Source organism: Atractosteus spatula, chromosome 3 (assembly GCF_055471065.1).
Source record: "Atractosteus spatula isolate fAtrSpa1 chromosome 3, fAtrSpa1.hap1, whole genome shotgun sequence".
In the NCBI taxonomy this organism is placed as follows: domain Eukaryota; kingdom Metazoa; phylum Chordata; class Actinopteri; order Semionotiformes; family Lepisosteidae; genus Atractosteus; species Atractosteus spatula.
This window is the reverse complement of record NC_142708.1, coordinates 48,812,907-49,818,053: the sequence shown is the minus strand read 5'-3', so window position 1 is coordinate 49,818,053 and position 1,005,147 is coordinate 48,812,907. Positions and strand designations below refer to the sequence as shown.

Sequence of the window (1,005,147 nt, the reverse complement as noted above, 5' to 3'; positions counted from 1 at the left end):
CCAATTGAGTCAGCCTCAGCCTTTCAGCCCTTCTGCCTGTCCTCTGGACCCTGCACTGGCCTTCGGTGTGCACAAAGTTCGGCTCAATCCCTGGCACGTCTCCTGCAGATCCTCCCTGAGAGCATGTACACTGCCCAGCCTGGGTCCAGGTGCAGACCGTCTAGCCTGGTCCTGTCCCCGAGTCTCCTCCCTGCACTCAACAGTGATGAAGAGTCCAAACTGGAGAAAGCCAGCCACTGACCCAAGTCTGTGGCGCCCTTGTTCCTGGGTCCATAACGCCTACTTACCCGTCCTGAGTGCTGTGGCGTAACGTCTAAAGCACAGAAAGAAAGTGACCCAATCAACATGTTTACAAAATAAATTACTGCAGGATCAATTCAGTTTCATGTGATTCAAAGCTGTAAATTTCAAACATTTACACAAAGTGTCTAATATTATGATAAGAAAAACTCTAACAGGTAGTGTTGCAGTTTAAAATACAGTACTAAGTGAACAGAAACTGACAACCTCTATCATTGGGGCCATCCAGTTGGCATTTTAGTCCATAATGCTTATCTAATTAGAAAGCTCCTGATTGAGTTTCATCTCAACAACATAATGACCTCAAATATATGGCCAAGAAATCTCCAGCTCTATTCTTGATACTGATCGTTTTAGGCATGCAAGTTTTAGTAAAATCACCGATTTTATTCATTTACTACTCATTCATTTACTACTGTATAACATACAGTACCTTGCAGAATGTAGTGTGCACAAATTTTGAAAAAACTTTAGTTGGCATAAACCTGTGGCACCTGTATAAAAACAGCTGTGATTCCTGTATGGTTCACCCAATATACTGTAGATGTACTGTGAATACCCTCGAATTAAAGCTGACATTCTGCAATTTAACCTCATAGTTATTGGTTTATTCCAATGTGCTGGAGTACAGAGCCAAAACAGCAAAAATTGTGTTACTGTCCAAATACTTATGGACTGCACTGTAGACTATGGGTTTTCTCTCCGTCATCATTTAGAGTCAAATCTCGGAGGGAAAAAAGTTCATGAGTAAGAAAACACATTAGACATGGACCACTGGAATGATATTCCTGGGTTTAGGCAGATCATTATTTGACATTGGTCATCAAAAGTATCTACTTAAATCCTCCTTCTAGTGGGTTAAACTGGGTTATAATCCAGGAATGTAGAATGTGGGAACAAGCACTTCCATGTTAAAAGGGTTAATAGAGATAATGTTGTTGTAGCAGTCAATTTAATGGGTGGCACACATCTCCATTGGCAACAACATGATGACCAAGAGAAATGAGGGGCACAACCACAATGCTCATATTTACCAATGTAATGTTATTATGTATAAGACCTATGTATACTGTATATTGATGATTTTTCTTTTATATGTGAGCTTCATAACTGCCACAAAAGACAAATACCCAGAATTCATTACAGACCATCAAAACCAGGCCTATCTACACCATTTTATGCAGAGTAACATTTATTTTGTTCATGCAAAGCTACAAACACATCAGATCATACCCAACATCAATTTCTTCCCAAAAAAAAAAGCAAATGAGGTCTTAAATTCCTAACAAGCTTGTCACAACCCTGTCATAATACAGTACCATGCTCAAATAGGTTGATCAGTTAGCATTGCAGTAAGTACAATAGTGGCAGTAGTACAACACGCTTTGTGCTTCCAAAGTGCTTCTGTGTATACTGTATGTATCTGTACGATTTTTAAAACATCACAACACGTACAAGGTAATAATGATACCTACAAAATAATTTATATTGTGGAATTCAAAAGACAGTTATACTAATTTTATAGACTAAGCATGACTTTGTTATAAAGCTTATCAACAATACTGAGTTTTATTGTGACCCCAAACAGAATACAAATTCAGAAATGCTGGGAACAGAAGCAAATTTGCACTTAATTTACTGAACTTAATTTTTCTGTTCAGCTACAAAAGAGTTGATCTACTTTTGCCAGTTTACCATTGTACTCCAAACACTTTACTCTCAAGGTTTTCAGTGCTGAACCAACTTTCACTGCTGTTGCCATAGCAATACCAGGGACAATGCGATATTTTTGGAATTTGTGGTAAAGGAGACTAAACTGAGTAAACTTCAGTTTTGTAGTTCCAATTACCTCTTTAATTTTACTTATACTGTACATGTATCATAGTATACTGCATATGACCTAAAGCCTTACCAAAAAGTACAGTACTTACTGTATATACTGTATAATGTGCTTGTGAAAATCCAATTGTAACGCTTCGGGGTTCAGCCGCCTGAGCCCCCGTTGCGTTACACAATAATCATTTAATGGTTAATAATATTATTTCATGTTTAAACAGGCATGCAGAGATCCTTTTTTTGCTGTAAAATAATCATTTTTGTTAATAATGTAATGTATAATTCTCAGTGTTGAAGTCTATTGAAGTTAACCGGTACCTGAGCATTGCTTACATTCAAATATCCCTGATCTATATTTATAATTATATTAAGCAAAATGACTGATGATTATATCAAACGTTTCATTGACTAAGCTTTTCATCATTTTAGCCCGCTAGCATAAACATCATTCGAACAACTGCAATTAAATTAATTCCTGACCGTAAGCCATTTTGCTTTTTCCATTACTAATTTAAAAAAAGCTTGGTCCGTGTCAGTGAACAAAGAAAAAAAAATACTCACCTTTAAAAAGAAAAAAAATCAAGCCAGACAAATATATAGTACATATTACTGACAATCCCTGAAACCTGGAAAAGGTTCTTCTTCCTATGAGAAGATTGCTACCTTTAATTTTACAGAGAAATTATGTGCTTGGTATGGTGATACAGTATATCGCTAACATGTGGGAGATTGGTGAGATATACAGTATAGTACAATATCACTTAGGCGGTGTAGACTGTGTGATAGTGTCGGTAGTGTTAGGAGGCTGCCTGAGCACCGGCAGAGCGCGTTGTCTTCCGTGTGGTGTGCCGGTGTGTAGTCGTCTGCAAAAGTTTCGGCTCTCTAATCGCAGAGAGTTGTTTGTGCTGCCGATAAGGAAAACACATTGGATTCTACCGTGAACGCCGTCTGCGGCCGCGTGGGGTTCTTAAATCGCAGCGCTGATTAGCGTCAGGTGTGGAAGCTGCACATTCCCACGCGCCGTGGAGCAGGACGTGCAGTGGGAGGTGTGTTCCACTGTCACAACTGTATATATTCAAGCTTTCAAAGAGCATTCAAAGATAACATGTCATGCACAACATGGGCATCCATAGCCAACAGAACATGCAACTCCTGCTGTGATTTGGAAGGTGGAAAACCAAACCACCAACAGGCTGTGAAAGCGGCAAACTGTAGGTGTCAGGAGAGCCATTTGCCATTATCTCTACAGCACTGGGGGGAATGAAAGAGCTGTGAGCTGCATACTTCTTCTCATACCACAGTGTCATCTGCCATCTGCGGTGAGCAGCACCACTGTAGGCGCCTTCCCACTGGCTGTAACACTGTCATTTTTTATTGATAAATCCAGGTTTTCACAATTCTCGGATACTGGCTGCATGACACTATCTAGCATAGGACTTTTCATTGAGAGGTCTGCAAGACATGTTGTACCAAAGATGGTGGTCTTTCTCACAAATCCTGGGTTACTTGTTGCGTTTTTTTTATTCCGATATTCCAATCAATATTATGATTCTACAGGAGGGACGTCTGACTTTACGTACCAAACTTGTCTTTACAAGGAGGTCTAGCTTTCGTGAATTTCACGAATTTCTTAGCCTTGGCCAGTAACCAGGCATGTGAAGTGAACAATTTAGATTCATTTCCAGTAAAGCCCAGGAGATTGCAGAGCACTGCTGCTTAACATAGTCTTGCTTAAGTCAATGTGACCCTCCAGGAAATCATTAACCTGCTATAAATTGGTGGGTTAGCCAGAAAGTGGCATTCTCACCTGAACTTAGTGTACATTGTGTTTTCAAACATCCTGACAATGCACTCTGTATTTGGGAAAAATTCATGTGTTGGAAAGAAAAATGCTCTTATCGGGGAATAGTTCTGGGATTTAATTAAATTGGTTGAGTGTTTTTGATCTGTCGGCAGGCCTTTGTTTCAAAGACACTCTTTTTTTCATGCTTTACTGTGGCTATGCGGCAGAAAATACAGTAAATTGTGCTGCTAAAGAACGTATGGTGCCATGCCAAAGGTAAACTAAGGTGTTCTTCCTATTCTATACCACTGAAAACTCTATACATGGAATTACTTCACAGAAGCTAGACTCACAGCTAGACACAGCTTCAGCACTGTCCTGTTTTAGAGAAGTACAAGAATGAGGATACAGCCTCTTTCCAATGTAGGTGTCTTCTGCTGAGCAGTTCACTGCTTTGATGTATTTAAATGTAATCCCTTTCTTGATCTAAACTTGGACACATGCTAGGTTCTTTAGGAAGAAGATTTTTAGTTTATCTTTTTTCAGAGCATGTTGGGAAAACACAAAATTATAGTCTCTACCAGTAAGGGAAACACTGCTCAGTTCTTCAACATCTAAAACAATAGCATTTGATTTCACTATCGTCTTAAACCTCTAATTAGACTAGTTAGGCCCTCATTGAGGCATACAAATATTTCATTGGTCTATTACACGAAGCATAGAGTAAGCTACCACAAATAATTGCAGAAGAAACATTCAAGGAATGGCTTATTTAAAAATATATATTTTCTTGAAAATTATGTTTCCACTTTTAGAATTCTGTATATATTTTCTTCATTCCTTGAGGTTTGTTTGCAATGATAAATATACACAGTGTGTGGAGATTTATTAAGGAAAAAAAACATGTAAACAGTGAAATAATTAGAGCAGATCAGGAAAGGCAGATTGTATTCTATCAATCATGCAGGCTATCTCTAATAGGACTCACAAAGTCAGTGTTCATTTGAAAACTCTATTTAGCCTGCAGGAAAGACTTGTACATAAGTCCTAAATGAAACACTGCTACAAATAGCACTAGAGATTTCAAATACAGTACGGTTCACTGGAAGACAGAGCTGAGTGCAGTAGGTACTTTTAAAGAGTGGCACCAAACCGTATAGAGGTTTTGGGCAGAATATTGTATGGGTCAATGGAAAAGCACATTTCTGATGCATAGTCTCACCCTAAGAGAAAAATAAATGCACAATTGGATTAGCAGACGCATAGGACATGGCAAATGGCAGGTCGAATCCAGATGATCCCTTAATTTGCACACAGACAGCAAATTTAGTTTCAAAAGTGCTGGAAAATTACAGTATCTGTAATCTTCAAAATGATCATGGGAGAAACAACAGCATTGTGCGAATGTGTGGAATTGATTAAAAAATAACTGATTCAATTGATTCATAGCTTTAAGAATCCCTGCTATGATACTGTATGATTACCAAGGGCAATAGCCTTACTATTTACGTGTCTTATGGATAATCATTTTATTCATCAATTCAGACCAGGGTGAACAAACAGTACAGTGGATATAGAAAGTCACCACCCCCTTTCAAAATGTGTACCTTTTGTTGTATGACACTCTGAAAATAAAAACAAATTAAATTAGGCTTGTTCCATTTTTATTTACACACAGTAACCCACATTTGCCAAGTGAAAATAAAAATCTAAACCATTCTGAAAATTAATAAATATTCCAACACTAAAATACCTTATTTGGATAAGTAAACACCCCCCTTACAATTGCATTTGTAAACTTGCTCAGGTATAACCAATCACCTTACAGATCACACAACAAACTAATTGGCTCCCACTCATGATCAGTTGTGGTGATTCTGATTTGTTCAGAATAAGCAGCAGTTTTTAGAGGATTCCACTGCCTGGAAGTGCATTTCAAAGCAAAGAACTTTCAAGCAAAGAGCTTTCAAAAGAACTTCGAGAGTTGTTGTGTAAAAAGGCACAAGCCAGGAGATATAAAAACATTTCAAAACATTTCAAGTATCCCATGAAGCACAGTCAAGACCATCATTAAGTAGTGGAAGGCGTATGACTGAGCAAAAAGGAGACTGATCAGAGAGGCTACCAAGAGACCGATGGAAGCTTTGAAGGAACTACAAAGGAAGGGTGGCAAGAAAAAAGCCACATCAAGTCTTGTTTATGTTTTGCTAAAAAGCACCTTAAAGATTCTGTGGTCAAGTGGTCAGTGGTCATAGTAGTCAGATGAGAATAAAATCAAACTGTTTGGCCGGAATGCAAAACAGTACGTCTGGAAAAAACCCAATACACCTTATCATCCAAAGAACACCATTCCTACAGTAAAGCATGGTGGTGGCAGCATCCTGTTATGGGGGTCTTTCTCTTCAGCTAGGCACTTGTCAGGATAGAAGAGAAGATGGATGGTGCAAAATACAGGCAAATTCTTGAAGAAAACATGCAGCCCTCCACCAGGAAGTTGAAAATAGGGAGATGGTTCACCTTTCAACATGACAATGACCCAAAGCACACCGCCAAAGCAACCATATAGTGACTGAAGGACAGGAAGGTGAATGCCCATGAGCGGCCTAGTCAGAGCCCCGACCTAAATCCCATCAAACATCTTTGGAATGACTTGAAGAGGGCAGTCCATCAATGGTCACCACGCAGTTTGACCGAGCTTGAACAATTCTGTAAGGAGGAATGGGCAAATATTCCTCCCTCTAGGTGTGCAAATTTGGTAGAGATGTATCCAAACAGACTCAAGGCTGTGATTCAAGCAAACACCAAGTATTAATTCAGGGGGTGTTCTCTTATCCAACCTAGTTATTCTACTTTTTATTTTTTTCTGAAGTTTTCTTTCTTTTTTCACTTGGATGTTGGAAGGTACAACTTGTTAATAAAACTGGAAAAAGTCTGATTTTATTTGTCTTCTCTTTGGGCTTAAGGGCAACAAAAGTTGAACATTTTGAACAGGGGTGGTGACTTTCTATACCCACTGTATATGTTGCTGTGCAAGGCTATTGTACAAGAACAGTCTTCACTAGGAGCCCAGTTTATAAGCAAAGCATGAATTGCAATCTGAAACAGCATGATAGAGCACCTTACTGTAGATCACACTAACAGTCTAGATCACCCTACATCAGCTTTCCTTCTACCAGTAGTGTTGAAATATTTGCTGTGTTGGTGGGTATTAAAACAGTCACAATAAGTATTAGAATTAAAGCTAAAGTACTGTATGTAGAGTTCAATATTCAGACTTAACAGTTGCCATCTATTTTAACAGTGAACATTTATGTTTCTGGTGCTTAGTGCTTGATGGGTGCCTTCCATAATTTCTGAATTACATTCTATGCAATATTAAGAACTCAATGCAGAGAGCTTTCTGTGTTTGTTCTGGGACCAAGTCAATAAAAGTCTCATTGGAATTGTTTGAACCTATTGCTTTTTAGACACTGATTTAAGAACATGAAAGAAATATAATATCATAGAGAAATTGCTATTGTTATCATCATCATTCCTTGAACAACAACTCCACTGGATTAAGTAATAGATAAAATAATGTAGTAAAAAGTGTAACTTACACTGTAAGAATTATGTCTGCATTGCTGCTAAGTGTCCTGCTAAAAGCCCCGCAGTTGCCTTAAAGCATGTGTGCACTCTATACAAAAGATAGGCAATTGTCAATACCTTGTTCAATTTACAGCTCTTGATAATCTATGGGGTCCTTCAAGAGATAATTAGGTGACTGCTTCAGGGTAAAAGACCTCATAAGCTCCACATGTTTTATGTTTGAAAGTTTCCATTTATGGATGTTCACACCTGAATATATTTCTTATCTTTAAAGCCGATCATCTTCCTGAAGAAGACAGCTAATTTACGGAACACTACCATAATTCTTTGAGCACATTATCAGAAGGAACAATGGCAGCTAGTTAGCTGTTTAGAATCTTATTCTTTGCAACATAGAGCAACTTAAATTCTATTAAGAGATGCTACTGGGCAAAACCTTATTGGAATTCAAGTATCTTAGGATCAGTTATCTTAATTTCCTTTATAATTGTGCATTTGGGATGTTATTGATGTATACAGCATAAAACTTAATAGCACCCCACTAATAATGAATTCCACTGAGTGAAAGAGAGGTTGGAAGCAAAGGTGCCCTCCTAAAATCCAGGCCTATAAAACCTCAACATCCAGTAAACCAAGGAGGGTCATCAGAACAAAATAATTCTTGTTGAGGTGGCTGGACTCAAATGTGCACATCTTGTTTGCTCTGATGAACATATGGTATGTGGACGTTTTAAAATAAGTAAAAAAATATTTTATACTGGGTCCCCAGGCCATCGCCTACTCTGCCTTCCTCCAACTCTGGCACTGGAGTCACTATTTATTGAGTTACCATTTCTAAAAATGTCAATGTAGAGTAATGACTAAAAGGGTAGGCTGTTAAAAACTGGTAGATAAACCAAAATGTTATACATATGTAGCAGGAAGGCTTATTAATGCACTAAAGAATGAAATGTCTCTAGAAAATTTTAAAGAGAGGCCTCTCTGTGGCCTTGACTGGACACTAACCCTGGTATAGAGTAGCTCCTCTGATTCATACCCTATGGGGAATTAGTTTTTATTTTTTGATTTACGCAACATTTTAAAGGAATACCCTTCCCATGTACAGTACTGCACACATTAATGGAGTTTAAAATGAAAGTTCGGGAGGAATGACAACAACCAACATGACTCAGTCGTCAGTAATAAGCAATCATTCCTGACAATTAATTCCTCTCCCAAAACGCTATAAATACCTACGAGATCCCTATCTCTCTCTCGTGCATGTCTCTTGCATCCCACCTCCACCCCATCTCCACCTCTGCAGCTAACCCTTGGTCACCCTGCATGGGGGTCCTGGCCTCCTTGTCCTTTGGCCGGGAGGTCAGCCCTCAACCAAGTGGGTTAAGCCAACTTTTCGCTCCATGACGCTTTCATCTTGGGTGTTGTCATTCCTAGTGAAACACAGGAATTTAGGCAGGGGTTAACAATATTATTCTTCTGCACAGTGCCATGAAATGCAAATAGCCAGGAACATGATTCAATCCAAAGAATGGCAACTCCTCTAGTTGTATCCCTGGTCTCCACCCTGGGTTTATCTGGTCCAGAGTGGAGTGTTCCACTTACTGGTCTGACAACACTTACAACAGCAATCTAGTTTTTCTCAGAGGCCTCCCATTCCCATACTGACAAAGCCCAGCCTTGTTTAATTTCTGATATGTGACTCCATAGGGCTAGAAAGTGGAAATGTGGCTGTAAACAATTCTCAAGGTTTTGTGTGACAGATATTGGAATTGAAAGTGATTTGTGTTATGCTTAAGACACTGTTAACCCACTAAAAGGTTAAAGGCCATACTTTAATAGGAAGAAATAGTACCTGTGTGACAAGTCATTAGCGGTGGCTGATGGAGTCTCAGCTGATGAACTGCTGTGTTTTGCAGTTTGCAAGATTTGTAACTTCAAGGCTTCACAATCAAGGAACCGCCCAAGCAAAAAGTGAATATTATAAGGACTATTATAATGATTACAAGGGATACATACTGAGCTGCTATATAGGATATTGTTTTGCCAAACCAAAAGAAAACATTTTATTGTAAGTCAATGGGCTTGCTCAAGATTTAAATGAAGAAAAATCCTTTGAATTTTTTTTCAGTCTTGCATTTAGTAAAAGATCCTTAAAACAATATCCTCAATTTACTGCCATTCCTCCTCTGTGACTTTTTAGATATTTTAAATATATTTGAGCATATACAGTATGTTTATCAATGTAGTGAGACCCAGTAATAATGAGACGGAACAATGACATCAAGAATGTTTTCAATGTATTCAAATAAACAGCGTTTAGTTACTGTTAAGCAGGGTTTCACTGTATGGTACTTACCTGCCAGGAGTAATCTTTAAGTGAGCTCAAGTTACTGTCTAGCACAGAAGCAACCATCTTCCCTAAACTTCAAGGCTTTCCTGAGATTTATCTTGTATGGAATTCAGTGGATAGTTTCTGTATTGTAGAATGATTTTATTTTATTTTTTTATCATGCATGCTTATTTAACAGCCTGCTTGGAAAATAACAGTCAGACCGAAAGTATGCACAAAAATAAATGAAAATGTAAAGGAACATCTGCCGTGAAGTTTATTTCATATTAAATAATATACTTTTAAATATAAACCATGGTAATTATATTGCAGTTCATTGATTGATATGATTACTTACCTTTAGGAGTGGAATCTCAGACTTCACCGGGATTTTTTGAGTATCTGCCTTAGGCTCAATGTCTCTAAATCATGGAAAGTTTAGTTTCATTTTGGAGGATCTTAAACAATGAGTATAGGAAGCTCCTTCATGTGCACCTAACATACTGAAGTCAGAAAGAAGGTAATTATTTAAACTAAATGTGGAAAATCAGCTACTTGGAATGTAATGTCATACAGTAGCTATCACTGTAATTATGCAAAAATGTACTGAAATGTTCAGCAGCTTTGAAAGGTTAATGTTCATGTGCTAATCAGACCTCTTCAGAATCAACAGTGAAACATGAGCCAGAAAACTCAAGTGGAAACCATAAGAAATGTTGTGCAAACAGAACAGGGGGCAGTGATTTACACCAAGGGGTAATCTGGAACAAGATACCAAGCCACGCTTTTGAAGCTGATCCCATGTCTTTCTTCAAGAAACAGTTCAAAGAAATCCTCAGATGAATTAGATAAATCAGCCAAATGTGTTTAATGGGTCACATTTTAGGCCTGATGATTGTATCCTTTTGAGATTCACTTTCTTTTTTCTGGTATTTAATGATCCAGCAAGATCTCTTAAGTGATGCTTAAGTGATATTTAATGCTAGCAAAGTAATTAGCAATTTCTTTCTCATGTTTTTTGCAATAGTTCTGCTGCTAAAAACTGATGCACTAATGCATTAGTTCTTCATGGCTTAAAGACTTCATACTGCCTTGCGGGACTATGAGGGAGTCACCTAGCTATTATAATGGCCTACATTAACAGTCAAAAAAATAAAAAAACAGTTTCTTAACATGAAATTTGAAGTTTTGTCATTCCAGCATTCTTCTTGTGCTTCAAAAGAACAATATTGTATCAGTATATTGTATAATCCATAACATGCTTTCTTTGGTGCTCTTGTCAAGCTGCATGACTCCCTCTGTTTCTAAAAACAAATGGCATGCAGGAGAATGGATCGAGAATAGAAAGCATTAGAGTCTAATTTGTATCCATGGCTCCTAATCAATGTGAAAATATATCACTGAGTAGGAGGAAAATAGCCTGCTCTTCATTATCAAAGGGAAATAATTTTACATTATGAGAGCCTCACACAACTACTTTTTCTGTTTGATGGTTAAGTATGATTTTAAGTCTAATTAGTTGTGAGTATCCAAGGTATGACAATGGATTTTTAATTGAAACCTTTCCAATGAAATGTCCGTGTATCTAAATAAGATATTAAAAGCTGTGTATACAGTAAATCATTTGACTGAATAAGAAGTGTACAATAGGTTCATATTCTTTGAAAAAAATGAATGGTTGTTTTACTGAAAAACAACAGGAAGGGGGAATCAGGACAAATGTTCTGAAATGGAAAAATTTCCATGCAACAGCAGACATGTATGCCTGCATTTTTTTATTTGAAATTTTCATCATCAAATTACCACCACTGGGTTCAAATCTCTGCTGGTCATTCTGACAGCACACAATTTGTGTAATGTACTATCTTTTGTTGCCCAGTCAATCCTGATCATCATGCATATGCACTCTTTTCACACTCCAATATAGACCATCCAATGAACTTTCATTAAGCTAAAGTCAGATGACTGGGGAAGCTACAGTAGTGCCCTCTAATTTAAGTCACTGAAGTTAAGAATGGCTGGTTATCATATTGATAAGCCATTCCTTTACCCACAAATCACATTCTTGAGGAAATCACACAGCTCAGAAGAGTGGAGTGTTTTTTCCAATAAAGCACCTCATTGCTATATTCCTCTTTTAGCCACTTTTATTTGTGTATTGACCAGATTTACTGTTGATCTACTGTTGATTGTTGTCTGAGCTCAATCAATTGTGCACAGTTTATTTACAATATTCACTTTTACTGCATTTCTCTCTTAACATACTCATCCATGCAACATACAATTATTGATAATCATTTTATTTTCTTCAAAGGAGAATAAAATGACATGGGAGTCAATCTGGTGGCTAGTTCATATGATCCTCTTCTGTCGGGTGCTGGACACTCGCTACAATGACAGCTGTGACTGAGAGGGAAAAAGTTACATAAAGTGTAACAACAAAAAGATTAAACAATACTGTATGCAGTTTCTCAATAGACATATAATAAAAAAACATTGTGTGCACTGTGTGCTTCTTCTTGTCTTTAGTCCTTGTCATTCTCACTGGAACATAAGGCATTCACAACAAATTTCCACTCTTGATCTTGTACTGATTGATTTGCTTGGCCGCAAGACATATTGAAGGATCTGATTTTGATGAGCAAGGTGTGTCTGCAAGTTGTGGCTAGTGGTCCTTTTCCCTTTCCTGTGAGGTTTATTCCAAGGTTTGTGTTCTAATGTTTGGTCAATCCATATCCTCTTGTGAACTTTGATTCACAAGTTTGTATTGTTGTTGTTGCTTGTTGTGTTCTTTTCCAGATTCCAGATTCTTATGCCCATGATTTGTCTCAAGCAAATGTTGACAAACACTTGTAACTTCTGACCTAAATTCTGTATGTATCTCCAGCTTTTGGAACCCCTCAGCAATCTTAATATCGCAGTTGAGCAGTCTCAATTTTATGGTCTGCAGTACTGTATATCTTTATTTCTCCTGACTGACTTGAGGACTCCTCAAGTATGCCAAATTCTAGCTGTATTGTCTTTGTCTGCTCCACCTTTCTTGCTGACTATGCTATTAAAGTAACTAAACTTTTTGACCTCTTTAACGTCTTGTCCTTGAACGTATTCCTACAGTATTGTCTTTATTTCCATCAAATTGATCTGAAGTCTTGTGTCCCTGGTTATTCTATAGAGGCTTTCTGTTCTTTTCCTGCATATACTGGAAAATATATAACAGGAGTACCACATCTTTTGCAAAATCCAGGTCTTCCTGCTTGTTGGTGAGTGTCCATTGACCATTGGTGGGTTTATTGTCATTTGAAACATAGTCCTTTCTATCCCTGTTGAGAAGATCAGGGAGGATAACAAGCTGCCCTGTCTAACAAGCATGTTCATGGCGAATGCCTTGGATAAGTTGTTGTGGTATACAGTATACTATACTGTAACTTACAAGATGTGTCTTTATACATGTTTTGAATCATGCAGAATATACAGTATTTTCCAGAAGTTTTTTCCAGATCTTCTTTCTACATGATCAAACGCCTTTCAAAATCCACTAAGTTATTGTACAGTGGAGTCTGCCATTCAATAGTAACTGTTCATCAATAATTCAGAGCTTTTGAATCTCAACTCTGCGTGATCTTTCAACCCAGAATCCGGCCTGTTCACCTCTCAACATGTATTCTACAGCTGGCCTTATCCTCTTTAGTATCACCCTTGAAAACAGTGTCTTACTCACTGCTGAAAGAAGCTTTATGCCTTTCCAGTCTGGCAGATCGTTACCTTTTTGCCATTATGCTCATGCTGTAGTGTTTCTTCTTTCCATTGGCTTTGCAGGAGGTATAATTATTTCTTATTTTGTAATGACTCCAAAGTTAATCTCTAGGTTGTTTCCCTCATTAATTTTGTGTATATTTATTGATTACTCAAATTTCTTTGATACTAGTCTTCTTTGATGTATTGATACTACATCTATATACAGTATACTACAATATATATTATAATAATATATAGTATAATATAAAAATATACTGTACTAAATCACTACTTCTATTTACTTATTTGTTCAACCTGATGTATTCTTCTTGCTCTGATTTGCATTTTTTAATCTTTTTTTAGTTTGGACATTCTCCTGGCTTCAGTCGTATGAATGTTGGCTCCCATCCCACTACATTACCTTTGCTTACTGCCTTGTCTTTCTCACACCTGAAGAAGGCTCCATGGCCGAAACGTTGTGTTTTCTCTCTTCTCTTTTCAGCATGGAATAAACTTGTTTACTTGTACTGTAGGTGGTTGTAGAGATCTCCTTGGCATTTTGTTCTGCCTAGCTGTGTTGATAGGAACATAGCACTGTGTGATTGTCACCTGTTGGAAATTAAAGTAAAATCTTGCACTTATGGTCCTTTCACTTTGATCAGAGTCCATGAATTCTCATTGCTTTTATTTTTCATTTTATGATTGAGAGTAAAACAGATGATGTCCTGTTGCTAGAGTGCTTTTGCCTGATGTACTGTACAAATGTTGTCCACCTGCTTCATGTACAGTATTGTCTCTTGGGATTTGTCTAATGTTCACAGTAGATTCTTACCGTTTCTGTAGTGTTGGTTTCTGTAACAGAATGTTTTTATTTTTTTTATGTCGTGGGGCTGTTAGTCCCATACACACCACTGCTCCTTTCTCATCCCGGCTTTGGGACTGGCAGCAGTCACAAATAAGTCTGGAAATTGTGTTAGTGAGGCTATGATACATTATCCTAAAGTCTTAAAAACAACTCAGGTTCAGCTTCATATTTGACAATACATTTGTAATGTTTTTTTATAGCCTGTCTGAAGAGTAGGAAGAAAAACTTCAGATGTGTCATCTTCTTTCATAAATTGCACCTCGATGATGCACATTTACAGGCAGACAGACAGCTGCTGGTGGAAGATAGCTTTGTACTGTGGTTCCTTATGCAGACATCTCCTAGGGAAACCAGAGATCTTCAGGGCTTTGTGCCTGATTCCTTTCCTAACAATGAGGCAAATAAATAAATAGAAAATTCTTGCCTGTGTGTCATTTTTTTTCTTGCTCGATGCCTGAGCATAATAATCTCTAAAAGCATTAACTTTTGTTTCAAATCATGTTAGATTTCAAAGTATAGAAAATATATTTTTGAAATGTTCTCATTTTTATCCATGTATTCCTGTGTATATCTGGTGTATTATATTATATGTGTATTATATATATATATCACATATATTATATTGAACATTTACAGTATAAGTATTAAATATATACAGTATTGTTTTTGTGTCAATCACAGATCCAAGATTATTTTGCCTGATGGTTACTGTAAGAACCACTAGTGTCCTTCTGTTCCTTAAATTGCTGTCAAAGTATTTTTCTTTTCCAAACAAATGACTCAAATTCCTCCTCCAGCATTTCCAATTGAGGCAGAGGAAGTTTGGATTTTAAAGAGTGAGCTTTACTGGGAAAACTCGCCTGGTTAAAGAGAGTAACAACCCCTCCAACCCCTCTCTACCACCACCTTTAACAAAGGATGAGCCTGCTGGAGGGGCAAAAATAGGGTGCAGGGAGGGTTACAAAAATGAGAAGTGAGAGCGAGTAAGCCAGAAGTATGATACAGTATTTATAATTAGGTCGGCAGAAATGAGCAAGATTAGGGGTTGACCTCCTCCTGAACCTTAATTTAAAACTCAATTTTTTGTGTTTTCAAAGGCATATTATTATTATTATTTTATTATTATTATTATTATTATTATTATTATTATTATTCAGCCCCAAAAACTTCAGCCTAAATTTATGAGTAATGCAAAGAGGATGTAAAGGTATGTGGCATGTAATGAAAAAAAAAAGACTATAACTTTTTTTTCTAGGACAGGTTTGGCTCTGCTTCCTTAATGTCTCACAATTCTCCATTCAGTTTCGTTGGTTTTAACCAATAAATAAAACACTGGGACTTTTCTTGCAGGGAAAACAGTGAGAACATTTCCCATGTAATTCATTTAGTTTGGAGTGGGCAGTTTGCCCACAGAAAATGACACCCTTAAGCTCAATTCCACCTAAAAGCAGCTGAAAGCGTGTTGAATCTTTTTATATTCAGTTATTCTCCAAAGAATGTTACCCATGGCAACCAAATAGCAAATTACAATTATGAAGCAATGATGGAAAATAAAAGACTTACACAAAACTGTCAGGCTGGATATTTTGCAGGCTTGATTTGTTTGATCTGTCAAAGCCGAAGTGTTATTATGTGAAAGCGACTTGTGCATGCTGGGAGAGTGCTGCTTGTGTAGTAAGAAACCTTTAGTACTGTATCAGTGACCTCACTGGCAGTGGAAGAAGAGTGCTGTCCATATTCACTGCTGACAGCTGCTATTTAGTTATACACGTTTTCTTTTTATACTATATAAGCATACTCTATAGTATAAGCCTATTAGTTAGAAATATTGTTATCTAAAATAGCTAGCTAAGCTACGTGAAGGAAATGATTAAATAAAATTTAAACAAAATACTCACTTTGCATTCAGTGCACTACTGGTACCAAAAGCATGCTAAGAGGTTTTTTTAAGCATGCTCACATTTCTAAACTGAATATTAACAATATAAATAAAAGTATGATCATGAAAATAACTATACAATAAAAGGCACAATATCTCCTAATTGTAAAATATTATATTTCTTGTTTTCCTTATTCCTTAAGATGCAATTTTTCAGACCAGTATTTATTAATACAACAATCTATATAATATCCTTTTATGAGTAGATGTGTGCAGCTGAGATTGCCCCAAGTGATGTTTACTGTATATCAGTACACAGAACTTGTTTATCAAGACTTCTACATCACTTGTATAACACTTGTATAACTTACATTCTTGTAAAGAGAATATAATATCGAGAGAAATAAATTTTAAGATGTTGATTGCTTAAATAAAGAAATAAAACTTGTAAGATTTAATTGTATGTAGAGTATTTTATTGTGTTTTCACAATTTTAGATTACCTTTATTATATTTTGAGTGATACCTGACCTGCAGAACCCAATGATATGGATTTGTGCTGCTGGAGACGAGAGACATTTATGACAAAGAGATCAGAATGTGCAAAGAAATAAAACTGTTTGATTTGATTTGCTATGTAATTAACTTTTTAAACAACAGTATAAGCTAACTATGCCAACTATGATTTAGACTGAAATAATCTTTAAATGAATGTACTGTATGTGAACCTCATCATGTCTAGAAAGTGGCATACAGTAGACTGCTACTTAATTTCACCTCTTCCTTGTTTCGTTATGAGCTGCAGACACTCATCTTAAAATCTCTCCTTTACATTCACTACATTTACATTTTCATGTCTCCTTCTTCTGAGATTGCTTTTTCCCAAACCATCAGCCTTCCATTCACAACAAATAAATACATTTGGCTTCATCTGATGAAATCACTGTGCTTTAATACCTGTACAGTAGGTCTCTAGGTTATGGATTTATATTATTATAAAACAAAGCTGTCATTCTTTTTGACAGAGATGACTAAGCCTTTCCTAGCAATGAAACATGAAATACTATACCTTTCTTTTGTTCTGTTTCTACTGTTTGTTTTGATACAGTAATTCTACAAGGTGTAAAGAAAAGGAGATGTGTAAATAATAGAAACATTCAGCAAAGACCAGATCTTATTTACTGGACAACACTGCACTGCTGCATGGCAGAACTTCAAATTGCCTGAGCACTGTGTAGTCATATCATGCAGGTGCAGAACATCATCTGTCAGACTTCCACCCCATGATTTTTTTTTAAATACGTTTTTTTTCTGGTTTCCTGACACAATACTGTTTATGGATGTCTATCAATTGTTTTGGGATGTGACAAGTACACGTTTAAGGTATTCATGGATAATGACATAGATATTGCCTGCAACTATCCCAGCTTCATTAACAAGTGTAATAATACTGTAATTACACCTGCCCACTTTGGCCAAGTTGTTATCAGTGGTGGCACTGCTGGGCTGTACTAGTCTGTCTATATCCAAGACGAAGGTCTGGACACTTTTGGACACTTATTGGACACTTTTAGATCTGTCGACCACTCATACACGTTTCTCCATGTCATTCAATCTTCTCCATACATACAGTGGCAACATTGCTTGGTGGCTTTCAGAAAGCATCACACCATTAGTCCCTCCCAAAAGAATTACAGATTACTGCTGTCCTCTGGAGCCCTTTGACAACAGCTGTCCTGTTTTTCACTTGACCATAGGCTCCACAAATGTACAGCACATGAACAATATGTTTTCCTAAGTACACATATCACTGTTGCCTGGCAGCAAAGTGTGCAATAATGTAAATCTTGCCTTTATTTTCTGAAACACCTTCACATACATACAGTATCTTTTTCTTGCTTCCACACACCAGCTGAAGCTGATTCTACCTGTATGATAGTACAAGTGAATGAAAATAAGTTATGGGTAAAGGGTCGTAAAATATAATCGTTCCGAGTTACCAGGTTGTGCACTAAAAAGGTAAGAATCACTTTCTCTGTGATTCCCAAATTTAATATAAAAAATAAAAAAAAAACATTTGCTATTTATCAATGATGGTCAGAACAGAGATCAGCTTCCAGTTATCTTTTTAGATCTGTTTTCTGAAGCTTGATTAGAAAATGAAAAATCAAAGCATGTCAAGAATCCTGCTGTCGATTTAGCAGTACTCTGCAATCACTGATAATTGGTTTACTCCACTGGACCAAGAGTGGGCTTGAAAGATAAAGGGCATTGAGAGAGTTTTGTAGTGCATGTCCATCAATCCTTAATGTTTCCCAATTAAGCAGTGATGGTGTTTCAAATCAGACAGAAGAGATATGTTCAGCCTTTTCATATCAAGATGAATAATTTGCCACATAGAAACAAAATCAGAATCTGAAGCTTGTATTTTACTGCTGTGCTTTAATAAGAAGAAAATAAATCTGATGGCTTGAGTGTTTGATTATTCTTGAAGAAAAATGTTTCAGTTTTCCAAGCTTTACTCCCTACCAGTACATAGCTCTGACAGATTTCTCTGCTATATTTAAATATTTTAAGATCAGCTGAAGTCACTGCCAGAAGAAAATGAATGGAAATATGCGCAAAGATTAAATTAATTTGAAAATCATATTCATCTTAACCCCCAAACATATGAATTGAACTGAATTTAATTGAATTATAGACACATTTAGCATATATTTCAATTTATGTTTATACTGTACAGTAGACTTAAGTTCTACTCTGTTCAGTGGTTTTTGGAGTCATGAGTATGCATACAGTAATCAAGGCATTCATTTTCTCTAATAATTGATTTTAGAACCGTTATCATATTCATTAATGTATTGCTGTTTCCGTAGTCGTAAGGTGTAGCTGAATACACATTTTCTTTGAGACTGGAGAATGTACTATTGATCTTTTTTGTTATGCAGGTACATTAATCAATTAAATAATCCTTTGCAACCTTTACAATGTGCATGACACAGCGTAAAAACTGGCAAACATTAATAACCAACCATGTTTTTCTGTGGTATGATAGTGAAGCTGCACTAAGAACATAAAATCAGTTACAAATGAGAGAAGGCTATTCTGCCTATTTAGCTTGTTTTGTAGTAAAAAGCTAATGGACCCAAGGATGTTATATATCTTTTGCTTGAAGGAAGCCAGAGAATCAGTTTCAACAACATGACTTGGGCAAAGAAATGCTTCCTGTTCTGAGTTTTAAGCTCATTTTACATAGTTTCCATTTGTGTCTTTCTGTCTGTTTTTCAATAAAGTAACATATTTGACTATTTACTGAAGACTCCTCAGAATAAAAGAATAATCCTCAGAAGTACTCAGAGCTGAGGCAAGCCAGCTTCAAAAAGACTGTAAATATGGCTGACCTGCCACTAGAGGCTGCTGCATGCCTCTCAACTGCTTGTTAATAGCTAGATTGAGGTTTTAAGAAGGCAATTATTGGCTAATTAATAAAACTGTTTGATTTGCATATTTGGTTATACTTAAATCTGGGTTTAATGTATAAAGGGTGTTCACAGTGGTATTGGGTGTTTTGTAAAGCTCTCTTTGTTGATGTTTTTTGCCTTGAAAAGGTCATTTAAAAAAGTCTAGACTTACAGTACTTCTGGTTTCCTTTCTGAGTTTTTGGGCCGGCAGATCTTGGGATCATCCTAATAGTGTAAGGGTTTGTCACTAGTACTTTGTGTGACTCCAGTTTATAATAGGCCCTACAATGCCATTGATATGAGGTGTCTGAAATAAACTCCTGGGGTGTCTTGTTCCACTAGTTGAACAAAACTAGAAGTGTCAACATTCTAGTTTATCCCAACTAATTCTAATTGGGGGCGGCACAGTGGAGCAGTGGTTAAAACTGCAGTACTGGGGCCCTGGGTTTAATTCCAAACCTGGATTTCCTCTGAGTCTTCAGTTATACTCCCACAGTCCAAAGACATACTGGTAGGTTCATTGGCTTCTGAGGAAATTGGCCCTGGTGTGAGTGTGTGCATGTGTGTGTTCATTTTCATTTATGTGCATCTTCCCTGAGAGGGAATGTGAAGTGGAAGAAGTGGTTAGAAAGTGGATGGATGGATACAGTTTTTTTTTAGGATTTCAATATCGCCTCCTTCTTTCAATGATCTGCAGATATATTTCTTAATATTAATAAGGGACATTTGATTTCTTTAAATGTTGTGTTTCAAATATCACTGAAAGTAAATCATCTAGAATTATTTGAGTCTTTCTAACCCTAACCAATTAAAGCTATAAATGAAACATACTGATGTTTTTCACATTCCAATCACCTTAAAGAGTCATATTACATATTCAAAACCTTTAGCTCCATCTTGCCCCTTGATGTTTTGAAAACACTCGGTTCAGTCTGAAGAAAATGCACATCGTTGACCTCTTAACTACTTTAACTACTTACAATTCTGATAAAGCTTTTAAAATCCCAAGTGCATATGCTGTACAGGTAGTTGATATACAATAAGTCAGACATCCCACGCACAATCCTGGGTTTGAGATATAAACAGGCCATTCCTGTCACACAATTACATTATTGCGGTACCTACAACAACAGCGACATCTAATCCTAGTATACAGTGTTCATTTCATGAAAGCTTACCTAAAGTGATGGATCTTAAAAGGGGTTGCAGTGCTTATGAATGGGATGCTCGTTGAAGCAAATCAAAGGCATTTACAGTTTTTCAGTTTAGTGTTAACAGACAGAAACAGAAAACTCCTCTTCATGTTATATATGTCTAATACAGTAGACAAAGTATGGCAGGAAAGGGGGATAACTGATAAGAATTCTAGATGCCAGCTAGAAACCCCCCCTTCCCAAGGAAGGAAACCTAACACTGACCATTTGGCCAAAGTCTGTGAACTGTCCAAACACCGTGACCTCCCCCCATTACCATAGTAATGAGCTACGTCAGAAGCGGCAGAAAAGGGCTATATAAACTGGAAGTTTTGTACCAGCACTTTGAACAATACTTCGGTTTTATTGTTCCTTGCATGCAATAAAACTCATCTGTTTAACTTCATCTCGGGATCCAGAACTTATTTGTCTGTTACAAGAGCAAGTTGGGGTAATGCGAAAAAAGATAAATTCCTAATGCAAGAAATAGTACAGTATATGGCCAATAAAGTGATCTTATCTTATAATGGGATGCTGTAATTGCATCCATTCGTCCTGGAAAAATCACTCCACTTCTAACACGTTTATATTGGGGGTAGTTGATGGTCTGCAATCACCAAGCCTCACCATGAAATTTCAATTGGATTCAACCCAGTACTTACACTGAGCTACTAAAGAGTATCATACCATTTTAGTGTGGGTCGCTGTCCTGAAATATGACATTTCAACCCAATTTTAGATCCTTGAGGGACTTAAGTAGGTTTTCCTGTAGGATTTGGCTGTATTTTGCACCACCCATTTCCCTCAATTCTGACAAGCTTCAGAAAAGTTTCATTTTATTGTCATGTGCATATAACACATTCTGCCCACAGTATATGTAAACTCATATATGAGTTTTAAATCTTTTTCAGTAGAGGCTCCTGTCACCTCACTCACCCATACAGGCCAGCCTTGTGTAGATACAGCGGTATTATTGATGCATGAATAGTCGCAGAATCTAACTGCAGACATAAAACATTGCAGATCTTTTAACATCCCTGATGGCTTCACAGTGACATCCCTGAACAGTGTCATGTTTGCCTGACTGCTGAGTTTGGAAGGGTGGGCTAATCTGGGTAGTGTCTGGGGATTATGATCCACTTCTTAATGTGGATTTCACTGTACTCAAAAAGATAAATAAGGGCCTTGCTCAGGGGCCCAATGGAGTAGGATTCCTCTGACGGCTGCGGGATACAAACCAGCAACCTTCCAGCCACAGGAGCAGATCCTTAGCCACAGAGCCACGGCACCGCCTATGTACTGTAAAGCTGGTAGAGACCTCTTCAAAGTACCAATCAATCAAGTACTGACTTTGGGGGCTGTATACTTACACAATCAGTACATTTCACTTTTATACTGTATTTCTTCTTTTTTTTTTGCAGGTTTCATCTTTAGTAGTGCTCAGTCTGTCCATAACAACATTGAAGAAACTAATATCAGTGTAAAATGATTTCCATGTTTTGTTCAAAGTATCCCCTTTGGCATGATCTCATAAAACAACAAAAAAATAAACCTTACAGTATAGTCACATTTTGTGGTGGAGCTTTATTGACCAGGGATATTGTTGTAAATGCTTGATCATTTAAATTATAATACCAAATCACCAATATCACATTGTAAAGCTATAAAGCTTTAAGACTTAAGTAAACCTGGGTGCAACTGTAACTGAATGCACCATATGCCTGCTATAATATCTAGAAATCATAAAGGAAAAGCACTTAAATTTTCTCCATCTCTCAGCAGTATTTGTTAGTTAACTTAAGTTACAATTCCTCAAAACAGCCACGCACAAATGAATTTCTAGAGAACCAGTGTTGAGTCATGCATTTTCAGCACTATTCAAATCTGGTTCAACTGTATACAGCCAATTAATTTCACACCTGGTATATTTATTAAAATTCTATCTTCAAGGGTGGTATAAGTCAAGGAGACATTTTTGCTTCTCAAGAGGTGATAAACTAAAAATAATCAGCTAAATCTAGGCAAAGCAAAGACACATCGTTTCTCACAAATTTGCCTAGGGGATAATTTTCTTTCCTCCAATCCTCTCAGTTAATATTTAAATTTGTCACATCATATTGAGACAATGACCAACAGAAAATTCATTACTAATATGTGGTTATAAATGTATTTGCCTTAAATCACAAGGAATTACTTAAAATCATATACAACACACATACGATAAACTTTGTACCTGAACAAAGTTATCTCTGAATTGTTGTATGTTGATGGGATGTTAAAGGATACAACTGGCATATAACAGTAATTCCTAGTTTCTGTGGCACTGAAGGCTAACTCGAAGGCGAGAGAGATTCTAATTTCTTTCTCTAAATTAAGGTAGATAACCAGAGTGGACAGTAGGTGGCAGTGTTGTGCTAACTAAAGCAATTCTTTATACAGTATCTTAACATCTGTGCACTTTAGTACTTTGCCTTGAAAGTTTTTTTTTGTGAAGTCTATGGAATTTATGCCCTATGTAATGTACACATTTCATAGTCTGCTGAAGAAATAATAGTAAATATATGAAAGTTTCAGTGCACAAACAGCTCATACGATTAATTTGTTTTGAAAAATAAATGAAATGTATACAGTAGGTGGCATGGTGGTGCAGTGGTTAGCATTACCATGCAGTGCTGGGGCCCTGGATTCAATTCCTGGGGTGCTATCTGTGTGGATGTTCTCCCCCTGTTCACATGAGTTTTCTCTGATTGCTCCAGTTTAATAATTTCTTACATTTATATAGCACTTTATATTTACATATACATTAGTAGCTACAGAATATATACTGACACCACTATACAGTCATGAACATATACTACAGACCAAAGACACTAAAGGAATTTTGTAGTATTGTTATTGATTGCCACGTTTTTAACCAGGTTAAAATGCTAGAAAAGCTCAGTGAACTTATTTGTAATTAAATGGAATCTAGTGAAAGGGCAGTGTTTTTGCATTAGTTTTTGGAACATTTGCCTTAAAATTCATTTTATTCATACAATTAAGCTCTGTCAGACTCGACAATTCAAACAATCAGCAATGCAGAGCAGACTTTCTGTAGAGGTGTTCTGTCCTTTGTGCTTTTTTCTATCAAAAACTCTGCTTTTATCTTCTTCTATTTAATCATAATTAATAATGCCTTGCACTTATTTAGACCTGGTTCCGCCATTGAAAGGCATGAAGGGCATTATGCATCAGTAGCTCCACTCCACCACTCCACAGCACATGGATAAATTATTTCACCGGCTAAATTAAGGGAGAGCTTTATCTGGCTTTACGCCAGATTATATACTGTAAACAAAAACAGGAATTGAGCCAGTTCCATGCATTTAAAACACCCAGTATTTCTACTTGAAATCTAATAAAAGCCTTAAAAATAAATAAAAAATCCAATCTCTCCTCATTCATTGGTGAAACATTCCATTTGTTTACTGAAATCTCCAGAAATACTGTAGAATACTACAGAAATATACCATATCATTTCTGTAGTATTTTACACTTTAAGATGTTTTTACTAATCTGATTAATATTTTTTTCAATGTCACTTAGAATAGCAACAATTTCTAACTTGCACAATACAAACAATGCGTACTGCTGTGTTGATGTTATATCCAAAAGCCTTTTTTGTAAGAGATACAGTATCATAATGATTCTTCAATAACAATCTCTCTAAAAACAGTTATAGACTTCCCAGCAAATTGTATTCCCTGGTGAGGGAAAAAAAGGACATTTTGGTAGTCTGTGATGCTGATTCTCAAAAATTAAGCCTGAAACATTTTCTAATTTCCAAGCAGGAGCTGACCTTTACTTCCACTTTATTTTTTTAGAAGAGTGAACATTAGTTTTAGCAGTTATAAAATAGTGTATCCTTGGATTACACTGATGTTTGCCAACTGAGGACAATTGGTTCAGTGCTGAAAGAGAAGCTAGAATGAGTAAGGACATTTAATTTAGTATTTTTAGATTACAGCTAAGTAACTAATAATTTTGAATGAAAAGCAGAGGACGGTAATTGTGCTTTCATTTTTTATATTGGCCGCAAAATCTATTCATTAGTTTCAACTTGAAAAACTGAAAATAATCCACAATGTTGGAAAAAATAACATATAAGGTTTAAACGAAAGAAAAATTCAAATTTTGATTGATCTTTGAAATTCGTGGGCTGCCACATTTGCATTTTTTTAAAAACATGCATTTTTTTCTGAAATGTTCTGCATTTTCTGAAAAACAACAACAATTACTGTAAGATTTTCAAACTTTCCAAAATTCTTTCATCCCTAATGGGCCAGCCTCATTTGTGACCCAACTGTGATCAAATTAAACACACAGTGTGATCACATTGCATTGTGATAATAGCTAATAATAGTTAAGTGTGTGGAAACATATTAACAAATTTATCTTAATAACAGGATGAACACATTTTTAAATGTACAGTATGACAAAAAAACAACAAAATTATAACATTTACACACTTACGTTTCTAATATTCCTAGCAATACAGAAATGTTTCTAATTATAAATAAAATAACATTTGAGAAATCTGCTAAAGACTTGAAGAGTTTGCCATTGCTCTAACAGAATGGAATTCAGAATGGTCCATAGATTATATTAAATATGCAATTTAGGTGTGATCTGCTTGTGAACTTAATGTATTCCTTAATTTCCATGTAGTGGCATTCAACTTTTAATAGTTTTAAATAATTAATATTTGCTAACACTTAATTTGACCAAGGCCTTGTGTATCTTAACACAGAGAAACCTATTCGGATGTTGTGATAACATTTGTAATATTTTACATGTATAACTATTTTTTTTCCAAAACACATTATAGTCGCATTAGTATTAATGATGGCCCAGGTTTTAACCAATGTTATAACAGCTACTGTGTATTATTATAAATACTTATGTACCCACTGTCTCTTGGAACTATAGTACGATACAATTATAATCTATATTTATAGAATCTTATGATGTCCCTAATGAGGATGTTATGCTAGCTTCAGTACTGTATATAAGGTCAAACTAAAAGTATTTTACAAAGGTCAAAGTAAAATAAAGCATAATGCATTGTTCTTTGTATCCTGCCTTGAAGACCAAGCAACACAACTCAGGTATAAAGTTGTAGAAATGCACAGTTCAGTAAAATAGCATAAAAAATTTAAAGACGGTGAATACCCTTTGACCATGATTAGGTTTGTATTTAAGTGGAAGGTATATTGTACCAGCCTAGATCAGACTGTCCCAGCAAACTGAGCAGCCTGGCATGTAAGACACTGGTGAGGGATGCCAACATGAAACCATTGACAACTTCGAAAAAGCTACTGAGTTCGATTGATGAGACAGGAAGAAATGTCCCTGAGTCAACAAGATCCTGATCACAAAGCTGGCTGAGAGACTAATCAATTTTAATTCCGGAATGGAGTTTACAAAGAAAAGTGATACTGCAAATGTGGCAAAAAAAACTAGCTAAAATTATAACTTTTTTTCTAAATGCAAAGTGTTACATCTGACACAAAATCAACACAGCATTTCACCCACTCAACACCAACACAGTAATGTACTGTAGAGCATGGGAGTGGCAACATTACCTCATGGGGCTGCTTGTCATCAGTTTGGGACTGGAAACCCTGTCAAGGTTGAGGGGGAAAATAGATGAATCAAGGCACAGGCAAATCTTAGAGGAAATCCTGCTTAATTGTGCTTAAAGGCTAAAAACTGGGAAAAATTTGACACAGAGTCCAGGGTCAAACCTACTGTACATCAGAGTGGCTTAACATTAACAAGAAGAAAGGAAATGTCCTTGAGTGGTCCAGTCAAAGTACAGACTTGAATCTGAGAGAAAATATGTGGGTAAGACTTGAAAATTGTTGAGTTTGCAAAGTTGGGAGATCCAAAAAGACTTACAGCTGGAATGCACTCCATATGCAAACAACATACTTAAGGATTGATTAAAGTACTCTGGAATCATAAAAAGATGGTAAATACTTTCATAATGTCTTGTATCTTATATATTTCAGTATTCCTACATATTTACAGCATAATGCAGATTCTTTTCAAAATGAGAACACCTGTTTTCTCCAAGGCTGCACAAGAACCTTTGGTATCGGTGACATAATCCATCTGTTCAGGTTGACATCATGACACATCCTACTGTGGGCTGCCACATTTGCATACTCATACTACAAAATCAAGAAGAAGAAATGATTATAAGCTGCAGAGCAAGTCCAGACGGATACATTTTTAATTAAATAATTCATTAAGTATATCCTGATAACACAGCACTGAGAGATTCAATTGAATGAATCTACAGTATATCTTTTGAGTCCAGCATTGACATACTGTATATTAATTTAAAAAAATGAAGATCACCTCAATGCTATTAATTTAAATAAAATGTAATGAGGATCAACTCAATGACCTGAACTGAGATCTGATCTGTACAAATGGGCGTATTGTTTTTTTTAAACAGAAAAGGTTTAAAAAACATTTTATGCTTTAGAACTGTGTTGTGTTAGTAGGGCCGAGAATCGGTTCAGGCAGCTACAATGAGATTGGACTGAGATACTGTATATGGAGCTATGTGTTTAATTTAACATAATACATTGAAACAAAGCTGCTCAAACTAACAGAAGACAGCAGAACAAAAAGATACCAATGCACAGTGCTTTGTGTTTGCTACTATCTGTCCCTTGCCAAGCTGACTCTTGAAGTTGTTTTCTTCGAAAGAGAAAGCAAGAGTAAAAGAAGTCTAAAAATGATTCTGTGATCAATATGCTTCTGTTGTATCTTTTGGTGAATAATTCTCATTTGTAACATTTTTATGTTTTTCTTATTCAGATATAACTCCTAGTGCACAGCTGTTCTCTTTCACACGATAATTTATTTTTTTCTAATACCATTAGAATTTTTAATGCATCAAACTGAAATATTATTAGCAATTTATTCTATGTATATCTCAAACAGAGTTAATATTTCTTCATTCTTAGCACAAATTTATGAGTGCTCGTCAGCTGAAGTGGATCAAGAACACGTTTTAACATTCTGAAATGTGATTTTAATACAGAGTTAATTAAGATAAACTACACGTTTAGCGATGCATTGCCAATGTCCATTATCATGTTTGTAAATAAAGGCTAAGGGGCTCCATGAAACAAAATTAAATAAATTCTGTAAATATTCTCATCAATCTCACTTTATGTTGTTTTTTATTGAATAAAATTAGCAGTGAGTGTACTACAGTACATCTAATTTCTCATCCTTGTACAAGAAGAGAAAGGTGGGTCTTGATAGACATAGAAAGATCAAACATAAAACCATTATATTTTTATTTACAGATATTCAGTTTCTATATATTTATATGAGTGTGATGTAAATACATATTTATGCCTATTTATGGTGGCGCAGTGGTTAGCATTGCTGCATTGCAGTGCTGGAGCCTAAAGTTTGTATGTTCTCCCCATGTTTGTGTGGGTTTCTTCTGGGTGCTCTGGTTTCCTCACACAGTCTAAAAAAACACTGGTAGGTTCTGGAAAATGGGCCCTGGAGTGAGTACGAACATGTTAGTGCGTCTGCCCTACATTGGACTGTTGTCCCAACAGAGCTGTACCCTGCCTTGTGCTTGTTGCTTGCTGAGATAGGCTCCATATTCCCCGTGGCCTCGAGTTGGAAGAAGTGGTTAGAAAATGGATGTTGTTAGAATTGGCTTTTTGAAGCCTGTGTCCCATTCTTAATTTTTTACCAAAGCTTTATTGAAATACAGGTAGTCCCTGACTTACAGCGTATGCGACTTATGATCACTCGCACTTACGACGGCCGTCCCCTTAATCGTGTTACTTTTCATAGTGAAAGGAAAAGGCACTGTGCAGTCCAAATTGGACATACTGTATCTTTTAAGAAGCCCAGCACCCCCTGAAGGCGATCCAAGTCCTAAAGAACATGATGTTGATGATCCACCCTTACAAGCCTCCTCTCCTGCTTCATCCAATGTAATTTATACGCGTCATTTAAAAAATCACTCGGGCCCAGCGTGCATTCAGCTGATGGCATTAACGGTAAGTGCGAAGCAGCACTTTCTTATTCATTTTTCATTATTGATTACTTTTAGTGTATTTCATTTTATAATATCCAGATTGTATTATTTTACCATGAGTAAAGAGTAAAATTAGTGAAAAAATATAACAAAGCCGTATTACAATGTAGCATTTATGCATTTTAATTCTTTACGCATCTGTATGGTTCGTGTAGTATCGCGATACACGCAACTGCGATTTTCAACTTACGATGGGGTCATTGGAACCTAAACCCATCTGAAGTCTAGGACTACCTGTAAACTAAAACACATTTAAAAACAAGTGTTGACCTGCCAGGGTTTTATTAATGCTTCATTATACATACTGTACAGTATGTAAGGTTTCTGCAAGCAATGTTACTTCAAATACAGTGGATGTTTATTAGACCTTTATTGAAAATAAGCATAATTCTAAAACAATGTAACTTTCACTGTTTTCTTTCATCTGCTCAGCAATAATGCCACTACTGACTGATGTCAGGTCATTATGCTTAAATGAAGCTGAAGGCTAGTCATTAATTAATTGCAATTTGTAGCAGCAGTGAGCTGGAAAGTTATAAATAATTTGTTCTCAAAAGGTTAGCAAACTCTAAAAGAGGAATAATTGCAGAACATGAAAATCAATTAATTGTCCTTCACTGGTTTATCCACTACATTATTTATGCCTTAATTCATTTAACATACCTATTGTCAGTGCTGCACTGTGATTGCAGGATGACTATTAACAAACAATGTCAAATATCTGAAATGCCTGAACAGTAATTTTTTTCATTTACTGTACTGTATATGTGTATATATGCGTAGTCTGCAAAGGAACAAGTAATAGGTTTATTCCATGCTGAAAAGAGAAGAGAGAAAACACAACGTTTCAGCTGTGAAGCCTTCTTCAGATACTGTATATGTGCAGAGAAACACGAGTTCCAAACTTCCTACGATTCTCCGAAAGACAAAAAAATGAGTGAGCACCATAAACAATAATCGCAGTCTTTCAACATTATTCTAAGGACTACAGTATGTTCTTCTTCATCTGGAAAGGAAAGAAGGTTTATAATTCAGAAATCCAGGATGTTATGGAGCCTTATTTTAAAACATTTTATTTTCCATATACTGTACACAACACAGTAACAATTCAGTGTCTAAATGATGTATGTTAAATGACACCGTTAAAAGATGAAAGTCAACAGAACCCCAAGATGGCTTTTCAGCTAAACATAATATCAATACCACCACACTGAAGATTGATATCAATGCACTAAAGATTGATATCACTACACTGAAGATTGATATAACTTCACTGAAGATTGATATAACTTCACTGAAGATTAATACCACTACAATTAAATTGAAAGAGAAACCTTGTCATGGTAGGCAGACTACTCCATATACTGTACATTAGATTATGTTAACACACCATGGTAAGGAAAAGCATTCTGGGAGGGAAAATGGCAAAAATTTTGTGTGATGCTGTACACACCATTATAAAGATGTACAGAAAGAATTGGTAGCTTTACAGAGTAACATGTATAAAGTAGGAATAGGACAACAACAAAAGGGATTCTAGATCAAGTCCTTGATTACTTGCCTTGATAACTTGTATGGGTTGTCACAGTGGCAGTGGTTAGCATTGCTGCCTCACATTGCACAGGCTAGGTTCAATGAGTGGGTTTCTTCTGGTTAATCCAGTTTCCTCCCATAATCCAATAACATATTGGTAGGTTTATTGGTTTCTGGGAAAAATGACCCTGGTGTGGTGTCCATGTCTGTGAGTCTGCTCTGTTGCTTCCTGGGATTGGCTCCAGCTCCTTTGTGACCCCAAACTGAATAAAGTGATTAGAAAATGGAGGGATGGATTACTTATATTGTAATCAGTCCTCAAGTACTAATCCCATCTACTAAAACAGTAAAGAGATGTAAACCTGGAACTTCAGAAGGATTTTTGAAATAAGGAAATATAAAAAACAAACACAGAATGTGTCAATAAGGTGGCACACAGGGCAAATAAAACTCTCGAGGATGTGAAGAACTCTAACGGAAACAGTCAACATCGTAGCAAAATTATTAGAATACAGGCAGAGAGATAATTTGTACTGATCAGAAGTTGTGAAAGGACATTATAGTATGTGCAGTTTTTATGTTTTTTTGTATTAAAAAAATTAAATTTTAAAGCTAGATATTAGATATGTTTATTCAATTCACAACTTATTTTGAGTTTTAATTTAAAAAATATTGTTCAGTTAATTATATACTGTAAAATGGAGGTTTTGATTTTTAGTTCTTATACTGTTTAATTTGTTTTTAGATTATTTTTTTCTAGACTTTTTTTATTTGGATAAAAAAATATATTTTATTCTGTTTGTTTCTCAGTAAGATTTATTAGGTCATCCCATGCTCTTGTACATATACACAGGAATAAAATGAGTTTTCTAAAATCAATAAACATGAGAACACCTATCTTTTGAGACATGTTTAGGGCTAATTTGGAGTGAGACTCAAGGCTACATACATGTACTGTATTTATGGATTACAGTAGGTTTTCAAAGTGACAACCACTTTTACCCATGCACATTTGTTAATTCTTTACTCACACATTTCCAGTCAGAAAACATTCAGTTGACTCAATGCAATGATAGCAATGTCCAAGAAGCTTCTGAAAACTATCTTGCAATAAGATGCCAAGACACAAAGCTCATGAGTTCCTTTACATTGCTAAGCAAAGACTAATCTATGCAGTTATCTAATTGGGATCAGTTGCTATCCCCTCATTCCCGGTTCCATGCTCCAGGAACTTAGTCTCTTGCGGCCCGCCACCTTGATTCTTTTGAACACTAAATGCAGATTCACCATGGCTTTCTCAAAAGTACCTGTGTGCACCATCATACATACATCATGCCTTTCATCACAGGGTGGAAGGCATCTCTTTAAACAACCAATGCTTTCCAGAGTGAAAAGGAGTTTTTCTGTAGGCCTCCCATTCCTACATGGATTTTTACTCAGCTCAAGAGAGCTAAATCACCCATGGGTTCTCTGCATTGATAATCTGCACAGAACCTACTGTAAATCAGGGTTTCTGTGGGTTATGTACATCTAGAAAAGTTATGGAATTTGAAAATATCAAACCAAAATCTACTCTGGTTTTTTAAATGTTCTGAAAAAACAAAGTTTATTGTACAGTAATTTGAACATTACTAGACTATTGTAGTTCAGGTGGGTAGCTGCATTAGCATGCGTAGGCTGCAAAGGAACAAGTAATAGGCTTATTCCATGCTGAAAAAAAGAAGAAAGAAAACACAACATTTCGGCCGTGGAGCCTTCTTCAGGTGTGAGAAAGACAAGGGAGTAAGCAAAGGTAATGTAGCGGGAGAACAAAGGCTGGGAGAGAGAAGGAGCGAGAGGCGGGAGCAGGGGACATAAAGAGAGGCCACAGTGTACTGTATTTATTTTTCCAAATTGCAAGGAGCTGAATGCTGAAGAACAGCAGCTGAATGGCAGTTTGCTTAATTATACTGTCTTTATCAGACATTTTATATTATCTTATTGATCCGAATCTAAGATGGCTTCGATTTGGAAGTTGACATTATTTAACAAAGTAAAATGACAAAAATGGCAGAAAGGTAAGACAACCTCAGCATTGAATGCAATAAAATATTTGGAAATAATGCACTCAACTTTGTTCTGACCACTTTTTTACTTTTAATGTCTACAGGTCCTTTCTTATGTGAGCCGTATTCAATAGTGCAACTGATAATAAGACATTTCTTGAAAAAAGAAGACCTTGAAAATGATAATAAAAATTTTAAGATACCTTTCTGTGTAAAGTTGTTTTTCCTTTACTTTTCATTCATCTTGTACAAATAATACTGCAGATAGCAGGTGGCTAATGGTGATATACAGGTAGCAGTTCATAAGAAATAAACAAATGTTTTTTTTTTTTCTGTTGTGGGCTTTGTTTTGGCAGAAACGTTGCTATTGTTCCGAGATTTCTTCCATGGCAGTTTTTGATTGAAGACTACCTTTGGAAAAAAAAAATATTTGACTGTTACAGGAGAAAAAAAAGTTTGGGAAAATTCCTGGAGTGTTTTTATCCTAAAGACAGTATGACCCCTAGTAAATGCACCATTTTTTGTGAGTAAGAGCCTAAACAGTCCTGCACACCAATTTTTCCTCTGTTGCCTGAGCTGTCTGCAAGGCAGCCAAATTGAGAATTTACAACCTGCACGAGTTTGATGACATACTAAATTAACATGAGTGCGCTCATCGGAAGCAGCATAATCAGCATGACTTTAAGATGCTCATGCTCAATTCTAAACAGTCCCTTTTAACTCTACAGCCTTCTCCCATTTGATTAGTCCCATTAGCCTGGGTTGATATTCACCAAAGTCCCCTTGCTGATGTGGCCGTTTTACCTCTCTGTCCTTCAGAGGTGCCGTGGAATGTGATCCTTATCCCTGTGTGGCAGGTGAAGTCCTCTAATTCTGCTGGGAGCTGGGGCCCCAGCTTGGTGATACTTCTTCACAAACTGCAGTCTAAGAATTGATGTGGCCGTTCTGCTGCTTGCTTATGCATTGATAGTGACACTTTCTGCCATCTGCTTCAGGGAAATCAGCCACCTAAAAGTGGGACGCTCATTGTTGCTGGGAAAGAAGCCTGGTTTGAATCTACAGTCAAAGAGCAGCTTTTGTCTCGAGCTATAGTGTGCTGCCTCAAGGGCCTGCTGTTACAGTATATTTGTCAAGTCCATGAGTGCTGGCACTGCTGGACCCCCTTATCCCCTGGAATCATGATGGAAATGGTCTATTCTCTGATGTGGCCACTATCCAGCTGTGCCCCCAAGTTTCTTGGGAATTCCAGGCCGGAAATGTGTCCTGGAACTCAGCCAACCAGAACTCATGTTCAGAGCAAGGGTGAAGGTAGAGTCACTGTTTAAGGCGCACAGGAAGTGCAGACTGTTACCCTCATAAATCCAGCTCACTAATTCTGCTTTACCAGCTCCTTTGTGACAAATACAGAATCGTCACGGAAGAGCTATCACCCTCGTTCAGTTGCTCAGTGTTCCCCTATGATCTTTTTTCTTGGCACCAACACTGGTACTACAGATGTCCTCCCTTTCTACTATCCCAGCAGCACAGACCTACAGACTCATCTCAGCTACACAGACTTTCATATTTATTTATTTTTAATCTTTTGGTTTACAATGTCAACTGAACTGAGACCGTAATTCTCTAAGCCTTCACTACTGCCTGGTTTGGGCTTCCAGATTTGGCAAGGATGACCTACAGTAGTGTCGGAGGGTATTCTGTAAGAAAGGGCTGAGACAATCCCTCTCTAGCACCAGTGTAATGCGGCAAGGATTCGCAAGACTAAAACTCTTGAAGCAGAAGCTGTGAGCTAAGGCATGGTGCGTGTCCTTTGTTTTACAGAACAAGGAAGGGAGTCTAACAGAGGAGAATCCTCATAGCATATATCCACAGGCAACTCTGAGCCAGGAAAAATCTCCCCCTGATGACATGATGAAGAGGGGGTTCATAATTAAGCCAACTCTTAGCATCGGTGTTGCAGATGTCCTCCTTTTCCACAGCTGCAGCAACACAGCCCTACAGACCCTCTCATTCTGATTGCACAGCTGCACCTCATTCACCAATCAGGATCCAGCAGTTTATTTTTTTTACAAATAAACCTCCACACCATCTTGGCTATAACGCTCCACAAGCAGCTTTCCCAGCTCCGGGTCCAGAGTCTAGCTGTTTTTCTATCCGTCTTTCAATCATTAGTAGCATAAGGCTGTGGAGAAGGAAGAAATTGGTCTCGTTAAACCTTAATTGGATCAATTTTGCACTTTCCTCAAGTAGAGAAGTGATTATACAGGCATAGAAAACCTGCTGAATCCTGCACCCAAGACCACTAGAGCTCGGAATGCCTCTTCTAAAACGAAACAATTAAATACATATGCTGCACTTTTAAGCAATCCAAAAACCTCAATAAGTTTATTTAATGTTATTATATGTAAGAAGTATTACATTTTTACATAGGTTAAGCATACACTTTTTAAAAGACAATTTACATAAAGTTCTCCTTAGGGTGGTACAAATATACCATTTGATGCTTATTTTATTGTGAAGGATTTAAGGACATTTTCTTAACTGAAACAGGAGCATTATTGTGTCTTTTTTATTCGAGTGATAAAAAAGAATACTATGAAGAAGAGGTGGAAAACGCAACGTTGCATGATTTTTTAATTAAGACTTTCCACATTAAACCACACAAATCGCTAGGTTTCATCGTCCTACTGATGCGATGGTCGGATATTTAATTCGGGAAAAAAAACACTATTCAGACATGCAGGAGGACGAATATTAACCATATTAATCTCTCATGAGACCGTTTTTACGTTCGTACTGTAGGTGTCGGAAAACGGCATAGCTCAGCTCCACCAAAAATAGTCGACTTTAAAAAAATGGAAAAGCGGGAACACGATGTAGTAAAACGTAGTGCTTTAAACAGAGGATTTACATGGTCACATGACAAGAAGTTAACTGAATCCTTTATTGCTGTCTTCGCTGCATGATGCCACTGATTGATACTTAGCTGGACAATACAAAGCAGGGTCTGACTGTGACGCAGGGAACGTTTTCCTCTCATTTGCTGATTCAGAGAGAAGGAGGCGGGGGTTTGTTAAATAGGTTTTGCTATTTGGAAACAAAGTGGGCTTTGTGGCTTAATGTCTGTACCATGAATGTATTAATGAATAAACGAAGCTGCAGTGTACCGTAAGGAGAACTTCGCGAATTGTAGGCTACGTCCGTGTTGCAAACCCGAACGATAATGGCAAGACTAAGTGTGAAGAAGCTCTTGGCTTTCTGCCTTTTCTTCTCGACTTTGTTCTTTCTTATTGTTATTCTTCAGGTACATAAGAGCTTGTTTTTGATGCACATTTTAAAATCCATAACAAACTGAAGCATTTGCTAGCATCATCCCGTCTATTTCAAATGTGAAAAATCAAATGCTTTGCTACTGTAGGTATTTTAGCCAAATGTAACATTTTAAATAGTTTAAACATTAAGACTACGCAGGCGCGAATGACGTTTTATAAGAACTTTTCTCCAAATACCTTATTTAATTTTTTAAAATGTACTGTATACATTGTAACTAAAACATATCCAGAAGTTATCAATAGCATTATTATAAAAGCAAACACATACTGTAGCTACACTTGTATTATATAAAACAACAAAGAATAGTTTATTGGGCAAAGTAGACGTACTATCAATTTTGGTTTCGTTTAGTATGAAAAAAAAGTAAATTATATCTAATTTTCATGCAAATTAAATGTAAACTATAACACTGTTATAATTTGTCAGTATAGGCTTGTACATTTTTCCTGAATGCATTTTTAAAATGTAGCTTAAAATTCTCTTCTGAGGAAAGGTTCTCATTTGTAATAAATTGAATGACCACAATAAAACTATTAAGTTATATATCTGCAGGAAGAGATAACAATAAACTACGATAACGGAGAGAAACGTTATACAGATAATTGGGGTAACACATTTTAAGCATTCTGTTCTAGTTAAATTGAACATTTTGGACCATAACCTGAAGTTCCTCTTCAGTGTGACATTCATGTCTTATTAATATTTACAGACCGAGAATACAGGTGTAACACTGCAATGTACTTTACTGTTTTTATTTAGTCGAGCTTGCAATATTGCTCCTTATCCTTTCTGTTTACAGGCTGACAGTGTTCAGTAGGATTCTCTCCCAGCTCTCTGCTATACCCTTGATCTGCCTGTGGCAATCCGCCTCAAACCCTGCTGCTGCTCCTCCTTTCATTTCGTGATGAAAACACTGACCTCTCCTTCTCCTTCTTTCTTCCTGGTACTTCCTGATCCTTTCTAACAACCCTTTTAACTACCAGTTCCCATTTTAAAAGGCATTCATCCTTGCCCCACTAATTCTGTAGAATATGGGTAAAGCATGTCTGATCTGCTAGGTTGGATTTGGCATACAGTATTTGCATGTGTGCGTCTACCACTGGGCAAATGTCTTCCAGGACAAAGTGGTTGTACTGTATGTTTATGCAATGCACCTGGAAGTGTGAATTATTGATGTGAGTCATCTTTAGAAATAGATGGCTAGAGAAAAATCACTGTTTAAAATTTCCAGTTTTGTTTGCAGTGCCAGCAAGCATTTTATTCATGTTCTGGTAGCTATTATAGTTTGTCTATCATTCTACAAATAACCCTGTACTGTATATCTGGTATATTTATCTGTTGAAAAGACTGTAATGTATAGGTTACTAAGCGCTGTTTACACTTTCTTTATTTGGTATTATTGTTGTGTCATCTAGTGAACTATACGTAAGTAGTGACTTAGTGAAATACGTGCAACTACTGTAAGTTTCTGGAATTTGAGACTAACCAATATAAGGAACATGTTCAGGGAGAGTTCAACTCAGAGGTCAGTGGACTTAAAGAACAGACTATTGATTTGTGGTTTCATGTTTAGTATTACTGAGCTTTGAAAATGAGTTGCAAGTTAGCTGTTAACATACTATAAAGAGTAGTTAATACTGAGAGGACTGTAATTCAGTGAAGAGACTGTAAATGGGGTATCACAGAAATTCATGATTGACCCAGGCTCTGGGAGAGAGCAAAGACCAGTCTGATTTTAAAGCTCTTTTGCATTTCTTATTCTTTTAAAGATTTCTCTTCATCTTATGTGTTTGTACAATACATATATGATATATATATATACTGTAGACTTTATAATTGTGATTTAATAAAGAAAAAATCATATTGGTGATTCCTGAATCTCTTTTCTTCGCTCAGGTGGTTGTGGAGCTGGGACAGTTTGAAAAAAAAACACAGAAACCGATTATAAAAGGAAACCGACAAGAGGGTAGTCAACAGCAAGTCTTAAAGCACAATAAACAAGTGACCAGTAAGAAGGGACTGGCTGAATCAGGCACACAGTATCCCATCCTTGTCTGGTGGTCACTCCTTACTGGTGTAACAAGCAGACTGGAGACCTGTGGAAAGAACAAGTGTTTATTCACCATTAACAAGACCTACTATAATCATAAGAATACAGAGGCATTCCTGTTTTATGGTGAGTATCATCATTTCAAGCTGAGCTGGTTTTAAACAAGGAGAACAAGATTTGTTTCTCCTTTACTGTTAAGCAGCTGCTCTATGTACAGTTTTATTTATGTTTTTACTGAAATTCTAATCTGTTGTTAAGCCAGACAGAGTACCATAGACATGCAAATAATTAACATCTCTATGCTAGAATTCATTGCCTTGCATCCCTTTATATTTGCTTCTTGCTTTGGATTTCTCCTACTGGAAGGTTCTCATAGCATAAATCTCATGGTGGGCTGTCACTCCCAATGCCAAGCAAGTTAAAACTACGTCCGTGTTCTTGTTGATTGTTAGGAAGACCTCTTAGTACAGGTGGTGGTGCAAATCTGTTGAACCTGTTGAGCATGTCTTTCCTTATACAGGTTAAGCAGGTTATATTTAGTAAGAGAAGTAGGTTATATTTAGTCATAGATAAGATCATATTGTACTGTAACGTCACTTTTATGGATACATACAATTTAATGCAGTGAGGTTATGGCTTTATTGTACACTGTTATTGATTTTATTTTACATGTCTTATCTCTGCAAGTTTAAAAGAAACCCAACGGTAAGCGATTTTAAAGAAAGGCAATTAGGTTCAGATTGTTGTTGTATTCGCATGGCTGAATTAATAAAGACCTGACCATGAGGCCATTAGGTGGAAGGAGCCCACTGTGAGGGTGATAAGGGGAGAAAAAGGATATGAAGTGAAGACCCCTTGTCTAGGAGAGCAGGATTTAGAAATAATCTTGTGAAACGGGACATCTCTCTCAACATTCGTAACTAGTTGCTTCAATGTAGTGGAACAAAAGTTTAATTTTTTTGTGACAGGAAGAATCCTTATAATGTGACGTACCTTTCAGGAAATAAAATTTTTATAACAGGTGGTACTGTAGGTAGATATTTTGTCCTTTATTAATATTTCCAAAAATGGATGAATTTCCTTTAAATGACAAATACAAACTGAAAAAAAGATTTAATAAATACATAATAAAGTAGGTCCAAGCAAAGGAAACATAAAAACATTGCAGTCTCAACATAAAACCAATGTTCACACGTCTTAAACAGCCACTCATAATATACATGGGACTGTTTCTGAGAACAGGGATGTTCTTGGTGTCTTAGACTAAATTCTACCTTGGTCTTGCACAGTCCAGTCTATGTAAGCTTTCTGATGAAATTGGTGAAGCAGTTTCTCGCATCTCCTGATCTGATGTGTAATGGGCTTGCTGTCTTATAATGGCATCCCTGTGCTACTCAGATGTACTACATTTCAATAGTAGTTGAAGTGGATCCCCCCTCCTATATGTAATGCACTTTGTGATAGAACATGCTATATTAATTGTGACCAACCTGGAGGTGGGTTGCTGTAGTAGTGATCTTTTTATGGTCTCAGTAAACAGATGCACAAAACACTACTATAGGGTAAAGAATCAGGGCTCTTTAGTTAGTGTGCAGAAAAAGGGAAAAAAACAAACATAAAAACCCTATCTCAATCTGAGCTCTAAGTGCACCTCTTGTGTCCTCTCTGTAAATGCAGTTGGGCAGCTACTGTAAGTTGCATACTAGTTGCAAAGCACCAAAACCTCGCTTTGTATTTGCTCTGATATGTCATCTTTTCTTTCTGGGAATTATACAATATGTTGTACTGTTTTAGAATAATAGCACTTGTTGTGTTCAATCCACAATTTAAGGTGAGTCAAAGTGGACAATTGGCCGCCAGGTGTTTCCTGTGTGATTGTGCACAGATTAAAGATCTGTGAATGTGTAGTGTTGGTTTTAGCCTTGTAGTGTCTGCCTTAGCATTTAGTAGGCCTTAACTGACATAAAGACTAGAGAACTGTCTACAAAAGAAAAGCAAGCGATTTTGATGCTGAAAGAACTTAATCAGAACCATAGCACAGAAACCGTGCCTAGCAAAATCAACAACAATTTCAAATATTTTGAAAAAAGAAGGAAATCACTGGTGTATTTAGCAATCAGCAATGACCAGGCTAGCCTTGGAAAACAACTGTAGTTGATGATAGAAAAATATCTGAGCTGTGAATAACACCACTAAAACAACTGTCTCTGAAATCACCACCAGTGCAGGGGTGAAGGTATCACAACCTACTGATTGTGGAGGACTTTGACAGTAGAATTATAAAAATGCAAGATGCAGATATAGGCCAGATTGTAATTTGCTAGAAAGTACAGAGATGAGCCAGTAAATTTCTGGAACAAGTTATGATGGACAGATGAGGCAAAGATAAACCTCTACCAAAGAGATGGCAAGGTGAAATTGTGGAGAAAATAACAAACTGCAAATGATCAACTTCATGTGTGAAACACAATAGAGGTAGTGTCATGGCTTGGGCATACAGTACATGGCTGCCATTGGAGCTGGCTCACTGGTCTTTATTGATGATGTAACTAATGATTGTACAGTAGCAGCAGAATGATAATGACATCACAATACCTCCAGACTCATTAGTCAGTGTTTCATCAGGCAGCAAGACAATGACCCAAAACACACTGGCAGCACAACCAAGGAGTTCATCAGGGAGTTCATCAAGGGGAAAGGCTCAGAATGGCCAAGTCAGTGTCCTGATTTAAATCCAACTGAGCATGCATTTAAGTTGCTGACTGATGTCCCCCAAAACAAACAACAACTGAAAATGGCGGCAGCAATGGCTTGGTAAAGCATCTCAAAAGAACAAATCAAGAGTTTGGTAATGTTGGTGGGTCGCATGCTTGATGTAGTTATTGCATGTGTAACGTTCTTGGGGTTTCTGCCCTTGCCGCTCCTGCCCTGCCAGTTCGTCCCTCACTGCCTGGGCACTAAACCGGGTCTCAGGCATCACGGGACAGGGAACTTGCCAGCTGAGCTAAAGGAGAACTCCCTCAGCCCGGGCAGCTGAGATCCCTATTATACACAGGGGTATATTTGATACACATTCAGAGTTTTATACTACTTTATTTATACTAGTATATACTGTATATATATTATGTATATTTTTATTATACTGCTAGTTGACTTTGTTAATTTGTCCCAGTACTTATGGTCACCTAAAATCGAGGGATGGAACACAAAAAGTGCTATTATTCTAAAACAGTACAGCATACAGTATATGCACAGAAATAAAAGGTGACATTCTGTACTTTTGCCTCATTCATCTTTTCATCTCAATTCTGAGTTGCTAGAGTATACAACGAAAATAGTAATTTGGACTTCACTGTTTTGATACTTATGGAGATCACTGTACATTTTTAATTCTTATTTGCCAATTATGCCTCAATAACTTGATATCTCTTGATTGTAGCACCAATTGTGTTCTTATGACTAATTTCATTCAGTTTTTAATTCAAACATTCAATCTCTAAGGACACTTTTAATCAAACCTTATTTTAAAAACCATATTGCTACCCAAAGTCATGTAATTATAGACTGGTGTGAAAACTAGTCTGATTTTCTCATATGGCCTGCCAAGACTGGGGTTTTTAAGCTGGAGGAATTATCAGAGTGCAACTGGTGTCTGGCATAAAAAGACATTTGATGATCTGCTCACAGACACAGACATATCTCTAGAGTATTTCTCTAAGACTGGAGTCATTTCTTTTAGTTCCAATCAAATCTTGTGACCAATTAGATCTACTGGAAAAAAAATTAGATTGCTTAAGATTTCACGGGGAAAAAGTAGAGATACTGTATAATATTCCTTGTAAGTGATTGACTACAGTCCAGAATTAATTTGGCCATGTGTTATCTTTGGTGGATTTTTATACCTTCAACAAGGTGACTTGTATCCCACTTTACAGTTGGAAAGTGAGTTCATTATCTTCATAAATGTGACCCTGTTCTTCACATTTATTCAGGCAGAGTCTTTTCCTCAAAGTCAGGAGAAGATCTATGAGACTCGGGTTTGTAAAATGTTAGCTGGGATAAGAGGAGTTTTCTGTATTAGACCATTTCACCAATATTTGATTATAACACTCTTAGTGTTATGATTCACACAAAGGTAGAGTAGCTCATTGTTCTTAGCTGTCTGTGGGGATTTTGCATGATCTCCCAGTATTTGCCAGTTTTTTGCTAGTTACTTCAGTTTTCTCCTACTTTTCCAAAGACATGCTGAGAAGATCACAGATTACTGTTCCATGGCCCTGTGATAGTCCTGGACAATGCTTTGTCTGACAGCTTGCTTGACACCCATAGGCCTTTGAGTGTGGAGCTCAGTGGAAACACAGTATAGTTACATACAGGCCTGTTATAGCACAAAAAAATTGGAACACCTCATTAGGTACTGACCTTTTGCATTATAAAATATCTATTCCGTTATGCAAACTTAACACAAGAGGGAGCTTGTTACCTGTGTCTTCCAAATAAGGCATTCCTGCACTTTCAAAGGAGTGACATCTCCTGAATTAACATGAATGTTTAAAAACATTAAAATCCCTGAGTTTTAATATAAAGCTGTCACTATTGTTTGAACATCACAGGAGGAAATGTTATTATTATCATCTAACATCAGTCAATTATTTTAAATAATGGATATTTTTTTAAAATTCTGTTTCACTCCAAGGGTTAACAGGTAATACTTTTGACTGCGAAATTAAGCCTTCTGTACGTCTACTGTATATTAGACGTTCCATACTTGTAATGCAAGCTAAATCTTTTGAGATTTTAGAGGTCATGTTCTTGTTCTGTAATGGCACCATTTGCTAATTGAAGTGACCCATTCTTTTCAAAGTGAGAAATGTCAATGCAGTCCATCACCTAATTGTGCAAACATTTTTTTTCAAAGGGGTTAATTGAAAGGGAGTATACAATGGATTGCTATTGACATTTTTACTCTTATTGAAATGGTTTTAAGAAAGCTGACAGATAAGCCTTCAAAGGGTATTTTGATTGAGATTCAATCAAATGTCAGAGTTTTAGAAACAGGACCCTAGGAGAAATTGTAAAAACAGAAGAACTGGGAAGCAATTGTTTATATCATGCAAATCTAGAAAACAAATATCATTATGTGTTTTAATTATTTAACTTGGTTATTTAGAGTCCTATGTGCATACAGACTGAAATGATGAAGTTTTTTCTTTTGTGACCAATTTTTTGACATATGAACACACCAAATATTTGTTTTAGTTGAAAAATGTAGGCAATAAATATATCTTTGATTATTATATGCTTCGATTTTATTTTTTTTATTTCAAAATGTGTATTTTGTTTCAAATATTCAAAGTAGTTCAATATGCTCATTTAATTAACTGCCCTTTTTTCCTTTCTGTTCATATTTCTATTTCCATTTTTCAGGCACGGACTTCAACATAGAAAGCCTCCCTCTACCACGGAAACGTCATCATCACTGGGCCCTTTTCCATGAAGAGTCTCCTAAAAACAACTACAAGCTCTTCCACAAGGCCTCGGTCTCTCTGTTTAATCACACCGCAACGTTCAGTCACCATTCCCACATGCCTCTCACCACACAGTACCTGGAAAGTGTGGAGGCCCTGATGTCCCGCCGTTACTTGGTCCCCCTGTCCCTGAAGAACAGCTTGAGGGGAAAACTGGCTCCCCTGGTCTATGTGCAGTCAGACTGTGACCCCCCTTCAGACAGAGACACTTATGTGCGTGAGCTGATGAAGTACATTAAGGTAGACTCCTATGGGGAGTGCCTACATAACAGAGACTTGCCCCCACACTTAAATAACCCAATGGCCATGGAGGAACGTGGCTTCTACAGGATTCTCGCCCAGTACAAGTTCATCCTTGCCTTTGAAAATGCAGTCTGTGATGATTACATTACTGAGAAGCTCTGGAGACCCCTCAAGCTGGGAGTGGTCCCTGTCTACTACGGGTCCCCTTCTGTTGTCAAGTGGCTTCCCAGCAACAGAAGTGCTATCATAGTTAATCCCAATGAGCCCCCTCTTAAACTGGCTCAGTACTTGAACAGCCTTGATGAGAATGACAAGGAGTATGAGGCATACCTGGAATGGAAACAGAAAGGCGACATCTCCAACCACAATCTTCTGACTCATATGAGAGAACGCAAGTGGGGCGTTCAGGATATTTCCCAAGATAACTACATTGATGCATTTGAGTGCATGGTGTGCACTAGGATTTGGGAAAACATCATAAGGAGAAAAAAGGTATATTATGTCAAGTAAAATATTATGTTTGAATTAGAATGTAAGGAATTGTGCTTTATGTCAAATTTAAATGATTTTCTTAATTCGGGTGTGATTATTATCATTGTAGTTTAATTCCTTTTGCCAATTTGAAGTCCCACAATTAGAAATCAACGTTTTTCTTACATATTTCATATCATTTTCAGAAAGTATAATATATATGAAAAGTATTTTGATAGTTTCTGTCATTTATTTTCCCCTGTCCCCTGTCCTTTTAATATTTTCACTGTAACAGGTGAAACATGACAGCGGAGATTTATTCTAGTTTATTCAAGAATTCTTCAAAATAAGTTATTTTGAAAGCATTTAGAAAATACCAAATGCAAAGGTCAAGTTGAGATATTTTTTCAATGAACTTTTGTTTTAGAAAACACAGAATCTAAAACTGTATCTTTATATGAGCTGTAGAAAACGAAATCTTGTTATACACTTCTGCTTTCTAATGCTCCGAAAAGGACAGTTACTGTACCTTACATTCACTGTAATTCATACTTTCCTTGATCTTAACACCATCAGCTTAAAAGAGGTTCCTTTTAATTAACATATTTCTAGTAAATAATGAAGAAATTATGTATGAAGAAGTCTGGTGAATTTGTATTATCTATTTTTTAAATTAAATACACTGTGACCATTAAGTATACAAGACCATTAGAATAGTTACAAAGAGGAGCCATTCAACTAATCTAGTCCGTATGATTGTTAGTAGATAATTGATCTCATCCAGATATTTCTGATAGAATCCAGGGAATAGGTTTTGACAGCCTGACTGTTTAGCTTGTTCCTTACTCTCACACCTTTTTGTCATTACATGAGCTGTTTTATGGAGTAAGTCATTTTTTTTAAATAGCATTTCCCAAATTTCTAAAATGGAACATTTCCAGCATCATATGCTTTGTTTTTTATTTTTGACTGGCACCTAATGGGCCTTTATGCTGTAAGGTTTCTAATCTGCTGCTGCTCGTCTTGATGTACCTTTTTTTCTTTAATAAGATTCAAGGATTGAGCTGGAGTAACAGATATGTGTTTTCCTATCTTGATTTAAAGGGCTTGACACCACGAACATGGCAGGCAGAGGCAAACCACCTAAGCTGCCCACCCCCTAAGTCCTTCACCTTCTCATCTGGCCCCATGAGCACCAACTCTCTGAGAGAAATATGGAAGCCCAGCTTTGAGCAATCCAAGAAAGAGGCTCGAGCACTGAAACTCTTGGTTAAGAGGAATAAACGTTTCACAGTGGAGGAGTTTTGGAAAGTGGTGTTTAATAATAATTATGACAGATCTGTTTGGGAATAGCTTCAGCTGCAAGGATAAGACATTAGTTCAAAATGATCACTATCATGTCCTCATCATATAATGTCAGCTGTGCTTAAGGTAAAAGTTGGTCTTTCTGTTTAAGATGACCCGGGTGATGACTGTTTGCAAATGTGGGACCAAACCAAAGAAGCAAGTAGTGATGGAAAGGTTGCATTATCACCATGTGCAGTACCTGTCACTAAAAATATGCAAAGGAAATGGCAAAAGGGTCAGATGGTGACTCTACTCTTGTAAAGTTTGAACTGTTATTGACATACAGTATTATAACGCATTAGATGCTTACAGTATGTTCAATTATGTCTTATGAAACATTTACATTTTGACATGCTTTGGATATTTGAGATAAAGGTACTGTATCTGAGTGCATATCGCACACTGTCAATATATCTTTCTGAATATGCTGCTGTGTTTTTCACAACACAAATGTGAAGAAATTACAATACGCAGGTACTGTAAAGTAAGGGGAAAGTGCTCGTGCTTTTTGCTTGTTCAGAAGAGTGAATTCTTTCTAAAGAACACTTGTATCTTTATTGTATCATTTGACTGAAAGGTGTTTCAAGAAAAACAAATCAATGTTTAAAAAAGTCAGACTGAAGGTTATGAAAATGCCTTGGATTCAAAGAATAGTTTATTTTCATTTTGTTTGTAAACTAAAGACTCCAAAACATATTTGGCAAAATACTACAAAGATCACATTCTGTTTTGTTGATATATTTTTTAAATATTGTAAATAAAAGATGTATTTTTCATTACATATTTTTTAAAAAATGAACATCACAATACTTGACTGCTCATGCCTTTTATAACACAAAATAAACTTTAATAAAAATTGATGAAAAACCATGCTAGTAATTTTTCAAAAGTATTCAACACTACTAATTAGTGGAGGGCTCAGACCACATTTTCGTATGCGGTTAATGTAGACTATAGTATTTGATATACAGTATGAAGGGGGTGGCACATTGTTGCCATGCAGGCCCTTGAGCTGAGGTGCTACCCGTGTAGATTTTGTATGACATCCCTCAGTTCTTGTGGGTTTCCTCTGGGTGCTCAGCTTTCCTCCCCACAGTCCAAAAACATGTTAGGTGTGTCTGTGTGCCTGACTTGTGATCAACTGGCGTCCCATCCAGTGTGTGCCCTGCCTTGCACCCATTGCTTGCTGGGGTAGACTCTGGATGCCCTGCAATCCTGAATTGGAAGAAGCTGTTAAAAATCGATTGATGGTATAGTATGTGAAGGGTGTCACTTTGGTATCTGGTGGAGAGTTTTTGTTGGGTGTACAGAAGAGGTGGCTTAATAAAGTGTCTGGTGCACAATATTTTTGCTGTCTTTCATGGGTTTTATGTGATCAGGCTTCACAAGCCCCCTGTTGCCAGTAGCCATATCACCCTGCAACTCACAGCTACAAACCCACTGAAGCTCAGCAGGTGGGATTCTGGTCAGTACCTGGATGGGAGACCTCCTGGGAAGCTAAGGTTGCAGCTGGAAGAGGTGTTAGTGGGGCCAGTAAGGGGCGCTCACCCTGCAGTCTATGGGGGTCTTAATGCCCCAGTATAGTGATGGGCACACTATACTGTAAAAAGGCACCATCCTTCAGATGAGATGTAAAACCGAGGTCCTGACTCTCATAGGTAATAAAAAATTATCGAAAAGAGTAGGGGTGTGACCCTGATGTCCTGGCCAAATTTCCAATTGGCCCTTACCAATCACGGCCTCCTAATAATCCCCATCTATGAATTGGCTTCATTACTCTGCTCTCCTCCCCACTGATAGCTGATGTGTGGTGAGCATTCTGGTGCACTATGGCTGCCGTCGCATCATCCAGATGGATGCAGCACATTGGTGGTGGTGGAGTCCCCATTACTTGTAAAACGTTTTGAGTGAAGTGTACAGAAAAGCGCAAGCAATTATTATTATTTTATTATTATTAGAGGGAAGCCTAGGACAGAGATTTTTTGTAGATTTTAGTCCACAAAAGAAGCCAAGATGTAGTGCTTTGAATTTGAAAGAATTTGACAATGCTTTGCATAAAGGAGAGGACCTACACAGCACATAAGCCAGAGGAATTGAGGAAGAACGTTAAACAGGCCACAGAGCAGAACAGAAACAGAAGAAACAAGTTTGTCAACACTATTTCCCTTTTCATTTCTTATTTCACTTCATTGTGGGCTTTTTCTAAGCAATAGTATACTAAAGCTTCATCAAGATTTGACAAAAGGTTTTTACTGAATAGAAATCCTGATAGAACTTCTTAGTTGCACATAGAGTAACAAGCTGGATACGAATTATTGATATACAGTAAAACAGAACTAATAATTCCACAGGGTAGTAACATACTACATATTTTATTTATAAATACAGTAGATGAACTCTGAACCATATTGTTGAATGTAAATACACCAAGTTACAGTATTTAAGGAACATAGTACCATGTGACATTGAAATCCACTTTCTCATATTACTTTATTTTCAGTTTCTAGAGAGAGAAGCTTGTACAAAGCTAAAATTGGCTTTATATATTTTACCATATCACTAATCATATGTCTTGTTTTAGTATCTGTTCACATTAAAGGTAGTATACTAAATGTATTTGTGCTAGAATGAAAACATTTAATTCTGAAGAAAGTTATTGGAATTAATATCTGAGTGGTTGCATTTGAATGTCAGTGGATTCCATTGTAAAATACAACAAGAGGCATTAAAAATGCAACAAGCACTATTTGTTCCAATAAACATTTGTTACAATTTTAATGCTTCCCTGTATAAATCCATTTCAGTTGTGTACATTAATCATTAATGGGTTCTTGTGAAAAATGGGGAACTGTCTGGAATCTCTGAATAGAATTTCATTATTCATTGGAAAGCAACAGTTCAAATTTATCACAGTTGAAAACATTTGACTTTGTATATAGTAGTCATCAGTAATTCTAGTCCTAGAGAACCACTGTAAACATCTCTTCAAAGCACCAGCTCCTGGCGAGATAGAAGAAGCTACTAAATCGAATAATAAACGATGATTTAGGTATTTAGGAGCTGGAATGAAAACCAACTCCTCAGGCCTGGGATTGCCCATCTGTGCTACATAGAGGGTGCTAACGTACAAGTTTGTACATGGGTTCATGGTGTTTATGATACTCCTCAATATTAATGCAGCCTGGTTCATTTATCTACTTGATTTGTTTAAAACAGCTGGGAATAAATGATTAATGAGACCACATAAGATCAAGCCACTTGCCACCTAATTGTGTGTGGCTCTGCTGTCCCATGGAAAGGTCAAGCGTGGTAGTAAGAAGTTAGAGATCCAGATTTACAGAAGCTCATGCAGAGAAGCCTGTTCTGTCCTAGAACGGCACAACTTCAAAGTACTGTATACTAACATGCATTTAAAAAAAATAAGATGGCATCCCAAGGACACGATAGAAAATACTGATTTCTTTGAATTTTTCATGTCTTAATTAAATGTATTTGTATATTTACTACAAGGTGGTGAGTCATTTCATGCAGTGATTTCTGAGATGAATATCCATCTATTTTCTTACTGGTTTATCCAATACAGTGTTAAGGAGGAGCCTGAGCCTGTGCCAGCAAGCAACGGGTGCAAGGCAGCACGCTAGTTCATCATAGTCATCACGCATGTGAACACGGGGAGAACATACAAACTCCTCACAGATTGCACCCAGGAACTAAACCCAGGGCCCCAACACTACAGGTCAGCAATGCTAACCAGTGTGCCACCTCTGGGCTAACCACTACATGATACAGCAGAATTTTGTTAATGTATTTTTAATCGGACAACTATAACTTTGTGATTGCCCTTCAATAGAGTCAATAGATAGACATTGTAGACATCCTCTTGGGTCATTTAGAGCAATGGTTCCAACCCTGGACCGATAGGGGACCACTGTGTGTTCTGGATGTTTCCCCAGCAATTGCCTGGCTCTTGGGCTAATTGATTGCAATCTTCCATTTAAATTTGTTTTCAGCTCTTAGAACCTTGTACAACTGCCAGGTTTCAGAGCTGCATTCATTAAGGTGTAACCAGCTAGATTTCTACAGAAGGCAGAATGAAGAAAAATGTTGGTAGGAGTATTTTATACAGTGCCTTTCCCATCTGTGACTGTGTATCATACATAAATCACCTGTTTGGAGCAGCACAGAAAGAAATAAAGTCAAGCAAGCTGAGGAGAGGTTTCTTAAAACTCAGTATCCTAATGTTTTAAGAAACAGTACTCTTGAAGTAGGGTATTTTGAGGACTGAGCTTAAAAACAAGTAGATCAAATGTACTGTATAAAAAGCCGACGGATCAGTTTAATACATTAATTAGTACTGGACCTTTCAAGCTCAGTTGGAAAGAAAGCCAGTAGGGACATTAGATCTCTAGGATGGGTTTTAAGCCACTGATTTAGAGGTATCAAAATGGCAAAATTCTCAAGAGCCAGTAGATGGAGATGTGAGACTGAGTATTAATGTTTTTTAAGTTTCTAGTCAATACATTTCCTAAATTGAGATGCTGTTAGCAATATTCGGAGATAAAAAAGATGAGGACATTGAAACTTTCTGACCTTAAAATGCAGTCATTGATGACTGCATGGATACTACAGTACTTTTTTATATTGGCAGCGATAGTGTTAATAATAATAGTGTGAAGTGTGAATTTAAAGGAATACATAATTTTGTGGGATACAAAATAAATGGACAGTTATCATTATTTTTTGTATTTCTTTATAAGCTTCATAAAGAGTAGCTAACTAATGCATAGACAATATGTCAAATATCACGTGGATTGGACCAACAAGGTGGTACAGTTCAGCAAAAAAAAAAACTTGTCTAAAATCCTTTTCCCGATTTCCATGACCATCAGCCTATCCTAGATTATTTTTAAGTGCAGATGAGAAAAATGATGCTGACAAGGAAATAATATCCAGAATTTGCACTCAACCTGACCTTGAAGAAAAAATAGGAATGGGAGAAAATCTTGCAGACTTCAGGCAAACATTACAAATTTCAAACACTTTATAGTACACAGCCAAGACTGGTATGAATTTACTGTAATCAAGTCCATGAAGGATCACTCTTTTCCTTCCATCGTAACAAATACATACTGTAACATACCTTATCTGTTTTTTAAATATTGTTCCTACATAAAGAAATATGGTGTGTACTTGGCAGGCTCCTTTTACTTCAGAGCTCATTATGAAACTCAGATTAATATTTAAAGATGAAGGATCCTGAGAGTGTTAACTAGAACAGCTTTTCTCATTCCATTAGGTCAAATTTAACTAAAGATGAAAAGAGAAAGATATATTCTTGCTCTTAAGCATTTTTTCTACTTTTAAAGTACCATCCCACAACCCATGACAAATTACTTTTGTAACCTAGAATGGAATATTTATATGAAGTTTCATAAAGACTAGATGGGCAATTTGACTTAGAGAACTTAGATTCTACTACTTACATGTGTCAAACAAGGAAAGGCAGTGAGAATTTTTATCAGTAAAGAAAAAAACATAATTGGCAATATTTCTGCACACTTGATTTCACGAGGAATGACAAACACCCAAGATGAAAGCGTCATGGAGCAAAATTGTGGCTTAACCTGCTTAGCTGAGAGCTGACCTCCCGGCCATAGGACAAGGAGACCAGGACCCCCATGCAGGGTGGCAAAGGGGCAGCTACAGAGGTAGAGATGGGGTGGAGGTGGGATGCAAGAGACATGCAAGAGGGATAGGGATCTCGTAGGTATTTATAGCATTTGGGAGAGGCATGGATTATCAAGAGCGATTGCTAATTACTGACAGCTGAGTCTGATTGAGCTTGGTTGTTGTCATCCTTCCCGAACTTTTGTTATAAACTCCATTTCAATCCTAACATAACATCAAAACACTAAGCTATCATGTTAACCTGATAGTAAGGAGAAACCTCATTTTTATGACTCCAGGCTAATTTCCAGAATGACATGCATAAAAGAGCTGGAGTGTCAACAGTCACCAGGTGCACATTGTTTAACTTTCTTGGTTTTATAATGTTTCACCTCTAGTTTTGGACACTAGGTTTGTGTTATATGTTAAAAGCACTTCAGACTTTAAATATGATTTTAATTAACCTACAGTACATTATACTTGTCAGGGTTTCTAGGTCAGGATGATCCCTGTTTTCTTATTTGCCTTCCTGTGGAGCTCTTGATTACCGAGCCTAAGGAAACCTTAATTGAACAGTTTGCTTGATTGGTTTAAACATATCTGGCTCTAGGTGTATAAGTAGTTGTTAAAACTTTAGCACAAAAATTTTGGCTCAGTCTGAACTGAACTTTATTGCTTATTTTCTGCAAACCTACTTGGTGAACACCTCCTCACGCCTTCCCAATTAATAAAAGATAAACACAGGTGGGAATCAAACACTCTCTCAATAAGCATTTGTTACTCAGCATGGGTCTAGGTACATCAATTTTAGACATCTATGGGGTGTCTTAAGATGTTTTCACATGTAATGAGAGCAATGTTAAGGAAGCAAATAATTTAGAAGTGAGTGCCAAGCAATGTGAGTTAAACACAAGCTGTAATTGCCTCTAGTAACATCCATCCATCCATTTTCTAACCAGTTCATCAAATTCAAGGTTGCAGGGGAACCAGAGCCTATCCCAGCAAGCAAGGGGCACAAGGTGGGATACATCCCGAATGGAGCACCAGTACTAGTGACATCACTTTAAGAAATATACACTTTTCTAAAATAGAACCTATTTTTTCTGTCATGCTCCTGGAAAGTGGATTACACCACTTACTCTAAATTGTAAGATTATATATGGTATTATTCCTGTCAGGGTGGCCCAACTTTGATCCTGGAGGGCCACTGTGTTTGCAGCTTTTCATGCTAGCTTGACTCTTAAGCCAAATCAGTTCATTCCTGTCTTAATTTGACTAATTTACCAACGTCTTAGAAAATATGCCACTGTCTTAAGGAGCCTGCCCACAAAGATTTCCCATTCTTATAGTATGATGGCACTTCAAAATCTGAAATCTATGATGAAAGTGTTTTAAAAGATGAGTAATAGTACTGATCCTAATACTACAGATACCACTTATGCTTCAAACTGTACCACTATTGCTAGAACTAATGCAATTACTTTTCAGGCACAGAGCAAAGGTAGAACTACAGCACAGATGGGATGCCAATCCATTAGAGGGTATACAGTAAATACACATATAGAAGAAATTTGAAGAACACATACAGTATTTAGATTGTGGGAGGAAACAGAAGCTGTCTGAGAAAACCCACATGGACTCAAAGGGAATACGCAGACTCCATACAGCAAACGCCACAAGCCAGAATTGAACCCAGGACTCAAGAGCTGTGTAGCAACAGCTCCAGCCATCATACCATGGGTCTGTCCTCTAATTTCATGATCCACAAAATAACATTTTAGGGTGGTCTGCATCAAACTTCTCACAACAATATTGATGGATAATTACTGTACCAGTATATTATGTCAAGCAACACTGATGGACCAAAGGAATCTCAACCTTTTTCGTCTTAAAACGAGAAGACTAGAGTGGGACTGTGACAGGCCATTTCAGAAACTGGAGATGTAGGGAATCAATGAGCTACAGCTGTAGGCTGTCCTATTTATATGTTCTTTTAACCTCTCTCGGACAGACTTCTCGCTTCTCTTCTCTTAGATCTCAGAGAAAGAAATGTAACGCTTTGGGGTTCAGGTGGGCACCCTCGCCTGCTGCCACCGCATCAGGTCAGCTCCCCACCATCGGGGACACCAACCCAGGGCTCCGGCATCACTCAACAGGGACCCAGCCTGGTGAGCTAAAGAGAGATCTCTCTTTAGCTCATCAGGCTGGGTCCCTGTTGAGTGATGCTGGAGGCCCGGGTTTGCGTCCCCGATGGTGGGGGGCTGACAAGATGTGGCGGCGGTGGTGGGGGCACCCACCTGAACCCCGTAGCGTTACAGAAAACTACAATACAGTATGTATCCCAAACCTTGGGCATGAGAGAGAGATGCTGGCAGTTGCAGGGATGTTTTTTGTGTATTTGCCAGGGAAGTGGCAGAGACAGGGCAGCAGGCACTGCCAGATCAGAAGCCACAGAGCTACAGAGAAAGCAGAAGCTGGAGAAGCCATGGAGTTGTGTGAAATGCTCTGTGGCTAAGGATCTGCGCCTGTGAGTGAAAGGATGCTGGTTCAAATCATGCAGCCGGCAGAGGAATCCTACTCCAGTGGGCTCCTGAGCAAGGCCCTTAACCCCAAGTACTCCAGGGGCGCTGTACAATGATAGACCCTGCGCTCTGACCCCAGGCTCTCTCCCTGTCTGTGCGTCTCATGGAGAGCAAGCTGGGGTATGCAAAAAGATAATTCCTAATGCAAGAAATTGTAAAGGGTTAATAAAGTGATGTTATAATAGAGGCATAAGAGTAGCAGAGATTGTCTGAATTCTGGCTCTTTGGTGATGACTTATGTTTGGTAAGTTTACACTGCTGGAGCAGTGAAGGACTTTGGCAGAGGTCAGTACATGGCAAAACGTTATGAAAAGACATTGACAAAGTTAACCCAGAAATTTCTACAGAATGAACAGTGAAACATGGATGTGAAAACTCGAAAACATGGTGATGTATTTAAGACAGAGTACATGTGGCACTTCTTCATCCAGAACACAGTGGGAGTATGGAACAAGTTATCCAGATACTATATGCTGTTTTAGTAGAAACTTAAAAACTCATTTAAGAAGAGCCTGAAATGTGTGATTTTGCAGTAAAAGCAGCCTTTGTGGTTATTACAGTAGATGTAGGACTGCTATAATAAACTATACTTTTATGCAGGTCTTGGTATTTTCCTTTGTTTTGTTCTCATTCTATATTTTCCTTCTTTATACAGAAACAATTCTATGTTGATATTCTGAAAAATTCTGAAATTTTAATCATTTCAGTCTAAGCTTAACACTTAATCCTGACTGATATGTACTTTGTAAAACAGAAAGTAGATGTTTTGTAAGTAAAGGAACACTTAGAGTAAACTTTATTTTATTTGGCAATGGCGATCGGATTAGGTACTGCAACACTTCATTTTTGCTGCTCTTACAGTACATATTTTACCTTGGGTTGTTATCGTGATTGAAGATTGCTAGATGAAAAGCTTTGTTTCTTCTCACCCAACACACAGGAGGCTATATTAATAACAGTAAAATAAAATGTCATAACCATGGGAAAAGCCAGTAGGGGCTTTGAGTAAATTGTTTTATTTATATAATTTAAATTACATATATTATAAACTCCTAGTTTGTCTTAGATGATATGTTTATACTGTACTATGACTTCTGCACTGACTTATTAAACTCAAAACAAATTTATTAATTTACATTTTAGAATTAATCCTTCAATTCAGTTACTTTCTGTGCATTTTTATTGCTTCTATAACAGTTGATAAACTTTCTTCCGTTTGACACAAAAATGTGAATAACACAATCATAAACACTGCATGAACTATTAGATTGAGGGCATTTATGTTTTGATTGTTATATTTGAACTGCTATGTTTAAATAAATGTATTTATGTTTAAATATGTTTTGATTAATATTTTTTAAACTTGCCAACGTCCTGTATAATTTGTTATTGACAGGTAAAAGTGGTAAGCTATTGAACACACATTGCTATTTAATAAAATCTATTTGATTTCTTGAAAATTGATTTGTATGTGAATTAAAATGGATTTCCATTACATCATACAGTAGCTAATCTATTATAACAGTGTAGGATAATATCCAGTGTTTCTGCTGAACATTGTCAGAGTTTCAAAGATATAGAAACTCATTCAGTTGTACACATTCCTAAACAAGTCAATTTTAGGATATGGGTGTACTTTCACATCAGGTACCCTATGGACCAAAAGGAATAAACCCTGAGTAAGTGCTGAATGTTAACATATTTGAACATGCTCAGAAGCAAGAAAAGGCTTTAAGCTACTGTGAAAGTGCTGGTGCTGTGAATAAAGATAGGAGTTTCAGAATGGCTCAGAAATGTCATTATTAATTAAGCTTTCTGTGCATCTACTTCCTAATATACCTAAAACTTCCCCCACTATTGGAGCTTCTCCACTACAAATGTTTCAGTTGTTCAGAAAAACTGAAAATAAGATGGAGTGACAGTGTAATTCAAATTAGATGGAGTTACCGATTAATTGGCTTAACCTGCCTGCGGAAACAACTTGGCTTTGAGGACGAGGCTTTTAGAAATCCCAAAACAAAATGAGAGGGATCCATTAACACTTGTGAATTCTCCAGTAGCAGTGTTTAAAGTTACTATGTTTTAGGTCATCTGTATCTGATGATTTCTTGATGGGTCTCAGAAGTCCAATATGTTAAGGATTTGATTGAGAAGACCAGGATTCTTTGATAAGCAGGGGAAGATGCTGCATCTATCTGAAATGATTGCTAGGAAAACTATCAACAAACCAGAAGCAGCCTTAGACAGCACATTCCAGAAGTGGCACAAGAACAGTTCTTACCAATGAAAAAGGTGTAAGATGGGATAGCAGAGAGAGAGAGAACAGTATAAGCAGTAGTTAGAATAAAGAGGTTCATAAATACTAATTACAGAGGCTAAAATGACATCAAACATTTGGATACTTGCCTTATAATAAGTATGTTACATGCCTTGCAGAAGGCAAGAAAAAAGTTTATACATACTGTACACCACAAACAGGTGATATAACAGGATGTACCCATGATCCCCTTCTGGAAGGAAGTCACAAAATATAATTTGTTCATTTTCTCCTGTGGAACAACTCTATAGATAGAGAGAATTCAAATTAATCTATGAACTCATACTAGCAAAAAATGCTAAACTCTCTCTGGATTCATCCATCCTTACAAGTCTTCATTATCTCTTTCTACCTTTTCAAGGCTAAAACTAGTGTTAGGACTGAATAAACACTCCCATCTAAACTCTCTACAGTACTCTCCCCAGACTCCAGAACATAAGATACAGCCCTCCATCCTCTCTCCCTGACTGCTGTTATACTGGCTTCCTCTGCTCCTGAGGAATGTCCAATCTTGCAAAGGGCCAATCAGATGTACCCTTTTCTGCCTGTGGAATTCCATTCCACAGGAGGCAAATCACTCAATCAAGGCAGGTGTTTCCAATATACTGTACTCTCTAGAAGGAGAAGGCTTTAACCAAGCCTCAGCTTGCTCCATCACAGAGGTGTAAATTACTGTAGGTCTTACAGTAGATACACTGATCAAAGGCAATAGAGAGAAGAGAGGAAGCCAAAAGCTTGTTGTTCTGGTTAACCTTCAAGACCAGTTTCAAGTTAAGTATTTGAACCATGTTAATAGAGCTGGCCCTTCTGTGTTTTTTTTAGAAAACTGATTTCCTGTATAGACAATCATGAGGTTAAAAATGAATTCTCCTGCTTTGTGGATACATTTTTTAAATTAGGGAGGTTCCTGCTCACCTTGTAGCATTCAGAGTTATAGAAAGTGATTTAACTGATGGTTTAGAAAGCAGCTTTTGGCCTTTGTACAGTAGGCTTTATAAAGGATTTGAATACTTGGTAGCTGTCTGGAGTTTCCAGGACAGTCAGGACAAAGGATTTCAAGAGGTGTTGTCTGTGGATGGAGTAAGTTGTATATTGTATGTTGCAGTTGTTTAGAGTGTTAGTGTTGTTATTAATGTTTGTTTAAAACTGTTTTCTTGGTATATTTTTGGGGGTTATGATTATTTAATTTACTTGTTGGTTAATCTGCTAGGCCTATTTCTGATCATCACAATTTTAGTAACTTCTATTTGTAACATTGTTAATATTCCTTTGGGAAATAATGTACAGGACATATACCAACTAGGAAGTATTTTTTTTCATAGGTATAAAAAATGTAATTTATGTTTATTAGAAAGCCATGCTTATTTATGTCTTATGTACAGTAACTGCCACAAATCCCATTCTAATGAAAACATTCTTAATCTAGTTGTCTAGAAAACCTGACATATGCAAAATTTGCAAGTTTGAGAATTCTTCCCCTGCCAGTATGTACCTGTTGTTGAAGTATTTTAATAGAGTGTTTCTGTCTTTAAGAAAAGTCATTCAATTCTCAATATTTTCAAAAATATTTTTCATTTGGAGAGGCATTTATTCCAAACCTGTACTAAGGTCCAAAAGCAAGGACAGGCAATCTCTTTCAAAATTAAAACATTTTTATATTTTTACAAAAAGAGAGCAGAGTATTCTTCAGATTGGGAAGTTGTTGCTCATGGAATAGAATAATCTGTTATTTCTCGGTGGATCAGTCAAGTCTTAACATTCAGTAACATAGAATGAATGGAACATCTGAACAGCTGTGTTCTAGGGAGAAGAATTCTTCCACATGTCAGCAAAAAAAACAAAAATACTTCTGATATTATTGCTGGAATTTTATTATTTTTTCTATATGGTTTTTAAAAGGTTAAAATAATTCAGTGCCACAAAATGGTACTTGTCACCTGTTGGTTTCTTTTAAAAATGAAATGTGATCATTTGTTTATTGCAGTTTAGCCAGATACTAGAAATCAAAGACATAAAGTAAGATAGACACTGTTTCAAATATGTATTATCTGTCTAAACATTGAAATTCATTGTGGAGCTTAAGAAGTGGAAAGTAAAAGTGTATGTCTCAGGGGACAATATGTGGGAGACAAAAGAATCTATGACTTTTCTAATAGATGCTAACTATGTTAAGGTTTAAATATACAATTGAATTTGATTTTTAACCTGCTCTTTTCTTCATCTGTTATTGAATTCAGAAACATTTTTAATCAATATCAGGAAGGCTTTCTGGAAATAGATGGTTTTATCATTTTAAAATGGTTTAAAAGGAAACGTAAATTAAGAAGTTATTTTTCACAAACTCTTATCATTGAGAATGAATTAAGAAGAAAGTAGATATATAACTGATATAAAAATGTTTGATTTGCGAGCTCCAGTTGCCATTTTAACCACAGAAGTACCGTATAGACCAATAATACTCAATAACTCTACGAAAACTATACTCTAATAAAATTGCAAATAATTAAAAACTTTGAAATCCTCAGCAAAGGTATCTAATAATTTGCAAAAGAATGGAATGCTAAAAGCCATTTTTTAAAAATAAAATGTACCAAGTATACAAAATATATTTCTGTGTCATGGGCATCAAAAATACAACAAGTTCACAAAGCAATTATCAGAAAAATGATAATCTGTTTTGTTAAATGTCAGGTGCACTGACATTTTATTGCAAAGGCATGAGATAAATTCATTATGCTTCACATATGACATCAACAGGATGTCTACAAGAAAGTAAATGTCTAGTAGCATATACTGCACTCCCCAGCTGTTGAAAAGCAACACAAGCTGTACATGTGCAATACAATCTTTGCACCAGGTTGCAGATGCAGTCTTGTGGGATTCTGTTCCATTCCTCTCAGAACCTGTATCTGTTCACTTGTCTCCGAGCCCTACATGCCACATGTCACCCCAGCTCAATCCACAAATATTCAGTGTCCACATGGCAACAGCCCCTGTCTTTGAGGCCACTGTTACATGAGCAGCCTAAAGAAGTGTGTTGTCCTGCAGAAATGTTATGTCCAAATAAGCATGCAGAAAATATGGTAACAGAGGTCTCGGGACTTGATCAAAGTTATACAAGCTATCAGAGTGTGTCTTGCAAGGTAAGAAATTGCTTTCTGTGATTCTGTGTCCAGTCGTCAAGTCACAGTGCACCTTCTTCTTCCCAATCCATAAGGGGGTCGTTCGGTTGATTAGTGTGACCTGCTGTTTCGACATTGAACATGTTACATCAGCTTATCCTATGTGCCAATTAACTCTTTCACTAAATGCCACAGTCAAACTTGGACAGTTATGACTTGTCATTTAATCATTTCAGTAAATTTAATTTAAATTTAATTAATAAATGATGTCAGAAACATTTAATCGATATGCAATATCCTTTCTTATTTATTACTGGGGTTAACGTGCATTTTACAAAAAGACCAGAAGATACAGAATGTAGACAACTGTATTGAAGTGCTTACCCACATTACCAGAATGTTGCTAGGAATAATAGGGGTATTAGCGAATTCATAAATTAAACACAATATGGAAGACCGTTATTTAAATGGAGTTTAAAACAAAGGTTTGGGAGAGCTGACAGCAGATAATCTCAATTTGCCTCTATTGCCATAATTCATAGTCATCTGTGACATTATTTCCCATATGTAAAAAAAATAATTACTATATGTAATTCATGTTTTCCTTATTCGGCTCATGCATCCATCTCCATTCATTCTTTACCTGTGGAGCTGTAGTGCTGTGCGTTAGCTCTGTATGGAGGTTCTGGTGTCCTCGTCCTACAGCCATTGGGCTGACGTTCAGCCAAGAGGTTTGAATCAAATCTCACTAAACACTCAATGAACATTTTTAATACAATTATTTTTTTGTTGTTGTTGCTTTTTCTTGTGAACCTTGTTTTTAAGAAACAAACTGATCCTCTGAAGGGTATATTTTTCTTTCAAGAAGCATCCACAACATTTCAAAGCCATTCATTTAAAATTAAAACTTTCAATGGCTACCTGAAAAAAAGTTATTCTCAAGATCTTAGAATGCATGCTCTATATATTGAACATTATTATTATTATTAGCTTGTATTTTGTAAGGCAAATATGAAACATCTGTTTTCCAGCATACAGTTCCATCAAATTCAAAGAGTTAGTGGACACCAAAATTGTGTTGGATAGAAAATATATATGGATAAAAAGGAGACTACTGAAGACCAGTTTCAAGACTTCCAATCCCATAAAGAACTCATTTGAAGACCTATTGTATAAGTGTTGTCTCTATAAACATTATTATGACAATTCAGACCTAGACGTTTTTCAACATTATTGATATTGTAATTGTACAGGTCACCAATGCTGAATACAAAATGTAAATGCACTCATTAAACAGACACTGAGAGTGTGGATGAAATGACTTGTGTGGCAGAGAATCTGAATTCCCTCAGATGAGTCACAGTCCAGGGGAGATGCAGGAAGCTTTCCCTTACACCTTACAACAGGTTCAAGACCTGGCCTGGAGTGCAAGCCCACACTGGGGCAAAGAGTAGTTCCGTGTCTATTATCTGCAATCTATTCAATAGTACCTTACAGTATTTGCATGCACTGAGATGGCAACATTGGGCTTTTTCAAACCATCCTTTGCCTGTTAGCATATGTATGATGGCCTGACAGAAACAAAAGACATTTCTGTGTGGCCCATGACTGTGCTTTCTGTAAAAATTTAAAAAATACCATCCGATTTAGACAGAAAGGTAGAGAACCATTTATAATTTTAATGTTAAAAACTACCTTCCACAAAGTATTGTAAGGATCTGTTTTGCAGAAAATGTTATACTTAAAATGTTGAGTTTTTTTAAAAGTGAGTAAAAAAATAAACCGGTGAAACTGATGAGACAATACATAGGCACTTGGCATATCTGGAGATTTTATGTATTCATTTTTTACTGATTCTATATGAAGTTTTGAACGCCAGCTTCAGCATCCTTCCTTCAGTGTTTGATAACTATATAAATCACAAAGCCAAATCTGCTGGCACAAATTGAAACTGTTGTGAATTTATTTCCCGGGACACTTGAATACTCGTTTGAGTCTCCTTGAACATATTTGCTGCGCTGTCAGCTGTCAACGACTTCCAGTGTGTGCTTGCCTGAAGCTAACAAGTTTAATATGTTTGCTAAAAATAGAGAACCTGCTTGAAACACCTAACAAATAGGTCATTTGGAGTAATCAGAAAATATACAAGTTTTGAACATTACTTCTACATTATATAAAGTTGTGTTGCTTTCACGGTTATGCTTTGGGGAACATGGCCCCAGCAGAAACAGGTCAGCAAGGCATGTCATTGTACAAAAGAGTAGGGGATGACAGCAATTGAAAATGTTGATTATGTTTGCATAGACAAAGTCTTGGAGGAGTTCACAAAGTTATCAACACACAGTATTAGGGGTTTTATTGTATCTTATCAAATTTAAATCACAATGACATGCTGTGTACTATAGGTGTTATTTAAGCCGAGTGCTCTGCTTAGGTTTTCTCAGACGCAAAGATCAAGCCTTTAGGGAAGTACATCTTAAAACTTTCAAGAACATGCAACTATAAAAACTTAAATACTGTAAAATAAGTTAATAATATAACTGAGTTTGCCAAAAAATAACTTTTCAAGCAAAGCTAGGGGTGAGTGATAACAAATTAAGACATACTAAATTTATTGAAGATGTCACTAGTAATCCAGCTCTATTTGAACCTGATACCCTTTGTGATTTTCTTGCTCAAATAAGCAGTCCTACATTTAACCTTTCTTGCGTTTTTCTCTTACTCCAGTCTACTTAACTAAATAATTGCATTCAAACACGCAATCAGAACAAGTTAAGCAATCGTGATGCCAGTTCATCATTCTCAAAACAGGAAATCCTCAGTGTACACAGGGTAAGTAGTGACTAATAACATACATCAGGCTAGAAAGACACATCTAAATGACCATGATGCCTACTATCTGAATGGGCAGACAGCAGCTTCTCGGCTTAAGAAAGCTGAATTTGTGTTGCCTCTTGGTCAGCCTTGATTTAGATTTCATGGTATTTTTCTTATGAAGATTAGATTTTTTCCCTTGTTCAATATTACCTTCTGGACTTTCATCTATTTTAATTGACCATGTTAACTCGACAAATATCATGCATACTGATGAACGTTTTTCTTTAATCGATGTTCTTGCTATGAATCATCCTGAAAATAATTCTACATAAGAATTTTATTTGTACACCCCATTGAACAAAATGTCCAACATTTAAAGTTAGACAACCATCTGGGATTATCTGTTCACATTAACAATGTCACATTATCAAATGATCTGTATTGTTACGGGAATTGGGCTATTCCTTTTATATTCCAATACTTCAATGGAAGATGAGCACTGACATCATATTTCTAACATTACCCAGCAGTAACAACTTCATGGAAAGAAGAAGCCATTCTTTAGCTACTGTATAATTCATTGGCAATACCAGCAAAGCTGAAAGCTAAAGAACAAAAACAGGAAAGCTACTATTTAGTTATGCTTTTCTTAGTTAAGACAGCATACTAATTATAAAGGGTGCACGGACCCCTGATTGTGTTTAAGTGGGTATTAGGTAAATTACATTTCCCTCTCTTACTTCTGCAGGGTTCATTGCTCTGCTTTTGCTACCTTTGGTTTAATCTTTTGTTATTCAAGGCCTGCTCCATATCGAAGTGATAGCTACTGTATTAATCTAGAGTGATATCGAGTGGCAAGGGGAGTAATGTGTTAAGACGGTTATTAATAAACATGGGCATTGATAACACCCTCATTTCCAACAATGATGTTTCCTTAGGAAATGGACTATAAGGCGACAAAGGGACAGAAGTGGAAGAGGGAACAGAGAAACCTATTGAGAACTGGAAAAAAAACTTTTTGGGGAAACAGTGAGAAATTGGACTTCATAAAGTAGCAAATGAAGCATCAGTTTTATCAAGCTTTCCAAAGGCCTTAGGAGAGATGAAAGCAGGTATAAAATAAAACTGTGAACAGATGTCATAAGTTTTGCCTACACCCTGGAGCATTTCATTTCCTCACATGGGGAAAGTTAAGTAAGGTGCGATCTCTAGGGTGGATGTACCAATCGACTGCTAAGACAAATGGAAAGGTCCATATGAGTGGCTGGCTAGAAATCAATTAACTTACAGCACTTGTATTTAAAGTAATAAAGATACTTTTAGTGATATAAAATGCCTGTATCAAATAATATCAAATGTAATCCTTCAAATAACTTACCAGGATTCCTGAAGTAAACAAAATCCACTTTCAATGATATTCTTCTCTATTCCAAGTATAATGTCCAATTAAAAATAAAGTCAGAACCATCTTCCAGAGAGCTTACTGTATATATTTGGGCTTTCATCTTTCATCTTCAACCAGTATTTTTGGTGGAAGGTTCTAGATTTTATTTTAGCTACACATACAGTACTGCGTGTATCAAAATGCTGATGGTGGAACTCAACATATTGTTACAAAAACGGAGAAGTACAGAAATGGATAGAGCAGATTAGTCTATACAATAAGTAAATTAAATAATCATAACCCCCCAAACTGTAAAAGTTTGCCAAAAATATATCTAAGAAGTTGGTATAGTTAGACACCTGAGTTCCTTATTTTCTGGCAAAGTTTTAGTAAAAACAGTAATAAATCAGGCACACGGGATTAAACAAATATTTATTAATAATGTTTAAGGCTTATAAATTCTGACTCATAAACAACACAAAACATAAACATACAACATACAAGTTACTCTATTTACAAACTATGCATGTAGGAGGCCTACTGTATGTCCTATCCAACCGAAAAAAAAAAAACTGCTAAAAAAACTGCTTATAGTATTCAAATCCTATAAAATGCCTAACAGGTCTTTCTCTCCTTTTTTTCTTACTCTCTCACTTTCTTACCCGACTTTTTAATTCTCTGCTTCTCGACTGTTGATGACCCATTTACCAAGAACTTAATTAACCAGGGTAAAACAAAGGATTGCTTTAATCACTGTCTCTCAGACCCCCTTATACTTGGCAAATACAGTACTGCACCTTAGTTCCTTTCTTGCTTTGAACTACAAATGTTGATACTAGTTACTGTAGATGTCTGACCTTTGTCCTTAGGTTCTTGAGACGCCTCAATAGCCTCTTCCAATAACCGTAATGATATTATATTTATTAGCCCTTGAGTGAAGGTACTTTGTGCTGGTGCCCATCCAGGGTGTATCTTGCCTTACGTACTGTATATATATATATTATTATGTATAGGCTCTGGGTCACTGTGACCTGAATTGGATAAGCGGTTATTGAAAGTCATGTGATTTGATGCGATATTTAAATATTCAGACGGGTTTTAACAGTGTCTGATAAAAAATAATTCTCTTTAATAATAATAATTATTTTACGAGAAACTCTAGGGTATGTATAACATGATAAGGCAATATATATATATACACAGTATACTTGCATTAAGAATTGGTTCCTTGTAGGGAACAGAGGATACAGATCAGGATAAATGCTCATGGTGTAATTACTGTATGTAATGGGTGATATAGTTATTGGAGTACCTCAGCTATACGGTATGTATTGGGGCCTCTTTTTTCCTTCTTTTGTATACCAATCTTATAAATTCTGGTATAGCTAGAAAACTAAAATAAAAAATAAAAAATAAAATCAGAAACAATGAACCAGAAGGAGCTACTTATGAAAAACACTTACGTGGTTAGATGGGTAGACTTAATGTGGTGATTGTGTCATCCTTAAGGTAACAGTAATGAGATTATTCCTCTTCATGGAGTGTACAAATAGGAAATGTTACAGCTCATTTCATTATTGTTAGATGCCCTTAAGTTATATAAGTAACAAGTATCACAAACTGCAGTTTCTATTCTTTTGAATAACCTTGAATCTGTTAAATCTGCAATGTCACATGCTTCATGATTTACAGTGGTATATTTCAAATCACATTTCCATAATTAAAATGAATAAAATTATACAGAAAAAAATAGTTGGAATGACATCAAAAAAGACAGGAAAATCACCAGGAGGAAGGATGGAAGAAAACTGCTCTGGCCAAGCCATTGTATGGAACCACATAGACAATTTCAATCCAGAGCTCTACAGTACAAGAAAGACACACACCTAAGAATAACATTTCATTCCACCGATTGAGAATAAACTTCCAAAACTGCAATTTTAACTGGCAAGATGACAAATGGGTATTATTAGACGCATCGGAGAGGGAAGTGTAGGAATGGATCTGTTTAATGATTGTTTTAAAATAAACCTGAATCACAGATTATTTTTGTAACGCCCACACAGTTTGCAGTTGTCTTTTCCACATCTCAGCTTGCAGCTACAAACCCCAGAACTACACATAAGGGGAGAATGGGGAACATTTATCATTTATCATGTTACCAGCGTCCTTACTTCTTGCCACTATGGAGGCTCTGTTGGCTATATTTTATGAGCCGAACAAAATGTGCAGCATGAGGTTCAGAGGCTAAGAAGTCTATGAGTGGGAAATGCAGTAAAGCTCCATGATGGAAGAACCTGAGACTGCATGGTGTGGACCATTGCAAATCAAAGTCCCGGCTTGCGGCATGTGCATGAAAATGCAGAGCACACCTGTGACAGTGAACTTCCATGAAGGCAAAACAGCCTGAAAGGAGTGAATCTGCTGGCCAACCCTCTCAAAGAAACACATCCACAGTAGGAACATGACGCATTAAACAGCATAAGAGATGGAGGGGGGGGGGATGTGTCAATCCTTTTAGGCTATGGTTTCTAACTTAATTTCTCCAGGTTTCTTTTAAATTCCAGATTTCATACCTACTGTATCTCTTTCTGATTCCTGTTTCTCTAAACAAAATCAAATTGTTTAAGCAATGCATAAACTTTGAATTATGAAGCTAGTCTTCAATACAAAATCCTGTAGCTTGGATTAATTGTACAAGATGAATGAAAAACCGAGCAACCTGTCCTGCACAGTTCGTTTTGGAAAGTAAGAAAACAAAGCAAGTCCACCTACAGTACATTTGAGTGTAAAACCAACATGAATTCTTAATGACTGCAGTGCTGACGACAAGATTCTTTCCTCTTGGGCCGTCGGCAGAAAGGCTGACAATGACCATCCCAGCTGTTTAATATTTTCCTTCACACCTTCATTTCCACAATATGGTAGGTGGATGCTTGCACCAAAATAACGTCACACTCATTAATGCACAAAAACAATAATGCTAAAATATTAAGACAACAATAAAGGCAATGCTAACCTGTAAATAATTAAGCTGTGATTAAATTTTCCATTTTAATTATATTAAACATGAGACCCATGAGAACTTTTTGATGGACATGATAAATTAATGGGTTGCAAGGTACTTCTGAAAAGGTTTATAAAGGCTAGGAAACATTAATTCCCAACATACAATGTGGAGATTTCATCCTAATTCTATGGCATCATTTATTTTCATTCATAATTTACTCATGAAATACTTTTGTATTATGCGTGCAACAGCATAGCAGCTGTCTATGTCTTTCAAAATCCTCATATTCTTTACCTCCTTTTACTATATTAGTGACTCATTATTCTGATTGTCAGTATGTTTCACCATTAGCTAAGTCACATTTTTCTGGAGTACCCCTGACCTTTAAAAATTCTTTAGCCCTTAATGACATTTTTATTAGCTGTCATTAAATCGCTTTTTTTTCTTGACAATTATTGCTGTTTTCTTTGTTGTATTGTTACGTACTGCTTTAAAAATTGGAACGTACCCATCTGTCCAGGCATTTATTTCACTCAAAGAATTTAGCCAAATGCATTATTGTGCTTAATGCTACTGTATGCATGTGATGGCCAATGATTTACCTTATTTGTTTTCATTTATTTAATCAGAATATTAACAAGGTTGCTGATATAACATTCAATAGGAATTACCTGTTTTTCAACAGGGGTCACTGAAATATTGACAATGCATTAACCTTGAAATAATTAACTTAGTATTACCTGATCTGCTTTAAAGTAAAAATGTTGTTCTTTCTTTTTAACATGGAATTAAATTTTAATTATTCCTCCGTGGCAAAACAAATGTGTTGTTTTGACAGTATGTGGGCTATGCCACTGAATGCTTTGTTATACTGTATGTTCAATATTTCCAGTCTAGGCTATTTCTGAAGTTTTGTCCCCACTGGAAATATCCACTTTTCTAAAGGAGACAAAGAACTTCTCCATCAACTAGCTTTTCTCAAGTAATGTTAACTAAAATTATTTACCAGCCGTCACCTGTCTGAGTCAGAAAAACAATGACTGCAGTATTGCATCTCTCTTTTTTTTGAAGAAGATTCTGAACAGCCGAGTAACAGCTGCAGAAGTAAAACCGATAAACAATTTTCCTGGAAAGCAAGACCTGGGGGGAGGGAATTGAAACTTCATCCAATTAACATGGTCATACATAGACACAACTGGCAAACATAGGGATTCAGCCAACAAGAGATTTGAATGGAACGTTTTAGTAACCCTGATTGTAAGACTCCAGCAATTACATGTCTTTTTTTTTCCACATTAGTTATAGACAGCCTCATAGGATGAAATGGATAATGACTCCTAGGTATTTAATGAGCATCACATGAGTGGAAAACAAGAGAGGACCTATCCAAATATTAAACTCATAAACATTAATGTATTAATCACACTTATTTACATTGAATTGACAAATATGATCGCCTCTGCTCTGAACTAAATAAGGCATATGTAATTTAATAAATGTGAGAATCATATTTTTTTTATGAAACAGGGAATCATTACAATAAATCATATATAATAGGTATAAAACTTTGTAAAATCCACAAAACTGAATTTTCACTTCAGTAGTGAAACCCTAATGTAAAGCAAAGAAGATGTGTGATAAGAATTTAACTTGCGTGGTTGAGGGGAATAATAAACTGGACAAGATGATAAGTCCAGAGCTGTAGATGTGATGCTGATGTCCTCCAAACAAGCTGAGAGAAGGGGGACAGCATGTTGTTCTTCACAACTTCTTGCATATCCTAAAAGCTAATTATAACACTAGGGAATAAAAAGGACGTGTTAGAATTCTGTCTTCTGGTTTGGAAGTAACCTTTGTAACTAAACTATAATTTGGAAATCTGAGTAATCTGGGTTTCCCCTTTAACCTTTAGCTCAGGTTTTAGCTGTATTCACCCTTATGATCCTTATTAATAATGAGAACTTTTGTCATGTGCAGACTTCTTGTGAATTTCTTGAACCTTTTTGCACAGTGGAAAATGTTCAGATTTTTTTTTCCCTCAAGGAAAATGCAATGAATGATGGGGAAACTATACGCATAAAATGTCATTGCATTACAGACACATGTACATATAACACAAAATATGCACAGTTACATAGATAAACACAATGTGTTGATTCAGTAGTGCCTGAACATTGAATAATACACACACAGTAATATAAAAATGGGGTGCATGTTTATTTTCAAAGCAATCAAATCAACCGAATATCTGGGAAATCTGAAAACAGTCTGTAGTGGTAAGCCTACTTTAGAAAGAAGCATTTTGAAGTATCATTAAAATTAACAATCCAAATCAAATTTAAGCCATAATATGGAATACCAACACTTTGACTAAAACCATGACAGGGCCAAAGATTCTGGACTGATTGACCAACAATGCAAATATATACTGTAGTATGCAAAATATACCTAGGATTACATTGCAATCCTTTTTTTGTGTATAAATGCAACGTATTGAATCAATTATAATTTTAAGAAATGTGATTAATTGAAGTGAGCACTTACAGTAGCATGAAAATACCACAACATACATACTGTAGCAATTATAAGAGGTATTATTTTACTCACTGTAAAACACACTAATGTGACCTGTAAAGTTGTGATTTGGACATTAGAATCTGTATGAGGTCAGGTGAGAGGTTTTTAATTTAAGTCACAGGACATTGCAAAGATGGACACTAATATTCAATCTCAAGTGAATATTATGTAAATGGAACAGATGTATTGAATTGAGGGCTTAAATATGATTAATTCATTCATAAAAGCTGGATCAATATTATTAGTTATTTATTTAATCAATTTATATGTTCCTATCTAAAGCTGCATTTAAAAGCAACCTACAGTATATTAACTTGTAATAAAGACCTGAGATCATACAAATAATGTTTCTTTTTTATTACAGGCAATAGTTCTTCACAGTTATTACCTTTGCTTCCAATAAAGTGTGTTGAATGTTAACATGTGAGGGGGTCAAGTCTACATCTACCAAGTGAGAACCATAAATATTTAGAAAACATATTTTATTTTACAAAAGTGTAAATATCAATGAAGTTTTAGAAAACCAATAGAACAAAGTGGGAACTTACAGTTAACGCACACTGGAATTTTTTTATATTAATCTTTATTTCATGACCTCAGACTTGAATTCTATGTACTTTTTATGTATAAAACAAACATGATATAATCTACTGTATAAGTGTATTTGGATTTATTTATATTCAAATGCTTCCTCTAACTCTGTACCTTATACACAATTATCACTTTACAAAACCTACATGTGACTTTGAAAAGCTAGCTGAATTCTGTTGTGGAGGTGGGGAGTTTAATGCTTGTTAAATCAAAATAACTCTAATTAATACAGTATTTGTAAATATACTGTAGCAGTTTTTACCAGAAAACAAGGCTTGTAAGCATTACTCTGAACTATAAAAGAGCAGACTTGTGTAACTCCATACCATTGTGTAGAGCATCAAATTTATTCATATAGAAAACAATTTTATGCAGTGTATACAGGCGGGGCGATCTGTGTTTAGAATTTCAATATAAGGATTGAATGATCAGGGTGCAGTATGGTGGTCCATTGGTTAGCTTTGCTGCCTTTGGGCATAAGAGACTAAAGTCTAAGTTAATGCTTTGTAAAAGGTGGAATCCCTGACTATAATAAACCATAAAAAATGAACCCATTTCTGAGAAACATTATTTTAAAATATTATTGTGTTAATGTGGAACCACCAATATCATTAGTAGACACTGTTTAATTGTATTTGCCATTCTTTTCCCTGAGTCATCAACACTGATGTTATGGGATACAATTGCTGCATTTATAGTGACTTGGTTTGTCAAACTGAAAGGTACACAAAAATTTCCCAAAAACTCAAAACATAAGAAAGGATACAAAAAAGAGGAGGCAATTTGTCTCATCTACCCTGTTATGATTGATATTACAATGAAGGATGTAAGACTAAAGGCTTCATACTACACTAGCAATGCAACTACAGTAGTGTACACTTAATTCAAAATGATTTATTCTATGTGTGAACCTTCTTCAGGATCTTCCATACCAAAGTAAAAGTAAGGAAACTAAGGAATACATCAATTTCCCTACGGGATTAATAAAGTCTTATCTATCTATATTTTTTGAGTTGGTCCTGGAATGAAAGAAAGACGGACTGCATAATTATTTGATGATGCACACAAAGACGTGACAAGGTTGCGGGTCAGTAGGCATGATTTTAAGGATGTTAGATGACACTGCTTTGATCTTGCTGCTTGTTGCTTTGATCAATATACAGTACTGTGTATATATAGCATGGTCTATGATTGGGTAAATGTCAGAAAAAGATGATATAGGGAGAAGATTATCATTGCTGTGAGCAGGGAAATTAAAAAGCAGAGCGAGAGATGGGTGATCATCAGGGCAGATCAAGGAGGAAGGGAGGGCAACATGGTGACTCTGGCAAGGGGCTGTTTCCATAGCATATGGAGGTTGGACTGGATAGGCTTGCTTGGAACAAAAATCTCATGACAGGTTTATCTCTGAAACTATTGCACTTATAATGTAGTCATGTTTTTGATACCAAACACTGCATCCCAGAGATATTTCCAGTCTCTCTGTTTCCAGCCACCTAATGTTTGTAACTGGAAAAGTGAAAAGTGAAAGTCTTGCTAGAAAATAATACACCACAAATTCATTTGGTACCATTAATTACAAAAATAATAAGCAGATGTCAATCACATCTCAGTTGTTTATTTGTTTAAACAAGTCATTTGTGAAATTGTTCTCATGATTTGCTACTTCAGAAATTGTACTGTATATAGCACATACTGTATGAGGTATTAACAATCCTAAAATTAACATTTTATCTTTCTAGAAGTCATGTCCTATTTGAAGGATGTTGTATGTGCAATTTCACATATAATTATATATGACAAACTTACATTAACATATATTCAAACAGATGCTAGAACAAATTCTAGAACAAATAGAAGAGATTTCATTAGGTAAATATCTATTACTATTTAAGGAAAAGCCAAACTTATTTTAAAAATGTTTAAGGTACCCTTGATTAACAAGGGCTTTTGAGTTCTTATTCAGTTTGAGTGATAATAAGAGGTTTAATCTCTGAATTCAAATTAAAAGATAAATTTTCATTTTTAATTGCATTCCTCTATAATCCCCAAAATAAGTTTCATTCAAAAAAGTCAGAAAATACAACATACATTATATGATCTGCAGTTGAACAAATAAATATCTAAATGGATATACACACTGTATGTGTGATAACAATACAGATCATTTGTCTTCCTTATTCAAGCAATATAACATGGTTAGGTGATATGGGCAATATCATTAAAATGTGTGCAAGGTATTCCCCTGCTAGAAAAGCCATCAGCTACCTGCACATCTGACACAAATGATCTTTCCAAGAAAAATAATAATAGTAATAATAACAAAATTTTCCAGTGCACCTTAACTTTACATAGAACAAACCGGGGAATGTACTTTGTCAGTTTGATAAATGTCTTTTTCCCAGATCATCTTTTTGAAAACAAGTGGAAAGAAGCATCTTTTTAATGGCTTGTTTAAGCTGACAGCTTCATTCCTGTGAGGTGTGTATGTTGCACAACAACCTCATTTATAATTCAGAAAGTTCACTCGATACAATTACTGAAAGTTTTTGGTTATCCCTCCAAGGCATAAACCTTCAAAATCTATTGACTAAGAATTTCCAATTTTTATGAATGCATTAATTTTTAAAATAATTTTAATTTCCTGCTGGAATCTACCTTTAGACAACAAAGACTTTCAACACAATTTTAAGTCAGGTAGGCCAATTTATGCTACTATATCTGTTTCCTAATTTGTTTCATGTGAAACAAACTGCAAAGACTTATTAGAAATGAGGAAGCCAAATAATTTAAATAAACTGCATATCAGCATAAGGAAATTTGATTGAAATGTTACTGCCTTGACCTGCAACTTTCATTTTAAAGTCTTTATGACTTTGATCAAAACCTATAGAAAGATGGAGAAGAGGTGTAATTCACATAAATGAGCTTTTTGGGGGGTAACTCACCTGACTCAGGTGTCCTGAAGGAAATGAGAGAGACCTTGTAGAGTTCTTAAGCTATGAATACAAATGATAGAATGAGATAATGAATGAGAGAACAGGTAGCATATTGAATGCATAAGAGGGAAAAGAAAGGTTTAAGGGAAGCTTTTATGGTATTTCTAAATTAATCGGAGAGAAGAAAGTTCTGAACACACTGTTCCAGATAATTGTTAAAATGAGGGTGATGAAAGGGAATGAATAAGGAACCCATAAAACTGCAGAAGAATCCTTAATTGCAGAAGATGGGGAGCTTGCATAGACTTGTTAATGCTGGGAGCAGGGAAATTAGGAAGTGAAGAAAGATTGAGAACAAAACGGATTTAACTGGAATGTTTTGGGATGGTTAATGTTGAAGAGGGCAACAGCCAGAATGAAGGGTGGGGGGAGGGGGGGGGGGCAGGTATCAGCAGACAGGCAGGCTTCTCCACAACAGGGGAAGTGGTGCATGATGATTCCATCAATGCAGCCTGGACTGAAACTGGAGGTATAGAGCTGAGCAGAGGAGCTGCTGAAGGGAGAATGGCATCCGAAGGGAAGCAGGAATCTGTTGCACAGGATTGAGCCCCAGGAACCCGGAGCTCCAAGGTTGTGGGTGGAACAGTTTGGGGGAGATAGTAGAGGGTGGACACTGCACTTGTAGGATGCTGGCAGGGTGTGGGTGGAGGGAGGAAATGGAGTTCAGTATATTTGCTGTGTGGGCTGCAGCAAAAGCATGGAAAATGTGGGTGACAAGAGGTTGCCCACAGAGGGGCGGAGTGAGAGTCAGCTTCCTGGGGGAATCCTATGGGCACAGCAGAAAGAGAGCATTGAAAGAACAGAGACCAAAACAATGAAGATATTGCTGGGGTGAAAAGTGCACTAGTTTGGGTGCCTGATAAGAAGGAAAGCAGACAAGGCAGGGATTTAGATTGCAAGAGAAAGAGAGGATGGGAGAAAATCTCTCAATGGTATTACAAGAAAATCTGTGTACTGTATGTCAGTAACTTTGAAAAGTGAGAGAAAATATGTTCCCTCTGGACGACTAAGACTTAATTCTTAGAATATTGTGTACAATATTGGTCATCACAGAACAAAAAAGATATTTCTGGTGTGTAATCAATCCAGTCAAATTAACCAGATACATTCCATACTGGAGGAGGCACAATTCTTATGATGACTTAAGCTCATTATGTTGGTCACAAAGTATGTTTCTAATCTACACAGTATTATGATCAAATGTGTTGCCATGGTGGTGGTAGGAAAAGGTTTGAAATGTCATTTTCAGTGTTTGTTTGGTTTCGAATCCTTAAGTACTAGTCAGGACCCTTGACTTCAGTTCTGTACTTTAATCTCTTTTTTCACAAAATCATAGAAAGCCCGCATGCTTTTTTATTAAAAATCAGACCTTTTATGTACCATTTATTTTCAATCAAAGCATTGATCTTAACATTCAAAGATATAGCCTGAAACACAGGAAGATCTTCCGCACTACTGATTGAACATGTGATATGTCAGTGAACTGCAGATTTAAACACAAAATTAACTTTTTACTTGGTGTTGTCTTTTTGATGATGAAACCTTGCCAATGAATCAGCTTGAATAGGATGTGAAGACAGAGGTCTTTCAGCCTTTCTCCACAGGGAAAAGAATTACAACAAATCGGTTGTTAATGATGATGAGGTGGTAGAGATTACTGAAAACTAAGGATACGAATTTGTGAGAATGGGGTAGGATATGTACTTTATATAAATACAATATATAATACACGTACATGGAAAGGAATATAAAAATTGGATTATTTGGACTACATAATAAGAACAGAGTTGTCACTAAGTCTCCTAAAATTAAAAGCCAAGCTTTAAAAAAAAATAAACCACAATTTTTCTGATCTAAATGATGTGAAAGTATTGAGTATAGCATCCAGAATGTCTTCAACCTTTTATTTAATTAAACTGCAAATTAGGTTAATTAAGAGAGACAGCATTCTATTTATAAACAGTAGAAATGTTAAACATTCACAGCAGAACTTGGGCATAGAAAAATGATAAATTATATACCTTTGCTCTAGATTAAAGTAACTCTTCAGCCACCAGTCTTGAATTTGACATTACATTTTTAAAATTAGTGATCATGGATAGTACTCCAATTTACACAAGCCAAGACTCATTTTTCAACAGGGCAAATCTGACATACTAATTAACAGATCTGAATTATTTCAATAAATGTAAAGCTGCATTACTGATAAGGAAATATTACAACCTGGTCTAGAAAACCAACACTAGAGATGCAATAAATTAACATTATCTCGGCTTTCATGCCATGAAATTATTAAGCAGGTCAAGGAACCACCGATTCCAAACAAATTACTTGTGAAAATTGTTTTCTTCCCCACAAGTAAATATTTTTTTTTCTTAATCAATACAATACAAATTAAATATTATACTTCTCCTACCCAGGCTTTTCAAAGCACAATCAGGTGCTGCAGAATTAATTAAGACTCATTAATGAGATTGGGATTGCTATAGTTTTCTTGGTGGGGGGAATTTACACATCTGAAAAACCATTCAAGGTCAAAAGAGCTTGAGCTGGAAGGGGGGGGGGTTGTAGGTGAGGCAGGTGAAATTATACTTCTCATTAATTTTTTTGCAACTGCAGTTACTTTGAAATATTTACACCATGCCAGCATAGATTCAGTAGGATATACAAAAAACTGCTTGCTGAAATGGCAGCTATTGCCAGACATGCAACACGTGTTCCACACTAAAGTAGTTCACACTGAAGTGGCTGACATCCTGATGAACTGACTGTTTACAGGTCTACGGGTTCATAATGAACAAACATTTTGTCTAGGTTAAACATATATTTAAAAATACATTTCTCTTCCATTTCACTGGACAGGACTGGCACGTTCACAAGTGTGTATTCAGTTTTGGGCAGTTTTAGCACCTTCCCGAAGCAAAACCCTAAAAACTTCATAGTCTTGGATAGGGGCAGCCATCTTTGCAAGATTACTTTTAACACCACATGAAATCAAATGGGGGTAATAAATGCTCAGTACTGAAACAAAGAACAAAGAGCAACAGCTGAAACCTTGGGTTTCTCCACTCTACTTTTCAGCATGGAATTAACCTTTATTTTACCAAAGGTGTGGTAAGCAGAACACATGCAAAAGTGTATTAATTATTAACCATTCGGTTAATTACATTGCATCACTAGCTTTAAATCCCTTAATGCTTTGAAGTCCCCTTGTCCCCCCTAAGGAACCCTTTGAAGCTTAACATGCCAGACAAGCATCAATGCCTGGTTGAGGGGCGCTATGCTGTCATTTTCTCTCCTTTGACAAAGCAAAGAAAGGAGGTGGATAGTGGACAGGAGGGGCCAAAGTCAAGCATGGCAGCTACAGTATAAGGAGACTCCTTGCCTTTCATTAGTTTCATTGTCTATTATCAAATGAGTGCGAGTTAACCATCTGACAGTATGGTGATGGAGAAAGGAAGTTGTGGGGGGAAAAATATTCGCCTGCCTTCACTGAACTGAAACTCACCTTCTTACAATCTATTCCATTTTAGTTTGAGGTGCAATTTGGATATTAACAGCTGGTGGTCTGCAAAGTTGATGTCACTAAGGCAGTGGTCATCCCTGCAAATAGGGCAGAATATTTATGGAAGAAGAGTAAGTCCCAGCTTACAATGTACATGCAATGAAAAACATGGAAAGATAATCGGAGAATCAAAAGTCTTTTGTGGCTTGCTCAGTCATGGGACATATAGACCACCACTTGTGTGGGCTTCATTCAACAAATCCCTGCAAAATGATCCCGTTTCTTCAAAATCAATCCCCAGGAATGCACTAAGAATGGATTGCAATCTCCTAGATAGTTGATCTTTCCACACAACATTGAAGCACATTGATGGCAAGTTTTTTTTTCCAGTGCTTTTTCGAGTGATGTTTCTACGAATGTTTCAAATTTTGATTGACTTTTCAAGCCTCTGCATGCTGATACTGAAGTTTTTTTTTGTCTTTAAGTGAGCAAACAGGGTGTAAAATGTATTTTATGAGACTGATTGCATAACTCACTAAACTGCTTAGTACTTTCAAAGTGTATCAAACATTTCTTAGCAATCAACAGAAATGAGTTTACACAGCAGTAAACTTGAAGGAAGAATTTCTTCAATAATAAAAGAAAAATTGAACTGTGAAAAAATCTGTGATAACGTTTTACAGCACCTGAAAAAAGACCAGTTCTAAACAATGTTTATCATTATTTCAGCTAATTTTGTTAGTTCAGGGACCTGTGTTAAATCCATTGTGGTTTCATTTAGCAGGTTAGAAACTTCAATACATGGTAGCATTATTTTAATACACTTTTTGAATATTAAATTGCTGCCTTTTTCACAGTTCAATGAAGGACTCAAAATAGCTCCATAAAAAAAACATTTCTTTAGTATAATGATTAAATAATGAATTAATAATGATTAATTATTAATGCAAATATTTAGAAAAAACAGGACACTCACACCTGCCCTTATGGGTACCTCTTATGGGTACATGGGCATATACATGGACCTCTGTCCATGTTTCTACCACAGGGCATCAAAATACAGTCAGCTATTATGAAAGGGCCGATAAATAAAGATTTAACTGGATCGGCAGTAGTTATCCAAGTCTCCACTGCCCCCACCTGGAACCACAGATCAGAGCAGTACAGAGCTCCATATAAACAATGTCAAGATAAGACAGGATCCAGTGATGTCTGGGGAGGAAATGCAAAAACGATCAATGCAGCACCAACATCCTTTTAGCTGTGGTGAGACAGCCAGCCAGATCCATTTGTCTTGCTGTGAGAGGCCAGGGTTGTCGTTATCATTTAGTGTGTTTACTAAAAAGTAGACAAAGAAAAGAAAATATGCTGTAGCCACATGTGGACATTCCCAAACTATGGGGAAAAAGGTGCTTGTAGCATCTTTTTTTTCCATATGAGTGTACATAGGTGACAAAATGCCAGTTTAATTTGACACTATCTGTGAGGGGTAAAGAACAGTATATTCTGTCAAGAAACTTTAAATGACTCCTTCAATATTTTTTCAATAAGTTTTTGGAAGACAAATTTATATTGTCCAAGGAAAAGACAGGAGTAAGGGATATTTCATACTTCAAAGTGGGAAATTTAATATGGGGTCACCTCTCCTACTGTATGAATTTAGATACAGTGGTGTGAAAAAGTGTTTGCCCCCTTCCTGATTTCTTATTTTTTTGCATGTTTGTCACACTGAAATGTTTCAGATCATCAAACAAATTGAAATATGAGACAAAGATAACACAAGTAAACACAAAATGCAGTTTTTAAATGAAGGTTTTTATTATTAAGGGAAAAAAAAATCCAAACCTACATGGCCCTGTGTGAAAAAGTGATTGCCCCCCCTGTTAAAACATAAATCAACTGTGGTTTATCACATCTTTGGAAAGCTGAGTTCAATTTCTCTAGCCACACCCAGGCCTGATTACTGCCACACCTGTTCTCAATCAAGAAATCACTTAAATAGGACCTGCCTGACAAAGTGAAGTAGACCAAAAGATCCTCAAAAGTTAGACATCATGCTGCGATCCAAACAAATTCAGGAACAAAATGATTTTGCGGGCCTTATACGGCCCGCGGGCCGGACGTTCCCCACCCCTGTACTAGATAAACAGTGAGGTCATCTACCTGTGGATGGATGTACTGTAGCATGCCACCAAAGATTTGAGCTCACAGCCCTCCACTCTTGAGTCCAGAAACCTAACTAGTACTGCACACCACTGCCTTTAACAAGAAGCGACATTGAGCTGCCAGAATGTCAGGAGTGAGATTTCAACCACACCTCCAAATCAGACTACAACATTCCATTTATACACCCATCCTAATCCCCTGCTTTTGGGAGACATTCCATCAAAAGTATTCCATAAATAGCAATGAAAGGCAGATGTTATAGTCTCCATGGGGGAGATGCCCATAGAACTGTACCTGTCATTTTGTCAATGGTTTTCCTTTTAGGTGGATTCCTAAATACATGAACAATTGGAAAATGAATAATACCTGAAAATATTTTACATTTTATTATTGTATTGGTGTATCCCACCTTGATCCAGCTCCCGCACAACCCTGAAGTGGATGAAGCAGTTAGAAAATGAATGAATGAATGGATGGATGGAATATTATTTTAGTTTAGTTTCATTAAAAGGGATACAATTGTAGTTGGAGGTACAAAAATGAATCTCGTGAACTGAAGAATAAATAGTTTACATGTACTTTTATTTTCCTTTTTGGGGGTCAGGTGACTGTACAGCTGTGTAGTATACCTCCAACTTGAATATTGTGTTCAAGAGCATAGGTCAGGAAAGGTCAAAATACTGGAGCAGAATAATTATTTTGTTGCAGTGACCATCCACTCAGGCCAGGACTCACTGAGACTTAGGGTCTGGGCTCTAGTTGAGTTTTATCCACATTAAAAGTAAGCACTAAGGTAATAATGACATTAAATATACTGTCACTAGGAACAACTTTATTATGTATTTTTAAGTTATCAAAGCAAAATCTTGATGATGTTAGTGAGATTGTTATATTGCACCAAAGGGGATTTTCCTGAAGTGAATAGTTATTTATAGTGAACTATCAAGGTATATTTGTAATATTCTATTTTAAGGTTGTGGTTACCTGAGGAGGTATTAATGAATGGTTAAGTTAATGAATTATTCATTATGAGGTCATGGAAACCTATAAATATTTTTTTTACCTGGTTGTACAGAAAATGTGAGGAATTTGGTAATACACCATGTATAAGAACAACAATTGTGATGTTTTCACATACTGTAAGCAGATTGTTCAAGGGTGCACTTTGAATAATTTCTCTGTCAGTGGCTCTGACTGATTTCCATCCAGCAAAGGAAATCAAGACCTACAAAGTCCTCAAACACAGAGTTTATCAGGCGACGATAAACAACTGCTACAGCTATTTTTGGCTCGTGTGAAGTGGTTTGAAACAGTGGGTGGAAAGGTTTCTGCTTTGCTGGCATTTTAATCACTTCCTTGTCGTTTGAATTTCTGGCAGTCTCTATTAAGACTGTCCATATTTTCTTCTGCTCTTGCTATCCTTTTTTTTTATCACAAGTTGCTGCAAGAAACAATAGTTAAACTCAATTCCTTATACCACATGGTCTCGTATGTAACAAATGCCCATTGCTGTTATTTTCAGGTGTCCACTTTTGTGTTATTAATGATTATTGTATGAAGTTGGTGATATGAAACATATTTTTGTTTTATTATACTCTGTGTTCAGGTACTGTACTTCAGACCAATTCACATGGATCTTGTAGTAGTGTAGTAAGTCATGTTCTTTGCTTTGGAAATCTTAATACTGTCGATTGATGTGACTAATTAAATGGGTAGAAAGGTTGATATGGTCACAATAAGAAGGCAGAATGGAGTTGCCTGATTTACAATGACTTGCTTTTTATGAGATTTAGAACACTTCCCCTCTCTATTTCATCTGTACCTGCACTTTAGGGAACTATGACCCAGGTAATCCCCGTGTTACTCAACTCTAATTATTACAGTGTCTGCTATGATCTAAACAGATACCTTTCATCAGCACGTTCTTTTAAGAAACTGGAGCTCTTTGCTGTGTCCTTTCAGACCACATGATTGGTCGCCTTGAATAAAGAGAGGTCTGCTTGCTGAGCGTTACATCAAGGTTAATCCATAACTACAGTGCATCTAAAACTCAGTTGCATTGCGTGTCAAAGTGCAAATGTAGAAAACAATCCCTCGGAATGTTCAAAGACTTAGTGTCATTGTCTGTGATGGGGGGATGGAAGGGGGATACTGCAGAGGAATCACATGAGCAGCAACAACCTAGTTCACTACTTCCAATCAGCTGTCACCTAATACAAGCAAATGGGATCAGCCTATCCCAGGTAGTTTCTGATGACTTCAGTGGGAAAATATAATCGGAATGTAGCTTGTGAAACTAAGGTTAAGGTTCAGAGAACATGCAAGGGCAGGTAGATGAAACTGCTTTCCGGACATTAAAAGGAACACAAGAAATGTGCAAGCGTGTTAAGCAGGGGAATGGAATTGCCCTTTCACTTTATTAACCCTGAAGCTGGTCTCAATTACTGTAGAGGTAATATAAATGAAGTCTTTGCTTCTAAATATTGTAATCTATTTAAAACCGGATCTCTTTGAAAGAGGGGAAAAAAGGAAAATACATTTTCCTCCTTCTGTGTGCAGATCAATACACAGAAAACTTTCCATTTCTTTAATATTGAAATAAATTTGTAAATGAGTACTCTCAGTGCACAGCTGAGGAATGCTTTGAGTGACAGTATCAATTTAGAGAATACCTAATAAGCCTAACAAGTGTAGTAACTAACATCTAACTGAAAAACAAAATTTAAAAATGAATAGTAAAGATACCTGCAAATCATATCAGTTAAAATACCATATTTACTGTCTGATTTTGTTCATTCACATCTGGTTTGTTCTAGATACGGTATTTTTATTTGATTAAATATTTCCACTCATCACAGGTTCAGAGCTCCGATTGGCCATATTCAGATCTGTTTGTGCAGGACCATAAATACATTTTGTCTTTTACTATTATTAAACCAAAGCAAAAACTAACCAAAGGGTGTCAAGCATGAAAGCATGATTAGTGCTCTTCTTTGTTATAACACTCTAGGGAGATGGCTGGTTTAAATTAAGAAAGAAACCCACAGACCTAGCTTTAAAAATTAAGTAGGCCCCTTAGTATAAGAAGTACTTAACAAAATATTTAGTGTTTATGTCCCCTGTTTGTATACCTAATGTATGCATTCATATTGTTTTAAGTGAATGTCATAAGAAAATGCTGTCAGATGAGTAATGATGGCCTTATCCAGGTTGTAAACCAAGATCTAGCAGATACAGTATGCCACAAATTATTCATAATGAAACTTTGCTTTAAAAGAAATTCCCAGATGAAACAGAACATTTCTGAGAACTCAGCTGACACTCTCTGCTTCAGTGGAATAATAAGAAGGGCACAAGAAACAGTGACACAAATTCAAGGAAAGTCATGAGTTCAAAATATAAATGTATTCAAGAGGGAAAAAAATAAAGTACAGTGGGAAGTTAAACTATTTCAGAATAGCTGGAAATACTCTTCTTTGAAATAACCTGTGACACTTTTACCTGAATTTGACTCTTAAAAGACTTTGTTCTGTGAAAATAGTTTAGAATCCCCTTTTGAAATACATTTAAACTATCTGTTGATAGAAAAAACTTCATATGCAGAGGGAAAGTAGGGAGAAAATGCAAACTTCACACAGAAAATGTCTCTGTCCCAAATCAAACCTAGGACCCAAGAGCTGTAAGGAATCAATTCTAAATACTATGCCACTCATCAAAGGGGTGAACTACTGTATTTAGAATTTTCAAAAAAAAAATTGTAATTACAGCATTGGGGTGGCAGTGGTTAGCATTGCTGCCTCACAGCACTGGAGCCCTGGATTCAGTTCTGGACCTGAGGTCCTGTCTTTGTGGAGTTTGTATGTTCTCCCTATGTTTGTGTGGATTTCCTCAAGGAGCTCCAGTGTCCTCAAACAAGTCCAAAAACATAGTAGTAGACTGGCTTCTGGGAAAATTGGCCCTGGTGTGACTGAGTGCATGTTTGTGTCTGTGTGCCCTGTGATGTAGTCCCATCCCATCCTGGGTTTATCTCGCCTCGTGCCCGTTGGTGGCTGAATGTGGCACTCATTAGAGGATCCGTAAAAAAACATTTACATCACAAAAGAAAAGATGTTTCAATGTATGCATACTGTAGCTCCAAGTTGCTGTCATTGTCTACATTCAGAATGAGGAAACAAAGCTTCCGATGATGCGAAAGCAACCATATTATATTGTAAACATGCTTTAGACCAAGCGAATTGTGCTATATAATAATAGTAATATATAGTAAATATACAGTATATATATAGTAAATATTTTCATGAAATCGACACACACAAAGTGATGTTCTTTAAAATATTCTTTAGATACTTTTAAGTAATTCAGAAAAGGGGCAACCTGCTAACCACCTGAAATACTCTCACAGTAATTAACATTGTTAGGATACCATTTGCTTGCAGTGACTAGTGAGAAGGCTGGACCGCTTTCACGTCACAACTCACATAAACCCTTGCTGTTGCCCGTGGTGAAACCAATGGTTGTTCACCTGCCTGCAACAACATGGCGACCATACAGTACTTTCACAGAGTTCAAGATTTTACACTTAATTTGAAATTTACATTTATTTTGTAGCCGAGATTTAATAACTGGTCTCAGAAATTGGGACTGCAGTTCCCCTTTAATGCAACTGACTAAGAGAACATCAACCTGTCCATGAGGACTTCCATGAGGAATTCTTTATATGGGATGGACAATGAAACTCCAGGTGAGTGAGCTAGAATCAGGATATTTATATGATGTGGGCAAGTTAGGGTTTGACCCAAATGTTCATTAAAATTCATTTAAGAAATTCAGTTAAACCCTAATCAAGAAAGTAAATGCATTATTGTCAGAACCCCCAGACAAAATAAGTGGGACCTCATCATGCTAACACAGTAGTCTTAGAAGAATGAAAAAACCAAGATCAAAAGAAGAAAAGGGATATGAATAGTCTGAAGTACATGTTTGTAACATTTCCATACCAACCAAAACCATTGAGAGTAGAAAGTTAACTGTGTGATCTGAAGAATAGTGTTTTAAGAAAGAATGATGAAGAAATAACTGTAATAGGATCTGTGAATTTCTGTTGCACATAGTTTAGCTGGTGAAGAAGCATAGGATGTTTCCAACAACTTTATGTTCAAAGAGCAAAACCTGTGAATTCAGAAACCTGACAGCATCACTTATTATAGATCAGATAAATAGTGACATCCCAGATATTTAACTGAAAGGAGGCTGCTTTGTCAGCAAATCCTAGATTTATTTTAGAATATGCAGGGCAGCAGAAACAAATAAATCACGAGTGAGAGAGCTGTGCCATAATGAAAACAGCATTGTTCATGCAGTGAACATGAAGCAAAGTCAGAGCAAGATGTGAAAGCAGTAAAGGAAGAAGCTAAAAATAAACCCAAATCAGCTAAATTTAAACAGCAATCTTGCGGACAGTACAGAACACACCAAGGTCCCAGAAAATACCCATTGTATTGCAAGATATGCAAAAAATGGGAAACAATAATTTGACATGTTGCTGTAAATGAACTGAAGTACGTTTTTCAAGAAAGGGAAACTCAAGAGTTCATCGTTGACACTCTAACTGTGGTGAAGGACAACGTGTAGAAGAAAAATGCTTCAGAAAAATGTATATGACTAATTTCATGGTTCCTTTTAAGTTAGACATTGGAGAATTAAAGAATGTTATTTTCTGAACGGGATTTCATAAGACTGCATTCTAGGACAAAACTGAATTAAAGCCAAGGAAAATTGACTGGATATTCTGAATTGGAAATAACAGTGAAAGAATGGAGTATCACTTATATTACATGCTTGAACATAGATTATATGTTGATATTCAAGGAAGTGTACCGGGAGGTACAGGCTACCCTTGAATTGTTGGCATGCAAAATGCTGGACCTTGTTAACAAATACACAAGGTGTGACAGTGACATAGACTATGGAGCACTGTAAATAGAGTGATCTGTTTAGAGCCTTGAATTTTCTTGCAGTAGCACACCATATCAGCCAAGTACCTCCCATAATCCATCCATGCAAGAAAGTGTCTTTTGCACTAAAACAATCCTTACAACAGATGCAAAGAAATGTAAAGCATGGATAAAAAACAATTGATCAGTCAGCAAACTGTAAAGCAATCTTGTACTGTAAATGTGGAGAATGACAAACTGAACATGGGGAGTATTCTTGGATGAATTCTACTTTCTCTATCTTGAAGCATATAGGCTAATTTGTACAATCATTGAAAATGTTATATTGAGCATAACAGACCACTTTTCTAGAGTTGGTGACCCCAGAAAGGTTTTAATGTCAATGGGCCACAGTTCACTAGTACAGAATTCAAAACATTGGCATTAAAAAAAACGGGATTTTGGCCATAACATTTTCTAGACAAAATGCTCATCAGTCAAACAGGCTAGTGGAGAAGTCAGTTCAAACTGTAAAACAAATAATGCAAATGTCAAATGCCAGTGTGTGTGACTTTTACAAATGTTTCAGTGTATGGTGGCATACCAGTAAAGGGGAAAGTGTTCCTAGCCAAAATTTTAATCGACAGAAGATTCTGATCAGACAGTATGTTCCAATAAATGAGTAGCGTCTCAGAATGGGAAAGGGGAAGTTCAAATGGAGACACACAGAACAAAAGAAAGCAAAGCCAAGGTTATACTTTAACAGAGGAACCTGGATCACACCAGAGCTGAAAACAGGTGACCAAGTCACATTACTACACAACAGTCAGCTGGTTACAAAGAGGCATGGTCATTGAGCAAAGTACTTCCCAGTTTGTACACCATTCGGACAGAACAAGGTTCAGGATTCTGTTGACACATCCTTTATATTGTCAAAGAAAAAATCAATCAGCTGGAAGTGCAGTGGCTCCAAATCACGGAACCCAGCTGTGAGATCAGAAGATCACACTGGAAAGTTAACCTTCTAGAAAGACATTTGAAACCAAGGGACATGAGCAGGAAAGGTTCATGGTGAAAGAAATGTGTTGGCACTCTTTCCTCTTGAGTTCATAAAATGCAGAGTTTAAGATTGTTACTTTAAAAAAGCTTGTGTGGAGAATTGCAGCAGTGTGAGATCTGTTGAGCTTTCTCGCACAAGAAAAACATATTTCCACTGTTGAGCCTTTTTCAGGATAGAGAGATCTAAAAGTTGCAGGAATATAAAGGAAAGGAGAACAATACAGAATGTGAGAATGTGAGAATGTGAGAAAGAGTGTCTAAACCAATAGAAACCTGTGGGAGAAAAGGTGTAAAGTCGGGGATTGAGATTCCTGAATACCCTGCAAAATGATGCAGATGGAGAGGTTAGTGGCTGGGAGAGTTAAAATGGAGAATTACTGGGTTCGAGGAGATCTGCGGAGAGTATAGATCCTCACAGAATCCAAGATACCTGTAACTTTCAATAAGATTATCAGATGAAAAGTTGTTTCATTTCTTTCAGCATGGAATTAACCTCATCTTGTTCCTTTAAAAACATATAGTATAAAAAATGCTGCTTGTGAGGGGCTTTAAAACATTTTTGTAAAAAGCTTAGACTTCATAAGATACTTCATGTTTTGAGCTCTCAGCTGGTGAATCAGTAAATATTTGATGTGGAGTGTAAACACATCTATTTATAGTACTTTTCATTTCCTGGAAAACGTTTCTGTGAAAGCCACCTCATAATGATAATAAACACTAAAATACACCATACGTGACAAATGTTTTTCTTCTTTTCAAGTCTGAATTTTTTCTTCAGGCTTAATTTGAGAGGTTTTATCTAGAATACGTTATTTGAGTTGTAAAGTATAATAATTTCATTTTATTCTAAAGATAATGTATACTGTAGGTAGTACTTATCCAGACAACCAGGATAAGCTTTGTATTTGCATAGAACTAAAGTAATGTGAAATAATAGGACACTCCAAGCATACTTAAATGACATCAGGTTTTCTCTTACTCCTGTGTCATTCAAATCAGAATTCTCCAGTTTACAGATGTCAGATTACATTCCTTCAATACTCCTTATGTATTACTCTGTTACTCTAAAGACTTTTTCAACAAAAAGTCTTGTTGACTTTTGTAGGAAGGGATATACATGATATCCCTTCCTAGTGCTTAGACAATTTCATACATACCTGCATATACATATAACGTACCCTCTACACCTACTGAGAGACCCTCTAAATAAAACTATTTAATATATTTTTAGAGTTTTTTTTTATATCATGTATATCATGTAAAAATGTCTGATAATGTCTGACATTGTAAAACTGTATCAAACCTTAATAGTATAAGGTAAAATAATATATAGCGCAAAGTCTGAACTTTGATTTATTCTCAAAACCATGGGTTCAGGATCAATCACCCCAAAGAAGATCCACCAATTAGGATCAGCAAGGTGGGTTACAGAACCAAACCTGATAACACCTCAGCCAATTACCAACTTGTGATGTTGTACCGTTAACTCACGAAAACATTTCATCTTGTTTTATTAGATCACTGGCTTTTCATCTCTCCAAATAACTGGCAATCTGACTTTTCCAGCCATGTGACTGCAAGCAGTCAGAGTCAGGACTTAAACATTTCTCCAATTTGACAAAGTACAGAATTCTGTCCAATATATTATTTCTGCAACAGGAAAAATCATCGCAAACCCCCTGTCATTTTCACCAGAACAATTAAATTAGACAGTTGGACTCTTTTTATATCAACATCATGAATATCCAAGTATATTCTGCACTAATCTATAGCCAGGAAGAACTGAATTCCTTCCACCTGTCTACCTTATGGGTGGACCCCAGGAAGACAAACAGTGCACAGTGCACAAATTGAGGACTACACTACCTTTTGGCAGAGGTGTCTGAGGCAAAGCTCTCTCTCCTCTGTCTGCATTGGGATGCTCCCAGTACAGAACAGCTGCAAGTCAGATCATGGACCAATCCACCAAGCTTCATCTTACCAGCAGGACGTTTAACTCATCAAGGATTTATGGGCAATGGATTTTTGAGTATAAAACTTCTTTACTCACGTTACAATTCTCAGGAGTTGAACTACTATTCCAAACACGTTTGATGTTTAGTTCATGATAGTAAATACATATATACATATATCTGAGAATAAATGTGATTTAGTTATATGAGATGATAGAACCTACAAGCAAAACTGTAACGTGACAGTCGATGTATTTTAACTCTAAAGTTATTAACTTGGATCTGTAAACGGAGTGAATGATCAACAATTTGTATCGCAGAAGATCATTACTTATATTACTTTTTAGAGTACTCTATTACTTTTGCTGTTTGTTACATGTTTTGGTGTTATTTCAATTATTGTGATATATATTAAGAATCTGTGTGTGTAACTGAATAATGTTTGGTTCCTAAACATTATCAAGTACTCTCACAATTTACAATTATAAGTTCTGATTTATAAAGTTAATCAAAACCCCATATCACCTACAGAGAGTACAGATAAGGACACTTATCTCAGGCTTAACAGAAGTGAATGAAGGTTTACCAGAGGAATCAGTATTATAGATACCGTTGTACTAAATTTCTATTAATGGATTTTATCTTGATATATAGTAATTGGTACACTTTTCAAACTCAATAATACAAAGGGTGGAGAAATATAAATTGTATATCTGTAAATAATGTAATTTATAATTTTATAATAATTTATCATGTAAATTAATATTAACTATAAATAAACCAGGGCAGCACAGTGGCACAGTGCTCAGCATCGCCTCACAGTGCTGGGTTTCTGGGTTTAATTCCGGACCTGGGGTGATATCTGCATAGAGTTTGTACTTTCTCTCCATGTTCACTCAGGATTTTCCTGAGTGCACTGGTTTCCTCCCACAGTCTGATGACGTAGTACGGCACCGGATTGCCGGTGCTGTGACTCTGTTGCTAAGGATCTGTGCCTGTGGCTGGATTGAATCTAACGGCCGGTAGAGGCTGGTAGATCTTATCTTAGTAATAATTAATTAGCTTCTGGTGTATTTGTGTCTGTATGGCATCCCATTCAAGGTGTATCCTGCTTTGTACCCGTTGCTTATTGGGATGGGCTGCAGCTGCCCTGTGATTCTGTATTGAATAAAGGTGGTGGAAATTGGATGGATTAATTAAACTCAAAATTATTATATGCTAGCAGCACATACATACATTTTAATTTCAGATATGTGGCATCAAACAAAATGAAGCAATGTGTGAGAAATTCTTTATCTAGACCGGAAATATAGACCGTGCCAACAGATTTCCTTGCTTGGATATACTGTACATTTAGTAGGGAAGAATTGTAAATGAGATACGCATTAGAATATGTATAGAGTCTTGGTTATCATGCTGCAAGAAAGATAATGCTGACTGTAGTAGAACTACTGTATCATAGTCCTTTATTTAAAAAGAAAAGTAAATTGAGAACAAATTCTCATTAGAAATGACAATATGGAGAGTGTAACCATTATCTATAAAGTGGGTCATTTTCCAGGGACACTGTGAGCAAAAGACCTTGCTTAAGGGTGCAGTGGTAGTACCTCACTCAGCCTTACTGATAGAAATTGAGAAGCCGAACGACTACTCAATACAAAGGAAAACAACTAATCTGGTTTGGGATTGTTTGGGATTTTTTCTGAAAAAAATAAGATTACTAAGGGACCTGACATGACTCAGCAATACACACTCCTGGGAGGTCTTGACCAAGTCAATCCAGCACAAATCTACAAGATCAATGATGATGTGAGGACCTGGGATGTCAACTGACAATTGGGTTTAGGAGCAGAAAACAGAAGACGTGTAGAAAGATTCTCAGGAATATGCAGCAAACTCCCAAACTGCTGTTGAAGCTAACGATTCCTTTAAGAAACAACTTCGTATGACTGAGACTAAACTGACTCCTCTTTTCTGTAACTTTTTGTTCTTATATCAACCATGTGTAAATGGATTAGTACAAAGCACTTGATCACCATTTTGTGGGGTTAAATGTAGTCTTTCTTGTCAAAGTTGTTGACTGACATCACATCCAAATCTGAATTACTTGCTTTATAAGTACTGTAGTTACTTGCTTCAAACACAATGATGTTTTAACATGCTTGTCTTCGTTTCGTCAGGTTTATAAAAATGCGATGGCTTTATTGATTAATACGTGTAACAGCAGTGGCACATTGTACTGAAGGAATACAAGTTCTGAAAACGCAGATCTAGAAATGAGAACAAATACTGTACATTTATGTGATATAAACCCAAGTAAATGTTTATCCATCATTTGCTACTCAAGACATAGTTCCTAAATTAAATTGCTCAATCACCAACTCCAATGGTGCTTATATGGCTCTCTACTTTTGTGTGTTTCCTCATGTTTCTGGCATAAGTAAGTTTTGTTAATCTGTTCTTGTGTGCTACTGCACCTAAATATGGGTTTTTATTTAGTAAACCCACAACTGGAATCCAAGTGCTCTTTAATAACTATATATTGATAATGTATAAATAGTAAAAATTGCATTGTATATCAAGTACTTCAGGACCAAGAATTAGAAACAGAAGTGAAATATCAAACAGTTTTTCAGGGAAGCCTATTAAATGAAAAATAATGAGAAATACATAATTGGGAAATAACTGCCTACTGTTAAAAGTAAAAGATCAAATTCAGTAGAAAAACAAAATCCTTTTCAGTTTACAGTCAGCATCAGTTTGCAGGAATTTTATTGCAAATTTTCTACGTTCATAAGACACAAGAGTTTATATTTATGAACCAGCAAAAACTACTGTTACTTATACTACTTTGAAACTGTAAAGAATTAATGATAATAGCACAGAAAATGTGTACTATTCATTTAAGCCTACACATACACAAAATAAATTTAGTAATGTCAATACTATAGTTTTTAACAGTTGAAGAAAAACAATACCATGGATGCCATAATACAATTTAATGAACAAGAAAAGGGTATAAAATTTAACTTCTTAAAAAATTGCAACTGTAATAAATAAATAATAAGATATTGCTGAGTTTCCCATTTTTAAGTGGCAAAAAACTTCTTCCAACATTTTTATACAATGTTACATAGATACATTCTTTATTCTCAACAATAAATTATTAAAAAGTAATATTGTGGATGAATATTTAAAGGGAAGAAAAAACAAACACTTTGTTTACACAGCATAAAAATTGTTTTGGTTAAACATTTCTATAAATAAAACTAGCATTTACAATGTTACTGTGAATTTGTAGGGGTGCCATTTTAGCAATATATAAATTAATAAGAAAAAAATAAAATAATCTCTTATCTATGGCAGGATTTTAAAAGGAAAATTTGAATGTATCTACATGTGTGTCAGTCTATGTTTTGAATTGAAATATACAAAGAGGACTAAATTATACATAGCCAGGCAATTAACTACTGTATGTGAATACAGAATGTGAGCATGGAAGGTAATCCACATAGCATTTTCACTCTGCTAAACTGTACTACCATCGATTCACCTAAGGTAATCTACACAAGATCAGCACTGTGCATACTTTGTTAATTCTGCTGTTAGTAACTGTACTGTACTTGGTTTGTGTTTTTTTCTTTTTTAGGGTTTTATCGTTTTTTATAGCAGAATTAGTACAGAGCCAGATTCAACAACAACTGTTTTGTAAAGAATGTGCACAGTTAATTTTATATTGGAAACCATCATGATCAGGTTTCAGAAAACTAATTAAACAATCACCTCCCCTGCTAAACACAAATCATCATTTTACCCTTGGATGAAAAGACCACTTGCACCATTATGGTTTTGAGTGCATAGTGCAATTTCAGGTAAAATTAAGACACACAGCAGGCTATGTTCCATACTCACATGGTTCCAAGGGATGTAGAGAACAGAGTGGTTACAGAACACGCCACAAGGATTTCTTTACATCAACATAGAATCTTACTAGGCTACTCCAAGATCTTGTGTAGAATTACACTGACTTTAACCACTTATTTAAGGGTTTGACATGTACAGTACAGTAATCTCTCAGCGGAACTACCGTCTAAACACAACACAATGAGATTTTAATTATGTTGAGAGAACCCACCTTAATGTTTCGACAGATATTTTATGTTACAGAAGGTATATGTAGAAAACTTATGATATAATGTATTGCATCTGCTAATATAATTACACCAGTATTTTAAGGTGACCAAAACACTTAACTGCATTAACAGTTAATCATGAATGCAGTTTCTTAATCCTGTACAACTATTCTCATGTTAATGTAACCATTTAATATAAACTGTATGATTATAGTAATTCCAATATTAATAATAAGATTTGCTGATTTCTTTACAAGTACTCTGCCTAGAATAAAACAGTGTGTCTCTATATCATAGATTCACTTTAGAAAACACAATTTTATTCTAGTATCTTATTGAAATTCTGTTAGATATGAGAGATATGATGAATTTGGTAGGCTTTGCAAGTCTATCCAAAGCAGCATCCTTTGTCTATTTCAAAACAACATTTAACACTGTACTTAACTCTGCCATGACAAATTGCAATTTTGGAATAGGTTTCAAAATAAAACAAAAATCTTCCAGCAGTAGATAAAAAAACAAACAAACAAAACAAGAAAATACTACAATCAAACAACAGGATTTATGGTTGAAAGTGAAGGGCCAAAGACCTTGTAGATATCATTAGAATGTTATTAATCAATCTTCATCCTAAATCTGCTAATTTGTATGTTGGAAGGTTAGAGTCAAATGACGAGTCTGAAAACTGGGCTTAAAAGGGGGCATGCTCATTGAGAAATCACAGGTACAACATCATAAAGAAGACTGAGGTACTGTAAAAGTCAGTATTTAAGTAGTAGCAAAGATTAAGGGCAAAGGTTCTTACAGACCTGTACTATGTTACACATGTTGGGAATAGCAGAAATCACAAGGGATTCATACTGATTCTGTAACTTTGTCATGCTTAGTTAAGTCTGAGCCAAACTTTAGTTTATTTTAAACTCTATTGGCTTTTATGCCAATAGGAAAAAAAATAGGGTTATCGTAGGTGAACATATTTGTATGCATTTAAGTACATACCCTTGGTTAGATTGGTCACAAGTCAGGGATAGTTTTGAAAAGGTATTAAATCATTTGCATGGTATAAAAAACACCCTCTGTGGCTCTGCTTTTCCATTCTCAATAAGTTGCAACAGGACTAAAGGTGATTTTGTTAATTGCTTTAATTGAGAGTGATGTTTGTTTTGAAAGTTCAATGGTCTTCACTGTGGGAAGATGTACAGTACAAAGCTGAAAGACCCAAAGGCACAACTCAGTGCATACCCTCTTTAAGTTGTACTCCAATGCTCTCATCTCATAGATTTAAAAGATCTTCAGCTCTGTTTCACTCTGAGAAACAATGCACAATACACATTATTAAAAATACACATATGGGACAATGTAGGTGTAACAAGTAGATTTGTTTTGCTACCAAATGTGTTTGACAATGTGGAATGAAAATGATTTTTTCTTAAAATGGGTGCTTTAAAATAAGACAGGAAAAAGGTGCAATAACCCTGATTTTACTTCATGAACTGTGGATTCCTGGTTTGTCATCAAACATCTCTCATGCACATTCACATACAGTGCAACACATGCATGCTGTAGGCCTCATAATGTACGTGCTTGAAGATGCGATAGTGCTTTTTTGTGTTGTTCATTAAAATGCATTCCCTGCATTTATTGTAGGCCTTGACTCAGTTACAGTAAGTTGCATTTTATAATGGCTTGCTATGGAAGCATGTTAGTAGCAATGTTGCATAACAACTACATAATTGGACAGTGCATTATTTGTAGACTTCAACCTTCCACAATCATGCTCAATTAAAGGAAGTGAACCTGAACTGATGGAATAGTTTTCAACTATTGCACCTTTACCAAAACTAAACAAAGCAGAAAAATAAACAATTTACTACTCATACAGTATGTTCCCACTGGGGTTATGTAAGACATAATTAAGAGAAAGGAGAAAAGTGGTCTAATTACAATATTGTTTTATGATAAATACAAACAAGTCACTGTGTTTAATATGCCAGGAAATGCAAAGAGGTCTATGTATTTAGTGGTATATTTACACAATATGAACACATTATTGGTTGAAAGCAAGGTATTATGGGGAATCCCTTTACTTTTTAAAACCAATCATAACTTGGACAAAATTATAAAATTAAACTTCAAACATTTTACGAATCCCCTCATAGTATTTTTGTTAACATTGTCAGACAAAGTTTAATTTCAAATAGTACTTCACCAAAAAATATCACAATTATAATGTTTTTGTCATGAAATTGTAACAAGATCTCTGCTATTTCAGTTTAAGTACATCTTGATCTACAGCTGACAAGATGCATTTTATTCTTCTCTCTCTACATTTCCACTTCTAAAATGGAAAATAAGGTACTGCAATATTAGAAATTTAAATGTCTGTTTCTGCAATAACAAATTCTGCAATTATTTTAGTTGGCAAACACAAACGATATATTTTATTATCATAAATAACAGATCCCCTGACAGCTCCACTTCAATAATCTCACTGTAGTAGTACTACAGTAAGCCTCCTTTAATTTTCCTTTAATATATTAAATAAGGAAACATAAGTCAAATGTATCACATTAATTCTAATCGTATATCAATGTTTTAATTTTTGACTAAAAATCAGTACCAATTTAATTTAACTTTGCCTAAAGCTTACGTTTAGACTTAAAAATTAAATTGCCAAGTATATTTTACCCCTCAATGTATGATCTGCATTAGTGAAGATCCAGAATCAGAAATTATAGATCAGTTTCTTTATGATCCTGTTGTATCATACATAAACTATTATGTATCATATACTGTATACTGTTAACTCTTTCAGAGCAGGTATTTCTATACTGGGCCTTCATTAGGAGAACAGACATAAAACAAAACAAAAACCTAAATATTTTTATGTTTGCACAGAAATAACTTCACCTACAGATCTCTAATATGACTACAGCTAAACAGAACAACAAATTATAATAAAACATTTTAAATGGAGGTTTAAGGACACAAAAGTGCAACATAGGATCTGATAGCCAACATTTTTAATGTATTTGGCGATACAGAAAAAGACAAATTATGCTTAGAAGGTTTAATCATTATTAGTAGTGTTACGATAATTAATCCCCATAATGCATTACTTAGGAACCAATGGATGTGTGGGACAAAAAGCAACTAGCCAGAGGACTTTACCTAACTACAGTGCTTTTGTGGAAATACTTTGGAACAGTGTCTTTACGCAATATACTTCAAAGAGAACAGAACATAAAGGCACCATTGATATTTCTCTCCATTTAAATACTGTAAGTTTTGCTACATATGGCACATTCATTCAAAACTCAAACATTTACATACGTATATTTAATTTATAAAAGACTTTTTTTATCACTACTGCTAAAATAATTTAAAGTATTTTTTTTCTTTTATCTTTTTTTTTTCCTGGAATACTTCATTTATATAAAATAAAAGTTTACTGGTGAATCTATGCATTATTGTTAATTTCGTCTTATACAGCAATTGGATCTTGATTAGCTATTACACTGGACAGCCTGGCTTGCAGATCCTCCTGGGCGGCAAGCTTGTGGTTCGTGTTAGTCCTGCTCCCGTCAGCTGGCCTCAACGCAGGGCCCAGCTCCAGATCTCCCGCTAAGGGGTTCTGTATGCTGAGGAAAGGTGTGTCTTCCCCAACTCTCTCATCTTCCGTTTCGCTCTCCGAGCTGCTGCTCTCCGAGCTCGTGTTGCTGTCAGACTCCAGCTTGTGAGGAACGTGGCCATTGAGCTTTGTTCTTTTTGCCCGCCGGCCGTTGGCCAGTTTCTTTGTGGGCTGCGGTGCGGCTGGCTCATACTCTGGGGTGGTCTCGTACTCATCGTCTTCCACTATCCTCAGCGGGCTGGGGGGCGGGCTGTGGGCCTCATGGGCGTGGTTGTAGTGGGCGGAGTTTCGCTGGTATTGGCTGCTGGGGTGCTCCTGGTGTTTGTCCCGCATGCGTGGGGGTGTCACCAGCAGCAGAGGGCGCTCCTCTTCACCCAGCGGGCTGACGGCCACAGAGGGAACGGACGTGGCCAGGCTGGACATTGGCTGGGACACCTCTGACGGTGGGGATTTGGGGGAAGTCGGATTGTGCAAGTCAACTGGAGACATGCGGTTTGGGGTTGTCATAGCGGAAACATACCTTAGGAAGAAAAAGAAGAAGTTTGGTCATTTAGCAAGGACAGAGTGCAGGCTGTATTGGGTATCATGCCATCATCAAAAGACCGCCCTGCAACTTGAAAACAGCACGTGCAAAGACAACTACAGGAAAAAATGGTAAAAACAAATAATGGTGAGGGAACACAGTGAGAGAAATGCAAAAAACAATAAAATGCTATCTTCTTAATATCCAAAACATTAACTTTCTTATTACAAGACTGGTTAAAACTGTTGCATTACACCTTTTTATTTTATTTCGTGGAAACATATACAGTACATAAAACTTTGAGTTGAAATGTCACCAGCAGGGATCACACTTTAAGCATGAGTTTTACGTGATAATAAAGTTTTTTAGTCCTTTATACAGTATAAATATAAGTGTAAAAAAAATAATAATTTGCATTCCTCTTGTGTTTCTTTATGAATACGCTTTATGAATATGGTTATAGTGACACTTGTACGTTCATCTCTTCTGTTGTATTCTGCACTACCGAAGCAGATGGTGTCTCTAATCTTCTTCTATAATAACTCTAAACCCTGAGACCTGATGCCAGAGGTAACTTTTCTATACAGATGAAGAACATCAAGCCAGCTATTTTCAGTCAACTGTGAGACAGGGTGTGTGTTAACTTACAAGCTTCTTGGTAATTCATGCAGAACTATCTCCCTTTTTTTGGTTTTCTCCTTATTTCACATAGTCTATCGCATGTAGCTTACTGCACTTCTCAGCTATAACAAGCTAATAAAGTCAAGAGATTAATTTAATAGAACATTTGAGAAATTTCCATTTCCATGGGTTTCTGTTGTGAACTGTTAATCATGTTGTGCCATGATTTCTTTTTAATATATGCACAGTGTTGCCCTTAAAGACAGGTGCAATAATAAAAACATACAGAAAATAAATGAAGTATAATAATAAAAATTATATTTTAATACAAATCAAGTAAAAAATACACGTTCTGTTTTATGCTGGGATTGATCAATATTCATAAAGCTGTATTTCCATTCTATTTGCAGCACAAGCAATGTTCTGGATGGGTAAAATTAAAGAGGCAGGTGTTCATCAAGCTCTAGTCAGTATTTGTCATTTGACTCTTACTTTTCTTTTATTCTTTCAAGTAACTTTCACATCCCATCTGCTCAATTTACCTTACAGCCTTTGAAATTATGCCAAAACTGTATATTCAGTCATTGTGTTTATAAATAATAAAATATTAGGTTTATTATATGAAGGATTACATTTTTTAAAGGATGAGTCACCTTTCAAGTGTAAATGGACCAATAATAATATATTTTGCATTTCACTTGTTATGATAGTCATGAATATTCAAGGAATGTCCCTTGCCATGTCTTAACAGATGTAAAGGAAGCAGATTTCTTGGTCTTTACTGCACAGCAATTGTGACAATTAGAACATCCAACTCCAGCGCTAAGGCCCTGGGTCCCGTTCCAGATCTGGGGTGCTATTTGTGTGGAGTTTGTAGGTTCTCCTCGTGAGATGTTTGCTCCCACAGTTCAAATTCATACTGTACTAATTGGCTTCTGGAAACATTGGCCCTGGTGTGAGTGTAAAGTATACTGTATGTGTCTGTGTATGTGCCCTGTGATGGACTGGTGTCCATCCAGGGTATATTCCACCTTGCGCCCGTTGCTTAATTGGATAAAGTGGTTAGAAAATGGATGGATGGATGAATAAATTAAGTGCATTTCATTTATCTGCTTAATTAAAATTAAAGCTGAAAAGCTGCTCTCATAACCACAGAGAGAAAAAAAAAACAATAGTCTCTCATTTTGTAATGAATACAATTCTCTGTGGTCACATGCTGTGTTTTGTTGGCCACAACATTGAAATAAGCTGTCTGTATTCCAGGGCAGTTTAAAACAGTTCATTCAACTGTTTTAAAAGACAAAGATGCAAATAAATCCTCAAGTAACATAATAGTGAGGGCAGACATTTAACTAACATAGGGGCAGCCTTGATTGGCATAACAACACAGACAGCGTTATGGTATTATCTCGGTAATTAAGAGGGTCAAACAGCTAAAGCATGTGGCTCTGAGCCATACAAACGTTAACCTCAACTTCACAAAGCAAGTGTACGGAATGCTCTACATTTGTCTCTTTGTCTAATTAATGTCAAGTACGCATTAGCAAACACAAGTCTGAGCTATTGTGTTAAATAAAGTATTTAATATGAGCTAAACAGCTCAATGTGCTTTGGGACAAAATAAAAGTATTTTTATTCTGCTATTAGAAATAGCAGTATATTCTGCTATTGAAATTAAGTCACACTGTAGTGTACTATGATGCCTTTCTTGCTGCATATTAAAATTTTACATTGTATACAGTATATGAATTCAAATGTTTTTCCTTTTAATTTTACACTGATATTTAATTCTGTTCATGTCAGGTATGATCAAGCATTTGCAACAGATGTGATTGCCCACTTTGAATTCAAAATAAAATGCCTCATTATTAAACTGTTTCTATTTTTTGTGAAATAAAACAATACCATCCCTGTGTTAAAGCATTATTTTAATTTCATACTCTAATTTTCTCATTTGTTTTGGTGGGGAGTCTAACTTTAAATAAAAAATCCCAAACAGCCTTATCTGTGCAAGTCTATACAATTTTACTCTGAGAAGGAAAGAGAAATCATTCCCAGAAGCCTATAGATCCTATTTGATAATAAATAAACTGTCAAAACAAAATATAATGCCTTTAGCAATTTAAATTTAGACAGAACCTCTTTCAAAACATACAAAAATATATTTCATTTATAACCTTTTACATTTTTCTCCCTTTGCCCTGTAAGTAATAATAAGAACAAAACTGTGATTCCTGAAAATCATACAGTACAAATATTTACATTATTTTGTTGCAACAGCAAATCTGTAAACAACGTGAACCAATTTGTTGTTTTGACACAAGGTGATGTACTCTAGTACCATAGTTCAAGTTTTTTTTCACGAGGTTTTCATAGTGTACGAATGTACACAAGATGGTGTATTCTGGTGTGAAGGAATGCCATTACTACCTCTCACTGTGAGGTGAATCCTTATAGGAGTCAGGAGTGTCTCTGGAACTCTTTATGTAGGCGTTCAGGTCTCGGGCACTTCTGGTGGCATTTAAACGCCCCCGATGACCTAATGGAGTGGTGTTTCTACTGGTTTCCACTGAAGACGTCACCACAACCGACTGGCTTTCTGATATAAGGCTTTCACTGGGCCCATTACTCCAACTAGAAGAAACAAAACCAGGAAAATCAGTTAATCGCTTAGTAAAGGGCAAGGTCTTCTGGTCTGAACCAGATTTAGCTCTAAAAGTGTTATGTCTGTAGCATACATAAATAAATGAAGACAATGAAAAACTATGAAGTGCCATTTTCACATGCTCCATTTTTAATTCAGCAAAAGAAAGTAACAGACAAGTCAAACAGAGGTTTTAAAAAATACTTTGCTAGCGTGATCTGCTGTAATTGTTTCATAAGGTGTTTCACTTGTAGAATAAAGCTCGTAGTCACTTCACTGCACTAATGAGGATTGTCTTTTTTTATTTTTGCAGTAATGGTAAAGCAACTGAATTTTTGTATCTCAAAATTGCTCCCTTTATCCTATGTACTTTTAGATATCAAACCTTTGATGGTTCTCAAAGGTAAAAATAGTTTTCTAGTTTCCCACAATAAAAATCAACCAAACCTTTATATATTATATGGAACGAACTGCATCAAGCATTTATAAAATCTTATGGGCTGACTACAGCTTCCAACTTTTTGCTCCTTTCCTGTTTCACACAATAGCAATACATATTTCAATGTCTGAATCCAAGTTTAGTAATTTTTACATTATCAGGCAGAATAATCGCATTGTAACATCCTAACAGTCCACCACATGTACTGTATAAATTTTTGGATAAGCTGGAAGCAAGCATCAAAGACAAAGCATAATGGTTCTTTGCTGTTGTATTGCAAGAAAAGCTCTAGTTTCACAGGAAGCAATCTTCTAATGTCAAAGGGGATAAGGGAATTACTGTATAACAAAAAAAAAACTTTCTAGACAAATGCTGGAAAAAAAAGATTATGCTCACTTCTGACTGGATATACGAGTAACTGTAGCAGAGTGATGCGTTGTTGAAGTATACTGGCTTGTGGAGAAAGACGTTTCAGTTTCCTTTTCAGTTACAAGCTCTGCGGGAATGGCGTTTTTCGATGTGTACTGCTAGAATTAAAGCAAAACAACAAAAACATCAACATTCACAAAGCTTGTGTGATTTTGAGAGAAATTAATTCATGTGGGGTATTGTAGTATTGAAGATTAGAGGAATAATAATAAGATCATTCATCAGAAAAGTACCTTCTTTATATTTCTAATGATTTCTTTTTTATCAAGACTCCAGTTATTCTTCTATCAAACTGTTTTTTTAAAAAATAAATGTGTATGTTTATTATTATCTCATAATTCAAAAAGCAGCATTTTCCATTTTTATAATTTATCATGTTCAACATGAGATTTTTATTATAAACTCTGTCATTTGATTTTCATTAGGAAATGTTTAATCACCACAGTGCTTGCTAGTAGTCCTTACTAGATTTCATACAATATCAGTGGTTTATGAGTATGTGTAAAATAATTACCAATGAACACATTTTAATGAGAGACAATTGGAAAAAAACAATTAATTTGATGTCCTGTGATTTCTGTCTTTATTCTGCGAAACTCTCTTGTAACCCATTAATGGGTAGGCTTTCCTTTTTGAAGGGTGTGAACTCACATTTACAAGCTGAAGGTTTTCGGTGGGTGGGTTTGAGTTCTGAGGTCCATTGCCCAGGCTGGCCATGTTGTTGCGCTCAGACCGCAGGCTTTGTCTCAGGCGATCGTGAAGCATTTTCCTTTGCTTTCTGTTTAAATAAAGATAATTTCTTATGACACAATTACTGACTTTATCACACTTGGCTTCTGTTCACTATTACTCTTTAAGCCTAACTTACTTAAATGTTAGTCATTTACAGGCTTTTCGTGTACATATGCATCATTTCGTAGGTCATTGTTTATTCAGCTACTGAAAGACATTATAAAGAAATACATCAGCCCAATTTGTAAATCCAGATTAATTAAGGCTAAGTGTAACCTTTATGATACTTTGAGAAACCAAAACATGAACATTTTTAAATTTGTCCAAATGCTTTAAAACAGAATTAAAGAGATCATTTGAGCATAGAAATAATGACCAATTTTGATTTACAAACACACAAAGAAGTTATTGCATATTCAGGTTTTATACATGTACCAATCTGTTTTTTTTTTTGGAAACATCTTTTAATATTTTACAGCAACATGATACCAAGATATTCTTTGACTCTACTGTATTTAAATCAGGTCTTTGAAGCTGTAAAAACACAGATATAGGAGGGTCTGTTACAAGAGTTAACTTCTACAAGTGCTGGCATTTAAAGTCCACAGTATATCTGAAAACATGAACAAATGCTCAACTAATGGCTCTATGAGATAAATACAGTCGGAAATGTTGGGGGAGCAGGAAAAGTAGATTACTTGGTTTTGCAGTAGGCAACAACACACATGATGCCAACTACTAGCAGGGCGATGCAGATGCCTGTTATTGTTAAGATACGTTTCTGGTACAGCTCCTCTGCTTCTAGAAAGGAAAAAAACAAACAATAGCGCTTTTAAGTTTTACACTCACTACTAGATAATTACACTTATTACAAGTCTAATCAACATAAATCAACACAATACATATGTTATGTTAGTTTGAAATAAATACAAATACATATTATGCTCAAATATATTAATATACAGTATACTATATGTGAACCTCTTTGACATTCAATTGGATTAGTGGACACCAGTACTGAGACTTTTCAGCCTCCTTATTGGAAGTTTAGTGGAAATTCTTAGCATCCAAACCATCCAATATTTATCAAAGAAAAATATAGAATTTGAACAGCCTTCTTTTTGTTCAGGCAATATACAAATTGTATGTTGAGTTAAAAGTTAAATTTAAATTTAAACATTATTCAAGATAATTCCATAATTGTCCTTTAAATAAATGTCACTATGAATGTCCACATGCTGTTAATAATCACACAGAACAAATATCTATTTCACATATCTATAACACACAACAAATAAAAAGCTCTATAAAATTACGAAACAGTATCAAAGACACAAACAACTAATCTGAATTTTAGTCTTGTACAGTTCACATGTAACAGTAAATATACAAATCCTATAAAAAATGCAGGTTTTGTTCACAGGACATAATGTTTCCCAAAAACATTTTCTTAATTACTGTATATGAACTTTTCATAATTTCAGAGTGCCTTCTTACAGCTGACATTATATTTTCACACATACATACATATGTACAAAGTTTTGACTTGCCTGTAAATCAAATACATTTCTAAACTCTCCCTTAATTAACTATTAAATACAAAATCTAATAAATCACCCAAAATGGAATAATGTATATTTACTGTAGTCTTTTTGAGAAAGGTCAATCATCTATTTTTACAATAAGCAGGGCTTTTAGGGAGTGGAAAATTCCCACAAAAGCCTGTTTAAAGTAACAGATATTTCCTGTGAGCAAACCCTGGTACAATAAGCATTTAAACATGTAACACAATTATTAAACAATTGTTTACAGGAAACAGAGGTCATCTAAAATAGACACAGGACGACTGCCATTAATCTGTACGGATAATGTAGAACATGAAGGAACACAGAACAATGATGACAAAGGGACACCGAATGGAACTGGTTTCAACAAAAAGACAGAAGGAGATAGAAAAGAAGAGGGAAAACCAAACAAAGAGGATTGGAGGAGTCATCTGCAGACCTGGCACAGCATGCTTGATACTGGAAGAAACAGAGTGAAGAATGCTTGAAAAAGGCTAAAGCAAAGTTTGAAGGGATAGTCCATACAGCATAACCACTAAACCATTCTGATGACCTAGCAATGTGAGCACTGTATCTAAGAGTAGCTAGTAAAATACAAAATAAGGATAAAGGCAGTACATATACTCAAAGACTTCATCATGTACTGTACCTACAGTAAGTTAGTGTAAGTGCACTAATGCCTGATGGTACACATTGTAGTATTAAGGCCATTTATAAATCAGGGATTTTGTAATTGTCCTTATTAATATGTGCATTACATTATGCAAAATGCTGCTGTAGCATGGTAATGCCATGCACAATGAAGCAGGACATTGCTTGAATGTTCCAATTAAACACAATCGTTTTAAGGAAAATGTTAATGTGTCTTCACACGTGAGAAACTCTGTAAGGGTCATAATTGTAGATGAAATATCTACCTCTTGATATTATTAAATACTTCTTAAAATGTAGTGGGAAACGACTTTGAAATCCAAGGTCATAATTCATTTAAAATGTTATAGCTGTATGATCCCTTCATAAGCACAAGGAAACTGGTTGGAGTTAAAGGAAAGTCTTAAGCTCCTAAGAATCCTAAATCTGCAAGCTAAAAGGAATGATCGGTCCATACCCATAAATCCAATCCCAAGATGCTCTGCCAATGCAGAAAGTTGACAAAAAGAAAGAAAAAAGGAAAAACAGTTTCAGAGAAGAGCAATACTCTGTAGCCAGGAAACAAATCACACATGTACACTAATGGCTAACCTGCACTTCCACAGAGAGTCAAACATTACAATGAGACAAACCTCAGCTAATAGCAAGCTAGGTAGTCTACTCCCAGTGATGAAGATATCGCTGTGTTGTATAATTGGGGGTCTTTATTTCATCTTTTTTAAAAAAAATTAAATGACCTAAAATATAAAAACAACACAAAAACTATATCCTATACCTTAAAACCTCAAAAATGTCATCTGTTACCATTTAAACTACAGTACATGCACAAATGTTATATCGAATGCTGCTATCACTACTATTGCCGATATAATAATAATAATAATATTAATAAATGTAAAGTGACACTATACAAATCAATAATAGTATGCTTCTGTGAAGAAAAAAAGGTAACATAAAATATTGTTGTTAAAAATAGTTTTCCTGTAAAATATACTAAGTAATTCACATGGTGAGCTTCAGCTCATTTAAACAAAAAAACCTGTTCATAAGGAACAGAATTCAGCCCATAAAGAAAATATTTCAGTCGAACTACACTAGACTTTAAAAACTGCTACATATTATTCTCAAAGCTTTGTATAAATTGTACTGTATGTTCTTTATACAAACTATAAATAAATCTAAAAACATATTTTAAAAACATGACATCAATTGTGGAAGTAGTTTGAATTAGGTAAAGTTAATAGGTTTATTAAAGAGACTTTCAAAAAGATTGTCTCTTAATATATGAGCACTGAAAACTAACTAGAAAAATCAGTGACATGCACATGCATACATTTCAGTGCTTTTATTTCATAGCTTATGTATGACGGGTAACTGAGCTGTAATCTCATTTGTGGGGAAGTCATTTGTATCAGGCAGCTTCAATATTCATCTAATTCAATGGGAAGTGGGTACTTGAAATTGAATATATTTGGTATATCAGCTTCATGAAAAAGCATGCTGAGAAAATCATGCAGGACTCTTTCTCAACACGAACTATGAAGCAGTACCAATTGCATTTTTGATTGATAAACATTGTTAGTTGCATCGTGAAATCACCATGCCCATGTAAAATTAGAAACAAAATACTTCTCTTGCAAGTGCCACTGTCACTCCATTCCACGTTCAAAATTTGCATTCCGTTTCTATCAGCATTCCTGGCATTTTATATAGGGAGTGCAGGTTTAATTCTAAACTGATTTTATACATTGTAGAAAAATGGGATTTTTAGCCTTAGTCAAGATGGAAAGCACAAAGTTCTTTCTGATTTATTGTGTAGTTAAAATGGTTTCTAACATGTTTGGTGCCTCACATTAATGCAGAAGACCCTGGGGCTAAATAAAGATATTAGTTTTACATTCCCAGGATAATGAAGGAGATCTTTAATGCTCACCACCTGATTGGATTTTAAATTACTGAATGTAAATATTGAAGGAAATAGTAATGGGCCTAGACCTTTATTTCACTCAAGTTTACCTTGAAATCTTGCCACTTTTCCAACACCAACATGTCAGCAGCCATTACTTCCGAGTGGCTGACTGAACTACAGTAGCAAGTCCTCTTATGCACATCTATTCTATTTGCTGCTTTTGTTTGCTGTTAATCTTTTGCTATTGGAAAACAAAATCTATATGTAAAAAAAATGTTAACAAAGATTAAGAAGTAACTTTTAACTGATGAGTAAGACTGTGTCTGTCAAAGTGAGGGATAACATAACAAGGTAAAGGTTAGAAGAACTGTGCAGTAGAATGAGGAGGAATACCAGTAATACCAGGTTGACTTAAACTGTGAACACTTTGTTTTCTGTAACATACTGCTGCAGTTATGGTACTGTAGGTAGGTAGGTCCCTTTTCAGGCCATAAAGTCCCATGGGGAATGGGGGGCAAAGGCCACCATTTTTCTTTGGCCATCCAACACTGAAGGTGGAGGTGATGTGGTCAGCATCACACTCTGGCCGGCCTATTACCTCCAGAGGGATTAACCCCTGGTACTCGCTTGGAAAGGAGGCTGAGTGGACCTGGAAGCCGTCTGGAAGTAATTAGAGCAAGCTACATCGCTTGGCCCTACCTGGGATTAAACCCAGGACCTTCCGGTCAGGAGCTAGACGCCCTTGACGTCTGAGCTACTACGGCTCCCTGCAGTTATGTTATGCCTTTTTATTAATTTTGTCCTTGAACCACTTGTAAACTCCAGAGTTTTGATTGCTCCGATGTAACCTTCAAATATATCGGTTCATTCTTGGTAACATTGCCCAGTTTGACACAACTCTCTTAGGTTGCCTTCGTTCTTTTCAAAGCTACTGTACTTTGTTAAATCTGAAAATGCAATAGCCTTTTCTGTCATGTTTTCACTATTGATTTCCTCTCATAAAATGAACATGTTATCTAAGGGGCACCTTTGAAAGCACCATTCCAGTAATCCAGCCATCATTAGTGAACCACTTAAATCTGCTTTGACTGTCTCTCAAAACAAAAAGTGCTATGGCAATAAAACTGTAAACTTAAATTAATTCATTAAGATGCATTACTTCAGTACTTTTCCAGGAAGTTTTAAAATGTTACCCTAGTAAGTATAACTAAGGACTTTTAAAAAGTTTACAATGTACAAACCAAAATGTAGTTCAAGTACACAAATTAGATCTTTCTCACAAATTGATATCAATTTATGAAGTGGCATTATATACAATATTTTCTCTTGATTTATAGCAACTCACATTTCAAGATCACCTTTGAAAAACATACTGTAGCATGAAAATCTCCTTACCAGCCTCTTAACCATTTATCAAATGTTTGTTTTAGAGACTGATTTCTGCTTTGTCTAACTGCAATTTTCAATGTCAGAGTCCATCTCCCCATTGTTCCTAGAGACTAAACAATAGTAGAACAGGGGTCATTAAGAGTAAACTACTTTATAACCACTTCGCTTTGGACTGGACCTGACGGATTCACTGGAAGTTCTTCAGCAACTGACCTTGTCTGAAAAATGGAGAAACACAACTATTGCCTACACTGGACTTAAACGCAGTACATCATCAATCTACCTCATTATAATTTCTTATTTATTGCACATCTGCAGTCATTGTTTACATATCTACATTGTTTACATCCGAACTGTTTACTTGTTTACTTGTACATTGTCTACTGTTGATACAGTATATTGTCTCGGTGCACTGTCTGCACCTTGTGTTTTTACACTTTTTAACAATCGTGAGACTTTCTGTAAGTAAGAATTCCGATGTTCCAGTACTTGTACTGGTTACATATGGCAATAAAGTTCAAGTTCAAGGGTCTCTACCAAGAGGTGAATCACTTGCAGTGGGGAGTCACGAGCTGGACTGGCAGTGCTTTAGATGATATTTGAGTTATATTTCAAACGACCTTCAAACAAATAAGGCACGACTGTTTTATCCCTGACTCATAGAGCTGTGCCTTAATGTTGTGGACATCTATTCTACTGATGCCTCTATTCCCAGGGTTTTCTTTTGGCACTGACAAATAAATACTCTCTCAGCACATCTGTTCTGCTGATGCTGCTTTCTCTTCTGTCCTTTTTGACCGCTGTCTTTTTTGTTGTTCCAGGACAAAATTCTAGTACTATAGTATTAATGTCCTCACTTATGCTAAAAAAAAAATCACTACGTCAGCTTGAGTGTGTTATATTTCACTGGGGGATGGCAGATCAGGCCATTGTCACTCAATGAGGACCAGAGAATAACTCTGGGAGGACATATACAGTTGCCAACCAAATGTAATCTGCATGTTTTGAGGATTTGGGAGGAAACCAGAGTACTGAGAGAGAACCCACACAAACGCAGTGAACATGCAGACTCCACACAGAAGGTGCTCTTGCACAAAACTGAACATAGTACTTCAGAACTGTGAGTCAGCAGCGCTAACTGCCTTAAAGCCACCCAGCAAAATCAATCACTGATCATCAAGGACAATTCACTTCCTTTTTTTAGCCATTTACTTCACATCACTCCCTTAAGAGTGTCTCGCTTACAACATAAGGTCTTGGCTGGTGTTGGTTTACTAGATTTATATAGCACACTAGCTCACAGACAGAAAGCCTCTGCTAGACAGATGCGATTCAAAGACTTAACAATTTCAATTTCTCACAGATATACTAATGATATTCCTCAATTAGGTCTTCAATGGCTGCACCCTCCGGGGAAAACCATTGTACCAGCAAAATATGAACAGATTTGACTGTTTAAATATTACATTTTGCCTTTTGGGCCTCTTTTACATTTTTTGTGAGCTCAATAAAGTCTGCAGCATAACGGTTTCATTTTTCAGCTGGTTGCTCTAATTTAAATAATCTGAACATAAAGAAGTTAGATGACTAATGACTATTGAAGTAGACCATGGGATTTGTTGCTTCTCATCTCCGCTCTGACTTCAAAGTATCTGCTATTTATAAGTACATGTTTCTTGAGTGCAGAGGTTCCTTGAGGATCACACACACAGCTTTCATCCGAGTGGAGCACCATTAACTTCAACTAAGGCTTCAATTGATAAGCTGCCGATTGGAATATTTTGGGAAGTTTGGGATTGTAGTTTATGTGTGAAATGCAATAATTAAAAGCTCATCTCCTACTGTACATATACAGGAACTTAAAACAGTCAAACAGTTTGATTTAATCCTATTATTAAGTCAATTAAGAGTTCAAATGTGTAACAAAGCTCAGCTGGAATAAAACCCAGCAGGTGTGTTGGGCTACAGGACAAAGATTATTCATCTTTTTAAGAGAGAGAGAGATTAGCCATGTACAATTTCTTGCATTAGGAATTTGTTTTTTCACATACGCCAGCTTGTTCTCCATGAGACACACAGACGGAGAAAAGCTTGGGGTCAGAGCACAGGGGTCGGCCATTTATACAGCACCCCTGGAGCAGATGGGGTTAAGAGCCTTGCTCAGGGGCCCAACAGAGTAGGATTCCTCTGCCAGGCATGGGATTTGAACCAGCAACCTTCCAGCCACAGGCACAGATCCTTAGCCACAGAGCCATCACACCACAATAATGTATGATTGCTAAAAAACAGTCAGGTTTTTCTGTTGTGTTCTCCTGTGATTTCTCGGAGGTAAAGTGAAGCTATGCACGGTATTTACTTGCTAACAAAAATCAGCAGTTGCTTTTTCGATAGGAACAATGCATTAATATCTTTCATATCTGTGAACTGTTTTATTATTATGAAACAAACAAGGTTTAAGTCAAATGTAATTACATCAATATTAGCCCTTAAATGCACTTTGCAAAATTAGAATGAATTGGTAACGCTCTCATTTTTTTCGTATGTAATCTAAATGAATTAAAGTAATGATTTAAACTGAATTATAAAACAAATTATAATAGATTTTCTTTGAATTTCTAAAAAAAACATATTAATCTGACTTCATTCAATTATTTTTAGCATTTAGCTATGCTCATGATCTCATTTATAACCATACTGAATCCTCTTGCAAAATACGATGTATATTGCACCTGAAGCTTCTCAACTTCATCTGTCTCTGTGGTCATTTTTTTCATTTTTTCATCCCAGATATCATTCTGTAGACAGTGAAATACACAACGTGTTTTAGACAGGAGTCTAGTCTAGTGTTTGACTTTGCTATATACTTTTGTACATTCTTATTGGTAAAAATATTAAATCTGTCATCTTTGTTTCTTTCCCACATATATATTTTCCACTATTTGTCCCTCTTCTTCAGTGTAGAAAAAAATCCTCGTTGTTTTACAGGTGGTATGGAAAACAAGTTATTCTTGTGAAAAGAACTAATCTGTCTAGGATTTGAAAGGAAAATAAAGAAACAGGAAGTAGCACTGATTCAGCATGCTCTGACCAAAGCACAGACAGGAAGAGGAAGTAGACGTACTGTAAAAGTTGGGCATTACGTAGTTTTGGCAGCGATCACCAGTAAATTCATTTGGGCACCTAAGAGGGAAACAAAAATCACAGAGAAAAGAGAAAAGTGAAGAAGTGACTTAACACCAGAGTTTTCACAGAGTGACGTGCATCTCTGGTGTTGAGGGCAGCTGAGAAATAAGAATGTCTTACCAACATTAAGGTCCCTTGTTTTTTAGCGAAAGCATACTTACTTGAAAAAAGTACCAATCAGAGTCTTAAACTAGCACAAACCTCCAGTTCCATTTTTCAGATTGGGACTTAACGTGAAAGCATGTGCTAATATTTCAAATTAATTCAAATACATATACTTAAAATCCAACTGTAAACAATCCAATTTGAATCATTCCTTGTTTGATCCTTCTCTGATTTCCAAAGACATAATGTGGAATTAACCCACAGTGACTCATGGGAAAAGGTCAAAGGGATATAGTTGTCTAGAATAAAAGTAGTCTATTGAACAAGACAGTGATTGGGACTTTAGTCAGTAAGCAAAACACCAGAGATGGCACGCGCAGTGGGGTTCAGCAAGTGGACATACGTTTTGGGTTTATGACTCTCATGGGCACAATGTCTTGACACCGATCTCCCGTGTATCCAGTTAAGCACCTAAAGGGTAAAAATGGAGTGAGATATGCAAACAGGCAAACATACATAATACATATCATTGTCTTACAATCATAATACAATTAATTGTTTCGCAGGGTTAAGGAGCCAGGTTAAATTAACTCATTTTATTAACTTATTTATTAAAGTTACTACAGAACAATATTAAAACCAATACTAAATAGATGCCTATAAAATCAGTGATTTCCCATCATTGCAGAGGTGAGCTGCTTTGTGTGAAAAAAGTAAAACAAACACAGATTCAGATGAAACTGTTGTAAACTCAGTGCTGAAATTGCAGGGGCATATAAAAACTAATAAGTTTGATAAAAGCACAAAAAACGGCCCAGCAGGGCTCTTAGTCGCTATAATTCTCTTTCCCCCATGCCTAGTTTGCGTTGTTGATTGCTTTTCAATCATCCCAATTATTGTTGTGATAATCTATGTTCTGCTCTTCTACAATTGGTCTGGTCGTTATATTAATTATATCTGTGCCATTTCCATTAAACAACAGAAATGGGTATTTGGTATAATTACAGAACAACAGGCAAATCTCTCACACCTGCCAGCTCCCGGAATTCTTCAGCTTTCCCAGCGTCAATGGGGAAATGTCAGCAGAACATGTTGTGCTAATGTCAATAATCTTCATTGATCTTTCTTTTTTAATACCAATCTTTTATTCCTCTTAACATTTGCTGGAGCGCTGATGTTGCCCCTGTGTTTTCCCTTTGAGGCTAATTTGTTCCTGTAATAATCTTTCTTTCATTATGATGAAACAGTGGGATGTACAATGCTGCTTTAAAGCATGTCAGCATGTGGTGTTTGTAACATCTACTGTATAGTCCCAAAGGAAGATGTGTCTCAGTTTGGAGCCCAGTGCGTAGTCAAAGCAGATCTCCTAATACGCATATGGACAAAGACTCATTTACTGTAGGTAGCTGCGTCAGCATGCGTAGGCTGCAAAGGAACGAGTAAAAGTTTATTCTATACTGAAAAGATAAGAGACAGAAATTTCGGCTGTGGAGCCTTCTTCAGCTGTGAAATGAAGAAGCCACCTGAAGACGGCTCCACAGCCGAAACGTTGTGTCTCTTTTTTTCAGCATGGAATAAACCTTAACTTGTTCCTAAGACACATTTACCTTTTTATGCTATTTGTGTTTCTACACGAAGGCAAGGAACAATACTGAACACTTTCATTCTTCCTCCATCACTGCATTTGCTCCTGTCTTTTATATCTATCCACTGATTCTGCCGCATAATACTTCAAGGCCTATAAAAAAGCTGCTCGGTATAATGAGTAATCAAAATCGGTCAGTAAAAAGACAGGCGTTGGAGATGGGGTTTAAGTCCAATATTTTTTTTCTTCAATCCTCTACTATCAACAGGCCATCTGGTTGCTGGTGACAGGCCTTAGCTGTGGAAAGCTTTCCTGATGGAGATAACGCAGCGTGTGGGGGAAAGTCTCCATCCGGTTTCCAGCTGGGCCTTTCACAGGGTCTTCCCAGCTGGCAGAGGCAGCTGGCACTCTGAACAACCGGAGGAACAAGGCTGTGGTTAGGCGCTATTTCACTGCCTGTCAATCCCTCTCACTTTATAATCTCAATCCCAGCGAAACAGGGCAAAGATGAACTGGTGTGGTTTTTAGGACTTCACTGAGAAAACAAGGTGTAGGACCTCTCTTACTCTTACTGTACTGTTAATGTGAACAGTGTTGTTTTATTTTTCTTTCATAAATATCATTTTACATCTTACTGCAGTTCTTTCTATAGCTCAGACATTCAAAAAGGAAAGCTACTTACTGTATGATATACTGGTTTAGATGATAATTCACATCAAATCTTTGAAAAACCAAAGATTTGCACAAGTTTTCCCCACAGTGTGAATTAATTGCTGCTTTCCGCTGTATTCATGTTGTGCAGTGTTGGAAACATCTCTTACTTTTTGTATGAAAAAAGGACATTTCAAAGAAAAACAACCTACTGCTAAATAGAAGAAATAATGTTAAATTTTGTGATATATTAATAGTCCCATCTTTTCTGAGAAGCTTTGTCATGACTGTCAACTGAGCACGTTTAACTTACAGAAGGCAGTCGATTGATTTCTGCAAATTCGGATATTGTCCACAATCCATAATAAGTGAAAAACAACAAACTAAGACTTTCTTCTTTTACTAAAAAGTAAAGAAAATCCTTGTGGAAGGTAGCATTTTTTCTGCTGAGTCACTGATGTATTTAGGAAGATAATCTCTTTGTAGACAGTAAAAATCTCTCTTATGCATCTAATGGACCGAAGCCAAAGTGCAACTACAGCAGTGTCAATTCTTTTTGCCAAGAACTTTAGAAGAAATGATTGGTCTATCTGCAGTGGTGTCTTTCGATGCCAAGTGTACACAGACAAATGGATTACGTGCAGATACAGGCATTTGGGTTATTTGTATCAAAGTATATTGCCTCTTGCTAAGAGGCATGCATTTTATCAATAGTCATGACTTTTCAATAGTTGCCCAAAATGTGCTGAGCTAGACATACATAACCCTTTTGTAATTATTTTTCATCAAATGTAATGTACTTCTGACGCTTCCTATAAACAGTCCAGAAAGGTAAATTCCTTTCTCATTGAACACAGCACTCAATTGAATGTTCAATGTCCTGTAACCAGTATGTGCAAAAAACACAGATTTCACCTTACACAATTTCACCCAAAAAATAATCAATTAAATACCTTAAATAATTAGAATGGTTTAAATAATTAAAAAGACAAGTTTGTAACTTTTGGTGAAATGCACTCATAACTTCCAAAGAAGTTAAGGGAAAAACTGAACTTTGTTCAACCTACAGTACTTTTTCCTTCCACAGACTTCATTTCAATTGACACATATGTTTAGTTTGTGGTTAATTCGTGGTTTTACTGCTCAGCTAGTTAAGTAGGTACAGTATATGATCTCTCTCCCCGACAAAGAACTATACATCACAAATGCTATAAACGCAGATGTGGTCTTTGCTTTGAGAGGTATGTTATCATGGATCTCTAAAACACACTGTGATGCCATAAACACTACAGCATGAGAGCAACCTATTTCCCCATTGACGTGGTGAAACAGATAACTAACAGAAGAGTCAATGCACAGCTTGCAACTTCTAGCAATTCTTGATCAAGTGGATTCTCTTTTTATTGCCATCAAGACATCTAGGTTACAGCAAATGTACCTACAGTACACGGAGAAGGATTTTTCTGGGGAATCATACCCATAAAATTCCCAGTTTTGATCACTTTAAAAATCTTCTTCCATACGAACTCTCACGGAGTAGAGGATTCACAAGATTCACAAATTATACTGTATAAATTCCAGAGAGAGATTCTTAGACGGGGTATGGTACAGGATAAGCGAGGTTCTGGCTTTCACTATTGTTTATTGCTCTTTGATTCCATTCCTTTTGCTTTTAACTGGATTAATATGTTGTTCTCATTAAAAGTGCATTTAGCTGTCCTTCATTGTTTTATGTGACCATTAAATTCTTTTGAAGCTCTCCCCTAGCAGACAGTTTACAATATAAATGCAAAATAACACCTGGAAATTAAATGCAAAGAAAGAGCAGTTACTTAAATATTTGAACATTTTGCAATTCAAAACTTTTTAAACTCCAGTAGTTTATTTAAGTAGCCCTAAATCTAAGAAGATGGTTGATTACCAGTTCCTCTGCCATAAACAGTACTTCTCCATCATAAAACAAGCCATAAATCTGTTTCGATGACACGCTTTGCTCTACATTCTGCACCCAGATCTTGATATGTGCCAGAAGAAATGATATTTCACTCCTTTAAACCACATTAACCCTATCTTCTGTAAAGCTCCCTTAGTCCATTCGCTTAACATTGCTCCTATTTCCAGTGTTTAAATTTCTTCAGGAAAAATCCTGATGAATGGTGTGCTTATTAATTCATGCTGAGGTTCTGTGGTCAAGGTCTGATCACTCAAGGACTTTACAAACATGACTTAATTTCACTTCAACAGATGAGCAAACCTCTGAAACCTAAAAGAATACATTTAAAATGTAATACTTTTAAAAGGAAAATTTTGGAATAGTCACAATTGAGAAACAGAACATGCACTGAACTCACAATTGATGACCAACTTTGGTATCCTGTCTCTAAAGCAAGTTTAAGCAAAGTAAAACTGCTCTAAAAGAAAAGAGCTGTGACATTAATATTGTATAGTCAATAGCTCCACAAAGACCAGAACGGAAGGCAATAAGGTCATGTAATTCATAGGGCTAAAATTTCCAAGATAAGAAATCTAGTCTGAGAATTCAAAGATGACATTTTGAATTTATAGCTCTGTAATGTCTTTTCTCATATGTGACAATTTTATCTTTCTCTGCTATTTGTCTCAGAATAGATCATTATTTTGACAGAAATACTTAAACTAAAATTTTCAAGAAAATCCAGGCGAAGACTGGTTCTTCATTTAACCACACAAAAGGACAACATTAGAAAACTAATTTTACATTCTGGTAAAAAGTAAATGAAGAACTGAGCAGAAAACAGCTGAGATGAAACTATAACCAATGAGAAGTAAAAACTCTCTGAGTTAATTTTCTTTCCCTTCAAATCAGTTATTTGTCATCAGAAAAAAAAGGGCTTAAATTGTTTGTTTCTTTAAGGGTTTCATTGAAGTAAGAAATCCTGGTCTACAGAACAGTTTTCAAAAATATGAAAAAAGCATTTGTCATAATTGTTATTGAACCTGGCAAATGTTACAAGCATGTAATATTTTTGAAGAAATATGTGTAGTCCTGTGAGTTTTTTTTTCTTGAGTACAGCAAAGAAACGGCAGCAAAAGGCTTAACTCCACTTAAAAGAAGTTATAGGAAGTGATCCAGGATCATGTTAGGCCTAGAGCTGTGCACATAAAACGACTGTCCTGACTCTCGGGCTCCTACCTGCACAAGTACTTAGTAGTGCCAGGAATGGCATCAAGGGTGTAGCACTCTCCTCCGTTCACACAGTAATTCTTCTTACTGTCACTACAGGGGGTGACATGGCTGGTTTTTCCTGCTGGAGGGGTGCTGGTTGACCCTGCACGGAAGACACAAAAGCAATAATGTTAATTAATGGGAGACCACATCAAGTTGGAAAAAAAAAATACTTTATATTGCCATAGTAACAGAAGCAGGAGGTGGAGAGGAACTTTGTTACACTGTTAAAAGATTCATATATTTTAGTAATGTAACAGTAAATTCTAAAACCTATTTGAAAACTTCATACTCTAGTGGTTTCTGTTTTCATTATTTAATTTTTTTTTTATTCTTATAGTCACAGTAAGAGGGGAAAACTTAAAATTTAGTGATACCAATTTAGACAAAGTAAAGATCTACAAGCAGTAGCATGTTAGAAATACAAATTTATACATCATATTTCACGGTCATGAGCCAGGCTTTCACTTAATGCAACTGAAGAAAATAATACAATAAAATTACAGGAATGATTTACCAGTTTCCCTAATGCAATTTTCTTTAATGTTGTATTTTCTTTATCTGTTCTTTTAACATCACTTTATTAACCCTTTACAATTTCTTGCATTAGGAATTTGTCTTTTTGCATACCCCAGCTTGCTCTCCATGAGACACAGACAGGGAGAGAAGCTGGGGTTAGAGTGCACGGTCAGCCATTTATACAGCACCCCTGGAGCAGTTGGGGTTAAGGGCCTTGCTCATTGGCCCAACAGAGTAGGATTCCTCTGCCAACTGTGGGATTTGAACCAGCAACCTTCTAGCCATAGGTGCAGATCCTTAGTCTCAGAGCCACTGCTCCGCGGTATATAAATGTATAAAATGTATAAAACATTTATACATGTTTTATATTAATTAATATTGCATTTATACAAGTTTTAGATTATATTCACACATCAGAGGAAATCCATCTGGAACAAGCAATAAAATCCTATAATCAATGTCTGTGAAGGTACACTTTTTGCTAAGTTGAAGCTCATCTATTAATTGAAATGGGTTAAATATACCAACACTGGTTTTTCAAAATAGCTTCCTTCCTGTAAGCAGAAGACCTTGACTTATCGGTACTCACATGCTTTCACATTTGCAATGCAAGCCAAGTGAATTCTGAAACAGTATCCTAAAGGAATTGTATTTCACTTGAGACCTCACCTATTGCAAATCCTACACCACTGTACCATCTTTAGAAGTATACAATCACACCGTTATGACTGGGGGACTTGACTCCCTGACACTCCCACCACAGTGAACATCATTTTTTAATGTCAGAACAATGTTAACATACAGTATAGTTACTTCAAGTCTAATACATCTTAAAACTCACATTTCTTTGGAAATTAAGTTTTAAAAGGCATGTCATGTGGTCCTGATATATTTAATTGTTAAAAAAACAATATCTTTTCAACCTTCTGAATAAAGTTGCTGTTTTCTAAATTTTTTTTAGTATCTGATACAAACCCTAACAGGAGGACCTGATCATCCTGTTTCATAGATCTTTGCCATTCCTACAGTTACCTTTGATGCCCAAAGCAGAAAGATTGTAGCATTTATTGCAGAATCCTAACAATTTGTCAATTTAGATGAATTATACAAGATTGATACACAATATACACACTGAGGCAGTCTTCACTTTATATTAGCATCGTCAGCTTTGAAGTTACATTATCATGAATCGCATTTACCACTGATGCCATCAATGATTTTGCAAATACAAAAACGGACTAGAGAAAACTCAGAAATAACATTCTGAGCAGCAGGCTATATTGAACATCTTCAGAGAACAAGATACCCACATTTTTACAACTTGGATGCTGATGATTAAATCTATGAAGTTAAATATATATAGTTTTCTAGCAGTATTTACTGTGAATTACAGCATTTTATCTAGTCTATTATATGTTAATAATATATGTTAATAATAAATAATAACACAAAGAAAAGTGTATTTTAAAAGACATTTTATCAGAAAAAGGATAAGCAGACAGATGTACAGTAGTACATTCATTATGATTCAAAAAGTAATTCATATAAATTCAAAATTCAATCTCCCGTATAATAAAAACAAGATGACTGTTGGCACAAAAAATAAATGGCTTTTTCTCTAAGATAAATTTCCTTTGGCTGATAAACAAATATTTATTGAATAGATAATACTTGTAGGAAAATACAAATTACTGTGCTACATATAAAAAATACATACAGAAAATAGACAAGAAAAGGAAGCCAAGCATTTAACTTATTTTGATTTAAAAAATTGTTTCAGTCCATTCAGTCCCAATAAACTGCAGATTATTTTCAAATGCTGTTCAAATGAAAATATGACAGTGCCTACAGTGTCTTGCAAGATTTTCATTAGCATTAGTTTAATAAAATATTAAGCATTTTTTATCTACTGTACAAGCAAAAGCTGTAGAGAAAAAAAAAATTTTTTTTTTTAGTATAAACACAATTTTGTTGGTGTATGATTATACAAATCAAAATACTCTCACAAAAAAGAAAAAAAGATATTCCCCTAAGGCTCACCTGAGAGTCTTTTCAACTGTTGGGATATATGGAGATACATTTCCTCGCTCCGGCCCATCACAAAGATGTTTTCCCCAAAGGATCTTTACTTCCAGTTCTTGGGACTTTTCTTTGTACTCTGACTCTAGTACCTGTCTTCCCTACTCCGCAGTGTAAAGGCCATAACTATTTTAAATACCACCCCCTCCTCTCATCTATAGACGTCACTCACAGCATCAGAGGTCTCAAAGCGTTCAAAAGCTGGCAACAGGAAAGACGTCAGCACTAGGACAGGGACTGAATAAAATGGCAGAGCTGGAACAAAATATGCGAAGGACAATCACGCATCAGGCAAAAGGTGATTGTATGTGTCACAAAAAAGAGCGGTGCCTCAACTGAGACGCACATTTGCATTCTGTTCCCTTGGGACCAGAGCTGATTTGGAGCACGGAAATGTGCCACCAAAAAGGCTATTACAATGAATCAATAGCAATCTTCAATGCACGCCCCAGGCTCCTCATGCACAGCGAGAGAATGCCAAGTGTGATTTCTCATACTAATTGTTCCATTTGCCAAGAGCTTCACAAGAGCTAATCTAATCAAGAGAGGTGGGATCTTGCTGCTCACCTATTTCTGTTTTTTTAAAAAACACTTCGCTCCCACTTGGGCCTTTCCCCAGTCGGAACTGAAGCTGAAGTGTCGCCCCAGTGCAGACTTCGTGCATTTTAACATTCCTGATGCAGTTTTGATCAAAGTATAGGAAGAAGTGCTCAGATGCAGTTGAGCTTTTTCACAATCTCAGATGACTAAACTGTATCTATCATGGATATCAAAGGACAAGCATTTTAACCTTAAATATTAATGTTCCACTACATTAAATACCTTCTTCTACTTTCAAAGTACTATTTCAAACACTTTCTTCCTGATGAAAGTACTTGTCTTGATGCTCTTATAAATTGGACACACAGATATGATTTTTAATTTGGTTTATGTACTGCAATACAGCAATGACTAACATTTATCAACAAGCTGTAAGAAAGACATGCAACATTTTTAATCCTTAAACAGTAGTAGACGTTAGCTAGTGAAGGATAGTGCACAACATTCTCACTCATGATATAAAGATTTCAGAAAGTAAACTTCTCAACTGATGGATTCAAAGTCTCTTAGAGCAGTGTTAATTTTGTGTTTTTTCTTACTTCTTCATATATTATAGAGGAAGAGAAAGCCTTTTAGTGCAAAGCAGCAAATTATTTATGAAACATATCCCATAAAAGCACAAGAAGGTACAGTAGTTACCTTTTTTTCTTGCACTGTGCTGCATTTTTTCCTATTGCAAAATGTAGTTTATAAAGTTAACCTGTCACAGCTAGACATTCAGTAGAAGAAGAAGGAGGGAAGGGGTTTGTGTGTAAATGTTGCAAACACGAGTTTTTAAGTAAGTAAAACTCACACAAAGTATGAGTAGAATGAGTATACTCATACTAAATAGCCTTTATTTTATAACAGGCTACATATAAAATGTAAACCGTTGTGTTCTAATGAAGCTGCCTAATTCCATAGCAGATGTGTCCTGATATTATATCATTCTTTACACTAATCCCAGCACCCCAAAAGCCACAACTTTAAGGAACTCATAAGCTAGATCATTACAGACACTGCACCATGTCAGACACTGCAGACATCTGAGTATGAGGGACAAGTCCCTTCAAAGAGTTCAGCTGTTAGCCAGCACACATACCACTGACAATCTACAGTACTTCCTGAAGTGAAGTTTAAATCTAAATGAAATAGAATTCATAGGAGTTTCAGGAATTATTAACTAGTTTGTTTCTTAAAAAGGGTTAAAGTGTGGTAGGCAAGAGTTTTGACAAGCCTTTTTATTAGACCTCTTTCACTAGTTGCATTTAACCATCTACGTGACGTCATTCAATGAGCGCTTTGGGATTAAAAGAACTCTTGCTCTGTCAGGCACAAAATAGTTTGAAAGTTTGTAAGACTGCAATCTGCTTCTGTCAGCCATTTTAGGAACATTTTAAGCTTTTTTCCTAAATACAATACATTGAAAATGCCATGGGGCAAAAATAATGATAGAAAACATAACGTTACATGAGAAAGAACATGTCAACAAGACAGAAGCAACCATTCCTTAGAGTTTTTTATAAGAAAAGTGTAGTCAAGTATATATAAATGTGCATGCTGAGAGAAGAGAGCTACAAACAGGGATGCCCGAGGTCCTTTAAGTGATTTGCTGAGAAGAATAGGTTTTCTAAGGTTAACATTTTTCATATAGAAATAAACTGGATAGTGGTGACTAAAAAACATTAAATGAAATACTCACAGATTTTTTAAACTCATTGTCCTCTTAAACTCTAATTAGTTTATTTAGCTCATGACGGACTCTAAGTCATTTAATATTCTTCTCCTTCATTTCACAGCACAATCACGAAATCAACCTCAGCTGTTTGAAATTGGATGTTCTCCCACTTATTCAGGGTGTTTGACAGGTTGTGTGCTGGGACCTTTACTATTTAGTAAGTACCTGTTTCTTCTTGATTGGATTAGTCATGTAGATTATTAATGGGATTCAATGAAGGAGACCATTTGGTTAGTAGTAGCTACAGTAACTGATCTGAAGATTTCATTCTGCCACTTCTTGAAAGAAGCCAGGAAATTGCCCTCAACAACATGGCTGAGTCCTGGTTTCAGACTCACAACCTGTAGAGAAGGGACTCCTCCTAGCAGCACTGCTATGCTGAGACTTCTAATGTGTTCTTCTTTATATGTGTTTGTCTGATATTAACATGTGGATGGATACAAAACCTAAACTTTGATACAGCTGAGGATACTTTTCATAGTCCTCTAACATCAGATTCAGAATGCAGGTGACTTTACTGTTGTTGGTGAAATCAAAATCCTTGATGGTAGTTAGAAACCTTGGTGTTAATTAACCTTGTGTGGTCTTTTGAAGCACGTTAGGAAGGTACATAAGGGTATCTTTCTACCACCTGTGTAACATTGCTTATTTCACATTTAATCCCTTTGCCTTTGCCTGTCTGTTGCAGAAATAATTAAACTTGCTTTTATTTTATCTGCATTTGACTACCTTAATCTCACTTAAACAGCTATGTTTTCATTAAAGCTTTCATGTTTCATTTAGATTTACTCCTGTTTTCTGGTCAATTTGCTGTGCCTTTCGTTTTTCTCTCTTTTTTAAATATCTTATGCTAATTGCATATGTGCTATTGAACAGTACTTTGAATATTTGCATTATAAACAGTACTATCATCATCACCACCACCAACTCTTAGGACTAGAATAGTGAAAGAATGATGGCATGAAACCATTCACTTCATAATTCTACCACACAGTGGCAATGGATTTTTTAAAAAGAGGTGTGTTTAATCATTTTACATCGTATATCTGTATGGCTTCCTGCATAGAGAAAGACCCGCATTGCGCTTGAGGGTTCATTTTTGAAGATGCAAGGTATCTAGTTACAATGCAAAAGAGCTGAGCACTAATTTCTGATAGGAAGCAGACGCTAAAATCGATTCCGCCCCGTTTTATTTTTGCTGGCAAAAAGAAACACAAAACCTGAAGTCAAAGCTGGAATGCTGCAAAGGCAGAAGCCTGCATCCTCTGCAATTCTGTCATCTCAGCTTTTTTTGCCAGTCTGGTGTATTAGAAGATTGAGCCGTATCTAAAAGGAGGCTCCTACATAATGTGGTCAAGGGTAGATGGCAAAGCAGTGCACCAGTACCTCTGCTGTACTGTAGAATGAAAGGACAGCCCCCACAGAGAGTAGGGATTTGAGAAAAACCCATAATTGGAAATGAGACCCTCACAGAGCTTGTCCTTCTCAGCCTGAGTTCTAAAACTCAATCCTCATTGAAGGAGTCAGGCATAGGGCTGAACTGGACCTACTGTATTAAAATGTAGTTTAAAGAGCCAAGGGCAGGCCAGTTTGTCATCTGAGAGGAACACAGTCATGGCTGTGAAGCAAATTAATTTTTAAACAAAAACCATTCATTATGCTGCGTATAAATACAGCAAATCATATGTAATTTTACAGTGGAACCAATCCACATAAGCAGCTAATTCATAAGTGCTTAAAGTGTTTTGGAACAAAGCTTCTGCCCATGTAGCAAAACTGCTGCATTTAAGGACACTGAATCACTGTCCACTCCAATGACACAGTCTGGAATAACGGCAGAGGTGTGCAATACCTGATGAAGAACGAGTAAGAACTTACTGGCATAACAGTTACCTAGAAAAGGGACCATGAAGCATCCGTAAGCCAAAAATGATGGAAGATTCATTCTCAGGTAATTACAATGTAATAAACCTAACTACTGTATATACAGTATTAAACCTAACTGTAAAGCTCCAAAAACGGAAGATGGCTTTGAGGGTTTTTGTGTTTATTATAAGTACATGACTATAAAAGTATCATGGATTTTACACCTAAAATAATCTATCCATCTTTTATATGTTATCTTTATTAGGAGAATTCAGGATACTTCACTGCAGTACATTTTAACACTTTCCATGAGAAACAACTATGAAGCTTTGCTTTTTGAAATTTTTTACATCTGTGGTTCAAGAGGGTTTTAAGTAAAGTGATACTGGCTCACCTCTTATTGCACACCATGTAGAGTTTTAGCTTTATCAGCTGCTTCATTTACACCCTGACATTGGTCTTACATGACGTATTCAGACTTCACATTTGGAACTCAGGTTGTGGTAGAAGGCCTCGTGAATTTTAAAGAGGTCTCCCGGTTGTAGTGGCAATGAAGGTCACAGCAGAGTTTTGATGTCACACTACCCCTGTGATTTTTGCTGTCTACAATGTAATCTGTTCCTATTTAGTGAAAAAGCCAACCTACTGTACAGTACAAGGCTGGATCCACCCTCTAATATAACCTCCTTAGTCTCTTCTGTACCAATTGTTAATCCTTCTGGCCAGGAAAACATGCTTTCATTCCAGGGTAACTTCTACATTCAGAACAATTCCCAATGAGATTCAAACTACAAAGGTCTGTTCTGGATGTGTAGATTATGTGATAAACGCACATCTCTCTGAATGATTCATGGAATGGCTTGATTGTTGGGAAATCAATGTCATCTTGAGATGTAAGTAGTTAAAAGAGTCTTCTTAAGACAGTGCTGGGAGAGACTGTAATTCCTGGGTCAAATTAAAGATGAATAATAGGTCAGTTTTAAAATAAGAGCCTACTGTATGTGTGATTGCTACATGCTAACCAGGTTTTAAAAGACTGGTGTTAATAATATATTTTTTCTTAATAATCAGGTGCTGTGAATTCAAACAGAAATATATGAAATATTATTAATTTAACAAAATGTAAGTGCTAACTGAAAGATCAAAAAGGTTAGATGGGCATTTTTGTAAAAAGATAGTCATTACATATTTGTGAGGGGGGTAGCTACAGATCTATATGGATTTTTTATTACAACACTTTTTGTTATTAACAAATGTGTTTTGCTTTCTTGAAGAACTGATGAAGTTAAATCAGAGGTAAGAGCAATGTAACTCATCAGAACACCTGGTGTTGACTGGCTGATGAGTAAAAACAACAGAAAATACTGACTTCTTTTTAAATAACCCTTTTGCTCCCATTTCCTACTGCAAACACACAAATAAATGGGCCACAGTGCTTTCAAACAGTCTCATTCAGTTATCAAGCAAACACCAATTGTAAGGTTATTAGTGCTCTTTACTGCTATGCATTTAAAGCAGGGAAATGCCGACATAGAATGAAAAAATAGCACTTTTTAAATTAGGAAAACCATATAAGCTGTTAGTTACTTTCATGCTGCCTTTCATCAATTTTATGTCATGGTGTCTGCATGCAAATAGGTGCCTATGAAATCTGATGTCTCTTAATAAGGTTTTTGTTTATTTTATAACCTTCCCAAGCTAAAGAATTATAAGTTATGAATAACTATCACAAAAAACAATATTCCAAAATATGACCTGATGCAAAACTCATGTGATAGTCTGGGTCTTTAGCTATGGCTTCTGTACTATGCAAAGAGAGAGGTAAATAAGGGTAAAGAGAAAGTGCTTGAGGGAGAAAAAAGAGAGATGGATCTGGAGTCTGAACTAGCACACAGGACGTGATTGTATAAACACATCCCAGTGTACATGCAGACATCCCAGGGTGATAGACTGCCTAACACCTTACTGCTTTAGCTGTAAGGAAACGGAAAACATTCTGTGAAGTTTATTTATCCTTATTTAGAAAGCACTGTTTGAAGGAAAGATGAATGGTTTTGCAACAGTGTAGTCCTCCCAGTCACAGTAAAAGCCTCCCGGGCTGTTCTCTCCCAGCAATCTGTTGAGTCATTAGCTGGCACTGAGAACCTGATTGCTCTCTTAATTCTTCCTCCTGCCCCAGGCCCAGGCTCCATTTCCAACATATGGAACTGTCTAGGACTTGACAGATTCTTACGAGAAAGTGGCCACGAAAACAGTGGCAGTGGAAATAAATCTTAACACCAGGAGACAGTCTGCAGAAAGCAATTGATCTTTTGATCCTTCAACAGCATGGTATAATTTCAGAAAGCTCTGTGGGAAATACAACCTCTTGATTCTATCTTCAGTTTTATGTACAGTAGAATTCCCAGATTTTTATCCCATCTTCAAAAAAATAACAAATGATATACAGTAGGAATTAAACTGAGGATGTTTTCTGACCACTCTTCTTTTACCACAACTTCACTCTGTTGGTCTAAAACTGTATCCTTTTACTGACATAAAAACAGAGTCTGAATGCAAAATTATGGACATTAACATTGTTTGATTGTCATAAAAATCGCACAGCACATTCTTAGAAATATTTGGCAATGGTAGCAGCTAAACAGTAACAGTAGTAAAAAAAATCATCCTGAGCTAGAAGAATTGATCTGAGATCATATGAAGATGCAACATTTTAATATCAAAATGGAATTCAATTTAAAGCACAGCTAACAAAACGTTGAAGTACTAGCAGTAAAGTGGGGGGAAAAGAGATGATTTAATAAAGATTTTATGATAAAACTGTTATTTTAAGCTTCTGAAGCAACATTCTTTTATCCATATTCTGCGCATAATTGGCTGTATACTTTAGCAGAGATGACATGTCTAAACATTTATACTTACAAATGTTATAAATAATCATAACATTAACCACATTAATGTGCACGGTTGCAAATCAAACACCACAGGGAAGTGGGTTCACAATAACCCAAGACTAACAGTTGCAGCTAGATTACAGTAAATGGTTTCAGTTCAAGGTGATGTATGTCCTGGACAGGAAGCAGGACAGACGCACAGACACACACATGACACAGACATAGATACGCACACACTCACACCAGGGCCAGTTTTTCCTGAAGCCAATTAATCTATAGTATAAGTACGTCTTTGGACTGTGGGAGGAAACCGAAGAACCCGAAGAAACCCACGTGGAAACAAGGAGAACATACAAACTCAGCACAGATTGCACACCTGCTCTAGAACTGAACCTTGAACCCGAGTTCTTCAAGGCAGGAGTCCTAACATTGCTCTACTGTGCATTGTGAAGAATATAAAAAAAACTGATGTAATATACGAAACAACTAGCTGCATTAAACTAAAAGGGAGCTGGTTTATTTTTAAATCCTTTCTTGGTATAGTAAGTACGTTGCAATTACTGTTAAAATAACTCTCACAATAGTTTCACGTGTGGCTTTTGCTGTACTCGGTAAACTGAGCTCTTCTTTAATGACCATCTTTAAACTTGTAGTTTTCTCAGGGACACATACTCCAGCAACACGTCTTCCGCAAACAGAAAATAGAAATTTTATTACCTTGTAAAAATACCAGACAAGAAAGATGTATTGCAGTAAGGGATAATCAGGAGAAGTGTAAGCTTTTTTTAAGCGCAATGATTCTTTTTTTTTAAATATTCATGTACATGGATTAAATGGGCAACTTTCTTGTTAGAATAAATCAGTGACCTGCATTACCCATTAAAAGCAGCCTTTTAATGGCCTTTAAATGGTAATCCATACCTTCACTGTGCAAACAAGTCTCCAAGGTAAAGTGAAACCTTCAGGAACAAGACCAATAAAATATAGTTATGTTGTCTCTTCCTTTAGCCTTTATCTTATCCTTTGTACTCAGCTGCTAGCTGACTGCCTGATTAAACCAAGCCCACCAGCAATGCTTTAAAAAACCTGGGAGGGCTTCATACATCTTATGATGCAAACATTCAAAATATATCTTAAGACATCAATACCATTCTTCGCCATTTCCCTCATTGACTTTGTGGTTCATCTGATGGAACTGCAGTTTGGCTTTTCCTGCCATTTCCATGCTTTTTGTTCTAAATCTAGGGATCACTTTCACAGTGCTGTCAATACCAAACTCTTGACAGTACCATCAGTCTCACACTTGACAGCAGATTAGGAAGAAATCCTTCCTGATCTATGAGCTTCAATTAACTGGATTTTGTTATTTTATATAACCAAGATTTGAAACAGGGCATGCACATTTTTTATTTTCAATTGTTTTTCTACAATATCAGGCTTGCTCATAGAAGTAAAGAAAACAAAAGCAAATTTGTTTAAAATTTAGGTAATTCTTACTATAACAGCTGTTCTCATCTGTTTGAACAAAGATTCCAAAACCTGCATGTGCTTAACACAAGTTTCTTTAAGACAGAGACTCAACATATTCAAACAGTGGTGACTTTGCATGGTGGTTTTTTGATTTTTGAAAAAAACAGTGGTTTTTTGATACTCTTTGAAAATAACCCTAAAAATGTCGTAGCCATCATACTTAATGACTAATTTGCAAAGTTAGATTTTCTAACTTCCAGAAGAACAGAAAAAAAAACATCATTTAAAATTAAAAAGAGATGCAACATCTTAATTATTGCAAGCTGAAAAATTCAGCATTTTTTGGAAGGAAAGTTAAAAAAAGACTCAGTTGTTAAGGCTTTCTAATTTATACATTTACATTTTATGTTATAAACTATTTCTCTTTCATAAGAAATGATAAAGTCTCCAGTAAGAAATATTACTAACGAACCTTTTTAATATAAATTGTAAATCCACAAGTCAGACAAATCTATAATGTAACAATAAAAGCAATACTTTGGGAGTGTAAAAGCCCAAAGGGTTCTCTCACAGAATTTAGAATCAAAGACTCATCATATATCATTGTACCAAACAATCAGAACAATCAGGTAGGACAAACAACCATGACCTACAGGTGCTCAGAAGGACATTAAATTCCTTTCAGAGCTCAACAGACAGAATCTATAAGGAAATATTGACTTTTCAGCCTTACAGCTGGCTGTCAGAAACTTGTGACATGACAGGTAAAATTTCATTACTCTCAGTGGTGGTAGGGCACTCGATAATCCAGGTCAATATCTTTGCTACTTTTCCTTTCTTCTTCCTTAATACCCAGTGAGAAATGCATTAATCAAACAATGAGCAAGAGGTTATAAGTCCATTTTTCAACAGTAAACAGGAAACTTTTACAGCTCAGATTAGAGGCGGTAGAGACTTATGTAAAGATGATGCCCATATACATCAAGCTGAAGGCTCCTTTTGCTATTTAAGCAAAATCACTACTGTAACATCTGTCAATTCGCATAGAGAGTACAAATTGAGAGTACATGTTATTAGCACACAGTTGTAAGATAGTGGAAATGTTAGTTCCCAAAGCAGGAACTCAGGGATTATAGCCAACAGCCATATCACCCTGCAACTCACAACTGGCAGCCCACTGAAGCTAAGCAGGTGTGAGCCTGGTCAGTACCTGGATGGGAGACCTCCTGGGAAAAACTAAGGTTGCTGCTGGAAGAGGTGTTAGTGGGGCCGGCAGGGGGTGCTCACCCTGTGGTCTATGTGGGCCCTAATGCCCCAGTATAGTGATGGGGACACTATACTGTAAACAGGTGCCGTCCTTCGGATGAGATGTAAAACTGAGGTCCTGACTCTCTGTGGTCATTAAAAATCCCAGGGTGTTTCTCTTGGTGTCCTGGCCAAATTTCCCATTGGCCCTTACCAATCATGGCCTTCTAATAATCCCCATCTATGAATTGGCTACATTACTCTGCTCTCCTCCTACATTACTCTGCTCTCCACTGATAGCTGATGTGTGGTGAGCGTTCTGGTGCACTATGGCTGCTGTCGCATCATCCAGGTGGATGCTGCACATTGGTGGTGGTGGAGGGGAGTCCCCATTACCTGTAAAGCGCTTTGAGTGGAGTGTCCAGAAAAGCGCTATATAAGTGTAAGCAATTTACAATATAAAATTATAAATTATTATATGTTCTCGAAAAGAACAGGGGATTTTTAAATAAGGGAAAATGTACTGTATATACTTTTCAATATATCCAGAGCAACTGGGGGAAACCCACGCTAACACGGCGAGAACACACAAACTGTGTGGGCCGCAGCACTGCGAGGCTGCAATGCTAACTACAGCACTACCGTTCTGCCCACTTTATGTTTTTTTATATATACAGTATAAAAAAAAGATTTCGCTGTGGAAGACAAGTGTGATTTAAAGTTGTAATATAACTTGATTCTAGGGTCACAAATATGAGCTTTAGATTAAGAGACAATCTAGAGATAGAAAGCAAAAATAGACCAATAAACACACAAGGTGACAAAGGGGAAGTGTGAATAAAAATGAAATACTGAGAAACAGATTCTTAAAATTTCAAAATGACCACTCCATTCTATATGTACTGGATGTGCTATATAGCAAGGAAAGTAGTTTCACCTCAAAATGACATTACACTGGCAACATCTGCAGGCAAGGAGGAATATCCTCATTGCAGCAGAAAGAACAAACAAGAACCTCTTTTCTCTACCATACATCACAGATGTCAACAATTCATTTGCTTTTAGTCCACGGGCAGGTTCAGTATAATATAAGCTTTCTCTACATTCTAAAGTTCTTAAATGCAAAAATAAACAAGAAATGATTCTAGATAAGCAGCAACATTTTCACTATGTAAGGTGCTTGTAAATGATGCAATAAAAAAGAAATTGAAACAAATGTATACTGTGAAGTTTACACATGTATTCACTTCAGATTTGGCCATTCTTTCAATTATACTGAAGAACCCAAAGTAAGTAAAATGTTTTGGGGAATTGACAGAGTTAATCCTATACATTTCTAGAGGATTAGCACACTCTTCAATCTTTTTCAGTATTTGTTAAAATGCTTAGCAGATGCTTACAGTAGAAAGTAAAAATACAAATGACAAGAAAAAGGAATAGGTGAGGCCAGCTCATGTTAGAACTCCAATGCAGGACAGAGTAAAAGCAATATTTAATGTTACAATAAAGGTTTGAACCATTATAGACCATGTGACCACATAGAACCATACTGTATATACTGTAGACCATAAATGATATTAGCAAGGTATAATATCAGTCACTGGTAAAATGTTCATAACAGAGTGAGAGATTTCCTAGGTATTGTTAACACACATGAATCTTAGCACATGTCATGGAATGAGAGCAGGCTTCCATGAGAAGCGATCGTCTTGGCTCAAACCAGAGTGGCCTTGAGCCAAGATGGCTGTTGATTGACTAGTGACATAACTTTTGTGTTAAACTGCTGGACATCGAGTGTGAGGCATTCAGAAAAAAATGAGTGGAATTTCACAAGAGGTAAAGGAACTTTTGTGTAGGGCTCCTGTGAAATTAGTTATGCCCTTGTTTAATTCAAAGAGTCAAATGAGTCTAGGCTCCAACAGGGAAGAGACAGGATTTTAATCTGGATGATGCCATGTTAGGGATATCAATGTTTGTTATGGAGCTGTGTCCCTAACAAAACTGGAAGTTGGAAGGAGAGAAGACGTGGAATGGGCTGGCAAACAGACCTGTGGGATTTGGTGGTGATCTAAGTGAGGCAGCTTGAGAAGATATACAGTACTGTACCACAGAAAACCCCACTGAGCTGACTCAGGTTCCAGACAGGCGGACTCTGTGATGGCTCATTCGCCAAACCCAACTGTGATGTTGTGGGCTGCTGGGAATAGGACTGGCCTGCTGGATCAGAAGGTATGAGCACCTGGAGGGAGGAGGCACTGCTTGGCAAGGTACCAATGCAACTTCTTCACCGGCTCATGTTAGAAGTGCAATGCAGAACAGAGTAAAAGCAATATTTAATGTTACAATAAAGGTGTGAATCACTGCAGACCATATAACCACACAGGACCATATATGGACCATAAATTACATTGAGCAAGGTGTAATACCAGTAGCAGAGACTGCACATGTATCCGTAGTAATGACATCAGAGGATCTGAAAGTGACGGCTCTTCCTGTCACTGGTGAACACTTTTTCACAAGCACTGAATTGGTTGGCCGCTAAAGGAAATATGAACAGGGATTAGACCCTCATGAGAGAGATCAGTTTTATCCTAGTCCCTAGTGAACAGTGAAAGAGAGAACATCCTGAAATAGAGGTTAGAGAAGACCAATGTATGATTTATGATCTTGAAGGGAAATAAAGCCATAGTGACAAAAGTAGTGTCAAATCACTAAATATGCCATGAATATAAAAATTTAATGGAACAATGATGATGTGGGTCATAAGTCATGAGGTCATGGTTAGCTGAGAGGTAGCATTGTCACAGTATTGCTTCAAAATCCTTATACCATTCACTACATCATAAAATAGTTAAGTTCCTGCTATAATACACATCTTCCAGAAATGATTTTACATTTATAGACTGTTGTTATCTTACCACCTGCTAATATGAAGGTATCCCTTTATGCTAGGGTCATCAAACAAGTATCTGGGTTGCATGTATCAGACTATTGAAAACTATATTTAATATGTAATTTATATATTTTAATATATAAAAATATATAAATTATATCACTAAAGGGAGTAATTATTTTTTTCTAAAAATAAAATAAAAATATACTGAAGGGGCTAATAATAAGTTAATCTATTTAAAAATCACACTGAAAAGTAGAAAGGAGAATCACATTCTTGCTTTTTCTTATTGTGTGTAGAATTCACCCCTGCTTGTTCCTTTGCAACCCACACAGTAATGCAGCTTCCCATCCAAACCTTTAAAAATCAGCTTTCTATACAGTCTGTTAATATACAGAGACTGTATAGCGACACTTAAGTACACTACATAACTGCCAGGTCAAATAATGTTGAATCTGACAAGAGAAGACAAAAGAATATCTGTAAAAGCTGTAGACATGAAAGCAGTGTGTCACATACAATCAACGAGGAATGTGACAGTGCAAAGGGCACACTAAAGGACAGAATGTTTCAGAAGCTGATTTGTTTGTAATGGGTTGTCATTTCATTTCACTCTTAACTGTGAGAATAAAGGAGAAAGACGAAGACTATACAGTGACACACAGCACATGAGCAGTGTGTAATGACTAAAAGGTAAGCAACACAAATAAAAGGGCATCCTGGATATCTGATGCAATCTCTGCAGCCCATTAGTCACCAGCTGCAAGATACTGTATGTCCTGCCCAATCAGAATCTACTTTACACAAGTGTTCTAATTTAATGACTTTATTTTCATGATTGGGCCATGGGCCTGCTACATCAATGTCAACCCTGAAAAGAAAGGAAGCGTACCAGTGTCATTTTTCAATTATTGATGAATTAAATACAGCACATGGCCCCGTCTCAAGGTCTGTCCATGGGATGAATCATCATTACAAAATAGTGTGCAGTCCAAATATGAAAGTAAACAAAAAGTCAATGGTGCTACTGATGTCATAACATAAGCCACGTTAATCACTACAAATCTAAAATCACTTTAAAATTGGCAGTCATGCCAATGAAAATTAAAATCAATTATCTTTTATATACGGTAAATCTATACAAAATCATTATTTCACTTTGGCTTCTGGGAAGGAATTTCTGCAAAAGACTCTGAGCACTTTGCTGGCAAGAACCCAAATATACAATAAGTCTAAGCACCACCTCAAAGAATAAGTGTACTGAACAAAGTCTGTTTCCAAACCATTAATCAATAAAACCGGCAGTGGACCTCTTCATTAAAGACCCAATATATAGTGAACAAGAGTGGGAAAGACATAGAAACCTGTTCCATACAGTATACAGTAGCAGCCAGTTTTTGTGCTCTCCAATACAAGTAAGAAGGGGTAATTACAGTAAGTAAGCTAAGCAACAAAAATATATTGTAAAATCCAAACTTTCTGCTATTTTACACTAATGCTGGGCGATAATTTAATAACGATAATTATCGCGCTATAATTTTCCTCGATATAATTTTAACAAAAGTTCGATAAATGTTCGATATATATGTTTATGCTTTGAGCATGATATGCGCGCGCACACAAAATACTGAGCGAGTGTGCGTGCATGTTGCAGACCGGGCAGCTAACGTGGTGTTGTTTGCCCACACGGTGGTGGCTGACAGGATTGTAGTTAGAGTGGAGAAATGAGTGACACTGAAGCAAATGTAGTGCTGCCAATGACCAGCTCGAAGGACGATGACATCGTCTACAGAAAAGGTCATTCAACTTCGGTAATTTGGAGATATTTTGGCTTTTTACGATCAGACATAAACAGAGCACTTTCAACTTTGCAGTATGTCTGAGCCATCTTCTATGTGTGTTTTATCACACTGCAGTATTTAATTTTTCTATTAAGATACTTATTCTGTAAATTTTACTCATGCATATTTTGACATAAAAAAGACTTGAATACTCTCTACCTCAGATTTGTTTCATGTTTCTGCTGTTTGGCAAGTGTTTGTTGTGTTCTTAAAATAAAGAGTTGTTTAATTTACCAATTAACTGGTTTCTTCAACTTTCACTCAGGAGAAAAAATCTGCCTTTAAACTTGAAAGAAATAACGATTTGACATTTATCGTGATAATTATCGATATCGACTGATATGAAAATTTTTATCGTGATAATGTTTTTGGCCATATCGCCCAGCCCTATTTTACACACATACACATGTGCAATAGGTGAACTTGAATTGTCACAAAAGCAAACCAATTAAAATCCAACAAACATGTAAACATGCAGACATTAAGTATTTTGTTGATATACTGTAGTTGATAGTCCACAACAGTTACTGAAATGCTTATGAATTGTAGGTGTCACAGAAAGTAGACCTAAAGAGACATTTCAAAATGGCAATCTGTTACAGTATGTTAATCAGTGTAATTTCGATGTCAGACAAGTTTGACAAGCTGATTCTCTTCTCCCACCTCTCTGCTTAACATGGATCTGTGCAAAGCAGGTTAATGTTCACAATAACCCACTTAAATCATAATCACCAATAAAAGCCACTTTGTGGACGGCGAGACTCTCGATTCATTAAGAGGTATCCAGTCACTTTACACTTCCAATCTCAGCCCAGAGTATCCCAGAGGACCCTCATCAAGCGCACAAAACTTTCCAAGCCCTTATACCATTGTCTGTGAAGGTAGAGCAAAATGAAATGTCAGAGTCCACAAAGACAAAGCTACCGATGCAATAAACAATGCTGCATAACAAAGAGCTCATTTAGGAATCACCATTAACTGTGACTTCCACTTCATCCATTGTAAGTGAAAAACTAGAGCCAAAAGGACTTCACAGGGGTCTTTTCAGCAATGCAATTACACAATATGACCTGTTCTGTGCTTCTGATACATTCTTTGCCTTTGAAGCAACCAAGGTGCTTGTGTGAAGCATCAGGCAAGGAATTAGTTTTAGCAGAATTTACAGTTAGTTAAAAATCAAGACCATAAACAGGCAAGATAAGTAGGTAATTCCAGGAGGGGCTCACCAGTGGTGCTGAGTCTACCTGTAATCTCATCCGCACGCTCACAGCAGGTGTCACTTTGTGAGTGCTCTCCAACACTTCCTACTGGGACTGAATAGAAGGTTAATTAAAATGGGGGAAGGCCAGCACCATACAATGTGTGAGAGGACTGTGCTGCACAAAAAGAATTAACCTTCAGCGTTTGTCCTCTTCGCTCTTGACAGTGCACAGTCCATGAAAATGTAAGTTATAGCAAGTGTTACGGTGAGAGGGAAGCTATTTTAATAAAAAAATTATAAAAACCATAAAAAGTAATTTACAGGTAGAGAAAAAAAAAGTAGCAGATGTCATGTCTTGACTGACTCAGCTGAGGAAAGCTAAATGATGGGTTCAATTTACCATACCAATTTGCCTCTAAACCATGTATGAGATTTTATAATTGGACTCTGAAAACGATTCAGCTACTCATGGGATTATCAACACTGTAGGAGGGGTAAAAGATTGAAAAATATGAGCACTGCTATAAGAGGTTTTGCAACATAGTCCCTGAGTCTTTTGAAGATTTTACTACCTTACTTTAATTACTAATTATAAAGCACTTTATATACAGTAGTACGCATATTCATTTATATTACACAATCAGCATTTTTTAATATCAACTTCAAGTTCACTCACCCAAGAGAGATCCTTGCAAAAAATAACCCTAAGGAAATTAACATGGGTTGTTTCTAAATACTTGGTTACATCCAAAAAGGGTTCTAAAGAAAAAAAACATCAGTTAAGACAAGTGGTAACTATAGCCTAAACCAGGCAGAGAGGCATCCCAGTTACATGTAAAATGTAAGCTATTGGACAGATTGACTTTGCTAGGGGGTTGAATGAAACTGACTTAGTCATGATCCATTACATGGCTGGCGGGAGTCCAGCACAGCGAATAACTCCAGAGCGCAAGTCTTTAGACCCTGCTGTCTGGATACTCACTGCAGAAAACCCCAAGGCAGGACCACACCACAGCAGCTGCTGTCAGGGATGCCCCCAAAAGACAATGCAAAGCAGCTAAGACCGTTCTGCATTAGCCTTATACTGCAGCATTTTAACACCATCCCTCCCTCCAGTCCTGTGCGACAGGCCTGGCTCTGTGCTCCTTTGCTGTAGGGAGGATTGATGAAAACCAATTCCCTCAGGCACAGTGCTTCTACTTGATGAGGGGAGAGACTACCCTTATTTCTTTTTATAGTAATGCAAATAAAAGGCAAATAAGAAGCTACACTTGGCTGAATATTTTTCCGTGATACACCAATGCAAATTTAATGATTCCTGTGATTAAATCATAGGTGATTTGTTTCCTCAAAAAGGAAAATAAAATTATACATACAACATATCATACTTCTTTCAATAGTTAAAGCATAAGGCCTAGATAGTCTGACAGGAGTTTCTTAAAATAGACTCAAAATCCCAATTATATTCTGTGTGTGCTATAACCTATACATATCTATTAAAAACTGTGCCCACAATTAAGGATTCCTAACCTTCCTAGAATCAATTACCAATTTAACTTTGTCTGTGAATTTGAACTGAGCAGTAAAGACCCTCTCAGCCTCATCCATCTCCACAAAAATATGGGAGCAGTAATCTGAACTCTCATCAGCACATGCATCTCTATCAAGGTGTGACCGTATCATGCTGTGTATAAAGCTTAAACATTTCCCCTGAAGATGAAATGATGTCAGAGATTATACCTTTACATTCATTCTGCAATGAAATTTGACTGACTTGCTTATTTGCAGAGAATTTTTTCAGAGAGTACCTATTGTTCTTTGACCCCCTTGGGCATGTTTTTCTTCCATCGTGTTTATTGGAAATTCAACTGGTGCTCTGGTGGTGAATTGGTACAGTAGTTTAAGGCTTCATTCATTTTGAAGCTTGACTTTTCAGAAAGAGCAAAATAAAAACTAGATCATAGATGGCCTCAGCAGTGAGGAAGGTTGTTTGCAATCACACTGGGTTCCAATCCCAGGTGGCACACTATCAAAAAGGTACTGTATGTATGAAAACACTGTATACCCCTATAAACTTGCTTTGGATAAAAGTGTCATATATAAATCTAAAACCATTAAAACGCAGGTTCTAGAAACCACTTTGTGATACAGTTCTTAATTTGCCCCTTTTGAAAATAATCTTTATTTGTATTCGTAGTATGAGTCAAGTAAGCAATTTTGTTAAACAATTTAGCCTGTTACTTACATCGGATTTGATAAAGCATTCAAATTACTTCAAGAAAATTATCATATTGTTTGCTTAAATAAGTATGTAATAATAAAGTTTTATTCATTAAGTTTAATGTCATGTATATTGTCACTTATTATACAGAAATATAACAAAATATACAGTAATGTTTTTTTTTAAGTCAGTAAAGTTCCTTTTTGTTTAATTTACTTACTGTATAGTAAAACATCATTAGCTGTTTAGCAGGCTGTCACAGTATAATATGCCAGTACAATACAAATTATCCTCTATTGAGAAGTTAATTCAGTGTACCAATTCCACATTAACCTTCTTTATTTCCAATGTGAGAATCACCTTTATAATCAGAAAATGTAAATTCAGCCTTATTAACCTGAATGTGTGAAACACCAAATGTCTGCATATGATGCAAACTGTTCCTGTTAACCAATACAACAAGAAACAGAAATATAAATTTACTCATCAACAAGAAAACAAACCGTTCTTTCATGTGACTTAAACTGTAGAAACAAAAATGCCAAATGTTCTTCCCCTAAGTCTCCTTATTTTTTTCATGCTCTCACATCTTCATGTTCAGAATTTCTCATTTTGTTATTTGTAATGCAATTACTCAAAATGACATACAAACAATTGCTCCTTTTTTATATGAATAAAATTGGCAAAATACATGCTTTTCTATTTAGTTGTTGTAACCTTTACAGAATGCATGGAATATTTTGATACATTTAAAAAGATTCTCTTTGAGAGATTACAATATTAGCCAGTATATCTAGAAAAAGCATGTGAGCACAATTTTGAGACAATACCTAAACATAACTAAACATAGTGTCAACATAAAACTAAAATGACTTAGAAACCCACTATCGTTGCAAATAACTGTGCAGACCACCATAAGAGACTGGTACTTTAATTTTGTTTCCAAAATAAGAAATCCTTTTGTCCACATTAGGTTGCAGAAAGGAGCTCAAAAATTAATGTCACTCTCAGGGTGTCACACCTGCTGTTGTAGATGTGCTGCTCCAAGGAAACATTGCAACTAGCTGAAGAGACCTGCAAACCACAATCCTCACTGGGGAAGGAACCAATCTGTGCTCTACGCTCACAGCCCTTAGTAGATTTAAGGGGAAAAAAAAACTGTTTGGTCTAATGTTCATCCCTTCCATCACTGATAATCAGGTGTCTTCATTGAACTTAATGATACTCATCCTGGTCATGGTTAATTACTCACACACACTAGCAAGAGCAGAAGCATAGAAAGAGGGGGGAAAGCATAAAACTGTGCTATATCTATAAAATATAGTGGCCAAAGTTTCAAATTCAAACTGATGGCATAAGAGTCCAAATAGACATGTTTCCATGAATAACCAAGCAGTGAAAAAGAAAAAAATATTTTGGCTCTTTGTGCAAATCAGCATCACAGTAACTGTGTATATGAAGCATGCCATATGAAATCAGAGCTCAAACTCAAACCATCCAGACAGAACTGAGTATCCTACAGTAGCTCTCTCTGTTTTATGGGACCAGCCTAGGTCTTGGGAGGTGATACCACAGGGACTGCAAGAGACTCACTATACCCTTTAACATTCTTCTCCACAAAAAACCCAGTCCATGAGTGTTTTCAAACTATCAGGTTCCGAATCAGGACACTATAGCAACATAGTCAACCCTTTAGGTTCAAATGTCTTCAGACAGCCTGAAGAGTCAAACACATTTCGGTCACAGACATTCTGATTTATACCAGAATATTACACGGAACTGGGACTGATCCCTAACTGAATACTGTCTGTCTTATAAACTTCAGCAGTTAACAAAGTGTAATTAGTTCTCTAAAGTTCTGTTGGCTGCCCTTTCGTGACATCACCTTTCTTGCTTTTTAAATGGTGGAACTAAAATGGGTTTATTCTGCAGACCTTAAACAAAACAATCAGTCATCACCTGGAAAGTGTTTCACTAAAACGCACACCTCTCCTTTCTACGAACCCTAATGAAAAGAGCAGCATTCTGAGAGTTTGTTCAAAGAACCAGCCACAAAATAGAGCAGCTTGTATAGGTTTCAAAGACAATAAGATGACAGATTGAATCAAAGCCCTTCCGGGGTTCTCTTCTCATTTACTAAGCGACAAGGGGCCCTAAACAAATCATGAGAACAGCAAGACTGATGCATCAGAAAAAAACTACAAATGCCTATTTTTGCTTTATCAATAGTTTAACTGCCAGATGTCATCTAATTTCACCCTAATTAAATTAGAAAAGTGTTGCTTCAGCTAGTCTTTAGCCTTGACAATGAATTAATTAGGCCCTTAACCCCCTCTCGGAGAGCTCCTTACTTCAAAGAATGGAGTGCAAGACTACTTTTTTCTTAATTTATGCCTAATACTCACCCCTAATCAATATTCACTAAAGCCCTGATACACATTATTAGCACAACAGCCTTGTGTCTGTATCCCATGTGGGTTAAGGCTAATGTGAAATGATAGCAATATGGAGATTGCATTATATCATCTGCATATTATATATACAGGTAGATTATTATTAAACACATGTATTAATAAAAATGTTTTATGTGAATAATGTGAAAGCTGTTTTTTTTTACTTTTGAATCATCCATTGTTTCATTTTAAGCCACTTCTAGTGGCTAGCAGTGCAGATATCTGCTTAGAGAAATTAAAGATGCTTACATTTGAGTTTTATCCAGTATCTGTATTGAACTACTGCAGAATGCACTGCTCACCGCTTCTCGAAAGGACAGAATTCATTCCCACATACTAGGTGCCTTAACATTAAACTGACTCACAAATGTTCTCATAGAAAGAATGCTCACAGATATTAGACATGTTAAACATAAGATTAATTTATTAGAATTCAATTTGGATGGACTTTAAAAAGTGCAGACTAAGTCACTCAGACTAATAGAAGAATATGACAAAATGATTTGTTTTGTTGCAGAACTATAAATCTATTGTTGCATTCTCTATATACTGTATGCATTCTCAACCCCAATTGTTTTATCAAAATGCATGATCTGGGATGAAATAAGCCTTAATATTAAGTGTTGTTCTTCTTTCTCTTTTATTTCTTAGGGGATAATAGGACATTTTATTAAATGCTTACTTAGAAATTCTTTTAACATCACCATATTAGAAACTCATTTTTTTTTCTTTTGTGAAATTTGCAACAGGTACAATTTTCATTTGAAGTTATTGCTTGTCACGATATTAAAAGGTGGGTGTTAAAAGTTAGTGAAAGAATAGTCTTTTATGGACTTGCTAGATTTTTATTTTTGGTTACAGGTTGTATATGAAACTAATGCTAATAAAAATGAGACTCAAAATGATATTTAACCATTACACACACACTGTAGTCTCTTAATCCTTTAGTGCTACAGAAAAAACTACTCAAACATTTGCATACAATTACAAAACATTCTGTGATGGAAATATGTTGAGTTAAATGGTACTTATTAATTCAGAGAGTTCTAATTGAAAATCTGACTATAATTTCTGTCCCACATACTTCAATAGCCCATGCACAAAACAGGAATTCACATAATGCATATAATCCACCAGGTGAACAAAAAAAAACTAATCAACAAGCCAGCTGATCTGCTTTATAAATATGACTATGAAGAGAAGACCATAAAGGAATTACTTTGTTCCCACTGCAGTCACACATGCAAAGCCCCACGACAGTCCCATCAGAAAGGAAATGTCATCTATCTGAGCTACAGCAGGAGAATTTGTTTAGGTGAGTAAATGGATGAAGATAAATCAGACCTTCTCCTGGAAGTGTATGGTGGGGAAAAGCAAACTCTCGAAAGGGCTAGAAATTCACCTCTGTTGAGCATCAGGCATAGCAATATACTTCCTAGCCATGACATCTAATTAGGTCTACAGATGGGGTTCCATGCTTCTGCTGTTGTCTCACATCACCAGCACGTACTGATGAGAATGAGCACAGCAAGACCACACATACAGATTGTACTTTATAGGCTATAAAAATGACCTGTGAGGCTCAGTCAGCTCAAAGAGCTGGATGAGTTATCAGCACACCACACAGCCTCAAGGAAGAGCTATAAAAAAATGAGCTACGGCCACAATTTGTGCATGCAGGCCATTAAAGATTTCCATTGTGGTAAATATTCCTATCCTGGCACAGCACTCTCTTACAGTTTTTACTCTCAACATTTCATAAATTCATGTTTTGTATTATGGAAAAGTATTTATATAACCACAATTCTTCATGTTGCTGTAAGAAACATTGAGCTGAATTAAAACAAATGTACGCCTCTTTACAGGTGGTTTTTCTAATGCTATTTCCACATGCGAGTATCATTTTTACATGCTATCATTGTTTTATCTATCATTATTCATTCTTAAGAATAAGTTACTTTGATGATTAATTAAAAGCTCTATTTTTTACATAATTTAATTAAATCACTATGCAACCTACAAGTAAACAATACATAAATTAAACTGCTTACTGTAAATTTGTAATTTTTTAGTTTAAACACTCTAAATTCAAATAAATGATGTCTTCATTAAAAGGTATATTTCAAAGTATTATTTCTCTTTCAATACATGGACTTGAAAAAACTTGAAACTACTGAATATAAAAACTTGAATATCTACTGAGACTTGCAAATGAATTTGTTTGAATTTTAATGTTGCATCAAATGAGCCAATCCAGCATGGACATGCTATTCAAATCTTAATTATGCTTATGGTTAATTATGGGAGAGGAAGAAAAGGAGCTGACACTCTCCTTGCCTACAACACAACCTGCTACTGGGGGAAAAACAGTTTTAATTTAGTTGGCAGTATAAGAATACCATCTCATAATTGATAATGCTGAAGTTAATAACTTACTTCCAACAATAAACATTGGTAGTTTAAGGGAAACCAGATGTACAGAAATGAAGCGTGACACATTTAGGCCACCAGTTTTAGGCCACCATTTAAAATGCACTGCTACAGTACAGAGCAGACATCATAAAACAACAAGAATGGAGAGAAGCAATGAAACTGGAATGAGGTAAACAGATGACAGTTTTCTAACAACAGTGGGGAACATTTCAGAACCTCAGCAAAAGGGAAAAGAAAACACCCTGCTTCATAATGAGGGCTGTAAAATGTGCAAAGAGCTTTGAAGTGATGGTTTGAATTTCCACTATGACTGCCGATAAAACCCTAGCACCTTTTCCAAAAAGGAAGGGCATAGCTGAAACAACTTGCCAACTAAAACAAAAATGTGTACAAAACGGCACAGAAATATAAGATTCAGTCACATAAAAATACCTAGAAAGATAAAAATCAAACGTTTTAGTCCAGATGTTCCTCATATTGTGTAAACTAAAATCAAAGGAACTATATTCATTCTGTGCCATTTCCCTGTAACATGCTCATCAGTCTTTTCTGAGCTCTAGCATGATTTTGTCACAGCACTGGAACAGCACATTCAATTTGTCCAGACTGTGTTCCATTTCCTTTGCTAAACTGGGTGATTTCCCAGAGCTAGACAGGTACACAGCACCATTGTCAGACAGCAGAACAATAAACTGTTCTGACACTCTTGAGAGACATGCAGTCTGACTATTGCAAAAAAAACCCATCCTTAACAAGGCATAAAATAACACATTTAGCATAATACACATCAATTTTTCTTTCACATAGCAAGTCTTGCAGTCCAGAAACCTCTAAACATTTTATAAGAGGGCAAATTAAATATATGAATGATTTATACATATCTCTTATCATACACAGATATTTATATCATACACTCATATTGATATTTACAGTGAGCTTGTTCTAATGCCCATACAATTTTTAATAGTCTATAAATGTGAAGAAACTCTGAGTGGCAATGAAAAGTAAAAAACTTCACAGTATTGTGCACACTAAACCTTAATAGCTCCACTAGTGATGATAGAGTAATTGCATATGTCCATATATAATCCTTGTTTGTGACCTTGCTCAATTGCAATCTGTAGCACCGAGTACACTTGGTGAAGAGGAACTGTACTGCTACTTCTTTCTGTTGCTTAACTCGATATAGATTTTTTAATTTTGCTTAAAAATAACCCTTTTAGTTCTAATTCTAATTAATCAGGTAGCTGCTGTGATGCAGTAAATCTGCTGGCCTGATTAAGCTTTGTTGACTGCATTGCATTTCTCCAGAGAATTAAACCTGAACAAAAACACGTTTCACATCGAGGGAAAGACTTCTTTCACATTATGGTGTTTTACCAGCCCTTCCTGCTACAAACAATAACAAAATGAACACTTTTGCTGTTATATACTCATATTGTCCATTCTTACATTGAAGCAATGGTTGCTGTATTATAATAGTAGTGGGTATTTAAAGCTTTTACTTGAGATTCTTACAGTATGTACAGTATAACAAGGATTACTGTTAATTCTTATTTATCAATTTAATTAAAATAATTTAAAAATTACATCAAGGTAGTCAAGAGATAATGAACTCAACATTTTTCTTTTCTGTGAATGCACCCAAAAGATTACATTAAATTGCCACTACTTTCTAATATTATTATACATTCTTGTGCTGCAGCTAGTTCTATTACGGATAACAATAACAGCTGACATGCAAGCTTTCTGCGTAATTCACCGTCCCCTTGGGGTTTCCGTATTTTTTTAAATATCTTGACGTGCAATTTTATCTCACGATGGAAAACTACAAATATGCATTCTGATTTGGATCACCAAGCCAAGACACAACTTAAACGTTCCTATGCTCTTCCAAAAAGTGAAAAGAAGGGATCATTTAATTTGAACACAGTGATGTTTTGGCCACAGCTGTAGCAATTAATGTCACTAAGAAGATGCAGAAAAAAAATTCTAAAGCATCATGCCACTAAAATGATATGCAACTATCTGTTGGATTAGCTTTCTATCGAAAGTGTGTTTTGCATTTTGGCTGATTAGAATGATTAGAATGTTTTAAAAGTAGCCCATAAAAGGGATATAATGTACTGGCAACCAATTGTACACTACAGTATATATGTCCATTGGTATTGCAGCTAATGCAGGCACTTTGGACTCATAACACAAGTGAAGGGGTTTTTACAGTAGTTGTTTTACTGCCTGTTTTAGAGTTTTCCCCTACAAAAAGATTTAATAAACCATGAACTCTTTGTTTCATAAAGCAGATGCTACAGTATACTGTACATATACACTGGACAAAACACTCACTAAACACACTGTACAGTATGCTTCTAACAGAATTCTGTGTGAAAAAAATTCTGTATTGCTTAGAAAAACACAAATTTCTGTTTCGTTGGTGGTTGGAGGATACTGATGCACAGGAGTTACCTTGCAACATTGCAACAACCATGCAACATTTTCCTTAAGCTTGCATGTATCTCAGGCATGGTGTTCAAAATATACCTTTTACATGCTGTACAGCAGTGAACTCCTGCATGACTTTAAGAGTAGCCTGCTCTCTGTTAGAATGTTATTCCATACTGTTTTAATCAGTGTTTCCAGGCTGAGAGTATCTAGCGCACAGAGCACATACACTTTACAGGTAGCCCTCACTGTCGATCGCTATCACATTCACTGGGACTCACGTTGAGCCAGCTGTTCTGCTCATCCGCTATTGATTAAGAATTAGATTTCTAAGACAACCTATTGCATTTCCATTTAGAGACCATACAATTGATCACAACGATTTTTAAAAAATGAGATCGGTTTTATTTTAGCCCAGGGCTAAAAAGGGCTTTTGATTGGGGATGTGTACAAAAAAAGCACACACACACAAATATACAGTAAATTATATAAATCAGTGTTTCAGTCATAAGCCATTTTAATATCAGTGCTTTCTTCATGTGATTGTTGATTATTGAATAATTAAGGAGGATATTTTTTTTTATTTTATTTGAAAAATGTAGAAGGACATTGACGAATCCCATTTTTGTGAAAAAAGTTCCTACATGTCTTACAAAAAAAATCAGCTCCCAGCTGAATTTTCCAAATATTTCCAAACCCACTAAAACTAATGAACATAAAGTATTTTTTCTCTTTATGAAGTATGATGCCTGCTAACATTACAAGAAAGCTAATAAAAATGTCCTTGCAGCCTATTTTGAATGATCGGAATTTAGACTTCATGCTTTTCACAAAAAAACAAAATTCTACCTATAACTCACAAATGTGGATGTTTTGGAAGGAGAACAAATATTTCTAAGCAATCAGTTCTACTCTGAAAATTAGGCCATTAACAAAATGATTTGCAAAACTTCTCAGACCTTAAGACAGCACCTCAAGTAAACTTCAGAGATATTAAGTATTCAGTCCACTCACTCACACAAGCACTTGTGATTCATCTCCTACGGTAGCTTTCTATCTTACTACTCCCCTAAGTAAGCAGCTATTCACAAGTTATTTAAAGTGATAATTTATACCAATGTTAACAGCATGTCTGAAATAAGTCTATAATGCTGTTGGGTTTTTGTCTTGTTTTTGTAAAGCCAGTTCTTGGTAGAATCATAATTTGGTCCTACAGTATGTATTGTATAGGTAAAACATATTTACACACAGCATAATGTTAAAAGACTCCTTAACACTAAAGCAAAAAAAAAGAACCACATGAGCAAAACTGCGTGATGCTGCAGTTCTAAAAGCTCTAAAGTTTGACCTTACTAAAAGCATCAATGTAAAAATGGGATATAAATGGTAGAACACCAAGAAACTGGCAGCTATCCAAATGTAATAATTTCCCTGCTTTCAAAGTCACTGTGGAAAGCAGTTAGCAAGCAGATAGCATTACTGGGATTGTCTTTCTCGGAGACTCCAGGATGGAGGGGAATCAATTAGCCCACAGCAGGCACTGACCTTGAAGTGGATCTCACAGAAGAGAAAAGGAAATATCTTAACTCCATAGTGATTTCATATAGGAAGCAATGTATCGTTTGCTATTGATTGTAAATGTCTGCCTAAAACTGCACCTTTATATACATATAAACTGCTACCTGTTACAATTTTTAATCATCTTCATCATCTTCAGTATCATCACCACATGATTCATTGTTGTCAAAGTTTAGGCAATTAGGATTGGTAAAAGGAAATCAGTCATGTGTTTTAGAACAAGTCCATACAGTGGGCTGCTAGGGTTAAAGGGAACCACACACATGTACCAATAAGGAATTCTTCAGATTTAGTGCCATGAAAGTTACTTTTTATGTGACACAGCATGTTTGTTTGCAGATTGACATGGAAGATATAACAGCCAACATAGTAGATGGGCAAGAGGAAGCACAATTGAAATCGATGGAAATCATCTCAAGCAAACTTTTCTCATTATCCAAATGAGTCAGCAGGAACCTGGACATGCCTAACCTTTTACAAGTGGCTGATTAAAGCATGCATCAAAAAGATCCTGAATGTTTTGGTTTTGATTCCCTGATGCTTTCACAGAAACACACACAATTCTGATATCGGTGCGTACATCTCTCTGAGTACATCATTTATTTAAAATAATAGCTTAAGGTATAGTTTCAGCATGACCTTATCCAAATTTTGTTTGAAAGAGAAGATTAAGGCTTCGCAGTTTACTATCCCCATATTAAAACAATAATCAGCTAGCATTTTGTTCTTATACTGTTATATTTTCTGCTTCATGTGTTTTGATTATATCATAATCACTGAAATGAAAAAAAAACTTTTACTTTTCAATGAAATCAGACACTTTTATCAGTTGGAAAAAACCCCCACTAAAGTAATGTTTTAATACAGAGCAAACTGAATCCTCTATTCCTACAGAAGAACCAATTTGTTTTTAAAATATCTGGGTTAATTACTAAACAAATGCCAAAAGGACAAAAAGAGGGGAATATCGGAGTGTAAAGTGGGAACGTCTGTTATAAGAAATAAAAATACTTACAAAACCTGGGCACATTTATAACAGTAGATTCCACAGTGGGCTTAGAGCGCGGGGTGTGTGGCTCCTTCTTTTCAGGCTTGGGGGTAGAACGAGGTCCCGAGGAGAGAGAGGTGGTGATGAGTGTTAAAGCCGAGGTAGGGCTACTCTGAGTCACTCTTGGGGAAGGGTTAAAGGGCTCCACTGAAGGGTCGCTTTTGACATAGACATCTGGCTCCCCTATACTGGATGTAGGGTGGGATGAAGTGTGTGGAGGCTCCCATGTGAGTCCCAGAGTTGGATCAGCAATGAGGACAGGATCCTGCCCTATCCTCTTGGGGTCCAAGTGAGTAGGGGGCTCATACTCGAAGATCTTGTCTACAAAGACCCACTTGAGTCCGGCGGTGCACAGGGCCAGGCTGATGAGGCAGGCGAGGATAGGCAGGATGCAGATTTTCTCCGAGTGCAAGCAGCTCCTCAGCTGTTCGGTCTCCATGCAGATGCAGCAGGTAGCCGCCAGGCCTGCCAACCCTAGGGCTCGGTTGTCCTCGGAGCCACCTGCTGCTGCCGACACCTCGGGGCCAGGCTCGGCAGCTAAGGCCCCTGTGCTGGAGCCAGAGGAGGGGTCGGTGCTGGGAGAGGCGAAAAGGCCCGAGGAGGATTCCTCGGCTCCGTCAGACATCCTCACGGTCGGGAAGAAGATCTCTGGAGGCCTGAACTCTAACTTGGAGCACAAGACGGCAACCAGCAGGAAGGAAGAAGTGTGTCTCCCATTATCTGATCAGGGAGAAAGAATTCGCTCTCTGTTGCCAGTGCACCTTTCTATGGGCACTTCAAAGATTTATAATATGCAAAAACAACGTGCGTGCAACTGAAAGACGACAGTTTTTGTTTTGGAACTGGTCTCAAGGCATGTTGGCTTCTAAAGTGAAAAAAATATCCATATTATTTTGAAGAGAGGACAGGGAGAGGGACAGGCTCGCCTTTTCAAATCTTCCACAATCTAAGCAGAATTGCTGGAATCCCAGAGTTCAAAATTCAGCACACTCACCTGAAGACTTTGAGTGTGCAGCAAGACTGCCTGTCAACATTGTTGGGAAGCAGCAGCAGCAGTGGCAGTAGAAGCAGCAGCAGCAGCAGCGGCTGAAGCGACATTCTGTTGTGCTCAATCGGCAGCTAAAAGAGGCTGAATCATCAAGGAGCAGCAGGTGCCAGTCCTCTGAGCAGCGCTGGAAAAACGTATTATTAGCAGAGAGAGACCAGAGAGGACGGAAGGACTGGGAGAGCGGTTACTCCCCTTTTCTCTTTCCCCTCCTTCTTTCCTTTACTCTCTCCCTCCTGCTCTCTCTCGCTCTGTCTGATACAACCACACTCTCCTTTTCTTTCCTCGCTGCAGAGTATCTGAACACACAGCATACAGATAAGCAAGTTCGTACTTGATCCAATTAAGAAGAAAGGCATCAAATCAGAAGGAGGCAGACAGTCCTGTTTTTTTCTATCCTTTTCTTGTCTTCTAGGTATAGCCATTGATTATGCTAATGCAAGAGGGTGGTTTGTAGAGCTGGAGCTATACTGGCACAACTGACACATGATGCTCCCCAAGGGAACCAGGCTTTTGTTTTAATATTGGTAGGCTGTCTTCTTTGCTCACAGATATTTTTTCAATAAAAGACAAAGAGACAACGACTGCGGTTCAGGTATTTATTAAATGATTTCTTACGTCGGCCAAAACAGTTTTGTTTTACATTATTGCATTCAATCCGGAGCGTTCAGCTACCTTTTTTAATATTCTTAACCTGATTTTCTAGATATGAATTCAATTTGTTCTGATTTGGGTTCATTTGGTTGTTGGCGGATAAAATTCCTGCTTGTAAAACTTGCTCTTTCCCAGTCAATAATCACATTTACGGTTATACTGCTGTGTAGTGCTGACTCAAGGGATATATAAGACTGTAAAGACTGGCCGGAAATAGCATCGACTGTACATAAATATTTCACTGGATAGAGACTACTTGAAGTTTATTACTGTGAAAGTAAATCTGTACCTTTGATCAGGAAATGTGCTACACTATTCAGACCTTCATATTACTAATGAGTCCTGGACAAGGGATTTTAAAAAAAAAAGTTATTGACAGACAGAAACAGGACTTAAATAATTAAAGATGCATGCTGTGTTTCTGTGATTAGAGTATTATTGTCAGCTTTCTTACGTTTATTAACTTTACCTCTCAGGAGTAGGGGAAAATCTATTTCCAGACTTCACCAGCTTGTTTACCGCTTAGTAGAATGTGTAAATACAGTACTTAAATGTTCAGAAGGCTATGGAAAGAATGAATTTCAAACACTAGCCTTTTTGAATTTGGTTTTACAATGAAAAGATAAACATTTCAATTTTTTTTTATTTGGAAGATTAGTCCCAAGCTCAGTATCATCTTTCAAAAAAAATACAGCAGTTTAACTGTTCCCAGTGAAAAAATCATTACACTGCACTATTCTTCATGGGTCATATACAGGCTTTAAGGGTTAACAATCAGAGTCCTTAATTCAACTTCATTAGCACAAAAACTCAAACACCTCCTGGGGGAGCACTTAACCCTTTTGTTCCCACTTCTTGCCTCAGGGGGATGGAAAAGGGCTAAAACCCAATGACTGTATTGTGACTTGCCAATTGTTTCGAGTTTGGAACACTAATGTTTACCTTCACATCTCATCCACCTGCATTTTTCAAACACATTTCAAACACATAGTGTTTAACATGCCGCTGTTCTGGGTTGATGATATCACAGGGACAATATAAATAATTGCAGACAGATTCCTAGCATTGCTTTTTGAAATGCTCTCATTTAGTGCTATTTCATTGGGGTCACTCACATAATAAAAGAAATGGGCTCTTCAGAAGATAAAGGAAGCCTGAAGTAGCCGATCTTTTGCATGGATTTCCAACTTTCTGAACCCTAACCAAGCAACTGACAAAATATTAACATTTATACCCTCTCTGGATTCAGAAGTATTAATGTTACTGTGCTATTCAAAATGTAATCATATTTAATTAAAATCATTATAAAATATATATATGTGTTAAAATAAAACATGTTCCAATAGCAGGGGAGATTATTTCAATCTGAATATTAATATAAATCTGCTCTGTCATCCAGTGCAGCAGTGACACTCTCTGTGTCCTCATTGTTTTGCCAGAATTATCAGGGAAGAATTCAGCATGACGTTTCACTCCATCCATGCACTGTCAGGCTTAAGAGAGACAATCTCTTAACAGATCTGTGTGCAACAAATAGACTTGCAGAAATCCCCCAATGAGCTGCTAATCTATCACTTTGCTAATAGGCTCCTGTAAAGAAAATCCAGGGACTGCTGCCCACATGAACAGCTTGTAGCAGAAAAGCATGGTTTACAGGTCAAGTCAATGTGAAAGTCTCTTTTTACCAGGGAAAGTCCTTCTGATTTCATCATATGAAATCCAGTTGGTCTTCAATTGGTCTCCACTGTGACACACGTAACCCCCTTTTCTTCTGCAGTTCTTCCCAGTCTAAGAGACTTTTAATGTTTTTTTATATATAGGCATCTGATGAAAATTAATTCTGATGTAAAATGTTCGAAAAAAGACTATAGTACTCATATATTGTTTATTAATGTGTATGAAAGAACTAGCAATGGTTTCACCATCCATGCTTATTTTTGTTTTATTCCCTGTACATGGTGCTCCTCAGTGTCAGAGGACAGCTCTCCAGAATTATGGTACAGTACCACCACTACTGCAGGATGTGAATGACAGTTGATTCACAACATGAAAAGAGACAACACTGCTCCTTGTTGAGCACAGTGAGACCTGAAGACAAATCTATCTGCAGAGTTCTGCTTCTTTTAGGAGACCATCAATATCCCACAGAAATGAAAAGAGCTCATTGCTGTTTGCCAGGAATCGCTGAGATTTGAGGAAAGGAACAGAGTAAGCTACTGTAGTTTCTAGATCTGGAGGAGATCATTTTTAAATGTGATAGTTTGTCACATATTCAGCACTAGCATGCTAACATGATATGAGTTGCATTCTTAAGCCATGGTAGTTGTAATTCTGCTCAGAAGAAGAAGTAAAAGAGAAAAGGGCTAAAAAAAAGCAACAACATAAGAAACAGAAACTATCTGCTCTAGGATCAAAACACCCATATGGAGATTTTAGGTCACAACTTGTACAAATTGAGAACAAAACTATTTACCATAAACCTGTCAATGGGTTGAACTACACTTACACCAAAACTTAGTTTGAGTGAGGAGCGCCGTGGATGTCCAACTGAAAGAAGTAGTGTCCTGCCTGTTACACAAAAAAGTTCATTTCTTTAGCAAAACCTCACTAGTTTCTCTAAAGTAGAAAACCACAATCATTTCCAATCCACCTCTTTTCCTGCCACCTTGTGAAGGGCTTTATTAAGAAGTGTTTATACTTTAAGGAAATGTTGAAGCCACACCTTATTATCACTTATAATAAACATGTATAAAAAGGTGAATATCTGACAAAAAAAACTCTGCATGTTGCCACACTTATCTAAAAAAGGCTGAACCATATGCTTTTTCATATACAGTGGCAAACTATCTATTACTAAATCTTCCATAATGTATATGTTTAAGTTATATACTCATGTGCTACAGTACATTGTTACTTAATTCAAATTGTGGGGATCATTTACACTCAGTATGTGTTGAGGGACATGTGTAGTTTGGCCTTGTTATTATTTGTTTTACTGATCTAGATATTGCAGTAATTTCACTTTACAGCACTGCATCCCAGCTAATGGATTAGCTCTGTGCAGACAGCCGACACACTAATACCATATCTAGTTCCAGCTCCTTGATCTCCAGACAGAGTCAGGCAGGTTAAAAGGAGCAGGGTGCTATGGAAATGAGCACAACGGGGCACAGTGCAGCAGAGCTGACACCACAGCGGAGGTGAGTTAGTACATTACAGAGAGTGAATGCTCAGGCAGCAGGGCAATCGTGATGAGCAAAGCTGCTGGAAATCAAAGAAGGCTAGAGCTGTCCCCTCAATGTAGAGAAACACAGATTGCCAAATCAATTTGCGGCACTGGTCTAGCCTGTATAGGCACAACTTTTACACAACCGACCACTTCAGGTTCAGTAACTCCTTTCCACAAGCTAATCTATAAAGCAGCTGTTCTCACAGATGATATGAAACACTTCAAATTGTTCAGAAAAAAGGTTAACGATAATAATCAGCCTTTAACTCTTGCCTTTTAATCTTCACGAATTCATTAAAGTCTATGATATTTAACTCCCCATAATAAAGAAAAGCACAATGATGGAAATGTCAAAGACCCTTAAATAATTTACATTGATTTCTTAATTGCCTTTTACATTAATTATATTCAGCTTATTTCATTTGTTGTGGTGCTATTTAATTAGGGATATTTAAATTATTCAGCAGGAAAAAAAATAATATCAGGTGAGACTGCCTAATGTTACTATCTAGTTCCAAAGATTCACATACTGAATATTTGATTCAGTTATCTTGCTTTAACAATACAGCACACTTTCATCAGTCTATGTTACAAATACATATCTTTCCTAATGAACTCTTTTCCCATGATTAATTTCAGAAATATTTCAAGATTCTTTAATATAATGTTTTGGGTCAGCAATGGAGTCTCACTTTTGGAAGCTCTGCAAAGGATTTGACATAAGCCAATGTCATAATGTAGATCTATCATGAAATAAAGGTTCAGGCCTGCTTCAGAACTTTAGTTCATACTATTACTTCTTTTTCAGAATTTGGCTACTAATGCAGGGTTTTATTTCTCCAGCTGTCTTCTGATCAGACGGAGTTATATTGTTGTGCATATGGTGACACTTCAGGGAGCTTTCCGCCACACGTTTGAAATTAATATATGAAGTTATTTTTTTTAGAAGTAGGTATATGGAAAGAAACTTGTCTTCAATGTCACCATTATACATTATTCAAGAAAGAAAAAAAGAATAACATTGTTATTTAATATTAAACAAGTCTACTTTTAAGACTGATTTACATAAATAGACAAAACTGATGGTTAAGCTTTTTTTTTTACTCCCACCTAATCACACTTATGAGGAGAACCAAACTAAAAATAATTTGCTTCTTTTTTTAAAAAAATAAGGATGTTATTGTTTGTAATTAAAAAAAACTAGGACTAAGCATCCATTTCTCTCACCTAGGAAAAACTGTTATTCTTAAATATCTCTGCAGCAGGTTTCAGGTATATAAAATAACATATTGGTAATGTAAACACTTCCCCAAGGAAAATTCAAATACTGAAAATACTTCAACATTATCTTTAGCTTAATCACTTGATACCAATTACATAAAAGCTAATCTGAAAATTGGGCTCATTCAATTAGTATTCAAGTGAAACAATAATTAACTAATAGATATGACCAGAAAGCAGCATTCTTAACATCTAAATGCAGAAAATGGTTTCTAATAGTTATGTATTTAATTAAAGATGAAATAGGGCTCTAGTCAGTTGTAATTATTCCTTAAACTAAACAGGAAAAAGGATAATTTTTCTTTACATGCACTCATTTACAGGAAGTTATATGTATTATTTATAGTGAGAGAGAGAGAAAAAATTGACCTAGAAAATTCCCCATGTGCTGCTCAAAGTGGAGGGGAATATCTAGCTATTGGCAGACGGATGGTTGCCAGTACATTAGGAGATGAGATGTGAATCTTGCCAAAAACAGTCAGGCATAACTTTTATTAGCAAATAAGGGACAAGGTCTCAGAGGAAGGATTGAATTCAATAATGCAGTCATCTCTCTGCTGACGTACAAACAATGAAGGCTTTTAAAGAGATAGGAAGCCTTTATTATCCCCCTTAAGCACTGTGAAGAGACCATGTATGAACATACAGCACAGAAAGGCAGTGCAAGGTCATACAGCTGTCCATCAGTCACTGATGACATGAATAAGGAAAATCAGTGATAAGAGGCAAATGTAAGTAAAAAGAACAAAAATGACACACACACATACACTCCAATACAACACTTCTAATAGGTTGCATATAATCGAGAGCAATAGGGTGCTTTCGTTTCCTCTTCCACGATCCTCTGTCTGCATCTTTGGTGCCTGTAGCAAAACCTCATCAGTCTCACGATAGGGACTTGTGGGTGCTGCCTGACAGAGTAACAATTTGCAGAGTTCCAGCTGTGCATGTAATGGATCTTTGGGCAGGAAGGAACAGCCATTTCGTTTATGCAAAAAAAGGCAATGACCTCCATTATCATTAATGCTGTACTCATGACCACATTCCTCATCGAGGCCCACAAGGAGCGATAGAGGAGGAGGGATGGGGGATGTTCAGCACTACTCTGGTGAACAGCTCCTAGCTGACACAGGATCCTCACTAGTCAATATGTGTAATCTCATTGACAAGCAACCACTCAAGCCAATTATATGACAATCTGCCTTAAGAGCAGTGCATCTTTAATTGCTGTAAGGTGCCAAATGTTTAATATGAGCAAATGAATAAGACATGCTCTTTGAGGATAAATACTCTCTGAAGGCAAAGCAGATGTCTGCAAACAACAACTGTTTAAAGCAAGCACTAAAATTAAACTGAAGTCAGTGATGTAGGATAATTATTAATGAGTACTTTGCAGCTTTTGGTTGTCTGGATGTCTGTTTTCTTTATTTTTGTGGTTCAAGAACTCACTGCAAAAAAGTGGAAAATAATATCACATGAAATTGAGGGCCATGTGATTTTTTAGTTATGGCAGAAAGCTAATTAGCCACAATTTATAATTTGCCAGATAATTGTTTTCACAAATTAATCCAGTGTAAACAGATGAGTTAAACATCTTCTTGTAAGCTTCACTTTCTCAACTACTAAATACATCAGAAACTACATTACAGTTAATTATGGTCCATCTACATTTTGTGTTTTTAAATAAGTGTAGCTTTTAGTTTTACGATGGTCTAGCCTGTTCTTTTCCAAACATTACAGCCATGCAGAAGCATACCTCTGCTATTTGCTCTGGGAGTCTGATAAATGAGGAAGGAATGGAGTTCCATTCCCAAAAGGCTACAAGCCGATTGTCAGTGTTGCACTAATACTACTCACTCTTAACTGTTAACCCTGAGGGCACCCTTTCCAAATGGCAGATGTTAAAGAGTTGCATACAAGAAAAGAGCTTCTAGCTTATTGGAGTGAAGCATGAGGATACAACATGGGTTCAATTTAATTGTAGGTTAATATAATGTTTCACTGTGGTAATAAATAAATTGTTTCATTAATGTAAAACATGTAAAAACAGTCAGAACACAATGACTTCTTCCCTATGCTTTTGGTAAAGACTAGTGCAGAACATATTTCAATATTTTTATCAAATTACATACTCTCTTCAGAAAGAATAATCTTGTTATTAGTCTACAGTACATCACACCCAGTCTTTTTTTAAGTATTTAGAGTAGCGATCAGCTCAAGAGAATGAACTGAATAAAAACTGAAGCATGTAAATAATATATGAAAACTGAAAATAAGCTAAAAAGCAAATCCATCGTTGCTTTTGACATGTTTTGTTTCGTTCTGTTGTTTCTTTATGGTGGAAAAAATATAAACAGATTTTTGTCATGTAACCAGAAAATAAAAACTCTAATCTGGGACACCAGGCTGAAAGAACGGATAAAAAAAGAGATTTTGTATTTTTGACAATTACAGGCAGTGCTTGGTTTATGTAGATGCTTTGATACACTGACAATCAAATAACACTTGTTATAAAGTTCACATTTTGCACTACTGAAATGCACATCATTAACTTGCTGAAGGATAACAGTTCTTTGGGTGATAGTGATATTTCATAGTATAGTTCATTTTACCAGCTCATCTCACAAGATCAAACAACCTTTCTCATCTGGATTGACACAGAAACAGTGAAGGGGGATTGATAATAAAATAAAGCATGCGGCATAGAAGCAAAATGTACTGTACGTCTACACTATAGCCTAAAACTCCTTCACTATGAACTGAACACATTTAATTATCTTAAACTTAATTCAGTCAACTCTTTATCCAGGGAGACTCTCAATCTGTTTCCACAATGTGGAAATAAAAAGAACACAGTTGGGCAACTAATAACACAGCAGTAAGGCCAATACAAATCAGGCAACCATAAGCACTACTTTTACAGTGAATAAGAGTAACTGGTAATTACATTACCAGTGTGAGAATTAGAAGATTAGTGTATTACTCTGAAAAAGATTTCAGTGTTGTCTTTACAGTTGAGTTGTGAGCAGGCAGCAGAAGGTGGTCAGGGCCCGCACAGTTCTAATTTCTGACGGTAGTGCTTTCCACCATTGAGGAGCAAGGGTGTAGAATGAATGGGCTCTGGAAATAGGAGAAGAGAGAGGCGGTACAGACTGTCTGGGGGAAGACAAAGGGAAAGGAAAGGGAGGGGTCAAGAGGGAGTGTAAGGAGAGATAAGTAACTGCAGACAGGAGGGAGCAGAGTGGTTTACACAGTAGAAGGCGTAGAACTGAATGCATGCAGCAAGTAGGAAGCCAGTGCAGGGATAGGATATAATTAAATATGAAGAAGGTCTAAATGTAAAGAAAGGCTGCTTTTCACTAATAAAACATTAGCTTTGCAAATGAGTCTTAGCCATTTAATGGTGCTATGTGCCACTGGAAATCTACACAGAGTATTTCGCTTCCTATTGGCCCAGTCAATACCAAGATATTTTATGTGTTGTTGAACAGTATGTTATCTGATGAAAGAAGAAGATATGGAAGGAATAAAAAAGGAAGGTATGCTGAAAAAGACACAAACCTCAAATGCTCCACCCTGCAATGGTGTTAGAACATGCTGATAAAACAATTCAGTGGCTTTAGATCAATTCGGATTACACACCAATTCGTCTTCCACTGCATATGGGATTACGCAAACAATAATTAGAAGTAAACTAGTAGATCAATTGTAAGGCAATAGGATACTAGGGTATACTCAACATGGATTTAGAAAATGCGAGTCTTGTTAATTTATCTTTTTAAAGAGTCCGTTGAACAAAGAAAAGCAGTAATGGATATGAAGAGCATATGATGTAGTACAGTATATTTAGATTTTAAGGTTTTTGATTAAATGCATGATGCATATCTTTGGATTGAAAACTGGTAAATGGATAAAGAGGTTAACGAACCAATTGGGGGGGGTTAAGATATTAGTGGAGAACCATATATATGATTATATCATACCAATTATCTCTAAATATAAGATAGGAAACTCTGAGAGTGAAAAAGATACTTATAAAAAAGATCTAGGAGTTTATAATAATACATCATTTCAATCTTATAGACCTGTAATTCTCCACTGAGGGGAATGCAACCACTTTCTTGAACTGAGTTAAAGATTAGATAAAGTCCTTCCTGGGACAGCACTACATTAATGAGCTTCATAACCAACCGGCCTACCTACAGTACCTGTATTTTTGATCAGCTGAACCAACTGAATATTTCCATCAAAGATAAAAACCAGAGTGCAAGAGCGATGAATAGAAACGGTCTCACTTTCGAGTGAGATTTTGGAAGATCCTGTGCAAATCAACATCTATAAAGTTGCATCCCAATAACACTGCTGTGGATTCTCAGATTTGTTCCCAGAGGCTTGATGTGTCTGATTCTCACAAAGTAAGCAGTGATCTGTATTTAAGGGCCATAGACTCTGTACCACTTCCTTTAAAACCCTCATTTAATATACTTTGTCTAATCACTGCAACTGACACCTACATAGTTTACGTAATATGTTAAAAAAATGAATTAAAATTAATTAATCACATTCAGACTACGAGGTTTATTCTAAAATTGACTGTTTTCAATTAAAACACAAAACCTGCAAAAGACACAATCAACAGCCGAGTGAATGAGAACAAATGATTTTTGCTTATCTCCTGTAAATCTTACTTTGTTATGCAACTTAAAATTATTTTATTTTCTGAGTCATCAGAGATTGGATACATACTGTAGTTTTGCTACGCTTTTTTAACTTCTTAATTTTCTCTTTGCTCAGTGCAATGCTTGTATGGAGCAATGACAAGTATGATGGAATAAGCAATACACAATGCTCTCATCCATCTTTTTGCAACCTGCCAAAAATGTCTTTGAATTATCAACACCAATACTGCACTCCATAAACACAAGGGCGAAAAGGCTGAGCTACACGTTAACTGGACAATTTAAGCAATTCATAAATGCCTAGGCAATTTTATTAATGTATTAAGAATAACTGCAGGAAATGTAACCCATCAGATAGTGTCAGAAAATAATTCTGACAATTACCAAGACTGATTTGCTTGGATTCCAGCCTAAAGCATTTTCTGATTTTCTTATATATCTTTGCTTCTGTTTGAAATACAGTCTATTAAAAATATGTCTTGCAGTCAAAATGCAATAATTGCATTGTGTTTGAGATGTGAAAGAACCCAGAAGAATAAAGAAGTAAAATAATTATAGATGCCTGTGATCTGAATGAGCAGTAATATTAAAGTTAGGTTATTTTTGTTCATTTTCTTTATCAAACATGAAACACCTTAAATAAGCTAGTCTCTGTGGTATGAAAACTCATATTTGTCCTAGATAGGCTGTAATTTTTAATACCCTTGCTCTACTTTGTCACTTATGCTTAAGAAGGACATTAAATAATGCCACTTGACTTCTGGAATAATAAACCTGACAAGCAATCTCTATTGAAAACTAAATATCTATTATGTCTCTGTCCTTTAACTGTATTATTTGTTCTTGACCTAGTTTAGACAATGTAAAATGAATAAAACAAAAATTCCAAAAATGCACAGTACGAAAGTACTGATTTAAAATGTATTTAATCCCTGAAAAATATTATTTTCCTTAAATTGCTCACCAGGCATTAAAGTTTGATTAAGAACTTAAAGGCAATATTCCACCTTCAGTATACAAGTATTAAAATGTCATAAGACTATAATCATAAAGCAAAATGATGGAACATAAAAAAAAGATATAAACTTACAAACTTTTTAAAATTGAGTACATTTTGCTGTTGCTTTTACCAACCTGGCAACACAGAAAACAGCACCTCACTCTCAGTCAAACTTTACCAAGATGTCAGAAACATTTCGGGTATCATCCATCCACATTGATTTTAGTAGATGTACAGTGTATTCAGAAATAAATCTTTAACCAAAAAGTAAAAGGGTTATGTACTGTTGAGATAGCTAACAGGGGGCTATACTGTAATGAAAACAGTATTCTGTAATATGACAGAAAAAGAAGATACTGTTTAAAGCCTAATCTACACATAACATATTGAGAATGAAATCTTACATGTACTACAAATTACGTTTACACAGCATCTATGATACAATGAATTTCTCACATTTAGACTCCAAAATTCCAACCCTCTTAAAACAAAAACAAAGCCACAGCTCTGCTCAACAGCAGCAGCTTTGCCGGAGTTTATTACACAAATAACATTTCATTCATAACATTCCATACCCATTTTTATCACAGTAACATACCTATCAAAAGATAAAAATGTTTACTTAGTGACTCCGTCCACATTTGGGAATGCTGCACACTTTCCATGCTGGTCAGTCTCAAACACCTGTAACAATTCACGATCAGATTTCAAATCAAAGGGGGAAGCCAAGGACTTCTACTGCTAGCAGTAGGAACACATACATTTGGCTGAGAAATGACTGCCACTTGAAAAAGCTTCTGCTTCTACAAAGATGATTTTAAAGCATTAAAAAATGCAGCTCCTAGTGATTCAAGGCTTGATGATTTGGCTCATGGACCACATATAGCAAACCTTGGAGTAAGCGACTATATGTATATTGTGAATACAACAAATGGCAGCAAGAGATTTGCAAAAAGACAAAATCACGGACTGGGTAAACTCTTGGTGAATGAAATTTAACGTTGACAAGTAGATCCACACAGGTAACAGGAGCACACACAATACTAAAATCACAACATGTTGATTCTGAGCTACACTCTGAAGGAATCTGGCTGATTATGGAAATTCTTTAATGTCCTCAATAAGTGCGATGTGGGGAAGTAATAAAAAAGCAAATGGAATGTTTGGATATATATTGCAAACTGTGCAACTTACACCCATGTCTGATATTATGCTTTACAACACACACAAATGAGTCACACGTACACTATAAAAGCACTGTGTTCTTCTTTATTTATAGTAGTATTAATGTGAGACCGAGGCCAACTCCACCAATGTCCCTTTACTGAAGTAATACAGTTTGCTCAAGATGACAAGACAAAACGTATTTCAGAAATTTAAAAGGATCTTAGAAGAATAATTAACCTTGGCAACACAAACAATCCACATAAGATTAGAGATATATTTTCAAAGATTCCTAAGAATATTGATATGCTGTGTTTAATAGATGCTGGCAACCTTGCAAATGTACAGTTTTTAATATGCATAATGTTTCCAGCTTAGAAGAATTCATGCTTTAGCATTCAAATATGTGATTGAGAGATCAACATTGTCATGGTTTTTACAATAATCTTTTTTAAACCCATATTTAATGGTGACTTTAATCTTGGATACATGTGTAGCTACAGAACTTGACATCTGTTGTGCATCTGAGCAAAGGTGCTTCACTCAACTTGCTTTAGTAAGTCCCCCCACCCCCATCCTGTATAAATGGACCTCCGGGTCATCTTTGCCAATGAGAATTTGTACACTGCTGACTGACCTGGTCAAATAAAGGAATCATTACATTCAGAAGATGTGGAAAATATTTGTTTTATCCTCTACTAGTTTTCCTTGCCTTTAAGAGTTTTTTGCATAACTTGAGGTGGGAATGTGTATCAGGCTACCCAGCCATGTTTTTGAAGCCAATTCCCTGACTTCTTTCAAGAAACAGCTGGATGAAATCCTCAGATCAAATAGCTACAAACTAGCAAACAGACTAGATGGCCTCCTCTTGTTCGAGATAATTCTTCTGTTCTAATTGCATGCGGTGCATTGGAGCAAAGTGGCAAGGTTACACCAGAACTGCACAAAGGGAGCTGCAGCAGTGAGTGACCGCTTATCACCATGAAAGGCCATATCTCCACAAACACAACACAGCAAAGCAGCACAGCTTATTTACTCAGCTGCACTCGGCACCTTGCTGTATACAGTAAGCTATAGTACCATTACAAGCAACTAAAGCTCCAAAGGCCTAGCACAATTTGTACACAAACCAAGATATAACTAACCTGTTTTGAACAAAAATGTCTGATTGACAAATCCATTTTTAAGCTGGTTGGCAAAAGAGAAGAGAATACTGCAAGTATGTATATTTGATAAATCGTAGTGGTAGCATTTCCTAGTGTATCAGCTAAACTTGAGTGCTGAGACAGTTCAAATCCCCTGATTTATTCCCCCAGACCTAAATATGCAAATGGATCAAGCTAATGATCTTTGATACTGTTTAGTTCTGCCAGCTGTATTTAAGGATTATAAACTGGCCCATCCATTTTACTGCAAGTGCAATGTCAGCGCCATCAGCATTTTATATGGGTGAGACCATTTTCCCTCTCCTTCTCTGAATCCTTCTGACAAAAATAAAATGGTCCACAAAAAAGAGCCTTAGATCAATAATCAATAAATTCTGAGGATGCTAGAACTAGACGAGCAGGTTTTCCAGTTTTAAGGATTTTTAAGTATAAAAGGCAGCAGCAGGAAGTTATAGTTAGGGCTGTAGACTGGAGGGTCACAGGTTCAAATCCCAGGTGGGGTGTTGCTGTGGTACAGCTGAACAAAGGTATTTCACTAACATTAAGAAAACTCTGGGTACTGAAAATATCACATACTGTACAGTATTGTATGCACATTATAGGACAAGTAAGAAGCTAAATACTGTACATTGCGTGATACCTTGAATAATTAGGAAAAACTGACCATGTTAGTTGTCATCACTGAACTGTTATTGTTAATTGCTAATAAGTATTCTTTTATGACTGGCTTCCTGTTTAAATACACTGAAAATACTGTTAAATCAAGTGTAATTGAAAATAATTGAAAAAAAGAGAAAATCCATTCCTAATGTAGTGAATTCTGAGTGTTGTTAACTACCTGTAGTTACCAAGACTAATTTTTGAAAGGAGAGACAGTGCTTTTTCTAGTGTGAGTACTCTCTTGAAGCCTGGGAAAAGAACAGCTGTAAAACATACAGGAAAGAAATAGTATATGCAAAGAACATGGAAATTAATTGGGAAGCTTCACAGGCTTTCAGCTTTGCAGACACCAATAATTTTTCCTCCAATACCAGGGACAAACGGGGGTCATGATGTCCCTGGAAAGCATGAAAAATGACTTCCTCTACAAGCATAAGGAAGAAGAACTCAAACATACTTAGCAATCGTCTCTGTGACTTGGCTAATGATAGCACATGGTTTCCAGTTACAAAGCTTTTTTTTTTCTAACATGGTATAGCCTGCAAGGAAACTCTAATCAGAAAGAAGTACCACAAATCAATAGCTAGCTGCACCAGGTCCACTTCTTCCCATCAAATAGAGCTGAAATGGCTCCATCTTTAACTTTCCCTCAAACAAACCAAAAGGTATTTAGAAACAGGATAGTGGTAGGAAACTGTGTGCATAGTATTAGTATCATGTTGAATGAGTTTTTTCCATCACTGGGATATATAAAATAAAATATATTTTCTACACTAAATGTTTCCGCCTTACTTTTTCTGTTGACCATATCCTAAATCCCTTGTGTACTGCCAAGACACTTCTATTTAGCAAGCAGTAATACATTGTGAAGAAAGGTATGCATTAAAGTACAGTCTTACAGATACGCACATACTGAATATGAGGATATAAATGCATACAAGGATCTTACAGAACTGGTACAACCCTGCAGGGTCAAGGTTACACAATTCCAGACAGTAAGATTCGCGCCACCAGCCACTGTGCCAAAAGAGTAACTCCACTACACTGCCGCTGCATGTGATAATGGCAGTCTGTCGAAGTGCAGAGCAACTGCTCAAGAAAACAGCAAGAATTCTCTGGGAGTACAAAAATAACTTGTAATAAACGAAGTGTCCGGGTGTGCCACAGAATGATGAGGAGAATAATAAAGAACAGGACTAATTTTCTCTCCCAGTGAGTCGCTGCTTCATTTTATACCCCAGTTCCATTCAAGTTGCTACAGTATGTGTCACCTGTGAAGGTACAACCCACTAGTTGGTCATTATATATGAATGACTGTTAAAATTACATGATACCATTTTTATTTAAAAAGATATTATTTGCCACTGGTTTCTTGAACGTTTTTTTTTTCTTTCGTCTTCCTTATCCTCACCTATAATTAAACAAATGGATAGTCATTCGTTTAAAATCTAAGTGCCGTTACAGCTAAGAAATAGTTCTGTACTTTTCCTCTTCTCCATCCAGCTGGTAGTGCAAGCAAGGAACCCCACAGGGCAAGACCAGAAAGCGGCAGGATGAAGCCCAGTTGTGAAACTCTGCAACTCTTTCAAAGATGCGACAATGGCAACAGACTGCCTGAACAGCAGGGCATGAGTCAGGCGTTAGGACGGGAGCCTAAAATGGATTATTACAATTATAATCCCAATTAATGATCCTTACACTCATCAGGGAGGATTGTCAATCACCTTCTTAACCCAAGGCTGCCATGAAAAAAATGAATGCAAAAACCGAGAAAACATAAAAAAAATCTGCATTTTTAAAGACGTATCACACCAAAAAGAACTTATTTTCTCAATTATCGAATACTGTGGACTATAGTAGGATGGTCTCTTATGTTTTGCAATTTAAAGTTAAACATGAAGCCCTTTAAAGAACAAGCAAGTCTTTAAAACCAATACTTTCCACAGCATCCTCAAAGTACAGTATTTGAAACCCATGTATCCCATATCCCAAATAAAGCAGAACTTACTCTACAAGATATTTGATTACTTAAATCATTCTGAAATGAAACTGGAATACAATGGAATGAAACTTGAAAAAATAAAATTGTGTCTTCTTGTTTTCTTGATATCCTACATTCTTGATGTCCAAATGCATGACCAGCTGAAAGGCATCACTACATAAATATTCATTTATTCAAATCCATTCCATTGACAAACCAGCTCCTTATTTATTCAAACTGCAAATCAAATTAAAAAAAACTAACATAAAACTACTGTAGTGCAATCAAAGTGTCTTGTTTGAAGTAAGCTTGCAAAAAGGATTTCATTTAAAAAGAGACAAAAGAATAATGCTTTCAATTATGTCCCTGAATGTCTTCTGAATAATGGTTGGCTTAACAAATGGGGGGAAAAACTAGTATTTTAATGGCAATGAGTGACTGCCTCTGTCGGTCACCTAGCTTTATTAGGCTCTGGCCTGTCCTTGCTTTGTGATCAGTTCTGAAAGAGAAAGGATGAAACAGCTACTTTCCTTTGGCACTATTTCAGAAGAGTACTATACACTAATTGAAAAAAGTGATTAGGCATCCAGATTAAACGGCCCTGAATAGCAATGACTCCTGCACTATTGCAAAACTATGAACAGACAGTGGAGGAGACAAGGGCCAGCAGACTAAAAGCATTTACCTGTCTGATATATTAATGGTTTGAGTGTTTCACTCTATCACTTTCGTGTTTAATAACATCTGATTTTGCAAAGACATGAGCAGAATTCTCAGAAAGCCACAAACAGAACAATAAATGATCCAATGGTAAAAACCAAGAAAAGACCTGGAATATTGAAGTCCTCAAAAAGATCTTTCCAAGACGGGCAATTCTAACTCATTTTACTATTATTTATTTTTTTAATTAAATGGCATTAAAATGAAAATCCATCCCTCCATCGTCTAATGACTTTACCCAATACAGACACAGGGGAGCCGGAGCCTATATTTTCTGAAAAGTGTTTACTATGTATTAGATGTAATAAATAGATGTCTTTGGAAACTACATCCTCTGATATAATGCAATTCTTGTTCATATTTCTATCTCTAGGGCACAGAAACTACACAGGGGCATGAAGGTTTGTTATAGTGCCAAAACATCATTGTATACTACGGCTATTAATACTACATGTACCGTACTTCACATACCGAGTAATACTACTAATAATGGATGTTGTAAGCTTAAAAAGTAAAAGATGCTCTCTATCTGCTGAAAGAGAGTAACTTATATTCATGGAATCTGTGAACATAATCTACTCCAGTCAGGGGAGTCCACCAAACTATTGAGAACACACCTCATTATCCTGAGTCAGTGATAAATATGTATCTGTTATGCTGGGCATGCAGCAGCAATACCATGCTAACCTGAGGAGGATGACTGGGCTAATAAGCGAGATGGGATAACACACCGTGAAGTTATGATCTCCAGTCACTCCTACTGGGTACATCAGAAATTAAAATGCAATGTCATGTTTAAAGATGTGCAATCTTACTTAGTATTTTTCTTGCTTTCAACAACTGCAAATACAAAAACAAAAACAAGCTTTAAAATGACAAAAATGAATTCAAATGAAAAATGAATCTAAGTACATACTGTACTAATAACAATAACACCCCTCAATGGAAACATAGACTGACATGATTAAGATATGGATGAATACCTTTCCCTCTAAAAGATGGGGCAACAAAGCCAAGCTGACAGCCAAGCAATCTGTATTTACAATCAAGCAATTCACATGAACGGCAAATAAAATACATGTTTTTAATTCAGGGTTATTCAGACACAGTCATGCGTGTCCAGGCCATGATATTACCTCCACTGTGGTTCAGAATTTCCTCAGCACAAGTACAAAGATGAGCCAGGGGAGGTAGGGAACAAAGCTTAATGGACAGATGAGATCAAGAAAAACTTGACCAAAGTGATGGAAAGGTTCAAGTGTGGAGAAAAGAAAGGAACTGCAGATGCTCCAAAGAACATCACCTCATCTCTGAAGAATGCCCTGGCCTGGGCAGGCATGGCTGCCTCTGGAACTGGCTCACTCATCTTTATTGATGATGTAACTGATGATGGCAGCAGCAGAAAGGATTCTGACATTTCCAAAACATTTTGTCTGCTTATGAAGAAGAAAATGCTTTCATACTTATAGGACGGCACTTTGCCATTAGCATGACAATGACTCAATACATACACCTAACATAATCAAGGCGTTCATTGGGAGAAAGAAAGTGGAAACTCTTAGACTGACCAAGCCAATATCAAGTCAGAATACTAAAAGAATAAGCAGGAACACAAAGTGGATGCAGCAAAACATTTAAAATGATTTTGTGAGGTCAGCCTCAAGCAAAACCAAACCAAATAGTGACTTTTACTAGTCCAAAATCTACTTAAAGTGAATGTTTCTCAATACTTATGGTCACTTCAAATCACTAGATTAAACACAAAGTAGGGTTTCTTCATATGATCAAATGGATGTATGTATTACCTCCAAAATAGAAGTACATTATACTGTACTTAACATTCACATTAATCTCATTATTACAAATAGAAATTGCTTCATGGTAAATCAAAATGACTTGACCATACCAATACTTTTGAAGGGCACATAATTTCTGCTCTTGAATGGAATTAGCACTGCACAGCAAATACTGTAGAGGAAGTGAAATACTCAAAACTCAAAAGACCATATCCAGGATTTAGTGCACTTATAAAAACATACAGTACATCTTGATGAGACTGTGCTGTAAAAAGAACCCCCTTTATGGTCCTACCTTTGATGACTGTGAGGTTGCCAGTAGAACTGTATGTTCCATGCTGATTGATGGCTTCACACCTGTATGACCCGCTATGTGATTCCGCAGCTTTGTTTATCCGAATCTCAGAGCCCTTCTTACTGCAGGAGACAGTAAAAATGGAAATATCACTTCAGTGATCAATACTGTACTGAAGAGTTGATGGGAGTGCTAAATCACATTGAATGTGAGTGCTACAAACCAACCTTTTTCGTGGTAAAACAGTTTAAATGTATTTTTTATGTCTACCATATCAAACTTTAAAAGGAAAAAAAAACATTAATATATCTGTATTATTAAAGAAAACAAATAATACTAAATTCTACATTGAAAAGCCTCTGTGAGAACAAAGACAGGTACAATAATTGTACGAAAATTGACAGCCAGAAGCTTTAAAACCTCTTTCATGTAAGAGGGGAAATATACCTAGCCTCTTTCAGAGTGAAATAATAAAACCATGGATTTTACTCGACTCCATGCAGGGATTAGCATATACAGTATATATTCATATATACCAAGGTATCAGCATGTCAATAAACTAAGCAGAAACACACAAGGTTGCGCAGATTGTAAGTTAAACAGCTTTGGTCAGAATTCACCATTTTTAAGTTTTCTTCGAGCAACTCATACACAGAAAGCACATATTTATTTTCCTCTCACTTTTTCGTTTTTTTGATACGAATGCCTTTGGGCTTGTTTTTCCCAGACAGCACTTTGCCGTCTTTGTACCACTTGAAGTCGGGAGCTGGGTTTCCTGCTCTGGCTTCGCACTTCAATAACGCTGTCCTGCCCTCTTCCACTTGCATACTCTTCACATCCTTCAGCTTCGGGGGGGCTGAAAACACAGACAACACACAAAATAATGAGGTCCAAACTTTAAGATCAAGATGGTGTGGATGTGCCCATCTTTTCTTCGATCGTGATCATTTTCAGGCTATTAGCACAGAAGGCACGTAAATACAGTACCTCAGAGAGCATTTCACTTGTAAGGTCTAAGTAAATATTGAATTCGAAATGAAGACATCCAGTTATTGTGAGACATTCAGGGTGTGCATTCACAGGATAGCACTCTCAGCAAATGCATAGCATTCGCATCTGTTTTCTTCAAGACATTTCGAGTATTGAGGTGGTGCAGAACATAGGACACTTGCAACCAGGGGGAAACCAATCAGACCATCAGCTTGGTGGCTTTTTAAGTGATTTGATCCAAGAATCTCATCCAACTATTTCTTGACATTTTCTTAAAATAAGCCATAGCAGGAAATTCAACAATATGGCTGGGCAGTTTGTTCCATACTCCCACAAAACCACTGAGCCTCCCATGTTTTTAAAACACTGTTCCCGCTGTGGAAGTGACACCGACTGAGGGAGGTCTGTTTGAATGGAGCGTGGTGCTTTCTGTGGGTCTGAAGAAAGGCATTAAAAAAACATCTCTCAAAAGTTTAGTAAAAAGAATAACAGGATAAAATGCTGTTTCAAATTTTCATCTAATACTTTTTCTTCCAATGAGATGATACTCTTTAGTCAATGTTAGTAAAAGGAAAACTGGAATTCTTGAGAAATGGTCTTATTTTTTTTCCTTAGATGTTTATTAACACAGAAATGTGATTGAATTATCTGTTTTGCAGGTTATTATTCTCACCTGTACTATTTAGATGGTTATACTATTCAACCCTCTAATCTGAAATGTCAGGTTCCTGTCACGGAGGAACTGAACACTTAACTATGTGAGTTTAACAATTAGATGGTAAAATAGGTGAGGTGAGAGAGTGAGTCAAAGTTTTCCAACATGTACAAACAGCATTCCTGTGAGTGCCCACGTACTGGAACACAGCCCATGTAATACTGTAATCTGTTGTGAAATTCATGCCAACAACTTTCTTTTTCAGAAAATCCCATTTATTGCACAACTCTCATGAGAAAAAGTCATCAAGAGTAGTAGAGTACACCCAGAATGGTTCCCAAATACAATTCTGCCTCTTAAAAATAGGTCCTGTACAAGAATACAAAAATGAAATAAAGAATAAAGAATACTAATCTAATAACAGATGTACACTACTTAATAAAAAAAAACAAATCCAAGTGTCATTAAATACCTCCAAAATATCCAAAGGATTAACTAAAAATAGTTCATCCTAGTTCTTTTATCCAATTTTACCTAAAAACTATGATCTCCAGCAAAATCAAGACATAATATTAGTACTAACAGACAATCACTATTTTTATTCAAACCCTCAAAGAGACATTTAGAGAGAAACTTTGCTAGGTAGTCTAAGAGGAAATGACTGAAATGTAGCTGCTTGTACAGCTAGCAACCTTTCAAAGAATACACAATCCCTGTTGTATTTGGAACTAGATGAATCTTTAACCTATGTTTAAAATATCCATAAATACTAATTTTCCACATCTTGGAAGCATTTATTTTTTAGTCAAACTAAAATAACGCAAACTCAGACCATGAGCGAGTTAGAAATAGAAAGTCAAAATTCACAAACGTTTTCCAAAAGCGAGACTGTCTGGAAAAAATTGAGACTTTTTTTGCTGATTATTGTATAATGGTAGCTTTCACAGCACTCTCATAAAACTTACATTTTAAGAAGCTTGTGAACTACAATAAAAGACAGAATTACCTAGGTATAATATGAAAGATCACATATTTTTCTGCTTTAAATTCACTGTGTCACAAAAAGAGAAAATTACAGCAAACAAAAACAAATAATAAGATTTAGCTTCCAGCATGAAATGCAAGGAAAGAAGAAATAGTAAAGAGTCACAATACAAAAATCCAAAAGATGGACCCAAATAATGTGATTACTAACTGCAATGACCTGAATTAATGTGTCTGTCTGCTTTATTTGGAAGAATGACACAGTCTAATTTTGAATTATTATAAAAGATGAGATCTTCCTATCTTCAGCACTGATGCTTTATAAGGAGCTTATATACACACATCTGCCTAATTAAATGTGTCACCATCACAGCTGTTGACCCTGGAAACAGTGACACAAGCATAATTAATGCACAGATTTATTAAGTCTAGTCAAGATCAGGCAAAGTCTGCTACATTAATTGTACTTCTTGCATCAAAACAAATGGCATTGCAGTCTTCTGGGAAATAACTTGCTTTTCTGTTTTTTTGGGGGAGGGTAATATTCTTGATTTTTTAAATGTACAGCATATACACAAAGGTGCAGCTACTGTATATTTCAGTCTACAACAAAAGCAGACATATGTACTTTATATACAGGTATGTTATACCTGACGTTTGAAATAAGAATTATTTTTCATTCACAACAGGACTCACAAATGTTTTTTTAGTAATCATGCAGACAATCCAGTTTTGAAGTAGTTAATACATTGCTTTTAAAAGCTCAGTTTTCCTTGCATTTTACATGAGAAGTAACTTACAGCCTCAGGCTTTCAATGTCAGTTCAAAGGCACCAGAAAAGCCATTTCAGGTAAAATGCCTAACTTCCACATTGCAAATGAAATAAATGTACAACATTAGAAGAGCATAACCATGATATGTACTAATTGTTGAATGTACTGATGTGTTGAATCTATATTCATTGTTTTTACATCTTAATATGTCGAGAGGCTTTGGTCAGAAGAATTAATCCACAATCAAAACACATATACTGTTTTAGTAACCCAACATTGCCAAAGGAAACCAAATAGTAGGGGGTGGAGGGGTGGGGGGGGTAACTCAAACTTTTTTATATGATGGGTGTTCGATAGCCTTTGATAACAGAGCCAGTACTGTTCTTAATCCGCCCACGGTGGTCCAAATGTTAATGAGGAGGCAACAAAAAATGTGAGCTATGTCAATTCAAAGAAATAACGTGAAATGGGACACCAGGCATCAGGTCTGATTCATGGTCCTCACAACAGCTGCCAGGGGTAACGGCTGTCCCAGACAAAAAGCCCCCTGCTACCCACAAGTTGTGCGGCAGCGTGCTTACATCACAGAAGTGTCTCCACTTGTGAAAACTGCGGTGTATCTATCTGTCGGGCTGTTTACTTTCTACGTGTTGCTACCCCAAAAGGCTTAACTTTCTTCCCCGTGACTTGAAAATGATTATGAGATGATTGTTGTGGATTACATTTAAATACCTTGTTGCTCTAATTACACATGACTCAGAATTCAGAATTATTTGCGCCATCGTCTCTCCTTCGTTCCCCATCTCTCACCTAAAAACCATCTGTGTGCAGTCACAACGTAATATGAATATTTTACTGTGACAACATACAGCATATTATAAATTAATGCTAATAACCTCACCAAATGAATGATGCACAACTTGAACAAGAAATAGCTGACGTGTCAATTGAAAGAGAATTAGAATTAGAGAATAAGAAGATTAGCAAGGGGGGTAACAGGTGTATTTTGCAGTGAAAACCAAGCTATTTAGCACTGACAGCCTTGGTATCCAAACTTTGCTCACTGAAGCCTGATTTGTTAATAAAGCTGTATAAAAAGATAAGCTACAGGAATTGAAGGATAAAGAGACCAGTAACTGCTTATATTACCTAGCACGTACAGTGACTTCAACATCACATCTGGTTAATACAATGTCATAAAAAACAATCTACTCATGTTTTTCTAGAAATGACCTAAATGGACTATATCAATTATTTGTGAAAGATTAGTCCTGGAAGTAGCAACCAAACAAGCACTGTGATAGAATTACCCCCTCTTGATTGTAACCTTTCTTGAGTCATTGCATTCTTAAGCCTTCCCTGATCTACACAGCATTTGACTGGTAGGTTCAATGTGGTAGTTTGGAATACCTGGAATTTAAAACATTTCAAGGAAATGCAGTCAGATACTGCAGAGTGTAACACCTGCAAGAGTGAGTTTTTAATCAGGCACTGAGAGGAGATAACACTCAAAATCAGGAACAATTCAATGGTTTCTGGTTTTGACAGTTTCCTTCTGCATGCATACAGTAAGTACTTTAAGTATTTTTTATAGTTCTGAATTTCCATATTTTTAATCTGGGTAAATTCCAAAACAATTTTTTAAAGAGAAACTGGTAAGGCACACTTCTGATCGCAGGCATGAATGAGTTACACTGACAAGCAGAAACCTGGCAAAAATACACCTGTGATGTCAGAGCTAACCGCAATTCACTCTTCCATTAACAGGGAGCTCTTTAATTACACAGGTGGCTCTGGGTCTTGGCACTTACTTGAACTGGCCAACCTTGAAGGGAAACACTGGGTTTCCCACTGAAATCAAGTACCTTTACATTCATATTTTCCTTTTGTTTGTAATGGAGCATTTCCTTAGTCACAGCTGCTGCTTTCATTCTTAATGAAACCGCTGGAGAATAAAGCCAAGCCCTAACCCAAACCCTCAGTCTTGCAAATATTTTATCAGATAAGCAGTGGCTTTCGATCAAGAAATTCCAGAGCTCGCAAGTATAATTCTGCCTTTGTACTGTCGTGTCACAAATATATTTGCCCTTCTGAAAAAAAAATAAATTTCACTATAATCAAAATTGTTACTAGTATTATATATCCACTGGGAGGAGAAAAAAATTAAAACAATTTTAGAAAGCACAAGCCAGAAAACTTTCAAACAGAATTGCATACTATTTGCCGAAAGAATGAAGATACTGTATGTACAGTACCACACTTTTCTTATATACTTCCTTACATCACATACTGGTCATCAGTGAATGTATACATATTTTTGTAATTAAGTTGATGTCTGTTCAAGTGATAAACTTTATCTTATGATGGACAGTGTAAATTTAGAGAACAAAATATGAAATAATCTAAAGCATACTAAACATTAAACATTTTGAACATCAGTTGTGCAACAGTAGACTGAAATGCATAATGAAGGACATTGACACACCAGTCAATATTCTTCATGGTCTCAATGGTTTACTTCAATGCTGTACTTCAATGACCAACGGCTTGACCTGTCCAAACTGTACACGCATAATTACTATTTAGAGATTTGACCCCATAAGACTGAATGCAGGTCTTATTAGGACTTCTTTAAAAAAAACGCCACCACATTCTGTTTTTAAATGGCGCTGAACCTGCTCATATTCCCAGATGATAATTTGAATCTACTCCGATGCAATGAGCCAGAAGAAATGCTTTGTTGCATGCCATGGGAAAAGGGGGGAAAAATGCAGAGCTGTTAAGATCACGTGCTGCTGCAGATAGAAATGTGGCCATGAAACGTGCATGCGTGTGTGCAAGCTGCTTTCAGGTACGGAAAGTGTGTGAAACATTTGCATATCTCAAAGGAAAAGAGATATTTGCATGCAAATTACTCAGCCTGTTTAACTTCTAAGTCTGATCTCAATAATGGAACATGGAACACAGAAATCATATTTTGCCGATGTCAATAACTGACAAATTAAAAAAAAATCAATAAAAAACAATAACTACACGTTCATAACCTTTTTTTACCCATTCATCCCCATTTATTTTCCTTTCATTTCTAACTTTTCCTAAAAAAAAAAGAGACAGAAGTATGAGCTGGAAGCCTGGCAGCAAGAGCACGGAATGCATAACACAACACAACACAACAACAATGGTGAGTAACAGTCAAGTCAGTCAAGCACCTCAAGCCCATGTCTAACTCAACTGCACGCAGCATGATCTGACTCCCTGACCCCATCCTCGTGGGTAGATGGAAAAACGGACACTGCAAATGATGAAGAGAAAATGTACTGAACCACCAGATTAAAAACAAAGGAGGACACGTCCCAACAATGCCGAAAAACTTCAAGGCATTATTTTTGTTACATTTTATGAGGGAAAACCTGGATCTAGAAGAGCTCAAAACTAGAACGCATTCTTATTTACTGCAGGAGTCCTGTGTGCAGGCTTATTCATTCAGTGACCGAGTGAGTCATCACCAAATGAATATCTCCACTCTGAACAAGCCCATAATATTGTTTTACCCTGAGGCTGGCTTCACCACTCCCAGAAGGTAAATTCTAACAAAGTATACATTTGGGAAACAAATATTTCCTTAAAAACAACATTCTACCTTCTTTAACAAGTTTCTGAACTCAATTCATTTTTTCTAAGTTCCTTGAACTTATGCCTGAATTCATAGGATTATGTAACGATTTCCTATAATTACAGTTACACATGAAGCCTTCTAGTAGGGTTTTGAGTTTAAAAGGTGACTCAGCAAAAACAACCAAAAACAGTAGTACACTCCTCTGCAGCTGCCTCTTCCACTTTAATAAAATGAGAACCTGTCTTCCCTTGTGCTAGCCCCCATAAAGCTGTTACGTGTGTTCATGTGACAGCATTTTATCTGACTACGTGCTGTTCATGTCCCCCATAGATCAGATATTGACAATGCCTTGGTACTACTGCACGTGTGCAACTTAAACAAGTGTAGCCGATTTTTATCAAGACTGGACTCCTTGTCTGATCTGCTATTTATTTCAACATTTAAGCGTGGCCTTATTAAATGCTTTGTCTGTTAAGCATTATTCCAAGTATAGGAAATCATAAGCATGTTGGTTAATTTCCCTTTAATCACATTTATTACATCATACTAAAATGGGGAGTGGAGGAGGTGGACTGTTTAGAACACTCACTTAAAATATATTAGTTACTGACTTTTTTAGTTTTGAAAGAAATTGATTACATTATAATATATTTGTAAAACATTAAATATGTTACATCCTGTTTTTTTCCTTTATATGAGCTGGGTAGCCTGGGAAGACTGAACTGTTTGAACCATAATTCCTAGAAATCTTTGAATTGATTTTTAGATCTGATCAAAATCCACAGATTAAAATTAGTTAAGAGCAGATAGTACAGTGTGACATTTTTCATTTTTGAGGGCATAATACAAGACCTTGCATTGCAGTAAATCTATATTTGATGAATTTGCTTTTCAGTTTTTGCTGTGCACACATTTATGATTACAATCTCTGCGTTAATCATGTGCATTAAAATTTTAATCTGAGCAAACAGGTACTGTACATGTAAGAGGATATATTTTCATAACATCTGAGAAAGATACTTGATAGTATTAATAAAAAATTAGAAATGTTTAAATTATTATGAACATGAGACATGGACCTACATTGTTCCGATACCAACGTAAAATGTTAAAGGTTATCATTTACTGTTTTTACTCATTTCACCCTGCAGCAATGAACTTAGGAAACATCCTAAGAAGTCACTATGAAAAATCTTTCTTTTCAGAAAATCCTATTCCAAACCAAATTCGACAACGATTAATTCAATAAATTTAATTACTGTCAGACAAATCTGAAAAAAAAACAAGTGTATAGAACAGAAGGATTTTTTAGAACCGTTTTAAAATTGTGGCTTTATGCCACAATACTTTATAGAAATATACTTACACATAGTTTTCTTTCTAGAAATGACTTTCAAAAATATTTACAAAGAAAGTTCACTAATCAACTACATTTCCATCATTTCAATTATGTTCAGTTTCTTTTTCCATGGTCTAAGTTACTACACAGACATTACAGATGACACAATGCGTGTCTATTTTTATAAAGGTTTGCCTGAAATCTACCATGAGGTCATAAAAGTGTTACTATGGCAAATAAATAACTTTATTCTGCTCCCGACCTTTTGTTTTCTCAGGACTGGGATGCCAAAGACCCCAGTCTGGCCATCCAGCTGTTTAACAATGTCATGGTATAGCTCCCTTTGGGGATTTCCTATGTGTTTTTCACACCACAAATTAACACGGATCAAAATCCACATTCCATTCCATGCCTGTGTTGTTAGCAAGAAATTCCATGATCTAATGCCGTTTTCTTAAAAAAACAACAACCTTCATGTAGACATCAAGAAAGCAATTGAAACTATATTGTGACTACTAAGGTAATTGATTATGAACAAAATACATATTAATCTGGATTCAAATGAGTCTTCTTGTTTTCCTAGTACATTCTGTTCAAAAAAGGTAGGCATATGTCCCGGAAGATTCAAACTTCCATTCACAGCAGGGTTTTGGAAGGCGTGAACAATATCTCTCTGAGTGTTTATTGGACTAGAATTATCTATTACCCTTATAAAATTGCCTTGTAACTCCTGTTCCCTCTGCTATAAATAGGATGAGCCCCTGCTTGGATACATACTGTACTATTCTTTTATATTTTGGTAGGGCAGTTTACAATAGAACTTTAGCTTTATCCTGCCATGCACACGGGGGCCCTGGCCTTGACTTACAGCTCTTCACTACAGCTGAGCGAAGTAGTTACAGACGGACATCACAGAGGGGAACAATCACTGGCAATCATCGATGTGTGACGTGTGACGTGTGACACTTGTACATTCTGACCCTCAGCTTCAATCAAATCACTGTAATCTGCATTTCCTACTTTCTTGTTTACATCAGCTTTCATCTGCAAATACATTAAATAACACCAAATTCCATTCATCAGTCATTCAGTGCTTGTTTTATCATATTACTTCCGTCATTAATCAGCTGTTAAGACTGAATTAATATTACAGAACACATAATAGAGAATAATCAGACTTACTGTATATGTGCTCGCATGTGTTAGATTGGCAGTTGGGCTATATTAACTTCTAAATGACTTTTAGTTTAATGCTATTTCATGTCATGTTTTGAATAAATATTGGTAACAATTTTAATAAGTCCGAAATACTTATATTAAGTGCCTTGTTAGTAAATACTTGAATGTTTACTTGCTCAAGTGCTGTGACCAGTTGTATTAAGCACAAGATTTGACAAGTATTTATCTCTAATAAAATAAAAATATTTCCGACTGAAACGCCTGATCTTCCACAATGTTTTAAACAATAAAGCTAAATTGTTTTCATCTTTCGGGCAAGTTAAGTATTTTATTTGTTTTCAAATTTAGGTAATGAGAAATTTAATACCTGTCTATGGATATTATCAAGGGGTAATTGCAGTTATTTGACTTAAATAAAAGTACGTCTCAGCCACATTGCCACAAAATCTTGATCTCCACAATCAACCCCCTTGTCCGAGAATCTTCAGCTTCTCTTAAGCCCCAGGCTGTGTATTGATTTTATCATTTGCTCTGGGAACTGTTGTTGTGGATAGAGACGAACCAATAAAAAAAGACTTGTTCTGGGGATTAAAACAAGATTATGGAGCATCTCTGCAAAGCAATGTATGAATTGCAGCCAGCTGGATCTTAAGTACAACTCAGCATCCTTTGCTTTCAGTAAACAAAAGTTTGAAGAGTACAGAGGGATTGCACATTTGATCAATCAACATACATTGCCTTGAGTTAGTAAAAAACAAAGACTAAACAAAAATTTATTTTAGAGCTCCATGGTCATTCAAGTTTGCTCATATCATCCTGTAATATTTTTGAAATATATAAAGTAAGAAGGGCTGCATGGTGGCACAGTGGTTAGCATTGCAGCCTCGCAATGCTGTGGCTCTTGGTTCAATTCGGACCTGGGGTGCTATCAGCATAGAGATTTTATGTTCTCCCTATGTTCGTGTGGGTTTCCTCTGGGAGCTCTGGTTTCCTCGCACAATTCAAAGACAAACTGGTAGGCTAACTGGCTTCTGGGAAAATTGGCCCTTGTGTGACTATGTTTGTATCTGTGTCTGCCTTGCTGTGGCCTGGTGACCCAACCAGGGTGTATCCTGCCTTGTGTCTGTTGCTTGCCAAAATAGGCTCCTGGTCCTCTGCAACACTGTATTTAATAAAGAGGTTAAAGATTTGATGGATGTATAAAACAGGAAATATAGCTGGGGCCACATGGAAAAAGGGATATAATTGCAGCTAACCTGCCACTAGAGGCTGCTACAGGGTTTCTAGATTACTTGTAAATAGCCACAATAGAGGTGATTTGTATGTAATTATTAGTCAATTGGTAAAGAGTTTATAAATTAATATTCTCACATGGGCTTAATTAAGCTTTGTTTGATATTTAAAAGTCGCGCACAGTGCTAGAGGGGGTTGGGAGCTTATTTGAGGGCTTTTCTTTGGTTTGTATTTGCTTGGACTTCAACAGTAAACACTAAAGTCTCCATGGACTTTACTACTCATGGCCATTGTTTGTTTTCGTATATGCGGGCCCTTAGGACCTCACTGGTAAGGGTAGGTTCTATTAATAATACATATAGAAAACCTTTCAAGTAGGGAGCTGCGTCAGCATGCATAGGCTACAGAGGAACAAGTAAAGGTTTATTCCATGCTGAAAAGAGAAGAAAAGAAACACAACGTTTCGGCTGTGGAGCCTTCTTTGGGTATCCGAAGAAATCCACCTGAAGAAGGCTCCATGGCCGAAACGTTGTGTTTTTCTTCTCATTTTAGCATGGAATAAACTTTACTTGTTCCTATAGAGAAAGCATGTTTGACGTAATGTGCAAAATCAATAAATGTATAAAACTGATTGAAATAACAAATCACGTTATCATGTTAAACAAGCAGCCACATTACCTTACAACACGTGCCCACTCAAAAGCAAGGAAAGAAGACAACCTTGTATTTTCTAACCAGTTGCTAACTCAAATTATTGGAGATTTTATTATAAGAGAAGAAATAAAGATAAATCAATGGGCAGTTTTGTCTATAAGTTCTGAATATGTAACACATCTTTGTTTATTGTTAAGACAGCATGACAGCTCTAAACTGCTTTAAGCAAGGAACTAAAAGCAAAAACAAAAAAACTTTTGTTTTTCAGCTACTATATATAACATATAAAAGCATTACCACACAGCAAAATTGCAACTTCGTTAATAATTTATAGGGTACACCAATTTGCTGGAAAAATATCACCAAGCTACATGCAAAGACAACATACATAATTATGCAAATTATGTTTCTGTCAAAACCTCATGCACTATTAAAGCCGAGCTGTTGTAATTGTGCAATTGGTCCCAAAACATCTGCTCACATTAAACTAATTACAAAAGGATGCATACGTTAATACATTAATTCGTAATGCCTAAAGCAAAGACCAATTTTTTATTAAGGCTCTGCACCCCTACACCTCAAATATAGTACATTGTACTGAGGATGGATACTCATTAAGCCAAGTCTGGAACAAAAACTATATTTCACCTTTAGTGAAAGAGAAACTGACACTTCTTCAATTCTTTCCTTGTCTCAAAGGCTGTTAAGTACTACAAAATAGAAGGGCACAAAGTATTTTTTATTATCCAGAGCACTAGCATTGGGCATTTTGGGATTGATCTGCCATAAAAATACCCCATGGAGATGAATGGGCATCTAATATGGTTCAATAAAAGGATTAATAAAGCCATGTGTTTGACACGGAGTTTAAAGCAACAGTTCACTCTGTAATATTAACATTTGGTTGAAGATCATTAGAGTTGCAGACTAGACAATGCTAAACAAGAGATCAGCAATAATTTAGACAGTTAAGGGTTCGTGATCAGATCAAAGGAAACTTTTGTAAAGTAGGTAACACTGGTCATTAAAATGGTTTTATAGTTCTCTACAGATGTAATGAATGTTAGTATGGGTGAAATATGAAATTTTCTTGAAAGTTATTCAAGTTACTAAAGAGAATTCTGTCACAAATCAAGTTAAAAAACACACCATCACAAAATCAAAGAAGTACAGTGCAGAGCAATGCACCCTTCCGATGTTGTACCAGAATTATTTGTAGCATTTTACTAAAATATTCTACTGAAAACCTGAAAAATCTAACTGAAGGTTTCCAAGTGTAAGATAAGTTACAGCAAATGTCAGTGGAAAAACACAAAGAGAAAAATTAATTAATGAAACCACTATTTGGTGAAAGTACAGTACCATTGGCAGCAAAATAGCCACAAGTCTTTTTGGGTCACTATCAACTTTACACAGTGACTAGGCATTTTTTGCTGAATATTCCTCATAGATGGCTGAATCTCTCTCAAGGTGCTTGGGTATCCCTTATGGACAGCAGTTAAAGAGGATTCAAGTCAGGACTTTGAGTGGATCACTCAAGGACATTCACTTTCCTAATGCACTTCAGTGCACTGTAGCTCACTGTCCTGCTGAAAAGTCCATTCACACCCTAGTTTAAATCTTTAGCTGACCAAAACAGGGTTTCCTCTAGTATTTGCCTGAACTTTGCTCCATCCTTTTTTACTAACACACCTACCCTTTCCAGGCCCTGCTGAAGAAAAGTAGCCCCATAACATGAAGCTGCTATCACCATGCTTGACTGTGGTGTTGGTGCTGACTGGGAGATGTTTTGGGTCTGCCCCAAATGTAATACCTGGCATTTACATGTACAGTATATCATTTTGTCTCATCTGACCACAACAGCTTGTACCATGTTTTTGCAGGGTCACTTAGGCGCTTTGCTACAAACTCCATACCAGCTCTGAAATACAGTAGATAATTTTAGGCATCTTTCTTGCCATCTTGATATACTGTACAGGCTACTTTTGTCAAGTGTTCTGATTATTGCTGACTGATGCACATTTTCTCCCATCTCAGGCCATTGAACTGTGTTACTCTTTCAAAGTTGTCACTAGCTTCAAATGTAGCTTCTCTCACTAGTTTCCTCCTCATCTGTCTTCTCAGTTTGGTGGAATAGCCTGATCTAGGCAGTGTCTGGGTGGTATGATGCACCTTCCATTTCTTGATTGTGTACACGTTGTTCACAGGTATATTCACAATTGCCTTTTGTTATTTTTGTACCCTATACTGTATGTTGTTCTCTTGATCTGTGCTTTTCAATAACTTGATCCCTGTCTGAAAGCATTTTAGTCTTCTTGGTTAACTTTAAGCCTCCAGCAGACTAAAACATGTTTCTTATACTAAGGAACCTCACAAAGAAAGGTGTTTTTAGTCTGAAATTAAAAGAACCACTATTATTCCACACATGCAGAGGCCACTGAACGAATGGTGTGGCTCTTTAAGGTAATTCTGGATACCACAATTAATATGTTTGCTACAGCAAATGGTTTCAACACTTATGCAATCTTGACGTCTCCATTTTTCTTTATATTAATTACCTATTTACTTCTTATTTAGTTTCTTGCTTGGAATGTGTAGCGTAGGTTGTATACTGTATATACAAATATCAATTACTACTTCAACACGACATGACTGCAAGCTTAAAAGCAACAAAATGTGAAAACTGTCTGCATATCTTTGCACGGCATGGTATAGTTCTAAAAAACACTTGCTATTTGTGGAAAAATTACACCATGGTAAATTTGTAATACCATGCAATACTATGTTAATCTTTATTGCAAAATCTTTCCTTCAGATTAAATATGTCAACTTATGACTCCCATCAGTGGATTTGTTTTTCTTTTATATCACCACAATAAATAATTGTGAAACTTTAAACTGAAGTGTAGGCTGATTTACTAATGTCTTCTATTCAGGCAACATATTAAAATACATATAACAGGATTATAATATATTGACAAATGTTTACTTCACACTGAGACTGTTTAGTGTCATTTAGCAAGTGCTTTTGTTTATCATCCAATATCCTCTTTCATGTAAATTGCTTTCAATTGACTTTCAGGGCTCATATATCTGTAAAGCCTGCAAGGCGCCTGCTTAGGTTATTCTGTGGAAGAACATTTATTATGTAACCCATATTTTTCACCTTAAGGCCCTTGAGGCAGTTAAAATTAGTTAAGAATAATGAAGCACTAAGAAGTGCCTAGGTCTTGAATCACTAGATTAAAAAAATTAAACACAAAAAATTGTGGGACAATGCAAGAAAATTATATAACCAATATACTGTATTCACATGATAAACCAAACGTGCACAGATTAATTTCTTTATTTCTGTATTTAATGAATTAAGGAGAGGAGGTGTGTAGCACAATAGACTTGAGCCCTATTGTCTAGCTTTCCTGTCCTAAATAGACAGTGAATGCAGCTTTACGTCAGCACTGATTTCAGTGGGACAGTGGACAGTGGGACATTATCAGCAGTAGGTGAACTGAACAGAACTAACAAAAGAAGGGGCAGAGGGGAGCTGTGGAGAAAAGTGTGGGGGGAGTCCTTTTAGAGGCGATTCTGGGGTGGGGATGCTTAAGTAACTATCAGTCTGGGGGGGTGTTCTCACATGCATTGTTGTACCAGGGAAGGAGCTACAGTACATCCAAAAAAAAAGTAGCAACTAATATGTCTTGGTTTGTGGGAATGCACTATAAAACAAGCTACCCACCCAGCTTTTCAACAGCATCTAGCTGACTCTTTAATTTCTTTCAAGAACCTGCTGGATGACATCCTTGGATCAAATATGTTCTAGCTACCACATTGGGCTAAATGGCCTTCTCATTTGTAGCTGTTCTTATGTGTTTAATGCCACGCAGCAGGGACTGTACAGTTAAAACACAGAAGGATATAAGGTAGTTTAAAGAGTGTAGCCCAGAAAAGAGTGAGAAAGCCTGCAATGTCAAATCAAGGAAAATATAAAAATAAATTATACCACCAGTAAATCTATACAGTTTAGACCTCATACAATGACAATAAATCAAAAGGTTTAATAATAGATACTAGCATGTTAATTAAAAGAAGCAACCAAAATACAGATAGATCATTAAATGAAAGTTTATATATTGTAATTATAGAAGATTAGCTTCCTAGACGCAAAGATCATGCGAAAATGATATAGAGCTACTGTATACAGTATTTCTTGTCAAATTACTTAACACTAAGAGAGGAATTTAAGCTGCTTTTGACATTAATAATGAAGCATGAATGCCATTTAAATATACACATACGTATATTAACAGTTAATATGCAGTAAGGACCAAAAGGCATGTAGGCCAAAAGTGTAAAATAATACATGAATTATTTATACATAAATAATTAATAATACATGAATGAAACCATTCAAATACAGCAAAAGGGAATAAGTATCACATACAAATGATAAAAAGCCAAAACAGTGAGGTTGGTTCATGTTGGAAGGGCAATACCTGTGCGGCACAGAGCAGAGTTACCTCAACCAAGCAGTAAAGGAGAGTGATTACAGTGCAGAAGGAACTGAGTTGAGCAGAGTGCAGGATCAGCCGATGGCAAAGGATCACAGCAGTGGGGGGGGGGGGGGGGGGCTTGGTCACAGGTGCCGTCTACTGTCTAAACGCAGGAGTCTTGAGGAGATGCTGAGAGGTGGTCAGGGAATGAGCAGCTCAGATTTCAATGGGAGGGTCACTCCACCGCTGTGGAGCCGGGGAAGAGAAAGGCCGAGCCCCAAAGGTGGGGGCACCGGAGAGGAATCACAGACAGTCTGGCGGAGGAGGAGGAGCGGAGAGGTCAGGAGGGGGGAAAGGGAGAGAAGAGGGACTGGAGATGAAGCTTAGTCACTGGTGGTCAAGAATGGGTGTTTTGAGAAAGATTGGTGCCGCTACTGTATAGAGAGCCAATGGAGGGTTGGAGCAATGGCAAATATAAGTAGGACTGGAGAGATCCAGAAAACAGAGGAGGGGGGTGAAAAAAAAGATTCACAGAGGCAACTGTAGTAGATTGTAAATGTATATTGTATGTTATATATTTCATATACAGATGACATTCCACAGGACTGAACTCATATATACAGCTTACAGCTCCCATATTGAAAAAGGGAGATAAATTAGACACCGGAAACTACAGACCTAAGCTTAACATTACTGTTATTGTACTGTATGCAAAAGTATGGAGTCCACAGTAAGGGTCAAAGTAGAGGGTTATTTATAGATTAACAGAGGATACAGTCAGCATGGCCTCAGAGAGTGATTTTGGTTATTCAGTAGGCTTTTTCCAGGTTGTAACTAGAGTTGATGAAGTTAGTGCATGTTTTACAATGCTGCTCACAAATAAATTTAAATTATAACCCTTGGGGATAAAGAGCAGATCATCTATACAGATTAATAACAAGCAGCAGAATGCAGGAAAAAGGTAATTACTGTATGCTGTAGGTTTGGCACCACGGCTGAGTGCCGTTATGTCTGATGTACCACAGGGATCAATACTGGGACCGGACCAGAGTTAGTCCCAATTAAGGCATATAATATGGACCATGCAATAAGAAAAAAAATGATTACATATGCATTTGATATAAAAGGAAGACAGGGGGATAAGATTCAGTCTACAACACTGTGCAGAACCGCAGCCTTGCAAAAGCTCTCATGAAATGATTTGATTTTTTTGTAAGTTTAGTTTTAGCAGATGAAATTTTATTCTGTACTTCTCATATAAATCCACATGCAGGATTTTACATTTATTTGAGTTACTGTAAGGTCCATCATGCACAGGAGCTTATTAGAAAGAAACTGCCTGGCTGAGAGACGCTACAGAATTCTGCCCAAAATGTCCATGGCCACCACAGATGTTTTGAGATGAGTTCTCAGTTGAGACACAGAAAGAACACAGCTGGACATGTTTCGACATGGCTGAGTAACAATAGGGCAGCAGTGTTATCTCCCACGCCTAGCATTTGGCAGGGAAAGACCCTAGGGCTGAAGTGGTTGAAACTAGACGTCTCTATGGTAGCCCCAGGGTGCCCCCGCTCCTCCCAGGGCCCTTCAGGTAATGAGTGGACGACCTTTCTCATGGAGGACATCTCACATGGAGTACACACCAGTTACTAAGTCCTCTAATGCATTTGGGCCTCCCTTTCAATAGTTAATGGCATTAAGGTTCTGCTCTCTGCATCTGGTAACCTCACACTTCAATATATAATCAGCATATCGGTTAAAACCAAAAGCTAAAGTACAGGTGAGTGAACTTTCCAAGTGTTTGCCTTGCACCCAAGCTTGCACACCTGTGGCGGAGTTCCCATCTCCTGAGAATGCATACACTTCCCATTCATTGGAAGACCCAGCCTCAGTGTATTCCAATGCAACAGAGCTCTTCTCTTTCCCTGCATTAACAGGACAACCTCTTGGAATAGCGCCGAGCACACAATAACAGGACAAGCTTTAAAACAACTGTTCCTCCTTCCACGGGACTTTCAAACCTCATCAAGAATCGCCATCTGGCCAAGCATGTCAGTATATAGTATATACATAAAGGGAAGTATTTAAGTAAAGACTAAGATAAGGTTTTGTTTGGGTCACATAATATTACATACACAAATAATACTAAATTCAAAATACTGCTTACAGTTGTGATCACCATGTTACTCAGAATTTCTATGGAATCAGTTCACTGAAGAAATGGCACTCAAAGTGTCTTGACACTTTACAAATCTAGAAAGCCAGTGGTAAAATCAACCTAGTGGACATACTGTATTGTATAAGATACTAGCAGCCAAACAAGATGAGATCTCACTTGCAACCTTTTATGTTCTTATGGGTTTGTTTGTTTTTTAAAATCACATAGTGTATTTCTGATTTTAAGGAATTAAATATGCTGAAATATGCTAAGAATCTTTTTTTTATATGCTGCATGAATCAGAAACAATTCAGTACTGAAGAAGAGCGAACACTGTCAGGTGAAATTCTGCTGAACATTTGAAACTGGTTACCTAGAATGATGTAGAAGTTTCTAGATATTCCAAGAAAAGTGCCATGAAGGTTAAATTATTATCTTATTGGTGATGGATATAAGACCTTCAGTCTGGAAGAAAGGCAATATGGCTAGTCATGTATTCCCTGAGGTTTTCCTTTAATAAACTGTTAAGTGCATGTTTACTCCTCCTAGGTAGATCGAACGGCCTTTCCTTGATCTTAAATTTACGTTATGATAGATTGGTCCTGATAGTGCCAATGAATGTAGACAGTTATGCCAGTTTTCCAAGTGGGACACCTGTCCAAAAGGAAGTGGATTGAGAGCAGCAGAATTAATTTCACACCTGCTGCTAGAAGGCCCTCAGAGGGAAAGGCCTGCAAGTGAAGTGGCTCCTGATGTGGGCCTGGAGCAAAACAATGAAGCCGAGGATCAGAGATTAATATCACATTACAAAGCCACTGAGATTTCACATCCAGTGATGGAGAACAAAAACGTCCACAAACAAGTGGCCATGAATTTTAAGAGGGCTAGTTTTCTTCAGCAGTTTTATTTCCAATTATAGTCATCCTAAACCAGCTTTCCTTCAGATGAGTACTGTACAGACAAGACGATGGTACTTTGATGTTCATGCAACAGTTCAATTAACAGTGGTTTTAATTTACTCAAAAAGAAGTATATCATTTTCTTAAAGGTGCCTGCACACTAAATTCATGCCTGTACTCACAAAATGCCTTCTGACATACTGTACATAAGCAGATCTCCTCTGTATTAATTCATGCTAGTTGTCAAAAGTACTGTATGGTGATACCTTTTAATACAACTGAGGAAAAAAAGAACCAATATAAACTGCATTCAATTAATTTTTAACTTAAACACCTTTTTAAACAATGTTTTCTTGACATTTAGCTGCTACCTTCCCTCACAAATATAAACCTTTTGTAGAACTCACAGCTGTACTCTAAGCATTCTACAAAATAGCTGTCACACTGTAACAAATGTTTGCCCATTGAATGAAGTTGTAGATGTTTTCCCCATGTCAAATATTTTATAATATAATCTTCATTTAAATGTATTATTTTAAAAATGAGGCTTTAGCCTCACTGCATGTTTAACCCTGCACAAAAGCAGTGTGCATCTAAACCCATTTTTCTGATGTGGTGAAATCTGATGTTGAATAGGAAACAATAGTAAAGCTGCAGTTTGGTTAGAAAACCATTACCATTGGACCTACAGGCAGTGTCTTCTCTAATTGACTTCTTTTCTTTTTGTTCACCTTTGTTTGTGGTCCTGCCATTCGTCTTTCTTTATCCTTTAATTGTAGCCTGAACGCCGTAATGCAAAACACTGACTTTCTTCTCGGTTTATGCAAATTACACAGTGATAATACAATGCATTTTTACACTCCTCATGTGCTCTCTTTGAACTAGGCTTCCAGCAGCCAAGCTGTTCCAGAGTTCACTTGTCTAATTTCATTATCTGAAAGTTATACGCTGCCTACTGACTGTGAGTTTAATATACTTAGTTATTATACTTATTATAATGTACTTAGTTACAAAAGATACGTAATTAGATGGCTGAACTGAAGTAAAATAACACAAAAATATCAACAACATTAACACAAAGTAAAACATTATCTCATATACATATATAGAATGTCTAATAAAGTTCTGCATACAGTTTCCATTTCTAGGATGATTTCTGTAAGGTATTTATGTGTCACCATACATTTTGTGACCACATATCTATATATAGTGACTTTGAACAATATTGCAGTCTTTAAGGGCATGTTACAGCATGCTTTGTTTTAGCAAAGCTTCAGAAATTGTCCTGTTGTGCCAAAATCACAATTCATATACAGTTAGACATGCACTGATGTTAGCTGAAGGTATGATTTAATCTTGAAAGACTTCTAAAGAATGAATTAAATACTTCACTGAATTTTCCAAATCCATTTTTTAGGAAAAAGTTTATGTTGGCAAACTCGTCAAAAGTTGCGATAATGACAAACTTGGATCTACACTTTGCTTTAAAATATTTTTCACAAATACATGATTTTCCAGGAAGACAAAGAAAATGCAGCTCCTGACAGAATTAAAGACTGGTGAAACTAATTGTCTCAACTTTAAACTTTAATTTATTTCAATTAGTACTTGTGTTTTTGAGAAAGGTGTTAAAATTTGAAATTAACTTTTAATCTTTCATATTTAATCACATGACATTATAAGTATTATTATATAGATCTGCACAAATTAAATAGATTTTTTACTGCACTATATGACTGTCTCTCATGATTTCCATTTCTGTAATACCTGTAACGCCAACATATTAAAACAAAGCACTTAGTTCTACATAAACATGTTCAAGACCTAGAAAATACTAAAATAACTTAAAATAGTAAAATAGCTACAAAGGGAACATTAATATTCTATATAAAGGTCTAATTACGAAAAGGAGAAATAGTGTATGCAGCCCCAATTGCAAAAGAAAACACTGATGCATCATTTAGAACCCGAGATTAAAATAAACATGTTCAATTGACTGAATACAAAATACCAATAACGAATAATAAAGTCACTGCTGCACTTATTTTGCACAACATTCGTACACTAAATTGGCATACGATAACTCATTGCCATCTTGTATGAACAGATGAGAATCAAGTTTATCATTTTATATGCTAGATACCAGTATAAAATTATCGTGATTATATTAAGACGTTCTAAAGGTTCTCTGCCTTCAAGACGGAACTAACATTCTGTATGAAGTGACACATCTTTAAGGTTCTTCACGCTCTCCAGGCAATGTTAACAGACAACTTTCACTTCTACGACACCAACAGCAGAAGGCAGTGAAAAGTACTCAAAAAGGAACTTCAGCGCTTAACACTAGACATGAGCTCAGCCACTGTTTAAGGGCTATTTTGTTTAAGTTACAAATGACCTAACAAATATATTAATGATATTTATAAATATATGAAATCCTTAATATGTTTAAAAAGTACCGGAAAACGTATGGATATCTTACAAACACCTGTAGCCCCCCTGGGACATTCGACCACCTGTGCGCCAGAATACTGCAGCGAGTTACCTTGGGTTTTACACACTTTTACTGTAGGTTTATCAAAGTGAACGGCATTCCTCCACAGCAGTATTTGACATCTCCAAACACTGTGTATTTCAGATCGAGTTCATACCTGCTGGCGACGTATCTTCAGAAGGTGCTGTCTCTGCTTTATCCTTTTTTCCTTTATTTGGTCTGTTTTTCCGCGATTTTTCGCTTTTCTTCTCGGACATGATAGAACTTTATGCGTTAGACTCCTTAAATGTAAGAAAGCTCAGTACAGATAGGGCAACGGTACTACCCTCAACTACTAGCACTTAACTTCTACTGTCACTCTTTAATGAGCCGACAAAAATGTCAGCGAAAAATACTTCAAGATTTTCTTGAAATCGGAATACAGGTGAAACGAGTCGTCCTGGCACAACCCCGGTGTCTAAACCTTGAAACTTCTTATCCTTGCTGTCATGAAGTTTCCAAACGGAGTTCACAGCCACATGTGTTTCACCCCGAAATGCCCGCTCTGTGCTTTTTGAGTGCTTAATGTCAAACAGCATGTACTATCCTCAGGTTAAAATTACAACCCCGCCCACCAAAAGGGTGGAGCGCACAAGGCAGGCTTCATAATCAAATTATGTTCATAATCAAAAAATAGATTAATGATCAATAACAGACATGTAGAAGTATATTTAATTCATGATTCATTTGAAGTACGCGAAACTACAAGTTTGTCATTGTTTTTAAAAGCTTTTTTAGCATTTTTGTTAAATTTTCTAATCAAATCCTTAGCGTGTACAAGGTTCATACGTTTTTACATTAGTACACTAAGACTTGGTCATGACTGAGTGGTATTTCTCTTCTTTTTTGCTTGCGCACAACTGCAATTTAAACAAGTTTATTTCAAGCGTTTTTTTTTGTTTTTATTATTACTATACATTTCTATTATGAAATGCAATACATTTTAACGATGAAGCTGAAATCTCCCTGCTAGGAATAGTAGGTCTTAGAAATCTCCATTCTAAAAAAGTATTAGTTTTAACCGTTTTTGCTATTTTAAAAGTACTTAACTCTGTCATAGACATAGGGCTGTATAATTACGTATAGTTTTCATAACAAACAGTTGTTGTAGCTGCAGTTAATAATAATACATTATTATTATTATTATTATTATTATTATTATTATTATTATTATTATTATTATTCGGGTTGTGCTACTATTTATTGCCTTTGAAGACAACAAAACTCTATTTATTAATCTGAATTAGTTTAAATGAATCTAAATAACCAAAAAATGTTACAAACAAGTGCAAATATCAAAGCCACTGCTATTATTAGTAGTACTATGAGCATTTAGTCACATAGTGCCTTTAACACAAAATATTTAAACTGAAACCGTGTCACCCCCTTGCAAAATCTGATGGAATCTCAGTGGGAAACGTGCTATTGAAATTACCAGGAATTACATAAATTAATATTATACAGTATATATCATTAGATTATAATGATGTGGATGCACATCCAGGTTACAATCAATATGACAATGAAACTGGTTTTAGTAATTCCATTCTGACTTTGTTTGAGATTATACAGTATTTACAATGACACAGCTACAGTATGATTGGTAAGCAACCATGTGCACAAGGGTAACAACAATCATATGCTGATCTTTGTTCTATTTTGGTATAATTACTCTTCATACTGAGGGAATCTCAAGACAAATATCTGTCACTTTCAATCTTGGAATCCTAGCAAGCAATAAGGAGGATTTCAAATTGCTGTAACCTCACCTGCTGAAGACAAGTCAGGAATACTTAATGGTTTTGTAAGCTTTAAAAAACTATAAAAGTTTAAAGTCTAGTAAGGATTACCGGTTTTTTTTAATTAAGCTATTTAGCTGTTGCCATGTGTGAGTTAAAAAAAAAGAATCTGGTCAGTGGTACTCTACCCTGTCATAAGTTTTGAAAGGAAATACACGACCAAATGCCACGTGACGTCAATTAAAGTCAGCATATAAATTGGTAATGAACAAGTCATCTTGTTTATGAAGTAATGTAAACAAAACATCGGACAGTTTTTGGACTTCTGCGTAAAGAAGTTGGGATAAATCTGATTCCATTGCGTTTACAAACGTCTGGAAAACCACGCAACTCAGCAAAAAAACACAAATTGTTTGTTTAGGGAAAAACTTTGCAGGACTGGAGAATGAACTACGTACACTAAATGAGATGAGTGGTTTTATCCTCCAGATGCATACAAAACCAGTCTTCTGTCTGTTTTAATAAGAAGTTTTCGCTTTGTCTTAAAATATAGGGCCCGTCGGTAAAGAACATTAAATAAACAGAAGGAGACAACAAAAGTCGGATGTTATAAACGAATTCGTATTCCTCCTGATTTTATTTTTATGCTGCAGCTTGCTTCAGAAATTGTAAAAATATCCTGTAAGAACATCGACTCATATTTTCTAGAAATTCAAATTAATTATCATTGACAACATGTACGAACTCTCTAAAACTACGTTCAGATACAGTATATGTGTTTTTCTTTACAAAGAATTAACACCACATCAGTCAGAGTTATCTTATTTAATAGAACATTTTTTATTAGAGTTATGTTCCAACTTGCACATGAAAATGTTGAACGGATATTGTGCAAGTCACTCAAAGACCAAGATCTCTTTTCCTTTCCAGGTTTCAAAAAGGGGGCTGACGACAGCACGAGCAGTCACTGCAAGACATGGCTTGTCCATAGAAACTACCCTGTTAACACTGATATGGTTATGTAAAGTTCAAGGCCTTATTTAAAAGGTTTGGTGAATAAAAAAAGACAAAGCAGCAATGTGACTGGCAGACGTCCTCATATATTCCGGGTGGGTCATCTGGCTCTGGAATGGGGGTGTACAAGCCTTATCATGAACAGGGTGGACAAAGTCAAATCACTTTTAATGTTAAGATTTGTTTCCATTCTTTATAGCTGAACAGAAATAGAAGTGTCTTTCCTCTATAAAAGACCTTGGTGTTTGTCAGTTGACAGTCTTAGTTCTAGTTCAATCTCGGAAAAAACTGACTAACCAAAAGAAGACAAGAGGTAAAAAAAAAACAAACATTTTTAATAGTATTGACAAATAAGAAAGGACTATGAATGGCTCGGAATAATAAAGGAAGGAAAATTTACAGTAGGAATGCCACATTTGAGCTGTTCTGAACTTGTTGTGTTTTTTGGTCAGAATATGTACATGTATAAAAACAATAGGTGTTTGGACAAAAACAAACAGAAATACCTAGTCACAGATACAGTACACTGGTATAAGCTCCCAGTCCATGGCCTTCTTGGTTGAAACTTCTCCTGCAAAAATGGAATTATTGCTGGATATAATTGTCAGTGGTAGTTCTGGTAGTTGGAGTTTGGTTATGAGTTAATTGGATCAGCTAGAAGTAACATACTCTATATTACAAGGTCACAAGACCCTTAAACCATCCTAATAGAATCTAAGCAAACAGCTACTGTTAGCAGGTTGTGGTCACGGAGATGGTGCAGGAGACTGGACAGTGCCATAGGAGCCCAGGACAAACTTGTTAACATATGAAAGGCCATCATCAGGCTCAGTATTTCTACAGTATCTCTATAACCTGATCCTAACCAATTGTCAGAGTGCTGCTCACACCCTTAGAGTAAATACATTTGAATTTGTCAGTTCCAACAGTTTAAATAGAATCCACGGATTGGATTGTTTCGGGGGATGGTTTCAGAGTTAGGCAACCTGATACAGTACATACAGTATCTGAGTATCACCTTACAAAATCACAGAGTCAAACTAGACTTTAATAGTGAGGACAGATATTGGGGGCTTCATCATTGGAGGACAGTTCACAGTTCAGAGTGCGGAGAGACCTCGTGAACGTAACATCATTTAGTAGGATTGCTATGATGGAGGCTCATCCATGGTATGAGCAGAGGTTTACCCTGATAGCAAGGGGTTCAATCATAAGACAGAGATGTGGAAATGGTATTCTGGAATTATGATGAGATTAAAGTATTTGGGTACTACTGACATTCGCTAAATAAAACATTTTCAAAATATCTAACACACGTTTGTTCTCTTAATTATTTTAAGCACGTATAATAATAATTATTATTATGGTGTTATAGTACTGTGAATAAAACATGGGTCAAAGGGTCAAAATATGTTTTGAAAGCCTGTTTTGTGCACTATTTCTACTTAACATGTGCTACTTATTTTATTTTTATGTGCTACTTATCCACATTCAGGTACATCTCGTGTAATCTCTTGGGTTACATCTGTAGACACTATTGTTGATTTCAGTGCCACTGTGTCTCATTCCTTACTTCCTTACATTGACATGAAGATAAAGGAAGGTGGTTTCATTCAATCAGATATCATTTTTCCACAGCTTTCTCTCATTCATTTACAATACTCACTCTAAAACATGCCTGTGGAACACCCTTACAGCTGGTTTTAGGAACGATGAAACTTTAGATTCTATTTAAACAAAAACCTGTCTTTAGAAATGTGTTTGTTTTGTAACTGATAAGTAGAAAGCTCTTTGTTCTGAGCATTATTTTCAGTTTTGTAAAGTGTTCTGGTTTACATCACCAAGAAGCGTAGTACAGTATGTAAAAATAAACTAGGTGTAAAAAAATTATATTTAAGTAAAACGTCAGAGGATGTCAGAGGATTGGTCAATAAGACAAACCAAATTGTAGTATGCTTCTTTATGTTACAGTAGGTAGCATTGTTTGTTTTTTAAAAATGTTACACACCTTTAATTAAATGTGCCTTTTTCTGTTTTCTTTCGGTTGCCATGCACAATACAAATAAGTTACTTCTCTAAGCAGCTCCAACATGGATTTTTTTCTGTTAATGCCAGTGTAAACCCGTGTTAATACCCTTCATCCACCCATCAAGAAGTTGCTCATTCCTGCTAAAGCCCACTGCAATCCTGAATCTATCCCAGAAGCATAGGACACCGTGCAAATGGAATCCCAGTTCCCACTGCAATAAACAGAAAGGATGTTGCTCTGCCAGTAGTGATTGGGATGGAATAGAGGTGATATTCGCCGGGATAGATTGGCCTGCTGTGTTTTGTTCCATCTGAGGATACTTAATTGAAAACCTCTTTCAATAATCTTTCCCTGTTGCGGAGTTGAAAACAATTAGAAAAGTCTATCTGAGCCAATTCATTTGAATTGCTCGACTGCAACAAAAAGCAGTAGCCACAGCAGTCTTCCAGGACCAGCGTTGGGAACGACTGATTTAAAGGCGTGTACTGTATGAATGTCCCAACCCACTCCTGGGGCACCACACTGTCAGTTGGTTTTCATTCCAGCTCATCTCTATATCTCCAGTGCTTATTGATGCTCTCAGTTGAATACAGTATACTTGCTTATTTACTCTTTTGGTTAATTTCACGGATACAGTTTCAGCAGAATACAAGATTAGAAGCAGCCTCTTCTCAATGTATCCTAATTTCTGAGTAAACACATCTTTACAGGTAATCAATTTAGGATGAGCAGACATGCATTGGATGTGAATGACAATATGTCAAAAACTCCCATAATGACCTTTTGTCGTGCTGTCGTCCTTCCAGGTAATACATCTGAGTACAGCCAGTTCTGAAACTCAGAAACATACAGTACTGTATATACAGTAGGGTGTGTACAAATTACAATTCCCATTCACTCTTCTAAGATCTGGAAGCAAATGTAAAAATATTCTCCAAATAGAAGGCTGAAATCTACTTTATATTTGATTAAGAATCCGATTGGAGCACAAACCGAAAGACACCGTGTTCCCCCAGGATCAGATCTGGAAACCAGTGCCCTAGAGCAGATATTCCCCACTTCAGTCCTGCAGGGCAGCATTCCTGCAGGTATTATACTGTAGGTCTCCTTAAACCAACAGCACCTGAAGATCTGGGAAAATCTATTAAACCTCTCCAGTTAAGCCAATAATTAGTATTATTTAATCATTAAGAGTTGTACTGGAATTAAAACCTCCTGGAGCTTGAGAAACCCTGCTCCAGAGAGTTAGTGATGGCACAAATTATTTTTTTTGTGATGGCACAAAAGGTACAGTATTTTTTGCAAACCTTTATTAGGAACTACAACTGTTAGCAATTGTTAGATATACTTAGCCACTGTTTCCTTTTCTTTAAAGATTTCAGAGTCTAAGTTATTACAATATATATATTTGCCTTAAAATTATGTTGTAATAAAATAATTGTACAAACTTGGCCAAGCTTTTTTCTGTCCTGTAGTTGTCTTTTTCCTAGCTGGAAGCAGTGTTTTAAGAAACTGCATAAATGTTGATGTTCCAAAAGAAAAGCAAAAAATTATAAATGTACAACATGTGAATATGTTTAATATTTGTCTTTGTCTTAGTTTACTGCACAGTTACTATGAAAACATGTTTTTTGTTTAACTCGTTTTTTGAATGAAGACCATTATTATAATTATCATATTAATGTACTGTACTAAGGCTGTTATCAGAAAATCTATTAGTTTTCCTTAGTCTTTAATTTATGTTTAAACAAAATTTAAAAAGTGTAGGAAATGCAATCTATTGATTTGATTGTGAAAAGTAAAAGAAGAGATGGATTTAATATATTCTAAAAGCATGCTAAGCAAGATCACAGTGATGCAGTCTGTTCTATATGTTAAAAACCCTGACGCTGCAAGAACGTCTGCACAGCACAAAATGCAAAAAGACAAAATAAGGGGAGTGAAAATCACCACTTTTTAATTTCTCTGATTGTCTCAGTCTCTTTTTGGCCCCCGAGAGCTCCTCCATGTCGAAGGTGTTGCTGGTGGTCTGGCTTTCATTGTTTTCATTCTCGCAAGTCGGAACACGCAACTGGATAAATAGCTATTGTTCAATCAACACGGTCTCTTTCCTACAGCAGCCCGTGAACTGCTAGTTTCACTCTGTGGGCGTGAATGAAACTTGTAACCGTATTAAAAGCCCCACTCCCAGTCATTCCACATTCCTAGGAAAAGGATGGCATTTGGGGTACTGATGCAGGACTGAAACTGATTTGTTTCTCCTCACTCAAAATCAGTTGGGAATCCCAGTTTCACCAGCTGAGCTTCAGATTTTCATTTACTGTGCAGCCCTGAAACACCAGTCTGCATCAGTCAGTGTGGGAGGGAATTTAGATTAGAAATCATGTAACAATTTATATATGCACAAGTGTCGAAAAGATCCAGATCTTAGAGCTGTGAAAGTGAGTAATCATAAATACTGCATCAATACCAAATATTAAATACAGCAAAAATAATAAAATCAGATTTTTGAAAAATCTTTCATATGATTATACAGTATTAGTTAACATAAATAGAAAGATAGTTATAAAATTCTTAATATGTAAAAATGTTAAAGAGTCTCATTAAAGCATGTACAGTACTTATTAAGGTATCAAATGTATTGAACAGCTTTTTGTCAACATTGGTACATTACATGTCAAAGTAAACAGTTACTTTGTAGTTTTAAACGGAAGATGATAAGTTATGTAACTAGAAATCATAAATGCAAGAAAATAAAAACAGAATTAACAGACTCCATCATGCCAACAGGTGCATTGTTTCTGTTATATTTTGTCATTTTGTGTAAGCAGACAATATATTGCACCAACATCTGTTTCCAACATATACTAACAGGAAAAAGTGATTTCAAGATTTTTTTCTTTCTTCACAAACACTGTGTCAGCTCTCTGTAAGAATACTGTAAGGAAGTGATTGCTCACATCACATACAAAAGACAAGCTGGAATCAGTGGTGTGACTCATGTATACATTTCAGATAGCTAGGCACATTTGGGCCCCTTTATGTTTACAAGCAGTATTAGAGTAAAATAAGTTAAATAATAGTTAAAGGTCTAAATATTTTGTTTATCTTTACTCAAAATGTATCATTTACAATCTCTTGTAAGGGCAAAGTACTAGGTTTTTCTTTGTTAGTGAACTCTTTGGCTATACTCCCTTTAATTTAGTATAACTACAGCAGCAATCCCTGAATGTTTTTTATCGTATAGGAAAACCACTAATCTATTTGGTATAATTAGCAATCTTAGGCAAACATGTCTTTTGACTGAGTAATCCTGGGTATTGAACTGAATCTGCATGCCCTGTGGTCATGTTGTCGTTATAACCTCCTCAGTCTGTATACATGTGAACAGATGTTAACATGTTCAATATAGAGATTTTAATAAACTGGGGTCCCATAAATAATTACTACTATTGATACTCATTTAACTGTGAAAGTGGTCTTTGTGACTAGAATATTATTAAATTGCAGTTTAAATTATGGCAAAAGTACTCAGATTTTACCTATGCTGACCCATTTTGTGAAATTACAAAATTACATTACTGCATTACAAACTGCTACAACTTTTTATAATTAACATTCTGTTCAAATCCTGAATGCTCTAACTGAAGACTTCTAAGTGTAAGATAAGTTACATTGAGTGAAAAAAAATATGATTGCCAAAGTATTCAAACTCAAAAACTAATTTGGTGGAAACACCTGTGGCAGCAATTACAACCACAAGTCTTTTTGGGTAAGTCTCTACTAACTTTGCACACCGGCTGGGTGCAATGTTTGTCCATTCTTCTTGGAAGATCTGTTCAAGTTGCTTGGTAATTGCTCATAGACAGTAGTTTTCAGGTCCTTCCAAAGATTCTCAGCAAATTCAGATCAGGATATTGACTGGGCCATTCAATGAAATGTGTCAGTTTGGATGATCTTTTTGGATGTTTTTTTTATTTCTCTTGAAAGTGAATTTGTGTCTTAGTGTGAGGTGGGAAGCTTTTGCTAGAGCTTTCCTTGATCTACAGTATGATCCCCTTAGTCTTGACAAGCTTCCCAGTCCCTGTTGATGAGATAAAGAACTACAGAGTAATACTGCCACCACCATGCTGGACAATAAGGATGGTGTTGATGAGGTGATGTGCTGTGTTGGATTTGCATCAGATACTGTGTAGCGTTTTGAATTTATACCAGAAAGTTCAATTTTTTTCTCATCTGACTCCAAAACCTTTTGCCACATTTGCTATATCACTTAAATTGTTTTGTTGCAATCTGCATGTGTGATTACAGATTGGTTTGACACTCTGCCATATAGGCCAGCTGTATGGAGTGACTGGGACATTGATGCAAACATGGACATTTTCTCCTATGTCTGCCACCAAGCTTTGCAGCTTTTCAAAGTTGCCATTGGCCTCATGATGGCATCCCTGAGCAGTTTCAGCCTTGCCTGGCTGCTCACTTTGGAATGACTAATCTAGGCAATGTCCGAGTGCCTTCCACTACTAAATGACTGACTTCACCAAGCTCAAAGTGATATTAAATTTGGCCTTTGAAATGTTTTTATACCCTTGTCTTGATCTGTGCCTTAAAACAACTTCATCCATTCGTTGTTTTGAAAGCTCCTTGGTTTTCATTGTTGAGCCTTTGCTTGAAACCTGCTGCTTGACTGAGGAAAATTACAGAGACAAGTGTATTTATTTTAAAATCATGTGAACTACTATTATTGTACACAGGCAGAGGCCACTCAACTAATTGTGTTGCTCCTTAAGATAATTATGTGCACCTAAATTAATTTAAGTTTGCCAGAGCAAAGAATGATTATGCAATCATGACCGCTCTGTTTTTTGTTTCTTATTAATTATCTACAGTATTTACTTCTTTTTTTTGCTTTTCTTTTTTATGTGTGGAGTAGGATGTACTGTACAGTATATACAACAGAGTGTCATGACAACAAACTTTAACATACCAAAATGTGAAAACTATGCAAAGATCTTAATATGTTTTCAAGGCACTGTGAATAATTAACTTCACCCTATTCTTTCATTCTTGTTTCCCGAAAAGTACTCATATATAAAATGTAATATTATGCAATAATGTTTCACAAATGTGATTTAAACCTTTGTGGGGTATTAATTTGCTGTTCCTTCATGCTTCATAAAGTACAGTATATTGCTGTTCTGTTGCTCATTGTTGTAAGTCATTTAGTCATGATTTTAGAATTACAATCAGTTTATCAGAGACATGAAGGGAAACATATAAAAGATGATTTCTTCTTAATGTTGTCCTCCTTCAAATGAATCAAATTCCCCTCTGTTCTTCCTTTCATTTTCATTGATTCCTCAAGCTAAATGTCTTAAATGGAATGGGTGTTCCCTCTTCCAATACCATTATGGTACAGTACCATTATGTTAAATTACAAATTATACATATTATTAAGGCGATGTAATGTGCAGATGCTTTGCTCTGCTCACATGTGCAAATGTGTGCATTTAACCGATGATCACACATGGGTTCACCCATATCCCTGGTCTGTTCAGTACAATACAGTATATAACAATATATGTGCTGTGCGAACTACATGGGGACGACATAGACAGCATGGTGGACTGTGTCACTGACTACATTAAATTCTGCGTAGACAACACCATCCCCACCAAAGACGTACACTGCTTTTCCAATAACAAACCCTGGATCACCAGCGACCTGAAGGCCCTGCTGAATGACAAGAAGAGAGCCTTTAGGAGGGGAGATAAGGAAGAGGTCAAGCATGTACAGAGGGAACTAAAGCAGAAGTTAAGAGAGAGCAAGGATGCCTATAGGAGGAAGGTGGAGGACAAGCTGCAAAGGAATAGGGTGAGAGATGTATGGAGCAGCATGAGAGAGATCACTGGCTTCAAACAGGCTGGGGGTGCAACGGAGGGGAACCTGGAGATGGCCAACGAGTTGAACCAGTTTTTTAACAGGTTTGATTCAGGGCCCTCTGTGGCTCAACACCCATCCACCCACAGCCATACACTCCCTAACCCTTCACAGCTGCGACTGCCCAACACCTCCTCCATCCCCACACAATCATGGCCGCCTACAGCTACGACCCCCAACAGCTACTCACCCCCCCATCCCCCACAGCTGCCATTCTCCAACACCTCCACCATTAACACCGGCAGCACTGACAGCGCTATGAGCACCATCCCCAAGGCCAGGCTGACCATCACAGCTGACCAGGTGAAGAAGGAGCTGAAGAGGCTGCACCAGGGTAAGGCCACAGGACCAGAATATGTCTGTCCCAGAGTTCTGAGGGCCTGTGCTGATCAGCTGAGCGGAGTGCTCCAGCGACTGTTCAACCTGAGCCTGCGCTTGGATAGAGTCCCTGTGCTCTGGAAGACATCATGCCTGGTCCCGGTACCAAAGAAAGGGCGCCCCTCTGTCCTCAACGACTACAGACCAGTTGCACTGACTTCTCATGTCATGAAGACACTGGAGAGGCTGGTCTTATCCCACCTGAGACCCCTGGTTAGGTCATCACTGGACACCCTACAGTTCGCCTACCAGCCCAGTATTGGTGTGGAGGATGCGATCATCTACATGTTGCAAAGGGCCTACTCACACCTGGACAGGGCTGGCAACACTGTTAGGATCATGTTTTTCAACTTCTCCAGTGCCTTCAATACCATCCAGCCCTTACTTCTAAGGAGGAAGCTGGAGGAGGTGCAGGTCGATGCCTCCATGACCTCGTGGATCACTAACTACCTGACTGGCAGACCACAGTCTGTGAGACTTCAGAACTGTGTGTCTGAAAAGGTAGTGAGTAACACAGGGGCTCCTCAGGGGACGGTTCTTTCTCCATTCCTTTTCACCCTCTATACTTCGGACTTTAAGTACAACTCAAAGTCATGCCACCTGCAGAAGTTCTCAGATGACTCTGCAATTGTGGGATGTATCAAGGGTGGGCAGGAGGAAGAGTACAGAGGACTGGTCAGCAGCTTTGTGGAGTGGTGTGGGGAGAACCACTTGGAACTGAATGTAACAAAGACAAAGGAGGTGGTGGTAGATTTCAGGAGGAAAAAGGTCAAACCTACTCCTGTCTACATCCATGGGAGTGGTGTGGAGATGGTGGACTCGTACAAGTACCTGGGAGTGCACATCAACGATAGACTGGAATGGTCTAAGAACAACGAGGCCATCTATAAGAAGGGACAGAGCCGACTTTACATCTTGAGGAGGCTCAGGTCCTTCAATGTATGTAGTAAGATGCTACATATGTTCTATCAGTCGGTGGTAGCGAGTGCCATTTTCTACGCAGTGGTATGCTGGGGCCCTGGGATTAGAGCCGTGGATTCTAAAAGGCTGAACAAGCTCATCAGGAGAGCAAGCTCTGTCATTGGGTCTAACCTGGACCCCTTTGAGGTAGTGGCTGAGAGGAGAATGGTGTCCAAACTAGAGGCCATCATGGACAACATCTCCCATCCCCTCTATGACAGGCTTGTAGAAATGAAGAGCACATTCAGCAATAGACTGATTCATCCACGGTGCGACAGGGAGCGCTACAGGAGGTCATTCTTGCCTTCTGCCATAAGACTGTACAACGCATCCACCTTGCATCTGGGCAGAGGCAACATTAAGAGTGACCTGTTTCTGGACTGAACACATCTACACATCTAATGCTACATCTGTTCTCTTTCTTTTTCCCGTTTACAACCGTTTTTTGTGCAATATATGCCAGGGACCCGTGCAATACATTTAATTAATATTTATATTTACTTTTATATTTATATTCATATGTGCAATACGATTTTTCTGCGTACTGTTCTGTTCTAGTTTGTTCTTTGTGTGTCCGGACTGTGAGTAACTCTTTTAGTGCACCCTCACTGTACTGATTGTATTGTATGTATTGTACTATTATTATTATTATTGTATCATTCGTTACACTGTGGCTGTGTTGTCTGTGTAAAGCTGCTGTTGCACTGCAATTTCCCTCACGGGATCAATAAAGTATCTATCTATCTATAACCCTTGTCTGGTACCCTAAATACTTCAACCAAACCAGGCTCCCCTCAGAATGTCAGCTGCCCTGTTACAAGTGAATTACATCATATGTAGAGGGACATTATAGAAAGCTTTGTAAATTTTTGCAAGGCACAGTATCTTTTTTTTACAAAAATGAAAGTTACAGCTCTAAAATAGTCTAACAACTTATTCCAATAAGAGTTGCAAATGATCTGGGGAGCAAGCCAACGCGTGCAAGGCAGATACACTCTAGATGGTGACATGGCAGACACACAGTCACAAACACAGACACGCAGTCACACAAGGGACAAATTTCCCAGAAACCAATTAATCTATAGTACCAGGATGTCTTTGGACTGTAGGAGGAAACTAGAGCACTCTTAGGAAACCCACGTCAACCAGAGAGAACATACAAACTCCACACAGATAGAACCCCAGGAATTGAACCTAGAACCCCAAGAAAACAATACAGACCACCGTGCCAGTATGCATCCTCAGTTCTAAAATGTGCTGGTTTTAAATATATATGGAAAATAAAGAAAAAACTGAAGCAAGGGTTAGTTTCACTGGTACAAAAGTTAGTTCTTCTTGTCACACATCTGTCTAGCAAAGTTGTTGACTATCCCTTTTCATTCTAAATATAAATATGACTCTTCTGGTAGTTCAAGCTTAATCACTTTCTTGCATGCCAATTTCTTATCTTGTCTTGAAAACTCATTAAATAGCCTGGGTGCAGTACAAGTTTTTATTCACCTACTTACAGGGGGGTTAATACAAACAGTTTATAGGGAAAAGGCCAAAACACTTCAATGAATTGCAATTTAAATGACATGAGTGCTTTTCTGAGAAATTACCAGCATTTCATGTTGCAATTCATTTACTAATAACACCCACGGGTACCCAAAAAATTCACAGCACATCTCCGAGAGTGAAACTTTTGCGCACAGCTGTATTTTAAATACACAAAGGCAGTGACGTCTTCTGGTAACTAGTGCAGTGAGCACAATACTTTACTTTATTTACTAATTGTGTCTTACCGATCAGAAATAAGAAAAAATGTGGTAAGAGGATAGAAGGAATGAAGAAAAACAATTTTTTTACAAAAAGCTTTCCCTGTTTACAATTTTTTAAAGAAATTACAGAAGTGGAGCAGAATTCAATTAACGTTTTGAATTCAGTTCACTTACTCAGAAATTAAAATTAAACTTTTCCTCTAAAATTGCTAAAACTATTCATGTTGTGCTTCTATTATGTCACTGCATCCATACCAGCATCTATCCTTTTTTAAAACCGCTTTATCCAGTACAGGGTCACAGAGTAGCTGGAACCTATCCCTGCAAACCATGGGCAGAAGACAGAATACACCTCGGACAAGATGCTCGTTCATCACACACTCACACCAGGTTAAATTTTCCCAGAAGCCTTTTAGACTACCAATATGTCTTTAGGCTATGATAGGAAACCCACAGGGACTCAGGGAGAGCATACAAACTCCCCACAGATAGCACCTGAGGAATTGAACCCAGGTGAGACAGCAATGCTAAACCACCCTGCCACTGTGCTGTCTGCATTCATACAAGTACCTCTCAAAATTGAATTTCAATTTGAGTCAAGGAGAGGGGTAGCAGGATAAACATAAAGTAATTATAACAGAAATATTAAAAGCTTCTTTATCACAATCTTTCAAACTTCTTACACAATTAGAGCATACACTTAAACAAGCCTTAATGTAAAATAAGTAAAGATGAAAATGTTGAACCTTTAATGGGGAAAAAAAAAGAAGATGAAATGGTCATTAACATGGTTAAAGTGATCATAGAATATCTGAGCTTTCATAACTTCTTAATGACCAGTCTCTGTAACGAGTATTGTTTTGGCTCTTTCTTGGTTTCTAGGAGGTGCCTTTATAGTTTACTACCCATTATCCAAGGTGAGAGCTTGTTTTAACTTGAGCCGATTGTTCTATCATATCCCTGAATGAATTTCTATGTTGAGCATGTTTTTTTTTCATTCTTTACACAAAAAATGGGAATTTAACAGGGAATTTTATAATTTTCACAAAATGGTTCTCAGTCTTCAGTTTAACCCAAATGAGGAAACTGATTTCCTATCCTTGATGAAATCTATGGCAACCTACTATACATGATGGCTTTTAGGCATATTCCTTTTAATAGGTGGTGCAGCAGTTTCTAATGTGGCTGTAATATCTCATTCACAGTCACAGCAAGATTTTGCTGCCCCAGGGCACTGGTCCATTTAAGGCCATTTACAGGGATACTCTAGCTGTAGAGTAAATACAATGTATTCATCATGTAGTGGTTGGGTCAGTCATCTGAAATACGGCCAGACTTGTTTATGATGATTGACATAAATGGTTGCAATTTTCAGAAACACTTCCTTTTGTGCTTTCATTAGTTATTTGTATAGGCTTATATTCTAATTCTATGTATTTGTTTATCTTTTTCCATTTCTATTTCTATACTGTCCATCCAGGTTTTGCTCTTTTGAAAAGTAATTTCTTGTATATTTCTTCAATTTATTTTTAAAGACTTTTCTTTCGCATATGTTCTGCTTTAAGTATAAAATATAGAACCCTAGATTTCTTCTAATAAAGGCAACAAGATAAGAAATGCTATCAAATCAGAACTGTGTATTTGTTTCATGTACTTTGAGATAGTATATGATAAAACACACAATAGTTCTGAACACAATTAAATGTATCCCAAAAAAATCCCTGCTAGTCCAATAGGGTGAATTCCACCAGGGTGGAACTTGATAGTCATTTCTGCATTAACCAATGTGTTTATGAAATAACTTCACTTGATTGGTGACCCATGAAAAAACAAAGGCTAATTGGAAATTCATTTTATGAGCTCTGATTAAAAATGAGGACCCATCAAATTCAGTTAATTGGATTAAAAGCATTTCAAGTCATCACAAAATTAATAAATAAATTCACAAACACTATAAAAAGAACCTAAGGCTAAGGGAACTCACTCAATGTACTACACTGAGTCATACTAACATCAAATGAAGTGCTCTGAAGGTATAAGAAACATGCTTCCCAAACTTGTCAGACATTTCAGTTCCATTTTGTATTAAACATCGGTGAGATATATTAATCTAAATGCATGCTTATGCATTTCAGCAATAAATATTTATCATTTTTAAAACATCATAAATAAAAAGGTTTCAGATAAGCTTTACAGTTTTTGCTTTTTAAAAACAGTTTTGCATAACAAAATTAGAAGAGTGGGAAACTTCATGCTTATTATAATTCCAGTTTTATTCGACTGCTGGAGAAAAATATAAATAGTGTGTTATTGTTGATATGTTATGTCTAGAAGAACATTTTCAACAAATACTCAGACAAACTGACTTTCACTACAGTGATATTGCACACTCTTATCAAGTACATTGAAACTGACATGAATGTTTAACAACAAATCCCAAGATGGTTACATTTTCATTTTGTTTTGTACTTTGAAGCACTCTGGAAATCCAAGATTTTAATTTGGAATCATTAAAGTAAATATTTTTCAAGCCATTAAAGTCAAAATGATTGTTTACTAAGTGTGTAGGAGTATAACATGCGTTACACGTTTCACAGGTGTATTTTTTGTAAGCATTCATTTTTTTTCTTTAAAGGTCATCCAATCCATGTAAAGCACAAAAGCTAAAATTAAAGTATCTAAATCTAAATATTATGAATCTCCTCGCTAGAACACTAAACATGCAACTGACACTTTGATGTGTAACAACATTTAGGTAAAAGGAAACTGAATCACTGGAATTAACCACCTACATTTTTTTTTTGCATTTTTTAAACTCAGTGGGAATTGATGATTGTGTGTTTTTTTTATCAGTGACTAACACTTAATAATCATCCTCTTCCTACATGGCAATCCAGATGTTTTCAACAATGAACACATCTGGCCTTGAAATGTTTTTATGATACGTATTTTTAAGCGGTGTGTTTTAGTTTGTTTAGTAAATACATCTCTCGAAAGAAAATTCTCCCCTAAAAAAAACATATCTCGGTACTGTCACAGTCTAAATGTAAAACATTAGTCAGAGGAATACAGTTATGCTAAATAAATTCATGGCATGTAGCCCTAGTTATAATTATGTTCAAAACAGAGACGATGTGGTATTCTGTTCCACCATTTTTTATGTTTTAATCCTCTTCGGAATAAGTGGAAGTACATTTTATTTTTATTAATTTGTTAGTTTTGGGGTTATTTTATAGAGTTGAGAGCATTTTCTGTTACAAGTGAGGAACAATTAGTTTTCCTCACCAATTCACGCAAGTGCGATGGAGACGGTCACTCCATATTACAACCCTACTTTTTGTGAAGTGAAGCGGGCTTATAGCATAATATTCCTTTATCTGGTATAAACATATTTTTTAAGGTTTTCGTGTTCTCAATAACCACACTGTGCCGTAGAGGATTGTGGTGAGCTGGAGTTCATCTGGAATGGGATGGCAGTACATCACAGGGCACACACACTCACATTTCAGAGATACCAATTGACCTACTGTAGACAACATGCCTTGGGATTGTGGGAGGAAACCAGAGCACCTGTGTTGGAGAACCCAACACAGATTTGGGGAGAACATGCAAACTCCACAGAAAAGGTTTCCCTGGCTTGAACCAAACCCAGGACTAAAGAGCTGTGAGTCAGCAATGGTAACTGACATGCCACATAGTCTCCCACAACTGAATATGAAAGACTCAAATAAAAATCACAAAGGTTATTAGCACATACTCCGAAATTATTTTCCTAATGCTTGCTTCCTTGTGTAAATTTGTAGTTGAATGGACAGTGTGACTTACAGTATCTTAATTTTGATTAAAAAAAGGCCTGGAATATCTCCACAGTGAGGAAATCTACTTTTTCCAACTAGGTTTAAGGATTTAAAATTATTTTCACATATTTTTTGCCATGATAACAGCATTAAGTATAATTTACACTGTTGAATACTGTATGTGCACACTTGTTTTGGCAATGGAGTATCTTTAGGGTAATATAGCCCAAAGAGGATGTATAAAGTCAATTTGAAATCCTCTTAAGAGCCAGTATTCCTGAAGGATGAATTAACCAATGTTCGATTTCAAGTTCTTCTCTTTAACCTCTGAAATTTACTGTGGAGAGAAAGAGGCCATTAAGAATTACGCCTTTAGCAAATATGTCGCATCTCATCAAGATCAATTTTTCTCTAAGCTATCTCTTTGTCAGATTAGTTCTGGCCCTCTGCATTTATATAGCAGAATGTGAAAGATAACAGAAGCACTGCAGGGAGCTATAACACTATCCATCCAATGCAGAAAGGTCTTATACCCCCGGTTTGAGATCAGCGTGCCCATTTGCCTATTTAAATAATGTTGCAATTCTACAGGAAGCAATAAAATATAGAAAATTAATGCAGAGACAGGTCTTCATCCAGGATTCTCAAGTTTACTAAACTCCATATTCTGTTGTCTGACACAAGATACTTTTACTTACTGAAAATGTCTGTAATAGTCTACTTATTTCAGTACCGAAACATTCAACTTTGTTGATCAGTGAAAGTGACTTTTGTGTAGTTGAAGGAATATGAAGAGGGATAGGAATAGGAATATGAAAGTATCATTTATGGGAAAAAAATACAATTTTCGAGTAAGTACAGGTCAATTCAATCTAACTGAATTGAAATCCAATTAAACCTCTGCTGGTAATTTTCTCAAATACCTTGTGTGGACAAAGTTTTTAGGAGGGACTTAAACAGCTTCAGAGCTGTTCAGCTTTTACTGCACTCACTTTGATTGCGTTCATTACATTGTAGATAAAGAGATTTCAAAATGAAATAAAACATAAGTCTTAATGTTTTATTTTTCCTATAAAATAGAAAGCTCACAGCATTCATGCCCATGAATATGTATCATAAATGTGTACATAAAATAAAATATATAATAAAAACGTTTTGACTATACAACAGTTGATTATATAAGAGTTTGGGCAGCCATAATTAACATACCTTTATTTATGAGATTCATTAATTTCTTATAGATTTTAAAGTTGACAGAATAATGAATCTTCAACTAAAATTAACTGTTCAGCACAGTTGTTGCTGAAATAAGGTTTCTGATTCAGACAGGATGTCTCAAGAAGAATAAAATCCGTGTTATGATTTCAACTCAGAAAAGGATATTCAAATAAAAAATTAACTAGAATTAATGTGTGCCCTGGTCTCTTACTGCTCCTTTTAACTATGGAATTATAGCAGATTGTTAATTAACGTGATTGGTTTTATTAAATGCTTATTGAATTCTAAAATTCAAGCAACCTTAAAATTGCATAAATCAATATAGATTTATTAACTGTTAAATACAATATTCATAAGAAAACATAAGAAAAAAGAAAAGAAGTAGTCATTTAACTACAGGTGTACTGTACATTTAATAAGGTAATTCAGAAGACATCCAGATTTCTATCCAGTATCTGTTCAGATTTAGCAAGTGTGTGGTAAAGAACTAAAAACAAGTGTGTTACTTCTTGTAAACTTTTGTCAAAAATTACAAAAAATAGAACTCTGAAGTATTCACAATTTTTAAATATTTGATATAACACAGAGAAGTTATTGTGATTGATTGGAGCATGTACAGTACAGTAAGTGATAGGAAACCTATTCACAAGAAATCATATCGAATCCCTCTTTTTGTTGTGGGTGGAAATCCAATTTTAATCAAAAGTGAAATGATTTGGGCTCTGTTCCATCATCTTGACAGAAAAAAATTAAAGAACATTCAAGTAAGAACTGTTATACCTATTCAGAAGCCCTCTAAATTGGTCTCACCAAGTATGAAATTCTTAGAATATTAGATGCTTAATAAATTGATCCCAAAATTAAAATTGGTTTAAGCTTTGTATTTCCACACACACTAAAAGCTATCCTGCATTTGCATAAAATCAGAAGTTATAGATAAGACACAGTTGTAAGTCTCCATTAACTTCTTTGACCTCAAAACCTGCAAGAATTTGTTATGAATTAGGAGTAAGTCCAGAGAGCTAATTTCTTAAACCTGGCTCCACTAGAACCTGCACAACCCAGGACTGACTAGGCCAAGCCAGAAACATTAGAAAGCTACTGAGATACAAAATAAACAAATCTTTTAACGTTTTTCATTCCTTTTTTCACAAGTACATTCCTTTTTGTAAACAGTTCTGTTCTCAAAACCCAGACTTTGGTGTAAAAGATGAAAGTAAATATATTGAAGACTTGAAGCCTGTCATATAAGAAACAGCTGAAAGACATCAAAATAGCTCTAGATCATCATTAACAGGTATGTTGTATTCTATGTGAAACTACCTTTGGTTTTGATATCTATCATTAATGGACTTCTTTAGAAGTAATAATTTACATATTTTTAAAATTAATGAAAATTAATTACAGGAGAATTTTGTTACATAAAGAAAATATTAATATATTAAGAACAAAACATAATATATTTGCAGTCAAGAGAATTAGGATGAACAGAAGTCATTAGCTATTTGTACGCTCAAATTTATAGCACATATGCATGTATTAAGCATTTCACATTCCACAGACTTTCTGAATGCAGCTTCTATATTAGGTGATGTCTACTGATTCTGTTAACTTGAGTTTAAGTGCTTTAGAATGATCAAAATAAGCATGGAAAATCTCTAATGCTCTATACCAAGATGAAAAGAAATTAAGACAAGTAAAAATGGACATAGTACATTTATAACCTCATTGTGTTAGGCATGAGTCAGCAGCAGCTCACAGCTCCAGGTTACCCCAGGAAACCGTGACATTCCCACAAGGAATCTGGGTCGTTCTGTTGCTCTAAGATGTGGTCGAGTCACGTTTCGGTCTGATCTTCTCCCTACCAATCAGGCACTCAATTATCCAATTAAATCCAATTAAGTACAATTAATCGGATGACTAAATTCATCACTCCTTATTTAATCCCAAAACACCACAGAACAAGCCATTAAGGTACCAGCGGCAGTTCTGCGGTGGACATCTTTCCCAATGGATGTACTAGCACACTTTCCTAGAATAACAGATCCTAAAATGTGCCAGAATCCTGGAAAACAAGGGCCTGCCCACTTTCGTTTACCCCAGTCAGCAGCCACCTTTTACTGCAATGGTAACAGCTGCTTCCCTAGTCAGCAGCCAATGGCTTTGGCTTCTTCCAGTAACTACATCAATCTGCTGCAGCTATTATAGCCACTTAGTCTGCTATAAGCTGGCAGCTAACCTACTGTGACTGCTACAGCCGCTATCCCAGTGTGCACCCAGCCTCTGCTAGACTACTACAGTGGCTATCCCAGTCAGCACCCAGCCTCTATTGTGACTGCTATAGCTGCAATCCCAGTGTGCACCCAGCCTCTGCTGTGACTGCTACAGTTACAGCATTCGGCACCCAGCCATTAAGGGGTGACATTTGATCCTCGCTTGACTTTTGACCCTTATGTACAGAAATATCATCAGACTACATCCTATGTTATCTTTGACTTTAGCAGAAAAGCTGTTCAACACATTTGTCTTTTCAAGAATTGATTACTGCAACACCCTACTCTCTGGGGTATCTATAGGGCAGAGCGGTGGCTCTGTGGCTAAGGATCTGTGCCTTTGGCTGGAAGGTTGCCGGTTCAAATCCTGCAGCTGGTAGAGGAATCCTACTCCGTTGGGCTCCTGAGTAAGGCCCTTAACCCCAACTGCTCCAGGGGTGCTGTACGATGGCAGACCCTGCGCTCTGACCCCAGGCTCTTTCCCTGTCTGTGTGTCTCATGGAAAGCAAGCCAGGGTATGTGAAAAGATAATTCCTGTTCCAAGAAATTATAAAGGGTTAATAAAGTGATGTTATACCACATTGAACAAAATCCAATATTTAGCAGCCAGAATCCTGATCAGGTCATGTGCAAGTGATCACATACTGTAACACTTGTCTTGAGTTCTTGCACTGACTTGCTTTCAGGTTTCAAGTCGACTTCAAAGTCCTCATGCTCACCTACAGTATAAGGCTTTTTGTGGTTTGGCACCTCAGTATCTATCATACTTATTAACTGAGTACACCCCACCTCACCACCTTTGTTCATATTACTCTAGTCTTCTACAGTATGTCCCCCAAGTTCATTTACTTTCTATAGCAGAATGGGACACCAGCCCCTAGGAGTTCACTGAAGAGCTACCCAGAAGAAACTAAGCAGATTCCCTCTTGGAGTAATTCAAGCTGCCAGTGGGCTTTTCCACAACATGTAATTTCCTTTTTTCTTGATACTGACAAGTCAAAGAAGAATTCACTGCAAGAAAATGTGTATTATGAAGCTGTGAATAGTCCATAAACTGAGCATCAGAAAAATATCACTCCAACAAATTCTCAAAACCTTTTAATTAAATATCACACATTTATATCATATATCATACTGTATATTGTGGAGCAGATGGACTGACATTTTATTGAGCAAATATGCATTATGTTGGTTAGAATTGGCAACTAATGCATGCATGTTTACAGTGTGTTTAGGGTGTTTACAGTAAAAGTCATGACAATAAGATCAACACTGGAAACAATGCAGGCTCTTTATCTGTAAGACATGCTTCTCACTCGTTTGCAGGTGCTGTCTTAATTGATTCTGTCAAATTCCTCTCCTAAAGCCTCATAGGCAAGTATACAACAAGTATACCTGTTCACTGGTCTCTGAGCCCTAGATGTCAAATGTAATCAAAGCTCAACTTTGTTCAATGTTCAATGGAGCTATAGTCTTGTGAGTAGGGCATCCATGGCCTAACTGTCACATTCACATCTCAAAAGTAAGCTTCTGTTATGCAGGCAGCATGAAGATGTTGTCATATCAGGAAGATCCCCTAGAAAGTGTGACAGGTGAGATCCATGGACTTGATCAAAGTTGCAACGTGCAGCCAGTTTGCAACCAATCACCAATCTGTAACCATTAGATATGTGTTACCTTGGCAAGGTGTCATGAATCTTGCTCTCTCAAATTGTAGCCAGTGAGTGACAGACTGTACTTGGCTGTATCATGTTGCCAAATTAGAAATTTCTAACTGTAAGCATTTGAGATGATGCTGGACAATATACAGTTGTAATCCAGCATATAACATACTGATAACACAAAGCATTGATCTCTTGATATGTGGGGTATATTAGTTTCTTTTTGTGTTTTTCTTTCATGATTTTCACCAGTCCTGACATTCAACGAATTAAATTCCTTCATCACCTCTGCCCTGTCAGCTTTCTCACTAATGAGGTGATTTAATGCTTAGTCATGAAAGATCCATTAATCAAAATTAACTGGCTATAAAAATCAGCATTTACTGGCAATATTGTTGGAAAAGCCCAGCTAGTAAAAAGAAAAGACTGTTGGTGAAAAGTGTATAATAGTTGGCTTGAGGAACATGCTTCCAATATCATCCTGGGTTAGAGTAATCCACAGATATGGAAAAACAAATAGGATATACAGTTCATTAGAACTCTAGCAGATCCCGGAATGGGACTAGTCTGTAAATACTTCAAAACCTCTGAAAGTTAGTACTATGCCAGTTTAATATGTGTGTTGGGATCAATAGTTTAGAGATTACATAATTTATGTTTTGTCTTGTATGGAATATTGGCTTAGTCTTAGTCCTCTAATGATTAATAATACAAGATCCATACATCCATTTTCTGACTGCTTCATCCAATTTAGAGTTGCAGAGGAGCCCTGAGCCAAACCCAGCAAGCAATGGGTAGACGGCAGGTTACACCCTGGACAGGACATCAGTCTACTGCGGGGGACACACAGACACAGACATGCACACACTCACACAAAGACTAATTTTCCCAGTAGCCAATTAACCTAGTAGTATATCTTTGGAGTACCTGGTGGAAACCCATATGAACAGGGAGAATATACAACCTCCAGGCAGAGAGGATTCTGAGAATTGAACCCAGAGCCCCAGCACTGCAAAGCAGCAGTACTTACCATTGTGCCAATGTGTTGCCAACTAACACAAGATCAAGGATGCATGGTAGTATAATTTCATAATGCTAAGTCTCAACTTATAAGAAAGAAATGTAAAAAAACAATAACAATAACACATTGTGCCTTCCATTAATAAAATTCTAAAGCACTTCCCAGCATTCAAAAATGTACAAAAGGAAGAGAGATAAAAATGTAAGAAATACTTAGATGAAAACAATCCAAACAACAAATTACAATTAAAGCCAATTTATAAAAATAAGCCTTTAGGCATTCCTAGGTCTATTAAAATGCCTTTCGAAAGCGTTAAAGTCCTTAATCAACCTACTGTACAGTAGTAATAGAGCTCCAGAGGTATGAGCCCAGTTGGAAAAAGTAGACACAGTCTCCCATGGTGGGCAAGTTTGTCCTCGGTACAAACAGAAGGTCATTTCTGACAGATCATAAGTTCTGATGTGGCACAGATGACAAAGTACGTCCTTAATATAAGCTGGGTCCAAGCCATGGAAAGGGTAAGCAGCAAACCCCTGTGATCAATTCCAAATTTAAATAATGGATAGTGAAGAGACTGCAGATTCAAATACATTAAAAAAGCAGATATATGACCGTGCTTTCTAGATCCTGATAGCACCCTTATAGCACTATGCTGAATATACTATGAACTGTGAGGAAGCTTTTAGTAACACCAGTAAAAATGAGCATCATAGTGATAAAGCTTGGATAGAATGAAAACATGTGTGAGTTCTTCCAAAAAAGGCACGAACGAATAAGGTCTTAGTCAAAGAACAACTTAAAATGAGTGCTGTAGGTTTTCCGTTTATCCTGGCACAATTAAATCAACATGACCAGGATAGCTCAAAGTACCAGTTGGTACAGTAGATCCAGGCTTTTTGTGCTTTAAGCTGAGAGTTACACATGCTGCTTTAGTGCAGCATTGTGCATCCCAGGCATATGATAATAAATTTATTATTATATTCCCAGGAATATAATATAATACATTTTATTCACCAGAAAGAGCATGCTGTTACTTTTGAGCTGTCCTGCAAACGATTCTGCAGCACGTTTTGCAGCTTTTATTTTCCCACATTTCCAGGTCTGATCAATGGCACACCTCTTCTGAAAGCATTACTGGCACCCTGTTATTTCTTTAAAACTGGGATGATCTCCCTAAGCCCCTCTCTGGCAGTGGTTACCAGTCTAGACTGTATTTGCAATATACTATTAGAGGCTCCACACTGACATTCCTGCAGAAACATTGCAAATAAATCTAAATAATATTGTCAAAGGCACAGTGCATTGCTGAGTAGCCTTAGAGTCAAATGTAGATTCCAGGAAAATATACTGGTACTTGTTTGTCTTTCAGGTTTCCACACATTCTACATTTTGTAACATGTCTGTTTCGAAACTGATGTTGACTTCTATCTTTTATCACTCTGTCCATGGCATCACATTTATTTAAGCTGAGAAAGAGCTGATGGAGAGTAGTTTGCGGGTCACATTGTGGCAAGTACATAAAAGGTTCTGCTTGTAGGCAAGAAGGATGATGGCATTTGAACAACTGCCCCCCAAAGAAAAAGCATCCAAATCAGGTATAATATACATTCAAAGCTACAATAAAATGGTGTTTACAGCTTGTGTGACATGTGGAAGATCTTGGAAGAGGTCCAACCGCCGGACTACATCTGTGACAACTGCCACAAAATCCAGATACCGAATGAAAAAGTTGATGCTTTTAAGAAAGTGACTAAAAAAACAAAAAAGCTCCAGTGCATCCAAGAACTGACAAAACCAACTTTCAGGGAGGTGTGCACCCTGCATTGCCAGAAAAACATCATGGTTTGTGGTTTTCTCAGGAATCCGTCCAGCACCAGGCTAAGGCAAACAACTGCAAAGGTTAATCCAACAACATAGCACATGGTGGACAACATGGTGTGCAGAAGAAGGTTTCAGCTTTTTTGGCAACAGGAACCCCTTGCATTCCAACAGCCATCTGTACAGACATGACAGATTTCATCTGAACAAGACGAGCACCAGTTATATATATAAGTGCAGAATTCAAATTAAGCTATGATGTGTTAGAATTGTATAATGCACTTGTTAGGCTTCCTTTAGAATTGTAGACAATTTTGGTCACCACATTAAAAAAAGAGATATTGCTGACAGGCTGAAGGACTGAACCTTTTTCTTTTTGAACAGAAAAGAATATGAGGGGACCTGATACTAGAATTCAAAACCCTCCAAGGGGCTGACACAGTGGGTTTCTTAAAAATAAACAGTGACACACCAACCAGAAGATGCAAGTGGAAGTGTATTTAAAATTAAGAACAGGGGGCACTTCATTATACAGAGAGTTGTGGAAATATGGAACAAGCTACCCAGGCATGTGGTTGAAACCAATATTTTGGCTTCAAAGAAACGGCAGGATGAGCTTAGGTCAAGAAGCTACTAACTAACAGATGGGCAAAATGGCCTCCTCTCATTTGTTACCTTTGATATGTTCTTACCTCACTAGGTTGCTGAAATGGACTCTCTCAGAACATTCAGGAAACATCTGGATGATATTCTGTGATTAATTAGCTACGATCGGCCAAATGACCAAATGTGCTGAATAACCTGCTTTCATTTTCATTCCTTTTTATGTTTGTATGTTAGATACCCTTTCCCTACTTCTTCTAATCAAGCAATTAAAAACATATATTTTTTAGAATTTATTAAAAGAAATTTTACTACATATATTTTATTACATGATTTATGTCACGGTAGACAGGTCCTGTCCTGTGAAATGCGTTGTTAATGCGTGACAGTGTAATCCGGAAGTGACGGAGACAGTTAAAAGCAGAGAATGGGGTAGTGGAACCAGGAACACCGAAGATTAAAAACATAACCGGACAAGGTGCTCCGAGCCCAGGACTCAGAGGTCAGGACGTCTGGGGAAAAGGCCTATGCCCTCGGGCTACTCCTGAGCCCGGTGGTAGGCGAGCCTTCAGACGTCTGTCTTCCAAAGCTGAGCCTGGAACTGCGGAGACGCTGGGCTTAAGTAACAAAAAGGGGGACAAGACACAGGTAAAGGGACTTAAACTAAACATAATACAAAAAGGTAGGAGCGCCCTCTAGAGGAGGGATGACGACCGTGACAATTTAGAGATGTGGAATCAGTCCATAAAATATTACCTTTCTGATATCAAACTCCAGGCTTTGCAGTAACTATGCACTTAGTAACCGTTGTGCCAAGGTTATAGAAAAAACTGGCAAACTTCACTGCGTCACTGTTGAAGACTCCTACAAAAGATGATACTCTTTGCAATATCAGCTGTGGGAATAAACCCACAAGCCTGCCAGCTGTTTTTCAGTAAAGCTTCTTAACTGAATCTCTCCATTACCTTTTTCCTCAGGACTCTGGGATCTGAATAATGTGCTGCTTGAATTAATGTACTGCTGCAGCAACCGATGTAGTGATCAAAATTGAAACACACGGATAAAATAATAAGCTTCTCTACAAAGATCATGAATTGACCTCAGCTGATTCTACCCCTTATCCATAACCTCAGAAGTACTGTATTTGTTTTGAGTCATTCCTCTGTGATTTTGTAGGAATGAAGAAAGTAAAAGAAAAAATCAGAAAATCAGTTTATTCAAAACGAATGAATAGCTTAGAAGCTTACTGCCCTTCTTTTAACATGCATATCTTTCATTTACAATAATTGAAATGCATTTGTGTAAAAATCATGACATTTGTTTGTCATGTTTGTTTTCAATATTATTGGCCAAAGCAATCATTTTAACACTGGGTCCAACCGACACCAGATATTCAACAAATAAATATTGTTGTGCAAATTGAATGGAAAAATAATGCATTTCATCAGTTTGAATTAATTGATTATTATATTCTGCTTATGCTGCATTTCACACCCGAGCACATCAAACATAACTTGAACAACTTGTGATCTGTTTTTAATGGGCTTTACTATGCTTTTTTCACCTCCTTTTCTTGCTCTCCCTCCTGGTTTAATTCACTGTAAACCCGTAATAACTATGATATACCCTCATCCCTACAGATTACAGCTGTCAGCAGGCATTGCAAAAAAGCACTAGCAACCCATGAAATGCCTTCAAATTTAATGGTCCTGTCTAGTATTGCAAGTAAACCCAGAAAAGAGTGCCAAATAAAGAGATGGTGATGTGTACAGTATTATCCCCACATGATATGACAAAAAATACAGAACTTTTAGGACAGGTACAGTAGTTTGGCCAGAAGGGTATTTATTTTACCTTCTGGTCAACTAATCTAGAGATTCTGACAAGACAGTTTAGCAGGGAGACCACACAGAGCTGCAAAGCTCATTTGTGAAACATTATGTCATGAAGCCTCTGAAGCGCTGATTTACAGTACAACTCCATCTTATTTCATTGAGTTGAAGCCTTGGAAAACATTCTCTTTCAGAAGCACTTTTTCATTGACTGGCAGACAGCAGTCTGAGCAGAAATGAAACCAGGGAAGTACTAAACACTGAGATGGATGCGAAACAGCCGAGAAAAGCAAATACAGGCTGGTGATACAAAATGCTCTTATCAGAGCGGGAGACCTAGCAGGACAAATCCAAAGTACTATAATCTGTGAGGTTATAATAAGACTGCCATCTTGCTAAATAAATTCCAGAACCCCTGAAAGAAAAAACTACCAAGGAACTGCCTCTGCTTACACAAGAAACACAGATGAACTGCTGAACTATTGTTTCTGTATAAATACAATTATTTGTGACAGGTACAAGAACAAGCTGGGATAAAATTCATTCTTTGCCGGTAAATGATGTTTGTGTAGGTGTTTTCTGCCACAAAAGATAAACTCAAAAGCAATATCCTAAAAATGCCAAAGAAAACATTTGAACTGTTTGAAGACATTAATCAGGAAGCCATTTGGATAAACTGAGTCTAGTGAAGAGTTACTAAACCAGCCTGTGGCCTTTTTTGGGTATAAATAAATGATCTGAACATCACTGTTGTTATTTCCGTCTCTCTTGTCATATCAGCATCTCCATCTATTTCATTTAGTCACCAAATAATAAATCAATAGAAGATTTTATCAGAGTTAATTGAAATAGTTGTAAGATTACTCATTGGATTACGATAATAACCTTTAAGTTGTTTTGAGATATTAAAACTGTTCCTGTTCTCTATGAAGTCTAATTATCAAAATGAAACAATTGAAAGGATACTGTCTTCTGCTTGTGTAAATATTGTTGCATTTTAATAGTATCACGAAAGTCTAGGAACTTGAATACAAATATATACAGTACACTAGTTTTATTTTCTAAACAAAAACATTATACATTTATAAATTGCCACAAAAAATATGGGGTATTATGGGATACATGACCTAGACCAATTTCTGTGTGATAAATACGTAATTTGACTTTCTGGACATTTGATTTCTCCTTGACTAAATTCAGTCTAATAAGTTAAAAATTACAAGATCTTCACAAGTGTAGCTCCACGGTATATGTAAACCACTATGGTTCAAGTCAAAACAAAATATTGTAATGTTCCAAGAATATTTAATAAATCATGGACAATGTTCCCATAAACCTTGAAATATGACACAGTATTTTGCTTAAACCCAAACCTTTCTGTTGTGGGTCTGTGATTTTCTTTAAATGAACTTATGTGCTAGAGACCAGCAGACAATTTAAGAAACAAGAGAGTGTCATCCACAGGAATGACTAAAACTATTGTAGTGTACCACCAAGCAAAGGAAAAGGAGAATTGTTCTAAATTACATGGTCTAATGGTGTGAAGTTATTGATCCAAAAACATATATTTGTCGATTGTCATCCAAATAATTTACCAAAGTGACAAAATGTTTTCATTTAAATGTATATGCAATGATTTATGAATAACATGAAAGCTGAATTGCTCTGGGACACAGGAGCTCAAGTGTACATGGTCTTTGAACACCGACAGCAGGAAGATCTACCAAATCTGAAGATTAAGAAATTGGAAGAGCTCTGGATATAAATTATGGGACATCAGTTACATTGAAGAGTGGATCTACATTGCTTACTAAGAATTTTGTATTAAGATAAGGAGGAACCATAGAACATATGAGAAAATAATAACACCTTCAATGTACCTTTCCTAGTAACTGTGCAGGAACACAAAAGCTCTATAATTGACAACAATAAAATTGAAAAGACAGACAAAATTAAAAGTCAGTACACTCTAAGAAACACTCATCCAATACCTAGCAAACTAGCAGAACCAGAACAGATGAAACTGCAAGATATAAATCTGCTTGTGAATATTCCATCAACTCAAAAATGAAAAACCCTGAGCAGCTAATAGTCTGAGCAAGATGAAACCTCGTGTAGTCAAGAACACCATATTATTTCAGAAATACTGTTCCAAGTTTCAAAAAGACCAGTTTGCCCCGTAGCTGTTCATCCTTAAACAAAACATAACATCATTCTGAAGAGTTGAACACCACTTGTGAAACAGCAGTAAATAAAATCACAATTCCCGGTTGTCATAGATGAAATTATAAGCCAGACAACAGTTTACCAGAGAAAAATAAGATGAAGTACTTGATGAAATGCAGTCAGACAAAGAAGCTGAGCCACCGGTTGACTTAAGCCAATTGAATGTAGTGAAGAGAGGAATTGTCCAGTGGGTGCTAAAGCAAGTCAATATTTTCTTGGGAAGCAAGGTTGACATTGGCAAAACTGATATCTTAAAAATGAAAAAAAACACAAAGCTATTCTACTGTAAGGTGATAAATACTTACAAGAATTTCTTATCTGCAGCAAGATAAAGCCCAAGTAGTATTTATCTCTCTTAGTCTTTGTTCACAGAAAGAGAACAGAAATGTAAGACCATCTCATCTCATATCATCTGAAGTCCATATCTTGAATTCAGAACGTTTAAGACAGCTTATGCTACAGTGATACATTTTTAAGAGCATGTTGAAATGAGAAACAGACTCTAAAGACTTCATAGCTTCCAACAAAGCTGATGTGCATGTTTTGTTTTGTAAAAGAGATGGTTGGTACCAGGACATCTCTGTTTGTTTCAGAAGAGAGATTCATGGATACTTGAAGGACCCAAATGACCCAATTTATTTATGCTCTTAGGGACAAATCACGATAAGCACTAGGTGAACACCAGAATATTCTTAATTTTGTCAGAAATACATTAGAAACTTCTCAAACTCTTTGTATGGCCTGCTTTCTGTCAAAAACCATCATGAATTCAGCCTCAATGGTAAGCAGAAGAAAAAGAATCCATACGTACAGTAAGAGATAAAGGAGATAATGCCAAGTTTCCTCACATGAATTTAGTCAGCAAAATATCAGATTGTCCTGGACCACATTAGTAGACTGTCATGACCACCAACCTGTACAGACCAGCCCCCAAGAGAATTAATCAGTACCAGAAGCAAAGCGATAATTACAAGCGCCGCCGCACGTGTTAACTCAACATCAGATGCCCTACCGTGCGGCAGGCTGCAGTATTTAAGCCTCTCCAACCCGCTTCTTGCTGCTCAGTATTGAGTTAACTCCTTGAGAGCTCTACCTAGCGATTCCTAAACCCTGTGTCAACCTGGATTTTCGACTACCCCTTTGGCCATCAGACTTCGGACCTCGCCTCTCGACTCGGATTGTTTGCCACCTGTGTAAGACCTGGATTTTGACCTCCCTTTCTCCCTTCGACCACGATCTCGCCTTTCTACTCTGATTGTTTGCCACCTGTGTCTTTGCCGGATTTCTACCTACCTTCCTCCGTTCGACTATGATATCGCCTCACGACTTGGATTGTTTGCCACCTGGGTTAGACCGGGTTTTCGACCTTCCTTTCTCCCTCTGACCACAACTCGCTTCTTGATTTGGATTGCTCGTTGCCGTGCCTCCCACTTACTCCTGCGGCTGCACAGGATCCATATCTCCTCTTTAGGGTATCCTTACATAGACTCTTTAGCACAACCACAAATGATGGCCTATGCTGGCTTTACCTTCATACAACATGTGGACGCATGGAAAGTACAATGTTGATGCTGACAGACTATCTCTAATGGCGGTGCGGTGGCTCTGGCTAAGGATCTGTGCCTATGACTAGAAGGTTGCTGGTTCGTATCCTGTGGCCAGCAGAGGAATCCTACTCTGTTGGGACCCTGAGCAAGGCCCTTAACCCCAAGTGCTCGAGGGGTGCTGTATAAATGGCTGACCCTGAGCTCTGACCCCAAGCTTCTCTCCCTGTCTGTGTGTCTCATGGAGAGCAAGTTGGGGTATGTGAAAATTCCTAATACAAGAAATTGTATATGGCCAATAAAGTGATCTTATCTTAATACCACCAAAGGCAAAAGAATACATCCCAGATTACGTAGAACAGAGCTCTACACATGTCATTCCTGCTATGGGTCATTATAGGCTGCAGAAATGGGAGCCAGTGAGAAACCTGCCTAGAACACTTCTGCTACTCAAAAATGTCTCTGCCCTCCCCGGGGCAAATAACAAACAAGCATATTTTTGCCAGATGTTACAATTACTAATTTGTTGACGGAAAATAAAGGAAATTCTTCAACATGGCTATATTAATATTTTTCTCCACTTAAAATTTTAATCACTAGAATTAACCACTTTTTGGACCGAAGAAGAAATTACAAAGCCTTGTCCCTGATTTCCAAACCATGTATTCTCGGTGCTGATAGAATTAAACTTTATCAGACTCATGTTTCCATGCCAGCAGCCATGTCACCCTGCAACTTACAATTGACAACCCACTGAAGCTAAGCAGGTGTGAGCCTAGTCAGTACCTGGATGGGAGACCTCCTGGGAAAAACTAAGGTTGCTGCTGGAAGAGGTGTTAGTGAGGCCAGCAGGGGGCGCACACCCTGTGGTCCATGTGGGTCCTAATGCCCCGGTATAGTGACGGGGACACTATACTGTAAACAAGTGCCGTCTTTCGGATGAGACATAAAACCGAGGTCATGACTCTCTGTTGTCATTAAAAATCCCAGGGTGTTTCTCGAAAAGAGTAGGGGTGTAACCCCGGCGTCCTGGCCTAATTTCCCATGCCTCCTAATAATCCCCCTCTATGAATGGCTACAAGCCGACAAGCAGACCCTGCTGATGTGGGATTAACGCTAGGATGAGAGAGACTCATGTTTCCAATTTTTGAGAGCTCTCATCTCAATTAGTAGAAAAAAAGTTCTAAGATAACACTTTTTTCATCCAGCTGCTCAATACAAGAGGCAGTCACTGATTTGCATATCAATCGTAATGTTAGAAGTAGGCTAACAAGTGTCAGGATAGCCTGAATATAGTTTTCTGGCTTATCTAATGAGAAAGTAATAAACACAGAAAGACTAATTAAGAGAAAGAAGTCACTTGTCAAATTCTAGAAACATGAATAAATTTGTGTAAAAGGAAGAAAACTTTTCTTAGGAGTTTTTTTTCACTTGAAAACCACTTGAAAAGAACAAGACAATTCCCAGAGGCTAATTAAGCAGAGCAATATGTGGACATATGTTTGGCTCTGAAATGAAGTAGTTCGAACTTCTGAATAGTTCAGTGTCACCACTTTGTAAAGTGACCTACTGTAATTAGTGCATTATCAGTTAATAACATTGTAATACCTTCAGTCCCTTTTCCTGCATAATGAAATATTCTACTTAAACAGCATGAAGCACAGCAGACAGCAAAAACATAAACTTTTTACATACTAAAATGATTCACATGTAGTGGTCAAAGTGAAAAAAGGTGAAACTTGCAGATTTTTCAAAAGAAATGTAACAGAGCCATTGTGTAGATGGCTGAATGACACTCTCAAATATTTATTTTTTTATCAGAAGGTTGCTACTGCTACTGACGTTTAAAAAGTGCTGTGATAAAGAAAATGAACTCCTGTTTTCTTTGATTGATATCTGTTGTAGCGTCCACAGAGAATCTCTTCAAGATGTGAGTAAATTGACCAGCATTTTACATTTACATTGAAGCGTGGATCTTTTGTGATTTTATCGTCCGTTGTGCTATAAATAGACTTCCTTCCTTTTGGACATTTCTATACTGTATGTGCAGTGAAGAAATTAATGTAGCAAAACACATTTAATTTAAAACATTTACATTAATTTATCCAAATTTGCTTATTTAAACTTTTTTCAATATAAGCACTTGTTGTCTGAACAAATGTATGTTTGTTATACACACAATCTTATAAAACTAATAACACATGCGTGAAGACATCAAAATTAAATATTCGGACACAATGCAAACTTTCCATCACTCTGCCCCCTTTTTCCAAAACATGGAAAAAACACATAATTCAAACTGCTTTAATTTTACTTAATAAAGTAAAAATACGAAAAGCCTCTCCAAACCTCCATCAAACTGAGAAATTAACAGATTATCTAATGATTCATCACATGCTCAGGTTGAGTAATCTAGCAAACATGGAGAGGACAAAATGCATCTTCCATGCAGATGTTCACTTAAGAAACTGTTACACCAAGCCTCCGGAGGACTCGTCATTCCACCTCGCATTCTAGCACGGTTTCCAATTAGCCCTTACCCCAGCCTATTTAATCCTGCTTCACACTCTCACCTGTGCTCAGTATTAGGTTTTCCTGGTTAGAGCTACCTCGTCTTCCTGCGATTAGTTACGTCTTGGTTTTTGGCTTCCTGACCCTGGTTTGTTCTCCGACTACATCTCTTGGTTTCGTTTTGGTACTTTGATTATTGTTCTAGCTTAGAATCTCGGCTTCCTCACGGTTTACGGCTCAGCTTCTGATTTTGTACTTTTGCACCGGTTTGTTTTTCCTTTCGGCTTTCGGACCTCGGACTGTTTAATCGACTACGCCTCTGGAGTTTGTCCTGATTTTTCTGCATAGGGTCCTCATTAATATTCCATAACAGAAACACCACTGAAATGAGGCCATGAGATGGCCAGGACTCCTTAGACATTGGTAGACTTCCAGGAGGGCCCAGGTCTCCAATATTCTCATGAGGCTTGTGGGAGAAGTAGTGTTGTAGGGAAAGTATAGAATGGGGTGATTGGGCTGTGGCAAAACAGAGTGCTGTATGCTGATTCTTCAGAAGTGAAGGGGTCCACTTCTGCTATTTCAAGTTGTTTCTAGGTCTTTTGGACCATTCACTGGTTTAACTAGCATTCAGCCCAAGCTGGTCCTATGGACAATGTGTTAATAGCTGTGTTGGTCACTCTGGGCAGGAGAATATCACTGTGGGACAAGAAACAGGAATGTGTTCAGAGCCGTAGTTTCTTGAGCTTGGGCAAGAAGGGGGCTGGAGTGCTCGCTACCTGCATTTGAGGAATTGTCCATCCTGATGATGACGTGTTTTCTGCCACAGGCCAGAATTGGTGGAAATTCAGAAACATTACATGCAGTTACAGGATATTCATGTAGTGTTTTTAATCAGCACCCCAATTAAGTATCCCCCTGCTTGGCAGACAGAGGAGTGACCTTGATGTCTTGTACTGGAGCCTCAAGGTTAGCATTAGCTAGCCACTTAGAGTATGTGGTATACCTGGAGTACAGGCATGCTAAGACGATGCTATTGAGACGACAGTGAATTTTCCTGGTGCTGCTACACTAGTGGCTGAGACTGTAGTAGAGTTTGCTGGTATCAAGAACGGAGTCCTTGGGACCAATGTTCAAGGGACTGTATTCAAGCTCTCTTCTCTCTGGCATTCTAGGAGCTGCCCAAGGTGTCCTCTGTGTATTTTTGATGTGAAGTCGACCTACATGCATCAAGACTCTAGTAGGGTTTTATTTTTATATCATTTTGTTCATGTCATGTTCCAATTTAGGAAGGTCACTCAAAGCAGATGAAGAAGAAAATCAGCCTAAGCCTTAGGTATGACAGTGGAAATACTCAGCTGAAGTTATAATGAAAAGAAGACCATCCAGAATGATGTGGCGGGGACCCGGGTGGACTGATCTGGTATAAAGTCTCAGTAAGATGTCAGTGCCAAAAAACTTCCCCATTGGTGATGACTGGATTCCTTTATGGACTGTGTTTATGAGGTGGTATTTAAATACACATACTGTAAATCTGAATTGACAGAAGCTGCTAAGCCCCTGTACTGCATGTTTAAAAAGAGAAAATGAAATACCAGTTAATATTACAAAACAAATACTAAACATTACAGTTGTGTTTGGTTTCTGTTTTTTTACATACATATTTAGTAAATAAACATACAGGTTAAATGAAAGGGTAACCTTTTTATTACATTAAGTCTATAAATCTGCTTGTGGGAATGAGTTCAGTAACTTGCTATTAGTTGTTACAATGCAAAACAAAAATAATGTAGTCCCCAACATCCAGGTAGTGGCATGCTAATTTACAGTACAAGTTATCAAGGAAGTACATTATATCTGAAAGTTTAATCCAAAACTGCTGAAAATCTTTAATAGTTGTCATTGAGACCATTCTAAAGAAAACAGAAAGATAAAACTATTTTGTTATAGTCTGATTTTGTCTTATGAAGAGCAGCTGATGTTTTTTTCCAAGTACTTTGATAAAATATTATATTTATTTTGACCTTTGTAAAGAATTTTAGATTTATATAAATCACAATATCCTGAAATATGCTGTTGGAGTAGAACAGTGAGGGAATCGGGAATCATCAGATTGAAGAATTATTTACTGTAGAAGGGAGGAAATCTTTCCTGTAGGGATAATTCTTTAGTGTTATTATCCATATGGGAGATTGTATTTATGGAGATAGTGATAGCTTTCATAAGAAATTACTCTTGAGGATGTTTTTACTGTGCTATTGTTTCCACTAGCACAAACAACCTTTTGTTGCTAAACAGAGTTTTCACATCAGGAGCTTTTGAAATCACGGAAACAAAAAGTAACATGATACATGATAGCTCTAAAGTGAACATCACACCTTTTTGTCTTTGTTTCATTACAAAAAGCCTCACTGAAGGGTCAAGAATACTTTTAGCATGCTGACGACACACAGATTGGTTTTCAATTTTTTTAGAGCAATACCTGCTCCGTGTTCTCAATAGGCAATGTGGTGCTGAAAAAGGGAAACTATTTTTGTATTTTTCTAACTACTCTCTATTTACTGCCTTGCGCAACATGAAAGTGGATAACTTTATTTGACTTTTAAAGAAAATATAGTTAATGACCAGTGCCTTATAATCCGATAAACGCGTGTTTGTGTATTAAATGCCTTACTTAAATTATGTGCTCTTTCTTAAAAAAAACACGCCCTTTAATACACCCTGTTAGGCAAATGAAATTACACTATTTATACTGATTAACACGAAGTCAAAACCAAATTAATGCTTACAATTAATATAGCATAATATTTAAATGGGTAAGAGCTTTAGCCTTTAAATTCTTAATATTTATTTTTTAAATTTGGAATAATAATTTTGTTTCTGTCTCTAATGGGTTTTCATCCATAAATGATCCAAACCTGCTTTGCATGTAGGAGGGGGAGTCACTTCATCTATCTTTGAGCTGTAGTGCCTAGCTGGGTGATGTGCAGCAAAGAATCCACACCAGCTCACTCCCCTTTTATGAATAGTGACTTGTGATCTTTAATTATATATTTTTTTCTGATGGCTGGAGTTAATAATACTATTACCAGCAGCCATGTCACCCTGCAACTCACAACTAGCAACCCACTGAAGCTAAGTAGGTGTGAGCCTGGTCAGTACCTGGATGGGAGACCTCCTGGGAAAAACTAAGGTTGCTGCTGGAAGAGGTGTTAGTGGGGCCAGCAGGGGGCGCTCACCCTGCGGTCCATGTGGGTCCTAATGCCCCAGTACAGTGATGGGGACACTATACTGTAAACAGGTGCTGTCCTTCGGATGAGATGTAAAACCAAGGTCCTGACTCTGTTGTCTTTAAAAATCCCAGGGTGTTTCTCAAAAAGAGTAGGGGTGTAACCCTGGCATCCTGGCCAAATTTCCTATTGGCCCTTACCAATCATGGCCTCCTAATAATCCCCATCTATGAATTGGCTTCATTATTCTGCTCTCCTTCCCACTGATAGATGATGTGTGGTGAGCACACTATGGCTGCGGTCACATCATCCAGGTTGATGCTGCACATTGGTGGTGGTGGAAGGGAGTCCCCATTACCTGTAAAAGCGCTTTGAGTGGAGTGTCCAGAAAAGTGCTATATAAGTGTAAGTAATTATTATTATTATTATTTCTATGAAGACTAATGGTGGAAATAATCATAACCTAAGGTTAATATCTCATCCAAGGCAGGGTTTGTTTTACACTTTGAGCGACCATACCATAGTATGAAAATTGCATCACTTGTCCTCTTGTGTTTTCTGGTTTGCGTTCCATTTCTTCAGTCTTGACAGTTAACGTTCATCAGGTTATTTTACCTCATCTCCTGTGCCCAATCGACTCTCTTTAACAAGATAGTCTTGTTATCAACGTTCATTTATTAATGAGGCGATTTAGTGAAGCAATCAAAGTCACTTGAGTGTATCACATTTAGTTATTAATGTTCAATTAATTAAAATGATTCCAAAACATTTTAAAATATATCCAAAATCCATATTTTCTTTATGAAAACATACATGCATTATCAAAGGGGTAAGTTTCTCTTGATTCTCCCTATATTTTGGTGTATATGGAGTTTAAATGTATGAATTTGGACTAATGTAGCCTACTATTTTGCCCAGTGCTGTTCAAAACCTATAGTTTTGGTTGTTTTACCATGGATGTTTTATCCATAGATGTTGCAATGGTCATGATGTGTCAGAAGACTACAGTAAAAGTGTCTCTCCTTGTACTAGTAAAAAACATCATTTTATGGCCCGGAAGACAGCACTGAGAGGACTGACTTTTGGATTTAGCAGTGTGGCAATATAGAACTACTGTTCAGAACTGTATTTTGTTAGGATTTATGCTAATTTTTGTTTTAGGCTGAACTTCCCCTTTAATCGCATTAGAATAATTTCTTATGCTGAGCTCGACTAAAAGGGAGCTGGCTTCTACACATAAAAATCCAATGATTTTTAGCTTTCCTGGATAAAGAAAAAAACCCGGCACTCAAATCTGGCAAAGGGATGAAAACCTTTGCTTCACTATGCTGTGAATGCAGAAAGAACAGCAGTGAATCTCTGGGAGTGCCATGTCATCAAGGCAGTTTTCTGTCTATTTGGAGGATGAGCTGCCTGTCAGTATAGTGGAGAAGTTTAAAAATGAAGGTATAAGCTCTGTTCCTCCATTCATCAGTACTGTCATAAATCCTATTTTGTCACTTCAATGTGCCTGGTAGTAGACAGTGAGTGTAATTGTTTTGGTAGAATGTTTTGCAAAGTTAATAGGATCGTCACCCTGTGTACACTTTGGCAGCCCAACTTTAAGTCAATTAACAAGTCCTATCCTTCTGTTTGACCATACAAAATTCAAGATGGATTATTTCTTTCTCTGAGCCCCTGTGGCCTGGAGGACTTTTACTTTGCCCGTTCAAGGAAGGTAGGACAGCTGCAATCCTCTTCTTTAACTGCTGAAGGCAAGACTAGATAGTCCCCAGGGAGGCACAGACATCTGCAAACAGATCAGTTTTCTGAGAGTCTCTGAGGCAACTCAGGATAAAATCCCTCAGGGAAGAACTCTATGGATCAGACAGCAAGGGTGGCAGTTGCTTCAGTGAGCCATCATGGAAATAGATTGCATCTAGAGCTGTGGCTTCTGAGGTATGTATTTATTTTCTGGATATTTACCTTGTGTTTTAGGAAGGGACAGTCACGGTTGATTCTCGGGAGTCTACACGATGGCTGTAGCATCATGACTGTTCTAAACAGAATATTATATTGAATTTATATTTAAAATGGGCACTCAATATGGGAACTCCCGAACTATGCCACCATCTTGTTGTGAGCCACTGGACATTCCATAGTTAGTCTTTTGTATCAGATCAGGTCTTTATCAAATGAATAATTAGATATTTGTTACAGTAAATCTACTCTTAGTTTCTTAAAATAATATTCGCAAATTAAAAATATTTGACTGTAGTTTTCTTGTGAAAAACTTGGCCATGCTTCTTGATCCATATCACAAATTCAAAATATTGTTCAGTGTCATTTCTCTCCTTGCATATAATACCAACAATATAACACATATTGACACAAGTGGTCATTTTTCATAAAATATCAGTTATTTTACCTTCCTTCAGCAGTTGCTAAGGTAATTCTCCTGTCTATCCCACGCCAGGCTATACACCAGGTTAGACAGAGCCTTTGTGAGTACTTTCAAAAGTCAGCAAAATATTTTTTATGATTAGGATTTGTATCAATAAAGAGTTTTTGACTGCAGTGCATAGTTAATACACACAAAAAATGTTAGCAAATTAAAACTCAGATACTGCAATGAATGACAAATAATCCATAAGAATTCGCCAAAGTCTGTTTTACAGTGTAAAATGTGTTGGTACTTAAGACTTCAATTTTTATATAAATAATATACAAATAAAATCATGTGCATGTCATATACATGTCTCTCAAACATGAACAGAAGCAATACAAACTTGAAATAAGTCTTATTTTAGTTTTCTGAAAAACAATTCTTAAGAATCTTTTTCATGATAAAACCCTTGACAAATATGTCTTTATAGCACCCTCTGGTGAGAGAATGTCTAAATAGCACTGCACTGAAACGACAGAGATTCAGAGAAGTGCTTAAACAATAAAGCCGATTTGAAATATATATATAATTACATTCTATGTTTTGTGCCCACACTGATGTTTTCAAAAGGTAATAATATTCACAAAATGTATGCAGTGTTATTGGGAATCTAGATCTCAGTAGTTTGTGGTCAGTGTTATATTGGGCAAATAATATAATGTCACCATTCCACTTTTGCAATGATACAATAATATGGCTGCTACTGATAGTTCTTTCTGTAATACGGTAGTTACTACCTCCCTACTAGTTATACAAATTAGGGACATTTTCTGTAATTTTACCAATTTGTGAAAATGTACATATCACTCATGAAATAAGTCACATAAAATAATATGGGAAAACATTTTACCTAATGCCCTAAATTCCTGAATGTACAGTGTCCATACATTTTTTAATAGCTTTCATTTAGCACTACTGTGCAATACTGAAATGTAAAGTTTCTTTAAAATATTCAAAGCAGCAAAAAAGCATAGCTATAGCACTTGATTAAGCTAGAGCATGCATTTTTCATTAGTATCCCAGAATATTTTTATACAATGCTTTCCACAGTATTGGATTGTCAGTAAACCATAAATCTGTGATAGTACAATAAATGCCAAGACTAGAGAAGGTGAATCTCTAAATGTAATTTACCAATACATGGTGACAGACACCCTGTGATAGATAATGGCTTGTTGCATCGTAGTTGTGATTGCGTAATAACACCCAGGAATCAAGTGAAAGAATTATAGAGTGTTTAAGGAACCTGCTTAAGCTGCTTGGCTGAGGGCTGACCTCCCGGCCCCCCTGTAGAATGAGGAGTGACCAAGGGGAAGCTGCAGAGGTGGAGAGGGGGTGGAGGTGGGATGCAAAAAGACATATGTGATGGAGAGAAAGACATTACGTACAGTATTTATAGTGTTTAAGGAGAGGAAATGACATGCTATTGTAATTCCTGACAGCCACATCTGATTGAACTTGCTTGTCGTCATCCCTCCCAAACCTTTGTTACGAACTCCACAAAGCGCGTTCCGAATGTACACTTCTATCGCATAACATAATCAATATATCACTGATGCTATGGTTCTTCATATTCAAATGAGTCATCCTAGGGCTACACAAAGAAAAACTAATGAATAAAATCCTTTCACAGCACATAAAAGTAGGATAGAAGTCATGTTAGAACAGACTGCAATCTTTTTGTGTTTTAACACCCAAGAATTAGGCGCATAAAGATTTATTGAATGTTTAAAGCTACAACTATTTGGTTTAACTCACTTGGGGAGGCTGGAATCCCTATCCGGAGTGAGGAGAGACCAAGGGGCATCTGCAGAGGTGGAGATGAGGTGGAGGAGGGATGCAAAAGTTAGAAGTTAGAAGGGAGAGGTGAGTAATGTACAGTACTTATGATGTTTAAGTGAGGAAATGATGTCATTATTAATTACAAAATACAGACATCTGAGGGTGATTGAACTTGACTGCTGTCATCCCTCCCAAACTTTCCTTATAAACTCGATTAATGAACTGTACATTGTTGCTTTTAGAGACTTAATTTTCACAGAGAATACACGGAAACAGAATCAGGATGTTTGGCCTGTGAGCATGTGAAGTCCTTCGCCTGTATGATACTGTGTGCATTAATCACTTTTGGAGGAAGGTTAGTCACCATGTATTCGCAGGCAAGCCTTAGCCTTAAAGCTGTAATTCCCTTTCAAGTGTAGGCACAGACCTGCAGATTCTTAGAACTTAAGTACTGTATATGAAGAGGTGGGGGCTGAAATTGCCTTTGGCAATGAGACATACTGTAGATACATATCAGACATAATAGTAAGTGGATCACACCTAGAAAATACTCTTACTCTAATTTATCCATTCAGGAATTCTTTCTTTTTCATAACACCCCCTAGTTCTGAAGAATGTTAATATTAACCTACACCTACAGTAGAACCGTTGAAGGTGCTGCTGAATGTAAGTTAAAGTTTTCAATAAATATCATGGAACCTGATTAAATTTTGTCATCTTCCATACTTCTGTCCCTTTAATACATTTACATTTAATGAAGTATGCATCATAGCCGTTTACTTTAAAAATATGTTTTAAGAAAATGATAAAAAAATAATACATTGCATAGAGTCGTAATTCAGTAAATTCCCATTGTGATTTTGTTGTTTATGTCCTTTCATGATCAATATGAGAGATCGGTCAATATCAAAAACTGAATTTACTGGTGAATGAAATGCTATTTCATCACATGTGTAGTTATAACTACCTTCATTTTAGGATCCATCATTATCATTGTCATTATCGCAATAACACCTTAACATATTGACCACCTAGACCTCAGGTATTTTTTCCACCCACCCAATTAAACTGCTTTACCCAATACAGTGCTGCGGGACAGCTGGAACCTATCCCAGCAAACAACAGGCATAGGGCAGGATACACCCTGGACAGGACGCCAGTCCATCTCAGGGCATACAGACACAGACACGTACCACTTACACCAAAGCCAATTTTCCCAGAAGCCAGTTAACCTACCAGTATGTCTTTGGACTGTAGGAGGAAACTGGAGCTCCTGGAGGAAACCCACATGAATACGGAAGAACATAAAAACACCACACAGATAGTACCCCTGGAATTGAACCTAGGGACCCACCACTGCAAGCCAGCAATGATAACCACTGTGCTGCCATCAGATCAGATGTTTTATCTTCAATAATAAGTTATCAACATTTAAAGATTAAGAACGACTCAACCATCACCACCCTATGTACTGAATAAGAAAACAATGCTTTAAGGTCAAATTGAAGAAGTGATCTAAGGATATGGCAAAAATAACACCAGTACAAACATATTTATTGCTCTTCAAATCATAGTAATTTCTCTTACAAAAATAAAGAACTTACTGTATGTGTGCCTCTCCTTTATAACTACAGAAAACATATTACAGAACATTTATTTAACTCCTTTTACAGAAATAACTAAAAACAGACTTCAAGCTGCAAGCTCACAGGTTACTTTTAATTTGCTAAATTCTCATTTTGATTAGTAGCAAAGGAGGAAGCCAGCCATGATGCAAAACAGGTTGAAACAACACCTGAGCAGGAGAAAAAGCTGTGATCCTTGCATTAGCATACTTGCATCCTACCTATTGCTGTTACTCAATCTGGATGAGATCCTCAGATCAATTAACAACTAACTACCAAAAAGGCTAGAAGGCCCTAATATCCTCCCCTTATCTATAACCTCTCTCTGATGATCACAGACTTGACTTGACTGTGGCTTTACATTTTTTGTTTTTGTTTTTGAGTATGAAATATGGGAATTGGGAACAGACTAACATTTTATAACTGCATTTTTATCTGCCCCTTGATTACGTTTATGTGGTCTCTCTCTGTGCAAACACTGTGCAGTACTGTGCATCTGTTCACATATGCAGCCCTTTTACTGTACCTTCTCTGCTTTGCGAAGGCTGGGTTTTCTCAGCCCCTCTCTCTCATTCTGCTTTCCAAGTCTGGGTCCTAGATGAAGCACAGAGTTTCATCCTCCAAAGATGTTTGTGGTTCTACATCTACTGTAAGTCCTAGGTTTCTCCTTCTTTCAATGCATTCAGGCTCTTCTTTTATTATTATGTAGTTGCTTTAAGTTTCATTTGATACATTTACTATATGAGGGCTGCATTGTTTTTTGAATTGCTCTTTTATAAAGTTTTTTGCCAGTTAGTCATAATTGTTAAGTAATATTTTATAGCTCTTGAAAAATGCAATGCAAACAGTGAGTCATATGAGTTGAAGGTCTTCTGAATTTGCCGAAAATGTTTTGTTTCATTTCATGCCAAAAAGTTAAATATTTATTGTTAATTAAACAGCCAGCATACCTAAAACCAACACATCCTTGACTTACTCATATTTATGAAATAAGCATATACTCTTTAGTTGTACAATAGTGGTTTTCACCTTAACCATGACAAAAGAATATGATACTTCTGTTGCCCAAAACAAAAAACAAAAATAAAAAATGATATGAATGAAACCTAATTAGTTTATAAATGGTATCCATTTAACAAATCAGTTGAAACACAAAAACATGAGAAACATGAGAGAAAACAAGCTTTTTTTTTCTTTTTTATTCAGAAAAAGCTTCATAAGAAACCTATGCAGTCTATGGAGTTTGTTACTGATAGCATCACCAGACAGACAGGAAGAAACCCCTGGATGCTGTTTCTCCACTATTTCTTCACTGGTGCTACAGATAAAGTCAAATATTAAAAGAAAAATAATGCTTCTGTTTCCTGAGTGTTATCTGATTTTTTAATCCAATAAAAGGGAAATTGAAGAGATGGATTTCATGAAGAAAAATGATTACCTCTTCCAGTTGTGTGAGGAAAAATATTTTTTTTTGTTGTTACAACATAATTAAGATCATGGATTAAAAAACAAATAGTAGTGAATAAAGGTGGAGCTTAAACATTTCATGTCCTGTATTCAGCAGGATGTAAGATACACTTTTCAAAAGGAACTTTAGATATCAGACACATTCAATACAAGATTTCTTAAATTATTTTTGGTTTGTCTCAGAAGTGTATTAGAACTAGAACATCACTGTACTGCTTTACTTAGGATGAAATGCATTTTTTATATACATTATATTGCATAATATTCAGCACATACTAATAAAAATCTGTATTTTTTTAACAGTATGTTTCTTTCATGTGGTGGTATCATCTTAACACCAAGTACAAAGCGGCAGAGATCTGGTGTCTATTTAAATTATTTTTAAATAGGAACATTTAAAAATGATTTAAATAGACACCAGATCTCTGCCTCTAAGGAAAACACGAATAAATTATAAATGTATATATTTGTGTACAGCTTGAATGATCAATCTCTGTGGAAGTTCCAACTTCATAGAAAGGGAATATTTTGCCTATGATTTTTCAAGTTTTTGTGGGACAGGACTATCTAAGCAGTCAATTTGCATCAGCTAGACTCATCCTTCAAGGTTTGCAATAGACAGTATGGCAAAATATAATATGTTTTTATTTTGAACTGTGTTGTTTTATTAAATGTTTATAAAATCCAAGACCATTTCATTTTAATCCAAAGTTATTTGAAAGAATTTGTTTATATGGTTATTCAGAAGAATAATTCTTTTGGGGAATAATTAATTATAATTTAAATAAGTCTATGAACATAGTTTAATTTTTTTAAACCTATGAAAAGTCATTTAGAAATCTATTTGCACTTTAAAGTTTAGGGAATGGTTTACTCATTCTCACAAGTAGTTTCCATATTAGTGGTATAATATTTTGAGCTCTATTTAGATTTGTTAATGTTAAGCTTTCAATAAAGCTTTCAGCTTATTACAGAACACATCATTGAGTGATCTGTGATGTAGTAGTTAAATTATTTTACTTTTTGTTTTCTCTTTTTTTTCTGCAAAAATTGAAAACAGGTTGTAACACATATTGATTCCTTTTGTAAAAGACAATTTCCAGAATGAAGGAGATTCTAAAAAGAAATATATCTCTGCTTACACGAGCATTTTAAAGCATGTAAGCATATGAATATAAATCTAAAGTCTCAGTTTTAAAACATAATTCTACATAGACAACATGGATATAGTATCATTTTATTAAATGAACTTATATGATTTAACAGTGCTGAAATCATAACTTTTGTCTGCTTATTTCTGTCTTTCAAAGATAGATGAATCGACGGTATCTGACTTGGGCATAAATACATTTAAAATATTTCAGAGGAAGAGGCATGGGTTTTATATAATAGATTCCAGAGGGACATTCTTTATTACAGCCTAGCCAGCACCCAAAGGGAGAAAGTATCCCATGAGCTGACAAGGGTAAAAGCGTTGCGATATATCTGCTGTTGAAGTAATAGCATGCCATTATGGATGAATAAAGAGAGGTACTGTACATTACACTAGCAGCAGTTCAACTGATGAGACCTGCATTTGGATCGATAAGGACAAATAATGATGAAGCAAAAACGTCTATTTTTGGAAAGCAAATAAGCTTTATGGCCAGAGGAAAAAAATCATAACAGGCCAAGTGATGACGATGAAAATCTTTTTTTAACTAAGCTGGTATGAAAGGGGAGAACTGGAGGCTTCAACGTGCCATTAGATCATTTGCACTTACAAAACATTATATTTATAGCAAATAGCAGCAGGCGTTTCGGAAATTGACAGGCACTGCATATAATTGAAACTGCAGTTCAAACAGGGGTTTCTCCTTTTTCCTACGCAGTAGAAGTGTGTCCATTTGACAGATGGTACATACTGTACTGTACAACCTTTGGAGGAAGAAAAGAAAACAAACTGCCGTTGATAAAATACTTTTTCCGCTCAAGAGCAAACATGTCCATTTAACCCGTCAGACACCGCTGGATCACAGGTTCTTGCCCACTGCAGTTGTCTTAGATGTGCGACCCCCCCTTCACCCAACTCCCACGCACAGATGCCACACACAGTGGGGGAAGCTAGCCCTGACAGATGGCACATTTCCAGAATCTCCAAGGATGTAAGCACAGCACAGCTGAGTTTCTCTCAAGAAATATTTTGTAAACCAAGCCCTACATTTTCCACTATAAATACAGTACATTGCACTAAATGGGGGCCATTCTTACATGTTTTTTTTGGGGGGGAGATGTTAACTAAAATGTTTAAGAAGTTTCTGCTCTCCACTCCCACAAGACTGTGGCTGAATTATGGCTCAATGTTCTAGGTGCAGCAAGCTATAAATGCAGACCAGCTTACTCCTGACCCAGCAAAAGCAACAGGAGAACCTGAATCTGGGACCCCCATTGTCTTAAATCGATTGTCAGCGATACATCATGATGTTTAATTTGTGCAGTCCCTCCAGCATCAGTTACCTACAGTTTACTGATATAATATACTAAAGTAGGCTTTCTCAGGTGGATGTGTATCAGAGGTCACTGTAAAGGCAGAGTTAAAAGAGAAGTAATTGAAAATAAATGAATTACTGTAAAACGTTATGAAACACAGGCAAAAATAACTTCAGTGCTATTATATCCTCATCTTTGATGATTTTACAGTTTTACCTGCTTAATTCACAAAATGGTTAAGCCTACAAGCAGCTGTACACCAGGCTAAATTCGTTCATTACCTGCTAAACTCCAAGTCTTGTCAATTAACACCATGAGGTAATCAGCTAACTCAGTCAAAGTGGATTCCTCACAGCTTTCTTTTATACCAATGGGAATAATTTTAAGAAGGGTTTTTAATGTATGTTTACTTACTGTACATTATAATATTTTGCATCTTGCCATCTGGATCCATACTACATTACTTTCATAGTCTGTTGTATTAGCTTGTGTTGTGTTACACTCATACATAATAAATGGGCAGATCTGCAAAACTAATGAAGGTGAAAACAGCTTATTTAAAGTTTTTCATTGACCAAATCCCTATCCAAAGCTCAATACCGTACATTCTATTGAAGCAGGTCTTTACACCACAGTGACTATACAGTCATAAGTAATTCATTATGAATTTTAGAAATCAGAAATAGCAGACATATCTCAGAAAGAATGGGTCAAAATATAATGTTAACAAATCCTGCAGATGTTTCAAAGATAAAACTTCACAACTCTTACTTTCACTCAAAGAGAAGACCCATTCTGTAAAATCAAATAGCATTTAAAAACAGGGGTTATTGAAAAATCAAGTTCTAAAAGTGGAAAAGTTCAGCTATTGTCTAAATTTATTTTCATTATGTCTTATGGAAAAGAATAACGTCTAATCTACAAATCAAAAGTATTTTTTGTTAGTTGACTTTTAGCTTATTTTTGGAAGGAAATAAAACATAGTTTTATACTTTGAAGGATATTTTTCTAGACATTTTTCTTGACATCGCTTATGACATTTTCCTTGCTGGTTAGTTTCATTATCAAATCCATGTGTATATTGTAGAAATACCTTGAACATGATTTTAGACCTACTATATATTAAATGAAGAGCTCTACTATTCTGTTACTATTGGCAACATAGTGACTGATTCAATGTGCCCCCAGGTTTATTCCAGCAGATGGACTGTAAAATTTTAAAGGGAAATTAAAAGTAATCAAAAATCCAGGAACAAAAAAAAAAATGTCATGTGTTTACTGCTATTTTCCACCCAGTAAGCCAGGAAGCTAGTTATCTACATAAACAAATGTGCTGGAAATCCAGCATAACGTGGATATGGTGAGCTCATCGTTTATTGTAAGTACAAAGTGTTATTCTAAGGTTCCTCCTGTAATCTGCTCTTTGCAGGTGCATGTGCATATGATAACTGCTGCTCATTTAGATTCACACGTGGCAATAAAAGAAGCTACTGTATGTACAGTAGAAGGTGAATGCAGTACAAGGGTTGAAAAGAAATGGTCAATACTAGGCTTTTGTGAAAGGCTAATCAGACCCCATATTCAGGCGGCAGAAACAGTTGACGCTGATAATGGTTTAAGCCAGAGGTGCCCGACGCCATCCTAGAGGCCACTGTGTCTGCATGTTTTCATTTAATCTCAGCTGTTAATTGAACTAATTATTGGCCTCATTGGAACAGGTTCTCCCAGCTCTTCAGGTGCTAGTGATTTAAAGAGACCCCCAGAACCTGCTGCACTTTGAGCATCTACTTTAACCTTCAAGCACTGGAGTCGGCATAAAAGTTATAGAAACTACTTGGCACTAACCTGCACTTTATTAGTGAAAAAAAAACTTGTGGACATTTCTTAGGGATGTAACAGAATCGCCGTTTTTAAATTATGATTCAAGTACCTTTTTATAAGTGAAATTTAGTTGCAGGAGTGTCCAACTCCGGTCTTGGCGGACCAAAGTGTCTGTGGGTTTTCATTCATTGCTGTTCTTATTGACCTACTGTAATTGAGCTATTCATTAGCTTATCATGAACTGTTAAACACTTTTCAATGGTCTTCTGTTGCTAAAGATTTAAAGAGACCTATAAAACATGGATTCTGGCCCACTGGGACTGGAGCTGGGCACTTTTTAAACCGTAAATACAACCTTGAAGCACATCACAAGAAAGATTGCTTTAGATACAATTAAAACACACGTCGTGAGTAAAGACTGACCTTTTGAAATATGTGAACCTGCTTGAAAATCCATTGCTTTCACAATAATGCCATTCACAATTTAACATGCTACAGCTGGCATCAACGGATCAAAGAAGAATTCAGCGTCCAGGCTTCCGTGATCACTCCTGATATGGTAACACACCCAAAAAACTGCACAAAGCAGCATCTCACGAAATGCAAATATATCTTTGAAATAAAGGGAGGGGCTCCATGAGTGCTGTGCACACACTGTTAAGACTTGTTTTGATAATGACAAAGAATTTTTTCCTGTAATTTGTTCATTTTTATCTTTTAGAATTGGCTACTTATGTACGGTATAAGTGCCATGGCAACCTGTCATTATTTATCTAAACAGTTTGACTGACAGTAGATTTTTAAAATCTCTTCTCTCAGATGTCCTGATGATTGCGTAGGTCTGTCCATGTCAGCCAGACTTAAGCAATTTAAATGCAGAAGAGCTTTAGAATATGACTGAGCAATATTGTACAACCCCATGAGGCTGTGAGATCAATCTTCAATTAAATCCAATAGGTATGTGGTTAATTGCAACAATAGGCTCATTTTATTAAATCTAATCTATCTCTACTCATTCATTACAGTATGTCTAAGCTCTTCTTAAGCTAATCTAATTACTCTGCTTCTACTATTACCACTCCTATTACACATTATTATTTTATTAATATTTATACATCATTTTAATTTGTACGAACATTATTTATGGGCTCCAAAACTAAAAATCCCTTTCATATACCATGTGTTATTTTTAATGGAACAAGTCTAATGGAAAGGCAATTTAATTATTAAATTGAAATTCAAGCGGTGTATTGTTTTTGTATTTTTAATCGATGCATTTTGCGTTGTGAACTTTCTTGGAACTTCGATGCGTTCTGCAAATAATGACTCTCACGGATCACTTAACAAAGTTATCTTTCCCTACCGCACCTTCAATTTTTCAGCTCTTGGGCTTCTTGATCTCAGGCGACCTCTGGTGGATAATAAACATATTTAAAATGCAGGAAATGCATAGACAAAAGATATAGAATTTCTCATTTGTATTACAAAAATAACAATACAAAACAGAAATTTGTAATGTATCCAATATTTTATTTTTGAATGTTTAAAACATACCTTTCAGGATGAAAAAAATCTAAAACAAAAAATTAAGCACGCAGGAAACAGTTACTTAAATATTACTGCGTGTTTCGGTAGCATTATTTTTTAAATAATTGTAAAATACAGCTTGCTGTTTTTGAGGTGCATTGGCTCAGTCCTACTACATATAGTATAAATCTTTCAGCAAGCAACTCAATGAGCTGTATAATGTATATTCATGCCCATTTTGGGGTTCAGAATACTTCATTTCAATATTATTAAAAATCCCATTTTAAACAAAACAAATATTCCTAATGAAATTTCCGATAAAGATATATTTAAAGGCCGTGGCCCTTCTTGGGATAAAGAGGATATGGATGATGGATGGACATATTTAAAGGTGTTAAGAAAGCTCTTGAAAATAAAGCATATAATCCCCACCTAAATAAACCATACCTATGATAAACTGTGTTGTGTAATGAATGAATTTCTCAAAAATGTGTTCCAGCGTGTTGAACTACAGTGGAATTCCACTGACATTTTGATTAATTTCATCACTCAGTCCAAAAGACAATGTAAAGGACATTGCCATTGCACATACTGTATACTGTTTAAAAACTAAATATTTTAAAGCAGATTTATATTGACTGACATTATTAAACTTAATGAAAATGTCTCTGCATGTAGACACAAAAGGTAAGGTCAAGATTACTTTGTCTGCTATGTACCGTTATTTGTATAACAGACAATAAAGAGGATGATTAACAGAAGTATTGAAGGGCAAATTTCCTGAACATTCTTTAGTACGTATATATATTCAATATTCTTATCAATACACAATTGTTAAATCCTAGATTCATAGTACAATCTGTTAAAACACAAATGTCCGTCTCAATCAGTCTCACTGTGCTCACATTTTTTCTTCCTGGGTGTGTTAGTGACTGTTGAGGATGTTAAGGAGGATATTACCAGAAAAGAACCCTATGCCACTTGTGGATAGCTTGCAGGGAGGACAGTGAGTGTCTTTCACACAGAGATTGGCAGATTATCGGCCTGCTACATAGCAGATGGTAAGGTCTACTGATAAACACAGAAACATCTGTGACAGGCTACAGTGTACTGGATATTTTTAGAAAACAGATACCCTCCCATCTCTGGCTTGTGTTCCATAATCATTACTCTTTTATCTCAGTGACCTCCAATTCACCCACATTGTTTGGTGTGTTTTGTCACTGTTTGTTCCTTTTGAGACTTCAGAAAATCAGTCTTCAGAAATGCAACTTTTTTAGTTGTAAGGAAGAGCATACACATTTAGAAGTTATAATCTTCTGGACTTGGCCACAAATTACCCTACCAGTTACCCTAAGAGTAAATAGGTCAATAAGAATGTTGAACAGAATTTTTGGAACAAAACCATTAGCCCACATGTACAGTTTAAAAAATGGATTAACATTTGATTCCTCTTCAAACACCAAAGAAAAAATGTGAAAATGTGAAATAGAAACACGTGTACAGTAGAATTGGCTATAATGGGGTTTGCAAGAGGCTCATCAATTAAGGCCCATACTGTACCTAGAGTGCGAGCTGATACCTATATTGAACACTGCTAGTACACGTCTGAGCAAAGTCAGCTGACATATTGACAGAGCTGCATTTGAGTAGTTGGGTGAGTTTGAGAGAACAATGGTAATTTACAGACAGTACCATGGAACATCTCATACCACTGGATTGATTTCACACTGATCACTCTTCGTCAATCAAAGCATTTAATTTTCTGGTGCTGAGGGTACTCTACATAATCATTATAAGCCTTTTTATCCTGAATCAGAACTAAACTTTTGAAAATGGGAAAAAAAAACCTGTTATGATCATCAGTCATGGATTAAGTCTCAATAAATTAGAAATGGAATGGAAATTTGCCTTACCCATGTGAAAAAAAAAACTTTATATTGGCGCGACAGCAACTACTGCTGAAAACTCCAAGGACTGTAAATGTGGCAGGACACTTGCTTACATTAATTAAAAGCTCACCAGTTGTGTCTAACAACTGACCAAGATTCCATGGAAGGAATTTTTGTGTCTTGTATCTGAGTCACAGTAATTCTTCTGTTTCATATAACACAAGTGTGTATATGCGCATCTGGGTTTTGAGAATATAAACACGCTGCCTTAAAATGGAGGTGAAATATTAACAGTTTAAAAAAATAATGTTTTACACAGCTGCAAAGACAGCTCTCGGCTGCTGTGATATCAATAGGCTGGGGGAAAAAAATGAAACTACCAGTTTGAACTAATTATAAACTTAAACTTAACAATAATATCTGAACAAATTCCATAAGCATACAAAGTACAGTATGCTTCAATATTAGCTTAATTTCTGAGGAAGTGTTAAAAAGTGTGCTAGAGAAAGCAAGTGTTCCTACACTTAGGTACTCGTTGTTCCTAAGCTTAATAGTCAGTACAATTCTCAAAATCAAAGGTTTGCTTTTATTCAAGACAAATATACAATCACATCCTGGCACTTTCTCTACTTCTATGGATTTTCTTCCCCTAAAACCACATAATTATCTCAAGCCAGATTATGTACATTCCTTGGCTTAAAACAATGCTTTGAGCCACTAACAGGCTGAAAAATTAAAGCAGTTTAACTTTAAACAGCGAAGACTACAAGGGATGCAAGTCAAGGATCAGTATCCTTAAAAGCATGGACAAAGTCAATCTAGTGGATTTGCTCAAAAACGACTGTGAAAAAGGATTCAGGAGACACACTTGGAACCTGCAAGGACATGGATTTTAAATTGAAAACGTGAGATAACGTTTCAGGCAAACATGCATGGATGTCTAGAACACGCTACCCACCCATGGTATTGAAGCTAATATTCTGGCATCTTTCAAGAAACAGCTGGATGAGATTCTTGGATTAATCAGCTACTAGAAACCAAAAAAGCAAGATGGGCTCATCTTGTTAGTTGCTTTTCTAATGTTTTTAAGATGTCACGCAAACACAGGACATGAAATTTCAATTCGCCACACTTAAAAGAGGACCAAATGCAGCAAAAGCTCTTATGTTTTCTCAGAATAGTGTGTGAAAGAAAAAAACAGATAGAACCCAACACAAAAAAAGCTGCAATGCACTTGTTTTTGGTTTTTGTATTTGTTTCCTAATTGTAAATCAAATATGTTTGCTTCATAATACATTACAACAAGCAGCTTGTGCTTATTGCTTTGTTTATCAATAAGAAATAACACAGACATATACTTTGTGAAGCTGTACATCTCAGGTCATTCGGCACTGACAGTGCTGATAAAGAGTATTTTTAGGAGGCTGGAGTTCATACTGCATGTGTCCAATGTTAATTCACTAGGCAAAGCAGAATTTGGGCTGTAAATCACAGTCCTGTAAAATTCCAGTACCTGTTCAATTAAACATTGTATAGTATAATTGTACAAGGAAATAAAATGCATACATCTTCACTTAAAACTGAGGCAATAACAAACACAGAAGCGCCTTGTGTGTTAGAAAGCCACACTGGCACCACTAGACAGTACAGGAGGCTTTATTTTAGTTGCATCCAACTACCAACTATCCAGGTGAGGCCCTTTATATACAGTACTAAACATTCCACTCATTAACCCAATGTGGGAATGCTGAATTGCCCACCACTAAAAATCTAATAGATTAACTAATCCTCACCCAGTATGTGCATTTACAAATGATTTGATGCTTTTAATGACCTCGACTGGCAAGTCGTTTGCTATTGCAGCCCCTTACAAATCGGCCTTTCACACCTGTATACCATTGTGAAAATTGACAAGGAACTTGTGCTTTGTTCTGAAATGTAGGGCTGTTTAATGTCTATATTTAATGTAGATAAATGTAGAGTTTTGCATGTAGGTGGTAAAAGCAAACTATAATACCAAAATGAGTAAACCAGAAACTTAACTTCCCCTTTACAGCAGTGTTTAGTTGCATAGTCCTTTTCAAGCAAGTACAGTACAAGCCAATCCATTTACGTAAGAGAGTCGCAGCAGACAAGCCTGATGAAGCTGATAGAGACACTGTAGATATTAGGGGAGACACATCATTGTGTGACCTGCGGAGGAACGAGAAGAGGTGTGTGGAAGAGAGAGCAGAAATATGAGGCAGAAACAGCAGCTGGAGTGGGCAAGACAAAAGAAGGAAAAAGTGAGAATGAGTAGATAGAGGTATACAAGATGCTTAAAATGGCTTATGTTTATGACTTATTGCATGTAGTGTATCTCAGTATTGGGCCAGTGCCTCTTTAGACATTTTTGTCTGTTAATACATGAAAGAGAAAGATGAGACAATCCTTTCTGTGGATTATACTGGTTGGTAGTTATGATGGGTGAACAGCACCAAGAATCTCATCCTGCCATTTCATGAAAGAAGTCAGAGTGCCAGCTTCAACAACATGGCTGGATATTGTGTTTCATACTCTCACAACTTTTTGCCAAGAGAATTTCCTCCGTTTTCACAGTTTAAAACACACGTCCGTGTAGATGTTATACTTGTCTTTCCCTCTTTATTCTGAAGAGGTCCACTAGGTTGACTTTGCCGATGTCTTTTGCAATTAATTTTTGCATCAAGTTCCCTCTGTTCTTGATTAAAAAGGTTCAGTTTATCCAGTCTGTCAGTGTAGGATATTCCATAATGTACAGTGTACTGTGTCACCTGTTTCCTGCCTTTGCCTTGACCCACTTTATTGGATAGACGCAGTGCTTCTCCTCTCTTTTTCTCTAGCAAGCTGAACACTCTGAGCTCCCGGTGCTGGACAGTGCTTGAACAATGCAGGACTTCAGATTTTTCCTGTTTTTATTAAATAAAAAACATAATAATGTATATACAATATTATATGGTTACAAGAATACCAGTGCTGTTTGAACCAATTGGTATTAGTATTTTGTCTCTTTGACAAAATACTGTATATTGAAAAAGAAAAAAAGAACAATATTTTAACTTCCCATCAACCAGAAATGGATGAATCTTTGCAATGCAATGGGAATATTTTTTTTCTTTTCTTTTTAGAGGTCAAATAGTATGTTTTGAAAGCTTTAGCTTCTTTACTGACTGACATATTTAAACAGTGGGCAGTCTGTGGAAATGCTGACACCACGCAATGTGTTCTGTCTGTCGGCCAGGATTCTCCAGTCAGAGGAACTGAAGAGGTCTCTGTCAGAAAGAGGCCCGAGAGACATTGCAGGCTATTTCTCTTTAAAAAAATCAAGTTGGGTTTACCAGCTGCTGCTATCAATTTAGCTTAGAAACTTCCTGTTGCTAATCTCTGCAGCCTCAAGCAAACCTGGGGACAAACAAGATGCTTGAAACAGAATTAGCCTGTGAAACATTATAATAGGCATGCTAGCAGTAAACAGATTGTGTGATTTTTTAAAATTATTTACCATAAATACCTAAAGGGATTGAAAGATTCTAGTTGTAATGGCATTGAGCTAACTACTGTACTGAGGGTTAAGAGGCTTTCAGGGGGGTGATACTGTAGATGCCAGAGAGAACTGGTGGTTCGGTGCAGTGGAAGATAACAGCTTTGAGATTCCACTTTGATTTTTGCATTACAGGCTGCCAACAGCAGGATGTGTCCTTTTTTGCTTGATTTGATGCAATGCTTTCATTCACTCGGGAATCTTTTGCCCACATTGGCTTCAGTTCAAACCAAGATTTACAGCCCACTCACAATTCCTGTGACTCTCCTAGGAAATTGAGCAAGAGCACAGAAAGAATGAGACAGCAGTTAGATTTATCCCCCTCTAATCAATGGATAAACTGTCTTTTCTTATGGAAAAAAAAACTTGTGCCTGGGCACCCACTAGTTATCAATCAGGATGGACAGCATATTCATTTCAGATAAGGTGATCCAACGCAACATACTGTACTGTACCTTCTGCCCTAACATTCAAGGACTCTTCAATGAAACAATGTGCTCCAACAATTAATGAATTAATGATGTTGATAAAAGACCATATTTAATGTGAGTTTGACTGCTAAACATTGGTTCACCGGTGCAGGTGAGATCAGAGAGATCAGAGGAAATACATATCCATCTACAGTATCTATTTTCTAACTGCTTTGGCCAATACTGCACTAGGGAGAGCCAGGGCCTATTCCAGCAAGCAACGGGTGCAAGGCATGATACACTCTTGACTGGGTGTCACTCCATTGCAGGTCACACACACACATACTGACACTAGGGCCAGTTTTTCCAAGTAGCCATTAACCTACCAGTATGCTTGGACTGTGGGCGGAAATCAGAGTATTCGGCAAAAACCCACATGAACACTAAAAGAACATACATACAAAGTCCACACGGATAGCAGCCTAGGAATTAAACCCAGAGCCCAATGCCAGAGGCAGCGAACCATCGTGTGAAATAGAATTACAAATCTGAATTGGTCCGGCCTCCCTACTAGGGTGCAGTTCTGCCTTGCATCCCACACTTTTGGGATAAACTCCAGGTTGCTGTGACTCTTATGAGGAATATGCAGCTTTCTGATAATGGAAAAGGGAATTATTATTTACTATTAAAATTGTGAAGTTGATTTGGAAGAATCTGTTGCCTTTCAGTATTTGTTTCCCCCAAAAATGCCCTTCTATTGCCCTTCGAAGACAGAGCTGTGATGCCATGTAGTTTTTGATATTGGATTTATTTGAATATGATTAAATAAAAAATGTAGGTTTCTAAACTCACAGCAATACTACTGTAATTGTATGGATATGCAGGTGTACATTTTGACAGACCAGTCACGGGCTCAGTGCCCTGTCACTGCCCCTTCCCCTGAGGGCATGAGGGGCAGGAACCTCTCCATTTGTTTTGTTTCCTCACAGCAGTCGAGTTGCTAAGTTTATCTCCATTATCTTTACCATTGTGGAGTGTTTATATATCCCTTAGGAAGCTGGCTCTTCCCTGGCTTGACATCTACTCATTATCTCTCTAGCAAAGGCAAAACTATGAATCTAAGTGCTCCTAAGAGCTCTGCTTTTTCAGGCACGGGTTCTGACTCAGTTCCATCCTCCCACTCGGCTTCCGTGTGTTTGTCTTACATCCACTTGCTTTCACGTGGGCTGGTTTTCCATTCCTCCTGTATTTCTGTTATTACTACAATGGCCATAAGACCCCTCTGCCCTTTGCCAAATTCATCTTTTTCTCTAAATCTAATCTTTGATCAGAAATTGAAGTGCTTCTCATTCCTTCCCTGGTTTGTTGCCTTCCATTTGTTTATAACACTGATACTTTTGCTTCCCTCATTTAAGACAAATAAAAGTCTATTTTGTTTTCCTTTTCTTTCCATTCTTTTTTCTCCATTTCAGCTTCTACATTTGCCAGAACTTCGCTTAATGTGCATTATGTCCAGGGTTTTGCTGGCTCTTGCCAGTGTGTCAGTGAACCCCATGACATTTCAATGCCATGACCTTGCCTGTATTTTTCTGGCGAGGGATATAGAAAGACAATTATGCCCTTGTCCAGTGTTTTTCCCAAGGTTTAACTCCCCAGCTGGATTTTCAATGCTCCTCCCTTTGCCTCGGACGAGGACTGGCATTTGAAGACACAGAGTTGTGTGAAGGCCTACGTTGGTGTGATGTCGATCAGGACTCCGGTGATTTGAGCACTGTCCGTATTGTTTATCTGATGCATGCTGGATCATGCAATATCAAAATAACAACTCTTCAACTGGATTGTAGATGTGATTTGCAAGAGTGTAAATTAATTTCATACAGAGGAGGTGGTGGCACACTCCACTAAGTTATGGCTACTCCTAGACTCTTCACATTGATTCTGTCTTCAGTGTATCATTCTACCACTTGGATGTGGTTGGTTGCCTTGGTCTTAGAGACAAATAAGACATCCTTGTCCTGGTAACTTGTCTTTCAGGCTCTGTCTGCACTCTTACCAACTTTACCCAATCCTAACCCGTAACAGTTCTGGCATACTAGTTCTTGGTTTTTGGTTCCTCTTTGGAAACCATGGTCACAGAACAAAAGTACTGTTTTTAGGAATGGAAGAAGATGGATGTTTATTCCCCAATAATGAAACTTTTCTCATACCAGGAAAGTATTTAGCAATTTAGCCTTAATCTGTGGAATCTTTCTACTGCTTGGCTCCCTCCATGTAATGTAAGTAATGCAACCTCGCAACCCAACAGTCTTCTGTTAACAGAAATACTTTTTTTAACCAAAATATAATTCCATTCTTGTCTGTAAATAGGTTTGGGCCTGAAATGAAGCCATAAACATCTGTGTATACCCTGTACAGTCACTTCTATCATAATGAAAATTGTACACTACACTAGGAAGATTTATCGGTTAAAATAATTATTATTCTCCATGGGAGGGATTGTTTTACACAGTTATAAAAAGGCTTTCTTTCTCTGGTCACACTTCAACACTAGTGTCATATTTACATATTTACATGTACAATAATTTTGAACTGGGTTCCTTTTTGCAAATCAGTCTTCTTTTGGATTTATTTATTAGTTATTACGAATGACAGTCAAACAGTTTGTTTTAAAAAATAAGACGTCTGTAACCCTCTTTAACTCAGTGAAGACAAGGAATAAAAGAAAAATGAAAATAAAAAAATAAAAGTGAAAATATAGAATAAAGCTTATTTCATCTGATTTCACAAATACATATAGTTTGCAGAATTAATGGACTATCAAACACTGCATGTTTATAGTATATTATTGTATTTTATTTCTAGTGCTGAGGCAAGAGAACTGCATGATGGATCACACTATCCTTTTTAAGATCAACTACAGTATATATTTATTATGTAGACCGTGAAAGGCATGAACTAGGTTCAGCTGAGTAAACCACACTTCTGACCAAGATCAATACAGGTCCCTTTATAAATAATTAAAGCTGCTAAGCCCTTATAGGAAAGGTCAGCCTGCTATTAGATTAACACGAGATGTGCAAACTAACAAATACAGGAAGCTCACTCTCTTTACAAAGGTCAGATTTCATCAATAGAAGCTTTAATTCTTTGCAACAAGAGTTGCTTTGAATAATATGTATTCTTTAAGTTATCAGCACTTTCAAAGGAATATTTTCCATTACCAAAGCACTCCGTAGATAATGTTTGGATCATAACAAGTTGATAAACATCAGTTCTTTTTTTAAAAATGTGATTTTTATAAATAGATATTCTATTTCGGAACAAGACATACTGTATGAGGCTTCTGATTTAAAAATGCTGTTCGATATTAGTGTGCTTTGGAAATTTGTTCTGTCCATTTAATTTATTCAAATATATGCTCCATACTTATATATCCAGGTCATTCACAATTAAGGCCTGATGTATTTAAATTCAGTTAGCCATGGTTGGGTTGGGGGGGGGGGGGTGTTTAACATCTCTAGACCACTTTAAATACTCATTTTAATTGTTCTGAAATGCTCATCAATTGCTGGTGTGTTTCCCCTCCCCCTAATTATTGTGCAGAACAATAGCCATAAGCAATCCTTTGAAATCCTAATAGAAACAGACTATAATAACCATCCATTGGAACTGATCACTTTTTTTGCAATTAATTTTTCAGTAATGCCAGTTGCAGAGTAGTTTTCATTTAGAAACGTTTCCTTACCTGACAAAATGGTGTAACTGGATACCACACTAATTTGGCAGTTGCATGAGAAAGTGAACTGAATGTTCACTTTAATGCTCACTTTAATTTAAAATATTTGCAGGATGCCAGATTGTGGTGAAACACTTGGGTGGTTCTGAACAATCTTAAAATAATTTTACATTGAGTTAAATGTGGTCGGCAAATCACTGACACACCCACTAGCTCCTGACTGTGCCATCTGAAATGTAACATACTGTAGGTCACAAAACTGATTCAGAGCAAACTATCTAGAATGGACTCTATTGAGCATTGCCCACGAACACAGGTACTATATGTCATCGAATGTGCACATCACATTTAGTCAGAAAATAGCACAGGTAAAGCAGCTCATAAGTTCTTCTTGTACATGTTTTTAGAAAACACGCTTGGAATTATGTGATTATGTAATTATGGACACAGCTGTCACTGCTTACAACCCCGATACTTGACAGCTGCTCTCCTCTGTATTTAAATGTGTGCTCTCTCTCACTCTCACAGGTGTGTGAGGTAAAGTGATTGAGTAGCCATGTACCTGGGCTCTGTGGGGGAAACACCAGACAGTGAGAGAGCTCTGGAGAGGGAGATGGAACCACTAAACCAAACAAGCTAGAAGGAAGAACTCTTTATGTAGAATTAATCTGAAGAGCTAAGGCCTTCTCGTAAATGTGCAGAAACCTTCTGTACAAAGTTTAATTTTGATTGTTTGGGCTTTTTATTGAAAACAAAGGGCACAGCTATCCTGCAGCTGTGCTGAAGAAATACCTCACAAGCCTTGATACTAGCCTGTTAAAATGCCATAATAAATGGAACAGATCTACTGTAGGTGAAACATTTTAAGTTTTTAGATGAGAGGTTGCCTTCCATTTAGAATGTTGTAAATATTCCATTTGGGTTATAAATTCCATTTAGAAATTCTTTATAATCTGTGATAAATTAACAGTCCTACCAGCATATCTGTGGAAGGTGAAAGAAAGCAAGAGCACCCAGCAAAGATTTGTATATGCAAATACAATAATTTGAGAACATGTAAACTCCACCACAATAGATACTCACGGTGAAAGGAACAAAGGATCTTAGAGCCAGGATCACTAAATGCTTCACGACCTTGCAAATTGACACATACAGTATAAAAGAGTAACGTCTCCTTCTTTGTTTAATTTTTATTTGAATGCTTTGCCGTCTTCTGTCATGGTTTTCCCAGTATACAGTAGATTTTGTCATTGCACTTCAAAAAAGAAAAACATGTACAGTAGAAGCTTGTAGAATGATACAAGGATAAGACCAATTCATGACAAAGAAACCAACTCTGTTATGTTCAGTACTAAATATACTGAATGCTCAGTATATGCTCAGAAGGAGTTAAAATATATTCAGTATACAGACTATATACTGTATATTAAAAGTGACATACTGCAAACTAATAAAAATGATCTGTTCTTGGACTATCCCTTAGCAATTTGTCAACATAGATATAATTTAAAAGACCATTTGGTTTGGACCATTTGGAGACAGATTGTTTACCTTGATCTAAACAAACATGTCTGGCACACATATTGATGTGATTCATGTGCTCAATGGAAGAGCACAATAAAATGTGATTCTTTCAGACATCCTAATACAGGTAGAAATGTACTATATATTAATGCTCTCTGCACAGTGAGGTATTGACATGATCTCTTGTACATGTGTAAAACTGAATGTTCACAAAACAAAAAGGCAATTAAACTTAAAATAGATTAATATTGTAGTTCTATATTGTGTCATAACTTGAGCAATGCACTGGCCAGTCACCTTGTCGACGTTAATTGGAATTTCCTCTCATAGATATATCAGCATTGAAAAAGTCCACAAGGATTGGTGGAGATGTTCATACTGTTCTTTTGCAGAGTGAAGCAATTTGGGTTTCCTTTTATATGCTTTTACACCCAATTGACCGAACACTGAATAAACCTTAAGATATTTTATGAACAGCTTTCAATGATCAATAAGAAGAAGAGTTTAAAGCCATTTAGAAAAAAATGAAATTGTATTTAATTAAATCAGTTTCACTAAATGATTATTATTTATAATCATTATCGTTATCGTATTTGTGTTGCAAAAATACTTTACTTGTATAGATTACTTGTATAGATTTTTAGATTCATGTTTTGTGAGTCTTAATTCACTATTTGTTTAGAAAATAATTGAGTAATTCACTACTTGATTGTTTAATTGCAAATTCTCTGTCTCATATTTATTTTGAATTAACTATTGTCAAATTATAAAAGACCCGCACTGACTTAAATGTATACATCCTGGGGAAGCAAGTTTAACAGATTGAAAAGGAGCATAGAGTGTGTGTCTTTTTTAAATGTTTATGGTGCTTCAGAAGAAGTCTTGTTTTCTATCAATGGGGGATATTGAATGCAATTCTTCCATCCTGGCAAACATGAAAATACTGTATATTTAAAGAAGGTCAGATCGTGTTAAAAATGTATTGTCACCTTTAATTCAAGACATGAACTTCAAACATGTCTGCCATTTGAAACCCTTTGGGTGCATGTGGAGAGAAACTTGAATGATATCTTGTTCCACAGAAAGTATTTAGAAACCAAGTCTTAAAATGCCAACTTCCTCAGCTGAAAGTTCACTACTGTTTTAGTAATGTAGAGGCCACAGATTCTATTGGGTCCTTCCTCACTTAATTAAAGCCTGGATTACAAATATTTAAAAAACAATTGCATATACAATAATTAAAAAAGCTAGATAGCTGGGCTAAACTATTTTCTCATTTGTAACTTGTCTTATGTTGTTAGTTATGATTTTATTAGTCATGTGACAAGTAAGCCAATATTATAATCTAAAATGACAGTGATGCATATGATATTTAACAAAACCCCAAGTGCCTCAAATTACAATCTCTGTAAAGGAACACAATTCAGGAGGGATGGATTAAAGGTTAATATCAATTTAACAACTGAAATAGAAACAAAATAAAAATGTTAAATTCTAGCTATGTTGGAGGGATCTTCTCAGTCTATGAAAATGAGAGATACTGTACAGTATACAGTACTGTACAGAGTCAAGTTTTTCCATTTCAAGAGACCTCAGACATACAATATCACATCTTTGTCTTTTGTAATCCTCCTAATTTGGAGTCATCTGCATACATGACTACTTTACTTACTATACCAGGCTCTAGATCATTGATATACTGTAAATTAAGAAGATCAGTGGTCCAAGTACCAATCCCTGTGGTAATCCACTAATTACATCAACACAATGGGAGTATTCACTCCTTATCTGTCCCCTCTGTTCTCTTTTTAATAGACAATTCTCAATCAAAACACATCTTTCTGAATGCTTACTGCCTGCATTGAGAATTTATGAGTAACGTTGATCAAAAGCTTTCTAAAAAAACTAATTATAAGATATACCCTATGTGTATTGATCACTGCTGGTGTTTGTTTAAAGAACAAGACCACTGGTGCTCATTTCATTTACTGTGGGTAATTTAACAGATATGTATAGATGTCCTTTGCAGTTTCCAGTGTCTCCTATTGACAAAGACACAACACATCTAGATGCTGACATAAACTGAGCTGGTTTATTTTGCTACAGACTCACATGTAGAAATGTTCACGGGCCAGCACATACACTAATGTCCAGTCTCCTTATGCATGTCCTCAATGCACCTGAACACAGCGCAGTTACTGTGCAAATGCAACATACTGTACAAACATAACATCGCCAAAAGCTACAGTCTTTTTCTCCACACCCTGTCCTCATCCAGGTATTGTGCTGATTGGTTAACATTTGTAATTGTCCAACTTTGTCTGGGGATGCTAAGATTGGTGAGGAAGTGATTCCAAGGTGTTTAAATGGAGTTTTTAATGAAAGTTCGGGAGGAATGAAGGCAGCCGCGCTCATTCGACGCAGCTGCCGCAATTCTCACTAATCCTGACGTAAGCAACCGGTCTCCATAAATATCAAATGTCACTCTCTCCTCTTCCTCGTTCGTTTTCTGCATCTCTTTCCTACGATGACCTCCTCTCTGACACTGAGGATATCCAGCTTTTCACAGACGCAGCCCCCTCAGTCGGTTTCGGAGGCTATTACAAAGGCCAATGGTTTGCGGCCCCTTGGCCTCCTGATTTCTCTCCAATCCCTCTCACCAACCAGTCATCGGCCTTGTTAGAAATATTTCCAATTGTCGTTGCTGCTTCTCTTTGGGGCCACAATTGGAAACAAAAACCGTCCTCATCCATTCGGCCATCCATGCAGTAGTTCATATAATCAACAAAGGAAGGTCTTCATCCCAATCCATCATGAAATTCCTCTGCCGCCTTAAATGGATTTCTCTCACACATCAATTCATCCGCGTAGCTGCTCACATTCCAGGCCACCTTAACGAGATAGCTGACTCTCTCTCTCTCGCTTTCAATTCAGGAACTTGGCATCAGATGCAAGACTGAACTCGTGCACAATACCTCCCTATTCGGAACTCGCGTTCCTCTGAATCATCCTTTCCATCGCTATCTCCAGCTGGCCCAGCAAACTATCCTCTTAGGGATCGCCCCTCGAACTCTCAATTCTTACTGCACTGCCTGGAAGGGCTTTCAATCCTTCCACCTCTCCGCGAACAAGATTCCGTTCTTTCGACATTCTCACCGTATCGTCCTTCGTTCGCTATCGTAGAAACTCACTCAAGGTACGAGCATCCACCGCCAAAGTATACCTGTGCGGCATCCACTCCTTTTCGGCACAATCTGTCCATCCCTTATCCACCCTCAAATTACTCTCCTTAAAGGCTTTCAGTGGCTTGAAAAAACCACTTCCGAACCTACGCGCACCACTTACCTCAGACATCCTTGAATCCTGCATCTACGTTGTCAGGTCAGGTTACCACTCGCCCTGGGTCGACCGCCCTCTTGAATCTTTATTCTCGTTAGCCTTCTTTATCTTCCTAAGGTGCTCCGAAATTACCGCTAATTCCACATCCTTCGATCCTTCTTCTCAATCCTGCTTATCCAATATCTCCATCTTATCTTCCGAGACGCTGACCTTCTATCTCAAGAAAAGCAAAACCAACCAACTCGGATCCGCCACTCTCATCTATTATTTCAAACTCTGTTCCTACATAAGCCCTTTTGAGCCTCTATCCCATTACGCACATCTTCGCACCTCCGCCGGAGCTTCGCCTACTGTCCCTCTGTTCGCAAACGAGACGGGCCGTATCATGATACCCTCCTAAACAATTCTCCGGATCAGGGGCCGCATCCTCCGCCGCTCGCTAAGGCATACCCGAGTATCTCATCAAGCAACTCGGCCGTCGATCCTCTGAGGCTTACCATGCACACATTAAAACTAACCCCGGTATCCTCAAGCAGGCACTTTCTCTCCTCAGCTGAATTGGGCCCAATAATCTTTTGTTTTTGTTTTTCTGCACTGGTGACTGGGGGTCCCGCTTGGTTCTTTTGGGGGGTCCTATCCTCCCCGTCCGACGGCCGGGAGGTTGGCCCTCAGCCAAGCGGGTTACGCCAAATCTCCACATCACAATAAACGATTCTAATTTCTCCCAAGCTTTCGGCTGCCGTCATTCCTCGTGAAATGGAGTTTTTAATGAAAGTTCGGGAGGAATGAAGGCAGCCGCGCTCATTCGACGCAGCTGCCGCAATTCTCACTAATCCTGACGTAAGCAACCGGTCTCCATAAATATCAAATGTCACTCTCTCCTCTTCCTCGTTCGTTTTCTGCATCCCTCCTCCACCCCCTCTCCACCTTTGCAGCTACCCCATTGGTCGCATGGGGGTCCTATCCTCCCCGTCCGACGGCCGGGAGGTTGGCCCTCAGCCAAGCGGGTTACGCCAAATCTCCACATCACAATAAACGATTCTAATTTCTCCCAAGCTTTCGGCTGCCGTCATTCCTCGTGAAATCTGTTCTTGATGGAAAGTGTACTATTTAATCCAGTGTCGTTTGGAGTTGTCACATGAAGCAGCTAGGAGTCTGTTGTGTCTGTTGACTCTATGGACGATCTCATTCATCTTTGACTCCTTACACTCCTTCGCATATGCCACCTTTCTCCATTTTCTTGTACTAGAATATATCAATGCTTGTGAATGCTGTTGGAGAATATTTCTAATCTTTCAATTGATGTGGATTGTAACTATGGGCAGTGGTGCAGACTGGGACATAGGGACTTCTATGGGGAGTTAGCATGGTTTCTCATATTTTCACAGGTTTTCTCCATATGCTCTGGGCTCCCCTTCCCTTCCAAAGGTATGTGGATAGATTGATCAGTGTTTCTAAATTGTCCCTATGTGCCTGTTGCTCTCCATAGGCTGGTGTCTCATCCAGGGTATAATCCCACTTTGCTTCTGGGATAGGCTACAACTCTTACCAGGAATAAGCAGCTTTCTGATAATGAAGGAAATCTACAGTGCAAGCACAGAGATTACTGCAGTGTGCATATAGTTTGGGGAATACTTGAAACAGTTTCCCTTTTACACCTCATTTAACCGAAGCTTGGACTGCTTTTCGTGATTTATTGCAGGAGGTGCTCTTCTCTTCAGATTAGCAGCCTCAATTCATTTTTTTAGATAAACCCCATTAACATGAGGGCAATGGGCTGGTATCATCATAATATTAGTTTCCACAGCAGCTGTACAGTAAAGTGAGTTATTGGTGCTGTCACTATACAGGAAGCACAGACCTTACTGGCATTCCCATAGAAGGGGGAACTCCACCACCCTTTTGTAAGATGTTTCACTTAAATGTTTCCTTGTTCGTGTAATAGTGTAGAGAAACTTAGTGTTTGTTTAACTGAAGGTGCTTTTAAAGTACAGCAAATTCATAAAAATATTTTTTAATTCAGTAATTTTATAAATCAGTACTTTCTTTAAACCAAACCCTATGGCAGTTTTAAAACAATTAAGCATGCAGTGTGCAACACGTAAATTATGAAAACCTTTTATTTAAGAGTCAGCGATCTCTTTTTGAAAATGTGAATAATTTATTCTGATCCTGATTAATGTCATTGTAAAAGAAAAAAAAAGTGTTATGAGTTTGTTGGAAAGGTATTTCAGATTGTACAGTAACTGGAAATAGCCTGGCTCAAAACATCTTCCTAGCAGTATTATGAGAAACCAAATGTGTGAAATTACAAATATAAGGAAGTATTTTTTGAAATAATCAGAATGAAAGCATCATAATTAGGCTTGCATGAAAGAGACAAATGCTATATTGTCCTTGATTTTCTCTTTTAGCTGTGAACCATCACACAAACCCATTCATCACAGGACTGGTACCTGTCTTAAGAGGTGTTTGTTGTAGTAAAGAAATTAAGTGTACTTTACTGAGCTACCAAAATACTTTAATACTGAACACATGAAATTATTTCATGAAAACATTTGTCATTATTTTTAAATTCAATTCAGCAGTGTCTTGTATTCATAAACAACCTGAACATTATACTGTAATAGTACCCGTATAAACTATGTCATTGAGAAGGTAATTGATCTGTAGTGCTACTGCTACAGATTAGCCTCATACTGTACTGTATGTTTATTAAAATTGTAAAGCTTATCTATCTCTGTTCAGTTCCCAGTGGAAAATAAGCTAAATATTGCAGAGACTTCAGTGCCTTATGTGTACAGTACAAGTCATTTCTCACTAGGAAAAACAAATATTCAATAGTATATTGCTCTTTATCTCATAAAGTTCCAAAGTACAGTAAGTGATTCTAAAACTTGAGAAATAATTTAGGAAGGAGCTCAGTACTTTGGCACCATCTTGTGTCAGGACCACAAGTTTGAATTGGAGGGAAGAAAATGTATGTTTTGTGCAATGAAAGCACAACTTCCTGTCTCCAGATCTGAATAATGACAGCATTTTTAAATCTTTAGTTATGGAAAAAAGCATTCAGTACAAAAAAAGGAGTCTGAACATGTCTGGCAAGGATTAATCTGTACCTAGATGGATCTATAGTCATCCACGTGAAATAGGCAATTGACTAATGATGGGAACAGAGAACACCCGCTGTTTTCATTTTAGTGGAATTGTAAGGGAATTGATTTCAATGTCTGGTGCACTTTCTAGACAAAAAATGCACACTAGACAAAGATAAAAAATGATCAAACAGCAAAAGTCTGTATTAGAAAAATTTGAAGAAAGCTACAGCCACCCAATTACTGTATATGAGTCAGTCAAGAAGAAGGTTGTGAAAAAGATTAAAAGCTACAAGGTGTACTGTAGGTACATCATTATTGCGTAACCATCTTTTAATACATTCTGTATTGAGTACTTTACATTTTTTAATACATCAAATAAAAAAGAATTTAAACAATCTGAAAGCGACAATTAATCACATGAAAGTTTGGTCTTACTCTGGAGTAAGTCTTAAAATTATTTGGAACAAGCTATTTAAAAAAAACAATAAATCATTTTGATTGGATTTAATATTTTTTTGGAAGAAATAGCCCAGTGGATTTATTCTATGAGGGGGCGGTCCTGTAGTGATTAATGAAGATTATTTAGCTCTTTGAAGGCTAATCTATTAATCATTTTCAATATACTGTACTGTGCTGTATCTTGAGGATCTTTCTAACGATTGTTCAAACTAAGAGACTTGCAGACTGGTAATGATTAGCCCTTAATGTTTAGATATTTCAGGATACAAGTTTAATTTCTAAAATTATTTTAGCATGTTCTAAAGTAATTTGTCCAAAAAAAGATGTCATCAGAACCTTAAATGCATTTTCTTAGCTGGTTATTTAGGATCCCTGATTTCCAATTTTAAGTAAGTGCAGGGATGGTTTAACATTCAGCTCCCGATATTCAAGACCCTTCCTCCATCCATTCATTTTCCAAACTGCTTTATCCAGTGCAGGGGCAGTCCAGCTGAAGCCTAACCCAGTGAACAACAGGCAAGAACCCTGGATGGGACATCAGTCCAATACAGGGCACACACAGACACAAACACATACACTCACAGCAGTGACGATTTTTATAGAGGCTAGCTAACCTACCAGTATGTCTTTGGATTGTGGGAGGAAACCAGAGCACACAGAGGAAGCCCACACAAACAGGAGAACATACAGTACACACAGACAGAGAACCCCAGGAATTGAACTCAAAGAGCCCAGTACTACGTGACAGCAATGCTAACCACTGTGCTGCCCAAGGCCCTTCATGAAAGATAAAAAACGACTCAAAATGTTGCTTTCATTTTATTTCATATAGTCATGTAGTGTTGCTGGTATGCACTGTCCAGAAAGTCCTTACTACATCTATGACATTTCAATTATTTAAATCAGGCCTGAATTGGTAAGACGTTACTGAAACATCACTGGTCCTTGACCCAGGAAATGGAGTTACATCAGAAGCCCCACTGGAGAAGAATTATGAAGCTGGAGAAAAATCATGCAGCAGAGCTGGCATCATCCATCAGTCTGCCTAAACCATCATTTAAATGGCAGCTAGCATGACAAATGATGCATTTTCTGTCAGAGGAGTGCTGAGGCACATTGATTAGAGATAATTTCAGCCTAGTTTATTGGTTTAAAACAGAACAGAGGCAGTTTAGCAAGTAGGAATCCTTGCCATATCTGATCTCAGACTGTAGGCCCACTAAGTCTCTTGCATAACATCCTACTATCATTAACACAAATGTTAACAAGCACTTAATGTAACTTTATTGAAACACTTTTTTTTCCACCAGTAAATGCATGTTCTGCTTAAATGTATTGTTTTATATCTGATGTCTTTAGTTTGCTATTAGTACACTGCCCCCTTGCCAGTTTTTTGTATCTTAAATTTAAATTAATTCCTGCCCCACTAATGGTGATAATACTATAGTATTAGTATATAGTGCTTTTGTAATTTGACAAAACTGCTGGAATTGGACTGGATGGTAATTATGCAGTTTCTGTCTTTAAGACTGCTACAGTTATGATCTGTGTGACTGTAAGCATCACTGAACTCTCTGTCTTGAAGATCTGGAACTTCAGAGCAGGACACAACAGTGGTACAGGCGCCCTACTCCTGTCCACTGAAAAAGGCATGACTAGTACCATCTGTATGCTGATTCTGTATGACACACAACATCAGGGGAAATTGGCATGGAAAATGATCCCAACCTGCAAAGTGAGATGCTACTGTGCACTCACAAAAGAGAGAATGTTCATCTAGAACCTTCTCTAGCCCATCTTCTCATCTCCAAACCCAGATACCAGTCAACTGGATAGGATTGTAAAGTGGGAGGAGCACAAGATCAAGTTATACATCTTTGCTAAAACAAATGCTTGGGAATAAGGCTACTGGATAAAGAATGTACTGGAGGACTCCGCTCAAAATATCATACTGGACTTTGATTATGACACTACAGAAGATATAAAAAATATCAATAGTCTGTTAACAGCATTAGGAAATCATTTTGATGATCAGGAGCCAGCAATGATCGTATAGTGATGCATCTTTGCCAATTTTCTATCCCTTATCCTGAAGAAGGCTTCACAGCCGAAACGTTGTGTTTTCTCTCTTGTTTTTTCGGCATGGAATAAACCTACTACTTGTTCTTCTACCTCACACTTCCTCCTGTGGGCAGAACAACTCACTGCTTGTTCTTTGGTCAGGATTTCCATTGCCTCCTAAAGAAACTACAGCTTTTATAGAAAGTAAATGGACACCAGTCCCTCACAAGACACTCACTGAAACAAACACACTCACCAGGGACAATTTTCACAAAAAACAATTAACCTATGAGTAAGTCTTCCGACTGTGGGAGGAATGCAGAGCACCTGGAGGAAACTCACACAAACATGGGGGGAACATACCAATTCCACACAGCACCACAGAAATTGAACCCTGAGCCCCAGCGCTGAAATTCAGCAATACTAACCAGTGCGCCACCGTGCCAACCAAGCATGAATTGAAGGAGCAGAATTCTTTCTATTTTTAAAGCATTAAGATTGAATTACAAAGCCAAGATCAACTCTGTAATAAAACTATTATCACCACCATGCGATTGATATGAAACCTCTTGGCAATGAAGAGAGAGGATTTGCTATAGTCTATGTCTCAGCTCTTTCACAAATCTGTATTATTTAAGAAGAAAACCTAGAATGGAGCTCTCTTTCATCTCACATATTATCAGGCCTGTCAGGTCTTTAATGGTGGAAGGAGTACAAACGACATCTTGCACAAAAACAGAAGGCACAGGAAAAGCAGGAAATTTACTTCTGTCTCTAAAGTATGGACTTGTAATTTTCTTTCCACATAGTAACACTTCTTTGATTCTGATTCATTATCTATACATCATGGCAGGTAATTAAATTTCACAAAAAATGTGTGTACATTTGCGAATGGCTCAGTCCAGTATACTGTACAGTATATGCAGTGGTATCTAAATTATGTGGCACATGACTTCCGTTTGTACACAAGAAAATAGCGATATCAGTGTAGCATGATACAAAACAGAAGACAATATAGTGTTACTCACCTGGAAAACAGGACAGAGACATGTAAAGGAAAGAAAAAAGTACAAATCAGAATGACAGTGAGACGGTCTGGCCAACTGAAGACTGGACTGAAATAAATTTTTATTAAAGCAAAAGGAGCAGAGTACTGTAAAAACTGTGCATTGAAAGTACTCAAATTCAGTACAGCTTACTTCCAATGAATATGTGATTCCTGTTTCACAAATAAAGTTTGTCTATTGAATTACCCCGATTAGAAAACTCTCTAAACTAAAAGACAACACAGTAATACAGATACTGAGACTGATATTTTCAATATCATAGAATAAACCCTGAGAAGGGGTCAGTTATACCTTGATGTGACTGTATTGAAAGATATGTGATCTCACATCAAATGGGTATTTTTGTTTAAAATGATGTTTGCTCAGTTCTGTATATATTGGACAGTAGGGGCTCGACATTTGCAAGGGATCGGTGAAGAGAACCGTCGTGAATAGCTAAATTTGAATAAAACCAAGAACACCCCTATACTATAGCATAGTGTACTGCAGTACTATATATACTGTAGTGCAGTACAGTATGTATGCTTAAAAGACAAGACTTTAAGATAATTAAAATACACTGATCAACTAAAAGAAACAACTTATAGTAATCAGCTAAAATAAACAACATTGATTCCTGCTCTGCGTCCAGTGGATGTCTACACTTTCTCTCTCTGCCTCTGTGATCAAGGATCTAAGTCTTTTGCACCACTAATTTGAAAGTTGTGGTTAATTAACCACTTATCACCCCAGTGTGCTCTTCTTCCGTACAAGACCCCTTTGGCAAGACCGAATCATGAATAAGCTGATCGGCGAATGTTAAATTTGCAGATGTTGAGTTACAGATACAATCTATTGTATTTCGCACTTTGGCACAATATGAAAGAAAATCAATACATATCTGTAACAGTTTTCCAATGTACTCAACATATTGCTCCAGTTTTCAATGTTTGAAAATGTAATGAATGTATTAGAAGACATTCAAGATAAAGTTCTTGTTGGAGTTAATGGGCTTTCAGATTCAAATTCACAGTAGCTAAGACATTATGTCTTTCGTCAACTAACAAACCTCTGCTTTTTTTGTACCTCTTAAAAAGGGAGCTCTTTTACAATGAAAACCAGCCTGTAGACTCCCTTCTATAGAAGATTCTTTACAATACTAAAGATTATCCAAGTTGGATAATCAATAATTAAGTAAAATAATCATAACCCCCCACACTGTAAATGAAATGCCAAGAATATACCTGGTTTTATAATACTGTATAAAAAGTTTATGGTATTATATTATAGTTAAAGACACTTGAGGATTTGTTCTCTGGCACAGCTGAGGCAAAGGAATAATAAATCAAAGGCAAACTGGGATAAAATAATACAGTGTATTTATTAGCAAGAACAATGAAACACTAAACACCACAACAAGGGCAACATATAAGTTCCCTTATTTACAAACAAATCATCTCAGAAACCTACTGTATGTTCTAGCCAACCAAAAAACCTAGACTGCTATCCAGTATTCCAAAATCTTATATAGTGCCTAACAGGCCAACACGAAAGATGTTAAACATGCATCAGAAATTAAATAGAATACAAAGCCAAATCTCACTTTGTATAAAGCTGGGTGCTCCAAACTGAATGGGAATCTATCTCCCTATTCCAAAAAATGCATCCACTAACCAGGAGAGCATGTTTTTAGCCTGGGAATTCTTTATAAAGGAAGATCAGAGTTTTCTAAAATAACAGATGGCAAGCTCTCTTAAACAAGTTTCAAATACTCAAGTAGAATCTGGTCTTTAATGTTGGTCTGAACAAGCTTATCTTTTCTTTTTCTTTGTCTCTTCTCTTCCTTGTGTGCTCCTCTCCTGCTTCAGACTACATGTCTTTTTACCCTGAGTTTATCACTGATGAATACCCTTAATGATTTACTGAGAATTTAATCAACTAAGGTAAACCAAACCACTGTTTTTGTCTCAGACCCCTTACACCCCTTTGTCTCAGACCCCTTACAGCTCAGCAAACATCTAGTCTTCTTGCTTTGAAGCTCAGAACCACACATACTCACTCCCATGACCTTTGTTTTTAGATCCTGACACACTTCAATAGCCACTTCAATAGCTGTAACAGTATGTAGCAAAAACAACAATACAATATTTCAGTGAATTTCAATGGCTTTTGCCCTTGTGGAATATTAAGGTTCAGAGTCCCATATATACAGTAGTTTCTCAAAATATACCATTGCCCAACTGAAGCTCTGTAGGAAGTTGTAATCTACTTCCATTGTTCTACGTACATGTTTATTATATATCTCCTTCCTTTGTGCATCTCACTTGCAATCCTTTTGCCACCCCATTTACACCCTTACAGCAGCTCCCTGGCTCATTCCTTGTGAAAGTGAGGGAGATTCAGTCAGCTTCATCCTTACAGTTAGCCTACCATTCTCACAACTAGGCTAGCTCCACCTAATAACCTCTAATACATTTTGTTTCTCTATCATATTTATTCGAATCTGATGAAATTGCTCAAATAAAATAATTTATTCTTATTATCGTTATTTTTATCATCTGCCTAGCACAAATCCTTATCCAGGGTAATCTATGATACAAAGTATTTGCATTCAGTGTTTAAGTACAAGGAATTCTTTGCCAATACAATAAGGTTTCTGTTCAATATACAGTAGCACCACTTTACATGCTGTTGGCTTCTAAACAAGAAAAAATGCAGCATTTGTGTTTAAAACTTGTCATGATCAAGAACTACACAAAATCTGGTGGGGTATTAGAGGACAACAGCTGTGTCAATTTTATGGCTGCCAGATTTATTAAGAGTGGATGCGTGAAGCTGAAAATAAAAATTCCAATTTGTATGCTGGTTAGATACCTTTACCCCTGAATACTGATATTCATAGACCACTTACAAAAGCTTGCATATAATTTTATGGTGGCCTAGCATCTGCAGTGAAATAATGTTAATTTTGTGCAGAAGGAATACATACTCATTCGTGTATTTCCACAGGAAGAAAGGTTTTTTTAAAGGGACCAGCAATTTGATAAAGTATGTTTGTTTCCTGTAAGCAATAAAGAATGATTTCTGCAACCCCATTTCATAGGATATCAGGTGGAGAAGTGAGACATTATGTGATCATTTATAAATAAAGGGGAAAATAGGGTGGCCTTATTGTGCGCCATGCCAAGATGTCATTCTTACAAGAGGTGTTGTTCGTGCTTAAATTAAGGTGCTGTCAACTTGATCACAAACATTTTTTCTGATAAGAAATTCTGGTCGAAGTAGATGGGTAACTTATGCTAGTTCAACAACTTCACTTACAGTTTTTAGAAGTCACCTTAGACAATTTAAAGAACTCCCATCAAAGGTGTGACCAAACCAACCATTACTTAGATTTTATGATTTGACAATATTAGGCTATAAGGTTGTAAAGCTGTTGTCACCCATTACTGATATACAGCTTTGCAAATCTTTTGTCAGGTCTTTCACATAATGTAGTGCGAAATATCCAACATCTAAATATTCTAACAGGCATACTTTATATTGCAGTGGAAAGTTTCTCAGAGAGAACTCCGTTGGTAGCTTTTGATCTCTGTGTAACATACAGTATACAGTATATCTATTCAATCTTATTAAGTAAGAGTGTATAATAACCATTTCCAAGGCTTCTCCTAAGCTTCAAACTCTCTCATGGTAGGTAGTGCTGTTATCAACAGCTGTGTATTGCAGCATTTTTTAATTAAAATTTAGGTGGCTTTAGGATCTTTAAATGTAAGCATTTGCATTATTTACTAATTTGGCTTCCAAAGGGATGTGTCATGATGTGGGAGCATGGGTTGCTTTTGTACACATTTAGTAATTATGTTTTTACTCAAACAGGATTTCCTGCACTCTATTACACCATTTAACTTGGGCAACTAAAACGAGGTATTTACCTTAGCATACAGAAGAGATTAAATGAATGACAAAGAAATCTCCAGATCCAATCATACCTGTATAAGGTTTGAAGAATAAAGATGAAGAAAATAAGCCTTTATGTTCTGTATCTGGAACTGAAAAACTGGGCATCGGTTATGAATGTTTATAAGTGATCAGAGCTGATGGTATTGATGTGTTTTGATGTGGGTGGATACAGCCATACGGTTGGTGATTAGACAGAACTCAAATGCAAGAGACCCTAGAATTGTTGGCTGGGACTCGAGTGCTCCAGGAAAGTGGAATGAAAGGAGGTGATAATAGAATAATGGATTACTGGCCAGCCAGGTGTAATCAGCCCAGACTGGTCAATAATGAAAAAGAGAAAAGAAAAAATTAAATAATAAGGATCTAGCCAGAGGAGCAAGGATCACCCCATCCGGTCAGAAAAGGAAAAGAACAGGGCGACCACTGAAAACAGTAATTGAATGATTGAAATGTGAGGGTTTCCCAGGGTAACCGCTGGCCGAGGGATGCCATGGGACAGCAGACATAACATTTAGAAAGAGAATGGTTTCAAAGGTGCTCTATTATCAAAACGTGGACTGAATAAGAATTCAATGTGACCTAAAATGACCCTCCTGATTTCAAATTTGAATCTCCAGAACAAAATGCTTGAATTTTGGCATTAAAATCCACATCCCCCTCTCTTTTTTTTGCAGACAAAAGTGGCACAATAAGTCCTTTATGATTTCCTGATCACAATTTTTCCACTTTTCATTCGGAAGTTATCCAATGGCCAATAAACCATTTCAAAGCACCTACAACAGTAGGTCTATAACCTATAGGCCTTGTTCAAGCCAATGTCTGTGTCATTTAAGAATTCGGTTTTAGCAACAGCAAATTTCTTTACAAAATTAATCTTTTTATTTTAGTGATAAGCTGTGTAGTCCTACCATGACTAAGCAGCTGGGAAAATTTCTTAAATGAAGGGCCATACTGTCTCTTAAAAGACACTTTAAAGTGCCTGTGTCCTGTAGTGGGATGTGTTTAAAGCTAAGGAATTGAAGCCTTATAATTTATATTTTTAATTATATTAATTAAGACAAGTTTTAAATTAGAGACAAAAGATAAAAATCCAACATTTCTCTCTCTTTAACTTTCACTTCAGGCATTAATAACTTCCTAAAATTTTTGCAAGCAATATGAGGCAGTGCGGTAACACAGCAATAAAGGAGAAAACAAACATTTACCAAACTGCACAGAGGCACAGTGGAAGTGATCTTTAACACTGGTAGTAACTTTAAGGTACAAACATCATATCATATATGCAAAGATTTACTCTGCTTATGAAACCAGTTGCCGTGAAACAAAAACATGAGGTCATTTAATTAGTGGCAAAAGCTTCAAAAGGTCCTACAGATTAAAAGCAGATCACCTCCATGTTGTGTTCTTATATCTATTACAATCTGGCCAAGTGTGCTTTATCAGTGGATACTGAGGCAGCTGTGCCTTTCTAACTCCCTGCAACCACTGCATACCAAAGTCATTGTTTACATCATCCCAATGCTATTAGCTGCTACTATTCACGTCTTAATGTTATTACAATTATCAGACCTATTCCTAGTAACTGTCACTGGAAAGCTAATTTAACTGAATTATTCAGGAATACAATCTTCCATATTGATTCACTTGTCTGAAATGTGGTGCCACTCATTTCTAGTACAGCCAAGGTCTGAATAAATGGAGATACTGAGACTAATTGACTTAAATGTATTCCTGGTCTCCTTTTTAAAAACTGCCGTGTCTTGCCTTTATGCTGAGTTTTAAAATTAAGTGTTTAAACGTGCCAGGGGTAATCAACTGTGGCATTGAGGAGTAAATTACCGTCTGGAAGAGGACTTTGTCCTTGACCACATTATACTGTATCTTCCTCAGGGTAATACTACTTTAAATTTAAAGTTGCCAGTAAGAGACACAACCTTAGATTTTAAATATGTTTCGGGAATGTGCTTGTGAGTGCTAAATTGTCATAATCATTCTTTCGGTAAGAAAAAAATAAAGGCTAAACATTTATAAAATGTATAAAAAGAAGAAAGCTTCTGTTGCATTTGCTAAGCTGTTAGTTTGTAAAAGTCTATTATTCCTTTACTCTTTGCACACAGTAGATCATTTCAGACAGAAAGGTGGGGTTTATCCTCCATATATAAAACAGTTACTGAAACAGGATGGATGTAGGCATGAGGTTTCAATCTAGCTATTGAAATAATTGGAAAATGTTTTTTTTTCTAATTTCATTTTTATTAATAGTGTACTGTATAACTAGTTTTCAGCCTGTCACCTAAAATACTTTAGGAATCTGTGTCCTGGCTGTTGCTTTTTCCTGTCAATTTTAATTACATTTCACATTGTCAATGTGCAAGCACAGTGCTTACTGTAATGTCTGTCCTTTGTTTGAATAAAAAAACGGCAATGGGCATCTAAACCAAGAGTAAAGAATTCGAATAATTTGGACACCTTTTAATACACAGTCGCTCACAGTTCTTTTTAGTTAGTTTTCTGTTAATTCATATTTTTCCACCAGGCAGTATGAAATAAAAACACTGTTCAATCTGTTGCATCAACAGGACTTCTTGTGTGATCACATAAAAAATTGTAATGTTGCATTGATAAAAAAATTCAACTCAAGTCTTATAACCATCTCCCTCCACCCTATGTTCCCCTACACATCATCCATGAACATACTGTTTGCTGGAGTCATGCTATGTGTATGAAATGGTCCTCTCCATTTGAAGATGGAGGAGAAGGAGAGGAATATGGAAGTCTTAATGACAACTAAACAGAGTGTTTTCTGCTGTGACAGAATGCGGGAGTTATAGAGGGAATACTGTATACCTATTTTTCAGACCGAGAGTTCTGGGAACTCTACTCACTGTAGCCCTGTCTGCTAAATTCTGTAGTTTCCAATGCCCTGTTCCAATGAAGAAACTACATTAAAAAGGGGAACAATGAGTATCTGAATACTAAGGCTCAGTTATTAACAATTAGCTTGCCTCTGCAAGTATAAAAGAATGTGATAATCGTAGCCTTTTGTTTTTTTGTTTGGTAACATCTGAATCCTTGGAGTTTTGCTGCTGAAGGAAGATTAGAGAACAGAGAAGGTTTCTGAGAGTTTGTAAGGGAAATAAGATTCCAAAGGAGCAGTTAGACTTTATTTTACTGACCTTGGCATTAGGCTGATAGCTAAATCCTGTCTTACAGATGTAAGATACTAAGAAAACTGTGGGTGGTGAGAATGTGACTAGTTTTCCTGTAGCAGATAACCGTACTGTAATCAACTGAAAAAACCCAGTCAGCAGTGACATGGTACCCACTGTTACTGTATACGGTGCAAAGAAAACACCAAAGAACAAGGAATACTGTATTTTCATCAGAATACTAGATGTTGGACTAGATGAAAACAGAACAAAGTCACATTTGAACTCTGCTCGTTCTTTAAAAAGTTGTATATTGTTCCTTTGGGCACAGAACACATTTCTTGGGGTCAGAGAGACCCATTAAAAAATGTTTCAAAGTCATCAAATACATCATATGTATCATATGTATAGTGCTACCATGGATTTCCTGATGGATAAGGTTTTTACAATCTAGGTTCAAATTATTCCCAAAAGTATCCCATGTATCCCAAGACAACTCCTCATCCAGTAGAGAACCATATTGTCATGGGAGCCAGTTCTGACACCCATGAAATGCATAGTTAAAGACCCTATGTGAGATAATCTGGAAGTGATTGGTGTAGGCCATCCAAGAAAACACTGCAGGATCAGGTAGGGTAGAAACACAGGGGGTGGTGACGGCGGTGATCTGGTGCATGGGGGTGGGGTCACAGACGAACGAGTCCTGAAGGAAGTCCAATAGGATAAATCAGGGTGCAGTCCAAGGTCCAGGCGCCGAGAGATCCATCCAGGATGAACTCCGGGAACAGGGAACTAGGAATACGCATAGTTACAACCTTGACAGGACAAGGTGCTCTGAGCCTCGGACTCAGTAGGTCAGGACACTGTGATGAAGCCTGTGCCCTCAGGCCACTCTTGTGCCCGGAGGTAGTTGGGGTTCCGGGCATCCGTCTTCCAAACCTGAGCCCAGAACTGTGGAGATGCCGGGCTTAAATAGGGAAAAGAGGATAAGACACAGCTGGGAAAAATAAAACTGGAAACACAAGTTACGGAGGAGGGATGACGACCGTGACACATATAAGCATGTATCGTCAATGGAAAAAAATGTAATGGATGGATGTAAATCTAGTGGATAAAAGGAAGTTCATGTGAGAAACATGTGCGAACCCCAAAAGTAAAAGTTTAGGATATAGTGCTGAACAAACAATTTAAAATATCAATACTATACATATTGCAAGTTTTCCATGACAGCCCTGCACACTTTTTTTGTATTATAGATTGTCATAACTTGCCATTTTCATCTTACTCAGTTTCATTATAAACGATTGTACAGTAGTTCTTCTAAGAAAGGTCAAATCGAGCGAAATATCTCCCATCAGTTCCGAAGTGATTTATTGTTCATATTATGAGCCTGAAAATATTACTATATCAGGACACAAAGTCAGGTTCATTGCACATTTGCCTTAAAGCAAAAATGTTATTGTACCAGGGTGCCTGAGTATTCTTCTGCAGAACACACAGTAATCATGTGAAATGTTTAAAGCATATTGATTTGCATTAAATATGACACTCTATGTGTAGTTTTCTCCTAGAAACATATTATCACTTTATTCTGAATGGATTTTTGTGCTCACTGGACAATTGTAATAAGTGCTAGCCAAGTTAATACAAGCCACAAATCACTATTCTACAGAGATGACTACAAACTGACCAGCCAACAGTGCACCTTCATTCATGGAGAGGAGCGCTACCAGTTTTCATGATGAACTCAGTGCCATACAGTAACTCGTTGGACAGCTGCTGCTTCTGCTGTTGGTGACTTGTTGAGTAGTTCGCTTCCATGTGTTCCAATAATTCCACACTGTCCATTCATCCATTATCAGAAAATCACTTGCTGCTGTTTAGATTTACTAGAGCCAATCCCAGAAGCATAAGGGAGCAAGGCAGGATTACATGCCAAATGGGACACCAGCCGTTTGCACAATTCCATATTAATGAACTTGAGTTCATAGGACAAGCTGCATATTATGTTTTGCCTTTTCTGTTTGTTCTGAGAAAAAGAAGCAATTAAAATAATTTTGCCAGTATAATTTAATTATAAATTATAAATGACACAGCAAGAGTTTGCCTACTGAATTCATTATTTAATAATTTAAACATATGCTCTACATTCATACAACTAGTACAAGAAACCTGATTACAAGGTTTCATCAATCTAAAGTCTGAAGCTTTACATCACAATAAAGTGTGGATTTTCTTATCTAAGAATGGAAAAAGATTTGTCAAACGTGACTTTGGTCTGCTGAATTAATTATGGAAGGGATTGCATAAAGATATTCTGTAAAATTGATCCCTTATGTACTAGGTACACATGATTAAAGCTGAAATTTTGAAACCATTACAGATTTAAAAAAACCTGTCACTGTTTTTGAGAACCAAAAATAGAAAATGGAGCAGGAAATCGAGTAGAGGATGTTACAGATCAATTATTCAAAGCTGATAGCTTTTCAGTGGCATTTTAGAAACTTTCCACAATGCTACCTAGTATACAATGTTTGAAGATTTGAGATGTCAGCTAACAACACATACAGTATCATAACAAATCATTCAGATTTTGATTACACTTTCAGTACAGAAGTGAAAACAATCAAATATACAGTCTAAAAGTTAAAATGCTTTTGTAACTTTGACCTTGCATGAGTTTTAATGTTAATTCTTGTATTACCATCCTGAAAATAAACTATAACTTTTCTTCTGTATGTAATAGACAGCTGAACAAGCTTGATGGGGGAGCAGTCCATGTTGGGAGTAGGCTTCTAGTGCAGGAGAAGACCACCAGAACCTGGAGACAAACTGCGGCCCCCATTCAGAAGTAATGCCATGGAGTCTGAACACTTCCATTACAAAGGCATCCGCCATCTGGGAAGCAGAAGGCAGCATGGGCAGAAGGACGAAATCACCAGCCTTTGAGAAACGGTCCAATTTAACCAGGATAACTGAACATGCTCATGAGCCTGTGTCAAAATCCATAGGTATGATGATGCAAGTACAGTAGGTGGATTGATGGTTTTGGGCTCTCCTGAGGAGTCTTCTAGGGGCATAGATCCTCAATGGGGCATCAGCTTTGCCATTTTTTGACCATGGCTCGTGCCAAATGGTAAAGTCAAAGTGGAAGAAGAATAGAGCCTACAGGTAACGTGCCTGTCTGGGGTTTAAGCGTTTGGCCTTCTCTATGTTCTTGTGATCTGTGAGCACAAGGAATGGAAGAGCTGCTTCTTCCACAAGATGCCTTCACTCTTCCAAGGCCATTTTAACTGACCAGAATTCCAGATTGCATACATCGTAGTTCCTCTCTACCGGTGAGATATTCTTGCAGAAGTAGCCGCACGGGTGAAGAGTACTAGATGGACCTGACCAGATGCCCCCCCCCCCCGCCCACATCCACATCAGATGCATCTACCACAAGCTCAAAGGTCATAGAATAGTCAGGGTGCCATAGCATAGGAACAGTGGTGAAGTAGCACTTCACTACGTGAAAGCTCTCTGTGCCTCCAAATTCTATATTCCCTGACCAAGACTCTTCTTGGTGTTGGGGTCACAACTGAACTGAAATTGCAAATGATAACCCTGTGGTAGAAATTCCCAAGAAACGCTGAACTTGTATCAGCAAAGTGGGAGGGGGTCAGTCTCATACTGCTGAGACCCTCTCAGAATCCATTTGGAGGCCCTGAATATTATACCTCAGGAATGTTACCTCAGGCATGTGGAATTTGCACTTCTCCAGCTTTACATACAGGCAGTGATGGTGGAGCCAGGTTAGGACCTGCTTGACATATTGGATATGCTCGGTGATGGAGCTGACGAAGATTGGGAAAATATCATTAATGAGATTTGGGAATATAGGCAGGAGCATTACAGAATCCAAACCATAATGGTGTGTGCTGGTATTAAAAACTAAAGATGTTTTCTTTAAACAATAAAGAAGAACCCAACTCCAACAGGAGATGAAAATGGATAAATTTATTTTGAAACAACAAACAAAACAAACTCCAGATCACAGGAACTAGTGCTGAGACCAAGCAATGTAATGACTGTAGAGTGGGGAAAAAACCAGCAGATCATAAAATAAGTGCTATTTAGTGATGGGCCTGTGGTACTGAAACCTGCCTGACCGCGTTGCCACTGGAATGGGCAGACTGGGCGACTGATTAGGTGATTGATTAACAGCCGTTATGTTGCAGGAGTTAGAAACGTCACTTATCCAAGAACAAACATTACACTTCAATGATAAATGTGCAATACAGTATGCCGAGATTAAAAAATTCCAGAATTATTTAGCTTTAATTTTTTCAAAAGTACTTAAAAGTCTGAAATGGCAGTATCATGTTCTTTACTTTACGATCGTCGATTACAATCTAAATTATAGGGTACTGATTAGGAGACAATTTCGAAAAATGCATTAAATAATAGATCAAGTACTGACAAATGGTAAACAGCAGAAAACATGTAACCTCCAAAATGCTTCTTGCAGTGCAATACTTCCAGATCTTAGAACACTAAATTGACTTTCTGCAGCTGGACCCAAGAAAGGAGCATTTGTGTTGATTTCCAAATGAATTACAATGAAGGCAATTTAGCTCTGTTAGTGAATTAAAAGAGTGATTAGCAATAGCTGCATATTCCCTTTCCTTTCCTTTTTTATCTCTGGTAGAGATTATAGATGATTAAGAGTTCTGGATTCATTTGCACTGCTGTTTTTCACTTTTAGTGAGCTAATGGTACACTCAATATGTAAGTGAAAGTGTAGCTTCAGGGAGGGTTTGACTTAAACATATGACATTCACTGTCCAGTTTTACTGCCTACTGTATACTTCATGTTGACTTAGGCACATTCACTCCTATGGTACTCTTTTCTTAATATGTTGTATAGGAGGCACGTGTTAAAAGACACTGCAGATGTGTTCAATTGGCCTTGTAATGAATGGTATTGGCACTGCACTTGAACACTGATCGCCAGCAGCCTACTGTTTCTGTTTCTGTCTGTCATTAAATCTCCACTAGAGGGGGACCTTCTCATGTTCTGAAAGAAATGAACACCTCACTTGCAGAAAGCTGTGTTCTTGCTTTAGATATAGATAGATAAGATAGATATTTCTTTGGTGACAGCCATAAGAGAAAAAAATAATGTGATCTTCTAAAAACACTGTATAAGTGCTGACAGAAGGCCTTACATATCTTTTCAACACCCGACATGGAAGGGTCTCATGGAAGGCGGGAAAGGACTCTTGGTATTTGTACAGCTGAGAAGGATACATGTGAAGCCCTGACAGAATACAGAGCTCATTTTGAGCTGTTTTTTGTTTCCATCTTCTGAAATAATTAAACACCTTTGACTGAAAGTTACCTTCCCTTTCTGTGCTGATCATGTAAGCTAGTAAACAAACTGTGGCTTTTAACTTCAACATATCCCGGTTCTGTAGCTTGATTATTATAAAGCCAGTGGCTGCCTTAATCAATACAGTCAATCTCAGTGTTTTTGGCAGCTCCAAGAATATCTTTACTTAACCCCATTGAATAAGCAACATAGAAGATGAAACTTTATACTTATTAATAATGAATTACAGTATGACATCCAAAATAGTCAAATGAAAATGCCTGGATGCTTTTTTTTACCCTAATATTTCTACTTAAAGTACAAGTACTGTATGTCTTTTTACTAGATCATGTACCTGATTCACTTTTAACTTTTAAGAAAAGCATTTTTAATTGTATTTCTTAACTGTGATATGTATTTAACATTTTTCTGCCTTAGTCAACATTTACACACACAACTCTGAATATGTGTGTCATCCCGTATAGTGTTAAAAGGCACTGGTTGTTAAAAATGTTAAATATAATAGAAATATAGAGAAACGAATAAAGCTAATGTCAGAAAGGAGGTATGAAGAAGATAATGAAATTCTTTACGTGGCACCCTATCATTAAGACTATATTGTAATAGAACAACAGAAAAGAAATCACAGGGCTGGCTAAAATGCAACATATTTATGACTGGAGACATGCAATAAATTGGTCAAAATGAAATCAAGACATACAAAACAAGCAGCTCTCACAGCTGAAGTTCAAATTACCCTGGTTTGTCAAAGATCATATTCTATTTTCAATCAGCGATAGCTGCAGAGAAAAGATTAATGATGAAATTCATAAAGCAGGAGCACGCTGCTAAATGTGACTGGCAGCAGAGTGCAAACTTATTGATGCCTTTGCTCCTTGTGAACGTGACCAGAAGTTTATTTCTCTGGTCTATGTAAACAGAACATGCCAGTGTTTCAGCCAAAAACAAATTCAATGAAACATTGAATGTAAAACATCCTGGCTATATCATTACTAATACTGTATTTCACCTACGTCCCTGCATACACACTGTTGTCCTCTTAAGTATATTTTTTAAATATAAAGCTCAGTTTTGACTAATATTTTTAAATATAGCAAAATGCACAGCTTTGGTTTCTATCATTTCTTGGAAATGTTTATAAAGTACTAGGTATACAGAAGATTCTGCATTGAATTCACAATAAAGAGACCAAAATGTTAAATGGGATTTAATATCAGCATGGTTTCATATTCCTACTCACACAAGTTACATGCTGTTTTTTAAAATATCCTGCAGCTAGTAGTGTTTCTTCTCTAGTGGTTTGTTTTAAATATCGTGAAGGAGTCCCCCACTTTTTAAGTTACCCAATATTTCAGCTTAGAACATTTACTATGAACACATTCTAAATATTCCCGTTAACAATTACTCTAGAAAAATAAAAAAATAACTAGATGTACTGTATATGACTTTCAGTACTTTCATTCTGATAAGAATATGGTCCAAAAAAATTACACTTTTGATGGATGCAGTTGAATTATTTGCTCACTCACATTTTATGTATTCAGCATTGGTTCACAATAAACGGGGTCTTGCATTTTTTGGTGAGGTCTCAGCTCCTGCTGGTAAACATTTTGTTTTCTTTCTAAAGATTTTGCCTGCTTGACAGTTGGCTCTGCAGAGGTGCATAATGTCTTGTTTAAGATGTACAAGACATTCACAGTTCGATCTAAATGAATTATTGAGGGTCACCTTTTGAGAAACAATTCTGGGAACATACTGTATATATCATCTTTAAGTGGCTGTAATGCCAAATCATTTAGAAGTTTTACCATTATGAAAACAAATGGGAACAAAACTGAACTAGAAGAGGCTACTTATGAAAAGGTCTTTATGTCGACACACCGTACATATCCCAGACAAGGTTAGAAAGCAATAAAAAAGCAATGCAATCAAAATATTAGGATAAATCTTAAACGTGCACAGGTCAAATCAAGGAATGTATAATGTATAATGCACCAGTTGAACCTCATTTAGAAAATTGTGTTTTAAATCGATTGATGCACATAGAAACTATGTGAAAGTCTGTTTAAAACAAAGAATAGGATACACTTCTTTACGCAAAAGGTTGTGGAATTCTGGAACAAGATATCCACCCATGTTGCTGAAGCCAATACTCTGGCTTCCTCCAAGAAACAGCTGGAGATCCATGGATCAGTAAACTATTAACTACCAAACAGGCTAGATGGGCCAAAGTGCTTCCTGTTGTTTGTAACCATTCTTACATTCTTAAAATAAGAAGATGAGAACGGTCCATTCTATACATAAGCACTCAACGTTCTTTAATATACTAAGTGTATGAATTTGATAATTCACAAACTATTGATAGTTTTGATAGTTTTATCTTTTTAATCTATTCCCTCGATACTGTACATATTTGTATAAAACATATACAGGTGTGAAATTTGCTTTTAACAGGTTTCAAGCAATGGTTATTCCGGTTCTGCCCCAAAACGCTGAATTATTGTATGTTTAGGAGTATTCGAAACAAAAGCCCTTTGGTATTCCATTACAGCACTCCAACTACCATTCACAAATGAAAATAATGGCTTGTGTTTCAGGTGTGTTGCCTTATTCGATATTATTATATCAATAATAATAGTAATAATAATATAATAATTTTATGCATCAATTCTTTTCTTTTTTGTGGATTGTGGGAGTTAATTTAAAGGTTGTAACTATTCAATTTTCTTACTGAAGACTTACTGAAGACTAGAATAATTTATAATCTTTTTTCTTGTCAGTTTCCCTTCTGTCTATTACTGAGACTGAAAACATTAAGGGCCTTCAAAATGCCTTTATAACTAATCCTCTTTAGCCTTAAGTCTTGTTGCATTTCTCTAAACTTTTTCTGGTGCTTCTTGATCTCTTTTTGCAAAGTGAAGACCAGAAATGCGCTAGTTAATCTGCCAACACATTAATCCTTTCCAAAATCTTCCCGTATTGATCTAATTGTATCCTGGCAATTGGGTATTCCTCCAGACTTTGTGTCCTACACAATTTTGACTAATGCAATGCTGAATCCTTCATCTATATTGTAATAAAAATAAGGACAAGAAGTTATCATGTGTTAACATACTCTCCTGTGTAGCTCTGATGATGAAGTAGTAATCAGACTGAATATTTATTAACAATAATTTTTACAATACAACAAATGACATACAGATAGGTACAATCAGTCAGTTTCAGAATCATATTCACATCAGACATAGATAATTCCACAATTTTGTTTAAATTTACCACAAAATACTGGCCAAATATAGGAAAACCTGCATCCTATAAAGATCCTAACGCAGTTGACAAATTTCTCTGTTCTAACAATACATCACTAACATAGTAAAGGAGGATCTCTCTCAGTCACATCTTTGATGATGATGATCTGTAATGAGGTCTGTTGTCTCCTCCCTTCTTTTTATCTCTCTTCTTTTTATCTTTTTATTCATATACTGTAGTAATTATTTGTCCTTTTCCTCTTCTTACCTGTTCCTGTATTTATGAATGAACTAGTAAATAAACCTCAAATGTCCCACTCACAGTGAGATGTTTTCTTTTAATGCGGATGTTCTGATGATTTAAGGTAAAGCTACTGTAAGTAGCCTGATTAAATCTATAGGAAACACTTCTTGATCATCTGTGTTTTCCTCCATGTTTAACTGCCTTCTAGCCCAAGGACAGCTTGATAAAAATCACCAATAAAGTAAGCAATCAATCTGGAAAGTGCAAACGTTGCAATTTTCCTGAAACTCAGCTGCCTCCCACAACAATATCATCCATACATACAGTACAGTATGTTCCAACACTGTACCTTGTACTGTATATGGCAACCTACAGAATATACATTTCCCAAACAATGTACATTTCTTAACATTACATTGTTGTACAGTTGGTTAGGGTTAGGGTTACCACAAGGTGCCATATGACAATGACTTATGCTATGACAATGACTATGTTCGTGTCAGATAATTACACTCAGAAATTATCCATGTCTGCGGGTGTTTGGATGGGGACATTCATTGAACATATGCTCAGAATATTTGTTCCTAATTTTTGGGTGATGTGGTTGGGCTTGAAATGACTCATAACAGTGTGTGAAAATTTTCTTCCTGGCGAGAGAAAATGCTTCATGCCTCTCATGTCACATTGGACCATCTGTCTTTTCATTGAAGCGAGTTCTCTCTTCAGCCCTTCAGGAGAGTACCCACAGGTGCATTCGCCATTCGGAGAACATGCCTGAGGCTCACAGAACTCTTTCACAAGCCATCGCCTTGCAATTCTGGATTTTAATACTAAATGAATTGTGATTATAGGTCAAACTACAGGCAAACAAAATAACGCATGTTTGCCAGTATAAATTTTACTTCAGATTTAAGGGCTTCCTTTGGCTGAATCAGCAAAGGTGTTTACTCCAAGAGCAGGTGGAGGAATATGAGACACATGTCATGAGTCTGAACCCAGGTACAGTAACTCCATCTAGATTCCCCAAGTGTGCCAGGGATGCAGTTAGGTTTATCTGGCTAGAGCTCTTTCAGATCCCAGTGAAACAGTGACCTCTGCAAAAGACTGCAGAGGCAGGCTCGTGTTGAAGTGAGATGAAATTTTAAGAAATAATTGTTAATCGCAAAATGTTTTTGGTTAAATATCCACACAATATTTAATAACATTGAATTCTAAATTCAGAAAGAATCAGCTTAATTATTTTTTTGTATAGGCAAGTCAGGTTTAATCTAATTTAATTGCATCACCATATCGATCCATCCAACTGATTTGTATCAAGCTGCAAAATATATTAAACGTTAAAACAAAGCTTTTACACTTTACATTGTATATTGCACTAACTGTTAAGAATACAAGACAGGTTACAAAGGAGAAATGGCCATTCAACCCATCAAGCCCATTTGGTTGTTACTACTGTAGTTAACTGATTTAAGGATCTCACCCAGCCATTTCTTGAAAGAAACTAGGTTATCAGCATAAAAAAACAGCTGAGTTGATCGTTCCATACCTGTAAAAACATTGGGAAAAAGAATTGCCTCCTGTCCACAGTTTTAACTTTTCATGTGCTTGATACCTCATGATCTGTAACCCACCTCTCTATTGTCATTTAGCTCTAAACATTTTCCTCTTTGACACACAGTCACTTCTTCCCTGGGATCTTCTCATGTACAGAAATGCTATGAAGCAAAAATCCTAACTGGAGGAAAAAGAAGGTGTTACCTTGTGTATTATGTGATTTTTTTTCTGGAAGCAAATCTGCTTTCAAGATGAAGGAGGAAAACAGACCAAAATAACAGTAATGTTAAATAAAAGGAAAGATGCTTCCAAATATTTCTCCCTCCATCTGTCCATCATCAAAACGCTTCTTGTCCTGATGAAGGGGACGCTCAAGGGAGTGGTGGAAGTGAGGGCACATACTGTACAGTCATAACTCTCATCCTGAATAGGTTACCCGTCTGTTACAGGGAAAAAAAGAAAGGGGCGATTCAAAATAGCAAATCAAACCTCTGGCAATCAGACAGGCCGACTTCTACTGTGGGAGTGCCCTTCAGAGCACATATCTGTCTCTATGAAAAGGAATAAGCCTCTGTCTCTCAGAGGTTCTCTCGTATAAACACTGGGAACGAGAGTAAGTCAGGCAACTGAACTCTGCTGCTTTATCACTTCAGGGATTCCCACTAAGTTACACACAGCCAAAGTCTTTCTGGATGACTGGCTTCTCATTCAAAAATTAAATTAAACCAAAGCACCAGAGGCTGCAGGGTAAACTGAAGAATGGACACAAAAGAGTATTTTAGATGTATATATCACAAAGAGTACATTAAAGCAGATGACACAGTTATTACACTTTGTGTGTTCTGAGTCTTGGATTCCCAATAAAAATGTTAACAACAGCATTTTGTATTCTGTTTTGTTTTTTACTTTCATGCTGCCATGCAGTTCTCCAGTTGAATAATGATGATCCAATAAGCCCATTGCTAAGAAGATTGGAGGCCAAAGTTCACACGTAACATTTGCGTACCATTCAATAAATCCATTTTCATTTGTTGGAGCTGGCAAGGGTCAATTTCACTAATAATTTCATATGAAATACAAATTCTATTCTATTGTTATTGTTATTATGTTGCCCTTGACAAAGATACATCTTAGTCCCTTTTTTTAGCAATCTCAGTTTCAGAATCCTGTGTGAAACTGCACCATTTGGTTTTGATATGGGAATTAGAAATCGCTTAATTCAACCAGTTCTTTTAATAATGGTGTTATGCAGATTTGAAAAGTATTTTGACACTGATTGACACCTAATGTAATAAAACAAGCTTCAGCCTAATTCATCTGTAAAATTGCAACATGAAACGCTGGCTTTCATAATGATATTCCATACATTATCTGTCTACACTTTCTAAGCTTTAGTGCGCTATTGAGCTGATTGCAAAATGATGTGCAAAGCAGTGAGTCTATCACTACAGTTCTATGCCTGGATTTATATTTAATCAGTTTCACAAAATAATAAAGTAAATAAAAATACAACAACTCATAAAAATTTTACTCCAAATTACTCCTGATGTTTATACAAAAAAGAGATCTGGTATTAAAAATACTGTGTCATTTCACCAATAATGAATATTTACTCACACTATACATGCAAAATCTCCCATATCTTCCTATATCTCCCATATCTGTACACTTCAATGTAAATCTATACTTTTTCAAAAATGTTTCAGGGGAAACACAGACGTATTCAAGAACTGTACAAAGAAGAGGAGGCCATTCAACCCATTTATTCCACTTGGTAAGAGATAGCTAATTGATCCACGGATCTCTTCCAGCAATTTCTTGGGTGTGAGCTTCAACAACATCGCTGGGCAGCTTGTGTTATACTCTTACAACTATATGTGTAAAGAAGTGCTTCCTATTCTTGGTTTTAAATGTGCTTCCATGCAGTTTCCACCTGAGTCCTCTCGTTCATGTTTCACTGTTAATTCTGAAGAGGTCCACTGTATTGACTTTGTTAGTGCCTCTGAGAGTGTTGAAAACTTGTATCAGGTCCACTCATAAATGTTTTTGTTTAGGACTAGAAAAGTTCAGTTCTTTCAGCCTGCCAGTTTAGGACATTCTCTTAAGCCCCAGAAACTATCTGGTTGCTCTTCTCTGGATTGAATACAGAGAAGCAGATATACACTTCTGGAAAAAAGAAACACAACATTTTCTGGAATGAGAATACAATGTACTTATGTACTTTTACAAAAAGTTGTCAATTTGTTTTAAGCCCTCTGACCAGCAATACAGCTTGTGCAGTGAGGCGTTGCAATTTGCCAATCACACGAAAGCTCGTTAGGTAGACTTTTACTCAACAAGGTCCAGGTGGAACAATGCCTTATCAGGTGACCTTTAAAAAGACCTTAATTCAAATCTCAGGTCAGTGCAAGAAAAAGGCCACACTTAGTCAGTTTTCTGTGCATTCCATAATGCCTCGAATGTCACCAGAAGCAAGCGAGAGGGCCGTTGGCATGCTGCAGGCAGGCATGTCATGTGTCAGTGTTGCCAGACACTATGAAGTAAGCTGCTCCACTGTGTCCCAACTACAGAGAAGGTTTGAGCAGACTGGCAGGACAGATGACTGTCTAGAGCAGGACCGACACATCAGAATGGTCCATCAGAGAGATCATTTCAGATCTGCTATCCGTACCGCTGCTGAAACTACTGGCAGACACAATGCCCGCATCAGTGACAGGACAGTGAGGCTCCATGCTGCTGGCCTTAGAGCAAGGCGACCTGTCACACCACCTAGATGTCACACCCGACTGGCTTAGGCCAGACAGAGGCTGCGATGGACTCGTCAGCAGTGGCATCAGGTCCTCTTCATGGATAAGTCACTCTTCAGCCTGTTCCACACAGAAGGGAGGGCCAGAGTGTGGAGGAGGAGGTGTTTTGTTTCCATCACTATATTTTCTATAACATGGTGACCAAACGTGTTCACAATATTGTAAATGGAGACTACTGTATTATACAATAATCAAATAAAATCCATTAATTTAAATTAGATACTTTTGACTTTATATCATAACATGTTAGGATTCCTCACATTATCTAGAAAATGTGAAAGAAGTGTCAATATAAACACCTACAGTAAATCTTTTTCATAAGCTGCTTCTGTCTCAGTGTTTCCCATTCTGTACAGTATTTGTAAATTGTATTTTTGCTACCTGCATTCAAAACCTGTCTTGTCTTGTTACACTTGTCTACATTAAACATCATCATATGCATCATACAGTATATTATTTCACTTCTCATAAAACTCTGTCTCATTCCTACAAAGACCGTTTTCAGGAAATTGTAAACTTTTGTTTTAAACTCAGCCTGTACAGTTTCATACTTTACAGTATTATGCTTACAGTTCCCTAATGGTTCTTACACCTCTATATCCCTGACTCTGTCTTGATTATTATTTAAAAAGACAAGATCTATACAAGCATCTCCTTTTATAGGTGCCCCAACAAACTGGGTTAGAAAGCATTAAATAACTGTATCTGCTATTCCATTTTCTGCTGCTGACATTCCTATACTGTGGTTTTTCCCAGTCTGCACTGGGAAAGTGTCCCATAAAAACTACTTCTTAATTGGAGTACAAGTTTTCTGATGATAATCAGCATCTGCATTTCATGGTCTACAGCATACTCTAACGCAAATCCTCTGTAATGTTTTTAAGTAATTTGACTTATGACTTACAGTATGAATCCTCTGGCTTTGTGTCTTGAGCCTGAATACTCTTTTTAACTTTTAAGTTCCATCCCCTCTTCTCCGTTTTCTGTCTCTCCAGAAGAGTGTGTTAAAATCCAGTAATGTTACATTCATCTGGATCATTTTCAGTTAGACATGCTTCTGTGAACCCAATAACCTGTGTGTCTCATAATTACCTCCTTATGTGGAATCTTCGATCTCATCTAATTTGTCTCTAATGCTTTTGACATCTACTGTAGGTACAATATAAGAATTTAATTATCTGGTCCTATCCTTTGTTTCCCTTTGGATCTCCCTTGGTCTTTGCTACCCAGGTAACTCTCTTTCTGATTTTCTTTTGTTTCTCCCCCTTCCGTTCTACTTTAAATGATTCTGGATTTGTTTCTGGAAGAAAGTCCAAGAAGAAATGCTGCCCATTTTATTGGCATAACCCATCACCTCTATACAAAAGGCTTTAGCCATAAAATGGCATCCAGTCACTAAAAAAACAAAAGCTCTCTTTCTGTACACTATGTCCTCAGTCATGTGTAGTGTCAATATATTAACTTAGGGACATCTTGGTTACTATGGTTAATTTGTTTATATCATTTATATGCAAAATGGTTGCTAAAGAAATGCACTGGGTCTAATTACCTCAGATATATTTACTCCTTTAAAGCACGCCAATATTTTTTAAAGAGCAACCTTGTTCTACTAACGGTTTCAGTTCACCTTCAACAAAGATTGTCAAAGCTAGGAAGGAGCTTTAGGAATCCTTACAAAATTGTTTTTACCTTCATATGGTACCGTGCCTACATATTATATTCAATGAATTATGAAACAGAAACAAGAGAAAGACACATGCACCCTATAGATAACAGGATAAACAAAACATAAAAAGGAGGAAGGTGCTGATGAGAACCTCTCCACTGAATATAGTTCATGTTTCATTCATTCGTATTTCCAATGTCAATATTATAATCTTTTTCAGAGTTTCAAGCACATCTTCACCTCACACATGCAGAGAAACAAGTGTAGTAATGCAGAAAAGGCCTTTGAAGAGATAAGTAATTGCCCAGCTACAAGACTTCTGAACAAGCTCATCAATAAGAAACTTCAAGGAAGGCCCTGGGGTGATCAGCAAAAATCCTTGCTAATGAGACAACCACTACAGTACTATAGGGCAAAATGATTACGGATCCTGAGAGCAACTCATAACCATTCATAAATATTGATAGCTCTTTTTTTACAGGAACAGTCAGCTGTGACAGCACAGTATTCAAACCATCTTCGGTCTGCCAGGAAGAGAACTAAGATTGACAGAAAATTGAATTCAACAGAATAGTGGTTAAAGGGATGATACAGACCACAATGAACATATGAACCTAGCATTACATAGAGTACGGTTACAAATAAAAGACAAACATACTGTACAGTGTAACTAACATTCTGTAATACCTAAAGTCTGTCTTTCTGCATCAAGCCTTCCTATTAGATATACAGTACTACTGACCATTTCCTTATAAACCATTCGAGAAGATTAACAGTTAGGGATAAAGAGCGTATTTTAAATCTCTCTTTGGACAAAATCTGGAGAGGAGATAAAGAAAGGAAAAGTGCCTTAGTGGCTCTTTCAGTACATTATTGTGTAAGGATAGAAACAACCTTGAAACACCAACAATTTTTCAATCTTCAGTATTTGAAAATCGTAGATTGGATTTTAAGAAAAATATGAAGACCTCTTTTTGTGTTATTCAAAATCGTGTTCTATTATGGATTCCTGCAAAGTATGGCAAATTTAGAATGGTTATTTTCAGAAAGGTCAAAACAATCAACTTACATGTATCTTTATTCCTAAAAAATCCTTAAAAGTTAAGTCATTCCTCAGATAAGCTTTAAAAAGTGCAACAAAAGTACATGACATTTCCAAAATTTACATGCATCAATATGCATTCAACACAGGTATTTTACACTATCATTAATGAAAAGTTAACCTCAAATATCTCTCAGCCAGCCCTCTCAGTGTATAGAAAAAAAGAAAAAATAGAGAAAAAGCAGGAGGTTGCAGTGACTGGTGTAAATGCTGCAGGATAGCAGAAGATAACCCTGTGCTCGTTATTTATCCATGCTGAGTCTGCACAGAGGCATACAGAATTCCCTGCAATCAACCTGCTGTTGGCTGTACATTCCGCTTTTCCAGTGGTTTCCTGTAACCTTCTGCCTTAGTGCTGCCCTACTGAGACTTAGTAGGGAAAGCTCAACTTCACACATATTCCAAATGAGGTACATCCATGTACCAGTTTGGTTGGATTATCCATTTCATATTCCATTTTCTAAACTGATTTATCGAAGCAGGAGCCTGACCTAGCAAAGAATGGATGCACTCGGGACAGGACACCAGTATATCAAAGTGAGAGCACCCACATTCCAGAAGCCTATTAATTTTACAGGGTCTATTACAGAAGCCTATTACCATACCTACCAGTATGTCTTTGGTCTATGGTAGGAAACCAGAACACCCACCGGAGACCCACATCTATGCAGAGAAAACATACAAACTGAGTAGCACAATCACATCAATAAATACACTGGTGATCAAGATCATTGAGAAAGACATCAGAAACGATGAATCAGCATAACTTGCTGAATTAAAAGAAAAAGAAATGTGAACATTTTACTTCACCTGTTGATAATAATTATTTTGATCATTAATATTATAATATTATCCCATGTTACCAATTATACCTACAGGTACTTTAAACATTGTACTCTGTTTGATCAATTCACCCTTCATCCAAACATATTGTTTGTATTTCAGTTTTATGTAAATTAGGTTTAAAAAGTGACTGCTTTAGGGTTATTATCATATTGAACACAAACACTTCTTCCACACGGTATTCCTTGATGTCAGAACATTGATGGTGTCATATGATGTCATAACGTTGAATCATAGGATTCCATTACAAGAATACTTTTGTTCTGTGTAGCAATAAACAATCCTAAAACCTCATGTATTCTAAACCCCGAAATCAAAACCCTAAAGCTTAGTGTATATATTTCACTATGGTGGCACTACAGAACATACCAACCACTTCTTTCATTATCCCATCACCTCATGTACAGTTTTGAAAATCTCAAGAGATGATAAGAGAAAAAAAAAGTTACTAATTGGATCCAACTGTTTATTGGTGTAAACACAATGCACTAATTTGAGAGCACAATTTAGTAAACACTAATATTAACTAGCTTTTCTATTCTCAGGGATGCACACTATTTATTATTTTGTGTGCATGAATTAGCAAAGCAAATATTCACTTTACAAAATCTGCATCGTTATGAAAGTGGGGATTCAGAAGTTAGTCTAGGCAAGGTATACACACAAGGTGATGAAAAGGGAAGACCTCAGTGGTTCCCCATTACCAACATCATGCCACCAGAATTCATATTGCTTTTGTTATGCTGTAGTGGCAAATGACAAGCTGAGCTCCAAGCGTAGGTTCACAGAGGAGCCTCAGGAAGTCTTTGGAAAGGCTCAGTGGGAGTGAGGCTTAATAAAGGAGGTGATGAGCAGGGAGACTGGCTTGAAAGAAAAGGAAGGAAAATAAAACTCCCAGTGGGAAAATAAAAACTCCCAGTGGGAGAAAATAAAACCTCTGGGGGCCAAGCCCGATGGGTACTCCTGCTCCTGACATTGAGAATGGGGTATATTAATAATAAAAAATCATGCATACTTTTCAACCCAGGCTGGAGTTGTGCAGCATGGAATGTACTGCACTGAAACAAGAAAAAAAAGACAGAGACAAAGAAGGTTGAGGTTGTTCCAGAGCACCAGGGAGGTTAAAGACGTTAGAAGAGTTGGAACCAAAGAGCAGATATCATGGTGAATGGAGGGAGCAAGTTATTTTCCAGTGAGAAGAAGTAAAAGTTGAAGAGGTAAAGTGAGAAGCACTTTCTGTACTGGGATGGAAGAGGTGATGATGGCTAGATTCCCATCGTGCTAGAAAATGTGTTGAACAAAAGGAAATGGTGTAGTGGAAGCTGAGTGAACATTGTAGGAGATACAGAAACAATGAAGGAATTAAAGTTACGGTCTAGCAACGATGTGTGTGAGAGAAGTCCATCTACTGTCTGTCTAGCAAGAACAAAACATCAAATGTGAGGGGCACGAGTCATTGTGTAGCACAGTGGAAGTGGAGGAGATCAGAAATTTGTCTTCCTCCTGAGCTTCAATCTTTAAACACCATAATATGTACACAAAGGGCTGAGCTGGTGAAAGTGCAGATAGCTTTCATAAGATGATGCTCATTTTAGGATGAGTTCTTATTTTGAGGGCATACAGTAACTATCTGAAATTAAAAGAAATAATTTATCTTTGTTGTTTTAATACTGTAAGTTATAAGACAGCACATTTTCAATAAATTGCACTGTGGGTTTTTTGAGAATTCTGTTCTATTGTGTTTGATCCTTAGGTTTTGGAGATCATTTGACTCAGTTTCCGCACACCAGACATACATACAATCAAGCTATACCCTGCGTGTATAGATGCCTCAAGCCATGACCATTACCAGGAAAAAACTGCTTTCTGATTATGTATAATGAATGGTATGTATAGACGTTTAGCTTTTATCAATAAAGTACAAAGGAAAACTAATATACTTAAATAGAAAGTGCTTAGGCAAATGAATCTAAATTCTTAGAGGAGACAGGAAAATAGGCAGAGTTACTGATGTTGATAGTGAACTGACAGTTTCTTCATTGTGGTGTCTGCCATGATCACACACCTTGACAGGAACATGGGTTCCTCGACAGGACTCACTGAGCACAGTCAGTGGAGAGCAGAAGACGTTTTTATGAGACGAAGGTAGCAGTGATGAATCGATAATGCTGTCACGATTTTCACCGAGACATATCATAAATGATGGAAAAGGACAAAATACACTGACAGATCAAAATTCAACAAAATCCTCCATAACCAGTTTAATGCAAATATTGTACTGTATATATTCATGGAGCTAAATAGTTCAACAAAAGTACAAAACTGTTCAGAGATACTATAGAATTTTGCAATTCTGTCATTTGTTCTGGTCATGCGTGTGGTATATTGCAATTAGATTCATTTAAAAGGTGCAATGATTAAGCAATTTCAAAAGAAATTCCAGTACCAACCTTCATGTTCACCTCTCCTTCTGAAATAAAAGCATTTAAACAAAGCCTCTATTTAAATTCCAGAATTTAAATTCAACTACAGAGAGCATGAAACAGGGATTTATTATGTAGAAATACAGAAGGGCAATGTGTAGTGAATGCATAAACGAGAGAGGTGACAAAATAAAGAAGTTGATGTACTGTACTTGACAATTCTGGTTAATGAAGTTCAAGTCCTAACTAGTTAATAACAATCACAGTGTTCCATACTGGAGAAATTATATTCAGAGAAAATACTGAGCATCAAATAAACTTCACTTATAACTGCAAAAGATTCAAATTATAATTATTAAAATGGGGATCGTTTTTTAGGTAGTTCTGACATTTTATTGAACAGAAATGACGCAGACAAATTCGTTATCCCAATTGACATTTGTCACACAGTCACAGCATGTGCGGACCCTGTAAATACAAGCTGTACTGTACATCTGCAATGCATGCTGTGCACCAGGTTGGAGATGCCATCTTGTGGGATTCTTTCCCAGTCCTCTCATACAGCCAGGCAAGCATCTGCCAGCTCACTAATCTCTGAGCCCTTGATGCCACACATCAGTCCAGATCATTCCACAAATATTCAATGTGGATTAAGTCTGGTGAGGAGGCATCCACATCATAACTCGCATTCTCATTTAGCACGAAAGGCATTGTTGCACTAACGGCAACATCACAGTAGGACATTAAGTGAGATCCCACAACTTGATTAATGTAGTGCCTTGCACTCAGGCTACCACTTATCACAAGGGGCATTCTGTTGCATCTTGATACTGCTGGCCAGTCCAGGACACTTGAAACTTCCCAATGATTGGTCTGTTGCACACAATTAGTAGTAGACAACATTTCTCTACCACACCCACTGATGTCCATCAAGGTTGTCTGCACAAAACCTTGACTGGTGTAGACTGCTGCACCTTAGGAATATAAGCTGCTAATGGATAAGCTGTTTTTCAGTTCACACTTAACATGTGTAAAGTATTTCTGTTTAATAAACATTGCTCAATATAGTTGACTGAAGGACTTTTTCACCCATCTCTGCCACAGATTTACAACTGTGTAACTTTTAATGTGCCCATTGGCCTAATGATGGCCCTGTCCTCCATTTACCAACACCTCCAGGCAGCTCTGGTTTAGCAGACCAACACTGTTCCTCAGCAGTGCAGTTGAATCCCAATGATCCTGACACACAGACTGCTACACCTTAGGAATATAGGATGCTGTTCCTCCTTCATTTTTGGGCCTTCTAGGCAAGAAGCTTAATTCCTTCACCTTCAGGTCTGGGATATCCTCAGCTTAATTAGTCTGTTGGTGAAACAAGTCCTTCCTAGTTATCATGCAGCCTATGTGAACATCTGATACCCCTCAAAGTAGCCATAAGCTGGATTTTCTCAAGCATCCTTTGCTTATCGAACCCTAATAGGCCTTTAGACCAACCCAATCCATTACCTACAAGACTTTCTTGTGGATCTCTCACACTCTTTCCTTCCAAAATGAAGCCAAGACATACGTACAAGATATAGACTGAAACCTTTTATCTCCTGTTATTAAATACCTTTCATTTGGTCCAGGGGTCAGAACCACACAGGGCCATTGTATCAGCTCTTCTCCTCTATGTGGAATTCCACTCCATGTGGAAATATTCAGTCAGGTGAAACTCATTTTTAAAGATTTTCCTTATTAACATGTGGCTTTCTTCCGAAGCCAGCTATCTTTACCTCTCACGTTTGAATACTTTTCCAAGGCACTATAGCTGTGGATCATCAGCTGAAGAAAGACAACCAGATCATCCAGCAATGTAGACTCTTTCATTTATTGCTACATTTAAGAAATTAGTACTGTATAAAAGCCTGTAATAGCTGTGGTGTGAATACGGAGTTTCAAGTGTTTCATTCCATAATCATAAGGTTCTCTTCAACCTTATAATGTATTTTTTTTAGATCTTTGTTGTTGGGTCTTTTTTTCAGCTGATGTTTTGTCATATGAGAAGATGTCATTAGTTGTCTTCTGGTGGTTTTGCTCTTGCATCCACTCACTATATTGTTTTTAGCATGCCATGATAACTAAAACACTCTAATAACAGTATTTCTCCAGCACAACCTATTGCAACAACATATCCTTCAAACAGTTGTTGTGAACAAAACAGCTGATTTATTTGTTGTAGATTTTGCTGATCATGCAGCAGTCACAGCTGCAGATGCCAGAATAAAAACTGTGACTTCATCCATGTTGGCTAAAGTGAAATGCCAGCTTGTCTCGTGATCTATTATGCCTCTTTTTCCTAGGAATCAAGCAACTAATCCACTTACCATTCAACTTGGAATTGTTGAATGGTATTTGCCATGGCATTTGTTAGGCAAAGCAGGATGTCCTGGAATTTTATTACACCCTGTTTTATCAAAGCAACAAAATTAGATCTGAGAGTTCTGCAATGCTAACTGTAGATATTTTTAACATGTGTCATGTCTGTCACTTTTACTATAGAAACATTAGTAAAGTCTGACCAAAACTTTAGTACTAAAACAATGTTGTCTGTATTTTCCTTTAGAAAATAATCCTCTACATACAGTACCAATCATTTTTAATAGCTGCTTATTATTTAGCCCCCTTTTTAAAAAAAACTCTCATTCTGAAACATTTGACTCATTACATTACATAAGAACATTAATTTTTTTGCACCTCTTAGCAAAAAAATAGATACAGAATCATTATTGCTATTAGTAGAAGCAGTATATTTGAGCATTGTGTGGAATCATTTATTGTTATTAATTCTGAGAAAACAAGGTTCTATTGTAAGAAGAGCAATGAAAAATTAGAATGAAGATTTGTCTTTTAGGGTGGCACAGTGGTTAGCATTGCTTCCTCATAGCACTGGGGTTCTGGGTTTCTGGGGTGCTATCTGGAGTTTATATGTTCTCCCCCTGTTCAAGAGGGTCCCCTCTCTGTCCTGCTTTCCTCACACAGTCCAAAGATATACTAGTATATTAACTGGCTTCTAGGAAAATTAGCCCTAATGTGAGTGTAATGTAAGTGCTTTAAATCTTATCTGTGAAACCGTGAATGTTCAAATTCTGACATTCATTTTAAATTGTGCACAATCATGATAATTACTGCACGTGGCTGGGACATGCTACAGTATACGGTTTGCAAAGATCAGCCTTCACCAAATGCTTTCCTTTAGAAACAGAAAGGAAATGACACATGGGTGAAAAATGCCTAACCACAAAATGTGCTTGTGTCTTGAGTAGTTTAGAATTACTTGTGTTGACTTTGTTTCTTACTATATCATTTCAAATGCATGTAAGTGGCTGAGAATGAATATAAAAAGATCCCTGTTATGCTAAACATGACCAGGCATTAAAATGCAGCTGCTGTGCATGTGGTTTTCTTTCTTATCTCTTCAGCATGACTGTTGCTGCCACATGAACACACTACTTATAAAACAGCTGGCGCATTGCCTGCAGTCCGGAGCAGCTGTAGAAAGCCATGGCAGGCCGTGTGCATTCCACTGAGGCCAGGGGCATTCCACACAGATTATCTGCTTCTCCGCTCTTGATTGAAGAAGGGGCATTACTAATGCGTAAAGCTCTCAGCCGCTTCTCATTCAGTTTCACAGAAGGGATGGACTCCCATGAATCGAATGCTGCCAGCCTCTAGGCCTTAACTGAATTTGGTGAAATGAAACAGGCATGTAAAAGGCTTCGCAGTAATACTTTATCACAATATTTTGCTCACAGCTTTTAAAAAAATGGAAGCTCTAATATGATAATATGGAAAACCTAACAGAAAACTGGCCAGGCTAAAGTGTTAAAGTGTTTTTGCAGAAGGGAACCTTCTAAGACACAGCAGCTTACAATATATGCACAGATGTTGAAGATAAATAAATATATAAATATAAATTTATGCCCAAAAGCACTTTTGACCATTTTACATTTTTGTCTGTATCTTTTGGACTTTCCTTTCTACAGTATATGGTAAGCCTCCTGTTTTGCTGTCACCTTGTAACTTGATTAATAATACCAGACCTCTTAAACGGTAGCTATTACCTACTTTTTGTAAATCCTTATTGAGAATCACCTAGAATCCTATTGTAAAAACATATGACCCTGTTGTTCTGATTATCATTTCCATAACCTAGCAGTTAGTACAAGACTAAGTGTTGTTAAGATTTCTAACAGTCTTTCTGTGCCTTGACCAAGCAGCTTTGGGCCTCACTGTAGATGCAGAAGAATATGGCTTTGAGGCCACTCTGATAAGAGTCACAATGAAACTGTGTCCAATACTTAACCATCTATCATACAGATGACATATAGTGCAGATGGGCTCCAGTGATTCTGTAGTCTATTTATCCCAAATGCAATAGGCCAGGGAAGAATAGCACCAAAAGGAAGATCCACCAATGAAGGACCCATAGGGTGGGTGTCAGGACTATACTGAATACACCCTCTACCAATCGCCAGATGTGAAGTTGGACCTTGAAAAGTAGCACACAACTTCACCTTTTTTTGGTTAACTCACTAGCTTCTCTTCTTCCATCAACTAAACTTGCAATCTGACTTTTCAATCACATGGCTGCAAGAAGTACGAGTCAGGACTTAAACTTGTGAGTCAATAAAGTAAAGAATGTTGCCCAAGATATTTCTGTTGCAAAGAAATCTTGCATTCATGAACCCACTGTTATTTTCACCTTATTCGTGAAAATAGACAGTTGGACTCTTTTATGTTGAAATCCTCAATACCGAGTATATTTAGTACCAAGCTATAGCCGGGATGAACCAAATTCTCCCACCTGTCTACATTGCAGCCAGAACCTAGACGACAACTGTGCACAAATTCTATTGAAATATTACTTTTAAAGAAAGAGGACAGTGCAAAGCTACTTCCTGCCCTCACATTAGGCAAAGCTCTTCTCACTGCAGCAGGACACTGCCTGAAGGGAGCAAGCAGCTGCCAAGTAGGGCCTCACACCAATCCAGCTAGCCAGCTCTGTCTTCTCAACAGGACGTTTGAACTCCTCAAGGAACATTTGGCCAGCGGATCTTTGAGTATAAACTCCCTTTTGCACATTATAATTCATGAGAGTTTAATTATTATTCCAATCACACCGTCACGCCCTCTGCAGCCAGAGGGCGCTCCCACTCTGTCCTGTCCCTAGTTTTCTGCCTGCTGTCCTTCCGGTCCCTTTCTTTCCCTCGGGCTATATATTTCCGGGTCTTGCATTCCGCCCTCGCTCAGCATTGACGTTCGGATGTCCTGAAATCCGCCTAACCACCCAGGTTGCCCCACGTCCGCTGCCTGAGAGCTTTGGTTTCTACCTGACTCCTGAACTGCTGAGCCCTGGCCTTTTTCCCGTTCTGCTGCTACGCATATGGGTCTTTTTCCGCTCTCCTGCTCTCCACAGTTGGTCCCTTTGGACGTCCGTGACACACACATTTGATAGTTTAATTCACAGTAGTAAATGCATATCTGAGAATATGAATGTGATTTAATTATATGAGACTGATAAAACCTGCAGGGCAGACTATCAATGTATTTGAACTCTTACATTATTAACTCTGCTCTTTATAATACCTGAATGATCAATTTAATCTCACAGCAGATCATTTCACAAATACAGTATATTGTTTGTTGCCTGTTCTGCATGTTTTGCTGTAATATCAATAAGTTGTAAGTTGTATATTTAGAATTAATGTGTGAGACTAAAATTATTTGATTGATTGGTAAACTTCATCAAGTACTATACTCTCAAAATCTACTGTTACAAGTTTCTAATTGTTACAGTATTTTAAAAACCTCACATCACTACAACATACTGTATAATTCTTGAATTACTTGGTTAGGTTTATTACCATTTATAGAGATAGAAATTGCATTAGTGATTTTCTAGTAATGAGTATTAATCTTCTTGACCAGAAGAACTTATTTAATTGACTACTGTATGTCTAACTAAGAAAACTGCTATGCTGTTTACTACCAACTAAGTATATAATTGTCATGTTAAAGCTTATAAATTGAAAATGACAGTTTACTATTAAAAACAGCTTTGCTTGTCAGAATCCTTGATAAACCATGAGGCATACTGCACATAGGTCTCTCACAAGGTTATCTGAACAGTGCCTCATACTTGTTCAGGTTTTCAGTGACTGATGCCCCTTTATCTGGAGTACCTGAGGAAATCAAGAGCAATATGACGGACGTACTGTATGCTAACCGAATCCTGTAAAAGATGTTTCCAGTTTCCCTTTGGATAGGACAGTGTGGGGTACTCCATATTTAAAAAACTAATTCTTAAAGCAGTAGATTTCCATTTTACTCAGTTTCATGTCACTTTTGTTTTTTAGTGTCTCCACAGAATAAGCACCACTCAATATAAAATAGCAAGTAGAAAATATGTTTTCTTATCAGGCATACAGTACTTAAATGGAATGGAGATCATTAGATTTAAACTCTAAGGGTGCCCTGCAAAACTTTTTTTCCCCTCCCAGTAACCCTGAGATGTTCATCAATAATTTAACTATGCAGAAAGCTATTTGTAGCATGCCTGCATACTGTAGTTGCCACTGCAGTATCTCGAAATGTACAGAAACCAGCAGCAGCTTCAAAGCCTGCTTACTCTTTTCAATTAAACTTTATATGCATCCAGGGAGCTGTGTCATTTTGTAAATGCTAATAAAAAAGATTAAAATAAACATTATGCCAATCTTCAACCATATGCATTTGCTGTTACAGCACCCTGATCATGAAATAAATCAATACATTTTACATCTCAGTCTTAAAGTAAACAGAATATATTACATAAATGTGGGCTCAGTTATTTGCATAGACACTGAAGAAAATTCCTTAAATGAAATTATGACTGTCTCAGATTAAGGCTACATAATTTGTCGTAACATTTACAAAGCAATGTACTGTATGTCATATACTATATATTCTCAATTAAGCAGTGATAAAAGAAATTGAACTTTTTAGACATTCTGGGTAATCGAAGGTTACTTCAATTGATAAAGGCCTTTTAAGAACAAAATTTTGAGAACTATACATCTTAAAAGAATGATGTTAGGAATTAGTTTTACGATGTTTGGAAATTCCCAGATTATAGACGTGGTTTAAACATGGCTATAAACATGGTTTGTGAATCAGGGCCATGAACTGAGTAAAGCTGAGAATCACCAAAAATGAATCACTTTTCAACAATTTGTGTATCTGTTTCTTGGTGACTGTAAAAGTTACCAGGTTCAAAGCTGGCATGCATTATTGTCTAGAAGAGCCAAAGGTAAGAGAAAATAAAAATCACCCCACTGCCTCAAATTTTCCCTTTTGTATTCTCATTTCTTAGGTAGTGCCACATTTTAAGGTGGGCAGATAAGAATTAACAAAGGTTGATTCCGCCCTGAAATGTAGAAAGAAAAAACTAAACATTTCAACAGCTGTTAAGCCTTTTTTAATTCTTTCTACTTTTCAGGGTAGGATTAACTTTTACTTGTTCTTTTTCAACCAATGCAGGCTTATGCAGCTTTCTGCTACTTCTTTTAACATGTCTCTTCTAGTCCACTTAAACATGGGTACGATGAACAAACTTAGTATGCTTAGTGATCTTGTAATAAAATAGCATCTGAATTTAAAAGTTCTGGGGGGGCTCTCTATAGGGCTGGGAGGGGTTTGCGTTCAGGCTGCCCTTCTAGTCCTCCAAATGGTATGGCACTTACACGACATCTGATCTGTCCAAAGCCAAAGAAGACTTTAAAGGTTCTGTGGGAGCTACAGTAAGTAGTTAGTTTAAAGTGGTTAGTTTAAAAAAACTCATATTGGTCTGAAGAGGATATTTTTAAATCAATTTCTAAGAAAAATGTGGGGAAAAGAAAAAAACAAGGACACTTACTGGGCGATGTCATAGTTACTGAACTCTGCAATGATGGGATCTTGCTCTCTGGGCTTTAGAGTATGTGATGATAAACCCCACAAACTCCTGGACTCACAACTATAAACTTTCTAATCTTGTGTACAGTATGCTGTAAAACAGCTTAGCTGTCCAGGCACAGAAGTCATCTAGAGCTCTGAAGAGATGGAGAGGGGGTTTTATTTTTCAGTATGTCTACGTTGTTTATGTTAAATAAAGTACTGGAGATTTGGTTATTTTAATATTTTACTATAGTATAGAGTTGTGCACATTGAACATAAAAGAAATGCCCAGATAAGAGGCCAGAGATTTTAAAGACTGTGACTGTTGATGCAATGTCTTTCTTGTACTGCATGTGAAAGTCATTTCATTCAGATATATCACTACAGAGTACTAGGAAGATAATTCTTCCTGTAGTTAATAAGAAGGTTTTTTGAAGAGGCTCCCTAGTAATTTGGCTGGAAATGGCATTTAATCAGTAATAATTCCATTCTCTATTTAAAGCCAGAGCCCCGCTTCAACAGGACTCTGTCATTGTCTTTTCACCCCCTTTCAGTTCTGCGTTTGCACTTGTTTTTCCCTCCATTCGGGTTTTATTTTTTCCCTATCCCACCTGTTCTGGTCTGCTCTCTAGTTTCCCAGCAGATGCCTCAGCAGCCTCTCCGGGTGGCCGTCTCACCGTGGATTCCGAAGCCTGTCTGCACTCCTGTCTGTGGTTCTCAATGCCAGGATACCGCTCCGAAGCTGAGTGTTCTGTTCTGCCCTGGGAGGTCGGCACAGGATCCTACTCCATAGCCGAGACTGTCCAAATCTCTTGATGGGCTGTTTCGCTTAGGTAGAGATCCCCTGGCTAGACGCTGACCACCCACCTCTCATTGCAGAAGCTGTCTGCTCACACCCAGTCCTGATTACTACAACCTGCTCAGACCCTGTTCCAGAATTCTCCAGTTCCAGAATTTTCTCTGCACACAACATCCCCTGTTCCGGACTGCAGTCTGAGACAGGGTCTCCGTCCTGGGATCCCTAGACTTTCCTCTGCTGGCCTCCTACACCTGTGTTCCCCTCCCACATCTGGGAGCCAGCTCCTGTTGTCCAGGACCCCAGGGCTTTGTCTGTGCAGTCCCATCACCTTCTTGCCCATAGCCCGGTTCTGTCCCTGTTTGCCCTGTCCCTTTTCACCTTTTCTGTTCTCTGTCCTCTTCCTGGCCACCCTTCTGGCTTCTCTTCAGGGCGGTTTTGTCTCTTGGTGCAGGGCTCTTTCCTTTTCCTTACATTCCTGCTTCTCAGGCTGTCTGGCTTCTGCTCTGTCCTGTTCTCCCCGTTTTCGCAGTCAGTTTTCCCTCTCAGTGTCCCAGGCATCCTGTGTCCGCTCCGTCTGGCAAGCATTCCCCTGTTAGCTCCTCCCCCTGAGGATTCTTGTTTCCGGTCTCTGACTGGGACCACTCCTGGCAGCTGTGCTGACTCAGGGCTCTAAGAACTGAGAGGGACTTTAGGACAGGTCCATTGCCTCCCGTCCTTTGCAGATGTCTCCCCCAGTGGTCCAGAGGATGCCTGGGTATCCGATTCCATTCACACCCAGGAGCCTCCGTCAGAGAATTAACCTGGGGGACCGTGCTGACAGCAGACGCCTGTCTCAGCGAGACCCCTCCCATCAGTAAAGCCCCTGGGGACAAGCGCAGCTGCACCCCGAGGAGACTTCTTTTCTGTCCCACGCATCGACCTGTGGGTTTACTGGCTGGCACTCCTGGCTACTTAGAGGGCTGCCACCCAGACCTGTGCAGCCCCCTTTCCCACTGGGAGCATGGTAGCTGGTCCCATCCCAGAGCCGAGGGTCCTAGACTCTGTTTGGCGGGCTGGGGTGAGCAGTCTAAGTAGGGACTGGCACTTGTCGTGTTAGCCTCTCTCTCTGGTCGCCAGGGATGCATCTCCTGGACTGTTGTGCTACACTTGGTTTCTTTCTGTCTTTCCATTCTCACTTTCTCTTTCTGCTGGATCATCCCAGCCCTCCATCAGTCAGGTCTCCTTGAGTGATCCGCCACTCTCCAGTCACCTGCACTTGGGCTCTAATGCATCACACCCACGCAGTAGTAACCTGCTGTGTCATAACAGCAGGGTCATTGTATCCCCTGTTTTTCATTCCTCCCTGAACTCCTGAAGACTTTATTTACTTTTTTTAAGTCTTCAATTACCACTGTTGCCATACTTTTTCTGTCTGTAAGTTATTTACAGTATAAAACCCTGGTGGACTGTGGCCCTCCAGGACTGGGAATGAATATCACTGGTAAGACATTGCCAGTTACTGACTCCAACAGGTATTCCCTGAGCTGTGACGCATAACTGAATAGACAATCTTGTATGATCAGCTTGTCACACAAAAGAAAGCACTCTGTTTTTCTGTGCACCTGTGTTTTCAGGGAAAGCCATATCTGTCTCGGGTAGAAATTCTGGGACTCTGTATGAAAACTGGCTCCATGTGGTATTGTCCTAATCCATTCCATGTTTATATAATAGGGGTCTTTTCAGCCAGCTAACTGAATTAAGAACTGGTTATTCCTAAATTAGGATGTTTTTTTTTTAATTGTAGCATTATGTCGGATACTACTAAAGCACTCTGACTAAAGTTGTAAAAGAGAGAATAATGGTAATTGTAAATATTATTTTCATCAGGAAAATGCTAACAGCACATTCAACAAACTTTGATGTGGTGCTAAGGCCTTCTATTTATTGCGCTGTGTTCCGCATGAAACTGTGATAAAACACCAGAATAAACTTTCGATAATAATTTCAGTTGCCAATGGCTCTTTATAATAGAATACAATTGATCCCGTGAACAGCCTAAAGGATTTTCCATTTCTCATTTTCAAATCAAAATTGTGAAAATAGCAGGAGATAACTGATCACTAGTTCTTTTAAATGGATTTGTGCTAATCTTGTAGAAAAGGGGGAAGGATAAGCTGCTTAATGAGGCACCTTAAAATCATAAAAATGTGAATCCTCAGGTACTAGGAGTGTTATGGCCATTTGTTGCAGGGGTGGAAAAATGTTGCTTCAATTTAATGAATAGTGCAAGCTCTTTCAAAATCTGTTCTACTTTTTCAAAATGAAGAAGATTAATTTTTCAGGCTTAAAAAAAGAGTATGAAAAAAAGCTATCTGCTCCGTTACTGTTTATGGCAAGAGTCTAAATTATTGTACAATCTTCTGCAGTTAAAGAATTTTCTAATAATAGTTTAATTCACATTCGCTACAGTAGGTACGGTTCTGGAAATGCAGTAGGAGTTGTGGATGTCATTCAGAACCCAGGTGACCAGCAGGATCTCAGGGACTGTTCATGTCACAATGGTCTCAACAGAGAAGTGGCGGAGCTGGTAATCACTTCCAACAGCCCACTGAGATCTTGGTGGCACAGAAAATAACTGATGGCATCACCTGTACATTTGGGATAGCAAGGGAAGCAGCAAGCATAATAGATCAGCTCATTTATTAATTAAAGCAACTATTTTTACATAAACCGTTTCACTTTAGGTGGGCATGGTGAAGCAGTAGTTAGTAATCGCTGCCTTGCAGTGCCGGGAACCCTGGGTTCAATTCTGGACCTGGGGATCTGTCTGTATTGAGTTTGTATGCTTGCACTAACAACGTCCAACAAAATGGGTACAGGTTTTGCTAGCAGGAATTCTCAGTTTTTCCATCAGCTTTATTTTAAAACAAATACTACATTGTTAACACACTGCTATCTAGTGAGTTAATAGAGTTTGTTTTTTAAAACAATGCTATTGCACATTACTTAAGAGTACACATTGTTCTGCAGATATACCGTACATTCTCCAAGTGTTCCAGTTTCCTCACACAGTCTAAAGACATGTTGGTACTGTAGGTTAATTGTTTTCTGTAAAAACTGACCATGGTGTGAGTTTGTACATGTCTGCGTTTGTGTCTGTTTTGGGAAACCTTGGCCCTTGTGTAAGTGTGTTTGTGCCTGTGTGTGCTCTTCGATTGACTGGTGTTCTGTCCGGGGTGTAACCTGCTTTACATCTGTTGCTTGCTGGGTTGGACTGCATTTCCCCCCAGCCCTCTTTTGGATAAAGCAGTTAGAAAATGAATGGGTGGATGTTCCACTATACAGCACAGAACTGGGGATGCTGATGGTCTCTCTTGAGACACAGTGGCACAGTGAGGGGAAGAGTCTTAGGGGGCAGGTGCATGTGCAGCTTTGGAACTACAAGCCCCAGAATCCTTAGCACATTGCTAAAGAAATGAAACTCAGCAGAGTTTCCAGAGTTGCTAGACTGGAATAGAGTTGTGGGTTGACATTGAAAATCACGTGGGAAAAAAAATGTAATTTTGCTGGTGCAATCGTCAAGAGAAGAGCTGCCTATGAGGACTTCAAACACCTGCTATGCACCTGCTCTAATGCGAGATTTGGCTAAAACAGCACATTTTGACGGTCTAGTACTGTAGATGCAATAGCATCATTAAAAATGTGTGTGTCTCCATCCATTGAAAATTATACTGTGCAGTATATAAAAGGTCATTCAATAAATTGACACATTTAGAGAAAGGCTTAAAATTTAATTTTGTGCCACACATGAAAATCAGAACAACAATTGACAGCTCAATTTTGTAGTTTTTTTTTTTTCCTACTGTGTCTCTGGTTCATTTTTCAGTGCTGATTATGAAGACATTCACTGGGCTGACTTTGTCCATCCATTTGAGATTTTGAGGTTCTGAATTTAATGTACCCAATACGGAAACGCATTGCTAAATTATAACTGTTCCTTACTGATCAATGTTGAGTGCAGAGTGGTGGTTAGGACTCTAGACTGGTGGGTTATGGGTTCAGGCCTTGGGTGGGATTCTGCTTTTGTTACATTGAGTAGGACACTTCACTCCAGGGCCTCATTATATATAAAAATTCATTCTGAATGGACTTACCTGGTAAAATAAATTGATTCAAATTATATAAAAACAGAACCACAAAGAACAACAAAAATAGTGTTCCTGCTGTTTAAGGCAGCAAAATAAAAGGCTGTTCTTTCTAAACAGTAATATAAATTCTGGCTTAAAAACTCCTGCTATCATGAAGTAGTTATCTTAAAGGCTGTTAATAATTCATCAAACTGCATTGACAGCAATTCAGTTTAATGGGGATTTATTTGAAGTTCTAAAATGAAATGGCCACTTTATCCTATTACCAAATAATCCCTATTAGATTGCAAACTCTTCAGCAGACGGGCTACACCAATAATTATACAAGGAATGTGTGGATTATTCATGAATGCATGATTGGAAAACATCTGATATACAAATCACTGGTTAGCGAACTTGGTGAGCTGCCAGATGTCATTTCTATCTGATTATGTTTATAGCAGTGTTTTCACTTAAATCTGCTTCAGATCTCTTGAAAGACCTCATAACACAAACTAACAATCACTCTTTAAAAAGCTGAAGATGAGACAGCATTAAAAAAAAGCAGTGCTACAGGCTGAAGAAATAATCTTCCAAATAAAAACATTTTTATTTATCAAATCTGTAGAATAGCAAAATGTAGAGATTTTTTAATGAAAATACTGTAAATAATCATATTTACATTACGTATTCCCCTCTGTCACTTTTAATGGTGAAAAAATAAAAGTTATAAGTTTGAAAATCCTTCTACAGTATTCTGTACAACTAACATGTTACTTACACTTAAAACAAATTAGTCAGCAGGTCCTGATGAAATTACCAAATAATTCCTTAAGGTCCTGAGCTATTAACTAATTTTGTCTATTTTACAAGTGAGAGAACTTGAAAGAACAAAGAACAACACTTAATAAATAATGACTCTGACCCTTAGAATAACAAGAGCAATCAGCCTTTATTTGAGTGCCAAAATTGCCCTTTTAGCTTATAAGCAATTGCAAGTGATATTGAACACAAGCAATGGATTGAAGGCAATGGAAGGAAGTCATTCAGCATATTGTCATATTATAACTGCTTGTGACTACGTTTTTTGTTTTGTCACAGTGGAACCAAAGATAAAACCCGAAAGTTGCACAAATGGAAAAAGGGCTCTCATATCCCAAGACAAACAATAAAGACCATAATAAAGAATAAAAACAAAAGGAGGCTATATTTGCGCAATCGTATGCGTTTGTGATCAATAATGAGCCAAGAACCACACAAGCCTTTTCAGTATCACATTCAACACATGATTAGGGAATTTGTTTCAGATTCCATTGGCTCTCTATTTAAAGACATATCTTCTGTTTTTTAACTGAATCCTCTACAGATTAATTTTTGTATTGTAGGTGATGTTAAAAATATTGTCTAAGTAGGTACCTTTCAGGATTTCAATATTTGAATCAAGTTGCCATGTAATCATTTCCATCCTGGACCATTATGATTTGGTTTTTCTAATAAGTCTGAGGACACCATTCAACTCAGGTACTGTAGGTCCCTTTCCAGGCCATAAAGGCCCATGCCTAACAAGGGGTAAGGACCACCATTTTTCTTAGCCATCCAACACTGGAGGTGGAGGTGATTAGAAGGATTAACCCCCAGTACTCACTTGGAAAGCAGGCTGAGTGGACCTTGGAGCCATCCAGAAGGAAGTAGAGCAAGCTACATCACTTGCCCCTACCTGGGATTAAACCCAGGACATTCCAGTTAGGAGCTACAGTAGACACCCTTGCCATCTGAGCTACCACAGCTCCTGTTCAGCTCACATCAGGTATAACTGTAATTCTAGCTCTTTTGTATTACCTCTGACAGTGTATTTTCTATTGCAGGGTGACCAAAACTGAATTTCATTTTACAAATTAAAACTAGATTGCAAATCTAACTAGTGGAGGTTCAACATGACTTGCCGTGAGTTAATTTCAAAGCACTTAACTATATCTATCTGGGCTTTTTATTGCTTCCCAGTGTGGTCTAGATGAAGACTAATGAATCAGCATAAACTCAGATCCTTCTCATGCATTGCTTCTTCCAGTTCGGTATCACCCATCTGATATTAAAAATGTATATTCTTGTTGCCTACATGTAATGTTTTTGGAATAAAAGGGTAAGGAGCCTTTGGAACTTTATCAAAAGCTATCAAAAATATATTGCATCACACTGTCTGCCCTAATGTTTTGCAGGGTTGTTTTCATTTACTCTGAGAAATCCAATAAGTTAATTAGAGAAGTTCTAATGATTCTAAATCCATGCTGGAGGGAATATAGGTCTTATTCTTATTGAATATATTCTTATCAAGGCAAGAGCAATTGGTTTGGAATTATGTGGCTCATTTTTACCAGATAAGTAAAATTAAAACAATAATATTCCACTCACAATATCCCAAATCAGTAGCCTACATCCCACCCATTCCAATATCCTAATCAATGAACTGTGAATAACTTCTTTCATTGGTTGAATACGAGTGATTGATTCATATGCATTTGTCCAAAGTGATTTCTTGAAGTTCTTCTAGTCCTTTTAAACATTTCTAACATCTAACATCTTCATCCATGAGCATGTGAGTAAAATAGTTGACAACATTTGCAACTAGCAACTAGTAAAAGACATTTAGGGAAGGAGGAGGTATTGTGTTTCATAAACTGGTCTACTGGTCCACAATCACAGATTCTGCTGCTCCCTTTGTTTTCCTTCTGAAGAGGTTCTGGGCACATCGTCCACCCGATGTGGTGAAGTGTGCACCATTCTTCCGGTGATATTCCACAGATTTTCACCATTGAAATCCATCATAACTTAATCTGGCTCTAGGATGATTCTCCAGGTTGTGCAGGAGGATTCTAAAGTTTTGTTGTGCGCTGGGGAAGAAACTAGCTCCTCTGTAGTTTTGGAGGGGGAATATGGGACAGAACAGGAAGCCAAGTCTGTTGGAGTTGACATTAATGTTGTCACAATGCATAGTGTAGGACCCTGTGCTGACAGTATAATCCGGAAGTGACTGGAATAAGACTTCTAGGGAAATACAGCAGGAGCAGGACAGGAAGACAGACGGGGGCGTGACGACCGTGATCTGGTGCTCAGGGGCGTGGCGCAGGCAAAGAAGTCCAGTGGGAGTGCAATAGGGAAAAACATAGCGCAATCCAAAGTCCAGGTAACCGGGAGATCCAATCCGAGACAAGACAAACATGGTTAAAATTCAGAACGGGATCCGGAACAGGTACAGGGAACCAGGAGGATAAAAACAGTAACAAGGCCAGGTGATCCGAGCCCCGGACTCAGCAGGTCTGGACGCCGATCAGAAGCCTAAGCCCTAAAGCCCTGGACGTAGGGTGACTTGATGCTAGGTGGGCCTCCAGATGTCCATCTTTCAATGCAGAGCCTGGCATAGCGGGAGCACCCGCCTTAAATAAAGACAGACAAAACAGGGGGCAGGTACATGAAATCAACTAAAACATGAAAGGGCCGGAGCGCACTTAAGAGTACAAATGTGCTTACAATTACTGTATCTGTATTGACCTGCTTAGCTGTGGATCAAGGTCAAGGATCTTAGAGTGAGAGATCTGGGCCGGAAGAGTGTACAATATTCCACTGCAGAGTACACTAGGGATAATGCCAATTTTTCCAGTTTGCTACGACCAGAACTCCAAAATGTTCCAGTCAGCTGTTTTATGGGCTTCACCCTAGTATTCAAGTTGTCCTAGGTGTCAGAAGGTCAGCCTGCGATCCAAGATCACTACTAGATAATGGTGTGGCGTCTTTTCATCTAGCGCACTGTAGAAAGTCACAGTTGGCAACCTGAGACTCCTGATTTACATGCAGTTTTTGGCTACACCCTTGTGGGAGGCCATATTTAGACAAAAATGAATTTGCACCTTTCTTCACTTACTATTCAAATAGCTCATTGCCAATGCAACTGTTGTCTACCAATAGAATTCTCCGAATTTCTCAATTAAGGGAAGAGCACATGCTGTTTTTATTAGTCTGCTCCAACATCCAGCAGCTTCAAAAATCTCCATAAATCATATCTTAAAATTAAGATGTTTGTGATTATTGCTTTGCGAATGTTTTCACACATTTTACACTTTATCACGTAAGACCACTTTACCTGTATTGTACATGACTTTGTGCCATAACATTTTAAAAACATCAGTTATTTCAGCAGTTCTGTGTCTTGTTTAATATTCTTTTAAGGGCTTAAAATGCTGGGAGAAAGATGGGAATGTAAACTAAGCTTTCCTGAATTTTTACACCCCCATCAACTAACAGGGCAGGGACATACATACTGCAATGTGTGCATTTTTGGATGAGAATGATGGGGGCACATAACTCTTGTTGAAATACTAGTGAAAATCAAACCAAATCCTTGGTTTATGCAAATGTTTCCTATTAAATTTAACAGAAAACAGATGTGTTATACTACTTTTTTTCATGAAAACTGTAGTTCCTGTCAGTCTGGAAAAGGCAGATAACTTTCAGATTCTAGATTAACTGAACACTTCTGCTGTTTTTTTTTAAATGATGAACTCTAAAAAAGTGAAGAGTTATGTCATCTAATCATCTAATCAATTAGATTAAAAATAAATGTTATGAATTCATAATTACCCTTCTCAAGAAGCGATGTTTGGTGAGAGACACAAAATAAAACCTGTTTAATGATTGATGCTTGTATAAAGGACCACACACATAAATCTTAACCCTGCAAACAAAAAAAACTCCCAGCAAACTTGCTTAAAAAAAACTTAAATGTCAGGACAGATATTTTTCTCTTGCTAGATACCACCTTTCACCTTTTCATTTAAGAAAACTGGAAATAAATGTTATATTTGCATTTTATTTAGATGTTTCACTGTTCTGATATACTATTCTCTGGGAAATGCGAATACTGTGGATGGAATATATTTAATTATCAAAATCAAATTTGCCCTAAATCCACTTGGTCTAAATAACAATGGATAACTTGGATGAGAAAGAAGCCATGTATTGGTAGACATCATTAACGTCACCAAATATAACTATGACAGGATTTCCCAGTACTGACCTATTCTGGATTGCATCCAAATGTGCCTTCAAAGACAATCAACTTCCAGAAATAACTGACTTCAACTCTGACCCTTACAGCAATTTTAAATAAAGTACAGTGAAGTTGTAAAACATTCAAAAAGAAGGGGAAATTTCTCATTTTAAGGAATCATTATCCACAGTCTCTGGTCACTAACCAATACCCTGGCAGAGACCAATCACTCAATGTTTTTGAGACCATGGTTTCATAGCTTGTAATGGCATTCTATCACCAATTATTCTACCTCACATGACATATTATTTTAACCCCCAAAGTGGATCGAGGGGGTATTGCTTAGTTGGAGTGCCCTGTGTTGACAGTCTGCAAAGTTTCTGACTTTTAGAATTTTGAGTGAACGCAATTTTAGCATTTTGGGGTTGTTTTTCTTTTCATGTTTTAACACACTTCATGTGTTTTCACAAAACTACAGACAACGTGACTTGGAGGGGAGCAACTTCTAGCTGACATTCGGGCTGACAGCTAGACATGTCATCTTGTGTAACTCCCTTAACGAAAGATGATTGATTCTTCAGAAATCTTTAAGCACTGGGGAGCAGCTGCCAGGCCCTGCCAAGCTGTTTCCTGCCTCGGCAGGAGTCGCTCAGCTCAACTGGCGTCACCTTTTTGCTGGAAGGTTTCTGTAAGTTTGATTCATAAGAGCAAAAAAATCAAATGAAACAAAAGAATTAAGGTCAGCATCCTAATGATGAATAGGAAAGTGTGATAAAAGGCCTGTTAGTGACTATTTTAAAAGGTGTAAGTCTTCCTATTCTACACTAATACTCTACAGGTACAGTAGCTCCCTTATGGTGTTTTCTGCTTTGAACAGATAGACAACAGGAATATATGCAGTAGGAGGAATAAATAATATGTACTGGGAGTTAATTAGATTTGCACAAATGCTGTTTCTGATTTCCATTAGCTTGACATGATAAAAGACCCTAATTTTTTTTTTGGCAAACAAGGGAGATGTATATTAGAAATGTGCCGTGGTAAATGTGTATTTTTCATAGATCTCAGGAAAAGCAATGTGATCAGTCTGTCCATCATTACAGATCATTATCTTCTTTGTTACAGACTTCACCAATGAAACGTTTTACAGTATCTGAAGAAAGCAGTGGATTCACTACCCTCCCCCCCAAAAAAAGAGTTAGATAAATTTCATCCGTCATAAACAGCAGTTATAATTTCATCCGTGGGGAACAGCAGTTATAATTCAGCACAAGACAGTCCAAGGGTCTCAGTTCCAGGTGAAATCACCATGATTCTGATGAATCTCGGGTCATGCATCACAAAAAATGTCAAGACATAACTTCTTTGAGCTCATTATGTAATCTGATGCAAAATATTCCAGATGAAAGCTGGGATCTTGTAACATACTTTGTGTGACTGGAAAGAATTTGTTGACAACGACTTGTGCCAATAGAAAGTGTATCATGCAAAACAACAGAAAAACCATTAGTGAATGAATATGAAAATTGAAAAGGCACATGAAGTTGAGGAAATCAAGTTAAACTTAAAAAATACTTGTTTTTCCAATAATATTAGTTCTTAAAATAGTGGCATTACAAATCCATAAGGCAGACCTCAGCACAGAAAATGCTTTGCAATTCCATATTATTTCCTTTAAAAAACTGAGATTATTAGCTAATTTAATGAAAACACTCCATAAAATGTTACCAACATGTCTTTTTTAATAGTTAACTAGCACAACTGTGAACAGCTGAAGGAGTTTGTTGGTTTCTAACATTGAACTGTTTTTCAATTAAATATAGAGGGAAAGAAATCTTCACTTCTGCTCTTTAAATACCTGGGAAATACTATACGTTTAATGATGGACATAAGATAATGGGAGAAATTCCCAATAAATAGGATGCCTTACTTTTTTAATGATTGGTTGCTATTGCTTTACTGTTTCTCAGTAAATTGTGTTTAAGTGAGTGTTGAGAAATGATGCTGATCCAATCAATTATTATTGTACAGTATGTCCACTTTTTTGCTTATGTATGCATTAAACCAGTACCTACACAGAAGACAAAGATTATTAATTTAGTCTCTTGTGTTGTTCTTTTTAAGATCAAAGGGAAAATTATTAACTTCAAATAAAAAAAACAGTATTTAAAGGTTGCTAAACCTATCTTAGCTATCAATGAAATATCAATTGCAGGTAGCTCTGTATTCTTGCTGTCATAGAGGCTTAAGTGAGTTTGACACAAAAAACAGGCACATCATTAGATCAGTGAAAAATGGGTAGATACTGTATTATAATGTAATACTGTTTTTTTCTAAACCTAATATTTGTCCTTCAAACTATGTTGGTTGAAAATAAATGACCAAATACTGTAGTAATGAGAAGTAAGATTATATTTTAACTCTGAGAGGTTGTAACCTATTGCAAAAACTTTAACACTTGTCCCAGTAATAAATATTTTTTTATATTACTGGCATGTAATGTGATGTAACATGTAATAATTGTTGAATAATTATTGTTTCAGCTTACAACACTCCACTGAAAGCCATTTTGTTGGCCATTTTTAAGATGGCAGCATGTTAAGACAAAATGGCAGACACGTTCAGCCCATATTGTCCATAAAACTGTAGGTAATGACAGTTGGTCAAGTGACAGCTTAAAAGCAAGAAGCAGGGGCTTTATTTATTTTTTGGTGTGAGCAAAAAAAGCAAATACTCTGTGCACAATCAACCAGAGGGAGAAAGAGCGGTCGACCAAGGAACTGTGGAACTGTGAGTTTTTGAAATCCTGGAAGAGCATTTTAGAGATCTCAGAGAGAGAGAGAGAGATTCTTGTGAAGAGTCTCAAAATGAGATTGACGTTTTGTGAGTTGCTTGTTTTGAAACGAATAAACAGCTTAGCTCCCCAACATGATAGTTCAAAATTTGAAAAAGTCAGTAAGCATAAAAAAAAGCTTTGGCTTTTGTTTTAGTGTTTTGTTTGGTCAGTGATGGTTTGTTTTAATTATTCCCCACACAGTAAATAAAGACCACTACAGTATTTTGTAGTTGTTACTTAAGTTGTTTTTATGAGAGTCTGTTGTCCTGCCTATTCTGAGTGAATACATACAGTAATACCATGTATACATGGTAATGAAACTCATTTCTAACTCTAGGAATGGTGAATGTACTTTTATGGCAGAATTTTGTTTTGCCCTTAAGTATTTTGGCTTTACTCTGTGATTTTGCCCTATCTGAGTTTTTCTGAGTGTTTTCAATCTAATATTGATAATATATGAGATTATGTAGCACTGTATACTGTGATTCTTCTTCTGATAATAATTTCTGTAATCAAAGTTAGAGCATCTCACCTTGCAGGCATTCATGCAGTCTCTCCTCAGCAGCTATCTGAACTGATCAACAAAAATTAGAAAGCCACCACCTGTTCACTGGATCCTGTTTCCGCTGTCTTGCTGTGTCCAAATTTTGCAATTCTCTGTTTTGTTGCCATATATTTCACCATTACGAGCTGAAATTGTTCCCTCCATCCTTGAACTTGCAGCTATTAGCTCTTTCTTAAAAGACAGAACTGAGCATGCTCAATAATTATTTGCCCATGTCTAATTTTCAACAAAAGTTTGACAAAGATTCAAGAATGGAAAGTTGCTGTACAGTAACAAGCTCATATATCTGAAAATAAACTTCATTATTTCAGTCTGGCTGCTAATTGCTGATGATTACTGACCCTATTTTTTCCATTCTTTCCCTGCTGGACCTCAGTGCCGAATTTGAATCTGTGGAATATACTATCCTGCTGAATAGTGGGTTGCTGGAATAACTGGAACCTCTTTGTCATCGTTTAAATATAATCTGATAGAAACCCAGTTGTTCTGGGTTCAGTTGTTCTGAACAAAGAGCATTGTTGTTCTTCTACAATGTTGGTCACATGTGGAGTCCCACAAGGCTCTGTTCTTGGACCCATTATTATTTGTATTTCATTGTTCAGGGCCGATTCTAGGCATATGCTTGGGGCTAAAATGAGTAAACTAAGTGCCTAATTCAATATCACAGGGAATTCTCAATGATGACCAACACAGACAACTTCCAAGAACATTATATCCACCCCTCAGATTTAATGTTGTTCAAAATATTGAAGCTTTGTTATATCCTGCATTCAATTGATGCTGCTTTCAACTTTTTGTATGAATTGGAAATGTTAAAAAACAGTTTTCTTAAGAAGATCTGATGAAGTATTGCCAGGACCTACATTTAGTGCTAAGTACTGATAACTCTGCAGACATTAATGAACTAGAAATGTAAATTGATTTAACACCTTTATTTGAACTAATAAGCCCTTAACACAGATCTTGTAAAAACAATGCAATTCATAACAAGAAATAACTGTTTCACCCCAAACATTGATATTGCATTAATGTTATATTAATATTACCAGTTTCAGCAGCTTCTGGTGAGCACAGTTTTTCAAAACTGAAACTAATAAAAATTATTTGAGATCCTCAATGTCCCAGAATCGTTTATCGGGATTAGCACTAATATCAATTGAAATTACCACAGCTAAAAAATACACTTTTATATGTTAACTAAAATTTTAAAAGACTACGCAGGTATAAAACATAGAAAAAATCAGTTCATGTGACTTCTTTTAATTTTTGAGAAATTGGGCACACCGGAAGACACTAACGTTTTTTCTTCATTACAGTATGTATATAAATAGTTTAACCCAAAATTTGTGTAGTTGTCATTTTGTTAAAATTAAAAATGACACTTGTAGGAAATTCTTTTATTTCAGTAACAATACATATTCTTTGTTTTCATTTCTTAAATTTGAAGCAAAATATAGCAAAGGGCAGGCATGGTTACAAACCAACAAAAAATTCAGAGTGGGGCCAGATGCAGAAAACCTAGAGCCAGGTATCAAAACATTGCATGGTTAGAGTTAGGGTTAAAAAAAAGTTCTGTATGTGCTAAACTCAGCAACTTGAGTTATGATTAGATCCCTCTCTGACAAACATGCTGTATAACACCTCTCTTGAAATCCCTGCAGTAGCTTCCTGTTGAAATTCATACACACCACAAGATATTGCTCTTGACTTTTAAGTCCATGAAATGAATAACTCTCCGCTTTTATTTCTGACTACTAAATAAATTGCAATCCAGGTTGAATTTAGCCTCTTTGTGTCCTTGAGACCACTACAAGCTATGGGTGACAGAGCCGTCTCCTGCAACTAGGCTATGAAATTAGTAATTCTGACTCTCGTGTCTGTCTCGTGTCAAATCTCAGCTTAAAGCCTTCTTATTTAAAGTGATATTCCTAAAATATTACATATATTTTCTTGTTCTTTTGTTTTTGTCTTAGTTTTTATTGTACAGTGCTTTAAAGCCATAGTTATGAAAGCTGCTTTGTAAAATAATATTTAACTACAAATCCACACTCTCTGAACCATTTGACGTAACTATAAGGCAAGATTAATAAGATTACAGAAGGCTTAAAACCTTGATGTGCAGCCATCTTGAGTGGTGATTTTCTGTGTGGAGGCTGGAAAATTCCATAACTGTCAACGTGAGGATAACATTTTAGAAAACATCCTCACAAAAATAGTAACACCTGACCCTGTTTGTCAATGTTGGAGATGTTGCCATGACTTAAATGAATTTTCACGAAGTAAATGTGGCATCTTTGCAATATGAAGGTTCCAAAAGTATTTCCTTGTTCTAATTTCACCCTATATGTGATTTTATTTCAGTAAAATTTAGAACAGTAAAAAAACAATTGATTTGGGAGTTCATTTCCCACTAATTTAGGAATACCCATGTCTGTCCTTGAAATCAACACTAAGGCATTATAAAGGAAACAGTCATCATTTCTAACACAAAATAAGAAGGAATTATAAACTGTATAAACCAGAAAACTAAACATTTTCATCTATCTACTACAATTCATTCTGAACTGGTCCATAAACACATTTTTTTACGTACAATAAAAAACAGCAACATAAACCAAAACCTGAGAATAAACACGAGAACTTACTGTATATGTTAAATAGGTTCTCCTCCTTTACATCTACAACACAGGCAAGGTTGTAGGCCTAATAGATTTCCATTAGGCCAGGCAGTCAATATCAATTTTTCATTAGACACTGTGTGAGGACATCTTCCAACTGCTGTTTCATTGTGTTTTTTAAATATGCACTTAAGCTTTTTCACTGAGAAGCTTACCTTATTCTCACCAAGTATAAGGATTTAGATGGTTTCTTTTTAATTCTTAAAAGTTTAGTTTATCATGGTAGCTAAATTGACTATACATGTACATAAAAATGCATTTGAAATATTTCAGTGTGAAGTCTGCAGATTTTATTGTATATTACAAAACAGTATTTTTAACCCAGACAGGGTTTAGCCTGACAAAAATATTCACCCAAAGTTACCAACTTGTCATATTTAAATATAATATAGGAACATAGGAAGGAAACGGGGTGATGATGTTTATCCTTAATAATAATTGACTGATATTTTGGGGATGAAAGGTTCATTAATGCATGCATATATAGTACTGTACAATGCTGCATGTTTTATTTTAGCTCCAGACTTTAACATTTTGCAATGCTTCAGGCTATAAACCTTGCTAAAGTTCATCTAAGGATAAAAAAAACTTTGTGTCAGTTACATAATCTGGTTAGCCGAATGATCAATTGTGAAATTCTGCCATGTACCCAATTTTAAAGCAGATTTGTCCTAAATTACCCCTTTAGGCTAAGTTATTCCACAGTCAAACATTTGTTTTAGTTGCAATGCACTTAATACAAGCTCACAGCTTCACCAAATGGCATTTAAACCACTTTTTAAATGTAACTGACAGTTTATTTGCTCTCTAATAGCTTTTTGACAATAATTATTCCGCAGCAGATGCTTTCTGCAAAACCGCTTGCTCCTTTCCTGCAGTGACCTCCTAGATCTATGTTTGGATTCTAAATTGACACACATTCTTAAATACCTACTACAAAGCAAAAAAAAACATCAAATGTTGGCATAAATTGACAGATCCTGTATACCACTAAAGGTCAAAAGGTGTAAAACTGCTGAAAATACAAAACAACGGTGCTGAATGAGGTTATTTTCACTTTATATGGTTTACTTATTAATATGTTTTACAGATGAGCTATGCATACAAATAAATCAAGGCAAGAAATCAAGAGCTGCACTGCAGGACTAAATGAGTAAAAGAGCTTTTTAGTGCTCCATGCATTAAATTGGTTTGCAATTACACTTTTATCAACAGAAACAAGTGTGTGACAGTACCGTATCTTTTCAGACTTTTAGTTCACTCCTTGGCCATTCTTTTGTCATTGTTAAAATATTACTACAAGAAAATGTGAAAACCCAGAGAACTAATTGGCTTATGTTCTTCGTCAGCAAGTTTACTAGTGGACCAGTAGGTGGCGATCTTCCCTGTGAACTATAATTTCCACAGCAATGGTATGAGACAGCACAGTGTGCTGCAGGAAATGCCTTCCTTTTTTTGAATGTGACTTTATACTTTAATCAGGTCCTATGGCACAGTTCATAAAACCGAGGGTCATAACCCTGGAATCTTGCATAAATTCCAGTCTGTGTTTTTACAATTTGGCCCCGTCCCCCTTTAGTCCAATTAATGATGAAGTTTCCCAGTTCTGCACCACCACTGTGGTGGGGTTGTGATAATTTCAGTGGCAGATAAGCTGGGTCCCTTCCAATGTGTAAAGTGCCTTGCGAAACCAATGCCTACAGTAATTGTCACTCACTTCCTAGATGAAAATTTGTATCCTTTTTATTTTTTCCAACGTCCCAGTAACAGAGGTTACAATGCTGTTATGAACAGTTCCTGACACCTGATTCCCCCCCCCCCCCATTTTCCATCCTGAAAACAAAATGTCAGGATTGCAAAACCCTAACACAACACATTTCGCTGAAAACTGTCAGCTTGAACTTCCATTCATGAAATAAAGAGTGCAATTTGCAAAAAGCAACTGCACTGAAATCCCACCAGTATGTTGCAAATATCTTATCCCAGTACAGGCAATGGGAGAGTAATAATGCTAAAGATCAAACTACAACTCAACAACCTCTGTCATTTTTTAGCCAGTGACTGAAGACAGACAAAACCTGCAGAGCCACAGCTCACCAGGATCAGCATAGGACATCACTGTTCTAAAATCTAAATCTAAAAAATGGTTGCTGGTTTTATAAAATAAAAAAATGCACCTGAATTACATATACAGTACTGTATTTCTCTCTTAATGGTTTTAGTCTTGTCATAGGATTATATTCCTTGATTTTGTTGCACATTCTACAGTACATCAGGGGTGTGCAGTTTCTCCAATCCACTTCATTATTGTTCTTTGAAGTAACCAGATCCTTCATTTTATATTGATCCTTTTGATTTTCAATTAAATAATTAAGGAGCAGGTTGAAGCAAAACTGTGCAATAAAGTGGGCAGCATGATGAGTATCCCTGTTCTATGGTAATGTGTTTCCTATGAGAATAAAGTCAAAACCAAACATATTGGGCAGCTAATAAGATCCAATTTAAATGGAAGCGAAATATGAGCTGTTCTCTCAGCTTTTAAAGATTTTAAGCCTTATAAATCCTGAACAACTGTTTATTGATGCAAATCCTTTCCTGCTGAGACAATCCCATTCATTCCCTTATTTGTTAATTATCAGGTTTTGCAAACCTTTAATGCCTTTAACATTTAATGCCCTATTTTTCAGAGGGTGGGATGATATTCCAAGAGATGCACAGAGACAGTGTCTCTGTGAGGTGTGAACTGAAGACTAGTGTTATTCTGAATCATCAATGTCAGGTGTGACTTTAGGAACAATATTTAGGAACATTCATATAATGTTAAGGGAGGAATACTTTAGTGAATAGTTTCTGTAAAGAAATCAATGCTGTAGTGAACATGTTCTCTGAAGAGATCAATGCTTTAATGAACATTTTCTGTGAAGAGATTAGTGCTGTTGTTCTGTTATGCTCTGTGAAGGGATGAATGGTTTAGTGAATATGTTCTGTGAGAAGATCAATACTTTAGTGAAAACACTAAATTCTGTTATACAGAAGTGAGCAGATGCATCTCACCGGATTGTCCTCTTTCTTGCTAGGATCTGCATCTGCGTTTTTGTGTGGCCATGTCCATATGTACTGTACATGTTACTAAAGTTAATAGCTGAGGACCCTGAGCAGAAAGCAATCCAGAGACAGAGGTCGTGGCCTGGCTAGGGTCAGAGAGATAGAGTCCAGCAGGCGGTAGTTAGAGGGCTGAGACAGACCCAGAGACTGAGGAAACAAGGAGGGGTCAGACCAGAGGGTTCCACAGGGCACAGTCCAGGAGATGGGAATTGGCATCGATAACAAAACTGGGTCATAAGCCGAGAAGACCAGAGGAGGAGACAAGTACAAACCTAATACTGAACAGGGAAATGAGCGTGAGGCAGCTTTAAGTAGTCAGGAGGAGGGGGTGTGTCTGATTACTTAACTGAAACTGCACTGGAATGCGGAGAATGTCGGGTCCTTATTGGGCAAGGCGTAACAGTACAGAACATGTACATCTTTAAAAAAAAATGTATTTTTAAAAAATGAACTAATTAAATAAGAAAGAAATACAAGTAATAAATTTTAAAATTGGCCTTTTTTTTCCAGAGAAAATGTATATTAGTATAGTTGTAAAGGCCTTACAAAAAGTGTATTGTGTATGTTTGGCATCTCAAGTCACATCTGAAAATAACTTGGATGTCTACTGTACTGTATATGATAACTGCAAAAAACATTCTGTGTCAGTATATTTCATACAGTAAAGTCCATGTACATAAAGACATTTCACTTGAACCATTCTGAGTTGTAACCATAAATTTAAACATTTTCTGTATTTTCTGTTTCTTCCTATTATTATACCTATTCACCTTAAAGTCAATCTATCCAGTATGGGGGGAAACATTGTGTGAACTACTTCTGGTGGTGTAATTCCTGCTGTGGCACAAAGATGAATTCCATTAGAATCCAATGAGTCATACCTTCAGCACTTAGTACAGTGAATAACAGAGGGACAGAAGCAGGACATACCGAATGTTGTCAAAGACAAAACAATACAAAAGGGAAACTATGAAGTCGACAAGGAAATGTAGACCTTTTCAAGAAAATTTTTAGGATCTCAATCATTCACATTAAAAAGAACAAAAAATGATACCTTCACAGGATACCGGAAAATGAAGATCTGTTATCACAGACCAGTTAGACCATTAATTGATTACTGCAGATAATACTATCTAACTTTTACAAAAGTAGCACTAATGTCTGCTAAATATAGGTGCATATACAGTGGTTTCTTACCACCAGAAAAAAAACAAGAAACAATCATAAGTAATTGAACATATAAAGTCAATTAAATTATAAGTAAACAATCTATTCCTTCTTTAATATATTCCAAAGTTCAGGAGCTGAAGTCTACAACTAGATACACATTAATTTTTATGTTTTTTATAATTATTTTGTTTTAGTTATAACCAGTGAACATACTAAATAAAAAATAAATAAAATAAAATAAATACATTCCAGAGGAATCCTACTCTGTTGGGCCCCTGAGCAAGGCCCTAACCCCAAGCTTCTCTCCCTGTCTGTGTCTCATGGAGAGCAAGCTGGGGAATGTGAAAAGATGAATTCCTAATGCAAGAAATTGTATATGCCTAATAAAGTGATCTTATCTTATCTACAGATTGATGGTGAAACACAAACAGAATCTATGTGGAAGAACATTAAAAACTGAGAGCAGCAGCCACTTCCTTAGAGAAAGGATTGTGAGAGTATGGAACCCAGCCATTCTGTTGAACCTGATATCCTGGCTTCTTTCTTTAATTAATGATTTGCTCATCCAAAGCCAGATTATACTGTACATGATCCTGCAAAAAAATGTTTAAACTAATTAATCTGCTACTGAAATAAAAGTGCTAATTATTCAAACCAATGTTTCTAATAAGATAATGCTTTAAATATAAGATGTTAATGCCTCAGATAAGCTTTTACTTTCTATAATTTTGGTTTTAGTGAATGCAGGACATTCACTTGCCTGTGGTTGATCTATATTGTGTTGGAGCTAATTAGTTGCAATGACAAAACTGACATCTGTCCAAGTTTCAGCTTTCACCCTAAGGCTATTTCCCATTGAGCAATTAGGTCTAAAACAAAATTCAACCTACATTATGTAAGTATCCGTTTCAATGAATGCAGAATTCCTCACCCCTCACCTTTATTTAGTGATAAAGGACAAGTGCTCAAATATGCACTATGATAAATGAAAGCAATAGAATGCTGGTCTCTAAGCTATTACAGCTCCAAAGATTTTTATGCTAGCCAATATTTTCATTTTACTCAAAATATATTTGATTACAGAGCAGAGATATTCAAATAAGGCATATACAACTTTAATAAAAGTAGTTCAGTCATTGTAATTTCATAGTTTTATTTCATTCTATTTCAAGTACGGCATAATCTGCCGAAATGGCAGTTTATGAGTTATTGATTAAAAATACAGTATGCTGTACAGAATGACAACCTGACATAACCAAATGTTTGTCTCTCAGCAACAGCAGAGGTTAGCTAAGCATTCCAAAACATTGCAAATTAAAAAAAAAAACTGGCCCTTCTTATTTCTATACACAGTTTTCAGTCTAGAGTAGTATAGACCTTTACAATTAAAATGGGATCCTTTGAATGTTAAAAGCAAATTAGTTACTTTCTATCTGTATAAGGCTTTTGTTGAACACGGTGTAGGGGACATTTAAAATTGATTTAAATTATTAAAGTGCCAAAATACAAATATTCTAAGACAACCCCAGAAAGAGGTCAATAACTGAATGTTGAGAAAGTCCTAAGAATATCTTACATTAGCACATTGAGTGAAACTTGCAAGATGCTTTAATGACTATCAGGTTGAACAGATAGTATGAAAGTATTTATGAAAGAAACATTTAATAAAGCTTACTATTCTTATCTGTGTTAAAATAACCCCCCGCTACACACAAGCAAGCATCTCTCAAGTCTATATGCAAAGCTTCCTGGAAAGGAAAGTTTCCTGGCTTCAGTAATCAGTGACGGAAACAGCATCTCCTGCCAAAAGATTTGACATGCTGCAGAGAAACATTAGGTCCTCACAGTTAGTTGTCAAGGTCAGAAATGAAAAAGTATTGGGGTTTTCACAGCTATAAAAAAAAGATCTATCATAGTTTGGCACTTTGGTAAATGTGACAGTGAGGAGGTCTAAAATAAACTTGCGATCTCACAAGGCCCTCAACTATTCTACTATATATAATGTATCTATGCAGATCCAATAAATACATTTATTAAAGATTTCTTATTTTTACAAAAACCAATAGTGTTAATAAGGACACATACCGATACCTTTAGAAAATATAATACTTTATTATACTTTATTATGTCAAAACGACTACAGATTCATATCTCAATCCTTTACAGTTGGCACTGGCCGACAGGTTAGTGGATGATGCTGTTAACATGGGCCTTTACTATATTTTGCAACATCTAGACCCCTCAGGTGGGTTAGCAAAAATTCATTTTGTGCATTTTAGTTCTGCATTTAACACTATCCTTCCAGCACTCCATTACAATAAATTGTTACAGCTGGATGCTCCATTTTCCATCTGTCAGTGGATTATCAACTTTCTCACAGATAGAAGGCAACAGGTGTGACTAAGCCCTTATCTGTCTGTTTGTGAATACTGGTGTTCCTCAAGGGTGTGTGCTTTCCTCCACTCTATTTCCTGTATACACACTACTGCACCTTCAGCGACTCTTCCATCAAACTAATTAAGTTAGAGGTTACATTGTAATTGTAGGTCTCAAACTAATAATTATGAGACCATGTACAAGTAGTAATATGTGTCAGTTGGCATCAAGGTGTGCTAACAACCACCTGGAGCTTAATACCCTTTAAAACTAGAAATTGTGGTGGATTTTCAAAAACATTCTCCAAATACTATCTCCAAAACATCTCTCCTGAGTAAACAGAGCCAAGGGTGTGGCTATGAGTGAGGCGACGTCAAGTTGTTGGTAATTATGATCTCTAATACTCTTAAATGGAACATAGCTATCACAAGTATTACAAAGTAAACACAGCAGAGGGTACTTCTTGCACCAACTGAAACACTGAGACACATGGTGTCTTTCAACCTATTCAAATAGAGTTTTACAGAGTCATTATCAAGAGTATTCTGACTGCCTCTATAACTAATTTTTTTTTGGTTTGACAACACGTCTGCCCTCTCCAAAGGCAAACTCTGTCTGCTCTGTGTAGAGGGTCACTGGCTGTCATCTCCCCTCCATTGCCATTTTGTGCAATTCCAGAGCAAAGAAGTGGGCAGGAAAGATTGCTGTTGACTCCCCCCCCCCCCCCAGGTTACCACCTGTTCCATAAACTTCCCTCAGGAAGAGACTACTGGTCTATTAAATCCCCAACCACCCACTATTTGAACGGCTTCTTTTCAAAGGACTGTCTTTTTGCTTAGCCAATTCCTAGTTATCCAGTATTTGCACTGCCTTAATGATGTTGGATGTCTTGTTTCTGTATTGTATACGTAGAATGTTTTGCAGCACCAAGTACACCAGAGTAAAATCCTTGTACATGAAAAATTCTGATTCTATAATTAGATCTGTGTTTTAAAATCTCCCATTTTCCTACAGATGCAATACGTCCTCAGGCTATAACCTATTCTGGAACTAATTTGCAATACACAACCGCCACTTTGTAGAATCTTATTACAAATCCAGTGGCATCACTGGATTTTTAATTTACTGACAATTGTACAACTTTACTCTGTAATTTCTCTCGTGTGGAGCAGGAGCCTTATCGTGTAAAATGAGACTAACAGGGAGACATCACTGGCCACAATTCTTAGTTCAACCCCCACCCCTCACAGCAAAGTGCTGCCCTGAGCTACTGTATGTGGGCTAAATCCAGGGTCAGATAGCATATTTTACACATTTTAAGAACATATGTTATATTTAAGTCCTACATCATGCAAATGTCTTGTTAATTGGAACAGTTTCATTATTTGGCTGGAGGAAAGCCTTGGATATATTAGCCACGAACTACCTAGAGCTAGAAAGGTCACACCTCATCTGTACCATTGTTATATTCGGTAATGCTGTTTTTACAAAGTGTGTTTTAATACAGTAGATACTTAGATGCGGTAAATCCAAGATAAAGTCATCTGCTTTATTAACTAATTAGGATGATGATAAACAATGATAAATAAGAATAAGAACTACATTTTTCAAAAGCCACTTGCCGTAATCCTGAGCGATAATTCAACTAGGCTATTAGTAACCTTTTTAGGACAAATTTGTGAGAGCATTTACTGCCTCTTGAGCTGTGAGGGGTGCCTTTTATGTAACAACGGGCACAACAATAGCACTGACCTTGACTTTATTACAATTGTGGACTAAACTGAAAAGCATTATCATGCATGAATGGCATCACTGTAAAAAGAATACAATTTAACCAATATACTGTACCTGCAAGGCTGTTGTGGGTCACATCTCCGTTTTAATCTAATCAAGTCATGAGAGCTGGCTACTTTAATTTAAGGAGACAAGTAGGAAACTAAGGTCTGGGCTTCTTATACCATGATTCATTTTGAATCTGCATTGTCATTCCTGTATCTCCAGTTGCACATCCTGTTTAATTACCTGATATAGATTACTCATTAAAATCACACATGCCTTAATAAATGTTCTTGACAATAACGCACTTAGTTCTGGTTTCCTGTCTGTTTCAGAAGAATAGAGGGTGTATTGCCATGTAGCCAATTTTCTTAAACAAGAGAAAGACAGCATAACCGAAAATTACAAATCTCCAAATGAAACAGTTCTCAGCAGCACAGGTGTGTACTACATTTGCAAAACAGTATGCCTATGCTATTCTTTCAAGGAAACCCTTTAAAGGAAGGATAATAAATAAAAAGCCTCATATTCTTAAGATTTTCATAGCAAACAGAAACTTGTCTAAAACTCTCTCTCAGATTTCTATGTATATCCCCCCAAATTCCTACTTTTTATTGTGGGATATTTTTTTCTCTATGTAACTGCAACAGTGATGGAAAACAAAACCAGTTTGCTGGTTTGCTTTATTTTTGAAAGCAGATATGGCATTGTTAGAATGTGACGATAAAGGGTATACAGTAGATGTTATAGCGTGTGCAGGAAACAACAAAGGAACACCAGTCAAATTTCTCCGATAATAACTCACAAGGAATGAGGGTAGCTGAAGATTGAAGGAAAGTAGAATTTTATCTTGAGCTTGTGGAAACCTGGCTTAACCCACTTGCCTGAGGGCCAACCTTCCCAGCCATAGGACAGGGGGACTAGGACCCCCAGACCCAGTGAAAATGTGACCTAGGGGTAGCTGCAAAGCTGGAGATGGGGTGGAGGAGGGACCGAAAATGAGCAAGGAAAAGGAGAGGTATGTACAGTATGTGACATGTGGTATACTGTATAGGGGAAACTGAGGAATTACATCAGGATTAATTGTGGGTTGCAGCAGCTGAGCTTAATTAGTCAGGCTGCCTTCATCCCTCACGAACTTTAGCTAGAACTTGCTGTAATGTATACAGTGCAGAAAAAACAGAAAACACCATATTTGATCTGCTAAACCCACTTGGCATGGCGACAGATACAGTAAATACAGTATGGTATACAAATAATAGTGTTACAGCTTAAGGTGACTAGAAAGTGTCTCTTAGAGTTTAGATAAAGTTTGTGACACCTGGCACTTCTAGCTTTAAAGCAGAGAGGATGTTTGCTGAGATGTGGGGAGTCCCTTTAGGAAAAACAATTGTAAAGTTTACCTTGGTGTACCTAGGTAAGTTGTGGGTAAATGATTGTCAATGAACAGTACAGGAACACACCATGTAAGATCACATTAAGAGCACAGAGAAAACAAGAAGAAGAAGATGAGAACAAGAAGAGGAGAGACAAGAGAGGAGTTGGAACCTGAAGCTTGCGCCAGGCAAGAGCCCCTACTTCATGATCATTCAAACAAAACCTGACTGGAGCTGCAGTAAGTATCTGAACCTTGCTAGAGAGAGCCTTGGTTAGAGACGTCTTTTCTGCTTCTGGGTGCATTTCTAGAATAGGAATATATTTTTTATTTATTTTTATTTTGTGGCATCAGAGTTTGCAGAGAGAGAGGTTTAACTGCAGGTTGCTTTGCATTGAGTTAGAAGACAGCTGATCTCTTATTTGGCTTTTGTAGGCTTTAAGAGTTTTTAACCTCAAGTTTAAACACAGAAAAACAGCCCCATCTGTATTACTATGTAATATTATATCTGTATTATTGTTACAAATGGGGGGTTACGAAAATAGTGAAAATCAGGAATTGACCAAGCAGTTTAGTCAATAACTAAAATAATTATTCATAACCCCCAACTTGTGAACGATTTCTGCAGAACATACCTGAGCGATTTGTATAATTAGAGGCATAGGAGTAATAATCCAGGCACATTTGGAGAAAAAAATATTTTTTAATGATGACAATACAAACACTAGACTAAACACAACAAAACATACAACACACAAGTTACTATATTTACAGAATATACAAACAAGGTGTTTTAGAGGCATAACATTCTAATCACCCAGAAAACCTCAGACTGCTACAGTACTAAGCGTTAAATAGAAGGCATCAGTTTGCTTTCTTTTACTTTAAGAAGGACAATTCTTGCATTACTCTTACATTACTTATCTCTAATAGCATTATCTACCGAACATTCTCACACGATAAATGTACTAATTTACATTAAAAAGCAGCTGCTGAATCCAAGAGATGTCTTTTTCAGTGAGTTACAACAAGTCAATGCCTAAACCTTTTTCCCCACTAAGCTGTGATTTACTTCAGCAGCATTCAATCTTTGCAACAGTGACAGGGATTGCTTTCAACATGATGAGCTTCACACTTAAATTAGTACTGAATGTCACATATTTCCTCAAATAATTTTGTTTTATTGCTTGTAAGTCAATTCACCAGCCAGTGAAGTGATTTTGATCAGAATATCTATTGAAATCTGACAAACTCTCAGTAGAGTAAGGTACATCATCCTTGTCACTGTAAATTATCAAGGGGATGTGTAAGTCATCCAGCACCCTTCAAAGTATGTAGCTTGTAATAAGATTCTGAACAAGTGAAAGCAAATTATATTAACACATCATATCACACAGCCTTGATACAGCTACCTGTGTATTATCAGAGCTGAGTATTAACTGGTGGGGCATAAGTTAGTGTTCATTTTCTCAATAATTAATATACTGTAAATTTCAGATATTTTGAAATACACTGTCAGTTGAGGAAACATTAAAAATCAGATTGGACACAAAAGTAAAGACATGGATTCTGTTAAGGAAAATCTACCAATGAAGTGTTAGACTTATAAAAGCATCCCATCAGGGAAGGTAACATCAGTTTGTTTTATAAGGTTATTATTCAGGAGCCTGTTGTTACGTGCTTGCAGGCACCAGTCTTAAGTTTGTAAACTTCTTACAGATAATGGAAAAATACAGGAGTACCAAAAACTCAGTGATTCCTGCAAAATGCCAACATGATGACTGTAAAGGGGGCCTAGGAGATTAATTATTAACTAGATATAATCATAAGAAAATAATATAATGATTTTCTAATTCTGAGGAAGATGACAACTCACACACCACTTTCTGTTACAATAGCCAGAATGCTGTTTCAGAACAATTTTTGTATTGTTAGGAATTTGGGGAAGGAATATTATCATTAACAGAAAGCCTTACTAAAAGTCAACTAACCTTTAGTGAATCCATCTTAAAAAAAATGTATTTATATTTAGAAAAGACCATTAAAGTTTCATATCCAGACTTTCTGAATGTATAGCTGTGACGGTGTGGAGATAGATAGGTGCTATAATTGTAGATGCACAAGGGTCAGTTTTAAAAGAAAAGAAACATGACAAATGTGGAGTGCAATGTAAAACTAGATTTAAAGTGTAATCTGCCAGAGAACAGGGGATTATAAAAATATCTGTTGTACATCATCCCATGAAAGAGGGCTGAAATATCTATTACACTCCCAGCTAGGCCAAGGGCATTGCATTGTATTACTGTATGTTTTACCCATGAAAGACATTTTAAAAAGTCACATCACAAATCAGTACAGAGCGTGCCTCCACTATACCAGCCCAAATGAATGCATGTTTAGGGTAAATACTGTTAAAGATGTGTGCCAAGATATCTGCATAGATTTATGTGCACAACAGCATAATAAATATCTTAAAGAAGACTAGAATCTCTGCTGCTTATTATTGCATCATAGTGCATTGCTGGTTCCCAAAAACACGTGTCAACACAGCAATGAAGAAATTAAAGTGGACTAAAAGATAAGTTCAGCAAATGAGATTCATTATTTCATAGGGATTGTCAGCATGAAGTAAATGGCGCTCCATTTATCTCTTCGGAACCATTTAAAAAAAAAGCTTTCTTACAAGGTTACAGTAAAAAAGCATGTAATTTTGTGAATTTTAATCAATTAGCTTCAGTAATTGTGCACACAATCTCCAGAATTTCAAACTCCATTATCTCACAGCTCTACCTCCCACTGTTTGCATTAGACTTCTTGTTATAACACAGTTAAAGCCTTTAAAATGTAATGGAATTGATGGCATTCTAACAGAAGAGTAAGCACCACTGATGACAATTATATAATTCAAAAGCAAGGAGGCTGTCTTATAATCAAGCCTGATTTTACTATTATAAAACTGTATCTGATAACAGATGCACAGCACTGAAGGACAAATTTGGAGCTAACCAAAGAAAAAAACTAATAACAAACCCAATTATATTTCAGTGATTTCCTATTGTATTAGTATATTGCACATTTACAACAGTCATTTCTCACTGCCTCATTCCATTTAGTTATGCTTATTTTTCAAGCTAGAGGTTTTTAAAGTATTGGTACAGCAGGAAATCTATTATTTTCTTCATCTTAAATGAACCATTCTTGCATTTTTGTGCCTGAACAGAACATAATTATTCATGAGCTATAAAATAACACAATCTATTAAAATCATATTATTCGTTAAAGGTCAGGCAGATTCACAGCGGTCTTTCAGGGAATTTCTAGATAAGATTCTACACCCATTAAGTTACTAATAACTGAGTGACTGTGATGGGCCATACCTAGTTTAGAATCTCCATATTGCCTCTATGTCAATATATCTATATATCTATATCTATACCTATAAAATACCAAGGTATTGCTGAATGTGAAGTTATTGACAATCACATATTCTGATTTATGAAACAAAAGCAGCTGGGAATGAGAGTTCATACTGAAAGATGCTCATATCATTAAACATCCAACATAAAAAAAATCAATGTAGTTTAGTGCAGCTATGAAGCTATTGCTTAGGAGTGTCTTTGTTACAACTCTGACCTTTTGGCAAGTCATAAAGAAAAGCAGGGCATCACTGTACGCATGAGAAATGTGTTATTTAGAATGACAGAATCCTACATTTACAGTAGATGTACCATTCAAAAAAAGATTTTTAAACAGTTATCCGGTTGTGTTATTTCAGAACTGTGGAAGAAACAGTTTATTAGAACAGGTAAAATTATGCTGAATATTTAAAATGAATTGAACATTTAAATGCTTGGAATTACATGTTCATTACATTATTGTTGCCTCTTGGCAAAATAGCAAAACAAGTGTATTTGCAGATTTGTTAAACTTGCAGATTTTTCATTAATGTTGTCTGAGGTAGGACAGCAAAGTGGTTTCATTTTTAGGATGTCTCTTTGACTTTTATAATTAATTGACCTCATGGTTATTTTCTTTGGATTCAGTAGGTCTCAAGTCCTACATTAAACTACAAGGAATGTATTCAAATAATATTAAAGTTTCTGTTCCAGTAATAAAAATACTAGCACCATTTTGCAAAAAAAAAGGGTGCTTTGCAAAAAAAGCTGAAATACAAGCTGATTGATCATCCTCAAAAATATTGATACAAAATTTATTACAGGTGGAATCTATTGACTGTTGACCCCATTGTTTCAGGGATAACCAAAAAAAAAGAAGCCGCTATTTCTTGGAAATAAAAGCAGCACAAACACTACTTTCAATAGCACAAACTAACACAAATGGAGCACTAAAAATGTGGTGGGTTTCATCATATGTGCTGTTTATAGGAGTGCAAACTTCACAGAACTATTATTCATCCACAAAAAGAGCAATTAGGAGGAGCCTTTTAAAGACAGCTTTGGAACAGCTTGTCAGATATTCAAGCAATGTTCATCCACATGATAAAATGTGGCATTTAAAGGAAGTTTTAGAAAGCCAAAGTGACACATTCATGTTAAACACTGCATGGGGGCTGATAGCATCATTTGTTGAATTGCAAATTGAAAACTGTCAATATCCTCATTGTTCTTAACATTGACAGTAGAATGAGATTTTGCAATAACAAAAAATGTAACCAGTATTTAATATAATGTTCTCTATGAAGAAGGATACTAAATACAAAACTGAATGTTATGACTCACAGGAGATTAATGTAGCCTTGAGCAAGTTGATATGAGATGATGCTGCTTCACGCCCATAAATTGGCATTTTTATTCCTGTCTATATTAAACTTACAGCACTATAATATTTGACACTAAACAACAACAATGAGACAGACAAATGAAGGCAGAATAATGCAGCTATCCTGCTACTTAACAAGCACCCAAAGAGTTTTAAAATGGATTAAATATAATTCTTACCTGAGATTTAAAAATGTTAACAGGAAATGGCCAAACAAATTATATCATTCCAGGTTAATTGCATCAAACATAATGAGCTTTTTTTCCATGTGAAGCAAGGATCTCTTTAATGTTTTTTTGTGCGGAAATTGTTTTTAAAAATACATTCTAAATTTGTCAGTGTCTTATTAAACAGAATACTATTTCACATTAGCAATATTTGATTATAACTTTTTATTGATAGATTCCATTTGTTTTCAGCTGAACTGCAATTATTTCATGTAAGACAAATATTCTCCTGATCAATAAGAATATCCAATTTTTAAAATGATTCATTAAATACACCCTAAAGCCTTTAATCTTTCACTTGGATTAAGTCTATCCTATTCAGTACCCTATTCACATCTGTTACTGCCGTGTCTACAAAAAAGAAAATGTTTTGCCTTTAAAAACACAGACATGATTTTGAAAATACAACAATTCAAGGGTTGTACAAGACCAATTTAAAAATGGCATGAAGGCCATGATATTGCTTTTGATCTGATATCTACTGTTAAGATCGCACAATTACTCATTCATTCGGTTTTCTACTCAGAATTGCTCATAAAAATGAGGATGTGAAGGAATTTCCATCCCAGGTGTATTTTATGTTTCATTTGTGGAGACCAAATATTTTTGATTACTTAAGACAGAGCAAAGTCAGCATTACAGGTTAACGTGTTATAAAAATCTAATCAAGGATCTCTCCTTCCTCCACATTTAATTTTCCCTGCACTGTTTCCAAGAAGTCCTGTCCCAGAAACTGTACAGTCTCAAATACATTCCTCATCCTAATGTGCAGGGCTTGGTTTAATGCAGTTCAAAATAGTTCACCATATCCACTTTTTTAAGGTTAAACTGGCTAGAATTTTTCCAAACCCAATCCTAAGTGTGATAAGGGCAAGCAGGCCCCTGCTTCTCTCTTTCACATGTGCTGGTATTATTCAAATTGGTCTGATTTCTCCACCTTGAAAAAATTAAGTTTTCTCCCCATGACCCAACTGCAAAAGTTTATTCCGCCTGGCACCCCTTCTTAAACTCCTTTAAGAGCTTGCAGTTTGACCCAGACGTTCATAAGACCTAGAAGACTGTGGCTTCCCTCTTTTGAACTTTCACTCCTGTTTTTCTTTTCCCTTTGGCTTCTCTTTCCTTCTCTTTCTTCGCCATTATTTCTATTTTCATATTAATGTTGGATTTATACAGTTTGTTTAGGTAAAATGAAATTCGTGCTCACATTTGTTCGTTATTGCGCGTGGTTCTACGTAATGAAATCTTGTCTTCTCTGAAAATCCAATTAACAAACTGAACGTAAAGAAGTCCTGTCGAGAACGGAAATAAAAGGGTTCTCTGAAAAAAAGACAAAGAGCATTCCATGTGGTAAGTGACGGATGGAGAGTGTGTTATTTTCAGCAGTGGTACAGTTTTGTGTACATAGCCGTTTTGCAGCTAAGAAGCAAACATTCCAAACACAGCCAGGAAAATACATGAAAATAATGGAGGCAAATGTAACATAAGAAAGGTGAAAACCAAGAAGAGGCCATTGCCCCATTTCATCCGTTTGGTGATTCGGAATGAATTGACCCAACGATCTCAACCATCCCTTAACCCAAGCCATAAAGAAGTGCCTCTTATTTTCAAGTCTTAGCAGTTTCGTAGTTTTCACTTGCGCAGCCCCGTACATGTTTCACCATTGATTCTGATTGAGTCTTCGGGGTGGACTTTGTTAATGCCTTTAGTGATTCTGGTCTCCAGGTCTCCTTGTTGGCCTCTCCATTTACAACAAAAAAGTTTAATTACTTTTAATGTGTCAGTGTAGGACAATCCTTTAAACCACAGAACATTTCTGGTTAATTTCTCTGGATTTTTCAGAGCAGCGATATCTTTTTTTGTAATGTGACCAAAACTGAACAGAATTCGAAATGAATTGTAACTGGTGCATTTTACAATTTTATCATAACACACCTTGATTTAAACAAGACGTTTTTATTATGACACATTATAATACAGTAATTACATTCTTGTTTAACTTTTATTGCTTCCCCACATTGTCTAGAAGGTCTAGAAGATATAAACGGATGCAATATAAAAGCAAAGATTTTTTTCCCAAGTAATGTCTGCAAGTTTGATGTTTCCAAGTTTGTATTTATAGTTTAAGTTGTTGTTGTTACCTGCACGAAAAAAACATGTATAATATCATAAACCAGAGATTTTCCCAGTCTTCAATGTCATCTGAATCTTTTTGAATTTAATTTGCCACTTGCAGTGTTTGTTAATCCTCCTATTTTGTTATCGTCTGCCAGCTTGACTAGTGTATTAACTATACAGGAATGATGGGTATTGATATAAATTAGGTTTATTAATTTAATTAGACCACCTCAATCTTTGCATTCATCCCTTATCTGTACCATCTGTTTTCTATTAACCAACTCTCCATGCAAACACAGACATTTCTCCCAATGCCTTCCACCTGCAATTTGAAAATTAATCTTTTATGAGGAATTTTATTGAAACCTTCAAAAAATCTAAATACACCATATCATAAGCATATTTTTTCATACTTCCACAGCCTTTACCATAAAGCAGTGCCTCATGTGGTTTTATACTGTAAGTAGTTAGTGGTGTAGAAGTTTCCATGTACAGTATGTCCTGTGGTGTGTGCTATTAAATACACCACATCATATGATCTTTGTTTATCTGTTACTGTTTTTGCTTGTTGAGGGAACTCTAGTCATCCCATCAATACTCCATGTTCAAATGTATTTAGCTAACTGCTGAAGATATTTGGAGAGTTCACAATATAAAAACCTTGAAAGGAAATAGGATTCAGTCTTTTATAAGGTGAAGATAAGTACTGCACTTTAACAATGCTTTAAACTTGTAAGTATATTCAGCAAGTGCACAGCTGAAAGCCGTTTGAACCACAAGGAAGCTCACATGATGGGGAAATTAGAAAAGGATGTCAAACCCACTGTTAGCAGCAAAAGTTCCCTTTACTGCGTTTTAATTTTAAATTCTTGTATACTGAGATCAAGTGACTACTTTGTTTGTTCTTTCAGACTTGAAAATTACTCTGGTGGACCACATGTAGACAGCTTAGCCGGGGGGATTGTGGGAAGGATTTGCAAACCCACTGTCAGCAGAAAGTGACTCCAAAGTGTGAGAGAATTGACTTTTTATTTTTAAATTGCAACATAATTTAACAGGAGGTCTAAGTTGTAGCTAATCAAACACAACTGGACCTGGTCCTGGACTCACCTCCAGCACAAATGACGTAGCTAGTTTTAGCCCCCCTTCAAAGTGTCGTACTGTATAGCCTGGAGTCTTAGCCAGATTTAATGCAGAATAAGCAAGGCGAGACCATCTGAGCCATGAGTCAGTAAGCCAAAAACCAAAATAAAATCACTTATAGCAAATCTGCTTTTTACTCTCTCACTACTGTATCTGCTCGGTTGGAAAATATTATGCAGCAACGGTCAGGAAAGATTATGGGTAGATTTACTCTCTACCTCCCACATTTCAACACACCCTGCAGCTATGATAGATCTGCATATCATTCTGTGGCTTTTGATGTTTATGGAGACATGTTAGCACCCTTCTTTCCATGAGATATGAAAAGTTAAATGCAATGTCCAGTAAACTGTAGTACAATGAAGAGTAGAAACAGAAAATTCTGTAAACGACAAAAACCTGGTTCTGAATTTCTAAATCTGCTACACGTCTCTGGGTTTCATGGGTAAAGAAACAGGCAGTACTACATAATTATGTTATCTATCCTAGAGGAATGAAGGAAAAGCTGAAAAGCAGGGGGCCAAAAACAGATTCCTTTATGACACCACAAACATTATGGCTCTGAGCAAACCACTGCACTGCCAATGAGACAGCCTGAAAGCACAAAAACAAAAAAGAATTTATTCAGGGGGACACTGATTTTTAGTCTAGAAGGCCTAACAGCCAATGCAGTCAGAACCTGCTTTTGTACACAGGTTTCAACAACTAAAGGGAGTGTCACTGTCAGCTTTAAACATTGATTTTATTCATGAGTAAGAGTCACAAATAATTTTGAACTATTTTCTTATACTCATTCAAATGAGGCAATCAGAATTCCGTTGCAATGCTTAATCCTCATTTTCTTGCTCTGAAGTTTTAACTCATGTTAAATCATGGAAGTTTTACAAATTGTCTACAATTTTTTTTAAGGAAAACGGTAATAAAACTATCCAGTGGTAATTCTCAGAGAGCTTGCAAACCAGTGGTACCTACTGTATAAATCTTCAGCAAGACTTCATGTTAAAGTCTCAGAATGTTTTGGAGGCTGTATTTCCTCGGAAATGAATGAAGAGTATTCTAAATCCACATGCACAGATAACATAATGTAGCAATAAAAATCAATAAAAGGAGAGAATTCACCCATCAGACTAAGTATTTAAATATAACACTTTTATGGTGTCTATGGTGAGACAAGTTATAGAACAAGGACCTTGTTGGTTCATTATTTAAGATTATTTAAGAATTTAAATTCTGTACCCATGTAAACACATTTGAAATACACACCCACATTCAAGACAAACAATGTTGATCAATTTTATTCCACATAGAAATAAGTGAAAGAAATGAATCAACCAATATAGAAAAATCTCAAGCACACTTTCTCTTCTCCCAGGTGGTTTCCGAAGATAATAGCGAAACAGATTAAATATGCCATATTCACTGTCCAGGCTGCCCTAAAAAGCTTTAAAGACACCAAATCCCATAAAAGCAAATGCTGTAGGGGTTTAGAAAGGTTCATCACAGCCTTGCACAACAGACTGAAAAAAACATTACAGGCCTCTCAAGAGAATTACAAGAAGGTTCTGAAAGTAACTAGTTACTGAAGCTATAACATCTAGAGGGACATTAAATGAAGATGGATTTTTTAAAAATATCCTTCCCTTCTGAAACCAGCTTCAAGAGATGGTAAGCATGGCTAAAAAAGGTAGAAAACATGGTGGTTCATAAGGATTGGGCAAAGCTGTGGTGATTCTACAAAAGGAATTATGAGGTTGTTAAACAGAACCTACAGGTGAGGTTTCATGCCATAATGTTTCTGTAAACAATTTCAAAGGTTGGTGTATTACATGCTTTCTAAATGTGTAGTGCAATAAGTAAATGTATATGATATTATACATACTGTATTGCACTGTGTTTATGTGTTGTGCAGGCTACCTGCCTGGCTGTATAAACTGTGAATAATCTGGTGTAGAACTAGCAGACCGAATGAAAAGATTTAATTGAAACTTGTAAATATGCTAAATGAAAAATTGTAGCAATTTATATAGACTGTATATATACATTTGGTGGATGCCACAATTTTGGATGGCAGTGAAGGAATAGGGATTTCCCCAACATGGCAGGGACTCCAGTTAAGAATGCTGGGTTTGTCTCTGAACTGTTAGAAGCTTTGCAGCTACTGACTGAAGTAGCTGTGGTAAAGTGTAAATCACATAATAAAGAAATGTTTCCAGTAACTCGAGGGAACAACTTTGCAGATGTAGCTGTCAGGTGCGCAGTCCTGGTAGAACAGGAGTCTGAGACCCCTGTGAAACCTCTGTTGGTGAAAAGGGGACAGCTACAGGATATTCAGGCTGAGGCCTCTAAAGCAGAGAAAAGGACATGGTTAGAAAAGAGTGTGGTGCTGCCAGCACACTGGACACCCTGCATGCCCTCACAGCCTAATGCCCTTTGTAGCTCGACAAATGCACTCTGTCGGACACCTGGGTGTGAGTCAAATGGTGTGCCGGTTACCCATACCTGGGTGGGGACCGTGTTTGAAGCAGTAGCCACTTATGTGGTATCTCAATGTGATGCTTATCAAAGGAACTCAACTACAGTTCAGGTGCAGGTGCTACAGCTCAAAAGGACTGCTCCTGAGAAACCTTTCATGCAGTAGCAAATGTTTACAATTTACAATTGTAAAGGGAAACCTTGGCTCTTATAATCTGTTTTCCCAGTGGGTTGCTGTCACTGCCTCTGTGTCTACCAAACACTTGATGATGGAGATAAGCCCTCGGTGGGCACTGCCCTACCGCTTGTATTATGATCAAGGGGCAGGCTGTGGCTGGATTATTCGGGGTGAGATGGACTAAGATCACCCTCAGTCTGCTGGAACAGTGGAATGAAGGAACAGAACTCTAAAAGATCGACTAGACATCAGACTGAAGGAGCGCCATGGGATGCGGGCTGGATCAAACAGAACTGTGTAATAGAGCCTGTTTGATATCATCACAGGCCAATCAACGAAACTTCCTGGTTGGATGAATTTGGCTAATGGATTGTTGAATTTGCTAATTCTCTATTGTAGTATTGTAGGTTGTTAATTGAAGTGGTGCACGGGGCTGGTGAACACGTGCTGGACACTTGGAGACCTCCAGTAGAGGGAAGACACGACCTGATACCTGGCAAGTGGGTGTGGTGAGGAAGATATACCCTGCCAGATGTTGCAACCCTGCTGGGAAGGACCATATCAAGTGCAACTGACTACCGACTCTGCCATCTGAGTGACAGGATGAGATCGCTGGATCTACGCATTGCGCCGACACCGAACCACTGCACCAGAGACTGAGTGAACATTAATTATTATATTGTCACTGTTTCTGTGTTTGTTGAGCTTCCTGAGGGGGGGCGACAGTGTACCTGTTAAGTGTAAGGAGCTTTACTTTGATAAAATGGGGATATGGAATCAATACTTTATCAGTCAGCCACAAATAATAATCAGAGCTCATGTTGGGATTGTATTGCTATAAAAGATGCTCATGGGAGTAATCCCCTTTGATAGAGGTGATTATTTAGGTTTATTGGCATGGGTAAATAGCCCTGCTTTTTGTCTGAGTGTAACTCAGAAGTATTAGAATGGAAATAACTGTATGCTCCTCGCTATAATCACAGTTTTAGGCCATTCTCTATTAGGGTGATAGACAGCTGTTTAGGTGACCCAGCTGTTGACCAATCTTGTAAAAAAAAACCCTAAGAAAAATGCTGGGCTCCAGCCCACAGGGATTTACCTGTGCTGTAAGAACTAATGCATGAATAAGGAGACTGGATTCTGGTGAAAGACTTGAGGAAAAAGAAATGGTGTTCACTCAGGTGGAGGGGGCCGTGCCAGGTGCCTTGGATTCATGCTTCCCACTGTAAAAAGGTCACAAACGAACTGAGCAAAGCGCAGGAGTGATGTCTCCACAGGGATAGATGGGGATCACCTGCTTGGGACTGATGTGCACAGCCTTTTTCCTTTTTATGTGGAAGCCTGTCACCACCCAGAAAGAGGAAGAATCTAAACGCGAAGCCTCTTTGTATACAAACTGGCTGAATGAAACTGATAATGAGGGGGATATGAGTAATTTGTGGTATAAATTTATAAATCATACTGTAAAGTTAAAGAAATGTAATGCATCTTGTTATGTATGTGCTTTAATGCCTCATTCTACAGCCTCACCCATTTCTCTCCTGGTTAGAATCACTGTTTGGGCCAGGGGGAATGTTTTTCTTTAAGTTACTAACACCGATTATAGGGGCTGTGATACTTGTCTTCCTGTTTTTGTGTTGCTGTACGAAATATATTATTCCAATGCTTTGAAATATGGTAATGAATATGTTTGCGCATCAGTATGTTCTGATAAGAACGCAAGAATCCGAAGTATGGGAGCCTCCTGGGAGTCCATATGAAGAATCTAACCTTTAATCATTTTCAAGAATAAAAAGGAGGGAATTGAAGTGGAAATCTAATAAGTAAATTGATTCTTAAAAATGTAGAGAGCTTTGAAAAAAATATATTGGTGCTTTTAGATAATATATTTCAAGGATGTAACTGCTGTGCTACAGTACGTGCAGAATTTTAGAAAACAGTTCGTCAACAAAGTACTGTACACTGTTTAGGTTAGTTTAGAAGACAATGTACCAAAACAATATATGCTGTCTAGGTCATTAGAATTAGCTGAAAGTAACCGATAAGCTTTGAATAACAAATCTAGTTTTTCTTCTCTCGCTCTATGATGTAATCTGTTTTCTCTTAGAGAAAGGGGAAGTTTTAGAAGGGACCAAGTGCTGAACTTTTTTACAGCGCAACGTCTTATAAAAACACTGTACTGCTTGTAACAAATTGAGTCTCTGGTTGCACTTTGCGAAGTGGCAGCAGGGCTCCCAATATTGCAATATTGAAATAAAGACCTTACTCAGGTGAGAACTCTCTCTTGTGGCTTCCTTGATAGTTATATTTCCATGACAATGTATAGTGCAATAAGTGCACTATGTAAAATATCATAGGCTATAACAATGGTTTGTAAGAAAACAGGTAACCCTTCTTTCTATGGGCCTCCCAGTCCACCCATCCCAACCTTATCCTAGAGATGGAGTAAATGTTATGCCAACTCTGAGCCTACCACATAGAACAGGACACCATGAAAGACCACACCCTAGATGAGACACCAGTACACATACATCAGCTTTAATAGCGGGGCTGGGCAGTTCATTCCCACAGCTATGTGCATAAAGAAGTGCCATCTGTTCTCAGTTTTAAATGTTTCCGTTTGTTTCATGTCGTTTCAGGTTTCTCTGTTGATGCCCTTGAGGATCAACCCTTGAATGAGGTTTCCAAATTGTCTTCTTTGCAATAGACTTAAAGCTTCTGTTCTTCTCTAGCCCATGAGTTTATGATATTTCTTTGAACTTTAGACTATACCTGATTGCTCTTATACCTGATTCCAGAGTAGCAGCATTGTTCTAATATTGTGCTGATTAAAATTGAACACGATATTCTAAATGAGGTCTAATTAATGCTTTTTATTATTTTAATGTGGCATCCTTTTATTTAAATAATATGTGTTAAACTATACATCCTAACATTCTATTTCTCTTTACTGTTTATCCCCATGGTCTAGAAGATGAAAATGATGTATCAACATGAACACCTAAGTCTTTCTCACAAATAACTTCTTCAGCCTCTGTGTTTCTCAGTTTATATTTGAATGCAGCACTCTACATTTGTCCATTTTAAATCCTATCTTCCAGGTTGCCCATTCTTGAACTGTAACCGATGTCTTTTTGATTTTTCTAATGTGTTTGTGTAATGTGTTTGCTAATGTTGGCAATTTAGTTCTATTTTTCAAGTAGAATATATTCAAATCATCTTGTCATCCATTCTCTCCTGACTGCACATTTTTCTATTCCACTCCATTCCGTTCCATTATTCCTAAAATTATTGCTTATTCTGTTTCTCTACCTGTACAGTTTCAAATCAGGCTTCAAAGCTAGAGTAACCATATGGCTTTGTGTTCAAGAATTCAATTTGTATTCGTAATAAAAATATTCGATAAATGTTTACATTGCTTTCCATACACAATACTTTCATTCTATACACATCCAATATAGGGTCCCAGCAAGCAACAGGAGAAAGGCAGGATACACCCTAGACATGACACCAGTGCATCACAGGACACACTCACACCAGGGTCAATTCTCCCACAAGCCATTTAAACAACCAGTACCTTAAGAAAACTAACACAAACACAGGGAGAACATACAAACTCCATGCAGATAGCACCCCAGGGCCAGATTTGAACCCATTACTCTAGCACTGCAAGGCAGCAATGCTAAACACGGCACCACTGGTCTGCTTAAACACACCCATCTCTTTATATGAAATTAGTTTTTTGATGTAATACTTCAGAACAAGGCAGTCTGAACCGAAGATATAGCAAATTACACTGAGTCTAAAACTCTCTTTCCCATCATGGGTATCTGACATGTTAAATTTTGTGTGCCTCATCATTGTACAGTAGATAAGCAATAGTTAATACTACTAAGTAGTAACTAGTTATAGCAATTGCACAACATTTCATTATATGTGAAATACAGTCATTAAAGCCTCAGTTTCTATTCTGTTCAAAACAACTTAACATCATGATTCATGATAATCTGCATGTGTGCAGTAAGAAACATGACGAATAATGTCTACATTATTAAAACAACTCCAGATTTGATATTTCTTCTTGGTGGTTAAGCATCAGTATATTGTACTTTACAATTTTTACATATATTTGAGTTTAGTTTTTAACTTGGACATTCTTCACGGGCTGCAATCACTGTTATGACATGAAATTAGGTTTTTCCTCTTTTTTAATAAACAGATACATTGGATATTAGAAAAATAGGGATCTTTACTGATGGACAAGATTTAGAAAATAAGTTATACTTTATTATTTGCTGTGCTGTACACAAACAAAGAGAACAGATACTGTGAATGTTGTTTTCCATACTTAAGAAAACATATAACCAAATATCTAGATAGAAAAACAAAAGAAACAGATAGAATGATTTTGTGCTGTAAGCCTGTATGAAAGGTAATTCTGTATCTTACATAATAACAGCTCAGCCTTAATAGGATTACTCAGCTTCTGTTAATGTCTTATGATCTTTCAGTGTTTCAAATTAAGGCTTGCAACAGGAAAAAATCCTTGCTAACAGTAGCATTAGACTTCTGAGCACTCAAAATCCAATGTGAAATTTTTCACAGTCATACTTCCAGCCTCTTTTAAGAATGAAGGCAAAACACACCAAGCCAGGGACAGAAAGACCTGTTCCTCACTCTGTCATGAGTCGTGTGCTTTCTGATTTAGTCACTGACTTCTGCTAAACATTTTATTTAGCTTGTATCTTGGATCAGACAATGGTTAGGCAAATTATTCAGTCAGGACTACAGTCAAAAAAGTGTTACCGCTGAGAAGAGGCACTTATCATTGAAGATGATCCTAGGAATATAGCAAAAGAGCTTTAGGGGCGAGGACAGTGTACCAAAGGAAGCAGGGGTTTGACAGATTATTGTAAATGCTAAAACTAAAAAAAAAAAACTATTCTCAGCAGATGGCCTCTTAAAGTAAAACACATCCATGTGAGATGTCCATCCATGCATCCTTTTTCTAACTGTTTTCATCAATTCAGGGTCGCGGGGGAGCTGGAACCTATTCCTGCGAGCACCAGGTGAAAAGCAAGTTGACAGGACTCCTGGTCATCAGTGGGGAATTATGTGTAATTTAGAGAAGTGTATTATTTAATTCCTGATTCCTGATTATACTAGCTGAAAACAAGGTGAGTGCTGAATGGAACATTAGTAAGGGAAGCCATTTGATAAGATGATTTGTATTTGTATTTATAAAATGTTTTATGTGGTCAGTGTCGTAGTGCAGCCCATATCCTTGGGAGTCCCCATTTTCTCACTCATCTCACTAAGAGATATTTGGAACCCCCCTTTTTTATTAGGCATCACCCGGAGAGCATGAACAAGAGCAAAGAAGTGAAGGGAGGAATGCAAAGTGAACACGTAGGCGACTGGTAGAAATGTGATATTGATACGACATTTATACATACTGTATTTAGGAGGAAGTGGAGGAGATCCCCTAAAATATTATTTAAAACTGCATTCTCTAGGAATAATAACACCCAAACCTGGGGAGTACTGAAAGGTTTATTTAGTGTTTTACTCACAGTAAATTTGCTTCAACCCGCTTGGCTGAGGGCTAACCTCCTGGCCATAGGACAAGGAGGCTGAGACCCTCATGCGGAGTGAACAGCAGCAGCAAAGGTGGAGATGGGGTGGAGGAGGGATGGAAAAGATGGGTGCAAGGGAGAGGAGGGGATCACACATACTGTATAACTGTATTTAGAGTTTTTTTTGTGTGATGAAGTGACGGCAGGAATGATTACAAATTACTGACTGCTGAGCTTGACTGAACCTGGCCGTTGTCACCCTTCCTGAGCTTTAGTTATAAACTCCATTTAAATCCAGGACGTATCCTGAACTTTGTTTACAAGTGGAGTGGATCGTGTGGGAGAGGGACCTCAACAGCATTTCAGGACGAAGGGGTGTAGAGGATTTTTCACAGCTGTAAAAGAACATGGTGCAGCTGCTGGTGGTGGTGCACTCCTGCTTACAAAACATACGTTATTAGGTATACAGTAGGTCGTAATTATTCCTTTGATAACTACTGCAACGTCTGGCTCTTGAGTAATTCAGGTCTTTTGTGTGAGACCTCACTCACTGGGTTAACCTCACTTCATGTTTTTTTTTAAAGGGTCCAAAAGGAAAACAATCATTAGTAGCAAAGAAGTATAAGAATATATTTTTCATAAGTATGTAACTTCATCCAACAAATACAGACAAAAAAGTGCAATTCACTAAATTCAACTCAATGAACAACATGGAATTTTGGAGCGGTATTGGTACCAAAGTGTATTTCAATAAGGGTTATTTCATTAACTTTGCTTAGGCGAACAAAAAGCCACATTCAGCTCATAAACACTCCTTGCAAAGCTCCTTACTACAGCATTTATGGCTCATATCCAATGAAGCAATTGTTTGAAAAAAAGGATTTGGAGTCACGGTATTTATTTTAGCCATGTTCAAAGAATGGACAAAATCTACAATAGTTTTCTTCACAGGTCAGATTCCACAATCATTACAATTGGTTTATTGTGACTTGGAAGCACTACAAAACACAATTACTTCACAGGTAAAAGTGCATTTTAAAAGAGGACCTTAAATTCATAGTGGATATAAAAAATATTTTTGTTTAAGCAAGACCTTATCAGTCAATCAGAAAAAGAAAACTTTAAAATCCAGTCATTTTAATCAAAATGCCTGTGCTGGTAAAAGGAGGAGAAAATATTATAAGAATAATTAACAATTATGAATCAATGCATGTTTGTCATTTTTTACAACTTCCTTTCTAACAAAGCATATGCCCGTTAATGTTTCTACACCTTGAGGCACAAACATTCTGACATAGAAGGCTTCTCAGGGTTAGAGGATTATTTCACAAGATGAAATAATCATGCAGCTGTTAAGAATACTCTTTTATTATTAATAATCTTGAATATGGAAAGAAGCTACACATATTTAGATTATTATGTATTGCTGGAAGCAGAAAGCATGCGGTTGGATTAAGGGTTACACGAATTATCGGTTCTACAGAGAATGTTCCCAAACATGAATTTACGTAGATAATTTAAAAAGAGGACAGAATTTATGTCTGGTACATTTGTTTTGCACTGTTCCTTATACAGTATTATTTATTGTAATGTATCTCTCATTACAATGGCCTAAAAAGGAACTCAAATCTCTCCTTTCAGGTGCTTTTGTCTCTCTCGAATGATTCCCATGCATACACCACAGACTTTCACAACAGCCTATGGCACGTTTTATACCAAGTGAAGTAGGGCAACTGATTGGTAATGTAAAGACGTAATGAAGGATTTTCTGGAGATAGAAAGTCATTGCCTTTTACATCATTTAGAAGATGAGTCGTTTAAGCATGTCCCGTGTACAACTGTCTGGAAGGTTAGACCCAGCATGGCTGGGCTCTAGCTGTTTTCCATTAAACACCGGCAATGGTTGGTCCACCTTTCCACCAGACAGATTATACTCACAATGTCTGTCAAAAAAATGTGTCATTGCCCACACAGTCAAACAAAGATCATTCATACAAAACAAATTAGTACTCTCTCTTTTCAACAAGAATGGGATTTTATAGCAGCTTTGCCTAAAAGACAGATGATCCACTTGATAGACTGTCTGTAGCAGATAATCAGAAAAATAATAAGACTTTGGCACCTATAGCAACCTTCTAATAGAAACTGTTAGCCGAACATAAAACTCTGCATCTACAGTATATTACACAAATGCATTCTCACTGCAGCCAAATGTGATAAGCAAAATGCATATACAGTATATATACATTTGCAGGAATGCATTTGAACCTAGCAGTGCTCAGGAGAAAAAAAAACACAGGTACCATAACACGATTTTACAAGCATTATTGAATTTCTATACTACACCAATATTATACCATTATTTCTAGAAATACTTCCCAAGACCACTGCATAGGGAATGAACTGTTCTGTAAAAGCCTCGAAGCAGTACATGTAAAAGAGCTCGTAAATTAATTATGTTTTGTTCCACTTATCAATGTTGTATAACTCAGAAGGCATAATGAATGGCACCTCAGGGAAGACCAGCAGTACAGACATTATATGGTATATTATGATACATATGCCATCTTTGCAACATGTAATGTTTAAGTGTCCAAAAATCCTGAATGTGTCACTAAAAGCTGCAGAAAAATTAAAAGAATTGATATACTGTAGATACGAAAACCTTGCTGTAAAAAATAAAACTTAACTAATGAAAGCAGATTCACTCAATTAGTGTTTCTTGATAAATCTCACCTGTTCCTCTCAGTGTTTTTATTTAAATACTGTATGGTACGTCTCTTATCAAAAATTTTCACCCAAAATATGTTTAATTTAGCCATTGGTTTCAAGACGCTAACAAGTAGTTCTGTAGGGAAAACAAAAGAAGGTCATGGAAATTGAATGGGCTGGAGCCATTACTGGTATGTAAAAAAACAGGAAGGAACATTGATATAAATAATTAAAGCCGTCACAGAAGAAGCTGATAGACTTCCATCTTTCCTAACTCCATTTCTTTCAGAAAAAAAGGCAGAGAGAATGTTTATCTTGTTTGGTGGCCTACTTTTATACTATTAAAAATGTGTTATTTATAACTCCATTTCTGATGTTATACAAACTCATTTTACTATCTGTAATGTCTGCTTCATAGCAGTTGCTTGTGACACTGGCATTCTCCTGAAAAATAAGACACTATTTCAATCGACTGCCCGAGCGATAATAGATATATTCAGAAAGTGTGTGCATACATACAGTACGTATATTTACTCTATTAGCTAATAATCCAATAGCAAATGTATTTTTACATAATCATATTGAAAATATACTTATTTACATTAAAACCCCCCTTCACAATCCATGCATTTGTTAGATGTCAGCACTGTTTAAGTCAAAACTCATACCTGACATAAATCATGCAGTATTCTAAGCCCACTGTTAACTCTCCACTAAGCAGATGGAAGATGCTTCTAGCAATCAGAGAGATCCTATGATCCTATGATATGATGTGACAAGTTTGTTTCAGAATTGTTTTATTGACCCCAAATGAGAACAGGACATATCTGAATTTGGTGTCCAGTGAAAGACAGAAAACTTTAAGATAATGACACCCCCCTACAATCAGATCATTCAATTATTACAAAAATTGCAAACATAAAATGACACCTTCACTATATGGGTGTGACCATAAAACCTTACAAAGAAAATAAAAGACACCACACACAATAAAGCAACACCACACACAATAAAAGAAATGACTTTTCTTTAACCTACAGTTGTCTTCAGTTTGATATTAGATTTGCATGTCTATTGGAAGGTTAATGCCTGTTATCAGCTGTGAATTGCAGATATGCCGAGTTAAACTGCTCTTGAAATTGCTTTATCACATCTTTTTGTGCGCCCATCAAAATCATACTGTTATCACAAAACTCTCCTTTAGAAACGTTTTAGAACAATTAATCCACTCTAATGGTACATAATTTGATAGATAAGACTATAATTGAAGTGCAGAATTAATCTTGTTTGATTTAATGAATTTGTATGTAAACAGAAGTTAAATGAGTGTGTAAATAAAATATATCCTTTGTTCATTCAATTTTGGATTTTAAAACATTGTAAATACCTTATGAACAGTTATAATTTTAAGTTTTTGTGATAGCGAAAGAACATGTTAACGTTTTAATCTTAATCTTTACATCTATCTTTAGTATATTTATAGTTCAGGTATTCTGTAGTTTCATTGTGTTAAGCTCTTACAATATAAAAATAAAACATGACGCACTGCACATGACAGTTACGTAACATTAACTACATGTTTAATGTCCGCATTCATTCGTGTTTTTGTCTTGTTTCATCGCGGTGATTTTTTGAACATTTTTCCACAGCCAGTCTCAATAAAGGTATCGGAAGACTAGTACAGTAGCGCTAGTTATTAATAGCTACAAGCATGATGATTTCAGGCTATTATAAATTAATAACACGGACTCTGTAACAACGATCAGGAAACACCCATCAACAACCGAAACGGGCATCCCCTGTCAATCAAAGTCTTCAGCACCACGGAAAGTGGAGAGCTCCCTCAGTCCTCACCGCTCAAACAAGATGTTAACCGGTCACACAGTGCGTTCAGGTAATACAATGCCCTGGCTTTTTCAGTTTTTAGGTGCTTTACGTTGGACATTTTATTAATTACATATACATACCGTAGGCAAAATACATTTTTATCCGCAATCCTCTCGATGATAAAAAGAGACATGTTATACTCCTAAAAAAGGCTTCAGCTTTTAGTTGTCAGAGATTTGAGATGGTAGCAATAGAATTCAGAGGTTTCGAAAAGAGCAAGAAATACGCATGAAGGCTCCAAACAGACCTCCAAATACCCTGCTCATAATAATCGCTTGCGCTTAAAGGTGTATATACAACAATTTAGTTTGCTTTGAACCCTAATCATAGGTTAGAATACAAGATAAGATACGGGTATTAAGTACAGTGCTTTATTAAAAATATACTAATTTTATACAAACAATAAAAATGAAGGACTAAAATGTGAGTAAAAAGTAATGCAAGCTTTTCAGGCGACAGCGACTTTATCCAACATCATAATAAATCCTCCACAGAACTGTGATAGACCGCCATGCGTCACAGACTACAACTCATATCTAAGCTTTCTAATTGTCCCTTTTAACACAAAAGTACAGAATCACAAATCGATTACTATTGTGATTGCTATTACTATCACTATCGTAGTATTGATTTGGATACGGCATTTTAAGGTATACACCAAAATTACTTTGTAATTAATTGTTTTAATCAGGAAGTAGGCAACTAATTGAAATCATTCTTCCACAGCTGTAGATCGATAGCCGGATTGTTCGAAAACAATGCAAAAAAATCCCTGAACAGTCTTCATACAGACAGTACACGTTATCGGAACAAGAAATGTGTAAATCAGTCTTTCAGCTCCTCCTATCAAACACATTTCTATATTATTCTAGAGTCCAGCACTCTGGCGGTTTAATGATTTCAAAGTGACAGTCTGCTGAAAGGATTAAAACTTCTTAAAAGTTTTAGACACCGCTCCAGGTCGAACGCAGAAGGACGTTGTTTCTACTACTTGATCTGTGAGCTCCACGTGTCTACCGTTCGCATAGTGGAAAAGTTGGATCAACCAATAAGCAGTTCAGCACTTACCCCATCCTCCACAAAGAACCTTGTTGATATCTTTTTTCACGTTCCGTCCGGTCTCGACGGGTGGAAAAGCTGCTTTAAACACAGAGGTGTCATTTGTAGGCTCCATAAAGAAAATATACCTGGTGTCTTTCTTCAGCGTGAGACAGTATTCTCCTACATTCCAGATGACGGAAATAATGGAATCTTTATCCAGACCTCCGGCTTTCACTGCCCAGACCTGATGGACCCTCACCTTCAGCAGGTACGGCTCCAAGCCTGACGTCCTGTTGGATAACAACTCTTCCGTTGCGTCGCCGTTTTCTTCCATTTCTTGCCCCTTGGTTTCGTTGCCTTTCGCCCTCGCTCGTTCCCGAAGCAAACGCTCTTTCTCCTCGCGATTGATGTCTTTCTCCAGTCCCTCTTCCTGTACTTTCCCTTCCACGACCACTCCTGAGCGGTGTGCCAGCTCCTGCACCGAGTCCACAGCGGGAGTGGGAGAGAAATAGCAAGCGAGGCTGCTTGAGGGAACACCATGCAGAGAGAAAGCGAACATTACAAAAATCCCGCAAAGAAAAGGAATTGTGAATGGGCCGTGCAGTGCAGCAGGATGGGTTCGCATTGTGAATGTGCGAATGAAAAGTGCAAGTGAGGGGGGCTGGATGAGGTGAAAGCTGGTGAAAATTAAAAATGCAGGTTTTCCGAAGAGGGCAGTCTGCGCTCAATGGTTAAAACAAGTGTGCTGCCGCTCAAGCCGCAGTTGCTGCCGCCGGAGACCAGGGAGGCGGAGTTGCTGAATGGAAAAGTCTTTTAAAGCCATGTGTGTGAGGATTCCCTCTTCTCTACGATTTATTATACATTCGTTTGCGTGTCTCCGGACCTATCTGGCGATAGTCAGCGACAGCAAGATTATAGACTTTGAGATGCACGCGTTTTAATCTAAATGTGTCTCTAAGTTTTTCGACAGTATTAAAAACGGTACGATATATTCAACTTTAATTTAAAGCACACCGAAATTAATACGCTTCAGATCCAGCGGGACCACTAAGAAGTTTAACGCCAGTGTTAATTTACTCTGGGGGCTTTTAGCCGTGTACTTTCAGAATTCGTCATCCATCCAGACTGAGCTTTATAGCAGGTGTTAATGGGGTTTAATAGGCAGTGATTTTGCTCTTTGTTTAAAGAGCAAGCCCTTCAATACAAAATGACTGCCATTAGTATAAATCATGGGAAGGCAATAAACATACAGTATCAGTTGAAGTAAAACTCAAATCCCCGAAGAATCTGTTGTTTTAATGCAACAATGCGACTACAGAAATATGCTTTTCCTAATAAAAAGCATGTTGTTAATTTGAACAATGTGGAATAGTGTGGAATAGTGTCAAGATAAGTTATTGTCAAGGTTCAATGGGCTAACAGTTTTCCGTTACTGAAGGTCTGTACAAAATAAATATACGCTTTTGTTGTGTTTTAATCCTTCTCGGTAAAAAAACATATATATATATAATACATATGATAAATATACATTTTTAAAAAAATTCTTTCATCTTAAATATTGCCATTCAATAAAGAATATCAACTTCCACACTTGTAAACCACTCATTAGCTGCTCCAAAAGTTACACTAAAAGAAAGAAAACTAATTTAGAAATATTTCTTTAATAATAACAATTTTCCTCAGTATTTACATTTATACTAACAACAAACTTCAAGTACATCTTAAAAATGTTTATTAACAAGGGGAGGCCATTTTACCTTTCTGTCTTATTTGGGTTTTAGTAGATATTTGATCGAATGGTCTCAACCAAGCTGGGAATTTATATAGAAGACGGGCCGTTGATACAGTCACATAGTCGTATAAGTGACAGTGCCTTGCTTGTCCTAAGACTTATTGCTGCCAAAGGCGTTTCCACTGAGTATTGATTCAGGGGGTGAATACTTAAAAGTTCTTTCACCCCCCAAAATGTATGGTTTTAACATTCAAGTTTTTAATTAAAAATATTCTGTTTCAAAAGTGTGGATACAATCGAATTACATAGAAATTGAACAAAATGGGATATACTGTAACTGGAAGGGGGTGGATACTAGATAAGGGACTATTTGAAACTCACTTGAATCTACTGTATATCGCTTTCCCATGCCACGTGACCCAATTTGTCATGTTTTCTTTCATACAATGGCTCAAAATCTAGAGTTGCAAAAGGTATACCGTCCAGATACTATATACACTGTTGAAAAAACATGCTAATTAATAATTGCTTACACTTATATAGTGCTTTTCTGGACACTCCACTCAAAGCATTTTACAGGTAATGGGGATCCCCTCCACCACCACCAATATGCAGCATCCACCTGGATGATGCGACGGCAGCCGTAGTGCGCCAGAATGCTCACCACACATCAGCTATCAGTGGGGAGGAGAGCAGAGTAATGCAGCCAATTCATAGATAGGGATTATTAGGAGGCCATGACTGGTAAAGGCCAATGGGAATTTTGGCCAGGATGCCACTCTTTTCGAGAAACACCCTGGGATTTTTGATGATCACAGAGAGTAAGGACCTCGGTTTTATGTCTCATCCAAAGGACGGCGCCTGTTTACAGTATAGTGTCCCCGTCACCATACTGAGGCATTAGGACCCACATAGACCGCAGGATGAGCACCCCCTGCTGGCCTCACTAACACCTCTTCCAGCAGCAACCTTCGTTTTTCCAGGGGGTCTCTCATCCAGGTACTGACCAGGCTCACTTCAGTGGGTTGCCAGTTGTGAGTTGCAGAGTGATATGGCTGCTGTTTGTTTCTTTGTTTTCACTGAGTCAGAATGATTCTCAAGCAAAACATTAATTCCCAAATAGAACGTTTACAAATACTGTAGCTCATTTGATTAATAAAAGCTGGTTGATCCAATGGTATCGATCCTGTCATTTCTGAAAAGACGTGACAGAATTGTCTTCAACAGTACCACTACTGCAGGTAACTTGTTCCACACTTCTGTCAAGAAGTGCATCCTAGAAAACTGAAAGCCTGGTTTAAAGTAGGAACCACCTTCCTCTTCTTAGTTTCAGTAATAAAAATGATGACATTAAGTTCATTGATAATCTCTGGGAATATTTCCTTGGTGATCCTACAGCTGGGGACTCTTTGAGTCGGTGGCAGTGAAACTAGTAAGGGTGAGTAATGGCAGGGGGTCCTCTGGGAACAAGTCCCATGTTCAGTGGGGGAGGAAGATCTCTATGGCTGTTCTCTCACTAAGGTTCTCAGTCACCCAACTGTGGAACAAGGTGCCGCTTGTAGAGCTTGTATCCCAGCTGAACTGGGATGCTTGTATGCAATTGACTCCTTAGCACAAGAATCCCAGTACTACGCATGGTTCTGAAGGTGGAAACCAACTTGCGGCTGCTGCCCTGGCTCCTCTTTAGAAATTAAGCCCACACAACAGCTCCCCATGAGGAAAGTATTTTCAATGATGCCCCAGTGCAATGTGCTACTGTATATCTATTCCTGGCCACAATAACAAATGCATGCTCCCTGAGATGGGTAATCATCACCACTGACCTATTGCACCAGGGTACCAACTAGTTGGTGGATTCAAAGGTGGTAATGTTGCAGCTGACCCAGATAGCCCATTTTCTGGTGTGCTGTCTTTAACCCTAAAAATAGAAGGTTGTAAAATATGGGGAAAGCCAGCCTGACAATCTTCTGCAGGTCTGCTCGTGTGGTGTTCTTCACTGTCTTCACTGCCTTCAGGGAGAACTCCTGGTCTTCCTTCTCCAGCATGTCTTCTTAGGTCACTCCAGCTTACTCCGCTTCCTTTCTTATCTGTCTAAAGCTCAGACCCTTCTTACAATCCTCCTAGAAGCCATGGGTGATGGGAGAAGGAATAGACATTCGGATATTCTTCTCTTGTCTGATGTTGAATTTCTAAGTCGTATGCCTTCAGTATCTCCAGCCAACTCTCCAGCTGCCCTGCTGAATGCCTGAAATTCATGAATTGTTGCATGGTCAGAATATGGTCAAAGCAGTGAATGAAATGTGATCCACAGAGGTACAGATGGATGTTGACACTACCTCAACCAGCAGCCCCCATAATGTATATTTCTAGCATAATCATTAGCAAACAGTTCCTCAATGCATCACAGATAGGATAGGACAGCTTCCAGTTATCAGCATATTCAGGCACCTTTGGGATATTAAAGATTTCCTCAAATAAAGAAAAATATATTAAAAAACAAATCCAGATATGTAAAGAAAGAGCATGGTGTATTCTGATTTTTTGAGTTCCTGAATTTCAGCATTATACAGCTTGCTTGTAGATTGTGCCCAAAATGTGCAGGCTTTATATTGTTCCAGAAGGGGATGAAAATTTAAATGGTGGGAAAAAAATCCAGGTTTGTTTAACATATTTAATATCAGAAAACTACTTTGGATTTTCCACTGTCCATTACAGGTGACAGCAGTAAAAAGATTGGGAGTGTGAATTTCTTCACTCGTGTAATAAATACCTTTACTGCTAAATACACTCTGACATTCTTTCTGATACAAAACTAGACATTAATAGAATTGTTTGGACTCAGCCACTTCCAGCTAACCACATTTTACTCTGCATTTGTATTGTTCTGAGAAACACAAGAATGTGATCTGCTTGTGATAGCTCATTCATGACAGCTGTGGTCACTGTATTTGAAAACTTCTGAGCAAAAGAATAAAAAAAACTCTTTCAGTCGCTTTGATTCTCATCTGTGTGTGCAATTGATATTCTGATCAAGTGCAAAACGCAATATCATAGAGACAACAAAAAAGTCCTCCTCAAATTATTATGACAGCATTTCCCTTTGGCAATCATAGAACTGAAAATAATGTTACTCTATCTAACAATACAATTTACTGCATGATAAATAAGACGGTAAATTGCATTGTTTAATTTTTGGTGTGTTTTTGTCTGTGCATTAAGTTTTAATGTTTTATAGAACAGAAAAGAGGTTTATTTGTAAATTAGTCTAGTTTTAATCCAGTGTTTTATAACAGATGGAATTGAAGTGAGCCACAACCTACAAATATATTTATCTTCTCTTGTAATATAATGTAATATGCGTGGCAGATCTTTAATTAACATGATCATGTGTCTATACATGTTCAGCTACTCTGAGTGAACTGAAATATTATTTAAATTAAAATGAGTGAAATAAACAGACGCAAACAGCATTGGATAATGTGCTGCAAATGGCACCGATAGGAAAATGTGTTTTCTGTGTGATAAGTGTACTTTCTATTTAGTATTTGGCAAATAAGGTTAAATTTCTATGTTAAGGGTAAGATGATATGGCATATCATATTATTCTTGTCATAGAAAACATAAGTGGGAACATTTTAATAAAATCTAACGCTGTGTTCTAAATTTAGTCTTCAGAATTCTGTCAATATATTTTAAGTTGATAATTAATAGTTAAGTAAAAATAAACAGTTACAGAATAGCTGTACAATATAATAGAAACCGGCTGTGTAAGGATGATGTTCAGGTAACAACAGACAGATTCTGGAGGATGATATCATTGTACAATAATTTATCCTTTTGCTAACACGCCAATGTCACTTACATGTTGAGATTTTAATAACGTCAAACTAGTTTGCCAAATCTCAAAGCAGTAGGATGCAACATGTTCTCTGACAGTGAGCAGAAAAGTCATTAAATGGAACAGTGTGAAAGGAAGACAAGTGTTTAAGAATAACTGAAGTGGACATAGGTTTGTAGGTTAGATTCATTAAATTGGTTTAATCGGGGTATGAGTGCCAACCCCACTAGAGAGTAAAGACCTCTATATACAGTGGCTATGAAGTTTAAATTCAAGACAGGTCACCGCTTAAGAGTATGAGAAGACTGTGATTTGATTATCATTTTTAATTATCAGTCAGCTGTAATGTAAACAACTTTTCAAGCCCCCTCATGACTAGACCATAATGTACGGTATAAGTGTTTCTGAGTGAACCTTTCATTTTTCTTTCACCATGTGGGAAGTGTTGATGAAGCAATCAGAAACTTTTCATAGCAGTTTTCTTCATCATGTCTTCAGTCCTGTTTTTGTAAGGTGTGCTGTTTTGCATGGTAAATTGAACTGCTGAATTGAGCTGCTGACATTTACAATCGGGAGAAGCAGTTAGAAGAACACAACCTTGGCCATTTTTTTTCATGAAAAAATTAGATGTAAAGAAATTAGTGTGATAAGTAAAGTCTTATCTGAAGCTTTAAGAGCAATTAAAAAAAAACATTCAAATTTATAATATAAAGCATGGACACATACTGTACAATTCAACTTAAGGACCGAACAGCCTATTAACTAATATGATTGTTAGAAAACATAATTGAGATTAGTCTACTGTTGAGAACAAAGACATCTCTTTTTATTGTAAAGTACACATACCATCTATGTTCTTCTAAATGTACTTACATTCATCTACAGATAGAACAATGCTCAGGGCAGAGTCTTAACATTGCTATAGGGGCACTCAGTTCTTAACTAGTATGATAAAGTAATTGAGAAACATACAAATTATACCGTAGGTTTGCACTTTGTGTAATACTGAAGTATAACTATTATAAGAGCAGCAAATAATATATAATACTATGGATACTGAGGTGTGATGGGTCATGAATTTCATACTAAAATGGAACTGATTAAACAAACTGCGAGGTATTTGCACAAGTGAATCTCCACACGGACCGAAAAACACGGAAATGCAAGTTCCCTGTAAGCCTTGATAGATTCAGTATTTCACAAAATATGAGATGAATGTGCACAGTGAGGGATTCTGTGAACAGGTCCTCATTGTTAGGAATTAATAGTGAGGACCCTATGCAGAAAACCAGGGCAATCTCCAGAGGCGTAGTCGATATCACAATCCGAGGTCCAGAAGCCGAAGGTAAACAAGCCGGTGCAAAAGTACAAAACAGGAAGCAGAGAGTCGAAACCAGAACAAGAACCAAAGTACCAAAACCAAAACCAGGAGACGTAGTTGGAAAACAAACCGGGGTCAGGAAGCCAAAAACCAAGTAGTAAGTAATCGCAAGAATCGAGGTAGCTCTAGCCAGGAAAAACCCTAATACTGAGCATTGAGTGTGAAGCAGCATTAGATAGGCTGGGGTAAATGGGATAATTGGGAACCGAGCTGGAGTGCAAGGTGGAATGACGAGTCCTCCGGAGGCATGGCGTAACACTCATACTCTGAAATATGAGAGGGGTTTTGTGTTTGTTATTGCTCTTTGCCTTTTCTCTGTTGTTTATATTGAATACATAAGGGTTAATAAGATGTAATCCCCTTGGCAAACGCTCCTAATAAAATTTGCAGTTTGGACAAGCTACCAAGCTGTCATTGGCCAGCGTGTGTTCAATCTGATTAATCCCAGATCAGACTCATTTGGTTAAAGTCCAAGCACATCTTTCATACACAATCATTTTGCTGTCCTGGTTCTGTTAACAGTATTATCAATGCAACTAATGAAACTGAGTGCCCTAGTAGAGTACACAGAACTACAGGATGTTGGAGAAAGTGTACAGCACAAATTCAGTACATTGTTCTGGGGACTTCTTTTAGCTTTCAGAGTCTTAAATGAAATGGATAATTTTTTGAGGACTGAGGTGTGCATGCAAAGAGGCTCACATGGTGCCTTAAGATGCGATGAAATGTACAAGCACAAATCTATTTCAAAGCAAATAAAGTACATCTCTGAGTTTTTCTTTAACCTCTGCATCATACTTCAAGCCACTCAGTTAATGTGAAGTGTCACAGTTTCACTTCTTTCTTGTACAGGAAAACAGCCATTAAAGTATGAAATGGAATAAATACATTTTTACAAGGCCATAATCCGCAATGTCATATTGTCGAGCACTGGTACAGAACATTGCTCATGGCACAGTCAAACCATTATTGTATGGGTAAATGAATCAATTAACACTACACGTTGTGGCTTTTGGGTATATTATAGCAGATGCAGTATTAGTCTTTACAAGTGCAAAAAGTAGCTCTTTCCAAACAAGAGAGCAATAAAATAACTATATAAAATGTTCTGGATTATTTTATGTAAAACATATTTTAATATGTTATTAAAACTAAGAATAACACTTTTTGGGAAGCAATTGGATAACTGCTTATAGTTTTTAAAATGTAATTCAAGATTAATTCTGAACTTCAATTTACCCACTAATCCCAAGGTTATTTAAAATCTCTGTAACTGATCGTAGGTGTCCATTTGGTAAAGATGAGAAAACTACACATAGCAAACAAAGAAAACTCCACAAGTACCAAGTTTGTTTGTGGTTAGGAGATGGGTAAAATCTTTAAGTTAATCCAGGCTATAGTGTCGCCCCTGGCCTCTTTAGTTCTTAGTTCTCAGTTACCAGTTTATATTTCCCATCCTCTCATCACAAGGGAGATAAATAAAAAGTCAAACGTCTACCACACTTTGAATGTCTACTGTAGGTGATGAAGAGTTTCTATAAATTTTAAGTTATGTCTTGTTAGAAGGGGACAGAAATGATTAAAGACAAAATCCTGGTAAAATATTTTGAACTAAAAAACAATCCTGCTGTATCTCATCAGAGGATTTTACTTTTCCCCTGTGAAAGCTCTGTGACGTGACTGTCACAGAATTCCTCTCATTCAGCTTTTGCTGAATAAGCAAAATTTTAGAACTTAGAAGTGCATGCACACATTCACACTACAAGAAGTGTTCATTAGACACCCCCTAATTTGAGTATTTTGAGTGAGGCAAAGTTGATTGCATTACACAAAATCCTAATACTTTTTAGTAGTACCAAATGTCCCCCTCCGCTGTAATTTCCCCAGCAGCATGAAGATAGCCTTTGACAGCTCTCCAAGAAAGGATTGATAGGTTTATGGGTATCTTCTCTACCTAGACATCCATCTAGATTGCTCTCAATTATATGACTTCCTGTTGGGCATGCAAAAGAACTTCTTCATCCTTAATTCAAGAGATGAAACCTTGGTTTAAAAATGTTTATGTCCCAGTGCAGACCAAGATATAGATATAACAGTTACAGCCACAGAGTCTCCTAATTAAAAATCAATGCCATCCTCCCCTAGGGAATACTAGTTCCCAAACACTAAACATCATCACTGCAAGAGAATATTAAACCACGACTCTTACTTCAGACTGCAGACAAACCACTTTTAAAACAGACCTCTTATTACAAAGACTAATCAAAGAATAATGCAGGTACCCAGAAGAATAATTACATTTCCTTTTAAATGCATTATGTGGGCTAGTTCTTTGAGATAGATTCCAAAAACTGATATAAAGGGATTTTACAGGGACAGTGCTGTACTGTAATATTCATTGCAGCACTCTTATGAAAACCAGAATGCATTTCTTGCTTGCCATTTTTGTTGCAAAATATATTGCATATGCTAACATATATTGTAAAAGGTCCCGATACCATAGAGGGAAGCTGCAGGTTAACTGCCAAAATAAAAAAAATTAAAATGAGTAAATGGAGGATACAAAGTATACTGAAAGCAGGTGCTTCCAGACAGCACTTACTCCTTGACTGTTACAGTATGTCTATGCAAGGAAAAACAGACGAGTAACTCTGAAACAGTTGGTTGCAAATGTCAATCAATCTAAGGTGTGATCCGGCAGTTTTATGTAGAACAGTCCATCGAGTACTTCACAGAGAGGGATACTATGGTCAGGTTGCAGTACACAAACCCCTTCTTGCACCTAAAAATGCACTTTGGCAAGTACAGTGGTGCAAAGAACAAAGGCAGTGGAACAAAGGCACCTTGTTCTCAAAAAGTGGACGAGTACACATGCGGCACACCCCAAACGAAGCCTACAGGCCCGAGTGCCTGTATCCCACTGTCAAGGGTCCTGGCAACTCTGTTATGGTGTTGGGTGCACTTCCCTGGCATGGCTTAGGTCCATACAACCCCTCAGAGGATAAGGTACATGCCAACAAATACATGCCATACCAGTCATCAAATTACAGCCTTACGGGAGATTCTGGACTGGTGCCTGACACAGCGTTTCCCCCCCACCATCAACAAAACACCAAATGAATTTCTCATGGAAGAATGGTGTTGTATCCCTGCAGTAGAGCTCCAGACGTGTAGAATCTATGCCAATTTGCAGTCCCTGCTCTAGTCGCTCGTGGTGACCCAGGACCCTATTAAGACACTTTATGTTGGTGTTTCCTTTATTTAGGGTGTTACCTGGGTACACATTCAATCAAGGCTTATTTGGCTTACATATAATTTCTTAGCAATTGTTTAAAAATTGAAAACAACATTTCAAAAATATAAACATTTTTCTTAGGAGTAACAATTTCTGCACTGTGAAACTATTTGTATATAACCAAAATAATTAACAATAAATAGCTAACAAATCATCATAAACATTTTCTGAAATGGTCAACGTCTTACACTGATTATGTAAAGAAAATTATCATGACAAGTTCAAGTTTGTCTTGTTAATAAGTTACTAAATACTTAACACCTGCATGGCCACTCCCTGGCAACTCCAAACGTAACCATGGAGATGTCTGCACTTCCTCTTACACCAATTAAAACTTACATTCAAGTTTGTTTCACAGACCAGGTCCCTCCCACCAAGAAGCTCCAGGGTTGCAGGTAGCAGCTGAAACATTTAACAGGTCTGTTGCTCTTTGAAAGCAAAGTGATCAGTTTTTAACTTGGATGAACTGTAAGACTGCGTCTTATAACAAGGTATGAGGTACCAGTTCATATTGTTAAAGCTCACTACAGGGAAACATGAATTAGGGGAAATAGACATTATTGCTGTATCCAAGGTGTTCACCTAATTTTTAAGTACATGACATACAGTACAGTAGTGAGACTGTCACACTAAATGCACAGTGGGTCATGGGTAACTCAGAATAGATTGCCTAACCTAAGTTTCATACATAGTGTATAAAATTGTGCTATTTGTTGTAGATCCTAGATTTGATATCTAATGTAGTTACTTAGATGTCATTTTACCTTGAATACATATTTTGTATAGAATAAATTACTTCCTTTTGTGTTAAAGCTATATAGCTTTTAATTTGTACTTATATATTCTAATTCTACAAAACCGCTATCTGAATTATTACTCTCATGACTGGAAAATATGAAGACACAATTTTAATTACCATAAAGATTTCTGATTTATATACAGATTTCAATATTTCGGACATCCCAGAATAGAGGAATTTTTTTAACTATGCAAATATAACTGCAGACACCCACACAATTAAAAGAAAGTCAGAGGAAATCTATTAAATTCAATTGTTTAACTTTATGAAGACGTATTTGAACAAACACACTTGTGTATTTGAAGTTGAGGGAAAATAGTCATAGATAGCTTTGATCAGAACTGTTGGTTAAGATTATTACAAATGGAACAGTGTGCCCTGAGTGATGTCCTGATTGCTTTTTGTTGAAGATTTAAGTACGTATAAGGCTATGCTTCATAAGGAGTCGAGGACTCAAGGAATAATTTTCTAAAGGTGAAGTTTGTATCTCAGGTGCTCTGATATGATATTGAAAGCCAGATATCGTTAATCATCTTCAATGAATACTTTGTGTTGTCTTATTTTTTTGCAAGTTGTTACACCTGTCAGGCGCATGGTGGCGCTATGGTTAGCATTGCTGCCTTGCAGCACTAGGGTTCAATTCCAGGGTGCTGTCTGTGTGGAGTTTGTATGTTCTCCCCATGTTCACGTGGGTTTCTGTCCAGGGTGTACCCTGCCTTGTGTCAATTTCTTGCTGGGAAAGGCTCTGGCTCCCCTGTGACCCTGAATTGTAAGAAGTGGTTAGAAAATGGATGGATGGATGATGATGGTACATCTGTCACTGACTGGCAAACAAAAAAGTTTACTTTTGTAATTCTTTTAGTTACCATATTCTAAATGCATACATATGCTGAAAAGGATCCCCAGTCAAAATGCTTAGTTAAACAACTATCCTTTCATACTTTTTTCATATTGTACATTTGTCATGTTTGTTCATCTTGTTTGTTAATCTGTTGATTAACAATGAAAACCAAAAACATGTTTGCTTTATCCTGTTTTCAGTCAGCACAGGAAAATGATTCAATTTGCAGTATGACATATCAATCAATATAATAAAAATCTTTTGAACAAATTTCATCTCAGTATTACTATATATGGTGGACTTTTTTGCTGTGAATGCACCATTTTATCATATCAGGTTTACTATTTAATGTTTGAATGAAACAACACGTGTGACTATATTTCTATTACTTCTTTAGGGTTTCTGAACTAACCATTTCTGACACCATGGGCATTTACTCAAGCACTTTCTACAAGAGCGGAGATCAAATACTTCTCGAATCCACAGATCCCTCACAAGCAAACTGGATCACAGCTCATGCAGATGCCTGCAAGTGTAAGAAAACTCTTATTGTTCATCCATATTTTTACTGTAAAACATAACCTATTCTGTTGTTTCTAACTAATATTCTCCTCAGGGATTAATGTTTGCTGTACTACTTAGTTGAAGAACACTCCAGGTTCAAATGCCCTTAATTAATAAACCGTAACTCTGGTACTGTATTAATACTGTACTGTTATTGTCTTGGCCTGATGCTTGTATTTAAAGTGACTTATACTAGTAAACACTGGGCATTTAACTGGAGCAATATGAATGATGTACAGTATATTGCTCAAGGGTACAACAGCAAAGCCTCACTCACTCATTATTAGTGCATAGGCCTAACCACTCCTCTCACTGCTGCCACACCAACTTTTATCAAGGCATCAAAACTGACGTAACATACCCATTTAAACACACTTACTACTAGAAGACATTCTGGCTTCAGCGTGATACAACATAACATTAATTTAGACGATGACAGTGACAAGACATTGACCTGCTTTACATACAAAATGAAAAATAATTGTAACTTTGCCACATAGCTTTGGTCCTACCTGTCAAAAGGTTGGGTTTATGCATTTCTTTTTGTGAGTTGCTGTTCCTTTTACTAAAAACAACATATTTCTGAAAAAACACACTACTGTAGCCGAGTGTGACTAAGGTTCAACTATTTCAAGTTCAGTTGTCGTGAGTCTCTGCCCTACTATCATGATCAGTGCCAGGATATCTTTAACAACCACATAGTCAGAACCTCATTTTAAGTTCTCACCCATGGGATTGCTTTTCCTACACAACAGTGTCCCCTGTAATCTTTCCAGAAAATTGGTTTGGAAACTGTGGTCCAGAGGGAGGAATTCCACCTTCCTGTCCACCAATATCAACCACAAATTTTTCTTAGAGGTCTCCCATCTCAGTCTTGCTTATCTTCTGAAGTCTGACAAGATATGCTAGAAAATGGCAACACTGCCATCATATTAGAATGTAAGTGTATAATAACCAGTATCTGCTACAGAACAATTGTACTGGCAGTGGTTCACACTAAAGCAACTGGGCAGAGGGATTTGTAAAGACACACTAAATGAAATGATAAGACTAAAGAAAGCTACAGCGCAGGTCTTGCTGTTTAAAGGTTGCTGTTTAAAGATATTCCAGAACAGCTCATTAGTACTAACCTGCTACTGTAACAATGTGACAGAAGCCACATCAGAGTAACACACTTGAGTGAGATCCCACTAATATTTCTGTTTTAATTCCTGTTCTAAATCTGTTGGTAGTGACAATTCCTGAAGTGCTGAGGTGTTGGGAACGGTTCTTGATGCTTCACCCTGACAAAAATGGAAATATCCTGCGCCACAGCCTAACAACCAATGACGCACTCAGCTCACAGGTGTGAATTGGGCTTATAATGGATTTCTATACATACTGTACAGCACCTTCTCACTATGAAAAAAATCAACTTCATTGCTTTATATTTGAACAGGGAAGCTTTTCTAACAGACTTAAGAGTTTTTAAAAATAGCATTATACTGTATGGAGTTTGTCTGTTCTCTGCATGCTTGTGTGGGTTTCCTATTTCACTCCAAGGACATACTAGTCAGTTAATTGGGAAAATTAGCCCAACAGTGTGTGTGTGTGTTTGTGTCTATACAGTATGTGCCCTGCAATGGATTGGCATACCATCGAGGGTGTAACCCGCTTTGCTCCAGCTCCTCAGCTACCTGTACTGGATAAAGTGGTTAGAAAAGAGATGGATAAACAAATTTCACATTTTATTTTGCAACAGAGATTTTGGAACGTGTAGTGACTATAAACATAATCACTTAGCGTACAGGGAGCTCCACAAATCAGCACTTAAAGGTGAGAAGTAGCCTAGGGTAATGCTGAGATTCTGATAGATTGCAGATTCAGCTTCAGCCTTTCTTGTTCTCCTTCATGCTGCCTGACACTTAGTGCTGCTTGTTTTAGCAACACTCATCATGCCAATCTTCTCTATATCATTCCAGTTTTGTGCTGTTTTGCACCATTTGGACAGTTTCGTATGAATATTAATCACTACATTTGAAGTCTGAAGAATAAGTGTCCTAAAAGAGCTTGTTAAATGTAATGTATTCCAAAACCAATATGGCTTTTAACAGCTGCCCAGTCATTCATCGACTGAAGAATGGATGGTGGAAAAGGATAACATATCTTGTTTAATTTCTGGCAGTAAATCTATAAGCATGACATTTGCATCTCTTAAGAAGTTGGGCACAGCTATTTTGGTTGGGTTGTAAACTATTATTCAGATTTAATTGTTACAACATACCGTGCAAAAATGAAAATCAAATTCCACTTTTACTTTAAGGAAATCCAGACATATTGCAAAACCGACCCCTGCCTGACTCTTTGAAACAAGACAACATATATTGGGGGACTGGGGTGGATGTTGCTCATGAACAATCCACAGTAGATAAAGCTTTTAAGTTCTGGTTCCTGTTGTTTAGTAGTTTCACTTAACCAACCACAGTGTAGTTGGACTGCACTCTGAAAGTAAAAGGTTTGAGATCGTAGGCTTGCAAGCGTAGTTTTCAGACACACTCATCTTTTTATGGTGTTGTCTGTATCAGGACTAGAATTTGTGAAGAATCACATATTTTTCTCTTGTTCGCCTCATGTGTCTCCGTGTGTAGCTGGTGGAGCAGTTGCCGGTCTCTGAAGATGGTCTTGTGACTTTCCAGACCTACTGCTGTGCTGTGAAGTGGCTCTCTAGCTCAGTGACAGAGACCAAACTTCGAGGTAATAAACTTGACTTGTGTACTTCTGTATTGTATGTACATACATATGAAATATATTAGCAGAGATTACTCTTGCTAATATTCCAAAAACTAAAATCCATCAGAATCACCTTGTTTCAGTATAAGTTCTATCACTTTTTAAGACACAACTGGAAAAAGAATGCCACAGAACATTTTTACAGGGGTAAATTTCATAGAGGGCAGCATGGTGTCACTTTGGTAGGATTGCTGCCTCGCAACATTTCAGCCCTGGGTTCAATTTGTAGGGTGCTAACTTTGTGGAGTTTGTATCTTCTCCTCATGGTTGTGTAGGTGCTCCAGTTTCCTCCCACAGTCCCAAGATATACTGGTAAATTATTTAGCTTCTGGAAAAATCAGCCCTGGTGTGATTGTGTGCAAGTTTGTGTCTGTGCATGCCTTGCGATGGACTGGTGTCCCATCCAGGGTGTAACGTGCTTTGCCCCTGTTGCTTGCTGGGATAGGCTTCTGCTCTCCAGTGACTCTGTCCTGGATAAAGCGGTCAGAAAATGCACAAATTGATTTTCCAAAAAAGAACATTAAAATTATTTTGTTCTAGTATCAGTTCTATTAATGGGATATTCTGTTAATTTGATTAAAAAAAGGACCACATTACAGTTTTACATAAGTAAATATCATAGATAGAAACATAGATGAACCTCACCTGGAGGATGAAAGCTGTTTCTTTATTGTAGCTTTTTGTCCTGTGCCACCTCTATCATTAGAATGTTGAATGCTTGTGTTTATAAAGCAACTGTGCAACAAAGAATCCCCTGAGTCACTGGTTTTAGACACTGAGTGTAGTTGCTAATGATCGGACAGTCCCTCACAGTTATCATGCAATTACTTCTGTGACCTTGTTTTCTGGATTTTCTGCTTTCATTACAACTTGCTTAGCAGCTGCCCTTATCTAATAAAATACAGTTCTGTTTACAATTCAAAGGAGACCTTTACTTTTCTAAGCATTATAAGTAATTCCTGTGGGGTCTTGAGCAGCAATTTTGGTTTTCTGTGAAGTGTAACAAAAGAACACTATACAGTGATTGACAGACTCTTGGCTAGAAGCATTTCAGCAGAACCCTTGTTATCAATGTCAAGATGTTTAAGTCAAAAAAGGATTGAATTTTAACATCTGCTTCTGTACGGGCCTAGTGCGGTTCATAGCATGAAGCAAAATATGAGGAGCGAGGCATCATTAATTGACCTCCCAAATGTCTAATTAGTCGAGTATTTGCTGACCACACAAAGTCTACATCTAACATTTATCTTGAGGCATAGTGTACTGTTTATCAGAAGAGAGACTACAGCTTAGGGCAATAGAGGTTTTCTTGTCCCAAATCTGTAAGATTTAATCTTTAGTACCCCAGTCTCATCGTGTATTCAGAGACATGTCTCATGTCCAGGTGTTCTGGGTCATTCAGCCCACCAAGATCAATGTGAGAAATCATCCCCATCAGCTTGGCTATGATCCTTACAAATGAGCTGGCTGTGCAGATCTCATGTGTATCCTCCCTACAGAGTCCACAGCTCTGCCTTTACCAGGAATCAGACTAATTCACCTAACACATATAAAATGCATGTTATCTGCTGGGGATCATTCATGCTTTCTTCAAAATGAACTTCTTTAATGCTGTTTCTTCCAGGCTTATATCAGACACTGGCCTGCTACTTTCAGAACACAGAGGCCCTGGAACGGCTTCTGCATGTACAGTATCCACAGGATAGTCCTGAGGAAGTAAGACAACTCTCCAGTTTAATAATGAGGGAGGTTGACACAAAGAACCAAGGTACTACAAAACCCTAAAACAACTATACAGAAAGCACAAGACATTCCTTCTCCAATTTTAAATCTAAAGCTACAAATACAGTACATTCCTTCCAGTTTGTATCACACTAATAATGTAATTCACCATTATACCATCTTTTATGAAGCCAAATCCCAGAGTGTTAACCAGACAAACACCTGGTGTTTTGCTGATTTTTTACAAATTATACTGAGAGACAAACACAACAAATTATTTTGATTCCATCTTTCCTCAGAGGTGTATATGCACAAATTACAAGTAAAAATAACATAATTACACATTTTGATCATGGGATAACAAGTCAAGGAAAAGGTGCATTAATCATGGCTAAAATGCCACAACTTCCACCAGGTTGAAGGGTAATATCCAGGGCTTCCAGACACTTTTGAAGCATCTGTTCAAAATATAATGTCCATAGACAGCATCAAACGAGTTCAACTCAGGACTGATAGCTACTAGGAAGAGATCAGTATATCTGACTGAGGCATCTCTGACTGTCCTGCATCCAACTATGAAACGTTGGACATAACAGTGACCAGATCAGCACCTGTACAGTAAGACAGCGACTACAGGAAGAAGACATTCGTCTATACCTGTCAGATTGTGCTGACCAACGTCCACAGAGCAATACATCATATCTGGGCATGAAAACATTTCAACAGAATCTGGCTGAACAAAATATGGCTTTTATTCCAAATGTTGTAATTGGCGATGAGTCAAAGTTCAGGCTGTTTTGACACAACAGTAGGCAGAGAGTGGACTACAGACGTGGGCAGAGGTACATTAGCATTCGTATTTTATGCACAAGTGGACTGGTTCAGAGGTAGAGGTACGATGGCGTGAGCTGCAGTCCAGTATAGAGGGAGATCATAGTTAACAATTCTTGATAGTTCTTGGACTACAAAACACTAGAGGGATAATGTTACATAATATTATCATCGTAACAATCATTGGCTTAGCAGACACCCTTATCCAGAACAACTTTCTATATATAAAAATGAAGTTTTCTTTAAGTACAAGGAGCAATCATGTAAATTAATAAAAAGACGATAAAGCCAGCATAAGATGGAAATACAATGCAAGTGATGCTCTATGTAAACTGAAATAAAAGTACGAAAGAACATGTCTGTGAGCTATGTAACCCGAGGAAGCAACTTCAGATTTCTACTTGTCTCTTTTGTGGACAGTTAAAGATAGACTGCTGATTCCAAAAGTTCTATGAAGGATCATTGTGATGCATTGATGCTCAAAGTATTAGCCATATTGTTTATTTAAAGCTGGGCCAAAATGAGCAGGGACTTCAACGTGATGTGTGGTATGACTGGCCTGGCTCTAGTTAGGGAGGGGAGGAGGAAATATCATGTCACAGGTCACCTGCCCCATTCTTTCACTTAAACATATTGTAATCTGAGTGACAAAAAGGGCATGAATGGCATTGTTTGTCAGATATCCAGCTCATTGAAAAGACAGTAATGAAATTACGCCAAAGCTCATCGATAAAGACAAAAAAACAAGGCTGGGACTTGGAGAATTTATTTCAATTTAATTAAAAGACAAAAGAGGCCCCAGTGGACAGAGCATTCTGAGAAACAGCTGACCCCTGTTTTACTGTTTATACTGCAGTATGTCATACCATTGTCTTTGAAGGGACAGTAAAAAAACTACAAGTGTTCCCATGCCTCTATAAAATGAACTTTATAGACTGTGCTTGGCTTTCAGGATTTATTGATGAAGATGATTTTATTCTCTGGTTAAAAAGACTCCCTGTTGAGACCCTTAAATCTTCACTGCACTTCCCAGTACTACCAAACAAGACCACTGTCACAGATGAGCACCACAATCCCCAAAGACAAGTAGGTGACTGCTCTAATGAAAATGAAGTACCTTTTCTTATTAATCACAAAAGCCAATAGGAAGAAAGCCCTTTAGGTGCTTCAGGCAATTTTCTTTACTCATATTATACATGAAATCTATAGTTGAAGCTACAGCAGAAATTGTATATGGTTAGCCAATGGTACCCCTTGCACAAGTGTCTACTTCCAATCAAATCTACTGAGTTTTCTACCAAGAAAAAGAAAATGTGATCTTAAATATCCATTAATAATTGTAAATATTCATGGATACAATGGACAGTGTTCCAGTTCTTAATGCTTAGTTTTAGTACTGGGATAGGGCAAGCTTGGCACACCACAAGAACTCCATAACTCCATGTAAACAAAGTACTAATGTAATGCACATACTTTATGCAAGGCTTATCTTGATGCTTTTCAGTAATCACTGTAAATAACCTGCTTAGCTAGATGACATTAAAGCTGATTAAATGTAAATCATCAAGTTATGGGATGCTCTCAACTGGTCCATGGGCCTTATTAACAGCCAACTATGCATTGCCCAAGCATTGCCAACAAGCCTGAGGTGGGTACTTATGTTACAGAAGAGATTTTCAAACTCATCTGGAAACCAGAATAAAAACACCATTAATCCTTTGATAAACTGACAATGACTTCAATTGGCAGGCCACAGGACTAACATTAAACACTTCACCGGAAAGTTATCATGTATTAGTTTCTTGTATTTGGCTAACCCCTTTATCTGTTGATTTACACAAGGGTTGCAATAAGCTGCAATGTACTGCAAAATGTAATGTATGCAGCAATGTATTGCTATAGTTTTATGTAATAAGGATAATATTGCCATGAATGTACAGCAGTGTTGGCCAATCCTCCTTCTGGGAACTCTTGTGCCTTTTGGTTTTTGCTTTAAGTGATTTCTTAATCACTGGCTAATTGATTTAATTTTTCTAAAATATATTGATAAATGTTAAAAGCTCTCAAAACGTTAATAGATTTGTAAGAGCTATCATCCCTGTATTAATTTCCGAGTTTCAGAATTTCCCTTATTCAGATGTTTCTGTTGCAATGGAAGCGCTTGGCAGAAGGAAAACCTACTTGTGGGAGGATCTGATACACTGTCAGTCTTCCCCCTGTCTGCTCATCAGCTGCTTTCCTGTGTCACAATGGTCTAGACAGAAATAAGTGAGATCGCTCTTAGTAAACAAGCTGAGTAGAGGCTGCATAAAATTCTGCTTGTTAAAGCTGTTGAAACAACACATTAAATGAGCAGTATTTTTGAAACCAAAGACTTAGTGCAGAAACAGCGAATGAAAACTCTACAAAAGCAAGCAGATCAATTAAATGCATCAATTAGCACAACTGATTATCCACGCAATAGAAATGAAAGCAGGCATCGCCTAGAACAAGGGTGGAATCCACTACAGTACAGTACGTACATTTTAAACCTCTTATTACAAACCTAGGATTGCCAGGCAGTTCCACTCACTGAACTTTGGTGTCTATTAACATTATACTTTTATACTTTAATGGCTGGTGTTTTATTCTTGCAGCTCATTCCGACCGAAAATCTCAGAAAGCTTACATACAATCAGCTTCATGTCATTGCTGTAGAGCTGAGCAAACGCAGAAGAGACTGGAAACTACTTGCAAACTGTCTGGGCTTTCTGGAGAAGGACTGCCAAACCTTGGAGAGAAAATACTTAGACACAGAAAACCAGGCAAAGTGTATCTTTTTTCTTACGTACTGTACCACGGTCATTTATAGTGAGAAATTATTCAGACTGAAAAGGGCAGTTGGTGGCTTCTGGGTAAAGAACAAAATTACATCCTACATTCCATCCTCACAGGGGTCAATCCAACCTGATGTGTAGAATTTTAAGCCCCCATAAAACTAAGACTTCAGGTCTCATTCGCTGGTAGTTTATATTGACTGGAATATAATTACAATCATAAGACAAGTCTAGGAAATGTTTTGTACTTTGTGCCATAACCCATAGACCAAGAGACCACATTTGCACTACAGAGTAGAGGATGAAAACACTGCTACTCTTTTCAACAGAAAATAAAAATCCATATGGTCCATGAGGTATTATTTACACAGTTTTGGCTCAAAGGGTATGTGTGCTGTCTTAATATAAAAATACACATTTTAAGCCAGTCTAGTAAAAGCCTCTGACTCACTGACTTGTTATATATTGATGGAAAAAAGAAACGCAACATTTTCTGGAATACGAATACTAAAGCTTATGTACCTTTACAAAAAGTTGTCAATTTGTTTTAAGCCCTCTGACCAGCATTACAGCTTGTGCAGTGCGTCATTGCAACCTGCCAATTACACAAAAGCTCGTTAGGTGCACTTTTACCAAACAAGGTCCAGGTGGAACAATGCCTGATCAGGTCACCTTTAAAAAGGCCTTAATTCAAAGCTTAGGTCACTGCAAGAAAATGGCCACACATAGTTTTCTGTGCATTCCAGAATGCCTCGAGTGTCACCAGAAGCAAGGGAGAGGGCCATTGGCATGCTGCAGGCAGGCATGTCATGTGCCAGCATTGTCAGACACTATGGAGTAAGCCGCTCCACTGTGTCCAGACTACAGAGAAGGTTTCAGCAGACCGGCAGTACAGATGACCGTTCAAGATCCTGACACCCTCCAGTGACCACATCAGAGCAGGACCGACACATCAGACTGGTCCATCTGAAAGATCTTTTCAGATCTGCCACCCGTACTGCTGCTGAATCTGCCGGCAGACACAATGCCCGCATCAGTGACAGGACAGTGAGGCTCCATGCTGCTGGCCTTTGAGCAAGGCGACCTATCAGTGGCCCTCTGCTCACACCTCCTAGACGTCACACCCGACTGGCTTGGGCCAGACAGAGATGGACTTGTCAGCAGTGGCATCAGGTCCTCTTCACGGATGAGTCACTCTTCAGCCTGTTCCATGCAGACGGGAGGGCCAGAGTGTGGAGGAGGAGGAGGAGGAGGAGGAGGTGTTGCGTTTCTTTTTTCCATCAGTATGTAAAATCATATAAGATATCTTACTGTTATCCAAAACCAATTTCTAAAAATACTGAAAGAACCAGGAAATAGTCATTATTCACCTTTGTTAGTACAGCTGATAGGTATAAAAAGACACAACCCCATTCACTTGTGAGAATAAGGGTTGTAACAGATAACCCTTACACAAGACAGGAGTTCTCTTACATCAAACAAGAGAACACTAGGGTCTATTTAACAATATAATTAAATGATGCAGAGAGCACATACTGTATAGTAAAAGAGCACACGTATTGTAATGTATGCATTTTCAGAAATGACATGTTTTAAAGTACCACTTGATAGTTGTATTTGCCTCAGTGGTATGGCAAAACCAGTGGGATTTTGCATTTCATCTTTTATCCATAAGCCAATAACAAAAAATAAAAGAAAAAAAGAAAAGAAAGCACAATGTTATACTACTGGTTTAGAGCAGAATATCATGTTATGTCAGCATGTGGTGCACCCTCATGTAATTCCCAGGTTAGGGTAAAAGTGGTAGGTTTAGTACACCTCAGAATAATTACTTTTGACACTGCAAGTGGGCTCATGGGAAAAGAAGTCTAATGCAATTACCCAAGTTAAGCAGACTGCCTGCTCTAAAACATTACTAAAAGAAGTTACTAAACGACAGATGACCAAGTCTTGACTTTGATGGTGACCTCTGATCCTCAGTTTCCCACCTCAAGACATCTAAGAGGTGGGGCGAGAGAGAGTCTTTATTATCCCCGGGGGGGGGGGGACAGGTTGTTTTACAGCAGCAGTGTTGGTGTACAGACAGAAGAAAAAAAGACTGAAACAACAATATACATACATATTTTCATTAAAGGTCAAGTGTTCAGTAAGGATATGGCTACAGATAAGAATGAGAAATTATTAAACAAGCGGTGTGAAGGATCATTGCAGACGGATTTTGCTTTACGCAAGGAAGTTTGAGGATTACAGCAATGGAAGACTTATGGGTTACGCCTTAGATACGAGGTAGCAAATGTCATTTATAGAGTGACATAAATGTGATAACCATACAAAAACCCTAATCTTGACTAAAGTCTGAAGCATAATTCATTATTCACCTAATTCTTAGGTTATTGGCAGGTGATTATTCCATTTATAATATTTGATATAAAATTTTATTATCTGTTATTCAGTGTCACTTTGCAACACCAAATGTGTGATCAGTAATGTTTTGAGGCCTGTGAATACAGTTATTAACACTGAAGTAGACATTAATGCAGTCTTTGTACTATATATGAGAACAATCCTGCTTTGTTAATGAGGAAGCAATTGCCCATTAGTCAGAGTTAGTTGGTATCTCTGTTACATTCCTGTTAATACGTGTTACATGTATATATCAGCGATTTCGAACTGGAATTTGCTGACGTGGTACCACCTGACATCTTGAAGTAATCCAAAGGGGATGGAGCCCTGTAAAGTACAGTGGCTGACGAGACTGTGTGTGTGTTTTGGCCCCAGTAGATCCTGGAGATGCTCCAGCTGTGGCGTAGACGAGCACAGGAGCCCAACCCAGCAAAGCACCTCCAGGCCGCTCTGAGAGACACGGGCAACACAGACATCAGCAACGCAGTCTTCCAGCTCAGTTTTTAATGCGCCGTGATGCATGTCGGGTCAACCGAATGACCCAAACCTGCTTTTGGTTTCACATGTGGAAAAACAGCAGCTTTCACTTTAAAACGTTGAAATTTCAGCTTCATGGCAGTAAATAAATGTAAATCAAGAGGATCTTCACATAGCGCTTTTATTTCAGTCTTTTACTAAAGTTTTGACAACACTGTTGCTGGACTAGTGAAGAAAAAGCTAGGAAATAAAATACTGAGAATACTCTTCAGTGATATGCCACCACTCAATCAAGTAACAAATCAAATACTATATTTTTTGCCATAAGTGTCAACTTTTTTTATATCAACTTATACTATTATACTTAATAGTTTTCTGAACCTTTTATACATGATTATACTAAAAGCTTTGAAGTATGTGCTGTGCAGCTGTCCATCATACAATATAATCTACAAAATGCATAAACAATTAAGAGGACTGCTCAAAACAGTTTCTATATTTTTAATTTTACACATTTGACAATCATATTCTCAAAACTAATTCTAAATGTCTTCACAGTGTCAACAGAAGAAATGTACCATCTAGTCTAACCAAATCCTCTCTTCTCCCAGAAAGCCTGATCAGCAGAAGTTGTGTATTGCTGCTTCAGACTCCAGACTAATAGGGTTTCTCAGTCAGCCTGCACTGAGCAGTGGTAAATTTACTTGCCCTAGTGGTTGGAATTGCCAGCAATTATACTAAAACAGTAACCCTTCTTCAGCATGGTAATTGTGTTTGAATCAAGACAGTCAAGTTGTGAAGGTTACGTTTCGCCCTTCATTGCAGCTGCAGGTTCTCTATCTGTTTAACCAAGAAACAAGTATTTCACTGCGTCAGCAGTTTTACACAGAAATGCTGACTGTACACAGACAATTCTATCTGTCGATATCTGACATTTTTCACAAAGCTGTCCTACAGATTCTCTTTGTAAGATCTGAAATCTTCGCATAAAATCTTAGAAATCTTAGAAAGGATATGCAAATTGTGAAGATGGAAAAAAAATGTGAAGATGGAAGTTTACTTTTTTAAGTTCACTGTTTACCCCCAACACTAAAAATGATGTAGCATTTTTAAATAAAAATGCTCTTATGACATTTTAAATCCAAGGATTTGAAAATAAATCTAATTTATTATACCGAAATACAACATGCAAAAATCCAAAAAAAGGACCCTATAGCAGTATACAGGTCATCACAGAGCACAAGCCTAAGACTATCACATCACTGGGCTGGGAATCCCCAAACGGCAACATTCAATTGACAGAGCTCCACTGAGGCAGGCTTGGCACATGCCAGCCTAAACTGTTTCAGCTTTTGGCAAACAGCAACTCCTGCACAGAGGCTGCAGGCTTGTAGCAATGTCACTGAGAGATGGGCCGTTCTAGAAATGGCAATGAGACACGTGCCATTCTAGCAATGCCACTGCAAGATATGCCATGCTAGCAATGTTGTTCAGAGACATGCCATTAAAGGTGGGCATGCTGGAAAAGCAAGTCGTGTGCTATCCCAAGTTAAAAAGAGTGCCATTATAGTGACCAGCATTAGGTTCTGGAGCAATATGCTGTCCAAAAAAAATGCCATACTGCAAGCAGAGGTTTTGTATCCAGTCGACATTGCACATCGACATCGCACCACAGCGGCTGCCAGGCATCCACTATACTTAGGAACGCTCCTTTCGCAAAGCAGGGCTGTGTACACTATCCTCCAGATGCCCTTCATTCTCCAGCAAAGGTGCCATAGTCATACAACTCTGTCCGCTATGCCAAGTTTACCTCTTTTGCGTTTTTCCCTGTCCCCTGATGACTCATGTCAAAGACACCAAGGTCTTTCCAAACTGCAGTTGCACTGGTTCATTTGATTTTTATTTCACAAAGGGCTGTGGGAGACAAGGGCTAGACAAGCAACCCATCAGCAAAGCCGATACCCTGTCTTGTTTTTAGAAAGGGCTGGATGAGATCCCCTGAAGAATTAACCACTCACAACTGAATGGCCAAATGCCTCCTTTCTTTTTCTAATCATTCTTATCTGCTTAAGCACATGAGGGAGTCACTGCTGCAGACATGAGCCTTAAAACAATTGATGCTTCTAAAGTGGGTGGGTACGTCATAAAATAAGGACAAAAAGAAGCTGGAGGACTGAAGCCATGAATCACTACTTTGTGGGACCAGCCATTTTTCATGAATGGTGGGTTTATGGGGTCTGTACTACCAGCTGGGGTTTTCAACGGAACTGCCTAAGCCATAACAAACCAAGTGCTTCTGGTTCTTCAGTGCAACGTGCTGTGACTCCCTTCCCACCAGGATAAAGCACTATCTGTAACAAACAATTCAGGGTCTAAGTTTAAATCCTCTGAAGGAATCTGCGTCTGCAGACAGGGATAATCCTGACAGGGATTAGATTCGCACAGCAGGAAAAAGAGAGTAATTTCCTGATCTATTTAAATTGAAATGTCATCCCTTGTAAAACTGTGGCTCTAACATTCTGAAGGAAGCATTTAAATGGCTGAACTGTGGTTAAGATGTTAAAACCTATCACCTTGTGTCCAAAGTAATTGTAGAATCACCTTGTATCTACAGGAGGAAGTTTAGAATGATCAGGTTCATGAACCATTATGAAGTGCCTAAAAGCTTTATTAGCAAACAATAACATTAGATTAATTCAAGAAGCATGTTGGAGAAAATTACACATATCGAACGTAACAAAAACAATGTAATAATATTAATTCTTAGAATATAAAAAAACATTCTGAATGTGGAAATGTTTCCTTTAAATGTTAAACTTCTTATACACCAACTAAAGCATAACCAATTAATTTACACAGCTCCCAATGTGACACATTTTTATAAAGTATTTACTAGAAAAATACTTGTGGGCAAAAATATTTCATTCAAAGTAACTTTAGCCAAGTGTCAATCAAATATGTTTTTCTGGTTCCAGAAGATCGCTGTTCAATAACCTTTGAATGGAATCTGCCCTGACGTTTTTAATCAATTGTGGTTAAGAAAAAAAATGCCATTATGTAGCTTGATACATCAATACTGTGCATGTCCTTATACATTCCTCAAGCTGGTATTACAGTATGTCTTGCAAGACTGAAGTCATTACAATATGTAGCCCACACTGCAGTAAAACAATAAAGCATCAGTTCTCTACTGCAGAGGTTCACAGTCCTGGTTCAAGAGGACCACACACCTGCTAGTTTTCAAATATCTCATTTAAACCTTAATAGAACTAATAAGGATCTGGATTGGAAAATTTCCCATTTTGGCTTCTACTCAAAAGAGACTTTATTTGCCTTATGAAATGCAGTTGTTTAGAGGCAAACTCCTACATGTATAAGAGCTGAAAACCGTCAAACAGTTTAGACTATTCAAATGTTTAAGTCTATTAAGGGTTCAAGTACTGTATACCCGAGAGCCCCGCTGGACTAGAAACCAGCAGAGTTTTGGGCCTCTGGGACCAGGACTGGGACCTCTGCTGAACTGTACCACTGAGGTGCGGCTAAAACACCACTTTAATTGTTTCTGGAAGCTGTTTTCATTTTTCAAGATCCAGAAAATCTTGTATACAGCATTATTCTCTATTTCATAGTTTCATAGGTTTGTTTGGAATCATTCTGAAATATTCACACAGAACGCAACATCCATCTTGTACAGAATACAAATGCAAGGGTTCCATGACACTATGTCACTGGTACCTCAAGCTATAGAATACTTACCTTCAACACACAAGACTGCTCATCCTGTTTGGGGGAGAAGCCAGTCAAGAATTAACTGGGCTTTTATAAGCTATTTTATATTTTATAAGCTATGCAGCTTTCCAGATGTTGAAATCACATTGATGGCACTCTGTTGTGCTCTTAAATATAGTTTGTATGTTGTCTGCAACTCCTCATCTACAGAGCGACTGTACTTGTGAGGACGTTGTGTTTTATTGGAGGCCGCTCAAGTAAGAATGGATCCTGAGGGTCACATGAAGAGTCCTTTTTTTGTTTTGGCCTTTTTTGAGCCAGTGGAAGGAAATTTGGATCCTCTTGGTGCTTCAAACCATTCGGGTACCTTTCTCTTTGCCGGCTGACTCGCACCCTGGAAACACAAATGAAATCATTCCAGGATGTTTTGTTAATTGAAGTTCTTTAGTGACTGGTTTAAGCTATCAAATTAATTAAGTACTATATATACTATAAAGTTAACAAATTTATAATTTAAGACATTTTTAAGATAAACAGATCAACAAAATTCCATCTCAAACACCCGATAGATCTGAAAGGTACTTTTTTGTTCAGAACTTTTGAAAGAAATAAAACCCCAAAAAATATTTTCAGAATTAATATAATCATAGCTTTCTTGGACACAAGCTGGCTAAAACAAACCATCAGAACTGAAAAGAACTCCTTGATGAAAATACAATTTTCATTACCATAGCCTCCTGATTAAAGGTAATATTTCACTGGTAATATTAGGAGAAGGTCATTTCACTGCCAGGCACAGACCCTTATCGATACAGACTCGTCACCCCCTATACAGCCGTTCCTTACTCGTTCACTCTGAAGGGGTGGTGTTACTCAAGACAAGATTCTAGAGCAGAAAGAAGTCAGATAGAGCATTGAAACTCCTTAACCAGAATAAAGTTCAATGCGGAAACAAATGACTCACGAAATGACTCACATCTTCACATTACTTGCTGCCACAAGGGTGTAAATAGTCATACTGCTTCATGTGAGGTTGCAGGGCATCTGTGATCTGACAGGTGTAAAGGACCTAGCTAGGACACTGAAGGAAGCGCTCTAGGCCGGAGGGCCTGCCTAGCGCCCGAGCCCGGGAGGATGAAAAATCACCATGGTGACTTGCTACGCAGTCCTTCAGATCGGGGGAACTACCCAGTGGGATCACCCCATTGAGATTCACCACCGCGCTGCTGAGCTGCCAGCCTCAGTCTCAGCCTTCCAAAAAGAGAAAAGCGTCAAGGAGGTACAGGAGGCGCAGTTCATCGGATTACAATCTATCATGGCGTCGCCTAAACCCATTTATCGGTTTCTTCAAATTTCATTTCACAAGAATGAGTTTTTTCCTTTTCCAATCCATCTGCTGCTAACCCTTTTGTGACCTCACCAAGTGCTCTCAAGAATAAGCCACTCTGGAGCTATTTAGCAAGGCACACTAATGCAAACTTATTGATCTGCTGGATACTATGAATAGGCAAGTAGAATAGCCATAAACATAACCTGTGCTCCTTCCAAGGGAAAAAAAAAAGGTGAGTGGATTTTGGAAAGATGGGAAGAGATTATCAGTGTCAAATTAGAAATTTGACTACCGGTTGGGAAATCTTGTTTGCTAAAAGCTTACAAAAGGGAAATAAACCGCTCAACTATCAGAGGTCAAAGAAAATCCAAATACAGACAAACTGGGTTCTTAACAAAACAATCTACACTTTTGTCTGTCAAATGTCCTTTGAATTAATCTGATGATGTTTGGATAGTATGTGAGTTTTTAGTATGACAGCATTTTTTTTATTTTTAAGAGTCTCAATTTTCTTTCTGAATGTGAAGGGCATCACCACAAAGTTGAGCATCCCTGATATAAAGGCAACTGTTAAACCTGAAATTGTTTCTGCTCATGGTGTAAAAGACACATACTGAACAACATGAATTCCAGTCTGATTTTTAAAACTAATGATTTTATTAAGATATATTTCAAATTTCAAGAAGTCTATAGTTCTTTTTCTAACGTTGAGAGTCAAGCCTCAGAAATGAACAGCAGATACAAACTCTTTATATCATGATAAAATGATAAGTATTTTAGAGATCATAGCTCTTAAGCATCAACCCATATTCATAATTAAGGCCAAAACATAACTGCTGTCTTCGCCATCATTTCCTAATTTTTCTATGTATCCTGGTGATGACTGTTATTTTGCTGAACATATTTTCTTGTGCATGCTTTTGAAATGACTTTCTTTTCTCAGCAATAAACCCTCTAACATGCCATTTCATTTCAGAATAGAACTATTCATTACCATAGTGGCTCCATGGCGCATAACAAAATGTTAATACAACCTTATAAATTAAGCCCATGACTTTATGCATATTCTGTAGAATCAGTCAACCATGACCTGTTATTTAATGCCTCTTCTTCTTACTAAAACATCACATGTTGGTTACGGATGGCTGTGGACTATCTGAATGGCTGTGGTCTGAAGTGAGGAGAGATGAATAATGCAAATTGTACCCAAATGAGTAGGTATTTCAAGCGTGTGAAGAAGAAAATTAAAATATCTCCTCTTTGTGCATTAAGGAGGAAAGCAAATCACAATGGAGTTAGTGCTGGGATTGAGGAAACTAACACACCTCACCATTCAGATAGCAAAAAGGCTACAGAATTATGAACAAATGTTGTAGGACAATAAGGGCTGCTACAAATCCGAATTTTCGATGGAAAAAAGTTAATTTGTTTCTAATACAGGTATCCAATTTTTTAGTATGGAAGAATAAGAACTTCAAATAACTTCACATTTAGAAAATATATTTTATATATATAGTTTAAGAAAAGAAATGCTAGTGAAATTTGAAATTTTAATATGCACACAAGATAACTTTCTGAAATGCACACAAATACCATAGTGATGTATAAGTAAGACAGGAATTACAGGACTGAGTTCTGACTATGCATTGTTCTGTCCTTGGTTAGAACAGCCTAAAAGATTCAAGACAATGTTTTTTTTTATCAAACCAAAGCTAATTCTTGCACAGGATAGAAAGAGCAGGGAAAATTACTCTGGTAGACCTCAGCCCAGCTCTAAGTATCTAAATGGTTAGATTACGCCTAGAAGACTGAAGTGGTGTGTTAATTATACCCCGTGAGGCTGAAGTGATGCTGGGATTCCTAATAAAATATAGGAAACAAAGTACATGATCGAAATTATCTGGAATAAATTATTTTGGCACCCGAGCAGGAAAAATGAAATCTTTTTGTAGATATCAGAATGACAATTATGATTCCTCCTAGATATCTCAGATTTCAGTGTCTCCCCAGGATAACATGGAGGTTTCCAATTTCCTGCATCACAGAGTGTTAAATAGTTAACAACGGACTGGAGATCCTACAGTCGGAATAGAAAATGTTCTCTGTCTCGATGACAAAAACATAAACGGGGCTTCGGAGGGGCTGTGGATTCACTAGTTCTGTCGCACTAAGCCCATGGCTCTTTGTGATTTGGTTTCTTATTTACTTTGACCTCTGGCCCCCCAATCCTCTCTTAAGATCGATCCCTTCGTGGCTGCCCTCTCTAACGAGATGAGCAGGCTGGCTTAGCCAGGGGCTGCCCTACATCTGGCACCTGCTCCGTCTGACAGAGGACTGGCCCAGGCCAGCAGCTGTGACTGAGACCTTAATTTAGAGCCTGTGCCCCCCCTCTCCAGTGACCTGGGGTGTCCTTGTCAGAGAGGAGGGCGCATGTGGACTCAAAACATACACTGTACGTATCAGGTGCTTGCACACCTGCAAACTGGGGATGCAATGATACACAGAACACCCTGAGCCATTTCTTGTTAAATAAAAACTACTGCAGCCCCAACTTGTAACAGCTGATCAACACGTCTCTACTTCTAAAACCTAGATTATTTTTATCAGAAAAATGGAGTCTGCACTTCTTATCACTGGAAGGAATTGAGTTCAAGCACGCCCACCCCCACTGCAACTAGTGAAAAAAGAAAAATGAACTATAAAAAATCCTGCACGATCAGCTGTGAGTATCCTAAAGACAACGCACATATTTTACAAAATACAGCATAATCTTCCATCCATTTTCTAACTGCTGTTTCCACTTCAGCATCGTGGGAGTGACATTGCCTATCCCAACAAGTAATATGCGCAAGGCAGGATACACCCTGGACGGAGCGCACACAGAGTCCCAGAGCACAGACACAGTCACGGAGCGCACACTGAGTCCCAGAGCACACACACAGTCATTGAGCGCACACTGAGTCACCAAGTGCACACAGAGTCCCAGAGCACAGACACAGTCACGGAGCGCACACTGAGTCCCAGAGCACACACACAGTCATGGAGCGCACACTGAGTCACCAAGTGCACACAGAGTCCCAGAGCACAGACACAGTCATGGAGTACACACTGAGTCCCAGAGCACACACACAGTCATGGAGCACACACAGAGTCACCAAGCGCACACAGAGTCCCAGAGCACACACACAGTCATGGAGCGCACACTGAGTCACCGAGCGCACACAGAGTCCCAGAGCACAGACACAGTCACGGAGCACACACTGAATCCCAGAGCACACACACAGTCATGAAGCGCACACTGAGTCACCGAGCGCACACAGAGTCCCAGAGCACAGACACAGTCACGGAGCACACACACAGTCATGAAGCACACATTGAGTCACCGAGTGCACACTGAGTCCCAGAGCACACACACAGTCATGGAGCGCACAGAGAAAGAGAATCACGGAGCGCACACAGAGTCCCAGAGCACACACACAATCACCGAGTGCACACTTAGTCACCGAGTGCACACTTAGTCACCGAGCGCACACTGAATCATGGAGAGCACACAGAGTCACCGAGTGCATACAAAGTCCCCGACTCACACAGCCCCCGAGCACACAGAGTCACAAAGTACACACAGAGTCACCAAGCACACACAGTTTCACCGGAACCAAGTTTCCCAGAAGCCAGTTAACCTATAGGTACCAGTATGTTTTTGACTGTGGTAGGAAGCCAGAGCAGCTGGAGACACAGCCCACATGAACACAGGGAAAACACTGCAGACTCCACACAGATCACACCCCAGGTCCAGAACTGAACCATAGGACACCAGCACTGCGAGGAAGCAATGCTAACCACTGTCTGTATGCTATTTTGAATAAATGCTGGTATCCTCACTACAAACAGGACCAGAATTGTCCTGTACTGTATCATCAAAACTGCACAACAAGCTTAATAAGGATGAAGGGTTTGCATCTCGGATTATTTTTGCAATTTAAGCTTTTTTTAAAAAAATTTAAGCTTTTTTTTTTGTTCTAAATTTAAAAAATAAGCAAAAAGCAGCATACGGTATTTACAAAATACAGTAGAACAGATCATGTCCAGCAAGCAGGTGTCCTCTTTTCCTCGGGTCTACTAATTCTATCCAATTTCGGGAATTCAACCTGCATCTTAAAAATTTTACTCACAGAACAAAATTACAAAGGAAAAGCAATTTCAGATTTCTTCCCATTTGCACTATCATTTATATACAGTATATACTCTATAAAGAGCTCTAGTAAAACTACATAACAAAAAGCTGACAAATAAAAATAAAAAATAAAAAAACTTGAAAATAATCTTATGCCCACACTTTGACATCTACATTTTAAGTGTAGACGAAAAAAATAATAAAGTAAGAAACATAAGTCTGAATCTTTTTTGTGCAATGTAATGAATTACACTGGATGAGTAACATTAGACTGGAAATCCTAGGAACCCAGAAGAAGGATGGGTCATTGGGGAGTTGTGTGACTTTTTTACTTTAACAACTAAGGATTCTTCCCCCTTTTGTTAAAAATGACATACATTCTATACAGTACAATTGAAACTAACATTATATACATGTATTGCATAAATGGGAGCAACAGGTCTTCTAGACATAGACTGCAAAATCAAACACAGTGGCTTTATTTGAAGGAGACTGGAATTTTATCCATTAAAACAAGACATGCTAGACTACTAAAACCTAATGGAAAGGTCACTGCTGGAATACACAAGCCAAAAAACAAAAGCCATTATGTTTTTTTTAATGGTACTAGCTATTACACATATTAATAAATATGCTACTACATTTTCTTTCCACCGCAAAGAATAAGAAATACATGGTTAATTCTCATTTCTTTTACGTCTGTATGGTACAGTATACAGAAAATGAAGAGAGAGAACGTATCAGGACCCTACCGTAAAATATCTAAAGAATCATATGAACATGATCTGTCCTCTGAGGCCAATTCTATCTGCCTCTTTACAATAGGCCAAGAAAATCTGTAATGTTATGTAGACTAAAAAAAAGCCCTCACTAGCTGTTCCACTAGCTGTAATTCAGCTCATGTGACTTAAACCTTTGTCAACTGTACTGTAAACTTCTGATAAAATTCAGAATGTTCATTAGTTGCCTTCAAGTCCTCTGTGCCAAACAAGATGACAAAGCCCAAAATAAGAATACAACCTGAAAAAGCTCCAGGCTGAAAAGATATTTGTCTTGCAATTGCAGAGAAATTGTTTATCACAGAACCTGTACTTCTAAGTTACCACAGCAATGAGGAAAAAGCCAGATATTTAGTCTCTTTCCAGATTCATTAGAAGCTTAAGGTATCGTGGTAGGTTTCTTTGAGAGTAGGCAGTTTGACACTGAACAATACATTTTTTTTATTTCAGGAGATTTGTCAATTTAGAGATTTTGTTTATAAACCATGAATCATTAAACTGCAAACCAAGAAAATGAATTCTTCCATTGCACAGTTTTCTACCAATACATGGAATGAAGTTATGAAGTTATCGGTTATTTATGAACTGTAAAAAAGGCAAGGTCTCTCTTGAGAAAGGACTATTAAATTTTCACAATAACAGCATGAAATAAAAAAAATGGTAACAGCAATATATTACAGGGTATTCTCTTTAGTGATCTTGTGCTGAACACTGGTTTTCTGATGCTGGTTACCTGAATGTTCTGTGCTCATATAGCAGAACAACACTAAGAAAATGGAAAAGGGTAAGAATACCTAACTCGCTTTAAGAAGCCACTTTTAAAGGCGCTACATAAAATAAAATACAGTTTATTATTAATTAAACGAACTGACAATATCTTTCCATAGCAGTTGCATTGTCCAAACAAACTGCTTTCCTTTACTTAGTGTTTTCTTTCATCCTCAACACAGATGAATGTCAAACATTAACTTTCACTGTCTTTGTCAAGATGTGAGGTCAGAATTGCAAGCTTCCTCTATTTTCTCCAGGCAGTACAGAGCACTTCTCAATTTAAGAAAAAAATAACGGCATTTGATTTCTGCCTGGAGAAAACAGATAAAGCCGACAGTTTGTGCCAATGTTATTTTTAATCCCCCAGTCAACCCCATCTGTTTGATATCTCCAATGTGTGCAGGTTATCATAAACACTGGAAACTGCTGATGCTGTAACTCCACGTTGCATCAAGAGAAACATCCATCCATACTCACCACTTCATCCAATTCACAATCACAGGGGAGTCAGAGTCTCTTGGCAAGCAATGGGCACAAAGCAGGGTATAACCTGTATCCATCTCAGGACACACACACAGACAGACATGCACATATTCATACCAGGACCAACACCCCAGGTCCAAAATTGAACCCAGAGCCCCAGTGGTAACAGGAAAAAATGCTAACCACTGCTCCACTGTGACCCCATCCAAAAGAGAAACAACAGAGTATATTTCCCCAAAAATTCCCTGGTCACCTACAGCAGCAGTCAACACATAATCTTCCATTTGTGAAAACCCATTTATTTGTTGGCTACTGTTATGTCAGCTGTATTAAAGCCATAATGGTAGTTAATATTTTGTTTTCTCTGGTGGGTAGTCAAGAGTGAGCTGTTGCTCGTGGATTCTATTTTGATTGTTGAAAGTTGTAAATAATATAAATACGGATAATATGAGACAAGGATTTTTACCCCCAAATCAAAATGTCCTAACTAGATTTAAAACATGAAGAAACGTCCAGGAAACCATGGTCACTTCCAATTTACAAAACATCTCTTTAACAACAAATTGGGAAAATCCTAGCAATACGAGATCAGACAGGTATGCTTGTGCAATATTTCTCAGGATGAAGAGAGGTGCATGATCAATGTTTTCACCACACATTGGCAAATGTAGCAGTGAAGTGTCTTATCAATCTTAAAACATGTACTCCGAACTTGAAAATTAAACTTCTTACACTCTCTTTAGAATTGATATTCTGCATGCTAGCTCAGAGGATAAACCATAATCCGAAGGATTAGCATTTGTATTTTCCTATTTGTCACAGTACACTGCAGATACTCTTAGTCGATGCTGCACTCCTGCCTTCTTCAGTGTTTATTGTGGAATTACAGACCATCAGCCACTCAAATCATATTAAACGGAGCTTAGCTTTTTGTAAAAACAAAGGCTGAAGGATACAAGCATTCAATCGTAATGGATACACAACAGGAGGACTGTGAAGGTTATAATGGCAAAAAAATAAAAAGCTGGCACGAGACAAGGCTGTAGGAAGAAGATTAAAAATATTCATCATTATTTTTAAGGCAGTGCTTACCCTTCAATGGTGTTTAACAGATTGCAGGGGTATCTTTATTAATTTATATTTCATATTATTTTCATTTTAAATGGCAAAGAAGACAAACTGGTTCTTTTATTCAAATGCTTATTCTTTCCCAATGCATGGGGCTATTTTAGATCTGTAAGAGTGTTGATGTTATTCAGAGATGTCAGATAAGCACAATAAAAATAATCAAGTCAATAACAGGCGATGCCAATAATGGGGCAGTGGTTGCAGTACTATCATTGCTGCCTCATCGCGCTAGGATTCTTGGTTCAATTCTAGACCTGGGGTGCAATCTGGAATTTGTTTGTTGTTTCCCTGTTTACGTTGGGGTCCCCTCTCTGTGCTCTGGTTTCCTCCCACAGACAAAAGACATGCTGGGAGGTTAATTGGCTTCTGGAAAAATTGGCTGTGGTGTGAGTGTGTCTGTGTCTGTGTCTGCCCTGTGACGGAATGGTGTCCCATATAGGCTGTATCCCTCTTTGTGCCCGTTGTTTCCCCAAAATAGGCTCCAGCTCCCCCACAACCCTGTATTGGATAAAACGGTTAGAAAATGGACAAAGTGCTTTATCCAACAGAGTAATGCTCTATTACTGTACCGGATACTGTGGTACACTGTAATAACACTGTATGGGATACATTACCATGTTCAATGCTCTATCCAATAAATCATTTAATATGGTAAAAGAAACACAACTGGTGAATGAACGGCAAAATCACTGCACTGCCTCCATAAGATCTGAGGCGGAACGTGTCTGGCACTTTTTTTTTTCCTTTGCCAAGAAGGATTGCAGCAGCGCATACCTTTGGTGGCGAGTCTCTGAAGAGCTCTTGTGTGTCTTCGTCCAGCTGCTCCTGGTTCCAGGAGGCCATGCTGAGTGCAAGGTTGTGCTTCACGGCTCTCGGTGCTGCATCACACTCTGAACCGAAGGAGGCGGCAGTGTCCCGAGGGCTCATGCTCACCTGCGAGAAACAATCGACGAAATCAACATCCTTCATGGCAAACCTAAAACACACATTAATGTGGAACAATGTGTTCCTTCATTATATATATCTGTAATGATAATAACAATAATAATAATAACAATAATAATAATGATTACATTTATATAGTGTTTTTCTGGGCACTCCACTTAAAGCTCTTTACAAGTAATGGGAACTCCCATCCACCACCACTACCAATGTGCAGTCCCAACTGGATGATGCGACGGCAGCCATAGTGCACCAGTACACTCACCACACATCAGCTATCAGTTGCGAGGATAATCCATATCCATGAAGGGAGTTGATAGATGGGGATTATTAGGAGGCCATGATTGGTAAGGGCCAATAGGAAATTTGGTCAGGATGTCAGAGTAACACCCCTACTCTTTTCAAGAAACACCCTGGGATTTTTAATGACCACAGAGAGTCAGGACTAGGGTAAGTGCCTGCTATTGGCCCCACTTACACCTCTTCTAGCAGCAACCTTAGCTTTCCCAGGAGGTCTCTCATTCAGGCACTGACCAGGCTCACACCTGCTGAGCTTCAATGTGCTGCCAGTAGTGAGTTGCAGGGTGACATGGCTGCTGGCCACAGATTATAAATGTTCCTTGTTGACCAGTTCTGTCACATTATATTCTTCTTCTTTTTTCCTAATTTTAGACATTTGTTAGAAGTTGTGTATAGGCCTTAAGAAATTAAGGCCCATCTCACACTTTTTCAACAGAGAATAAAACCTAATGTAATGTTGTATGTAATAACAAAACTTTTTTTTTATTTGTACTGAAGTCTTCTGTCAAGCAAATAAGAAAGTGAGACGGGGTTTATACATTGGACAATTTTAAATTAAGAAAAACACCTCATACTGCATTATAAAACGAGATTTCATTCTAAAAAGTACTGCTTTAGTATTACTAGAGATTACCTCAACTTCAGGCATGGGAATTTCACTAAGCAGCTCATCCTCAATCTCCAAGTCATCCATCTTCACTGAAGTCTCAGAAGAATGGGGTCGTGATGTGTTTTTCTTTACAGGCTTCTCCTAAATGAGAACTGGCATTTAAACTACTGCATTTACACTGGAAGTGTTCGTCACTCAAGACAAGACTTCCCCCTGCCCATCTTAACTTGCAAAAATGGCACCGTCTACCAACACCCTCAAAAGTACTGACCCATCTGGCCTCTGGGTCTAAACGTATGGCCATCAGAAAAGAAATTTAAATTCTGAAGTAAGAATAAAAGATGCAGTAAGAGTAATATGCTGTTACTTTCATCAGGTTTTCTGAGCACAGCTAAATTATAAATTGTTACTTACTAACATCATATCAGAAGTGGGTCGTTCATATTGATGTGGTTCAGATTCAGTAGGTGCCTGAGATGTATCCCTGTCAATCTGATATCTTTGCTTACAACGGATGCCCACACTCCCTGGAAACAACACTCCTTGTGCCTAGCAGTCTGATCCATGTAAGTTTTTATTTTCTGCAGCTTCCTCATGAGCTAAAAACAGATCCTGCTACAGTATATTTCCCAATTATCCATACTGAGGAAATATTTTAAATGATAGACATGAACTTAAAATACCAATGAGTAGTCCAATTAATTTTATCTTTAATGTATCCATGTGACAAAACACAATGACAAAATGTAATAGTCACAATAAGCAGAAGGAAGGGACATTCAAGGCATGAAATTTAAGAAGATACCTGTAACTGAAACACAGCTACAGTAAATGGAAATAGTAAACTAGTCCTTTTAAAAAAAATCAAGAAACACACAAAGTGTCAATTTTGCAATGTACTTATAAATGCAGAGTGACTTCCTAAGGGGATTTTAAAGTGTTTTGGTGTTAGAGATCCTTGGGCTGAAGCAATCTCATTTCCAAAGAAACATACTATCTTAACCATCATTGTGTGTATTTCCATCCGTTAAACCCTGGTTCACATGGTAGTCCTCATTCGCCCCTAGACTGAGCCATATTGGGGGACGTAACATGATCTTCAGAAACTTTTGTTACACAGAGTTATGTGGGAGTCTAAAACTAGCTATCTAAACATGATGTTGAAGGTTACACCTTGGCTTGGTGTGTGAGTGAATGTGCGTGCCCTGCAGTGGACAGACATTCTGTCCAGAACGTGTCCTGCCTTGCTAGCTCATCGCGACCCTATATTGGACTATAGATAGATAAATAGGTGGATGTTTCTCCACTGTGGTGTAGTGAGTTCTGCACAGTGTGCTTCTGCAAAGCACAGTAAATAGATTTCCAGAGGTATGTTAATTAGACTATATGTAAATGACCTATTATGTTCAGAGTCTCTGCATGTTGCTAACTTTAACTTAAGAATGAAGTAAAAAAAAATCCAATTAGAAAAGTGAAGGAGAAGGTGAAGGAAGACAAGGAGAACATTCATTTTGCAAATGACAGGAGGTCACTCAACCCATGCAGCTCATTTGGTTTTCACTAGCTAATTGATTCCATCGAGTGAGTTCTTGAGAGACAGTAACTACTTTGGAAAAAAATTGATACCTTGTTTTTAAAAATATCTGAATAAGAAGATGCCTGTCCATTTTATAAACGTATTCATGAAAACTTGAAACTAGGGAATGGTGATATTATGTAATATGTGATCAATGCGTTGTTAGGTACTACTGTTTAAAATAAAATATGAATTAAATATGCAACTACCAGACATTAGAACTAAAATGACATGATCAGGACATTAAGCTGAGGTTGGATGTAATTAGCAGCTCTTTGCATTTAAAGACAAAATACTGAAGCATTTGCAGATTTGTGTTGCCAAGGAGTAATTTGTGGTAAAAGTGCTTTCTTTAATGGAACTCTGCTGCCCTCTGCTGTTTGTATATCTTAAGCACTTTTCCTAATGTGGAAAAGCAGTTTTTGTCATTTTCTTGAAGGGTTGTATGCAGTTTATTTGATGCATCTCTTAAACTGTTCTTTTATCTCCTTTAATCCCTTATATTTATACGATTTTCTAGTTTTATTAACATTCCTCAAATTCCATTCTCCATTTAGCCCTGCTTATATGTTTTTGTTAAAAAATGCTAAATTAGTATTACTTCCCTCACTCTTTCCCTCTGCTTCTGTCTAAAGTCTGTATCACAGGAAACAAGATGTCGGTGCGTTAGTAGGGGAGTGAAGAGGTTCACAAGGGACAGTGAGTCAAACACGCTGATGTACAATTGAACATTTTTCAGATCTTTTACTCTAAATATCTTGAATATTTTGTTAATGTATTGTCTAGGCGTTATTATTTTCACCATATAAATGGATGTGAAGAAATTAAATAGATAATTTTTTCTTTAAAATGTTTTATCACAAAGGATAAATCATTCCAGGGGTTAATACTTTCACTGATTCAAAAACATACTTCAATATTTATGTTTCACTTCAATCCCTCATAGGATCAGGGTTTTGAAATTGTTTGAAAAATTGTTTGAAAGTGCCCAAGCAAATAAATGAAACTGATTTCTAAATTTAAAGTGAATAAAAGACATTTTACATTAAACTATCACAACCGGGTGTATCCATCCTATCTAGCATGGCTACCAGACATTTCTGTTCATTTTGGTGCAGCTCTTGGGCTGTAATATACTGTAAGGGTTAGGGTTAGTCTACAAGGTTTGCTGTATAATATTAACCAAGGGTCTTCAACCCTGGCCTGGATTTCCCCAGTCCAGTCATTCTCACCCAAAAGCACTTTTTTAGAGACTATGAACAGGGTGTTTGTTATGTCGCGAGGTGTTTATTCCAATGTTCTTTAAATTACTCATGTTAAAAAATCAGATGCTTAATTGAACACAGTTAAATTGTTCCAATTTAGAAATTCAGGATTTATTAGCTGCCTTTGAAACATGCTGGATCAGGGCTCTCCAAGACCAGGGGTACCACAAAGTGGAGAGAATGGAGTGAAGAGGGCAGTTTATGAATGGATGTTCAACTGCTGTGTAAGGTATTATCCACAAGTAAGAGAGGTCACTCTGCGCTGAGACTGAAATTAATGTAAAACTCTCTAGTTGGATGAAATGGGTTGCCTGTACAACAACGGACCAGTGGGAACACAAACCTTTGTCTCTATCCACTCCAGTTGTTTGCTGCAGGGGGTGGGACTCGGTTTCAGTCCTTGTCCACAGTCTCCTTCCTTCTGCAGTAAGGCCACCGTCAGACTAATAAGGAAAGTGTCAATTTCCTCGGGGACCAAATTTCTGATGGCCTTAAAATTGCTGACATCTGAAACAAAACAAATATTATGGGTGGGGCGCACCCACTCACAATTATACAGAAGCTTATATGGTTAAATTGGCCTTTTGATAGATGAAAAGAGCATCATATAGGAATGCTATGTTTTTTTACATATTCATTGCAAATTACATGTAATGTGTTGCATGTACAAACAAACCCAAAGGAAGCATATTCCTATGAGCTATGAAAGTACATACACAACAGCTCTGAGATGGTGATGTTACAATTATCTTTCTAATCATTCCAAACTTAAACAAAATAATGCCATTTGCAGACATGATTCTGCTGTCACACAATTGCTTGAATGAATGCAGGAAACTGCTCGGCTTTAAAACCAGAACATGATGCACCCAAAGCAATGACACACCATACAACCTACAACCTGTAAACAGCCTTTTAAGTTTTGCTCATTTAGGCAAATTTCTTCACATATCACACACTCTATGAAAAACTAAGTAAGTATATTAAAAAACTGTAAATGCATGTGTGCACTTTGGGCACAAAATCTGATTTAGCTAAATTCAAGAGAAAGAGTGAATAGCATTAACTTTATTCAGATATAACACCGAATTGAAGAATAGATGACTGTTATCATGGCAATTAATTTAAGCATAGAAGGGACCACAGAAATACGATATGAACAACAAAATGTCCACTAATCGCATCGGCGTTCCCAAACATTTCTAATGCTGATGCCTTTCTTCTTTCAACTTCTTTGGGTTCACAAGAGAATCTTTGAAGTGTAATTACAACCTTAACTTCAGACCGAAAATAAATAAAAGATTCTTTTTAATCTAATGAATTAAATAAAATAAAGAAAGGATCTGAGCTGGCCTGTCCTGATATCCTGAAATGAATTCAAGTGCTTCCTGGTTGAAGTGAAGAGAAGACACAGGCAGAACATACAGATGCAGCCATTCAAAGTGCGCGGCACAGACACGTACCGGAGGTAATTGGCTACGGCCTCGCGCATCGTGACGCGCGATGACGCAAAATACCGCGGTACGTGATTGGTTGACCGACAGGGGCACTCGTGGTGCGTTGGTCTGTCGTAGAAAGATTTAAATGTCTTTACTGTGCCCGTTTTAGTATTGAATATTTATATGGAATTTTACCACTGAAGGGAAATCTTAGTAGCTGAGCATAAAAAGAATAGGAGCATACTGTAACGCGTGTGAAGGCCATAAACGATATTAATTTCGGAACATAAACATACAGTATATGGCTGGTCTCGGTACTTTAAAGAAAACATACACACCAGTATTCCATTTCTCCCTAAACATTTTAAGCATCGAAGTCTTTAACTAACGTGATACCGGAGTCAACAAGCATACTTTTAGAATTTGATTAAAAGGGAATATAATATGGAATCGCGTATGTAAAGAAATTAATAACGATATAATTATATTCATGTACCGCAACACAAGAATAGCACACGATGTACGATGTCTGTTGATAATGTTTGTAGGGCTTTTTCAACACTGCTCATGTGACCTTGCCGGTGGCGCTGTGGGTTAGGTTCCTGACTCCCACATCACACGTTGGGTGTTCGAATCCAGCTGGACCCAGATTTTTTTTTAACAAACATTTCTTTGAAAAAATAAAACGTTTCCGTGGGTCAGAGATTAAATAAAACTTCACTCGCACCAAACAAATTTATATTTCTAAATATCACAACATGATCGAATTTAAGTCATTTTAATAACAATAAATAGTCACCTATGCGTTACAATATAAACATTTATATTGATTTAAATCACGTTTAAATCGCCTTTATTTAAAACCCATAAATAAAGCTGATACTGTTTAGACTTTTAATTATTTAAAACTGTATTACAGCAGCACAATGCACAATGCAACGTAAATCGCTATCTTTGTCTTCTGCGTAATAATGTTCACCTCTCTGTCCAGCAAATTAACAATAGTAATAATAATGAACTTTATTGTATATGGCACCTTTAAAGGTGGCTCCTCAAAGCGCTTTACAGGATAAAAACAATAACAACAATACTGTTAGGCTGGGTAAACGATTTTTTTTTTAAAGAAATACAAAATGAGATATAATGATGTGTTCCGGCTTAGACATAACACGGGGGCGGCGTAGCGGTCGGCTCTGGCTTTCCCATCTATACCGATGCACTGCACTGCATAAAACTTCACTCGCACCAAACAAATTTATATTTCTAAATATCACAACATGATCGAATTTAAATCATTTTAATAGCAATGAATAGTCACCTATGCATTACAATATAAACATTTATATTGATTTAAATCGCGTTTTGATTTAAATCGCAAACGCGTGTTTAAACATATGTGTTTTTTGATTCACAAGCAGACAAATGCAACATAAATTGATATCTTTGTCTTCTAAGTATCTTAATAAACTTTCAGCATAGCTTTCTCCCCGTTTAGATTTATTTTTCTTGGGATCTTGGGATCAAATGTGGAAAGATTAGATTGTAATCGTTTTTATTTTTTAAATACATTTTAGAAAAGTGTAATCTATACTAAAAAGCTGTACACCACCTGCTATAAAGATACATATTGTAATACTTTCGGGTTCGGATAGGACGGACAAAAGAACTCAGACTTGCGGAGTTAAAGCAAGTTAAAGCCTTGATTTTATATATCACCTTTAAAAGTGGCATCTCAAAGCAATACAGTAGATGTAAAAACAGTTAAAAGGACCACAGATTACAAAGTAAATACCCAACACTGATTGTACCCATCTGTCATGCTAATAAATCACCTTGAATTGAATTGAATTGAGAGAGGGGGGGGGAGGGCGAGCGAGAGAGCACAGCCAGGACAGGCAAATAACATACACTCCACAGACATTCACAACAGCGACATATCATAAAACTTTTGCACATATTGTTAAATTATTACTTGTTTTTCAGGAAGTTAAAAAAACACTTGAATTACTTATCCAGTCTCTCGAAATAAAATTACTTTTCAAGCAATGCAACTAACGTCGGGCAACGTGTTTTTTTTAATCCAACATTGACAGCCACATCTTAAATCTTGTCAGTCAGCTCTTTTTTCTCTATTTGATTTGTGGCGATTCAAACAACTTGGGATAACAAGTGGTCTCAAAGTCACCGAGCTCACAGAGCTTCAACAACAGATGACAATTTCCTTAGTCCTTCCTTAGTCTTCCTGAAATTGTCAGATTATGAGTGAATAAAAGCATTTTATTAAAAACACGTTTGCGTTTGTTTGGGAGCTATATTATTTTTTTTTATATGTAAGATATAATGATGTGTTCCTGCTTACACATCACACGACTTTAAAAGCTAGAAAAACAGGTTTTGATTCACATTATCTGGCAAGCCTTGTTTTGTCAAAGGACAGCTCACTCTCTCTCGCTTGCCCTAAACAGACAATACACAGGGGGGAGGTGATATGTGAATATGATAATGTGAATTCCATCAAGTCAGGCACCTGTGAATTTGCAGTATTCCCAGAAAGAGCCGCATCCCATCCACTGTTCCTCCAGAAAGCTTATGCAGAAGTGAAGGAATTAAATATGGAATTAATATGGAATTTAATATGGAATTAAACCGGTTTCACAGGTATTTTCAAAGTAGAAGGGGGCGAGATTTCCAGCGAAAGACACCTCACCCCCCCCTCCAAAACCCAGTAAGTACAGTACTTACTAGTTAAGAAAGCTAGGTTTTAGCATAAATTATTAGTAATCAATAATATTAAATTTAGCACTGTAATAAATTGTGCTAATAATAAATTCTATTCTACTCTGAGAATGTAGGGGGAGGAAGAATGCCCGTGGTCTTTTCACTTACTGCAATATTATGGACACTCAATTGACTTTTAAAAAAAACATCTTTTTTTTGACAGCTGGTACAGCACCCCACCGCGCCCACACGCCAGCATTATATTCTCATGTATGGGTAGAATATGTTCATTGTCTTCCAATGAAAGAAGGGTTCCTTTCGCCGTAGTCAGGAGACATTTGAAGCTTGCCACGCCCGGACTGTTACACCAACGCATTACCATGTTAAAGCGATTTCATTGAGGAGCCCAGCTTTCTTAACTAGTAAGTACTGTACTTACTGGGTTTTGGAGGGGGGGAGGTGTCTTTCGCTGGAAATCTCGCCCCCTTCTACTTTGAAAATACCTGTGAAACCGGTTTAATTCGTCACAGCCAGCACTCCCGCAGAGAGGGGGGGTTGTACTTGCAGTGCATCGGTATAGATGGGAAAGCCAGAGCCGACCGCTATGCCGCCCCCGTGTTATGTCTAAGCCGGAACACATCATTATATCTCATTTTGTATTATTTAAAAAAAATAGTTTGCCCAGCCTAACAGTATTGTTGTTATTGTTTTTATCCTGTAAAGCGCTTTGAGGAGCCACCTTTAAAGGCGCCATATACAATAAAGTTCATTATTATTACTACTGTTAATTTGCTGGACAGAGAGGTGAACATTATTACGCAGAAGACAAAGATAGCGATTTACATTGCATTGTGCATTGTGCTGCTGTAATACAGTTTTAAATAATTAAAAGTCTAAACAGTATCAGCTTTATTTATGGGTTTTAAATAAAGGCGATTTAAACGCGATTTAAATCAATATAAATGTTTATATTGTAACACATAGGTGACTATTCATTGTTATTAAAATGACTTAAATTCGATCATGTTGTGATATTTAGAAATATAAATTTGTTTGGTGCGAGTGAAGTTTTATTTAATCTCTGACCCAGGGAAACGTTTTATTTTTTCAAAGAAATGTTTGTTAAAAAAAAAAGTCATGGCTCCAGCTGGATTCGAACACCCAACATGTGATGTGGGAGTCAGGAACCTAACCCACAGCGCCACCGGCAAGGTCACATGAGGAGTGTTGAAAAAGCCCTACAAACATTATCAACAGACATCGTACAGCATGTACTATTCTTGTGTTGCGGTACATGAATATAATTCTATTGTTATTAATTTCTTTAGATACGCGATTCCATATTATATTCCCTTTTAATCAAATTCTAAAAGTATGCTTGTTGACTCCGGTATCACGTTAGTTAAAGACTTCGATGCTTAAAATGTTTAGGGAGAAATGGAATACTGGTGTGTATGTTTTCTTTAAAGTACCGAGACCAGCCATATACTGTATGTTTATGTTCCGAAATTAATATCGTTTATGGCCTTCACACGCGGTACAGTATGCTCCTATTCTTTTTATGCTCAGCTACTAAGATTTCCCTTCGGTGGTAAAATTCATTATTAATACTATTAGTAATATCTTCGTTAGAGACTTTGATGGCGACAGAGCAAACATGAGAGGTTGAGCTTTATTAGCGCCACCTTGCGGAAATTCCGGATACTATTATTTTACTTGCGGTACAACGTGGTATTATGAGGTACTATACGAGAATTTACGGTAACTCACGGTAGACTGCGTGAAGCGCACCGCAAAATAATGCGGTATCGCCCGCTTGTTTTGAATGGCTGCATCTGTAAGAATGGTTACAAATGAGAAAAGGAGATTGGGACCGATTAGTAGCTAATTTATTCCAGCCGTTTCTTGAAAGAAGCCACGGTATTGGCATCAACAACATGTCTGGGTGGCTTGTTTCACACTTTCACGCCCCTTAAGCCTCAGAAAGTACCTGGCTACTGCTGTGGGCTGATTCCCGTGCAGCAAGTGAAAATGATCAACATTCAGCAAAATCTGCTTCATTCTCTCACTGGAAATAAAACTTTATTTCTATTATTGTTCTGAGTCATTTGAATGTACTGCTATTATTTTAGCAAAATTGTAAACTTCAGTATGTTAGGTTTAAGGAAATATCCAATGCACTGCATTACATATATATATACACTGTATTCTGTATTCTTTTTAGATACTAAGACCTCACTGGTGTCAGGGTACCTGAGTTGATGGGGGGATCTGTGATGATATTGGTGATAACCCTCCTGGTGTGAGCAGTGAGCCCAGCTCTGTCCATGTCCAGGGGGCATCCTGCCTTCACTGCCTGCAGGAGGTGGGAGCCCACCACAGCCAGCGGTAGACCCCTGCTGTTAGACACTTTTGTCTGCAAACGCAACACACCACTGCATCAGCACAGAGTGCTCAGGCACACGGGAATAAAGGTGAAAAAAACACAGTGCTGCAATAATTCACCTGCGGGAAGGCACCTTTCTTTTATGGGCAAAGGACCAATGCCGTGGTCATTCTTAAACATTACACCCATCCATAGACATAAAAACAAATCAAGCGTAAATGTGTGCACTGAGGGCTGTAGTCATTATTGTTAGTAAGAGCATAAGCTATTAGCACTGATCACTAGGAAAGGCGTCTAATGTGATCATTTAGTGAAAATGCCTTTTTAACGTGATGAGTCTAATCATGTGGTGCTCCCAGGCTCCAGTTCTAACTGATCCAGGCTTCCCCTGCCTGCACCGTAGTCCCATTCATCAAAGCGAGTAGGTGTGGTATTCCTAAAGGGAAGGAACCTGGCTTTTAGCCTGTGGTACACTCTTACTGCCACTTCGAAACCCAATTACACACTTGTTTTTTTAAAACGTTTCTCAAACCTAGATGAACTTCACTCAACCTGCACTGCTGTGATACAAACGGCTTACCAAGCTCATTTTCTCCTCCTGGAAAAGTCTGTATGTGATATCAACACTGTCAGACAGCGCAGCACACGCAGGCCGCACTCCTGAATTCACTCTTTCCGGACAAGAAGGAGTGCTGGATAACATGTTTACCTAGGAAGGAAAGAAACAAGGATTGAGTCTGATCACACAGGTTATAGATTTCCATGCAGAAACTCTTAATTTCATTGGCCTTTTTTATCAAATGCAGCATATAAAGTAACACAAAGTAGCCTGGGGGTTTTAACTGGCAGGAAAGCCTTCAAAGGACATGAAAAACAATCTGATCAACAAATGAACCCACTTCTGCACAATTCCAAAAAGCTGAATAACCCCATTCTTTAAAAAGATTTAGGTAATTGGTCTGCGACACAAATATAGGACGCACATCATATTCTTTCAAGCCTCTATTTTCAGTACCTGGAGGCCATTTGAACAGCAGAACTTGCTGACGATTTCCAGAAGCGGAGCCAGCATGCTGGACTTTGCTTCTGACACCCCATCGACCATCTTCAGATTTTCAACTGTAGTAGGCCTGAGGGAAAAGTCAAGACAGCCTTGCTTAAAATACAGTAAAATAGCATTTTTACAAAATGGATAGGCAGCCGAGTTCACTCCATAAAAAAAAAGATTTTCCAGAAAACCCGATATTGTATAGTTCACCCCTTGGATGACAGTAAAATATGCAAAGACATTATTTGGAAAACAAAGCATGTACAGTAGGTTTGTGTTTTTCCATCATTAACAAACAGGCAGCGACTATTTACTACATACAACTGTATACCTTATATGCATAATCACAGTAATAGATTTTCTACATTATTGTGGCACTAGAGGAGTAACAATAATGATAGGTCAAATAGTACGTCACACTCCAGGACCAGACAGAAAAACAAAGAGGAAGCAGCAAACAATTAAATGGTTTCTATGAGCAAAGGAACAAGTAAATGATTATTCCACGGTGAAAAGATTAGAAAAAAAACACAACGTTTCAGCTGTAGAGCCTTCTTCGAGTGTCGCTGTGAAGAGACGGAATTCTTGTTTACTGAGGAGAAGGGGAAAGTAGCCCAGGAGGAGGAAGAGGAATGACAAAGAGATCTAGAAGAAGATTTAAAGGAAGGCATAGTGGATGAAGTAGTTCAAGTAGATAGCTGTGTCAGCATGCGTAGGCTGCAAAGAAACAAGTAAAGGTTTATTCCATGCTGAAAAGAGAAGAAAAGGAACACAACATTTCGGCTGTGGAGCCTTCTTTGGGTGTGAGTCAACTATCTCCCCATCGGGGAATTGAACCAACTCCTTCTATGAGCAAATATTCCCTGTCCCGAGTGGTGGATCCAGTGTTGTATTCACTGATTATTTTGCTTGCCTCTTCACCTGCATCCAAACAATGTCATATGTAGTAGGAAACGGTAATAATGTAAAATGTATAGCTCATTTCTGGAATTCATGGGAAATCTGTTGATTACTGAGCAAGAGAGCATGTGTTCAGGTAAGCACTTGTGATTGAAAGGGGGAAGCCAGTGCCACAGAATGCCTATCAGTCAGTTTATTCCCCAGTCTCCTCAATCTGTCAGTTTCTCATCACTCAGAAACAAACTTCATGCAAATAGGAAATGGGGTAAATTCCTTCACAGAGCTTTGTTACCTCTGTTCCCTAAGAGTGGCAAACCACAGCCTCAAAAAAGTTTGGACTTCAAGCATTTTCTCATTTTCTTTTTAATAATGTTTTCCTGCACAACTGCTTCTTCACGTGCTTCAGATACATTTATAACGTACCGTATCTTTGCCATGTCGAGGAGTATCTTGTTAGTGGCCATTACAGCTGGAGGAATATCCTTCTCAGTGGCCAGCTTCTGTCGCCCCGCCACCAGCTTGCTATACAGCACTCCCTTCCAAACAGCAAGATAGTTCCCGTCGTTTAGTAACATGGCCCTTCAGACTCAAGGTTTGGTTCTTTGATTTATTTATAATACGTGCAGTTTATAATGTGTATTTACTTACTGTGGTGAAGTTTTTGACTCTACAGAAACTCTCAAGGGCGTTAAAATTTAAATAAGGCAGCATTTCAGTTAGATCTAAATTAATTTTACTTTCATGAGATCAGCAGAGGCAAAGTAGGAGACACTTAAATTGAGTTCTCTGTATTCGATTCAACATCACTCTAGAGTGAAACAGAAGATGAAAAATGTATGAACTCTCTGTGATAAGAAATGTTAGTTATTTTAACTAGCATAATTTTACAGGGAAAATCAGAAAATTAAAAACTGTGTTTTCAAGCTGCTGGGCCCTAGACCAACTGCCTTAAGCAGAACCTCAGACTTACAAAAGCAGCTAACCTGTTATGGTATCCACTAAGTGGGTCATAGAGTACTGTCATTCAGAGAATGATAACACTTCACCAGGACTTATCAAGTACTGTACATGCTCTAACATCATAATTAAAGTAGGTGTTCGCCAAAAAAAAAAAGGATTTAATTTTCATGACTGCTTTGCACTCTCTGCTACCCTCACCAGCATAAGCAGCTTTCAGATAGTGGAGGAATGAACTTTGCACTCCCTTTTTAATCTGGCTGCCTTCCTTTCCCACTCCCCTGCGGCATTCTTAGCCTTAAGAATGCTCCTATTTCTCACATGGGAATCAGGATCCTTGATTAGGAGCACAACCAGACAGGCGTTACAAAATTGGATCAGCTCAAAATAAGGTGGCATTGCTTTTCAAGCTAAGATGATTCAAACCCTATTGCTCTGTACAGATAACAATAACGCAGCCCATATGGATTACTATGACTTAAAAGGGACCTCTGAAATACAACAGTGGGCTCTTCTAGCATTACAGACTGTTTGGAACTCGGTGTTTCCCTGTGTCCTTTTCTGTATTTATTAAAGACACAGCCCTGCTTCTGATCACCTCCATTTCCATACACCGCTCTTTTGCTAATGCCCAGTGCTAAGCACCCTTTAATTAATCCCAACACTCTTAACTAATGTGAGATTTTAATATAAATGCAACAAAACTAAACTGATGGAGCAATATCTACAGCAACACTGTTAGCTACATTTGTTCTCCAACTCGGCTGAATACAATATCACTATAGACATCTGAAAAACATACATGCTGCATCTTGAATGACCTTCTAGCACCACTTAAACATGCTGTTAGTCTCCTCCTCCTTACCTGAAGTTCCAGATCTCGGGGGGAAACAGGAGGTGCGTGGGATGGCAAAGAGACATTACTAGGATGCTGGAGTGACAAGGAAGTCTGTGGCCTTAAGCAAAAAAAGCACACAAGATACAGCTGGACCTCTAACATATTAAAGAGAGAAGCACACATACTGTACAAGAATATTCAATTCAAAAGAACTGTATTTTTTTAGTAACCTCATTTAATAAGTATCTACATCTTACACTTCCGATTAATGTTACTGTTAAAAAATAAATGTTATAATGTTGCTCACTGACTCACTGGATATAACAGATAGGTCTACACTACATAGTTGTTTTTTCATTTGCAAAATGTACATAATTTTTTACTATTACCATATTTTTGTCTGGTATTTACCATATAATTGACTACAGTGTTGTTTAATACCTTGTAGTTGCAGAGCTTATAGTGCTGGGACATTTTCTGCTGTCAGCCGGAGAAAATCTGGAAGCTGGCGATTTCTGTGAGGGAAAAGAAACGTTTCACATAAGCTTCCAGAAGATCTTCTGCTTTCAGCTAAAATCTTGTCTCTTATACAACAGTTCTGAAGTTTTTGATGTCATAACTCAGGACAGAGATGAGTGGTGACTGTGGCCATGTTCACCTGTAGTGCCACTGTTGGCTGCCCGGCTGATGACACAGAGGTGGTAGGTGAAGACATCTGATGTGACCTGTGACCATAAAGGACACCATTCCATCATCATAGCAGTACAAGTCACAACAATACATTTAAAAACCAATATTTTAACAGTGCAACTGTATTTAGTTCTGGATCCTCAGGAAATCTGCATAGCTATTGGAAAATGTTCTTCTACTGTTTGCTATAAAAGAGTCGGATACACCTTCTGTAACAGTAACAAAGGATTAAAAAATAATGCTCTCACATTATTAATGTTGGTTAGAGAATTTCACTTTTCTAAAAAGGGAGAACAGGAGAGATACACAGGCATAGTAAGTGTTGAGAGCGAATACACAGTGCATAAAATTCAACAAGAGATGGCAGATTGCTCTGTCTGGGAAGCATAAAACATCTATGACAGAGCCAGTTTTACATTTGTCTGGAAACCAGCTGCCTGACTGTGAAAAGATTTCCCTTGTGGATTTTTTCTTCAACATTTTAAGTGTACGATTTAAAGGTGGTTTTTAATTAAACAGTTCTAATTAAAACTTCTCACTCTAGCTTATTAAATATTTTGAGAATTTGTTCAACCTACTGAAAATGCACAAAGAGAAGTTCTGCTTGGCCACCCTTTAAGCATGGGCAGTATATGTGAGTGAAGAAGGAAATCATTTACTTTGGCACATTAACGATCCTGGCGTACAGATCGCTGTTTGGCGGAAGCAGAAGAGTTTGTTGCGTCCCACTATTGGCCTTGCTGAGCCATGTCTTGCCCTGCAGGTAACAACAACACCATACAGTATATATATTTGCAGGTAAAAGAAATGCCACATTCAGGTCTGAAGGATTTAGCCAAATACTTTAAACAGATCGAAATCATCTTGGATCAAAGAACTGATATACTTTAAATAAGAAGTTGAAACTCTGTTAAAATACAAACATTACAAAGTTTGACTTGTACAGTATATGGCCTCCCTAAGCATGAACACAACCCTGGGAATGCTGATGCACAGACCTGATCACCCACTGGACAGACTGCTGTGGAAGGTTACATCACTCTTCCTGTGCAGCTGGCAGCCGTCAAAGGCATTGGTGAGATGGCCCCACAGACTAATGGTCAAGAGAAGTTGTACAATTGGAATTCCAGCACTGTGTGGTCTTGCTTTGTGCCCCATGGCTAAACAGACACTCACAGAATGGTTTGCAGAAACTGAAAAACTGTTGGCTCAAGGACTTTGGTACAGGTTGAATGCTTGCTGCTCAGTGGTACACTACAAGGTGCTCTTGCGGGAATTAACCTCTTTAAATATGTTATACCTTCACCAGCCCACCTGGTTGACTTGAAAATATCTGACTGTCAGTATAATTCTCACATCTGTCAAGGGCAAAATGTCATTCTTTGGCAAACAAAGCAATCCAATAGTTTTTCCTGTCGCCACCTCATACTGTACGCCCTCTGTCCCACAGAAGACAGCAATTTCATTTATCAGCTGTCAATGTTACTTCTGAATGACCTCTGACTAAGCAGATCATTTTCATGCAAATATTTTTTATTTATTTTATTATAATTAATTTATAATAGTCAATCAACAATTCCACCTATTTATAGAGTTAAATGATATTGTAAAGCTGCACAAAATATTTATTTCTTAAAATCATTAATTATTAAAGTTACTTGTCACCCATATATTATTAGGCACTTGACCTACAGTATGTAATCAAGTAATGTGTAGAAGCTGGTATTAACTTTAATATATGTCATACATCATCATGGTATTACTTCAAATGAAAAAACATGTAAAAAAAGCACTTTCTCTGGACCAGACTGCTGTTTGTTGAAGCCGAACATCTCATCATCTCAGTAACGTCTTTCCCAAACTAGCTGCATTCAAATATGCCAATAACAACCAGGTGATCATCACTACTCAGGAGAACGTGGTCATATCCATCATGGTTTTTGCTAACTATATAATTAACACAGGTTGTCATAATTCAGTTTGTTGTTGTCAGTTTGGAAAAAAACATTTGATCTGACCCTTAAAACATAGTAACATTTTTTGTCCATTTAAAGTGTCAATATCAAATATTTTAAAGGGGAAACATGAAAAGAACAGTGAATCCATTTCTGTTACCATTTCTATTTCTGAACCTCAAAACTGTTGCATTTCTATTGTTTGTCAGTATGTTTCCAAAGGAAATTGATACTTGATTCTCTATAGATAACAATTTAAATTTTTGAGACACATTTTAATAAAGAAATAGAAAATAGAAGGCTGCTACTTCTATTTTCATCTAGATGTGCATAATAGAGATTGAATTTATGCTTCCTTTTTTCATCATTTTTTAAAAACAGGAATAGAAAATGATAATAAAAACTCTAACTGTGAATCCTGCTGCACTGATGGATGGATTGATGTGACTCTTGCTGTCAACACTAATATCTCACATCTCACTGCTGTACTGCCTGGTGAAGGATGTCCTTAACTGAAGTCTTTAATTTACACCCTCGAGCTCACATATAAGATTACCTGAAAGCTTACTTTTTTATTTTACACCTGCAAAAACCTAACCACTAACAGCTAACAGCTTTTTTTGGCAACAAATTGCATTCCGCAAGTGTGCTGGGGTTGTTTTTTTCTTTGTCTTTCAATAGGACGTTTTAACTTTGTAAGAACGGCCACCACGGGATAAATCTCTTGCAAATTAGTTCATTTCAAAATGTTCATTTCGGATTTAATCATTTCCCTTTTGTATTAAAGGACCAGAAAGCAAGGACTTGTGAGTCGCTTTGCCAGTAATAGCACTTGCTCCAGGTGCAGGTTCAGCTCTGTACAGGAGGGACCCCAAAAGGGGCGAACACCTCCCTCTGACATGTCTCCTTACCCACCTTCACCACAATTTCTAACTGAGGCCAATCCCCCAAACCCAAACCTGAAAAGGCCTCCTCAAAAGCTTAAAAGATATAACAGGTCAACCAATGCAAGCCAAAAGCCAGTAAGAGTGGCCCTCCCCTAACTGGAAACACAATGATGGAGATTTTGCAAATAACCAAAAAAAAAAGTAGAAATTGGCTGGGACTACCCTAGCTTGACAGCCCAGATGTCACAAATTTGTACTAGGGTCATGTCAGGGTCATAGCCAAGTGTGAACTGGTCTCTCTGTGGTGTGCAATTGGATGAATGGGGTTAGGACTGGGAACGGACTCTGGGTTAGGACAGGGAATGGACACTGGAGTAAGTTTGGGAACAGAAGGCTCTCTCAGCTGTCCAGCATACGGTGGCCCTGTGACTTTTCAATGCTTGGAGGCCTGCAGTGATGTCCAGGAGACAAGTCACTCCTCCAGGCAGCCCTCTGTCTTCATTCTGTCAGGAGTTGCTTTGATCTTACTGCTTTTACTTCCACAGAGAAAATATAGGACTTGGCAGTTTTTTATAATTATTATATATTGCTACATAAGGGTATAGCACTGCCATTTACCTTCTTTCTACCCATCAGTTTAAATCAAGGTAAACTCTCAAACAGCAGCAGAAATAAGAAAAAAAAACACAGAAGGACATTTGGATCAACAGTAGCATTAGCAAGTGGCAAATCCAAAAGAAAAAAATATGTTGAATAATGGTGATACATTGCTTGTAGTGATTAGGTGCCAAGTTACTTAAAATGCAGAACAAAATGTAATAAAAGGTCAAATGAAAACAAATTAACTGACAATCATGGCATGCTTAAATCTGGTAATCATGTAAAAATTGCCTTTTTACTGTTTAAATGGCCTGCAGGTCTGTTTTAATTGCAGAGCTAACAGGGTGCTACAGTACATTTTCATGAAAATTGTTGTTTTTTTCATGATTTCTTTTAACTCAAAAAATGCAGCTTCTTGACTAAATGTATATGATTTACAACTGCATAATCTGAATGTACTTTTTTCTTCTGCATTTCCAGAACTTGAACACATCTTTATGTGGTTGTAAAAGGTTTTGTACTACGCAAATGTTATGGGGAAAAAGCACCAATGGCTTACATTATCTAGACAGCAAGTGAATTTAATGTCACAATGGTGGAGCTTGAGAATGGGAAAGAACTACAGTTGAGTCTATTTCTTCTCCCCAGCTAGGAAAGAAGAGGAGTTTGTAATTAGCGAAGCATACCTTCGGAGTGAGACTACAGATGGTGGCGAACCTGTTCTGACCAGAGTCTTCCTTCATGTACTGCTCGGAGATGAGCTGTCTGGCCAGGGCTTTCCACCAGGTATCCGGAATGTTTTTCCCAGAGCCAAACAGGCAATGCTTGCGGAATCGGTCTGGTAACCGCTGGGAATGCTGATGCATAACAGCCACAAGATGCATTTTAAACACATGTGATGAGTTGGTAATGCAACCATTATGCTATTGGCAGATGCTCTTTTCTCTGGGACACAGCTGCCAAGCCAATGTTTCAGTATGGTGAACAGGACTCACTGTGGCACCAGAGATACCATACTTAGGTACAACATTAAATTGAAATCCTGAACGCTTGGTTATTAAAGATCCCCCAACAGCGTTTATAAGAGGAGGAGTGTTAATCCTGGTGTCCTGCCTAAATTCCAGTCTGTGCTTGGCATAATCAAGCCGGCATAAAAGATTCCCTTTAATTCCAAATTCTCACTTCTCTGCCTGATCTGCTGTGTACTGGGGCTGCAGATGCATAATGAATGCCACACATCATCCATTATATACTGTAAATACACTTAATTACTAATTAAAAATTAATGCTTTTAGCAAAACTGCTTGCTGGGCAATAGTGGGAATAAAAAAATAAATAAACATGAAGTTTATACATTAATTTATACATTCTATTAGATTCTTGTACAGAGATATACTGTAAGAGATATATGAAGCAAATCAGTACTCAGCAGGGGAAGGAGCACTGATGAGGAAACAATACAAGATCATAAGAAATTGAAAATAAATTATCATTCAAGTTTAAGGAGGCTACTACACATTTTCAAGTATAATGGGTTTGTTGCACACTACTCAAAATCAAGGCTATCTACTATTTATTTATCTCTATCCCTTAAAAAACAGCTTTGTGTCGACACAGTACGTCGCAGGTGCAAGCAAGTAGATTGAAAGCACTGTCTGCTTCCGGGGATAAGTTAAAGGAATCAAAGCTTTGAAATATGGATGAAAGCAGCATTATGGAGAGGCAATGTCTAAGTGTCTTGCTCTGTGATTCTACACGGGAAATGCTGCAGGAAGTACTCACAGATCCACGGAGGAAAAGGATGGGAACAGAGGTGCCAAACTTTCCTCCCAGAGCACTGACGGCACCCATCAGCTGATGGGCTTCCTTCCCAAAGTCCTGTAGGCTGGGCTCCCTGTCTTCTACATCAGAGCTATTAACTGACCTGAAAGACACCCCTGCAGAGTGATCCTAATTTCCTCCTTCAATCGAAAACTCAAAGCCGAGCTGGGTGGCACTAGACTGGAACTAAAATACAACATTTTGAAATACAATACAATACATACAACTGTACACCAATATCAGATTGAGACAATATGATTAAAGAGGAAGTGCTTAGATTTAAGGTATCTTTGATGTTCAAAGACAAATGACTCTTCAATGAATTAGCTCTGGATTACAAAGGATGCAACAGGGCACCAGCTTAGTACTCACCCTGATCTGCAGTTGTCACAACATTTGCTTGTCCCCATGATGCCAGAGGTGACCTTTCGTAGCTGTCTATCCTCGAAGTGGGACAGGATTAGTCTACATGAAAGATTTTCGAGTATGAACGCAGATGAGAATAGTACACACAGTAACACTTTTTAAAACTCAACAATTCAAACTTTTTGCAGGGAGAACTAATAAGACTATAATTGTGAATTTATACGAGGAATAGCTCCCTGTATAAAAGTTCTGATTCATTTCAGGTTCCACAAGCTGGAGGAATGAATGCATACAGTATCTGTATGATGAGCAGATGTGATTCTACTCAAAATAAGTTTTCATACTTGAAATGTACAGTATAATGACTTATAGTAGAGCATGTAAAGAAGTGAATGCTACTGAAGGAATATTTTTCTATTTTTCTATATCTTTTGTATAACATAACTGTAATCTGAACATTGGTAACCTTATGCCTTTATCTTCATGCTATAACTATCTAGAACTATAACTAGACCCATTGATGACTTTGTACCTACAAAGCGTTCCTTATGCTGAACAATTTTTGTTACAAACATGTCTTTGTGATTCTAATATAAATAATATGCAGACTGCTGATAACTACAAATAGTTCAAGAAACTAAGAAACTATAAGTGTCTGACAGGAGACAGGGGACAGAAGAAGTCACTCCAACTGCCACTTCAATCGTAGTTTGGAGAAATTTATTGAGATGAGGAAGTAGGTATTGAACTGCGTTTGTTGCTAGATATTTTCATACCTGGCTATAAAGGAAACCCAGGTAGGACACAGCTAGAACGGGTTTAAAAAATCCTGCACAATGCTTTGCTTCAGTACTGAAATAAAGACCTCTAGGCTTTTATCAATCTCCTTTTATCAGTTCTCCCTTTTGAATGTTTTCACTAACAGTGATTTTTTTTTCTCATTACACAATCTATGTTTGACTTTCAGAATTACTCAACTCTATCTTGACAAAGACTAAAAAGTGACTTATCACAAAACTCTCCAAATGGACTTACTTCCTTCTACATTTGCAGGAGTTAAGATACTGCTCCATTTTCGCCATCATTTTTAGCTTATATCCACGAAACTTTTCACTTTTTACACTGCTCAGGAGATGCCTGTGGAGGAAATATACTGTACACTGTATTGACTACCAGAAGGTAATTCCAGAAAGGTTAGAAAACAACAAAACATAATTAAAAACAAAACTTTCAAAAGCTCTGTATTGTATGTAAGGATCAGAATCCAACAGACAGGACAAAAACCAAACAGTCACACCAAAATACTATCAGGATGATTTCTTAATTCCCGGATGTTAATGTTTTGATTTCTTTAAAACCCATTGAACGAAAGCTCCCAGGGATTTCATAGCACTTTACATTACAAAGACCTCCATTATTGACATTCACTGGCTTGTATACAAGAAAAGTACCTATTTAAAACCATGTCTGAAGAGCCCCACACTACATGACAGGTACTGGGCAACCCATCTCTTCCTGCTCGCCCAATTTCCTGGTAATAAGACTCCATCTCTTTTGGTGCTCCATAGTGGATGACCTTGCGGATGTCAGGCTTGTTTATTCCCATTCCAAAAGCAATGGTGGCAACAACACACTGAAAACCACACGAAAGATCAAAGTTAAGACTTACAAGGATCTCTTTTTGCAGGTCCATTTCTTGTTTCAGTCACAAAACTCCACATATCCAGATCTTTGATTACACAAATAATGCTGACCCAGTTAGAATGCAAATTACAAATCATAAACTTGTGCTCATAAAAAGAGGTTCTGAGAAAGACACAAAATCAATTCCCAGAAGAAAAGGGTTACTCATTCTCAATGTTTATTCATGAGGACAACAAATCCAGCTACAGTAGATGTTGCACAGGAAAGATTCCACCTACCTGGATCTCATCTCTCACAAACTTGTGGTGTGTCTCCCTCCTACTCTTGACTCCCATACCAGCGTGATAAGCTCCACAAGTAACGCCCAGTTTTGTTAGTTCAGCTGAAACCGTTTCAGTTAATTTTCTTGAAGGGCAGTAGACAATGGTAGAGCCTTCAAATTCATGATCCAATCTAACAGGAAAAAAATTAAACTGCTTCAAAAACAGGTTTTTAACAAACATATTAACAAACCCATTCCACAGTCTTCCCCATATGGCTTTCCTTAATTCTGCAGTATTCCATCCAAAGACAACTTCAAATCGGACATAAAACACTCTTTGCATAACACCTGAGAACACACGCAGTGTGTAATAATACTAAACTGTATTACCATAATAATGAAAATTAGCTTGCCGGATGAATGGAAGCATGCAGTAATGTCAGGGAGCAACAGGGCTCCTTCAATCAGTGTGACCTCCCCTGTAAGGCACCTTGGAGCTTTTAGCACATCAGCCGACAAAGCGGGCTGTAAGCGGGCATGTATGTGTCTTGCCCAAAAGCTACAGAGGTCACAGACATGATGCCCAATTGAAATTCCAAATTTTAAAGTAATTTAGCAAAGAAGGTGTATTTCCCAAAGACATATAAATGGTACGACTTTTAAAATAAAAACAAAAATCCAAATAATCCAATCCTCTAACTTCATAGATTCCATCATAAAAAGCAACCTTCTCCTTAAAAGAGAAGAGTCCTTAAAAACTCCTCAAATGCTTTTCTAAATGTTGTGCCACTGTGATGTGCACGTACGGCGTCTTTCTGATGAGGAAGTGCTTCAGGTCCTTGACGACGTCGCCAGATTTCCGGCGCACGTCTAGAAAGAGGTTGGGCCGGTCAAAGCTGGTGCAGGTGATCTGTGGGTTGGCCAGGTGCAGGCTTTTCACGATGTCCTGGCGAATCGAGGGGCTTGCTGTGGCTGTCAGGGCCACAATAGGAACCTGCCCAAGGAAAAGAGCCGGCTCAGAAAACACACAAACAGCACAAAAGGGGTGAATGTCACACAGTACAATCACTGTTGCTGGTCTAAAATTTTAAAAATGAGTTTTCACTGAAATGAATGAAGATTGTACCAAAAGTCAGAAAATACTCATATTTACCAATTAACAACACTAAACAAAAAAGGGTAAACAGTGTAGGAAAAACAAATCCATAGGATTTCCACTTAACTGTATTTAAGTATTAAGTATAAAATTTAAGTATTTACATTTTGTTTAAACAATTTTAACAGTTACCATTCAGAAAGAAACAAATGTTTTCCTACTAGGAAAATGATATTAATTTCTGTTCTATCTGATGTAATTCTAATCAGAGCCACTGCCTTCTTGTTTGTTGGCAGCTTCATGAAAGTGAATTTGCTTATGTGATATCTCAGCATTTCTGATCGACACGTTCTGCTGGGTTTTCAACTGGTTAAAGCTCAGGTGAAAATGATAAATTTACTTACATCAGGAAGTATGTTCTTTAAAAACCCAAGGTTTCTGTAAGCACTCCTGAAGTCATGGCCCCATTCAGAGATACAGTGAGCTTCATCTATTGCTAACAGTGTGATGCCTGGAAGAAACACACACAAACACACAGTGTATTTACGTGGTCACTTCTACAATCAGCATGCACAATATAATCACAGTGAGGAAGCAGAAAGAATATAATGTGCTTGCACACTGGGCTTTATGATGGCGGGTTCGTGGGTGAGTTTAGGCGGTTTGGGCTCTCTCAGTGACAGAGTGACCACTGAAACCCCATGGGTGAGGTTCAGTGAGGTCAGTGTGATCCCAGAGTTCCTAGCTGCGATCTGAGATGTGAAAAACATTGGCTATTCCAAATGAGGATGTACACTTATTATTCACCATTTTTCCAGGATATACTGTATCAACAAAACCTAATACAAAGTTTTCAAAGTTTATTGTTTTACATAAGTGTCACACAATCCAATAATAATAATAATAATAATAATACCACTTTATTAACCTTTTACAATTTCTTGCATTAGGAATTGTCTTTTCACATACCCCAACTTGCTCTCCATGAGACACGCAGACAGGGAGAGAGCCTGGGGTCAGAGCGCAGGGTCAACCATTGTACAGCGCCCCTGAAGCAGTTGGGGTTAAGGGCCTTGCTCAGGGGCCCAACAGAGTAGGATTCCTCTGCTGGCTGCTGGATTTGAACCGGCAACCTTCCAGCCACAGGCGCAGATCCTTAGCCACAGTGCTACCGCTCCCCCCAACCCCGCCCAATACCCCTGTGTCTGTGAAACATTGTGGTGCCTTATGGACACATTTCACAAGTGTATCAAATGTCTTTTCGGAAGCTTTGCACTGGTTGCTCTGTACAGCAAACTACCCAGGCAGAGGAACATGAAAGGAAACAGAACAATTCAACCATGGAAGACACTTAGATTACTGCTGAGTGTAAAAATACAGGAAAATACTCTTCTACCAGTAGAATGCATTGTCTAAAAACCAAACATACTGTGAATTATACTCTGGGTGAAAAAAGCATATGCAATTAATGTTGCATAACACTAATTTTTGTCAGTTACTTATTGACTAAAGAACTTTATCTTCAGGAGCTGCTGCAGTACATCCCGTCATACAACATTGTTATCACTACCTGCCAGAACAGACTTTAAGTGAGGAAAACAAATAGATGTGCAAAGCATATGTGAAAAAGCAGCAATTTCCTGCCGATAGTAACTCTTTTAATGATACAGTGGCAGAACAGTGAAGTAAAAAAAAATTATTAACTTTCACAGCAACTGCCAGTGATCTGAATCTACTGTGCTTAATTAGGTGCTACCTGAGACAGTTCATATATCTTTCTTCACAGCATAAGGAATACATCACATCAAATTTTTTTGTTTGTTTTTTTGGCATTTTACTGTTTAAGCTATGGCATTTAATATGCTGCATGAGGGACTCACTAGTGCAATGTTCTACAAAACACCATGAAGAGGGACCTGTATTTTATTGTGGCAATCCGAAATAAAGAAAAGGCAAACTGTTGATTTACAGTACGTGCTCTTAATTTGTGAGCGTTTGGTTAAACGCAACAGGTGACATGGTGGAGCACTGGTTAGCATTTCTGTCTCACAGCATTAGGGCCCTGGGTTCAGCTCCTGTGGTGCTGTCTGTACGGAGTTTGTATGTTCTCCACCTGTCCGCCTAGGTTTCCTCCTGGTCTGGTTTCACAGTCCAAAGACAGTCTGGTATATTAATTGGTTTCTGTGAAATTTGGCCCTGGTGTGAATGTGTACATGCTAGTGTCTGTGTGTGCCCCAAAATGGACCGGCATTCTGTCCATGTGGTATCCTGCCTTGCACCCGTTAAATTACCAATTAAATCAAATTTGTTCTTGAAGCATTTTAAACCATCCATCCATTTCCAAACTGCTTTATTCAATCCAGGGTCACAGGCCCACTGGAGCCTACACCCCACCACGGTATTTTAAAAATGACTTCATCTCACATTTATAAAAAAGTGCAAATGTTTTTATTTGGGGCTTCAGCACTTTGTTGGGATTGGGCCTGGAAAGCATCCTCCTCTATTTACATCCATTCTTTTAAGACATTATTTTTTAATTTATGCTTTTTGGATTTAGGCTGCATTTTTCAGGAACATGTTTGCTGCTTAAATTGAGAACTACCTAATTTAAACAATTTAAACAATCCACCTTTGTTGGCTTGGATTCCCTGTAATACATCAAGACCTACTGACTGAGAAAATGCCAAGGGCTATATAATTACTCGTGAAAGCAATTTTCTGCTTTCCTGGTTCATTAACTCTGCAATAACCTCTTCTGATGTCCTCACAGGAAAAGGAAAGGTGTCCCATAGACTTCAGACTCGATCAGCGGGGCCACCTACTGAGAGAGCAGGGCAGTTTAAGCATGCACAACGGTTGTGACTTACCGACATCACTGTCAAGCTGTTTGATCAGTGCCGTGTTGCCTGAGCAAAACTCTGGAGTCATGTATACCACTCGAAAATGGCCCCTTCAGACAAGAGATAGCAGATCACCACAAATAACCTCACATTTCACATTATTTTACTGAGGATTTCACAAATGTGACTGACAACCCATACAACTTCATATTAAAGCATACTGACAACTCGCTTTGAAAACAATGCACACACAGTATGAAAACAAAAAAAAACGCACATGCAAAAAAACAGGAAAGGGGGATACTGAAAAAGAGTCCTGATGTGAGAAATATTATCTGAGCATGCTGTCACAGTTGTAGACCTAGAAAAAATTAATTTAGCTGTATGTCTTTGCAAACCAGTTTCTGTAAATGAACTCAAGTAAACTGCAGTTTACGGTTATCCCCATCTCCATCCGTCTTTAAAAAAAGATTTTATAGCTGTGGTTAGACCTATTAAGAAGTCAAGCCAAACACATAATCACAGCCGCAATGCACCAAAGCACTCTATTATAAGACACTCCAAACACATGTACAGATAAGTACCAGGTATAGGTTGGAGTGGATTGGGTGAAATCTTCATATGGAACTCAAGGCAAGGTTTTGCACACATTTTATATGCAAATTGTGATGCTCATTGCTTTAAAAGGAAGTTGCCGGAGCACTGGGATTCAAAGGCATTAGGATTAAACTCAATAAAACAGCTTCTGCGACTTGACTGGTACTGCACCACCTGACCAATGTCAGGTCTGAACAGACGATATAGTTTTAAAAACTGCCTGCCCAGGAATTTCAATGAAATTTAACTGAAATTGATTTTTAAAAGAATTGGGATCCGAGTACGGTATCCTCATGACTAAGCTTTCATTTTGGAAGAAGCTACTTGTAAAATTCTTTTAAGTAATGCACTGAGTGGCCTCTAAAATAGAAAGTTCATATGCAAATGGTAATTATACGTCAATGGTTGAAATCAGGGGACATATTTTCCAGTCATGAATGTCTGTAACAATCAACTTTTCGCTTCATCTGCTTTCTTGAAATTGATTTCCTGAGATATTTCAAAAAACATCTGAGCAATTCTTGTACCAAAAATTATAACAACTGACCACCAAATGGGGTATAGGCTTATTTTCATTTTTATAGATTGGATACTAATGATAATCAAATCTATGACAATCATTATACCTACACTATTATCCTCTCATATCTGTTAATAATAAATAATATGGTATATCCAATGACAACAACTCACCAGAACTTACCTTTTTAAATCCATAAAGACATTGTCTGTCTGAGCTGATCCAAGGAAACATGCTGGAATGTTAGACATCCTGAAAAAAAAACAGGACATGCCTTTGATCTATCTGATCTTAAACTTCTGATGTTTTCTGGAATATACACTCTAAACCATGATATAACCTAGATGTTCTGTCATCTATTTTAAACTATAACTCTAAAATTAAAGTTGGAATATCCAGCTACAAAGGCTTGCCTCCTCACAATGTCATACAAAAGTAATATGTTGGACTACAGCTTTAGCCATGAGTAACTACAAAAAACTCACCTTATTCACACACTTACTTCTAAGACAAGGTTTTCCATTAAAGGCATTCAGAACAAACCCTTGGGGAATAACTTATAATTGGTTGGCTAAATGAATTTAAACTTTATTAAAATTATTAAAATTATGAAATTAAATTTGCAATTATATCCATATTTTATATGTTAAAGGCTAAAATCATTGATTGGGAGGCAAACTAGTATTTAAACAGTAGCCGGCCACCTGTCTTAAAGTGTCTTTAATTCAACAGGAGTCTTGTACCACCTGGTGGTAATTTTCCACCATGCCCACCTCAGGTGGTTCAAGACTACATAAGCTGTGATCTGGCAGTGCTGGAGAGCACAGTCATAGAGTTTGCCACTTTTCAAGCTTTATCCCGAGTTCTTTTTGTTTCTGGACCCTTTGCCCTGACTTCATTCTCTGGATTATATTCTGGTGCTCTGTACTGCGTCTCTTGGTTTTAGAACTTTCTTGTCCCTGTTTACAGCTCTGGACTGCGTTTGCCTGGACCACGCTTGCCTGTTCTCGCATTTACTGCGTCAGCCTGTCTCTACTGCTTGCTCTGTGCTCCCGCAGCTTCATGCCTGTCAGACACGTTTAGCAGCCTTCTCTTGAGGTTACGTTATGGACACAATCTGCTGCCTTTCTCTTGTAAGGGCAGCGGACACACTACAAATCCAGATTGGTCCATCACTTGAAAAAGTTGGCTATGCAAAAGCAATTTTTTCTGCCTTGTTATTATTAGGTATCCATAAGACCCTCACCACTTCTGTGAGCTATCTTAGACCAACTCTGCTCAAAACTACCAGTCATGTGTCAATGAGGCTAAACCATCTGATAATAAGTCCAGTGGTGTTTGCAGAAGTCATAAGAAATGTGGGCCATACAAAATAATAGTATAAGTGTACTTTTTGCTCTGTATCTTTTACAACAGTGGTAAGGTGCAAGACATTTACAAAAAAAAAACAATTAAACCCCACAGCTCCTGGAGTAACACAAAATAAAGGCGACAGGCCACTCACTTCAGCTGAAGCACTTGGTCCTCCATGAGAGCAATGAGAGGAGAGATGACAATGCCAACTCCTCCACAGTACACTGGGGGGAACTGAAAGCACAAGCTCTTCCCATAACCTTTGCAGAACAAAAACAGCAGTCCAGCTGAGTAACAGCACAGTAAAAGCATGTTGAATTAGGAGATTTCAGAGAAGGAGTTAACTTTCCACCATGGGAACTCAAATATTTGTGATTATTTGAGGAACTGTTTATCAGACAAGGACACAAAATAGATTTCTCCTGAAAGGGTATTTTGTTTTCATTTTGCCGGAAGTTAAAAGGAAAGCAGTTTGGGTATCTATCAAAGACAGCAAAAAACACTTACAATTTTGCACCCTGAAACAGTTTCCCAGGCACCTGAGCATTACAATATCCATCAGACATGCCTATGCATCTAAATGTGCAGTACACAGTCTTTGAAACTTCTGTGCAATGTTCAATTGCAAAGACTGAGTGCAAAATTACAGCCAAAACCTGCAACCTGTCAATGTTTTGCAAGGTCTTTGAAATGTATTAAGCAGAAGACAGGTCAAGCTATGGATACATTATGTATTTTGACACGGCTCCTTAAAGAAGATAATGAAATACAAGCAGGAATTCAATGAAGAGCCTATATGAAACACTTAAATAAATTATACATATACAGAAGCTTGCAAACTATCCATACCCTTCCTATGGTGTATTCAGACTGTGAACTTAATATTTCCTGTATGCCACTCTGGCAGCAATTAACAGCCACATTCCCCCCTGACTTTACACACTGGCTCGGAGCAATTTTTGCACCTTATTCTTTGCAGATCTGCACAAGCTCTCTGAATTTGCTTTGGGATCACTTATGGGCTGTAGTTTTCACATCTTCCCCCAGATACCTACTAGAATTTAAGTTGCAACTTTGACAGGGATACGCAGACATTCAGTTTTATATTCTTTTGTATTTTTGTTTTAAGTTTTAGGTTTGAAGCAGTTTTCCAGTAAGAATTATCAGTCCTTTGGTCCTTTTGTAACTACGACATAATGCTGCCACCTATGCTTCATAATAGGGATAGTGTCAACCAAGTGATGTACTAGATTGCGCCAGATTGCTTTAATTTTAGACTAGAAAGTTCCCATTTCATCTTGTCTGACCATAAAACATTTTGCAAAATACCTGCAGTATCACTTAGGTGCTCTGTTTGCAAACCCCATGCAAGATTTAAAATGTTTTTTTAAGTTCAATACAAGCTCCCTGTCTGAAAGATATTGTTGACCCATGGAAATTTTCTCCTATCTCAGCCACAGAACTCTGTAACTCTGAACTAATGACAACTCAAATTTACCATGCTCAAAGAACATTATGGGTCTTAGAGACTGAAATGTTTTTAGACTCTTCTCCTGATACAATATAATCCCTGAGTTGTTCTGAAAGTTCATTGGTCTGCATGGCTGAATCTTTGATTGAAATGCACTACCTCACTGAGGGACCTCACAGAGACAGGTGTTTTTATTCTGAAATAATGAGATCCACTATCATTGCACACTGGCAGAGGCCCTAATTGTGTGGCTCATTGAGGTAATTTTGCGCAACGAAATTAATTTTGGCTTGCCTTTGCAAAGGGTGTGAACACTTAAACAATCGAGATCTTACTATTATTTATATTATCTATTTAGTTCTTTGTGTTTGATTTTTGAATATGTGGTGGAGATTGTCTATATAACATACTGTATATTAAATCCTACTTCAAAGTGTCCTTACTGCAAACTTTAAAAGCTTCAAAATGTGAAAACTTTTGCAAAGCACATTATATAATAAATGACAAACCTCATACAGTATACTGCAAGCTAAAGGTCTCATTTATATATATACTGTATATTGTATATATTGTGGCTATAAAATGTGCCTTTCTGCTACTTAATTTAAGAACAGTTTCTAGTTTTGTGGATTTAACCACTAACACCATTTTCCACCTCACCAAAAGGAGTGAACACATACTAAGATAAATGAATTTCCAGTGATAAGTACATCTGAACTATTCTGTGGATGGAAGAGCAAAACAGCAAGCAAGTGCAACTGCAATTCTGAGATCCATATTCATTAAACACTTCAGCACTAGAAAAGACTATAAAACAGTAGGGACATGTAGGATACTTTTCCATAGGTCCTGAATGCACCCTATTCTCCATTCTGTAATATCTCCATTCTGTACATTGTAAACATAATTGATATTTTGTCAATTGTCATTATTCAGGAAACACGGCTCACCTGTTGCCATGACAACAAGGTTATCTCTCCTTTCCTGAAGCACTGAGTGAATCACTTTCCATTGTACTCTGAAAGTAAACAAAATCCATTTTCATTTCTTATACAGAGTACAAGAAGGATTACCCAGAGAGATAAGACCCAACCGAACATCACCAGAAGTATTTGCAAACTTTTATATAACACCTACCGGAAACAGTAGTCACTTTCTACACAACACAGATGTGCCAATGAAGTGTTCAAAAGCCAATTGTGAGAGATCAGGAAACAAAACTTAATGAAGTTAAGATGTAAAAGGCCTTAATTGATTTTTTTAACTAACGAATGCCAAACTACAGAAAACGAACACAAAAATTTGCTCTGCTATGCAAAATGTCTTATACATCTATTACAATACAGTACACATACATTAATTACATCAACAAATGGCTCAAAGCTTTCACTAGGGATTTCTACTATTATTACAATTTAATTCACCCTGATCAAAATTTGAAAACCTGACTACGGCTCAAGGAAAACTACACATGAGCAGGCAATAGGAAATGTTGTAGCAGCCAATCCATCACATTTACCAATCTAATCTGCTGCAGGATTCATTGAATTCATTGTCAGGCGCCCCTTGTTTATACATCATTTGCTCCGCTGTACTCATCCAAAAAGCTGCAAGGCTACTTTATGTCCAACAAAGTACAGGTCTGTCAGGATTAACTGTTAGCTCAATATATCTTCAACAGAAGATTTCCAAGGAATTGTGATTTTACAAAAAGACAAATTGAAAGAAAGACAGAAAATGTAAAATATCAGTGTTAAATAATTGATAAAAGCACAGCAGACAAAACAAAGAGGGAACTGAAATTAAAAACAAATAACAAAAGTGAACTTTTTAATTCTATATTAAATGGAGTGGAAACTGACATACTCTTAGTGAACTAGACAACAGTCAGCCATAACTGTCACTGAATTGGCATTGGATTAGCATCATATATTTTTTTTGAAAGTGTGAAAGACAGGGAAAGTATGTATGGAGTTAACTAGTATTATCTATTTTTTAAACACCTGCAAGAAATTTGTTTAGTCAGTCTTCAGACCTGTTTTCCAGACACATAAAAATACAAATAAAAAATGTCATTAAATCAAGAACTGAAATAAAATCATTTCTGATTTACCTGTGGCTAATGTTTCAAGGTTTCAATGATAAAGTGCAAAACCCTGGAGAACAGCCACCGAAAACTGAAATGCAACAGCAGTGACAGTGCCTTCTAAAAGTATTGGAAAAGTGAAGTCTAAACTGGGATTGTCACTAGGACATCGAATAATCATTTTTAAACTGATGATGTTGAAGGAGCAAAACTACTGAAACAATTGGCTGACAGCTGGTCAAGTGTTTGATGTTGGAAAAATAGGCACTCGAAAGACTTGCGATAATCATTTTTACTTATCTTCAACACTTGGAGTTAGTAGTTAATAGTCAGGATGAAAACCAAAGCATTTTATATTTAGACAAGCAGGCAATTTAGTAGCCATAAAGACCAGAGAACAAACTTGGGCATACTAATATTAACAGTATGTAATAAGTTGATGAAGAAAGAAACCACAGCTACATTATAACTACCAATCAGTCAAGCCTGGGTCAGCCAAGAAAAACATACTAAACTGACAGAAATTGACAAGAGCTGTCAAGGAAACCCCTAAAATTGCTGTCCTAAAATCGCCAACAGCCTCCAGAGCACTGTGGAGCAAGTATCAAAATCCATAGTTTGTACTGTACAGGAAACCTCTCGTTAGCAAGTCCTATCAGAATTTACAGACAGATAAGGCCATGGTTTGAGCACACTGGACCCCAATAACTGGCTCACTCATCGTTATTGATGTACTGTAACTAGTGACGGCAGCAGCAGAATCAGTTTTATTGTTTGCAGAAACATTCTTCCAGTCTTCACACTGAAGCACACGGTGATAACTTAGGAGTATCTGTAGAATTTTGTTTTCACTTTGACATTATAGAGTGTTTTGTATCGATCGATGGCAAAAAATCCCATGTAAATACTTTCTGACCCAAACTACACAATAAAATGTGGAAAAGTCCAAGGGGTGTGAATATTTTTTATACCCACTGTGCAGATTTTGATGTTGACCAGCAGCCCGGTCTCTCATAAAGGTTAACAAATTGATACAGTGCTCGCATGATGCATTTCAAATTTACACTAGATTTAAGTTTAAGTTTCAAACTTCTTAATGATGATCATGATTTTTGTTGCTTGTTCCTGATAGCTATATTTTGTTTTCATGTTCTTCACAATTTTTAAAAGGGAGATTTGCATCTATTCTTTAATAAACCAGTCATAAAAAGCTTTTAATTAACTAGTGGTATATAAAATTGCATTTTGTACTTAGCAGAACTACAAGTCTGATGAGTGTGCCATTATCAAGTTGGTGTCAATTAGTTTCTACTGATTTACCATGTATATTTATATAATGTGTGGATTGTGTTTGTTACTTAATGCCTAATGCAAATTTTCTTATCAAAAGAAACAGTTGGTTTTTACTGATGAAGTTTCAGGAAGTGTTGTAATAAATTGTGGATACATTATTAACTATTTGTATTACATCTTCAATTTTTGTTTCTCTAAACCCATCCATGCAGTTAAGCTGTTTGGGAAATAACATGCAAAAATACTTGCATTGTTTAAGATCAATACTCACGGTTTGAAACTGGAATGGCCAAAATAAGTCTTCAGGCATTTAATTTGCTTGGAGTTTGGTTCAGGGAGAGAAGGATCTAGAGGAAACATGAATGTGGATTCAATCCAACATGTCAACAACAGAAAAAAAATATTCACAGCTGCTTCTGTTACTTGAAGCCAAAAGATTAAGATTCACACCAGACTGTAACCATTACACTTCAGTGTACTGAAAGAGCTTTTTCCTTCTGTGAAGGATTTATAAGACATATGTGATTTAAGTAAGGTTCAAAAATCAATAATTTAATCACAGTTGAATTCTATCCTCTTTATTTTTGTGCTTTGAGCCCAAGAATTTATAGACAAGAATGGTTTTCAATAACCCAGTAAACACTGACATTTTAAAGCCAGTTTTCACAAGCAGACAACAGATATCAAAATGCCTTTTGATAATCCCACTACATCTAATAATGCATACACTGAAACAAACCTACTGAAAAATCTGTAGAATTCGATTAAGTCAAACAGAATTTACCAGGATGTTCTATGTACCAAATTCAATACTCTTCAAACAAAGAGTAGTCAAATGACTGAAGCAAACAATTACCAAACTCCTCCTCCTCTTCCTCAATGCCTTCATCATCCTCCTCCTCCTCCTTGACCGTTATGGTATCTGTCTGCTCTCTGCTCTGGTCACCTCCACACAGTTCACTGTCCAAACATTTCCCCCTGTCCATCTCATCCATACACTGGGAACAGAAGAATCCATATCAGAAACAAAGTGATGAGAGCCAGACTTTTCACAAAACAACATAATAATTAACAGAGATCAGCTTGCCCGTAAATGGCGTTATGATGATTTTGTACTTCAAAGCCTGATTTAAACAAGATGTCCACAAACTAAAAGCTCCAATGACTAGTGGTGAGCCTGTGACAAATACAGCATTTGCACATCCTTCAGTACCTGAAGCATTTCACGTTCCAGCTCTTCATCACTTTCAACAACAAAGGACAGGTCAGCGCCTTCGTCCACTGCCGCCTAATCATGGAAATAATGGTTGTTACAGGTTGTGACTGGGCTACATGTTTCTAGTACGCAAATACTTTCTGCTGTGATTTCCTTTGGTTACAAAAGCTTTGGGCAATGCAGCACAGATGAGAGTACTCATAAACATTCAAACCACAGAGTCGCAGTCATGCTGGCCATAAACGATAATGCAAGACACTGAGAAACACACTGGTGCAAATTCTCCCAGAGGAGAAACTGACGATAAGTGAGAGTGGGATTATGAAGAGCAAGGATGTGATAGCATTTGGCAAAACTATTTCACCACTATAGAAACAAAAGTACACCCAGTGTGTTTCTTTCCCTCTTTATTTACTCCATCTACTTACGTCAACAACACCTTATAGAAAACTCCTACCGCAGACTCCACGCAGCATCCTATGGGATTCCCTTACCTGGTGCTCCATTATAGACTCTTCTCCCATAGCTTTCTGCATAGCCTGCCTCTCCAGCTCATCAAGCTCGTACTCAGAAATGTCCAGGGACATGACGCATTCCCTAGAAGCTGACTTACAATCTTGAGGCTTGCTCTCAGCTTCCGCTGGTTCTACGTCACCTGAAGAAAGTTTGACGGGCTTCACAATCGAATGACTGAGATCGTGGGCTCCAGGTATTCCCTGTTCAAAGGCAGCTCTTTGGGTCTTGCCGTCAGGTTTCTGAGTGTCCTCGATGCTGCAGGTTTCCTCTCTGCACAATTCGGGATCATGTTCTTCTTCTGTTGTAACCTGAGAACTGCCCCCAAACACCAGCCGTCTTAAAGCCCCCAGTTTCTCAGCCATACCGTCCACAAGCTCGGCAGCACTGGGTATGCCAATCAACAGAGAGAGAGTATAACAACATTTGAAAAAACAATAGTCACAAAGTGCAGAACACTCTTGTTGCAAAGAAAACTTGACTGGCATTTGATTAGAGCTCCTTAATTTCCATCTCAGATCAATCAATGTCAGGAAGACATAAAAACTGGTCTGCTGTTTACAAAACAAATTCTGCTACTTCTATATTAAAGATCAAGTGAAGACATGCTGTGAAACAATTAAACTTTTTTAAAGGAAGAGGCAAAACATTCATGTTCCATTGATCTGTGAGGTCTCTTATTTCTTATGATTTCCTGTGGTAATCCTTTCAATTCAATTTCAAATGCCAGTAATTTCAAGAAGCATTCACTGTTCATTGCACAGGTGAGTTGTTAGGCAATAATGAGAAAACATCAATGTAAAACTGTTCCATATTCCAAACAAAACACATAGTGCAATAGATATTTTTAACCTCACTTCTGTTTCCATCAATCACAACATGTTTGTGTTTGAATATCATGTTTGAAAAAATTAAGTGATGTACTGTATATGCAACAGTTTATGAAAGTGTCAAACCTTTTTGTGTCACTGATTTTATCAGGAATCTGGCCAGCCAGCTCCTGAATTTCACTGGAGAACTGCATGAGCTTTTCCTTGATATCCAGATGCAACTTTATCCCACCTATTAGGAGACACGTAATGAAACATAAGAAAATTAAACATTTTGCATGCTTGAGTCACAGACTGACTATGTCAGAATAACTCATATCCCTCCATAAAACAGTATTCAAATCCCATTATTTATTGACACTCATTCAGCTTCTGCATTTTAAGAAGACTCAAAATATATGTTAAACATAAAAACACAAAATAAACTACAATATGAAACAATGTAAACAATTCAGCAGTTACAAGTAAAAGGACAGCTGGATAAGGAAGTGCTGTTAAGCATTTTAATGCATGACATTCCATCTGGGTGCTATTCACACACTGAACAATTTCACCCGAGTTCTAACAAAAAGGCTCTGATTTGTGAGAATGTTTAATTTGGCCCCATTTTGGTCTTTTATAACTGACATTGTGTCTTTGCCACTGTTCCTAAATATCTGGAAAACAACAAGATAACATAACAAAGAGCCGCACAAAACCCAAAGAACCATTTAATGCAACATGAAACTGTAGGTAATACGAGCTAATCATTTTCATTCTCTTTATTCTAAAGCATGAATATTCATTTTCCACTGATCACTGATTGGATGTTTGGCACCTTAGTTCTGAAAACAATTCAATAACAAAGGCATCTTCCTACTGTATTTTTCAGCTATTGTTAAAACGTGTTAAAATGTTTCTAGCAATAAAAATGACCAAATGGATTAATACACTGTTTAAAGATTGTAATGTGTAATTACATTGTGGCTTAAAATAAAATGAAAATCATTGAAAATGAATGCCAGTTATTCAGTTACCCACTTCTAGTATAATATGGATATAAGCGTCTTCACAGCAGTTGAATAAGATGTGTATCATTTTCACCTTAGTCCTTCCATTCCAAATTCATTTCTGGCACCAAAAAAAACCATTTCTAAGAAATAGTTTTTCCAAACTCACAACAGATATCAGCTTCGAAGCTGTTGCAGTTAAAAAATGTCAGTGTGAAACTTAACAGACAATGATTACATAGTATGCTTTTTGTCTCGCTGCAATTCAAAGTGACTTTTTTAGATATAATTCATTTTATGTTGAAGTTTTAGTCTATGCCAAAAGATCTTAGTCTTAGGAAATCCAGGAGCACATAAGATTGGTTTATATTTTAGGATTTGCTTAATTAAACTTGATAAATGAATTATAAAATGACTGTTAATATCTATTATACACTTTATGCTACACTAGGGTTAGGTGTATAGGTTAGGTGTGGCTCTGGTCAGGATAAGGGTTTTGTTACTAACATACTGTACAATTAGCCTACAGCAGAAGTGTGTTTCATTACATGACTGTAATGAACACACACACACATTACATTACATCACTGTGAATACTTTAGTAATATATTCCATCTATAAATGGCATTAACAACCTCTAATTTAAAGCATTACCAAAGGCTGTGTGCCTTTGTACACAAATGTACAATGTAGATTAAGAAGATACAGAGTAATAATATTTGGCATTTTGCATTTTTCTGTTACAATATTAAGGCTCTATATTACAGAACACCGTTCTTGGAAATAGACCACAATGAGTGAAACCCACGGTGGTATTCTAACTTACCAGAATCCATTTTCTCCAGCTTTTTATAGATAATGAGTCCAGCCTGATCACACAAAAAGAAATTTTATGTTAACCTCATATACTGTACATCTTACAGATATTTGAATCCTTTCCTCTTAGTGGCATTCCCATGCATTAAAAGACATGAACATAAACACGTTGCTCAGATAAAAACATGAAGCAGTGTTGTTGGTAGTGTTTGTTTCAATCTAGAATCAACAATATTTTTCTATTTTATGTTATTCAAAATTATTATTTTAAGTGTTTTTCAATGTAACTCCCAACCACTCCTGCTCAACATTGGGAAGATGAGGACCCAGACGTGCAGTCCTCAAATATGCCCGTCTCTTTGAGTCTGGTGTTGCTGCAAGGTCGCAGGTCTGGCCCTAGGAGTCATTGCTGTGTCCAGCTGTGTGCCGCTACATGAGAAACATTGGCCCCAGTTGACTAGAAGCTTGGCTCAGTCTCAAATGTGGCCCATAGGGGCCACAGAGTTAAATGAGCACTCTACACAAGACTGAACATTTTATGCCAGTTCCTCTAGGCGCCATTCTTTGTCATTAATTAATTTCATGTAATAAAACAAAATTGGGCATCATTAGAAAGGGATGAATACTTTCGTAAGGCACCGCATAAATTCCAACCACAACTAAAAAGAAGTGGATGGATATAATCTTCTCCAGATCTGTGTTTTCTCAAGTCAGATCAGAAAAGAGAACAGTAAACATGCCAGACTGCATAAACTCACATAGGCATCGGTTGCTGCATATTTCTTCTGGTCCTCGGCTAGAATAAAGTCATCCCACCTGCTGCAGCGAACAGACTTATCTTTAAGAAGCTGCTTTTGGAACAGGTGCTTCACGAGGCTGTCCAGACTCCACTTTTCCAGACATCTGAGCTGCACCAAGTAACATATCAAAATAAAAAAAACATTGTAGCCCTTTAACCAAAGGCAGGTCAGGATTAGTGAAAACTGCCATTTCAACTAACGATTTGTTATCCTTGTAATTGCTATTGGACACAAAATATTTACAGTAGATCTACAGTAGGAAAGTAACTTAAAGCTTCCTTCCAAAGAAGAAATAAGTTTGTTTCATTTAATGTAATTCAAACAGTTTTTACTTAGATTATAAAAAGGGAAATCCTGCAGTCCTTAAACTGCATCTTATAATGCAATGGAGTGTTTTTGCTAAAGAAGCTGCAGCAGACAAATTGAAGGAAAATACAGGGTTCTCTTAAAATAAAACAATAAAATTATAGGGGAGAATGTTAAGCACACCCACCCACTATTGAAAATAACTACAGGGACAAAGGTAAGGTCACAAAGTCTCAAACCTGTAGACTTTTACAGATTATTGATAATAATACCAAATCCAAACCAAAAAAATTATAAATGCACACCTACTTTTTTGTTAGCTAAATCTCCAAGTTCCACAGTGCTCTTTATTTTGATGTCAAAGTCACTCATTAGTTTCCACATGTCTCCATCTATTCCAACCCCTACTTTTCTGATAGTTTCATCTTGGAGCAACCTCTTCAGGCCAGCAGGAAATCCTGAAAAGTGCTGGCATGTTAATACTCAGCTTATGACATGAAGTCATGAAGACATCCAGTATACTACAAACATGGCAGTTCTAACAAGAGAATCAAATCTATGGGTAGATCACAAAAACCTGACGTTTGGGCAACCAAAAGAATTCTATGGAAAGTTTCTGTAAAAATTCTGACAACAGTAAAAATATAAGTAACAATCGTAGCACAGTGGCATAATAAGATCAACATCTTACATAATCCTTTGCTTAAATAGAGGAGTTTTGCTCATATACATTGCGTGTAGCGATAACTCAGGGGGCTAAACCATTTTATCAAAAGCAGAAAAGCTTACAGGAGCACCTTAAACTTTCTAAAAACTGTGACTTATTTTTTTCACACCATGATGTAATGCAGGACAAGAGGTAAACATTTGAGGACAAGCTGATCCCCTAAAAAATGTACATTCAGACACGTTTCTGCTCCAGCAGCTATAGTTCACATACAGCACAGCCTGAAAGTTGTTTCCCACTAACTAGTTCAATGAATTCAGACAGATACAATGTTGCTTGCTTCCTATTTGGTTTGGTTTAGGCGTGTGCAGACAAATAGCGCCCTAAATGACTGTACCAACCTGCCATAGAAGAAATGTGAAAAAGGTAGCACTTCTCCTCTGATGGACACAGCTGAACCATGGCCACTTTCTTCATTTTCCCCTTGATGAAGCTTGGTGGCCATTCTATATCAAACCCTACAGCTGATCCTGGGGTGAGGCCAGTTCTGAATCACAGCAAATGCAAATCAACCAGATGCACCGAAGTAAGAATTTTCAAAAGGCAGCAAAGCCCTTCGGCAGTTTTTGCAAGGAATCGGAGTAAATGCACACACTGAAAACTGGGGGTTGAGGCAAGAATGAAAGTTTAAAAATAAAGGCTAAAACCCCCCGCCACAATAAGAGATCTTCAAGTTTTCACATTTAGCAATGTGTTGCCTCAATTTGTCTCAATTAAAAGAGAATAAAATATTGCAAGTGTACCTCAAATCCTCGGACAAAAAAGAGCAGTCATGGGATTCATAACTGTAAACCACAGAACCAGGGAATTCTAGATAAGGAAGATGATCTTCCAAAACATTCTTCTTGTGAAATCTTGACAGCTCCTGGAAAATTCAGGAGAAAGAGAAATGCATGACACTTTTTTTCACAGGAACAAGTCGAAGTTCATTCCACACTGAAAAGTAGAAAGAAAAAAAAGGGAATTTCAATAGCCCACCCTAACTAGACAGACGATCACCAAGAACATCTGTGTGAGTAGACATTCAAATGAAACTCAAAAAAACAGAGTTTTGGCACAAGCAAAATTATACAATACAAACACCTAATGCAGACACAGAGAACTTGGAGTCTGAGTAGTAACAAGACTTTCTAGCAGATTTATTCTTTGCAACATTCCATGACAAGTCAGAAAGCCTAAAAGATCAATCTAATATTTTATTCAAACAATATTACAGTCTGTTCATTTGGATAGGCCCAGATTTAAAATGGTAGCTTAGATCTAGGTTTCAGAAGATACAAAGGATCCACTTCAAAGTACGCCAATTGCCAATCAAATTGCTCAAGGGCCACTGAAGATAGACAAGAGTAGTAGATAGACCCCAGTGACCTGGCAAAAATTCCTCCTGTACCAATCATGACCTCCTTGGCTTTGTTACTATATTCTCCTCCCCACTGATAGTTGATGTGTGGTGAGTGTTCTGGTGCACTATGCCTGCCATTGCATTATCCAGGGGGGGAATACAGATTTGTGGTGGTGGAGGGGAGTCCCCATTACCTGTAAAGCACTTTGAATGGAGAGGCCAGAAAAGCGCTGTGTAAAGTTTATTTATAAACATTTTGCAGGAAAAGTGAATGACTTTTATCCTAGCTTTTGACACAGAAAACCACTATCTTCTCCACTTTAAAAACATCAGTCCTCACAAACCAGAATTAATTAAGAATTAATACCAATCATAGTATACACTCAATGCAAGCAAAATAGCACCTTAACATCTTGTAGCAGTGTTATCTGTGAACAAGTCAAAGCAGAGAGACATTAATTTATTATGAGTCTCCTCTATAGCTGTCATGCCAAACAAAAATTTGCAGAGACTAATTTATACAGTGTATTTAAAATCATCTCAAAAAGTATTTAAAAAAGTCTCAAAGTGAATGAACAAAAATCAATATGCTTGTTATGTTTGTGAACATAAACAAACACTGACAACTGAGGACACTGACAAAAAAAATATTTCTTCTTTTCAAAGAGGGTAATGAAGTTTCAGTTTTACTCTACATGGTTTACTACTAAAAGTGCACGCTGAGCATCAATTGGAACTTACCATCAAGTGAGTGAAATTCACCAATTTAGATCGCCACCTGAGGCTTACAATTGTTCACTTACAATAGCATCAGTGTGTTATTTTAAAAATCAGCCATATCAAGTTCCAACAAGATGGCATTATCTCAAAGTCTCTAGTTCAAGAGGATCCTAAAAATAAGAAACTCATAAGCTAAAACTGATGTGCCACTTCTTCTGAAATCCTCAAACTACATTGAGAACTGGGTTTTCCCCAATATAAAATAATGGAGGTAACAGCTTCAAAAGATATTTGAGATGGTGTTAATATAATTTGCTACTTATACTGTATTTAATATATTTTAATATTAAAAAGTGACATTGCCAATCTGGAGGCACTCCAAAGAAGAGAGTCCTTATACATTCCCAGGCTCAAAGAAATGCCCTACATTGACAGAATGGAAACTTTTTTAGTCTTAAAGAAAGAAGACTTTAAGGGGATCTGAATCCAGTATTCAAATTCTCAATACCAGTGACAAAGTGGAACCCACAGGACGCCTTCAGAATCAGTAGTGAAACATGAACCAGGAGGCACATTTGGAAACTCCAGGGAAGTGTGTTTAAAACAGACAAGAACTGAGAAAGCACATCTTAGCACAAAGTGTGGAATTTCACCAGTCATGTTCACTGATTCTGAATACCCTGTTTGTTTTTTCAAGAAACAACTGGATGAAAACTTGGATTGATTAGTTATTAAAAATTCAGTGAGCTAGATGGGTCACAATAAAAAATACCTTCCTCCTCATAGTAACGGCTCTCTTTTCCTTTTTAATACAAATTATTTGTTCTTTCACTTAGCTGGAAAAGAACTGGATAAACAAGTTGTTGCTCTGCGTGTATTGAGAATCGAGGTTGGTTTTATTTGAATACGACCTCTACTGAAGCAGATGCATACATAATCATAACCAAATTAGTTTTAAACGGCCATAATATAATCTAGACACGCCCAAGTCTAATAATTGTACTACATATCGAATGATAAGCAACATATTTTTTCTTTGCTGTTGCAGAAAACTATACATATTAATTTACTAGTGGTAGGCTTGACACCGTCATCTCCTCAAGGCTATTTCACAGGTACAACAACAACTGATGCGCGGGATCCTTAACATGGACTAAACACACACGTGAGTCTTTTTACCTTGGTTTGCTCACTGCGTTTATCGTTCGACATCCATACAGGCAGTTTTCTGTCCGCCATGGCCTCGTTTGATTAAAAAATAGGTTTGCAAACTGGAAAAAAATAAAATAGATTCAGGAATGTCTCTATATATAATGTTGGATGAAAGGCTGTGCTTATTATACATAGAATGGCGTACTTACATATTTTAATGTTCCATAGTTGTTTTCACAGAAAACGAATTATAACTTATTAATACCAAAACCTATTCACTGCATATTTTCTAGAACGTCCTCCTGTTGATAAGACACCTCAGTGTTGTTAGAAGATATCTGAAGAAGAAAATATTTTTGTTAAATACTCTTATGATTCGTGTTTATAAATTCTGCAACTGTAATATTCACCATGTCCATGAGGATATGTGTGGTAGTATGAAACAGCTCTAGCTAACAAAGTTTACTGTGGTTATTTGCATGTACAGTAGTTTTGTCATTTTGCTTTCGATTCAGTTATGTGGCAACAATTCAAATAATAATATGGATTGTTTTAAGAATGAAGTGAAAAATGACTTTTAGTACTCTTCGCATAAAAAATGGAATAGGAATTCGAATTTGACATGTTCATCAGTCCATGTAAATGACATTAAAACCCGAAGAACTTCCTTTAAACTGTACTCATTATCGCTTTTTCGAACAGCTCTGTGGTTTAGTTTGATCCAAAAACGGGAACATATTTTTAAACGTGTAATTTATTAAAATCCTCGTGTAATATCATATCTCGCTTTTTCTTAATTGGTTGCTGCGTGAGATCCTGCCCAGCTAATGCCATTACCTTGGAGCTCCTGCCATGTGAGATGTTTTCTGTTTTGACACCCCCACTTCGGTTCCGTCGCGGAATTAAAGCGTCACATAATCCAATTTCGCAGGAGGGTTTCCCTGGCCAAAACAATTTCACACACAAGTGGAAACGTTTAGAGGGAAAGTTTTTTTAAAAAGTCACACTCTCTCCCACTATTTTCTTTTTCATTTCGGTTCTCGGGTCTTCATTCCTGATTTAAAATGTTCTTTGTTGTACCCTGGTCTGCTAAACGCTGTGGTGAATCACGGCTAACACCTCTCAGCCAACAAAAAGTCGCCTCTCCTAAAGCAGCGCCCCCTAAAGAGCCTCTGTATTGGATAGTTTTCTCTTCCTATTTCACCGGGATACCAAGCAGGCGGAGAGAAGTGACAGTGACAGTAAAAGGAAAAGGAGCAAAAAAGAAATAAAGATCAAGGCTGACATTGGTTGATGACACTTAACGGTGTGCCTGGCCTTTTTCCCCGAGCAACAGAGAAAACGTAAACGACTTCTCTTTGCGCATCTCCTGAGCAGACCCGTTTTTTTTTTCTTTATTCGGCCTGGAAAATAAATAAGTAATGGGGAGGCGAGCGGTTGTGCTGGTAAACTGGGGGAAAAATTGAATAATCATGGCTGATACGAGCACTAGAGGAATGGAGAGAGGGAGAGGAAGGATTACATCAGACACCGGCCTGAGAGGCGTCTATGCGCAGCACTACATGTATCCTGCGGCGCAGGGCATCGAGATCCAGGAGCTCGCCTCCAAGCGGGTCGACATCCAGAAGAAGAGGTTTTATCTGGACGTCAAGCAGAGTGCGAGAGGCCGGTTCCTCAAAATAGCAGAGGTATGGATAGGCAGAGGCAGGCACGACAACATCAGGAAAAGCAAACTGACGCTGTCCATGTCGATGGCTCCAGACCTGAGGTACTGCCTCGGGGATTTCATCGAGTATTACGCCCACCTCGGGCTGCGGGGCGCTCAGGTGTCCCGGCCGGAGGAGCACAGCAACAGCCAGCAGGGTCGTCAGCACGATTCCCGGAGGAGACCGCAGCAGCAGCAGCACTACCATCATCAACACGCAGCGCTCATCTCCCCGACCGGCTCCGCGGCGTCTGAGGAGCACACCCACCGCGTTCTGAAGAGTGAGTTTATCGAGCGGGACAACAGAAAGTATTATCTGGACCTGAAGGAAAACCAGCGCGGCAGGTTCCTCCGCATCAGGCAGACGGTGAGCAGAGGGCACGGCACCATTGGCTACTATGGCCAGGGCATCGAGCAGACCATCGTCCTGCCTGCGCAAGGGCTCATCGAGTTCAGAGATGCGCTGTCGCAGCTCATTGAAGACTATGGCGAGGAAGAGGCTGACGAGCGCGGCCGAGCCAGGAACCACGACGAGTCTCCAGAGCTTCCCGAAGCCGTGTCTTTCCGAGTGGACAACAAGAGGTTTTACTTCGACGTGGGATCCAACAGGTACGGCGTTTTCCTAAAGGTCAGCGAGGTGCGACAGCCCTACCGGAACACGATCACTGTGCCCCTCAAGGCCTGGACCAGGTTTGGGGACAACTTCATCAGGTACGAAGAGGAGATGAGGCGGATTTTCAACTCCCACCAGGAGAAGAGGACAGAGCCCCGAGCAGACAGCTGTGAAGAGCAGGATTGACCATGGCTGACATGGTTGAGGGTAAACGCGCCAGTGAGCTCCAAACAGAAGCATACAAAAAAGGCTAAATGTGACAATAACATCCTTAAGAAATCTTGTTTTCTAATAATGTACCTCCTAAATTACTGTACTGTATGACTCTAGTCAACTAGCACTTTGAAGTTAATATTCATTTCAACAGTTCTACCCATTAATTTCTTGCACCGTCAATCTGAGAACCAATATTTATATTCATATATGTTTATGAATAGATATGTATATATCTTTATATATACAGAAATAGGATGAAGTAAATGATTCATTTTGCACAAAGAGAATATAAGTTATGGCTACATGATTGCTTAGAGTGGGTTTTTCTGGCAGATAAAAAGTCTGGTTGTGCACTTGGAATTGCACATGTGGGGTAAAGGATTAGGGGAAGCTAGAAATCCATCAGATGAGGGGTTTAATAATATTCTGTATGTCGAAGCTGTTGGTAATCCACTCTGTCATTCAACTAGTTCTTTAATTTGTGCACTTTATACATAGTGTTCCTGAGATGAAAGGTCCCATCTTGTGTGCACTTTGAGCTCAGTAGGCATATTGCCTTCGGTTTTCCGAAGGTCATGTCGGGACACGCTTGGCCCAGCCAGATTAAAAGTACCGTTAGCGCTCTGATTATACGAGCATTTTTAAATTGCAAGAGGAAGTGATCAGTGTACCCTCTTTGGCTAACCAAAACATTCATAACTGGCCTTCTTTGTCAATGAAACTGTTTAGAAATCCGTCCCACCAATGAATTTGTCAGTTGTGTCTTCAGGACACCCTTTTTACCTTCTGAGTACTTCAGCTTGTTCTATAAGGCTTACACTGAGACACTGAGGACCAGTGCTGTGAGCCACTGGTGGCATCTCTGAGACCACAAATGGCTTCATATTCCCTTACATCACTGATTGGAAGTCAAAGTCAAAGGAGTCTATCCTGAAAGGAAAATATCAAAGTGTAGAAACCTAAGCTTTTCGGAGCATTTAAAATGCAAACGTAAAAAAAATACCCTTCTTGTAACTCTTATGAGCAAAGATATGTAACTAAATTGTCTCTTCTGTCATTTTCAGGTTGAAAGTAGCAATAGGTGAGGACAGTCAGAGCTGCCCCTTATCTTGTCAAAGATTTGAGAGCCTAGCACAGGTCCAGTGAGGCTGAGCTTCTTTCATGACTTCAGTGACTGGATCATAAAATCAGTTGAATACCAAAGAAACATAAGCTTGGTTTTCTCCTCACTGCTCAGTGTCATTACTACAATCGCCTGAAACCGATTGACAAATATTCTTTTTAGTATTGCAGAAAGTCCTGAGACACCTAACAAGGACACATCTGAAGTAACAAGTTTGTAACCCGAGTGTGGTCTCTCAGTCGAGGTGTTAAGAAACTATCAATGTGTAGCATTCATGTTGTACCACAGCCCTGGTCAGTACCACTCTCTAAAAAGGTGTAGTTCAATCTGAAAGCTGTAAAATAAGCAAGGCCCAAGGATAGCAGAAATACGGCATTAACAGTGAAGTACACCTGGGTAGTACTTTTCTGGGTAATTGTTTCCTTGTCTATGATCTTTGAAGAGTGCGAGATGCGTAGCATGCGGTCCATTGGTGATGAACGAGCACGAAGCACCGCTGCCCTACTGCCAGAATCATGAGAGCGGCGCATGAGTCGAGATTTTTCAGTACCCCCTTCAGCCCATCTTCCTCTAAAAAGACTTCTTTCTGCCTCTTTTCTTCTTAATGTGGGGGTCTCAGGTGGGACCCTGCTTTTTTCTCAAACCCTGCTTTACGACAAACTGTCACCATCCAGATTACAGAGTGGTATCAGGGCTGTGTGGTGTGTTTGTGATGGTGGTCTGTGTTTTCTCAGAAGTACAGATCTCCTTAAACTGGCTTTGCTGGCCCTTATCTAAAGAATATTGACAAGTTATTTAATATGAGATTAAATTTCCTATTATTCCCAAGTCATTATTTAAAATTATATATATATATTGTTTTTCCATGTAACCTCTGAATTACTGTTTTCTTAGAATAATTTGATTTTGTTTTTTATTTAAAGTATATAAGCTTCTGTGATAAAATATTATTTCTCTTGGAGGGCTTTTTTTTATAAACTCTGATAAACTGGGTATGGCGTGCCAGTAACTTCCAGTACAAATGTCAATCTCATCTGATTTTTAAAATGCCAGCGGGGTGAGTGTTACCTTCTCCTCCCAGAGGAAGATTGGTACTGTACCTCATCTCACCAACGAGAAGCTTGGAAGGTCCGTTCATCCCAGTTGAGTACAGTGAGACAGTCCAGATTTTCTGCATCAGAGTTAGACATCAATCACAGCAGTCATTTACTGGTTATTGTGCATTGAATTTGAAATGATCTTGTCAACAGGCATTTTAATGATAAACCCCATGCAAAAAAAGGAAGAAAAAAATAATAGCCAAGTGCAACCATTATATTTCTTTAGCATGCAGTCAAGGGAAAACAAAAACAAGTCAATGTTCTTTAAAACCCCAAGGAAATTCTTGTCCTTTTGCAAATGATAGGATTTGTGATATGAAGGACAGGACAGTGGTGTGATGCTGTGCTTTGGTATGCTTAAAGAGATGTAATATTTTTAAATCAGAATTATTTGCCGTGGTTAAATCAGCTCACTATTTGCATCTGTTTGCTAATTTTTGTCTGCCACAGTAGAGGTAATCTAACTACTGTGTACTATACTCCATCAAAATGGCATTTCCAGAATGACATTGAATTACCATTCCATAATATATTTGAAGGGCTTTGCTGTCTAATTTAACAGAAATCTGTCATTTGTGTGTAGGGCTGACTGAGTGATAGATAATGAAAGCTATCCAGCTTGAATTACCAGAATACTGCATTCAGACTTGTGAAGAAACACCAAGCGAATGCAAACATGTTTTGGTCAAAGTGCCTCCTTGTTCTCACATTTCTGACAGCAGGGGTGTATTGAGGAGTATACATGGATACTTCTGCAGGCACAGGCTTTTTATTTATTTATTTTTCCTTGTAGAAAATTCCTATAATCTTTCATTTTGCAGCTCTGTAAATTGAAGCTTTTATTTTAGGTAACCCTTTTAAAGAAACAGCAATTAGTGCTACCTAATTAGACTGTTAGCCAGGTCATATTATGCATGTTGTCACTGAAAGTATCTGAGACATATTTAAAGATTTTCTCTACTAATCATTTTTCAAAGAGGGGTAAGAGAAAGTTGCCAGTGCATTTATTTTATATATAGTAAGCCACTTTTGAGGAATCTCTTTTATACTAATGGTAATCACCATTAGTCCTCCCCTTAAGGTTGTTACCAGTAGCTTTTAATTGAATGACAGTAGTGATAATAACTACAGGTTAATCCAGAGAAGGTATGCTTTGCAAAATGCTATCATGATGTGGATAAAATGGTTTATATTCCCTGCTAATAACAATAGTGCCTCATAATCCAAAACATCGGTAGCCGGGAACTTTGTGGGTCATTGCCTTGCTTAATTTAACCTTTAAAACTTAGCAGTTATCCATTAAAATAGTGCTCACTTTGCTGGTTTTTGATTAAGTGACTTTTATGTACAGAAGATAATGGCTGCTGTTCTGAGCAAAGAATCTGCACATGTACATGTTGCATGTTTGGTTAGTTTGTATGAGCCTCAGTGGGCAAGGAGAATTTTTCAGAACTGATTGCACAGCGTAAGCTCTAAGGACTTGACGCAGACTTTAAAAATGGTTCTCCAGGTGACACTTGTCTAATTTCACAACACATTTACTTGTTCTTACCTTGTTCCATGGTTTTTTAAGACAGCGTATCAAGTGCTGCTGCCATGTTTTAGATTACTGCACACATTAGTGGAAGGAGTTTTATTGTGAAACATACAGCAAATGATTGCCATGAAAGTTGCAATCTATGTCTTGAATTAAACATAGTCAGTGTTAGTGTCAGAAATTGTGAATTTTTCTTGCTTTTCTCATTTTTTTTCCCTGTTGAATTCTCATGTTAGTTAAACTTCAGAAATGTGAATTCATAGTTGCTTGTACTTGCAAATTCTTTTCAGCACCTGTTTCCAGTTAAAGCTAAGAACTGTATTGTATAAAAATCTGAAATGAGAAAAGTATGTGTAGGCAAAAAAACTGATTCCTTTAAGCTAGCAATATTTGTGTATTTTTTTAAGTACAGTAATACAGGTTTAAAACCTACAATTACACAAAAGTGGAAACACAGCATAACCATTTTCAGAAGCTGTTGAAATTCTTCATGTATTTCTTTTTATGTTTTGTTAGTTTCTTTATTTCAGGAAAAAAATCTTAAATGTACAATGGTACTGTACATACTGTATCCACATGTTCTATGTGGCAATAACTAAAGGTTGAACTAGAAACGTTTGCTTGAGTCGTTAGGAGGCTTATGGGGTATAACTGTAAATACACTAATGGTTAGATATATATTAATCATTAATTCTATTAGCCTTGACTTAGTAATACTTATATGTTGCTCCTTGTGCAATATACCACTTTCAAACAGCACGGTCTGGTGATGTTTTACATTCTGACATGTTTTTCTGTAGCACTTTAATATGAGACCTTCTATTGCTAAACTACAGTCGTGTGGTGTTCTACATGAAAATGCAATACTAATTCCAAATGTAAAAAATAATAAGATTTTTTTTTTGTGGAGACACAATTTAGAAATGATTCGCCGAGAGAATGGGGAAAATGAAAAAGAAACATCTTACAACATCAGATCTTTTGTGCCTCAAGTCCAAATAATCTTAAGTAACCTCGTAGGGACTCCAGATGCCTATAGTTTTAGGTGTTACAATACTGTTTATAGTACCTACTCAAGAGAACCCAGGGCTTTCAAAATGAAACCCTGCTTGAATCAAGAAAGGTTTCTCATTCTGTTGTGACTATTTGAATTAAAAGCAGAGATTTCAGAAGTTTTAGGTGCTAATTGTCTTCTCTTAGTAAAGTGTGAATACACAGAATATTTTACCATTATTTGTGATACAACGCTAAGCACAATGAAGTCCTATTGATCTACAGGATCGGCTTGGGTCCCATTTTGGTGTCAACCCAGAGTATGCACATAGATTAAATCCTCGTTCATTCCGAGACATCCGTTGCTCATGTTCAGTCATTCTTGTTGTTTTTGATAGACTGACAAAGGAGAGTCATCCAAATAAGCTGCATGATACTGTATCACGGTAGTAAATGCACCTTACCTTTCTCACCTTGATTGAAGATGAAGAGCAGTCTTATGAATTTGTATTATAATAGATTTCAGTCTTTCTAAAAGTAAACCCAATATTTCTTATAAGGATCCCCTGTATCAATGGTAGGTTTCTCATTCGTTTAACTTGTCAAGGTGATTTTGAAAAACCGATGATGGGACTAGGGTTCTTTGTAAGCAAAATCTTGTTGTTATAGCATGCATTGTATTTGTACTTAAGCTTCTTTGTGCAGTAAAGTGAGCAAGGACATGTGTAGAAAATAAGATGTATAAATGTCACGTAGCTGGCATGGATTCATGATTTTGAAATGTATAGGTATTTTATTTTGCCATGAAAAAAACTGAAGAAAATGCTATTGTTGTCTTTAACATCAGAGTCAATTGCTGGTGAAATTTTACATTGTAGCCAATTTCCATAACGTAGAAGAGGAATCATTTACGATTCTGCACATTTCCTGTTTAAAAGAATACTGGTTGGTCTGGTCCAAACTAACAAGTCTGTAGTGCGTTTCTGTTACGAATAATATATATATATAATGGTAAATTCACTGATGTGAAATCCAGTTCTAAAATGCAGCAGGCATGAGTACTGTACTGGTAATGTGAAATCAGTTAAAACTGCTGCAGAAGGCAGTGGATAGTGTTTCAGCAGTGGATGAAGTTTGTTATCCTGCTCATGTCAGCATTGGTTCTGCTCAAGAGCTTAATCAGCATAGGCATAGGAGAGCAATCTTGGTTTCTATTGTTGTGGTCCCAGAGTTCATTTGAAGGTTGTCTTACAGTACTAATCGTTAAATTTTAAAAAGTACAGTAAAAAAGCACAAAAAATCAATATAATCTAAAAACTGTTTGCATGACACGGGAGTTAATTGGCACTAGGGAAATTCAGCATGATTCAGTAGGCTTATTCTTATGAAAGATGGCATGCTTTTTTTTTAACCAAAACTGCAGCCAGCATTTTAGAAGGTTCTTGTAGGATTTGTGTTTTTCACATGGAGATGTCCTTATTCCTGTAAAGGGTTCGTTTTCGAAGTGTTTTGTATGTCACGTGGTGCAGTCATAACTTGTAAGAATAAGTGTCTTTCAGATCTTCTGAGGGTATGCAGATTTTGTCCATCATGCCAGTGTGCACTGCCAGGAAGACAGGACGCAGGGGATCCTGAAGAAGTACAGGATTGTGTACGGAGGATGTGTTTTCTCACAAGTATGTGCAAGGTTACAGGCTTGTGATCCATTTGTTGTCGTACATTCAAATATGCATGAGCTGGTGGCAGAGTTGGGTCTGACAGAGAAATAAACTAGTTCAGTAGTTTGCTTGGGGACGCCTGAAACATGTTTGATTTGGCCTTGTGTGATTATTGTGCTCTAGTCTATAGCTCCTGCTGGCTTGCTTTCCTGAGTGACCACGTTATAAATGCCATCGGAGTCATCCTTGAGATGGGGACAGGCAGTAGCACCCACACGGCTTGATCTGGCTGAACAGGAGTGCAATAGGAGGGGAAAACATGTACATTTTAAGGTGAAACCTCAGGTTTATGGTTTGCAGTTTTTACATTTTTTGCTCTGGGTCATCAATTTTCACTACATAAGCTCTTAGCACCACGTGGTGTGAGATTAACACTAATGTGTTATATAGAAACGAATGAAATAAAAATTATAAAGAAGGATGATGGCATTTCAGGATTTAGTGTACCGTCTGAGAAGACTCTTTTTCAATTTGTAGATTTAATCTAGCTATTTATACATATGCTGAGTAAAACCTTTCTGAAGGACCTAAAAGTACGTTTGTTTACCTTGCATGGTCGACTACAGTATACAAAATGTCCGACTACTGTACACTTAAGATAGTCGATTACATCCATAAATCATAGAAAACAAATTAAGAACATTCAAAGACTGAATCCTAACAAAAAAGCCTAAAGGTCATGTGATATATTATATTTTTTAATAAAGGTTTTTATTATTCCTACAGTTAAAGTTAGAAGTTAGTATAGCAGTTCATAAGGTGATTTAATGCTGTGACTTTGAATAGTAGGTGGAATAACTCCTCAGCAGTGAGTTTTATGTTTGAAAGGTGAAAACTAATATGAGATCAGTAATGTTGAATGGCCTGGATGTGGTAGCAGGACTGAAGGAATATATGTGTTGTAATTTCAACACTCTTTAGTGAAGGAAGTGTTTTACACATTTTCTCTGCCTTAATGTCCATAAGCATAGATTGCGGGGCATCGGACATCCAGTAACGCACCTCGAAAGGCCACATGGACCAGCAGCAGAAGGCTGCGCACTTTGGTTCCCCAAAAATAGCACTTTTCGATGCTGCCTGTTCTGTCAATCCACAAAAAACGAAAACTTGCTGTTTATTTCAGTAGCTTTCGATAAGCGATAGACTATTGTGGGGCCTAAAACGACAATCTCATTTTTCACCCCAGTGATGTGGCTCATCTTTTCCTCACCTTGTTTGCACAATCTTTGTCATTTAATGTGGGTTTTTGGCATACAGGCCCTACTGGGCCTTTGTATGTGGGTTTATTGTTGTAAAGCTCTGGTCACCTAGAAACAATCTTAAGTAGAGCAACATAGCCCACATATCAGGCTTGTAATTCATTTTAATATTCCGTTATCATAGCAGTGATGTTCTGATGTCATGGACCTTCTTCTCCAGACCTTTGTCATAGGCTGTTCGTCATTCCCTCACAAACTGCAGTCCCCTTTCAGTGACGACAATGCTAATAATACCATAAGGTTCAGTTTTACTGTTCAGGATAAGTTGCTCATTTTTATGGGGGACCTGCCTACTTCCAAATATGTAATGTACTTCACAGGCAGAATTAAAAGAGAGGAGAGAGTTTTCAAGGGGTTTGTGTGAGAATTCCGAACGTCTTTGCAAATCATTACAGTGTTGCCGCTTTGCTGACAGGGGAGTTTGCATCTACATAAACCGTTCAGACCTGCACTCTAGAATTAAAACATGATTGAAAAAGATAGCTTTTTAGGTGACCATCAGACCTTTAGTGTTGTAACCTTTAAAGTAAAAATCAGGTTATGGCACCTTCAGATTATCGTGCTGCTATCTAACAGGCTGAGATTATGCCTTGTGTCCCCCGTAGTCTAACACAGCGTTTGGTTTGCAAAAAGAAAATCACGTTGGCTTACGTGAACCAGCACTTTAAATTTCACAAGTATTTTTCTCCGAAGCTCATGTATTCATTTTAATCTCTATGTAAAATCGTTGCAGATGACTACAGATTTTCTTTTCTGAACAAAGTAGGAAAGTGGAAGTATGATTATTTTCAGTAGCTGTTCTTGTTACAGCATTTCTGTGTTGCTTTTTAATCTGTTTCATGTTTCAACTTTTCAGTCCATTGTGACTGAATGACTGTGCAAAAAAAAATCTGAAATAACATGTATATGAAGTTTAATAAATAAAGCCTACACCGTTTTATTAAATGTACTACTTTACAAGTATAAACTACAACAATAATGTAGGTCACATATTATATATAATAGTTTAATATTTTAAATTGTCATAGTCCAAAACTTATTTTTACAATGGAGAAATTTATTAAATACTAACAATGAGCATAATGGACATGTATACTTTATATCACACATATATATATAAAAATATTATAATGCAATGGGTCGGGCAAAGGTTATATTCTTTTGCTTATATGGGAACTGATTGGGTTTTGTAGCCCTTTATCATCCAGGCACTATGAGTCTGTTCTAACTTCTCATTCCTGACAACAGTATCTCATGTGTTGAAACAGAGCTCCATCTGGATAAGTCCTGATTGCTAGTGATGACTGTCAGTGTCTGTTAATGCATCATCTCTTTTTTCTGAACCCCAGTGAGAATGTTAAGAACAAGTTCAAGGTTGGGATCTATGCCCTTCTCAGCACGTATCGCTACTCTCTCGGTGGCACATGCTTAGATGAGTATTTTGGTATTTTTAAAGTAATGTCTCTAATATATAATGTACCAGTCTGAAATGTTCCACAAATGCTTACAGAATGAAAAATGAATACTTTTCAGGTATGCACAATACCCACAAGATAAGGTGTTCTGTCACAGAGGATATGACATTATTAAAGTGAATGGAGACTGCAAAAGTCCAGGCTCCTGAGCAGTACAGGTAAATGCAGTAAACTCAGTTCTTGGCAGCAATGCGAAAGGAGTGGTCAGGGCTTCAGTGCCTGGGTAAGACACTGCTGCTGTACCCTTGAGCAAGGCACTTCTACAGCTTCATAAACGGCTATAAACTGTGTGTAATTTTGGATAAAAGTAACATCCTTCCAGTCCATTGCACCAGAGAGAATAATGTGAATGAATGAACTTGAGGTCTTTACAGGACAGAGACTGAAACCTTCTTGGGATGCGGTACAATCAGTATACATTGAATTAGACTGCGGTGTTATTGGTATGTTCAAAATCTGTTGGAGTCCAGGTTTCCCTTGTTAAAACCTTCAGCATTTTTCAAATATGTAACTGAGCTGGTAGTGATGTAGATAGCTTGCTGTATAAGTATGGGTTATCAAGAAGCTTTGTAAGTTTGATTTTCTTTTGCTTTGCATTTGTCATGGCTTTGTTGCAACAAGTTGGAATTTAGAATTATAAGTGTTTGATTCAAAAAATGGTGGTAAAAAAAGAAATGTTTAAGTGTATCTTGGGGTAAATGATTGTGTACTACATTGTCCTATTATAGTCATATAGAGTATGATAAGACTTAAGAAAGCAATTGTTCTGTAACCTAGCACTTTCTTTAACGTGTGTACTGTATTAGTTCATGTTCTACATGTATGGTACTGTATGAATATTCATTAATTGCCTTGTAGTGTTTGTAAAAGGTTGCAACATTTAAGGTAATTCCAAAATTTGAAGTTTTTTTTTTAATTTTGCATGTCAAACAGTTAGGTCCACAAAAAAAGAAAAAAACGTGGTGCTACACTCTTAAAAACAAAGGTGCTTCTATGGACCCTAACTGCGTGCATGCGGACAAAAAGAGACTTGAAAACTGGACATTTTTGTTCTTTCACGTATAGATTGGAAAACTGGCTTTGGTAAGCACATTTGTACAAGGGGTAACCGTAAAGTTGGTCCTCCGTGCATTCTCCTGCCTTAAGTTCCCAAACCAGAATGAGCTTCTTGTTAGCACAGTTGACAGTAGAGTTGCCCCTCAGTGGTAAGATCTCTGGGCATATGTTCAGAGTGAAGGTGAGATGAAATAGAACATTATATAGTATTTCTGCTCTGCTTTGAAAGGGGGCTGAGGGAGTGGTGCTTCCTTCTCCTAGTGTAGCTGATCAGTCTTCAGAGTGCACATCCTTTGATGAATGAATGACTAACACACTAATACACATAGCCCAGTGCGGGTGCACTCTTTCAGACAAGTAGTGTGTGTCAGTTTTGGGACAAAAGCAGTCGAATGCAGGAAAGAGCTTTATTGTTACTCTCAGTGTGGGAGTGTGTGTTACACTGCATACACACACTTGCATACATAGTTTTCCAAAAGATCCATAGACAATCCTATTAAAGCTATGTTTTTTGTATGATTATTTAAAAAAGATTTTGTTTCTTCTTAAAGCAGCTTTTACATGTAGCTGGGGGTGGGGAGGGGGATATGGGGGTGGGATGATCATTGCTCATTTTTAACAATCTTAAAGAGCAGGTAGTTATGGCAACAAATGTATTAGTGATAAAAACAAAAGAAATATATTTCTTACAAGTAGTATTTGCCAGCACTTCCATTATTTTATTTAATTGTTCAATAAAGATTATACATGATGAATCACACTTTGTGTTTTTCTTTTTTTTTAATTAAAAAAAGGATCACATCCGGGAGCCTCGAGGAACCTAGCTGTTTTATGTTTTTTCGGCATTTTGTTAGCAAACCAATTTGGTACGTTATGAGTCAAGCATTGAATTACATTTTAAATTACATCAAAGCCCATACATGCACAATGTCAGTGCCAGGAGTGTGGCACGTTCAATCGATAGTGCTCTCAAAGTGCCTTAATGCCTTGTGATGTCTCTTCTTGGAATCGCTGCCCTGAGACAGTGGCATACACTCGCTCGAAATTAAATCCCCTTGCTTTTAGAGCCTGGCTTTCATCCAACTTTCAACAGATTGACTGGTCTAGGTCCAAATCAATAGAGGGTTCCTACAGTAGGTCTATCCAAACTCCCTACCACCCCTTAAAATAGAGATGTCACGCCCTGTACACCTAGAGGGCGCTCTACTTCTGTCCTGTTTCCGGTGTGTCCTGTTGTGTAGCCTATTTACTTCCTGTGTCTGCTCTGCTCCTGGCTCAGCATTGAGAGTACGGATGTCCTGAGACCCGCCTAGCACCAGGTCACTCCTGTCCGTGGCCTGAGGGCATAGGTTTCTTTACCGACATCATCCGACCCCCTGAGCTTGGCCTAACCTCCGTGTTGCCCCTTTTTCAGCTATGAATAGGGTCTTTATTGCTCTCCTGGCCATTTCACGACATCCGTGATGAGAGACTGTATTGTTTTTACTTCTAGTGTTCTTTGGGGTACATGACAAAATATGGGGAAAGGTTTTCACCCGTAAGGTAAGTTCACGTCTGCATAAACACTGGGTGAAGATCCACTTATACCATCACTTGGGTGATTCCAAGATCCTAGCCTGGGTGACTGTCATGCAGTGAATGGCAACATTTATGTCTTATTTTTTTACAAAACAACTATGAATGCATGACATGCATACCTTTTCCCAGACTAAAATTATTCTAATACTATATTTCTTATGTGATGGCAATAACTGGGTTGAAAAAACTACCTTAGAAAGGAGCCTTGCTGACTAAGTGTTTCAGTAAGATTGCATGATCTCAAATAAAATCTTTCTCATTGAGCCATTGGTTGCCTCAACATCATCTGATGAATATTGTTCAGGTGCCCACAGGCCTAATGAACTAGCAAAACAGAGGCTTGTTTGACAACAAAATCTGGTGCTTCTTTCCCAATATACATTGGCAGTGACTTGCACACAACCTGCATTAATTACATGCAGTTATCATCCCTGAGGGACTGTTAACAGTGTGGTGACTATTGCCAGACTAAACAAATTGTACATGTAATGTCATGCAGAATATACACTCTTAACATTTTTAAATGAAATGAAATTCAGCTTTACACATCAAGCCCCTTTGTTGCCATATATTTGTGAAACAAGGTTTAAATTATTATACCCTGCTAATTTATCCTAAGAGAGCAGTAATGCAGTTCTATTTACATAAAAATACATGTCCATGCAATTTTGCAGATGTTTTTTTTTAATACTGTAAGTCATTTGAACACAAAGGTGCCACCTCAGTGGCTGCACTTTGAATCTATGGAGATTCAGGCCCTCATAGGGGCAGTGCAAGTGGTCCAATAGATACTTTTCACCACCGATAGAACCGATAGAAAACCTTTTTCGCTGGATGTTCCTGGGTTTTGAATCTGTTCTCACAGCCTCCAGTAATCGGTGAGCCTGCTCTCTGCATTGAAGCTGCTCAGCAGCTCCCCCTGGTGTTGATCTGCCCTCCGTGCTCTGCAGTCAGAACACAAGAGCTGGGAAGCGCTGCAGGCTGAGGCCCCAGGAGTAACGGAAGTACAAGAGCAATCAATCCTGCTGAGCTCGGCGCCAGATCCATTACTCACTTGCTTCAGGTGTAAAATAATTATCTGCAGCAGCAATTACTTATCAGATGCTCAAGATGTGGAAAACCTAGGGTGTTTCTACTGTGTATATGTAATTTATTATTACATGCCAGGACACTCAAGGACAGAATTATATACCTTATATTACCTATGTGAGGAAATAACCCCTTTACTCGCTCTCCATCTGCTTGCTTGTTGTAACAAGCACAGCTTAAGGGTTCAGACATCCTGGCCATTAGGAACAAAAGCTACCAGCTGAATAGTATTGATGTAAACATCCTTATGTAACTTGAGCTTTATAAACACAAGCTTGTTTATTCATATTGTTGCTAGTTAGGTATTTTGAAAATGGCATTACTCTACTGTCAACTCTTTCCACATTTTTGCAAAAATAAAAATACATAAAGAAATGTGTTCCTCATTTTGGTAAAAACGCTATAAACAGCAATGATTTGGCGGCTTATATTTTTACTGAACGTTCCTTTCAAGCACCATGGTAAAAGGATGCCATTTGAATTTATTGAACAGTTATTTCTGTGACTCTTTTAATGAAATTTCATTTCTCCTGGCAATTCTGTCTGACCAAGAGTAACTCATATAAAAGTCTCATAATTGGTGTGTGACTGCATTTATATCCCACATCATACAGTATATACTTTCTTTCGCCCTTCAAAAACATCTCCATTTTATTCTTGTCTAAAATAATTAGGATGCCAAAAATAACACAAACCAAAGAGTTACGCAATACACGCACTAGGCAGAATCTGAGAAAAAATCTAAGCCGAAACGTAAGCGATGTACTGTATAGGCTGGTCCTATAGGTTTTTTTTTTTACATTTTTCAATTACTTGTCATGAGTTGAAAACAATCTTTCATGCTTTACATTATTTTTTTTTCTCAAGTAATGATTTTGAATACTTCGCTTCTAATCAAGAAAAAAATAACGTATTACCAGGTATTTATGCAAGTTTCGGAACTACCCTCAAGCACGGAAACAACCTATTCAAATTTTGTGGATGCAAATCTTAAATTGATCTTTCACACACTCTTCTCCAGAAACCAGGAAACGTGATGAGAACACGGACTTTGGTTCAAAGTTGTTGCTCTTGGGCTAACATATTTGAAAGCGAGTTACACGTAGCTTCAATATTACTCAGTTCTAGACTGGACAAAAGAAGATTGCGCATCTACTATAACTCATAATGACGCTTTTGTATTACTGGTGGCACTATGAGACAGGCTGGACAGAGAACACATGATATTGTTACATCTTGTCCTGCTAAGATACCTCCAGTATATTTGACAAATGTTAATGATAGAACATGAAGAAATTAAAGATACTGTCTTTGACACTGTAAGGTTCTGTCTGAACTAAAGTTGAAATTCTTATTCACTGGCTTTTTCAAATGTACTGTATATAGTACCAATCCACATGATCACTCAGTTTCAGTTATTGATTGTGTGATACAAATACTAAACTCTGTGGCTCTGGCTTCACATGTAAGATGTCTGCTGAACCGAACTGGAGACACATAAATCACAACGGATGCGTAATGAACATCCAGTCCTCCATTTCAAGCTGTTCACTGATCACTTTGTATCTAAGTGCCTGCTTCATACATTCTATGGAAACGGATTCATCATGTTTTTGTACCCATATAATGCCCTTGTGCGTTTGAAAAAATAGATTTGTAGAGCAACATAGCATGTATAGCTTCTTTATTTCTTATGACATTGGTATGTTGCATTACATTGCATTGCTACTGTACAGTATATATTGCTGCTGAAGGGAGGTAGCAACTTTCACTGAAGTTAAAAATGTTACCTTGGTACTTATTTATACCCCTTACCTCCCTCATGTGCTTGTTTGATAGTTAAAGCAGCAGGAGCGTCTTCTACATTCGTCGTTTTCCTTTAAAAATGGTCCATAGAACTCCTGCTTCGCTTCACAACACTTTTTAAAGCACTGGACAACACGGGTCATTTGGTAGAAGAATGTGAAGCACAAAAAATAAGCATACATAAAAATAATGACAGCCTTATAACAAAATGGTTTTATACAAATGTGTCATTCTAAAACTTCTGAGTGTCAAGCCGAAACACTGCACATAAACTCTTCGAGAATCATCAGGTTATCATAAATAATATATGAAATAACTGACATTTCATACAATAATTTTTTCCACTCCGCTTTCGCCTCCTAAAAGGTCAGAAGAAACTCATTTGTAGTTGTTTTTTCATGTGAAGGTGTTTTAGCACTAATTGAGCTTACTAACCAAGTAATTTGAGCAAACACATTGCTCCAGTGTTGATTTTATCTGTGTAGTTTTCCAATTTTCTTATTTAAAGTTCTCTTAACATATCAGCTTCTCATTGTTACTGTGGTTGGAGGTTTGTGATTTAGGTCTCCTTGTGTTTTGGCAGGTAGACCACACACCGATCTGCAGGAGCAGATAGACAACTACAACAACTTCCCAGGTAGGCTTCAGGCCAGTCACTTCTTTATATGCTGAAATTAGGAAACTGAATGAGAAAAGGGTTTGTGCTAATACAATTCCTGAGTGACTGAGCACACTGTTGTAAAGACAACCAAGAGTCGGCCAGCAAGTGTTCTTGGTTCAATCCCAGTGTCTCCAAGTGATATGGATTACATCCTGCACCGGAAACAGACTTTGAAGGTGACTTCATTAATATATTTTTTATATACAATGTTTTACAGGCCAGGAATAATAATTAAAGAACAAAAAAGCAGTGATACCACTGTGTAGACAATGCAAGCACAACATAGGACTGTAACTGTTGTTCGTTTACATGATCAGTTAGGAGAAAATTTAAGTGGTGTTCTATTTCCAATTTTGTAGATGCCGAAAAAAACAAACTGAAATAATGAAATTCTCTATTACAATTTGTAGTGCTTTAAGCAATTAATTCACTAGAGGGCAGTCTCCTGTGTTAATAGTTTCCTGTTCTTCAAATATTGTACAGTAAAATAAACTGAGCCTGTTATAGGACCGAGAAATACTTGTGTTGTTTAAAATATGTCTAACCTTTCCCGAAAAGTTGGTTACAAAACACTGCTACAATTGTTGTGCCTCATGATTAGTAGATTTCTTTAAAAAATCAATGTTAAATGTACTTTTGCTACTCACAACTTCTTATTAGCCATCAAGACACAGTGACATGATAAACCATCAAGCTGGAGGTGTCTAATTCATCACATGTGCATCTTTTTCCTTATGTTCCTCTGTCATCCCATCTGGTTAGAGACCTTTCCCCTAGTTGAAGGGAGAAGTGCAAGGCTTTGACAGTGTTTAAACTGTTGCACAAAGTTACATTTGCACAAAAGCAAATTCAATTTCTTGGTGTCTTATCACTCTGGCTCTTACTTTGTTTTTTGAGCCCAAGGTCTTTATTACTTGTACATACATGTACACTACGTGAAGTCCTGATTCTGATTCTGAAAAAGTTTGCTATTAGTAATTACAGGGCTGTAATCAGATTTACATATGATTCATGGAAGTGCATGCACACTATTCAGGAAATTTGCATATGTGGAGGATTCTCATTATCCTAAAAGGAACAACATTTGGCTTATTTTTAAGGATTTGACAAGTAATGCGATATGACAGTTTGCTAAGTTGCCAGGTTTCCCTAACCTGACAACTTAGTTTCTAGCAAATTAATAATTGCAGCTTCTGAGGTGTATACAAGACAGCTGCCAGTGTTCTTCAGATCCCTCACATAAATCATTCATTCATAAAACCTGAATAATGAAACCAGATGCTTCTGTTAGTAATGTTGGCAGTCATTTAGAGTTTTGTTCTTATTTGTTACAGTCATATATAAAATAATAAATTATATATCAGTATATGTGTTGTTTAGTGAAAGTTGCATCCAGTTATACAAATGAGTACAATCCTTGCTTCAGTGTTTTGGCTATCCCAGTAAAAGGTATTAATGCTTCTGCTGTAGCAGGGTTTTTTTTCCAATTATCAAGGCCACACACATTTTTTACATGTCTGAAAAAGCTCCTTCAAATAGCAGAAAGAAATTACCAACTCTTCAGTGTCAGGTTGAAAGTCTACCTTATGCATAAATTATAGTTCTGCTGGGTGCTCATTGAGGCTTTGCAATTCTATTTTTTAAATGACCACACAGTTCTGCCCAAATATCCTTGGAGAAACAGTCTTGATAACAATACATCCTGTGTTATGGCAACAGGAATGCAGTTACAGGTTTTGTTGTTACAGTACATTTCTCTACATTCCTGCAACTACCTTTGATTTCAAGTGAAATTGTAGGTAAAGCTGTTTTTCAAGAGACATGGCTCTGTGAGCTCATTAGAGGGAAGGAGAAAGCCGATTTGTTGATGAAAACTTGTTTTCCGGTGCTCTCCCCATTTGTGGACATGTGGTCAATCTATTTCCTCCAAGTCAACAGCCTCTACAAGTCCTGAGCTTCCTCCCATTGCGCAGAAGAGGAGTGCGCTAGATAGAAACCAAGCTATTTTAAACGTTTTGCAGCTTAGTCACAGACAGCAAGAGAATTAAAAACCTTTAAACCATTCATTTGTTTCTGTTTGTTTACGGTGAGTACATTCCTTTTTTAATTTCCTTACTTGTTAAATGTTTACATTTTGCAAGAGAAAGGGGTATTCAGCTTACCATTCTCACACATCTGAAACTAGCAAATGTTAGAAATATTACTGAAATGAAATGAAGCTGAAGTGCCTCATATGCTGGGATTATTTGATTTGATTATCGTGACAAGTGATGTGAATTGAATATGCCTTTGCGACAAATCTGCACAACATAGTTTGGCCAGGAATTAAAGTTGTCAGAAAGGCACTCCAATATACATGCACATTCGAAAAAGTAATCACTTCAGGACTTAGTGTTTGGAGAAGTCAAAAGAGAAATCTGTCATGCATAGCTGACAGTAATGTGTGCCTTTGTTTACACTCACAGATGTGTACAGTGTGTCTGTTTTGTCTTTCTTTTGTGCTAGTTCTTGCTTCCTGCTTCTTTTTTTTTAAATACCGTATGAGTATTGTCTTATTTCCAAGGTTTGGGTTAATCGATGGTTATTAGAAAGAATTTGCTAGCTTTGTCGTGGAAGATACTGTATAAGTTTTAGTGTTAGTCAGGGATGTTAAGATTTCTCCTGTCAGTTGTAAGTCTCATTAAAACAGTATCTGACATTTTGAAATGCACTGTCTTGGATAAATATCTAGATAAATTACATTGCTGATTTTCCTACTAAAGTAATATGGTCATGCAGTTCTCACCATTATGATTCTGCGCATTCGTATTTTGCATTGTTTATTCAACAAGGTGAAAACATTTCTCTTTCACTGGACATTTAAAGATTTTTTGCAGTGTTTAGATAATACACATTACAAAATGAAATTCATTTAAAGTGAGTTTTAATTTCATTGTAGGAAAAAAAAAGAAGGAATATATTTTGGTGTGTTATCTGTGCGTAAACAATTCAAACAGTTTATAGCTAAAATACCATTCCATGAAGCAGGAATAATTAAAGCCACAGTTTAAAAATGTTCAATATTCTGTGTCAGTCTAAAAGATGTAATGTAAAAGATTACAAGTGTTGCACTATGTGCACTTTATTGGGCTTTAGAAATTAATCAGAAAAAACGTTTGTGTTTTCTCTGAAACATGCTTAATGGTTATTGGGATAGGAAGAAATTGACAGTATGTTCATAGAACATTTTGTTACAGTGCATCTATTAATGGTATTTTAAAAGTCTAAATTCCCATGCATCCTGCATTTTTTAGATTATTTTCTCTAGACCTAACAATAACAGAACAAAACTATTTCAATGTTCATACAGTACCTCCATATTGTACTGGTTTTATTAATGATATTTTGCAAAAAGGAATATGTCCTTAATAACTAACACAAAACAACATATACAAATAGTCTGAATACAAATGAGTTAAGAGGAGATTAGGTCAACATTAAAAATATCACACTCTTTTTGATCTTTTACTAATAAATTATTGTTTGTTTATCATGGGAAAAAGCCAATAGTGTTTACATACGGCGTAGTGGAAGTACCAATATCAGTAACATAAAGTCAATGAGATGACAGCTGAAGTCATGCTAGACCACAGATGCTATCTAGACTGTTACTAAACTGCTTTGTGAGTGTTGTAAAATTTGCACTTGAGGTCAAAGTCTTCAATTGCTGTACCCATGTAGTTTTATCTCAAGTGCATGAGTTACACAATTACTGGCAAGTTCTCACAGAAGTGTAATGATGGAAATTAAAATCTCTTCTTATTCATACAAGAATGAGCTTTAAAAATGGCTTTACTGGCTTTACTATTACTAAAACTATGAATAGTTTTATTATTCTCAGTTCAAGCTGGAGAGTCTGTTGAGCTTCATGACTCCTTTTCCATAGTCAAAGAAAAAGTTGCTCACAACTACTGTAGCAAGAGTAGGCAACCACTCATCACTTAAGATGTAGGAGAAAATCATCCAACCGCCATCTAAGCTCTGCTTAATGAAGAAAGAAAATAAAAATACCTAATAATAACTATGAGGCCAAACGAACAATCATATTACCACAACTAAGAAGGGAACCATAAAAATTTGACTTACATTAAATGTTATTAACCTTTCAAAATAAAACAATAGAGGACGTGTTTACTGTCATTTTACTGCGAACCATTGTGCAGCCTTGTGAAATCAGCCCAGCTTGGTCATAGTTGCATAGTTGTAGTTCTATATTTCACTGTATGACCTAATATTGTTACAAACTAATTACAGAGGGAACACAAGCAGAAATTCTTACTGGATAGTTTGCTGTCATAAATGGGATGGTGATGATTTATTTACTGATATGTGCTAGATTAAAAAAGGAAAAACGGGATAATCACACCCTGAAATGTGACACAAATTTGACAAGATTATCTAGACAAACTGTGCAACATAATCCTAAAGTCTTCTCAGTGGCAGAGATCATAGACCTCTGCTGGTATTATATGGAGTATGTGATCTTTTACCCATATAAATAGTATTTATAATTTGGCATAAATATTTAACCATGTTAAACATGTCAATCGTTGTGTTCAGTTGCCCCAGTTCAGGTGAGTGTAACCATTGGGACTGATGGCTGACAGGTATTTGTTTCAAATGCTCAGTTGTTTCATACAATACAAGAAAAGAAACACAACGTTTCGGCTGTGGAGCTTTCTTTGGCTGTGCTTTCTTCTCACACCCGAAGAAGGTTCCACAGCCGAAACGTTGTGTTTCCTTTCTTCTCTTTTCAGCATGGAATAAACCTTTAATGTCACGGACATCCAAAGGGACTAACCGTGGAGAGCAGGAGAGTGGAAAAAGACCCATATGCGTAGCGGCGGAACGGGAAAAAGGCCCGGGCTCGTTAGTGCAAAGAGTTCAGGAGTGCCGTATAGAAACCTATGCCCTCAGGTAGCGGACGTGGGGCGACCTGGTGCTAGGCGGGTCTCAAGACATCCGAACGTCAATGCTGAGCGAGGACAGAGTGCAAGACCCGGAGATATATAGCCCAAGGGAAAGAGAGGGACCGGAAGGACAGCAGGCAGGAAACTAGGGACAGGACAGAGAAGGAGCGCCCTCTGGCTGCAGAGGGCGTGACATTTAACTTGTTTCTTTGCAGCCTACGCATGCTGACGCAGCTACCTACTTGAACTACAATACAATCATACTTTATTGTCTGATTTCTCAGAAATTTGTTTTGCATCCAACTTGATATGTTTTATAGAGAGACTTAGAAGCAACATATAAACAATACAAATACAATTTACATTACACATAATTATAACTTTATGTTATGGTTATTGGAAGTGGCTATTCAAGTGCTTTAAGAATCTAGAGACAATAATTAACACCTGGCTAGTGCCAACATTTGCAGTTCTCAGGAGCTTCAAAGCAAGAAGGGAACTTGCGTGTCTCCTCAGTCAAAGAGGGTCTGAGACACATTGCTCAAATAATTGTCGCTTTACATTCTGGGTAAATGATTAGGAATGATCAACAGTTGAGGAACAGGGGATAAAGACAGGCAGGTAGACAGAAAAAAAACTTTATGGAAAAAGGTCTCACAAATAAGTTGGTCATATTCTGTTGGTTTAGAAAGCAGCTTTATGTCTTCTGTTAGCCTTTGTTCGCTTTATATATAGGACTTGAATATGTGGTAGCAGTCTGAGGTTTTACTGGTTGGTCAGGAAGTAGGCCTCTGAGATGTCTCAGTTGTATGTTTAGGTTGTGTGCTGTTTAGTGTGTCATAGTCATTGTTAATACATATTTGTTTAACCCAGTGTGCCTGACTTACAGTTTTACTCTTTTCACCAAAGCTGTGCCAGAGAACAAAGAACTCAGGTGCATCTAATTATACCAAACGCTTGGGTATATTCTTGGCAAACTCAGTACAATTTTAAGGTTATGAATTTTTATTTGAATTATTGATTATCCTGCCTGGTCTATTTGAAAATTTTCTACTTTTGTAACTCCCTATTGGTAACAATTACATAAAAGACATCAACCCATGCACAGTCATTACACATTCTTCCTACAGGAATCCACACAGCTTACCACAACCTGTAATTTCGCTCCCTGAACAATCACTCCAAGCCCCTATAATAGCACATGGCCTCTTCAATTTGCATTTAACCACTGATTGCACTTGCCCATAAGCAATACTCATTTATTTATTAAGTAGTTTGATTGAACAGCTTGATAAAAGAATTCCATTTTGTTAAATGCGCAGTGAGGGACTCTAAAACTTTTGTTTGAAGGCATCAATTAGTATTATTCCTGCAGGACCTGTGAGGGATCAGAGGCGATACTAACAGTTAGTCTCAGCATACTCTTAATGTGAGCCATTTGAAAGAAATGCTCAAGGGACTGCCCTGCTTGTTACACTCACCCCACTACAGCATTATGGGGCGTGTCACAGCAGCAGGCACCGGTGGCCACACCTCCACTCTGACCTGATCGCCGAGAAGACAGGATATGCAGAGCTCTTGTCAGTAGTGAGAGCTCTCATGGTAACAGATGCTCTAGGGTACTTAAACCCTCCTCTGTCTCTCCTTGACAATCCAGCATTGATGTTTACATCACAGCACTCCTAAGCCATCCTCCAGTGTCCCAGCAGAACCCTTTGTGTTCCTGGTTTCCAGCTGTCTTGGGCTCCAGCTGGGAGCTCTGCCCATGGCTGTGCTGTCCAGGGGCTGCAGGCTGCTGAGTGTGGAAGCGAGGCCAGAACCTCGTTTTGGATCTGGGATTCAGCAGATGACTCCCTCGGCCTGGTCTCTGGTGGGCCTTAGAAGCCTCCCCTGAATGGCTGCCCCAACTGGGAATCTCCTGCCTGGCCTGTGTGTCGGACCCCCTCGGCCCGGCGCTCCACTCTGGAACAAGCGCAGTTCAAGACCTTGGTGGCACACTCTGTCCTGCTCTTACTTTCCCCTTTTCCTGCAGTCCTTCCCCAAATACCCGTCGTAGTCCACCTGCCTGCATCCCGGGTGATCCTGGCAGACTGTTCTTTAACCTGAGGGTGCCCCTGCTTCTGGAGCCAAGCCACAGATCTCCCTCGACTGTCTAATTTATACATAGCCCATACACATAGCCAGCCTATCTTGCACCTGAGGTGCAGGGAGACTGGCACCTCCCCCTGGACTGTGGCACCCTAGCTCTTGGGTCCATTTCATCATTTGGAGTTCTCCCTGGTTTCCTGGGGGCAGCATCTGGTCATAACACTTAGAGCACCTCAAGAGTCCATGTTGCATTTGTTGAGAAAACGTGAAAGAGCTGTGAAGGCTTACGTTAGAGAGGAATAAGCCAAGATAAACACTAGAAAGCTGTCTAAGGTGGAGAAACAAGCAAGTATGAACATAAGAAACAACAGTATGGAACCACAAATTCAACAATATGGAATGCTTCAAAACAGAAAGAAACGTCTGGAGAAGTAAGCAACTGGCAAAGACCAGGACCTGCCAAGGAAGATGACAGGCAAAGAACTGAAAATAACAGCCGAAGAGATTACAGACGGTATTAAGAGCGCCAAGGCAAAAGTATCTCAATTCACTGTGCACTGACAACCTTGAAAATTATAAGGGCTGCACTGCAAGATACAAACCTCTCATCAGCTCTAAAAACAGAAAGACCAGATTAGAATTTGCAAAGAAGTACAAATACGAGCCACAAAATGTCTGGCACAATGTTTTGTGGACTTACAAGACAAAGATAAACCTTTATCAAAGTGATCTATACCTACGTTGTTCTTTGGTTTTGCAAGTCATATAAATACAGTAAATCTAGGCCTACTCTCTTATTTCTGGAAAAAACTCACAGAAGTCCCCTTCTACCCCTTGTTCCATCTACAGGAAGTTCCAATTTAGAACAGTCACGTCATAGAGGTGCTTGATCTTTCAAAAATCCTCATAGGCGAAATGGAAATCTAAGCCTTTCCTGTGTTAATGCATTTAACACATGGCCCTTCTGCTTAAAATGCCACACTAGACACAAAATGGAGACTGTAGTCAGTGCTTCATGAGCTATAACAAATCTTTCACAAAATACATTCTTATGCAATTAATGTATTTTTATCCACATTGCATAATTCCATTTTGAAGGAAAAGGTGTTAATATGGGTTCTAGAATGCCAAACATTATGGTACAGTTTTTTCTCCCATTTTTAACATTAAGAGAGAGAGAGATCACTTTATTGGCCCTATACAATTTCTTGCATTAGGAATTTGTCTTTTCGCATACCCCAGCTTGCTCTCCATGAGACATAGACACACAGACAGGGAGAGAAGCTTGGGGTTAGAGCGCAGGGTCAACCATTTATATGGCGCCCCTGGAGCAGTTGGGGTTAAGGGCCTTGGCCAGGGACCCAATGGAGTAGGATTCCTCTGCCCACCGCAGGATTTGAGCCAGCAACCTTCCAGCCACAGGCACAGATCCTTAGCCACAGAGCCATTAATATAACATTCTGAATGCTGACAATGGCTGGATAAATAAATCGCCAATTGTGTGTTTACATCTTGGTTCAGAGTGATGAGACCAGTACTCACATAGGGAGAATGAGGAACTGCTGAATGCTGATGGGCTCCAACAACTCATCCAGTCAAAGAGACATTTCTTAACTGAAACTATGAGCATTGTAGTTATAGAGGAGGAGAAAGGAGGTCCAGAGCTGATTGCAAGAGAGACAAGTCCCTCACTAATGTCACCACTAGTTGATTGGAAGAGAGTCAAGTTCCTCACCAACATCATCGCTTGGTGATTGTAAGAGAGACCCTCACCAGTATTACTGCTGTCATGCAGGCACCTGGGGAATCACGGGGATCTCAGTTTCTCTCAGTTTCAGTGGGATACAAGTGATCCCTGACCAACTCCTGGGACTCCAACTCCTTCTCAACCTAACACAGAGTCCATTATCTTGCCATCACTTGGGTAATCCTTATCAGTCGGCTAATGACATGAGCCATTATGTCTGGATCATACAGCTCAACCTGCACCCTGATGTGACCTTTTCCTTTTAAGTCACATTAGAATTTGTGCATTTAAGAAACCTTAGCTATTAGTGGGGAGGAGAACAGAGTAATGAAGCCAATTCATAGATGGGGATTATTAGGAGGCCATGATTGGTAAGGGCCAATGGGAAATTTGGCCAGGACGCTGGGGTTACACCCCTATTCTTTTCGAGAAATGCGTTGTGATTTTTAATGACCACAGAGAGTCAGGACCTCGGTTTTACATCTCATCTGAAGGACGGCACCTGTTCACAGTATAGTGTCTCCATCACTATACTGGGGCATTAGGGCCCACACAGGCCACAGGGTGAGCACCCCCTGCTTGCCCCACTAACACCTCTTCCTGCAGCAACCTTAGTTTTTCCCAGGAGGTCTCCCATCCAGGTACTGACAAGGCTCACACCTCCTTAGCTTCAGTGGGCTGCCAGTTGTCTGTTGCAGAGTGATATGGCTGCTGGCCAGTGGTTAACTTCTTGAAAGGTCATTATTGTGCGATCCACTCCTGGTGCAGCTCCATTACGGAAGCAGTGTCTCAGAAATATTTCCTCACATTGTTTAGATCACAAGGACAGTTCTCTTCTGGCCATTTTATCCAGTTGTTACCCAACATGAAGTATTCCCGGCCATCTTTTAAATAAATAGTGCAATGTTTTCATTTTAGTGAAGTGTTTGGTATGTCGATAGTTCAAGTAGGCACTGTTCCTTGCTTTTTATAAGATTATTTGCTCTTCTTTAAATTTCAAAGTTGGAGAGGTTATTGAAAGTAAAAGCTTTCAATACTCCTGTTTCCTCACAAAGGTCAGTGTAAAGTGTTCACATTTCTGAAATTTTCTTCTCAAGAAAATGTACAAGACATCATTTTCACAGGGTAACCAGCACTGCCCTCCAATGACTGAGAAGGCAATTACACCTGCATTTTCATCACTCTGGCAAGCTGAAAGACCAGGAGCTATTATACTTGCATTAGCTGGGTGATTCCTAAACATACTTACAATACAGGCACCATTAAATTGCACATCATAAAAGGCTGTTACACCTATAATTTGGAGTTTTAAAGTTGTAATGAGTACATACTGAGCACTATTTGCTGCATTATACTGTTAAAGCACAATATTAGTTCATGCAAGTAGTAAAATATTGCAACAGTAAGGGACAGATCAGGTGAACCTCTTCTGCAAATAAAATGTGATTTATCTATTACTGGTTTTGCTATATATTTCACACAAAATAAGCACAGAAAGTCTCATTTTGAGAATTAGTATCTCTCCTGTTCACTAGGGACAATATAAAATAGTTTGCAATCTAATTTTTTAGAAAAAAGGTGACTGAAATATTTTGGACTTTCCATTAGTGTATTTAAAGTTTTAAGAGATTATACATAACTGGGACTTTGTCCAGAGCAGAATACATGTGAACCTCCCTCTTTTTGACAATTCTGCCTTTGCCACAGAAGAAATGCAAACTGATAAAAAAGAAGCACCTTTAAACAGGTGATGGATATATTCATAGTAAAGCTTAATATGAGGGGTATGTTTTTTTATATATATTTTTTCAACAATAGGAATTCTACCAACTGAGTTTTTAATCTGTACTGCAAAAATACAGTCTTTAGTAAAGAAGTAATTATAACAGAAGACATAGCTCTGATTGTCAGTTAAATTTACAGGTGTTTCTTATCCATACTATAGAAATCTTTTTGAAGTGTGCTTTTTTACTGTACTATTCACTCAGTGTTTACTATAGGCTCAGTATGTTCTCCATGTTTACAGCTGTTTGTTCTAAGCCGGTATGCTGGTTTGTTTAACTGTGCTGGTTCAGGACATCTGCTCTCCCTTTCTGCACTGCCAAATCACATTTTACTGATCTTAATCATTAGAGGTTTAAAGCTATATCTTATACAAATCACTCACCATCTTAAAGTACTCCCTGTTCAGTAAAATATTTCCTTCCTACATCCTCTGCAAATTTCCATTCCACATGAATCAGTTAATTTACTTTCAGAAACAGAATGATCTTACTTGTTTCCTTAACCTTTTAATGCAGTGTATATTCTAGGGGTCCTTTCATTGCAAAATGAACTAGCAGTGTTCAAAATGTTTAACAGTTGCCAAAGCAGAGTTGCCCAGGGGCAAAGCAGCAACAAACAAGCAACAAAGATGATTCACTCACAGATGGTTCACAGTCCAAAATGATTTTTTCAGTTACTAAGCAAGGCGCCGTGTTCCAACAACTCTTGAAGAGCCATTTTCAGATTCAATTCAAAAGATAAAAATAGCAATGGCCAAAAGCTGAGGTGCATCAGGATTCCTGTCAAAGTTTGTTATAAAGTTCCCAAGGAAAAGAAAAAATAATAAATATGCTGGCATTAAAAACACAAAACATGCTAATGGTTACGCAACTCATTCGTTGGGTTTTTATTGTCTCTCACTGAATATACAGTCCCAAGCAAATTTATTCACCCCTTCCAGTGACGTTCCATTCCTCTGCAAAGAGGAATGGTCAAACATTATCTATAATACACTACGACAGTGTGCAAAAACGTTAGAGTTATGCAAAAAACTCATAGTAGTCATTTTTGTCAAACAATTACAACAATTGGCTTCTAACAATCATGGTGTCATGGTGGCAGTTTTAGTTTTGATTTTTCTTTGCTAGTTTTCCTGACATTTAATGTTAATTGTCCATAAAAGTTTTTAGTTTGCATCAGAAATATTCACTTTGAAAATGTCTGTATACTACCCATTCATTTTCTAACCTCGTTATCTAATGCAAGGTCATGGGGGAGCTGGAGTCTATGTCAGTGAAGAGCTCAGGCTGTGCGGGCTAATTGGAAGGTAGAGGACAGGATGGGCTTGACTGGGTTCCTGAGATATGATAAGGAATAATTAAACATGTGTTAGAATGTGTAGCCTTTTGTAAAATGAATAGCAAAGCAGGATTCACTCTTGGCTAGAAGAAAGTACATCTCAGGGCACACACTCCCACAGACAAACACGCACACACTCGCACCAGGGCCAATTTACAGAAGCCATTTAACATACCAGTATGTCTTTGGACTGTAGAAGGAAACCAGAGAACCCGGAGGAAACCCACACCAATGCAGGGAGAACATGCAAATTTCACACAGACAGGCCCCAGTGCTACAAGGCAACAGTGCTAACCACTGTGCCACCATCACACCTGTACGTGTGTATAGATAATTTGTAATAAACAAAAATGGAACATCATTGGAAGGGAGCGAATACTTTTGTTAGGCCCAGTAAATCAGACAGAAAATAAATCACAAATCAATTTCTGTGATGATTCCTGGAGCTATGGCCTGGAATACCATTTCAGCTTTGTAATGCGGCCATTTTCCTTTTGTGTTGAATCTGAACATCAAAAAGACTTTGGTTTAAAACTATAAACTCTCATGGGAGTATGGTTTTTATTGTTTATTGCTGTTTTTAAAAAATGATGGATCTGCTTAATAATATACAGTATAGAGAAAAAATATATGAGGGTTCATGTAGCTTTAATTTTCTCTTTGTACAGTATGTAGCTTTGAATAGTTGTGTCCCCCACAGAAAAAGTCTCTGTTAGTCATTCCATTAGGTCTTTCTTCATTGTGAGATTTATGCAAGAAAGCAAACACAGCAGCTGTGAACACAGCATGTAGTAACATAGATCCCAGTTGCTTATATAATTATTATACCAGGTAGGTATAATAATTTTCAGTAAATGTGCAAGGTGTACCCTGCCTTGCACCCGTTGCTTGCCAGGCTAGCATCCCATGACCTCCAGAATTAGATGAAGTGGTGAGAAAATGATGGATGGAAATGCTTCACAGTTCCAGGGTCCTGAGTTTGATTCTGGCACCTGCTGAGTTAGTTTCATTGGCTGTTCTAAAGTCTCCCTTTCTCTCCTACTTGTTAATAAGAAGAAAATAGTCCAGAAACAGAGAGCAGCTGTGTTTTTTTCAGTCATGCCCTGTGCCCTGTGCTCTCAAGGTAGGCTCTTGCTTGGTACCTCCCTCAATTTGCTAAGTAGCTTCTGTTAAGATGGATGGAATGTGTATCCCTGAAGCATCCAGCAGTAAACAGTCAGTTTTCCTCTAAAGCAATGTCACATCAGAAAGTGATTGAACCTGTACAGGTAATGCATAGCTTTCTGTTATCTACGGTGAGAAGATAGTGTGGGCATCAATGTATACATTTAACAATAACATTAAAAGGTTTACAAATAAGAGAGGGCCTATCGTCCATCTGGTTAATTTGTTAATTAGTAGTTAATTTGTTATTAGTGGTTAATTGAGTCAAGGTTTGTAATAGGCCATTTTTTTAAGGAAGCTGGGGTATCAGCTTCAACAACATGACTGGATATCTGGTTCCATACTTCCACAGCCCTTCAGGGTAAAGAAGTGCTTCTTGTTCTCAGTTTTACGCATATTTCTCTATAGTTTTCACTGGTGCCATCGGATTGGTGTTTCAGAATCTGAAGAAGTCTGCTGGGGTGACTTTGTAAATGTCTTTGAGGATTTTGGATACTTGAACCGGGTCCCTTTGTAATTTTCTCTGTTTAAAACTAAAACTGTTCACTTTCTTCATCCTGTTAGCCCTTCCCTTAAGCCCTGGCTTGTATCTGGTTGCTCTTCTCTGGGCTAATTCCAGAACAGCAATATCCTTCCTCTTCACAGGCACGGAAAATTAGAAGTTCAATTAATTTAATTTTTCAACAGGTTCAAAGACAATTAATATATACTGTATAATATTATATACTGTATGTATAAATGTATACTTTAAATTTGTTAAAGCAAGAAAAAAGTACTCAGTAATATTCACTGCAGGTGGTTCACTTATTTTCTCAGTTAGCTCAGTTTCAAGGTGAAAGTGAGGTTCTTCCTGCACTTTTGAGAAAGTGGCCTTCTACATTTTCCCAACTTCAGTGTAAAGCACTTCAATGCACCAATTGTCAGACCAATTACGTTTATATGTATGTACTGCAGGGCTATGTTCACTCAGATTGTCTGGTACCAAAACCTTTCCTTATGTTGTCTAAGAATGTTTTTTCTGCTGCCCTTTCTTGGAGGTAAGGCAGGTAAGGGGAAGGTGTGCAGCCATACATCACAGACCTGTCTGTGTAGTTAAGAGACCCCACCCCCTTTTAAAAACCTTTCTTTATCTGCTTTTACTAAGAATACAAACTGTAAGCTTATCACTTATAACTGAAACAAAATCACAAATTAATTAACAGGGAAAGGGACCATCTTTTCTGTAGCAGATGCACTGCTGTTTTATTGAACAGACACAAGCCACAGTTGCAAATAAATTCGCCGAACAACATTTGACATCAACAGGGTTAATCAACAGGGAGTCTGTGAAAGTCACTGGCTTATAGCATGTGTGACTTCTGAAGCCCTGAAAACTGTATATCTGCGACACCTTTGGTTGTCTTGCTGTCTTTCCCAGACCTATTCTCTGGACTTTCGGTGGCACAGAATATCTCAGCTCACAGATGTTGAATCCCCTCAGGTGAGTGAGGTTTCCATGGCATTTCTCTGCTTGCAAGAGAGCAGCAGGAGGACGTGTTGTCCTGCTGAGATGTGCTCATGTCAGGATGAGCTCACAGGAAGGGGAACAGCTGAGGCCCCAGGACTTGATTGATGCAGCTCTTAGTTTTGCAGTAGGGTTGTAAGCGCTTGAGGATCATGTACTTGCAATAATCATAACGTGGACGATTGCAATTATCCTTCTATCCATTTTCTAACCTCGTTATCGAATGCAAGGTCTTGGGGGAGCTGGAGTTCACTATGTTAGTGAAGAGCCCAGGCTGTGTGGGCTAATTGGAAGGTAGAGGACAGGATGAGCTTGACAAGGTTCGTGAGATATGATAAGGAATAATCAAAAGATTTTTTAGAATGAGTAGCCTTTTGTAAAACGGACAGCTTTGTGATGCAAAAAAAAGGTGTACATAAGTAGCTGCATTTGCTTTTGATTTCTGAGAATTGATGGTGTGGTCTCCTGTACAATCTCCCTTTCTGCATTTCAAATAAAGCTGGCTCTATTGAACTCCCTCTCTCAAGGTTTCTGATTTCTGACGTGAAGTCTGACACCTGCAAGCAACAGGCGCAAGACAAGGTACTGTTCACCCTGCATCACAGGGCACACTCCAGTCAATCACAGGGCACACTCACACCAGAAACCAATTAAACTACCAGCATGACTTTGGAGTGTGGGAGGAAACTGGAGCACCCAGAGGAAACCCATGGCAAGCAATAAAAGCCACAGGCAGATAGCACACCAGGAATTGAACCCAGGGCTCTAGTGTTATCAGGCAGCAATGCTAACCAGTACCCCCCTTGTCATCCCATTAGTAATTATGATATTTTTAAATTAGAATGAATGGCTCTCATATGAAATTATCTAAATACATTAGGAAATCTACATATCTTTCTTTTCTTTTCGGCTTTTTAACTGCTCGCATGCTTTTGTATGTAACAGTTTTTCTAAATGTATGATATTACATAGAGATATTATGTTCTGCACCACGCCAGTACCTTTCAACACGAGTGTAAAAAAATGTTAATGAGCACATACACAAACATTTTTGATTTTCCTTTGTTCTTAGTCAGTATTAAACACATAATTTCCATTAGTTCATCTGAGAAAGTGAGCTCCTTAATTTCTCAAGGACAGCTGCGCTTTGATATACAGTTAAAGTAGATATTCTTGTAGCTGTAGTTATTTAAGTATTCAGCTGCATATGTAGCAGGATGTATGCCATTTAGGCAGTAACAGGCTGTGATTGGGTTATGTTGATGGCCAGGATGGTGTCAATGTTGCCTCTCACTATCACGGATGTTGGAAAGGATGAACCATGGAATGGCAGAAGACCGAAAATAGACCCTATGCGTAGCGGCGAGACGGGGGTTAGCCCGGGCTCAGCTGTTCAGGAAATGCCGTATAGAAACCTATGCCCTCAGGACAGGAGTGACCTGGTGCTAAGCGGGTTTCAGGACATCTGAACCTCAATGCTGAGCGAGGAGCAGACCAGAAGCAGGAAGTAAATAGGCTACACAACAAGACACACCAGAAAGACATGAATAAACACAGGGAACTAGGAACAGGAGAGAAGTTGAGCGCCCTCTAGGTGTACTGGGTGTGACACTCACTCAAGGTTTGCAACTTCAGTCATTCTAGTGAATACAGTCTATCAGGGAACAGTCAGTAAGAACGGTCCAAGTCGATCAGAAAGCAATTAGATACTGATGCTTGGAGGTGAGGAGTCACTGAACCAGTTTTAACCAGACCTAGGGAGGAAGAGGGAGAGCCAGAGGATGAACAGAGAAGTGATAAGGGCCCATAACACCTTTGTTGGCACTTTCACACCCTTCAAACAACACAAGCTTCCTCTTGGTAAGATACTGGGCAAACCCGTTTCTGAGAGGCACAGTGGAAAACCCCCTCGGGGGGATTGACTAAGGAGAGGAATAAAAATATCTGAGCCAGAACAGAGTGCGCTCCTGAGTCCCACACGACCCTGGGGACGACACAGGCAGCACAAGGGAGGCTGCAGAATGCTAGACCATGGAAGCCAGGACCTTTTGGTTCAGGAACTGACGACTACGGAAGACATTGACATTGGAATGTCAGGTACTGTACAGAGACTTTTAATACCTGAAGGCAAGGAGCAAGCAACCAGTCTGGCTAGCCAATACAAACTGAGAGGAATGGAATACAGCCTACAGGAGGATTTCTAATGTAACCTGAACGGAGACTGGGGAAATGGGACTGGATGGTACCCCTCTCCTTCAAGTGGGCCATCAAAGGCTTTCCAGGTACTAAGAAGAAATGTTCGAGTGGCCTCTCTTCAGTACTTTACAGAAAAGACTGCTGTCCCTCTGGATTTATTATGACCCTCGAAAGGACCTTTGGTTGGTGCAAATGCTGTTCTTGTTGTGTCTTTGGGTGATAGTGAATGTGAATGACGTTAGAAAATAAAAAGGGCACTTATACGATACAAATGCTTATCGCTGGTCTGTGTGTGCATTGGTGATACCAGGAGATAAACAGAACCTGTGGTAATGTAGAGGGGCCCTAGCACCCCGTTTGTATTGCTAGGTGGCGTAGTCGTAAACGAGGCAGGAACATGCCTCGCCCAAAGGGTTCACCTTACTGTGACACATACTGTACACAAAACTAGACTATTATCACTTTAAAAGGAAAAGAGATTAATTTGGAAATCAAGTTGTAGTTTGTTTATTTTTTATACAAACTTACATCCAACAGCATTTAGTAGGATTGTTCAAACTTGAACCTCATTAGTATGTGAATTTGATGTGAAATTGTGTTGTAACATAAGGTCCATTTGCATTTGGTTTCATACTTGTTTCAGAGCTTTTCAAAGACATTTTAATTAAATTTGGTATGTGAAACTTGGAGCAAGGACTGCTCCACATTGCACTGTTGTACATCTGGTATCCTTCCAAGAAAATGTGTATGGCTGTGGCAGTAAAAACAAACAGAAATCAAACTAAATGAGATTTTATCTGTGCTGTCCCTTTAAATATGCTTTCAAAATGTACTGGAACATGTCATTATGATCACAAGGAAACTTCAGTTCATTTAGTTCACAGCTGGACTTTTGTTGCAGTGTTTTGCTTTAGATAACTCTTATGAGGAATAACAGGAAGTCTGAATGTGGATAATTTCAATGATGTGATGTCATCCACATTGTGGTGCTCTCTAATTGTGTAGGCACATTTCTCTACAGAAAATAATGTGAAGAATAAGCTGCTGGCAGTGAAACATGCAGATGTATGTTCTCCCACTTGAGGCTGTGTGTTCGAGTTCTGAAAAACAGACCAGAGGGTCTGTAAGACCTGCTCTTATGAGTGAGCCGACAGTGACAGACCTGTGCACAGCAAAGCTGGCTATGTCCTTTGTCTCAAGAAGGTAAAGAGCTCAGAGGACCGTGAGAGAGTGATTCCACTTTTGTCTGTCACCCACAGCTAGTACACATAGCCAGGAATGACAGCAGGATGGAGCACGGCAATTAGCCTGAAGTTCTTGGTTGTTCTGCACATGCACACAGAGCTGCCTGCATGTTTCCTGATGCACTGCAATTCGGGGCCCTGTCTGTCAGTGTGATGAAGGTAAGAAGTCTGTGTTCACTAATTAACAGTGAAAGCAGATTGTCCGTTGCAGCAGTAACAAGCAATAATGCTCATTTTTGTCTTGCTCCCAAAAATATCCTGAGAGCAATAAAAAAACAACACCTTTGAATGGACTTGCTGTTGCAAGAGAATATTGCTCTTGTATGTAATGACTTGTGGTAATAAATCTGTGGCAACTCGTTTTTCTTCCAATTAAGACACCTATTGAGTATTTAGCTCTTGGGTACAGTGAAGTGTTTATGTGTTTTAATGTGCTAATTTAAATATTTGTATATTGTCATTTTTTTATATTTTATATTTATACTATATTTATAGAAATTATTTTAGATTTATTCTGTTAAAAATGTAATTATTGTCAAGAAGTTGGTTTAAAATGATGTGGTAACGTCAGTCAAGTGTTCAGAGTTGTTTTCTGAAGTATTTACTATAGAACTGTTGCATAGCTGTTTTTCTGTAGTACAGTTGTGGAACTACATTCCAAACTACACTTGGAATTTTATGGCTACTGATAATGTATACCTTCTTTATTTTTGGACCAGGAGGAAACTTTGTTTTTAACATTGAACTTCTTGAAACTTGATTCTTTGCCAGTGTAAAAAAGGTTAAAACATGAAAGGAGGACACCAAGGCTGTATACTGTAGGTGGTTAAAACATATTTTAACTTAATTCAATGGATGTGTTATTTCATGCAAAACTTAAACTAAACTAAACTAAGCTGAAGAAGGTTGTGAAATTAAATGAGATATAACAATAAAGTTATTACAATTAGGCCAGTGTGAGAGTTATATAGTTTTGTTTTACAACACTGAGCACAATCTGCTAAGGAGAATCTTGACTTCATGCAAGTGAATTGACCTAACAGAACCTGTTCAGAGAAAACAGCTTTTTAAAGAGATAAGAAGAATATATAACTTGTTTATATTTGTATGCATGATAGGATGTGCAAAATTTAGATTTGCATTTAAGGAAATCCAAATCTCTCCAGAAAAGAAACAATGGATTATTGAAATGTTGCACGTAAATAACTGAACACATTTCAGTGTAGCCTTCTTAGAGCGAGCACTGCAGGATGTTCTGAAGCAAAAAGACTTTGCTTGCCATATTAAAATGTTTTGGATACAGATCTGTGTGTGTGGGAGGAGGGGTGACTCTGACGAGGAACAGGTCACTTTTACAAGGCTTCTTTCGGATTGTGTTCTAATTAATTTAATTCAGCCAAACTAGACGATGGAATCAGGCAGGTGGGTCCTTCTTTTGTAATAGCAGGAGGTTTTGAAGTGCTGACATCTACACACTGCACTTTGTGCCTCGTTATTTTAAAAATTAGCATGCAAACACCTGATAATTATAGTTCCTTAGTTACTTATAAAACAGAGATAACATCACTTTATTAGCCATATACAATTTCTTGCATTAGGAATTTGTTTTTTCACGTACCCCAGCTTGCTCTCCATGAGACACGCAGGCACACAGATGGGGAGAGAGAAGCTTGGGGTCAGAGCACAGGGTCAGCCATTTATATGGTGCCCCTGGAGCAGCTTATAATGGATCACACAACCATATACCATATATTCACACAATATATGGTTCTTGTGTGAAGTGTTGTTTGGCAACCGAACAGGCACGGAAGTCTGGTGGTACGGTGTGGTTCAGGTTTTGATAGTTGTAAGGCTTGTGATTTTTGTCATGTTTTTCACCCATGTTATGACATGATGAACATAATGTTTTTAAATGTAAAAACTTTTAAAAAATTCTATGACCTTTACTCTGTTATGGCAGCTGCCTTGGCCATGCCCTTGTAATCAGTGAATAACTATACATTCCAGAAATTATTATATTCAAACAGGTGATTCTCTAGTTTAATTCTAATGATTGCTTCCATAACTGTAACGAAGTGTAGTTCTGGACCCTATGCAGACGGTATAATCCAAAAGTAAGTGGAAAAGGACGACAGAGAGGAGACGACGATGATCAGGAAGGGTTGACAGACAGGGGGGGTGTGACTATGGTGAACTGGTGCTCGGGGGGCATAGCCAGGGCAAACAAGTCCAAGGAGTCCAGGGGGAAAATCCGGGACGAAGTCCAAAAGTCCAGCCAAGTGATCTGGACTTGGTGATCCAGCCAAGTCGTGACAAAACAGAGTTAAAAACACGGAACGGGATCTGGTACAGGGACAGGGAATAAAAATGGGGGTGATGAGGCCAGGCGCTCTGAGCACCTGACTCAGCAGGGTCAGGATGCTGATAGGAGTCCTATGCCCTTAAGCCGCAGACGTAGGGCGACTTGATGGTAGGCGGGCCTCCGGGCGTCTGTCTTCCAATGCAGAGCCGAGAGTAGCAAGAGTGCCAGGCTTAAATAAGGAGGGGCAGGATTGGAGGCAGGTACATGAATTCATCAAAAATGTGAAAGAGCCGGAGGAGGGATAAGGATCGTGACAATAACCTTACATGTCACAGATGTCATCATATCTTTTGGACTTTTATTACTTCAGTCAGTTTTGTTACACTTCTTGTAGACAGCCATAACCTTACATTGGCGATTTTCAAGTCCATTGGTATTACCCAAGTCTTCCCACTAAGATTCCATCAGTGAAATTGGTAAAATATCATCAGGCCCTGGTGGTTTATTAATCTTGAGAGAAATTTAAACCTAAGTAGGATTTTTCATAAAACATGGATTCCCTCTTTTTCTTATATGGTATTATTGCCTCAGTTGCCAGACAGAGTAGGTAGGACACTGATACTCACAGATATGCAAATATCTGTACATGACAGTTGTTACGGACGTCCAAAGGGACTAACCGTGGGGAGCAGGAGAGCAGAAAAAGACCCATATGCGTAGCGGCGAGACGGGAAAAAGGCCCGGGCTCATAGTGCAAAGAGTTCAGGAATGCCGTATAGAAACCTATGCCCTCAGGGAGCGGACGTGGGGCGCCCTGGTGCTAGGCGGGTCTCAGGACATCCGAACGTCAATGCTGAGCGAGGACAGAGTGCAAGACCCGGAAATATATAGCCCAAGGGAAAGAGAGGGACAGGAAGGACAGCAGACCAGAAACTAGGGACAGGACAGAGAAGGAGCGCCCTCTGGCTGCAGAGGGCGTGACAACAGTAGTGCACATTTTGTGTTATTATAAATACACATTGGTCTTTTTCAGTTTGCCACGTAGTTATTAGATTGTTACCATGCTGCGGTGGAGAAACAAAGATAACAAATGCTGTTCCCTGATGACAGGGGGTGTGTGATAGTTAACTTTTTATTTTTGTTAAAATTATTTATATAATTTTGCATAGCAGTTCCTGTATAGATCTGAATAGAAAGAAACTTGTTATTTTGTCATTTCAATCCAAGTTTTTTGTAACTATTGAATAAAGAACGTGTCCTGAGGCATGTTGTTGACTTCTTCCTTAGTTAACACTTGGGAAAAATAATCATTTAGTACATCAGCCACTTCCCTTGCATAGTTTAGAACTTTCCCACTCTTTCCCACTAACCCAGCCAAATTATACTTGATGTAGCACTTAAAGCACTTTCTATGTATTATTTTAGTTTCCATTACAATATTCCTTTCCATCTCTCACATGATTTGTTGAACCATTTGGGATGCTTTTTTTTAACTCTTGCTTTACTGTTGGGATAAATCTGTTCTGTGTTTCAAGAGGAATCTCTTTAAATTGTCAAACTCTAACCTATTCCATTCTACTCTGTCTCATTCCTGCTAGTCTGCTTTCCTAAAATTGGAAACTTTTGTTTTGGACACTTTCAAAGCATGAATAAAAGCAAACCATATTATAATCAGTTACCTAATGGTTCTGTCACCTCTGTTGACCTCTTTGTTGCCATGATTGTTTGAAAAGATGAGATCAATACAGTCTAAAGCATGAGAGTGAGGCCCTAGAGACTCCAGTGTTGAGAATCAGAGGAGTCTGAGAGTGAGAGATCTGTGTAATGAGTCTGAGATCCAGCCTGGTGGCGTCGAGAGGTGATGTCAGCGACTGGAGGTGGACCTGGAAGTCCAAGAGGTGGTTGGTTGTGTCGTCTTGGTGCAGGGAAGGTTTCAGAGAATAGCAGCCTTGGTCATTGCCGTTTCGGCCCACCGGTAAAGTAAAGAAGGCAGTAGAGTGGCCAAACAGGTTCGCCCGAGTTGAGGACCCTCCACTGCCACTCCCAGAAAGGGACTAGAAAGTGAGAGCGAGAGTTGTAGCTGAAGCTGAAGGGACTGAAAATATGAGGGACCTCAATCATGATGTCAAAGGAGAGTCAAATAGGACAGTGGCATGGGCAAGTTGGAGACTCTGAACCCGAGAGTCTCAGAGCCGAAGGCCCAGAGATCTTAATATATGTGCACTATACATCCTGGTTCACCACTCTCAGAGGAGAGTTCGTGTAAAGTAGAAAAAGAGTGAAAGGTTCCCCTTTTCATGTCCATGCCTATGATGGATTCCCATGGCGTCACAACAAACATTTCCTCTTGTAGATGCTCATAGTATACATATTGGGTAAGACAGCAGTCGATAATCATGTGTTCCATTACAGTTTCTGCTCCAGTTCTATAGTTTTCTCAGTCTAGCTGGGGAAAGTTGAAGTCTCCTGTGAAAACAACTTCTCAAAAAGTCTTGAATACTCCAAGCATTTACATATAAATACATTATTACCTGTAATATTACCTGATCTTTAGTTTTTTGGATTCTACCCCCCTTCTATTCTGCTTTAAATGTTTCTTATTTCATTTCTGGAATTCTTTCCGTATTCTTGTGTCAAAAACACTGTGGCCCGTATAATTTAGATGTTCTGTAATCTGTTGCATCTGTACAGATTTCCAGTGGCCTGGAAAAATTAAAGCCTTCTTCTGTGCACAGTGTCCTCATCCATGTGTTGTGTTGACAGATGAAAATTGTTATTGAATTAAGTTATTATCCTTTGCCCAGGACTGGGAGGATTTCTGGGAAGAACACTAATTTGATCCTGTTCTTCAGTATTATGTTGATGTGTTCGAATTTGTTACAAATGGAATGGTGCTGTTTATACCCGTGTGATTTGTGCCGACATGGATAACAGCAACTGTTTTGTCTTCTACCTAAGACGAGACCTGTCAACAGTATGGACGATACCGTGAGCCACCTCAGCTCCAGGATGATCACTGTCCCTGATTTCTATTTCAGTGGCATTGTTCTGGAGAATAGAATCTCCAACAATCAGCACTCCTGTATCTGCATTTTTGGTAATACTGGCAGTAATTGTAGCTCCAGGGAGAAGCCTCGAGCTCCCATTTCCTAGTTGTCTGATTCCAGGTCCTGGGGTGGAACAGATGTGTTGGTATTTTTGCGTGGAATTTTTTAGGATAGGTTGTTGCATTTTATGTCTTTTCAGCAGGTAGGACCAGCTTCTCTCAGTCAGTTTCACTGTGCCACTTCTCTGATTATTCAGAGTGCACACCACCCTTAATGTCAGATCTCCAAGCCTTTTGAGTTCCTTTCTTTTTCAAGCAGGATCTAGATTTTGTGGTTGTCACTACGGATGTAACGTCGCTGTTTCCCCAGGATGTTCTACGTGTCGACACAGGTTGCAGATCACAGACTTATAGACCTTTTTCAGAGGTTTTATATGTGTACGTGATGCAAAGAGTTTTTTTTCTGTGATGAGAAACACCTCAAGCTTTTCTTTCAGGCTGCTTACATGCAATGAACCTTCCTGCCTACCGTTAACACATTTTTAGCTCCTCTTGCAACAGTTTGACCTGCAGACTAGTCACTAAATGTCATCTAGCTGTTTGGCTTGTCAACACACACATTAAATCACCTATAATGTGAATTACAGTAAATGTTGTCCTTTGGAAACAAAAATAAATAAACAAATTCTTTGTTAAAAAGTAAATTGTGTAAAACAAATGTCTTGGTAGCTTTCCCTCTAAACGTTGTTTGGGCTATTCAGTATTATAATGCTATTTTAAAATATCCCCCTTAAAACAATATCTGATCAGTAATAGTACTAATGAAAATTTAAAATTCAATGACACCACAACACAATTTCTATTTTGCAGTTTTTTTTGTAATGGAAAATTGGTAGTGTGGTGGCCATGCATTTTTTACCATACAAATAAGTGGTTTATTAAAGACAAAAATGAAATTTGCGTATAGATTTTGCAGATGACATAGTTTGACAGTTCAATGAATTGCTCTAACAAAATGACCTTGAAACTAAAGCCAATTTGACATGTTTTTTGCCTTTTGGCCTTGCTCCTCTTCATGAAAGTCCAAAGTGATAGCTAAATTAAAAATGCACATTTTCAGATTGATGTAAAAAAACAAATATTGTATTGAACTATTTTCATATTTATTAATCGTGATTGCTTACTGTAATACTCAGAATTGTTATGTGCCATGTTTCTAACTTCCGTTTAGCTACAAAATTTCCCAATTGTACAAAAATAACTGCAAGTCTGTCTGATTTATTGACACTTGGAAATGACCCCTGCTATATAGCTAAAACATCACTGTGTGTTGTAAACATGGTAAAAATTACACCTTAATGAACTCAACTTTTAACACCGGGCGATTTTAACTCAATCCTTTTTGCTGTGTGGAATCAGGAAATTGGGGAAAATGGAGGACATCGCTGGTGGTAACACGGCAGAGCTCCAGAAATCATGCAATTCCACAAATACAGATGGTCATTCTACACTGAAGAAATTTACAATTCCAAGGAAGAAGAGGAACCTGGAAAAAGGTACGTGGAATTTGAACTAAAAAATGACTGAACACAGCTGAAAATATCACATGGAAGGCAGCAAAGTCATTGAGGCACACTTTACACGAACAGTAAAATAAATTTGCTTAGAATCCTTATGGCAATGGTAACTCATCAAACAGAGCTGTTTGGGAAGTTTCCAAAGATGCCATATGATCCTCTGTACAACTGTACGTAGTATGTCAGTGCAAGTAGGAGGATGTGCACAGGAAATGAAAAATGGAAGGAGCTTCACCAGCAAATCAAAGCACATTGGGAAATGCAGCACAGACAAGTTGTAAGGCTCAGCTGCGCTCAGCTCTAACAAAGAGTACCATCATGGCTCAAGTATATTGTCTTTATTGCAGCTAAAGATGTGCGAAATGGCAAAAGCCTCGTCTCTAACCCTATGGGCAAGAGGAAGTTTGTGCACACCACATTTTTGAAACCCCAACCTTTATACAATTTAAGTCACATACACCCTTTGGTAATTATATGTGTTCATATAAACCATAAGGAAATATATATTAATTAGATAGACTAATAAATAATCATGAAGACCTGTGAGAGTTATTGGGGTACAAGAGTCACTGAAATACATCAGGTGTTTACAGTATGAGCTCAGGAGCCATTGAATTCCTCCTAATTCTGTTTATTTTTCATATGCACAAGTGCAATGAAATGCTCATTTGGAAGTACACTCCTACATAAAGACATTAAAGGAATCATCAAAAACATAAACACAGAACAGTAGCAGCAACAGCAACAAGTTAAATAACATATAACTTTAAAAAAGTCAGACAAGCAGTGTCAGTGGTAGGGGTAGAGTTCAGTAATCAGACAGCTTGTGAGAAGAAACTCTCTCTGCATCTGAAGGTTGATGTCTTTATGCTCCTATAAGGGAAGGGGGGAGAAAAATGAGAAACCGGGAATATTGTTGTCCTTAGTGATACTTCCCGCCTTCCTGAGACAGCAAGTTGTAAAAATGTCCACAATAGAGGGGGGCAGTACTCCAATGATGGACTGGGCTGACCTGATCACCCCCCTGTAACGCTTTCTGGTCAGACAACGAGCTGCTGCCAAACCACACTGTAATACCACACGTGAGCACACTCTCAATAGCACACCTGTAAATTGTGGTAGGGACAGTTGAAGATAGAATAGAGTTTTTCAACTGTCTGGGGAAGTAAAGGCACTGCTGTGCCTTCTTTGTAGCTCCAGTTACATGCTGAGACCTCGTTAAATCATTAGTAATAAATGTGCCCAGGAACTTTAAGCTGCTAACCATCTCTACAGGCACCCAATTGATCATTGATGTGAATAGGGGTGTGGTCCCCACCCTGCTTTCTAAAATTGATGACCAGCTCTTTGGTTTTGCTGATACTGAGGGAGAGATTATTGTCATGGCACCACTCCACCAGGTTCCTTATTTCATCCCTATAGGCCGTCTCATCATTACCGGTGATTCGGCCAATTATGGTGGTGTCATCAGCATATTTGTAGATGGAGTTGGAGCTGTGTCTGGCCACACAATCGTGGTTAAACATGGAAAACGGCAGGTGGCTAAGCCCACAGCCCTGAGGGGCACCTATATTGACGGTTAGAGTGGAAGAAAGCTTTCCATCGACCCTCAGTCTGTGGTCTGCCAGTCAGGAAATCCATGATCCAGCTGCATAGAGAGGTGCTGATGCCCAGGCCATTAAGCTTCCTGACAAGTCTGGATGGAACTATAGTGTTAATTGCAGAGCTGTAATCGATGAATACCATTTTAATGTATGTGTCTTACAAATATATAAATATCCTTACAAATATATAAATATCACTATGTAAAGGGTAGAAAATGTGTACAGATGTACTGTACAGTATATCAAGCTGTGTTTATAAATCCATTTCAGTAGACGTAGTGCAACAGTGAGTTTTCTGCTCCTTTTCAGCTCTTCTGGAAGAATGTCCTAAAGAAAGCAGGGAGTACAGCTACATTCATTCAACACTAAACGACTCCAGACTCGATATCACCTATGAAATATTTCCACCATGGGAGTGTCAAGATGTAAAACTGGTCCACAATGAAGATCTTGCAAGGGAGTTTTCTGAAAAGAGGTAATTTCAAAATGTAAATGTTCTAATTGTAGTGAAGCAGTCCACATTCCTGTCTGGAGGAGATGCTGTTGAAGATTCAGTTCAATTAGGGAAATTTGTTTCGCCACAGATTCCCAGCATAACAGCACAAAGGCAGACAAAATGTTAGCAACAAAGAAGTCACTCAAAAACGGTGTTACAGTAAGATAAGGATTTAGTCATGGATTGGCAAACTGGTGATATTGGCAGTTTAACATCTGGATACAATGAACGCACCGTGAATCTCCTTAATTTGTGACATGTGTTGCTTTAAGGTTTGAGATGCGCTCAAAGGGGAGACATGGGAGAGAAATGGAAGAAAGGTTCTGCTTTTTGGTCACCTCCATCAAAGGTGCTGCACAACTGTATGAAAACGGTGTGAAAACATGCAAAACTGGTCCTTATACCCTGGGAAACCCCTTGTATGGAGTCTACTTATTTAGACACGTGGACGTGGCTTTGAAAAGAGCCATGAAAAAATCAACAGCTCCAAAAACTATTGTCATTTTTAAGGTAAGGAAGCATATCTCAGTTTTGCATATTGTTATGTTATTAGGAAGATGGTGAGTCTGGGATAGATATTGATTATGATATTTGTGCCCTCTCTATGGGTTAAATAAGACACGGCTTATGTCAAATCCGACTTGACGTAAAACCCACCCATGGGTCCCAAAGTAAAAGGTTTGAGTTATGGAAAATTAACATGACCTGCAGAAAGAGAGAGTAAAATAGTAAGTTCCTTTGGTGGAATGAGTGTAACCCAGTCTCTACCGGGGCTCTATGACACACGTCTGCCTCGCTTTCCTTTCACGCAACTTGGAATCTCTGCTTGTCATCTCACGCTTTCTCACTGCAATCAGTATTGTTGTCATGACAGGGAAGCACACAAGTGATTTAATACTTTTTCTTATATACTGTGTATTTTAGTTTGTGTTTAAATACTAAACAGTATAGTGTAAGATAATGAAATGTCCACAACAGATTCGATAAAAAGGTCATTTTCTCTATAATGTTTCATTTATTTTCTGTTGTGAAAAAAGTATATACTATGTTTGGTGTTCAAGTATTGTAATTACAGTTTTTTTTCCAAATGTGTTTTCCTTCATTGTTATTACATTTTTCTCCTCCTCTATAAGGGGGGAGGTTTTCTGACAACCAATAAAGGACAATAAACCCTGGTGAGCCTGCAGTTCTGCTGTCCTATCCCTCCTTCTTCACTGGCAGACTCAGCTAGGGCAAATAAGGCAGGATCGCTGTAGAATCATCAATAGTATTTCTATATATGTGTTTACACAATACTATAGCTAAGAAAGGGTTACATAAACACCTACTGGAATTTGATCCGAACATGCTTGTATCCCTATAAGACACTAATTGTTTTAAATTAAGGGTGGTGATGGCTTATCTGGGAAACATTGATTATTATTTCATGATCATAATTATTGATAATGATATATCCCACAGTGACAGCAATTGTCATATATCAGGGATCCCTTGGTTGTGATAAATTAGGAGCTGATTTATATATACTGTAGAGATTAAAATCTTCATACCAATTTTAAAATATAACTTAAAACACCACCTATAGCAAAGAATGGAAATCTTTGTGCATCACCAGTATTCAAGATAATGCATGTATTTGTATTAAGGATTAATGGGCATGCTGGGACAGCAGTGATGTTGTTAGTGGAGTGCTGCAGGTATCTGCATTAGGATCATTCCTTTTCCTAGTTCAGATCAGTAATCTAGATTCTAGTACACCTAGCAAATTAGTAAAGCATGCAAGTGTCATCAACTAACAAGATCAGCAAATGCTGCAAAAGCTACAAAGGAAAGTACTTATTCCAAATTCAGGACATAAACACCTAAACGCCTGGAAGATAATATTTCATAGAGACACTGTAGATAGCAAAAAAAAACAGATAGCAAACCATAAACTACAAATATAAAATTGGAATCACCAAGTTTGAAAAGCCAACTTTATTGAAAAGACTGACGGTCTTCCAGAATTATTCACCCCTTTCCAATGATGTCATGTTTTGTTGAATTCCAAATTATGTATACACATTTATTAAATATTGATGTATTAAAAAATGTTCACGGATTTCTTGAAGGCATTATTTGGCAAGGTAAAAAGGGTGAAATCTTGCATGGGGAAGATGGTGGACCAAGATCCTACGATACACTTTGACTGTTTTATGTCCAAAGACCCGATCAGCCCCAAAGACACTCTTTCGCAGCAGGTTCTGGGCTCATTTGTAAGTACAAAAGTAAATTATTTCCGTTTTGTCCTGTGACTGCTTTTGATACTTCATGAGACGGTAATTTAGACCAATAATGCTTGTTACATCCAGTTCCCAAAAGTAAGAATCTGACTGGGACAGTTAGTGCTTCAGTATGTCTGATTTCAAACACATAATGAACAAGCATATTAAATCACTGTGGACATCTCTCCTCGAAACAGTTCCAGATTTATTTTATGGCATTTGAACTCATCTGGAATGTTATGTCAACAAATATAATGCCTTGCACTGTTATAACACTTTGCTTCCCTAAAGTGTGTTACATATAGGAATCCCTGTCAGGCAAAACGTATATCTTTAAAACTCATTCATAAAGTAAGATGAATTGTTTTATTGAGCTTGAGAAGTGATGATCACTGGGGTTGTTTTTCTCAGTTAAAAAGAAATAATGCAGCTTGAATTTAAACTCAAGGTTTTTACACACATCATCAACTTAAGTTGTTTCTTTACATTTTAAAATGTACTTTTATTATGTATTTATTATGATTGATTTGTTCAAATACCAGGAGTAGCATTGGAAGCATTATTTAGCTGCCATTGTTTTGAATTCCAAAATTCTGTTTCAGAATGTTTAGCTATAAAATGTGGATGTCCATTCCTAAAATCCTCAGTAAAAATGTTTCTTCATATGTAGTGAATATGCATTAAACGATGGCACATATGGTTGTATTATACTGTATGTCTGTATCCTTTTTGTTTCTGATTTTTAGCAAAAAGCATAAAAAATTATATTATTGTTCTCTTCACAAGTAAATGTCATCCACCTCTATCCCCTTCTTTTCAGCATTCGCTTTAGGTTTTAGAAATTCTTACTTTTCTCCAAATACAAGCACCACTTGCTGAGACCCTGTATAAACCCTCTGATTTATAATCATTACCGCAAGACCAGCAACATTCAAAGAGTGATTCATTTAGCTATGCGAATTAGTTTCTCAGGCTTGATACCATTCAATGTAGCTGACATACTGTAAATAGAGAGAGCAATTCTGTACAGTACAGCACAGGTTCAAGTGCACTGATGCTCAAGTCTTCAATTTAGGTCCTGTGCATATCCATCCTAATAAAGCTTTCTCCTTAGACACGTTGAAAACCCTGTTAGGAGCCTTGAAAGGTCTAATCATAATGGTCCTATTGGATAGGACTCTTCTGGCTCAAGATTTTTAGGAAAGCAACCAGCAACCGATGTCTCTATAATAAAATCCTTTTTTTTTTAAATCAAGATGTTAGTAGAGCACTTGATATTTCTCTTTATTCTCAGGTCTTTCTTTTTGACTTCAATGAGAAACAAGAGCTTTGTAGCAGGCCACGGCAATGCTTGCCTTGTGCAGTGGTCTCAGTCATCCCCTGCGACTCTGTGCCAATTGTCACATGTACTCCCCTCTCAAAACTGTCAGCTTTAGGACTGCCACATGGTAAGTGTATAACCTCTACCAAATGCTATTTACACCAAACATTGCGTGTGCGTTTATTGTGAGATCCTTTAACATAGGCTCTCTTCCATTTGATTGAACGAGTTACCAGTTAAAGGGGAACTGCAGTCCCAATTTCTCAGACCGGTTATAAAATCTTAATAACATAATAAATTAACTGACGTTATAGAAAAAAATGGCAAATTTCAAATTAAGCACAAAATCGTGAACTTTGTGAAAGTACCGTTATTCGATTTCCCACGAATTGTGATGTGTTGCAGCCCTTCCCACTCACTAGTCTCCGTAATGACTAATGTAATGTGATGTACTGTATGAGCAAGTTGTGCAGCAGACATTTCACCACAACAATGTTCCAACGTGATCTGCATGCAGAGTTAACAAGCAGGTTCCATTGATCAGCAAAACCATCTTGGAGTCCAGAACAATATTTCTATTGGATTAAAAGAGATGTATTCACAAGCCCGCTTGTTTACAATGTCATAGGGCCGCACACGTCACCAGAAGTTTTGTTGCCTTGTTCTGAATCGCAGAACATGGCGCTGTGCATATCTGTAACGCCGTCTATTTTGTTATGTAAATTGGCAGTTTTACAGGTAACTATGTACATTTTACTATTATTGCAGTTTGAATGCACTCTTCAATGCTGATTCTTTCTAACCCTGAGGTATGAAAAAAGCATTGCAGATCCCCTTTAACATTTTACATCTTACAGCTATGAGACCAGAAATAATCTGTCAGCAATTTAAGCACAGAAGAAATTAGAAGGTTATTCCAAAATATGTATCCTACCCAAAATGAATCAACAAAGAAACTGTGAAGGGCTCAGCAGTGTCTCAATCAGTGTAAAAACTGCACATAGAGTAAATAGTTCTTTCTATGACCTATCTATTGCTAGTTAGAGTCCTGGTTTAGTCACTCATTGGACTATGACTGCGATTACAGTGTTGACCACATACACCAAGAAATGCCAAGGCTGATTGGGATACAGCCAGCTATAGTGGAAATTGCATGGTGTTACTCTGTGAAAATAAAAGAGAGAAATTTGGTTAACCGTGGAAATCTAAACTTAAATACCCATCATACCATCCATCCATTGTCTTGGTCATACTGGTAGGCTAATTGAATTCTGGGAAAATTAGCCCTGGTGTGACTGTATGCGTATTTGTGTCTGTGTGTGCCCTTTGATGAACGGGCATCCAATCCAGTGTGAGTCCAGCCTTGTGCCTGTTGAAAAATGGATATAAAGTATTTTTTGTCCTCATTAATAAGGAAAGGGAGCACCACTAAAGCCAAAATGCAGCCTGAAAGCAAATCTTATTATTCTGTATTTCGTTAAGCCAGTTCAATACACATTGCTTCAGCAAAACGTTTGGATAAATTCAAACGTAAAACTCCCGATCATGAAAGGTTGCAGGTTACACAGGACATAAAAACAGTTTTTTTCAAGGAAGTTAGCCGTGAACTTTTTTTTATTGACAAATTTATCTTGTAAAACCTTTCTCAGTTTCACCTTCAAAAAGCAAAACCTGGTGCACTGTGTTTTATTCTTTTCTGTTTCGTCCTTCACTTCACAGGCTCAGTGGAACCCTGGAAAAGATGCACCGTGGCTGAGAGAAGAGGAAGAGGAGAGAACACCACCATTATATTTAAGCATTATGGCACCACAGAACATAATGTGGATTTGCCAGATTACAACTCTCCAGGGAGCTCCTCAAGTTCTTCACTTCCAGGGACTAACCAAGCAAAAAATCCAAAAAATGCACAATCATACAGAGGTCAGAAAAGTGGAATAGGAAATGTGCAGGTTTCATGTAATGAAAACTCCACCGACCAACAGTGGGCACTTTCATATTTTTCCTCTGGATCTACGCCTTCTTTCAGCTATATCAACGAGGCACAAACAGAAATAAACTGGACATCAGAGGCACTATCTTCTTTCACAGAAGGTAAAGTGCATCTTGGGAAGCCCATGAGTGTGTTGAGTCCTCCTTCCAAGGATGTAGAGATTGAACAATCATACCCCGGTAGGCACTATTTAACAGCAAGTCCTGGTGACCCAGTTTATAATAGGACAGATAAGTACCAGAATACCTTTAACCTGCAAATGATGAGCGAATCTGCCACACAACCATCTAGTGAGCTTTCTACCACTGTCATCACGTCACGAGTTGTGAAAGACCCCCGATTAAATGGAAGAGAAAAGGATAGCTTGAAAAGAAAAATCAATGAAGAGCCAGGCTTAGAACCACATTTGAGAAAGCTATGTGTTTACCCTACCTCACAGTCCCATACTGAAACAGTTTCAGAAAATGATTTGTACAGCCCCAATGTGCAAGTGCCTGAAAATAAGCATCCTTCAAGAAAGAAACCCCATGCTAAAGCCATTGCAGGACATGACAGTCGAAATAGTATAATGAGGATGAACAAAGGTGTAGGGGCATCTCGGGTAACTCATCCCAAAGGACCGTTCCTACATGCTCCTTCTACACACAACAAGCAGGATCTTCCCATAGATCTGCTCAAAATGAAATTTCAGAAATACTCCCTGTATCTTGTGATGACAGAAAAGGAAAGAATCGCAAAGGTTCATTCTCTGAAAAATGTGCCTTTAGAGGAAAAAGAACTTTTACTCCGCAGAATTAGGTTTTATGAAAAATATTTCAAGAGGTATGGCAAGCATTTGCTTCACCAAGAAGATAGCTCTGTGGTAAGGGATATTTATAGAGCTCCCAGAGTTCCATGTGGGCAGTCCTTGTACAGTAAAGGTACCAGCACTGAGCGTTGCTCTGTGCAGCAAGTAAAAGCTGAAGCTGATGGCCAAAAGGTGTCCAAAATGATTTCAGATGGACAACAGAAACTGAGTTTAGGAAACGTGTCACATAGCACTAAAGATTTTCCAGAGAAAACTGTTGTGGTACCAGACAAATCCAGACCTGACCTTTCTGTGAATGCTGAAGTTGATTTAAAAGAGACCTGCATTAAAGGCAATTATAAACCCTTATTGAACATTGGAGGGGCAGATTCTCAAGTGAACGTGACAAATAAGATACCAGGTGGTGATTCTATATCCACAGTGAAGGAAAGTGAACTTGACACAGAGCAACACTGTAGTACATCAGGGAATCAGGTCACAGAGTCAGCAGAAGTTCCTCCAGAATGCCAGTCTGCTGCAGTAGGACAAAGTCTTCATCTGCCAGACGAATTGCAAGTGGGACGTACTTTAGATCACACAAAAGAAAATCTGAATCATTATGAGGCAGGTTATAATTTTGACTTAACTTTAGAGACATCTTCCAGTTTGGATCACACACATCTACAAAAATCTATTACCGTGAAAACCTACAAGGGGTCTTGCGAGAATCCAATAGAAGAAACAACATCCAGTGCAGAGACAATGGATGTTGAACACTTTTACTTTCTTTGTGAACACCAACAAGATTCAGCAGGAAAGCTGGAAGGTTCAGAGCTTAGAAGTGAAGAAGCAGTGCATTCTGAACAAGAAAGTGCAAATGCAGAGGAATATTGCACCAATGTTTTGTGTATTTCCCACTATGAAGAGGTATCCTATGGTGATGTTTCAGACAACGGGGAGGCTATTGAGTGCGATCTCTTTAGTCAGAATCACCTGCAACACAAAACAGCACAATTAGAAGCAGGCAACATGCGCCATACCAGGTCAACACATGTTAAGAAAAGGGATGGTGGATGTGACACACAGGCTTCTCACACAACTGGAAACGAAGGTGAAGATTCACCATGTAATTATGAATTTGAGGAGGCTGAAAGGGAATGTTGTGAGACTCATGCCATTAAGGATTGTGTTAGTTCCTCAGATAAAGTGTACTGGTTTTTACACCGAAGAATACAATTTGGACAGATGATAAGTACAGCATCACGCCCACATGCAATAAAAACTGCTTCAAATGCAGGTTCCCTGAAAGACATATCCAATCATTCCAGTTTGTTTGAGGACATGACTGAAATGAAACACGAAGTCTCCCGGGCCACAAAGAAACCAAATTTCCAGATTACAATTAAAAGTGATGCCAGGGATTCCTGTATCACCAGCCCACAGTTATGTAAGCTTTTTAAGAAACCTTCGTATAATGAAACCGAGCATAAAAGGATAAAACAAACCATGAGCTCATCAGCATTGGATGGTGTATCGTCTAATGGAACTGTATCTTTTTGTGCTCAACAACCTGAAAACACATGCATTTCTTCCCCTACAAAAGACAATGGATATGTTCCCAAAGATCCTGTTTTTTCTAATTGCAAAGAACAAAAAACTGTCAGCTATGATACATCCTTCAGTAAAACAAAGATTGAAGGGTATATTGGACACATATCAGAGATCAGTCAAAGTGATCTTCCACAAAAACAAAGAGATATCGCAACTGACTTTAAGCCATTTCATGAAGGTACTGACATTTCAGACTCTGAGCCTTCACACCTGCTTAAAAATCATACTGAAATGAAAATGACACTTCAGGGAAAGATAGGGTTTTCATCTCACAGAACGGTTCATAAATGCCTTTCTGATAATTCAGGAGAGCAGTTTGAATTAGAAAATAAGATTAAAGCGTTTGAACAAAACACATCTATTTTGCTGAATAGCATTTGTGTACAAAGCCATGCAAATTGTTTTGACCTTGGTGCAGATGTAGATGTCAGATGTGATCACAGTACAGCTGCAGAAGACTCTTCACACAATCTGCTGATCCCTGCAACCAGCCAGTCCAAATCTCCAGAAGGGAAGCAATCAGCGGGACAGATTGTTGGCATTGGCATGACCTCGTACTTCAACATAAATAGTAATGCTGGGAAAAAATCCAAGATCTCCACTGTTTTCAAAAACAATCAAGCGAGACTTTTTAGGAAACATACAGGCTTTTCCACATTGTATCAAAGAAAGAATTTGCATAAAACGTTTATTAAAGCGCCAGGAGGTCTGAACAGGATTTCCAAGTCTGCTACACAACCCACTGTACTGATTTCAAAAGTAGGTGTGAAAAGAATTCAAATGTCCAGGAAAAAAAATTCTAAGGTAAACGTTTGGAGGGCTCAGCACCTGAATAACCTTATGAATTTGAAGGTGATCAAGTCTCAAACAGCTGTAGCCAGAAAAAAAATCCAGATGAAAAAGTGTCAATATGCAAATAATAACCAGGAGGAAGCTCATATTTCTTGTAGCTTCAACCCCTCTGCGAGTAAAGAGGAAGAGTCAAATTTACTGCAGAATGTATGTGATGAAGAGCAGAATTGGGAAGAAAAGCTTCTTGTTACAAAGGACATCAAAGGGCCTGGCAGCACACATGTTTCAAATTTACCTTTCACTGCTCCTGTTCCAAATGAGGATTATTTGAATACTCCCCAGGTAGAGGACTCTGCAAAAACACAAGAATGCCAAAGTAAAAAGGTCTGGGGGTCAACAGAGCTTTGTGGTTCAATCTTTCAATCTAGCCTTTCTCCTTTCAGATCAATAATGGCAAAAAATGAAAAGAGTCTTTCTTGTGCATTTCCTATAACGGTTGAAAAAGCAATGCCAGTTGATATCCATGTAACAGAGACAGAGGAAGTGGCAAGGCCTAATATCAGTATATTTCACGCCCAGGAAACCTTATCGGCTGGTGAAAATATGGATTACCTGCTAAAAATTCATTCTGAGCCACGTGTTAATCCATTGGAAAATGCAGTTAGCCTTTGCACCTCTGGAGCAGAGGTTGTGACAGATATTGATTCTCGGGAACCTAGCAAATTAGAGAATGAAAATACAGACATGGTAATCCCTGCATTGCCAAAAGACAAAGAGAAGTTGGAGCTGTTGAAAGAAAATACTGGGATGGATAGTATGACTTCCCATGTAGGACAGACTGCAGGAAATGAAAATTCAGAATTTAAACACTTCTCTAAAGGGGTGGAATCTAGTATTGAGTTCACAAAAGGCTCACACCGCAGGGAGAAATCAAAGAAGGACAAGGAGGATGTCAAAAAGACTAACAGTACTTGTATATCCTGCTCTTCAGGGAAATGGAAGCCCAAGCACCACCTACAGAACAAAAATGCCCCAGAAGCAGATGATGATAGAGGCAAATCCCTTTACAATGTACATCAAACAAGTAGTTTTGCTGCTAAACTGACAGAAATATTCAATGTTACCTTGAATTATTCTAATACAGATGAAAGGGACATTGACACAGGCAGTCATCAAACTGGAAAATGTTCCAGGTTATTATACCAAACTGAGAATCATTCTCCAAATGATTTTGCAAAGACAGCGGACACCCTTTACAGTTCTAAAGGTAAAGACCCAAATCGGCTAAGTGCAATTTTGAATGAAAAACAGAACTGCCGCAGAGGCTCCAGAAAGGATTTTGAAGTCATGACAAGTGCTGAACAAGTCAACCAACATTTTACACAGCAGTTACCCGAAGCAGACAAACAAAAAGACAGACATCAAACAAAATCTCCAGCAATCCTGCCTGACATTAAGATTCAGATGGAATCTTACAGCTATAATCTATTTAGAGTAGCAAGTGGCAATGTTTGGTACCCTTGCAAAGATGAAATGGGAGACTCATTTACACTAATCAAACAAACAGAAACTGTTAAGAATCACCATGAAATAGAACCCAGTCACTCCAAAATAGATTTATTTTACACTACATTAAAAATAGACTATAGTGTGAAAGACATATCAAATACTCTAAAGGAGGCTGATGCTGCATTATTGTTGGATCAGTTATATACCCTGAGATCAAAATGCAGGGAGATGCTTGCCTCATTTGTTTCAGCCTTTGAGAGAGATCAGTGTGTGAACTTCAAGGAAGCTTTTATTTCGAAAGACCTAATCATGGAGAAAAATCTAAAAGGCTTAGCCGCACCCATAAAGCTGAAATACAGAGCGCTGAACTCATTTCTGGAACTCCAAATGATGATGGAAGCAGTGCAATTTGTGGAAAACAAAATAAGTTTCCTGAATGGATCACCAACATTCAGGAGTTTACTTTGGTATGACCCATCTCTGTACAGTGAGCTCAAGAAAGGTAAGAATGGATTCCAGCAGCAGTCATCTTTGTACCCACAATTCCAGGAATGTCTTGCGCAATATGGCTACAGTGAGTTGAGAAAACACCACTCTTATTTCTCTTCACCCACATGTTTGCACAACAAAGAAACTTCTTATTACTTGTTCCTGAAGAACAGAAGGGAAAGAGCTGAGAGCCTGGCTGCAGTGCATAATTACTCTGACTATGGCAGTTTCTTTTTTTCGGTACCTCTGTCATGTGGCATCAACTTTGGGAATAGCATAGAAGACTTGCAACTTCTTCTAAGAAATATTTGCTCTTTCATGCAAATCCTTCCAAAAGAGGTTTTGTGCGACAGCTTTGATTTCGCAAAGGTGGTGCATCTTTCCATCATACGAAGACTGGTTTGTGAAAAGATCAACTTCCTGATGAGCAACAAAGACATCAATTCAAAAGCCTCATGGTTTGGGTTCGAACACATTCTGTTTGATGCTGCAAAGACTCTGGTGTGGAAGGACCTCAAGGGGCAGGAAAGTGGTAGAATCCAATACACAGATGTGAAGCAGAGGACCGTGCTGCAGGTTAATAACATTGCTGTTCGCCATCAGCAGAAACTCTATGACAAGATTGTGTCTGACTGTGTAGCTGCTACTTCAGGATCCAAACCCAGAGCAAACCAACACTCCTGCTTAATGAATGGGAAACAAGAAGCTGTACAGGTAAACAGCTGTCTGCCTGGTCAATCAGTTGGCCAGGACACAGGGGTAACACCCCTAATCGTTTCGAGAAATGCCCTGGGATTTGACCACAGAGAGTCAGGACCTCAGTTTTATGCTTCATCTTAAGGACAGAGCCTTTTTTACAGTATAGTGTCCCCTTCCCTCTGCATTAGGGGCATTAGGATCCACAAAAACTGCAAGGCAAGCACTCCCTACTGATTCCTACTAACACCCCTTCCAGCAGCAGCCTTAGCTTTCCCAAAAGGTCTCAGCCAGGCAGTGCCAGGCATTAGGCACTATAGGCACCAACAGTCTTCAAACACCAAATGCCAGTAGCCAGGCACTCAGGCTTAGCTTCAGTGGGTTCCCAATTGTGAGCTGAAGGGTGATAGAGCTGCTGGCTACATCAGCAAAATTAAAATTAGATATGGATGGATGTTTGCCCGTTATACCTCATTTCCATAACATTAGTTATTTACAGGATAGGGTTGTTAGCCTTGTGCCCGGCCTCCAACATGGAATACCTGGCACCCAACGTGGGACGTGAACCCACTACCCTGAGATTAGGAGTTTCATGCTCTACCAACACAGCTACTCGGGGCTAAAATTAGATGTGATAGTGAGAAAAAAAAGGGTGAACATGCAGTTAATATCGACAATTTACTTTCTCACATTTCATGTTTCATGTTTAATATGTAAATGTCAATGATAAAGTGTACAATGTTTTAAAATATGTTTTTAAATGTTTTTGTCATCTCTGCTGTTCAAGGATTAAGTGATAAATCTTATCGAACCAATTTTATATAATTATGATATTGAATATGATATTTTCATGGTAAAAACGAAAACCTTTGGTTTCAAAGATATTTATGTACTTTACTGTATGTACTGTAATTGAGACAGACACTGCATTACTGTCTACACTGCACACATTACAGTTAAGGCATGAAACATTGCTATACAGTATATCATTGTACCCTACAGGAAAATCATCCCCTTTTAGGGTGCAACGTCTGACACAACAGAATACAGTAATATTTTTACAGTCAATGTCCAGATTGCACTGTGCTAAAAGTCATTTCTACTGTAAAAGCCTTTGTGAAGACATCTCATTATCCATGGGCTTTAGCAGTAAAATAAGATAAAAATAGTCAAGTGAAATGTTTCAGAACAGGAAAGCTTATCTAGTGAATGTGTAGTGCATCATATTGTTTTTCAACACTGAAGACAGCTTGTATCATAAGCAATACAGCAGGTCTCAGTGCACCGTACTTTCCTGACAAAACCACAGAGATAACTTCTTTAGGAGATCCCACTTCAAGGTGAAAAGGTAGCTCAAGATTAGGCTGAGTACAGTACAGAGCTTGCACCAGTGATTATCTGAGATGTTTGAACAGCTGTGGAACATTTGTCAGTCCATTCAGAAGAGCTGTAAAATTCTTCTGAAGCTCCCCTGTACACCAAAGACTGGTTTTGCACATTCTGGAAACTCAGGAATAAAGTCTCTCTGATAGCCAAGCAAGCCTAGGAAAGAAGGATGTGCGATCTTTCTGACAAGCAAGGGCAGTTTATAATGAGTTGTGTCTTTGCTGCCTCAGGTGACTTTCCTTACAGACTAGTTACAGCCCCGCCATACATCACAGAGCCCTATAAAAACTGTACTTTTTTTACTTGAAACTGGGGTCTTGAATTTGCAGTTTTTAAGTTGCTATAGTCTGTAGAATGTCATTGACGTACTGGAAAAAGCTCCAGGGTTTAATTTTATTGCAACAGCTCAACCAGCCATTTTTGGAGAAAGATGAGAGTGTTTATCACCATAGCCAATTGATTGATTTAGAGCTAGTCTGTGGAAAGCATAAACTCTGACACGTTCTTCTCATTGTTTACGTAGAGTAAACCTCACCAGCCTCATGCATTACTAAAATATCAGTCTAGTCAGCATCCCTGCTTACTTCAATTATGTGTAATAATGTTCTTAGAGTGGGAGAATGAGCTGTACTGTCACTCCAATGTACATATATTTGAATTTGAGCAATACGTCAAATGCAAAGTACTTCAAGATCAGTGTCAGAAGCAGTAATACAATATTGTATTTCACACTGGTCACTAAAGGTTTCAGATTTTCTCTCCCTGAAATTATCAGTTGCACAACACATTTTAAAGCACTCCTTGTTGTAACCCCAGATACAGGGGAAGTTTAAATGGATTAGGAAGCTACTCTCTCTCTCTTTTATTCCCAAGCCACAATTTTGATCATCATTTTCATCAGAGCAAGGTTTTTTCATGGCTGATATCAGGCTTCATTCTTACTTTAGCCTTCAAGGTCTCCATTATTTGTGAACATTTGCACTGTATGAGCTGGAGAAAGTGCTTAGGGCATGTGTTAAGGCGCCATTTGCACAGATAACTTATGCTGTGACTGGATATTCTCTGCCCTCTGACTGTCCAATTTGTGTTGTTCAGAATTGAAGGTCATTGTAACTGCAGAGGGGAAAGACTTAACTTGCTTCTATAAGTCTGCAGTCCTCCTCAGTAAACTAGCTTTTTCACAAGTTACCATTTTCAACTTATCCTTTGGGTCCTGAGCTACAGTAACTCACTAATCAAGGCAACGAAGTCCCAGTCCATAAATTCATGAATATTTAATCTGCTTTTTTCTTAACCTTCTCCTCCTTCAATTGAGCTAACAATGATTCAGAAACTTTCAAAGGATCATTTGTTTTGTTTTTTTTTGTTGTCAGCCTACTCTTAATGGGACATCGATCTGCTTTATCCTGGAGGATCTCCCATCACTAGCTAATTCCCAAATTGTGTATAAAAATTTAGGTGTGCTAAAAGAAGTAAAAAGTTATTCTTTATTCATAGCCTCGAGGTTCTATTTAATATACTGTACAGTTTAAAGTGATGAGGCATTATTATGAATTTTTATACATCTTTGGAAAGGTATTTTCAACCAGCTTTAAAGGACCACTGTCAACTCCTTTCATTTGAAAACATAATTTGTATAAGGCTGTTACATAATTTATTGGCTGTTTGTGCCACTAGGAAAAGCACTGCTGCAGGATTCTAGGATCCTGTCTACGCTAGACAGCAACAGTGCTAGACTTCAGCTTGTTATCGTCAGATCTTAGAAGCAAAGGAAAGGTTGAGCCTGTTCAGTTCAGTGAGACAGTAGATGGCGCTCTTCCCTCGGTACTGAAATTTCTCTAACTGCGATTGGTGTGGTGACGGCGGATACTCCGTTGTAGGAGGTGTTGTCCTTCAGATAAGACTTTGAGCTACAATTCTGGGTTTGCACAGTGTGATCCCTTCCCCACCTGATCAGCTGTGAATCAGGGCTGCTGGTGCACAGCGGTGTTGAACACAGACTTCTTTTTAGTTCTGTGTTGAAGTGAGTGAAATACACCATCCTGTTCTGCGTGTTTCTTTTTAACTGTGTCGAAATGTTCTTCATGTTTAATATATTTTCAGAGCAAAGACACATATTCGGCAGACTATTTGGCGAAAAAGGATAGCATGTCTGATAACGAAAGGTGAGAGCTGTTGAACAATGTGCCACCTGCTCATAGTATCACCCGCTGCCACATTCGTCTGTGCTCACATGATCTTTTTCAATATGCTGCATGTAACATATGCAATATTTTTTTTATATTAGTGGACTAGTACTACCTCACTAGTTACAATGTACAGCTTTAACAAATCTTGTGTGCAACACAAAAAGAAAAGAGAAAAATGAGCTGTACATTCCACAATATATGAGAACCTTTTAATACAGTCTATTGAGTGCCAAATACCATGGAGTGTCAGTCATTTGCTTCATCTATTAGGTTTAAAACGTTTTCACATAAGAAAAACTACTACATTTTTAAAGATAAAAATCTACTATGTCATGCATTTATATTTTCACTAACCACTCTATTTCTGTATATGTCTTAAGATTTTGTGCAATTTCTGGAGCAGTCTTTATGTTTGGGCTCACACTATTGACCGCTGTAACCACAGGGGGTGATTGACAAAGTGCCAACAGGATCCTCTAATCCATTAGCGATCAAGCCTTTCATGTTTTAATGCACTACAAGCATTGTACAGGAGGCTCTACGCCGATTGGAGGAAAACCTATCTCGCTATGAAGCTACGGATGTCCCGGAGATGGTGGGGGTCATTGCTGAGTTAGTTGGGCTGAGCGGTTTGTTGGCATTCTTGTGCTGTTTCACTGGAACTAGGAAAGTCCTGGCCAGATAGTCCCAGCTCTACCACTGGCAGTGATCAAACCATCCTACACTGCAGAACAGGGGGGAGCCCAGGTCATAGTTGTCTACTAACCCAGGTTTGTGTTCTTGACATGGGGACCACAGTACTCCATCTTAAGAACTCAGTTTTAAATAATTAACAAATAAGAAAATGTTTGAAGCGTGAAAAAGGTGCACTGAAGTTGTACTTGATGATATCGCCAGCAGCCATATCACTCTGCAACTCACAACTGGCAACCCACTGAAGCTAAGCAGGTGTGAGCCTGATCAGTACCTGGATAGGAGACCTCCTGGGAAAAACTAAGGTTGCTGCTGGAAGAGGTGTTAGTGGGGCCAGCAGGGGGCACTCACCCTGCAGTCCATGTGGGTCCTAATGCCCCAGTATAGTGACAAGGACACTATACTGTAAACAGGCGCCGTCCTTCGGGGGAGATGTAAAACTGAAGTCCTGACTCTCTGTGGTCATTAAAAATCCCAGGGTGTTTCTCGAAAAGAGTAGGGGTGTAACCCCGGCGTCCTGGCCAAATTTCCCATTGGCCCTTACCAATCATTACCTAATAATCCCCATCTTGAATTGGCTTCATTACTCTGCTCTTCTCCCCACTGATAGCTGATGTGTGGTGAGCGTTCTGGTGCACTATGGCTGCCATCGCATCATCCAGGTGGATGCTGTACATTGGTGGTGGTGGAGGGGAGTCCCCATTACCTGTAAAGCGCTTTGAGTGGAGTGTCCAGAAAAGTGCTTTATAAGTGTTGCACCGTACAATTTTACACAGCCTCCTTTTCCAATATACTATGTATTAGAATGTGAGCCCAACATCATGAAAACCTAAACTCTGGAAGACAATAAAGCAACCAAACAGCAAAGGATCTTAGTACTGAAATTGAATGGGTTGGTTTGTTTTGTGAAATCGAGTGGTCAGTGTAAATATTTAAAGTTTTAGGACATGATGCACTACTTATTTTATAATTATACTATATATAATATATATAATCATACTAAGTATTCATAATTCGTAATTTATGTGAACATGAATTACTACATTTAGTGCCATACTGTGTTCAAAATCTGTGAAACAAAACAAAAACAACCCTTGCAAAAAAAGATAATCATATTTTTTTCTGAGTTCATTTCAGCAGCTAACATTCAGTAAAATTAACATAATATACTGGGTGACTTTTAATTTGCAAGGAAGCCTTGTCAGCCCATATTTGAAACCTATAGATATTAGACAAGCCAACAAAGAAATAATATTGCAACTTCTTGGGTTAATTGTCTGGTGAAGCAAACCAATCAAATGTCAGATCTGAAAAGACAGCATCTACCGATAACTGTTACACTATTCAATGACCACAAGCCTCAAAATAGTCACGTGCTTATTTATTCTTTTCTTGACAGGAAAGAGTTAAAAACAACTGTCAGTAGACAGCAGCTGCCTGTGACTCTTCCTTCAGGACACATCAAGGACAATGAGGTCATGACCTGTCCTCTGGCAATTAAGGAGATCCAAGACACGTCATTACAGCTGAAGACCACTGCTCTCAGAAATGGTCATGACTCTTTACAGCTACAGCCTCATGTGCAAGCACTTAGTGAGCCAATTCTGGAGACAATATATAAATCGCAGAATGGCTCTGAGCAGCCGATTAAAAAAAAAGCCAAATCTTTGGAGCCTTGTCCCCACACATTAGCCTCTGAGCAGGGTATGATGTGCGACGTAAATTGCACTCCAAAAACCAAGGTTTCATCTTCTGACTTTGTGCCTGTAGAGAGGGTGTTTAAGCAGCAGCGCACAGCATGGGCACCTTGGCACAACAATCACGGTTCATCCCTGCAGCGTACTCTGCCCTGTCCAGTTTCCCAGGCACAACAGCGAGAATGCCACAGGTACCAGCAGCAGCTGAGACCAGCCTGGGGTGAAACAAAGACACTGACTTGTATATCAAACAAAAGGCACCTTGAGAGAAATCCGGGCAGTGGGGGACTTTTAAGGCCCAGCATCCCGGTGTTCTTACAGAACAGCCAGCAGCAGACTCTGTATGGACAGGCACCACACTACTGGAACCAGCCCGTCTTACCCTTTTGGTCTCTGCACCAGGGAGGTGGTGCGTGGACACAGCAGCTTCACAGTGCTCCTGTGTGCTCTGGAAGGCAGGAGCTCCAACCAGCCGGTACTTACCATGCATTTGCAAGCACTACAGATCATGGATCTCAGTTTCATCACCTTCAGGCATTGAACAACTCCTGTCCGTATTACAATTGTGAACCCTTTCTCTTTTGTAATGGGTATCCATTTGGTATGAGCAATTCTCAGATACCTGCAGTGGACTCTCAGCATCTGAGGGCATTTTATTCTGATCCAAATTGTTCTGCAGCAAGTCAGCCACCACCAGGTATGTTAGTACATGAGCTTCTTTGTCACTCGTTATTTTTTGTTTTACTACATGTATACAGCTTGTGAAATCTACTTTATTGTGCTCAAGACCACTATCTGAAGTTAACAGATTCTTTACATCTTGAAATATATAACATAGTGGAACAAAGAGTTAATGTTTAAACAAAAAATGAGATAAATTCTAAAAATGCGTAAAACATTTTTTCAGGAAAAAAGTGAATTATCACCTGTCAGCTGTTTGATTGTCAGTTAAACTAACTTTACCTTTGATATTTCTGTTTTTCAGTGTACTGGAATTAGAGAGAAGCAGAGAACACAAGAACATTATGTCTGATGGTTCTATTTTTGGTTGTTTCCAAGAGTCCTTTCTGAAAACTTTAGGTCTGAAAGCTTTTATACGTTTCTTTCATACTTCTTAAAAAAAATATTTTTGTATTTTTTGCAGAGTCCTGCCAAGATAATATTTTCCTTCATGCTTTCCTAGAATTTTATGCACAATTTGTAAAGAACAAAATGTTATCCATGATTTAATCCTATACATTGTCTGAGCACTATTTGTTTCTGTACTGTTTGTCATATTAAAATGTATTTTTGACAAATTTGTCAGTATTTTACTATAAAAGGTACAGTACTGATGTGACAGAACCCACCCTTAGATAAGGTGGACTCATTGATTTGAGCCCATGAAGACTCACAAGGATGACCCTATATGACGCTGGAAACTTTATTTCAGGGTAAACAGGAGATCTTACATTCAAAAGACTATAAAGAGAAGTTCCCACCCACACCCCTTGCCTATTGTTAAACTCTAGCAGTCTGACCTGACTGCTTCTTAAAACGCAACTCATCACTAACACAGTGAAAGCCCCTATACCCATGTACCCAAACACATCACTGGTTAACACCCATGTGAGAATGTGTCATCTACCACTCTGTAAAAATAATAAAAATGAACTATTTAACCCCAGTGAAATTATTCTCGAGTAGAGGACGGCAGCTAGTGGCAGGTCAGTTGTTATTAAAGTCCCTTCAAAGACCAGCCTGCCACACTTTGCTTTTCTTTATTAATACAAATTTAAGGTTCATTTAATATTTATCCTTGGCAGGGATATAGGGAAAGTATATATACAAAACAGGTAATGCTTTGTATTCCTATGTTTGCATATTAAATGTAATATAAATATTAAATGTATTCAAGATAATACATTATACAATAGTATATTGAATCTGTACAGTATTGAGCTAATAAATCTTACAAGTCGTTTATGTTAACGTATTAAACCTTTTTTCGGACTGTGGAAATGTTACAAAAAGCCAACAGCATATTTATACTGCATACAGTTACATAACGTGTTAGCAGCTAAAACTGTACTATACATGATCTATTGTCAAGTTAGACACCATAATCCAAATGGATATGCAAAGGAAAGCAGCATTGTTACAGAGCTGAAAGACGACATCCAGTGTACACACTGTAGGAGGGAGGAAGGGTGCTACTGTCTATATCAGTCCAAACACTTTAGTTCTTATATTTGAGAACGTGGACACGCTGGAGAAGACTACACTTCCCAGGAGCCTCTGCTAAGCAGCGAGCTGGGTCATCGATCACTGGGGTCATCGATCACTGGGGTCATCAGTAGTGTGTCTGGAGCAGTATAAAAGAAGCTAGCTGGGCCAGACTGCTGTTTAAGGAGACTAGGCTAAAGCACTGTCCTTCAGCCCAGTCTCCTTAATCTTGAATTTCTGTTTATATCTCCAAATGTGCACGTACAGAACTATATTGACACAGAGGAAATGTCTTAAGTCCATGAAAGAGCACTTCTTATTATTATTCCTATAGTCCCTGAGTCTCTTCAGCTAATGCAAAGGAATGTTTTCCTGCTTTGTGTTTCATTGTTCATCTTGTAGAAGTTCAGTGGAAGGACTATGTTGGCTCTTATGAGCAGTTAAAATACTTGAATTAGATCAGTTTGTCATCCTGTCTGTGTCTAAAATGTTAATACTGCAAATAAAACTGAAATATGTTTGTGAAGAAGAAAAAGATGGAAGCCAAGACTTTTTGGCAGTTTAAACATTTAAACTAGAGGGTCTACAGATTAATTCAAACATTACATCTGCTTATACATGATTAGTTGAAGAAGATACTCTAGAAAAGTTTTTATCTTTGTTTTGGGGTCCTAACAGTTAAACAGCAAGATGTGCAAGCATCAAGCAAAGTGTAATCTGAGCAGGGATTGATGAAAACAGATTATTCACTAACTCTGGCAGTGGCAAAGGATTTCATCTGGTTGCATCATGCTATTGAGTTTGATTGCTCTAAGCACAGTATCTATTTCCACACTTACTACCACCAGACACCTGCTGATCCAGAAGGCCCTCAGACTTTCAAATGCAGACTGTGCATTGCACTGTGCACCTAGATGACAAGATGTTTTGAATATTTCTGAACATGTATGGAAGTAGAGGGCCCTCTGGTGAAACACAGGGGCACTCACAATAGTTTCAGCAGTCAAATGTCAATTGATTTTCACTGTGCCTGGGACCGTACACAATAAACTGTAGAAACACAATCCTCTACCAAAATGAAAAATAACTGCCACTGTCTGAAATATTCTATTTAGTTCAAAATAAAGTTTTGAAATGTGGTTTTCTTTTGTTTCTCATGGAACTTTAACAATCATTCATATATAGGAAATATACCACCCAAAACTAAAGCATAAGATACATTTTTTCTGGTAATGCAGGTACTATCAATTTGGCAGTCCCTATGAAAAAGGCATTGTTGGCTGAAAGATCTTGTTAAATACTTGAATCATAAATAATCAATTCAATTATCATTTATTAAAACACGTGCAGAAACAGGTTTAAAAAGTCTAACCAAGCAGTAGTTCATTTAAAGGAATAGTCTCATGAGTAAGAGCTCCACTGGAAAAAAACTCTTAACACAGATGCCCTCCAGGACCGGGGTTGAGAAGCACAGACCCACAGTTTGTAGCCAACTAGGTCTTCTCTGACAGCGGAGGGCGCTAGAAGAAAAACTGCTAACTTGCTAAAGCTATTTGCAGATGGAGGGAAACGTCTCTTCAGCGAGTGTTTTTCTTGCTTTGTGAAATCTCCGGTGTTGTGGTGGAAATGCCATTGTGATGACGTTTGGGGGAGGAGAGCGCAGAGCCGGTCGGCCATTACACAGCTGAGTTTCGCTGGGAAGGTCGGGGGGAAGAGGAGCTACTGGCGGTGAAGGAAGAGTGCGGCTCATCCCCTGCTACCCACCCGCTGGACCCAGGAACCAGAGCGCCTAAAGTCTTAGGGGACTTGAAAACGCCCGGACCAGTTTGATTTCGCCGTTTCTGAGCCGATTTCAGCTATCTGTTCCGAAAGTCGAGGTGCCCCCCTTCGCACCGCTCTGCAAAGCTCCAGCTTCAGCCTTTCAGCGACGAATTTCGATAAGAAAAAAAAAAGAAACGAGTCACTGCTCGAAACAACTTAGTGCTTAAAACCGCTTTGCCGTGTGTTTTTAAAAATGGACGATAAAGCCTTTACAAAAGAACTGGATCAATGGGTCGAGCAGCTGAACGATTGCAAGCAGCTGACTGAGAACCAAGTGAGAACGCTGTGTGAGAAGGTACGGCAATTTATGTTTTTTACAGGTAGCTGTGGACATGCATTATTGCATCTTGGAAGTGACTGTGTGTGTTCAAGTTTCATCTGAGCGTCAGTCTTTTGTGGTGTAATGTACCGGTATTTCGCCCCCAGCTTGTGAACGCTCGCTGTACTTGGGTAAAGTGAAGTGGGCTGCTGATGTTTGGGGCCCCAGCGGCGGCGCTGCCAAATAGTGACCGGTTGAACGCGAGCGGCGCGTCAGCTGCGGGCTGGGTGAGAGCTGCGAGATAGTGATCCGTGGCGCATGCGGCGTCCGCAGCCGTCAGGTGGGGAGAGCTCAGTGCGCCTGTGCGGGACGGGCTGGTGGGGCTCGTTCCAGCGCATCAGCAAAAAAGAACCAGACGTGCTGCTCACAGGAGAGCTCGTTGTGGTTTGTGAGGCTTTTCTGTTTTGCTGAAGTTCGGTGGTGTGTCGTGTATTATTGTAGGAAACCAAGAAATTGCTGTGTTTATCCGCTCCATTATTGAGCGTTGTATATGCACGTTAGTGCATTTTAGTAGAGTCATGACAATGAATTTAAACCACACGATATAAACCAAAAAAAAAACTCATCTTGTCTTATTTGTATCCTTAAGGGGGGTTTAAAACAAGCAGTATTAACTATGAAGAATACTCATAATATTAAGTGAGAAACAACGATGCTGTGTTTGTGGAACACAGCATTAGAGTGAATGTAAAGCGAGCATATGTTGAAATATATTCTCACAGCCATGGAGTTTGTAATAAAGTATTACTATAACCTCCGTAGGCACCATCATAATGTCTGTTTTGCTGGTGGCACGCGTAATCTCACGGGTTTCGATGCTCGCAGGTCACGGTCAGATTAGTCTTGCAAGTTCTGCTGAATTCGGCCCTTGTGCACGAGGACGCCCGCTTTCGAGGTCCAGTTGCCCCGGGAAACACTGACGAGGGACCTGCTGTGTCCAGCACACATCAGGCAGTAGCACCGTGTAAAAAGAACAGACTCGGGATTTTCTTCTAAAGCAGGGCTCCTCAACCTCCAGCCTGCTCTATTTTCCATTATTTCTACAACCAGCTTCTTAATTATTTAGCTGCAAACCAGTAGGATCAATATAGTGATTAAGGGCAGGTTGCATGAGTTGGAGAGTGATTTTGTTGCTCAAAGTGTTTTTATGACACTGTACCTTTTGATGGGGGATCTGTCATCTGTCCTGGGAGTCTAATACAGAAATATTAATTCTTGGACCTAAAGGGTTGCAGTTTCCCAGTTTCATAGGTTTACGTATGGGTACTCCGCAATGGGTAAAGAGTTGAAATACTACAGAGCAGCAGAGTGAACAGTTAATTCAAATCGTCATCAAGAGTCCAGCCTGGAATGAAAACCGGAAAACAACAGCCCTCCAGGACCAGCAATGAATGTGAGTGGCCAAGCATGTCCGCCAGTTTTCTAGGTCTCTTTCAGTCACTGACAACTGAAGAGCTGGGCAGCGTTAAATTGGTATAGCCGGTAACAAGCGGATTTAGGTCATTTAGAAATGAGATAGAATGAAAGCCTACTAAAACACTGGACCTCCAGAATCTTTATAGTCACCAAGCAGAGAGACCTGGGGTTGGGATTAAAAGACCCCGGATAGTTAAGAACTTCAAACACATCACTGGATGGGAGTCGTGCTTTTCACTCAAGGAACGGCTTTGGAATTTGTGATTTTGTTTGTGGGTGGAGGTTATCTAGCTCTGGATCCTGGGCAGTGTGTGAAATTGTGTTGCTAAGGCAAATGAATAGGCCACTGAATTCCTTCAACGCTGTGCTGAATCAGAAACTAGAATGAGTCTCCTTAGCATCAGTTAAAATCAAGTTTAAATCTTGTTTTGTAGGAAGGTTAGGATCTGATAACTACAAGTAAAGATTTTCATAGGCTATGTGCTAGGGTTCTAGGCCTGCTATTGTATATGTAGGTATGAAGAATACAACTGTTTCTAATTAAAGGGTAAAAGTAATTTTCTGATGGTGTTGCTGGGAGAGAAAAAAGAATTGGGTTCCGGTCATGGCCAATCAGAACTGCTTTGGGAACATTAAGATGAGTCTGCTAATAATGATGGCTTTCTTAAAATGCTCCAATAAAAGTTGTAACATGCCCAAGTGTGTGCCTCTGCAATGTCTCTTTACTAACTCAGTGCTGGGCTCCTCCATCTCCATTCTGAGGATTCTTCTGAGATAGCAATAGGGGCTCTGTTTCCCTCATCGCCTTTTTCCTCGCAACCAGTCTGTTTGAAACTAACACATAAAGGTTAAACCTACATGATCCCATGTTTCTTTAGCTTCTTTCTACCCCAGCTGTTGCCTGCTCGCAGAACTGTCATCCAACTGATGGAAACAGGCTTTTGAGTCTTTCAGTCTCAAACACCGATTGCTTCTGAGCCCAAAGGAAAGCCTGGTTTCCTGGGATCGTATTTTCAGCGTTTTTATCTTTGGAACAACCACAGGGATGAAAGCATCACTTCTTTTCCTACTGTTCTTTTTCAGTTATTAGCTCCCTGTGTTTTACAAGAGACTCAGTTTTTGGAAAGTCTTGCCCCTGCCTTCTCCCGGGCGAATAAACATCATTGCTTGAATGTCGGTCCCCTAGTTCATTTCCATGATGTTCACGCCAGCTTGAGGTGACTAGCATGTGGTGTTTTCTGCTGCTTGGACACTGAAGGGGTGGATGAGATTGTGAGCTTCGGAGAGTGGAGTTTCCCCTCTGCTGTGGCGGAGGGCTTTGAAACACGTCTGGGTGTTTGTGACCTGAGCAGACTGTGTGCTGCTTCTTTCTTGTGACCCCTGCAGGGTTGCATGTTTTGTTTCTTTTTAAATCACTTATAGGATTTTACGTCTAATTCCAACTGCACAAGCTGTTTAAGGGACGTCTGCTGTCCCAGATGTCCAGTTTCCACTCTCTGTCTCTGGTTGGAGTTAACCTACTGCACGGTTCCTTGTTGATTCATTTTTGGCAGAAGTGATGGTGTGGGATTTTTTTGTCAAATACATTATCGGGGAACATTCTTAATGCTTCAGCATTTTTGTCGGTGGCTTACAGTTACTACTCCTGAATGTTAAAGTGGTCACATCTAGCTATAGACTCATTAATTCAAATGTACCCACGTATTTGGGGAGCTTGGGGAAATTCTCTACAATCTTGGAATACTACATCTATTTTAAAGTCCTTCATTTACATTACAGTGCCTTGCAAATGTATTCAGGCCCTTTCTATTTAATATTCCAGCCATGCATTTTCTAACCACTTTATCCAGTACAAGGGAGCCGGATCCTACTTCTAGCAGGCAACGGTCAAGGCAAGCGTCTGCTCTGGACGAGATGCCAGTCCATCACCGCGCACACACAGACACAAACGCACTCGCACCAGGGCCAGTTTTCCCAGAAGCTAATTTACCTGCTGGTTTTTCTTCGGACTGTGGGAGGAAACCCAAGCAAACTCGGGGAGAACATGCAAACTCCACACAAATGGCACTTCACGAATCAAACTTGGGGCTCCAGCACCATAAGACTGGACCATTGTGCCACCATGCCGCCCCTTAATTAATATTACAAATCAAAATCTGAAGGTTCAGACTGACAACCTCTAAGAGGAAGATATGTTAGTGAAAACTAAAGAAGAAACACGGAAATAATTGTGTTTTCAGACCTGTGAATATTTGGTAGAAGCAACTTTGGTAGCAATTCCAGCTGCAGGTCTTTTTGGTTAAGTCTTTTCTGACTTTCTGCACTTTTTTGGCAGATTTTCTCAAGCTCTCACAAGTCGCTTGGGGATCTCTTATGTGCAGTAAGTCTTTACACAGATTCTCAGTGGAATTCAAGTCACCTCTCTCAAGGACATTCACTTTCATGCTCTTAAGACACTTTACTGTAGCTTTGGCCTTGTGCTTTGGAACACTGTCCTGCTGAAAGATGAATTTTTGTCCCAGTTGTTTTGTCTGAAACAGAGTTTCCTCTAGGATTCACAAGTACTTTGCTCCAACTATGTTCCCATAAATGAGAAGCAGAACAGTAACATAGCACGGTCCTAACCATGCCTGACACATGGATGGTGTTGATTAAGTGATGTGTTGGGTTTGAACCAAATATAATACTTTGTTTTTAGACCAGCAAGTTCCTGTTTTCTCTCATCTGACCACAAAACCATTTGCCATATGTTTGCAGTATTACTTAAATTCTTAACTTTGTAAATCTGCTATAGAGGCCAGATCTGTGGGGTGACCCAGATATCGTTGGTGGGTGCACGTTTTCTCCCATCTCATCTGGACTCAGTAGCAGTTGTAATATTCACCTTTGGCCTCATGGTCGCATCGCTTACCAGTTTCCTCCTTTCCCAGCTGTTCAGTTTGGAGTGAAAGACTGATCTAGGTAGTGACTTGGTGGTACAATACATCCTGCGTTTCTCGATGATTGTGCTCACAGGGATAATTAGATACCTCAGTATTTTTTGTACCCTTCTGGTTTGTGCTTTTCAGTGACTTTATCCCTGCATTGCTTTGAAAGCTCTTCATAGTTGTGTCTTTTGCATGGCATTCACTACCTGACCAAGGAACCTCACAGCGAAAGGAGGTTTTGTATTCTGAGCTCATGAGAACCATTTCTGAGTGAGCACTGTGTGTGGGTGAGTAAGGCGTGCGCCTTAATTTAGATTTGCTATGGCAAAGGGTTTGCATGTTGATCAAATACTTTTACATTTCCTTTCATATCTTTCAATTTGTTTGCCATGAATATGTGTATATAACAAATTGCTGCTTCCAATTGCCATGTCTGCAGGCTTTAACTGAACAACGTGAAAGCTGTGCCAGGGTCTGAATACTTTGAGATTTGTGTTGGAGAGGTGGGTGGTGGAATCCCGAGTACATGGACACACAGGGCTTACATGCAAACTCCACAACAGAAGGAGCACCCAGGCCCAGGAGCTGTCAGACGACCGCGCTAGCCTCCACATTGCCATGCTGTGCTCCCTAAAAGAGAGCTTTAAATTTGTAAAATTTTTAATGATTAGAATTGTTTATTAGCCTTTAGAAGTCTTGGTATTTAAGATTTGAATTTGAAGATTTAAGAGTACACTTTTTCCTCATTGCCAAGGCCTAGGAACATTGAGGAGTTTTATTGATGCCTTCACTGTTGTGAAAGTTTACTTACTTGACTGCCTAAGTGGATTTATAAACTCAAGAGACATATTAATCCAGTGTTGTCAGATCGTGATCCATAAGGTACTTCACATGCAGTCTTTTCTAATAATTTTCTCTCTAACTCAGGTTCTCAGTGTGACATCTTCCTCTGCTAAGGAATCCAATATCAATATAGCTTTATGATGTTATCATCCTTGAATGCCGGTGTGGAATTTCTTATGAAATAATTGAGATGTCCAACCATTGTTGAACACAATGGTTTTGAGATTTGGTCTGTTGCTCAAGCTGGGTCCTGCGATGAGGTGGTGTCAGTTTCCAACAGTCTGCTCTGAACTTGAAGGCGAAACTACACGCTTTCGAAGACGTGTGGGATTCACTTTCGTAATCTTTTACACGCCAAGTAATCTACACGGGTTCCGTCTCCAAAGTGTGGCCTGATCCACTACCTATTCCGCACACATAACCTGATCTCCTCAACCTCTTTACTCTTTCTTTGTTGTCAATACATCAAAACCATATAACCATACATGTCTGTCAACTGCACACCTGATGATAAACTACATGTAAAATAATTTGAATTCATTTTTATAAACAGTACTCGTGTTGTGCACTAGCAGCTGAAGTGGCATTCTGTGCCATATCTTTTTTTCTGATTCTTGTGTGAAGGACTGCTGGAGTCATGGACCTCTATCTTAGCAATAGGTTTTATGTTGTCCATTTTTGAAATGTTTCTTGAATTCAGCTTTTGACTGAAAGCAAACAGGAATCCGAGTCTGGTTTGACACCACACACTTTACTTAACCTGTGAACTCAAGCGCTTCAGCCACAGGATTTTGACAGGCCACTTGGGGATACTAATGGCCATTGATCCCTCCAGCGCCCCTGTAAGCATGATTTTCTGGGAGTGCTGCCACATGATATTGGGGTGGGATAATGAAGTAGAAAATCTACATGGCATGATATAGCTAGCTTGTGTTTTTGCATTTTACTTGCGTGCATGTGAGCTGATGACTGCACTCGCCACCAGTACTGATTGCTGCCTCAGCTGTAACTGGCACCTCACTGATGACCCACATATAAACCCTTTTGAAACCAGTCCTAGTGTAGTGTGGAGTAGCCCTAAAACTGATCTCGTTGAGTTCAGTCAAACTGCGATGTGAAACTTGGAATATTTCCACTGTAAACTGACTGTGGCACATTTTGATCCACATACGATCTGGCGCTCTATTCCAGGTGTTCTGATCCAGTTGCTGCTGTACACAGAGCACAGGTATATGACCCTTGGTAGTGCTTGGGTTCTATAAAAATTGCAGTGGAAAAGCATTTTGTTTGCTTTTAGGGCTTTAAACGCTAAATAGTTCCAACATCTGAAATCAATGCCAGGGACAGCATTACTGTCTCTTCGATTTTAGATGTGTGTTTTTAGAACCAGCCACTGCCCTGTGTATTTTTCTCGGTGTTAATTTAATAGTGCTCGGGGTTGTAATTTAAATAAAGGTGGCCTAAATATTAAGGTTCATTTTTTTTTATGTGAGTGCAGCCTGGGTCCTGCATGCTTAAATTTCCTTTCCATTTCAAATTTCTCGCAACAGATTATTAAGAAACACTTTGGTTATGTGCAGGTTAGTTCATTTTCAGACGCCACTTAATGTGTGGTTGTTTCAGAATCTCGCTGTCCGCTGTTTGTTTCTGTGTAACCGCGGGATGCCAGGAGCTTTGAGAACTGAGAGAGGTGGACGGAATGGTGTGCAATTTTTAATGGGAAAAGCACAACGAAGCCAAAGTGTAAATGTTTTTGTCTGCCATCCATTCCTGCCCTGCTCAGTCTCCTAAAAGGCCCGCTGAACAGCTCTCAGAGCTACGGCTGCTCCGAGATTGGAGATTCGAAGGCCATTCATCTTGGAACCTTACCTACAACAGATGGGGTCGTACTACTTTTTATCTTGTTAAAAGAAACAGCCGATCCACTAATTTGTGTTACTTCTTCCCCAGAGGCACGTTATTTATTCATAAGGGCCTTCACAAAAGACTTCACCGAGTCTGTGAGGAAAGGCGCAGTCCCTGAAAAGGCAGTGTGCGAGAAGTCTGCCCATATTTGCGGAGGATGTGGTAAAAGTCCTCCCTGCCAATAAATCCGAAATGGAGACTGTTTAAGTAATGGCCTCTGTAATTATCTGTAAGCTGGGACGTTTTCACAGATCCCTTCTGAGTTTATGGCATTATAGTCAAAAACGGAGCAGTCTGCGAGTGAGTTTTGAAATCTGCAGATCCCGGCAACGTTGAAATATTCCAGTCCGGCTAATGTAAAACAGTAGTCATGATCTGATATCTGTATTCACCAGTCTCCCCTGTGTTCTCAGTATGTGTGAGGGTACAGATTCCTCATGTGTGCGTTGGTGTAAATGTGGTACTGTGTGTCCGTCCATGAGGGATGAGTTCTTCACTAGGATGACCCAGCCAGAGCCTGCTCCTGAAGGACAGCGTGCAGTGCTGGGCTGGGATTGTTCCTGCTCTGCTCTGGATAGTATACCACTGGGCCCCTGACAAAAAAACAGCTTAGAAAAGGCACTCATACTTGGCCAGCGTGACTTTGAGAGGAGGGTCAAAATGGGAGGAAACCTAGCAAAACCCCACAAGCTTCACACTGGCAGAAGTCTGGGGCTGGGTTTGAACACAGGACCCCCAGAGCTCTGAGGAAACAGTGTGTGCTGCCCCATACACAGTACATGAAGAAAGTAATGGGTCAGTCGAAAACAGCGGATGTATCGTCTTCATGGTGTATTGACTAGGATATCGGTCTGTTGTTTGCTTAATGACTTTTGCAGCCCCAGAAGGGACATTTTCCGTGACCCTTTGACTGACTGCTGAAGGAAGTCCTGTTTTTAGAACGATGAGCGAATCAGGCTGAGACCTACTTCTGTATTGGTCTCATCCCAGAGGTGTACTACTGCGCAGTGATGTGTAGATGTGTTCAACAGTGTTCGCTGGTCGCCTTTAAGCACTGAGCATTGTGACACAGAACGTCTTGTTGGTGTACAGGACCCCACACTTGTACTGGCAGTGCGCCGTTGTCCAAGATGTGTCAAATCATTAATATTAAGCAGTTGGTGCATTTCAATTTTGTGAGAATTTTAGCCCACTCGACGTTGCTGTGCAGTGACTCCCAGTAAGAACCTGCTGTGTTCAACAAGCACAGGCTTGATGTCAGTGGTTACTGCATAGAGCAGGGTGTGGCTCTCCAGCTGCAGAGAGATCTGTCGACACACACCATCCTCTCTGGACTGCTCTGGGTGGGTAGACATCCGCACTGCTAATGTCCGCATTCCTTAAACACTTCAGTATTTGCTATTTACAAACATGCTGTTCCGAGAACAGTTTTTAATCCCCCCTTTTGTTTCAAACTATCCACTCAGCCAGCAACCCGCACTCAGGACAGATTTTGACTACTTCCCTCCTATTAATTAGGTGAGAATTTGTTTTTGAACTCATGTTTAGCTGCTGTTCCTCCTGGCTTACACAAGGCAGCAGCTCCATCCAGAGATGCTGCGAGCTCGGAGGACAAGGCCAGTGTAGAGTGCTGTGTGTCCAGAGGTGACGTTTGACTTTGCGCTGAGGTAGAAATGGTTCCTGGTTAACAACTATGTGTCTGTGATACAAGTCGTGCACAAGTCTTGGAGGGCATAATTGTCTTCATCTCTCCTGAGCTATGATAGGGTTTGTTTTACTGAATTGTAATGCATGGCAATCATCTGTCCTGGGCTGCTTATAAGGGTGGAAATAGCAGAAAAAAACCTTTTCAGCCTTTGAGAGTTAATGATATCCTTACTTTTCGGTTTTACAGTCCGATGTTTCTCTCCTGCTGCCTCCTTGATTACTGTAATCAATTTAAAGAGTGGCTTCTGCGAGTTATTTTTAGGCCTTTTGTTTTACCCTTGAAAGGGAGATCTTTTAAACCCTGTGAAATGGAAATTCTTGGTCAGTTGCTAGTTGCTTTCACATCCTGCAAGTGCTCTATGATTTGTGTTGGCATATCATTCTTTTGTGCGTGGGAAAATATGTACACATCGAGAATATAGGGCCACTTGTAAATCCTACCAAATATGTGAGAGAGAATCAGAACCAAGTACAGGTCAGTAAGAAAGATAGTCTTGACTTTCAAATGTCTTAATCAGCAGAGGTGTATATCAATTGCTGTTATCTAGCCTAGATGCCACAGGTTCGAGTCCATGTTATAGTGCTGGCCTCCTGTGACAGGGATTGGCAGTGCACATTTGCCTGCGTGCCTCCAAGGTGGAGTGGGATTAATTTCGTACACATCCTGTCTGTACAAGCAGCCACAGTCCATCCTCGCACGTGAGGAATGACAGGTGATGGGAACGCAAGTCTCCGAGCATGCCGGGAATGGTCCACTCTCCTCCTATACTGGTCTGAGCATTGCAGTGGTGCAACATGGCATTTTGAAAGATTGGAGTGGGGTGAATAGGGAAGCATTGCAGATTTTCCATTGTTGGTGAAGGGAGGAAATCATTGTAAGCAAAAGAAGATGTTTAATATTTTTCTGCAGGTTTTAGGCATGAAATTCTCTTTTTCTTTTTAACCTTCACTGTTACATATAACATTTCAGGCACTCATCCATTCTTTTTCTAACATGTTCTTCTGAGGGGTGCAGGTGGTCCAGCAACAAGAGCAAGGCAGGGTACACCCTGGACAGCAGGGGAGAGCAGTCCGTCGTGGGGCAGACACGCACACTTTGACGTCAGGGCCAGAAGCAAATGAGCCTACCAATATGTCTCTGGACTGTGGGAGAAACCCAGAGCACCCGGAAGAAACCCACATGAACAAGATGGAGACCATACAAACTCCACACAGACAGCACCCCAGGGCCCCAGCACTGTAAGGCAGAGCTGCCTGGTCCCATAACACTCCAGTAAGATTAGGATCCTTAGAGCCCCCTGCGATGACTTGTCATGTGGTTCGGGTCTCAGTTCTGAAAGCAGTCTTCACTCTTCTGACTGAATACAAAAAGTACCAAAAGCAGGAGTGTTGCTCATGGGAGTAGTGCAGGCTAAATAGCAGTAAATCATCACCAGTGTTACATGTTAAGATGTATTTCAGGTTTTCCATACACCCAGTAGTTTGTATTGCTTTCCTTTCTTAATAGATTTACAGTAAGATTTCCTTGCTGGCCTTTTGAGATTAACTGCCTGTGTATATTATTGATAGATTATAGTTACCTCTTCTTTCAAGATGCCCTTTTTTTAAAAATAGAAAGATTGATTGTCGTCTCCTTTTTAGATTTCATTACTGGAAAAGGGACACTAAACGATATTGCAAGGAGAGCTTTCTGTAAATTTCTTCCCTAAGGACTCGGGTCTTTCAGGACAGAGTGCCTTCTGCATGGGGACTCAATTCAATTTCCTCCTTATCTCAAGGAAAACGTACCTAATAAAATTAGTTTATAAACATAATGTTAGCAATTTTTCAAGACCTGCTTGCCAGAATATAAGAGCTATTGCTGTTTTAGTAATCCATCTCGCAAGACTTGCAAGATTTTATAGAGGAAGTGGGTGGTTAATTATATACTGAGCATGAGAACAATTCACCACTCTATTTATTCTTGTATATTTCTAGAAAAGTAAAGCGCACATATTTTGATTATTGATTTAATGTTTGTGGCATCATTTTGATTAATTCATTATTCATGACTTCCAGTTAAACACCCAAGTAACTGATGCTTAGGCACTGAATCACCTCTATGCACCTACGAAGCAATAAAAGCTCAAAGACAGGCAGGACTTATTGTGTGGTCATATAGGTAGGTTTGTTTATCTTTTCTGGATTGCTCCGTTATCCTGGTATTGGGTGACTGTAGGCTGGAGCCTGCTCGGTCCTGCTCACTTATCAGGAGAAGAGTGCCTTTGTGCCACTGTTGTAGGAGGCTGGACTGTCACTACGCTGCTGTCCCGGACATTCACAGTCCACAGTGTCCCAGCTGGAAAGATGTTACAGCCAGTCTGTCAGTCGTAGGCCTCAGTCAGATAACCAAGGTGAAGGGGAAGGTCCAAGTGTGATGGTCTGGGCTGGAGTGCCTAGTCCTCACTTCACTTTCACAATGTTTGACTCGTAGCGATTGATGGTAACCTGCACTGATCAAGTCCTGAGATCTCTTTCTCCCCTCTGTGATGATATGAATCTTAAAGAACATCTTGGGACTTGATATCCTATGACAGGAGGAGTCTTAGACTAAGTCACAATTACAAGCCAATAATATTTGGTGACTGTACCATACTAATGGTATCTTTGCCTATGACAGAAATGTAATGTATCGACAAACAACAGACATTCATGGTTCTTCGGGCAAAAATGCCAGGAGCAATCTGTTAAGCAGTACTTGACATATATCGAATTATATTGGGGCGGTGGCTCTGTGGCTAAGGATCTGAGCCTGTGGCTGGAAGGTTGCCGGTTCATATCCCGCAGCCGGCAGAGGAATCCTACTCCGTTGGGCCCCTGAGCAAGGCCCTTAACCCCAGCTGCTCCAGGGGCGCCGTATAAATGGCTGACCTGCGCTCTGAACCCCAAGCTTCTCTCCCTATCCATGTGTCTCATGGAGAGCAAGTTGGGATATGCGAAAAGACAAATTACTAATAAAAGAATTGTATATGGCCAATAAAGTGATCTTATCTTATGTGGAGGCTAATGTGTCTTTGAATGGTCCCAGATTATCAAACCTGCATACCATACAGTTTTATTTATACATCTAAAAATGGATAACGTTTTTGAGATACAATGTTAAACATTGCGTATTTTCTTACTTGATTTACATTTGCAATTTATTGTTGTTGATAGTGAATAGTCTCAAATTGTTCTTAATTGTTTTACAGCAGCTCTTGTGTGCAGCTTATGTGCAAACAAAATTCTCTGTACATATTGAAGATAAAATCTCCCAGTTTTGTTGTAAACAGATTATACAAAAACCACTGACCATTCCATTTCTGATGTCAGATGATTTGTGGTTGTGCATGAGGTAAAGAGCTTTTTTTTTTTAATTTGGCTATCACCCTTTTTCTGAAGAGTGCAATAACAGAACAGTTAGCAATCGGATGCTGGCAAAGTAGGTGGCATTCAGATTTTGCTTTAATTTCTTTTTTATATTAACAAGAATACATTATCCAAATCTCTTTTTAAATGCTAGTGTGTGCAATATCAATAGTTAAAATTGTAATGCTGTTTGAAAGCTATGATTGTGTAAAGCAAAATCTGAAGATGGATATTGGCATATATTAGGAAGCTGGTGTGTAGACTTTTTCTTTGAGTTTTTTTTAAAGATCATGGAAGGAAAAAAGTTCTGAAACATTCAACACTTCATGACTATTGGTGTGCAGAAGGTTTTTTCTTTTTGAATTTAGTTCTTTATGTATTTATTCAGTTTTTCATCCAGTCGCAACAGGGTAGTTTGTAAGTCATGCAGCCTGGTCACTGAAATGTTGACTTGAGAATAATATGAAGACAGCATGCTAATAAAAAGTGTCACAGCAACACTGTAATGCACTGCTTAGCCAAAACTGTACTAGTATCGAAAGTCTGGAAATGTATTCAAACCCTTGAACACAATTGAATGCTACTGTATAAATGTGTTGGTAAAATGTGAATATTAAATTGGGCTATTTCACAACACTAGAAAGTAAAACCTTCAAAAGAGACTTCTAACTCTGCTGCATGTGGCAGCTGGATTTGTGTATGGAGTGGAATCGGAAGTCTCGTACACAGTTCGGCTTTCTAGTGTGGTGAATTGGATAGAGCTAATTAATATTCCTGAATTCTCATAATTTTTAGAGACTTGAGTGCTCATCAACTTCATGCAGGGTTATGGTGTTTCTAGTAAGATTGTACAGTATGTGTATTTGCAGAGATGCATATGGAGGCAGTGGGCATAAAAATGGAAACACCTGGGGGACACCAAGTGTTTTGAAAGTAAGGGCTTCCACATGGGTGCGGCTCATGCCCTAATTAAACATCCCAGCGTGCTTTGGGTCCTGTATAAAAATGCTGGGCTGGCCTGGTTGCCAATAGTTCTGGCTGGCATGGCTGTAAGAGGAGACCTCAGTGACTCTGACTGAAGGGTGATTGTCAGGGTGCAGTTGGCAGGAGCATCAGTGTCCAAGACAGGTCAACTTGCTGATGTTTAGTTCAATCAAGAACAGTCCACTGAGGACTCCACGGAGTGGGTTAGCATAGTGAGGTTGCAATGTATAAATGTGCCAGCTCGCAGCTGGCAATGCATGCTTGTGAATCCAGAGGTGCAGAGAACACAGTTAACGGACACCAAGCAGTAGAACAATGTGATATTGTTACATGATTCATACTTCACCATGTTCTTGACAAACAGATGAGTACACCTGTGACGACAACCTAAACTCACCAGTCCTGAGTACTCAGTTCTAACTGAATTATTAAGGTGTTTCTGTTTGTTCGACACGTTTTTCTGGCATTGTTTGGGTGCACTAATTCTCTTAAAGGGCAAGGTCAGTGCTAATTGCTGATTAATGGCAGTGGGTGATCGTCTTCACCCCATGTTGCAGCTGTTCTTTCCTCTTGGTGGGGGGCGTCTTCCAGTCTTCACAGAGCACATGTGTTCATCCAGTGGTTTGATGAGAACGACACTGATGTTATCTATATGGTCTGGTTTTCTCAGTCACCAGATCTGAACCCAATCGAGCATTTATAGAATATTCTGAAATGGTGCCTGAGATGGCGTTCTCCACCTCTATCAGTGAGGTGTGAGTTAATTGACTTTCTGGTGAGAGAATGGTGTCATATCACTCCTGCAGAATCCAGATGCTGGTAGACCATACTGGGTTCTCACGCTGGCCCAGCCCTTGTGATTTTACTTTTTTTGTCCACTACCTACATTTATTTTAATGTCTGTAATCCTTTTTGTTTTTATGCTGCTTTGTAAATGCAGTATTGGATCATCAGACCACATTTCAACAAAACATCGTGCACGCTGTGAGCACCTGTCACTGGAATAATTCTGACATTGTTGGTTTTCATCTGCAGGCTAAAGAAATCCTGACCAAGGAGTCCAATGTGCAGGAGGTGCGCTGTCCAGTCACGGTCTGTGGCGATGTTCACGGCCAGTTCCACGACCTCATGGAGCTCTTCAGAATCGGGGGCAAGTCGCCTGACACCAACTACCTTTTCATGGGCGATTATGTAGACAGAGGGTACTACTCAGTGGAAACGGTCACGCTTCTTGTAGCATTAAAGGTAAGCAGACTTCTCATGCGAAACACAGGTTTGTCATGTCTGCAGCACGCTCGGGAAGTGCGCAGTCTGTCTTGGTGACCATTTGTCAGAAAACAAAAAGCGCTGATCTGGAGCGATGACGTATCTTATTGGGAAAGTGAAAGGGCTGTTCAATGTCCCACAGCAGAGTTGTGCTCATATCGCCACCCTGAGTCAGTCACTGCAGTGTGGTGAAATAAGGTATTGCAGATTCACAGCATCTGATCCATGTGCTCTTGCAGTATTAGTTATGGAAGTCTGTAATTGTCTTAAGTAATGGAGATACTCCTTTATCTACCTAAACTGTATTTCGGATGACGTCTAAGCTTGTACCAAGTATAATGTAGCACTGAAACGCTGTGTTCTGAGAAGATGATCACATGAATTCATCAGTAATAAATTAACTGGAAAGAATATGTAGTATGAGGTAATCCCAGTGTGTACCCAGTTGGTTGCGTCATTTTGATGGTACTGCAGTCACAGATTTAAAGTTCATTTTGCCTTCTCAAGGGCATTAGCTTGGAACTGGCACTTTAGAGTTCAAAGTGCTCTTTGGCCCCTGTGTCAGATTGGTTTAATTTTTTCCCGGTTGGTTTTACAGGTTCGCTACCCAGAGCGCATCACTATTTTGAGAGGTAACCACGAAAGCAGACAAATCACACAGGTCTACGGCTTTTACGATGAGTGTCTGAGGAAGTATGGGAATGCCAATGTGTGGAAGTATTTCACAGATCTCTTTGACTACCTTCCCCTGACTGCACTGGTAGATGGACAGGTGAGGACAGGTTCCCCAGCAAACCAGTTCTGACATATTCAGTCCATGTACCATTTACAATGTGTATCGAAGAGTGAACTGCAGCCTGCATTCCAAGGGCATGAAGAGAACTCTCAGATCTAAAGCTTAAAGGAAGCAAAGATACTATTTATATTTCTGAAAAAGGTGCAAAGAATAACCTGCAATTAGACAAAGCACATTTATCTGGAATCCTGCAAAAGTATCACAATGAAAAGTGAAAGAGAATTTTTTAAAAATTTAAAATATTTTGTCACCACCAATCTCCAATGTAACAGAATTTTAACTTCCTAGCAACAGTTTGGCATGATTTATGGTTTTAAATTGCAATGCTTTTTTCATATTTCAGGGTTAGAAAGAATCACCGTTGAGTACATTTCAAACCGTAATAACCGTAAAATGTACACAAGTAACCTGTAAAACCTCCAATTCACATCACAAGATAAATTAAATTTCCAGGTACGCACAGAACCACATTCTGAAATTCAGAAGGACGCAATAAAACATTGTAAACAGACTTGTGAATACATCTCTTTTAATCCAATAGAAATATTGCTTTTGATTTCGAGACGGTTTTGCCGACAAATAATACTTGTTTACTCTGCATGCAGATCACGTTGGAACATTTCTGTGGTGAAATATCTTCTGCACAACCTGTATTTATTCACTCATACATCACAACACATTACATTATTCGTTACAGAGACTAGTGAGCAGGAAGGGCAGCGATAAGTGGCAATTCCTGGGAACTCAAATGCGAGTTGCGTCAACATGGTGATTTGCAGTACTAACAAAAGTTCACAATTTTGTGCTCAATTCTAAATTTGTAATTGTATCTCTGATGTCAGTGAAATTTTTTTATCAAGATTTAATAACTGGTCTGAGAAATTGGGATTGCACTTCCCCTTTAAGATGCATTATAAGCATTAGGTAAATTTTGTTCTGTATTCAGAAAACGTTACCACACAACAATACTGTCTGATTATGGCAGTTAGTTGGATGAAATGTTTTTAATGAGAAATCAACAACCTATCTTTATTTTTAAAAGCCCTTTTACGAGGCTGGGTTTTGAGTAAATGAATTATAATTACAAACTTTTAAGGCTGCACAGAAATTCAGGTCTGTAGCTTGTGAGAGCAAACATTTAAGAAGCTGCTCAGTAAAAGGGGTTTTATGGAGAATTCCCACTATTAGGTTTGTGATTTTTACATTTTGCGCCAATCAGTTTAGTGTTGGTTCTTGTAGGAACTGAAAAGGAAACGGTGTCTCTCATAGGTATGAAAATTCACATCTCCCTGTTTGGGATTGACTGCTTTTTCTTTTCATTTTTACTAATACTAGACCACTTTCCATCCAAGTCTGACGTGCATGGTATCAAGATTGTGGTTGATCTGTTGAAACACGAAAGTGCTGTTTTGTTTTTCTTTCTCCTAAGGCATCATTTTTAATCCGTGATCTGATGAAATGATTCTTTGGGAAGCAGTGTGTTGGTTACAGATACTGATATTCTCTCTCTTTCCATGCTTCAGATATTCTGCCTGCACGGTGGCCTTTCCCCCTCAATAGACACACTGGATCACATTCGGGCTTTAGATCGCTTGCAGGAAGTTCCACATGAGGTAAGCTGTTGTAAACTGGGGGCAGTTTCATCTATAAAAAACCCCATTGAAGCCTGGATCTTGCCAACCTTTCAACAAAGACCCTTTCAGTTTAATCAATGTGCATTCACAGAAAACTGAAGCCTCAGAAAGAGGACAGTGTTATCAATGCTAAGGATTACCAGCACCAAAGAACTTTAATTTCATACCTGGCTTCTACCTGCCACCGAGATTGCCGCCATAGTGTCATGGAATTGCCTTTGATTTCTTCACACAAATGGGATCAGATACTGACCTTAACGATACAGTATTAACGATACAGTAGTCCATATTAGATTATTGGTTTTATTTGGTTTATTAATATTGACTAAACGTGACTTGGAACTGTGACTCGTAAAGCATGTAATGGTTACAAACCCTCCGCACAAACACACCCTGTGCGTCTCATTGCGCGCTGTGGCGTGGAAGCCCTCTTGTGCTGGCCTGGGAATGCTGTAAACCGCCGTGCTGTGCTGTGCTCCAGGGGCCCATGTGTGACTTGCTGTGGTCAGACCCAGATGACCGTGGGGGCTGGGGCATCTCTCCCCGGGGCGCAGGCTACACGTTCGGACAGGACATCTCAGAAACCTTCAACCACGCCAACGGCCTCACTCTCGTCTCCCGCGCTCACCAACTTGTCATGGAGGTACGGTGCTGTTTTTTGTTTTTTTTTTTGGCGTGTGTCCTGCATGAGATCTCCCGGCTCCGGGTTGGAAGTGAAAATGCTGCAAACGTCTTGCGAAACAGAACTGGCGAACTGGGGAAAACCCCACCCTTATGCTGCAAGTCTCAGCAGACATCCAGAGATTGAGTTTCAGGGGCAGAGGAGATAGCGTAATACGAGGATAAGGCTGCCGTCTTCCATTTTACTTTCAGCTGTGCTGAGGTAACTGCCCCGGGTTAATGAGTCTTGAGAGAACAGATCTGATGTATCTGTATTGAATATTAAAGGGCAATTATTTGAAAGTATATGGTTTTAAAATGGTTACGCAGTATGTACATAGTTAAATGTGTTGTTGGCTGGATTAAAACACAGGTTGGTTTTGTATGTAGTTATTCAACACAGAGCCAAAAGCGTTGAGAGTTGAAGGGCGCTCTGTGTGGACCAGCTGTGGAAGTGTCTGGTTCTGTGAGTGCAAAGATGGTAGGCTGTCTGGTTAAGAGTCTGGAGTCCAGCCCTTTGCTCATACCTTCTAAGAGCACCTGCTGACAGAGCTGCCCCGAAAGAGTTGAGCTTTATAAAACAAATAAATAATTCAGCAAAGCTAAGCTCTGTGCGTATTTATAGCATCGCTCATCCCCACCCTTGGGTTCTTCTCTGCTGAAGAACTAAGCATGAATATGATGGCCTGAATCCCAGGGAGCTGGGGACATTTCGATATTGGGGTGATTAGAAGTCGCAAAGCCAGTTCAGTAGCTAACTGTAGTTCAGACTGCAGTTCCTCTGCTGTCAATACCAGCTCAACTCTGGTTTGCTGTAGATCTTCCTGTTTTAAATGTAGAAGCCACACAATTTTTTTTCACTTTTAACTATAAAGCAGAAACAGAAGTGCATTTTGGCTTCTTACTGATTTGTAAAGCTCCATTTCTCGAACGTTATTTCTGTTTGTGTTCATGCAAACCCCAGCCCTTTTCTCAGTTCTATTGCAAGCCACTTTTAAAAGTTTTAATTTGTATTTTTTGTTTGATTTTAAGATTTCATAAGATTTTGAATGATTTATTGCGCCATTAAGAACTCTTTTTGGATTGTGGATTTTAGTCAACATTTCCCCTGCCCTATTTTCTCTTCAGTGCATTTAATATGAGATAGTTCTGTTAAGAAAAAGATAATGAATGTGGTTGTGACATGAATACATTTTCATCTTGGATCTTTGGTTCGGGGAAATTACTTAAGATATTGCTTTTTCATTACAAGCTTTAATAAGGTGAAGGAATGTTGTTGTTTCTACCTATGCTACTAATTTATATCTGAGTCCCTGGGTTCAGTTCCTGGGGTGCCATCTGTGTGGAGTTTGTATGTTTTCCCCATGTTTGCATGGGTTTCCTCCAGGTGCTCTGGTTTCCTCCCACAGTCCCAAATCATACTGGTACGTTAATGGTTAATTAGGTCTCTGTTTGTGTCTGCCCTGCAGTGGACTGGCATCTTGGATAAGCTTTAGCTCCCCCACTACCCTGTACTGGATCACACAGTTGGAAAATGGATGAATGGAAGTAGCAGAGGTGCATTATAAAATGGGTCTTATCCTTAGGAACTATAGAATGCTGCTTGTGGAGTTATTTAAGGAGTTACTGCTTGGGAGTGCTGAGTGCAAGATCAGCGCAGCACCCTCATTTATAGAATAGAGGGATTTATTCATGGCAAAAACCTGAAATGTTAAGAACAATACCTCCCTTTCACTAGATGTTCACATAAGATGAGTTCTGTTTACCAGTTTTTAGTTTCCAATGTTTAAAACGATAATGGTCAGCTTTGTTAGGTGACATCTGTGGGGGAAACTGCCCATTGAGTGAAGACCTTGTGACTTGGTGTTAATTATGAAATGGCCATTTTTAGACGAACCCTTAGTTTAGACACAGATTTATATTGTGTTCCGTCTCGCCTTGGTTTTCCTAATTACGGACTGCAGTCTGTAAGGCTGCACATCAGCCATGCTACTAGACTGTCAGGACTTGTTTTACAGCGGAACTGGCTTTCCTGAGTTTGCCTTTCATGTGAAGAAGACACCTTTAAAGAAAAGTGGAAACTTTATGAAGATTTGTATTTAGGGGATAATTACTTCACAAAGAACATTACTGGCAAACTGGCACAATGTTAAGTCTGTTGTAGATGTCAAAGGATCAGTTTCTGTGTAGTCAGTAAAAAATATTTTTTCTTTGCTGAAATGTATATGTTGGAAAGAGATGGTTTTATTTGTTTGGAATGTAATGTGACTCAGATGTGGAAGTGTGATGATTATTTTCAGACCTAAAGGTATACTTTAGGTTTTTGTAAGTTAAGGTTACAAGTTTTTGGAGTCAAAAATAGAGGTAAACTCAATTTTGTCTCAAGAGATTGGTCATTGCCTGTTTTGTTTTTTTCCAGGGTTATAACTGGTGTCATGATCGAAATGTGGTCACCATTTTCAGTGCTCCAAACTACTGCTATCGCTGCGGCAATCAGGCCGCCATTATGGAACTGGACGATACCCTAAAATATTCCTTGTAAGTAACAATGGTACTTGATATCTTATTAAAGCCCGTTGAGCATATGACCTAGCGAAACAGGATGCTTACGTACAACACTTTGGACTTCTGTTTGCCAGATCTTCATGTTGTAGTGATACCGCAGGGATCCAGCTATCTTTTAAAAAAACAGCACTTAATCATTCATGTGTTAGTGTTGTGTGGGTAACTAGCACACTGACCTTCAACTTTCATTCATTTATGTTAATCTCTGCAGCCTGTTCTGCTGATTTTTAGCAAACCAATGCATAACTGTGGCCTTTTCTGGTCTGTATGACTGTATAAAAAGATTTAACATAGCCTCACTTTCACAGACTTAGTCATGTTGTTCTTAAAGAGGGAAATGTTTTCAAGTTATATAGCACCTTCTTCATTTAATCTTCCCCTTCAGCCATTTGATTTCGGTTTCAAAACTGTTCTTCGAAAGAGTTACCCTGTATCAGGCCATCTGCAGTCAGGTGATAGTAGCGCACAGCTAACACAAATCCCAGTTTAGCTGGAGCTCAAAAGAAATGTCTTCCGCAAGGCTCAGAGAGTGGGCAGGTGGGGCTGTTGCCGTGCAGAGCTTTAGACACCACATCGAGTGCGCCTGAGTGACGCCCGTCTTTGTTTCTTGTTTCTCTCCTCCCGACAGCCTTCAGTTTGACCCCGCACCCCGTCGCGGAGAGCCTCATGTCACCCGCCGCACCCCCGACTATTTCCTATAAACAGCATCACATTGGGAGCACCTTTGGCACCTGAAACTAACCCGGTATCAAAAACACCAAGAGAACAAAAGCAAACAAGCAAAAAAAAAAGAAATCAATTCTGTGAGATCTGTTACAACATGAAAGCACCAACACGGACCGAAACGTGCCATAGAAAAAAACATTTAAAACACACATAAGTTGCCCAGTGTTTCAGTGCTGCAACACAATATCCCATTTAGCATTCTGTTCTCCAGTCAGAGTTGCCTGCTGTATACTATTGGTAGTAATGTTATTTTGTTCCTGAACTGTATAATACATAAAGTTAATGTGACAACTTGCTTTATCAACTTCTCTGGACAATTGTACACTCTCAGTTGTAGCAATGCCAGGCATGTTTAATAGGGTATTATTTTATAAAGACGATGCACAAGCTTAGTCCGTCTCCCTTCAGGCTGAACCCCCCACCCCCCCATACCATTTGTTTTGGGAATGAATGCTTCAATGGAGGGAGGAAATTCTCCTGTTTGGAAGTGTATGCTTTCATGTATAAGGACCCTCACTCTTCCCTTTTCCCTTCCCCCTTTTACTGTCTAAACTTACTGTTTTGTGTTTTACTGTACTTTTTTTCTGTATATTTGTCATGAAGTGATTGCATCTTATTTGGTGTATTTGAACAAATAAAGTACTTTTGATCGTAAACTACACCATTGCGCAGACTTCTGCAAATAATGTTTTACAAACTGTTGGATCCAATTCTACACATTTTATGTAAGAGAGCATTATAATGATTGTTCTTTAGAAACTTGGACTGGCCCTGTTTAAGTTGGCAGTAGTCATTTTCAGTTGTTGACATGTACACAGCCACCCAGGGCAGTGTAGAAGTCTGCACGGGCATAAAACTGAAGCCCGAACCCGGCCCATACGCAAGACCTTAAGACCCGACCAAGCCTGAATGGTACTGCCAAATTTGAAACCCGAACCCGAAATCGGTCACTCTTTACCTCTCGGAGTAGACACATGCACGCACGGAGATGGATTCTCAGAGACGCGGTTTTATAATTTTTTGCTTGGCTGCTATGCACTTGAGTTCATAGGAAATGCCATGCATCGAGAAAAACTATTTTAGAAATCTGTAATACTTTTGAAAGTGGGGAATGGCTGATAACCGTAATGGGCCTACTGAAAAGGCTAGCACTATAAGCAAAGTGAATAGGCGTGCAGGCATTACTGGTTTAAGCTACCTTCCGCGTCATAACATCATGCAAGCCAACACACCAGGACACACATTTATTATACATTTTTTATGGAATTAATTATCCTACCTGGCAATAATTATCGTACTGCAAAAGGGCTGTAGCCGACTCATTTGGCATTTCGTGAGTTTTCGTTTGATTTCATCCATTGCGAACAGTTAGCTAGGTTGGCTCTGTTACACACATACGAGAGAGAGAGCGACCACGCTCAAGATTAGTTACAAATTTCTTCTAATAAAAATACATTTAAAACATATAATAATAATTCATTTTCACTTATTAAAAAAACAAACCCGGCCCGAGCCCGAAGTTGTACATTAAAAACCGTCCCGAAACCCGATACTTTGTTGGGCAGCAGACCTCTAGGGCAGTGTCATGTGCAATGTATGCATGGAAGAGTTCTTCAACAGCTAATTAGACACACAGTTTTGTTTATTTCCTTCCACTACAAGCAGCTCTCCCTAGAGAGAGCAAGAGGCTTTTTCATGTTGGAGAGGGGTCTTTTTCATCCACATTCAAAACTGTGTTTTTTGTAATTCCAGCTTGTTCAAGACTGATGTCTAGGGCAATGTTCAGGGGTCTGCGGGGGTATGTTGTGCAGATGGTGTAAATGGCTGGGTGGTAACCAATCTTCACCATCCAGTCCAGAAGTACCTGTATGACAGGAAGGATAATTATTGTTTACACTTTTAAGAATGCATACAAGAATGGTCACTGTAAGCAGATAGTTATTTAACCACAGGTTTTTGCCATTATATCTTTAAAAAAAAAGTCTGCATCTTACATTTATCTTTTCATTTAAATATTTGGACAGTAAAACTATATGGCTAAAACAAACTAGTTTAAATAGCTTTTTATATTGCTTGTGGCTGTGCTACATTGAAAAGTGATGGAGAGTTAAATGAGCCTTAGAATTTCTTTAATGATCCCACCAGGTCAGGTGAGCAGAATTCAACGGTACTGGGAAGAAGCAGAAATGAAGGTAACTATGAGCACTGAAAGTGGAATTAATACTGGTTTGAACCTGTGCAGTATCATCAACTTTTTGCTGAGGACACAGAAAACTTGTCTATGTGTGTTTCTCAACAAAAAGTTCATTAGAGTTGCAGAAGAAGAATTTGTAAAAAAAAAACTTAACTCAGGGTTGAGATTACAAAATGTGGGTTTGTTGCAATGTTAAATGTCAGGCAACCAGTCAAAAATAGAGGGAGGGGAGGACAAAGTGACTTTGCAGAGCATGATGGAGCAATGAAGACTTGGCATCACTTGTGTTTAAAGGGAGCAGTGTCCATTTGCCTGCACTGCCTCTTCTCTTGCTTCCTATAGGACACAGTCTTATAGGACCCCACAGAATAATGGTATCGGCACTTTGACTGCTGTTACATTGGAGACAGCCCGGTAGTGAGGTAGAGGAACCTCTTACATCACAAGGCAAGAAATTTGATGGCTTTGGGGGAAAAAAAGACTTCCAAGTGGAAATATATAAAACTGAGGTAAATCAACCATTAAAGAAAAAGAACTTTGGCTTGCTGTGCATTGTAGGATTTTGAACTCTTTTCTTCCACACAAAATTTAGCCTCTTGTAGTCTGGTAGACCAGCTGGGCATTAAAAACAAGGGGGATGTTTTGGAAATTGCTGTCCAATCAAGACCCAATCATCTCTGACTGTCTACAACGTGTTCAGCAAGTCACATTTCTGTGATCTCTGAACTTGCTTCACTTGGAGCTCGTTGTTTCAACTCCTAAAAGCAAATAATATTTATATTATAGTTTATGAATTGCAGTTAAGACAGTAGCCATTGGCACACACTAAAGTTTTCTCTAAACACTGTGATTTGCTGTTCTTTTCTCCTGTTTCTGCATTGCAGATTTATATTCAGCACTTCTGGAATACTATGGTAAATTATGCATGTGTTATTGATGATACATTAGGTTTACTTGAGGGTGTTGCTGCTCCTGGGCACAGTGAACTCTTATCGCCAGCACGGCTCCTGCCCCCAGTCCACGGACAGGCTCCTCCACCATGGCCACCAGCAGCCCTGTCATTTGACAGGTTGCAGGAGCAATAGCGCCTGACAGGAGAGGTAGTGCCGGAGAGCAGTGTCCCTGTGCTAGAAAGCTGAGAGAGCCCTTGCTATATAATATCAACCTTGTCTGGGACGTGCTCTGCCTACTGTGCAGCACCCCTTCAGAAAGCAGTGCTCGCAGCTGGCAGCTGACATGACCCAGGCCTGAACATGCATCATCCAGGTGACAGCTCAGCCTGCACTCAGAAGCAGCAGCTAGGAACGGCTTTTACTGGTTGAACCTCCTACAAGTTCCATGATGGAGGCTTTTCAAAAGGACTTTCTCAGCTTCCTTATTTCGTTTAAAAAATACCTAACAGTTAACCACCTTAACAGTGGGTACTGAACCCATCATGCATTTTACCAGGATGGACTTTAGATTAGGGTGGTGGAGTCCTTAGTGTTGCTGCCTTACAGAGCTGGAGCCCTGGATTCAAATATGGATCTGAGGTGCTACCTGTGTCAAATGTTTGTGTGGGTAAGTAACTCATTAACTCACTTCTGGAAAAACTGGCCCTAGACATGAGTGTGCCTCTGTGTTTATATCTGTCTGATGTCCTGTCCAGTGTGAATCTTGCCTTGCGCCTGATACCTTCTGGGATAGAATCCAGCTCCCCTGCAACCCTGTATTGGATAAAGCAGCTAGAAGATGGATGGTTTGATATTTTAAAGCAAAGTATATCTTAATAAATCTAGCTAAACGTAAATATAAAAATGTCTAGAGAATTACAGAAGTAAATATCTACTGGTAAAGCCTTTACCTGTAATACCTGTAAAGGAAAACCAAACATTTAACATTATGCCAAGACTCAGAAGACGTTAACAGCTTAGATTCAGTTACATACCACTCGAGTAACAGAAGAGGGTGCAATGGAATCCTTGTGAACCCAGCGCTGTGTTTCTTGAGGCTTAGTTTTTATTTATGAAGCTTCACCTAGTCCTCCTAGCTTGAAAGGCACATTAACAAACATCCCCTCACCCACAAATCAGCACATTCTGAAAACACCTTCAATGGGAACTGGACTCAAGGGAACCTACTTGTGAGCTGTGAGACTTGAGAAACGTCCTTCTGAAAGTCCTTCCGCTGGTACATCTGAGAGCCACCGTGACTGCCTGCAACACCACAGGAAAACGTCAGCATCGGCAGAGGTACTTCTAGACATGTAAAGACACTCTGTGAAGAAGGCGATGCAAAACCTTAAATATTGAGATCTTACGTCTTACATTAAACTGGAGTCATCAAATTCCTGACACTACTGGTACACTGCAAATATGTACACTTAGTCAAATTTTAAAAATACCATAAGCATGAAGTGCACCTCAAATTCGCAGTGCATGCCTACCGTCTGACATTACTAAATTACTACCTTGTGCAAATAGATCTTTCTGGGATTAAAGGTGTGATAACTGCACTGTGGATTTGATGACCAGCACAGGGCTTCTGTTAATGCTACACGGCCTGTATAGCCACTGAACTTGGCCTTTCATTGTCCTTGGTGAACTAATCTCTCAATTTTGTAACTTGGGACTAATTTATTTACTTTGTGTATATTTTCTTTCTCATCATCTGTGAAATACATTGTGTGATAAAGGTAATGTAATGTGTTATGTCTATTAAATGTATTGTGTAATGTGTTATGTCTTAACCTGCCTGCAAAGCAAATTTACCATCTGGGACAATAAAGTAAGAAGGGATACATAGTTAACTCTATGACATGCATTCCCTCCCCCCATACACAATGCAAAGGGCACCAGTTCTTTTTGCTTCCTGCTAGACCAGACATGGCAGCCAGTTAAGTTATTGAATTTATCTGTTTCAAAGCAGGAATGCCTTAAAGGCTAAACATTGTCTGACATAAGCAATTTGCAGTATGCAGGCACAGAGTCAGAGGGAACATATTACCTACCCCTTCAGAGTCTTCTGGTGGTTCTTCAGGTAAAACAACAACCTGTATAAAGCCAAGAGATCAGCCTGTAATTCTGAGATAAAGTGTTTTGCTGAAAGTAAATGTACATTTTAAATAAGGGAAAGACAACACGCAAACATGTAGTTCTCTGGTGTCTGGAACAAAACCTCAGAGGCAAATTAATCCAAAATCCATGACTACAAAACCTAGCGAGTTCTCTATTAAAAGCAAAAAACAAAAAGTAATTACCCAACTGTACCTCTAAATAGAAGTACAACTGTTTGCAAAACATGAAAGGAAAATGAAAAACAGCACCATTTAAAGGAGAACTGCAGTCCCAATTTCTCAGACCAGTCTCTCGGTAATGAAATAAATTCATTGATGGTTTAGAAAACAATTACAACTTTCGAATGAAGTACAAAATTGTCAACTTTGTGAAAAGTACTGTAAATCACCATGTTGTCACACACCCCTGGTTCCTGGAGAGTGAGAGTTCCCACGATTTGTGATGTGACGTGGCCCTTCCTACTCACTAGTCACTGTAATAACTAATGAGATGTACGAGCGAATAAGTACAGGTTGGGCAGCAGATATTTTACCACAGAAATGTTCCAACATGATGTGCATGCAGAGTTAACAAGTAAGTTCCATGTATCCGCAAAACAGTCTCGCAGTCGAGAGCATACTTCTGTTGGATTAAAAGAGATGTATTCACAGGCCTGCTTGTTTATAATGTAATATAAAATAATAGGGCCAGAGCACGTCACCAGAAGTTTTGTTGCGTTATTCTGAATGGCTTTGAGCATCCCTGGAAATTTTGTCTAGTTTGTGATGTAAATTGGAGGTTTTATAAGTTACTGTGCACATTTTACTTTCATTGTGGTTTGAAATGCACTCACTGATGTGGATTCTTTCGAACCCTGAAAAATAAAAAGAGCGTTGCAGTTCCCCTTCAACGCTGTGGGAGTTCTGTGGTTTTACTGGCTCTGCGGTGGGCACCTCTCTGGTGAGCTCCTCTGAGGGGCTGCGTCTGTGTTCAGGGTAGAGGAGTGGGGGTTATTTGAAACTGAGTGGCTTACCCTCTTCTGCCGGGGGGGGCCTGGAGGAGGGGGGACCCTGACCAGAGTCTCCGGCAGCCTCCGTCTCCTCATGGCCTCTCGGTTCGGAGTGTCAGAGGCAGGCTCCTTGCCAGCACCGGCATCCTGATCGGAGGCTTCACCCGCCTGTACAGAGAAACCTGCACAGTCAAGACACCGGGACACTCCATTTCCAGGACTTCCACCCAAAGCTGGAGAGGAATCCAGCAATAATTTGTTCTGCTTGAATTTCCCTAGCCTTAGTACAGTTAAAAGTGTATATTCCCTGGCCGTTCCCTTCTGGGAAGTTCCTGGAGTGTCGATTAGGTTTGCCCTGCCTCAGATGTCAATTCAGGTAGTCCCCTCTAGACAGAGCTGCTCTGTGGTGAGAGCCCTGTGATTCATTTATAGCCTTCTTTTTTTCTTTTTGTTCTGTTGTTTTCAAAGATACTGCATCAGTTCCCACTGCTCTTTTATCCTCAGCAAACAAGAGGGTAATTACAGCTACGTGTGACTGCTTAACTACTTTTCTATCGTCATGGCCTTGTTTCCAAGTGCTGTCTTTTTGAGGCTTAGCAACATACAGCAACCTTTTGCACCTATATCTAAAATCTAAGGCTCTTGTTCCTGGAGTTGATGTTTAAAGTTTCCAGACGAAGACACACAGTGGAATGGCTCTGGGATCTAAAATGATCTGGGGTTACATATTCTCTACAGCCACGCCTGGTTTCCCCTTTCCCTTGCGTCCTGAAGTGAGCTCCCATCCTCACCCCAAGTGCCTGCCCCGCCGACAGCTTCCAGAGTTCCCCAGTCGTCCTGTACAGCTTCTCCTCCTTCTTCCTCAGCCTGGACTCCTGACGAGGCCTCAGCACAACCTCCTGATATGTGGAAGCCTAATACGAAACCGAGACGAGGAAAGGGTTAAATTTGCAGTTAAACTTATGGATTTGTTGGACAACAGATTGTCAGCAGATTGTTTTAGTACAGCAAATAAAAGTAATCCCAGATTTCAGATACTTCCAGTTCCAACCAGAATGGCTGTGGGAGTGTGGAGCAAGCTGCCCAGCCATGTTGTTCAAACCGATGCTTTGGCTTCCTTCAAGATCCTGGGATCAATTAACCACTATTGAAAAGGGCCAAATGGCCTAATTTCTTTTCTAACTGTTCTTGCATTCTTACATTTACAGTTTTCTAAGGAATTAAAAATGTATACTAAGACCACTGCATACTGCCGTAGACAAAAGACAAGCTACAAAACCTCCATAAAATTATAAAACGAGACTAGAGATTAAAGTATTTAATTTACAGTCCTATGTGCACTTGTAATTTCAGCAGTACATCACCTACTGTGCTAAAAAGTCATAACTGCCTCTCAGACTGTACCTCAGCAAGAGGAACAGAGCCATAAAGTTAAATTACTACGCTCACATCCTCATGTCTCAAGACTGGAGAGGAGCTCTCAGTCACAAGCATTCCTTTAGCAATGACTTTTTTTTATACATGCTGCATCATGACAGAAATATTTCTGGCACTGACACACGTCTCACTTTGACTAACATATCTGCCTGTCTGCATACAGATAAATGAGATTTGGATACTGATATCCTTGCAGTGTGAACAGCACTGGGAAAGAACTGCAGTGACTGACTGTATTCAGCAAATGGCCTAAAATCACCAGTGCAAAAACGTCAATCGTACATGACCCAGCGTGTACTTTCTCCTGTATTGTAGCACCACAGAGTACTTTGACCAGGGCAAAAATAAAACTCCGAGTCCATAACATTCCATTCCTGATACATGAAAAACCTGTTGAACAGAGCTTTCTTGATCCACGAGAAAAGGCTGAACACCGCAGACACCCACCTTCTCATTGTGTTTCTCCTGTTGTTCTTTCCTGGCCTTGTCTCGTTCCCAGTTCGCTTCATCTTCAGGTACTTAAAAAAACACATCAAATGCATATTGCATCAGACTCTTAGTGCCAAGGGTAGTCTCTGTGATTATTCAAGGTTATTAAATAAAAAGTAAAGGAAAAAAAGGGCAATGTTGGTAAAATACAATACATTTCAAACCCTGGCTGCACAGAAAGTCAGTGATAACCAATGACCAAATGTGTTGCGATGAAGCCGGTACTATTGCCATTCTGGTGGGGGCCGAGAGGTAAGTCTGCGAGTATACTCAGGGTGTGGAGTGGCTGACGCTGACCTTGGGGGCAGACCAGGGGGAGAGGGGACTGGAAGAGGGATCTCAGCCGTGGAGACACTGCCGACACCAGCCACGTAGCCAGAGCCAGCACCAGGAGCCCTCGCCCGGCCAACAGCAGCACGCCTCTCACACCTGACAAGACACACGGGATCTCCCGTTACAACAGGCAATCGCAAAGAATAAGGACACATCAGAATTAGACGCGTCTGAGCGCTGAGGTATGGGCGAACGCACTGGGCTGAAGACCCAGTCCCCCGGCTGCAGGACCGCCCAGCAGAGTGAGCAGATAACTAGGCCGGTGCAAAGGTGGTGGGGAGGATATCCGCAACACAGATGAAAATGAAAAGAGAAGTTTACTTATGAGATATACATATGCACCTTTTCTACGTAACGACGCCCCGGATGATTATGATTTCGAAGAGCTAGAGTTAAAGTGACATTTTTATTAAATGTCTCGGACAAACTCTTAACTTTCCTTTAGTCATTATGGCATTATATGCAAAATTGCGTGGAATAAACCTTTACTTGTTCCTTTGCAGCCTACGCATGCTGACGCAGCTACCTTCTTGAACTACTTCAACCCAATTATTAAAAAGACATGTACAACAGCTTCGTGTCTTCCTCTCAGACATTTTCTTTTTTTAAATGAATGTTTCATAATTGAAAGTTTATGAAATTTTGTTTCACATTAATAAAATCAAGCAAGAACTTTAAAAATAATAAATGCATGAGAACAGTGATGATCATCATGTTACAAAACAGCTTTTGGTGTGACAATTTCATAGAGAAACTACAAAAAGTAGAAACTAGCAATTACCAGGACAGTTCACATAAAAATATAAACGTTAATTGTGAAAGGAGCCTGACGCTGATTTTTATACATCGGACAATTGGTGTTCATGGAATCCTTCAAGATTGTGCGAATTTAGAAAGCTGAAAAGCTATAAAAACTAAATTACGATATTTATATTTATGTGCAGTGATATTACTTGGTACGTATTACAAACACACTTCCATGAATAATAATATAATAGCAAAAGAACAGAAACAGGTCAAAGAAATTATTTCACGTCACTAAACAAACAATTACTAAGACGGAGACCTTTTCTTACCAATATTAGAGTTTTTCCACAAAGCAAGACAACAGAAAGACAGAGACACTATTCCGAATAGTGCAACTGTCTTTAGTGCAGCCATCCCCTTTACAATCAAATTTAATTAGCGAGTATTTTTAAGATCGCTGTATGTAGTTCCCCATTGCTCTTCCTAATGGAAACGCGTATTGTACGATGGGCACCTCTGGGAAATGTAGTTAAGATTACCGAAGAATAAAATCATTGCTGCCCTCTAGCACCCAAGAATGGGATTTCTTGACTTTTCTTCCAAGGGTGCATCACTAAAGAGCAGAGATAGTGTATACCTCAATGTTTTTAAAAAAAAGCTTCATAGTATATATTAGAAAATATTAGTTTATATCAGATACAGTATTTAATTTTTATTATGTATGGCTTAAAGTCCCAGATAGTATTAATTCTGGTTAAACTAATGGTGCCACTGGCTCAAACTAAGCATTTTTTAAAAAAAAAATGTTTAAAACAGTTTTGTCTGTTCAAGGCTTGTTTTTTATTAAACTTTTTGATTCTGATCATAAAAATCTTGCTTCAACAATGAGGGAATCCTTCAGTCTGAATCAAAGTTTAAGATGCGTTTAAGTAATTAAACGGTAAAGGTGATTTATTCATATCATTGTGCCAGCAGCCATATCACTCTGTAGCTCTCAACTGCCTACCCACTGAAGGTAAGCAGGGTTGAGCCTGGTCAGTACCTGGATGGGAGACCTCCTGGGAAGCTATGGTTGCTGCTAAGTGGTGTTAGTGGGACCAGCGGGAGGCACCCACCCTGTAGTCTGTGTGGATCCTAATGCCCCGGTATAGAGGCGGGAACACCATACTGTAGTGGGGGCTGTCTTTTGGATGAGAAGTTAAACCGAGGTCCTGACTCTCAATGGTCATTAAAGATCCCAGGGTGTTTCTCGATATGAGTAGGGAGTTATCCCAGTGCCCGGGCCAAATTTCTCCCCTCGGCCTTTACTGTGGCCTCCAAATTGTCCCCATGTATGATTGGCTTGGACTGGCGCCCCGTCCAGGGTGTACCCTGCCTTGTGCTCGTTGCTTACCAGGTAGGCTCCGGCTTACCACGACTCCATTATGGTATAAAGCGGTTTGGTAAATGACATGACAATATCATTGTGGGGATCTTCAGCAAAACTGTTAACATTTAAAGACCCCCCACCCAAAAACGAAGGCTCAGATATAATAAAGACAGAGATGTAGGAAAGAATTTCTCTAAATATGCAGCAATAATGTGGTAGAAAGGGCAATGGAAAGGCCATGAGAAAAAAATGCTGAATTCTGTCTTTGTGGCATCTGCAAGAAGGAGAACAAGTCCCATAAAAGAAATGTATTTTTGCCAGTGCAATAATAAAAATGTGCGAAGTTGAAAATATCAGCTGTTCCTTACAAACGTTCCGTTAAACCACACTTGATTTTTTATTATTAAGTTTTTTTAATAAGTTTCAAAACATTTAATGCAACCCCATACATACGTGTTTACCAAGTGTGTCAATATATACTTATAGTATAAAACATACTTTAAAGCCCATTTTGTTTTATTGCAAAGTCATCTTGTTTCAGGAACAAAACTCTCTGGATGTGATGAGAGTGAAGGTACATGTCTCAGACAGGACTGCAGGTCAACAGTGACTGTGTCAGAACACCAGTGGCTTTGATTTTTCCCAGGGAAACTCTTCTCTCCCAAAGTGCCCATAGCACGCTGTTTTCTGATAGATGGGTCTTTTCAAATTGAGCTCCCTGTAGGAAAAATTAGACAGCTTACTACAAACTCACACAAAATCTAGCCGCCAGAGAAATAAAGTTCACAGATTCTTAGGTTTACAGGTTCCAGCTCTAATTTAAATTAATTTCTAACCTAAATACTGTGTATGTATTTCAGATTTTTATTAATTTGGGGCGCAGACTGCAATTGGAAAAAGCATTTGGATGCTTTTTTTATGGGTATTCCACACACTTCCCTGAATCTTGAAATGTTTCTCAGAAAAGATCCAATTCCAGTGCTTGAGGACCCCAGTCCATCATGTTGTCACACTGTCGGCTTAATCAACATTAAACCCAAGACAAAAGGTTTAATATGGTCTAATTAACGCTTAACTGTACCACAAACCTTCAAATATGTTAGGCAGTGCCCTTCAAGGCTAAAGACCTGCAACAAACCCTGCCACAGACAGATCTCTCATTACTGCCACCACATCACTGAAATATTATTTTCACATACGGAGACATCCCACAGACAAGCAGGACTGATAGACGTTTGAATACATTAATACAGTATTTGACAGCCTGTCGCACCTGAAACAAAGCTTTCACTTTGTCTTGCCACATCTTTTCCAGTGTATGTGAAGAGCAGATATTATCAGATTAACAGATATTATCAACATTGAGTTCTGATGACGACAGAGCCTCTCACAGGGGAATCACTTGTGCCTATTATTATTATTATTATTATATATATATTATTGACATTTTATACAGTATCTTGTTCTTGGTTCCACCACAGCTTGGTGGAATAAGTTATTTACGGCATTAGTTGGTTAAATATGATATCATTTACTTCAGGGTACAATGTAAGAGGTTATACTAAATTCTGTCCAAACAGAAAACTATTACATCAAAATTAGCATGGGTGAAGTTTTCAAAATCTGTCTCAAATTAGAAAGAAAGGAAAAAAAAACAGACCTAACTATGACCCCAGGTCGCAGGTCAAAGTTCTTCTTCACTATCTCCAGCAGCTCATCTTCATCTCTAGTCGAAGTGCCATAATGAAAGACTGCGATGGACAGCGGGTGGCTTATACCGATGGCATAGGAGATCTATTACAAAACAAGAGAGCAAAGGAGAAAGGCCTTGTTGCTTTTTGTACAGTAACCTTTTTTTAACATTGTCTTCCATGCAGCTGCAGGCAACTACCAGAATGTTTCAAAAAGCACAGCTTAAATGAAGAAATGTTGTTTCTTTGGCAAGGACAGCTCTCACGGCTGACAGTCCCAATTGTACAACGTGAACTTCACCCGCATAGAAACACACTTCCCAAGCAACTGTGGCGAGAGCCCTGGACGTTGGTCAGAGTATTTGCAGTCTCACAAGGTTATTTTCCAAGTCCCTGTCTTCTGAAGAACAAACAGATTCTGAAATACAACCCTGGTTTTTATCTCTGTCACGTATGTCGGAAAGGACGAAATGTGGAGAGGCAGGAGAGCGGAAAAAGACCCATATGCGTAGTGGCGGAACGGGGGCTCAGCAGTTCAGGAGTCGTATAGAAACCAATGCCCCCAGGCAGCGGACATGGGGCGACCTGGATGCTAGGTGGGCCTCAGGACATCCGAACATCAATGTTGAGCAAAGGTGAATGAGAGACCCGGAAATATATAGCCCCAGAGAGAGAGACACCGGAAGGACAGCAACGCACAGGAAACGAGGGACAGGATAGAGTAGGAGCGCCCTCTGGCTGCAGAGGGCGTGACTCAAAGCCATTGTTGTATCTTTACTGCAGTTATTCTTCTCTAGTCCGCAGCTGTTTCGCTGATTTTCGCTCCTTCTTGAACAAAGGTGAAGCTGTGGTCGAACTGGCAAGAGAGAACAACGGGGTACCCTCAGGACCTGAGGCTTGTCGCCTGCCCCCCGCCTACCTGGACCAGGACTCTCCTACAGAGCCCTGCTTTCACCAGGGACTTGGCCACCCAGCGGGCCGCGTAGGCTGCGGAGCGATCCACTTTGGAGTAGTCCTTCCCAGAGAAGGCCCCCCCGCCGTGGCCGCCCCAGCCCCCGTACGTGTCGACAATGATCTTCCGCCCCGTCAGTCCTGCATCACTCTGTTTAGGGAAGCAGGCAAGACCAGGACTCAGCACTTTCGAGCTACTGAACGCCTTGTGGGAAACTAAAACTGGGAAATGGTCAAACTCTTCTTTTGGAAGAAATTCTAAACATTTAGCCAAAAAGACATAGATGTGCAAGTTGCTTTCTTAATCAAAGCTGCTGAACTTCATCATGTCAACTGCCTGATACTCTCCACCTGGCTTACCACCTCCCTTAAATGGAGTCTGAAACTTACGCTATGTTTATTTACACAAGTTAATTGTTTTGTGGTCTGGTACTTTGCTAGAACACATATAATTCAAATAGTCAATGCATCACTGAATATCACAGAATGGAAAGTAGGTAAGACAAGGATTTTCACAGTCCAAGCTATTCCCCCAAGAACCAGCAGCGTCTTTTCAAATGGATAAAAGAACATTAAAATCACGTGCTTCATAGCTCTATACGTAACTATTTTGTAAAGGCTAATGATTTACATTGCAGGAAAAAGATGGCCGAGTTCCTAATCCCCGAGGCTGACTGATCCCTTTAATCCAGAGTCTAGCTTGATTATAAAATTCAGAATTTCACTTCTTTCTGTATTCCGTCCATTCTCCCCACAACTTGCTAATTAAGAAGTTGCTGCATTTTCTTCGCCCTCAACGGCTCTCAGTAGCCGAGCAGAGATGGGGAAAATGACATCAACCCCTCCCAACACAAAAGCAGAGATCCAATTATATATGTGCCACACAGCTGCACATGGGCAGGTGTGAAACACAGAAATCAGTTCAGGGTTGATAGTAATTACTAACCCTATCCCTGAACAGAAAAAAAAAGGTCTAAACAATAAATTGCAGATCACTTAGCCTACTTCAGAGCTCAAATGAAACCAAAACCACAATACACAAGAGTGCTCTAGGATCAGGGCTGAGAAATGCTGCTCTGCTGTATTAATTAAATATCTTCATACCCTGGACATGGATGGCTGTTCTAATTAACTCTTCCATACTGTACCTGCGGTCCACCAACGAGAAACTTCCCACTTGGCAGTAAGTGATACACAGTTTCGTCATCCAGATATTTGGCTGGGATGACAGCTTTGATCACCTTCTCCCTCAGGTCATCTCTGATCTTCTGCAGGGACACGTCTGGACTGTGCTGGACTGATATGACCACTGTGTGAACCCGTACGGGCTCCATTGCTCCCTCGTTGTCACGGTACTCCACGGTCACCTAATGGAAAGGCAAAGAGGCAATGGCCAACTTTGGGTACGCAGGCCTTTTTCCATGAAAACATTGAACTTTCTAAACTAGTGGAAGTGTGCCAAATCAACATTTTCAACTTCACAAAGAAAAAGTATAATCTGAAAAGTTTTCACGCACTTTCATTAGGAGGGTCATTTCTTTTAGTGCAGTACCGTATGTGATAGCAAAAATGATCGGTCACAGTGGATGATTAGAAAACACATTCAAGGTTTTTGGATTGAGAGCTGTTTAATGAATAGTACGGATAAGGGGAAAATTCTTAAATTGGGGTGACAATTAGTGGAGAACCACAGGATATGAATTAGGACCACTATCATTCCTAATTTATATTAATAACCTAAATTCTAGTATCTAGATAATTAACCATTGTATCGAGAGTTTGGTGTACTACTGTATGTAAACTAGTCATGTTAACAGGAGATTTAGGAAACACTGTAGAAGCAACAAGCCAATTTCAAGATTAGGTAAATATGTGGCAGGTGACATTTAAAAGGCACACAAATCCAACAGTATAAATACAAAATACAAATACTCATCTTAAGAAACTACTTCTGAAAAATAACTTTAGGTTGACACATCATTTCTCTGCTTCAGACAATGTATGGAGAATTAGCATATAGAATTAAAACGGAGGGATGTTTTTCTTAAATTGTGAAATGTGCTACAATTTTGATCACCATATCACAAAAAAATATATTACTGCTGTAGGACAAGTATACTATCAGCCTTTAAGGAATCTCTAACACTGACAGGCTAAAACAACATAATGTTTTTAGTCTTGTACAGAGAACACTATGAGGAAACCTTAATCTAATATTCATAATTCTCAAAGGCACTGATCAAGCCAACCCAATAAAAGTCTTTAGAATCAATCGTAAAACATGAACCAGAGGACACAAGTGGAAAAAGCAGCACAGAGTATTTAAAACTGGAAAGTGAAATCACTTTTGTACACAAAGGAATGTGGGTGTCTGGAACAAATTATCCAGCCATAGTGTTAAACCTGAAACCCTACCTTCTTTCAAGCAATAGATAGAGGATATGCTCAGATTAATTTGGTAACAGCAATCAAATGAACTAAAGAGTAGAATGGCCTCCCTGTGAAAACTGTCTTATGTTTTCATAACCGAAACAGGGAAGTAATTTTACTGTCTAGAGTACATTATACTTATTTTTCAACACTTTTCAGGCAGGTCAAGTAAGTTGGCTCAAGGAAAGGGTACTTCAAATGAAATGTGGCCTCCAAGGTTCAACCCTAATTTTAATTTCCCTGAATTTAGTAATTTATGAAGTTAAAACAGGTGTAAAATGCATTGGGAATACATGATCTTTTTTTGTAGCATCACATCATTGAACTGTGGGGCTCCAAGAGCACAAGATGGGAAACTTTGCTTACTTTATTACACTTTGAGTTCTGACAATTACCAATACAGTTCGGTCCTACAAGCAAGGTATCTTACCTGTGTTTTAGAGTCCGGTCTGATCCATGGACATACTCTGTTTCTGGAGAGCTCTTTCATCTTAGCATTGAGCTTGTGAGCCAAGAGTATGGTCAGGGGCATGCACTCATCTGTTTCATCAGTAGCATACCCGAACATGAAACCCTGTGAGGAGACCACATATATTATGAGAATTCTTCATTTTATAACAGGGCTACACTACAGCTAGAGTCTTTCATTACCACTGGATTTGTTTTACAATTACTTGTCACTAAAGTGTTTTTCTATGGAAATGTTAGTTCAACGGACATCATTCATTATCAGAAAGCTGCTTATTCCTGGACAGGGTAACGGGGTCACACCAGCATATAGTCTAGCCTGTAGGTATTAGGTGCAAAGCAGGACTATACCTTGGGCAGCACGCCAGTCTATCACAGGGTGCACTGACTGACTGAAAGCACAAATACAAGCACGCAGATAATTTAGAGACACCAATTAGCATAACGAGCATGGCCTTCAAAGGTGGAAGGACACAAAAGCACCTGATGAAACAACCCATGCAAACACAGGCAGAACACGCAAACTCCACACATAAGTTGGCCCATCCTGCCCTCAACTGAAACAATGACCCAACAGCTGCAATTCAATGCTAACCACCAGCTTTCAAATTTCATTCAACTTAATATTCTCATGTCTGTAGCTATTATGGCCTAAGTATGGGATTTCATAAGACCACTTGTTAGTATTTTATTGCAGAAAGAACAAATTATAAAAGGGGTGCAGTTATTGTGTGATTTATGTTTTGCAATCTTAGATTGTAATGTTTTTAGTATGTATGCTTGGCATTCGTTTTCAGTTTGCAATTCTATAACTTTAGCCTGTTCAATTTAATGGTATAATTTGTCAATTTTTTATCCTTTAGCCTATTTTTAAACTATTCCCCTTGCACACCACTGATGAACTCACACTGACAGCTGTTGTACTAGAAATGTGTATTTTAGCAACATTTTGAATTGAGGTACTGTTTCTTCCTTTTCCCTAGTCCTATAGTGATTATGTCCTGAAACTCCCATGCCGATATTGTTAATTTGGGATCTGTGCTCCTATAGAAGAACAATATATTATTGACATTTCTTTTTAATGCGGTGATTTTTGTTCCCATTATTCCAGAGTATGCACAAGTAAAAAAAGACTTATTCTGTTACACATTTATGCTCTGCATTGCATTTGTCTAACAATTTCTGTAATGTATACCTTTTGGCAGGCAAACTATGTCTAGATGGAAATAAATCCTTAATGTAATACCTGGTCTCCTGCACCAATATCTTCCTCGTTCCTGCCCTCAAAAACACAGTCTGTGATCTCCCCGCACTGGGGCTCCAAAGCAACCAGCACATTGCAGGTCTTATAATCAAAACCTACCGATGGAAAGGCAAGGTTTAAACAAAGAATTATACTGGCAATGGCACATGATCCACAGTTTTTTTTTTATTTAAATCCAAAATACTTCAATTGCAATAAATCATTTATCATATAATGTCCTGTAATGTAGTCTTTCAAAGCACAAATGAATGGTATACTGGGAAGTCAAAGACATTAAATTTATATAACAGGACAATAAAGAAGCAGAGCACAAAGAATTAGCAAGAATCCAGACTTGCATTTGATTAACAATTCAGTTTAAGCCACTTTATGCTAACATATAGAGCACATTTTCCATAGAATTGGGGTTAATGAAGTTAGAATATGTAGTGGGTTTATTTAAATGACATGGAATATTAATATCTGTAAGTTGTGAAAACATATACTGTATTTTAGCCAAAACAGTTAAAGAAAGAATCCTTCACAGGACGAAGTTAGTACTTTGAAAAATTCAGGGTTTATATTGGACTGAGTGTAAAACTGTGAATGACACAGTGTGTAGATTCACCTTCAGTTTAATTAGCTGACGTCACTGAACATGTCATTACCTCTGCTTGGCACATAGTTTAATTTAACTCTACAGCTTTACACCACAATGTGTTCAATTCTACTAGTACTGGAAAATGCAGAGTGATTAGAAGCATTCTGGGAATTTGTGGCTGAAATGACCATCATGTTTCTAAGGGCAATATGTTGGACAGTACCTTTGGAAGAATCATCATATCCAATTTTCTTGATGGTATTCCTGACAACAGACTGAAGGTCTACAATTGCTTTTGATGTGACCTCTCCGCACAGCAAGATCATGCCAGTCTTTGCTACGCACTCTGTTTGAAAAATGTAAAAAATCTAAATATTATTGAATAAAAAACATACAGAACAATCAGCATGTTTTATATAAGAGGAAAGCAGCCAGCAGCCATATCACCCTGCAACTCACAACTGGCAACCCACTGAAGCTAAGCAAGTGTGAGCCTGGTCAGTACCTGGATCGGAGACCTCCTGGGAAAAACTAAGGTTGCTGCTGGAAGAGGTGTTAGTGGGGCCAGCAGGGGGCGCTCACCCTGCGGTCTATGTGGGTCTTAATGCCCCCGGTATAGCGACGGGGACACTATACTGTAAACAGGCGCCGTCCTTCGGATGCGATGTAAAACCGAGGTCCTGACTCTCTGTGGTCATTAAAAATCCCAGGGTGTTTCTCAGAAAGAGTAGGGGTGTAACCCCGGCATCCTGGCCAAATTTCCAATTGGCCCTTACCAATCACGGCCTCCTAATAATCCCCATCTATGAATTGGCTTCATTACTCTGCTCTCCACCCCACTGATAGCTGATGTGTGGTGAGCATTCTGGTGCACTATGGCTGCTGTCGCATCATCCAGGTGGACGCTGCACATTGGTGGTGGTGGTGGTGGAGGGAAGTCCCCATTACCTGTAAATGCTTTGAGTGAAGTGTCAAGAAAAGCAATTACTATTATTATTATTATTAAAGGCCTGCAAGGCAAATACCGTTAAACACAAGAAGTTTCACTGTTGTCGCATTTCTCTGAAAGCCAGCAAACTATTTCACTGGATTAAGTACACTAGAATGTGTTGAAGCAGGCTATATGTTTGGGCTCGATCCATGTTATAATGGATACTTTTTACCTGTTCAAACCAAACTCAACATGCCATTGGAGAGTTTAATTTGTTCAAGATTAAACCTACGAACAGTAGCAGAGTTAATTATTGGTCTGTTGTTGTCTCATACACAATGATCATGTGAACTGCTGGAATGAGAACAGTCTCTCACCTACACAGGATACCTGACCTGCTGCTTAGACCTGAATTATGGGTAGATAATTTGTTTCCTTGTTTCCATCCAAAACAAATGAAATGATAGTTTCTTTTTCAAGAGGGAAATTTTAATCATTTCCGATGACGGAAACGTAAACCCAACAGGTGGTAGAGAATGTTAACAAAATAACTATTCAGCTTGCTACTGTGTTCTATAAATTATAGGGAAGGGGTAACTCACCACAGGCAACCTTGGAATCTGGGTCTTGAGATAGATATGCATCCAATACTGCATCACTGATCTGGTCACACATCTTATCTGAGCAGAAAAAACACAGGAATGTTGAATGAAACTCAACAGCTTTAACATTATAATTAATCTTACGGCAGCAATAACCTTTGACAGCACAAATTTATTCTTTCTTCAGTTAGAACTCTCTGCATCTCTAAAACCTGTATTACTAGACGCAGTCATATATACACTAAATAAAAAACACTTCATTTAAAAAACAGTTATAAACTGTGATATAAATGTTGCTCAATTTAATGACTGAAAACATACGAAAAATCTGTTTTCTTAGTTTTCACTTTATCACACACTAGGCATGAGGCTGTTTCATCTGATGTAACACAAAGGCAATATTTTATCTGACTTTGCAAGGTGAGATGAGGCGCTGTTACTGAAACTTTGCACTTTGCATTACTGAAAGAGAGGTACATGAGTATTGATAAAAAAAGATTAGTCATCATTATTTCAAGTGTCAGTTATGGCCACACGTAACAGGATAGAAAACCTGTCCATCTCTTTCTCTTCTCTTGCGGTTTCAAAACATGTTCTTACATGACCAAAAACATGGCTCTCACCCTACCGAATACTGTCATACTGTAATGCGCTAATAACGTGATTTACATTTTAAGAAATTCAATCCAAAGTTATAATAAGCATAATGAGACTTAGTCCAGTTTCTATCTTTATTGATAATGTTCATATTAATCGGTAAACGTGCACAGTAGGTGTCTTTACAATTAACTGACCAGTGGCTGATATTAAGCCCAATTACAGAATGTGTCTGAACATGAGCGAGTAACTGAAAACCACTAAATTCAGTGTTGGTTTATGAATGCTTTATAACCAATTCATGGAATGGTAGAGAATTATTTAAAAGGATAACTGTTAAACCAAGATCGTAAAAACTGAATATGAAGACGCTTGTGCTAGTTGTCTTTGCGATAATACTTAAACAGTGTAGTAGTGTTACACCATATTGGGGCAGCTTTTTCTATTGCATATCGTCTTTAGTTTCATTTTATTTAAATCCTTCTGCATAACAATACCTGAGACACATTATTTACTTACCAGAATGCCCTTCCCCAACAGATTCCGATGTAAACAGAAACGTTTTTCTGCTGTTATACTTTCCAGACTTGTTGTGGTTCATTTTTGTACCTTGTATCCTGCTTCAGTACTGTGTATAGTGTGCATTGTACTCGGCTCTTATAGCCTGCCTCTCATCTATTACACCGCCTTCAACAGCCAAGGGGCCCCAGCACTTATTTAATCATTTCCTAAAGACCACGATTACGCAACTTTCTGGTCTCAAGATAAACGTATAAAGATGCAAGGATAAAGTGGCAAGGCGCTTTTCCATATTTCCAGTGTGCATATACAATGCAGCCGTACATTACTTTGGATTTTTTGTTTTATTTTTGGGGGGCTCACTGTAATAATTTGCCCCAAATCATAATAATGAAAGCGATCAAAGGGCTGTACACAAACATGCTGCCCTTAAAATATGAACTTTTATATTAAATACAAATCCTATAAAATTGTAAAAACATAGACCATCTCAATGCATTGTCTGTTAGGTAGGGATCTGATAAATTTAAAAAGCACGACCATCCCACCTGCAGACTGTAACTGCCCATTGCAATTAGAGTTGGCTGTAGCGACTGACGAAAACTGCACATCTGACACTAAAGCGTGGTGCAGGTTAGTGTGTTGAGGTTTGTGTCGTCTGTATCGGCGCCGGGCTGAGCAGGACTAGCTCTCGAGCGCTCCAACTACGGGAAACGGCCGACAATACAAAACAGGAACCGTACAAGCAGAGGCGAAAAAAATAGGAGTAGTCATCTCCATGTGCTGAGATATGAAAGTAAGTCGATTGGATCGCCCCTTTACCTTATCTGGGATATGATCAGGTTTTTAACGCAATCTTGTTGTCTTGAATTAGCCTCTGTGGCCTCAGTACGCTTATCACCAACATGTAAGTCTGAAATAACAGAGGTTACACACCCGGTGTCCTGACTCCTAACAGCAGTGGACACAGTTTCAACTCTGATGACAAATAGTCTCTTACATTAAGGTCATTCTATGTGCTTTATTGTAATAATATTTCAATTAAATTATTCCATTATTTTTTACAGGTATTCATACCATGACTATTATTTACACGTGTATAGCCAAGGGGCCCATCATCCTCGCTGATCTGTCATTTAGAGGTGGAGATTTTCAGGTAAAATCTTTCCAGTTGTGCCCTTATACTGTTTTATGATAGTGTGCGGCTTAAAATTGAGCCTGAGCTCTCCTGACGTAACATTACAAACCGAGACTCCAGCCTGAGGTTGTTCAAGAGTGTAAATAATACAAACTGCATTATTTTTACAACAAACCATGTTACTAATAGATTGTGAATGCTGTAGCAATTTGGTTTCATGGTAATTGCAACACATGAGCATATTTAATACAGAAAGCCGCTCGACTGTACGTGGCTTTCTCTTGTCTACAGGATGTAAATAAGGACGTCTTTTGACAAGCTTCAATAAAATCCTGTATCATTTAGATTAATATGACACCCATAACAGGTTAAATAATTGGAGATTCTGCATATGAACATGAAGTTTGGCAATTTAGGCTCTTTCAGACAATGGGATTTTGAACTTCCCTTTATATTTAAAGTCAACAACGCGTGTAAACTGACTGTAAACCTTTCTAGATAACCGTTGTTAATTATGGCTTTATGAAAATGTCTTAGAAGATTTTTTAAGACTAAAAAAGATTTTAGAGGGGTGACCAAAATTCTACATCATACTCTATGAGGTTTTACTAATATGGTTCAAGTTTAACATAAGGTTTCCTTATCCTAAAAATCCCTAAATTCTATACTTAAAACCATGTATCCTAACATTGTATCGGCCTCTTTATTGATAGATAGATAAAACTTTATTGATCCTGAGGGGAAATTGATGTATTACAGCAGTCCAGCCGAAGTCAAGCAAAAACAGACATCAGAATAGATGAAAAATTATACAAAATAAATATAAAATAAATAAATTCAAATACATAAGTGTGTGCAAAATATGGTGATCATAGTCAATGTAAAAACAATAAAATATGTGCAAAATGTGCATAGGTGTATACAGATTGATTGACCAAAAAGTACAATGGAGCAACATGCTGTCCATAGCAGATGAGCAAATGAAGGGCTAACAGTCCTAGCCTAGGGCAGCGTTATACACCCTGACAGCCGCCGGGAGGAAAGACCTGCGGAAGCTTTCCCTTGAAAACCGTAGCTGGAGCAGTCTATTGCTAAAAGTGCTCCGCTGCCCAGTAACAGTCCCATGAAGCGGATGAGAGGCATTGTTCATGATGGCTATGAGCTTGGTCAGCATTCTCCTCTCAGCCACCACCTCCATGGGGTCAAGGCTCATCCCCAACACAGAGCCAGCCTTCCTGAAAAGTTTACTGAGCCTATTTGCATCTCTTGTCATGATGCTGCTGCCCCAGCACACAACAGCATAGAAGATGGCCGCTGCCACCACTGATTCATAAAAAATGTGTAGCAGTGTTCCACACACACCAAAGGACCTGAGCATCCCAAGAAAATAGAGTCGGCTCTGACCTTTCTTGTACAGGGCGTCAGTGTTACCAGACCACTCAAGCTTATCATCCAGGTGTACCCCTAAGTACTTGTAGGACTACATCCCCTCTATGTCCTCACCCTGGATGGAAACAAGGTTTTGCTGGGGTCTGTTAATTTAGCCTTCGACAAAAGTCATGCTAAGATGCAAAGAAGCTGACTTGCTTTGGCCGCCCCAGCGACTTAACACTACATAACAAAAGATGGGACCAACACCCACAATCACTCCATAAACAGGATAATGCAGATCAATGTCTGCTGCATATCAAAGGACAGAGCCTAGAGCAAGACAACGCAGGACAAGAAGTAATTACATATCAAAGAAGACGACAAGCACTCAGATGGTGAAACAAACTTCTTTCTGACTCTATATCAGCGTTGGGAACCCCTTGCAGTGTGTCTGTTCAGTGGGGCCGACCCAGCGTGCGTTGCTGTATCTTTTCTTATTTTCTTATGAGAGGGTGTTTAGGAATCATTCTTACCCCCATCATGTTTACAACAATTCAGGAGTGATAACAAACCTTAGGCTTCCTAGGTTAGAAATCACAAATCTTTACGATTTGCTCATTCAAACCCTAATGGATGAAAGAAGATGTCTTTATTCAAATGCTGAATGCATTGTGATTGTACATGAGTCTACATTTGTATTGGGTGGTGGGAATTGCCATTACATTTTTTACAGCTGATTAAAAAAGGATAGTGATTCCTCTGTTTTACAAACTATGTGACTTTAGGCTTTCTGAAAATACTGTTAGGAGCTGACAGGTGCCAGGCTGAATCAGAAGTTTAGTGTTAGAGTTCTTTCTAGGTAGTCATACTACTTTGAATGAGCTTTACTGGAACTTATAAATCGCAAGGACAACACTCACTAATTCACACTCGAAACAGGCATGACGCAGTCCCAGGCATCTCACAGTCACACAATATTTGTGGAACACAGAAGGATGACACCTGAATGAGTCTTTGTTTTTCTTCTTGTTTAAGAGCTGTTTTGTGACTAATATGTTACTCATTATGTATTTATTGTATATTTCTAAACACCTCTTCATTTTATCTCTCCCTCTTCTTGAAAATGTACAGCGGTGCACTTTGTCCTGTAGGGAAACAGGGAGGGGTTGATGAGCCAGGCTGAGGTATTTGGTGGGAGGGCATCTGGTTAATAATATATGTGAACTCAAGCTCTGAATAAAAAAGTGGTTCCGTAAAGCACATCCTACACCACAGTATTCCTGGTCACCATACATTTGATGGACATTAGATTGGAATCCTGAAGGAATTCTGGCCCAGAGACTACCAACACCTCTTAGAGAGCCAACCTGGTTTTCCCAAGAGATCTACTATCCCAGTATTGACCGGGTGATGTGGAAAGTGTGGGCAATGGGCCCAAATATTATGTAAAGATTTTTACCTTCAGGGTACTTCAGTATTCCCAAACTCAATTTGAGACTGAGCAGAGATGTACTTGAGATTAGTTACTTTATTGGCTTCACTGGCATTGCTGACAGAATGGCAACCTGGCTGACAGGACAAGGGGAATGAGCCAGGGAGCTGCAGCAGGAGTGAAGATGAGGTAGAGGGCAGTGTGCAAAGGATAATGGCACACATGGGCAAAAAAAAAAAGAATGTTGATGTTGAATTGTGAGTGATCTATCTATGTCTGAAACTACTTAAATATAATGAAAGTTTGTTATGCTTTTAGGGGACAGCTTTAAGTTTGATCAGGAAAGTTCCGCGGACATCTTTATCCAGACACACCTTTCAAAGAGAGAGGTGAGATAAATTTATCCTGAGGCTTTGTTTATTATTAAGAAGGTTCAGATCATATCATCATCTTTTGTTTGTCTCTTTCTGGTTCCAACAAAAAATTTGGGGGCTCATCCAATAAACATGCCACTACAAAGGACAGACTGAACTCTATAGTCCAAAATGTTGTGGTTCAAATCTATACCATGTCATTGAATAACAGTAGTAAGGATTCCCCAACTGGCCCAGTGCAATTAGAAGAGGTAATACTCAGTTTGGTGAGCTTCAGTCAGCCTGGGTATCATTGCCTTGCTCTATCCAGGTGGATGCTGCACATTGGTGGTGATGGAGGGGAGTCCCCATTACCTGTAAAGCGCTTTGAGAGGAGTGTCCAGAAAAGTGCTATATAAGTGTAAGCAATTGTTATTATAAATTATTATTATAGCCAGGTCCCTATAGGAAGCAGTGCAAGAGTTACCAATGTCAGTTTTTCTCCAGTGCTCTAGCCTTCTAGTTGGTAATTCAAAAGTAAGGCTCTTTAAAATAGCAATTCTACATTTTGAATTATTAATACAAAAACAAAAGAATGAGGTTTGAAAAAAACTCTTACAGCACTTTACATGTTGCCACTTTAGCCATGTATTGCTTTACATTTCAGCAGTTGTAAGTGTCCTTTGAAAAAGAGGTCAGCTAAATTAATAGCCCAAATAATAATGAAGCAAATTGGTGGCTCAGCCATTATAAGCACTGATTCAGAGTCGTCTAGTCCAGGCTTGCCACTTCGCAACCACCCTGATAGTTTTCCAGGTGTGTGTAAGCTTGATGTAGTGTGAGTGTCTGTGAGAGCTGTGCCACTCCTCCAGTCACTGCTCACTCATCTGTGAGCCCTGTTAGACTCACAGTGTGAGAAATGGCAGACGGTCTGGCAGTCCACATTTATTTGGAGAGCACGTACTGTTTTCCCTGAGAAGCGCGGATCAACGAATTGGGATGAGGGCAGGCGGCAGAGGAAAAAAAAAAAGAATCTAGATTCTAAACGAATAATCAAATGAGTACATTAACGGTCAGTTCTGTATCTGTTAAAAAATGAACAGTTTGCTTTTTGCACTTTTCCTACAAAAATAGCATCTGGACTCTATAAACGATATCAGAAATGATTGATCTCAGAAAATAAGCAAATCTAGGCCTAATCAATATTTGATGGACGAGCCCCCTGTGGAAATATTTCTTTTCATTTTCTAACTGTATAAGGGCAGGATGTACAGTACCCTGCAGAGGCCATTTCATCACAGGGCATATACCTGTACAGACATAAATACGCACACACTCACACCAAGGCTAGTTTTCCCAGAAGTCGTTTTACCTACCAGTATGTCTTTGGACAGTGGGAGGAAACCCACAAGGACACAGGGAGCACATACAAACTCCATGCAAATAGCACCTCACCTAAATTGAATCCAGGGCCCTAGTGCTACAAGCAATGTTAGCCACTGCAATACAGTGTCACCCTCCCTGCAGAAATACAGGGGTAAATTTAGTATTTTCAATGTAACAGTACACAAGTCTTTTCTAAAGACAAGAAAATGTATACTTATGACCCATCATTATCAGGGTGGGTATATCAATGATGGTTAGTATTGCCAGCGTCCTCCTGGTGAGGACTTGAGAGAATTTTTTTTTTTGGTGTTGCTCCTTAGTGGCCCCACAATACATGTCCCCCAACAACAAAAACACAAGCCTCTCCACAAGCCTTATGTTAGAACTAGTCCTCTGGTTACTGGGTGAAGCTGGGATAAACTTTCAAATTTGGAAAAGTATTAAGCCGTCTTGTCCCTCTAAATCCAGCACATATCACAACAGACCTCTTACGTGTTCACTGATCTCTGAACAGATGAGACCCTTTTTTAAAAAGAAAGCTCTCGCTCAGGCTCACAGTGACTGCTAATACAGAACTGACACATATTTTCTAATGTAAGAGGTTCTGGTAGCCTGACAGGTGTGTAAATTCAGTCACACCATTCAATTGCTTTCTTACAAGGCCTAGACTCCTACAGAAAACAAGCAAGTTTAGGCACAGGGCAGGGTCTGCTCATGCCTGATGTGTCTTTTGGCCATTGAGGGCTCCAAAGTTGGGGACAAATTCAGGTCTTCAGCTCCAGGATAACTCTTTCCAACCAAGATGTAATTCCAGTTCTTTTTCTACACTCACACAGAGGTGGATTTGGGAATTGATATCCAGAAGAACTGGAATATTGATCCCAGCCCTGAAGGCCTCAACAGGGTGCAGGGTTAATGCTCCTTAAATGCACCAGGAAAAATAGCCTCAGAAATGTCCTGTACCTCAGGGTCTATTTTGGATCAGTGAAGTCCTTTATGATGATGATTATCAAATTCCCTACGATTCTCGAACATGCTAATGTACTCTATGTCCAGTTAAATGGGAATAACAAAATATTGCAGAAACACTGTAAAGAACCCACAGCCCACAGAAAATGGAACTAATCTTGAATGTTAACTATTAAAATTAATGGCTTTGTCAACATCTTCAAATTAGAAACATTAGGCACATGAATAATAATGTAATGTATTTTCTAAGCCTCTGCAGCCCAATGTAAAGAAACTGTCTCTCTTTATAGTTAGAGAACAACTGTTCTTAATCAGCCTGGAGAGATACAAGTCTTATTTGGCCTGGAAGCAAATAGTCAGCACCTCTGTACCAAGAACTGTGAAAGCATGTCTTTATTTTACACTTAATGTTATCAGAATAACCCAAGAATAACCCATTCACAAAATGGAGAAGACTAGTATCAACATGTTGCAGGGCTCCTCTTGATTATAGGTTTTACATTTCTGATTCCCAAGAAAGAGCACAGTTATAGAACCATATATACCAGAAAGGCTTTTACCCAAGAAAGTCACAATTCAGTGTCTCAAATTGCACAATAAACATCATACCTCCTGAGAGAACATATGACAACCACATATTACAGCAGATTGAATTTCCACTTCTTCAGCAGACTTCATTTTTGTATTTGGTAACGAGAAACAAAAATTAAAAACACGTGAAGATTAATCAGTCTAGGGGAGAAGAGTTTATTAATCCTAGAGTCCTCTCAATTAAAAAAAAATTCAGTGAAAAGTCCCAAAAGATGTGAACTGCACCACAGATGTTTTACAATAATAATAAAAAAACATTCATTCTTAACCACGCAGACACAGCAGACGAGAGAAATAGGCTGGATTTTTGGCAGTGCATCACACCATGCAGAAAAGCCTGTGTCTGCAGATACCACTTACTTCCTTGGACCGTCAGCATGTTCCCCTAAGTCTTAATTGTTTGCTAATTCAAATCTGTAGGGGTCCTCCTATAGGCTGTTACATCAGGCCCATATGTAGAAAAAAGTGCATGGCAAATTAATTGTTCTCAGAGTCCGATTAGCAGTGAAGATCGCAGAGTTCATTAGGTAAGTGGATGATAATTAATTAAATAATGGAAAGTAGAAAGAGGAACAGCAGGCAGCTGAGATGCAGGGGAAACAGTCAGTCCAGGGATGGAGACAGGAGGGGATGATAAGTAATTAGCAGCTGCAGGGAGTTGAACCAGGGGAGGGGGGGGGAATGTTAAAAATATCCTGGGGAAACCTGGAGCACACGCACACGCACACGCACACGCACACGCACACGCACACGCACACGCACACGCACACGCACACGCACACGCACACGCACGTTAGCCACTCAATGCCAAAGCCTAAGGAATGGTTGCTCAGCGCTTAAATAGTGTGCAAGGTCCCTAACGAGGCTGATAAGTCCAGCCTGCTCTCGTTAGAGATGGCCCTGATGAGCTCCTTCCATGTGTGGAATGCGCTGTGGAAATTGGTGGTGCTGATGTAGGAGCACTGGAGCTCATCAGGCCATTACAGGTTTGATCAGTCTGTCCAATGGTATTTTTCAATATGCATAGGAAGACTCTGAAGGAGCAGTTTCTGATCTGAAAAAAAAAGCATAGCTGACCCAGGTTTTTGAACAAAAACATTTTTTTTTTCTGTTTCACAGCTTCAACTACCATGTTCTTTTCCATAACGGAATCACCTACATTTGCGTCACAGAGCTACATTTTGATGCCTTAAAAGCCTTCAGGTTTCTTGATGAGGTAAAGAACCAAAAATGTTATTTCACCCTGTCTTCTCTTTATTCACAGATGTTTTTCTTTCGCAGTCACATCTTAAATTTAAAGGATTTTTGCATTGGAGATTCTTTACTTGGTCAATGACATATTCTGTTTTTTTTTTCCATTTGGTGCTTATAGCCAGATAAAGAGACATTCTAAATATGTGGTTTTATATCAGTCGACAGTTTTAAAGTAGAGAATCTTGTCAGTGCACAAACACTATCTTCAAAGATTTCAATCATGATTAACACACAGATCTAGAAAAGGAAATTGTTCACACCAGTGTACAATACTTCATGCCCTTTTGCTGTTGCCAGAAATGGACACTGGAGCACTCAGAGGAAACCCACGCAAACCCACAGAGAACATACAAACTCCACACAGATAGCACTCTAGGTCCAGAATTGTACCAGGGCCCAAGTATTGCAAGACAGCAATGCTAACCACTGCGCCACCCTCTTCATATTCACCAGTTTGCTAATCTCAGAGATATGCCATTTTCACAATGCATATTGAAAGAATAAAAAATTATATAGGCAATTTGGCTTTGTTTTTTTTTAACAATCTGAATTGGGCTTTTGTGCTGGATAGGGCCTACTTTTGAGTTGCTTGTGTAAATGCTTTCAAGAGTACATAGCCAAGGAAAGTCCATCACAAAGGAAGTAATGTAAAGTCATGGTGCAATTTCAGGATCCGCTCTGGGTTTTAGCTTAACAACAGGCAAAAAATTTAAGGTCAAAAATATGTTTTACACCATACAAGTCATTTTCTTCTCTATGTAAGATCGCACAATGGATTTGTACACTGAAAACTGCCTACTTTTCAAGAAGCCTTTTTTCCACTGTGCTCTGACAGAGAAAGAGGTTTCTTTCAGCACTTTGATAACCATTTCTTTTGACTGCCTTTTCACCTTGAACAGGGGGCCTGATTATCTCTTCTCCTCAAAAACAGACATTTTCCTTAACCCAAGCCTTCAATAGGTTGTGTTGTAGCTCCCTATTTACTGCGTGTATGCTCTTAAGCATGCAATCAGTACTCCCTGATGACAAGGATTAGATCTCTGTAGTTTCAAGTTGAGAGTGACCTACAGAAACAGCTGACTTTATTCAAAGCCAAACTTCTTTTTTATTGTCTTCAGATCTGTACAGCCTTTGTCAACAGCCCTCTGATAAAGAAAGTGGCCTTTGCCCAGCCCTTTGAGTTCAGCACAGACCTCCATCAGGTGCTAGGCCAGTATATGGTAGGTGGACGTCAGATGTCAAAAAGAAAAGCAGCCAATCATTGTCAGCAGGTGGAGCTGACAATGGTTAATGTGTAAGCTGCTGGAACGGGGTGCTGTCCTAACATATTGGAGCTAAAGGAAATGGTGTTTACTGGCTCCAGTGCTACGGTTCACATTTGAACTGCTGGGCCAGCAGTTCAGAAAAGGAGATTTGCATTTCTTGTGAATATGTGAATTTTGCTGAGGTGTTTTCCTGAGAAGCGTTAACAGGTGGTTTGGTCATTTGTCCTCTGTGTGTCTTACAGTATAGTCATGGTGAGTATTTGGTTTCCATTTGCTACAGCTATTTTAAAACTAATAGGTAAGACCTGAACATTATTGTGGTGTGTACAGGTATCATGACAATAATATGTCTACTCCACCAGTAATATGGACCCAGCAATGAGGAAGTCATTGACAAGTCAGAAAGTCCTTAACATTGAGAGCTCTGTAAGCTTTGCAATTTAAAACAGTGAAGGTTTCGATTTGCTAAAGATTTTAGTAACAGCATACTCTTTTGAAACACTCCCATTTAAAAGTATCAAGTGTTAGTTAATAGAGAGCATTTTCTTTAGACTAGGCAGAAGTGTACTATGGTGAGATTTCTAACAACTTGGAAGGGATTCATGGCGCTGTTCCTGAAGGAAGTGAACTATGATTAAAGTTTCGAGGCAAAATGGAAGTTACTGCCACAAGCATTAGCATGAATGCCCATCTTGTGCATTTATTTGTTTTGTATGGTTTATTTTGGATAACTAGACATATTTCTAATTGTTACCCTGTCCATTTGTGCAATTATTACGTTATTTTCATTTTTGGCTATACCTTGTTTTATTAATGTGTAATAGAGCAATGCATTTAATCAGTCATATAAAATGTTTAATTTGATATTGGCAAGCATCAATTTAAAATGGGCTACAGGGAATTATTGGCCTTCATTATTAGATTCCCTGTTTTCTTCAGAATATGCATATTATTTGATGCAAAGATTTAAGGTTATGTGTATTTGTCTTGTTTCTATGTTGCTTGGTTTACAAATCTATCCAGATTGTGCAGGATTGCACGCATTGACCGTCATTGACCGTCATGGTTTAACCAACACAAAAATGTTTATTTTTACTTCCAAGCAATTTGCCTGTTTCAAGTGACATAAAACATGTAAAAGTTTCATTTGGCCTGTTCATGTCCTATTAGGATCATGCCTCTGACTAACCTGGAAACTAGAGATGAATTTGTTCCAGTGAAAAAGTGCTGGTGTAGAGAAGCAAGAAATCTTTTGAGATGTTAAACAACGTTTCATTCCCAATATATACTGGATAGCTTTGGGAAATGATGTTGGGAATGAGGAGGATTTAGAAAGGCTGAGGTGAAATGCTTGGTTCTCCTGAACTTTGGGGATTTCACTTTTATCTCTCAAAGCTTTTTACCACTCACATTAACAGTGCATTAACAGTTGGGGGAGATTTTGTTCTGTTAATCTCTCCTCATTTTGTTACATCTTTTAAATGTGTATTGTAAATAAACCTTAAATAAAATTAGGAATTTCAATTAAATTAAAAAAACACAATGAAAGCAGTTCCATAATTTCTGGAGAATTAGTGGGAAAGGTTGATCAGCGCTTTAGTTGCTAACTGCAGTAGAGGTTGTTTTTAAAGTAAACTTGTCACTATGTTACAACAAATGTAAGAAAAACTGTAACGTAACTTTAATATGCCCAGAAGCTTCCTAATCACCCAGAAGTAATTCAGCAATGCAGAACAAAAAAGAGCCTTTTCATTCTTGGGTTTGCAATATTTTGCTATCTAGGGCAGACTTTCCTTTGTGACCATAAATTGGTGATATTACTAATGATTTACTAACTGAAAATTAGGAACACATAATGTGAATAGCTATCTATTTTGTTTAGGGGAGATAATGGTTTTGAACACACTAATCATTCTGTAGTTTCAATCATTTTCACATCATTGTTTTACTATTAGTGTTACTATAGAAACAGAAACATATCTCTAAATTCTTAGCACGTAACCGAAAAGCTGGGCATGTTAGAGCTGTGAGTAGTGATATAACGTTGCTGTAGTTCACATTATCCATCCGAGCCACATCACATTACAGATGACACCAATACTTGCAGATCGTGTCTGTGAAGGACCTAGTATATGTGGATGTCATTGCATTACAGCATTTTGTTGATGATGCAGTAGCCCTTTAAATTCCCTAGCAGCAAAAAGCTGGACATCCATCTACCATTTTTTGTGCTCCAGACTTTCCCTCTTCCATGCTTTTGCCTCCTGTAGTCTGTGCCCGCTCCTGCTTTTACTACACAGCTGGTTCATTTTCACAGCCATGCTGTGACTTTTCAAAACGTCTCCTCACTGTAGCTTCTGTGTCTTGGGCTCAGGCTGACTACGGCACACAGCCAGGCATGTCCAAGCTGGAGGAGGTTCAGGTTCAAGTCAATGACGTCAAAGGAATTTTGAAAGACAACATAAACAAAGTCTTAGAGAGAGGAGAGCGGCTGGATGACCTAATAGAGAAAACAGATGATCTGCAGGCAACAGTAAGTACTCGAACGTCGTGTGTTAAAAAAAAACATTTCTCTTTTTTTTAGAGTGTGTCTACAAGTACAGGAGTTGGCAATATACTGTATTTTACTGCAGCGTTAGTTTCTGACCAAGAAAAATGGGGTTGACGTTTTTTTCAGTTTCAGCTGCACATGCAAAGGTTAGGCAGACTTCAAAGGACATAGAACAACCTGTGGTTTTATTAGTCTGTGATGTAATCTATCAGTACCGTGTTGTGTGAAAGTGCCACATGGCTGAAAGCACTAACATCCTGTACAGAGAGTCACATGTCTGAAGTATTATCTTAGAGAAATGTTTTTCTCTGCAGCGAGAAACCCTAACGTGATGCTTTCTCTTCCTAGGCCGACTCTTTCCAAAAAACCTCCACGCGGGTTGCTCGGAAGATGTGGTGGAAGAACACAAAGATGATGATCATTATAGCTGTGGTTGTGATAGTCATTATCATCCTTATAATCCTATTGGCCACAAATGTTATTCCCACATAATTCAATCCTGCCAGTCGCCTTACTCGACTAACTAGCCATGCTGGTATGTCTTAGTATTTGTGTCTTTTGAGAAAGAAAAAAAATCTTTGTATATTCATGAATTCATGAATGAAAATTCATTCCAGTTCAAATTAAAATGCAAAATAGGTTTTACATTTCTATGTAACATATTTAAAAACGATTACCTGAAAATTATTTTTGAGAACAGATGAGGTTTTACTTTTGGTTTCTGCTCTTGAAATGGGGAACTTTTAAGTTTCAGAGCTGTTTGTGAGAACATTCTACTCCACTTTATAAAACAGAAGCTCTTTCCTCTTTTGTGTTCCTCTGAGAGTGAGATTTTGTCTTGCTTTTAGGTCTTACTATATTCTTCATTTGACTAATAAAACTATTGTCGTATGTAGCATTATTTTCCATTTCCTTTTTATAGCAAATAAAAACTTCAATTGACATAGTTGTATTCGTTTTTGTTATCGAACTATTCAAATTAGTCACAGTTTTGATCCCTGTTTTAAAGTGCCAAAATCTAACCAAAAGCTGAGTATTCCTATTGTAAATCTGTGTTTTGCTTTGGTTTTCACCTAAAACAATGTTTCACTTATGTGATTGTATTCAGATATATTCTTAGGTAAATTATTTAATGTGTTAAGAATGCAATCCTTGTGCAATCTCAGAAGTCTGAAGGAGTTACAATAAGAGCAAACTGAAAGCTCACATAAAATGTTCACTACATTGCTGTAAGGCTTCATGCAAGTAAAATAGCCTGTTTTGGCTGCATTTTTACATGAACACACAATAAAGCTTCACACTTTTTTGATTGGTCTTTCGTGTGTCCATCTTTCCTGTGTTCTCAAGGTACATTATGTGGAAACTGTCAAATTCAGGAGGGATAAAAACAAGTCATACACCCCAACTTCACCTTGCAGCTGCCCCTGGTTCACTCAGTCTGATTGGGGTTCAAACCTCCTCATCCTGTGGCCAAGGGGCTACCCATTTACCAAGTGGGTTAAGACAAACCTATCTCGCCAAATAAAACCATTCTTAAAGCATTCAATTCTTGGATGTTGGTATCCTCGGTGAATTTTTAACAAGTAACCCTGTGGACAAAATTGAATTACAGCTTAAAAGTTGTGATTTATTTTTATCTGTTAAATGTATAGACATTTAGTACCAGTTGTGCTACATACATCATTGTTGAACAAACAGGATTAACTACAGAGAAGCATATACGATCTCAAATTAACAGAGAAATCAGAACTTAAACCTTTACATTCTTCTTCAAATATTAGAAATATGTATTTCCCAGCCAGTATATATAAGATGAAAAGGTCGCAAGTGTTAACACAAATTCGTACATGGTCTTACTTACTGTCTTCATCGGATATTTGTTAACCTCAACTGTTCATAGACAGAGACGCCGGCTACAAAAGGCAATGTGAATTGTCTAGGCTCAGCTGTGAATAATTCACAATGAAACACACAATACTTTTACAAAAAAAAGGTTTATTTAGAAAAAAAGAAAAATTCAGGACACCAGCTCCTCACAATATAGCTTCACACAAGACTTCTCACAGTAAACCAAAAGGAAACAAAACTGACAAGAAACAAAGTTATTTTTAATTACCGCCATAAAATATAGAAATAAAAGCAATATTTTAATTAGAATTAGGATCTCATCTGCACAAAAAAAAAACAACCAACTGCTTTATTCGTGTTGGCACGAAACCCGTGATTGAAAGCTGCTGTCTGTGTTTAGGCTAAAACCCTCTCGTGGGGACCTTCTCTCTGACGAACAATACTGCTCCATCACCTGGAAAAAACAAAATGACACGAAGTTGTTAATCCTCTGTACACAAACCAAGGCGTGAAACGCTACATAAGGTATACGTATATATAAAAGGAACCCCAACCCTTTACAAATTCCATTAAGGAGACAAAATGATATATATATATTCAAAATTCTACAATTAACACTTAAAAACAAAGTTAGTCCATAAGCTAGAAATCCTGAAGTGCAACAATTGGAAGAGGGAAAATGACGCCAAAAAAAGTACAAAATTAAAGAATAAATCCATTGTTTGATCCTAAAATACATGTTAATCTGAGCATTACATGCAAATTTTATTAAACACTCGTCATTTTTCAAAAAGAAAACAAAAAAAAAAACACTTGTTAGGAGAAATTAACCATGTTTACAAAAAAAAGCGTTTTCCCACCGCTGGCAGTAACACAAAACACCGTACAGATATTCTGATACAACGGAATTAAAAGGATTTCTTCCACGCAGTTACATCCAAGTACAAACCAGGTTTTAGCTCATGGACTACTGGGGTTTACTGCTACAAGGGCTATAAATGGGGAAAAGCAAGCAATCACAAATAGACCAGGAACGCAATATATAGTAAGACACTGGAAAGTCCAGAGAAAGCTGTGTCCGTAGAAGAATAAGTAGTTATTTTTTTCAGTATGATGTCGTAATTAACCTTTACTTGGGGGCCTGTAAAAAATAGCATTAAAATTACATTAAAAGATATTCCTTCTATAAAACAATCCCAAAAACAAAAGCAAAAGGAAAAAAAAAAGTGAAGGCAAAAGCTCGGAGTATCCATTTTATTTTCTAATGCTGATACAGGATGTTGGAAGACCATACCAAACGGCAGCATTTGAGAGCGTGCGCCTCTCGTACCCTGTCCGCATTGAGCGGGCCTGAGAGAATCGTGAAGTCAGCGCGACTCATGGCCTGCAATGAAGTTCCCGCTGGCGGGTACAAACAAGGTATATGTCAGAGTTAGGAGACAACATTCTTCTTTTCTTTCGTTGCAATTCCTTAACTTGGACCCATTAGCAGTACTTTACCTGTTAATCTTACAGTTACAAAAGGGCAAAAGCCCTTGCCAGTGTTACATATCTCCAAAAGACTGAAGTCTCTATGTTACCATTACTGTAAGCACTTCTGGGTGCTGTGAAAACTTTAAAGAAAAAAATTAAACATATGCATTAAAGAAAGGTAAATATAATTATTAAGAGTATATTTATAGTAACAGTTGTGCTGTGAGCAATTTGTCAACATACCTGCTTGTATTAAGTAGGGATAATATTTTAGTAAGGCTTGTAACTGTTTTGGTGACCACCACGCCTTGGAGTTTTGCCATAACCACTCTGCTGATCTAGAGATTAAGCAAAAAACAGTCTGGCGTTAAACCTCAGTTTACAGAATGCTGTTTAAAACTGAAGATTTACTGAAATCCTGACTGAACCCATACAGATGGTTTACTGAAACCTGTAAATCTACAACTTGGGAAAGGCAATTCAAATAGTGACTACAAACAAAAACCTTATAAATATATGAAATCTTTGCAATTCCAGGACAGTGGGTCACACGGTTGCTTATTAGGCAGTACACAAGGGGAGGAGAGGACCTTTGTTTTCAGATCCAAACTGGTCAGGATAAATTTCAATGGCTCTGACGGCCATCATCCAACACAGTCCGAAGACTTAACTGTATACTCAAACATATCAATTTTTCATTGCCCTGAAAAGAATTATACACGCAATTAAAATGATGAGCAAAGAAAACATGTGGAAAGATTTTTAAATAAAAGATTGGTTTTATTTTCTTTAAAAAGGGAAATTTTTACGTTCAAATAGCTTATAGTAGGAGATTATCTTGTACTGTCCCAACAATTTAAAACACTTGTATGTGAAGCGGAAAAAAAAAAAAAGATCACTTTTCAGTCCGGATATAGTCTGCGTATTTCACTTAAACCAGCCTTTTAATAATGCGTTAGAAACTCCCTCACTGAAAAGAAAACTGTAACGTACATGCCAGCACAACACTAAGATGGTGCATGCTTTTTAAATAACTTAGTGACAGGAAGCTGCAAAACTTAAAGAAAAAAAAACAAGATGATGTGATACCAAATCATTTTCTTTTTTTTATTAATTGTGCTTTGACAGACAAGGTTACATACTGCTGTAGTCACCATATCCGTAGTAGTTGTTATAACCGGAATAATCATAGCCCCCGTATCCTCCGTAGCCTTGGCTGTTGTAGCCGTAGTTGTAGTTGCTGTATCCCGGATTCCAGTAGCTGCTGTATCCCTGGTTCCAGTTTTGACTTGGGCCTGCAAAGCACAGTAGCATCACCCAATTTGCCACAAGGACACCGTGAACTCACTTGCAAAGACACAGCGAGAGCCTAGCTGTGCCCAGTGACTGCTTCTTGTCTGTCACCTTTCTTACAGTGTTGGTGAACTGCACAACAGCATCCTGTTTTTCAGCTGCTTCTTTTTTTTAACAATCCCCAACTGTTTTAGACTTGCCCTTTGCAGATCAACAGAAGTTGGAGGTTTTTTTAGGCATTTTTCAGTTAGCAACGGAATAAGACCTACAAATAATAATTATAATTAATAATTTCTTACATTTGTATAGCACTTTTCTGGACACTCCATTCAAAGCGCTTTACAGGTAATGGGGACTCCCCTCCACCACCACCAACAGGCAGCATCCACCTGGATGATGCGACGGCAGCCATAGTGCACCAGTACACTCACCACACACCAGCTATCAGTGGGGAGGAGAACAGAGTAATGAAGCCAATTCATAGATGGGGATTATTAGGAGGCCATGATTGGTATTGGTTTATTCCATGATTGGAATAAACCTATTACTTGTTCCTTTGCAGCCTACGCATGCTGACGCAGCTACCCACCTGAACTATGATTGGTAATGATTGGTAAGGGCCAATGGGAAATTTGGCCTGGACGCTGGGGTTACACCTCTACTCTTTTCGAGAAACGCCCTGGGATTTTTAATGACCACAGAGAGTCAGGACCTCAGTTTAACGTCTTATCGGAGGGACAGCACCTGTTCACATTATAGTGTCTCCGTCACTATACTGGGGCATTAGGACCCACACAGACCACAGGATGAGCGCCCCCTGCTGGCCCCACTAACACCTCTTACAGCAGCAACCTTAGCTTTCCCAGGAGGTCTCCCATCCAGGTACTGACCAGGCTCACACCTGCTGAGCTTCAGTGGGCTGCCAGTTGTGAGTTGCCCACGTGACTCGATTACTAACTTGGTTTAATGGGCTGATTCGGATCAAAGGCAGAATGAAATATGAGTACATGTCTACAAGCCGCTGTTTCAGTGCTAACTGCACGAGCTCCTTGTAGATGTCTTTGATCTCCAACTTAGAAGTCACAGGTGACACCTGCCACAGTGCGACTGAGTTACTTGCAGAAGGCCGACGGTGTCAGGTACAGCCAAGCAAGCACGCAGCTGAGACTCACCACCTCTTCCACGGGCTCTGGACACAAAGTTCCCCCTGCCTCCCCACTGCTGCTGCTGGTACTGTTCTTTGGACATGGCGACCTTGATTTCACACTGCGCGGGAAGAGAAACAGGGAAGGCCTTGTGAGAGCCCAGCTTCCCGCAGCAAACACTAGTTTCTCAGACTGCGGCTCCTCTACACACCTCTGCCCCTGGACTACCGTAAGCTCGGGAGCAGACTGCTAGTAACTGAGTCAATACAGGACAAAATGATCAACAGCAGGATTGGAAAACTCCCGAGTTAAAACACATCTGGATATGGCAGGGTGCATGGACTTTATGGCTCAGACCTCGTAATTTCACTATTGAGTCCCTACTTCCGAAAATACCACATTATCACACACACAGCACAATCACTCCTTAATTCCAGCAAAATCACTCCTTAATTCCAGACTTCATGACACAATTCCTAACCAAAACACCTAAGAATCATGCATTAGATGTACTCAAATGCAGCTAACAATCCAGCTCTGTTATAATCTGCCGATGCCTGTAGGAAAATAGAGGTTTCAAAGGCTGAAGGGGCGGAGCTACTGAAAGAGCGGCGTACTTTACTGAGCCCAACATTGTGGTACTTCTTCTCCATGATCTTCTTCACGGGCTCCTCCTCCTTGAAGGTGATAAAGCAGAAGCCCCGTCTTTTGTTGGTCTTGTTCTCCATGGGAAGCTCTATGGACTCCACCTGGGGATAGAGCACATCTGATCAGCTCCCCCCCCCGGCTTCAGAAACACATGTGGGCGCTGGGGACGGACACGAGGACAGCGCCCAAGAAGAGCACAAGCGACTCAGTGCTCAGGGGAGACTGAAAACCAACACCACGCAGTACACCGTTCAAGAAGGGCAAGTGACGCTCTGAGAGATGTTCCAAGCAAGGTTTAGAACGTATTTTGATTTGCTAACTTTTATGATTCCAACCACTGAGAAACGGCACTTATGGGCAACCCCACTCTTCCTTCCAAATCGGATTTCAGTTTCTGTTGTGTGTTCACTGGAAATGGGGTGCAGGAGAGCCCTAATCCAACAGGCCTACAAATTCTCAAGATTTGTAAGTATCTGTGATGCAGTTATACAGGCCATTTGTTCAATTAAGTCATTTAGAGATGCTCCAGGACCAAGTTCCCACCACAGGAGCTAGAAACCTTATAATAAGCAGATGTTCCCAAGCTTTACTAACAAGTGACTAATATAACTAACTGGATTAGTGACTATGCAAGACCTGGGCTGGAAAATCACAGATATTTTTATGCAAGAAAGGCATCTTCTACCTATAGAATATTCACTATATTTTCATCTGAATCTTTCATAAAGCAGATCCAGCTACTGCAATAGCCTACCTTAACCCTAACTGCTCTCATTTCTCAGATGCCCCTTTCTTTAAGTGGTACGATGATACTTTTCAGTGACCTGAAAGCAAATTATTTTTAGCTGGAGTGTTGTTTATAATTCTGGAGCTGCACAATCTGTAAATGTGATCCAATGTACTTAAGTGCTTGTGTTTCCTTTTGTTTAGGGAACAGGTGCTGTCATTTTCAAACACCGAACTTCAATCCTAGGAAAAAAAAACCTTTAATTCACGGTCAACTGCACTCTTTTCTGCAATCTCAATCCTGAAGGTCCCACACACGTTTTTCTTGTTCTTCGGATCTTCTGTTTAAATTATTTTTAAAAATCTGTGATCCTAAAATAAATGAGTACGATGCATACCTCCCCAAAACCACCAAAGTATTCCCGGATTTTCTCCTCAGGGGTGTCAGGCGAAAGTCCTCCTACAAAGATTTTTTTCACTGGTTCCTTGGTCTTCATAGCCTTGGCTTTCTTAGGATCAATCACTTTTCCATTCAGTTTGTGCTCCTTCTGCACTATAACCTGGAAGATAGGCACACCAGAGGACACAAAGCTTAGTCTTGTGAAATCATCAGCCAGGCTGGCTGTGCTTTTCCATTTCATTCCGAAACCACTGCTGTGGCAAGGAATTTGATCAAGTCAAAACTCACTGCAAAAAAGCCAAACTAAAAGCTTTCTGGCAAGTGAAATGCCTCAGAGGATTAGTAATTGGGTTTTTTTTAACGCACTTGTGTAGCAAAAATGACAAGAAGATGGCACAATACTATAGTCCCAGTACTGTTTCCATTAGCCAACTATGGTTTATCGGAGTACTTTTTTTAATAGAAAATTTTAAAATGTCCCTTTCTAAATATTACAAAGCACGTTACTGGGGTAGTAATTCTGCATTAATATTGCAAAGAAAGACAGGTATTATTTTCAAATGATGTCAATCAAATCAACAATCTTAAATATAAGCAATGTTCTGAAAAATATCCCTATATCTTTCACTCATATGTATTTACCCTAACAATATGAATTAAACAGGTTTTGTTTAATTTTGTCTTTAGTCAGAAGTTTAGCAGTTTTGTCACAAACACATCTTGAGTGAAAACAACTATTGATAGATAACGCATGTTCTTCTATATATTTGTTTCTATTACAATTCCATTCACTCAACAAAACCTGTGTATTCCAGACACACAATTGGCCAAACGAGCAGATGTTCCTTTTTAATTCGCACTTGCAAACAACATTTCTAATCAACATGAATAATTAAATGTATTTAAATAGTGGTTTAGATTCAATCATGTGATAAATCTGATGCAACATCACCTAAATGAGATGCACATAGAAAATAGCAAACTGAGCCAAACCTTTAACTACAAAGATTAAATACCCCAGTGTGAATTTTTCTAAATACATATGTCCTATTATTCCATTTGTTCTTTTGAAATCAGCACCCCTTAAAAGCAAATATTACTTGATTAGTTCTATTTTTTTTTCAAACCATAAAAATAGCTATGGTTTTCCTAGGCATACAAATTATTTGCTGATCAAATCAGCAATGTAAAATGTAGGATCATGGACCAAAAAGACATTTCTTTCATTTAGCGTATCTGCAAATTATACACAGTATAATATGCTTAACGAAAGAAAAAAAAACATTTGCACAGGACTGAAATCAGCATTATCTGCCCATTAAAAAAGAATCTTTACTTTTATAAACCATGTTGGAAAATCTCTACACATCTTCAAAATGGACATTCATATGCAGGGCTTTAAGAACAGCACTTCTTTGTGAGTAACTGGTAGTAAAATTGTGAGTAACTAGTAGCTGTAACAACTTTATGCTAGTACCTTCACAATGCAGAAATGTTTGAGAGAGCCTGTGCATTTACTATGAAGGCAATTCTAGCAGATTGGCAGCATGCTAACCTCAGAAACAGAAATACCTTATCAACGCTGTCAGCATCTTTAAATAATACAAAGCCGAATCCTCTGGACCGTCCAGTCATTGGATCCAGTTTTAGTGTGCAGTCTACTACTTCTCCAAACTTGGAAAAATAATCTTTCAGGTCCTTCTTCGTTGTATCCCAGCTCAACCCTCCAACAAACATTTTTCTGTTAAAGAATTAAAAGTACATTAAAAACAATCTTTTTAAGGATGAATAACATAGGAACAGGTTTACATGCTACCACATATCCAAATACCATATATGGATGTATTGTTTAACAGTGTCTAGGGTGCCATACCAGACAATGTGTTAACATGGTATAAGCATCACATCATGCTCTTATGCTGATGCAGACACACATTATAATACAATTGTTTGCCTAAGTGAATTTTATCTTAGAGCGGCACAGTAGTGCAGTAGTAAACATCGCAGCCTTGCAGTGCTCGGGGCCTGGGTTCAATTCCCAGAGTACTATCTGCGTGGAGCTTGTATGTTCTGCTCCAGTTTCCTCCCACAGTCCAAAGACATACTGGTGGGTTAACTGGCTTCTGGAAAATTGGCCCTGGTGTGAGTGTGAGCAGTGTGATAAGACTTGTGATGGACTGGCGTCCCATCCAGGGCGTACTCTGCCTTGCACCCGTGCTACTTGCCAGGATAGACAGACTCCATCTCCCCTGTGACCCTGAGTCAGATAGAGGGGTTAGAACATGGAGGGTGGACTGATGGACAGTTTGGAGTTAAAATTTAAATCTGCACTATTTTAAAAGGTTTTGGATCTTGACGGTATCCATCCATTATCCAGAAGCCACTTGTTCCTGGTAAGAGTCAGACCAACCTGGAGCTAATCCTGGCCTCACTACGCTCTGAATAGGATTCCAGGATACTACAACTCGTTCAGTCAGTATGTCTTTCTTAGCTGGAAGGAAACTGGACCACATGTCAAAATTTACCTGAGTAACAGCAATAATGTGAAAACTCCTCCCATATTGCACCCCTGCCCAAAACTGAACCCAGGACCTATGGCACAGCATGCCACTCGCCTTGATAACACTTCCTAAATATTGTGCTTAAAACCAGATAGCTAAACGGTTTACACACCATGAAACTACCTAGAATACTAATTTGCATTCCAGAGCACTTAAATACCTATCTAGACAGTGCGATATGTATCAATGCAGCAGGTGAGACTAATCAAAGTAAATATACAATCTACAACTGTGACTCTAGTAAAATGAAATTGGGGTGAGGTAGTAACACTTTTATCCGAGTTAAGTAATCACTACATCTGCACCGTAAACGTTTTAGTCAACTGAAAAACACAAGAAAAACATTCTAAGTATATCTATACCGTGACTCTATATAGGGAGCAAATCCTCAGCAAGCATCACTCACGAAACCGGTTGAGTCTCATGAAGACGAACCGGTTTCGCTTCAGATAGCTGACACTTGGGTGTGACCCAGTTGAACCACCGCGCGGTAATTCAGGTTGCTGACGTTACTATACCCACTCTGTACGATACTTAAAAAGCCATGAACTGTATAGCAACTTCCAGAAATACTTTCCACACCAGGTAGAAGTGTGTATCAGTCATAACACTTCACTGCTAGTGTGCTCAAGTGCGTTTTAATACCGTTGAAACTCCCTTAGATTTAATAATGGTCTATAAACTATATGACACCAGCAGATCCCACTCTTTTATAATGTCGTGATTATAATGGACTGAGATACATTATGCGGTACAGCTTCACGTTTTGGAGTACTGTTGCAAAAAGAAAAACTAATTTTCCGTAGTTTACTCCAACTGGAGTACCAGACATCGCCAGCTACAGCGAGATATTTTATATTTAAAAACAAAGGTTTCAGCGTCACTCGAGATTGCTGTTGTACATTACGGATTATGCTGTACAACACAGATTAATGCAGCACACGTTACGGGACCCATTTGTCGATGACCTGTCTCTGTGGTAGCATCGTCAGTGACAGAACTGCCCGCAGCCCCTTGTTCGCCCTGGAGACGACAGAGTCAGTGTCGGGTCTCCGTCTGTCTCTCTCACCCTTCATCCTCCTCGTTTTTGCTGGCGTCGATCTTCGATCCCTCGGACTCTGAAGCCCCGCTCTCTCCAGTCGCCATCTGCTGCTCCTCTCCGCCCGCCTCCCCGTCTTCCTCCATCTTCACCACCGGGTCCTCTCCGACTTGGTGCTCCTCCGACATTTTTTATTGCACAAGAAATAACTACCCTTGGTATATTTTCTCAACCGGTTTCCCTTTTACTCCAGAATGAAATGCGAACGCGTGCTGTTTGGAAGGCGCACTAATCAAGTGAAAGAGGTCTAACGCTGGCAACAAGGGCCGGTTGTTTTTCTACTGTTTTTAACAGTTATTTCAATACACGCAGTGCTCTTTGAATCTTAATGGCGCCGCTTACAAAATGGTCGCAGGAAGGAAGCACTCGTCGACGTTCGGCATGGGGCCAATCGGACAAGTATGACACAATCGCAGGCAGCCCTCTTCAGGTGAAGCGCTGTACTGCGCCGTTCATCACAGTCGCTCGGGTTTCTCGAGATTTGCTACCGCTTGAAATGCAGTAGGTCACATTAAATAAACTCGTAACCCTCAACTAGCGCTCCCGATTAATAGAATATCTGTCTACTTATGATGAGAAATGAAAACGAAAAGCTCGACTTTTCTAGCTAAGGTGACAGATTTATCCGAAAAAGTACGTGATTAACCAGATTAATGGAGTGAAGCAAAAACAAACCGACCATTTTTGGACTTCGCGTAGCGTTGACTTTGCCCCGCTTCTTAAAAGGTAGAGCTGTATGTCCTGGATACAGCTATTTGACCAAATTCAATTTCAATGAAACTTGCCTCCTGACTCCGCGGGCCGTTATGAGCCAAGGGAACAAACCGTACCTCAGCATGTTTACCTTTATATCGGCCGCAGTCTTCGTAAAACCCGCAACCGTTTCAGATTGTTGTACTTACAAAAGTTTTTAGTGTACAATAAGTCCCTATACTGGCCTTTTGCCTCGAATATAAACCATCGGTGGGCCATCTACTATTTAAAATGTTCTAAATGAGAAGTATCAAGTTAAAAAACATTAGATAATTAAAGCTTACAATTTACGTTGAGTAAATTACATTAAAAGCCAACTGAAAAATTGAAAACGTTTCAACTTGAGGGCAATATATTCAGAGGAATTTCAAAGATGTTTTAAAAAAATCAATTGCATTTATAAATAATTCCACAATCAAAAACTTGGTGTCAATGAATACTGATCACAAAAATCAATAAAAGCTCAAAACATTAAGTAAAACACTGTTTTGAGATTAAGTATTTGAATGGCTACTGAACAGTCCATTTAGTTCCCAAAATAATCACACCACGATCATTTTTGTATCCATACTCTTTAATTCCCTTCATGGCTGCAAAAAAACAAAATAAAAAAGCATAAAAATGTAAAGACCGCTTTACAAAACAAACGAAAAGATATTCCATTACAACACCAACATGGCAAGGAATGAATGAGCCAACTCCAGCAACAAAACTTGAAAGCTTCTATTTACAAACAGACACCTGCTGGTGCCAACTTTGCCTCTAAATTAGAAAACAAGGTCATCTTAAAATAAAAACAGTTGTTCTTGATTTAAAAGGACTAGAATCTCTCAGTTGCCACCAGGGTAACAAGCAGAAAACTCATCTGGGCTCCTCACCTGAAAGAGAAGAGACAGTGCACATTAATTCCATGTGTCCATGTACTTTAAAACCGAAAATTAGAACACGGCCAGGTTTCACTGATTAACCTCGTGTGCTGCCAACTTTAAGCTATGAAGTTCTCTCGTGTTAAGGATCATATGTATCACACTCAGCTTGGCAGAAGTGATACAGCCAGCAAAAGCTTAGGTGTAGCTCCATTTCTAAAGCAGATGCACTTACCACTGAAGAGCAATCCATAACCCCCCCCCAGTACTTTTTAACCCTCTTTCAGGCAGTATTGTTACAAATTGAGTTTAATACTGCACACAGTCGACCTCTACAGAATGGCTTTTGCTGGCTTCAGTAAGCTTCTTTACATATGATCCCGAACACCTACATTTTTAAAAAAAGTCGTTATTTTATCATTTGAAGGTTTCTCTACTGGCTATAAAGAAAAAGCAAGCATTAAAAGTTTAAGCAATTTAAAGTTTATTTTAGAAAACAAAAATCACTGAAGGTCCAGAACTGAAATACAAGAACGACACTAAAATAAAAACAGAATACAATTAAACAGTTAAGTCATTTAAGATTAAACACAAATCCTGCAAAAAACCATTTACACAAAAGTTAAGCCGTTGTCAAATAAAAAGGCAAAGTCTGAAGTTTCCATTTTTTTATTTATTTTTTTATCTTTACGCTGGTACAGGAAGTTGGAAGAGACCATACCACAGGACAGCGTTTTCTTGTGCATGCCGTGCTCTCTGCCCGCTATGTGCGACGCCCAGAGAATGACGTGGTCAGGGTGACACACGGCCTGCAATGAAGTTCCCGCTGGCAGGTACAAACAAGGTACAACATCAGAGTTAGGAAGAAGGAAAGTAAAGATAGGCCCTTAATTTGTACCCTTTAGCAGTACTTTACCTGTTAATATTGCTAATAAGTCTCTTTATGTTACTTCCACATGATCACCTGTTACAAAAATCAAAGGAGAAAAGGGAGGAAACCTACAGAAAAACCCTTACGTTTTTCTGGAGAACTAAAAAAAACTGCCAGAGAAAGCATGGCATATTAAAGATCTATAGACAGTTGTTAAAGAAAAAAATGAAACATTCAGGATGATGTTCATGGCAATATTTACCATTTTAAAGTTTGAAGGAGGTTTTTTTTTTAGTTGTCTATTGATCTTTAAAATTATTAGAAGTCAGCCAAGGGGTTAGGATTCAATTTACCTAAATTCCTTGAGCAGGTTTTCCTTTAGTTTTTCTCTTCAGTATGGCTGGTAGTTATTCTGGTGATTTCCACCTCCTCTTGAAGCCTTCCCGTAACTGCTTTGCTGACCTAATTAACAATAAAAGTTGTCATTTACTTCAATAAACATTAGTGCATCATACAGAAATTGTACATTTCTTGCACCCTATCCTTGGGGAATTCAAGTAGTGGCATGGACAAGTACCATATAAAAAAGGTACACAAGATCTCTGAATAAATGTCTATACAAAGTAATCTTTTGTACAAGTCTCCACACTGAATATTCCTACTTGAACTGCTTCCATCAGTATTTCTTCATACATACTTTAAAATAATCACAGAATGATTTGAAATAATTTCCCAGCATCGTCAAAATGCTAACACTTGTGTAACATGTATTCCTATATCAAAATTGACAATTTTCAACATAAGCTTAATTTTAAGATTAAAGCATGAATGACAAGGAAACAACCCAAATCCATAACCAAATAATGGTTAAAATCACAAATCCGGAAGCAAAACAATTTATTGGGAGTTATTAATGTGGATTATGCTTTAAAAAGATTCAAATGGTAAATTTGCTAACAATAGCCCAAGTAACAGTAAGTTATTTTAAACTTCAAATTCCAAAAAAATCGATTTGCTGTACTGAAAACTTCATATTGACATCTGCTATCATATAGACCTAAGACATTTGTCTGCGTAAACAAAGCAAATAAAAATCCAAGGCAACATTACTGATCTTCATTATTGTACATACTAGGCCGATTATGTGCTTTTGATATAAAAATACACGGCAATTTTATAACTTAAACACACCGGGGATTTGTGATCAATAGTTCTGCTTACCATTGTAGTCGTCGTATCCCTGTCCATATCCATAGTTATTATAGCCGTACCCAGAATAATCATAGCCGCTGTAGTCATTGTATCCTTGATTGTACCCATTGCCGTAGCTTCCATAATTCTGACCATAATAGCTGTTATAGCCTTGGTTATAGTTTTGACTTTGACCTGTGATGGACAAATGAATACATGTTCAAAGTGAGCCATTTATAAAGCACAGAACTGCCAGATAATTCTTGAGAAATTAATTCAGATGTAATGATACAGAAAGGAACAGAACTCCAGAACACCACGTCCTAAGAACAATTAGACAGGATTACACTAATTTTGCAAAAGCAAAAAATGTATATAAGCTTTTAGCATGATAAACACTGTAATTGCACTTTAAAATGTTCACTGAATACTGCCGACGGTGAAGTTTCCAATCCAGATTAACCTTCATGCTGCAATAACCAAAATTTAGCAAATCATTTAGCTCTTGATTTTGTACATGTACTTCGTATTCCACTTGTGACATTGTGCTAAGTATTGTGAAACCTGCAACTTTTTTAAATATGGATGTGTGGATTGTAAAATGAGCACCTGGAATTTAGGGACAGCAGAAAAAGAAGGATAGAGTTTAATTAGTAAAATTGGGACATACCTCCCCGGCCTCTTCCTCTGGAGCCTCCTCTTCCAAAGTTGCCCCTGTCTCCTCTCTGCTGCTGCCTGTACACTTCTTTGGGTTGGGCAACCTTTATCTCGCACTGTGTACACAAACACCAGAACTGCGTGAACAAACTGTCAACAAGCCAGACAAACTTCTACATGCACTCAAAGTTCTGACTTGAGTACAGTTCTCATGAAGCATGTTCATACAGTCCACACAGGACAAGACTTACTCTAGCACGATATCAGTTAGTCCACAGTTACCAAGTAAAATAAAGTATTGATATAATAATAAAGTTCTTGTGTTACAGCTTCATATGCAGATGGAATTAACATTTCCCTTTCTATCCCCTTAGCTACAGAGACAAAGCTGCCTAGGCCAATCAGTCAATTGAGAATAAAACCAGTTACAATGAAGCGTGTTCGAGTAGTTTTTTGATCCAAAACAAATCCAAGTACCTTTCCTGATCCAACTTGATGATATCTGTTCTCCAGAAGCTTCTGAACAGGGTCTTCTTCTACGTATGTTACAAAGCAGAAACCTCTCCTCTCATTTGTTTTGGTGTCCATGGGGAGCTCAATGCTGTCAATCTACAAACAGAACGAAAGACACCTCGTTTTTTAATTTGGAGCTTCAATTCAAAAACCAGACAACACAGGTGTACACAATTTACGACTCCAACACACTTTATGACTTTAAAAAAGTTAAATATAGAATAACTTGTACATCTTTCTTTCACTCAACAGTTAGTATAACTTACATCTCCAAATCTTCCAAAATATTCTCGGATTTGATCTTCCGATGTCTCTGGGCTCAATCCCCCCACAAACACTTTCTTGGGTGGCTCTTTGCCCTTCATTGCTTTAGCCCTCTTCGGGTCAATCAGTTTTCCATCCAGTTTGTGTTCCTTCAGCTCCAGCACCTAGCAAACAATAGTACATCTGAATAGATCTTGTCACTTCTCCATCATTAACAGCAATAAGACTACGAGTGAATCTGAGCATCTTCCATTTTAAAACATTTGTATACCATCATACAAGTGCACTGATAGGAAATTGGCAGGATAGTAACTATAGACTAAAATCAAACTACTACTTTATTAGACAGAAAAACAGCTGTTACTGCAACACACCTATCCCTGCTGTCAGTGGTTAGCAGGAATAACACAAGAAGTATCAGTTTATGTGCTTTACCCATGAATTTTAGTATTTTTAGCTGTAAAGATGCCGTATTTTAATCATGATAAATTTACACATGTAACCCAAAAGGAAAATGTACCTACCCTATCCACACTGCCAGAATCTTTGAAGAGGACAAACCCAAAGCCCCTGGACCTCCCAGTCATTGGGTCTGTTTTAATCGTACAGTCCAGTACCTCCCCGAACCTTGACAAGTAATCTGTAAGATCCTTCTTGCTTGTATCCCAACTGAGTCCACCAATAAACATCTTCCTGTAAATAAACAAGGGCAAGCAGTACAAAGTGATCAAACATTCTGCCAAACTTTGGACAACCTTACAAGCAAACACGTTAACAGAGCATAAGAAAACCCTGTATTCAGTTCAAAATCTAAAATAGGGCACAGAAATTAAAGGTATCAAGTCTACTAATGGGAATGGAACATTAAACCTTAAAGAAAAACAGTATGCACCACCAATAGCTATACACTGTAAAATGAGCTACGAGTGAAGAAAAGGCTCTTCTGGTCTAAGGCATAACTGATATAAATACATTACCCCTGATGTTTTGGTTGCACGGTAACAACTCACCATATGACTAGCACATTTGAAACACCTTCGAGCAGCTGTTACCCGTTCTCAACTAACCTGACAGCACTTGCATTACCCATGAGGACCACAAAACCCCTCCCCCAACACATGTGCTGAAGCACAGGCAGCCTTGCTCTACAGCTCCATGGATCCCTTTAAAGACTGCTAGATTGATACCATGTGCTTTATAAATAGTTATAGCGCCAAGCAACGAGAGCACATTCATCACAAAAGGACTTCACACAAAAATGATTCATTCCCCGAGTGCAACATCGTACAACGTCTAGGAAGTACTGCACTACCGAGCAAAACATGTTCATTAGGCACGCACGAAATCCTTACTGGAGTACTTGCATATCATAATCCAGCTTCTTCCAAGAAATCAAGCGTCTCCATGTGAATCATTAACTTTAAACGAGCGTTACGTGTTCTATTAAGACACGTCGTTTCTAAAACTGCTAAGGAAAGTTCTTTTCCCGCTGGATTACAAATGCTAAATATGCTAATTTAAGATGACTTCTTGTCATCTTTCATGATCTCCAGTACAAAAAGATAATCGCCTTAAATCTTGATGATGCGATTAAGGGAAGAATTATGATAGTTATCCTGCGGCTAAACCCCGCGATCTCCTGCAAGTATTGACACGGAATTCCGCGCCAATAAAACGCTCTCGACTTGCTGAGGGAAGTAGGTCAGTGCGAAACCCCTCCCACCGCAGGAGCGTCAGAGACAGTAGTACTCTGTAGGCCCATCCAAGCACAGAAAGTGGAAATACAGGTGGTGCTGCTGTTTTTATATTCGTTTCGGATTCGAAAATGCACGTCTCACATTGCTCCTTAATTAAAAAGAGGAGCGATTTCGATCGACACAACACTGCCAACCATCCAGAAAAGAAACTCTCCCTTGAACAGTACAGACTTAATATAAACATTAAAATACAGTTTTAGTTTTCGTTCCTCAAGCTATTTTCCGAGCAGTTCCCGTCCGGGCTCCAGACACCGGCCACGCTAGGCCGGGTGACGTCATCGAGACGCTTTTCTTCGAACTACAGAGTTGCTATGTGAACTAAAAACAGCAGCCTGGGTTGCCAGTTTCCGTGCCAGCTTTTTCTTAACGTCAACGTCGAAGCAAACTGTAAAATATCAAATTAGTTCAGGAATGGTGCCTCCTGCCGCCGTGGCCATCAGCGGAAAGGGAGGCCAAATCTCTCAATAAGTGAAAATTCGTTTAGTAATATAAACCCGACACAATACCACCGAAAACATCGCTTTTCATCACAAAATACAGGTATTACGGGTAACGCTAGGCATTTTCACGGTAATATTCTTCGGATATTTTGGTTCCGCCATCTTTGGTGTAGTTTGTTCTCACCCATCATCCTGCTGGTTTTTGCTGGCGTTTATTTTGGATCCCTCGGGAAATTCCTCCATGCTAAAATCAACCTGTCCTTCGGTCTCCATCTCTTGTTTTTATTTTTTGGGACGAATGAGGAAACTGTATCGAAATCAAATGAAAAAGATCACCGCGGGTCTCTATGAAGTTACAGTCACAAGCCGCGCGCACACACCACCGCGTTGAGTAAAATGGCTGAGCGCGAGGCGGAGCGAGGCGGGGATGTTGTCGCGTGACGGTAGCTGCGCCAATCAGAGCGCGGGAAGCCGGGGCAGGCGCGCGGCGCTTGCTGCGGCAGCCCGCTGCTAAGCGGAAGGACGAGACAAACAACCAGTAAATAAAGAAGGAAACCTCAAATGTCCTTTTCCAAAGCAAAGAAACGATTTAAATGTTTGTCGTTTCACCTTTTGTGTTTAGCCCAAAAAAAAGTTTAAGCAAAAAAACATAAAGTATCATGCTTTTTTAGTGAATTTCTTTCATTGACCTGGTTATTTATATCGTTTATATTAATAATAATATTAGTGTAAGCATGGGTATTAAAAAGGGCTGCGAGATATACAAGTAACACTGAAAGAGTTTATTAAGCCAGGAACGGGGCATGTACTCATAAAGTGTATGAGTATACAACCAGGACACGACGGCTGCAGCTCAGCGGGCTGGTAGATCTTACGCCATATTGTCTCGTCTTCCTCAGTGTTCTCTTCCCTACCGGAAGACAAAGTAACACAAAACTCACTCCACAATATAAGCATACAGTGCTAGGTTTGTGGGGAAAAAAACTAATGTTTAAGTAAATTGAACATAATACAGACAAACACATCATTACTGTTTTCTTGTAATATTAGTAATAGTTTTGATATTCATATTCAGATGTCAAGCAGATTTACTATGTACACGTGACATGACGATTTAACTAAAGTTCATTTATGTTATAGTGTATAGGTCCACATTACTACTCGATTTAAATATGTCCTTATTTAATTCAAGTTAAACAAAAATTTACATATAAAAAATGATTTTTTTGGGTTGCCTCAGCCTTTTTGTGTTGACTACAATAATTTGTATATAAATGAATGGTAATACTATTTTTGATAGTTTAGCTGCAGTTAACCAATAGACATTATGTCTCCTAATATTTCTGTCTGATGTAAAATATTTTAATTTGTATGTGTCATGTGTCCGCCATGCTTAAAGCAGTAATAATAACCATACATTTTAAAGAAATTATGTATTTTGTCAATTATGTATTTTGGTAATACAAAAACATGGTATTATGGGTGAAAACTCAAATTATCAGAAAGAAACAATTACATTCTCTTTTTATTATGCAAAAATATATCATACTATCTTAAACATCTGATTTGAGATCACTTTAAGTTCATCAGGAAGCTGCCAAATGGCTATTAAAACACTAAAAGAGGAAGTGCTCAGATACTGTTTTTTTTTTAACTGACTGCATTTAAGCTCCCAGCAATTCACTGCCAAGTTTGCTTGGCAGTGTCAGTATCCTAAACTGTCTCTAATAGAAGAAAGGCTGAGGCCCGGCCCTGAGCTCAGAGTACACAGTAGAGTGGTACTAAACAAACAGGAAAGCAGCTCCAGCTCTGGGATGAGGTCCTGTGCCTGTACACACATACATTCCTCTTGCTACTGTTGCAGTGTGGAAACTCCTATCTTTTTCTACATAAGAAAGTGAACAACTCAACTCGGGGTCCACCTGCAACAAAGCAGTTTACTCTCACCTGAAAGTGCTGGAACCTTCCCAATCAGTGCAGTAAGTACATTCTTGTACACAGCTCTTGCGAGAGTCCCGACACTGCGGCCTGTGGCCTGGTAGAGAAAAGTACCAGCGACTGTAGAGAATGAGTTACACCCCCATAATCATAATAATAATACATAACAAGTAATATTCAGAAATAAACTAAGCATTCATCTGGCCACATTTTAATCTATGCATTTGAGGACAGTTCAATACTATCTAGAGAATGAAAACTTAGATATAATAATGATATTTGCTTACACTTATATATTTACACTTTATATATCATTACACATATAATGAGGACTCCCCTCTACCACCAATTTGCATCATACACCAGTGTGATGCAACGACAGCCATAGTGCGCCAGTACACTCACCTATTAGTGGGGAAGAAAACAGAGTAATGAAGCCAATTCATAGATGGGGAGGCCATGATTGATAAGGGCCAATGGGAAATTTAGCCAGAACAGTGGGGTTACACCCCTACTCTTTTTGAGAAGCTCCCTGGGATTTTTAACAACCACAGATAGTCAGGACCTCAGTTTTACATCTCATCTGAAGGATGGTGCCTTTTACAGCATAGTGTCCCCATCACTATACTGGGGCATTAGGACCCACATATGCCACAGGGTGAGCACCCCCTACTGGCTCCACAAACACCTTCCAACAGCTACTTTAGTTTTTCCCAGGTCTCCCATCCAGGCACTGACCAGGCTCACACCTGCTGAGTTTCAGTAAGCTGTCAGTTGTGAGTTGCAGGGTGATATGGCTGCTGGCCAAATATGTATTAATAAATTGTAAAAGTGACCACAAATAAGTTTCCAAAGCCAAGTAGCACAGTAAAGAAATCAAAACTAAAACCAGAGAGAGAAATACTCCCCTTCGGACTCATTATACCTTTTGTTTTTGTGTACATACATTCAATAATATTATCTGTCTTTTGCTTACATCTTTTCAGCATGTCATGCCGATGAAGTATTCTGAACTTTTTGCGGTCCTTGATTTACATTAAAAAAGTTATTACCCTTGACATAAATTGAATAAAGAGGTTAGAAAATGGATGGGTGGAAGTTTATTATTACAAAATTGGGATCCATTTTAATGTCAATGGCGTTGGTATTTGTGTTGCAAATGTTTCCCACAAAAGCAAAATGTCTTTAATGTCTTGTTAAGCACTGAAGTTCGTTTTTCTCTTTGTCCTTAGATTTGCAATCAGTGTTGTATTACCAAAAAAAAATGAACATGTTCATTCTACCAAAAAGACTTGCACAAGACTTGTACGTTGATTGCACTGTATCGCATTGTTATGCGTATATTTCTGTTTGATATCCGTATTCACAATTTCCCACTGAATAAAAAAGTTCCCCCCAGAGAACACATTTGACCGTAGAAGACATACTTCCTCAACCCTTTGAAGTGCATAACACAATGCAACACTGAGTGGCAGAGTTTGGAACTGAAGCTTATTTTAGTAGAATAATTGAATAACATATTGATATTATATCTCTCAATACACTTTTGACAATAGTAGGTTATTTTCCCTGATTTTTAAAGCGCCCGCCCTTCGCCGTCTCGCGATATTTCGAGCTGCGCAAGGGTTGAGCTTTAAGATTTTCTGTCGGCCTACTAATACAGCTGGTCTTTTTTCTTTCTAATTTGGTTTTAAAGGGATTGGCAGAGCACACGTGAAGTGCGTTCCAAGAGATTATTTTGTGTGTCTTGAGTACAGGAAAATGGCAAAGGTGGCCATCCCTGCGAACACTAGCGTGCTTTTGCTAGACATAGAAGGAACCACTACACCAATCACATTTGTCAAGGTACCAACCGTTTCGATCAAATCATCTCGCTATTCCCAGGAAATACATCCCCCGCGGTAAGCTTATATTCAGACTTAATATTTTTTACATTGTGGCTGTAAACCGTTTGTTTTGATTTGCTTACAGGACATTTTATTTCCATTTATCAAGGACAACGTACACGAGTACCTGTCTGCACACTGGGAGGAGGATGAATGCAAGCAAGATGTTCAACTCTTGAAAAAGCAGGTAGGAGCGTGCGCCGGTGCGGGCTGCTGACGCAATCCGAGCCCTAGTTCATCTGATGTATGGGTGCTGATAATAATGAGTCACTGCCTGCAAGCCATTCCCCCAGACAGCATTAAATCCAGTGGAGTCTAATAGAAGAGGAGCTGCACATTTATACATCACAATAGCGGTTAAAATCGTAGAAGGAGTGGCCAGGGGTCTTGCGTTTTGGGGGCAAGATTGTGCACGTTTGCTTATTGACAGCGTTTGGTTTCTTGTACATTTGGCCTCTTAGTAGTCGGCAGATAAACCAAGCAGCTATACCTTAGTAGTAATAGCAATAAGGTATTGGTGAATCATTACATTGAAATTTGACGCTTGTTTTTTTTTGTGCTTCATCTAAACATACCGCGGTAGCAGATGCAGCACGCGCAGCCTTAAGTCATCATGTTGATGAAAATGTCTAGTGATGTTTAGGGCGCGCCGGGCAATTGTAGCTGCCGTACGGTGTGGGCAAACACCAGTAATGTCAGACACTGAAAGGGGGGAAAAAAACAAGTCGGTACCTGTCGCAGATTTATTTTTAAACACCTAAACCAGACGTTGTGCCAAGAGAGATGCTATTTTTTCCCCGTTTTTAATGTTGCCGGGGATCCGTGCATAGTATTGAAGAAGCTACCTGTATTTGCAACACAGTGCCATCAGTTCCCAACACCTGAAATACAGAGAGCTCATTCTATATACGTAAACTGCCTGGTTATTTGATTAAACAATACATGAAATGGCTTGTATTAGAGTATATTAAGAAGGAGAAATTTAAGTCTTTATACGATTTTTTTAAACAAAAAATGATGTGCAGATGACTTACAGATAAATATCAATGAGTTGTGTAACAACAGCAGTGCAATTGCCTTTAACAAACAACACCACCACCACCAAAAAATGATGTTGTTATGTAAGGCCCTTTTTACACAAGCACATTGACCCGGGTTTCAGCTTTGGGTTGGGTAATTATTAATGCTAGTCTCAGGCTTTTATCTGCAAGTCATGAAATAATGGGGAAAAAATGGCATTTCTTTCTCTTGAGACCATCTTTAAAGATTAAGTACACCATAACTAGGTCAGACATGATGGCTGACAGTTTTCCAGGGGGTTGTTGAGTTGACACAAGAGTTGGGGGTGGCTGGCTCTAATATGCTCTGTCATGTGCATAATGATCTGTAGAGGGAGTGGGAAAAAAAGCAGACCTCATCGGGTGCAGCATTCATCTTGTTTTTTTCTTTTGTGGTTCTGCAGAAGTGTTGCATTATTCATATCCTTACCCAGAAAAGACTTGTCTGGGAAAATGTGAGGCATTGAAATGCATTTCAGCCCTGTGGCTGGGTGCTGGAAAGGAACAGCCAGTCATTTGTTTTTTAATAATCTCAGGCAATGCATATAACTATCTCCTTTTATTGTGTGTTTTTAGAACTGATGTGACAGGAGATAATTGTGGCAGTGTATGTGTCTGCATTATAGATGGGCTCAATTTCCCTGGTAGGATGAAGTGACTTTGGCAGCCTTACAGTGCCTTGAAAAAGTATTCAGCCCCCAACACACTTTTTACATTTTGTTGACGCAGAGTCTGAATCTGAAATAGATCGAAGTATTGGGTACCATGTCCAAACAAAATAAATGTTCCAAAACATTTGTGCAATTTGCAAAAATATGAGAAACAAATTTTAAAAAGCTTTCATACCCCTTGTAATTGCAAGCTCAGATTTGCACAGGTGCTGTACATAACCCCAAAGGTCACACAATTTGTTGATTGACTCCACCTGTGTCAGGAACTAGTGGATCACCTGTTGTCACCTGTTGTTTTGTAAACATAAGGATCCCTCTCTCTCTGAGGTCCTACAGTATGGTAGAGCCTTTTTCAAAATGAAGACGAAAGAGCATTCCAAAGAAGTCACAGGTGTGATTATAGACAAGCACAAATCTTGGGAAGGTTACAAGACCATTGCAAAGGCATTGAACGTCCCTCGCAGGTCAGTGCAGTCCATTGGAAAGAAGTGAAAGAAGTATGAAGCTACAGCCACACTGCCTATATCAGGCCGCCACCTAAACTTAGTTGTTGGACAAGAAGTGCACTTACCAGAGAAGGTACTGCAAGGACAACTGTGAGGCTGAATGAGCTACAGAAGTCAGCAATTTCCCAAGGTATTCCACAAAAAGAGCCTTTATAGGAGGAAGGAAGGAAGAAGCCCTGGCTGGAAAAAAAAATCCATATCCTTGCCCACAGAGTTTGCAAAATGCCATCTAGAGGGTACTGCAGAGATTAGTCAGAACTTCTATTGGTCTGTCGAGACTAAAGTGGAACCTTTTGGCCTGAATGCTAAGTGGTATGTATGGCCCAAATCAAACACTACACACCTGCCAGGTAACACCATCCCCATGGGAAGTATGGTGGTGGTAGCATCATGTTATGGGGATGCTTTTCAGCTGCAGGGACTGGCAAGCCTGTCAAGATTGATGGGGAGATGAATGGTACACATTACAGACAAATCCTGCACAAAAACCTGCTACCCTTTGCCAAAAAACTCCACCTGGGGCGGAAGTTTGTCTTTCAACGGGATAATGATCCAAAGCACACTGCAAGAGCAACACTGGAGTAGCTTAAAGTGAAGAAAATAGATGTCCTTCAGTGGCCCAGTCAGAGTCCTGATCTTAATCCCATTGAAAAATCTGTGTCAAGACCTTAAATTTGCTGTCCACTGCCACTCCGCATCTAATCCGACCCAGTATGAGCAATGTTGCAAGGAGGAATGGGCAAATATTGCTCCACCTCGGTGTGCAAAAATAATAAGGCCTTATGCAAAAAGACTATTGGCTGTGATAGCTGCAAGAGGTGGTTTAAGTATGTATTGACCAAGGAGGATGAATACTTATTAAATGATGATATTTCAGTTTTTTATTTTTAATTAGTTTATGGTTTACTATTATCTTTCTTTCTGGGGGGTGGGCTCTGTGAAGATGAAATTGTGCTCGCAAATAAAAATTCCCATTCTAAAAAAATAAAATTCCAGACTGTATGCTTCTTAAGTGTGGAAAAAGGGATGAGGGCTGGATACTTGTTTAAAGTACTATAACTGAACCCCCCCCCCCCCCCCAAAAAAAAAACCTTTCACCCCAATGAAATGCCCAAGTTTTTTTTTCTTAGTCATTGTCTCTTAGCAATGATTAAAGCTTTATTTTTAGGTTGTTTTTATTTTGGAATTGTGGGACTGAGGTTCCTCTGTGCACAACATTTGATTTATGTCTCTTATGTTCAAGATAATGATGTTGAGAAACGCACGTTCAGGTCTGTAACATTGTTTTCAATACAAAGTCACGAAGATCTCTGAAACTCCACTAAACGTCTGTCGGTGTCTAAGAAAAAGTTGGGGAAGCCCAGTGGAGATTTATGGCATTCATTCAGCTTACTTCATAGCTGTCCATGACGCATGGCACAGCTCTTATAACCTCAGGCTGAATGCTGAACGCACCACAGGGCCCCTAACCTGTGGTTGCCGTGGAGCTCCGGCTCCTCCTTGTTCCCGACGGGTTCGGGGATGTCTGCTGCTGCTCGGAGACGATGTGCTTGCTGTTGTGTTGACGCAGGCCGAGGAGGACTCCCGGCAGCACCGGGCCGGGCCCGTGCACTCCCTCAGTCAGACGGCGCACACGGACGAGGAGAAGGCCATCCAGGAAGTGGTGGACAACGTGCTCTGGCAGATGGCATCAGACAGGAAGACCACAGCACTGAAGCAGCTCCAGGGACACATGTGGAGGTCTGCCTACTCAACGGGGAAGATCAAGGGCGAGTGAGTAGCAGTGAGCACGCATGTGTTGATTGGCCAGGCTTCTTTTGTTGACTTGACTTGATTATAATAATAATAATAATTGCTTACACTTATATAGCGCTTTTCTGGACACTCCACTCAAAGCGCTTTACAGGTAATGGGGACTCCCCTCCACCACCACCAATGTGCAGCATCCACCCGGATGATGTGACGACAGCCAAAGTGCGCCAGAACGCTCACCACACATCAGCTATCAGTGGGGAGGAGAACAGAGTAATGAAGCCAATTCATAGATGCGGATTATTAGGAGGCCATGATTGGTAAGGGCCAATGGGAAATCTGGCCAATGCCGAGGTTACAGCCCTACTCTTTTTGAGAAACGTCACTATACTGGGGCATTAGGACCTACATAGACCACAGGGTGAGCGTCCCCTGTTACCCCCACTAACACCTCTTCCAGCAGCCACCTTAGTTTTTCCCAGGAGGTCTCCCATCCAGGTACTGACCAGGCTCACACCTGCTAAGCTTCAGTGGGTTGCCAGTTGTGAGTTGCAGAGTGATATGGCTGCTGGCTTATCACTTAACTTTGAACAACATCGCTGGCTGTCAACACTTACAAGTCAGGAATCACTTATTAGAGAAAAGCTGTAACAGGAGAGCAGGGGAAGTAGTGAGAGGTGCCATATCACCACATGTTTGTCTTTTGTCAGACTGGAGGAACAAGGTGATGTGCTTCTTAGCTTGAATTTTTGGAATTTGTTTCTGTTTTTACTACTTAAGGGTGTGGACACTATATCTCGCTTCTTCTGAACAAACGAGTGCTAGTACTGTATGTTTTAATTTCAAGTTGGATTGCCTAACAAATTCTTGGTTTTATTATTTCGTGTGGTTCGGTTGCATAAGTCTAAATAAAGTGAGATGGCCTTTATTTCAATATTCACACAACGTGATTAGTGAAACAAATTTAAAAATACCATTTCAATACCCGGCAGAACCCATCCAGACCCAAGTGTTTGTTGTTCCGCTGTGTTTATGAAACAGGGTGTACGACGATGTTGTGCCAGCGATCACAAGGTGGAGACAGGAAGGATTGAAGGTGTACATTTATTCTTCCGGCAGTGTGGAGGCCCAGAAACTGCTATTTGGTTACTCTGTGAAAGGTAATCTATTAGAGGTGAGTTTTAAGAGTGAACGTTTCAATAAAACCATTATCAACAAACATAAACTCAATTGTTCCAAACCCTTCTTTAATTGAATTTTCCTGGAATCACCCTCAGTGATTTCTGTTTAATAAATCTTTCTGTGTAGGTAGTCTAAGAGAGTGGACAGAAATGGCAATGGCAAACATACAGTCTGTAATTGGGCGTTTCATGAATGCTTCTGGTTGTGAAGTGTGGTCCCTGCTTCATTTAAGAGCTCTAATGCACTGATTTTGAATTACTTCTTCCTGGACATGATCAGTATCCAACAGTTTGTGTGTGCTGTCTGATAAAGTTTTTAGGACCACAGATCTTAAAAAAGCTGCTCCAGGTATGTATTGGAAACCAGTTGTACCATGATTACAAGTTTTCAGATCTAAACCATACTAACGTAATGTGAGAAAGGTGTGCATAGAACTGTAGCACAGCATAGAGTCTGCCAGTACACGGACTTTCAGTTGTCACATTGCCCTGGCATGGTTTTAATAACTCAAAAACAAATATTTAGTAAAACAAATTGAGGTGTTTGTTTTCTTTCTCATTCAGTCATTTTGCAGGACTTGAGTTGAGCAGTATGGGTTTATTCTATTGTGTAAGATTTTGGGATGATCTGTTGATCACTACCAAGTCTCTGCCAGTATTGGAGAGGTACTGATGACACACCTTTCATTTACTGCTTTTCTAACTCCAAATAATCAAGCCTACTAGTTTTTAATATTAACTGTTGAACATCTGTGCAAACACTGCTAATTATAAAATAAATCTGACAGTGCAGAAATGAAATTTGGAACAGCTTTGACTTCAACCTGTCATAACTGTGTGTCTCATTGTGATGGAGCAAAAGAGACTCTGCTTTTATTTTTTATACAATTCATAAAAAATGTCAGACTTGTGCTGCGCCAAAAATAAAGGTTTTGGATATTATTTCAAAGCACAGAGTAGTTTCCTGGAGGTAGTAATACTGTAGCATGAGTCCTTTATTACAGACACCTAAAAGCATGAAATGTTCTTGGTTAGATAGTCTTGTAGTGTGTGAGCAAACGTTGCAGTGATGATGCAGCAAATCAGTGCTGCAGTGTGATTAACATTTTGCATTGATTTTTTCATTAATCTTAAAATAACTTCCCAAATCCCCAACTCTACAGTGGCATGTTTATTTGATAGCAGGTTCCCAAAGTACCTCAGCGTGACGGGTGGAAATTATTTCCAATTTTCAAAAAAGTTCACTGTATATGCAATTAAAGATAAACGATCTGCACTTGAATCAAATGGGCAAATGTTTTTTTTTTATCTTGTTTTAAATCTTGCAGCTCTTTGATGGCCATTTTGATACTAACATTGGAGCTAAAGTGGAAAGCCAAAGCTACAGGAGGATTGCTGAAAGAATTCGGTGTAGTACTGAAGAAATTATGTTCCTGACTGATGTTACACGAGGTGTGTAAGTTCCCTTTAGAAAATGAATCCAGCTTCTTAAGCTGGGTCCCCAGTTGGAGTTGTGATATTGCAACGCTTTTGTTACACAACAGTGCTTGCTGCCAGTGCTCTCAGAGAATCTAACCTCTCCTCCCTTTCAAGCAAAGTACACTTTCATTAGCCCAATCTCCTGCACTTATCTCATCTAATCAGATTGGTGGGTTTGCCTTACAAGTTAAGTTTTTCACTGAGGGGAGTGTTATCTTAGTACAAAGCAAATTTAAATATCTGTGGTTTAATAAAATGCAAATGTTGACATTAATGCTAGCTGCTAGAATATTTAAAAAATCACATCTGGTTTCAAATACACCAAAAAATATGTTCGCACCTCCTTTCTCGGGTCTATTTTGTTTTTTCTTGTTATTAGTTCAAGGCAAACATTTACACAGTTTTAGTGTGCATCTTCTTCTTCTTCTTTCCTGTTCAGCTAGATAAAGGATAGACTAATTAAAATCTGATACACTGTGTTGTTTTCACTTCCGTTAGCCCTCTGTAACTTTGCGAGATGATAAAAGGTATAAAGACAACAGAAATCAAAAACATCATAACCGCCGTGTAATAATAACAATAAATCGACTGCTCGAATTTCGTGGCGGCAGCACTGAAGGAAGATCCAGGGTTCAGGTCTGTCCTTGGGTAGCCATCTGTCTGGAGTTTGCATGTTCTTCCCATGCTTGTGTGGGTTAACCTGCTGTGTTATTTTCCTAGTTCCCCAAAAATATGCTGATTAGGTTTGATTAGCATATGATGTGATTCTGGCTCTGAGGTGCACTGGCATTCTGTTGAGAGCAGCTGCCGATTCTCATTCTCTCATGCTTTGTCCTGTGTTCTCCTGTGCTTTACATAACTGTTACCTTCCGTTCTCATGCTCGAACCTGAAAGCCTCAACAGCTGAAAGGTTGTGGCTTGTTCATATTTTCAGCACAGTAACCATTCACGAAAATAACCAAGTAACCTGAGTAAAGTAACCTGTACTCTTGCAGCCAGTAAATACTGACACAGCTCCCCATTCCAACTGTAAGAGTACTGCAGCTACAGTATGTTTTATTAATAGAATTTTTTTTCTCATTACAATTCATGTTCCCTGGAATAAAATGTTGCTGTGCGTCTTCTAGATGCACAAAGAGAAAACTGATTGAAGGTCACTGAAACACTTAATGACACAGTAGGCACCTTCTTAACATGAGCGGTGGCACTATGGCTAAGGATCTGCGCCTGCGGCTGGAAGGTTGGTGGTTCAAATCCTGTGGCCGGCAGGGGAATCCTACTCTGTTGGGCCCCTGAGCAAGGCCCTTAACCCCAGCTGCTCCAGGGGCACCGTATAAATGGCTGACCTTGCGTTCTGACCCCAAGCTTCTCTCTCCCCGTCTGTGTGCCTGTGTGTCTCACGGAGAGCAAGCTGGGGTGTGCAAAAAAGACAAATTCCTAATGCAAGAAACTGTATATGGCTAATAAAGTGATCTTATTATGTATCAAGCTTGTTTCCAGACACATTATACCAAATGTTTAAATTTAAATTAGTTGTGTGCCCTTAAGGTCTTCAAGGCCCTCTAGAGCTGTTTCCTTATCTCCAAGATGTGTCAAGAGTGTACCTTGTCATAATCACAAGCAATGCACTGTGAATTAATCAATCTTGTGGAGTTACGTGCTGCTTCTGTCTTAGATGAAATATCAGCTGAAAGGACATTTTATTCTTTCTTGGCTTTGGTCTCGATCCCATTTTAGCACCAATCAGTGGTAAAATACACTCTGTGAAAGGGTGGCTTTGTTGACATTGGCAGTACGGAGAGCCGTTGTCACCCTCAGCTGTTTGTGACTCATATTCATACCATTACCAGTTAATAAATTCTCCATTGTCTTTTTCCCAACAATCCGAAATCTTAAACATGTAGTGTAGCCTAGGTCACACACCACTCTCCTACCCACTCTGCACAGCACGCTCAAAGATATTCATTTCAGGACACGTTGCTTAACAGCAGGTTAACAGGATATACCCATCGCAGTACCCCCAAAGCAGCCAACGTAAAATTCCACATGTTTTTGCTGTGGTTATGTACCAGCAAATCTGATTACAGCTGGTCATGTATGCATGTAAACGAAAGAGGCAAATGTTTTGCTTAGGTATTTTCTATATAACTACACCACATGTCTACACCATAGAAAAGTCCGTTTTGCAGTCAATCCTGAAATGTCTGACTCTCTTCGGCACTAAGTCCTACTCCTTTCCTGCCTGATACCCGCGCGGGGCTGGGCTAGATTAGGGGACAGACACTGCCTGAGAGCGTTGGTGAGGATGTTCTGTGTTGTTGCAGAGGCGAAGGCAGCTGAGGAGGCGGGATTGAACGTGGCTGTGATTGTGAGGCCTGGCAATGTGGAGCTGACGGAAGAGGAGAAATCGCATTACAAGCTGATCACATCCTTCAGTGATCTAGTACTACGCGGGCCGGCATAGAACAAGTGAGCAGAGAGTCAAGATCTGGGGAGGGCAGGAGATGAGGAAGAAATGGGATAGTAGCAAGTGCCAACCATTTTGTCGCTCATATGATCTGGGATTTAAGGGATGGGTTTGGGTTGACCTTTTTTTTTAAAGTACATTTTAAATAAAACACTATTTAAATTTTAAGTATTGAGTGTTCCTTTATGTTGTATTGAGTCATTTTTGCACACCGTTTATAATTGAGTTTAATTTCTGAGTGCTTTTGAGGAAACGTGTAGCACACAGTGCACACACTCCACAACAGAAGCCAAAAGGAACTGAAAAGAAAACTAACTTAGTGAAACCAATAGCAAAACGGAATATAGAAAATGTGTAGTATAAAGAATACGTGACTGATCACCGGCTAATATTATTGTATTGATGGAGAAAAGAAAAAAATTAATTTGCATATAAAAGTGTTGGACAAGATTATAACAAACTGTAGGAGGCTGGGTTCATTTTTTGTTTCTTTATAAAAACAAATGAAAATTGTCCACAAACATTGTTTAGGTCACAGCTCCTTGATAAACAATGAAGATGTTTATTAAGGTGGATTTTAAGTAGCCTCTACGATATTGTATAGAGGCTTTATTCATTTCTTTTAAACTGTGGAGAGCTTAGCCTTCTACTTGTTAATGCCTATAATATAAAGATTTTTTTTAAGTGCAATTAAAATTAATTTAGCATATAGGTGTATCTCTCATCTTTATGCAATGAAGCCTAAATAGTTCTGGTACTTCAGTGAATATAAACAATGTGTAAGAAGTTAAAAACAAGGAATAATCTGTTTCTTGGTCTTGTTTTTTTTCTTGAGAATATTTCATAGATCTGTGATTATCCATGAACCAATTGTTGAAAGTTCCTGGGAAATATGCTCTTAACAATATGGATGAACATTTTGTCCCACACTCCTACAACTCTCCTTGTAAAGATGCGCCTCTTATTTATAGCCTTAAACGCACCTACATTTAATTTATGCTTCATTCATCACATGGTTTGCTTGTTGAGCTTGAAGGAGTCACCGGTGTCAATAACTTTTTTACTTCATGAATATAGAACTGGCTATTTTGTATTTTCGCAACTACTCAGTTTGGAACTGTCAATTTTGTCTTTATGCGTCGACTCAGGGACAGCTAAGGGAGAAGGAGGTACGGATTGGTTCTCCCAACCTGCTCACATATCGAACCACATATACGTCTTTTTAAGGGCTCCGATCTCCATGGCAACATGCAGAAGGCTTAGCATGTCAAGATCCAAGCGAGCCCTGGCCAACAAATCCCATCTCGGCTCCTGATGACACTGAGTGGCCATTTTGGGGAACAGGCATTGAAGTCTCAGAAATCTTCCTGTTGGTGGTCTGCTTATTCTCTGGGTTGGCATGCCGTTCAATTACCAGAACAATAAGCAAGGCTTACGGATGGACTCTGGATGGGCAAGGGGGTCACGAGTTTCATATTCTAGGTGGGACACTGTGGTTGTGCCCTTGATCAAGGTACTGTCCTCAGAATGCCCGACCGAAAGCCCTGTTGTGTAAATGGGTCTTCTCCAGGTCATCATTATAAATACGAATTTGTTCTCAGTTGACCTACCTCGGGAATAAATTACAGTTCTATTTTAAAAAAATCAAATGTTGTACTTGTAATTGTAGTGGGATGAGCAAAACGAACCCACAACTTATTTGACCATTCTCAAATGCTTTTAAAAATTCGTTTTAATTGACTAGTTCCCTGGACAGCTGTTGGCCCTAGGCTGCTAAATGGATGGATGTTTGCCTGTTATCCCTTCCAGCATGTTACCATAACATTAGGTTTTTGCAGGACAGGGTTATTGTGCCCAACCTACAACATGGAAGACCCGGCACCTGACGTGGGACACAAACCCACTACTGTGAAATTATGTGTCTCATGCTCTACCACCAGAGCTAGTCGGGGCCCAGGCTACTAAATGCTACTTATTAATTTTTAGTTTCTCTTTTAATGATTGTGTTGACAGTCCAGGAATATACTGGAAAGTTTATTGTTTTTTTTGGGGGGGGAATTGGCCCTGGTGCGATTGTGTTTTTGTGTGTCTTGTGTCCCATCCAGGGCAGACCCTACTTTGAGCCCATGGCTTGCTGGGATAGGCTCCAGCTACCCCACAGCCCTGAATTATGAGAAGTGGCTAGAAAATGGATGGATGTTGAGTTAGTCATTAATGGTGCCCCTTAAGAATCATAAAACGTCTGCCAACTGGCAATGTACAATGAACCAATACTGTAGTTCACGTATTCAAACTGATTTGAAGAGATTAGACAGATTTGGAATTAAAAACAAAGAACATTAATTCATATTTAGAGTACATTAGCTATTATTACGTTTTAATTTTCAATAACTTTGAACAAAGAGGGAAAAAAATGTCTAATCTTGACAGAACACACACTGGGTTATTTTTAACAAAACATACTTTAATTCCAAACTGCATAACTTCCAAATATGAATAACATATAATGAGACACCAAAACACATTGCAATATTCAAAACACATCTGTTACCAGGTTACCAGTTACGATTTGAAACTACTGTTTTCTACCACTGTGTGTAAAACCATCTTCCAGTATCCTTTTATTTTTTTACATCAACATCTCCTTGGTATCAATTCACACACCATACAATACTTTTTATCAGTAGAAATATGTGTTCCACAGCCTGTGCCCACAATTCATTGAAGAAATACAAAGAACAGAGTCTGCAGGAGAACCAACTGGATGAAGGTGTCTTGTTCTGTAAAAGCCATCCCCAGCCAAGAAACCACCGATTTAATAGAGGAAGTTAGTGACCAAAAACTTTTCTTTCCAGTGACCCCAATAAAAAAAGGAACAAAAAAAAATCTTTGTTTTGCTGTTGCTGTGTGTTGCTCAGAAAGAGGTACTCTATGTTGAATGCTTTTTCTGTTTAGATACATACATTATGTTTTGCCATGGACTCTCAATGTTTAAAGAGGTAGAAGTTGTATTTCTGAGGATTACTCTCCTTTTAGCTGGCATGTTAAAAAAAACTCAACATACCCCCACACATGGCACTTTAGTTTAAGATGTCTCTTAGTAAAATGATGTACCCAGGCCTCTTTTTTACTGACAAATGGTTGCACCTTTGGCATTTTGGGAATTGCAAAAATGCATCTGCATTTTCTCTGTGCCATGAAATGCCACAAAAACACCTCCTTGGAGACATAATGGAGTTTATAACCAAAGTTCGGGATGGATTTCAACATCCAAGGTCAATCAGACTCAGCTGTCAGTAATTTGCGATCACTGCTGATGTCGTAAAAATTACAAGTGAACATAAATTAGAAGAGCCAGTGTCATGTCTTTAGGTGGTGGGAGGAAACAAGGGCTCCTGATAAAAAACCTTTGTAAATCTAGAAAGAACATGCAAACTCCCCACATACAGACACCCAAGGAAAGAATCAAACTCATGACACTGGATCAGTGAGACAGACGCACTAAACACCATTATGTTATATCTTGCCTTATAATAATACAAAGGAAGGTGTAATACCCCAGAATTACTCTGAGGAGACATGTGTTCTGTTCTGTGACAGGAGTACAGCTAACAAGGACCTGGAGTTACAGTTCATTAGTTCAGCACAGATTGACAATCAGACAATCATATTGCAGAGGCTCAGAAACAGGACAGGACTGCTACATGTTAGTGCATAACTGGGGGAAAACATCTTTTATTTCATAAGAGTCAATCTGTCTTGACTTGGTTTGGGCTGCTTGAAGTAAATAGATACAGTTCTTCACTGCAGAGAGGTAGCTTGAGAAGTTTTTGAGAACACATGCTTATTTTGAATTACAGGGCAAAAACATAATGGATATACAGGAAAACGCAAACGTGGTTTCAATATTTGTTTTAAAATAACTTTTTCTAACATATGCAATTCAGTAATCTTTGTATCAAAATGTGAATAATAAAATGCCTTTTGAATTTTCTAACAAATCTGAGTGCTAAAATTGTGCACATTATAATTTGTCATAGTCTGATCAAATTTTGCTCTTTTAGTTTGTGCAATAGTATTGTATTCAACAGGACTGCAGTTCTTCGATGATTTGTACAGTATTGCTACACTCCAGAACGCCTACATTGGTTATTGTATGGCTGAATTCTGAATACTTGACAGTTCAGTTTGTGAGAAAGATGTCCAAATATAACATTGAAATCACAAGGTGAGATGAATGACAGATCCAGGAGATGAAGTATAAACACGTTCTGCCATCGTCACATTCTCTCTAAACACCCAACAATGAAAACATTATCGGCATGTAGGTGGGGGGCCATATTTTAAAGGCCAGTTTTTCAAGTACATTGGACCTTCTTCTTCTTGAACAGCAAAAACTTGCAATTGTATTCTACAATCAAGATCTGGAGATCAATTGAGACCAAGTTTAATTTAGAAAACAGGATGTTGTCTTAATTTGTGGAAATATTTACTTCATTTTGTGAGCATCCATCAGGCACAAGAAAACTTTTTTTTGTTGGAATTATTTATCGATTGATTTATTGGAGTAAGGTTCCTTTAGCAATAGTCCAGAAAGCAATTCTTTACTCTGTAGGTCTTTTTATTTTGAAAGCATACCTTTCTTTTTGTGAAGTTTTGTTTCATTCAGGACCATCTTGTTTCTGTTTGTCACGGAGAGCCAGTCTTGGGCCTATACAAAGGAAGGGTTAATGTACTCACACTCATTGCAAATACATATTTATAAATAATAATTCATGTGTTGCATTTAATCTACTGTTTTTGTAAGCAAATAGATGCTTTTGATTTGATCGTTTTAGAGTGTTGCTTATTCTTTGTTCGGGATCTTATTTTGTAACTTTAGACCTTATTAATTTAGCCTCCCCTTATTCTGAATAATAAGCCTCCCCCATCTGAACTCAATCATCCCATACAATCCCTGCCAATTTGAGACAATATTAGGATGTTCCATATTATTCATATTGACCACCCTCAAATAGTTATTGAAGCAGATTGATGGGATCTCCTTATTCCTTAATAAAATCAAAATAATTTTATGCCGTTGAAGATATATTTTGAATTTTATTTAGTCTTGCAATTGGAATGGTATGAGAAAGATAAAAAAAACAGACTATTAGGCCAGATGACAAAAAATCATTGCAGACATTTTATCTTAAGGCTTATGTTAAGAACCTATCCTAAGAAATGTATTTTTTCCAAATTCAAAATCACTGAATAATTGAAAATTTCAATTTGAAATATAACATTTTTTTTTGTTAGGCTTTGCTGGTTAAAATAAAATATTTCCAGTCTGGTGAAAGAACTTCCCAGAAACCCAGGAGGTTTCCATGGCAACAGCTCCAGAGAGCATGACATTACTATTCTAAGCATCCATCTTTTACGACTCGGCACAAAATATCTTATTAAGATAATGGACTTTGCAGGAGCAAGATGTTTACTGAAATTTAAATGAAATGAAATTTTCACACATACCCCCTGTCAATGACAAGATATTTTGGCATTCAATTTTAAGTTAAATTAACTAAATAAAAATGATCAAGGTTAAATGTTCAAAACCGTGTTTTTCTGCTCATGTGCGTTCATTTGTCCATTCTCTGAGGGGTTTTGCTACTAAAATCTGTGTCTATCCTTAGCTCAACCTCTCCCACCAACAATATATTGTTTTCATTAATATTACATTTAAACAAAACAAAAAATTTCATGCACTGGAAAACTCTTTTGTACTATGTACAGGACTGGGAGGTCATGCTTTTTCTGTAACAATATAACCTCTGGAGTCAGTATAAATGTGCCATAGAAGGTCAGACTTCAGCACATAATAACGCTGAAAGCCTGTCACTTAGAGCTGGTCGGACTGATGCTCTGAGATTTCCGAAAAGGTCTCAGACAGGCTGACAGCGGTGTCCTGGTCATCAGTGCAGATGATCTCAAACCTGTAGTGTCTGAATTCAATGGCAAACGACCCGAGGAAGGCCAGGAAGAACATGACCAGTGCCCACTGTGCCCGCGCGGCATGCATGTGCAGACGCTGCGCCATCAGGGCAAAATCTGCAGCCAGGCAGTCAAGGGCAACCGATGACATACTCAACGGAGAGGGCGTCACAGAAACACAGGAAGCTGAAGGAGCCTCACACAAAAGGGGTTTGGTCTGAAGTACTTCCTAGATACTCACTCACCCAGACTGGGTCCAAGACTAGGACAGTTATAGAAAAGACCAGCTCAGTGGAAAGAATGTGTTTCTAAAGCATATTTGCCTGATAAATCTGGTTTTCGGAAAGCACACCCATCATTCTTTATATGATTTAAAACTGTATTTTTTTTATTCAAGTCAGTTAACTACTAGCTACCAACAGAGCCTGAAGGATCAAACGACTGTCCCTCACCATTCATATCTTTTCTCATGTTCTTTCGAGTAGTTCTAAATTAGGGCCTTTAATCACTTTAAGATTTTAAAATGTTTTAATCTGTTTTCAGAATATTTAATCCTTACTATGTTTAGCTAATCTGGCAAAAATACATAAAAAGCTTTATGTATTCAAATATCTAATATTTATAAAAGGTCTCCGAGGCTGTGAAAGTACTACACACAGAGAGTGTCTGTGTAAGCCAGTCTGTATAGCACAAATTTTATTTGAAAAGATTGTGTGTTAGTAAAGCAGATTCCAGCTAGCCTGGAATAAGGCCACATCATTGATTATTGCCAACTGAGCTCCTAACGCTGTTGTCTTTTTTGTCCAATTTAAGCAACTTAAGGGAACTCCTTAGTTGCTAGACCAGTAAAGGTACTGTGATCAAGACATTTACACGACTATCTGAGCGTGATTGAGCACTGGAGCATGATTGGCTCAGAATCCCAGAATACTGGTGCACGATTGGCTCAGATTCCCTGAGCACTGGTGCATGACTGGCTAATATTCTCATAGCACTGGTACACGACTGACGCAGTCTCCGATCTTTGCAGATCTTTGCAGAATTTTAATCAAGCATAAAAATACTTTCACAAGTTAGATCCCTTTAACATGGTACTCCTTGAGTTTTACTGCAGTTTTACCATGCTTATGCCAAGCAGTTGCTTTGTTGGTCTTTATTTTATTTTGGCACGTATAGCCATGTTCTTACCACAACATCGCTGTGCTTTACTATACGTTTACTCTGCTATTATCATGGGACACCACAGCAGACTTTTATAAGGGGTCCAGCTCCTCTGAGGGAGTCTGTGCAAGCGGCGCCTCTGGCTCTGGTCACTGGAGACCTTTGGCTTAGCAGTGAAGGATACAGAGCAGCATGCACAAGGTGACGGCCCCGGACAGGAGAAACCGGGGAATCCCGACTCTCCTCCCTTCGTTTTTTAAGTTGACCTTCATGGTGAGGACAGACTGAATCCAGCAGGCCAGCGTTCCAAACCCAAAGGTCATCGACGTCCCCACATTGTGAAGCTCTTCATCGTTCGAAAGCTGAAACAACATTGGAAAAGGGCTGTTAACATCCACGTGGTACATTGAGGTGGTTTTCTAATTTCAGAACCAAACGTGCAGACTGATACTGCTTCAGTTATAGACCAAGTGTCCCAGCAAAGACCAACATAAAGCAGTATAAATGGGGTCATCAAAGATCAAAATAAATGTATATTAAGGCATCAAGATACATATCACATCTGATAACAGACTACGGCATATTGGTCATCCACTCATTTTGAAAAACATCAATGATTTTTTTTAAGTTGTAAATTCCTAAATTGTGGTTTCGAAATACTTAAACAAGAATGGTAATTTTTAAATAGTCATCATTTATGCATTACCCATAGATATTGGCTGCTAATAAAACCAAAATAGAAATTTAGAGAGGAACCATTGGGATAAACTGGGTCTGAGACCACAGTTCATACCTCTGTTCCGCCACGTGATGCAAGTTGGCTCCAACACCTGAATTACAGGAGATCGAGAACAAAAATAAGGAACCTTACCTGAAAATTTCCCACTAAGGTCATTCCAAAGCAGGCCAATGATAAAGCAACCAGGCTACCAATGTTTAGCCAGGGCTTGCGAACTTTGGGCTTCAGGTGTATGTATCTGAGGACACTGATAGCAAATGCTGAAACAGAAGTGCAGAGTAACAGCATCTTGAGCACAATGTGGTGAAAATTCCTCCCATGATTTCAATCAAGCAAAGTCTTTATATATTGAAGTCAAGAATTGTGGGACACAGCTTTAGGGGAAGAAAGTGCATGTGGCTTTCCTACCTACAAATGCGGCCATGTTCATAACTTGACTGAAGACGCAGCTTGCAGGAGGAGAGTTGCCTGCAATACTGAAACAGACAAAGGACATTATATGACAACACCTTTGCTATACGGTTGGTGATAACCTGAGTCATGGACACAAACATAAATACTGTACCTTATATAGGGAGGAGACTTGGATCCAGGTCTCCTGTAAGAAGCAGATTCAGCATATTAAGATCATACTTTAAACATTCAGCAATATGCCGATCTGAATCCTGTTTTCTAAATGAAATGAGATGCTTATTTAAAAAAATTGTCAAAATGTCAAACAAATTGTAATAGGACCCAGTTTCTATGGTCAAACACCAGTGGTGTGTTTTTCCCAAAACAGCAACAAGAAAATTTAAGGAGCGATGTCTGCCATTATTTTAAAAACAAAACACATAAGTTACATGTTGTGCATGTAACTACACGCGTGCATACAATACAGTTACCACCTATCTGTTTCCTTTTCACACCCACTAATTTGGAATAAGCAGCTGCTTTGAAATCTGACTCCCTGCTGTTAACCGTGCAGTGTTCTCTACCAGGCAAGCAATACATGGTGTGAAGCAGAAGGCAGGGAAAGACATTAGGCCTCTGAAAATACCACAAACCTGCAGACAACTGACCAGACCCCTAGGGGTCACCTGTAAAACTGATTTCACCTTACTCAGGCCTACCATCACTCGAAACAAGTATGACGCCCGTCAGGGTTACTTGTGTGTCCTTAAATGTCTGAGGAGCCCAATCCTCGAGCCACACATCTTGGAACAGTGGGGGGCAAGAAGTCCCGTTTGGCAGTTGGTCTCAAAGTGAGTTGCTGCCTGACGGGTCATGCGGTGCCAAAGGTGACGTTCCGTGGCTAGGACTTCCCAGCTAGCGATGTTAATCTGTCCTTTTCTAAGATAGGTCTTAGGAGTATCTTTGAACCGCTTCCTCTGGCCACCACAGATTCTCTGGCCTCAGCTCAGCTGGTAGTAGAGGACTTGCTTGGGGCGACGGGAGTCTGGCATTCTAATGCAGTGACCCATCCAGCGGAGTTGGTTCTGGAGAATCATGGCTTCGATACTACCCGTCTTTGCCTCGAATGAGGACACTGGAATTGGTGCGGCGATCCTCCCAGTCGATACGGAGAATCTTCCGGAGGCAGCGCTGATGGAATCTCTCAAGAGTCTTCAAGTGACAACGGTAGGTAACCCAGGTCTCATTGTCGTACAGGAGAGTAGTGATGCAGACGGCCTAATAGACCATGATCTTTCCTTCTTGAGGTCACGGTTCTCAAAAGACCCAACGGCGCAGTTTCCTGAAGGAGGTGCTGGCACAGCTAATGCGGTGCTGAACTTACCCCTCGATGGTTGCCTTCTAGGAAGGAAGGCTGCCAAGGTATGGGAAGTGGTCAACAACTTCCAGCGTTTCTCCAGTAATGGTAATTGCTGGGGGCTCAGTTACCTGGCCAGGGACATCTTGGAAGAGGATCTTGGTTTTCCTGATGTTAACAGACAGCCCTAGGCTCTGGGAGGCCTCGGCAAAGAGGTTCAGAGTGATCTGGAGTTCCTCCACAGAGTGGGCAAAAATGGCGCAGTCATCCGCATACTGGAGGTCAATGATTGCTGTCTTGGCCTACCAGTGCACAGACAGCAGTGGAGTGCCACATAGCTAATAATAATAATTGCTTACACTTATATAGTGCTTTTCTGGACACTCCACTCAAAGCACTTTACAGGTAATGGGGACTCCCCTCCACCACCACCAATGTGCAGCCCCACCTGGATGATGCGACGGCAACCATAGTGCGCCAAAATACTCACCACACACCAGCTATTAGTGGAGAGGAGAACAGAGTAATGAAGCAGATTCATAGATGGGGATTATTAGGAGGCCATGACTAGTAAAGGCCAATAGGAAATTTGGCCAGGACACCAGGGTAACAACCCTACTCTTTTTGACAAACGCCCTGGGATTTTTAATGGCCACAGACAGTTGGGACCTCCGTTTTATGTCTCACCTGAAGGAACAGTGCCTTTTTACAATATAGTGTTGCTATACTGGGGAATTAGGACACACACAGAGCACAGGGAGGGCATCCCCTACTGGCCGCACTAACACCTCTTCCAGCAGCAACCTTAGCTTTCTCAGAAGGTCTCCTGTCCAGGTACTGACCAGGCTCACACCTGCTGTGCTTCAGAGGGTTGCCTGTTGTGAGAGGCAGGGTGATATAGCTGCTGGCACAGCTATGAATTGAACCAGTCACCTGCTGAATACAGATCCCATTCTGCACTTCATGTGGAGGTTTCTATGAGATAAGTCTCTCATCAAATTCTTCTGCTGAAGGATCTCTTACCTGTATTCCGAATTAAGTGGAGTTACTTTTTCATCATCAACTGCTATAAAGTATCTGTAAGATAAATTGTTCAGAGAAAAAAGGATGATGTTTTCTATTTCCAAATGCACATCATAATGCACTGATTAAAATATTTATTACACATATAATATATTTTTAATAATATAGTATATATGTGTATAAAAAATAGATATATTACTGACAACACCACAAGGGTACCTGACAGGTTCCAGGAGTTATTGCTACCTAGCAAGCCACCAGAGGATACAGTGGTCAGCTCAAGATCTCCCAGTGTCCAGTGAAATGTGTCCCATCACATGGCAAATCACTGCCACAGCCAGCTATTTGCATAGAAATTGGTAATTTTGTGCACATAAATTAATTTAGGTGTGCCACAGGATATGATTTGAATAGGCCTAATTTTCAGGACTTTTCTGTTTCTTTCATATCCAACCATTTTCGAACTGCTTTATCTAATACAGGGTCGCAGGGGTAGTTTTTTTTCAGACAATCATACTCACATATCTGAGCTACTTAGAAGTCCTGGGATACCAGACGTGCTGAACGATAGGAGGAGGAATTAAACAGAAATGTCTTTTTTTTCCCATTGATTTTCCTAAAGGCTAAAACCTCACTTTTAATAACTTATATTTAAATATTAAATAAATTCTTCCATTTTCTAACCACTTCTTCCAATTCAGGGGTCATGGTGGGACCAGAGCCCATCCCAGCAAGCACCAGTCTCAAGTGCACATACACTGACACAAGCACCAAAGCCAAAAAACATACTAGTTTAGTTTTTTTTTTATAGACTGTGGGAGGAAACCACAGCACCTGAAGGAAACCCAGAAACCCATACAAACTCCACACAGACAGCACCCAAGGTCCAGAACTGAACCCAGGGCCCCAGTGCTATGAGGCAGTGATACTAACAACTAAGCCACTGTGCCATCCTGAAATATTGATAGTGAATCTAATATTAAAGAAATTAGAAATGATTCGTTCTATAAATGGTTACAACTGTGTTCTCAATGTCCCCAGTTCCAAGAGCAGTGTCACTCTTTATTATCTTGCTAAGCGTGGAAAAAATGTAAAATGTAAGTGGCACTTTTAATCTATTTAGAATTTTGAAATGGTCAAGCTCATTGTAGGGACACGTACGTAAATAAAAGATGGGCCTACATAATGTCCAAATGATTTCTGCTGTGTGAAACATTCTATTACATTAAAGAAAAGTGACGAAACCTGTGTGTCAGGTGAGTCTTATGTTCAATTAACATTTTGTAAGAAGCACATCTTCACACAGCCTGTATTTCTAAAGAGCTTAATGCAACATGAGAAGGAAAAAGTACCATCTTATTATTCTTTAGATTTTAATATCCATAGGATGAATGTCATCAAAGATACAATTAAACAGGTTTTCCAAAGGTGACAAATCTGTGTGGCATTTAATTCGGCAATAAATGCTGAAGAAATACAACCTTATTGAGGTGCATCAGAGTGTGATGGAAACTGATGAAGGATGATATTGTTTTTATTTAAATTTTGAAAGTGCTTATTCAAATGTAATAAAACAGTTAACTTGATTAAGGAGATATATTTTCATTACTGCAATTTGACTTTTATAGCAAATGAATGAGGATTGCTTCCGCTTCAGCTGGCATTTTTCTTGTTGCTGTAAAACATGATTATGATTCACAACACAACCCATTTTTCTTGTCATTTAAAATGCATAATTCAGTGCTGTACTTTGGTGTTACGGTCTGTTTTCTGCAGGGGGCTAAGGTGCTTTGGTTCTAGTCCCACAGACGCCTCTGAGTAAAAGTTTCTGGCTGTGACATGATATTGTGTCTTAATATTGTATACTGCAATGGCACTAAGAACAACTTTCAATGACATGTGCTCTTCTTGTGTACTTTTGCACACATTTCCAACCACCAGATATAGCTCACACAATACACAGGCCCCCCATGGGCTATAAGATAACTGAAGTAAAAACAGACGGGTTCCCATTATACGTCTGTCACGATCGTAAACCCCTCCTCTTAAGGGTGCTCCAGCCCTTCCTTGTTTTTTACTCATCTCCCGCACCTGCTCCCTGTTCCAGCCCCCTTTCAGCCCCCTTAAAAGCCAGACGCTGACGCTATTCCGGGCTCTGCATTGGTTTTCGTCCCAGGCGAGTCCAGGACCTGGCAGCGCCTGGTCCCATTTAGGTTGTAGTTCCTGTATGTGTTCCTGTTCCCATTCCCGTTCCTGTGCCGGTTCTGACCCGGTTCTTGTTTTTATCTTGCCTGTCTCAGATGGATCGCCTGGCTTTGGACTTTTGCCCCGTTTTTGGATTCCCCTTTTGGACTCGGCTACGGACTGTTTGCCTCGGCCACACCTCCCTTGACCACCAGCACACCATGGGCACGCCCCCCTGTCTTCATTCCCGACTCTCGCATGCAGTTTTCCCTGTGTTTCCTCACTCTACCCCGGATTGTGTCGTCTGCATAGGGTCTGGAAAGAACACCTTTCTGACAACGTCACCCTGGCTATATGTTCTTTACCGTATATCGTTGATGAATGGAGGAACCACTGCACCTAGATCGTTTTTCAAGGCCCCAAAAGCCAGCAATGTAGGTATTTTGTGAGTTATTGTGGTCCTAAATAAAAATGTTGTGAAAAGCAATATCTAACGTTTTTGTTGTAGACAATGCTGTTACACTTATGGCTTGTATGTATCATTATGCCCCAGTAATAAAATTAAATTATAATTAACAGGAATACACCGCTGATCCTACCAATGTGGATTGAGGTGTAGTAACTTTCTAACTTCAAATGCATGAACAGAGCGTAAAAACTACCCTGAAGCAGAGAATGACTTCGTTGGTGTTGACGAGACCACAATTTAAAAGAAGTTGGCAATGATCTATCGATTTGTATTGTTTTTATACAATGTTATAGATGCACTTTTATGTGCACACCAGTGTCATAACTGTATGTTCATAATTACATTATATTTAATGTATAATTACAATATACATAAGGAGTAATGATCCCTTAACCATTACGCTGCAAGTCGCATTATTTATGAACATAACAGGACCTCTTTGTTTTCTTTAACTAGTACAAGAAAAACACAGCCTAATTTATGGTACCAATTCTATTCCACTAATTTTTATGGGAAAAGGCTCCCAATTCGGTCGCCTGGGTAAAGTTTACACTCTTAGTGTTCTTAAGGGCAAAAATTACCTTGTACGTCATTTCGATATATACTGAAGGAAAAAAGAAATGCAACACTTTCTGGAATGAGAATTCTATAGTTACAGCTTATGTACTTTCACAAAAAGTTGTCAATTTGTTTTAAGCCCTCTGACCAGCAATACAGCTTGTGCAGTGAGGCATTGCAACTTGCCAATCACACGAAAGCTCGTTACCCAACGAGGTCCAGGTGGAACAATGCCTGATCAGGTGGGTAGCTGCATCAGCATGCGTAGGCTGCAAAGGAACAAGTAATAGGTTTATTCCATGCTGAAAAAAAGAAGAAAGAAAACAACGTTTCGGCCTCTCGCTCCTCCTCTCTCCCAGCCTTTGTTCTCCCGCTACATTACCTTTGCTTACCGCCTTGTCTTTCTCACACTTGAAGAAGGCTCCACGGCCGAAACGTTGCATTTTCTTTCTTCTTTTTTTCAGCATGGAATAAACCTATTACTTGTTCCAATGCCTGATCAGGTCACCTTTAAAAAGGCCACACTTAGTTTTCTGTGCATTCCAGAATGCCTCAAATGCCACCAGAAGCAAGGGAGAGGGCCATTGGCATGCTGCAGGCAGGCACGTCATGTGCCAGCATTGCCAGACACTATAGAGTAAGCCGCTCCACTGTGTCCAGACTACAGAGAAGGTTTCAGCAGACCGGCAGGACAGATGACCATCCAAGATCCGGTCACCCTCGACTGACCACACCAGAGCAGGACCGAGATCAGACTGGTCCATCTGAGAGATTTTTTCAGATCTGCCATCCGTACTGCTGCTGAAACTGCTGGCAGACACAATGCCCGCATCAGTGACAGGACAGTGAGGCTGCATACTGCTGGCCTTAGAGCAAGGCGACCTGTCAGAGGCCCTCTGCTCACACCTCCTAGATGTCACACCCGACTGGCTTGGGCCAAACAGAGGCTGCGATGGACTTGTCAGCAGTGGCATCAGGTCCTCTTCACGAATCACTCTTTAACCTGTTCCAGCAGACAGGAGGGCCAGAGTGTGGAGGAGGAAGTGTTGCGTTTCTTTTTTCCCCCATCAGTATATATCACGACATATATCTGGTCTGGTCCCTTACCCCGAAGTATAACGGGGGACCCCCTGTACACTTTATAAAACTCCCAAAATGGGATTCAGGTAGACTGGCAATAATGTCAAAAGTGCACATTTTATCAGCATCTTCTTCGTTCCAGAGATCATTAAAAAACACAAGCGTGAACAGCCCATGCTGTGAAGCAAACTGCTCATGGAAATAAGAAAGCAGGGCAAAACAGCCTTTTGAGTAAAAACGTAGTCAAAACTCACACAATCCATAATCCTGCTGCAGTGAAGAGAGAAAACATTATGGGAAGAAACGTCCAAACGCTGCACTTCCTCATTGTCTAGACGACAGCCTTTGAAGAAGAAAAATAAAAAAAGTAAAAAACATAATCGAATCGAAGCCCCCTCTTTGTGTGGGCTTCCTTCCAGGGAATTGTAAAAAAAAAAAGTTCCAAAAACTATTTTTAATTCAAGCGTTTATTTCTGCCTAAAGATTCCCGTTTCCCACTGTGTGCGGTTTCATAAAATCGTCAAAATCCGTCACGCACGTCTTTGTAATTCAGCTTCCATTCGGTTTCCTGCTCTCTTTTGTGACTAGTCAACCTGGTAGCCAGCTTAATGTTATCCAACTTCAAGTGGCACACTACTCCAGTTAGAATATGCATTGAAGGCATTTTCCAAAATAACCTCAATGCACATATCAACCTCTGAAGTCTGTAGCACCATAAGGGCACGTTTAATATTTAATGTCTACAGTACCTAGTGCACCATGGTGCTGCTCACTGAGAGTGTGTAAGGTGAGCCGGGTTTTCAGCACTTCTCGGGTTTCAGTCCGGGTTGCACAGTAATGCTAATTGTGACTTACAGAACTCAGAGAGTGTTCTAGTGTCCCTGGGCATTCTCCCGCGATTGAGGAGGAGATCTACTGGCATTGAATCGCTGTAGCTTGCCGAATTAACCTTCTGCGAGCAGCCAGGGTGCGAAGCCATTAGGAGCAGCAAGCAGTGATTCAGCGGTTCGGAGACTCTTTGTAGTGGGTGAGGCGATTACATCTCTGTTTCCACGCCTGGCTGCTCACCCACACTTAATTCTGCACGTGTGCCGTGGGATCAAAGAAGCTGCTATTCAAAACTGGGTCAAATAAATCTAAGCACAGACAAGAAAATGTGAAATTATTTAATATGTGGAGTATATAGCTAATTCTCAAACACAACACTTGAACAACAACGCTTGAATATAGTCGTAATAAAGATCCAGAATGATAATTATTTTCCCTTTTAGTTGGCTTTTCTTCCAGGAATCTTGTAATATAGTCCACATGAACTGTACGTATGAATCAAAGAATGAAAGACGATATATGATGTGCATATGCAACGAAAAAAATAATTTGGCACATTTTTTATTCAAGCTAAAAAAAATGAGTCTGTAGGGAAAATGAACAAATTCGGCACTTTAATTTAATAAAAATAAAATGTCTTTAAGGTCTGGCCACATAGTTCGGAGCGGCTCCCACCTTTTACCAAGTGCTATAGTCTAGCGAGCCCAGCAGGAGAGTAGCACATTGCACAGAAAACACTTAGGAGTGACAATGTGCTTGCGTTTCATTTGCTGTTTTTTTACACATTGATCTTACTGGAAAATAATAAATAAATCATAATTTACAAAGAGCTCCTACATGACAGGAATTTAAATGTGAAATGCTAAAATCAGTTCGTATAACATCTTTTAAGGTTAAAAAATACAGAGTATATAATTAATTCCGGTACATTGTATTTTAATCCGGTTGTTTTAAAATTCCCGACCTAACAGGCAGGCACATACATAAATCTCATATGTTATTTTAAAATGCCACCAAATCTGAAATATTGTTTTACGGAGGAGGTGTGCTCAGAGGTGTGGTAAATGTTTTGTTTCGTTACACTGTACAATATACACTATACATACATTATATAAAATGGAGGATACATTTCCTGTTTTAAAGTACTCTCGACAACCCTAATGCAAGCTAAGAAAAAGCTTACAGCAGAAAATATGATCATACCTTGTACTTGTTAACTGAGAATGTCCTGGACGTAAAATCCGTCTTTGATGTCATTGAAACAGACAAAAATACAGGAACACGCTACGCTGCGTTAACTGCACAAAATGTTAACTGCATAACGTACAGATTCTGAACATAATTTTAAAAGAAGAAATACAAACATCGATGATCTTCTCTTCTCGTTTTAACTGAAGTGTGTTCATCCTCCTGACTGATCCAGCTGGCTCACAGCGCGGTGCGCATCAAAGAATAGCTTACGGACGCTGTAGGGAAACCAGCAGAACACTAACGAGAAAACCAAGAAAAAATCAAATGTATCGATTTTTTATACCACAATCTCTTATTCGCATACTTATAACTTCATTTTGTAAGGGAATAGCTTCGTATTACCAAAATGTACAATGCATTGTAAAAGCTCAAAGTTATGCTGTACTTGGCATTTTTCTAAATTGTATACAGTATACAGCGTTATGCCTTTGTGAAACACAAGAATAATAAGGGCTACCTCTATGGGTCATTTATTGTACATATTTACAGATAGCCATGTTAACTACAATTTCTTTGTGACTCCACAGAATCTGATGCATATGGGATTCGTGATTGATTAGGCAGGTGAGCTTGAGATGAAGGAACTTCAGTTTTTAAGCGGACATTTGGAAAGCAAAATGACCAGAGGAACTTAGTGCAAAAGTATAGTGGGTTTCTGATTCTGCTGTTCTAATACGATACGTTATTGTGGACCCTGGAGATGCTGGAAGTCACAGTCGATAGACAATGCTGAATCTGAATACGATAACAGTATGTCAAAGAACGTCTCCCCTGATTTTATTGTGAGGTATGCAATTTGTTTAGAACACTTCTTAAAATATTTATTTTTATATTTCTTTAATGTTTCAGTGCGGCCTCAGTACATTTTTAGGCAAACCAAGGCTAGGAATGCACCAGATAATGTCAACTAAAGATAATGAACTTTGCACATAACAGATATGGAAAAGAGTTGAACAGCAACTCAGGTCAAAAACAAAGGGTCGGTTCCAGTCTACTTGAACTGGGTCTTCTCTTCTCAGAGAAATCCTTCACCCAATGCTGGCGATAGGAGGACAATCCTAGGACATTCTACAGCTTCTTCACCATTGTAAAAGCAGGCCAAGCCCCCACAGTTTTAATTTGATCAGGATCAGTGCCCACCCTCCTCGACCCCACAAAAAGCTGCAGAAATCTGGTGTCTTGCTGCAGGAGATGGAACATTCTGTAGATCTACACAGATGGTATTCCCCATGGCTTTCTTAAAATGAACTGCATGCACCAAAAAAATAATCCAAACACACAAGAGCTATTGGTTAACAGTACAGGAATTAACGTTCTCTTTATTAGCAGTGAAACAGCAGTGACCAAATGGCATACCTCAAAATTGCCTCAATACCCTGCCTCATGAAAAGTTGCCTTGGGTCTACTTTAAAAGCAGACTTCGCCTGACAGTACTTCTGACTAGCAGGTGCTCACCCATGTCATTCAAAAATATGAATAAGTGTTGTGAACTGACAGAGTTTTTTGCTTTTCAAACTCTTACACTTACAGGTATAGAAGATCAACACCACTCACCCTTAGCACTGGCACCCCACAAGGCTGCTGTCTGAGTCCAAGGTTGTACTCACTGTTCGCTCACAACTGCACAGCAAGACACAGCAACAACCTCATCATGACTATAATAGGCCTGATCAGCGATGATGACGAGTCCACTTACAGGGATGAAGTCGTACAGCTGCTGAGGTGGTGTCATAGCAATAACTTGGACTTGAACATGAATAAAACAAAATAACTAATACTTTTGGACTTTCGGAGACACAGGCTGTACACTCACAGCCCACTCATTATTGATGGAACGGAAGTGGAAACAGTTACCAGTTTTAGGTTTTTAGGAATTCACATTTCTAACGACCTAACCTGGACTGTGAACATGGACATTATCTTGAAGAAGTCTCAGCAGGTCTATTTCCTGAGGTGCCTCAAGCGATGGGGGATGCCAGGACCTGTGTTGGTGAACTTCTACCGCTGCACCATCGAGAGCATCCTCACCAACAGGATCACCGTGTGGTACAGCAACACCTCTTCTCGAGAAAGAAAGGCACTGCGGAGAACAGTGAATGTGGCCCAGAAGATCATCGGCTGTGGTCTCACAGAGATTAAACAGCTCTACGAGGACCACTGCTGTTGTGGAATTCTGGCCATCACTAAGGACAGCCACCACCCGAGGCATGAGCTCTTCACCCCACTGCCCTCAGGCAAGAGATACAAGAGCATATGGACACTTACCACTAGATTCTTCAATAGTTTCTATCCACAAGCAGTACGATTGGCGAACACATTTGGCCCTGCCCCTCGGACCACACCTACACCACCTACCTCAATGTAATTTTATTTATTGCACATCTGCAGTCATTGTTTACATTCAAACTGTTTACTTGTTACTTGTATAGTGTCTACTGTTTGTTTGTATATTGTCTTGATACACTGTCTGCACTTTGTGTTTTACACTTTTTTTTTTTACAATCGAGAGACTTTCTGTAGGTAAGAATTCCATTGTACTAGTACATGTACTGGTTACATATGGCAATAAAGTTCAAGTTCTTACATAATGCTTACAAAGGCCAAAAATAATGGAGAAGCTGCCTTCTAAACTAAATAAGATACAATCTGTGATAAATCTCTCTTCTCTAAGAGAGAAGAGTGTAAACCCAGATGCCAAAAATAAGAGACCCTAACTCCCCATTCTAAAAATGCACCCAATAACCAGAGGAAGCCATTTGTAACCAAGGGATTCTTCCCACAGGAAGTCTGAGTTCCCTAAAAACACAGAATAGCAAGATCTCTCAACAAGGTTTAAATATGTGGCTCCAGTCTGGTGTTCCCGGATGATTTGAATGGAACAAGGAGCTCTCACCTCTGATATCTTTTCTTGTCATCTTGTCTGTTGTTTTCCTCCTTTCTGCTTCGCCATCCTCTCATATGGGGTCTTTCTGGACTGTTGATTGACAATCATTTACCCAAAACCTAATTAGCTATGGTAAACCAAGGTAAATTTGCTTTGATCACTGAATCTGGACCCCCTACATCTCAGCCAAACACCCCACCCTTTGCTTTGAAACTACATATGTTGACAAAGGCCAGGTGTTACCCATTCAATCTAGATTATTAAAAACACTTCTATAGTCACCTATAGCTGTAACAATAAGATATAACATATAGTATTGATAAGAACCACCAGAGGCCCTGGTAAATTACACTTATTACAAACCGGTCTAACTCTAGCTATAGTTTTAAAATATTATTGGAACATTAGTAGCCCTAATAACTTAATTATTACTTAACTGCCACGACCAAGACGTAATCACAACTGTCTGTCTTTCATCAGTTGTCTGCAGCTGCAAGGGCAGAGTGACACATCATCCCATAGTAGTCTGACAATCCAGATGCTGATCAGAGCTCAAATTGTCAAAACTGGGTTAATGCTTAGAGAACTCATTCCCGATTCAGACTTTATAACACTATTTATTTTATCACACTGAAAGGATATCAAGATTATTTGTTCTGTGTTCTTTTTCACTATTTCTGTGATTTGTGTGAGTTAAATATTTGATTACATTCAGTAGACCTGAGTGTTCTGCTTCTTTGTGCATCATTATATTTTATCCTGCACTACAGAATCATACAGAATCATGTTGTGTAAAAAGACGTATCTCTTATGCTGCCCCCATGTATCTCAATACAAAATCAGTAAAGAGACATGCACCAATATTGTACATTTGCAGGAATTTATTGAAAAACAGTAAGAGTTCTACAGTAACTACAGCCAATGACACTTAAGTAAACACATTGACATATAAAGCATCTGCTGTATGAAATATAATTTTGGCATTATTGAATCCTACTTCACAACAGACCAAAAATTCAAATAGATACTAAAATACACTTTTTTTTCTCAAAGTGCACCTGTGCCTGAACACGTTTGGAAAGGAGACAGGTTTCAACAAGCTCATCTACGCAAGAGTAAGAACCGAACCTAAAGAGGGTCGGGCAGAGAACTCTGGCAGCAGAGAAAAACAGAAAGAAGAAAGAAGTACAGTCGGTAACACAGCCTTGACAACGTCTTCATAGGATTTTACACTATAACACAGCCTCTACTTTAACAGGATGAAGAAAATTATTGTTAGCACTATGAAATGTCCAGTAATAAAACCGTGATTTGGCATTGTTAAAGTTTTTACAATCACTCAAGAGTTAGGCTTCTATGGAATAATTTGTCAAGGGGCATTACGCTTTAAACACAAAATGTATAAAGACATTTGTAAATCACAAAGCACCTTAGAGCAGAAATACTTTGTGAAAAAATACAGTGCATGACAAGGCCAACCCAGTACATCATACATGTGGAATAAAATACATATTTTAGATGGTTTTAGGGAACTGCACTTTAGGTCTAAGTCTGGTTCTCTGTGGGGAAGTACAATGAGACCAATACACTAACATTCACGCTGACGTTCCCAGCAACACAAGCCAACATAATTAGGACAACACTCCGAGCTGTTCTGCAATTGTGCAAACAAGTGCATCTTTGCATCTTACCACTGAGGCTCACTCTAACTGCACCTCCTCCCTGCCAGAGAGACCACAGCCGCTACAGCCATGTTAGTGAAAATCACAATGCATTTGCTTGTAAAAAATATTTGATGTTGCTACAGTAAGGGATGATAAGGTCTATAGGCTTTTTTGGTTTGGAAAGCTTGGTAAGCTACTGTACACTGAAAAAAAAATAATTGAGAAGAAAACCTACTATCTAATATACACTGCATAGTGAATATGCAGTCATGACTGTCATGGAAATATTTAACAGTTTTAATTGAAAGTTTTCTTAGATGATCAAATTAAAGATTTGTTATACTTCTAGGTAAAATCAGATATCTCTTAAACTACCTTGTCTTCAGAAAATCAAGTGCCTTTCAGTGTGAGGAATGCTTCTTTCTCATTAGTGTGGTTATTCACACACATTCTCAAAAATTGAGGTTTCCAAAAATTGATGGATGACAAATATCATTAACTAAATTTAAGCACCTTCTGCAAACCTGCCTTGTGTTGAGGGACATCAGGGCTGCAGAGTATTTTAGATCAATGTCATTCTGTTAATAGTTAGGAATCACAATCCTTTTGTTTTTCTACTTAGTCTTATGTTGATTGTCTTGAGTCTCTAAAAGTTTAAAACACAATAGATAAGAGGTTTCATAAACTGTTTGAGGAACTCAACACTCTTCAAACTCCACACAGATAGCACCCCAAGTGTGGAACTGAACCCAAGGCCCCAGAACAGCCAGACAGCAATGCTAACCACTGTACCACCATGCCCCTGCCCATTTCATCCAATGGTCACAGGGAGCTAGAATCAAAAGATCAATTCAATTAACAGCTTTTTGATCATATGATGGAATTATAGAACAGGAGATAACAGGATATTTATTAACATATTTTCACAGACCATGGAATAATTTCGGCTCCCATGGTTTACAGAGATAATTGCCTAATTTCGGAGGGGACTGTATTTTATAACATGACAAGGAGGGAAACTGCAGTCACTGGCAGTGGTTTTAAGTCACATGTTCCTGTATCATTTGTCACAGACCAATGTTTCTATATGTCACACAGCCTTTCAGCTTAACTCGCCAAATGCAGCTTAGAGCAATTTTTGACCAACTGTTGTCTGTAAGAGAAAGAATGAATACCTCTGTGGCCAGTCGCCAACTGTGATCGAAACACTGATCTGTTAAAGGGGCTTTTGTTAAAAGATCTTGTTTAAAGCACCTCACACTGGTCCTTCACATTTCTCCATTCATTTTCTAGCAGCTTTATCCTATATAGGGTTGCAGGGGAGCCAAAGATTATCCCAGCAAGCAACAGGCACAAGGGCGTTGCTGGTTGCAAGATGCCAGTGCATTGCAGGTCACACACAGACACAGGGACAATCTTCCTAAGAGCCAGCTGACCCATCAGTATGTCTTTGGACTGTGGGATGAAACCAGAGCACCCAGAGGTAACCCACTCAAACACGGTGAGGACATGCAAATTCCACACGGATCGCACTACAGGAATTGAAGCGCCAGCACTGTGAATAGCAATGTTAACCACCTTACCACTGTACCACCCTTGATCCTCTAATGGCATATTATATTATAACCATTCATCAATTTTCTAACTGATACTTTCAATTCAGGGTCGCACTGGAGGCAGAGCCCCTCACAAACAGAAACACGCACACACCAACACCTAAGGCCAGTTTTCCCAGAAGCTAGTTCACCTACTGTATGCTAACCTATGTTAACTGTGGGAAGAAACTCACATGAACACAGGGAGAACATACAAACTTCACACAGACAGCACCCCAGGTCTACAATTGAGCCCAGGGCCCCGGTGCTGCGAGGCAGCAATGCTAACCACAGTGCCACCCTGGTACTTCAAATGACATATTATATCACCTGTCAGGGTTTTTAATACTGTACCACCACTTTCTTATACAAAACATTATTGAATATTTAATCTTAAACAGAGATTTTCAACATAGCAATATAGTTACTGTGCCCTGACAGAAATTATAAGGCTGACTTCTTTTTAGAAAGTCATTCAATTAAAAGAAACCTGGGTGGGGTGTTGATAGGAATTGATTCTGGAAATAATCCTATTCCACTGTTGGCAGGAAGTCTTTCTATTATTACCCTCCTAGGATTTAAACAGGGGTTATTTATGTCACCTCAACACAGCCATCTGAGTTGAAATGAGAAGCCTGCTGCGCAATAAAGAGACCATTAAACTGACTCTTTCCTCAGAAGCCTTAGACTGATCCAACACTCACAGATTAAGCTGATGACATGACCTTCAATGACTATAATGATTAAGGAAATGTTGACAAACAAATAAGAACCAGATATGAAGACCTAACTTTGTTTTCTGCTATTGACGTTTACACTTCACAAGAGGTTCCATCATGCCTCACCTTGTCTTTCCAAGCCTGACACTGCACATTGCTGTCTGAGGAGGTCTGGCCTCAATGGGTGGCCAGCTCTCTGAACATGAAGGTATGCAGTGTACATTCTTCCTCTACAATGCAGAGGACATAAATAAAACATTATTTTCAGGGTAAAACCTAATTTTTGGCTTGTAAAAATACACAGAATTCCCTCCATCAAGGGCCAAATTTTGGTGTTTGTAGGCCCTAGGCACTTTCACTCCAAAATGTGCAAAAAGAGGGGTAAACGCCAATTGAATTACGTCGATTGACATGATGCACTTTAAACTTTTCTAATGCTAAACCACGTGATTGAGCGAGTCGAGCAAGTCGAGCGACCATCCCTTCGATACTTCTAGTTTTTAGAACAGCCGCTAGATAGTGTATGTTGTTTCAGCTCGTTTATCGTAAGTCACTAGTGTTTCCCTCCTTCGTAGGCCCTAAAACTGCTTTATCCAATACAGGGTCGCAGGGGAGCCGGAGCCTGATATATTGAAAATAAACCAAACAGGAATCTATGTGCACAACAGCTGCCAGACCACTGCTTCAAGACAGGAACATTTGGTGCTGAACAGAGAAATTAAACAGCTCCACACCTAATGCTGCTACGTACTTAGCAAAATCTCCCCACTATATCCTAGAGGCACTCAACCAATCTAGCGCTACTACTGGAGAATCCAGGCCACAGTTGTAGAGCAAGCAATATATACAGTAATGATTTTGCTTTAACATGAAAATTCTCTCGCTTTAATATGTTGCAGAGGAAAATGCTCTGGTTTATCTTGAAATTTAAGCATATGAATGTAGGTGGTGCTAGGGAACTGGGGCAAAAGTACACATTCCCATTGAAGAGTGTCAACTTTCAGTAAAAAAAAAGAAAAACCTGCAAAACTGACTTGGATCTTTTGTCCAGAGCCTGGAAAAATTGGTTTCAAGAATCTGGTTAAAAAAAGGGTCTTTTAAAGTTGCTGTTGTGACTTTAGAGAGCCTTCTTATCAACTACCCTGAAGCCTAATGAAACATGCCACTTGTGAGTGCATACTGTATCTCAGGGCCAGTAAGAAGGAGAGCTGATGTCACTATCCGTCCCCCAGAAATATCTCAATTAAAAACTCCTGAACTCACAATTCGGCAAAAAGCTTTGCGCACACAGCTGTAGAAAACAAAAACTTTTTTAAAATAATACACACAAGGTTATATTGACAGTTTCATCCTGAATGGGATTTTGAGCACACAGATTAAATGCTTTCATTTTCAATGGTATGCTCGTTAATAAAAACATTTTAAAATGCATGCTGTTAGCAAAGAAAAACAAATCTGAAAGGAGGGAAGAGGAAAAAAGACAGCCACCCTGAAAAGAGCTTCTGAAGACTAGCTTTCCTAAAATATCGCGATGTCTGATTTTTTTTTGCCTTTTTTTTTGTTAAAGAGAGCATAAGGCCTTATTCTTTTCCTTCCGAGGGTCTCTTCAGGCACTGCCATCGCCAGTTCTCTTTTTGCGGGCCTGAATCATCTGTGGGGAAGCTGTCTTGCGGTCACTGGCCAGGCCTAGCCAGCACATCAGATCGATGAAGCAGGTGGTGGGGTTGAATCTCAGGCCAAATTCACTGGTGGAGTAATCAAAAGGAAACGTGTGATGGTAGTTGTGAAAGCCTTCACCTGTAACACAGAGAAACAAGTTGTTTTGTGATTGTATTGTGTCGTTACACTGTGGCTGTGTTGTCTGTGTAAAGCTGCTGTTGCACTGCAATTTCCCTCACGGGATCAATATCTATCTATCTTCAAGATATGCCCCTAACAGCATCTTATTAGATTTTTTTCTACCCCTCTTTTATTTAGGCCAAAGCCAAACCAAAACAAGACATCTCTGCGTGTCCCTTCCTTTTGTAATTTTCAACTTGCCTGTGCTCTCATAGTTGTGTGCAGGTCTTATTTGCAAGCAGCTAAACTGCTCTTGACTCCATTGACACAGAACTGGAAACAGCACTGGTTAATCTAGTATATTTGGAGCTGCAATGTCTTGGGTTTTCACTGACAACCATCTCAATGCAAGGACTGAATGCAATAGGAACAGGAAAAGTCTTTCCTCCTGACACCTGCTTGTCATTCTGATGAAGCTGATTCTGGGGGGTCCATTAAGAAAAGGCTATTTTGGCTCTGTTTTGGGGCTGAGCCTTGACCCACTGGAGGTGGTGGCGGAGAGGAGAATGCTGACCAAGCTCACAGCCATCATGAACAACGCCTCTCATCCGCTACATGGGACTGTTATTGGATAGCGGAGCACTTTTAGTAACAGACTGCTCCAGCTACAGTGTTCAAGGGAACATTTCCGCAGGTCCTTCCTCCCGGTGGCTGTCAAGGTGTATAACACTGCCCTAGGCTAGGACTGTTAGCCCATCATCTGCTCATCTATGGACAGCATGTTGCACTATTGTACTTGTTGGACACTGCATTAATATACTATGTATATTGTGGTACTTTCAATCTGTATATACTTATGCACATTTTGCACAAATTTTATTGTTTTACAGTAACTATGAGCATATTTTGCACACACCTAACTCTATATTTTTTATTTTGTATTGCTGTACTTATTTAATTTAAATTTTTAGTCTAATCTGATGTCTGTTTTTGCTTGTCTTGGGCTGGGCTGCTGTAACATCTCAATTTCCCTTCGGGATCAATAAAGTCTTATCTATTACTCTCGTTTTCACTGAAACACACTCATTGTATAAACACAGAGTCAGACTGATCTTCTGAATTGGATAGTTCAGTGATTGATTACCAAGCATTTTCACTCTACAGGACATGTACTGTACAAACAAAACAGTGCTGATTTCTGACCAAGAATTCGGCTTTTTAGAAGCCAGCGGTGAAGTCGGAGGTCCTAACCAGATCAGAAATCTTCAAATAGAACAGTCTGAACCTACAAAAACATTAGCAATAGAAAGAACCTGTAAAGGAAAAAGAGTGAATGTAGAAACCCAAGGGGAAAATGGCACTCAGAGAGTGGAGAGGCTGGAAGGGTGTCGTCCAGTACATTACCGATGGCTCCGAATGTAACGAATCTATTCTCCCGGGGGCTGATGTTCTTGTCGTAGGGCCGGTTTCCGTACATGTGGGCAGCGCTGTTGACCAGCCAAGTGACGTTGAGGGACACGGTGTAGCGCAAGATGGAGGCCAGGAAGTAGGCATTCCACAGGGTCTCCCCCCAGAAGTACCAGGGCACCAGCATAGGGACTACGAAGCACATCAGCACAACAGAGGTCTTGTAGTACCTGCAAAAGACGGCAGAGTCACTTGAAACAGGTCAGCTCCACCACTCACTCACTCAAGGATGTTTGATTTCCCATAACCCATTTTCTATGGTCAGACAGACCCAACAGAACACTGTCAGCTGATTTTGTGATCATGAGGGGATTGCTACAGTGATAGTTTACAGACTTATTCACTCCTGTCATTTGCCTATAATGGGCATCTATGTTAACGCTGGTCTCTTTCCCTTTGAAGAGCAACAATAAGCTTCTAAGAATGCATTTAGTGCATTCATTTAGGTCATGAAATCAATTTTGAAGTTTGGAGAGCAGAAAACAATAGCTGTACAGCAGTTGCCTTCTTAAGACATTTTAAGTGTTTAATTCTATAGTGTTACTGCATTTTATCTAAAGTATTATCATATTTAATTTCACAACATGTTCCACAAACCCATAATGGACATGAGCCTTCTTGGGCCCAGAGCACAGCCCTGGTTGGTACATTTCTGGTTCAGCCTAGCTCAGTGCTTACTTATTAAATGAATTACAAAGATGAAGATGCTAATGTACTGATCCAGTATTGGATCTTTACAACAGAATGCAGAATGGGAGTTCTCATTGCTAAGGAACAAAGGGATTTTCATGTACAGTCTATGCAGTCTATCTTGAAAGAAGGAAAACCCGTCTCCATTTGGTGGTTTGAACCAAATCTTTGAGCTGACGTTGCCATTAAATGCGACAGAGAATACTCCAACCGGCACGTCACTCTGCCTGCCGTCAGAGGAGGGGAGGAGAACAAAGTAATGTAGCCAATTCATAGACGGGGATTATTAGGAGGCATGGGAAATTTGGCCAGGATGCCAGGGTTACACCCCTACTCTTTTCAAGAAACACCCTGAGATTTTTAATGACCACAGAGAGTCAGGATCTCAGTTTTACATCTCACCCAAAAGACAGTGCTCATTTTACAGTATAGTGTCCCCGTCATTATACTGGGGCATTAGGACCCACATGGACCGCAGGGTGAGCACCCCCCGCTGGCCTCACTAACACCTCTTCCAGCAGCAACCTTAGTTTTTCCCAGGAGGTCTCCCATCCAGGTACTGACCAGGCTCACACCTGCTTAGCTTCAGTGGGTTGCCAACTGCAAGTTGCAGGTTGACATGGCTGCTGGCTAAATCTTTCTGTAGACTGGTTTGGGCTTTATGGGTGTTAATGTTAAAGAGTCTGTTTCTGCTCTGCAAAGTGATCCTTGTACAGTATAATGCAAGTCTGTCTTCCGTGTATATTTGTCTTTATATTGTTGCAGGCTTGTTTGTGTGAATTGTAGTTGATTAGTGTGTGTTTATTGTCAGAATAGTTTAGTTTATATTGTAACTCTGACAATACACTGTGAATCCCAGTGAAATTAAAAATGCATTGTAGCTAATAATGAAGAGATACTAGGTTGTACACCTGTAATGTTTCTTCTTTCTTTTCAGAATTCTCTCTAAGCACTTTTATTGTTGTAAATAAACCTTATGGGTTTGAATGGTGTGTCCTTTCTGTCGCTGACACCATCACGGTTCACTCAATTAAAGAACTACTTCTACTTTAGCAGCCCCCAGACTGTACAATTAAGAGGTCCGAGACCTCTATAAGTTAAGTGGCATAGTCAGAATTACCTTTCCCCTTATTTACAATGATAGCATAACTGCTACTGTATATATTCTAGTTTATCTCTTTATGAAAACCTAACCAGATCTTAACATGGTTTAACATTTTAAAATTAATTTATTTTACTCGGATTGTTCTTGTCCAGATTGTGAGTCTTTAACATTTCCTTGTGGTTCAAACAATCACATTTTTACTGATTGAGACGTGCACAAAAACAAACTGTACCTAATGATTCAGACAATGAAAGCATAAACTTTAGATGACTGACAAGCTTTGTTGAAAAAGTACTCCCAACAAGAATTCAAGGACCTTCTCAATAACCATTTTGTATTAAAAGAGGTTTTTCTTAGAACAAAGGATTTATTTTTACATTAAGTATATAATTTTGTATTTGTTTTTACAGTAATACTGACATTTTAAGATATTTAGACAATCTCCCCGCTAGGTGGTCACAGCTGGCAGCTGGTTACAGACACCACAGACTGCTCCTCTTTTCAGTACACAATACTTCCATGACAGCATTCACAATAGAAAACTCTCTGGGATTTTGAAGCACTAGAGCTCCCCCTGTGGTAAGTTAAAATCACACACAAGGTGCCTAGGTGCTACAGTCATTGGTTCCCATGTCTGGTACTGAGAAAGTCTTGCTTCTACTGGTTATTGTTACAGCCAGGTTTTTTAGTCCTGGGCTAATCAATTTCAATTTCATCTCTGAGACATGTCTTTTTTAATATGTTGAACAGAATTTGTCAATTTGTTATCAACCCTGTACCAGTTTCTGCATCTCCGAACATCCCTTATTCAGGTGTGAGCTGAAATGTAGCCAAAAGGACCCTTGTTGAAAAACAAAATACTTATTGTGCTGGGAGTGTTTACATTAAACAGATATTCATTCTCATTTGTGTTTGATCATCATAAATGAATCACCTGTTTAAAAAAAACAAACGTGTAATATATAAGCTGAGGAGAGGCTGCATAACATTCTGCAAAGTGGAGTAATTGAACAGTACACCTGAAGTAGAGTATCTCTGAAACCAAGGACTGAGTGCGGAAATAGCTAATTAAAAGTCTAAACAGGCAAACAAATCAATTAAAGAACACTAATGATCACCAGTGTAACTGTAATTAAAACTGCAAGAGCACAGGGATCCCCAGGAAAAGGACTGGGCTTCATTAAAATAAGAAATCCACCCCAAAGTGTGGGTGAGGCTGTAATAGTCACAGTAGAGTGTGGGTGGGGTGGTGACAGTCATAGTAAAGTGTAGGTGAAGGGTCACAGTAAAGTGTGAGTGGGGTGGGGGCAGTCACAGTAAAGTGTGGGTGGGGAGTCACAGTAAATTGTGGGTGGGCAGTCACAGTAAAGTGTAGGTGGTGTGGTGACAGTCACAGTAAAGTGTAGGTGGAGGGTCACAGTGAAGTGTGGGTGGGGTGTTGACAGTCACAGTAAAGTGTAAGTAGGGAGTCACAGTAAAGTGTGGGTGGGGTGGGGGCAGTCACAGTAAAGTGTAGGTGGAGGGTCACAGTGAAGTGTGGGTGGGGTGGTGACAGTCACAGTAAATTGTGGGTGGGCAGTCACAGTAAAGTGTAGGTGGGGTGGGGGCAGTCACAGTAAATTGTGGGTGGGCAGTCACAGTAAAGTGTAGGTGGTGTGGTGACAGTCACAGTAAAGTGTAGGTGGAGGGTCACAGTAAAGTGTGGGTGGGGTGTTGACAGTCACAGTAAAGTGTGAGTGGGGAGTCACAGTAAAGTGTGGGTGGGGTGGTGACAGTCACAGTAAAGTGTGGGTGATGTGGGGGAAGTCATGGTAAAGTGTATGTGGTGCAGAGTTCAATCCTGTTCTGAGAGATAGTAAAGAACCTTGATTTGATGAAGAAGTATCTAATGCATTTAACTATAACGGAAAATATTTACATTGAAAACCTATTAATATACTTTTTACACTCTGTGAAGGTCGCTATAAGTGAGAAGCATTCTCCATCTCCAGCCTGACTCCGCAGTTCTCTATCAGTAGGAATATTCCAGTTCAGTCAAGAGGCGATTGACCAGGTGCACAGGAACGGTCAGTTCAGGACACTGTTGACTACGACAAGTTTAATACACAAACGCAGGACAGAAGTGAAAAGGAAAGACTCACTTCCTCTGGAACACTACAACTGGGTCAGCTAGAAGGTCACTAATATCCAGCTTCTTGCCGTTCTCGATGACATCCTTGTGTTTGCGCACGAAGAGCCAGCCGACATGAGAGAAGAAGAAGCCGCGTGTAGCATTGTGGGGGTCGGCGTCTGTCTCCGAGTACTTGTGATGGACCCGGTGGTCACGTGACCACTCGAAAATGTCATTCTGCCAGGAGAGATAGGGGAAATGGAGAGATCAGCACTTCAAGAGACTTGCTTTCCTCGCACCTCTTTAGAGCTCAGTTTGTCAGTTTAAATTTCACCCCTCTTGCGAATCCACTACATTTCTGCATAAGACAGCATTTACTTCTGAAATGTCAAGCAAAAAAATCCAATGTTGTCATATACCTCTGAAGAATAGCAGTTTTAGATAGTAGTCTTGTTGGGGACAGTGGTGATTGGGCTGCTTGTACCTTTTTTTTTACTGTTGCTTGGAAATTAGTACATTATTTTTACTGTAATTTAAACTGTTTGCAATCACAGACTGTTTAGATAGTTCATCTAAGTTATTGGGCCTGCTCTTCAAATAAATATAATGATGTTCAACAGACTCTGTAGTTACAAGCTACAGGGAGCTAGGGCAGTAATAATTAACTGTATGAAATCTTCACATAGTCATTGAACATTCTGGTCATTTCTCAAGCTCACGTAGTCTGAAATTAGCCAGAATCTGAAGATATTACCTTGCAGTGACAGAAAGCCATATCAAGTCAAGAGAATACTGGCAGACAACCTGCAGAGTGTGGCCCCACTAAGTCTGGCAAACCAACAAGGGAGGTTGGATTCTATTTTGGATGAACCATGGCCAATCGAGTATTTAAGAAGCCAATTAACCTACCAGTACATATTTGAACTGTGGGACAAAGAGCACCTGGAGGAAACTCTTACAAACACAGAGAGAACACACAAACTCCACATAGATCACACGCCAGTTCCAGTAACCCCAGTAACCCCAGAGCTGCAAGGCAGCAATGCTAACCACTGCGCCACAAATTTGACTCAATAAAAGTGTTTATCAGTGAGGTTTTGAAGGCTTGAAAATAAAAGATTGAAATGAAGGTCTGAAAGAGTCAGAAAAGAAAGAATTACTGCTGAGATTAGAGTTTAATTGAACTGCATATTTTTGATCCTATGCTAAGTAGATACAGTGCTTATAGTTAGAACTGAGGAGCACACTGTATACACTCAACCAACCAGGACTTAAATACAGGAGCAGATGAACATGGTTAACAAGTAAGAATCTCATTAATGAGAGCCTGGTGGGACTGATAATCGGCCATATCTGGTACCCATATCTGGTACGGACACCCTGAATGGATGATTCAGATTGCTTGGAGATATGGGAGATATGGGATGGAGATATGGGGTGCAACCTGGCATTTGCATGAGTATCATGAGTATCATAGGTTTATTTCAAGAATCAGCTGGAAAAGATCCTTAAATCAATTAACTACTAAATATCACATGGGCTAGAATGGTCTTTCTCTCCTTTGTTACCTTTTTAAGTTCTAACAATTGTCTCTAGAGTGGGGCAGAAAACACAGGTCACACTTGTCCAGTCATGAGTTCAAGCCTGGGCGCTTGCTGGTGCGACTGGGGATTCCCCAACTGGCAACTGGCAGCTGGCATAGATTGATTGATAGATTGAGATTGATTGTCTGGGGCTCCCTTGGCTCCCAGGGAAACAGTGAGTCCCATGATTGTTCAGACACAAGCAGGCATGGGTCGTGACAGTGAGGGATGCACAGCTTCTCCAAGTGGTGCTGATGCCCCTGTGAAGCATGAAGGAGTTTGGGGTTTTGGCCAACGACATAGGGCTCTGATGGGTGAGAAAAGCTAATCTGATTGGTCGTTTTGGTCTACGAATTATATTCTGTGTTTTGGGTGAAAATGGAATACTCAATCCTTAAGACACTATGGTCAAGAGAACTTTTGTCTTTCCTCATCTGGACTGAAGGGTCTTAGGTTTTCACAAGAAAGGGGTAATTAATACTGTAAGCTTGGATGTGCCAGGATATTAGAAGTCTGTTCAGATGGTTCTGCTTCCTCGTGCTGAGAAACAGCCAGAGCATGTATCAGCAAAGCCTACAATGCAATATAAAATTTGTTTCTCAAATTAATTTTTAATATTGTACTTTATTCACATTAGAGTGGTGCCTTTCCCTTTATGGGGATACAATCAAATATAACATAATTCCTTGGGCTAATGAAATCCCTCTAAGACTAATTATTAAAGTGGCATGGATTTGTGCATCAGGAGAGTGACTCCCTGGCTGCCCCTTACAAGACAAGTTTAAGATTATAGACCAAGGAATGGCCAGACTGGAAGATTCTCTCCACCGTACAGCAGACAGGAGGAGGTAATTGTTAGCCCAAAGGACACAATGCAAAGAGAATATCAGAGTCCAGCTGTTGGGGTAAATGCACTGGAGCAAGAGATTCTGAACTCTTCTTTAAGGCAAATAAGAATCCATACTGTGCCTGTTTGCACCTGGTGTTGGTCCAAATCAGACTAATTGGCTGCACAAGAACTCTCAGCAGAGACCCCAATGGGGTTTTACTGAAGCTGTTTGCTCCTGCTGCTGAGCAGGTTGGTGCCAGCGTGCATGAAGGGCTGCACTGGCTTCACAGGCATGGCTGGGGAGCAGAACGTGCCAGAAGGTTCTGTGGTACTGTGGACTGAACACTACGCAGTACGTCTGCGCGGCTCAGTGAGCCGCGAGACCAGCCTGGTTCTCTCTCTCAGCTTTTTTAAATCCTCTAAAATCCACTGGTCTGCAGTGAATTTTCAACCACATACAAATAAACTATAAAAGTATCTTAAAGTGTAAAACAATTGTAAAAGATACTGTGCAGATAACTGATATGCATAATCTGTACCGGTTCAAAATTCAGGCCTCAAATATACTGCAGATGACTTAAAATTTAATTTTATTATAAAACTATCAAGAGCAGGTGCACAATCTATAGTGTGCTGATTAAGACAAAGTATCCATAAAGTCAATACTTAGTCAATCCCTTATACTTAGTCAAATCTGCCTCTCAGTCACTGCCCAACCCCAATACTGTGAAAGGAACAGCAAAAAACACCGTAAATTGGCTGAAATTCTGCAAGGCTTCGTGTTCTTTGAATTTTTAGTTCTGAGAATACTGGGCTTAAGTGTCAGTATTTTCACTTCAGAAGCAGGAGTGAAGGAAATATAGAAAGTAAAGCACAAATGCAGATACATGAAACTATACACCATGAGGAGAAAGAAGCACAGGAGACAGGAGGAACCATTTTATTCGACATGTTTTGTTTAAACAATGCAGAGGAGCTTGGCCTTCGGGACAGTTTCAGGGGACCAGAGTAGACTGTGCCCCTCCCTCACTGACCTGGAAAGCCATGGAGTTGGCAACTGCAAGAAAGATCCTCAGAGGCAGCTTGGCTTTGTAGGACCTGTGGCTCCACAGCCGATGGGCCCCTGCTGTTACACCTAGAGCTGTGACTAGGAAACACAGGTAGGCTGCAAAACAAGACAGGGAGAGAAAGCACATTACCTATTTTTTAATGACTGAAAGAAAATGTTCTGTTTAGGTGCTCATTTAAAATCTCTGCATGGGAAGCATAAAAGGGTTAGGTGTGAGACTCAAAACCTCCATTTCGTGAAGCAACGTGGATCAAAGCACAGCGATTTAGACCACAAGGTGAGGAGTCATCTTGTTTTTACATTTTGGCCACACTAAGAACAGTGGTTCCAATGCGTATTTAATAAGTGAACGTTCTAATTAACTGCTCATTATATTTACAGCATCAAGGGTGCATTGTTTTGGTATAGAATAATCCTCTAGCCAAAGGATCAAGCAAGGAAAAAGAAACTGAATTTGCATTCCAGGACTGGAAGTGGAAATGTAGCTCCGATGGAAATCACATCAATCATGGGTCTGCGCTCTGTCACAGGAATCTGGTTTCTGTCACACAGGTGGTTCCACATTCCCCACTGAGAGAGAAAACCTGGACTTCATGAACAGCTCCGATTTCCATAGGCTCAGAGAAATAGCAATTACAGATTTAATAATATTGCAAAGAGACTTCCAGATTGTAAATATTATGTGACAACTGGCTTTTATAATAAAGTACTATAAAGCTATTTTGTTTGGAATCTTTGTCATTGTATTTTATGTACATTTCTAGTCAAGAAGGAAAATCAATTTCTCAAGCGCAGGGTTATGTGATATATAAAATTACATTTTTGGTCAAATCTGCATTTTGACACATATAGTCCAGATGTCACTAGTATGGACCCATGTCATGCAACTGACAGCATGACTTCACTTTGTCAGTTCCTTTAAGGATTTTTGAATACGTGGATCAAGCATGTATTCTGGGGCTTAAAGCTCTCATAGGTCTTGTGGCCCAACACTGAAAAGGTTGTTTCTTTAACCTGTTAATGTAGAACAAGGCTTGAAGCCCTAGAATGTCTCTGGTTGTTTTCTATGGACTCATTGCAGTTACAGAGTTATAGCTGGCCTTTGCATTATTATTTGAAACACAGATAACCTACTTTGATTTGCAGTACAGTATTTACTTCTACATTAAGAGGGTAGTTGTGTTGTAGCGATAAAATTCCTCTGGAAGTAATCCCATTTTTGCCTTGCTGATTCTAATTAGATTTCAGGAGATTATGATAAGTAAAACTGTAAGAACATAAAACATAAAAGGTCCTGGTGTAAGACGAGGAGTTTCCATATGCCTACTAAGAACAAACACAGTTTCTTTTGGGTCTTTTGGCTCTATTGCACTACAAGCTAATGACCGACACAAATGTACAAATGAGCTGTGATGTGAGGTGACATGAGGTGAGAAGTTTCCCACTCACAACTATAAAAACAGCCTCAACGAATTGTACCCGCTGCACACCACTAACTGCCCTATTGCTTTGCCTCCTGTGATGCTGGCCTTTGAAACTGTGATCACAGCATGTGACCTGCTATGGTTTACCACCCCCTGCTCTCTGCTGGCGGCAGCTATGCCCGTCCTGTCACATTAGAGTCAGAGGAGGGTGTGCTCTTGTCATCACCATCATCATCAGGCCTCCAACACAGCCACTGTAATTTTGCTGTCTCTGCCACAGTGCGTGTGAATTCGATACAGTTTGGGAATGATCAGGGCTGCACGGAGCCTCAGTGTTTCGCACTGCTGCCTTGCAGTGTTGGGGCCCTGGCTTCAATTCTGGACCTGGGGTGCTATCTGTGTGGAGTCTGTATGTACTGTACTGCCTGTGTGAGCTCAGGTGCTCAGGTGTCTTCCACAGTCCAAAGACATGACGGTAGGTTGATCGGCTTCTGGGAAAGTTGCCCCTGCTGTGAGTGTGTGTGTGTGTTGGTGTGCGTGCTCTGCAATCGCCGGGCATCCCATCCAGGGTGTATCCTGCCTGGTACCCGCTGCTTGCTGGGATAGGATCTGACTCCCCCGCGACCCTGAAATGGAAGAAGCGGCTAGAAAAAGGATGGATGGGGACAACCAAGAAAAATAAATGCTAATGATGGCGAAAGGTGGAAGCATTTGCATGTAGCACAACATTTTGTGGAATGTGGTCCTGAGAACATAAGGATTGTTGATACCATGCTTCATGTACTGTAATTTTAATTTTATGACTGAAATTCGCAAGCTCTGAGTGACAACTCTCTTCAGCCTTGATTAGATTTTAGAAAATAAATCAAAGCTGTAATCCTGTCACTCCTAGCTCCTTTGTGCTAAACTGGATTAACATTACAACCTGCCGTTACATTCAACATTTTAGCAACATGTGCCAATATCACACATCTTGTAAAGTTTTAAGAGTTGGAATATCCAAATTGCCTCATAAATCACTGACCTTGGATTGCCTTGGAAGGCACAAATTTCAGTACTGATGCTTTACCGCTCTGCTCGTGTGATAGTCAGACAGTCTCTCAGAAATTGATAGCCTGAATCTTCCAGGCAGTGATGGAGGCTGACGCAGTAATATCAAGGTTAACCGAGACAGTCCATCTGCCCTTATGCAATTACCCAAGGTATGCTGGGAGACTACGGTGGATGTTCAAACACCTCTGTTAAAAGAGCCTATAAAAGCTTATGACAGATTAATGCAGGGCACAGTTTCAAAAGCCTCCCCTTCAAATAAAAAAAGACATAAAAATAACAAACATAAAAATGCTGACCAGAACCATAAGATTGTATGGCCCATGGCAAAAAAAAAATCAGAAATGAAGAAATAAAACAAGTACAGAATATTCAAAAGTAAAATTATATTTGGGAAAGAGCTATGTAGAACTAAACTACAACTACTGCAAGGTTTATATTACATTTCTTAAGTTACATGTTATACAGTACAACCAATGTAACACACAGAGAAAAGAAATGTGTAGTTAAAAGAAACTGATTTCACAAAAAAGCTGAAATGACAGGAGATCATTTTCTAAGATTTGACACTGGGCAAGACAAAAAAGCTTTCACAAAGAGCCTGAAGAAGCTGGGTCAGTGGGACAAACTAAAAGGTAGCTGAGTTTCTAAAAACACGAACAGTCACAGTGGCAGAGCAGACTCCAGAAACTCTTGATTAGATTCATATGCATGCCCATTCTGTCACGGTCGACATCCCTCCTCCAGAGGGCACTCTAATCCTCTCTAGATAGTCCTTTTAATTATTACTTCCTGGTGTGTCTAGTCAAGTTTCTTTTTTAAGCTTTCTCCCCCCCCCCCCCCCACCCCCTTTGGTGCTCAGCTTTGGAAAATGGTTGTCTTATGGCCTGCCTACCATCAGGCTTCACAGGGAAATCTGAGGGCATAGGCCAGTAGTAGTCACGCTGACCTTTTGAGCCTGGGGCCTGGGACGAAGCCCCATATTCCTGGTTCTTCTTTTTTCGTGTGTCTACTCCTGTTTTGTCTCCGGATGGATGTCTCGATAATGGACATATGGACTGTTTCCTGATTCTCCTGTGGACCTCCCTGGATTTGGTTGCAATGGATACCTACCCTTCACTTCTGCACCATTGTGAGCACCATTAAACCTTGTGTGTCTGCCCTCAACTCCGTTCCCTATTCCTTTCCAGATTTGCCGCCTCGCATAGGGTCTTAAAATACTCTTTCCATGTGAGACTCACCTGTCAACCGGTACACATTCAAATATACCTTTAATTTGTCCCAGTGTGTCTATTTACTGTGTGTCGAAATGCCTAAAAACAAATATCACTAGGTTTTGCAAGCCAGGTCTAATGAACATTACAATAGTGTACAACACTCACATAGATTCCTGTCTATCCCTCTTATACAGAATATAGCACATGAATAATGGAATCAATCCCAGGCATTTACTGCATGACTATCTATGGTACTTAATATTGTCCATTTGCTTTATTTTAATCACCATGCAAGTATGTTTCTAATTATTTTATTTAACCCTATGCTGGGAAAGAACACCACCCGCCACCATTTTAAATGAGAATGAACTTTAATTATACACTCTAACCAGAGAACGCCAAATACTCAGTATGAATGGGGCAATCAGACAGCTGCAACTCAGCAAATTGACCGGGTGAGTCTTATAAAATTCACTTACTGGCAGAATAGATCTATTTCCTATGGCTACACGGCTAGTTAATTGCCATGCTTAATGCTTATTTTTCCAATCCTTTTAGGCTCTCTTGCTCCATATCTTTCACTTTTTTACTCTTTGCACATTCTGAACTCTGGGAAACCTTCCCGATCTGCTGGGAATCTGCACATCTTTGACCCCGGCAATCCCTTCGGTCATGTATAAGTGATGAGGCCGGGCTTGGAGAAACAGTGCTAAATGTTTTGTATCTGTTTTAGGAGGTAGTTAGGATTAAAGGCAAAGAAGGGATCCTGATGCAAGTGTATCTATAGGATGCTGAATATGTAGAAAATTATTTTAAAGTATTTTTAAAATACCCTTGTTACTTTTGTTTTCGAGTTTGACAGATCACATGTGGTTGACAGAATTAGAAGAAGGATTTCAAACAAGAGGAGACCATTCAACCCAATTTGCTTCATGTTTTCTAGTGCTTAAAGATCAGAGGATTCGATCAAAAGCCTTTCCTAGTGGGTCCCATGCAGTCATTTTCAACAGCGTGACCAGGGAACTGAAGCCGATCTGAGAGTAGCAGCAGTCTACCTTGTAAGAAGGTGGAGAAGAAATACTAGACAAATGGTGTTGGTGACAAGAAATTCTAAGAATTCTACCTCTGACGTTCAAAGATTATTTTTTAAAACGCCAGTTCTGCGCTCATGTTGAGACATGAGAAACGGCAGAATGCCAATTCAAAGCAGCCACCTCTCAAACACACGACTGCTCCTACCCACACTGTGCTTGTTAGTGAGGGACTCTTTGAAGACACTGGAACGTTGACTCGGGTAGGAAACATCTACCTTTGCAAGAAATGAAACATGAACCCTGTGAAATCAACTAGATTTTGTTGTCATGCCTCTCTTTGGACAGACGGATACCCGCTAAAAACCTCCAATCCGTCAACCTCGCATATGACCGCAATTCAGGTCTACATAGGTCAGGGCTGAGATACACACTGGGCTGGCAGAGGATGTTCTTGTGCAGCCTGCTGCAACCCATCGACATCTTCCATCCAGCCATTTTCTAATGCTTCATCTAATTCAGGCTCCTTTCGCAAGGGAGCAAGAGCCTATCCTGGCAAGCAAGCGACACAAGGTGGGATACACCCTTGATGGGATGCCAGTCCATTGCAGTATTGAAATCCTATATAATCTTATTTACTACATGAGCACAAAATATTTATAAAAAAAACACAAGATGAGATTTCAGTACATTGGTATGTAGTTTAGTAGGGCAACAGGCTGGAGTCCATAAAGTAGGACAGGAGGTCTGGTTGGATCCCATGGGAAGAGAAGACTAGACACGAGCTTGATTCCTCTGCATGCACTGTAGATCCACATCAGCAGAAATTATTCACCGGAGAATTCCACTCAAGTCTTTTTGGGATTCTTTTCCGCACGTCGCCAGTTGCAGAAGCACATGATGCTGTCTGGGTGAGGAGGCTGGCTAGCTCTCCTTCTAATGAAGTGGTCTTTGCAATCCCTTTTCTCAAAACAAGGTAGTCAAGAACGGCATAAGGAAAACAGACACATTCATGTATTCACCTCTTTTTGGAGTAGTAATTAAAAAAAATTGTTGTGCATTTGAGAGGCAATTCCAAGTCCTCGCACAGTCCAGGAGGCAGGAGCAGATAGCTGGCTTTCCCTAAGATTAACCCTCCCTCAGCACTACAAGACCCGTCTCTCTGCTCTCCGTGGGGCAGGTGTAATGATTGTCTTCTATGAACCATCACACAGTGCTTGGGCACGGAAAGAAGAGCTGCCAGAGGCCTCATCAAACAGGCTAAAAATATCACCTTCAGTCTTTCCGTTCCCTGCCTCTACTTTTCTTCTTTCAATCATGCTAATTGAAAAAAGGACTGAACTGTTCAAACATAGGGCTCCCATTTGTGCAGCACCCACTTTAGAAGCTCGATGTTTTGCTGCAGGTACTCTTGCTGACATTACTTTCATATATGTCATCACAGCGAAAATATTGTCATAGCAGGTGTGCGAAGCACTTACAGGGCTTTGAAACTGGTCCCTCATCGTACAACCTCTCATTCTATAATGTGTACATAATATATATGAACACAAAAATAAGTTCAGGGTTTAATTATGAAGCCCCTTTGAAGCTACAAAAATACTTTGACCTTTCCAGTTAATTAATATTAGCATTTTCTTTCCACTAAAAGACAGATTGCACAAATGCATTAATGAGTCCCCTTTGTTTTTGTGTACTCCCTCATTTGTTTACAGATAATTAAGGGCTTTCCTGGTTTTGCAAGGCCTGCATCTCCATAGAAACCATACACTTGCTGTCTTGCTAGTTCCACAATTTATCATTTCATTAAGTACCCCTGTTGCCTGTTGGTATAGTAATGCACATCACTACTTGTCGCTATATGAGGGTACAATCTTAACAAGGCAACTTTATGCCATTAATTCTGAAACAAAAGAGGGCAAAGGGTTCAAAAACTACATATGATTATCCCAAAGTGACAAATAAATGTCTTCCCAAACAAACACAGAAAACAACTGGGAAATAATATTATTTACACAAAGAGCTGTTGAATTAGAAGAATAATATACACTTTAAAAGAAAAAAAGAAGGATCACAAGATGCTACAGAAAGTTGTGAAAATGGCTCTTTTTACACTTTGCAAAACTTTAAACCACACATAAATTTATTACTTCATTTTTAGATGAAAAAAACAGACATTTGATCTTTTCTGAATGTCATTTACAGCAAATTTCTTTGTTGGGGTGTGACTGAAGTATTTATTCACATTTTTGTCATATTGCCAGTCAAAAGTGTGGGTCTGTGTGCTAAATGTTCCACTTTCAGCTTAATGCTTAATCCCCAGTGCTCTTCCAATGGCCCAGATCTACACCTTCAACCCTTTCAGACATCCCAAGATGATAGTTTATTCTTATTTATAAACAAACATACTGAAACACTTCAGGGTTCACATGGGCACCCTCACCACTGCCACATCAGGTCAGTCCCCCACCATCAGGGACTCAAACCCAGGCCTCCGGCATCACTCAACAGGGACCCAGCCTCTTGAGCCAAAGGGAAATCTCCCTTCAGCCCAGTGGCTGCAGTCCCTGCTATTCACAAGGAAGGGCGGTGACGTTACTGCTCTGGTAAGCCAGCTCTCACAAGAAATGGAGGCCGTATGCATTACAATACAAACAAATCTCAAAATACTACAGGTCCCTGCTACATATTATAAGTTAACAACAGAAAATGGAAATAGATTGTTAAATATTTTAATAATTTGCCATTACAATATATTTCACTCGGAGTTCTGGTACAAAAAAGAAATAGACGCAAAAGCAGGCAGCAGCAAAACAATCTCAAACATTTCCAATACAAAACCAGCAGGTAAAAAGGTAAAGTCCACTCCAAAGCCACAGCTTATCCTGCTTTCAGACTAGGAAGCACAAAACTGCCCCCCTGAATGGGACTCCCAGGAATCACCCTCCTGCAATGCTGGTACCCACTGAAACAGCTGGGTGGACTGCAGACTCTGAGATAAACTACCTCTCTCAAGGCACCACAGCAGCGCCTGTCAGGCATGAATTCAAATCCTTATCTGCTGTGCTATGCTACGCCACCTCCTAAAACTACTGCTGCCAAGGTATTCCTGAACAGCGTGCAGAACATCCAGTGTGTCAGTAAATGAAGAAGATAACTGAATTTGCCTCAGAAGAACCAGGCTGACTTTCCAGATATGTATTTTTAGGCAGTAAATGATCAACAGGGAGGGCTCTTTCACTGATATTGGAGGACTTAAAGCAGTTACTTATAGTGTGTGTACTTTTCTCTTATTTCTACTTGTTCTCATGCTGTCCTGTGATATGTGTCCCATGTCACATACAGGGGAGACAATGGACAAAGGGGAGTGTATCACTGAAGCACATAGTGATGCGTGCAAATGACATCTGAGACGCATCTGCTCCTGTTATGCACTTAATGAAAAGAAGCTATGAGATATCTTTTCCGGAGTTATTTTTGCAGGAATTTTCAATGTGACATGGCAATTGATCTAGATGGAAAGAACAAAACCAAATCGCACCAGCCACATGTAATAAAACATGACACAAGAGAAACCAGTAGAAACACGCAGATGGCAGAAGAGTACTCTCATAATTCTGTTAATCTCTGTAAGTAAAATCATAAAGCTGTGCTTATGATTTTCTACCTTCGGAAATTGTTGTCAGTTTTCATACTATAACTGCATAGCTATTTTAATATTTTGGGGTCAGAAAGAATCAGCATTGATGAGTGCATTTGAAACCACAAAGAAAGTAAAATGTACACAGTAATGTGTAAAACATTTTTTTTGTAAAAAAATATGGCAGTGCCATATTCTTCGATGCAGACTGAGGTAACTAAACTTCAGGTGAAGTTATGCAGCCCTATTCCATTGTATAGAAGCAAGCTTGCAAATACATCTCTTTTGCCAATAGAAATATTGCTTTCGACTGCGAGACGGTTTTGCTGAAAAATACTATTTACTTTTTAACTCTGCATGTAGATCATGTTGGAACATTTCTGCAGTGAAGTGTCTACTGCACAATCTGTGCTTATTCGCTCTTACATCGCATTACATTAGTCATTACAGTGACTAGTGAGCAGGAAGGGCCACTTAATTTCACAGTTTGCACAAACCCTTGCTCTTGCCTATGGAGAGACCAGGGGTTTGCAATAACGACTTACAGTAGTTTTACAAAATTCATGATCTTGTGCTTAATTCAAAATTTGTATTTTTTTTCTATAACATCAATGAAATTATTTCATTACGGAGGTTTAATAACCGGTCTGAGAAACTGGGACTGCAGTTCCCCTTTAAGGAACATTACACACAGATCTTTGGAAAAAAGTGTGTAATAATATCTCCAATTATTAATTTATACAAACAGCTGTAATAAAATAATACATTAGGACTTTTGATGAACACGATCAATCATTGATTACTGTGATCAGATTTACAAATATAGCAGCCCCACATATAGTCCCATCTAGAAAAAAAAACATAGCAGAAATGTTTGTCTTGTTTAAAAAATTAATGATATTACACTGTAATCAAAATACCACTGCACAGACCTAAGTCATATTTGTTATGGATAACTGAATTCCAGAAAATAAGAGGGTCACTTTTATTCACACCTAAGTATCCTTTTTAAGAAAATTAAAAACAAATCTGCAATAGCATTCTGCTTTTGGATGTACAAACTACAATGAAAGTACAAGTTCCTGTTTCCCTGAAGCATAAAAGGAAGTAACACGTGGAAAACACAGTAGCAGCATGTATCATCATGGTTGAGGTCAAAGAGCTCTCTGAAAATTGCAGACAAATGCTCATTGCTCTTCACGAGTTGGGGGATGACTATAAAAGGATCCAGAATAAGGTGAATCTGTAATTTTCTATGGTAGTGTTCATTTTAAGAAATGGTAGAGTGGCAACTCTGTCAATTGGTGTGGTTCTTGCAATCAGAAGCTGGGAAACAAGTGGTTTGGGAGGCAACGGTAAATGGAGACCTCCAATACACACTGGCGTCTTCAGGATACAAAGTGTTGAAACCTACCATTCCACGTCACCTGCATTTCTGTGACTTTCAAAGGAGAAACATTTTCTTAGGTTTAATTATAAAAAGAAGTGAAGCAGACTCGACACGTTTGGTCGAAAATGGAAAATTTTAGCATGATAATGATCAAAAGCGTAAGTCAAAATCAACAGAAGAATTGTTCATTGGCCACAAAATAAATGTTCTCAGCTGGCTATCTCAATCTCCAGACCTCTATTCTATTTGAACATTTGTGATCCTAACTTGAAATGGCAGTTCACAAGTAGAAACCAAAGGGTGTGAAGTTCTGAGAGCAGTTGGAGGAATGTTTATAAATTTCCCCTCTCGAGTGCCAGAACCTCACAACACACTGCAGGAGGAGTTTAGTCAGTGTAATCCCTGCCAGAGAAAGATTTACAAAAAACTAACCACAGGGCTGGGTGGTATGTGACCCTTGTGTTTTTTGGACTTTCATTATTTGTGACAGACATGGCTTTGATCTCTGCAATGCTATTAAGATAATTGTATAACATTTTTAGATGTTTTATAAAAAATGATGGATTATCCATTCTATAAATGTTTCCCTTATTTAATGCTTATTGTTCCTATTTCATTAGGGGTATGATTAAAGTTTGAGGGCATTTTTCTATACAGAAATCTGTGGGTTATATCTTGCAAGAAGCAAGTCCAGACGCTTGTACTGCAACACAGAGGCCCTCTCGTACAGTTGCAAGAGTGCACATCATAGCCCATTATCACATTACCAGGTCCAAGTCTGCACTGTCTGCTGTCCACATTAAATCACTCATTCAGACAGATGTCCTCTCCAGGATTCCAGCAGTCTGTACTGCCAGGTAATAAAATTCAATAGTTGAATACTGGAACTAATGGCATTTGTTGCCTTTTTAAATGCCCCTTAGAATATAATAGAAATAACCCTAATAGCTTGATATTATGTGTCATGCAGGCCCTGACAGATATAAATATGCAGTGACAGATAGCTATATAGTATGTGGTGGCTCTGTGGCTAAGGATCTGTGCCTGTGGCTGGAAGGTTGCTGGTTCAAATCCTACAGCTAGCAGAGGAATCCTATTCTGTTGGGCCCCTGAGTAAGGCCCTTAACCCCAACTGCTCCAGGGGTGCTGTATAAATAGCTGATCCTGTGCTCTGACCACAGGCTCTCCACCTATCTGTGTCTCATGGAGAGCAAGCTGGGGTATGTGAAAAGATGAATTCCTAATGCAAGAAATTGTATAGGGCTAATAAAGTGATGTTATGTTAAATTAAATTATTGCCATAGAAGTGCCTGCAGGAAATTGTACATTTCCACTGTGTTTGTGATAATCGATAGCATGCACCGTGCTCCACCTCTTTTATGTTGTAACATCTTACCAATGTGGAATCTGAACTAAAATACCTGAACAGAAGGTGTATTTTCACAATGGATTTAGTTTAATTTTCCAATCTCCTTTCTTTAGCAATACAGATTTCACCCTGTCACACTGAAGCATGACAACTGATGTTATAACTTGCAGATTCCTCTTTTTCTCGAACTGACAAATTGGTAGTAATTGTAACTACAGAGACTTAACATTTTGAAACAATTTCAGAACAGCGTCATGTTTAATGTCCATTTGTTCATTTTTTCAGCTTTGTTAAAAGTGGCAGCAGACATGACCACTAAATAACCAAGTTAAGCTTTGTTTGTGAAGAACTGAAGCTTTTCTCAAGGGATAACCAAGTAAAATTGATGGGGGATAGTTTGCCACCATCTAGTGTTTAAAAGTGATTTCTGGTATCCCTGATTCTGATTTTATTGCAGCTATCATACTATATATAGCCATATAGGAAGAATCACATATCTCTCCAGCACCTTTCTGATCAAGATTTTTTTAGAACATACAGTACTCTCTTTGGATAATCTTGAATTAGTAGAGTTTTTATGTTTTGTATTGACACAGAACAAGGCCATAAAAAACCCAAAGACATACATAACCAAAATGGTCAGACAGACCAATCAAGCTTTTCTCCAGTGCGTGGGCACATAACGAAGATGTGATGTGTCAAACCCCATCAAAGCAGGTCTTAGTTAAAGTATCACTTTGGTTCAGTGCTAAAAAGGTCATAGTTCTCTTGTATTCATTACTGGTATTGTACATTGGTCTGACGGCAACAGAAGCACCTCCACTTCATACACCTTCCTGTATTTTTTAGGGCACTCCCCAGGGTTATGCACTACATATTAAAATGTTAGAATTTAATTCAAAGACACTAAATAATCTTACAAGATAAGCAGCTTCTCTGTGTAAAATGTTATTTAAATAGGGCATAAACAGTCGCGGCTGACGCAGACCCCACTGAAGAGCGTTGCTAGAGCTGATCAGCCTAACGGCGCGCAGTCAGGCCAGAAGCAGCTGGGGAAGGCAGGTTTGAATAAAAGATCTACTGCTGTTACAGTATATTGGATTGCCTTGCGCTATTTTTATCGGCGGTGACCCCAGCAACTGTACACCAAATACCATGTAAATGAAAACGCGACGTTTTTCTTCACTATCGCCAATGTAACGCTAATTACTTCAGCATTGTGATTGTTTAACGGCACAAATTGCAGTCTGAGGCGGTAAAGAGCAATAGAATTTTCCTGCACAACTAGAAGTTTCACGATACAAGAACATTACTAGACGCACCACATCTATTAAGAAAATTAAATCACTGCCAGTAGAACGCAAAGCCTGGCTGCATCCTAGAAATGTATCATCCTTTACAGCCCTGATTGTACAAAAGGGGCAGTAAAGAGGGAATGTGTAATTTAATCTCAACGGGGAACAATTTATTCATCCAAGGCAGCAGGACATCTAATTGCTATGAATGATTGCAGTGTCTTTTCTTAAAGTCTAAAGAAGAACTACTTTACTAAACTGCGAACTGTTCTCTTTTTTAGGTCATTAAAGTAATATTAAAAACACTCCTCCTAAACACATGAAGAAACGAGTTACGAAATTATTTCTCATTACATTTTAATATACAGTATGTCGCAGTCAAATGTATCTTTTTTTCTGATTTGAGTGCTAGTAGTATATACCAAAGAATGATTCAGTGAATATAGGTAACGAGAATATTATACACAAGAATGTCTAATAACTCTTATGAAACTAAATTCACAAGCCTTAAAAAACGCAACATAGTGCACCAGAGTGATTTTTTTTCAAACAAGAAATATGAAAACATACCAACATACCTTTGCATACCAAATTACTGGTTTACACATCACCCTCTTAAAATAAATAATAATATAATAATAATAATTATTACCAATTATTTCTTAGATTGATTGGCATAAAAATCAAAGTACACCATAATAGGAATGTCACTAAAATGCACATGCCCCATGTTTAAGGGTAAAGATTCTCTTGACTTCACGGCAGATCTATCAAACTTTCAAACGTCGACTTCTGAATATCAACAGGGTACGGAAAGGGGTGTCTGTATAAAGAAAAACCCGCTTCCTAGCAACCAAAAGCACTAGGATCCACACAAGTAATTATTCATTTACATTAAAAAAATGCTGCGAAAAAAAACGTTCCATCAAAAGGCTGCTCACCTCCCCTTTACATGTAACAGCTTTTTATTCAGTTCAGAAAACCTAGAATGCAGTCTCTCAAAAAGCGTTAATTGGTCATTAAAACAACACGCTAACACCCATTCACTGCCAGGAAGCCATATGGTCTACCTAGACGAAGGGTAGCGCCTTGTTTTACATGACATTATTTACAAAGTTAATGAAAACGCCTTGCATACATGGAAGCTGTTTGTTCATACACCCCCGGCAGACACCTACCCCACATCCATGTCAGAGGATGCGCCTTTGGAATGAGCGTGACAGAATAAATCGCTCCGATGTGGAGAAGGCTCATCAGAATGACATTTCTCCAGACGATCTGCTGTGGACGCTGGCTGGCTGCCTCCGCCGCCTCTTGCCCCTTCGCTTCCACCGGCTTGCACGACATTCCCTCTCCATTCCGCATTTTGCTTCCATTCTCAACACTCACCATCTCCGCATACACGAACCTGATTATCAATAGGGGGGAAAGAAGCACCCCTAACCAAATATGAAAAAACTACCGTTGCGCAGGACGCCTAGTCACTAATAAAGAACTGCGTTTTTTTTTCCAAGCTTAGAACAGAAACGACTGGCAAAGGAGATGAGCATATGCCGCTAGCATCTCACCCATGATGATGTACGAGGGCTGAACTCCCTACAGCTACACAAAGAGACCTGCATTGCCGCAACCAATCACACGCCGCAGTTCTGGTGCTTTAAAGAGAAAGCAGTTCTGATGTCAAAGGGGGCCTTATGATATATATATATATTTCTGGACAGCTTAGTTCATCTGCTTTGCATACATTTAAATGGCCCTCTGATGGATCTGTCGAGGCAGAGTCAGACATGGCGTTAAACAAACTGAAGGCAACAGTGATGTACAGTTGAAAAAGCATCACAGAGCATCGCCCCAGTTTTAGATTAACTCTGAGGAAGACACGTCAACTCTATTTACATGGAATGGCAAGCCAGTTACGGGACTTATTGTTATTTTATTTACAAAATACTATTCTAATACTCCTAATAGAGGACTATGAGCTTACAATGCAAAACAGTTTCCTTGCAAAGCATTACAGCAAACCCAGCACTGCTGCAGTCACAGGAAATGGGGCTGGAAGTGATCCATGTTCAAACTGTTTCAGAAAACTCAATACAAAGAGAAAGTACTGGAATGTGACTGTGTCACCCCCTTTCATGCTACCACTCCAGTGTACAGTGTAGCGTATCAGTCGATTTCCAAATGCTTCAGAATGTCAACCACACTAAAAGACAGGCACATAATAAGCACTGGGGGGTAGCTAAACAAAAGAAAAATGGTTATATTATCTGAAGACACTATCTGAAGGTCCTGGGCTGGGTGCCTTCAGTATGATTTCTGTATACTCTCCCCCTGGTCACCCTGGCATTCTCCAGGTTCTCTGGATTCCTCCCACAGTCAAAAGTCTTGAGATAAATTGTTCCCTGTATAAGGAGTGGTGTTTCTCACCTTGTGTCCGTTGTCCTTCCGGTTAGGGTCGGGCCTAACCGAGATCTTGTGTTTGACTAAGGGGTTACTGTACAAAGATAGATATATTAAGGGCATGGTGGTTTAGCACTGCTGTCTCACAATGCTGAGGCCCTGGGTTCAATTCCCAGGGGTGCTACCTGCATGGAGTTTGCATGTTCTCCCCGTGTTCATGTGTGTTTCAGCCCACAGTCCAAAGACATACCGGTAGGTTAATTGACTTCTGAAAGAAGTGGCCCTGGTGTGAGTATGAGCATGTGTGTGTCTGTGGGTGCCCTGCAATGAACTGGTTTCCCACCCAGGATGTATCCTGCCTTGTGCCCATCGCTTGCCAACATAGGCTCAGGCTCCCCTGCGACCCTGTACTGGATAAAGTGGTTAGAAAATTGATGTTTTTCCGCCCTATAGATGGTTCCACTCGGAACTTTTCAAAGCGGATTGGTCTAATATGTTAATATTTGTTAAAGATGAAAACAAATCCTGCAGTTTAAACCGCGATGACGCTGTCTAGGACTACACTTCTTGCAGGTGGCCGGTTGTTACAGTCCGCCAAATTAAGCAACAGGTGCGCTTTTAACCTACGTGCACCAGCAACATCACCAGTATAATTTCAAATCTGCATTATACTATTGCGCAAACAGCATTAAATAAATCAACATTTATATATACACATGACCACATGCATGTACCTGACTACTAACAATGTTAGATACTGTTATTTTCTTATATATTGTAGCAAATATTTAATGGCTTTCCCGCCTGAACTGATCTACTTCTGGGAACACATTTGTTTCAGCATTGACCTAGATTACAGTGGAAACTGTTTCATCTTTGGGACAACCCATTTATCGCGTTTTCTAAAAGGAGGATGAAGCAACAAAAAAAACCCACATCGAGCCTTTATTTAAAAATTCACGCATTCGGTTATTTAAATTGCTAAAGACAAATCGTGCTGTCGGCATTTTCACTACGTCGATCATTTTTTTTAAAGAACACCGCTCCCCTGCAAGAAGCTAAGGAATGGACGAGCCGCATCGCAATCCTGCTGGATGGTATAATAAAAGCTTATTGAAAAACCGCTTTTGTGAACTTGTTTTCCCAGCTGACACGCACTGTCCGAGTCAGCTGCTGCTATTGTGTACTTAAATGCTGTTGAAAGCCTCCCGTGTACCCACTTACTGCCTCCCACTTGCACCACGACAGGGTTTCATTATTTTCCAGTTATAAAGCGATCGGGGAGGAGGCGCCTTTCCCAATTATATTCAGATTAGACACATCAATATGTTTGGAGCACGCTGCAGTACTAAGAGACCGATTAATGTTTAGATCACGATACATGCCAATTAAAAAAAGCATGTGCTGTCAGACATTTGTTGTTTCCTCACCGATGCCTCCGAAGACATACTCCGCCGTACACCCACTTCTAAATGAAACGCGCTGTAGCAGAGGTTCGGTAAATAACTTTATAGAAGTGTAAGTGTTCAGAATTCGCAATTCTCTCCCCGAATTTATTTTATGTTCACATTACAATCAATGCATCTTCAATAAAGAAAATATTCTGAAATGCAAATTCATGGTAAAGTGAACCGTTTAAATTGTAACATCAAAATAAAGGTATTACGAAATGTACAGGTTATTTACTGTTAATTTAATACTGTACCGAACAAGCAGTGTAAATAAATGGAAAAACATCCTAAAAAAATTCAGGTTGCTCCATCTTGGGGAACATGGAAGGATTTACTGGTGTATGGATTCCCCCATACTTGAAAGTGTTAACTCCAGTGTACAGACTATCAATTAAAATCTACTAGTCAAGGTCATGAGAGAATATGAATGCAAATGTTTATATGAGATTTGTATATTAAGTGTGATTTAGCTACTCCAAAAAGTTTAGTTTGCACAGTCTTAATGTAAGGGGAGTAGTACAGATTGCATTTCGTGTGTTTATTCTGTCTGTTCAGGCATCACACACTAAGAAAACCCCTAAAAATATTCTGTTATTTCAGACAAAACACGTTTGTTAGCAGAGGAGGGATAGTGAGACAACATGCACAGATATCACACTATATACAGGATAAATGCTTGGGTACTGTATATGCACAGCTTTAGCCGTTTGGGAGGAAAGCCTTTTGTAGTTAAAAGGGTAGCTTAACATAATGCATCCATACCTGACAGTAGGCGAAACAAACTAACCTCTGGTATCACCTCTAGATCACCTCTAGTCTCAGAACAACTCCATCGGCGCTAAGGGAACCTGCAGCCCAGTTATGTCACTTTACAGGCTTGTCCAAGATGCCAGGCTGCATGCACTTGGCTTTGTGAACACTCTGCAGCCTGGCACATGGTTATTTGGTTATGGACCTACCAAAGAACAGTTAGGTTAAAAGGGACCAGGCTGACAGTCTACAGTTTGGACAAATGTCTAGAAGAATGCATCTGCCAGATTTCCTCAGAATGTTTCTGGAAGATTGTTGTAGCTTGGCAGCGTTGGTTATACCCGTAGTTCATCTTACTAATAATACTCACCTTGTATTTATCACCTTGTTCCACACATTACAGAATAATTACACATTACTAAACAGGATGCAAGGAAGTTGTTGTTGTTGTGGTGTTTTAGCTTGGAGAGGGGAGCACGATTTTTTCTTGTGTGGGTGGACTTAAAGGAAGAGAATAGGACTATAAACCTTTTTCTGGTTTTATTTAATTTATTACATGTTCCATTTGTAACAGAAGGGTGGGTTGAGCTATAGTGGAGGAAAGGCAAAGGTTTTTAAGGACCCTGATTAGTACTGGATAGGGAACATGAGGAACCCAGTGGTTCACATCGTGTTTTGTGCGACACTTTGTTAGAATTTCTAAGAAGGACTTAATGAACTTTGGTATTTCAAAGCAATATGGAATATTACCAAATCCCAGCTCCCAAACAGACTGATAAGCACTGTTTCGTAGGGTTTTTGGCATCAATAAAAAAAATCCCACATTTAAATAAATACTATTTATTTAAAATATTGCATGGTGTTGGTTTTAAGGTTTCATTTGCCTCACTTGTAATGAAATACAAATGCAAAATCTAGGGCACTTACAACTTAAGTTTAACAATTAAAAAATGAGATAGGCAGCATTTCCAAACAACGGCCTCCGCCTGAAGAACACAGGATGAAATGAATCAACCAACTAAAGGTGGCACAACATAGTCCAATAGCTCTGTGCTCCTTTACAACCCGTCACTCAGCTGACCAGGTCATACAGACTTCGGTTATGTCTCCAGCATCTCATTTACAATCGAGCTCGAAAAGCATGCATTTTTTAACAATACTGTTCAGATTTAAAATCATTGTCGAAAAAGGTAAAAAACAAAAAAAAAAATCGAAAAGCACCAATTGCACTCTGCTCTTAATTTCATGATTACATATTAAAACAATGCTCAGAAGTCTTTTAATGGGAATCCCTAAGTCTTAGCATCAACCCAGTAGGGATAAGATGTAAAATACCATGCTATTTGGTCCTATTTCTTCTTGCATGTTACAGTAGTAATGATACTGATGGCTTATGTTCATTATCATCGAGAGGACTGTGCTAGCTAGACCCCTAATTTGTTAGCCTGTGTCAGAATTACTTTCAGCACAGGCATGAAAGCCGAGGTCTCGCTGAAGTTGCTGTTACTGACGATGTGAGTGTGGATGTTCAGTCCATCCATGTAACAGCGAGATTCGATACTCCGGGCGATGTTGTGTAAACCACCAATAATAGCTGGGGACAGCTGCAGAATTAAAAAAAAAAAACATACCATAAAATAACTGCAGTTACACAAAATAATCCATCCAAACACTTCACTTTGGTTATTGTCAAGTAAACTAAAAAAAATAATCAGTGAAAACCATCTCACTTATTTTATGGTTTCACCTAAAATAACCAAATGCGAAAGCATTTGCAAAAAAAAAACAAGTTTCAAATACTTTCAGTAGCCAATAAATGAATCTTTGCTTATGTAACGAGTCTCCTGATCATTTCTCACCAAGTATTTTAATTGAACCTTGGATGGCAACAGTCACATACAGCTAAGACCTCTGCAACACCAAACTAAAAAAATACATTAGTGCAAGGAACTCAAACATGTAACAATCACGGTTTTCTATCATGCTGTAAGAATCGATCAGGTGTCAGAATTACAGAGGGGAGTGAGCAGGTCATTTCCCTAGAGACAAACAGGACACTTACCGTCTGGTCCCGAAGTTTGTCATAAAGGGACTCAAGCCGTTTGTTTGCGTCATCTAGCTTTCTCTTGGTTTGCTGCAACGGGAGTTTTAGTACAAGAGATGTATTTTTTTTTTCAAAAAAAGGCATAACTTACAGTAATCTCCCTTGAGTTCTCGGTCTAATCGATACTTTAATTATTAAATAAAGGAAAGTAATGGAAGAGTATGCTTGCCAGTGCTCTTCAGCAGACAGTGGTTTAAAAAGTAAAACATTATTTACAGCCATATAAAGTACCTTCATACAGAGAAATCCACATGAGAAATGTGGGGGTTAATACACGGATAAGGCAGGCGTTAGTTCCTGCTTTCGAAAGACTTTGATTATACTGGTCACTTTTTTTACATAAAACTGCAATGTTTATATTCTTCTTATACTTATCTTACAACTCAAGCAGGGCCTAAAGGATTATTGTATTGTTATTGCAATTATTATTTGCAAGCTTCTTATTTGTGTGGGCATGTCCCATTAAGTTGGGAAAGTTGGCTTTTTTAGAACACAAGATGACTTACTGGATCTGTGGCTGCAGTCATACACTTTTGGATCAGTCCTTCAAAGATCGTCTTCAAGATAAGATGCTCATCAGGAATAGGCTTTTTGGTAATTTTCTCAGCAGACAAAGATTGCACCGGCTTTACAAAACGCAAGAGAAAGAAAATTAAAAAGGTGTTAAATAACATTAACGGGAAAGCTCGCTTACAAACTGGAAGTTTTCTTCGGTCAGTTGTTGGTTCAGATGTACTCAAATATAAAATGCAATGCTCATACTTAGGTCATTCTTGCACCTGCTTTGTCTGAATAATTAACTGGCTATGTCAAATGGTTCCAACAGGAATCGTGACTCGTTGTAGTGCTGGTTGAACCCACAGATCATGGGAATTCCCAATGGAACAGCACTGAGGGGTCCTGGCAGATGCTAGACTAACCCGCATGTCAGGGAGAAGTGTCACCGAGAAGCCTTGCGTCATTACCTGTATGACATCTCCAATCGGGGCCCCTGGAGGTCCCTCCATGCTAAGCCGGGGGGCAGGGGGCTGTTGGGGTGGCTGGGGAAGGGGCTGCTGCAGACCAGAATAGGGAGGCTGCATCCCTGGCTGGCCTGCAGGGACCTGCTGTGGCTGGAACGCAGGTGCATGAGAGGGAGGCTGGGCCTGGGAGTCTCCCATAGGGCTCATGATAGGTGCGGTGATGGGAGCTGGAGGAGTGTAGTGGTCTGGCACCTGCAACACGGAATGCAAATCAGTTTGGGAAAGAAGGCCCGTTCCTGCATTGCCCTACCGAGACATTACGTGAAAGAAACAAGAAAGGGGAGGACCAGATATCGGTGATGCAGATATTGTCAATCCCGGATGTAAAAAAATACTCTCAAAAGTGTTGCAAAGCTGGGATGAGGCAAGTAATGTTTTGGGGCGGTGAGGCTTTAATCAATTGATGGTGGAGAAATGGTACCTAGGAGTGTTTTAGTTATTCTCAATGACATGGTAGAAGTAGCTGGATCTAGCAGACTCCATTGCAGCCCTGTATTCAAACAAGTACTCCGTCCATTACTGTAGATGTACACTCAAGTCAGAAAGACACCAGTGTTCTAGTTTGCGGAAGACAGGCTTCATCGCATGCCTTCTGTCCATTCAGCAAGAGGCAGGTTTTGTGGATAATGGCACGATTTGTTGAAGACTACAAAAGCACTTAGTTCATGCAGCTACACAGAAAAAGTTCTGACTTATCATTTCTGCTAGTCTGAAGGAGGCAACACTGGGTTGGCATACTAATTGTGTTGATTTAATCAGTAATGTCCCTAAGGAATCTTTGCTAGCCAAATCAAAGAAAAATAAGTGTCTGAGAGCCAAACGTTTAGGAGGTAGCCTAAGAAAAAAAAATGTGCACCTTCTTCTTCTTTGGCACCCGGGACAGGCTGGGTGGATCATTCCATCCATTCTGTGGTCCTGAGGAAAGAGGATAATGAAATCACTTTCATTTCATTGAAAGGAGACGTGGACTTCCTAGCAAACCCAACAACTTGAACGTGAGAGCTGGCCTCCATTACAAACTAACACCTGTTTCACTGAAACTGGGGCTTAAGGAAACAGCTGCCATTTTTACCCATTTTAAGTGTCTGGAGATGCTGAACAGGGGAATGAGTTTGTCTGTCATTATCCTGTCTCTGACAAAACGTTAATCACAGCCCATGACTGGTCAGATCTACAGTTTAATAGCTGACCTAGATATTTCTCCACTTGAAGCAGTGATAACTCATCAGACACTAATGATCACCGCTTTGAAATATGTGGGTCAACCACTACACTGTGGATTATTTTTGTTTAATCCCAAAACCGATATTTATTTGCCTAGTCTTTTTACAGCTCCAGCAGTGATACTTCAAAAATGAAGACTTTGCTTGGATGCCAATATAATACAGTACATAGAATGCAGAATTTAGATCTTTAATTTTTTTTCTACTAAATATCTGCTAGTTCAATTACAGAAGATAGCAGTGAGAATTTAAAGCAATCATCATGCCACAAAATAAGGGAGTACTTTTAAAATTATGTCCATGTTTGATTAGTGATTTTGCCACCCGATCTACTCATTCTCAAGAGATCAAAATAAATCAATATGAATTGCAAGGATGATTTCAGTAATATTCCTCCTTCCAATTCACCTTCAGGATAACAGCTAGTGTCAGGATCATTTCCTCCTCCTGTAAATAAAATCATATTAAACACAGATTCGAGAAAGATCCTAGATTCTAAGTTATAAAACTCCATTGAATCCCTTTTGGTAGTGTGCAGAAGAGGACAGTGCAGACTGCAGAAATGTTAAGATAACACTATGTCAGTGATAGGAAGTGGACTAAACAAGTTCCCATGGCAGCTCCCAATTCAGCCATGGATTACTCCAGGTTTCCTTCCCTAACTTGTTAGTGACCATTTAAAAGTAGAGCACCCATTGTACTTTTGTTCTTTGTGTTTTGACGTGGCAACTGTCAAATTTCTTATCAAAATACAAGAGCCAGTACGCGATAACTCGATCAAAAGACTGACCAGTCCAAAAGCAGTGTTACTACAAGTAACTTCTGAACAGTGACGCAAAGTGTTGAGGGAGTTGGAAACAAGGTACTCAGCCATTTTGTTAAAGTCGATACCCTGTCTTCTTTCAAGAAACAGCTCAAGGAGACCCTTGTATCCGTTAGTTACTCACGACCATGTGGGCTAGATAAGATGTATGGCTTCCTTTCATTGGCATTTCTTCTTATGCTGCTGTATGACGTTCATCAAGCCGATTTAGTTTGTTTTAGATACTAGTCACCTTCCATTTTGACATTATACTGGTTTTATATTTGATCAATTTCAAGAACAGTCAGAATGTGTATTTTTGAGAGTATCTTTCTCAAATGTAGAAATCAACTGAAAGGCGGAGAGCTGCAGAGATTTAAACTACATTGTGTTCTTATAGTTTAAGAAATACTGCTAGTCTGCAGATATACATAACACAAGGCAAAATATCTTCATTAGCAAAATGAATAGCTGCCATAAACATATTTATAGGATTTACTGTAAACACTAATAGCGAACAGCTGCAAACAGAAATAAACCTAAAATTGAATTAATTCCTTGAATTCACACAAAGATAAAATGGTGTAAAGAATCCAATCTTGGATACACCACTATTCCTTAGGCTGCTCACACCACAGCATAATAAATAATAAATCACTGAAGGAAATGGTCAGTCACGCTAAAAGGAAATATTCTCACACAGACACTGAACACCCGTTCTCAAAAACATTTTGCTTGACTAGCACAGCTCGCTCTTTTCTCAAGCAGCAAAGAAGGGCAGAGGATTACTGTAATACAAATACAAAGGATACCCTGACAAATAAAAAATCCCTCAGCGCTGACGTTTCTAACAGGGAAAGCCTTCTTTCACGGAAAGTGTCTAATGCTTGGTTTGCATTTTTATACCAACAAAGAGTTTCTCAACACTTTTTTGGGCAGTATCTCCCAAAAGCCCCAACACAGAACCAGATGAGTTTATCTGAACAGTTTCCCAGGTATCAGAAGACTACAGGGGGGTTTGTTGCTGCATATCAGATTGGAAGGGAGATTCAATGGACAATGAAGGATAAATGGTTTTGTCATGTTCGACATCCTCGATGGAGTTGTTTTTCAATTGCCCTGGGAACACATAATTCAGTAACTAAGCCTGTCGACTGTAGGCCTCAAACCTCCTCAGACAAGAACTCCACTCTCTCAAGTCAATCTTCCTTAAAGACTGAAATAAAAGGTAAGCTTGTTTACTCCGTTACTTTTTGAAGCAAAACAGCAACACCTACAAATTTCTATTCCTGAAGGCTTCAGGAAAAGAGGGGGCGACGAGAAAACGAGCACATCGAGTGAAGACCCGTACTCCGCGAGGCGGGCGGCTCGCTTGGGGCAGGGAGAGTACCTGTGGTTCCTGCCGGTGGAGGCGGTGCGTAGGAGGAGGCCGGAGCCCCTGGCCCTCCATGCTGGAAGGAGGCTCCGGAAGACAGGGGAGGAGGGGGGGGGGAGAAGGTTGAGGCAGGAGGGAGGGAGCCCCCCGAGGAGCCTTGCGGCTGCCCAGGAAACTGGGTCCCCGCACAGGCGGGTGGCAGGGGGTGAGAGGGAGCTGGGTGCATGTAGCGAGTTGGATAGGGAGCAGAGGATGAAGAGGATGGAGGAGGAGGAGGAGTATGTTGGTGAGGCTGATAGATTGTTGGTCCCCCCACTCCGGGAGAGTACTCCTGGGCTTGGGGGTAAGCTACATTGGTAGAAAAAAAGACATGCAGCTGTTAGTACAGTGTCTTGTTAGGACCTTGTCTAGCTTGTCTTGACAAGGGGAGTCCACATGCAAAAATGGGTTAGATTCTGGCAGACAGATCAACGTTCGAGAGGTAATATTTAGTCATGCTGGCACTGGAAATGCAGCTCTAATGCTAAGTTAAAAACAGGCGTTGAAAGACAGTGCAAGTTTGCATGTTACAATGGCACACAAATTATTTTCTTTTATAGAGATATAGACATAAGACCAATGCCCTGGTTGGTGAAAGGAAACAATCTTTTAAAGTTTTGGATCCTCATTTAAATCACACAAACCTCTCTGTATTTGAAAACTGGGACATTTAAGGATAAAAGCAAGGTTTTTCACAATTACAAAGTATCACAATTTCCGTGCCGAATCTCTTACTTACTTATAAAAATGCTGCCAGATATTCAGCATAAAAGAGTGTGTCCCTTCCTGTGAATCGCAGGTTCTGCCTGAATTTGGTTCTTAAGGCCTTATGGCAACAACAGAGTTAAGATGGAGCCCATGAAATTCTCCTATTTTTGCAGTAAAACAGCCTTTGAATTTGTGAGACTGGGGCTCAGCGAACAACCACTATAAAGTATATGCCACAGTAGAATCAACCCGGAAATGAAAAAAAAAAACTATTAAACATACAAATGACAATACTGGGTCTGTATAGTGCTCATAACTAAAGATGGACAACTTTTCCTGCTCCTGTAACTGTCACACAGGTGGAGCTCTCCTTTAGGGTAACTTTGGGTGATGCAGAAGCCCATGCTGTAACGCAATGCATTCTTTTCCTAACTGCAGCAGATTCCCTATGCTATCCAGGTCAGCTGTGTGAGATGCTTACTCTGAGGGTATCCCTGTTGCGTGTTGGTCTGTGGGTACATGTACCCAGGAGCAGCTGAAGAAGGGATACTGGGGTTGGCCATGCTCTGCATCACGAAGCCAGGAGGCGGTGGCTCAGCCTGGGGGGAAGACAGAGACAGGAAATCTCACTGACGGACACGCACGAACAGCATAATTCAGTTCGAGAGTCCCGACATTTGTTGACATGTACTTCAATGCACTACCATAAAGAATAACAAGTTCTTTTTTCCCCATAGACAGGGCAAATACAGCATTTCACTCAAAATATTTACAGAGCCCTTTCTCTGACAGTCTTTACGAACAGCTATGTCACTGTTTCTCAGCTGGTAATTTGTGAGAGATTAAAGATGTGACTCACAAAGTGAGTTTAGTTCTGAAAAACATGCACTTAATCACATATAGATGTCAATAACTGCAAAGAAAATTAGCTACCCAGTCAAGCTTACTCACCTTCACTGATTATTTTATTACTAGTGTATGTTTAGGATAGTATTGGTATGTATTGGCGGATGCTGTCCATTTTTTGGCTTTATGTAGTATATTTGTATTGCATGTCTCTTAGTTGCATTAAATTACAAACCAAATTGTATGCAGACAGTTAATATGGCAGATACCCAAGCCTCTTTCAAGAAATGGCTGACAGAGATTTGCAAATTAATCAGCTTTCAACTGCCAAACAGGCTAAGATGGAGTGTGTGGTCCTCCTTGTGCTTTTAACTTTTAAAAAAAGTAAAAACAAACTTACTTGAAACAACCACAGCTGCTACAAATACAAGACAGAAAAACTATCTTAAAGCAGGTCATGGGCTGTAACGCAGGAGGCATTTCTTCATGTAAGATTACAACTTATTTTGTCTTAATGTGTGCTATGTACATTTAGAGATCCCATCTTCCACATTTGCAATTTGTGCCATGTTTTGCTTTGAATTTAAAAACAAAAACAAGTTATATATCAGACCGTACTCAGGTCTGTAAACCAGAGAAGAATATCACTCAACTCTTTACTTTACTTTGTGCATACACAATGTACAGAAAAAAAAAGAATTTAACAAATACTCAGAATCCTTCAATTTCTAAAAAATTCAGGCTGCTATTTAATCTTTATACTGTATTCAGTAGAAACCAGCTGTAACCCAGCAGGGTTGTCAGAGCAACATGCTGGAATGATAATTATCACGTTTGATGATTGGCCACAAAACAAAGCAGGGTATTTGGCATGATATACTTATAAAAAAAAGAAATAGTAATTTCCTTCTTTAAATTACCTCACTTCAGAAGCAGATTATAAAACTGTTCAACAGAATTGAGCCTTCAGATGAAAATGTTCAGCTCCTGGGTTTATTCTAGATCCATGCACACAGTACCTACAACCACTGCATCCTATAAATTGGCAGTGAGCTGGAGACCAATGCAGTAGTCATGGGAGTCACACTGGGATGCCAGCTCAAAGGATACACACACAGGCATTTAGGGACAATTGACCACTTGACCCAGATAAGCACATCTTTTGAGGAAACTCAAGCATCTAGAGAAAACCATGCAAACATAGGGAGAACATTTGGACTTGACATTGAAGGTAACCCAGTCCAGAATTGAACCCAGGACCCATTTGGGTTTAGTTCTGGAATCACTGCTCTAAACGTGCGTACTCATTTCCCTCTAAAAGTGCTACAGGGTTAGCAACCGCTCAATACATTGCACTGATAGAACAGCAGTACCATATAGCTCCCATCACAAATATCCCATTACAAAGAGGAACGCTACAAAATGTATCCCTAGCAATTCCAAGGCTCATGGATTTCATAGAGATTATTGCTATAAATGATAAATTTAAAGGTCTGAAGGGATTTGCACAGCCATCAGTACAACACAGAGGTACTTTGGTGGGGTATTTTCACTTTTACTGTAGAACATATATAAATACCAAAGTTTAGTCAACTGTCAGATAGGGAATATTCCAATTTCTATCTCCAAAACTGTATTCAAACTTCACAAACCTGGGCGAATGCTGAAAGGGCTCATTGAGAATGAGAAAAAAAAAACAATCAGAAAGAGAATGTTCAAATACGAACGTCAATCCAGAATCCTTTGCAACATTGCTGCACTGTAATTTAAACTGCAATGGTGTATTTTCCCCCACAATACCACAAACTTCACAGCTGATCTCTACATCTGCTGCCGCACTCCTGAAGTGCTACAGTGTTGTAGCGGCGAGGCTTAATAATAAGGCAGAATTAAGTGTTTCTGAGCTTCCCAAATGAGGCCCCATTTCTCTGTTCATCTCTGTGGTGCAGCCACAGAGAAACTATTCATGCAAGATGATTTAAGGTTTCCTAGGACAGCTCCCAAAGGGGGATGCACTTAGCTAAGTCTGGCTATCACGATCAATGGTCATCCACTGGCGCCTATCAGTCTAGGGAGTGCCGGATGGACATCTGGACTGCATTACTAAGTGTCAGGACTAAGTGACTCATATCTCACCTTGATCAACCAATCAGGGACTGGTAGGGCTGAGTAACCCACGTGGGACTCTGATGCCCATGGAACTTTCAGCCAATCAACAAGCTGAAGTTCCTCCAGGTAAAAACAGGCAACACAGGCCTGGAGATTCAGATTCAACAAGATTCAGAGATTCAACAAGATTAAGATTCAACAAGATTCAGATTCGGGAGATTCAGTAAGATTCTGGAGAGGATTCTGTGGACTGTTCTAAAGGGAATTCAAAGGAGAATTCCAGGGCAGGACGGCCCAGGAGCAGAAGGCTCCCAAGGGCAGGACAATCACGCAGCGCGCCTCCTGACCATCCCGAGACTCAGCCCGGACAACCACGGAACGGCCAGTGTGTCCGAGTGCCAGAACTTTCCTTTGTTCTAAGAGTCTAGAGTGGAGGTTGCCAGAGAGTAACCAGCAGCAGGCCTCGTGGACAGGTCAGAACTGTGGACAGCTGAATCACTATTCAGAACTAGCTCTTCATCAGGAACGAACCGGTCCTCTTCCTGACTTGCTGGGATCCACAGTCATCTTTTCTCCTGTGCACAAACTTTGCTAGTTAAAGCCAACACTAACTAGCCGGTCAGTGAGCATCAGCAGCGCACCGTCGCAAGCCGCACAGCACAGCCTGGCACGGAGCCAGAGAGCGCGGATTGGACAGCAACAAGCCTGCAGCTGATTGTTTGTGCCTGCAGGAGATCTGAATCCCCAGAAATTGGATGAGTATTCAACTTCAATGCATTACAGCTCGAGAATTCAATTGTTATCCCAACCAGTTGATATCAATTTAATTCCTAAGAGTTATGTACTTGTTTTGAGTATCTAATGTAGAAGTTATAACCAAGTTCATTTACGAAACGGTCTTAATGAATGATATACTGAACGTATGTCCTCTTGATATGTGTAACACTTCGTAACTGATTGAATATATATCTTTTGTATTCTGATAACCCTCTCGATAAGATCTGTTAGGTTTAAGGCATACTCTATGTATTAATAAATGTATCCTCGTGTATTAGTACCTGTGTGTGTGCGTTGTTTGAGTTATATCGCATGGTTGGATTCTAAAGCCATAAAAAGAATCAACTTTGTGATTTACTGCTACAATTGAAAATTGTCTCAGTAAATGCCCAAACCCTACAGAACTGGTGCCTTCAGAGAGCCACTATGATTACATATTTGGCGTCCCTGAACGGCTATGAAACACTACAGTGTGTAAACTGACCCAGACCTATATACCGGATACAGCACTGGAGTGGAGAGATTTGGGTTATAGAAGAAGGGGTATCCTGGATGGCAATGGAAGCCTCTTCTTTATTGTCACAGAGGTGATTTTAATTTCTTTCTCTGCTGCACAATTTCAGAAACATACCACATCAGCAAGGGACAATGATGCCATGTCATGTAAAACAGCAGCTCTCACTTGTCTAAGTGTCTAAATCGCAGGAATGAGGAACTTCTCTTACCCAATGATACTGATTTAAATAAATAAAAATAAACAATTGTATGGTACTGCAAGTGGAAAGCACTTCATCAATGGCCGTCGCCAAAGATACGTGCAGCTTCCAAATTTGACATATGCCTGGAATGGCAAAAGCGTCACATTTTCCAAAATGACATGCAAGAGATCAGCAAATCAAACAGGAATAGTAAAGTAACCTGGAATATGAGAGAGTAAAAACACACTAGAGGTGGCTGCTAAGACAGCAGGTCACTCTTTTTGCAGGTGTGTTTCCTCATTCGCAGGCTCCTGGGGCCGAGCTCTGTTGCTGGTGTGGTGTGTGCGAGGTGAGGAATAGAGGTCTATACCTGAGTGCCTGAGGCAGAAGCTACCGGTGGGATACTTGGAAGAGCAGTGGGAGTTTGGTTACTCCAGGAAGTGACAGTAGATGGAGTTCTAACCTGAATTAAACAAAGACAAATACCAATGATGGGACAACAATGATGAGACCAAGAAAGCAACCTGGTAAGAATGAAGCAAGACAAACTAGAAATGCAACAGCTCGATGATTTAATTAAAGCTCCCTATTGATAAGGAAGGAATCCTTTCAGGAGGTTATGAAAAGGAAGGCCTAGAAATTGGGTGTACTATTTGTTCTGGAGAAAAGCTAAAGCCCCCTGTGCCAAAGAACATGTAAAATGCATGTGGCACTAAACACTGATGGTCGAGAAGCTTTGAAACAAACAACTAAAACCCAACCAATACAAACATCGCAGCCCTTCTGCATTTATTTTCACAGGGTCTGTTGTTTCCATACTGTATGTAAAAGTACATACAGAGAAGTGGTAAATGCAAGTATAGTATGCATATGCAGCAAAAAAATCTACACCTAAGACTTGTCACACAACAACACTGGGGTAAATATACCAATATCACCTGAGAAGTGTTGATTAAGCACAAAGTGTACAAAAACAAAATTGCTTAAAATCATGGGCTTCTTAATTGTCAGATAAATTTGATAAAGCCTTAAGATGTGAACTACCCTGAGACAACACAGAGTTTCAGACAATAGTTTCGCCAATGTGCAAAACGATAACATTTTGAGGGGGCTTTCAAGTGCATTATATGAAATACATAAGAGTGTTTCCTTGTGATGAAGCCTCTCTGCCTCCTCTCATTAGCAGCAAACATCAAAACTCTCAAAACAGTGTAACCCTGCCGAGCGAGGGGAGAGGAGAGGAGAGGGCCGGGACCCAAGTGTAACCCTGCCGAGTGAGGGGAGAGGAGAGGAGAGGGCCGGGACCCAAGTGTAACCCTGCTGAGCCAGGGGAGAGGAGAGGGCTGGGACCCCAGTATAACCCTGCCGAGCGAGGGGAGAGGAGAGGAGAGGTGCCGGGACCCCAGTGTATCGCTGCAGAGCGAGGGGAGAGGAGAGGAGAGGGCTGGGACCCCAGTATAACCCTGCCGAGCGAGGGGGGAGGAGAGGAGAGGGCCGGGACCCAAGTGTAACCCTGCCGAGTGAGGGGGGAGGAGAGGAGAGGAGAGGGCCGGGACCCGAGTGTAACCCTGCTGAGCGAGGGGAGAGGAGAGGGCTGGGACCCCAGTATAACCCTGCCGAGCGAGGGGAGAGGAGAGGAGAGGGCCGGGACCCCAGTGTATCGCTGCAGAGCGAGGGGAGAGGAGAGGAGAGGGCTGGGACCCCAGTATAACCCTGCCGAGCGAGGGGGGAGGAGAGGAGAGGGCCGGGACCCCAGTGCAACGCTGCCGAGCGAGGGGGGAGGGTAAGAAGGTTGATACCTGAGTGTAATACTGCTGAGCGAGGGCTGATGCCTGCTGCTGGGCCTGGCCTACAGAGGTGTAGGCCTGTCTGGGTGCTGCTCTCTCCGTGGCCGTGGAGGGGAAGCCCAGGGCTGCCGGCGCTCCAGTATGGGCCCCCTGTGCCCTGTACAGCCTGTCACGCAGCTGCACGACAGCCGCCTGGGAGGAAGAAAGAAGTCAGTACAGGGAAGAGGCAACCCCCCCCCCCCCAAACAACACACACTGACAAGAGGTACCACCTTTACAGAGAAACACCTTAATGACGAGCTGGTCTGTATCTAATATTTCACATACAGCTGCGTCTCCACAAATCTTGTTAATTATTATTTAAAACCCCAAGTCAAATAAATAAGGAACACTTTATGGAAAGAGGTTCTTTTGATCACTTCCCACAGTAAGAGCCCTAAACACAGGCCATAGCTCTCCTGCTCCAGTGTCTCAGCTATGCTCAGACATGATGGAAGGCCCACACCCATTTCACTGGACATTAATTCATCACAGCTGACTTCCTCTTTAAACTTTTTTATTTTCCAAACCCCCCTACACACTATTATTAAAAATGAAATTAATTTAAATCTATTTTATCATTCAGAGAGTCAGCATACATGCGCCTACCCTTGAGGTCAGTGTGACTGCAAATATATGAACAACCCAGCTACTGACTTGTTGGCTACCACCCCCATTCCATCATTACAGAAAACACAAGTTAACTTCCGAGTCCTTCGTTAGGCAGTTCTGGTTACTTTTTACCCACTTACAGTGCAACGAATACCACCCCGCACACACACAGATCTCTGGTACCTGGTCAGTGCTGCTGGGCAGATAAGCAATGGCGGTGGCCAGGCTGCCCTGGGCGGCCAGCAGGCTAGCGTACTGGCTCATCTTCTCCGCCAGCAGAGCGCCCACCGGCGTTGAGCTCTTTCTGCGCGTCGCCTCCACCGCCCGCTGTAGAACCACCACCTTCTCCACCAAGTCCTGCAGGGGGCGACAGGGGGACAGGGGGTAACAGCAGTGCCCCCACCCACTGCCTGGCTCCAAGCCACTGACACCTAACAAGCAGCAGGTGGCACTGCAGAAGCTTTGTGCTCATCCCAAACTGAAGCTGCTGCACCACATTGTGGGTCTCAAACACAAAATCCCGAATCTCACAAATTATCTTCCAAAACATATTTTCATGACGACACCATTTATGATACCACTTAAAATGTAATGATGCCAAATCATTCAAGTTGAGAATCTGATCGGAATTTAATTTCATCTTGCAGAAACCACAGCCAGGGTATCTGTAATTAGACTGTAACATTTTAAAGATATCTCAAACTCAGTTTAGCACTACCCATCCATTATCTGAAGGCCAGTCTTTCCTGGTAATGGTCATGGCTGCCTGGAGCTTTTTCCAGAAGTACAAGGTGCAAGATGGGACTACATTTTGTTTGCTGTTGCTAGACATGCGCACAGACATGAGCAAATTAAAAACTCAAACCGTATCTGGGCCGAGCAAACCCAGCCTGCACTATTTTGTGAGGGCAAGAGGAAACCACAGCACCCAGAGAACACCACATGTGGGCGCAACGAAAGCATGTAAAGTATACATACAAGACATCCCAGACCCAAGAGCTGTGTGGCAGCAGCCTTGATGACCAAGCTACCATACCACCCTTTTTAATACTAATTATTAGGCATTAGCAATAATTATCTGCCAGCAAGAAGTGAGAGTAAAGGAAAACCTGCCGGGTTTAGCTACAAGAAGGTGCTTCAGATCAATTTCCCATCAAATTCAGACAATTCATGCAATCAGAAAAGACAAGCCTCAGATGTACAGGGTAGCAGCTGATTCTTGATTCTTGGATCATCTCCTGGACAACCTGGCTCAAAGCAATTTAATTGGGAGGGTTTTCACTATTTTACTTTGCAGTACAGTAGAGACGATGCCAACCAATGCTTTTTGCCAAGCTTTTGTTGTGGAATTTGAATAAAAACCCTTAGCAGACTGCACAAGAGGGTTTAGTACTTTCCCTACAAACCTGCAAGGAGAGAGGGCTGTTTCCATCTTGTGCTTTGGTCCAGCAGGCAACCAGTTTCTCAACGTTACCAGCACAGATGTAGCACAGGCAAGCTTGCGCCTGGAGCTCCAGGTCCCCATCGTCTTCCAGTCGAGTCCCAAGAAGATCTAGAAAACAGACACGGTAAGATACAACTAGATTCCGGTTATGCAGTAGGAAATGGTGACAGGTTTCTCTTGTCATTAAATCATATTCAGCATAACCCAAGATGATGAAAGTAAACGTGCAGAATCAGAAGTCACTTTACAGACCAAATTATTGCACGTTTTATTTTTGACATTTTTATCGTCTGGCATATTAAACAAAGGTAATGATAGGTAAACCATTTAAAGATTTCCAGAGCTAGATTTTTCAGTGATGGGGGAAATATTTCACTTTGCTGCCTTCTGTACAAAGGTTTAAAACAATGAAACAAAATTAATGACATAACGTTAGCATTACTATGAATAGTTTCTTGTGTTATCAGCACCTCACATGGCATAAAGCATAAGGAAAATTGACTTATCAACACCAAAAGCCCCGTACAGCACCAGCAAACCCTACCGTGCCGAAATTCTACAAGGCTGGTTTGGACTACATTGCAGGAAGCCCATCTCTGGGAAATACACTTGCAGCCAATTCAGTGGCACAGGAGAGGAAGGAATGTCTAAATTTAAAACGGCGAGAGAAGTGCTCCTCACCACACAGGGAGGCAAACTCTTCAGGGCCGGCATACGTCAGCACAGCCGCCAGCGCCTCTCTCCAGTTCTGAAGATCACATGCCTCAACAATCTCCTTCCAGTCCTTCATCACCACTGCGGTGATCAGCTTAATTGGGGGAGGGGGAGAAAAAGCCTTATGGAACTTTTATAAATACTAAAAACAAAAAAAATAAAATCATTGTTAATCGTCAAATGGTTTACTTTTAAAGACTCCATAGTCGAATTCGAAGTATGAGTGAATTATAAGGACTGCTAATTGTTGTTGTGAAAAACAATGGGCTTGTAAATGACTCTTAGCAGACTGTGAAGAACATGGCTAAACAATTCAGAAAAAGAGGAAGCCTTTTGGCTCACTGCTGCTCTTCTCACCCTGGTTATCTTGCTCTGGGTTTTGTCAAAGTACTTCTTCTGTGTCTTTGCCAGAAGCTCCTGACCTCCAGCGATGGCCAGGATGATGGCGTCGGCCATGCGATTGTCATGGAGACAGAGGTCGACAGCCCCCTCGAAGTCTCCGGTGAGCAGGGCCTGGGTGATGAGCCCATCCAGGTCTGCAACAGAAACAAAACACTGGCTAAACAAAAAAGCTCTTGGCAAGGTCTAAAAGCCACAACTACCTCAATCTTTACACACACCTAAGCTTGAAAAATATTCCAAGTTCCTAGGTACTTCAGCATTTAATGTGGTTTCTGAAACAGTTTTAATACATATGGGCTTGGAGTCAAACTACACTGATAATGATGCTTGTTTAGGCACACAAATCGATGGGTAAGCAGCAGTGAACTTGTGGAACTGAATAAAGGCTGACAATCAGCCTTTTTACATTGATCTCCCTTAAAGTGCAGCCCAAAAATCAAGAATTGTGGGTTAAAATTAGTGTTGCGCAAAAGTGTGAAGTCAATTAACAAAGCAATGCGCTTTGAAATCTGCACGTGAATTTGCCGACCGCATCTCATCTATGAAATCAAGCAAAAAAAACAGAATAACTTGAAATAACGGTAGGAAAAACAAAACCGAGATGTGCAAAACCAAAAAGGAACTGCAGACTTAAGAAATGAAGTTTAGGGATACTACTTTGTTTTTATTAAAGCTTTGGATGGAAGAATACTTCAGATTTCATTTCACACCAGCCTCCAGAGACTTTTTTGAAGTGCTGTTTTAGAGCTAGTGTTGGACTGTATGCTATTATTTAGAGTAAAGGAAAACAGCTGAGTCAGACTAGAAGTGAAAAAATTGGATAAACACACAGTCCTAATTTATACCTTTTCACTTTACATAACTGTTTAATTGGTATATAAGTTATTGTATACAGGTAAAAAGACCCTCTTGAAAAAGCTCAATTTCTGATTTGCAGAAAAAAAGAGCAAATGTAGTAACACCTTTTTGTCTTTTCTATAAAGATGGGTAGAGATATTATTCAGACCTGTCTTTGGGAATGAATGGTGTGCAATAAATGAAACCCCAGCAGGGCAGCAACTTGCCTTCGCTGACTGAGAGGTTAAATATCTCTTTAGCAGCAGCGGGTCTCTCGTTAAGGACGTCACTTTCTCCATCTTCTTCCTTTCTCTGGGTGACGCAGTAAGGATAGCAAAGAAAGTCATGTGCTTAAAAATCATTTATCATCTGCGTTAGAAAAAAAAAGTGGCCTGACGAAAGCGTCAAAAGTTTCACCTGTGGTCCCTGGTAGCACAGGGTGACCATTGCACAGGATGACTAAATGATAATGTGATCATGAGCTTCAGACTTTACCGCAGCGCAGAAGTATTGTAGCATTTATTGTGACAATGTCAGTTTTTAAAAAAGCAAAATGATCTCCACAAGAAATTTACAAAAAAAACTCTTAGAACTAGTAGTATACTACTTTTATCTCAACCTTTACTGGGAAGTAATGTTTGGAATCTATTTTATTTGAAAGACACATCTGCCTGCTATGCTACTCTTAGTTGTCAGAAAATGGAGTCTCACATTGAAATATGGGACGAACCCAGAAGAAAAAAAAACATAAGGCATGTTTGCTTTGTTCCAGGACACACATACCAAAAGAATAAGAAAAGCTTAAAACACATTTCTCAAAAACTGGAGACAGATGTATGAACTCACAGCTCAAAGAATGATTTATGATTTCTAAGCATAGTACCTGCAGTATACTGTGTATATACCTGTATGCTTTAAAATTCCTCAGAATGTGTCTAAATATTTGCAAATCTTTATATCCAATTTTACTAATATGCAACATTACCCTCAACAGGCTTCAGATTAAGGAAACACACTCTGATCGGTATTGTGCGTTTCAAATAATGAGACAAACAAGGGACCCAAGTTTGACAAGCTATAGCATTAAATTACTCCTAAAGGAAAATGAACAGGTCTATTTTGTTTATACGAAAGGGTGCCCTTCCCAAGCCTCAAGATGCTGCCTTTTGTACCACCAATGCCTGCACACTGTAAAACACTTTTGTTCTCCTACAAAGTGTTGGTAATAAAATTCTGGCAAGCAACTAGTTTTTGCAGTCAAGATACAGGAAACGCAAAAGGGAATTATATTTAAATATTTTATATTTAAAAAATCTAAAGTGTTCTCAAATTAATGGTTGAAAAAAAAATTCACAAACTTCACTGCACGCCCACTGTTACAAGGTGGATGTACATTTCAGTCTGCACAAAACAAACCTAGTCCTTTTCTAAGTCCTAAATCTAAGTCCAAGTTTGCAAGTTCTTTGAAAGAATGGATGCATAAGGTCACCTGCCTGTACACTTCGTCACTGGCATGGACTACTTCTAGTGAAGATCTCATCCTACCCACAATGATCTTTATAGTTGCTCTGAGTTTTGTGTTTTGACAACATGGAAAAGGCTCAGAGTCACACCAAGTATTAGGACTCTTACAAGAACTTTCAGGCCTATCCCACTGTCGTACAGATGCTATTGCCTTTATTATTGGGTTTATAACTGGATTTTATGTCCATCAGTGGCATGTTGAATAGTGGAGCTTAGTACAATGGGCTTCCTCCTTACAGTGAGGTGTGCAAGAGGTTAGCCTCTAACATTCCAAATTATAACCCAACATCAAAGCAGAGAAAAAAGAGAGGCGAGGAACAAGGACTGTGAAGAGCCCAGCCGACCAGTGTGAATACCTCTTCCAAGGGGAGCTCCTCAGCTGCAGGAGAGTCGCCAGAAATGGAGTCTGTCTGCTCAGGCTACACACAGGAAGAGGGCCGGGACAGCCACGAGAAGAGAGACGTACACATTCGTGCAGGATTCGTCATTGCAGGGAGGATTAAAATCATTGCAAGAGCCAAGATGAATGGAATTACACATTGGTTAGGACAAAATTCCACGATTCACAAGTGCACGGTTTCACCAAGAAGTATAAACACATTTGGTAAGAAATCAATGCCTTTCACACAGGTAAGTTTCCAGAATGAAGAAACACCACTAGAAGAAAGAAGAAAGTGAGATTGCACTGCTAAACCTAAATACCTACCTCAGAAGAACTGGTCTCTGTCTTCTGAAGCACTCCAGTGATCTACAAACAGAGGTCAGATGTGAATTGCACTCAAAGAATACAGTAAAGTCACAGAACTGCTACTGGCCAGGACAAAATGTTGAGTCAGCATCTGCACTGCACTGTACTTTGTTGCACTCAGAATAATGTGGCCAAAGACCTAAGAAATATCCTACCCGTACTTCAATTCTTTAAATGCAAGGAAATCACAGCGCAAACTCAGACTAGTAGCCCAAACCATACATCACAATGATTCAATCAAGACCACGAAAGGCACTCTAGTTAAAACAAGAGAATTCACATCACCTTCTGAGCCAAATCCTCTTTCTTGTATCCCAAAAGGTCCAAATATTTGCCACGGGGATTGCTCTCAAAGTTAGCCTGAAAACATAACACCACAAATAAAAAAAAAAGTCTGTTTAGTTCTTGACTCGCTTGGTGAATGTTTCAGATTCAAAAGAAAACACAGCAATGTGCCAATTAAAAAGTCATCAGACTATTCTAATGGTCCTCATACTTTTAGAACACACTTTTGCTTCAAGTGTTCTTATTCTAAATGTTGACATTTAGTGGCTGGAGCAGTGGCACAGCGGTTAGTATTGCTGCTTCACAGCACTGAGGTTCAATGCCAGACCTGGGGTGTGCGGTTTGTATGTTCTCCCTGTGTTCTAATGGAGTTTCCTCCCACGGTACAAAGACATACTAGTAGATTAACCGGCTTCTGTAAAAACTGGCTCTGGTGTGAGTGTGTGTATGTTTGTGTCTGTGTGTGCCCAGCAATGGTCTGCCGTATCCTGACTTGTATCCATTTGTTTGCTGGGTTAACCTCCAGCTTCCCCGTGACTGCTTATAGTGGTTTTGGATAAAGTGGTTAGAAAATGGATGATTGTTGACGTTTATAGAGTTAATTCTCTAAACTATGTACCTATCAAAGTACACTATCCTTTAGCTTGTAGACAAATTTGAGAAAGAACATCAATGCCTGAATAGTCTCTTGTGTGGGACTGGTTCTATACTGAATGTCAGGATTTAAGGTCTAAGAGATACAGAAAACTATACCACAAACAAATGCACATCTAAAGCAGTGCCACCTTTGAACCTGAGGAACTCAAATGTCTAGTAAATCAAATGCAATCCATACATGTTGTAAAACTGTGATTTCAACAGTTCGGTGCATTCTTTTCACTTCTTTTGCCCCATTAACCAACCTGAGAAACAGATTTTGAACCAAAGAAATTGCGGTCTTCTTAATTTTCCCAAGGAAAATATAATGCATGCTAAATAGCACAAGCATGAAACCTTGTCAACTTCAAGGCTTTCAGAAAATTAAAACTATAACTGGAGAAACAAATACATGTGGATTTTCTTTCTCATCTAGGTGACCTAGTAAAGGAAAAGCCTACAAGAATGTCATGACAGCCTTCAGCATAAACATCACCTAAATGTTACCTAAAAGCAACCTGAAAAAATCATTTTCTTTGAGAATCACTTTCCACATTAATACTCACCTTTAAGAAAGACCACACATTCCTCTCAAATTCGTTCTGGGAGGACTCCACTTTGGACTGACAGAAATCCACAAAGCTCCCTGCGGTCATGGCCGACTGAAGCTCGTTAGAGCGCTTCAGGAACACGGTTTCCGTAACGACCTGGCTGACATAGACGCAGTGAGGTACCGGCTGCTGCTGCTGCTGAGGTGCGGCCTTGATGTTTTCAAACATCACAAGCTTGCCTCCAAACTGCAAATAGTGAAATGATGACAGACAAAAAGAAAATAGTTACACTTTTAAAATGTTCTTTGGACATTTTTATATATGTGGTAAGGACTTGGGAGGCAGCCATTAACTATGTACAGGTTTCTGTACCCCTTTTTAAAAAGGAGGCTTTCAAAACACAACAAACGCTTTCAGATACAAAAAGCCACGAATAATTAAAAAATACTTACACCCGAGAAAGGTGATTTTAACCTTAAGCGTTGCCCAGACGCTGGTTGAGATCTGTAACCCAAGAGCTGCAGGTTCTAGTCGTGTCGCCAGTTGACTGGCCAGGATTCCCCTAGCGGGGCTGCACAACTGGCTGCCCGCCACCAAGAATGGGGAGGAAAACGTCAGACAGGGCGCAGTCGGCAACACGGCGCCCCCTGTAGCCCCCTGGGAGCTTGCAGAGCAGAGCTATGTTGCATGTTATGTGTTTAAAAGACAACTGTCTTGAAGGTGGGCTGGTCAGAGGAGTCTGCCCGTGACCTGAATCACCCCCCGCATCGTGTGAGGTTGTGGGGTTTGTAAGCTGAGAGGTAATAACACATATAAATAGTCCAAAAGCGGCAGAGCAGAAGAAAAAAAAGTAAAATAAAAAAACCTAATTAAGAAACTCACCGCAAAAGAGGCTCCCACGGGCCTGCGGATCCACTTTGGTGGTTTCTTCAGTGGCATGACAGTGCTCTGCTGGGGTGTGTGCTGGGGCAGCTGGAGGGGGGGCAGAGCCTGGCCTGTTCCAAATGGGTCCAGATTCCCAAACGAAGAGCTGAGCTGCGTGCAGGAACAAGAACAGCAGCTGTCGCGTTAACGAGGAGTCGTGCATTCCCACTGCATCTCATTGGAATCTGCGCTAACTTCACAACAGCGCAGCCTTTTCCAAAACAGGCTGGTCTAAATAGATATTTAAAGCAAATATAGAGTCTAAAGTTTTAATAATAATTTTGAATAGTTTCACAAAACTTCCTATTTTAGCTTTGCTCTACAAAAACTATCCTTGTTGCAGAAAATGTTTTTTCTGATTATTATTTTCTTGTTTGCCTGTAGACAAATGCAATATATTTTACCCATACAATTGTTAATAAGTGGCTTAATGCATAACGTGTATCTGCATGTGATCAAAGACTCAGCCAATCAGCCAATACAGAAATAATTACACTACACTACTGCAATAATACTATAACGATACAAAAATGAATGAGTTTTCCTATCCTGACTTGAAGCAAACCAGACATAGTGCCCTAAAGATAACCAATGACAAAGTTAAGGGGCTGTATTTAATATACACTGGGTCTGCTTGTTAACAGATCAGCTGTAATAAAAAATACTTCTCGCAAAAGCAGAACCATGAACGGGGTTCTGATCGTGTTGTCAACCGGACAGGGACGATCAGCACCTGATCCGCTTGTTTCCGGCTCTGGCTATCCACGCTGCCCCCCATGATCGAGTAGACGCTGACGTGCCCGTCGAAGGCCGCTGCCGAGAGGACGGCGGGGTTCCTGGGGCACCACTGGATATCGAAGCACCACTGTGTGCTGGTGGGCAGCTCATACAGCACCTGGAACAGGGCGGCACGGTCAACGACGGTGCATCTGCGGCCCAGCCGGAGCTCATGCGTCAGCCTGGCACCGAACCAGCATGAGTACAGCCGCCCGCGGAAACGCCAGCAAACACACCGCAGCAGTTAGGATAAAATCAAGCCATCCCTTAAGCAAAGAACGTTATCTGTACTCTGTTTTAACAGCAACATAAACTGATAGTGAGCAGCCAGGCAAAATGCTATTGTCAGTGTTGTATAAAACAAATTACATTTGAGTTCATGAAAACATTTAATAATGTAATTAACCTGGAAAGGTACCAGTTCATTTTTTAAAATATTAGGATTTACCCAGCAGAACACACACTTAATGTGCAACAAAAATAGGATTTTCAGTATTAGTCAGAAAGACTTCAATAATCTGCTTTTGAAGAAAAAACAAGCTGTTGGCAGTTATCCCTCACAGACCTTTCAGGGAAAATATTGTTCATTTTCTTGTTCACCATACAGGGTTTTAAAACATGTAAGATTGCCCTATGGATGTCAAGTACCAATTAACCACTGCCCTTCAGTCTGGAAAAGATCAAAGCTTAAAACTGGTCCCAGAATGATCCACAGGAGCTGTTGCCTGTCCCGAGTTCTCTCTCTCTCTCTCTGAGTTGAGCAGTTCACCTCTGCTGTGTTGGGGTTCCAGCACAGAATCCTGTTGTCCTTCCCACAGCTCAGGAGCAGCTCCGGGTCTGCAAGACTCCAGGCAATAGCCAGCACCCCTCTGCACAACACATGACAAAGTCACAGAGTAACTCTTGGTATACACAGACTCCACAGCTTTATCCAGGCACTGAAAACAGGTGGCCAAACAGTAGTGTCACATAAACACCAATAAGCTGCCAAATGATTTTTGTAGCCTTTATTTTATTCTTATACAGTAGATGTTTGAGTTCTGCCTTTTATAACTCAAAGCTAGAACAAACAGCATAAGATTAACTGAAATGTTTTGAAATCTGGGCACATAAGATTTGTAAGCAAATATCTCTGCCACAGTACAAAACTGTTAAAATTCAACTGTCTGTAACCAATTTTTTTAAGGGGGGCACATTTCTACAGATTGACCGGTTAGTATTCAAGAGAAACAAGATGTCCTTTCATGGGTGAGCATGTGCACAATATTATAGAAGGTTAGTGTCAACAATTATCTGGCAGTGTTCTTTTCTGCATTTGTAACTAAAGAAGGGGGCGACTGTACCTTGTATGGTTCTCCAGGACTTTCAGGGGGGAGGTGGCAAACCTGAGGTCCCACATTTGAATGACAGGCATGCGGTCGTCCTCAGAGGCCAGGACCAGCTGAGTGGCCACCTCCGGGTTCCAGGCCAGCCCGGAACAGTGCATCTGTATAGAGGCAGAGCGGCTCTGAGCACAGCCTGATGCCACAACACCACTGCAACGCTGCTCTTAAAAATAGATGACCAGCAGCCCCTTTGGCTTTCTAGGCCCATTGTAAAACAAAGCAGCTGGAACATCATCAGAATGACCAGGCTCCTGAAAGGACATTTGTCAGAACCAGTTAACTAATTTAATTAACTAACCCAATTACATAATTAATGGGACTAGCTGTACATACAAAGAGCCAGAACTGAATTGGACTGAAAAGTCTAATATGCAACAGCTTCTGTGATGGCATGCTTTTATAATCTGAACTCGCATGAAGTACTTCAAAGTTTTTTTATGCTCAGTTCAATCATCATCTTATTATTCCACCCCCATTCATTCTGTAAAGGGAAACCTTATGCCTGCCTATATTTAGATCTTTCCAATGTGATCAAATGCCTTTCCTTTCAAAAATACAAATAACATCCTATGAGGCTTTACCCTTTTAAGAAGGTCTGAAAAGAAAAAGGATGGTGGTACAGCGGAGAATTCAGATTGTTTGATTGTCCTATTACATGGCCTGGAAAATCAAATGATTTTATACTACGTGTAACCAAAATGCTTTGAATGCTCTGAATCTTGACCAGAGAGTAATCACATTCCTAGGACGTACACATTAAAGATTATGGTATGAGTCATTCCCATACTGCCAGTGGGTTAGTTGAAAGAACAGTTTGAGAAATGTTTTCAGGCACCAGTTTTTTGCTGAAAACACAAATTGAGTCGAGAAGTAAACAGGCTTGTGTGGTTAACACATTTAAATTAAAAAAAATGCAAAAAACTAATAGCCATTGTGATATTAGCTGGAAGTGATAAAATGTGGTTTCTATGCAACACTAAGTGATAATTACACACAAAAACAAAATGAGTGTAACCAAGGGTGCTACAAATATTAAACCTGGGAATAGTGTAACAAACATAAAACTTCTGCAGGGAGGCAAAATATAAAATATTCCATGACTTCACCTCAAGCCAGAAATCTTCAAAATAAACTTCTAAATAAGAGCTGTGGTCAAGACTTTAAGACTTAAAATATTTGATTCAGGCAGAGGAGATCTTTCACATTTTCATGTAGCTATTCTCTTTAACAAGAAAATGGGTTACAGTTCTTTAACCATGAGCTGAGGATAATCAAGATACATGTATATGTATTTCATGGAAGGAATAATAACAGAAGGAAATGATTTAGGCCATCCAAAAACTGTGGACTTGAAATTTTCTTTCAAAGCCACAACTTAAAAAGCGAGCCCGGAATTCTGCAAAAACCCACCCTAGACTCAGAGATATGCAAGCCCAACATCTGCATGACAGAGAACCTCCTCACAAAAAAGATCCGACTGTGTAACAACAAGCACAAAACACCACAGTGTCCATACAACACAAGCCATCACCATCTTTTGATATCAGAAGATCCTAAAAAGTATTTAACATGGTTGGTATCAGCTGAAGCAACCATATCTAATTATATCTCAACTGTTTGGAGTTAAGATCTGATATGAATCTACAGTACAATTCTGCCTGGAGGTTTTGGATGGCGCTGCTGAAAGTGGACTTCTAAACGGATTTGATTAGAAAACACCAGGAACATTTTCAATACTCTTACAGCTATCACTATATTTTAGCAATTTAACTGTGTTGGGTGCCTATTTATCAAATTAAGGTGGAGAAAAGGGGTGTGGTTTTTAGATAAATGATCACTGTTGACTTTCACGCAACAGATTAAAGCCCACGGACATCCTGAACAGAGCAGAGTGCAGGCTTCTCGTCTTTTTGCACCAGCGGCCTCCTACCCTGTTGCTGTGGTCGCTGACTTTGATGATGGGCTCGTTCTTCCGCAGGTCCCAGACGGAGGTGCGGCCACTGGGGCTGGCCGAAGCCAGGATGTGCTGCACCTGCCTGTTCCACGCCACGCTGCCGACATCCTCCAGGGGCTGAGCCGGAACACCAGCAGATCCCCCATTAGAGAAACACCCCCGCGCTCAGACCTCTTTCACAAGACCACAGCGCAGTCTGTGGCGCTGGGTGGGGGGGAGATCGCTGAGCTTGCCAGAGAACTTCAGCGAAGACAGTATCGAAACCAGAAATACAGTGCCTCACACAGAATGCTGGCATTTCTAACATTACTGCACACAAGACTATACACTATATGATGTTATATCAGTTGATCCAAGAAAGACACTGCTCAAATATAGTGCCTTGCAAACGGAATCAGACCCTTTCTATGGCTGTCCCATTTTGTGAAATTACAAAATGATGGACACTTTTTAAACTTAATATTTTTTCAAGACCAGAATGCTCGAACTGAAGACTTCTAAGGAAAAATAAATGTCAACAAAAACAAACGTTTCTCAACTGTATAAGTATACAGACCCATTTATACAATATTTGGTAGAAGCCCCTTCGGCAGCAATTACTGCCACAATTCTCTGGGTAAGTCTCTACCAATTTTGCACACTGGTGCAATTTATTTGGAAGATTTGTTCCAACTGTCTGAAGTTACTCGTGAATTGCTTATGCACAGCAGTTTTGAAGTTCTTTCACAGACACAAGTCAGAACTTGGACTTGGCCACTGAAAGACATCCACTGCGTCCACATGCACAGCTGAAAATCAACAAATCACAACACGCAAAACGCCGTTACCTGAGATTTTGGTCCGGGAGTCATCGGAGATCCAAAACTGTTCAGGTCCCAGATGTAGATTTCAGATTCGTTACCTCCCGAAACTACGAGGTTTGTCTGTGAAACAATTGGAATCCTTTTACGTATGCATTAAAGTTTCCAAAATCGTAGTGCTCATTATGTCTAAAAGATGCAGAAAGAAAAGTTAGGATTTTATATGATTTTACCTGGAAAGGGTTGATGTCTAGAGCTCTCACAGGGCCAGTGTGCTTGTCATTTTGGGCAATCACAACATCCTCGTCTCCTGCAATAATCTTGGCAGGGTCATACAGAATGACATTGCCATTTTCCCCACCAGCAATGAGAACTCCTGAGGGCAGTCCCTGCGAGTCCATGCCGTGTGGTCCCCACACCAGCTTGTGGTACCTAGGAAAGGCCCGAGACACAGACTTACTCACAGCACTGAAATGGTTTGGGAAAGGCAAACACAGAGCAAGGAAAGTCATTAGTGGATTTCCTAGTGATACAGAGATTTCAATAGGCTGGTCAAAAACATTAATTCAATGGCCTGCGAGTGAACAACAGCATCGTCCCAAACACTTCCCAAACATACAGTCCCAAAGTACTCCAAACAGCTTTTTTTGCAAACCACATAGCAAATTCAGTCGCTGTCCTGGAGGGTCAGAGTATACGTATTTCAATGTTTAATCTGGTTTTCATTCCAATGGATGATGCTACTGGAAAATGCAGGGATGAATGGAAATATTGATGGCTGTGGCACCACAGGGTGATATGGCAGAGGAAAAAAAATTCCACAGCACTATGTTTTTGGTCCCCGTGGCCTGAAAAAACATATTTCCTAGAGAGTGTGCCTTGGTTTTGTACTGTGCTTCCCCATGCCCCTCCAGCCTGGACTCTCATTCTCTACCAGCGCTTCAGACACACCTGTGTGAAGAGGAGAAAGCGCCACAGGACTTCATGTCCAAGGTGGTGTCTGCCAGGTCAAGCTCAAAGATCTCCAGCGAAGCCGTCGTACTGAAAGTGGCATCAAGCTGTTGCGCTGAAGTACCTGGACGTGAAGAAGTAGGCCATGAAGAGCAATCCATACCATGCCTTGCAGAAGTATTCAGATCCTCGCATCTTTTTCACATTCTGTTGCTTTAAAGCTTTTAGTCATGACAAATTTGAAGTAGCAATTAATATTTGTTCTATACACTACCATTTCCACACATTACAAACAAAATCAAAGAAGTAATTAATAAAGGAAAAAAGGAAAAGTCATTCAAAGTAAATGGATAATCTAAAAATTGCAAAGTTGCCTAAGTATTCAAACCTTTTCTTCTGGCGAACCTAAATGTAGGGGCACAAATTTAACTTAAACACAGTTGAGTGACCCTGGACAGTGGTAGGTGATAGGGGATAGGGGTTTACTTGGTGAGGTATGCCTTGGTCAGGTAGGGGATATCAAGCAAAGATTCAATATTGAAGACCAATGAGTTTTCAAACGACTCAGGAATAACGTTATATAAAGGCACACATCAGGAGTCAGGAGAAAGGCATAAAACATTTCAAAGACACTTGATCTCTCTTTGTAAAGCTGATCATTCAGAAGTGAAAGACATCCAGCACACACTGCCCAGATCAGGCCCTCTCTCGGAAGTGAACCAGTAGCTGGAAAAGGAAGAAACTGGTTTGAGATCTACATACGAGGCAAATGGTGACTTTGTTGACTCATGGACACTTTCTCCTATCTCAGCCACTGAATAATTATTTCAGTTTCCCAGTTGCTTCACAAAGGGATCTTATATGTAACTAAACAAACACAAAACACCTCAAGTCCCACATGAGCCTATGTGATTCTGCACACATGTGGTAAAAGGCTCTGTGGTCAAGCAAGACAGATCTGGAACTTTTTATTTTGAATGTGCAGTGTTACACTTGACACAATCATAGTGCATCACTCAGCCAACACAATTCCCACTGTCAAACAAAATGGTGGTAGCACTCTGTTATTGTTCTGTTTCTTGCCATCAGGGACTGGAAAGTAGTCAAGGCTAATGGGAACATGGATGGGGCAAAGTACTGAAAAATGTTACAGGAATGCCATCGGGGACTGGGACAAAAATGTACCTTTAGCAAGACAATGATCCAAACTACAAGGCCAAAGCTACACTACTGTGTTTTAAGATCAAGAAAGTGAATGTTCTCGAGTGACCCAAAGTTCTGAATTGAATCCTGTTGAAAATCTGTGGAAAGACCTGACGTCTATTAGTGATGCCCAATCAACCGGAGAGAGCTTGAGTAAACCTGCCAAGAAGGAAGTGCAAGACTGAAGGCTGTAATTGCTGCCAAAGGCATTTCCACCAAATACTGAGTTCATGGGTCTAAAAACTTAAGCAATCATCAACATATTCCAGTTTCTGTTTAGTTTTTGTTGACATTTACTGCGACATATCTTACCCTAAGGAGTTTTCAGTTTGAGCATCCACTTTTTGAATAAAACTATTACATTTATAAGATGTCTGGGCATCATTTTGCAGACATTTCACAAACTTCCACACCAAAGAAAGAGTCTGAATACTTTGGATACTGGCTGTTTGCATCTCAATGTGGTGTAAAATGTGTCCTACCTGCAGCCAGATAGATGGGGTGGTGCTGGCCAGGGCTCCAGGCCTGTATTGCAGTCCGGTCTATTTCCTTTAGCTTCATTCTGGGAGAAAAAAAGGACCAGGTCAAGAGGAGATGGAAGTGGGAAAAAAAACATTTCCTAAGGAATTATGCTAAACCACTCGACAGCAAAGCCCAAAGCAAATCCTTATAGGATTCTCACAGACACCAAGTGCGTCTTTAATTGGTCAACGGGGTTGTAAAGTTAAATTCTTTATAGAAAAATAACTCAAACAGGCACCAAGCTGCAAAAAGTACAACTTACAGACACTTGTGTCTACCCCTCTTAAGATGTTTAGAGAAGTAATGGCACTTATGTATTAGTTTACCAATACAGGATTGTAGCTATAACTTTCAAGGACAAATGAGCACTTAGATACATGCAATGACCAATACGAATATCTTAAGAAAAACTTATCAATAACCATGTTTAAAGTAATGTGTGGTCATCAAAAACGATTTCTTTACGGTCTGTGAAGGAGTAAAAATATCACAGGACTTAATTCAGCTAATTTAGTAGCCATGAAATCTGCATTTTAAAGATGTTATTCAAGCATTTTTGGAAGATAAATCTAAAATCTGCAGGAATCTTCTACTCAAGGACTGTCTACCTCCAAGATACAGGATAAAAATGCTTATGCCATCAGTGGTACCTTTAGTTCCGTGGTCCTGTTGGAAAGATATTCCAATATAAACACTATTTTTTGTGCGAGTGTTTTTCATGTTGCCACCAAAGTCCACAGAAAACTCTGAGGACAAGTTCAGACCTGCAGTTCATCAGGTGGGGCTTTCTAATGATGCACAGGCCCCATTTTATCAACAGACACTACAGCTTACGAAGAAAAATATAATAGATAATAATCTGCTTATTTACATTTAGCTCCCTTTATTAAAACATACTCAATTTCTAAAAAGTTATTTCATGGAAAATGCAAAAGGAACTTTAGAATGAAGCAGTAAAAAAACAGATTTTAGCATTTACAACAGTATAGCTAGTAGATTTTTACAAACATTAATAATAACCTGCAAGTTAACTTTCACACAGGAATGCATAGATCATAAAACACAAGAGCCAGGCCACGAATGGGCTTGGATACATAAATTAGAAGTTAAAACGGTAACCCTTCTCGGTTGTAATTCGGGTATTACTGTAATCACAGATGTCAGCAGAAAAAAATTAAATCAGCCTTGATGTTTTTAAATGAGAGACTGATGCTGAGAGCAAAACTCAGTAAAGAGCTGTAGTTGCCCAAGGGGCAAAAAAAAATCACTAATAAGAGAAATAATTAACTGCGCCATTTTTAAACAATTTGACTGAGTTAATTTGAATGTCACAGAAACACATTTTGGACAATGCTGAGGTTTAAAGGAGAAATATTAGAATACATCAGTGACCTTTAACTTTGCCAAAAGCACCTAATGACAAAGTTTTGAAGAAACAGTCAGACCTCATGCTGAGACCTAACAAGTCAAATGACCTGCACAGAAGAAACTAAGGCACTAGATGAGACATCAGCTCCTTATACAAATTCAAGTTAATGAGGTCACATCTGGGTTATCAGGACACCAGTTCAAATATAGCCTGCCCACTCTGGCTCACATCCACTCCGAGAACAAGAAGAGGAGGTCACGCGACAGAAAGATAACAGCTCCCTGCACATGCAAGTCCTTCCCAACAGGCACAAACCCACAGGTCCAAAGTCAGACCTACCCCACTCTCCAACCGGCCATTAAGTAAAAGAACCTTACAAGTGTGTTTGGGAATAATCATTCATTGGCTAAAATGTGGATGCTTAGCCAACGTACAAAGCATACAGGGTAAGATGGGACCCTCAACCTAGACAATATATGTGCTTTTAAGGCTGATTACACCATATTTTAGCAATGTGACAATCAAAAATTGCACTTAATGAACATGACCTAGTTGGTAGCCTGACGTCAGTAGTATGTGATGTATAGTTGGATGATAGCTCTGCCAACCACAACACATTATTATTATTATTATTATTATTATTATTATAAAATTATAAGTAACTCAGAATCACTAACTCTCCTCTCAGATGGCTTTATTTGCAAATCACTGGCTAGTGGCATGACTGAGAAGAAAGAAATGATTTGGCTGGAAACCCAGAACTGCATACGCAGCAGGTCTAATATGGTTTTCGTAAAGGCCAGAGCACAACAATTTATTAAATATGAAATTTTAGGGCAGTTTTGTAAGATTCTCATCCCAACTAGTTCTCACACTTTTAAATTCTTCTCCATTAACTTTTAAGACATATTTATTCAACCAGGTCATAAGACAGGACTCTTATGTCATATAAATCTTAAAATCATGTACTACATCTTCTCAGCCCCAGGGAGTTCTAGTTGGGGAAGAGAATTGAAATTTATATGATAAAACATATTGTTCAAAAATTGTTTATACTTAAAATAAGTCATTTACAGAGAAAAAGACTCACCATGCCTAAGTATTTCACCACAGTGAAATGCAATAATTCTTTTTAAAATGACTTAAATTTAAGTGTAACTTAAATGCAATTATGAATAGAAATCATTATTTGTAAAATTACAAATATTCAAACAGAGACCATAATGAGGTCGAAATGGTATAAAAAATGGTTTTATTCTACACTCTCATTGGTCATAGTCTGTGAACCGTATGCAGCAATACACAAGAGGGCAAAGGCTCAATAGATTACTAGCCACAGCGTTTTGGCCCCGTATTGCCGTTTCTGTGGGAAAACATATAAATATGAAAACAACAGTAAGCGATTTCCTTGATCCTTTTAAAAACGCGTTTCTTATAAAGAGCAACGTTTAATCTGGTAAAAAAAATGAAGTTTTACGACTGGTCTAATTCAGAGATCTGTGCCAACAAGCTACGGTCTGTTTTTTTTTCCCCCTCAGTGACTCGCTAGAGGGGTAAAATACTGTAAACACAAATTGCTTTCGTAAAGCAGCACATTAATGCTGAACAGAAAACCACAGCTCCAAAACGCCACAGTCATGCAAACTTTTACCTTTTTTAGATGAATGAAACGGAAAGACCAAAGTCGACAGGAAACTGCGGGGCAGCATAAAGCTGCGTCCAAAAAAATATTTTACGTCGCGTAACCGGAGGAATACTTGCAAAGCATATATGTAAAACCGAGAGTGGATTTGTCATATTCACTGGTGCCCGGCGTTGCAGCTGTGAGACCAGAATGCATTGAGGCCTAGGATGCAGATCAACAAATGCAGTGTTCTCCCTGAATGAAGGCTGGTCGTATAGTGGTACTGAGCAGTAATACAAATAAGTGGAATATCTTCCACGAAAGTCCCCTTACCTTCCGTGCACAGTACGTTGATTGCGAAAAATAAAAAAAAATGTAAATATCAGAAGTCAGCCTGCTCTTGATCCACTTTAAATCGTATATTTCCCCCCTTTATCCTTCAGGTTCCCTTTCCTGGTTGTTACGGGGTTTATTATTTCTGGTCCCGGCTGCAGGTTTACGGCTGCGACTCAACAAAGTCCACGTCCCCATCAACGTGGCAATCCTCTCTCCACCCCTCACACTGAGCACTTCCGGCGAGCGGAACAGGACGGTGCTCTCGCAGCCGGCGGAGGAGAACGCGGACCTCTCTCCCAGGGTTCAAGACTGTCCTTGCTCGGGAAGAAAGTTGACCGACACATGAAGTAAATAAGTGTGCAACAATCAGAATTGCACAACTAGAAAATGCCTGTATAATTTAATCTTTTTATCATTCACCTTTGATTTCTAAAATATTCTCGCATGGATGCATCTTTTGCGACGCCGTTTACTAAAACCTTAATGGTTTACTAAAGGTTTACTAAAACCTTGTATGATATCACGTATTTTTTTGGTACTTTTCAGAAGGGGAGAAACAAAAAATAATTAAGAAAAACATGGTGTAAATATATATTTGCAATTACTTAATGATTATATTCCAGCAGGAATGTAATGTCACAAAAAATGATCTCACCTTTTCCACGTTGTTCTGTAAAGATGTTGCTAATTCATTTATGCATGTCAGAATAAATTAAAGCCTAAAACCCTGGAGAATTTTTTATTTTTCTTCACTCGTTTCAGTTCTCAAAATTAAATTGGAAAATAAGTAAAATTATGTAAATCTTATGGAAAACGTTTGCTCAAGACAATTAAAGTACGTAATTTTAAAGATGTTATAATTTCAATTAATCATGTTTGGATTACTTTAACAATCCAAATGCTCTGAAGCAGCTCCCAAACTTGTTTTCATTACCTTTTCAACAGGAAATCCACTGCAACATGCTATCAAAGTATAGTTTTCATGTCATCTTTTGCCTCCACTAGGTCTATGAAAGGGGGCATTTTTTTTAGTTTGCTGCTGAAGCAGCATTGCTAGGAAGATTACTTTTCAATTAACCTGTCTCCCCCCACAGCACAATCTCTTTAAAAAGGTTCTTGGAGGCTTTAGACAAACTAAACCTATGTAGTTCAAGAGGGTAGCTGCATCAGCTGCAAAGGAACATGTAAAGGTTTATTCCATGCTGAAAAAAGGAAAGAAACATTTCAGCTTGGGACACACCTGAAGAAGGCTCCACTGCATAAAGTTTTCAGCCTGCAATAACCCTCTACTTGTTCCTAAACCTACGTTGTTTCAGACCCTTCTAAAAAAAAGATGCCTTGTAAATTAAATTCCACAGAATATAAACCAATACTGAATGATCTCTTGGTCTACATGAGGCTAGGTGATCAGCATTTGCTCATGGTTAATTTCAAAATGTGCACTTAGCTCACATCAAGACATCATTAATGTGGAAAAGACTTGTACCCAGACATCCAGATCCATTTTGATAGCTATAAACACACAGAACACATACTGTTTGGTTACACAATAAGACATTGGCTTGAGGCAAGAACAAATTCAAAGGACTGCAATCACGTTTCATTAAAAATATTTATTTTGTACAAAATTACATTACACTTAAGAATTGAGGCTTCAGAGTAGGCCTGGAATCTTACCAAGAACTTAACTCTTGTGGTAAAATAATGAGTGTAAGAACCAAAAGGCTCTGCAGTTCCCATAAAGCCATATAAGAATTCCTGGATAATGTTTGAAATCTCGTTTTCACATTGTGACCTTATCTGCAACACCCTAAAATGGATTTCGCCACTACATACATCTCTAAAAACAGCTTCTAATAAACCAAAACCAGGGCTCTTGTTTTACATGGTTGTTGAAATGTCTGCAACACAAGTTTTTGGCTGATGGGTTGAGGACTGGGTGGCTTGTTCCCTATGCCATGTTGATGCAGATACTTCAGCTTCCATGAAGAAAGTGCTTGGATGAGAGAAGCCTATTGTTTTTTTCATGGTTAATTGGTCAAGATGGTCCCCCACATTTGCAAATGAGAGGATTCCCCACAAGATCAGAAGCAGCTGGTCTTCAAACCGGGCAAAAGCAGGTCTAGAGCATTCATGTAGTCTCCTCTGTCATCCCGAGGAACACTGCAAAGATAAGAATTTCAAGATCACCAACGCATTCAACAGACTTCATAGCATCCCATCAGGAATTGATATTTTAGTTCTGCGAGATGTAGACTGAAGACTCCTTGCACTTCCACACAAGGCTATGGACACACTTATAAGATTGTTGGCTAGTCCCTGAGCCCGCCCCCCCCCCCCTGCACTGCCAGATGGACCTCATGGTCACCAGCAAGACACCATCTGTGGAAGAGCCCAGTGAAGGAAGCCAACATGAAAACCTGGCTGTGAGATTTTCCCAACTATAAGGCGTGTGCATGAAGGCTAATAGTTCAAATTCCAGTTCCTCAATGCACTGTAATGCAGTCCTACTAGGACTGTTGTCTATAATACTGTGGAAGTCCCAAGACAACACCGTGAATATGAATCCCAAAGTACGAGGCAAATAAACGGGTTTCTTTGAAGATGCTGTTGATAGAATGACAGGAGGCCACAAGATGCAATAGCAAATACTGCCATCAGTTAGCATTTGTGGCCTTGCTTAGTGTACACGTAGCATTTTGTAAAAGCCAAGTCCTTTGTGTCCTTTTACGGTGTACTGCAAGACACCCACAGTAACAGTGCCTAGTACATGGGTATATAAGCACCACTGTCCAGTCCTGATAACAGTGTTCTCAACAGCAAGTTTCTTAAACCACTTATAGATCTCAAACTAACCCATCTGTCCATTTTATATGTACTTAAAAATGAAATTAGATGACCGCCATGTGGCCTTTTTGCACCAAGATCTGGCCACTCCAGCCAAAAACATTCGCTACATTTTAAAATAAACATTTTTCTCCAGAGGCCTTTACGAAGTAATGACTAATCGGGGCCTCCACTACAAAGGATTTCCAGCAGCTGACTGCACCCTCATATACAAGTTTTAATCCTCCCCCCCAGAGGAGGGTCAGATGGGTAGTGATTGATTATAATCACTGGGCCAGTCAGATTGGCTGTGATGTGTACAGTGACTCCATGGCTCACCTGCTGAGTGGAGATAATGGTACTAGACAGTGCAGCCCCACAGTCCCTTTAACCTCAGCAGGGTGAAGTGCTCCTGTTCTGAAGGAAGAGAAACAAGAGGAAAAATTAATAAGAATCACAGCGTATTAAAGATCAGGGCAAAAATTGTGTTCAGCAGTGCTGTGATATTTTAAAGGAAACCAAAGCCACTATTGCCTAAATCTGAGCTGTCTTATTTAATCAAGCTGAGATTTGTTTTAACAAGCTGCACAACTGAAACCTTTATTAAATTTTCTCAACTCAGATATAGAAGAGCTCAGGTAAAACAACAGTGCTGGTGCTCTGTACCCTAAAAAAGGATTTCATTCTAATCATACTCCCTCATCTGAGCCACACGATTGACTCCGCCATTTTCTGCACTCAGGATTTAGTAACAGGAGACTTGCGTTGAATTTAATAGAAACTGATGCTGCCCTACAGCCTTCTTAACTACTGTTAATGAAGTTCAGACAAGTTAGACTGATACTGGCACTCAATTCCTTTGTGTTCTGTTCGGCGTTAGGTTTGTGGGACATTACATGTGCGTGAAGGAATATACCGCGCTTTATCGTTAAAAAAAGCGCTCGTAAATTACCTTCCAAACTTCAATTACACTCCATCTCCAAAGGAATTAAGACCTTTCACATTGGCAACGAAGGAATCTGGAAGGGAAATAAAAGACGTTTAGATCTCATCGTTGGTGCTGGGGGAGGAGCGCCAACTTCAAATAAAACGTGGCTTGAAAACTACAACAATTTACCAAAACAATATACTACACCGAATGAACTCTTACAGACAAGATCCTTCACCAAGCGGAATCGGTTAATAAGAACTACAACTAATTCAGGCCAGATTTTCGTGTCGGCTAAATAGGCGCGGTAAGAAACCGAAGTCAGCCCGTGTCCTCATATAACTACATAAATCGTAATCACAATGCTTCATGATGTGAACAGCAGAAAAGAGTTTAAAATCATCGGACACAGGCGACATTGGGTATCATCGTAATCATTCTAGCGCTAATTAAGTACATAACCAGAGGAAAGGATGCAAATATATTGCTCAGATAACTAATTTTGCCGACCCCTACCGCAACCCGACTTGCTGTAACTTACTCCGTGCTCCCTTCTCCTCACGCGTCTTCTTTTTTGTCTCACATCGTTAAAATAATCTTTTGTGCATAAGCCAACATTGCACAGCACACCACATGTACCACCCCTAGGATCAGCTTTCCACATCGTCTCCTACTTCGTTCCTCTCACCCCAGCGTCAAAAAGGAGTTAAGGTTCACAATTTGGGGGTTTTATATGAGCTGCGCGGGGCAGTATGGGTAGGTCGTAAACGACGCCAATGACGTAAAGAAAATGTGGACAATACGCGTGGTTGCTTGGGAGTTTTCTACTTCCGGTCAGGAAATACAGTTGAGCGATGATGCAGGTGTTCAACCTGTTGAAATATACAGAAGTGTCCCCCCCCAGTATATTTAACCTACTTGTTTAAACAATAGTGGTTACACATAATGTCCATATTAAAATTTTGTTGCTCTTTTAAATTCACGCAACTGGTAAAGAGATCTGTACTACCTGAGAGTGCATTAAATTTTATACGCCGTGAAGGTAGGCCATGTTTTGAAAAAGGGTTTGTTAATTTTTTTTACTAGTTGCTTTATTGACAAGTGACGACAGTGAGATATGCAGAAGATTACTAGTCAGTAGGTTATTGGCAACGAGCTTGTAATAATACGGAATATGCTTGTTAAAGAGTTAAACTAAATTACACACAAATTGCAAGTCTGGATCTGCAACAAACCAAGGAGCTTGAAAGCCGCAAACAAGCTCACAAAAATGTTAGATAACAAAGAATACAACTCCCCTTTAAAATAGCCTCTTTCTGGGCTGTTCTGGGTTTGGTAATTGCCAAACAACAATAAATCCGGTGTCATATACATACCTTCTTATTGATTCATACCATATTCATCATTCAGAAGAGTATTCATACATATTCAGGAAATATAACATCATATATCAGAGTTACGGACTGGACTGTGTGTCTTGCTTAAAACTTAATGTTGTCCTCTGCTCTTAACAGTATTGCAGAGAGCAAAGTCCTATCTGCTGGAATTAATTGAAGTCCAGAAAACGTGAGGCCCCATTTTTTCACACTTTCACACCCTTGTAAATGAGCTCTATGTAAATCCTTCCTTGGCAGGAATTAAACTGACAAGACGCTTCCAGCGCTGTGCTATGAGGTTCTGGCACTTCTAACCATTCCTCCAGCCAGAATTGTGCTAATTCCTTCAGTCCTTCTATTTGTGATTGGATTAAGGTCAACAGGTTGAAATGACCAGTCAGTTTTGTTCTATGTACAGTTCCTCATTCCTTTGTCAGTTTGGATGTATGCTCAAGATCACTGTCACGAAAGAATCTCCCTTTTCTGCCAAGCTTGAGCTTCTGGATTTATATGTCTTGAAGTTCACAAATACTCTTAATAAGGACTCAAAGTGGTTTGCATCAGTAACAGTAAATGCAAAACAACCCTGAAACATAATAGAGACCTTGATTTTTTTCACAGTATGCGGTTTTCTCAGCATGAGTTTCACTTTTCTTTACTGATGAGCATGTCCAGAAATTTCCCTTTTAATGAATCTGACACAGGTTTAATTTACATTCAGGCAAATCTGCCTCTTGTTGTAGTTTGCCCTTAAGAGAGGCTTCTTCCTTGCAATCGAAACATGAATGCTACTTTCATGCAGGCAACATCAGAAGGTAGTTTTCAACCCTTTGAGTCCTGAAGGTGCCAGTTTGTGATGCCTTAATAATTTACAAAGCCTGAATGACCAAACTGAAGACCTCTAGGGGTAAAATAAGTTACAGCAAATGCAAAAAATGAAAAAAATTGAATTACTTCCATTGCAGTGCAATCACTCTGAACCATGATTCAAAATTTGGAGGAAGCACGTTTAGCAGCAATTAAAGCCATAAGTCTTTTTTGCGTAAGTCTCTTCCAACTTTGCACTCTATTATGGTGCAAGTTTTGCCCATTCTTCAATCTGGTAGATTTGATCAGTCTATCAAGTTGCCTAGTGATTGCTGATAGACATCAGGTTTGAAGTCTTTGCACAGATTCTCAAATGGATTCAAGCCAGGACATTGACAGGGCCACTTAAGCATATTGACTTTCTTATTTTTAAGCAACTCCAGTTTAGCTTTGGCCTTGGGTCTCTTTTACTGAAAGGTGAATTTTCATCTTACGTTTAGGTCTTTAGCAGACTGAAGCAGGTTTTCCTCTAACTTTGCATTTCCATGTTATAACTGCTGTATAAAATAAAACTTAAGCTCTTGCTTAGTGAACAGTTTTTTTTGTTCCACATTAACAATTGGCCAGACTAAAATACTCTAGATAGACTACATGGATGTTGCCCAAAGAGTTAATAGCACCATCCCAGTAAACGAACTGTGGTTTCATAAAAGTACAGTATTGCCTACTGCAGATGATCATACGCAGTTACATAAGAGAGATGAGCATTTACACAGCATTCTAAAGCCACTATGCTGACTTTGTGATCTAGATAGACAGTTTAGCAATATCACATATCACATCACAAAGTGGTTTGCATCACTAACAGGCTTTCCTTCAGTATAAGAAGTATTGGTCTTCAGAATTTTAGCATTGAGTACCTAATGCCACTTTTGAACACTCCAGCTTTAGATGGGGTGTAATTTGGAGAGATGTGATCAGTATATTGCATAAAGAAATCAGGCGGCATGGTATCACAGTGATTAACATTGCTGCCATGCAGCTTTGGGGTCCTGGGTTCAGTTCCAGACTTGGGGTGCTATCTGTGTGGAGTTTGTAAGCTCTCCCTGCATTCAGGTGGGTTGCCTCCCACAATTCAAATACTGTTAGGTTAACTGGTTTGAAATCTTTTTCTCTATAAGCTACCAACATTTGCCTTACACAAGTCTAAGTGTAGAAAATGTCTGTTTAAAACATCATTAACAAATAAAATGGCATGAGATTCCTGACTAAAGTAGTGTTGAAACTCCCAGGCGACTTACCTGCTAACTTGACAAACGCTGCACACAATTTGTTACAGAACTGTATAAAGTTTATTTGATTTATAGTTTGCTTACAATATAGACTGTCACTGAACATTTTAAGCATGTTCACTAAATATAAATCTTTCTGTTAAAGGTTGCAAATAAATTTTTTTCTTAAATTCTGAGTGAGACTACATGTTATACTGTCAACTTTATGTAAGTTGTTTAAGGGAGGGATGAAAGGTTGATAAATTAAATAATTCTCTAGACAACAAAAGCAGAAATGTTTACAAAGCAGATAGGAAAAAAAGTTTTAAAAAAAATCATTCCACCTTCAAAGTAACACAAGCAATGGTCACACCAACATACACAATCTACAGCTCCAAACACTACAGATTTTGCGTCACACAAGACCTTCAATACACAAAGAGGTGAAGGAAAAACATTTACATATTAGTAGAGAGCTTCAGGTATTTTTAAAAAATGTAAATATTGAAAATTCTTTAAACCTTGATAAAGTAGAAAGAAGCTCTAATGGATCTGCTTACACTAATTTACATTTATACAGTTTCTTTTCTCTAAACCAGTCCCTGAAATGGGAGGCAGGCTGTTGACTACCTGGATAATCCACACACACACATTAAAAATGGACTGAGGTCAAAGTGGGCAACAGCTATCAGCAGAAAACAGGCTCTGTGCTTTTTAAGCCTGGTTTGTTCCCTTTTTTTTGTGTCGAAAAATGAAAAGCAACCTGCTGCCTCTGAAATTACACAGTGTGAAGGTGGCAGAAAAGCCAAGTTTAGTTAGGACAATGGGATGTTCAGCCTAAACACAGTGCGTGCTTCCATTCTTCCACAGCCCTTTTGAACACCACCTAATAAAAAAACGGTGTCCCCATCATCCATGTTTTTAGCACGTTGAACACTACTGGAGGGATGGTGTCTCTGCAGGTTCTCTTTTCAATTCAGGTCTCAATGACTTTTAATCAGCTCATCACTGCCCACATTAGACCAATTTAACAGCTTCTCCCATCCCTGCTGCTGCTTTTAATTGAGACCAGGCAAACCTGCAGGCACACCGGCCCTCTAGGACCAGAACTGGTGTAAACAGAGTAATGGACCATCCCACTGCCCAGCACCTCTTCCTGTTTCTCCTTTATCTCTGCTCCCTTATTGGGTGTTGCCGTGGCCACATCAAATGAAATGGCAGTGATCAGTGAAGTGTAGTTTAGAAATCTTACAAACGTGTGGGTAGAATCTAGAAATTGAAATGGATGCCACAAGTCCACAAAGATGACATCAGCTACTAAAACCCAATGTTTATTAAAATAAGTGCTATGTTGCACATTTTTTGTACATCTCTGCAGATTTAATAAAAATGAGATAAATTGGAACAGTAACATCTTCCATTTGAAGCAGTTAAAATAATTTGCTCTCTCTGCTGCGCTAAACAAAACAACGCATGCACCATCCAGTAAGAGAACCCACAGCCCGATGAGTTTTTTTTACATGGGCTTACTTTATGGCAGGGCCACAACTTCCATCTCAGCCATGTAGTACCAGCAGAACAAGAAAGGTGCAGGACAGAGATTCTCCTCATCCTAGAAAGTAGCTATTGAGGGAAAACAACAGTCAAGCGGCTTGTCATCATACTAGTTCCAGAAAGAAGAAAATCAACCACAGCATCAAAATAATACACATCAGAAGTATTTCCAAGCCCCACAGACATGCCTAGTATGGTACTATTCCAAGCAGTCATCTACTTGCAGTGAAATGTTGAATATATAATCCTAGAGGCCCTGAGCAACGGTGAAGCTTAAGGCTGGGGGTGTTCTAAACAGACACTACAATCTCCGAGCACCATCACACCATCATGATTATCTGGGTCTCTTCAGACACAAATCACACTTACAGAACTATGGGAACAAGTTCACTCTGGCAGGTAAACAAAGGGTGCAGCTTTCAAAATAGGCCAAAGGTCATAGACATTGTCTGTTCATAATATGGTTTCCAGAAGGCTTTACTCATTCACGTTTCCTATCTCTATACACCATCAAATGTACAGTATATCATGGTAAGATGGAACACCAAGGGGAAAAAAATCAATTTAAAAAGACTGATTTCTGTCCTTCTTTCCTTATTAATTTGGTTGAAACCTTCATCCAAAGTGACTTATATTTGTACACATGTATACAGCAGGGTGTTTTACTGGAACAATCTGTGGGAAGTACCTTGCTCAAGGGTACAACAGCAGAGTACCTCATGGGATATGAACCCACAACCTTCCAGTTCTGTGCCCAGAGCCGTGGCCGCAGCTCCACACAGCTGCCGCTACTGGTTCTTCCCAAGACTCCACAGTCAATGTAATTTGGTCCGACATCTGACAACGGGACTGGGAAAAGTGATGGAGGCTGATGTCAGTGTAGACCAATTTCAACACCTGGGAGTAAATGCATATTTCCCAGTTATTTAACAGTTCCAGTTTGGTTAACATTCTGAATTTGAAGATCAGAACGATCACCCTCCAGTCAAGTTGTCCCAACATCAGAGAGAACTCTACTTGGATCACTGTCAGCAGGGCTCATATGCCAGTGATACCAGGGAGCATGAATATTAGTCTGATCTGCAATTAATTCCTAATCCAAATGTCAGAGCCTGATGGAGTTCAAAAGACACTCACAGTACTGTAGCGCAGGAGCTGTGTGATGGTAAAACAGCACTGAACCTCTCTGATTCAGATACTTAGCTGGATTTTGTTACACCTTCCGGGACATTTGGCGTGCATGGGTGGCCCTTATGCTACAGTAGAAAGTACTGTTGTAATGCAGCAAACAAATATCTCAGTCATTTTCAGACACTAATTCTCAAATAACATAACAATAAACTTTCTTTACAACAAGTCAGTTATCTGGAAGTATCGCAATCCAGAAAGCTAAAATGCTACCTGCCATCTTTTTTAGCCCATCTAGGACGTTTATAGAGCTTCACCGAACAGACACACTTGGCCTTTTTGTGCAGGTTTTGAGAATTGCACCCATGCAGTTGATTCAGGTATTTTTGTACCAATTTAAATTAGGCCTCACGAGCAAATTCCTTCAAAATAAATTAAGTAGGAAAAAAAATTAACAGTTGCATTTTGTGAAGGAGATGACCTTCATAAGCTCAAACTGAGCAGCAAAGTGCATTGTTAAAGTCTCGGCTACATTCTTAATGTAGCTTCAAAGATTCAAAATTGGATTAATAGTTTAAATACCACACAACCTACAGAGAACAGAGGAAACGTGGGTCAACCTTTGAAATTCTCACATTGTATTTTAAATAGAATTAAAAGCTTCAATCCCAAACTGAAACACAACAGGAAAGAACATCATTTCCAGAACAGAAAGTCACAGCAAGTGCAAAGAGGACCAAATGAAACAGCAGCTTCAAATGAAAACACGATTAATCCCCCCACTTAACTGCAGTGGAAGACTACAAATTCCTTGGGCTTACCTTCCAGGACTGAACGTTTCCGCCAGCACTGGACTGAAGTGTGTTAAGTGTTTCCCTTTTCTATTTTTGTGTTTAGGCGAAACTTAAGAGGAATGCAAGTTAAATAACTAGGGTACAGTATTTCTCCTCTGTGCAGTACAAGTTCTGCAACAAAGTAGCATAAGCCTACTAAATATCAGAACTGCACATTGTTGAAATCTAAGCCCTATGACAGGCTATGCCACAGCAGAGAAAAGGTCAAGATGAAAAGGCAGCTTAAAAACATTGGAGAAGTCATAGACTTTCTAGCTGACAGGTTAATAGTTGAAGTGAAGTACTGTATACAACTTATATCTCTCTCATGCACCTGTTGCTTCATCAGCTACAACTGAAAAGAACAACTTCCTACCTGTGTATAGAGGACACAGACCTTATTTTCAGATGATCCATTTTTTCAAAAGATATGCTGACAGCAGCAGCATAGTCATCCAGCTTCATTGTTTTTTTGTTGTGTGTTTTGGCTACACTATATTACTTCTGTACTTCTGTTAGAAAATGAAGACATTTTTTTGTCCATGGCTGTGGTGTCAGTGGTAGACGGAAGGGCCAACTGATCTCAGCTTTCATGAACAAATCAAGTCAGCCTGCAAGGTGAACATTTATCCCCAGGAAGCTAAATTCCTGCTAGAGAGCACTTCATGCAATCCTGAGCTGGAAGGCACACAGCTCATTGTGGCCTGTTGGCCTTCTGTACTCTAATTCAACCCCTGGTTTTAGTAAAGTCATGAACTTCTATTCTTTCATCCAGACCGTACTCTTCCTCATTTACAGGATCAATTTTGTAGACATCACAAAAGGTAGGCTCAAGCTCATTTAATGATCCATTGAGTAAAACAATTTTCTATTGATTTTGAATCAATAAGTGAACTGATGTGTTTTAAAGGTTATTTTCACAGGCAATCACTAACTATACAATTTCTGTTTTGAACCAGGATTGAACAAGCCCTACTTTAAACTTTAATTTTGTGTGAAGACACCTTTTATTTTGTTTGAAAAGGGCAATGGGAAGACACAATAATATGAAAGGGTTTTATATTGTATACCGTAACTGATCAAACGGATACACGTGAGCAGGGCCTATTCAAGCCTCAACGAAGGATGATTTCGGACCAGGTAACTAAGAACTGTTGCTGGTCTGGCAAAATTGAAGGTGGGACACTGATGGTCAAACCTTCATAACTCTATGGTACACAATCAAAACTCACAATTTAGACCTTTCCTTTATTATGGAATGAAACCTGAGTGTGTATGATATATAAACAATCAAGAACCTTAATTTCAACCAATGTCGCCTCAAAACAGACAATTTTTGCATTATCACTGTATTTCTCACCTTCATCTGTAGTTGTGACAAATGTACCCATCTTTAAAAACAAATAAAACAAGTCTACAAGCATCCATAAGAATTTTCCAGCCTGTTCGTTTCAAAAAGTAAAAACTTTCTCAGTTTGTGATGAGAACCATGATGGATAAGAACATGGCACTGAAAGCCTTTCTAACCTTCTGAGCAGAAATCTTCTGGCTCATAGTTCAAGCGGTAGAAATCAGCTGGGACAAAAAGCCAAAGATCACCTTTCCTTCGGGAGAATACAGCAGAAAGGGCACTCTCTGATCTGGAAATGACTCGAGAAAACATCATGATGGAGGGCAATCAAAAGCGGCAAACAAAATTACAGAAAACCTATTTGAATTTTACATTTAGCACTTTCTGGCATCATGAATCCCAAATGAAAGGGTCCTTTGACACTAACTCAAGGGGCTCTCCCCATGCTGTACACCTTGTGCTCTGACAGGGGTGTGCAGTCAGCCTTTATTTTCACAATCCCAGTGCTGTCTGTGGTGTGGGGTTTTGTAGAAGGGCCTAGCAGTTTATGGAACACGGGTCTGTCTTGGCCTTGCCTGCAGAGTTTATGATTCTCATGAGACATCGTCCAAACTCCTCTAAAATCATCCTCTCTGCCACTGCCTGAGGTCGGTGTGATAACTCCGCTCTTTCCGCCTCTTCAATCAGACACTCGCACGTTGCCTCGGCGACATCTTTGGTGACAAATGTGTAGGGCAACCTGCAGGCACACGAAACACTGATCAGTGCTTGTTCTGATTTCTGTTTACAAATACATTTGTTTCAGGGAAAGGACAGGTAACTTTAAAGATAACCGGAAGGAAAAAAAGCTGCTGTGCTTTGGCTAGATGTCTTATTAAGAACCCTTCTCTCTAAATATCACTAACATTTAGTAGACAAACTGTATGCAAAGTGCAGCAGACAAAATCATATAAAACAGGTCAAACTCATTTTTTCTAGCATCAGATTAAACCCTGGATGTGCTATATTACAAGCATTTTAATTTACAGACCAAGTAGTCTGTATCGGTTTGGCTGTGAACCCACTGACCTCACTGCAAGAGACCAGCAGACAACACTATGAGCTAAACCACCTTTAAGGTATTGCTTGATATACAATTTGAAGTTTTAACAGTAATTCAGTTTGTATGTCAATCACATAATTCATATTCATGACTGAGAAATGTCGTTTCAAAGAAACAGAAGCCTATCACATGAAGGTATGGATAAATACTGGACTTAAAAAGCCTTAAAAAGTACGGAATGTACAAATAAAGCTCATTTTACTTTGCAGGTTAGGTGCCCCAGCCTCTTTCTATCCCACTGAGGCAGCAGTAGTTAATTCTAACTGGCTCACTGTCAAATGTGAAGAAATTTTCATTCAAATTTTCACCAAATTCATTTTCGCTTCTGCGGGTGTGTATGTGAACCTAACAACACAAATGAAGTGCATCCCTGACAGCAAGACAAACTTGTTTTTTTGGTTTTTAATCCTTGTTATCCATCTTCCCGTAGCCCCTTACTTACTTTCCACCCCCGCTGGTGATGGCTGGTGTGGTCCGGGTCAGCAGGTCGGAGATCTGGGACGATAGCTTGGTCTTGGCCGCCGTCTGCTGCTGCACGCGGACCTCGGCCGCGTCCGCCAGGTGCATCAGAGTCTTCCTCTCCGGGCTCTCCTCGAAGTTCTTACAGCCGATGCACTTGCAGATCGAAGAGCACATGATCTTCGCCTGCATCCGGGCAAAGGTCCGATTAATAATACACTGGGCCTCCTAATCGGAAGCCCTTTAAAAACAGATCTAACATGCTTTCAGTGGCATTGAAGAAGGTTTGATTTTAACCCAAAATCAATCTATTCACAAGGCTAAATTTGAGTCTTTATATGACTTTATTTTGATATTAAATATCATTTTTATTCTGCCCCTGGAAAAACGTTCTAATTAATATAGTGTGAAACAATGATTTTGCCAACCAGACAAATTAAAAGCTCTAAGCACAACAGGCTTTTTGTTTTATTTAATTAGAGGGCGTATTATAGCGTCCACCAGGACTATGAGAGCGACAGTGCCACAGCTGTTCGGGAATTCATGCGGCAGGGAGACGCACAGGGCGGAGACAGTGATCTCACCTCGTAGCACTCGCAGTAGTTCTTGAGGCAGCCGGATCTCTTGCAGTTACAGCCCTTGCTGTGCCGACGGTCCGACTCCCCTTCCTTCCCTTTCCCAATCTTCGGCTTGAAGGCTTCGGGATTTCGATCGAGACAGGCCTGCAAATACATCGCAAGCACCGAACTTGAGCAAGAGGCACGCAAAAGGAAGTTTGCTGCAAGCAAAAGAAGACTACAGCTACAATGTTGCACTTTTAATCGGGCAAAACAAACGATATCAGCCACACGCTTGAATTGAAAGGTCTTGTCACAGGGGCTGCCAATTGGCTCCCACTGTGAAGAGCTTGCTCAAAGTGCAGGTCAATCCAAATAGAGCTCAGCCTTGCTGGGCTGAGTCTGGACTAAGCCACTAGCTAAGAGTGACCAGATTAGTAAGCAGCTGGATAAGCACTGCTAGGGCTGAGTGTCTTGGGCCTGCCCCGTAACAGTGGCCCGAGAGTCCCATTGCTCCTGCAATCCTCTGGACTACCAGTATGAAAAATGCAGGATGCCCATGAAAAGTGCAGATTTCAGAAGACTGCATGCACTGTCCTTGTCTGCTCAAAGGTGCATGGCAGCTATAAAACTGAGCTATTTTACAATCGGGGGAATCCAAATTTGTAAAGAAACAATAAGACAATGCATCAGTGACCTTAACATTAATAAAAAGTTAAAGGTATTGTATTAAAAAGAATTGTTTCAACCATTTACCCAGTTTTCTTTACATCCTATTTAATATCAACTAGTTGATGTGCATTTTTGTTTCTAGTTAGATTCTAAGTTTCCAATGACCAAAAAGCATTTTACTGTACTGCCAGCTCTTTTTCTAATGGATTTACCTTAATTGCCTTCAGCCGCTCAGTCTCGTGCTCAAGGTTGTTAAAGCAGTTAGTGCAGTTACAGTTATTACAGAACTCTCCATTCGCAAAACAGTCACAGTACCTACAAAAACAAAATGGCTTTTGATCAGAACTCTTCAGATGGGAATTTAGAGATAACTTCTTTTCTCTTTCAGGTGCAGTGATGTCTGTTAAACAAAATCTCCAGTTCAGTGAACCGCTTTGCTTTTCATGACAAAAGGGGTATAATAATGTAGGCTTAGAGAATCTTGGAGAATGAATTAACTTACAATTTGAGGCACTGCGATTTTGTGCAGTTACATGGTTTTCTTGGTCTGGACGCAGAATCCGATGGAGACAACCTGCGTTCCAATAAAAACAACAACATTTAAAACAAAAACATAAATCCTGAAAAATCTGCTTTCATTTAAGAAGTGTCCTAGCATTAACAATCAATCAGTAAAAATCATGACAGACATCACACAATGAATACTTTGGTAAGTGATTTTTACACAAAAAATTTAAACCACAAAGGCAATCTTTAAAGACAGTAAATGTTGCCCTGTAACGTGCCTCTAAAAGATTTCAGTTTGAAATTAAAGGTTAAAAAACTCAAGGGACTTTCACTTAGTTTCAGATAGATAACTCAGAAATCCAATTTACGGCTTAATAATAACACGGACGAAGACTAATCGTATTAACAGGGGCTGCACATAACTTGCGTGACATGAACTGACTGCCCAAAATTCTACCTGGAAGCAAAACTAAGTGTCCAGCAGATTTCACATGGAATAATGCATCTTCAAGTATTAGCACGTCTCTAACAGTTAAACAAACTGATCCAATTGTGACTGCTTTTTAAAGGTGGTTTGTCGAACGAAGACCCTGTTAACACCAGCAATGACACGGTTTTCTTCACTTTCCATGAGGGATGCTTATTGTGTTGTAGTAACTTTAGAAAAGAAAGGAATTTGTCATGGCTGCATAACAGGATAGTTGTCCATAGCACGTTATATAATTTTTTAATGAGCATTAAGTTTTACAAATAATTTGCTGCCAAATAAAGTTATTGAACATTTGCGTGCATGTTGACTGTTAAAAATGTATTTTTGCATATCTAACTCTTAAAAATACCTTTTTTGTTACAAGAGATACTCAATGCAGATCAGATACATGTGTAGCAAAAAAAACTACAAACAAAACTGGAAATCCTTGTAGCTTGTTATTAAAAAAACTTAGCTGTTTACATTGACACCCCTCCTAGACAATGTAAATAAGCAATACAAGGCTAACAAAATGGACATATAAAAACAGAGAATTTACATGAAGGATGGTTAAGTTAAAATTATACAGTAAGACCTGAATTAGAAACTTGTGACCAATATTGGTCACCACAAAAAAGACTGCTGCTCTTGATTTACTCTGGAGAAGAACAACCAAGTATATCCCTGGGCTTACAAGAATGCCTTAAACTGTGTTCAATTCCTTTGGTTGATGAGTAGATCTGATTCAAGTATTCAAAATTAACAAAGAACGGAGAACATCCACCCAGTGGGACCACTTCAAAATTCATCAGCGAAATATGAACCAGGATGTAAAGGAATGTGAGATCATGAAAAAAGCTACACAGCCACACCGTTGAAGCCAATCAGTTTGCTACTAACTACCAAGTGGGTTAGATAGGCTAAATGGCCTTTGTAGCTATGCTTGTGCTAAATTCCGATTGAAAAATGAACAGAAGTAAGTCATCCCCATTTGAAAATGGACTTTTTTCATAATTCAGTGCTGCGACGCAGCTCAGCCTGACTCACCCATTGAGAGGCAACCTGGCCTGGGTCTGGATACCTGCAGAGGCCGCGAAACTGGTGTTGCTTGCTAAGGACACGAAGGTGGACTGCTGGAGCTGAGGGCAGACAGAGACTATTAGATCGCCCGTGCGGAGGGGCCTCCCAAGCAGCTCAACCAGGAAAGACCCTCGCCCAGACGCAGACTGCCCAGGGCCCGGCCTGAGCCGACTAGAAGTGCGACGACATAGACCATAGAAACCAGACTCTCCCACAAAAACACACTCACCTGAATCGCGAATCGCCAGGGTCCAGAGATTTGGCACCAGTAGAAGAGGCGTGTCGATAGACGAGGAGGGACACAATTAGCAACAGACCGAATCTAAACTGACACACATTACACTTGCACATGGAGAAATATTGTAAATACTGTAATGGTCATGTGAGTCTTTTGCATTGCTGGCATTACGGAACTCTTCTTGCTTCAGGTTTAAACAGCAGTAAGTGAGTCTGTAATTGGCTTTATCTGACTGAACATGTGGGAGGAGTCTTGTGTTGAGATGTGTCCGGGATCAGTGTTCAGTCTTTGAGAAGAAGTAGTGGGAAGTGTTTAGTGGAGAAACAACTGGAATTACTTATGCATCTTTTGTGATGCCAAGTATTGTCCCTTCCATTAAGTGTTTTATTCATTAAGTACACTGTTGATTATTGATTCAAAAAATAAAATTCCTCTCAAACCTCAGAGGTAACAATATAAAGGTTCTTCACAGCAACTGGAAATGACCGCTTCAATAGTTGAATAATTATTCAATTATCTTCAATTGAAGATATAGACAGAATATTGCTCAAAAAGGGATTTAGCATTCAGATACTCTTCTGCTAATTTTTCATGATATACAATTTATTACCACCTTAGAGAAATGGTGGTATGGTATGGAGAGCTGAACAAATCATTATTAGAGAGTATCTTAATAAAGGTAATTTGAGCCCAACTCCTAAATAGGAAGTTCCTGCAATTAAAAGGCTGTGATAATTGTGATGGACAATAGAGGAACAGGAAACCTTTAAGTGAACTGTGCAAGACAAAATAACACACGAGACAGACTAAAATTATATCAAGTGGGATGCGCAAATCTAAATAAACAACAATAATGACAAAACAAGCAACATATCTGGATGACTTAGTGTGTCTTGAGGCAGTCCACATTAACAAATCCAGGAATAACAACAAACCAGTCAAATATATGTAGGGGAGATATTCCTGTTCTTGAGTTTAAGAATGAACACCCAAATCTCAAGAGTTCTTTATTTAAAAGTGTTTCCTATATTATCTGGGCTGTAACTAAAAATGCTCAAATCTTCCAAGGTGTAGATAAAAGACATGGCAGGGCATTGTAATGGAATAAATTACAAGTTTATACATTGCAAATAAACTATATTGTAGAATCTATAAGAGATTAATCTACATAGAATAATACACATTATAAAATATAAAATATAAAAAACCATAACATTGTCATGGAATGAATTGCTGGTTGGGAAAGTTTAAAGCTGCAAACATTTAAACACTCTATTCGTGTACATCTGTCGAATGCTACAGGAAAAGCAATAAACCAGAGGTGATGCATTTCATACCACCTGGCATTAATGCAGTCAACTGCGTGGCTTACTTGCCTGTGTGACATACTGAGCTGGTAAGACGGCATAGCCCACGTTGCCTGTGCCCGGGGCTGGTGCCAGGACAGTTCCCGGGGGCAGGCTGGTTAGATTGGGCTGAATCTGAGGTAAGGGAGTTGCTGGCATGATGAGCCTTTGCTGTGCCTGGCTGGTTGTAACAATCTGCGAGGTGGTGTTTAGAGGCTTAGGGACCACCTGCACCGGTGGGAAAAAAAGTGAAACCGCACATTTGAGCACATTTCCAAACTTAGGCTTATTTTGACTGAAAACGAGCTTGAAGCACAAACAACTGGGAGACAATCATGATTCCCGAAGAGGAATACAGTTTTACGTAGAAAACGGTCTCTGAACACGCCCCGATTCAAACTGCAGAGCCCCTTAAAGAGGTTTCCTTACTTTATTCCATTAATTAAGGGGTACGTATCCTAATTCCCAATAAGTGGGTCATCTGTAAATCACACTGCACTTATATTTTTACACTCCAAAGGTTCACAAAAATCACAAATCAAAACACACATCTTCCTCACAGTATGATCCAGTGGATCTTATCTTGGGTTAACCACCTGTTAAGATGCCCAGGGGTTTGAAAAACCGCACATCTCACCTGTTTCACGGTCTGCGCAGGAACAATGGGAACCGACATTCGGACTGGCGTGGTATTCACCATCACTGGTTTGGCTGTGGGAATCATATTGCACGTGCCCATCATTTCAATTGCTGATTAAAGAATATCTGTTATGTCTTTATGGACGTTCTGCGTGATTATTTTAGAACAGGAGTCCTGAAAATTCACAGACAAGTAAAATAAGACTAAAGAGCCCAGTCTGATTCAAAGACTAAAACCCTGATGATCTGCCACTTTACACAACATTTGCTCTCGACAGCTGTACAATTAGAAATGATTCTCTTTCTACGTAAAGGGAAAATGCAAAGGACATAAAAAATTGCCTCCTTACATTCAGGCAGCTTTATTCATAGGTTAAACTAGCATCAGCTCAAAGTGTTTTCTTTTGTCAGTGAGGAAATTTAGGAAGGTAGCAATTCCAGGGAAGACGTACAACCAGTAGGATGTAAATAGCTTTGTGGAACAGCTGCTAGCTATAAAAATATACGTCTTGTGCCAAGAACAGCAAGCGGCCTCAGACCAGCAGTTATGTATCCCCTGCCAATTAAACAGTGACTGCGGAAACAGCAAATCACGTTACTTTCATTTGTTTTTCCGAAGACTCAAGTGGCTGAGATAATCTGAAAAACGTCTAGTCTGAATCTTATGACCTTAGCAGCAAAAGTACTGATCTACTTCTTTTGTGGTAAGTCATTCAATAGGGTTTAATAATGGGTGGGCAAATTATAAACAGCTATTATTCTTTTACGATCCAGTGAGCTGTTTCAGATGCTGGTATTTCTATACTATGTAGAAGCATTTCTGATAAAGCAAGTTTTCCAGTTGTTAATGGCACAATATATAAACTACAAATGTTTCACTAATGTCTAAAGATCAGGATTTAGCATCTACATTGGGTTTCTCCAATATACATAATGATAACACCAAAAAGCAGGAAACTTCTCAAGTTTGGGGTCTTTGTATCCATTACTAGTCAGTTAAAAAGCAAAAGATTCCCTTCCTAATTTTTTCCCCCAATGTAGTGCATAAACTCACAATGTGGTTTAATCACAATGACTCTTGTAAACATTATTGCCCATCTGTAGAAAATGTGTAAATCGGTAAATAATAATTCTTAAGAGATGGGTGCTACAATTCAGTGGTAGTTGAAGTGGTTCCTTCAAATACGTAAATGTTTTCGATTCCTATGCAATAAAGAGCACTATAAAAATGCAATTAATTATTGTTAATTACCACTATTGTGGGGCACTGGCTTTGGACATTCTGGTTCAGAAGACTGCCACCTACTGGTCCACCAAACCTACAGACAGCAGCAGCTTGGTTTTATTTAGAGGTCTCCCATCGCAGCACTGACGAGGCCCAGCCTTGCTGAACATCAGGCTAGAAAGGGGCAGCACTGGTGTCAGCATGTCCAATTATCTGACAGAACAATTTGCTTCTTATGAAAATCTCCGACTGCTGCTTCTTCTGGAGATGTCAAGTAACACCGAGAACAAGGTACATCGTGTACTGAAAGTGCAATAAATGAAAATCTTCTTCAAAAAGCAAGGGGCTGTAACCCTATGCAGCTCTGCACACGCTGCTTTTTGCTTCTCGCCTGTTGCTATAGAGATCCTCTTCTGAATAAAGTGAAAACCAGGAGCCCACGGCCCGGTGTGTGAAGGCCCTGACCTGTCTGCAGCGTGTGGGAGTTGGTGCTGGGGCTGCCGGTCTGCGGAGAGCTGCTGGCCGTGGTGGCGGTGACCAGGCGCACGTAGTGGAACCTGCTGCCCGGCACCTGGATCTGCTGCACGTTGGGCGAGGTGGCCAAGGGGAAGATGGTCTTGAACTGCGGGGTGCCCACTCCTCCTACTGCCACCGTCTGGACCGGCTTCACTGTCTGAACAGGGAGGAAAGGGATCAGCTGACCAATCAAGTCCATCAAGTCAATAAAACTGCTTTAGTTGTTCGGTGAGGACTGCGAGCGAATTAAAATGGCGCTTAGTGCACCCAGAAAGGATAACCGAATAAATAATATGGTTACAAAGAAAAGCTCATGTTCAGTAACAAAGTTATGTTTAGTAATTTTTTTATTTTCTAATGTCAATGGCTGCATGTGAATGTGTAAAAAGTGCACAGAAAATTACTTAAAAGCTTATTACAACGTATTTTTTTCTCTGTTACTCTGTTTCTTTTAGATTTACTAATCTAAAAGAAAATTACTCAGTCACTTCTCCTTCCATGACATTACTGGGCTCGCAGTACAGAACAGAAACCCAGCTGACATTCGTGCTCTTGTGAATTGAAACCGGACCCATCCAGCTCTGAAAGCTCCCGATTCCCGAAGGAATGGAGCCACTGACTGTGACCACTTCTAAACAGTCGGAGCCATAAAGGCCAAACCACAGTCACGTCGAAAAGATCAGGGCAACAGCGAGGGGCCAGAGCCAAGCAGGACTTCTCAAGGTGACGAGGCTGAAGCTGCAACCTCAGTGCTTTCAAGCAATGGCAGGATCAATTAACTCTGAAATAATAACCACCGGATGGGCTAGGTGGCTGTTCCGATGAGGTTTACCTGTGGGGCAGAGTGATTAGAAACCACTTTGGCTGGCGAGGAGGGGGCAGACTGCTGTACTGTCAGTATGGGCTGGCCCAGGGCCACGTTGATCGGGACGCCCACAGGTTTCTGGGGAGAGCTGGGGGACTGCGAGGCCATGGACACCACCGTTAGCTGCTGACGAGAGGCAGAAGTATTGAAGAATGAGTTGGTGAGCCAGAGTGAAGATACATTTATCGCTGAAAGCTCTATTTTTACAGGAATGCACATTTGTGCCGTATCCAGACAGAAATGAAAATGACTTAAAACACACGCATGGGAAAAGTCAGAAGCTTGGCTGTCATGCGTTCCCTTAATGTAAATCATGTTTTAATGACCAAAATGACTCAGATATTAAAAACTCAGTTCCACAGAGGAGCTCCACTGGAGTGATGTGGTATAACCACACACATCTAGATCCCTTCAATGGAAAAGCAGTATAGTTGGGATCTGCCCAAGACCACGAAGGGAAGAAATAAGAGAGCCCAGTCTGACCTTGCTGGGGGATTTAAGGGGAGAGATGGCGATCTTGCTGCTGGAGATACTTTGCGGCGTCGTGTTGAGGGTGGCGCTGACCACGCTGTCCGAGATGGCAATCGTCCTTGGCGGCGTCCCTGGTGGGTTCTGGGAGAGGACCCTTCCTGAACATAAAAGGGGCAAAAATATTTCAAGAAAAGACTCCATTTTCTAACGGTTTTGTCCCCTACAGGGTTGCCTGTATACGGAGCCTGGATCCCTGCAAGCAACACGATGGGATGCCAGTCTATCACAAGGCAGACCCACAGACACGCGCCAGGGCTGATTTTCCCAGCAGCCAATTAATCTAGAAGTATGTCAATGGACTGTGAGAGGAAAAACCAGAGCACCCACAGAAGGCCAACATACAAACTCAACACAGATAGCACCCCAGGTCTGGAACTGAACTCAGGGCCCCAGCGCTAGCAAGCAGCAATGCTAACCACTGTGCCACCATGGCGCCCTGAATTATGATCTTGGCCAGCCTATTTTTATTGAAGGGCTAATCAGGATCTTTGTGCCCAGCTCTGTCAGTATGAATCTAACACTTAACTTCATTTCAACAAGTATAATGAAATACCTGACAATGAATTTCCATTGGATAAAAAGCCCCAATCAAAACCATACAGTACTAAGTTTTTAATTTTGTTTCTGTCAAAAAATGTTTTAAGTTTAAATCCGGTCTAAATAAGTTTCCCTTTAAATGTTTAATCAATAACTGGCAAACATATTTTTTTATAAAAGAAGGTTAGCAATGAAGAAATTTGTTCAAACGCTCTCTGCTGAATGGACAATCAAAATGAAATAAGAGCATGGTAATTTAGTGGGAAGACACAACAGACTCAGGGAAAAAGATGAAAACATACCTTCAACCAAAACATGCTTGACTGTAGTAAAACACTACAATATTCTGAAAGGTTCCAAATTACTAGATATATTACAGTAACTTACAAATAACACTGATCATAGAAGAAATTGCAGTGCCTTGCAAAATTCAGGCCTTGCAATGTATTCAACCCTTTCCAATGACGTACCATTTTGTTGAATTATAAATGTACACAATGTTTAAATGAATATTTTTAATCAAATCGTGAACGCTCACATTCAGCACCTTATGAGTGAAAAGATGTATGTCAGCAAAAACCGTAAAATAAAATCGAAAACTAAATTATGTACTCGCATAAGTATTCACCTCTCCGAGTCAATACTTGGTAGATGCAGTTTTGGGAGCAATTTTTGGATAAGTCTCCTATCAACTTTGCACACCAGGATGGTGTAATTTTACAAATTTGCTCAAGCTCTATCATGTTGGCAGGGGGGATTGATTATGGACAGAAGGTTTCAAGTCTTTACACAGAACCTCAATTGGGTTTAAGGCAGGACTTAGACATGCCCCCTCAAGGACATTCCCAAATAGTTCTGGTCCTGTGACTTAACTCACTACCTTGCTAAAAAGTAAAATTTCAGCTCAGTTTTACATTCTTAGCAGACAAGGCGTTTTTTCCCCTAACATTTGCCTGTACTTTATGCCTTCAAATTTTTCCAGTCTCTCCTGCTGAGAAACGACATGATATTGCCACCACCATGCTTGGCAGTGGGGATCATGAGGACTGGGTGATGTGTTGTGCCAAATGTACCTCTTTGCATTTAGTCCAAAAGGTTCCAAGCTTGTTGTGGGACCTCAAAAAGGTTTGCTACATGTTTGTAGACTCACTTCAATGCTTAACTGCAAACTCCATGCATTTGAAATGGGTTGTCATCAATAATGGCTTACTTCTAGCCAAAGTGTTCAGTTTGATCTTTCAGGTTTTCCACAAAAATACTCACTTTAAAAATGTGTATATATCAGTTGTAATTCAACAAAATGGGATATTCCTGGGGGCAGAATGGCGATGCAGTGGTTAACACAGCTGCCTCACAGTGCTGGGGCCCTGGGTTCGGTTCTGGACCTGGGACGCATCTGTGTGGAGTTTGTATGTTCTTCCCATGTTGGCATCCGGTTTTCTCCCACAGTCCAAAGACATACTGGTAGGTTAATTGGCTTCTGGGAAAACTGACCCTGGTGTAAGAATGTGCTTGTTTGTGTCTGCCCTGAGACGGAATGGCATCCCTTTCAAGGATGTACCCTGCCTTGTGCCAGTTGCTTGCCGAGAAGCAGCTGGAAAATGAATGGGTGGGACATTACTGGTTGAACACTCTTGCCAAGTAATGTAGTTAAGGGCCTTAGTCTACTACACCAGGTAGATAAGACAACGTTTTGTAATGGATATTACCCAGCATTTTTCACACTTGCTCAGTGAAATCAGTGAAAACATGGGCTACTACAGGTAATTACATGCAAGACCACTAGGTGTATATGCAAGGATGCTTTTAAGATTTCTGAACAAAAATAAATGGATGACATTTCATTTGAAAAAGTGCAGAGAAAGCTAAAAAATCATATCTATTTTTAAGAATTACACTTTGAAAAGGACTTCTGATAGTACCTACCATACATGTTCAAAACTAGATTTACTCAAGTAACACTGATCTTGGGTTAATGCCATCTAGAAGACTATATGAGTTCAGTTGTTTCTGTCTCTTTAAGATGGAAACTACAAACACAGGTCTGCAAAGATTACCTGCAATCACTGGGGAGACAGACGTCTGGCCTGAGACACCCTTGCTGTTCACTGGCTTTGTGATGATGAACTTTGTGATCATTGGTCCTGTCGAAGACGTCTGAGTTTTCTTAGCAATCTGAAAGTTTAGGAATCAATGCAAGTGTTTGCAATTTCGAAATTTTGCAACAGATGACACCAAACAGATCTATGAATCTTGCTTTAGATCTCCAAAATACAGGTTTAATGTTCATTGATGTCAAAATGACAGAATTCATGAAATTCAACTTAATGTATCATGAGTACAACTTCATATAAAAAACCCTAATTAGGTTCTTTGTGCATACGATTTCAACTAATAAGGTATTAAAACCTCTCTCTAACCTGTGAATTTGAACTGTTCTTATTGTTGCTCTCCACGTGAACCAGGTGTCCTTGTGCTACAGAGCTTTTATTGGTACAGAGTGCTAGACAGAGTGCCCAAAATTACAGAACTGAAACGGAATTTGATTTAAGGGACACATAGGGATTCTAGGCAGGTTTTGAATGCACTTTTTAAGAGCTCTCTTAATCTGGTAGCTAAAGGATTTCAACCATTTCAACCTTTTTGCTTTTTAAATGTTAATTTGTGTGAACATATTTTTATGTATTGGCTGATGTGTTTATCCAAATAAATTTACATTTGTACCCATTTATAATCGACAGCAGTGCCTCACCTGGGTTTTGGACCCATAACCTTCCAGAGCCCTAACCCCTCCTCCACACTGCCGTTTGTATATTTGTCTGGACTGAACTTTCCTATTAAAGACCGATACAAACGTCCGGTCTTGCTCGGGGAAAAAGGACAGATGGGACTGAGAACTACTAACCGAAAAGCCCTTGAGTGAAATAATTTAGAAAAAAAGGGATAGTGCAGAGTCCAGATTGGGTTTCTTTGGGTTTTTCACTCTATTCAGTCTATGACACAGGATATAAAAATTACCTAGACATGTTTAAAATGCTATTTAATTAATAATTTATATCTATAAGATAGCCCATTTGGGTTTATTCTGAGTTGGGTTTATGACATGACCCATAAACCTCCCTCTCTGGGGAAGGAAAAAGCAAAAGCAGACAAGAACTTTCACTAAAGGCTTTCGATTTAGCTCTCCTGGGCTTCATACCTTTGCTGTATGGCTTACACATTTGTTTGAGTGCGTTAGATTAGGCTGTCACTGGGGATATGTTTGCCTTAAATGGCTGACTGTCACCAATAATTAATATTCATTTAGCAGGTGGAAATGACTCAGTCGACATTATAGATAATGGCGTGATGAGGAACAAATGCAAAATTTGTTTGATTACACAATCGGAAGACATGGACATAGAGTCAGCTGAGAACCTTCTGACAGCACATACACTGAAGTATCTTGGGCCCACTGAATGCCGCTGCAAACGAACAGCACTTTGATGTATAGCTGTGGACACAGAACCTTCTAGACATTTACAGTAGACTCCCTCAAAGACATACTCACCTGCACTGTTTTTAGCTGCTGGGCCTGCAGAGGTGAATGCTGGGAAGTTCCAAGGAGCTGGCTGGCTGAACTCACGGCCTGTACCCCCACCACAGGTTTCAGATCAGTCCTGCTTCCAATGGTCACCACCTTGAACTGCTGGGACTGGGCCTTAGCCTCTCCGCCACTCTGGGCTTGGCCTGGTTTTGGACTCGTGTGGGGCAGCGCCAGCACAATGGGCTGCCCGGCTTTCCCGATGGTGGTGACGACAAGCTTCTGGCCCTCCTGCTTGATGACCTGCGTCGCGGCCGGCTTGACCTCGGCAGAAGAGGCGGCCACCTTGTTGAGGATGATTTGGTGGTTGGGGGACAGGGTGAAGGGGGCGGTGAGTTTCTGCAGGCCTGTGCTCAGCGCGGGGCTGGCAGGCTTGGCGCCGGTGAGCTTCGCGGTGGCGGACTTGACAGCTGGCGAGCCGGAGGTGGCAAGGAGCAGCTGGCTGCCGGAGTTGGTGCTGGACAGGGCTGGATCAGAGGGGGCCAAGGAGGGTGGTGGCAGGGTGGTGCTGAGGGTAGCAATCTCGCTCTCTGACAGTTCAGTTTCCATGGGCAGCGGTGGCTCCTCTTGTCCCTCCTCGGGCTCCGACTCCTCAACAGGCACCGCGGTCTCTCCCGGGAGGTCCTCTACCACCACGATAGCCTCGGTGTCCATGATCTCCTCGGGGAGCAAGCTGTTCAGCTCGGGTGACACCACCTCCATCTTCACTCGCTGCAGCCAGGCTCAGCCACTGCCAAAACAACACACCAGCAGAGCTGTCAATGGCTTGTCTTGCCTGAACATGGCGAGATCGTGTAATTAAGGGAAGAAGTGACCTATAGAGAAATAGAGCATTATTTCAGTTTCATTTGCAGACGAGACAAAAACAGACTGAGGGGGCCCAAGAGAAATAGTGGCAAGCAATTTACAAGTTTAGTGAGGATATGTGGCAAATTCAAATCAATTATAAAGTGATCCACATGCATAGCAGGAACATACTTTATGACTTCTCCTGGTATAAAATCAAGCCATTATTCAAAAGAGAAAAAAAGCATGTTGTTTACATTTGTACATTTATTAAGCATGATTAAGTAGTTTGAAACATTGCCTATCAAACTTCTATAGATCAACTTAATGTAAGGGGCTTCAGCTCTTCTCATGTTGAGCCACTTTCAATACTCTTATTCTGAAGCCCGTTTGTGGAGACATTTAATTGGACCTAGGCCAATTAAATCATGAGCCCAATTAAGCAACCTGAAAGAGATATCTCTTTAACTTTACAAGCTAAAGCGTTCTACAAAAAATCACTCAAGAATCGACAACTGGACAAACTGAAGTTTAAAGCCCCTAAATAAATAGAAATACTGAAGTGGTGGTAATTCTTTAACAACTACCTGTTATCAGATCTACCTGTGACTCCCAGGGCTGCCAACATGCTAAATACCAGATTTACATCCTCATACTGCGACATTTCAAACAAAGTTTCCTCTTCCACCTGCAAACAGTGTAGCTCAAGACCTTAAAAACCTTAACAATGTGGATTTTATAATTTACTCTTAACTGTCTGACTATGCTACATTGACATATTGCTTAGAATTGAAATAAGAACTTCTGGAATTGTGCTTAAAACAGTTTCATTCCTAAGTCTCATGTTTCACACAAAAAGCTGAAAACAAGATGTTAAGACTACACAAGAAAGCTGATACTATAAGTAAAAATTTCTTAAATGTAAAAAACTCATTAGAAAATAAGAAGTTTTTATACAGCACCTTCCCATACAAGTCAAAGCTCTCCAAGAGCTTAAAAGCGGCGGTAACATGTCAGCAATATATAGATGGAAAGGAAACGCTGAGATACAAAAAAACAGCATTTCTGCATTTACATGTTTGGAAAAGGCTAGCCTGATGAAATTGGTTTTTCTGAAGCTTTTGAAGAGACAAGGAGGCTTATGATGTCTTGGAGAGAGGATTCAAGAATTTTGTGGCATACGCGTGTCTCATCTCGTATGAGGGACTGGCGGAATGGAGTGTCACCCCCCCGCCCAAAGATGTATTTAAGAGGCCTAAATGAAAAGATGAAAATACACACTTAATTGTTTGGGAAATGAAAAATAGAAGGCCTAATTAAAAACCGTCACTATGAAATCACTAAAAAGGTTTTACATTTTCAATTTGTTAATATGCCATTGAATCATACTCGACCTTTCACGGTGGATTTTCAAATTGAAGTAGGCTGAATAGTCAAAGCACTTTCTTCTTCTAAGTTTATTTTCACTGTGGAACTAACCTCTGCTTAGATTTGTTGCCAGCTCCCTACTATTACTTCTGGTAGAAAAAAAGGTATGTGACTTCTTGGAGTGGTATATTAGGCATATCCTAATATATAATGATGGTGTAATGGTATAGACTGAAACCACCCAACAGTAATATAACTATGTCACTTATTTCTCTTCAGATGAATTACATTTCAGGAAGCAGGCCATGAACGTGGTTGTCTTCTTAATGTCAACATAACTGAATTATTCTGAACCCAAAAGCACGAGCTGGAGCATCACACAATGGGAGGGTGGCACAGCAAAGTACACAAAGCACAAAGATCTCACATAAAACATGTCCTTCGATTAGAAATGTACTGTAGGATATCCCATGCATTTTCTTCATGCTTTATCCCGGCAAGGATCACCCTGGGCAGAAGCAGGTGCCCCAGGGCCAATTTAAGCCAATTTACTATCAGTATGTCTTTGGACTGTGAGAGGAAACACCCAGAGGGAACCTACAAGAACTTGGGGGGGAAAAGACAAACTCCACACAGACAGGACACTAGGTCCAGAGTTGAACCCAGGGCCCCACTGCTGCTAGGCAGCAATGCTAACCACTGCGCCACTGTAGGATATTGTTTCTCTTAAATGATATTAACTGCTACTCTCAATGCAGCTAATCAGTAGCCTTGCAGGATGGTACTTTCAGAATGCTCAATACAATATTGATCACCATGTATTGCCCAGGAGTCTCCAAAACTGGTCCTGGAGAGCCCAGATTCGGGTTGTTTTAGAGGTCAACTTTTGTTTTTAAAGATTGCCAACAGGCAGAAACTGTTGTTGGGTTAAGCCAGCAACCTACTTAATTAAGAGCATCCTTTACAGTGAAACTTTTCCCCATCTTAAGAAACTGGAGACTAAATGGCGATTTAATGGTGACCTGCAAACCCCACTGCATCATGGCTCTCCAGGAACAAGGTTAGAGATCCCTGGGATACCCAATAAATGCTGGCACTTACAAATGTCACTTTTGTAGAGATCCGACTCTGGCCTGAGGTCATTGCTCCTGACCTGGATTGAGGGAATTTTAAACAGACACCTGCTGTTCTACACAGAAACAGCTGAACGGCAGCATAATATCACCAAGAATTGCCACTGGACCATACACAGGATGCAGACTCTTAAATTCCCCACTCATGACAATAACATGGCTGAACCCAGACTATAAAACCCTCTGTAACACTGTTGTTATTCAAGGAGCTGTGGGAGATACTCCTTGCTTGTGTGCGTCTCCTTAAGGTGCTCTCCGGAAGTGGCAATCCTCATTAAAATTCATCTCAAACCTTTACTTGAGAGTGCTGTGACTCCTTACATCCCTACACTTCAAAACGCCCATTACTTTCAAAACACAATATTCCATAGCTGGAACCACAGCGTTGAAATGAAAAGAGGCACCTTCTAGAACTTCACAATATGCCCTCTGCGAGCGGTAAGCCCAGGGTGTTTCGTCAACAAAGCCAACACATGACAGCACAGGATTTCTATATCCCTTTTTACAAAGAGTGCTAAGAAACCACATTACAGATGGTCATAGTAGGGCAAGGCCCCGTGTGTTAAAACCAGGAGCAAGAGTATCTTTCCTCTGATTCCCAAATCTAATGTTAACATTGGGTTCTAGTACAGATCTATTTTTTCTCAGAAAAAAACACACTACATATAAAAACAATCCAAAGACGTACTCGAAGGTTAATTGGCCTCTGGGAAAATTGGCCCAGGTGTGAGTGTGTGTCTGTGTCTGCCCTGAGATGGACTGCTCTGTGCCCTCTTGCTTGCGGGGATAGGCTCTGGCTCCCCTACAGCCCTGAACCTAATGAAGAGGCTAGAAAATGGATAGAAGGATTGATGAAAACAACAAAAGACAAACATGGTGTATACAGCACGGTTGTGCAACTTCAGTCTCCTTCTACCCTCCCTCTGACTGTCACCCACACAAGATCAACACTCTCCCGCACAAATACAGGGCTAAGAATCAAAATGACACGTTACTCATCTCAGTCCCACTTTTGAGCTTTCTAAGAAATGTCCCTTTTTCGTCTTTCATAATTAAAGTAAATGAAATAGCGTACCTATTTTAAAAAACACACAGTATAAACATCACATATCCTAGTCCTACACTGACATGATTTGTTTTGCTTTCCTGGAACACCGTTCCTGAAATTAAGTGAACTAAGCTGAATGACTATCAGCCCATGGTGTAAAACGAAACTCTCTCATAGCTCAATCACTGGCCATGTGAATCTGCATTCAACATTTGATGGTGTCACCTGATAATGTTTTACCAAAATGTGCAACACCAAATTAAAAAAACTGCAAATGGGATATAGTAGTCCTCTAGCCGAGAACAGTTTCAGTATTTGAATATGAATACAAACAGGAAATAATGTTTGTTTGTAATTTTATTGTATTTCCCACTCCTTTAAGAATACTAATCGGCATGTGTCACTCTTGTTTAAACTGTTCCTGGACAAGATCTTCGTTACATTTAATACAGTTAAACCCTCGCAAAGATTATAACAGCATTCCGCTCATATTCTTTCTACTTTCTACTATCACACCAGCTCCTGTACTAAAACAATGTGATACTATCCCATGTACTTGTTTGAGCCCTGTCTACATTTTGAGCCTGGTTTTACTTTAGCGATTACAGGAGCTTTTTTTTTTCATATTAGTCGCGATATCTTTCTCATGAGCAGAAACCATCCCGATCTGCTAAAGTCATGTCAAAGGCGGACTTGAGCCCCTCTGCTAATGATCTACCTAGCAGACTCTCAAAGCTTCTTTTGGTGAGAGCCATCTAGAGAAGTCCATATTTAGACGAGCAGAAGAAGATCTTGATTAAGAGATACGCTGCGAATCACAGAGGAAATGGCTTGGAATCTGGATACCTAATGTAACACGTGAAGACAGCTCTCCAATAAGAAGTACATCTTCAAGCTGGCTGCTGCTGGCACCAAAATTCCAGATGTCCCCCAGGTAGTCATTGTGCTTATTGCACAGTGAACAGACTCTCACTACCAATATAAAAGGAAATAAAAAAATATATATAAAAAGAAAAAATGTTCATTCTTATTATCACAAAGAGTAACAAACATCTTCTTGAGGGCCTGAGTGAATTCACAATCATTGTCAATCTGACTGGTAATTTGTCCAATTCACACACTGACAGGTGCTACTACTAAAAATACAATTTTGCAATGGACAACTGATCTTTTCTGCACAGTATTGAATAAAATGGCAAAATTCAAGGCCTAAGCACTTTACTGAAGGCCTAAGGAGCTGGTGCCTGACTGTGGTTCGCATAGGAAGAGCAATCTGACTGAATAAAGCAGATTAGTACTGACCCAATTTTAGCAACCGAGACAAAGCCAATGCAAAACCACTTCTGTTAATCAAATTGTCTGGTTTGTAATAACGAAATCCGTACAGCTGTATAGCAGAAAACAGAATGACATTATTCCCTGCAATCTAGTGTTATAGGTGAACAAATGACAAAAATCAATGATCCTGTCCAACTGCCGCATAGGTTTTCTGTAAACATTTATTAGCCAAATCACTGCATTGTGGAGAACACCTTACATTTTTCACACAGAAATTTGGAAAACTCCAAATTTCATACTGCATCTTGACTGGACAAGCGTTTCAGGAGCTTATGAATGTCAGAGTCCGAGCAGCAAAAACAGCGGATCTTGGTTGTGCCAGCATCATTTGGTGCCACGCCACCGAGACATCAAACTGAAACTCCTCATCAGTGGTATTAAAAGTGGTCATTCAGTTCCAGCTCCTTTCAAAAAGAAAAGTGGACTAACATGATGACCAAAGACTTTGCTGTTTTCAGAGAGATTTTTTTTCAGTGCGAGGGATTACCTGAAGATTCTTTGCTTCAATGATGCAAGGCCTACCTATTTATTTTAGACAAAAGGCTTAAATTTGGGAGCTTAATTCCAGAACTAAGCTAGCAATGTGTAATCATACCCCGGCCAACGATATGGGAATTAAATTCTGCTGGGCTCTGCCAGTCTTCTCAATTTGTCATTACTGATTCATGAGCTTTTTCATTAATCTTTTCTCTACAGATCCAGGTGCAAACATTTCTCCACAGGTCTGCACTTTATACCAAGTGCACAAAGGCTTGCTCTAAACAAAGACACAGAATAGCTTAGTGTGACTATTGAAATAGACTTTTCAATGCTGACTGTGGCTTGATCAGCCTTGCCGTCATGAACATCTGTCAGTTAGCAAATGTTTCATTGACAGTTTTGAGAAAATGAGTCTTGCCTTAATTGATGCAGACGCATTCCCCGACAGTTATTATATTCAGCCCATTATCTTTTCTGAGACAACTTATTAACTCAAACACTTTAGCAGGGTCCTTTCGTTCTGTACATTAATGAAAGGCAATAAAGCAAGAACTCGTGTTCCAAGATTGAAATGGGGGGAAAAGCCACTTACTTATCCTAAACAAATTTCTAAATATTTACAAACTTCTATTTTAAAACTTTTAATAACAACAGGCATCACTAAAAAAGGTCATACTTCTTAATGCCTGCCAGTTACAAGATCTGCAGTTTTATCCTTTTTTTCCTCCTATCATAATAATTTGGTACACTTAACAGTCAGAACACATCGCTTTATTTTAGACTGACTTATTAGATCAAACCTGAATCTGATTAAAGTTAGGCTAAAATCAGGATAATTAGGATAACAGTTTTGATTATATAAAATGCTGTGGCTTGCTTAAGAAAGCAGAGGTATCTTTATGAAGGCTGTATCAAGAGGTATTACATTGCCACAAAGCAACAAAATTCATAGCCCAAATCACTATTATTAACATGAAACAGCAATGGGTCATAAATACTAAGTGGAATTTAGATTAGAAATTCAAATTGAAAAAGTAGAAGCAGTTTGATAGAACTGCTTACTCAAGGATTAAGCAATTTCATTAAACAATTACAAAGGAAGAGAGTATATTTTGCTTTACAATATGTTTATGACACTTACTCCAACGAATGGTAACTCGGACAAGTAGCTGCAATTTTTTCAGGAATGAAATCATTTTGGGGCTTGAAATGCTCAAGTTGTGAGTGAGACACTAATGCAAGGGTTAGAGCTTAAGGTCAAGGCAAGATGTTTCTCCCCTACATTGCTAGTACACATCCATATCTCCCCAGAATTAGTAGGAACCTTGCAGTTTTCACAAGCATTAAATAAAGCTCCAACGTTTTTAAGTGCACAAAAATGACATAACAGCCTGGTATTTTTTCGGCATCATAACATACAAGGGCAGGCATCTCAGAAACTATCACCACCGTCCAGGAAATAACATACTAATGGTACCCAGAATGCAACTGGAATTATCTCAGAGACATCTGAGAATGCCTGACCGAAGCCAAAAAAACATTGGCGCAAACCAAGGTTTCTGTACAAAAGAATACAGTGCAGATTTCCCCTTTATCTAAACTCAAGCATTTCCTAAAAACAAGGCACATACAGCACCTTTTCAGATACACACAAGAAAAACATGTGGGTTATTATCAGAACAAAACAGATCACCTCTTTATTATGTTTTAATAAAAAAAAAAACATTCAAGAAACCAAGGAATTAAGCATAAAGAAACAAAACACAGCTCAGTGAAATTACAGGCAATGATCACGTTAAACCGTGATGCATTCTCAATATATCCATCCATTTTCTACTTGCCTCTTCCAATTCAGGGTCATGGGGGAGCCTGTGGCTATTCCTTCAAGCAAAGGGAATGAGGCAGGATGCACTCTGGTTTTAAGGAAAATTGTCCCTGGTAAGAGTGTGTGCGTTGCGATGCCAATTAACCTACCTCTATGTCTGTCGACTGTGGGAGGAAACCAGAGCACCCGGGTGAAACACACACAAACACAGGGAGAACATACAAACTCCACACAGATAGCACCCCAGGTCCAAAACTAAGCCCAGGGCTCCAGTGCTATGAGGAAGCAAAGCTAACGACTGCATCACTGTCCTACCCATTTTCATATTCATGCTGGAATTTTGTGAAAGAATGCACCATGAATATGTGACAATAAACGGGGAAAAAAGTAAGTAGTTTTAATTAAGCTCACTGAAGATGCTGAAAGGCTAAGTTTGTTCATGTTAGAGAGATGTGCACATAGAGAAACAAACCTGTCACATCCACTTAAATACACTTAATGACACTCACATTACAACATTGGAAAACAAACTTCGTTCTGAGCAGCTGTACATGCAGATACTATATGTTACCAGCAGTACATGTTGAAACTAGTGCCATAATACCAGCTACATACTGTAGGTCATTGCAGCTCCTGTAGATTTACTGCCACAAATGTGATATTAGACGCAGACACACGAAGGTGTTTCATGCAGATAGTAAAAACTATGCGTACAAAATGGGGAAAAACCTCGCTTTAAGAAACTACTTATGGAAAAAGAAAGGCATTGATATCAACACATCATTTCCATCTTCTAGAAAACGAAGGTAAGCAACAAAAAAGGCAGGATATATAGTCAAGAGTGTACAATTTAAACACTACTGGAAACAATGTGGAAATGCATTTAAAACCAGCAACAGGAGGCTCTTCTTTACACAAAAGGTTGTAAGAGTATGGCCAAAGCCATCCACAAGTGGTTGACGCTAATGACCAGGCTCCTGTCAAAAAACAGCTGGAGGACATCCTTGGATCACTAACTACCAAACCGCACAGACGGGCCATCTGGCCTCCTCTCTTTTGTGACCTATATTGTATATTCTTGCTTGTTACGGCTGAAGCAGGAGACTGGATTAAATACCGAGACGTGCAGAGTTTTTAAATCCGCTCTTATAGGGCACCTAGAAAATAAACCTCCCACCTGCTCTTCCGCTTTTTCCTCTTTTATATTAAAATGTCAAGAAGCCTCTTGTCTGCTGAGGCCCAGAGGCCTCAAGGTATAACCTTGCTTCCACCTAATGCACCAACTGTAATCAACTCAGTCCATCTGCCACTGCAGGGCAGCTTGACAAACCTATAAAAATGAGCTCGACATATGTTGGACAAATCTAAAAATATCGCTAAGCCCTCCTCGGTTGACTGTGGAAAAGCTTCTGCCACTTTGGTGGGTTTGTCATAAGCACGCAGTGGCCCAAGCAGGTCTGAAGCTGGTGACATCTCTCATTAAAAGCAAAGGTGGTGCTTCAAAATCTGGATTCCTGCCTGCAGTACTACTCTTAGACCAAGAGTCAAATCCAAACTTTAACTTCACTGCAATCAGAAAATGATACACACGTTGCCTGACGGGTAACAGCCACACCATACTAAATGGGCCTATTCTGTAACGTTTCTTATGCTCCAATGCAGTGGTTTGCCAAAGGGCACCTTGCTCCAGCTCAAAGGAAAACCACCATTATGTTTTGCAGACTTCAGGATGGGCTGGTGGTTCAAATTTTGATTTACTCCAGCCCTTTTTCTCCATTCAGACTGCAGAGGGAGGTGGGTTATTTTAACCAAATACAAACGTAACTTCCTTAGTGCATCTCCTTTTTTACAAAAAAAAACGTTGGTACAACACGTTTTTTGTTGTACATGTTGCTCACATTCAAATATTATTGCTCCTAGCAAAATCAAGTTAACTGTCTTCTCTCGTGCTATCTTTTCACTCCAAATCTTAAATCATACGAAAGAAGACCTTTCGAAAAAATTTAATTTTGTGCAGTTACTGCACAGGCAGTATTTTTACTGTTTGAATCAATCCGTTTCAGGGAACCTCTCACCAAAGTGAAGAATTCATCAATGCAAGCTTCCCATTTCGGCGGAAGAGACCTGTCTTAAGTAGGTGTGCAAGTGACGAGTCCAGCTGACAAGACAGCAAGAAAGCGACTGTGTTTCACTCCTGAAGAGTGACAGGCATTTTAGGAAAGTTACCGTTAAACCTAGCGCCAGAACAGACCAACTAACTCTACACTTATTTTATGCTACGTAGGCTTTGGTCACCAACACTTATCAAGAGGTCTCGGAATTACACGATCGTATTGCTCTACGGGATACAGATAACACCCATTGCTAGAAAAGGACAGTCATCTTGTTGCAAAAGCTATACAAACAAAGAGTAAGAGACCGGTTTTATTCGGAAAAATGGCATCGTAATTAAGGTTTTTCAGCCAGAGATCTTTAAAAAACACCGGTCTCCTAAACACTGCAACGATAAACTTCAAGCCGAACAGAAAAATAATAATAGCCTTGTCTTCCTGTATTATTAATGAAGCTGGAGAGAAAACGAACTTCTGCTGTGCTGGCCAAAAGGGTCACATTCACACTTAGCTGACAACTGCTAAACGCGAGACGTATGCATGGGCAGCCTAAAATAAAACTTTTTCAAAAAACATCTAACACATGAACCGTCCAGAGAGACAGCAGCTAGGCCTTTGAAGATCACCAAATAATCTTTGTCCTACCTCAACAATCCGCCAAATTAATACCGGCGGGTCTACATTAAAAAGGAGACGCAGACTCGCTCTTCATTTTTTACACTTCCCGGAAGGCAGTTTGTTTAAACGAACGATTCCTTGGTTTCTCGCTCTGTGTTAAAAAATCTGACTGACAGTTTGCCTGCTGTGAATGTTATGATGTTTCTATTTCAGGCCGGGATTGGATTTCGAAAGATCCGCCATTTTCACCTCGTCATCAGTGCAACTTCACAGGAAAGAACCAACATCACCAGCCCCACGAAAACAAGACGAAATTAAAATAAAAGGCAGAGAAGGCGGGGGGGAACGCCCCCAGATCCCGGTTCAGGCGAAGCAAACTAAGTGCTCCGTAAACAGCACGTAGCTGTGCATTTCCTGGATGATACGAAACAATGTAAAGTTCACAACTTAAAAACTCCACAGGCTTCTCCTGAACAGGAAGATCAACAATAACACGCAGAGCTGCACCGCAGAGCCCACTCCCCGCACGCGCGAGCAGCCTGGGCTTTCTGCTCATTTTAAAGCAAAACGTTGTTAAAAATAGGTTGGCAAACACACAGTTATATATCAAACGAGCTGCAATACATTTCGGTTCAAATGACTTTCAAATAAAGTTTGCAATAACAGTGCAGTGTAGTGGTTATACAATTCAATCACAGAACGCGTAATTCCTAAATATAACAAAAGTTCCAGTTCAGACAAAACAATGTTATTTAACGCCAATACATGCATGACAAGAAGTAGTAATCTAAAAGCTATGTTTAAAAACCTGCTACAAAATTATGGTTTTGATCACTTCAGTGATGTGATTTTGTAGAAAGTACAAAAGGGATAGTTGGAACTAAAACTGTCAAAAGGTATATAAAGTTATATAATACAAGATTAAAAGCCGTTAGGAGACAGACCTGCATAGATCAAATAAAACCGTATTCCTACATCGGCGTCCAATACGTTCTGAATTTACCACTAAGCTGTCAATCGTTGAGGATGACAATATGTAACAACTGAGAAAAATGGATACCTACCCCTTGTTCGTGAACAAATTCCTCGTTTAATTCAGCGATTTTCTACAGGTTCTTTAAAATAAAACGCATTCCAGGGTGAAAACGCGCGTACATGGGACACAAGAGTCACAAGAAACGCAAAATCAGACGAATTATTGTACTACCAAATAAATGAGGGTTGTAGGTGACCTATGGGCTTGGCTGTCATCGACATCTCTTTAGCGCTTCTCTCGCACTCTCCTGGGTCCGGGGGCAGGTGTTGTTTAGTGAAAATAAGGAAAAAGACCTATGTAGCTAAGAATAAACAACGATGACCGATTTCATGGATTTCACGACGAGCATCCGTTCCGATCTGACAGCCTAAGTGGAGACATTTTGTCAGGCCAGGTCGTTCTCTTGTTGCGGAGACACGAAATCGGGCTCCGTGCCTGGATGCTATTTACAATAGTCAGTGGAAGCTGGTGCTTATAATGCCTCAGCCGTCCCTCTCGGTTTGGGATGTGTTTGCTTGCCCCGAGCAAGTCTTACTGGAGATCCCCGATGCGCTCCGTGTCCAGCTGTGATTGCTGTCGGCGCCTTCTTGTATCTTTTCAACACAACCCCAGCAGAGCCCGGCTTTGCGCTGCTGCATCCAGACCGCCGACACACGGAGACGTTTGTTCAAAATCACGCGCCGAGCGCCATTCCACCTCCACCATCCCATAATACTGCCGCGCCCTCCTTGGAAACCACGCATTGCGTCTTTCGTCACTGCACGCACGACGACGACAGACACCCCTCCCCCACACACAAACACACTCCCCTCTTCTTTCGTCATTCCCACTTTTTAATATTAAAAAGTGCACTGCAGCTAAAATTTAAGAAGTTTGATATTATGCTATACTTTACAAGTATAGCATAACATTAATCATGAAAAAGTTTATAATTAATCTGTTACTACTACTGACTTGATATCACATCTACAAATCAAAGTGGTACAATGAAACTCTCTGATTTAATGCATATAATGTGGAAATGCAGTGTTATTTAAACTCAATCAAAATAATGAAAAATAGCAAGGCAAAAAGTATAACCTATTTAGCAACATAGTTCTGTGTTTTTCGTTTACTTTTTTAGATATTGTTTCTCCTTTGAATTAATGTTCAATAAAACATTAGTTAAAACAATCATTTTTAAAGTCATAACTTTTTTTAGTTAAAAACACCACCAGTTAAAAATGTGCACTGCTGGTGAACGAACATCATGTAAAAATAAAGGACAAAATTCAAAATGTCCATCTTTTTAAATAAAGTTCTAAAATTTCAGGACATAATACATAATTAAACAGCATGTATAAATGTTAACCGAATTAGTAGGCCCATTTGTTATTGTATTTTGTAAACAGCTATTTAAGTATATATATATAAGCAACAGTTTTGCATTCATAATTTCATTTCAGCGTTTTCGAAAACTTTTTGATTACTTGGCTTTTATTTTGGAGTAGTATTATGCAGGTCTTTGGATGCGCGCCATAATGACGACACGTGTCTTGCGCGGTTAAGTGACGTAGCCGCAAGAGCGAGTTTGTTCTCTGGGTTGTGTTTTGACAGGTTCGGCGCCTCTTTCGTCCGCTTGGAGGACCGAGGCGTTGCAATCCGGCAGCCGTAGGTTTGTTTCTGGTTGGAAAGAATACTCCCTCTTGCAGCCTCTCCAGAAAAGAGTCGTTGTTGGTGTTTCGGGGCGAGAAGATGGCGGCGGCTGTCCGACAGGAATTGGCTCAGCTCATGAACTCCAGCGGATCTCACAAAGATCTTGCTGGCAAGTAAGTAAAACAAAATTTAAAAACTGAAAGAGCACATCTTTGCAGAGAAGAGGACGGTATCCTAGGCCTCCCATTAACTTCAGCATATTGAGTAAAGCGGTTCTGGGTACCGGCTAGCGATGTGACAATCGCAGTGTCATGAATGAGTGGGGTTTTCACCTAGATGTTTTTTTTTGTAAAACCATTTTAGATATATAAATTGACTCGAAAGTTACAAGATTAAGCTTTTTGTTGATGAAAGTTATATACTTAATAATAATATTATGTATGTAGACGTTCTCTCGTGATATAATTTACGGTGCGTAAACATTATTTAAAATTGCTTTTGAATGAGGAGACCGTAGACTGAGCAGCTCCTTGAACACGCCGTGTATAAGTTATATTTCAACGTCCGATAGTTAACCGGCTTGAGCAATATTCAAGATTTGTGGATAGATACATTTCTACACTGCGAATAATTTACCAAAATAATGTATTTCAGGCCCGATAGTTAGGTTTATTGATGAAGAGGCGCTGTGAAATGCAATTAGATGCTAACAGGGTTAATGAAAGTGCAAAACACCTGAAAATGATTCATCATCCAACTGCTTTTTCTTCCATAATAAAGACCTACTGATTGAGCACAAACATGGCTGGACCGCATGAGGAATTTTCAGTTTGCTTTATATTAAAAGCATTGCCAGCTATATTCTTAGAGACTTCCTATCCAGAAGGCTTTATATAACATGTTGATCTTCAATTTTTTCAAACACTTAGAATTATTATCAATTCTAGGATATTATACAGTATTAAATAATTTAGAAATAATTTTGGAACTGCAAATGTCAGCACTACCTTAATTGAGCTTTTAATTGACTTTCTTACTTGATCAGTAACATGCAAGTGTTCCCTAATGTGGTGCCTAATTAGGTTTACTGGATTGAGGCTCCTGGGTTGGAGATGAGTATATAATGTTGTCCAGTTGCTTTCCTTTCGTTAGGCAAGTCTGTTCTGATCTTGTTTAAGAACATTTTTAAAAATAGCATTAGGATAAAGTCATAATGTTTTAGTGCAATGGGAGTTATTCAGTATGCTGTTTAATTTCACGAACGAGTGAATCCCATTTTATCCCCTGGGTATGTAGACAGATACATATGGAATAGTTTGTCTTGGCTGTAACATAATGTTCCTCAAGTGAATGGTTGGCTGAAAGATTTGAGTATTTCCTTTGATGTAGCTGGAAAATGTTCAGACTTTTATTGAAATGTTTGTTTGATTTTTATTTTACATATTTTGTCTCTGATTAGGTGTTTACTTTTTAAATGTCAAAGCTTCTTAGGAAAAGATGGTGTGAATTGTGTCCTTGAGCAAACACTGCAGTGATCGCCATTATGCTCTGGAAGTACCTGTGGAATAAGTTTTTCCACACCAGTGTTACTGACTTAAAAACAATTTCGTATTACAGGTACCGACAGATCCTTGAAAAGGCCATTCAGTTTACTGGTGCTGAGCAGCTGGAGGCTTTGAAGGCATTTGTTGAAGCCAGTAAGTACTGCTGTTGAATTTGCATTTGTCATCCCATTCAGTTAGGAATGTGTGAAGTAGGGTTTATATTGCTTTGAAATATGTAAGCTGAACTTAAGCTATGTGTGTGTTAAAGGGGAGCTGCAATGCTATTTTTATATTTCGGGGTTAGAAAGAATCAGCATTGAAGAGTGCATTTCAAACCACAATAAAAGAAAAATGAACGCAGTAGCTTGTAAAACCTCTAATTTACATCACAAAATAGGCACAAGTTAATCCAATAGAAATATTGCTCTCAATTTAGACTGTTTTGCCAACAAATGCTGCTTAACTCTGCATGCATATCACGTTGGAACATTCCTGTTGTGAAATGTCTGCTGCACAACCTGTACTTATTTGCGTATACATCACATTACATTAGTCATTACAGTGACCAGTGAGCAGGAAGGGCTGCATCACATCGCAGTTTGTGTTTTCGATAACATGGCGACTTGCATTACTTTCACAAAGTTCTGGATTTTGTGCTTAATTTGAAATTTGTAATTTTTTCTATGACGTCAATGAATTTATTTTGTTATGAAGATTTAATAACCCGGTCTGAGAAACTGGGACTGTATTTCCTCTTTAAAAACAGTTTTGTGTAAATTTCTCCATCCAGATCATAGAGAATTTACAGAAAAGCCATTTGTCGTTATCTTTCAAGCAGTTTTTTTTTCTTTTGTTCTTCTAAGAGGTGGATCTCAGTACTCTTTGATCTGAAATGGTCATTTTGGGTTTTTAAAAAAAATAATAGTCCCTTGTCATGCAATGTTACATGTCAGCACTTCTTGTGTTAAGTGAAATGTTCGTGTCGGTAGGGTATGTGTCACTGTACTGTGTCTTCTCTCTCTTCCCCAGTGGTTAATGAAAATGTTAGCTTGGTGATCTCCAGGCAGCTGCTTACAGATTTCTGCACTCACCTCCCCAACCTCCCAGACAGCACAGCTAAGGAGGTGTACCACTTCACACTAGACAAAATCCAGCCTAGGGTCATCTCCTTTGAAGAGCAGGTGGGTGCAGGTCTCTTCTTAAAAATTCCTAGCACCATATGTGGGCATTGCCTTTGCCCTACTGTCTATGGTAGCTACAGGTCCCCTGTTATACTATTGAGGTGCTCTGGTGTTGTGACATTGACTTTCATCCTTCTCTTTCCATTCTTGGAAAAGGTACATCTTTTATTAAGTTGCAAAAGGAATTAAACAACATGTTTTCTTCACAAATCTATTAATCCACCCATTTGTTGTCAGTTGTTTATCCTTATAGCTTGTAGCAACAGGGAGCCTGTCCTGGACTGTAGGGTACCAGATGAGTATACACCCAGGGTCAGGATGAACTGGGATGCCAGTCCATCGCAGGGGACTGACACAAGGACAATTTAGAGACGCTAGTAGGCTTAGCCAGCATGGCTTTGGAAGGAGGGAGGAAACATTACACCCAGAGAAAGCTGAACTGGAAGTGAGAGAAGCATGCCAACTCCACCCAAAGGATCTCCTAGTCAGGAATCGAACCCTGGAGGAGATAAGAGCTGTGAGGCAGCAGTGCTACCTTCCTCACCACTGTGCTGGCCTTAAATACTATAATAAATGTCTTAAAGTTTTAGTTGGACTCCATATACCTGAGAAGTCTGTCTTTTGGTCTCTTGCCAAACCATAGTGAAGGCGCTGGCTATAATTTTAATGGCTAGGTAGTGTTCTCACACTGATTGTCTTTTAACTTTTTAATCACATGTATCCGATCTATGCATGAATGTGATGTTATGCAAAATCATATTATGGTGCTGTGTTTATTGATTTGTTTGAGTGGTAGAAGTATTTCTCTTTCATTGCGAGTCTGTTCTCCAGACTGTCACCTCTTACAGCAAGTGCTTTTTACACTTCTTTTTACTCGCATGATACGATGAACACATGTAAAGCGACAGCCGAGGTTTTGATTTTATGGTGTATAAATAGGGCTAACCATAGAAACCTATTTCTAAGGTCTAAGCCTATTCCTTCTTTGATTTAATGTGTTGATAGGTGGCATCCATCCGGCAACACCTGGCAACAATTTACGAGAAAGAAGAGGACTGGAGGAATGCTGCTCAAGTCCTAGTTGGAATTCCTTTGGAGACGGGACAGAAGTAAGTGGGGTATTCAGTGACTTTACTGATTTCTTCTTAAGGTCAATGTTTAGTGAGTTCTGCTGTGCCAGAGTGGTGAAATGATCACTGCCCTGTTTGTCTGTTTCCCAGGCAGTACAATGTAGATTACAAGCTAGACACATACCTCAAGATCGCTCGTCTGTATCTAGAGGATGACGACCCGGTACAGGCAGAAGCTTACATCAACCGCGCCTCTCTTCTCCAGAATGAGTCCACTAATGAACAGCTGCAGATCCACTACAAGGTAGCTCCCTTTTCCCAACCTGTTGACGAAAGGGAGTTTGTTTCTTGTGGCTTTTAGTCATGATGATGGTGTTTTGTTATTGTTTTGGATTTCAAGGGAAGTCATGAGTCATAAATCCTTCACTTGGAGTGAACCTTTTTTCATAGGTATCCCTGTAACTGGTTTCTGCTCTCACCCATCGTCTCAGGTCTGTTATGCCAGAGTTCTGGACTACAGAAGAAAGTTCATAGAGGCTGCACAGAGATACAATGAGCTGTCGTACAAATCTATCGTACATGAGAGTGAACGGCTAGAGGCCCTCAAGCACGCTCTTCACTGCACCATTCTGGCATCCGCAGGTATTATACCACTGATTTCTGCTTTCACAAGCTGTACCACTGCAAAGTACGTGATTAATTCTGTCTGAATTGACAGTGAGAGTATTGGCATTAGTGTGCGAATCTGTTTCCAGACTACTTCTATTTCCAGCATTTGTGCAAGTAACATTACCTCCATGTTTGCGAACTTTGTTAATGAACCGTAATCATCTGTTTAGTACTGATAAGTTAAAAAAAATACTTTTGGTAATGTTCAGATACAGAATGAAAAATGAAGGTTTAAGCTTGAAATAATGCTACATTCATTGCTATTGAGTTGCCTTGTAGGGAGTTAAACAGTATATGAATTTAGGTTTATTTTAGGTAGTTTTTCTTAGTGTTTCAAGCTCTCCAACTGAAAACAGCTTTTTATAGCAGTGGTGGGTGCTGGGCTCTGGGAGTGTGTGACCCTGTCTCCCCTCTTCTAGGACAGCAGCGCTCCCGTATGCTGGCCACGCTGTTTAAGGACGAGCGCTGTCAGCAGCTTGCAGCGTACGGCATCCTGGAGAAGATGTACCTGGACAGGATCATTCGGGGGAACCAGCTACAGGAGTTCGCTGCCATGTTGATGCCTCATCAGAAAGCTACTACAGCCGACGGTCAGCACTCGTTCTGATTAATGCTCACCTCTCGCTATTAAAACCGACTACGCTTTGCACCGGTATTAAGCTGATGTTCTTTTCTGTGTTTACAAAGATAGTAAATATCTTACGATTTCCAATCGTGCAGTGGTTAGCATTGCTGCCTCGCACCGCTGGGATCAATTGAGTTCAATTCCGGACCTAGGGTGCTATCTGTGTGGAGTTTGTATGATCTCCCTGTGTCCTCTGGGTACTCCAGTTTCCTCCTACACGCCAAATACATATTTTTAGGTTAATTGATACCTAGAGCCAATTTTCTCAGAAGCCAGTGTGTTTATGTCTGTCTGCCCTGCGATGAACTGCCATCCTGTCCAGGGTGTATCCTGACTTGCGCTGGTTGCTTGCTGGGATAGGCTCTGGCTGCCCTGCGACCATGATTTGAAAGAAACGGTTAGAAAATGGATTTTGATCTGTTGGTAAATGGCATGACAGTGTTATCTATTCACAGTTCCTAATTTTACTTTTCTAATATGCATTCCTAATTTTACTTTCTAATGAGCAAAGTATCTCATGTAGATGAGATATGAAGGTCATTTCAGCCACTCTCTTGGTGATGGGCAATGTATCACTGGCTTTAGGAGTTTAACAGACATTCCCTGGCCTGATCAATAATCTGATCTCAGTCCTGTTCAATCAGTTCTCGGTTTGCATTTCGGTCCCTCTTACATTTATCCTCATCAGAGCCCCATCTGAAAAGCACCCTGCTAGATTAATCTGATGGGACTGCTTTTTAAATATTTCAAAACCCTTACTCACAGAGGCCCAGCATGTTATTTGGTGTGTGTTCCAACAGTAATAATGTGGCCACTGAGTATGGTTACTAGAGAAATCGAGTGTACGTTATGGTTAATAAGGTCACAAGGGATGCCTGGAAGACCAAGGGTGTTAAAGTTTGTATTTCAATGCACTGCTGAAATGTAAGAGAAATAAGAGGAATACAGAATTGTGCAGAAGCCGTTAACCAGGCTGATGTATTTTGTACTAAAATTTTAAAATATAAGCACTTCTAGTTAATCGAAATGATATGTCTGGTGAAACATTGTCTTCTTTTTCTTCTTACTTTGTGAATGCCTTCTGGAGACACAAAATGTAACAGACCTGCAACTTTGATTTAATTCCTCATTGAATTGAATTTGAAGAGTAGCACATCCTGTATTTTTTTGCCATTTACCAAGAAATTAAGAAGGTTTATGCAGACTGTACTGGGGTATTTTTCCTTTTGTTTTTGCTTGGGAAATTAAAGATTTGATTTTTTTTTTGTGATTCAAACCCAATGCTTGAATTATTGCAGAAGAAACTGACTTGGAAAGGAAACAAGAGACTCACTGCTGATTGTTCCTGCATGTTGCTTGTTGCTTTGCTAATATAATGAGTATTTCCAGCCTTACAGTTCCAAAAGTGCTTCTTTTAATCACAGGTTCTAGTATCTTGGACAGAGCAGTCATTGAGCACAACCTGCTGTCTGCCAGCAAACTTTACAACAACATCACTTTTGAAGAGCTAGGGGCTCTACTGGAGATCCCGCCAGCCAAGGTAAGTGGTTTTTAAGAATGAACTGTGGTGCAGAACTAGTGCCGTTCATCAGTTAATGTTCGTGAACGCTAGGAAGGAAAGATAACTTAACTCACCGGCAGCATAGGTGCATCAGAGCCCCATACTGTATGTCATGAGCTTGTTTTAAAGACCACTCCTGTTCTGGAGCAATGTGGACTCGTTTTCCCACAGTTCTGCAATACAACATGCTTCTTGGATATGATGGTTTGGTTGAGTTCAGATAATTGTAGAATGTGTATTTGTTCTTTTACTAAGAATCTGTAAGGACAAAATGATGATGGAAGAGCAGTGTTTTGTACTTTTCAAATATGAAGTTAAATGTCTGGTAACACAGATCAGGGTTATTATTTTTTTAAAAATTTCCTTAAAATAAAATGCACAGGCAGCCATGTAGTCCAGCTGGAACTCAGATGCAGATCCATTATTTGTTTCCATACTCTTGCAAATTCCTTTAGTCTTGTGAAACCTACAGTGTCCGTGACAACAAATGGTAATTAAATATGGATTGCCAGAAGAGTGTTAGGAAATCAGTGAGAAATCCTTTAAAATTACGTTTCTTCCCTAAGCATGTCGCATCAGGGAATAATGTTTGAAGGCAGCACTGCCTCCATCTCCTCCAGATTTCATGTGTTTTGAATATATATGTGTGTTGTTGTGCAGGGCAGTTGTCCCGGTGTTGAAGCCCCTGGTTACAACAGAAGCAACTTGGTAGGGAAAAAATAAACTACTCATACTAATAAATGAAGTGTGACCTAAAAATACTTTTTTAGACTAAAATGGCAGATTTGAAGACCATAGGGTCTACTCTCGCAGTGTCTTTACACACTGACGGAGAGCCTGAAAAACTGCCGTGCACTCCCTTTATAATACCACCAAGATGCTGTTAGGTTTGGCTTTTATTGTAGCTGTGTTTTGAGTTTTTAGCTTTCACTTTATTTCTCAAAATTGTAGCATGCTTCACAAGACAAAAACATATGAATTGATATACAAAATCAGTGTCTTTTTCTGTGATTCAGCTTAAAATGCGTGGATAGGACCGTTGCAATATGCTGGGAAAAGTGATTTTTAAAAAATCTGTTGATGTGCTTCGGTGTGGGTAATACACAGTAATCAGAATTTGGTAAATCGGTGGACGCAGTGATAAGCTTTTTCTATTTCCATTGCTGTAAATGCCAGTTTTTTAGATTTCAAAATATAAATGTAATAATCATATTTAACATTGCTACAGTGCTTGCTTGGTGCTAGACACTAACAAAGTAGTGAAACAATTTTAAAGAATAAAAATTGGTCTTAATATTCTATGGATTAATTCATGGTGAATCATAAAAACTAGATAGCTTGTTGTTTTAATATGCACCCTTAAATTGTTAGTCAAGCCTTTTTGTGTTAATGTGATTAAAACATTAAACTAATCTGCATATTGCTTTGAAGAAGTTTATACCATATCTCCTAATTATGATGGGTAGAGCTACAGTAAATGTTGACATTTAATTATACTGGAGCTATATTTAATCTGATAAAAATGATAAAAGCTAGTATTTTATATTCTCTAGCAAACAGCTAAATATGCACTTCCCTAGCAACATGTTAGAGAACACTGTGGTCTAATTTTAGAATTTCTGGGTTATGACAAAACCAAAAGACAAATTAATATTCTTAAGATGGGGTACTTCTTAATGTGGATTTCAAATTCCTGATAAAGCTGAAAAGACAAAAGCCTGCTATCAGATGGATATTTTCTACAGCCTGCGAAATTAGTGCAGTTCGAAAGTAGTAGAATATTATATGAGGCTGCCAAACAGCAGAAGTACCCACCATTAACACTGTGTAGGCAGGTCCCATCCTTTCATAAATTTGAAAGGCCTAAATTCCACTATGTCTCGTGATTCTATAGGGTGTAAAGTAGCAGCAGGCCTGGCCTTTTCCCGAGTGCTTTGCTGGGAAAGACAGCTGATGTAACCGAGATTACAAGAGGCGTGATTGTTGGAACACTTGCCACTGGTGTATTGCTGTAGGCAACAGCAGGCCAGGCTATTGTGCCGGTTTAGACAGCCTTGAGGGATTACAGGATGCAGGAGGTAGATAGCAAAATCATTAACAGGAGGCTAAATTCAGGGAGTGAACCAAAGGGACAGATCACAGATATCATGTTTAACATGAGTTTACTCCTGAGTGGTCCTGCAGATGTCTATAAAGGACTTGTGGAATAAGAGCCTCGATAGTGATCAGTTACTGGAGGGGACCAGAGTGCTCAGCACTTAGGGGCTTTTCTGTAATGTTTTGTTAGAGCAGCATATAATTGAGGGGAAGAGATCAGTCAACAGAAAAGCCTGGTCTACGTTTTATTCTCTAACAGAAACAACCAACTGTAGAACTTAATATCGCACAGTTTTGTCTGAATAGCATTTACAAGGTGAATTTCGCGAGTTAAGCTTTGAACAGCACTCAGATTCTTCTGAGGGGAGACTGATTTAAAGCAGGAGCTCTGAGTGTGGTCTTGTAATGGCCTTCCTTTGTCAGTGTTTATCTGATAAAGGTGTATCATTTAAAACCTCAACCTTTCCTGATTATAATCATTTGGGGGTATCTGTGTCTTTCTCAGCGATAGTTACCATTATGCAGTTGCATACTTGGGCACCGAGCAGAAGCATCAGGGCTTTACAGTACCAATGGTGGATAAACAAGCTTTGCTTTGGAGAAATTCCCATGGCTATTATTCAGAACAATGTTAGACAAACACTAGTGTCAGATCAACGCTGACTAAATTCTACGCTTATCGTCTATATGGTAACTTGCTGAGTTGACAGTAGTTTCCTTGTCTATCAGATATTAGTCTGCAATTCATTTATCTTTTAAACACACATTAGAAATTAATTAAAAACAATTACAATAATTTGAGATACAGTAATGTTATTTGCCAGAGATTTGTGTATGACTTACATTATTGTTGTTCAGATTACCTTCATTGGTGTGGCTTGCTTTCACATCTGTTAGTTTTTTGCTCTGAAAGTAGGTCAGTCAGTTTTCTTAATTTTCCCATGACTTTTGCAGGTAAGTAAAAGTCCATTAAATTCATTATTCAAGTTGGTAATATACAAGTTCAATTCAAAATTAGTAAGTCTGTGGTAACTACAAGTTTCAACGGAACAGTTTTATACCCACAAAATGTAAAAACCTACTGAATGTTTTAAATGTTATTTTCAATTATTTTAAGGCCATTATTGTGTTTCATTCCTTGTTGCTTGTGTAATTGTATAATGAGAGTCATCACAGACAGTTTTGCATGTGTTAATGTCAGTTGTGAAGTATTTTACAATTGATTAAAATACATAATTCTGGTTTTCATTGCTAAAGTTTGAAATTATTTTTCTTTACATTTCCTGTTATGGTGCATCTGAGATAACAAATCTGTAGGCTTTACACATTTCAAGCACTGTTCCTAGGGTGTTGCATTCCCAGAGAGCTATAAACAGAGTACCACTTGTGCATCACATCAAAAGATGTACAGTATTAATTGAATTGAAAGAAGTCTATTTCTTGAAAATGCACTACTGTTAAATAGTATTTTACGTTTATTCATTAGCACTGTAAACTTTATATATATTCTATATGCACTATATGGATTGGGTTTGGACCCCTGTTCCCAAATTATAACGGGAGTGTGCTGTATATTCAATTGGGATATAAGAAGTAGAAGACAAAGCTTCAGTATAGAAGTAGACCTGTGGTTTTATGTACTCTGTATTGACTAACCCTTAACAATACTGCATTATTGCTACAACTGAATAAGAATCATTATACCATTGTATGCTTGGTTTAAAAAAATTGGACTACATTTTTGAATGTTATTTTTCTGTAGAAACCTATCCTATACATAAATGATATTTATTGCACTTAATGCTTAAAAAATGTAACATGTATTTTCATTCTGAATTATTCTCTGTAAAGCTCCAAATGATTAATCTGTTTTGAGTTGTTTACCATTTGTTTTAGATATTAGAGGTTGGGTTTTTTTTTTCAAGAAAATTGCTAAATAAAACTGCTAATGCCTTTAGGATCTAAGTATTCATAATAAACTAACTGGCAGCTGGCAGCACTAACTGGCAGCTGAGTGACAGGACAGTGAGATTCAGAGCAGCCACTACTGCAGACCAAAACCCCTTCTGCATATTGACAACAGTTAAAAAAAATCAGTGTCCTGGAAGGCCCATAAACCCCATTACAATCAATATCGCTTGAGTGCATGACTGCTGTTTAAGAATGTTCAGCAATCCCTCGGGTACTGGGAGAGGTTGTATTTTCAGATGAATCACGTTTCTTCTGTCATTTGGCAGTGCAACAGCTTGTTTATATGCATAATGTGCAAAGATCTGCATTAAAGGACATTTGTGGTGACTGGGAGCCATCAACGCCAGTGTTACTCATTAGCTTGCCAATTCTCACTGAGCGGCATTATTGCAGTGGGATTGCTTCTGTGATGTATTGTAGATTCACACTCGTCTAGCAAATGGAGGAACATACAGGTGATTCAGTCGTAGGGTTTCTACTTTTATATCACACAATGCTTCTGCGAGTTAAGAAGAGCATAAGAACCACAGCTCTTGTACTGCACAACTCCCAGGCCTTCTTGAATGTTCCCTAAATCTTTCATTGTAGTTGAATAATGGGAGCTAGTTCAGAATAAGTCAAAATAGATTTTAATTTATTTCTCATACTTAATAAGCTTGAACATTTTTTACTTAATTTGTTCATTTCAGCTGTTTTGGTCAAGCGAACCCCACAAATGTTTGTGTAGTCTAGTTATAAAATGGGGATTTGGGCCCTTCCTTTAATAGTTTCTGTCTTTTTCTCCAGTGAGCTCTTTTCATTTTCAAAATTTTGCACAAACCTATAATACTCAACTTATTAACGGTGCTTTGGAATGCTCATTCTCATGTTCCAAATTGGCAACAAAAGCTTTGAATCCTTGCTGCTGCTTCTTCACGTAACTATAATGTTTGTCCCCACATGGCAGGGGTCTGTATCATGCACTGGCCTGCTGTGTTGCCACTTCTTTACTCCTCTGAACATGCGTGGGATGAGCTTGGTAGTAGATGCATGTGTTCATGTCTTTCGCAGCCACATCAGGTTGCTCTTCTGGCAATCTGTCAGACCTTTAAAGATTAAATGGAGGAATATTCGTTAGTGGCTTATTTGACTCATATTGGGTTTGTCCATTTGTGACTGAACTAAAGGTAGACACTCGGGGATGAACTGGCCCCATTTAACCCAATGCATCCATGACTTTCAAATTTCTTTTTAGAAGCATGATTGCAAATGATGTTATCGTGATAGTTTACAATTAGACATCAACTCAGTTGACTCCTGTCTGACTTTTGTCACTACTCTTGGGTTGTTTTCCCTAATGCTGGAAGACATTGATTAAAAAAAAAAGTACTCGTTACAAAATCTGATCATTTTAAGTTCAGTGTAAGGTTAAGACCATATGCCTCTGTTTGACTGTAAGTCTTTTACGTTTCAGTGTTCGTTTCTCATTTTGTGGACAGGCTGAGAAGATTGCCTCCCAAATGATCACTGAAGGGCGGATGAATGGCTTCATCGATCAGATAGACGGCATTGTTCATTTTGAAAGTAAGTACAGATGCTATTGTGTTCAAAACAACCACAGAACTGGACGCAAGCTACTCTGGCATTGAAATCCTTAATGAATGAGACTCTACTTCTGTTGACTTAAGTCCTTGCCATCTTCCTGCTGTGAGCAGAAGCAGACGGACAGAAAGAGCTATTGACATTGGTGCTGTGTGTTGTGTTTTTAGCTCGGGAGCCATTGCCCACGTGGGACAAGCAGATCCAGTCTCTATGTTTCCAAGTCAACAATCTGCTGGAGAAAATCAGCCAGGCAGCACCAGAGTGGACAGCGCAGGCAATGGAGGCCCAGATGTCTCAGTAACCCTGTCCCTCTTATGTGTGGACATTCTTTCCCTATTTCCTGCTGCAACATGAGAAAACAGTTCGCCATTGCTTCAGCAGCCTGTTCTCTGTCACCCGTCAAAGACTGTAGAAATCCTCCCATTGGTTCATGCTTGCAAAAAGGGATAACTGTGCCATTGAATCTTTTACTTTGTTAAAGGTTAATGTAAAAGGCTCCTTTTACCTTTACCTTGGTTTTCTGCCTGGGCTCAGCACCACATTTTCTTTTACAGTGATGGAGAGTTACAGAGTGCTCAACAGAAATTAACATCAAGTTAGTCATATTTTTAATCAACACTTTGGCAGGTATGTTGTCTCTGTATGCCTTTTAATGTACGTGATACTGATATCTGGTCTTCTTTGCTCGTAAAAAAAACGAGATTTTAATCTTTCAGGTCAATGACTTGTACCCTGTTTTCATCAATTGGTTTTAGGACAGCTCAAAGCTGATTTAGTATGGTCTAAACACAAAACCTGGTCCTTGAATTGTCCTAAAGTTTGACTATAATTAGAGGTGGTGTAGGCCTGACACAGTGTCTTCCTAACTTCACTGAAATGCCAGTGGACCTTGGCATATCTTGTGCAGGGGACAAGTGTCAGAAGTCAAAACCCCATTGAGACCAGGAACACGTAAACCAAGAGCTGTGATAAAGTCTTTTGTAAAGCCTTGAAAATGTTGGCAAGCTATGGTAACACATGCTGAAGTCTCACAGCATTTAAAATCAAATTTTGTATTTGACTGGCTGAGTGTCATGAAGTGCAAGGTAAGATTTAAATTTAGTAAGACTTAGTTCTCTCAGAAAACATGCTGGTCTCCACTAATAATCAGATATTATTAGTTTTTATAGGGCTTCCCCGGGTCAGATCTTCTTGGATTTGGAACACAGGCTACTGCAGCCTTCTGTTCATCTTTTTCATAACTCTTGTTCATAAATAGGACGGGGAATATTATTGCCTCCGTTGTTGTTTAATGGACAAAGAATAAATATACAAGACACTGGGTCAATATTACTGTTGTTCTGTGTGATTCTCTTTGTATAATAAGTGTGCATTGAACTGTAAATGCCCTGATCCAAATTATGAAATTAATAGTAATTGTACAATTTATAAACATTAGAGAAGACTTATTAGTTTAAATAAGTCCAGACTTTAATGTGTTCTAACAAGTAATATATCTTAACACTGCATGTTGATATGCATTAATACATGAGTTTTGTTTGATGATTGTTGTAGTGATTTTTACAGCATATGGAGCAATTCCCAGTATTCTTTGTTAAACAGTGAAAATAACTATATGGTTATCTATTAGAAGATTAAGTTTGATAAATAGATATGAGTTGAGAACCATGTAATTATGGGGACAGTGGAAACAGTTAGAGGTGCTTCTGCTAAATAGAAAAGTTGTCAAAGTCCTCACCACAAATACAAATTGTTGCTTTTAGTGTTTGGCTTAAGGGGCATCCTTTGCTTCAAAGCCAGTCAATGTAACATCATTCTTTTAATTCAGCTGTTACCAACACCTATTATTGCAGTTATAACATCCTTTTCATCCCAAAGGATACTCTGCAGCATATAAAAGGCCTGTAAGGTTCAAAGTTTCGGAGTAATGATTTGTGTAATGGCGGGCATGTTTATGTGATTTCAGCAACTCAACATGCATTGAACCACAAGCCATCTACCAGGTTTGCAGAGGCTAAACTTGAAAACAGATTCATTTAACATATAACAGGAAGCCTGTTTTTTCCCTCAATTTACCTCAAGTGGGCTTAAAACAGTTTAGAACTACAGTAAGGTTAAAGTTAGCCAATGTACCATACAAAATTAGGCACTGTATCAATGCGGTTATAAGGGAACTAATATACAAAAGATTATATTAAGTATTTTTGTTTTGTGAATAGTCTTTTGTTTATGATTGCTGGTTATAATCTATGTAACATCCTAAAAAAGGCACATCTCTATGACCTTTAATCTTAATTTAAAATTGGACAAGCCATGAATGAAAGAAACAAAATAAAGCATGCATTGCATTAGCTTACATTGTTGTTAACAACTGTAGCAGATTTAAATGTTTTTAGGCCAAAAAACATTTCCATAGTGATCACTCTCCAAAACATATTGCACTTTTCAATTAATGTATTGCCTTTAATAAGCTGCAGCCTCCATTGATGCCACTAGATGGCATTGTTTTATAATTTCCTATCCCAAAATAAATTTTATTTGAAGAGATTTTCATTCATTTTAAGAACAACGGAGAAAACCATACAACACCAGAACACAGTTTTAGATTGAGGCTAAGTTTTAATCATATTGAGGCATCATGCTATGTCTTATTAAATTATTTAGCTTAAAACAAGACATATTGTTGGATTGCTCTCATACTACTTTATTAATGTACAACTCCCATATGTAGTCCTTACTGTCTCCTCCAAGGGTGTGGTTAGTCTAAGTAATTAAAAGGATCTCATGATGCGCAACATATGGTTATTATCTGATCAAAACATAAGATAGCAAGGAATTCATTCTTATTTTCAGAATAAGAATAATGCAAATAAACTATAATAATGTGGTACGGAGGACTTTCTCCCTTTCCTATAGAAAAATGTTCTGTTTTTATTTAAACATGAATAGAAATGTTAGTCTGGTTGCTTGCAGCTGCACATTTCTAATTGTAAAAGCGGGAACTCATGTGTAGGTTGTAAAATAATAAATGGCATCCCATTGCCCCCATTCTGAAGTGCTTTATACAGTGTTGTAAACCAGAGGAGAGTATTTTTACTACTCCTATAAACACATCCAAATTACTTTGCTCTGTAGGATCTGCAGTATGGTGCCAGTAACATATTTCAAGGATTTTGCACTATTTAAATGTGAACTCGTTTACACTTTTTAAAAATATTTTATAGAACACAAAGTACTAATTAAATGAAAGCAGTAGGTGAGGACTGATTTTCTTATGTTTTTGAAAGAGTATTTTCTGTAGTAAGTGTTGAAAAGAAGCATGTGATTGACAGTTTATGGCCATACAATTAGAACATTTGTTCAACAAGAAACACCTGGCATTCCAAACAACTTCCAGACACCCTCAGAACTGATTTAGTTTCCACCATGTTCCCTCGCGATATTTGCGAGTGATGTCCTGTTATTTTGACTGTTGCTCTTGATGTTTTAACTTTGCAGGCTAGCTCTGTTTTCCTTCACCATAAAATACTCTGAACGAAACATACAGCCTGCAAGGCTGATCTGATGAACAGAATCACTGTCTTGCCTGGTGAACTGGTTTTTATTTTAAATTTTCCAAAAAAGAAATGAAACTTAACAGAATTCTGTTCTTCATTTAAGCTGTATTTCCTTTTCCTTTTGTCTGTTTTGCTGTTGTACTTAAGTAGAAGTGCAAATTTGGGGATGTGGGGGATGTAGTGGAGGGGGCATGTATCACTATCGATATGGGATCAAAAATGGAGATTTCCCCCACAAACATAGGCAAACAAATGATGTTTGGATGTCCCCTGTCACAATATAAATGAATTTGTTTTTAGAAACCAAATTGTGAGTCCGGGGGAGTTCCCTACAAATACAGAAATGTGTGTGAGAGAGGAAAAGGCAGGGAGCTCAGGGATTCATGTAAGCAACATTCTGGTGCAATTTATACACAGACATTGTAAGGACAGCTTTTCTTCTATGAAAGCTTGGTTATTCAGTGCCTTATATTCATTCTCATAGAATATGATGAAACTGTTTGCTCCCCTTAAATACAGTATACAGTCCTCACAGATGGGGGAGATCATGGGTACCAAGATCTTGTTTCATATCATATCACTCTGCCAAGAGCTTGACTCCAGACTGGGCGAATTGTCCTGCTCTCTCTTTTCACTCCTTATTGTGTATGTCATAGTTTCCCCAGTATCAATATGGGAGTTATTTCTATTCTATCGTTTGGCTTATTTAGATCAAAACCACAGCTTAGGTCCAGCCAAAAAGAGAAAAATCATCTGCTGCAGCCTCGATTGCAAACGTCTGGGAACTGCCCTTGAGGACTTCTGCCCTAGTTTGAGCTTTTTGCCCTCGATGTCAGTGATACTTTGACTTCAAAGTCACCTACCCAGTCTTGTGGACCACTTTTCCATGGCTGGGAAACCCCACTGTGATCTTGATGGCATTGCACATCCTCTCCAGGACACAGAGGTTAAACCCTTAACCTCTTGAGAGAGTTGACGTCCGCAACGCCCTCTCCATTGAACACATGGACTACAAGCACAAAGATACTGAGGACTCACTTCCAGATACTTGAGTGCCCCGAATGAAGGCACCACTCCCTAGACAGCTGATAACCAGGACCTTTGTCAACAGAGGTTTACAGAGTTTTAATCAGAGGGGGGTGACATCACTCCTGTAAGTCATTCAGTACACCCAGCCCAGTTACACATAACTCTCCATTGCTCAAGAGAGACTGGAAAAATGTGAAAGTCCACTGTGGTAACCAGCAGGTGGCCACAGACATTCAGAACCTCACAGCTCACTGAAACTCTCAAGCCCGGTCACCGGCATCAAAGCACTCTGCACCCCAATACCTCCACGACTGCGCAGAATCTTACCACTGGCCAGCCTGCCCAGGGAGAGGTGCTGTTTCAGAGCTGGGAAATTCGGGACTCCTGTCAAAACCTGCTTAGATTATCATTGCAACAAATCAATTTTACTCTGGAGCTTTGAGTTTGTCAGGTTTGAGTATGTGCTTGATCTCCCCCTGACCCCTGAGTTTGTAGTGATCCAGTATTTTGGGGGGATGGGTGAAGATATTACCCTTCCAGTGCTTATACTAGCTGCTTGGAAGGCATGTATTTCCCCCCATACATACATATCAGAGGTGGTTGCCAAGGTGCAATCCATGGCCTAAAAGACTAGGTTTCTGCTAGCAATCACACCCACTTACTAAGGGAGTAATTGTAGTAATGCCCTCCCTCCAAATGGTCCCACACTTATAAGGGTTACCAGCCTTTCTACCAAAGACATCTATATCTCAGTCATTAACCAGACCAGACTCGTGGTTCTATATCAGTCCCTACACTGTTCTGCCTGGTCCATACTTTAGAAAACCACAAATGACATTCAGCACCACTCTGCTCTTGTGATTTCCTGTTTGTCTTACCTGCTGGTAAACAGGACACATTCCACAGGAGCCCTGGCCTTTAGTGGGCATCTGGATGGCAGCCACAAGCTCTTCTAGATCCATGTCCACTAAAATCTACAATTAGAATCTCGCTCTTAATAGAACACAGAAAACCGCTACCTCCTAAACGTTTCCCCCAGCTCATCATGAATGCAGCTGGTTGTCTGATCATGAATGCTTGGGTATTTTATCCACATCGCTGATGACTGCGTTCCCTATTGAACAGGAGCGATGGATTATCTTCAGAACCTCGAAACCACTGAAAAATGAATGCCCTTTGACAAAAATAACACAGAACAGCTCTGACAGTACTTTCCAAATTTAAATAAAAAGGGTAGAAGTATAACCTTTGGGATGACCTGGCTTTCTGGACTAATCTGGTACAATGTATCAGCATGTCAGTGCCAAGCAAAACACTTCTATATTGTTGACGCAAGCTATTAACAGAACCAAAGTTGTCAAGACAACACATTGTTTTTATTGTCTTGTGTGTGGACAATTGCCTTCTAATCAGGCATAACCTGAGGGTGTGGAAGGGATTTCAATTTATTTTCTCAGCTGCCATTACTGTCTTGCCCTTAACAGTTGTGTAACAGTGTGAGGTAATAGCTGAAGTGCCATGGTACATCATAGTACCAGGGTTTAATAAAGGAAGTAAAAATGTTTTATAGCCTGTACAAGATAGGAACCCCTCATGAAATGTGACTCAAAAGGACTTTAACACATGAAGCAAGAGTTAATGACTAATGGCTAACATATCTGCTATAACTGAAATACCATAAATCATCAGTCACAGGAAGACTTCAGGTCTCAGGTAACTCTTGTCCTGCGAATCACTATTTTAAAAATATCTATCATGTCTCTCTAGTTAATCAGATGAAACTACAGAGAGAGATCTGTGGGACTGCACTCAATTCTATAAAATAAAAAAATACAAGCAAGTGAAACACAATACCTGAATGTTGCTGCTTTAGATGAATCCAAAAGTCGTGTTTTATTAAAATAAAAAATATTTTGAGCCTGAAGCACTGGAGTGAAAGAGTGAAAATTAAGAAATGTAATAATTTGTGTTTGCTTAGCTTCCCCCACAAGTGGAAGAACTAATATATGTCTTTGGCAGTAGAATAAGGCAGAATTGAATTTAGTTGACACTGTCACCTCAATGAAAAGTTCTGACACCAGTCTTGAAAAAACAACAAACAGCTTCAGTAGGAAAGGAGCTGAATGAAATCTCATTGCCAGAGGGTTCAGATTTTGTGGTTAATAAAAAGCTGTGTAACCTCAAGTGAATGAGTTAATGGATGATTTTGTAGTCAATAGGAGTGGGTGAATGCATGAAATCTCATTGCTTGAGGTCTCAGATTTTGTGCTCAGTGATAATCAGTTGTCCACCTTTGTTGCGATGATGCAAATTAAAACAGTTGCAGAGTTAACAATAAGTCAGGCCATGGTACATTTTAAAGAATATGGTCAGCTTTTTCTGGATGTATGGGAAATTGATCAAGGTTTTTAAAGTGTTTTTTTAATTCCAGAGAAACAGTCAAATCAACAAACATATAACGTAGCCATTTTGAACGTTTTATTCATTTTCAAATGGTTTTCAAAACAGTTTCAAACGTATTGACACAAGATAAATCAGCACATTCACACAAAATGTCACATTGGGTTTGCAAATGTAGTGTGTTTTTTGGATTTTAAAGAAATATCAGATGTAGTATATCATCAGGTTGCTCATTCTGTGCACTGCTGGTCTCCTTTTGTGCTCCTGCTGCACCTGAAAGACATTATTTTATTAATAATTATTTTAATAATGTACGTACTGTGCGAACGTGAGGTTATCCACAGCAATACCACTCCCTGTGTTATCTTTACTAATCAGCAGGTCTCTTCTGATCAAAAAGAAAGGGGGGGTTATGACCTGAATTATTTCATTTTGTGCTAATGGCAAGGACTAGGATATGGATAGTAGACAATGCATTTGTGAGAATTTTATTGATTTTGTTTTGAAATGAATTTTACACATTGCTGGCTTTATTGCCTTTTATCTTCTCCCCCCCCCCCCAGAAAAGATGTTCGCTCTATGTCAAAGCACATAGGAAATATCATTTTATTACACCTAGTTCTCAGTGACTCTAATAACCTGCTATTTTAATCCCATTCTGTTTATTTAGGTTGCCACACTCCTGGTTCCTGGTTCCACAGGAACCCAGTGTTGCTTGTGCTTGAACAGAACAATTTAGCACACACTAACACTTCTTTAGTGAGAAAGGGTTGGGGGGCGCAGAGGTTGGATAAAAGGAATTTTAAAAAGTACCTCTTAGATATCAGAAAGTGCCTTCTTCCTTTCTTTTGTCAATATCCCTCTTTAGCTGACAGACGGAACACACGAAGCAGAACTGATAGTAAAGGAAATCCGAACACAAGGATCCCTGCAGACCAAGAGTAAAACCATGATAAGAACTTTAGAAATAAAAAAGTCTAGCACGTTATCCAGCATTGTACAGTAATTTCATTTAGTTTTGTCCACTGAATTCCCTTGTTTGACATGCACTGTAACCATTCTCCATCCATTTTCTAACCACTTCATCTAATTCAGAGTCGCGGGGGGAACTGAAATTTATCCCAGCAAGCAACGGGAGCAAGGCGGGATACATCTTAGGTGGGACAGCAGTCCATCGTAGGGCACGCACAGACACGCATAGTGTAGATTCACACCAGTTCTCTAAGAGGCCAATTCTTCCAGTATGTTTCTGAATTGTGGGAAGAAACCTGAGCACCTAGAGGACCCCTTCATTGTAACCATCACTTCGTTATCATAACGTTCTTTGTCCTGATTAAGGGCACAGTACAGTCGTCTCCATAATAAAATCGCACTCTAAATCTAAATCTTTACAATTTCCAGTTCCTCTTACCACACTTCGAATGCTTTGTGAAGCCCTATACTACCCGTTCCTGCAAGGAGTCTGATTGTTCTTGCATGCATCTCTTAAATGAAAGAAAAACACTTTTAATATTCAAAGACTCCAGACATGAAAATGGTACAGTATGTAATCTTTAAATGCTGCCATAAAAATGTCAGGTCGTCCATCTCAGTGTGCTCTGTGGTGCGAGGAAGCTTCTGTGTGCTGTTTCTATAATCACCTTGATGTTGTACTTGGTCCTGTAGACACTCCTCATGGGCATTGTTAGACCACAGAGGCAGCACTCATCCATGTCACGGGCAATGGTGCAGCCCAGGCAGGGGAAACAGAAGAAGCCGTAGCAACCTGGCAGGACAATAAACAGCACAGTCTATCACAACAGCTTTCAATGAACAGCAATGACATGGCCACAATCGCTTTCAAGTAGAGCAAGTGTTTCCTTCACATGAAACAGAGTTTGTAACGAAAGTTTGGGAGGGATGACAACAACCAAGTTCAATCGGGCTCGGCTGTCGTTAATTACAGGAGTAATCACTCCCAATGTCATTTCCTCTCCTAAAACACTAAAAATACTGTACGTAAAGCACTTCTCTCCCTCACATGCATCTTTTGCATCCCGCCTCCAACCCAGCTCCACCTCTGCAGCTGCCCCTTGGCCACCCTGCAAGGGGGTCCCAGCCTCCTCATCCTCTGGCCAGTAGTTCAGCGCTCAGCCAAATTTTCACTCCATAAGCCATTCCTGACACTTTATTCTCGGGTGTTGTTATTCTTAGTGAAAGGGAAGTCGTTGGTAATTGGAGATCATGTGGCCGATGTGCTGGGATGATCGTCTCGAACTAGTAATTCTGCTGCCTGCCCCTGTTTTTTGGTCATTTTTGTAACTCTCCCTGGCTTTTCTGGTTATCGTTGTGTTGGGTTATCCATCCGAGATAATGGGGCCATGGTCAACTGGCTGCCCAACCCCTTTGGGCATGCTAACATTATATAAGTAACAAAAAAGGAAATAAAAGAATGAGGGTATTAATCCAACCATCCGTCATGTCTTCTGTATGTCAGCTATTTTGGACCTGAGGATGGAGGAGTAAAACCACCTTGTTAAAAAAAAAAGAATTGGTGGCTGTGAGCTCAATGATTGCTTCAAGAGGAGCAGACATAAATACTCAGATGACAGCTACTCAGCAATCCTACATGGTCTCAAATTAGCAAAGGGAATTAACCCCCCACATTGAAGGTGGAAGAATTGGAAGACTGTCCATGATGTCTGAATAGTCTGTATAGTCTGTAGCAATGAAGTCTGTATAGTAGGTACTTTCAGAGGTGATTCAGAAGTGAATGCAAATGATAGAATCCTTGCAAAAAAATCAAAATTTCTTAGTGATTTTGCAAACCCAGCATTACATATAACATATTATAATATAATATATTAAACCCAGGATTAAATATAAAGAGGGTGAACATAGTTGGTGTAGACTGATCTTCTGGGGATCAAGTCAAGCATCTAGTGTTTGTTAGGCCTGGTGTTTTCGTATCAGATCACACTGGATTGCATAAGACAATTCTTTTTTTCAAGGGTACTAATATTTTTGCAGCATAGCTTTGTTGTGGCTGCATGGGCCAGGGTATCAGCTTGTCTGAAATACTCGTTCCATTATCCTGCATCTCTTTGCCTCGAGAAGTGGCTCCTTTTCTCAGATTTAAACGCACTTCCATGTAGTTTTCAATTGTGCTTCTTTGCTTTGTGTTTCACTGTTCTAACTGTTCAATTCTCACAATTTTAAAGTTAGCATCTTGGAGATATATAGTCTACTAATCCATACAGTACGTCAATTTTCTAACTGCTTTATCCAATACAGGGACACGGGAAAGTCTCTTCATAAAGGCTACAATTCGAAATTACATTCTCCTTTTTGTCTCTGAATGTCAGGTGACAAGCAGGCCATAGACAATATTAAGCATGTGAAATGAATCCTGTAGTTTTGCCTGTTTTGTAGCCTCACCATCTTTTCTTTCACACATTGACACATGCTCCCCACACTTCACTGCTCAGTTACAAGAAAACTAATCAAGAAATGGCTAAGAGAAAAAGAGTTGTACAAAATGGGACAGTCAACGGTTCTACAGCAGAAGTGAGAGGAATAGAAAGATTTCACAATTTTTGGTCTGCGGTCTAATCCTTTGAAGTTGTCGAGAATTCACGTGCATTGATTAAAATCAAAGAATCCATTGTCTCTATGCCCTCAACATGCCCTAACCATGGCAAATGTTTCATTTTTTTCTTCTGAATGTGTGTAAACTAAATTGTCCTTTTAATAGCGATAGATGTTAAGATCTGTTAAAAAGGAAAAAAAAGGAAAAAAAACATAGCTGCTGCCATGATGCAGGAGTTTCATCTGAAACAACAAGATGCTTGTAGATTTGTGAACAAGACTAGATGTTTAAAATCTCCTGGCTAATTATTGACAACAGCTTGGTGTGATTCTGGAAGAATATGTGAGCTGTCATGAATCATATACTTGAAAGATTGATATCAAAGGTGACAAATAGGTATTGAGAAATTGTGTGTGTGATCTCGGCATATCAGATATATGACATCAAGTATATGACATGAACTTTACTCGTCATTTACTCGTTAGTTGAATACTTGTTTTTTTTAAATACTTTAAAAATCTTGGCTTAAGAACTGGCTGAATTCTTACCTCCTAGATTTTTACCTCTTATTTTGTTTTTCTGCAGCACACAATGCTGAAATATCACCTATGTCATTATCAAATTGCGATTCCACTTTCTGCCGTTTTGTACTGACTAATACATATTCACATACCAATATCACAAAATTTCAAGTTCAATGGGAGGAGTTTCTTGTTTTTAATGATGGGTCATTAGAGAATCTCCACATTCTATGGAATGCAGTCACAAGCTTCATTAAAGATTATCCTACTGTGTTTGTTCACAACAGTATGCATCTAATTTCCCTGAAATGACCCAATTGGAAACCAACTTCCAAAGGCATGGAAAGGACCTGGAGGGTGAGATCATCTTCACACCCAGTACATAATCTGCTGGACATCAGGGACAGAACAATAGGTACTGTATAGCTTCCTCTATCTAGGTTTCTCTGTTAGAGGCTTCATTCAAACCCTTGACAACTATTAATATTTGGAGCAGAGATTTGAGTGTTAGCCCAGTGGAAAGTTCCTGGGACAATATTAATTCAAGTACTCCTCCTCCATAAACATAATCCTTGTATGCTGGTCCCTAATCCATAATGCACACTTTGTCCATGGGGCACCATTCTACACATGTTTTGGGAATGTCCACATTTGATTAGGTTTTAGAAACAGGTTCTCTTCTTGGTCCACTATTTTTAACAATGCTATTCCTCGCTCTACTGAAGTACTAAATGATAACTCAGATCGTAGCCTCTTGGCCTCTGCGTTTAAAAAAAAAAATGTCAGTGCTGCTTCGGAAAGCTCTGCATTCAATCCCCTGATCTCATCAAATCCTTTCCTGTCTGGATATCATCTTCATGGAGCTCATATTGCCATGTTCCTTGGGAAAAGGGTGAGGTTTAGGAGGTTGGCAGTGCTGCAGTTGGCATGTTCAATTCCTTATTGCAGTCTTACTGATTCCATACAATACCTCTACTAGAACTATCCGATTCTTACTTAGAAACGGGTGTATAGGGGGTGGAGAAATGGAATATTGTTGGCCTGTAATGTTTTCTCTTTTTTTGTTCCCGCTTTGGAAAAAATCAAAACGAAGAAGAACAGTACTTGTGCACAAAATACAGAATATAGAGGAAAGACAAAACTATTCAACAAAGTTCAGTACATAAAAATTCACACCTCTTTTGGAGCTGATAGTCATTAGATAAGGACAAAAAAAGGGAGAGAGGAAATGAAGAAAGAAGATACTAAAACATATCCATTGCAATAGATAAAAAACAACAGCTTTCAAAATGAAACAGGGCTAATATTTATCTTTAGAGTTATGTATATTATGATGAATATATCATATATATCATTATTTAAGGGTACAGAGGTGTTATACTATACTAAACCCTTGTTTATTTTACTAGGCTGTTGCACTGCTACTAGTTTTTGATTCATTCAGTCCTTTGGGCTCAATTATGCATTTCAAGAATGCATAATAATAATATACTAAGTATAACTTTACCAAGCCTGTAGGATATTTTAAGCATCTGTGGGTTGATATTACTTCTTTGGAAGAACAAAACCATCACCTCTCATTATAGCAGTGATCAACAAAATGTGACAGTTATGTTGCCCTTGGATTTAGTAGACGTATGATGCTTCTGAATTGGATTTAGATACTGTGCATGTCATGTTATAGCACTGACCAATTCATGTGTGACTTCTTAATTACAATAGATCTTTTTGTTAATTTTGTATACAAGTGCTTAATAGTCAATAACCCACAGAAAAATAGTAGTTTTAGAGTGGTGTCTCTCCTTTGCCATAGACATCTTGACTTGATTTTGACAAACTCATGGAAGTAATTTAAGTAGAGTGTGGGGTGACAAAAAGATTGCATGCTTTTCTGTTTCAGTAGTCATGGTATTTGTACTTACAGGTACCACAGTCGTCACAGAAGTCGCAAATTCCAGTCTTCCATTCTGAAGGCATAGCACTGCCTCTAAACTGTGGCTGAGTAACGACTGCCATTTTCTGCCGCTTTTGCCAGACCCTGAGAACAAAAGTCACACAATACTGTTCCCTTGTCCCTTTGTGCACATAAAAGCGAAACATGCCTGCTTGAAAGGATAAAACTGTAAGATAAAAATTGTAACAAATGTCTGAATTTTATTTAACAGAAGTATATATTTAACCTTACCCCATGCCATAGTTCACTCTCTTTTAGAGTAGATTTTAACTCATCTGAGATGTGAAAAAAAGGTTAGGGAGTTCTTTTGTTGAAAACAGGCTGGATAAGTAGCCTTTTCGGTTATGTAACAGTCATAGTCAAGGATGTCTTAATGTATCCTGCCTTTATAATTCTCATAACAGATGAGAGTGGGCGCATATTTCTGGAAACCTAAATGTCATGTTTTCATCTTTTTTATACTACAGTAATTTAGTTTGACCTTTTATGTATGGAAGACTTGAGACACAGAGTTACAAGAAGACTGGAAGAATCTTATATAACACAGCCAGATTTTTAGTAAATAAAATGAAGACATTTTAAAAGCATAATTCAATTTGGGTTTGGAGAACATCGTGAAATTAGATTCTTGTAAGTATCTGCTTCATAACATAGAACTCATTATTTTCTCATTTTTCTTGAACTGGTACTAACAAATGAATGATCCTAGTGAAATAGTTGGCTTAGAACTTCATTTGGTAAAACAAATGCAATATGTGGCCAATTTATTAGTTCTCTTATGAACGTCGTATGCACAGTTGTTGATGCGTGTTGAGTTTTAGTCTCTATTATATGCTAAACCTACATCTCTTAGTAAGTGAAATACCAGTTATTCATAGTGCTCAAACTCTTTCAGTAGTTTCAGTTTAACACTCTTAGTGCAGCAATGTTTGCTAATGATGTTAATTTGAATTCCAGAATAACACAGCTTACAACTGCATATCTTATTTAAACCGTTATTAAAATTCCAGGAACTCTAATGCCACTTTCAAAGGATATGCACCAGTCCATAATTCCTTAAAAACTAAGATTTCCAAAGATTTAAGATTTTGTTTAAAGAAGTGGTGACAAATGATAATGCATGTTCTTCCTATTCATTGTGAAATATTCTCTGATAAAACATTAATGTGTGTTTCTGTTGTTGGATTCAGGTGTGTTCACTTTATTCTGTGAAGGAACACCTCCTGTGCTACATACACCCATAACTCACACTGCACGACTAAATATTTTCATGCTTTATGAAGAATTGAAAAAAATTAGAAATAGAAAATAATTTTCTCTAATAACATGTAATACAGAAAATGATGAAGAACATATCTGGTCCCGTGACCAGATATAGAAACAAGAAATTCAAATAAACTACAAATATAGCTAATAACATTACTTGAAATGCATAATTTTAGTTCACTTACCTGAAGCTCCAGTACAAGTGTTTCTTTTAGAGCTACAGTTTACAAGTAATTTGCATAGGAAGAAAACTAAGAACACTAGAAACCTACCTTTAGATTTACTGTGTTCAAATAAACAGCAGAAGAAATAAAGAGGTCCTTATTGTGATTGTCTAGTTAATGGTTAACTTTGATTAGTTCTCTTAACCTGTAGTGATTACCTTGGTATATTTTATTGTTGAAATGTGCTGGTACATGGAGAGAGAGGTTTTGCAAGTTTTATTATTGGAGATATTACTATTTACAGACACAGGCAGAGGTACTAGTAAATGATTAAGCTTGTTCTGATAAGCACACAAAAGCACCAAATACACTTTTTTTCAGATGTTGGACAGCAACTACAACAAAGTACAACACACAGCAGAGTTGAAAGAAAAGAAAAAAGCAGAGGAAGAAACTGAATAGGAGAAGCACACTTTTTGTAGCACTACCCGTGGCCCTGGCATGAAAAGCTACTGCAACTGCAACTGCAGTCAGATGAAATTGGTCAACATACATAAGACAAGGATGCCATGTAGCTTTTGAACTTTTCTCTGGAACCCCTAAGACTGTCTTTAATTTTTCCATTATAATTGTAAAAAGTTGTTTTCAACCAGCGAAATCCGGTGTCTTGCCAGCAGGGTGGCAAAGGCTATTTCTGTTAGAGTGCTTTGGGCGGGTAAAACTCAGAAAATTGTAGGTATCGGACACAATGGGTGTTTCCAAAACTGCAAAGTTTAGATGGACAACCAAACCAGCTTGTCACAGGCTCAGTCACAGACAGGGTTCACATCGTATTAGCTACTCAGGTTTCTGACAGATGTATCCATATACAGTTTTGAATTGTATGAACCACATGAAGGGATTATTCTAACAGCCAATCTACTATCAGAGGCCACTTAACCCCTCTAACTCTTGTAGATAGCTGTGCAGGATGTGTATTATTTGATTATTGAATTATTGGTGAAGGGGTTATAGGTGCACTTTGTCAAAAGGGATATATTATTTGATTAATGGGATTCATATTTTTCTAGAAATGACTTAGTTTTAGGGATGGTTGGGTTTAAGGAAGTAGTTTGAGGAGGGATTTTTCTTCAGTCTTTCTGCCATACCTCTTCAATAAAGCATCCTGATCCATAAGAGGTTCATTAGCTTAGCTGTGTCATCAGACATTGGAGCTTCTAGTGTGGTTTCCAAGTGGATTTGTATTGAGAATAGTTGCTTTAACCGATGTAACCAATGTAAAACCAAGGTTATGTCACAGAGCAGAAGGGATGGGTGTTGGGTACCAGGTGTCGAGGGCTGAATGGATGTGAATTGCATTGATATGCCAGTAACACTCCAACATTGATGCAGTTTCCTGCCCTGATGGAGGGCACTCTTAACATGAGTGCTAGGCAATCACCCCACCATTCAGAGGTAATGTGTGGGGTTGCAAAGTAGGTTTGACTGGACCTGTGTTTGAGAAGGTGGCCTGAGAACAGGAAGAGACAGAATGATGCATCTGTACACCCAGCCATATTTGGACAGCCACTTCCCGAACAAGTCCTTGGGAGCTGGCTCTGCCCACACAAAGATTTTCCCCACCGAGGAAGAGTCAAGAGCCTTTGTTTAGAAGGTTTAAATAGCCCCAGTCAGGACGAAAAAAGGTGATCCTTTGGAGTATAAGGTTGGAGGAACAGACCGCAAGTTGTGGACCCAGGAGGACTCAACAGGACAGCAGGTACCGGGAGAAGCGGAGGAAGACCCCAGCATCATCTTACTCCCCCCTGGACTCCTAAACTAGACTTGGAAACAAATGGGGCTCAGGCAGGGAAACACCATAGACAGGTTCATTGAGGACAGCAAGAACTGGAGAAAATGCCCAAGAACTACCAAAGAGTTACACAGAGGACAGAACTGAGGGATTGAATTAATTTGGGAAATTTGTCGGTTAGTGTTAATTTGTCTGGAATGTGTGTCTTTCAGATTTGGGTCTTATATAATGTGCCCTGGGTGTTGGATAACCAGTATTAACTCTAAAGATGTATCTTTTTGAAAATAGAAAGGGCACTATTGAAGAAAACTCAGTCTTCACTCAGGTTAGGAGATTTGTCAAACAGAGATCTTTAATTCAATCGGCTGAAGGGGAGCATATCACAGAGAAAGGGTTTCCCTTAGCACTCAGTAAAATGTGCTCGCTTGACTGAAGTTACACTTTCCTTTTTATACATTAAACATAGGCGAGATTTTAAAATATCACAGAAACATACAGGGAAAGGGACACTGTCAGAGGTCTTTCAAACATAAACAAAACAGGACAGGAAGATGCCATTTGGCATCCTGCAATCTGATTTAATTCTCCCTGGTTGAACACACAGGTGTGAAAAATCACAGACTTCAGATGCAGAAAGACAGTTGTCTTAGGTGCAAACAGAAAACCTTTCCCACGCATAGTCACTGTCTTCACCCTTCTCACTTGGTCTTCCACAGCACCTATACTATACTTCTGTCTGTTCGTGGTCTGTGTGTGCACTGGTGATTCTGGGGGATGAATAGAACCTGTGGCAAAGAAGTAAGGAGCCCAGCACCCTTAATAACTCCTAGGTGGCATAGTCGTGTACAAGACAGGAATAATTCTTGTTTGAAGGGGTCACCTTACTGTGACAGTTACCCCGAAGACAATGGGAGTGTATTAAAAGGCCAACAATTCTCTCTCTCGTTTGAGATATAAGGCTGGTGTAATCCACATGAAACTTTCTCTACCTTTCTTAAAACAATTGTGATGTTAAGGTATTGATTCAAAAGATGATCACAGAATTGAGTGCCTGACAGACTTGTATTTTTAATTACTTTTTAATTATTTTTAATAGATTGTTCTGTGTGTAAAATGGTGACAGTGGTGTGGTTCAGAATAAGCTAGAATATAGACTTATGACTTAAAAAGAGACCCAGGAGGTTCCGATCACCTCCAAAGCCTTTAGAGCTTTAATATCTAATCACACTTTTATATCACTGTTGAAGCACAAAGAACCTTTTTACTCACATTACTGTTATTTAGAAAGAGAAAAAAAGAAGAGAAATTATTTCAAAAGAAGGTCACAGATTCTCATATGAATGCCTGGCTTCATATTTAAAATTAATATAATCATATAAGAGAACCTTTCTAATGATAAATAACATTCACAGCATCTGCAATCAATGGGAATCATGGTTTGTTCTGTCAGTCAAGGCTTCACAGTGACACATTCTTCTAAATTCTTTGGTGCTGTACTAACACTGATAATGACAATTTAACATGATTTCTTCACCAGAACACCCAAACAGGCATAAGGACTGTGCAGTTCATTTAGTTGAGTCAATCACTTACACATCCAAAAAACCACTTGATTGACAATAAGGCAAAAGAAACAGGTAGGGTGTGCTTAAAATGGAAGATTCTGTCACGAACCATATTCCTCTCACCGCCAACACCAGCGCACTAATGAATCAATTGTCATTCCTCACGCTCTTCCCTATTTATACCCTCTCACCCCACTCAGTCCTACTCAGTCCCTGCTTACTATTGAGAATAACCCTTGGCTTTTTCTTGTGCGTTTACTATTATCGAACTGATTTCTGATATTCCCAATCTTGTTTTTTCTCTGGCTTGGACTTCGTCTCATCTCACGTTTTGGATTTGGATACTCTCGACCTAGTTTTCCCACCTTGACTATGACTTTTGCCTTTAGCCCTTGGGATTTGGACACCAAACACTAGCTGCCTACAGTCTCAGCGCCGCATAGGGTCCAACCAGGTACTCTTAACATCGCCCTTGACAGATTCAACCCTTTTATAATAAGCAATCCTAAAATTACCACTGATATGGGACTGCAGGACTTAATTTGGGATAAATGTAGGCTGGATGAAGAGAACTAAAGAGAAACGTTAGTCACTATTATGAATCCATAACAGAAATTCCCTGGAGCAGCTGCCCGGACAGAGCCAATGGAAAAAACATTATTTAGACTCAGTAAGGGAGAGCCTACAGCACCCATAATGCACAAGGCCAATGGAAAAAGCTTTATTTTAACTAAGTGGATTAATGAGTCTGACTGGAAACAACTTTTTGCTGGATGAGAAATGGTTTGAAAATTGCAAGGCCATTTAATCCAGGTGAATCAAAAGTCTCAAAATCCACAGTATATGAGTCAGTCTTATTAAAAGGCATAATGATTGGAATATACTTCCAAAATTCTCCCGGTTTACTTGTCAAAAAGGATGAATCATTATCATTAGAGACTGCAGTTTTCCTGACTTAGATTGGGAAACATTTGATGACAGAAATGAGATCTGTTACGAAATGCGCTATTAGATATGGAAAATGATTTTGACACTTCCACCCCGCTGCAGGAAATGCTTGTTCTGATTTTATCTTAAAAAAACAAGATAAGATGATAAAGAAGGTGTGTTACAAAGCGTCTTTCAGGACCCTATGCAGTCAGCACAATCCGGAAGGGAGTGAACGGACATGGGGAGGAGACGAGGAACAGGGGTGGCGTGACGAAGGTGCTCGGAGGGGGGCGTGGTCCAGGCAAACAGTCCAAAGGGAATCCAGGGGAAAAACTGGGACGAAGTCCAAAAGTTCAAAAACCAGGAAATGCAGGAGGAGACAAACAAAACACAGTTAAAAGCCGGAATGGGATCCAGTGCAAGGACTGGGAATAAAAAGGGGTAATGAGACCAGGAGCTCCAGGTCCCGGACTCGGCTGGTTCAGGACGCCGACAGGAGGTGAATGTCCTCCGAGCCACGGACGTAGGGTGACTTGGTGGTAGGCAGGCCTCTGGACGTCCATGTTCCAATGCAGAGCCTGGAACAGAGTGAGCGTCTGGCTTTTAAAGGTGGGCTGGAACAGGGAACAGGTGCAGAAAATCAACTAAAATGTGAAAGAGCCAGAGCGCCCTTAAAAGAGAGGGATTACATCGTGACAGGTGAAGGAGAACCATTCAGGAGCTGTATTCATAGAATGGAGTCCAAATCTAGGGTTTACAATTTCAGAGAAGCAATGAGACAGTGTTTTAAAGAAATGTTATAGGACTTTTAAGTACGCAATCAGCAGAGAATGTAAGGTAGCTAGAGGCAGCAACCCCAAAGCAGTGGCTAAAAAACTCTTAAACATTTAATAAATTCCAAAAGAAGAAAGAAAACATTTCAAATGAACTTGTTCCAGCTAGAGTGTACCGAGCTACAATCACTGACTAAGTGGCCTCATCTTGTTTGGAGTCTTGTTGCCAGCAGCCATATCACCCTGCAACTCACAGCTGACAACCCACTGAATCTAGGCAGGTGTGAGTCTGGCCAGTACCTGGATGGGAGACCTCCTGGGAAAGCTAAGGGTGCTGCAGGAAGAGGTGTTAGTGGGGCTAGCAGGGGGCGCTCACTCTGTGGTCTATGTGGGTCCTGATGCCCCAGTATAGTGACGGGAACACTATAGTGTAAAAAGGCACTGTCCTTCTGATGAGATGTAAAACCAAGATCCTGACTCTCTGTGGTCATTAAAAATCCCAGGGCATTTCTTGAAAAGAATAGGGTTGTTATCCTGGTGTCCTGGCCAAATTTCCCATTGGTCTTTACCAATCATGGCTACCTAATAATCCCCATCTATGAATTGGCTTCATTACTCTGTTCTCCTCCCCACTAATAGCTGATATGTGGTGTGCGTACTGGTGCACTATGACTGCTGTTGCATCATCCAGGTGGGGCTGCACATTGGTGGTAGTGGTGGAGGGGAGTCCCCATTATCTGTAAAGCACTTTGAGTGGAGTGTCCAGAAAAGTGTTAAATATGTGTAAGGAATTATTATTATTAGTCTTTTTAGTTTATTTTCTTCCTTTAATCGATGTTTTTGACAGCTGAGTAATTAATAATTAAACTGTAAAGTCTATAATAGTAATAAAAATTTTTAAATGCCATAATCTGTTTTGTATAATGTATACAAACATTGTTTTCTTTCTTCTCTTTTCAGCATGGAATAAACCTATTACAAGTACTAAACTAAACCAAAACTGTTAAAATCAATCCAATTTTCCTCCACAAGAATTTCTTTAAAAAATGTACGCAAAAATAAGGCTTCTGTGTGTCACCATATTACCTGGGAAGACTTCAGCTGTTGCTGAGCTCTATGCAGCATCATAGGATGAATGAACTCCATTGACTTAAATTATGCCTAATAGATACAGATCTTTTGTCATAGGGCCAAGACAAACCAGGAAATATGCCCATCTTATGTATTTAACAGCATGAGTTCAAAGGTTTATCTTATGAACATCATAGCGATCTACTGTTTTTGTGTACAGCAGGTCATCTTTAGATAACTAGGGCAGTGACATTTAAACAAATAATAACATGCTTCATCTTGTGGTGTTTATACCAGTGGAATGCTCCATTGACTGTGCTTTACCCAATGCAACTTTACATACCCTGTAAGTTGTTTTCTTGCAATTAAACTTTAAAACAATGCCAAATAATGTATTACAGTATATTGCCTAGGAATAAGGGCAAAATTCTTTTTTTCAATTACACCTGCAATTTATTGCCATTTTTATTCTTCAAATTAGATGAAGCACAAGGTCAGGATCATACTGTCAAATTACAAATTGTATGAATTTACACATTGGGATGGTCAGACCCCATCCTTGGGGTCAAGAGACAGCATGAAGGGACAGGGTAAGCTTTCTCACAGGGCAGAACTTGAGTTTTACTTTGTTGCAGGACTTGACTTGAATGACCTCACTTGCAGAGGAATGACAGGAATAATAACATCTACAGAAACCAAAAGGAGTTTATTCTTAGAAATCCTTCAAATAGAACAAAATTGAAGGTTCACTTTAAGGACATTAAATTAAAGACAAAGTACAGTTTATTCAGACAAAGGAATAAGCAAAGGTTTCTTCCATGCTGCAAAGAGAAGAAACACAACATTTCAGCTGTGTAGCCTTCTTCAGGTGTGTTTATATGGTATAGAAAAGGTCTCTTGTCATCACGAGTGCTTACCTGCTCAGTGGGATCTTGTCCTTATCAAACACCCAGAATAGAAAGTACACTATTGAATGGTGTCCTAAAACACACGTTCAGGAGGAGGTCAAGTTCTAATGTTGTATTTAACTTGTACTGTATGTCTTTCCTGGCACCCCTCCCTCCACCCCCAGCTCCCCCCCAGAAGCATCCTTCCCTTCTCGTTCAGCCCACCTAGAGAGGAGGGCTCCGACAGCACTCTTATTTCCTCAGCCAGGTGAGTTAACGCCAAATTATGTAGTATACTAACCGTTTATATTAATTGGCTTGATTCAACGTTGTTAAACGTTGACCAATCGAGTAACCTAAAAGTACTCAGCAGCATCACAGAACTCATGCTCTGTGGAAATGGCACTGGCTTCCTGGACTTCAAGAGGTTTCCTGCTCGCCTATAAGGCATGGAAGGTTCTAGCTCCAGGCAATTTTAAGGATGTGTTGCATAAGCACAGTCCAGCTCTTAATCTGCATCCTGCTGATCACACTGCCACGGACCAGGCTCCACATGATGGGCAATGGTCCTCCTCACATGAAACACCACGTGGGAGGGCCTCACGACCCAAATCAATTAAGAGATTCACTGGAGACTACAGACTCCCAAAGACACTTTAAAACTTGCACAAGATCACTTTAGCATTTAATGGGTCATTTACTGGGTCCATTTTGTTTTGTTGTGCTTTTATATTTTTTCTCTATTTTTTTTACTTCTATTGTGTATGGAATTATGAAGCACTTTGAGTTTCCTGAGAAGCACTCTTATAAAATCCTCCTCCTCATCATCCCCTCTCAACTGCTCTGGCTGTTTCATTATAACTCCACAAGAGTTCGGTCAGTGAATTCTGCTCCGCTATTTTTTTCTCTTACTCCATACTCTTTATTTAATAAGCCTAGGACCTTCAACAAATATTCACAACCCCCCATTCTGTTAAATTGCTATGGCAAACCTAACTTTGTTCAAGTACAAAAAATTACTTTGACCAACCACACTATGAATGTTGTAATGCTGAAGATGAATGTTCTAAATCTTGTGCAATAACGGTGGTTCATATGATTTCAGAATATATGTCCCTCAATTTAGCAGTGAATTTCAAACAAAGATGCAAACAGAAAGACCAAGGAGCTTTCAAAACAACTAAGAATTCAGGAACAGAATAGGTTAGGAGAAGGGTATTAAAATCCAAAGATTCTGAATATTAATTTTAGCATGATGAATTTGATCATTATGAAGTGGGAGGTTTTTCGTACCAACCCAGAAACTGCCGAGATCTGGCTACTCCACTCTGAGCGGGCATGGGTAGGCATGAGGCCAATGGTGACTTTGAAGGACCTACAACGTTTAGTGATTGAGATGGTTGAGATGCGAGAGAAAATGTTGATGAGTCCAAGGTGGCCTGTACATCAGAGTGAGAATAAAGGAAATCATTACTGTAAACATCTCATCTCAAATCCAACAATTTAAATGTATTTACACGGTACTGCAAATATGTAGCAGAGGCTTTTTTAGTCAGATTAAATAATACTGAAATTAGTACTTTTTTCTAAATGTAAAGTGTTACATCTGTTCCGACAAACCAAACACAGCACATCAGTTTGTCAGCACCATCACTACTGTCAAGCATGGCTGTGGCAGCATAACGTTAATGTGCTGCTTCTTATCAGCTTGTTAAAGTTGAAGGGAAAAGAGATGCAACAAAGTTCTGTCATATCTGTCACGAACACGGACTGAAATCCGTGTCAGGTCTTGTAGTAGACCCTATGCGATGCAGTAAGAGCTGGAGAGGCGTGGTAAAAGGGAACACACAGGGGTTTAATAGTGCACAAAATAAAAGTGACAATCCATGAGACAGTGAACGGGAAAGACAAAGATCGGCATCCAAACCCAAACGGGTCCAAAGGCAGGTCAGGGCACAGTCCGAGAGTCCATCAATGAGTGATCCATCCTGGGATGCGACAAGGTTAAAATCCCTGGGAGGGGGGAACACACGGACAGAAAAAACATGGAGGCCCAAGGGTGACGGGGCGAGATCCTCCAGACCCCGGGCTCAGGAAGCGGGAGGTGTCAGGGATGAGGCCTATGCCCTCAGGAGACGGTTGTAGGGTTTCCTGGTGCCAGGCAGGCCTCGCGACATCCTTACCCTAATGATGAGCCCTGAGGACTGGAGGAGCTAGTCTTTAAATAATACACCTAAAAAGGTATACCTGGGAAGCTTAATCACAGAAACAATAAAGGGAGTCATGGAGCGCCCTCTAGGGAGGGTTGTCAGGCGTGACAATATCTTAGTGGGTAATTTGCTTTAGTCTGCTAAAGACCTAGAATTGGAGTGATAATTCACCTTTCAGTACAGTGATGGCCTAAAGTACAAGGCCAAAGCTACACTACACTGGATAAACAAGAAGAAAGTAAATGTCCTTGAGTGGTCCTATCCAGGGAGTCCAGGGCCTGACTTGAATCTGACAGAAAATCTGCAGCACGACTTAAAAACTGCTGTCACTCAACTGAAGTAGGACATAAAACACTTATATATATTATTGATGGAAAAAATATATATATAATTTATCTGTATTCAACACTACAGTATTAATTCAAGCACATTGTGTAATATGTCGGCTGTTTTAACATATCTTAAGCAGCTCCAACTATTACAGCTACACATCAAAGGAGAAGACTTGGGCCAGGACTTAGCAGGTCAACTCATGTTACATATCAAAGGACAGCTACACATCAAAGGACAGGACTTGAGACAGGACCAACCGGTCAACTCATGCTACATATCAAAGGGCAAGACGAATACCCATGAAGCGGTGAAACAAAACATCTTCCTGAGATCATACTGTATATAAGAGCTGGGAAACCCTTGCGGTTTGTCTGTCCTGTGGGGCAGACCCAACGCGCGTTGATGTCATTATTGAGCTCAATAAAACAACTGAATCCACGAAAGACTGTGTCCTGCTCCTTGGATGAAGGATTTCCCACAACACAACCATCCCCAACTGACTCCAGCAAATTTACAAAGAAGAACTGGCAGAAAGGCATCACCCCTGTGTGCAAAATTGGTAGAGACTTATCCAGAGAGACTAAAACTTTTAATTGCTATCAATGTTGCCTCCACCAAGTATTGACTGCCTGCTTTCACTCATTAAATGGTTCAGTTTGCACATTTGAGTTTCGATAAAAAACGGTCACTTTCGAAACTGCTTGCTTCATTTGTAATTCAACAAAATACAACATCGTCGGAATGGGATGAGTGCCAGCCTCTATACTCCAAAGGTCTTCTAGATGCCTTGATGTTCGTACACAGTTATCTATTGATTCTGAATTAAATTCCATGATGAAATCTATTTTTCTATTTGCATAAATTTCAAGAGCTGAATGCATCTTGTCATATTTCAGGAAGGTAATATTTAGATCCAGAACTGAAATGCAGAAGAACCGCAAGAATGAAAGCTGATTTTCAAGTAACTGTAGCTCTTCGGAAGATGACTCGTGTCAGTATCTTCATAAGTCAGGTCGTGTTGGAGAAATGCAAGCCTTCTTGCTTACAATTTTGTTCCCATATCCTTCACCTTTCACCATGTTAGCAGGATACATAGGCAAAGGCAACATCCATACCAGAGCACAGAGATTCGTCTGTCTACAGATCATCCTGGCTGCTGTAGCATTACAGGTTTTCAGAACATGCCACTTCCCTGCTGTCCATCACAGGGATTAATTTATGCAGCTGGGTTAATTCGAACAACTGGGATAAAGTACCTCTCTCAAGGCACAAGAGCTGTGTTTGTGGCAGGGACTTGAACCTGTGACCTGGCAGTTAAGAGTCCAGAGTCCTCACATCCTACTTTGTTCCATCCCCTGCGGAATACATATCATCCTGATAAATAACTTGTCTTCCTTGTTGAGGTCTAGTCTAGCCTAAAGTATGTATATGATTCACTGGTAAGTATTCACAAAAACCACAGCAATTGTGCCTTCTGACTAATATGACAATTGTATAATACTTCTCCTTCTGACCAAGTTAAAATTACTGAGGCTGATTTGCTTTGATTTATTATGTTTTATTGACAAATGTCTTTATTGTCAGTTGATAGTGACTCCTTCTGTTATAGAAGATGGTTAAGAATCACTGGAATATACATTCAATAAGGAAATGATGATGCCAAGATAGTTAACTGTTGAGGTTATGTTAAAGGAGAATAGAACTGCAGGCCACTAGCTTCGGAAGGTTTATCACTGTATCTGGCCTATTGCTTCCTTTACAAATCCTGAACGAAGGTAAGCTGCTATAAGTCATCAAAAACTTCTTTGTTGTTCGGCACTAAGGCACTAATTTAATAAGATTTAAAAAAATATCTGTCAAGAAAGAGTTATTATGCAACCAAAGTTCAGATCCTCTATGAGCACAATCATATGAAAATTGATGGAATTCTCCTATTCCATGAGAATGAATGCAGAATTAGACTGCTTGTGTGATACATGAAACCTCATTACTCTTGATAGCAAGGAGAGGATGGGTCGCATTGTGTCAGCTCCTGACTTTAATTCCAGCACATCCTAGATGTCAGCAGGAGCATGACGTGAATCCTCAGTCCTTCTCCTTCTCCAGATACTTCTTTCTAATTCACTCTTTTTATTCCAATCGTTGTTTTTCTTATCTGATCTTTAATGAAGGGTATCACTGGCACGCTTGCTACTCTTTTTTGCTTTTGTCAGCCTAGTAACATTCTACACGGTCCTGCTCCTCATTAAATTGAAGGACAGAGGACAGAACCTCAGACTGGCTCCAATGCTAATAATTTTGCTTGTTTCAGTGACGTTCAAACACTTGTAACCTATTTCTTTTGATTAGTATGTATTTAAAACCAAGAACAGGAGGTACGTCATTACCTAAAGAGTATGAAACAAGCTACCTAGCCATGTAGCTGAAGCCAATAGTTTGGCTTCTTTCAAGAAATAGCTGAATGAGGTCCTTAGATCAAATAAGTGTTATCTACCAAATGGAACAGATGGACCTAATTGTTTCCTCTCATTTCTTTTGTGTTCTTCTGTGAACTGTAAACCATTCATGTACAAAAGGATATCATGTAAAAATTTAATATAACCACATCCTTTTAGAAAATATAATGTTATATAATAATGAAAATATAATATAAAAATATAATGTCAGGGTAGCATTCGAAAATAAACTAAAAAGGTAAAAAGGTAAAGCGTTACCCATTTTTTGTGAAACTTATGGTACCTTATTTTGTCACCTGAATAGCCAAAGATCATGGTGACCAAAGCTGTACTAATTTTTAGCTCCCACTAAAATGAATTGCTGATAAATCATAAGGTTAATCTTATCTTAAGAACTGATTCCTGAAGAATCTCACAAAGTGACAGCTGTGGAAAACTGGTATGCAGCTTACCTCCCAATTTAATAGTTAGAGACTGAAGAAGTCAGTCAGGAGTTTGAAAAGCAAGGTTTTTTTATTTTATTTGGGTTTATTTATACTGTAAACAAACTACACTACTGTATACAGTAGCTGCTTTGTGTGTTTTAACCAGACCTACCTGCCGAAATTCCTGTTTTAAGATACCTCGCACCAGCTAGTGTCACATATGGTGGCAATGCGATAGAACATAACCTTGTTTGGACTGTGATCTGATTTGATTGATTAACTGACTTAAAACATAGGTGCAATATAAATTCGGGAGAAGGCTCAGATCCTAATCTCTAACACAGCTTGCCTACCCACCTAGGTCTCGCACCCAGTGCTTCCCAAAGCGCATCTCTCTCGTATCCCTCCCTATGTAGGCTCACTTAATGACCTACCTATGAGTGCCCCAGTCATTATTGAATTTTTATGTTCTGATATCACTGGGTTAATGATTTACTGGGTTAATTAACCTCCTTTGATAATCTATATATAGCCTTTGCCAGGTTATAGCTGAAGCACAACAAAAGAATACCCCTGGTTTCAAACCTTCAGAAGAGGGAAATCAATCTAATTCCTTAAGTTCGTTTGGTGAAAGATTTCACGAGCTTTTAAAATGGAAATGATGTTGTTTTCTGCTTCTAGCCATGACATCATTCTTCCTTGTGAAGATAATGGGTGACGCCCTTCAGTATGGATTCAGCCAGTGTGTGTCTGTGAGCTCTAGAGCCATCACACTAATGATGTCATTCCCATTATTTATAATTGGAGCCTCCTGGCTGTCCTGGCAACCAGTCCAGAGGAGGCTTTTACTACAGTATGTCTTTGTGGCAAAGTGGCTCTGATCTCAAATCTTAGCAAAGGCATATAATTTGCTCTTTTATTAGTGCCTACCTTACTGCAATGCATTTGTTTTAGACTAGATTTTTCCCTGGGGTATTTATAATGCTAGACCTTTAATCTACAGAAATATTTAATCGCTAGTTGTCACAAATGATTTTGTAGATCTGTAAATTGCAGCATGAAACAAGTGTTACAGATATGATCATATCTAGTACAATGTACTGTAAGTGTAGTGAAGCTGAAGCACAGTGTCAGGAGAAATGTGGGCTCGCAGAACCTCAGGCTGCTCCAGGGCAAACCTGTCTGCTTGTTTCAGTGACATGTTAACACTTGTAACCAATTCCTCTTGATAATTAGTACACACAAACATTACTTAACATTATCATTTTCCTCACCACGTACATTCATCGGGTATCTTTTGCATGAAATAACATCTTGCATGACCTGCAGTGGACCTGAGCAATGTTTTTCACTTTTAAAAAAATGGCAACATACGGGATGTTGCATGACAACCTAACCCCATGGATGGAATAGGAATAAAAAACAATCATGAAACTATATTTTGAAAGTATAACCCCACCCCTTTCTGATACACTTTTATGTGACTATCAGCAGATCAAACCTAACAGACATTGAGATGTGCCTTTCCTGGTCTGTACTGTAGCCTATTCCAGCACTCGAGAGGCACAGAAGCTTGTAAGCTTTCAGTCCACTTGAGTTTGCAGTTGATGATTTGGTTAAACTCATTGTTTAATGAATATGACTCAACATACTACATATTATCGATTGAAGCCAAGTTTAAAAAGAGGTTCTTTTATCTTCTTTAAATGCATAAGGTTTCACCTTTGATTCTCAAAATGAAAATCTTTAATATTTCCAGAATTGGCAAAACAAACCAGTTTTTGTAAAAATTATTTTCTTCTTTGCCCTCGCGCCATGTAATAATTTCATTTCTTGAGAAATAAACTCAAGAAATTCTTGAAACTAAAACCATCTATGATATTAAAAACAAATTTGACATAGGCATTCAGTCAGCATGTGACCAAAACAAATGCTGGAATTCTTGCTTTGAAATTAGTTTTTCCCTTAGCTATGAAGAACAGTAAAAAAAAAAGATTGCTTCAATCTGTGCAGCTCTAATAAGATGACTACTCTAGTGTACGGTTATGACTAAAAATATTCACAGCATGAATATACACATGAAAGCTGAAGTTTTTCTTTTCCTTTATTTTCTTGAACATGATTATCATGTGGGTGGCATGGTGGAGCAGTGGTTAGCATTGCTGCCTTGCCCTGCTTTCAATGCATGGGGTGCTGTCCGTGTGGAGTTTATATGTTCTCCCTGTGTTTTCAGGGGTTTCCTCTGGGTGCTCCAGTTTTCTTCCACAGTCCAAAGACATTCTGGCAGGTTAATTGGCTTCTGGAAAAATTAGACCTGTTGTGAGTGTGTGTGTGTTTATGTCTCTGTGCACCTGCAATTGACAGGTGTCCCATCAAGAGTGAATCCTGACTTGTGCCTGTTGCTTTCTGGGATAAGCTATGGCCCCACTGCGGCCCTGTATTGCATAAGGCAGTTAGAAAATGGGGTGATGGATGGATAATTATTATGTTAGGGACTAAAATGCAGATCCTATATTATAACACAAGCATTGGTGGAAATGTTACATTTCAATACATTCAATTTTCTATACATTTTGTCATGTGGTCAAAGTCTTTGTCTCCTAAGCCTGTATCTGTCTGCAAAAACTAAGGAGGTTGAAGGAAAAACAAAAAAGAAAAACCTTTTATCCTCCGAAATTCATTTCAAGTGATAAAACAGAATGATTACACAAATGCTCAAAAATCGGTTTGACCTGAACAACTGTCACATACTCCATAAAGATGGTTTAGTATTTTACTTTATATAACTATGTCTTCTCCAGTTATACGTAAATGGCATGACCAGAGCAAAGCCATTTACCAAATTGATTTTATTCACTCCTGTCGCTGAGGAGTCACTCACTTTCTATTTAGCTGTTTTTGCAGGTTCCTGTTAAACCCTGATTGAGTTCTTCTCATCAGTGCATCTGGAAATCAGACTTCCTGTGAATTTTTCCTTTATCAGCCCTTGGGAACAGATGGGTTCTTGTTCACTTACACTTGATTATAGTATTACAGCTGGATATAGTCACATCACTGGATGGCATGTTAAAGCTCTCCTCATCCAGGCTGAATTTAATTAATTTGTATATAAATTCCATGCAGTGCCCTGCATAAATATTCATGTCCCTTTTCTATGGAAACCAGAAATAGTGTAGGTGCACAAAACCACTGTGTTAAGACATGCAATTAGTTGAATGTCCTCTGTCTGTCTACAATAATAGCGGTTCTCAAACTTTGAGAATAAATTCACCTGTCTCTGTCAATCAATTTTAAAAAAAGATTCAACCATCTAATCCAAACCAGAACAACTCAGAGCTGTAGAAAGGAACAGATTCGGAGAAGAGCATATCACCACTGGTGAGGAATTTTCAACTTCTCCAGCTAATCTGCTGTTTATGGAGTTTTTTATCTTACTATGAGAAGAGGAGTGCTGTATTTCAGCAGTGGATGAAGAGGGTCCTTCATATTCATTAAATACTTTGGGATAGTTTGAGATGGAATGTACTGTATAAACATAAGCAATTTTTATTATTGTTCAATTTAATTCAATTTATTTTTATATAGCGCCTTTCACAACAAAGTTGCCCCAAGGCACTTAACAAAGCTGTGTGACAATACATGACATTACAACACAATAAACAATTATATACTGTATGGTTCTTGACAGGTGTTTTGCTTTCATCCCACAGTCCCCAAGACAGAAGTCAGGTTAGCTGTTGTCATTAGGTGGCCCATGAGTGCTCTGTGAATTGGCACTCTGTGCTGTACTCCCTACCTGAGGCTATGACTCAATAAGCTGTTAATGGAAATGAATGGATTATGATTGTTTACAGTATGTATACAACACCAGCATTTACTAAATACTTTCATGTAGAAGGAAGAAAGAAAACTCAAAATTACATATTTTGTGTGTTGAAATCTGTGAACTACGTCAGGATAAATACCCTTGATGTTTGACAGATTGAAAGCACCAGAGACCTTATTTAATCTTTTTCTAAAGAAAAATGATATGGTTGTTGCATTTGTTTGCTTTACTGCACCCCAGTATGTCCATTACTCTTTGTTATGATGATACAACTCATACATGAATTATATCTAACAAGAAAAGATTCAATCCCCAAACTTGGTTAGATAATATCATATCAGGTATAGAGCTCTGAATAGAGCTCTGTCACACTAACATAGAAAACAAATGACAAAACAACAATCATGACATATCAGCCCTCCACACTACATCTAGTGACTACAAGTCTTGCAGAATGAGACATTTTAATTTCATAGTAGATTTTAGCTGTATTGATCCAATAGTATTTGAGCGTAAAGTAGTCAAGAACCATCAAAACACAAAATGCTCACGTACGTTTGTGCAGTCAATAACTATAAAAGAGCTTTGTAAAGTGTTTCTTCTTTCTTGCCTGTTCAGCACTCTGAAGAGTTTTGTACTTATTTATACAGATGACCATTGCTGATACTTTGACAAAGTAATGACCGTTAATATATAATAAATTATAATAAATTCGACATATTCTGTTAATAGCTGTAGTTTAAGGTGGTGCTTAGGGTTCTGCACTTGTTACTAGGAGATTGTGGGTTCAAATCTCACTTCAGGTATTGCTGTTATTGTCCTGCTGCCATATTGGCCCCAAACCTGGTTCAGCTGAGAACTGCGACATAGAAGGGTGTAACGAGGCAGGTATGCAGCTTGAAAAGGCAGGAAGGTTTATTGTCCTCTAGATTATAAGAGTGTACTGTTCACCAGGGAGAGATAAGGAAGGAGACTGAAGGTACAGAGAGAAAGGGGGAGCACAGCCTCCCATAATTTGCCATGCTGTCAAAAGAAGGAGAAAAGTAGGGGTGCTGCCCTTATATAGGGTGTAGAGGGGGAGGGGAAGCTTGTAGGAGAAGTTCAAAGGGCAAAGGCCAATAGAGGGGAGCTGAATGCTACAATATTGAAGTATATGTATTGTACATGTTTTTCATTGGTTAGAAATTTCCTGTATCCCTGTGTTTTCATACTGTAGGTATACTAGTTCAGACCATGTCAAACCAGTGCAAAGCCTGATCTCAATGATGAGACAGCGTAACTGTACAACCTTATTCAGAGACCCACCCACAGCTCCTCGTGCACACTTATGCCTCTTATTTTCAGTCCTGAATGCTAACTCTCTTAATTTGGGGTTCTGTCTATGGCTGTCTTTAGCTCTGTGTCCTCTGAGTTAATTTTATCGGTTCCTTTCAAGGTTTTGTTCACTTGTAGCTACCTTTGTTCAAGACTTTAATCTACCGGTGTACAACATTGGTGACGAAACAGCCTATAAAATCTGGATGTGGAATCTGGAAAAACAAAGTGTGTGAGGGCTTGCGAAAGGTACAGCCACCCTCCCAGGTGGGGGCTGTCCCTTGAGTGGCATCAGAATGATGAAAGATGAGCACCATCACCTGGCTCATCAGTAAAATGCATTGGGTAACATTAAATCCCTGAAGAGGTTGGTAACAGGTAGTTTGGCTTGATACAATTTCTTTTGCTATCATTGCATTCAAAGCACATAATCCTGAGTGTTTGAGCATGATGCGTTGAGTACATTGTTTTTGTTTAAGTGACTTTTATTTAGAAATCTTACATCGTGCGTAGCTGGTGATAAGCATAAGCAGAGATGACTTTTCTAATATTTTTCCATCCGTGCAACAATGAGCTCCAAGCATAGAGCAGGTGCTGAATGTAAGACAAAGCCCTGTAGCATTAACAATCAAGCACAACTCCACGTCTCAAGGTAAAACCATACAAACGATATTTAGTTAAATAAGATTGTTTAAAATGTTTAAAATGATAGGTAAATCAGGATAAGAGTGAGTGGCAGTTTAGAGTAAATCTAGTTTAAAAATGTTTGTGTACTTATATGGTAATGGATACAAGTGAAACTGTTAGTCTAACCTATGGTCCCAAAACCCGACATATATTGCGGACCCCCTGTATGCACTACCTTCTTTATTTTATATATTCTAGATGATTTTATTTATATTTATATGTGAATTACATTGCAAATGCTCATGATTAACGTGCAAAGACTGAAAGCAAAGACACTTTCCAATTATTTGCTCTGAATTCGGAAACGTGGTTTCCCAGTCAGGGAAGTAATTTATAATTAAACAATGAAACTTTTCAAAATGTATCCACATGCTGCATTTCACTTCAGTTAGTTACAGGCAGCTCAAGATGTGCCAACTGGTGCAACTATTAACCAATCTGACTATTCATAAACCATCAAATTCATGAGAAACTTCTCAGCCTTCCAAGTCCTCCTGGGTGTCTGAGTGTCCCCCAGCCTCCATCCACTTTATGGCTTTGTCATTGAACAGTCAGAAGGCAGGGTTACCTAGGAAGCATAAGAGCAAATGACATGTTCCAATATCCTGCCACCAGAGCTCACCCAAACCAAGAGCAAGTACTTCCACACCTTGTTAACTCATCACCATGCCTCCCCTTCAGCCTATTTAAACCCTTCTCCCTGTTTATTCACTGCTCAGTATTGGTTTAGACCTTGTGAACTACAGGCATACTATTGTGATACCTTCTTTGGAATCCTTCCTGACTTTTTGCTAAAGTTTTGGAATGTGTCTTGGACTCCCTTTGTGAAGTTTTTCCTAGTTTTTTGCCTTCTTGACCCTTTTGGTAGTCTTTGTCCACGACCTTGGATTTCCCTGTTGCTTACAATAAGTGTTTTGTGATACCCTGCCTGCATAGGGTCCATCCCTTTGCTAATCGCTGCTCAGCAGCATAACATGACAGAAATGCCCAAGCACTGTCTAGGTGTTGGTTATTCTGCTTGTACTGTCTGGATGCACTACCACGGCAGTAGAGCTTGGAGGGCATCGGACACTTCATCTTCAGGAACCTTCCGTTTTTTCTAAGTGCTTTATCCAATTCAGGGTTAGGGGGGATCCGGAGTCTAACCCAGCAAGAAACAGTCGCAAAGCAGGATACACCCAGAAAAATCCCACACTCTTACACACACACACAGACACAAACATGCACACAATTTCCACTGAAACCAACTAATTAACCTATCAGTACTGTATGTCTTTGGACTGTGGGAGAAAACTGGAGCACCCAGAGGAAACCCATGCAAATGTGGGGAGAATACAAACTCCATGCAGATACCACTCCATCTCTGGAATTGAACCCAGGACCCCAGTGCTGCAAGGGAGTAATGCTAACCACTGTGCCACCCCACTAGCAATCTCATAGCGCCAAGTAAGTCTTTTCTTTAGTTTTTGTGTTCTGTTCCTTGTAAAAAAATATATATTTTCGTGACCAGCACTGACTTACTGTACAATTATACCTTACTCTGCAATTTAATTATTCACTCATAATTGGCTGCAGTAATCTGGTAACAAAAGTGCAGTTTGTGTTAAACTGCAATGGGACAGAAGAAAATGCCAGTAATGTAAATACTAAAGGTATTCTGATTAATGACAAAGTCTTGAGATCAGCGTTACAGTTGCTTAGGCATGCTAGCATTGTGAGTAGTTAGCTAGGTCTTGACTCTTTGTCCATGGCCTTGAGTTTGAGTCTGCTTTATCATCAACAGAAAGAGCCACCTCCCTCATGACAAAGCATGAAGCCCACCTCCTTAGTGTCATCATAGTTACCTGCTGTGGATAAAACTCAGACCCTGTTAGTCAGAAGCAGAGCCCTGCATAGGAGACGTGGGAGAGCATATCTCTGCTTATCCCCCCCGGAGACTGTCCTTGATGCTATTTTCTCAGTGCCTGGCTCCACTGCGCTCACAATGACAGAAGAGCCCCACATATGCAAGAGCTATTACACTACAGACGTCAAGTATGTGGAGAGCTTTGCGTGCCCACGAGACCCGGAGAACTCTGAACTGGTGTACTGCTGTGGCTTTGAAGACATGAAATACTGTTGCAGCGAGCCAGGCAATTACTTCCCTTACAAGCATGCATATATGTGGACCCTGAGGTAAGCTTCTCTTTCACAAAATTGTATGCACGCTGTGAGGGTGGCTGTAAGACTTTATTCAAGGAAAAAAAAAAAACAATTAAAAGTAGTGCTCTTATATGAAATGTTTTCAGAATTCAGATTAATAAAGTTTGGCTACACTTCCATAGTGTTCTGTACTACATTAAAATATTAGCTGATGCCATTACCTTTTTGTGTTATCAACCAAAGAAAGAGGGGAAACAATATTGTGCTATATGTGGTGCAGTAAATTTCCATCAGGTAAAAGACGGGAAATTATTTAAGGACTTTTCTATGTCTGTTATCAGAATTAGTTTTGAAACATTGTGAACTGAACAAAATGGTCTAACAATCCAAATGTTTAAGAAATACATTATTATGTATAAGAGCACATTGAACATTTAAAAGGAAGAAAGCTGTTTTAAATATTTGTTTCTGGAAAAATGAACAAAAACTCCCTTTAAATCACTGGTGGCTTATTTATAAACAATTTGTTGCATAGTGCCGTGACAGATTTTGTCCATATTTTCACATTCCATAGTGTACTTTATTTGTGAAAACAAACAATAGATTTTCTATTTCAGGCTTTAGTTATTTCATACTACTCTGTTTTTGTCTTCATTCAGAAGGTAAAATAAATCTCATGTGACAATTTTATGTATTTAAAGAGTTCCTGTTTTTTTTTACAATTTCTCATATACCTCTAAAGAAGGAATGATCTCTGAAAGGCGGTTATACTTTTTATCCTTATTCTTTCCAAAAATTGTGATGTGTTAACAACCGTATTACATTACATTACATTGCAATACTAACTATAAGTTCTTCTTTAATAATTCTTTACCATATGATTATCTATTTATGCTAATATTTTCAGCAATGTAATGCAATATATCTTAAACATGATACTAAGTAAATTGTAATGTTATTAAAATACATGAAGTGTATAACTTGGTTAGGTGTATAATTTCTGTATTGTTAGAATTTTTAATTTGCATCATTTGTCTTTTTTAAAATTAAAGGAATTGTATTATTGAGATGAACTGGAAATATCATTTTTGATGGTATTAATATACAGTTTTCAGATTGTCTTAGTCTTTTAAGTACTATTTATATATATTTAATAGTACTGCATGCAACACATCAATCATCACTGTTTTTCAGATGCAATTAAAGGAGACAAGGCATAAGAGCTGTCGATTTGTAAATGAAAAACAATTCTTTAGAGAGAGCGGTATAATTAAATTATTTTACCTTTCTGAGAACAGTGAGCTTTTGGATGGGTCTAAAAACCTGAATTGTCTCAGGTGGGTCTCGATCTGAGGGAATTAGACAAAATGAAAAATTGAAAGGATGGACACTGCTAAAATACCTTCGTTGTTACAGCGGGAAAAGCCTTCTAAAAGCATTTGAAAAAAATCAAATAAACAAGTCTAAGAATAGAAACCCCCAAAATAGATGCAATTGAAAATCAGTGAATAAAGCCAAGAAGAAATGTATGGTGAACAAATAGAAGACGGAGAGTAATGTGTCAACAGCACTGAAGGTCTGGATTCCAATATAGATATGGACATTTAAAAAATCAATAATGATTTTAGCTTGTCACTAAGTAACTTAGTTTTAGATTTGTATTTATCATTTATGTTGTATGAATGAAGTTGCTCAGAATTTGATTTAGAAATAAAGGAGTACAGGGCTGATTTAGCTAAATCAGGAGAAGAACTCATGCCATGCCCTGTTGGATGTCCTGTAATCCAGGCTTCACTAGTATGATCCCATTAACCAGCTGTGACCAAGATTGCTCAAGCACAGTCAGGGCTTGCAATTCAGGGACTTCTATGACATGCTTGGCACCTGTCAACTGGTGCTGCTGTTGCGAGAGATGCATGAACTGTGCAATCAGAGGGAACTTTCTTGAAAGCACTGGCTGAAAAATGGTGGATGGCTTGGCAGTGTGCATTTAGGAGGAAGGTGAGCAGAGTCCTCATCTCTCACAGCCCATTGGTAGCTCTGAAGATTGGCACATGCAGCTTTGAAGGCACATTAGAATATTCGTTCCTTTGGACATATTTCACCCTGTAAGTAAAACAAAAGTGAGAGGAATATGTTGAACACTTGTTAATTACAAGATTAGGTTCCCTGTTTTTCCATTTTTTTCCCTAATATGCCTTGTTTTCAGTAGCAATCACTGATCAAAGGTAACTCACAAGTAAGACTGTCACCCCTTGTTTCCTGCAACATTAGATTAAAAACAGCACTAATTTGAGCATGTATGCCATAAGAATCTATGTATTTAGAAAAATGATTTTTCCCCCCACAATAACGTATGCTGAATAAAAGTTCACAGCAATGAATTAATCCCACGAAAATGCACATGTTGCCTGATTCAGTCTGTTGAAAGATTCTTCTCACCTCACCCATCATGGTACTAAAACAATGTGTAAATGAAAAGAAAATGAAAAGGCAGGAAACGTAACCTTACAATTAACACATTTTCACAGTTTCTACTTTTTTTACCAGAAGTGTTAACATGTGTTTAAAGAATAATAGGACAGGCAGAAATCCTCTTAAGAAGGGAGTGTACCTCAGCCACCACTGCTGTAACCATTTTAATTCCATCTGTTTCCCACAGAGACTCCTGCAGCAGAGATCCCGATCCCAGTCCTAAAGAACTCCAGGTTCCCGGTTTTCTCGCCAGCCAAAATCTTCACTGAATTGCACCCTTCACTGAACAAACAAGTTGTGCTTGACTGCAATGTTCCCTCTAATTCTTAATGGCCTGTGTGCGCAAAAAGTTGTGCAACTTTTTTCCCCAGCGACAAAAATTTGTGTGCACTAAATTTAGTGTATGTTGACTTGTAAACATGAAATTATTTTTTGTTAATATAATCATTCTCATAGAAGCATAGAGATCCAAAAGACCGGGACAGCGATTCAACGAGCCCAGTCATAGAGATTGAGTGTGGAGCGATCATGAGCAGTGAGGTATGAGACTATGAGAGCATAGATATCGAATATGGAGTAGGGGTAATAATGCACACAGCCAAGTTGGGCCTCTCGCGGCCAGTCTCATTTGGTCAATTTAGCAGTTTTCAATTAACGACCGTGTTTATTTTATTATCATATTTGTTTTGGAATTTAATTTTTTGTGCGCAGTTCAATTTCTTATGTGTGCTGATTTCATGACCTGTGTGCGCATGCACATGCTCACAGCTTAGAGGGAACATTGTGGGACAGCACTTTCTTTACCAGACATTTGGAGATATTAAAAGGCTTATGGAATGCAATAGTTAAAAGGCACCCTTTTAACACATGCAAAAATGCACCCAATTCTTAAACACATTTAAGAATTGAAAACAATTAAAGTAGTCAGTTTATTAGGTCACTTAAAGTTTAGTATGTAACTTGGAGAGTGGCTGGAACAAAAACTTGGAATGTGGATCTCCAGGCCTGGGAGCCCCTTGTCTACAGATCACATCTGTCTAGTGTAAAAACCCAAAGTGATATTCTTCTGGATTTCCCTTCAAAAACAAACTTCATTGATATAATCAGATGTTTTGCTACAATCATTTTTGTCAGATGTCAGTTCACTGTTAATGAAAAATACCTATAATAGTCTTTGTAGACTTTGAGCAATTGGGTTTATTGCACTTAAGTTCATATTTCTATTAAATATTAAGCTATGTGTTTTTTAAATGGAATGCCATGGGTATATCTTAACTAAATTGTACTTTTATTTTAAATGTGTATGTACTGTAGTCTACTGGACACATTCATGCATTATAGAAAAGGATAAGGTTGAAGTTTTGCCATATTATATTTTAAGAAAATATTTTTTATTTAAAAAAAAAATTTATATTTTTAAAGAAATATGGCAAATCCTTTAGGAGATGGATATGAATTTTACAGTGCAAATTTTACAGGATTGTTGTGGCTAGTTGTGTTTTCTGAAACACTGCATGGTTGAAATCAGAGGCACAAGTAAAGCAAAAGTATTCAGACCCTTGCACAGTTTTAACATTTTCTTGCTTAAAAGCTTGCAACCATGACACTTTGAAGTAGCATTTAATATTTGTTATAAACACAATCCACTTCAAACATTCAAAGCAAAATAAACAAAAAGAAGAAACGAGATAATTAATATGAAAGAAAAATGGAAAAGACATCATTGCATAAGTATTTGTCCTGTTTGCACAGGATGAACCACACAATTGGTCAAGCGACCTCTGTTTGTGTGCAATGATAGCCTTATTATTGTCTTTCAGTCAGGTAGTGAATTTCAAGTAAAGACTCAACAATGAAGACCAAGGTGATTTCAAAGCAAGTCAGAGAGAAAGTCATTGAAAAGCATAGATTGGGTAAAGGTGACAAAGAATATATAAGTCATTAACTATCTCTCTGAGCAAAGTCTACTCAATTATCAAAGAAATGTAATGTGAATCTATCTACAGTACGTTGAGCACGTCATCCCTCCAAACTGCATAGGCCAATAAGAAAAACTGGAACGCGTTTGAAAAAACAAATGTCTTTTTTTCAAAGGAAATATCCATGAGTCAACCTTATCTCAGATCCTGCATGGAGTTTGCCAAAGAATTAAACTGACGCTACAAATGTTGCAAAAGGTTTTGTGGTCAGATGGCAAACAATGTTTTAGTCTAAACACAAAGCACTATGTCAGGTGCAAACTCAACACGGTTTTATTGATTTCCAATAAAAACTTTAGATGCAGATTTGTTTTTTTTGGGGGGGGAGGGGGAAGAATATAGCAAAATGTACTTCAGCTCACAAATTCCTTTATTTAAGTTTAAGAAGGTTATTGCAAATGTAATATGGCTAGGAAATTGTGAATGGTATTGCCAAACATCGGTATTCTGAACAAAATATTGATTATGAAGACTACTGATGGGAACCAATGCATTCTCATAAAGACAGTGATGGATTACCTTCAACACATTGTCAAGCACCATGCTAAAATCTATAATGTTTAAAAATATAAAAGCTCTATTAAGTATTTAAATGTATATTCCAGCACATCTCTTCATTGTGGGCACTGTGGTCACACAATGGTTAGCATGGGTGCCTTGCAGCTCTGAGGCCCTGGGTTTGATTCTGGACCTGGGGTGTTATCTGCATGAAGTCTGTATGTTCTGCACGGTTGTGTGGATGTTCTCTGGGTGTGCAGGTTTCTTCCCACAGTTCAAAAACATACTGGTAGGTTAATTGACTTCTGAGGATGTCAGTGTTTGTCTTTATGTGCCCAGTGGCAGACTGGCATCCCATCCAGGTGTATCCTGCCTTGAGCCCATTGTTTGCTGGGATAGACTCCTGCTTCCCCACGACTCTGAATTAGATTAAGTGGTCAGAAAACAGATGGATGGATCTGTTAGTTGTAGCTTATGATGTGCAAAAATCTGAAATCATGTGATATAGAACTTATGCTAGCTGTGAGAGTAAGCCTGATTTTATTTCTTAGAAAAAAATGTACTGACTCCCGATCTTTGTGAAGTTAAAACAAATATCATGGTCGAAACTGGTAGCAGCCTTGAGATTTTGTCTCCTTATTTTATATCAACAAAGAGGTTCTAAACTATAAGCAAAATTGATCCATGACAAAGGAAAAAAATAAAATCAGGGGATCAATTTAAAACTAAAGCACAAATCTATAGATTTTCTCTGTTCTGACTACAAGGTTAATTTCTTTGTCACAGGCAGTAAAGTCCTTGTCTCCTTCAACAAGCACTTGTGTGACCAAGCTCTGTGCCTTTATTCACAATAGCTTCCTCAATGAAGTGTTCTAATGAAATTCACAGATTGTTCTGGGTTGTAATGTCTATTTTGTTCAGTATAGGTGCATTGATTGGATTGGGAATTGCCGCCCTTGTCCTCCTTGCGTTTGTCATCAGCGTGTGCGTGCTGTGCTATCTCTTTCTCCACACCAAGCCACAGAGACTAGACTCTGGACTCAGGCTGCAGAATGTTGACACATCCTCTGTCCAAGGTTGGTTACAACAATGAGCAGCAATTCCATCTGTGTTTCACAGGTTTCTTGCTGAGGTTTCTTGAGGTAGCTGTTCTGCAGAGTTCAACCAGGAGATCTAATGTGTTTAGATTTTCTTGTGGGGATCTAATGTGAAGCGGATGCAAGCAAATTAGAATAAATGTATACGTAAAAAGGGGAACGCCTTCATGGCCTATCTAATATATGTCTATTCTGTTCATTTCCAAATCAGTTTAATAATGGTTATAGTTGAAAAAGCAACATCAGGCCTTTTCATTAACATGCTGAAATTGTTTCTTGAGAAGAGTTAACTGACAGAAATAGAAGAGTATGAGTAATGTGAAATTTATCCAGCTATGAATACAAACCCATAAGCAATAACTGAGCTGTATTTGGGAATTTTGCAGTCTCTTATGTTTTTTATGAAGTAATGAAAGTAATGAAGACAAACTTTCTCTCCAAATAGAGCTTCCAGGCCCAAGAAAGGACATTCATGAGAGACTCACTTGATTGCTGGGATTAGCAACACATTTGAGTGTTTTCACTACTACTAGTAATCCAATGAGAAACATTTATATTGTAGCTTTTGCAATGGCTTCGTTGACAATTTAATTTATTGTACTGGAAACTAGGTAGTCGAATAATGTAATGGTCAAAATACAAAATGTCAAACTCTGCTTAAAAGTTGACATAGGTGGACTATCCTTTATTATTTTTTAATTTGGAATTTCCAAAGGTTTTAGGGCTCAGCTTCTTTGTGTGACTGGCCCACCCACTTGGGAAAGAATGAGACACACAAATGTGACATCCTGTGACACATCCACCTGTAGACCCATTTGTCATCTGGCTCACTACAAGCCCCACAACGCCTGACAGGAGAGTCAACGCCAATTGGAGGAGTGGCATGCCTCTCACTGATGTCACAGCAAGGTTTTCCTGTTTGCCCAGAGAGTCAAGAACTCTCTGTCTCATGGCTTTTCTTTTATATTTATAGATGCTTTGGGGAACAAAAGGAAACAAGGAACCACACACAAGCAACTCTCCCCGAGAGAAGGGTCCTCACCTGGAACTGTGAAAGTCATTCAAGAAAACATGCTGGCTACTGTGACACCGATAGAGGTTACAAGCATCTAGCAACAACTACAGGGATACAAAAGACACTGAACAAAAAAAGGTCTTTCATTTACAATCTCATTTTGATATCCATTTTTGCCTTCTGCTTTTTTCACACATCCACATGAGTAAAAATGGAAGTTCTGTTTTCTTTCATGCCTTTGTCTCTGTAACCACTTATCAGGAGGGAAAATGATTACATTAGCAGAATGGAGAGGCTTTCATAAGTGCTGCTAAGTGGGCTGATCAAAGCTGACATGTATGAACTATGTGGCTTCAGATCTCTCCATAGGGTGAAGACAGTTGGCATCTCCTACACAGAGGTTTTTTGCTCTGGGGGTCTTACCTCACTAAATCCTTGCAAAACATACATGTTGTTTTTAGACAATTCTAAAAATGTTAAAATACTGATTAACTTTAAAACAGAGAGTGTTTGGAATGTCCAAATAATTGCAACAAAAACTGTACAAATCAAAAGCATTCACGTGACACATGATGTGTTATTTTGGAAGGCTGAAGAGAAGAGCTGGCCAGTCAGGTGCCTTTACAGCTATGTGATGTTAGAAAAACCTATACTGTGCATCTGCAGTTATTAAAGATAGTTTGTGTGTTTGTACTTTGGCCTTATTAGCTTTTTTCCTTATTATTGTAATATAATAATATGGCTGTGATTGATAATATTTTCACTTTCAAGTACTTTCAAGTTCTCTAACATTCAGACTTCTCTTATTCCTGTGTTGACAAAATTAAAGTTGTTTCTTGTTTTTCCGCTTTCTTTGAATTCAATGTACTTATTGCACCATAGTATAGCATAGTGAATTTGGTGAAAGAAAGGCTCTAGTATTTTATAAAGCTCTTTTGCCTCTTTATTATCATTTTTATTTAATACAGTTTTTTTTATTATTGTATGTTATTTAAAGAATGTATCCTTACTTTAGACCTCTTGGTAATAGCAAATTATGATACAGTTATTAGCGTGACAGTGTGGTTGGGATGGCGCCATGGCGAACACCGGTAAAAAGTCAACCGGGAAGCAAGCACAGGTGTGAGGTTAGCAGGGACCAAAAATAACACAAAAATAGGTGAAAAATAACAACAAGGCAAAAACAAAAGTGCAGCGCTGTGCTTCGTGACCTCCAGGCTGGGTTTACTGCAGGGACTGTCGGTGTAAACTCCTACCCCCCTTCCAGGGATGTCCCTGCTCGACCCTTTTGGGGGGGTGTCCAGTGTGCCTTTATAGAACCTGCCCAGCTGGGGCTCATCATCTAGAAGCCGGGACAGCTGGTACTACAAAGGCACATTGGTGCTGTGCTTATGAGAGTGGCTTCTGCATCCAGCCTGAAGGATTGTGTTCAACAGAGCAAGGCCTTTGTTCAGAATGAAGGGCAAGAGGCATACCAGAGGTGAGGCAGAAATGAAATTATTAATTTTGAAGACACAATAGAAAATTCATGAATTGGGGAGATTGGCTCAGATTTCAGCTGTTGATACTTTCCTGTTGTTTTTGAAAGAATAGAGGCCTTATTCAAGTGCACCATGAAATAAGTCTAGCAATTACCACGGATGAAAAGACAATGAATCTGCGAGTCTATCATAAGGCAAGTTAAAAACTTGTTTAATATTCATAAATACATTTTGTTTCTAGTTATCAGTTATTCATTAAATTTTTATGTTTATCCATTAGCATTTAGAAATGTTGAAGCAACAGCGAAGTCAGATCCGTCCATCTGTTTTCTAACAGTTTATCCATTACAGGGTGGCATAGGAGCTGGAGCCTATCTCAGCAAGCAACTGGTGCAAGGCAGGATACACCCTGGACATGGCACCAGTCCATCACAGGGCATACACACAGACAAACACTCTCACACCAGGGCCAATTTTTCCAGAAGCCAATTAACCTACAATTAGGTTTTTGGACTGTGGGAGGAAACTGGAGGACCTAGAGGAAACACACGAGAACATAGGGAGAACATAAAGACTCCACACAGATAGTGGAGCTGTTATTGTGCAGCCATTACATATACAAAACTCTACAAAAAATATTCCATTTCAAAAGGTGGCATTTAAACAGGTGGTGTTTAGCAGTTAGTAGCTAGTAACCACTGTCAGTTAATAGACGTGATGTTACACTGAAAAGGCTCATTATACAAGGCGAGCATGTTGCTTTCAGGAGAAGGAAGGAGGAAGCTTTCTCTGACATTAAACAGCCTTATTTACTGAACAAAATACCATATTATGTTAGGCTTAATGTACTTCACATCTCTCACACTGCACCCTCACAAGGCTGAGTTACACACTTATTCATAAAAAGGAACAAGTAATAGGTTTATTCCATGCTGAAAAAAAGAAGAAAGAGAACACAACGTTTCGGCCTTGGAGCCTTCTTCAGGTGTCTTCTTCAGGTGCCACACCTGAAGAAGGCTCCACGGCCGAAACGTTGTGTTCTCTTTCTTCTTTTTTTCAGCATGGAATAAACCTATTACTTGTTCCTTTGCAGCCTACGCATGCTGACGCAGCTACCCACCTATTCATAAAAAGGCTGATTAAAGCTACGGAATCTAAAATATCAAAACAAGGATATTAAATACAAGTGGGTGTATATGTATTATACATTGTGTGTATATAATGTCCAGGATTACCAGCTTATTCATTTGAATAAATAGGATTCTCAGTAATTTTTCAGCACAATCTAAACAGAGTTGAGATTAAAAGGAGCAACAGACGATTATGAGAGTTAAAAAACAGGTGAGCTATTAATATTGATGAATATGGGGTCACTCCAGTGTACATGACAGAGTGAGGAGGATCCAAAAGGTTAAATATACCTGAATGCAGCTACAAGATTGTAAAGGCTGAGCACAACAATCGTGTAAATTAGCTGGAGTAGCTGCTCAGGCTAAGAACCTTTCCTCTGTTCTAACATGAATAGACATCTATACAGTTATCCCTGTAGTTATACATGAATAGAATTTTTCCTTAATGTGTATTTTACAATCTGGACCTGGGGTGGAGTCTGCGTGGAGTTAGTATGTTTTCCCAATGTCTGCATGGGTCTCCTCCAGGTGCTCTGGTTTCCTCCCACAGTCCAAAGACACAGTAGGTTATTTGACTTCTGTTAAATGTGCCCTGGTCTGAATGTGTGTTTATTTCTGTATCGGTGTGTGCCCTGTGATAGCCTGGCGTCCCATCCAGGGCGTTTCCCATCTTGTGCCCATTGAAGTGGTTAGAGGATGGGTGGATTAATTATTATTATTATTATAGGCTCAGGTTCATAGTGGCCCTGTATTGGATAAAGACATTAGAGAATTGATAGCTTAATTATAATTGACTTATTTAACTGATTCTTTAATTCAAAAGTGTGGAACAGGGATACAACAGCAGTGAGCCCACCTGGGATTTGAGCCTACAATCATCCATTTATGAGCTGAAAGCTGTAACCAAGCCACCATCCTACTGCCAACCACCAACCAGGAATAAAAGGACTACAATGAAAAATTAGTGAGCAGAAATGTGTATGTTGCATAATGGGGAAGAAAGTCTTCATCACCTTGAGATATCACTGTGACATAGACGTGGCATCTAGGAACTGCAATCTGGTAGATTTGGTAGACAAAGAGTACGAGAACTCTTATAAAGAAGCGAAAAATAAAACAACAAATTTCACTATTTATGTATTTTTTCCATCTTTTGCAGCAGAAGGGAAATCAAAGGTAGTGGAATACAAGTTTTTCTAATAATGCACTGTGCCTTATTGATAATTTTTCTAATGGGTCTAATAATAATAATAATAATAATAATAATAATAATTTATAAATGCATTTATTTATAGGTTTCATTGTTCTTGGCTTGGGAAACGTATTATATATGAGAGGTGTTCAACTCCAGTCCAAATGGGGAGCGACTAAACAAGAAACAAGAACAAGAAAAGGCTTCAGCTTGTCCAGTTAAGCAAATAATAAGTTCAACTGGATTATTAAGGGCTCTGGTGGAAGGAAAACCAGAAGCCAACTGGCCCTGCAGGACTGGATTGCAAGCCTGTTATGTACCCCAGGAGGTCCCAGTTCTGGCCCTGCAGGACTGGATTGCAAGCCTGTTATGTACTCCAGGAGGTCCCAGTTCTGGTCCTGCAGGACTGTGTCTGCTGGTTTTCATTCTAGCTGAGCTTAATTACCTAATTAAAGCCTTAATTGACATAAGTTGCTGGATATTCACAAAGATTTTTTTTTTACTTAAGAAATGCAATAGTTAAAACCTACCTCCAGCTTGTTTAAAAAGCTGAAAATAGTCAAACAGTTTGAATGAATCCTATTATTAAGCTAATTAAAGGTTGAACTATGTAACTGAAAGCTCAGCTAGAATACCATTACCAAGATTGACAACCTGCTGATATATATTATAGTTCACTTCTGTTTCGAATGAAAAACTAGAGTACTAGAGTGTTGGTTGTGCAGTAGCTAGTATCACCGCTCTTCCAATAGGTCAGTAAGCAAAGACCTGGAAAGTATGTTAACTCCTCCCAATAAAGCAGCTTATCAATCCAATTAAGGTGGTCAGAGCTCAGCTGGAATGAAAACCAAAAGAAAATTAGGCCCTCCATGACCAGATTACAGTCACCTGCCCTGGAATGTTATTGCTTCTTCAGGGCTTGAATCTAGCAAGCTTTCTAGGTTTAGGCCTTTTTTAAATCATGAGCAGATGAAGCGTACAAGAAGAGTTTAAGAGTACTGAACAGGTGCAATCAGGATAATGACTAGCTTGAACAGGTCATTAGGAGCAGAGGTGGACTGTAAACCCACAGACACTGCGGTCCTCTGGGAATGGAGCACCCGTCTTACATGATAATCATGTTTCATTATCCCATAGCTGCTACCTGGACTCACTGGTTCATAAACAGCCTCAATTACCGTCATCCACCACACTGATGTTGATTTGACTCATAACAGACACATCTCATAGTAGAAATAGTAGTAGATACTGTACTCTTTGGTAATGCTTTACATCTCACCCATTAAATCCACGAAAAATGCCACAAATTCAGCTGAAAAACAATCTCGGATTTATTATCCAAGAAATACACATATTTGTACAAGGCAGTCTCAATACACAGAACAAGAAATATTACTGGGTGAAAGAAAAATCTGCTGCTGATCATAGAATATACACAATATGAAGAACGATATTACAGATATTTTGTTTTTCAGAAGTATATTTGCTCAGAGAGAATGATGAAATACTAAAGAAGGTGTTTTTCTCCTTCCTGTTAGATACAGTATCTGTAAAACTTAAATCCCCAAAGAATGGAAAAGTCAAATAAAAATTGATTTTTTTGTAATTTTAGCAGTATCATGTTTAGACACAATACAAAAAAAACCCTGCAAAATATAAACCTAAACAGCTTTCAAAGTTGTATGCTCTTTACTGAACCGTGGTTATAAAACACTTCAAAATACTACTTATGAGACAAGCAACGGGCAATTTTAATGAACGTACCTAAAAAGCCAGATGCCATATTCATAATACTACATCATTCCAGGGCTTCCAGAGACAGAAGTGTAATACATATCTTTCTGTAACACTACTCATAGGATGTGTAAGTAATCAGAGATCCGGGAAGCCACTTTCAGACATACAGTAACTGCTGATGGCATGTCAGATTAATTACACATTTATAGTACTGGAACTTATAGGACACCCCAAAAATTAAAAATCAAAATATATAATGAAGCTCTAAACTGCACACTCTTCTCTTAAAAGGCAGGAAGTCCAGTCTGTATAATTTCTGTCGAACTAACTGCTGTCTGATGAAACGCTCGAGCTGTCTGAGGATGAAGAATGGCTTCTCTTTTTGGTCTTCTTTCCTTCCTTCTTGTGCTGTTTTTCCTTTTTGTGCTTTTTTTCCCCTTTCCTTTTCTTCTTGTGGATTTTATGTTTTTTCCTTTTGTGATGCTCTTCTTCATCGGAGGATGTGCCAGACCTGTATATGCAATCGTGAAAAACGGGAGAGGGCGGCAGTTGTTTCAGATGATACAGGATAAGTCAAGTGACCGTATGCTCACTGGATCTCTGCATGAAAAGATTTTTTAGAAACGTCGAACACTAAATCAATGAGGATTTGTGAACTGTGACTGAAACAGATTATTTTAAATATCTAAAAACTAAATTATCATAACCAAGAAACTTACAAAAATCATAAGTATTATTAATAAGTATTAATAATAAGAATAAACATGAAAAACTAAATAATATGCTGACTAGCTGACTTGGAGTAAGCCAAGAATTTAAAGAATTGACTAAAAATAGAACACTATACAAGCTGTGGTGAAGAATTGACAGATCTTTTTGTAAGTAATATATCAAACTAAATATTTTGTTAAATATTAATAATAAATGGCAGAAGGGTCTGGTGCTGACAGAAAAAAAACATTACTACTGCAAAGTTCTTGCTTTGGGTGCAGAAAAAAACATTTCTGACTCATTTACAGGTTTGACAAAGGTGACCCAATGAAAAACATTTTCAACACTGTGTGAAAATGCAAATAAAAAACAAAAAACAACTCCAGTATTGTCTGTTTATTCTGCAGGAATAAATATTCTGCACGCAGAACAAATACATTATTTCCTTTTTATTTTGAATCTGCTAATATACCTTAAGGCACTTTCAAACGCTTTCTCATTAGTAATATTTCTTTCTTTATGCTTACGTGAGGGTGCATGCAGAGTTACTTTAATAATCTGGCTTCTGCATTCCTGTCTGTTACTGTCGCATTCTGGGAAAAAATACCTTTTGCATGGAGATGGCCTTGTGCTAACAGCAAGTCCAAAAATCTTCAATTTTAAAGGCAATTTATTTCTTAACAATAAGCAATAAAACATCACGAACTGTCACAGAGGTAATTCAAAATTTCAAGGTTAGCCATGACTTATTTTCAGAATGGGTACCATTTGAAAACTTCTTCCAAACGAGACTTACATTCCCATAATCCCTGGGGCAGTTACCACAGTAGAGGCATATGGGAGCAACCTTTCTACAAAGCAGAAAGGTATTTTGAGAAGCACATCTACTTCTCAAAGTAGGGCCATAATCTCTATAAAATCAGAAATGTAATACTCCCTGAATTTGCTTCTTTAGTTTGACCAATAAAGAATGAGAACAGACAGTGACTGCCATTCATCTTCAGAAGCCAAACGTAAAGAAGTAACCAGTACTGGCTGTACCAAGCTAAGACAGAAAATAGAAAATCAGAGTACAGATGAGTCACTTCTAAACAACACAAGGCCTAAAAGATAAAGTCCATTTAAGCAAATGCCCAGGCAAGAAATCCTGTTCAAGGCGAAAGGGAAAAATGTTTCAAATAAAAAAAAAAGTTGAATAAAAAGAAGCTCCGTTGAGGTAGAAGTAAAGTGTACAGTTAAGGAAAGGAGATCACATCTGTGGCTTCAATTAAGTCATAAATATATATGTACAGCAAATAATTTTAAAAACGACTTTACCTTTTTATTTTCTTTTTGTGTGATTTGTCCTTACTTTTCTTTTTTTGCTGCCCTCCCTTGGGCTCCTCGTGTGAACCTGCAAGGAAAACATTTTTCTGATCCTGCTTTTTCGTTAAAAAAAAATTTCTGTTTCTGAGAGCTAAACAGGAATGTTATCATCTTAATGTCTATGGAAAGTCAAGTCAAACCCAAAAAAAAAAGAAAACAAATACCCTGGCTGTGAACAAAAGTCAAGTTAAAATTTCACAAAATACAAAACGTCTGCACTAATTTTCTAAAAGACATGCAGTATTCCCCTTCATTCAATCGAGGATGCATTTTCTCACTTGTCCACCTAATTGATTTATCTAGTAGGGCTGTTGGCATCCAATCCAGAAGCAGGCAGGTACTTACTCTTCGCAGTCGAGCTTGCCTGCACTCGTTCATTGCCCAGAACTTCCTGCTCCTCTTCCTCACTCTCCTCACTGCTGGTGCTGCTCACATCCAGGACGATGTCCTTCCTGGGATCCACACGCACAAAGTTTCGGCACTCAAAGGTCAAGTGACCAGCTGAAACGGAAACAACCAAAGCTGGACATGAGAAGTGAGAAGTTACCCCCTGTGATAAGACATCAGAAAAAGAATCTATCTGTCAAATGCCCGAAATGTGAAAAGACAAAATAATGTATCCTCTTTTACAATTAACAGTCTGTGAGCTTCATCAGCAATCCTGAAGAACATTTTATAACAACTGATGTGTATACTCAAGAGACCCTCAGGTGAAATCCTGAAAACAACACTGTGTAGCTCAAAATTCCAAGATTCCCTCTCACATTCTTCCAGTTCTACAGTTTGATGAGTAAAGACTTAACTGAATGTCTGACCACAGAGTCCGGTGTTGTTTGCATCAGTTGCCATTTTATGTGAGCAGACAGTGTTAAAGAATATTATTGGGTACATGAAATGTAGAACAATAGTAGTTGAAATAATGTTCATGCAAAAACCTGTCTAGAAAATTAATAAATTTTTAATTCAAACATGGTTTTATTTTTAGATGCAAAACCAGATACTTTCCTTCACAACAGTCTCATTAAAAACACTATGGGTATTCAAAACACAAATTACTTACTATCCATACCATCTAATGCTGGTACATTTCCCTATAAGACTACAACTCATTAATACATTCTTCAAGACAAAAAGGTGACAGGTTAATTACAGAGCTACTGAAAAAATCTTGAGAAACAACAGGAAAATACTCACGGTATCCACACTTCTTGCATCCTGCCCTGATATTATCCTTGTTAGGACCTTTAATGAGAAATAATGTGACATTATTTCAAGAACTATGCAATCCTATTAATTTTTTCAGCTTTCCTCAAAATTTCAAAGTGTCTCTCAAAGATGAAGCTTGAACTTCTGGGGAAGTTTTGTCACAGTAAAGCACCGTTCATTTAAAGTACCTCTCTGCAGTTAAAAGGTCAAGTACTCCAAAGCTTGAATTCATGAATCAAACACAGGCAGCAAGAAAGGAAATCCTTACACTTCTAGGTAAGTGCACTACACCTTCATAATAACCTTTTTGTTCCACCACTATTAGACAGGAGACACTTCTCTTTCTGTAGCAAAAAGGCTCTTAACAAAAGTCATCTGAAAATTACCTTATTAAAAAGGGCTCTTTTTCAAACCATTTTAAGGAGACTAAAATAACACCTCCTGAGGTGAATAAAGTATTCAGGAAAGGAAATATAAAATGTGAAAAGCCTTTCAAATTTAATTAAGTTCAACAAGATTCAAAAGCTGAATCAAATGTTTCAAAATTATTGTGTGTAAGTGACTACAGGACCATTGCTCGGGATGATGATGATTATATTATATTATACCATATAATAATATATAAGTTTTATATTTAGTTTTATTTATTCAAAACTTTTTTTGTGCTAAAATATGAAGACTTAGTATTTTCCTTATTTTTAATTAAGATGTGACTCAAGTTCTAAATGATGTCACTACAACTGGAGACAAGCACTACTGTACTCATTTCATCTCAAAACCAGAATTGCTAAAATGAAGGTTAAAACCTTCAATGAAAAAAACCTCCACAAATGGCACATTTAAAGATCTAATCTGAACTATCTGAAAAACCAAACGACAAGTAGTTCATCAAGTAAATGGCGGGTTGGCAATGTCTTTCTTTACAGCAAGGATCTCCGTGATGTACTGTGACATTCAACACGTTTTTATGTTACGAGTCAATAGCATATGTACAACCTTTCAGAGTAACAATTCAAAATCAATGTGTTCTATTAAAAATGTAATAGAAGACAGAAGACGACTTTCTGAGCTAAATACACCATAAAAGAAACAGCCACACATGGTTTTTTAAGCGCTGCAAAGTCAATGTATCAGTCTTGTTTAGACTTTAATTGATAACGGCTTGGTTAAAAAAAATGTAGATTTATATTTATATTTTGTTTTATTTATTCAAAACTTTTTTGTGCTAAAATATGAAGACTTAGTATTTTCCTTATTTTTAATTAACATGTGACTCAAGTTCTAAATGATCTCACTACAACTGGAGACAAGCACTACTGCACTCATTTCATCTCAAAACCAACTGTGGAAAATGGGGTTATGGAGGTAAAAGAGCAGCGTTGTTCTTTTGTAAAGCCTTGAGCTATGATCTGAAAGATAATTATTATTACTATTAATTTATCAGATTACTTTATTCAAGAAGCCCAACATTCTAAGCACCCAATACAAACACAGAACACAACAGACAGTGGCATAAACAAAAACATACCTAACATTACCTAGCTAATGTCAGGCACTTAATTTAGAATTATTTAGGACGGAAGCACCTTGATACATTACGTTAGACCATATACTAATCTCAGAATCGTAATTCCAGTGTGATTAAATTGTTCCCTTATTAAACAATGTTTTTTTCCAGACTTATACAGGGCAGTAACAGCTAGTCTATCAATGGAAAATAACTAGTTTACACAAAAACAAGACAGTCACATGCACCTAAAATGCCAACAGACGACACAGAAATTTCTCTTCACACATCTGAAATCAGCCCTCACGGATGCTGAAATTAAGACACCAGTTTAAGTCTTATACTAACTAAACCTTAAAAAGGATGTAAAAGCTTGTAGTAATGAAAAGCGTATTAAGCAAAACATAAACAGAACGTGAATAATCACTATATGTACAGTGCCTTTAAATTCCAATCAACGTAGTGAACTGTAAATCTACCATCAGATTCTGATACGGCTCCAGAAACAGTTTCAGTAAATATCTTTACACTAAACAAACCCGGATTCTTGAAAGGAATGAGCGGACGAGAGCCTCGGTTCAGCTACTGACTACCAAATGCGTTACAGGGGCCGAATGGCCGCTTAAAGTCTGCAACCTCTTTTTACATTCGTATTAATGATCACCCTAAAAAAAAATCTCTGATCCGTGATGGCAGCGTGCTCAGATTTTGAGAATACACAAGGACCCCCATGCATTTACTGTTATTCATTCTTTTAACTATACATGACTTCTGCACTGAACACACTAAAGACAACGTTTATTTGTTGTATGCTTCCAGTCACTCAGATATCTTTAGGCAAACTCTGGAATTAGCTTATAAGATGAAAACTAAAATATACAAATATATCTAGCTATTAAACTGAGAACATCCTTAGTTACAATACGTCTTGCTGTACTTCAGAGTCCCAAAACACAGCTACTGTTGCTCAGGATTGCTAGAAAATTCTCACCGTAGGCGTAGAGACAGTATCTTCCCAAAACCTTAATTTGCTCCCCCCCCCCAAACGTATTCTGTCAGTACGCATTCACACAAGATGATTTTCAAAGATTCAAAAGATAACAACCTGGAAGAGCCATGGCGAGACAAAGATATCCGTAAAATAAAACCAAAGCTTTCCGAAATTCAGAGCGTATACTTCACTTTCAAAACTTCCCGAAAGCTCCACCAATTAATGCACTCCCATAGGAAACAAGAATCACTTTCATCGTCTTGCTGTATTACGTCATATTAAACATCTTAGACTTTTGTAATAAAACTAAAAAAAACCAAAAATAATATTCATTTGTTGTTCTTCTCCTAAAGGAAAAAGTATGAACGTAGCAAAGTAGGACGTGACGATAATTTTGAATTACTGCAATACTCATGTTAAACTCACAGTTACACAAAGTACAGTGCAGCTAAACTATAGAAGCTTAGTTACTGTCTGGTTATAGTTTATTAACTTTCAAACTTGTATAACGTTTAACATACACATTATTCCAAAATTACAACATCACAATTCCGATAAAGAAGAGGAATGAAAAGTTAATCAACAGAGTTCACATGGTTTCCGTGGGGTGTATTTAGTGTGTAACACTGAGAAAACAGGGCTAAACCAAAGGCTATATTTAAAAGGATGATTTAAATAATGCATTTCATTTTATTACACATAAATAGAAACAAACAAACTTTCTTATATCAAAAATGTATTAAATATTAAAACTGTTCTTTAAAATACTTCTAAAACGTTAATATTCTTTAGTTACCCCCTGCTTATTGTGGTTAAGCCAGTTTTTTTTATACTTTAGCAACATGGTGGTCTGTTCGTTCAATTTAGTTTGATTGTGGGATTTTCACAGTGTGAATCTGGAAGACTTTATATATTTTTGTTGAACATCGCGGGCGATTTCAAGGTGTGGGGCTTTAGTGTTGTTTTAAGCTTTAAGGGACCAAGATGAGTAACATTTACATACAAGAACCCCCGACAAACGGCAAGGTGAGTGTTTATCCATATTACTGTGCTATACTGTATGTAAATTTAACATTAAATTCCATGCCCTTTTGTCCTGCATAAAACTCCATTTGGTGTGCTCGTTGCTCTAGGAAGACAAGCATGGTAAATTTTTGCTTCAGTTCAACATTGACTCCAGATACTGTGTGGCATAATGTTAGTTATCCATTTAGAGCTATGCATAACAAACTGCTTCAGTACAAAATTTTAAACAGACTCTATTATACCCCAGAAAAATTGAAAAAGATGAAGTGGCATAATACAGGAATGTGTTCCAAATGTAACACACATAAAGGATCATTATTGCACGTATTATGGTATTGTTAGCACATACAGTCATTCTGGACCTCCACAGTGGGGAAAGCTCTCATGCGCCTAAATATTTCAATTCCACTTACTCCCATTACATGTATCTTTGGTGATTTATCAAAGGTAGTAATTCAATATAAAAATATTTTTTTGACTCTCTGTATTATTGCTAAAAATATAATATTGCAAAAATGGGAGGACAGTACAGGACCGTCGTACAAAGAATGGATTAAGGAGGCTATATAAAGTTAAATTTGAAGAGATTTAATATAATTTACATGGGAAACGTAATGAGTATAGGAATGTTTGGGGCTCCATTAGAGACATACTTGAATGGCACTGGATGTTAAGAATATTAGTAGGAAGTTTTTTTTTGTAAATGTATTTTTTTGTTATTGTCTAATAAGAACAAAAATGAAAGAGTGAAAAATAAAAAATAAAGAAGTCCTCCAAAGTTGGTTTGCTTTTTACCGGCAATGATTAATGTTTCCTTCTCCTTCTGACCATCACTGACAAAATCCACGCAGATGCTATTAAACAGGGAGCTGGTGGTTGATAAGGCATACTGTGTAGTCAGTATAGAGTGAGAGATGTAGGCTAAAATTATTTATTATTTCAGAAGTTTGTAGCTGCACACAGTCATTATGTTCCTACTTTATGACATTGATTATTATTTAGAAACATGGATCTGTCTAATAAAGTTGTGAGATTAATACAATGAGGTTTTGAGGATGAGGTTACTGACATTAACTGAGGTTAATGACGGGTCAGTCTGTTGCAGAAGTAACAGGTCTTAGCATGATAAGAAACCTTTAAGGCTAATTCGGCCCATCTTGGACCCCTCTTTATTATTAATGTAAATCTCTCAGGTTTCAGTTAGAGGAGGGTCATGTTTCCAATGATCTGTGATCAGCTAAAATGAGATGTTGTGGCCAATGTGACTTTGCATCTCTTAGAAGAAATTCTGAGGTTTAATGTAAAATTGTAGTGTATTCTGCATATTGTACTGAAATATAACTTAAATACTAGATTTATTTACTGGTAAGGTAAAAGAAATTGTTGCTTCGTTTAGGTCTTATTAAAGACAACAGCTGGGGATATCGATGTGGAGCTTTGGTCTAAAGAAGCCCCAAAAGCATGCCGGAATTTTCTTCAGCTCTGTATGGAAGGTAAGGTGCACTTTTCCTTCATGTCTCTCTTCTCTTCCTGCAGCTGTACATCTTAAAGCTAACCTGTGCAGATGTGGCTGGAGAGAAGTGTACAGTAGGAAGGATGAAACATAAACTCTGTGGAAAAAAGAAGGGCATTATGGTTCAGCGACAGGTGTGGGACAGTGGAACATTAATTGTTCTTCATGACCTGAGCTGAACTTGTCTACATGCATCAAGAGACAGCTGTGGGAGGGGCATCAGGGGTCTTATCATGTGTGCTGCACAGTTGTGCGGTGGTTAGCAGTCCTGCCTCACAGCGCTGAGGCCCTGGGTTCAGTTTCTGAGGTGTTTGTATGTGTTTCCTGAGTTTGTATGTTCTCCCTGTGTTCATGTGGGTTTTCATTCGGTGCTCCGGTTTTCTCCCACAGCCCGAAGACATTAATGAAGTAATGAAAATTATGCTTCTGCTTATATTGTGTAAAGTGAAAGACAGGATCAGTATAAGACGAGGCCAGATAATTAAGATCAATGATGAAGATCTGCAGAGATAGCCCATTCAGCACATGCATTGCATTGCTGCCTCACAGTGCTGGGGCCCTGGGTTCAGTTCCAGACATTGGGTGTTATCTGTGTAGAGTTTGTAGGTTTTCCCGGTGTTTGCATGGGTAGGTTAATCAGCTTCTGGAAAAACTGGCCCTGATGTGAGTGTGTGCTTCTGTGTGTCTTCCCTGAGATGTACTGGCCACCCTGTAATGGATGGAGTAGTTAGAAAACAGATGGCTGGATTTGACTCTGCTGTTTCTTAAACATTTCAAAATGCTAATGTTTAAACATTAAACATGGGAAAACTGGCCCTGGTGTGAGTGCATGCATGTCTGTGTCTTAGTGCCCTGTGATAGACTTGTGTCCTGTCCAGGGTGTACCCTGCCTTGTGCCCTTTTCTTGCTGGGATAGGCTCCAGCTCTCCCACGATCCTGTACTGGGTAAAACAATTAGAAAATGGATGGATGGAATATCAGCAGACCTCCAAGTGCTTCTGTACGGATAGTCAGGTACAGTAGCTCCTCTGTAGAATCTATGCAAAATAAGTCCTGCTGCTGTAGTGTTTCCATACAGGTGGCTGAACAAACATTAAAACATTAGTTATGCTTGATTCAGATATTTGGGACTTGGAATCCAATCTTGACATCTGCAGCACCAAAGATATGGGAGGTCAACTGTACCTCTTGTGGTCTTATGACCAACCATTTGCATGTAAGGATTTTAGTTGTGTAGATTTATTTATACATATTCCCCCGAGTTGCCTCATCAGCCAATCTTGAATGGGATTCTCAAGCCATGGCACATAGCTGGCTGAGTGTCGCCAAGTTCAGGGCAGGATTAAACTGTCAGGGCTCTCTACGGCAGTGAGCCCCATGCCCCCTTCAAGCTTGAAAGTGGGCACATCAGAAAAGTCTGCCCACATGTTTATATTATCCCTTGTGTGGTAGTGGGGTTTGGAGCCATGAGTCAAGACATGAAAGAAAAACTCAGAATTGGTCATTCCAAATGAGGTGTTTAGTCTAAAAGATAACTAGTGATTGTAAAATGTTTAAAAATATGGATTGGAGCTGAAGAAGACCTGGTCTGGCCCTCTGAGGGCAAGGCAGGATACCCCCTGGATGGGACGCCAGTCCGATGCAGGGCAGGCACATGGACATGGACTTGCACTCACACTCGCACCAATTTTCTCAGAATGTCTCTGGGCGGTGGGAGGAAACTGAAGCACTCGGAGGACACAGAGGGAGAACCTCTACACAGATAACACCCCATGTCTGGCATTGAACCCTGGGCCCCAGCACTGTGAGGCAGCAATATGTGTGCTGGATGGCCTATCTCTGCAGATCTTCATCATTGATCTTAAATATCTGGCCTTGTTTTATACTGAACCTCTTTCTCTTTACACAATGTAAGAAAAGTCAGAATCTTGAGGTGGCATTATTTTGTCATGGACAAACCCATATGTATGTGCCAAAGGATCATTAGTCCTAATTTATATTAGGCTTAAAGATCCTACTCATTTCTTAAACTCTGCTCTGACATTTGATGATACACTGTGGCCTATTTAATCTTATTGATCTAAAAGGTTCAGCAATTTGACACCCTGTCATTTAATACATCAGAAATGCAGAAATGGTATATTCATGTTGTCAGTTTATAAATATAATTATCATTGGAAAAGTGCCTACTTCAAGCAACAAACAACTTGGCAATTAGCACATCCCAAGAAGGTTTTTTTTATAAGTGGTACCTGTCAGCATCGCACATTCCAGAAAAAGAAAACCTAATTAAAGGTGTTGAGAGATACTGTTAAATGGCTAATAAACAATGTTAAAGACAAGCTCAGCAACTGATTTAGGCTAATTACACAAGGTCTTAATCTTTTTGTCATTCAGTTTCTATTAATTTTGAAGTGTCCAAAAATAGAACAAGACTGTTTATCAACTAGGTTCAGCAGTTGTCCACCCTCAACTTAAACTATGTTATTTGATGTGAGAAAGATAATGGTCTGTTCTTATCTTAACATAAGAAATTGCAAGTGTAACTACTCAACTACTAGTACAGTACAGTTGTGAGAAAAAGTTTGTGGGACTATCTGGATTTCCGCATGAATAGCATGAATATCTCCTAAAATGCGATCTGATCTTCATCTAAGTCATAGTAATATAAAGAGAGTCTTATTTAACAAACAACACACGCAACATATTGCATTTTCATATATTGAACAAATAGTTTAAACACTCAAGGTCATTTGTATTATTAACTTTAACCACATTCTTACCTTCAAACTCATTCTCTTGTGTCTTATCTTCTCCAGGAGATTCAATAGTTGGTTTTCCAAGAGATGTGTGTTTATGAATTAGGCTCTGTTCAAAGCTTTGAATGGGTAATTACATACTACTAAATTTCAGGCCCTTTACAAAGCAAAAGTGTTTATACATAATTGCTAAACTGAGCGTGGAGTGTGTTGACTCCATTAGTAGCAACATGTCACAGAATTTACTGGCCCACTTAGCACTTAAATTGGTTCTGCGGTTTCTTCAGTTCAGTGTTGGTTTTTTAAAGTTTGTAGCAAACTTCCGAATTCCCTGTGAAGTAAGGCCAGCAGCCATATCACCCTGCAACTCACAACTGGCAGCCCACTGATACTAAGCGGGTGTGAGCCTGGTCAGTACCTGGATGGGAGTTCTCCTGGGAAAAACTAAGGTTGCTGCTGGAAGAGGTGTTAGTGGGGCCAGCAGGGGGCGCTCACCCTGCGGTCCATGTGGGTCCTAATGCCCCAGTATAGTGACGGGGACACTATACTGTAAACAGGTGCCGTCCTTTGGATGAGATGTAAAACCGAGGTCCTGACTCTCTGTGGTCATTAAAAATCCCAGGGTGTTTCTCGAAAAGAGTAGGGGTGTTACCCCGGCGTCCTGGCCAAATTTCCCATTGGTCCTTACCAATCATGGCCTCCTAATGATCCCCATCTATGAATTGGCTTCATTACTCTGCTCTCCTCCCCACTGATAGCTGATGTGTGGTGAGCGTTCTGGCGCACTATGGCTGCTGTCGCATCATCCAGGTGGATGCTGCACATTGGTGGTGGTGGAGGGGAGTCCCCATTACCTGTAAAGCGCTTTGAGTGGAGTGTCCAGAAAAGCGTTATATAAGTGTAAGCAATTATTATTATTATTATTATTATTATTAAAGGACAACTGCATTGGCTGAATGCTAGTTTAATTTGTGTTTGTGGAAAAATGAATTCCACTACTACCGTTTATGATTTCCCTAGGATCACAAGAAGCCAAACTGAACTGAGAATGGGCCATTATTTTTCTACAGCTGCGATGAAGAATACTGCAAAAATGTAAATTAAAATACTGAGATGTGTTGTTAATCACTGTTTTGAGATAAAATTAAGTTTGTGTGAAAGTATAAAAATGTCACAAATGCAGCCTGCATAGCTAATTTCAACAATCTGCATGAGATTATGCAGTTTGTGAAAGACCAATACTGAAAAATGTTTTTTCTGTGATGGAAATCACAAGGGAACATAAATGCAATAACGCATATTGTAAGATATGGTGAATAAACACTTTAAATATTTAATATGGCAGAGCATTGAGAAATTGTTTACAGTGTTTGCATTTCAGCTCGTACTGTAAAAGAATTCTAATTTTATGTTTAGTTTTCTTTGTTCAATAGATGCTGTCCTAGCTCCTGATATTTGTAAGCTGTGTTCCCTTGCTTATTACACTACTTAAATTGTTAGTGAAGAACCACTTTGGCCAATGCTGTTTCTGTCTTGTAGACATTTGGTTTTTATGTCCTTCTTTTTGTAAGATAAGGCTAAATGTTTTGTAATTAAAAACATGTAATGCAGAAAATGCAGGATATCCAACAGCAGCATATATTACTGTAGTTTGTTCTTTGTAAAGAAGACCCACTGCAATGGATCAGTGGACAATTTTTCTCCTCCTTCTTTATCAAATATGTAGCTTTGCCTGCTTAATAAGGGCCTTACTGTCAAATTAAAAGTAGAACATGTGACCCTGGTGTTCTTAACTCCTGACTGCTGTATTTTATTTCTGCTGAAGAAGAAGATAAATTGCTATCTGGTTATAGCAACAGCACTTATTTATATCAGGTATTCATTTCTTCAAGGGGAACTGCAACGTTGTTTTTTATATTTTGGGGTTAGAAAGAATCTGCATTGATGACTGCATTCTAAACCACAATTAAAGTCAAATATATACAGTAACTTGTAAAACCTCCAGTTTACATCACAAAATAGACAAAATTTCCAGGTATGCGCAGTGCCATGTTCTGATATTCAGAACGTGGCAATAAAAGTGGTAATAAGGCTGCAACACATCACATCTCTTTTAATTCAACAGAAATATTGCTCAAGACGGTTTTGCCGATAAATGGAACTTCTTAACTTTGCATACGGATCATGTTGGAACATTTCTGCAGTGAAATGTCTGCTTCACCACCTGAACTTATTTTCTGGTACATCACATTACATTAGTCATTACAGTGACTAGTGAGCAGGAAGGGCCACACCATGTCACAGTTCATGCGTATTTTCGCTCTCACTTGTGGCGAGACTAGAGGTTTGTGAAAACATGGTGACTTAGAGTACATTTACAATGCTCACGGTTTTGTGCTTGATTGCAGATTTTAAAATTTTACTGTAATGTCAATTAATTTATTTTGTTGCCAAGATTTAATAACTGGTCTGAAAATTTGGGACTGCAGTTCTTTAAAGAACGGGACCTCCTGCAGCACAGTGTTACTGGGAAACAGTCCTAGAGTTAGTGTTGGTTTACAAATTCTGGCTTGGAGGCGAGAGTAACATCTATGAATTCAGAAGTAATACTGTAACACTTTATTGCACTTTAAGTACAGGACAGTAGAACATGCATTAGGCCTTGTCTTACATAAAAACGTTTTTAAATAAAGTTTTCAGCAAAGGAACAAGTAATAGGTTTATTCCATGGTGAAAAGAGAAGAAAGGAAACACAGCGTTTCGGCTGTGGAGCCTTCTTCGGTGTGTGTGCCAAAGCAGTCAATTTAGAAGTGTAATTATTTACTGTAGTTACAATGGCAGTGCTGTTTCTACAAACTGATTTGCTTCTGTAATTGTTTTTCAATTTCCATTGACAAGTATAGTGTATGTCACTTCATGTTTCTATTTATTGTTGCATCCAGTTTTCTTTTCCCATAATACTTTTGTTGGCTCTGTGTGTTTCAGGGTACTATGATGGCACAATATTCCATCGTGTTGTCCCTGAATTCATTGTGCAGGGAGGGGATCCCACTGGCACAGGGTCTGGTGGTGAGTCGGTTTACGGACGGCCGTTTAAGGTAAGTTCCTTTTGTCTTTATCTCTGGCGTGATAATATAAACATGCTTCTCACTTGTTTTAATGTTAAGCATGCAAAGGAGTTATTGAGGTGCTATCAGATCTAGCTCTTCATTGGATAGCATGTGTTCTGATGGCTCCTGCTAATCACTAGAATGTCGGTTCTGTGAATTGGTTCTGAGCCGGCACTTTAGCTATTCTTGGATGGCTGCTGTCTAGTGCAGATCAAGAGCTTGGCATACTCCATCTCTAATTGCTGGGCATTACTGAAGATCACCATGGACTTGAACCTTTTTTTTTAATTCACCAGAATGTTTTTTTAAATGTAGCCCTGCCTGAGGAGTGAACATTAGTGCTTCATCTAAGACTGTTTTGTAAAATTGTCTTTGTAAGAGTTAGAGTTCATGAGAGCTAGACCCTGTGTTTACAGTACTAATGACAACATCAACTTACATTAGTAACAGTAATCTTAAATTAATGTAGCTCAAGATTAGTGAGTCTAGATTTTTTGAATACCTTATGAAACATAATAAATAAGCAGGTGCTTGGACTTTGATTTTTTTAAAATCCAGTTCTATCATTATTTAAGAGTTTTTTTAAGAAAAATCATACAGATGGTCATGTCGCTGTTGGAAGTCCAAACATATTGGATGAAGCAGCAGCAGACAATGACAACCAGTAAGACTGTTTGAATGGTTAAATTACAGTTTATTTTTGTTTTTTTGGAATATTTGAAATACAAACTGGCTCATAAGAATGTTTGAAATTTTGTATTGATCTGAAAATTGTTAAAGATGTTGGAGATCATGTGGTCCTTATTTATAAGAGTATTCAGTGCGAAAGACCTTGAAACAGCATTTCTTTTTGTCGGTTTTGCTTTCTTCCCTGTAGGATGAATTCCATTCCAGACTACGTTTCAACAGAAGAGGTCTAGTTGCCATGGCAAACGCAGGCCCTCATGATAATGGCAGCCAATTCTTCCTTACTTTGGGGCGTGCAGATGAGCTCAATAACAAACATACCATCTTTGGAAAGGTAAAGATATGAAGAAGACAGTAAGCTCATATCCTGTTATTGTAGTAAAATTATCCTAGTTTATGCTAATAGTTGTTAATGTTGTCTTTTTATGCAATTTTCATTTATTTTTCTTTTATACAATTTCTTTATGTAAACAGTGAGATTAAACGGGCATTCAGGCATTTTGTTGTTCATCTTTTGCACTTGCAGTTAGTACACATTACTCCTTTAAGGATTTAGAACAAATAAGGATTGTAAGGCTCTTTCATGCATTACGCTGTAATGCAATCTGTTTGAAAATTTAAATTAAACTAAATTAAAATTAAAATTTAAAACTAATATCAAGTTCACAAAAAAGTAGCAAACCCTCTATAATATCCAAAATGGCACACTTAAATTTAATGAGTTGCAGTGTAGATAATTAATCTAAACGTTATTGTAGAAACTTTTCTTTTTGCCTTCGTTTTCAGCTTCCTTTTTAGCTATACTTTGGTCTCTAGAAGGAAGTGTCAAATCTGAATGTGCAAGTAAGACTGTGGCAAACATTAGTCTCTAATTTTTTTTTAAATTCCCATTATGAACTGTTACTGACTGTATACTAGATTTAACATGAACCTTCAGGTGTACATTCTGTATTTTCTAATTAAAGCAAATCGAAAACTAAAGACTTCTGTGACATTTGATATTGTGTGTGTGTAAACGGAACATCTGTCTAAGCCTCTTGCATATAATTTGAAATGCATGAGGTTAAATAATCCATCTTATTGAACCACATCCATATTTTATGTTGCAATGTTGGACTTTGATAACCTCCAGGAAAGCGGTCCGGTAGCATTTTAACAGATCAGCTCCTCATGAGGGGTATTTGACCACTCTTCCATGCAAAACCTTTCCAGCTCCTCATGTGTGTTCTACTAGAGCCTTAACAAAAATAAGAGCATTGAGTTTATAGTCCTTTTTGAGTTCAGTTCAGTTTTATTTGTATGGCGCTTTTACAATGGACATTGTCACAAAGTAGCTTTACAGATTTCCAGGTCGGTACCCCCAGTGAGCAAGCCTAAGGCAACAGTGGCAAAGAAAAACTCCCTTAGACTAAAGTAGGAAGAAACCTTGAGAGGAACCAAAGCTCGAAAGGGGCAGCCTATCCTCCTCTGCCCGGTACTGGGTTAAATTAGAATGAACAGATATGAGAGTCGTCTGTATTCCATTACATAGTGGGGAAAAGCACACTCATATATGGTATGGTCAGTGAATTTGATGCAAGCTTTTTGCGACCCTGCTGTAAAGCCCCTTCATGTTAAGTCTTGTTCTTCATGACAGAAGCCACCAAGCTTTGGCTAAAATATCCTGTATACTAGATATTGTAGACTTTGTAATCCATCTATTCATCAGTTCTGACTAGGACACCAAGATCAGAGAATGCAAACAAACTCGAAATCAGAACATATACACTCCTGTTCTTCACAGAAGGAATTAATTGTTTTTCAACAAGAGCTTCACTTTCTGTGCTAATCACACTTCTGGTGAGACTGTCCAATAATTAAATTTGTGATCCTGCCGCGTCATGTGCTTTCATTTGGCCTGGGAGACTCATGTTCTTTGTATCTTGTCATGTAACTCTGAAAAAGCTCACACTCAAGAGGTCACATTCAAAAAGCGTTCTTAGTATTGTTTTATTCTTCTGAAGCCAGAGGTTAAGATGGGATAAGTGCTATACAAAGGCAGTACATTACTTTCATTATAAGTGGCAATCAGGGTGACTTTCTGAGGCTTTGTGAAGCTGCCAGAGGACAAAAACCATTAGATAATTACATGTACAGCATTTCTTTTCAACATATACATAGTACTCTTCTCTTCTGTATCAAATAGTGTGTATATTGACACAGAATTATTTTGTTTTATATGAGAAATTGTTTCATTTTCTGTTGGTTTGCTTGACAGGTGACTGGTGATACAGTATACAATATGTTGCGATTGGCAGAAGTGGAAACGGATCAAAACGAAAGACCTCTTAATCCACACAAAATACGATCCACTGAGGTAAGATTGGTTCCTGAAATGTCTAAAACCAATACATCACTACAGAGTGACGTGTATGTAGATGTGTAATAAGTGACTCGGAGAACACTGTCGTCATCTGCCTTATTTATTTTACACTTTTTTATTTGCAGTGTCATTACGGTAGCTTTTGTTATATGTAGGATGCTCTTTCTAAAACCTTGTACCGCGTTTACTTACATTGTCAGCTATTGTGAATTCAGGAATCCAAACCAAGTTTCTTGGAGAAACAAAAATTACGATTTAAGCAAAACTAAGTTAATGCCAATTAAGTCTCATCTTTCCCTAAATTGTTCCCACACAGGTTTTACACAATCCGTTTGATGACATTGAGCCAAGGGAAATAAAGAAAGTCAAAAAGGAGAAAGAAAAAGAAGAAGGAAAGAAATCGCAGGCTAAAGCAACAAAGTAATGATTTAGTTCAGTGTGGATGTGTATTGGCCTTTTTTGCCCCTCCAGGCGATAAACTAGATTCTAATTGTCACTCATCTGTTTCTTTCTCATGTTTTGGTTGCTCCTGTTTCAAAATCCCTTGAAATCTTTTAAATTTTGTTTTATGTGGTCCTCAGTATTCAAATGTGTCACCCTTGGAAGACAAAAAAAAAAGGGTAAAGGAAAGCCCAGCTGTCTTTTAGAGAAGACGTCTCTTCGCTGTGGGCGTTTTGTATTCATTGGCTAGAAGGAGAAGATGGACAGGCGTGGCTTTCTGAGAACACAAATTGACCGGTTCTTCTCTGCTGCCCAAAACTGTTCACTCTAATCACTGAGGCTGCCTAATTAACCCTAGAAAACTGTAACAGTTGCCTTTCCTGTTAGGAACTTCAGCTTGCTGTCATTTGGAGAGGAAGCTGAAGAAGAAGAAGAGCTGGTGAATAAAGTCAGCCAGGTAAAGTAAGCATCTATCAAAACCACCTTTGATAGCTGCTGCTTTTTTTCCCCCACCACTTCCTTTTTGAGGCATTTAACATAATTAATATCGCCACGTATTTAAGCCTTCTTTAAATTGCAGTTTTATAATGTACCACAGTAGTGAAAAATGTAGATAAGGTGGCTTGTTTAAAATCTCTATTATAAATGAATAAAATAACACATGAATGGTCTCCTTTTGTTTGTAGCACTTTGACACATCTAGCTTGTCTGATCCAAGCATTTCATCCAGCTGTTTCTTTGAATGAAGCCAGAGTATTGAATTTGACTGTGTGGCATTTATAAATACACCTAATGTAATAAAATGTAATGAATTGCTTCTGGCAGCAAAAATATGCTTAATGTTCTAAAACGTAATTAATTGCTTCTGGCAGCAAAAATGGCTTCACACCCTTGCTCTAAATGTAATCGGTATACAGATATTTCTGAAAATACTAGCAATAACACTGAGTAAATGTGAATGTGGCGAAAGCAAAAAGAAGATTAGAGTAATGTATTTCTACATTTTCATTTGTCTCTTTTTTACTGGGATTAATAGTGGAGATAATTGCACCAGGAAATATGAGCATCTTATAATAACACCAGTAGCTTAAAAAGGATAATGGCCTAAAAGGTTAACTGTGTTCTTACCTTAGTTCGTGTTTTTCGGTCATCATAGTTGATTGCTCTCTCCCTGCTGCTGCTGTAATTGCCTATTATTCAAATGTTTTTGGCATCTTTTGAATCTGAAGGGCTCATACCATACAAAACAAAATGCTCTAAAACAGCACAGCTGAAATCTACAAATCAAGGAAATGCTTTGCTGGAATTCGTTGAAGCAATCCAATGCCCACTTAAGAAAATAAGTGGTTCACCTTCTAACCCTTTAATTATTCCATGTGATATTCTATCAAGGTTTTTTTCCATGTTTATAGTTTCTTATGTTTGGCAACCCCCAAAAAGTACCGCCCTTAAAAGGACACATGCACTTACTGTATATTACATGTCCAATTTACTGAAACATAAAGGCACAATGGCTTTAATAGTTTTCTCTTTACTTCTTATCTGTTCCAATGTAACTGTAAATGTAAAAGACCTTCTTTTGTCTTGCAGAGTATGAAAGGGAGAAGTAAGAGTAGTCACGATTTACTTAAGGATGATCCACGATTAAGCTCTGTTCCTGCTGTGGACAGGTGAATAAAACAGATCATCTCTTAATGCATCTATACGACTGGCTATGTTGTTGTCAAAGCTTCACTGTTCTCAAGGACATTGCAGTTCTGGAGTCTCATGATGATTTTTCTTGTTTCTTCAAGGTTCTTTGTATTGTTAGGCTTCTGCTTGCTTGTGTGTGAATCCAGCAGGAATTAATGCATAAAAGTTGTGTAGCGTATCAGTGTATTTTATAGTGGCAATGCCTTTTTCTTCCCTATTGTTTCAGACTTTATACAAGTTGCTTGTGTTTTGAGGTGTATTGACATTACAAGTAGCAACCAAACATGTACTCTTTTTTTGAAACATATTTGCTGCCATTTAATTTAAATTCTTTATATGAACAAGACTGCTCAGCAAGATACATTTCTTCAGATGTTTTGGATTTGTACAGAAGGTTTGAATGGTCCACCAGAGACATGTAGACTTCATTTTTGTTTTCACAGAAAAAGCTCAAAAAGAACAAGCGAAGACTCATCTGAGGTATGTTAGATATTGCACTTTCCTAAAGTGATTAAAAGCTGCGATTTCCCGCCAAATGTACTTTACTGATGCCATCTGTACAAGAAACATTTCCTTATGAGAAGAATGTTCTCTACAGTACAGTTATGAGATGGTGCATTTCCACATAACTGAAAACTCTGGCCTTGCCCCCTGTTCTAACACTCTTTCACCAGGTTAAAATTAAAAATAAAAGTGTTGAAATATCTTGTTAGACGTTTTCCTATAAGCTAACCTTTTGATCTTTCCCCTGCACTGCTCTGTTGCTTGACGGTTTGGATTTCTGTTGCAGAATGAGTAGTGAGTCTCTTGCACTAGTTTTTTATGGTGTGAGAGTAACAAAGCATTACCAGCTTCTGTGTCCTGCTATCATGTTGGGGCTTATGGTTTCTATGCTGTTTTCCTATTCCTTTATGCTATTGCTATGCATTAGATACTTGAAATGGCAGAATTTGAGATGCCAGACTCTTCTGCCATTCCCAGTGGGTTCATTCAGGGCCTCCAGATGCCTTGATAGCCTATTAGTAATAGGTAATTTAATATTAGTCAAATGTTAGTCCCTAAACTAATCTGAGTTCAAGCAGTTTATAAATAAGACAACCCCACTGATCAGGGAATGCTGAGTAGGTTATGTATTGCAAAACAAAATGGTGGTGGGCAAATAACAGGCAGTAATTATTTATTGCACTAAACAAGCACAATTAAGTCATTTTACAGTTCATGAGACTTAAGAGGACATCACATTACATCCAGCTACATTCCTAACATGGACCACCCTAAAGAGCTTAAGAAGAAGACAAATATATATAAGGGTGAGCTATTCTGTGTTCATAAAATAATACTCCACAGGTGAGCCTGCCCTATTTGAATGTATTCAAATAAGAGTATTAAGCTCTGTGGACAGCATGGTGCCACAGTGTTTAGCATTACTGCCTCGCAATGCTGGAGCCCTGGGTTCAATTTCAGACTCTGGGATCTATCTGTGTGGAGTTTGTATGTTCTCCCCGTGTTAATGTGGGTTTCCTCTTTGTGCTCCTGTTTCTTCCCACAGTCCAAAGATGTACTGCTAGGTTAGTTGGCTTCTGGGAAAATTCGCCCTGATGTCAATATGTGTGCATATGTGTCTGTCCATTCAGGGGGTCCCATTCCTGCCTTGTGCCTGTTGCTTGCTGGGATAGGCTCCTGCTCTGCTTTGACTCTGAATTGGATGAAGTGGTTAGCAAAATAATGGATTGAAAAAGCTCTACATGGAGGATTCAGGGAAGAAAATGTAATGGTCTGAAAAAAAAAATTCAGCTCCTTTCACTAACTGTAGTCTGAGCCCTATTCGAGTACCTGATAGGACAGCTGAGAGATGGTGACATGGGCTGGCTGGAGAATTTCTAGTGAAATTCCAGCTTTAGCGAAATTGTCAGGTCTCTACTCCTCCACTCCAGAGTTTGTGAGTCAGTCGTTGTATCCCTAATATCTAAGTCGTATAAGAACATACTGTAAACTAGCTTACAAACAAGAGCAATCCATTCAGCTTATCCAGCACATTTGGTAGCATACAGAAGCTGTTGCAAGATCTTAATAGCCCAGGGCTGTGTTCTAGACACTTCTTTTGTCAGTTCAGGTAAATATCTGTCTATGCGTTTAATAATGTTAAGTGGTTTACCTGCTATATCTGAGCTCTGTACATTCCTGCTATGTAGATGTCAATGTCTTCTTGATCACCAAGAGTGCTTGTAAAGAATGATTTGCAGAACGTGCCTGTTAATCGTGTGTTTTAGAATTGTGGATTTTTAACAGGATCTGGAGGAGGAGGAAAGAGGCAGCGGCAGTGATGAAGATCCAGGTGAAAGGGAACGGATGAAAGATCGAATCTCTAAGAAACTGAAGAAAGACAAAATGGCCGAAGTCAAACAAGAGCCCAGAGAAGAAGAGCAAGAGAGGAAGACCAGCCGCAGGTAATGCAGATCTGTGCAGATACTGGGATGTGTTGTTTTGGACAGGGTTGTGTGTCATGCCTTTTGCTTAACAGGGACTGGAGTTCCAGGTTTAATCATGTGCATTCGGAAGAGAAAGGGTTTTTGTCCTTGAATTTCAGCTGAAATTGGGCTGATGCTTCTGTTGGTACTTTATTCTTAAAACAAGAATCTCAGTATTGAGAGTTTCCAAAAAATTGGAAAGGGGAACACACCTTCCTGTTGATAATGTATTTTATTCCATATAGAAACTCTGCTAGCCTGAGCTGCTTCCTGTTGTTTCATCATGCTGGATTTCTAACTGTTCCCAGCAGATGGCAGGTTTGGACAGAAAACAGTCTGACACTCATGTGAAATGTAGTAAGGAAGTGCCCTGGATGTGAATCCAGTTCACCAGAGGTTGCCAGTATTTCAGTACAGAACTATTTTAGTGTTCTTTTATAAAACATATCTTTGACTCATTCAAATAACAATTTCCCTCTCATACTAAATGGTTCCTATGTAACTAGATTACCTTAAATAATCTCAACTATAGGTTTTTGGGGTGTTAGTGGAAAATACTGAAACTGGAAGGCTGAAGTGTGGCACTGCAAGATTTTATTTCCTTTTGTAATTGGTTTTGTGTTGAAGTAAGTACATCACACCAATTTTGACTCATTCGGGAACTATCATCAACTGCAATCACAATATGAAGTACGCGCAACGCTCGTTTACCTGTGGTTTTACAGAAGCTCCTTCTGTAGTAGAATTTTCAATGGCTATTGCAGACATTGGGGCACTCGTCAGCATTGACTTTCAGGAAATGCAGATTTCCTGAGCCTGTTTATTAAGCTCTTTTTGTATCAAGCCTAATTTTTTCTTCTCCAGTATTTTTCATATTGTAAAAAGGTCTCAGGGTGGATTAATCGGATAGTATGACTGTGGCCTTGTTTGTTTGACACAGTGTTCACGTAGAGGGGCTGTTTGAGAGTTCCTGTCTTGAAGTGTTTATCTAGTTCTTAGTCTGTTCTTCTTGGCTCGTACCTCTCTGTCAAGATCATGCCCAGTGAGCTGGCCATTTTGTACTGGCAGGTCCGAGCTTTCCCAGCTTTAGCTCACTCTGTTCGTGGAGCTGTGGAACAGAGAGTTTTCCTAGAACAGTGTTGTAAGTGCCTCTGTGCTGTTGCAGTATCAGGACATCATTGCACTCGTGGCCGATGCAGAGCGAGTTTCGATCTTGCAGTACGCCGTGTTAATAAATTAATTGAATATTGGATACAACAAAAAAAAAAACCTTAGTCCTGCAAGAGACTATATGAATTCCTGCAATGTGAATTCCACCGAATATATTCGGGCTTCAGGCTTATTTTTTTCCAGCACAGGAAGCAGCAAATTGACAACTGTCTGCTGAAACTCCAGCCTTCCGCTCTCTTCACAAGGATGACATTTGCTCCTCCTTAGACATTATGAGCAGCCCTCTTCCATTGAGCTCTGTAATATCCCTAGGCAAAATTGTGAGTTAGTTTCTCCACACCAGTTACCAGAAGACAGATTTGGAACTTTATGCACACTTGTGAAATGTGCTGCTCTGTTCTGGCCAGTTGGAGGCACTGACACTCTTCTGAAGCAGTGGAGTGAGACGTTTGTTTGGGGAAGGAAGCAGGACTACTCATCCAAAAACTGCCACTGCTGTCCTGTTTAAACCTTTTTGAGTTTAAGTTGTATGTTTTAATATTTCTTATAGGTTTAACACCATTGTTATTTTACTGCCAAATGGAAAATTGAAGCCCTTGCTGAAATGGAGACAGGTTCTGATGGATAAGTGTTACAATAGAGTTAGCACTCAAGATACACGAGGTTCTTGTTCTCATAGCTAAAGAAAAACATTGTTAAACAATAAGATAAAAACTTAAGTAAAAATAAAACTAAAATGGAGGCGTTTGGTAAAAAAAGACCTGTATGTACGATTTGGTGAGTGAGAATGAAAATGACATTGAAGAACACTAAATATGGGCTGGGGCTGCCAATCCAGCTTTTATTTATAAGCTACACGCGTAGCTTCCTTGTTGGTTTGTAGGATTAAAACAAGATCATCAATATTTTGGTTAAGAAAACCAAATGAGATGGATTTTTACTAAGTTGGGTGTCACAAAATAGTGTAAAGAATATTTTCCTTGAATTTGAAAGGTGATGCTTTCTAACATATTTGTAGATAAAGAGATCATCTCACAACCTAAGGGTTTTGAATAATACATGCAGCATGAGCGTTATCAGTCTGCACAGTATCATTTTATTTTTCCCTCTTATATTTTTTGTTTTTTATCAAGAAATGTATTTTATTACTAACCCACTTTCCTAATTTGATACCTGTAGTGCAGACTTTGTCTGACTGTCATGGTAGGCATGGTTATTGTGCTCCTCAGTGTTGTGGTATTAGCAGGGGCTGTGACACACCTGTCCCTCTTCACCTCCCTGGTAATCAGGTGCTCAGCCCTTTCATCTGTCTTTAACGTCTGCATTCCAGTAGATTGAAGGTTGTTTATTACATACTGAGCAGTAGAATCTCCCGTCTTTGAAATTTTATAAGCTTGTCCTGAGTTTTCCTTATGCTATAAATATCTACCAGATCTTCTCGGATCATCACAGTCCTTTTTTTTGCATTGTTGTTGGGCTTTTTAAAATTTTCAACCTGGCTAGCATTCTTCTTTAAAAGCTCACTTCAAGCCTCCTTATTGATGGATGTTGTTCATTTGTAATCCCAAATTGTTTACATTGAGTAAACCTCTTTCTTGATTCAGGCATTGTATACATTTATATTGTCATTAAATGCCTTTTGGGATTTTAATTTTATTTGTTTTCAGATATTTGTCCTAAATAATGACAATAAAGATCAAGCTTTTGTGTTTTGTTAATGTCATGTATGTATGGAGCGGTATATGAAAGATGACTTAAAGAACTTGGATAGTTACTTCTGAAAGTAAATCTGAAGTAGGGGTGGGCGATATGGCCAAAAACATTATCACGATAAAAATTTTCATATCAGTCGATATCGATAATTATCATGATAAATGTCAAATCATTATTTCTTTCACGTTTAAAGGAAGATTTTTTATCCTGTGTGAAAGTTGAAGAAACCATACAGTTAATTGGTAAATTAAACAACTCTTTATTTTAAGAACACAACAAACACTTGCCAAACAGCAAAACATTAAACAAATCTGAGGTAGAGAGTATTCAAGTCTTTTTTATGTCAAAATATGCATGAGTAAAATTTACAAAATAAATATCTTAATAGAAAAATTAAATACTGCAGTGTGATAAAACACACATAGAAGATGGCTCAGACTGCAAAGTTTAAAGTGCTCTGTTTTATGTCTGATCGTAAAAAGCCCAAATATCTCCAAATTACCGAAGTTGAATGACCTTTTCTGTCGACGATGTCATCGTCCTTTGAGCTGGTCGTTGGCAGTACTACATTTGCTTCAGTGTTGCTCATTTCTCCACTCTAACTACAATCCTGTCAGCCACCACCGTGTGGGTAAACAACACCACGTTAGCTGGCCGGTCTGCAACACGCACCCGCACTCGCGCAGTATATTGTGCGCATGCGCATATCATGCGCAAAGCATGAACATATATCGAACATTTGTTAAAATTATATAGAGGAAAATTATATCGCGATAATTATCGTTATCGAATTATCGCCCAGCCCTAATCTGAAGTATTTCCTAAGTTACCAGACATCCCCATGAGCCACTGTATCTGTCTATCAGTATTCAGCTAAATCACTGTGTTAGTGTACTCTTTAAGCAGGTTTAAAAGGAAGTAATTAGCACCCGATAACAGCGGTATTAATGGGATGATTATTGTTAATTGGCAAAGTGTGGAAAGCTGAGCAGCCATCCTGTCCTTAATACTCAAGACCTGTTTAATCCGTTCATGTTTAATTGAAGCAATGCACATTGTTTGGCGGGAGAGAGCTTCAAAGTTGGTTTTAAGTTTTTAGCTTTATTTACGCCAGCTTCACAGATGGTTGAAAGAGCTGGCATTCCCGAGAAATATCGGTTATTGAAGTATATTATTGTACGGACACTTCACGCCAGCCTAAAGAAATACTTCAAGCCAAGTAGAATTATCTCATCTACATCTTCTGGTCAGGCCCGTAGTGTTGAAATATTGCAGTTCTTAATAGGTGCGCTGAATTCACTGGAATAGAATGAAATGCGATCAGGCAGGTCTCGCATTGTGAGAAAAATCTTGGCACCCAATTGAGATTACTTGGTTAAAGGTTGACTGCAAACACCACAGAGTGCCAGTGCACACCTAGAGAGAAATGTCAGTGATTTACTCCATTGAGATCAGTGACTGTTCAACAGCAGTGATTTCCATAGCCCTTTAGGCAGAAAAGAATTCTCCAAAAGCGGTAATATTTTTAGTTTTTACTTTAATTCCTTCTTTAGAAATTATGAATATAACTTTTGGATATAAGGTTCACTTGGGTATCATCGTCTAAAGGTATATCTTAACAAGTCTTCGATAGACTTGTTAAATAACCTTTCCTGTTTGAAAGTGTGAGTGGTAACAGGATCGTGATAAGTCAGTGGTAAGATTTCCTTTCCTCTGGAACAGAAATGGGCTGATTTGGAACATGTGTTGCCGCCTGTAGCGCAGACATGACCAGTTTGAGCCTGAGTGGTGTCGCTAGCTGATGGTGACTGGCTTCCCCCAGGTAAAGGCACACAGCTAGTGGCTCACCACTGCAGTGGCATTGGTTTGCTTCTCACTGATTTGCCCTCAACTCTCTTCTACCTCCCCCCCACCCGTGAGTGAGATTTGTCATCAAGAGCCACGGCAGTCGTTCTCAATCATTCTCCAGTCGGTGCTTGCTGTGATGGGCATGCTTTGGGACGGGAAAGCAGATGCCATTCTTAACTCCAAGCTTGAATAAAATAGAGGGACGTTCTTAGTAAGGAGAGTTCCTGATGGGATCACGCCAGCAATTCATTTTACTAGCTTAAAAGCTGAAGCACAAGCTTCGCCAAGAGCACGCTGAGCTTGTGATGTGTGACAAATGACGCCTTCGATGTGCTTGATTTAATATGCTGCAATCTGCTGGGAAAACCTAACGTCAATCCACAAATTTCACGATGGGAAAAACCTCGCTTTCAAGCTCCATCTCAAACGTTTCTTCCTGATTTGCAGATTTGTTGATGGATTTATTGAATTCCATGCTTAAGGCATATAATACAGATGTGAACTTTGGAAATTATGAGGAAGTGTTTTATTGGCTGAGCTTATAACCTAGCTTCTTTCAAGAAATGGGCAAAGTGATCTTTTATCACTTAAATACTAAGAACAACTTGAGCTGGGCGACAAGCTTTGTTTTTATGAATATTAACAAGCAGTGCTATTTTTTCTTAGAGCTGAGCGGTGTCATCTTTTTAGCACATTGGTTCTTTGTTTGCAGTGTCTATAGTAACAATTAAGGATTAAATTTGATTTAAAGTTTTTACTTTAATTCTAAAGAATTTATTAATCAAACTTTGGGTTATAAATTTCAATTTGGTATTATTACAAGAAAGTAGTAGAGGTTCTAAAACCTCTTATACTTTACTGTATTGATTTATTTGTCCTTAGCACAGTAGGCTAATCTGCACTCTGAAGATGAACCACAATGTGAAGTGTTAACTTGCACTGTTTAACTTTGCACAGATAGTATAATTTTTTACTGTCCATTGTCAATTAGGGTATCTTTGATATTAAAGAACCATCCTGTTTTTCAGACAGATCAATTGATCTATGCTTTTCTTTTCATTAAAACAAATTTCAGTCTTTGAAAAATAAAATGTTCACAGAGATTAAGGAAGACCATTCTGTATTTTCTTATAGGCTTTTCATTAGAGTAAAACCAATTTTTTTTGTAAAAAAGATTTTGTAAGTGCAATGTACCGTGTATGTGAATTGGTTCTTGTGTGGTAATTTCACAATACTTTTCATTTAGACTGGATAGTGAGAGGTATTGGCCTATGATATAGCTTTTGATTTCTCTTTTCATCACTTGGTTAATGAAAAAGTGGTGATTGGGTCAAGAAACACAATACAGACTAAAGGTTAAAGTAATTATGACTCTTGAAAGGAATGCCAAAATTGTAGAACTACCTAATCTGTGGAATAAGCTATTTTTGTAACCCTTCTCAATTTGGGCTAATACCTTTAAACACAGACTTGTCCTCTGTCTCTTCTTATCTGTATGCAATAATTGCGTAACTTCTGTGAGAATAAGGCTTGTGTTCCTTTTTGTGTCTTTTTTGTATGTAGACCTTAAACCAAACCATATTTCTCCTTAGACACGCGTAAACACATATGACATGTGAACAAGTTTAGGATGAAAGGTAGTTTTTTATGACTTGGGAATAATAGCTTGGAGGTTATTTAAAGAAATAGGCAGAAACTTCTACATATTTCTTTCTTATTTTGAGATGTCTGAAAGAGCTTCTTTGGCGTGGTGACAATTAAGTGGTCAGGAGATGGATAAAGGCTTTCACCAGGCATCTTCCTTTTATTCTTCTGTGTGGATATACCTCTCTTACTGAATTTGTTCATAATTGACAAATAAATCCATTCAACAATTTTCTAACCACTTAATCCAATACAGGGTCCAAAGGAAATGGAGCCTATCCCAGCAAGCAACAGGTGCAAGGGGGTATACACCCTGGTTGGGACACCAATCCATCTTAGGGTATACCCTAACTCACTCACATTAGGACCCAATTTTACCAGACGGCAGTTAACCTACCGGTATGTTTTGAGAGGAAACCAGAGCACCCGGTGGATATCCACAGGGAAAACATACATACTCCACACAGATAGCACTCTAGGTCTGGAGTCGAACCCAAGTCCCCAGTGCTGCAGAGGCAGCAATGCTCATCATCACTGTGCCACCGTGCTGCTCTTGACAAGAAAATAGTCATTTTTTTGTTTTTTTCTTGCTTTTCCTACAGAAGTTATCGTAAATGCTATCAGTTAGTTTGTTGGGATATAGACGGAGGTTTATCCCTGTGTGCTAGTGGTTTGTCATTGGCGTTCTTAACCAGCCTTCTCCAGGCTGCCAGACACAGCCAGCTGCTGCTGGGGTCTGGAAGATCTTGGGCAGAGATCCAGTGGCTTCGTCCCTTGCTGTGTTATCAGTGAGAGCTGTGTGATGGCACTCTGTAGTACTGTAGGTTCTGTAAGGCTGACAGCATGAACAAAGATGATTGACTGCACAGTGCACATTTTGGAGGTAGGTGTTGTTACTGTGTACAGATCCCGGTGGTATATTGGGTTGTCCCAGATTGGGAGGTGTGAGAAGCAAGATGGCATTAAAAAAGTAAGATATTACTAAAAAATACAAAGTAAAAAAGAATTTCTAGGCTTTTGTAGATTGCGTAATTTGGGATCTTTTTGCAGACTTTCCTCACTCCTGTTGATTGCTACGATTGTGTACATAACTCATGATTTAGGGATTTGGAATGTCTGTAGTCATCAGACTATTATGTCTGTTCCCCTGCACTAGTTCTGTAGTGCATCAACATCCTGAAGATGTATCTGCAGGCCTTAGTTTGGATTAGTACACTCTGAAAGTTTGTCCAGAAAATTCTACTCCCACAAAGTCAGCTCATGGAGATTACTTTATCACCTAACCTTTGAATGTGTTATGATGGAAGTATCTGTCTATTTAATGTGAGCTGCTTTTAATCATGCTCCTCTTTGTTATGGTATAATTTCTTTGTTTCCAAATCCTGTTTCCTGCAAAAACATTCCTGCTTAAATGACAGATATGACGCGTTTTAGAAATGAGTTCTTGAGCCTTTAACACAAGTTGTGTGTCTGTAGATGTATGTTAGTTTGCATGGAAGCTGAAAAAGATTAAAACACATTATATTTTACTGGTTCCAATGCTCATTTATTGTTTTTAATGGTGTATTTGCCTTGTAAATTAATATTTGGTTAGTTAAATATGTCCTTTTAATTCTATTAAATTTTAAATATACAAAAATGCTAATTAAAATGTAGCCTATATACTGCACATATGTAAAACTTTCACAAAGTTTCAAAGTTTTATTTATATACTGAGCATCCATAGAAACTGCTCACTATGTATGGTTTTAGAAAAATGAAGTACATGATTTGGAATTTTGATTAATAGTGTCTTGCATCATTTTGATAATTCCTAAGTGACTGTGGTACACTCGGGTGACGCTGACTACTGCATGAGCACTAAATCCCCTAGTTGGTAAGAGTTGATCGGGCACAGTTGATGTGATTTAAGTTAGTGAATGTCAAGCCTGGTGAAAATCAAAAAAGAAATAAATACAGGATCGACATGCCTCACTTATCAAGAGAACGATACCTTTGCTCCGTCAGGATGATGGAGGCTGTGCATTGTCAGAGCACTGTTGCTCTGTGTGGTGCTCAGAGCCAGTTGTTTCTAAACTCAAAATATGTTATAGTTTTTATGTGCCAGATGAGAATGTTTTAGTTATGATACTAATAATTGCTTACACTTATATAGCGCTTTTCTGGACAATCCACTCAAAACACTTTACAGGTAATGGGGACTCCCCTCATTGTGTCCCTGTCACTATACTGGGGCATTAGGACCCACATAGACCACAGGGTGAGCACCCCCCTGCTTGCCCCACTAACACCTCTTCCAGCAGCAACCTTAGCTTTCCCAGGAGGTCTCCCATCCAGGTACTGACCAGGCTCACACCTGCTGAGCTTCAGGGGGCTGCCAATTGTGAGTTGCAGGGTGATATGGCTGCTGGCTGACGTGGACGCCATACTCTCCAGACTTGATCTCCATTGAATATTGAATGTTGACCTGGTCTTCCGTGTGATGTGTGGCTCAGAAACCAGTGAATAGGTGTGTGCTTATCCAACCAGCTCCGTGAATTGGCCTACAAACGGCACAAATGCGGAAACCTACCGCATTCATTAGTGCTGCGTGTGAGCCATTGAAAGTAGCAGTTATGCACAAACTGGCACAAATGCAGCACTAATGAATCGGACCGGTTTGGTTCCCCTGCGGCGTTGTAGGGGGAAACGAATATCAACGGCACGAACGCAGCACGAACAAGTGTGGAGGGTTTCATTATTTATGCCGTTTGTGGGAGGGGAGAGGGGCGGGAGCTCAACTTCATGGAGCTTGTCCAGGCACTGTGAGAGGAGTGGGGTAAAATCCCACAGGAAGGCATCTGCACCTATAAATCTGTGGCACACATTTAGCACTGGTTATAAAATTGTAAGATTTACAGTTTGTATCAATTTGTTGACCACGCACACTGCTAGTCGGTGACTTTCACAGTCGTACGCCTCTTGATGACAAATGTTAATCTGTCATCAGGGTAAGAATTTGTAATATGTGTTAAATACAATGGCAGTGCACCTCCTATAAAGATGATTTTCATGCTAACTTGTGAATATGTAACATTATAAGTGACCTTACCTTTGATGCTTATTACACATGGCAAGTTAGTGCTTAGCATCCTGTAAAAAAAGTTATTCTTTGTAGTTTTGCATTGGCATTTGTCCTGTGACAGTTTCTTACCATTCCTTCCTGCAAGAAGCTTTGAGGACATTTCTGCTGGTGGGTTTCCTGTCATCCTGAAGGATTGACCCATACTATTTTGGTGCCACTCTGGTTAGTTGATAGTGGTATCCGTTTGAACCTTTTCTTTTGTTGACTCGACTGTATGCTTTGTGTGAATGTTTGTATTTTCAGTCAGCCTAATGCTCCTAAATGTATTTTCATTCAGTAAGCTGTGGTACTTTGATGCTGTTAACTTCCCTTCAATCATGCAAATGTTTCTAGTCCCCAAGGAGAAGGAGCAGGCCTATGCTGTGATAAAAACATCACCACGCTTGACTTCAGGCACACTGGAGTTTTCATTGCCGGCCTTTCCTTTTCATTTCCCTGTGAACTTTTGCCCAAACGTAGGAATCTGTTCTATTTTTAACCCACCGGACCATAAGAGGCCATATCAGTAGGGGTGCAGTGGTTTTGAATTTCTCGAAATTGAACCAACACCGAAATTCATCAGAAAAATAAACTGATATGAATTAAATGAATTTTGGCATTTGAGTGGATTTAATATTTTATGAAAAAAGAAAGTATTTTATACTTACCTTTTGATAGCTTATTTCACATTAACATAGATGAAGTCTTATGTGCTGCCTTTAATTTAATACAGGGGCAGTCGTTGTGCATTTAATTTGCTGGTCAGCAAGAGACACCTGCTCTAATTTGTGCTCACACTTTAGATTAGATGGAGGTATTGGATGTTTTTTTTTTCAGCTTCACGCTGCGATCAAGAATGAAAACAGCTTTTTCTCCTGAGTAAAGGAACAAATGATAATTCAGCAGGGTTCTCAGATATTGCTTTGCAATAGCAATAAATAGCAATTAAAGTGTTTACTTCTGACCTTGGTGATGTTGCTATGTTTATCTGCAGACAGTCTGATCTCAGCCCAAAAGGGGCTGATCAGAGGTATAAATTTAAATTCCTCTTGGATGTTTTTTTTTAATTTTCCTTCATGATAGAATAGACTTGACAGCAGCACCAATCAGACAGCTTGGTTTGGTTGGACCAAGGTTTGCTGTTTTTAGTCATCATTACTTTTAAAGTGCATTCTTCAGTGTTGAGAGTTTTCTGTTTGCCTCATTCCACAAGTGCTGGTGTATGGCAATCCAGACACTGGATTAATCACGCTCTTTTGCCCTTTTCATGTTTTAACTTTATTTCTCAGCTGTTTATAAAACTTCACATATTGAAAATATTTATTTTCTTCACAGTCTTCTTGGCTCGGGGGATAACCTTAGGTCTGTCTGTTGATTGTCTATTACCACTTGGCTTTTAGATACTAACCATGCAAGAGATCAGTTTGCACTGCAGTTTTGTTAAAAATTCTCTAAGTGTTTTTAATTGTTGTACTGCTGATTTATTTAGTACAACATTATGTAAGAATGTAAGAATGTGATATGCCTTAAGTACATTACAGATTTCATATTTTATTTACCCCATGCAGGAGGGTAAATGCTTGTTATCTTAATTATCTTAAGAGTCTTTGTAAATGTGTTTTTTTTTTCATTCATTAGTCAAATGTTCAGGATTTTCTTTTTCAAACTGTAACTGAAGTGGAAGTGCTTCCGAATCTGCAAATGAGAAGTTGGAACAAAGAAAAGGTTGTGATTAAGTTCTGTTAAAATCAAAGACGCTTGATTCCCTGTTTTTTTTTATTATGTAAACTAATGAATGACTTTTTTTTGACATTTTTTTAGAAGACTTCACCAACTGATTTTGAAAGCGCTAAGTAATTTGATAGTTGTACTGTCTTTGTGATTTCTGTAAAAGACCAGGTATTGTTTTCAAAGCAAACTCAAATTGAGAAGAAAGAAAAATTAATCTGCTTTCCCGAACAGTGTAAATTTTTTAGTGTTACTTTCTATTTAATTGTGCTTACATGGTAAAATTGTCACACTGACTATTTAAATGTATTTCTTTAAAATCCATCTGTCCATTTTCTAACTGTTTTATCTAGTACGGAGTTGTGGGGTTAGCTGGAGTCTATCCTGGCAAGAAATGGGCGCAAGACAGGATACACCCTAGAAAGGATGCCACTTCATCTCAGGGTGCATACAGACACAAACACGCACTCAAACTCTCACACCAGGGCCAATTTTCCCAGAAGCCAGTTAACCTACCAGTACGTCTTTGGACTTTGGGAGGAAACTGGAGCAACTGAAGGAGACATGCATGAACACGAGGAGGAAATACAAAGTCCACACAGACAACGCTCCAGTGTTGCGAGGAGCTTCTTTAACATCAGATCTCCATTTTTTTCTTATTTATTCATGTAACTGTCCATCACATTTGTGGCTCAGGGAGCTAGGAAAATGCATGTGGTGTGATCTGAAAGCCCAACATTGGGGAAAACGAAAGGAGTTCTTGTCTCTTGTCGTGGACTGCAAGAATTCTAATTGGATGAGATAGCCTGCAACAGGTTTAAGGATGGGAAATATACAGTAATGTTTTCAGGAAATTGCAGAGGGGACCTTTTAAACAGTAAAGTTTTCAACAGCTCCTGTAAGAAATTTGAAGGATATGGACAGGGAGGTTTGCAGTGTGGACATAGTGGTTATGCTGTAAAAAGACCATGAGGCAGATTCTAGCGCTTTTATGCAGGAAATGCAGTTGGACTACTCTACTACTTGGACTACTGGATTTTTTAAAACTTTATATCATGCATTTGCTTCAATAATGTGCTTATGCTTTATCTTTAAGTTCCCTGTTTCTGTGGTCTTACTCTGATAGATAATTTTTTTTTTCTGGGAAAAGTGTCATTTTGTAGTGATTCCATGCGTGTTTTTATATCTTTTAATACTTGGTATTAAGGTTATAAAATCAGATGCTTGATAAAGACAGTAGCATTACTGGAACACAGGCAGTATTTTTTTCTGCTGACATTTAACCACTCTGCTGTCAAGTAACGCATTTAGTAATTTTGGATGACAGATATTGTCCATTTTTATTGTAGGTCTTTCTTGCAAACAAATTGCATGTTTATCTCCTGGCCTCCAGCTCTGGAAAAAAAAACAACACATTTCCGTATCTGGACCACTGGGGACCTGTGTTGTAATACAGATACCATTACATACTTTGTCATTACTGCTGAAGTGGTAGAGACTGGGTGCCTTGGGTTGTTTTGGTCAAAGGTGGGCCCTACATGTTTACTGCAAACAGCAAGTGCTTTTGAGACCTCAGTAACTTTTCATCTCATTTTCTGTTACCTATTGATGGATGGGTTCCTTAAAACTTTATTATCTCTTTGCCTGTGTATGTACTTTTTAAACAGCATTTTTGTTTTCTTTCAGCTGTATGTTAAGCTTGTGGTACAAAGAAATATGATACTATGGCTAAAGGCATTTGTCTTTCATTGTTGTCTTATTATTCTACGTTCAGCTGTAATCTCATCCTGTAATTGTTCATTCATTGCCTGTGATTTTGAGTTTGCAGTAAACTCACATTTTCTTTATTAAAATTCATTTAAAAAAAATCTCCAGACATGCTGCCCTTGCAGATGATTGGCAGTGACTAAAATGCAGACAGACTGTAGCATATTAAACACAAGTGCAGATTGTTTGGCCACAAGAGCTGTAACCCAGCACAGTGGTTTTTCTTGGCTGGGCATCAAAGAGGGCCAGTAGGTGTAGTGGTGGAGTGGGACAAAGGCTGAATTGTTACAGTGGTGCATTTCATCCCACTGCTGCTTGGCAGGAATCCGGCTGCTCTAAGGTGAGGCAATGTGCCTGTGTCTAGTCACCTGGAAAAGAAAAAGGATGCTCGGGTGACCCCTGAAAGAGCATTTGATATGGTGGAAGGTGAGAACGTGAAATCTGTATTTATAAGCCTTGTTGTTGCCAAAGCAGAGGACAGGGTATCATTTCAAATCACAACAGTGCCTTCGTTTGTTTGGCTTGCCATGTGTTTTCATAATGCTTTACGGGGGAAGAAAGCAGAAAGGGCCAGCCAGTGTTATGACAATATTGCTTCTCTGCTTTTGAGCAGGCTTCTGCTTTCACTGTTATTATGAAAGCGTTAATGGATGTAAATGGTTTTGAAAGTAAAACCTTTAAGATCTCCTAAAGGAGATACCACTTTATGTGTAAAGGGTCTTGCGTACATCAACCAAGCTGAATATTATAGTTGCCCCTTTTAGGACTATTGTGTAATAGAAGTGTATCTTAATGTTACCTAGTAACCTGCAATAATGTTTTTTGTTGATTGTCCATAATACCAGTTACATCCCATATAGAGCATACTGTATGTCTGTTCAAGGTATTTTTTTTAATGATTCAATGTTAAAAGGGGCTTATAGAAGCCCGTGAATGCTGATTTTAATGTTTTTGAATAATATTTTTCAATAATATTAGGGGAAGAGATATTGCATTGATATTATGTTTAAGTTTTGTGAGAACATGGCTGTGTAATGAAGATTGAGGTGACAATTTTTTTTAATATAGTACTTTTTAACATGTATAAATATGTAGTTTTTTTCCCTTTCTTATTGTATACAAAAACACTATTACAGTTATCTTTTCTAGCATTGGGAAATGGTCACAGCTAACGTTCACATTTCCATAATTCATAGGCACTGTTTTATCTTAAGTTACCATGACCCTAAAAACGTAATCTTCTAAGGCAACAATAGCTCTTAAAAATTTGTTGGGGTGTATCATTGTTGGGGTGTATCACTCGCACTGTACTGACAAGGCACTCACCCATATATACATCTCATATAGCATGTACATCATCCCAAATCTTTGCACTGCCTTTTTTGCCTCTCCCACTCATTCTCACCATTTTTCTTTTGTTCTTCTTACACTCATATACCTTCCTTATCATTCCCCCACATACTGGAAGACTCCACAGCCGAAGTGTTGTTGTTTTTTCAGTGTGGAGTGAACCCTTTGCTGCTTACACACAGACACATCCTCCCAAATTGACCTGACCTCTTATATTCTGATCATGATTTTAAGGTATGGATCTTTAGTTGAAAACTAATCTAAACAACACCAAGATAAAAGAATAACACTGCGCAACTAATCCGTATAGTCAGATTATGGTATTTCTTGTCTTTCTTCCAGTCAATTATGCATTTGTGTAGAAAACCTTTTCTTATTTGAAAATCCCCAGAAATAACATGTTATAGCAGGTCCCAAACTAGGCGTATTTGGTAGCCTCTGTTTCTGTTAAACTAGGCAGGGCATGACTGGGAAAACAAAGTACTTCCATATGGCTTTGGGACACAGCATTTACAACTCCTGCCAGCAGGCCTTTGGCCTTCTCAATATTCGCCATACTTAACATCTGTAATTTAATGCTGTTATGATTAGAGAAAACAAATTATCCTCCATTATGTTATTTCTAATGTATTCATACAGCCAGCAAGAACTTTTGGTGAAATTGGATCCCGGGCCAACAAATAAATCTGAAAACTTCTGTAAATCAGTGCTGGCGTTGAATAGATTTTCACTTGGTCATAAAGGCTAAACAAACTCATTAAACATTCATTTGATTATTAAATGTTGCAAAAAGATTAATTTTGTTAAAAATACAGTTTATTGTTCAATATAATAACCTATGAGGATGTGTGAAGACTTTTACTTTTGAGTGGAATTTTGATGCATCAGAATGACAGAATGAAATGAAAGTGCTTGTTAGCTAACTTTCCTCAGCAGATAGAATTTTCAAAGGTCTTCAGTTTTAGTGTCAATGACAATGCCATTTAACTTGAGTACCAAAAGCGCAACAAATTACAACACTGTCCTTGTTGTGTTATAGATGAAGACAAAGACAAAAAAAAGAGACGCTTCTTTTTGTAGGTCCTGAATTCTACTATAGCTAATGCTTCACTGAGCTGACGGTGAATTGTGGATGTTGCAGTGCTGGAGTGGCAACTTTTTTTGACACTCAAAAGAGGCAAATTTCCCAGCACAACTGCAGACAGATAATGAGAGAATTTCCTTCAATTAAATGCAAAGCAGATTCCAAGAGTCCACAAGTGCCACATTTGCCTAACGATAGTGAAAATCGTCATTAAATCTAAGCTGTTGTTTAATCAGTGGCGGTTGCGAAGCAAAGCTGATGGGCACCACAGTGCAGAACCAGTGTCTAGCCAGTCTGCCCTGAGGAGACTCTGTTTAACTCAAGTGGGGGCCACTGGAGCCTCAGTTATACCCAAACAAACTTTTTCAACTGATAAAGAGTTGTTTAGTCTCCCCTTATCTGAAAGATCAGGTTTACAAGGATCCACTTCTCTGAGCTCTTATTCCAATGGACATAGTAGTGGTGGCCTCTTCCTCCTTGGATTTGGGAGGGGTTTTGCACCCCTGACAAACTTCTGTAACCCATGAGTAACTAGAGCTTATGTCTGTGCCGTGCACGAGAATCACTGTTCCTCCACCCTTCTCAAGAGTTGTCTGCTTCACGGTTCGATGATAACCTAGATATTTTTTATTTGCCTTGGCATATCGTCTTCCACTTGTCCTCTTGGTTTTCAAGTTTCGACTGTGCTACCCCGTTTTGGAGTATCTTACTTTGCGCTCTTGTTTTGCCGCTGCTTTCACCTTTTTAATTGTTTTGCGAAGAAGAACTTTGGAGTAGGAGGCGACAGGACGGCTCCTGGTACACTGCGGTCTACGGTGCTGAAAACAACATTTCAGCGACTGGTTAAAAAAAAAATCCGCAAGTCATTGAAACCGCTAAATACAGGTCATTGCAGAACCTCCATAGCTTTGCAATTATTGATGACTTTTGTCATTTTTTTTAAAGTCATGTGTTTTACATTTTGTAAAGAAAGAAATGCTTAAAACATTATCTTGCTTTTCTTTTCCTTGACTATTGTAATGTACAGGATATACAGTAAGCATAGTACTTCAAGGCAACGGGTTACCAGATAAAAATGAAAGGGTACTTTGCTTGGCAATTGCTGAATTATCTAGGTTTTTCAATAGGGTGCAGACGTCATTGGTTTCTATAAGAGTGAAAGAATTTTTATGGGTGAGATTTGTACAGTGTTGACTTCAGTTTAAGTGCTTAGGTTGACGTTGAGAAGTGGCACGGAAAGGCCAGGGGTTTCCCCTGTGTTGCAAAATATAAACAGTCTGAGCAGGGCTGTGCAGAGCAAGGACAAATCAAATACCCAGCACTTAACAGTTTCTAATAACACCGGAGCCCAGATTTTGAAATAATGCAGTCCCATGCTTTTTTTTTTTGGAGTGACTCATACCGTGGTAGCCTGGTCAATCAGCTGTAGATGGTAGAAAAGACCTGTGTGGTGATGGCGATCTTCTTGTGTGGCCACGTGTGCAGGTCCTCTCTGAGCTCAGTGCGACCATGTCCCCCTTAACCCTCTTTACCACCTGACACGTGTGCAGTGCTATGGTTTCTGTTTTCTAACACGCACACGTTTCAGAACTTTTTTTCCAGCCAATGATTTTTTTTTGTTCTCTTATTTTCCCAAAGGTAGATAATTATTGTAGTCAGCTATGCCTAATATGGCAATTTACATTTTTCTTTCGCAATTCCATGATTTTTTTTGTTCTAAGTGCAATTTACCTCCTATGCCAATGAATAAAAAATTCAGACTTCTCAACGCCCGGTGAAGATTATCATGCCGAGATTATCTTGTTTTCATGACGTTGGAGGGGGACAACAATTGTTTTGTAGCTGTGCAGACCAGTTAAATTCCGTTTTTCTGATGATTGAGTGTGGTCTGAAGTACGGGCATTAAATAGGGTAGACTCTTTCTGTTCTGTAGGAAATGTATGCGTGATGTGTTTTGGGATAAAAAATAAGAGCTGTTACACAAATGGCACAGATAAAAAAGAAGGATATTACACGTTTTCAAAGTTATATAAAAAAGAAATGCTATAAAGTAGAAATAAAATGTACTTTATAGTAAATTGTTAGAGGCAAAAAGAAGGAGAATACAAACATGATCTAATTCCTATATTTCTTAGCAACTGCATTCTCTTGAAACTCATCATAAACCTTAAGGGTGTTCAGTTTTTTTTCCTTTTCAGATACACTTCTTACTGTTTCAGTGGTCAGAGTTAGCTGTTATGGTGATGAGGCCTAATACGTTAACTTGATATATACATAGGACGGACCTAGAAATCTATTTAAAGGGATCTGCACTCCTCAGCATTATCAAATTATTTAATATTTGTTCTCCTAATTCATAACTGTCTGCTTTAAAGACACACCGTAAACCTGAAATGTCTTCCTTATAAGATTCGTTATACAATAGTAGCTAGGTATTGCTGAAAGTTTGAATTTCTTGATTTAGTTAACATGTTTAAACTTTTAGACATTGAATGTATTGTTCCAGAACAGCACAGGATAAATAACTGTTTCCAAGCACCAAACATTATTATATTTGCAATATGCTTTATCAGACTAGCCGTGGTATGTACGATCTTATTTTAATACAATATCCATTAAAATCCCAGTAATGCACAGTAGTTGGAGCCATCATGCTTCCGTAATGCACATTAACATTTTGACTGAAACAAGAAATCCACAGGCATGTTTTAAGAAAGCAACCTACAGAATTATGAGCTCCAACATGGCTGGAGCAGATCAGTGTTGCAAAGCTTTCCCAGTGATGGAAGCCCTGAAATTCAGGTATAAACGTTTTGCTACCACTTGAACTGTAGTGCATTTCCTTGCTTTAGTCACACAAGTTCTTGGTACATAATTCAGTAAGCGGCGTATTAAAATGAGTGTTTTAGTCATTCTTTAGCTGCCAGCAAAATCCATTCATAACCCTTCTCTCTGACATGACATCCATTGAGTACTGCTGGTGGTGATTGTATGAAGTGTCTGATGATTGGCTTTTCATTAAAGGAAAGCCTTGTACACAAAGAATACTCAGTTGAAATTCCCACGGCTATTTTAAAGTGCACCCTTTTCTCTTTTTGAAAAGCTGCCAGGGGCAGCAAAGCATACCGCAGCGCAGTTGGGGGAAGTTATAAGAGAAATTGCAATTTAATGAGAGGTGCATCGTGGGGAGGAGGCTTTTGATGTTCACTAGTGGTAGTTCTGCAGATAAGTAGTTAATTTCTTGCCACACTGTGAGCACTCATAGAGGAGCACTTTCCTGCACAAGCTCCTTGCCAGAGACTGGAAGCCACAGCTGTTAATTGGCTGCACCTGTCACTTGTTATCTGCCATAATCCAGCATGCTTTGAACCTCATGTTGAAAGGTCGGGCGGATCAGGAAAGAGCTTGGCTTTCTAAGGAAAATTGTTCAAGATAATCCTACTTTTGGCAGTCTGCAGCGCATGTTTCAGATCTGCCCGTTTATAGATCTCTGCTCCTCTGTTGCATGTCCACTCTCTACGGGGGTTTGCTCAGAAAATTATGGAGTGGACTGCTTGCCCCTGTTTCTGAAGAAAAGTGTTTGATCGGTAGGGCAGAGCTAAGAAAGCTTTGTGTCGCAATTTACTGTCCGAGAATCTCTTTTGGAGAACGGTGACTTTTTTAAATTTAGATTTTGAGTCCCACTGCTTCACTGCTGTTTGTGAAGAACTGAAACGGGCAAGCAAATATTTGCCATGGTCTGGGTCATACTATAGTTCAGCCACAAGATGAGTCACAAGCCGATACTCATATTATCTGAAACGGCTACCACTCTTCAAAGATCCACAGGAAATGGAAGGCAGTTGTGTGGATTGTTAGAAACGATTATTTATCATGCTACAGATAAACACTAATGACGTAGATCTGTTCTAGCTTAACGGTGTTAAAATTCACATGGATCAGATTGACAGAGTTCAGACTGGAAAAAATGGAAAAACAAAAAACGTGAGCTATATGGGCAAAACCTGGGCTCATAACTGTGTATTGGAATGTCTGGACTTTGTGAGATGTAACAAAATCTATCCATTAATAGATGTTTGGATTTAACTTTTTAAAAAATAATTAATAACCCATTGCTGTTGCAATCATAAAATTGCGATTCCCATTTTCTTTTTAATATAATTCTTTTATAATGAACATTTCTTTGTACCTTGAGGACAAACAAAAGGATGATCTCAGCTGTATACGTTTTGTAGATGAACATTTTGTACTTTTAGAATATTTTCAATATTTGTTCTGTTTTAGATTCATGAAATGATGACCTATTCGAACAATTTTTAACAAGCCCGCAAAGTTTAGTGTTTTTTACAACTCGCTATCCATCCATTTTCTAACTGCTGTATCCTCCACAGTGTTGCCAGAGCCTAGCCCAGCAAGCAACGGGCACAAGGTGGGATCTGTCCTAGCAAACACAGATACGCTCACACTCATACCAAGGCCAGTTTTCCTAGAAGCAAATTAACCTACCAATATGTCTTTGGACAGTGAGAGGAAACATAAGCACCTGGCTAAACCCCACGTGAACCCAGGTAGAACAAACAGACTCCAGGCAGACAGCACCCCAGGTCTGGAATTGAACCCGGGGTCCCAGCGCTGTGAGGCAGCCATGCTAACCACTGCCCCAGTGTGCTACCCCTTGGTTAGAACAATTACTTTGGATTTTCACGTGATGTTACATTTCATACACCTGGTACCAGAATTACAATGGGAAAAGTAACTAGAGTATACTTGATTATACTCAAGTATAAATGTACGGAAGAAAGCATTAATTCAAGCCTTCAAAACAGGAGCTGTGCAGCCAATTATGTAGACATGAATTGATTTAAATATTTTAAAATAAGCTGGTCATGAAATAGTGTGTAGCAATGGATGTCAGTTGTACATTCCTAGGCTACTACAGAAAAATACCAGTCTTTGGAGCGCATATTTTAAAAATAAAGGTCACAGAGGGTGTATAAAGACAGAACTTGCGCCTGCAATCTCATTATAAGAGAACAACCTTGTCCTTGTGCCACTGCACTTTAACTGTTTCTTGCTTTTAGTATCAGAGCTGTTTATCACTATTGATCAGATTTCTAATGTTTCTGTCAGCAGCAGATGTATTGTGTGTTTTCCATGGATTGCCTTATTGTTCTCTGTGCACGACTTTCAAGCATGCTTCCAGAAGAGTGTGTTTATGCTATGTATGTTGATGCAAATAGCGGTCATTGCACACTTCGTTTTGGTGGAATTTTAACATTGTTCTAAAGGCACTTTACATTGTAAGCTGCAGTACAGGGATGAACAGTGCTGATCCCAGAGAGACACTGTGTCTGAAGGCTTTCATTCAACTAAGCTTTTAATGGCCTAATCAGTTCATTATTGGCTTAATGGGACTGATTAAACAACTTCTCCCAGGTCTTCAGGTGCCTTTGCCTTGAAGGGATCTAGAAAAGACACACCAGCTCTCCAGGATCAGGATTGCCCATCCCTGCTATAGTAATTGCTTTGACCAAAGTAAAGGTCCATTTGTGCACTTAATGTGTGGTACTCATTCCTGAAGTATTATAATTGTGACCAAAACTACGCATTGCGTTAATGTAGTAGTGTATTTGAGAAATGACTTTTTAAGATCTTTAATCTTCTGAGTGCTAAATACTGTGCCACTTTTGAAAATGCACCCCTTGCATTATTTACAATGAGTAAACCTACTTTAATAGACACACAAGGGTATAAGGAGCTCTAATTGAATCCATAACTTAGTTCTTTGATTCTGTGCACAGTACTAGCAGTGTGGTTTACATGTTGCCTGTGCAAAGTTGCACTGCAAATGTGCTGGATGCAACCAGAAAGTGAGCACAGCCACAGATATGCAGGAAAGATCCTTTCTGACTTGTTGAAAGGAGGAAAATTTGTAGCCATACTTTTAAAATCTACATCTGTAGTCCATTTAGATTACAATTGCAAGTTCAGCTCTAAAGTAAGCAGAAGAGATAACACCTTACCTTATAGTTTGATTTCTCTAGAATTAAAGGTTGAGACACTTTTTGAGTGAACAGTCCAGGATGTTCCGAACATTCGATTATGTTTGTGTATGGTAAAGCAATATCTTCGTAGAAGGCATTTCACACAAAACTTAGTTTCTTCCAGTTTCCAAAATTGCACCCCGCAGCATAGACACTTAAGAGTATCACATTTCTCTTGTGGCCTTGATCAGCCGCTGGTTGTGAATCTTATTGAGCACGTGTTGATCACTTGCATCAGATCTGCTTCCCAAGACACATTCTGTTCCAGGTGTGTGGACTCCAGTTCTATGGTCCCGCATTACAGAGTTCCTGCACAACACATTGTTTTAGTTTACCCCTCCCATATTTTACCACTGCTATGCATGGCTTCACAATTAACAATTTTTTCTTTACACTAATGCAGCCAGCATGACTCTAGTTTATCTGTTCTTGACCTCAGTACTTGACACTGTTGATCTTACCATTTTGGTTAATAGATTGGAAAGGTTGATGGCCTTACTGGAACTTAAATCTAATGGATCCGATAGAAAATTTCCTCCATAAAAAATTGGGATTACATCAGGAGTTCTGTGTGGCTCTGTTCTTCTTGTTTTTGGTCTGCATATTTTACCACCGGCTCAGCTTCTTCATAGATATGGCTATCAATTTTAATTTCTCAGTTGATGACCTTCAGATTTGTATTTGCAGGAAACCTGATACTAATCCAGTACTGTCTGCCCTGTCACACTGCATACATGTTAAAAAATGAATGTAGCAGCACTTTTTACATCTGAGCTTTGATGAGACTTTTTGATGAAGTTTTGTTTAGCGCCCTCTCCTTATCAACTCTACCACTGTGCCAACTTGATGGTGTCATCTTTACTGCGTCTTGTGTATGCAGGTCATGTCAGCCATGTTGTGATGTGTCTATTTTCATCTTTGTTGTTTTTTTTTGCGTCTGTTCCTGTCTCTCCCGTGGTGGTTCAGCATGAGCATTGCTACAGTATATAAAACAAATATCATTACTATCATTAAACAAAAACGAACAGTGGTTTAGTCCAATACTAAATATTTGAAGTTTTAGAATTCTCCACTACATGTTATTTGGAGAGTAGTGTAAGTTTTTTGCGAGATTCCCCTGCAGGATACTTATTCAAACAGGCTGGTGTTGTGCAGAAATTGTCCTCCTCACAAATACGATGTGCACTCTAAACAGACCAGACAAAGGTGGCGCTTCTCCTCAGTGCGAAGATTGAGTGAATTCTTGTGGATGTTCCGCGAATCCTTCGGGTGGGAGTCTGTAAATTGTGTGGAGGTTCAGGGAAAAGAGTCTGGTCTGTAGCCAGCTACTTTGTGTGCTTTCTTTATGGAAAGTAAATCATCCAGAGCTCCCTGGATTTAGCTTATTTGAATTGTCTTAGTGAGCGACACGTTGGCAGCTTTAAAAGCTGTGAGCGACGAATAGCTTTTCTCTGTGCGGTGAATTTCAAATATATATATCTACGTTCAGTTTTCAGCGCCTCACAGCCATATATACATCTTGGAGTTGTTTTACTTCTGTGATTGCTGAAATGACAGTTCCTCACTGCTGGCAGGTGGAGCAGATTTTTTGAATGGTGCTTATTGTGTCGTGGATGCCAGTACTTCAGGCCAAAAGATCAGGTAGTGTAAGGGGTGAGAGAAAATGGTAAGCTTGTCTGCCCTTTAGAAGAGCTGCTGCTTAATAAATTTTGAAAGGCTCAAAACCTCTGTTAAACACAACCACTTTATTCCTGAGTTCCTTCGGTATGGAGAATGGAATTATTCAGCTGTATTTCACATGTATTCTTACTGGGCTGAACCCTGTTCTCAGTGAGTATCGGCACCTGTTGCTTCCAGCAGGTCTGTCTCAAGCCGATATGATTTCTGACCAGGTGGGATCCAAGGCATGGACTTCTAATTGGTCTAAAATGTAGAAATGAAGTCACTATAGGGGAAGATTTGAGTTACTACCTGTAGAAGGTTAGGAATTCAGAAAACAAGTTGGTTTAGTATATTTGTTTGTTCCTCCTCCCCTTCATTTCTTGGCATATTAAGACTGTAAACTCTAGACTGCTAAAACCAACAGTCATATAATGTGACCTAATTTAGAATTTCTGTTAAACACAATTCTGGAAGCTGTTCCTTACTAATATATACTGTAAATTTATGCAACATTAATGATGTTTTCTTTAAGTAACTTGCATTTTAATTTATGATTTTTTTTTTTTACAGCTTCTCTAAAACTGTATATTCATGGTCAAATGCTGCTGCACACAGGTTTTAAATAACCTGCATTGCTGGAAAACCACAGTGAGCAATAAAATATCTGGTCTTAAGGGGAGTTTTAGAGAGTATAAAAAAAGAAGTCATGTACAGTAGCCAGTAGCTTCCTTTACTCCAATCCTTCCTGATAAAGACTACAGTCATGAGCACATCCATTTTTTCCTGTATTTCATTTCTGATAGTGAGCTCAAGCATGTTATAGAATGGTATCCATTCTAATTAATGTTGATTATACTCCTGATTTATTTTTCTATGGAACAAAGGTCATTTTCTGATGAAAATAATAGTCAAAACTTTCTGAAAACTTATTTGCATTCTGTGAAAGCAATTTAAGTTTGCAAGACTTTGGGGAAGATTTTGCTCCACAATTTTCACAAAAATGGTGGTTAAGTCGGAATCCAAGGAAATGGCTTTTTTTTGCTTTATGAAAGCCATTACTTTCTTGTAGAAGGAATTCTGAATACATTTAACAACTGTCTAAAGATCATCACTGAGAAAAACAAGTTTTCAAAATGAAAAAAAGAAAAACCTTTGACTCTGGTTTGCTTGTGTTTTTAATGTTCTGAACTTCATGGCTGAGACCACCAAATTCATCTCCACGCAGAACTTGAATCTAGATTTGCTGTGGTAAAAGCACTCAAAGACAGTTTCTGCTGTGGCTTCTGGCCATCGCATAACCCTAATGTTTTGAAAATAAAGCAATGAACGTAACCTGTATAGTGGTTTAAAACAGTTCATTAAAACTGTGCTTCAGAATGAATTTTGACTTGGCTTTGTGTGCTCTATATACAAGAGAGACTGACCCTGTCAATGGAAACAATAGTATTTTTTATAAAAACCTGTCAGTTCCAATGAAGCTTTCTGTGTTTTGGACGTCTTGTTCAACACAGAGTAACAGGCACAGTTATTTAAAAAACTGTTGACCTTTTCATGAACGCTGCAGTATTTAAAGCATATCAGACCCCAAACACATTCCTACATCCCAGGTTGCGTTGCTCTGAACTCAAATTTCCTGTTCATCATTATGTGAATTTCATCTGAAATTTCAGGGGTACATGTTCATGTACAAGACTAAATCCCACCCCTGCATTGAACCCAAGTGAATCTTCTCAGTTCTTAATGTCACAGTTTTTACATTCTTTCGCTTTCCATGAACCAAGATAGTTATAAATGACTATAATAAATAAACTATAAATAAAGTTAAGTTAATTTAGTCACATACCTCAGAACTGAAATGAGCGTTAAGCAGAAAAATCTTAGCACAATGTTGTGCATTCATACATTTTATACCATCTAGAAAAAAATACCAGCAAAGTCAGTTAAAGGCAATAAGTATATGCAAGACTAAATATCTGCTGAGAGTTTTTCAAAAAACAAAACTGAACCACAGGTATACCAATATTATGAGGTTGGTGTGATATCAGCAGACACACCCTAACTTTCCCTGAATAGAAGTGCCAGCCAGGCTTAGAGCACAACACTGATGTAGGGGAGCTGCAAATGAAGGCTACATTTGATCACATGTTTTTTCATTGTGATGCTGAAAGTATAATGATTAAAGAATGTTCTTCCTCAAAATGTCAAGTCTGGGTTTGACAATCACTCCTAATGACAGTGGGGACCTTCATTTTTGATGGCCTGATTGTATGTCTTGATAATGTATTGAAGGAGAGAGAGCCTCAATTTTGCCTTTTAAGAGATGTACGGGGTGAGACAGTCTATACTAGTCTTTGTTAGTCCTTGGCTTACTGTACCAAACTTTACCACCTCTAATGTACCAACATTAAGCCAAGGTTGTGTGTTTTGATATTCTAAATTAACAGTTTGTGGTACCAAATTCAAGTCACTTATGATCGAAGAAGACCTTCAGCCTAGTTCTCCCATTGTAGAGTGATTGAAAGACTTTTTCTGCTGTTTCTCATTGCCATTGTGTAGTTCTAAATTATTATTTTGATCCTTGGCAGTCAAAGTGGTGGGGGGCAACACTTTAAGAGACAGGAGAAGCTGTTAAATAAGGTCCAATTACAAATTTAGCAAGGAACATTCTGCAGTAGGTGCAGGGATGCTTTCTTTGTCATTGCAGATAATATTGTTTTATTTAATATGAAGGCCAAAACAATCAGAGTCATGCAGTATATTTTTATTTCATTAAGCAAGGCTTTGTAATGTGCAATTAATGCTTTCATTAGGACAATGTAGAGTACTTCTTCACTGAATGTTGGTGTCAGAAAACACACAAAATGTATTTATTGTTTATGAAAGTGTATTGTAGGGAGGACTGGTGTAATGCTATCCGTGTCATCTGAAAACTGTTTGGATGTTGTTCACATTTTTCAAAATCAAAGGTACTGATGGTTATGGTCATGTTTTCAAGTAGAAGGTGCTCTTTTTACTTTTCACTGACCTCAATAACCTAAATGATTGACTATAAAGTAACTCTGCTACCACTCAAAGATCAAAACAGCCCACCTGTATTGCTCCTAGTTATTTTTCAGTGTTTCTGAGTCTTGGACTTGTTTGGTCCTTTTAGCTTAGATTTTAAAGTGCAACATTCTAATGATGAAGGAGTGTTTAGCAATTACTAAAAGAGGTCTCTGCCATACTATCGCAGGCTGTGCCTTCCAGTTTGATACATTGTGTCATCGCACTAGCAAATACTGAAAAATAATGTGGTATTGTGCTAATGCGGTATGTTGCTGCCTCAATAGTTCATTCTGCATCTGCCTGTTATCTAATGCAAGGATAATGGCAACACCTTCTGCAACAAGTACTTTATTGTACAGGTTGACCTTGATAGGACAGCTCTGCTCTTCTAGTAGAGTTGCGCAGTGTGGATTATAAAAACATAGGAAAACCTACTTGAAATATTGTAATCTGTGTGTATTTTAGTTTATATTACATGCTTATTTTCTTGTCAAAATGGCAGAACGATTGCAGAGGGGAGACTATAACCATGAAATTGATTTTCTTAAAGCAGACTTTAATTTGGCTCATTCAGACTAAACATCCATTCCGGTTTGTTGGCTGGAGACATTTTTGTGTCTGAATGGGTTAAGATACTATGTATGTGGACATTTTTTAGCATCCAAAAACTGCTAATTCCTTATGATTTTGGTCTTAACGCAGCAGGGGCCAGGAAACATTAGCAGTCTTTTATGCCCTTTTCTTTTCAAAACAAAAGACCTTTTTGAACTTGACTTTATATCCCTGGTTTGAAATGAGAATGCGCCACACTTGGGAGCTCTGTAGATCTGTTTATAGTTTGGTCCGGAGTTCTGGAATTTCTTGTTTTGAAAGATGTTATATAACATGGATATACTGAATTGTTTTGGTTGAATATTTTATCTCTGTTCATATGACGACATTATCTGCCTATTAGGACAACATACTGTTACTGTGACATTCATAGATTTAATACAGGAATGAACATGAAAAGAAAGAGTTTGCTAGAGAAAAGAAGTTGCTAGGAAAAAATAACTCTTTTCTCTAGCAACATACTCCTATCTCATCCTGGTTGAAATGGGAAGGATAAAAATGGATTTTCATCACGAGAGTGGTCCTTGCGGTCTGGCAAATGAACCCCTGCACTGTGACATCGAGCTGCCAGACACACTTTCCTAACAAGGCGTGCAGCAACTGTACACACAAATATGTACTGTAGCCGTATACTGAGAGGCATTCAATATTCAACTAATTCCGTTTATATTTTAACGTCTGCACACAATATGTGCACATCTTAGACCATTTACATGGCAATTAAAGCAGAAGATCTGTGGGGGGCAACACATGACATCTACAGTAATACAGTGTGTGTGTGTGTGTGTGTGTGTGTGTGTATTTAAAGAAGTTTGTTTATTTTAGCAAAGTCAATATCCTAGTTGTCTTCTCTTGCCTAAAACTCCAAGTACCAAAGTTTTTGCATTGTATACCCAAAAAGTTCACTGACTGCAATTTTTATATTACATTTATTTAATTTAATCTGAGTTATGCATTGTCCTATTAAAAGAAGTATTAACCACATTACCACATTGTTAGACCATTTTTATTGTTTTTGCTTATCGCTCTACCATTTGTGATTTATTTCTTAAATATGCACATCAACATCCATAATGTGTGTACTGCAGTCTTAAGTCCTTGATGATCGCAGTAAATATTTTATTAATTTTGGTGGGGAGATTTACAGATGGGCTCTGTAGCAGGGGGTGGGGTCAGTGGTGCGGGGGGGGGTCTCTACATTCCCCTAGAGACAGCCCTGTCAGTACCTACTTCCCTTGAGCCCTTGAGTTCACTGATGCTTTTAAGATCAGGTCTTTCAGTTACAAAGACTGGAACTAAGCTGGCCTGTACTTTTTTCCCCAACTCAAAAGAATATTCAGGGAGTCATTCTCCTTTATCACTCTGTAAATCAGCTAATCTCTGTATGTTTCTGTGCTTTTTAAAACTGAACTGCAAATCATTTCCTGGGGAGATCAGAGAGTTATCTTATGTTCGTCATTTCTTGGAATCTTTCGTCCGTATTCATCCAGTTGGAGGTTTTTATGTTTTGTTTTGACGGCGACTGTTCTGTAACTGCTTTACTCAGCTATGTTTCTTAATCTTATTAAGTCAGGTCCCCAAGAGAGAGCAAATATTGTGGTTCACTGGTTTGTGTTCTGGTGTCAGGAGTAAAATGACTAATTTCTGAAGCACAACATTCCATCCAAGAAGATTATCAGAAGTAAATGGATCAATAAATAAATTGGGATGAGCTTACTGTTTAAATCTATTTAATACTGATGATCTTGTCAATTAAAAGTTAGTGATTCCATAATAATGATAGCAGTTACAGCCCAAATTTGCAAAAGAGAAAAATAAGAATACATCTCCAATCAGTTTTTAAAATGTTTTTGAATTTCAAATTTCATAGTCTTCAGAGTAATAGTTCTGATATCAGTCAGATAGTTCTGAGTTCATTTATAGTTTATTCGGAGTATCAACTTCTTGAGTAAAATATTTATATTGGGTTACTTATAATTCTGGATTTAAAGTCAGTTTATAAGATTATTTCTTTCATAGATCTTATTTTTGCCACTTGAAATATCCTACTGATTTATCAAATGTGAGAGCACCGTGGATATTTCAAGACATCTCCGCTTTCTGAAGAGAAATGAAGGCTGTCGTATAGCAGCGTTCCCCATTTTTCACAATGCTCTGTGAACTAGAAACAGACCTCCTTTCCTTAGAAACTGTTTTGAAGAATTTAAAGTATTGTATCTTCACCATTTACTGCTTAATTAAGGTGAAAATATTTTTTCTGGCCTTTCAGAAATCCTGGTAATTTAAAATTAATTATTCCTGCTCCTACCATGTGGAAGCAAATTCCTGCCTTGGTGTTTTTAGAGAAACTGTATCACACAGCACACAGTATGTGTGAAACATTTATAAAAAAAGGCATTGAGCAACAACCTAGTGTGAATTTTACATTGAAGGTTTTATCATTCGTTTATGTAACAACCTGACCTATTGTACTGTAGTCTTCTATGCATAAAGTAAAATGCGCATACAGAATTTTGACATAAACCTACCAACAGAGCAGGCAGAACCATTCAGCTTGAAGCCATAGGGTAAATGTTAGTGTTACCCATCAAGGAACATGATTCAACAGAATGTAGGTTCTTACTGGCCACATCTAGTTAAATGTCAGTACGACCAGCCAATGCATGTCTTAACCAGCCATGCTTCCATTTGCTTTCATTACCGATACAGTGAATACCATAGTGGTAGAGGTGCAGGAGGCGTAGGGAAATTGCTGTTGACTGCCAATGGTCCTCAGTTCCTTGGGTTTGCATGACTTGTTTTAAAAAGGTCAATGTTATCAAAAGGAAGATCTAACTTCCAGTTCTTTGTGTTGCTGTTTTTTTATATAAAGGCTAAACCCAAGTGTAGCCTTTTTCCTGTGTATGTTGAGGCCAGCATGTTGAGTCTAGAGAAGGTAGTCTTACAAAAAGGGCCATTTTTATTTTCAGCTTTTCAGTTTTGTTATTTTACTTTTAAGGAGCTTCTTTCTTTGCTACCTACCTTGTGCTGTTGTGCAGACAAAATAACAAAGAGTTATTAACCCATTCAGCTCTCCCCTGGAAGACTGTTTTTTCTGTAGTTCTTGTTATATTCAAATTCCAAACTACTTGGTATATCTTCTTTTGTGGAACAAGAAATAGGTTTATTCCATGCTGAAAAGAGAAGAAAGAAAACAACATTTCGGCTGTGGAGCCTTCTTCAGGTGTCTGAAGAAGGCTCCACAGCCGAAACATTGTGTTTTCTTTCTTCTCTTTTCAGCATGGAATAAATCTATTACCTGTTCCTTTGCAGCCAACACATGCTGATGCATCTACCCACCTGAACTATATTCTTTTATGTTTTCAGCTAAAGACATTGAATAAAAGTCAATTTAAATGCCATTTAGAGGGTGGAGGGGATGACACCTAATTGGTCCTTTCTTTGTGAGGCAAATCTTCTGCCTTGAAGATACAGGTTTGTAGAAGTCCTGTCACACATTCCACATCTTAGTCCTCATATTTCTAAGCCTATTGTTCCGATGCTCTTCTGACCTGCAATCCCAGCAGAAATCTTTCAGCAGATTCCTGGACACTCCCCTTCTCTTCTGTTATTTTAAGGTAATAAAGTACTAAGCCAAGCAGATACCCAAGATTTACGGTCTTAAGTCAGCAAGGTACCTCCCTGAATAACTCATTGCATCACAATGTTCAATAGCCTGAACCTGCACAACTCAAGAAAAAAGCTGCGTTTATCCTTTAAAGATCTACCTCCAGCCAGAGAAATGTAACTTTGTGGTAGCACAAAGAAATGGCCGTAATTTCCCTTTTAAACAAAAATACATGCAGCCTACAAAAAACATTTGTATAGTGAAAAACGTCTAAGCAGGTTTTTAACAGTTCGGCCTAAAAGTGAAAAGTGGTGTGGGTTGCACGGTACACTCCTATGTGATAGGTACCTAATGTGTGCCCAATTATTCTCAAATACAAGCATATAGGATAGGATAGGATAGTCCACAGGGAGGGTCCCCCATTTTGTCTGTAGATCAGCTACCAGAGTCAGCTGATGGTCATTGATGTATCTGTCCTTATCTGTTACTGTGTAAGGACTATTGTGGTGAAAGAATTAGGAGTTATGCTTGCGTTGACATCTGTGGATACTCATTACTCTCAGCAACCTGGTTCCTTAAGTTTGTAACATACTTACCATTCAGGTACATTTGTAAATGGTCAAGTACCACATACTTGACCATTAACAAATGAGACAAAACTGTTTTTAGTCTGAGGATACCACCCTTAGGCAGTGTCCAAGACACAATCTTGCGATGTGCAAGTTGGCGGGGTCTGTTGCTTGTTATTAAGTGGAGACGCACCGAATGGCCTAGTGACTTTGCGATGTGCTTGCCAGCAAAGTTTTTATCATTCCTTCTTTTTACTTAGCCATGGCATTGTTGCAGTCAGATGAAAAATGGCCTACTTGTGTGTCTTTTTCTTTTATACAGTTTCTTGTTTATACTCTTTTTGTCTCTTCGTACTTGGGATGTAAAGAGGAGTTCCGAAACAGGATGCGTTTTTTTAAGTTTGTGTTGCAGTCGCAAAGTGTGCCCATCAAATTGAGAGCACTGTTCAGGACATGGAAGAGCCCGGCAAAAGTTTGCATAAATTGGACTTAAATGGTCACTGACAGTTTTTATGATAATATTTCTGAATACAAGTAAAAGACTTCTAAAGTGAACAGGGGCACATTAGTATTTTGTATCTAATGCCATGTATATATGTGCAAATTTAAGTGACATCTTTTTAATAATCAAGATTTATTTTTAGTATCTGAAATTAAAGTAGTCATTTTATTGTGATAGGACTATCCAGCCTATGTAGATGTACAGTACCTTCTTCTTCCAATGGTACAAGGAGGCCAAATAACGTTGTAATCACCTTGTACAATCTGTAAATATTTTAGTTCTTGGCTTTCTGCTTACGGCAGACATTAAACATAGTTTAATAACAGTGCCCGATTGTTAATTGTTGTTTTTGGGTGAGCCTTAGTTGTTTCTAGATAGCGGTGATATGTTTAAAGTTCTTTCACTAACCAAAAACTTGGCTAAGCCTCATGGCAACTTTGAGAAATGATGTGGACATGATTGGACATGGAAGAAAAGTCCTCTGGGTTTCTTAGGTCTCTTTCTGAAGCCATTGTTACCTGTCAATTACTATTGCTATTATTACTTTTCTTGTTATACTCTGGTGATAATCATTGTGAGGTTTCATCTGTGCACTATATAACAGTCATACAGAATTTCAGAAAAGCGCAAAGAACATTATCAGTGGTAGTAGCAGCCCGAATAGTAATATTAAATTCCCACAGATTATCAAATATTGCAATGTTATTGTCTTTTTACCTGAGGTATCGAAGTGAGAAGTCTATACAAGTACTTGTTCTCTGATATGACCTTGGCATTAATTGTATCCCAGTCAGAGGACAACAACTCAGCCTACATGGAATTTAACACACTTTATTTAAAAAGTCTTCCTTTTGAAAGCAATTTATTTTTAAATTAATTTTAATTTTTTATTAAATTCAAATTTTGATTGTATGTTCTCCCAAGGTTTACATGGGTTTTTTAGGGGTGCTCCAGTTTTCTCCCACAGCCCAAAACAATACTGGTGGGTTAATTGGCTTCTGGGAACATTGGCTCTAGGCATGAGTGTGAGCGTGCCTGTGATTCTGTCTGCCCTGTGATGGACTGGTGTCCTATCCAAGGCGTACCCTGCCTGGCTCCCGTTGCTTGCTGGGATAGGATCCAGCTCTCCCCAACCCTAAATTGGAAGAAGCGATTTGAGAATGGATGGATGGACACCTGACGTTTCCCTTGTGGCACATCTCTATGCTTTAATTTGCTGGTAGTGCCTTTTGTTTTCTGCAATTTGTAGTGTGTTCCTGTTTTTATCTAGATCCTATTCTTCCATCATGATTTTGTATGGCTTCCACTCTCGTTGCGTTGACCTCTGTTTCAAGCGGAGCCTCTCTTGTTTTCCAAGTCTACACAGCTCTTCGAATCTACCTAAAAGGCTAGAGCACTTCTTGGGGTAGTAGAGTTGGAGCTTTGTTTTAGGAATGGCTGTGTGTCTGCACACAGGGTGGGCGGTGGATATTTTACTCTTCAGTGAGAGGCATTTTCAGCTCCTTTCCACCTTTTGGTAATTGTCATTTAGATTTCTGGCCCATTGCAGAATGCACATTAAATGCTTGTGCTATATTTAAAAATGTGATGTTAATTGTGTTCTGTGCCGCAGTTCTCCAGCAGAAATAATTTGTTACTGGTACTCCAGATGTGATTGTTCTCATCAAGTCTCAGATTAATTCCTGTACATCATTAAGAACAGTATTTTTTGTTCCTTTTCTTTCACTGTTACAGCATATCAGCATGACAAATGGGGAACAGAGTACGATTTTGAATTGGCCCCTCCGACGGCAGGCGGAGCACCGCGCCGGTTGGAGTATTCTCGGTCGCATTTAATGGCAACGTCAGCTCAAAGATTTGGTTCAAACCACCAAACAGAGCCGGGGCGCGCCGACAACCAGACCCTGCTGATGCAGGATTAACGCTAGGATGAGAGAGAGAGTATGATTTTGAATTGGCTTCATTACTCTGCTCTCCTCCTCACTGATGTGTGGTAAGCGTTCTGGCACACTATGGCTGCTGTCGCATCATCCAGGTGGGGCTGCACATTGGTGGTGGTGGAGGGGAGTCCCCATTACCTGTAAAGCACTTTGAGTGGAGTGTCCAGAATAGCACCATATAAGTGTAAGCAATTATATTATTATTATTATTATTATTATTTTCTGTGTCTGACAGTCCTGTTATGTCTGAAAAGCTGTGTGTGTCCTAAATTGCAATTAAATCTTGGTCCACATTTACTGAATGTTTTCATAGCATTTGGTATTTAAGTAATTTTCACAATGCTTTTTTGAATTTGACATATTTACTAATCGCAAGTGTATGCTTATTATAATGCAAACAGAACTGTGGGGAAGTTGCCAAGAATTCACGTTTATTTTTGTGAAATACAAGCCCTGGTACTAATGTAGTTTCTTTTTATGTTTGCTTAAGTTAAGTTTTTACACAGGGCCGGTACAATTTCCTTCCACATTTTCAAAACAGCTTTGTCTGATTTTACAGAGAACGTTTTGTGGATAATGGGAATGAAGTTTGTGGTTGAAACTTTTTTTCTTATTGTATTACATTTAATCTTGAGTTAAATGTTCACTGGGTTCATGTAGCTGTGTTTTTGCATTTAATGTTTTTTTAGTACATTAAAACTCAGTATTTCTGTCATTGGTGACATTTTATGTGTAACCTTTTTGCATAATCCCCCTTTAATTTACATCACATGGCTTCTCCACTGATGGACTTCCTGTTTTTTAGCTAGAAATAAGCAGTAGTTTAAGTGGCCTGATGCAAGACTCCATACTATCCATCTGGACATCATAAGCGTGTGGTAGTCATTTGTTGAATTTTTTGGAGCCGTCGGTGATGAGCTGTGGATGTACACATTCAGTGGAGTCCTGCTAGTGCTAAATAATTATTCAGTAGACACACTAAGTTCTAATCAATCGGTTTACTGAAAGTGGATATTTCATAATCGATTTCCAGAGCAAACCCCCCCCCCCCCCCCCCCCACTGAGTATTTACCATTCACCATGCCAAAAGCACCTTTCTGCTGAGTGTGGTGAACCCTCAGTGCCTTTAAAGCACAGTGATGTAATGGAGAAAGTAGAGACACACCCTAGTTGAGGTCTCTCATCGCTTTCATACGTAACTCTGCATTGACAGCACTAGGAAAACCATTTGCTGACAGTTGGCCCCTTGCGCTAATACCATGCTTCCATCTGTGTGAAGCAAGACCTTTTCGTTTTTCTCTCAACGGCCGATAGCGGTCGAGCTGAGAAACGCACATTTCTGTGCGCTGATGAAACCTCTCATTTGTGAGTGGGGGGGAGGGTAAAAAAAATGACTATACCCCTGGTCGGCCGCTAAAAAAAAAACATTTCCCAAGGCACCGTCTTTTTTTTCCCCTGTGAACACTGGAGGTTAACAGATTGCCTGCAGAACAAACGGATTTTTTAGGTACTGATGTTAGAGCTTTCAGAAGTAAATGTCAACCCTGGAGGCATAAATTAGCAGGTGTTTGCAGGTCTTTTCCTGTTTAAAGCTGGCTTTTTAGTTTTATTGGCAGTGGGTCCGGAGTATTAGTTGTTTGGTTGCTACCCAGGAAACCTCTTTCATGGTTTGTGATCAGCAGCAAGTCAAGGCAGGAAAAGATACAGCAAAATGGGTAAAACTCCCCCAAGACATATAAATTGCAATCAGCAATTGCCAGAGCAGAGCAAGAATGGCATGGCAATAAAGAAAGTACTGATAAGAATGCATTAGTCCATTTTGAGTTTCATATGCTATGAAAAAGGTTTTTGAATTATTGAAAGTGATATTTTTGTATCCGTGAAGACATTTTAGAAAAGTTAGGCCACAATTTTCTATGAATGCAACAGACTGGATGGAAAATCCTTGATATTATTGATATTTGGAAATGTAACATCTCTTAAGGATTCATATCTGCATTTTTGTTATTAATAAGACCAGGAATATTGTAAAATAGATGCTCAAATATAAGATGCAGCTCTCAAGCGTTATAAATAATGCAGCATCCTGCTACAATCAGTATAATTATCAGCTCTAGTACAGTAGATCCTTGTCACATTATGTTTTGAGGATCTTTATTTCTTTGAATTGTTAGAAAAAAATAAGTAAGTTGAACTAATGAATAAAAGGGAGGAAATGGAAGATGAAACCACTGATTAAAGTTGCTTGTTCATGCACTTTTTAAGGGTGAAGGTAATCACACATCCCAAACATCCTGTCTATTATTTGTCAATCATAAAAGTGAACTTTAAAATTTAAAAAGTATAATATTAGGATTTTTGTATACATTACTCCCATGTAGATTCTCCAGCTTCTGCTCAGCATTACTACCAGCTTTGCCCCCAGAGACTGAAATGCCTGGAGCCTCAGAAACAGATGGCTTCTTTCCCCAGTGCGGTTCTGACGTGGGCGCAGGCCTGCAGGCTCTTGGCCAGCAGTGGGAGGGTTCTTGTGTTGCTCGTTCAGGATCAATCAGCCTAGCCCAGCCAGTCCCAGCCGCATGTGGACAGGTCTGCATGAGTGCTGAAAGGCCCTGATCGTGTGTCAGTTTGTGGCCCTGCACAGGAAAAAGTTCAATTTCCAAGTACTAATAATTCCTTACACTTACATAGTGCTTTTCTGGACACTCCACTCAAAGCGCTTTACAGGTAATGGGGACTCCCCTCCACCACCACCAATGTGCAGCATCCACCTGGATGATGCGATGGCAGCCATAGTGCGCCAGTATGCTCACCACAGGAGCTCTCCCATCCAGATACTGGCCAGACTCACACCTGCTTAATTAGCTTCAGTGGGTTGCCAGTTATGAATTGCTGAGTGATGTTGCTACTTTTTGACTTGTCTTTAAAAAACATCCTGTGATTCAGTGCTCATCGCTTCAGGCAAGCTCATTGTGCTACATGCAGTTATATATATATATGTTTTCTTCCTTCTTTTTTTCAGCATGGAATAAACCTATTACTTGTTCCTCTGCAGTCTACGCATGCTGACGCAGCTACCCACCTGAATATATATTTTTTTTATTTTCATGGGTGCACTCTGCAAGATTTGATGAATACAACTTGTGATTAAAGCACACAGCAGAGACTGGTTTGTTAGCCAGGGTTCAGAATCCTCTTTTCAAACCCTAGCTTGACCTCGAAAGGGCAAGCCATTTCACCTCCCCGTGCTGTTGCTCTAAAAACAAACAGGACCTCACAGGAAATGAGATGTGGCATCTCAGGCAGGGCTTCTTGAGTAAATACAGACTGCTACCTTCAGGAGGTTCCAATAGGAACTGTCTTCAGAGATAGCTTTCTGGGAGATTTCTCTGTGTGACGCCGGACAAGGTATCAAGGTGAAAGATGAGTGATGGAGACGTCTGCGCCACCCAGCCTGTTTCCGACCCCCCACCAACAATAACCTGAAAATGTAGAAAACCTACTGTATGAAGATGCAGAAAGGTGTCGGTGAATATAATGCATGCTAATGTAGTTTTGGGGGTTATGTTTAGACATCCAGTTCCTTTGAAGGTGCCTCAAAGACTTTTATGAATAAGAGCTATTGTACTTTAAAAAATTCAGAAAACATAGAGTTATGGGGCTGCAAAAAAACACAAAAAGAAAGCAAGAAAAGCCGGGGCTCCCAGCCTATGCCATCTTTCCTTCAGAAAGCACGAGGGGTGTATTAAAGAAAGTCATGGCTCATTTATTTTTACTAAAAAGTCATATACACTGATCTGGACAGAGATGTGGAACACGTTTTTAAATCAGTAAAGCAATATTTTGACAGTTGACCTTAAACATAATTCAAATAGTGGAAGTCCAGTGCAGTTGTACAAGTTGTATAAACAGACCACAGCGGGTCTGAAGAGAACGGGAGGGGGGGAGGGAGAGAGAGAGAAAAAGAAGGAGGGGGCAGTAAAAAAAAAAAAGCGTACAGCGTTAGGAGAAGCAGATGTGTGAAACAAAGACAGCTATTGTTTCAGAGCAAGATGCTTCACGTGTTCTGGGCTCTTGGCCCAGACACTGAAGCTTACCTGTGCTTTGTGGCCGGGCAACAACTGAGGATGAAAACAGAGCTGTCAGTCCATATAAAAATATTATTGTTTTCTTGACACAAGATACCTGCTATGTAACTGGCAGCGGTTATACCCTGTTAAACTGAACAATACAAGTAGAAGTGCTGGCACTCGGCACAGACTCCCTTTCACATCTCTCCAAAGTTGCCCTGGCCTTGAGCCAATCCTTTTCTTGCTTCCCAGGGAGGCTGTATCTCTAAAGTGGCCGAGTTTTATCAGCGATATAAAGGTTTAGTTATGAAGCTGGCCGTCACAAGTGTCTGTTGGGTGGGATGCGGTGCCAAGAAAAATTGGGCACACGGGCAGCGTAATTGATTGACACGGCAATGTTTGCAGTTTGTCTGGATGGAAACAGGCCTTCAACTGATTCGCTCAGGCGCTCTCAATCTAACCTGGCATACCTGGGTTGGTCTTCCATTGCCATGCTTTGAAATGGGCGAAAAAGGGCTTCTCCCCCATGCCAGTACATGTCTTAAAAATTCCTCTGACACCCTGTTGAAGAACAGCGGGTTATTGCAATGAAATATGTTAGGATGCTTCAAACAAAAACTCTTCCCTAGCCTTGGGAACAAGGCCAAAGTGTCTTTTCAGGGGGCTGCTCTGTATAAATGTCTTAATGCAGGTAGCATTGTCCCAGCTTCTTAAGTGGGCACTCATTTGTGAGAGTGCCTGTGGCATATAATGTGATTGATATAATACCTTTCCAGTGTGTCAGGATGATCCATTGTTGGTGCAGTGACATACCAGGCAGTCTGTTAGCAGATACGTGGAATGAAGGCAAAGGCATGTTTATTAGTTCCTGTATTTCACCCAGGTTTTTGATACTAAAGATTGTTCATGTTACACAATGCCAGCCAAACCGCCAGACTGCGCCACAACAAAGAGGAAGAGCTGTGTTCAGATCATTGCTAATGCATGGGTATTTACATAATTTGTTAACGTGCGATGACATTCTTTGTTCAACAGTATTTATACGTCAAACCAATGGCATATTATGCTAAGATCTCGTTTCAGTGCTTCTCAGAATTAGGTGCTTGAGGAAAGAGTTTTAGAATCTCTTCAATTCTGATCTCAAGTCCTGATCTTGGTTTTAAAATTAAGACTTGAGAAACCAGACCGGGGCTTAGTTTGGCTGCAAGATTATCTGCTGGGGAGATTTGAACCAGCACATGTCCAGCATGAGAATGTGTAATGTAGCATCTGGAACAGTACAAGAAAACTAAATTGAAGTAAAAGACGCAAGGTCCGTGCCTTTCATAACGACAGGACACATCTCCAGTCTCCCAACAATGACAGAGAGGCATTCAGCCAAATTGTCATGCTGTCACTCGGTCCACCGACCTCACAGTTTAATTAAGATTTTGTGTAGATCATCAGGCACATCCTGCTTCAGGTGATAGGTTCAAGCAGCCGCCTTCGTGAAGAACGGCTACACTACTGCTGTCATTATCAGTAAAACCTCACTATCAGGGTTCAGGGCAAGTGGGGTTCATGAAGCACTTTTATCACCATGTTGATGAACAGCAGAGGTTTGTTTTGTAGATTTTTGATGTCTCAGGTTCCGAAAACATGTTGGTGAATGGCCTTTGAGGAAGGAATAGGAATCATTAAGATAAAATGTTCTAGAGGGTTTGTTAGGAAAGTAATTTTAAATTAATAGAACATAAGCAGAGAGCCAGTTACTCACTTTGAATACTGGCATGGGGATTAAAATTTTGCAGATAAGTGAAACCTACTAAATTTAAACAGCAGGGTTTATTTTGCCTTTAATGAGCATGTTTTGTTTATAGTTCTTGCGCTTGCATATAAAAAGTGTGGAACATAATACCAAATGTTCGTGGTGCAAGCACCCTCCGCATCTGCTTCTGATAAGGAAAAACTAGTAACATTATTGTTCTACTGGAGTTCATTTAAAAGCTATGTATCATAAGTGCTCATACACCACCAGGCTGTGGATCAGTAACTTGTTACCAGAAAGATATGAAGCTCTCTCAGCTGGAGTTTTACAAGCCCATACGGTTTCTGTGAAACCACAACATCCCTTTGTGTCCTGCCAGTTCTCCAGGCTGCCTGGAAAACGGATTCTAATAAGGCGCCATTTGATTTATTAGTGAAAAACCGCATTATTAATGTTCATCATTGTTTCTGACAGAAGTATTGAGGCTTTTGGGGATTTTGTTATTGGTTGTTTTATGCACAAAAGGCCATCTGTATTGACCTTAATTATGCTGATAAAGTTAGCTGCAAAAAGCAGGTTGTTCAGATAAGGAATGATGGCTGTCTCTGTTTGATTATTTATGTGCCTTAGCATTCAGTTTTATACCTGGCATAAGATGGTTACAATTGATCTATTTTCAATGATTGTATGTCTATGGGTGAACACATATATATAAGAAAAATTATAAATTAAAAATAATAAATTATAAACCAGTCCCTGTGGTTTATTTGGTTGCAGATACAGTATCTAAATGATCCACTGTTTTCATCCAGCCTTCTTGAAAGAATCCAGGATATTGGCTTTAAAAACATAACTGAGCATCTTGTTCTGTGCAGAACCCCCTCTGTCATTTTCCACTTGTGACCTCTGGTGTTTTTCACTATTGAGTCTAAGAAGTCCACTGGGATGACTTCAGTGGAATGTCAGTGGCTTTGAGGATTTTGAAAGGTTGAATCAGGTCCTGCTGCAGTCTTCTGTTCAAAACTAAAAAGAACCAGGTAAGCAGTGGTTGGTAATATGGTGACCATATTGTTTTCGTTTCAGGAAAGCATGAAACGTCATTAAAGGGAATGAATGGAGGTGCTGCTGTGTGCAATCAACAGATTTAATCAGATTAACCCAAAGGCCAACTTAATTTGCTGTATTGTGGTATGGGCTGTTTAGGACTCAAAGGAAAATAGTCCCCCATTAAATGCTCCCGTGTTTTTTCTGTAAATAATTAGAACCAGCCTCCCTTGCTTCCTGAGTACATCTCTTTCCCTTAATGGCTTGCATTATTTCAAGAGAAATAGATGTAGAAGTGCTGACTTCATATATATTAACTGGATATTTTAGAAAGGTTTTTGCAAAATGCCATTGTTTTCCCACTAATGTTTCAACTTTCAGTGATGCATTGAAGAATGTAAAAAAAGCTAAATACATCCAGAGTTTTATTATAGGTCTGTGCATACCACTGTGATGAACTCCCCAGTTCACACGTGGTAGGCGAGTGTTGGAGGTTAAAATGCAGAGAGCTCACCTGCAACTTCAAACTACAACCAAACTTTGGATAAATGCTGTTGAAAAATAAATATTTTATTATATTTATTTTTATTGTATTTATAAAAATATATATCGAGTACTCATGAATAAGTGACAAAAGGTGGATGCTGCACATTGGTGGTGGTGAAGGAGAGTCCCCATTACCTGTAAAGCGCTTTGAGTGGAGTGTCCAGAAAAGCGCTATATAAGTGTAAGCAATTATTATTATAAAAGCACACACTCCTATGCTGGCTAGGATTGCCACCTGTCCAGGGTTTTCCAGGACTCTTACAGATTTCCTGGGACAGCAGCCTTAAAAATGTCTTTCTGGGACATTAAACGTTTGCAGTTTTTTTTTATACTAAAGGATAATAAACCCTGGATCTTTGTTTATATATGTTATTCTAAATTGTGAGCTATCCTGTTACCCGCAGTTTTTTTACAAGCTAATTTATTTAGCATATGCACATTTATATTACCATACAAAGCTCTAGCATTTTCTAGTTCTATGCACAGCAACAGCCAATTTATTTAACACAAAGTTGCAGTCAACAGGCGTTACCTTGTTCAGTATACTGTACAATATTCTACATTATATTGCACAATAAGTGGCGTCATAAAAAGGAGCCAGATTCTGAGGACTGTTAAATCAAAGTGCATATACACATTGAGAGAGGGGTGACGAAAGATGTAACAATGCAAAGCTTGCTCTCCATCCACAAAACGTTAATGTATTAAAATAAGGGAAAAAAAAGTCGATATTCATAAGCCAAAAGTATTACTACTTTTAGGAAAAGGTGCACTCTCAAGCAACAGCTATACCTAAGACCTTTGCAGTAAGCGTTGACTGTTTACTACTGTGCATTCTTAGCAGAATGTAGTTTTTTTTCATAACGGCTTTGGTGTCTCAGTGTTTTGTTAGTCAGAGGTAATACTGGTCATCCCACTCTCTGCCCACACCACCTGTCTTTGAGACAGTGACTTCACCCTCAGCTGGGATTACATACTGGTGCAAATATACATGGGGAAATTTTGCATTTGAAGCAGTATGCAAGCTCATTACAAAATATAGAGGGGTCAGAAAATAACCTGAGCTTTGGGTAAAATTTTAAGCACGCTAGATCTTTATTTTCTCTGGCACGGTTCTGGCGATTGAGTAATAAATGAGTCAAACTTCAACATACCAATAATAATTGAGACAACAACACTACCGCAGTTTGTGAGAATGCAGAACTGTGTGTCTGAACGGGTGGTGAGTAATACAGGGGCTCCTCAAGGGATGGTCCTTTCTCCATTCCTCTTCACCCTCTATACTTCCGACTGAGTACAACCCTGCAGAAGTTCTCAGATGACTCTGCAGTTGTGGGATGTATTGAGGGTGGGATGGAGACGGAGTACAGAGGACTGGTCAATAGCTTTGTGAAGTGTAGTGGGGAGAACCATCTGCAGATCAATGTGGCTAAGACCAAGGAGTTGGTAGTGGACTTCAGGAGGAAGAAGGCCCAACCTACTCCTGTCTGTATACGTGGGAGCACCGTGGAGATGGTTAACTCATACAAATACCTGGGTGTTCACATTGATGACTGACTGGAATGGACCAACAATATCGAGGCCATTTACAGGAAGGCTCAGAGCTGACTTTACTTTTTGAGGTGGCTCAGGTCCTTCAGTGTGTGTAGTGAGATGCTTCTGATATTCTACCAGTCTGTCATAGCAAGTGGCATTTTCTATGCAGTGGTGTGCTGGGGCTCTGCTATGAGAGGGCGGGATGCTAATCGGCTGAACAAGCTCATCAAGAAGGCACGTTCTGTCATTGGGTCTGATCTGGACTCTCTGGAGGTGGTGGCTGAGAGAAGAATGGTGTCCAAATTAATATTTTTCATGGACAATGTCTCCCACCCCCTCCATGACATGCTTGTCGGAATGAAGAGCACGTTCAGCAACATGCTGGTCCTACCACGGTGTGACGGGGAGCATTACAGAAGACCATACATGTCTACTACCATAAGACTTTACAACCCAACTAGGGTGTGTCTGGGCAGGGGCAACACTGACACCATACCTGTACACCTGACACCCGATTCCTCTGTAACAACTGGTGCTCTGTTTTATTGGTGTTCTGTCTACATCTCGTTTATAGAAGTGCAATACATGGAAGTGGAATGGGCAATTTATTTATTATCCGCAACTGTGCAGTAGTTGCAGTAGTACCTACTCTGTGCAATATGTTTGGGAGTGTGCAATATCTATACTGTGTATTACATCTTCCTTGTGTTCTGTACATTCATACTTTTTTTGTGTGTGTGCCTTTTCTGTTTTGTTTGTAATTCTTTATTCCATGTTTTAAAATATATTGATTGTATTACTACATTTGTACTGTACTGTGTTGATTGTGCCTGGCTGCTGTAGCACTTGAATTTCGCACATAGGATTAATAATGTACCTACCTACACAACACAGTTACACGAAAACACTTATGTACTGTGCTTATCGGTGCTTTCCAGAAGCTTATGTCCTACAGGCCTAGAAATCCAGGATTCTACCCCTGGAATCTGAAAGAACTGTGACACGTAAGGCTGAAAAGAGAAAAATCCTAATAAATTGATCCGAAATCAGAAGTAAATTTCCCTTCCTACCAGGAGAAAACGTTTTTTGTCTTCCGCAATACAAGAAATTAAACTTGCCTGACATAAGACTGTGAATAGCACAGTGGCTAGCATTGCTGACTTGCAGCTCTGGGACCGTGGGTTCATTTCTGGACCTGGGGTATCTGCGTGGAGTTTGTGTGGTCTTCCTGTGTTCACATGGATATCCTCCAGGATCTTCAGTTTCCTCTCAGTCCAGACATACTGGTAGGTTAATTGGCTTCTGTAAAAAAAAAACTGGCCCTGGTGCGACTGTGTGTTTGTGTCTGCGTGTGCCCTGCATCGGACTGGTGTCCCTCCCAGGGTGCATCCTGCCTTGTGCCCACTGCTTGCTGGGTTAGGCTCTCGCTTCCCCCACAACCCCCCGGGGCCTCCATAATGGGTAAAGAAGTTTAGAAAATGGATGGATGGCAATAACACAGCAAGCTCTCTACAATAATGTTATTTAGCCAGAATCTCATCTCCAAGGCTGTTCAAGTAAGAAAGTAAGAGAAAGTAAGAGCATGATGATGATCCTTTTTCTCTGTGCATTTTCCATTTTTCTGTCTTCACCCTTCCTTTTCCCTTGCCTCTGTATGCTGTGCTCTGTGTCCGTTGAATGCCTATTTTTTTATTATACCTCGCACGATTTGCCATAAAATGAATGAACCAGAATAAACTACCAGAAACCCCCTTTGATCATCTGTATTCACCTGCCTGTCAGCTCACCTGCAGCCTGGCAAACACCTCCACCGATACCCATTGGTTTCGGCTTTGGGAATAAGGCCTTGAGTAGTACAATGAAAATGTGGACTGCAAAAATAGCTATTTGACAGTAATTTCATGTTTGTTTCCTATTTAATTTTTGTTTCCTATCTAATTTTACCACAAATATTTGTTGTGGTAAATTTAAGTTAATTTAATTCATCCATATATCATTGTGTGTCAGGTTCACATGATGTCTTATTTAAGTGGTTTAGTTTCACACTGAAATCCCATTTTGCTGACATGTGAGATTGGTTATTATTCTGTAATGTTGCAAAATGTGTATGATGAATGAGCCAGCTAGTCTAATTCTGTTTGGAACTCAACCTGACCTCGTTCAGACTGTGTACAGGAAGACGACTGTTATTTAGTCTTTTTTAGAAGGTTTAAATTTAGGTTTCGCAGTTGAAGGTCTTTTCTTTCAATTTTTAAAAAGTAACAGTGGGCTTCCAAGTGACAACCAGAAAAGGTGCTTTGAGCTCTGTGATTCAGATGCCTTGTGTGCTCAGCCTGCGTCATGTTTCTAGGTATTGAAAAGACTTTGTGACCTTGATACATTGGCTATGCCAAACCATATACAGTGGTGTGAAAAAGTGTTTGCCCCCTTCCTGATTTCTTATTTTTTTGCATGTTTGTCACACTGAAATGTTTCAGATCATCAAACAAATTGAAATATTAGACAAAGATAACACAAGTAAACACAAAATGCAGTTTTTAAATGAAGGTTTTTATTATTAAGGGAAAAAAAAATCCAAACCTACATGGCCCTGTGTGAAAAAGCGATTGCCCCCTAAACCTAATAACTAGTTGGGCCACCCTTAGCAGCAACAACTGCAATCAAGCGTTTGCGATAACTGGCAATGAGTCTTTTACAGCGCTGTGGAGGAATTTTGGCCCACTCATCTTTGCAGAATTGTTGTAATTCAGCCACATTGGAAAGTTTTCGAGCCTTAACCGCTTTTTTAAGGTCATGCTACAACATCTCAATCGGATTCAGGTCAGGACTTTGACTAGGCCACTCCAAAGTCTTCATTTTGTTTTTCTTAAGCCATTCAGAGGTGGACTTGCTGGTGTGTTTTGGATCATTGTCCTGCTGCAGAACCCAAGTGCGCTTCAGCTTGAGGTCACGAACAGATGGCCAGACATTCTCCTTCAGGATTTTTTGGTAGACAGCAGAATTCATGGTTCCATTTACCACAGCAAGTCTTCCAGGTCCTGAAGCAGCAAAACAGCCCCAGACCATCACACTACCACCACCATATTTTACTGTTGGTATGATGTTCCTTTTCTGAAATGCTGTGTTACTTTTACGCCAGATGTAATGGGACACACACCTTCCAAAAAGTTCACCTTTTGTCTCGTCAGTCCACAGAGTATTTTCCCAAAAGTCTTGGGGATCATCAAGATGTTTTCTGGCAAAACTGAGACGAGCCTTTATGTTCTTTTTGCTCAGCAGTGGTTTTCGTCTTGGAACTTTGCCATGCAGGCCATTTTTGCCCAGTCTCTTTCTTATGGTGGAGTCATGAACACTGACCTTAACTGAGGCAAGTGAAGCCTGCAGTTCTTTGGATGTTGTTGTGGGGTTTTTTTGACCTCTTGGATGAGTCGTCGCTGCGCTCTTGGGGTAATTTTGGTCGGCCGGCCACTCCTGGGAAGGTTCACCACTGTTCCATGTTTTCGCCATTTGTGGATAATGGCTCTCACTGTGGTTCGCTGGAGTCCCAAAGCTTTAGAAATGGCTTTATAACCTTTTCCAGACTGATAAATCTCAATTACTCTGTTTCTCATTTGTTCCTGAATTTCTTTGGATCACAGCATGATGTCTAGCTTTTGAGGATCTTTTGGTCTACTTCACTTTGTCAGGCAGGTCCTATTTAAGTGATTTCTTGATTGAGAACAGGTGTGGCAGTAATCGGGCCTGGGTGTGGCTAGAGAAATTGATCTCAGCTTTCCAAAGACGTGATAAACCACAGTTGATTTATGTTTTAACAGGGGGGGCAATCACTTTTTCACACAGGGCCATGTAGGTTGGGATTTTTTTTCCCTTAATAATAAAAACCTTCATTTAAAAACTGCATTTTGTGTTTACTTGTGTTATCTTTGTCTAATATTTCAATTTGTTTGATGATCTGAAACATTTCAGTGTGACAAACATGCAAAAAAATAAGAAATCAGGAAGGGGGCAAACACTTTTTCACACCACTGTATGTACAGCATTTTATTTTCATAGGATAATGCATTGTAGCCAAAGATGGGTTTGCTTTCACTCCAGAAAACAAATGTACAGTCAGGTAAACAAAAGGCCTATAGTAGCAGAGCTCTGACCTGTCAGCATAATGTAATTGTGTCCAATCAAACTCCTTAAAAAAACAATGGTTTCATTGTGTTTCTCAAATGATTGAGTTTTGGAATAGTTCTTCTTTTGGACAGTTTTCAAAGGAGTGATTTCATTAAGAGATCTTTTGCATGTGTTATTTTTTTTCTGATGTGGACCAGGCCAAACCACGTTCTTCTTAACAACAAGGGGCCCGTTTCGTAGAAGTGATTTACAGGGAATTGGCGTCATGAGTACATCACAGCTCGTAACTTGGGTTCCATATGACGTGCGTAGGGCTGTGGCAGTGCGGGATATCACCTGAAACCTGTGCAGCCGGGAGCAAACGCAGGTCAAAGATGTGATCACAAGCCCTGTAGAAGAAGAAAACATCCTTCTCTTTGATGTTTGCAATAAGACGAATTAGAAGGGAAAGGGTATCTTATAACTAGGCAAGACGTCTAGATGCTTCCTCAGACATAGAACTAATACCAAAGTAACATTTGGCCAGAGGAGAGATGATAACCAAATGTGAGCTGTTAGATAATGAAATAAATAGAGCACTCCCTGTTTTATTGCTAATCTTCCAGGCAACATAATTGACAATGGCAACATAAGTCTGCAGCTTTTAGATTTGTATCTAAAGATTCTATAGGTTTGTGAAATCGCATGTGCTTTTCTGAATGTGTCAAAAGAAAGCGGATGATGTCTGACCTGATCAAATGTGGTCTGATAAATAGCAGATGAATGTCAGTTAGCAGTTTTGTTTTGCTAAGAAAGTACCTGTATGTGTGTAGGAAAGGTTTTAACTTTAAATTCTGAGTCACTGCCTTTATATGCTAGGTGCTATTGATCGGCACTCTGGGAGTACATGAGACATCTTTGTGTTGGTTAGTTGAGCTCTTTCCAGTTGCTTTCCAACTGGTAATATTTCAGACAGACATATTTTGTTTGAGTAGCAGGTTAGCTGTTGTTGTAGGCGTAATAATAATGCAGGAAATATGCATTACAAACTTAGCTTCTGGTATTTCTTTGCTCTAATCTGTCTGAATGTTGTAGTTGTACAACTCAACATTGAACAAGAGGGATGTGTAGTGGAAAGATTTGATGTTTTGAAAATGAAGTTCCACAGCTCTTAAATCTGGACATTCTCTTCTTTAGAAGCCCAGACAACATTTTTGACCTAATTGCAATGATCTCTTCTTCAAAACGTGACTGATGGTATACCCTTGCCTGATGACAAGCCAGAGGGGTAGATGATGATTATGAAGGTGTAGCTCAAGAGGATAGTTTACTGGGATTAGGTGTTAGGGCGACAATAATTTAGCATGACTTTCACAGACATCCCAGCCACCTGGAAAAAGCTCCAAGATTGGAAACTGAATTTTCTTTTCTAGGGGTTTTAAAGTCGAATAAAGTAATTGCAGAAATCAGATTTTTTCATTTTGCTTTTTAGAAATTATTAAGGCATAAGGAAATATTAAAACAGTCGCTGAGATGTTTAACTTTCAGTTCTTTATATTAACTATCAAAGTACAATACTTTCTTAGATTTCAAATCCCTGAAGCTGAAAATCTTTAATTACTGGATTTCTTACTTATCGACCCAAACAAAAAGTAATGAGCAAAGATTTAAATTAATGTTTTTACCATCACAAAGTTTCTCAGAAGGATCCTGCAGCGTTTAGCTTACAAACAGTTTGCATTAATCTCCCTCATGAAAATAACTTTTTCACTTCAAGTCTCGGAACATCCACACACCCTGTTCCCACACGTTATTTTTCCACTCCAAGGTGGGCTCGTCCGATGTAAAAAGGGAGTCAAGTCAGAGTCGCTCCTCTCTTCCTTCCCGCCTGTAGGTACACAGCTGGGACCGTCGCCTTGTGGGTGGTGAGGTCTTGGCACACAGTGAAAATTGGCATTGCTGCCCACTGGGAAGAACACGACCGTTGTTTTCCTGTACGACTCATTCGTTATGACTTGTGCATCATATCAAGAAAAAAGTATTTGTATTTTTTCTTCAAACTTGACAAGGAAATAATACCAAAGGCAACAATAAAAATAAATCTGACAGATAGTGAATCGTTGTTAATATTGATGATTTAAATGGCTACAAAAGACTGTACATTCATTCTTCATAGTTCAGATGGAACTTCAAAGTGCCTCTGCTTTGGTCTCACCTCTTTTGGCTTGTGTTCAGTCCACTCTGAATGCCTCTCTCACCTATTTAAGAGCATCTCTTCATCCTTCATTGAGGTTTTTTGGCTTTCTTCTGTCACCTCTCTCTCATCTCTCTCTTCTTTTGGCTTCTTTCAATTTGTTTCTGCTGGCTTGATCGATCTGTATCTTCCAGCTGTTCTCTCTTAAAAACTGTAAAAGGAGTTAATATTTCTCAGACCCCCAGGCAGTGAGTTCTGGAGCTGTGGAGCAAGCGGCTGAAAGCATTGCCCGAGATGGATGTATCTGTAAGAAACTTCTACTGTAAGATGTATATAACTCTCCTTGGTGCTTAGGGAGCAATGGGAGATGCTAAGTATTGCAGGTATTTGGTATATAGGCTTTAAAAATGGCAATTTTCTGAAAAGTTAAGCATAAAAGTTTGAACTGAATGCACTGGGTAATGAGAACCAGTGAGGATATGTCAGAATTGGGGTGATGTGGTCCCGGAGCTTTGAATGCATTTGAAGTTGAGAAATGCATGTACATTCTTTTCTTATAGTTGCTGACACCTTGCTAAGTAACATTGAATTAGTCTCAGCAGCAAGTTCTAAAATTGTATTTCTTGGTTTGAATGTATTGTTTTCTTGTCGCACCTGCTTGTTATATACACTGGAAATGAATTGCCCAGCTGTAGACTGTTGTACCTTTAAGCAAGATAATTTGTATACATGAGTACAAATGTAAGTCACTTTGTATCAAAGTGTTACTTCAGTAAAAATCAATTGCTCACATTACATTTAAATTGAAAGTGAAGAATTAAAAATAACATTTTTAGAATCACTTTCCAATGATTCCGTTCACATACCATAATTCTGTTTCATGCATCTCAGTATAACAATTAATTTGATAAGCTCATTGCAGGTTTAAAAATAAAAACAAACAGACGTGACCTAGGCATAATATTGAAATTTAAAGAAATTGATACATTCTTAAATATGTATTATTTTCTGTTATAGTTATATAGAATTGTAAGCATATATATAGATGTTTCATAGACATTTAGACAACACAGGCCAATAACTGTACCTAGTATAACTAAATATACTGAGGTCTAACACTGATACAAAGTCACCCTGCTGAGAGGATCCAGTACTTCTAGGAAGCTCTGCAGGTTGGAGAGCCCCAGGACAAGTTAGGGGTTGTTTTGTGTCTGCAAAAACCTATCAATTGGAAGTCTGTCATTAAGGGGTGACTGGAACATAGGATGGCCTTAGAGATGATGATAATAATAATAATAATAATTGCTTGCACTTATATAGCGCTTTTCTGGACACTCCACTCAAAGCGCTTTACAGGTAATGGGGACTCCCCTCCACCACAAACAATGTGCAGCATCCACCTGGATGATGTGACGGCAGCCATAGTGCGCCAGAACATTCGCCACACATCGGCTATCAGTGGGGAGGAGAGCAGAGTAATGAAGCCAATTCATAGATGGGGATTATTAGGAGGCCATGATTGGTAAGGGCCAATGGGACATTTTGGCCAGGACGCCGGGGATACACCCCTACACTTTTTGAGAAACGCCCTGGGATTTTTAATGACCACAGAGAGTCAGGACCTCAGTTTTACGTCTCATCCAAAGGACGGCGCCTGTTTACAGTATAGTGTCCCCATCACTATACTGGACATTAGGACCCACATGAACCACAGGGTGAGCACCCCCTTACTGGCCCCACTAACACCTCTTCCAGCAGCAACCTTAGTTTTTTCCAGGAGGTCTCCCATCCAGGTACTGACCAGGCTCACACCTGCTTAGCTTCAGTGGGTTGCCAGTTGTGAATTGCAGAGTGATATGGCTGCTGGCAATCGCACGTATTGATCGCATGTAGTGAGTTTAAGTTTGGATTTGACAATCCCCAGGCACGTAAACTGATCCTCTTTTCTTGGCATAGGAGGTAGAATTGGACAGTAAACGGTGTGAAAGCTGTCTAAACAAGGTGATAAAGTGGCAAACTATGAAGTGAATTACCAGTCAAGAAAGACCAGCATTATACTGTACAGTATAAAAGAAGTAGCATTGGCCATAACTACATGACAAAGCAAGACACCTTGAGTGAGTTCCACCATCATACACACCAAGGCTCCAGTTATTTCAGGCCTGTTCTTTCAGGACTAAACCCCACCAGGTATTTCTGAACAGTGAAAAACAGAAGTGTCTGCAGAGATAAAGGGCTGTTTGTTATATTTCAGAGAAGAATGTTCCTTTTAGTATAAGTTTAAAGGAACAGTTCTCACAATATAGTATCCATTTTAGAGAGAAGGTTGTTCTATGGAGGGCCTTTTGTTGTAATACTGTAATACACATTTCTACAATAAATAAAATACTTTGTAGATTAATTATCAATTAATTTGTGCAAAGCAATCTCATCTACGTGCAATTCTATGTCTCTGTTAATTTGAGTTTAGGATTACAAGGTTAGGTTGAACTGTAGTGTGATAGGACAAGCTGTAATGGTAAATAACTTGTATATAATGTTTTTTTTAATGAATGTAGTTATTGTAAATATGTATTTGTCTCATTCATTACACTGCCATCACATTGTTCCAGGGAATCAAGAAAAGCTTGTGATGTTCTTGATCAATTTTCATTCCTGACTACAGGGTGCGTTTTATCTTATTTTATTTAGGTATCAAAATTTTAACCATTAAGTTATTAAGACATGTATTTATAACTATTAATTTAGTACTGTTTTCCAGGCCCACATTTTCAATTGCCTGTTCTTAAAATCTGAATTAGTGCAGCAGCCCTGTGGAGGACCCATGTTTAAGAGAGAATTTGAGAACCAGTTCCAGTTCTTCCTGAAAGCACTTGTGTATCTTTCCATTTTCAGACACTGCTTTATCCTTAGAGGGTCACAGTAAGCCAGAGCCTAAGGCAGGAGAGACACAAGGGTCAAGGCGAGATTACACCCCAGACGGGACCCCTCTTCATCACAGGGCATGCGCACGTCCATAGAACTGAAAATATCTCGTGTCTTTCATGTTTTCGTACTGGAGGAAGAAACCAGAGCAACCAGAGAAATCCCATGTGGACATGTTCATAGACATGTTCCCCCAGGGTGGAATCAAAGACAGGACATGGAGATGTGATACAGCAGGACTATCTGCCACACTGCCCTGCCTCCCACCAAAACGTTGAGACCCTCCTGCCATACGAGTCCTCTGATACAAGTGCCAGGTCACCCTCGAACATACGTGCAGGAGACGTGGTATCCTGAGGCAGGCACACCGAAAATGTTTAGTCCAAGACAGTTGACGTTGTTTCCCAGCTGCCCTCTTAAGTTGCCTTCTTTACCATCCAGGAACCTCTCCAAACATCTTTGGTGCTCAGCCAACAATATAATTCCATTCCCCCCATAGTATAGAAAACTTCTTATTCTGTGATTTTTTTTTTAATGTAACCTGACTTGTACATAAGCCAGAAACAGCCCTTTTTTAGTTGTGTGCGGACATGTATAGACAATTACCATTCATGATATTTAATGGGAAAAATAACATTTCAAAACCCTATCATTAGAGTAATTAAACACCAAATATAGCTTACAATTAAAAATATACAATAAAAATAACCTATAAAAGATTGGAGAGTGAGAAATCTCTTAATAAATTAATAAATACTTTATACTTTAGATCCCTACAATTTACTGTTCAGTAATAAAACACAATATAAAATGTATAACGGCAATATGTGTCATTCAGGTCTGAGAGGCAAACTGCAAGATGTTACATGTGCGTGGGAATATGAAACTGAAGTCTAAAACAGAGCCCTGGTGGATGCTGGTGATGACCTCACTGTGCTTATTCCATGCTATCCACCGAAGGAACGTGCTGTACTACTTGTTCACAAATGGGAAATAATTTCCAGAGCTCAAAAAAATTATCATGGGACCTATGGGAGGTTTTATGTAAAGTCAGACTTCTGTTTGTTGGTTCATATATATCTTTGGGAGCGGCTGTATAGCTAAAATGAGGTCCTGTACAAGTTGTGGTGAAGCTTTAAACCAGAGGACTCCAGACTATAGGGCTCCTAATATACTGTGAGTAGTGCTACTGTAACTGAACCACTCAGAAGCCTACAGCAAAGAACAATGATAGTGAGTAATATGATGCTTACAAAGAAGGACCAAGGTGATGGACACGTATATGAGTATGATAAGGCGCCTTATCACATGTTACCACCTTGAAGCCAGATCCCATCAGATGTCAGAATCTAAACAAGGAGCCTGGACAGCACTTGGATGAGAGTCGTCCAGGGAGAGCCAGGCTGCTGCTGGTGCAAGATGCGTTAGTGAAATATTAGGAGGCAATAGGAGGTGCCATCTTTTAGGTGAGTAGTCAAGCTGAAGGTTCAGGGAACAGTACAGGAGAGGAGGGGTGTAGGACGGGTGGGGGGTGATGGAGTGAGTCCTCTCCTACTGTATGTGGAAGGTTCTTTGAGTTGAAAAGTGATATGTAAATGTAAGGAATTAGTAGTATTATTGTAATGCAATGATTGAAGCACTGCAAAGCTTCTAAGGAATTTAGAGCTGCTTCATTTTCAGATACTTGTTAGAATCTGAAAACTGCTCTTCAGGTGTGTGTGTGGGAATTGGTACAAGTTTAGAAAGTACACACATGAATGGCATATTTGTGTTGATGTTAATACCTGAAAGAGAGTTTAACATCTTGCATTTGTATAGAGCTTTTCGTTACAAAAAAAGGATCTCAAAGCATTTTACATCTTAGAAGGGACCTGCTTCACCCTTTGTGGTGGACGGTACCTGACTGATTTAACGGTGGCGAGATGCTGATATCATTGAATTCCTGGCTTCTGCAGTTGCACAGATTTGAAATTTGTTTATAAAATTAAGTGTAAATCGTCACACTGAAGGATCATACCAGTTTTGTAGCTTATACATATTTTCATTAAAAAAAATACACACTATAAGCTCATGTATGTTTATCAAATGATCTTTAATATGCTTATTTAAAAGGCTACAATGTTTAAACTTGGACCATGCTGTGACAGGGGTAGATAAAGTATTTTAAGTAGAAGCCTTTATTGTAGCCTGGGCCATTTTTGTTTAGAAGTATAAAGCAGAGCTCTGAACGTGCCAGAGAATGTGAAATGTGCCAAATGCATGAAGTGTTTCTTTTCAGTTCTGAACTATATAAAGATTAAAACAAAAAGTTGTGCTTTGGTCTGCTTCTTCCCATATAGAATTTTTGACATTTTTAAGTATAGAAAGAACATAATATAAAATAAGGAAAGTAAATTTTAGCTGAAGTCCTTCTAGATTCTTTGAGGGTATTTTGAGCAATATTTTTTTTAAGTAAAAGCCATTTCATGAACAAGACAGTTAAGTGCAATTCTTTCCAAGCAGTAGTTTACATATTTTGCAGCACATGCATTCCAACAACTTGTAAGTCTCTTGCTTGTGTGTTGATCGGAGCTTTTTGGTTACTGTGAGCCACACTAATACTATATTGTGCTTAGCTGCATATTTCTCCAGTAAAAATGGGATGGGGCAAAATGTGAACTGCAAGAAGGATGTTCAATAATGTTTTAATGAAGAAGTATTGAAATTTGAGATGTTCTGAACAGAAGCATTTGGCGATTTTAGCATTGAAGTCATAAGTGTTATATCATCTATTTAACATATTTTTGGATCAGTAATCTGAAACACACAAAGCATGGGGTGCTCTCATGGTGATTAACAGTGTGGTAGACGCTAAAAATTCGGTTGCAACATTTTGCGTGCAAAAAAAGTCCACAATTTTGTATGCAATAAGAAGAAAGTAATTATGCACTGTGCTTCAGAGCTGGATTTGAATGACCAGAAGGTATCTGGTTGGCTTCATACCATTATCTAATCAGATGCCCAGGCAGGTTTTTTGTAAGATGTCTAGTTCATGGTAAGTGCATGATGGATATGGACTTTAGTTTGTAATATTAATGTTTTTGCATTTGGAGCAGTCGTGATAATCTTTATAAAGCAGACTTTTACTGTCTCTTGCTTTTTTGGCATATCCAATGCAGAGCAGAAAACAGTTGTAAATGGGTTAATGGAAATAAGCACACAGCACTGTTACTGTTACCAATAAACTGCCAGTATTATACAATAAGCTGAATTTGGCAACTAGAATCCTGACTAGGTCACGCACTATGTCCTAAATCTCCATAACACCATTCCAAAAAAAATCGGAGACTTTTCCACATTGGATGCTGTTAAGTCTGACCTAAACACTTATTTTCTTTTTCAGAAAGTTTTTTTTGTGGTTACCTTATTTTCATATCTGCTTTGTATTTTTATTTTTATTGTACAATGTGCTTTTTAAGTATTGTGAAGCACTTTGATATGATTACTTATAACATGTTATATAAATTTTATTTTTGATATCGTTGCTTTGTGTTTTGCTACTTGCAAACTTCCTTCTTTTCGTAAGCTACTGAAATAACTGTTTTACCTAGTATTTTGTTTACCTGCATATCCATATAAGCATATTTATACAAGAGTATTCAGATTTCTAAAACTGCATCTGTTCTTTGCAGTGGCTCACAGAAGGTGGGTCCTGAGATCAGTTTCAGATGGTATACTGTACCTTGTGTGTGGAGTGTGCATGTTCTTCCCTGCTCTTGTCTACTGTTTTCTGCAACTGCAACTGTTTTCTTCCTCCTTCCTTCCATACTCTGTAGCGTACAGTATGTGACCTGCAATGGACTGGTATCCTGTTCAGGGTATAATCCTGCCTTGAGCCCACTGATTGCAGGATAGCCTCCAAGTTGCCGTGACCCTTACCAGGAGCAAGTTACTTTCTGATGATGGGCAGATTAAAGCACAGCAGTATGACCAAAATACAGAAAATGGATTGGAAAAGTTATTCAAGATGCAAAATTATTACTACAGTGGAATATAATTAATATACTTATTTCTGGATTTTAAGGTATTTCATAGTCACACCTTTCAAAGATTCTTCCTGCATAATTTATTAAGTGACTTTTTACTTTTACACACTGCCCACACACTGTAGCTGTTTCTTCTGTCCCTTTGGACATTATACAGCTGTGAATTAATTACATGGAAAACTGAAAAAAATCTCAAACATTCGGCTTTTAGCAGCAATCCAATAAAACACGGACAAAATAGTGAAAAGTACTGACAATATGAGATTCTCAAAAACAGATTTTTATACAGTATAAATTATGATATACTTTTTAGAACTACCTTGTTTTAATTGCTTTATTACATTTTTAAAATTGTTCCTTTATTTTTATTGCGTTATTAATACACACTCTATTATGTTCACTGTTCATGCCGCTCTGTATTTTGTTCACTGTACTAATATAAACAGAAATCGGAAGTGTTTTCTAAGTTGCCCTTGGATCTGTCAAAGCCTGTTGCTACCTGGAACAGGAGTACTTAAAATTAATAGTTCTGTTCGTTTTTTAAGCTTTAGTCTCATTACTAAAATAATCAGTAAGCACCCTTTTTTATACCGCTTACTAAAACTTGTGGTCATCAAATTTATTTAACTTCCGAAGTCTAAGAAGTTTTTTTTGCAGACCCTAGAGGCCTGAGAGACATTTTCCTGCAGTGAAACTAAGCTGGTTTAGGCTTCTGTAAGAAGATGCACTGGGGTGCCCTATCCCTAGATGAACTACAGTTCCACTCCTGTCTGCCTCACTCAGCGATCAGACCTTAGACGGTGTTCAGAGAGGCCTAAAAGGGGGACACGAGGTTGAGCAAGTTCATGCATTTCAGCCAAAGCAGTCAAGCTAACCAGCCACGGAAATGTCAAGGACAAGAGCACTGTGAATAATTTTCAGTTTGCTTTGAAGGATAAAATCATCCAACTGTGTCATGCATGCTTGAAAAAGTCCATACCCCCTGCAGTAATCTAGTTTGAGCCTGGCAGTGAAAAAAGGACAACGCTTCACTCCGAGTGTTCTCGTCTGCAGCCCTGGCGCAGGTGTTGCACAGTAGTGTTCTGATGATCAAAGTACATACTGTAAACAGGCAGTAACAGAAATATTGATAGTGTTCAGAGATGTTTTTTTTCAGTATCTGGACACCATTACCTTCTGATGTAACGTCTGCTTTCAATATCCAAATTGATGCTGGAGAAATAGGTCATCTTCCATGCTATTTAAGCCATTGAAAGGTTAGGTCATTCAAACTCGATGGCAAGATTTGAACACTTTACAATTTAGGGTGACATCTCTATCTGTAATCAAAGATAGTATGCAATTTCTGAATCTAAAGAGGATTTTTGCATGGATCTGATTAGATGCTCTCAGTAATGGCACCTGACATTTTTGCATTCATTGATTAATCTCATAACAGGATTGCAACTCTCTTTGCAAATCCAGGGTCTTTCACTTTATGGTACCTATTTGAGTTCTGTCTCCTGTATCATCCACACTTTTCTGCTTTCTCTTTCACACATTTCTTAGGCTTTGTTTATCTTTATGTTCTATTTTTGTTCTCTCTTTTTTCTGTTAACAATGTCATAATGAAAGAGCTGAACTGCAGGTAGAAAAGGGTCATTTCACACCAGACTACACTAGCATTGAAGCAGTTGTTGGAATTTATTATAGTTCTTGAATGTAAAATTCATACAGACTGATGAGCTGATATTGTTCGACTAACGCATTTGTGGTGTTTTGAACTGCGTACTAGATTACTGGCCAACAACATGAGTGAATTATATCATCCATCCATTTTCTAAACCACTGTATCCAATACAGTGTCACGGTAGGAGCTGGAGACTATCCTAGCAAGCAAATGGCGCAAGGCGGGTTAAACCCTGAAAGGGATGGGATGCCTGTCCATAACAGGACACACAGACATACACACTCACACCAGGGCCGGTTTTCCCAAAAGGCAATTAGCCTAATAGTTTGTCTTTGGACTGTGGGAGGAAACCGGAGCACCTGGAGGAAACCCACATGAACATGGGCACAACATGCAAACTCCACACAGATAGCTCCCCAGGTCCAGAATTGAACCCTGGGTCCCAGAACTGCGAGACAGCTATGTGAATCGCTGCGCCACCCAGATTCTATTATTTTAAATAAAAATACCTTGTATTGAATATGTTATACAGTGAATGTAAATCTGTAAAATCTGAAAAGCCTCTCAAGAATGAAGCTGAAAACACAAAACGGTGTTTTCATAATTGTCCTAAACATAAAAAAAAGAAACTTGTGACAAATGGTCAGTGGTTTTCGAGGCAGAAAGATGAACGCAGCCAAAAAAAGCCGCAATGCTGCTGGGTTGTGTTCTGTAGCCCTCTGTATCCCAGCAGCAAAGAGGTGTTCAAGAAGCTGGTGCGATAAGAAACCTGTGTTTTCCGATTAGGAAACTAAAGAGATTAGCCACTAAACCATTTAATTAGCATTAAACCATGGAGAGTGGTCAGAAGAGCAATGAAGAAACATTTTGAAGTTCCGTCTCCTCTCGTCAATAGCGTAAGAGAGAAATTATGGGCATATGATTGTTGGAAGTTTGTGATTGAGCCCCAAGTAAAAAAAAACATGGAATTGGTGAAGTGAAGGTCTTGGATTGCTTTCCCAGTGCATAAACTGAAGATATAATACATACATTAGAAGGTATGTTTTATAAAAGAGCAATGGCTCTCTATTCATCTTCATCACGCAGTACCTTTGGAAAGGTAATTTGAGGGTTTGTTTTGGCAGCATCTTAATGAGTAGCTATATGGCAAGGCAGAATATAAATTCCTTCAGTCAGAAAGTAGAGCAACTGTGTTGAAGCTGGTACACTGGGCTGCTCAGACATGTGACTGTGTGGTATTAAAATGTTATGGGATGAACACAGGGAAAAAAGACTGCAGATGGCATTGCTATACTCTGGGAAATCATTTGGACTGAATCTGCAAAAGCTGATGACAATACACTGCTCATGTTTCAGAAATGTGTAGGGTAGTGTGTATGCTCAGATGTTTTTGCACATTATTTTTTTACATTATTTGTGTCAGTATTCCTGCAAACCACTGGATTTTCCTTGGAGGACAGTGGATTTTCATGTGAATTGATCTATCTTTCATGCTGATTGAATTTTTTGTTTTTCTCGTACCTCACAAAAATAGCCTGCATTGCTGCATGTGAAATGCACAAGAACTTCCACGAAGAGAATGCAGCTGATGAATTGCTCTCCTTTAAATTAGTCTTTTTTGAAATTCTGGAATGAATGGGGATCTCAAAAAACTGTAGGTACAAATGTACCATTTGCTATTCCTTTCCCTTTTTTTTTTTACCTGTTCTGCTCACCAGATTGGTATGTCAGCATTATCTTTAGCCTAAATACTGTATTGTAGACTCTCAGTATTTGTACTTGTATCTCAGTTGTTACCAAATCAATATCTTCTGCAATATGATGAGGGATGATGTCTATATTTTATGAGAGCAAGACATTTCCTGTTTTAAAAAAAACACTATGTGTGGCGAATTATTCATATATTCTGATGTATAGACTGTATCTATAGTTACAGTTTGCAGTTCTAATTTATTTAAGACTGTTACTGTCTCTCAGGGTATCCATAAGCATGACTTAATTCCCAGCTGGCAGTTTTTCAAAATAACACAAATAAAAATAATAACAATAATAAAGTAAAGTATTATCAACAGAATTCCTCACTGCAAGGGAGATATTGGTCTTGGGGAGGTGGGCCAGATTTCCTGTGTCATTCTGTTCTGTGATTCAGAAAGGGCAGTTTTAGGACATATTCAAGGAGCGAGAAATGTTTTCTAAAGGCCTTTCAGGTTCAGACCTGCTTTGGGCTCCAGTGAGGATTGGAATTCTGAGACCAGTTGTAAGATGTGCAGGAGGGGGTGGTGCTAAATGCTCTGGGGCCTTTTGGTGGCAGATTCTAGTGGCCAATTACTTGCATTTAAGGTGCATTGTGCCCTCAGTGAGTTAATCCTGCTGAGTCATAAAAGCTGCTGAGTAATATAATAAACTCATGGAAACAAGTGGTAAATGCTGACTCCTGGGCCTGATCCAAAATAAAAAGTCTGCAGCTAATATGTGCTACACAACTGTTCATCATCTTTTAAATACCTTCATAAGTTAGAATACACCACATATAATGTGACTATCTTATTTCTCCATTTAGATAATCTCCACATCAGAAACACAATTTTGTTCTGTCATACTCTGATCTCTTGATTAAAGCACCCACAAAGAACGCCTGAACAGCATGCTGAACGTTTTCCAATCTTTTCTACCTGCTACAGTGTAAATGCTTATCAGATGTCTGATTATACTAGCAGTATGGACGCAAGTGTGCTCCTGTAAAAAATGATGTTGTAGGCATGTGTCTTACTGTCAGTTTCTTTAAACACTGTCTTCAGAAAAGACTGCAGTCACGGGCTGAGATATAAAATCTTTGAAATGTGTTGGTGGGTAACTAAGTCAGTCTGCTACTAACGGGTTGTTGACTGTATACTGCAGAGGAGAGAGAGTCTGGGATTCAGAGTGCTCTCGAGATGTTTTGATCAAATTCCACTAAAGCTCTGCAACAGAACTCCACAAAGTGTTCAACGGATCACAAAATTCCCATTCTGAAAGTGTTCTAGGACCCCTTTAAACCATGATCTAGCTCTCTCAAGAAAGGAAGACGTCATTTGCTGAATAAATTCCTCTTAGCTACTGCTGTTAGCTAAACATTCATTTCATTTGAATTTTTCTTCATACAGCCCTTAGTGAATATTAGGGTGTTGTGATGGGAGGCTGGGTGTTTATCCAGTTGCTGATATTATTGTTTCAACTGTCACCACAAGAGATCTGCTGTCTTATCTGTATGACTTTCTTCTCTTGTCTGAAATCAGTGCCCTTCCTGTTACCTTTATTAGAGAACTAGATAAGCTCTACAGCAGTTCAAGTAGGGAGCTGCATCAGCATGCATAGGCTGCAAAGGAACAAGTTAAGGTTTATTCCATGCTGAAAAGAAAAGAGACACAACGTTTCTCCTGTAGAGATGCCACACCTGAAGAAAGCTCCACAGCTGAAAAGCCTGTCAACTGTCAAAATACTGTTAGATCCAGGTTTAATGCCATTTGCTGGCAGGACCAATGATTGATAGATATCTATCTTACAAGGTGGGATGGAAACTGAGATGCACTTAGATCGAACTTAAAATGAACTTGTGAAAGAATGACCACACAAAAGGAGGAAACACTGACAATATTCAGGTTACAAGAATACAAGAATTTCTGTTTTTGCTAGGCTAGAGGAATGTTTCAAAGTACAGTCTTCTCACCATAGCATTGTCTGTCCATTCACGTAGGTACTATGGTTTTTGCCACGCTGAATATACTCCACTGTTAATTTTAAGCCCCACCTGGATATTGCACAATTATCTGTATAACTTGGATTGTTGGGAATTACAGCTTGGATGTCAGAATCCATTATATACACTTACAACCCTGAAAATGTCATTAGTGATGTCATAAGCTGCTTATTTACTTCTGTTCTCTCAAATGCTATTTATCTTCTTAGGTAAAGCGCATTAAAAGAACTTGGACAACTTTCTCAGTAGTATGTATTAATGCTTAAAGGGCAAATTTCACTTGCATCAGAGTTAGGGCAGTGTCATGCTGAGACAGACTTATATTCTGGCTTTGTTCCTTAATCAGAGCGATACTCAAGATTTCGCTGTGTTCAACAAAGGCTATGTTAACACACAAATAGAAGAGAAGTTGCTCTAAATGTACATTATACTGTAGATATTATACTTCTCATCCCTATCGTGGTACTCCTTTCCATGTTGCTGTCTAAGGTCCCTTGACATATGATCACACAGCTCCAATGGAGCCCTTGTGCCGCAAAGCTTTGACTGCGTCAGCAGGAGCTGTCCGTCACCATCCTTATGGTACCATGGATGCCAGGTCTTAAAAGGTCCATACAAATAAAATTAGGAAAATCTAACACATTTTTCTTTTAGTTTCAACTAGGTCCTTGTTTTGTTACAATCTGGAATAGTCTTGTGAGGATTTTAAATACTTGCATGAAATGTCCTGTGTTCTAGACTGAAGAGAATTAGTTCTTTTTAGCTATCTTTATATGACAGTTCTCAGAAATCAGGAATGGCTTTTTAAGACTCCAATGCCTATTTTGTTTTATGATGACACCTGTGGATTAAAGTGTTCTGAATTAGATCTTGAAGCATCAGAAGCATTGGAAAGCCAAAGCATAAGATACCTTGATTTGAATTGCACATGCATCCCTTTTTTTTAACTGCTTCATCCAATACAGGGTCTGCTGGTAAACCAGAGCCTATTCTAGCAAGCAACAGGTAAAAGGGGGGATATCAGTCATTCTCAGCGCACACACAAACACCAACACACACAAACACACTCACACCAGGGCTGATTTCCCCTGGAGCCAATTAACCTACAAGTAAGTCTTTGGACTGTTGGAGGAAACCCATGTGAAACTGGGAGAACATACAAAATCCACACAGACAGCACCCCAGGTCTGGAATTGGAATGCTAACCACTGAGCACCACCATGCCACCCCTGGAATTGCACATTATCATATTGTCAATTGTTTCATTTTGCACTTGCTTCCACATATGGCTTTGGGAAAAACCTGTAGGCTTCTACATAAAAAAAAACCCAGATTCCTTTAATGTTTCCTCAGAATCCGTAATCCATGTGACCTGTCTTCACATGGATGTGCAGCTTCTGTCTGTCACTCACCCTATTTTTGTAGCATGTACAAAATGATTATCCTAACTTTCTCAGCTTTCTAATGTAAATTATTAGCGTAGATCAGGAGGAACAACGGGCCTAAAACAGATCCCTGCTGCACACCACTGCTTGCATGTCTTCAGATCTCTCCTGTCCCTATTCATTAACCAAGTCCTGTTCATCAGTCTGTCTCAGAAACTCTAGTCATCTCAGCTGTTGCACACTAACAAAAGATATGCAGTTGACCACTAATTACAGGTTTAAAAAATCTACTGTGTCTCTAGTTGGGGAAAAAAACCCGGTAACCACAGACCCAAAAGATGTTGAAAGAATAGTATTCATAATATTTTAAGAAAGGGTACATTAGTACATGGAGAAAGCAGTCATTCCCAATTAGTTGATGTAGGCCTTGGGCTTTTCAGCTCAAGGTTTTTCATCACCATATTAAATTGAGAGAACACAGTTTCTTTATGATTTTATCCTCTTACCTAGCTTAATTCATTGTGATGATAGAATAAGCCATTTGGACAGTTGCCTAGACATCTGAATTTACACTAAACATTTTGACACTGTTCTGGGGGTTTTATAGAAATAGTCAGGTGAAAGTACTAAGATGTTTGCAGATCATGATGAGCTAAGGTAGGATCCGTCTTCAAAATCGACTTCCTGTAGTCCTTAATGCCTTCGTATGCATGCCAGAGTAAGTAAAGACGTCAGGAGTCTTGTCCTTCCCTGTTTCTCATGGACAGACGTTTAGCAGTTTGTGCCTTTAGAGTTTCCATTATATTTCCAAGCTATTTTGATTTATGGAAGCCCTTCCACGTAACAAAATGGTTTTCTGTTCAGTTTGTTTGCATCTGTGGTTTAGAACACATTTGAATTGTAAGCAACGTCCCTGACGTGCTGCAGTTATTTTGCTAGATGACCAGATCTGTGCTAATGTAAACACGTTTCTCTCATCAGTGATGAACTGCGTAAGGAGGCACGTCAGTTGAAGAAGGAGCTTCTGGCAATTAAACAGAGGAAAGAGCAGAATGTGGAAGAAGAAGAAGAAGAAGGAGATGCCGAGAGTAAGAATCTTTTTAATTTGCTAATATTGATTAAAGATTTCTCTCTTCTTTAAACTTCACAATGGCTGACCCTGTGTATAAGTGAGCTAGCATTTTGTCCTAGAAAGTACTAATTCTCAAAAATGCTAGCCTTTTTTTATGACGTTGCAAAGAAAAAGTTTTGTTTCGAAGCAGGAACAGTTTATTTTTGAATAGCTCTGCATATTTTTTTAATTTACTTTTAAAATACTTATTGTAAATACGTAAATAAATTACCTTTGAATAATACCAGCTATTGTAAGGCTGCTGTACATGCAGTGGACAGAATGAGACATGTACATAGGTCCTCATTCATTTGACATGTGCAAGCTGCTCCACATCTTTCTCTGATGTCACTGCATGACTGCAAGTACCCTGCAAGTTGGTGGTTGGTGGTTGAAAGTTGGTGGTTGGAAGTAGCGACACACCTGGGCCATAGAGCTCATCTTGTACTTTTAAAGTCATTTACCATACAGTTCACCAAAGCTCTTAGAAATACAACACATTAATTTCAGTAATGGCCAGCCTGCCTGGATTAAGGCTGATTTTATGCCACTGTAACAGAGAGCCTAAAGCCGGCTGTACAACTTGATTTTCATGTTAGCTTCCTTGCAACTGTCCTTCCGTTATGATGTACAATCTGTGGAGTATGCACAATTTCTGAGATCATCAGTAAAAAAAAAGAAGTCACAATTAAAGAGCTGAAAATATTCGACAAAAAAATCAAATGGGTGTTGGTCACCTCTTTCACCCCACTTTTATACTGATATTTCATCATCTCCTTGTAGAAGTAACTCCGCTTCCTGGGAAAAGGACAATTAAAGAGATTCCATAAATGCCAGGTGCTGTAGCCATTTCCTGCCAACCCACAGTGACTGGGAGAAATATTTGGGTTTTTTACCCATTTGCCACAGAACTGAAACACCATATCATGTTATGCTTTATATGTTTGCCAGTTCACCCAGAGAAGATAAAATGTGTGTTTTTGGCTAGTTTGAGAACCACATTGGCTTAGGGCAAGCCCATAAATAATAACCCAGTAACAATATGCATTATCCCGCAACAAAAGAGGCAACCAGTCTCCCCTGGTGCCTTATATTTGGCAGTTAAATTAGTGCCAGGGCAATGTCAAGCAGTCACCAGACACAAACGCAGAGAATAAAAGTAGTTTGTTAGGCGAACTGCACTGCATGGTACAGTATTTTAAGTGAATTGCCTCCAGATTTCACTGACACTTGATTCATACTTTATTGCTTCCCACTTCAGCAGTACTTTGAAGGGTGAAGGTCATAGCTGGAATTTTGTGGCAGATTCATTTAATTTTACAACCTACCCTGGATGTTTTATTTTTTGAGACCAACGTCTCCTGAAACCTGTGCTCTGCAAGAATGTTCTGACGTTAACATCAATTTGGAAAGGATCAATATGCTTGCAGTTTTTATTATTTTCTTCAGCTGTGAATTCAGTCTTTAATAATGTAATGACTTTTAATATTTCTAGTCTAACAGCCTTGTATCTATCTTGATGCACATGTGAATGTTGGTGTCCAGAAGCATTGCAAATAAATGCATATAGAGAGACAAACATGTTTAGAAGTGTTAAGGTGTTACTCCAAAATCAAAAATTGGCTTAACTTTTAAAGATGGTGTAAACAGTAAAGGAAAGAGGAACACATTGTAATGGATATCTTGTTTTCAACCTTGATTTTCACTTTTCAGGTAAACTTTTTCAGTCGGTTTCGGGGAAGCTATTCTTTATAGGGGGGTCACGTTTATGCCATTGACTTTATGTGACTGTGGGCACGAAAATTTCCTGATGTTACATCAAAAGGATCTAAAATCCACCCTTAAAACAGAAGTGCAAATATATTTAAATGATTTTACTATAAAGCTTTGCATTATATAAGTATTATTACAGATACATGACTATGAAAGTATAGTTATATGTTTGAGAGGCTTTTTAAACCCTTTCTATGCTCCGACTTTACATCCTCTGAATTGTGCCATAATTAGTGTACCTATGTACACTATTTACGGCATATTATATACACTATTATATACATATACATATTATGTACACTATGGCATATATTATACTGTACATAAAAGCTGAATTGTGTGTTGCTTTCATTTTCATACGTAGTATACATACACAATTCACTAAACATTAAATGTATTACAATTTTAAATATTAAGTTTAATGTTTAATGACCTCCTGGGAAAGCAAAGGTTGCTGCTGGAAGAGGTGTTAGTGGAACCAGTAGGAGAAACTCACTATATACTATATACTATATACTATATACTATATACTATATACTGTAAAAAAGGCGCTGTCCTTCAGATGAGACATAAAACCGAAATCATGATTCTCTGTGGCCATTAAATCCAAGGGCGATTGTTGAAAAGTGTCCTGGCCAAACTTCCCCCTGGCCTTTACCAATCATGGGCTCCTAATAATCCCCATCTATGAATTGGCTTCATCACTGTTGTCTCCTCCCCACTAGCTTTGCCATCCAGGTGGGGCTACACCTTTGTGGTGGAGGGGTGTTTCCATTACCTGTAAAGCAATTTGACTGGAGTGTCAAGAAAAGTGCTATACTGTATAAGTGGAAGGAATTATTATTTTCTGTGCGTTTCAAACATTTAAGTGCTCAGCTTAGTGGATTGTTAGAGTAATCATTGTGTTTTTGCACCTAAAACGTGAATGTACGCACTCTAGACATACGTCGTCATGTTCCAGTCACTATTACTCTTCAAATACATTGATTCTTATAGAAAAATATCCTTCAGGAAATATTTACATCCTGTCCGTCCCCATTAACCCCTATTTCCTTTGTTTCTTATGGGAAATACAGTAGGTCCCCGCTTAACGTTATAATATAAATTTATAAATATTTTAATGCTTGTAGAAATATCAGTAGATCATAAAAAAAATAGAACAATTGATTAATTTTATTTGTGCTGCATAAAGGAGCCAGGGAGTTTTATCAGGATCCTGTAGTTAATATGCATTAAATTGTTAGTGAAAATGGGTGTTGGTCATCTAGAAAATACAAGTCAATTAGTTTTACTTTACGAAGATGTCGGTCCTTCCAGACACATTTGTCTTCACTTCACCCCCCCCAAAGAAAAACAGCTGTGGTGAAAGATCAAGATCACACCGTCTTCTGTTACATTCTGGATGTCTGTTCTGAACTTACCTGTTAATACTAAACTTGGAAGCAGATGCTTCCATGTGCTCTTCTGAATCACACACACTTACTCACCTTTCATTTTGGTATCCAACAATACCCGTAGTTGTCACCACAATTTTTATATCCCAATATAAAAATAACTGGTACCCTGGCAAACCTTCAAAGATTAAGTACTTATGAAACGTCACTGGCCTTTCTTAATAGAATCAGATTATTTTGTAAATTATCTGACAAAAAAAGATATAAACTTTGCACCACTTCATTTTAGGACTGGCTAAACAATTTAGAAAATGTGAACCTACTTCATTACTAAAAAACTTAGTATGTATATGTATATACTGATTTTGCAACTGACAATTGTACAACACTCGAGGGATGATGAAATAGTTTATTAATGAAAGAATATAAAGTGAATATTTTGTTAGTGACAGCAAGTTTGAAACTTGTGTTAATTGGCAAACATTTTATAGCAGTCATTAAACAAATTCCCTCAAAGATTGCACATTAAAACTTCTGCTCAAAGGTTCTGGATTTTCCAAAATCCCCATTACTTCTAAATATTTTAGAAGGTTTTACTTTGCAGGACTTGATACATTATATTCAGCCCTCTAAGGTGTTTGGAGGGTGCTTTTTCCTCACATATACCACAGCAACACCTTGAGAGCACTTGTAAATTCATCCCAACCCATTTCATTATGTATTCAGCCTGTATGTTTACATTAAATTTTAAATACAGATTAAAATGTATTATTCTCTTGGGGTGCAAAGAAAAAAAACATGCTTACTTTCAATATTTGCTGTATTTTATGTAAAGCAGCTTAAAAAGTGAACATACAGTATGCAGCCTTCGACCTTTAAACTTTGGTTGTAGTATCTGTTATTTTTCATGCTATTAGTAGGTAAAGCCTCTGGGAGTCAAAGGGACAGACTTGCATGGTTTTCCTTTAGGTTGGTTTGTTTGTAGTCTGTAATAATCAAACAGAGTAAAATAAGAGACATATGGAGACGCTTGGTAATTACAAACAAGTCCTGAAACCAAACCTGAATAACTACCTGTACCAACGTTCCTTCGCTTCAACACTCAAATACTACTCTGGATTGCCAGAGCTATGTTATAGAAAACTATGTGGGGTACTTTTCATTCTGGAATTGAGTTATTTATTGTTTTGTTTTTATTTCAAATGGTAGGGATTATGCTATTAAATTACCTTTCCAAGGAGAGTTTGCAGGTAGACACTTTCATACCATTTGGTCGGAATGGACAAATTCCCTGGTTAACACTGCAACACTTATATAAGGGCAATTGATGTAAGTCAGTAGTTTTTATACTTTTAAACGAGTCAGTCATACAAAACTCATACAAAACTCTTTTTGAGTGCAGTTGTTTCTGCCAAAATGTGCTAAAGTTACAAATAAAACAATTTGATGAAAAACACTAGCTTAAAATGTAATGTCATCTGTATTTTTTCTGGATCAGGACTGTTGTTTCTGTATCAGTGTAAAGACATTTACTTATGACATGTATTCATTTTTTAAATTTTCAAATAATGTAATTCACTTGGCTGAACATTCTGTTTTTACAACAGTATGAATTAACAGTGGTCAGTCAGTATCGTGGAGAAGCACGCTTGTCGGTACAGGGGGGCACTGATAAGCAGTTGGCACCAAATGTTTAAACACTGAAAATGAGCATCGAGTTCTTCTAAGAACTCGGTGTTATATTCAGCATACACGCTACCAGAAAAAAAAAGACTTGTTTTACTACTTTTATTGAGGGCTGTTTCTACATGTCCCTCATCTTCCCTGAAAGTTTTCTCGCAGTTTCAGTCATCTGTCTTTGTTTTCTTTAATTTTGAAAATCAATCCATCATCAAACTTGTCATTTAAACTTACGTGGAGCTCTACTCCCCTAGTACCTCACAGGCAGTTTCCTTTTTTTGAATAAAACTCGTAAAATAATGGGCACAGGGTTGCGTTCAGTTTGAAGTTAAATTGGTCTTAATACTATACTGCTTGTATTGTTGACCCATAAAAACAACAGAAGAAAAGACACCAGCTCAGCTTCAGAGATGTAATTACAATGGAGCAGACAAACAAGAAGAGATGATGCCAAATCGCCATCAGCTGAGTCCTAGCACTTTGCCTCTGATTTGCTGCCCGACTGTCTAGGCATATAGCTGGAAAGAGTGGACCTCCCTGAGCTGCACGTGTTGATTTAAGGAGCTGCGCTTACACTAGTCTTTGTGTATTTACAGTGCCCTGCAAAAGGATTCTGACCCTTTACAAAATGATGTTTACGTGTTTTTTTTAACTTGAAATTTTATTTGAAGCCTAAAAGCTACAGCTAAAGACTTCTAAAAGCAAGATAAGTAACAGTAAAAGTCAGCAGAAACTAAAGAGAAGAACAGAAGTATATTGAATGCATAAGTACTCAGGCCAATAAACGCAGTATTTCGTGGAAGGTCCTTTGGCACCAATTACAGCCTCAAATATTTTTAGGAAAGTGTCTACCAACTTTGTACACCACCTTGGTGTTATTTTTGCCCTTTGTTCTTGGCAGATTTGTTTACATTTTGCACAGTTGCTTGGGGATCACTTATGGAAAGCAGTTTTCCAGTCTTTCCACAGATTCCCAATAGGATTCCAGTCAGGACGTTGGGCCGCTCAAGGACATTCACTTATTTATTCTTCTGTTATTCCAGTGGTGTGAAAGATTATTTTTTTCTCCCTGTTCTAGGCCTGAAGCAGGTTTTCCTGACTGGTTTCCCAGTCTCTGCTGACGAGAAGCAGAGCTATAATATAATGCTGCCACCACCGGGCTTGACAGTAGGGATGGTGTTGACTGAAGGATGCACTATATAACACTTGGCATTCTTGTTTTCATTATTGCTCACCATTGAAAATCGAACTTCTTTTTAAATTAACATCAATATTTCAATCAAGGTCAAAATAACTTTTTCAGCATTTTAGAATATGTAGTGTTTGGTTTCCTTACACTACATAAATGATGAAAAGAAGACATTATATAGAGTGCCCTCCACAAGTATTGGGCCTCTCTGCCTCCTCCCCTCTCCCAGCTTCTGTTCTTCTGTGCTATTTAATCTTTGTTGCCTGCCCTGTCTTTCTCACACCTGAAGAAGGCTTCACAGCAGAAACGTTGTGTTTTCTCTCTTTTCAGCAGGGAATAAACCTATTACTTGTTCCTTTGCAAAATTACAGAATGTCACCTTCTATTTATGGCTATTTCTGTGCATACATACTTTACAGTTTTTGAATAATACCACTTTTGGTGTTCCATTCCCCCATTTTCCGTGAGCATGTGTTGGGCCAAATTAATTTAAAGCAAATTAAAGTAGTATAAAACTTAGTATCTGATTGCAAATCCTTTGCACACAATAACTTCATAAAGCCTACAACCTATTGACCTCACCAATTTTTTTTTTCTCGGTTGTTCTTTTGAGATGCTTGCCAAGCTTTTGCTGCAGTCATTTCTCAAATCCGAATTGTTTGAGTATACAGCAGAAATAGCAGTTTTGACTTCATTGTCCCATTACTTGTGAAGAGCACTGTTCTGTGATCCAGAATATCTGATTAACCAGTACAGTGTTTCTGAGTAAGTATGACTATACTGTTCCTAGATCTCAGAAAGTGAGTGAAATTTCTATGAAATCAAGGACAGGAGGGCCATACAACCCTATAATAACACCTGAAGAATGATCCATGGAATGACTTCACGAACTGGGAAAGCTGGGAAACATTGGACACACGCCAAGATGCCAGCCTTCTCAAAAAATACACACACCATCGTACAGTGAAGCTTAACATTAGTTTAAAGGAAAATGCTTAACAGAAAATATGTTTTAAGGTCTTTTTACCTTGGTTGTGCTACATTCCTTATCCTTTGTAGTAGTGTGTACATTTTACTCTCTATCAAAACACTGCCAACATGGCTGTCAGAATTAATTGACACAGACAGCAGCTTCATGGACTTCAGTGAATGCTAGCTATCAGATGATCAACAGGATTTACAACCTTTTAAAATATCGCTGATAAGCATAGTTTCACGCACATTACCTAAATAGTTAAACCAACCTATTGCATTATGCCACATTATATTTTTTGTAGCGGCTGAAAGACTGACTACAGTTCACTAACAGAGGAGCTTCTCTTTCATTAAATTATGTGTTATGGTTTGATCTCATTTCCTTCCAAAAACGTCATCTGACTCAACGGTAAATGTGTAAAATTATAACATTGCAAGAAAGACAAGTACAATTTTTATGTATCTTATGTACAGTATGATAGATATAATGAAATCATATAGTACAGAAGCCTTAGGCCTTTTCTTATAATAAATGACATTTAACAAATTATTAAACTGGAGTCAGCCCATTCACTCGTAAATCGTTTCAGATCATTCAGTTCCAATGAAATGAAAGAATGACAAGGATAGAGAAATTTTAAGAGCAGATTTCCGAGTAGAGCAGGCTTCTGCTATTATCTGTGGCCTCTGTCTAATGTGAGGTAAAGTTTCTTCAGCCATGCATTTCCAGCCCTGCTCTGGTTATTTGGATAGCAGGTATACTAGGGCTTTACACACAGATTTTAGCTCAGTCAAAAGCAAAAGCATTCCTTCTCTTTGTACCAGTAAGAGCAACCTACTTTTTAGGTCACTGGCATCAGCTATAATGGCAGAGCCAATTGTCTCCTCAGAATACACCAAAAAAGCTAAAAGAGACATTTGTACCTTTGGTGTGATTATTTTAGACAGACATCTCTTCAATTTTCAAGACATAAATAGTATGTTCCTCTCGTCTGGTTTTCTCTCTCTTGGCATTACTGTCCCTTTCCAGAGCCAAAAAAAAGAAACGCAAAAAAGCACTGTCCGTTTTGTACCCACCCTGAATGATGTGGCAACATTTTTTTATACCACTTGATTTATTTATACAGGGTATGTCTGTGTGCAAGGGGTGGTTTATTTCGGTGACACACTGTCAGTCATTCTGGAGATGTGGGTAGGAAAACATAAATGAGACTAGGGAATAGAGCAACCTGCTCTTCTCTGAAAGGTCAATGGACTCAATGTACATTTTAGGAATTAAATTGGTATTCGTTATGTTATAAAACTGTATTCTTTATATTGGTCAATTTTGGCAGGATTTTACAGATTTTTTCCTCAACCAAACAAAAGTAAGTAAAAAGAGCTGATTGTCACAAATAGCTTCATTGAGAGAAGCCCACAACGTATATATATATATATTTTATTATTCCTATTCTGTGTTTTTTTTTGTGTTAAATCATAATTTGATTCTAGAGGAATCTGTAGTTTGTGCTTCTAAATCTGCCATTACCCAACACTTTTATGAGCTTTTAAAATTCCCTCTTGGGAGGTACCAATTGTAAAACTGATTGCTATCCTTCCGAGTTACAACTGGAATGTGAAATTTTTTCATATGATTGGAATCGGTGCTGATAGATCAAGGAGCCTCTGTCAAACAAAACACTTAATTTGTGAAGCTGTTTGACACCTGCACTGATCTGCAAGAAGCTGCTAAAATAGTTACTTACATACTGGAGGCCTTTTTCACAACATTGCTTTGTTTCTTCTCAAAATGCTGATTGGCAAGGGAAAAGCTGTTTGTGATGAAGAGGCCTCTGTTTTTTCTCTTGTTGCCACAACATCAGAGGCTTGATTTGTAGCTGTTTGGCCTGAGTGACAGGACAGATCAGGAATGCTATCAAAATGGCCGTCAAACTCAAAGATAGTATTTAGTGACAACAGCTGGATAGGTAAGAAATGTTCTTCCTATGGTGCCTGAGGGCATCATCATTCAGCGTCCTGCATGTTTCAGATGGTAAATGAGAGAGCTGAATGGGCTAGTATAAAGTTATAGATTTTTGCTGACAGAAGAAAACAAAATTCTGGAAAGCTGGGCATGCTGGAAAGCTGGACTTTTGTGACCTCCTAATGAACATTTACAGTAGCCCTGTGTCCATTGTCCCTTCTGTTCTGTGCAATTCCAGAAGACCTGAAGATTCCAGAAGATGTTTAAAGATTACATTCATAAGGCAAATACCTACCTGACCTACCAAAAACAGGTGATCACGTAATTTTTGGCAAATTTCATTTTGTTGTTGCTTAAGTGTTGCTGGAGCTTCTGGAGTTTACAGTGTCAGCTTGGCCTTCTTACTTAATTGTAACGATGGTGACATATAGCTGTCTTGATTAAGTGGGCTGAATATTCTGCTCTTTCTTGGATCATGTGGTTAAGATCCAGTGAAGGTATAGTAACACTTGTATACAGAGCCAGGCAAAACTTATCAGACGCTTAAACAGTGTTCACATTGTATTGCTTTAAACCTGGCAATTGTGACACTTTGAAGAAGTAATGTTATAAACGTACTTCATTCATTCACTCAACAAAAACAAAAAGTAAATAATTGATATGACAGAAAATTGGAAGGGTCATGATTGCTCATGAATTCAGGCCTTTTGCTATGGAAAACTTAGATTAATTTGAATGTTTAAAATTAAAAATAAAAAAACAGTCTGCCTCTGACCAATAGTGGTTCTCATGATTTCAGCAAAAAAACACCAGTCCCTGTGAGGGTCCTTGGTAAGGTAGTGATTTTCAAACAATATTCAACAATGAAGACTATGAAGGTTTCAAAGCAAGTCAGTGTTAGTCATTGAAAAGCACGGATCAGGAGACGGGTGCAAAAAATGTCAAAGTCCCTGAATCTCCCTGTGAGTACAACTAGCCATCGAGAAATAGAAGGTGCGTCATACCACCCAGATACTGCCTAGATCAGGCCAATCCTTCAAACTGAGCTGCCGGAGAAGGAAGGAGGACACTGGTGGGGGATGCCAACGAAAACAAAGAGCTACAGAGTTCAGTTGCCAAGATGGGAAAAAATCTGCACCAGTCAACGACACTATCTGGTGTGGCCGGATGGCAAGAAGGATGGCATTATGAAAAATAAGCAATCTCAAAGCCTATACGGAGTTCGCAGCACCTGAGTGATCTTGCCAAAATGTGACTAAAGTTGTTGTGGTCAGATGAGACCAAACTGGAGCTTTTTTGTGGTCTAAATGTCAAGTGTTATGTTTGGTGCAAACACAACACATCACCCAGTCAATAACTTCCCTCAGTTCAACCGTGGTGGTAGCAGCATCATGCTATTGGACTGCAGTTCCTCAGTAGGGACTAGAAACGGGATAAGATTGAAGGAAAGTGGATGGAGAAAAGTACAGGCAAATACCAGATGAAAATTTGTGTCAGTTTGCTAAGGACTTAAAATTGGGCAAACACTCAGTTTTCAGCACGACAGTGATCCAAAACACAAGGCCAGTACTACACAGGAATGGCTTTAGAATAATTAAGTGAATGTCCTTGAGTGGCCCAAAGTCCTGACTGGAATCAGGGAATCTGTGGACAGACTGGAAAACTGCTTTCCGTTAATGATCCCCAAGCAACATTACATAACTTGAGCAAATAATAATAATAATTAATAATAATTGCTTACACTTATATAGCGCTTTTCTGGACACTCCACTCAAAGCGCTTTACAGGTAATGGGGATTCCCCTCCACCACCACCAATGTGCAGCATCCACCTGGATGATCTGCCAAGAAGAATGGGCACCAAGCTGGTGCACAATGTTGATGGAGATTTACTCAAAAACACTTGAGGCTGTCATTGCAGCCAAAGGTGATTTCACCAAATATTGAGTTCACAAGTCAGAATACACCCATTCCCAGACTTATATAAGTCTTTCATTTCACATATCTTTGTCACCAGATTTTTATGTACAGGTGAGTCAAAAGCAACCCTCTCTTTGGTTTCTTGTTGTGTGGAACCCTATAAAGAATTACCATTTGTGATGTTTATAAATAAAACCATTTACTTAATAAAAAAACATTTGAAAACTCTGTAAATAGAATAATTAAACAAAATGCCATACATTTAAAAATATGCAGTACAGTAAGTACTAAATAAACCTTGAAGAGAATTACCTTTTAATGAACTTATAAAAACCGTACGTCACATTGTACTACTCAGCAAACGCCAAATAAAATGCACAGTAAATTAAATGAACGTGGGTGCTTCCTTGGCATCATTACAATACGAGTTGCTCACAATTTTCAGTGAAAAAGCGAGAGATGGTATGCGGAGAATGTGATACATGCATGAAAGCAAAGCAAGATTGAATTTTATAACAGAGCCCAGGTAGACACCGCAATGCGCTTACAGTTACTCTGCACTATTGATGCACGGAAGTAACTTTACATAACGTACAGTAGCATAAACTGTCTGTTACCTGAAACTTTAATTATGGGACCTATGATGTTTTTTTTTTGCAGTATGTCAAGTTGAATTCTGTATGTCAGTCTTACGCAGCCCGGGAAGGGATGTACTTATGCTTAAATATGTTGGTTTTGCTCTTTAGTTTTTGCCAATATTTACTGGAACTAACCCCTGGAAATTTTCAGTTTGAGCATACAGGTTTTGAATAAAATCTTATTTAAAAAATGTGTGCATGTGTGGACATCATACAAAAGGCTGTGTACTTTTGCTGTATTTGTGAAGAAAACAAACTGAGGTTTAGTGATGAAATGATTTGACTGCCTCATATATCGTCATGTTCCCTGGAATGTTTTGATTGTTAATTCTATCAACCAGATGTTTCAAGTACCCAGATCATATATTTTAAACGATACAACATAGCTATGAAGCGATTTGCACATGGCCATAGGAAAATATTTTGTATAGATTGGTGAATGAATGTGCTGCCTCAATCTGTATATACAGTATACCTATATTCGTGTATCCATGTTGATTCTATGGAGATTATTTTTATTATTTTTTGACAGTATGATAATCTGAAATGACCTCTCAAAGTCTGTAGGAAGTATACCTGCTGTTTCATAGTGTTTCTTATTTTGCTATTTAACCTGTGTTCCCTCAATCTTAGTTTCATTTGAATTAGCAGATTTCATCCAGGAATTCTTCTGTTCCCGAAAGAGATTTTTTTTTCCTTTCAACAAGTAGGATTATTTTAATTGATGACTTTAGAGAACATAAGTACAATTGCATTAACCACTGTGTATTTTAAGGGAAAAACAGGATAGTATTCAATTACAGACTAGCAGAAGCTTAATATGAAGAGAACTTCCCCACAGCTGTTCTCAAGCTGTTAGTCTGTTCATTTCTTTTCTTTTAGAATGTGTGACTGAATTCCTGTTTTGTTTATATATTATATATTTATGACATTAAGTGAGAAGCATCAGAACTGTAAACCAGGTGGCTATGGCTCCTTTTTGACATTGTGAAAACAGTTAACAGGATGCCAACCAGACAGGCAGTTTTTGTTGATGCAACTTTTACCTTTTTGAAAGTGTTTACATTTGGATAGTTCTCAGTCTTCCTTGACATGAGTCAATTACAACGTTACACTTTCTGTAGCAGCAATGACATTCAATTCATAATTGAGAATTCCTCAGCTTGCTTAAAAAGTTTTAAAACAAATGCTTTAAAGGAAAGGCTACAAATAGGAATTGAGCCCATCTAGGATGTTTGGATGATGATCCAAAGATCTCCTCCAGTCTTCTCTTGGAAGAAGCCAGGATATTGGCTTCAACAGTTTGTATTCTTCTTTTGGTCTTCATTTAGCCACATGTCAAAGATTATTTTCTAGTTCGTGGGTTATTGAAGCGTGCATTTGGCTCTTTCCTGTTTCTGAAAAAAATCTTAATTCTGTTTTGGCAATGTACTGTAGTTGTGTCCTTAATGCGGTGTTCTGTCCTGTAACAAATTGTTTAAAAGGTATGTTTTTCTCTAAACGTTGGAGTAATTGTACTGTTTAATTCGCTGTTAGGTGTGGCCTGAAATCCTAACGATAGCTATTACTTTTGCTGTAATCCATTTGCTGGGGTTTAGGACTTTTCCTAAATCAGGCTGTTTAAAACATTTAAAAAACTAGTTAAAAGCACTTAGTGATTTAATAAGTATTTTGAAGTATTTCCAAATGATTCTGGTATCTCTGCAGCAATATTCATCTCAATCAAAAGGTAAAAGTAAATAAGAATCTTGGTTGGAAGTTATAATTATGGTGCAATGTTGGTTTTTTTTAAAAGACTAATGATGCATTCCATTTATACCATTTACATTTTGCACATAAGCATAAAGAATTTTTTAAAAATTCACATTTCCCAGAGTTATAGGTTTAAAGCAAACACATTTCAGCATTCAAGGATGGATACTTGAAACTCAGGTGCTCTTTTGGTTGTTATTTGTTTTCAATGCTAAAATATGTCCTGGTATATTTTCAAAAAGTTACGGTTCACTGGCCTACGATTCAACAGCCAGCCCAATGAAACTTTTATCTCTGACTACTTTTTGTGAGATTTATTGTCAGTAATAATCTCACTTTTACTGTATTCACTTTTGTGAGTCTTATTGGAACATTTTCTTATATATGATTAGAACATTAGTTTTGTATATTTGTTTTCACGAAATTGAAAGCAAAAAAATACAATTTAAAATCATGAAATCTTCTCGGGCCTGTTAATCAATTTGAGGTTTTTACCTTGCTGGGACAAGTAAAACTATTTTTAATATTTCAGGTCAAGAAACACCCCCCAACATTGCTGTTGCAGAATATTTAGAAGAGAGGAAAAAGTATGAAGATCTGCGAAAACAAAAGCTGAAAAGGGGGGCTGGTCGAGAGGCTCAGGTAAAATTGATGTTTTGACCAGATGCTGTTGTTCCACTGTCTCTGCTATACTGCAGAGCTTTATTTCTAGGGCTGTCAAGCTCATGGTAAAAGAAAGATAACTTCTACAACACTGGTTTTATTTTCATTAGATTAAATAAAGACAAAGTTCATGTTGATGTCTACATATTTTCAAGGGTTCGTTAAATGCTTGAAATATAAATGAATGGAGTGTTAATGCACCTGCATACACTGGAATAAAATAGGTTTGGACTTATATTATATATTGGCATAATTTTCTTCTGTGATGGCTGTTTATGGCTGTTAATATTAATGTTTGGCCTATGCTTTTATCCAAAGCGACTGTATTTTATGTAGAGTAATTAATCTTTCAGTATTCTTTTCATGGTATGTTTGAAAAGCTCATTCCTCTTCATTGTGCAGATACATGTCTTTTCTTCAAGTCCACTCTGTTATAGGTATTATTCATACGAACGGGAGACATTCTCCATAACTACAATTCCAAGTGGCTTACCTATTACCTTGAACTGCATGTTTCCTTAGACACTTGCCCTTTTAAACCAATTTAAGTCCAAGCTGACTGATGCCATCAATGAAGCGCCTGAGGAGGACACTGAGGAAGTACCAGAAGATGATGACAAAGGATGGTAAGTGTTCAAAATCAGAACCTGCCAACACTGCATTTTACCATAAATAAAGGCAGCTAGTAATGAGTGAAAAGTCCACAGTGCTGGTGTCATTTCTTGATTCACGGCAGGCTGAAAATTGAACCTGGCACAGGTTGTCTGTGTGCTTTTATGAGTTAAAATATCAGAGCAGCACCTTCTAAAATTTAAGTGGTGCACCTGTTGAAAAGCATAGTAATAGGGTAATCGTTAAGTGGTTGTGAATAATGTTGAACCTCATCCTATCTGTGTTATGGTCAACATTCCAAATTGCTCCTCTCAGGAACTGAAAAAAAAAATTGAAAAAAGCAATTTAACAAAGTAATTTGTGGAATTAGACTTTCACTTAAAGTAAGACTTATTTCATCTGTGTCTTATTGTTCTTTCTGTGGAACAGGTTTAGCATGAGACTGCATATTCATCTATAATTTGAGAAAATAGGGAAGTTTCTTCCCTATTTCTATATATCTATTGAACATACATCATCTCATGTAATGTTTGATGCTCAGCTATGCAATATTCCTTGAATTTGTACAATATATGCATCTGTCTCTGAACTTCCTGTTGAGCAAAGCTTATCTACAAGGGGCTCAGGTAGCCTTGGAGAATGTTGAAAGAAATCTGAGAAAAACAGAGGTACCTTTCTTCATTCATAAATTACTGGCATTTTGAAAGACAACATTTCAGTCTCTTGACAGTACTGACACTATTTAAACAGCACACTTTGTTTATTTTTGCGGTGGTACAATGACCATTTGTGAATAAGTCTTGTCACTCAACTGCCTAACTTAAAAAAATAACCATCGAACAAAAGGCTGGGACTGCATCTAGCAGATCAAAACACTTAATGGATTTAAACAAGGGATGGATTTAATAGTTAAAAACCAGCAGTCTTATGTACATAAGAAGTTTCTTTTGTTTAAAATTTCCTTTTGATACATAGTAAAGAAACGCATTATGCTTGTTATATAAACTACTTACATGCCTATGTGTGGAATTTTTCTCTTGTTTGCAGTCATAGATTTTGTATAATAATCACAGACTCTTGTGCTGATTTCTTCTTATTTAGGTGATTACAGTTGTGACTGCAGTGAGCATTTCTGCAGTCTTATGAGTGGAAGCAGTTTGTTTTGAAAGTGCTACTCCTCCTATTATAGTGTCATGCTGTTACAGCAGAGAGCAAGTAGAAAAAGAAGAAATATTGTCTGAGATCAGTAAATCAAAAACCCACTGGCAAATCTGAGGTCACTCTCTTTTTAAAATTGCAAGCCTCCCCCTCACCTATGAGGCTGCGAGACATTTAAAAATAGCAATTTTCAATTTATGACAACATAGTGTCTGACACAGTAAGCTCTATCTTTGTTTTCTCTGTAAGCGCCAGAGGCTGCTAGAATATACTGTATGTGAAGGATTGTCTGAATTTTGAACGAGTTAATAAGGGATAGCTGTGGCAGCTTTGTGCCATCTCTTAATTTTATGACAATTAAGGTTCAGACAAGTTCCTTAGCTGTTTATTCTTTTTCTAATAGGTTGGCTAAGCTTCGTTTTCTACTGTTTTTTAACCTTGAATCCACATGTGCAGTACAAAATAAAAATGGCTATTTTCTCAGCCATTGGTCTGGATTTTATCTTTTATGTGCTGTATTAGAAGAAGAATGAGTTCAGGTGGTGAAAATGGAAGCTATGGGTCAAGGTTTATTCATATATGGCATGACTGCCAGTTGTTGCATTGAAGATTCTAACTGGAACCCCTGCTAATGCAGTCACAAACCGGGGCCGGTCCAGACGACAGCTGACACTTTTGCTAGTAAAATGCCAAGCATTACCTGAAAGGAAAGCTAAACGTGTCCAAGCCTGGGGCACAGATTCTCGTTCATTTTCAACCAGTGTTGATGTAGCTTTACACTTTCCTGCGTTAGTTTAAATGGTGTTCAATAGAAACTCATTGATATCTCATCGGTTCTTCAACAGTCAAGCCATTTTAGACTATCCCACCTATTTCCTCAACATGAGTATTGCACATCATCTTCCACAACATCAGTATATACTTAATTGTAATTTTTTACATATTTAGAGTAGGTACGAAATAATGTAAATATTTTGAACAGAAAATTGATAACATGAGAATCCCAGTGATTCATGTGATTCCCTGATGCTTAATCTTTTTTTTTTTTACAATGTAATGTGTGATTTTAATTGGGGGGAAAGCATCAGAAATTATCAGGGATCTGTTCATTGCTTAGTAGATGTGAAAGATAGAGCGATATTTTTTGAGGTTGTGACAAAAAGTCAGAAACGTCTGGAATTTTATACTTGAACTTATTTTTCTTTTTTCAGTCTGTCCTTTATTGTCTGGCTAAAATATATTCTTCAATTTGATTAACTTGTCAGTGTCCCTTTTTTTGCATTTCTTTTATAGATTGATTTATATCCAACATCCTGCAGTGAAAAGTACATCATGCTGTACTTATGATATTTTCAAGAGATTATGAGGAAACAGATTGTTTAGTCATTCAGGATTTTAACAATACCAGTTGGAATGAAAAAGTATGGAAAGGGGTACAGAAAACGGTTGGAATTTTGTACGTTTTTCCTTAAAGGGTTTGGTCCAATACATAGTTTTGGTGTACTCTTTGACTGGGTTTAGCCTACTGATATTTATTTAAAATGTCTTTGATAGGGTAAAATTGGTGGTGGTACCAAAAGCATTGCCAAAGACTATATTTCACCAAATAGTTTGATGGTAGAATATGTTGGTTGTCCCGAGAAAAGAATGTATGTTATTTCACGTTCTAAATAGTTTTTCATTTAATTTTTTGTGCTGTTCATGGCTAGTTTTCCTGTGTCTTTCAGAGACAATACATTCTGTAATAGGAAATTTTGCACACAAAAAAAGCCGTTGGCAAGTCTGTTTGTAACTTTTGTTAAGTCTCCAATTTCCCAGGGGAGTAGAACGTAAGAACATAAGACATATTACAGACAAAAGGAGGCCATTCAGGTAATTTAGCTAATTTGGTTCCTAGTACACTTCCTAGCAGATGTATTCACCCCCTGCCAATAATATCACATTTTTTTTTCAATTCTGAGGTGATTCAAGCAGGGTTTCCTGCAGGGTTTGCCTGTACTTTGCACCCTTCATTTTCCCCTCAATCCTGACAAGCTTCCCCATAACACAAAGCTGGTAAAACAGTGGTTCTGTGTTGGACTGTGTTGGATTTGGTCCAGAACAAAGTGTATCTACATTTACAGAATCGTACATTTTTGTTTTTGTCTGACCATTAAACCTTCTGCAACATGTCTGCGGTATAACTAATACTTGATTTAAGATGGATCTTTTGCCATAGTGACCAGGTTGAATACATATGTAATTTAATATCTTGTCATTTTTTTTTAATCTGATTTATTTCCATATTATCAGCACTTATCAGTTTTATCAGTTTGGATTATGTGTATTTAAAATGTAAAATCCTATCCTGATCCTATTTTAAGTGGCATGATCACAAGCAATAAAATGTAGATATTTTGTATCATTTTGCATGTCACTGTAACTAATTGGACCAAGAATCTCATCCTGCTGTTTTGATAAAGAAGGCACTGGATTTTATACAGTATCTACTTCCCCTAATTTCACAAGGCTCTAATTGAGTCCTGTGGCTTGTGTTTCACTGTTGGTTCTGAAGAAATCCTTTGGGTTGACTTTGTCAGTACCTTTGAAGAAAAAAGAAAATTAGGTCCACTTGTAATACTCTGTGTTCAAGACTAAAACGATTCAGATTGTGTCAAATTCAGATTCAGTCTTTCAGTGTGGGATATTCCTTTGAGCTTGGGAATGTATCAGGCTGCGCTTCTCTGGACTGATTCCAAAGCAGCTATATCTTTTAAGTGACATAGTAATCAAGCCTGTGCAAAGTATTCTACATGAGCTCTTATTAGTGCATTGAGTGGTTTCACCATTATAACTGTTGATTTATTCTTTAATACATATACTGATGGAAAAAAGAAATGCAACACCTCCTCCTCCACACTCTGGCCCTCCCATCTATGTGGAACAGGCTTAAGAGTGACTCATCCATGAAGAGGACCTGATGCTACTGCTGAGGAGTCCATCGCAGCCTCTGTCTGGCCCAAGCCAGTCGGGTGTGACGTCTAGGAGGTGTGAGCAGAGGGCCTCTGACAGGTCGTCTTGCTCTAAGGCCAGCAGCATGGAGCCTTACTGTCCTGTCGCTGATGCAGGCATTGTGTCTGCCGGCAGTTTCAGCAGCAGTACAGGTGGCAGATCTGAAACAATCTCTCAGATGGACCAGTCTGATGCGTCGGTCCTGCTCTAGTGTGGTCAGTCGAGGACAACCAGATCTTAGACAGTCATCTGTCCTGCCTGCAGCATGCCAATGGCCATCTCCCTTGCTCCTGGTGACATTCGAGGCATTCTGGAATTCATAGAAAACTGACTAAGTTTGGCCTTTTTCTTGCAGTGACCTGAGCTTTGAATTAAGGCCTTTTTAAAGGTCACCTGATCAGGCATTGTTCCACTTGGACCTCGTTGGGTAAAAGTGCACCTAACAGACTTTAGGTGCAAGTTGCAATGCCTCACTGCAAAAGCTGTATTCCTGGTCAGAGGGCTTAAAACAAATTGACAACATTTTATGAAAGTACATAAGCTATAACCATAGTATTCTCATTCTAGAAAATGTTTCTTTTTTCCATCAGTATACAGTACTGTATATGTCGGAACAATGTTTTCCTTTTTAATCTTTTTAAATTTTCTATGCAGCTTCTACAGTGTTTGCTAACCCTCCTAATGTGGAATTATCTGTAAATGTAATTAGCCTGAAGCTTAGTTAAATTAACTAGGACGACTACTGGTCCTAGTACCGATACATGTGAAACACCACTAAATACATCACCCAAATCTGAGTTTTTACCCCTTCTGCATTTTTGTTTTCTATCCCTTGACTTCTTCTCCATCCAGAAACATATGATATGAAAATACCATAAATGTATACCATTTGTAATTACTGTTAGGAGGTACTTTACCAGATGCCTTTCGGAAATCAAAATATATCAAATCATATGCTCCTCTCGTTTCTTTGTTCTGTGTTCTTATACAGTAGTGCTAGTCATTTCAAAATTTGGAAGTGGTAGAGAATAGGTTTGACTTGTAATCTGTGCCAGCTGATGACTGCTCTTTTTTAGCAATCACAGCTGCTCACATGGTCATGCAGAGCTCAGAGCTGTGAAAGGCAGCTATACGAAATCGGCCGTCACAGTGCTGGCACTAATTGCCCTTTTCTGTGAGAGACCTTCACTCTGGGCTTTACAAATGGCAGCATGCAATGGTATGTCGACAGGTGTGTTGGAAAAGCAAAAAAGGGATTTTTATTAAAACTGATACATCCTTTATGTAATTTTAGTCCTGGAGCACAGCCGTCCTGCTGAAGTGGACTCATTTCAACCGCACAGTGACCAGGCGTGCGAGATTTAAAACACCTCCACACACACCTTTCGTGACATAGATACACAGACAGCAAGCAGCAGGTCTAAGGAGAGCAGGTATAATGAATCTCAGGATGGGATGGGAAAACACGCTGACTGAACAGAACAAAAGTCTCGTAGAAAATGCCAGTGGGAGGTTTTGAAAAGCGGGTGCGTTTGAGTGACTTGGGAGCCCCTTGAACGGAACATGGGTTACAGCAGGTCAGACACTGGAAGTCAAGTCTGGGCCAGAAGTGTAAACTATTCCATCTGTGTCTGTGTCTACAACCCCTCTCTAAGGAACCAGACCTTTTTTTTTTCCACTCTTCAAAAGCAAAGAAAATAAACCCGAGGGTTTGAAGCCGCGTGTCATGGCAAAGCGGAGAGAACTATTAACTGATTTTGATAAGCACAAGTAGCACAGTAGGGTTTTCTGCAAGAGCTATAATTCTCTGAGATGAAACTGGGGAGCTGTCAGCGCCGAGACTGCTAGACAAATTATCAGGCCAGCCTGCCGTCACAGCGGGAGTCCTCAGGGTCTTCCAGAGTGTAGTCATGACATTCTAGATGAAGCTGTCACATATCTTATATATATATATAATACACACATACACATATATATCCATTTGGCAGAGCTTGTAAGTGGTCTGCAGTTGCTCAAAATAAATGTTGGATTGTGGACCTTAACTCTTTCAAATTTGCACTGACAGGTAAGAAGGTTTAAGCTGACGTGCTTGAGTTTGCTGGCGGTATTATTCTATTAAAAGTGTGAAAGAAAAACAACATGCATTAAAAGGATAGTTAACAGGCGCTTAGATTTCTCAAATTATAACATCCATCTTTATGCTCTTTAAGTCTCCTTTGCTCTTCTGCAGGTGTATAACCTTGAATTTCTAGCCTTGAGTTTAAAATACCCCAGCAAAACAACAAGAGTGCTTAGGAGAAAGCAAAATGTGAAATGTGTGTTTGGCCAGCTGATATTCGTTGTTAACATCTTTTTCTTCGAGTATGGTTAGTCAGTCATAATGAATCATAGACCAAAGACCTAGTTTTGCCAAAAGCAAAATTGCATGTGGTTTAAGGATATCGGGTTCATGATAAGTTGTGCAATTAGCCTGATGTTTAAAACCCAGACAGAACTATTACTGAAGTGCATGCTTTCAAGGACTTTAAGGTATCTCAAAAAAACAGATGGCTTTTTTTATCAAATCTGTAAATGCTGGAGGAGAAGGTTCATTTTTCATGAAAATGCATCAGGACTTGACTTTTTTTTTTACAATATTCTTCTCTTCTTTAGCTAATGTCTCATTTTGTTAACATCTTATCCTTGTAGTGCTTTTTCCCCTCTCCTGAGCTGAGTGCATTAATCAAGAGGACAGTTTGAACAGGTGCAGGATGTCGGCCATGCTTTATTTGTTTCTGTCATAGGTGGTGCAGAGAGGAAGCAGCTTCCACTTGTGGAATAGTGGCACACCCTAAGAACTTAATTAAAAGTCTCCCTTTCCGTCTTTCATCTGTCTGGTTTCAGGTTAATTCCTTTAGCATTGAAAAATTCTGTGATGCATCGAATGCCTTTCCAGTGCCAATTCTATTAAAGCAGGCATCTCCAGCCCAGCTCCTGGAGAGCCTCAGTCAGTCACTTTCTATAGAGAACAATTAAACCACCTGTTATTGAAGACTTGCAACATTTTAATATTGATCAGCTGAGGGTGATTTGTTAAATACGTAAGAAATCATTTGGAACAGAAATCGTTAGCCATCACGTACCAGAGTTCTTTTAGTTGAGCAAATCTCTTGCTTTATTGATCACTAATCTCTAAAATGAGATGGTTGATGGTTAAGGGCCACCTATATATGGAATTGGATTGAGGTTCTGCAGGACATGAGTCATAAACTCCTGCTTCATACTTCTGGAAATAGAAGCAGGAAATGATCAAATAAATAAAACAAAAGTAAACAATAAATGCAGAGCAAAGCAGTCCATTGATGGTTTGGGGAGAGCTTTAAAAGCTACCACTTTGCTGCTGTAAATGTAAATTGGTGGGCCAGTAGGCGGCACTCTTCCCCCTGACAAATTTCCAAATCAAGGTCCCACTATGGTGATAGGCGATGTTGTGCCACAGGACACACCATCCTTCAGATGAGGCATTAACTCAAGGTCCTGGCTGCTATACTGGTTGTTAAAGATTCTGTGATAATATTCATTAAGAGCAGGGGCAATAACCATCTGTGCTTGTACATGCTGGCCTCCCTAAAGTCCCCCTTAGGTCAATTGGTGTAGATATTCCTCACTTCTCCACCTGACCTGCTGGTGCACAATGGCTGTTATATGACACCCAGGTACTGTAGTACAGCACTTCACTGATGAATGCAGTGGGTTTCCTCCTTAGTATTACTTACTATTTTCATGTTCTCACTGCGTGTTACTAGTGTGGCCTAATAATGTGTTACAGATTTGTATTGTTTTCTTGTTTTGTCATTTAGTGATGCCATTACCTGCATGTCAAGTTAAATATGTCTGGAATGGCATCTTTTCTTGCCACCTTGATACTTGGTGAGTCTCTTGTTTCTTTCCAGTGTAAGACTAAGTGCCAGGGGTGTGCTTATGGCCTTAGCAACTTTTTAAACAGAAAACACAATTAGATTAATGGCAGTTATGTCAATTAAGAATCATGTCGTTGTTACAGTGACATAAACTTTAACTCAAGAAGTAGATTGTACTGAAGAAAAAATGAATGCTGTGCAAAATGCCTGGAAGAAAGTGACAAAATGGTCTAATTAGTAGACCATTTGGCGATATCTTGAGCTGCCTTTAAAGAAGATTGCATTAGTGAACAGCAAGACAAAATTAAGGATGTAATTTTCCAGTCTGTTTGAGATGACCACAGTAATTAAGAATTTAAAGCAAGCTGGCAGAATGCCTCCAATCCATTGATAGGGGATCACATACTGTAATAGAGTTCATTGCTTTATTACCAAGCTGTCCTCTATTTGTCTTTCCCTTTCCAGTAAAAAAGTATCTCTGTCAACACTCTGTACCTACATTTACATTGTCTGTAATAAAGGCAAGCAATAATGATACACAGTACTGGAGATAGGAAATGTGAAGTCCTCTATGACAGTAAAAGTATTACTTTTATTATTACTTGTTACAGTAAGATCCTCCTTGATCATCTCAGATCATCGGATAGAGAATTTATGCTGAGGAACTTGATGTCCATTTTGCAGGGTTTTCTTCTTCACTTGCTTCTGTTATCAGTTGTACCTTTTTTCATGAACCCCCCTCAGAGTCCCTTGTAAATGTATTCAGACCCAGCTGCCCATTCTTTATTCTTTATTCTTTATTTTTATTCAAAATCTGAATACTCAGACTGAATACTTCTAAGGGTAAGGCAAGTTATGGTAAGTGTCGGCAAAAACTAAAGATAAATAACTGAAATGTTTTGGTTACATTAGATTGGTAACCTGGTGGCACAGTGGTTAGCATTGCTGCTATTAACAAAATAAATGCCACTTGATTTATTTAAATTTGGAATGATCTCATGCATGTCATTCTAATTAAAAATTCAAAACAAAGCTGCGATACGTTCTCCTCTTAAAAGGACGTTTAATTATTGCTAATATATAGCAATATTGAGAGGTACAGTGGTTAGCATGTTATGTGTTCTTCCCATGTTTACATGGGTTTCCTCCAGCAAACTTTTTCCTCCCAACTTGAGTTAATCCATCAATATAGGAGTTGTCTTCGTTAACTAAAACATTATTGATATCTATCCATTTTTCAGGTGAGATATCCTTTACCGCAGTCAGTGTCCTCCACATACAGTATTTAAAGCTCCTCAGTTGTAAAGTATCACTGTCTATACTTATGTAGAGTTTAATTACTAAATAATTTAGTTTATTATTATTATTTTTATTATTAGCATTTGTATAGTGCTTTATCATCCCACATATACTAAAGACACACCCCATCTACCACTGAAGCTCAGTTTGCACCTGAGTTATCCACACAGCCATTATGTGTCAGCAGTCCAACTCCACAGCAGATCAGGGAGAAATGGGAAATAACTTCACTGTTGCAGCGTAGTCTTCTTTAGATGTCTCCCAGCCCAGTGCTGATTTAGGTAACATTTCATTTTTACACAAGAGCTCTTTGTCTGTAATGTAAAATGTGTTTAATGTGCCCACTTTTTTTTCCCCCTGTAGTTCATCTATTAGAAGATCAGAACGTTTTTGTGGTGGCAGTCACTTTTCAAGTTGTAAGGTTTTCAGAGTTCAGATCTGCAAAGCTAACCTATATTTGAGAAGGTTTAGCTCCGAAGCTTTAAATGAAATTCAAATGACGAGCCTGATTCATTAACACTGCTTTCAGAGGAATGCAGTATTCCTCATTATAGGCAACAAAGAAAAACAAAATTTTAATATTGCAGTTTGACAGACATGTTTTATTTTTGCCACAGCACTCCTTGACCAGAGCCATAACCCTGTCTGCTACTCATCATATTTTCCAAAATGTCTTGTCCTGCCAAGTAAAACTGGCTGGACTGTTATTGGACCACACACCTTAATCAGAAAGAACTCTCATCCTTCACTGTAGTTGCACTGAAAGTTTTTTCCTGGTGTTCAGAAATAAATCCCTTAATTTAATTTGATGCTTGCTGATCATCTGTTGTTCCCAAACCTGCCTTCCGTCATTCCTCATAATATTTGCAATGTGTAACAGATTTGTTTTTTGTTATGGAAGATTGGCTTTAAACCAATACCTATTTTGTTGCAGAATTCAGAATGGGCTCTTTTTCATCCATTCAGTGTATTTAAGCTAGAAAATATCTGAATAGAATGTCATGCGTTCTATAGTGCTAGTCACGAAAGTGCTAAGCTAGCCAAGGCAGAGTTAGTTTTGCTTTTCAAAGCCTTTTTTGTCCTGATAATTTGTGCTTTTGAATCCATTTAAAATGAGCATTCTTCCTTATTTATGTAGGTTTATATTGGAATACCCTTTTCATCTTCCATTCTCCTATTTGGGGAATATCTAAATGTTAATCAGCTCAGATATAGTGATACATATTTCATGCTTCAGAAAGTGACACTATTCATGTCATTTTCACCTTCCAAGTCCTACAGTGGCCACAGTAAAGTTAGCATGGATTGGTGGGGTCCCTCCTTGATCAGGAAGCTAATTTTCTTTCTATTAATTGGCATACACTATTGGTTAGCTCTATTAGTTAGTTAGTGAAGGAGTGCTGGAAAAGACTCTGGGCCCTGTACAGGAACTAAGGAGGAAAAACCTGTTCCTTTGAGCTCCTGTTGAGGACTGGACAATTGCAGTTTCAGAGCCAGGACAGGAAAAAGAGACATGGACTACAACAAGTAGTAGGGCTTGGAGGAACTCTCTCATTGTTCAAATCCAGCTCCAGCAACCAGTTGCACAGTGAATGGATTGAAAAGGACAATCACCTGTTTAAGATTTTTTTTTAATGAGTAGAGATTTTATGTTTTGTTAGAGTGTGTACTCATAGAAAGAATGATGTATATTGTGCAATTACGTTTATTTTGAATAATAAAAATAGTTCGATCTCTGCTAGAAATGTATTTTGTGTTCAAAGGTTTTGGTGGATCCAGGTGTCCAGGAGGGTAAAGCCATCTTCAGCAGCCATTAATTTCTTTTTGTCTTTTGTCAACATGTTTGGAATACTTTTATTATTTTAATACTTGTCAAATATCTTGCAAAGTGACGAGCTTGTTTTGGTTTTTTTATGATCAGTAGCTGTGTCAAACCTGCTTTGGTTATTCTTTTGGAAAAGAATGGCATAAAAGACGATGCCATAGTTTCCTTTTTCCTTTTTAATATACATTTGGAATGTCAAGTGTAGCTTTATCCACATATTTCTACCCAGTATGGAATGCTCAATTCCAGGTTTAACTGTCTGCTTCAAACCACACGTGAGCAAAGGAAATTAAACACAGATGAGCGTCCACAGTCTCATTGCATACTCAGGTCCTCTTTTTCACCTAGGGAAGCAAATCAGTGGGGGTTTTGTTGAATCATTGAGTCCTAAAGGACTGAAGTCGGAGAGTTCTTACTGCCAAGCTGCTGTGGGGAGGTACAACTCAGCAGGAACACTGTAGCTTTTGCCCGGCTTTTGGAGTGTAGTTTTTAATTGTGTTTCCTAAATGTATTTTGTTAAAATGCAGACTGCAAACAATAAAAAGGTCTTAGCTGCATGTGGTCTAATATAAAACACAAAAAGAGTATTGACATTGGTAGAAGTTTTCAACATTTCCAAGGTGGTATTTAATACAGAAAAGACACTAAATCACAATATACCCTCGTAGCTGCTACCAGCTGATCCTCAGGAGTTACTCTGAAATGACTGGAAAACCAGCTCTTTTACTAACATTTATTACTCTAGCTGTTGAGCTCACATTTTAGTCCATATTCGAGCTTTGTGAAATCACCTTATTGGCCATTTTCAAAAGCGTAGAAACTGGTAATAATCGTGAAACCTGTGATGTAATGGAGTGAGCCTCCTTTTTTACAGGTCTGTGAGCTGTTACTGTATGTCTCTCTGTTTGATTTAGGCTGTCCCATGTGCTGCATTTTGATGAGCAAACCAGAAAAGTGAAGGATGCAAACATGCAAGACGAAGACACATTTGAAATCTATGACCCCCGCAACCCCGTCAACCAGAGAAGAAGAGAAGAAAGTAAAAAGATAATGAGGCAGAAGAAAGAAAGGAAGTGAGGTGCCGAAGTATGATGAACCATTTGGTCAGTCTGCTATATTTTCACAAGTACACCCCAATAGCTGAGTTCAGGGCATCTCCTTTAGCTGGGTCTTTTTTGCAAAATCCTTAATATGTAATATTGTATCAAATCGGAATAAACTTAAATGCCTGCAAAAATAAACTGTTTTATTTTTTGGACTGAAAGTATTTTAATATGAGTGAACACGCTGGAATTGATTGGCCAACAGTTAAGCAAAGCTGTTAAATTAATTGGATGCTTACCACCGGATTATGGATTATTTCCACAAGTATATACTCAAACTAATGCCCAAAATCAGGCAGCATTTTAACTGTGTAATTTTCTAAGTTGCCTCCAATTACTACGCAAATGTTTATTGATGTATTGTTTGTAGCTTTCAGCTGTGTGTCGCCCTGTGTACTGTGTGGGTTGCATTCGCTGAGCAAAAATGTTTGTATGCATTTGGTTGATTGTGTTTGTATTTCCTATGCGTTTGTAAAAATTAAAATCACCAGACAAAATGAAGTAGTGTACAGTATTTCTCAAGCTGACCGGCTGCAAGAAAAGGCAGTCCCATCATGAAATAAGAAGAGGCTTTTCCATTGTCTATAAATACATTATTCCCACACAGCCCCTACGAGCTGCAGAAGAAATCCACAAGACATTCGTCTTGCCTCTGCAGCCTTCCCTGCATTATTAAAATATTTTGTCTGTTTCTGTCAGAAATGTCTGATCTTCATGATGTAATTAATGTGAAAGGAGGAAGGACATGTCACAATAAATTCCAGTCTTAATCTAAGCCTTTGTCGTTCTCTTCTTTTTTTTTTCTAAGAAGATAACGTTTTCTTGGCAAGGAAAGCATCAGTACCGCATGGCAGTTCCCTCATCATTCTTTTTCACAACTGAATTGCTTTGATCGTCGGTGTAATTAATATTCTGCTGTGGGGTCCTTTGAAGGACGGAATCTTCCATTGACCTTTGAAACACCTTAATATGCCATCTGTTTGTCCATCATCTGTCTCATTTCATATTGATATCTTAGCATAAAGTTTAGCCTTCGTCAAATAAATTGTAATGCTCTACATAGCTGTTCTGTTAATAAATCAAAGTCTTCTCATTGTGTGTCTGTAATTAGCTGAAATTGTCTTTTGGGGGTTTTTAAACTGTTGCTTCCATTTGGTCAGCACTAGTCTAGAGACACAGCTCTAAATGACCATGGCACAGGCTCTAACTCCGACCAAGGGGCTGACTGACCACAGCAGAGGCTCTAACTGTTGACAGCATTACACATTACTTAACAAACACAGTTATTTCCATTACTTTATTTATGGCAAAGATGATAGTCCAGTATTATCACGATTGTATCTATATACAGTATAAGATTATATTAAATCTTTTTGACATCCCTGGGTGTCCTTACATTTCAGCTGCTGCATATCAAAATCAGTTGTTGAGAATGTTTGTCTGTGACCAAAGTACAGCAAAGTTAGACTTCCCTGCAGTGCCAGATTTCCCATTAGGCACAGTAAAGTACCTAGGGCCTACGAAATTTTTAGGGCCTACGAAGGAGGGAAACACTAGTGACTACCAAAAAACGAGCTGAAACAACATGCTTGCGATCGACTCTAGGTGCTCCAAATCAATAATCATACGCTATCTAGCGGCTGTTCTAGAAACTAAAAGTATTGAAGTCGCTCGACTCGCTCCATCAGTCACGTGGTTTAGCATTAGAATAGTTTAAAGTGCATCATGTCAATCAACTTAATTCGATTGCCGTTTACCCCTCTTTTTGCATATTTAGAGTGAAAATGCCTAGGGCCAGCAAACACCAAAATCCGTCCCTGCTTCCCTGTATGCTTAACATTTGTGTTAAACATAAATTAAAGTTTAAACTGCAAAGTTTATTTCATTTGGAGTGAGTTTGTGCTTATAATACAATTCCAACAGCCAGTCTTGCTTGCTACTTTCCTTTTACAGTCCAGCTTACTGCCTCTGCTGACTTCACCCTCTGACCCTAGAAACACTTGTCAACATCCTCTTAGCAAGGGACACGGACACTTGATTGAAACACTAGTGTATATTTGAATTTGGAATGTTTCTGCTGCCCCGTTAAAATAGCTCTTGGTAATGGTGTGAGATTTCTCACCTGCTTCCCCTGTTCCCATCGGATTAAAATGCTGCAGAAAACTATTATTGACAAGGAGGCTTACAAACAAAACAAGGTCTATTGCCTAGTTTTGGTATGTCACTGATCCTAAGAGCTCATGAAGTTACTGTGTGTAAAGATCCTTGTAAATCAGCTTCCACAATGAAGTTAGGTAATTTTGTATTTTTTGCTTTTTTAATTTCTATTTTGTGTTTTTGGCCTTTTGCAAACTGCAGACTAAAAGTGCTTTGAAATTGTTGGATACCATCTACTGTATGTTTTAGCAGTACCATTAGCAGTTAATTTGCCTGTCATAAAAAGTTATGCAAATATATATCTGGGTAACACTCCACATGATATCACAGTAACACATCAACACTACAAGCTAAAGCTGTGAAAGTGATTTATGTTCCACTGAGAGAAAGTGGTCTTCATGTATCAAAGTTATGGAAGCTACAGGGATTTAATTGTGGAAATCTACACTTCAGCACCACAGATAGGAAACAACCAGTGACTGGTAGAATTTTAGATTTTAAAATCTGTCTTTTGAAACTTTTCTTTAAGATTTATGCTTGGTTAAAAAGTAAAAATGCTTTGACAGACATGAAAATGCTTTCAAGATCTTAAAATGAATATAGAAATGACAGAAGCATGTAGATGATTACCCAGTATATTTTTAATCTGATAATATTTAACTTAGCTAAGGGTCTTTCTTGATGAACCAAATCAATGTCCATTTACAAAGGGGAAAAATCTGTAGCTGGTGATGCAGAGATTGAGCTCTGGTTTGTATAAATGATATACCGCTGAAATTTGCAACTCGGAATACAGTTTGGCAGTGACTGCAGGCAGAAGTTTAGTGCACTTCAGGGAACAAGCTTAAATTTTCATATGGAACAGGAAGGAAAGTTAAAGTTACACTTTAAGATCAGTACAGCCAAGTCAGTGCAAATTTAAAACAGGTGAGGTGCGTGAAATTCCTAATTAAACTGCTCACATGTTAGCTTACATTCATCCATGCCAGCGGAGTGTGAATATACTGTATCATTTACATTGTATGTGATGATAGATAAACATCTCTATATTCTAGCTTCCTTTTAAGATTGGTATAAAAAAAAGCATTAGCGTCTGTTTCAGCTGTCACCTGAAGAAGGCTTTACCACCAAAACATTTCATTCTCGTTTTCTGTATAGAGTTAACCTCTCCTTGTTCCTTTACAGCAGAGAACACCATCACAGCACTCCAGTCACACATATTCTCTGCTGCTAAGCCCAAGGTGGTCACACATGAGCTGTAGCAATATTCAGGCTGAAGTTTTTTTGGAAAACCATCATTTATTTTGATTTGGAATGATTAAGGAAATTCAAATTAAAAATGTTACGCAATGCTGTAATACCCCATTCTTCAGAGCATGGAAAGTAACCGCAATTTTTCATAACCTCATCATCTGTAGGTGTTTTGTTAAGGATCAACAGCAAAAACTATTGAAAACATACTACTTCATTACGACTGGGCAAATACTTAAAGAGGTATAGTGTAATATCATAGACTGAACCCCGTGCAAACAGGCTGGAGCTGAGTTTGGTAGCCACCTGCATACTTCTTCCACAGACAAGTTAAAATACAATTAAAGGTTCTTTTCCCTTTGTTGGGCTGCTTCTACTTGACATTGCTGCTCTTCATGTGCACAAAGGGAATTTAAAAGATTAAGGATTGTTTCAACTTTAATAGCCACTGGAATGTAATTATAAGGGTTATTTTTATAAACAAAGGAATGATAAAAGTTATCAGTTTAATACAGTGGAACATGATCCTAGGGAGAACCTCAGCATTGTGCAAACCTCTTCCATCTCTTTGTATTACAGCTTAATCCTGGATGGGTCCCCATCATCGGACAAATACGGTTCAAAACAGTGTCTGCTCCTGAAATAAAGAAGTGGTTATGCAGCTTCACAGTGCGCCAAGTGCCCTTATCATTCAGTTTGGGAGAACCACTCTGCACAGATGACATGCCCCTGCTTAGTGCAAATCTCCCAGACCTTCTTCCTGTTGGTTTAGTTCTGCAAATAAAAAGAGTAATTTCTCTCATAAAGGTTGCATGCATTTGGCTTTGTTTTCTTTAAGTAGTCTTCTGGTTCACATAAACTAGATTTATAACATCACATAACGTAAACATACTTAAGTTTGATTTGGTTCCAAAAGTTCATAAAGCTCTTTGTAATCACACTACCTTACAATTTCCTAGTGTTGCTCAATCATACCAATAACAATGCAGTATTTTTAGCTTATAATAATAATGATGAAATTGAAGTGTTTCTAGGAAAAATGATCCTATTTATTTCTGGATAAATAAAGGTATCTTTGCTCTATTTCTTAAGAAAAATGTTAAGCTGTTCAATAGAATCCTTCAGTGTCTGTACCTGCTCAGTGTTATTCATTGTGTGGGTCTCTGTTTCATAGAATTAGTCTTGTGGGGGTTCTGATGAAAGGTGCTCCCACCCACGATGTACAGAATTGTTTCTGAAGTGGGGCTTAGTTTCAGCACCTGCTGCCCACACGACACGAGCGACCTGCGCGCTCATTGGAAGCCATTGAGGAAACCAAGCATTCATGAAGTCAGTGGCTGATGAATTATAGTAACTACATACTGTAGGAAAACAAGAAAGGCTGCAAAGAGGCCCTTTTGTTTGTAAGTCTAATAGCTAAGTGAATCTAACATTTTGTTCTTAAAGAACAATTTGTTAAAGGACAACATAGTTTAAAACCGAAACCTGTTCTAGATTACCTCTAGTTTTAGAAATGAGCTCTAATATTCTACATCCTAAATACAGTTCATTTTTATTTTCTGATTGTGATCCCCTGTCCCTGTTATAAATGCAATCTTTTTCCCAAAAATTTTGTATTAAGCCATCGCTAAAATAGTGATTCTGTGGATTGTGGACCTACTGTAAGTTAGTTGAAAGAAATGCTGGGTGATTTATTGTGATTTAAAATGATCTCATGCAGGTAATTTTTGTTAAATATGTTACACAAAGCTGTAGTACCTTTTCCTCTTAAGGGGACATTTAATTATTTATAGTATATGGGAATAATTGGAGGCACAGTGGTTAGCAGTGCTGGGGCACTGGGTTCCATTCCGGACCTGGGGTGCCATCTGTGTGGAGTTTGTATGGTCTCCCATGTTCACGTGGGTTTCCTCTGGGTGCTCTAATTTTCTCCAACAGTCCAAAGACATACTGATAGGTTAATTGGTGTCTAGGAAAATTGGCTGTCGTGTGAGTGTGTGCATATGTTTTTGTGTCTGTCTGCCCTGCGATGGACCAATGTTACATCCAGGATGTATCCTGCCTTGCGCCTGTTGCTTACCAGGGTAGGCTCCAGCTCACCCACAACCCTGAGTTGGGTGAAGTACTTAGAACATGGATGGATATAGGATTACTACATTTTTATCAAGACAAGTTTCATATTATTTTTTTTCTTTTCATGTCAGACACCTGAAAGTAATTCAGTTGGGTAGCAGTGTCTGCATGCATAGACTGCAAAGGAACAAGTTTAAGGTTTATTCCATGCTGAAAAGAGAAGAATGGAAACACAATGTTTCGTCTGTGGAGCCTTCTTCGGGTGTGAGCCCAAAGAAGGCTCCAGTCACACCCGAAGAAGGCACCACAGCCGAAACCTTGTGTTTCCTTTCTTCTTTTCACCTGAAAGTAAGTCACAATAGAAAAAGAAAAAAAAATTATTAACCAAGAGCCAAAGTGTAAAAATGTGTTTTCAATTTGGAGTAAAAAATGCGGACAGAATCACTGTTTTTATATTTTATGGATGATCATTCTATAGTCTAGAAGCAAGGCAGCAGAAGGCATGGTTAATGAAGATTGCAATTCGCTTTTTGGAACACCAAAATAGAGAGAAAGAAGGCCACAGTTGGGACCATATGGTGAAAGGGGAATACAGTTGTAGTCTGGTGCTAATCCATTCTCACTTAAAAGTGAGAAGATGTCTTTTCGTTTCCCCAGAAAGTCAATCTGGAGAAAATAGAACTTCATTTGTTTCGAGCTGCCGAATTCTGAGCATGTTTTAGTAAAAAAACAGTTCAAATAATTTGAAGTATGTGATGTGTTAAATTCTCCACCGCGCTCCGGCCATGAGCAGTCACTGTACAGTGAGAGGGGAGTCCGGGCCGAACCACTTCAGAGGTGACCCTACCCTGTTTTTACCCTAGAGGGAGCAGAGCAATAGAGCTGAGCTGTGTGACCCCCTGACGTGGGTGTTTTTCTGCGCACCTGTATTAGCGGTTAGCAAAGGCTCGTGAGGACGTTGCCAAATGGGCAAAAATTCCATTCCTGAGCAAAAATTCCATAGCAAGCGAAAATAATGTGCTGGAGAGGGGTCAAACATAAATGGTTGCGAGAGGGCCATTACCGATCTCTGTGGGTTTAATTCCCCGCTGAACAGGCCTCTTTTCTCCTTTCTTCCTCAGCATCTGTCTCTGTTTAGTCCAGAAGTGAACTTCCAGAGCACTTTCCTGTCAGGACATTCTCCCAGTAAAGTTAAGTACAGCCTGCAGTATACCTTATGAGTGGTGTGGAGAAAATCATTCTGACAGAAATGATTGGTGTTGATGACCTGTGTGAAGAGGAATGTTCCGCGTGTCCACACAAGTCAAAATTGCATAGATCCAAAAAGCATTTAGGGTTGCACTCATATTTATGCTCCTTTGTCGTTCATTAAAAGTAAGTTCAGTGTTCCTTTGTGTTAAAAAGGGCACCGCTTCAATATTAGTGTAAAACGGGTTCCATTATTTGCTCAAAAGCAGGGTCAAGGGATGAGTACTCTCACACTGACACAGCTGAGCTTGAAATCTGCTTTGACTGGACCTCCCACAGGGCCAGTAAGAGGACATGTCAAAAGATAAAACAATTTATTGACTGGTTATGAATATTACAGTTGCAAAAGACTACAGAGCACCCAAAGACTGTCCCACGTTCTCTCATTTTTGCAACCCATGTCTTCAGGAATTCGGTTTAAAAAAATAAAGAAAAATAGATCTTAAAGAAATATGTAAATGCCTGCAAGAAAGTAATGTCATTCAAAGATTTAAAACCCACAACTTTGAAATGAAGGACCTAATTTTCCAAAGCTGGTGAGGAATTTGTTTATTTGGAAGAATGTCACATTTAGACATTCAACATCTAGAGTAACAGGTTACAAGATATATTTCAACATAAATACCTTAAGGGAAAGGTATGAACATTAAACAATTTGTTCATATGGCAAACTGCAAAAAAAGGATGAATTCCTTCAAAACTCATTTAACACGTTTTGCTTTATGAAAATAGTGCCTGATGTTTGTTTTTTTCAGCTCAGCTTTTCAACTTTTTAAACTCCCTCATCTACCTCTTTATTTGAATTATCCAGACCAATCACTGATCCAGTGAAATTACTGTCACAACCATTCGGACTCCTCAATGTCCAAGTATGAGTTCTCTGCCAAAAATCAGTCTGAACAGTCCCTCTCACGACCGTGGGCAGAACTCTAAGTAACGTGGTGCTGTTGTGGCCAGTAGATCAGACTTTCAAAAACCATACTCAGAGATCTCAGACATCTTGTGGGCAAGACTGTAACTGGAGCTTCATTTTAAGCTGACATTTTAATGGGATGTTTTAATGCACTTCTCTTCATAAAGAGGTCTACCATTACCATCTGGTCAAAATTGTCATTCTAATTAGTTCTAATTTAAACGATGGACCTCCTGGGGTAGCGTTTGGTAGAATATATGAAGGCATTTCTTAAAATGAGCAGAGAAGATCAATCACTTTCAAAAACAGTGTCATGTAAATGAGTAGAACACATTTTAAGGTCTTTCTGTTGAGCCCAGTAGAGTTTTGCTTGTTCGTGGTAATGGTACATATCAGTGCAAACCTGCTCAGAGGCCCGGTGTGTAAGGGCAAGACACTGGCAGAAAACACATGCCAGCTCCTGAGAGGGTGCGGACCTCATGTGCCGTCTCGGAAATGTGTGTGGGTGTGATGTAGCGCTGTCAGACACTGGTGGACTCGCAGTTCAAGATGCACCACAACTTGGTACCACCTCCACAAGTGAGAATGTTAGCCTCATTTAAGACATGATTCAGGAGCCTGTTTGAACCACATTTTGCAATGATCTCATGTTGTGTATACAGTATGTTTTTCCTGCCAGTCTTGGGCTGCCTTGCAGAGGCCGCCTTGTGAAATTAATCAACTCCTCCACCGTCTGCTGTTCACTTCATTTCAATAAATCAGAAGCTAATGTAGAGCCACCAATTAACCTCATGTGAATGTCTTTGGAAAATGAAAAACAAAAACAAAAGTATGTAACGTGCAAACTCCACAAATGCTGTTCATCATCCCTGGAAAGGTAAGTAAATTTAGGACCCCCTTGTAGAGCTACTGAATGTCATAAAATATGATGCTCTGATTTATTATCAAGACTAGAATCTTACTACATTTTTGCTGCTATATTTAGGTTTGATTTTCCTCTTATAGGTTCGAAATTAAGCATCTGAACAGAATAAATGGGTTTGGTTCTTTGTATGTTCAATAACATATTCCATATACAATTAAATGATATTTTTTGTTGTTAGCTTGTTTTTCTAAGAAGTTCCAGGAACATTTCACCATATAACGTGAGTGAGGAGCAACTTAACACACAGCCAAGTGTGAAAGGAGCCATCTGCCATGTTGGTGAATTATGATCAGGGTTTTCAGACTATTCCATTGCCTTATGTAAAGCATGTTGTGTGAGCATGTTTCTGTCCATCAAATAAAAACTGAAACTGCAGCTTAACATTTCTTGCATATGGATCTTCATGACGATCAAAGATTCTGTTGGGCTCGTGCTGATCCACAACTTCACATATTTTGACCAGCAGAGGAAACTATTTGTCCTTTTTCCATCTGAAGATTTGTGCTTCTCATGTTATTTTATATGAATTGGAAGTGTGGCCGATTAAATTCATCAATAAAAATAGCCCCCGAGTGATTTACTTGCTTTGGCGGTTTTCCATTATCTTCTTTTACAGTGGTTTGATTTCATAAGCACAAGAAAACAAAACTGTCGAAGAAATTAATTCTCTTGGTGTTTTTTTTTAAGCCCACGCCAGATCATTTTTCTTGGCCTGAAAGAAAGAAGGAAAAGACAGAAAAAAGAAAGAAAGAAAGAAGCTTCGCTGCAGAGCAGGAGGCAGGGTGCAGCGATGCCTGGAATGCGTATGGGCAATCATGGCAGATGACGAGCTCCTGACTCCTGGGTCCGGCTGCTCTTGTCAGAGCGTGAAGTGCGAGGTACATAAACCTGCCTCACGCCACTATCGGACTCCTGACAAGACGTAGACGGGTTAGCTGCTAAACATAACCTTCGAAGGTGTGATGGAATCAGTGAGATAGCAGCTCCACAGGCTGTGTTTCAGAGCCATGGAAAGACTGTCCCTGGGGTGGATCAGACAGAGGCCTCTCACCTTCTGGACCGCCAGCCAGCCCAGAAGGGTAACATTCCTCAGCCATGGTGTTCACAACCATCCATGTACGGTGGAGGGATGGAGCTGCAGCTGTAGTATCCAGATTTTGATTGCTGCCTACCAAACAGACATGAATTGTGACATGAATTGCTGTTCTTTGATATATAACGAGCACAAACTTTTTTTTATGTTTCATACCATAACTCCACTGAACCTGTCTATAACTAAATCCTTTCAACCACAGTGAATGTATACAATATGGACTAAAATGCAAACTACTGTACAGTGTGTGCAGCATTACAATGATTTGCAAACACTTAATACTCCAAATGAAACTGTGTGAGTGATGGACAGCATGTCAGCTGTTTCTGTTACGCTGTAACTGACATTTCTACATTACTTGCATTGTAAAATGTAACGGTGAAACAATTAAAAGTAATTAATTAAAGTCTGAAGTTGGGAATTACACATGATTTCCGATACACACGATGCAGAATTAAACGTCAATGACATGGTTCACTGTTAAACTTTTCCTACACGGGATATTGTAGTTTAGGAATATTCTCTTGCAATAATTCAAAGGTAATCTCAAACAATCCAAACATATCACAGATTCCTTTAAAACATCTGAATCTAAAAACATCTGCCAATACAAATTAGACGTCCAAAAGCAGTTCATGATATCTCACTTCCTCCATCTCTGGTTTCTATATCTTACTATCTTCAAATAATTTGAAATGTTTCAGACATACAGTACTGTGGCTTTAAAGACATAAAGACATCTTCTAATTGATTTACTGTAAGGTGTCTCTACATTATAATTTGTCACTATAAAAATACTTTAGAAAATTTATTTGAGGAAGGTTTCTCCCAAAGATCTATCATTTTGGTTTAAGCTAGAATAAAGCTATTAGTTGTGATCAAATATAAAAATATGTCTCAGAATATCACTCTTGGAAAAATTCCAGCACAGACCAAATGATTGTAGACCACTTTTTCAGTTTTACAGCTTTCCTTTGAAGGAAAACACTGATTATTAAAAATATGCTCTGTAATATGTTACTTTGTTAAACCAGTATATAAAAGCCCTTCAAAATACCTTTCTTGTATTTTGTACAGAGCTCTTTGGATACTAACGCAAAATAATTTTCTTAAATGTCATGCATTCATGTCTGGGTTATTAACAGCTGTGGAATTTAATTAACTGAAAGTCTTGTCTGCTAATTCTGAGCTTTTTACTACTTTTTTCTAACCCAGAATCCTCCATGACTGAATTATCATGCCAAGAATACATGAGACAAAAATAAAGGTCATTCCATTTTTCTGCTCACTCATAATCTAATGGCTCTAATAGAAAGGGACCTAGCTATTAAATCAAGAACCTTCAGTAAAATTCCTTTGCAACCAGAATACAGGGCCCCTTTGGAAATGTTTAACAGGAGTAACCTGTATAAATGTCTTCATGTCATAGATCATATTTCACTGCTACTTTATGAGATTTATACCCGGGCAGCCAAGAATTTTTTTCTTAACTTAGAAATGTACTTCTTGTGTTACAGTAGAGCCCACCGAATGGGTCAAAACCTTCACAGTACGTTGAACTAGCAAAATTGCTGGAGGCTAAAAGAAAACCTCCTAAATCTGAACTGTGGCGTATGTTGCCCATATTTTCAGTCTCTCAGCGTAAAGACGGCAAAGCAGATAGATCTGTGAGGCACCTCATTTAGGATCTGCCATTGGAAGAGTTGTTGTTGGGAGCCAAAGAGGTGCCAACCAGAGAAAAGACGAGGGAATGTGATACTGGATAAGAACTGGGTTTTGAGGGAAATATTGGAACATTAACAATAACACATATCAATTGCTAGGGCTTTTGCCAGATTTGGAGTCCAAGGTAGGCTGCATATGAAAACTGTTGTACCAAAGGAATTGGACGAGACTGATCAGGAATGAATACTATTTCCCCAAAAATTTAAAGCAGAGAATGGAACCAGTCAAAACAATAAATTAAGCCCAAGTCTACAACCAAGACCAAGGTTAAACACTAAAAAGGAAACCTCAAAAATAGTTTACTTCTGCCTGAATGAACATTTCGCATTAAATTACACTCTGGATGGTTGTTATCTAACCTTCCAGTTGGAGACTATAAAAATATTTCCATTTAAGGCCTGCCTGAATTTATTTCTTTTTTTTTTTAAAGGAATGGGGTGCTATCTGAAATTTTCAAGATTCTCAATAGGTAAGTCTTAAGCAAAACACTAAAAGAAATTATAATAACTGATTTAAATAATGTATTACTGTATATTTTTAAAACCTAGATCAGACAGATTCTATATGTTCGAAATATTAAATATTCAGTGTATGTTAAAAATGAAAAGTATTTGGAAACAGTTATTGTCTTATGGAAGCTGTGCAGTGCTATAGAAAAAAAGAGCAACATTCTTTGAGTTACATGTGATTGGAGTTTAACAAATTAGATGCAACCAGCTGTAGATGGTTTTGAATTTGAGAAAACAAAATTTTCCAAGGGCGGCTTTGATGGAATTTCTTCAGACTGTTTTACTTTCTACTAAATCACAAATATTCAGAGCAATTTGTTTTTCATCTGCAGGAAGTACCATTTTAGCCATTCTGTGAAATCTTGCTCAAATCACATGCTCAGAAATGTATTTATTTTACCTCCCTGATGATACTTCATTTCCAGATTCATGTCATACAATGGGAATTGGAGACAACAGCTATAATCCAAAGACATTTTCTAATTTTGTTTCTCGGCTTGTGCTGTATATTTACAGATTTACCACATTTTCTCCCACCTTTTTTGTAAGCCTTATCATCATTATAGTAATGTAATTTCAGTGCATTTGCATTGTATCATATATGTTGTGTCCTTTGTAATTACACTAAATATAAACTTTGTATGTATTGCAAGAAGCCATAGATGAAAGCATCTGATAACTAAATAATGAATCCTATTTTTGTCAGTATGTGTTAGCCATCTGCTGGATGAAGGCCAATGGGGGGAGTCTTATATGACGTTCTGTCCCTGGCTATCCTTATCCATTTTGCTCCTGTATTCTTCTGTACCTCTGACTTGTCAGGTTCACAGCAGGACTTCCTATGCCTCCAGAGATCCTAGTTTTACTTCTGTCCTGCAGTAATCCGGTTTTGTCGTTATGTGACTGTCCTCTTCCTGTTTAAGTTTGTTCACTCTTTCAGTGGTGCTTGTTTTAACTCTAACTTCATTTGTTTCTTTTCTTCTTGTGATGTAGAGCACATGTTTTCCCATGTCAATTTTTCACACAGGTCCAGAATGGCCACCGCTATTCCCTTTCAGTCACAAAGACCGATTCCCTTTTAGAATCACACTTAATCTTCAAAAGCAAACCTTTTAGATATCTGTTTTAGATGTCTGTTTGTTTTTCCTTCATGATATATATATTACCTGGACATTATTCTATCCCATTCATCAATTCATCACCATTTTCTAACTGCTTTCTCCAATTCATGGCTGTGGGGGAGCCGGAGTCTAACCCAGCAAACAGCAGACACAAGGCAGGATACACCCTAGAAGGGATGCCATACCATCACAGGGCACAGATAGATACAGACACATGCATTCCCAGAAGGTGATTAACCTACCTGTGTGTCTTTGGACTGTGGGAGGAAACTGGAGAACCAAGAGGAAACCCATGCGAACACGAGACAAACATCCGCACTCCACCCAGGAACCCAGATTTTGAACTCAGGGCCCTACAGTGGGTCTACGACACAGAAATGCTAAACACTGCACCATCATGCTGCCCCTGAACATTTTTTTTTTCACGCAAGGCAACACACTGCTGAAGCTCTTTCATGGAGGTTCTGCATAAAATAGTGGAGTGCATGTAGTTGTAGTCAGTAACAGTTGCTGATGGGTGGGTCCTTTATTTTATTTCATCCTGAAAGGTTAAAACAGTAAAAATTAATATACAGTACTAATTCAAGACAGGTACCTCTGCGAAAGTGATGCAAAGAAACATAGACTGCAAGAGAAGTTTCATAAAGACAACAAGGATAAAATCACCACCAGATCAGCAAAATAATTTCACAGTGGTACAGTACATCTACACAACTGATTGCCATACAGGAGGTGCTAGAAATAGTCTTTAAATTACATTTCTTGTGTCAGGATACATTCCTGAAGTGTTTCTGTATATTGTAAAATGACCGAATAAGCTGGCATCTCATTTTTCTTTAACCTTCATTTTCTACCCTGCAAATCAAATCTGAATGAAATGGGCTACAGCAAAAAAAACAGTGCTAGAAAATGGTAAGATTAGAGATTAGAAAAACAGTTTTCCTTTGTATTTTGCAATTTTTATTCTATCAAAAGATTTGTGATGTCTTAAATCAAGAGCAGTGAACAACCAACAAACTATTCTGTGTTTTGTTAACAATAGTAACTTATTTACAGTGTCAGTTAATTTAACATGTACAGTATGTAAATGTCTAATCCAATATAGCACTGTCTGCATGTATTCAGTAAAAGGAGTAATGTTGTTTATTTACACAGTAGTTTAAACTCTTAGTTTAACCTAAACATTTTAGTTTAATTTTTAGAATTTAAATTATGTAATTTAATTTAAGACATTATCTAAGGAAATCTACAAAATAAAAGGTTGAATTTAAAAAAAAAGTTTATTGCTGTATATTATCTAGTTCATATTTGCTAGTATGAGTATATTGGATTATGATAATAGAGCCATTCCAGTCTGAGCAAGTACAAATGTTAAGAAAGGTTAAGAAAATGTGTTGGAGTTATTCTTGGTTCAGTTCTCATGTGTGACCAAAACTTTGGTGAAGAACTGTGAGGAATAAATTAGGACAAAAAAATTAACTTTGAGTGATAGGGCAGCCTGTCTCCTTTGGAACTCAATTACGGTATTAATAATAAACATAATTATTCTCTTGTTATTTAATATTGCATTCCCATTTTGTCTTTCAGAGAGGTCATTTTCTGAAAACCATGTGAGACTATACAGTATACTGTATGACTGTATCTGGACTGTGTCAATGGCCTGCTTTTCACTGCACTTTGATTCATGCCATTGTCGCCTGATCATCGCCTATATCATAGCCTTTTGATTTGTTGCTCAAATGGTTACTGTAGCACACTGTCTCAGCAGACAGAAGAAGCTTTCGCTGAGAATGCACAACCATACATGAACGTACTTTTAACTTTTAGCATTTAAACGTTATTGGGATATGTGTCTGTTCTCATCTTATGTTCATGTAAATAGCCACAGCTCACACCAAAAAAAAGAGATTAATCTTGGTTCTTATGAACACTCCACCTAAAACCTGTAAATTCATATGTTAGACGTTTTTGTAAAACTAATTGGTTGCAATTGTGCAAGAGAAACTTTATTTCTGGCTGAGATAAGCTGCTTATTTTTTGTGAGTCAGAAGAAGACATTTTTCATGCTAATGCACAGTAATATAGAACTTTATGGACTGCAGTTACAAGACCATCTCAATAGCTGTTTGGAGACAGTTGTGAGACAGCTGTAGAACCAATTTCACTCATCTGCTTTTTAAATATTGTTGAAAAACATATGTTATTACACTGCAATGGAGGAAATGTTTGTAGCAGGTTCTGGTTTCAAATCAGTTAGCAGCGCTGAACATGACCTCATTTGGATCTGGGCTTGTGCGCGTTTCTGAAGCAGGGCTTGCGGTCACAAGGCATTCCAAGAGAGCTCAGTCCAGTTTCTCTTTCTACACTCTGGCTCCTTGATAAGGCCGTCCCTGAAGCTCCCAGGGCCAGCCATTGAACAGATTTAACAGAAGTCTGCTTTTGAGAGAAGAGCTGAAGACATACCAAAGGACAGGGATACACTAAATCATTAGATAGATTACGGAACTGACAGTTAGGTAGGTGTGCAACGTATATTTCAGCCCAGTGCAGTCAAATGGGAAAACAAGATAACAAAATATGGAAAAACCAAGCAGGCTTTCATTTTTACTTTTTGCAGATTTACAGAACTGGCATCTTTTCTTCTTGAATGAAAAGAAGATATTTTATATCATATTTTAGACTTTTACCAGGCAGTCATCCTGTGTTGCAGTTCCTTCTCAGCTCTGAAAATATTGCCTAATCTGTGTTTCCCTTTCCACAAAGCTTTTTTCTGACCAAACTTTGTCATAGGAAACGCAGTTCAGAATGATTCGATTTGCAGCCAAGCTTTTATTTTTTGTTTCATGTGCCTGTGCAATAATAAATAATGTATTAATGGAAAGGTGACATGAACCAGATTATCTTAATCTTAAACACGTATAAAGGTGTCTGATTGACTCCATATTTAAAATACAGCTATAAAAAAAAAAGAAAATCTAAGCTAAATCCAGATATAACTGCCCATAGTGGGTACCCCAGAGCATTGTTTCACAGCATGACAGTATTCTAGGTGAGCTGCACAGAGATCTCCATTTGGCTAATGGTCTTTGAACTGCACATTTGCCTTGATGTTCTCATGGGAAATTGTAGAAATGTTGATTTGCTGTCCAACTCACAGCAAACCCTCCTCAGCAGGTGTCACAGGTGCCAGACAGAATGCTATTTCAGTGGTTTGCAGACTTTCGTGTTTCGGGTTCAGAACATTTGTGCAGCTTGAAAAGCGCTTGTTGTTTCTCCAACTTAAACTTTAAAAAATGAAAATAAATAAAAGAAATCAGGAACAGAACCACACCTGTATTTTTATGCGCACAGAACTGTTCAGTTCACAAAAGAGTTGCAGAAGACTGTGCGTTTTATTTTGTATGAGAGAGGTTAGAGAGAAAAAAGCTTTAGGTTTCACCCATGAAAACTTTAACTTTGCCATTTCCCACTCCTACTCCTGATAAGCACTTCCTCAAGTGCTCCTCAGTGATAATAATAATAAACTTGATTTTATATAGTGCCTTTAAAGGTGGCTTCTCAAAGCACTTTACAGAATGACAACAACAATAAATAAAAAGAATACACAAGATAAAACACAATTACAATATACAGAGGAGACCGTGGATGGTGGTACTAAAAAAAGTAGAAGCAGAGTGGTAAAGAATGGAACCAGTTAAGTAAAGGCTCTTCTAAAGAAGAAGGTTTTGAGTCTGGATTTGAAGGAGTTTAGAGAAGGTGACTCTCTGATATCCTTGGGCAGAGAGTTCCAGAGCTTGGAGGCATAACAGGAGAAGGCACTGTCACCCATACAATGTAGATGGGCTTGGGGGACAGTAAGGAGGGCAGAATTAGAAGAGCGAAGGTTGTGAGGTGGGGAGTAAGGCAATAATAGTTCAGATAGGTACTGAGGTGCCAAGCCATGCAGAGCCTTATAGGTGAGCATGAGGATTTTAAAGTCCACACAGAATTTGACAGGAAGCCAGTGCAAGGACTCCAGGATAGGAGTAATGTGATCACTTGCACTAGACCTGGTCAGGATTCTGGCTGCTGAATTTTGTACATACTGCAGTTTGCTCAAAGTAGATTTAGATACCCCAGCGAGTAGAGCATTACAGTAGTCAATTCAAGAAAACACAAATGTGTGGATCAGCTTTTCAGCTACAGTTAGTGATAACATAGGGTGTAGTCTAGCGATATTTCTGAGGTGAAAAAAAGATGTTTCGACAATATGCTGCACATGTGAGTCGAATGTTAAGCCAGAATCAAATATCACCCCAAAGTTTTTTAATTTAGACTGCAGCTCAAGTACAGAACCATCTACAGATAGTGTTGTGTTGTGGTATTTGCAGGGGCTGTAGCCCTCTTCACCTTCCTGGTAATCAGGTACTCAGCCTTTCATATTCTCTGGTTTAAAGCATCTACATTATATTCTGAATATTTTAAATTATCAGCTTCAGTGTTTTATTTGTCTCCCACCTTTCTCTCTGTCTTAAATGTCAAGCATACATTTCCTGTATCAATAGATGTTCTCTTTTGCTTTATGTCTTTTTGGCTCACTTTTTTAAATCATTCCACCCAGAATATTTCAATCACACCTACAATTAATTTTCTCAGATTTGGATTTACTACCAGCCTGTACTTCCTAAACTTTTAAAATTATATACTGTTTTATGCGCTAAGTCTGACTACACTGTATTACTTTTTAAAAAAGAAAATTAAACCATGCTACTGACCTGGACACTCTCAGTTGACCTGGCAGACCTGGGCTACAACGGAGAGGGAGATCACAATCTCAAGTATGTAACCTGTGTGGCCTAGTTACAATGGACACAGCCTGAGGAAGGACTATAAAAAAAATTAATGTTCAGGAAACAAGTGTTTGCCTGTCTGCTATTGGTTGTCAAAGTAGCCATCTTAATTTGTGTGTGTTTCTTTTCAGACATTTTTGTTCATGTTCACTCAGGTACGTAGGAAAAAAGGCTCACTTCAAATATCTTTCCCGGTTGTGTTTCCCTGTCTCCATCTAAACTCCATCAAAAATATTTTGCTTGCTTTTACTGTGCATATCTGTTTTTATGTACATTTCAAATATTGCCCTCACCACACTGCAGAAAACCTAAACACCACAGTTTTTTTCTTCTTTTAAACAACTGCCTTCATAAATATGTTGAAATCTGTTCTCGATTTTCTTTGAAAGCATATGAGATAATATTGTGTTTTTGTGGACCCCAGTTTATTCTTTTCAATGTATAAACAAGATTTTGTAGGTAAAATGTCACTGACCCTCACTTACTTTCATTGCTGAGACCATTTCACTTCACATTGGATTGAAATACAGATGTCTGAACTAGGCTATGTTTGAAAACAGATTAAGAGGTAGTCCTTCATCTTGTTTACTGCAAATAAATCATTTGAAGTAATCCTTCTGTTTCCTTTGAAGATGCTGTTGGACATCCTGTATTTGCTTACCGATGCATTCTTAATCCCTGAAAGGATCTGGGAGAAACTTAAAGAGGAGTAAACCACAAACAATAAACTGAAAAAGGACATGTCAACAAAAATGAGTTTGCCAGAGATTTTACCTGCCAATAAGTTATATATTATTTCCAAATTTACACCCACTTCCCTTCCCCTCTAACAATTCCTACATCCACCCCTGGAATATTTTAGCAGCAATACAATATGACTGAGTTGACTGAAACAAAAACCCTTTCCTTCTGAAGTCTTCCGGATGTGTGTAGCTTCTGAAAGTTTGTATTGCAGTATTTCCTAAAGAAAAAAAGGCAGTATCTATGTCAGTGTCTGTAAAGTATTCAAAGAGTGAAAGAAATAAAGACCAACATCTGGAGCAATTTTTCTAATGGTCCTTAAAAACAGGAAGGTGACCTATGTTCTGTACTAATATCAATAGAGATGGAGAAAATGCTTAAAAAATTGAAACAGACATACAAAATTACAAATCCCTTGATAAGTTGCAGGGTTAATGTAAATCTCAATCCTTCTCAATTTGTTTAATAAGAATTTATTAAGAATATATTAATGGTCTTTAAATATTATTTTGATTAGCTGTTTCTTATTTCTCCATACACAGATAGATACTCCAAACTGCATGGAATAATGTAACACCATTGTTTCATTTCATAAGGAAACACCCACAAATTTTCAGTTAGAATACATTCCCTCATTTCTCAATCCTATTTAGTCTTTCTAAAGTGTCAAATTTGTATCCTTCCAATGATTTGCCACTGTTACAATGAAAAAAAAAATACATGGAAGAAAAGACTAGAGCTAATAAACAATCCAGTTAACATTTTTCTCTAAAAGATGAGTGATTTGAGGAGTCTCTTTGTTTCCTAAAAAGACGTGTATTCTGAACAATAAACCCCCCTTGAAAACACAGCAATGGGTCTGATGGAACTCCGGTTCACCTTGAGTCCACCACTGACAAAATCACTTTGCATTAAGAAGCAGCTTGAGCATGGAGCCTCCTGAACCTTCCCTATCTCTTTGAGTGCCCAATTGTACCGCTGACATTGATGAATTAGCCTAAGTGATTGGATATTGATTTTTTTGTGTACTTAATCCCTTTACCTGCATGTGTACTCTTGAAAAATAGAGGGCATGGACTGCATTATACCTTTTGAAGGTCTTTTTGTTTATGTTTCTGTCTGGAGGCAAAATAAAATCATTCTTATAAAAATAAGACATAAATACAGTAGAATGTGTCAGTATCTTTTGCCAAGTTTGTTGGCAGCTTATATCCAGAAGTAAATTGTATAGTTAAGAAACCTATTGCAAGCACAGTTGTGTCTGTATTGTATCATCTTGCAAGTTTTTATTTTTGTGTCATTTAGTTCTTTTTTTCCTTTGAAAAAACTTTACTGGAATGAAAAGAGGTAGTACAAATAGAGTAAACACCACTGTTGTGATGTGAAATGCAACACATAATGTTTGTTCCTCATTTGTTGTATTTTAAATAATTTAATTAACGCATCTCAGAATATACTGTAGAATTACAGTGCAATGCATAAAATAAGAAGGATCTCAATTCCTAAAGAAAATCCAAGAAAGTAATTAGCTGTGGGTGTTAATGGCAGAAGCTCTAACAGTAAAACTGCTTGTGATTTGAGAAAACAAAATATAGGTGACCCAGAAGGCAACATAATATACAGAAGCAATTGGAATCCAGCTGATCTTCCAGGACTTCTTCCTTGTATCCGTGTAGAGTGCTTCAAACGGTTTTGACACGTCTGGGTTTAGCAGTTGATCAGAGATCTGGTTTTAAGAGGCCTACTTGATTGATTGATGGACGCTTACTTTTAAATCTCAAACACATAGGAGCATAGAATCCTAAATGAGACGCAGGACACCTGCTTCTTGATGATCAGAGATACTGACCTGATCAGAGCTGGGGTTGTGTTGTGTTTGAAAGCCGCAGCCTTTCCGATCTTTGAAAGAATATCTGCCTTCTAGCATACGATAGCCCAGTTCACATTTGCAAATGAGTGTGCTAAATCCATGTGAACAAAGTTGCCATAATCACTCCAATAACCTTTCTGTTTAATCCTCTATACTGTATGGCTCTCTAGATATACCCACCATATGAGCTTCCCTAGCCAGCAGCTATATCACCCTGCAGCTCTCAACTGGCTACTCACGGAAGCTCAGCAGGTGTGAGCCTGGTCAGTACCTCGATGGGAGACCTCCTGGGAAGCTAAGGTTGCTGCTAGAAGTGGTGTTAGTGGGACCAGTGGGGGGTGCCCACCCTGGGGTCTGTGTAGGTCTTAATACCCCAGTATAGAGGCAAGGGCACTGTAGTGGGTGCTGTCTTTTGGATGAGACCATCACCAACCGAGGTCCTGACTCTCAGTGATCAAGATTCTCGATATGAGTAGGGAGTTATCCCAGTGTCCGGGCCATATTTCTCCCCTCGGCCTTTACCGTAGCCTCCAAATTGTCCCCATGTATTATTGGCTTGCATTTGCCCTGCGATGGCAGCCCTACTGTCATTCTCCAATGATATACTTCTGATGTGGATAAAAGTAGCACCATACTGGACTTGCTGTTTCGAGAAATGTGTGTCTGTGTGTGATCATACCTCCTCTATCAGCATGGGGTCATCTCTCTGTCCCAGACGTCACTGAAACTGGACTGCCAAGCCTCCAGTAACACCCGAAGGGCTCTTTGCTCGCCCTCCTCCTGTTCACATGCTCAGTAGAGAGAAACACTCCAGGCCATCATCAATATCGTGAAGTGTCACAGTGTGATTACTGTGTCCTGATGGCACTTTTATTTCCTTGCAGAGGGACGTTTGTCATTGCAATTATCCTTCACACACCAGCACTGCAGGCACAAAGACACAATTATCTCTATGTTTGCCTGCTTGGCCAATAGCAGTTTCTTATTCCTTATCTCCTGCACCCTCACATAGCTGAAAGGAAGTTCTTGAATGGGACCAGCAAAGCTGAGGTCTTTTTACCTGTTATCTGACCCAGCATCACCAAGTGTGTAGGAAAGGATATGCCTGCTTTGTTTTGTTGAAGACAGTAAAGATAAAAAAGCAGCTTTATCTCTCTGCTCCCAGTGTTTACTTAAGGATGGCAATTTAAATTCCTTATCTTTATTCCTGTATAATTTTACCTATTTATACAGGTTGGCCTAGTAAAGCCATGGGTTTGCTTGTGTAATCATGAAAAAGGAGACTGGGTTAGAATTGTGTGATAAATGTAGGATGTAACTGACTAACCCTCAACAATCAACATTTTGTTCACTCTTGATGAACCATAAAAAGGCCACTTCAGTTGGAAACCAGGCTTTGGTGGATATTTGTACTGAAGATTCTTTTTTTTTCCTTTTTTGTTACAAAAGGTTTACCTCCAGGAATATATATATTCTCAGGCTCTTTTTAAACTCTGAATGTCAGCCCTGGTAAGCTCCATCCTATTTGATTATCCCAAAGAGTTGAATTCTTTCGTTTTTTTCTATCCTCTTTAAAAAAGACTCCCATTATTTGCAACTGCTCCAGGCAACAGATACAAATGAGATATATAACCAGAATAAAATATACAGAATTTCAAAGAGGCACAGTACAGAAAAAGTTTTTTTCTGTCATGTTCAGCAACTATACTGTGCACAAAGCAACAAATGGTTACAAAATTCACAGAAGGACAAAAAATTGCAATAAATCACCCTCATTTCTAGTTTATAACTAAATTTGTCAGGCTCCAAACAGAACGCTCGAAGAAATGCAAGAATACATTGCAAAAACTTTGCAAAATTTCTGTCCCCCTCAGATGCAAGAGTACTGTTGTGTGGCAGTGATATCACTTTGTAGGAAAGAGAGAGGAAGAAAGCAGTACAACTGTGTAAAGGTAGTAAAGGAAATTAGTTGTGGTTCCAAGAAAATTAGAAATGCGTGAGTTAAGACCCCTTGTAAGGAAAACCTCTGAGAAGCCCCTCGAGCAAGCCATGAACACCTGAGATCTCTACAGAGCCTACAGTATGTTCAGAATTACTATGTGAGGAAAATCATTAGAACAAAGCCTCTTATTATTAAATTGTACTTCATTAAGCCAAGTGACAAATAAACACCAACCAAATGTTGTGTCAAAACAAATAAAACCAAGTCAATAAAAAGCACAAACCCCTCAACACTACTTACAAATACCTCCCCATAGAAAACAGAATAAAATGCAAATTAATACACTCCACCCAAGAAGAAAAACATTGTGCTCAGTATTTACATTTGAAAAACGAATTCTCTTTTGATGATTTCACATAAAACATTATCACAATGCCACAGTTCCTCAAAGAAAAACGTTCTTCAAATCTGTTTTGCAAAACTCTGATCTGATCCTCCTCTTTACAGCTCCTCAAACATCCTCACTGCCTCCTGAAATCTTATTCTTCCTGGGCTTGTAGATGGTGAGTGTGCCCTGGCCCAGCAGGAGGCTGGTGAGTCTTTTTCCGTTTAACTAACCCCACTCTAAACACACAGGTTGAAGGATCTGCAGTTGACATTTCTAGAGAGAGCATGAGTGACCAAGAGAGATTGTGTTTTAATGGAATGTGCTCTCCATTTCAGGGTAAGCATGCATAATTTCACACATTCTGTGTTGCAAAGTCTTTATGCTATTTATATACAGTATAATAAAATAAATCACTAAAAGTCTTCCAGAGGCTAAGAGACTCTTGTCTTCTGCTTCTTATTGTCTCGTCTTTGGCTATTATGCTGTCAGCATTTTCTTTTTTTAGTCTAAAAAAATGCAAGATTTTGTTTGTGTTTTCTTTATTATGTAATATTAAATTTTATGTCTCACATTCCTATTACTACCACAATCTGGCTGAAGATCTGTGGTTTTACCCAGAATTAAGCTAAGCTCTATGAAAAACAAAACACAAAACATACACATACATCTTTTGTTTGTTTTAATATTTAAACACAAAGAATTTCAAAGAATGTAAAACAAACCATTGTGTTTGTTTTACATTCCCTTTATGCTTTTGTATAGCATTTAACTGCAGTGTCTGCCATTTTAAGAGTGCACCATAAATGAATATGGGTATTTATGCCTTGGAAACCAAAATGAAGAACATCAGTCTGGTTTTCATCCTCTCCACAGTGAACAGATAGGTCTTATCATACCACTTAATGATTTCCTGATGGCCTCTGACTCCAGGGAACTGTCTCATAACTTCTAAACTAGGACATTTCAGATACGAGGCATCCCAAAGTGACTAACGATTACAAGGCTCAATGAGTTATCTTGTGGAATACATGTCAAACTGGGATTCCAGTCCTTGTGTTCATGATATGTCAGGCCTGACTTCTTTCTCTCAGGAACACGAAATAGGTTTATTCCATGCTGAAAAAAGAAGAAAGAAAACACAACATTTTGGCCATGGAGCCTTCTTCAGGTGTGGGTCTTTCTTTCAGGCCTGAGGTATCATCTGAAATTTCTGGATGTACAATAACAAGATCATCTTGATGGCATGCAAAATCCCTTACTTTTAGTGTAGACACTCCCTTTTTGGCTTGTGTACCTTGAGCAATGAAATATTTTCTAAATAGAGTTTATGAAAAAATAGTTGACAAAATAGTTGACAACAGCATTCACATACAGTAGACTTCAAGTCAAGAAGTCATCTGGTTTACAATTTTATATTGGCACTGGCTTCTGTGATATGTGTCTAAGAGCACATATACTGTATATATATAGTAAACAGAATATATAGTAACCTAATAACCTATTCTTTACAATACGACTGTAATACTGGCAAAGGGTAAAATGAATTTTATGCTACAGATTTGTGATTGAGTGTTTGAAGTTGTGGATGCATTCCCGGACTACATTTCAGTAACACATGTTGGAATTTAAACTACTATTAATCAAGAGTTCAATGAAGAAATGCCTCAACTTTATTTTTGGCAGCTTTGCCTCTAATAAATTTATCCTGTGTAGTGTAGACTATAATAAACCTAGTAACATGGACTCTTCAGAGTTTAGAAATACCTTCCTAATATAAAATACTACGAGCACACCTAAAAATCCTGGTATTGTAGCAGGGATAGTTGGTATTGTAGCAGGGATAGCAATAGTTGGTATTGTAGCAGGGATAGCAGCTATTTGAAATAACATTTGCATTTAGACAGTGTCTCAATCCCAAAGCACTTTACTGTATATACTACATAGGAGTGGAAACACTTCATCCACCACTGAAAAGCAACATATGAGGCATCCATTATGGACCAGCAGACGATCCTACACAGCACATGAGGCACACAAATGAGAAATTGCATTACGCAATGAATTAAGAGGAAACTTAATAATTGTACAGCCCCAGTGTGGACTTTAAACAGGACACCAGGATTAACACCCCCAACATTTTGAAAACTGCCATGGGATTTGGTTAAATGACCAAATTAGTCAGGACTTGGGTCTAATGGTTCATCTGTAGGATTACATCTCCTACAGCACAGTGTCCCCAGTCATCATACTTGGGGCACTGGTTTGGAAATTCTGGTTTAGAAGAGAAGCGTGCCACCTACTGGTCCACCAACACATCTTAGGACAGCAACCTGGTTTTCCTTAGAGGTCTCTCAGCCCTGTACTGTTCAGGACCAGCCTTGTTTAACTTCTGAAATTTGAAAAGATCCTGGTGGTAACTACAAAGTGGTAATCCTGCTGCTCGTTAAGGAGCTGGACTCCAGCCCAGAGCGTTTTGAGCCCAAATCCTTGGTGGATGAGGATGCTTCTTCTCTCCGATGCTTTAGAAAATACCTTGCTGTACAAGGTGGAGCTGGAGCCTGTCCTGGCAAGCAATGGGAGCAAGACAGGATACACCCTTGGCAGGATGACAGTCCATCACATTGAGGCCATTTTTCCCAGAAGTTAACTAACCTACCAGTACAGTGTTTTTGGCCTATGGGTAGAAACTGGAGCACCCATAGGAAACCCATGTGAACACGGGGAGAACATACAGTACAAACTCCACAAAGATAACACCCCAGGAATTTAACCCAGGCCGAGTCAGCAATGATAACCACTGCATCACCATGTTGCCCCCCTCCATTGAATTTAATGAAATACAGCACTGTTTCTCAAACTCTTTCTTCAGTGTCACATGCATTTTGTTATAAGTTAGCCCTGAGCTGCATATCTGGGCCAAATGATAATAATTAGTAATTGCGAACACTTATATAGCCCTTTTCTGGACACTCCACTCAAAGCGCTTTACAGGTAATGGGGACTCCCCTCCACCACCACCAATGTGCAGCATCCACTTATAAGGTTAATTTATTTATTTTTTATTAGAAATTCACACCATATCCTTGGTTTTACACAGTTGCATAAGAATTTATTGAACTGTATTCAGTTTGTCCTTAACCATGACTAATAGGGTATTGTTCCTCTTCTAAAGACACCGAATGACTTTCTAAGTATATGCAGACACAGCTAAGAATTAGCCTATATGAAACACTCCCAAAATAAGCATTCTTGCCCTTCTGAATGTATGTGAATTAAGGCTGAAAGAACTAATTGCAATTATGTAATTAGTACAGTACCACAGTAAACTTTAATTCTTTAATCGCCAGCAGCCATATCACCCTGCAACTCACAACTGGCAGCCTACTGAAGATAAGCAGGTGTGAGCCTGGTCAGTACCTGGATGGGAGACCTCCTGGGAAAAAGGGGGTGCTCACCCTGCGGTCTATGTGGGTCCTAATGCCCCAGTACAGTGACGGGGACACTATACTGTAAACAGGCGCTGTCCTTCAGATGAGATGTAAAACCGAGGTCCTGACTCTCTGTGGTCATTAAAAATCCCAGGGTGTTTCTAGAAAAGAGTAGGAGTGTAACCCTGGCATCCTGGCCAAGTTTCCCATTGGCCCTTATCAATCATGGCCTCCTAAAAATCCTTATCTATGAATTGGCTTCATTACTCTCTGCTCTCCTCCCCACTGATAGCTGATGTGTGGTGAGCGTTCTGGCGCACTATGTCTGCCGTCGCATCATCCAGGTGGACGCTGCACATTGGTGGTGGTGGAGGGGAGTCCCAATTACCTGTGTTGAGTGGAGTGTCCAGAAAAGCGCTATATAAGTGTAAGCAATTATTATTATAAGCTTTATTAAGTCCTACTCTCTTCCTAATTGATATTAATGGTTGTGATGCACCATAAACTTGTGGGATTTTCAGATGGTCAAATAGGAGGGGTGGCAAACACTGTAGGAGAAGCAAAGGAAATACAAAAATACTTAGGTGTGCATTTACACACACACACAAGGCGTATTTAGAGACTTCTTTTAGTGTTTGGTAAATGTTTAATTACGTGTTCCATTACATCCTTATCTTTGGTTTCTGCTCTTGAAATCACATTATAACCATTGGTGAATGGGACACTTTTAAAGACCAGAAAAGCTTCAGCAAAATAAGATTGAGAGTAAGCTGACACAAAATTTTACTGACAGGTAGCAATATACTGTATGATGGGGGAGACTGAGCTAAAGAACAGCAACCTGTGAAAGAGACATAGGCATTTACATTGACTTCTCTACATTGGCCTCTTCGAAATCATGAGAAAGTCAACAAAATGTTAGAATGTATGGTGAGAATTATATACTGTGCAATGCTCTAGTAGTTAGATCTCACTTCAAATATGTTGTAATTTCATTTATTCAGCAACAAGGGGATAGGTAGGTAGGTCCCTTTTCAGGCCATAAAGGCCCCTGGGTAGTGGGGGGCAAGGGCCACCATTTTTCTTGACTATCCAACACTGGAGGTAGAGGTGATGTGGTCAGCATAATACTCTGGCCAGACTATTACCCTCAGAAGGATTAACCCCCAGTACTCATTTGGAAAGCAGGCTAAGTGGACCTGGGAGCCATCTGGAAGGAATCACTACATCACTTGCCCCTACCTGGGATTGAACCCAGACCATTCCGGTTAGGAGCTAGACATCCTTGCCATCTGAGCTACCACAGCTCCGGGAGCAAGGGGATACAACTGGATTTTACGAGGAAGTGAGATTGTGGTTCGCCTGAGAATTGAGAGCACTTTTTTTAACAAAAGATGGCGGTGTCTTGAATAAGCTGGCTAGCCATGTTATTGAATCAGTTCTCTCTGAGCTTCCAAGAGGTTCAATGGTTAGATGAAAAGATGAGATCCTAAGCTACTAGAAGCCAACCAGACAACCATTGGATGACATACTCGAACAAACCTACTTACATAAAAATATCAGAATTACAGAATAAAAAAAAGCAGAATTACTCACAGTATATGTTAAATCACAGAGGACTGTGACTTAAAATAAGAATTATCAAAACAACAAAATGTTGAAATTGTGGCAAATTCCACTGAAGTGATTACATATTTAGCAATCATATAGTCAACAAGGGAGAAGTGGTTGTAGGGTTTTATTGTATAAATAAAAAACATTCAACCTTGCTAAATTTAGCATTTAGAAAATTACTCTTTGTCTCTTGCAATTGATTTTGAGCAGCTCCCAGGATTAGTGTTGGACATTCTCACAAGAATTGCAGTTCTAACCAGAGCTACAACGGCTCGTCAGGCCTGAGTCCATTCAGGTTTCTGTCATACTATGCAGACTAGAGAGCATGTGACTCTCTCCTGGATAAAATTCTGGTCCATCGCAAAATGTACTCCCTCGCAACCCAGTAATGCTGGATCCCGCTTATGCGGCTGGGGTGGACTGGAGCAACTGGGGAAAACTAGAGTTACATTAACTTGAACTTGCATTAAGGGAGCAATGACTCTGCAAACATCTGTATCCTATTGCAGTTGGATAACCATTAATGATCACTGTGCTAAGTGATCGTCATGCATACCCATTCTTTATGTCCCATCAAGTATTCTTGGTTGATGGGGATGAATGTGCTCGTCACCTCACAGTTGAGGACTGTCTGTAGATCAGTTCTTCCTCTGCTAGGCTGGAGTCTGGCTGTTCCATCTGCAATCTGGAGATGATTACAGATGTGTGTGAACCTGATGCTGATGATACTATTGATACACAATGATGCCCTGAACGTTCTCTTGCATTGGCGCAATGTTATCATCTCAGAACCTTGCAACTGGTGTTTCTGTGCCACCTGAGGAGGTTTCCAACACCTTGATGGAATATTCCTGCTTGAAGCACATTCAGTGCCAAATTGTGTTAATCATTTGGCAGCGTGTTATCACTGAGTATGGGAGAGAGTTTAGTAGTGCTCAACATGTATAGTATAGGGTTACTGTGTGTTTACATTAATAAACTGAGACTGTTTAAACTTAACATGTCACAGATTAACTGAACTGCAAGATCACAGTTTCCTTTGCCCATGGTTTTTGTGTTAAAAATGTCAGGTTAAAGTATATTCATTAATTCAGTTTATTCAGTAGTGGAACATATCTTCCACTACTCTTCCGTTTCTAGACATCAACTTCTCCATCAACTACCCCCGACTGTCCACTTCAGTTTATTACAAACCCACGGATTCACACAGCTACCTCCTGTACAGCTCATTTCACCCCAACCACACTAAAAACTCTCTTCCTTTTTCACAGTTCCTTAGGCTACGACGATTATGCAGCAACGACATCGACTTCGAGAACCAACCCCTCGAAATGTACTCCTTTTTCATCAACAGAGGATACCCCAGCAGTGTGATCGACAGGGCCCTTGCCCGAGCCAAAAACAACCCCCGGACCATCAACCCGATCAGGAACTCCCGCCGTAACAACCGCATTCCTTTGGTGCTTCCTTACCACCCTAACACACTTCCTATCCCCAGGACCATTAACCACAACTTTTCCATCCTACAGGATGATCCCTCCATTGGGCCCTCTTTTCTGATCGCCCTATAATCTCATATCGCCGACTACCTAATCTGCATAACCTCCTTGTTCACAGCTCCCTTGACCGCCCTCAACAACCATCCACACCAGGCACTTTCCCTTGCAACAGAGCTCGCTGTATCACCTGCAAGTACACATCCACCACCACATTCATTCAAGGCCCCTCAGGACAATTCCGGATCACCCAGACAGCATCTTGTACCTCCAGCAACCTTATTTACTGTATCTCTTGCAGTAAATGCCCAGCCATCTACATTGGTGAAAGAAGGAAGGAGACTCGGAGACCGCTTCAGAGAACACGTCAGGGCTGTGAAGATTAAAGATCTCTCCAAGCCCATTGTTTCTCATTTCACCTCTGACGGCGACGACCACTCTAATCTCTCCGTATGTGTTCTCAAAGATGGTTTTCCGAACTCATACATCAGAAAGACCACCGAAACCAAAATTATTCTGCAGCTAGGATCACACATTCTCCCTTCTCTTAACGACAGACTACTGTTCTTTTAAATTTTCTCCATTCATTGGAAGTTTCATTTCACACCTCTCTGCACCCATTCTGACTTCACACCTCTTGATTGGCCTCTCTTTCTGTCCCCTGCTCCCGCCTCTCACTCCTCCTCCCTCCCAACCTTTGCTCTCCCGCTACTTTACCTTTGCCTACTGCCTTGTCTCTCTCACACCTGAAGAAGGCTCCACGGCCAAAACGTTGTGTTCTCTTTCTTCTTTTTTTCAGCATGGAATAAACCTATTACTTGTTCCTGTATATTCAGTAAAATGTGTAAATCACAAATATTAGCTAAATATGTTGATAAATAAGCTCTCTTTGTCATTTATTTACATACTTTCTGGGAGCAGTATGGTTCTAAAAGAACAGCAAAACAGAAAAAAAAATAATAATGTGAAACAATTTTATCAGTTTAACTTTTGGGTGAGTGTACTGAGACTAGCAATAGCAAATTACAGTTCATTGATCATAACCTTAAATGTTTTTCACTCATTAAAAAACTTTAGCAAATAACTGTCAGTGTCCCAGCATCCATCCAGATATTTTCTTGTGCAAGGGTGAATGTCAGGCTAGAAAGTCACTTTGTGGTTGAAAACAAATGGCAAAACTTGACAGCAGTAAGAACATCCAATTTTGACAAAGGCAAAATTTTGCTCTGAAATCTTACTTTAAGGCTACGGACAATCTTTGAATAACTAAAAGTATGAAGGCAGGAAATATATAGAGTGATACAATTCAACAGGAATGTTCAGCTCCTCTGGGAGAGTATTGGACAAAAGGAAAACACAAATTGATGAATACTAATTTCTCCGCAACAGACAGAAATTTCAACACAACATAGGCAAAGAAACTCTGTTGGCGGGATCTGAACAAGAAGGATGCTGGAACCCCAGTAGAAGTATTTCAGAAAGCTTAGATTTGGCTGACAGTCATTATGCTTCTCTCAATGGACGGGCTCTTGACATTTCCCATTTATTTAGATAAGGACGGTTCTGTCATTTCATTTATGACAGTATGTTGTACACTCCTTGAGCGCATGAAGAAAAACAGAAATTTGGCAAAAAAGAAAAGCACACTTAGCATAAGACTACAAAGATATAAACAATGTCAAACTGCACCCCTCTGGATTGAAACACTCTGAGACGTATGTTAGGGGAGAATAAAACAGAACAGTAAACACTTCACAATCCATCATGCAGATCTTTGCTCCATGAAGTCTGGTTTCAGGGTTAGTGAACATCAAGAAAGAAAACTTAACACTGGTAGCTTTTTGAAATGGGAGCAGCAATCATTATTATTATTGCCTCGCTCTCCACACATCCACACACATTATTTGGAATCACCCATCATCAATCATCTAGGTTCACATCTCCAACACTCACACCAGCACAGGATTGTTAACAGCAATTAACGCCTGCCTCTCTGACACTGTGGGAAAAGATCCGACATGCTTTTACCCTTGTGTGGAGAAGAAAAAAAAATGACTGGTTTGCTAATTCGGGTTATTGGCAGGCTGAGAACAGGTCAGTGGAGGGTGTGTGGGTGTGTACATCTGAATTAAAGAGTGGACCCGCCTGGGGGCGCACAAGAGGCAAGGAATGCAATAGCAGAATTAGAAGAAAAGAATTAGCAAATGTGCTGAGGTTCAGAGGTGAGATGGTCAATCCTTTGTTCACTGAAAGAGAAGGCTGTCACTTCTCCAGGTCTCCAGGTTTGCATGAATGACTTCATGCGTGATTGTTTAAAACTCTTGCACGTTGCACTGCTCTCCTGGAGAACTGTTGATATATAAAGTGGCCTCAAGGTGTGACACACAGCGTGCACACAACGAACCAGTACAGGCAGCATTTATGTTCCATTTCTAAAAAAAGCAAACTTGTGCAAAATATAGTGTACTAATATTTGTCCTTTTCACATTTACAGTGGGATGACAGTGGTGCAGTGGTTAGCATCCCTTCCTCATTACACTGGGGCCCTGGGTTCAATTCCTAGAGTGCATGTAGTTTGTGTGGTCTCCCTACAGTATGTACACTTGAAATTCCTCCCACAGTCCAAAGTGGTAAATTAATTGGCATCAGGGAAAATTGGCCCTGTGTCAGTGTGTATGAGTCTGGTTCTTTTTGTGTCCAGCGTTGGACTGGCATCCCATTCAGGGATTATCCTGCCTTAGGCCCGGTGCTTGCCAGGAGAGGCTCCAGGTCCCCCTTAATCCTGTATCGGATAAAGAGGTTAGAAAATGGATGGGCATTTATAATTGAACAATTTGAATGAAAAACTGTGACAAGAAAGCTGATGCGGGACACCACAATGTCTTCTAGCCTCGGCACTGGTGAGGTGGAAGGTTCGGACTGGCCTGTCATCTTTCCACTTCACGGTTCCAGTTTAGTGGAGCTGACATTCTGCTTTCCATTCACGACAGATCCCAAATCCGTAATTTGTGTTTGGGCACCACTGAGTTGTTTGGGAGGCATCTTAGCATGCAGAGTCCAAAGACAGAGAGGAATAAATACTTTGAGCCACCTCTAGTGTTTTGTGCTTTTATTTCACTGAACTCAGTCATTTCCTTGCCTAGCTGAAAGTACAAGTTAGGGGTGCAGATGAAAATTATGCCACAGAATAATGATGACAATTACTTTAAAAGTTAAAGAGGACCATTATTAATACAAAATGATATAGCAACATTGCTGAAAAACTAGGAAAGCCTCTCAAAAAAGTGGCTTTTGATGTTCCCTGGGATAAAGGATGATTTAGGATCACGTACACAGTATTGTCTGCCTGAAGAAAGGAGGATAACAGCTGGTAAGGCATTCAGCACTTCACCTTTTCACCTTTTTCCCCTTTCTGAAGGAACTTCCCACTTACTCTTGGTTTTAAAGTTAATGTAATCAAAGCTGGAGGAGAAACTGAGACAGACGTGAAGCCAGACACTCAGGTATTTTAAACTGGTTACATTAGACAAAACAGAACCATTTGTATCTGTAACGTGAAGCCAAGCATTAGCATTTACTGCCCTTCCTCTGGTGCCAAGTAGGGTAGATAATGTTTATTTAGAATTCATTACTGAGGAGCTGGAGTGAAACCATTTCTATTTCCAGTTGAAGCCTGAGTTTCATGTGGCCTGCCTCTCAGTGCCCCTTTCAGAGTCACTGTGTACGCTGCAATTATGCTATCTACCGATCATTCAAAAGTGCAGACGATTGTTATTTTTTATAGAATTACAAAATAAGATCTGGTGGGGTTTCTTTTTTTATTTACACCATAACAATCTTGCTTTATGTTTCACTGTTTTGACAAAGAACACAATGTTTTTTTATCTACCACATTGTTTTTTCTCCTGGCAACTGCATGCTGTGAATTTCTTTGTATAGAAAGCAAAATGCCTTGCTCGGTGCAGAAAGCACCGCAGGAATTTTGACCCTTTTGCTACCGGATGTTTAATATTCCAGAGGCAAGTACTGTAATTTGGAGAAGAGTATCGTTAATCCCAAAACAGAGGCTTACAACAAAAGTCACCTCAATTACACAGCAATACTGACAAATTTTTATGCATCCTTTTCAAATATTTATGACACTCAACTCAGTAAGTGATATCCTTTACAGGCTCCTAACAAAGTTGGATTCTGACACTCAAGACAGGATTAACTCACATTCACAAAAGAGCTACATAACACATTTGTATACCATTTAAGACCTACAGTAAACAGTATGTCTTATATCAGTTATATGTAAGGTTATGCAAATGATAATAACAACCAAATTTGATGGTTATCTGGATAGGCAATAGGATTCTCAGAAACAGTTTAAATTGATTTAGAAAAGGTTGGATAATTTATTAAGTGTACTTTGAACAAAAAACAACAGTAATAGATACAGATCTTATTACATGGTAATACTGAAATTTATTGAAAGCTTTTGATAAATTTCCTCATAAAACTTTAACCTCCAAATTGGTTGAGGAAATGCACATACTGTACATGGAGAGAGAAGGGGTGAATGGATAAGAAACAGAGCAGAGATAAGAGGTGAGTGCTCAAATCAGAGCAATTGTAACCGACTACAACGGAGATCTGTATTAAGACCACTGCTTCTAATTTACAGTATATCAGTTAACTAGATTCTGGTATAGTTAGTAAACCAGTCAGGTTCACAGATGATACCGGAATAGGCAGATTAGCAAACACTCTAAAGATAAGCAGAGAATTAAAAAGAAAACGCTAAAGTCAGGAGTGGGTAATCGCCTGGCAGGTGACATGCATGCAGACAAGCGAAGAGTGTCACATATATATACTATACTAGTATATACTAGAAACATGAACTACAAATACAGTGGGTAACATTAAAGGGGACTGTCCCTTTAATTTCTCAATTGCTCAGGCTGGTTATTAAATATTGATGACAAAATAAATAAATTGTTGGTATTGCAAACTTTTACAAATTCTGAATGAAGCACAAAATCTGGAACTTTGTGAAAGTACTGTATGGTCATCATGTCGCGGAACACTGGTCTCACCACAGGCGAGCGCGAGAGTTCCTGAGAATTGTGACGTGAAGCAGCCCTTCCTGCTCACTAGTCACTGTAATGACTAATGCAGTGGTTCTCAAACTTTTTGGACCAAGTACCACCCCTAATCCAACCAAAGCATCCAAGTACCACCTACAAGTCATCATCTCATAGGAACCCCAGAAATTCTCAATGACCAACATGAGCGCGCGTGCACACACACTCACACATACATATAATAAATATTATAATTATAAACTTTATTTCATATAGCGCCTTTAAAGGTGGCTTCTCAAAGTGTTTTACAGAAAAAAAACAGTAACAACAACTAATAAAAAAGCACCATTTCAGTGAGAGGGGTGAGCCTGTTTAGTCGAGCAAAGCAGATGTGAATTAATTTTTCGAGCCTTGATACAATTCACAACAGAGTCTAACAGATTTTAAATCGTCAGGCATTTTCTTGATGGCAAAGGTCTCGCGGTGGATGTTGCGATGCATCCATTAATTTCTGGAGCAACCTCTCTAATTCGTGCAACTACACCGTTATGTCGGCTTGTCATTGCTCTAGCACCGTCTGTACAAACTCCGACACATTTTATCCAGTCGATGCCATTCTCTTCGATAAATTCATTCAGAAGCTGAAATATGTGCTCTCCTGTAGTTCCTGTTGGTAGCGGCTTACAGAACAGAAAGTCCTCATGGGACGTACCCTCAAACTCGTATCTAACGTAAACGAGCAAATTGGCCAAATCGACTACAGACTCATCTAATTGCAGTGAAAAACATCTGCTCATCTTAACGCGCTCTATCAGTGTACTTTTGATATAATCCTTCATTTCAATAATTATATGAGTGACTGTGTCTTTCAGGGGGAGGGGGGCAGCAGGTCGAGCTGTTTAGCAGCTTTTTCTCCACACATAATACGTGTCAGCTCTTTTGCCAACGGTAAATACGGTTCTTCAAAAATAGTGTGGCTTACCTGCTTTAGCAATCCGCAAGCTTGCATTTTTCCGCGTTTCCGTTTTTATTTCCGTATTTATTTAAAGTTTTTATTTCATGCGCATGGGAGCGAAACACAGAGACGCTCGGTGTATTTTTCTCAAATTAACTTAGAACAGTTCTTAAATATTTTTCTGTTATCTATCACGCTTTCCTGTGCTCACAAGATTACCAGCGTTCTTAGCACGTATTTCTATGCATTCCTGTGTTTACAACTTGGCATTGTTCCAAAATCACGCACATTCCCATTTCTCCCTATTTGCTGGAGATACAGTAGCTTTTTTAAAATACAATTGGTCACTTGCATCCGTAGCACGCATTCCTATAGAGTGGTATAGAATTACAGAGTATCTCTTGTGTCCACTGAAGTATTAGCACGCACTGTAGCGCAGTACGCAGGCTGCGTATTCGACACATTTAAAATACAAAATATGAAAACCCGTCCCGATTTTTCAGCGCACACGACACAGTTCCAGGGTCTTTTGGCGTACCACCTGGCGGCACTCCACGTACCACTGCCGGTACGCGTACCACAGTTTGAGAACCACTGGACTAATGAAATGTGATTCACAAGTGAATAAATGCAGCTCATGCAGCAAACATTTCACCGCAGAAATATTCCAATGTGATCTGCATGCAGAGTAAGTAGTATTTGTTGGGAACACCATCTCAAAGTTGAGAGCAATATTTCTATTGGATTAAAAGCAATATATTCACAAGCCTGCTTGTTTACAATATAATAGGACCATTTCATATCACCAGAAGTTTTGATGTCTCATTCTGAATTACAGTGTCAACAACATGGCGCTGCACATACCTGGAAATTTCATGTTTTGTGCTGTAAATTGCAGATTTTACATGTTACTCTGTACATTTTAATTTCATTGTGGTTTGAATAGCCCTGATCAATACATTCAGTTCCCCTTCAAGCTTTCAGACACTTCTTATGAAAACAATGTGTATATTGAGGCATCATCTTCTCGACAGTGTGGGGAAGCAAAAATAAAAGCAACCAGAATGTTAGGATGGATAGTGAAAATAATAGAATTTAAATTAAGGGATGAAAAGTCACAAAACAAAACATTTTTTTCCTTTCTCTGCCGTACCCCCATTTCAACAATCACGAGTAGCACTTTTCACATTCCTGAGGTCAGAGCCCCTGCTGGGTTTTAACCCGATACAGCAGTAGGAAATACAAACAGAAAATGCATTGATTACTAATATGATAGCATGACTATTACTATAATGTGAAATAATTCCAAATACATGCTTTCAAACAGGTGTTGATTATGAAATAAAAGAGCGTGGGGATGAAAAATACTGATGCACTAACAAACTGGGGCACATAACTAAAAATGTGAAACTCTGATAATAATATTCTCCTATCAGCCACAGTGGAGTGCTTATCTGCTGAGGACCTGACCACAAGTACTTGAGGGGACTGCTCCTACCTTTTTTTTCAATCACATTATACCATGTCTAGTACCGAGATATAAGATTTATTGAAAAAGATCCTGTGTAGCAGAAAACAACTGGTGCATTCACCCACCCATTTTCTGATCAATTTCTGCTGTACAGGGCTCCAGGGGAGCTGGAGCCCATCTCAGAAAGCTATGGGTGCAAGGCGGAATACACCCTAGACTGGACACACAGACACAAATGCATACACAGTAACACACTTTGGAGGAGCTAATTAACCTGCCGTTATGTTGGACACACGCTCAAAGGAAACCCACACAAACACAGGGGGAACATGAACACTCCACGCAAATAGGACCTCTGAAATTGAATCCAGGGCCCCAACAATGCCAGGCAGCAAAATTAACCACTTTGCCCCCATGCTGTCCACAACTGTTGCAGTATTTCCTAAATTGTACCTTACTGTAACTCAGAATTAAGCTTGTCAAAAACTCTGGCACCCAGCCTTTTTTCTTATTTCCTTCTGAGGTGGATGAACTTTCCCTTGTTTTTGTAATTCATCTTCTTCAAGGTCTACTTTCCATTACACAGGTTAAATGCATTACTGGTAACTCCTAGATCAGACCCACAACAGGTGCACAACACTCTTGCACTGAATTTTAAATTCGGACAAATAATTAGGTAACTGAAAATGTGCTCAACAGCTATAATAGCTGTAAACAATGTAGTTTAATTGTAAAATAAACAAGAATATAAAACACAGAAGACCCTTAAGATGTCAGTAAACTACTGAGAAACTGTTGGAGCACTGTAATAAAATGAGAAAGAGATAAAAGTCTGTCCATGCTGGTGCTGTTTACCAAATGTTGTGCAAACAAGAAAACAAGATCTTCAACATCTCAGCATCTTAAATCTTCCTGGCATTCACTGTACTTTTACACAGACACAAAAAAGAAAAGGTCTTCTTGTAGCCGTCTCAGTTTATAGGGATAGCAAACCTGAAGATGAATGTTTTAAGACTCCCGATGAGGAAATCTAATTCTGATTATTAATATATCGTTTATATTAATTGGGGAAACAAAGCATATGGGTTATTCAATGATGGCTAACACTTTATTATTTTAATCCATAAGCATGTTAATTTTGCATGTTGTATACCTTTTAAATAAAGATTTAAGCTACGGGATCTATGAATATGTTGTATGCACATAAAGACTTCTAATAATGGCTTTGAAAAACCCAAGGAAATAAACACAAATCTCCATAGAAGCTGCACTTTTATTGTTCTAATGTATCTAGGTTAAAACAGGTCTGTGTTGTGGAATTTCACTGCATTTTTAATTTCTACAGTCTAAATTTCATTCGCATGCAGTGAAATAAATGCAGAACGTGACATGAAACAAGGCAATAAATTAGCATATAATTTACAAATGGAAAAAAAAATTAGTAACAGTGTACCAACATTAATACTGAATATAAAATATAAGCAACTAATCACAATAATACACTTTTTTTTCTGCAGGTGAAGGATAGCAATGTGACATTCATGTCACTGATGGAAGTTCACAGCTGAGAACACAAGTTGTAGTCCAAGCCTTGGCTACAATCAGCAGACGGTCCTTTCCCATCCCAAGGAGCTTGATCGAATGCTTGGAAACTTCCAAGCGCAGGACTCTGAACTACAGCATATGATCCTCAATGAATTAGGCCTGCAGGTGATGAAATGGGTCCATTTGCTGTTCATGGTCTAATTTATAACAAAAGGTAACGGCTTAAATTGTATAAGTGGCCCACAATGTAGCAGCAGCAGCAGCAATGAAGTCCTATGGTGGTATAATAAAACCTTTAGTGATTAGTCATGGTCCATTATGTTTCCTCCTTGTAATGTCCTGCTTTTTTTCCTTTGTTTAAATCTTTGAACGTTGTCCCGTTTCTGAACTGAAGTTGTTTTCCAGTACTTTTACATGCCCCTCTGTGGTTTTTTTCCCTTTTCACAAAGCTATCCCAAGATTCCGCGTCACAACTCCAGCAGCATCTTGATGTCTGAACGCCGTCAACGTGGGTCCGAATTCAAAAGCACCATGTGTCTTCTCAATGCCAATACCCAGTGTGAGGTAATAAAGAGGTGGTCACTGCTTGTCAACAGAACTGCACAGACCACTGAATTAGCCCCAGTCACACTCACAGAAGTAAGTGCGACCGTCTGGGCTGCACCTTTCAAGACCTGCTACTCTATTCCATCAACTTAACCTGGACCAGGTAGCACCAAGGTAGGCTGAGCATTCCCTGTTTAGGAAGTCCGGCAGGGTTTTCATAAAGCACCACTCAATGTTTTCAATTATTACCGTTTGTTTTGTTTTTGGATGTGCGCTTCCTGTGAAACTGTGGACGTAAGACAGAGCAGATCCCTCATAGAAGAGAGCAGTCAGACAACCATGTGAGGAGGTAGAAGGTGACAGACAGGACCTGCATGTTCTGACAAGGTATCCTGCGTAGGTCGACAAGGGGTTGTGAAGGCCTCATGCACAGGGGGTTAACCACTGACCCTGAACTCCTCCACAGCATGGTTAAAGGAAACATGAGATACCATCACCGACATTGCCAGAAAAGGGACTAAAGTGACGAGCAGAATTTCAAAAGGCATCCACACTAGTGAAAACTTGCATACAATGTGGTCCATTAAAGTTCCCTTTATTGTAATGGTGTAATAAAATAGTATAAAACTAGATCCCCCCGATTGAAAAATAGTAAGCTCTTCGACAGTTTTGTATATGTCCGTTTTCATCACATTCAATCATTGGCTTGAGACCCAATTATGAAGATTTTCTTCTACCAAAATGGTATTCAGTAGTAGTTGTTTCTGTATTATGAGGAGGAAAAAAAATGGAAATGTTCCCATTTTTATTTTGATCCTATTTGTCTAAGACATCTATGGTTAAATAACACTTCTTTATGTTTCAGTCAGGTACAGTATTTAAGCTCCTGTGCACTTAACACTTCTAACAACCTGTACATAATAAATATTAATATTGTCAGCTAGGGTAAAGCACCCTCTCATTCACATTGTTCATAACACTTTTGGTTCATTCTAACCATTCTCTTTTTCAGCAAGTTGTGAGTAACAACATTCAATTTGAAGACTTTGTCTTTTATCGCATATATACACTGCACAAATACAATGAAACATACTGTTTCAAAGTGCCTTTAAAATACTTTTTTACATTTTTTTTATTTGAATGGATTGCACAAAAATTAAAGATGAACAGCTGAACCCGAAATGCACATTCATAGAGTGACGTTCCCAAACTGAAAGGTATTCAAGTACTATAATCTCTGATGATACCTTCTCCTGTTCCACAGCCTAACAGCCCTCTCCCTTCCCAACTACCCTCCATTGCATTTAATACAGCTAATTTTCTCGATCTAGATTTTAAGATTCTGAATTCAAAGAATCTCTCTTAATTAGGAGCCCAAAGGTGTTGGAGGAAGACCTTGGAAAATCAATGAGCTATGCAGTTACCAGCAGCTGTTTTATCTCTTTCTATTTTTTAAACTGTAATTAAAAGAAATCTGCCAGGTATTATTTTCCACATCTCTTAAACAAAACTTTCTTCTTTGGCCATGTCTGCATGCCCCTTTTGTGGCATAGACAATAACTTGGTCTATGTGCTCATTAAAGCAGGTGTCTGCCCTGTCTAAACAAAGAAAACATCTGGAACCTTTTGCTTTAATTTGGGCCCTTTTTTTTTCTAAATCACAGCTTAAAGGTGAGCCTCTGAACAACACAGTCAGCAGCCTGTTTAATAAGCACTGTCTCTAGCATGGTGGTCCTGTAGCCAGGAGAAGTGTCTTAAAAGCATGTGTGGTCGGGGTCACCCCAAAGCTAAAGAAGTGACTCTAACACAAAGGAGGGTGGTAGAAATCGAGCCTTAGGCACCCTTTACTCTTCAGCATCGTGGAAAAAGCCTCCAGAAGTCATCACCACCCACTGCTCCGGCCTGCCTGCTGCATGAAAGTCAATCACTTTTTCATGTTTTTATTCTTTCTTTCCCTAGTGACTGGAAAACTCCATATCAGCAAACTGATGTTAAAGCCATTACATAGGATTTAATCTAGGTATTTGTGTCTGAGCATGCTAAATGGAAGCAGGGCTTTGAATAATCCTGTTAGACCAGCTTTACCCTTTCTTTAATGCAGACAAGAGTAGTTTTATTACATTATGGCTCACAATGGGATAACAGGGAGGATATGTACCCCCCCCCCCCCATACAGTACATGGAATGGCCTTCTGAGAACTTCACTGTAAGTAATTAGTATTACGTCACACTCAGGCAATCCTGGAGTGCGTAAAAACACTGTGGCAAAATGCGTTTCAGAATAATTCTTCAATTCAAAAGGGATAGTATCCAAAGTGATCGATTCATCATGTTGTTATGGACTTACTTTATTTTAAAAAATGGTCTAATAGAACGTCAGCAGGAAATGAGTTGGATCATGTTTACACAGCTCAGCACATATAAAATAATGTCTGTGTTGGAATTTCATACTCCTCAATCCACTCCATTAATTATACCTCTCTGGTCCCAAGATGAGTATGCAAAGATTCCTCCAGTCACCAGTTGCCTGCCTGCAGTATGTTATGTGTTATGTGGATCTCCAATTTGGCTCACCCTCTGGATACGATGTGTCCAGCACTTTGGATTAAAAATAAAAGTTAAAAAAAAATTAGTTCGCACTTCACAGAAGTTAAAATTAACTTGAAATACTGTCAGCACAGGCTGACCAGTGGTTATATTTTCCACAGGGTAACAAGTGTGTGCAGGAGATCCTTTCCATCCCTTGGGGTGACTTCAAGCAGTGACTGACACGGTTTTTCCATGTAGGAATAACGAGGCCTTCTCCCTCTCTCTCTCTGTGTCCTCTTTCACTGGGTCAGTGTCCTTGGCACGTCTTGCAACACATCTGCCTGAAGTACGCTCGGCTGCAGAACTTGAACTTCAGCACCAGTGGGCAGTACGCCACTTTGTTTACATCTTTGCATTCTGGAGAGGACACATTAAAAGAAAAAGAAAACAGAAGAAAAAGGGAAAATTGAAAACTGAATGCTCCCAAAAAAATGGAGAAAAAATGAAAACACTGCTCTGTCCAAGTTTTGCATGCCTTCACTGGTGATAGCCACCTTGCCCTCCAGTACTGTGAAGCAGAGTTTTGTAAGAGAAATGAGACACTCTTGGCACTCTCTTCATCCCTACCAGTCTCAAGTGCATTAAATTACCAATTTTCATAGTCTAACGCTTTCAGAATTGCGTGCAGTTCAGGTGATCTTGTTTCAATCAGCACTAAGGGAATAAATTGCTCACTAGTTTCATTCTCAAATAATACCTCTTGGGCAGAATTAATGAAAATTTCCATCTCAGGTTTAACTCATGTGAAGCAATTAATGGAAATTCACACTCTGCTTGCTGGAATGCAAGAGCTACACTTTGGGCATAAGACATTATTTCCTGTATATAAACAGTCTGCTTTCCATTTTAAATCCGGCGATTTGGAATTGCCAATTGTTAAATCAAATCTGTTTTTCAATCACAACCTTTGAAATAGCTAGGAAGGGATGGTGATCATGCTCATCCAGGGTTAAAGGATCTCCAATGTTGGTCCTGGAAATTGAGTGAGTCTACAAATTTTTTTCAGTCCAGGTGCTTTCATGATCTGAATCAGGTTATTAGTGGCTTAATTGGACCACTTTATGAGCTCTTCAGGTGCTGCAGTTTTAGAGAGATCTATAAAACCTACTGACACACCAACCCTTCAGGACTGAGGTTGGGGATCCCTGGTGCATAACCACCTCTCCACTGTGTAGTGTCAGAGACATTCACCATTCTGTTACACTGCGGCTCCAACAGGAGAGCTGGCATCAACCGGATGAGCGTCTCAAATTTTTCACAATATTTGACGACGCACAATACTCCCCAATTTTCAATCAAACATGTCTGTAATGAGTGACTCCTGTTTGTCCTGGTCAATCCCTGTAAAATATCCATCACCAGAAAAGCAGTCCCTTTAGCTGGTAAACTTGCTTGGAATTATCTTGATATTAAATGTTTAAAAAAAACCACTCAAAACCTGAGTCTGAGATGGAAACATTTTGATTTTCAAATGATACTTGTGTTCCACAGCTTATTCCCTATTGATCACAATTTTCTGATCGAAATGGGTTTTCTAGATTCAATTCTATTGTGGAAAAACTAAAATGTTTTATAGTTTTAACCCACAAGTGGAATCCATCCTTATCTCAAATCATATTTGCAGTTTCAGCATCCACTTATGTTCTCCGACAGTACATAGGACCTAGAATGAAACCCACTGAACTACAGCAGATTTTCCAGTTAGCAGAATGTCTGATCTCACACTATGTCTTCAAATAGATTAGATCACCAGGGGACATTAGACCCTTACAGCATTTCTTTTGAAGTTGTAGTTCACATTTCTCTCAAAACAAAAATGCCCTGTAAACATTAATTCTACAGTACCTCATAAGCACATCTGAAGTATATGTGAACTGACTTTTTTATGCACTTACTAGTTTTTTGTTTAGGTGTACAGATAAGCTGGTTAGTGAGTACAACAGCAGCAATCCAATGCACATTACTTGAGGTTTATGAATCACTGGAAAAACAGCAAGCATTGCAATAAATTCTCTCTAGTATTCCAGTTACTCCATGTAATTTTTGTTTCAGCCAGTCAAGCTCCAAGCTTGAAAGCACAATAAAAAATGACCACAAGAAAGAATGGAAAAGGTGTCCACCATAGCCTGATCGTCACCAGAAAAAAAAAATCTGCCTATAGAAACAAAGCATCAAGTGTTTATTTTCTGGTTTAATAAACTAATAATGCCCAGAAATATTCTCCACAGAGAAGTAGGCAATCTTATAATCCTACACAACTTTCTTGGCAGACAACAATTAGCTATAATAGGATATTATGTGGGAAATATAGTATTAGAATCAACTTAATCCATTTAAGATGTCTTTCCTTGTTACTGTACTAGAGTCTTGAATAAGGACAGGGTCTGTACACATGACATTTGAGATTAATCATGTGTAACATTTTTCATCCAGAACAAAAAACAGGACAAAGAAATATCAGTTCAATTTATCTGATATGAGGCATAGCTCAAGATTAACATTTTAGTTTTTTGAAGTACTGCTTTTTCTTCCACAAATGTTCAATTTCAACACAGTTTTATTCTTCTTCACGCAGTATATACTGTAGTTTCATGTTGTAGATGATAGACGTACTGTATATGAGTGTATATGAGTAGCTCCAGGATGAAGCTGTTCTTTAAATTCCTTAGCTTTTTAAGGACAGATTAGCAGCACTTTAGACAAGTAAACTCACTTACTACACTTAATTCTGATTTTGCACTGCCAGTATAACAATAATAATACTTCATACATGTCTTGTGACTGGGCAGGGTCCTGCAAAGATGAACAACTGTAAGTGAACAATACACCCACCTTCTGCATTAGAAATGGGTGTGGTGTCACATTTGCTCTCACACTGCTGCATGTTTGGAGGTCGGAGTTTTTCTGCACATTCACTTGAGGGCTGTCCTGTGTATGAGAGACACTGCACTGTCCGCATCTGCTGCCCGAGCCCACACTGTGCTGAACACTGCAGGGGAGACACAAAGGGAAATTACTATTGAAAAATCACTGCGCCGCAAGAAAAACACACATTCCATTCCATCGTTCTGATAACCAAAATTAATATTTCATTGGACTCCTACATATGTTCAGGACAGCATACGTTACATCGATTGCTGCTTCTTAAATCATGCCTCATTTCTTCAATTAACATTTGACAAAATGATAATTCGTAGGATGACAGAAATAACAGAACTAATAATAGCAGGAAAGAACAATTGCCTCATCTTATTGTATTTGACATTCATATTACAGGAAATGGAGAGTGTTAAAGCTTGGCAGTAAGCATACTTGAAGGAGACATTTCACCATATAAAAGTTAATAAATGAAAACAAGGTGGGTTAAGCAAAGCTGACAGACGTTCGCAGTTTACATTCCCATAAATCGAAAGTAAAAATGCATTGTTAAACTTAATTTACGGCACAAAAGATAATTTATTTCCAAAGGATATTTGGAAAATGCTGTGGTTATGAATATTTCCCTGTTTTCTTACTTTAGAAATGAATACTGATCCATTTTTGATTCTTTAATTCAGAGTCAATTCAAGTCCCAATAAACACAAGAGGAAATATGATGCGTCATCTACGTTGTAAAATACTTTTTTTCTTCAATTACAGGAAATTAAAAAAAACGTAAACGACCTTTCACTGCTCAATCTGGGAAAATCAAGTCGAGAAAGCAAGATCCATATCTTTTTTCAAGCACACCTTTTTTCACGCTACAAATTCCCACATCACCTATCCCAACATATGAAACAACATGATGGATTAATATATTCAATTAAGAGTTACACAAAAAAGCACAATTTCAAAAGGGTAATACAATTAACCTAAAATGACTCACAGACAGAAAGAATGATATGTAGTCAAGATAGGCCATCGACAAACAGACTCTTAAAACTTCTGTTTAACAAAAGAATATATTCAAGATGACTGGAATACCTTCTAATTAGTTGTCAGGAATTTCAACTCAACCTGAATAAAAGAGCAGTGTCTCAGTTTTTTTATTGCTTCCAAATCAGACCACATTTATCAGTGCTGGTCTGCAGTCTTGACAGACAGACAAGTCCAGATTTCGCTTTAAGCAGGATTTGAACCTGTGACCTTATGCATTAGAGGTCCCATTAGCAAGTCCCTCACCAATCTACATGTTTTGTAACCTCTAACAGCTTAATTAAGCAAAAGGGTCATTAAACAACTCCTTGAAAGACGGGAATTGGCTCTTCTCACCCTGGAGGCTGTGGATATCAGATACTCATAAGATAAAGGCTTGATAAGGAGGATATCTATTTAAACCATTTGAATTCTCCAAGGGCGGTTTGGTGGCACCGTGGTTAAGTCTCACCACTGTGCTCTTCCCACAGCTTTCACAGAGCTGGGGATCTAGGTTCAATTCCAAACCATGGGTGCTACCCGTGTGGAGTTTGTTTTCCCCATGTCCATGTGGGTTCTCTGGGCGCTCCGATTTCCTCCCACAGACATACTGGCAGGTTAACTGGCTTCTGGGAAAAATGGTCCTGGTGCGTATCTGGATGTGTGACTCTGTGATGGACTAGCCCATCCAAGGTGTATCCTGCTTTGCGTACTTTGCTTGCCAGGATATACTCCAGCTCCCCTATGACCCTGAATTGGATGAAGCAATCCTACAACCCTGAACTGGTTACAAAATGGATGGATGGAATTTTGCAAGGAAAAATCGAAAGGATGACATCCAAGCCTTTTGGTGCAGATTAAATATTATGTTAAAACTTAAAACCATACCAACGACACCTCATTATCCAAAATTGCATTCAAGCAGGGGGGAAAAAAAATCTCTTTTCTATTTGAACTGAATACAAGACTTTCAAAAAATGGGACGTACTGTGTAATGTACCCTGGAGCAAGCTGAAAATCTCCCTGCTGTTTTATTCATTTTTAAAAAGACAACTGAGAATACAGAAAGACTGTTTGCAGGTTGCTTTTAAAATTGTGTTACATGAGTCCAAGTGATAATACTGAAACATAAATGCCTTGCAATTCCCTTTCATAATAAAACAACAATAAAACAAGCTCCCCTAACATATGTAAGCTAGAAAGCATGAGTCCACACATGGTTCCATGAAACGCAGCCCTTGTTCTCTCCAGAAGTCATGGTAATGACATTCTTGGTCATTAAAAAAACCCCGACTTATTTCAGAGAAAAGTATTTTTTGAAATAGAGCAAATTGCATTAATGCATTGTGCCATTAAAAGATTAAAAATTAGCACTGGGAAAATGAGCCACATCAAAACTTCACTGAACAAAAAGACTGAGGGTCAGATGCACAGCTTTATTATGGCATGAGATTGCCTTCTCTTCAGCTGCACGTTCAAGAGGCTGTGTAGTCCTTCACAGAAGAAATCCAGAGTATGAGAGGGTACAGGGTCAGCCACGCTTCCCAACCTAGTCAAAACTGTTTTAACATTATCAAGACATTACATTATGGCACTGCTATGTGGTGACCAGCTTATGAACTGAAAACATTCATAACATAATAATGCCTCGGTACAAAATAAAGACTAAACCATAAGAAGGTGCTGCTCTGGAAAAGGGTCTTTCTTACCGAGTTATAACTTTTTACTGGAATAAATTGGAAATTAAGATTAAAACCACAATTTAAAGGAGGATAAATGAGCTTTGTACAGACCTAGACAATCTAAATCAAATCTTGTGGTGGTTCAGTTTGTTTTGAAACTGTCTGGTGAGCTATTTCTTTGTCACTGTTACTGTATATATAAAATGGATATAGTACCATAAAGCTGTAACCCAATTCTCACATGCAGCTCTGGCCATCTTCCTGAAATCTACACAATGAGCCACACTGTGCCATGGGTAACAAACCCTACTAATTAAAGGGCTACACCTCCCATTCAGGATGCATTAATACCAACTTTAAATGGTTTGCTGCAGGATATAATTACACTCATGGCACTAGACCAACACAAATTGCTCTGATTAGTATTTTTATAGATTAAAAGTAGAACAGGTTCTGACCAAAGTTCCTGAGCTTTGAATCACTTTGCAGTTTTTTGCCGTTTTTTTTTTGGTCTTCAATGGATGGAAGTGAATTGCCTTTTTTTTTTTACTTTCACTCTATAGGGAACAAACCTTTTGGGTCTAAATGTCAGGAATCTAGACCAATTCCGTGCATTAGCATAAAATCTTCATGTCAAGCTTTCAAGAGAGCAATGTCTTCTATCTCATTTTTTACTGCATATTCTTGGCACCACAAGGAAACATCGTTTCTTGTGCTTTTCTGCAGATAAGCTTAAAACGCTCATTATCACACGCTTGTCACTTAAACACCCTCCATGCAGTAAATCACACCAAAACACTGTGCTTTTTAACAGCCTCCATCAGATAACTGTAAATTATTGTGCCCATTAAAGAAAAATGTAAGGAGTTTGTGCTGCATTAAGATTGAAACAAACCATTTCAAAACATGAACACTTTTTTAGCAAACCCTGTCATGTACCATATGCCAGAAATACATTTGTCACTTGGAATTTTGGAATCGTCTTATAAAAGAAAGCAGATCAAGTTTGTGATGGTTCACTAACGCATTATATCAGGCTAGCAAAAACTACAAAATGTACAGCTAATCAATCAAGAAAAAAAGCAACCAATATGACCCATTTATCAAGAAATCAATACCTCTGTGCCATCAGTGTGTTTGAGTAACATCTTAGCTGGACTTGCCAAGCCCTGTTTAATGATTAATTAAGGTTTTGTGTAGATCACGCTAACAATAGATAAATACACTGTTTACAAAGGGCCAGTTAATAGTGAGGTCCAAGTATGATGATCTAGCCAGGTGTGTCTAATCACCACAGAACTTCATTTACATTTACAGTGGTTGATGGCAGCTTGGTGCTACACTGATCAAGTCCCGAGACCTCATTTGCTGGGCTCATCCTAACATGACAACATTCTAGCAGGATAGCGGGGGTTATGCTCGTGTTATCATGGTATATGTCATGTGATTATGTTGGTTCTATAACCTCTTGGGAGGTGAGGATGTGACTGTGGATGCCCTACTCATCAGACTTGAGCCCTGCTGAACATTTGTGCAATAAATGTTCAGGTGGAACAGGCGGAGCGGTGGCTCTATGGCTAAGCATCTGCACCTGTGGCTGGAAGGTTGCCTGTTCAAATCCCACGTCCAGCAGAGGAATCCTACTCTGTTGGGCCCCTGAGCAAGGCCCTTAACCCCAGCTCCTCTGGGGGCGCTGTACAATGGCAGACCCTGCGCTCTGACCCCAGACTCTCTCCCTATGTTTGTGTCTGTGTGTCTCATAGAGAGCAAGCTGGGTATGCGAAAGACAAATTCCTAATGCAAGAAATTGTATATGGCCAATAAAGGTGATGTTAAATGTCAGACCCTGCGGTCTGACCCCAAGCTTCTCTCCCTATCTGTGTGTCTGTGTGTCTAATGGAGAGAAAGCTGGGGTATGCGAAAAGACAAAATTCCTAATGCAAGAAATTGTATATGTCTAATAAAGTGATCTTATCTCATAAGATGGGATGACCTGTAGCAAGCAGGGCTCAGAGACCTTTGAACAGGTGCTGTGAACACACACACACGGGTGTCCAATCAACGTGCTGTATTAAGGAACTCCTTAGTAAAGAGCGGCGGCAGATACCTGGCCCCATTCCCCAGTGATCCAGCGAGGCGGGGGGCAGCGGCCCAGACTGCAGCGAATCCTCACTGGGGGCTTGCTGACATCGGGGCAATGGGCAGGAGGGAAGGTCTTGGTCAGGTCACTGCTCTTGCACAGCACAATCCGGTGCTTAAAACCTGGGCCACACTTTGGGGTGCACTGGAGACAGAGAAGAAAAAGCAATTCATTTCTCCACAACCCCTTATTACACCGTAAGCACTGTAGAACACCTAAGAGCATACATACCAATACCTAGAAAGGCTTGGAGCAAGGTGCTAGAAACTCCCTCAAACACAGATCCTGTGATTTGAAGTTTCCCATGGGAAAAGAAGACACCTCAGTTTGAGAATTAGAAAAGTCAAAAAGAATACCTCAGATAACTTTACACTTATCAAACGTGAATAAATTAATCTTAAGTAAGGATGACAGGGGTAAATATGTCATTTTATATGTATTCTCTATATGGAAATTTTAACAAAGGCTCATGATACCCAGTGTAAAACTTTATTATACTGTGGTGAAGACTTAGGCTATGTCTTTTCTGGACGCCTCCTGTAAGATATATTTTTTATGCAAAAAAAGAGACTTAAATTGGAAGATGTAGTTCCCCTGTCAGAAGAAAACACATACTGTATGTGTCATTACTTTCACCTCAGGTTTCTCATTTATTTTTGTGCCACTAACATTTTTTTTCTGTGGACGGTTTATTTTTATTTCAAGACCAGCTTTGGATTTGAAGCATCTTGATCCAGACCCCGAGGACTACCTGAAAGCAAATCTGGGTTCTGCAAAACGGACCGCTCTTAATGGCAGTCATGAGCCTAGTAAGGACTGTGAAAAGAGTTGTCAAGAGATATGACAAGAGATTGTGGGTAGATGTAGATAGATAATACTTTATTAATCCCGTAGGATTCAATTCAATTCAAGCTTTATTGGCTCACAGCACACAGTTTCACCAACCAAGAATCAGCGCAACAGAGCTACATGATAAGGAAGAGGACAGTTACGATACATTGAAAGAGATATTGCAGTGGGGATGAAAGATTTCCTGCGTCTATTAGTATTACACCTGGGGACACAGAGGTGTCTCCCAGACGGGAGAAGTGTGAACTCACAGTGGAGGGGGTGAGAAACACACTCCATAAACCAATTTTCTTTCTTTGCTTCCCTCTCTTCATAGATGATATTTAAAAATAATGTATGCTGTGCATGACTCCATGAAACCCTTGAGTAATTCTGGCTGTACCTGCATTCGCAAATCACAGAAACAGCACACCTGTTTAAGATTGTAAAGATCCAGCTTCAATTCTCCCTTGCTGTGCTCCCCACAATATGAAGTTAAAACCCTCATCTGTGTGTTGTCTCAGAGAAGAGACATTGTAAAGAACACTTAAAAGGTGCTTTGATGTTATGTTTAGAAAACAACAGGATAAGACCTTAAACCTCTCAGATACGTCCTGTCCTGTTCGTCCTGATTTATTAAGCCTGATGAAATGGGGGAATCAAATCATCACTGGCAACATTAGCCCTGCCAAGTGCTTTCAGAAAGGGGAGTAAAACACTCTCAGATGGGTGAGGTATAAATCAAAATTTACCCTTATATCATACGGGGATGAAATTCAGCTACTGAAGGCTCTGGATAAAAGACTATGCGTCTAGTGTCTTTCCGGAAACAAGCACCCAAATAATTGATCCTTACCGAAAAGTCAAACAGAGTTAACAGCTCACTTACTGAAACGATTCCCTTGCGTTGGAGTGTTGCACAGTTTACAGACAATAATGACTTCCAAGACGCTTCACAGGAAGGTCACGGACCAAACAAGGCTTCTCAGAGCATGTCTAGGGGCTGCACAGTAAAAGCACAGCGAGTTCTCACTGTGACACGAATGTAAGGCATCTCCTCACCTCTGACCAGTCCAGGGTCACCCACTGAGGGGGACAGGACTGGTTGTTGCAGGGCTCTCTCTCTATGGGCCGGTGGGTCAGACAGTGACTGCCATCCAGGGTCTCCTCTTCGGAAGGACCAATTTTCCGGATACACAGGACGGTGCGCATGCGTGTACCCCCATCACATGTCTTACTACACTCAGACCAGTCTCCGATAAACCACCTGGAAACAAAACGAGAAATAACGCTTGTAAAAGCTTTCTCTCTGGATTGTTTTTTTTTTTTAGAAGTACACAGGTTGGAGTAACATCTTAGTTCGACTCACCAGCATAGGAACCAAGTCCTGCTTACTGATCAATCAAGGTTTTGTGTAGATCACATTAACAATAGACCAATATTACTGCTACAGTGATCGAGTTGGAAGATTTCATTTGCTGGCCTCATCCTGACATGACAGCATTCCAGCAGGGCAGCTGTGGTTATACTCATGCTGCTTGTACAATAATCTTGGGAGGTGAGGATGTGACAGTGGGTGCCCTACTCGTCAGACTTGAGCCCCACTGAACACTTGTGGAATAAGATGGAATGACCTGTAGCAATTAGGGCTCAGTGAACAGGTGCATGTTGTCCTCTGTGAGAGTTAAGAAACAGCATCACATAAAATAGCACTTGCACAAAACTGGTACAAAATCTGTTACAGATATACAGAGCCCATTACATCCACATTGACCCCCATTTCATCAGCTCTGATGATGAGAAATGTTATTCAATGCAATTAATTTATCTACAGTATGTGACATCTGTTCACTAGAAATGTCCATGCAGAAAAAAAGTTATCCAGAAAATGAAAACTTTATGAATTTATTGCAGTTACAACTGCTGAGTCTATCTTCACTGTAGATTTGGTGACACTTCAGTTTTAAGGTCATATTAAAAATGACTATAACTGCTGGATTAGGATTCTGTTTACCTGAGCTTCTATAGCAGTGATAGCAGTGATTCTGAGGCCTAGTCCTTGAGTACTCCTGTGTCTGATGGTTTTTGTTCTAAGCTCTTAATCACCAGGGCTAATTTTTCCCAGGAACTGATCTACTTGTTCGATTAAGGTTCATTTTCTACACTGACAGTACTTAGGTCTTGGTTTGGACAAATAACCCATGCAGTAGCACTTAGACCCTGTTGTGAATGACATCTGTGTCTTTTCATGTTTGTTCTAGTCAAGTTTTTAAGCACAAGTTATTTTATTTCAGTTTGAGGCCTTTTATAAATTTCCTCTCACCTCTAATCGACATGCAGCTGGAGCTAATTCATGAGATTCAGGATTGCCCTCATTCAGGTGCGCGAGCGGAGTCCAGCCAACTGGACTTAAGCAGGAGAAAACGTACTGATTCACTGTGGGAGTTGTCTGACACAGTGTCAATCCCACCTGTTTCTGTTTATCATCAACTGATCATCTTTTCAGAACTGTTTTTCATGAATAATTCTTAAAAACCCTGTTGATAATTTACTGCATAAAGTACTGAATGCTGAGATTATTGGAAATAAAGGTAATTCAGGGTAACTTTGAAAGCGAGGACTGCGTGAAGAAAAAGTCCAAGCTGGTCAGTTACAGGCAACAGTCTGCATGAGGGATTCTGGGCCCAATCTTAACAGACACAGGGGTAATTACAGGATCAGAACTGAGGACCACTGGACTAGAGGATGAAACGGCTGAAGATAACAATTGGATGCTGTCCATCCAGCTGATGTTTTCTTCATTAAAATAGTTAATTAGCAGATGTCAGCTCCTACCAGGGTTTTGACACTGCTAATGACCAGTTAATACTGTACATATATATCATAAATAATTTAATGGAATTTGCAACACCTTTGCAAAACCATGATGTATTTTGTTCAATCCAATTCATTTTTAAAGCTAACACTCAAAGGGACGTAAACAATATGAAATGTCTGTCCAAATTACTTTATAAACTTTTTTGTGGTGAAATATTTCCTTCAGACAAGCTTAGAGCCAAGTGTTAAACACTATTAATTTCCTCCAATGCAAAAGTCTAACATATATAACAATGTAATTGTGTCTCTTTTCTTGTAGGGTTGTCATTTTTGTTGAACTCCTATGAAACTTGGCCTTTGTTTAATGTTAACGGGAAACATATGTTTAAACACTAATTTAAAATAGAAATGTGCATCAACTAATACGAATGTTTCCCTCGGAAAATAAAGTGTTACCAATTAAGTTTTAGAAAAAGTAAATAAAGCTACCTGCCAGAAAACTGGAATAGGTCATTTGTTTTCCAGAAATCAGTTGGTGAAAAGTCAGGATTTCTTCAAGAGAAATTGTTGTGTGTTTTTAAGTTTGAACAATGAATAAATCCATCATCAGATTTGGCAAGGCTTGACAATATTTCTGTTGAATAATTAAATCGATAATGGTATGCGTGCATTCTAGCTTTCATAGTAAAAAGTGGTTGCTCAAATCAGGTGGGATCAGCAGCTAACTGCAAAGACCCTAGAAGATGCCCATCTGACTGTGATGGGTCAATCACACCAGACCTGGCCTAGCGCCTTGGCAAAAACTTGACCTCCTGGTTTCAGTGCAAGTGTTCAGAAACACATTAACATTTTTCACGAATTCTGGGTTCAAACACTGAAATACTGAGTTTTAAGGCAAAGAGTATTTTGCTTTTATTTGGCACTGAATCTGTCAATTTAAAACCAGGAACATTAACAACGAAAAAAATGGTTTTCTACACTTTTCATATATATATTTTGCACACATTTGAAATGATATACTCCTGGAATTTGGCAGGTTGTAAATAACTGTTTGGAGAAATAGGTTCTCCAAATGATATCTGTAGTTATATCTCATTTCACTACCATGCCTTTTTGTGTAATAAATGGGTTCAAGCAAAAAAGGAAAAGCAAAATCAAACCTTGTTGCAGAACTAAACAAAAATTCCAATGTTTATCTATGACAACATATAAAGACATAAATTAAGCATTTACCTATTTATTTTTATTTCTACTTTATAGCTTGTTGTACAACAAATTCATATCTTACATATGATTTTTTAAAAATACATTCTTTCAAACAAATAATTAGCTAGAACTTTTAAAATTATTAGTTCCAAAGCTCTTGATTAAACTGTAGTTTCATTGAATGTAAATCAATGAGTTTTGCTGGTTTAATGTGTTTTTCAAGCAGATATACACTTCCGTACTGTAGGCTGTTCCAAGAGTGGAGTATTTAGAACTTTGCACCTCTAGAAAAGGCCCCTCAGTAAGAAGGAAAGCTGTAATAATTAATACTGTATATGAATAAAGCCTGAATTGTTCTTTGTTGTAGGCAAGGAATGATTCCAAATACCACAATGCAATTTTATTAACAAACATTTTCTGCTGTGAAGCCAATTCAATGCCTTTATTAATTTTAAATACACTTCACATATATTCAGAAACAATAGCAGTTTCAAAATAGCTAAAACAATTATAAGGCCGCGTAAGCTTTCTTATCAGGACATTTCCCATTAAAAGCGTTTTACACTAGGTAATATACTTACCTATCCCTGCTTGTAAAGGAGAGAAGAGAGGTCCGTCTCATGTTGTCATTAGTCAGCCGATCTCACCAGTCGACCTCCCTAATAACCTTGACCTCAAAAACTAATGACTTTCTGAAATGAGCACAAACATGTCCTGGCTGTCAAGGTGGAGGTCACTGTTTTTTTTTAATTAACCTCTGAAGCTGCCAACCATGTTGAAATCATGTTTGGGTTCTCACACACACAGGCCGGCGCACTTACTCTGGGGGACAAGGCTCTGTATTGCAGGCTCTCTGGTTCTCCGGTGGCTTGCTATCCGGGTCGCAGTAGCTGTTCTGTACAACCGAGTTGTCATCTAGTCTTTTACACACTACCTCTTGCTTTTGGGAACCTTTCAAATAAGAACAAATTCACTAAAATGAACAGAATGCTCTAGTCCCATTTTCATATGCTAAAACTACTCTCTGCCTGCACCCTATCAATGTACTATGCCAAGTATGAGATGAAGCTTCCAAATACAAACCAAAATTGCTAAATGAATTTGAAACATATTGTATCGGTGACTCTGGATTCTGAACTGGTCTGAAAATGCCATAATTTGATTAAAGTAGCACTTATCAATACACATAAAGAGTACGATTATCTTCATATCTGCTGTAGTGCCATCAGATATCCAGTTTGATGTCTCACTGATCTCACTACATAAAACACATAAAGCATGCAGGTTTTGCATTGCCTAGTATTTTTTGTAAATCTTAGTATGATATGCAAACATGATATGGAATTATTTCATCAGTACCAAAGAACAGACATTTTGGCTTTATAACCACCACACTCATTAATAAAACAAAAAGAGTTCTGTGGCCCAAGGATAACATTTTGCAACCCAAAACCAGTTTTGAGTGTATGTAATGATGTATGTGTGAAAAATACGTGCTGATATTGCGTGTACTTGTGGTAAAAAATATAATCCAATCTAAATTCTGCTAAGTTTACAGGTACAGATATACTGCTAGATTAAAGATGGTGAACATTAAAGTTCACTTTTGCCTCACAGAAAAGCACTGAACTTAATTAAATCATTTGGATCATGCATTAATGATAATAATCCCTTATTTAAGATAAATTCAGGTAAGTCAGCTGGAGAATAGGTTATCACACTCAACGTTTTACACAGAAAACAAAGCAGCAACAGAAACAAGAGAGCAATTAATGAAGTGTACATTAGGTAACAGGACATGACAGTGGTAGGTGTTGGAAAGGAATTATAAAACTGAAAACCTCAAGTTCAAAGGTGAATTTTTTCTGTTTTCGCTGAGAACTTTTATGGTTGCTGTGACACATCCATGCACAAAATGAAAAACAGACTGGCAGCAGATTGAAATGCATTGCCCCCAGAATGGATAGTTTTGGAGTGTTCAATTTGAGAAAAGTACCATATCTTAGACTGCAAGACAGTACTGAGAGTTGAAAAAATTAGATTTTTTCCCCTAATTAAAGATTAACTTAAACCATTCAAACATTCACCTAATATGATATCAATGTATAAATTCTGATAGGGGGTGCTAGAGTTACATCTTATGACAGAGTAGTTTGAGAAAATTAAGGTGCCCAGTAACAACATCACTATAGTCTAAGAATGGAAGTACAGACATCTCGACCAGTATATACCTAGCGGAACATACAGTTGTTTGCAGCAAACAAGTCTAAACTTGACTATAGTTTGCAATGTATTACTGAGTTTTTAAATAAACCACTATCCACCAGATGCCTCAATATTTATAAACTGTGACATATAGTACGCCAACTTGATCTTCTTTAAAATTAAAATGTTTAATTTTGTGTTCCTAAATGAGCAATCTACAATTTTGTCTTTTATTGAACAATATTAAGTTTTACTACAGTTTAGAAAAAGAGATAGTCGAAAAGTTTTTTTGGCAAATTGGTCAGGATAATAAAGTGGATCCAGCTAAGTATAAGGTGACAGTGTCAGCAGACAGACAGATATGAAGGTTAGCTTTTGGTTCAGCAATAGTATTAATATAAATAGAGAAAAGAGTAGGACCCAGTGTGGAACCCTGTGGAACTCCCTTAGGAACAAAGATGTTACATCAGTTTTACAAATTGTTATGAGGGAACTTATATGAAGACTTTTTTCAGAAGCACTGTCTTAACCTCAAGATAAATAAGTCAAAAGCTAGACAGCTGCACAAGTGTGAATTATTATAACAGCACTGAAAACATTTATGGTTGCTATAACACATCCATGCACAAAATGAAAAACAGACAATTGGATAAAATCTAACAGCCTTCTAAAAAGCAACTTGTTAATTAACTACTTATTCATTTTTCCATTATCTTAGAAAGCCAAGGCAAAACAGCTAAGCCTTTAACAGTTAGGGTCTTATTTATCATCCCCTTGTTTTGAAAGAGATTGAAAAGAGAGGTTGACTAACTGGGTCAGAGGACAGGGTATTAAATGAGCAGCAGGTTCTCCAAAAAGTCATTCAATACAGTTATGACCAGCAGACTTCCACCCATCCATTATCACAAAGCTGCTTATTGCTGGCAAGGGTCACAGCAACCTGGATCTTATCCCAGGAGCACAGGGTGCAAGGCAGAACCACAGCATACATGGACAATTTAGAGACATGAGTTATCAGAGCAAGCATGTCTTTGGAAGGCAGAAGGAAACAATCCATGCACACTTCACACAGACATGTATGTTACTTCAATCAACCACCACCAGTGTTCCAAGGCTGTAAGCTAGTACTTCCATTTCAGTAAGAGGTTGTATTGTAAAATGGTAATAACTCATTCTGGAGATGTAATGGCTTATTTCTAATTAGCCTGAAAAAAGGCAATCAGCAGGTTTCTTGTAGATTTTATTATTTGACCAACCTACAGTAGGCTCTTTTGCTTAATTAAAGTTGACAACTCAAGGATAAACGTATTGCAACTTTTATCTCTGAACCAAATAATTGATACCTACTTGACAATACTACTAAAACAATCTTGACCTCCAGATCATAACAGTGGATCAATCTGTTTTGAAGATTTTGCTGGAGAAGTACTGTAAGAAAGCTCTTGGAATCCTAATGAGATTTATGAGACATGACATCTCATTTTTCTTTCAGCTTTGTCTCTGCTCTGGACAATTCACATGACTTTAAAATTTCCTAACAGTACAAACCAATTAACTGTACAAAATATGGTTCTACTTTTTTGGTTTGTGTGTATCCACTATTATGCAGGTTTTTCAAATAACCTGCAGGGAAAGAGTTATGAATCTGAAGGCATGGTGATAACAGAAAAAGCACCAAATATTGCTTGATTTAAATAAATGTGTTAAAACATTATATGTAGTTTTTTTTATTTTAGTGTAATATGGGTGGATGGCTATTTATTTTAGATATAATAAAAATGATGTAAAATATAGCTGAATCTGCTGTTTTGTCACTGTGGTGATCAATTGCCACAGATTTCATGACAACCAGAAATAATAGCCTTACTTTTCTCATTTACATATTACATATTACAAGTGCAGTCAGTTAGACTCAAGAAAATATCTGTTAGAGTACAGAAAAGCTTTACATTATCAAGACTAATAATAGTGGACAAGAAAAGGAGGAAATAACATGACCAGCTCCTTCTGGAAGACCTGAGCTTAATCATTTCAGAATGGCTTTACATTAATAAGGCTGAAAAAAAGATCCATAACCCCTTCATAAAGACTATGCAACAAAACATGAAAACTATACAGAAAAATACAATTTCCCATTCAAATACCAAGAGCACAGTTACTCAGCTGGATCTGCAGAAAGTCTTTGTGAGACCTCAAGTCTTTAATAGTGTCTTCCATCATTTTCAACTTATTTCACTTTACCTGGATTTCTGCTCTTAACTTTTCACTGAAAGTATATCTTTGTTTCTTTTAGCCTGATTCAAGTGAAGCTCAAATGTTATTTCTTAACCAAAAATATTAATATTTGATATTAAAATATTAAATACTGTTGAAATCTAATACTTTTATGTTTACACATTTTAACAGATATTTAACAGATATAGCTCACAGTAAAAAATGAGAAGTTACATTAATTATCCTTAAAAGTTGTTACCTTGAATAACTAGTAAGGAAATATCATTTTTACCTCAGACAAGATATTTTCATGAAAGACACAGTAAAAAGACAGACAAATGGTAGCATTGTGAAAGATGCTAAACATTAAATTTAACTTAGGCTTATTTTTGGTTTAGCAAAGGTTCATGCAGATTTATAACTCTAAATTAAATGTCTGTAAAATATCTGCCAGTTAGGTCCATGCAACTTTTTAAAGAAGGTTGTACTTTTAGTGGTTTAGTGACCAAACTCCCCAGGGTTTGCCAGTTCTGTTTTTATTAAAAAACAGCTTTCAAATACTTCAAATGCTTTTAAATGGCCATCTATAAAAGCTGCAAGGAACATTCTTTGTTCTTTTATAAGAAACCTTACTTTGTAGGCAAACAAAATGGTTTAGTCGTTTTTGTGATAGGCCACATGAAACTGTGGCTCTAGAGCTAAAATATTTAATTATATAGCAGCCAGGCTGCAGGATATCTTCCATCTGTAAAACAGTTGTACTGGTTAACCGAAAGAAATGTTTAGGAGCTCGTTCATACAAATTACAGAATAATCATGTCAGACTGAAAATATACCAAATACAAGTTATGTTTGTATACTTTTAAAAGACCCTTTAAGCTTTAAAATAAACAGATTTGGGTTCATAGGGCCATAAAACATCTGTTAAATTAACACTCCAGATTATTATTTTACATTTTAATAAAATCCTTTCCTGGAACATAATAAAATCTAAAAGTGGCCTGAACACTATTGTGCCTTCAGAAAACACAGCTGTATATTGTTTGTGAAAAGGCCACCAAATTAATCCAAAATCTAATTAAAACTAATAAATCATAGCTGATGTCAAAGCTTGGGGAATTGCTATAAATATTACATTTGTTTTAGGATCAAGGTATTTTTGAAGATAGTTAATAACTGACAGGTGGAGATTATGATGTCTGGAAAGATGTGAATGTGAAGGTACAGGCAGGTCCTTCATTTAAAAGGTATTCTAAAACGTTTTAAAAATTTAAAAGACGAAAAATCTGTGTGAAGCATTTCTGCTTCTTTTCTAGAAAGCACTAAATTGCCAGGTGCTGTGGTAGAGATTCCCTATTACTGGCAAACTGTATCACACTTTAACAGGCCCTTACCTCCTGCACATGTTGCTGAACACTCTGACCATGGAACATGGTGCCATGAGAATCCTACTTCATTGTCCCCACTGCCTGTGCGCATGATGGGAACGTTGAACTTGTACCTGATGCCGAGATTCTGCTCCTGAAGGAGAACCTGGAAGAAAAAAAAGGATTGAAATCCCAGGAGAGTGAAATAAATCCAAAGCTAAACTCCAAGATGCGCACCTGCCATTACATTGCCCTTATTTTCAGATGGTGGTCAGTAGTTGTCAACGGTTTGTACTACTTTATCCAATGAAGAGATGCACTAGTGAAAAGACCTCTAACCTCTGCACCGGCAAGCAAATAGCTGGTGGTCAATTGGCTTGTTTGCCCTGTTCTGCTTCCCTTATGAGGTATTTTCCATGTTCAACTGAAGTACACTTCAGAGATCCACAACTATCTTTGGTCAGAAGGAAATTGCTTGAGTAGAACACTGAGTTAATGAATTTAACTAAATTTTGAATTTCTCTCGGGTCCTAAAGCATTTTTGATCGGACTAAAAGAGTCGAAAATTAGAAAAATCTACTGTAGTTGCAAAACCACTACCTGGGTACATTTTCATTCATCGATTTAAATGCAAACAACTGGCCTTATTAGGTTTGCACGCAGGAGTTTGGCTTTCGTGGGTCATAAAAGACAGCTTTCAAAATAAATCTGCACAGAAACAGAACCCCAAAGAATCTGCAGAGGCTCATGTGTCCTGCCTTTGAGGATTTCACAATAAACATTGGTGTCACATGGTTGAGGGACCCATAAAGAGCCTTTTACTTTCAACAGGTTTGTGCATATGTACAAATACTGTAAAACATCATTTGGTCACCTGTGAAAGAAGAAACTGCAAAGAACACAAAATAACAAAATGTCGGTAATAAAACTGAGCAAAGCAATTAACTTTTCACTGATGCTGGCACTGCCTATCCTTCTACATTACTGCAGCATCAAAGGGCTTTCAGTAGAAATTCATGGCTTAAGCTCATTATCTTGCATGGTTTCAAGTGACCCCAGAAAAAGTTCAAGTGGTGAAAGATCTGAACAGCACAATGTTAACCTCCACACTGTCCCGGCATTAACAATATGATGTGAGATTCAAGAGGGTCTGCTGATGTAGTAAGGGCTACCTCTCTGTCTCAAAGTGCCTAATTAGTATCTGTATTTCAGATCATGACTTCATGGAATTTAGTCTGAAACTAGTACCTTATTGAGGGGTGCTCCAGAAGATTGGTTCTTTTAAAGAATTGAGAATGCATAGGTAAAATGCAGACTGCTGAACAACATGCACCAAAAAGGCACTTTAATTTTTTTTTCTACAGGTGCCACAGCATAACAGAGTCATGGCCAGTAGTGGTAGCAGTGGTATGGTAGTCTCCTCTGAGCAGTAACATTCGCTGTTGGATCATGCTCCTGTTCAATTGAGATATTAAGTCTCTTTTTTTTGTGATGTACAGTACAGTGATATGTAAGGTGAACCATTGTACAGTGAAAAGCACAGGTTTGCAAAAGCATAAGCGAGGTGATATTTGACATTTTGATGCGTCCTAATGATTTTATTTTATTTCAGATCAAAGGATTGATGATTAATTAATAGTATATATTTTAATTTTTTCATTATTTTGCAAACATATGTAGAAATGTACAGAAACATCCTGTCTACCCGTATCCAAAAAATGCCTCCAAAATCACTGGGCAACAATTTACCCTGCAGCATGACAATGACCCAAAACACACTGCACATACCAAGGAGTTCTTCAGGAAGAAGAAGTGGAAACTTCTGAACTGGCCAAGTCAATCTCCTGATTTCAATCCTATTGAGCTGCATTTTACTTGTTGAAAAGGAAACTGAAGTCAGAAAATCCTACAGACAAGCAACAACTGAAAGTGACTGCAGTCAAGGCTTGGCAAAGCATCTCAAAAGAACATGTTAATAATTTGGTGATGTTGATGAGCTGCAGATTTGAAGCAGCCATTTCAAGTAAGGGGTATACAGCCAAATACTAACTTTACACTAGTTTAAATTACTTCAAGCTATTTTGTCCCACTACTTATCATGACCTGAAATTGGGGGGTGGAGGGGGGGGTTGACGTCTAAAATGGTTTAACATGTGTGCACACAAATATCCAGTCAATTTACAGTAGGACCTTCACACTAGCCAGGTACACTGGAAAAGGTTAGCCATTACGTTTGCGACAAAAAGTGAAATTCTGTCATCCTGACTCATGTATTAAGAAACCCTTTCAAAATAGAATTATCTATGTGCACTTATTGAAATAAAGATACGTAAAACTGGAATTCCTGGATAAATCAAGAGGGTTGTATTACTGCTATTACTCTTGCTTTGTTGTCATAATGTACCATTAACTACTGCATTTTCAAAAAACATGCAACCCATGAAGTCCAAACATATTAAGTATCAGTCTACTGCGCAAAACATTAACACATGACACATTCCTGCTTTTTACCAACATGACCACTCAAGCATCTTTTGCTGAATTTCAACTGCCTCTGGCTTTGGGGCGTCTATTCTGATTAAATTAAACCTCGTCAGATTTCACAAACAACAAAAGTTGCTTTTGATTTGCACTTCACAAGTTGCTGTGATTATTTTCTTACCCACAGCTGGTCAGATGGTGCTTCTCATGTTAAGTGCAACATAACTGTAAGACTTGTAGCTCCATAACTGAAAGACTCTTACAGTTAATGCATGATAATACATTGTTAATTAATGCATGGCAAAACAGGGCTCTTGCGTAAACCAAAATAAATGTCTGACTGTAACCGTTTTCCCCCAAAATTCAGACTAGTATTGTTTTGGGAAGTGCTGTACAAAATTCCTTAAATTTAGATTTCAAAAGCCCTGCACAACACACATTACAAAAATATTTTATATGCTCACTATGGCTCATTACCTTTTTAGAAAAACTCTTGGTACCACTAGCTGTTCTTCAAAAACAGCTTTTTTTAGAAGCCCTCAGAAATTCTCAGCTTTCTATTTGCAAAGGTTAGCTGACAGTCTGAGTCCATGTTAAACAGGAGAATCCTATTTGTCACTCCTCTTAAAATAGCTTGTTACACTCTTGTAAAATCTCAACCGGCAGTACCAACTAGATCACAGTTGCGTGGTTTTTGACCATACAACAAACTCATTGTGTTCTGTAGGTGATCTGAAATCATTCATAATATTCTACTGTGTGCCTCAACATTTAGGTGTCCAGGTTCTTTTTAATCTGTGTAACCATTAATAGCCAACTTGAGTGACACAGGATGTCACATACAGTAGATGCTTATTGTTCCTTTACATGTTGTCTGTCGTGTATCTAGGTTTTATCAGCTTGCTTATAACCATGTTACTAATGTGTTAATACTTGTTACTAGTATCCAGAAACATTCCATGGCTTAAGGGTATGTTCATCACTGACAGAATGAAAGAACTATACTTTTTTAAACATACTGTAATTTTACCTGTTTATGAGGGGACTTGATACAAGTATTCAAAATCCTCAAAGGCACTGATAGTCAAGCCTGTTTTTCAAATGAACAGGGAAACAAGAACCAGAGAACACAAGTGGAAACTACAGGGAAGTAAACTTAAGGCTGAGAACAGGTAGTTCTTTACCAAAAGGGTTGTGGGACGATGTAACCTGGAATCTTTCTAGAAACAGCTGGATGAGATCCTTGGATCAATTAGCGACTTACTATGATGTAACTGTTCTCGTTTTTACTGTAGGAAACACTCTTGTGTGTGAGAGCTGTTACTCCCTTTGGGGAACAATCAATCTTTTCTTCTTCAAGAATTGTTATCTATTAATACAATCCCTTATATTGTAGCTACCGGAATGTAGGGGATAGCTCATTCAGCAAAAATGCAAAAGCTTTGCCAAAACACATCTCAAAGCTGTGACAGCAGTTTAATTAAGTTTTTACACAGGAATCGGTGATAAGGCGGTGTCCTTACACCATAAAACAGCATTTCAGTGGCATTAAGGTGAAAAACCGACGAAAAGACACATCATTAAAAGAAAGAAACAGAAAGTGTTACATTACCATGACAACAAGGTTCTCTGTAGTTGCACCCAGGGCTTCCAGGGATTCAGGCTCATCAGCAGGCCTCTTGTAATGGAAGGCTGTGCCAGCTATGTCAAACTTCCTAGGCCAGTCAATGGTCCAGGCTCCATTGATATAGTAGTCATCTCCTTCAGATTTTAAAGCTGGAAGTGACAGATTGAATCCCATGAAATGTCTCTCAAATGACATGAAATGGACTGGTTTATGCTAGTGCAAGGAGACAGGCAGGAAGTAGGATGGTGAGGTCATTATATCATGATGTCACCCTAAGCTTCCTGATATCATCTGCAGCCTTCATTCTCACTAGAGAAGCTATTGTTTATAAGCAACGCCTCAGAAATGTCCTCAGGTGAAAATGTTGCGCAATTGTTCAATTGAACAAGACTTACGATCCGTGTAGTCAAAACAAGTTTTGGTAACCAACCACAACAGATTTTTGAAATATACACTTTACTTATTATTGCATCTTGGCCAGAGTACAAATGCTCCAAAGTTCTATTCTCATTTCTCTGCAAAGGTTACCATTAAGTGTTGGATATCATCTTATACATTATCACAGAGCAGTAATCATGACTAATCCATTTTTTTTCCCACTTGGATTTCTCTGTTTTTCCCCCAAGCTTGCATATTAAAAGTAGGAAAACATTAAGTAGTTCTGTGTCATTTAAAAATGTTTCAATGTTATTGTAAGACCATTTTAAGAACATCTGTTACATAAAATTAAAATATGACCACCAGCTTTTTAAAAAAAAACCCCAATATAATTATCCAGCATTTCTTGTTTGTTACATTAGGATATTGAGTCAATGTCTCTTCGAGGCCATGTTTGAGTTCAGCATTAGAACATTATGCAACAAGAGAGTTGCGCCCCTGTAAAAGTGCTTTGTTCTGCTGCTTTTATTGTGATCTACAAGCAGGAATTCCATCTAGACATTACTGGTGCCCACATTAAGCTGACAACTAAGCTGTGTTGGCGTCAGGACAGTCTATGACCTGTTGCTGCCAAGATCACACAGCCTCTCTGGTTTGGTAGAAAAAAAGAACCTCATATAGCACCTTTGACCCTCTCTGTTAATTAGACACAATCATACAAGCCTCAGAAAGAAATGTCCTTTTAATCAAGACTGTAGAACCCCAAAACTTGCCTTTTAAAATATTGTGAAACTGTGAATTAACAAAGGCATGTTAATTACTGTATGTAAAGTAGGTATAGAAGAGCTTCACTTGACCTGAAAACACGCATACAGGGTCAGTTTTTATTTAATAATTGGTATTAAAATCCATTATTGTGGAAGACCTATTCCATCACAGTAGTACAAATTTACTACAGGAACATGAAATTAGAAATGAAAAGACATCATATAGACAGGTGCTTATAATGTTTTATTGTCAAGACTACATGGGAACATATATTAAGGAAATCTGTAGAAATTTACTGGATTTAAGATACTAAAACTACATATATCTCTGTGAAAAACTGAAAAATACACAAATACCTTTTTATCATGTAATTTGGTTGTCTTGTTCCTCAGAAACTGATTATCAGTTTTGCCTAAATAATAATAATAATTTGCAGAGATAAATGAGCCAAAAATGAAACAGCTTTGCTGTGCACCTACTATAGCATTTCACATTGAGTTGTTCCAATTTTCAAAAAAATAGGTTTAAGTAAAAAAAACAAGTGTGGAAAAACAGGTACTACTAAAAGGCTTCTACTGTATATACAGTATACAGTATTTTAAAACGCGATATTCATAGATTATTTACAGACTTATGACAGCCTTTATTCTTGTGGCAAAGATGCAAAAACCATGTTTGCCTAGGATTATCGTCTCATTTTAAATCACTCACCAATGTAGTTCTTCGACACCGCCACTTCTTTAATCTCAATGTGCACAGAGCCTCTAGGGATCTGAACAACCTCCATATATCCTAAAAGGCATATAAGAACAAGTCAGTGTGCATCGGAGCCTGGAAAGAGACTTAGTTTAGCTTTACAAAGTAAGGCATAAAAGGACATACAAGGTTTAAAATTTATGCTCTTATGACTATATGAAAAGCTCTTATGACTAAAAAATGAAACTATTCGAGTATACAGAGACACCATGAGATTTGCATACCTGTAGGCCATTCTGGTCACAGGGGCACATGACAATAAGCAAAAGCCTAAGTAGCTGCCCTCTGTAGGTAGTTACACCATGTACAAGATTTTGTGGCAACTGAGGGATATTCAAAAGGATTGCTTTGGTTAACAGTGGGTGAATGCAACTCTTAAGGGAAAGAAGGCAGAAGGACTGTTCTTTTTTGTGCAACTTTTGTTTGCTGTACCCAGTAGAACTTTGACATCCAAGCAGAAATGAGGCTGAACTTGAGCGCGAGCCCATGGGAATCATGTGACATTAACCCAGATGCCTATAGGATCCATGTGATATCAGTCTTTGTGCCTGTGGGAACCATGTGATATCAGTCTTTGTGCCTGTGGGAACCATGTGATATTAGCTCACCTGTATGGGACAGATGAAATGCCAGAGGCCACTCCTCACACCTCCTACGCCAGCCATTGGTTCCAATGGACAACAAAGAGGCTACTACCCCCTCCTCTCTAGGGGAAATATTTTTATTTCTCACTAGTTAATGTTTTTTCTCTTTTATACAAGAGGTTAAGGATGGGTATGGTGCTGTTTAGCACAAAGGTTTTCAATAAACCACGCACAATCAATTTAGAAACACAGGGCCTGTCATGGTGAGCTGTGTAAGTGTGGGTCACTGGAAGGTCACAGCAACATACAAGGTGGTTATTTTTAAGTGGCTTGTGGGGCGGGGGGGTCAGGAAACTATAAATTGGACAGGAGTTCCTTAACTTTTTCATCAGTATTCTGTCTTTGTACAACCTACTGCATTTGATTTCATTTCATTTGTGAGAACTGAAACGCATCTTAGATTAAATGGAAATCTTCCCCCATAAAACCATGATTCATCTGTTCCTGTTGCTTAATGTCAATATATATTTACAGATTGTGTTCTTTTTTTAAAAAAAACAAGTATATAACACACTACAAAACAAACAAAAAATGAAACAAACAGCAGCAGGACATCACCGCATACCAAAATGCTGGCAAGTAAAGACTTGCTCATTTAAAAACAGAATAAAAACCTTTTTTTTATATGTTAGAAAGAATTTTAACCAACCATTAAAAGGTAGACTCATTTTAAATTCCAAAGCACTTTTTTAAATTCTGCCTTAATAAGGAATGGTATACTTTTTGAATGAATAATGCTGTCAACATAAGAGTTTCTTTTTCTGAGCAGCATCATTAATTCTCATTTATTGTCTTACAATGTTTGTTTTGACTACATGTCTCTTGACACAAATAATGCGCACTTTAGCGTTCAAAGTCGTGAACAAAAACACACATCTCCATGAAAAATTAGGCCCTGAAGTGCTTGGCAACAGAGGTATATTGGCATACAGTAAGAACACTTTAGCCAAAAAGACAATAAGTTATTGAAGAATTTTGAATTGCTTTTGGCTAGATAAGAGGATATATCTTCCGGAAAGCAATTAAAAACTTGTCCTAGTTGGCAACTCAGCAAGAAAAGGAGAAAGGGCTGCAGTGAGAATACTGGCTTCTTGTCTATTGTAAGTGTTTGCCTACCTCCCCTTGGGAGCGAGTCATTGAAGAGGCCTTCAGTGGCTTCACAAGTGCTGCCATCTCCTCCACAAGCACGACACCGATCCTCCTTTGCATCCGAACCCAGGATATTATCACAGCCGACGTGCTGCAGAGGCCAAACATTTCACAGGGCTCATCAGAGGCTTTCTGCAAGCACACAGCTTTCCACCCGTGCACAAAGTTAAGAGTACAGTAGATGAGAGAAGAAGAGCAAAATGCTCTTGTTAAAACACCAAAGGGGCCATGCGTTTCAACATGGGAAAATGTAATTGCACTGCATCCTTAAAACACTGGTAATGGATCAAAACTTTACACAGTTTTTCCAAATACAAGCCTTTGGTCTCATTTCGGACAGATGTAGAGTTCTGCAAGACTGTTTTGATGCTTAAAAGAATACTATTTTTTTAAATGAGGTGGATAAGTACTTGTGCCTTTTTCCTACCTTCAGGAAGTATCTGATAAGATATGAAGTTCTCAATATTTCATAAGAAACACTGCAGCTGAAATGTTGCTTTTAGAATGAGCTTTGAAATAAAAGACTCAACATATAAATACTTTCTATAGATTGACGTACGTCAGAAAAAAAGAAGTCTTAAATATAAGGTGAGCACAATCTTTTTATCATATGCAATCCCTTGGGGGAAAATAACTGGGAACTGTTGGATAAAGCATAAGCAATAGATCCCAATACTTAACTATCGCATCAGCCACTAAAGATAAAGTTATAATGAGCCAAGAGCACCGCAAATGCACTCACTGGTGCACCGGCTCAGAAGTTGTGCCAAGAAGACCATCTTTTGCAGAAAAAGAGTTCATAAAAAGTGATGTCTGCCAGAAAAAAAGGGTCTTTCAAGGACATCAGCATATACATCAGCTCATTGATCTTGAGAAATGTATTAAATGCTGGATATCTTTCTTGGCAATGAATAAGTAATAAATGCTAACTAACAATAAAAAAGGCAACCTGTCTCTTTGAGGCGAGTTCCCTTTCTCCAAAATTTACATATATTAATCTGAGTCTAGGAGTGTTTATGGCTGATATACTGTATGGCAAGACAATGTACTGTATGTAAAGTACTGTAGCTCTCTGGAACCTGACGTACCTGAAAGTGGATCTAAATGTAATGTTCAAACACAGCCTGCACAAAGTAGGCATAACTTTACAAAGTATGTCATTTAAAAGGCTAGTGTCTATGGTAGTAAAAAAGTATTTTTTTTTCTCATAGAAGGAAGAGAAAGGTGTTTTGAGGTGCTTTTTTAAATAAGATCCAGACGTGTATCGGTAAATTCAGATTAAGTGTTAACAAATGCTACACATCATTACAGCTTTTCTGTCACGTAACAGTTCTTTCAGGGCCCTATGCAGACGACACGATCCAGAATAGTGAGGAAACACGGGGGAAACAGTCATGCAGGAGACGGGTATGGAGACAGGGGGGCGTGTCCTAGGTGTGCAGGTGTCCAGGGGAAGTGAGTCTGGGGCGAACAATCCATGATGAAGTCCAAACGGGAAACCAAAACGGAAGCATAAATCCAAGGCCAGGCGATACATCCAGAGGAATTAAAAACCAAGAACCGGGTCCGGACCGGCGGGAGGAACAGGAACAGAAAGCTAAAACCATAACGGAGCCAGACACAGCAGGACCTGGGCTCTCACGAAACGGAAGAGTAATCCACATTAAAATTCCCTCCTGTACACTAAAATGCGTAAATGTATAAATGTTTACATATCTGAAGTTCTTTAACTCTGTAAAAATATATAATTTAGGGATTTTGTGATTTAGGCAATCCTTTATATTTTCTAGTAAATTGTCTCAAAAGATCACGTCCTTACTAGACTGTGTGATCTTTTGTGTTTAGCGATACTACGCAGAAAGCTACGTCAGAGATAAAAGCAATCTCAGCATGTCAAAAAACACTGATAAATCGAAGTTAAGTATCTATTAGTGTGAACAGGAAAACAATACTTCTGGCTGTGGACAAAACAGAGATTTAGATAAAGAGGTGAAAAAAGGGAATCATGATGTGCTCACATCAGCAGCATATAAATCTTTGTCAATTAAACACACAGAAGTATAAACATGACCAAAATTCAAAATAAATGAGATAATATTCTGTTTCTGTTTAAATTATGGTTTAACCTACAATGATCCCCAAGGAAAATGACACACTTACATTTTAAATTTACATTTAATTTTTAAGGTTAGTCTTGTAATGTAAACAAGTGGTCTTCTGCCTTGAAAAAATCTCTTTCATCTCCCATTACTTGGTTTTCTGCCAAAATCCGCAACTTGTCCGTATCAGAATGATAACTTGGGATTCAGATCGCATGGTTCAGCCAGCGATTTGCACGCAGCACCATTAAAAGTGTAGCGGCTCCAATTATTTTGGTTGTTGAGTTACAGGACTAAACATTTGTCGATTTTTAAACCTTATTTTCTGTACCCACTTCTTGACTTCTGGAGGTAGTCAGAAACATCTGGAACAACATCAGAAAGGTAACCAATGAGAGGAGATAAACCGGTCCATAGAGCTCATTTGGATCTATTTCTCCATAGAGGGTAGTGGTACAGGAAACTCCCCATTTACATCCATTTAAATGAACCAGTCCAGCACGTCTTTGGACAGGAGAAAGGGAGCTAGAATGCCTGGAGCAAACCCATATGAACACTGGAAGAACATGCAAACTCCATACAGAAAGTATCTCATTCCAGAATCAAAGCCAGAGCTGTGAGGCAGCAGTGTTATCCATTGCTTTTAAGATAACTAAAAACACTAGATCATTTGTCATAGAGTACTTAAGGGATAACATTTAATTCATTGAAATGCCTTGTGTGTGTAGAAATGTATCACAATGAGCACAGGGAACAAGATTGTCTATGTGCATCATGCTTTTCCAAGGAAAGCAGCCTTCAGTGGGAATAGAAAGTCACCCCCTTTCAAAATGTGTACTGAAAATAAAAACAAATTAAACTAGGCTTGTTCCATTTTTATTTACAAACAGTAACCCACATTAGCCAAGAGAAAATAACATTCTAAAACATTCTGAATATGAATTAATATTACAACAGTAAAATACCTTATTTGGATAAGTGAACACCCCCTAACAATTGCAGTTGTAAACTTGCTCAGGTATAACTAATCACCTTACAGATCACACAACAAATTAATTGGCTCCCACCTTTGATTAGTTGTGGTGATTCTGATTAGTTCAGATTAAAGCAGCTGTTTCTAGAGGATTTAATTGCTTGGAAGTGCATTTCAAAGCAAAGTATAAAGTTGTAGAAAGGGACAAGTCAGGAGATGGGTATAAAAAGATTTCAAAGGCTTTAAGTATCCCCTGGAGCACTTTCAAGACCATGATTACGAAGTGGAAGGCATATAGCACTACCCAGACCTTGCATAGATCAGGCTGTCCCTCCAAACTGCATGACCGAGCAAGAAGGAGAGAGATCAGAGAGGCTACCAAGAGGCCGATGGCAACTTTGATGGCAACTACAGGTCTTTATGGCAAAGACTGATCATTGTGTGCATGTGACAACAATATCACAAGCACTCCACAAATCTGGCCTACTGTAAATAAGGGGTGGCAAGAAAAAAGCCACATCAAGTCTTGCTTATGTTTTGCTAAAAAGCACCTTAAAGATTCCATGACCAAGTGAACTAAAATGGCTAGAATGCAAAACAGTACGTCTGGCGAAAACCCAATACATCTTATCATCCAAAAACCCCCATTCCTACAGTAAAGCACAGTGGTGGCAGAATCTTGTTGTGGGGGTGTTTCTCTTCAGCTGGGACTGGGGCACTTGTCAGGATAGAAGGGAAGATGGATGGTGCAAAATACAGGCAAATTATTGAAGAAAACATGCAGCCCTCTGCCAGGAAGTTGAAAATAGGAAGATGGTTCACCTTTCAACATGACAATGACCCAAAGCACACTGCCAAAGCAACCGTATAGTGACTGAAGGACAGGAAGGTGAATGCCCATGAGTGGCCTAGTCAGAGCCCTGACCTTAATCCCATTGAACATCTTTGGAATGACTTTGATGGGCAGTCCATCAACGGTCACCACACAGTTTGACCGAGCTTGAACAATTCTGTAAGGAGGAATGGGCAAGTATTCCTCTAGGTGTGCAAATTTGGTAGAGATGTATCCAAACAGACTCAAGCAAACCGCCAAGTATTAACTCAGGAGGGTGTTCTCTTATCCAACCTTGTTATTCTACTTTCTTATTTTTATTTTTGTTTTCAGAAATTTTGCTTTATTTTTTCACTTGGATGTTGAAAGGTACAATTTCTAAATAAAACTGATTTTATTTGTCTTCTTTTTGGGGCTAAGGGCAACAAAAGGTGAACATTTTGAAAGGGAGTGGTAACTTTCTATACCCACTGTATCTGTGCATTCTCCAATGTGTTGCAATGAGTGGACGCCTTTGACCCAGAAGGGAATGAATATAAGAAATAAAGGTAAGATCAACCTAGAAGCGAGAAAAGAGCAGTTGATTGATACCTTGCATTCTCCATTTATGCAGATGTCTAGGGAGTCAGCCTGGCAGCGTGTTCCGTCAATTACAGCAGGGGAACGCTCCGTGTAGAAATTATACCCCTCAGCCAGGCAATTTAAGGCACAAGGCTTCACGCCACCTGTTGCCAAAAAAACACACACACACAGACACTAGGGAGAATTAGTGTTGTGCTCAAAATGCCGAACCTCTTTCAAAACACATCTTGTACTTTCCCAACAAGCAGGTTATATGATACTAGCCAATCAATTAATCAATGATGCCATGCCTGGAGAAAAATCCAGAGTCCTTACCACTTTCTGCACTACTAATTACCTCTTCATTGTCCTTTCCTGTTACACACAGTAAGAATCGTGCACTTGAGCCAGTATGTAGAACAGTGATCTTTTTTGCTGCTTGCATGATGCTGTAGTTTAGCAAAAGTGTGTGAATGTGCTATGGGAATGCTATGGAAGTCCTAAAAACAGCAGTGCTTCCAACTGACAGAAATCAGACATGATGCACCACCCTCAATCACCCATGTATAGCACCTAATGAAGGCCAGAGAGATTGTTTACTCTCCCACAGGAAGAAGATGGCTGCTACCATAATTACGTTCTCCGATAATCCAAACTGTCTGACTACTCAGAGCCATCTCTATTCAAAGCAGGTGCCCCTACAAAGGTAATGCTATGAGTGGTCACACTGAAAGCATGACTGCAGGATGCTCATCAGCTAAGATGCCAGCTCTCTCATCGGGAGATCCCTGCCAATTTATGCCTTGTCATTTGCATGCTTACATTCAAGCTGATGCTGGTCATACTGGGTGCTGATCCACACCACATTACTTTAAAAGCAATTAACCATGTCCTGCAAAGGCAATAATTTTCAAACGTGAACAGAGCAATAGCTACAGTATGTGTACTAGCACAACAGCATATCATGGAAGATCCACAACACTAACTAAACACATCAGGCACCCCAAGAACAGAAAATTTCTGACTCATTATCATTGAGCATGACTACAGATTTTATGCAGCTACATACATGCTGGGCAAAGGGCAGTGTTATTTTTTTATTCTGATGATCACTCTGTCATTTTCATAGGGCAGAGAATGTGGGCACAGAAGAAAAACATAAAGGATCTGCCAATGTCTAAGGTGTAAGAGAACACCAATGGTTTGATGCAAGCAGACATCGGCAGACAAGTGTGTCAGCTTGTTGTTGTTGATGGCAAACTCACTGCAAGAGTTACAATGACATTCTAAGATTTGCTCCACCAGTTGTTCAAGTAATACCAATCTCAGTGCAATTCCTTGACATTGCGACCAGGAGACCCTTGTCTAGGGTCTTCAGGCATCAATCAGGAACTGGCTTTGTAGGCTAGCCCACACGATAAGAGGATTGGTGGAAGATGGGATGAGTTCAGTGATATGTCACCCTCCAGATAATGTCAGATCTCCAGCTTTGTCAGAAGGTTTAGAGACTGAGTGGAAGAACATCTGTTGGCACTGTCTCTTTCAGTCTGAATACTTAGGAAATATGGTCAGTGATTTTGAATCCCAGCAATGGCTGAGCAGAGCTACAAATGGGAACTCCAAATATTGATTACTTACGTACAGTGTACATACAGTACATCACATAATCAATGCCACATGGTACTTTCAGACTTACTCCTCTGATGTTTATTTACAAATAATTACAATACAGAATCACCTATGACTTATTTCCTTATGTTTATCTTGGGGTTGGTTTATAAAGTATTTCAATATTATTAGCCATACTGACAAGTGATTTGAAAAACAGGAATATGTTTAATCAGTGTAGAATTTGACATTTTAAGAAGTCTTAAGTTTTAAGAAGTGTTGCAAAACAAGATTTAACAAGATTTGTGTGAAGAGACTTTTGCTCAATAAAAAAGAACAGGGGTTATTATAGTGTATAGGCAATATTAGGACAGAAAAGCACCATGTGATAACATCTCTAAACCATTTAAGCTAAGTAAACATGTTATCTGAACCAGCTCAGTTGAGAGCTGGCATCATAAATGTCTCCTTCCAGCATTTAATTCTTCTTTATTTTCTAGGGTCAGGTTTTGGCTGAAATACAATGAATCATTTACATGACTGCCTTTTAAAAGGAGATACTTTTAAAAACACCAAATGATTTCAATCTATCAGACCTTGGTGCTTATTTGGCATCAATAATATAACATTTACAGACTTTTGGCCAAATCAACACATTCTTCTTGCTTATTGTTTTGCACTCATTTCAATATTCCAAGGGCTGCCTTTGTTGAGATTGTTAACAGAGTATTAGCCCATAATTCTTGATGTGCTGACATGTAAAGTGAAGGAATTATCTTTATAAAAGTTAAAAGCAAGAGCGCCTGTCATTGGTACGGATTGGTTATGTGGTTAGACATGCACATCAATTGATAAACTTGCCCCTCAGAGAGACACTGACATAGAACAAGTAATGGAAAGCAGCAGAACTCTACATTTAGTGGAAACAGCTGCCAAGAGGCAATTCGTAAAAACTGTTTTAAGTACAAAAGCACTACCAAATGGCTTGCATAACTAGATAACTTTAATATATTTCTCTACCATTGCTTCTGAACACAGATCCTATTTTGAAAGAAAAGGTTTTGTTTGAAGTCTTTTCAATATCAAAACTATTATATCAATCAGTTCTGTGAAGGCACTACATATACAAAATGTGACAGTGAAAGGGAGCTGAGAAGCAAGGGCTTCAACCCATCTCTAAGTATTATCTTAATTTCCTCTGCAAGGGGCTCAAAAAACAGCAGGTAAGGTCACACCTAATCTTTACACTGTTAACAGACACAAGTATTGCATTTAAAATATGCAAGAATTAAATATAAACTCCTGATAAAAATAAAAAAATAATTTGAAACTCTGTGATTACAGTGCCTGCAGCATGCAATAACGTCTGTATTGCCAGACAAAATTCAAAGAATTCACTTTAGTATTGGGTGCTGAAGGATGTTAATTAACGTAGTAGTAAATTAGAAAAGTCTCATTTGAAATGATATTTTAAATTCAGTACATAGATACGACCTTTTTGTCTAATGGGTACATGGAGATGGAATGGTGTGATGAAGCAAGCCAGTCTCCAGCTTCTACACCAACTTGAAACCAGACAGTTAATGATAAATAAACTGGGTCAAAATCCTGGAGATATTCAATCAGGCTCATGCTTGATAGAGCAGAGTACCAGATGAGCAGATGATAAACAGATGAGTTTATCCTTATGGTGAACGTATCATCGTGCCCATGCAGAGCTGTGTCAGCACCTCTTAAAAAACGACTGGAAGTTCTGATCCCCAGCACAACCAACAGTTGTCTAGAAAACATGGTTTCTATTCAAGACAAAGCCTTCTTCCATCCCTTAATGCCAGTTCTTTATAAGACATGTCTAACATAATGTACTTCCAAAAGGATCTGGGCCACAGAAGCAATTTTGTTTTTCTGTAATGATGAGTCATGGAATCTGCAAGGTGACATACAGTACAGTGCTTACCAGGTACCGCGAACAAGTGGTCAACTCCTATTTGAGTGAGAGAGACATTAATGGTGGGGCCAAGCAATAGTAAAACAAAGGATCATCAGAGGTGACTGCAGTTTAACCACTCTGACATGCAGTAATGACCTTTTTCTATCCTTTGTTAGATCACTTGCAGACGATTGTGGTACCAGTTCGGTTTAGCTCTAATGGATTGTAACACCTGCCCTCATGAGGTTCAAAAAGGTCTTTCAATGGATTGAATCACCACAATGCAATGAACTACAGTATGAGACCCTTTGAGCTGAACACCATCAAAACTCCGGTATAAATTTGCCTTGGTGGGGAGATTAACCGATTGGGTTTGTGCTACAGCTTAGTCCGTCCATATTCAATTTTTTAACCCGTGTTTAGCTTTATAAAATTATTCCTGGGTCACGCCACAGCCTTAAACTGTTTCTTCTTTCCACTTTTTCAAAGCGGGATTAAACTTTTATTTGTTCCTTTGCAGCCAAAGCAGCTCCCAAGTTAGCAAACTTGATGTCCTTGATTTTTGGTCTTAGTTGTCCAGAATTTTCCTTTAAATTTAAAATAGTCTAAACCGCCCTGCGTCTAATCAATCAGATCTTTTCGGATGATCAATTGAATTGGTATGTTTGCAATTACTTAAGCCTCCAAGTGAATAAAACATGCTGCTACATACTGTAAGTATTCAATGGATATCTTTTGTCATCAATTAACATCTTCCCTGTTGATTTGACCCATAACACTAATGACTAAAAAGAAAGCAGCATGTGGAACCTATTAGAGATCAGAGGGTATGACAATCCTAAAGCCAACAGTAAAACCTGCAGATCTCATGCCCCAGTGAAACCTTCCTCCCAGCCCTCTCTCTCACACTGACAGAGCTTTTTCACAGGATGCCAGATTTCTACATAGCTTTAGTCTATAAACTAAACATTTCACGAGTGCATAGCAACAGGACACTGGTGCAGAAGATGTTCAAACATTTCAGTCATTGGAATTTTAAGAATTTTAAGGGCATCAAAGGGACTTACTCAATGTTTGTACAGACAGGGTATACAAAACGTCCAGTATATATATTGTCTTTCTTTGTAAGAGTATAGACTTTAAACAGCTTACATTAAGTCAAGTTCACATTGAGTCAAAGCTCCCTGTACACAAAACTAATACTCCAAGCACACTACACTGGTCATGGTATGGTATTAGTGCAGACGTAATGGAGGTAGGTTTTGTGTCCGCACTCTTCCATAACTTTTTCAAGCTCACCTCCAGTATATGGTTTCCAGTTGTAATACTTCCCCCGAAATGGCATGTTATCAAAGTCCGCACACTGCTTTTCTCGAAAATCCCGGGATCCTATGGGACACGGCTGTGAGAAACAAAGAAGGACAAAACATTAACAAAAGGATAAAAAATTTAACATTATAAGCCATAGAAAATATTGTTATTTATAATTATATACTTATATGATATTTATAAAAATATAACTAATTAAAAATGGGGAAAAAAATATGTTGCATGGTATTATCATTCGGGCTATTTAAAACACAAGACTTTTTCTTGCTATCAGTTAACTTCTAGTTTTAATGCACCTTAGCTGCCCTGTTACTACTAGTCATAAGAAATCCACTTTGATTAACAAGATCAGTAGCAAGAGTACTTGCTCCAACAAGTCGCATTTTCCAATTTAATAACATCAAGACAGCAAACCAAAGGCAATGGGTTTTAATTTGCATCTTCCTGAAGAAATAAACAGGACAGCACGTGAACCCAAGCACACTTGATATTGCAGCACACTTGCTGTTTAATGACCTTTTAGACAACCTGGCTTCTCTCCATTGTTGAACTGCTTTCAATTAAAAAGTGACATTAAGTACTACAAAGCTATTCTCCTGCGAGGTTATAATGTTGGCTGGAGTCATGATGTAAACTGTGAAAGAAAATTAAAGTGGCCACAGGAAACTACAGTGGGGGGATTAGCTCATTGTTATAAGGAACAGAACAAATGAGAAGTGACCTTTGTTCTTCTTAGAACAGCAGTCTTTGCAGGAACCTGTGGCTGTGGGGGGTTACATCCTAAATTATTTAAGGAATAATAAACTCTGACATTTGACAGAAACACCCTACGCGTCTGCAGGAGTGCTCCATGAATCTGTCCCTCGCTGACTGGTGTCCTCCAAGCTGTGCAAGTTTTTCACCAGACTGCCGTCTCTTCATTTGCATTCCAAAGGGTCACGAATGTTATTACACCAAGGCTCAAACGAAGGGCGATGACATTTAGAAATTTCTCTTCATATTGGTTTTCGTAAAAAGGCTGTCTCCCTACTCAAAGGACCATGACCGCATGCATCATTGAGTTCTCTGGCAAATGGTCTAATTATTTGCCCCAGAGGAGAGAAAAATAAAAGTGGAATTTGAAAGTTCCTCCAAAACAAACTTGTGCATGCTTGCAACATGACTTTGTTTTGTTTGGATGTTTTTTTTTACTTTGTTTTGTTTTACACTACCCATAAATGCCCAGCTTAGTAAACTTTTAGTACCTTAAAGGGAAAAGACCACCTAAGAAAGAGAGGCTGGGTGGGAAAGTGGATTTCAGAGCTCTGCACAGGCTTAGGAAGCCTCATTCCCACTGGTGACTTCTACTCAAAAAGGTATTCATTTCACTAATAGTGCACTGGCTGCATACTGTAAGATGGATATGACAGCACAAGCACTGTTGAGATTGACGTGTTGAATGTTAGATGAGAGAAAAAAACAACCAAACTTGCCATAATAGTGAAGATAATCTTTAGTTTAACCAATGAGCCTGCAAAAACAGCTCCTAGTCGAAAATGCAACTGCTTAGATTGCGCTGAGCTACGATTTTATGATTGGTAAAACATAGTGGAGACAGCATATCAAAAAGAACCTTTCATTGCCCTCTAGTCTGACATTTCTGCCCTTTTAAAGATGTTGTCTTAGCAAATGATAGGACATAAATTCATCCCATGTCTGAGGACACCCTACATAAAGCTAAATCTAGCATGTCAGAGTACTGTGGTCCTCTCTATCTGGTCCCTAAAACCTTTCTTTTACAGTTACCAGGAGAGTGAAATAGCGGGAAACATGGGAAAAATTATCAGCATATTTTGAACTGACTGTACACTGTGTGTATGCATTGTCATTTTAATACAGTTTGAAATCCATAGAAACAGTTCCTAAATTCTAAATCTGGCTACTCTGAAGACTTTTAAGAGGAAATTTAAGAATTATTTTAATATAATGAACAACCTGACATAAATCGTTATGTAGAGGACCCCATCATTTTTCATTATTTCAATATTTTGTACTATTTCAGAGATTTTAGGATAAATTCAACACCAAATGGCTAATGGGTTAAAGGGCTAATAATGATGTCTTTTAAAAACACCTCTGGGATACACAAGTTATACACATCACTGTGAATAGGCCACCTCACACGTTCATAGCAAGTGGTTAGATCTAAAAAATGGAACAGGGCCAATAGCATTATGAAACTCTTAAGATGTTTTTTTATTGTAATTTCATCCATACAGGCTATCTAAAACCAATTCTGCACACCTTCAATTTGGTTCACAATGTTTCAGACAGTCCTAAATCCTTTCATCACGCTCCAGTAAAAGATCTTACTGTTCCACTCCCCCTTTGGAATTGCAGCTGAAACATGGAATTGTAATCGAGCTTTTGACACACTGTTGTATTTAAAGAATGAGATCCTAATTCAAATTTACCGGTTGTTTCAGGGCAAAGAAACTTAACAGTACAGTTACTGCTAAGAAATGACTCAGAGTAGACTAAATTGAGAAATTATGTCAGGATTTGCTATTTCAACACCCCTTTTCACTCTTTTCTCGTATACCCCTTACTCATTCTGCTCAGCAGGCTTTTAATGAAAAACAGTAATACAATACTACACATTACATATTGCTGTGAATTACAGGGGTAATACAGATACCCATTTGGATTATTACAGTATAACCTAAGAATTGTGATCATCTCTCAGTGTGATACAAAGAAGACATGGAGCTATGACATGGTCACACACACACTAAACCTAAGCCCTTCTTTGAATGCGAGTTATGATTAGCTAGAGACTTGTTAAAATATACTCTAATATTGTAATAAAATTACAAGTTTCAGAAAATGTAGATCATCTAAGACAACATCTCAGTTTATGTACAGTATGTATGAGGTCTGTCCATTCATAATGGCCAGCAACCATATCACTGGCAACCCACTGAAGCTAAGAAGGCGTGAGCCTGGTCAGTACCTGGATGGGAGACCTCCTGGGAAAAACTGCTGGAAGAGGTGTTGCTGCTGGAAGAGGTGTTAGTGGGGCCAGTAGGGGGCGCTCACCCTCTGGTCCATGTGGGTCCTAATGCCCCAGGATAGTGACAGGGACACTATACTGTAAACAGGCGCCGTCCTTTCGGATGAGATGTAAAACCGTGGTCCTGACTCTCTGTGGTCATTAAAAATCCCAGGGCGTTTCTCGAAAAGAGTAGGGGTGTAACCCTGGAGTCCTGGCCAAATTTCCCCTTGGCCTTGACCAATCATGACCTCCTTATAATCCCCATACAGTATATGAATTGGCTTCATTACTCTGCTCTCCTCCCCACTTATTGCTGACGTGTGGTGAGCGTTCTGGCACACTATGGCTGCCGTCGCATCATCCAGGTGGATGCTGCACATTGGTGGTGGTGGAGGGGAGTCCCCATTACCTGTAAAGCACTTTGAGTGGAGTGTACAGAAAAGAGCTATATAAGTGTAAGCAATTATTATTATTATAATACTCTCTCTGCCTCCAACAGTGAAGCGGTATCTACAGTATGTGAGTGGGAGCCATACAGCACTTGCTCTTGAAAAGCAGAAAAATCACCAGCTAACTGAGATAGGATGGGTGTGACTTTAAATTTAGAAAAGGGAAACATACTGTATACTTTTATTTACGTAAATTTGATTTTCTTTTTGCAGCAGCCACCAGAGGCACAAGAAACAAGAAGCCTCTTTGTTGTATTTTGATGCATTTGGTATAGTGAGGAAGATACTCTCTGAACTACTGTAGGGTTAACTTGGAAGGTGTTTTTGTCCTGACCAAGTAGAGCGTTTTACATTCTAGAATGGATTTACCTCTCCTTATACTGACTAAACTGGTCTCAAATACTAAGGATTGGTTTCTCACAGAGATACCAGAGTAGTTAGGTCTTACACCTGTAAAAGCCTCTTGTGGTGGCTGCCACAAGAAGAAAATCAAATTTACATAAATAAAAGAATATATTTCCCTTTTCTAGACCCAGGAACTCACGCTTCTTGCAAATTGCTTTAAGAAATGTGTTGGTAGGCAAGCTTTTATCAGGACCTAATTTCAAAATTCCATTTGACCTTTTTTTTAACTCTCTTTTTATTACTGCTGGTGTCTGCGATCAATTAATCCCACTTCCAATACCTAACAATGTATATAACTAGAACTATTTGAATAGTGATACATACATGCGTATCCAAGCTTGAGGGTCAGGCACTATCTATGAGAGGTACATCTTGCCCAAAAGGAAAAAGCTTAAAAATTTTTATCAGTGTTACGTAGCAATGTACTGCACTCCTCAATGAGGGTTTCATTTTGCAGCGATGGCAAATAAAAATTCAAAAACTGTATGAAACATTACGGTGGCATTTTCCCCGTCGCATTACCTGACCTGCCCTAGAACCTGTCGGGAGTGAAACATATGAACCAGATTGTGCAGGACCGCAAAACTGCAAGGCTCTTGACTCACATCGGTATTACAGGAGCGGTATCGTTTCCTTTCCCCAAGACAGTACTTTCCTCCACCAGAAGGCCTGAAACAAATTATAATAAAAAAAGATTAATGAGGTAGTTTCCCCCTTTTGTCAGTCTCCCCCTGTCTGCATTTAAAAAAGGTGAATCAAAGTAAAATGCACACACCATTTTAATCAACGCTGAGGCACATCTGTAGCGCATTTGAGGTAGTTACCTTAATCTATAACCAGGCTCCCACCAGGTAACCCCCCATATCCCTGCTGTGTCAACAGCAACTCATCATGGCAGCATTCATCACTTTTCTTCCACTGGCCCAGCCCTGCTCCACTACAAGGCTACAGGAGGATTGGAACAGGCAAGTTGGATGGGATAGGATCAAGATCAAATCACAGTGCCGCGAACAGAGTTTAGACTAGATTCATCTAAGCTTTCGGACTAGATCCATCAGAGAAAAGTACACATCACATCTCATTTTGGAACTGCTTACCCTGGGTGGGGGTTGCAGTGGTAACAGGCTAAGCCGGGCAGACTAGACTTCCCATTTCCCAGCACCAATCTCCAGCTTCTCCTGAGGGACTCCCAGGTGCGCCCAGGCCAGCTGAGAGACATAATCCCTCCAGTATGTCCTGGGTTCACCCCGGGGTCTCTGCCCAGTGGGTCACACATGGTACACCTCCAGGAAGAGGTATCCTGGTGTTATGCCCAAGCTATCTTAACTGGCTCCTCTTGATCTCGAAAAGTGCACATTAAATTATATTCTAGATCATGCATTCAACTTTCATCTCACCCCTTGATCAACTGTAGAACTCGAGAAGTAGCCCCATAACCAAATGCTACTGGGAACATGTTTGACAGTAGGCATGGTGCTGACTGGGTAATGTGCTGTGTTGGGTTTGTGCCAGACAATGTTGGCCATTTAGACCAAAAAGACATAATGTTGTCTTATCCGATTACATCAACTTTTACCACAAGTTCACAGCATGCACAGCAAATGGTTTGTTGCAAACTGTGTGGTATTTGGGATGGTTTCCTTTTTTTTACTCTGTGATACAGGGCAGCTTAGCAGACTGACCAGATCTTTGCGACTTGCAGACATTTTCTCCCATGTCAGCCAATGAACTCTACCCTTGGCTACTCTGATCACTTTCCTCCTTGCTTTTTTGCTCAGTTTAGACAGACATCCTTATATAGACAGTATCTAGACGATACAATACACCTCCCTCTTCCTAATGATTAAAGTCACCTTGCTGAAAGGGATATTCAGTGTCTTGTGTCTTTATACAACTTTATTCCTGAGCTATTTTGAAACTCTGGGTTTTTTCTTGGTTTTCATGATTGAATCCTTGACCTGAGGTCCTTACAGAGACAAGTTTATTTAATCTTAAAACAATATAACTGCACACACAGGCCACTCACGTAATTGTCAATGAAATATTGTGCAACTAAACTAATTTAGGTTTGCCATAGTGAAGAGGGTGAATCTATTTAGATGTACAGTATTCTGTTCACACACATGAATGCATGTGCATTTGTTATATTTATTTTTTATTCATTTACCAGAGAGCTCCTAGTGTTCAAATCTCAGGAACATTAGACATGGCTATTGTTAGAAATATGTTACTGGTGGTCCAGATCTTAGGTCCCCTAGTGACCATCCTCTGGTCCTGCCAGTTGAACTTTCAGGTCAGCTAACTTCTCCAAGTTTTCCCCAGGAAACTATGTGCTGCCAAAAGCACCCCTGCATCCGATTACATAATTAATGAGAGTTGGCAAAATGAAGATAGAATGCCTGAAACAAGTCCCAGCACTAAACAATATATGGAGACAATGTTAGAGTTATGGTTTTTCTTTCTGTAAACCAAAAACAATACCACTGAAATTTTAAATTCACTTCTAAATATACTTAAGGATGACAGTGAGCAGATTCAACCTCAAATATATTAAGACCTAATGCCAAATTATAATTGAGGATCAGGTTGTTTTACCTGTAAAATTGGGATCATCATTTTCATAACTGTCTATTAAATGTGACGGACTATGGGCCTTAAAACATCTTATTATCCCACATCACAGGATGCTGCATTCTCCTTATTGGATATCGTTTATACCACGCTATTAAATCTTTCACAACAGCATTTTTTTTCTGGCTTTCAGTTGCCTTTAAAATGCTCTTTTCCATAGCTTGCTTGCTGCTAGTCTAGGTTCTCACAATATTTTCATGTGATTTGCAGACATTCAGTGAAGAAAAAAAAAGACTTTTTTGGTTAGCAGATAATTTAGCAGGGACAAAAGAAGATGCACTTAATGCAGTTCTAAAAACAGATATTTGCATCTTTACATACTGTAGATACAAAGACAAATACGAATGCGGTTGGGCAGGTGTTTTCCTCAAGTCATAAATAGAAAAGCAACCTGATCACTAAATAACCAGATTCAAGCTGTTACTAACGAGCAATGACTTCCATACCCAGCAGCCAGTGTCTGTGATAAGCAATGTGAAAAAGGTTTGGGATTTCTTCCCCTAAAAAAAGAAAGATCACCACACTCTTCATTCCCCCAGTTTTAGAAAAACATCATTCTCTGCCATCACTTCACCTCTGTCTCTTTCACTCCGGTTCTAGAACCAAAGCAGTGTCAAGGTGTTGAGAAGAAGGCAGCACTGATCTTCTCTGCCCATTTTGCTACAAATTTTAATTTTTAATAGGACTAGGAGTTACAAAACTACTAGCCTTTTTTTAGTGAGTACGTCCTCAAGAAAAGGAAAATAAGTCACAGACATTGTATTGTTTAATGGATTTGCCATTACTGTTTGGTTAATAAAAAACAAATTAATAATAACAGCAAGTCATTTATGTTCCGATTATGGAAATACATTACCTGGCCTCAGTTCGTTTTCACAGGACCCTACCTAAAGACAGGCCATTTTGCTCCTTGTGAAATGTGCTTTACGTTTCAATATTCCTCAGTTAAATACTCTCTTGTTTTTCTTAATAGAAGCAAATGCCCAAGCTTAAAAAAGAAATTCATGTTCCCCAAACCAAGATCCCCATTTAATGAATGTTTTCCAGTGCAGCTGGCTAAAGTGGACTGGTTTCCTCTGTGCAGAGTGGTACCCAGGTTTTAACACTATCATTTTACACAGGTGTTACACATTAACTTTGGCCACACTTTCACCGCTGTCTGACAGCAGCCAGTGCAAAGACAGACATTTCCGTTAATGCCGTAACTGAAATTCAAACACTCTAAAGTGGCCCCACTTAAGCATTCCAAGAGTTCATTACATTTATTCTAAACAAATTGTATATTTTTATTTTTCCAATTTCATATGAATTCTTTGCATGTACACGCAATAGATATTGAAAAAGAACTATGTAATTACACTGGGAACTATAACTAGCCATATGGGGCTTAACATTTTTTTTTTAATATTTACACATTTTATCTAATTCGATTATTCTTCTTCGCTTTCTCTTCACCTCAGATTATTTAGTTTACTTGCTATGTAACCTCATGACTGAAAACTACTCATGAGCCAACATCATCACAAATGACTATCCCTGGAAAATGCCATAAATTAATTGTTTGAATGTGTGTGAGAATAGGGCTTAATGGACTTGGATAACAGACTGACAAGTTAATCTACCAATGTATATATAAAGACGAAGGTCACACCTGTTTGGTTCAGAGGGACAATCCGAAATGAAGAGGCAATTTCTGAGCTCTCTGGCAACGTTAAGCGTTCTTCCTTTTTAAAGGTCGAGCCTTGCCTAGTATTTTGTATGAACTTCATTACTAAGAGACCAGTTTTTCTTCAAACCTCTGTTTTCTGTGCATTGTTCCTTCATCCAGATGTACAGGGGCACCAAAAATCTATCAATAATTATTTGTTTCTCCCTGCCCTCCAAAAAACAGCTGACCTGCAGATTTGTTTTAATGTAACGTCTTGTTTGGTGCCTGCAGACACCCAGCATGCCCAGCATGGGAGCCGAAAGCATGTGGCGTCTTTGTAGCTTCTTGGAATAAGATCAGGCTGAAATCGGCAGTTTCTGATTTTTTGTTTTTTCTCCTGGAAAGAAAATCTACTTTAAGTAAAAAAAAAATACTCAGGTCCCTTCATCTTGTTTTTTGGTTACCTGGTGTTTTGGGAGAGAGTGTGAGTGTGTGTGTGTGTGGGGGGGGGGGGGTAGGGGGGTGGGGGGCACATTTGTTTGCATTTATTAAAGTGAGCCCTTGGCCAAGGAATTAGGAGTGCTGTAGGCTCTGTGACTAGGACCCCTGCTGGCTTGGGCTTAAAATGCAAAAGTATTTCTAGAAACTGAAACAAAAAGAGATAAAAGTGCAACAGCCCATCAGGCCTTCCCAAGGTGTCATTTTGTGCTCTGGCTTACTTTAGCTACTTACGCTGGGCTGTCACAGTGTCTGACGGAGGACGAGACACCCCCTCCACAGGTCCTGCTGCATTCACCCCAGATGGACCAGGGTCCCCAGCTACCGTCCACACTTTGTGGCCATGTGCCAAAAGGAACGCAATCGCCCTGATAGCACCACTGGGTGAGAGAAGGGAGGGGCAAGAGAGAACAGTGAGAAACCACATGACAAAATCAGGGACAGCAGCAGGAGCTTCCCAAAGTGTGTGTGTGGTGGGGGGAAATATTTTAAAAAATACAATAGCTTCACCAAAACATGGAGGTCTTTGAAGTCTTGCCCAAACGCACAAGCTCACTGTATTGAATATATAATTTGTAAACACACTTGCAATCACCTGGCACGGTTCTGTTGGTTGATACCTTTAATCTGTCAAAGCCTGTTGAGAAGCTGTACTTCCAGTTGCAAAATGGTATGTATGAAGGCTTTAGTTTTGATGAAAGACAGAATATGCCTGTGACACTTATTGTGAACATTGACTTGAGACAATATTGGATAAATGAGTTGCAATGATCCAATGCCAGAAATGCTCACGTAAACAGAAATCGCAGACATAGATGCTTGTAAAAGAAAAGCAAAGCACGATGAATGATTTTGATCTGGTCAATGAAACGTCCACATATAGAGAAAAAAAAGCAATTCAAGATTCTAATTAATGGTTGGGATTGCAAACAGGAACAGTTGGAGTTCAGATTAATGATTCATCTGTTTTTTAATTAATGATTGCTTTAGGCTTCCTACATAATAATAGCCTAGTTTGCCCCACTTTGTGTGCCAACCTCATATGTTAAAAATAGAATATAGGACTTCACCTTAAAGGATCTAAAGACATCTCTTTAGAGACAAGGCCTGGCAACTCTTCAGATGCAAAATTGTCACCATGTTACTACTGTCTCCTATTTACTACAGTATGTCATAGCACATTGCTAAACCTAACACAGCTCAGGATGACTTTCTTTAAATTCAGTTTATAAGCCATCCAAAGCAATCCTTTGACTCAACAATTAAACTAATTGCACTTTTCTTCTCCACTAGCTGCAGTTATTCCACTTTGATATTTCTATAGCTAAAACAGAAGTGCATTCTCGTGACTTTAGCTTGGAACATTTTCTGCTCACTTTTATTGTATACGTAAGATAACTATTATGCAGAGTTTCTATTTACCCATTGAAATGCAATTTCCTGACAGATTTAAGGTGAAATGTATGCAATCTTGTCCTGTTCCTCTTTCTGAGCTTCAAAGGGGTTCTTTTTAGGCAGTCTAAGGAGAAGGATTAGAGCACTGTAAAAGACATTTGTCTCCCACAATAAACAACTGTGTCAGTAGGTTAAGTTGCGTTCTGCTGCCGACAGACAGGATAGGAATTGGCAATACAATCACAGTGTCATCTGTCACCACAACCTGGCAAAGGGGCAATATTCTGAGCCACTTTACAAACAGGATTAGTGAGGGAAAAAGAGCTCTTTATTGAAGGACAGGTCTGCTATGCAAAGAGCCCAAAATAGTCACTCCAAGAATTCCTTATCTAACAAGGCAGACAAAGCCAGAGCAATCAGTACCTGCCTTTCCTGTCTATCAGCTTGGCAGCATTTCATCACCTATTTGTGGCCAACTGTCATAGCTCAGCTAGAGGCGAGTGAACAGTTCAAAAGCTCACCGCCTCACTGACAGCATGCAGAAAACATTGAACTATTTAGCCAAAGAATCTCTGCCAAGGAATTCTGGTGACAGATGAGGGAGTGACAGTGCTCTTCTCGGTGACTTTCAGAGAAGATTTATCGATGTCTCACCACGATTGTCCATACAGAAATGGGATAAATGAGGTGATATTTCAATATTCTGAAATATATGGTGTATATACTATATTTGATTTTCAGCTATTTTCCATACATAAGCCTCTGCGAGTACATACTGTAAGAGCCAAACATCTTGTCACACACCGCTGAAGGTTAACCTGCAGGCACAAAGCATGCTGATAAAGCAAGAATATAGTGGTTATTTTAATTCTCTTTAAAGTCGGACATGAAATATTGCTTAGCATCTTTCTCTCCCCCCCAAAAATATTTTCTGCATACATAGTCATACAGTTCAACAAAAGTCGCTGAATTCAGAAAATTGTACAATTTGAACTTATTCTTTCCATCGTAAAAGAAATAAGAGAACAAGGAAGAGCAAATCACAAGAAGGTGGTTTTTGTTGTGCAATTAAGATGTGAAAAATCTTAATTGACCATATCACGTGCCAGATTAACCCTCACACAGAATCTCCACCTATATATAGCTCAGACAATAATGAGTAGTGTCTCTGCTGACATTCAGTACATTATACCTTGAGAAACTGTTAGCTTGGCGACAGCACTAGGGTTCCTGCATAGGCATAGAAAATAATTATAAAGCTAACCCAGACAAAGAGCTGTGATACCACCCTTTAATAAGCAGTGGTGATAACGAAGTGCACTACACTTTGAGGTGATGAATGACTGACGCTTTCATTTCTTTGATATGATACAGTCTAAACTGCCCTCTCACTGTAAAAAAAAACTTTTTTTTTCCTATCAGCCCTCAAACTGGAGCCCACTCGATTGTTTGCCACGATACCGAACATGGGCCCAACCCTTCAATGGGCCTATCAGCCTGACATTAACAAACACTGACAGTTAGCTACATGCTCTCATTCTCTCCATTTAGACATTGCATTGTCAGCAGTGATGCACCCGTAATCTTTGTTAAAACTGTCTCCCTAACCTGCCAGGGTAGGAACATGAACTGATGACCCAATCTTATTGTTTGAACAAATCCGGTCTGAGTGACTGAATCCTGGGAATGGCTGCTTCTGGTGGATTTCTTATTCCCATATCAAACACAATGGAATTACTGAAAATTATTGCAGCTGTCCATACTGCTTTGCCTGTTGTGCTCTGTACATAATCTTCTGGGGTAATTTTCCCACTACGCTGGTCACATACCTGGAATCTTCCAGCATTCCAACTTTTGCTCACAGTCCTTTGAAAGAAATAACGATGTTTCCATACATCTGCACCTCACAAAGCACCGACACTGGATATATCTAGGATTCTCTGCCAAATTATAAGTTGCACTCTCTTAATGAAATATTATATCTCTTCTGTTGCACTTTGCACAAAAAAGCTGAAGAGTTTTATAAAGTGACGGTATCATACAGTACATTACACAGGGCCCTTGCCAAACTCTTCACAGTGACACAGCCAAACTCAGCCAGCGGAATGTGCGGCTAATTCTCACTGACCATTGCCCTCATCTTAACGTCAACCAAAAGGTGATTCACATCTGAGTGGACTAGGCGACAGATCTCAAAACCATGTAACAATCCTGTTTCAGCTATTCCAAGAGGCCCGGCACATTTTGGTGCTGCTTTGATTCTGGCCAGATACAGCAAAGGGGGTTTCATTACAAGATGTATTATACAAGCCAATGTAAATATCTTTAAAAGTGAAATTCAAAATCAGGATTTGCAGAACAAGAGCAGTGTATTCTTTGGCATTCTTAAAGAAAGTTCAAAACTATTAACTCTTACCCCTTTTTCTATGCTTCCTGTCTGGCACAGAGTTCCCTCAGCTGCCGGTATGCTGTTGGTGACACATCGGTTACTTTTGCTAAGGCACCAGAGCTCTCTACACACTTCCTAGGAAAGAAGGCAGAAGCAAGTTGATCAGAATAAATACATTTAAGTTAAAGCAAACTCCCGACTTGAGAAAACAAAACCATCCTCTCTTTACTTGAGGATGAATTACAACACAGAGGGTTTGAAGTGGCACTTAAATGTGGACACATTTCAGAGGAAAAAGTCAAGTGAAAATGAATGAAAATAAGGTTACAGTTAGAAAAGTTTCAATTACAGTTATCCTAGGATGTTTTATCAGCTCAAATCTAAGGTGTTGCAGAGCGCTGAGGATTCTGGGGTGTCTGAAAGCAACATACTGTAACAAGAAATGTGTGATTTGAAATGCACAGTGTTAACACGTGTTTCTACAACTATAAAAGTCTATGGAGTTAAGGTAATTATTCACATCCTGCATTATGAATTAAATTAGGAGTCTTAATTATTACTTGTGAAGATGATAGTTTTCGATACTTGAACAAACATCATTGCTAAAAGAGTTTCTAAACAATATGTATGATGCTTGATATAAAATTTTTAATAATTGTTGAATACAGAGGAACGGAAGGATTGCATCTGTGCATTATACATCTATAGTAAGAAAGATCACTTCTGTTGTTTGCATATTGGCCAAAATCTCTTAACTTTAGTTGAAAAAGTCAAATGCAATAAAATGACAAAGCACAATTTGACTTTCACTGTAGTGCTGTGTACTCCTGTGGCATAAACCTCACGAGATTTATGAGCATTATAGAGAGCGTGCTATGAAAAAGAGTTATAGTACAGTGCACAGCTTTTGACCTCTTGGTCAGCATATTAGCTACAGTGACTACAAGTCCCTGCTGCTTTTGTTAAAAAAAAACTAATTTTCATGTCAGTTCTCCTTCCCACCACAGCTGTTACCAATAAAGCAGGATGTAGAGCCTTCAAAAGGGCTGTAGCTTGACCTTCACAGCACAGGTCACTAGTAGATAGCCTACTGATAGATTTACATTAGGGGGAAAAGACGCTGGAATAAAACCAGCACAATTTCAAAGGGTCCTGCAGTTAAGGACTATCCCTTCCTTCTTTTAGTGCCACCTGCATTTGTTTCATCATATCCTACAACAGCAGCAGCTAAGGTTTATTTCAATTTGACGTACATTCATTGCAGTTTTCTGTGGTACAATAGGTGTAAAATAATTGGAAGATATCTTCACATTTGCAAAAGTGCTAAACACACAACACTATATAAAGCTGTTTTTTTTCAGACATGACTGCACTTGATTATGTTTGTGACTTTGGTTCACACAGACTTCGAACTAAGTTAATGTAGTCACTGCCATCTAAACTCGTGGCTTTAAGGCTCACAGCACCAGACTTTGCCATTTTGATGAAACAGTAAAGAACAGCTATAAGAAAACAGAAATCATATTCTTTATAATCTTTTTTATATATATATAAAAAAGAACCTCAGCCATGCACCCTAATACATAAGCCTGGGGGTCATTCCAGATTTCCTGGGGGTAACTTTTCGGAATCAGTGTGATTTCCAATGATGTGCGATGAATGCTGGTGGTGGTACAGCAATGAGTCACTGATCAAAAGAATTCCTGGAGTATCCTCTTCCATTCCCAAAGATAAAAGACACCTGAAGAAGCAACTGTTGAACACTTGTGGTAGGAAATGAAAATGGTCATGACTTCAAACCCCAATTATCAGTGCTGGTTTGGTTGATGAGGCTGGGCAATAGAAGCATGTTAGTGTTCCAAGGCTGCACATAGACTTATTACACTCCAGATACCACCCATCAGATTGCACGGTGTGCATGACTTGTTAATCTGCTTTTTGCAGGAATAGCTTCACCAACCAACCAGGAAAGTCTGTCCATTATCTTGTCATCCAAAGATAGAGGGGAGCCTTGTGTTTTAGAACAGGAAATAGCTGACAGAGCTCATACAGTCCTGCTCATTTTTGTAGTAGCTTTATGACAGTTGAGTACACTGTACTCCTTTCATATCAATAATAGCACACAGTCGCCACTTTCCAAACATAACTTTCAGGGTAGTACTGGATTCTGCTTTACAAACTTAGGGCACCCCTAACTTACAGACACATACTTGCAATCATATGTAAAAGTCTGCAAAGGGTACAACATTTTATCTAATATGCCTGTCACCAAGATTATTCTCTATTATGAAGACTAAGGAATTCGGTGTGACATGTCACCTACTGTATAGAGGCTACTGGCCTAATGTTGAAAGCCAGTCTCTTGAGTAGTGCATACAGTAGTTACACTAATTAGAACATTTAAATATTTATAATGCATATACAAATGCTAAAACCAAACCATAGACTTCTTGCTGTTTGGATAAGACAGTCCAAAACACCAACCACATAAGTAGGGATTTTCCTTGATGTTCACTAAGACCCAGGTAACGCAGTTCTTTTGTGCCACGGTTCCATTCACTCCATGTCTATGTCTATATCTTTCAGTATTGTTGTAAGATTCAGAGAACAAGGATCAAAAAGCAGAATGCACCAGTGTTACTGGCACCTACAGACTCGGACAGCAGTGCCTGCCTTGAAGATCTAATTAGAATTAGATTAAGTATTAGAAAACCACTAATACAATACATAACCATTATCTCAGTAATCCAAGCTTTGATCCCTGTGAGAAACCCAACAGGCAACATGTTTAGTCCTAACCTCCTCCTTGAACTCAGGGGTGACAGGGTATTGAAGGTAACAATCTCTATTACTCCTTAATTCAGTTTTTCAACAAAACATCTTCATTTTGTCAAAGGTGATACATCCAAACACCCTTATGCTTTCCAAAATGAGTAAATGATGCAAAAATTTAGAACAACAAAACTGTGATGCACGTCCGCCTACCAGTAGCATGTTTAGGTTCTCAGAAATGCCTGAAGGCCTAGGCTAAAAAATGTATACCACAAATGCCCCCACAGATACATTACAAAACATAGCTTTCACTTTCACAACTTGTGGTTTCTTCTCAGTGTTGTTTCACTATAAAACACAAATAATCTTCTGGAAAGACATCCATCATCATGTATTTCCATTATGATTCAATTTGTTCAAAATTATTCTCCATGTGTAGGAGGACGTGGTGGGCTTGTGGTTTTCCTTTGTGCTACACCTTGCTTTGGAAGCATGGTCCCCTAACTGAATCCCCTTGGAGACATCTCGACACGCTTCATAATGTCTTTGAGTGCCTTCCCCTTTAATTTAACTCACATTTCACAGGTTACTTGCCAAATTATGTCAGATGAGTGTTAATATGTCTATTATTATTAGAATACATTAGAAAGATGTATTAATCTTGTCCTGTCCTCAGGAGTCTGACAAACAGGCACACTCAGATCTTTACGTCAGAATTCTTTAGGTCAAAAGGAAGGCTGTGAGCTGTCTTCATGTACACATATTAAAGGACTTGGAGGGCTTTCTATAAACAGCACAGCCCTTTTATTCCCAAACACCCTCTTAAGCTCTCCTCTTACACACAATTTCAACTACAGTTCACACAAAGAACTTCAGTCTTTCACATTATCAGTCCAGAAGCTTTCAAAATCTCTTAGAAATTAAAAACAAATAGAACATGAGACATTACATTCACACTCTCACTCATGTTTAAAGTATAAAAAATATTGACTTTTATTGACATAGGTTCCAAAGGGGCAGCATGACCACCCGGAGGATATTTCAGGAATGATGAGTGAACATTGAAAAATGTACAACTTTTACCTCTTATGCAGCATTTGTTCTATTTATTGATATTGATGCCACTATCTTCTCCCAAGCCAACCAAAACGTCTGTCTTTCTAAAAGAGTTTTTACTGATGTAAAATTAGCCTAACAATCCACGATTACAGAATATCAAGTATCATGGGTTGTCAGGGACATTCAAGAATTCCAGAAAAGGGTTGTGGGCGTATGGCACAAGCTACCCAGGCATGTTGGTGAAGCCTGCCTAGCTCTTTTGAGGAATTGAGCTGGACAGGATTCCAGGGGTGATATATTAGCTACAAATTACCAAAGAGGCTAGGGAGGCCATATGGCCTTCTCTCATTCTTATCTTTAATTATGTTCTTAATTTGATTAATTATGTTCTTAATTATGATCATAGTGATGGTAATATTTGTCCATGACCGTGTTTTTGATCACCAAAACGTTTTTGCAACATTGTGAAATCCACAGACCTACTGTCATAGTCGAGATTAGAAAAAAGAAAATATTTATAGGAACTTGAAAGCTGCTGAACCCAAACCCGGATGGCAGTGCTAGGACAGTGAATCTCTCTCAGTCAAGGATAACCAACCTATTGATAATGTCTATTATATATTATTTGTTTTTAAAGACTCGATGTCAGACTACCCATTATCTAAAGCTGTCAAATCTGTGTTGTTACCTATTAGTGTGCTCACTTACAGTCTTGTCAAATTAAACAGGAACTGCATCATGCATCAGTCTATTTTTTAGTATGGTGGCGCTCAGTGGTTAGCAGCGCTGGGGCCCTGGGCTCAATCCCAGACTGACTGCCGTCTGTGTGGAGTTTGTATGTTTCCTCAGGGAGTTCCGAATTCCTCCCAGAATCCAAAGACATACAGTACGAGGAGGTTCACCAGCTTCTGGGAAAATCTGCCTTGGTGGGAGAGTGTGTGTGTGTCTGTTTTTGGTCTGTCTGCCCTGCGATGGACTGGCGTACCATTCAGGGTCTATCCTGTTTCCTGAGGGAGAGGCTCTGGCACCCCCATGACCCTGTACTGGATAAAGTGGTTAGAAAAAGGATGGGTGGTTGAATGGATGTCGAGATGCAGATTTCTTACCCCATACTTGCACTGGCGGGATGATGCCCCATACTGGAAGCGACACTGTTCATCAGCGTCGTACACCTGCCCGGGGGCCACTGTGGGGTACAGAAAGTCTCGCTTCAGCGGCTCATTGTCCAGACACGTCCCCCGCCCCGAGCTGTTGGGAAAAAAAAACAGCCCACAACCGATTTTTTTTTTCGTACAGCGAAGAGCGCTACAGACTCTGCAGATAAGAAAGCGAAAAATCAATCCACCAAACAGCTAGCAAAATACAAATGAGAAGTTTTAATGTTATTAGATACGAAGCAGCTATTCTTTGTCAAGGGACTTTCATGAAGTCGCATCTCAATCTCCATTTCACCTCTGGGATTTTGTTTTTCAGTTGCTTCCGCTCTTAATGGGACAGTTGAAGAGCAAGCAAATGTTGGTGGAAAGCAGGAACTCGGACCTGGATAAACCATCTCATGTAGAAAAGAGAATCTGCCAATGATGTGTGGAAAATGTTTGGAAAAACAATCGTGCAATCAGAAAGAAACATACTCTTAAGAGAGATCAGTGTAGTTATATATAACCTAAACATGCCCATGCAAAGCACAGCAAATCTTTCCTAGAAATGCTGCATCAAGTTCCTTCAGGTTGTTGGAGAACTCATAGGAAATGTAGCATCACTGTGGAGCTGCAATACAGACAATGCTCAATTATTTTTAAAAGTGGTACAATAGTTTACCATTCAATATGACATCTTTCACCGGCATCTTTCAAGTACCGAATTTGATAAGTCTATTTAACTTAGGTTTCACTACAGTTCTCTAAAAACACCCCATATAGTAAAAAAATAAAAGCATAAACTGTAGAACCTTTCAAAATAATTTGAAGCTTCTCAAACATTCCTGCTAAAAAATACACACATATGGGAAGTTAGGCCATTCGGCTCTATTTTATGAATATTAATTGCTCTCTATTTTATAGGAGTTAAAAGTATAAATAACAGATGCAAAAACCACTTACAACATAATGTGAAAATAATGCAAGCAGCATTACATATGCCTAACACCAAAAGGCGTACTTATAAGGTAGGCGAAAATGCTAATGGAATATTTCGATGTAGTAATAAAACGTTCTTTTAAAAACAAGAGAGGAAAAGAGAAACATTTACAACAGGCCAAAGACCCCCTCTTGTAAGCACAAGATGTGTTTAGTCTGTTTTGTCACAGAGAAATATGCAATACTTATAAAAAAAAGTCTGATGTTTCAACTATTTTTGTATTCCGCTTAACATTTTAATGCTGCAGAAAGAAAGAGCATAAAGAAAGCCAAGAACCAGACAGAGTCCCTTTTGTTGGTTATGCTTATTCTGGGTTCACATTTTGCGCTTTTTTATCCTGTATATTGTTGTACAGATGATTTTTCTCAACTTGCATCAAATCCACTAGGGAAACTTTGGCATTGTACTGTACATGGCAGAGCACAAATAAATGTGCCAAGTCTGTTCCTATTCAGCAAATAAAAATTATAAGTATTTGATACACTTTCCTATAAAATGGTTAAGATTATTAATGGTTAAATATTTGGCATTGCTCTTAAGTATATGCAAGCATTGCAACAAATAATGTGTTTTAAGGTAACCCAGTGAGCACAGGTACAGTAACAGGTAACAGCATTCTCAATTGGTAGAAATGAGAAAAAAACGACTTCAAATTCTCTGAAGCGCTTCTACATATCCCATCTCCAGAAGTTCTTAATAGCTGCAAGCTGAAAAATCGGTGAATGAACAGATATTTGAAATGCATAAGAGTCTAACCGGGCACAAATCTGGAATCAGTTTTTGCCCAATACATTTCAAAGTTCCGAAAGTACGCAGACCCTGAGTGACACACTAATGGAATGGAGTACATCTATTTAAATCTAGACATTTTTCCCATTTCCCTTTTGGCAGGGAAACAACCTTGTGAACTAACCAAACCTTGCAGAAGTGAATCTAGATTGGCTACCAATTGTCTCAGTTAATAAATTAACTTTGCCTGGAGTTAAGTTGCCTAGAATGAGAGATGACTCAGTTTTCTACAGGCTGACAATTCAGGTCAAGCCTGTACTCTCTACACTTTCTTGACAGTGACCAGGAGCCTCCAGTGAAGGACAGAAAGTGCCTGAATGGAGCTGGGACTTAGAAGGAACAGTCATCTAAGTGGTATCTTTAACTTGACAATCTCTCTTATTTTCATTTTAGTTCAATGGTTTCAGTATCAGAAAAGGCCCTGCTAAAGGAAGTGATTATGCATGGTTTTAACACCAATAATATGAATAATAATTGATTATAATCCTTTTCCTCAGTAAGGATCCCCAAGTACCTCACACAGAGCAGGGGATCCAATTTATTGACTGATAGCCTGCACCTATCTGTGTTATAGTATATGCAGCAGCCACTATGTGCCAGCAGATCATTACACAATAGAACAGGTAGAGAAGGGAGAAATCACTTTGCCAGTTCAATTAAAGGGGAGATTTTGGCGTGCCCGATTGTACAAGCCTACAGTAGAATTTAGCCAGGACATGGGAATTAATATTCTGGAACAAAATGTGTTAAGGTATATTTATCAAGCAAGTAGTCAGGACCTCACTTAAGCATTTCATCCAAAGGACAGCAGCTCCCATAACACAGTACTCCAGTCACCATACTGGGGCACCGACGTTAGGAAATTCTGGTACAGGAGGAAGATCACCAAAACTGTTGACAGCGGCAACCTAGTTCGCCTCAGAGGTCTTCCATACCAGTGCTGATTAGGAGGCCCAACCTTGCTATCTCTGGGGTGGAGCACTGTGGCAAGGCTGCACTGTTGCAGACTATGGCTGGAAGGTTGCTGGTTCAAATCCTGCAGCTGGCAGAGGAATCCTACTCTGTTGGGCCCCTGAGCAAGGCCCTTAACCCCTGCTGTGCTCTGACAACAAGCTTCTGTGTGCCTGTGTGTCTCATGGAGAGCAAGCTGGGGTATGCAAAAAGACAAATTCCTAATGCAAGAAATTGTATGTGGCTAATAAAGTGATCTGATATCTTAGGATATGCAGTTAGCAGGGACATGTGCTTCTCCACAGTTCTTCTTGGTTATTGCTGGGTTGGAGGAATGAGACAGGTGAAACTTTTATTATTGAGAACAGTTTGAGGTTCAATAAATAACCATGAACCTTTAAAAAGTTTTTTTTAAAGAATAATCTGAAAGGCTGTAATCAGGCTGTACAGACATTCCACCAATATAATGAAAATGGAACTAACTACCTAGCTGTAGAAAAACAGAACAAAAATGTAATGTTCTATTTCCTTTGCATTGATTGTAGTTGTTTTCTAAGTTAATGGTATTCGTTGTCTTGAATTAGAAGATGTGATCCACTGTTGTACTGCCTAGTGCTTTGTCTAGTAAGTATCAAATATAAACATGGAACATGATTCACATGTAATAATATAATATGAATGATATAATTATATAATTCACATATAATAGAAAACGTATTTTCCAATGGCACGCACCTTGAATTATTTGAAGGTATAAAAACTGCATATTTATGTATGACATTCCGTATGAGAAGATCCAATATGCATTACAAATTCACAAATGAAGTTAATGTGGTTATAAGTGAAATGTCTAATTTCATTTATCATTCAAAAACAATGCATAACTGAAAAAGATAATATAAGACACATGCTTCCAAAAATGGAAACCCGTTTTAATGACATTGAGGGAAAAAACAGATTTTCATTCCTAAACAGTCTTTCCTTGGCTGGTTTTATAATGATGCATTTCAATTTGCACATGGACAGTAAACTCTCATCAAATGGAAAAGCTAAACAACTATGTATGCAATCATTTTCAAGCCAGAAATCCTCTATGGTGAAAGGAAGCTGATTATATCAATAATTAAATCAGAAAGCATAGTTGAAAGAAAAGCTGTAGCAATGGGACCAACTATAAGTTGAACCATGACATAATGTTTTAAGAAATTATTCAAAGTACTTGATCTAGACAGTATTTCATCAAGAGGAATCTAAGAATGTGCATAAAATGCAATTTAGCAAAATCAGACTTTCCTTCAAGTATGCAAAGACAATACTTTATATTCCTAAAAACAACAGAAAAGTGCACTATGTGGTTAGCTCAGTTCATCAGCAAGCAACTGAAAACAGCCTAAAATGTACAAACAGCCCCTTGTATTTCTGTGGTAAGATGGGACACTATAATCTATTCTATCCACATAGCTGGCAAAGACATCTGCTTCTTCCTGAAACCATTCATTGGTTAACCCCCTTCAACAACCATAACAACCTCCTATTCAGTGAGGGACAGTGGAGATTCTCCAGATAAACAATTAAGCTGTAGAATAAACAAGGTCTACCACCATCCCACATTTGCTAAAGTAATCTGCAGCTGGGAGCGTGTTCAGCCCACCAATGCTTAGATTGTTTTAAACAGAAATGACGCAGACCACAGAAGAGCTCAACTGTCCCAGTGCCAGCCTGAGGCCAGTCAAGCTCTGGAATGCTAGCCACTCAATTTTGCAATACGCTCTGATCTGCGAGTCTAGCGGAATGTTTTACTTGCAAATCCAACCACAGCGGACGCTAAAACTCTCTGCACAATTTTGTTCCAGGTGAGATCATAGCTGTATGCAGAACAAGGAATTTCAAAAGGAGCACCTCGCTGGCCTCAAAGCTCTACTGTGCCATGGAAAAGATACAGAACTAGAATTGATACCTTCGATACCCACCTTGGGAGATGAGGACAAAATCACATTAATCACAAATAAGTAAAATAAGGCTAAAACCACAAAACCACATTACAAATGTTTTTTTTTTGTGGTTAGCATTCTTAGATGCATTCCCATGCACTAAAAGGGAGCAATCCTTGATGACTTGGCTTCCCACTGATGCCCCTGCTGTGGAGGATGGTCATTAACTAAGGTGAAATAACCTTTCCTTGCACATGTATTGATGACATTTGTGTTTGTGCAGAGGAACCGTAGATAGACAGTAAGAGAATGTTCGATTACGAACTCTGCCATGTTAATATCACAGAAGGTACAGGACCAGGGAGTGTTAAAACACTCTATTTGAGGAGTTGTGTGAAAATGTAAGTGGAGAGCTCAGCCCAGTGCATGAGTCCAGTTGTGGAGATGCTGTACTTAATAAATCCTAATTTGGTGAAAGAACATGAACTGTAAAAGTGTTTCAGAAAGGAGCTTAATAACGACCAAGTAGTACTTGGAGGAAAGCCTGACGTAATTTCAAGGAAGCTTAAAACAGAAGCACTAAAGTGGAAAATAACCTATAAACAGGATTTTTTAATAAAGCCAGATTAAAATCCTGCTAAAAAAACAAAATACTGGGGCTTGCTGTAAAGACTTTGGCTGGTCCCGTTAAAAAAAAATATGATGAAAGAACTGACGGACAAGCAGAAAACCAAATCAAGACTAAGCAAATGAGTTTTGAATGTATGAGAAGAACTAGCATTATTTCAAAGCCATCTGGGAAAGTCCTTGAGAAACCTATACCTTATGACAGTAAAGTAGAGTGGAAAGATTACCACGCATAATTAGAGACTGTAGCCAAAATTAATGTCTGGTACAATCTCCAAAGACCTACTATAACATTCGCAGTTTTGCAGACAGGCCAATACCAAATGAAGACGCACTGTGCGTAGCAGTGCATCTGTTTTTCTTTATTCTGAATTGGAGCACCTGACAAGACTCGATGAAAAAAAGGAAAACTTCTAGTTTAAGCAAGATATCCCATGCAACCAGCACTTCCACTTCAAGAATTTCCATATTTTACAATAACGAAGACCAAAACTTTTGGTTCATAGTGAGCACATAGTGGTATATTGCAAAAGACAATTGTAACACTTTAAAGACATTAAACACTCAAACCATTTGGTTAGGAATAGCAGTGCTTTTCTTCCATTTTGCACATAGAAGACTGCTTATGTTGCTTTCAACGGGGTCATTTATTTTTACAAATACAACCATATATAATATATACAAAATATTAAATAGATAAAAAATAACACAATTAGACAGAATTTCAGTTCCTGCATGTGCTCTTCTCCATGTAGAAATTAAATGTGAATACTGTTTTACTGAACAAAATGTTACTGTTACTGTTGCAGTAATAGTAATTACTATTTTTAATTGTAATTATAGGTATACTATTATTAGATCAAACGGCAATGTAGCTGTCACAACATGGTACTGACCGCACAAGTGAACACAGTCTTACTTCTTAACTATATCTTAGAAATAATTCAGAAGTAAACAATATCGAAATCAGTGTTTACTGCCTTACAAGAAGATACCTACTAACTCCTGCTTTGTGAAACTCTTTCTGCAAAAGGTAGGAAATGGTAGATCTAACCTGACACACAGATTGTAAAGTCTGTTTTCTGGCCTGCAGCAGCTTCTCTAGATCATTAGTTAACAGCAAACTTACAAGGAGATAAAAGGCACAGATGGAATTATGTTGGTGTAAGAGATTTAGCTGCAGCTCATGTCTTTAAAGACAGTGTATCTGAAAGCTGTAGCCCCTGACAGCCTGCTCAGAGGAAGCAGAGATGCCAGAGCAAATTGAATGTGACCCAAGATCTGATTTTTTTATTGCCATGTGGAAAAAAAAACAGTATTTGGACTCCCAATTGCACCTTACAATGGTGGTCTGTTGGACCATCAAAACACACTTGATTCGATCTGATTTGAAGTGCCTTAAAAACACCAACGACCAATGATGCTCAAGTGGGAGGACACAAGGGTTCTTGCAATTCTGTGCTTCTGCGTTCAACATGACTCTGAGGGAGGAAACTCATTTTATAAGCAGCACAACACAAAGACCTCCTCTACTGGTAAATCTGTAAAGTTCAGACAAGAGCCACAGCAGCCTGAGCAAATTCTGGCAGCGTTAAGCAGACTAGAGAGCATACGGCTAACTCCTACACTGGATAGGATGCTGATCACACCCCAAGAAATGTTGGTCCCCTTTTATTCAAACTGGGCAGACTGAAGCAACTGAGGTAAAGTACCTCTCTCAGGGTACAACAGTACGAATGGTAGATGATGTGATGAACACAGCATCTGCATTACAATGATTTCACATAAATGAGGTACTGTATGTTCACTGCTGCACTGAAGAATACACACACAAAAATACAGAAGTCCAAAAGGACCCTGACAGCAATTACATTAGATGACATTAGTGTGCCTGGAGCTATTTACAGGTATTTAACTTTTAACAGCACAACAAAACAAGTATACAGCATATAAAAATATATTGTGAGGTAATGAGAGATGGCATAGATGCACAGGGGTTAGCATTGCTGCCTCACAGCACTGGGGCCTGAGTTCAATTCCAGACCTGGGGTGCTGTCTGTGTGGAGTTTGTATGTTCTCCTCATGTTAACGTGTTTCACCATGTTTTTTCCCCACAGTCCAAAGACATACAGGCAGATTAACAGGTTGGCTTTTGTGTCCTTGGTTTGCCATGTTCGGCTTTTGCTATCCAATTCAGGGTCGCAGGGGAAAATTGATGGATAGTTCAATAACAAGAACATGGTTTTTATTGCAAACATAGCTAAATAGCAAAATAAAAAAAAACCTGGTGTAACCAACAAGACTCACCAGAGAAGGAAGTTGACTGAGCAGCCAAGAGGGTTGATAAGGCTTTAACACTGCCAGCTCCACACACAGACAGTGGGAGGTACTGTATTTAGAGGGAGTGTGTTTGAACTATGGAGCACTCATTGTGGTTTCCTTCGCAACGACAAAGGTATGTATTTGTGAAGTACAAGATTTAAATATGTCAAAACCAAATGGGAGAACTATTAATGTTTAATTCAAAACTATTACAATATTTTAAACATTTTTGGTGCATTTCAGGGTATTCCATCTGCAGTTAACATGACCTAACCTTTTGGATGTCAGATGGCATGTGCAAATTCAGAGGGCTATGTGTCAGACTGTACTTTAAAACAAAATTTATTTGGTTATTGCAGGTCAGTGCTGCAGAGTCTTGAACAGACATCCTGGACAAAGATGGTGGTTGGATTTCTGGCACAGAGAGTCATCTTGCCTGACATTGAGCACTGAAGAAAGAGAGAATGCAATTCCCCGGTAAGTTTGCACCAGCAGCACTTTTACAATGGCAGGGCTTACAGGAGAAGGCCAGGATTCTGAAAACTCAAGGGTCCCACTAACACTGCTTCTGGCAAGCAACCTTAGCTTTCCCAGCAGGTAACCAGCTTAGCTACAGTGGGTTCCCAGATATGAGTTGCAGGGAGATGTAGCTCTAAACAGCTGTATGTGATAAATATAGAGATACATGATACTGAAAATACCAGGTTGTTAATTGTTTTGCATAGGTGGTGCTATATACTGAGCATGCCCACTGGAAGAAAATGCATATTCCAGGGCATTTAAAACTTGAGAGAGTTGAAAAACAAGAGGAGGCCATGCCTCTCATCGAGATTACTTGGTTTGTAGTAGTTATACGATTCTTTTTCAAAGTAAGCATATTTGTATTTGTTTTTCCTATCCTTATGCAACAACCAGACTCTAAATCCCTTTGAATTTACTGTGCAGTCTCTATAGTGTCCAGTTCTTCTTTTTTGGTATAATCTCTAAACCTGAGTAGCTATACCAGAATTCAGATCATTTATATAAAATCAAGAGCAGTGGTTCTAGTACAGATCCCTGTTAAACTCCACATTTAGTATGCGGTGCAATAGAGACAAATACCAGCTGCACAATATTGGAGTCTGGAGCATATGACCGTGATGAATATTGTTTGTGTATGAGATAAAATGCTGCAACATGTTAAACCTCATGGCTACAACTACAGCATGGTTTTGCCAGGACTTTCCACACCTAATTGGTTTAAAACCAAGTGCAACATAAAAGCCCCAAGAATATGTACCTGCTATTCATTTGTCCTTGGCACCTGAACATGGGTAGTAACTAACCAAATCAATACTAAAATAACGAGTTGACAAGATGATATTACAGCATAGAGTAGCATCAAAGTTCAACCCAGAAAGAAAGGAGTGGGTGTGTTCTAAGCTGGAGACATACAGTACAGTAATGGCAAGGACCATACAGTTTTAAAAACAAACATATGGTGCACAGAATCCAACAGTGACTTTGAAAGTTGCATAGGAAAAGCCAGTTCTTTGTATTTAGTGTATTAAATTAATTAAAACAATATTTTTTCTGCTGTAATCACTTCTTATTAAAAAAACACTCTATACCAGATGTGCTCAATTATTCAGACAGAAACAGAAGTTTCACGTGTGTTTGTGATCCCAATCTTGTTAGAACAGAAACATTCGGACTTTGAAATGACTAGCTGACCTCCTCATATTGCCAAGTGCTGTATCCATTTATGTTGCCTGCTGTTTGCAAAAGCTCTCCAACACTTGAAGCTGCTGTGCACAGTTTCGAGTGCTGCTACCTCCGGGTTTCGTGACAAACTGCAGGCAGTTCTGGGGACCATATGGCTACTTGTGTAACACACATACTGTACCTGACACTGGCAAATTTTTCCTTCTGTATGCCACCTTGCATGAAAGTGTTTAAAATAAAATTATGAACAAAAAGCAAAATGGGAAAACAAGCTTTGCCTGAACATCTGCTTAAGGGAGGTTCAACACATCCCAAACACTTACTCAAATGTCCTTCAACTTGGAGTTGACCTAGTGGATATCCTTATTGAAATTTAAAGTATTCAAAATCACTTCTCTCTCTGGAGTTCAAAGGCTTACTTTCAGCAAAATTCAAACTTGTATCACTTACATCAAGGGAAGAACACGTTTATCTTTCTTCACTCCATTATAAACTACATAGTCCTACTAAAACAATGCTGTGAACCATTTCAGCTAAAATATTTCTGTCTACATCTTTGCAGCCTAATTCTAGGAGTTTTAGACCTCACATTAAACCTGAAGAGCCCTATTTTGTACAGGTATATACGAAAGCAACCTCTGAAAATTGAAACCGCACTACAAAATAAAGTAAAAACGCTGAATTATGTCAAGTGGTAGCCGTGTTCTTTCAAGCAACACAATGTCCATGTTCCTCTCGAAAGCATTTACCGGGTCCCATAGAGTTAATAAACGCTCACAGCACAAGGCATTCAGCCACTAAATACTCCCAGAATCTGCACTGCAAGTGTTAACAATGAAACGCCTGGGGGTCAGTTTCTTTAACCCTCACCCTTCACCTCAATGCTTCATGTTTTGCCTGACATTTGGCATCCTGTCTTGTAAGAAAGGGGAAATGCAAATTTAAAAAAAAAGCAGGAGAACAAAAGCATCCAGCCGCTAGCTCCCCATTAAATAAGGGACTGTGTTTAACTCCCCCCACCCTCCAACAACCTCCTCCTCTGAGGCTCTCCTCCCAGTGAGGCACTTACTCCAGGAAGCTGGTGATGTAGTCCTTGCTGCAGGCTGACCAGGAGAAGGGGTTGGTGTTGGCTGTAATGTGAGCCGCCATGAGCTTTGCCGCCTCATGACCTTTGGTCCCACAGGAGTTTCCGATTCCATCATGATTCATGCCGAAGCTGTTGGGGAAGCAAAGGACCGCATTACCCTCATTGTCACACCACTACAAAACGATGACCTGTCAAGCCCATAAGAGGGGGGTACTGCGCTTGAACAGCTAAGGGACAATTACAGCAACAATACCCCCACTGAGCTGTAAGAAGCAACAGTAACGAGCTTAGATATGTGGAAGCAGTCAGCGACCTGCCACAAAGCCCCACGAGAAAAGTGTATCATTAGGGCTTGTTTTCTTTTTCTCTCTTTAACCCTTGGTCTCTTGCGAGCTTGGTGAGAAAAGGGGACGCTTGCACAGAACAGCTGTTCACATCTGTAGGGGGATAAAGGTCAGGAACTGTCTGCCTCTTCTGAAGCATGAGAAAGTCATAATTACTGGCCTGACAACTGCTCGTCAGAAGCCATGATTGCAGGTTTGTATAGGACCACGTCAAGAGCTGCAGACAAGTGAGTATGAGGTTAAGCTGGTATATAAATCAGGACCAAAAAATTCAAGCTTTCCGAACAAACCTATTTTTCATGCCCCTGGAAATAAGCTTTTTTCCCCCCTGTGATACCTTTTTGTGAGTCTAGATGTGGTAAACAGCTTGTATTTGGATTTAATTATTTTTACCTCACGTGGTATTAGAAATGCTTCTGCTGTTGCCATTTTTTTTAGAAAACCACAGTGATCCAGTTCAAAGGTGTATGAATTGCACTGCATTTTTATGCTGTGGTTGTGGGTGTTCAAGTTGTACAGATAAATGCGTATTACTCAGCCAACGAAAGACTAATCCCAAGAACCGCAGATAAAGGTAATTCAAGTTTAATTTAAAAAATAGCAGAGAAGCCTGGGAGTTTCCACTGTGGGCGATGATGCAACCTTTGTTGTTTTAAAATCACCCTTAAAATCTCATCCTACACTCCTAAGGAAACCCATGAGTTACTAAACTGCAGAGATGGGGGACAAGAGCCTAATCAGAGTCCACCACTATGAAAAGTTAGATCAATATTATAAGACCAATATAAAAATCAATGCCATGTGTATTGCATTTCAGACACTTATATCACAATATTATTGCTCATCTTCTGTGAATAAAAATGTCACACTGTCCAATGTCTCCTAGACGTAGGACAGTGTTAAATTGATAGGTTAAATACTGAGTAGTTAAGACTAAAGGATTGTTAAAGGTGCACTGTGACTGCAAATGACTGTAATTAATTTAGTTTGAGAAATATTTTGAACAGCACTGGTGCAAATAAATAACACAAGCAATCTTGAAGGCTTTTTATAAATTAGCAGCACAAGCATGACAAGACTATCTAATTCCCAGCATGTAACATATTCAGAATTTTTTTCAGGGCTCTGTGTTCAGTATTTAAGGACTTTTTGTCAATACTATTCTGGAATTGTTAAAAACCAATCTTGCAAAACCAGGCAGCTTAAAGGAACTTTCCAGCCAGCACAAATCCAGTTTAATGTATATAACAAACCTAACCACATCATACAGTTCCGACTTGTTTTCCTAAGGCTCGTGTTTATGACGTTTTACTCTACTCAGGTAATAAATCATCACAGCTGAAGCCTTGGTACAGTATTTTTTTAGATCTAAAAAAAACACAGAGGCACAGAGTGTTTTTACAACTGTCGTAGAACAGAGGCTGACATGAGACACAAAGGAAATGGCCATTTTTGTGAACATTCCGGAAGGGGAATGCAGAAACTAATACATCAAGATTATTGTGCTTTACATTTCGTGTGACAAATGCGTGAGGCAGACGCATCATTTCTTGTAGAAGGACAAAACTTGATAATTAAAAAGACTCCCACTGAAAAATAACTGTAGATAAAAAGCAGGATAAGAAAACCTATCAAATTAACTCTGCAAATGTACTTAAAAAGAACTGGGACAATTTGGAATGAGGTTAACCTTAAGCAGTCAAACAAAATTAACTACTGAATACTCCCTTAAAAATAAATTTAGATTTAACTCAAAACTAATAATTTGTGTTTTTTTAAAGGACACATACTAATTAAAGTACAGCATGTTCATGTTGGATATTGATTAAACATTTTCTGGTGACATTTTTAATTAAGTGACCCTTATACAGTACACTGAACTTTGACAGGTACATAAGCACTAAACCAACTCATTAGTGATGGGAGTTGACTTGGCATGGGTGATGAGGTGATTAAACCTTTTGAATGTGAAGCCTGGTGAAAAAAAGACAACGGAAGCAATATTGTGCACTTATCAAGAAAGAAATGCTTTCATGCCATCCATATGGCATGGCAATATGGATGGAGAATGGAGTTAGTGCATCCTTTTGTTTATCTGTGGTGTTCACAGCAGGACCTAACCTGGTGAGGATAGCTAAACAATAGCCACAGTCTGGGAATCCACCAAGCACAACACTCTTCCAAGTCTACGAAATCATTCAAAGAGTGATGGTTTGGACAGGAGTGTCTTAATTAATACAGAATTTCACTTGCAGTGATTGATTGCAACCTGAGGGCTTATCACAATACTGCTCAGCTCCTAGGACCTCTCTTCTAGTCCTGTGTGTGCGTTGATCCCAAGGTGATAGCACTTCAGCAAGACAAGGCACGTCTTTATGCAACAGCATTCTTGCAAGGTGAGAATGGGACAGTCCTGCTGGAGACATCCTACTTGCCAGACTTCAGACAAATTATTTGCAGCCCAAGCTATGTAGAATGATGCATTGCAGCAATGCACCAAGGGATAACAGACCACTGAACAGGGACACACTCACCCAGACTCCACGAGAGGCATGAGACAGAATCCCACAAGGCAGCAGCTGCATTCTGGTGCAAATAAAGCACCATGCAGGTACATATACAGTAGCAATCTTGTATTCCTACCAATAGTGGCCACACATGCTACTAGCCTGTGACTTTTATTGTAGATACTTTGTCAGTAGACTGAAAAAGTCTTATCAACATAATCAATTTCCTCTTTCATGTGTGTTCAATAATTGTCACTGCACCTGCTACAAAAGGATTGTTATTTGCATAATAATAACCGTGAATTTGTTGCAACTGTATGTGATGATTTTCTTTTGATGCACAGTGTACTTCCAACAGGTAGGATAAATGTCATTAGAGGTCTTGATGCCAGACACAAGGAACAGGAATCAATCTCATTAAATGCATTCCACTAAAGCACAAACAAATCTTCCTACAGTGTTGATACGCAAGTGCTAGAACCATGTTTTTCTCCTTGTGGAGTAATAGAGAAAAGGATAACCATGAAAGTTTATAAAACATTTTAGGAAAAGAACCACTCCCAAAATCTTTAGGGGGACCGCATGCGTTGGTGATCACCAGGATAAATTGTGACAAGATGGGATTGTATACATGCCCATAAACAGAATAAAGCATTATACATTTGTGGAAATGAAAATTGGTGCTTAATGCCTGTGTGCTATAAACATGTAACACTGATAAGAGGTCTGTTATAAAACCTGGCCAGAAAGGATGCTTTTAAACAAACTATTAACACTGCACAGCTATTTACACAATCTAATCATCAGTAGGAATAGTTAACAGCTGACCTGCATCACATTTTTCTTGTACACAGGCTTGAATGATCAATTCTCACTTCAGCTAAGGCATATAGGGGAATTACAAATTAATCTCTTTCAATTTCAAGGCAGTTATAAAATACCTATTTGTCACAAAGCACCCTATTTTTACAAAACGTCTGTGAAAGAGGGTTTCACAGATTTGACATGTTTTTATAATTAGTTCATTTTTTAGTTCAACTAAATCACCAATTGGCTTATTGTCATAGTAGCTCCATGTCTCCCCACTACTGTGCATGCAGATTACAAACCCAGAGAAACCCTCATTGTAAATGAATACCGTACGTGGTGTAGGAACCAGTGGAGATAGCTCACTCACTTGTGACCAATCTCGTGTGCTATGGTGAAAGCTGAACCCAGCCCAATATCTTCATTAATGCTGCAGCTTCTCTCGGGCTCACACATTCCAGCAACAGAGGCTAAACCTGAGTAAACAAGAGAAAGACACAAAGGGTCAGGCCAAGGTGTTTCAGTCTGAAGAGCCCAAGTTATAATATGGATTCTTCTTATAGCCCCATGCACAGGAAGAGGAGCTGGCGAAAGGTTAACTTTCTAAGTCATTTGCAAATTCACTGGGGAGATTTCACTTTGCCGGCTAGACATTAATATTTTGTGAAGTACAGTTGTTGCTGGAAAATGTCTAGACTAGGGGTTAGATTTATAAATTTCGCTTGTGGTAACTTGGGACCACCTAGTAATGTGAGCCAGAGCTGGGAAATAAAGAAAACATTTTACTTCTCTTTCACTTTTTCACCAGTCTTGGAACTCCATGGAGAAAATGCTTCATTGCTTGTGCGTTTAGGTCCAATTTTCAAAAGACTTCATTTTAAGAAATAGTTCAAAATGACACAGAGGTGTTGAGACCTACACCAGAGCCGGCCAGCTGAAAAGGGATGGATGGTACACTTGGGAGCTCCCAAGTGATTCAAGAGGTAAAGGTGCTCGGTACGAGTACAGGTGAATCTTTCTGAAGCAGATGCGGATCAAAATTCAAGCTCATCACGTCACCGGCCAGGAATCCCAGTGCAGTGTTCCACTACTTTCCCAGCAGGAGCTGGGGGGGGGTTGGGGGCGATGGTTGAGTGAGCCAGCCAGAGCTTTCTAGGCTCTCAGCAAAACACCATCCCCCGCACTGCAATCCTTCGCAGTGATGAATTGCAATCTGACTGCATGTCCCAACACCCACCAAGTCCTTGGACCACACTTGGGGTCCTGTCGGTGCCCTGAACCTGATGTCACACCCTTCCAGCTCGACGAGACATGTCCTCATGCCACTTGCTGTCTTGCCAGATGAGAATGTGAAAGTCTTGCTCTGGGCACCCTACTCGCCAGACTTGAAATTAAATATTTGCAGCACAGGCTGGATTGATGCATTGCACTAAGAGACCACTGAATAGGGACATTCTCACCCAGGCTGTATGAGAGGAATGAAACAAAACCCCACAGGACAGAACCTGTAACCTGGTGCCCGGTGGTGACTTCTCACAGCAAAGTATCAATCCTACAACTTCACAAATGTACCCAAGCTTGTGATGACATCAGTGAGCAACAAACTACTGATCCAATCATCGCTGAACCATCTATAAATTGCTGTAGAGCTTGCAGTGTTGAAAAATGAATGGCACAATGAGAGGTTGGGTCAGAGCAGCCTGAGTGTGCGTACAGGGGCCATTTTTGTGAGCTAATGCAATGACACAATTGGGCAAGTGTACAACAGGGTATTTCTGTTTTTTGTTAGGATAGAAACAGCAAAACACTAGAAAAATTACAGCAGACAACCCCTGTAGATTGAATTGATTACTGATTACTGATGTACTTCATGAGTACATCAGTAAAAGCCTATCAATTCAATATTCATCTTGCAGTGATGTGGTATTTTCTGTCTTGGCCCCTTCACCAGGCTTACACTGTTTTTCTTAAATTGTTATTCTTATAATGGTCTTATAGCAATTTTGCTCATGAGGACTTTTCAACAAAATTAGAGCTGTTGAACGCTTCAAGTACCTTTTGCTATGATTTTTGTACAATTCTTGGTCACTGAGGAAAGTATTGTGGCTCACAAGGACACAGGAAAGGAAGCTAACAGCCCATTTTGTTCTTTTGATGCCAGGTTCCTACTAATTCATACACCTTAAGCTACTGCTCGACAATTACTTCAAAATCCTAAATTTCATCATAATACCAAACATCCATAATTCAGTGTAAAGGAGCAATGAAAACTAAAACTTTTTTTAGAAGGAACAGCTTCTTCCATCTTCTTTTTCCAGGCATCAGACTTGCACCAAAGCTACCCCATTCACAAAATTTCCACACAGTGTGAGGCGCTGGAACTGACAAACCACAAACACTTCTTGAAACCCACAGGAATAATGGTGTCCAAACACTTGGTTAACTTGTTTAGAAAAAAAGAAGCACCCAACTATTTATAGAACCCACATATTTATTGAAAAAGTACAGAAAGTTAATTTGAGGAAATACACACCCTCAAAACTTGCACATATCCTTCCAGGAAAGCTTACATGTTGGAATTTTACTCTTCATGCGAGATAGTGTCGTCTTCGATTTCTACAGGGTATTTGGAAAAAGAGGATTGCTATATAATTCGAAAAAATAACATGTAGTAAGCTTTGGTTCTTAATGACAATAAATACAATCTCTAACATAAGTAAGTCTGTACCTCACTCTCTGGACTCTGTTACAAGCGGTTAGATTGTAGATTTTGGTGGACTGGAAATTTTCCACACACTTAAGCAGTAAAAAAAAACCTAGCACAACGTCTTGCAGTAGTGACAAATAATTGCATAAATTAACCATTAATAGGCCTTCTTTACTTCATGGGCTGACCACCCACTGGACAGCAAATTAGTAACTGGAGAGTACATGGGATTTTGCTCAGGAAAATCAGGTCCTTAGCCAATGTTTAAAACTGTTATAGCTCAACCAGAATCTTATTCACTGAAACTTCTAAAATAAAAAAGTGACCAAACAGAATAAATGGAGTGCTAATTAAAAGTTTTTTTTTCCTAAAATCCTTAATTTGCAGCTATTGAAAAATGATCTTTTGACAAGAATGTCCCAATCAACCTCCATATGGGGTTTGTCACAAACCCGCCACTGACTTTTTTCGTTTTCAGCTAACTTTTAGGTTCCACAAGGTGCAAGTCACTCAGTATCCACCACCGTGCAAAGCTGCCACATTTTGTGGTCACTGGAAACTTCCAGGGCACTTCCAAGCAGGACATTGTATTGAGAATCTTCACAATCTGATCTAAATTGATCAAGCTGAAGAGGTCTGATAGTATGGAAATTAGGTTTTGTAGCTGGACAAGACGAAAATCGAACTTTTTTGTTGAAGGCGAAGTGTTACATCACCCATCCAAGACTATCCCAACTGTCAAGCATGGTGGTGGCAGCATCATGTTAAAGAGCTGTTTCTCTTCACTAGAGAATGAGAAGCTGGTCAAGACAGAGGGTGAAAAATGGGAGAAAGTACAGGCAAAACTGTAGAGAAAAACCTAAAACTGTCTCAAAAACTCATTTTAGAAGCAAAATGATCCAAAGCACAAAGCCAGAGCCACACTGAAGTTCTCCGACAAGAAGAAAGTTAATTGCTGGGCCACTCAAACTTGATATAGAGACAGAAAATGTATACAGAGACATACACATTTCAATACATCCTAACAAGCTAAAAGAACTTCACCAGGAATAACAGGCAAAAATGACACCATCTCACTGTGTAAACTGGCAGAGATATTTTCAAAAATACTGACTGAAGCAACTACTGCCAAAAAGTGCTTCCAAAAAATTTGAATTATTTCACATATAACAATGTTTGGTTTTGTCCTCATATTTATTAATAACATTCATGTGAAAAAGTCCATATATATTATTTTCTACCAATCAAAACGTCGTAATTGGTGAGGTGTGAATAACACTTTTTGACGGAATGTCTATTGGAGGACCAGTAGGTGGCACTCTTTACTTTGGTCCAGAATTTCCAAACCTATACTCCACAATGGTGACCAGGGACACTGTGCTACAGGAAGTAACTGTGCTATAGAAACTGCTTGGTCACCCAAGAACCCATGGCATGGTCTGTAAGAGGTCTTGGCTATAATTAACAGTAGATGGGTCCATTCCCATATTTAAAATACTTAATGCTTTTAATCCTAATATATCCAAAACAAATCCATGGAATATTTATATACTGTATGTACTGTATGTGAGCAAATCCATAGTCATGTATATTGTATCTATGTGGGAGAAGCTGGCAACTCCAAACCCATTTTTGCCTTGTCCACCATAACAGATATTAATGTATTCCCAACTCCAGTCTATCAGCAGGCACTGGAATGTGCCCACAAAAAAAGAGGACTGACCAAGTTGTATTGTGAACTGCTTTCTTTCCATTTCCATACACACACATGAGAAATATAACATATGTGGTGTGAAAACGTTCAACAAGAAGGGAAGCAAGAAAGAAGACAAAAGGCTCGAGCGCATGTTACTGTATCAGAATCACAAGCAGGGCCACGTCCCACATTGGTTTGCTGAGGGAAAAGTCGTTCACGGGGAAAAACGTCAGGCTTCATAATGAGCGTTCAAAGAGGTGCTAATGCAGAAGTGCTCGTCGTAGTTGGAGAGAACGGAAACCGTAACCTTTCAGTGAAATGAGAAAGGCACGGCTGAATGACAAGGTGGGGAAGGCAAAAGCCCACAGGCTCCAAAGGCTACCATGGCAGCAAGTGGGGGGGAAAAAATGCGCCATGTCCTTTCTAGGAATTCAAGTCAAATTGGTAAAAACGAAATGTTACTTCGCTGGCCATCCTGCCCAACAATCAAATGGTGACCCCGAGAGCACAGCAACATTGGATAAGCCAACGTTTTAAAACCTAGCTTCCACTGCAGAAACAATAACCTGGATCAAATGGGGGAACTGTAGAATCTTTACGGATAAGGCATATGTGCGGGCTTAAACAGAAAGTGGCTTTTGTTTGCAAGTTTGTCCTTTACACAAGAGGTCATCTGTGTCCCTGGATAACCCTCTGGCCTGGGGCTGAGAGCAGCCGCCACAGACAGAACAAGGATCATGACCCTGTGGGAAAAAAAAATCAAGGAAGCCAAGCAGATGCCTGTGCAATTAAACCAAACAAGAGAATTTGACGAATGTGGTCAGTCTGTCAAGCCACCCCTGGAGTTGCGATATTACTTTTAAGATATATCGTTCCACCTGGAGTTCCTGTTTCAGATCAAACTTGAGCTCTTAACTGTGCAGACAGATATGCCCTGAAACCCCTATTTATACTCAAAAAGAGTATGATTTTCCATTTTTGTTTCCATAATGCGTTTAGGTGTACTTTGTCACCATTTAAAGTGTTAATTTCTTAACATTGGTGGGCAGATCAACACATCTGATGTGTTCGATGGAGAGGGGATGCTGGAAAATTAGTAGTCATAACAGTCATCTCCCTCCCATAATTACTTGCTGGAATGTCTGAGTAGCAGCAGTTTTTTTCTCAATGTGCCTGTTATGGAATGAAAAGGCGCTCAGGAACATTATAATGACAATCCGCAATGTAAAGGTTGTGCTTAAATGCATATATTTACTGGAAGACAATTGAAGGAGAAAAAAAACAGGAGCTGGAGATCACTTCAGAGAAAGAAACAAAAAAACAGTCAGGAGCACAGTGTAAGAACTCTTTTGCGAGAAGAGGTGAAAACTGGGTAATCAGGGTAGTCAAGTGAGGTTCTCAGCTGTTACTGGTTTGCTCTTAATTTATTACATTAATCAATTATTTTTTATTCAATACTTTAGTTAGCCAGATAAGTCAATTGATAACATTTTCTCATTTTACAATGACAAACCGGGGGATCTCATTAATGAGGGAGGGTATTTACTGGAGCAATCAGAGTGACACGTCTGGGTAAAAAAAAAGCAGCATCTCACCTTTGGTAACTGTTCAGCAAAGTAACATATTTAACTGGCCAAAACAGCATTTACTGACTCGTGATTTTAAGGCATGTATAAAACCTTCAGGAAGGTTCCAAAATCAGAACCCTACAATAAAAGTAGTCAATATTTTACCAAACATAAATACAACCAAGTCAGTTCCCTGTTGCTTGCTGAATGAACGTTCCACCCTGGAAGTATGCTTTCCTATAATCTTTCCCGAGTTCCGTTTTCTTTTTGAACAACCTAGTTCTTTAGCCAGGCCTATCCTCTACCCAGGCAACCCAAAGATTCTGCACTGCTGCTGCCTCCTGTGCGTCAGGGCACTGTGGACTCAGGGTGTTTCTCAAACCTTTCTGTCAAAGGCAGAAAAATATCTCTTAGCTTAAACATCCAAATGATAATGAGCAGAAACTGGGAAATGCTTTTTTCCCCCACACGTTTAGCGCACTCTATATATAGCCACTGTTTTATAGTTAGTGCTAAGAATGGGAAAATGAGTAGCTTAAGCTTTGAATCCCCATGTCAGTCACTAACTTGATCATGTGCCTTCTGGCCACAGGACAAACCGCTTCACCACATACTAATGTCAGCTGTTCACTTGTCCAGATGCTAAAAATCCTCCGCTGGGAGGGACATGGAGAAGCATGAAGAGATTTCTCTTACATTGTTTTAAAATGGAACACAGACTCCCAGAGGGCCGTGCTGGTCAACTGGCACGCTGCGTGCCGTGTCGCTCTCGTTTTGTCTTTTACCCAGCTTCAGGCCCAACCGTGCCAAGCGACCAAACTTGGCTTGTGACCTACAGAAAATGTAAGGTTGTCTTCAACATTCCCGTGGGAACGTAACCAACCTTTAAAGTATACTCATGAGAAAAAAAATGAACCAGGGTTGATTCATCATTACAAAAGCATCTGTGGCTGAGTTTGGCCTCTAAGTAGCACCCAAGGCAGTTGGTTCACAAGGGTTGGAGAAGCTCTGTTGGTCATACTGATCGACCTTCAGAGCTCCTTACACACGTTTCGCAAGCTTGTAAGGCGTGTCCATATTTGTCCCAGAAAAGCCAACAACAAAATAATAAAAACACAGGGACTACTCAGCTAGCTTTATTAACGCACCTGAAAAGGCACGAACTCTACACATTTGTTTTTAAAAAAAACACTTATTCTATAATACAAGATAAAGTTTCACACTCACCAAGGGTCCCACAGGGTTTATTTTTGTAAGTGCAGATGTCATACCTGTGAATGGAGAAAACAAAAGCCTTAGCGCTAATGAAACAGTGCACCTCTTACAGACAGACGGGCTTTTCTCTCCTCCTGCTCGGAGGTCCCCAGCTGGCAGACAATGACAGGTATAATTATGGAAGCCCAGCTGGGATGGCGGCACTTTCAGCCCTCTGTTATAAACCGTAACCAGAGGATTTTCTACAGGCTCTACACCCTCAGGCCTAAGGACACCTGCCATCTTTGAGAAAAATATCCAACTTCATGACATGACATTACAGGCGTATCTTTGTAAATGGCTGCTGTACTACGATACTTCGTGAATGCTGTACAGCATCCTCTTCAAAGGACTGCTAGTCTTTCCACATGGTATTTTACATAGAAGAGACCTGAAAAGGGCAGGACACTAACATTTAAGGGCTTCTGCTTCTCGTGGTTTACACACAGGTTTTGCAGCAATTTAAATTTTGACTAATGAGATAATTTTTTTAATTATCTCATTATTCAGTCATTCGAGACTGCATGATGGTGCGTATGGTCATGAGTATAAATGAAGAAAATACAGAATTTTGCTCTCCCAACTGCAGTTTTCTAGCAGAATTCTGAACTTTAAATGTAAAGCATTTTCTAAATCTGAATTTCTGGAATCTTATTACACTCTTTTGATAAAACTCGCAGTGATAGAAAATGAGCGAAACAGAAGACACCTGCCGAACAAAATCGATAAATCTTGCAGGAGAAGCAGCAGAAGAAACTTGTCATGCAGTCACAATAGAAAACATACAGACCAATCTTTGAGGTAAATATCTTGGCAACAATTAATTCCATTAACTTGCAATTAATAAGGTACACAGATAATGATTTTATAAATAGCAATGGAGGAAAAATGATCACTTCAAAAGGGAGAAGAGTTTTACAGAGGTAGTCTTCCTTAGAAGCGATTGCAAGTATTTGTAGCCACTTAGCATTATCAGGTTAGACACTATGTACTTATCATTTGTAGGACCTAGGAAAGCAATATGGAAACCCATCAATAAAGCTGTCTTAGATTCATGTTATGCAATATAAATAGTAGATTTAATAGAACTACTACATTGATACATACAAATGCAACTATACTGCTCTGGCTAGAGAAGGCCAGGTCTATTGCCCTGTGTACTCTAACAAGCAATCTCAGTAGTACTGTTGAATTTATAGTCTAAATTACAGAAACAAACAAAAGATTAATTTCCAGATTAAGTTTAGCTTTGTTGAAAAGGGATTTGAATACATAGCTCATAAATAAAACCAAAGATGGAGCCAAGTACTTTTTACTCAGTGGTAAACACAGCAAAACCCAGATACAAATGTCAAGCCTACAGGCTAGGAGTTTCCATTCTGCGGACAGGAGAACCCATCTCGGCTCCAAGAGAGAAAAAGATTCATTCCCCACTGGAGGATACACCTCCACGTACCAGAAGTGTCGTAGAACAACGGCAACCTCTTTCAGACTGGAGAGAAAAACTGACACGACAGCTTGCCAAGACACGATCGCGCATCTCTGGAAATCATTTGCACAGCATGTCACTGCGTCCTTGCTAAATGAAACATCACAAAGATGAAACTGCATTTTGGAAAAAGGCCTTGGTATTTTTTTTACAGTTGTGGACAGAGTACTGACAAAGTAATTTTGTTGAAAGCAAAGACCACTAAAGAAAGAAATGCTGTGGCTTCATCAGTCAGAAATAACTTCTTAAGAAAAACTAAATAAAGTAATGTTATTTTAAAAGGAAGCACTGAACCAAGCTTATTAATGACAGATGGCATTAAGAGAGTTGCAACACACTCTTTGCTGTAGTATATACAAGACTGCAGCACAGCAACAAGGTGTGCTGTGCATTATCCAATTATTCAATTACTAGCTTGGATAGTCTGTAAATATATAGAGTATTTTGAGCCTCTTTTCAATCTTTCCGATCTATCTTAACTCCTTATCTCTTCATAACTTTGCAAAATGGGTGCTCCATCATAACTGAAAAGGCTGATGGGATGAAAAGGTCTGTGTAATTTCTGGGCTTTAATCTATTCACTTCATTTTGTGACAAAGCTTAAAAAACACAAAGGTTTCACTGATGACTCTTTCTCCTTTTACCATAGATAATTTCTTAGAAATTTATTTAAAAACTTTTTTTTCAAAGAAAGCAATTAAGAGACAAAAGCACCTTTGGTTAGAAAGTGACAAGTAAAAATAAAATGCAATCATTAAAATATCCAGAAAATATGAGCACTTAACATAAACCTCAGCAGAACGATCATCTTTTGATCATCTCAGTCTTAAAAAAACTACCACTTAGGCAATTCAAGCTTTTGAATTTTCTTGTTGCAAATGTGACGGTTATGCATCTGTGGGCCTTGTGTCATGTGTCCCAACATGAGGAGCAAATTGATTGTCTCGTGTTTTAGCCAGCAGTCTTTTTGTTCTTTTGAGAAAGTCTGCCGCCTGAGACTGATGATGGTACATTTGATTTTTGTAGTGTTAATAAGAATACATAACATAAGAATATACATATATATAAGAATAAGTCTCTGGTAGCAAAACTTCAAAAAGGCTTAGGTTATGATTGTGCATTTGCTTTAAATTCAGGCTCAAAACTCTATTTGCTTTGACATGCAAAACAAATTCCATGCAGTTTATTCATTTGTTGGCATTAAACTAGAACAACTTAGGTGAAGTATCTCACTCAAGGAAACAACAGCAGGTTCTCATCAGGGATTTAAAGCCAGAACCTTCCAGATACAAGTCCAGACCTCTGACCACTGCCCCATGCTATGGACGGTTTACCTAGTTACTGCCAATGTTAGTCTGATCCATACAGATGAAGTTCATATCCTTACTTCTTGCAAGAAACTAGCTGGAGTATATCTTTGGATCAACCACTAAGTTACTAAAAACCAAACTCTGTGTTGTGATTTTACGTTTTTAAAAAACCTCAGTAGATTGTAATAGTGGAGTAGATTATTCACAACCTGTAACAAAAGCATTTTTATTTTACAAAAGCAAATTCCCAGCTGAATACAATAATGGATTAAGAGCTAAATGGAAAAAGAAAACTTATGATAAGGTAATTTAAGGAGTTCATCACAGAAGTTGCAACAAATGCCATTAAACATTAACTTTCACCAATGTGGCATCAAAGGAAAACTGTAAATGATCTGTGTATACAGACACAGTCAAATGTAAAAGATTAACTAGTTTGGGATGGAAGTGCTTACTAAATATAGGAGTATTTGGTTTAAAAACTAGAATTTAAGATCTTATACGGTCTTTCACTTATATTACTTCCTAACAAAAACAATTTTATCTTAAGGGCTCCAATATTGACAATAAAATCCAAAATATTTGCATAGCCAAAAATCTTATATGATGAACAAATAAAATCCTAAATACAAAAACATTACTGTGAATTAGCACTTTTTATTTGGTTTGTGACAGAAACAAGCAACAGACTTGGACTCCGGACTAGTTTAAATCCGCACAACTAAATTATGTGTTTGAGGAAGATTCTCACATTCACATTGTGCCCTGCTGTAAAAATGGGTACAAAAATTGAATAAAAGCATCAGTTTAGAAATTATAAATAACCCAAACATAGTTCAACCTTTTGAAATATGCAAGAAGATCATCACAACAATGAAAAAAGGCCCAATTATGTTTTTCCTGCACTTATGATGATTTATTAATAAAGCAACAGTGAAATTTAAGTGCCACAAGAACCTAGTATAACAGTTTTAGAATTTTTAAAACACATCATCCTTCCTAATGGAAAGGAGTAATCCCATCAGCTAGAAGGTTTTTAATCTATTAAAGATTACAGACAGACCAAATTAAATTTTAGTTGAGTGGCTGTTGTCCAAAACCATGAGGCACAGTCTCAAAACTGTCTCTGCCTAACTTCAATTACAGACCTATTTATTTTGATTAACATTTCATTTTCCCACTGCTTGATTTTTCAAAAGAAGTATTGTTATATCACAAGAAAATCAGCACTAGGCAGATACCTAATCATGATATATGTCTTTGTGCGATACAACGAAGGTACATGGAGACTTTCTGCAGAGACCATAGTGGGTCACGCATGACTTTTATGTACACAAATGCAATGTAGACTCACAATTTGTCTTAAGACAAAACTAAACTCACCTAGTAGAGGAGACATTCAGATTGAATATATAAAGGAAACTGATAAAAAACAACATAATATTCTTTATCCCTTTATAGCCTTTGAGTGATGCTGGGAGAAGATTCCGGATTTTACAATGGGCATGACTTAAGCATATGAAAAACTACAAGCTGTTCAGTTATATACAAGTTGCAAAAATGTTTAGTATTTCTAAAAGTAAGATTCATTAATAAGTATAAACCAGCATTTTAAACCTGGACTTTAACCAGGCCTGATTTGTAAAGTGAAATATCTACAAAAAGCAAGGAGAGCAGTCCAAGTTACAAATAAGAAAGACAAACCATCAAAGATTTCCACATACCATTTTATAAGAAATAGGTAGGTACCTCAAGCACCCGGACCAGTATTGAAAAACTGGAGTCAAAGCAGGAGACTCTCTTGAGAAAGTGTTACACATCAAATGCACACAATACGCCAAACGTACACAGACAAGCCGTGTTGCCAAAGCCGATACCCTGGCTTCTTTCAAAAATCTGCTTCCAGACAAGAGGTACTAGCAACCAAACGGGCCAAATGGATTCCTTTCAAGGTCTAAGGCGAGTAATATAACCTAAATCCACATGTAGCATCATTCCAGTGCCACAAAACCTTAAGCAATGCACAACCTTGACTGGCTATACAATGAATTGAATTAGGCTCATCACATGTTTCTCTGTATTATGAAGTAAATCAATAACCTAATTTTTCCATTGCTGAACATCCTGTCAATCACAATCACCTATTTCTCTTGCCATACAGCGATGCCCGAATCTAGTCACTCAAACCACAGAGAACTGAACAGTAGTTTATCATAGACCCAGAACATGATATAGCAAATTCAACAAACCATTCACTTTCATTTCTTCTAGAATGAGTTTCCCCACAGTGAATTCCACCGAGCTTCAAGATCTATTTCATTCAAGCAAGTTTTCTTAGTATCATCCTAAGACTTCAGAACTGAAATTCTTAATTTAACCTGAAGCCTGTGGTCTTATGTTAACGTCTAATTTCATTTTACTGTAATCAATTAAATTAAACCTAAGTATTTTATGCATATGCATTATGTGTTCTCATAAACCTCAGATAATTATTCTTTTGTTTATGGCTTCTGTTTAAGATTCGAGAGCACTGAGAAACATGGTAATTGTAAAACAATGTTTGCTGCAATTATGATTATAATTTTCCATTTGGATTTTTCCAACAAAGACAGCTTCCGAGATGGTTTTCCCAAAGCTGATCGACGGAAAGAGTGTAAATAAAGTACAGAGGCATCAGACAGCGCTCTGAAGCTGCTGGTAAGGAGTGGGAGTACAGAACATGGTCAGCTTTTGGAACACTGGTAAAATCTAATTTCCTCCAATTCAGTCTTGAGAAACCTTTTCAGGAGATGTGTTTTTGTTTTCTGGGCATGTGGCCTAAAACATCAGCAGAGAATCTTGCAGAATAAACACAATAAGATATGCAACATGTTAGAAATGAGGTAACAGGAGACCATTTTATATGAACAATTCATAGAACCTGAACAGTTTCTGCAATGGGAATATTGAAGACCCAAAACACCCAAGTCCTGTTCTCCCAGCCACAAACTGAAAAGGCAGGCAATAAAAGAAAATCCGGACATGTCAGAAATTCTGAATCGCATATATTGCATCTGAGGATTTGCTGGACAAATAAGATCATGAATTAAAAATTTAAATAAACATCCCCCATCCTTTGTACTTAATTCCCAGGATGTCATTAGTCACAAATGAAAGATGATGTACTGTACGTGGGTCTTTTGCACAGTTAAGTGTTGCGAAAACAAGCCATTTGAAACCCACACGACATCAGAAATGTTACTCCTAGAGGACTTCAAAACACTGTGAAATGGCACGTAGCATCTTGATTGTTAATGAAAGCCTCTGAGCACTGTAAACCTCTTTGCTTTTTAATCACCCTGATCTTTTCACAGACCTTAGGAGCGTATCCTCCTGGCAGCTTCTTCAGTGAAAATCTTTAAATATCCCCTGTCACACGTGAAAGACAGCAATGTTATTAAGGAATAAGCATCAGCAACTAAACTGAATAACTTTTGGGTCAGGGATCCAGTTGATCTCTAAAGAAATTAAGTGAAAATAAAATGAGTAACTCAGGCCCAGTCAGAGCTCTCCTCTACCAAAAAGGAAAGGAACGAGGGAGGACTGGTGAAGTCTTGCTTCTCAATCCTGATAACCTGCCTGCATTTTAATCATTACCTCTTAAACCTGCCTCACCTCATCATTGCCACTGCTCAGCAAATAGTCTAAGCATTAACAGCAGTACAAGCACTAACAATGGTACCAGGTGATTTTGGTGAAGCAACCATACTTTGTGCACCTGGAGATAACAGCACTCCTAAGCCTTGGGGTTAGAAACCATAAAGCTTACCTTTCATGTTCTGTACATAGTATCCTGCTCTTTGTCCATTTATATTTAGAATTATTTTTACTTCAACTATTTGACCTTTTTATTTAATTCCCTCCTACAGTAGGTTTAACAGAACGTTTCCAATCCCCCATCTTTCTTAAAGATACAGTAACAAAAAACAGCTAAAATACAACTAAAAAAACTTTTGAAACTATGTACAGATAAAGAGATGAGGCAGTAATATGGCAATCATAGGTGCATATGGAATTCTGCTGCTGACACTGGTATTACGTTGACTGATGTTAAAATGTATGTGAAGCAAAATCAATGGGAAACCAATTCAACATGAAATACAAAATAAAAAATCATGGAGCCATTTAAGAATAAAAGCTAAACTAGCTTTAAATTTAAACCAGCAGAAGATGACATCTACACCAGAACCTGCACTACCAGTATTTACAAATGTAAAAGACTAAAAACAAAGTAGTGAACACCCATAACATTTTGAACAATGTCCTAATTAAGCACTGGAACAGTGTTTTTCACAATTACATTTGTTGGAACATGGTTTATCTTGGTGTCATCTGGCCATAAAACCTCATTTTAGGAGGAGTAAGAAAGGGACCGCAGACTCTCCTAAGAAGATTCAATGAATCATGGTGGAGGTCATGTCATGAATTGGACCTGCATTTCTGCCTCCAGAATTGGCTGCCTTATCTTTATTGACTACACTAATGGTGGCAATTCTGACATTTACAAACATTTTAACTGCTTATGCAGAAGAAAAGCCTTCGGTATGCATTGGTCAGTGCTTCACCATGCAACATGACGATGATCCAAAACATATGGCCAAAGCAACCAGGGAGTTCAGGAGAAAACACAAATGGAAAATCTTAGACTGGCCAAGTCTATCTCCAGACTTAAATCCAATTGAGCATGCTGAAGAAAACATTAGTCAGAACACCCCAAGAATAGACAGTAACTCAATGTGTCTGCTGTAGAAGCTTGGCAAAGTATCTCAGATGATTACAAAAAGAGCTGAATCGGTTGCAGACTTCATGAAGTTATTGCATGAAAGACATATGCAATCAAATATTGACTTTTCTACTGTAACGTTTACTTCCAATCCTTTCAGTAACTTGAAATCACTGGAACCTGTCTTGTTTCTAATATAATCAAACATACTCATTAAATTATCCAAAAATAAAAAAAATCTCATGATCACAAATAAAAACCGCTTGTTTGTTCCCGACATGGCTGTCCCAGTACTTTTGGAAGGCTCTGCTTGTGTGATATATGCTGCCATAAAAAAAAACTAAAAAAAATTGAAAGCAAACAGTCAAAGACTGATTTTCAGGGACACCTTCAATGGAGTGAAAACAGCCTCTGTGGATAAAACAACAAATGCAATTTTTTCTTCGGTTTCTTGGTCAGTCACAAGTGTGACAACCTCTACACCAAAACTGTTTTGAGTGACATCTTCCTTCTAGGGACTCAAAAAAGCAAAAGCTTAAACTATTGTATCCCTTACCACAATATTTATTATGGCACATCTTTGAAGAAATTGGATGTTCCAGTGGTTTCACAAACCATAATCATCATTAATCTTAAACTGTATATTCAAATGCTAATTTTTTGCAAGCAAAAATAAGATTCTTGCTATTCAGGGTCTGGAAACCTGTTTTCTATAATGCCAACTTTATAGTTTTATAAGAAGTTCCTTTCATTAATTTGTAGTTCAACAATTTGGAGAACTGAAATGAGATTTATTGGACTAAAGATATACTGGACTAAATTGTATTGTATTGTCCATCTGTCCTCATTTGGAAAAAAGGAATTGGAAATGTTCCAGAATCTGATACAAAACCCAAACTTAAATAATAGCCGAGTTTAATTTTTTTCTCGTTATGCATTATTTCACAATATTCATTTTAGCTAAACAGCACACAGTGTTTCATCTGTCTGCATCAAGCGCCACTTCCCTTTGGTCATATTCTAACACGCCGACAACAAGTGACAAATAATGTCTAAAAGGAACTAATTACAGAAATGTAAACATAACTCAAAACCTATCATTTTTTTTCTTGTACTAGCAGCCATGTTACAAGGACTTAACAAAACCATTCTGCCCTGTCAAATCTGATCTGTGCCCCCTTTTGTTCAAAGCACAAAAATTTAGCAAGCTCCAGTTCACGGCAATCTCAATTTATAGCAACAGCTGCGCTTTCATGCCCTGACCACAGCAGAGCTGGTTCAAAGACAGAGACAACAATGCACCCTTATCATGTTTAAGGACACCGTATCACATGTAACATAGCTCCAGATTTCCCTGAGCCACACTGCTCCCATTCCATTGTTTAAAACGAAACAAGGAAGTGTTATTCATGTTTTCAGAGTCCCTCCCCCACCCCAACAAAAAAGTTATTGCATAATTTAGAAATATAATTTAGTAACTGTTTTGAATGTAAATGGTCTTGGATGAAAAATATTAATAATTCCAGAACTTGGAAGCAAAACAGCCTTTTTCTTCTTTTGCAGTCCTCACTGCACACTTCACACACCTAGCAATGAAGTAAATGGGCTAGTTAGCACTGCTCTTTACTCAGAATTACATCCATCCATTTTCTAACCATCCAAATCAGGGTCACAGGGGAAATTAAGCCAGTTCTGGCAAGAAACAGGTGCAAAGGGGGGTTAACCATGGATGGGGCACCAGTCCATAGCAAAAATCATACCAATGTATATATACGTATCTAAACACAAACAAGATTCTGTACAGCTCATACAGGATACATAATTATCCACAACATGACACAGAATTGGATTCATTTACTTTAATAAATACACCCACAGTTATCATGGCATTAGAAAAGCCATCAGTGAGAACAGGTCATGTGGTACTCTGAACTTTATTTGGTTTATTTTTAGAGCAACCCTACCAGTGTAGGTGTTAGCAAATCAAAACTACAAACTAACCTGCTTGTCTTTGAAAGATGGGAAGAAATCACAGCATCATGGGAAAACCAGGTAAACCTGCAAACTCCACACAGGAGTTGTAATTAATCCCAGCACCCTGGAGTTCAGGCACTAGGTACCAGCCACCATACTGTATAGTGACTATATAATTGAAATTTCACTGCATCAACAGCATATGGCTTCTATGGAAATAGAGTTACAAATTAATGAGCTAAGTCCTAGATTATTCAAAAACACCTGGTGGACACCACTTGTCCTTAGTTACGGGAAAGATGTGAGAATTTAAGACCCTTCTGACAAAATATAAGTTCAAAAGACCAATCAATGATCAAACGTGCTTAGCTTTGAATGAGTGTTAAAGAACAAGTGACAACTGGACACTTCTCTAAGATACACACCTGAAATCTAAATACCAGAGAAATGATGACGCCTTCAGTTTGTTGTCAGTTGTGTGCTTCTGTAGAGTATTATAAGCTTGTTTTTCAAAATCAAAATCACAAACTGGAAATCAGTTCATCTGAACCATGGATCAACAACGAATATTTTCTAGATTGCAAATATCCAGTATGTGCCCATAACAGGAATTTGGCAAGCAAGTTACCACGAAGTGGGTCCACTGGAGTATAAGATGGTGTAAGGTCAAACTTTTTGGGACTGTCTCAGTAAGGCAAAAGTCTTGTGAAAAAATCAAATTCTGCACAAGTCCTACAATGTGCAAGCCAAGCAATTCAGACACCATACAAGTGTGTTCATATTAAGACCAATACAATTTTTTCAGAAGAAATGAGAAACCAGGAGTATACCACAGTATCACAGGCTTTATATAAATCGTGTGATTTTTGTTGAGAGCCATTATAATATTATCAAGAACTATTCAGGTTGCAGTAAAACGTTCTCAGACGGAAATATTACATACCAGACTACACATTAGATTAAATGTAATTTATGTCTAAAACATAAAAACTAGCTTAATGGATTGTAAAAAAGGTGTCTATAAACTTTGAAAGGCAAGGCCACATGGATAGAGGTCTGTAGCAGTTAGGAGCTGATGTATCACCCTGTTTGAAAAGAGGCAAAACAAGGGCAAAAGAGCAAATGAGAGGGTAATTTGTGTTCTATAAATTTAACATACCTTACAGATTCTGTTAGGAGTATTTAAGAGGTTAGAGAATTGATGGCTGCAATAGTTCATTTTTGAGCTTCTCGTGGCTTGCGAGTATTTTTAATTTGTCTGAAGGAAAGTCAATCAGCGAGTTTATTTTACAATCCTTAACAGTTTGCCAAGATAAATTATTTTTCTCTAAGTTAACATCTCAGGGCAAATTTATTTTTTTTTAACTCTAAACCTTAGAACTTGTGCATACTTGTTATTAACGTTGCTAAACATATATTTCAGAATACTTTATAATGTATAATTCTTGAACAATATCAAGATGAGATGGAGATACTCTCAGACAGAGGTCAGTAAACGTGTACAAATTTTGGAATGCATTTTTTTTTAAAAGATGAATGCATTAACGAATGTCCACATCCTACCTCGTAATGAGAACAGCGTTATCATGGTGAGCGATCCCATTTTCTGGAATGCTGTTCCCGTCACCTTGGTGTGAGAGGATGGATTTCTGCCATTTACAGAAGCTGTCCAGAGACTTGTCTGCATGGTGGTTTATCTCCAGGTTTGGCTGAAACAGAACCCACAGAACAGGTAGAGTTAATAAGCAGCGCAATGTGCCCAGTCATTAAGTTTTCCAAGACAACTAGAGGATATTCACAGAATGAATGGTTTTAGGAGAGCAATCCCTGTATACCTCAGGCTTAGTGTTCTAGACTTCAGATTGCTAACCTAGTCTGAACATTTGTGCATAGTTAACTCAACAAAAATAACCTAAACTTAAAGGAAAGCCTTAATTTAAATAACAACACGTTTCATTTTGTTGTCCAATTCTCAACATCACCTCTGTTCTTAAGTCAAATGTCAGCAGCTGTATCATCCTGCAACTCACCACCGAAGCTAAGTAGGTGTGAGCCTGGTTAGTATCTGGATGGGAGAGCTCTTGGGAAAGCTAAGGTTGCTGCTGGAAGAGGTGTCAATGGGGCCAGCAGGGGGTGCTCACCCTGAGATTTGTGTGGGTCCCAATGCTCCAGTATAGTGATGGGGACACTATAGTATCAAAAAGGCGCCATCCTTTGGATGAGACATAAAACCGAGGTCCTGACTCTCTGCGGTCATTAAAAATCCCACGGTGTTTCTCGAAAAGAGTAGGGGTGCTACCCAGATGTCCTGGCCAAATTTCCCATTAGCCTTTACCACTCACGGCCTCCTAGTCATCCACATCTATCAATTTGGCTTCATTACTCTGTTCTCCTCCCCACACAGCTGGTGTGTGGTGAGCAGACTGTTCACACTTTTGTAGCTGTCACATCATCCAGGTGGATGCAGCACATTGGTGGTGGAGGGGTGTCCCCATTACCTGTAAAGCGCTTATTATTATTATTATTATTATTATATGTCCTGTATTGCTTGGCCCGAGAGGCCACTAGACTAATGGAAGATGCAGGCCAAATCCAAGGAAGGAGATAATGGGGTAGACCATCTTAACCCTCCTGCATCTTCGCTCCAGATTGGCCCCTCACGCATAAGGACTGAAGTCCTTTTCTGTTGTGTTCATCTAAGTTGTTTAACCGTAGATATGCTCCTTTGGTCAAAGCCATAACTTTTCCAGCATAAAACCAGCTTTGCTCTGCATAATTATAGAAGTGAAATGCATGTACAACACAGGCATACTCCCTGGAGGATCTGGTGTTTTATGTTCTCAGTTACCCTGTTGGCATAATTTAGTGCAGAAATATTGTATGTCTAACCAAGCTTTTTGGTACAGTTATCTACAAAACACCACCAGTATTTGGTATATGTATACAGTATGTGAGTATTTTGAGCACTCCAGAGTAAAAGTACCTTTCCATCATTCAACGTTCAGTGACCACTTTATTCTCAAGAAGACTGCAGTGAACCTATACATGATCTGATAGCTACAGGGAGCAAGGCAAGGACTACGCCCTGGAGAGGATGCCATTACAGGTCACACAAGCAAGTTCAATTCAGAGATGCCAATTAACAGCCTTTAGAGTTTGGGACCACCTCAAGAAAAACCATGAACTATTCCCAGAACCCAAGAGCTAGAAGACAGCAGCTCAAACTACCATTTCAGTCCATTGCCAATATAGATCTCACAGAACATAACAGGGTTGTTTAATTCACTGCTCGGCAGTGAGTCAGCAAGCGACTGATTCCACATCACACAAGAAAACCTATTTGCTTTGGATGGCATGCAAAAGCCTATATTAATGGCTACTCCATAAAACAACTTTCAATTGTCCTGTAAAAACAATAAAAGCGCCCAAAAAAGGATACTAGAAATCATGGGTAAATCTCAGGTAAGTTCATTACCTTAGTATTTTTATGTAACATTTACATCTCTCTTAGTGGAGAGAACCATGTTAGCAACTGAAGCAATCCTCACAGGCTTTTATTTCCAGATGGGATTCAATGTGGATAAAAAGGTCAAACACATATTGGAGATGTGGGACAAGTTGATTCTGCCCATGGGATTTCAGTTTGAACTGAGCAGAACTGTCTGGGACAGAGGTCAGTGAAGTGCTACAAGTACTCACCCAGCATGAGCCCAGGCTCCAGATCGAACTGAAAACAATGTGTATCTGTGTACACATAAACACTTTTAGCTAAAATGGCATTAATGAAATATTTGGAGGTAAAGAAAGCTTGGGACCCATTGTAACACCACAACACCTCAAAAAAGTTTAATGGTGTATTTCCACCTCCACAGAGTTTCTGAGTTCCCAAAGTTTTTTGTTGATGTCACTTTTAAATACCTCAAACTTAAGATATTTGTTTCAGCAAAATTGTGTCTGTGTTCATCCTTCCTGGCAACAACTGTTAATTTAAAATCACAGGTTTTGGAGTGAACGCTTGAGTAGGAGATAATGTTTCTAACTTGTTCTAGTTCTAGTCTATATTTGAATGAAAATCCTAGTTTTCTCTTACACATAAAAAACTATTAACCTCGAACAAACTGAAAACAAAGGATCACAAACATATAAAAAGAGTTTTGGGCATCGGGTCTTTGGAATAAGTGAATCATAGTGACCTTACCTGGTCCTCTGTGAGAACGATCAGGCGGGTGACAATAATGTTCACAACGTTTCCTAGACTGGAATCACGGTAAAGTTTGGCAACCTGACCTCCAGAAAAGAAGAAAAGACACAAAGTCAGACAAAATAAACACTGCACTGTTTGGCAACATTTTACCCTTCCCGGAAATTACATTATGAAGTTGTAGTAGACTGGCAAAGCCAAGGTCAGAACTCCCATTTTTTTATGTATCTCCATTATACAACAAAACCAGATGCCTTTTAAATATCCAAAGGTAATTCACTTTTAAATTATTTCAACCAGGATCTGCACAAAAAGGAATGGAAATGGCCTCTGCATTCTCTTCATTACTACTTCACTATTATCACTTTCAGAAGGAATAAGCAAGCAACCCCTTTAGCTTATTCAGTAAAGTCCGACAAAAATGTCTGTATAAGAAAGTGTTCGCAGTTCTCATGGTAGTGTTCTCTGGAACCACACTAACTCGAGTCGGTTTGCTAAGGAGCCAGTGAAAAGCAGGATCAAACTTACAATATTCATTACAGACAGAATGTAATGCTCGATGTCCTTGCGCCCGTGGTATCCCACCATCATTTTGTCGGCTACCACCAAGGTCTCCACAAACCTCTCCGAGCTTACGGATCTCTTCCGCCTGTGGCCAGTCCTGGCCGCACTGCTGTTAGCTGGAGTGGGGGCTCCAAAGGCTGGGGAACTGCCCTGCCACCAGGGCTTCTCGCTTCTTGTGAGGTCTGAAAGGTGTAAGGTTAGTGTTTAGTTGGGTAACCTGGTTGATGTGCGCTGTCCCATACCTGCTGTGCATCTGTTCAGCACGTCTTGTTCTGAATATCCGGCAGTTAAAACAGTACAGACCAACACGCATTGTTCAGAGCACACTAATTATACAACTTCAAAGCTGGCTATACACCAATGGTCCTTTATTCAGTGCCGAGATATTTATCTGGTGAGCTGCCTACCTTCTGTCATTGTCTCATTTCTTCTACTTAGTAGCCTGTGTTTATTAACTGAAACATTAAAGGTCCAATTTCTTAGGTACCTATTATCCTCTATGTTGCCAACGTTCAACTGCTCATACTAAATACAAAGGACGCTGGATTTAATACTGTCTGTTCTGCACCAGTCTTTGGTTTTTATTTACCAACGCAAAACTTTCTCAGTGCCTCTGGGATGTTTATGCTTTTTGTGTATTTGATTATTTTCATCTAAAATCAGAAACGCAACGAACTCATTTTTTTTATAAAAGTAATCCCCAACCCCAAGTTAGTGGTTATTGCGGTAGGCGTGGAACGCAATTAAAATAAAGTTTTAAATTTGTTAAAGGTGCATTATCAAGCTTTCATTTTAAAAGATCTACATCTTTGCAACCTTCATTCACTCACGCCTTAGAAATGACAAGCTTTTTACTTACAGACAAATGTGCAAATAAATCTAATTTCAATACCAGCAGCCAAAACATTATTGTACAAGATACTCTTCATTTTTATTTGGTTTTGAAGAAATTCATATCAGAATAAAATGACAGTGTTGATTAAAAACAGCTACATATTCAAGATGCCGTCAAAACCAATGCCTTGGCCTTTGCAACAAGCAATGTCAAGCAGTCATATGCCGTTATTTAGCAAATTATTTTCAAGATGTGCACAATCTGGTTGATATTTAAACAGTGAGTTAAATATCTGACAATTCCAAAGCTGACAGACGACACAGCAATGGCTTGAGTAAGTGATATATTTTCATCTGGGCAACAAAAAAAGGGGTAAGTTACACCATTTCCCTTCCCAGTTTTCTGCTCCCATTGCATACGTAATTCTGAAGAAGCTGCTGCAACTTTGAATAATAAATGAAATGAAGAGCTCTTTAGAAAGAGATTTCAAAGTATTGATTGCAAATTTTGAATTAGTTTTAATTTTTGGGATTGTTGTTGTTATTTTATAACGTCCATTTGTCTTTGATTTACTTAATAATCCCTGAAGTCTCATCATTTGTAGGCGAGTGGTTGCTTCAAACACACATATCAGAACACAGCAAGCCTACTCAGAGCCCCAAAGTATGAAAGGCATCCATGTAAAAGCTGCCCTCTTGAGCCAAAGTGCGACAGCCTGTTTGTAGTCCAGATGTGCTAGCAGCCCCATTAGACGGTACAAGTTGTAACAGGTTTGTGACATGCAGATGGCTAATCCACTGAAAAAAAGATGTAGAAATGGAACACAACGGCCCACATAAAAACACTTCAGGAAAACTGTAACACCTCCTTAGATGCAATTTACTGCCGAATTTAAAGACTTCTGTGCTTAACTATTGAGATACGAGTTTGAGCTCCTTGGAGGCATGTGCTTGGGTTATATCCCAAAACAGTACTTATTCAAATATTTGTGTCTGCATGTGTGGTTTGGTGAAAGAGGGGAAGTGGGGGCAATGCATTGCTATGGCAAAACAAGAAGAAATACCTTCACAATGACAGTAACTCTTGAAAAGAGAGAATGTGGGGGACATCTGCAAAATGTAAATGACACAGACCAAATCCATTTATTCTGGGCGTATTGTCGCTCTACTTGGGGTTTGGTTTTGGTTGAATATAAAATAAAATTCCAAACACACGTGTGTATATACAGTATATTCCCTTTGGCTTTCCGGATGCCGACGACAACTCCACTAAGAAAGTAAGTCGGCGATAAGCACTTCCACGATAGCTCCGCGTGGCCATTTCATCAAATGAGACAAGAGCATGCTGTTCACTTCCATCACCCCAGATGAAGACGGAGGAGTTCAGTTACCTGAAACGCCACAGCTGGACTCCTCATTGTGTCCATGTTGCCGGGGAATGGAAGACTTTTTATAAATAACATGTGGTTGTCCTTCTTCAAAGTTTAGATCACTGGAATTTTTGGAGGGTATATTCTTTAATGGCTCAATTAAATATTGCTCTTCCTCTGTTGTAATAACACCATGCTTGTTGGAAAACAAGAATAATGAGAAAACAGGTAATGGAGAATTAAATGTGCAAGAAGGAAGCACAGCAATATCAGTAACTGCTTGGTTCTGTCATGAATCAGTATTCACAATGAAATCTACATTTGTAAATTTGCTAACAATAATTTAATGTGGATTAAAATCAATGTTCTGGATGACTCTTTGCATAATCTCTTCAAAAAAAGTTTTCCCTATCAAAGCTTTTGGATGGGCCAAAGTAATAGTTGTTGAGTGAATAAAATAGTAAAGTAATATTCAATTGACTGTACCACCTCACACTAGAGAATGTGGAATCTTTTTCAGAGATGATTTGATAACAATGGAACAGGTGCTGAATAAAAGTTGAGGTCTGCAGATAAACTTTTAAAGACGTTTCAATTACCATCTCTGAGCAATGAATTAAAATCTTTCAAATGCAGCGCTGATGATGCCTTAATATCTTCCTTTAAAATACAGGACATTGATACAGAGCATCAATTCAAATTAAAAATGAATTAACCTAGAGAAATACAACTACATTTTACTTGTTTGTGTACACAAAAGAAAAAAAATGTATATGTGCTTGATGAGGCATTTAAAATTGTTACTGAAATCAACAAGCAACAAAAACAGAATCTTAATCCTTTAGCAGTTTAAAGTGAAATAAAATAGAGCCTTATATACAATTAATTTTTATTTTTCACCATGACAGGGCTGGGTCAATGTAATAATGCTTTGGATTTGGCTTTTGGAATCTTTGGAATTGTACTATTCATTTCCTCAGAGGACCTGCATTCTGGCTTTAAAGAATTGCTTTTTCTCCACTGCTATTTACACAGCTATAGTTCACAACATTTAATCGTGACTATGACGGGCTGACATTCCAGCACCTGTCATAAGAGATTCTTTAAGATAACTGCAATCATCTGTATGACCTGTATTGTATAGTACAATGATTTCTGCATCAAAAGCGCTCAAGAAGATCAACAAATCACGGAAAAAAGGGGAATAAGCAATGTATGTTCAATGCAGACGTAGAGATTACTATTATTCCTGCATTTATCAATCTAATGTTCTGTGAATGTACTAATTAGGAAAACAAGAATGCCTTCATTTTTTGTTTAAAATAATGCCTGCATGCTTATCCTTAGGAAGGGCATATAGAAAGCTATGAAAATAAAAACGTTTGACTAAACCAATACTTTACTAAACGGCACGACAAGCTGTTCTTCTACTTATCCTTTATTAAATCTTTTCCTGTGTTATCATCTACCTGTTTCTCTGCACAAAATCGCATTGCGAAAGGGGCAGATCAGCTGTCCTGACAGCTGCAGAAGCTACCTCACAGCAGGCTGCACTGCCAAGAATATTATGCAGATTAGCCATGTGTTGCAGGGAGAAATCGCCTGTCTTTCCCTTATTAAAACAGAATTTAAATGACAGTATAATACAGCTAAACGCCTGTGTGTCCCTTTTACACTGGATCCTTCATGTATCTTTGGACAAGAGCGAAACAATTTATAAAACACAAAACTCAAAAATGTATAATAATGACTCAGTGAATCAGGTTCTCTCCAATCTGTTTATACACTAAAAGACATAATGAGTACTTTGACCAAAAGCTCTTTTAACGATCAGGAAAACGGTCAAAACTAACATTGTAAACTTAAAGTACATAAAGTCAATTTTACTCACCAAGCCATTGCAGTTGCTCAACGCGACCTTCGTTGTGGTATATTGATCTTGTAGGTATCCGGTATAATGGCAATTCTCTACAAAATCGTGCCGCCATTCTGGTCCATCTTTACCCCAGTATTCTACAGTAAAATGTTTAGACACTAAGTAAGGGTTCAGAGTCAGATTTAAATGAAAGTGCCTTCCATAGGCAGAGAGTCTGTAGAAGAGTCTGGGCTCTGCAGAGTGTTGGTCCACAGGCTGTGCACTCCTTCTCCACCGCAACGGTCTGTAAGGTTTCACAGTAAAGCTCATGAAGTCTCCGTTCTCGTCCACTCTCACTGGGACTGTCAGCTGGTAGTGTTCAAGGTAGGATAGGAACTCCTCTTTTTAAGCAAGAGTTGAACAAGTCCAGGAAGCAAACATGAGAGAGAAGATAGGATGTAACAAGTGCTGATGCAAATATCAAGCACAACCAGTACGCACTAGGCAGGGATATCACACATACAGTACCAGCGGTTCAAACATAAACAGATTACATCTATAACCCGGCTGTCCTTATGGGGACAAAATCACTGGTCACATTTTTTACCCGGGCAAAAATGCCATACGTGGCCAAGAACCCAACTGAAGCAACAATATCCTTGGTCACTGTCCTTAGTTTGTAATTAAAAAATGCTATTAAAAAATGTAATATGTAAATATGTAATTAAAAAATTCCATAGAAGAGAAAGAAAGAAGACCGTCGAAGAATATAGCATGACCATGACTTACCTCTTCAATTTTGTTAATTGCTCCCTTTGTGCAACAACAAATCTTTTTCTTTTGTGAAGTCTAACAAAGTACAATTATTGAATTAAATAATCTGAAGATGGTTTTATGCAGTAGATTAGGAAATGAAAGGGCTGGGTAAGTGGTGAGCCACCATGCTCAGGAATTAAGACTTGTCTGTCATCCCTCCTCTTTGCCTCACCCCTACCAAACAGCTGGAAACGATCGCTGACCATCTGACAGGAGGAACATGTGGCGATCAAACCGCTGCACGAAGAGGTAGAGAAACTACTAACTGCACCTTCCCCGGATGTCCAGTAAAAGAGCCCACTAATGAGCGATTAAGTAACTAATTAAAACTTGGTCCTGCATTGGACTGGAATGTGAAAAGCAAGACTCCCCCCCGTCCTCATCCCAGATTGGATTCGAACTGCGCAAACATAAAACCTCAATTTCAAACTGTCAGGCAGTATTATTTTCACCTTCGCCATCCTATAGGATACTCGCACACTACAGTATGTGGCTTCGCATCTACACTTGGGAATGTAAATGAAACGGCATTTAGATGTTGTAGTGTACAGGATATACAGGAACAAGTAAAGGTTTAGTCCCTGCTGAAAAGAGAAGAAAAGAAACACAACGTTTTGGCTGTGGAGCCGTCTTCAGGTGTGAAGAAGCCTCGTAAAGACCAATATCTCAACATCAAAAAAAAAAAGTGGTTCTAGACCCAAACTGAAACTGAAGCTTAGCTACGTTTTCAGAATTCAGTTTCTTGGCTTCTGCAGCCTGGTAACCGAGAAGCTACTTCTTGATTGCCAAGCAGTCAAATGGCCTTAAAATTCACAGTAAAAACCAGAAAGCATTAAACAATATGGAAGGTGGCTGACAAATGTTCTGTGCTCTGGCCATCAAATTCAAGGGACTTAAGAGGAGCAGGGTATAAGGGAGCTCCATCAGAAGCACCAGCACTCCTGTACTTCTTTGGATCAGACCAAGCTACGAAGTTTCAGCTGCAACAGAACTGTGTGTACATGTTTAAACAGATTGCGCTCTTTTGATATAGCAAAAACCATTCATTGGAGGAGCACAGGGTTTTGAGCCAGTGCCTAGCCTAAACCTGTTAGGATGTGCACTCACAGCTGAGAAAGCACACTTGCAGAGCAATCCTACCTTGGGAACTGTGTGAAAGTCTGTTGTGGTTTTGAAATTCTGAAGCAGCCATGACCAGGCCCAATATCCAAGTCAGCGTCTTCCACAAAATTTCCATAATTTAGAAAAGATCTAACTTGGGGTGGGGGGGGGGTGGGGGGTGGGGGAGGTAGGGGGCTACCGTTGGGCTAAAAGGCTTTGCTTAATCCAGCATCGCACCATGAATCCATTGCTGAAGTCCTGTATAGTGTTAATTCCTCAGGTCGGTGATCCAGATGGCAATCTGCTTCTTAGATTGGGCTCTGCCAGCAGGTTCTACTCGCATTCGTGTCTGGATGCATGTCCTCTCCGCAAGACGCACAAATCAATCAATTAAAGGATTTCAAGTAATTCCAAAACAGCAGATCTATACTGGAGGTCTGTCTTGAACTATCCATCTGCGTACCTGGAAATAAATCAATGAATATTATAACAAGATAAAGGCATTTAATATCACCCGAAGAGCCCATCTTCTGTACAGTTAGTATGGTTTCATGGAGGAAAACTCCCAAGGAAGCAACAAATGAAGTTATCTCAAACCAGAAAATGGTAGAATTCGCTGCACACACCTATAAACAGTGGTAGCTGCTAAGAAAGCCAATAAGAGTTAAAAACT

At 38.5% G+C, this 1,005,147-nt stretch overlaps 23 protein-coding genes and 2 long non-coding RNA genes across 55 annotated transcripts; 11 read left to right on the top strand and 14 right to left on the bottom strand.

The window, feature by feature from the left end:
• Window positions 1-35,891: 35,891 nt before the first annotated feature.
• Window positions 35,892-46,496, top strand: pofut3 (protein O-fucosyltransferase 3). The gene is made up of 4 exons (XM_088911390.1): window positions 35,892-35,972; window positions 37,898-38,177; window positions 43,479-44,314; window positions 45,398-46,496. The coding sequence occupies exons 1-4, from the start codon at window positions 35,892-35,894 to the stop codon at window positions 45,644-45,646; spliced, it is 1,446 nt and encodes a 481-aa protein (XP_088767516.1). The 3' UTR covers window positions 45,647-46,496.
• Window positions 46,497-94,842: 48,346 nt separating this feature from the next.
• nrg1 (neuregulin 1) lies at window positions 94,843-341,217 on the bottom strand. 3 transcript variants are annotated; one of them, XM_088911737.1, is made up of 10 exons: window positions 340,494-341,217; window positions 165,568-165,742; window positions 164,887-165,008; window positions 114,684-114,819; window positions 109,109-109,167; window positions 101,172-101,274; window positions 100,393-100,519; window positions 99,709-99,839; window positions 98,660-98,863; window positions 94,843-95,605 (listed from the first exon to the last, which is right to left on the bottom strand). In XM_088911737.1, exons 1-10 carry the CDS (start codon window positions 341,089-341,091, stop codon window positions 94,939-94,941), a joined length of 2,322 nt encoding a protein of 773 aa, XP_088767863.1. In that variant the 5' UTR covers window positions 341,092-341,217; the 3' UTR covers window positions 94,843-94,938. The 3 variants fall into 3 exon arrangements, with proteins under 3 accessions (XP_088767863.1, XP_088767864.1, XP_088767862.1); XM_088911738.1 differs by having other exon boundaries at window positions 99,709-99,836; window positions 340,494-341,213; XM_088911736.1 differs by lacking the exon at window positions 109,109-109,167 and adding an exon at window positions 109,679-109,746 and having other exon boundaries at window positions 340,494-341,201.
• An 11,560-nt stretch (window positions 341,218-352,777) lies between these two features.
• Window positions 352,778-363,964, top strand: LOC148837891 (uncharacterized). The gene is made up of 7 exons (XM_088912097.1): window positions 352,778-352,886; window positions 354,149-354,261; window positions 355,544-355,649; window positions 357,310-357,453; window positions 359,191-359,324; window positions 360,875-361,042; window positions 363,836-363,964. The coding sequence occupies exons 1-7, from the start codon at window positions 352,778-352,780 to the stop codon at window positions 363,962-363,964; spliced, it is 903 nt and encodes a 300-aa protein (XP_088768223.1).
• Window positions 363,965-366,584: 2,620 nt separating this feature from the next.
• On the bottom strand, window positions 366,585-421,307 carry wrn (WRN RecQ like helicase). Of its 2 annotated transcripts, none has more exons than XM_088910026.1 (37): window positions 421,037-421,307; window positions 420,409-420,537; window positions 420,227-420,318; window positions 417,729-417,850; window positions 417,327-417,472; window positions 416,568-416,716; window positions 415,911-416,060; window positions 415,163-415,205; window positions 413,474-413,579; window positions 412,499-412,904; window positions 412,002-412,076; window positions 411,645-411,786; window positions 411,060-411,135; window positions 408,360-408,427; window positions 406,090-406,198; window positions 404,769-404,837; window positions 403,496-403,578; window positions 401,033-401,139; window positions 400,339-400,526; window positions 399,549-399,723; window positions 399,078-399,259; window positions 398,662-398,763; window positions 397,633-397,725; window positions 397,222-397,363; window positions 396,126-396,296; window positions 392,657-392,754; window positions 391,966-392,032; window positions 391,749-391,822; window positions 391,335-391,425; window positions 389,936-390,048; window positions 388,580-388,694; window positions 388,145-388,273; window positions 387,432-387,594; window positions 381,365-381,528; window positions 378,205-378,321; window positions 377,103-377,261; window positions 366,585-368,057 (listed from the first exon to the last, which is right to left on the bottom strand). In XM_088910026.1, exons 3-37 carry the CDS (start codon window positions 420,284-420,286, stop codon window positions 367,941-367,943), a joined length of 4,371 nt encoding a protein of 1,456 aa, XP_088766152.1. In that variant the 5' UTR covers window positions 420,287-420,318; window positions 420,409-420,537; window positions 421,037-421,307; the 3' UTR covers window positions 366,585-367,940. The 2 variants fall into 2 exon arrangements, with proteins under 2 accessions (XP_088766152.1, XP_088766154.1); XM_088910028.1 differs by having other exon boundaries at window positions 415,911-416,055; window positions 421,037-421,109.
• Window positions 421,308-421,597: 290 nt separating this feature from the next.
• Window positions 421,598-429,355, top strand: purg (purine-rich element binding protein G). 2 transcript variants are annotated; one of them, XM_088910030.1, is made up of 3 exons: window positions 421,598-422,513; window positions 429,046-429,162; window positions 429,328-429,355. In XM_088910030.1, the coding sequence occupies exons 1-2, from the start codon at window positions 421,672-421,674 to the stop codon at window positions 429,119-429,121; spliced, it is 918 nt and encodes a 305-aa protein (XP_088766156.1). In that variant the 5' UTR covers window positions 421,598-421,671; the 3' UTR covers window positions 429,122-429,162; window positions 429,328-429,355. The 2 variants fall into 2 exon arrangements, with proteins under 2 accessions (XP_088766156.1, XP_088766155.1); XM_088910029.1 differs by lacking the exons at window positions 429,046-429,162; window positions 429,328-429,355 and having other exon boundaries at window positions 421,598-422,787.
• Window positions 429,356-440,092: 10,737 nt separating this feature from the next.
• On the top strand, window positions 440,093-471,120 carry LOC148837888 (uncharacterized). The gene is made up of 10 exons (XR_016090788.1): window positions 440,093-440,214; window positions 452,617-452,679; window positions 453,231-453,285; window positions 456,159-456,302; window positions 462,911-463,047; window positions 464,982-465,147; window positions 465,441-465,678; window positions 467,280-467,423; window positions 468,727-468,880; window positions 470,473-471,120. It is a non-coding gene; the product is annotated as an uncharacterized LOC148837888 (long non-coding RNA).
• Window positions 471,121-476,215: 5,095 nt separating this feature from the next.
• tex15 (testis expressed 15, meiosis and synapsis associated) lies at window positions 476,216-483,818 on the top strand. 2 transcript variants are annotated; one of them, XM_088910025.1, is made up of 4 exons: window positions 476,216-476,507; window positions 480,117-480,178; window positions 482,295-483,289; window positions 483,578-483,818. In XM_088910025.1, exons 1-4 carry the CDS (start codon window positions 476,250-476,252, stop codon window positions 483,589-483,591), a joined length of 1,329 nt encoding a protein of 442 aa, XP_088766151.1. In that variant the 5' UTR covers window positions 476,216-476,249; the 3' UTR covers window positions 483,592-483,818. The 2 variants fall into 2 exon arrangements, with proteins under 2 accessions (XP_088766151.1, XP_088766150.1); XM_088910024.1 differs by having other exon boundaries at window positions 476,216-476,645.
• A 2,610-nt stretch (window positions 483,819-486,428) lies between these two features.
• On the top strand, window positions 486,429-508,410 carry ppp2cb (protein phosphatase 2, catalytic subunit, beta isozyme). Its single transcript, XM_088910023.1, has 7 exons — window positions 486,429-486,913; window positions 501,142-501,351; window positions 501,971-502,144; window positions 503,692-503,781; window positions 504,284-504,445; window positions 506,882-507,000; window positions 507,656-508,410. Exons 1-7 carry the CDS (start codon window positions 486,812-486,814, stop codon window positions 507,726-507,728), a joined length of 930 nt encoding a protein of 309 aa, XP_088766149.1. The 5' UTR covers window positions 486,429-486,811; the 3' UTR covers window positions 507,729-508,410.
• A 967-nt stretch (window positions 508,411-509,377) lies between these two features.
• ubxn8 (UBX domain protein 8) lies at window positions 509,378-517,477 on the bottom strand. The gene is made up of 8 exons (XM_088910022.1): window positions 517,327-517,477; window positions 516,215-516,346; window positions 515,876-515,946; window positions 514,783-514,905; window positions 514,016-514,159; window positions 512,937-512,978; window positions 512,068-512,142; window positions 509,378-509,617 (listed from the first exon to the last, which is right to left on the bottom strand). The coding sequence occupies exons 1-8, from the start codon at window positions 517,409-517,411 to the stop codon at window positions 509,447-509,449; spliced, it is 843 nt and encodes a 280-aa protein (XP_088766148.1). The 5' UTR covers window positions 517,412-517,477; the 3' UTR covers window positions 509,378-509,446.
• Window positions 517,478-518,756: 1,279 nt separating this feature from the next.
• On the bottom strand, window positions 518,757-528,491 carry mat2al (methionine adenosyltransferase II, alpha-like). Its single transcript, XM_088910020.1, has 9 exons — window positions 528,400-528,491; window positions 527,284-527,361; window positions 525,974-526,096; window positions 525,153-525,265; window positions 523,869-524,012; window positions 522,157-522,375; window positions 520,977-521,159; window positions 520,027-520,160; window positions 518,757-519,084 (listed from the first exon to the last, which is right to left on the bottom strand). Exons 1-9 carry the CDS (start codon window positions 528,479-528,481, stop codon window positions 518,982-518,984), a joined length of 1,179 nt encoding a protein of 392 aa, XP_088766146.1. The 5' UTR covers window positions 528,482-528,491; the 3' UTR covers window positions 518,757-518,981.
• A 986-nt stretch (window positions 528,492-529,477) lies between these two features.
• LOC148837883 (vesicle-associated membrane protein 7) lies at window positions 529,478-541,649 on the top strand. Its single transcript, XM_088910021.1, has 6 exons — window positions 529,478-529,555; window positions 532,659-532,729; window positions 536,759-536,855; window positions 538,012-538,113; window positions 540,533-540,691; window positions 541,058-541,649. The coding sequence occupies exons 1-6, from the start codon at window positions 529,478-529,480 to the stop codon at window positions 541,199-541,201; spliced, it is 651 nt and encodes a 216-aa protein (XP_088766147.1). The 3' UTR covers window positions 541,202-541,649.
• A 1,038-nt stretch (window positions 541,650-542,687) lies between these two features.
• hnrnpd (heterogeneous nuclear ribonucleoprotein D) lies at window positions 542,688-552,268 on the bottom strand. Of its 8 annotated transcripts, none has more exons than XR_016090804.1 (9): window positions 551,873-552,268; window positions 549,815-549,983; window positions 548,241-548,402; window positions 547,086-547,217; window positions 546,496-546,589; window positions 545,173-545,325; window positions 544,274-544,368; window positions 543,852-543,958; window positions 542,688-543,011 (listed from the first exon to the last, which is right to left on the bottom strand). XR_016090804.1 is itself a non-coding variant. In XM_088910495.1 (8 exons), exons 1-7 carry the CDS (start codon window positions 552,028-552,030, stop codon window positions 544,301-544,303), a joined length of 936 nt encoding a protein of 311 aa, XP_088766621.1. In that variant the 5' UTR covers window positions 552,031-552,266; the 3' UTR covers window positions 542,688-543,958; window positions 544,274-544,300. The 8 variants fall into 8 exon arrangements, 5 of the variants coding, with proteins under 5 accessions (XP_088766621.1, XP_088766622.1, XP_088766623.1 ...); XR_016090807.1 differs by having other exon boundaries at window positions 542,874-543,011; window positions 545,185-545,325; window positions 551,873-552,266; XR_016090805.1 differs by having other exon boundaries at window positions 542,878-543,011; window positions 543,888-543,958; window positions 551,873-552,266.
• Window positions 552,269-553,211: 943 nt separating this feature from the next.
• On the bottom strand, window positions 553,212-563,270 carry hnrnpdl (heterogeneous nuclear ribonucleoprotein D-like). 2 transcript variants are annotated; one of them, XM_088910018.1, is made up of 10 exons: window positions 563,166-563,270; window positions 561,162-561,249; window positions 559,399-560,124; window positions 557,542-557,710; window positions 557,020-557,181; window positions 556,718-556,849; window positions 556,254-556,356; window positions 555,614-555,778; window positions 554,746-554,854; window positions 553,212-554,347 (listed from the first exon to the last, which is right to left on the bottom strand). In XM_088910018.1, the coding sequence occupies exons 3-9, from the start codon at window positions 559,485-559,487 to the stop codon at window positions 554,784-554,786; spliced, it is 891 nt and encodes a 296-aa protein (XP_088766144.1). In that variant the 5' UTR covers window positions 559,488-560,124; window positions 561,162-561,249; window positions 563,166-563,270; the 3' UTR covers window positions 553,212-554,347; window positions 554,746-554,783. The 2 variants fall into 2 exon arrangements, with proteins under 2 accessions (XP_088766144.1, XP_088766143.1); XM_088910017.1 differs by having other exon boundaries at window positions 553,212-553,533.
• Window positions 562,867-572,320, top strand: enoph1 (enolase-phosphatase 1). The gene is made up of 6 exons (XM_088910019.1): window positions 562,867-562,997; window positions 563,124-563,225; window positions 566,844-567,046; window positions 568,067-568,199; window positions 569,535-569,658; window positions 572,010-572,320. Exons 1-6 carry the CDS (start codon window positions 562,914-562,916, stop codon window positions 572,147-572,149), a joined length of 786 nt encoding a protein of 261 aa, XP_088766145.1. The 5' UTR covers window positions 562,867-562,913; the 3' UTR covers window positions 572,150-572,320.
• A 4,110-nt stretch (window positions 572,321-576,430) lies between these two features.
• Window positions 576,431-589,234, bottom strand: tmem150c (transmembrane protein 150C). Of its 2 annotated transcripts, XM_088911118.1 has the most exons (9): window positions 589,118-589,234; window positions 587,341-587,429; window positions 582,796-582,849; window positions 580,588-580,620; window positions 580,431-580,498; window positions 580,155-580,282; window positions 579,468-579,645; window positions 578,125-578,239; window positions 576,431-576,863 (listed from the first exon to the last, which is right to left on the bottom strand). In XM_088911118.1, exons 2-9 carry the CDS (start codon window positions 587,412-587,414, stop codon window positions 576,842-576,844), a joined length of 672 nt encoding a protein of 223 aa, XP_088767244.1. In that variant the 5' UTR covers window positions 587,415-587,429; window positions 589,118-589,234; the 3' UTR covers window positions 576,431-576,841. The 2 variants fall into 2 exon arrangements, with proteins under 2 accessions (XP_088767244.1, XP_088767243.1); XM_088911117.1 differs by lacking the exon at window positions 576,431-576,863 and having other exon boundaries at window positions 577,409-578,239.
• A 3,681-nt stretch (window positions 589,235-592,915) lies between these two features.
• Window positions 592,916-620,707, bottom strand: LOC148837878 (stearoyl-CoA desaturase 5-like). The gene is made up of 5 exons (XM_088910015.1): window positions 620,254-620,707; window positions 606,625-606,755; window positions 603,210-603,415; window positions 599,211-599,443; window positions 592,916-597,824 (listed from the first exon to the last, which is right to left on the bottom strand). The coding sequence occupies exons 1-5, from the start codon at window positions 620,465-620,467 to the stop codon at window positions 597,634-597,636; spliced, it is 975 nt and encodes a 324-aa protein (XP_088766141.1). The 5' UTR covers window positions 620,468-620,707; the 3' UTR covers window positions 592,916-597,633.
• A 3,496-nt stretch (window positions 620,708-624,203) lies between these two features.
• On the bottom strand, window positions 624,204-657,025 carry sec31a (SEC31 homolog A, COPII coat complex component). 7 transcript variants are annotated; one of them, XM_088910008.1, is made up of 29 exons: window positions 656,801-657,025; window positions 653,435-653,514; window positions 651,750-651,873; window positions 651,032-651,230; window positions 650,826-650,921; window positions 649,975-650,115; window positions 648,003-648,145; window positions 647,429-647,528; window positions 646,616-646,777; window positions 645,841-645,993; window positions 644,974-645,204; window positions 643,772-643,846; window positions 643,445-643,486; window positions 643,095-643,157; window positions 641,442-641,526; window positions 640,333-640,511; window positions 639,943-640,069; window positions 639,224-639,369; window positions 638,001-638,174; window positions 637,179-637,358; window positions 635,750-635,842; window positions 631,431-631,548; window positions 630,218-630,550; window positions 628,434-628,472; window positions 627,659-627,717; window positions 626,746-626,994; window positions 626,287-626,406; window positions 625,739-625,810; window positions 624,204-625,280 (listed from the first exon to the last, which is right to left on the bottom strand). In XM_088910008.1, the coding sequence occupies exons 2-29, from the start codon at window positions 653,511-653,513 to the stop codon at window positions 625,101-625,103; spliced, it is 3,762 nt and encodes a 1,253-aa protein (XP_088766134.1). In that variant the 5' UTR covers window position 653,514; window positions 656,801-657,025; the 3' UTR covers window positions 624,204-625,100. The 7 variants fall into 7 exon arrangements, with proteins under 7 accessions (XP_088766134.1, XP_088766135.1, XP_088766137.1 ...); XM_088910009.1 differs by lacking the exon at window positions 628,434-628,472; XM_088910011.1 differs by lacking the exon at window positions 635,750-635,842.
• A 1,376-nt stretch (window positions 657,026-658,401) lies between these two features.
• On the bottom strand, window positions 658,402-661,260 carry LOC148837876 (uncharacterized). The gene is made up of 4 exons (XR_016090829.1): window positions 661,099-661,260; window positions 660,582-660,648; window positions 659,969-660,046; window positions 658,402-658,966 (listed from the first exon to the last, which is right to left on the bottom strand). It is a non-coding gene; the product is annotated as an uncharacterized LOC148837876 (long non-coding RNA).
• A 2,809-nt stretch (window positions 661,261-664,069) lies between these two features.
• Window positions 664,070-695,641, bottom strand: lin54 (lin-54 DREAM MuvB core complex component). Of its 8 annotated transcripts, none has more exons than XM_088911664.1 (14): window positions 694,975-695,641; window positions 683,171-684,018; window positions 681,678-681,795; window positions 679,036-679,181; window positions 678,520-678,678; window positions 677,637-677,844; window positions 675,945-676,018; window positions 675,338-675,535; window positions 673,691-673,782; window positions 672,170-672,241; window positions 671,880-671,982; window positions 671,023-671,160; window positions 670,422-670,624; window positions 664,070-669,616 (listed from the first exon to the last, which is right to left on the bottom strand). In XM_088911664.1, the coding sequence occupies exons 2-14, from the start codon at window positions 683,903-683,905 to the stop codon at window positions 669,415-669,417; spliced, it is 2,448 nt and encodes an 815-aa protein (XP_088767790.1). In that variant the 5' UTR covers window positions 683,906-684,018; window positions 694,975-695,641; the 3' UTR covers window positions 664,070-669,414. The 8 variants fall into 8 exon arrangements, with proteins under 8 accessions (XP_088767790.1, XP_088767788.1, XP_088767796.1 ...); XM_088911662.1 differs by having other exon boundaries at window positions 683,171-683,933; XM_088911670.1 differs by having other exon boundaries at window positions 678,520-678,675; window positions 683,171-683,933.
• Window positions 695,642-696,487: 846 nt separating this feature from the next.
• Window positions 696,488-710,207, top strand: cops4 (COP9 constitutive photomorphogenic homolog subunit 4 (Arabidopsis)). Of its 2 annotated transcripts, XM_088910006.1 has the most exons (11): window positions 696,519-696,754; window positions 698,199-698,278; window positions 699,155-699,306; window positions 700,312-700,415; window positions 700,527-700,680; window positions 700,868-701,018; window positions 701,465-701,635; window positions 703,095-703,210; window positions 703,892-703,939; window positions 708,778-708,862; window positions 709,048-710,207. In XM_088910006.1, exons 1-11 carry the CDS (start codon window positions 696,681-696,683, stop codon window positions 709,179-709,181), a joined length of 1,269 nt encoding a protein of 422 aa, XP_088766132.1. In that variant the 5' UTR covers window positions 696,519-696,680; the 3' UTR covers window positions 709,182-710,207. The 2 variants fall into 2 exon arrangements, with proteins under 2 accessions (XP_088766133.1, XP_088766132.1); XM_088910007.1 differs by lacking the exon at window positions 703,892-703,939 and having other exon boundaries at window positions 696,488-696,754.
• A 5,723-nt stretch (window positions 710,208-715,930) lies between these two features.
• LOC148837873 (placenta-specific gene 8 protein-like) lies at window positions 715,931-723,508 on the bottom strand. 2 transcript variants are annotated; one of them, XM_088909905.1, is made up of 5 exons: window positions 723,448-723,508; window positions 721,878-721,993; window positions 717,507-717,631; window positions 716,680-716,794; window positions 715,931-716,139 (listed from the first exon to the last, which is right to left on the bottom strand). In XM_088909905.1, exons 2-4 carry the CDS (start codon window positions 721,969-721,971, stop codon window positions 716,690-716,692), a joined length of 324 nt encoding a protein of 107 aa, XP_088766031.1. In that variant the 5' UTR covers window positions 721,972-721,993; window positions 723,448-723,508; the 3' UTR covers window positions 715,931-716,139; window positions 716,680-716,689. The 2 variants fall into 2 exon arrangements, with proteins under 2 accessions (XP_088766031.1, XP_088766030.1); XM_088909904.1 differs by having other exon boundaries at window positions 723,361-723,451.
• A 20,084-nt stretch (window positions 723,509-743,592) lies between these two features.
• On the top strand, window positions 743,593-750,912 carry LOC148837872 (protein shisa-like-2B). The gene is made up of 3 exons (XM_088911986.1): window positions 743,593-743,783; window positions 749,624-749,778; window positions 750,773-750,912. Exons 1-3 carry the CDS (start codon window positions 743,593-743,595, stop codon window positions 750,910-750,912), a joined length of 486 nt encoding a protein of 161 aa, XP_088768112.1.
• Window positions 750,913-755,936: 5,024 nt separating this feature from the next.
• Window positions 755,937-762,387, bottom strand: srek1ip1 (SREK1-interacting protein 1). Its single transcript, XM_088912222.1, has 5 exons — window positions 762,249-762,387; window positions 759,625-759,672; window positions 758,776-758,931; window positions 758,383-758,458; window positions 755,937-756,865 (listed from the first exon to the last, which is right to left on the bottom strand). The coding sequence occupies exons 1-5, from the start codon at window positions 762,259-762,261 to the stop codon at window positions 756,679-756,681; spliced, it is 480 nt and encodes a 159-aa protein (XP_088768348.1). The 5' UTR covers window positions 762,262-762,387; the 3' UTR covers window positions 755,937-756,678.
• A 555-nt stretch (window positions 762,388-762,942) lies between these two features.
• cwc27 (CWC27 spliceosome associated cyclophilin) lies at window positions 762,943-872,617 on the top strand. Of its 2 annotated transcripts, none has more exons than XM_088912126.1 (14): window positions 762,943-763,160; window positions 764,557-764,653; window positions 770,418-770,530; window positions 771,420-771,563; window positions 773,487-773,585; window positions 773,908-774,011; window positions 774,420-774,489; window positions 775,623-775,702; window positions 776,168-776,204; window positions 778,014-778,171; window positions 841,540-841,646; window positions 855,485-855,594; window positions 856,138-856,241; window positions 872,490-872,617. In XM_088912126.1, the coding sequence occupies exons 1-14, from the start codon at window positions 763,119-763,121 to the stop codon at window positions 872,554-872,556; spliced, it is 1,332 nt and encodes a 443-aa protein (XP_088768252.1). In that variant the 5' UTR covers window positions 762,943-763,118; the 3' UTR covers window positions 872,557-872,617. The 2 variants fall into 2 exon arrangements, with proteins under 2 accessions (XP_088768252.1, XP_088768251.1); XM_088912125.1 differs by lacking the exon at window positions 872,490-872,617 and adding an exon at window positions 868,314-869,277.
• A 33,958-nt stretch (window positions 872,618-906,575) lies between these two features.
• Window positions 906,576-1,004,610, bottom strand: adamts6 (ADAM metallopeptidase with thrombospondin type 1 motif, 6). Its single transcript, XM_088909881.1, has 24 exons — window positions 1,004,514-1,004,610; window positions 1,002,594-1,002,958; window positions 1,000,724-1,000,898; window positions 998,463-998,680; window positions 997,932-998,015; window positions 995,297-995,442; window positions 984,172-984,215; window positions 977,344-977,449; window positions 973,298-973,444; window positions 962,875-963,016; window positions 957,965-958,072; window positions 954,388-954,533; window positions 949,982-950,045; window positions 945,459-945,561; window positions 940,652-940,785; window positions 936,124-936,247; window positions 934,319-934,399; window positions 932,447-932,610; window positions 928,381-928,519; window positions 923,389-923,518; window positions 919,607-919,811; window positions 917,684-917,860; window positions 912,833-912,989; window positions 906,576-910,357 (listed from the first exon to the last, which is right to left on the bottom strand). The coding sequence occupies exons 1-24, from the start codon at window positions 1,004,608-1,004,610 to the stop codon at window positions 910,248-910,250; spliced, it is 3,366 nt and encodes a 1,121-aa protein (XP_088766007.1). The 3' UTR covers window positions 906,576-910,247.
• Window positions 1,004,611-1,005,147: the final 537 nt, after the last annotated feature.

Bases quoted from the DNA above. Each gene is read 5' to 3' on its own strand.
- adamts6 (XM_088909881.1), bottom strand. From the start codon at position 1,004,610: ATGGAAATTTTGTGGAAGACGCTGACTTGGATATTGGGCCTGGTCATG. The intron at 1,002,959-1,004,513 runs GTAGGATTGCTC...TTGCTTAAAAAG, and splicing joins ACTTTCACACAGTTCCCAAG to AGGAGTTCCTATCCTACCTT. The intron at 912,990-917,683 runs GTATCTGCCGCC...TCTCCCCTGCAG, and splicing joins TCACTGGGGAATGGGGCCAG to TGTTCAGCACAGTGTGGGCT.
- hnrnpd (XM_088910494.1), bottom strand. From the start codon at position 552,030: ATGTCGGAGGAGCACCAAGTCGGAGAGGACCCGGTGGTGAAGATGGAG. The intron at 547,218-548,240 runs GTATGCATCGTA...CTCTATCCCCAG, and splicing joins ACTTTGGTGGTTTTGGGGAG to GTGGAGTCCATAGAGCTTCC. The intron at 544,369-545,172 runs GTATGTAACCTT...CTTAATCTCTAG, and splicing joins CGGATATGGTGACTACAGCA to ATCAGCAGAGTGGTTATGGC.
- mat2al (XM_088910020.1), bottom strand. From the start codon at position 528,481: ATGAACCACAACAAGTCTGGAAAGTATAACAGCAGAAAAACGTTTCTG. The intron at 527,362-528,399 runs GTAAGTAAATAA...TTTTCTGCTCAG, and splicing joins TGTTGGGGAAGGGCATTCTG to ATAAGATGTGTGACCAGATC. The intron at 521,160-522,156 runs GTACAGTATGGA...TTCCCTAAACAG, and splicing joins TTCTCGTTGGTGGACCGCAG to AGTGATGCAGGACTGACGGG.
- hnrnpdl (XM_088910018.1), bottom strand. From the start codon at position 559,487: ATGGAGACCGAAGGACAGGTTGATTTTAGCATGGAGGAATTTCCCGAG. The intron at 557,182-557,541 runs GTAGGTACATTT...ATTGTTTGCTAG, and splicing joins ATTCTGGCAGTGTGGATAGG to GTGCTGGAGCTGAAGGAACA. The intron at 555,779-556,253 runs GTATGTCCCAAT...TGTCCATCACAG, and splicing joins CAGAGGAAGAGGCCGGGGAG to GTCAAAGTCAAAACTATAAC.
- tex15 (XM_088910024.1), top strand. From the start codon at position 476,250: ATGCAAATCCTTCCAAAAGAGGTTTTGTGCGACAGCTTTGATTTCGCA. The intron at 476,646-480,116 runs GTAAACAGCTGT...ATATATTTTCAG, and splicing joins GGAAACAAGAAGCTGTACAG to AGCAAAGACACATATTCGGC. The intron at 480,179-482,294 runs GTGAGAGCTGTT...TTTTCTTGACAG, and splicing joins AGCATGTCTGATAACGAAAG to GAAAGAGTTAAAAACAACTG.
- pofut3 (XM_088911390.1), top strand. From the start codon at position 35,892: ATGGCAAGACTAAGTGTGAAGAAGCTCTTGGCTTTCTGCCTTTTCTTC. The intron at 35,973-37,897 runs GTACATAAGAGC...TTCTTCGCTCAG, and splicing joins TTCTTATTGTTATTCTTCAG to GTGGTTGTGGAGCTGGGACA. The intron at 44,315-45,397 runs GTATATTATGTC...CTTGATTTAAAG, and splicing joins ACATCATAAGGAGAAAAAAG to GGCTTGACACCACGAACATG.
- purg (XM_088910029.1), top strand. From the start codon at position 421,672: ATGGCTGATACGAGCACTAGAGGAATGGAGAGAGGGAGAGGAAGGATT.
- tmem150c (XM_088911117.1), bottom strand. From the start codon at position 587,414: ATGAGGAAGTGCAGCGTTTGGACGTTTCTTCCCATAATGTTTTCTCTC. The intron at 580,499-580,587 runs GTACAGTATTTA...TGTCTGTTTCAG, and splicing joins AAGTCTCCTCCCTATATAAG to TATTGCAGGCAACTCTCCTC. The intron at 580,283-580,430 runs GTAGGAAAGCCA...CTTCTGTTTCAG, and splicing joins GAACATGGCCGCATTTGTAG to CATTTGCTATCAGTGTCCTC.
- enoph1 (XM_088910019.1), top strand. From the start codon at position 562,914: ATGGCAAAGGTGGCCATCCCTGCGAACACTAGCGTGCTTTTGCTAGAC. The intron at 562,998-563,123 runs GTACCAACCGTT...ATTTGCTTACAG, and splicing joins CACCAATCACATTTGTCAAG to GACATTTTATTTCCATTTAT. The intron at 563,226-566,843 runs GTAGGAGCGTGC...GTGTTGACGCAG, and splicing joins TTCAACTCTTGAAAAAGCAG to GCCGAGGAGGACTCCCGGCA.
- LOC148837872 (XM_088911986.1), top strand. From the start codon at position 743,593: ATGACAGAAGAGCCCCACATATGCAAGAGCTATTACACTACAGACGTC. The intron at 743,784-749,623 runs GTAAGCTTCTCT...TATTTTGTTCAG, and splicing joins GCATATATGTGGACCCTGAG to TATAGGTGCATTGATTGGAT. The intron at 749,779-750,772 runs GTTGGTTACAAC...TTATATTTATAG, and splicing joins TGACACATCCTCTGTCCAAG to ATGCTTTGGGGAACAAAAGG.
- LOC148837891 (XM_088912097.1), top strand. From the start codon at position 352,778: ATGGGCATTTACTCAAGCACTTTCTACAAGAGCGGAGATCAAATACTT. The intron at 354,262-355,543 runs GTGTGAATTGGG...CTCCGTGTGTAG, and splicing joins ATGACGCACTCAGCTCACAG to CTGGTGGAGCAGTTGCCGGT. The intron at 361,043-363,835 runs GCAAAGTGTATC...TGGCCCCAGTAG, and splicing joins ACTTAGACACAGAAAACCAG to ATCCTGGAGATGCTCCAGCT.
- ubxn8 (XM_088910022.1), bottom strand. From the start codon at position 517,411: ATGGCTGCACTAAAGACAGTTGCACTATTCGGAATAGTGTCTCTGTCT. The intron at 515,947-516,214 runs GTCAGCGTCAGC...TGTTTTTTTAAG, and splicing joins CCCCCTGGTCTGCCCCCAAG to TACCTGAAGATGAAGCGAAC. The intron at 512,979-514,015 runs GTAAGCCACTCA...GGCTTTATACAG, and splicing joins GCCCCCCCCGGCAGAAGAGG to GTTGTTGTTTTACCTGAAGA.
- cops4 (XM_088910006.1), top strand. From the start codon at position 696,681: ATGGCGGCGGCTGTCCGACAGGAATTGGCTCAGCTCATGAACTCCAGC. The intron at 696,755-698,198 runs GTAAGTAAAACA...TTCGTATTACAG, and splicing joins CACAAAGATCTTGCTGGCAA to GTACCGACAGATCCTTGAAA. The intron at 700,416-700,526 runs GTAAGTGGGGTA...TCTGTTTCCCAG, and splicing joins CCTTTGGAGACGGGACAGAA to GCAGTACAATGTAGATTACA.
- LOC148837873 (XM_088909905.1), bottom strand. From the start codon at position 721,971: ATGGCAGTCGTTACTCAGCCACAGTTTAGAGGCAGTGCTATGCCTTCA. The intron at 717,632-721,877 runs GTAAGTACAAAT...TTGTCCTGCCAG, and splicing joins CTGTGACGACTGTGGTACCT to GTTGCTACGGCTTCTTCTGT. The intron at 716,795-717,506 runs GTGATTATAGAA...CTTGGTCTGCAG, and splicing joins GGACCAAGTACAACATCAAG to GGATCCTTGTGTTCGGATTT.
- LOC148837878 (XM_088910015.1), bottom strand. From the start codon at position 620,467: ATGGTGAGTGTTGAGAATGGAAGCAAAATGCGGAATGGAGAGGGAATG. The intron at 603,416-606,624 runs GTCAGTGAGGGA...CTCTCCTGGCAG, and splicing joins CCAACTCCATGGCTTTCCAG to AATGACATTTTCGAGTGGTC. The intron at 597,825-599,210 runs GTAATGTACTGG...TCTGTGTTACAG, and splicing joins CGTTACATTCGGAGCCATCG to GTGAAGGCTTTCACAACTAC.
- nrg1 (XM_088911736.1), bottom strand. From the start codon at position 341,091: ATGCGAACCCATCCTGCTGCACTGCACGGCCCATTCACAATTCCTTTT. The intron at 165,743-340,493 runs GTAAGTGCTGAA...CTGTGTTTTCAG, and splicing joins GGTTCTTTGTGGAGGATGGG to CCCCCCCGAAGCTGAAGGAT. The intron at 99,840-100,392 runs GTGAGTTCACAC...CTTTAATTCTAG, and splicing joins AAAACCTTCAGCTTGTAAAT to CAGTACACATCGAAAAACGC.
- srek1ip1 (XM_088912222.1), bottom strand. The intron at 758,932-759,624 runs GTGAGTATTTTC...TTTCCGTTTCAG, and splicing joins ATGCAAGAAGTGTGGATACC to CTGGTCACTTGACCTTTGAG. The intron at 758,459-758,775 runs GTAAGTACCTGC...TTTTCCTTGCAG, and splicing joins GGCAAGCTCGACTGCGAAGA to GTTCACACGAGGAGCCCAAG.
- wrn (XM_088910026.1), bottom strand. From the start codon at position 420,286: ATGGCGGACAGAAAACTGCCTGTATGGATGTCGAACGATAAACGCAGT. The intron at 390,049-391,334 runs GTAAGGAGGAGG...GCTGTTTGGAAG, and splicing joins CCCGAGATCTGGAACTTCAG to GGAGTGCTGTATAGCAAGCT. The intron at 377,262-378,204 runs GTAATCTCTAGT...TGTTTCTCGCAG, and splicing joins TTCCCATGCCTGAAGTTGAG to GTGAGCATGAGCCCTCGGGA.
- sec31a (XM_088910008.1), bottom strand. From the start codon at position 653,513: ATGAAGCTAAAGGAAATAGACCGGACTGCAATACAGGCCTGGAGCCCT. The intron at 647,529-648,002 runs GTACAGTCGCCC...TGTGTTGTGCAG, and splicing joins GTCCTGGAGAACCATACAAG to AGGGGTGCTGGCTATTGCCT. The intron at 640,512-641,441 runs GCAAGTTGCTGC...TTTCTGTTGCAG, and splicing joins TAACCTCTCAGTCAGCGAAG to ACCTGGATGGGCTCATCACC.
- ppp2cb (XM_088910023.1), top strand. From the start codon at position 486,812: ATGGACGATAAAGCCTTTACAAAAGAACTGGATCAATGGGTCGAGCAG. The intron at 501,352-501,970 runs GTAAGCAGACTT...TTGGTTTTACAG, and splicing joins CGCTTCTTGTAGCATTAAAG to GTTCGCTACCCAGAGCGCAT. The intron at 507,001-507,655 runs GTAAGTAACAAT...TCCTCCCGACAG, and splicing joins GATACCCTAAAATATTCCTT to CCTTCAGTTTGACCCCGCAC.
- cwc27 (XM_088912125.1), top strand. From the start codon at position 763,119: ATGAGTAACATTTACATACAAGAACCCCCGACAAACGGCAAG. The intron at 775,703-776,167 runs GTGAATAAAACA...TTGTTTTCACAG, and splicing joins TCTGTTCCTGCTGTGGACAG to AAAAAGCTCAAAAAGAACAA. The intron at 778,172-841,539 runs GTAATGCAGATC...TTCTCTCATCAG, and splicing joins GAGAGGAAGACCAGCCGCAG to TGATGAACTGCGTAAGGAGG.
- lin54 (XM_088911664.1), bottom strand. From the start codon at position 683,905: ATGGAGGTGGTGTCACCCGAGCTGAACAGCTTGCTCCCCGAGGAGATC. The intron at 675,536-675,944 runs GTGAGATGTGCG...CCACCGGTGCAG, and splicing joins CTGCGCAGACCGTGAAACAG to GTGGTCCCTAAGCCTCTAAA. The intron at 671,983-672,169 runs GTAAGTTAATTC...TTGTTTTTGTAG, and splicing joins AAATCGCAGTGCCTCAAATT to GTACTGTGACTGTTTTGCGA.
- LOC148837883 (XM_088910021.1), top strand. From the start codon at position 529,478: ATGACTATTATTTACACGTGTATAGCCAAGGGGCCCATCATCCTCGCT. The intron at 532,730-536,758 runs GTGAGATAAATT...TCTGTTTCACAG, and splicing joins CACACCTTTCAAAGAGAGAG to CTTCAACTACCATGTTCTTT. The intron at 540,692-541,057 runs GTAAGTACTCGA...TTCTCTTCCTAG, and splicing joins CAGATGATCTGCAGGCAACA to GCCGACTCTTTCCAAAAAAC.